This window comes from Trachinotus anak, unplaced genomic scaffold (assembly GCF_046630095.1).
Source record: "Trachinotus anak isolate AG129_WGS33_773 ecotype Australia unplaced genomic scaffold, CSIRO_AGI_Tana_v1 ptg000007l, whole genome shotgun sequence".
NCBI classification, from domain to species: domain Eukaryota; kingdom Metazoa; phylum Chordata; class Actinopteri; order Carangiformes; family Carangidae; genus Trachinotus; species Trachinotus anak.
The window spans coordinates 17,737,478-18,890,910 of NW_027273858.1; the positions used below are offsets into that span (position 1 = coordinate 17,737,478).

At 41.2% G+C, this 1,153,433-nt stretch overlaps 41 protein-coding genes and 4 long non-coding RNA genes across 93 annotated transcripts; 23 read left to right on the forward strand and 22 right to left on the reverse strand.

Annotated features, from left to right (window-relative positions):
• The first annotated feature begins 648 nt into the window (after positions 1 to 648).
• LOC139623147 (uncharacterized) lies at positions 649 to 22,421 on the forward strand. Its single transcript, XR_011691434.1, has 3 exons — positions 649 to 3,638; positions 4,230 to 7,670; positions 14,476 to 22,421. It is a non-coding gene; the product is annotated as an uncharacterized lncRNA (long non-coding RNA).
• On the reverse strand, positions 7,028 to 14,455 carry LOC139623148 (uncharacterized). Its single transcript, XR_011691435.1, has 2 exons — positions 13,739 to 14,455; positions 7,028 to 7,801 (listed from the first exon to the last, which is right to left on the reverse strand). It is a non-coding gene; the product is annotated as an uncharacterized lncRNA (long non-coding RNA).
• A 21,280-nt stretch (positions 22,422 to 43,701) lies between the features above and the next one.
• LOC139623443 (uncharacterized) lies at positions 43,702 to 58,034 on the reverse strand. Its single transcript, XM_071481686.1, is given in 34 exon segments — positions 43,702 to 43,844; positions 45,267 to 45,329; positions 45,442 to 45,543; positions 45,899 to 46,042; positions 46,131 to 46,335; positions 46,973 to 47,107; positions 47,222 to 47,347; positions 47,488 to 47,564; positions 47,660 to 47,702; positions 47,827 to 47,858; positions 48,265 to 48,355; positions 48,454 to 48,518; positions 48,673 to 48,787; positions 48,881 to 48,993; positions 49,137 to 49,269; positions 50,148 to 50,437; positions 51,265 to 51,396; positions 51,786 to 51,848; positions 52,176 to 52,277; positions 52,851 to 52,997; positions 53,570 to 53,990; positions 54,103 to 54,222; positions 54,329 to 54,375; positions 54,529 to 54,604; positions 54,701 to 54,765; positions 55,112 to 55,202; positions 55,319 to 55,383; positions 55,596 to 55,728; positions 55,851 to 56,000; positions 56,078 to 56,151; positions 56,293 to 56,416; positions 56,500 to 56,654; positions 56,764 to 56,899; positions 57,457 to 58,034. Coding segments are annotated over 34 exon segments (4,080 nt in total). The 5' UTR covers positions 57,564 to 58,034; the 3' UTR covers positions 43,702 to 43,706.
• Positions 58,035 to 60,681: 2,647 nt separating this feature from the next.
• On the reverse strand, positions 60,682 to 70,389 carry LOC139623150 (interferon-induced, double-stranded RNA-activated protein kinase-like). Its single transcript, XM_071481145.1, has 17 exons — positions 70,131 to 70,389; positions 68,552 to 68,690; positions 68,282 to 68,436; positions 67,974 to 68,195; positions 67,764 to 67,896; positions 67,201 to 67,268; positions 67,007 to 67,097; positions 66,525 to 66,589; positions 66,344 to 66,434; positions 65,918 to 65,976; positions 65,701 to 65,820; positions 65,466 to 65,594; positions 65,159 to 65,363; positions 63,528 to 63,671; positions 62,109 to 62,207; positions 61,747 to 61,809; positions 60,682 to 61,501 (listed from the first exon to the last, which is right to left on the reverse strand). The coding sequence occupies exons 1-17, from the start codon at positions 70,238 to 70,240 to the stop codon at positions 61,397 to 61,399; spliced, it is 1,998 nt and encodes a 665-aa protein (XP_071337246.1). The 5' UTR covers positions 70,241 to 70,389; the 3' UTR covers positions 60,682 to 61,396.
• An 890-nt stretch (positions 70,390 to 71,279) lies between these two features.
• Positions 71,280 to 79,396, reverse strand: LOC139623149 (interferon-induced, double-stranded RNA-activated protein kinase-like). Its single transcript, XM_071481144.1, has 20 exons — positions 79,141 to 79,396; positions 78,213 to 78,339; positions 77,959 to 78,107; positions 77,747 to 77,870; positions 77,502 to 77,575; positions 77,265 to 77,414; positions 77,015 to 77,147; positions 76,466 to 76,533; positions 76,290 to 76,380; positions 75,852 to 75,883; positions 75,725 to 75,767; positions 75,555 to 75,631; positions 75,298 to 75,417; positions 75,048 to 75,176; positions 74,748 to 74,964; positions 74,412 to 74,555; positions 73,117 to 73,218; positions 72,802 to 72,864; positions 72,318 to 72,441; positions 71,280 to 71,449 (listed from the first exon to the last, which is right to left on the reverse strand). The coding sequence occupies exons 1-20, from the start codon at positions 79,239 to 79,241 to the stop codon at positions 71,430 to 71,432; spliced, it is 2,088 nt and encodes a 695-aa protein (XP_071337245.1). The 5' UTR covers positions 79,242 to 79,396; the 3' UTR covers positions 71,280 to 71,429.
• Positions 79,397 to 80,066: 670 nt separating this feature from the next.
• On the reverse strand, positions 80,067 to 82,317 carry gpatch11 (G patch domain containing 11). The gene is made up of 8 exons (XM_071481150.1): positions 82,150 to 82,317; positions 81,740 to 81,966; positions 81,612 to 81,653; positions 81,373 to 81,493; positions 81,199 to 81,289; positions 80,906 to 81,016; positions 80,493 to 80,574; positions 80,067 to 80,405 (listed from the first exon to the last, which is right to left on the reverse strand). The coding sequence occupies exons 1-8, from the start codon at positions 82,197 to 82,199 to the stop codon at positions 80,350 to 80,352; spliced, it is 780 nt and encodes a 259-aa protein (XP_071337251.1). The 5' UTR covers positions 82,200 to 82,317; the 3' UTR covers positions 80,067 to 80,349.
• Positions 82,318 to 82,404: 87 nt separating this feature from the next.
• On the forward strand, positions 82,405 to 101,918 carry heatr5b (HEAT repeat containing 5B). Of its 2 annotated transcripts, none has more exons than XM_071481146.1 (36): positions 82,405 to 82,555; positions 83,073 to 83,237; positions 83,331 to 83,542; positions 84,124 to 84,232; positions 84,377 to 84,526; positions 85,242 to 85,413; positions 85,514 to 85,671; positions 85,763 to 86,057; positions 88,353 to 88,508; positions 88,796 to 89,046; positions 89,151 to 89,262; positions 89,363 to 89,515; positions 89,622 to 89,721; positions 89,873 to 89,982; positions 90,064 to 90,227; positions 90,409 to 90,584; positions 90,795 to 90,900; positions 91,026 to 91,216; positions 91,478 to 91,637; positions 91,909 to 92,098; positions 92,339 to 92,508; positions 92,600 to 92,738; positions 92,844 to 93,023; positions 93,182 to 93,436; positions 94,256 to 94,437; positions 94,546 to 94,614; positions 95,573 to 95,752; positions 95,841 to 96,081; positions 96,503 to 96,739; positions 96,922 to 97,049; positions 97,870 to 98,014; positions 98,152 to 98,424; positions 98,792 to 99,016; positions 99,143 to 99,294; positions 99,441 to 99,654; positions 100,641 to 101,918. In XM_071481146.1, the coding sequence occupies exons 2-36, from the start codon at positions 83,112 to 83,114 to the stop codon at positions 100,946 to 100,948; spliced, it is 6,189 nt and encodes a 2,062-aa protein (XP_071337247.1). In that variant the 5' UTR covers positions 82,405 to 82,555; positions 83,073 to 83,111; the 3' UTR covers positions 100,949 to 101,918. The 2 variants fall into 2 exon arrangements, with proteins under 2 accessions (XP_071337247.1, XP_071337248.1); XM_071481147.1 differs by having other exon boundaries at positions 85,763 to 86,012.
• A 220-nt stretch (positions 101,919 to 102,138) lies between these two features.
• On the forward strand, positions 102,139 to 130,339 carry LOC139623153 (striatin-like). Of its 2 annotated transcripts, XM_071481148.1 has the most exons (17): positions 102,139 to 102,494; positions 114,608 to 114,711; positions 117,294 to 117,367; positions 119,758 to 119,836; positions 120,670 to 120,834; positions 122,003 to 122,138; positions 122,232 to 122,400; positions 123,291 to 123,401; positions 124,727 to 124,864; positions 124,971 to 125,107; positions 125,751 to 125,926; positions 126,541 to 126,588; positions 126,686 to 126,807; positions 126,901 to 127,068; positions 127,161 to 127,301; positions 127,917 to 128,105; positions 128,752 to 130,339. In XM_071481148.1, the coding sequence occupies exons 1-17, from the start codon at positions 102,282 to 102,284 to the stop codon at positions 128,919 to 128,921; spliced, it is 2,340 nt and encodes a 779-aa protein (XP_071337249.1). In that variant the 5' UTR covers positions 102,139 to 102,281; the 3' UTR covers positions 128,922 to 130,339. The 2 variants fall into 2 exon arrangements, with proteins under 2 accessions (XP_071337249.1, XP_071337250.1); XM_071481149.1 differs by lacking the exon at positions 123,291 to 123,401 and having other exon boundaries at positions 102,142 to 102,494.
• Positions 130,340 to 131,175: 836 nt separating this feature from the next.
• vit (vitrin) lies at positions 131,176 to 150,673 on the reverse strand. 6 transcript variants are annotated; one of them, XM_071481152.1, is made up of 23 exons: positions 150,508 to 150,673; positions 145,933 to 146,015; positions 145,660 to 145,725; positions 144,819 to 144,975; positions 144,607 to 144,740; positions 144,446 to 144,523; positions 143,684 to 143,905; positions 142,986 to 143,024; positions 142,516 to 142,554; positions 142,368 to 142,418; positions 141,662 to 141,724; positions 141,087 to 141,149; positions 138,923 to 138,997; positions 138,520 to 138,585; positions 138,029 to 138,091; positions 136,586 to 136,648; positions 136,311 to 136,358; positions 135,696 to 135,761; positions 134,904 to 135,051; positions 134,716 to 134,819; positions 133,613 to 133,839; positions 133,019 to 133,532; positions 131,176 to 132,737 (listed from the first exon to the last, which is right to left on the reverse strand). In XM_071481152.1, the coding sequence occupies exons 2-23, from the start codon at positions 145,964 to 145,966 to the stop codon at positions 132,559 to 132,561; spliced, it is 2,499 nt and encodes an 832-aa protein (XP_071337253.1). In that variant the 5' UTR covers positions 145,967 to 146,015; positions 150,508 to 150,673; the 3' UTR covers positions 131,176 to 132,558. The 6 variants fall into 6 exon arrangements, with proteins under 6 accessions (XP_071337253.1, XP_071337254.1, XP_071337255.1 ...); XM_071481153.1 differs by lacking the exon at positions 142,986 to 143,024 and having other exon boundaries at positions 150,508 to 150,646; XM_071481154.1 differs by lacking the exon at positions 138,029 to 138,091 and having other exon boundaries at positions 150,508 to 150,646.
• A 1,235-nt stretch (positions 150,674 to 151,908) lies between these two features.
• LOC139622449 (opsin-5-like) lies at positions 151,909 to 157,875 on the reverse strand. The gene is made up of 6 exons (XM_071479758.1): positions 157,637 to 157,875; positions 156,174 to 156,379; positions 154,023 to 154,122; positions 152,915 to 153,019; positions 152,605 to 152,828; positions 151,909 to 152,486 (listed from the first exon to the last, which is right to left on the reverse strand). Exons 1-6 carry the CDS (start codon positions 157,773 to 157,775, stop codon positions 152,016 to 152,018), a joined length of 1,245 nt encoding a protein of 414 aa, XP_071335859.1. The 5' UTR covers positions 157,776 to 157,875; the 3' UTR covers positions 151,909 to 152,015.
• A 14,365-nt stretch (positions 157,876 to 172,240) lies between these two features.
• Positions 172,241 to 176,082, reverse strand: LOC139623156 (spastin-like). Its single transcript, XM_071481158.1, has 16 exons — positions 175,788 to 176,082; positions 175,622 to 175,705; positions 175,466 to 175,546; positions 175,218 to 175,342; positions 174,959 to 175,092; positions 174,765 to 174,858; positions 174,597 to 174,671; positions 174,391 to 174,462; positions 174,200 to 174,275; positions 174,025 to 174,116; positions 173,846 to 173,925; positions 173,719 to 173,761; positions 173,524 to 173,603; positions 173,367 to 173,437; positions 173,225 to 173,265; positions 172,241 to 173,113 (listed from the first exon to the last, which is right to left on the reverse strand). The coding sequence occupies exons 1-16, from the start codon at positions 175,903 to 175,905 to the stop codon at positions 172,988 to 172,990; spliced, it is 1,392 nt and encodes a 463-aa protein (XP_071337259.1). The 5' UTR covers positions 175,906 to 176,082; the 3' UTR covers positions 172,241 to 172,987.
• Positions 176,083 to 178,757: 2,675 nt separating this feature from the next.
• memo1 (mediator of cell motility 1) lies at positions 178,758 to 186,282 on the forward strand. 2 transcript variants are annotated; one of them, XM_071481174.1, is made up of 10 exons: positions 178,763 to 178,958; positions 179,101 to 179,198; positions 180,492 to 180,573; positions 180,662 to 180,730; positions 180,910 to 181,022; positions 181,513 to 181,624; positions 182,097 to 182,239; positions 182,390 to 182,466; positions 183,036 to 183,140; positions 183,653 to 186,282. In XM_071481174.1, the coding sequence occupies exons 2-10, from the start codon at positions 179,138 to 179,140 to the stop codon at positions 183,782 to 183,784; spliced, it is 894 nt and encodes a 297-aa protein (XP_071337275.1). In that variant the 5' UTR covers positions 178,763 to 178,958; positions 179,101 to 179,137; the 3' UTR covers positions 183,785 to 186,282. The 2 variants fall into 2 exon arrangements, with proteins under 2 accessions (XP_071337273.1, XP_071337275.1); XM_071481172.1 differs by having other exon boundaries at positions 178,758 to 179,198.
• A 147-nt stretch (positions 186,283 to 186,429) lies between these two features.
• Positions 186,430 to 191,607, forward strand: srd5a2b (steroid-5-alpha-reductase, alpha polypeptide 2b). Its single transcript, XM_071481175.1, has 5 exons — positions 186,430 to 188,454; positions 189,344 to 189,507; positions 189,590 to 189,691; positions 189,774 to 189,924; positions 190,039 to 191,607. Exons 1-5 carry the CDS (start codon positions 188,180 to 188,182, stop codon positions 190,103 to 190,105), a joined length of 759 nt encoding a protein of 252 aa, XP_071337276.1. The 5' UTR covers positions 186,430 to 188,179; the 3' UTR covers positions 190,106 to 191,607.
• Positions 190,068 to 193,646, reverse strand: mkks (MKKS centrosomal shuttling protein). Its single transcript, XM_071481161.1, has 4 exons — positions 192,450 to 193,646; positions 191,926 to 192,107; positions 191,621 to 191,731; positions 190,068 to 191,512 (listed from the first exon to the last, which is right to left on the reverse strand). Exons 1-4 carry the CDS (start codon positions 193,432 to 193,434, stop codon positions 191,084 to 191,086), a joined length of 1,707 nt encoding a protein of 568 aa, XP_071337262.1. The 5' UTR covers positions 193,435 to 193,646; the 3' UTR covers positions 190,068 to 191,083.
• A 250-nt stretch (positions 193,647 to 193,896) lies between these two features.
• Positions 193,897 to 225,019, forward strand: slx4ip (SLX4 interacting protein). Of its 4 annotated transcripts, XM_071481170.1 has the most exons (9): positions 194,377 to 194,523; positions 194,570 to 194,694; positions 194,878 to 194,938; positions 201,716 to 201,805; positions 202,140 to 202,266; positions 213,192 to 213,269; positions 215,207 to 215,295; positions 223,070 to 223,176; positions 223,272 to 225,019. In XM_071481170.1, exons 3-9 carry the CDS (start codon positions 194,912 to 194,914, stop codon positions 224,047 to 224,049), a joined length of 1,296 nt encoding a protein of 431 aa, XP_071337271.1. In that variant the 5' UTR covers positions 194,377 to 194,523; positions 194,570 to 194,694; positions 194,878 to 194,911; the 3' UTR covers positions 224,050 to 225,019. The 4 variants fall into 4 exon arrangements, with proteins under 4 accessions (XP_071337269.1, XP_071337272.1, XP_071337270.1 ...); XM_071481168.1 differs by lacking the exons at positions 194,377 to 194,523; positions 194,570 to 194,694 and adding an exon at positions 193,897 to 194,145 and having other exon boundaries at positions 223,272 to 225,018; XM_071481169.1 differs by lacking the exons at positions 194,377 to 194,523; positions 194,570 to 194,694 and adding an exon at positions 194,152 to 194,355.
• Positions 225,020 to 225,613: 594 nt separating this feature from the next.
• jag1b (jagged canonical Notch ligand 1b) lies at positions 225,614 to 252,959 on the reverse strand. Its single transcript, XM_071481159.1, has 26 exons — positions 252,566 to 252,959; positions 251,995 to 252,300; positions 245,134 to 245,185; positions 242,447 to 242,704; positions 241,973 to 242,033; positions 239,539 to 239,669; positions 239,323 to 239,442; positions 237,648 to 237,761; positions 237,443 to 237,556; positions 237,246 to 237,359; positions 236,755 to 236,801; positions 236,058 to 236,231; positions 235,452 to 235,602; positions 234,334 to 234,498; positions 234,098 to 234,211; positions 233,842 to 233,955; positions 233,546 to 233,659; positions 233,065 to 233,181; positions 232,245 to 232,272; positions 231,781 to 231,866; positions 231,069 to 231,182; positions 230,868 to 230,977; positions 229,247 to 229,486; positions 228,538 to 228,669; positions 228,127 to 228,268; positions 225,614 to 227,527 (listed from the first exon to the last, which is right to left on the reverse strand). The coding sequence occupies exons 1-26, from the start codon at positions 252,620 to 252,622 to the stop codon at positions 227,052 to 227,054; spliced, it is 3,651 nt and encodes a 1,216-aa protein (XP_071337260.1). The 5' UTR covers positions 252,623 to 252,959; the 3' UTR covers positions 225,614 to 227,051.
• A 2,781-nt stretch (positions 252,960 to 255,740) lies between these two features.
• Positions 255,741 to 422,565, reverse strand: LOC139623167 (uncharacterized). 7 transcript variants are annotated; one of them, XR_011691437.1, is made up of 7 exons: positions 422,408 to 422,565; positions 420,178 to 420,328; positions 412,398 to 412,553; positions 399,609 to 399,763; positions 396,515 to 396,608; positions 330,271 to 330,369; positions 255,741 to 279,750 (listed from the first exon to the last, which is right to left on the reverse strand). It is a non-coding gene; the product is annotated as an uncharacterized lncRNA (long non-coding RNA). The 7 variants fall into 7 exon arrangements; XR_011691438.1 differs by lacking the exon at positions 255,741 to 279,750 and adding an exon at positions 306,490 to 307,490; XR_011691436.1 differs by lacking the exon at positions 255,741 to 279,750 and having other exon boundaries at positions 330,228 to 330,369; positions 422,408 to 422,564.
• LOC139623158 (uncharacterized) lies at positions 314,551 to 334,574 on the forward strand. The gene is made up of 16 exons (XM_071481160.1): positions 314,551 to 321,102; positions 321,662 to 321,712; positions 323,453 to 323,547; positions 323,840 to 323,963; positions 324,084 to 324,133; positions 325,288 to 325,393; positions 326,067 to 326,225; positions 326,328 to 326,445; positions 326,538 to 326,596; positions 326,874 to 326,999; positions 327,094 to 327,188; positions 327,278 to 327,439; positions 327,569 to 327,765; positions 328,234 to 328,357; positions 331,470 to 331,663; positions 332,706 to 334,574. Exons 1-16 carry the CDS (start codon positions 320,250 to 320,252, stop codon positions 332,947 to 332,949), a joined length of 2,757 nt encoding a protein of 918 aa, XP_071337261.1. The 5' UTR covers positions 314,551 to 320,249; the 3' UTR covers positions 332,950 to 334,574.
• btbd3b (BTB (POZ) domain containing 3b) lies at positions 354,137 to 369,215 on the forward strand. The gene is made up of 4 exons (XM_071481165.1): positions 354,137 to 362,722; positions 363,969 to 364,059; positions 366,024 to 366,142; positions 366,825 to 369,215. The coding sequence occupies exons 1-4, from the start codon at positions 362,412 to 362,414 to the stop codon at positions 367,855 to 367,857; spliced, it is 1,554 nt and encodes a 517-aa protein (XP_071337266.1). The 5' UTR covers positions 354,137 to 362,411; the 3' UTR covers positions 367,858 to 369,215.
• sptlc3 (serine palmitoyltransferase, long chain base subunit 3) lies at positions 421,092 to 443,269 on the forward strand. Of its 2 annotated transcripts, none has more exons than XM_071481162.1 (12): positions 421,092 to 421,446; positions 423,599 to 423,790; positions 424,844 to 424,998; positions 426,061 to 426,209; positions 429,774 to 429,898; positions 431,224 to 431,317; positions 433,464 to 433,569; positions 434,972 to 435,191; positions 437,796 to 437,922; positions 439,772 to 439,907; positions 441,574 to 441,703; positions 441,825 to 443,269. In XM_071481162.1, the coding sequence occupies exons 1-12, from the start codon at positions 421,345 to 421,347 to the stop codon at positions 441,936 to 441,938; spliced, it is 1,650 nt and encodes a 549-aa protein (XP_071337263.1). In that variant the 5' UTR covers positions 421,092 to 421,344; the 3' UTR covers positions 441,939 to 443,269. The 2 variants fall into 2 exon arrangements, with proteins under 2 accessions (XP_071337263.1, XP_071337264.1); XM_071481163.1 differs by lacking the exon at positions 421,092 to 421,446 and adding an exon at positions 422,730 to 422,893.
• A 2,279-nt stretch (positions 443,270 to 445,548) lies between these two features.
• On the forward strand, positions 445,549 to 457,575 carry ism1 (isthmin 1). Of its 2 annotated transcripts, none has more exons than XM_071481167.1 (6): positions 445,549 to 446,737; positions 452,547 to 452,747; positions 453,628 to 453,916; positions 455,484 to 455,627; positions 455,710 to 455,799; positions 456,150 to 457,575. In XM_071481167.1, exons 1-6 carry the CDS (start codon positions 446,606 to 446,608, stop codon positions 456,665 to 456,667), a joined length of 1,374 nt encoding a protein of 457 aa, XP_071337268.1. In that variant the 5' UTR covers positions 445,549 to 446,605; the 3' UTR covers positions 456,668 to 457,575. The 2 variants fall into 2 exon arrangements, with proteins under 2 accessions (XP_071337268.1, XP_071337267.1); XM_071481166.1 differs by having other exon boundaries at positions 445,559 to 446,737; positions 452,544 to 452,747.
• Positions 457,576 to 461,809: 4,234 nt separating this feature from the next.
• Positions 461,810 to 489,945, reverse strand: tasp1 (taspase, threonine aspartase, 1). The gene is made up of 14 exons (XM_071481176.1): positions 489,751 to 489,945; positions 488,551 to 488,755; positions 488,359 to 488,426; positions 487,045 to 487,113; positions 486,386 to 486,506; positions 485,509 to 485,593; positions 485,355 to 485,434; positions 485,105 to 485,211; positions 481,589 to 481,708; positions 479,935 to 480,013; positions 474,326 to 474,436; positions 471,284 to 471,391; positions 470,081 to 470,154; positions 461,810 to 463,058 (listed from the first exon to the last, which is right to left on the reverse strand). Exons 2-14 carry the CDS (start codon positions 488,711 to 488,713, stop codon positions 462,966 to 462,968), a joined length of 1,278 nt encoding a protein of 425 aa, XP_071337277.1. The 5' UTR covers positions 488,714 to 488,755; positions 489,751 to 489,945; the 3' UTR covers positions 461,810 to 462,965.
• A 7,307-nt stretch (positions 489,946 to 497,252) lies between these two features.
• On the forward strand, positions 497,253 to 885,911 carry macrod2 (mono-ADP ribosylhydrolase 2). 3 transcript variants are annotated; one of them, XM_071481180.1, is made up of 18 exons: positions 497,253 to 497,467; positions 501,105 to 501,206; positions 504,471 to 504,584; positions 613,605 to 613,634; positions 656,581 to 656,697; positions 764,499 to 764,620; positions 790,809 to 790,839; positions 801,813 to 801,886; positions 851,715 to 851,793; positions 859,155 to 859,193; positions 860,883 to 860,942; positions 866,135 to 866,173; positions 866,603 to 866,644; positions 868,008 to 868,151; positions 868,823 to 868,891; positions 881,159 to 881,197; positions 881,727 to 881,798; positions 884,578 to 885,911. In XM_071481180.1, exons 1-18 carry the CDS (start codon positions 497,431 to 497,433, stop codon positions 884,598 to 884,600), a joined length of 1,233 nt encoding a protein of 410 aa, XP_071337281.1. In that variant the 5' UTR covers positions 497,253 to 497,430; the 3' UTR covers positions 884,601 to 885,911. The 3 variants fall into 3 exon arrangements, with proteins under 3 accessions (XP_071337281.1, XP_071337282.1, XP_071337283.1); XM_071481181.1 differs by having other exon boundaries at positions 868,826 to 868,891; XM_071481182.1 differs by lacking the exon at positions 866,135 to 866,173.
• On the reverse strand, positions 563,935 to 574,601 carry flrt3 (fibronectin leucine rich transmembrane 3). 2 transcript variants are annotated; one of them, XM_071481178.1, is made up of 3 exons: positions 574,106 to 574,601; positions 568,028 to 568,745; positions 563,935 to 567,118 (listed from the first exon to the last, which is right to left on the reverse strand). In XM_071481178.1, exon 3 carries the CDS (start codon positions 567,074 to 567,076, stop codon positions 565,124 to 565,126), a length of 1,953 nt encoding a protein of 650 aa, XP_071337279.1. In that variant the 5' UTR covers positions 567,077 to 567,118; positions 568,028 to 568,745; positions 574,106 to 574,601; the 3' UTR covers positions 563,935 to 565,123. The 2 variants fall into 2 exon arrangements, with proteins under 2 accessions (XP_071337279.1, XP_071337278.1); XM_071481177.1 differs by lacking the exon at positions 574,106 to 574,601 and having other exon boundaries at positions 568,028 to 572,891.
• Positions 885,912 to 905,883: 19,972 nt separating the features above from the next.
• Positions 905,884 to 930,614, reverse strand: kif16bb (kinesin family member 16Bb). 2 transcript variants are annotated; one of them, XM_071481183.1, is made up of 20 exons: positions 930,425 to 930,605; positions 930,280 to 930,343; positions 930,078 to 930,188; positions 929,832 to 929,948; positions 928,987 to 929,084; positions 927,374 to 927,489; positions 927,131 to 927,273; positions 926,653 to 926,821; positions 925,744 to 925,872; positions 925,375 to 925,550; positions 925,185 to 925,250; positions 925,047 to 925,106; positions 919,117 to 919,236; positions 918,928 to 918,979; positions 918,687 to 918,824; positions 917,260 to 917,342; positions 914,824 to 914,912; positions 910,278 to 910,445; positions 909,391 to 909,481; positions 905,884 to 908,701 (listed from the first exon to the last, which is right to left on the reverse strand). In XM_071481183.1, exons 1-20 carry the CDS (start codon positions 930,469 to 930,471, stop codon positions 906,443 to 906,445), a joined length of 4,296 nt encoding a protein of 1,431 aa, XP_071337284.1. In that variant the 5' UTR covers positions 930,472 to 930,605; the 3' UTR covers positions 905,884 to 906,442. The 2 variants fall into 2 exon arrangements, with proteins under 2 accessions (XP_071337284.1, XP_071337285.1); XM_071481184.1 differs by lacking the exons at positions 929,832 to 929,948; positions 930,078 to 930,188 and having other exon boundaries at positions 930,425 to 930,614.
• Positions 930,615 to 932,223: 1,609 nt separating this feature from the next.
• Positions 932,224 to 935,156, forward strand: mad2l1bp (MAD2L1 binding protein). The gene is made up of 3 exons (XM_071481200.1): positions 932,224 to 932,655; positions 933,562 to 933,845; positions 933,950 to 935,156. The coding sequence occupies exons 1-3, from the start codon at positions 932,241 to 932,243 to the stop codon at positions 934,475 to 934,477; spliced, it is 1,227 nt and encodes a 408-aa protein (XP_071337301.1). The 5' UTR covers positions 932,224 to 932,240; the 3' UTR covers positions 934,478 to 935,156.
• ephx5 (epoxide hydrolase 5) lies at positions 934,859 to 938,026 on the reverse strand. Its single transcript, XM_071481199.1, has 10 exons — positions 937,898 to 938,026; positions 937,732 to 937,798; positions 937,401 to 937,614; positions 937,098 to 937,278; positions 936,772 to 936,981; positions 936,568 to 936,697; positions 936,037 to 936,248; positions 935,732 to 935,840; positions 935,489 to 935,614; positions 934,859 to 935,373 (listed from the first exon to the last, which is right to left on the reverse strand). Exons 2-10 carry the CDS (start codon positions 937,752 to 937,754, stop codon positions 935,172 to 935,174), a joined length of 1,407 nt encoding a protein of 468 aa, XP_071337300.1. The 5' UTR covers positions 937,755 to 937,798; positions 937,898 to 938,026; the 3' UTR covers positions 934,859 to 935,171.
• Positions 938,027 to 938,056: 30 nt separating this feature from the next.
• cst3 (cystatin C (amyloid angiopathy and cerebral hemorrhage)) lies at positions 938,057 to 940,434 on the forward strand. The gene is made up of 3 exons (XM_071481210.1): positions 938,057 to 938,346; positions 939,030 to 939,140; positions 939,691 to 940,434. Exons 1-3 carry the CDS (start codon positions 938,149 to 938,151, stop codon positions 939,763 to 939,765), a joined length of 384 nt encoding a protein of 127 aa, XP_071337311.1. The 5' UTR covers positions 938,057 to 938,148; the 3' UTR covers positions 939,766 to 940,434.
• Positions 939,854 to 940,714, reverse strand: LOC139623186 (uncharacterized). The gene is made up of 2 exons (XR_011691443.1): positions 940,389 to 940,714; positions 939,854 to 940,340 (listed from the first exon to the last, which is right to left on the reverse strand). It is a non-coding gene; the product is annotated as an uncharacterized lncRNA (long non-coding RNA).
• A 392-nt stretch (positions 940,715 to 941,106) lies between these two features.
• LOC139623181 (glycine N-acyltransferase-like protein 3) lies at positions 941,107 to 943,170 on the forward strand. The gene is made up of 5 exons (XM_071481207.1): positions 941,107 to 941,451; positions 941,554 to 941,661; positions 941,750 to 941,873; positions 942,445 to 942,577; positions 942,665 to 943,170. The coding sequence occupies exons 1-5, from the start codon at positions 941,377 to 941,379 to the stop codon at positions 943,062 to 943,064; spliced, it is 840 nt and encodes a 279-aa protein (XP_071337308.1). The 5' UTR covers positions 941,107 to 941,376; the 3' UTR covers positions 943,065 to 943,170.
• Positions 943,171 to 943,966: 796 nt separating this feature from the next.
• Positions 943,967 to 946,933, forward strand: LOC139623180 (glycine N-acyltransferase). The gene is made up of 5 exons (XM_071481205.1): positions 943,967 to 944,363; positions 944,495 to 944,605; positions 944,705 to 944,813; positions 945,648 to 945,774; positions 945,886 to 946,933. The coding sequence occupies exons 1-5, from the start codon at positions 944,136 to 944,138 to the stop codon at positions 946,283 to 946,285; spliced, it is 975 nt and encodes a 324-aa protein (XP_071337306.1). The 5' UTR covers positions 943,967 to 944,135; the 3' UTR covers positions 946,286 to 946,933.
• Positions 945,382 to 948,912, reverse strand: mgme1 (mitochondrial genome maintenance exonuclease 1). Of its 3 annotated transcripts, XM_071481204.1 has the most exons (6): positions 948,167 to 948,368; positions 947,923 to 948,065; positions 947,569 to 947,806; positions 947,340 to 947,472; positions 946,993 to 947,123; positions 945,382 to 946,589 (listed from the first exon to the last, which is right to left on the reverse strand). In XM_071481204.1, the coding sequence occupies exons 1-6, from the start codon at positions 948,220 to 948,222 to the stop codon at positions 946,550 to 946,552; spliced, it is 741 nt and encodes a 246-aa protein (XP_071337305.1). In that variant the 5' UTR covers positions 948,223 to 948,368; the 3' UTR covers positions 945,382 to 946,549. The 3 variants fall into 3 exon arrangements, with proteins under 3 accessions (XP_071337305.1, XP_071337303.1, XP_071337304.1); XM_071481202.1 differs by having other exon boundaries at positions 947,923 to 948,912; XM_071481203.1 differs by having other exon boundaries at positions 946,981 to 947,123; positions 947,923 to 948,912.
• Positions 948,913 to 949,050: 138 nt separating this feature from the next.
• On the forward strand, positions 949,051 to 958,517 carry snx5 (sorting nexin 5). The gene is made up of 13 exons (XM_071481201.1): positions 949,051 to 949,211; positions 950,878 to 950,982; positions 951,093 to 951,203; positions 951,439 to 951,560; positions 951,683 to 951,806; positions 952,179 to 952,274; positions 952,388 to 952,493; positions 952,622 to 952,697; positions 952,849 to 952,888; positions 952,999 to 953,085; positions 953,688 to 953,847; positions 953,962 to 954,047; positions 957,110 to 958,517. Exons 1-13 carry the CDS (start codon positions 949,176 to 949,178, stop codon positions 957,158 to 957,160), a joined length of 1,200 nt encoding a protein of 399 aa, XP_071337302.1. The 5' UTR covers positions 949,051 to 949,175; the 3' UTR covers positions 957,161 to 958,517.
• Positions 958,518 to 962,788: 4,271 nt separating this feature from the next.
• Positions 962,789 to 976,702, forward strand: rrbp1a (ribosome binding protein 1a). 7 transcript variants are annotated; one of them, XM_071481185.1, is made up of 27 exons: positions 962,795 to 962,972; positions 965,421 to 966,507; positions 967,719 to 967,873; positions 968,013 to 968,135; positions 968,813 to 968,965; positions 969,192 to 969,310; positions 969,526 to 969,679; positions 970,830 to 970,968; positions 971,150 to 971,331; positions 971,424 to 971,464; positions 971,554 to 971,629; positions 971,769 to 971,806; positions 971,929 to 972,010; positions 972,100 to 972,140; positions 972,234 to 972,312; positions 972,403 to 972,495; positions 972,599 to 972,685; positions 972,771 to 972,860; positions 972,988 to 973,080; positions 973,190 to 973,240; positions 973,330 to 973,410; positions 973,826 to 973,909; positions 974,141 to 974,218; positions 974,876 to 974,959; positions 975,047 to 975,136; positions 975,922 to 976,065; positions 976,177 to 976,702. In XM_071481185.1, exons 2-27 carry the CDS (start codon positions 965,439 to 965,441, stop codon positions 976,213 to 976,215), a joined length of 3,465 nt encoding a protein of 1,154 aa, XP_071337286.1. In that variant the 5' UTR covers positions 962,795 to 962,972; positions 965,421 to 965,438; the 3' UTR covers positions 976,216 to 976,702. The 7 variants fall into 7 exon arrangements, with proteins under 7 accessions (XP_071337291.1, XP_071337286.1, XP_071337287.1 ...); XM_071481186.1 differs by having other exon boundaries at positions 972,406 to 972,495; XM_071481187.1 differs by having other exon boundaries at positions 962,833 to 962,972; positions 972,234 to 972,295; positions 972,401 to 972,495; positions 976,177 to 976,351.
• Positions 976,703 to 978,481: 1,779 nt separating this feature from the next.
• Positions 978,482 to 981,195, reverse strand: cfl1l (cofilin 1 (non-muscle), like). Its single transcript, XM_071481193.1, has 4 exons — positions 981,042 to 981,195; positions 979,682 to 979,971; positions 979,410 to 979,486; positions 978,482 to 979,223 (listed from the first exon to the last, which is right to left on the reverse strand). The coding sequence occupies exons 1-4, from the start codon at positions 981,141 to 981,143 to the stop codon at positions 979,108 to 979,110; spliced, it is 585 nt and encodes a 194-aa protein (XP_071337294.1). The 5' UTR covers positions 981,144 to 981,195; the 3' UTR covers positions 978,482 to 979,107.
• A 5,698-nt stretch (positions 981,196 to 986,893) lies between these two features.
• LOC139623184 (calpain-2 catalytic subunit-like) lies at positions 986,894 to 994,813 on the reverse strand. Its single transcript, XM_071481211.1, has 21 exons — positions 994,478 to 994,813; positions 994,120 to 994,189; positions 993,423 to 993,541; positions 993,195 to 993,328; positions 992,936 to 993,104; positions 992,751 to 992,834; positions 992,477 to 992,562; positions 990,608 to 990,682; positions 990,107 to 990,264; positions 989,831 to 990,000; positions 989,717 to 989,728; positions 989,365 to 989,576; positions 989,245 to 989,281; positions 989,087 to 989,152; positions 988,944 to 989,001; positions 988,774 to 988,838; positions 988,204 to 988,272; positions 988,028 to 988,106; positions 987,744 to 987,860; positions 987,597 to 987,655; positions 986,894 to 987,506 (listed from the first exon to the last, which is right to left on the reverse strand). The coding sequence occupies exons 1-21, from the start codon at positions 994,712 to 994,714 to the stop codon at positions 987,483 to 987,485; spliced, it is 2,100 nt and encodes a 699-aa protein (XP_071337312.1). The 5' UTR covers positions 994,715 to 994,813; the 3' UTR covers positions 986,894 to 987,482.
• Positions 994,814 to 995,089: 276 nt separating this feature from the next.
• LOC139623185 (calpain-2 catalytic subunit-like) lies at positions 995,090 to 1,002,506 on the reverse strand. Its single transcript, XM_071481212.1, has 21 exons — positions 1,001,361 to 1,002,506; positions 1,000,710 to 1,000,779; positions 1,000,374 to 1,000,492; positions 999,621 to 999,754; positions 999,356 to 999,524; positions 999,163 to 999,246; positions 999,001 to 999,086; positions 998,835 to 998,909; positions 998,465 to 998,625; positions 998,203 to 998,372; positions 998,102 to 998,113; positions 997,730 to 997,941; positions 997,522 to 997,558; positions 996,997 to 997,062; positions 996,849 to 996,906; positions 996,687 to 996,751; positions 996,443 to 996,511; positions 996,266 to 996,344; positions 995,647 to 995,763; positions 995,472 to 995,530; positions 995,090 to 995,386 (listed from the first exon to the last, which is right to left on the reverse strand). The coding sequence occupies exons 1-21, from the start codon at positions 1,001,595 to 1,001,597 to the stop codon at positions 995,363 to 995,365; spliced, it is 2,103 nt and encodes a 700-aa protein (XP_071337313.1). The 5' UTR covers positions 1,001,598 to 1,002,506; the 3' UTR covers positions 995,090 to 995,362.
• A 3,359-nt stretch (positions 1,002,507 to 1,005,865) lies between these two features.
• LOC139623175 (calpain-1 catalytic subunit-like) lies at positions 1,005,866 to 1,014,672 on the forward strand. Of its 4 annotated transcripts, XM_071481195.1 has the most exons (23): positions 1,005,896 to 1,006,018; positions 1,007,264 to 1,007,281; positions 1,008,200 to 1,008,446; positions 1,008,908 to 1,008,977; positions 1,009,081 to 1,009,199; positions 1,009,295 to 1,009,428; positions 1,009,557 to 1,009,725; positions 1,009,885 to 1,009,968; positions 1,010,062 to 1,010,147; positions 1,010,242 to 1,010,316; positions 1,010,934 to 1,011,094; positions 1,011,278 to 1,011,447; positions 1,011,581 to 1,011,592; positions 1,011,829 to 1,012,040; positions 1,012,125 to 1,012,164; positions 1,012,275 to 1,012,340; positions 1,012,560 to 1,012,617; positions 1,012,783 to 1,012,847; positions 1,012,982 to 1,013,050; positions 1,013,146 to 1,013,224; positions 1,013,328 to 1,013,441; positions 1,013,571 to 1,013,629; positions 1,013,710 to 1,014,672. In XM_071481195.1, the coding sequence occupies exons 3-23, from the start codon at positions 1,008,201 to 1,008,203 to the stop codon at positions 1,013,734 to 1,013,736; spliced, it is 2,115 nt and encodes a 704-aa protein (XP_071337296.1). In that variant the 5' UTR covers positions 1,005,896 to 1,006,018; positions 1,007,264 to 1,007,281; position 1,008,200; the 3' UTR covers positions 1,013,737 to 1,014,672. The 4 variants fall into 4 exon arrangements, with proteins under 4 accessions (XP_071337297.1, XP_071337296.1, XP_071337295.1 ...); XM_071481196.1 differs by lacking the exon at positions 1,007,264 to 1,007,281 and having other exon boundaries at positions 1,005,866 to 1,006,018; XM_071481194.1 differs by lacking the exon at positions 1,005,896 to 1,006,018 and having other exon boundaries at positions 1,006,397 to 1,007,281.
• Positions 1,014,673 to 1,014,742: 70 nt separating this feature from the next.
• On the reverse strand, positions 1,014,743 to 1,016,610 carry mrpl14 (mitochondrial ribosomal protein L14). Of its 2 annotated transcripts, none has more exons than XM_071481209.1 (3): positions 1,016,453 to 1,016,610; positions 1,016,035 to 1,016,137; positions 1,014,743 to 1,015,342 (listed from the first exon to the last, which is right to left on the reverse strand). In XM_071481209.1, the coding sequence occupies exons 2-3, from the start codon at positions 1,016,112 to 1,016,114 to the stop codon at positions 1,014,976 to 1,014,978; spliced, it is 447 nt and encodes a 148-aa protein (XP_071337310.1). In that variant the 5' UTR covers positions 1,016,115 to 1,016,137; positions 1,016,453 to 1,016,610; the 3' UTR covers positions 1,014,743 to 1,014,975. The 2 variants fall into 2 exon arrangements, with proteins under 2 accessions (XP_071337310.1, XP_071337309.1); XM_071481208.1 differs by lacking the exon at positions 1,016,453 to 1,016,610 and adding an exon at positions 1,016,354 to 1,016,445.
• Positions 1,016,611 to 1,020,126: 3,516 nt separating this feature from the next.
• On the forward strand, positions 1,020,127 to 1,041,288 carry LOC139623187 (CSC1-like protein 2). 3 transcript variants are annotated; one of them, XM_071481215.1, is made up of 24 exons: positions 1,020,127 to 1,020,458; positions 1,026,802 to 1,027,017; positions 1,027,280 to 1,027,359; positions 1,029,482 to 1,029,523; positions 1,030,680 to 1,030,770; positions 1,030,899 to 1,030,936; positions 1,031,067 to 1,031,209; positions 1,032,200 to 1,032,251; positions 1,032,390 to 1,032,498; positions 1,032,586 to 1,032,656; positions 1,033,216 to 1,033,296; positions 1,033,451 to 1,033,574; positions 1,034,502 to 1,034,635; positions 1,034,761 to 1,034,898; positions 1,035,101 to 1,035,254; positions 1,035,455 to 1,035,561; positions 1,035,687 to 1,035,773; positions 1,035,872 to 1,035,937; positions 1,036,183 to 1,036,345; positions 1,036,690 to 1,036,795; positions 1,036,975 to 1,037,142; positions 1,037,280 to 1,037,395; positions 1,037,502 to 1,037,573; positions 1,038,156 to 1,041,288. In XM_071481215.1, exons 2-24 carry the CDS (start codon positions 1,026,850 to 1,026,852, stop codon positions 1,038,333 to 1,038,335), a joined length of 2,490 nt encoding a protein of 829 aa, XP_071337316.1. In that variant the 5' UTR covers positions 1,020,127 to 1,020,458; positions 1,026,802 to 1,026,849; the 3' UTR covers positions 1,038,336 to 1,041,288. The 3 variants fall into 3 exon arrangements, with proteins under 3 accessions (XP_071337316.1, XP_071337314.1, XP_071337317.1); XM_071481213.1 differs by having other exon boundaries at positions 1,020,320 to 1,020,458; positions 1,037,496 to 1,037,573; XM_071481216.1 differs by lacking the exon at positions 1,029,482 to 1,029,523 and having other exon boundaries at positions 1,020,320 to 1,020,458; positions 1,037,496 to 1,037,573.
• Positions 1,041,289 to 1,041,553: 265 nt separating this feature from the next.
• LOC139623189 (zinc transporter ZIP9) lies at positions 1,041,554 to 1,044,908 on the forward strand. Its single transcript, XM_071481219.1, has 7 exons — positions 1,041,554 to 1,041,822; positions 1,042,076 to 1,042,181; positions 1,042,469 to 1,042,633; positions 1,043,167 to 1,043,235; positions 1,043,520 to 1,043,605; positions 1,043,700 to 1,043,834; positions 1,043,922 to 1,044,908. The coding sequence occupies exons 1-7, from the start codon at positions 1,041,727 to 1,041,729 to the stop codon at positions 1,044,180 to 1,044,182; spliced, it is 918 nt and encodes a 305-aa protein (XP_071337320.1). The 5' UTR covers positions 1,041,554 to 1,041,726; the 3' UTR covers positions 1,044,183 to 1,044,908.
• A 1,085-nt stretch (positions 1,044,909 to 1,045,993) lies between these two features.
• On the reverse strand, positions 1,045,994 to 1,048,572 carry LOC139623188 (coiled-coil domain-containing protein 177-like). Of its 2 annotated transcripts, none has more exons than XM_071481217.1 (2): positions 1,048,522 to 1,048,572; positions 1,045,994 to 1,047,970 (listed from the first exon to the last, which is right to left on the reverse strand). In XM_071481217.1, exon 2 carries the CDS (start codon positions 1,047,844 to 1,047,846, stop codon positions 1,046,143 to 1,046,145), a length of 1,704 nt encoding a protein of 567 aa, XP_071337318.1. In that variant the 5' UTR covers positions 1,047,847 to 1,047,970; positions 1,048,522 to 1,048,572; the 3' UTR covers positions 1,045,994 to 1,046,142. The 2 variants fall into 2 exon arrangements, with proteins under 2 accessions (XP_071337318.1, XP_071337319.1); XM_071481218.1 differs by having other exon boundaries at positions 1,045,994 to 1,047,926; positions 1,048,522 to 1,048,564.
• A 1,307-nt stretch (positions 1,048,573 to 1,049,879) lies between these two features.
• nsmce4a (NSE4 homolog A, SMC5-SMC6 complex component) lies at positions 1,049,880 to 1,054,477 on the forward strand. Of its 4 annotated transcripts, none has more exons than XM_071481228.1 (11): positions 1,049,880 to 1,050,002; positions 1,050,874 to 1,051,097; positions 1,051,190 to 1,051,270; positions 1,052,020 to 1,052,150; positions 1,052,891 to 1,053,033; positions 1,053,277 to 1,053,376; positions 1,053,480 to 1,053,570; positions 1,053,667 to 1,053,761; positions 1,053,852 to 1,053,900; positions 1,053,993 to 1,054,078; positions 1,054,200 to 1,054,477. In XM_071481228.1, exons 2-11 carry the CDS (start codon positions 1,050,893 to 1,050,895, stop codon positions 1,054,257 to 1,054,259), a joined length of 1,041 nt encoding a protein of 346 aa, XP_071337329.1. In that variant the 5' UTR covers positions 1,049,880 to 1,050,002; positions 1,050,874 to 1,050,892; the 3' UTR covers positions 1,054,260 to 1,054,477. The 4 variants fall into 4 exon arrangements, with proteins under 4 accessions (XP_071337329.1, XP_071337332.1, XP_071337331.1 ...); XM_071481231.1 differs by lacking the exon at positions 1,049,880 to 1,050,002 and adding an exon at positions 1,050,067 to 1,050,210; XM_071481230.1 differs by lacking the exon at positions 1,049,880 to 1,050,002 and adding an exon at positions 1,050,070 to 1,050,293.
• Positions 1,054,478 to 1,055,543: 1,066 nt separating this feature from the next.
• Positions 1,055,544 to 1,105,750, forward strand: tacc2 (transforming, acidic coiled-coil containing protein 2). 8 transcript variants are annotated; one of them, XM_071481222.1, is made up of 24 exons: positions 1,057,014 to 1,057,148; positions 1,058,924 to 1,059,014; positions 1,059,805 to 1,059,873; positions 1,063,817 to 1,064,064; positions 1,065,197 to 1,065,304; positions 1,067,081 to 1,073,434; positions 1,074,256 to 1,075,209; positions 1,079,399 to 1,079,671; positions 1,091,132 to 1,091,238; positions 1,091,738 to 1,093,157; positions 1,095,339 to 1,095,396; positions 1,095,493 to 1,095,700; positions 1,096,126 to 1,096,175; positions 1,096,341 to 1,096,450; positions 1,096,731 to 1,096,884; positions 1,097,265 to 1,097,411; positions 1,097,763 to 1,097,855; positions 1,100,621 to 1,100,776; positions 1,100,874 to 1,100,950; positions 1,102,006 to 1,102,049; positions 1,103,403 to 1,103,563; positions 1,103,694 to 1,103,800; positions 1,104,598 to 1,104,718; positions 1,104,810 to 1,105,750. In XM_071481222.1, exons 2-24 carry the CDS (start codon positions 1,058,982 to 1,058,984, stop codon positions 1,104,873 to 1,104,875), a joined length of 11,118 nt encoding a protein of 3,705 aa, XP_071337323.1. In that variant the 5' UTR covers positions 1,057,014 to 1,057,148; positions 1,058,924 to 1,058,981; the 3' UTR covers positions 1,104,876 to 1,105,750. The 8 variants fall into 8 exon arrangements, 7 of the variants coding, with proteins under 7 accessions (XP_071337322.1, XP_071337325.1, XP_071337326.1 ...); XM_071481221.1 differs by lacking the exons at positions 1,057,014 to 1,057,148; positions 1,058,924 to 1,059,014; positions 1,059,805 to 1,059,873 and adding an exon at positions 1,055,557 to 1,055,906 and having other exon boundaries at positions 1,091,741 to 1,093,157; XM_071481224.1 differs by lacking the exons at positions 1,057,014 to 1,057,148; positions 1,058,924 to 1,059,014; positions 1,059,805 to 1,059,873 and adding an exon at positions 1,055,557 to 1,055,906 and having other exon boundaries at positions 1,091,876 to 1,093,157.
• A 750-nt stretch (positions 1,105,751 to 1,106,500) lies between these two features.
• On the forward strand, positions 1,106,501 to 1,110,390 carry ly6pge (lymphocyte antigen 6 family member pge). The gene is made up of 3 exons (XM_071479759.1): positions 1,106,501 to 1,106,771; positions 1,108,530 to 1,108,646; positions 1,109,294 to 1,110,390. The coding sequence occupies exons 1-3, from the start codon at positions 1,106,711 to 1,106,713 to the stop codon at positions 1,109,485 to 1,109,487; spliced, it is 372 nt and encodes a 123-aa protein (XP_071335860.1). The 5' UTR covers positions 1,106,501 to 1,106,710; the 3' UTR covers positions 1,109,488 to 1,110,390.
• Positions 1,110,391 to 1,153,433: the final 43,043 nt, after the last annotated feature.

Here is a 1,153,433-nt window from a genome sequence, read left to right on the forward strand (position 1 = left end):
TACTTGCTCTCTCTCTCTCTCTCTCTCTCTCACACACACACACACACACACACGGCATTACAGACCGGCCTTCCAGACCCAGAGCCCAGATTCCCCAGCTCCCCTTGATGTCTCATTAGAAGCAAAAGCAAGCTTCCTCCTATTTAGCCAAAAATGAGAGGGGATGGGGATGTGTGTGTGCTTTTTTTGGTAGGGTTGTCCTAAAGGGTACTTTTGCAGAGTGCAAGTGAGCCGTGGGGCTGGCTGGCTGCAGCGTTATTGTCTCCAGAAGGGTTCCTGTAAATGAGGACTGCCTGCCGCTGTATCCCCCCCAGCCTTCTTCTGGCAGCCCTCCCCATAAAGCCTGGGTGACGGAGCAGGTAATAAAGGGCCTGAACGCAATGAGTCAGCACTTTAGCCTCCATTTAATTTCATCTGAATGCAGCGCTGACCCCCTCTCCACCCCCCACCCCCACCATGCACTGCTCTCCCTTCTCTCTCTCTGCAATAGACTTAACCCTTTCCTGCCTCCTGTGTCAGACTTAAATTATACAGCAGCCCCTTCAAACCTGCCGAGCAAACACTGTCTCATGGCCATGTGGTTCTTTTATAAACTGCATCCGCGTCACCTCCAAGAAAATGCTGGTAAATCAGGACCGTGTGCTCTTAAACCTCACCGTGCTGACAGTGAGTGTTGGTGTTGGAGAAGCAGAGGCGGGGTCTAGGAAGGGAATGTAGGCTACACATTCCTTTCCTAGGAGCTGTCTGAGCACAAGCAAACACTGCTGCACAATCAGACCAGGATTTCCGCCATTCCACAGCGCGAGCCAGACTCTTTGAGTTTTCCTCTCACTTCGCACGAACCCCCGGCTCTGGTCCTCGCTGACGCTGGCAGCTCCCAGTCTTGCATTATGTGTGACTTTCCATCCCTAAAACTGATCCATCTCCTTCCATTAAAATGATTGCCTGGCTGTTGCTCTTTGTTCTGCATCTGAATGATAAATCTTCCCAGACCGGATGCTATTCAGAATGTGAGTCACGCCTAAATATGCACACTTAGTCAAACTTGCAGTGTTTGTTTTTACCTCCACCATCCTGCACCTACAGTCTGCGGATGCTTTTACAATGAGGGTGTGTTCTAGTTTCAGTTTTTACTCTTTACAACACTTGCATAGATCTTTCGTCATCCAATGTCTAATTATGGTTTGTCCCTGTGCTGCTCCTTCTTCTGCTCCACTGGGCTCTCTTATTTTAACTTATTGTTTGTACCATTTCCTGGGAAGGAGGGATGACATTGTCCAGACCTCCTCTCTCTCTTCTCTCTTCCTCCTTCTCCGCCTTCCACAATAACTCTCTTTTTCTCTTTCTCTCTCCCTCTCTTCTTCCTCCTCCCTTTTTCCAGCTCTCTGCCTTTGTGTCTCATGCAGCTGCAGTACAATAACAGTGTTTGAGTGCAACAGTCCAGACAGGACTTTAGTTTAAATAAGCACCCCCGGGGCAATGTAATAACCCAACAACCCCCTGTCCCACTCTCCTAGTCAGTCCCCCAGCACTGGGGCCTGCTTCACAATACATTCCTCCTCATGCATCCTGCCAGCCACTCAGCCAGTCAGCCAGTCAGCCAAACCACCATAGGAAAAATACAGAGCATGGAACTGTGATTCACAGCCCTGATATAGAATATCACCTCCTCCCTTCTCCCCAGTCCAACAGCTGGTTTCCTGGAAGCAGACTTGTGCGGTGGGAGTTCGGGTCAGGGAGGGAAGACAGTGGAATCAAGGAGGCCCCGACTGTGCTCCATCAAAGGCCTCTCTTTTCACATCTGCAGCTCCCCACTGCAGTGTCGCAACATCCTCATGAGTAGCATGTGTTTATACAGAGGGGAAAACATTCACTGTTGAAAAACAAGGTTTGACGTAATGCAGGTTATCTCATAATGACATCAGTTAAGGTCTTGGTTTTGACATCCATGCATGTTTGGGGGTGGAAAGGTGAAGTGGAGGTGGGAGTGTTTCTTTCTCCAGCTGTCAGGTATAGATGACTTATGCCTTTAGAGAGGTACACACAAGGTTCCCTGTATTGTTGGTGATTGTTGGTGGGAATTATTAGCTTATCATTGAATAAGACCATTAACTAAATGTCTAAATTGTCAGCATCTGACCATGACAATATATCCCTCTGACAATAAACCCTAATTTATCCAACCCCCCTAGGATCTATGTCATCCATGACAATAAAATAATCTTTTAGCTTAAATAGGCCACCGAGTAATTTTTCCTTTGATACACGGTTTAAGTAGTGTTTCTTTGCAATTTTTACATTTGCAAGCAGAGTGCCCTTAACCTACTTTAGAGAGCATGTCAAGTCATATGTCTCTGTGGCCTTTCCTGTCTACACAATGACCCTCGAGTAGAGGAGAAGAATAGGAGCAGGGCTCACTTCCCTCCTGTGCATGAACAGCCTAATTTAGGAAAGCGTGTCAGTGTGAACCTTTGTCACATTGCCGGGCTCAGAATACCCATTGTTCCCTTGATAGAGTCATTCCACTTAGAAAAGGCTTTTAAGAGAGCAAAGAATATCTTGCATCCTGCGCCCGCACAGACACATCTGCATTTGTATTCATGCACCGGGCAAATTATTGCACACATACTGGCGGGACCACTCACTTACACCCGCACACACATGCATGATATAGGGAGATTAAGAATGGAAGTAGGCTAGCATGAGATCATGCATGCTCTGGCTCATTAGGTACATTTAATATAGTCTGCCTGGAAAGCCATCTGTTCCAGGCGGATGGTGCCAGATATGATGTGATGCTGGCAGCCATAGTTGTTCCTGTTTACCATTTTAAAAGATGGTCGTTATGTGGTAAGGCTAGACTATAGTCTGAACATTCCTCTCATAAAAACGTTCAATAGGGAACCCAATGATTCTGCTCTCCCAAATCAAGGAACATTTTGCTGCATAATGGTTTAAGATTAGATTTGTACAGAAAATAAAGAATAGTTAGACATTTTTTTCAGTAACTTCCTGGAGTCACTGGTTGACCAAAATGTCAATAGACAGGATAGCTTTCCCCGTTTCCAGGCTTTACACTAAAATAAGCGAAGTTAAGATAAGCTAACCAGTTTATGACAACAGATACACATTTTCCATACAGACATGAAAGTGGCATCAATCGTCTCACTTAACCTTATTCCTTTAAACCGCTAGCAGCTAGCAGAGCTACACTCCTGTGCCAGGGAAGTACGCAGTAGCTCAGGCTACATCCACAGTACTGCGTTTTCGTTTTAAAAATGAAAACAATCTCCGTCCAGACAAGTGTTCCAGCCCTGTATCAAAACGATCTGCCTCAATACTAACGCACATGAAAACGCATACAAATGTGACCATTCATGGACACTGGGCATGCGAGAGCTGGTGTAAACAGGACGCCAATTGCAGAACATAATACGAATGATGAAAGCAAGGCAGTTGTTGTAGTGTTAACATGCAGGATTTCAAAGAACAGCAGCTGCTAAAGACAACACAAAGACAACAAGGTCATTAACAGCTGGAACTCTTGTTTTCACTCCTGGTGGCAGAGGCGGATAAAATCCAATCAGGGAGCAACCAGGTGTGTCTATGTCAGCATTGTCTTGTCAGTTAAATGTCAGGTAAGGCTAACGGCTAGAAAGCCAACCCTCTAAATATCAGGAAACAGAAAATTTCAAGCTTCCTGTGCTGTTAGTATGATTTAAATAAACTAGTTGGGTCACCGACAAGCATATGGTGACTATTGTACTGTAGAAATGGCTCCATGAGTGTGACATACTGTATTTCAGTAGCTCGGCTAAGGACTGATGCTAGCTAACAAAAGCCATACTGGTAAGCTAAGCAAGGTGGGAGCTATGTGGGCTACCTCTTATTTTACTAATGTTAAAAGTGTATTATTACCAAAAGTTATTAAAATGAGATGGATTTTGGCTGATTCCCTTTGAAACATACAAAATATGAATTTATGGCCTATAAATGCTCTGTAAACAAAGACTAAATGGCTAAACATGCTTCAGTTAATTTAACCATATTATCTATGTATGACCTCTAAGATACACTGTATACATTAAATACAAATATCAAATTGAGTTTGATCAGCGCAACAGGAGGTGTTTCATATCGCTGTAAGTCTGCACGTTGTCTTTATGTCTGTCTTTATTTTTGTGGATGTATGTGTGGGTGTGTGTGTGTGTGTGTGTGTGTCACTGCAGCAGGATATGTGTGCGTGCATGCGAATCCGCAGAGACAGAAAGAAAGCCCCCGTGCCGCTTTGCAGTTGCCAGCAGCCCCCCTCTTCTCATCTCTGGCTGGGAGGGTCTTGGGGATTAACTTTCCACTTCTCTGATCCACTTTTCCACAGAGCCAATAGCTATGCAGGTCTGGAAATGTGTTATGTGGCTGGGTGAGACAAAAATCAAGGCCAATTCCAAAATAATTTATGACCCCTGTCTCAAGGTTATTTCTGTTCTTTACCTTTGCTGCCTATTCATTTCAATGACCTCATCTCCATTATGAGTCGTACCGTAAACAAGGACAAAATTTAAATTCAGAGGACGTTCATTACTATACAGATAACATGACTTTGCCTCGCAAATACAGTCATCCAACATATTTCCTCTGTTTCTCACTGTTGCTAGCATTAACATTCATCTCGTATTTATTACATAAGCATGTTTGGCATATTTCCATTAGGTTTTTGTTTTCACGCTCCATTCCAAATCACAGTAATTGCTTCCTCCTCTTGCCTTTTTGAGTCTGAAGAGATTACGCTCTGCAGCTGCAAATGATTTTGTTTTACAATTGGAAGGGGAATCCAAAATTAGGATGGATGAATACATAGTGACAAAACTGAAGTTTCATACTACATTTTCACCTCCAGCTACCACAGCTCTTAATGCACTGTGGTTTATTAGCGCAGTATATCTCGGATTTCAGGGAGCACTGTAAGATTTCAGGAGAGCGTCATTCAAACCGCAGGGTAGAGATATAAAATGGTGAGTCCTTTAGGAGACGGGATTGAAAGCCTCCATCAGTGCAGCCAGAGAGGAGGGAGCTGAGGTATTCCTTTGAAGTGGGTGGCTCAGATATTAAATAATTGAGTTGTAGGAGATTAAAGTTTCAGAAGCTAATTTGGCCCCCTCTGCGGCCTGTCACTCAGGGGCTCGAAGAGTCTGCAGCCTGCAGACGACTGGTGAATAAGTGTGACTCACTTCCTGTGTGTGGCTAGGCTGGAGAAACCCTATATCTGTGGCAGACTGAAACAGGAAGTTCATCCAGGGCACACTCTGTGTCTCTGACTCAGAATGAGGGTGACGCCATTTTTGCTGTCCGAGTTTTCAGGAATCCAATCCTCCATGTGCTCTAGCAACAAAGAGGCACAGAGAGGTTTCACTTCCCCTCGTTTTTTTTTTTTTTCCTCACAAACACTCACTATAGTTGCTGACAGCTGAACTGTTATGTGGAAAGAAGTTCATTTGCTGATGCAAGAGGAACACGTTTGTGTAAGCCTGGATTTCAGTGTTATTTAGATGCGAGGGTTTCGGTTTCAGTCACTGTGTGCTGACAGAGAGGCTGCACAGCCTTGAGGTGAAAGCTCTGTTATTTTTGTCTGGAATGTGCCTCTCAGCTGACATTGAAACCTAATTTTCAAGCACCTTGAGGATGACACTGGCCAAGTGGTAAAGTAATTGATATGTATGAGGGCATATAAACACAAGTACATTGTCTTTGAGGACAAACAACAGACTCTGTTGAAGGAGGTGTAAGGACATAGTGGTGAATTACCTTTCCTACTTTCTTTTCTTTCTGTCTCTGTGTGACTTAATGCTAGTGCAGTGGCGCCACAGCGGGCCAGAAGCCTTCCACAATGACTCAAACCCCTGCAGCGGTAATGAAAAAGAGCAACTCCATCTTCCTGCACCTATAGATTGGCTGGATAATGTCCCGGCGTGAGCGACTGTAGATTTGTTTTCCTGAGTCTTTAACCTTGCAAAGATGTCAAGATGAATCAGACTTACAGTAGATGTGGCCCAACTGAGGCCTGACCTGTCTCTATGGCTTTGAAATATGAGACTCAAACGTCTGGTTCTGCAGCTCTATCCATGGCCCTGAGCTCACACTCTGAGCACTTTTGTTTACATGTCTACTTTGGAAAATTGTTTAACAAACCAAATATGTGGTATCTACTCACCTTGTATATTCAAATCTCCTCCAGTGACATCATGTTAGTTCAGCAGCCGGTGTGGACACTTATAGCATCCTACCCCTGGAGTATTTGTATTGCTTGGTGTTAAGCTCCTGTCACCTGGGCCAATAATATGTTTTGACTGTCAAGGGTCAGAGTTAGCTCAGGGCGGTGTTGCTATGTTGCAGGGAAAAACAGGCCTCCCGTTGTCATGTGGGCCCGAGGGCTGCTGGGATAGAGAGCCAAAGCCCTGTGGTGAGATCAGTTTATGGAGGAGGACTATGTTTAAGAATGAGCCCCTGTGGGCTGTTTACGCCGTGCTGAACCAGCATTACTCTCATCTAGCTGGAGGAAAAACAAATAAAGCTTATAAACTGAAACAAAAAAACACATTATTACGGCTGTCTCGCTGTATTATTACTAGTTGCTGTCAGTTGCATCATGTACCAGACAAACTGCATGTCACTCTGTATTTTGTAAGTGTGTTTACAATCTGACAGAACAAAATATGCAGCAAAATGGAGGTATTTTATTGTTTGTGTGCACATTTACTGGAATTTAAAGCCTTTATTGAATTTATAGGAGATGATTTGGCGTGTGTGAATAGATGTGCAACAACTCATGATCTCTTATTCAGCCTTGAAGACTTATTTTTCTTAAAACTATTAAACCAAACTATGAGCTATTAAAATACAAATTACATTAGTTTTTTTTATAACCAACTTCTACTAATATTAAAGGCCCAATATCAAGGCCACAAGAAATGTACTTATGCATTTATGCTTTTATGAACAAAATCAGGATTAATAAACACACACAAAGAAATTGGCGTTCCACACATTTATTCATTTTCTGCAAAGTCCTACAGCAGCTGCTGCTGAAACAGCAGAGCTGTGTAATATCAGTCACCACGGAAGTGTAAGCATCAACTCCAGATAAACACACAATATTATGACTAAAATAACAACACCAACAACAAACACAGGGGTAGCCTTGAGCGTGGAGCCACGGCCCCTCACCTGCATCCCCCTTCTGTTCATCTTGAAAACTTTACTGTGCCTCACAAAAAAAAAAAAAAAAAAAAAAAACAGCCAAAGGGCTCCTGTGTTGTTTTTCGCAAGGCACTTAAAACTACCTCTGTCACTTTACCTCTCGCGTTTACTCCACTGAGATAATGTTTTCTCTGCCTCGAGGGATGATCTCTAGAATGAACCCTACAGATGAAAGAGAGCAGTGTGACGACAGGTGAGAAAAAAAGAAGAGCAAACACGACTTGGCGGGGAGTTTTAAGTGGTGGCAGCTAAACAAAAGGCCCACAGCAACGTAGATCCCTCCCTCCTCTGGTATGGTGGCCAGGCATGCTGGAGCTCTGTCTGCGTCTGTGCTCCTGTGCAGACTAGCTCCACTTTAGCTGCAGGCTAGGAGGGAGCAACGGTGGACAGGGTGTGTCTGCTTACCATGGAAGCAGGTGGGTAGACTGCACTCAGAGGTGGTGGAGGAGGGAGGGAGTGAAGAGGAGCAGGTGGTGGGGTGCTCGCTCCAAGCAGCCAGGGTTGACGTGACTCCGCTGCTATGGCTACATGTAGTATAGCCAGTCACCTTTTCAACAGGAGAGACAAAGGCATGCCATGTGACTGTGGAGGGTTAACAATGTCCAAATACATCCTCCCAGAGCTACTATCTTTCTCAGAAACACATATCGTGTGTAGCCATCTGTACCCTTAGATTTAGTATTCAGCGATATCCGTGGTAGAAGAGGTATTCAAGGTATTTAATACTACATTGTAAAAATGCTCCACCACATGTATAAAAGTCTGCATGCAAATTTGACTTGAGTTTAAGTGCAGGAGTCTAATCAGCAAACTGTACTTATGGTAAATATGTGTATGTATACTGGATTTTACTGTTGTAGTTGGTTGAGGTGGAGCTCGTTTTATAGGTTAGGTCCAGTGGTTCCCAACCTGAGGGTCGGGCCTCTTTCCAAAGGGTCACAAGATAAGTCTGAGATGTCGTGAGATGATTAATGGGAGAGGAAAACAGAAAAAACAAAGTTCTTCAACACACATAGTTTTTTTTTGTTTTGTTTTTTTTGGTGAATGTTTGCTGTTTTGGAAAATAACTGGATCATTTTATCTGTTTGGGAATCAAACACTTAATATATCTAAGATCTAAATGAAGCCATCTGAGAAGTTTGAATGAGAAACATCTCTATGCTAATTATCGGGGCCCAAAAGTAAGATGGGAAAAACATGATAGATTGAAAAGAAGCCACAGCTACACGCAAGCCAGAAGGGTTGGGAACCACCGGTTTAATCTTCAACAATGTATTGTATTCCCTAAGATCATCTAATGTTTTATTTGTCAAACTAATCTTAACATTGGTCAATGAAATGCTAAGACAGCGGAGATGAGTTGAAAGTATCATTTCTCCCTCTGACATGTAAGTACCAGAAAATGGAAATGCTCAAGTAGAGTACAAGTACCTTACAATGTATAAAGTAAATGTTTTTTACATTTCACTCCTTCATATGAATTCTTACAGATTAAAGAACATATCCTGTATATATTATCCTGTATATATTTCAAGGTAATTCTTCCCCTTTGGTCACTTTATGAGATATTACGTTTTTTTCCAGAGGTTGTCCCAGATATCTGGCAATGTTTGATCTAGGCCAGCTCCACAGCAGGGTAGCCAAGGGGAAACCAGGGAGCCAAGTTAACTAGTTCATGTCAGTCTTCAACTTATTTTAACAGATATAGGCTGCATTTACTGTGGAAAAAAAAGGCAGCTACTTCCATGAAGAGTTTCTACTTAAAAAACACTTCATGACCTGTTTTCAATAAGACACTCTCACATCCCAGAACGATTTTTCTGACACTAAGCAGCTTACTTTGTATATATTCATTTACATTCATCTTTCCATGGCGTTTGCCAGGTCAAGAAAAAAAGATAGAGAAGTTCAGGCTGGGGCTAAACAAAGCAGCCGCTGTCATAAGCCATCAAATTCTAATAAGGCATAACCTAGTCCTGGGTGGGCGAGGGAAGCCGCTGTTTTTCTGCTATTTCCATTTATAGACTGCACCAACAAGCCCCCTGGGAGATTGCTCGCCATGACTCATGTCTCCAGTGCTTCTGGTCCAGACTGTACTCTCTCTCCCCATTATCATCCCCGAGCACCACTGAATTTTTTTTTTTCCCCTGTAACTCGCTTCGTGTTTATCTCACCTTTCTTATTTTCATTATTTGTTCAATATTTTTCTGCCTTTGCTTTCATTCATGCAAGATAAAGCCTTGTAAGCCTGCACAGAGAACCTGAAAAAAGAGAATGAGAGGAGGGAATCAATGGGAGGAGTGAAGCGAGAGGGTCAGACCAGCCGGGTAGCTGATGATGAAAGTGATAAGTGGGCTAATTCAGTCCTGTGTAAATAGTAGCTATACAGTACAGTCGGCGGCCATTTCCCAGAACTGTTGTTGTGGTGAAACGGCAGCGTCAATATGGGGGGATGTCTCTGTCTGCCTTTCCCAGCACAGCAGCCTGCAGGCTTTTCACCATCACGTGGTGTGCCTGTCCTGGCCCCCACCCCCAACCCCTCCTCTCTTTGGTTATATTCCAGTCACGGCAACCCCCCCACCACCACCATCCCTCTCTCCCTCCACCCAGCCCCGCCCCTTCTGTGCTCTGTCAGGTCACCCGCCTTGTTTGTTCAGATGGAACAGAAGAGGAAATGAAAGCTCTGAGTCCACTGTTAACCCATTCCTGGGACTCTCTGCTCCACTATTGTGTGCATTCCTGCTGCTTTTCAACTTGTTGTTTCCCTGCTTTGATGATGATTTTACATCTATATCAGGAGACAGTAATCACATCAGTTCTTCTCTAGTATGGTGTGGGGAAAAAATAACCTGCACAGTGGTTGCTGCTAAAAATACAAGTGAATCTCAGCTGCTCCAAAAAGGATAGGGTGAATAAGCTGCGCCACATTTGAAGATAATAACTGTGGTCTACTTAATATGCAGCTTGGGATATTCATGCATGTATGACTTCACTGGAAAAATGCTGCGTCAGTGTCTAGCTCAAGATAAAGTCATATTCCTCACTTGTTCTATTTGTTAAGGTTCACACTTCATCAAATATGACCTGCCCTGTTTGCACACTGTAATAACATGTGTGCAGGGATGCATATGTGAACCTCATGCTTATCCTCCAGTCTGCCACGTTCCTGCTTGGTTACTACGCAACCAGGTCAGAACAACATGGACACCACAGTAGCTGAATGGCCATTTTGGGTAAAAGCTCTCTGCAATAATAAACAGCTTCTGGCACAGAGAAGTTGTTTTCCAGCTGCTGATCGGTGCCAAAATACAGAATTAACTGCAATACCATTTACTGCTGTGGAAAAACATCAGCCGTCCAAACCCACATACCTTCAGAGGCTTTGAACAGCTTGTAATCCCTCAGCAGCTAGATGGCTCTCAGAAACAAGCCTGCCCAGGCTGCTGCCAAAGAAATTACTGCACAGTTATAGTGTTACGTTCCTATAAACTAAAGTGTTCTCTCCTCACTCTGTTGGAGAGCATTTTTTTTTCAGAGGACAGAAAAGCAATTGCGTGAGCTTAAATTTCTGCTTTTTATCTCAACTTGGCCACAGCTGGCTATTGTGTTTGCTGGGAGCCCGGAGATGTCTTTACATGGGGAAGATAAGCCGTAGAAGCATAAAACAGCTGCCTTGGATTTTTACAATGCTGGGGCAGGAATGCTTCATGCTTATTTTGAAGTGGCTCCAAAGATATTTGGAGCGATTTGAGGCGAGATCAACTGAACTTTACCCTCTCTCAGAGGAAGGGAAGGGAAACAGAGACTCGGCTGCTGCCAGAATCTGTGAGGCTCAAATGAATTTAGAATTAGACAAAGTGAGGCTGTGCGGTCGAACATTACCGTCCTGTGGGTCGCTCGTTTATTCACGTGTTTCATCTTAATCCACCAGTTATATTCTGCCAATTATCTCTTATGGGCTTGAATCAGTGAAAGCATATGTGAGTGCAGCTTGTGCAAACTGTCAAGGCTACAGTTTGTGCTGAGTTGTGACTATAAGGGCCACGCTGTGTTAGCCTTGCGCTGACATGTCATCATCATGGCCTCCATGACCACTCTGCTAGGTTTCTTGGAATCACTGGGAACATGACTATTTTCCCTGGCAGCAAGCCACGTTAAACAGATCAGTCACAGAGTGTGTATTGTAACTGAATCAAATAAACAGGATAAGCTGGTCAGTAAACAGTGAAAGGAGGGCAGGGCATTGCAGGAGATCTCAGGCGTCTCAGGTGCTGTTGCACCCCTGCTGTCGAGGCAGAAAGTTTGTGTAGGTCAACCATGCTGCTGTCAGCGGGCCCCCATGCATGTGCACTGTGATGTCCACAAGCTGAACAAGCAGCTTGGTGTTACGCTTTCATACATGCATGTGCACAGTTCTGAGAAGTATATACAAAAACATATATTTATATGACATTATACATTCTGTAATGTGATCACAACTCAGACCTGCTTTTAAACAGTGGCACTAGTGTTACAACCTGAAGGAAACTACAGGCATGAGAGTGGTGTCAATCTTTTCATCTAACTCAAATCTTAAAATGTAAAACCATCCCTTTAATAAAACGTGGAACAGAAGAAGACACATTGCACCTTTTTCTGCTTTAAGACACTGTACGTGCTAGTTTGGCCCTAGTTAGCTTAAAATAGCATCAGGCTAGCTGCTTATTTTCAGATTCCTGTTTACAGTTGACCCCAGTAAACATCTTTTAGAGGGACTATTGAGGGTGTTTCACTCCACTTGTGCTAATTACAGTATATTTTGCTGTAAGCTCTTGTCAGATCTGTGAAATGGCTGGTGAGTTTGTTTTGAACACAACCACTGCTTCTTAGAGTGAAGTGTAGTCCCCGTAGGTATCTAATTAAGAGGTCTGTATTGTTGTTTTTGAGATGGCAATTACTAACGTTGAAGGTAGTGAAGAGATTTGAACAAACTGTGAAGTGAAATGTGAAGTGAAAATCCTTGATCTTACTGGACAGAATAGAAGGGGTCAGAGGTCATGTTCCCGCCTGAGGGCACAGAGAAGGTCATCTTTGGGATTTGTGGATAAATACATGATGCCATTGTGCCCTGGGCTGTATGCAGGCAGGACTTCAATCTGCAGCCGCTCAACTTCCACTCCCTTACCCCCCCCACCCGGCCTCTGTGATCAGTGGGCCTGGGCTGTTGTGACTGGGCCAGTCTGACAGATAGACCATGATGAGAGTCAAGGCTGAAAGCCAGGCTCTGTGACTGTGGGGCCAGGCCAGGCCAGGGATGATGCAGGCTCAGGGAAACAGAGAGCACTGTGGACAGCCCTGGCTTCGGCCCTGGGGCCCCTCCAAGCCCCTCCTGTCCCTCGGAGCACTTCCTGCCTCTGTCATTCTACCAGCAAATCCAATCCCTGATCAAAGGCCAAGGAGAAAAAAGGGGAAGAGAAGAGAGAGGAGACAGAGAAGTGAAAAGGGCGAGGGAGATTGACGTGCGTGTTGGGGGGAAAAGGGAGAAAACAACAAGCCACTCTTTATCTGACAGGGGAGGCAGCTGCTCGGGCCGGGGCACCTGTGCGCCTGCTGCCTCCCGGGCTGACGCCAAGCTCCGCCCTAGCGCCCACCAGTGCCAGACCCATGAAAAGTTGCCATAGCAACACCCAGAGCCCACAGTCTGAAATAAACAACCTTTCAACCTCATCTGAGGAGGGTAACCTTTAGATGATCTGTGGGCAGGCTGAGGTTACGCTGGCATCACCAACGTGACTAATTACACCTCTGCCAGGTTTGTACCTATTCTATCTGTGAATATCTCTTTGTGGAAAATTAAAATTGGAAGTGCTCAGTTTGTGAAGGCAAAGGAGGGAACCCACCTGTTCCTGTGCCTGCCCGAGGCAACACAGAAATCCTGCAGGACTCCAGGCAGCGCCATTGTTTCAAGGCAATTACCCAGACCAGATTAAAAATCAGCTATCATTGAGCAGATGTCCTGGCTCTTTTCCCCTGTACAGGGGAGGAGGGGGGAATCTTATTACATCTCACCAGCCAGGGTGTGGACAGTGGAACCCTTTCCTTAGGATTGGATATGTCCTCTCTGCTTAGAGTCTGCACACACACACACACACACACACACGCTCACCGGTGTAGAGGACAAGGCTTGTGGTTCTAAGCAGAAGTGACATCCCATTCATTTGAGCTGGTCAGGGTCTGATGTCCCCCATCTTATCTTACAAGGCTTAGCGCTGTGAAATGACATTGGCCCAGCTCCAGCAAAGACCAATGCAGTGGCTAGCATCACTGGAGCTGGCTGACTCTACGCCACACACACACACCTACAGCGACGCTGGGCTGTCTGACTGCAGTTTAGAACTGTGTTATGGTTAAATGCCGCCATTCAGTATCATTTCACAGCTGTTAATGTTCCGAAGCGGTCAGTGTCTGTCATTGCTAAAAATACCCCTGACAAGAGCTCACTTACCGATGTCACACATGAAGCTGAACTTGTCAAGTAATATGAGTTGATTGCTTCATAGACTGGTGCTTTGAAATTGAACAAGTACACTTCAAACGTTAACTTGATAAAGTCTGCACTGTTAATATAAAACAGGCTGAGGTTGCTGGGCTCACTCAGTTGAAAAATATTTTCCAGAAAATCCCCAATCGAATTTGCCTGAACATGTCCGGTTTGTTTTCTTAGCTCGAGTTGTTAGTGGTCACTTGCCGGCAATGATGCAGCAGGATGAGGACACAGCTGTGATGGTAAAGACGAACAGGATTAAGAATGTTCTGGGTGCAGAACTTGTGACATTATTACCTTAATACATTTTCCTGTTAGAAATGAAAGGATGTGCAAATAAAGACAAAGAAACAATCATATTCACGCAGTATGTACAGTATCTGAGCGTGATCACATCCACTCAGTGCATGTAGGCGGCTACATGTTTGTGCACATGTTGAACAGTTTGTGAGGCAGAAAATGAAACAAAGCAAACAGAAACAGATGACATTTTAACAATATGTTGGGTGTTCAGTCATCTCAGCACCACACCATATTGTTTGACTGGAGGTAACACATGAAATCTTGTCAGTGCGCCCACACTTTAACCTGCTATCCGTGTCAGTAGCGTCATCTGTCCGGGTTGTCCGTGTCTGTTCATTTTAAGGTTTTGCTCTCACCACCCTTCTTTTAATCTCACCTGCCATGTTTCCATGCAGGGTGGGTTCACAGGGACGAGTGGAGTGTTGCAGAGGGGATGATTGATACCGGCGGGCTGGCAGCTCTTATACAACGTGGAGCAGTGAGCATGCGGCGCCGAAAGATGATAGAGGTGGCATATGATAAACGAACAGGTGATGAAATGAGCCCTTTGAAGGGAAACTATTTCTGTTCCTTCCGAAACCCTTCATTATGTACTTTTTTTTTGTTTTTGTGTTTCCACTGAGGCCGAAAACAATCTTCAAATGCGTGGATAGAGTGGTATTTCTCATTTGGTCCTTTACTTCTAACAAGAAAAGATGAAGAAAGATGTGAAAAGATGCTCACATAAAAACACCAAACCCAGTTTTATTAGTCTGAACATCACTGACAACACTGTCTGACTTTTTTCACACTCACTCTTTGCTTCATCACATCCTCTTGATTGCTGAATAAATCTGCCTGGGCATTGCTTGTGCTCTGCTCTGCGTAGTCCATTAATATTCCAATCATCTTCTATATCAGATAAAGGGGAGAGACAGACTTCTCTTCATCTCTCAAAACACCAGCTGTGCGAGAGCCGTGAGACATCCTCACATGCACATAGAGCTGTAAACAGAGCACTGCAGACACATTAATAGATTCATACATGCAGGCAAACTTATATAATTGAGGAGTTTGCAGGCAGCGGCATCAATTTTGCATGGCGTTCATCCTGCATGATTCACAACGTGCACAAGCTCCTGTTTCTTAGATGAATTCACAAATTTCAACTCGAGGCACCTGCACACTATTGGAAAGGGAAAATATGGGGAGGAAGCGAGCGCCTACATGGGCAGATATCACCTCCTCCTGCACTCAGATGGGTGTTGATATGCTGCTGGCACCTCCAACAGTCCCCCTTTTCATATCCTACTCATCCCCCCCTCCCCCCGTCCGCCAGCCAACCTTTCATTTCTCAGAGCCTCTCTGTCACTCTTGCTCCACACTATCCTTGTGTTCCCCCTCCCTCAAATTCAAGTAACTGCAGTGTAGCAGTAGTTTTACCCCATGCCCCTGGGCTTTGCTGGTCCCTGCTCCTCTAAAGCGATTAGTCACTCAGGCATCGAGTGGACGAAGGGTCTGGAAGCTTCTGATAGAGGACCGCTCGCAGCCCAAGTGACAACCTCAAGGACATTGTAGTTGTGTTGTTGCTGTTTGTTGCAGTTGTTTATGGGGAGGGCTGTGTGAGAGTGTCCAGCTCCTGGGGGTCGAGCTGAGGCAGCGAGCCATGGTAATTACATGCCACTCGTCACAGTGCTTCCTCTCTCTCTGCCCTGACCATCGCCAGCAAAAAGCTAACAGCTTGTGTGTTATCTTCGTAATGATTTGCCCATCAGTTCACATGGACACAGCACTCTCCTGTCTCCCTGCACACAAACACTCACCCCATGCTCTTGCACGAATTCACCCACTGCACAGCTAAATTTAAATACATGGATGCAGCCTTGTGTGTGCAGCTCGGTGTCAAAAATACTGGGCTCCATTTCCCTTCCAAATTTTGATTTTCTGCACCCCAGTGCTTCATTTACTTATATTTAAGATCAGCTAGACGAATCTGAAATACAAACCCATCAGAGTGCATCTCAGCACACACTGGGTAAATTGGTAAGGATGCTGAGCAATACAGTGGGTTACCTTGTTTCCCAGGAAACAACAAAATCCAATTAAAGGAGTCCATGAACCATAGCAACATGTGGTAAACACAGCATGGCACCGCCGCAAGGTTGTTATTCAATCATCAGAAGTAAAACAAACAATTACTGCAGAGTGACCCTAATGCAGGAACAAATGAGAATTTATGCATGAGGAAGTGTGGGTTGGGAATGGAAGTGATTCATCCCTCATGCACGTCGGCAAGAGACTGCTCGAGCTCCTTATTCACAAGAATAATGATAATACTGATGAGACAAGCATTGTGAGGAATTTATTATTTTGCTGTCTAAATGTCTTTCATGTTCAGGACAAAGCATTTCCAGTGGTTTTACATATCAAAGAGACTCCACTGTATTGTTGTTATTAGGATTGATGGAGGTATGTTACCCATGTTAATTAACTGATGCTAATTGTGTGGATGAATAAATTACAATCAAAAGGGCGACATCTTAGGGCTGATTCATTTTTTATAACAGCTCATCTCTTTCTTTTCTATGATACTTTATTTTTAAATGTTAAGGAGGTCGTAACATCTGGGGGAGGGCTGCCGGTCGTAGGTGGATGGCCGATACGGCAAGTTATGACTGAGTGAGATATAAACACCTGGAGAATTAGCTGATAGGAATTCATGCATCCCTGCCTCTTAAATAACATCCTTATTATAGATCACCTACACAGGCGGATGAGTATTCTCATCACAGGCTGTAGCAGTGATGAGGAATCCATATGAATTGTAGGAGTCACTGTAATTTTATGGAGGAATCACATTTCAAAGCTGGCTCACTCTCACAGTTGCCATGGCAACAGTCTAACAGAGTTAGGGTTAGATGACTGGACGGACAGACAGACGAATCCAGGAAACATTTATCTATAGTGCAGATGTTGCTCTAACTTCAGGTTAATGAATGGTTAATAAATGATTAATGACACTGTATAATGCAGTTGTAAGCAAATATAAGGACATTTCAGGCTTAGATTAAAAAAAAAAACAAAACATGTTTAAGTGTTTATTAAACTGTTTGCCTACAAGGAATCCAAAACTGATATATAATATATAAAATGTTTGATATCACTGCAATGTAGCTGTGTGATAGCGATATGCTACAGGTGTCCTCCCATTACATAGGGTGTTGTGGGAGCACAACCCATCACACCTTAAACCGGGTAATGTGATCATACCTCCGCCTTCTACTACAGAGGGGAGGGCAACATGAAGAGGTGGCCTCATAGTTAGTTTAGCAAACAAAGTTGGCATAGGATTAGCTAAACTGTTACAGAGTTCAGGGACAAGCTTTGCTGTTTGTGGCTACACCAACAATCACGTTAAACTTTGTGGCTTATTAAAGAAGAGTGTGTTTGAGCGTACACCAAAAAACAAAAAGGGCAAAATGTGCCCGACCTTATCTCCATGGAAATGCTGATAATCATCGGAGCATTTCACATTGTTTCAGACCGCCTCACCATCAGCAGCAAAGGAATCAACAGAAGCTAAATTGTACCTTTTCCAAGGCCGCTCTCTGCTCCCTCAGCTGGAGAAGGCAGCGGTGTCATCACATTATCCTTTTTAAGGTGGCACGTTATGTCTCCACAAAATTTATTTTCCAGAAACAACCATTAGAATGTGTTGTTATGGTGGCCTTGAGAGCTCAGTGTACTGCAACTGAAGAAAATATGTGCAAATAGAAAAAAAGCAAGCAGATTCAGAAAACAGCATCAATTTAAAAATGAAATACAGAAACACACTACAAGTGGAAAAGACAACAAATGGAAGTGTTCACAGGAGACGCAAAAAGGTGATGAACATGGCTGGAACACAGTTGTTTCCAAGGAACATAAAAAAAAGTGATGAACCTTGTGTTGTGTGTATGTGCAGCACATGTATTGTCAAATTGATGAAGATGTTTTCTGGATTTGCTTGTGTTTTGTCTATGTGCATGTTTTCTTAAGCTGCAGTACATTGAACTGTATGCATTTATTAATTGATTATATAGACTCTATACAGTAGAGACTCTGCTGTATTTTTGCTGCATTTTAGTTTATTATATAGAAGTGGTGCATACCCACACATTTGGAAGTGGAAGACTGAACAGGATAAAAAGTACTGGTGAGCCAATATCTTGTGAAACTGCTGCACCCTCATCATGTCATGATGCCCTTTACATATTTTCTCTTTTTGGCTGATAGCATTGCTAGTGAGTTAGCAGCCAGATGGCCTGTGCTCCACTAGAGCTGACTCACAGTAACTGGTAACGGAGGCTCTGCTCTCCACTACAGACTGTTAATCGTGCTATTCAGAGCAGGTCAGGTGTTTCTCCCTTTCCCCTGATATATGGCGTTTAGCAGACCGACAGCGAGATGATTACATCTTGTGTTGCAGAAATGTTTCACAGGATAAGAGATTGCCTGTGTACAGCCGAGCTGATGCTGGGTGTGATTGAGTTGTCCTTGTGATTGGAACCCAGCCTCCCCTCCTCCTTCTCCTCCTCCTACCCCGCCCCCTCCCCCATCTCGAGACTGGTTGTGGCTTGTAACCATGGCGACAGCTGGTCTTGTTACCTGCTTAGAGGGGGTAGGAGTGGAGCTCGTGACTTCGAAGATTGGGTTACTAGCCACGGCGGATGGAGGGCGGTCAGGTTGGGGGAAGGGGGGACTTCACACAAAGGCCATACTGTTCTCTGCACACCCATTCTCTGCTCGAGCAGCCAGTGAGGGAAACAAGATCAATAGCATGAAGTAGCTGATTAAAGTAACTCAATATTACGACTTAAGTTTCCAGAGATGCTTTTAGAGCGAGCTGGGAGCAGCCACATCAGCTCTCTGTCTGTCTCTCATGTAAGCAGACAGAATCATTGCTAAGCTCCACACACCATGAATAAACTCCTAAAGGCAGGATTGACTTCATCGCTCCCAACGGGAATCCTAGTGACACATATTTACCTCAGCCTCAGTCATATAGCTTACATGGAACGGGAGCAACAGAGTAGCAGGTTTCTTAATTGTACACATAAAAATGACTACATGTCACACTCTCAAATAAACCACCTTTGAATTGCTGTGGTGTTTTCTCTCATTAGGTGCACTCATTTTTCTCTCATCTGTTTGTGGAGCCGCAGTATGTACCTCACCCTGACTAGTCTGACTTCAAGGCCCCCTTTGGTCTTTATTTACACACTGACTTATTATTGAGAGGCTGCTTTACACAGAGAAGTAATTAATTTTTGACTAATGATGTGCCAGTTGCTTGACAACAGCAATTACGTCTTAATGAGTGAAAAGCTTAGTGTCAAATGATTGAGATGCAGCTGGATTGGTGCTAAATAGCTTTTAAGCCCTCAGAAAAGCCAATAGTGACAACATGCGCTGGTTTAAATACACATTTCATCTTCAAACATTATCTTGTAGGGTGTGATTTATGTCGGGGCACTAAAGTCTGCGCTCAGTGAGTTATGCATTTTATAAATGATTGAAGAGCAACATTTAAAACCTGATGACTGAAGGACAGCAGATAGAGTAAAATCTTTAAAGACATGGTTTTTGGAGCTTTTCAAATGTGTCTGTAGGGCTGTCAGAGGCTCACCTTTGTTTTTTCTGTGTGGTTTATTTTCAGCAGAGCGAGCTGAAGTCAACACTGAAACTGTACATTCACTCGGCGCTGAGCAGCTGCGCAAATGGCCTCAGGTTTCCCCTAGAAACAGGCCAACGCATTCCAGAGACGCATCAATGGGATTTGTTGTTATGATGGAGCGAGGCTGGCAGTGGCCAGATTTGGGAGGACTGTTGCCATGGAGACCACTCGAAGGGCCAAAAGCAGCTGTAGACAGTCAGCTGATGCCCTTTGGGTAAATCCTTTCAAACATGATTTGCTTACTTCTTTATTTATTTATCTCCCTTTCAGCTAAGAGAAAGCCCCTTCACGATACACAAACTGCCTCCGCCATTTTGTATCCAGTGAGAGGATGTGGGTGGAGAGCTGCAGTGTGACACACTACCTGATTTTATCTGACAAGCAACACATCCACATCAAAATGTATAATTCTGATGCATCATTACAGAGCCGCAGCAATTAGCTGATTTAAGTTAATCAGCAAGATTTGGAACAAGAAATTCATTGTTTTTGTTTCAAAAATGTCAAACACAAGCTGGTTCCAGCTTGTTAAATGTGAGTATTTAGTGCTTTTCTCTGTTTTAAATCCTTGTAAATTGAACATATGAACTGTTGGTCAGTCAAAACAACAAATCTGAAGTTGTCACTTTAGGCTCTTTAAAGACAAAACAATGACTCAGTACTAAAAATAATTAGTTGCAGCCCTACATCACTTCTCTCCTAGCCTCTGGAAAAAGAGGCCTTCTGTTTCCAAGCCCACTTCCTTGCGTTTTACTCCACGATAATGTATTCAGCATGTCACCACGTGAGTCACATGTTGCATGTGTTATACGTGTCGTCGCTGTCAAACAGGCCAATGTCTGTGTGAGCGCTGGTGAATTGGGCCCGTTTGAACAGTTAATGCGGCCCAGCACGTCAAAGAGGACATGATCTTTTCTGGTCCGGAAGAGAGTGTGTAACACTATCTGCAGCTTAAATGGAGCGAGACAAAGAGTCAGGGGATCGTCATGTATCACCACTGCCCCTATCCTGCAGGAGACAACAGTGGGTGTGTGTCATGGCTCGGTTTCCATAAGCTTTTTTGTGCAAGTCATGAATGATATTCTTACACCGTGTAATCCGACCTCGCCTTATTATCAGGGAATATCATGCTACATCCAAGATAGGAGCAATGTTATGTAGCTTTACAACTCAGGAGCATTTTATTTCAGGAGCAGTTGGTCTCAGCCAGAACATTTTCCAACAGTCACGTCATGGCCGCAGGTGATTATTCTAAACAAAGTAGGGAAATCTTGCTGAGCATGTTTGAACGTTGGGGAGCTTACTCAGGTAATCCTCATTTGTTTATAGCCGGTGAAATTCAGGTCAACACAGGTGAGATATACGTTGTCTGCCAGCAACACTGTTGACTCTTTAAACACTGTGGTAAACAGGTGTGTCTGTGTGACTTCAGTTTTGGGGTTACTCTAGTTTGAAATGTGGTTTGGATGCAAGTTGGACTTCAAACAAATGATTTCACATCAAGCAATCCCACAATCCTTATGGTCACCACATGGTCTAGAAAAGGCATGACATTCGAACCTGGCAGCAGTGAAAGGTTGAGGTGGGTGTGGGGTTGTGTGTGTGCACAATTGCGTTTGCACTGCAACCAATCCGGCTCGCCTTACCTCGCTCCACCAGTAATCGTGGGAAAGAATGCAGCTCCTCTACTGTACTTGTTTTCCTTTGTGTCGGAGGCGTGGCCGGGTCATTATATGGAGCGCTGCCACTGCTTCTCGTGACAGTCATGACTCCCAGGTGTCACCTCTCCAGATCATCCTGTTGATACTGTAATGGGGGAAGACTCCATAACAACTTGGAGCAAGAGTGACCTCATTTGCCTCAGGAGGTTCACAGCATACAGCTGTGGTTTCACTTTACCTTCATCATTGTGCTCTGAAATGATAATTAGTGTGAAAGATGATTCAGATGGCGCTGGTCCAGCTTTAACGTCACTAACAGAAATTACTAGCATCGTATTGCTAAAACCTTATTACAAGAAATAGTTTTAATGAGGTTGAACATTACTATGAAATTGGTGATATTAATCCTGTTTGTCAACAGCACAAATTTCATGCTGCTTTTATAAAATGACACGTTGAGGAGCTTGACCCTAAATTTCAAACACATTTTGAGTTTGCACAAGTGCTTTCGCAACTTGCTCTTCAGCTCTCTTCTGTACACATTAGCAAAAGGCCCCAGATGGATAAATGCTGACCACTTGGCTGAGGTTTGGAAGGGCTCTGCCACATTTGGGCCCATTTAAAGCAATGTTTCCCAGTCCTCAGCAGCTGCTTTCCATCCAGTGGCATTTTCCTTGTCTACCCCCCACCACACCCCCACCCCAACGCCATCCACCCTCCACCACCACTATCCCCTCTTTCTTCACGTCAAACTTGGCAGGCAAGTTTACACTCTGATTTTCAAAGCCGCCCTGTTCTCTGTCAAATGTTGCGTGGCAACATCAAACGCTCTGCCGGACAGAGCCTTCCTGGGATTCCAGCGTGGTGGGCGGATAATTGGAGGCAGGCCTCAGCGGATCTGGCAGATGTGTGATGAGTTTTTACTGGAGCGTTGTTTTTTTTTTTTTTTTGGTGTGTATGTGTGTGCGTGGGGGGGAGTTGAGAGACGGGCTTTAGAGGGAAAACATAAGGGCTTTCTTTGTTGTTGTTCCCTGCTCCCCCCCTAATGTTGGCCACAGGGCCGTCTTATTGGCCCAGTGGCCAAGTGAGGGCTGAGTGTGGCAGTAAACATTGCATACAGACACGATATCTGAACCCAGCATGTGGAATTTGATGTCCTAGGTCTGACTCACAAAGCCTTTAAGCCTCCAAACATTTCCACATGTCCTGTCCTTTCTCTGTTTCACTTTTTCTGGAAGCTGCCTTTTTTCTGTTAGTTTTGCAAGAAACACCCAGATAATTACTGGGCACTCTTGTCTGAGGGTTGACCGCAAGTTTGGATGAAGGTCACTGCAGTTGCTGTCAAACATATAGTGATTACAAAGACGCTCAGGAATTTCCCCCCTTTTCCCTCCACCCGCTCTCCCCACTGTAAAAGCAGGAATGCTGGATTTGGATTCTTAGCTTTCCCGTCCATCCATCATTGAGCAAGCATAACAGGGACCCAGACCAGCTCCTCCCAAGCCAAGGGTGGGCTTCCACTGAAAGTGCAAGAGGCCAGGGCTCAGTGGAGGGCTGTGGAGAGGGAAGAGAGGATGGGGAGGGGGGGTTGATGGGCTCGGGAAATTGTTAGACAGAGAGGGAAATGGACAAAGGGAAAAAAAGACATGCAGACAGAGTTCCAAGAAAAAAAAGAATGAAACGCAGCCCTCCCATGTTTTTGTTGAGTCCCTTGGGCTCATGCAGACAGTATTGAGTTTAATTTTTTTTCTTTTAACACAGGAAGGCGGTGCAGATGTTCCTGAGAGCAGGCCTGCGGTTTCCCTGTTTTCCTTTTGCTAGTCTGTTCCTGGCTCTCCAGTGTTGCCAAGGCGCTCCCTTACTCGGTGCTGGCGTTTTTGTTTTTCCTGAGAGTGGGGCTCCAACAGGAGGGTCATCTCCAGGCCAGCTCCAAATGAGAAATAGTTGGCCAGCTGCCCTGGCGGCCGCTCAAATCCGCCCTTTTGAAAAGATTACTGTGCTGCTGCTGCCGCCGCCTCCTGTGGGGCATGCCAGATCTGCTGAGGGGAGAGGAATGTGCAGGAGGGCTGGAGGAGGGAGGGAGCGCAGAGGAGAGGAGGGTACCGGGGGGCCACATTTCATTCGACCTCTTTCAGAAAGTTTTTCTCATTACTTTTCTTCTCCCTCTCCTCCTCAAATGTTTCAATTTCTGCTGTGCAGAACAGGCTGTGGACTGTTCCCAAATAAAACCTGACAGGGTTTTTCCACCCAGCCAAGAGCTGTGTGACACAGTCCAGTTCAGCTGCCTCCCTCCCCTGGTTGTCTTTTGGCTGCTTGTTTTTGTTTCTTAGGGACTAGTGATGAATGATCGATTGATAGCGTTAAGGCCCACTGTGGGACTGCCGCAGGCTATCTCTGCTAAGCTGCTTTGCCTGATAGGCTGCTGACTGTGGAGACTCCAAAGCCCGAGCAATAAAAGTTGATTTGTGGGGGCACTGTGAGAAGCCCCAGACACTTAAGAGAGGTGTGCATGTCTCCTCTGGCCTGTCACAATCAATACTACCCCACCACCGCTGGGCCCCTCTGTCTCCACTGTGTTTACTCTTAAATAATGCATCACACTCTCGCGCAAATACCTTCCATTCACACTAGGGATGGAGACCATTAGCCGTGGCCATGTGGAACAATGAAATACAGCCTCTGCGTCCTCTTTCTTTTTATACCACCAGCAGATAGGGCATTAAGTGCTTCTGCAAGGCATCATTTCAGTGCTGCCTGACCTAATTGAACAACCTCAACATCCAATCTTTTCAGGCTCAGATTACACACCCTCCTAGTTTCAGCTTGGATTAACCTCTGAAAAGAACTCTATAACAATTAGTGGAACAATGAAGATAAAAGCCCTTGCCTGGGCTAGGTTGTCTGAACCTGACATATTTTGCCCCTCTTAACTGCATGCCCTGAGGGGACACATGGCTCCATGTTGTATTTATGAAAACAGTTATCACAGTATATAAAATGGTATGTTAACAAGCTGTCGAGCAAAAGGAAACACTTCTCTGCCTTTATATATTACTGTTTATGATTTTCTTAGCGATCATGTTTCTGGAGACTTGATAAATGCTGAGTAATTACATCAGTGCTGCGCTATAAGAATGTTGGAGCCTCCCCGGGGATCATTAACTGCTGAAGGATTTTGGAGTGATGAGGCCTTGGTGGGTGGTCCTTATCTGGGAGTCAGGAAACAGGGCCAGACCCATAAACACCCCACTCACCACAGAGGAAGCACCCGTGTATGGAGACCACACCCTAAGTTGCTGTAAACCTTGCCTGTGCCCAAAATATAAGAAAAAAGGGCTCAAAGCTTCGTCCAAATCTCCGACTCTCACGAGGCAGAGAAAACAACAACCCAGCTTGGTTTAATTTGCGAGACCGGTCTGTTCCAGTAAACATCAGCGCGCGTGCAGGCAGAGTCAGAGCATTGCTATCAGTGTGTCTGCTCCACGCTGACACCATAAGAGGAGCAGTGTGTGTTCCTGAGTCACATCATCTGCTTAGCAACACGCACGCTGGGGAGAGCAGGACAGAGCGATGTGATTGGGGGAGACCAGGACCCTCAGGACACCGAGCGCTAATTGCAAAGCTGTTTTTCTCCTCCATTTTTAACAGATGCAATACGCCAGCCACAGAGAAGGGGTTGCATAACAGGATTTTACAGTAGATACCCCTCCTCCTCTGTGGCTCTCCCTCCATTTCCATCCTCTTCACCTCCCCCCATCCACCCACCCACCCACTTCCTAGCAACTCCATCTCTTCCTCTCCATCCTCTCATAACAGCTAGAGCTAAGCCAGATGGTTCTGATGCCATTTTAAAGATTACAGACAAAAGAGGGAAATGTTCTGGTATTTTGTTTATACTGCAGCTGCTGTAGGAAGTGCTGTCTTTTTTCTATGTATTTGGGACACAAATGAAAAATCCTTTGTTAATTGGTTCGGAGGCAATGTTGTTGACCTGACTGGGGTCTTTGGCAGTCGTGACAAAGAGCTCAGTGTGGCCAGCCTTTGTGCTGCAGAGCTGGAAGAGCCGTTTCCATATTGGGACAATATGCACTGTGACCTCTGACCCTGCTCAGAGGCGGCGGCTAGAGAGCACTTGGAGATTTGTTGTCCAGAAACACAAAGCATTCCAGACTCACACACATCCACAAATAAGAGAAACAGAAAACATGTTGGCACAAGCAGACAAACGCACACATGCACACCAACTGTTACTTTTCGTTCGTCAACCCTCCGGGCCAAAAATGACACATGCAAGCGTTTTGCTGTCTGACGGGGGCAGGGCAGACTTGGCTGGGGGAGCTGAGAATATTTGCAACACATACACACACAGACTGGTGATCTCACTCTGTAAGGGAAGCGAACATGAAATATTTGTTACCACGGGGCCAAGAGAGAGAGAGAGACAGAGAGAGAGAGAGAGAGAGAGAGTGTGTGTGTGTGTGTGTGTGTGTGTGTGTGTTGGGGGGGCATCAGCGTGAGGGGGTGGGATTTGTTGTGCTTCGTGGGAGATGGGAGTGGGACTTAGGCATAGCTGTTGTATGACTTTTTGTTCAGTACAGTTTCCACATCGGTCCCAGAGAAAACAAAGAAGAATTATGCAACGCTGTTACTCAACCCTAATTTCATGTGAGCACCAGGAAAAGGACTGTGCTGTGTTCCAGGGCGTATGCACATGTACAATGATTATACAAAATATGACGGACGTCTGCCTTAGCACAAAACATTTCCTTCGCTCAGTCTGATTCACGTAGATTGTGCCTCCGCTGTGCTGCACTTTCACTTTGTGCATGCATGCGTATTCATGTGTGTGAGTAAGTGCATGTCCCCTTATCAGAGGAACACGCTCTCATGCACGCTGCATGTTTGAAAGACTACATCTGCCATCCACAATAACGCTTAGAGTGATGTCCAGTGTGCTGAGTATGTTCTGATGTTTGTGTGTTTGCTGAGCGAGGGTGAGGGGAGGAGAGTCCAGAAATAGAAATGTTTCATGAAAACATCAGAATGGAGAATCACTTCACTGTAAAGGCTAGTTTCATAAACACCCTGGAGGAACCGAGGCTTGTCTGTTCCATTTGAGCTCCCTTTTTGCCCTAATTCATTTCTGCAACTCAAATGTATTTAACCCAATGTCAGTTTTGACTACCCTCGTTCTCTTATCCCTGCCTTTTCTCCTGTCAGGTCATGTTTGTTACGAAAGAGTTGAGTGCTTTTTTTTTTTTTTGCCTGGGAAGTGCTGTTAACATCAGAGCAATGATGATGACTGAGTTACAGTAAGTGAGGCAGTAATCTTCTTCCTCTGAGTGCCAGTCAGGAGAGGGGAGCACGGCAGTGAGTAAACAAGGTGTGGCTCTGTTGAGATGATTTTCTGAGGAAATTCATTTCCTCGTCCAATCAGTCTGTGACTCACTCTGTTTTTGAGGACTCTCCGAGGATTTGTGTGCAGCACTGACAGCAGCCCAGTCTCAGAGCCTTTTCTGGCAGGATGCTTTGAAATAGACTTGTCAGGGCTCAGGGCACAACAGACAATGTTTATGTAAGTGGTCAAAAATAGGCATCACATTTTGTCATGTTTAACATTAGTCATGAGTTCACCAACTCTCTCAGCACAGCATCGAATGACTTTTCAATGTGGCCTCTACTTTTTGGTTTGTAGACATCAAGACTAAGAGTTTATAGCCATGCTAGCAGCTTTGTGTGGCTGTGCAAGGCATTCTGAGCTAAATGCTAATATCGACTTGCTAACATTTGATAATTAGCACTACATGCAGCTACATCTGAGGCTGGTGGGAACATCATAGGTTTTCAGGTATTTTTGAATGAACCTAAATATAGAACACATCAGGATCCGTCCTCTGGGGAGCACAAACAGGCCTTGTCTTTGCCTGCACCAAATTTTGTTGCAATTCATCTAAAAGTTGCGGAGACATTTCACACAAAAACATAAATGTCAACCGCATGATGAAATCTCTGTGGTTCAATAGAGTCAGTAGGATTCGTCCTCTGGGGACCATGAATATTTGTACCATATTTTACAGCAATCAGTCCAATAGTTGTTGAGATATCTCAAAGCAGTGCACCAACAAACCAAGACTGCCGTCATAAGAGCCACATTGAGCCACACTAGCATAGCTAAAAATCTAAGCAAATCAGAGCACAGCGACCACCATGTCACCATCTCACTTACCAAGCATTATGGTGCTTACTGCGGTGAGTCAAGTGCAAAACTGAACCAAATATTTCACAACATGAATGAACAGCAGCTTCTGAGAAACGTTGCATTTCACATGCAGCTTTATTATTGCAGAGCGAGCCAGTAAATTCCACAGGGGTGTCTCGGCTGACCTAACATAATGCCCCTTTCGTCATATACATATATTGAATATGTAAACTGTCCCACGCCTACAGTGCTCAGCATCTTCAATAATGTGAAAGTCATATACTGCGAGCACTTAATCACTGGGATGTCCTCACTGGCATACAGACAGACAGCCACACTGACACAGATACGAGCCCTAACATATAAAGGCACTGTCTTTGAGGTTAAGCCTTGATTGTATATCTTATTGAGCCCACGCTTGTTGTTCTAAAGTAGCTAAGAATTAAGCTAAGCTAATCCTCATAGAGGACTCTGCGCTTTGTTAAATGGTGAATCCAAAACTGTCTCCCCTCACCATTTACCCACACAACCTGCTTACCCACCTCGGCTCCAGCCTGAACACTGCATCAATGTATATACAGATCAATAGGCTTATTAGAGCTGCATTTGAGTGGTGAACAAAGCCGATTAGCTGAGTCTCCACAGCATATCCCTTCAGGTTGAAGAGAAACACTGAAAAGGTCACCAGTCACAAGGTCGTTGCGCCCTGTGGCTGCTGGCTGTAGCGACCCATACTGAAGCGACCCTCACTCTCTCTGCACATATGATTAATAGAATTAGATTCTGGGAAACACTGATCAGCACTCTTTGTGCTCGCTCTGTTCCATCCAAAACTCCCATTGATTTTTAATCATATTTAGCTCCCTTTTGGAACAATGCTTGTACTGCTGCCAGTGCTAATGTTTTATGGAACCACTTGAACCCAGAGATTTGTAGTTGTATAAAAAGTAGTTAAAAATAAGTCTACATCTAGCTTTGTTTATAAAGTCTCCAGTCAGTATTTTAAAGGTCAATGAGTGCAATAAGCCTTCATTTGTGACTATTTCTGTAGATGCCTGAGGCTGAGCAGTGAGGTGCGAGTGGATGAAGAAAGTAATGTTCTCCAATCAATGGATAAGACATGAATGGAGTCACAGCTCGGCTCATTTTTCTTACCTTTTTACCAGAGAACATGTGTGAAAACCTGACTGCCAAAAAGACACTCAGGACTTTGTGAGTTCTGCCTCTATAGGTGGTATAAGACTGCATACATGGAGGGGATGAAAGAGATGTATTCATACCCTCAGGGTAATTTCATGATGATGGGAACCAGGGGTCTTATAAATCTTTTCAATCAGCAAATGGGCTCTCAGTGACTAACACGATCATTCACCGGTGTTTACATTGGATTACTTAACAGCTTATTTCTTTATGTTCAAGTGTACTTATTGATAAGATTGAATCTGATATAAAATAAATGCTAAATAAATAGTTTCTAAGGTGGTTAACCTTTGAAAAAAGACAAGATAAACACTGTGGGTTTCATGTGAAAACAGAGATGACTGTGTTTAATTGGCGAAGTGACTTTCCCAAGACCTTCGCATGTGTGACTACTGCACTAAGACTGAAAATGAATGGGCTGCTCTCTCCTCTTTTCCACAGAGATATAGCCCTTGTGTTTTGATCCTCTGCCTTGTGAATGGAAGGCTCTCTGCACTATACTCCATATCCTGAAACCCAGTACTAATGGGGGGAGTAGAACTGTCTTGCTCGGCTCTGACCCCACACACAAAGGCCAGCTTTGACTGGGAGGCTTGTAATGAGTTGGAGGTGGGAGTGGAGCAGAGGCCAGGGGAATATCTGATGACTAAGAGGCTGTGAACGCCACTGTACATGAGTGTGTGATTAATGAATGCAGCATCATCACAGATTGGCCTTCACCCAACACTCTGAGATCATCACCTCCACTCCTGCCTCTGTGTTACAGTGTGAAGCAGACCAGATTAATCTAAATAAGGAAATTTATACTTTCACATGCAGATTATTTCCTTCCAGTAAAACAAAACTTGCATGTTATCTGGGTAGTTTTTAAATCAGTGAGGGGTGCTGTAGTCTGCTGATATTGATCTGGAGCCTTATGTCTTGTGTGCTGGCTCAGGGTTTATTTGCAGCTGCTGTTACTGGAAATGGATCCCTGGAGCGATCTGGATTCAGCTGATCCAATTAAACACTGTGAATAATTGATCTGACAGTGAAACTGAGCCCTGTCACATGGGAGCTGTGACATCATCATTTAAGGGTTGAAGCCCTTACTCCTGTGCAGCTGGACTGCCCCGGGTCGTTTGTTCCACAATCAGTCCACTGTATCTGATTACAGCCTGTGAAGGACACAAAGCAGACCATGAGGACAGAGGGGGAGGTTACACTGGCATTATCACGCTCGGCAAGACTGTACAAAGACAACAGACTCACTGATAGCCAGGGCCCGGGAACTCACAAGATTGTCACATGTTGTCGTCTGTAGATCTGAACCCACGAAGCTGGGAGAAATTAGGTTTTGATTTCATCTGGTTGTAATGCTGAAGCTGAAGTTAATTTGTATTTTTTTTTAAATCTTTGTTTCTTTTTATACAATCCTTATTTATCTCTCATTTAGGGTCTGTGCAAGCTGGACTGCGTTGCGTGCTGCAAAAGCCATTCCCAAACAAGACCTCCATGTGAACCAGATGGACTCTGCGTGGGTCGATTATCTTCCTGGCCATGAAATAAGGTGCAAATAGGAGCCATCTTTGACCCTGGCCTTGGAGGAAGCTTAGATTGTAATATCTAATGAAACCCCTCCAGAGAGGTCTGCTCCTGCCTCTCGCCACCTTTTCATCTAGATCTGCACCACAAATGAGAAAAGGAGGCTGTTGAACATCCAACATCTTGTCTGAATTAGACTCGAACCCTTGGGCAGGAACGGGGGGAGGCCCACTCTCCATGTCTCCCCTCAGTTTCTCACGGAGGGAGGAACGGGTGTGGGGTCCCGTTTATAGCTGACTCTCATCCTGCAAACATTTTGCTGGGTTAGCACTTCTGATTTGGTCATAATGAACTCATGGGCCTGATGAAATCATCCAGAGTGTTTCTCCCCACTTGGCCAGACAGTCATTGTGTATCACTGTGTAATGTGCAGGTTTGTTAAGCAGCATCATCGTTGTGGGAAATCAAGAGACTCATCAACTGAGCCTGAGTAAGATAGAAGAATGACTAGTTTGTCCACAGTGGGTGTTTGGTTAACGGTTCCAGTCTTATTCGTTCGACTTAATTCCTCTGACCAAATATTTTACCATTTTAATCACGCAAGGAGACTGAGAATCCATGCTTGTGGCCCAAGCAATAGTTCCTGTATCTGTAGAAAAACATGTTTGCATGAATAACAGTATTACTCAAATGAAGAAACATTTTGGGAAATATGCATGAAATTGCATGATAATATTGTTACCTCTCTCGTGTCTGTGGCTAAAGTATGTAGCTAAACTTAGCTAACCTCATAATTAAAATGAAATGCCATTTTGTTTCACTTCCCTTATTCAGCCTGGCATTGCATTCCTGTTAACTCATTTCCTGTTTGGGGTTAAGGGTGGGGAATTAGTTTTCTTTTTACTCTAACCAATCAATATCCATCCCACAGATATAATTTTCAGTGAGCATAGAAAATGCTGTAGCTTTTGTTAACAGCAGTGTAAACGTTGGTGTTTATGAGCTTCTTCATGTCTCTTGTCGCCACTTTTGTGGCTGTTTTTTGTTGCAATTTTGCATATAGCATCTGGAACCAGAGAAGTGCTGTACCTAGCTTAGCATAAAGACAGGAAGCAGGGGGAACAGCGAGCCTGGTTCTCTCCAGAAATCTGCCTTCCAGCACCTCTTCATGCCACCGATTAACCCTTTGTATCTTATTTGTTTAATTCATAAACAAACTGAAATATCAGAATGTTGATTTGTACTGGAAGTATTTCTTCACAAACAACATTTACTGTTGCAAGTCACTGTGCCCAGCCGTTGTATGTTCCAGCAAATCAGTCCATGTTAAATCACACTCTTTACATTTTTGTTCATGGACACATTAAACAAATTAGATACAATGTGTTAACTGGCATTGGTGAGCGCCAGGTTAACTCCTTCCCCCTATTTTCAATTATTTTCTTTAAACTAAGCTAAACTAAAACATCTTCAGGGCCTAGCCTGACTTCACCCAAACCTGTGCTTAGCCTGAACCCAATTAAACCTTATCAACATCACTATCACCTTTCACCAGTTATCTTCTTGATGCTTCATCATAACCTCAGATTTATCTAAACCCAGCCATAACACCAATTAGCATTTTAGGATGAGCAGCAAGTTGAGCGTCTAACACTGATTATATACAAATTCACAGCAATATCCAGAACTAAAGCTACTAAATAAAAGCCAGCCAGCGGCAGTGGTTTGCTGTTAAAATCTTCCTGAGCTGTCACCTATGCCACGCTACCTTAAGTGCAGATAAACTTGATTTCAAGTATGCTTCATTTTTTCTCTGTGGAGAAGATTGGCAAAAGCAAATATGGACATGCCCACACATTTCTCCATGAATTGAGTCATTGGAACTTCACGTGGGCAATGAGGGGACCCTGTCAGTTAATTAGACGAGGGTGGTGACGGCTCCATCCATCACCTTACGTTTTCTTTCACCCTGAGACCAAGTCCAGTTGGAACATTTCCCTCATCCGTCAAACCGGAGAACATTTCAGACTGCAAAGACCACCATTGAGTGGAGACCTGGAATGAAATCTTTTGAGCAACACACTGACATGAGCTCGACCTCCCAGGAAAGGTCATGTGGAGTTTCCATGGCAACAGGGAACACCACCGGTATGTTAAAAAGCTAGTCAGGAGGGGTGTAGGGGGGTGTAGGGGGCGTCTGAACTGAATCCATGGCTGCAGAATTTCAGTGGGTGGGTGCGGATGCATGCTGAATATTAAAATATTCTCTCTAAATGAAGTCGGAGTAGCTGTGCCTCTATTCATTACACCACTCTGATGTTCCATAACCATTAACATCTGTTAAAGCTCAATACGCACCACGACACATCCAGCTCTCTGGACAAGGAGGGTATTTTTAGACATGTACTCATTAGTGCTGAGAGATCATTTGTAATGAAGGACGGGAGGGGAGAAGGAGGCCAATAACACAGTGAAAGATGGTATCCATATTCAAATACCTGAGGAGCGAGTGGGTTTAACTGGTGGTGAAAAGAGCGGAGGTGAGATGTGAGGGGCAGGCCAATCACAGATTTTGAGGAGAGCGATGCAATAAAATAGTCAGGGCAAGGTCAAGAAAATTATACAGCACATTACACATTATCTAAATGCTTCTAGCTCTTCTTCTAGAACATAGACAACATATGTAACCTCTAACTGATTACATATGCTAATAAAACTGCTATGTACCCTGGACTGGGATCAGACCTATTGTTCTCGCAAGGATCAACATTCCTCCAGTAATTCAGCCATAATTCAAATGAGCTCGTCAGTTCTATTAGCAGAGCAGCCATCATTCAGAATCATCCGTGGTATCGATTGATGGGCTCTCCTCACTGACAACCATTCAGTTATTCCTCTAGATATATGATATATATTATATGATATATATCCTGCAGTCAACATGTACCGTATTTCCTGTTTTGGTCATACAATGGAGGTATTGAATTGTGCGAGTGTTATCTGTTTTTCTGTAATGGGATTCTGATTTAATTCACTGCAGCAGGGAGAGTGCCATGCAATCCGTCTCCTTCTCCAGGTAGAGGTTAGATTGGATAAGAATATAGTGCCATTGTCTTACAAAGTGAGGACATAAACACAGATAGGGGTGGTAGACAGCCCTGCCACTTCCCTCCTCCTTCAGCTCCAACAGTGGGATGTAGCCTGATACAACAGTGCCCCCTAGAGGACACACTGTAGATGTCAATGTGCCTGTGTACTTGAGGCAAACCCTGGGCAAATCCAGGTGTTTTTTTAAAGACTGAAAATAATTTAGTATACAATGTTTATGTAATGTAATTAGCACGATGCAGTTAACTGAACATTTGTCTAATTACCAGATGCTGTTATGAGTGCTAAAAGTGTGAAAGTGAAATATAACTGAGCCAAAAAAAAAAAAATTGCAGTAAAAGCCATGCAGTCCAAATATACTTCTGCATGCCCCGGTCTTGTCCCACCAGGCTGGAGCTGTCACTGGCAAAGCAGAAAAACACAATGGAGTGATGGAGGGACTCATTTGCCAGAGCGGCCTTTGCTGCCACACAATTAGCAGCAGAACAGTGGGCACACCAAATATCTAAGTGCCTCTCCACAGGGATGCCAACTTGGTCTGTGGCTCCAAATGGGGGTAGCCAATTTGGCCGGTGACTTCACTGGAGTGTGAGCCCAGTCATTGTCCTAACAGGCAGCCAGCAGATGGGAGCGAAACGTGGCCAGGTGCTAAGAAGGACAGTCGCTGATGGAGTAATAATAACATAATATCAGTATTAATATTTGTTCATGATTGGAAATTATAACCTCTGATGAAATCCAGCTCCATTACTAGTAGTGTGCGATGGACTCTGCCAGCTCATATTTTGTCACAGACTATGGTTTGCCTTTGATATAGACACTAATATACAACTAAAATGTGTGTATGAACATTGTATGTTGCTCATCATCATTAGTATTTGACTATAAAAGTAAATTGAACAAAAAAAGCTCCTCTATTGCTGAAATGTGTTATTTTTTTCTCAATGCCAAACCAGAACCTAGTTAATCAGTTAAACCAGCTATAACCTGAATGACTTTTGAGCCTGTCCCGTCAAAGATATGTTTGAGCATTGCCAAATGTATTTAAACATGGGGACAGAGTGAGGGGGACTGACATGCAACAAAGGACCCCAACCAGAAGCAAACATTTTGTTTATGTAGTTATGCACCAATGACCACTTGCACCACTAGGATACAGGACTGTGTAAATTGTTCACAATCAATGCATACAGTAACTTGGTCACCATAGTTTAATACCCACATTTAAGGAATCCTTATCAGTCTTAATATTATCTGACTTAATCTGATTTCTGTATATGTGGATTAGCCTTAAACAAAGAGTTTGTCATTTTTAGACGTACAGTTCTTCATCTTCATGCTGAGTTAAGAAAGGTCCTCACCTTTCCTAACTCAGCAGGTTGATCTTGTTCCCTTTGGACAGAGCCAAGTGAGCTGTTTCGGATTCCAGTCTTTATGCTAAACTAACTGGCCGCTGGCTAGATATTTACTGTACATTTGTGAGAGTAGTATCCCTCTTCTTATCTACTTCTAAACAATAAGGCAAATTAGTTTACTTCCAAAAATGTCAAACTATACATTTAAAAATCAATTATTGATTGGGCTCTAATTCTTATGTATATTTGTTGCATCAGTACAAAAGATGTATTTGTTTGTGTCTGAAAATAAATAAAACAGTTAAAGAGATTTTATCATGCAGAGATGTTAGAAAGAGCATGTTGAGCTAATGTGTTAAAGGACGCTACAGATGCACTGGTCCTTGAAATACTATGAAGAAATACACGTGATGTCAGTAATCAATAAGCTGCCATTGATTACAGTATCTCCCGCCCACGAGATAATGTGCAGCGCGGGAAAAGCTCTTAGGGACGTCATTATCTGTAATGTTCTCTGCAGAATGACATGCCTGTAATGACAAAGCCGAGCACGTGCTCACAGGGAGAAAGAGTTGATAGTGCTTATAGACCATGATGAAAAAAAAACCCAGAAATGCAGATGACAGAATGGCAAGTGTGATTCAGACCTCAGGGTGTTGATTTCTGGGAAAGCGGCTCAGGAGGCTGGAAGTACGAAGACAGATGGCCACATGATGCACCGATTCCCCTATGAAGCTTCACACACAACATGAAATCCATTTATGAGATGGCTCTGTGAGCGTAATGCGACTAATTTGGGTCTGATGAAGAACACAGGAGCCGAGTGCCAGCAACTGGGACTTTAAACCATCCCTAAAAGGATTTTTGAGAGCCCAGATGTGCTGTGCATTGAATTTGATTCAACTGTGTTTATCCCTGCAGGGGCTTTTAAAAGGACATCTCATCAGGTTATATACAATATACAGAGAGTTTTTTATACAACAGAAATGTTTGGAGTGATTGCACTAGGTAAGTGCACCAGTAGCATGAAAACAAGTTTTGACAATGCCCAAAAATTCGTTACATCAACCGAAAACTTACAAGTACTGTACTTAAGTACAGTATTGAGGTACTTGTACTTTCTTGAGCATTTCAATTTTCTGCTACTTCATACTTTGATAACACAAGAGGCAAATAATGTACTTTAAAGTCCACTGTAGTTCATAGTTACCTTGAAGAATCAGATCAATAAACAAAATCTAATCTAATTACGATAAACTAACATAGGTGAAGATGGGACTTTCTTATTCTCAGGGTATAAATTCACAACCTACCCCACAGTATTTAAAATAATTAACATGACATAATGCATCAGTAATTACAGTTTCATAATATAATATATGTTATTCTGCATAACATCATAACAAAGCTTGCAGTCGGGCACAGCTAACTGCTTGTTAACTGCTGACACATTGAACTTTGCCTCACAAAGGATTCACTGACTTTGACTAATATTGATTTTGTAGCAGTACCAGACAGAATAGGCTTCTTTCCAATAAGGATCAATACAGGTGTCTAGGGAAAGCATTTTCTATTAATGGAGCTGTGATCAAGCCAAACTCTCAGACCTCACTCACGCTAGCAGTCTGGCTCTTTGATCTGTCTGTCCACCACTTTGATCCAGACTGAAATATCTCAGCAAATCTTAAATAAATTACCAACGTTAGCATGCTAACATGCTAAACTAAAATGGTTTATACTGTAAACATTACAGCTACTCAGCATCATCATGTTACCTTTGTCACTATGTGCATGTTAGCATATTGATGCTAGCATTTAGCTGAGGTGAGCTGCTAGCATATGGCTGTAAACTGTTTTACCTACAAAAAACAATTACCTAGAATTTCTGAGAAACCTCCGCAAAGTAGAAACATCTACGTCATTTGTAAAGAATGAAAAAGATGTTCATGGCAAAAACAGGATAAAGTGGTTAACTACGTGACTGATGTGTTTCTATGTTTTAGCAGACATGGTTTGCTGCTTTTAGCAGTCACATGTTTCCATGAGACCCCCTCCAAGAAAAGGAAAATCCAGATTTTAAAAAAAAAAAAAAAAATCATTTTAAATTCATCTTTGAAACATACAGCCTGAAGTGACCTTTTAGTTAAATGCAACCAAACTCACTCAGGCAGAAAAGAGGTTTAACAGCTCTCAAGCACAAGACAGGCGGGCTGATTGCAGAGAAGGAGGCAGAGTGTGTCTGCTTTTAGAGGCTGTGTTGGCTCGAGTGAAGCCAAACTGGACACAAATCATCTGGAGCACCATCCAGAGGGGTGGGCGTGAGGGTGGGTGGGAAGGCAGAGCAGATAAAACGAATCCTAAAAAGCTCCTGGCAGCTGAATAAAACAGCCCCAAAGGCTGTCTGTCATGGCATGGTGTTCAAGCATTGGCCTCCTCTTTCTGTTTCTGGCTTTGTTCATGTCCTGGTTTCACAGCACTTTCATCTCCCACCCTATCCCTCCCATAGGTGCCTGTGTAATTACTACTGACACAAAGAGGAAGAGGCAAACATGAATCCGCAAACATTACAAAAGTAATTAATTCCTGTCGATTCACTCTATCTTTTAATTCATTCGCTGGTTTGATGTGCTTGCCTCTTTCTGTCTTATTTCTCTGCAGACTTGCTAAAGAAAAAGAACGGAGTGCTTTGGGCTCAGTTAATCACTACTGCCATCGTACTGCATGAATTTAGTGTCACTTATCATTTAAATTATGCAATGAAGTCACCTTGCTTGATCCTGCTGAATATTCTAATTTCAACATTATAAACACTTCACCACAGAGCCTCTAACAGCATGAACTCTCACTCTCGTCAGTGTGCAGGAGCAGGTGTAGAGGTAGATGCCTCCTCCATTTAAAAGCAATAAAAATAGTTGCTTTACAATCTTTCAGGGAACGGCCTGTTGCTTAGTATTGACTGTAATTATGATGTATTTATGACAGCAGTGAGGAGGGTGTTCAGATGATGATTTGGTGCTTTCGGTAAGTACACTCTGTAACCCTCAGCTCGAACTCCTGTCATAGAGGAAGACAAACTCTGGCACCGAGTGTGCAGCTCATATTTCTCCACGGAGCACCATGGGATCTGTTGAAGTGAATCCTTTTTTCTCTCCTTCTTCTTTGTGTTGTCCCCTGAGAGATCCACACTGACATCATGATTGCATCACATCACGTCTTTCCCGTGGGCATGAAACCGGCACAACAGCTGGGCTGTCAGAAGGTGTCATTTTTGCAAAAGAAAATAGGGGAATAAGTGGCTGCAGAAGCTTTCAGAGGATCCTCCTGAAACACTGCCGGCTCCCCTGCTGCTCCGCAATGAACTGCTGAACTCCAGATGGGGCTGACTCTTTGACTTATTAAAGATTTAGCAGGTGGGTCTGCCGTCGTGTCCTTGACCTTCAAAGCTGCGAAGTGTGGCTGCGACCATTCGAAGACAGTGAGTGTTTGGGGATTTGAAGGGACAGGAAGCTGACAAACAACTCTGCTGGCTTTTCCAGTCGACAGCGTTGGCAGACTGTCAACAGAGAGAATGCAATATCATTTGTAGTAAATTACCAGCCCGCACAAAGTGACACAAGGCAGCGTAAGTCAAGTTGTTCTGACAGCTACTTCAGCTGCCACACAGAGCACACATCGGCCAAGAAAAGAGCACACATCCTCACACACGTTTCTCTTTTACCCATATGTGCCCGTGAGTGAAAACAAAACACACACACCAGCAGATCAACACAGACAGATCAATCTTACATACATTCCTCCAGAAATCTCATGACGTAAGAAGATAACACATTTTGCATGAGAGAAAATGTACAATTAATTTCAAAATCCTGAAACTGAATATTTCTTTGTGGAATAATGGCTGGGAAACTTAATTTGAACAAATGTTGCTTATACTTGTAACATTTTTCTTCGTCAAGAGAAAAACTGTACTTTTGGGGTGGAAAATATTTCATTGTATTTCCTTAATGAAATCATATTGTCTTGCATCAAATGGGGCATCCTCAATACTTAAGCAAAAAATACAATACAAGAAGAAGATTAGTGTAAACATAGGGCCTTAGCATGGATTGAAATTTGTTTACATCAGCTACATCAGTTAGACTGACAAGAGAAACCAGGAGTGTCAGGAGAAAAGTCTCCCCAGCAGTGATAAACAACAGCAGTTAACCAAAAAGAAAATATTATCTCTTCTGTCTGACAAGCCTATTCTCAGGAGACAGTGGGGTTTTTTTAAAAGTGGGAAGGATATTGTAATATATAAACAAATATTTGGCTGATGTGGAGCAAAGTTTGCCAAGTCTGCTGTCTCCAATGTACAGTGCATTTAATGTAGAGCAGCTGGGAGTGAAATGAGTTTTATGTAACTAGATTACAAGAGCCTGGGGGAGGATGCACAGTAGGTGTAGTGGAGAGGACCTGGGGGTGATCTCCTCTGCTGACTGGAGCTGAATCAGATGGATCTGAGTGAACACAGCTCAGATACACAGATTGAATTCAGTTACAAGGGCCAGACAGAAAAAGCGACAGCAGATTTTCTTTTTTATTTTTTTTATTTTTTGCTCCTTCAAAAGAAATGTGTAGCTACTCATTTATATACAGAAGTAACTTTCACAAGGCCACTCCACTTTCAACACGAAAGCCTCTATTTAGCATTTTCAAAACATTCTGTTCGTCACCACTAACATGTTGCTTCACAACTTTTAATTGGGGTGACCTTGTTATCGGACAAACAATGAAAAATGTCTGGGTAACTGTAGATTTGACATCAGCCAGGATTTCACAAATACTTAAATGCCACAACCCTCCGACACCCCCCCACCCCCACTCCAGCCCCTTCAGAAAATTTTGACAAGACACCAGATTTACTTTTTTTGAAATGCTGCCTGGAAATGAGAAAAAAATATCTTGAACTCTGAAATGGTCCGTTGTCATGTGAAGTTTCCATGAGTTGTAGTAAATATCTTGAAACATGCTAAATCACTGGCATAGTGTCCCCTTAAACAACACTGTCAGGCGGAGACGGCAGGATGTGGTTCTGGAGAAGTGGAAAGTCCAGAGTAAAAGCCAAGTGGGGCCTGCAGCGAGGCGCAGCATGTGGTCATGCTCCAGTTAACCGGAGTTCACTGGAGGTTAAGTGGGCTATAGCTTAACAACAGAAACTTCTATCTATGCACAGCCAGGGAAAATAGTCTCTGACAACTCACGTGTATCGCTGTCATGTTGATTCTGGGGTCTGCTGGTGGGCAATGGATTCAAGTTTCAAGACCTTTATTTGTTACATGCAACATGCAACATAGTACATGTGCAGTGAAATGTTTTTTCCCTGACAGGGGAATTGAGTTATGGAAAAATCAATGAACAAACTAAATAAAAATATGTAAGCATGTGTATAACTATACACTAAAAAAGTGATAAACAATAACAACCTTGAGATCCAAAAATGTGTAAGCAAATAACTAATATACAGTAACATGTATCTGAACATATGCAAGCAATAAATTACACACAAATAAATAACCAAGACAGTCAGACAGTGGTTTTGCTGAGTATACTGTTATAGAGAGAGAGGAACATGTACCCTACTAGTGCCTGACTTCAGCAGCTTGAACAGTTTATTACAAGGGTGACCGGAGTCTCTGGGGACCCTGAGAGCCCTGACCAGACACCGCCTGGTGTAGATGTCCTGAAGGGCAGAGAGTCTAGTTTTGTCTCTGCAGCAAGGCTGATTCCTAAAACACACGGAGCAGAACAAACTCTGTTGCTGCTTCTGCAACGAGGCTACACACAGAGTAATCGTTTGCTGCGGCCCCTGGGACACCGGGGAGACACTCCACTGCTGTGCTCCTGACTGGCGAGTCCATTTTACCCTGGGCTACACGGTCCAGGCCACCGACTAAAGCACTGCTTCAGTGCCCACACTGCTCTCAGAGGAAGTGACCTCAATACATCCAATAACCCTGCTCGCACAAGCACGACAGCTGTGGAAGATTGGAAACACTCCCGGTTTCTTATCTTAGATGCTGCTAAAATGAGAGAGTACATTGTTTTGGTGTAAATGTCAAGGGAAGAATGATTCAGAGTTTCCTCATGCAGTTTATATCTAGATGACATCAAATAAAAAAGAAAAAAACTCATCTATCAACTGTTGGTAATTATTGAGGAGGTGAAAAATATTTATTCCTAATGAAATGAATTTTGACTATCATGCAAATATATCAAAGCTTAGCACACTTTCTCTATGAAGACCCCTGAAATAGCAGCAGGCTAAACCCTATAAAATGTGTTCTCTATAGGAGGATAAGATCATCCTGGATGTTCAAGTGGTTTATTTCTGCAGCTTTTTCTCTCCTTACAGCTTCTGCCACCATCAGATTTTAAGAAGGCATCTAAGAGGTGGGGCCATGACTGATTATTAACCAGTTTATTCAGTCTACATGAAGACTGTCAATCCACCTACAGCCTCTATTCAGGGAAACTAAGCAAATATTAGGGCTCTTTGCAGTGATAGCTGAGTTACCATACTGAGCCACAGGAGCTGATTTGTGCTGATTACCGGGGCCTATGTGACTGGGTGCACCGCTGCCAGGTGATTGTGTGGGATCCTGCGTTTGGCACTTGTTACTGTTGTTTTCCACAGAGATGCTAATCATCCAGCATGCGCCGGAGGCATGATTAAATGTCACACGGCTCCCTCAGTTTTGGCCCTCTCACTGTGAATAAACCTCTCTCACCTACAGGCTGAGGGGGCCTGGAGTCTGCAGCCGTGCCCTGAACAGCCTGAGCCACACAGAGCCACAGCTCCCCCTACAGGTCACACCACGAAAGACAACAACAGTCAGGCCAGTGGGCAAACTCTTCACATCGGTCCAACCTGAGCTTTTATACATGACTGTTTGTTTTGTTTTTTTGCTTTTTTTTTATTTAATGTGTGTTTAACCACTGTTAGATTCATTCTTGTTTCACTTAGATTTGTTGCAAATTACTACCTGTATATTGTGCATTTCTTGTTGCTCTCATGTTACCTACATCAAAACACAAGTTATCAGAAAGTCTTAGCAAAAAGGGAATGATGTCATAAACTGTAATTAAAACAAATAAGAAGGCAAGACTGCCCTCATGTGGTGAATCCAACTGTAAATCATGTGGCCATCTGGATCATGGGAAACTGTAGCCTCAAAGAAAACAAATTCTGCTTTTCTTTGTGTCAAAATATGTACATTTTCATCAGTGCATCTATGCAACAGTTGGTAAGTAGGTAGGCAGTCTTCAGATTTCAAGCCATTCATCAGCATAGTTTTCTACTGGAATATTAACAAGAAAGCATAGAAGGTTGAAAGTGATGTTATCAAGTGCATAAGGCGGGCATTGTGCAGTAACATGACACAGGAAGCTATACAACATAGGAATTGATATCTAAGTTTTAATAACAGTAACCAAGAGTTTTACATGCTATAAAATCAGAATTCAAATCTAATTCAAATATTCATATAAAAAATTCATATAAAAAGGAAACAGTCGTCAGTCTTTCAAAATTCTTATACAAAAAAAAAAAAAATTACAAGTGGACTTACATCCAAGAAAAAACAAAAAGCAGCAAAGCAAATGGCAGTGCACATATGTGAATGGCAGATAAACACTTACATCTGTTGACGGTAAAAACCTTTGACAGAGACTGTCAAACATATATAAACATGTACTATACAAGCAGTGCAGTCATGTAAATGTAATTCACATCCTCATCAAATCACACATCTCTCATATTTAGTTATCAGTGAAAAACAGTTAAAAAAAACAAAGTTATCTTAACCACATTCATTCTTCAATTTTATTTTATTGGCAGGCATAAGCAACATACAAGACACTGAATGTAGCTCTGTCAAGCTTCATGTGGCTCACAGCTCATATTCAACTGTAATGTAGGTTTGTGACTTTGTGCAACACCCCCAGGTCTTTGTATTATAATTTTAAAATCACAGACATGATTTAAAAAAAAAAAAAAGAAAAAAATGAAAGTTATTTAGAAGAGCCTCCAGAGCCCTACCAGCAGACTCTGACGCTATCTTTATTTATTCAAAGTTAAGATCCTCAACAAGTTTTACAAGTGAGCTACGCCAGCATGAAATGTATTTTTCCCATTTTCTTTTAAAATTTTCTTCTTGAGTTTTATCTTTAGTTTTTTTTATCAATATCCACAACAATTCAATGCAATATTACTATGCAGGTCCTTTCCAGACATTAAAACAGACCACCTCCCATGCAGTGGTGCCGGCAGGCGTAATCCTGAACGCACTGTGCGCACATATTTATTTTATGATTTTGTTTATTTAGCTAAATGAGTGAATCTGCTTAATGGTGACTTTTGCAAACATTTTTGAAGATTTCAAAATGCTTATACACACTTCTTAATGTGTTTACGACCAAAAAAGGTCAGGGGTAACCAAAAAAAATGCAGTGTACTACTTATTTACAATTAGTATCAGAGGAAAGCAGCTGACATGCAGCAGAGGGCCTCAGGTCGGACTCGAACCCTTAAATATAAGCCTTTGTAACCTGCGCTCTACCAGGTCCGCCACCAGTGCACCACAATGCACGGGCCACAGCTGGTTTGGTTTCACAGCATGGTATACGGGACATATTGTAGCATTTTATCCTCAAATACCGACGCACCCATGTTATACGGGATGATCCCATATCATACAGGATGGGTGGCAACCCCAGTGGGAAACCTAAAGGTAGTACATGAGTGGTTCTTGTGCATACTATGAAACACAATCCTACCGGCGCCACTGCTTCCAAGTACATGTATGGGATATGATAGACATGATTTTTCCTGTTGATCCTCTGTTCAGACAGTCCTGCTGTTGCGCCGTGCTAAGGCCCGTGCATTGAGTCTTTGAGTGCGCTGTTCAAGGTCTGACTTCAGCTGACTTGCTTCAGGTCGGTCCTCTGGCTTCAAACTCAGCATTGACCGAATGATGATGTACTGCAAAATGATGAAGAACAACTACTGACAAATCCAACCAAACCGCAGCTCTCATTCATTCCACAGCATCTGCCACATGTGGACATTACTTGAGCAACTAATGAAGGTAAATATTTTAGAGGCTGACTGCTATATTCCTCCAATATTGTCATCTTATACAATCCTGTTATGGCTCCTCGTCCTTTGAGGCTACACAGATGGACAAACTGCAGTCTCAGTTCAAACACCATTATGTCCCACCTGCCCTGTTAATGAACATCATCAGTACACAGACACCCCCTTTACAAGAGGTACAGTAACCAGGTTACAGTCAGCTCTCTCCAGTAAGTCAGTTTCTCAAACATCACGTAAAAGATAAAACCTGGTATCCATAGGTGGCCTAGAGCAGTGGTTCCCCCAGTGGGGGGCGCGGACCCCAGAGATGAAAGGGGCTTTGTTTGCTCTGAGGTTGTGAGTTTGTCACAATTATATTTGTGTATGTTAAATAAAACAAATCATAATAACAAAACCAAATGGATAATCAAAAGACTGCATATACCCACTGAAAAGATATTTTGTTCCACGTCTAAATTTATGAAGCATTCATTTATATACATGGTAAACCACAGAGGAGAAGGGAAAAAGCCTACAATGTTTATTTTTGCAAATAAAGATTTGTAATGAATCATGTTATTATTTTGGTGCATGTGTGGGGGCAGGGGTAATGGTGGGGGGGCCTGGCCTGTCTTGGATGCAAGCAAGGGGGGCTCCAAGGAAAAAAGGCTGGGAACCACTGGCCTAGAGGATTAGAGAGACACAGTGTCCCCACGCAGACTTCTCCTGGAGGAAGCTGATTTCTCTGCCGTATATATGGGTAATCAGCTCTTACAAGTACACACGTGCAAGACAAAGACTTCAGAAAGGTAAAGTATCACTGGACTGCCTCGATGAAAGACTTCATGCACCAGTTCTTGTATTTAAAAGATCTCAAAAATTCTAGTGTCAAGCTAAAGCAGAAACTAATACAAAGTACACTCTGTGTGTCTAAATCATTTGTTTACCACTGTCATATATTTGTTTAATCCAGGACTGTGTGAGCTGTGAGGGAGAGCTCTGCTCAGTCTGCCTCCCTCCTTCATTTTCTGAACATGTGGTGTTAAAAGTGACACCCTGTAAATTCAGCTGTAGTCAGTCAGTGTTTCTCGGGTAGAGTAACCTTAACCCCGAAATAGGAGCGTGTGTGTTTCATCAGACATGCACAAGATGAACGACTGAAAGATACAGCTGACATGCTTTCTGTGTAGACAGGCCACTGCAGTAACCAAGGCACAACAGTGCCCGGCTAGTAAACACACTCCCTCATTAACTGTGCAACCTGTTAAGAGCATGTCAGCATATTGACTGATTCATATTGCAAATACATTGACAGAGCCCTTGACGTACCTCTTCAGGAAACCTGTTTGAAAACTCACGGGGAAGTTTCTGTCTCCTGGCATCAGCCCAAACCTGGAAGTCATGTAACGACAAACAGGGCTTGACACATCGGAACTTAAACAATTAACAACATTGGCAGGTATTAATGACACACTTAGCACAATTATGTATTGTAACAACTCACCTTCTCTCTTTCTTGACCAGTGTAGATTTTCCAATTAAGTTCAAAGTATATCAGCCCCAAAGCAAAGATGTCAACCTTTCGGTCATAAGTCCTCTCCGTCTTCTGTCAGAAAACAAAAGGCAGGAGGTAACTTAATGTTTCTCCTTATTCACCATATGTTAAACATAAGCACTTACGCTCACTGTACGCTGTTAATCCAACAGCTGTTGAAGCCAGTGCTTTTGTTTTGGTCTGTTGAAACGTCAGACACATATTACATTTAATCCAAGCTAGAGATGAGAAAACTGATTACAGCCTTACTTTTTTTTTTTTTTCTTTGGTGAAGTTGCCATGAACATAACACACCAAGGTGCATTAAATCCTGTCTGCACCAGAAATGACATTTCACTATGGTTAAGATCTCCACAGGTACCTTTACCGCAGAATTTAAACTCAATGTCCATACAGACCATCTCACCTGCTCAGGAGCCATGTAGGATGGAGTTCCTTTGTACACTGTTCTCTCCATCCCGTTCTCAGCATCGTCATCATTCTCTGCTGTGACCAGACCAAAGTCTCCAATCTTCACTTTTTTGTCTCTCCCAAACATGATGTTGGCAGGCTAACCAGAGGAAAGACATAAAAATAAACAATGATGTCGCTTCATGGCTGATGGGATTTAATAAATGATTTTATCCACATCCTCTCACCTTCAGGTCTCTGTGGATGAACATCTTGGAGTGAATGTACTCGACTCCACTGAATATTTGCTGAGCGATGGTCAGGCTTTCCCGTCTTCTCTTGGAGTTTTGCTGAGACTGACTGTTCTTCTCATTTATCCAGTCTTTAAGTGTTTTGGTGTCACAAAGCTCCATCTGAATATAGAGGAACTTAAAAGATGAATTACTGGAAGACCTAGAAAAGATAAGAAAAGACAAATACTGATAAACATACCTCTAGTAAGTAAGGATTTTAAAGAGCAACATAACACCTGTTGTACATTTCATCTTGCTGCTCTCCAGTGGTTTAACTTTTCACTTGGCTGCTGTGATGTACAGGTGTACTCCACAGAGGGCAACACTCCTTTTTTAAGCCTGGTGTTAAAGCTTGTGTAATTTTGGCATCAATGGATGTTCAGCATATTGTAATTCAAGTGGTCTGCGAACAGACGTCTTCACCTCCTCATCTCAGAATTTAGAAAATCTAGCCTGTGATGGGAGATTTTGGACAGTCAAGTCTTTTCACACACACACACACAGAGAGAGAGAGAGAGAGAGAGAGAGAGAGACAGAGAGAGAGAGAGAGAGATCCTATTGGCAGATGTCTGTAGGCATTTCAGAGATGGAGAGAACTTGTTGTTCTTCTCCTGGACAGGTAACAGGCTGCTAACTTCATTTTCCTGTAACATCTGAATGTCAATTTACCATGACAGCAGGAGATGGGTGGCTGAGGGGAGAGCTGCAGGAGGGTTGCTGTATTTTCAACTTTTTCTCCCTTTTCTAGATGTCTACTCCAGCTTTAAGTTACTCTTTAATGAGTGGATGACACTCACTCTGATGTGCTGCAGCTGTCATCTGAATGGTCCAATTGGTAGTCTGAATCCTCCTCCCAACACGAGTAGAATCGGACAATGTTGACGTGATGGAGGTCAGACAGTGCCCTCACCTCTCGCAGAGCTTTCTTGTTCCTAAGGGGTAAAGGAAACAGCTGTTAAACCCTTTGAACTTGTCTTACACTGTATGTGAAATTATTACATTACACGATGAAAAACATGAAAAAACGTGTTGTAAACATGACTTACTCTTTAAAGGGAACAATCTTTACAGCAAAATAGATCTCCAGCAGTTTTTGTTTTGCCTTGAGGACATGACCAAAGGCTCCTCTGCCAAGGTGCTCTATGGAGTCAAACTGTGATCTAAACGTTTTACTGTTGAAGGAAAAGATGAGAAGATAGATATGTCTTTCTGATTGTAGATCAATTTTTGAAATAGACAACACTCACAATAAACATCATAGTAAATATAGTAACGTGCCAATATTAAAATTTCATGTTTTAACTTTCCATACCTGGAGATTTCTGATGGTGTCGACGTCCCCTCACTCAGACCACTTCCTGAGTTTGTTTCTTCAGGAATCAACACATCCTTTATCAACAAAACACATCATGATTTACAGCTTATACTGTAGAAAAAAACTGCTATAATATTGAATTGATTAAAATCTCCAGTAGTCACTATACCACTTTGCTGTTTTGACTGGTGTTTTGAAAATCTGCTGCAGGTCTAAGATGACAAGAAAAATGATTAGCAGTAATAATGTCATTTTGTGACCTTTTGTGTACCATAATATTATATTTGGTGAAATATTAAGTACTGTAACTACAGAGTGAGTCTGAAGGTGACTTACCCAGTTTTGGGCTTCACATCAGGATTTTGTTGCTTTGCATTTGGAAGAAAAATCATGCCAGTAAAATTTAGGCAACATTTTAGAGACATGCAAAGATAAATCAAAAATCGATTTGTTAATAAAAATGATCAAAAGTTAATGTTTTGTTTGTTTCTAAATAATCATAGTAATCCTATAGTAATCCTTGATTACATTATACAACGTCCTCTAATACAGAGCAGAATAGTCTGAAGCATCAAATCATCAAAATGACAGCTCAGTTGCTTTCTCTCAGGTTCCCAGTGGGGGGGAATCTCTGGACCCAGTGGACAGAGTAAGAGTTTACTAATATTTTCATATTTTACGTAAAAAGGTGTTTTGCCCTTTTAGGAAGAAGTAATCCTAGAGTTTTTCCTTCCAGTTTCATATAGAGTGAAGATTATAAAGTCGATAACAGACCTGAACCTTGGGATGGTTTGATGAATCGCTGAAAACAACTGAGTCACTTGTAGTTGTCGCCACACTTCTTGATTTTGTATCACAGAACTCCCTTGGAAAATACAAAGAGAGACATTAGTAAAACATATGATGTATGTTTGTCAAACATATGTTTTACATGTCAAACTCCACCATTAATCAGTGTCTTACAGTTTAGTTAGCGTGGGATGCTTGGCTGGGGCACCATCATCACACACAGCTGGAGAGAGGGACACCTGAAACACACAGAAACTCTTTAACTTCTTCAACTGCATCATCTTTCATGACAGTTCTCAGAGCTGGCGTTTTCAGAGTAATACCTTCATTTGCATATTTTTTTAAAAAGTGCTTCAGTTATTCAGTGAGATACTGACATGTATCATAACTCACCTCTGTAGGTTTACTGCCACATATCTCATCATACACAAACTTTGCTGCCTTCTTCTTGGATTTCTTCTTTTTTTTCCGAGAAGCAGGTGGGGAGTCCTTCTCACTAACCACAAATCTACGGCATGTAAATTAGACACTCTTTTTTCAGTCATTTTTAAATGCAGACTAAATAACTACAAAGAAATTAGGATGCAGACTGCAGACTTACGGAGTAGCATTATTCAGTCCTGGTCTTGACTTCACAGGCTCCCTTACACACTTAGTTATAGCAATACTTTTTTGATTAACTGGTGCACCATGATTTTTTGCAACATTTTCTGTCTGAAAGAAAAAATAAAATGTACTATTTTTAGCCACTACTGTCGGTTAAAAAATAAAAAAAAACAATAAAACATGCTTCAGCGTATGGTTTTTCATATATGAACACACCATCACACATGCACCATTTTAACAAAGAATCATACCATCTGTGTCTGATTTTCTTTCTCGCTCAAACTTCTCAGGGCACTTTTAGCTGCATTCTGCTTGGCTTTCCTTCTGCTCTCCCCCACACCACGAGGAAAGTCTTGGCCATTAACCACGGCCCTCAGGATGACCCTGGTGAAGAACAGTTCAAACCTAGTTATTGATGATGATGATGATGATGATGATGATGATGACATATGCATACACACACCACAGCTCTGTGCCATAGCACGCGCTTGACTGTTATTGCTTTTAAAGTTATTTTCTACTTGTAAATTTAGTTTCATTTTCCCTCTTATTTACTTATCTAACTTGACATTTTATTGTTGGGACGTACTTTTATGTCTTTGGTTGGTATCACAAAACTGTACTTTACACAAAACACTGCACAGTTTGCCCAAGATAAAAAATTAAACAGATGAAACTCCTCCCACACTGTAAAATCAACACACCGCCTGAACTTTCAAATGACCAAACCCTAATAACTATTTTAAAACTGAAACTGAAATTGTCAGCCGGTCAAACATTTCACACAGCGTTTGGTTTCTTTATTACCTACCCAGCTACACTATTATACACTTGTGCAAGGTGAGGACTACAGTAGGCCTAGTAAAGGTCACCCCTGCAGCTGATGGCCATTCATGGTATGGTGCATGGTGATTTACTGTCACTGTGTCGTGGCTGGGTCATCTGGACAGAACATGGCCATTGTTAATGTTATTAATTAACCCAGTTCTTTTACCATAATCATTGTCATTAGTCTGCATGTTGCAATGGGCAAGTCCCCCTCTAGGCGGAACCAGAGCTCACACTGCATATTTCTTTGAGTGTGTGTTTTAGTCCTGCTATGTTCACTGCTGTGTGACATCAGCCGTATGTTTCGGTTTTGCAGGACAGGAAAAAATAAAAATATATAAGGACGTAGTAGCTGGTTTAGCTGATAAAGTGGGCTTGCCTTTCCGTGGGGAGCATGAGGAACCTGTCGAGGAGTTAAAATGGCCTCAACTCACCGTTCAGGAGTCTCTGGTCCTTCAGAGACAGGGACCTCAAACCTGAGCTCCGAGCCCGTCCTTCGTGCATATTCCTTTAGTTTCGCCACATAGTTTTTTCTTCCCATCCCGACTCGTAAAATCCTGAGCGCACAGGACCGGGGCCGCAGCAAACACTGGCTGCGCAGCACTTTCTGCAGGAAGAGATTTAAATTTGCCTCCTCATTTTCTTCGTCTTCTTCGTCGCCATTCCTCCTTCCGCCTCCTCTTCTTCTTCTTCGCTGAAGTTTATTGGGTGTTACCGCCACCCACTGGTGCGGAGCGTGGGTCGTAATGTCTGTTCTTTGATGGGCAATCATGGAGCAAAAACTGCTGCTCTTGCCTTATTTGTTGAACTTTTTGATGCACCTAAATAATATTGATGGGGAAGTAACTTAATAAAAAATAAAGCCTGTATAGTATGTGACTTGTATATAAACTTTGTTCTTTTCTAACAATGTAAAATCTACTGTGGTGTCCAGAAGCATCCACGGTGGTTTTGCTGGTGATGGCACTGTTGGACTAAAGTTTAATTGATCTCAGTTTCCTCTTCTCCTTTTCCCAAAAAGGTGACCTGGCTTGTTACATTTAAAACAACACACCGTTTTGTCCAGGATAAACATTATTTTATTCACCAAATTCACAAATTCAATGCAAAGGCTGTAATGTGACATTGCTTGAAATACATTTACACCACACTGAATAAAAGCAAAGGATAAAAAAAATCAGCTGCTGACACTGAAATTACCTCCCACATGATTATTTCGAGCAAAGATGTTAATTAATGTAAAAGTTCCCCTTTAAAATCATGATACAGTTGATTTTTGTTTCATTCATGTTCCTGTCTGCATGTTGAAGTGTCCTTGAGAAAAAACACAGAACCCCAAAGTGCCAGCCATTGCCACAGGGATGAGTATGAGTGGGTAATTCAACGTGACCTCAGGTTAAAGTGCTATATGAGTGCAAAATTAACCACTGTCCTAAAATCATACAGTCACAGCATATCAAATCATTTCAATACATCACAGACATCGGAGGAGACAGATTTCCATCACCTCCCGTGATTTATGACTTGATTTTTCTCTTGTGCCTATCAGACAGTCACATTTTGCTGATGCATAGTTTTTTGTCTGTTGAGTGTCTGAGCCAACTGATCCAGATCTGCCTTCAGTTTACTTGCTTCAGGTCGGTCTTCTGGCTTCACACACAGCATTGATTTAATCATTCGTTTCTGCAATAAACAACAAAAACATCTAAGAGCTCTGAACCAACAATGATAAATTCTGTCATACTGCAACATTTCTGAAAGTCCACTCCACAGAATTTCCCACACATGGAATTCGTTCAGTCAATGGACCGATGTAAATCTTTTTAAAGTGAGATTGAAATCTTCTCGTAACTGTTGTGTGCTGCTTCATATTTGACATTATACATATACACACCAACAGTCCTGTTCTGACTCCTCATACTTTGAGGCTTTAGAGATGGACTGTTCTGATTATTCAAAGCCCTGTAGTTCAGCCTCTGTTGGTGACCATCACGGCCAACTGCTTCCCTGTGGGAAATACTGTTTCATAAGACAAGTAAATAAGTTCAGACAACAGGAATATGGTCATCTACCTCTTGGGAAAAAATTAATGCAAACTGTTTGGGGAACTTCTGACTTCTGGCATCCTGAAACATCTGTTCACGCAGAGATAAAAGGATGAGAGAACAGGTTAATCAGTCTGAGATACAGTGATGATTCAAGCTGTGCTCTGCAAATAAACATTGCAAATAAATACAAGAAAGATTAAATGAGACAGATTAAAAGACGGACAATAAATTTCCATCATATCTGCTATGTACACTGCCTTTGCTACATTCTATACTGTACTCTACACCAGTCCTGGTGTAGAGTAAGCTGCTATTGTATATAACAGACATAGGCCTATGTAATATGGTAACTTTGTCACATTATTGTAAAGTCATTTGTGACACATTGGTAGGATTTGTACATGAGTGACTCACGTTTACTCTTTCATGGCCAGAGGAGAGTTTCCAAAGAAGTTCAAAGTAAATCAGCCCCAAAGCAAATATGTCAACTTTTCGGTCATAGGTCGTTTCAGTCGCCTGTAATAAAATGCAGTATTAACAAGTGCTGAAATCATATGTCCTCTTAATGATCTTACCATAATAGATTCCATAAACTCAATAGTTAGTTTTATGAGGTAAATTAAGCTAACTGGTTGGCCTGTTTGCATTTACAGTTATATTTTTAAATAATTTTAATGGTTTACTTTAAGGCTGTAAACACTGCAACTGCTACTGATATAAAAAAGTTAATAAACATGGAAAAAGGTACAGTTATTTCATAAGTATACCAGCATATTTTACACAAAGTGTAATCTTGTAATACTTATTTACAAAATCATAATTTTCTTTATTTCAAGGCTTCACTGCCTACAGTGAAGACAGGTGATCTGGAGACAAACGGTGAATGACATGATTTAACAGTGTGGATAGAAAGTGGTACTGTTCTTCATTTGGCACCTGATTCGTCTGTGATTGTGGGGAAATATATCTATATCTATATCTATATCCAGAGCCCCGATCTCTGAGCCTGTAGAAACGCATACAAGTACATGCATTTTGAAACAATAATACAACAGAATCAAATGCTAATATCAACATAGACTGTCTTACTTGTTCAGGAGCCATGTAAGATACGGTTCCTGTTTTCTTTGTTCTCTCCATCAGGTTTTTGTCATCGTCATCATCAGCCTCAGCAGTGACCAGACCAAAGTCCCCAATCTTCACCTCTCCATCCCGTCCAAACATGATGTTAACAGGCTAACCATTGAGAAGCAAAAGCAGCAATTAAAACTAATTAATATCAACTCCTGAATGAATGGCCTTGATGGAGAAATTATCTGGTCAGCTAAGTACCTGTTGGAATAAAAAGTTTAAAAAAAAGAAAGAAAAAAAAAAGGCCATAAATTTTGTGACGGTTAATGTGAAAAATCTCAACAACTATTTGATGTATTTGCCATGAAATGCGCTACAGATATTCAAATGATCAATACAAATCACTTTGCTGGTTTATTGCCCATGACTTTGCTTTTTTGCGTGATTGAAAGCAAAAATCGTCTTAAAAGCTGGAAGCATTCCCTCTCTGATGGCTTAAAAACATTATTTTCTCCATCCAGCCGTGAATAAATATCTGTTGCATTAATATTTAATACTGGCCTCAAATAAGGTCTAAGAATAAGTCCAAAAATCAGCCTTAAAATTTCCTTACTCATAAATACAACAAATTTTGTCACAAAAGTGATGTGCAACCAACATTCATTAGTAAGCGGCAGCACACAGCAACACATTCATAGCACAGAGAGGACAAAGGCGAGACACTGGATAAACTTCACCTTTAGGTCCCTGTGGATGAGTTTTTTTGAGTGGATGTACTCGACTCCACTGATTATTTGTTGAGCGATGGGTAGACTTTCTTCTCTTCTCTTGGAGCCTTGCAGACTTTTCTCATTCCTCTCATTTATCCAGCCTTTAAGTGTTTTGGTGTCACATAATTCCATCTTAATGTAGAGGTACTGTGGCGTTGAATTACTGTCAGACCTAGAGAAGAAAAAAAAAAAAACGATGAAAATTCACGCCTTCATTTTTAGTAAATAAGTAGAGAACAGTAACATATTATGTGTGGATGAGACTTACTGAGAGCTTTCTGTTGAATTGTGCTGTTTATATTCTGAATCCTCCATCCAACAATGGTAGTATCGAAGAATGTTCGGGTGTTGAAGGTCTGATAATGCCATCACCTCTCGCAGAGCTTTTCTGATCAAAGAATTACATGAAAACTGCTCAGTTAACGAAACTATCCTATAATGCATCTGTTAATGAAATGATAATGTACTTGTACAAACGTTGCACTGCATCCTTGACTTACTTGTTACCGCGAACAATCTTGACGGCGTAATACTTGTTCAACAGTATTTCTCTTACTTGGTAAACACTACCAAAGCCTCCTTTGCCAAGAGGCTTTATGGAATCAAATTCTGATGTAAATCTGTAGGGGTTGACACAATTTTTTTAGACATAAAGGTAAAAAAATCACCTTGTACAACAATTAACAGGAAAAAACAGCCTGCAAAAGCATTGTAGTTTTTTCATACCTTGACTGGGTTGATGTATTACTCATACTCTTGTTTTTGGCAGCAGCCTTAGAGAATAAAATAAATACATGATATAGATTTAAAACGTTGAAAAAACTCCATCTGAATTAGTAATTAAATAAAGAGTAATTTGCGTGCATTCTCGTGAACTTTTCTTTTAATTGTCACAGCTTTCTACCAAGTTGAGAGAAATGACAGACCTGATCCTCTGCTGGGTTTGATGAATCTTTAAGCAGTACATAGTCACTTGTATCCGCTGCCATGTTTTGTGGCTCCCTTGATGAAAACAATAAGAAACACTATTAGCCTACAGCTTTACTTACTATAAACTCTACAATCTGCTTTAATACTTATGTCACTGAGGAAACTCACCGTGAAGATGGTGTTGACGAACTGGTTTGTGGATCACTTTCAGACACAGTTGACCATAAGTCCCCCTAAAGCACAGATATGTTAGAATCTGCTGCACCACTATTAGTATGAGCCAGTATTATTAACAACACTCTCTTTCTGCACAGCAAAAAAGAAAAAAAAATCACTGCATCACTGCCTGGCTTAAATGTTTTATGATACAGGATTTTAAAATATAAGCGTGCATGCTGTGGTGACTATGCTGAGTCACCTGAGCGATCAACTGCTGCAGAAAGATCGTTTGAGCAACACAGACCCAAATTAAACTTTATTGCTTTTACAATGCTACTTGCACTTTTTAAATAGTACTCCTTAAGCATGTAGGCTATTACTTTATCTACTGCTGATTTTTTTAATTATGAGAGAACAGACCTGAGCCCTGGAAGGGTTCGATGAATCTCTGAATTCTATTGATTCACTGGTACTGATTGCATTGTTTTGTGATGATGATTCATCGGAGTCCCTAGCAGAATGCAAAGACAGACATATGGACAGACTTCTCAGTACATTGATAGTACATTTATATTATGTAGTATTTTACTATAATCTGCTCTCCTACTTAGGTCAATAAGTACTTACTGTGTAGTTGATGGCGGTGAGGCAGATGGTGCACCATCTTCGGACACTGTGGACCTGAGGGACACCTAAAATACACAGAAAAAGCGTTTAATGCGATGTTAGACATAATCAGCTAATCATCATTTCAAGCATTTCATTCAAAAAGAAGCTGCTTTTTAGATCAGCTGCTGCCACTGTTAATATGAACCATTTTGTGTTGGAAAAATAGCTTTTAATCTTATATTATTCTGCCAGATTATATTTTAATGATGCAGAGGGAGCAGAAGATATTAAATACCTGACTGTTCCAGTCGGACTGTTCTTGAAGCGCAGACCAGGCCAGCCGAGCTGCATTTTGTTGGGCTTCCTTGACAGTCTTCCCCTCAGCCACAGGATAATCCTTGTTGTCGATCACCAGTTTATAGAAAAATCTGTGTTGTTGATGACTATGTTAACACTTGTATATTTTTTTTAACAACTGATCATTAATCAAGAGTTAGCAAAGAGTGTCTGTAGTGTCTATTCAAGTTACAGAGCTTCAACTTGAACTCACTGACGGTTATGAGGTGGACCTTCTCTCCTCACTTCCATGAATGAATGGGAGAGCTTTGTTTTCTGACAGTAGTGGTTCACAATTCCTTTGAAATTGGTCTCTGTCGAGCTGTGGTCCACGGAGTTCACACTCAGGCCTCTTGTCTTAGTGCTGTGATAAACAGGTAACAATTCAAATTGATGGAGACATCAAAATGTAACCATGTATTGGCATTGGGATATACTCACCAGATATCAGAATCATTTTGAGTTGATGCCTCGTGTTGTTGACCAGGTGTACTGTTGTAACTCTCATCTGCAGTCTTGGAAAAAAACAAACAGTACGATTTTGAGGTGGTTCAGACAGTAAAATGTGGCCTGCTTCTGTGACACACTACAACACAATACGTTTTAAATTGTATGATTTAGCCAAGAGAATCTGATGTGTATCAATACTGACTCACCTCTGTAGTTTTACTGCCATATATAATGTCATACACAAGCTTTGCTGCTTCCTCCTTGGCCTCTCTCTTTGTATTCCCACAGACAGATGGGTACTCCTTACCACCAACCACAAAGCTGCAGCACCTAATATTATACAAAACATTTTACTAAATGCATTTTAATACTAACAAATTAGATGAGAGTTTGGATGTAGTTTGGAGGCTTACTGAACAATATTATTTTGTCCCAGTTTGGTGGACTCCACAGGCCTTATAGTCAACCTTTTCTTTTGACCATATTCATTGAGCCAACATATATAGTTGATGTTACTGATGCTTGTGTCATGAACTGGTGCAGTGGAGGCTTCTGCTGCTGCATTTGTCTGTCAAGATAATAACAACAGAGACACATACATCAAAGAGACATATGGCAAGAATTGTACTTTGTAATACCTACAAGCAAACATGCACTCAGAGAAACAATAATCTTACTGAGTCAGCTGAGTCCTGATGATTGTTCTCCAAGCATTTCAGGGCATTTTTAGCAGCATTTTGCTTGGCTTCTTTCTTGGTCTTGCCCACACCCTCGGGGTAGCCTTTACCATTCAAGACTGCCCTCTGGGTGAATCTGAGAGGAATTGTCAGATCAGCTGGGGAGTGGTTTAAATCACATAAATGTGCACACTACCATTTTCAGCCTGTAGGAAGTAATATTTCAACTCATCATCTAGGTATGTTGCGACAACTGTCGGACTCCTCCTTAATTTTCACACAATAAACTCTTGCTCAGTTTTATCTACAGGCTGAAACTGTAGCAGTGCTTTTATTAAAACCTGAATTAAAGTCTTTGCATTCTGTGCAACTGCATACCTCTCCTCTGTCACATTTAACTGATCACAGTTTACTTGTCTCTTAACAAATAAAGATTTTAAAGAACACTGATGGTTAGAAGATTGTTATCTGATACAACAAAATGACACATTAATGTATAAAGAACATTATTTCTTATTTGTGTTTAGTAAGAAGCTGTGACAATTCTGATGCACCAGGACCCCTCTGAAAGTGTCCCGAGGATGAGCTGCTCTTGTGTGTGTGCCGTGCCACCCTGAGAGACGCACCCATCCGGCGGAGCATGAATGACTTTCAGAGGTGCGCACAACACGGACAGACATGTATTCAACTTACATCTTCGCATGGTCAGGGCCGTCAGAGCCGAGGTCTTCATAGCGCAGTGCGCAGCCGGTTCTCTGTGCATACTCGTTCAGCTTAGGTACGTAGTTTCCAGTTTCCATTATAAATGACGCAGCAGATTTTAATCTTAAACCAGATAAAAATGGGCGAACAAGGTACAAGGCTCACTGTGTCGCCGTCCTATCCCTTCCCATCTTCGTCTGACTCCTCGGTCTTAGCTCATATGCGTCTGCTCTTTCTACCCAGCTGACTTTAGCTGCCTGTAAGTTTCGATTTCCCCGTAGAGACGCTGTGCACGTACATAGCTTTACTCCGTCTGCACTGATGAAACTGAAACTGGCCAAAATGACGGAAATCTATCGCTATTAATGATAAGCACTGACAACTAATACCTAATAGCTGCAATACCTGCAGTGGTTTTGTTACGGGTTGAACAAAATGAAATGTCCAGTGGTGCGCACTGACTGTCTCAGGGAGGGGGCAACGTTTCCGAAGAGGCGAAGCTCCGCAGGGTCCAGGCCGGAGCTGTAGAGCTACACCCGGACCACCGCAGCCCCGGCCACCGGTGGCTGGGTGCGTCCGTGTGGCTGGCTCCACCTGGCTGTGAGGATGGGGTACAGGTGGAGAAACACTTCTTAGATTCATATTTCATATTTGATGTAGGGAAAGGAGTCATGTCAACCTAATGATGGATATATTTTATTATAAGTATGTGAGGTTCTGCACTCTATGTTGAGACAATGGAAGTGTTTTATCTTATTATGGTGGTTTATATTAGCCAGTTTATTTGCATTTGCAGGAGGACATGGTGGTTTGAAGAAGTGTGTATAGTCTACTGGTTATTAAAGGTAAAGGTGATGTTTTGAGCTATTAAAGTAATGTTCACAAATAATTCCAAGGTAGTAAATCAGCCTTCATAAACCTGTGAAATAAATCTGCATTACACATTCAAGTTTGTTCATGTGTTGGAAAAAAAAAAGAGACTGACTGAATAATGTGAGGAGCTGCTGCTGATTGTGGCGGGCTGTGGTGCATGTACATGGCTGTAGATATGGGCCTTGCTGTTGCTGAGAGTATGGGTGTGGTTGCTGTGGTTGCTCTGATTAGCAAGGCTGTGACACAGGTTTTCATGTGTCACGCTGATGAACCTACCAACCCAAACCAGCATGAGCCGATGTTTTCTGAGTTGGGTGAGCATTGCGTTGATGCTATTCCTAATGAATTGTATCACATGTGTCATATCTGATAGAAGACGCAGGTTTTGATCCTGGTGGCTTGGATTTGACAATGCTGACTTGGCTAATGTGACTATCTTATGTAAGATTTAAGAGTAGCCAGCCAGTCACAGCCGAAACTGTAACCCCATAGCAATTGCCATTAGCCATAGCAATAGCTATAGCCACAGTTAGCCACAGCCCAGGCTACAGCCACAGCCATGACAATAACTACAACCATAACCACAGTTATAGCTGTGCACTCACTTCTTTTTCTGTGGTTGCACTCAGTGGCTATAGTCATGGTGCAGCTTTCCACCCAGAGTAGCACATGGGGTAACCACCGGAGAACTTTCAGCAAGCGCAGGCATGGCTCTTAAACTGGCCAAACTAAAGCACTGCTCTTCATCGCTGCACTGTCACCCACCAAAAAGCATAATTACATATTTAACAGCCTGGTAGTGGTTGCTCAAACTATTTAAACCTACTTGTTTAGTGTTTTAGGCTGTGATTACCCAGCCTTACGTGGTTGATGATGACCTTCTCTCTTTTGGACAGACCTATAGCTTTAAATGTTTCTAATCCAAGTCATCTCAAAAGTCTTTGAGCTGTGCCTTGAAAGTCAAAAAGCAAGTTCTCCTGATCTATCAATGTTTAGTAAGAAAATGACAACAGCACAAAAGCCAAAATCACACCAAACACTTGACCTCTTTTTAAAAATTTCATTCACCACTAATTTCTATTGGAAAAATAAGAAACCCCCAAATTAACCTAACCACCTTGCAGAAACTAAGAGACTGCAGAGGCCTAGCTGCCCCAAATTTCAGATTCTTCTACCTTGCAAACCATCTTCAGTACCTCTACCTCTACAGTGATAATAATTACAGAATTACAAACTAAAAGACTTATTAACAGACGTCAACTCCTGGATTCACATCTGTAACACCTCTCATTGCACCAAACTGCAACTTATTCAATGTAAGTATTACACAGAGTGCACTTCACCCAATATAAGTTATATGGGACTCATAGGCGATGACAAATATACACACTGCTCAGACACTACAGACGACTACTTTCATGCCGCCTGGCTTTGCCCACACACACACTATCATCCTCCACAGGGCGCAGCCTGCCATACTCCCCAACTCTTTGTCTGCTAGGAGATCTCTCATCTATTAAACGCAAATGAAATACACACAACCCATACATAAAAGACCGACTGCAAAAAAACAAACAATGAAGACTCATTTCAAAGACCCTGTGCCCCATTTATCAACCTGGCTACTGTACACCTGCAACGCTTATCACCATACACACACACTGACAACTCCAGCCAGTCAATAATACTGAAGCCTCTCTCTACTCCCAGTGATGCTAAATGTCTGTATCTCTCTATCCCCCTCTCTCTCTTGTTTGTTCATATTTTGTCTCTGTCTCAATCATTGTTGTATGAACCCTTCTGTCTTGTTTTTACACCAATTGAAAAAAAAAAAAAAGAAAAATGTAATGGCATTCAACATCCAGTTGCAAGTATGAATTAATTAGGGAGCAGTATTGGATTTCTTTACTAGAGACAAATTGAAATTTACTGGAAATCAAGCTTTACAAGCTTTAAATGAAAGGTTCTGGGTTTGAACCCCGGGCTTGGATCCTTTCTGTGTGGAGTTTGCGTGTTCTCCCTGTGCCTGCGTGGGGTCCCTCCGGGGAGAGTGTGAGGTCGGGCCTTTCCTCTGCAGGCAAACCTCTATATTCTGACCTAATGGCAACTGATATGAGTAAGTTTCTAACTTTCTCTCTGAGTGATACTTTTACAAGTGTGTATATATAGCCAAAATCACAGCACAGCTTGTGCTTGAAGTCAAGTCACAAAGTCTACTGGAATCCAACTCAACACCTGCAGCATAAACTCCGAAGCAGCTGTATGCCACCTGTAGAGAGGGCTGCAAGGTTGTCTATATACAAAGTAATAATTGTATATAAATCACCATTTTGCTCAGGAAAACAATTATTTAATTTCCCAACTTAATATACTCAATACAAAGCAATACAAAGGCTGTAATGCGACATCACTTTAAATACATTTTCCACAATAGAAAAAAAGGTCACCTGTTGAAACAAAAAGCTCCTGGCACATGATAATTTAGAAGAAAAACTACTTTGCTGACCAAATTTAAAATTTCCTGTCTAAAATTGTTTAAAATCTGCACAGATTTTCATATTTTCTCTTGAAAAGTAAAAAAATGGATTTTAAGTATCCGGTCTTGTCAACATTAATTTGACATTGTGATTACCTGTTTTAATCACCTTGGAGATAGGTATGTGCTGTTTTGGTATCTACGATCTGTTTTGGGTTTGTTCCTGTGAAATATTGTTATTGTGTGTTTGTGTATATATCTGTGTATGGCAGCATGGTTATGAATATGATGTTGTAGTGGTGTCTGTATTTTATTGTTTCCTTCACCTGCCCAGGCACTGAGGATGGAAATTAGCTAGAAGCTAAATAACCACATGAATAAATGAAAAACAAAACAAACAAATCATAATAGTGTTTGATTTCATGTTTCATTCCCTGATTTTAAATCCAGTTAGATTTTAAGATTTCTTTTTAGATAGTTCACAAGTTTATTGACCACAGAAGAGGCAGATTTCCAGAATCTCTTATGCCTTATCACAAGCCCTGGTTATAATCAGACAATTACTTTTTCCTGACACATATTTTATGCATTAAGTGTCTCAGCCCATTTTTCCAGGTCGGCTTTTAGTGCACTGGCTTCAGGTCGGTCCTCTGGCTTCACACACAACATCGACATAATTATTTGGTTCTGCGAAAAAACATAATAAGAATAGCTTCTGAGAGCACTTTACCACGAATAATAAATGCAACATACAGCAACATTTATGAAGCTTTTGAAATTGGGATTTGGTAAGAGTGCAAACCCCTGTAACTCAAACTCTCCAAAGTCTTTTTTTTAATAAAGACTGGCACTGGCACACAGTGGGTAATACTGCCTCATATGGCAAGTAAATCACTTATTATAATAAGAATATTAGAAGAACGTGATGGTACCTCTCGTGGAAACTTCGATGAAAATTCTTCAGGAAGCGTCTGACTTCTGGCCTTACCCAAAATCTAGTATTGCAGTGATAAAATGAGGAGATAAAGTGCAAGTTGGCTTGAAAAAACAAACAAAAACTAAGAAGAGCAATAATGTCTGTTGCAATTCAGTACGACAAATACAGTTTTAAGCAAAACAGAAAAAACAGTAAGTGCCATCAGTACTGTGCTTTTCATCCCTACTAAAAAGACATTAAACACAGGTAAATAGCTAGTTTCTTATTTGTATAAACAGTATTGTGCTAAAATGATGGCAAGTTGCAAGTAAACCCTTGAGACAGTTTACAGCATATTGTTATATATGAAACACTCACCACTCCTCTTTCATGGCCAGTAGAGAGGTTCCAAAGTAATTCAAAGTATATCAATCCCAAAGCAAATATGTCCACTTTGTGGCCATACCTGTTGCTCCTCTGTCGTAAAACAAGAGCACAGTACCAAAATAGGCATGACAGTTTAAATGAACAAGTTCTACATATGAGGTAAAAGAAGCTGAACAGTTTTCACTGCTTAAATTTTGCAGTTAAATTAAAACTAATAGTATGTTCTCTTGGCCTAAAAGTGGTAAAAACATTTGGCTGTAAGTACCACTTGGGAGGGGGAGTTCATGCAACTTTTCAAGATTACATTGTTATCATACACCAACATATTTTTCACACTGTATGGAATCTCTTTCTTCCAAGGTTTCAGGGACTGTATTCACAAAACATCCCAAGGCTAAAACGAGCTCCTACCTGGCTGAGGTGGAGGAAGCTCCCAAAAATAAGGGCCATGTCAGGTCTAACTTTAGGACTCCTTATTTTTTGTCTAGGAGTAATTCACAAAGCCTTTTAGGGCAAAGAGTAGGTCTTAAGTCTGAGAGAAGTTAGAGGAAATTCAGAGGACTGCTAAGTCACTCAGACCTGTTTACAGTCAGTCAGCTGATGCAGGTGTGCCTCGTCGTACTAGTGTCTTGAAATAATACAGTGATAGATTGCTTTTAAAAAGCATATTTGATCAAGTTAATTAAGATCCAATCAGCTCACCGACAAATCAAAACAATCCAACAACATCTGAGATGATGGTTTGCTCAACTGTACACTTGCAATACTTGCTTGTTGTGCTGTGTATTAATGAATGGTAACTAGATGGGTCAACTAATCCCTGTAGACATAGTGAGTGAGTTCATTCATTAAACATGATTTATAGCGACAGAGTCAGCCTCACACTTTCTCTTAGCATGAGTTCTCTCTGTCCTTTAGAAAAGTGACTCAGAAATTTGGTGAAAAGGTTTAAAAGGAAACTCTAAGGATCTTATAGCACCGTTTAGGAGGCTTCCTAGAGGTAAGATCAGACCAAACTCTTCAGGAAGCGTCTACCTTCTGGCCTTACTCAAAATCTAGTATTTATGCAGTGATAAAAGGAGGAGATAAAGTGTTGGCTTGAAAAAAAAGATGCAATTAAATAGAAGAAATGTTAAGAAAGAGAGAAAAACAGTAAGTGCAATCTGTAAGACTGGGGATGAGACAAAGTGTAGCTGTGTAATCAGTGGGATGAAAAGTGGAACTACTGCAATCTGGAACCCAACAGGAGATTTGAAAGGATATCAGGAGAAGGTAGTTAACCTCGCTATGATTAAGGAAAACCAGGGCCACTATTAAGTATGGTGGGCATGCAGGTGGCATTGAGCTTATCAAAAGAAAAAAAAACAAACAAAAGAATCAGAAGTGAATGATAACTTCAGACCATCTCACTTGTTCAGGAGCCATGTAAGATTTGGTTCCTGTTTTGTTTGTTCTCTCTGTCTGGTTTTCATCATCGTCATCAGCCTCAGCAATGGCCAGACCGAAGTCCCCGATCTTCACTTTTCCATCCAGTCCGAACATGATGTTGGCAGGCTAACCACTGAAAAGCAAAAGCAATTTGAACAAATGATCGTAGTGTAGTCAAAAATAATCTGCTAAACTCAGGACCTGAACCAAGAACCATAGTTCAAAACCCTGAAACTTGCCTCGTGAGGAGGACATGTAAGATAACAAATTCAAATTTAAGGTTCTGAATGATTCTGATAAGCTAGGTCTGTTTTTCCTCCCTAAAATCCATAAGAAACATCTCATTGGAACATCGGTCAAGACTATCTCCCAATACGTGTCTTTTGAGACTTGTTTCACACTTTAGCCTCGTACTTTTTGAGGAGAGAGCTCAAGAACTGTCATGTGGAGATGATTACATAATGTATGATGCACAGTGGATGTAACGATCCTGAACCACAGCGTCACATCTTTTATTTTACTTGGATCAAAGAAGGGAATGGCATCCTGCTACTGATTGTTTTTTATTATGATAATCAATGAGATTTAGAGTGTTAACTATTTTACGTTTCAGAATCACTTTATTTTTGGGCTCTCCTGTAATAAATATGCAAATATTCACATTTTAATGGGAAATTACAAGACATTGACAGTGATAATGGAAAATGAAGAGAGAGAGATGTAGAATGACATCCAACAAAGTCCACATGCAGAACATGAACCAGGGACAAAGTGGTGGAATCTTACTGTGTATAATATAATACATTTTTACATGTATTTATTCAGCCATAACCTGACTGGAACATATTGCAGGTGGCAGCAATTGAAAGATGAAATACAAAAATGTGAATCAGATAAGAAACACTTTATATACAGACCTATGACCTCATACCATGAGATCTCTTGCTTTAAACAAAGTGTGAATCTGTAGATGGCTATTTGATATATACAAAACATACTATAAATCTAAGCTTACTAGCACTCAATGACTATGTTTCAATGTATAGTAAATGTAAAGTTCATTGTCACTATACTAAGTCACTATATTAAGTCTATACAGCTAATTAAAAACTTGTTTTTAAACTACATTTAAAAATCTTAGTCTTCTCCACTACATTATGGTTATGTTCATTAAGAAATATTCACATATTCTTCAATATGCTGGGATAACTACAATAGCAATGTTTTATCAGTGCGACCAATCACACCATGAGGAATACTATGACAGTAATGTGCTATAAATGCTGCATTGCATGGTTTAAGAGTGGGAGTTTCAGTCACCTCTGTTTTAGAAACCTAAAACTCAGTTTCCCTCAGCTCAAGTTTAACAAACTCAGTTTTCACTAAACCTGCTCTCTGGTAGCCACAAACGCGTTTGAGTAGAAGTTACTCACAGACAGAAGAAGACTAGCAGCACATTTCTGCTTCTCACTGGCTTTATTTGGACAATAAAATACCAGCACATAGTAAGTGGTGGATCACAGTAAGATAAAAATCGCCAGTACCATGTACCAGTGTGAACTAGCCCAATAGACTGGATCAACTGTGTCTCAGCCTGTACTCCTGGATCTCACCTTCAGGTCTCTGTGGATGATCTTCTTGGAGTGAATGCATTCGACTCCACTGACTATCTGCTGGACAATGGGTAGACTTTCTTCTCTTCTCTTCGTCTCTGGCATAGTTTCCTTATTCTTCTCATTTATCCAATCTTTGATTGTTTTGGTGTCACACAACTCCATCTTAATATAGAGAAACTTGTGCGATGAATTACTGTTAGACCTAGAAAAGTTAGACATCTAGTAAAATCACATGAATTCATACCTCAGCATTTAGTAAATAAATGCACTAGAGCAAAGATTTAAACAAGCAAATGAGACTTACTGCGAACTGCTGCAACTGTCAGCTGTGCTGTCCCATTGATATTCTGAATCCTCCTGCCAACAATTGTAGTATCTCACAATATTACAGTGAAGGATTTCTTCCAATGCACCCACCTCTCGTAGAGCTTTTCTGATCAAAAGAAGTACAAAAAAAAAAAAGTCTCACTTATTCATGCATTCCTTGTACAAAACTGCTGACCTGTGTATTGAAAACTTACTGAGCATACATAACTTACCGATTACTGCAGACAACCTTTACAGCGTAACACTTGTCCATCAGTTTTTCTCTTGCTTTGTAAACACGACCAAAGCCTCCCCTAGCAAGACACTCTATGGAATCAAATTCTGAAGAAAACCTGTTAAGATTGACACAGACAGTTAGATACAAATGTTCAATTTTAACCATATTTGTATAAATACATGTTAAAATTGAAACTTTGTGTTTTTCCATACCGTGACAGGGATGACATCTCACTTGGTCTGTTTTCCATATTTTTGTTTTTGACAACATCCTGATAAAATGACATGACATGCATTTAAAGGCTGAATATTCCTACTTAATAATCAGAATATTTCTATTTGAATTGGCTAATTGGCCATTCAAACTGAAGAGGGATGCTCCATGTGTTGCCCATCTAATTGAAAAAGCCTAGTTGTTGACAGATGTTTTAAGAGCTGGCTGTCTTCATATGCAGGTAGCTGTATTACATTTAGAACAACTTGCAACTTTTTCTTGATGACATGAACTCATATTTCTTGCTCCTATACTACTTCTTTATTTTATGGCTCTCACTACCCACATAGTAAGCATAATATATACTGACAAAGGTGGGATTTGTGTTTGAACATTAAACAAGGATAATAAGCAAAATAGCAGACCTGTTCCTTGGAGGGATTTGATGAATCTGTAAAGATTACTGAGTCACTTGTACCCGTTGGCATGCTCTGTGATGATACTTCAAGAGACTCCCTTGGAGAATAAAATGAGGGGCATGAGTACAGCTTTCGTTGTAATGACCTCAACCATCTGCTTAAATACTAGAACTAATAAATGACTTACAGTGAAGATGGTGCCGACAGCCTGGTTGGTGCACTGTCTACAGACACAGCTGACCTCAGGGACACCTGAAATGTAATACAAAAAAATAAAATAAAATATAGTTTTTACAGTGTAGCATGTTCCAAAGCAAATTATCCATCCTGTAGTAGCACTGCTTGACAATAACATCACTTCTGAGGAACAGCTTTCATTTTTTTCATGTGACAACATTGATATGTAAAAGAAGCTGCTCTTAGGATCTGCTGCCACCACTGTTAATATAGGCTACTAGCATACTCACTATAGATAGTTTTCATTTATTAATGTGGTGGCACAAGAACTTAAAAGAAAAAGCACTGTCTGGCTTGGCCATGGTGACATTTTCAGCGTAGAAACTGGGTGACATTGACACAGAGACATGTTTTATTGTAAAAACATGAAGAAGACAACGTTCAGCTTTTCAATTTCCTTGACTATACAAAGAAACATAAAAAATAAGAGACCTGAGTCTTGGGGGGAGTCGATGAATCTGTGGGTATTTCTGATTCACTTGTACTCCTTGCCATGATTTGGGATGATGTCTTAGGGGACTCCCTTGAAATTACATACATACAAGATGTTAGTTCAGTTTTATAAGTTTCAAACTCCATCCAAGTTTCAAACTCCAGCTCTACTATTAATGTCAGTGTGTGCTTACAGTGTCATTGTTGGTGATGGCAACATTGTTGGTGCGCTATCTTCGGAAACTGTTGACCTGAAGGACACCTAAAAGAAACAAAATGAGTACCATTATTAATCAGTCAATAAGATATTTTCAATGACGCCATTTAATTTTTTCTTCATGTTAAACCACAGAAATACAGCAGTAGCTGGTGTTGCTTCTGCCGTCACTCTTAGCATGAGTCAACATCACTTCTCAACATGGAGAAAAAGTGGAAAAATACTAAAAACAAAACAGCAATCCTAGGAAAAAGAAAAGAGAAAAGAGTTGGTTTGAATGTTTTAAATTAAGGGCTTTCAAAATAAAATGAGGTATAATACACAGTGGTAACTATGTTTCTCTTGAGCGGTAAATCTGAGAGATGACGACAAACATCAGGAGAAATAAAGACACAGTCAACATTCTGCTTCAGAGACATATAAAGACTATATTTAATGTTTAACAAAGGAATAGAGCATAAACATTATGCATGATATCAATTTAAGGGGGGTATTAAACCCATAGTTTAACGTTTCAAAAGGACAGAAAATATGAAGAACCTTGCTGTCCCAGTCTGACTGTTCCTGAAGAGCAGACCAGGCTAGCTGAGCTGCATTCTGTCTGGCTTCTGTGATGGTCTTTCCTTCACCCACAGGGTAGTCCTTGTCATTGATCACTAACTTGTAAAAAAATCTGTGTAGGCAGGAAGGAAAACTTAGGATCTTTAAAATATACACACTCTTACATCAGCACAGTGTAATCATACTTACGTAGGGCTATGTACTGGACCGCATCTTTTCTCTTCAATGAAATTATAGATTCTGCCTGTTTTCTCGCAGTATTTGATGACAAATGAAATGAAATTTGTCGTTCTGTTTCTAGGCTTCACACCTAAGGTCAGACACACAAGCTTGGCTGCTTCCTTCTTCGCCTCCTTCTTGGTTTTCGCAGAGGCAGCTGGGTAATCCTTATCACCAACTTTGAATCTACATCTAATGTCATGAAAAAAAATAAAAAATTAAAATGGACACATGATAAATGGAATAAATATCAATTTCAATGCAATCTAGAGGCTTACAGAAAAGAAATATTTGATCCCACTCTTAATGACTCCACAGGCTTTATAGAGATCTTGTTCCTAAGCCCATACTCATACAGCAGGCTCACGTAGTCAGTATCAGAGATGCTTGTCTGATAAAGTGATGCAGTAAGATTTTCAGCAGCATTTTCTGTCTGTCAAGAAAACAACAAAAAGATCAATGAGAACTGAATCGTGAACTGGCCTGTCACTCTTGGTAACAGACAATCCAATCTGTCCTAGTTGAGCAAAGAGAGACGATCGTCTTACGGATACAGCTGGGTTCTGTCGTTGTTTCTCCAAAAAATATCTCAGGGTAATTTCAGCTGCATTCTGTTTGGCTTCCTTCTTATTCTTCCCCTCGCCGTTCCCATAGACTTTACCATTCAGGACAGCTGTTACAGTAAATCTGATGGGGAATTGTAATACCTTTGGTTATACATGGAAATTGACTTGCAGTGATGTTGGTGGTGGTAGGGTACATGACAACACAACGAAAGATCATCACTAAGCATTAATGTTTCAACTTATCATCACTACTGTTGAGAAATAAATGCTCTTTTGAGGACATTATTTAAATGGTAAGATACTGTAAATGTTGTGGGTGTGCATTGTATACTTCTTACAGTTTTTACGTATCTGTACTTTTCATATGTGTGTTGTCATATTACTTCATATTTCTCCTCTGCTACACTACTGTGTGTAGGCCTATAGGGGACTATATTCAAATGATAATGTAAACTTTAAAATGAAAATGTAATTCCACAATAGCATTGTAATTTTCCACACATGTATGTGTTATTTGAGTAAAATTTTCAATAAAAATGCAAATTGGATTATTGCATTATATTTTGAATAAAGTCCTCTATAGGCTACCGTATTACCAGTCAAAAGTTTTAGAACTGTAATTTCTTTAGCTGTTCTTTAAATTTACATAATTCAGTGTCTCAGTGTTTCTGCAATTAAAGCATAGAACAAATGAATAATGGAGATTTCAAAAACGAGGAGTTGTGGAATCTTCTTGTTGAACTAGATTTAATCTGAACTTTTTTGACTCATCCAGCACAAACACATTTGTGGAGTTCTTTCTGCAATGGAAACCAAGTATTGTTCAGAAAGTTCATCCCAACACAATGTTCCCACCAATGTGTTGCACTTGCAGGCTGCTTTGCTTTCACCTTCTGTCCAGTTAATCCCAAACCAGCTCCATGGTTTAAGTCTGGAGCCCGTACTGGTCTTCCATTTTTTGAAGCCACTGTCCGGTCACGTTCTTCTAATGTTTTGAGTCATTATTGTTGGATAATTTTTTTATTTATTTATTTTTGAATAACTCTGACCAACCAACCCCTGTCTTCCTTTCTTACTTGCAGTACAGCATTATCCTAAAAATGCATCAGAGGGTATAACAGTTTTTTCCAGCACTGCCTTTGCACAGACAGAGGGTTTGTGAGTCATCAGTAAAAGTTGGGAAACTTGTTTGGATTGTTTGCATTAACACTTTAATAAAGGCCCATGTTCTAGGGAATTTACATGATTAAAAAATAGGGCTGTTCAAAAACTTTTGACTGGTAGTGTACATTTATATACCTGTAGTAGTAACATTTACTGCATAATGATTCAATAGAACAAGATGAGGAAGCGTGCAATTAACATGTCCACTCATGTTTCTGCAGCAGTTTCCCAGCGGTCCCTGTTGATATTCAGCCCCCACCACCCGCAGCATCACCGAGCCGACCTTTGGAGCAGATCTCTGACCCACTCACCTCTTACCAGGTGAAGCACGAATACGGCAGAAGAAGCAAATGTGCAGGGCTAAGTGAACGCTGTGCCAAAATTTGACCCAACTTACGTTTTATCATGGTCCGGGCCGTAAGAGCCAAGCTCGTCAAATCTCAGCTCCCAGCCCGCTCTCTGCGCATACCCGTGTAGTCTGGAGACGGAATCTCGCGTTTCCATCATAAAGACCGAAATTTGACCTTAAAATGACATTAAAAATGACATAGCTGCTGCAACAAATGGGAGAGCTTACAGTACTCCTCTCTTCCCGGTTTCGACCTACACTTCGCAGTCTTTCGATTCGCCTGCGTCGATCAAAACTTCAGTTTCGATTTCTTCGACTAATGGGGATGATCACTCCTCACTCGTACACCGCCTACACGGAAACTGCACTGTCACCCTCTAACAAGTGATGACTGTTGGTAAAATGAGTTATCAAAGACGGGTTCAGCGCTATGAAAGCATCAAAACAACATTTGCTTTAGAGCAATTAATATGCTCCCTCTTAGCCTTAAAAAAATATGAATCTTACATTTCTGGCATTGGCCGGATTAAGAAAAATTGTCCAGTGGCATATACATAATGTCTCAGGGGCAGGGAAAATATGTGAAAAAAGGGGGCATCTCAAATACATGGTTAGGGAGGGTTCACCCCAAGGTCTGTCTTTTGGGGTGAAGGGGGCAACTGCAGTAGCAATGGGCAAGCAGGGCCAGAGGGGAACTAAACCTTGACTTAACCAGCAAAACTTAAGCATAGGAATGTCCCATTCATGCTTTTATTGAGAGAATTGAATAACATGTTACAAGAAGGCACGATTGACTCACTAACCGCTGCCTGCTGTGTGAATATGCCAGAGTTTCATGTTTTAGGGCCCAAAGGACCCACACGGCACAGGATTCAGGTCCTTCCTGAATCCCAGCAAGTGTCTCCCACAGTGTCCCCTTACTCAAAGTGTGTGTTGCAAAGCAGTTCTGGTGGTCACTGGTCTGTGTAGGGCCGCAGCTTCGTGTAGGGTTCAGTTTCATTCGGTTCACATATAAATACTGACCTTGCTCAATGTGCCACACACCAGCTTTGTTGCTTTCAGGTTTCCAATCCATCTTGGGCATTGACCCCGCCCACAAATAACCATGGTTTTGGACTTACCTGATTATACTGGTAGTGTTAAATAAGTAAAACAGCATGCACACAGGTTGGTCGCAAATGCTTCCTTCTAGAGAACAGAAAACACTTGACCTTGATAGCAATGTTATTTATTAATAATGAAAATTACTGTCTTCGCCCTGTCATGCTGGAAAGGGATTTAGTCTCTCAGAGCCTCCCTAATGGTAAAATGACAGTATATTCAGGCAAATCCAAAGGTCATGAGTTTTCAGTTACTGTATGCTGAGCCTAAGAAAAAGAAGAGAGAAGAAAAAGGGAAAACTTCACTTCATTGTATAATTTAACATTTAATGAGAAACCGGACCAATCAAATAAAAAGTAGCCCATGCCCACGTTCATGTGCAGTTTCATGGGAAACTAAATACTCATGCGGCTGTTCAAGAGTTTTTAGTGGACCTAATGGGTCACACTGTGACAGTTTTTCGGATCACACATCCGATCACAAGTGGACAGCTTGAGTGCAGGTGTTAACGAACCAAAGACACATTGAGACTGATCATATACAGCCACATTCTTTTAGTAGTCTGTACTTAAATGTGTCCTGGGCCACTGTCTCCTCCTCGCTACAGTTTCATAATGAAACTAAAATATTCTTGATGCATTGATTTCTATGTGGTGGCCTGCCACAATATCAATACATTGACTACCATAAGTTGGTTATTTATTTATTTTTTACTATTTCAAATGGCTAAAACATTTTTTCATTGTACAGCTGTGCACTGCACATTGATTTGCTCAGCCCGTCCTTTCCTGCTCTCTATCACAAACACATTGACAACTGACCCATTTGTCATAGTGCTAACCAGAGACAAGGTTCTTTATTAAAAGTGAATGTGGAGCAAAATTTGCTTTCATGTCATTCACTTTTTATGTGAATTACTGTGATTAAGTGAATTATTTTATGCGCCTTTTCACATCAACTATTACATAATCATGATTAATAATATTCCATCTGATCATGAAAACATAATTATTAAAATGGACAGAATTCAAATGTATGAATGTATTATAGGATGTGACACTAAATAAATAGTCATGCTTGTGATGACTGAGGTGTTTGTTTGAATGAGTCCCTGTAGTAATCAGACAGTCTTACTCTCTCGCTGCATATTTTTTAACTCGTGCAATGCATGCATGCACTCTTCCAGGTCTGTCTTCAGTTTTCTTGCTTCAGGTCGGTCTTCAGGCTTCGCATGCAGCATTGACTTTATTATTTGGTTCTGCAATGAAACAACAACAAACAAAATCTCTGTAAGAGATCTTCGAAATATCAATACATGCTTTCACTGATTGTGAAGATCCAGTCTACAGTATTTCCTGCATTTGGATGACTAAGCAATGCATATCTTTTACACCGAGATTGCCCCCTTTCAGCAAAACTATCAACAGTCCTGCTTGATATTTTACATGATTGACAGTCTATTGTTTCCCCTTTGGGGCCGTACAGGAGGGTGACTGATAATAATAGTGAAAATCCCTGCACCTCAATCGCAATTCTTCCCTCATAGGGTAAGTGACTGCCACCCCGTAGGAAATACTGTTTCATGTTTCAAATAAATTAAAAAAAAATATTGATTTACCTCTTTGGGAAAACTGTGTGAAAACCCTTGTGGAAGTTTCTGGCCTCTGGCATCGTCCCAAATCTGGTATTTATGCAATGGTAAAAGTGATGAAGAACATGTAGGAGGCCTCACAAAAATGATGTCCAATAGTTTTCTTTTAAAATTTACAATTTAATAAATAATATTAAATAACAATGTAAACACTCCTCTGGTACCTGATAAAATGCCTGGTATTGTATGTTTGACACAACAATTATTAACAAAGCAATTATTAACATAGCAAGTCACTGACATTTACAACAGGATTTTGGATTGTGTCTTGAAAAAACTCACCACTTTCCTCTCATGGCCAGTAGAGAGGTTCCAGAGAAGTTCAAAATATATCAACCCCAAGGCAAATATGTCCACTTTTCGGTCATAAGTGCTCTTGCTCTTCTGCCATAAAACAAGAACAAGACATCTGTGCTGTGAAACCTGCATCTTCTCTTCACTATGATGATCATAGAGAATTCGTAAAGCCATAGTTAAGTTTGTAAATTCACTTTGTTTCATTCTACGTCACTGCCAGAAACTCTTGGGAATTATCTGCATTTATGTATAAATTTGTCTTAAAATATGGTCAGATCTTTATCTCAGTTACAATAATGAACAAACAGTCTATATTAATGATAACACACAAATCATGTGCTGGTCTTGACCATACTGAAAACATAATTCAAACACTCACAGTGTAGGTTGGAAAAAGTATATGAACCCCTTGGCTAATGGCATTAACGAAAGCTAATTGAAGTCGGGAGTTATTAAACTTGGAGTCCAACCAAGGAAACCAGATTGGAAGTGTGAGTTAAAGCTACTTTGACTTATAAAAACTTTAGCACTTTGAAATATGCCTACTAAATGAGAGACCTCAGAAGATTTATGATTAAGAACTGTCTCCCAGCTAAGATGACTCCAGAAGCACAATGCAGAAGGCTCAGCAACATAACAAAGACCCTCAGAGTAAGAGCCAAAGGCTTTGTGTATCATTTCATGAAGCATGGGGGAAAAAAACAAGCATTTTATCTGAATAAGAATGGCAAACGCAAAAATGTTCAAGAAACAGGGCCAAAGAAGTAATTTATAGGTAACAGGTCTGGGCACGGCTAGGACAGCATTGGGGTCTGGATCTAGACACGGTCCACCTGTTGGTGGCTGTGGCCAACATCTGACGCTGCACTATTTACCAGTTCTTCCAATTCTCGTGCACAATTCAAGGATCGTGCATACTCGCTGATTCCCAATCCAGTACTTTTGACAGTATCTACACTGGGGAAAAGCCAAAGAGTTGACTTTGAGGGACAGGAGTTCATCACTTTTTTTTTTTGTGTTACCCTATGGCATTTAAAACCTGAAGTGGCGCGAACTGAAGGCATTCTTGAAGGACCAAAGGCTGCCTCAACGGTTATTTCTATTCTGATGTAAACAACCTTGCGTATCTGACAGTCAAGAAGACTGAAAGGAACCCAGCTTAATGAAGCAGTGCTGTACAGCACCATGAATGGTCAAGGCAGGATATATTTCACCCCTTACTAACCAATATTTGATAAGACAGGAGAAACTAAAAGTAACAATAGTTTAGACCGTCTCACCTGCTCAGGAGCCATGTAGGATGGAGTTCCTTTGTACACTGATCTCTCCATCACGTTCTCAGCATCGTCATCATTCTCAGCAGTAACCAGACCAAAGTCTCCAATCTTCACTTCTCCATCTCTCCCAAACATGATGTTGGCAGGCTAACCAGAGGAAAGACACATTTATTTATCTGTATCCCCACTACTACTGCACTTCCTGGGGTCCACTCGAGGAAACATTACACCATAATGCTCAATAATAATGTAATTAAAGCGCATGACAAAAGGGAACAAGAAAATAAAACAAATAAAGATGTAGCTTCATGACTACTGGGATTAAATTCATTATTTTACCTTCAGGTCTCTGTGGATGAGCATCTTGGAGTGAATGTACTCGACACCACTGACTATTTGCTGAGCAATGATCAGACTGTCTTCCCTTCTCTTGGAGTCTCGCCGAGATTTTTTCACATTCTGAGTGTTCCTCTCATCTATCCATATTCTAAGTGTTCTGAGGTCACACAACTCCATCTGAATGTAGAGGAACTTTGCAGAAGAATTACTGGTTGACCTAGAAAAGTAAGAAAAGAAGAAGTGATGTACCTCCTGTATAGTTAACAGAACAACGGAGCACAGTAGAGAAAAGAGACTTACTGTGAAGTACTGCTACTGTCTGTTGTACCGTCCCATTGGTACTCTGAATCCTCCATCCAACATGTGTAGTATCGAACAATATTGCAGTGATGGAGGTCAGATAATGCTCCCACCTCTCGTAGAGCTTTTCTGATCCAATGAAAATCAAGAACGTGACACGACTTTTAAATAATTTTTCACTGTGTCTGTAACTTTTCTTTCATAAAAATGCTGTGTATCAAGCATTAAAAAAAATAAAAACTGGACTTACTCTTTGCAGCGGACAATCTTTATAGCGTAATACTTGTCCAGCAGTTTTTGTTTTGCCTTGAAAACACGGCCAAAGGCTCCTTTGCCGAGGCACTCTATGGAGTCAAATTCTGATGTAAATCTGAGATAAACACAAGTATTGTTGAGGCCACAAATTGAAAATAAAAAAATGCCTTTCTGATGGTATGTAGATAACACACAAACCAACAGCACTGAAAACATGCTAATATTGCAATTTAATGTTTTCATTTTCCATACCTTGAGACTACTGATTGGGTTGGTGTTTTCTCACTCAGACTATTGCCTGTATTCTTGCCACTGAAATTGACCACATCCTTAACGAATAGAATAAAGTCAAGATATAGAGATTAAAATAGCAAACAAAACCAAACTAATAAACTGGTATAATTAGTATCTTTTCACTTTACCTCTTTGCTGTGTCTGTTGGCATTTGGGAAATTTGCTGCGAGTCTAATAAGACAAAAAAAATAAAAATTATAATGAGCAATGACGTCAGGTAAAATGTGTACTGCAGCTTTACATTGGATGGCTTACCTTATTTTGGGCTTCACATCAGGACTTTGATTCTTTGTAATGGGAAGTAGGAAAATACAGTCATTTATACAGTATTTAAACTTTCAGAATCAATAATATAAGGCACAAAGTCCTCCTCAATAATCTTAAGAGCTCAGAATGTAATGCATTAAATGTGATTTGATTTACTGGCTGAAATTACTGACGCACTCTTTGTCTTTTAACACTGACTTCCTTGTTTGCTCTCATCAAATACATATGTAACCCTCAGGGATTAGTATTCTGCTAATCTATTAATCAATGTATTGCATAGGAATAATCAAGGCCAGATAAGTAAAACTGATTTGACTTAAAGAGTGAATTATATCCACTTGATATACAATAACTTCTGCAATAACCTGAACATTACAAACTGATGAAGCATGAGAGGATTGGAGGATTCAACTGGGAATAACAGACCTGATCCTTGAGAAGATTTGATGGATTGGTAAAAATAGCGGAGTCGCTTGTTGCTGGCGGCATGTTTTTTGGTTGTGCACCACGAGACTCCCTTGGAGAATACAGTAAGACACATTAGTAGAATATTCTCAACATTAATCGTGACCATACGTTGCTCTCCTCAGGCGGTGCCTTACGGTGTGCTTGGTAATGAGGGCGGCCTGGCTGGTCCACCATCATCAGACACTGCTGACCAGAGAGTTATCTGGAAGCACAAAGAACCCGTTCAACAGGGTGTAACATTAGAGTGACAATAATGTGATATTTTACTATTTTAAGGGGACCATTTTCATTTTTTTATGATGTTAAACCACACATATTTAAAAGAAACTCTCTGCATGACTGAATCCAGGAACTCTGATCAACACCTGCACTGGAAAACTGTGCTAAGTACAACAGACAGAATAGGTACCGGTAAGTGGTTTTAATGGTCACACTGACCAAACCACAGCAGTTATTCCAATGTATGCGACATCACCAGGTGGTTCCAGAAAAAAGAAAAACACTGGACTTGCATGTTTTAGATGTTTCATAGTAAGGAATTATAAAAAGAGGTTAGCTGTGGTGGCTATGGTTTTGTGGAGCAGAAAATTAATGGTCAAGTAAAAACCTCTTTTTAAAAATCTACTAGGTGACATATTAAAAACCATAATCTATCATATCAAAACAACTAAAAAATGAAATACCTTGCTGTCCCAGTCGGACTGTTCTTGAAGAGCAGTCCAGGCCAGCTGAGCTGCATTTTGTTTGGCTTCCTTGACATTCTTACCCTCAGCCACGGGGTATTCCTTGTTATTGATCACTAATTTGTAGAAAAATCTGTGTATGCAGGGAGGAAATATTTAGACCATTTTGTTGATTTCTCTCATATCTATCAAGTGTTTTCATACAGTGTCTCTAGTGTCTATTCAGGTTATAGAGGTTCATCGTACTCACTGGGGGCTGTGTGGTGGGCCGCATCTTCTATCTAGGATGTAATCATGGAAGCGCTTTGTTCTCTGACAGTAGTGGTTGACCAGTCCAATGAAATTTGTCTCTGCAGAGCTTCCACCCTCTGTCTTTAAGCTCAAGCCTTTTGTCTTATCACTGCAATGCCAAGACAAATCAGACACCGGTTAAAAACATTAAGAACCAAACAAAATGACACAATACATTGCCACTGTTTGCTCTCACCAGATTTCGGACACATTTTGTTTCAATTCCTCCTTTTGCTGACTTGATGTGTCACTGTATCTGTCGTCTCCAGTCTTCAGAACAAAAAAATATGATTTTATCATGATTCAGTGATTGATGTGTGGCCAAAATCCGAACATTCATGATAGTTTTACAATTACTGACAGGGATTTCAAGTTCCTTCCCTCTGCACTTTTCTAGTGCTTTAATGAGGCCTGGAGAAACAAGTGTGTATTACAACTTACCTCTGTAGTTTTACTGCCATGTATCTCATTATATACAAGCTTTGCTGCTTCCTCCTTGGCTTCCCTCTTTGTGTTTCCATAGCCAGCTGGGTACTCCTTATCACCAACCACAAAGCTGCAACACCTAATATTATACAAATATTTTATTTAATGCATTTTTAAATGGTGACTAAACAACTACGAATGATTTAGGATGCATTGTGCAGACTTACTGACTAGCGCCATTTGGTCCCAGTCTAGTTGACTCCACAGCCTGTATAATGAGCCTCTTCCTCTGACCATGTTCATTCAGCCAAGATATATAGTTGATGATACCTGTCTGATGACCTGGTGCAGTAGAAGCTTCTGCTGCATTTTCTGTCTGTCGAGAAAACAACGAACGTACATCAAGTGGACATGCGATGCGAGTTTGTCTTACAAAAACTGACGCACGCAGCAGGTGAATAAAACGGCACATTAAACTCACACAATCAGCCGGTTCCTCCAACAGGCCTCTCAAGGCATTTCTAGCTGCATTCTGTTTGGCTTCTTTCTTGTTCTTCCCCGAGCCATCAGGATACACCTTGCCATTCAAGACTGCTCGAACTGTAAATCTGAGGAAAAATTATAAGATGTTACATAATGCTAGAACAGGGTGTGATGGAGGATGCATGACAAAGACACGAAGCTGCACACTTAGTCAATATGCCCATAGGTGAAGTCATAGACTTGACCTTAGGCCCTCATGGGGAAACTTAGAGAGGCTGGGAAGCTGGAGTTAAGTCACATGTGCCATTATATATGAACAATACTTGATCTGTGTATTACTATCAAATTATTTCACATGCCAGCCCTGGAGCTGGTTATTATCTTAGATTTTTCCCTACTGGTGCCAATATGATGCCTAAGTTTGGAATCAGTTTCAAAACAATTATTATTCAATACCTAAGTTCAGTCAATACTCAAAGAATATTGAGGTCCACCACCCCTGCAGCTAGTGCAGCCTGTTTTTGAAGTTGTGTTACCGTCACACCCTGCTCAACTTTTCCCTACTGTTTCTTTTTTCGCAGAGGTTTTCAAAGTGCAGGAAAAAATATATATATCTCAACGCAATTTTGAAGTAATGTCAGCTGAGTGTTACATCAGTTGCATGTACAGTTTGAATGTGGAAACAACCCACTGAGGAGGTATAACCACACCTGAGAAACTGAACACACAGAATACATCCAACATTTCTAGGAACGAAAACGTCAGCTATTTGGCAGATGACCACATGTAGGTGCACACATCCATGACAATGCGCATCGGATTGGAAACATGGTTGTGTCCTGTTCAAGTCTCCGATGCCTTCAAATAATACGTTGGTCTATGAGTCTGCAGGTTGCAAATCCCAGCTGACAGTTTATCAAACTCACGTTTTAATGTGGTCAGGGCCAACAGATCCAGCGTCCTCATACTTCAGAAGCGACCGTGTTCTCTGCGCATACTCGTTTAGTTTCGCGACGCAGTTTTCCATTATAAAGTGACGAAGTGTCGCAGCTCAAATGCATAAAGACTGGAAACGCCAGAATCGTACATCTTTTTCCGTGTCCATCTCACTCTACCTCCATGTCTTCGTAAGGCCGTGCCCGCTTCCGATCGACGCTTTGTCAGCGACTAAGTTTCGTTTTCACGGTAAACGTCACAAGACGTGGTGCCTTCACATGATGTCCGAAATATCAAAACTGGTTCAGCAAACTCGCATATCATCATGGATAAAGTGTAACACTAAAAACTGTATAGTGTATAGTAAAATATAGTGTCAGCTAGATGTGTCTCTTTTGGCTAATAGTCGCTAACTCCCTATGTGTTCATTTTAGGCCGGCTTCTCATTCTGTCAATTATTTTTTTGATGAATATTTATATTTTAACTAACGTTTAAATAACGTCAGCTTGAAATGTTTGTAGGTTGAATAAAATGCTCTTCGCCTTGTCTAAATGCTTATTTTGTTTGTTGGCATTCAACAACTACAATTCCCAAAAAGCTTACCTATCGCGACCGCCAGTAAGACTCATGGGAGCTGTAGTTAATGCCAATTAATACTACGATACATAACCCTTGTATCATGTGTTGGCGTTTCAGAGATGTAAATGAAAGAAACTCAGTATTTTGAGTCGAAAATAACGTTTGAGGAAGAATCTTTTAGATTAGAAAAAAGGCACTTGTCAGATACAGAATATTCTCATTTTCTGTTCAGAAGAAACATCCATGGTGACACCAGAGGAAATGGTAACAATAGTAATAACTATAAGACACTGTATTACAAGTTGCTAAAATAAAACACTTCATAAGGTAGCAAGGTAGAAGTCTTAAAACTTTTAATGATAACAAAGATTTTCAAAATATAAATACTAAAAAAAGTATTATGAATTCCCCACAAGATCTCTCAATGTAAAAGAAAAAAAAATGAATACAGACACACACAAATAGCATAAACAGTGATGTTCTTCCAGAGCCAGGCAGCAGATTCAAATGGGACAATTAATAAATCTATATAGTTTAATGAGCCTGTTTCATGTTGTAAAATACTGTCTGCACATTTGTAACTTTTCACTAGGAACTACTGCACTTGTTTTTATCAAGTTCAGTCATGATCTGCTGCTGTATCCCCAGGACAGTTAGAGCACAAGTCCTCTTCATCTGTAAGAAAATCCAAACATATACAAATCTATCAGAAAAGGCAATAAAACAGCAATAAAACTACAGCCATGTGGTCATCACTCTTACCATTATAGGTGGTCCCACACCATATGCAGTAAAAATGGATTCCTCTCAAATAGGATGTCAAAATTTGCAGTTTGTCGAAGGACTGTAACAGAGAGGCACATATCAAATATAGTTTAATATTATATTTATCATCACTGACATTAACTAGATACATTTCTTACACCATTTGCCAGTTTACTGTATATTCTATACTGGCAGAATCTGCTATTATGCACTGTAATACAAAGATTGACAAGTCTCTGCCCCTCAAACAATTACAAATTTATATCAAACAAAATGTACATGAAACAACATATTTAAAAGATGATATACTTTTCCCATAGTTTCCAAAATGTGTCATTGGTTCAACATTAATATAAAAACATGAGACAGATACATTATATCATTAAAAACAAACTAAACTTAATACTAACAGTTAATTCCACAATCTCCTCTTCTGCCTCCTCCTTGTCGAGATCAGCTTCCTCCTCCTCGTCAGTGTCTGCTTTTGGCCAGTACCAGTCTTCTCTGGGGATAGTGATGCCCTAAAAAAAAAAAAAAAGAAGAGAATTCACAGAAAAACCAAGATGTTGATCTCTCTTCTGTGATATTATCTCTGTATTGGTAATTCTTATCTGGTAATTTTTCTGGCATGTTTTGGTCAATTCTTATTGCAGAGCACTGTGATGTCTTGATGAGCCCGTGTTATATTCAAAATTCTTCCAACCTTCTGACTATCAAGCTGCTCACAGGCTCGCTGACTCCTTCTGAGATCTCCCTCAATCTTACGTTCCTCTCTCTCTGTCCTTACTCTTGACCTAGAATGAAAAAATGTAAGATTACACACACAGACGATGCAACATTTGGCATCGTGCATCTCACAGACAGCTGCCAACTACACCTGAAATCTTCCAGAGATTTGGTCTCATTCTGTTGTTTGGCTCGTACTTTCTGTCGATAATGTTCAAGTTCCTCCTCAGCTTTTCTTTTCTTCACCTCTTCCATTCCAATGCCACCTCTGTCTGATTCAGCATAAATAAAAAGTACATGGTTAGCCAATAGTTGGATAGCATGTTGTTCCAAAAGGCTAAAAACAAACAAACAAAAAACAAGAAACCAAAAATCTAATTCATTTCCCACCGGTTTTGATGTTTAGAGGAATTGGATCCACCCTCCCTGCTCCTGAAGAGGTAACACAGACAAGCATTAATACACGCAAGAAATGCAAAACTTGAAAAATGAGTCAAAGCAGTAAGACAGACACTTGCCCTCCTTTCCAAGGCCTTGACCAGCTTTGTAACCCATTTTCTGCAGAAGTGCAAATCCCTTGTTCTCATTGCCGATAGAGCTCTGTAAAGCTGTATCTCGACTTTCCATCTCCTGCTGCTTGTAGGTCTTCTGTCGGTTCTTTATGTTCTTCTCCTTTTGCAGCGTCTCCTTCTTCATTGCTTCCTTTACCCGCCTCACCATGCTGACTCCTGGTTTCACGTCTTGCCTGACAGACAGAGGAACACTGATTATTATTGGGATTAAAAAAAAAATCTATGATATCACTTCTGCAAGCAACAGCTGCAAACTACTCTTAAATTTTCACAGCTTACACCAGAGGACGATAAACTACATCACAATGTCGACATCCCCCGGTGTTAATACAGAACAGTGGACACAAAACACTTACATTTTACTAAGAAAAGCATCAGACATATAGTCCTCTTCCTCATCGGACATTATGGCCGCACTAAAAGAGATAAAACACAGAAAACAACAGCAACGGCTAATATTTAGCTCTCCAACTGAGCGACTGTACTTGCTTAGCTGATGTTTGGTTCGTTCAAAGATACATTCCGTGTAACTACAAGCTACGCAACAAGTCTGAAGTTCCGCAAAATAATTCAGAAGAAAAAACGTAATTTGAGTGCATAGAGACAAGTGGAAAAAACGGTTCCACATAACGTGTCACAGTTTTTGTTTGTTATATTAAAAATGCATATTCCGCACATTATTTCATTGGTTTCACGTCGGAATAACTTTAATGCGACACCACCGATAGCCGTCGTCATTCATCCTGGGCTGTCGAGACACAGGTAGGATGAACAGTTTGGCTACGCATATCCCATAATTCAGGAAGGTGTTGCTACGGAGGTGGTTTTGAACATTTTAATTTAAAAAAAATATGACCATAGATAGCTGACGGTCAGTCTGGATGAGAGTGTGGAGCCGGAGTTTAGCTTGTTCCTCTTAAGAACTACCTAGCTTAGGTTGCTAACCAGCTCGCCTATCAACAGCTGGAAGGAGGCAGCTGTCAACACAGAACAGCGAAGTGTTAACGCTACCGACCTTTAATATTTCAGTTTGGTACATTTTAAACGACACATAGGCCCGGGAATAATAACGTATAAACCAGCGACAGGTGCTGTTACTTTGTAATTACCTGTGTCTCTGCACAAACCTAATGTAGTCATTGCAAGGACGGAAAATGTCCACATATTACTCAAGTGTTGTTACAATGCTTTTTAGGTGATAGCTATTCTGATTGGATGAAGGTGTGAATATGAGAGACATATACTGACAATCCCCACATCCCCTAATATAACATTGCAGAGGCGAGGGTGTTCAGCACTGTGTCAAAAGGTCCTCGCCATGGAGCTGGCTCACAGTCTGCTGCTCAATGAAGATGCCTTGGCCCAGATCACCGAGGCAAAGAGGCCTGTCTTCATCTTTGAGTGGCTCCGCTTCTTGGACAAAGTGCTTGTGGCTGCAAATAAGGTGATTGTTTTGATTTTTACCCATGTTTTTTTTTTTTTTTGCGTGGGTTTCATGGGAAGCAGTTTGTGACTTTACTTTGTGTTCGACTGGCAGGTGGACGTGAAGGAGAAGCAGAAGAAGCTGGTGGAGCAGCTGACAGGACTGATCAGCAGTGCTCCTGGACCACCAACAAGAAAACTGCTGGCCAAAAACCTTGCCACCCTTTACAGCATTGGCGATACCTTCACAGTTTTTCAGACTCTGGATAAATGCAATGACATCATCAAAAGCAAAGATGACACACCTGCATACTTGCCAACAAAACTGTAAGATCCTATTTAATCACATCTGTGTTTTTTCATTGGCTTTATTTAAAATACAGTCACTTTGTATATTTGAGATTTTGCACATTTGTGTTTAGATATAAACTGTTAAGCACTGCTTTCAGAGTTGCAAGCATGTACTGTTGACCCACCTTCAAGGGTATCAGGGTTAAGCCAAATGTTAATCTGCAGGATGACATTTCGTGTTTAAAAGGGGGGATTAAGTGTTTATGAGCAGATATTATGCTGTTTTTCAGTGGATGAAGCATAAGTGTTGGCCTGCTGGGTTTTATGCATCATTCATTTATACATGCTTGTTTCTACACAGATAGAGGTAGACTGTGAGGCACTATGTGGTACATATAATTTTCAGGATCTCTTTGTTAACCCCTAAACCACAGTGATACTCCTGCAGCGTTTTAGTATAGATGATAATGTGTTTGAAGCTTTGATGTTAAATCTAACTCATGATGCAGATGATGCATGACTCTGAGTTCTCATCTGATATTTTTAATTGCATTGCTTATCAAATTATTTGGAGTGATCCGTGATCGTTTAAATGCATACAGTAACTTCTCTTACAGTGCTGCAGTGGCATGTGTTGGAGCTTTTTATGAGAAGATGGGCAGGATGCTAGGAAGCTCCTTTCCAGACACAATTAATAATCTTTTAAAGGCATTAAAGAGTGCAGAGGTAAGACCTGTACAAAGTTTAGAAGTTTTCCATTGTCCTTCATCACTGGAATGTAAAGTAAAGGAAACAAGAGATTTATTATTCAGAAACGGATGTGATATCTATCTTAATCCTCTTATTTTCACCTTTTCTTTGTTGATCTAGTCCCAAGGAAGAGGAGAGATCCTCCTGAGCCTGCAGAAGGTGCTCAGTGGGCTGGGTGGGGCTGCAGCTTCATGTCACAGAGATATCTACAAGAATGCTCGCTCTCTACTCACAGACAGGTCCATGGCCGTACGCTGCATGGTAGCAAAGGTTGGTCTCAGAAAAATGTCAAAATGGAGTTTTAAAGGATTTAACAAAAGTGTATGAGATCAAGTAAGATCTGAAGTGTTGTGAAGGTTCCTTTCACTATTTGAGGATTCTTACAAAGCCTGGAACCAACCCCATACAGTGTAATGCTCAGACCTTTTCTCTCAAAATCAAACTTTACTACAAAAAGCTTTCATAGCTTTCATGTTCTTAATTTGTTGAGGCCCTTTTGAGGGCTCCTCCAGCACTGTCCAAGACTGAACTTCATGCTCCTGTCATAAAGATGAAGGGACCAGGTCATATATTGAGCTCATTGTTTGGGGAACCTTTAGATTTATTCCTGTGGGAGATAAGTAAAGCCGTGTCATTAAGAGCACAAAAATACCCTTGACTTCAACTGCATGTTTGTGCTATGTCATTTGTGTTGACCAAACTCAGATGTGTTGCGCAAAGACAATTTCCTGTTTAGAAAGCATGACCCCAATTGTACCATATATGGTACAAACTGTGTGGCTTATTTATTGTAATGATATATAGAGTGTGAACTGAGCATCCATAATGTTGTATGCACATTGGTATGCGTACATTATGTGACATCAGTTAGTCATTATTTTGCTCTCAAAGGGCAGTTGGTTGTGCAGCAGTGAAACACAAGAGACCTTTCCTGTACATATGTGTTACTAAAAGGACTCCATCTTTATTCTCCTCACCTGGTCAGTGCCTGTTGGAGCTGCAGAATGAGGCAGTATTCATGTGGACCACAGAACTGGAGAACGTGGCCACGTTGTGTTTTAAGGCCCTGGAAGGATCCAACTATGGCGTTAGGGTAGCGGTGGCCAAACTGCTGGGGACAGTCATGGCTACCGCTTTGATGCCCAAACAAGCAGCTGGTAGGTTAAAGAGTTAATTTGTGACTTTCATGTTAGGTGGACTAGCTCTCCACCACTCACCACTTGTTCTTCATGATCTCACTTTTTTTTTTTTCCTCAGTGATGCGACAGAATGTGAAGCGGGCCACTCTGGAGGAGGTGCTGGAGCTAATGGCCACTGGATTCCTGCGAGGTGGATCGGGCTTCCTGAAGAGCGGAGGGGAGATGTTGAAGGGTGGAGGCTCTGTCAGCAGGGAGGTGCGGGTGGGCGTCACACAGGTGAGCTGAATTCTCAAAAAAAAAAAAAAAAAAGGAGTCTGCATTTTCTGATTCAGCCACTTCACACTCAATCTGTCTTCATCCTCCTCAGGCCTATGTTGTGTTTGTGACCACACTTGGAGGTCAGTGGCTGGAGCGCAACTTTGCCACATTCCTGTCCCACGTTTTGGACCTGGTGTCTCACCCGCGGGCCACGCAGACACACGTTGAGGCTGTGTATTCACGCCGCTGTGTCTCCTTCATGCTTCGTGCCACCCTGGGGGGCTTACTTGGAGAGAAAGCACAAATTGCAGCCGGCAAAGAAATCTGCCAAGCCATCAGCAAACAAATGAGGGCTGTGGGTAAGGAGGATGGGGGGGAAATATCACGGTTCAGAGCATTGCAGAGTAAGTACTCATCCATTATTATCACTTTTAATTCACCCGTCATTCAGTTTGCATGGTTTTGCGCTTGTGCTCTTCATGGAGATGGGTTTTCTTTTTCTGTCGTGTGTTGTGTGCGGAGATGGCTTCCCCTCTTTCTGCTTTCTTTCTTGCTTTCAGCTCTTGCTTCTTTTGGATCAGTGTCTTCATCACGTCTCTTTTTAACCACAGGCAGCATCATAATATCAGTAACATTATCCATTGCCAGCTCAGCATTTGAGTTACTCATGCTTGCATTATTGCATAGCTTTTCGTGGCTGTTTGCCTGTGAATTCACATTTTGTTATTGCATTACAATCCCTAAGGAGCAGGTAACATAACTCTTTCGGGCTGTTGACATGTGGCTGACCCCAGCAGAAAAACTGCATGTGCCACGACACTCACAGACACTTAGGAAGAAGCCATTACCCCCACACCAACAAGAAGTAATATTTACTCCTTATGTTTGTCCATCATTTATTTTGGTCACAGTTTTTCTGTTCACAATGACACATCAATCATTTTATAATCACCTTTATCTCATTCAAAAGGGATGATTCTTACTCTGATTTGCTTTGCAACCTTTAAACTATCGTAAATTATGTTAAATCTACATTCTTTTGTTCTCATTGATGTTAAGACAGACTTTGAAATAGATGTTGAATATTGGTGTCTCTCAAGACATGGCCCTGGGCACTTCATTGTTCACTCTGTACATGCTGCACCCAGTAGCTTTTCCAACCAGCTGGATCTGTGAGACTTCTTGAAATGAGAAATGTCTGTGCTAAAAGTGACTTGGAAAATGTTTTCGTGGAGCCATGATGGTAGTGGGACATCCTAATGTATGTTCCCCTCTGTATTCTACAGTCGTTTCCCTGTATCCCAAGTTGTGTGGAAAAAACCCCCAAAAAAACATGACTACCACAGTTCAAGAAGCAGCTTTAAATCTCTTCCTAAAGTCATTTAATCCACTGTTTTCTTACGTGTGATCTGTCTTCAGTGTTCATAGCTCTGAGGATTTCAGTGCTTGATAAATGCCCATCACACAGGCTTTTTTTTTTTTAAATTTTATTAACCTGTGTACATTTTTTATATTAAAAAAATCCTCAGAGCTCAGAGTTTTTGGTGCAGACACTGCTGGTCAAAAGTTTTACAACACCCCATTTTTTCAAGTCCAATGAATAATGGTACAAAGATAAGCAGTTAACTGCCCAAGGTTAAAAAAAAAAAAGTTTAGCTCACCAAAAAGAAAAAAAAACATGCAAGTTTCATAGAAAGGCCATTTTTAGGGATTAAGAAATTGTTGTGCCCCAACTTTTGTCTTACAAACCCTCTGTCTGGAACAAACTGTGTTACTATATCCTCTGACACATCTGACAATACTGTACTGCAGGAATTAGTTCTGTGTGTTGGTTGTCAGGATGGTGAGAAAAAGGCAAGTAACAAAGGAAGACAGGGGTCGGTTGGTCAGTGGTTCATCCGACAGCAAAATAATGACTCAAAACATTAGAAGAACAGAACTAGACAGTGGCTTCAAATGATGGAAGAGCAGCACAGTCTCCAGACTTTAACCCCATGGAGCTGGTTTGAAAGCAAAGCAACCTGAAAGTGCAACACATTTGTGGGAACTTCTGCAACAGTGTTGGGACAAATATGTGATTTCCATTGTAGAAAGAACATCACAGGTGTGTTTGGCTGCTGGATGAGTTAATTTAGTTCAACAAAAAGATTCCATGATTTATTTATTTATTTATTTCCTCTGTGCTTTAATTTCAGAAACAGTGAGACATTGAAGTGTACATTTGTAAATTTCAATAACAGCTGGAAAAATTACAGTGCTCTAAAACTTTTGACCAGTAGCGCGTAGCAGTGTCCTCTTCTGTATTTTGAAGTCGTAGCTCTGTAGTTGCAGAACTTTGCAGATTGACGATGTGTGGCAGCAATGCATGGCCTAATGTGGTCAGTCAGTTATGTAATTACAAGCTACAGTTATTTAATAGTGCAAGAAGATTAGAATGACCTTCCCATGTTTTTTTAGAAAATATCAGCCTAAGTCACTGTTGATTTCTGGCCACCTTATCCATCAATGCTGCACACATTCTGAATCATGTATGAAGTAACAAATCATTATATTTCCAATGTGGGAAAGTTAGAAATGACATTTAAGGCTTAGTAATAACTTACCAGTAAACTGTTGCCATGATTTTGATCTTGTTCAACAGCATTTTATTCCGACATTTTATCCTTGTTTGTTTCTGTCTTTCTGCCACGCTCTTCCAGAGGCAGTCGTGAATGACATCAGTGGTGAGAACAAGGCAGGGGCCTCTGACGTCTCTGCCAGTCAGCATGTTATGGTGTGTGCATTGAAAGAACTGGGCAGTTTAGTTCAGAGCTTGAGTGCCACAGCTTCACCGCTCATCCAGGAGCCTTCTATAGGTGAGACACACAAAATATATAATTAAATAGGACATGCATTTCACTGCTCTTAAGTTTCTATACACACAAGCTGAGTTTACACAGATGATACTGCTTCTAACTTTGGTGAAAACGTGCTCACTTAGCCAACATCAGTGACATCCTAACTTCTTCTGTAACTTTGGAAATGTGTAAATCTAACATCCACCTGTTTTACTAATTGAAATCATAAAGTACTCACTGCAGTTGGAATCTGGAAAACTGAATTCATTTCTAGTGTGAAACATATTTCCCAATCTTTTCCCCAGGACTCCTTGAGACCGTGACTTCAGTGCTGCTGCACCCAAGCATGGCCGCTCGTTTGGCGGCTGCATGGTGCCTGCGCTGCGTTGCTGTGGCCCTGCCCTATCAGTTGACCCCACTGCTGGACCGCTGCGCAGAGAGAATCAACAACCTGAAGAGCTCACCTGAAGCTGTGAGCGGCTACAGCTTTGCGATGGCTGCTCTGCTGGGAGGCGTCCATCAGTGCCCACTGGGTATCCCCCACTCCAAGGGCAAGGTGTGTAGTCTCTAATGACTCACTGATTCAATCAGTCAGTTAGATCTTCACCCCCTGACCTGCTGTAGCAGCATCACTGATCGCCTCGTGTTGTTTTCTTGTAGCTGGTGGTGAGTATAGCTGAAGATCTCCTGCGGACAGCAGCTCAGAACAGTCGGCTGTCCCTGCAGCGCACACAGGCTGGATGGCTTCTGTTAGGGGCCCTCATGACTCTGGGTGAGCCTCCCAGACATTGCTTATCTCTTGGTTTTAATTTATCAGCAATACTGCCTCCTTCTCACCACCGATGTGGTCACTACATTATGTTTGTGCTCAGGTCCCTCCCTCGTGCGCTATCACCTCCCCAAGATGCTGCTGCTGTGGAGGAATGTGTTTCCTCGCTCCCAGAAGGAGCTGGAGGCAGAGAAGGCCAGAGGAGACTCCTTCACCTGGCAGGTCACCCTGGAGGGCCGGGCTGGAGCGCTGTGCGGTAAGGAAACACCTTCCTGTTTACCTTCACACACTCACACATTCACACACTCTGTAATGTCAGCAGACACAATTCTGACCAACTCTCCTGTTCCTGTGGTCTGCAGCCATGCGTAGCTTTGTGGCCCACTGTCCCGAGCTGCTCACAGAAGATGTGATCCGCAGACTGATGACTCCCATTGAATGTGCCATGACCATGATGTCTCAGTGAGTTTGATGCTTTCAATCATGAATTCTTTGTCGAAGATATTCTGTTGGGGGATTTTAGGATTTTCGTAGACAGTTTTGTCCTGTGAAAAGAATTTTCTGCTTTTCTCTCACTGTTTTCTGATTACATATCAAATGAATCTTCTGTCAGTGTCCCTGCCATCATTAAGGTCCACGGTGCTCATCTGAAAGCAAGTGCAGCGATGGTGAGGCTCAGGTTGTACGACATTCTGGCTCTATTGCCTCCCAAGACCTATGAAGGTAACTTAAGAATTTTTTTTTTTCACAGAAGTTCAGAACATTTATAGAAGGTGTTTGAAACCCTGTAATCATGTTGTGTAGGCAGTTTCAATGCCCTCCTGAGGGAGCTGGTGGCTGAGTTCACTTTGACTGACAACTCGGCGAACACCACCACCTCTTTGCTGCGATCTCTCTGTCACTATGACGACAGTGTGCTCATGGGATCCTGGCTGCAGGAGACTGACCACAAGTCCATAGAGGATCAGGTTGGCAAAAACTTATTTTAATGTTCATGTGTGTGGTTGTGTTTCTACAAAGGATATTTGGAGAGAAACCCTGATTATCTTGTGTTAAATGGTTAACAGCAACAGTCTTTTTCTTGGGCACTGTACAATGTTTGGTCTTTGCAGTTGGTGTTCATGTCACTGTATTACTGTTTCTAAACAGCTGCAGCCCAACAGTGCGTCTGGCAGCGGAGCTCTGGAGCACGATCCCTCTTCCATCTACCTGCGTGTCCCAGTAGGCGAGGCCATCCCAGGGCCTCTCCCTTTGGGTGTGTCTGTCATTGACGCCTCTGTAGCTCTGTTTGGTGTAGTTTTCCCCCATGTCTCCTTCAAACACAGGTGAGAAGTGTAGTTGAAATTTCTATGTTCCAAAATATTTATGTATATTTAAATATTTCTATTTGGAATATATCAAAAATTTAGCATTATTTTTTGTGATATGTTTGTTCTTATGTTGGTTTATTGTTTATTTATATTCCCTACTGCACTATGAATCTTTGTGGCATCCTTGTTTGTAATAAGTTCTGCCTGACTTTGTGTATGACTCAGGCTGCAGATGCTCGACCACTTTGCAGAGTGTATAAAGCAGGCTAAAGGTGTTCGACAGCAGGCAGTCCAACTGAACATCTTTACTGCAGTGCTTAGTGCCCTCAAGGTGAGAAAACTTGCTTTATATCCTCTTAGTTTCACAATTCAGTTAATACATACATATATATGAGATATGTGATATATGTATATAAATGAGAAATAATGTATCTCTTTCTTTCTACCTGACTGAAGGGTTTGGCTGAGAACAAGAGTACTCTGGGCCCAGAGGAGGTACGTAAGTCGGCCCTGGCCCTGGTGATGGGAGCTTTGGACAATCCTAACCCCATCCTGCGCTGTGCTGCTGGGGAGGCCCTGGGCAGGATGGCTCAGGTGGTGGGAGAGGCTACCTTCATCGCCAGAATGGCACAGACCAGCTTTGACAAGTGGGCATTTCATATTTGTATTATCAGTACTTTTTTTTTTCTTTTGACTGTTTTTTCATGTCTTCTGTGTATATATAATAGAAGACTTGGTCAACTCACCCTCATTATAATAAGTTACAGATAAAATATTTTATTGAAGGTCAAATATGTTTTCAGGGAGATAATAATTTCAGTCGTTGATTGTTATTACTCCATCTTGAACTGTCTCTTTGTCCTTGGCTTTAACCATATGATCCATATCTCCTCCTGCTCTATTTGTAGACTGAAGTCGGCCCGTGATGTAGTTTCAAGGACAGGCCATTCACTGGCTCTTGGCTGTCTGCATCGATATGTGGGAGGAATTGGCTCAGGCCAGCACTTAAAGACCAGTGTCAGCATCCTATTGGCTCTGGCCCAGGACGGGTCGTCTCACGAGGTCCAGGTACAGTGAATTACTCAAGAGAAATATACTGTATATTTGAACTCACTCACAGCAGAATAAAAATATTAGATTTGGAGCGGTTTGAATGATCTTTTCATCCTCTAGCTTCTTCTGTTTAAACTGGATTATAATTTGGTTGACCTCAATGTTGTTTTTCATATTGTATTTCATTTTTAAGCATCATTTAAATTTTAAAAACCACCAGCCTTTGTTCCATCATTTGTGCTTCACTCATTACTTATTCAGATATTGTCTACGCTTTTTTTGTCAGACATGGGCTCTGCACTCTCTGGCTCTGATCGTGGACTCCAGTGGTCCCATGTACAGAGGCTACGTGGAGCCCACCCTCTCCCTGGTGCTCACTCTCCTCCTCACCGTGCCCCCATCTCACACAGAGGTGCACCAGTGTTTGGGGCGCTGCCTGGGAGCTCTCATCACCACAGTGGGACCAGAATTACAGGGTAACTGTGGTTGAAACAACATCACAAACCTCCTTTGTGTAACTGACTTTGTCATTTGACTCTAGTTTGTTTAAAAGCCATGTAAATGTAATACCCCCTGTCCTGGCCAGCAGATGGCAATGTAACCCACTACTGCTGGCAACTGAAGCAGACTTGGAGAAATACTGTGTGTCCTCTAGCTGCCATAAATGCTGTTTCTTTTTTGTCTCCCTTGCTAATCTGTGTTGCTGGTGTTGCCAGGAAATGGGGCCACTATCTCCACCATCCGCTCCTCCTGCCTGGTTGGCTGTGCCATAATGCAGGACCACTCTGACTCGCTTGTGCAGGCAGCTGCCATCTCGTGTCTGCAGCAGCTACACATGTTCGCTCCACGCCACGTCAACCTGTCCAGCCTGGTGCCCTGTCTCTGTGTAAGAGATGAGTTTCAGACTCCAAATATGGTACTTACAGTTTGTTTTGATCTTGACCATAATTTCCTACTGTGCTATGGGATCCCTGCAGGTGCACCTATGCAGCTCTCACCTATTGCTGCGTCGTGCTGCTGTGGCCTGCTTGAGACAGCTCGCCCAGAGAGAGGCTGCGGAGGTCTGTGAGTATGCCATGAGCCTGGCGAAGAGAGCAGGAGACAGCACAACAATCAGTGAGTGCAAATCATGAACAAGACCAGAGCATTCTGTATAGGTCTTATACCTCAGTGAGAGACTGTAACACTGAGACTCTGTGGTTGTCTTTGTCCCTGGTTCAGATCTGAACATCACGGAGACCGGCCTGGAGGGCGTTCTGTTTGGCATGCTGGATCGGGAGACCGACAGGAAGCTGTGTTCTGATATCCATGACACACTGGGCCACATGCTGTCGTCTCTTGCTGTGGAAAAGCTTTCTCATTGGCTAAAACTTTGCAAGGATGTGCTGGCAGCAACTACAGGTAAATCTACAAAGCAACAAAATATGACACATTACCATTTTCTGTCTCTGAGGAAATTAAAACTGGAACAGAAACAAAGTAAGTAGCACACAACATTGGGAGAAGATAAGTCAAATCAATGACAGTCCATCCAAACCGTAGTCCATTTTCTCTTACAGATGTAGGAGGAGCTGTTGCGTTCGAAGTGGAAAAAGATGAGGAAGACTCTGAGAAAAAAGACGAGATGGACGATGACACCATGTTCACAGGCCTGGGCGAAGACGACAAATCCAAGCCTTCTGTGGCTCCACGTTGGGTGACGCGAGTGTTTGCGGCCGACTGCTTGTGCCGCATCATCCTGCTGTGTGAGAATGCAGACAAGACGCACTTCGACCTGGCAGCTGCCCGCTCTGCACAAGCCAAGAACCCGAAAGGTGCCGTTCACCATGCTGCCAGAACAGAGTAGCTCAGAGTTCACTTCAGGATTTGTGATTGATTTATGCCACCTGTGATCTTTTGTCAGTCCAATTAAATTCGATTTATTTTCTGGGTTAGGTTTATACACTATATCTTTCTGCAATCCCCAGGCAGCTCTAGTGTCAGCTGCTGAAGAAGCTCATTCATGTGCTTTTATGTAAAGATAAAACCAAGCAAGAAATGAATCAGCAATAGAGGGAGGGTTTTTTTTTTCACTGTGCCAGATAAAGAAGCCAGTATTTATATAAGCTCCTCAGAAATAAGGAAGCATTTTACTGGCTAGACAGCAAGAGCACAGTGTGGTGATTTTTTCAGCTCTGGAAGCAGCTAAGCCAAATTTAGTGACTGGGATTGAGTGGATGGTTTGATCTGCAGGTTGCTGTGTCCAACTAATCCCCTGAAAGGTGCACTTCAGCTAAAACTCAATTAAATCTCAGCCTCAAGGTCGATATCCAGTTTCTTTTGAATCACTGCAAGCACACTCTGAAAACTGAGTTCTTGTGTCCATCTGTATTTAATCTTCAATTCATCATTCTCACAAAGAGGAAGCAAACACAGACCTTGGAGGAAGCAATAGTTGTACCTTCTTCTAAAGAGTACTAAAGCAAATATTAAACTTTACTGGCCAGTAAAATGTTGAGCAGAAATCTGTGATGAATTGTATTTTCTGATTGCATAATGTGGCTGCTCACTCACGTCACAGTCCTTATAATGATTAGGTATGCTTTTCTGTTCCTCACACAATGTTTTTTTTTTTTTTTTTTCCGCCCATTCAGGAGATCTGTTGGTGCTCCATTTGTCTGACCTCATCCGCATGGCCTTCATGGCAGCAACAGACCACAGTAACCAGCTGCGGATGGCTGGCCTGCAGGCGCTGGAGGACATCATTAAAAAGTTTGCTTCCGTACCAGAGCCTGAGTTTCCCGGGCACGTTATCCTGGAACAGTACCAGGCCAATGTGAGTGAAGAACACATCAAATTGCGTTATGGTTCAAAACTGATAGTGACACAATAAGTGTGAAAGAAAATGAAGACATGAACTCATGCCAATCATGTATGCATTTAGGTCGGAGCTGCCCTCAGACCTGCATTTTCACCTGATACACCATCTGACATAACAGCTAAGGCGTGCCAGGTAAGAAAAAACAACTTGGTTAGTTTACACTTCTTCTCCTTTAATGTTCATTAAAAAAACTCTGTCTGGAGTGTGCACTAGAGAGATGCAGAGATCCCATTAGGACCCAGCAACTAGCTGTTTGTGCCGTAACATTCATGCATTAGAACAGCTGTCTTTATATCCATATATTGTGATGATTTTAGAGGCCTTTGTAGCAGTGCTAGTGCAATAGCAGTTAATTAACAATGTACAGTGAGTCAGTGTCCCCTTAGAACCCAGCAGTGTCAAATTTTCTGCCTTGACTCATTTGACTGATGTGAGAAGTGAGTGACAGGAGAAAATAACAAACATGCCTGTCGGCAGTATTATTATTTAAAACCTTTCTCCTTTGACATTCCCCTTTGTGTCTCTGGCTGGGAGTTAATGCACGTCGAAACTATTTCTGGTCTTTCTGAAGGCTAAAAGCGAGATCTTAGGGTTTCTCTTTTCTCAATAGAGTGTTTAACTCTCTTAGAGCAGCATAAAAAAACTAAATAAATTGTATAATCAAGGTGTTAAAAGCAAATATTCACAAATAAAGACTATTTTATACATACCTATGGAACTGCAGAGTTACATGACATGTCAGACAGAAATGTCTAAGGTGTCTGAGTACATTTGCATTTGTAACTCTCCTGAAAGACTCAGACTCCTGCCCTTGGCCGTCTGACACTCTCCTCAACAGCATGTAATCTATTAAATGTGTGCTCCACTTGTGCAGCTCGAACCTGTCAGTCTTTTTATTAATAACTGTTCCTTGACACCGCCACCTCTTTTAATGGCATGTATGATGGCTAATCAACCTTGAGCGCTCTGTTATGTAATGTAGACTTTTAATTTTTCTTAAAAGTTGAAAGAGAGGTAATCACCCAAAGGTCTAAAAGTCAATTAGTCATATTTAATTATGTATTATTTTGACCCTTTTATGTGACTACAGGTGTGTAGTACGTGGATTGGTAGTGGCGTAGTCAGTGACCTCAATGACCTGCGGCGAGTCCACAACCTGCTTGTGTCATCGCTGGACAAGGTGCAGGCTGGGAAGGGTTCGTCCAGTCAGCTGTACAGTGAGAGTGCCACCACGATGGAGAAACTGGCTGTGCTGAAGGCGTGGGCTGAGGTGAGACTGAGGACGCCGATCAGAGCAGTGTCCCATATTTGTTCTCCCTGTAGTAAATCTGAGGACACACACTGGCTTTCTTTCTCAGGTGTACGTGGTGGCGATGAAGATCAAGAAAGAGGCCGAGTCTAAGCCTGCCAAGCCGCTCCGAAGTGGAGACGAGGATGAGGATGAGGAGGATGTGGGCGCTGACGTACTTCCACCCGACAGTCTCATCACCTTGGTGCAGCCAGAGCTGCCCTCGCTGAGCCGCCTGTGGCTGGCCATGCTGCGAGACTACGCTCTGCTCACCCTGCCTGCTGAGTTCTCCAGTCAGCTGCCCCCCGATGGTACAAGACAGACTTTTTCCTACCAAATACTGAATATAATTTTTTTTCATTTTCCTCTTTTCCCTGTTTTATTTTATGTCTGGATCAAATCTTTTCATAAGTATGTGTATATAACAAAATCTGTGCAGTAATTGAACATGGAGATGCAGCTCACATCAAGAACTAGTTTTTGAGTTCTTTGCTCTGCTTTTGGTCCCATAAAATTCAAGATTATATTCTCCTGAGAACTACTGCAGACCAAAATACCTTCAGTGTGATTAGGACAGTTTAAAAAAAAAAAAAACAATGACAAAAAATATCCTCGAGTTTTGTCAAGTGGACATTTAGACTCAATGTATATATGTGTATGAAATTCAAATCAAATTGACAAATAATTTAATGATGTAAAAGTATTTTCCTGCTTTTGTGTGTCTGTGTTCAGGTGGAGCTTTTTATACTCCTGAGACCATAGACACAGCAAGGCTCCACTACCGCAGCTCTTGGGCCCCTGTCCTGCATGCTGTTGCTCTTTGGCTGAGCAGCACCGGGTTTGGAGCTGGTGAAGAGAAGGAAGAGGTCCCATCAGCTCCCTCTAAGGCTCCCGCCCTCCCTCAAGGAGCCCCCTCCAGCACAAAAACCTTTGAAGAGTCGGTGAAAGACAGGATGCATCTAATGTTGGGTAAAGAGACACACAACCATCATCTGTGGTGTAGAGCATTCACAGTATTTTGCTGTGCTCATGAGGAGAATCTAATGTACTCAGACTTAAAACAAGTAAAGAGGAACTGGGGGTGTTAGCAGATGAGCTCAAGAAAATAGGATGAACACACCCTAAGTGCTTTTTTGTGTTCTGTTTCTCAGGTGTCAGTATAGAGTTTCTTTGCTTCCCGCGGCCCGAGGAGCCCATTGAACATGTGATGTCCTGCCTGCAGGCGCTGTGCACTTTGCTAGAATCTCCTTGTGCTAAGACCCATATCGCAGAGGACCAGGTAAAAACAAGTCAGAGTGCAGTAATTACAGATGTAAGGAAGACCGATTTGAAATTTGTAAAAAAAAATGTATACCACATTACACATTGAATATAAGAGGAAGAATAATAATCATATGATTTGTATGGCAACTTTAAAAACAAGGTTTATAAAGTGCTTTGACAGTCAGTTAAAAGGCAATGGTTGTCAAAAGCAACAGAGGGAAGGCAAACAATGTATTACAAACCATATATGCAAACAGTAAAAACAGTAAAGGACGCTATAGATATAATAAAAAAATAAAAATAATTTAATTTAAATAATTTATGACATCACATCAAAGCAAGTCTAGAGAGTCTATACAATTTCAAATGCAATTTATATAAAAGTATTAAAGCTCCAGGCTACAATTTGTATCTGTATTATGGGAAATACACTTCGTATTTGCTTATTAGGATTTTGCAAGCTGTTTAACTCTAGTATTACTGTGATAGGTTGACTAAAGTTTAAGCTTTGCATTAACCAAAATTAAAAATTCAGCTAACAGGCCACAAATTCCAGGACGTTGTTGATTGCAGATTTCCTTTTACAAAGTATCAAATAAGGCACAACAAATATCTGTTAAATATGTTATGGTCATGTGATATTTACTGACATGATATTTACTTTGCTCAGTTAATTAATTGCCCACCACATAAAGGATACTGGGATACTGAGGGATTTAAAGGATACACATGTTGTATCCTACAAATTCAGAAAAACAAAGGTTGTATTTCTGTATTTGAATATCAGTGTTCACATTCTCACAGTGGCTTTGTTGTAATTAATATTTCCATTGTAGCTGTTGGCAGTGGAGCTCCTCAACGTACTCCACAGGCTGCTGTTGACCCGGGACCCTCCTGCTGTCCAGCTCCAGGTCACTGCTGTCGTACAGGAGACCATCAGGGCTGCACAGGACCATTTGCAGAGACAGAGGTCCAGCAAGGGTCAGCAACTTCCACATATTATATTGCATTACATTACACTCAGATATTGTTATCTTCCTAACAAAATATTAATATAAAGTGAGTTTTTTATTTATAGTAAAGTGGTTTCAGTTGTTTGGCTGTGTTATTTTGCTCAGGTAAAGAGGAAGAAGGTGAGAAAGACTCTCAGTCCAGCTTAGGGGAAGGAGGAGACACAGGGGAGCTCATCCCCGGAAAGTCTCTAGTATTTGCAGCAATGGAGCTGCTTGTGTTCATCCTGGTTCGCCACTTACCACAACTGAATACACGTGTAAAGGAGTCGCCCAGCCATGTGCCGCTGAGGCCTCAGCGACTACCCGAAGAAAGTGCACGACTGGTGGCAAACACAGTTTCCATCTTGGCAGAGCTGCCCTCGCTCTGCTCTCCTGCTGGTGAGGCCCGAGGCAAACTGCAACAACACACTCACACCATGCTAAATATGCAACAAAGAATATCCCCTTTTTATCTTTTTTGTACAATCACAGTACATATTAATAACAAAGTCTGTCCCAGATTTGATCATTTAAGAGCAATTTGCCTTCCTGTTCTGCTCTGTTCAAATTTGTGTGTGTCACTAAAAACCCTAGTTCCTCTGTGGTTTCTTTGTGCCTTTCAATTCTCTGGCGGTATTATAAACTGCTATATGCATTTGTATGAGATTAAGAGTAAGTATGAATATTATTAGCATAGTAATGTGGTGTTCACTGTGAAATGATAGCCCATTTCTCTCTTTTTTTTTTTTTTTTTTTGCCTTTGCAGGAAGCATGACTATCCTACCTACAGTGCTCTTCCTAATCACCGGGGTGCTGAGGGAAACTGCAGTGAAGACTTCTGACAACTCAGTGCCTCTGCCTGTGTCAGCTGCCCTGCAGGGCATCAAGACCATCATCACCTCCCCACTGGCGCGGGTGGAGAGCATTCAGACACAGTGGACTGGCCTTGTGAGGAGCAGCCTGGCATCTGTGCTCGAGTACTCACAGCCAGGTAAGCAAATACAAGCAGATATTTGACTGTGACCTCTGGCCTTTCTGCTGAGGAGACAAGAATAAGAAAGAAGTATTATATCATTACTCACTGACAGTATGCCTATGTCTTTGTGTATTTCTGTAGATGAGTCCAGGCCTGATATGGATGAGGTCAGTATGTTGACAGCGATTACACTCTTCCTGCTGTCTGCCAGCAGTGAACTTGTAGGAGTGACGGTCCTGCAGAAGGGCTGCATGGATCGCTTCCGAAACGGCCTGAACTCTAGTGATCCAGGGGTAAGCACCTATGTGTATAAATGAGAGTGAGCAAGACTTGACTATTTCAACCTGGGCAAATTTTAATTGTCTGAACAAAAGATGTATGAGACTGCTCAGATGTCTGTGGCCAATGCAAGTGTGTGAATTCATTCTCTTTGCCACAGGTTCAGGCCCGGTGTTACCAGCTGCTGTTGTCAGTGTTTCAGCACTCCAGCCGTGCCCTGTCTACCCCTTACATCCACGCTCTGGCTCCACTCATGGTGGAGAAGCTGAAGGCAGTGGAACGCAGTCGGCCAGGGACTGCTGCCGAGCTGCAGGCTGTGCAGGAGGGCATCAGGGTCCTGGAAAATCTGGTTGGCATGGGTGAAGAGCAGAACCGTAAGTATGCCTCTGCCTAATGGACCACTAAAGCACCGTGTGTGTTCCATCAAAGTGTTTAGCTCCATTAAAGTAGGTCTCCTATAGTATAAAGCTTAGTGCCTTTGATTGTGTGCTGTCAAAGATCAGAACAATAGTGCATTATTGCTAAATTTAGAATCCCTGCACTGGTTTACTGTTAATATTGCTCACATTATGCTCTATATGCTATAGTATATGCAATATTACGTAATAACATTTAATTTTTTTGTTTTTTCCTCAGTTCAAATATTTCTTTCTGCTTTCTCTTGTTTTTATTTCCCTCATAAAGCAAGTAGCACTGCATAATTACACAAATTGTGTTGTGGTGGATTGTAGTTTATTCCATGTTTGCTGTTCAAACAGTTTCAGGGTGATTTGAGGTGCAGCTGTTGGTTAGCGGTATTCATGTATTTTTATAGTCATCATATTTTGGGCTACAACCACCAATTGTTTTCAATTCAAATTAATCTGCTGATTATTTTCTTGATTCACTGATTAATCACTTGGTAATAAAATGTCAGTAAACAGTAAAATATATCCATCAAATCTTATAAACATCAGAGAACGTTTTTGCTCGAAAAATTAGTTCTATTGATGAGCTCATTGACTGACAATTACAGGTCTAATTTTATTTATTATACAACTTATGATTAATGATTAAGCTCTGTTGTGCTTGGAAATCTGTTTTAGTTTTAGTTTTAGGGAAATACTCTCACTTGCTTTGTGTTGCTTTGTTACAATGGCTAATTCTAAGAAATGACTATTGATTATAAGAAATGACTTGACATTGAGGTGAAATTTGACTGTTTGGTGAATTGATCTGCCAGAGCCTTTTTGGTAACCACTGTCTCATTTAGAGTGGTGCCTCATGCATCTGGTTCAGGAGTATTGGGATAGATTTGTGGTCTCAGTTCAGTTAAGCTCAGTCGTTTTTGATGTCCCATTGTTTTTATGTGTTTTAATAGGTGTGCAGTTGCTGGCTCTTCTTGTACCAACTCTTGTCTCCTACCTTTTGGATGAAAATGCCATTTCCTCTGCACCCCAAGTCTCCAAAGGCCTGCATGATTTTGCTCTTCAGAACTTAATGCGGATTGGCCCCCTCTATCCAGCTGCCTTCAAGATAGTAATTGGTGCAGCACCTGAGCTTAAAACCCGTCTGGAATCTGCTATACGGGCCAATCAGGCCAGCAGCAAAGCCAAAGCTGCAGCCAGGCAAGCTCAGCCAACTGTGCAAGCCACACCAACCATCAAACTCAAGACGAGCTTCTTCTGAACACTCCAGAAATGCACTGTATGCTCTCACAGCCTAATTTAAAGTGGTCTTTTTTTGGTTTGTTGTATTTTCTGTCAACAGAATACCACATGCCATTTCTGTAACAACTGCATTTTCATAAATGTATTTATTTATTCTACATCTCATCTTTGTTTTTGATGAATGGGAAATCTTTTTGAAGTCAAGAAGGCAATTATGTAAATATCATTAAAAAGCCTTTGAATGTTCACTATAAAAAAACCTCACTTTAAAATCTGTAGGAAATTTTGATTGTGTGAATGTATCATTTAAAGACTTGATGGACATTTATAAAGGGACACAATTAACATTTTTATTTCCCCCATAGTCTTTTTTTCCCCTTATCTTATTCTTTTGTTCTTTTTGTCTGGTCATCATCCATCACTATCCAAAAGTTGATGTTTACTGTGCCATTTTTCACCATGAGCATGGCATTTATTTTATTCCAATCATGTGTGTTTGTGTAACGGAGCTGGTTTAGTATATGGCCTTAGGGTCTGCTTACTGTTACTGATGGGTGTTTCTTTCTTAATTTCTTTCTTTCTTTTTGTTTGCTTTGAAAAAGTCTTTTGCCCTTAAATTATGTTGTAAACATTCCCACCACATGTTCTAAAACATACATACAAAATTAGTTTTAATCATTATTTTGAGCCCAAAATGAGATTTTATTAGAACCTGTGAAATATTAAAATCATCTTATTTTCAAATAGTTTTTAGGCAGTGATTGCCATTCTCCCAGAGACAGTTAATTTGTCTACTGATAAATGGAGGAATACTACATCATTTAATGTATGTGCTGCATATCATAGTTGTTTTGCCTATAAGTGATTATGATCTATGGATATGTGTAATAGCTTGAGCATCAATTGCCATCACAAATTGACAGATTTGTTGAAATGGTCATATTCCACTCTCATTTCTTTGAAATGTGAATAAAGTTACTTTGAACTCACTCTGCTGTTGCTTGTAATTGGTTGCAGATTTTTAGCCGATGGTTGAACCCAGTGTGGGGATTAAATACCGATGCAGCATCTGTAACAGAATGCCCAGCTGATGTTTCCTGTCTGGGTAAAATAAACAAGGAGAGTCTGTTCCTCCGGGGAGTCTGGGTGAGCGAATCGAGCGCCCCCAGCCAACATGCTGTGGGCGTGGCCATTGTTGCTGACGTCATTCAATGACAGCTAGCTGTCAGAAAGTGAGTTCATTCCCCCGAGCCGAGCAGACGGAGCGCCGTCGATAGGTTTTTGCTCTTCCGTTGGTATCTAGCACCCAGACTCAGCGAGACGACGGACAGACCTTTCCACCGAGCCCGGCCATGGACGAACAGGCGGGGCCCGGCGTGTTCTTCAACAACAATAACAACTCCGTTTTACCCGGCGGTGGGAAAGGACCGCTGCCTGATGGCGACGCTGGGGAGGCGGCTAGGGCGCAGTACAGTATCCCGGGGATCTTGCACTTCCTGCAGCACGAATGGGCCCGTTTCGAAGTAGAGAGAGCACAATGGGAGGTGGAGCGGGCCGAATTACAGGTAAAAACCGCCGCATTCAGTGTAAACAGGACCACATATTGATGGCACTACCGGGGCCTTTCTGGTAACTCGCGTTGAGTTTCTGTGTTTGATTGTTCTGGTTTCCAGGCTAGCTTGTTAGCTTTAGCCCAGGAGCTAAAGGAGCTGTAGCGCCCCCCTGACCCGACTGCACGACGACTGCTTGAGACCTATTTACTATGACTGAAACCACTGAACTTGCTTGCTGCCTTGAGGAGTTGAAAGAAAGACTAGAGCATGTTTATATAACGACGGATGTAATTAAACGACCGATCGAAAGCTTCAGTTACGAGCAAAGCAGTTGAAGTGCAGTGCAAAAACGTTATGGAGAAAAAAACCCGGCTAACGTTACCTGCTTACTTATAGCTAAATGTATAGCACCCCGCCTTGTTTTTATAGTGCACCTTACCTCTAAACCCAGAGCAAAATGAGGTGGAGGAAAAGTAGTAGTTTTCTTGAGAGCTGTCATTGCTGACAGACAGCATACATCACAAAAGAGACTGAGGTCTCATTATGTCTTGTTTATGAATCTTATCATAAGCTAGCTGCCATGTCACTGCCACTCCTGAGGGAAAAATCAAAAATGCTGTCGTGTCTGTCTTTGGTAAAGGTCACAATGCTTTTAATTTGTCTAATTAATTGGTTCATCCTTTTAGTAGTATATCCGACCCTTACCTGATTCCCCGAGCAACTTCAGTATTCAGCTATTTATATGGTTCAAGAGGTTTAACTGCTGCGAACTACAATTTTCTAAAGGGAAACCTGACAAAAACTGGACTTAATGTTTGTTGTTTGCTTAAACTAGAAGTTCACGTCTGTTCACTGAGACATCCCAGTTTTGTTGTGGTTACCAGTCCTTCCAGAATTGCAGCTTTCTCTCCATCAAGTTTTTATTTTGTTTTAACCTTTATTATTTTTCCATGGTTGATTGTGATGTTCTAGTGATCATCTTAGCTATATTTGTAGGTGAATATGTTAACCCCTGTTGGCTTTTATTGGCTCACTGAAACTATGTTTACAATATTTGAAGCCCCATGACTTGTATGTTTGTGTGTCTAACTGAGTTGTAGGAAGAAACTGACATCAATAGTCTGCTTAACTCACTTTTTGTACTTTAATTATCTACAGTAGGGAAAATGACTTGGGACATCTTGTGCCAGACGGCTCTTTCATCCAGAATTTAAGTAGGCATTGTTACAGTTTAGCACTGTATAATTTGAGTCCCCATGCACAGTGTTTTTTTTTTCTTATTCTTTTCCATCATTTTGACCCAGTTGTGGGGCCACTGTTGTTGGATCACAGACAAGAGCCAACACTGACTTTTGGGGTTTAACAGCAGGCAGCCCCATTGACAGACTGACCTCAGCCAACAAAGAGACGGGAGGGAGACACTGCATTGTTTTCAGATTGGTCATGTATACCCTGATCAGTGTAGTAGAGTTTTGACTAATCACCCTCATGCAGCACTTTCAGTCTGGCCTGTGTATTAAGCTTCCTGTCTGCTGTCATGAAGCAAGCTTATCAGCGAAGCAGCAGCAACTGCGGCAAAGCACAGTGAGGTTGCCAAATGGCTTATTGGGTGGTTTGTTTGTGGCGGCAAAATGGTGCGCGCTCAATTTGAGTTCTTGTTTCTATTGCATCTCATCCTAAACGTGAGGCTGGTTGATGATTTGAACATCCTTTGAGCTCCAGTAGAGTCCTCACTCATAATTATAGTCTCATCACTGTAGCACAGGACATGTTTCTGTGCTAGTGCTGCACTGTACCAGAGCAATAATGATTAATTAAGTATTGAAAAGCTTAGATTTAACCTTGTTGTGTCCTTGTGGGATGTGTACATATTGCATATTGAAAACATATGTAGTACTTTTACCTGTAGAGGATATTGGTGGAGGAATGTTCAGTGAAGAGACCACTCAGAGGAAGAAAGAGAGTCACTGAAATGAATATAAATAGACATGTATGAACATAAATAGACATAAAGGAAAAGCTGTAGTGGCATAGAGCTTTAGTCGTGTTCATCATCATGTCCATAGACATGTGTTTTAATCTCAGAATCACACTGACGTGTTAATATTGCATGTTTTAAGAAGGTGAATATATGGTTTCAGATAAAAGCCCTATAAGAATGTACACAAAGTGATTTCACAACCCAGTGAATACTCAGTCTCCTCCCAGGATTTTTTTTTTTTGTTGTTGTTGGTTGTTCAGACACTGAATGGAAAACAGTTGAAGTTATGTTTTATGTCGCTGTTTGGGAGGAAGGCGAACCCCAGGGCTTGTAGGAATGTCGTCCAGCCAGCCTGTTAGGTCATGCTCAGAGCCACTCCTCTCTACTGGAGCAGTACAGAAACTGTACTGTACATTCCCGACTTGTCCTGCTGATGTGTGGTGTCTGTGTAATGCATAGGCTGCAGTCACTCATGATTAGACTCCAGTTGAGTGGTCATTGACAATCAATTGATTGACTTCATCAAGTTGATTTGCTTAGCGAGTGATAGGTTACAGCTCTAGTCAGCCTGTCATATGTTATCTCTGTTATGAAAGTAACTAGGGCACAAACTAATGATCATTTTATTATCAGTTAATCAGGTTGTTTTTCATTCTTGAAATTGTCAAACGATAATGGTGGAAATGGCCTATGCACATCTTCACTGTTATTTTGTCTGACAGCCTAAAACCAAAAGATAGTCAATTTCCAATCATAAAACAAAGCAACTGAAACTAGAACAAGTGAATTTTTGCTTGATTAAATGGCTTCAATCAATTGTAGACTGTAACTAATTATTTCCATAATTGATTAACTGTGTAATAATTTATTCTATCAAAAGTCCTGGTTAAACGAGTTTTAGAGAAAACCAGCATATATTCACGTTTCAGAAGCTAAAGGCAGAGAGTTTGTTTTAGAAAGGACTTGTATGATTACTTGATAATCAAAATAGTAGTTGATTCATTTTCTGTGAATTTACAGTTTGATTAATTGACTAATCATTTCAGCTTTAATTAACTGATTATCAATATGGTTGTTGATTAATTTCCCATTGAATGCTTGAACAATTATTTGACTAATCAGTAATTTAATTTTGGCACTAAAACCACATGATGGGTTTGTCCAATTTTGGGGGTTTCAAGTTTGATTAATGGCTCACACCAGACCAAGTGTATTTATTTAGTTAGCAGTATATGCACAGTATGCTGCCATTAATTTTAAAGCACTGTGTAGTTGGAGAGGGTGAAACTTCAGTGTAATCATGTAGCAGTTATCATTGTAATTGCATTGTGTCTCTGTTGTTGTTGTTTTACAATATTCTGTTGTCGAAATGATTTCAAGCTAATTGCAATTAAAGAGCAACTTGTTTTACACATCTGCAGAGATTTCTGACTTAATCCATAACAGTGGAAGTCACTACTTTGTATTGATCAGGAATTTGATTTTGCATACCTTTGCCTAACAGCAATGTGTATCTATCATAAACATTTTTAGTATTGTGATATTGAGCTATTGATGTCACCCTGCAATACTGATGAGCACAGATCTTTTATGGGCCCAATGACTGAGGTTGAGTCGAGTTACGGCCTATACAGGCCAGGCAGTGCTCCAGTGTGCTTCATCGGCCCTCCAGTTATGGGGAAATCCCTGCTCCATAGGGTATCTCCTTGCCAGAAGTATCTGTCAGCAGCCATAATTTGACACCAGCAGAAGGTTGAAGGTGACTCAGGGTGTAAGGTGGCTTCATGTGGGTGCAGACTGAAACGTGGACCCAGTTATTCTCATAGGCTAGAAGTTACCCTTTTATTTCTCAAGGAAAAGCTTTTAACAGGAACAAGATTATGTGGCCCACGTTATTCGATTACTTCTCTCCATGTCCAACTGAGGAGGAGCCTAGAATTATTCTGCCTCAGTTAGATGACTTATTACTGTGATCTCATGTTTACTTTCACTAATGGCAAAGCCTGAGGCATATTTAGCTCAACAGTGCAGCAAAAAGAAGGACTGAACCACGCACAAACATACACAAACTGTGGCATTCAGCAATTCAGAAGTGGGAGTCACCGCCATTCCTCAGTCGATACTACATCAACCCCCAAGCTGCAGTTATTTTTGCCCTCTCAGTAAGCGCCTCAGAGTGGGAAAGTACAAAAAAGCAGAGCACACGCTTCCTCACCAAAAATATAAGTACTGGTTACTCACTCAGTATCGTTGCTCTTGGGCATTGACAAAGACAGTAAGGCTCAACAAATGTTAAAAAAATACCAGTTCACAGAGAAACTAATTGTACACAACAGCTCACATCCTTCCTCGTGTAACCTGTGTGTACAGCACACCACAAAGAATCAGCCCCGTCCTCAGTCATTGGTTTAAGACAGACTGCGGTAATGTTCAGCAGAAGCACCACAAAGACAGTTACTGCAGTTCACATCAAATATTCACTGTGTACAGATAATAGTAAGTAGTTGAAATGGGTTTGTGTTTTTCCTGTTAGAGAGCCTGGAGGGGGCCATGTTTATTAACTAAAGCCTGGTCCTCTGTGCTTTGCTCCACTGTCCCTGTTGGACTCGCACCAGAGCCTTACTCTGTGCTCTAGAGCTGCCTGGTCGGCCTGTTCTTCCCCTCTCCTTCCTCCATTCACACTTACAGCCTTCGTCTGTCTACGTGGGTGTGCGGGACAGCTGCCTGGTCGTGCCACAAAGTTGCCTGCCTCCCCCAGTTTTACAGTAGATCTGAGGTCGCCGGTCTGTCAGAGTTGTAAATTGGAGTACTCGCCAGATCAAACTGCTCTTGTCTCAGTGTGATGTAATCTGCTTTGTTGTTAGTCACACTTAGTGATGGCACAGCAGTGTTTTCTTGCTTTAAAGTAAATGGTTAGAGAGAAAGTTTTATTCCATTCTTAAAACCTATTCTACATGTAATATTTAATTACACTGTGCAACTTATGATATGACTTTTTAACTGGGTACAGCTTGGAACCTTTTCATTTAGAAAAACCATATGTCAGCATCATACATTTTGTTTATTTACAGTAATGAAGTATTAGCACAAGTTATCTAATTTTATTCTGCACTATTATCTACATCTATTAAAGTAAAAAAATGTTATGAAGATGGATGAATGGTTACAGAACATGTCACATAACTCCGTCCATGGTTGGAATTCAGCCATGGACATTTGTTGTATGTCATACCCTTCTCCCTCTCCCCCATGTTTCCTCTCCCTCTCTTCCCTAAAAAAATGTCCAATAAAGGCAAAAACTTGAAAGATAAATAAATAAATGAAAAAAATCTAAAAATGTTAAGAATGAACTGGTTGTTGTCAGAATCAACAACAGAACATCAGACTTCTTATGCTGAAGATTTCGTGACTGGTTCTGCTCGTCTGTGGGTGTGTTTGAAAAGTGAAAATACTCCTTAAGAAAGTCTGTGAGAAGAAGCGATATAATCACCTGAAGCTAAAAAGTGGAAGCCAGAGTCCTGTTTGACAGGCCCGCCATGCCAGAGAGACAGGACAGGCCAAAGGGCACCAGCTGCCTCCTTGCTGCCTCTTGGTGGTTGACTGCCTTTTATTGGAAGGCAATGTCTCTGTCTGCATCTGTTCTGTTTCTCCGAATTCATATTCTGAAATGGAGCACTTTACTAGCTCTGTCTGAGATGCTTGCCCACATCTATATAAGTTCAGTCTCTTAAAACACACAAATGCACGTTGTTGCGGGTGCTGGCTAGTTACAAGGAGGAAGATCACATTTTACACCAAATACAGACAAACCTACCACTTTTTTACAACATCAGACTTGTCATCCTCATAAATAATATTTCCCCCTTCTGCAGTAAAACTTAGCTCTCTAGATTGTTGTTGCTGTTGTTTCATTGTGGTTCTGCCAGGACCACACCTTACAGTCACATAACCCATTTGTCAGAGAAAATGCTGATGGTGAAAAATGCAGCTCTTTGCCTGCATGTGTGAGTATGTGCATGTGCACCACAAGCCTTATGTAATATTAATGCAGCAACATGGGATGCAGCACCCATGTCCTCAAGAAGCCCAACATAGTGCCTTTGTTTGCACCCCCTGTTAGGTAGCACTGCAGTGTCAACTTGATGTCAGCTGTGTGACGGCAGAGTGTAAAATGAAGCTCAAGTGGAAACTGGTGATGAGATGAAAACAACAAATCTGTCTGTTACAATTCAGGAAAAGAGAGAAGATCTATTTCTGGTGGATTTCTGGCAGTAAAGGGGTTTTCTTTGGTTTTCTGAGTACTGTACAAGAGGGGAAAGGCGCAGCTTGGCTCATTCCAGATAACTGAGCAGAAATCTTTACTAAATCACAGATTGAGCAGCTCACTGTTTCACCCTGACCCTCAGACCAATCCTGAATCTGTGCCTGCATGCATGAGCTGTGCGGATGTGCAGCGTCTGCATTTGGAGGAATGAGCTCCAGCCATGATCACAGGTCCTCAGTATTTCACTCTGTAAGTCACTGCTGCTGTGGCACCGCAGGGGCAAAATGGAACAATGGATTAAACTTGGCAGTTTATTTGATACCCACACCCACACAGTCAGATGATTGTGTATTATGTGAACATACAATCAGTATGGAGCCTTTTTACAGATGCTCCCCATGAGAGAATGTGGTTGTGAAGAGAGGACCAGTTGTATTTAAGTGTAAACACTTAAATTAGCCTCACCATCTTGAGCAGAGAGGGAGGTGAAGAGACAGCTGGATGTGAAACTGCAGTGGCTATTGAAGTTCCTCAAGTAGGGGAAAGGGTTAATCCACCTGAACTCAACTTTAATTTTACAAATCAGTCATCATAGTCACAATCAGCTCATTTGTAACTAGGGGTGGGCAGAATTATGTTACATGTTTCTGTGATACAGAAATATTGGCCTACCATTGTTATTGTCGCTGCTATTCCTTTAATATCTCTGTATGTGCTGAAAATGTTGCAAATCATTGAGCAGGTCTGCTTCATGGCGGTATTGGATTTTATGATTTTTACATCAGTATGATGATAAACTCTGATTTGTCCAGAATTTTATTTGCTAGATTTGCCCAAAAACATGTCTGTATGAATTAAGGGTCCTCAATAAACGTACTAAATTAAATTAAATGGATTTATACTGCAAATCCTGGTCCAGGTTGCACCAATTTAACTATTCATATGTATCAGAAATTGTTGTTTTTACTTCATACTTTTACATTCTATCTGGTATGACTGTAAAAAAGTAAAGAGTTTCATTCTATGTGATATTATCGTGTCTTAATTTTAATTTGTGAACCACGCAGAAACCTGATATCTACATGTCATCTATTACAAGTTTCCCAACAGAAATGTATTATATCATGAACATCATCATGATGAGATATTATGAGGATTTTATCCATACCACCCACCCCTCAAATAATGTTTTCCTAAAACCTGTCAGGATTGAACAGAAAAGCGACAATCTCTTAAGACTGCATCACTGTCTGTAATGCATATATTGAAGTTATGTATGAAGCTGTCTTTGAATGTTTTATTGTCTTTAAATTATAAATGAAACAGACAAATCTATAAAAAAAATAAGTGAAAGTGGACCTGAACAGTTTACACAACAATATACAAAATGACATTTAAGGAAATCTACGTGTTTCCATTTACTTACAGAGATCATGATTTTTTCCGATCAGAGACAGAAGCTGTTTAGAATACATTTTTATAAAGAAATATTATTATTAGAGTGATGATTACTGGTGTTTTTGCAATGATATTGTAAGATATAACTATTCATGGTTACCTGAAGTGAGCTCTTTAAGCCATAAAGAGGTTACGTTGATCTGTGGTGATGTTTTCCATCAACAAATGGGAAATACACTGCTGTGGCTGTTTTACAGTAGTCCCCAGCACCTCAGTCTTGCTTCTGTTGTTTTGCTGCATTTTTTTCTGTTACTTCTAGTGTAATGGCATGCGTGGAATGTACTTGGCTTGTTATCAGGTTGGCCATCGTGGTGCTCATTGGTTTGCAGTAACTGTGAGAGTAAACCTTGTGTTCGTGGAAAGAAAGGTTGTTTGCATTGTAAATGTGGGATTTACACCAGTTCCCTTTCCCTCTTCAGCACTGGCCACGGTCGAAGGGACAGTGTGTGTGACCATTTTGTTTGTGTGTAGGCCCTGTGGTTGTATGAGTATCCGCTGAATTTCTTTTTCAAATGGAGTGAGCTCAGTCTTGCCGCTGAGACGTATTAGATTTTTCACAGTGTTCACTCTGTCTGGATTAAATGGCCTCATTGTGTTGTAGATGTCTTTGGCGATGATGCAGAACAAGTCTGGAAGAAAACATGTCTGGAATTCACAAATCTCAGACTGTAAGGTTTTCTGTATGTATAAATAGCAGGGATATCGTTGATCGGCATTATACATTCACTGACTGAACATTTTAATTGACAAGTCCCTGCTATGTCTTAATCCACTGCCAACAATGTGTGTTTAAATAGTCTGCATATTAACTTAAACATGAAGAAACAAAGGCTTTTTCCTGCTTAGATTTTTGCTGCAACAACCACATTCAACAAACCTAAATGACATCAACCTCAAAGAGACACAAAATTTGAATCTCTATTTAATGTTTATTGAAAAGAGCTGAACTATGTTTGTATGTGTAGTTTTTATGTGTTTTTGTCCTCAAATGTGTTTCAGAGTGTGATAAGAACTGGAAACTGATGTCAGTCAATTTCTCCTTGTTTTACTAATTTAAATGAGAGTAGAAAATCGACTTCTAAACTAGGATTGACTGTATGCCAAAGCAGAGGGCACTGTGACCAACTCTCTCACCTTATCTTACCAGAATTTAGCCAGTGGCTGGAGTTTGTTTTCCTCCACAGCCTGTCTGTTCTGCCTCCTTTTCCTGTCTCTGAAAGGTCCTGCGCTCTGAGATGGATGCCCCATTCTACATGTCTCTTACTCAGGCAGACTAAGGAGCCCTTATCCAGCAGCCCAATAATGCAGTCAGTGTGAGGCAGGGAATTAAATGCTTCCTGTGTCTCTTTATGGCCCAAGTTGACTCATTGCATTCCTCCCAAGGTTAATGTTTGATGGAGGAGAGATGGTGAGCCAGAGATTCACAGAGCAGCACTCTTCTCTATCTCTGGCACCGCAGGACGCCGGGGTCCCTGGGCCAGTGCTTCATGTGGATGAGGAAGTGAATGGTCGCTCACTATCTCAATCAACACAGATGTACAGTTTTCATCTACAGTGGAAAATGAGCCAGTGTGCAGTCTCTTTTTTTTGAAATGTGAGGTGCTATACTCAGTGAATCCAAAATAACAACGTGTCAAGCTGTTCTTACACTTTGTCATTGTTTTGGATAGGACATTCTCGAGGTAGGGCTTTAATGTGTGGCTATGCTTTAGCTCTCGCTGTGGAATTAAGTGAGATGTTTTCCCTGTTGAAGAAATCATGACACTTTTTATTTGTGATTTATTGTTTTTTGCCTTTCTGCTCAGTGATGATATAACATTCGATTCCAAAAGATCGACCGCGTTCAGCTGGACATCGAGAGACATTTAATGGAAAATAGCTCTGCAATTAGCCTAATGAGGTATCTGAAGGTTTTGCGGCCCAGTTGCATGTGATACCGTGGCAGTGCCTTGAGGCAGTGGTCTTCACTGATATTTGGATTGGAGCCACTTTAGCCAGAGTAAGTCATTTTGGGAGCTGCACAGTCTGGCCCAATCCAAACAGTGATAATTTTCCATATGCAATATTTTCCCTAATGCCCTATTTGTGCCCCTCTATGTGCCTCCTTTCTGATCCTCCAGAGACAGCACAAAGTTAATTGTTAGTTAGTTGTCATCTACGCCAAGTTTTTTCCTCCTGTCATATCTAAAAACCTGCTTTTTATCCAGGACCCATCAACATTTTCATCAGGTAAACAAATCGATGGCTTACTCACTCATAAATGACGACTGGAGCTTTGCTGCCATTTTCTCTATTCATTGTTTGTCCTGCTCCATGCTACTGTAACTGAGCCTGAGTGAGGTTTAACCTGTTTGGGCTTTCTTTGTTAACACTCAGTGACACTGGCTCTAGGATGTGGGAAGTCAGATGCATACTAAACGTTGTTAACAATGTTGTCAATCCTGAATGCATTAGTATAGATCCAGCTGAGGTTAGATGCACATTAAGCAGGAAGTATGAAGAATTGGAGTCTGTGTAAATATAATAGGTAGAGTGATGTATGTGCTGTGCTGACCCACCGTTCAAGAGCATCAATTGCTGGCATCTACACAGACTGTTAGCGTATGACTGATGCCAACTAAACTTGGTGGACTAGTACTCTAAATCCTAAGGGCAGTGTAGCTATAGCAGTCAAGTTGTTTTGAGTGTCTCCGTAGAGAACTGTGTATGGTAAGAAATGCTGTTATTAATACGAGGCAGATTGAAGTACTGTTGTGACTCATCGTTGCAGGCAGCAGCAGCGCTACTTGCTATCTGTGTGAAACTGTGATCCAGCCCACTCAAACTCGCACCATCCTTTGCATGTAGAGTGAAAGGCAGGGAATCAAGTCAATATTCATTCCCTGTAAGATTTTAACTTGTGGTTTTAGACCTTGACTCATTCCCAAGAGAAATTTTCTTTTTGAAGTTAGGCAGGAGCAGTTTGGCTCGTGTCGCTATTCTTTATCCTTATTTGAAATGAGTCTAACATCTTCCCACTGCTCTTCTGTATTTTACTGTTTCAGATTTTGTTTGCCATTTGTTTTAATCCAAAATATCCAGTTACTCTGCCATCTTCTACTTACTAACTACAGAGTGGCACTTAGATCCACCTCTAATGCTCATTGTCTTGCTGGTAATTTTCAACAACTGAGATGATCTTTAAGAGAGTGTAATTTTGATGAAGTGCTGAAATGGAAACAACAGCGTGCTTATCCTCCTTTCTGTAAACAACACAGCCTTTAGAGAGTTTAGCAGCTTCTGCAGCCGTTTGGCAGTCTTCACCTTGCTGTAACCCTTAAAATACTGAACGGACTGTGGACAGATTTGGTTGTCTGGTTTTGATTCCCCTCTCTGGCTTTCAGATTACATGTTGTGATGACAACTTCATAAGCATGTATTACAATGTAAAACAAAACAAAAGTTAGTTCATTTTAGGTGTATGACACAAAAATACTGCCCTACAAAGCCAAAAGGCAGTAACTACATGTTTAGTAAAAACTGAGTTAAGACCAGAATCTGTTTCACAATATAACAGTTACTATGCTGTAGAAATGTGTAATTTCCAAAAAGAAAAAAGAGCAAAGAAACAGCATGTAAAGTTTCACAGAGGTAACAATCACACCACAGTAACCTCACTCAGGGCTAACACTGACGCTCAAGGCTAACACTAGCTTGAGTGCAGTTACATCTAGCCTTGCCTAAAGCTAATTTACTCCATGCTCCAACATCCTAGTAATTAAATTTGTTATCATGCCACACATACAAGGCAGTAGCTGAATCTAATCAGTCTGGAGAAAATAGTGAGAGCAGATTTTTCTTTTTCTTTTTTTTTCCATTTGTAAGGAAAAATATTTTTAATACATGATACATTTTTGCTCAATGTGTGACCCTCTCTGTGCTGTATACCACACTGTGAGCTGGCCTCCACTGCTCTCAATTCAAGCGAGCATACGCATGCACACGCGCATGTATACGTGTGTGTGGTACTCAGCAATGTAATGTAATGCTGACTCAGACTGAATGCGTCAACAGCTGCTGCCTGTTACTGAGGAGAGACAGTGCTGTGCAGAGGGAAGGGATTTTGGAGGAGGGAGGGGGGGGTGGTTGATGTGTGGGAGAGTGAGTAGGTTAGATTAAAATAGAATAGTACAGATTGGCTTTTTATTTCCCATCATGCCACGCATATTGATTTGACATCATCCTATTTCAGTCTGAACAGTAGCGGTTGTTCTTAGATGTTGCCTCATTGAGGTCGTCTTTTAAGTCAAGTCTTTGTTACGAGCTCGTTCAAATCTATGGTGCCAAAACACCAGAAACGTTGACTCTATTTATAAAAGCAACTACTGTAAGTCTCATACCACTTTAAAATCTGACCTGTCAATCCTATTTTTGTGTTTTCAGGCCCAAATCGCCTTCCTGCAGGGGGAGAGGAAAGGCCAGGAAAACTTGAAGAAAGACCTTGTGAGGAGGATCAAAATGCTGGAGTATGCGCTGAAGCAAGAGAGGTGAGTGCCTTTACTGCCCTCTGCTGCTTCAGCCCTCCCACAATGTACATAAATACCCCAGCTAGTCTGCAACATCTGTAGTGATTCCATGGTCTGCATGCTCCTAAAAATAAAATCCTGCCTCTGAGAAATGTGGCAGTGTGAGATTCTGACTGGTCAACAAATCAACATCTGCAGCATCTGCATAGAGGCCCTCCGCACATCTCTACTACAGGATTTCTTTTTGATAATGTGTAAATGGCTTGCTAGTGTTTTAAAAGAATTTCCAGCCCCCTCGTGTTTACGCTCTATGAGTACCAGTCAGATGTCTCAGCTGGTGTCAGCAGAGGCAGTAATGGAGTGAGACCGCCAGAGAGATTCCCCCGAGTCCAGCTGGTGTGATGTCTGTGGACGAGAGCATGTGTTGGCAGGAAGGCTTTGTCTGCTGTAAGATGCTGATGACTCTGCACTGACGATGGTATGGGAAAGGAGAAAAGAGGAATCCTTTCTCCACCCAAGACGAGGTCACCGTCGCAGTTTGTTTTCTCCAGCAAACCAGAAGAACGACATTGTTCTCATTCTCAAGTTCACTGGCCTGTCACCATCACACAAAATGTCCCAGTGCTAGTGGTGGTGATACATTTTGCCTTCCTCCTTGACGCATGGCTGCACCCTAGAGCAGAAAGATATTGCTGATTTCAACATATCTCTGTTAATGTGTCTCTAAGCCATCAAGTATATCGAATGGACTCTGACACAGTAGTCCTCTGCAAAATTTAACAAAGTATTTATGACAAGTCTTTCGATCAGCATAGCTCAGGATGAATTATTAAAAGGTCATTTCAGGTTATGGCAACTTGGTTTAATCATGTTGTGTCACACAGTTTTCCTGTGGTGTAATGCAGGATTATTATTGACATTTCCCTGTCAGTTTTACCTTTGTTTACCTTTCTAATCCTCTGGCAACTTCTGTTTCTCGCCTAGTCGAAGTTGTAATGAACCAAAATTATCCTTTCTTGTTAGTCAAATGTAGATGTTAGATGTAGCTCATATTTTGATGATTTTAATGGTGTGTCCTTGTAGCCGCTAGCCAAACAATCCAGTCACTGTCTCCTCCCTCAACACCAACCACAGAGGATGTACTTATCTGCTCTGTGGCCAACAGGAGAAGACCCTCGTTTTGTCAGACAACTACAAGCTAGGAATGTGGGGAATTCTATGAACGTGAAGCAAAGCATTACTGAAATTAACGCAAGCAATCAGCAGAGTCCTCCCTGAATAAGTGAAGGTTAAAAATAGAAAAATGAAAACTAGGATGAGTCAGAAATTAAAATGACTGGCTGCAGGTATTTAAATTGAGCTGGGAGATTGTCTAGGCTAATGAGAGTCTAATCACAACTGAGTTAGACATGTGTCAAACTAGGTTAGTGCTCTGTCATTCCTCCAGTCAGCTCAGAGGTTAGTTAAGTTTTTCTATCGTCATTAGTTTTGTTATGTACGGAATTGTCCTCCGGCTATTTGTAGTAAATATTTTTCTACTTTTCTCCGCTGAGGTCACCGCAGACTCTGCCTTAGAAGCCACACTTAACCCAGAATTACTACCACTTTCCCCAGTTGCTAAGCAACAGGTCATGTCTCCGAGGGTATCTGAAAGCAATATCAGAAATGGCTTTCTGTATGTAGGATGTACCCAATTTAAAATGATTTTGATTTTGACGGGGGTTGCTTCCTCTGGATCACAAGGGGAGTAGTGTGGTGAAGGCTGTGGTGTGAGGAAGGTGTGTAAGCTCTCCTTGTGCTGTATTGACGCTTAATCACCGACATGGATCTGTGCGCAGCCATTGGAAGAAACAGCATCTCAGTATTGCAAAGACTGACGCTGATGAAAGCCACACATCACTGTTTGCTGTATGTTGTGTGTCATTTTCCATCAGTCTTCTTATGGCCAATGAATTGTCTTGTCTTGTGACTATGTGTAATTTCACATTTCTTGTCTGAATTGATATTGCAAAGCAAACTGTAATCACAAACTAATAAATTAAGTAATTGAAATTTTTTTTTTTTTACATGTGTGAAGACTCTGATGATAAAAGTTTATTGCATGAACATCAATTTGATGATCTTATATGTGATGTATTTTCATACATTTGCTACTACAGCTACAATGATTGGTCAGTTAACAGAAAATTAACCATTTTCTGTGCCGGTTCCAGCGGCTTAAATGTGAATATTTGTTTTCTGTCTTTTTTTTTTTTTTTGTCTTCAATGACAGTAAATTTAATATCTGAATATCAGACAAAACAATCAATTTTAATGAGTAATGTCAACTTGAGATTGGAACAATAATAGGTTGTGAAAATGATTGCTAATGCAGCTCTGTTTTATAAAATGATACATACCGCTATCTAAAAAACATTCTTTTTAATGTTGTGATGTAGATTTCAACCCTACAGTAGAAGTAGAGCAAGTTGCAGTACGGATGACTTTCAATGCTTAAGCAGATGCTGCACATAATGAGTCTTTTAAATAGCTTCTTTTGGGACCTTTTCAATTAGCCTTCTTTGCTTATTTGTTGGTGTCCATTTTTTTTTCTTTACTTCCAGAGCAAAGTACCACAAGTTAAAATATGGGACAGAGCTAAATCAAGGCGACATGAAGCCTCCGAGCTATGACTCTGGTAAGTCTATGGAGGCTCAAAAAGCCAACTCCACCTCTTCATACTAAATCACTGTGATTGTTGAGTTCACATACCTCGAGTGACAGGACTGTTGCGTATGTGAAGGCTGCATTCATGTTGAATCTTGTTTGCTTCAATAGATTTCTTCACACTGTCCTTTCCTTAGTGCTGAAGGAATTCCATGGTTGTTATGGATACACTGTACATATATTGAACTACTTCAAGAGTCGGCGAATAATAAACATGATCAAATTGCTTTAAAATAGTCGAGCTTTCGTGACAGTAAATGTGAGAGAGAAAAGTATGGCACAGTCATAGAGTGGAACAAATTACTCAAAGACACTTTTACAGCCATCAGTCAATGACCAGAAGGAGATTCAGTTTGTAACAAAAGTATGGCACAGTGATACTTTTCACTTTAATTACTGATGATGCTTTTAGTGGTATCTATCCATGCAGCCATGTAGATAGTTATGGTTTTATTTGGTATATTTACTATGGATATTTCTTTCTCCGCCCAAATACAATAGAGGTGAATTGAATTTAAGAAAATTCAAGAGAACTGTTTCCAGAAGCAGTGTATAATCCTACAGAGCTGTCAGCACTTTTTAAAAACACTATCTATTTTGTAGAAAGTAATTCCAAACAAAGCTGTCGATACAGGAGGGATAAATTATTGCTTTTTTTTCTTTAAATGTAATTAGAGCTGAAACTGTGAGAATTTGCTGTTTATGTTTTTGGTTGTAAACTGAATCTCTTTTGGGTTTTGGCGATATATAGGAATTATATAGGAACAGAATTTCACCATTCATGTTCTGACAATTTACAGACCCAACAGTTAATTGGGTTTGTAAAGCTCTACAGACGAAATCCCTTTCTGAACAATCAGACTCATGCTCTGAAAGCTCCCAGTGAAAAAAACGCCTATGTCCTTAAAAGCCAACATGGATGAGAGTTCCTTAAGAGCTGAGAAATTAGGAAATTTGAACATCTGCAATTCAATGACAACATTACCTGCTGATGTGGATCATGTGATGCAGTTGAAAATCTCCAGAACAGCAAACAAATGGATGTTGTGGTGAGATTGTTTTATCAGAAACTCTCTGCATGGCTAAATACCACTAGAGGTAAGTAAGAGAAATGCACAAATCATCTTAAATGCAGCTTAAACTACTTTGTCCACTCAAATCTTAAAGATGTAAACTGTTGCTCTCACTTTTTAGTTTTCACCCTTTCCATTACAGTCCCTGGTTTTATGAGCGCACTCCATGTTTCTGGTTATGTTATCGTACTTTAATTGGCCTCTCATGTTCAAGTCCTCTGCCATCATTAAGTCAGATTGCGATATTTCCTCTCCTCTCTCCTCATCTCTATTCATGAAGGCTGTTCAAAGCACCCGAGCCCTTGAAGTGTTGATGAATGAGGGGAGGTGAGGGGGAGAGGTGTTAGGTGGAGGCGATGGAAGAGGGGGAGACGAGGAGTGGGAGGTGTTGCTCCTATGGTGGCGCACCTGCCCGCTCCTCACCCTTCTGAATTAGGCATGACCCACTTTTTGAGGCACCCTCGTCTCTTTGCCCCGCCAAATTAACCCCTCAACACACACACACACACACACACACACACACACACACACACACACACACACACACACAGACACTCTCACTCTATCTAAATCTTATTAACACGTCTCTCTGCCCCATGCAAAATTCCCAGCTGAATCGCGAGCGAGGTGCTGACGTTGGATATCAAAGTGAGCTTTGAATCCCATCATTGTTTGTTTTGTCAGAGCAGTAGACAGTCATAAAGAGTGCGTGTTGTTCTGGATGCTGCAGGCACAGACTCACGTCCTTGCTCTTTCTAGTATGTCATGGGACACGGTCACAGCAGAATCCAGCCATTTTGAAGGTGTCTGAGCGCATCATTAAACATCAGATGTCTAGTTTTAGCATCAACAACAAGCCATTGCAAATGAGTTTTGGATCTCTTCTTTGTTTCTACTGCTAGTGCTGTTATGTACACAGTTTCATTGGGACAATAATTATCCATTGGGATGTACATTCTTGGAATGAGGCTTCACATGTTGACAAGTAATAACTCAGCTCCAAGTCCAACTAATAACTACAGTAAAAGGTGACTGGAGCGAATATACTATTAGTACTCATGGTCACAGCTGTTGCAAAAATGTCACTGTCACAATTTAAAGAGCCCATATCCTCCTCTATTTAACTCTAATCCACTGTTGACTTACTGGTAGCAACTAAGCGCTGGTGTGTGGCGTTGCCAGGATGCTGTAATGCAGGAATGTTCTGGTGGTGTTTACACAGTGGAAATAATGTCAGAGGCTGTGCTGTCTGTGGAGCCCTGATTTGTGTCCTTCTCTTCTCCTCCAGATGAGGCCAACGAGAATGAGACTTCTGGGTCACTCAACAATCAGCTGTCCTGGAAACAAGGCCGTCAGCTCCTCAGACAGTAAGTGGACATGTTTTTATCCTTGTGTGACAGTCTTCAACCCAGAAAACAAAACTGCTGCACTAAAAAGAACTGGATTGAATTACCAGGATGTTGACTGGCTCCTGGTTATGTTTTTCTGCAGTAGCTTTGTCACTTGTGTCAGACTAACAGGTTTTGTGAATTGTGAGTGGTGCTATGACCCAAAAAGCTGTGGGAAAGAGCTCCCTCACATGGACAGTAGCAGTCATTACCTGCTCTGTGCTTTTTCTTTGTTCTTGTTTTCTGGTGTACCCAGCAGGCTCAGGAAAGTTTGGTAATCATATCATCCTACTCTCCAGTCAGTCTGTGTAAATAAACGAGGCTCCCGTCTTTATCCCAGACACCATCAGACAGCTTCACACATCATCTGCCCCAACATGCCGACTGATGAGGCAGCCAGTTTATTCTTGATCGCGTGTCAGGGGACAGATCGATGATGTGCTAAGAAACCCCTCCCGTTCAGTCAGTCACTCACTCAATTTGCTAGAGCTTCTTCTAGCATCCCTACAGGGTAGGTGTAATATTTGATGAGTAGCTCATCTTGCCTCAGCAGAGCTGATACTGTTAACTAGACCACTGCCAGAGGACATAACACAATTCACAGTAACAAGTAATTGACTATTCCTCATCTTTGATTCTATTGAAGTCTTGACAGTAAATGTAATGCAGTAATTGAATTGTCCGTTGCAGCGTTATTAAACTCGTGTACAATGCCTCTGCACTTTTTCTCCACATTTCACAGCGCAAATTACACTTGAAATTTTGGATTAAACCAAATAGAACCAGGTTTGAGTTCATTTTCCCTGTTCCAGGTACCTGCAGGAAGTGGGCTACACAGACACCATCTTAGATGTGAAGTCACAGCGGGTCCGAGCACTGCTAGGACTAGCCGGTGATGGAGGTGCGCGGACAGGTGAACGGACCAGTACTGAGCCTTTGGTCAATGGGACAGACACAAAAGGCATGGGCACCAGAGGGTGAGTACACTCTTCTAAGGGTGCTCTTCTTAGTGTGCCTATAGATGTGTAAAATGTCAAAGTTACAGTCTGTGACAGACTGTAACATATTAGTTTTGAGGCGTATCAGATTATGTGATGAATTCCTGATGAATCATTACGATACATCAGACATCTCATCAGCTCTTGTGATGCATCTGTGCTGCTCTCACAGAAGTCTACAGAAGTGTTACAGAACCAAGATTGAGTGTCTTAATAAGGTTTTGGATCACCATGTGGTGCCAGAACAGCTTCAATGTGTCTTGGCATTAATTTTACCATTCTCTGAACTCTACTGGTGCGATGAACACCATTCTTCCAAAAGATATTCCCTCATTTGGTGTGTCGATGGTGGTGGAGAACTCTGTGCAACACTTCGGTCCAAAATCACCTTTAGGTGTTCAACTAGGTTGAGAGCTGGTGACTGTGAAGGCCATAGCATATGATGCAGTTCATTTTCATACCCATCAAACCATTCAACCTATTGATGGGGGCATTGTCCTCCTGTTTCTCCACTAATTTTTCAGGTTTTCCTTTAATTAAAAAAAAAAAACCTGTCTGTTCGTGTAACAAAACAAACTACAAGCTTTGACAGAATTGCCTGCACTTACAGGATATGCATCAAAAAGCTGGAGATAGTATGAGAGGTTTGAGGTAACAATGTTTTACCAGTGCAGCAAGTTAGCTCTCAAAAGTGTTATGTGTTATCTAATGTTACATTCTGATTGGTTGCTTTGTAAATGTGGGTCGTCATACTTGTGTTGCAGCCTGTCTGTGGTTGCTAAAGCTCTAAATCAGCCTTTGGTGGATATGTATACCAGTCCAATCAGACCACCACTGTGATTGACAATACACAAACACACACACACACACACACACACACACACACACACACACACACACACACACACACACACACACTAACCTTTATTACGTGTGTTGCATTTAAGCATGGTGGCATGAATTAGTCCAGATACCACGTTTTTTGTTTTGTTTGTTTTTTTTAATTGATGCTGGAACATAATATCCTGATGCGAAAGTGGAAAGAAAAAGACTGCGTCTGAAAACTTGAAAACATAAGCAATGCAACAGCAGTCACACATTGTTTGTGCAACTGCACATCAATGCATTTGTCGTTGTTCCTCAACAGGAAAGCTGAGCTCTCTGACTCCAGCGCTGTCCTGGAGGCCTTCAAGTTCATCGAGAATGCTGCTGCTGAGTTCAGTGATGAAGATGAGGAAGATGATAGTGAAGGGAAGGACAGGACTCATGTGGAGTCTAGGACAGTAAGAACACAGTCTCCCCTCACCTTCTGTGCCCACTTCTCACCAGCAGTTGTCCCTGTACTATCAACAATGGCCCTTGATATTTTCCCCCAGATCTTGAGAAAGAAGACGCCATCATCATCATCACCATCACCGGCCAGTATGGACACCACTGAGGACCCTGACACAGAGGAGGCACTGAAGGGCTTTGACTTCCTGTCCAGCCCTGACGAGATGGACACTTCGCCAGAGTCCAGAGGCACAGGGGATGGCACAGACTGGGGTGAGTCACAGATTAACGGTATGAAGTGCAGACGTGGAATGGGATGAACATTTCTATCTAGACACTACAGTTACAGTTATAGCACCTACAGTATCCAAATGTTTGTTTATTTCTGTTTCTGTCCTGTTTTTTAATTTACAAATACAATATGTAAGAGTCAGAGACACTGATAAGCTTGCTAATGATTTTATGCTGTAATCCTATAATTTTCCTGTTTTTCTGAATTTGACTTCTCATAGTTTGGTGACTCTTCATAGAGTACTTGTCATTCATATGTCATGCTGTGGTCATAAATCATGATGTTTGGAGTTTCTCTGTTTAACCCATAGTTTGTGATCTCTTCCACTGTGTGTTCCCATAGCCAGCCTGTGACCACAATGTCTCTTCCACTCCTGTGTCGTCAAATCAGCCTGATTCCCTTTGAGTCTCTTAGAGTAAAACCAGAACAAAAATGGGTTTAATGTCATGCTGCGGTTTGTCTTTGTATTTGAACGTGGGTTTGAGGGTTTGAGTCATGTGTTTACAACAATTTGACGATCACAAAGATTTCATGGTGAGGATTTTATTGGATTTTTCATGCCTCAGAATCCAAATGTTCAAATGAAAGAACTACCCACATGGTATTAACTTCCCTCCCACCACTCTCACTTATTCCAATAGAAAAGAAATCCCACAGACATTAAATGAGATGGCTCTGGATGCTGCTCCCAATAATAAAGAGTCTAATATCACTGACGTGGTGATAGAAGCCTATAGCTCTCCTGGAGGTTTCTCAAACCCCCTAGGAGAGCAGGAGTCTGAGAGAGGTCTCCACCCTGCCAGGCCACTCAGGCCTTAACCAGGGCAGTTCCTCAACAGCGTCTCGGTCTGGTTTTGTTCCCCCTGTGTAGAGAAGGACGAGCAAGGTCCCATTTCTGAGGCCTGGGACGTGGACCCGGGCCTGATAACCAAACTCAAGGAGCAGTACAGAAAGGAGCGCAAGGGGAAAAAGGGGGTGAAGAGTAAGTCCTGTCAGGCGCTGCTGCCTCCCTCCCTCCTACTCCTCCTCTCTCTAGAGCCTGACTTTCAGCCAAAAGGCCTCAAATAAAAAAATTTAAAAAAAACATCTTCACTGTTTTTCTCATCTCCTTCTCTTGCTCCTCCTTATTATGCCTCTGTCCTCTTGTCTGTCATCTCATACTCAGTGTTTCCTGTTTTCCACTACTCCAGTGTACTGCACAGACAAAATCTGTCACCATTATCGTCCTCACCGAACAAACTATAACGCTTGATGCATGTTTTTCTGTCATTATAAATGTTTTAATTTATATTCACTTCATCTTGTCCACACTGTCAAAAGATTAATGTGAAAGTTAGTCGTGAGGACTCATCCATCTGTGTCCCATCTGGGCGAGCTCTGATCACAGAGTCATCTGTTTTCTACATCAGTATCTTCTCCAGTCATAAAAAGATAATTGTTACCATCTCCATCCTCATCTGTCAGCCATGTTGATACTAGAGTAATAAGTATTTTTCTGCAGTTGTAAATTGATAGCGATTAAAATTTTTTTCAGTGACTCAGTGAAGTGACTCAGCTGAATACTACTGCTCTCAGAATAACAGCCCACTTCAGTCTCATTCAGTGGCTGAGAGCTCTTAGATTCTACATTTATGAGGCCCATGCTCTGCATTACTGCTGTTTTTTTTTTATATTACTGTGATCTAGTCAGTTCATTTCACTTTCTTCTTTTTACACCTCTCTTACTCTTCCTCCTTTGGTTTAATCTATTTTTGTTCTTGCTGCTGGATTGGTGGTTTATCACTTTTGTGGGTGTGTGGAGGAGATCATCAGGAGACCTGTCTGGGGCTTTTTTCAGGCAGTTGTGCCTTTCATGTACTGTATCTCTTTGTACCAGGGTTACGGCTTTATTCTAAGGGCCCACATGTTAAATTGATTGCAGTTAAAAGATAAACATCCACAGTTCACTAAGTAAATGTTCTCCCTGGGCTTAGACCTCACAAAGTCCAGCTCGAGATGTTAAATAACTCCATCGCCCACACTAAGAGATAAATGTGCCTCAACACCTTTTCTGCCTCTAGAACTCATCTAACAAGGACTCTGCTGCTGACCTCCCTTCATTTTCTTTTCTTTTACACACTATAATTTATTAATTTACTTTCTTCTCTTTCAGTGCTGCTTACCGTCCACATGCATTGTTTTCTCTTTTTCAGCTCGTTCTCAGTTAATAAATTATTTAATTCTTTTCATGCTTCTTGCCTCTTTTTTTCTCTCCGCTCTCCATCACTGTATGTCTGTTTGGTAACACTGTTGACCTGACTTAAACAGGGCCAAACCGGTCCAAGCTGCAGGACATGCTGGCTAACCTGAGAGATGCAGAGGACCTCTCACACATGCAGCCTCCATCCACCCCCCAATCCCGACCCAACGTGGTCCGCGAACACGATGGGAACAGACCAGATGAAGGTGCCTGAGCAAAAATACAGCAGATTGAAGCAGTCACGTTAACTCTTTGTTGGACTGTCAACAGTGGTTGTGTATCTAGTTATTTACGTACTTGTTCTGTCCCCAGTTGAGGCGCTGACCTTCCCGCCCACCTCAGGGAAGTCTTTCATCATGGGCACAGATGAGGCCATGGAGAGCGAGCTGGGCCTTGGGGAGCTGGCTGGACTCACCGTGGCCAACGAGGCTGACAGCCTAGCATACGATGTGAGTAGGAAAAGGCTGAACATATTTTAAAAGGCATGAGATAATTTCTCCCACCTTCCTCCTCTAATCCACAACAATTTTACCACAGTCACATCACATGCTGGAAACTTGCCATTTGTGTCTCAAACAGCTATTTTTATAGTCTTGTCACAGGAAGCTGCTTTGAAAGTGTAGCACTGGAGGATATCAGTTATTTTCTGACATCATATTAACAACAGTAATGTCAAAGTCACATGGCTATAAATATACACCTGAGTAGGTTGTAGCATGCTTTTTTAAACTAGGTTTATTTTAGTGTAATGGCAGGTTTTTACAGAAAAAGTGGTTAAAGGATAAAAAACAAACAAAGAATTAGCATTAATGAGGAAATGGCAATAAAGAAAAGTTACGTAAATATTAACGAAATATAAACCTTTGGGTTTTTTTTATCTCACTTTTCCCACTTTTTTTTTTAAATCTGTAAATCTATGTTTTGCTGTTTTACTAATAGGTAAAAGAAACACTGGGAGCTAAGTACAAAACATGGTGTCTAAGTCAGAATTAAGCTGAAAATTGTGCTGTGGCTCAGTTCACAACTACTGATTACATGTAGTAATGCTACTGAAGCTGGATGCTGAGCTCTGATGAAATGCCCTCTTCCCAGATTGGCAACAATAAGGATGCCATGAGAAAAACATGGAACCCCAAATTTACTCTGCGGAGCCATTTCGATGGGATTCGTGCTCTGGTCTTCCACCCTGTGGAGCCTGTCCTGGTCACTGCTTCAGAGGACCACACGCTTAAGATGTGGAACCTGCAAAAGACCGCTCCTGCCAAAAAGTAAGAATATCTTCACACTCAGTGAACACCTCCAAGAATGTTTTCAAAAGATACTATTCCTGATTTCTTATTGATTTCTACTGTTTTTCATAAGAAGCAAGAACAATTTCAGATTTACTATTGTATCGACCAGCTGTCCAATCCTCCATCATCTTCTCTGTGAGAGACACTAATACTCAGACAGCAGTGCAGTGTGTGTAGTGTGTGTAGTGTATATTGAGCTTCATTAGAAAGAAAAGCTTTGTCATTTGATTACAGCTCCATCAGTTTTATAGCTCATTTTGTTGCTGCGCTCACGATGCAGCTACAGGAAACCCAAGTGACAAAGAACTGAGAAAACTCATTACGTCACGTCACAACTCTGTAGCCCACTCACCATCTGTCGTGACAGGTCTATTTTTAGAGCCTGATGTCATCTTAAAGTCAAGGGTATTGTGAATATAACAATAAAACAGCAACTAATGCATCAGTGGCTCAGCAACAAATTGTCCATCCATTTATAGCTTTATACAGTAAAATCCCAGTTATCTCAAATCTTATCTTTGATCCACAAGAATTAAGCTCTGCACTTTAGTTTTGGATGTTAGATTAATAAACACACTGTTTGCCCACAGGAGTACATCATTAGATGTGGAACCGATCTACACTTTCAGGGCCCACAGGTAAAAACACTGCACATATGCAAAAACATTTTCTTCTGTTTTGCTGTTGGTTTAATAGGCGAGAAGTTTTGGTAATTCATCACTATTTAAACCACAGGGGGGCTGTACTGAGTGTGGTGATGAGCAGTACAGGGGAGCAGTGTTTCAGTGGAGGGGTTGACGGAACTATTCAGTGCTGGAACACCCCCAATCCCAACATCGACCCCTACGACTCCTACGGTAACAATTTAACGTCATGTTTTGTCAAGATCTTAGGATTTTCAAATCGAACCGTGCCAGCTGACTTTGCTTGTCTTGTGTTTTCTGTGACAGACCCCTCAGTGCTGCGTGGAGCGCTGAGTGGACACACTGACTCAGTTTGGGGTTTGGTGTACAGCAGTGCACACCAGCGCCTCCTGTCCTGCTCTGCAGACGGGACTGTGAGACTGTGGGATGCCAACACCACGTCCCCCGCCCTTGCAGTGTTCAACGAAAACAAAAGTACTGACTTGATTCATGTATTGTGATTTTTCATTCTTCTAAATGTTAAATGATTCGTGGAGCATGAATTTCTCTGTTTTTCTCTGCATCAGAACTCGGAGTTCCCTCCTCTGTAGACCTGGTGTGCAGTGAACCAGCCCACCTGGTCACATCCTTCACAAACGGGCAGATTGGCCTCTTCAACATGGAGACCCGCCAGCTGGTTCTCAATCTGGAGTCCAACTTAGAGCCAGGTAGGTTTAGAGCAGACTGGGTTGAACTTAATGCTTCTGGTGATGAGACGCCAGACGTAGTTTCTTTTTTACAGGCCCACTGAAGTGCTGATTGAACAGAGAAAGCAGCATTCAGACCTCTGATCAGTGAAACTCTCCTTTAATTTCCAGGCTAACAATCATAAAACACATTCAACACTTGTTGAATTCAGTCACAATGTTGAAGTGGAGTCAGTTAGGTCTCCTCAGAATAAGACTTTAGAGTAACATCTGGTGGCAGCTGTGGGGAAGAAAGTAAATCATTAGCTGACAGATGCTCTCATCCACAACCACCAGTGTTTTTCTTATTTTTATGTCTGTTTGGAGATTTGATTTACAAATTCCAAGTTAGGTCACGCATGCAGTACAGTTCAGTTTAAGACGTAATGCTGCATGTCATAATAATGCTTAGTTTATCTGTCCATTGTTTACCAGAAAGCACTCTGACTTGGGTGAGGTGTTGACTCAAAGCAAACAAGCCTGACATTCACACATAGAATTGAATATGTCCACAGATGAGATATTTGTTGATAATGATTCCTTGTAGTTGACTCTACGTGCCTTAAGTCTCCTTTCCCGCTGTCTGTTTTTCATCAGGCACTCCCTGTCAGATCAATAAGGTCCTCAGCCACCCGACTCTTCCCATCACCATCACAGCGCAGGAGGACAGACACATCAAGTTCTTTGACAACAACAGTGGGAAGCTGATTCACTCCATGGTGGCTCACCTGGATGCTGTCACCAGCTTAGCTGTAGATCCCAACGGTCTTTATCTCATGTCAGGCAGTAAGTACCTCTTCATTGATAGATGTCCACAACTTACACCAGGGGCACACTGGATGCATGTTGTGTGCGTTGCTGCTCTTCATTATAAATTAATTTCTGATTATTATTTTTGACAGAGAATGTCACTAAAGTGCCACTGTCTCTACATGCAGCTGCTATAATGATTAAATGATTATTTATATTTTTTTTATTACTGTGTCATATTCAGTCAGCCTAGACTACAGTGGAAGGTGTCAGTTTTGTGTAATACTGCTGGTATGATGTCAAAATGACTGCCAACAGTTCTTTTCTCTGTCTATTTTTGCTGCAAGACGACAGCCGTGATGTGTGAGACGCTCTAACTCGCTAACGTGGGCGCCGAAATGAAAAACAAGACGTTCCGCAGCCACCATGCACAGGCATAGCACCCAGTGTGCCAGAGCTCTTAATCTTACATACCAGTTTTTACATCCAACTGGGCACTGTTCTCCTGAATACTACAAGCTACCATTCTTTTACACGTAAAATCAGAGTAAAACCAATCCATAACATCTCACTTGTCAAGGTTCAAGTGTCAGTAAGGGTTTTCCAGACACCATGTAGCAAAGTTAAATCCCAGAATTGCGATTCCCCTTTTACCATTTATAACTATTCATCTGCTCCACAGGTCATGACTGCTCTATCCGTCTGTGGAACCTGGAGAGTAAAACCTGCATCCAGGAGTTCACAGCTCACAGAAAGAAGTTTGAGGAGTCGATCCACGATGTGGCGTTTCATCCATCTAAATGCTACATCGCCAGCGCTGGCGCAGATGCTCTCGCCAAGGTGTTTGTATGACGCGGAGCTGCGTCTGTCCCTGCAGCCCCGCTCTCTGACTCAGCCTCCCATGATCAGGGACCAATAGAGACACAGCAGGGGAAGGGCCTTCAGGCATGGGTCCAGTCCCACCTCACACAGCCCACTGGTTTCCTGACGGACTGGCAGACTATGTAGCCGCTAGCCTCAAACAGGACATGACTCTCCATAGAAAGGGTCGGCAGGGAGGCCAGTCAGGAGGAGAACTGTTCTCTAGTCCCCCATCTACCATCCAGGCAGGCCTGGGTGTGACTGGCTACAGCGCCCCCCGCAGACAGACTAAAACTTAACCTCCGTAGCTAGGAGGCTCAGGACAAGTGTTAAAGAGTGTGGAGTGGAGAAATAAGGTTTCAAGCCGGTCTTCTGCCCCTGTGACTTCACGCTCACCCCAAGTCCCTCGGGGCCTCGACCTTCCCTCTCAGACAAACCAAGGTGCAGGCCATTTACTCCAAGTCAGGTTTTGTGTTGTGTTGTTCCAGAAACGTGGGGTACCGAAGGCTTCCTGGAGCTGTCGTGGAAGCCTCTCACTTCTTCTTCTCTGCTTCCCAGACTGACTCTGCTTGCTGGCCTGCCTTTATTTTCCTTTTTAAAACATGTATTGACAAATGTGCCTTTGCTTTAAAAGGTCTTGAAATTGTTATTTTAACAAGCTTGTTTTGGGGAACAGGGAGGGAGGGGACAGCGGAGAAATGGAGCTGGTTGTCACAATGTTGTCAATTTTAACATTGGATGTAAAATTACAAATGCTTATAATAAACAAAATATATATTCAGTCTTAAAAATTACTGTGCAGCGTGAGTTTGAGTGCTCCTTTTTCATAAGTGTGGTTGGGGAATCAATTTTGTGCATATCAAGGCAAAGCTGGTAGATACAGACCATTAACTATAATGCCTGTTTGTTAGATTCAAGTAATTGTACACTTCAGAAGTAAGATTACAAACATATGTGTCCAAAGTAAACCATCTTGGTTATATAATTGCAATTCAGACTTGGTTCTAGATGTCCATGTTAGGAATAACTAATTGATTTTGGCCAGTTTGCTCTTGTTTGAATTGAATGGCTTGTACTGTATGTAGTTTTCCCCAATTGTGTGGACATGCTTGACTACAGTGTGATGTACCATGTCCAGATATTTACAGTAGTCCAGTGTTTAGCAGGAAATTAGTGCAGTACTGTAGGACTGTTTGAAACGATGAGTTAAGCATCCAACACAGAGGGTAGAGAAATGTCCTGCAGATTCCAGTTTATTGTAAACTGTGTGAGGAGGAAGCGATCCTGGGTGAAAAAACAAATCAATCAAGATGTTGTACATGTAGAGTACAGCTTCACATGAGCCATTTTCTCAGTCACTGGTTTGTATATGAAAGTATGTTCAAAATAAAACCTGCTGTAAAATATTACTTGGGCTCTGAGGTTGGTCATTTGACAGTTGTGAAAGCTGTTTGCAACTAGCAGAAAACAAATGTGATCATCAGTCATAGATTCAGTACATCCATCCCGTTCTCGTGAACACAATATCATAGTAATGCCTCACAGCTGCACACAAGGATGAACTGATCAGATTTTGGTGGTCAAAGGTCAAAAGGTCAGGAGCACTTTGACCTCTTCCAGTGTGATACCTCAAGACCGCCTTGAGGGGACTTCCTCAAATTTTGCACAAATATTCACTTGAACACTTGGATGAACTGATAAGATTTTGGTAGTCAAAGGTCAAGGTCACTGCCCTCACAAAACACATTTTTCATAACTGACGCAATTTAACACAAATGTTTAATAAGACAAAATGATGATGACATTTTATGTCCAAAAGGTCAAAGGTCAACTTCACTGTGACATCATAATGTTTTGCAAACACTTTTGAACATTATTCAGTGCTGTAACTCAGGAAGGGGAGATTGTGACCACATTTCCTGTAGCTTGGCTGGTTGGTAGAGCCATACCACGAGGCGGTAATTCTAGTTTGGCCTATATTTGTTCACATTTTAGCACTGAAATTGTCAGCAAAGGTATCTGAATTAGCTATAAGCACCTCCTGTTTGCAGTTTGCTCAAAGATATACAAACAATGCACTACATTAGTGGCTAGTGAAGATAACCTTTGTTACTAGAGATGATTATTCGCAAAGGACATAATATAATGATATAAGAAATGTGTGTATCATGTCTCTGTGTTCAAATTCAACTGATTTTGACACGAATTGCGGCAACAGGATCAACAAAATACTCAAAACAGACACTTTAAGATCTCTTCATTTTCTTTATTTTATTAAAAATTGCAAAAAAATATTGATCAATTATTTGAACATTATAAGCGAAAGGCTTTTAATATGCATATGTACAAATAGGACATAACAGTTCATAAATACTCTTTAGACAAAACAGAAATGCCTGCAATGTTAGAAGCAACCACTCATTTGGAAAACGAGAGTGACGAGATGAATCGCTTTCATTGCTGAGAAGCAAATTTAACATCTGCCATCACTCTGTACAAAGATATACAAGCTCCTCTTTCCTCACTTCTCACATAACTTCCTTGTTGCTGACTTGCACATGAGCCTCATTTTCACCTACCACTTACATACCAGCAATATCAGCTCCATTGTCATAGAGAGGAACTTTAACAATGTCCCTACTAACAAATCTCTCCTATTAGGAAGATCAAAATGCACCATTTCTAAGAAAGTATATCCTCTTTACAGAGAATTGTATATAAAGCACCGTATTATTAAGTTTATGAAGTATGTTAAGCCAAAAGAGGAAGTGCTAGGCATGCTTTAAATCTACATTTCTCTGCAAGCACCATATCCCAGTAAGGCAGCTTTAGGTTTGTTAATCAGTGTGGTCCCACTTCCTAATAAGGCACCTTTTATGAAGCTTCGATAAGTTGCACATAAGGGATTTAGAAATGCAAATTAATAATTTATGTTATTGAAGTTTTGAGTTGCCAAGTTGTGAAAAATCCCTTTGGCTCCTCCAGCATGCCACCTGCTTTTACCAGCTTCTAGTTACAAATTCAATCAATCAACTCTGCAGTTAATAAACACTGTCAAGTTGTTAATGGATGATTTTTGGTCCAGGTGTTCTGCAGCTCTTTTCCAGAAGCTCAGAGGTCAAACAGTCCATTGGAGATTTGCATGATAGACTAAAAAAATGCTAAATGGGGATAAACATATAAATGACATATAGCTGACCAAAAACATTAGTAAATTTTTTTTTTTTTAAACTTACTTACAACTTATAAAGTCATTATAAAAAGTGACTTAAAAGAAAGCGGTACCATCATTTTAAATGACTAGGAATACTCTGTTCTTTTTATGGCACCAACAGAGAACAACTGGCGCCACATGAGATGTAAGCATGTCACTGTGTATGGAAACCCTTTACTATTAGCACCATCTGCATATTTGGGACTGAATGCTGATTCACTTTAAGATTTGATTTGTCCAAACCCACAATCCTCACCTAAATTCAAAACCCCTCCCTGCTCAAATATGGGGAGCTGCAGCCAATCCAGCACCACCATCTGGGCAACAGAGTGAGTAAATTTACAATCAGCCCCCTGCAAAGACGGCCCACGATCAGGATGTCCCTCTTCACACCTCCCCTCCATCCGTCTGTTCTCAGTTTCTGGGCTGGGAATTGAACTCCTGGCAGATGTTGTGGATGATCTTGGGCACAAATTTGTAGAGGTTGTCAAACTCGTCCACAAAGAAGGAGTGCTCCTTGTCAGGGTCTGTGGCGATGTACTCCAGCTCGTCCTGGGCTGCCCAGGCAATGCCGATGGAGTAGGCGATCACACCTGGATCACAAGGAGGGACAGCAGATTACACACACACACACACACACACACACAGCCCTAACATGTGTTTACCACATCAAACACACTGCGTGACACCTCATTGTGGACTGACACACACAAAACCTAACTTTTAAGTGTTAACTGGCTAAAAAAAAAGTTTTTAAATTAGGTCAGTGAGGTTTAAAATGATTCATAGATGAAAGGACATAGTAACTGCTTGACTTGACCACATCTGCCAAAAATCAGCTTTTTCTCAGATTGTGTTGTGGTTGACCTCTCACCTTGGCTATGGACAGCCAGTGCAGGAACCCTGACGTCATCGTAGGAGCGGCCATCTGTAATGACAATCATGATCTTGCGTTTGTTGGGTTTGGATTTGCTGAAGAGCTGCTCTGCGGCGTAGGTGATGGCAGCACCAGTGCTGGTCCCGCCGCTCCAGTAGTTGATGCGTTTGATGGCATTCAGCAGCTCGGCCTTGTTGTTGTACTGGCCGAAGGCAAACTCAAGCCTCTGCTCGTAGGTGTACTGCACAGCTCCCACGCGCGTGTCCGTGTCAGAGATCTCAAACTCCCGCGTGACGTTGGCCACAAACTGCAGCACCGTGCGGAAGTTACCAGTTCCCACACTGCTGGAGCCATCGATGACAAAGGCGATGTCGTTGGCGTTGAGGCAGGTTTTGCTGCATACCAAGCGGTCAACGTCACACACTCTCTTCACCAGGGGCTGCACGGTCTTCCTCAGGCCAAACCAGCTGGTCACAGGCAGGGAGAAGAAGCCGTTTGTCCGACACACAGCCTGTGGGATGAAGGACACACTGTGTTTCAAACTGATCTGTTTTAATGAAGCACTGACAGACTTCTGTGACGATACTCCACCTTGTCAACAAAGTTGGCCTCAATCAGGTTCTGTTTCTCGTTGTCATCAGGGCCCTCGATGGTGACAAAGAATATGTTGATGCCAGACTCCCGAGCGAGCCGGGACGCCTCCTCCACCTTGTCTGTGGGCCAGCCGTCCACCAGCGCCACGGCCACGTTAGGAGCTCCTCCTCGGTTTCCATTGGCATCACTGAAGTACTGCTTATTGATGTAGGAGAGGGCCTTTCCTGTCAGGACACCAGAGGGCAGCAGGGAGACGGTTAAACTCCATACACATACAAGTCAATGATTGAAATACAAGCTTCATGCCTGGAAAGGACAAACTGAGGGGGTGCAACCAGTCTGTTATTCACAAGGTTGTCACTCACCATATGAATAAAAATATCCATGGACTGCAGGATATCAAATGAAACAAAACAAATATATAGGCCCTACTTTTAAAACTGCTCATTATATACATTTAGTGGACTGAGATGTTTTTCCTGACCAACATGAAGCATTCTTCTTAAAAAAAAAACTACCATATGCCAACATTGTAGTCTGTGTATTTTGTACACAAAAATACACATGTCTCTCTGCAAAGTGCAATGTTTCATTTGTATACTAACACAAAAATAGTGCTATCCTATCATTTAGCCCGTCATAGTTTTGTTGGTGGTCTAAACAGTGACTCTGTTGGGGACTATAGAAGAATTTACAACCACTCACACTGTTGTATGATTAGAAAGTGCCACTGGGCAAACACAAATAACACATATTTGTATCAGAATGCAAAATTTAGCAAGTCATAAAGACACATGTGGCAGTGGGTGCATGCTGACGCACTAAGCCAAGCAGAAAAACAGCACTTGCCCTCTGAGAGCTGGCCCCCATGGGCTGGTAAAACCAAGAGCTTTTTGGTCAGGGCAGGGGAAAAATACGGCTTACAGAAGCAGGACTGTAATTTAGTTAGCGGCGTCTCGCAGCAAATTTAGATTTAATGCTATCCTAGCATGTGAAAATGTGCCTGGGTAGTAAACCATGCGATAATTGCACCCCTTTCCCTTTCACACTTGTGTTTGTAGGCATTTACTGTAGATGGCAGCTAACAGCAGGTCACTCACCCACATTGGAAAGGCCTCCCTTCTGCACTATCTTATCTATGGCTGACTTCAGCTCTCTGGAGGTGGAGTGGCTCCTCAGGCTGATCTCTGTCACAGGGTCATCCCTTCAGACAAAACAAGAGGCAATATCATAATGTTTTTCTATCTAAAAATGGTACATAATAACACAACAAGAAAAGCGAGGTTACCCGTATTGGATGATGCCCATCATGGGTCCAGCCATACCCACGTTGATGGTCTGAGCTACCTCAGCCAGGAAGTCCTTCTGGATCTTAAAACGCCGCTTCCCAATGCTCCAGCTCCCGTCCATCAGGAAGGCCAGGTCCACCTTACAGTCTGCAGAACCAGGACACACCGCATACTGCAGTTTCAGGAATTCTTTGTTTGGTAATCAGTTTTTTCATCACTCATAGCCACGACACGTTGAATTAGAACATTTTGAACATAATAGTCTGCAGCAGCAGTAGCAAAAAAGTCAATGTTGCACAGATTAAAGGAACCCTGTAGAGTTTTTTAACCACGAGTATCAGTTGAGACCACTGTTTTTACCAGTGGGCCCCCCTTTTGTTTATGTTGTGAATGCACTCATCAAGCACATGGGTAATGTGTCAGCGGAGTCATGCTCCTCCACTGATTGACTTATGTAAGATGTAAACAAAGCAATTTAATGCAATTCAATTTTTTTTCAATTTTTTTTTTTTCAAATTGTCTTTGCAAATGTCTTATGAAGAATGAAATCCATTCAGCACCATTAATAAGGTCTTAAGGATGCATACAGTTCGTTTGGGTGAGAAACGCTGAATGTAAACAAAACTTTGTTTACAGAAACTATTTTACAGGGTACCTTTAATGCACGCCAGAGATCTTGCCGAGGTGACACCACTTTTCCTCAGAATTGTCAATAATTCATAATTTAAAAGATGCAATACTTAAAAATAAATTGTACACATATGAGCTTTAAATTTGTATGTGGGACATACTTGTGTTTCCCTGTGACACAGGCTCAGGTGCTCTGGGTACAGGTTCTTGCTCCTTCATACTGAAGCCTGAAGATAAAGAAACACATAACTCTCTACTCTTTAGGTTTTATACTGTAAAGAAAACATGTGCATACATTTCACCGGACATTTTGTGACCTTTAATAATCTTACCAACAGTATCTATATGCAATGATGGAAAGAAAATTCAATTGACAGTCATTACCCTTTCACCATTTAAGGCAGTTTAATCATGTATTGTCATGGAAATATGTCCTGCTACATTTTCTATTCTCTCACTACAAATCAGGAGAAAAGGTTGATGATGGCCGAAGCAACTTGAAAGAAATTTGCGGCTGCCCGCTTTGCAAGGATACCAAACGTCAGCTAGTATTTGTTGTGGCAAAAACTATGGCAAACAGGAACTGATTTTACCCTCAAGCAACCATGCCATTTGAACTTAACTCCAAATCCCTCACAATTACAGGCTGAGCAGAAACCCACATGCTTTTCCTTGGATAGCCTTGGTTTAGTTTGTACTTACAGTCAGAAATGAAGAGTTACTGGCAAACTGTCTGCCTGGAACCAGAAAAAGAAGCCTATTGCAAGCTATCTTACCTGATTCATAAATGTTTGCTTCTGGCTTCCAGGCATCCACTGGCTCCACTGCATAGATAATATCATACAAGCTCAGCGTTAGCACATTCTACCACAAAGCAGCAAGTAAGTGTCGACCAACACTCACCATGGTAGCTACGCAAAAAGCTTGGTTTCTTTGTCATAAATTGAAAATATTGCAACTTATTTTATTAGCTCTACTCAAGCTTTACTGTCCAAGCTGACGCCTTCCTGGATACAAACCAGTGTTTGTAGCCATGGTAACCATTGCTCACCTCTGGTATGGGTTGTATCCAGTGGCATCTTACGGTTGACATCTGAGTCAGTGGACCGTGGTACTATGAGTAAAGACACTATCAGCGATTACAGACTCACACGACTTGTGAAACAAATGCAAACATACCATGGGATTACAGCCTGCTCCCAGTGACTGCCAGTTTCATTTGGTTGGATGTGTGGTGGTATTTTTGTGGTGCAGGGTGGAAATGCTCAGCCACTTGGTTTTTCAAACCTTGTCCCTTCTGCTTAGATTTGGATTCTCTGTCGTGTCTTCAAACACATGGCACCGTGGCCTATAATCTGCTTTTTACATGCTCTTTTGTGTCTTGTCAGTGAGCCATATTGTAGCCGGTTGAAGTTTTTCAGTGGGAAGGCTGTGACTAAAAACAAATCAAATGTCTTTTCCTCCCAAAGCACTTTGATGAATGGCTTTGGGAAATACAACTGTTTACTTTTTTTGCCCAGAGTTATTTGAGAAGATCAATAGCACTCTCATGTCTGCGTATTAAGTAAGGAGCTAGAGCAAGGAGGTGATTAGCCTAGCTTAGCATAAAGACTTGAAGCAGGGGGAAATAGCTGCTATGGCTTTGTTCAGCACATCTACTCAGTCTTTTGATGCATGCATCCCCGACCCAAAGCACATTTTTACTTCTTTCCGCTGGTGTCTGCAGTGAGTACGTCGCTCTAAGCGCTGACGAAAGAGCCTGACCTCCACTCCAGTACTCTGCCTGAGAGCATCCCGTGTAGACATAAATGGTGGACTGAGCTAAAGCTGCTGCTGCTCTGCTAATGTGTTGCTTTCACCGCACTGTTTGCATAGACATTGTGTAAAACTTACTGATTAACTCATTGTATCTCTTCAGGGAATTTGTACAAAAACTTAAGTGTGAAAAAAAATAAGTCAGCAGATTTTAGAACCTTTGGGCAGAGCAAGGCTAGCTGTTTCCCCCTGTTTCCAGTCTTTGTGCTAAGCTAAGCTAAATTGCTGTTGGCTGTAGCTTCAGATCGTTCTTCTCATTTAACTCTTGGCAATCAGGTAAGCATGTTCACCATACTGTCCAACTTTTCATGTAAGTGTCATGGTCCAATTTTCAGCTAGCTTGTATGGATAAATTCCTTTCCTTATTATTAAGTCTTAGGGCATATTCTCCATATAACTAACTACATTAGACAATGTACAGGATAGATAAAGAAATGCAGAGGGACAAGTCAAATCAAAGTCAAATTGACAATGACAACCTATTTCATTTAAACACTAAATGAAACAGGAAAAGAAATAAAACAAGTCCTATGTCAGAAAATGAAAGGAGAACATAAGAGTGTGCGCATCACTGGAAAAAAAAAGAAACAAGTCTAAACACAATGCATACATATGACAATATGAAGCCTGGAGCCCAGGACCTGTTAGTTCCCAGTAAAGAGAATAGGAAAACACTTACGGTACGGTCCAAAGTTATAAAACCAGCGTTCAAACTCTGAGATATCAGGCCTGTGATCAGGAGCTAGAGGAGGATGTTTTGAAACCTGTTAGTATTCCCACAATGAACTTCAGAGAGAAAAGCACACATTTCCATGGTTGTGATTGGTCACATGTGTTTCCCAACCAATCCCACACCAGTGAAAACAACGGCTTTGTGCAGAACGATCAGTCTCTCTCACATGCCACCTGCATTATGTTCATTTCTTCCACACTTGACAGGAATTTCTCATGTGGCAGGCAGATGGCATGTAAACTCAATGTCCTGAGAGACAGTGCATGTACTTACACATGGTGCCATTTCAACACATACAGTACATGGTCAGCAGATACCAAACTGTATCAATCATGCACATGCTGCTTGAATGGGAACAAGGTGCAGTAACCTTCCACAGTGAGTGGGGGGCAGTGCACACCAAACTGTCGTGCTGTCCTCGAGGGAGGTTGACTTACCTGCGTTCTCAGGTGTGTCCGTCTCGCTCCACGTGTATCCTGAGTCTGGAACTGCATAACTAATATCTGGATGTACAGCAGAGAAGGTGGAGGCATCAGGGGGTTAAATTTGGGGCTCTGACATGCAAGGCTTTCAAAGTAGCTCTTCTTATTGATCCCCATAGGCAAAACAAACTCTTCCAAATTGTTTCTGGCTATAAGTGAGAATTCAAAAACCTCATTGTTGGCATCAGATTAATAAATTAAAATCTTAGATTAAGTGAAACTTGGAGAGCTTTCACAAAAGAAAACCTTACATCACAAATATTGCAGCCATATCAGATTTACTTCAGTTCATCTTAACATTAATCAAAACCCCTGTGATTATGATTTGCTAAAAGAATGATGAGCAATTCTTTGATACCTGCTGGTCGTCGAGCTCCAGGGAACCAATCAGGACGAGGAAAGGAGGGGGGTGCCCAATCCCTTCTGGGAAAAGCTGTGCAGAGAAAGATTAGAAAGCTGCGTTCAGGACGAGCATCAGGGAGAATCATGCTTGTGACCTCCACTCAACCTGCCACGGTGTTAGTGGGGTATGCACAAGATGTTCAGCCTTGAGTCAGACACTAAACATACAGTCGACTAAAGGTTGTTTTACTGAGCCTTTCTCTTTCTAACTGCGTGGTAGAGAGAGAGAGAGGAAGGTCACCTCTCTGAGAAAACGTGAATGTTTTCTATCTGCTGCAGTCAGATTCCATCAGGCAGTTTAATCGACCACACTCTTGCATGGCTAGAGGTTAATTGAAATGTGATTGAACCGTAGAAGCCCAAACAGCTGAGCACAACCATAACAGCGCATCGCATCTGTCAAAACTGACTGAGCCATGACAACACACTCCGGTTAACCCCTCCCTGCGCTGGATGGGTAGCTTACACAAACACACAGCCTGTGCTCTGAGGTTCCCATCGAGTGGCAGCTAGTGAGCAGGGCCTTTTGTTGACCGGGATGGGCTGGAAGAGCTCAGCCAGCCGCTCAGTGAAGCGTGGGAGTATTATTCTAAAGTTGGTGTCAAACCAGGGACAGTGTAGATAGTAGGACGCAGAGATTAGTCTAATCTGCTGCTGGTCAAAGACACAGCACCATAGAGCAGACAGCAGTGTTGGGTTTTTTTCTGATGAAACAGGTGCTTTAAAAGGATTGAGTTGAACTCTCCCAATCATAGCCACTTCAGTGATCACTGCGGCCACAAGGTCAGAGTGGGAATGGGGATACTGATCCTCACCTTGGGTTGTAGCTCAGGCTACAACATGTCTGCAGGAGTGTATGCAGTTTCTCTGAAATTCATATAAACCAAATTTGTATTTTAACACAGAAAATCTTGACAGCTTTACAGGGGATTTTTATGAATCTTTGTGGTTGTCAAAAAGGCATATCTCATTACAAATGCGAGGCTAAACTGGATCGTAACATTTCCAGAAAGCTGAGCAATAACTTTGAACATCTGTTTTGGGCAGCCGGGTGGCAAAGCAACTGGGGATAAAACCCCTCAACTCATAAATCAGACTTCAGGACTCCAGCATCTCCAAGCATCCACACTGCTGGAGTGTCCTTGAGAAAGACACTGCATCGCTGCCGGCTCCGGGAGTGCTGCTGGGTAGCTGATTCTGACCTGTGACCTCTGACCTAAAGCATAAAGAATCTCCCTGAGGGGATCAATAAAGTATCATATCATTATCCACAAGCTGCAGATCTGAGTATCTGTTCTCAGACATCTCTATGACACGTCTCCACAATAACAGAGTCAGTCAGATAAATGATGCACCAGCTCGAAACAGCTCACACTGCATTTTAGAAATCACATCATACAATCAACCATCATTTAAAGAGATATGTTACTGTCTTATTTTAGGGATCCATGGTTTTGCATTCCACAGGAGCAAAAACAGAAGCGCATTCCTCAGAGAGCCAAACCTCGCCTGGTTTGAATGGCTAGAGCTTTCTATTCCTGACAGGACCCAGATCCTGCAGCGCTGTGGACTGAATCATGCGTCTCTGTGGGAGCAACACTGGGCCACTTGGTGCTGCAGCTTTCATCTCATTCTCTGCAAGCATTTACAAGGGAGGGGAAGAGGCCAGACCAGATGGGATCTGTCTTAAGATGTTATTACGGTACTGACAGAGTGCTTTTCTCATCGTCGTCTTATCTGAAAGAGAAAGTTGAGAGCTCTTTGCTGTTTCAGACAAAGTGGAGATATGGCACAAGATGATTTCTGGATAATGATATCACATCATCCCTCATCTCTGAGGCACATCGATATACTTACTACCCATTCTTTCATGCTGACCACAGTGAAAGTTGAGTATCTGCTTGTATTTCCGCCTGTTGTTTATAGAGAGCTGACTATGCATTGAACCAAAGCATCCCACAGAAGGTAAACATTAGTGCAGCTTTATAAAACATTTCAACCAAGGGTTTTATTGCTCTAGACTTTCCCCTGTTTGATCACACCCGTCTACCTCTCTACGTCAGTGAGCGTGTCCGCTTGTGCAGTTTGAGGACTCCCACTCAGGATCTGGAGATACTTACTGGGGTTGGACTGGCTCGTGGTTGGAGTCCGCTCGGGTTTGGCTGGCTGAACCCTGTTAAAAGCTGTTTGTAGCAGTGAGAAACAGGCAGAGAGGAACAGAGAGGAAAAGGAGAGAAAAGGGGGGCAAAAGAGAGCTTCAGGTCTGGGGCTCCATCCACAAATGCAGCCCAGCTGTTTAGCTCTGAGAGAAGCTGAAGGCATTTTCTCCGCAGCATGATATCAAAAACAAACAGATATATGCTGGGTGTATTTACAGGCCTTAACTCAGCTTCACTGGCCTTGTTTCATCTTGGAAAATGAAAACATGAATAAGAGGATGTGCCTGATGACAGAGAACAGCGACCATTGTGAGAGGAATGTGAAGTGGATTAGTGGTGACCCTGGGGTGACGATCACAGGGGCTTATGGGTGTGGACACGTGGGTCAGACTTACAGCGGCTACGTCTCCTGGATTCTTGTTCCAACAAAGATGTCTGTCCCCCCTTCTGCCCTTGACCCGCATTCCCTCTCAATCCCACCTCAACTGCCTGTTTGTTGTGTGTGTGTGGGTGTGTGTGTTAATGACGAGGCTGACCTGGGCCTACTGGAGAGGATAGCTGTCTCCTGATAGCCGACCCTGCCTCTGGTCTGCGCAGACCTGGGACCAAAATTTGGGAAACAGTGATGTCATGAGATAAAGTGAAATAACATTCATCTGTTTATCTTCACCAACAGATGAAAAACTAATATATTATATCTTGCGTGATCACCGTAACACCTTTCACAGTGATATAATGTGTTCATTTTGAGTATTCAGAATTGAAACTATAAATCACATCTGTGTGATCAGTGATGGCATCAGGATTAACAGGCTTCCCCTTTAACATTTAATGTTCAATAGATTTAGGGACCACACAGGCAAAAATAATAATTGTTTAACTGGAGGACTGAAACCGAAAATATCCCACTTTTACTGGTTATGTTGGCAGTGAGGCCACCTCTTCGGTCCAGACTGAATCTCAACAGGTGATAGGAGCTTGATAATACAGAATGAATACAGTTGAATCCTGTGTTTCAGTGCTCAGTGTTTTACTCAAAAGAACAGAAGTGTTCTTGTTAGCAGACTAGCACATGTTGTTTAAAGCAGCTGGGCACATACAGAACAAAGACGCCATGCAGAGTTTATGTGTATGAGTAAAGAAAAAACAGAGGAAAGGAAGCTGTAGCAAATGTGGGGACAATTTCTGCCAATCAAAAGTTAGAATGAAAAAAAGACACATCAAGATCAAAGCTTGGTTTACCTGCACTGGTTCGATGTGGGAATCTATTCGGATAGGCACTTCCTCTGAATACTTTGAAGAAATGCCATGGTTTAGTTCAACTTGAATTGTTGTATTTGGTGTAAAGGACTTTCCAAGAGCTGCAGAATCAGTGAGAGTATTGACATACCTTGGCTGGGACTCTTTCCTTGACCATTTTGTGACTGTCCTATACCAATAACACAATGTGGTCAAATTTAGACAAAAATCTTTGCTTATAAATAAATTAGCTACAAGAAATAGCAAATTCAACATAGTTTTGGTTTAAGTATAAACCGTTAGCCCAGGTCGTGGCCTTACTGTTTTAAGTTTTCTTTGCTTAAAACAAGTGAACTGAACTGATTTCACTAACTAAAATATACAAGTTATGCCTCTGATAATGACAAACTTGCTTTGAAAACAGGACCAACGATACCCTTAAAACAGAATACATGCTCTATCCCGATGAACGCTTTTCCCAAAGGCCTGATGTGAAGCAATCACCCCTCATACTCCTGCACACCCTAGTGTTAAGAAGCACCACTGCACCCCTTCATGCCACCCAAAAAAACAACAACCAAAAAAAACAGTGTCGACCCCTTTCTGCTTCGCTTCACTTACTTGCAGCTGCCACAGAGGCAAGGTACGGGTGACTGCTGCCTGGATGGAAGAAAGACAAATGGGGTGCCAGTATGGAGAGAAGAGAGATAATGTTACAGATAATGAAGGAGACAGGAATGGTTGGGAGGTTGTCCGGCACACAGCCCATCTCATTTACAGACATACCGTAAGATACTGCAGCATTGTCTGCTCCCTGTAGCTGCTTTTCTATCCAAAACGGGGTAAATAATTACAGTCTGATAATGTTCTCATTTAATAATAGTGATGAAAGGTCTGGTGATCACGTGTATGGTTAAATCAGTCAGTCGAGCAACTGAACAGCAACGTACTGACTTCATCACCGAGCCGCTGTAATTTGTTATAATTGCAGCTGCGACCTGTAATCACCAGCCGCAATTTACCAGCCACAATCATTCATCTTCATCGCTCTTCATCTCGTGTTCATTTTCACACAAATGAACGCCTGTTCTGGCAAAAAGAGTGATTCCAGTTACAAGCTGCTAATGTTGTTAGTTTGACATCAGCAAGGCGGCACGCTGGCTGCAGTGGATCTCCTGTGTGGATTGGTTTTACTGGATCATTAACAGCACCCTGCATCCAAGTAAACACACAATCCTCTACATAACATACATGGATCCATCGCCTTAGAGGAAAGACTTTTTGTACATGTATGTATGCAAAAATGATGTTTAAATCACCTGCATCCCTGACTTTGTGCTGAGCGGCTCGAGCTTTGGCAGTGGTGGGTGGTGGTGGAGGTGTAGTAGTGGTGGTGGTGGTGGTGGTGGTGGGAGCCGGTGTGGTGGTGGTGGTGGTGGTCATAGTGGTGGTGGGTTCAGGTGTTGTAGTTGTGGTGGGTTCAGGTGCGGCTGTCGTCGGCAGCGCCGTGGTAACTACAGGGGATTTGGCCTCCTTTTGACCTGCAAGGAGACGACAGATGAAGGCAGTTAGGTAGAAGATGAATGGACGGGGAGGAAGCGCATCTTCAGTAACCGCTGTGTCGTAATGCATTCTTGACATTCATGACTGCGGTGCACCGACTCCTTCATTCAACCTGAGCGAGGTTCAACATGCTGGAGTCAAGCACGAGGACGTCTATCTGGTAACCTTCTGTCATCAGAAATGATTGATCTGGTGAAGTCTAGATGTCTCGGCCTGGATAGCCTTTCACTCACAGTATTTCAGTGTGAAACAAGTGCAACATATGTGCTAAAATATAGTGAATGAAATGTTGTTGAAATAACTATTGTATACAGTCCAAACATCCAAACATTTGCTCAATTTGAACCCAGATTTCAAGCAAATCAGCAAATTAGTTCTTACTTGTTCCAAATCAGAAAGGTCCTCTCATCGTGAACCACTGGACATCGGTCAACCCACACAATCACAAAGTAATGCACCAAGATCCATATTCACACAAAAAAATAAATGTCAGAGTGTATAAATAATCCTCCTCTCACTTGTCTTCACGTAGGTTGGTCTTGAAGGGACGTAATCCAGGGTAGATGGGTAGATGACGCCTTTCTTGGGCTTCCCCACTGAAACACAGCAGAGCCATCTGTTGGTTGGAGGGCTACTTCATAAGAACTGTGCTTTACATCGTTGACTTCATCCTTAATACCTGAGACGACAAATGATTCCCTCCACTTTGGCAGAGACAGAGAGCGCACCCCGTTAGAGTTGCTGCCTTTGTAGATGTTCTGCCCGGCCATCTTCCTCACGATCACCTTTCCTCCCGTGTTGGTGATGATGCCACTATGGACACAAAACTTTTCATCAGATACATCCCTTAAAAGGCGATTTTGATTTCACATCCATCTCTCCAGTGTTTACCTGTGGATGGCTGCATTGCAGATGCTGGAGATGGAGGCGAACACTCCTGTCCCGTAGACTTGCTGTTTTGTCTCCTTACAGTGTGCAGGACATCTGACTATGAACTCTGGGAGGTTGATCTTTCCTGCTCTGACATCACACTCTATGTCTGGAACAGCTACGGAGGGACGGGGAAGTAGAGCAATGGTGTTCAAGACAAGTCAAGATTGCTTTTCTTTTAGATGTTGAGGTTACATATAGTACATATAAAAAATCTCCAAAACAAACAAACAAACAAAAAGAAAAAAACACAACTTTGCTAATAATCAAATAATAGTTCAAGTTATTTTCCTTGCAAAAATGCAAATCTCGGGCAGAAAAACAGGCAAATTAGTCATATCATTATAATGGGCATTGTTTTCACTATTTACTGGTATTTTATCAACTAATCTACAAGTAATCAGCAGATTAATCAATTATGAAACTAATCGTAGCCCTAATAAGGTTTCAGCATGTAGTTATGAACTGCTTCACCTTAAAACCATATCAGTGCAATGCTGTTGAAATAATCGGTGTATGTAAAAACATTTCAAACATGTCCACTTTTAACCTCCATTACTACACAGTGCACTCTTTGGCCTGCAAATCAGTGCTAACAAGCATTAATGCAGAAAATGTATTTTCCTTAACGAGTACAACATAATATTATAACATAAGAATATTTTTGTTTCCAGCTCATGAATAGATATTGTTAGCTTTTGCATTATGGTTTTAAAGAGAGTTGGGTGCAGTGGAGAGAGCCGTTGGCGACAATAATACTGGGACTGACAGAGATTACAGGCTTTCTGTTGATGATGTCTACCTTGCTTTGGTTTCTTGTTCTTTGATCCGTTAGGCTTGGCCCAGCAAGCACAGGACAGGAGGAGCGCTGCGGGTGAGGCAGAGGGAGTTTCACATAATAGCAGACAAAGTAACATAATCATCAGCGTGTGTACTGTACACACAGGACTTCTGTGCTGCTGTTTGATGGTGTGAATGTAGAGAGTAGAGTGTTTTGGAAATATAACATATTGTAGTCAGGGGCGATGTATTTGAAAGCGGTGTACTCCTGCAGAGACACAGACGGGCTGCTCACCGAGGCAGATGGCAGTGAGTGATGCTCTGATCATGATGGGTGGTGTGCTGGTTCAGCAGGTCGGCCAGATGTCCTTGTACAACCTCAGTGAGAGGGAGGGAGAGAGAGAGAGAGAGAGAGAGAGAGAGAGAGAGAGCAGAATTTCATTGTCACCTCACAAAACCCATTTCCTGCTTCCTGCTTGCTTGCAGAAGGTAATGTTGTACATTTTTATCAACATTTCTGAGCGTGACAAGTGTTGGAGAGTCAGCTTGAAACAAGACAGATTAAACTTGTGCCACTGAGATACACTTTCCAGAGAGTTTTGGATAACGAGCAGGCAGACCGTGGACAGGGAACTACACAGAGAGCTGCATGACTCATCTAGTAAATGTGGCCAATTCAATATTTTGAAAATATTTACATTAACACATGTTGTCGCATTGATTTTATTTCAGTTTAGGTCAGTGTCTGTTGCTCCAGTTGGGTTACAAAAGGCCGACAGAGTTTGCCAGAGGCCCAGTGGTGAACATCTGGGCCCTGAAACAAAACTGTATGTCAAAGACCCCCCCCACTAATATCTGTGGATCTGTGGAGTCAGACTCAATTAGAGAGCACACAGACGTAATTTAATGTGTAAGGAATGGGGAACTGGGTCAGATGGTCCCTTTGTTTGACACCAGCAACCACATCAAGCTGGATCCTAGTTTGAAATACAGTCTGTTTACAGTCGACAGGACATTTCTTTCTTTGTCTGTCATTCAGAGTCAAAAGTTATGTCCATGTAAGGACATAAATCAAAGTTGAAGCCTGTGTTAACAAGAACACAAGTAGGTCGCCGAGACGTCATTCCAGACGCTGCAGGTCTGTTGTGGTAATGATAGCACTGGTGAGAACTAGAACAGCGCAGTCTGAATTAAGACAAACTCTTATTACACAGGCTGGAGGATGAAGAGAGAGAGAGAGAGAGAGAGAGAGAGAGAGAGAGCCAGCCCAGTCCCCAGACAGAACTCACACTGGGGAGGTGATGACCGAGGCCACCCTGTTAACAGAGGAATGCTGCACCTCCCACAAGCTCGGCGTCGTGTCACTGTCACTGCCGCCACGCACCAGCAGGTTTAATCTGATCAAGTGAGATCATGTGATCACACAGTGACCTCTGAAGCGGGGTCAGATGTGATGCCCTTTTGACCGACATTTACTTATTCACTCAATGCCACTCTCGTCCCTGTACAGTAAATAAGGAGCTAATTGAAGCTACAGCCAGCAGCCAATTAGCTTAGGAGCTAAACAAAAGTTGAGGCTTGCTGCTTACGCTGGCAACCTGATGGAAAAGATTCCACAGATCATTTTTAAAACCAGCCATGAGACGTAGCCTACAGTATTAATCATTATTACACAGCCAAATTCATTCAGTGAAAAACCTCAATTAAGGAGAGAGGAGGAGGCTGCTTGCACAACGTGTAGCCTGGCTGTGTCCAAAAGTGACAAAATCCGCCTACCAGCATCTCTAAGGTTCAGAAATGAACATGTTATGTCTTGTTTCTTTCATCTGTTCAAAAACCAAAATGTAAAACAGTGTGTTCCACTCCATCAAAAAACCTTTTTCCTACCAGCTTTAGAGCCGCTAGTGGGCAGATTTTACCTTTAGACAAAGCCAAGTTGGCTTCAGACATGAGAGAGGTTTCACTCTTTTTTCCCAAAATGTCAAACTATTCCTCAAAAATCAAGGGGGAATCACCAGCAGTCTCCTAAACACTTGCATCCTGTGCTGCATCTTCATCATGTTGGTATAAAGCGTCACAGTTCTGCTGGTAAACGTTAAGCGTGTGTCGTGATGGTGTAACTTAACAGGATTTTTGGGTCAGTTATTTCAGTGCACAGTTCTCTATTGTAACTTCAAACTTAGATTTGCATGAGTGGCTTGTTGTGTTTAGAAGTATTTAATATAGCACCAGTTGGTGGTGATAGGACTTTCCCCAATGCAGCTCTACATTTTTATCTGACATTCATGAGCACTGACAGGATTTTTCCACTGTGTTGTGCTTTGACAGGCAGGTAGATCACTGCTGCACAGTCAGGACTACAATTTGTCCTTGCAGGGGAAGAAATCTGAGGTTGGGAACAAGCTGGGACAGATATGTTCATCTGCAGTACTGGAGACAGACCTGCAGCACAGGAGAGGTGAGTCAGCGCGCTTCACTGGATAAAGAAAGATACAAAACTGATCTGCCATTCACCTGCGAGGAAATCTGAACCATGAACTCTGTGTTCTACTGACAGCAGGCACATACTCCAAGAGAAATGTTTGTAGCGACACTGTTCCCCTGAAGAGGCCTTTAAGACAGGCATGACATCATTGTAGGAAAAAAGTGAACTGTACAAAAAAAATGACAATAATTTAAGACCTCTTAATTTGTGTTCTCAGCCTGAGCCTCTAAATGCCTCCTCCAAGAAATGAAACGCAGGGCAAATGATATCCTTTGACAAACACTGTGGGGAGTTTCCTGTACAGTAGATAATGGATCCTGAGGGGACTTGCAGACACACACACACACACCAAACATCCAACTAAAGTAACCAAAAATAAACAGAGATCTGGGATAACTTATCACATGCTCGGATAGCTTCGGAGAATGCCCCGGTATGTGAGGGCCTTCAGACTCACCACTTACCACCACCATAAATCAGACAGGGTGGGTTACTCACTGTGTGGTTGTTGTGTATTTTGCATACACCTGTGTCAAACTTGAGATAAGGCATGGGTTGGACCTATGGCACATCTTGGGCTCGCCTCTTTGGTGATATCAGCTTTATTTTCCACCACAATGAGCATTTCGAACATCTAATTTCAGCAGGGTGGGGACACAAATCAAACAAACCGACAACATGCTGAGAGTAAACTATGGGAAACTGTATAAAAATGATTGTACAGCCACTGTAAAAGATGAAAGGTTCTGTTCAGGGACCTCAGTCACTTTGTTGAGACCCCAGCAGCTCAGACAGGTCACATAGTTTTAGGAATTAAAAAGCAACTCAATTTGGGATAACATTCTTGCTACAATGTGGATTACACACACAAAACAGTGTTCAGTAAGATTACACAAGGCCAAGCTGTTTTGCACAGAGTAGCCTACAGTGAAATAAACATTTTCAGCTCCTGCAGGGGCAAAATTTCTTATAAGCACTGGAAATCTGATAATGCAGGATGAAAATCACACCTGGAAGGAGTGTCACAGGTATACAATGGCTATAATGCAAACAGGATGTACAGTAGCTGCCTGTGCCTATTTCAAAGGCGAGCACACAGTGGGTTCTCAAAGCATGGGCAGACCACACACACCTGTGACTGGTGCACCATAGTGTTAGAGGTGCTTGAAAGCAGTTATACACAAGCACTAATGATACACTGAAAATGACATTATTTCACATTTTTACCCCGAAAATGTTCTGTTTCCATCACTTGCAGGGAGCAGCTTCATGCACTGTATCTCAAGCTCTCTGCAATTCAGCAGCAAACACACATTCCTTGTCTGGGGTGGCCAGAGTAAATGCAATGAGGCAAGGAACTGAAGGGGACTGAGGGTTATTTGAGTATCCTAACCAGCTGTGAGCTTTGTTTCGTGGTCCAGAGAGATGGCATGCCTGAAGTGAGACGGTGTTTACACACATCCTATGCCAGGGAGTGTTAAATCCCAGCATTCACGGGTGTCAGAATCTTACTGTAAGCATGGCAGATGTGCCAAGTGTTGTAACAAGCCAACTAAAGAGCCACTGGAGAGATCAGACACAGGAAAGCCAACATGTCTGTACAAGGTCATTTCTATAGCCTTTACTGCTGCCGGGACATTATTTGTTTATCAAGTGCAGAACAGGCTGAATTGCTTTAATTCTTGGCACCAGCCTCAGTGCAAGCCAGAGCCTGTAGTCTGCTGCTGGACATATTGTATAGAGACCACCTGTGCTTAATCAGGCTCTTTCAAACCATACCGTAATGTCAGAGGGAATACACAGAGAAATGTCAAACATAATATGCAAGATATTAAAGCAAAATTTGAGGAATTCACCTCTAGGGCTTTGAAATGAGTCATTTCAAAATCAAGGCTTAGACAACCTGATTGAAAAGCGGGATCATTTTCCACAGATCATTTACTAGCCTACAGTATGAATGGTTGTGACACGACCAAACTCATTCAGCGAAAAAACTCACTTAAGGAAAGAGTAAGGCGCTGTTCACAAAAAAAAAAAAGGAAAATAAACAGAGTTAAACAAACGCTGAATTTAAGCAGCAGTGCGCTTGTTTGGGCAGCCTGTCACATCTCACAAGCTCAGCTGAAATGAACCAGAGCCATGGATTTTAAAGGAAAAAAGGGAATTAAGAGTAAAAACGCAAAAACGTCATGTGGCTTTGATTAAAATTCCCCGCAAACCTGACTGTTCAGATGCGCTTCTATGCAACAGACACCAATTACGCGCAATTACGCATCATTTTAAAAGTGAATAATTAATTCACGCAGCAGCAAACATAAAGTTCACATGTGGAGTTGTTCTCTGCTCAAAACCATCATCTCCGTGAGGCAATGAAGGTGAACTTACCTGGGAGGGGAAAATAATCCTCCAGGCGTTAGAAAAAAGTAATTCCGTGCGCAGTTTTTCCTCAGCCTTTCATTGAAAGCAGCAGGGACCAGCGGGCGTGTGTGCGAACGCTGAGCTGCTCCACCTGGACTTTTACTCCTGCATGATCGGAGCGCTCATTAAAAGTGAAGAACGGGACGGGGCCAGAGTTTCCCCTCTTTGCCCGTCCCACTTCAGACTCTCAGCTCTTCACCCAGGCAGAAGAAGTTCAGTGCCCCGGGGCCATCAGGAGAGGATGCAAAGAGCTGGCACCCTGCAGCATAGCAGTGCAAACATCTTTTTGTGTGTTTGACAAGTTGTTTTTTTTTTTGAGGAAAGAAAAAGCCAATACATACTTTGATGGTTTTAATATGCCCCCAGAGGAAGATTTGCTTCACATTGGCACTTGAAGCTGCATCTTTTCTGTTATGTTAAGGAGGAAAACCAAGCTCTGATTCTTTTTTTACATGTTCTCCAACTCACTCATCCCATGCTCTGATTGAGAAATAAAACAACCAAGAGGAGTGTGTCAACTCTCACCACAGCAATCACTCCTCCTCCACCAAATGAACCAATAAACACCTGTTTGGGAAACAGACACTGCAAGTCACATCCACTGTCACTTTGGGGTTTGTGGCTTTTGTCTGCTGCTGCTGTGGTCTACAGTACATGTGCACCCCTACAGCCTCTCCTAATACACACACACGCACACACACGCACACACAACCACAACCACAATACTACTTCAACCTCTGCAAACTCTTAACAGGGTTTATGCAGATTGGCACCCAAGCTGCTGCTATTATCCACTGTGTGGATGGTTATCCTGAAGCTGCCTGCCATTTTGATTTACAGGTCTTAAGGGCTACTGTAAAAGGAGCTCATTGTGTGTGTGATTATGGTCTTTGAAGAAACGCAAAGAAAAAAAAAAAAACACCCCAGGAACTTTTTTTTAAAGATTAAACCTTCATGGCTCAAGTAGATAATTGCCTATTGATGTTGCTTGAGAAAAAAAAGGATCAGGTGCTATTTCAGTGTTTTTCATTTTTCTTTCAACAGCGCCTTGAGCCTGAAAGCATGTCAAGAGAGAAAAGTTATCCTAATTTACCACACCCATGGACTGATGAAGAGTTTTCACTTTGCAATATAAACAGAGCGACCCTGCTACTTACTGTTGCTCCAGCCTGCTCTTCACTGACTGACCTGATGAGTCTTCAGTGGATGAAGATGGAAAATGACACAATTGTACAGACTGATGGTGCTGGCATGTGGGATATATGGGAGATCTGATGGCATGAGTGCTCTCGTGGGCAGCAGGGGAAATGGCAGAAATCTGTGCCAGTGCATGCCTCAGCTGGAAATGAAAACTCTTTTCAACACGTGTGAAACAGAAAATAATTTATTAGCACAGGTTTCATGAACATGGGTAAGACCAAAAAATATAAAAATACTCTTAATCCCCCCTTGTAATTCCAGTATGGGAACAGTCCTCAGAGCCTGTCACACCAGTACTCTGATGTTTCGATGTGTGAGGGAACATTAATGTGGAGGACCCCCTGTGTGTCAGATGGAGGAGTCTGAGGAGGGCTGTTGACCCCTGAGTCACTGTCAGGATTGAATTGCTTCAGCTCTCCCACTGTGTATTTTGCCTCCGGCTTCTGGAGAGGAAGTGATGCAGGTAGGGGCGGGGCATCAGCCTTGGGTTTGATGTTTTTAAAGTGTTGCAGATGCACCACCTCCCTGTGCTCTCGTGTGCACGGCAGCAGCACAGAGACGTCCTGGCGGAATTTGGAGCTCATGCCAAAGTAGATGAGTGGGTTGTAGAAGCTGGCAGACTTGGCAAAGAGACGGGTGATGATACTGGTTGTGCTCGGCACGTGGAAGCCCCACGCTGACCACATAGACACCACTGCATATGGCGACCAGGCCATGATGAAAGCGGTGCAGATTACAATGGAAATCTAGAGAGGAACATGAGGGAACAATTGTCAGGAGTGGCATTACGTCTCATTTTATTTTTGCAATCAAGTCCTTCCAATAAAAACCTCAGAAAGAATCTCTTCTCTCCTAGTCACCTACCCTTGTGACATCTCTCTCCACCTTCCTTTGGCGGGCGGTGAGGAAACCGTCAGCTGACATGGCATTAGTGCTTTTCACTGTCTTGATAATGGAGATGTAGGAAAAGAGCATGATCATCACAGGGATGAAAAAGCAAAAGATGAGGATGGAGATGATGTAGGACTTGTAGATGGTAGAGTAGTTGGCTTTGGACCAGTCCACCTCACAGGTGCCATAACCTCGATCTAAGGAACAGAAGACACAGAGGTCAGATCAGGGCTTTTAAGTCTTGTATTTTTTTCTTCTGTTTGGTTAGTGTTTGAGAACAGACCTGTGTAGCTGCCCCAGCCCAGCAGTGGAGCAACAGACCAAAACATTGCTCCAGTCCAAATGCAAATGAGTGACACAGCGATGGTGTTTATGCTGATACAGAAAGCTGCAAAAACACACGACAAGGAACATGAATACAATGTAATATTCCCGTATTCGTGAAACAGCTGTTTGATTGTGTGCAGTTTAAAAAGGTTGAGTGTTCTGACTTTGGCAAACACGGGACAGAAAAAGTGAGAGGCACTTAAAGATCAGCAAAAGACCAGCATTCTTGACTGGTTATGAATGTCAAGATTGTGACATTCATTGAACAATGAGGTCTTTTCTCATAGTGACAGCCTTTGCAAACATCTTTGACTGAAAAGAACCTCTATTGACAAAGTACACGTAACTTTGTATTCAGGGCAAGAAAAAAAAAATCAGTCTGCTCAGTGCTCACATATCTTATGTCAATATACCATACAGTAAGTGTGGTACAATTTCCAAAGGATGACTGCCAATATACAATAGCTTTGTTGCTATGGGTTACTGACTGCATTACCTTATGTTGCTGCTTACCTGCACTGGTTTACCTGAATGTTTTACTGGCTCTGATTAATTTAATTTGGACCTTTTTTTTCTGCATGAAGATGAATATCTGTTGCCATTTGCAGTAGCTGCAGCTGTGTTTTGGCACACAGTACACTCACTGATATCCCACATGTGCCACAGATGTTCATAGTTTAACCACCGATGTAAGTAAATATACACAGGTTTATATAGCTTGTGTTTTACGAAAAACCACAAACATGGTTAACATTCTTCTCACACACTGACAACAGAGGCAGTTGCTCAACCTAATTTCCATATAATTAAGACATTCTTGTTGCACCCAAGATAGAAAATGTCACCTCAAATTAACTTAATGACATGTTGGTGAAATGTAAATGAAATTGCTGGAGAGAAGTGGTAGTTATTTCCCCAGCTGAAGTCAGTAATAAGGTTTCATTAGCACTGAAAAACACACTTTCCTGTCAGATAAGAGCTGCTGGAATGTGAGGAAGGCAGAAACGCTGGTCTGATGTTGGCTTTATGTTCGCTCACTTGAATTCATGGAGATTAGATCTGACCTTTGTTTGGGTGGCATCCCTTTATGTATCTGGTGATGCTGATAACGGTCAAGGTGTTGATGCTCGCGAGGCCGAAGAGCAGCGTGAAGAAGCCATCTACCTGGAAGCAGTAAGAGAGAGAGGGGTTGGTGAATCATGACATGACATCGTCAAAATGTCTCTGAGTTATCGTTAAAGCCTCAGGGTGTGTAATGATTGCTTGCCTAATTGTTCCAGACCTTTGTCTGTTGAAATTGTTTCGCTTTGGATTTTATCAGATAGAGACTGGAGCGCTCCTCCTGTCTTTTTGCCAATATGTTCCAGACCCAGAGTATTTCCCTTTTAAAAAAAAACAAAACTTGCAGGATCAGTATTGAGACATTAAAAGGGAAACTCACTAACGCTGTGAATAGATTTTACCTTGGAATCCATAATAATCTGGGGGAAATTGAATGACTGCCTAATACATTAAACCAGGAAGCTTTTTAGCATTCAGTCCATTATTTGCAAAGACAATCTTTTAATACCAGCTCTTCTTAAAGGGAATTATGCTGCTTTGTTTCATTCTGGCTCCAACTGTGCGACACCCAGTTCCCTGCTGTGCCACTTCCAGGTGACATGGATCACTTAAGGTCTCTCACTGATTACTTTCTTGATCCTCCTTAGTCCTAATCCTATTACTGTCACTCATCACGTTTTTTCACCCTCACATTTGGCAGATTACTGGACTGTCAATGTCTAGACCGGTATGATTTGAATTCAGCACTTGTCTACGTTTCATTTTCTGTTCTCATAAGAATTCAGGACCAGGTGCACGTCTTCTTGAAATGATGTGATTTGATCCTTTCAGCTCATCTTGCAGAACAGTGTTTCACCTCTGCCTCTGGCTTGGCTCACAAGAAAAGATGATGTGGATTTTGAACAAGTATCAGAAAAGTAGTGGCTTCAAATCAGAGTATGTTTATATGCCTTCAATGCTGGTTTGACTGTATTTCCCTTTGCAACATCAAAGGGTCCCATGGGGCTCTATCATATTCGATAATATCCTGTTCCATAGGGTGCAAAACACCAGGATCTGGCCCAGCTTGCAACTGTTCATGTCCCATCATGCTCCATGCAGTAATCTGCTAATGCTTCTCACATGCCTGTCTCCTTCACCTTCCTGTTCCTTCCCTCCTCTATTTCTGTCACTTCTCACTGTTCCCTCATGTACTTCTGACACTCCCTCTCCAGGTCCAAATCTCTCAGAAGAAGGTGAAATGGGAGGGATGTACTACTATCCCAGTATTTCTCCTTCACCTGAAAACCTGAGATTGGATGTCTGAGAGATGAGATCACCTCAGCGGCTGTACTGAAGTCTAAGAGCGGCAGAGCTTCATTTACAGCATCTCCACCGCTCAGATTTTGGGGTTTCGCGTCTGAGACTGAAAGTGTTTTAGTAACACCAGCTTGTTTTCGTATGATTCCTCAGAGAGTTCAATCACTGCAGCACGGATATCATGGTCTCCACCACAGCTAGCCTTGAGCAAGAAAAAATACCCTGGATGAATTCCGAGCTAAAGTATGACAACTATTTCATTTCAAGCTGAGGCTGCAGGAGGAGGAAAACAGAAATGAAAAGTATATCTTAGACATCACAACAACAGCTCATCTTTGAAAATTACACATCATATTGCAGCAACAGAAGAGCTTGTATTAAATTATGGAACAAATGTCCACCCAGTAGCTCTTATTTGTTTCCTGTTTGGTTGTTGACTGGTGCCATGCTGCTAGTTTCTCCCATTTAAAGGCCTCCACAGTGCTAATCTTATTATAGATTTAACCTCCAGCACACATGGCTACCGGTATAATCCCTTGCAGATACACATTCACATGCATACTCACTTTACTGTGAGACTTCCACAGATTCTTTTAATGTACTTCAGTAATTGGGATTGGCCAAAGAGAGCAGATGCATAGACACATGTTTTTATCAACTCTGCGCAGTCATCATTTTTAAGCCATTTAAAACCAACACTAAATTTGACTAATTATTAATACTGCAAATTGCACCACATTTTATGATTCGGTGGGAAATTTGATAGGATAAATAGAATATTATTAAAAAGTAAACACATGACTCATTTAAATGTAATTCCCTTAATTCACCTATTGTCTTAGTGTGGCCTTTACCTGGCAGGTCCAGATCCAGGTGATCAAATATCCATCATCCTTGAAGATATTGAATATTTCTAGGATTCCTCTGGAGTAGCCGAACACTGAGATACTGGCATCAGAGATGGCAAGATTTAAAGTAAGGAAATCTGTTGGCTGAAGTGAGGCCCGCTGTCTGTACAGGACAAACATCACTAAACTGTTTCCAAACCAGGACAGCCATCCTACACAGAGACAAACACACAGAATACTCAGTGAACATTTAGTGAACCACATGTTTTTATAGCAGTGGAGCTACTTACGTTATGTTATGTTAGTAATAACAGTACTATAAGAGTAATTGTCCAGGATAGTAAAGTAGAAGTAGTAGAAGAGTAGAAAGTAGAAAATACTACTACTACTACTACTACTACTACAGTAGATTGTAGCAGTGTGAACAACGTAGTTTTAGTTTGATATTGAGGAGTAGCGAATACATCATAATCATAAGATGTCATTTACTGTAGAATAGTATAGTATAATATATTATAAAATAGTATAACATTGTATAGTGTAGTAAATCATAAAGTGTCATTTACTATAGTATAGTATAGTATAGTATAAGGTAGTGCAGTACAGTTGAGCAGAGCAGAGTAGAGTAGAGAAGCACAGAGTAGATGTGAATATAATCAAGAGGGTGGAGCGCCGTAGAGGAGAGTGCAGCACAGTACAACATAGTAGCCTATGTTTGAGTAGAGAAGATTAGAGTAGTACAGTAGAGCAGAGGTGAGTAGTTTAGGTGAGAGGTGGAGTAGGATATAATAGAAAAGAGAAGAGCATAGTAAATTATAGTAGAGTGTTATAAGGTGTTGGGTTGTAGTGTTGCTGGCTCCTGACCTTTATCATTGTGTAAGCTGCTACAACACAGGGCAAACCTTAATAATAATAGAACAGAGACTAGAATAGAGTAAGTTCAGAGTTAAATAAATTTTCTCTGTAGTTAGGTAACAGTGGCAAAAAGCCAAGAGAATCCCTTCCCCTTTTATAACTCAGTCTGTGTGTTAGACTGATTCCCACGACTGCATAGGGCCGACAGAGAAACAGTGTCACCAACACAAACCAAACTGTCTGTGTGAGAGGTGGACTGGCCTTTGGAAACAGGCGGAACAACAGCTGTTTTTGTTGACAAGACTTGAATACTGTCTGACTCTTTCTTGCTAGTATTCGGCCATGCAGAGTAACGAGAAGTCAGAACAATTCTGAAACTTAGAAGGGAACGTTTCAAGCTTTTTGTCAGTAGTCCATAAACAGTATGCCATTCCACAGACATAGAGTGTTTTGAAGAGGTATAATAGATAATATTTATGACATGGGACATGGACATTACTCATGAAATTCCCATGCTGTGCACTACAATATTTCTCCTACAAAGCCTACACAAAGCATACAAACTGCAACACTGCTTTGTTGTATTATATTCCAGTATATGATAATTGACTTACCCAACACTAACAAGTAGACTCCGATGATGGTCTCTCCCTGTTCAGACAGAGGAGGGTCTGTATGCAGAGTACTAAGGTTATTATTCCTCCATGGAATATTCACCACCTTCAGAGGAAAACCCTTCAACGTTATTTCCATGGCCTGAGTTTCAATGCATGAATCCTTGCTGTCGTCTGCAGCAGCTCTGCTTTCTTCTGCTCTTGGTAGACACTCCTGTTACACCAGTCGGGATGACCGGTCACTTCATTTTAAATCCAGCTTAGACACAGTCACTAATACCCCACCACTCACTGTCCAAATGATTGCAGTTGTAATCCTATCTATTTCTTAACAACTAAGCAGATAGAGATTTTGGGTGGAAATCCTAGACAACAGGGAAATGTCCTGTCAGCTTATGGAAATCAGTTTTGGTTTTCATTTAGCCTAAATTAATTAAAGTCTTATATGACTCATCTCACACGAAGACACCTTAAGGCCCTCATCAGAGTCCAAAACTAGAGCCAACTTCAGCCAAATCCATTTGTAACATTCTACGGATGTTAAAATGGACAAAAACACTGAAAACACTCTTTGCAACTAAATCATTCAGTCCCAGGTGCACAATCATTTGTGGCATATGAAATGTCCAATTGTGTTATGGCTCCACAAAGTTACTGTACTTGGTCAAGAAATAGTCTGCATAAAACTGCAACATTGTGTTTTTACACTTCAGTTTTGTACAGATTAAACAAAGATGATATGATACATCAATCAGTGACATTTAAAGGTGTGGGAATGCAGGTTCTTTGATTGGGCAGAGCCAGGTAAGTCGTTTTCCCTGTTTTCAGTCATCATGCTGAGTTAAGCTAATAGGCTACTGGCTATCATATAGATATAAGAGTGGTATTGATCCTTGTCTAACTTTCTGCAGGAAAACCAATAAGTTACTTATAAGATTATAAAATTGTCCTGCTTGGCAAAAATCCTGGAGTCACTTATAAATTCTCAACTGAGACTGTTTCTAGAGTCAAATAACACATTACAGCCTGAGCAGTCAGGATTTAGGTCATGTTATAGCACACAACAGCTGCATTAAGTGTACTAAACAATATTATTGACGCCCTGGACAATCATCAACATTGTATTGTACTTTTCATAGACCTGTATAAAGCTTTTCATTCAATGAGGGTATTCTACTGGAAAAAACATGATCAGTGGGTGTAGATTTATTGACACTCTCAGGTAGAATTCAGAGAGTCAAAACCCCCTAAGGTTAGTGTAGGTATTCCACACAGCTCCACCCTTGGTCCTGTTTAATCACTATATTTAGAAATGACCCAGACTGTAATGTGCACTTTTATGCAGATGACATCATTCCATATCCCACTGACTCTTCTCTTAACCTTTGCAAATCAACAGTCTGCTTTTGATACATTCCAGATGTCTCTCATAAGCTTCTCTCATATTCTAATAAAACTAAATGTACGCTGCTCACCTAAGAGTATCCAGCCACTGGCCATATCCAAACTCTTCATGGTTATCAAATTGAAACTGCTAAATGTTATAGATATTTAAGACTCTGGATGGACACCATACTCTCTTTTAGGACACATGTGTAACACCTATCAAGCAAACTCAACATAAAAATTAGATTTTTGTGTAGAAATAAATAATATTCCCCCTCTGTTAGTCAAAAGAACAATTGCACAATCTACAATACTGTCTGCACTTAATTATGGTGTTTTTGTATAAATCCTTGCTTTTCCCTCCACCTTTAAGCATCTTGACTGTGGATCACAGTGCACAGTGCTTCATCACAGATGATACTTTTCTCACTCAACATTGCATCTTATACCAAAACGTGCTATCATCCTTAAAAACCTGGTTACATCCTAACACAATATTTATAACATCAGGTCACAGGGTATTTTAACATTACCTGCTGTTCACTCTGACCTTTAAAGAAAATGGGTTCAAATACTGTGGTGCATATAAATTAAATGAGTTCCAAATGAATATGTTAATGAGTTCAATTCTCGTATTTCATTGGAGCATTTTAAAAGGTTGTACTTATGTATTAGCAATCATACTTGTTTTTGCAGGTTTATTCTTAAATGTGAAAATATATAATCTATAATCACACAGGTCTCTCTTGAAAAGCAGATCCCGATCTCAATGAGACTACCTGTTTCAAAAAATGATTTAAACAAATATCATGGAAGAAGAGTGCAACAGTATAGCTGTACTGTATGTGGTCTGGCAACAATTTACATCATCCTAGCCATTCAAAAAAAAAAAAATCCCTTTGTACTTTGAACATAACTCCTGCACCAGTGACTATGAGCCGGCACCTCCTCTCCAGAGACATGTTCTAGTTTTCACTAATCACTTCCATTTAGAAAAGGTGATGACTTCAGTCCTGACAGCACTTTAGCTTAAATGTAAAGCTCATTCATCTAAATGTACACTGAGGCCAGGAGTATCATATTAAGCATAATTAAGTTAGTGTGACCTAATGTGTGCACTGACAAATTCTCTGTGCTCTGATGCCAGTGTGAGAGCATCTGGCACTTTTAGAGCGTCCCATATGATTTCCAGAAGAACACTCAGAAACAAAGACGGGAAACTAAGCCATAGGAGGGTTATGGAAAGTATTGCAACACATATTGATGCAATTTTATTGATTAAAATCCTTTTGTTCTATGTAAATGTACACCAAGACAACATCCCCCTTTTTCCATCCTTCTCCTCTTCACAGCGAGCTTTTCTGTGGCAACACACCTACCGAATGGGTAACCTGAACCGCCCCCCCTCAGCCTGTGTTTAGATCACAGTGTGCACCTTGTTTCTCTCCTCTGGCTGCCACAGAGCAGCTCTGCTGGCCCTCAGGATGTGGAGGGAAGGGTTGCTCCTGCTGCCAGATGCCTCAGTGCTTCCGAGTCCTCCTCATCAAGCCCTTTCTTTCAGCCTCTGAAAGCCAGTCCAGAGAGAGAGAGAGATGAAGCTGAGGGAAAAGTGAACCCCTGACCTCAACTGTCACCCATCCAGCAGCAAACACTAAACCCAGTCATTGCACACCCCCACCTTCGTCCAAAGACGCCACATAACGCAGGTTCGGCCCAGAAGTGAGCCCTGTGTGTGCAGCCCACAGTGACACAGAGGTTTTCTGATGCTTCTGAGGCATGAGTCCTCTGGTTAAAGGGAATAATGTGATAATGGTTATGGGAGGCAATGTGCAGAAACCTCTCAGTACAACAAAGCTGCTCATGGGCGATCGTGCCAGATGTTAAGGTGTTTGTCTTCACAGTATGACGGGTTTTGTTGTTTGGAAAGCAAAGTCATGGCATCTTTGTTAATGTAATTTTCATGAATGGTCTTCATACCTGCAGTAGTTAGGCATGCCATCCTCTCAGGGAGAAAGTTAGGAGATTAGACAGTTTGGCAGCAAGCGAGCAGCGTTTGTCGTGCCATCAGTGTTGAGAACAGCTGTCACTGAGATTACACTGCAGCTAAGCTAAGTGGTCAAAGGCCAAATAAGAACCTGCATTCAGCAGGTCTGTGACTGGCAGATATGAGGAAACTCAACCTTACATATTTTTACACTTAGAGGTTTGCTTAGCTAAGCGCAAAGCAGTGACGTGTACTGCACACTGTGCAATGCTCAGGTGTCAATACCTAACAGGAAGACATCAAGATTAGTCTAAGTCTTGCCTGTATGCTTTGGCACGTGTGTGTGAAGCTTGGTGATCACAGTGCACCCACAGTAGGCCACTGTATCATTAGGCTTATGATGATTACGCACTCTCTCTCCCTCTCTCTCTCTTTCTGTGTCAAGTGAAGTCTGGGATGTGAGGTTAAAAGCTCACAATTTTCCAAATGGAAAATCACAGACACAGATACTATTATGGAGGTGTGTGTAAAAGGCTATGAGCTGTCTGAGGGCAACAAAGCCTCTCTTCACAGAGGACATACACCAGGTCAAGAGACCAATACAGGATCTGCTTAAAAAAGGTCTACACACTTTCTCTCTCCCTGTCACCGAACGAGAGGCACAGGGACCACTTGTATGAAGGCTCCACACAGTATGGAGGTAAATGGCTTGTCTGTCATTTTTCGGGTCAATCTGTGTATGATTTTAGTGAAGAACGTTCTCACAGCAAAGCATTTTTCTATGCTTCCTTGTAGCCATTATAGCTATTTAAATACACAAAATCTTGGCCAACTAGGTCTACAGTTGTCTACAGGAAATTTGATGAGTGAGAATCTGGCCCTTTATATGTTGGCTTGAAAATTGCTGGTGGGCTAACAATACACCCATCAACTTTTTGCTCATTTTCATCAGGGCAGCTAATTTCATGTCAAACCTCCAGCTGGCTGACAGGTGAACAAGGCAAAGGTCCAGTAGGAAAACTCTATAAACCACCTCTGCCTGCCCACAACGTGTTCACACCTCCTTCTCAAAGGGTTTGAATCTCTTTGGGCTACGAGTTCACAAAAGTGAGGAATTCATTGTTGTTTGCCACACAGCTTTTTGTGTTATTGTGTAAGCTTGGTGACACACCATTGCACTTAAGAAATTCACAGGAAAAGTCTACATTCCTGTGAACCGATGGGTCTGTTGATATAATTTGGATGTAATATGAGATGGATATTAAACATGATACGTCAAGTAAGACCTGGACAGTGTGATGACTCCACTCCACAGATATGTGGAGCCTTATGAGGAGCATTTCACAAGGCAAAGTTTCTGAAACCCCTCAATGAAGCCCACAGTTCATGCAGTGACTTTACCACAGGTACAAAGACTGGACTGTTTTTCCTCTTCCCTTTTGCACCAAAACAGTTCCATGCCTCGGTAAGGCAAGCTTGCAGCCACGGAGATTGTTGCTTAAATATAATTATTTTAAAACAAGTGCATGGTGTTACAGAGCTTTAGTTTTTCTGTCTAGTTGAGCTTTATGAAATTGCTCACAGGAAAAGAGCACTTTATGTTACTGGTCTTATCTGCAACTATTATATTCAGGAGAAAGGGGCTGCACTGTTGTTTGAAATACTTTTGGATAATACCTTATAATAAACCCCATAGGAACAGAAGATGAATGGTTCAGTATGCATTTAAAAGCAAGTGAACACAGGCTCTGTGTTGAGCAATGTGGGTTGGTTTTGTGGCTCAAGATCTTTGGCTCTGGACCACATACAAACATTTATTTGGGCACTGGGTCCACTTTGCAATTTCTCCTCCAGAGTCTGTTTGTTTAAGCAGGTAACTTATGTAAGTAGGTCTCATTTAGGGTTGAATACATGCCTTTCCCGAAGGGGTCTGCACATCAATCTTGACATGAGGAGATATTTTACCAAAGTATGGTTGCGGAAATGTAAAATCCGCAAATAAAACTCTACATCCTGTTGGAATATGGACACAATCGGATGCAGAAAACATGGATCTTCTCCAGAGGCAAAGAAAAGAGATTTCCAAGAACCTTTAAATTGACGTCATTTCTGCCCAACCAACTGTTTGATGTCTGAGAGTCTGCGGCTTTTGCTTCCAGTGAAGCTTACCTTCAGTAACTGGCAGCCTTAAAGCACTGTTTGGCACAGTGGGGAGAGTACGGGTAGCTCTTTGCTCCAGCCTCCTTGGTTTGAGTGAAAGGTTTGTGCTCTGAGACTAGACCCTGGATACTCTCCTCAGGCCTTCTGGGGACTGAGGAGATTAGTGACCTAGCTCCTCTGAGAAGCTACAGCTGCAGGAGCCTGACAAGCTGACAACCTATCACACTACAAATCTCTTTGGACATCTCGAGGGAAGTCCACCTGTCCCCCAACCTAATGTGTTGTAACACATGGGAACGTCTCTGTCGATGGTGGAAAGGAGCAAACAAGCTTGAAACTGTCAGTCACATCAAAAAAGCAGTTCAAATCTCCTTAAAAGCGTGACCCCGTTAACAGCAAAGATGTTCTTAACTGTCCTGACACCCTCTCAGGGTTGGTGAGCTGACCTGAGTGCGACAGAAGGTTAGTGGGCCGCGCCATTATCCTCTCTCTCAGCAAAAACTTGTTATCCTTAAAGATAACACTCTCGTTACTCCTGACGGCCCATGACACATGCCTGTTTGGGCCTCATTAAGAAGGAAGAAGACAACTTTCAAACTGACCTGCTGCCCACTGGCTGAATGTGGCCCCTTCGAGGCCCCTTTAAAGCCTTTGGTTTTCAATTACTGAATTTCACATATCGCTCTGAGTGTTTCAGGGATGTAGAACATTAAAGAAATGTGAATGCACTAGACCAAATGGAAAACAGCTATCTTAGCTCTGTCCTGAGTTTAATAGTTGCCAGACAGTTAGTGGACACTCTAAGTTACTGCACCCATCCAAGAAATAGTCCAGCACAAAACCCCTCATAAAATACATATTGTTGTTTTTACATTTTGTTTTTTGTGCAGATGAATGACAAATGAATTAACTTGTCAATTTAAGAGCTGCTCGTAGACAATTTTATTCAGACTTCTGAGCAACCAGGGCTAGCTGTTTCCCCCTGTTTCCAGTCTTTATGGTTAGCTGAGATAACTTCATATTTACTATACAGGCTCCAATCTTCTAACTCTCAGCAAAGAAGCGAGCAAGCATATTTCTCAAAATGTCAGGCTATTCTTTTAAAGTCTTCAGCCTACCTTACTTGTACGTTTTACATGTCAATCAAATAAAAATCAGGACATGCAAATCACAAGGCCATTGTGCTGCATCATGGAAAAACCAATACATGTTGCCTTCTGTTTATCGATTTTACAAAGCTCTGTTGATTCCTGTGGAGAAAATAGGTCATTGCAGTGACATCGATAGATAGTAGAGGGATACAGACCAGTGCAGAACAAGTAGATTCAAGGTTCCAGCACTAGCTGTTCACATTGTGATTGTACTTATGGAATATGATATAGTGGGCTATATACATTACTTACTAGATCTCACACAGCATTCAAGATGAAAAATGTGTATAAACATGCAAGCACACTTTGTAAGCTGGTATACAAAGGTGCATTCTTATTATTGTTTTGAGCGCACTTTTCATTCCTAAGTAGACTATGTACTCATGTTGATACAGTATGTCCAGAAATATGCTCAGGTCAGGAGTATAAATACTGATTAAAAATGCACATGATGCAAAGAGCTGGGCAGATGCTAAGGTGATATAAGGAAACAAGTTCTTCAAAGTCTTTTCAGCTTCTTTCTCTCCAACTCAGTTCTACATGTGAAGCTTCAACCCTCTGAGGCCTGATCTCACTTAAAAAAGAAGGGCTTTCCTGACCACCTGGACAACATACCAGACAGTCCGTGTAGTGACTCACTCAACCGTTCAACATCCAGCTGCAGAACACCTGGCAAGATCTGGGCTTCCACTTAAAATACCAGCCACATGGTATTGTATGTTAACAGTGTGTGTGTGTGTGTGTTTCGTAGAACAGCTGAGCCAATAGATCAAACAGACACTGTGCTGATCCCCACAATCTCAATTAAAATCTGTCAAACCATCTCTTATTACAGTCTGTTTTGAAATACAGCCAAGATCTTCCTTTCTCATTGATCAGGAAAGTAACACCACATAAAAATCTGAGCTGTCGCAAATCTGAGTAATGAAAGGAGAGTGAAGAATGATACATTCTTCCCTCATTTACTCTCATCATCACTCAATTTACTCATCCTTTAAGGATCCCAGTGACATATCCCATAAATAACACCTCCCAATATTACATCACACTAGTTATTAATCTAATCATAGTTAGCAACTTCGTCTCTCTGTTTCTCCCAGCATTGCCCACGTGAAAGAGTGCTAGCAGAATGCTAAAAGCTTGAGCTTGGGTGCAATAGAGGCAATAGAAGTAGCTGCAGCAGCTTCCTAAACCTACAATAACTACATTTTGGCCACTTACTAGTAACATTATCATCTGTTTGGAGTCATGCCTCTAGACATCCAGCTTTTTCTTTGGGTTACTAGCAACTCCTAAGGGAAATATCTTACTCTTTAGCTGCTAAAAGCTCCACTATGTCCACTAGCTACATGCAAGCTGTGTCTGCTGTTTCATGCTCAGCAGGTAATGCCACAATGTTCTCATAGTTTTCAATGTTCTGAATATCCCCATAATCACAGAAAACAGCCACATATGACACAAGTTCACTTTTCCATGCTTTTTAATGCTATGGTAATAAGCTTTGTGGCTTCCGAGCCTGGATGGCAGTGCAATATGATGACAGTTATCAGTAGTACCGCTGGGCACATAGAGTTTAATTAATAACACTATACTCTAATTATACAGTGATTTACACAGGATGCTGCAATGGTGCACATTAAACTTTATAACCCTTGGTGCTGTGCTACCCTATGATATCTCAAAATCGCCATCTGAAGCATCTAATAATCACTGCAGTAATTTTCTGGCTCAGTTTTCTTCCTGTTCTATATGACGTAGTTTCTCAAATGGCATCAATTTGTAAGTAATTTCCAGATGCAGCTTTTCCTGTGAATCAGCCCTCTACTGTATGTGTAAGTTCAGTTTTTTACCTGACATATGTTTAATGATTCTCAGAAAATCACCATGTAAGTTGATATGATAGATTTCCAAAACACCATCCTCAGAGTGACACCCCCCCCCCCAGCAGACTGTGCATGGTCCTGTGCTGTGGATAAGGAGACCTCTGTTTTACAGGTCATGTGACACAGGTCAAGGTCTGCCCCTTGGCCAAGTGCGCTTGGGAAACAAGTACAGTTTCAAGGCCCAGGCTACATCACAGTCTGATCCAGCGGTAAGACTTCCTATTATGGCAGCTCTTCAAACCAGTGTTACTAAAATTATAAATATGTTTGCATGTAAAAGTCATCAGTCTTCTTAATAACATCAACTTAGAGCCACAAAGTGAAACAGGGCACCACAAAATGAAGATTTACAAAATACCACAAATGGCGTGACGTGTGTGTATTGCATGTGAGTAGTGCTGTGAGACCCAGTGAGATGCTGTAGGACACGGAGAGATGAAAGAGCTCCAGGCCTGTTCCTGGGCGTGTGGCCAAGACAGTCTGTTTTGAAACACCCTGATGAAACTAAACCTCCCAGTAGGCTCATTTCACCAGGATGTCTTTGATAGATTTTGATATTCTACAAAAATGGACTTTAATATGTGATCAAAAGCTTCAGAACAAGATAAACAGTGACACATGACATCCACCAGTGTTCACATTAAAATTGGCTTCTATCAGAAACAATGCAGTGTCTGAGCTTCTATGATGATCTACAGCTCAAGGTTTTGTTGACAATAATTGCACTGGCTTGGAGTTGTATTACATGTTTCACATGTATAAATAAGTTCCCTAAGTACAGTATGTTTTATTCAAATAGCTGAAGGAGGCTTACAGAGTACATGCCAACATGTTCAGATCTGCAAACCTGTGACTCTGCAAACTGCAGGTGTATTGCAAAATCAAGGCAGGAATGTGTGTTTTAACTGTGTGCTTAACGCTCTCAATACCTGCCACAGCAAATTATATTCAAAAGGCCTACATTTAATTGCTTTCATCTTTGTGCACATACCTATTCCACCACATACAAAACAGTGTTTTGATAAGAGCAGCTGTGCAAGCTTTGTGATCCTGATTTTACAGACTAAGAAAGCAATTATCAAGAAGCTCAAGATGTTATTTTATAAAGACAAACTTATTTGTTGATTGATAATCATTCTGTGTCCACCCAGTTAGTTTGGTGTGATCAGTTTCAGTTTTTAGCCATGCTAGCTTTGTGTGTTTCAGGACAGTTTGTTGGTCAGAGGCCCTGATTTTTCCTCTTGTGCCATCATAAGGTTGATATTTTTGGTTTTAGGTGAAATATCTCGACATCCAATGGATGGATTGCCATGAAATTTGTAAATGTATTTGAGGTCTCTGCAGGATAAATTCTAATGACTTTGATGACCCTCAGACTTTTCATCTAGTGCCATCGTCAGGTCAAAATTTGTCAAATATTTAAATTTATGAACAACTATCTGCAATGAAGACATTTCAGCCTCACCTTGTGTTTGTGGTCATTAGTGAATGTCACCATGGTATCAAGCTAACATGATAAGCATTAGCTGCTAAATCTTGGCTCTGTTATTGTGTGCTTGTTATTCTCAAAATCTGGCCTTTTAGTGTGGTCATAGCTATAAAGAGGTGATAATAATAAGGACCTTCAGCACTATCCTGTTCATCAAAAGTGCAGCTAAAGGTCATTTGACCAAGTGACTACAACATATGACCACCACCACCTATAATATAATATACAGTACGATCATCATCAGATCCCTTTTTTAAGTATTACATTTAATCCTGGACTCTAATGGCAGGGTTCACACCAACCAAGTGGTGAGAGACAGGAATGGGAATTGTCTGCACAGTGAACCTGACTGAGGTCAGAGGTGGAGCTTAACCACCACTCCTGTCTTCACATGAATGACCCAAGGGAAGGGCAACAAAGAGATAAAAAGGGGAGGACAAGGGTGAGTGGGGAAGCAGAATGACAGACAGACAGAGCATTATTCTTGTGAAAACGTTCAGTCCTCACTGCACTTTCACTTTTCATCAAGTGTTTTGGCTGCACACGAGTTGAAGGAATGCACCGCAGGGCAGCCAGCAGCTCACCCTGACAGCGCACTGTTCCCCTCAGCATCGCCTCCCCACCCCTCCCAGCATCAAGTCCACGTCCCGACATGTCCACCTCAGTCCAAATTCAATATGTATCCTAGGCACCATCAGGGGAGGATATTTAGCCACTCAAAAGAAGACCATCCATTAAACAGATGCATGTTGCCTTATTTAGCTTTTACACAAATCCTGCCTGATGTTTTGTCTAGAGGGCCATCCAGATGTAAGACAAAACAGACATCTGCACAGTTTGTATGAAGTCAAAGACAAGGGCTTGGCTCCTGTAACCTCACAGGGGTAACTGAGATTAATGGCTTTACAGGTCATGTGCGGGCATGACAGAGAGTTCACTCCCCTCTGTCCACCTCTGTCTTTTACAGCTTTGTGGCTGCAGGCTACAATGGGAGAGAAAATACATGAGCTTAACTTGGTTCATTTCGAGGCATGCAGACATAAGATAAATCTGCTCTAAGAGCATTTAAAGAAAAAAAAAAAACACTTTATCCTAAATCCCCATGGGCTCAAACAATCGCCTCCCTCTGCTGATCAATCGTCTACACCTATAACATTTTTAAAACTGTTGCTTTTCTACAAGCTGCTTCCTTCCTACACCTTGTGAAAAAGGTGTTGGCCTCCCAAATTAGATAGTGAGACTGTAAGACCAGCTATTACTGTCCTTCCCGCAGACCTATCTCTCTGCTAGAGTGAAAATTTAACAGTCAGGTGGTTACTGTAAACTCTTTCCGCGAATACAAATAGGCAGCAAAAACAAACATCCCCTTGGGACTCCTCATGAGCCAGTAGCATATATACTACTCTCATTACAGCTTTACGAGATGGCGTCTTGAACTGAGAGTGGAGGGCATACTTTCACAATCGCTATTTTTGTTTCTCTGTTTTATATAATTCCCATTGCTTACACTGTTATATCTGACCAGCATTTAGATATAAGATTGTGTAGAGTTAGCTCAGAGCACCAGGTAAAAACCACTAATTTAGTGATACATTGTCAGCATTTGAAGAGCTACTATCTTAAAAAGTGATGAAGGTCTGCAAACTTCCTCAGAAATATGATCGTCTATGATTTTAAAGCAAGACATTCAACAGTTAAAGGAACTGTTTTATATTTTGGGAAAGAGTTAAATGAAATGATTGATAGCACTCTCATTTCTGTACAGTTAATTTCATTCAACATAAGGGAAACCACAAAAAAAAGTGTAAAAACAACATGTTGTTGTTGTACAGTAAGTTATGTGCTGGTTGGCAACTGGTCTCGACCAGAAATGTGTCTGTCAACCCTCTTAAGACCACAGAGTATAATATTTACACTTTGGTTTTTGGATGGATTAAACAAATAAGATATAAATTGTTAATTATTGAGCTTTAGAAGTACTGGTAGGCCACTTTGTTTTCTTTGGACAGAGCCAGGCTTGCTGTTTCCCTCAGTGTGCAGGCTTGAAGCTAAGCTAAGCTAACTGGCTGCTGGCTGTAGCATCATATTTACCGTATAATCGTGGGAGTGGTTTTGATGTCCTTGTCAAACTCTTGGGAAGAAAGCGAAAGAGCATATTTTCCAAAACATCCTTTAAACCTTTTTTAAAAGGTGTAAACCTTACATGGTCAAGATAGCCTAGTTTTCCTTATTGCTCAAAGCTGAGGCCGACCCAGCAATAAGCCCATGTTCACATAAGTATATATGTACATATCTAAATACCAACACCCCATTTTTTCCACTCTCACACACCCAATGATACACACATCATAAATAAACGGTGAGCAAGAAAAATAAATTTGCTCATAAAAGACAGATGTTGCCATTGGATACATGATTAGACTTGGCTTCTTGCCTCCCATGAGAGAGAAAGATAACACTCCCATGGTAAATGAACGTATGTATTGGGTGTGCAGGCCAGTGGAACAGTAGCAGCCAGTGCTGGAAAGTGGACAGCTCAGCCCTGAAGGCTTTCCACTGTGTAAGCCCTGAATAACATATTTAAACCAAGGGTGATAAAAGGGCCAAATCCCACATTTTAAAGGAAATCCCATTCCACCAGCTCAACAATTTACAATCAGGCTTTTCTTAAAAAATACTGAAGCTCAGAGCCAATCTCCAACATAGTACTGCACACAGTCGGTGCGCTGTCTTTCGGTCTTTTAGCATTTAATGTAACACTGTAAGGCAGAACCACTGACAAATTATATCTGGTTTATAATTAATACCTCCACAAACTCAAAGAAGCCTTATAAAGTGAGACACGTGCACTCAGTATAACAAAACCCTCTCATCCACATACTGTTTTCATAATGGGCCACTTGGAGAAACACTCACAGACTGTTTGCTCAGTCAGTGAGAGGTCCTCACTGTGTTGACTATTATTCCACTCTCTACAGGGTGGGCTATTTCACTGGAGGTATCAAATGATCACCTATTCTGTTTTCCCTTGAGTAGATGTTGTGGTCAAAGCATCAATGAGCCACTGTGGAGGTGCAGGACTCTGACACGCAACCAAAAAGGGAAGCTGTCAATCAACTCCACCTAAATATTACTCTGTCTTCTGTCAGTTTTAAAATGTAATGTGCATTGTGTACATATGATAATTCATTTCTACTGTAATTACAGGTTGTATTAAAAGTAATTGCTTGTAGGAATACTGATCTGAGGTGATTAGCTCATTTTACCACCTGCAGGCATATATTTTATACACAGACATGTAAGTTGAAAGGTGGGGAAATGACATGACTAAATAAATGGTCTGTCTTAAAGACCATTTCTTGACATGGCAGGATGCTCTCAGTGAAGAGTAAACAGGAAAAAAAAAAGGTGATGACTAAACGCTAACCCCTAACACTCTCCATTCCTGTCTGGCGTCATGAAAGAAACTCCTCAGTCATGACAAGTTCAGAAAACACACTCCAGCCAACATCTCTCCCCTGAGGGAAAGAGAGTAGACCTAGGTGTGGTTGCAGCTCTGGGATGTAGACTTTTTTATTATTATTCATTCCCGTGATAACTTCAAGCACAGGACAAGCTTGAAAAATTTTAATTGCAGAAAATGTTTGCGTCTGCAGAGTCTGCAAACATCTGTAGGAACAGATGATGCAGCTGCCGGGCCACATAAACCACAGGCAACACCACCAGCTGACCATAGGAAGGGCCTTTGGGAAAGAGGTGGGATTTAAGTGAATTTTTTTACAGTGCTGAAATAAAGATCTATGACTGACCACAAGCATTCACTGAGCTTGAATTATCCATGCCCTAACAGCTGGTGACCCCTGTCCGAGCTGAGTCTCCGGCCTTAACCACACTGCTGCATAATGTAACTTCACTTATCGACTCTGTGACTTTATCCATGTACCACATACTCAAAACTGCAAGCTTAATCCAATATATCATTCAACTTGACAGTCAAGACAGCAGAACATGGCCTTTATTTTCATTAATAGCAATTTACTGCATTCCACACATCTGTGGTTGCAGGCAAAATATCTTAAACTTGAAGCCACAGGAAAAACCCATGAAATGCAAAAATTAAACTGCAGCACCATCTACCTACCTACATCTCTGATGTAAATTAGGAAAGATGTGTTTTGGAACTTTTTTTTTCTTTATTAAAAAAATCTTTTATGTGTTTATCAAAAACAAGTGAGAATATACTTTTGTCTTTTATGGAACACCTCAAACCCTACAACCCTTTCCAATATTATTTTTTCAAGAATAGCTTTAAAGTGTACAGCACATGAAATGTTAGAAAGACAGAAATCCCTGCACTGTATCAATGCAGTTTAATAAACAGGTATTCTGAGTTAGGCATGAAAAGTAGTTTGGCATTACTGTTATTTTACATTGACAACACTGATTTTTACTTTTATTCTTTTTGTCTTGCATAATATTAAGTATTAAACAGGGAATGATCTGCTTTTAAAGGAAATGCATCTGTCATCAAAGAAGAAATGAAGCTGGAGACACTTTGTTGAGTGTATTTATTGATGCATGAAGAAAGTGGGAGGTCGTTACACTTCTGCTCAATGAAATTCTTTAACTAATTCTTTCTGAAATCAAAACAAAAAAAAAAAAGAGCAACAATCATAAATGTCTACTTTGAAATACAAGTTTTTGTATCTACAAACAAGGAGTGCAAATGGAAAAACCTTTATAATACAAAAGCACCATATGGCAAATCTTCTCCCAATTATTATCACTCTTGTATGTGTACAAGTACAGAGAGCACTTGGTGATCAATACCATCAACAATTCATTATCATTACATCAGGTAATTAATTGATGTGTAAAATAATCTACCGGTGAGGTTATGTCAGGATTTATAGAAACTTGCTGCCCTCTTGAGGCAAGAGAAAGGATTTGGAATCAATCTTAAGAATAAATTATTCAATTTCAAGTAGTAAGACAGTGTTTTAGGAGTTTAATAATACAGTAAAGAAATGTATTAGCAAAGCCTTTCCAGAAAACAGGAAATTTACCCATAATGTTTCCAAATGTCACAATATTTATATATTATATCCATAAGGCTTTACCAACCTACAAAGGGTTAGATAGATGTACTTTATTGATCCAAAACTGAGACATGTGACATTTTTTTTCACATCTGACCCTAATCCTCTTCCATATAAAAGAGAGGAATTCAGTCTTATTTATTTTCAGTGGATTTTTTTTTTTGTTATTTTAAATACAAGTGACAATGAACAATAAAATTCAAAAAGCTGTTGTGTCACCAAAATCTTTGTTCCATTTAGTATACATATTAAGAGTGGTTGGGCTAACATTGGGCTTGATGCGCTTCAGGGAATCCTCAAAGTCTTTCATCTTTATGTTACGCATCTGTGAATGCACACAAGAGCATAATTACACAGATAACACAATTACATAGCAGTAAATGGCTATAAAGGAGATATCTATAATACTGTGAGAACATCAACATCATTATCTCACCTCATTAGCAGCCATATGCCGAACTTGGTCTGGTCCCAACTCTGTAAGAGATTTCACATTAAAAATCAATCAGATCGAGCCCATCACGAAGGACAAAGTACGAGCATGTAATCAATACAATAATACGACAAAGGGATCATACCTCTAATCGGCCCGAGTGCAGCATCTTTGGCTAATGAGGTCAAATCACTTCCTGAGTATCCTGCAGTCGCTCTGTCAAGTTGTATATCCAGGAATTAATGCAAAGTCACATTGAAATGACTCTGTGAAGACTGTGTGGTGTGTAAGTATGAACTCACTTTGCAAGAAAGGACAGCTCATTTTTGTTCAGTGGATTTCCATGCTTTCCCAAAAGATTTTTCAGCAGCGTGGCTCTAGTCTGGAGGAACAAGAATTACATTATATAACTTAATAAAGTGGGGGGAAAATGAAGATCACATTTCAAAGCTAACAAAAGACTCTGTATGAGCTGATGAATTCTCTACAGTAAATACCTGCTCATCTGGCAATGCCACATAAACTCTCTTTGCAAAGCGCCTGCAGATAAACACAAGACAAATGGTGGTGACCTTGTTTTCAAAAAAACAAAAACACAGTGACTGTATGAACTGTGTAATATACCTCAGTACTGCTTCATCGAGTTCCTGAGGCCTGTTGGTTGCTCCCATAACAAGCACCCTATCATCCTCTCCTGACTGCACCTAAAACCAAGAAGTACTATTGTGAAAACGCCACCAGTACTCAATGAGATAACAGTGACTGACTCATCTCGAAGATCAAAGTCCAGAAGCTGCACTCACCCCATCAAACTCAATGAGGAACTCAGTTTTTAGTCGACGAGAAGCATCGTGCTCTCCCTCCCTCCTTTCACAAAGCAAACTGTCCACTTCATCTGAGTGTCAAATTAGAAATTAGAGGTTTATTCATGAGCTGAAATCTATTCGGGACACATCTATTCTATAGAATCATACAAACCAATAAAGATGACAGAGGGCTGTAATTCTCTGGCTACTGCAAAAAGTGCTCGTACAAGCTTCTCGCCTTCTCCCACCTGTGACGGAGACGATAGGAAAGGTAAAAAAACAAACAAAAAACAACTCAATTTAGTGTACTGTCAAGAACTTATACGTGAAATGTAAAAAAGAGCACTAAAGGTCTTTTCTTACATATTTAGAGGTCAAACTGGCAGCGCTGATGTTGAAGAACGTTGCATTTGACTCGGCAGCAACTGCTTTGGCCTTGTAAGAGGAAGTAGAGGCTGTGATTCGGTGATATCACCGAGGCAAGACTATCAACAGCTATAGGCAAATGTTAAAGCACTGTTTGGTCTGACTGAACTGGTATGTTGTGTGAGAAAGAGGGCTTAACTTACCAGCATGGTTTTTCCATTTCCAGGTGGGCCAAATAAAAGTAAACCACGTGCCGGAGCTCTCAGGCCAGTAAAGAGCTAAAAGGCAAAGCGCATGTGAAAGAGTGTTACAGGAAAATCTTGAATAGCATAAATATGGTAGGTAGGGACAAAATGTTTAAAAGTGATCACCTCTGGTCTTAAGGCAGGTAGGATCACAATCTCTTGTAGTGCTTGCTTGGCCAAATCCTGTCCTGCAATGTCTCCAAAGGATACAGATGCTCCACTGTCATGAACAGAGAAAACGACTTCAGCACTTTTCTTTTCTTTCACAAGTCAAAGACAGATGAATTTACAAGAGTTGTAATAGCATTGGCTCTAAATACCTGTCAACAATTTCATTCAGAATCAAGTTGGCCAGTTTGCTGTCCACATTCTTGAAGTTTTTCATATCTCTTTTTTGTGGCTGTTTCACCGCTGCAGGTTTTCCATTTTGAACTTTAGACACTCGTGGGGTCACCTTGGCAGGAACAAAAACATCCCCAAAGCATTACATGCTTCATCAGAAGCTGAGGTCTTGAAAGAACATACAACTAGACAATGAGGTGTAATACAAAAAAAAACAAAACAAAAAGCAAAACACACCTTTGGGTCGGTAGATCTAGGTCTGACAGCAGCGGAGGGCCTGATGTTACCAGGTGCTGCGGGCTGACTTTTAGCTACAGGCTTTGGTGGTGGATCATTCCTCCTTTTAGAAACAAGCGTTGCCTCTGTGAAATAAGACCAGTATTGATCATCAGCATCCTTCTCCGGCTTGTACAGCATCGACAAAGTCACATGGGTAAGACTAGTGAACAGAGTTCAGGATGTCCGACAACCAAGATGCCACCAACCTAAAAGGGCGAGCCTGTCTCTTGCCATGGCGAGGTTGTTGACCATTTTATCATGGAGTCTCTTTGCTCGCTCTCGATCTCCTGCAAACAAGACATTGTTGGGCTAAGGCGCGTCAACCCTGCACCACATGCACACCTGGATGTTTGTTCGCTCACCTTGTCCTGTGATCTCTACTGCGATGCCCTTCTCGAGCTCAGCGATGCCTCTCTTGTACCACTGCACAGCCTCCTGCTTTTCGCCTGCCGTCACAGAGAGGATGTACGATGAGCTGCCACACACCACAACACACCAGCCGATCGCTCATGAACTCGACAAACAAACCTGTATCATCCTCGTCGATCCGCAATGCTTTCGATATGTATTCAAACGCCTGCTTGTGGTAGTTTCTGATAACTTCGCCGCTGTCTTTGCCTTTACTTTCGTTCATTTTGGCCGACATCGCGATACTGTCTCCTTATTCTCACAGTTAGCCACCGATAATAATAATAATAATAATAAAAAAAAAAGGATACAGTCAAATTTAACTAGTCAGTTTTTTTTTTGGTCACATATGCAACAATAATAATGGCTCCTCATCGCTACACAAATATTTTCAACGCTGACTTCCGCTTTTCCGTGATAGCAGACCTCTGGTTGGACGTTTACTGGGGGCTGGCAAACAGAGAAGCGGCGCGTTACCGCCCCCAGCTGGTGTGGAGGGGGACACGCACTGTCTGATATTTACAATGTGAGGAGGAAACATGAGATCAGATTAGACAGCACTCATTTCTTTTGTTCTTTTGTAGAATACTGTACTGTTTACAATGATGTAAATGTAAGTGTTGATATTATCCTGTGATATCTCCTGGCCCCTCTGCACACCTAATCTCTCCCACTTTTCTTTGAACTCCGTCAAACCATTGCCCTTTCCTCTCTTCCCCCACATTGCTCTCGCCACCTTCCCTTCAGTCTGTGATTAACAATGCCCTTGATTTCTGTCTTGCTTAAGCATACTGTCAAATCAGCGTGATTGTTTTTGTGGCCTCCTCTGCCATTTCATTTCCTTTGATGCCAATATGTGCCAGTGTGGATAAAAAAGATTACTGACCCATCATTTGAATTCTGTATGTGTTGCATCCGTCTGAATGACTCTGCCGTGGCAAGTACCAGGCTTGAATCTGAACAAATGACCGATCTCAATGGCCTTGTGTCCTCTATCCACTGCACTGCTTTGCGCTGGGTAATCTTGACTATGGTCCTGTAAATAAACCCAGTAAATCAGTGGCAACTGTATCCTCATTACTAAGAGCATGGCCCCCATTTATATGTGTATTGCTACTGTTGGAGTTGTTTTAAATGTACCTGTATATAATCTCAAAAGCCTGATACCGAATAACATCACATTTTTTGAGAGATGTACTTGCTGCTGATGCATACAACACACAACCATAATCTATTGATCAAATCCACCATATGTGGCCTCCAGAGCAGTTCTGTCTGCTCCATTTGCTTCCAACTAAACACCTCATTACATTTAATACTTTATCTTCTGTAGCCTGTATAATTCTTTCATAAATTCATGTCCCTAACATCACTGTTACTTGATTACAGCCCCCCAACCCTTTCTCTCTCTAGAGTACCTGGCTGCAGACAAAATGGCAGGTGTCCACATGACGCCCTGCTGTCACTGCCCTGTCTGTACCAGAATCATGCAGGAAATCACATGACCTCAGCAGCAGAAACTAGTCCTTTGGAGATTTTAAAAAATATATACAAAATTTGTTAATTTGAAATATACTTTGTGGCCCAACATAAATGAATTCAAAAGGGCTTTAAAAAGTTACCAATTAAAATAATTACATGTTAGAATACATTCCATTTATTAAGCAATTTATTATAAACAATGGGCTATGCCTGACTGGAAGCACTTTCATTGCAACCTCTCTTGTCAAAAATCTAAATCAAGCCAGCTATTATATTAAAATAAACAGACATCTTTTATATTCAGGAGACATTCAAAAGAAAGAAAGAAAGAAAAAAAAATCAAGGTCTTTACTTGCAAAATAGTCGGTGCACAGGCAGTGAGAGTTGCAGTCAAACATATCCAGAAGGGCTAGGCAAAGCTGAGGTCAAAATAAACTCAAAAGGAAGAACAGTGAACCATAAGTACTAACGCTATAAGAGATGGGACTGGAAAACACACAAGAGCAGGAAGTGTGGATGTGAAACGAGAGGAGAGGTAACTGACACGAAAATAAAACATGAACTAGAGCAATAGTGAAAAATAAAGAAATCATAACCTAGGAGACTTGGTGGGACATGACACACAAAACACACGGTTCAAGTACTGTATATTTGCACATAGAAGGGATTCAGTTTGAAGATCGCATGTGTACATTTAAAGACAGGAAAAATAAAACACAATATAAACAAATAAAAGACATATCTAAAAAAGAATGAACAGAGGGTTAAACCTGTCTCCCTCTGACCAAAATCCACGTTAGCATCTGAGGACATATTGATCAGTACACACCAGAAAATAAATGTTGGGAAAAACATTTTACTATTCAATACCACTGGGCAAAAAAATAGTCTAAAGTTTGTCCTGATGGTGGCGCCAGAGGTATGGGCAGTGATTTTAATGCTCGTCCCTCGCCAGACTTTGTCAGGCCTCAGTTTGCAACTAAAAATCAATCACATTTTTAAACAGAACAAACAGTTACGGGGAAAAACAGGATATTTCAGAGGAAAACAGGAGGCATTCATCCACACTAGTCAACAAACTCCACCATTAAAACAATCAATGCATTTTCTAACAATAGACATCGTTTACACCTTATTTTTGCATTTTTACAATTGGATTAGTAAGGTCTAACATCATCATAGGACTGCTAAATACAACCCCATTTCCAAAAAAGTTGGGACACTGTGTAAAATGTAAATATAAACAGAATCCAATGATGTGCAAATCTTGTAAACCCGCATTTAAGTGAAAACATAACAAAGACAACATATCAAATGTTGAAATGCTTACATTTTATTGTTTTATCTCTTGTGAGAGGAGACCGTGAGTGACTTTTGGTCAGCATCCTATCGGCAGCCCTGCCTCTCCTGTCGGCCTGTACCCGCTCACCTAGCGGCAGAGCAATTTCATAACCCAACCATCATCTTGGCGACGGCCACGCCTCCTGAACTTTTCAACGAATCGCTTTGTGTTTGCTAATCCAGCAGCCAATCAGAACGCTCTGACGTAACCGTGATTACCGTATCAGAGACGCCCCTTACCTGGCTTGACAGACAACCCAATAATCCATAGATCCCGACGGTGACAGCTCCTGATCTTGGTCCTGTGCTCCTGGCTGCTCAGTTTTAGCACATCACAAATATTTTGTAGCTTGTGCCTTTCCAAATCTGCATGATAATTTCGCCAGACTGTATAACAAACAGACTGCTAGCTGCTCTCTCCGGCTAACTTCATAACCGGTAACAACACAGCGGCCAGCTGACGGAGCGGTGAGCTTGTTAGCATACTAGCCCAGCTGTCTCTCCAGTCGGACTGCCCTTTGTCTTTACAAGCAAGTGAGCTGCCAGGCGTTGTTTCCTTCTCTGGGTTAGCTAATACCGGCTTTTGCTATTTTATTTTTCGCCTGACAAGGGTTAAGCAGACCAAGATAGGCGGCTTGGGAACCAAGATGTCGAACCGAGTGGTGTGCAGAGAAGCAAGTCACGCCGGGAGCTGGTACTCTGCTTCGGGTAACTGTCAACAGAGCACCGTCGGCGTTAGCACGCTTTATGCTAGCTGGCTGGTGTTTTTCTCTCATGACAGTGTGTTGAATTGTTTCTTTGTTGTTTCTATGTTGTATAACTTTCATTATCTTGAGATGAAAAACCACGCTGAATTCATGGCTTGCCACAGCAGACGGTGGTAACTAACGTCGGGGTTGTAACGATAATCCGGTTGATGAAAAGTCGGCTAGCTAACAATTAGCTCGTATTGACTGCCTCATCTCTGTTATCCCATTTGGTGCAGGGTTTGGTTTCAGCTTATTCAGCACTTCCTCCTCGGGTGGTCGATTGAAATGTTTCTAAACAAACTGACATCTGCTGCTCAGCATTTTTGACAAGCAATCAAACCTCTTAACTCAACAACAGCTAACTTGGCTAACAATGCAGAACTTCCTGGCCTACCTGCTGTTTAGCCAGATTATATATCTCCCGAAACAGCTTGCTAGCAACTGTTTTAACTTGAGCTGTTATTATTGCTGTGGTCTCGTCGGTCTCTGACCCTGACTCTTTCAAGTGTAGAAATACTCCCGGCCATGAAACAAAGGACTGAGTAGGGCAGGGCAGAAAATTGGTTCGTGTTGCACCCCTTCCCCCATTTCACTAGTTAGCTAGTAATTTTCTTTCTGTTCAACCCCGCAAGCCTGCCTGCTTATCATGTTTAAGCTTACCTTACTGCATTGCTTTTAATAGCCGATTTCAACACAACACACAGAGTAGTTAAAACACTACGGAATCCTTTACATAAACAATAACATGTTCATGAACTCATCTGAAGGCTTAGCTAACGTTAATCTTCCCCGATGTCCTTGTTCGTTTTTTATACAACGAATTATATCGGTTGTTTGTTTGTTTTTTTCCTGCAGATTTAATTTTAGAAATCATTTAGCTACCTTTGATTGATATTGGCTTAATGTTAGCAGCTCTGGACACCGGTAGAGACTAACACTGGTGGTTTGTACAGTAAAACCGGACAGTGTGTTCCAGTGCAGTCAACCACAGTAGGCATGTTTAAAATCCCAATTATGACAGTGACACAATGATACCAAAAATACCTTGATCTTGGTGATCTATGCTATTGGCTTTCCTGTGTCTATCGAATCCTATTTGTATTGATCAGACGATTCTGTTGTTAGTGTTACTGGCTAGTGCTGACCCACTGTGTCATTCTTAGTTTTGTAGGGAGGCATAGAGAGAGCAGTAAGAGTTGGTGGGTCCTCTTTAATAACCAAGTGATCTGAAATATATGTTCTGCCTATTCAGGATCCCAGCTGAATGCACAACTAGAGGGTTGGCTGTCCCAAGCGCAGTCCACGATCAGACCTGCTAGAGCCATCATAGCGCCGTAAGTAAATGTTGAAAAGATAAAATGAACATGTCAAGTGGCATTTGTGGCGCCATCTCATTCCATTTTGACATGTTTATGTTTGCAGGCATGCTGGATATACCTACTGTGGTGCTTGTGCAGCACATGCCTACAAGCAGGTTGATCCTTCTATTACGTAAGTTATTCTGTTTTCTGTCCCTTTTCTTTATATAAGAAAATGCTTTGTATGACTGTTTCTTATCTTGCATTAACCCCAACAGAAAGAGCAGATGTTAGTTTAGATAGTAGAATATTGTGCCTATGGTGTGCTTTTTGTGAGAGGAGTGAATGAGATAAAGTCCTGTTGCCCTTCAGTCGTAGGGTGTTCATCCTGGGACCTTCACACCATGTGCCCCTCTCCCGCTGTGCCCTGTCACCTGCAGACATCTATAGAACACCTCTCTATGACCTGAGAATCGACCAGAAGGGTATTTACCCATTGCATTGTGATTTCTACTTTTTTTGTGTGTGTGTTGCTCAGTCTCACATGTCACAGTCAAACATATGCTAACTGGTCAATTATTTAGGAAGATATTTCAAGGGTGATGTGAGGGAGAAGCATAACCCCAGTTTGGATCACAGTTTAGGTTTGTTAAGTGTTTTTCAGTCATTTTGGAACACTGTACTTAAAAAATACAACCATAGAGCTGTGCTTGCGTCTTCCTTTATCTTGATTGTTCTTGTCTAGCCTGAATAGAGCTCCAACATGCCGACCTCAAGCAGTCTTGGGAGGTGATATACTTTTAATCATCCTTTGGGGACCAGACAGTTCCCTGACTCTTGAGGAGCTAATGATGAGGCTTCACTCAGCTAGACACTTGTCAGGATTTCCAATTTAAATGATCTCCAAAAGGGACTGAATCAGTAGACGTGGCCATGATGCACAAATTACAAATGAAACTCACCTCTGTTTTACAGTTTATGCTGACCTCTGGAAAACTGGGTTGTTTGAGCGGATGACTCTGCAGACAGATGAAGATGAGCACAGTATTGAAATGCACTTGCCTTACACTGCTAAAGCCATGGAGAGGTAATGACATAGGAGTGACACTACACACTTTCAGAGGGTCTCACGGAATGAGGCTTTTTCTCAACTATTACTGATCAAATAAGAAAACAGTAAAAAAAAAAAAAAAAAAAAAAATACTGTAAATCAGAATCACACTGGTCCAGGGACACATAGAAAGTATGATATGCATAATTGATGCAGCCTTCTGTTAGGTTGGCAGGAGTCAGAGGCATTTTCTTGGTTCAGAAAAGCAGGGAAGAAGTAGTATTAACTCCAAACCTGTGGAGAAACATAAGTAATGTAGATGTTTCATGTAGGGTGTAGTGTCAGCTTATAATGCAGTAGGCTAGAGTTTTCCCATTAGTTTTCACTGATGGATGCTCCAGCTGTATTAAAGCTGATTTTATTTCCACCCATGCCCCTTGAACACAATTTTGACAGAGAGGTGCAGTTATTATACTCGAGTTCTTAATTCAATAATCTGATGTTGCAGCCACAAAGACGAGTTTAGCATCGTCCCCGTGCTTGTGGGTGCCCTGAGTGAATCTAAGGAACAGGAATATGGGAAGCTGCTCAGCAAGTATCTGGCAGACCCCTCCAACCTTTTCATCATCTCTTCTGACTTCTGCCACTGGGGTGGGTACTGACAACATGAACGCTCATTCTCTGAGATTATCCCGTCAATAAAAGTATAGTTTGTGATCTGAGGATAATTTAGCCCTAACTGTCATAAATGTGACATGTCTGTGTCCAGCTTTGTCCTGATGTCCATTTCTCCTTTTGAAGGTCAACGGTTCCGCTACACATACTACGATGAATCTCAAGGGGAGATCTACAGGTCTATTGAGCATCTTGATAAAATGGTAACCACTGAGATGTATTTGACTATTGTCAGCCACATGCACAGCTGTTATGGTAATGCAGTACATATTAATCAGACATTAATGTTACCATGACACTGATAATGCTTGTATGAATGATGGCATTGGCATTTTGAATACCTCATGTGCTCCTGATGTGACTGTGTACTTCAATACCTGCTGTAAATGCATCATGTTTCAGGAAGTTTAAAACACAGAAGGGCACAGAGAAAATGGTCCTAGATTTGTCATTTCTTATGATAAGAAAGCTGTTTTTCTTGAACACACAGCCTTCAGGAAGTGCTATTATATCACAAAATACTTGAATGTAAAGTAAACATAATTTCATTACAAAATGTAACATAACAAAACAGTTTGAAACATGAGAAGTAGTTGTGTTCCTGTGTATATTATGACATAGAAAGCAGCCTGAAAAAGAGCTTTAATCTAATTTCTCTATTTAAAAAAAAAAAAAATAACCTGGATGGTTTATACTTTTAGGATACATTTATATACAAATGTAAAGATAAGCCTTGATGACGTTTGTTCCACTTGTTTCTCTGCTTGTGAAGGGGATGGGTATTATAGAGCAGCTGGATCCCATGTCTTTCACCAACTACTTGAAGAAGTACCGCAACACCATCTGTGGGCGTCACCCTATTGGAGTGCTGCTAAATGTAAGTACCACAGAGGAAGAGACTCACCGGGTGTATCAGTATTTAACATGTCGGTAGTGGTTCAGTTGATTGAACTTCGTTACTAATTTGTGAGGCTTGTACATCAAGCTTATCGTGCTCACACAGTACATATGCAGTTTGTAATGACAACGGGGGCAATAATTTTTAACACATTGGGTCCTTGATTTCGATGTGGTCAACAAAAGTGACAACATGCACTACATTCTGCTAAAAGACTGAGGGTAAAAGTGCATGGCCAAAGCAAAAAATAAAGAATTGATCATATATTGCAGTGTTTAGCTAGTTAGTCCTGGTATTTTAAGTATGAAAAGGGAAGAAAAACAACTGTTATTTGATTCAACATAAAGTGTAACTCCACAAAGTAATACATGTGTTAGTTGAGAAATGAATCTTCTGTCATGAAACACTGTCGTTGTTGCCTGTGTGTGTAATTATGCTTGGCGTGCCGCAGAGTGTGAATAGGTGACCAGGTGGATGTTTCTGTTTTGCAGGCTGTGGCTGAGCTGAGGAAGTCTGGTTTAGAAATGAACTTCACTTTCCTGAACTACGCCCAATCAAGTGAGTGCAGGAACTGGGAGGACAGCTCCGTGAGTTACGCTGCTGGAGCACTCATCGTTCATTGAGGTCTACATTGAGGCAGGGGCCACTGCAGCGCCGCCGCCCTGTCCTTACTATCTATCGCCATAACCTGACCCAGACACCCTCCCTCTCACCCCACCCCAAGTTACGCCCACTATTTGCAGGAAGGACCTAGACACTCGAAGCCAATACAGTCTTCTTTCTCTGTCTCTCCCTCAACTCTCCTCCACCTTTCTCCACCCTCCTCTCAGTTTGAAGTGTGTCTCAGAGCTTTTGGTTGATACATTTTGCTTGAAGTGCAGTTTTGAGAGTATGTTGGAGCAAATGGTTTGAGGAGTTAGGACGAGTGCGCATTAAATTGGCTCAGCATAAGCACCGGGAAAGGGAAATCTCATTGGGGTTATTGCAAGGACTGTAGTCGTCCTCTTAGTTCCGTTTTTATTTTTCCTGACAAACGATGGATTTGAGTTGTAATGCAATCTTTACGTCTGGACTCTTGGCAATCTGTGCTCATGTAATTTGCCTCAGAAAAGGAATGAAAATAAAACTGCAGATCTTAATGGAGAATACTGAAATGTTGCCAGATGAGAATGAAATGAGTGTTTTGACTGGCTGCTTGAAGCTACATGCAGTTTAAAGTTTGAGAACGGTGTCAGAAGTAATTACTACCGTTGCGTAACATATATTGTAGTTGCTAACAAAGGGCTGCACCCAACGAAGTTCACTAACCCCCTGTACAAAACCAAAAACATTATTACTCTCATATTAGTTAATTAAATATTATCTTTTATTCATATTCTATTCCTTTTATTTCTCCCTTTTTTAGTAGTATTATTAGACTTGATAGTATTTACTCAAGTAGTGTGTACATTTGAACAGAAGCAGTGTTGTCAGTTAAGCTGTAAAGCCAATAACATGGTTTGCCTGTTAAATTAGTGTGTACAACACTGCTCCCAGATTCCAGTTATATGCTTGTAGCATTATAGATATGTTTTGCTAGGGCTAGACTGCAGTTTTGGGTGCTACAGAAATGTAATCAAAGCTGGATACTGTGTAAATGACCCCAACACTCCAGTCTTTGTTTACACTGCCACCTTGAATCGCTGTAGTTATTGAATTGTCAGTATAGGAGACTTATGCTTGACTGGTAGAAAATATCTTGTGTTAAACATTTTCAGTTTTGTGAGAGCAGCGAAGGTGTTTTTTTTTTGGGGAGGGGGGGTTTGCAGGCTGAGCAAAGCGAGGTGGTAAAGGCCTAGTAGATTGTCTGCTAAAATTATAGGCACTGTTACTAAATCTGTTCACTAGGGAGTAATTTACACTGTTTTTTGTTAATGTTTTGATTTAAGAATGCCAAATATTATTGTTTTAAAGGTTTGTTCTCCACTTTTGTTACTTCACAGTCAACGAAAACTCACTTCAAAATCTCAAGCATGATCAATTAGACAAGGTTAGCTAGAACAAGTAATAAATTACCCAAGTTTTAAGATCAGCACAAGGTCAAAATGAGTGAAGGTTTGAGAATCTACCCAGAAAAGTGGCAGATGTTGCTCCCTGCTTTATTGGATGCAAATCTGTTCAGTAACATGAATATTGCCGTTATGAAATGTCAAGCAAAAGAATCACAGTTATTAACAAAAGAAAAGAAAATGTGACTTTCTTCTTCAGTTATTTGCTGCCTGAAATACTCCTGAATGCAAAAACCGGATGATTCATAGTGGCAGTTTAGGTTTTCAATGCCAGTATGATACAGGCAGCACACAATGTCTACAGACCTGTCATTTGATATTTGAACATCACTTTTCACTGACTGACTTTTGCCGCTGAAGTCAAGTATTCCCACTGAAATGATGCAGTCCTCTGACATTGATCCCCCTCTCTCGGCACCATAAGCAACTTGAACCAAGTGAGCACAGACTGAAAGATGAATCCCCAGACTCACTTGACCTCTGGTGTTAATTTAAAGGAAACTAGTAAAGCATGACACACTGTGCTATTGTGCCTTTTATCACTGTTGCACATATACATACAAAGCGTATTCTCACTTTTAGTCTTATTTTAGAATGTGTACTTTCAGTTTTTTTTTTTGTTTGTTTTGTTTTTCCACATGTACCCTCCCTCTTGCCTAGTGCCCAACAGTGTCTCCAGCTCACCCAGCACTCCAGGAGTGTGTGACCTGTCCCTCATCTGTTGGTCTAAAATGGCACCAACTGTTATCTCCTTTCTCCAGCAGGGAGTGGTGTTCTGTTTTCTCCACCTCACCTCATTCCTGTAGAGAGAGAGAGACAAAGGCTGAACCTCAACACTGTTCATTTTGTGTTTATGGATCTCTGTTTGTCTTTTAGAAATGGTTTTGTATTATTAGTTTTTTTTCTTGCTTAGAGAATGGGAACTTACACGTCACAAACCTAAAATATACTACTTAACTGCTCCCTAAATGGAGTTGTTTTGATCTCAGGTTCCACTGACAAAGCATCCCAAAAGGCTCTTCAGATAAGGCCGAGGATTCATGTTACAAAACAAGTAAAATGTACTGAAAAGATGTCTGCTCTGGTGTCTTGTTCTTCGAGTATTTACATTTACACAAAATATTGACTTGGTTTATACATTTCATTTTTTTAATCACTGTCTTCAATCAATATGTTGTTTACTCCTCCAAAGGCGCAACAGATCAATAACCACTTGGAGTGTGAGCTTGGTTGTAACTGTGCACTTTTCAACGCAGCGCACCAAGTGTGAAACACATTTACAGTGCAGTGCTGCACACTGTATACTGCTAATGTAGACGTCCCTGTCATTTCACAGTGGAGACGTTTAGAAATGTCACCAGCAGAGGGAGCTGCGTGGCTGGAGGAATCCTGTAAAATGAATTTATGGTTCTTTTATTTCAGGAACTAAAAAACTGTCCAGAGAGTATGTACAAATAGATCTCAGTTTATTAGGTACATCTAGCTAAAGTTAATTCAGTCTCATACAACAGTCCTGCAATAAATTTGCCCGTCATGAAGATGAAATGTCTAGTTTTTCTTGAAACTGTTTTAGAGATGTGTTGATTCAACTGTACGGTCATTTTTGATGATTATGATTTATTGTGGTGCTGTTGGATTGGATTGTGTTATACTGAGAAGTGTTTCTGTTATTTTATTTCTATTACTGAGGATAAATATCAGAAACAAGTTGATTCAACATCTCTTTAAACCATTTATTTCCAGGATGTCTACAAGTTTAACTTTTTTTTTTTTGTTGAAAAAAAAAACTAACAAACAAACAAACATTATGATAACTGACTTCTGAAAATCTGTGTATTGCAACTGACACTTGATGAATGAATTTGGATGCTGGGACATCCATACATGAAGATACCTAAATCCTGCTGCCCTCAAAATGACTTCCTGTTTACTAGCAGCAGCAGTTGGAGGCAGGAGACTGTATATTACAAGCTGAAGTTGACAAGAAATATCAAATAAAATAATGAAATAAAATAGTTTAGTTTCCATATAATGCATAATCGCAGCTCACAAAATACAGAATCTCCGCTGTCAGATAATTACAGAAATGCCTGTATATTTATTGTTCCATCAATATTTAGTTGCTGTGTAATGTTTTCATTGAGGAATGTTCAGATGAGGAAGAACAGGCTGTCGTCTTGATGACCTTTAGGAGACCGACCTAATATGTTTGTCTTTACCATGTGTGATTTGTGGTCCTATTAAGACTGATATCACTCGGCTGAATTTTTAGGATCACATTAATTTCACATTTGTATTCTAGTTACACTGGGTTGTACATTTCAAACCACAGATGAGAATTTAAAAACTTGTTTGAGCACTAAAGCAAACACTCATCTACTTACTATCACTCCTGAAATTGCAGACACATTTATGGCAATAATTGTAATCAGCATTTGTGGTTGCATCTTGACATTTATGACCTTTCTGTGAAGTTTAGTCAGTCCTGTTGAAGTGCCTTCACCCTTCACCTTGCAAATCTATGAATCTGTTCACAAACAGAGGCACAGTGTTTGAGATTGGTGCAGATGCTGCTGTGTGTGTGTCTAAACAAGACAAGAAGAGCAGGTATGCAGCAATGCTCTATGGTTGACTGCAGACCTAAACAGATTCCTATCATTTGACTTTATGGTGATGATAATACTCCATGAAATTTTGTTAACTCCTATTGCAGATTTGGGAATTTCAGCGATTGCATCTGCGCTTGCATTCCATGCTGGAAAAGATAATCATAACCTCACCTCTCTCAGTGTTTGCACCCAGGCTGTGAAAAAAGGAGCAGTCTCATGTTCCAGCAGGCTAACACTCCTCTCTCGTTGCTTTGGGAGGAGTCAGAGAGGCTTTTTAGATCCAGTTAACTTTATACAGATTAGTCTATAAGCAGAAAAGATTACTGCAACACTCACTTGCCCTGAGGTGAGGACCTGCAAGATGCAGTGCTATGCGGACTTGGTCAACTGTCTCAGCTGGGGGATCATCCTGATAGGACTCGGGCACTTGGTCCATCACAGGAAGACACAAACCTCCTACGGGCGCCATATGGTACTCTCTCCTCCACCTAGGACCATCCCAGCCAGACTAGCCTGGTTCCTCCAGGAGATACCAGCTCTCCTGATCCCCATTCTTTTAATACTCACCTCGCACAAACCCTCCATTATGGGGAAATACCTGCTGCTTGGGACTTTTTGCATTCACTACTTTCAAAGGTAAACGCAGAGGCATGAGCCTGGGTCAGGGCTATTTGATGTGTATGTGAAGGGAAGTGTGACAATGTACTTAAAGATACATGACGGTGATCAGTGTCTTTGGAGTTGCACACCCCCATTCAATCATAATACAAACAAAGATTAAGATGTCAGTCACATTTACATGAGGTTCATCGTTTGTATCATATTTACTGATGTATTTTGTTTTATATTGTCTTATGTTTATACAATTATACATTTCTCAGAATGAGTTACTTTGTTACATTTTTCTCAAATTTACTGCCTGTTTGAACAGGGTATTGTATTGTATGGGTACTTTATGAATTAATGTATTCATTCTTGGATCAGTATTCATTTTCTCTCCATATTTGTTTATTATTATGCTGATCCACTAGTGAAACGTGAAACAAACTGTTTACATTTTCTTAGTAAAAACTGGTCTTAATGTACAGTAATAATGATTGCAGCCCATCATTTTGTATTTGACAGAAAACAACAAAATGTTTTTTCACCATCTTTTATTCATTTTGCCAGTGTACCTGCAGCTACTAGATGCGTGTATGTAGCCTAATCAGCCACTTTGTAAGTGAAAGCTAAAGCCAAACACTTTCAGGTGGACACACTGAAAAAAAGAGCTTTGAAAATGAGAGCTCCTGTTGTTATAATCTGAAGTCTAAAGGGCTGTGAGGAATGCATTGGTAACCACCCATGAGGAGTAGGACTTAATGATACCTTTTTGCCTACACTTAAATGCAAAACAGGTTTTACAGAATACCTTCGCCTGGTTGTTAAACGTGTTCCTTGCATGTACTGTAGAGCATGGAGGAAGAGCATCATTATTATCTCCCTTTACCACCTACTGTATCTACTATTTCTTTGCCAATCATAGGACATTTGTCTATTCCCTGCTGACCAGAGGAAAGCCTTTCCCACTGGGTGTGATGGTGGCAGGAGGTTTCTTCTGCGCTCTGAATGGCTTCCTGCAGGGACACTACCTGCTGCACTGCGCTCACTTTGATGATGAATGGTCAGCTGACTCTCGCTGTAAAACTGGTAGGAGCAGTATTTTTCTCTTTGCTCATGAAATGTTAGACTTTTTAAAAGTCAGCCATGTGCAGGTCAGTATTTCTTCTAGGTATAGTGCTGTTTTACGTTGGAATGGCCATCAATATACACAGTGACTATATTCTGCGTAACCTGAGGAAACCAGGAGAAGTAATTTACAAGATTCCTACAGGTAAGAAACAGAGATTACACATCATTTAGCTTCTGTTCGTTCTGTGCTGATAGTGACCTGTGGTCTTCTTCATCTCCTGCAGGAGGTCTGTTTGAATATGTATCTGGTGCCAACTACTTAGGAGAGATTGTGGAGTGGTTTGGCTTTGCTGTGGCCACCTGGTCCCTTCCAGCCCTTTCATTTGCTGTGTTTAGCCTGAGTTTCATCGGACCAAGAGCCTATTATCATCACAGGTGCCTAAGACATTCCTAAAAAGCTAAGCAGTCCTAACACAGTACAGTCAAACTTACCTACATTACCATGTGCCCATTTCTGAGTGATAGTTATATTCTCCCCCTCTGTTGCAGGTTTTACCAAGAGAAATTCAAAGACTATCCCAAGTTACGAAAGGCTTTAATTCCATTCATCTTCTGAGAAAACAATCACCTGGGGGTCATCTTGTAAGGCATACAATAACTGAACCAGCAGCCGAAAACAAGCACTCATTTTATTTCCCAAGAATCTCTTTTGATTTTGCTTGTAGTCCAGCTCAGTCATTACTGTATAGTATTGTACAACCCATTTGAATAGATGAATTGTTCAACTCTTCCCATACAAATTGCTACAGATGAAACTTGCAGAGAGACACTGATAGAGGAACTTGGTACACATAGGAGAGATTTTGTGAGAAGAAATTAAAATGTGTTTTTATCTGAATAGTTAATGTGCAATATGCATAACAACATATATAACAAATAACACATCTCATAAAACACTGTGAACAGTTCAGGTGATAGGGTGGAACATTTGATTGCCTGAGGGTAGACTTTGTATTTACATAGCTTACCGGCAAGTTCAGACTGGTAATATTTTATCCAAATGTAATGGAAAAAAAGGGTGGAAAATTCCTGCAGAGAAATGCTGGTAGTTTTTTGATGCATGTTGGCAAAGAAACATGTGGCAGCATCTGTTGCAGCACCTCCTGGTGCTGAACAAAGGCAGCTGCAGCAGAAACATGCTGGCTTGTAATGGTGAAGGTTTGATAAATTGAATTCTTTTCATTCATTACATTTGCACACTCTCTCAGACATCATTTAAAGGTCCTTTTAGTCAGCTGCAAGTGTAGGTGAGATGGCTGGTGAATTAGAAATGTACTATTTTGGATAGCCTGTGTAGACTACGAAATTCACAAAAGGGTGACAGATTATTAAAAGTAATCAGTGGTTTTTAGTAACATTACTGACAAATAAGTCAATGACTAAACAGAGAGGTTAAGTATAAAAAACACCAAAGGATAGAGGCAAGACATTGCCAGTGATTACTATCTAACCTGAATTATGCCTTTTAGAAGTAAAAACAGCATTTATTCCCTGCTTTAAACCACAATACAACACTAGACAAATGCCTATTCTACTAGTTCACATCTTGAATTATATATCTTACATCTAGTGCAAGATTAGCTGTTTCTACAGCCACTTGCAATGCATTGAGTTTAGCAGTGAAGGAGTCCAGCACACATGGCTGCTCAGTAGGGTCTCTAAACGGGGATGCAGGTGAGAACTCTGTGTATTTAGTGTTTAGATAAGTCCACTTCTTACTTGGGCTACTTTCCACCAGTCCACACCCACAAAAGCCCAAGCTATCCTCCACACATCCTGTCATGGCATCTGCAGGGAGGGTCCAGTGATGAGCATGAACCAGATCAATTAAAGAGTTCCCACCGCTGTGCTCCAGCGCTGTGGCTACAGACTCCAGAGAGCGGCAGAATCCCTCCACGCCACGAAGGTACTCTGTCTGTGAGCAGCCTAATACTGATGCTGTCTCTGTTACTTCATTCATGCTCTGAGATGAAAATACCACATAGTCAATGACATGTTTTAATGAGATCATTGTGAAAATATGTGAAATCAATAAATTTGGACTGGTTTAATCCTTAATATTGGATCTCACCTTGTGTCTGACATAAGCAGCTAAGTGGGTCTCGGTACATCCGCCTCCAAGTAATGCAGAGGGTTCCCTTAGGGTGAGCCTCAACACATGTTCTGTCTTTTGGCACACCACCTTTAACAGATAACAGATGCTTTCATCAAAAGTGCTGTCGAAGAACTGAATCTTTTCCCCTTGGCTTTGTTAGTGAAACACTTATATTATTAGTTATATTTCAACATGAGTGAATAATATATAGTGCAAATAGAAAGTCTTAGTGGGAGTGAGATACATACGATGTTATGATTGAACTCCTCACTTGATCTTACCTTCAGCTCACTTAGCATTGTCTCGTTCCTGTGGCAGAGGACCATCGTGCAGATTGCTGACTCCCCAGGAGGATGTAAATGCAACATGGTCTTGGATCCAAACTGCCTTATAGTGAGATCCCTCACCTTCCCGTAGGCCTTAGCTGGGATTGTAGTATGTAGTGTGGCCACAGGTTGAGCACCTATTTATTATAATAGATTTGAAAGAGTAATTAGAGTACACATTCCAGCATTCTTACCCCTATGATTTCCCCATGCGTTGCTTCAAAGCGGGAAATATTTTTACATTGATATAACATTTGCTTATTCCAGTGTTTACTTGACTGAAGCTAATGTGCATCACATGTATATTGAGTGAAATATCTTTTATTGATGTAATATTACATCCTACATATTACTACAACTTTTGGTGTCATGATCTTTACCAGTATTAAAATAAAGTTTTCTGGGTTAAACTGGTACTTGTCTGTACAATGTGAATCTGCAGTATCTGCCAATAGGTCCATGCCTACATGAAGGCCTACCTGTCAACTGAATAAGTGGCTCCATGAGAGTGATTCCCAATCTCTCTATCACAATGATGCCCTGACTCCTCAGGTATTGCTGTAGGACTGGGTGGATGACCTTCTGGCATACAAAGAGCTTCACCTCATCTTTGACCACCTGTTTGCCAAGCTCCAGGAGTTGATCCAGGATCTGTGAATCCATGTCTACACTTGGATGCACCTCAATTATCCCATCTCCTAGTTCAGAGAGGTCTCCGGCAAGGGATGCACTAAACAACACCGTACACAGTGGATTTGAACTCAGGTTTTCTGCCTTGTTGAGGCAAAAGACATCAGTAATTTCCACCAGTAAACCTGGAAACACTGCAGAGTTTAGCACAGAATGGCCCTCAACAGAGACAGTCACTGTCCTGCCTAATGTGACTGTACCTGGTTTGTCACAAGGTACAGTCATCAAAAAAGCTTGCACGGCCAACTTGCTGACGTGAAGTGTCTCCTGCTCCGTCAGCACACACGCTGGTTTGCTCGAGATACTGCTCCGTGCTAACGTGAGCAGGTTGTGGCTGCTGCAGAAGTCGAGCTTCACTTTGCAACCGCAGTCTTCTCGTTGTAGGTAACCGACGCACAGAGCCAGCAAGTGCTTGTTCAGCCTAACAGCCACATTTCCTGCGAGGCCCGATCGCTTTGCTTGCTCAATAAGACCCGAGCAAAGAACGGCAGCAAACAGACCACAGTCACTGAAACGGGAAACGTGGTTGACAATCGAGGCTTTTATCAGATTGACAAAAGGCTGTGAGGAGGAAATGGCAGGAAGGAGAACTGAGGAGGTCGAGGTGGTAACGACGCGCCCTCCGATGTTGTTGTGAACTTGTTTCAGTCTACCTGTCGGACCAAAACAAGACGACAGAAGCGTCCTCAGCAAATTAAGTTTGTCACAAATATCAGTGTTGTCCAGTGGTAGATCCGTACAAAGAGATGGAGACTTCTTGACTAGTCGAGACATCACTTACGGAGTAATTTTTCGAAGCAACAGAAAAGCAGGTTCACTTTTGAACCATTTCAAATCGCTTGGCATAACTTTAACCACTGAGTTTAGCGTTTCTTGAAAGGCTACCGTGGTGTCATTTTTGACTAGTTGTTCTGCGAAATTTGACAGAAAACGCTACGTTTGGTGCTTCTGTTAAGCGCCTTTGCTCGCCAAGTCTCCTATAGTGAGGCTTACGTCATTGCCTGACCAAAATGACACACTTTTATTTGCTAAACCCTTTACGTAATATACTACAACAAACCAAACAATGTTAATTTCACGTTAAAATAGAAATTGTTTACTGAAAGTAATATTTACATACGATCCTGCAACATTTAATTTCGAGATTAATAAAGGCTTTTTCAATACGCAACTCGTTTCCATGGTAGCAGTCAGAGCGTTGGGTCCTTATGGGGGCCTATTCGATTAAGAGTCGCATTCTCTCGCAAGTATTTAAACATTGTTGCTGTCAAGACAGAAAACCAAAAACTTCAGAAATCCAGTTCCCCGTTTTATAAGAAAGACAGACAGTAAACTCCCGGCTCAGTGTTTCCGAGGTATTTTTCGGCTGACGGCTTCCACTGAACGCTCCTGCTCAGACTGCCCTCGCAGCTGTTGGACTACAAACGAAATGTGACGTCATCTCCTGCCGCCCTCTCGCTTGACAAGCATTCAAAACTGTTGGCGGTATGAATTCTCTTTTTAATTTTAATGTACTGCCACCACGTTATATATAGTCTATAATGCTATAGTAGTGTAGTTAATGTGTCGTTTGCAATTTATGGCTTAGTTAGCACCACCCTGGGGTCTTAGCAGTGATCTTTCTTCTTTTGAGCTCTGCAGTTAAGACGAATTGAACCGTTAAACTACTCGATACTGTCAAACCCTCACAGCCAGGTAAACTCTAATTATTGTCCGTGTGAAATACTTTAGCTTTATCTAACCACATGTGAAGAGGTCACGGTTAATGTAGGCTAGTCCAGGTCGATCTTTGCAACCTGACTATAGTAGAGTGAAGTAAGTAAGTGTTAGTTACTGTTAGTTAATGTTAAAATTAACTAAACGGTGAAACAGCTAATAACTGTTAGTTAATGTTAAAATTAACTAACAGTTATTAGCTGTTTCACCGTCACAAGGACTGACATTACAGTGTTTTGTGTTCGGAAGAAACAAACCCCAATAAGAAACTGAAGACTGTGCCCTGCTAAGTTATTACTGCGACAGATGAATATCAAGGTCAGGACGCTATAAACCAGGTTAACTGTAGAGCACCACACACACTGCAGTAGTGTCTATGACAAACCAGCGAGTGCTGTTTTATTAGCCTGCAATCATTATATGTTGTCTGCGGTGTGTGGTCATTGGAGAGTGTTGCTTGTATGCTACCATGTGTAATCCATGACTGTTCACTTGTTTCAGGTGAAACCGATTGACTGCTGTGTTGTTCCCTGCAATGGCTCCTCGCAAATTTGTCATTAAGGTGAGTGAAAACGAAATAAACAGTACACAGTAGTGCAGTTTGTATTAATTTAATGTGCTGCATATCATAGTGTTATATTAAATAGTATTGTGTCTTAATGTGTGTGTAATGTTTGATATGTGTGTGCAACAGTAATACATTTTTTGTAAGAGTGAACATACATAGAGGAAAATGCATTCAAAAGCTCCAGAAAATATTTGTCTCTTTGAAGTATTTTGGAAGTTCTGTTTGACTTGAAAGTGTGGATTTTAAAAAAATGATATTGTTCCATTGTTACCTCATAAAACCCAGTGTAAAGTGATAGTTTATTATTATTATTATAATTATTATTAAAATCTATTTACCAATTTTGTGTGTCCAGTTTGGCATGGACACGTTTAACAAAGGTGGATTTTCTAATCACAAAAAAGACCAAAAGTGACCAAAAGTAATAGGTTATCATCTAAACATATGTTAATCATATTCTTTAGTATCTTGTGAACATGTACATATGTCATGTTACATATGTCATCACACAAGATGAATAATTCTCTAGAATAAAGAGTAAGATGAATCTGCATTTGATTAAGGCTTTTTACCTCTATTTCCAACATTCATGATGAACAACTATGTTTGTGCAACTGCCAAACAGTAGAACTGCTTCACATACTACTTCCAGCAAGTTATTATGGTCTGTCTTAAACAACTGAAAAGCTTTTGTGTAGTTGGGGAAGCTATGCAACAAAGGAATTTGTTGTTGTTTCCCTAACATTTACAGTATTAATATTCTGTTGCAACTTCTTCTTCTGTGTAACCTACATTCAAGGAGCAAATTATTTGGCCACTAGGGGGAGCTATAGACACATGTGTCAACTGTCTTATCTCCACATTCTAATGTTGTTATTCATCCTTCTGAAGATGTTTCTGGTCACCCTTTGCAAATCTCAACTGACTGCCTCCCTCAGAGCCTTTTGTCAATGGACGCTGACACAGTGCAGAGGAAACTCATTCTATTAAAAAGCCAAGCTGTTCATCCTGAGTCTGATGCTCTGTCAGGAATAATTCACATCAGATGTTTTTGTTAAGTGCAGGGAAAGCCGCTGGTCTCTCTTTTGTTGATGTTTCATTTATTGAGAGTTTTGAACGAGGGCTGTAGACATTTGCGCTGATCTCTCACATCCTCTATAATGCCATGTGTGCCTAGTTGACCAGATATTGCATTCACTTGCTTTATTTGTTTCATATGCATGCCTTCATACAGGCTACCCCACCAACCCCCTCAGTTGGTTGTGGGAGAGTAAGACCCTGGAGGTTCACGGAAGGTTCCTTCCCACTGGGCACATAATGATACTGTTGTGTCACGCTGCCTGAGAAAATGCACACAGCCTCTACCATGTTTAACCAGCTAACCACAAACAATTATGTTAGAAGGGATCATTCCAAACAACAGCATTTAAGGCGCTACCCTGGGCTCCTATTTTGCAAAACAAACACCACTATCACCCATGTTTTGTAATGAATGAATTAACTTCTCAGAATATTAGAGAACAGAAATCTGCACAGAGACACTGTCGCCTCAAAGACATGTTGCAAACTATGTTTGCCGGCTTACACAGAGAGTGTGGATTATTAAAGCAATTATGAGTTATGTTCTTGGATTCACCATGCCATGTTTAGTAGGCTGTGTAGCAGTGTGTTTTATGAGCCTTTCTCCTAAAATGTTTTCAGAGCAGCTCCCTCCCCAGTCTGTGGAACTGCAGGAGGTGCTGGTATGCTCCTTCTTAAATAGGCTTAGACTATATAGTGACCTGCCACTTCTCAGACCTCCTGAAAAGGGCCTGCAGGCTAAAACACTGATCCATTGAAGCGCTTGCTTTCTGCCAAGACATTACTGCTGCAGACCCCTGCAATCTGCCTTCTATTAGCAACATGCACTGCTGCTTTCTAACCATCTAATGTAGTAGGCTGAGACAGAGACCAAAGTGTTTTTTAAGAATAAAAAGTTTTGAGCTATCACAGAGCAGTTTAATGTCATAGGTTTATGTGCTGTTTAGTGTTGTTGTCACTCTGTAGATGAGCTCATATCGGACCACACATCATGCTTCTGTACAAAATCATTGCAGTCTGATTAGAAACATTTTGACACTTTGCAATTTGGGGAATCTTTCACAAGAGGAGGTGACGGGGTAAAAAAAAAAAAAAAAAGAAAGAAAAGCTCCCTTTCATCTCTGCTCTGCCATACAGAATTCACATTTCCTAATGAGGCCAAGCACTTCTCAGCCTGCTATTTCTGTCTGTCTACCAGTTTCTCAAGGATTTGACTGCCTGAGCTTTGTTTGCTGTGTGTTACCTGGAGATATTCCTGTCTGTTCATGCTGCTGGAATTCCTCTCCTGGGTTGTGTCTCTTTTTTTATCATCAAATAAAGAAGACTCAGGTGTGCTAACATTCACCTGAATGAAGGGAGCTTTGTACACAAAACACTTCCGCGCACTATCTGTAAATAACATTCGCCTCAGTAATAATCAAGTCTCAAGCCTCACTGCTCAGTATCTGGCAGTTTGAAAAATTGGAAAAGAGAAATGTATTTTTTTAAAGGGGAAACCCAGGTGACTCACAGCACAGAGAGAGCAGGGAATGAGGCAAATAAAGCCTGAGAGCAAGGTTGTCACACCCACAGATCTAAAGAGCTCCCCTGGGTTCTTTGCAGACTTGCAGAAAAGAGAGACAAAGTCAGAAAAAGAGAGAGACAAAGGGAGAGTGGGAGAGATGCAAGTTTTATTGAGTGAGACCGCATCTGCTGCCCCTTCTTTCCCAATGTAAACATCTGCGGCTGGTTAGTGTTAGCCTCTGAGCTAAGTGCAGTCCGAGAAGGTCTGGTTCTTATACGGCGCGATAGCAATGGCAAAGGGCAGCGAGGTGGGGAGGCGGGTGAAGCTCCTCATAGAGTTTGGGCCCCGTGCCCAACTCGGAGCAGCACAGGCGGGAGGATGGAGAGCCGGGTCTGGGAGAGAGATAAGGGAAGGTAGAGAGTGTTTTGGGAACTGAGAGTGATATAGACCAGAGCTCTGAAGACCAGAAAAGGGAAAGGAGCCATCAGTGAGTCTGAGTCAGGAGTTGTTTATTTACAGGCAGGGAATATGTAGTATATATAGGAGATTTTTCTCATATTGTTTTGTGAACCTCTGTCTCAAATGTTTCTAATGTTTTTGTCTTTGTTAACCCTTTTTTTTTTTTACTGCTTGCCATAGTGATCAGATTGCCAGTGGGGAGAATTAGGATAGAGAAGTTGAGCTTAGCCTGCAGGAAGACTCAGTCCTATTCATTCAGTGTGTGACAGCACACAAAAGATGGCACAATAAAGGATTTGGTATTAAGTAGCACTCCTTGCTACCTCTCATTCAGCCTTCAGCTTCTGTTCATAACTCTAAAAGCCCTGTGCAAGACAGAGAACAAAACAGTGCTGGCCCACTTTAGTATGTATGAAAAGAATAACTTCCTCCAGAACTTGGCCCTTTATCAAACCTTTCTTTCCAACAACAGCGACAGTTGTTCAGAGTATTGCCTTAAATGCGTCAAAGCAAAATACACAAAACAGTATAAGTTTGATGAGCACATTGGTTTTTTAGGTACTTTCAGATTACTTTGCTCCAGGAAGACAGGGCTCCACATCTACAAAGTAATAGGCTGCTTGCGGAGATCTCACTAAAGAGGGACCATGGCTGGGCTAGAAGGGGGGATACGTGGAGGTCATAGTTCATGGCAGAGTTCAACTCAGAGATCCACTGGTCACTCTTTGTGCTGGGAGTTGACGAATTTAGACCACATGATGTGATTGTGGTCAGAGCCTTTGTGTAAAATTAGATTCTGCTGCTTCTTTGTCTCATCTCCCTCATTCAACACGGTTAGGGTCCTTTGTAAAAGCTCGGGTAGCTGCAACTAAACAGCACAGCCTGGACTCAAGGATTGACACTTTAGAGGGAAATTTGCACCTCCAGCAAACTGCAAGTTTTGCCTGGGCAAATTAATTGTTTTCTCATTAGTGTGATTGCATTAGTTTGCATTCCTGACAAATTTCCCTGTTCCCGCGAAGCTCAGGGTATCACATGCTGTTTTTGGGGCAGACCAATGTTTGTCATTTATGTTCAGTTCCTAGTCGAGTCTTGTCTGCTTCTCTAATGTGATAAAAGGAAGTTAGTCTAAGGCTCGCTAGATGTCTGGCTTTCAGCCCAAAACACACTCAGTCAGAAGCTCAGAAACCGCTTTAGGAGATTCACCCTGCTGTACCTCTCCAAAACTACTCTAATACTCTAAACCTGAGACTGCCCCCTTTGTCCCAAGACACTGATCAAATTAACCTTGTGTTGCTCTTCAGAGCTCACATTAGCTTGTGCAGTTTTGAGCCATGTACTGTACTCTGTAAGATTGATCTTGTGGTCAGGATTTACACACATATTGCAAGCAGAATATTAGGAACACCTCTCACTGTAAAGTCAAATGCCACACCACCATTACCTATAACTATACATTCACCATGGAAGTGAATTAACCTTTCCCTGACACACTGTCAACAAAAACTGAACGTTACAAGTTAAGGATTCATGGCAGGTTCATTATACTTGATAAACTGGTAACTCATACGTAGTGGAACAGTTCCTATACCCATCTGTAAAGCTCTCCTTAGGTCTCAAAAGTCAAAAACTCAAGTCAAAACCCAAAAGCCATTCAGCATGTGTCAAGTCCAACCCCAAGAAACCACCGTGGGGCTCATCTGCTAGTCCGTCACTGTTTCGATTGACAGGGTCTTGACCCTCTGTTGCTAGGCTTTCCCACACACTGGTAATTGTTGGAGGCAGTCAGCTGAGGCCACCAGTCATCCGTGGACTGAAGTGAGACAAAGGGCAGGAGGATGGAGAGAATACTGATCTATAAGGATGAGCTGATACTGACAGACAACATGCACACATTTTATACATGAGGAGATGTCGCATAAGCGGGGCTCTGTTCTGGTCCATGGCATTTCTGCCATTTTTTTTTCTTTTTGAAAATTTGTACAAGTTTTTGTACAACAACATTTGCATTTCTTGACAATAATCTTTTTGCTAAGAGCTAGTGTGTTTTGTACAGAGAATATTTACTGTTGAGCAATTTTCTATTTTTATCACATGATGATCACTTGACGTTTGGACTTTTGTACTCTGTCTTGTTCTCACGTATAATGGACAGATGAGTCAGAGGATCACAGACTCATGCATTGTTTTTATAAGGGACTTAGAATAACATTTTTCAATTTCCCATTAGTCTTGGTGACATTGATGCAGAGACATACTTTAGTACAAGTTGACACACATTAGAGGGTGAGGACTTGACATGTTCTGCAGAGGGAGAAGCGCAGGCTATGACTGAAATCTACTGAAACATTCACTGATCAGTCATATGTTGGCGCCCTCTCCTCTAGTTGACTTGCAAGTAGAAGAAAGGAAGCAAGTGCACTTAAATTATTATTTACAGAGAGACAACGAGAAAGGGAAATGCTCTTATGGCCGGAAAAGCGAAATTTTAGGCAGCTTGATTTGCTCTGAGCCAGTACGTCACCTGTTAATGCCAGTGAACCTTAAATAAAACCTTCTCAATATCCTGCTTTAAGGAAGGAGCTAACCTAATTCGTTCCAAAGAAGAGGACAACTGGATGGATTTTGGAGTTGGGAAGTATAGACTTGTATCCAGAATGAAGACCTTGGTAGCAGTGGCCTTCCCCTTCACAACCTGATAATTCATTCTCCTGTGTTATCCTCAGAGCGAGGCCATAGGAACATCCCTCAAGTCTGGGTTGTAGAATTTAGTCATTCTGTCTGCACTACTTGAGCCCAGAGGATGAGACTGACTCAAAACAAAGCTTTTAGTGTGCACAAGTATCCCTCATTACTAAATGAATAACCTCTGCTGTTTGTGCACCCACTTTTCCAGTTCTACGATGTGAGTCTGAAATCAAGGTCTAGTTTTGTTTTTATATTACTGTGTTTTTTGCCTCTTTCAGTTCAATGCTTTTTTGCTTCATTATCACTCTGGGTTTTAGGGCAGTACTGGTTGCTCCTCTGTGTCATGTTGTGGGTGGTCTCAGTCCATCCATTACTTCCTTGTCCAGGGAGAGGCGAAGTTCACACGAGACCCACATCCATTTGCTCTCTGCAGCGGGCAGCTTTTGCACTCATGTGTAAACCATAATCAGGCCAGCCTGAGAAAGATGTAACAGCAACTTAACCAGCCGCGGCATTTCTGGCCTCCCTGTCCCTTGTAGCTTATTGTCGTTGACACGATGACGTCGCGCTTCAGGAATCCACTCTGCAGCTACTCAGCTTTCTACACCACTCAAAAGTTGTAGTGCAGAAGTGCAGAAACATGGAGTGCTTCAGGGTAGATCTGAGTTTTATCACTACTCTGGTACAAAGTGGCATAATCCTCATTTATTTGGTGCATCTCTAGACTTTTTTTGTGCAGCCTGTTGTGACCCGAGGCAGTGATTGCATAGAATGGGAAAATACCTTTTACGCTGAGAGAGGGGAAATGTGAGGAGACAGACAGGACCATACTATTTTGTAAAGAGATTGGTAGAGAGATGGCTAGACAGAGAAACAGGAGGGAGGGGACTTGCTGTGAGAGGCCTGGGGTGATGTTTGGGGACATAGGGGGTCGTTGCGGTTTGTCTCGCTGTCAATCACCCACACTCTGATTTCCTTTGTTGTCTTTGAGCTCAATGCCCCTCAGCAACCTGTGGCTGTCCTTCCTCTTTGTGTTACAGTGTGGGAACTTTGCTGTGCTGGTGGATCTCCACGTTCTGCCCCTGGGCGGCCAAGAGGACGCCAGCTGGTTTACTACGGACCACATCGAGGTACAGACACAGGCAGAAGGGCGTGTGTGTGAATAAGTGTGTGAGTGAATATATGGCTTCTGTTCTGCTGGAGGCCTTTTCAAAAGACAGCAGTAGCGTGGAATCTAAAATGACTTTGAGCTTTCTGTCTTTTCTTCTTAGGGATTTTTATTGTTGCTAAACTGTCCCCATCTCTCCACCCAGCCACTTGTGGAGTTGGTTGCCTTAAAGGCCTTTCACCTGTTGTTTTCCTGTGCTGATCATTAATATTTTCTTGTAAAGTCAAATCAAAAGTTTTGTTCTCTCAGCAGTCCAACAACATGGTGCTGTACTGAAATATCTCCACTGTTTATAGGAGGTTACAGCCCTGGTTCAAGATGCTGTGGACCAGAGGGTTAAGCAGTACACGGAGTCCCTCCACAGTAGAAGACAGCTCAAACAGAAGAAGGAGCTGGCACCTGCCTCTGCCTTTTTTGTGAAAGGTAACACACCACATTGTGACCCTCATTTCACTGTACCAGAGCCAAGTATTCTGGGTATTTATTATGATATCATTTATTGCTTTAGGATCCATTATTGTTTATAACATTGGCTTCTTTGTGTGTTTACTTGAAGTATTAATACAAATTGTTATTTGGTAATAACTACAAGTTATGTTTGTTCTGAACTCACCGTTGCTCATTCCTCTGGAACGCAGTCGTCTTTGTCTTCCCTTTCCCTGTCTTAGGTGTGTCTGTCATCAACTCCTGAATAAGTAAAATGATTTACTTTGGCTGTGAACTTAAAACCATTATTTATTCACTTGGCAGTCAGTGCAGAGATATGGCTGTGTGCATGGAGGTGAGCCATTGAGCTCTGTGAGCAGGATGGGAATGGAGTTATAAAACAGTCAAAAAATATTTCAAGGTTACCTTTTTGAGCAGAGTGTGGGTGGAAAGACAACAGAACTAGTTGGGACATGGTGGCTATCTACGCCCAGGGTGTGACCTGTGACGGCAAGAGCTGATACAGGTTTTTATATTGTATTACACTGTTTAACTTGGCACGTCTTAGATTCATTTGTACATTCAAATATTACCTATGTTTGTTAACCCTCTAGTTAATGTGATGTCGGCACACCTGTGTTTGTCTGCACTTGTACTTAACTGGATGACACTAAAAACAGTTGCCCTGACACATGCACACATGCAACCTATATACACAGAGAGCGATATCAATAAATCATGTGCCAATGGGAACAAGTTAATTACATTTTTTTCATATATTTTTTTATTTAATTTATCCAGTAAGAGTACATTCACCCAGCCACCCACACACATGCCTTTGAAGCATTGTAAGCCTAGCTTCAGAGGAACCCCCAGCTGCGTGTTGTAAGGCAGAAAGGTTTGTCACAGGTAGCACTTAAGGGCAGTTAAACTGGGCCCACTCAGCAGGGCAGGCCTGACTGTGAGAGTGGGATTACAGGGCAGTCAGCCTCATAAAGTTTCTCCTATGGCTGCAGCTCTGCCTCTCACGCTACTCCCCTCCACTTAAGTCCTGTCATCCACTTCAACGGTGTATTCATGTGTTTACCTTGTACACAGATATATATGTAAATATTACCCAGCTTTTGTTATTTTCTTGATAAACATACAGTCAATATAAGCAGGTACACACACATGCAAGCAGGCACTCACACACATCAGAACCAGTGAGAATCAAAAGGAGCGATAGTGTGTTGGAGAGATATATCCTCCCCTTGGGGTAGGTGTGAACAGGCTGACAGTGTAAGGTTACTGAAATGCCTGACGCACATTCCCCATGACAGACTGAGGAGAGACAGACATCTCTAATGATGGCGATCACAGACTGAGGCTCCACATAGTTACACAGACACACTCATTCACTCCACTGCATGAACAAGGGGACTATCAGTGTTTCAGCAGTGAAATACGCATGTAAAAATGATTAAGCTCCTTGCAGCTCTGCCAAAAAGAATGTAACCAGTGGAACATGACTCCATACCAGATCGATGAGTTTTCCCCTCTCAGAACATGAAAAGGTGTAGTGCCTCAAACAGGCCTACACAATTCATCTGCTGTAGTCCTATTAAAGGTCTTAAGTGAGTGTAATGACATTCTTGGTCTTTTCATTGTCCCATGTGAGGGAGGCAGCACAGCAGTAAAGGTGGAGACTGTGACTGTGAGAAGTGAGCAGGCAGGCAGGAGCCATAAAAAGGGGAGGACAGACTATAGGCTTAGTGAGGGAACCACAGCAAACCTCAGGGTGGGTATTAAGTATTGTGGTTGCCTGTTTTGCAGGCAGGTCAAACGTTAACATGCTAATCCTCACTGGACTTTCAGACTGTCCACAGCAGTGAATGGAAGCCAGTTTCCTGCGTGTATCTGCTTCAGCTAAAGACCAGCTTGCATCCGGTTTGTCTGTGTTCAGCTTTATGTTATTTGAGAGCAGAAGTAAGCTGAATATCCTGGAGTGAGACGTGTATGTGCTGGAACACGTGCATGTTGTTGCATATAGGTGTCGGGCAGGGTTAGTGCTGGTGTCTAGGCCAAGAATAGGCGGATGGAGTGTGGTGCTATGTGTGGGATGGTATGGGAGAGGGACTGTGGGTCTTGTATGAGGCGGTCTTTGAGCTGGTGCCAGTGTGAAATCACAGGGGCTTCCGCCAACAGACAGCAGTAAGACCAGCGTAACAGCCTCAGCTGTTGGCACTTCAAATGAGCCATCAACAGCTTTTAACATTCCAAGGCCCTTCAGTGCAAGTGTTTGTATCTGAGTTATCTCTATGGGTTATTGTATTTATGTACTTATGGTGTGTTGGCTGTACATGTGTGTGTGTATAGCATCCAGTGAACATGTCACAGAGGGGCTTATCCCGTGTCTTCTGCCAACATAAATCCAATCCATTTCTTCAAATCTTAGCTGCAGAGGCCGATTTTCAACCCCCCCCCCCATTTTCTTTTTTACCCAGGCTACTTGAGACTTCATGATTAGCTCATAGTGATGTGATTTATTTATGTTTTTAGAGAGATGAACAGAGGGAACTTTTCCCACCAAATATTTTGGCTCTGGACAAGCAGAGTGGACATGCTAGACTTTAGAAGCTTGGGAGAGGCCTCTTGCATTCTCCCTGGTAGACCGTGCTGAACACACCCACATTTCTCAGAGTAATTACAGATTGAAAATGAGTGGATAATAGGTTCTCTGTGCTTTGACAAATACATTTTATGCTTTACGACAAAAAGAGTGTCACGGTTGTCTTCATGAAAAATTCTCTGCAGAAGACCTGTTCATGTCAGGCGGGGTCCTCTTAGACAACACAGGATGCTGTACAGACAGATTATTGTATATTATTGTATGTTGTCATATATTTACTTTTACTTTTTGCTTTCGATTAGATCTTGTGTACCTACAGTGCTGATTGTGCACTATCTCAATTTTCATTTGCTCTAGTGTTGCTTTAACTGGAGGAAATATTAATATGGTAGTTCATAATGGCCTATATATTTGTGTGTATGTGTAGAGTGTAAACTGAGAAGGTCCATTTTACATGGATTTAGTTAACATGCCATTTCAAACTGCCGAAGCACATTACCAGATGTCTTGCGTCTGCTGTTGGTATTGATACAGCCACATTGATCTCTCCATGTGACGCAGAGCTCGGGTATAGCTTAACTTGGTTTTTGAGAGTCCTCCTACCAGTCAGAGTTAGAGGAGCCCTGGCAAAGTGGTACCTAGAGTCCATTTTAGCCCATGGCAGAGCTGGTTCCTTCTTCCTCTCCCTGCACAGGTGCCAGGGCTTAGAGGGAGGGAACACCTGCCAGCCTGTTTCCCCATGGCCACGGCAGGCTGGAGAGGCATTTTCCCAGGCTCCCCAGATGAATGGTCACTAATAGCCGTGGGAGAGGGCTTTGCGAGTGCTGCACAGTGTACCGCTGACTCCTCTTGGCAGCCCCATGAAGGGGGCTTAAGGCAGCCTGGCCACGGCCATCGCGGGAAAAGCACAAGTGTTGCTGGATTGCTTTACTGTTGGAGAATGTGTTTACGAATGACCATCTCCCTCCCTGAGAAGAATGCGGAGGATGTGTAGAGACTAAACGGGAGATGGTTAATTTTTGCTTTGCCCTGTCATAGATTTGGCTTTGTTTGGCTTCTTCAACACTTTGAAAGCCTGCAGCCCCAGGCTAAAACAGATTCAGATTCAGTCAAATTCAGAAAAACTGTTCAGTCAAAATGCAAATGAGACTTTCTGTGTACAAAACACACAAACATATAAACCATTACATTCTCCCTTTCTAGGGAGAATCAATACACGGCAACTTTTCAGCCTCCTGCTGTGACAGATCACAGCAACTTCCTGATGAAACATAAGTCATTATGTAGTAACAACCTGTATTAATCCACTTGTTTCTTCTCAGTGCTACTGCAGCCATTACTATTTATGTGAGTGGCTGTTATGTGGGGACTGGTCTGTAAATAGAGAGGCATGCCTGTGGCAGAGTTACCTGCCCTGCTCTGTGTTACTGGGCGTGAGGCAGGCTGGGATTAAGGCGAGTGGGAAATGGAGACCTGTGACAGGAACAAAGGAATTCCAAGGCCCAGGCTGGAAATGGATCCTGATCAGAGTAGCCGCTTCAGCCAGCCTGCCCCTCTCCCCGCTTGCCCTCCCTCCCCTTGCCCCTGCTGGGCAACCCCCTTCCCCCTGGTGCTTTGTGGTGTTGCTGTGGCTCTTTAAATCCTTGCTGTAAGCCCCTGGCCTTACTCAGCAGCAGCACATAGGACAGTCTGACTCCACTGTTAACCCCCCTTCTTTCTTTTTTTGTCCTTTACATTTGTAGGCATTTATGCACCCTCTCCTCTCCTCTCCTCTCCTCTCCTCCCCCCTCCTCTCCTCTCCTGTGCCCTCCATGTCTGCTCTTCTCTGCTCTCCTCATGTCGTCTTTTCATGTTTTCTCACTTTCTCTCCTTCTCCCTCTCCGCAGGGTCAGCTGCAGTCTCTTAGGACACAACCGCAATCCCCGCCATAGCTGTCACACCACACTCTGTTCCCATATAATTAGGGCCTCAGCCTGAGCCTGAGCACGGATCACATTCATGTGACTGTTCCCCTTTACCACAATCTGGTCTGGGAGACGGCACACACTCTCTTGAACTCATGCTAAGTGTTCAGCATGACCAGAGTGCCTTGTTTCAGGAATTACTGAAACATTTCCGAGGATATTGTTGTTTTTCTCTGCTTTTTCCTTCACTTCAAAAGAAATGGGCCTTTGTCACATGCTCTTGTGAGCGCTATGGTTTTTCCTGTGGGCAGGTGCCGTTGTAGTGAAGACTGCCAAATTTGCCTTGTGTTGTCAGGAAAGGCCGAGGATGGCAATAAAAGCAGTACAGTTTAATTGTAGACATTAATGTTTTCCAGGCCTTTTGTTTTCACAAGGTCAGCTTGTAACATTTTTTACAAATAACAATAAAAATCTGAACTTCAATCATTTTAACACAGATTTTCTGTCCCCCTCTTTTCCTCATTGTCTTACCCACCAGTTATTATCATACACAGATAGCAAAACCTGGATAGAATCGCCATGTGTGCCATAGTTTATCTGTTTGGATTCATAAACACAGGCTAGCAGATTTCCAGAGGACCCAGCAAGCAGAGACAGCCTGCTTCCAATGAGGCATCTGAGTTTTAAAGGGCCAACACAATGCATAACTCAATTCCAAAAACTGCTCTGCACAATATTAATCCAAAGGAGCTCAATGTAGAATAAGCAGTTTGCATCTTCCTCATTCTGAATGCTCTTGAATATAAACAAAGGCAGCACTTTGAGAGATTTGTGGCCTCTTGGGCTAATTAAGATATAATGATGATTGAATATGACATTTTGTATTGTGACTGCATTTTCTCTCGTCAGATTAAGTTTCGGAGAAATAGATTTTTTTCCCTTGATAATTGTTCTGTGCTCCAAAATGCTCCCCACCACTTTAGTCACATGCTGCATTATGGGTTGGCCTGAGCTACCATGCTGCGGCGTATTTTGTAACTGCGATGAAGGGGTCACCCAAATGTTAAATTGAACACTCATGTGCAAATATTGTTTCAGGTGGACGTTGTGCAGGATGATAAGGCACAGTGCTCTGCTACGGCCGTAGTTACAGTTACACACAGAGAGTGATGTCCTTCCAGGAAAGCCCCCACTTACATATGGGTAACTTCCTCACTCTCTCATCCTTCACCACTCCACCCCTCTCTCTCGCTCTAAGCCCCAACTCTCCACCCACACTTGAGGACAGAGGGAGGGGGTCCACATCAAAGCAGAGATGTCAAAAGAGCAGAAGTCTCGGGCACTGATGTCTGACTGTCCTGCTGATTCGACTCCTGTTCATAAAGGAGTTTGCGTGGGAAATTGCACTTCTCCTGACATACAGTCATCACATTTACATGCACACTAGAAACACTGTTAATGAGACAAGTCAAGTTACTGCAGGAAATCGGAGAGTGCCTTTACATGCACTGCAATAACTTGGTTACTGTAAAGTCTGAGTTTACATGCAGCTGGTGGGTAATCAGATTTCTCTTCTTGTTTTCCTGCCATGTTTTTGAACCAGTGCTGGTATAATTTAAGTGTAATAATGATATATAATACTGCAGCCTGAGTTTTTTTTTTTTTTTTTTTTCATTTTTGGTGGAAACATTTGAACCAACTGACTGAAAAGCCTCTCATTTTTTCCTTATTGTGCACAAGCCTAAATTTGAAAAAGAATCCTCTGTTCATCTGTGGAAACTGTCTTATTTAGACTTCTTTACCTCAGTCTTGATTTTAGTCAGACTTTAGATTTAACTATTTTGCATAGGATAGATCGCTACAAGTTATCATCTTTCCCTGCACTTCTGCCAAGAAATTCATTTCCTCCAGCAGAAATTTAGCTGTGTTGAACTGGTGTCTTGTCATAACTTACCCCTATTATAGAAACCTGATTTCTCTTTTACAGTGATATCAGGTTACTGCAGAAAGCTTAGGGTAACAAGGTAACTTAAGTGCGTATAAATGTATTGAGAGAACACCTCGTTAAAGGCCACGGACCCACTGTGGTCAGGCTTATGCATGGCTGGGACCTGTGTAAGTCAGAGCAGAAATGCTTATGGATTCCTGCATGAGTCACTATAGCACAGGCTCCCAGGAATGCAGATAGTGAGAGGCTCTGTTTTCTATAGCTGTTTTAATGATCTCCTCAGGATATGACTGAAGTTAATGAAGTCTTTTCCATGGGGACTTACCTTTGACCCTGGTCTGAATGCTTCTCACCCCTGTCTTTTCCATTTTACAGTCCCAGTCATTTTGGATGTCTTTTGGTTTGTTGACTTTTCTTTCCTCTCATTGTTTTCCCAGGAAGTGGTGAAAGCTGCAGGGATGTGTATGCGTGTGTGTGTGTCTCAAAAGTACAGTATTCTAGCCTTGGCACCAGCCCTCTGGAGTCTGTGTCTTTCTTCTGTAGTTGTCCTGCGGTATTTTACAAGATGGAAGAAGTCTCTCCATACAAGCACTTACAATATTATCTACCATGTTTCTGAAAACATGGCGTGCTAGCTAGTTTACTGTTTGATTTGACCTGTCATAATATTGTTGTGCATTGGGTTTCAAAACAATAAAGCAAGACCATCTTCTTTTGAAGGAAGTACAAAACCCTTGAAAGTTTCTTCTCTGCAGATTTGGGTATTGCACCACTGTGGGCCACAGTTGCCACAGAAAGGGGCCACTCATTCCCAGAGGAGGCACCAGCAAACTGTTTGTTAGAGAGAAACATGAATGTAAGCTTAGCACGAGAGAATCCGGGCAGAGGGCCAAGAGCAACTCTGCGCTGTGCAGGACATTATAAAGTTGGAGCAACAGCTGATGTCTCAGGCCATGGTGTTGCACTGGTTCCCAACTCTGTATCCAGACATCCCTGTCAAAGTTGTCCTGGGAATTGGCAAGCTCAACCCACCAGGGAAAGCAATGAGAATAGTTGTAAAGCTAGATATGAGGCTAAAGAGTCCAACAGGCTAAATCAAAGCTTCTAAAAACATAGAAAGCCATGAGTGTGCAATGAAAGACGCTTGATTCCTGCACCCAGAATGGAGAATACAAACAGAGATAAAGATCTGCATTCCTCTCTGGGTAGACATCCAGAATGGATGATGACCACTGCTTTGCTATTTAAAGAATGACAAAATATCTGATTTTTTTTTTCCAATAAAGGAATGCTGCTATTGTTAACTACAACCCTGCTCTACATACCAATAAAGAGTGTTTATGCAATTTCCCTTGAGGATTAATAAAGTAATCTATTTAAAACTAATTGGCTTTTCCAGTACTATTGCATACTTCATGTACACTGAGTATTAAAGGGACAAACCTCCAAAGACCACAGCTCTGAAGATAGATCAGTGAGGTATTCCAATAACATATGTACTTATTAACCTTAACATGTGACTCCTGGTTCAACAAGATGTCCACCCCACACAGTCCATTAGAGTGTGGACACATTTTTGTTGTTTTGGCTCTGTATTCCAGCACATTGGATTTGCAACGAAACAATGACCATGAGGTTATAGTACCAACACGCAGCTTTAACGTGTTTACATCCATTTAACAGCTGTATAGTAATTGTAGTCGCTTTACACTTAGTGCCCCCCAGTTTTACAGGGTCAAACTAATTATGTAATTGGCTGCTTTAATGTTTCTTGATAAATTGTGTTTTATGTGATTCCTTCACACAGTGAGCAAAAGTTAGTGATTTTGTCTCTGGTGTTGTCGGTCATCCTGCAGCAGGACATTGATCTTAAACTTACAGCCAAACCACCTTAGGAGAGGTTTTTAGAGCTTAACAGTGGAATGTTTATGAGTGGCCATGTCAATCACCTGACCTCATTCCTCACTTGCTGAAGATCAGACTTAAGCCCCCAAAAGCCCACCATACAACCAAAAACTGAAGATGGGTGCATTGGAGGCCTGAGGAGCACCTATAGAGTGTATAACCTTCAGGTAACACTGACTTCAAAGGATTTGCTACCAAAATACTAAAAACATGAATCCAATTGGATGTAAACACTCTGAAATTAAAGCTGAGAGTTAATACTTTATCATCATAGTCGTTTTCTCACAAATCCATTTTGATGGGGTACAACAAAAAATCTGATATTGTTATTATACTTATAGACTGCGCTACATTTACAGAGTTGCAGGGTTACCTGGGGCCTTGTTTCCCATTTATCATCCATCAGACACTGTCACGGGGCCCCTGTGTTGCAAGACAGAGGATCTTAATCCCAGGCTGCAGACGTTGGAGCCAGACTGATTTACTGCCCTCACAACTAGCTTTTGATTTGGTATCAAGCGTAATAATTAGCCCTTAGAATGAAAAATAATGGAGCCTGAGGAGGAGGATTAACAGTCACTGACTTAAGAAAAGCTGGTATGATGTGTCAACTGACACGTTATGAAACAGATGCACAGCAAGTGCACAAATAAGCACTATGGACTGACGCCAAGGCTCACTGTCAAAGTTTAATCATGATGAGTTGATGTGTCTACTGGAAGCTTTGTCCTATTTGTTCAGATTAGAGATTTCTTTTTTGCGCAACAGGTCCCGCTGAGAGTTTTTAATGTACAGTATGCTGACAAATTTTAACTAAACGGTCGAACATATTAATTTTGCTGGAGGCTAAAAGCTTTTGAGGATCAGACGCATTCCTATAGGTGCTAAACTGACAAGTGTTAGAGCCTGTCACCTGGGTATCAATTTCACCCTATTATCTTCACAAAAATATTGATTGCATTGGCTTAGTATCACAGTAACAAGCAGGTATCCATATTTTGAAAACCTGCCATTTTAATGGAGGTTGGGGTGTGTCCTTAGTCAATAGACTGATTTAAGTGATTAACTGTTTCATTAATTAGTTTGTTCCTTTTTTCATTTATGTTTGCATTGTTTTGATAGTTGTTAATTGAAGTCGTGACCCTGGCAGAGAATTCAGCCACAAGCACAAAGAAAAAAAAAGTCATTAATCACTGGCCACTGAACTTAACCGTATACCTGTGACAGTTTTGTGGCAAACTGTCTCTGTAATTGCATGTCATTATCTAAAGAATCACAAGACAGCTCCTTTTTGAAGACCATAATTAGATGCCTGGAGTTGGTGCTGAGATGACATCAGTTAACAGAGAAAGGGGAAATGTTCACACATGTTCCCTTTACACTTGTGTCTGGGTGGGTGCTGTTACCATGCTGGCTCCTGTGTGTGTTGTATGTTCATCTGAACACGCCACATATTTGTCCCAGTTGTGGGTCAACTTTTAGAGGAGACTTTTCCAAGTTTTAATGACGAGTGACTGTCGGTGTTGTTGCCAATGGGTGAAAACCCCCCCTCTTCCAAAATGACAGCTTTTCAGAAATCAAGACAGACATTTGACATTATCCAGGGAGTTCTGAAGGAGCCTTGAGTACAAGAGGCCAGGATGTTCTCAAACTATGGAAGACGTGTAATCCTTTAATTGAAGTTAAAATACTAAAATCCCCATAGTTAGCAGTTAATGAGGTTTTCACACGGCAACAGCAATATGAGAACAGCAGATGAGATTAAAAAAAATGAAAGGGAGGTGGTTAAGTCGAGTATAGTTTTACAGTCAATGTATAAAGAAGAGCAAAGGTTACAAACAAGGTGCCAAACAGTGAGCAGGCTCTGTCAGCTTCCCAGCACGGTTGTCTTGTTTACAAAGAACAACTAGATGGCGTGTTAGCCAGATCCTTGCTTTTAGTCAACAAATTCCTCCCAAATTAGGCAATAGGCCACTTCTTCTGCCCAGCACGTCTGACATTCCATGACAAACAGAGCAGAGGCTCGAGCCACGGTTTCTCTGCTTGTGCCAAACCGGGAGGTCAGTTAAATTAAAACAGAACAAACATTTTCTCACTCTATAAACCAGTTAGCTGGTTTTGTAGGGTGCCGAGCCGTTTTTTTTAAGAACATTCAGCTGTCGGTATGTCTAACCTGCCTCTGCAGCATGCGGTGGAGTTCCAGTGGTGGAAGTCATGTGAAGAGCTTTATGCTGGATCAAAATATTTGCATAGAATGCCCTTTGATTAACCGCTTTATCTCATTGTATGAATAACATTTGCTTGACCAAAAAAAAAGATTTGAATGCCAACAGCAACTGTTTTGTGTCACGGTTGTAAATTGACTAAAGTGGGAATGATAAAAGTGCAGCACACACTATCACAACTAATCCACTGGTGTCCGTGGTGGCACTGATCTAGCCTTTCAAATGGTGTCACATGTACAGTAGTTTTGCTCACATGTTTTTCTGCTCTTTCTTACTGTCTGTTGTATTTCTGTTTTGTTTGTTGTTTTTTGTTTTGTTTTTTTTTATAGGGAAAAATTTCAACCTGGTTGCCAACTTTCTGAAGCGGCACTACAACCTCAGATGTATTGTCAAGCAGCTCTATGGTGGTACGTCAATGTTTTCAATGATTGAATTCCCAGTGAAATGAGTCAAAAATAGACATCTCAATGGCTCATTCTCAGCCAAATTTCCCACAGAAAGAGCAAGTCATCTGTAGTCTGCATGTTGATTTTTCTCCCCCTCACTTGATTTTATGTCCTGTCCCTACCTGCTCAGGGTGTTGTTGAGAACAGGCAGCCATTAAGTGGTTCCCTTGAGAAGCTACTGAGAGTGGGAAGAGAGAGACAGATTGGAGGGCTGTCTATGGAGGGCAGTGAGAATCTATCTCCATGGCCCATCTAGTGCCTGTGACCCTTGGCCACCTTTTCATGGGACCAACATGGCTCCCTTCCTGTCAGTAAAGTTAATATCTGCTCCCTAGGGGCCTGGATGTTAAAGCAGCACTGACCTGCTGCAGACTGAGATGATGGCTTCTCTCAGCAGGTCCGTTACACATCAAATTATACCCAGTCTCCTGTGGTCAAAGGTTGTGTACTTTGGTCCACTGAGTTAGCTGTGTGTAGTGGTCAGGTCATGAAACATTTCAATAACAATAAAACGGATCTTTATTCTAACTGGCCAGTTATATATTTCAGATGTTTTAAGACCACAAGGCTAAAATACAATGGGACAGTGTTTTACTGTAATGAGGATACAGGTTAATTTTCTGATTTATCTTATTTTCAAATATTGGTAGAAATGAACAAAAATGTTTCAGTTTTTCTGTTCTCAAGCCATTACCAATGGGGCAAAAACTGTAAAGTTTGTTCTGAGGCTGACTAAAGACAAGCTCACTGTTTCATCAAGATCGAACGGTTAATCCCATTTGGTGGTTAAATCTCCCCATTAGATTATGAGATCTACACTGTGTAAACCCTACATTTTTACCTGAGTGGGATGGCTCAAGAGAGAGGCTGTTGGAATATCCAAAATCAAAAGGATTCATCCTTGTATATAATATGCAAAGTAAATTTCATTGTTTTTCTGTCAGGTTTTATGCATCTTTAAGTTTAAGAGTGAAATTTTGAACTTCAAAGGCCAAGACAGCAAAAAATCCATCTGTCAAGTAGTTGTTGAACATTCAATCACTCTTCAAACCCACCCACTGACATAGACATCCTTAGTCTTCTTCATTACATACTATGCACAAGGTAAACATACACTAATGCAAGTGAGTGGGAAGTTGTGTGCGTGCATTAGCTGTGTTTATAAACCACTAATCCACACAACTGAACCAAAACCAGTGTGTTTAAAAATGGGCACTGAGGAGGAATATGAGCGTTTACAGACTAAAGTCAACACTGCTGCAAAACCTCTGAAGTGGTACAAGGATGCAAGATGAAGAATATTGCTCTTGTTCATTTGTTCATGCAGGAAGTTACTTCTTCTTCTTCATCAGCAGTCTCTTTTGTATCAGTGTTTTTCAAGAAGCACGCCATCATGAAACAATGGATGATGCAGAGGACAGAGTGCTGTTAGAAATTTTGCATTTGGATTTTGGATTAATTTTCTTTACATATAGAAGGCTATGTAACAGGCCATAGGTCAGATATTGGCCAGCGTGGTTGTCCAGTTGAGATGATATGCTGAGCTCAGTTCATCTGGAGCGTTTACAGACTATTAGATTTATTATAGTAATTTAGTAGTTTTATTGTTGTAAATGGTCTCTGCCTCTGAACCCGATGAAACAGTCATTCCTCCCAGGAGCCACTGTTAATATAAAATTTTCTAATATTTCATGGCGTTTACACGGCTCATAAAAGTCAGCAGTTATCTGTAAACTGCCATTTTCTGTCCTGGTCTGAGGGATAGTAAATAGTTGGTGTTTGTAGATGTACATTCAATCCTCCACCACAATTCCCTCTGTCTGATTTTGATTCATAATTAGAGGTGAGCCCATGTTATTAACTAGCATGGTCTGTGCTGTTTTTTTGCCTGCCTTCAGATTTGCACGTGTTTCCTGAACGATATGTTGTGTGTGTGAGCTGTCCAGAGGATGCCTCAGTACACCATGGAAATCCGAGCCTGGCCGCGGTGAGTGCTGTTTATACTCCTCTATTTCCTCTTCCAGTCGCCTGGCAAAAAGTCTTGCATGGGTCTGTGTGTTATTATAGGGATGTGTTGCCAAATTGTGCTCTCAGTGTATATATGCTGATCCTCTTTATGTGAGGGGGTGGGCGCCTGGTGAGTGAGGGGGAAAGAGAGGATGACAGGGGGTTAGATCGACTGAGGTGGGGTCCAAAGCTGCAGAGTCAGTCTCTCTGTCCCAGATTCTCCCAATTCACCCCAGCTGTACAGATTTAGTTCTGTTTTGTCAAACTCAAACTGGATTGTTGTGAAACTCAATGTTATTGATTAGGCAGAAAATATAGCCAAAAGTAATTTTGTACACTTTATCTTTAGAGAAAGTCCAGATACTTCTAGAAGTTTCACACACTCAAGATCTGTTTTGAAAAGATGTGGCAGGAAACAGTAAAAAGTTGAATTCTTTTTTTTTCCTTTTTTCCTTCCTACTCACTGTGGCACTGCAGTTAATGTGGACATTGTCAGAATATAATATTCATCTTGTATAAAAATCATGATTTTATCTAATCTTAAACCACTTCACTAAGTGTAAACACAATATACAGTTAATAAAATATATCATTAATATATTATATTCTCTATTTTACAGCAGCATTGTTCATTGTTCAAGAAAAATACAACAACATTCTTCATCAAGCTGTTACAAGTACTTTGTCTGGATTTTTAATATGATTTTTTGCAGTGAGATGTCTTGTGACTTGATTTATTGGATAAAGTTGGGGTCAGTGGGTATTTCCCTGTAAGAGTCCTTGCTGTGTATATTATGTTGTATTCTTGCCCATGTCAGAAGATCTACTACAGTAGTTCTTTTTTGTCCTTCCATATTACAGACAACTATCCTTTGGTCAGTGCTTATTTGATCCCAAACTCCCCAGAGTATTCTGGGAAATGGTGGTGGAGCCTCTCACCTTGGCATTCACATCAAGGACAGACAACTCTCCCATCACATCCCATGATCAGTGACCCGCTGTTTTTCTATGGGGTTTTAGCTATTGTTTCCCTTTGAAATGTCTCTGCACTCTCCACAGTTTGGCTTCCAATGAAAGCAGCGATTGTAATATTTTTAGTGGAGCAACATAGTCGTCAGTGAAAAGTTCAGATTGTGTAACCAATTTTCCAGTTCAAGGAGGCATTGCTGTCGATTGCGTTCCTCTCCTCAGGATGTGGTTCTTTGGGCTCATACAGTACAAGCACTGGGAATTGGAGGGTGGGAGTCTTGTGGTGGAGCTCTCACTAGCCCAGCCTCGAACGCGGTTTGTAAGGGAAAGATACCAGACGGCAAGGCTGAAGTTTTTCACATGACAAAAACAATTATTTGTTTACATCCCATGCTCTGTTCTAATTTGTCAGAAAGGGGTTTTTTGCCATTTTAATGTTGCCAAGGAAGTCAAAAATCTAAATGAAAAAAGTTAATGGTGAGTCACAGCTGATGTACGTCATAATAATGTTGCTGTCTAAAAATAATGGGGTTTTTGGAGTTCTTTGTCAGAGTTGGTCATATGTTAAAGAAGGGGTCTTTTATCCCACAACTCTTGACAGCACGAGCCTGTTAGTCCCAACAAAATGCCACGTTTCCCTGTATTTAGGGAGGTTTCGGTTTTGTTGTTAGGATTCAGTTTGTGTGACTTGTTGAACAAAAATTCCTAACCGCAGTGGAAATGTAGACTCATCAAATTAGCACTTCTTATAAGGTCAAGGGGTTATGTTGTGAGGGAACTAAGGTGACACCATGATTGGCCTTATGTCCTGTGAAAGCCAGTCTCATTCCCACACTTGAGTGTGCTTTATCCTTTTTTGTATACTGCGTTCCCCTATTAGTCATGTTTTCAGCTGTGGTTCAGTCAGAAGAGGAGATGGTGCGATTTAGTCATTTCCAGTATAGAGTGTAGTGTAGCAGGAACCAGGATGCCAGTTATTAACGATTTCCAGCACTTAAAGTCGATATTGAAACTTACATATTTCTGTCGAGACTACAGTTTTTACAGTGCAGTTTTGCGCAGATTTACCACATCTTATCTGAAACATCATTAAAGGAGCTCTTTGTAAGTTCTGCTGTTGCTACATAGCCAGTGTTAGCATTAACAGCTGTTTACTTACCAGTCTAGAAGAAAATGTTGCAAGTTCAACATCAAACATTACTTACCAACAGCTTTCTTCAGCAGTGGAAAGCAACGCCAGTGTTGTCTCTTTCACGTCTTTGAAGGTAGCATGCTAACCAATTAGCCCTGGCCCAACTCGCTACTTCCCTATAGAGACTCCCTGCAGCCTCCAATCTGCCCTAAAGACATAGTGCTGCTCAGAGGGCACATTATACCCTCTTGTCTTGTAAACGCAACGGTGGCCGCTCTTGCCACGTGACACTCATCACCATCCGCTGCCGGCAAAAAAATGGCATAGAAAATTTACAAATAGCCGCTTTAAGAATCATCAAATGAAAATGAAACTGCTAACATAAACCAATCAAATTTGTTGTGATAATGAATTCAGTTTCGTTTCAACCATGGATCAAATGACTACCTGTAACGTGGGGGGGGGGGGGCATTACAGCATTATAGCTGTTTCATATTTAATCTATTAAAAGACAAATATCTGCATGAAGTACTCTGACTGTTACAACCTAGAAACCTAGAGCTGACTACCTCTGCTGAGGTAAGGCCATATAAACTACTACGTTTGCATGAGACAGTGGGAAGCAAACAAAAGTAATCTTTTGGCAATGTTATCTTTTTTTCTTGACATTTGAAGAATCATATCCTTCATAAAAAGCTTTTCCTACTGTGAGTCAGCACCAACAGTGAGGCGGGCAGCATGGGAAGGAAGAGCTAGTGTTTAGGATTGTGGCCGTTGTTTTCTAGTCAGGCACAGAGTGGGCAGCTGAGGTGAGTGGCGTGCTGGGCTGCAGAAGTTTGGATCAAAGGCAGAGCAGATGTGTTTCCAGTCTCCCCCCCCCCCTTCTGAGCTCTGGACAAGCCTGTGTGTTTACTCATGACCTCAGCACGCCTCTGTTCTTCACAGCTCGCAGCAGCTAGAAGCAGCGCTTTCCCAAGCGTCCAGTGTGTCTGCTGATCTCCTCTGCACCTAGGTCAAATACATGGCTATAATCTCCAACAGAACATGATCATGTCCCTTAACTACAATCTGTTTTAAGATGCTTTCGCTCATTTGCACGAACTGAGTCAGTACAGTCAACAGCTTGTCTTAATCCTTATACATGGGTGGATCCAAAAACTTTTGTCATTGTTCATGGATAAGAACTGTCGTCTATTTTAGACAAGTATGTGTCCATGCATGTTTGTTGACTTTGTTGCAGGGAAGATGTGGTGAGCTTAGACAAACAGGGCATGTTTCCTCTGTGGGAGTAGGGTGGGTGGAGGGTGAAGGGTGGAATTTGTGGACTTGTTTCACGAACATCTCTGCGGGAGGTATTTCTGCCCTGACAGTTAAATAGAGTTGCTGTTTCTTGGTGCCTGTTAGAGGATTTTCTCTACTTAGTTATGCCATCATAAAGCTGTTCAAAGGCTTTCCAGTGGAAAGAATAATTTCATTTGTATAACTTGAGTAGTTTGAGGGATTCAAGCATTTCTAGTGGTATAAATCATTATTTTTGTGACAGATGAGTGAATAACCGGCTTTATTGGATGGCAACTCACTGGTTTTGTGTGTGTTAGGTGAGATACAAAGTCATAAGTATTAGGAGTAATCCAAGAACAAACAGTCTGAGTTGCACTGTGGCAGCAAATATGAGTTGATAGATGATTGGAGCTTTCCCTTCTGACATTTTTTCTGAGTTGTCATCTTGTTTTCCTTCTGGTAATTTTCATGTTTTAACTTAAGATCAACTAAAACTTTGCAGTCTCCACGATGGGTTGAAAAAGGTGTCTGACCTTTTGGGATTTTGAAAATCCTTGAAAACATTGGAAAAACTGAAAGATGCATGGTCATTAAGCTGGAAAAAAGTGTTTTCCTTTTGATTCCTAAAAAAAAGAGTGTTTTCACTCACCAGAGTTGTTATAGTTTTGTAGATTTTATATGGAAAAACTTAACCGTGTGCCAGTATAGATTAGGATAATAAATACAGTCAACAATGCCTTAAAGAGAGTCTGTCATCCTGCAGCATTGAAGTGTTTTGGACCATTCAGAGACTGTTCAGTGCAATACTTTCAAGTGCAGCTGCATTAAAAGATAACCTACATAATCTTCCTATCTGTGTTCCTACCTTATCTTAGATGGCAGAGGAGAAACTGTTCATTCCCTGTATTTTATGGAGCCTGTAGTTGGTTATCTTTTTGAAGTTGTTTCCAGGAGTCATTCAGAGTTGGGGCAGGCTATGAGATTCTGTACTGGTATCCTCTTAAACCAGATGATTCATTCTCTCTGTTCTCTTTGCCCTTTTGCCAGTCTTATCTCTGTAATCTGACATCCAGATGTGCTGTCTTGTTACAGCTCCTGTGGTGGAGCAATGTTGTTTTGGAGGCTCCGGGCCAGGGAGGGCACTGTTAGTCTACTCTACATGTTGCATCATGAGAAGTGTTTCACAGCTTTGTGTGGGGGCGAGCAGACTGACTGGCGGTGGGGGGGTTAAATCCTTGTAGTTGAGGGAGAGGTGGTAGCGGTGGCGGGTAGACGTTCTTATTTACCACCGTCCCTCCCTCCTTTTCCACGGGACTTTCTCCAGCTATTTGGAGTTTGCATCATTCCAAGATTAGGCCACCTCGTTCCCACACAATACTTACTGTTTTATCCACATAGCTTGTGATAATACTAATGTTGTTCATACACCAGCTTTCTTTCACTCTCTATTCTCAATCCCTCTACTTTCTTCTCTGGTCACTATCTACTGTCCGACCCCTGGTGATCATAATTTATGCACCATCTCTTTCTATCTATATTTCTTTTTCTACTAGCTACGCATATCCAGCCTCTTCCTTTCTCCATGCTTAGAACTGTCCATCCCTCTGTTCCTTCCCTCTCTTTTTCACTCTTTTGAAGTTGTGCCGACAGGAACAGAAAGGAACTAAACTTTCCCAGAGAACCTCCCATCGGCTTCTTGTTGATTTTTCTTTCAAGTTCATTTTCAAACAGCATTTATTCATATTAAACAGATGAAAAATACATCTCAAGGCATTACAATGCAAATGATGGCACCCACATCTTTCACAGAATTGTTGTTGTTGGGGTGGGTGTGTGACTGCGTAGGCAAATGCGAGTTTGCATGTGTGTCTCTGTCCAATTTCCAAATCCAAGGCTAGCTGTAGCTCTGGGCACAACAGAGTAAAGACTGAACCTCTGCCCACACTTGAGCATGACTCCATCTCCACACAAAGGGCGGCCTGTGGAGAACTTCCTGTGTGAAGATTCTTGTGTTTGTGGGCATGCTGGAGAGACCGTTGAGGTCAGGCAATATGACTCTGGGGGGTACCTCCTCCTTTGTTGTGCTCCCCTCTAAACTCTTTCTGTTATTCATTCTGTAGTATCTTGTCCCTTGTTTCTTGTCGTCTCCGCCTCATTCCCTGCTGCCCAGCCTCCCTATTCACTCCCCTCCTTCAGTCTGGCCTCTTTATCCGTCCTCCACACCACAGACCAGAGTGCTGTTTCTACGTCTCAACACCCAGCGCAAAGCCACAATACCCCAGCTTGCCCTTGCAGCTTGGGACAATTACTCCTTCCGCCTTGTGTGTCGGGTCATACGTTGTCACTGGTATCATGACATGCGGGAAAGGATATTAATGATTTTTTTTCCTCTGTGTTCACAGTAACTGGTGGATGCCAGAGCTTACCACATTGGCTTTCCCCGTCTTAGAGTACACATTGATCATTTTACCAACCAGTTTATAGAATAGTAATGATCTGAAAAATGGCTGATATTAAATAAACATAGTGGCCACAGCCTCGGATTTTCCAAGATTTAACTTCTGTCTGGTTGTATTTTCCCACTGTAACAGTCTATAGTGTTTTTAGCAATGCTAGCGGCACAGCTATGGAAGGCGATGTCATTCAGTTCACTTTAATTCAGATTTAAATATCTGAACAACTACTGGATGGATTGCCACACAATTTGGTACACACATTCATGGTGGCCAAGAGGATGAACCCTGATGACTTTGGCGAACCCCTTATGGATTGGAACAAACTTTTGTACAGACACTCCAGGTCTCCAGAGTATGAATCCTACAAACAAAGTGGTTATCCCCTCACTTTTCTCTAGCGGCACCATAAGGTTGATATTTGTGTTTTTGAGTGAAATGTCTCAATAACTATGAGATAAATTGTCATGAAGCTTGGTAAACATGTTCATGTCCCCCTCAGGATGAACTATAACTTTGGGAACTCCTTCGTTTTTCATCTAGTGCCATCATCAGGTCAAATTTTCAGTTTGTCCAAAACATGTTGTTAGCATTTAACTCAGGGCACCACTATGCCTCAGTACAATCTGAGCATAGAGCTGCTTATATCACTGTAGACTTTTCATGTCATTCTTCACCTGTGTGCTGCTCGTTCTGTTTAAACAAGTATACTTCGACTTTGGCTCAGTCTCTGAACCAGACCTACTCGGAACCTGCCCCACCAACCTTTTTCATGCAATTAATATACATTAAATTGACCGCCTCTCAACCTTTAGGTTCTGCTCAATTTACCACCAGCGTCTCTTGTTCTCTCATAAACCCAGACTCTGTTCTGGGTCAGCCAAGGAAAAGACCTGTTATTAACCTTCGTTAGTGGCCTGTTGAGGGCACACATTGGTGAGATCTAATCTTTTGCCCGTTCCTTGTTCTGCCCCAGAGGGTCCACTTAATATGTGGGTGTTTTGAAATTTCAGCCCAGAGGGGACCCATTTTAGCCAACTTGCTTTGCACAGAAGCTTGAGTGTATAGTGGCATATGGAGTAAAGGTTTCACACCAAAAATATTCAGAGACAAAGCCCTCTGCAGTCATATTACCTTGCTTGATGACGTTATCAGAATGGTGGTTGTTCAGAGTGAAGGGAAGGATTCTTCCTGTCCACATTTTTTCAGTCTGTTTGTGTTTAAACCAGTGAACCTGCAACTCAAAGTGCTGCTGCAGTCTACGAACCATGAGGCTACTTCCACTCACTTGTTTATATCTTCTCCCTGTCCCTCTGAGATGCTTTTTACTCTATTTTTGCATTTTTCCATTCCCATGCCTCCACTGCATTTTTCCTCTGCTTTGCTCCATCATCGCAGTAATGAGCCTTCTTTAATCACTGTTTTAACTTGTCATCATGGTTTCACCGTTAAGTAATTCTGCCTGAGGCTGAAAGCATCACTCCAAGCGTCAGACAGCAGTGACTGTGCAACACACATCACACTATGATAAGTTGGTGATTATTTTCTGAAGCCTTTGAGGTGGTTGCTCTGGACAGTATTAAGTGGGGGACTAATTCTTCGTGCTGGCTGGGGAGTCACTAAGTGTCTCTGAATCCATTATAAAAAACATTCTTCTTCGACTATATCATAGTTCAAATTGTCACGCGACAGCACAGTTTGGAATTCAGGAGAGTCAGAAGACAATAAATGTATATCAATATCAAATTTTCACTTTTAAATGTATTGATTATAGTATGATTTTTACAGCAGTCTGGGGATTGTTTTTTAATGTCCAACAATGCCAGATACTGACAGCAGTCTGCTGTGGATCCAAACCTTTCCATTGAATGCCAGCAATAATATTTTTTGTTTACACCGATTCTGTTTGTCCTCTCTAGACTGGGCTGAGTGAACTGAGCAGATCAGAATATTTTTCCAGAGTGGGAGAAACCCAAGAGGCTTTAAACAGCCCCACAAAAACAAAGAAGACTGTACTTCAAAAGATGTAAGTATGATCTAATGCAGAACTTTCCAGCCCCACCAGTCAGAGAGGACACTCAAGTATCTGTTCATATCCTCTTCTCCTTTTAACTTTTTCAGAGCCAAACAAGCTAGTGTCCAGCAAGAGCTCTGCGGTTCCAGTATGGGGGAGCAGCAAATTGACCAGAGAGCCTGTCCCAAAGACCAAAGAGGGGAACTTAGAGCTGAATCGAGCCCAACAGAGTCCCGTTCTGGACAGAAGCCCCCCCCAGAGGCAGACTGCGAGGTGCCTTGCCCCAGTGCCTTAACTGAAGCATTGGCTCACATTGGGACTACTCGAAAGCATGGCCTGACCCAGGAGCAGCAGACTGAGAGTAGTCCTCCAGACAAGATCAACCCAAATGGGGCCTCAGTTTTTTTCTGGCAACAAGAAATCAGTCAGGAGACCAGCAAGAGCAAGAGGTGCAAGCTGAGCAACGCAGGGGAAGACCCTCACCCACAGAGGGCCAATGGGACGTGCCTTGGAAGACCTCCAGCCACAATGCAAACTCACTCCACTGAGTGCTCCACACAAACATCCAAGCATGACCTTCTTCCTCCGCCGCCCCTTCCTCCAGTTGAAGCCAAGGCTGAGTCCAAGGCTTTCCCAGTCTCCAAGTGTAAGAAAACCACACTGGAAGTAGAGCTGCTTACTCCAGGGAAACGGGCCCAGAGGCTCCCCCTCACAAGCAATAACACGGCACAGACAAACCAAAACAGGCTGGCCGCAAGTCTGAGGGGCCTATCTGTCAACCCTGCATCCTCAGGCTCCTCTATTAGTTCCAGATCCACACTCGGAGAGGAGGGGAGAGAAAATGTACCCAGAACCTCTAGATTACGACGGCTGAAGAGGTCCTGAGGGGGAGAGACAAGCTGCAGTAAAGATGCCTGACGCCACAGAGATAGAGATGATATTGTGTCAGGCTACATGTTTACCCCATGCAGTCTCCTCAGATGACTTGAAATTGTACGTGTCACATTTTACTACAATATCTGTTTTTACATGTGCTGTACAGACAGTAAACACTCACAAACACACAAAGATCAAATGCTGAACACATTATGCAGATAGATACACAAGCGTTTGAGTTACGCTTTGTCAAATACTTGAAACAGACTCTGCCTCCACCCATAAGTAGTGGTGGTCAAGAGAGGCTCGCAAATGAAAGTCAAAAACCTTTAATTGGAGTTTAGATTTGGTTTTGTGTTAAAGATTGGGGATTTCAGACAGGCAGGAGCCATGCAGTACGTCATGGCTTTCAGTCTGAAATACTGGCTCCTATGTGTCTGAAAACTGTCCAGTTTCCCCGCTGAAGCTCTGGTGTGATTGATTGCTGTTTCCAGATTTATTTCATCACTCTGTTCTCAAATATGTCTTTTAGTAGTTAGATTTCATTCATATGCAATTTGCTCAATGCTTAGTTGCTAAGTACCTGAAATGTATATTTAAATGCAAGGCTAATCTGCAGCTTTTATACTGAACTTGAACCAAATATGTGTGGGTGTATGAGTAGCACTGAAGTATTAGTGGTTTTACTTGGGATGTCTACAGTATCACAGGTTAAAGTGGAGCTGCTATCGTTGCCCCAACACTCCACAGGACTGTTCACGTCTCTCAGTTGGCCCAGGCCTGGAGAGAGCATGGCGCAACTGGGGGCCAACAGTCACTTATAGGATGACGTATAATAGCCTGAATACATAACTCCTGGTTTATTTTTATTTTGCTGGAAAGAATTTTTATCATATAAATAAATGTTTTTCCCCAAGGAAAAAAAAAATCTCTCTGAATATTTGTGGCAATCTGAAAACGGGCTGAAGATTTTCTGGAAGCAGCCAGCATGTAATAACATGTAGATCCGTGAGCATCGTTTTGCTCATACAGTCCAGACTGGCTGATGACAGTGAAAGTCTGTCCAATGATGTTAACAATAAATCATCACTTCACTGTCAGTGTTAGCGAGTGAAAGCTGAGATGAGTCACTAGCAGAAGCTAGTTCTGTTCTTATCAAGGCAGAGACAATATGGTGGATTCCTGAAACGGACCCTAACGTTTTAAGTCAGTCTCAAGAGGTGTTGATAATCCCTCGCCTTGGCTCTAATCCTTTTTAACAGATTCTGCAGAAGATCAGTTCAACAACTCTACAACTTGAAAGGTTTTAGTTAAGCCTGCTACTTAAATCAGACCAACAAGGGCAACATTGTCTGGAGATCATGAGGAGAAACAGTATTTTTGTCTCCTGGATTGACTTAATATGAGGATGGTTTGCTACAACGTAATTAGCAGTAAACACATTTGGACAGAGACCTTGCTCAAGTCTATGATGCCGCTCCAGCAGCAGTTCCCACGCCAGCTGCATGAGAAACCTTTCAAATGCTCAGACATGTTTGGCTTGATGCGTCACAGACAGACTCTTCACTCGCCCTCCAGAACAAAGACAACTTTAATTCTCTTTTCATACAAAATATTTAATAAATATGACTTTCAAAAATATATTGCCAGATCAACACATAATTCTCAAGTTCATAACACAAAGTCAAAAATAGGACAAAATGTTGCCATGATCTCAAAGGGTTAACAAATGAGATAAAACATCTTTGTCTTTAAGAGCCTCATTTTTTTTTTTTTTTTTTTTTTTTTTAAAGAAACATGTGCACAGAAACAGAGCAGACTCTTGCAGAGCAAGGCAGTGTATATTGTCTGATCCTACAGTGTTCCCATTGCCCCCCTACTGTTCAAGTACTCATGGTCTAGCTTATGATAGTACGCTGACTAAAGCAGATGGGAATTCTGGCGTGTCTCTATTGATGTGACTTGCATTGCAAGTTGGTGGATTGTGACAGCCTTTGAAATATGTCAATGGGTTAAACTGAAGCTGCTGAAGGATTTTTGTTCCCTTACGTATTTATCCATTAGTGGCAAGCAATATGTCTGCCACCATGTCCATCCCTCGCAGCAGCCGCGACCTTTTGTTGTCCTAACCTCACTTGCCTTCAATCAAGGTCCTGGCAACAAGTAATGAAATGTCAACCTAGTGGAAAAAAATAGGATTTCTTTCAGGCCTGAAGTGCCTATCTTTTGTCTTCTCTGAAATTTGGCTTTTATAAAATGTGTTGGAAAAAAAATTTAAGTCACTGAAAGAAATGGTAGGCTTCCACAGCTATCAAAACCTTCAAACTAGACATAAATAAAAAGGAATGATATCTTAAGGCTCTTGATTATTAAGTTAATAAATCAAATATACACAATGATTAATAAAAAAAATGTACATATCTACATGTTCTAAATCGACACATAAATTCTTCATATCGGCAGCAACTGCTGACATTGAACCCTTCCCTCCCCCTCCCCCACCCCACCCAAAAAATAAAAATAAATAATAAAGTTGATCTTTTTTTCTCATTTGACAGTTGCTGAAGTCTAAAGCTGAAAAGGCACTTTCTCCAAACGGAACTAGAAAGAATTCAAACACATACTAAAAATAATTAGCTCTAGTGTTGAACACGTCGGGTAGTTTTAGTCATTGTACAACAATTACACCAGGAGCCCCTTCCATGTGTCCACTAAATTTAAAAAAAAAAAAAAAAAAAAGGGAAATGAAATGCATAGGAAGACACTTTTGCAGCTAGTTCTACAGTGAAATGTATACCAGTGCCTTGTGTTTCCAGCCAACCAAAGCAACTGTCACTGCCAGTGTAAGCCAGCTTGTCAAAACTTAAATTAACACGGGGAATATCTGAAAATACTGTGGGGTCTCGACTGACATGACAGTTTACTAACTACACATGCCAAAGCTCCCCTGTTTCACCCACCACCGGGGTGTGAAGGCGTAAGGCTTGGTTGCACAGCAACACAGCTGTCTGCTATACAATGTAGTCCATCCTGTTTATGCTGTTTGCTGTCTCCAAGTCTCTGTTGTCCTGTTTATTAGTCCAATTAGGATGTTTGGATGTGGAGTTGGGATTGGAGATGGGCGTCTTCTCGTCCCTCTCCACCAGTGTGTATGCTGGCTGTTTGGCAAAGCGGCTCTTCTGCAAGTGCCTCTCCTTGTCGTCCTCATCCCCCTCGGGATGATTTGTCCTTATTTTGGCAATGATGGAGTTCTTGTTTTCGTAGTCTTTGATGGCCACCGTGAGACTCACGTGCTTCTCTATAGGATTTTTGATCTGGTTAAGCTGCTCCCGCACGTTGTTGGTCGTGTTGTCCTCGGAGCCGGCGGGCGACGTCCCGTTGTGGTTGCTCTGTTTCCGCCGGCGGCGCATGCACCACAGAAAAATGGAGACGAGCACGAGGACCCAGATGACAATAAAGACAGAGCTGAGGAGGGGCACAAGGTAGTCTGATGGAAGAAAAGAAGACGGTCACAGGTCAAAAAGATGCCACAAATAGAAAAGAATTAGGCCCCAGTCAAACAATTCACAATAGCTTTTATTATATTACTACGTCAGGCTTGCTAAGTCATTAGCATGCTTTTGCCAGTGCAACCTGACCTCTGAGCCCTGAACAGGGGAGGAGGCAGCTTCTATTTGGCCGTGGCGGCAGTCTGCTGTCACAGTGTTGATAAATGGTGGACACATGCGGGAGTCATACTAAGAGTCCAGCCAGTGCACAGTGCGAGCCAATCTGAAGCCACGTAGCCAAGCAGCTCTGCTCTTTTCCATCGACATCCTGGCTACATTCTTTTTAAGCTCCATTACAACTGCCATGAGATGGCAGACCTGGGCGGCCCAAGTTGTGTGGGAGGGATAGGAATTATTTTTTGTACATGCTCATTTTGCTTTGGTGCACTTCTGTCATATTCAGGTCTTGGCTCTCTCTCATCTGAGCTTTTCAAAAGAAGGAAAAAAGCAAATCCTCCCACCTATTTCTACTCATGCAAGTGTGTGCAAGTCTGGAAAACTTCAAAAGCAGCAGCCAGAGTTTGGAGGTGGTTCATACCAGTTTTGCTGGGGCTTGGCACGCGCACTTCTGCAATAGCGGAGATGATGGTGTTGTTCCCGTTGCGTTTGCTAACCAGGTCGATTATCCTGTCTGTGATCTCTTTTATGGGGCTCCGGTCCAAGCGACGGTCATCGGTGGACTACAAGTGCCAGGAAGAAAGTGAGGTTTGAAATGTGAAATCAGCTTAGGTTCAAGTTGCATCTTGTCTGCCTCTAATTGTGTTTACTTGCTGTCAAACCGATGACACAAAACAACCAGACCTAAATCATCACATTTCCCATTAGAGCATGTCTCAGTGCTGCTAAGAATGCACGCTGCAGGCTATAAATCAACAAGGATTTTTTTTGAGTGTGCATTAATCGAGGCAGACAAACATATGGGAGACTGAGTGAGGGAGGAGGCACTTACGATGCAGACATGGATCTCATTGCTGGCTGAGAATGAGGGGTCGCAGGCTACGGACACAGAATGCTCCAAGGAGAAATTCTTCACTACGTACAAGTGCCTCAGCTGCTTGCACACTTCCTCCACAGTCAAGCCCTGGACGGGAAGAAGAAGCGAAGCAAATGTTAGCACATATGGAAAAACAGAGAGCAATCGGGAAGAGAAAGGAAGAGCGGGGCCTGCATTTTGGCAGCCGGTTTAATATGCTATCTGGTTTGGGATCCACCTCATTTAGATTAAAGACCACAGGCTCATAGGCTTGTCACTGTCTGCTGTCATGCTTGTTAAGCAATGGGCGAGTGGTGATCATGTGTGGTGACAGAGTCGCCAGTGGTACTGTTTAGCTCAAATCCATATGATCTTGAAAGTAATCTTGCAGCGCGGTGGGGTTAAGAGGGGGTTGGCATGAGCTGCAAAGTCGTGAAAGAGAGAGAAAGAAATATCCCCCATTTTTTCCCCCTCCTGGAGCACATTTAAATACATGACTGAAATGTTTATGAGTCTTAGACAAGAAATCTTTTAGCTTAGGAGGGATGGTTGAGCACTTCTGAGAACCTCATTCACAGTTTGCTGCTTCCAGTCATTAGAGAGCGGTGGTGAAGGAGAGGCGTGAAAAATGACCCAAAGACCCCTTTAATTCAATCTCTCCCTCCCTGGTCCCTAGGTAACTCACTCTAGGCATGATCTCCTTGTTGAAGGTGAAGGTGATGTTAGCGCAGCTGTTGTCCTGGTAACTGGAGCTGGGGTGGCATTTGGTGGGAGGCGGGGGAGGGTTGGAGCGCCAGCACTCTCCTAAGTCGGGGCAGGGCTTCACAAAGCAGTGGCTCTCCTTGATGGGGATGCAGCTCTGACCTGAAGGACAGCCGCCCCGACCTTTGGCACCCAGCTTGCAGGACATAGGGCCACACCACATCTGGAGAGAAACATGTGACGGGGGAACGTGTTGAGATAATGTTACAGACTTTTCTTTAAATGAAACAAATACAAACAGTGGCTTGGCTCAGTCTGCCCCCACTTGTGTCCAGACTGAAATATCTCAACAGCTAAGGATTAAAATCCTGTACAGACATTCATGGTCCCCAGAGGATAAGTCGAACAGACTTCAGTGATCACCTTGTTTTTCGCTCTGGTGATTTTTAGTGAAATGTCTTGACAGCTGTTGGCATTTAGATTCTGTTTACCTCGTTATGTGGTTTATGATGAGATACCTGAAAACTAACATGCTAAAAAGCTAAACTAATGATGGACATGGTAAACAAACCGGCTAACGTCAGTATGTTAGCAATGTCACTATGTCATGTAATGGACACTTGTCTTGCTCTGACAAATAGAAATGTTTTTTTTTTTTCTATAAAACCATTAAAAAAAAAAAAAAGACAAAAACAAAAGAAGACTGATGTTGATTTTCTTAACACAAGAAGCCACACAAGAGTTAAGTCTAAAAACTGTCTAAAACTGGCAAACATTTGATTCTGAGAATATTCTCGTCAAGAGTATGTCAAAAAACAGAAAAAACACTCAGACCCTCATTTGTTCAGACCTTTGAAGCCATGTTTGATAGTTTTCACACATCTATTGAACCAACTGAGTGCCAGAGATTCAGCACCCAGCCCTAAACGGGACTGTAAAGTTTTTCCCAGTGAAGGATATTAGTAGCTTTGTAAAGATTCATATTTTTCTCCATTGCATGTCAAGGGATATGCTTCTATAATCTGCATGAAACACACGAGCTGCTGTTTGAAAACCCGCATGTGTCTTCCCACATCAGACTCTGTTTAGCATGGTTGCCCACACCTTACAGGACTGGATCGTTTTCACTGCATGAAGCCTTCTCTTCCTGAGGGGAGCCGCATCAGTGGGGCACCATTGTTCATCTGGTGGGTTAAACGATAATGATAGCACTCCTCCAGGCCTCTCACTGCATCTCGTCTTCAGTCAGTGCGACTTTGGGAGATTCTGAACTGGCACCTGACACCTGTTTCAAACAGGGCCATTGTGTTTCTTTTCAAAACAAATGGCATCATCTCTGCATAGAATCTGACACTCCCGAGTCAACTCCACCCAGCGAGTGTTGTTGTGGCCCAACATGGCCCTACCTGAGATCTCTGAAGATTGATGAGTCTGAGACGCAACCGCCCACGCCGTGTTTGAGTCTGTTGCCGTTTGTTACTAATCATTCTCCACAGCCCTTTTCCCATTCGTAAACAATGACATCATGTACTTCACCGCCGTACAGAGGCATCGTAAATACTTGACTTTTGCATTTCCTGTACATTTAGTTTGTTTGGACGTACCTTTGTGCAAACAACTTTCCCATTGGAACAGTGGCAAGTGTTGCAGTCTTCGTCCCATTTGACTCCATCGAGTGCGAGTTGTCCATTAACAGAGCAAGGTTTTCTTGTCACTGTGTTAAATACAACCACAGCATTAGAAATGTACCAGAAATGGTGTGTTTGTTAGGTGAGTGTCTTTTATCACCTCGTGCTGATTTTTACCTTCTTGACAGTGGGGCCCCGTCCTGTCTGGTGGACACAAACAGCGATATGCGTTGATCTCGTCCACACAAGTGGAGCCAAATGCGCATGGAGAGGACTGGCACTCATTAATATCTGTCAGGGGAAGAGCGAGAGGTAAGAAATGGCTCCTCTACGAAATAAAGAACACAGCCAGACAGCACACAAATATTGGGTTAAGCAGTCAGCACACAAATCTAATTCCTAGGCTGGATTCACTGAGGTCATGTGTCATTTGAACAGTACGTACATGTACACACCAGTTAATAAAAAACAAGCAAACATGCTTTAAATCAGCCCTAGACGTTCTTGTCCCATGCAGCTTTATTAAAAGCAGCATCATTAGCAGGTATGCAGGAGCTAAAGGCTGGACTTAGCAGAACAAAGGGTTTGCAATGGGAAAGAATGTGGCCATCTGAAAGCCTTTAAGAGGGAAAACAATCTGTGTAATCAGTGTCAGAGAGCATGGCTGATTAGCTGTTGGCCTGCTAAGCCGGTTTCCCCTGGGGACAGCAGCAGGGCCCAGTGAGGTGACACCGAAATGGCTCGGCCTGGCCTGCAGCCCAATGCACAGATAATTGGCCGACTAGACCTTCCATTTAGAGCGACTGGGACGGTCCCGCGGTCCGGGCCTGCTCTAACTGACGGCTCAAACAGGGATCAGGGAGGAGCGGGTGGCAGGGTTAATACTCACTGATCCGACAGTCTGGACCGGCGAAGCCTGGGGCGCACTCGCAGCGGTACCAGTTATCCCCATCCACGCATGTTCCGCTGTTGTAACTGCAGGGATAAAAAAAAAAAGAAAAAGGGAGAGTGAGACTTTTTTATATCGAACCATTTCAGGCTGGAATTTTCTCACCAGTCAACATATAATAACCATTCTCTAAGGCAATTAAGGCAATCAGACTTGTTCTTTTTATTGGACGAGTGTGTATGGGGTTGGGAGTGAGCTCCAGTGGTGTGTGGTTAACTAAGAGTGAAGGCTGGGAGTTCACAAAAGAGGGTTAGCTGATTGCATCCCAGGAATGACATGGAAGGGTGTGTGCCTGGTTCTCAGCAGAGAGAGAAAGCCTGCAGGTGAGAAACTATGACACAGGAGGAGAGGCCTGTTTACATCTATCGAACTAAATCTACAGGAAATGTTTAGCTTCCACTTACCATGGGTGGGGACTGCAGTCATTGGTATCTGAAAGAGAGAAAAAAATAGAGATAGGGAGAGAGACAGAGTGGTGAGTGTGGCTTTTTTCCTCTCTCTCTCATGTTTGAGTGTTTAGAGCAGATGACAGCAAAGAGCACGTCTGAGCTTGCGTGTGCAGAGGCGTGCTGGGCTGCTCAGGCCTGGACCGATTACTCTGCCTTATTAACGACACAGAGCAAACAACCAAGTCGACGTGCACTCTTTAAAAAAAAAAAAAAAAGTTCCAACTCCCCCACCACCACCTTCACCATCACCCCTGCCGCCCCCACCTACAACACCTCCACACCCACATTCCCGCCTTGGCTGCTTCTCCCTTACAAAGGTCGGGGGAATTTATGTTTTGGAGTACATGCATACAGGGCAGGGATCCCAGGGAAGCCAGGGAAATGGAGGAGGGCTGTAGAACAAGCCGACATGTCACTGTTTGGACAGGAATGTGACGACGAGAGGGGAGAGAGGGGTGTGTGTTGGATGAAGAAGAAGAGGAGGAGGAGGAGGAGGAGGAGGAGGAGGAGGAGGAGGAGGAGGAGGAGGAGGGGGAAGAAACATCTGTCTCCACTTTCCCGAGCCCCTTCTCCCTCCTCCTCTCATGGCCGGCAGGGAGAGAGGAAAGAGAAAGAAAAAAAAAAAAAAAAAAAAAGGTACAGATTCAAGAGAGGATGAGAGAGTCGGATTTAATCAGATGCAGGACTTCACCTCTGCACTGAGGTTTATCATCATTTAATAGCAATAACTGTCCACTGTTATCCTTTCCATCGCTCTCCCTCAAAGAGCACTTACTCTGGGTGCATGTGGGACCCTCCCAGCCTTCCTTGCAGACGCAGGTGAACGACTCCCCGGCCACCACGCAGGTACCGCCGTTCTCACACGGGTTTGGCAGACAGCTGGAGTTTTTAGCTGAGAGAGAAAGAGAGCAAAGGGAAAAGTATAGCATTTGTCGGTCAGTTCTCTCCAGCATTGCAGAGGATTATCAGTACAATAATAAACCTTAAACAGCCACAGGAGACGGCTGTTGGTTTGGCTTTTTTCAGTCGGGTTTCCGTTTTCTCTTGAGGGAATCTGCATTCCACAACTTTTCAAGTGCATTGTCTGTGCAATCAGTAATTTTAAGCGGATATGTCAGCGCTCGCAGGAGAGGGAGAAATGGGCGAGGAGGGAGCGCTGACAGAGTGAAGGGATAAAAACTGTTTGTGGACCTCGTGGATCTGACAGATCTGAAGACAGGACTCCCCCGCAAAGCCATCTCCTGTGCGTGACTCACCTATGTTGCATGTCGTACCCTCCCACCCTGGTGAACACGTGCACTGGAATGTGTCGCCCTCGTCGTGGCAGGTGCCTCCGTTGTTGCATGTGGCTTCATCGCACTGACTTTCGCCTGGAGGGAGCATTTCAAATCTTAGGGTCGCTTAAAATGTGCACTCACATGACTCTGGATATGATAATATAATATCTAATATAATAAGCACACTGCATAGATGCCTGTGTAATTATATATAGCACATACCATCAGCCTGCACAGGCAAACACAGGAAAAAAAAAAAACCAAAAAAAACTTACGGGAGTGGCACGTCTTTCCCTTCCAGCCATTCTTGCACTCACAGAAGAAATCAGTCACCAGGTCTCGACATGTTCCTCCATTATGACAGGGGTTGGTGCTGCAGTCATCGATGTCTGGTGGAGACATCAGACGGGACAGTGATTTACACGCAGTATGTGTCAGTATATTTTATGACTTTTTATGTTGAAGCATAGATTGAACAAGGCCACGGTGAAGGTGTCAGTTTGACGCCACAGGAGAGGCAGGCCCACTCACTGATCTCACAGTGGTCGCCCTCCCAGCCGTCGCCGCAGATGCACTGGTACACACTGACTTTGTCGATGCAGGTGCCTCCATTGCGGCAAGGGTTACTCTCACAGTCGTTGATGTCTGAAATAAAAAAAATTTAAAAAGAGGGAAAGAAAAGTAAGAGTGATTGTAAGATTGAGAGTGTTTTTTGATACATCGTGATCAGTCGTGCCTCGTCTTCTGTATTGCTCATGAAATCTTACTCTCGTGACAGTATGTGCCTCTGAAGCCCTCCTGGCATTCGCAGCTGAACTGGCCTCCGGCCTGGCTCCGGCAGCGGCCATGAGGTCCACACACATTCGACGAAATGTAGCGCTCTCCTCCCGGCGTGCTGTTGGACGCCACAGCGACTGTGCAGCTGTCAATCACTGCGGAGGCGAGAGGCAGTTAGAAACAACTGGTGCAGCCTGTTTGAACAAACACTTGTTCCTGATCATAAACTGCTGTTTGTGTCTTCCATGTGATAAGTAGACATGGAGATGTTGCTAATTGCTGGTATTTAAATCTGAGCTAATGCAACCATGTAGCAGTCTATACTTAACAATGAGCATGATGGGCAAACAGTGAGCAAGAGAGAGGACGAGATCTGGTGAAAAGTTGGTGAAAAAGTCCCATTCCCAGAGGAAAAGAGTATCAGTGCAAGAATATGAAACAACATTGACTGATAGGATAAACAGCGATCTGCTGTTATGCTTTCATAAGCAATTCACTGTGATCTTTTTCACTCTGCACTGAAATCCCTTTCTTTCCCCCTGTCTGATCAGGTTAACAGTGCGGGGTGAATTTTCTCCCCTGTAATCACTTAATTCTTGCCAAGAGCAGAGAGGATCTCACCGTCTGGTATCTGGACTCCGTGGTTGGTCCACTCACTCAATTACACACACACACACACACACACACACACACACACACACACAAAGAAAAATGTGCGCACTCATTGAGGGGGAAAAAGAAGAGGTAGCCCACCAAGTCATTACCCAGAACACACACAGTGCTATCAGCCTTTTGCCAGATTTTCAGCGAACTCTGAGGAGGGGAGAATCACTGGAAAAGCTTTGCTGAGGAGATGGGGGGGGCATTCATCAAGGGAGCTACACTCTTAAGAAAAACTTTTCACCTTGGCCAAGAAACTTCAGCACAAAACTAAAATATAGGTATTGCCCTCATGGGAGAAGTGTGGGTAAATTGCTCAGGCAAATGGCGAAGACCTGGGCTTATTCAGCATTTTACTGCAGTGCACAGCACAGATCACCTTTCACAAAGGCTCTGGAAAAAGTCAAAGGGCGAAAAAGATTGTGGTCGTCGCCTGCAGGAGACGTACCTTTACACGTGGTGGTGCGACAGTGGTCTTTGAGGTGAGAGCAATTTTTGCCCTCGTAGTCCTCTGGGCAAGCGCAGTAGTAGTCAGTGGCCAGGTTGAAGCAGGGTGCGCCATTCTGACACGGGTTGGGCGAGCAGTAATCGATATCCAGCTAGGGCAGAAAGATATTGAATAGAGAGCGGTGAACCTGATAGCTGACATAGTTTCAGCTACACTAAACAGAGCAGAACCCACAGCATCCTCCCCACAGGCTGTGCCAGGAAATAACACACGCACAGCGCTCGGAGGGAAGGGAAAAACAAGGCAGAGACATAGGAGCCGTCCTCTGAGTCTGGGCTTCAGCACTGAGGAATGTATCCCGCTGTAGCCAGGAGCAGCTTCAACAAAGCACTCCCTTTTAAGAAGGAGGACTGTGGAACAACAGCGATTTAAGAGGGTGGGGCAGGAAAACTTTACAACGAACCCAAAGATACAGCAATGCTGGCAAACAGGGGTGGGGGTGAGGGGGGGTGGGGGTTTGGGGCTTAAGATGCTAGATGATAGCAGGGAGGATGCATGAATGTGTCCTTAATTATGTGTGGGAAGGTGGTGGGAATCGTGTCTCACCTGGCAGAGGTTTCCTGAGAAGCCAGCCAGACACAGGCACTGGAATCCGTTCACTTCGTCCTGACAGCGGCCGCCGTTCAGACACGGCGAGCTCGCACAATCATCGATGTCCCTTTCACAGTGCTCGCCGGAGAAGCCAGGGGGGCACACGCAACGGTAGCCGTTTACCAAGTCCTGGGAGAGCGAGAGAGCAAGAGAGAGCGAGAGAGAGAAACCAGGGTTAACCTCATGCAGCCACAAATTTAATTAACGGTTTTGACAGGGTGGGGTCCAAACAATAACTGTCAAACCAGGGAACAGAACGAAGAGTGAGGCAGAGAGGGGGGGGTGGGGGCCGCGACAAGTTATCACAGCTCTGCATTTTATTTCAACACATTTTCCTGGCACGGGCTCAACACAATAATGTTTATGGTAATTTAATCTAGTGTGGTCAAGGAACTTGTGTGTCCCTCCCTTAGAAACCCCTCTGAACCCACTCCCCTCAGATTTGATTTCAGAGAGGAATTCCACAACAATTCCTCTGTCAGTGTGGAGAGAATGGTTTACTGCAGCTATTTATATAACCGCTGTACATGTCTTGGGCTTCAATAACAACAAAAAAAAAACAAACCAAAAAAAAACAAAACAGAGCACAATAAAGCAAACAAACAAGCACTGATACCAGATAAAGCTGCTCGGTTTCTGACCCAACACGTACCTTGCAAGTTCCCCCATTCTGGCACTGGTCCTTGCAGTCGTTTATATCTGCACGGGAAAACAAATCTGAGGATTAATTCTGAACAGCTTGACTAAATAGTCTGTCTTTGAAAACAAGTCTGTGCTTTATGTTTCCCATGCTAGGGGCCTTGAAAAACATTGTCGGAGCTAGAGAGCGCTCTGCAAGAGCTGGATAACGCTGCTGCAGAATCAGTACAGCACGGAGTATTGAGCAATCCCGTCTGCTGCCAAGTGAAACTAGCGCTGGGATTGTTTTGAGCTGCCTCTAATCACCACAGCCTTGGCCACACACAGGGCTAATAATGATACAGCAGATTCATCCAACTGTTTGCTTTACGTCCTCATGTTACAGCTTTAATTCAGGCTGCACTGAAAGGACAGAAAGAAGTGAAAAAAAAAAAAAAAAAAAAAAAGAGGGGCTGGACAGGTGTCCCGTGCCACAGCTGCTGCTGCTGCTGGCCTTCAACTCACTGATGTCGCAGTTCTGCCCCATCCAACCAGGGATGCACTCGCAGAAGTATCCGCCAATCAGGTTGCGGCACGAGTTGGCATTGACGCAGGGCTTGCTATCGCATTCATTGGCATCTAGAGAGCGAGAGAAGGGGTTAGCGGCGTTTGCATGTGTATCTGACAGACATGAAGTGGTGGAAAGAGGCCGGGTGGCTCACCTATCAAACATGTCTTCCCTGTCCACTGTGAGGGGCAGTGACATCTGTAACCGTTGACCAGATCCTGGCAGGTGCCTCCGTGGTTACAGGGGTTTGGAGAGCAGTCGTCAACATCTGTGCAAGAGAATTCATCTCTGGTTATCCAACATGATCTTTTCTGTGAGACCGCTGACATTTACTGGGTGCAGGTTCACTGCGTTCTTACTGATAGTGCAGGACGGGCCGCTCCACCCGAGCGCACACTGACATTCGTAGCCTTGGCTGGTTTCTGAGCAGCTCCCTCCGTTAGAGCATGGGTTGGACAGACAGGCATGTTCCGCTTGGAAGAAACAGACAAGTTTTAAAAACAGGTCACACAAACACACACACTCACAATCCTGTGAGTCATTTTAAGAAAGAAAAATACCTGCTTGGTTACTGCTTTTGTCTAATTATGAACACATTTTGTGAGTAAATCTCATCAACAAGAAATATCTTGTGTTGGTCGCACAGGTCAAACATTTGCCTTGTTTTTCACAAGAAAACAAATCAGATGTAAAAATGCATTTCAGCTTCTGACTCTCGTGCCTGGAAAACCTCTCTCTCCTCTCCCCGGGACCACTCTGTCAGCAGATCACACCGAGGGGTCAACTCCTTCACCTACCCTACCCTCCTCCTCCCCTGCCCCAAAAAGCCCGCTAAAAATCCCCCCTCGTCTCACTCGCATTACCCGCCCGGCAGACCACACCACCAGGAAATCATCTTTCATGCTAAGTTGACCTGACCAACGCACCGTGACTTCCCTCTGACTCCCCGCCATTCTTCTCCTGAGAGGCGGCACAAGATGAGAGAGTGGCGGGAGGGAGAGGGAGAGGTGGGGGTAGGGGGTAGCTTAGCAGTGGAGTTTCTCCTTTAAGGATGAGTTCAGGATGAGTGGCTCCCAAATGAATCAAAAATGAATGATTGACTGGGAATAAGTAGGCGGTTGGAGGTGATCGGTGGACAGCTCTTGGTATGCCACAGGGAGGAGGGGAGAGGATGCAGCGCTGCACCCTGAGGCCTCTGCGTTACAATAGCCCGGCGTATCCCCTGGTCTGCAGACCTCCTGTTACGAAGGGCACGGTTTCCTGACATCTCTGCAGTTAAGCTGTCAGCACCCTGCGAGGCCCAGATTTAATGAGGAAAAAACCATCATCTCCATGGTAAGTGTTCGCAGCAGCTGAACCTCAGCGCCACACCCATGTGTCTGGAGTGCCTGAGGAGTGAGCGGATGACCGGCCCCTGGAGATCAAATTGGTGGATTACCTGACTCGGGGGCCACTCATGCTGGAGTGGAAACCGATTATTGCCAAGTTACCACCTCCTCTGATTACAAATTGAGGGCACCTCTGACCTTTTGTCTGCTGGCTCAGTGAGCATGTGTCCGTAAGCCCTTGACATCAAACATTTCATGCAAAACATAAAATGGGAATCATGGAGCTGCTTCGCTTCATTTTGTTTGATAAAAATTATTCAAACTAAGATTCACCCAGAGCCACGTGAATTCCTTCAGTCACTGACCCGGAAATTGAAGTGGCTTTAAAGGGGGAGTCAGACAATTTAGTGCTGCACTTCCACAAATTTGGGGACCTACGTGTTTTATTGCTTATTGTGTCCTACACTTCCCACAATGCAACTCAATAGCATCTTGTACTAGACCCTCCACACCTGGTTAATTTTAACATCTCAACTCCAAAGCCCAGTTCATAACAAACAGGTAAAGATTTAAAGCTTTAAGGTCCATCTGAGGCTGAGTCATCCTCCTCATGTAACCTGAACTTCACCTGTAAAAAACTCACTAGCAATGACTAAATAAGGGAAAAGAGGTATGAGTTATCACAGTGAGCATCACTGACACTCACCTCTCTCACAGTTGGCACCAGAGTAACCTTCGGCGCAGGTACACTGGTATTTGTCAGGTCCTGTGTTGATACATGTCCCTCCATTCAGGCATGGCTGGTGAGTGCCACAGTAGTTCAGATCTGGGAAAGGAGTGTTTCACACAGCTTTAGTTTGTTTTGACACAACAAGGGCCACTCCTACACCGACTGCAACTGAAATAAGAGAAAGGAATTAACCTTTATCGCAAAGGTGGCCGCCCCAGTTGGTGTCACACAGGCACTGCCAAGGCTCTACACAGGTGCCGTGCACACAGCCTGGGTGGGGGATGCACTTGTCACAGTACTGGCCCTGCCAGCCATACAGACACCTGCAAGACAAAGAGAGTGCAATGGCATCAGCCTCAGAAGTGGGTCTTTAACTGAAAATGAGCCCACACACACACACACACACACACACACACACACACACACACACACACACACACACACACACTCTCCACAGTGACACATGCACAACATTCAGGTTAATTCACAACAATAAGAGTGAGGTCTGATAATCCCCGTGGTATCTAAAAATGCTAATATTTTAATCTTCTGTTTATTCCAAATTCCTTCACGAGCAGTACAGCGATAATCTGAACTTAATGAAGTACACATCGGTGTATACAGCATGGTGCTGCACAAATGAAACAAACAAAGAGGCAGTATTCTTGCTCTCACAATTGGGCTGCATCTTAAAAGACCACAAATGAATCTTAAGTAGCAGGGTGTTTATGCAACAGCTTTTAAACAATACTTGGGGACAGGGAAACAGAGGAGTATTTAGCATTTTACCAAACAGAAAAAAAACAAAACACTAAATTACAGTTCCAATGGGACCTTTAGCACGGCTAACATTAGCATGCGGCCAGACGCTCCCTTTAACAACACTCTGCCTGTGGCTTGGCAGTAGCGGCAGTGCTCAGCCCTCCCCTCGGCTGTTACACTGCTGCTCATCCTGGTTCCCATGAGGCAACAGTAAGGGCTTGTGCCCCAAGGCCGAGGAGGGGGACACAGCCTGCTGACCACTGAAATGTCCAGGTCCATAATTACGCTGATAATGCTGCCCTTTTCTTCCTGGGCTCCATAATTAAGAGGGCAATCCAGCCCGACTGATAAGTCTGCTCTTTAAAGGTGGTGAAGTGGCGATACAGTGGCTGCTGTGGAGCCAAGCGACAGGAAACATAGTGTCCCTCTGGGGGAGCAGCAGCCTGATTAGCCCCAAGAAACGGATGGACTGTAAAAATAAACGCGGTGGTTAAGTAAACCTCAGTCTGTGATTAAAGAGGCTATTCTTAAAAGTGTGCTAATCCCCTCCATGAGAAGCGGAGCAGGATTCCCCAGCAGGATCCCAAATCATTTACAGTTATTACACAGCCAAATTACTGGGGAATGCGACATTACATTGTGCAGCACTGCTAATGCACATAAAGAGTTTAACCCTCACTATGAAAACAGGCCTCTTAAGAATCTGTATGTTGTGGCTGTGCAGCTAATGCTTCTCAATCCAGTTCTCTACTGTGGCAGTCTCGGTCCACAGGTGCACTGTTATTACTCCATTAGTAACAATGAAAGCTGTGGCTCACATTAAAAACTCTGGCTAAAAGGAAATCCCACGGAGCATCATTAGCTGTGGTTCGGCTGCCATTAATTCAGCAGAGGCTAGGCTGGACTGCCCTAACCTGCCTCCAGTGTTGCCATGTACTGCTGTTGTTTAAAACACTACAGCAGGCCAATGATGGGAAACTACTCTCTGACTACAACAGCAGCAGAGCTTGCTTGGAGAGTTTGTTGGCAGATGACATATAAACAGTTAAACCCAGAGCTTTAAATATAGCCACACCTGTGCAGAGACTAAAGCGATACAGCCTCTTGTTCTGCCAGTGGCCACACAAGCACTTACAAGAAACCTGATGATGTCAAAAGCTTGGGAAAAACAACAGAGCTGGTGCACAAAATGAACAAACCAGATCGTCCTTGTGCTTGATTCATGGCCAAATCAGACAACTAAGAAAGCAACCAATGCCTGAGCTGTGGGAAGAGTGCGGCAGTGCAGGACCTCCTCCAGGATGAGGAGGAGATACAACTGTGACTGCACACAATGCCCCAACTCTGATATCCATCTGCGCCTGGCTTTTCCTCTGGCTGTGTGCATAAACAGCATTAGGAAGCCATTAGCTACACAAACAATACACTTTAAGGCTCATCCGAACGTTACACACGATTTGACTGATAACGCTTGCCTCATTAGAGGGAAACACATAGGTTAGATTTCCAACATGGAGTCTTGGCTGTCGAGCCCACCTCTCCTTTCTCCAGACTGGCAGCTCCAGTCAAAAGCCCCACGAGAGATTTGCCAGCAGCTCAGCCTGCATCTCTGCTAAAGCCCGGGTACTGATAGTCTCTTGGCCAGAAAACCCAGCACGTACAGGGAAAGATCTGTGCCATGACAGAAACGGTGCTTGGACACAAACCCAACATATCTGAATGAGCCACACCACAGGCTTTTGGCACCAGCCTCCACAGTAACTAAAGACACTTGAGGAAACCATGTTTGACATTTTCGCAGGTTAAAAATGCAATAAAATCGTTGATAACAGACTAACAAATCATACAGAGCTGCCTCACTCACTTGCATCCACCTGGCTCCTTACACGATCCATGTTCAGTGCTGCAGCCTTGTCGACATATAGCTAGAGGAGGAAGAGGAAGAACAATTTTACTGCCTGGTAATTAGATTCAAACTTAGCTCTACTTTTTAGCACATTTTAATTACAGCAGTAAATGATATAATTACTACCATCTATGACATTTCAGCCTGTGAGAATAAAAATGACTGGCGACAAACAAAGAAGCTGGCCCCCGCATATAACACAGTAAAATATTTAAGAAGAAAGTTCCTGTGGATGAAGGTTTCTTCCCGGTCACATGGGCAATGAGGTTTATTTGAATGGAAAAGGAAAGAGGAAAATGCAGTGAGAGTTCAGACACAAAGTCTTCCATTCAATACAAAACACAAAACAGACAGTGCATCAGCATGAATCACAGACTCATAAAAAGCTAATCAGACTGTCTCCGGCTGGTGTGTTGTCTCAGCAGGGCTCACCTGTGTTGCAGTCAGGTCCGGACCAGCCTTCCAGACACGTCTTGTTTCCATTGTAGTCGCATGTGTAATGCCCAAAGAACTCATCCCTGGGCCGGCAAAACTTGTTGCAGCCGAAGCCGTAGTAGTGCTCGTCACAGCTGACTCGGATCTGGTACTCGAACTGGGCCACGGGGCCGTTGTGAGTCAGCTTCTGCCAGTGTGGGCTGGGGTTGATCATGCCGGAGTGAGAGGCTTTCTCTATCAACTTCCCATCCGCACCTAAAACAGCAGTTTTGACAGGATCAACCTTGGGTGCAAAATTCTTCTAAGAAATTAGAATAGTTTCCTCAGCTATGTAAGTCTTCATCAGATGTTTGAGCCAGGGAAAAAAATAAAATAAATAAATAAATAAAAAAATTGGGGAATGCAGCATCTTACACTGCACATTTTGGAGATTCAAGGTTCTCCATGATCATACAGTGGGAACCCAAAAATGCTTACGCAAATTGCAGAAGATCTCTGAGATAGCACTTTGTATATAATTAAAATCAACTTTGTGTGCTAGAGAGGAAGAAAAGTACAAGGAGGAAATGCAGAAAAAAGGAAAAGACCGCCTGTAATGAGCACTCTTAACTGCTTTTTTTCTCACGCTCCCTCTCCAGCTCTCCCTGGATGGTTTCTGATTCTCAGGTTTACAGCTTGAGGACATGACTGGTCTCAGATGCTGCCTTTTGCATCAGCTCAGGCGAGGACAGAACCGCAGCCACCATAAATTACAGCGTGAGGACACCCATGCCACAGTCGCTGCTGGGAACCCTGCCAGTGTGCCATCAGCACTGTTTTTTTTTTCCAGGCTGCCTCTCTCACATACGATCTTGTACGAACAGCAGTCAAAAAAAGAAAAAATCCAGTCAACTCGTTGTCACACACTTACAAGTATCTATCTACACTTCAGATGGGGAGCAAAGGCCCAGCTCATGTTGAGACTGTACAGTGCTTAGGGAGACTTACAAACACAGACTTAGACCCAGAAACTGACTTATTTCCACATCAAACATGAAGAGGTCACGGCTCTGTCGAGCGGGCAAGGGCGGACCTGGGAGCTGACGGCTGCGATGAGCTTCACACACAGAGCAAACACGCTCAAACTGAGCAAACATGCTTAGCCCAGTCTCCAGACACTACACTGTACACATCCATACAAGCCCTGCGCATTAACACCGCTCATTCACCCACACATGTAGCACTCGCTACTTGATATCTAAATCTTCCACCTGGGAGAGAATGAAAAATGTGTCACAGCCGTTATTTACTGCGCTCACACGAGCAGAGGTGGCTGACCGCTGGGTGAATCGCCCCTCTGTGTAGTATGATGCAATGCAATGCAGTGGGGGATGGACCCGCTGTCATTTATTTACTGTGCTGGGTGCGTATAGAGGGGTTGGGGGGGGGGGGGGGCACACAGTGAAATCACAGTGCCTGTTAACATTTCACAGTGGTCTGGAATCCAGGGTTTAACTGTGTGGCATTTCTCTACCAACTGCTGGCCTGCAGCGTCAGGAGTAGCACATCCTTACTACCTGCTGCCTAGCTCGCAGTTCAACATAAATCAGACCAGCTTTATAAAGATTAGAGAGGTCACCCATGATCATCAAATTCATTTCATACAATTTCATTTCTCAAACACTGGGCATACACTGATAAATCTAGAGGAAAACTACTAAAGTATTAGCGCTTGCAAATTTACAAAATATAAAACTAAAACCAACCAAAGCTTTCATTATGAATCAAGGTAAATAAATCAGTTAGGATGTTCACAACTTATAAAAAGGTAGCAGAGCTGTGAGCTAGCCTGGTGCAGCTCAGAGGGGCTTAACCAGCATTGACTGTGTACATTCAGGGGGCTTTTCACACCAATGCCCTAATGGCTCTCTGGGGAGCGGCAAATACAGCAGAAAAGGCCGAAACCTTGCTGACCTCGAACAGACCTGCATAAACAAGCATGGGGTAAGGCCCTCCCCTAGCTGGAATCATCACGCTGTCGCCAATCGGAGCGCCAACCAGCAGGAAGCCCGGCAGAGTCAACGGTAGAAACCAAACCTGGCAACCAGAATTTAGATTCGGCACGTCACCACCATGTTGTCCCCAGGCTTCAAGTAGTACGCTAAAATGTCTCCCACCGCACATGCTCGGAGCTCAGACCCACCTGTGCCAGAGGTAACATCAACCTACGGGACAGGACAACTCAGAGGCGTCCGCAGCCCTCACCGTGACTGCAGGCTGGGTGCAGCGACGGGCTGGGCGGCAGGATGAACTCTGCCTTTCACGCCTCAGTGACAGTGAGACAGTGTGACCCTGACCCCAGCTGGCAGCACCTGCCATCCGTCATCAGCAAAATGAAAACATTTTCATAGTCCTCTACCTCGCCACACTTCCTTCTCTCTGTCTGCCCCCCCCCCCGCCTGTCTGCCCCGTCCCCACTTCTGCTCCTTCTTCTTCCTCCCCTTCACTTCCCTGTCCTGCTCCCGCCTTACCGGGACCTGTCAACACACTTTCTTGACACAGACACACAACCCCAGTGGACCATGTGGAAGAGGGCAGGAGGTTCAGGAAGAATAAACTTCCTTTTCTGGAAGTGGGGGTGGTGGGGGTGGGGGGGCAGAAAAGAGAGGTGAAGGAAAGATGGAGATGCCACACTCAATACTCACCACTGGTTTCATTGTTGAAGTCCAAGGCTTCCACTATCAAAGTGTAGGACCTCTGAGGAAGACAAGACAGACGTGTTAGCCAAGAGCAGGATCATCAAACAATCACTGTGTCATAAAACAAAACTATAAACACTAAATGAAGTGAACTGTTCAATGATTAGGTGATAAATATTCAGTAAAACTTACTGGCTGCTCAGAGAACCGCACAATGGTTGACAGCCCATTGTTTGTTAGCAACCATGCAAACCAACTTGTAGGGGGTTTCCCCACATGTTTCCCCTCTAACAAATATCACATAAACATAAATCACCTTATCAACAGTCACACTTGATGTTAGATGAGCAAACGGAAGAAGCTAATTCTCCTGGTTTTCAATACTTAAAGCCTCTGAAAAAACAAAAAAACAAAAAAAAACAAAAACCCAAATCCAATCATCTCCAGTGAGCTCACCAGCCCTGCAGATGAGGTTTCATCTCCCTCTCATTGAGTTAGCTTACAATGAGGCCTAGCACAGGAGCTGCTAACTGTTAACCTATAACAAAGGCCCCGTTGATCTGATTAAGAGAGGATAAGCTCGCGGTGGGGCAGAGGTCTCTGCGTCGCAGCGATTAGGATGACAGACACATGGGCAGTGGTGTGGTCTAGCTGGACACCCACCCAGCAGGAGGGTGTCTGATGCACAGGAAAAAGGAGCCCAACAGAGCTGGCCTGCACGGGACAGACTCTCGAGTAATGACCAGAACAAGTCAAAATAAAGAACAGCACACAGAAACGGATACTTTAGCACACAATGCCAAAAATGTGTCTTCATCTCAGCATTTTCCCCGAACACAGTTTTTCCACATGTTTAGAAAACGTGGCGAGAGAAGTGAGCGGATCACTTCCAATGTTCTGAGAAAGCACATAGTTGGTTTAGTTTTGCAATGTATATGGGATTTTCAATTTCATGCTAATTTATAAGCCTCTAACTGAGTGCTATGAATGCTGTGAACAGTCCAGGCTGAAGGAGAACGCTTTTTAGGCAAACTCAAGACGGGCAGGGAAAAAAGAAAAAAGAAAAAGTGTAAGTGACGGATGGTGAGACAGAATAAAATTTGCGGGGAAAGGAGAGACAGCAAGAGACTGAATGAGTGTTACACTCTGGAGGGCCTGTCTTGATTTCAGCGCTCCCGAAAACGCTTTGTCTGATTCAGGGTCGGTAGCGCTCACACCAGTATCAGCTTACATGTTCACAGTGCCCTGTGCCACAGTCATGAGGGAGCGAACAATGCGTCTGCGAGCGCGAACGACGGACTCAGAGAGAAAGTATGCGATTGTGAGAAAGTGTAATCCACTTACAGTGTTCCAGCATCCACTAGAAAGACCTAGCAGCGATGCCTGGAGGCATTTCAGAAGCTCTGCATTGCTGCTATGCCGCTCTTCCATGCAGTGACTTCATGGTAAACAAATCTGCTCCAAAGGAAAACCCCTGTTCACTTTCTACAGAAAGAATGAAGAGGGTATGACTCACTCCTGAAGCGTTTTTTTTTTTTTTTTTTTATTCTTCATGGCTTTACCTTGTTTTGTCAGCCGTTCAACTTTCTGTCTTTCCAGGAGCCATTTGTCTCATCCTGTGCCAGCTTTTCACTGCAATCAGGGCAGCTATTATTTGAAATGCACTGCTCATCAGTAACCCAGGCAGGACAGTGTATTCTGACTCACAACTGGCTGCAATCACTTGACACAGAACTCGAGTAAGTGAGTCAGTGGTAATGTGATACCCGATCGTCTATTAACCTACAACTGGTTATATTAACACTAAGAACAACAGTCCTCTGGCTTCACTTTAAGCATTAAGCAGTATAATGTTAATGCTTTGGTGTTTTTCCAGTATGTGCACTCCCAGCTGCATGTCCACGTAGACATTTAAACATTTTTATCTGGGGCAAATCTATTTTAGACGCCCATTCAAAACAAACCCCCACATGTATGACACAGAGCTGTCCCAGCGGTGAGCTCATCCTAGAAACAGGAACTCAAATGCAATATCACTGTGCACACATGAACTGAGTGCATTATCGGTTTCCATAAATTCTTAAAATTAGTCATTGATGCAACATTTAATTGAAGTGGTTGTGACTAATATGAGAAGCCGTAAGTAGTTAAAAAAAAATTATATATATATATATATATATATATATATATATATATATATATATATATATATATATATATATATATATATATATATATTTTATTTATTTATTTTTTTAAACTTGTCTTGTGTTAGAGTTTTTAATTCTACTTAAGTCACCCTTCAGTGACCTCTCGAACAATCTGAACATTTTTGAACAGCACATTATCAGTTAACAGGCAGTTACATTCAGAGAAACAACAACAAAAAGCCGGGTCCACCTGCTACACAGCGAGACTTCACACTGTGTCCAGGACTGGCGGGGGGAAAAAAACAATCACTAAATCACTTTGTGGTGGATGGTTGTCAGGAGGAATAAAGTTTAATGAGTTATTGGCCGATTCCTTAAAAAGTACATCTACAAAAACACGTCAACACACCCATATGTTGCACGATTTGGACTTGCCTCAACATGGAAGCTATTGCAGCACTGTGATCATCATCAACACTGACTAATGATGCATTTGTCCTACATTCTTGTGATTAAGGACCACACCAAAGAAAAGACTCAGTTTTTTGGCACACTCGTAACGTTTCTGTATCACAGCACATCGAGTAAAACGTCATAATGGCTTGATCTAACAAGTAGCCTCGCCATTACTGGGATGTTTAGTTCCAGACAAATAACTGCTCCCAGAGAGTGAGATACTGCCTGACTCCTCATTCACTAACACTCCATAACTCCTCAGCAGTTATCAACTTGGAACCGTCTGCCACTGCCAGGTTCACTTTTCCCAGGCTCCCAGCTGACTCACAACTTTTCTTTGAACTACAGAGCACACATACACACACACACACACACACACACACACACACGTCCAAGTGCAATAAGTGTGGCCATATGTCTTCTTATCTTTCTTGGCCAAGTAGACACTGTCCAACAGACAAGCAACACAAGCGATAAAGATCATTCCAGTTCGAATCACAATAACTTGCCAAAGAACACTACTGAATCCTCTCAGTAGGGGAATTTTCCCAATACACACACACACACACACACACACACACACACACACGGGCCTCTCAGTCTTCCCTCAACTGGAAACGGAGCTATCTGATGTATCATTACTAGGAAATCTAACAAAATAAAAAGGAGGTATGTCTCACAGAATAACAGGCAAAAGCCAAAGGTCTAAATAAAGGCAAGGCACAACAGATTAGACTGGTCTGGGCCTCCACTCTGCACAGAGGAAATGTAAACAGTCTAGTCAAAGGGATGTTGACCTTCTGTATCAGTTTTCCTGAGTCAATCACTTCAATAGTATCAAACTGAGATCTATCCAATGATTGGGAGAGCTAAGTAACACACCCTGTTTGCCATAAAACCGAGGCTCAGTCTTGAAAAGACGACTCACACAATCTCCTTAAAACCCACTTAATGCACTGATGGACTGGAAGGAAGCAATGCAGTGTTTGCCAAGAGATTTTCATCACAACAAGAGTTGTAGAAAGACTGTTGTACAATCAACAGCTTATTAAATATCCTGTAAAGGTACATCAGCCTGCGATACAACAGAACCTCACCCCGAGGAAAGGAATCTCACCTTTTGCCAACTAAAACAAAAGACAAAGCAAACAGATTTTGGATCTCTCACAAGGCAAACAAGATCAAAACATGAACCCGGGACCAGGAATGAAAGTCATATCAAGCATTTAACTAAACAAGCAGCCGGTCATCTGTGCTTCGCAAGGGTCACCAGCCATTAAGGGAAACAAAAACAAGGCGCAGGTGATCCCAATTAAATGTATTTGCGATGCATGTCACGTTTCTATACAGCTTGAAACAACTCCGATAAGCAGCAAAGCATTAGAAGGTTATGTAACGTCAAACTGACACAAGTAGAAAGTCCTTGTTAAAGTCGGAGACGGTGAAGCTGAGAGAGAGAAAGAACACATTTCTTCACTCAAGTCATTTGCACTTAACTGCCACATCAGAGCAGACTATATAAAACAAACATGTTATTACTCCCGCAGCAGCCGGCGGTGCTCCCCGTCAAGGCTGAGCTCACTATTGTTCTGCGACTCACCTGAAGCCAGTTCTCAGGCGGCTCCGACTTGTCAACAAATCAATCGTGCCAACACATCCCAGGTCAGGGAGGACTTGCCAGCATTGTGTTCAGGGAAAGCTGGAGGAAAATTCTGCTGTAATATGTAAATCAGATTTGGGAATAATACGGGTGTCAGAACAACTACGGCTTGAGAGGGAGGAATTGCTCAACAAAGAAACAAACTGGCCATTGAGCAGATAATTGCTTATAAAGGATTCATCCAATCCAATTAAAAAAGGTCTTCTCTTTTCTTGTGTTGGTGTAACATTGGCGAATATGCTGAGGTGGCCACAGAGGCTAGGTCACAGCTTGCCTGAGAGCCGACTTCATCACTGCTGAGTCTACTACAACTGCTTCCTGTTGCTTGCCCTGCACTGGCATTACAGCTGCACTGCCTCTATTATGCTCTGTAATCCTCACTGTAGTCACTGAGGGCACACTATTGTCCCTGCTTGATACACTGTGAGGGCCCGGGTAGCTGGGCCCTCACGTCTCTGTGGAATAAAAGCATGAAGCAGACATCGGTTGAATCCACACAGGGCTCTAAAACACAGATGTGCTCGCGTTACAGATGCCCAGCCGACGGCATTCAGCTGGACGCCTGGCTCTTGCCCTACCTGATCTAAGCACATGTGTGGAGCCTCATTAAGTGCAGCAGTTACTGTGGGTGGCAAGGTTAAAGCGATGAAATGCCTGTGGTCCAACCGAGCGTGACTTAAACAAAGCCCTTGGCCTGGACAAGAGGCCAACTTCATGCAGCTCACAAGAGAGGTTGGTGGGGGGGCTTCATGAACTCGGAGTACCCAACAACCCAGTTGCACCACACTGCCATCTGTCCACAACAGCCAATCAACTTATGAAAAGGACAAAGAGTGATATCATACCTAACCTGACGATTGTTAATGTGCACTGAAGTAAAGCACTTAGAGTGAAGGATGAGAGGATTTAACGAGCGGCCCTGTCCTCTACTGAATCTCAGCCTGGGTCCTGCACTTAATCTCAACCCAAGATATTTTAGCTGATCCACTGACTCCACAAAAAATAAAAAGGGGAAAAAAAAATGTAATACTGCAAAACCTTTACTTCATTTTTTGCAAGTTTCACTGGCTGGTTTTGGTATTTCAATGTATCTGCTGTTGACAATAACATTCTTCGCTGGTTTACAGGCCATTTTTGGAGAGAAATGGCCAAATTATCAGCGTGTAAGAGAAGAAAATTTGAGTGAAGCTAGCACAGACCTCAAAGTTGAAATGGTACCAGTTTTCATTTCAATGTCAACAAGTGCTGTTTTCAAGTAGGAATGATTTTCAGCCCAGTAAGATGAAACTAATCTGGCTGCGAGCGTTCATGCCAACTTTGTGTTGCCATAGTGTGAGTATAAACAGAAACCTTTGTCTTTTCAAAAGGTGTGAGGCGCCAGCGTCTAAGTGGAGGGTAAATAAAAAATACAGACCATATCAAATTGCATGCTACCCTGCTGGGAGCATTGTTTTACTGGCTATCAGATCAGAGGGAAAACACAAATCCAAATGATCTGCTCTGCCCTGCAGGTAACACACACACATATATGTACAACGTGAAAGGAAATCACACATGATATTCCAGTTCTTTCACTTATTCTGGCTGTTTGAGGCCATTGCTGCGCAAGAACTTCCATCAAGATTGAGGTAAAAATAGCCTTGATGTAATTGGACACACACATACCAGTGGACTGTGCCTTTCACCCATCAGGCACAGTGGAGGAGTTTGCGGGCCAAGCTGTGGGGCCAGTCAGTCTGTGCACAGTCCTACTTTTTTCACTCCATCGAAATGTGCTCCAGCATGACAAATCATATCTGTTGCAGAGCTACAACGCTCCCACAGGCCTGTCCGGCCAATTTATTCACTCTATGAAGAAGAGCTGACACTCAAGGAAACCAGAAAGTGGGATTTCACTTCGGAGTTACTGTACTGTGCAACAAGAGCAGCTGCCAGGGAGGCAGAGGAGGGGAAATCTGTGAGAATGCAGCTCATCCAACTTTTTATCTGTTCAATTTGGCCAGGCAAGGGGAAAATATTTATGGAGGAACATTTCAAGAAAGCACTGTATAAAACACCATCCAACGAGATAGTGACGTTTTTGAAAAGGGGAACAAACTAAGAATGTAACTTTCTCTTGAAACACTTGATTTTATTGACATTGTTGGGTTTAAGGTGGTTTAAATTAACTGCAGCTCATAATTTACCCACCTTTTTTTTTATTTATTTATTTTTTTATTTTCCACTGCCTGGTTGCACAAACCTTTTGCTGAATGATCACATGTGTATGCAGAACAGTTTCAACACTTCAACATTATTTATACAGAGCAGACAGCTCTGGGCCTGATGGAGAAAAATACCTGCAGCTGGTTAATTGGCGCAGATAATGAGGAGACCAGGGGGTCTAATTCACAGAGAGCTAACAAACTCATTCTTTCTTTGTTGTGCTTTCTATCCGCGTTTTTTTTTTTTTTTTTTGGGGGGGGGGGGGGCGAGAATGACTGACGGACAGTAATTGCACAGAATTGCCCTGCAAACACACATTTTCTCTTTTTTTTTCCTTTCGGAGAAGCGCGTCGGGAAGCGCAGAAAGTGTTTGTTTTTTTTAACTCTCCAACTCACCGGCCAGGCAAAACTGAAGGGCAAAACTATCCTGGATTTGTCATTCCTGGCAGAGCTCTTGAAAGAAAAGGTATTCCCTCCGAGGACAGGCGTAGATCCCACTCCGAAGCTGCAGGGCCCTGCAGCAGAAACTCTCGACTGGTATTCCTTCAGGCAAACTTTAAAAAAAGTATCGCACTCGTCCCGTGTGCACTTTCTATCCGCCGCGCTCCGCGACCCGTCGCAGCACACGCCGCTCAGCAGCTCCCCGTTCACATTGTGCATCGATAAGATTTGCAGCTCGAATTGTCCAGATCCCTCTGACACCTGTTGGGAGACACAACAGTGAATGCGATGAACAACTTTGACCTCAGTATAATTTTTAAAGTTTTCTGTCTAATAGTACAGGGGCATTTGCTCATTATGTGCACTTGCAGCAGGCTAACTGTGGACACGGCTTTGCGTGAGGCATGGTTACATGTAATGTTAGCATAGCCGTGCACGCATGTAATCAAAGTACATGCAGACAGCTGAAGCCTGCGACCCTTCCTGCTGCCCCCACCCACCCACAAAAAAAAAGTAATCCACGTACCTTCGTGAGAAAGCAGAGTAAAAAGGCAGCAACGACTGAGCCCCGTCTCAAAATCATGCCTCCGGACTGCTGTGGCCACTCGTTTGTACTAGTCGTCTGGCCGACACACGGCACCAGAGCTCTCCTCTGGTTTAAACATGCACGAATGGGGAACAACACTTTGATCCGCGGAGCACAGGTTCCCGACTCATAGGAGACCTCTTCCTTGTATGTCCCTCAACCTCTCCGAGCGTCTGCGCTTCTCGCTTATCCGACAGTCTCCACTTGTTGCTGAAGAAAGTTTACACAGTAGCCATGCGGCAGCGGAGCCCACTGCTTGCTGACTGACTGACTGACTGACTGACTGCTGGTCCGAGCAGGAGCTGGCTGCACAAGTTCAGCAGGGAGGGGAGTGTCTGCGGAGCCATGCGCCTCCATATTCATGAGCGGAGCGCACTGAGCCCGCCCCTCTCACGATATGAGGATAATCATCATGCTCTCTAGATTGCCTCTTAAGACTCTGCTGGCAGTGATGTGCTGGAAAATAACAGTGGAAATAAACTACGGCCTGCAGTCATATTGATAATCATAAGTCATCACAACCACAAACCCAAACATAAATGAATTATATTTTCAGACAAGCATCAATTTATACCTCTCCCCTCCTTTAAGAGATCCCATCTTCCTGCATCCTGCATTGGTTGCATATTATACTCACCACAATTTATACTATTATTTTACCTCATAAAGATTTATGGCAGCTTAAAAGGTTGATAGGCCGAGTGTAACTGGTTTTACTCTCCTCTACATTTGTGCCATTGGGTAACACACTAAATCATCTAGATTACAGAATGAGTTTGCACCAAGGCCAGCAGCTGAGCCAAGGGCATTTTGCTAAATGCATGGTATGTTAGACATCTTTCCTCATGTAGTGCAAGCCTTGGAGAAAGCGCTTCAAATTCCAGAGTTGAGAATATTCACTATATATACACATTTTCTGCACATTTTTCTGATTAAAGATACTTTCATTATTTTATTTTAATGCACTTATCTCAACTTTTGAAATTGAAATCAACTCTGAATGTGAAAACTAACAACATGATGGGATCAGGAGTGCACACAACAGTGCCCCAGAGTGGCAGACCTGCAGGTTTTATGCCTGCTTGAGGAATGTCATGCATTTTAAATGACTTGCAATCTACTGCTGTTTCCAACAATCAACCTCTAGTTTATGGTTAAACATAATAAATGTACCGGGATGGATACTGGTGTGAGCGAAACACCTGCAGACCAGATTATTTTATTGATGTGGCCACAGAAAGACACTGACAGACTGCTGAAAGATATCATTTCCCCACTATCCTTACGGTGTCGAAGGGCAATTGCGACCAGGTGTATCTCTGCAAGCAGGTAATCTGTGAAGTGGATCAGTGAGTACACGCACTCATTCACACGAGAGGATGAGAACCCCCCCCCCTCAGCCCCTGTGGTTAGTGATTTGTGTGGACCAATTACACAGGTCATTCAATGGGTCACAATCAAGGAAACACAGTTGGGAACTTCGGCACTGTAGAAAGAGGAGTGTATCAATCAGTAACTATGTAACATTTCACCATCACACTTTATAGCTCTTTATGAGGCAGTCACACATCTCACTTGTATGCATTTGTACCTGATAAGCAGTAAGGTCTGGCATATTTTTGTTAGAAACCGTACAAGTAACTAAGGTCTCTTTCTTTTTTTTTCACTGAAGCAGCAAAACTTATCTTACCTTTAGTTTAGATGCCTCAGTGACAAAGATGTAGATGGTAGCTTCTGCAGGGATAGCCCCAAATGTCCTTAAGTATGTCTTGAAATACCTTGTTTAGAAGTTGTAGTAGTATGTGTAGTATTAGAGTAAAATGTATTCTCCTGAGTGTTATTTCCACCATCTTAAATCACTGCTGTCAAAATTCAGACATCACATTTCCTGTGGTTGAACTTCAAGATGAAAGGTACCGCTTCCTCCCCGCTCGCCTCAGTCGCTGAACTGATCGACATCTCAGGTTACAGGCCTCACTGAAATGCTCTCTCTGGGTAATTAGGGTTAATTGGAGAATTTTTTAACCCAAGGGAGCGTTTTTTTTTTGCCTTGATGCTAAAAGCTAAAATTGAGTCTAGAGATTGTAGATGGTTTGGGGTGGGGGGATGTGACGGGATCCCGTCTGCCGTGCCCCTATGACCTGCCCAGAGGTGATGCTTGTGTTGGGATGATGACTGAGGTGGGGGAGAGCAGCCGTGGTACTGAAGTTCAATGAAAAGAAACCATGAGATATACGATCCATTTGCATTACTCTAATTGAGAACACATAATTTTGATATCATGTTTTTCTGAGGGAAAATATCAGATACAGCAATTTGTTTCAACATCAAAATATTTTTCACTCACCATGTTCATGTCATACATTTACGCAAGATGTCCAAAATGTGCATGAACATTAAACTGTGGAAAAGCATTATTTTGCATTTGCAGATAACATGTTATCTAGGATAGGCTAAAGAAGGATTCCTCCTTGCTTTATGCAGCTCTCCCCCTTAATTCCACTTCCCCTGTCCATCGCACAGCTAATAGTATCTAAGCAGCGTGTTCACTGTTCCCTATAAGCATGACCTATAGTCGTCATGGAGCACAGACAGGGTTTCTCCTCTGAGGCCATGGTGCTAATCTCCTGCAGCCTTAATGTGATTATGGTAATGATCACACAAATGACCCCTGGGCTTTGGGGGATCCATGGTTCACACATTCTCACACACAGGCTGCACAGGCACTCCGGCTCCACTGGCCCGCATGCGAGACCACCAGACTGAGCCGGTCCTGGTGGCCTGCTCCTGTTCTTCTGTCCTCGCTGGGCTTGGAAGAGCTGAGTGAATGACCAAATAAATTCCAGCCGGCAACAAAAGAGCTGAACGGCCATGAGAGAGATGGATATCTTTTGTTGTCTGACACCCAATGCCGTATTCCAATCCAATTACCTCAGCCTTTTGCAACCCCTGCTATCGCAGTGGATGGCATTGAAGCCTGCCTGAATTCAGACTCCGACCCCTAACAAGAATGTGGTGGATTAGGTGCTTAGTGAGCCCCCCCACCCCACCCCTACATTTACTAAACTCTGTGGCACACTCTCTCCTAAAAAGATTCAGAGCTACCAGCCATCTATTTAAAATTTTATCCCATTTATTTTAATGCCATTACCGTCTGGCTCCCAAAGACAGAGAACAGAACAATTTCCCCCTGCATTCTTGTATGGCCAAAAGTGACGTGGTTGTGTTGTTTCAACAAGGACTTTTTATTATGGACAGTCAACAGTGTGAGACATGAAAGCGCCGTGTGACAGGAAAGATGGATTTACTCCTCTGCATCAGGGTGTGGTGGAAATGACGCATACATCAGCCACCGCACCTCTTCAGAAATGTACCCTCACATCAGTGCTACCACAAGAGCTGTGATATAGGCTACTACAATATTCTTCTACTTGTTCCTGCATCCGGTAGAGATTGTTTTTAGTGAAGACAATGTGGAGCAAGTTTACAGCCTGCCTCCACCCAGAAATGTGGTTTGCTTATTGTTGTATTGCTTCATCTGGATGTTTGACCTTCACTGAACAAAATTATGCAGAGTGTGTGCAGAGTTTGACACTAGCAGGTTATTTTCACATGCATTTGCTTAATACTTAAGTACTCTAATATAGTACAATATTGAGGTACTTATACTTTACTCGAGTATTTCCATTGTATGCTACTTTATACTTATACGGCAGTACATTTCAGAGGGAAATACCGGACTGAATGCTAGAATTACTGGTTACTTTTCAGATTGAAATTCTATATGAACAACATATGAAAAGCCTCTAAATGACTATGTGTTGTTAAAAGGTAAATAAGTAGTTCTCAAGCTTTTTGGTTTGTGACCCTTTATAAAAAATCATCATCAGTCATGAGAGGTTAGCAGTTACACCAAACAGACATTTTCCCACGAAACTTCTCTCTACATGGTTTCATTTAAAAAAGGCCCAAAACTCTACATTTAAAAAAAAAACTAAAGCCAGAGAAAAAAAAAAGAAAAAAAGATCAGTGTTCAGAACTTTTTTTTTCTTCATTTTATCTCCCATTATTCATCTCATGACCCCTCAGATTCATCTTGCGACCCTTCGGAGAGGCCTGACCCCCAAGCTGAAAACCTCTGGCCTACCTATATGTACAGTACAGTACAATACTTAAAACTAGCTCCATCAATTACACCAGTAAAATGCTGCTTACACGTTACATACATACATCAGTGTTAATAATGTCATTTATTACAATGTATAATTTCAGCAAAATTTATATTTTTACTTTTAATACTTTAAGTAAAATGAACTGATAATACTCATGTACTTTCACTTAAGCAGGATTTAAAATAAACTCTTTATTTATAATGAAAGTGAAGCATTGGTTCTTTTCCTGAAGTAAATGATCTGAGTCCATCTTCCACCACCACAGTAATGCTGAGCAGATACACAGGACATTTTCTGATCTAAGAAGCCATTTCCAGTGAAAGCTCCATCCTCACTAAGTTTGCCTCTCTCACCACAAAGTGAATAAAAGAATGTAAACATGATTAAGTCATTGAATGCACTTGGTCGTGTACTGTTCAACTCGTATATCTGGTGCTGTGGTGGCACTACCACGATCAATCGCTAGACAGCCAGAAAGCAAACATAGTGAGTTAATGAATTTACACAGTGAAGTTAGAGAGACGTGGAAGACATGAGTGTTCAAGCCGCAGCAGAGCAAAAAGGGAGGATTTGTGTGTAGTCCAGTGTCCAGCCCATTTAAGAGTATCACAGTGTTTACATGGTGTGTTTATGGGAGCTGCTTTTACAGAACGTGTCACAGATGGTATCAGCAATCGTCACTCGGATAAATATTATTTTCCGCTGTTAAAGGTGGCCGCTTTGTTATTTTCAACATTTATTCGAAAGCCTGTACTGTGAGGTGATGGTATTTTGATGTCTGAGTGTGCATGTGGAAAGTACCTCTATGCGGTTAGTGCACAGGGAGTCCAGCTGCTATGTGGAGGTTAAGTAAAAATTGGATTATAGAGGGTTAGGTTGGGAGCATGGGTTTTGATTTTCATTGGTTCAAACTGTGCTTAATTGCTGTGGTGATGCTGTGGGTGACTCATTTATGTCATGTTTATTCTAGTCGCCTTTCTTTCTTTCTTTTTTTTTTCTTCCCAAAGTGGGGCTGTGCATGTCAGTGACACCGAGGAGCTACAGGGATTTATGCACGGTTACTTTTCACGTCAACAGCATCATAAGAAATGACTGGATCAGCACTCTGAGAAGGCGCACATGTGTCAGGTTAAGAAGCTGTGAATGGATCATCAGTCTGTGTGTGTCCTCGCACATCCTTAATGGCCTGGGAGGTGTTTGATCCTCTGAGGGGGAGGGGAGGCCTGAGGGTTGCAGTCAGTGAAACAAATCAGATTATCCCTGCTTAGGCTAGTAGCCTACTACTCATCAGCGTAGCATTTCCACCTGGCTAACAATACCAGGTCTCATACTGCTGAGCTGACCCTTGTGATCATGTGATTCAGTGATTTGTGTGTAGGTGCATGGGTATGTCACAGCACAGGAGAGTTTGATTAGATTTGTCCCTGTGGTGAAGAGAAGGGACTTTGAGAATAAGCAGGAGTGGTGAGGAATGTTTACAGCTTAAATCATTGATCACCGAGACAATCTCTCAGGTGGGAGGATGCAAACTATTCAGGCAGGAAGATTACAACCTTTGCCCATCACAGCATCCGAGGTGGTCTCCCGAAGTTAGGAGGGCCTCAGGATCAGTGAGTTAGAACAGTGCTCTCTTCAAAGAGGATATTGGCCCTCACTTGAGGTGAGTGCGGCTAATTACCTGAACTTCCTATGTGGAGGAGGTGACACTGATAAAACTCTTCCTCTCTTTTGTCTCTGTTTGTTGATGACATTACACTGTATCATGGATACATGCACTAGATCATGTAGGCGTGTGTCAGAGGAAAAAAAGAGAGACATTTATTCCCCTTATTGAAAACTCTCAGAGAAATGACCTGTAGACTTGTTGAGAGGAACTAGAACACGTACATAAGCCCAGTCAAAACGACGTCCATTGCCAGCCTTGAGGGAAAATATTGATGCTGGCAAAGTCTTGACGTCCCTTGCACCATGACGTAGCGGTTTTTCCATGACACATTTGATGATTGCTTCCAAATGGGCCTGTCAGTTTTAATATAGGCGACCCTGCATTTCACTTTCCTCTAAAGTAAACAAAATCCACCAGCTCTCCCACACACACACACACACACACACACACACACATACATACGGAATGTGTGATCACACACCAGGAATGAGTCTTGAGATAGAACAGGCATTTGTGTGCTGATATATGTTTTCATGTTCAATCTTCTCACTGTTGAATGAGGCAGTTTGAATTGATGTGGTTTTTGAAAGTTTGCAGATTGTGGGCCACAGTGTTATTTCAGGAAACTGGAAGTAAGTCCATGATATGACAGTAAACACTAGTACTTGGTGATGGGAAGTTTAAAAAAAGATGAACAATATGAGATTTAAATTCAATAGAAGAGGCCTGTCAGAATGTTTACTTTGCACTTTTCCCTCAAAGTAATAAATTAAAATATAGTCCAAGTGTGCTTTGTTAATTTTATATGACGATAAACTAATTTCTTGTCATATTTAGCACTGGGCTTAGACCCAATGCCAACATTTAGTGAGTCAATATACTGACAATTAGATTATACAGTGTCAACTAACAAGGGAAGGACAATATTCAGTTTGTTTATAGACGTGTGTGTGACTGCGCTGCAGGAGAAGTGGAGCAGGCTCAAAGAGCGTGGAAACATGTGGGAACAGCTCACTTACAAGACACACGGCAAAGCTGAATACTGGACGGGTCCACTTCACTGGAGCATGTCAACTACCTGTTAATGTTAAACTAATGAGTCTACTTTCATTCCCATTGTGACCGTGCTGCTAGTTTAAAAGACCTGACGCGTGAGGTAAATCACCGTGTGAACTGCTAAACAAACTTGCAGCTGAATAATATGCAGCTGCAATACAAACATTTGACTGTTTATTTATTTATTTAGCTTGAGCTGGGAGACTTTCACTTCGTCCTGCATTGTAGACAAATTACATATTTTTCAGACAGTTTGAAAAGACAAAGAAAATGTCACGCTTCTGTTCAGTCTGTACAAAAGGAGCAGTGACACATGATCAATGGTAAACCTCAGTATGGTTAAATTTCACTTTGGTTTAATACGCAGCAGGAGTGTTTTATTGCCATCTCTTTTTTTTCTTGGCCATGACTCTCAATATGCTGTGTGAAGTAGTCATAAAGCTGTCAGTAGGAGAAATATTTTCCACACAGTATGATGACAAATAGCATGTAGGCAGTGTGTGCGTGGGTGTCATCCAGACAACATACTGTAATGTGTAATACTTTTTCTAATTATCAGTTTGGCTCATTGGATTGAACACTGAAGGCTGCTTGTGTTGTTGGTGTAGGAGAAAATAACAATAGGCCTAAACAAACTATCTGGTTAGACTGTATTACATTGCTGCAGTTTTCTTGCTCATGTCTTCTTGTTTTTTTGTTTTTTTTTGTTCATCTTATTGGCTGAGCTAAATGGAGTTTTGGGGTTTTGGTTATTTAATTATAAACAGGTTCAGCTCAAAAGGCATGTACTCAGATAGCTAATTACATGTTAATATAACTTGGGAAATGGAAGATACTGGGTAAAAATAATCTGCATAATGAAGGATGAAAAAATACCCACGGGCTGCTATCCTGTTAGCAGTTCTTCTCACAGTTTAACTCTCACTGTTCAAGCTTTCTGAAATCCTCCATGTTGTCTGCAGCTGAACATGTTGGCGACATGATTTTGTTTCCTACATCACGCGAAGGCAGGGAAATTCTGTGCACAACAGGGCTGCCTCCGAGAAATCATGAAAAGTGAGAAATGGGAATGTTCAGGCTCATAATTTCCGTTGTGGGTGGGAATAAAATAGACACCCAGAAAAGAAGCTGCTTACACAGGTACAAAAAAGAAAAGAAAAAAAAGAGAAAAAAAAGGAGGTGAAGAGCTGCAAATATTACCAGTATCCTGCTGTCTTGAATTAAATATATATATGTGTATATATATATATATATATAGAAGCTTGAATGTGTTTGAAAAGCCTAAAACATGTTGCTATTTATTTATTTATAGCACTGTCAAACTAAACATCCAATCAGCTTTAAGTGTGAGAACAAGTCTTGCCTTTTGAACTCAGGTCAGAAAGAGGATACCTCTGCATGGTTGGCAGAGCCGCGGCCCTTTGAAGAGGTGTCAGTTTGCACCAAACTGGCATCTCTGCCTGGTTCTGCCCTCTTGTAGTTGCTCCACATTAAATGGTCCAATACAACAAAGCAAAATGTTCCCATTAGCAGCAAAAAAAAAAAAACCCTAACATATTAAACTATTGATAAGAAAAGATAATAGTCAGCAAAGTTAAAATGTGACAAGTCTGCGCCTGCTAATAGAATGACTCAAAGTTTCAGGTTGCACAGATTAAACTTTTAAGTGAAAGTAGTTTTGGGAGGAGAAGCTAAGAGATGGGGGCTGTAGATCACATAGAGGACAGTGCACGGAGGAGCTTCACACACCATTTAACAGTGTAAATGTATGACTATTGAAAAGGCTTGGCTGCTTTGTTGTCTTATAGTGGTGAGACATATTGCTCTTTTAATATATTGCATATGTTTTCATACACAAGGTTGTGCTGTACACTTCAGTATGCGAGCGATGTTGAGTGTGACAGTGTAACTGTGGCCTGCTGCGTGCTGTCTGGGGCTGGCCATAGGCTGGCAGAGGCAGACAGTGTTTTGACATGAGGGTGCCTGTCTGTCACTGGCTGAGTCGACTTGTGCTGAAAGAGAGCGAACCGCTGGCAAGTCTCGCTGGATCTGTGAATCAAGGTCAGCGCAGCAGAAGGGGCCCAGTGTTTTCTTGATTCCCTGACAGACACAGCTAATTCTGTTTATGATGACGGCTAAACAAAAACAGTCTGGAAACCATAGACTCCAAATCTTGTTTTCATTATTTTTATTTGATAATGTTTTTCATTGTGACCCAATCAGAATCCCTGAATACATTTTAATGTGGTGTGCAAATGCTTGAACATCTCATCTCCCTCAGTGTATTATGCTTTATGTAAATCAAGGAGGGGAAAAAAGGGAGATCTTTTGTGTCAGCACATCTGACGCTCCTTTGTGTGAAGTTAAAAGCTTGTCTTGTGAAATCATGCCTCACTGCTATTGTGGACGTGGTTTGTGCACGTTCATTACGAGGAGCTTGTGAGTGACATGAAGTTAGCTCTCAGGGTTGAAAGTGAGAGGTTGTGCTCATTAGCAGGCTCAGAATGAGTCCTGATCCAGGATCAGTCTGTCCAGGCCTGACACCAACCCTTCACAATAATATCTGCTATGCAAAAAAATAAACAGATCAGGGACAACATGAACATTTAGTCATGGTTAGTGGACGCTACTCACAAGTTTCCTTGCCAACTTATGTAAAAAAAAAAAAAAAACACTAAAAACTTCATATTAATTCTGGCTCAATTAATACAGAGTGCATTCATGTTAACCAGCAATCATTACGCTCCAATGATCTAAAGGCCATTGTCAGACAGGCACTTGAAGAAGTCTTTTGTGTAACAGAAGAATGGCAAAGTGACCCCCGGCAGAGCAGAGCAAGGCCAGGAAGACGTTTCTTCAGCCCCACCGCCCGCTCCTCTCAGCAGCTTGGAGTAAAATTTCAGGGTCCAAGTGGCCATGAGTGTTGCTGAGTGATAGGCAGAGAGCGGAGACCCTAAACCCAATAGCTTTGATGATTGAAACTAAACACAGAGTCCCCCCAGACTATAGCCTGCAGGGCTGTGACTAAGCATGCCGTCATGCTTGCATGAAGGTAGCAGCTCCCAAAGTTTGAGTACACTGTATGTGCACCTTTTCTTACTATGTGTTTAGTCTAGACATGTGTATATAGAAGCTACAGAGCTGGAAACAAGACAGGCTGTAATACAGAGTCCACTATCATCAATCAACATTTGCTGCGTTGCCTCATTGACAGCGTGGAGAAGACCTGACAGTCTTGACAATGACAGTGATTTTGTGAGGGCAAAGGTGAATCTGCTGGGTCACAATTCTTTGACCTTCTATGAAATGAAATGCTATTTTTGTGAATCAGCTCCATCATCCCCATTCATTCCTAATCTCCTGTCCAATCCAGGGAGTGTGATGCTCTTATACCCACAGAATCCAGAGTGAGGTGGTACGAAGAGCTACGACACAGGTGACTGGGGTTGGTGCCTTGTGTTACACCTCCTGCAAAGTTTAGTTTAAACTAAAAATCTTAGCTATGGGTCAAATCAGTGCTGACTTTTTTTTTTTATTTTAACCAAGAACATAATCTTTCCCTAATCTCAACCAAGTGCCCAAACCTAATCATTAAAACCTTAAATAGGGGGAATAAATACAACAATTTACAAGCTTCAGTGTGAACATTTCAGTCTAACAAACTTCATGACAGAACAGGTCCCTTATCAGCAGGATGATGTAACTTGTCAGTTTGACTTACTTCATGACAGCAACATAAAGACAAGTGGGAAGCAGCAGCAGATTGTCATGATGTTGGAGACAGTCTGAGAAAACCTAGCAATGCTCTTTTGTAATTCTGTAGCAACTCCCTCTGGATATTTCACAGTATAGCTGACACATTTTATTGGCCTGTGAAATATTTGTTTACCCAACACATGGATGTGAATAATGCTTTCAATATTTTGAGGGATAAACCATGTCCTGTGGGTGTGTTTCCTATAGGTGTGGCGACCAGCAGTCAACTGATTGCGGCTGTTGAGGCTAGTGGCCGCAATGTTGGGGAATCATAACACAACAATAAAAGCAGTGCAAAGAAAAAGCGTAGCATGCTGCAAGTTGACAGCTTATCAAGATATGTGCGAGGGAGAGGGGGAGACGTACGGTTAATAGTGATAAGGATCTTGCTGACTCACAGTGAAAAGCTGAATGTTCTCTGTGAACGGTCTCACAAAATCGCTTTTTTCCCTACCGAAAAAAAAAGCACATTCTTTCTGTACACAGTGCAATGTTTTTGCACACTGTTTGGTCATTTAAGGTAGCAAAAACACACAATATAACAACTAGCCTGTTAGTGGAGCTGCAGTGAAAAGCCGTGCATTTTTATGTGGATTACCTTCCCAGACACTCCTTATAGAGTGCGTCCTCCAGAATGCATTTGACCATTACAAAAATGATTTATATGACCCTTTTATGATCTGCCACCATTACATGTAAGGTTTGGTGAGTTTGGAGTTTAAAGGGATTGGTTAAAGTTAGTAATAGACTTTGATAATTGCTGAACGAACAAAGGCTGACTGTTGGTAATCAGTAGGATGGTTGAAAATTTAGTGTTTTCTAGTGAACAGTTTGCAGAATATATTCAATATAAATGCTTCCTTGTTATGTGCATAAAAAAAACATCTGGGTAGCATGATGGTTATGCAAACAAATGTTATTAACACATTTTTAAAGGTATTTCTCAAAGGCCTCACCAATCTCAATTTTATTTTTTTCTAAATTGTAGCTCTTTGACATGGTTGTCATAAACTGCACATACACTGTCATTAAATGACAAATGTTCAACATCAAAGGCTCAAACAAATCTGAATCTCTTTGATGATGAAGGAGAAAATAAGAGAATGAGACTTTCAACTCTGCTGCACGCTTCATGTCCTCAGGAAGTATGAGAGAGAGAAAGAGAGAGAGAGAGAGAGAGAGAGAGAGGGGGAGAACACTGGATGGCAAAAAGGTCCAGGTTCATGGGACGTGTGTAAATCTGCTGGTTCTCAGTCAAAGAGCAAATAGTGGTTCCTTCTCATTTTATTACCCTTTAGAAACATACTCAAGAGTATTATGTTATCAAACTGGGAAAAGGGAGGGAGTGCACAGACAGCTGAACAAAGGCAATGCAAACAGCTGTGCCAGTGCAAACAACAGTCAGATTATTTGTGAGTGAAAAGTTAGGCAGGCCGCGCTAACATAATACCGCCATCAAATCATAGCAGCCATAAAGTGCTCTCCAGCTGTGTCTGTATGTAGATTTGGATTTTTTTTACTCTTTCTCTGCATTTTTCACAAATGGCCAGTTGTACTGAATCAGGCTCGATCAACAAACTAGATTGCCGTCCACGGTAACAAACCCTGATTAGTTCAATATCACCCAGATTAATGACAATGGCTTTGCCTCATGTCTGCTCCAATGCACTCAGAGGACGGTTTGCAGACTCGATGGTTTCTCACTTGAGGTGGCTGGCTGCAGTAGGAGGATCAGTGTTGATACAGCTGATCTCTGTTATTCCAAGTGAAATATATGGCCCTGTTTGTTTTCAGAGATAGGCCCAATGCTTTGCTTGAAGTTTATATTTATCTATCGAGGGAAATATGTCAGTGCAGATCCAGTTTGTTCTTTTTACACGGTCTCTTCTCCTCATTCTGCTACTAAAGAAGAATGAACCTGCATGTGTCTTTATTACATTTGATGGTTTTAACACATTTGTTAATGGAAAGGATTATATATCACATTCTGTTCAAACCGTAACCTCTCACCTCTTTCTTTACATTATTCAACCTAAAAACAGAGCAAAAGCAACTCAATTACACACACTTATCTCCCTGTGAACTGCATATGATTAAAGGTGGTGGCTTTTATGAGCCATGTCCCAAAGATATGAACACCTACAGTGTTCTGGGCTGTATAAAAATGACACCCCTCAACACCCTGAAGGTGTTGAAAGAGTGCCAGTAACAGTGGAGAGCAATAATTTTAGAGTTGCGTGCAAGAGACAATACCTTGTGGAGCTGCTGCACACCTATGTGATGGATTTCCCCTCAAAAAGGTTTGATTGGTGTCTATTAGTGGAGAAAACATGAAAATGACTAAAAGCATTGGCAAGAGTCAACGTAATGCTCTCTGTTGGAGAACTGTCAGAAAGACTAATGTTACAACCAGACACAAATTTGTTACGTAGCACCTCGGGATGTATTTAGATGCACCGATAAAGAATTATGTTATTACTTTGAAATTTCATAGGACAAATTGGTCTTTGCATGCACTCTCACACAATGTGGTTAACACAATATTCAGGTTAGATTTTGGAGCATGTGGGTGAAGTAATGGTATTACCTCAGAGGCAATACAGTATTCCTCTACGTCTTTGGAGGGAAGGGGAAGTCCCCGCGTCTGTGTGCTGTTTGACTGGACTGGTTGAGTAATGCAGCCTGGGATTAGGTGGAGCACCCTCACAGCAGCAAACCCTCCCTCACACTGATCTGTCTGGACCCACACAAGTGAACGGCTGGATCAGAACCACAGCTGGCCTGTGTCCTTCGACCATTCATACACGAGTGTTAAACCTGGAACATGCACCTTTTTTTTTTAGTGTAAAGTTATAAATGAACAAATAAACAGGATTTATTACACATCATCAGCCCTTTCCAAATATGTATGAGAACACCTGTACTTGCCAACTGGTTTATGTTCACTGGCTCTGTTTTATTCTGATGCAGGAGAAGGTAACATTCATATACCACTGAGAATTCATCATGACAATAAAACATGTAATTGCAGTGTTGCCGGTACAAATGCAAATGAGATGGTTATGAAGAACATTTTTAGGAGACTTGACATTAATGCCTTGTGCCGCTGTAACTCTGTGTGTACATTTGATGGTTTTAACAACATGGCTTCTGAATGAACAAGTTTCCACCTGTTTTATGAGCATTTTAAATTTTGCTTAAGGAAACTTGACTGGAAATGCCAATCAGGCTGTGAGGACAAGAAATCTGCACAATACAGAAAAGTACATTAGCAAAAACAAAGATTTGCAGAATACCAGCTCTTCACTCCAGAGTCACAGCAAAGCTAGTGGCCCTCACAGGCAATTTTGTTGCAAGAGCCTCTGATTGATTAACTTAAGCTGACAGATTTTTTTTGGCCATTGAAATATTTGTTTCCTCAACACATGTATGTGAATAATGCTTTCAATATTAGGAGGTATAAACCATGGCCTGTGGCTGTATTTCCTATAGGTGTGGTGACCAGCAGACTAATGGGTTGTGGCTGTTGAGGCCTCAGAGCACAGGAACACATGGAGAAAGCAGTGTGAAGAGAAAAAACAAACAAAACAAAAAAACAGCAAAGATTGGCATTTCTTGAACTCAGCCAGGCTGAGTTCAAGAAATGCCAATCATGCTAATTCAAGGTTGACAGCTTATCAAGATAAGTGGGTGAGGAGGAGGAGAGAGCTAATGATAACAATGATAAGGATCTTGCTGATGGACAGTAAAAAATAGCACACTCTTACATCTTAGTAAGCAGTCTGCCTTATCTTTGTGTTTCGTTACTTTTGCTACTGAAGATTTCCTTCATTACACGTTTTGGTAAATTAAAACACAAAAACCAGCCACCCCATTAGTGTGACTGCAGTAAGGGGCCATACACATCTTAGTGCACTGACTTTCCAGACATGCTCCAAACAGAATATGCCCGAGCTTCACCATATCAAATCTAATACGACATGGAGCACTAATTTGGTTAAAATGAATTCCAATACTTTATTGCGTCAAAGAATCAGAATATATCAGTGGCGGAAAAACAAGTCACTGTGTAATATGTCAACATTAAATCATTAGACAGATGTTGAGGGTGGCTGTTTAAAGGCTCACTTAAAAAAATGATTAATGCTGGGATATGACAGCATGAGAGTTAATGAGCAATCCAATCATAGACGTGGTTAAACAAACCACCAAAGACAGAAAACACCCTTCATTTAGTGTTGAAAGTCAGCAGCAAATATGTGACAGCTCCCTCCCATCTTCATTGCAATCTTGCAACATCTGAATGAGAAAACTAATCAAGCTGTAATTTACAAATGCACAATTGTGTCTACAAAGAACTGTGCCACAAGACAAAGAAATGGTAAGGAAAAAAATATGCAGAGCATCTTGATAAAAGCTTATTTGATTGTTTACACTGGGACTTGTCACATACTGTATTTTTCACGAGGTAGGCTGACACTGAAGGAGGCGCAAACTACCCCACTAACTCTGCACCAATCAGCTGTAGGTAACTGGATGAAAATTAGCTGTATATTATCAAAGATTACAATCTAAGTTGTGCAGTGTGTGCGTGTAATTCATGCCATATCCTGTGAGGGCCTCAAGTCAAACAGGCAGACTTAAGCTACACGAAGGAGACTTCAGTCACTGTGAGGCCCCATCAAGATACGGAGGAAAAATCACTGCTGGCAGTCTATTGTGAATGACATTCGTTCAGGCGGACATGGAGCAGCAATTATTGAGAAAATGTGTTCATTACAGTTTGTGGGGTTTTAGGTTTGAGAGGTGTTTGGATTAAGAAATCACATTGTTATTTGAGATTTTACTTTAGTGTTGCCTGAGGTGATGGATTGGGTGTGTGTGGCACACAGCTGATTTGTGTGTTTCCTAAGGCGGCAGCAGCAGCCTCTCTGGGGTGTCTACAGTCTAGTGTCCTTGGAAAGGCTCAGCTGGACTCCCACATTCAGGTCCAGGCTTCAGTCCCAGCATGCAGCAGTGTGGAGTGACAGATTGAAATGCTGAGGGAAGTGTTTAACCCCTGCCAACCCTCAAATTAACAAACTGGTGTCCCACTTCCAAAAGGATCTTGAGAACATATTTATTGGAGTGGGACTTATTTGAGCATGAAATTATGATATCTTCCTGTCCCCACTCAGGACCAGTCACAGTCTTTAGCTGGATGGTTTGGTTTAAGTTTAGGTTTTAATCTTCAAGTTTGGGTTAGTAAAGAAGGGTCTGACTAAGACCTACCACAGGTATGGCAAAGGGTTTTTAAAGGTTTAACATTTGAATTGTGATACCTTTTGAGTACGACAATATGACTAAATAATGATAGTACAGCTATATTTTTTCATTTTTCAATATAGCGTAAAACTGTTTATGGACATATTTGTGGAAACTGCTTCTAAGATTTATGCTTTACATCTGGAGTTCAGTGTTGCTAGGTGACACACTGTCTAATTTCATGGTGTTATACTGACTGGACAATGTTATAAAATCTACGCTATGAATGCTGATACAAGATGTTTTTTCCAACAAACACACATTGTCTGTCACCATTTTAAAATCATTACCATTTAAAAGGTCTGTCCCTTCACAACATTAAACACACATGAGATAAGACCAGAGCACAGGCAGACTGGCTATGGGGAGTACCGGTTCAAATCCCCCGCTGGTGAACTGGCAAAACATCCATAAAGTTTTTAAAGTTTTTACCAACTCCATCAGTGTCTTTATCGGCTCCATCAGTGTCACTTGTACCGATCCCAGTGGATGAATCAAAGGCTAAATTTCGTTTCTAGTCCAACTGCGTAGACAACACTGATCTGTACATTTTGCTATTTAACGTTTTGACTTAGGTAGGCTACTGGTCACAACAAACACTAATAATATAGGCCTATACACTGATTTTTGGCAGAAGTGAATTTTAATTTCTGTTAGACATAAAACAGTAAAAGACAGATGCACCTTCTCACCCAGGTGTTGCTGAACTACAAAAGATAAGGATGAAACTACATCTTTGACCTAATCTTAGTGCCAACACTAACCACAATGAGGAGGAAATGCAGTGGTGTGCAGGGATAATGACCCTTTTTCTCTACAGGTTTTCAAACATCTTAAAGGCTCCCAAGTTGCCAATCAGCACCTGATTAACACCAAAGGCCTCTCCATTCCCCTCCCTGCTTTCATCTCTACAGTGATCTACCCTCTGAGTGAAATGGAGACTGCGGACTTGTCAAAACCGAGTCTGTGGACAGTCTGCATCTTGTTATTAGCACCTCAACAGGTTTTACTGAAGCCAAGAAGGAATAAAACTTAGATTTGCTCAGTCGTCTGTGTTTTCTTCCCCCTGTTTCTCCTTAAAGCTCATGGCGGCAAGGAAATGATCGTCATGCTTCATCATAACCCCATTGTGGTTCTTTTGAAAAACATTCAAACCAGCACTTAAATTTGATTATTTTCTTGGACCCTTCTACCTACTCAACATGATTGCTTTGAACTTGAGTGTCAGGCAAAAAGAAATTCTATCTGATCCACTCAAATGCTTTTCACTGACAACTCAAGAAAATCCTTGCAGGTTAATGATAGGTCAGCACTGAATGGAAGACTTAGGCCTATACATTTACCGAGTCCTGAGAGAGGGGCTATCTGATGGTTCATCTGTTTAGCAGGTACAATAGAACTGGGTCACAGGTGAGCCACAGATAGTATATGTATGCATATCAGTGTGGCTATATCTTAATGATCCAAGATATTCAACTACTGTTGGAGGTCTGTAGGCTTATATTTCACAGAAACAGGCAGCTTACAGTTCTTCACTTGCTTAAGAGCAAGTAAAACACATAATCAGAGATTTAAAGTATTTAAATGTTAATATTGGTTAATACAATTCTTACATACAACTCATAATTGAAGAGTTGATTTGAGTCTTTGTCTGATCTCAAAGGTTAAAGGTTTTCAGACTCACTGATAGCTGTGGTGGAAAAATATACTAAAACTTTTGCTCCACTCAACAGAAATCTGTGTAATTCTTCTTCCAAAGCTGCATCAAAATGGTCCTTAAAGTGAGTGGCAATCATGGGATAATGCTAAATGCTAAACCTACAGTAACGGTAGCACAAGTGGATAAGAGTTGCACAGCAATATCTGTTTAAAGTTTGCTAACGGTAGCCACAAGCTAACAATCATACCAGACCAAGTAAGGCTGTAGTTCCCCCCTTTGAGTTCATCAAATTGAGCAAAGGTGTTATTACTTGAATAAAAACTTTTCATCTGTAAGAGGAAGAATGTTTTGTTTCTTCTATCAAATTTTACATGGTTTTACTTTAAAGCTACCATGGTTAAATTTCAGTGGCTCAGTATTATTTAGAGGTTTGTTTATGCAACCCAAGTGACTTCAAAAGTTAATAACATGCACATTTCTGAAGAAAGAAGACATGGCTTTATGTTGTCAGCATTGCAGTATTTCCATATGTGATGTCTGCTTCATAAAAACCTTGTCAAAGTATGTGCAAGGATTAAGGACCACAGAAAAACACACAAACTGAGTGATATTTCTGATGACAAGGCACTTTCTGTAGGTTTCCTACATTCAGCTCTATTAGGAGCATGTTTATTTGAGTCCAGCTCAACAACACATACATATAGTATTTTATTACTACAGCATCGCCATAGGACTTTCAGGGGAGATTTGGGGTGTGCTTTCAGGAAAACACAACCACTTATTAAAGTCTAGACGCAACATAAAACCATCACAAGTCCTGGAGTAAGCACTCACAGGCTCTCAGGGACAGAACTGTCAGTGTCTGCTCAACCATGCTGGTTTTCTGATGCTTTAGAAGCATAAAACAACTTTTCTTCAAGTCAAAGTTGACTTCTGCTATTTACAACTCTTAACACATAGCTTTTTACTGATAGTTTCCTTCGTAACAGAGCCAAGACATTCCTCAATATCCAGAGGTCTCCCACCTGCAGCACAGTGAAGATATCCAGCTAGATTTACAAGCTCTGAAACTGCATTTTCATGGCTGAACCTGCATGCAGAGAAAAATAACCCTACGGGCAGGGCTCAAGGGAGAAAGAAACTTTTGGTTTTAAAATAATGTCCTGTCCCACCATCTCCTAAGGGTACGGAGAGCTGTATCCTCCACACACTGGATTCCCAGTTGAAACAGATCATCCTAATATCATTAGAATTAGTCGGGAAAGGAGGAACTTATTTTGGAGTATCAGCAGTAATTAATTTTTGAGCTTCTTATGTAACATAAACACTTCGTTGTCCTTATGGTGATGCTGACACATTCCAACCTGAAGTTCACCTTAAAAAAGACAGAAGAGATTTTACTACAAATAAAGAGCATCTGATGAGTCTGTGAGTATGAGTCTTCAAATTTTGACTCACCATTGTGATAACCATGACTTGGTGACCTTGAACAAAAGGGGGGAGAAACTTTGAGGGCTGTTTGCCTCAGCTTCAGCCCATATCTTGACATTCAAAGAGAAATCGTGAGCACTTTTGGAATGAAAGCATTTCTCTAATCTTTTAGCGAGACATTGAGATAGAGAACATAGCAAGGTGAAAGGAATGGGGCTGCCTGTGTCTGTGCACAGGAACAGGTCTCAGGAGTCCGGAGGTCTGGCCCACTCTTCAAATGGCACAGTGTTTGTTGGGGAATGTGCAATTATGGAGGCCAGGCCTTTGATCCAGGTTTTCCATCAGGGCTAAATTGTCCTCACATTGAGCGCTGCAGTGTATCCTTGGGCACTCCTTTATATTCTGCTGCTCTTTCATGTGCACCCCTCTGGAACTCAAAGCATCCCCTCTTGAAAAGTGAGCTTGGGCTCGTCCATGCTCCAGTGCAGTAGGGGGAAAAACTGGCCATTACATCTGTGTGTTTGTGCAAATGACCATACGCTATGTAAAAATGTATCTTATGGAAAGAGTTAGAGGTTTATTTGCAAATTAGATCAAGATCAAATTCCACCAAAGTGGAAGAATCTCGCTTAGTCTGGCAAGATGGTCTTAAAACATACATGGAGCCCCTCTGTAATGCCAGAGCAGAGTATTATTATCATTAATAGACCAAAATAAAAATCGCTATAAGTTTCTTTTCAGCACTCTGGCCAGGCTGACAGAAGCCTGACACAAAATCATAGCTCTATTGATCAATGTATTCCTAAAGCTCTCAGTAGTACTGACTTCATGAGTCTCTTTAATAATAAAATTCTATCAGAGACAAAATTCATCACATCTGACCCTCAACTGACATTGTTTTATCTTCAAACAGAGGTACCTTAGAAACAGCTGTGAAACCAGATATATATTGAGACAGTTTTTCTCCCATTGACCTTAATGAAATAACTTCAATGATTTCCTCATCTTATCCATCAACCTGTCTCTTAGACGCCATCCTAACAAAGCTGCTTACTCTACTCTTAGTGTATCTTTACAAGATTTTTCTGTCATTAACAGGCTATGTACCACAGTCCTTTGAAGTAGCTGTAATTAAACCTGTTCTTAAAAAGCCTTTTCTTAATCAAGGTGGTTTGGTCAACTATAGGCCTAACCTTCCCTTTCTCTCTAAGATCCTTGAGAAAGGAGTAACCAATCAGTTGTTTGACTTTCTACAGAACAATCAGTCAGGATTTAGAGTGCATCAGAGCACAGAGACAGCACAGGTGAAAGTTACAAATGACCTCCTAATTGCATTGGACAAAAGACTTGTCTTTGCACTTGTCATCTTAGATCTTAGTACTGCATTTGATACCACTGACAGTCACATCCTATTACAGAGACTGGAACATTTAATTGGTATTAAAGCAACTGCACTAAGCTGGTTTAAGCCATTATTTATCAGATCGTTTTCAGTTTGTACACATTGTGAATCCTCAATGCATGCAAAACTTAGTCACAGAGTTCTGCAAGGTTCTGTGCTTGGACCAATTCTGTTCACCTTATATATGCCTCCTTTAGGCAATATTATAAGGAAACACTACATAAACTTCCACTGTTACGCAGATGATACAAAATTATATTTATCAATTTAAACCAGATGAAATTAGTTAGCTAGCTACATGGTATGGCCTCCAGCACAACCATAAGGAATCTCTGAGTTATCTTGATGAGGATATCTCCTTTAACTCCCACATAAAACAAACTTCACAGACTGCCTTTTTTCATCTACAGTATGTAACATTGTGAATATGAGGCATATCGTGTTTTTTTAAAAATGGAGAAAGACTAGCACATTTGTTACTTCTAGGTTGGATTATTGTTATTCCGTATTATCACGCTGCCCCAACAATTTTAATTTAAATTTTAGAATTTTAAATCCTTCTCCTCACCTCAACACTAAATGTTCAAGCACCATTGTATCTTAAAGAGCTCATAATTCCCCTATTACCCCACTAGAAGACTGGCTCCCGGACAGCAGGCTTTTGGTTCCTAGAGTCCAAATGTAGAATAGGAGGCAGAACCTTCAGATTTTCAGATTTCTGGCTCCTCTTTTGTGGAACCATCTTCCAGTTTGGATCTGGGATGCAGACATGCTTTCCATATTTAAGAGCAGGCCAAAGACTTCCCATTTTTATAGAGTTTATAGTTAGGGCTGACTGAAAATGGTCTTGAAACATCCCTTAGTTATGCTGCTATAAGCTTAGACTGACAGGTGACTTCCCATCATGAAATGAGCTCCTCTCTCCTCTTCTCCACCTTCACGCCTCCACCTTCATGTCCTATTCATACATAAACCATAATGCTGTGCTTTTTTGTCTCTCTCCTCTCTCCTCACGTCATTTTCTGCAGGTATTTCTGCCTCCGGAGCTGTAGCATCTCTGCCTGCAGGCCACCTACAGGTACTGCCCCCATGCTCCTGCCCAACACCCACTGCTACAGTTATTATTCTGACTGTTATTACTATACACTTCTATATGGAACTTGCATTGTGCTATGTTCTCTTTCCTCCAGCTCTCTCTCTCTCTTTTTCTCTCAACCAAAAACAACGCAGAGCCTGGTTCTGGTCGAGGTTTCTTCCTGTTGAAAGGAAGTTTTTTTTGCTACTGTCACCAAGTGCTTGCTCATGGGGGAATGTTGGGTCTCTGTAAATAATACTGTGAAGAGTTCGGCATGCCTGCTCTATATGAAAAGTTTGTTATGTCAGTTTCAATTTTGGCGCTATATAAATAAAACTGACATGGCTTGACTTGTGTAGGAGGCAAGTTGTGCGGTAAAACAGATTATATAAATGCTGGTGTATATGGTTATGTTTGGATGTATTGAATTTCATATTGCATGTGTTTAAGTGTGTGGCAGAAGTGTTTGTGACAGGAAGTTTGTGTGCCTGCACTTGCGTGTGTTTGAGTCTGCAATTGTGATTCTTTCCACATGCTCTCATGTGTTATCTGTCCTCCTTGTAATAACTACCACCTCTGTCACATTAACCAGAGGGACTTTCTCTCCTTCTTTTTTCCTCTAGTGACCTAAGTTACTCCTTTTTTTCCCAACATCAAGGGCGAATGCCTCTTATGCTATTTTTCTAAAGGATTCTTTCACACAGTTAATGTACTTTGAGTTCATATGAGGACTCATCAAGACTATTAATACCCTGTGGAAAGCCCCGATCATTCGATTGGTTCCCGAACAAGATGGAGATTATGTACTGTCCTCTGTGTGTGTCCACATGCGACTTAATCGTGTGACATGACACTGCAAGTAAGGCTGTGTAATAATCAACTGCAAAGTGAGACCAGATGCTTTATAAGGACGTAAAATAACAGTGCCTGTAGAGGTGTTTCACTGGAATGTTCTTCACGTGAGTGAGTGTTGTGTGCTTTCATTTATAATCATTTGTGGTCTAAACTTGCTGTAACTGTGTGTACATTGGAATATTTTACTCCGAAGTCTACGTGCATCTGCAGAGGAATAAAAACATTTCTTGAGTCCATCAAACCGTGAATAATGCAGAGTTTTATCCAAAGTGTCCCTGAGAGAAATGAAGTATTGGTGTCTTTTCTGCATAAAAACAGTTGACGGGAATGATTTAGTCTTTGAGGAAAGTGGCCAAAAGTAATAGCTCTTTAAGTGTTGAACCTAAAATTGTCCTGTCTCCAGACATGCATCATCATCACCATCATCATCACAGCTAAAGCAACGAATCTAAAACTAAAGCATCGTCCCATTACAGATATTTTAAGTTTTATGTCTGACAGCACGGCTCAGTATTGGTCTATCTGTCTATTTGATGGACTGCCATGAAATTTTGTAGAGACAATCCTGGTCCCCAGAGGATAAATCCTAATGATCTTGGTGGCCCCCAGAGATTTCCTCTACCACCACTTTAAGGGTGATTTTTTGTTATTTTGTCCCAGCCATCCATTGGATGGATTGCCATGAAATTTGGTACAGACATTAATGTCCCCCTAAGGATGAACTGTAATAAATTTGATGATCCCATAACTTTTCATCTAGGCCCATCATCACTTTGAAATTTCAATTTGCTCAATATTTTAGACATACAAAACTAATGACATCATCAACCTCAGTTGTACTTTGTTGTTAGTGCCAATTAGCTTATGTTACCAGGCTTAACATTTCAAACTGAAATGGTGACCGTGAGGAACATTATACCTTTACCATGCTAGCATGGCTGTAGACTCTTAGTCTTGTGTCTTCATTAAGAAACAATATGCTCATTCATAAAGCTATACATTCACAAGGCTATACATAGACTTACTGAGGGTCCTGTTTGTCTATGATAACATCACAGACAAACAGGAGTGTTATCCTCTAAAAAAAGAATGAAAACAAACGAATGAATTATGATGTTTTTCTATAGGTGTGTCAATGCACTGTACATAGCTGCAAGCTGAGTACACATTGCTCCAATTGTGACAAGCTTCTACTTGTTACACACATGAAGGTTTTATGCCACCACTCATATTGCTTACCTCTGCAATTTTAAAGATGAGGACACCATGTGCCAGAGGGACAGCTTCAGGGTTTGTAATCATGGTTCATAGTGATAAGAAGTCACTCTGTGCCCCATGTTATGTTTCTTCCAAGCCTTTGGAATGAGCTAACAGTGATAACTAATGGTGTCTCAAAAATTAAAGTTAAATTAAAGATTTCAGCTAGAATACCTATGCAGGAACATACAGCTAAACAGAAGGTCTTCTTCCTGTGGTTAAGGTAATTGCTTAATCCTACAGCCCCCCACACTGTATCAGGCTCCTGCACCCGGACCCCAACCAGTTCAACTGCTCTTGGAGTTTGCAAGACCTCAGCTGTTGAGCTGTATTGAGCCGCTGTGTTAAATAGCCGGAGGAATGTGTTTTAAGTGGTCTCTGCGTTTTGGATGAGGCTAGGCCAGGCTCCGCGCTTAACTGCCCCCCCTCCTTCCCCCTTCCATCCCTGCTGGCGAGTTGCCAGGCGCTGCTACAGGGTGGTGGGTCCCCTCTGAAGGTGATCGTGTGAGAGTGTGGGTACGTTACGAGCATGCTGGTGAGGTCGACCATTCGTTGGTGGCTCCCATTGTGGTGAGGAGCGCTCTGACGTGATGTCTCCTGTCTCTGAAGTCTGGGCCCTTGTGCTGTGTTCACTGTCACTCAACTCCAAAATAAACATGTACAGTATCTTCTGTACATCCAGAGACCACGGGTAACCTGCACCATGTCTCAGAATATCCACTTGGCCCTTTAATAGATTTTTACTGTGCTTTATCTACCGCCAGCTGCTCATTACACTCTCCAGACAGTGTACTGCAACAGAGGAGTCAAGATGGAGAACTTGATGTTTTATCACTCAGGGGAATAAGCCACCATGAATATTAAATAACAATTAAATGAGTCAGACATCCCTTTTTGTCACACAAACTTCAGTTGACAGTTAGACCGTCTCATCTTGTTTGAATTTACCAAAGCCACAGACCAAAAGAAACCCATGATGCCTTTGCTGTTGCATTGAAGATTTTAGGAAGCGTGAGTAGAGAGGGATATTTCAATCCTACGAGACACATTCCCTTCTGATAAAAATGTATTACCACAGACAAAGGGAGGTGCTTGGTAGAATTAGATCGGACTGGGACTGGTGCCGATGAGAGCTTGGCTGGCTGCCCTGAAAAGCCACACATGAGTGTATTTAATTGCCAGACAGACCAGAATAATTCTTCCATAATCTGAATTTATACAGTTACTTGAGTGGGGCCATAACATGTTGACAGTGTGTGTTGGATATCAAGACAGAGTGCCTGGTGCACATCAGTAGAGGCAGAGAAAGAGAAAGATAATGTGGGTATTGTCAACTTGAAGGGCCCCATCACTGTACCAGTGACTGTAATAGCCGTGAACAAGCACTCCTTCAGAGCCGACCTTCCACGTCTCCGTGAGACAGCGCCAGGGAGACATAAAAACGTCCCTCAGCCCTTGACAGAGCGCACTTGTCTGAGGACAGCTTTTCAATCTGGTTATCTAGTGAAATGCAGACGTGCGAGGGCCTCTCTGTGCCCTGCAGAGTCAATGGTAGGAGTGAGAGTGGCCTTGCTTCCTCTCAAGGGTCTTCTGAGAGTCACATTCATTAGAGATCTCCTGTCATGAAAAGAGGATAGACAAGTGTGTGTGTGTGTGTGTGTGTGTGTGTGTGTGGGTGGGTTATTTCTTTGTGCATGTTCGGGCATCTGTATATATGTGTGTGTTTGTGTCTGGTAAAGTGCCAACATCTTCAGTGAGTGATAGATACCTCCAGCAAAATCAACACTCCCCCACCCCCAAAACGTCCCTGTGCTTTTCCTTGACCCTTTCAAGAGGTCGCCTTGCCTTGTTGCATCTGTCCCACTCTGGAGACACTCAAGGAGAGCGAGTGCTTTTTGAAAGGCAGGGAGCAAGGCTAGGCTTCTCTTCCAGTTGTAGATCTTTTATGCCTGCATGGCTCCGGCCTTGAGGAGCCATGGAGGATTATTCTGTGTGGTCTAAACTTTCCCTGATGACAAGTCTGTCAATGCAACCTTAATCTGTAAGTTCCTTCTAGTGTATCTAGACATGATTCTTGGGGCAAAATTTTAAAACAATTTAAACTAATGGTGGGCTAAAAGAACATGTTCCTCATTTAGATTAGATGATATTCAGTGATAGTCAGGATCCCACCTTCTGGCACTTCCGAAATCCTCAAAGACTTCTCAGAGCGCCTTGGAAACCAAATTATTTCCTTTTTTGCTTCAGTTATTTGCATAACGGGCTGCAGGAGGACATTTATGTTTAATAGTAAACAGTTATTCAATCATTCCTAGTTTTGGTTTGTTTTGTATTTCATTTTCTTTTAGCAAGCTGAAAGGAAAGTAAAATGGTTTAAATATTGCATAGATGACTGTAATTTGATTTCAGTTTCCCCTGCACATATTTGTCATGCAGGTTAAGTTTTCAGCCTAAATCTGACCACAGACTTTGGCAGAAATGAATTTGTTTCATATCATTTAGCCCATCATCTTCCAAATGTAATTTTACTAAACATGGGTTGCTTCACTGTGCAATTGAGTTTTGAATCTGTGGCATCAGTCTTGTCATCTGGAAAGTACATAATAGAGGTCCATCTGCAGGTCCATCTGCTATCTACATCCAGCCCATGCACGACATTAGATACTATCTTCCGGATGAGGTGGATGTGTTTTTGGTTTGGAAGCAATCTGATGATTTTTTGACTTATTGAATGTATTCTCTCCTTGACCAGGGGGTACGTTTTCATCCGTCCCTCTTTTCTGTGTGATGAGTGGTCTAGCCCCAAGTGAGCAGTAAGTTCTTGTCAATGCTGAAGGCGGTGCATGGTACCTAAAGTAGAGCCCCGTGTAGCTGTTACTGCCGAACACCAGCTATTCTAGAGTCTGTATGTTCAACTGAAAGTGAAGAATACACAAGCAAGCGTATATACCTCCCCCCTCATGCATTTCCACTCCTGATCTCTCCCCTGAGTATCAGTCCTAATTAGAGTTCACTACCTCAGGTGGCAAATCAGTAACGTAATCCCGTCCCGAATCACGACTAATTGAAGTTGGGTGACCAGAGGTGACTCTGAAGCTGAGTTCAATACAAATGAATTTAGCCAACCATCAAGTTATTGCATAATAAGAAACACAACCTCGCCTGTTCAATAACAAATTGAATTGCAAGCTTCCCATCTCCAAACACCAATGATTCAATTCTGGAAATATCAAATATACTAGATATTCTTATTATTCTATTATTATGGTTAGCCATGAAATTGCAAACTGTAACACAGAATTTTCCAGGGTTGTATAACTACATGATAAATGTGACTGACACATACAATAGCTTGGATCTTGGAAACTTGCAGCATGGAGCAGAAACCTGATGCCTCAGTTGTGAAGTGATGGGCTGGACGCTGCAGAGGAACCCCCTGCTTGGAAGCAATTTAGGCTGAAGAGATGCACTCTCTATGTCATGTCTGTGGCCTGCAACAAAGGAGGAACAGGCTTAGCCACGATAGCCTTTCAGTGCATTAACCCCCTCGTCTGCAGAAATGTTACTGACTTTCTTTCTTAAGCTACTAATAACAGAGATATAAGAGAGATTTGTTCTTTCCTGAATCCAGACTGTGTCATAAGGCTGTAAGTAGTCTGGATGAGTCAGCAGAATTATTCATGTCATTAGGCAGCACAGGGATTTTCAAATACAGTATGCAATTCTCATGTACAATGAGACTGATACCTTCTGTTTGTGTTGTTGAATTATAAAAGGGCAGAGACAAGAGACAACAGCACATGAAGGCAAACATAACACATAAAGGATTGTGGAATGCTTTAATTACAGTAATTTGGATGAGGAATTACATGCGGCTACTGTGCTCTGGGTGAAATGTACTGTATGCGCTCCATGACTAGGCTATCATTAGTGAACGCGTGGGAGAACCTTCAGAGCACGTAGCTGACCTCACACTGTAATCAGATGGATCCATAGGTTAATAAATATTCACTCCCTGGGAGCAAAACAAAGGCGGTTCGCAACCCTCTAAAGCTTCTTCTAAATCCCTGCTTTATTATTATGGAAACTGTTTGGCTTTGTCTGCCGCAATAGTTTTGCCAGTGTATTACAGCCCCGTTGTGTTGTGTCAGAGTTTAAAATCGGTCACAGGATGTCGGGCTGTGAGAAATCTGCCTGTGAGAGAATACATGAAAGCAGAGGAGGGTAGTATGGTTGACAAAACTACATATTGTGATAGAGATTGAGAGAATGAGGACACGATCGAGGAAATGGGAGAGAGGAGGGGAGAGTTCAACAGTGAGGGAGTTAGAGGGGAGGGCAGAGGGAGGGATAAAAGCAGGAGGCCCAGACAGGCTAGAACAAGAAAGCAAAGAAAAATATCTAATTGGAATCAAGTGTCCTGACAGAGTGCGTGGGCGACTGAATTCCGCAAAGCGTGCTGCTTTTCCACTTGCAAAAAAGAAGTGCGAGTTAAAGACAGAAAGGAGGAACAAAAATAATTGAAAATCCCCTTACATTTGAGTAATTTTACTTCTGGGCGGGTTCTGTTAAGACAAATGATAGATGGGTGTGGAGGTCAGCCACAGCAGCATTTCCATTTCAAACTCCTCTTTGCTAACAGGCGTTAGAAACCATATTGCCTGTGTGGCTGGCTTTCACATAGACAAAATGCTAACTGATAACAAACTGAAAACACTAATTAAATTTCCAATTTCTCATGAATTGCTAATCAGTGTAAGGGCTGTGTATGTCTTTGTCTGTGTCTGGAAATGTGTTCCTGTGAGGAAGGATGGAAGGGGTCAAAGGGCACTGCTGCCTTTGAAGGGGTCAGTTTCTGAGACTGTTTTCTCTGATTCTAAGCTCTCTGTTCATCTGGAAAAATACTGAGGAGGTTTGATTTGCAGGGTTATTTTTGAGCACATATATCTTTGGATACAATTCATAGCTGCAAGTGGGGGAAACATTTAAATGACATCAAAAAAAGAAGCACTTGACCATAATGTTGAGGAGGTGAATCATAACTCACTGCATACTAAACTACTTACTTAAGGGAATACCTCAACATTTTGGCAAAGGGCGCTTATTTGCTTCCTTCTTGAGCAACAGGTCCTCCCACCTGAACAACTGTGTAGTTCGTTTGTTCCAAATCCTCTACTACGACCCATAGGAGGGTCTCCTGAAATAGAGCCCTTATGGCAGCAGGCATGCTGGACCTTGGTTGTCATGGTTATAAAAATAAACATACAGCGTGTACCGACAGCGGCGTACCAGACCTTCATTACAGTTACAGTAATAAATGGTCACAGGTCTGGTTAGGTTTAGGCACAAAAACTACTTGGTTAGGTTTAGGAAAAGATCATGGTTTGGGTTAAAATAAGTACTTCCTTAAGATTAGATGATCTTTGTTGTCATGGTTACAATAATAACGATGTGGTTACGGTTTTCAAACAATCATGGATAATAGAAACAACATAAACTGCTGGTTTCACATAGGAATCAAACTCCATCCACCCCAACCTCCTCTTGATGTGGACTTTGTTGCTCTATACACTACACCACCAGACTTCTTCCTTTGCTCCTGTCATAATTACTACGGGTGCTTGATGTCGCCTAAGAACAAAATGTAACTATGGGTCATAGTAACCTAGTACAAAAATGACCAATGGGCTAATTTTTTTGAGGACAGTCCAGTTAGATGAGAAGATTGGTACCACTTTCATGTTTTTAAGCTAAATATGAAGCTAGTGCCTTTCTTCATACTGATCTGACAGACATGAGAGTCAAGAACATGTACGAGACTTAAGCATAAACTCACAGGATCATTTTTGTTTGAACCTGTTTGCCTAAAGTAGGTGGTCATTGCGTGTGTATTTCCTTTCATGGCACATTCATATCTCTTCACGCATTCTTTCATGCGGTTAAAAGCAGATCAAGGCTTTGAGCTGCAAAGTAGAAACGATATCTCAGCCAAAGGAATGATCTCCTCTCTGTCCGTTGACCTTTGCTTGTCCAAGGTAAAGCTTGAAGTTTGCCTCCAAGTCTTGGTGAGGGACTTGGGGCCCCCGCAGACACTCCGCCTGACCACCAGGCAGAACCACAGGATATAGCTTTACACATGACATATCGCAAAGGAAGCTGGCCAGATTTAAGCATGATATGCATGTCAGTGTTTTCCTTTTTTTTCTGGGTTTCTGTTTTAACTGATGAAAATCAATCTGTGGATGTTTTCCCATCACGCTGTACTCTACTGTTATTCCTGCTGTGTGGGCTTCCCCTTCAGAGTCCTCTGGTGGAGCACCGTGGTTCTCTGGTTTAGGAGTTGAGACACAATGCTCTCTCTCTCTGTCTCTTACTCGTTTTCTCTCTTGTTCTCTTGAACACAAAGCTCCTTGAGAGGGAAGTTTGTGTTCTACTTTGGTGGCTTGCTGCCCCCCCGCAACCAAATAACACATGTAATACAGATGAGTGTGGAGAGACAGAATGGTGGGTGGGACTCAGCAATATTAATGTATGGACCCCAAGACCCCCCAAAGCAATATGGGGCAAATAGATGTTAGAAACTGAAAGTGTTTAAGGCTCAGTTTAGGTGAAATTATTGAAGCTGTGTAAATATTCAAGATTAGAACTGTTTTTACTTTTGCAAAGCTTCTAAACATCATGAAAATTAGCATCAGTCTTTGCACCAAGTTCTATATTTACAATATACTGTAATGTGTGAAGTGCAGTATAATGGCAGCCAACTGTATCACTACTTTGGTTATGTTATGTGTTAATTAGTCCCACTACTGCTGTAATTAGTGGTTAGAAGAGCAGAGACATTGTGAGTTCGGAGTGATGTTGGTGCAGTAAGAGTCACATCTGTAACCATAAAACATTCCAAACAAATAGGGCTCAGAGTAAGTTTTTCCCACATATTTCCTAAATGGAACACCAGGACTTGCCCCTCCATATACATCCCACCACCTGTGACAGGGGGAGTGATCAGGGACCACTTTGAGAATGTAATTGAAAACCTAAGGCTCTCTCTGCGGTGGACACGCTATTTGAGACTCACAGGGCACAGAAGGAAACTTAACTCCAGTTATTGTTCGCTCTATAACCATAATCACGGGAACACCCTTTCTCACTATAAAGTCAAAAATAGTGGTATGAAGTGAGAGTCCTCTGCTGGTAAAAATGTATTACATGGAATATAGAGTTATTTGTGGACCTTGTGGTTAGTTGGTAAAAACAAACAAAACAAAAAAAACAGAATGGAAACCTAGTGCATTGCAGCAGCTCTGTGGGGCCACTGGTGCTCCAGCTGCAGACAGGAGGACATTTTTCATTAGAGACGGTGTTGTTGCTGCATTGTTCTGAAGTGTATCTACACTTGACATTCAACTCTAGCCGCAAGGCAGGGTGTACCTCCCTTTCTTTCAAAGAATCTCAGACGAACACTCTCATCCTGACACACCCCTTAAAGCATAAACATTAGGAGACTCCAGGCTGATAGGTAGACAGTCCCTCTCTGGAGAGGCCATCCTTCAGTTCATTCATCCCGCTCAGTCAAAGGTCAAAGCAAAGCCTTTGGAGGCCGGTTGTAGGTCATGTAATTTTAGAAATCTCTATGCGAGGTGGCTGGGAGACAAAAAGGCACTTAACAACTCATTTAATCCCTTTTTGTTAAATATTATACTCTACCTCTACAACAGAGTAAATGACTCTGGTGCAGTTACTTTTGATCAATTACAGTCTTTTCTTTTCAGTCTCTGAACAACGATTTTATTCTGTAAGGCACAACAATATTTTCTTAATGCTGTTTTATTAGCAAAAATGACCTACCCGCTGACAACAATAGATGACAGCTGCTATTCTAGTCCCCTGAAAAACTGTCTTGATGTGTTTTTGATAAACCGCGCTGCTTTCTCTGGAAATTCAGACAGAATGATGCACAGAAAATCTTGCTTTTGTAAAAATCTATAAATACATTGTATAATATAATACAATGTAGAATATAATGTAAATGTTAAATATGTTAAATAATGTCACCTGTGCTGTGATGATGTGTCGTTGACCAGTCCATGTTTTTCATCTGCTACGGTGGCAAAGAGAATATTTTTTCCAACATGTGGGATGATCATCAGATGTGTTACAGTTAAAGAGAGAAACCTGCTTGATGTTTCTTGTGAATACCCTTGTCCCTCGTGGTGTAAATAGAGACTTCGCTCCTAATCCTTCCTCTGTAGTATGCCAGTCTCAATTCTATCTCAATTCTACTGGTTTATTGTGATGTTTTTTTTCAGTATTTGCTATTGCTACATGGCCAGTGTTAGCATTAGCAGCTGTTTACTTACCAGTCTGGAAGAAATGTTGTGACTTCAGCATCAAACTTCATTGGTTTATTCGCCAAGAGCTGTCTCCAGCAGTGGAAAGCAATGTCAACTCTTGTCTCTATCATGTCTTTTCTTCTTCTGAAGTTAGCACAATAACCAGCTAGCCCTGTCCAGTCTGCCCTGAAGAAGTGGTGCTGCTTAGAGGGAGTATTATAACCTCTGAGGCGCTTGTCAAGCGACCACCATCACCACTCGCTCCCAGTTGGAAACCACATTCAGCAGCAGGGAAAACTTACAAATAGCCCTTTAAATATGTGACAGAGGACACAGTCTCTCAGACAGAGGACTGGATTTTCAGTTTTTAAAAGACTTGTTAATCAACCATTTGCTCAACTATGTAATTATAGCATCATTACTGTACTGTATTCCTGACCAATAAACACAATATAGTAAGTTCTCACTAGATAATCTAATAGACTATCTAACTCTGTGGGAGCTCAGCTATACTTTTATGAGCAGAAAGGGCTGTTTGTCGCTTTTTAAACTGTCCTCTCCATTAAGTACAACTTTGTCCAAGCTTATTAAACAGTCACGCATCACCTCTTGAAAATTGTTAACTGAGCAGTACTCATTGTGCCATGGCACATAAACAAGTATAATGTTTGTTTTCTGACCTCTGAGAAAAGCTCGCGGTGTCTGTTACTGTAACTAATGGCAAAGAACTTGTTCTGCCTTTGCCCCTAACCCTGTCCAGATGGGACGTCTGAACATTGGTTTGGAAAAGTTAAAAATAGTCCACAAAGTAACACTTCATCTATCATTCTCGGCCCTGTGGCAACCAGCTGAAAGAGAACAAACTGTCACTTTTTCTCAACAATGAAGGAGATGCTGGAAGAGCTGTGGCATTTACAGAGATGTTGTTTTCTTTTTTGTGGAGCAAAGAAAAAGAAATTCTTTAAACATTTAATTCAGACCATTCGTCCTTTAAAATGTCAGATTCAAGCAAGTAGAACACACAGGCACTTTCTCCAGCACAGTGCAGTGGACTAATTCATTAAATCCAACATGGAGCTGGGATCATTCTTCTTTGCTGTTAACACTAACAGCTTTTAGGGTAAACCACTGCTGCCAGGATGATTATATTTAAGTAACTGTTAAATTACATGATATATTCTAAAAAGGAAAGTGAATCAGGACCATTTTTGTCCTTGACTTGGCTTGGAAGCTGTTTCAATCAGGGGAGTGTGTTCTCAGGAGTTTCACAGAGGCTCTGTTTCTGCTCAGGTGTTGTGGTGATATGTGCCTCAGGCCCAGAAGTGTGTTATTTTCAGCAGCGTGCATGTTGTGACATATTTGTGGTACAAGGCTGGTTGCTTGTACATGCAAAACGGTTGTTGCAGGTGTGTATGTGTTTTAACGTGTTATCTTGCAAGGGAGGAGAAAGGAGGATGAGAAAAAGGAAGTGAGAGAGGAAAAGCCGGAGTCAGATCAAGCTCAACACGGTTCACCACAGATGGTTATTGTTTAGAATTCCAGGGTCATGATCTCATGCTGCGCTCTCCCTCTATCTCACAGACCCTGAAGGCTATGAATTAATCAAACGAAACACTAGCCTTGATATTGTAAGTACTCTCCTATCAGATTACCAACTACAGCCCCTGTCAACAGAAATCGGATTACTTCAGCAATAGGCAGAGACACTTGTGATTATAGTTGTAGCCAGCAGCGCCTTGGAGAAGAACACCAGCCCTGCCAGGGTTCAGGAACTAATCTTTTATACATCGAAGGACATCTGCAAGCACCTCACCTCGAGTCTGTGTGACAGAGGTAGACTTCCTTTCTCTCTCCTTCCACTGTGTTTACTTTGCTGTTAACCACAGGGGATATCCTGTCGGTGCACACTCTCTTTCTTCTTTCTCTGTCTCCTCAGCCAATCACAGTCACGGGTGCACCGAGGATGTCAGCAGGAGAAGACTCTGATAGATAACGCTCCAAAAAAGCCTCTTTGTTTGCACAAGACGACCGGCAAAAAAAATCCTTTGATGGGATGAAGTGCCCCGCCTGTCACCCACCGCCTCACACCTCCCATTATCTCCGTCTCCTCATCCCTGCGTGTGATCCCCGTGCACAGCGACGCAGAGCTGAAGCATTTAGCCGCTGTCAGTCAGTGAGAACAGGGCTGCGGAAGAGGACATAGAGGAGCTGTCTTGGCTGACTGCTGGCAAACGAGCCACAGAGGCCCCATTACTTTCCCTGCTTGTCAGGAAGGAGTTAACCCCATGGGGGGGAGGCCAAACATTAGGCTCAATGGTAACTGAGTGTGTAATTAATGCTGCAATGTGTCCAGTCCCCAGGACCTTCTCAACCTCGAGACCCTTTCTCAGAGTCTGGAAGAGAGGGAGAGGTCAGCAGGAGGAGAGGGGGGCATCCGGGCCCCCCTTATGCCACTGCATCTGTCCAGAGAGGGGATATAGTCTCTGTTGGGGCCTCAGGCGAATGACCCTTGTCAGCCATGAAGTTATGGGAGACAACAGATTGGTCTCTGATGACGGATGTGTGGAAGGAGAGGGCATTTCATACTCCCATGATTTACATAGACTTTTTTTCCCAAAATTATTGATGTTTGGTGGAAAAGTTATTTAATAGCTTGACCACTACACAACTGACCCAGTGAAATTATTTCGGTAATTGTTTTCTTGTTGCTGCTTGTGAAAAATTACAGCTTGTGTATTATTTATGCCAGTGTTTAATGAGCTCTGTTTCAAAAAGCTATTTAAGTAATCTGAAAATGTCCGTTTACAGTATGAATAATAGAGCCATATAAATATTTTGGCACAATTTCTGGGGATAACAAATTATTTTTGCTCCATCTCTCTAGACTATTGATATTGAAATAACAGACGGCCCGTTCACTGCAACATCAGTCAGGATGAATGGTTGTCTTCTTGGTAGAGAGGCTGCTATAAAAGGGTTTCTGCTGTGCATCAATTAACACATTGTAGATACTGTCTGACTTGGCCAGTTTGATGGAGTAGATGAGTTTGGACATGTTAAGGTCTGTTATGGCTTAGGAAGGACAGGTCATGTCCTGTCCAGTTACATGAGAGTATGAGAAGAGAGCAAGCTCCTGAGGATTGTGTGCAGATAGCTGGTGGGCATTATGTGTCAATGGGTGTGGTTAGTCCATCTGGTTCTGGGTTTAAATGTCTTATTGATTAATGTCTTTACAGCTAAGACTGATATTATCGTGGCTCATATTTAGCTTGGATCTACAGTCTGATTCCTAAATTTCCTTACTTGTTCATTTTTTGGCCAAATCCTGCACTTCAGGCGAAGACAGTTACGTCTGAGTTAACTCCGGCCTCCTGGAGGCTGTGAGAGAATTTCTGAGTTGTATAAATAAATATGGAAAGACGTTCATAGAATTACACTTGATCTGGGAAATGTTGCTGTCAGCCATGTCATTCCATGTTTGTTTCAGATGCTGGTAACTGGTGATTAAGTGCATTTTTGGCCTCAACCAAGATCAGTCAGCCAGTAAACAATAGTGTAATTGGTTGCTTCGTCAGAGTTTGGAGTAAACAAATAACACGCTTTAGTAAGAGACTTGAGCCATAAAGGAAACTGGCATCAGCAACCACGGCCTCAATTCTTGAAGTCGAATGGCCTCCTATGTAGCCCACCAGGAATCTTGATGACCAAAAGCCATCTAACTCTCTTGTCAATGGTGGTGAGAGCCGCTCCACCACATGTGAGCATTCCTGGGGCACCACGGCCTCACCACAAGCTCATATTTATCGTGTGTGGTTGAAACACCACAGAGGAGCCCACAGCCAACACATAGCTCAAGGAACACACACACATACATACACACACACACACACACACACATGCTGTATACTGTCTGGCCTCGCTCTGCCATGTCTGTCCACCTCCTCTCCTCTACAACATATTGTAGACAGAATCAGCAATATTGTCAGTGTCAGCAGTCCAGTCCCTGTAAAACTCTGCATAGACGTCTGGCAGCCATGAAGTCACGATATGAGCAGCCTCCCATCAAGATCAGTGTGCTGGAACTCTCTTAAAGGGTGACCTACCAGGCTGGTACAGGGTAATTACTGCTCTTCTAAGTCTTTTGTTTTTTAATTAACCCATAGTTAATGGAGTTTAATCACTAACACCGAAAAAGTTCCCTCTCTTTACAGTGCACGTAGTGTGTGTTATAGGAGATGTAACGACTGTCAGATAGGTTGTCTCTGACACACACAGGCCATTAGCAGCCAGTAAGAAGTGCGGGGAGTCCTTCCTCTGGGCCCTTTGATTGTGGACTGTCTTAGTAGTTTTAGTGGTGCTCGGCTATTATCATCCTCCAAGGTAACATGCAACGGTGCTTTTATGTCTTCCATGAACTTTGGACCCAGCTGGATGTGTTTAGAACTGTTATAATGTAACAGAGGTTCAAAAGATTTCACTACCTTCCATTTAGCTCTCCTGCTGACACTGTTGGGCCACTTTAATATGCTTCCACACAGGGTCTGGATCTCATCAAGGCCATATGAGGGAAGGGAGAAAGGTGGGTGGGTTGACAGGGGGGCTGGCTTTACAAGGAGAATCAATGTGATAAAGTACGGATCCATTAGCCGCAGTGGTGGTGAAGCCTGACAGATACAACTGGCTTGTGGGTTGATTAGCACAAATCAAGAGGGTGGCATTACATGAGGGACATTATGTTGTGATGGATGCTATCAAATGGGGAACAGTCCTTTGTTTTGACTGGATTTTAGCAGCTTTTAAGGTGTGACATTTGACAACAGTAACATTTGGAGTTGTTTGAAAGAAAAGCAACATCGAAAACCACACTTTCACAGTTTCAGGATACCTCACAGCCCCTGACTCTACCACACCAGAGTGTCAGCCCAGGCATGAGTACAGAGTATTTTCCTAGGCTATGGCGTCACTTTCCCCTGGCCTCTCCGGAGAGAGTGTGGTGGGACGCTGTAAAACTTTACTGAGGGGAGTAGTGCGACATGGGAGTGTCTCACCTCCATTAAAGTCCTTGCCAGGGTGCTGTGGCATTTAAACACTCATAAATAAATAACGGTGAGATCTACAAACCCCTAACATGGAGTTTCCCACTCTGAGGGGGAATAGCAGGGGGGAACGCAAAGGGGTACAAAAAGAGAGGGAAGGGTCAGTGAAGGCACGCTGGTCTAATACCAAACTAAATGACTCTCAAAAAAACTTTACACTAACCACTAATACCCACTGGCCCTGTGTAGTCGCACAGAGCCTCAGCCAAGCCTCCCTGGGAGAACGAGGCCACCAATATAGTCATCATAACCAGGGTGTTTTTCTTACTCTTGTTTTACAGGCGAGGGGTTAAGTCACCAGCATCTGGAGGCCCATGCTGCAATTGAGGGGAGGTCAGCGCAGGAGCAGGCTTTTTCAGTACTGTGAAATAAATTGCTGAAACCAAAGAGTTACGTTGGAGTGGGTGAGGGCAGCTTACACAATGTAAATTTCAGTCAGGTGTGACATTAATAGGCTATATCCTGCTCTTGGCAGTGTGAGTTTGTGCCTGTTGTTGGGAAAGTGATGAGTGTGTGGTGGGGAGCCATGGATTAAACTGCTGGCAGGACTTACATTCAGAGCGAGAGGGAGGATTGGGAGAAAGTGGCAGAAAGCTGTTAGCACCAGAGCAGGCTGACATCACCAGAGCTGATACAATCAAAGTTCTGGTTGTAAACGAGCCCTCCAGTCCAGAGTGGAGGGGCTGGGCTATGTCAGCCTCCTGAGGTAATACGCAGTGCTGTGAGTCCTGCTTGCTCTGCAAGAGGAGGATTTGGAGGGATTTTGGGTGGGCCTTTGGTTGTGGCGTCCCTCTGCTGTCTAGATGGACAGTGCTGGTGGAGTCAGATTGATCTGCGGTTGGAACTGAGCCCTGTGAGCCTGACAGTGAGCAGAATGAAGAATGAAGACAAATAAAGGCCCCTGCAACAGCCAGTGGTCTTCATTAGTTACACCGAGAGACAGAGAGTGAACAGGACAAGAGCTAGAGCATAGTGTGTTTACCCAGGTGTGTGTTGTAGCTGGCCAGCTGCTGCGGAACAATTTTGAAAGCAGACCGAAAGCTTAGCTGTATGTACAAACCTGAACAAGAAGAGTGTGTCCTCCATAAAAAATGACTTGGTTTATTATTTTGAAGGCAAATCAAGAATGAACAGAAACATACCTTTCTGAAAACCCCTGCACTGTATTCCCATGCTTCCACCTTTCTTATCTAGGGAAAGGACATTTTGTGATATCTACCTTACAAAATGTACTTCAGTAAGTTTGGACTAACTGCATGAAACCTAACAGAGGCTGCATTCAAAGTACTCACAGGAGTGACATAAATGAATTGAAATGTCATTTCGTCCAAGCAGTTTGGCCCCTTGTTTTAGAAATGCTCCAACTGTGTTGTACTTTTCCACAGAACACATATTATCACTTATAGCTTTTCAGTGAGCTAAATAGGAGCAGAAATGCAGAGGTGGTTTTGCAGAAACGTTTCTGGCTTGCCTCCTTAGTGTATATCTGTAACACTGTGGATTCATATTCCCAACCCCAAATTTTCACTCTGCATGAGAGACGTATTGCAACAGCTTTTGGCAAAGGAGCCTGACTACACTCTTTTTTCACTTCAGCGTACGAAAGTATTAGTATGGTAGTCATGCCAGGAAAAGTAAATCCTCCAAAGCTCTGTGCATGCATATACAAATGTGTGCATGTACATTTGCACATGCATAAGTGTGTACTTATAGATGTGTGTGTGTGCACAGATGGAGACAAAATCAATCTCATCAATTCAGTGGGGTATTTCCACCCAGTCCACTGCTTCTAATTACAATAGACCTTACAGTCATTGTCTATGTTCTTTTTCTTTCATTCGTCTGCCATCAGCTTCATATGGTTGTAGTTTGCATTAATTCATATGTGGTCCACATTTGTGTTTGTAGCCTCAGTAGTTTAATCTCAGCCCAATCACAACAGAGAGGTATGTTCCGGATGCTTCTAAGAGTGATCCCATCCCTGCCCTCTGGATATACAAGATTAGCTATATTTTCACATGCCTATGCAATAAATAGCATTGCTCAGTGTGGCACAGCATAATCATCAGCACCCCACGCCAGAACACACACACACACACACACACACACACACACACACACACACGCATACACTCTTTGCGCTTGAAATGAGAGCAGTTAGCAAAGTATCCATATGGCACATGGATGCTTTCTCTATGTTAAAGAAAACAATGTACAGATTGATTTGCATTACAGGGGGTTTTGAAAGCTGCACACATGGAAGAAGGTCACGCCATGTGCATTCAAAGGAAGCTACAAATTAAAAATAAACTATAGTGGAGGCCGATTATTCTACAACATTTTTTTTTAAAGCCTTGAACTGTACATATACTGTATGTGGAGTGTGGTGTCCATCGTAAGTCTTCCATATCCCTGCACACAGTATGTGAGGTCCTGTTGTCCTTGTTTTACTGTTATGTCTGTCAGTAGGTTCTGTTAAACTGTATATTGTCCATCTGCCTCTGCACTAATAGCGCCAAGACAAATTCCTGTGCATTTATTTGTCTTGGCAATTAAAGCCCCTTTGCTCCTTTATTCTGAAAGTGGAAGTCATTGCAGCGCAGGCCAAAAATGGAATTAATTCTCTGGCCAACGATTGAATTTGACATTGAAAAGAAAATGCAATATCTGTATGATTAGTGGGATTGTAGGGAATCAGTTCATGTTATTGCTCTCCTAATGAGGGCCAATCAGGGCAATAATGATTGTTACTGGAGCTGGTGTAGTGCCACATGCTGCAAATGTGACAAATTGGCTCTTGTAGTCAGTGTGGTTTTCCACAGAGCTGATCTGACTTGACATTTGAGGGGTATTCCTTGTTTGGCAGGGGCTGTGGAAGATAATGGCAGCCATATTACATCAACATAGTGCCATGCCAACTGCTCAACTGATGACACATCCCATGATGCAAAGCTTTAATTCGCTTCCCGTCAAAGGTTGTCATACGGCTCTCAGCACTGGTTATTTCTCAAACGGTGTTGTAACAGATAGTTACACAATGATTCTATTTTAAAGTGCACAGCTCCAAAGGGATTACAGAGACATCATTAAAGATTTCAATTTATCTTTATGAAAACATGTATCAACAATGATATGTCAGTTACAAATGACTCTGTGTGCATATCATATTATCTCATGTGCGGACCAAAATGAAAAAGAAACATCAACAATGAGAGACACAAAACATTAATCTGACTAAACCGAAATCCATTAGGAGAGAATTTCTTTTTCGATTTTTGATACATCACTTCAGTCAGAGAGAGAAGTATACACACCAGGGACAAGGTTATCATATAAGATACAGTGGTGAATGTGTGGAGAATGGCCAGCTCCTTTCTGTCACAGTCTTATGTCATGGTTTAGTGTCAGGTATTTTCACATTAAAATGTTGCCTGTTAATCACCATCCCTGTAAATTCCCCTCATCTGTTGCTACATTTTAAACTCTGACCTTCCCCTTGATTTGATTTGAGTCATACTCGTTTTGAACGCAAGTGAAATACAGATGAGGAACACTAGTTGGAGATTATGTAACAAAATACATTTTAAATTGCCTGTATCTCACTAAAAAGCCCCTGCCAGAGAAAAACTAAGCAGAAAAATCCTGTGTTTTAGTGTATAGTACTGCACTGCTGTAACGTGCGTAAACAGAGTCAGTGTAGAAGAGAGTTTATTCAAGGTCTTGTTCCACCAGAAGAACTATGCAAGAAGAAGATTATTCTATTTACTTAACCACATTAATCATCCCTGAGCCCTTGCTGGATTTATTCTCCTGGAAACTATCTGTCGATCAGCATTTTTGCTTCCCTCGTGAGCCAGACCTCCATATATTGTTTACTATTGTTAGAGCAAAAATATCCCTCAAACTCTCTGGTGAGTTGTTAAATAGGTATCCTGACTTTTCAAGATTGTGTAAAAATCAAAAAGCAAATCCCTGTTCACTTAATGCCTGCCTTTTTTATTGGATATTACTGTGAATTGTCAGGTGTGGGTGGGCTTGGCTGTTCTTCAGCCTATTAGCTACAAGCCACAGACTCTCATCTTGCCAGTTTATAAGTCACAGCTAGCCAAGACAAGGTGGTGGTCTAGATTTCCAGAAATCAAAGCAGATTGTTGTAAATCGTGATCATCACTTCCTTTCTGCATCCAAGGAAAGCATTTTGGAGGTGGTACGAGATTATTCTACCAGACGCTGGTGTAATGTAGTATGTTTGGCTTTACCTATCCATCTGGAACACATTAAACATCACAAGGTAGACTGTGTCATGGCAACATGGGCAACATAGCCCCAGGATCACAGCCAGATCATGGAGGGCGACGTTCAAAGAAAACAACTGATGTCACTCAAAGTGTTGAGCAGAGACGTCAGGTACATTTGAGATTAGTGAGAAGATCAGCACTTGTGCAACACGTTATCCTCTGCATGCTCATACAGTGGATGCATGAAAGTACTGCACAGTTGCACATGCTAGTGACCACAGAGTCTTTTTAGCTCAGTGGCTGTGGTGAGCAGACTCCCTGCTGGGTGCTCTTGGGAAGGGGCCACTCTGTGGTTAATTAGCGGGCAGTGATTTGGCCCCAAGAGGGGCAGGTCGGCCCACCAGTGAGCTCACTTCCCCTCGTCTTCACACTCACATGCACGGCCGCTCCCCAGCTATGAGTCAGCCCATGAAGAGCGAGAAGGAGAGGGAGAGAGAGAGAGACAGGAAGTCATTTTACCCGCATCGGGCCCATCTCCAGTCTCATCGCCTGCCAACTCTGAGTAGTGTGATTACAGGCGAAACTGATTAAAACAAAACAACTTAGCCTTGAACCCCCCTCCTCCACCACACATATACAGTACACAAGGACTGTGACACCCCCCGTACACACACACACGCACGCACGCATGCACGCACGCACGCACGCACACACACACACACACAGACAGAGTCAGGAGAAACAGGATGTTAGCAGGATTCTGGATGTGATCTTTTTAGACTCTAATGGCATCCTGATGGAACACAGGTGCCTCCTGAGAGTTGCACCACTTACGCTGAATACACAAGATGACTCAGTGCCTGCTTCCCTGGTTTAATCATTTAATGATTATTATGTCTTTAGGTATTTCCTCATGCTCATGCTTTGGTACCGCTCAGGAGCTTCAGTCTGGTCTCTTACAGAGAGAGTTAAAAGACTTGATAATAAAGTGATGAGAAAGCAGGTCTCTGTGGCAGCCACATAAACTGCCTCTGACTTTTAAAGGATTTTCCCTGAGACATCGGATGCAGGTGCTCCACCGAGATCAAAGAGGCCAAGTAAAACCTACTTAGTTTGAGAATTTCAAAAGAGCTGATTAATTCAACCGGTCCCACTGTAAAAATGTCCTGTAGTTTGGTCGAGAACCTCCAGCTAATGATATATTCCTTCTGAGCAGTTAAATAGGATGATGACTTTTCTTTCACTGTAAAGGACTTTAAAAAATTCATTGGGGAATCTGCTGGTCACCTCTGTTGGATTTCTCATTTTTAATGGCTGAGTATGGAATGCACCATAATTTTAGGCATCAGATCTGATACCTCTTTCAAAAATACATGGCACACATGACTTCAATTATATGAGTTAATGCATAAGGCTGCATATTGCATTTTGGAAGGTTAAAGGAATGCACTTAATGGAGGTAAAAAATGTCACATTATGTCTCCAGTGACCCTGCCACACCAGCTACATTATGTTGTTTTTAATATGGCAGTTAGGCTTACGCTGTAGGCCGGAGAATTGGGTCAGAAATGGACCGTTTCCAAAACGCAGTGAACATTCGCTGTTCGCTCATCAAATCCACCAAACATGTGAGTCCAACCCAAAGCAGTGAACCAGTGAGGATGAGGAAGCCATCCGGCAAACAAATAAGGCTTTCACTGTAGAGCCTCTCCATCACCATGGGAACTGTGTTTTTTACTGAGCAAATCAAACATAATAAAGTATAATAAAGTGGGTTATTACAAGTGTACAGTGCTGCAGTAGACCAGAGTGAATCAGAGCGGGGCAGAGAAGGGACAAGAAGAGCCAAAAGGGTTTGGGTCTACCACAAAGACATAGCAACTTCCCAAGTTGAGGATGCATAACACTGACAACACAATAAAGCACAAATGCACTTGCATGGGTGCCAATTTTTCATAAAAGTGCATGTCCAGCTTGCCATGCAGTTGCATCTACTGTGGATATGAAATAACTAGCCATTCTTGAAAACCTCTAACTAATGTTGCATGTGAGGTTTAGCAAATAAAAAAATATGATGTCAACACAACTAACCTTACTCATCAAATGTACCCTGAAGTTGAAATGCCTGAAATTAATTGCACAATATAACGAACATCTGCTACTCTGTCCCATCCCTGGGGTGATGTTTTTTTTTGATCTGTCAATACTTGCTTGATTTTCCACTGAATCAGTGGATTTACTGTCTCACTGCATCACAGGCAGGGATGGCAGAGTGTTTAGCAGCCAGCCATGATGGTGGGCAGTGGCCCTGCTGAACTTACTTTGACCAGGACACTGAAACTCAAAACTCTAAAAAGCTATGGTGGTGCTGACGGCAACCTTTGATATTTCTGTGCTGCATACATTATTTTTCCTTCATGGTGACATCCTATGTTTGCTTTTTCCATAACTACATGTTTTCAACAAACTGCTTATTCACAAACTTTCTGTTTAAAGTGAGCATTCAGTACTTCTTAATGAAAATAAACCAAACCATGTTTCTCATTCTCTTAAAATCCTCTCACTGCAATGTTAAGCAACCTTTTGAACTAGGAATTATCCTCTTGGTATGTTTACGCCAAGTACTTGGCTTCTGTGTGCACAGTTCCTGTATGAGCATCTGTCAAAGAGGCTATAAAACGTTTGTTCCCTACTGGCAACTTCAGCACAGCACATGCTGTACACCACTGCACACAACTTTGAAACGGTTGCATGTGCAAACGAACGCAAACAAATATATGGTGTGCACACACCCACACACACACACATACACACTGGTAATTCTACTTTCACCTGTGTGATCTCCACACAACACTGTAGTGGCACGTTTCACTCAGTGTGCCCATAAATCTAGACACACCCTTCTTCTCATATGTGCATAGTAGCAATAATGAAGCTGGACAGATTCCAGACGCTCCTTCAACAATGCTCGATATTGTGCGCAGCGCTACTATAGAGCAGTCGAGAGCATGAGGATCACAGACCTAAACACTGCAAACATAAATGAGATCAGTCCCTATGGATGACATGCACCCAGTCATTTTGAAGCTTAAGGATCAGAGCTTTGGCTTTGTTCCCTTGTCATGGTGTTTTCAGGCTGAAATCCTCAGGACTGTGAGTTGTGACTACTGATAAGGCTACCTCACGTCAGACACCACCCAGTCCTATATCATGTCAACATACCACATCTAATGGTCACCTCAGGGATGAGTGGATTTTCTGCCTGGTTTGTCCCCAATGCAGCCTCCTGTAACTGCTTGTATCCCCGCTGAGTGAATGTTTCACAGACATCCTCGTAGGGAGTTGAAGCAGGACGGCACAGAGCTCGTACAGCAACACAAACTGTTTTACAAGGGAGGGCAAACCAGAGGTGAAGCACTGTTAAGAGCAAGAGAGGTAAACAGGGGGAACAAAGCAGTAGCTATCAGTGCAAATACTGCGATGAGAAAGAGGGGAGGCCCATTGAACTTCTTGTTTTGACACGCACAATACATACCCCAGAAAGAAATACTGGAGCAATGAGGGCAATGGTGAAGGATGGACTCACTGAGCACCTCCATGTACAGTCACCTGAATATACACTCAGAGCCCTCTGCAAAGTGTTCAACAACCATCTATTTACTGATTATTCCTGTCTTACTTTATGGTCACATCTTGCAAGTCCATGAAGGTTCTAGTGCTACGATACAAATTCAGACCAGATATATGTTTTTCTTCTGACTATGTTCAGAAACCATGAAAGGAAACCTGCTGATAATGATCTTGTGAAAGCTCAAAAACTACATAAACCTTGAGTTGAGATTGTTCTGTCAACTGCTGTTTCAGGGGAAAAATTACCTTTGACGCTCAACTTTTAAAGCACTGACTGATGACTATCTGTTGCCTGTCATTTCCTGTCTCTCTATGTTCAATACTCCCTATCACCTACCTGCTGTGGCTATTGATTAAAACTTAAAAGTTCCCCCCAAAATGAGGCCATATCATGTAGAAAAATTGTGTTTATCCGTCCAGTAGAGCGTTAACAGACATGGAAATGGTCAATGGAAGCTGCTCCAGAGGCTGGTGGAGGCCCAACACCTTACTAAGTGTTGGCTGTCATATACAGCATGTAACTAGTGTAATACTGTTACTGGACCATATTGTCCTACTGTAACATATAATATGGTGTATCAAATGTAGTTGGCAGCACTGTCCCCTTGGCACTAAAGGTGTCATGTCCTGTGTGATGTGAATATACACTATGTGTGTGTGTTGGTGTGTGTCTTGGCACAAATATCACAGAGTCACATGGCTTGTAAATAGGTACTAGCAAAATGCAAATAAATGTGATTCTGGTTCTGTATCTAATGAATTAAATTCAATATGTTTTGTAACCAGATTACTGTAATCCTGTTACGTTAACTTCACAACTCTGAGAAGAACAAAGGGACCTTATGGCCTGAAAAACTAGCAGCCTCAAATGCGATGTAATGCCGAACACTCAAGCTTGTTTCTTGTGAAGCACAGAGCCTGAGGATGCAGAGTCCAGGCCTAATAGCTAGAGAGACTGGCTTGGCCACAGCCACTAATTTGTAGTATAGTGGTCATTACTGAGAGACAGCAGCCAGCTGTGGCGTACTGCTGCCTATCTGGAGGTAATGAGAGGTAACATGGGTGTTATGCGGTTCCATGCACACATATTTTTCTCCACATCCAGAAAGTCTCTTGACTCTCCCTCTCACTCCTTTCTCCCTCTGTCAAATAAATCCTCTGTGGCTGTTTTGAAAAATCCCTCCACCACCTTTTTTTTCCCTGCCAAACATTCTTTCTCCCTCTCTTTCTCCTATTCCTCATTAAACTCACGAAGAAGAAAGCATGTTTGGTGCGAGCCCAGGGGCCCCCCAGCTCAGTTGTGGGAAGGGAACTGTATTGGTTAATGGAGGGAGGTCTCACCCAGGGAGAGAAGACACACACATTCAACACACACACAGATCAGAGAGCGGCGATGTTTTTGGGCTGATGTCAATGGCGGCAGATGAACAGAACATGTCTCGAGGAGCAGCGGGACTCCTGATGGGACTCAGGTGATGGAGGAGAGAGGGAGAGAGGAATAGCCCAAGGAGACATGGTGCTTGTCTGGCCTGTTTCCCGGCCTCCCGTGTTGGAGCATGAAAAGGAGCAGGTCGTTTACACCCCAGTGAAAAAAGCCACCATAGCCACAGCAGCACCTGGATGTTATTTGGGCTAATGGACTCAGGGCTTACTCAATAGTAATCAACTTGGGGGGGCTTGTCGCTTTGTTTCATGCACCACCTTTCTCCTGCACTCCCTTTCTTTGTCTTATAGAACTTTTCTCTGCACTTTTTTCCCTCCTACCTGCTCCCACTGGCTCCCTCCCTGTCCTTATCTCTCCCCACCCTCTCCTCTCTCCCTCTCGTGTGTTTATTTTATTTTGCAGAGAGCTGTGTTATGACAAAGACTTCACTCCCCGGATGTATGCAGTCAGTGCTTGTGTCATGCCCTTATGAGGTATGGGGGCCCTCACATGCTCTGCCAGCCCCACCCGGCCTGCCCTTCCCAGGCAGAGAGGGCTGGGAGGAGGGGCTGGGTAAGGGTGGAGGGGGTGACTCCTGTCCACACCCTGTCCCGTCCTGCCTGGTGTTGATGGAAACTTCACACACACACAGCCACATAAACAGATAGAGGATCGCTAGACTCATGCCGCAAGATTTTAATTTTTTCTTTCTCTTTTGTTCTCATAGTTGAAAATGCTGACATGAGACTTCCTGGCACGGTCCATTGTCCTCGCCCTCTTCTATTACCTCATTCATTTCAGCTTCAGTACGATTCAGCATTGTTTACCATCCATCACTTAGTCCCAGAGGACTAAACCCTTTAGCTGAAGTCATGTAAGGCTCGATAGCCTTATAGCATACTTCATGCTGCAGACTCATTTATCCAGTCTCTTTTCCTTCAAATCACCAGAGGGTTATTTTTGAGTGAGAATGCATGCCTATGCTGTGGAGTGTTTTCTATTACAGCGGTTCACTCTCAATGTCTATTTCTTTCATCTTCCTTGACAAAAATGACAAACACATTTTTTTGTTCACCAAGAAATGTACTTAATTTGTCATATCATGTATGAACCTCTCACTCCAAGACACAAAGAGCAAAGACAAGGGGGGATTTCTGGTCTTTGCAAACAGCCACTCATGAACTGACTCCTATGGAAAGTTGGGGTGAAATAAATATAGAATAAATTGGGCTGTAAAAATGTTTTTGTTTCTCACATCTTCTTCACTTTACTGGTGAGACAACTGGTTGATCTCAAAACCAAAGATCCCACCCAAGAAATACCACTTAACATGGACTCTGCAGAGCACTGTTTAAGAGGAAAAAATGGGACTGTGCATTAAAAATAAACTCAGTATGACAAAAGTTGTCAAATGTGTTTCCATCAGTCTCATCTTCTCTCCCTTTTCTAACAGCTTGAAAGTGAAAAAAGCTTTAAGCAAAATGTTACATTTCATCATTTTTCCATTCTTTAATTTTCACCGCAAAGCCTGACATGTTTTAAGAGGTGCAACCTAATATTGCCTGAACTCCAGGACCTACCACAAAGATCTCTGGGTAAATGGGAGGGAAGGAAGTGCACAGACAGGAGGATGGGCGTGGATGGAAAAGTGCGCAGTAACTTGGCTGCAGCACACCCTTAAGTAACAACACATGGCAGTGGAGGAATTCCTCATTCGCGGACACTCTGCATGAGCAAGGATGGGAAAGGCTGTCCAGTCTGCTCGCACCGAGCGGCCGGTCGGTTCCGAATGGGAAGCTGATAAGGCTCTGCCATACCTAATTCCTTTCCATGTTCTCATCCTGAGTAGGCATCACAATGGGCATGATTCATGGGGGTAATTCCACCAGCTACTGACTTGGCTCCTGCCTGCATTTGGGAAGAATGTGACCTCACAATACGGCTCTTTCAGGCCCATCCCTGTCTGACTTCGACCAGCCTCTCCTTGAAGCCCTCTTCTGTTAAAGACTGCAGAGTGAGGACAAGGGAATGTAGCAGAAAGGCAAGGAAGAGAGGCTGAGTTGAGGGGAAAAAATCTCACAAACATACTCCTCCTTCCCCATCTTCCCTCTTGCTGCATCACTCTCTCCCCTCCTAGTCTAATAACTAAATGATGTGCAGTGAGGAGGGGATTTTAAAACAATGAACTTGAAAGTCAACCACTGTGATGACCACAGAGACGAGCCCTGATTGCACAGGGGGAAGCTGTAGGTGTGATGCCTGTTTCAGGTTTCCATATATCAGCTGCAGGGACTACCACAAGTCTAGCCTAAGTGATGATCTGAGCATGAGCACGTGATGCAAAACGGCGTTTTGTAACTTGAGACCTCCGAAGCACTCTCTATCTCGCGCTTAAACAAACTGCAATCATCGTGGGTAATTATTTAGCTGTATTAGGCCATTTGAAGCCCAGTTAATTCCTGATTACATTCCATCTGTCACAGACACAAAGGCCCTTGTCTTTATCTGCAGTCAGTGTTGAAACATAAATTATACTGTGGCTCAGGCAAAAGTAAGCTTGCGATGGATGGAGCAAAAGGGAGTATAATCACAATCACTGCCAATAGGGAGTTAAGAAAACATAAGGTCCACAAAGGCCTTAAAGACGATAAAGATATAATAGTATTCTTTAATGGCCTACACCACTGGATTCTTAATTTCTAGCAAAGTTAATTTAGCAGCCACAAGGTATAAAGTAATGTTCTGTCTTTTGATTGTATCAAGGCTAAACGTGAGGTTATCACAAGAAAGTTAATTTAAACTTAAAACAAGAGGGCAAGAGTGTGACCTAACTTGGGATGACTTTACCCTCTAATGCAGAATGTATGTCATTTGCAAGCACATTAGGCGTAACCCTGGTGATCAGCGGCTCTTTCTTGGATGTTCTCCCTAAATGAGTTATTCTACCTCTTTAAAAAGTTCAGAGAAAATAGAATAGTGCCTCAGTGGTCTAATAAATCTCCTTTTTATTCAAGCAATTCACCCCTACCCCATTTAACTTCACTACAGAGGAAAATGACTTTACAGACCTGCACCATCATCAAACACTGAACACACATGATCATAAGCACATACGATCTGGCACAAGTAAAACCATGCCCACACTGGCACACGCACTCTCACACCACGCACATAAAAAGGGCGTTGACACATACACGTTCATAAGAAGAGGTGGTTTTGTCCTGTCACCCTCTTCAACATCCTACTGCAGTCTGCCTCATAGGAGGAGAAAATATAGTGTGATGTCACCTCTGGCATGGCCGCCGTGTCTGAAAACTTTTCATGCGCCGCCCCAATGAATGAGAGGCAGACATTACTCAGAATAAGAGTGGAGACTATCTGTTCTCCACAGTTAAAGCTGGTATTTGTTAGCGTGGACCGCCGCCAGAGCCGGGCCACTGTCTGTTGACTGCAGTTCAACACAATGCAGGATCACATCATTCAGACTCCACAAAACATCCTCAGTATGTAGCTGTGCCACTCACAAGTCTTCCCTGTCACTCACGCTGGCGGGGTCACGCTGCTCCACCAGCACCACTTGCACTGTTAAAGCAGCCTGGCGGCACCGTCTGAAAACCGCCAAGTGGGGTTAGTCATAATAGAGCTTCATCTGGCCATCAATCTTCATGCTCTCCCCCTGCGAGCAGCGCGGACCGCGTCTTGTGTTGCAGTTAAAAGCTCTGGCAGTGCTCTACCACGCCTGTGATAAATTGATTGCTCTATGAAGCCTGTGGAGAATGTTTGGAGATCCCGATCCATCCTCGCCGTTTGTCACTGTGCATTAGCAGTGAATAAGGGGATTCCTTAACCCTGACTCATATGCTCCCTGGGCAAGCACCTTTCAAATTTAATTTAGCAAAAAAAAAAAAAAACACTGGAAAACTGGAAATGTAAAATTGCACAGCCATTTAGAAACTTTGGTATTATTTCCAAAGTCTAAGTGAAAAACAAAAGACAGAGGCATTTCGGGCAAACAGTGTATCAGCAGTTAAAAGAAATAGACTGCTGAAGGACCAATAAAATAATAGAATTTGGGCAATTCATCAAATGTACACACTCCCTGCTTTTCATCACTGGGAGAAGCAAAGGAGAATGCTCACCCAAGTTTGCTCATTGCTCTTCTTTCTGACGTAAGTTTTCTTCCAACTATTGCTCCCCAGTTAAGTAAATTTTGCATTTGGCAAAAATGCGTCCAGGTCAACACAAAAATATTATGGGAACATTACAATGGCCTCAGTTCTTCAGGGCTTTCCAAAATGACACTGGATTATTTCTAATTGTTATACACAATCATCTGTATTTTTGAGTTTATGTGAACCTTTTCTCTGCTTAAATATCTGAATATAAATCAAAATCAACATAACGCCTTTATCCTCAATAAATATCTGAGTTCAGTCTTCTATGCATGCCTTCAAATCTAGATCAGATATCATTGTTATTTCACCCGTCCTTATGGCTGTATCAACATTCCCATTGCAGCTGACAGGTCATTTGAACTGTGAAGTCAAACAACAGAACAGGGGAGCACTTTTTTTTTCCACTCATGAGAAAGTACACTCATCCTGTGGGTAAGACAGAGCTGACACTCAGCTAAATCCATTCAGTGTTTCTATTTTTGTGCGACGTCTAGACAAAAAAACATTTTACTAGAGACCAAAAGCCACAGCTGGGTTCTGCAAGGCTGGACTAGACTTGGACTGGCCAGAAAACACTGTACTACATGTTGGGAAAAAGTAAGCGTAAGCTGTTGGTTTCCAGCCAAGTACCTTGCAGGGTGTATATTTTGATTATAGAGATACTACAAGATAGATGATGAAGTCATGTGTTTCCTTACAATAATGTCTTTGTGCTGGGGAAAAGATTGTCTGCAGTCATAAAATGTTTATATTAGTGTCTTTTATGGGATGTTCCTTGTATATATAATTGTTCGCAGCATCATAAAAAACAAGGCCGACAAAGTGCAAATGAAGGGTTTGTGAGGGTACTGACCACCTATTTTCCACACTCTAAGTCACAACATCTGTAAACAAAGTAAATGTGTTCAGCCATCAACACACACCCAAAAGTGAGACCACAAATGATGTAATTCCAGGCTAATGAATATTTGGCGCTGAGTAAAAAAAGCCGTGCAGTCAATTAAAGATAAGCCTTTTTATTAATTTCATTTAAAACCTTTGTCTCCATGAAAATTTATTAGTGCCAGAATAAAAAAAATCTGCCAAGTCTCTGGAACCCGAGCTGCAGTAATTTAACCTCCAGTTGTAGTGTATGTGAAATTTGGAGATACATGCAATAGTTCATACAAACAAACTCCATTTTAAAGAGATTTTTTTCAGTTCAACTCATTTGCATATTCACTGGGCAGAAATACAAGGAGAGCAAAAACTACTGAAGAAAAGCCTAATTTACAAAGTTAAAAGGGATGATGAAAGAGTTGGGAGCCTTTTTTCTAACAGCCCTTGTGAATCATCAGTATGATTATGCTGACTGCATCACTTCCCTTTTAGGGCTTCCTCTGCTTTTTGCAGTGAATCTCAAACATTAGCATGATTAGCTCTGAGCCTCTACTACACACTCCCCTATGTACACATTCATAAAGTGGCCCCATTCATGTTTGATATTGGCCATGATAGAGGGAGGAGCATGGGACACGTCAGGGCCACAACTGCTTCAAATGAGATGTGCATGCACACATGCAAACACACTCTGGACTGGACACTGGGCTGAACTTCCTTCCTGAGCTCTCTTTTTTTATTCTTTGCACAACTGCATCCTTCACATTTTGAGCATTCATGGAGGAGACTGTCCAAAAGTGTGTGACCTCATCCCCATTGTATCGTTCAATGTGTTCACACATGTAAGATACCGTATGTCACACTGTCTAATACTAAATACTAAAATTACAAAAAAGAAAAAAAAAAAAAAGAAGAGCACTTCTAAATAATAATTCTATTTTAAGATTTTTTTTGCATGGAAAATGTTTAGGTGATGATGGTGCTAGATTTAAAATTTTAGGGATTTCTTAAGTTATTACAATTCATCCTGACGGGGACCTGAATGTCTGCACAAAATTTTACAGCAATCTATCCAATAGTTGTCAAGACATTTCACTTAAATCCACATGATGGCACTAGAAAAAGTCAGGGGATCACCACGGTTATTAAGATACAGCATCTGAGAACCATGAGTGTTTGTACAAAACCATACAACCAACCATGCATTCCACACTTGTTGAGCTATTTCATTTGGACTGATCGACAGATGGCCATCGCAGTTTTTAAAAACTGCTTCATATTCTGAAGTACCAGATTGCTTAAAGGTTCTTCTCCTAACTTTTTAAAAACAGGACCATTGTTGTTTTCATTGTTGTGAAACGAAAACAAATTATTTGCAGGTCTCTACTGCCGTATATAACATCAGAATCAGAATCAGAATCAGAATCAGAATCAGTTTTATTGCCAAGTATGCTTTCACATACAAGGAATTTTTTCTGGTGATTGGTGCAATTGATCAGCAACAGTGGGGCTCTCTAGCCTTGTTGATGAGGCTAATAGCAGATGGGAAGAAGCTATTTTTGTGGCGAGAGGTTTTGGTCCTGAAGGACCGCAGCCTCCTGCCAGAGGGGAGTGTCACAAAGAGTTTGTGTCCAGGGTGGGAGGAGTCAGCTACAATCTTCCCTGCACGCCTCAGAGTCCTTGAGGCGTACAGGTCCTGGAGGGACGGAAGATTGCAGCCAATCACCTTCTCAGCAGAGTGGATGATACGCTGCAGTCTGTTATTGTCCCTCTCCGTGGCAGCAGCGTACCAGATGGTGATGGAGGAGGTGAGGATGGACTCAATGATGGAGGTGTAGAAGTTCACCATCATAGTCCTTGGCAGGTTGAACTTCTTCAATTGCCTCAGGAAATACATCCTCTGCTGAGCTTTTTTGATGAGGGAGCTGATGTTTAGCTCCCATTTGAGATCCTGTGTGATGGTGGTTCCCAAGAAGCGAAAATGCTCCACGGTAGCCACAGGGGAGTCACACAGGGAGATGGGGGTGGGTGGGGCTGGGCTCTTCCTGAAGTCCACTATCATTTCCACTGTCTTCAGAGCGTTTAGCTCTAGGTTGTTCTGCCTGCACCAGGTCACCAGACGCTCAGTCTCCCACCTGTAGGCAGACTCATCGCCATCAGAGATGAGTCCAATGAGAGTGGTGTCGTCTGCAAACTTCAGGAGCTTGACAGACTGATGGCTGGAGGTGCAGGTGTTGGTGTACAGGGAGAAGAGCAGAGGAGAAAGAACGCAGCCTTGTGGGGATCCAGTGCTGATGGTCTGGGAGTCAGACACGTGCTTTCCTAGCTTCACGTGCTGCCTCCTGTCAGACAGGAAGTCGGTGATCCACCTGCAGGTGGAGTCAGGCACGCTCAGCTGGGAGAGCTTGTCCTGCAGCAGAGCCGGGATGATGGTGTTGAAGGCAGAGCTGAAGTCAAACACAACATGCACTTTGATTTCTTTCCTCAAGGAGAACTAATTCTATGTTCTAATCTTGAGGAAACATATTGGTGTGAGCAACCTGTTTCAGCACAACAATAATGACTGAAAGTCCTGTCTTGATTAAAAAAGGCTAAATTAAGCCAAACTCTGATACAATAAATGGGAACAAAAAACACAAAGAGTCAGCAGGAAGAAAGGGCCTCCATTAGCCTTCACCGTAGCCGCTGATGATTGATATGATAGCAAGCCCATTCAAACTGCAAATTTTACACATGATTGAGGCTCTATTGGATGTAATGAAATGGCCTTCCTGAATACTGCACTTGAGTGACTGTGTGACCACCAGCACAATAGCTGCTATTATAGTTTTGGGCCCTCAACCCATTTTTTATTGTACCAGGTTCACCATGTTATTATTGCAGAACTCAGAGTGAACCCGAGGCTTTGGTTTCTTGCTGTTACGGATGTGACCGTTCTCTCCACCAGGAGCAATTCACAGAGTGTTAATTGACCACCGCAATCACTCAACAGATTTATGGAAAGTCTGAAGGGTCACAGGAGACTTCCAGGGGAGGCCGTCCAGGGAGCAGGGCTGGTCCCAGAGCTACGACTGGGGAATTTCTGGCCTTTGTAACCACGCTGCAGGTTCATAAACTCCCTGCCTTCCTACAATGACCTCAGAGCAAATGTATAATATATAGAAAAAAGATATTTAAATGAGACATGGGGGGAAAGTAAATCATCTTGTGGTTGTACTTGTGTGGAGTTTTGCATTGATTAACTTGTAATTACACTGATAGTTCCACAAACAATGATCATGCTGCATAAACCTGAAAAAAAAAAACAACACTCACCTATTATCTTCAAATACTGACATGACCCAGTTTGTCAGCCACTCATACAGATGTGTCTCATTCGCTGGGGGAGGAGTGGAAGCACAGACAGACTATGGGCACTGGGGTCCATCTGGCCGATTATAATCAGCTTTAAACAACGGCGCTACAGGCAAGGAAAACAATACAAAGGCGCATGTGTAAAAACAGAGATTTGACTGATAGCATTAACTACCATACAGTAGCTAGCACTGAACTGTATTTATTTGCATGCATTGATTTGTGAACACACGACAAATGCAAATACTTGTATGATACAGTGAGGATGGGCCCTGGTGCTGAGTGATGAGATAATGATGATGATGGCTGTGATCATTGTTTATCCCCCAGCGCAGTGTGTCAGTATGTCATGGTATTAGTTTGAACGACTCTGCATGTGGCCCTGCATCTGGACACTCTTAATACTGTTTAATCCCTTCCTGTCAGCCAGCCAGGCTTGTCCTCATGCCAACATACTATCTACAGTGTGCCACTTATCTTCAAACAGAGAAAGTGGGCATCCACTAATGTCTTCGCTTTAACTGTACACGGCTGGAATAATGATGCTCTAGGACCTTTTTGTATGAAGGTAAGCATGAATCTTCTTTTTCACATTAATGATCGATTCGCCTTTCAATCCAACCTTGGCACGCAGTATTGTTAACAAAGGATATGTGTGGAGTACTATGAAAATGGGAGGTGGAAACAATGCAGCCACTTCTCTAAAGGGGAGGGGTGAAGGCAGTGCACCTCTTCTTCTAGTAATTTACAAACACTGGCAATATTTTGAATTCAATGGATCGTTTTTGTGCACGGAAATTGCTCCTACAGTTTAACATGAACCAGTTGAGAATAATTGCCTTAGGCATGCCAATAATTTTACAGTGATTATGTGATAAGCTGTATCATTTCTTTTGATGAAATGTGTAACTGCCTTTTTGCGCGAGTTGCCCAGACCTGATGATTTACGAGGACTGTAAGACTGTGTTTTGCTGCATGGAGCCTGCATGGAGCATGGAGACTGAATGCCATGCTCGCTTACACAGAAACGCAGCACTAATGGGTTTGTGTTACATTGCTAAATCAACTCGAGCTGTGAAGCGGCTCCCAGCAAACCTTTATGATCCATTAACCACCAGGCATGGTTTGCCAGGGCGCCTGTGCCAGCTGGCAGAAACTGACAAGCCTGTATCATGAGCAGCCTCCGCCAGCGATAGCTTTACTGAGGTTTACAGAATTTCCCCCGTTCTCCCGAGCTGATTACATACATGTTGTTTTCTCATTAGTCGAGGCTCCTCGTGGTCCTGTCTTGTGGAAACGGTTGATGGAACAAAGGTAAACGCAGTGTGCACAATATGGTAGACTTGATGTCTGCAGACAGCTCGGGAAGAGAGACAAGTCTGTGGAGTGGTTTGAGTTTGGGTGGAGACAGCAGCATTTACTGTAGAACTGCAGACAAATATGCACGGACCCCACCCTAGGCTAGTGATCAACTCCTCTGTCATCAGTGTCTGTATCACACAGACAGAGATTGATATCCAAGGATCCGATTCCTCGGGATTCTTCTTGCGAAAGAGAGTCCCATTTTTCAAACATTTGGAAACTTGAAAGATTTCTGCAGCGCTGTTTGACTTTTTTATTGTGTTATTCATGGAGGCTGGCAGCACTCTGCAATATCTACACACAAATAAGCTCCCGATTTTCCAGGCCGCCTTTCGACAGTTGTCAGTGCGTGGCCTATTTCTGAAAATTTTATGACATTTTTTGCAACCTTGTAGTTATGAGGCTGTTATTGTTAAATATTTCAAATATTTGCCAAGCTTTCTCTCCTGAGTGCACTTGTATCTAAGCTCTTTGTGGATGACTAATTGTCTCATGTTTCATGGCTCATGTTAATGGGTGAGTAAATGCATGGAGAAAAGACAACTGAACTACAAAAGGCATGTATGCAAAGAAACTGAATTTATAGGCTTTTCTTTACATTGTTATTGCTAATCATTTGGATTACAAGTAATCCTACTGTTGAAAATGTTAAATCCTAAATCCCACTTCTTCCCACACACCCATGGTTTTCAAACTGCATTTGTTTATACCTCTGCAGTCAGATGGATGTAGGGGAATTCCAAGTAGAGGTTTATCAGATTAAAAACACTAGTGAGCCAGTATGAAGGCTTTTAAATCGACACGGACACTGTTATCTAGGTCACAGGTAGATGACATAGACAAATCAGAAATTTCCCCCTCCCCTAGAATGAGACACTTTCACTAGGTTGGATAGTAGGCGAGATATCAGGAGCAGAGGAGGAGCAGAGGGTCATGGCGGGCATGAGCAATACAGAGATAGAGACAACAACAGTAGTTCAAAGCCTCTCAGTTTGCATTTGATCCATTGTCCCCACTGGTCTTTAGAGACCACCACCAACAAGGCATCGTCTTACTCAGGTTGACAGGGTTTTGTATAGCTAAGATGCCCTGGGAGATTAGGTTCAGGTGAAGCCCAGGTTTAGAGAGGAGTGGGAGGAACGGCATTTCATCATTGTTTTAGGCCGTTTCTGTGAGAACAGAAAGACAGTTTGGTGAGACTGCACTTATTCAAATGATAGAGTTTAGGTTTTATCTGCAACGGAAGCTGTAATTACAAACATCACTTTGTTAGTTGGTTAAAAAAAATGAGTGTAATGAGAAAAAAGGCCAGATAAGCAAATGACTGTTTCTTTATCTGATAAGGATTGTAACTCCCTCGTAGATGATTATCACAATGTCCCATTTATATTCCTCACCAGATCTCTCTCCTGTGTAATTACAATTTGCCTCTATCTCTCTCTCAGTGGCAAAATTGATGGCTGGAACAACTTGAGAAATATGCAAGTAAAAGCCAGAGAGGGAAACATCTCAGAGCCACACCACAATGAATAAGAATTTGGAGGATGCTAATTAAACAATGTCATGATTTATTGTCAGTAACAAAACATTTACTGTTTCAATCCCAAAGGCTTGGCTTCCTGGAAAATGTATCATTTGGTCACAGCTCTGTCGACTTCTTTGCTCCAGTTCTGGTTGTAACTGAGGGTTTAGAAAGTCAAGACCTGCAGTATTATATTGCTTGTGTCAGGGGACCTATGTATATTTACTTAAACAAAAGCTATAAGATAGATTATAGCTTCTCGGTATGCTTTTGCCATTCCTCTATTAATAAACTTTATCCTTAGGCTTTGGATGTTGAAAAACTATTTAAGGTTAGAAAATCAATCAGCAGCAACAGAAATCCAGACAAGTTTAAACAGCCAGAGTCTAACCCTAACCCAGAGTCATGAAGGATTTCCCATCTTTCCAAACTCTGAACTTGTTACTATTGGTAAAACCTTTGTCTAGTGTCACATACTTAAATTGAAAAGACTTCCTAGAAAGCTTCTCTACATCAACATGTGCAGCACCCCGGCTGCAGGACATGGGCTTTTGGCCGGCTCATGAATGGATGGGACAGAGATGTTATCTGGCCTTAGGGAGGATGTTTGGAGAGTGGGAGTGGAAGGCAGTGGGGCTTCAGCGTGCTAATGTAGCTAACAGCCAGGAAGGCAGAGTGTTGACTCTGCAGATTTCAGCCCGCTACTGATGACTATGGGGCTAAATACTGACCCCATGGACTAATAAAGAAAATCACCTCAGGCACGAGCCGCAGGGGTCAGAGGTAACAGCATGGCTGGGAAAAACACAGGCCGTGGCTTTCGATCACTACTCTGGCTAATTGAAATGACAGTTGAAGACTGGTGGGGGTAACAGTGTTTATTTACGTCTTTGTTACGCAGTGAGCAAGCACAAAGATATGCCTGGCCAGGCCAGGGATGACATCGTATGCTGTCTGGCTCCGGGATCTCTGCACTAGTACAATAAGGACTTCCTGTCTGCCATCAGATTCCCCTGCATTCCAACCGGTCCCGGGATGAGGCGAGGGGGCTGCTGGGGACATGGTTTTGTGAGTCCTGATCACACTGACAATATGGACCAGTTCCCTTCTTTTCAGCCCCAAGCTGACCCTGGGTCTGAGCCGCTGTCTGTCAGGGAGCTGGAACAAGCTGTGATTTGCTGAAGCTGTGGTGAGGTTGGTTTCTTGTGTTAAACGGATGCACAGAGATGTCCTCAGGGAGACGCTGGCTCTGACTGTCAACACCCCGTTTCACTGTGCTGATACCAGCTATTTCTATAACAGCTCCGCACCCAGTCTTGTTGTTGGATGAATAAAAAGTACATTGAAACAAACAACTGAAATAACATTTGAAGATTGTTTTTCTGTTCATGTGTATAAACAACAGGTCAAATGGATATTTCTATTATCTATTAAATTGTAATTCAGTGTGACACAGTTTTAACTGATATACAAATAAAAAAAACATTATTTGTTTATGAAAGATTTTTGTTGTCAGGACAACATGAAACTATGTGGTTAGATTTTTTTTTCCAAGTATCATGCAAACAATGACTGGGTGGCAATGAGAACATGCTCCCAGTAGCTCTTAATGACCCCAACGTATACTGCTGATACAACAAACAGTGGAATATAAGAGGACTGCAGTGACACAGAGGCTTAACCCCGCTCTCAATAACAACCAGGGAAAACAGAGAGAAGAGTCAAAGGATAAAGAAGGAAAGAACAACAAATAATGTAAAATGACACATATGCGGAGATAATGGGATTATGAGTGAATACACAGAAACAGTTGCTTTCCGGTCGACTATACTGGTGGAAAAAAAAGCCCTGATGTTGCTATTTGAAGAAATGGGGGAAGACAGTATTCAAGCTCTCTTGTTTCAGTGGGGTCAAGGTGAGAGAGCAACCTTCAGCAACCTGAGTAACAAAACAGCCTGCTGCTGTCTAGCGGGACGAGACATTCTGCATTAATGCCCTCCGGAGAGGACCATCCACACAGGCGGAAAGGAACACAAATACTCCCCTCTCACACCCCTGCAGTACAGAGGATAGAGGAGATTATATGTGTGTGACAGCACACTACAAGAATGTGGTTTAAAGGATTACACCGAATTCAGATCCACTGTCAATTCGTTCTTAAAATTACAGCACAGACACCGAAGTGATCCACGTCTTCAAAATAGATCACTGACCTCGATTCTCCACAGTAACTCTTTAATAGAATCTACTATCTGCACAGTATCTACTGTTAATGGTTTCTTACACAAAAGATAAACCTGGATGGGATAAGTTAATGGAACTGAATTAATAAACCATCAGACAATGTATTTACAGGGTTTGTAATTTCCTGTGTGAAATGAGGGGAATGTTATTTCTAGAAATAGGACATTACAAGTTCCTAACAGGAAAAGGCCTTTGTGTCATGCTAATTCTGATAATGGCAAGAAGATGAATAAGCCAGTGGTCAAGTCCAGACTATTCAGAGCAGGAAATGAACAACTATTGTGCTGCCTTTTTCTAATTTAGCTGCTGAGAAGGTTCCGGTTTCCATCGACACCTCATTCTGGGAAATTAAAGGATCACTGCCTTGGTTTCTCAAATGTTGGCGACGTGCATGAACACTGACAGTCGTCACGGGTGATTAACAAGTATACAGTACATTTGATCCCATTGTGGTTTCAGGTTTTTGTTAAAGCCATTCTAGGTGCTGATTACTTGTGATATTGCGCTCTCAAAGGTGGCCTTTGTGCCATCGGGCATCAGTGCGGCCAGACCTTCAATAAATAGTTTGCAGTGAGAGATGGAGGGAAGAGAGAGAAATTAAGTGTGTGTGTGTGTGTGTGCGTGCGTGTGCATGTGTGTGTGTGTTTGTGTGAGTGAGTGTGTGCCCCTTTCCTATTTGGTCACTTATCAAATACAGATTTAGTCCAGTCTTCTGTTTATTTTCCAGTCTTGAATGTACTTCCCTCATCCTGAGATATATGCAGATAAGCACACATGACACACTACAACAATGTGTATGTGTGTGTGTGTGTGTGTGTGTCCGTGTGTGCGTAGTAATGTGCCAGAGAGAGAAAAAAGCACAATAACACATCAGATATCACTGCGCATGCTGGATTAAATGATTAAAGCATATATCATGTAGACAAGTTGGTACAGTGAAGTGCATAAACAAGCTCAAATGTCTTCCTGATGTAGTACATTTATTTTTAGATCTGGTCTGATTTCCTTTACATGTGAATAAAACAGTTCATTCAGCATTTCAACTGTAACCACTCCTCTCTCACGCTGTTGTGGACAACATGCGCACACATTTCAAATGGTATTATTTTTATATTACAAAAGAAAGTTACCTGCGCAACACAAATGTAGATGATCATAGAATCATATTTTCAATAGATTGTTTTTCCTAATTAAGAGCAGAGATATGAAGCCTTCTTCATGAAGGCGACTGCCAAACAGGACCTTGCAAATATTTTAGCCTTTTTCTTTGACGTCCCTGTCATCTGCAACCTACCACTAATCTATACACATATGGTAACGCAGATACATCACCACATGTTGACAATAATGAGTGATTATACACAATAAGCATGCGAATGAAGACTGCTGCACAGGCTGCTGTTTATACTTCAGCCACTGTTTATCGCTCAAAGTTTTGGCCTCATGTTAAAGACATGCCAAAGGCAAAGGGAGCTCTACAGTTACAGCAGGGCTAAACACAGTTTAATAGCTGCTTTATAAATGACTGTAACTCACTCTGAAAGTCTTGTAGATAACATGTCTTTTTTTTTTTTTTAATTTCTTAGTCAACAAAACAGTTTCAGGATTTCTCCCTGAGTCCCGTTTGTTTAATTCATGGCTATTTCCATAAAGTAAACACATTCCCTTCTCACTCAGCTGTGGCATGAATCTAATTAGAAGTTTAGCCTGTGCTCCCAAAAAGGGTCACCAACCCTCCAAAAGATCAGATTTATGTACCCTTACATGGAGGTGATTTATTTGTGTTAAAAAACTTGGTCGTCATTCAAGTATGGTTCTCACTCTGCTCCCATAGTGGTAGCCAGCGGACAAAAACTCAGACTTGCATCCAAGTCTTTGTCTTTATAAATTTCTCCCATGAACTGTATAAACTACCAAATAGTCATCTCATGACCCAATAAAAAACAATCGCTGACCGGTGTAACTTGTAACCGGTTATCCAGTATTTACATTCCTTTAGATTACAATTCATAGCATGACAGAGGATAATCTTTCCTGACTGACCTACATGCTTGTATAATATAAATGCTGGTTGCATGTCAGTACTTGTTTAACATGGAAAGCTATGCAGTAAAGGATGTAAATTTCCTGTAGAAAAAAAAGTGCTTTCTCAAGAATCAAACTGACAAAATGTAAGCAGACAAAGCAAATCTTTTATGGTGTCAGAAGGAGTTTTTATAAAATATTCTGATGCTTTGGACTCTGTCTTGTCTCTAATGCCATTGACCTGTTGGCGAGTTTCACCTCCTAGTGCTAATTCTTCAATGAAAACCTCATGAGGCCACGGTAAATTTATCTCAAAGAAAAGACGTCCATGAACAGTGCTGATTGTGGTGAGGCCCGTGACTATTGTTGCCATCTGCTCACTATTTCCTGCTGCAAAGAAGATAATTGAATCTGAAATCACTTGGTTTAAGAGTGAGGGTTGTCACTGAAGTCTCCACCACAATAGTTCGGGCTCTTGTTTGTATTCTTTATAGAGTTATTTCCCCCTTGTTGTCTCTTGCAACATCTGCCCCTAACCCTCCAGATCAATACGGACCATCTAATAACCTGCCACACTTAATTAAAACCCCATCACTGCCTTTATGAGAGGCATCAAAGGGCACTGTGCCCAAAGGGGGTCATGCAGATAAGACTTCAATGGTGTGCTTTGCAGGGCCTCTGCACAATAGAGGAAGCTAAAAATCTTTAAGCTGGTTTGGTGAAAATAGGTCAGTGTTGGCAGCTGTGGGTAATGTGTCCCAGGCCTGGCCTGTGGTCCAGCATGCTGCTCGCCATATTTAACACCCTTTGTGCCATCCTCTCGGCACTAATCTGTCTTTTCACTGAGTGTTAAAATTAATTTGTAGTGATTTCTATGAGGGCACAGGAATCGTTAGGAAACCTCAAAGGGGCTACCAAGTGGACAAGTTGCCAATAGTAGGCCTTTGTCTTTGGTCTGCCCCTTTCTAAATGCCCATGACAGCAGCTTTGAAATGCCTGCCTGATGAGGCTCAGATGCTCTGGCTGTGGACATCACAGTGACCATACTTGTCTGGCTGTGAAAAACATCTCATGACAAAGACAAATCCAGCAAACAATACCACAGACCGGGTTCCAAAACTGCCCGAGTCAGAGTCCGGCCTGCATTGCTCAGTGATGTATCATGATAATCCTTGTTGGCTCTGAAATTACAGATAAAACTTAACTTGATTTGACTTTATTTCATCAAAGCTATCTCAACAGTCCAAACCCCAAGGGAGAACATCAGTGAAAAGAGATAACCGTATCATTTCAGAGCACTTGGCATTTACACAAACTTGTGTTCCCATGAGAAAATTGCAGACACAACTGTTTGGTTGAAGCCTTACAGTGGTGCTCATAACACCAGTGCAGGGAGGGTTGAAGAAAGGACTAGCCATAGAGAGCCTCAGAGAAAGCCACATCTTGTAAAGCAGGTTTGTGTGAGCCTGCTGCAGTCTGCTGAGTTGTCTGGAGTCAGAGCCTCTCTGGCGCATATCTTCTATCTTTTATTCTTTATTCCTCTTTTATCTTTCTTTATTTAATCTTTCTCTCAGTGTATATCTCTCTCACTCTCTCCCCCTCACACATAAACTGTCTCTCGCTGTCATGCCCCCGACCATTAAACACGAGGGGAGAATTAATGACACAAACATTTCTGATGTCTGCAGGAGTGTGGGCCCCTTTTCCCTGTCAGCCTCACTCTCACTGTATAAAAAAAGATAAACCTATAAACTTAAAAGAGAAAGAGGGAAGACTGAGAGATGGAGAGAGAAAGAAAGCAAATGAATAAAAGTGAGAGGAGGGCAGTTGTGGGTGGGTGTGGTGGGAGAGTTCCTCTCATCAAATTAAACTTCCATCACCGTCAAAGACACACTCAGATTCCAGCAAGCCAATCACCCAATCTAAGACAAATGATTTTGTCGAGCTTTCCTGCCACACTGGGCGTGGGAACGGCACAGATTCTCATAAAAAAAAAAGAGCCTGTAAATTATTTCCCTCCTGCTTCAAAGACGTGAACAACAAAAAAGGTTTGTGTTTATGTGTGGTGTTTCTGCGTTGTTCTCTCAGAGCCCGTTGGTCTTGGCTGGTTTCTACTATGCATGTGTGAACGTAAACAATATTTGGGATCTACAGCTGTCTGCTCACGAGTGACCGTCCAACAGACAAAATACAGAAGGGATGCCATCTTTCATTCTCGTGGATAAATAAAACTGCTCAAGGGTCATTTAAATCGGGGGGATCCTGTTGCATTTTGCTTTTCTCGCAGGCAGCGTTTTGATCAAAGCCGTTTGTAGGACCGCTTTCCTCTCCTTACCCCCACGCGCCACCCTCCCTGCCTCCTACATCCCACACTCCAACCCCCAGACCACGTCTGCCTTGCTGCTGCTAATCATTGGTGGTCTCCTGACTGCCAACAGTAATTGATTAGGGAGCGGAGGACTGGTGGGTGAGGGAGGGGTGGAGGGGAAAGTTCACCGCAGAAGTTCTCAAGGTCACTGCCCTCTCCCTCCCCCCACCAAACTCCTTTTCTCATGCTATTAGGTATCAGCCACAGGGGAAACTCCAAATATTTGGCACACTGGGTCCAACTTCCAAGAGGTTTGGTGGTGGCGAGCACAAACAGGAAGATCTGTGTAAGCAAAATGGATGCATCTGTTTAAGAGAAACTTGGTGGTGAGAAGGTTGGATTCGTGATGTGTTGATTTGCCTGTTCAATCAGGAACTCAACATCCTCGGTTGAATATGCTTGTTTTTGCAGACCCCCCTCGCTGCTCTAAGAATGCCGCCATGTTGTTTGGCCCTCTGCGGTCACTCAACATCCTTGACAATATAAAGAGGGCCGTGGATGTTATTCTGAAGTAATAACTCCCTCCATTCCTCCTGGTTTCACAGGAAGAGGTGACATTCTTTGCCTCTGGAAAGTGACTCATGCTGCTGTCTTGTTTAGTAAATGCAATTACTGGTTGAAGCATTCTCCTCTTCTGTGAATTAGAGCATAGAAAAAGCCTCTATTTCTTTCTTTTTTGTGAGCGTGTGCGTGTGTGTGTGCGTGCCTGTGTGAGTTCTCCAAACAGGGTCATGTTCACCACAGGACTCCTGACTTGTCCAGCCCATAGTCTGATTATGGACGAGACCCAGATTCTTGATGCCTATGGAAACATGACTGTCACAGGAAATGTTCAACATGTTTCACAGTGCTGCAACTGAGAAGAGGTGAGGGTGTTTTAGAAAGGAGCCCTCCCAGAGCTGAGGGCTGGTGTTGATGTTGGCCGCACAGCCGTCTGGGGGCTGTCCAGCATCCACCACTCTCTGGTTGTGAGACCAGTAAAAACACACTCAGAGCATGCTCAGATACTCATAGACCTATGTCTGGACATGTAGACTAACTCACAAAGTACAATGAAGTCCGGTGATGTAACTTCACATATGCATGTGGAAAGGCACAGCGACCCAGGAGGTGATGTTAAAGATAAATAATTGGGATAGAGTTTAAAATGTACATCGTCACTCAGAGAGTGGAGGCTAGTGGGTTTTCAATGTCTGTCTCAGTCACCTCTCCCACAAATGGCCCCTGGCTATGGCAGCTGTGAAGCATTCATCTTTGTCTGCTCTGTCACTTACACTGTCTCTCAACATTTATCATACGGAACTCATTTTTCATAAATCTACCAGTAAGGTCACAGATTTTCAGCTAATTTCAAACATAACCCGTATAATGCAGATGGAACATTAATCCAACATATATCTTTTCGTTCCCCTACCGCTTATGTATATTCAAACAACATGTAAAAGGGATTATGACAAAACTTGATATTGCTGCAAATACCAGATCAAGATATCATGAAAGCCGGTCTCATTGGCTGCGAATGAAAAGCACTTGTGTGGTTTAACTTTATCCAGACTTGTGAATACCAGGGGAGGTTGTTCTAAGAAGTGCTGGGTTCTGTTTTATGTCCTGTTGGTGTTGTGCATCCGCTCTCTACTGCCCCCCTTTGTTGGACACCTAGTATTGACCAGGATTATGTCACAGGCCCCTACTTTCAAATTCCCCCTCATGCTGTACTGCACAATGGTTTAACAATGCACAATCCTTCTGTTTACATATATTATATATATTTTTTCACTTGAAAGCTTAATTGTCTTAATCAAACTGGTTTGTTGTTGTAATTTCAAAAGAAAAAATGGTTGTTCTTCATATCACCTTTTCTCCCAGTGGGAACCATCATGTGGATCTCAGAGTGACATGGGTATAAAAGCACTTTTCACTCTTCTACAAAATCCTCATCCCTGCACTAAGTCTGTCAATAGTCAGCTGGCTTCCCACTGAAATCACCTTGACGTGCTGTAGTTTTTAGTAGCCTAGCAACAAAGTCTCTCTGGAACTTTACCACCTGGAAAGTTCAGGGTAGCTAGAAAAACAAAATGCTCTACTTTTGCCTCTATCTGCTGCCAGTGCGCAGAAATGATGCTACTGCATGCCAACAAATTGTTTAGCCTAATTTGAGATATTTATTGTGTCTGAGGTCAGCTTTTATTTGGGAAAAAATAGTCAGTGTTGTTAAAACCCCAATTAAGGCAACCTTTGTGGTAGATTTTAATTTAAACATAGAGCTGAGTTTTCCGTATGAATGTGGGTAATCTAATACATAGGCACTTACTTTTATAACAGAACAAAGATATGCAGAATAACTTTAAAAACCCTTCTGGACCAATCTGAATTTCATATGGTGTAGGCAGGTAAACATCTTGCCTTTTTTTAAAACTTGATTGTAAATTTCTTAAGGGGGAGAAGCAGGGGGGGTGGACATGGAAGAAACCCAGGAAAGTAATGGCAGAGTTAAAGAAACAAACAGTAGCAGCTTCCTTTTTCACTCCAAAGCGAGAACGCATGGTGAGACATGGATAACCGCTGGAGGAGCAATTATCCCCCTCAGTCTACTGTCACATTTGGGCGTGAGAAAAAAAACCATGGATATCATCTTTTCATACAAGCCCTCAATGTGGGTGGTGTGGCCAAATGGTTTTAAGCTGATGCTGGATGACTTATCATGCGGCAGGGAACAGGACCGGGCCTGTGGAATCAAGGAAATGTCATCCGATGCTATAGGGGTTGGATGAACCAAGCATCCGCCAGCCCATATTCTCACCTGTTTCCAAACAGGCTGCAAGTCCCCCACATATGAACCGCAAAGGAAGACATGTACTGGTATAACCACATGCCCTGACAAATGCACACATACATGCGCGTGCACACACTGTATAAATGTATGATTGATTTTATTTCTAGCAATTTATTTATCTTGTTTTTACCGACATTATATATGGTGAATGCCAAGATTTTATTTTGGCAGGGTACTGCTGTCTTATGACGGCCCCTTGAAACCAGAGCTGTATCTTCACTGATGCTGCTTAACATATCAAAGCATGCTGATTAGGCCCAGCATTCATTTCAAGTGTTCACCCGACCCTGTGAGCATGAATTGGTCCATTTTTCCACTCCTCTCCTAAGCAACACATGTAGCAGATGAGTGTTTGCGTCGTGAGCAGATGCTGTGGCTTCTATCGCAGTATTTCATCCCAGAGGAGTGGATGGTTGTTTATCTTCTCTTCAGGCCGCAGAGATTTATCTGATCAAAATGAAGAATGGTGTGTTCAGCAGTATAGCCGGCGTATAGTTGGACAGGTACTGCTATGGCAAGGGCTAATGCAGAGAAACAGCGGCCTCACAGACTCCCATGGAGAAAGAGCACTTGCCGTCTTTCATGCAGGCTGCTCTGCTGCTCGTGTTTGCGAGGTGAGGACGAGGATCCTGGGCAGGAGCAGGAAATGAAGATTAATGGGGGCCCTCAGCATCTACACTTGGATCAACGGGGATCAGGTGAAAAGGAGGCTATCCAGATTACAGTGGAGGATCTGGGGATAGTTAACACTGGCTTCAGCCTGCTTGACGAGGGGCCCCTGACCCAGAGAAACAGCATGGCCCGCTCAGCCAGCTCTGTGTCTTCCTGCCCAAAGGCTCTGAAAAAGAAACGACTGAAGCCTCTGTCCTCACTGCCTCTACAGCCGCAGGCCAAAGCAGCCATCACTTCTACCAGCAGAGAAGATGATGACGAAGAGGAGGAAGACCCACTGCTGTTTGACAGTGACACCCATAGCACGCCAGTTCTCCTGACAACACCCGTCATTAATCTGATCCCACCCACTCCCTCTGATGTCGTTGAAGATGATCAGTTCTTTGACATTAATTCGGAGGAAAGTGTAGCGCACACGTCCGGCAGTGATGGAAGCTTTGCTGCCGGCGACCAGGAGAGTTACGAGGAGAAGATAGAAAGCGTGGAGGCAGAGGGGTCAAATGAGGGATTCACACTAGCTGAGAACAGGGATGGTGCTGATGGTGCAGCTGAGCCTGAAGAGGGGTTAAGTGATGAGTTTGGAGAAGAAACAGAGGATGTGCCGAGCAAAGAGGGGGATAAAGAGAAAACAAAGCCTTGGTTCTTACGTAGCGCCTACCAGGTGCCTCCTCTCCCCGAGTTCCCTCAGAGAAGTGAGTGCAACACTGATAACATCTCCAGTGTTGTTTCACTGAAATTTACACTGAACACAAGACTCTGATATTCTAGGAAATGCAGTTGTTTGCTTTCTTACTGGGAAATAGATAAGAAGTTTAATGACAAATTAGCTTCTGAGGGTTCAATAGTGAGGTAGCTCTGTGATAATTAGCCAAGTACAATTAAGCCAATTAGGCAAATTAGGACATTTTGACATGTCACAGTAGGAAAAGCACAGGTATAAACAATGAAATCAGTGATGTCTGAATTCCATTTAGCTGCTTCAGTTTCAGAGTCCTGGTGCCTGTTGGCTCACTGTCACAGTTTATAGGGAGACCTACAACACCTGTGCTTCTCCTATATGACAAGTCGAATGTCTGTTTGTGAAAAAAAGTCCTATATCTTCACTAAACACAAAGATAAATTTGACATTGTTCTAATCATCTGACTTCAGGTAAAAAAAGAAAACAGTTGTATTTACCAAAAGTGTCTCCTGTTTTTATTTCAAAGGACATTTTATACACAGTGGTTATCTTTTTTTCTTTCTCTACACAGGGAGCTTTAATGCTGGAATAAATCTTCTGTCATTTACTGAGCACAACTTGGGTGAGTTTTCTTGAAGTGAATTAGCAAAGTGTTTGAATTGTAAACTTCTCTGTTTCCATTTAGGGAAACTCTAGGTGAGAGGTAAATGGCACCAGATGATGGTTCACTTCATCCAGCTGTTGAGCTCATGTGTTGCCTCTTCGTTTTGATCTCAGTCCCCATTCAGATGAAATTGCAGTCATTATGTGACATGGCTACAGTACCTCGAACGCCTCCTTTGGGAGTTGCAGAAGTTCCCCTTTGTTGGAATCCCTTTTTAGCCATTGTGTGTATTCCCAGTGCGTGGCTGGGCAGGCGGTTCCCAGGTTTTGGGTTCCTGTGACTCAGCATGCTCTCCTCCCTCAGTCGTCTTTCAAAGAGCTTACTTTCTTTTCAAACCAGAGGAGGACAATAATACTGGAAACGATAAGCATCGCATTTGCCTATCCATTACATAAATGTGCTGAAAAGTTTTGACTCTAAAGCTCTGCTTTGTCATTAACCCTGTGTGTGTCTGTGTGTATGGTTATCAAACTTTGTCACGCACCAAACTGAAATTGCTCAGTCCATATGTATGTGTGCGTGCGGGGATGCAATGTGTTTGTGCTAACCAGTCAAGGGTGAGAGAGCTCACTCATGCTTTGACTTGTCCTGACTGAGCCAACTCAGACTGGGAACAATGTCCATGTCTCTGTTACTGGTGATTTCACCCTTTATGGCAACATCAGACTGTGTCCCCGAGCCTGCCCTAAATTTCCTGTCCTCCTTTGTTTTGATTGGGCTTTTCCTGGACATGGCTGTGGCAGGGCGGGTGAACTGCTACCCTCCATTACCATTCTCAGACAGCTCTCCATCTTGTGTCCCTTCTCCCATGCATGGTGAAAAGAAGTCAGGACCGACTGGAAGTTATTTTCTCAGAATTTCAAAGAGGTGATGAAGAGAGTGCCAGCTCGCTGCCCCCCTCCTTGTACTCCACTGTCTCTCCAGGACCCAGACAAGATTCCACTGCTGACACACATAAACCAATTACACTGTCTTATCTGATTCTGACTCCATCTAAACTCCCATCCATGTCAAACCAGCCTTTCAGAGACAGGCCCCTGAAATGAAAAACATGTGTTTAAGAAATTAGGCAGAATTTTTTTTGCTTGTAAACTATTTGAAAAGACTACTGTTTTTTTGAACAGTAAAGGGGGTCTTGATGCTTCAATTTGTGATGGTATAAAAGTTAAAGTAGTTAGAAATGAGACATTGCTCAGTGACACCAATGTTGCAGTGAACTGCAAACATTCCAACATGTATCACGATCACATAACAGGACTTTGTTGCCTGAGAAAGCCGGGGCCTAGCTTGGATGCCATATTCTCAGCCTCATTCGTCTTGCTTGTTATGATAGCAGAAAAAAAAGATATCTGCTTGCTGACCAAATGACATTTGGAAAATGTAAGAATATGTGCTTTCTGTGGGAAAGAACTTGGATTGTCAGAGAAGTATGTCATCAACCAGACGAACGTTAGTGTGTCTGACAGGTTGCCAAGCAACCCCATCTAGCTGCGTCCAGTATCAGCACCAGCTAATGCACTGCAAATAGATCTGATGACCTGGACGCCAGAAAAGGGCAGTTAAGGCCTAAAACCTAAAAAGAACAGAGTGGCTTAAAACAGTTAAAACAAAGACTTTACTGAATTGTTAATTTTGACATACTCTAATCAGGGTGTATCGTTATACCTTTGTTGGCTTCTTTTCTCTGTCGCTGTGCAGATGACCTGAGCAACAGAGATGTGAGCTGCTCCGACATGCTGACTGAAAGCCTGCTTCCTCACGCTGCCAACATGGACACATTTACTCACCAACGGGTATAAAGACCATGCAATGAACCTTTTTGCTGAAAAGGTTTTCTCATGACTTCCTCATACTGTATATCACATGCTATCTCTATGGCCAACAAGGTCCACACATGCACCTTTAATGTATTTAAAGTTATCTACAAAGAGTCACTACACATTCCTGGAATTAATGCACTTTATCTGATTTAGACTGTGACTGTGTATTAAGACTCCAGAAGTTAAAAATACCGACTGACTATAAATTGATTAGACTGGGTTGGATTCTAGCCTAATGTTAACTGAAACTTGTATTACGTGACAGAGACCAATAACTCGCTCCTGCAGTCTTGGGGACACATTGACCAGGAGCGCCACTTTCCATGCTTTAACCCATCCCACAGACCAGGAAGAGGAGGGGTCGCCACGACAGCGACGCACAACTGTTGGTGAGTCTGGTATTATTATATTATGGACAAACAAAATTGTTCTAATAATACTACTGTAATGTTTGATATGTTCAAAAACTACTTCACAATTCTGTTTTCCTTTGTGCCCCTGTCATGCAGCATCATATATGCCTCAGTCTAAGGATCAGAATGGAAACTTCCAAGAGAAGGTACTATAAACCATCAAAGCAGGGCCTTCAGGGTGGCATCAGCACACAGCCCAGAGCTGCTGCAATTACAGAATATGCTCTGTTTATATTTCCCAGCTCCCTTGATCTGTCAAAGCAATGACTCTGCAAATAGTCTCAGGATTTTTGTCTTTGCGTCCAGGATTTGCCAAGCAAGATTGCTTGTATCCTTAGCGATCCGTGTGTTAGCTGAAACACAAAACGGAAAGAAAAAGAAAACTTTTTTAAAGGCAAATTGCTCACGTCTTGCACTGATTATCTCCATGCATTATCAGCTGTCTTATTTTCCTCCGGTACCCCTGAGTCATTTATGCAACATGTACCCTAAGCAGCCACGCCTCTCTCTACAGCCCAACACTGAGACCCCAAATTAGATGAAATGACTTAAACTATGGATTATTTATGTGGTTTTGGTGAATTATGATCTAATAGGGTTTTTGTTTTTTGTTTTTTTTTTTCAAAAAGTCTCTCTGTGTTATAATGTAATAGTGAAATCCCTGAGACAAGGAAAACCTCCAACCCCAATTTATCTAATCACTCCACAGTCACCTTGTAAAGCCTCCACTGGCAGCAGGGAACTCTAGTTTTCTTCCCAGGAACACCATAAACAGAGAATCTGTGACTAAGGCAACAATTACATAGAAACCGGTGTTTAGGTTCCCTGCCTAAGTAAACATTTCTTTGTCTTTTTTAAACATTTATTTATGGTTAAACACACAAATGTGTTTATTTGCTGTAATATGCCAAAGCATGGATATCCAGCACAGTCATACATTCTGTGACTGAATCAGGGATACATACAATGACAAACTGCCTTGGAGCTTCATCATGTTTTGTCTTGATGTCCAAATGGGTTTTTGCATGCAGCAGTTTCAGTCTGAATCATCTTTGTGCATTATGTCCTACTCTCTTTGCAATTCCCAGAAAATAGATATATATACTATACCACATCTCAAAACAATGCTTTAAAGGCTATGTTGCTTATGTGTGGAGTAATATGATAAAATGATATAGGACATAATGCACATTTTGCTGTATTGTTTTGTTTAGCAAAACCGTTTTCCCCATGGCACTTGTTTCATGTCTGTGCAGAATGTGGTATAAGCAGCAGGTATGTAACCGCTCCTTCTCCCCAGGACGTGGACAGGCAAGTGGCCAAATCTCTCAGGGAGCTGAACACAGATGAAGTCTGCCAGTGGTTTACCAATATTGGACTGGAGAAATGCCTTCCTCTCATCAGAGGTAAAACACATTCTTCTGTCTCCTCTCCCAGCCCTGTGGCTGCACAATTAAGGTACACATTGCCAATTTGAGTTTTCTTTTAGCACACATCAAAAGAACTGTTTTTTTTTTTTTTAATGAATATCAATATGTTAAGAATAAAAAGAGATGAGGACGATATAAAATTAAACCTGACACCTGCATGAGCAGGTATTTGAATCAGTTTCCTTTTTACTTAACAATATTGTCACATTCACGCAATTCTACACAGTTTAGTTCTAATTCGACAAATTCCTGATAATACTATTGTCTTAGTAGTTCTGACACAAGCAGGTGTTTAGAAATAAGTTCACTCTTATTAAATCTTATTCATTTCTACAATGGCAACAACAAGAAAGTTAATATAAGGCTGTAAAACTTTATATATTTCTCTAAAGTTAAAAGTTAAATTTTAATGTTCAGATTTGTTCTACTTTCTGCTCATAAATATGTCATCTGCACATTCCCAATTTCCATATTTTCCTTTTTAAAAACAGAATTCAGTTCTGCAAAGACTTGTCTTTTAGACAAAAACTGCCTGCGTTAAATTTGTCAGCTCCTGTTTGTTATGATTTATAGTTTTCCGGCAGCCGTACAGCTACGACATTTCTTGTCATATGTACTGTAGGTGTGTGACTGAATGTTTCTCTTTCAGAAGCTAAACTGTGTGGCACAGACATAGCTTCAGTAGATGTGAACACTTTGGACATCCTCCATATCACCACACTGGAAGACAGAGAGCAGCTGCTGTCAGCTATTTACAATGAGCTGCACCCTCCCAGCACCATCACCCAGAGACTCGACTCTCTGCTCGGTACGCTTTTATCTTCAAAACACAACAAATTAACATTTTCAAGATATTGTGCAAATGAAGACTGTTAAAGAGATGTTTACTCGTGTCTCTTTTCGGTAATAGATTCCTTAGGGCCAAATAATGTTGAGACATTCACTGCAACATTGGTGTCAATGAGCAAGTCAAAGTCCTCTCCTCATGTGAGCTGCCTGAGCATGAATCGACGTTCCCTCAAACTCAGGTACAGCCCCCACTTACATACACACGCTGAATGTCTCAAACAAATAACAAAATGAGCTCCATAATTTAATCTTTTGACTTTTTCCACTATAGAAACAACAGCAACATCATGTTACAGAAGAGTTCTCAGCTGATAGAGATCACTATTAATGGTGAGTAAAGGTTACAAATATAAGAAAGTCCATGTACATTTACACTATATGGTGGATGTGAACACTAATGGGAGGGCAATGGACTAATTACTGTACATGCAGCAATCTGAACATACAGGTTTGTATTGTATTAAAATATTCACTTACTGTACATATGGCTGCACCATGCACCATCAAGCCTGCGGGACAGTTTTAGCTTTTATAATGAACACTTATTTGAGAATGACACTCATGGGAGGCCTCTGCAGTACCTCTGATCATCACGCTGACGTTGCAGCATCAGAGCGGATAGTTCATCTCAGAACGCCAAAGGAAACAACAGTGGGAAAAATCATGGAATCGTGTTTCAAAATGCTGGGAGTGACAGAAGACAAAAGTCTATTCACAATGAAAGAAAAGCAAGGTGCGTACTACATGATTTACACCACTTAATGTAGAACTCATTTACACAAAAGAAATACTGTGTATGTGTACTGTGCATTTGCTTTGATTTCAAGCTTCTTCAGAGGAGCTCTCACCAAATCAGCAGATTGGGAGTCTACTCACATCGACATCAGAGAGCAGACAGTTGGAGCTGCACTTGTGTAAAATGGTAGGCTATTTAAACACATAAACTGCATACTGCATGCTAGACACCAACCCCCATAACAAAGAAGCTTCCTACATGCTTTTGTATTACAGGAGAAACCAACAACTGTTGCCTCCCAAAACAGTCCAGACGTCAACCGCTCCAATGACAATGGTAATATCAACAAAAATGTCCAGGGGAGCCAGCCAGCAAAAGAAGAGAGGATTAGAGAGCTAAACCAACAGGTGGACGCACTACAAAATGTCATCTTTCAGGTCACTATCTCTGTTACACTACATCTAGAGCCATATGCAATAGATTGACATTTGCACTACAGCTTAAAAAATATTTTTTTTATTCATTTAATAAGTGTAATCACCAGGTTGACCTCTGTGACCCCAAAGGTCCAGGAGCTCCACCATGGCCTGGTAGCTTTTTGTTCAGAGTTAAAGAACATGGATGGAGATGTGAATGTAGACAAGCTTGGCTCTGCTGAGCTGAAGCAGAGGCTGGAGTTGGTCAAAAGCCGACTGAACGACAAGAGGCAGAGCCTGCAGACCCTCAGAGGCAACATTAACAACTCAGCCGCTCACAAGAAGAAGTAGGTGGACTGTCTCTGTTAACTAGTAGCTTGTTCAACAATACATCAAACTTCTCATCCACCTTTCAAAGACATTACCGGCAGTGTGATTACAGACTCCAAAATACCCACTGCTCTGAATATAAACATGAGCAAGTGTCTGGTTGTTTGTGTTTGACTGCCATCCACTTATGATATGTGACGGTACTTTGAACCTAAAAAGTAAGCAGGAATAGAAAAAGTTAATGAACTGAATAAATAGTTATGGCTACTCTTCATGGAAGTCAAAGATACCTTAAAGCATTGCCACCCCAAGGAAAGTAAAAAATAAACCATATGCTATGTTTATTAAACTTCACACAAACCCATAATAAGTAAATGAGTGAGTGTAAATGTACTGTAAATGTAACTACAATCGAACAACGTGCATGTGTAACTACAAACTTTATAAACCATGGTGTATGTCTTTGGCCTTTTCTTGCCATTCAGGCAGTTGGAGGTTCGTCTGTTGGAAAAGATGAAGCTGAACTGCCAAGTGTTTAAGGAGGAAATTTCCATGGTGCATCTAAACCGACAGGTGGCTCACCTACAAAACGCTCTGCAGGGGAGCAAGGTACTGCTGATCACATTAAAGTGACTAACATCTTTCACGGATTACTTGCACCACTGCAGAACTGAACTCACACGTTGGAGGTCTGGAGCTCAGTCAGCAGAGTTTAATCAGCAGCATGTGAAACACAGTTACACCAAAATGTGGGAAAGCAGTATGGTCTGAGTCAGAGAATGTTTTGATTGCTAAAAATACACAATGAGAAACTATGATTTGCACCAAAACAAAGTTAGTTACTGAGAGAAGCATGTGTGGTATGGGCTACTAAAATCCTGCTTCTGGGGAAAGAACAGTCAAATTTGGTGTTTTTGGACCAGGATGCCAGAGCAAATGCTGTTCTGTCTTTAACCATATCAAAACAACGCAATATAAACAGTATGACTCGACTCTTCCTCACTAAGGAAAGCCTCACTGTAATAATCACAGAGCTGGAGGATAAATTCATCTACAGAACATGTTAAGTTAAGTTTAAATATTTGTTTATTAATTGTCCTACAGTAGAATTAACAGCCACTAAGAAAGGCGGTAACAGCTTCCTGATGTAGCCCATTACTTGACACCATTATGTCAATCATCTTTGATCTTTTCTCCACTGTTTGCCTGATTGACAACACAATGCTCCTTTCTGTTACTCTGTTTCATTAAGCTGTGCAGTTAGTCCCGTTGTGAGAGTGGGTATACAAGGCTGAGTGAAGTCCTTTGGATGAACATGCACTTTTTCTGAGAAAATGATGTTTAGCGCTGACATCCGAGAGCCTGTGACCATACCAACAATGGAATGTGTGTGACAAAAGCCACTGGGAGAGTGCAATGGAGAAATGGGCCAGCATGTGTAAAACTATCTGTATCTATCCCCGGAGGAGCCCACTTCTTTTTTTAATGTGGCTCTTTTATCCCGTTGGAGAAGCCCTAACGAGTTGCCATGAAAGGACACACGCGGCTTCAGCTTTGAAAGGTGCCCCGTGTCACGTTGCCGCCCCCGGGGCCACACTTTTTTAGGTGCTGAGTTTGTGGGAAAAGCAGCAGCGCTAATGTTTATCATATGACCTAATCAGAGTTAACACACAGGTCAGAGCTGAGGAGCAGTCTGGGAACTGATGGAGCTGCTGCTCTAATAAGGAGCAGACTGCCCTGTGTTTGGTCTTGTAGGCTGCCCCGCATTACAGACAATAAGGAAATATTTCATCATTGGCAGTCTAATCTCTAGGATCTATTGCAACTGGAGAGCATCAATAAAGCAGCTGAGAGAGAAGGAGAAAGAGAAACAGAGGCAGAGAGTGAAGGGAGGAGGGGGAAAGACGACTAATGGTGGAAATGATTTTAAATAAGTGGTTTAGCTTGGACAAATGAAAACTTCAGACAGACTATTACCGAGGGGAAATTGGGAGAATTATTGTTTCATCCACTCTTTAGTCTCACATGGTCTTTAAGGACAGATTGAGGTTTGAGAAAATCTGCCACCCTTTTTTGCCATGGCATGCCCCTGAGTTTAAGAAAAGGATAGGGTGTCTCCAGTTTTTATATAGAACAGCCATGATAAGGGTTGCGGTTGATCACTTTTGTCAAATTGTCTCCCATTACTCTGTTCTCCATTTTCTACCCCAAGGCTGACTGTGTTAAAGATCTCTGCTGTTAGAGCAGCCAAGGCATCCACATTCAGAATGACAGCGCTACTAACACCCATCATTGTAAATGAAATGCAATCCTTTCCACTTAGCATCTATGTTGTCTGGTCTGTCAGAGAATCATTTCTCACATTTCTGAAACAAAGTCCTTTCACAGATCATGGTGTAGCTTCCTATGATGGAAGAGAATAATTCTCTTTAAGACTTGTGCAAGGGGGGAGGAACCAAACTGTTTTTGTGAACTTATATTCACTTTTCTCCTCCTGAATGATGACTTCTTTCTTGTCTCACCTTTGTGATCTTCAGTAGCAGCGGTTTAACTGCCTACAATCAGTCCACCAGAGTATGTACCCTTTGTCTGCCCCAGGTAGGTTTGGATTTGGTCAGATCCTGTGGATAAACAAGAAGAATATGAAGAGAAAATTCTTTGGGCTCTTGGCGTGTGTCCAACATTGAGGCAAACTAAAAGGGAAAATGATGTGTATTAGAGTGGGTTTCTCAAGGGTCTTCAGCTGCGTTTCCGTAGATATATCCTGTCTGGCCCACTTGTCTGAGCAGAGAGAAGCCTTAGCTTTGACCCCTGACCCTGGCAAGGCGGCATCTATTGCTGCAAGGCTTTCACACGCCATTCAGAGGGAGGAGGGGTAGGGGGGTGGGGGGTTATGCCAAGAGGCTGGATAAGGGAACATTGGAATTCAGTGGTCGGACTCACAAGTTATTTCTGATCCCTGCAAGCTACTTGTGGTGTGATCTCCTCCAAAGCTAATCATTACATCTTGGTGGTCTCCTGACTTTGACGCTGCCTCAGTCTTATGTCCTGGGGACTAGTGGTATCTGTCATCTTTATGGATTCATTCCAAGAAAAATAGGTACAGTTTTATTTCTAGGAAGTTAGGTTCATGTTTAAGAGGTAGTGAAACACAACTTTTAAAGTTTTAAAGATCCTTTTACCCATTGACCTCAAAGGAATTGTTTGACATTTTGGAAAATACAATTATTTGTTTTCTTGCCAATAATTAGATGAGAAGATTGACATTACTCTCATATCTATGTGTGGCATATCTGGTGTGATAGAAACTTGTGGATATGACAAAGTCAGTGCAATTGTACATTTCAAAAAAACAAACAATATATAAGTTTTAATCAGTGAGCTTTAAAGGTGCTCAAAGGTGGATATTTTTCTCAGCAAGAAAATAAAAAGGCATGTTTCCAAAAATGTCAAACTATTCCTTTAACTTTAGTTACTGCAAACAGGTAATATTTACTGTAGCTAACAGTTTACTTCATAGGCTAGCAGTATCTGATTTCCTTCAGAATACGAAAGCATGAAATGGGCCGATAATACTACTTCTTGTGTCACGCCATGTTTTTTCATGAAATTTACTTAAATCCAATACATATGGGATCCGATTTAAGATCTGAAACATTTGCACTTAACATTCTTTGTCCTTGCATTTGTGAACATGTGTTGTTGCTGTGTCTGAATTCAGGGGAAAGCTCGGAAAAGGAGCCTGGCCATCGGCAGCCTGAGCCAGCTGGTGTCACCGCAGTCTGCGGCCATGCTGCTGGTTGTACAGGAGAACCAAGGCCCTGATGGCCATTATGGTTTTGCATGTCACTGCAGAGAAAGCAGCGGACTAGTGGTGGTCAAGGTGGACAACACGCACCTCTGTGTAGATGACAGGTAACACACGAACACATACAAAAAAAAAAAAAAAAAATCAAAGCCAGTAATTTATCTAGGCCTGATGACAAAAACTTGTTAGTGTTCACAGAGGCCAATTAATGAGAGCAGTATTCAGTGTCTCACTCATCACACCCATTTCTTTCATCGCTCTATTTTTCTATGCTTGGTAGCCATGGAAACCGATTAGATATTGGCCCCAAAACAAGCAAACACTGTAATGTAATACTTGGATGAAGAAGAGAGTAAAATGGAGCAGATAAAAGAGCTTCACATAATTAAGCAATTACTACATTCGAACAAGCACATACTTAGATACCCAGTTCTCTGAAACTCACACACACACACACACACACACACACACTCTTGTCTTACTGTGTTTGTGAGGAACCATCATTAATGCATTCCCTAGCCCCCTACTCTAAGCATCATGCCTGAATGCCTAAACCTTATTCTTGTCGGGTCCATCAAAGCTGTTGGAGCCCACAAGAATAATGGGCTCCTGGTTTTTGGACCCTACGAATATAGTAAAACATGACCCCAACCACTTTGAGCCTCACTGTGTGTTCACTTATTGCACCTGTGCCAATGCTCTTTACACGGCTAATGAAAAAATACAAAGGTTTGTTATTTCCCTGTCAGTTTTATCTGGGTGGCTATAAATAAAAACTAATGAAGGGAATTTTTTAATGATCACTACATAAAGGTGATGCCTTTAATATTTCATGCTCTGTGATTTGGGTAATCTTTGATATCGTTTGGTGCTTCGTAAATAAGCATAACAAAGGTCCTGCCTTTACCTGCAGCAAGAGTGCTGGCAAATAAACATTTGATACTTTGAAGGAGTTGAGAGAGAATTTCCCCATCAGCTTCTCGGTTTTAAGGTCACAAATATAATACATTCCTACATTATTGAAGAAAAAGTCAGAACTTTATAAATCAGAATGATATGATGCTGCTGAAAATTTAACTCTCTGTTTTTACATGGATGTATTTTTGGATGTGTGCGTGTTTGTGTATGTGTGTGCGATTGGCTTTTCAGACTGGTGGAGGTGAATGGTGTACCAGTGGTCAACTCTACTCAGGAAGAGCTGACTGACCTCCTGCTGCAGGGACCCAGTGCTCAAATTGTTGTCCTTCGCCAGCCCCCGCCCATCCTCACCTCCCAGCAGGACCCTCTGCTCCTGCAGCACATGGTCGACCCTGATCCCATGCAAACAATCTGCCCAGAAAGGGATGTAGTCACCATGGAAACACCTCCGCAACGGAGTGTGATGGCCATCTGATGAGACGACATGACATGAAGTGACAACCACTGAGACTGACTGAGACTTTCAATCGATGTCTGTCTGTAGAATGACCTATAATGTGAAATCGCAGATGCAGAAAACTCTGTGTAGATTCATGACTAAAACCATGTGTATGCACAAAACCAGAAATACGCATACACACTGTTTTACGCATACACATCACACCATTTTATTAACCTCACTCATTGAGAAATTGGGCACACATGCACAAGCCTCATGTCCACTCCCACAATTAGCCATAAATGGATGAAGACACTCCCTTAATCCATCAGTTTGCAAACAAAAACACTGCCTGTGCCAAAAGTTATCAGGCATGGCACTGAAAAGAAGGACAAAAAAGAAATGCAACTTCACCGATTGTTGGTTGGATCACGACCAGGAGCTCATCAGGAAAGTTAAATTCAGTAACTCCTACTGTAAAGTCCCGTTTTACTCTGAAAGTCATTTGTCGGGACAAGAAACGTCTTAATTAGACACCAGACAGGCGTCTGAAATTGTGATTAGTAAATATTAATATTAAATAAATATTAATATCAAAACAGTTCACAGAATGCCTCACAATAAATAATGAGGATACAATACGAATGCAATTATAATTTATAATTGTCAAATTGTTTTGCTGTGTAAATAGCAAAACTAAGAATGATAATATTGAATGCAAGCTCCATGAAGTTGGCAATTTTGTTTTATGTTAAATTCTGTGTCTCTTTGCTTTGCATTTTCACTTCACTGTATCTAATTAGGCTCACTCTAAAAAACCATACGTGTGCATCGTCAAAAAATACGCGAGGTGCGCACAGTCTCACCACTGTCTGTGTTCATAAATACCACTTCATGTGCGGAAAATGGCATATCCATGGCTTTTGTGTGCATGCATCATTTATGCATCTGGCCCCAGGTCATCTTTTGTCATTTAGTTTTATACACCCATATGTGTATGTATGTGTTTGTATTGATAAAATGTTCTGCATACATTGTTGACATATGCCTTTTAGTTAGGAATGTCAAACAGTAATATGACTGTTTTTCCATGACTTTTTTCTAGTTTAAAGCATCACCATATGTGCATCACTTTGTTCTTGGTAGATAGTAGCAATGTGTAATCCATACTGTTTCAATGTAGGCATTGTTCACAGAACAAAATGTTTTGGGGAAAAAAAGGAAAGAACAAACAAAGACTACATTCACTTCTTTTTTTTATTCGGATATCTCCCTGGTTTACATCATGTTTGTGGCACGAAGGAAAATGAAAAGGAAAAAGAAGAAACATGGAGGCAGATAGAGGCTCTGCTTCACCACATCTGTGATAAGCATTTCTTTTTGAGCATTCAGCAACAATGTAAGCCTGATGAGGATGACTCTGCATGCTTCACCTCTTTAAAACGCAGATGGAACTGGATAGAGTCTGAAAATATGTGATGTAGTGTAAAGACACATCTGCAAGTTTTCTCTCTGCAGATTAGACACTGAGATGGTCTGCAGCCGTGTTCAGGGCAGAGGATTTCTTTAAAAAATGAGTAACGTCTCCCCTTTGTACGTTGTAATGTAATCCACTGTGCTGTAGGAATAAACCCTTGGGCCCGGAAATGCCTCATTTCTCAGCCTTGTTCTCCCTCGTTAAGTGGCAGTGGATCATGTAAGTCTGACAGAAAAAACAGCACAAACGCTACCAAACCCTGACCCAGACCCCTGAGGTCCAAAGAGCCTGAGAGGAGAAGTGATGAGACCAGTCTGACTTGTCAGTTGATGAGAAAGGTCACAGGTCAGTCACCAATACATTTGTGCATTAATGGATTTGAAATCAAAGGCAAATGAGCTCCATATAATCCAGACTAGATGAGAGAGATGATATTTTCTGGTTGCCAAACAGACCCACAGGGAGGGAGGAGTATGATACTGGCAAGCAGGAGATTTGAGAGGCTTAGTCGCAGACATGGGAAATTGAAGTCAACCATGCCACAACATATTCATTTACCCACTGACACAGATGAACCATAATGACATACCTCAGGGAGCGTAACAATATAGTGAGAGGTTATCCAAAACCGCAAAATAATGCAATAGCAGGGTGTACACATGTAGAGCTTTAGAGAGAGGCTGAAAGGAAATAGAGAGATGAGACAAGGAGAGCAAGAGACAGAGAGAAATCTACTATGATGATCATGCTCATTGTCAAAATACCCATGCAGCAGGAACTGAGGTCAATCCAGTCTATTCTTCCATTCAGTGCAGAGAGACAGGGAGAGAAATTCATAGCTCAGCAAAGTCAAGCCACACAGAGACAGGAGGCAGAGGAGAGAATGTGTCATGGCTGCCTTTATGGAAATAAATTAACACTGGAGAAAATGAGACAAAATCCTATAAACACTGCCGCTGGCAGGAGTAGAAAGACACCGTGGGATTCCCAGTGACGAAAACAGCCCAGAACACACACCAACAGGCCTTGATACTCCAACTCTAAACCACTGCAAGTTGTCAATCTAAAAAGCAGGAGAAATCCATCAGGGTGAGTAATTGAAGTGACACCATGAAACCTTCAAAACTTTTCAAATATGCTGTCAAGTCAAGAGGATTAACCGCAGGATCCAACACTCTACTGTACGCTGGTGAGGAACATCTGCAGTGAGTTTGAACTCTACAGTGGTCTCTTCCCATACTTCCAAGGCGCCTCAGGTTGACCCAAGCTGTACCTGACACATAGTGGCACAGAGCAAGCTACACTGCATCTGGTTTGCCTTAGCAGCCTCTGTAAAGCTACATCCAGCACACACTGATAAGCTCTGCAGCCAGCCCAGTGTGGCTGGATTTCTCTCTTTCGCCCGGTGAGCCCCAGCGTCTCACTCCTCAATCCCCCTCCCTCCCACCTCCCTCAACTCTCTAACCACCCCATGACATTTAAGGGTGCCTGGCATCCGTTTGAAGTGGGAGAGGGGGCATTAGCTCTGGTTTCCTGCCCAAATCCCACACAAGCCAATAAAATGCATGCAGGTCTGAAGCGAACCAAAGGAATTTGTGTCCACTAAACGTTAAACAAACAAGATTGTCATTTAGCTCTATGCTACACGGTACAGTGTAAAAGATTGTTGCTCAATGCGGAGACTATTGTATTTCCCTGTTATAATAATCCCTTTGTGCGTTTATGACTGACTGCCTGCTCCATGAGACTCTAAATCACAGTTAATGAGGTAGATAGTGAGATGTTAATTAGAACATAATAGTTATTAATACATGTAAATCATCTCACATTGGAATTTCACGTGGCTTTGTGCTGTAAAGCATTATCTAGTTAATACAGTCAGACACCTTCTAGCCTCTTATATTTCAGTAATCACTCAGCAGCAGTGGGAGCAGGAAGGTCAGAGTCAAATCCCTGGGGCTTCTGATTTGATTTTGCTGAGGTGGAAATGGAACTTCTGCCTTTTCTTCTGGCAAATCTCACACTAAGCAGCGGCACTAGGCACTTGTGAAAGTCCCCAGAGATATTTATGTGTTGACCCTCTCCTGGTCAACACTGCTGTGTTATTTGACCTTTATCACTGGTATATTCTCACTGCAGTCACTGCCAGGTTCAGACAAGCTGAGGAAGGACTGCCATCTACTGGCAGTCTCACAGACCTCACACCATTGTCTTGAATATGTGTGTACAGATGAGAATGCCTCTTGGGGTTAATTATGAAGTGAATCTGATTACATCCTGTTATTCATACAGAGCAGGCAATGCAGCAGTTATCTTCCATGTCTGGAATGACTTCTGACAAGATTGGAAAAATCATATGATTCAAACTACAGTCAGTGATGTAATCCTGTGGTAGATTTGTCTGATTAGTGGGCAAAGCATACACATCTTTTCTTCTTTCTTTTCAACTTAATGGGTCCAAAAAATGTTAATGTAATTTCCGCCCATATAATTTCTACTTCATTACAGGAAGGGTACAACATTTTGAAACTGGCTCTTCATAGGAATGAGATTTATCTGATTTTACTTGTTTTTTTTAGAGTAATTCAAAGTGTCATAACCATAACATAAATAAATCAATCTGTGTTTACAATCTCAAATCCTGCAAGTCAACAATGTACCACATGTTCAAATAATCTAACAAGCACTCAGCTGGTATATATTGTGTTTGATGTCTTTGACGCTGGTTATAATAAATGACAGTCAAGGATTTTATAATGAGTTTGTTAAAATCCTGTTGTTAATGTAATTGTATTTTTTTATTTCCTCCAACCCTTTAACACACACATGGCTGATATGGAAATGGTCAGCTAGACTCCTTTTCATTCAGCAGGCTATTTACTATATCACACAGTCAGATTAAGAATAAAATGGGGGGCACATGCATGATTGATGACGTTAATGTGGGTTTAACTACCCTAAATTAATGTGTATAGGCTGGATCTGACATGTGGCTACCTTTCAAAAGCTGCTGAGAGACATTTTAGCCCTCTCTATGCTGCTCAATTAAAAGGCTAATGAAAAGGCTGTTAGGATTAAGTCTAAGGTGTGCATTGGATAAGATAAATACGTTGGTGAAATTGCTCTGCATAGCTTTGCCAGCAGGCAGCGATTGAGAAAGGTCAGCATAAGGTATTAGTCATTTTCCAATCCATTCTCTCTGAAATATAGAGAGCATAATGGCCCGTGTCTCTGTCCAATAAAGGGTTTAATTAAAGCAAGATGAAAATGGTGATTAGAAAAATCACTGTGGAGCACAATCTGCAAATAGTGGCTGGGATATTTTGAACTGTGTGGTAGAGGCATAGCACAGACTACAAAGGAAGAAAAATTCATAACAAGAGGAAGAAATCAAATGGAAAAATGAGGTGGATAATACATCAAAAGGGTTTTAAGCCTCTGATGATCCTTGGCTTTCTCTCTCTTTTTTTTTTGGTAGCGGGTGTTGGGTTTACTTGTATAATAAAAAGAAAAAATCTTCCCACACTCTGAACAACAAGTAGTTCATTTATAAACCTCTGGGCAATGTCTGGCACCAGGAACTGCTCTGGCTTTACCTCTGTGCTGTGTGGAGTAGGCTCAGCTCGGAAGGAGGCGGAGAAGCAAAAGCAGAGAGGGAAGAAAATCCACTAAAGACAAATCTCAAACATCATATTTTCTGCCAGAGCAAATACTGCAATCAGAATATTTCAAATAAACAAATGAGGACATGAGGAAATGATACATGTCTAAGTTATGACACATGAGCACATATGTATTTGATGTATTATAATCAAATTGTTTGGTGATATAAACATTAGAAATCCCCTCAAACCACGTCTCTCTCCCATGAACCACCTGCAATTTCACTCTAGATGGCAGTATAAGTCTCAGTATTCTTCCTGCAAGCTACATTAAGCACCCCTGAAAGTCTCTCAGTGAAACCCAGCACTTGTAGAAAAGGATGTTTCGCAAGCATCCACGTTTGAGAGAGTGCCAGGCAAATCCTCAGCTCGGGCTGATTATTTGCTCCTCGATGGTTTGGAAAGTAGGCCAAGGCACTGCTGAATCTGATTTGCAATAAAGGTTTGACACAAGCAGCTGACATAAAATGTCCCCCGTTGTAGAAAAACACAAATGTTACAGCCCGTTTTGTTTTGGTGTTTCCAATTTCAAGCTGCAGCTTGATCAATTGATTGACAAGCACCTGTGCTGAGCCGACATAACCAGATCCTTTGTTCAGCTCTCTGTCTCTCTCTGCACCCTGCTGCGACAGTACCTTTGTGGTGCTTGGTATCTGCTTTTCATTCATTTATTCATGTGTTTCAATAAACGTTCATGCAGATAAACTTGGTGTTGTCATTATTATTATGTTTGGTGTTCGAGCCAACCATAACACAGGAACAACACCTGAATTCCAGATATTCCATTTGATACCATGCTTGCAGGAAATGAGAAAGAATTAATATGTCACATTCAGTATAAAGGCTCTTCATCCTCTTGCTCAGCTAATTTATTCTAGGGACACTGCCGGCTAATGGAGCAGCTAAGAGTACAGTAAATGGTGTTTGCCTATTTTTGGAGAACATATTCAGCAGCACTCAAATTAGCAGAAGGGAGTAACCGCTACGAACAGCGGACAGGAAGTTGTTATGGAAGAACTGTACGGAGAGATACTTGTGGCTTCCAACACATGATGCATGAAACAATAAATAAATCCATAATTTGCTGCTTTGTTATGAAAATGTGAGAGTGTAGATTTTATTACCCAGTTTTGGTTATTTTAAATTGATATCACGGTAAACACTGTAAACACACATCCTTTTTGTGAGATAATATTATACAGTCACACTGACGCACAAACACACACACGGGCAAACAATATGCAGAAGCATTTTACATGCAATAGTCTGCATACCCGTGTCTGTATACTACACACTGAGGTACACACACTCACAGACAGAAAGGGTTTATGGAGAGTGGTTGATGGCGAGTGAACAGGCCAGAGGAGATGGAAGAAGCACACCGGGGGGAATGATGAGAGGAAATGATGCGCATGATGAGTGCTGAATGGTTGGCCAGTGGGACAGGCCCTGTTAGACTGTCTGCTGAAGAGGTGGAAGACAGAGAGAGAGATGACTGCTGAGAGGAAAAGAAAGAGATAGAGCATGAGAGAGCAGGAGAAAAATGATGATCAGTGTCAAAATACTATTACCCCGTGACAGCTAAGGTTTTCCCTGTCTTGTCCTTCTTGACCGCTGCACTTCTTTGTGGCTGTGCTGCCACGCAGCTACAGCCCACCAATGGATGACTACTAACTTGAAGGGTTCAGATATAGAAAAGCGGGCCAGCAGCATATTTTATTCAGCTCTTATTACATAAATACTGTGGTGCTGTTCCGATTCCTCCTTTGCATGAGTATTTCTGTAGCCCAGAAATGTCTAAGGCTCCCGGTGCTGTATTGAGCATCGTTTGCTCCTCTTGTCTTCAAGCTTTTCATCTGCAGAGCGGGTCCTCACACAGAAACAATGATGACCCAGTTCTGAGTTTGTCTCTGTCTTACAGCCAGTTCTCTTCTGTCCTAATCATAGTCCCTCAGCTCTGAGAGCTGCCGTGCTACCAAGACAGGGGAGAGAGAGAGAGAGAGAGAGAGGGGGAGGAGAAGACGAGGAGAGATAAAAAGAGAAAGAGAGAGAGACAGAAAGAAAGTCGGCATGAGAGGGAGGAAAGAGAGCTAATCTCTAAGGAGGAAGAGGAGAAAGGATGACAAAATATAAGGATGGATAGATACGTTCATAGATAGAAATAGAAAGAGAAAGACAGAGAAGGTTAAACCACTGCACCTTCTTTGATTCATTCCCTATAGGGAGCACATCTAAAGGCAAGATTGATTCCATGACAGGTTGTAGAAGAAGGGAAATGGAAGCCTGATGCACCGCGCTCCTTCATCTGCACAGATGCCTCTGGAGATACAGGAAATCAGGTCATTCTGTTCATCATCAGGTGTGACTATACGTTTGCTGGCAGCAATGAGGAACCCTGTTGTGCTTATGTAATATATGATATAGGACTGTACGTTTCTATTAGCATACCTGAATATTAAATAAGCATATCCAGCTATGCACACAGATTGTTTCTTTCCTGATGCACTGATCTGATGAAATTGAAAATAAAGATGCTGGAGTGACATTAAAATCTCTGGATTAGGGCTTTTCCTGGAAGCAGTTAGTGTGAAACACTGCGTCTTCAGTGAGCTAATTTCACAGTTTTGTATCTGGATAATCTGCTCAGATAGGTTACATACACTGTAATAAATCTTTGCTAATTTCACTGACATTTATTTCTAAGACGCCTGTGAGGAGCAGAACAATGTGGAGAGAAGTTCTAACACTCCTGTGTTAATATGCTGTGATGTATGGAAACATTTGGCAAGTGAGAAGATGCAAATCAGCAAGTGCACTTCCAATTCCCAATTTGTGTCAAAGTCAAAGTACTTGTGTAAAGTGACAGCATTCAGGCTGTTTTGTGGGCTACAACTTGGTTTTAGAGTTACAGAAATAGTTTAACATTTTGGGAAATAGACTCAGTATATTTCTTTTTTTTTTTTTTTTAGAGTTAGATGAGAAGATGAGATGAGATGAGAAGATCTATACTAGTTATCTTATTTTAGCATAAAGATTAGAAGCAGTGGGAAACAACTAGCCCGGCTCTGTCCAAATGTTAAAAAAAAAATTCCCTTTCCATCTCTAAAGATCACTAATTAACACACTTTCTTGTCTTCTAGCTCTAAAAACATCAAGCTGTACTTTTCAATGTGGTTATGTGCTAGACAGTCTTCTGGAGGGGCTCCAGGAAGTCACTGCACTTGAAGAAATAGTCCAGAATCTAACCCCCTTTAAAACCACTACTGTTATTACAGAATTCAACTTTGGTGCATGGAGAAAGTAATACATCTGAAGAGGTCAAAACTCCAGCTGCACTTGCAGTATACAGAAGAACTTTATTATCAGATGGAAGCGTTTCAGCTTATGGCCTTTATCAAGGTCATCCATAATTCAGCTTTGGTACAGTTTTGTACTTTGGACACGGCCAAACTAGCTGTTTCCCCTTGCTACCAGTCTTCATGCTATGCTAAGTGATCTTCAAATAACTTTCAAATAAGCATATTTCCCAAATACAAAGGTTAAAAGAACAGCCCCCGTTTAAGATGAGGTTCCAGAAGGGTTTAAGTTGAAGTGTTGGTTGTTAAAGTTAGAGAATGAATATCATCCATGAAAGGTCTTTGTAACACAACCCTGTTTCCCAAAAAAGTGGGACAATGTAAATGTACCAGAATGCTATGATGTGCAAATCATGTAAACCTGTATTTAATTGAAAATAGAACAAAGGCAAGATATCAAATGTTTAAATGCTTAAATTTTATTGTTTATGAAAAATAGGGGCAACAAAAGACTGGAAAAGTTGTGTAATGCTGAAAAAAAGAAAGAAAAATATCTCACAACTAATTAGCTTAATTGGCAACAGGTCAGTAGATGATTGGGTATAAAAAGAGCCTCACAAAGAGGCCGAGTCTGTGTGCAGTGAAGATGGGGAGAGGTACCCCACTCTGTGAAAGACTGCGTGGGCAAATAGTGCAACAATTGAAGAATAATGTTAAGATTCAGAGAATCCGGAGAAATCTCTGTAGGCAAAGAGACAAGGCCGATAACCAATATTGGATGACCGTGATCTTCGGGTCCTCAGTTGTCACTGCATTAAAAACAGACACGATTCTGTAGTGGAAATCACTGCGTGGGCTCAGGAGCACTTCTGAAAACCACTGTGAACACAGATCGTTGTTTCATCCCCAAATGCAGGTTGAACTCCACCATGCAAAGAAGAAACCATATCTGAACATGATCCAGAAATGTCGTCGACTTCTCTGGACCTGAGCCCTTTTAAGAAGGTCTGAGGCGAAATGGAAAACTGTCCTGTGGTCTGACAAATCAAAATTTCTAAGTCTTTTTGGAAATCATGGACGCTGCATCCTCCCAGCTACAGAGGAGAAGAGAGGAACATCCAGCTTGTTATCAGTGCACAGTTCAAAAGCCAGCATCCAAGATGGTGTGGGGGGGCATTAGTGCCCATGGCTTGGGTAGCCTGCACATCTGGGAAGGCTCCATTTATGCTGAACAATATATACAGGTTTTGAAGCAACATATGGTGCCATCCAGACAACGTGTTTTTCAGAGAAGGCCTCGCATATTCACCTGTCACCCATTGAAAACATTTGGCGCATCATGAAACCAAAAATACGACAAAGGAGACGCCGAACTGTTGAGCAGTTGAAATCCTATATCAGGCAAGAATGGGACAAGATGTCACTTTCAAAACTCCAGCAACTGATCTCCTCAGCTCCCAAATGTTTACAGAGTGCTGTTAAAAGAAGAGGTGATGCAACACAGTGGAAAACATGCCCCATCCCAACTTGAAATGTGTTGCTGGCATCAAATTCAAATTGAGCAAATATTTTTCATAAAACAATAAAATTTCTAATTTTCAACATTTGATATGTTGTCATTGTTCTATTTTCAATTAAATATGAGTTCACATGATTTTGCACATCATTGGATTCTTTACATTTTACACAGTGTCGCAACTTTTTTGGAAACAGGGTTGTACAAAGACTCCACTGTATAGCGCTGCACACGTATCTAGTGAACTCATGCCTGCATTGTGTGCAGAATTTGGGAGAGGTTTACCGAGAAAAAAAAAGCAATAGCATTCTGTGACAGCGGCTTCATGTTGATGTCACTCAGGTCTACTGTCAGTGATGCAAATGGACAGGAGAGTAAACACTGGACAAATTGTGCATCCAGGCTGAAAACGTGTCCCTCTCCAAAACACCCTTGTCACTGGGGTTAGTGCCAGCTGGGGACTGTGGGGATGGATTTGACCTTGCCTGTCTCCCTGTATCTGGCACAGTTGTCAGAAAAAGAGTGATATTTGATGATGATAGAAAATGTGGTTTATTGGAAAAAATATAAAAAATGTGAGTAGCTCAGTTTGAGAATACACTATGTCCCCTTGCATTGCCCTTCTATCATTATTACATCTAACATTATCAGACAGGATGGTTGAAGTTGGTGTGAACCATACACTGCCTCACTGTATCCTGTGTGTCTGGGGGAGGGGAGGTGTGAATGAGAGAGTCAACGGTCAAGAGTGCCAAAGCTGGAGAAGCACAGAGTTGGCATTGTGCTGGCAACGAGCTGGTATTGGGGGGTGGGGGGGATTCCTTGCCTAGCAGCGTCTGTCTAAAGGAGTAGAGGGACCACATCTCGATGACTCCTAAGCCGTCTGTATTATGCTAAGACATGTATCCTTGAGGGAGCACAGCTTTGAGTTCAAAGTCACACAAGGACGGAGAATTAGCAGGGCCAATAAGAAGATCCCAGCTACATGTCCTTGATGACATACAGCGCTGCATCTGCATACATTTGTTTGATTAGTTCTGTTTATTTTGCTTTATCTTATTAACAAATCAAGACTGGATTATGCTTTTTATAGTGGTGCAGTGAAATTTACAACAACATATGAATTATAGCAATAAATGTAGATTTGACAGTCTTTATATACACGGTTTAATAGGCTCATAAATATAGACATCTGTGCTCTGTTTGTGTTTGTGTTATCTGTGAGTTTAACTGAATGTGTTTCGATTTGCACCATGTGATATACATCTCTGACATGAAGAGATGAATTACACCCTCAGCTCATTTCCTCCTCCTTCCCAACCTTTACACAAGGTGACCTTGCATGTAACATAATTTAGAACTGAATGACATGTTTGCTGTTCATACAGCTGCCGAGCTGCATCAACAGTGCTAGTGTTGTGACACATTGCTTAGCCGCTCTGTAGCACTAAATGGTACAATTCAATGAGGGGGGCATTGTCTTTCCTTCCATATGCCTTCCATCTGCTTTGCTTACACTGATCCTTTCTTTCTACAATGAGGCTGCAAACAGTTATGGCATGTATGGGTGGATAAACAAAGCACAGATGTCATTTCAGTGTGATCAACAACCTCCAACTCATCTTCCTGTAAACTGTGAGCTGAACTGCCGCAGAGCAGAGTGACTCAATGTGGATTCAGCACTGAAACAGAAAATGCTCCATGATGATACCTGGTTTTTGATCACCTCTACAGTTCTTATTGTACAAGTGTAAGATGCAGCCACTAAGCCCGAACTGGACTTCCTTGACTTCTCTTGCAAATCACTGCCAGCATTGGCCACACCTCATCATCCTGTCCCCATGCTCCAACGACCAGTGGCTGATGATGTGAAATATTGATTTGCATGTCCACCCATATCACCACGCATTGGCCTTGCTGTCAAGTTCATTTAGAAGAAGCCTCTTTGATGGCCTCTTTGACGCCAAGCTTATGGCAGTAGCCAGTGCAGAGGTGGGGAAGGAGGGGGAGGAAGCCCCTAACACGATGCACACATGAAGACAGAAAAAAGCATACTGCTGTGTAGAAATTCTCATAATCTAGCACTAGGTTACACTGAACAATACACTGGCTACAGTGGCATAAGAAGCTACACATAAGTAAGGTATTTAGGGCATAAACCTGCAGTTATTCATGCAAAGGGAATAAGTTGCTTGGTGCATCAAATGAGGTTGTACACTATATTTCCCAATTAGTCATTTCAGCATGGATACACTCTCCTGCTTCATATAAGCAGCCAACAGCCTTGCCTGAACTTAGACACACACAGACAGAGATACACGCATAAATGGATACACGCAGGCACATACACTCAGAGGATAAGAAATGCTGGTTTATGAGTTACTTCAGAGACAGAATGGCCTTTGCAGAAAACATGAGGTAAAAGGTTACTCTCCCATCACAGAGCGAGGGTCAGTGTTACGTCCCTGGTTCAGTGGTCTATAGACAGATTTCAGGCTGAAAACTCCTGCCACAGGAGACCATGTGAGAGATAACAAGGTGACCTTTTCATGCAAAGGATGTAAATGACAAATTGATGTTAATGCCTTGACTCAAAATCCCTTTGGTCAAACAGCCAGAGTTTTTGCTTTCATTTCCCCTAACAAGAATGACTGCTGCAGCCCAGACTGAACAACCCAGCCAGCGAAAGTTTCACACAAATCACTGGCTGTTGGTAGCTGATGGGTTTGTTTTCCACTTTTTTTCTGTCAGTGAATTTCAGAGGCTGCTTCACTCAGAAAACGACAGTTCATCATGAAGCCAAAGAAACCAGTGGCCTTTATTCTCACTGCCATGGTTCCTGACATCGTCTGAATGAGTGAAGAAGAAATCAACTGAGACAACAGGGGGAGGCAGACAGGGGAGGATGGGGGTGTGTGTGTGTGTTTGGTGGGGGGGGTGGCTTGACATGGGAAGGAGAAAGGCCACATCACCGTCAATGAGACAAAGACTCCAAAAGCCACCTTGTGTCAATGTCCTGGTGCTTGAAAAACACGCCACTACATGAAAGCCAAGGTATTCTCTGTGCTCGCTAGAAGAGGTGAGTCACAGTATACACTTGAACTATGAGAGGCCAGTTCAAACACAACCACGCTGGAACAGATAGGCGGCATTGTGGGACAGACTGATTATGTGGGTAGAGGAAAGAAGTAGGTGAGGGAGTGAGTAAGATAGGATTGGTCTCCATTACGCTCTCAGTGTGAAAGCCAAAGTCTTTATTGTTATAATGTCATTAGCTCCCTCTGTGTCCCACTTCTGAAGATTTGCATCATCCCTCCCCCAAAACCCCTGTTTATTTATTTATTTTCATGGAAAATATAGGTCACGCATTCATACAGACCATACATTTTTAATAGTTGTGAAGCTTTAATTCAAATGTCTGCAATCTGCCCCTGTGAGCCAATCTGCTGCAGACGCTGAGCATGAATTAGGCACAAACAACACACACAATGCGCAGCAGTGCAGGGTGTCTTTTCAAAAGCCTGAGGTATTTAGAAATACCCCTGCTAATAAGTCTGTGGCATGATTAAAAACATCCTCTTTTCAAAGTGCCTGCTCTGATATTCAAGGTGAAGAGAGGAGAGAAACCTCTGCTCATAACTGTGGCTGATGAACAAGCCCAGGATCCTTACTCCTGCACTCACAGGCGAAACCCAAACAAGTTCAATAGAAATGCATATGTACCTTTGTCCTACATACCTGGCAATCACCCAGTGATCACCTGGACTAAAAGACGTGTCTATATTTAACAAGCACAATTTTGGGACACAGCCTCGGAGTATTTGATCTGTTTCGCAGTCTCGCTTCAGGCATAAGGGAGCCCAGAGGCTGAAACTGGCCTTTTACCCTCCCACAGCATGCTCTGTCATTTCCACTCTTCTATCTATCACTGAAGAGAAATGAAGAAAGGGCTCTCTGTCTTCATCTTCAGTACCAATCACCACCACTGTGATTACATGAGTTGAACATGGATGCTCAGTCAAATAAGCACCCTGGGTCTGCCAAGCTAATAAATCTCCAAAGACAGTTGTAGAGGACAAGTTATCTTTGAATGTGGCTCAAAATTTCATGCGATTGTTAAAATCCTGAAAGTCATCGAGACTTTCAACCATAAAGTGCAGGCAAGGGCAAGAAGAAAAATGCACCAACCATCTCCATGTGGTGGATCAAACAAGATAACAGCATAAGTGTGTAGAATATGAGCGGTTTGGATGTTGTACTAGCGCTGGAGTGCTGCTACCACAGCAACATTTCTGTGGTATTTCAGTGGAAAGAAAGGAGCAGGATTGATATTGTGGTTCCACTGGTTCATTTTACATTCATTTAAATCTGATTAGACTGTGATCAGTGCCCCTCCGTTTGAGAATAAGGGAATAGTGTCTTCACTTTAAAACAAGGTTTCTTCTGGGAGGTAACTAAACGATAACTGTCTCTTGGATCATAACAGGAGATAAAACGACAGTGAGAAGATGTTAAGAACTATTTGATTCTTCATTTATCACTTTTCTCACATCAGCAGTTTGCCAAATGACACTGCATTTCAATTACCATCATTTCTCCCCTATGGTTTAATCCCATTGCTTTAAATGTCTGCCAAATTACCATTGTCTGCCAAGTTTGTTACTTTTGATCTCAGTGGACTGGAATTGCATCTGTTTCAACCTGGTTCACATCAGTGTCTATTCTAATGCTTATTGATTATATTTAACTGCAAATAAAGGGATGATAAAGGGGCAATTCATGCCCAGTGCAAACTCATCAGGGGTTGGTGTTTTTACAACTCAGGGGGTGTGATCCCTCGTTTCATTTCCCATGACTCTGCCCACGCAGACCCAGGCCTCCCAACCCCGACACTCCCTCAAACTCATCTGATCAACACAGATGACCTGTTTTGGACACAAAATGGTGATTTGCACCGAAAGGTGACAACTCTGCATCCCTGATGCAAGCTTTAAAGTCTCATATGATATATAGCTGTAGTATGTGCATTAACAATTTAACAGGCTCTCTGGCATCTTCATGCAGCGAATGCATGCGACCACAATCCAAGTGCAACAATGCTCTAAATGAAATGTAAGCTGCTATTTTATGCTTGATAAGATAAAGATAGACAGGTTCCTCAGTTGAGTGGAGCCGTAATATTATATCATGAATGCATTAAATAGGAAAAATCAATAAATGTCTACACTGTCAATCTGCCAGACCGGACAAACACATTTTTTATTTCACGCTCTGTCTAAAAATGAAATTGGCAAGAAAACAGAATTTAACCATGGTTAAGACACCAGAAATGGTTACTTTCACTGTGTGGCCACGCTCTCTGCCCACCAGTCCTCTGATTACAACCGCCAGCTCAAGTCTTAGAAGCACATGAGAGGAGGAATGTGATCACAAAATATCAGAATTGCAATTGATTACTTTGATTACTTCCAACTCTACATTATAGAGCGTCAAGCCAGGAGCAACTACTAGCAAACTATTTGTAATGTGACAGAGAGCAGCACTAAGCACCGTGTTATTTACTTAAGAACACGTTTTTTTCTCTTCTGGGCAAATATTCATTTAATCATGTTGCTAACATCAACTATGATATACTCCATTGTTTGTTTTCATGCTTTGCCCCAGCAGCATGGTGGGTGCCCAGTGCACGGAGCATCCCAACCATTGTAAAATCAAGATCAGGTGTAGCCAGCTGGGTTCACAGTTTATCAGGTTTCAGTATAATGTCATTATATCATAAGTTAGTGGGAGCAGCTGGAGAAGAGACATCAGGAAAAGGGTAGAGGGAGATTGCACTGATGAAACACAACACTGATGCTCTGGCGAGTCAGTGCTCTCAGTGAACACAGCACCATCCTGTAATACCTGTTTACTGGAGAAGCATCCCGCTTCAAACAGCTTGTAAATTTCATGTGCAGCTTACAAAGTATCAAAGGTGAATTAGAGACACGGTATTGTTTGGTGTACATTATCGAACTAGTGGGGAATATCTGAAGTCCTAAAAATGAAGGCAAACAATTGATATGCAAAACGGTAGATTCATATAATGAATGAAACATGCAGACTGTATGTGTGAACAATCATTAGGAGGTGTGGGAAGAAAGTGTAAATTTCTAAAATTATTTTCATATAGATCCTGGACTAATTAAAGTCTTTTTGAAATCATGCGAATATAATCATAATTTATTGAATGTTTAATGTCATCATGGACTGAACTGATTTTTGTCACTGGATTTGACTATTTTGGTAAAACAAGCTAATCCAAAACTGGGAAAGACAATTAAATATTTAATTTGGTGATTTTGCATTTGTGAGAGCATGTGTGCCAGCATGTGTGACTGTATGGGCAAGTATAGGTGTATATATGTTTCCATCTCGGTGAGCGCTGCAGTAAAATAGCAGAGCTGACAAGCAAACCATTGGCCCTTGGTGGCACATCAGGGACAGCTGGATGTTGTCAGGCAGCCATAACACTGATGGAAATGGGCTGATTGCAGCTCACGGGCCCCTCCCTCTTATAAATCAGCTTCACAGCACTCAGGGGTAGAATACAGCAGCGACAGGCTGCACCACACCTACTGTACAGTGCAAGAAACCCTGCAGCAAACAGTATGTGCAAATGTTTGTTTTACTCTCCTGGCAGATGGATGGGAGTTACTGCATCAAGATGGTTTTAGTGGAATCGTTTGGCAGTTAAAATACCATAAATTTAACTAATGTTCGATGTTTTGGGCACTTCTTAAGTTGTCTTTTGGTAAAAAGCCAAAATTGTTATACCATGTTCTATAAAAGAAGCAATTACATTATAATCCCTTTGAATTCCATCCTGCACTGTATATGCCCTGTATCACAGATAAAATCATGTACAGTTTGTTATGTAAAACTGGAGTGTGCACTGGTGTGCCCTTTTAGACCAAAAAAAATGTGAAGCTTATCCCCAAGGGTTGACTCTACAACGTGACAATAAATTAATTAATAAATAAGTTGCACCATCTCATGCTGTGAAGATGTTCTCTTATAATAAGTATGTGCAGTCTTTTCTCTTGGCATGGTGAATGTGAGCTGCCAGGCATTTACACCACCCACATGGGCAGCACCACTGTCAGACAAATCTGAAATTAGAAAGCAAAACTGTAGCATGCAGCTCCAAAAGCAGCGTTATTCTAATTAGTCACATTTCCATCCAAAATAAATGAAGATCTGAAAGGTCTGAATAGATTGGTTTGGACCCACAGAAGCACTAGATTTGATTGACATTAGCACTTTAGAGAATATAAAGGTTTTAGAAACCACAAATATGACACTGCTTCAGGGCAATATCACTTGTTATCCTGTGTATCTAAATTGCTTTGAAGTCAAGAGTATAAAAGAGTGTTTTAATGTGCATCAGTGCAGTCACTCATACCTCAGTGACATGCATACAGCATGAGCAAACAGATCCATCCATCCATCCATTAGTTATACCGCTTATCCTTCAGGGTTGCAGGGAAGCTGGAGCCAATCCCAGCTGACACTGGGCAAGAGGCAGAGAACACCTTGGAAATGTCGCCAGTCTATCACAGGGCTGACATATAGAGACAAACAACCATTCACACCCACAACTAGACCTGGAGAAAACCCATGCAGGAATGGGGAGACCTGGCCCCAGCTGGTCCGCAGGTTCTTACCCCATAACCTTCAAGCTGTGAGGTGACAGTGCTAACCACTGCACCACGATTAGCACCTCAATAGATGCAAACTATTAAAAATCTTCTCCTTGTCAAAAAAGATGGTAAAAAAAAAAATCTTTGTATTTGTGTCGACTCACTGTCTCACTTTGATCACAGAAAAAAACATCTTAATTAAAACAAGCCATAATCCATCATTCACTGCTGACCTTTTGAGAAAGTTTACTCAAATTAATTGCGCTGAGAAATTACCAGATGCCCAGGGGCTTAGCACACACAACACAGTAGAAAAGAACACAGAATCCTTCAGTTGGCAGTCTAATTGGCACCGTGCATTTGTTTGATTTGCGTGCATGTAAAGGTTAGACTCCACCAGCCCACAGTGACACTGTTACCTCTGTTGCTGTAGGTGGCTGGGCTTGTTGGGTCAGAAAACAATCTACAGGTTTGGTCAAGGTGTCAGAAAAATATGAGACTTACCTCACCAGAAAAACAACAGCATTGATTATTTGTCCAGATGCCTAAAATAATGAGGGTTTACTTCTACTTCTACAGGATAAATCTCTCTGGAGCTAAGATAGAAGTGTCCTTCTTTTAATCATTACCTCAATATTACCCTCACTTGTACAAACAGTTTTGTGCCTAATCCCAAACCATCTCTAAACATAGAGGTAGCAGTGCAGAAAACACATGATCTCACATGTTATCTGAGATCATATGAATCCTTTCTGTAGCAACCATATGCATTTTGGAAGACACTGACAAAAGATGTTGTCCTGCTGATAAGGACACCAGAGTGGAAGGCAATAACAAATTACCTATTTTAGCCTTTTGTCTGGAGGACTTGTTGTTGTTGTTGTTGTTGTTAGACTTGTTCTCCATCTGGGCAGTTGGCCCTCAGGACTGATTAAGTGGCTTTAATAACCTCTGTTTCTACTCCTCCCTCCAGTCTCCACCAACTGTTTTGTTTACAGTAATTCAGTTTTTCCTCAGCCACACACACATCGTAACTGACTGACCACCTTGGTTTGTAACTTTTATTCTTGTAAAAAGATAATAATAATAATGATAACATTCATTAAAACCCACTCAAACCTATGTGGCTTCTTCTTGTGAAAATGTCACAAGATGTCCTCTTGTCTCAAACAGCCTTTATTTTGTCTTTTCCAAGAGCAACAAACAAAAAGCTGTCTTGAAGCTACCACAGTGTGGCTGGATGGACAGATAATTGAACAAAAGTTCACAATCTTCCACAGCAATCTCTGCAACAGGTTTAGTGCTTTAGCTGTTCAAACCCAGTGAATTTAACACACTGGCAGGCTGACATATACTTGAGACAAAAACCCCAGCACAAAGCAACAGGAGCATGTGTTAAGAATAAAGTAAAATACAGTCAGTTTTCAGCATTGTCATCTATCACTACAAATTGAAATAGAATGAAGTGCTTTTTAAAGGTGCTAGCACATTATCCTGATTACTGTCATTCTGTTTGTGACGCTGATAATAAAATTGGAAAAGGTCAGATTTTGCCCCTGTGGGGCTCCAGTGCAGCTTCAGAGAAATCATGAGAAATTAGCTGTGAGAAGGTTAAACCATCCACTCCCATCCCAGCAGTAGGTAATTAGTATAAATGAATAAATCGAGGTGGTCGTGGCGTACACTAGATTCAAATTGCTGTGAAAAATTTAAATGTTAATGCAGTGTCAGAGATTAAACTGAGAGAAGGAGAAGGGAGGAGGTCTGGGGTAGAAAAAGGATTAACAATCAGCTTTGAAGGGCTTTTCCCGTGTGCTCCACAGCACCATATCTCACTTTTTGCTTTTCCACGCCTTTCTATAGGGACTGTTTTCACTCAGTTCAGAAAACCCAATCTCCTCTCTGACCTTCTCTTGCCCAGCAGTTTCTGTTGATTAACACACACACACACACACACACACACACATACAGTTTCATGTTGAAATACAGAATATTGGGGTCACCCAACAGCATCCACAGTGCAACCACCTATAGCATCTGACCACAATCCTACAGCTCCTCAAAAGCAGCATCTCAGTGTGAAGCTAAAAAAACATGTGGATGTCTACATTCTAACATGTTTATTGTATATTTACATGTTATTTTTTCCTCCACTCTAGCTGTCTCTCTTCTTCCCCTCTCTTTGTAATAATGCCATGGATATGATCTAGACAGCTGAGCACATCATTACCGTTATCCCGCTGCCATTCTCCTCCTGCTTTGTTAAGACAGTAAGGAGATGTCGCCTCCTCTCTCGACAAAAGCACCCTCATTACAAACTGTCTCTGTATCTCTTTTCCATCTGTCTGTTCCTTCGCTCGCTCCTTCCCTCTCTCTCTTTGTTTTCTCCACGCCTGTATGTGCGTGGTCAGCACTCGGCTCCTCTGGGGCTCCTTTGGCACAGCTTGAACACATAAGGAGTCTGTTTAGACACTCATATACATATTTATCACAGTCCAAGACAGCACAAGTCCTATGGTAATATGTGGTTCAAAAATGTATAAGCTGAAGACACAGTAAAGTGTGCCATGTGACAAAGGCTTCCTGTGTAAATACTCTGGTTCCTGCATCTGCATGGGATACAGACATGTTAAATCACATCACAGGACGAAGCATATGGCCAGCCTTTCCAGCCTCACTGGGACTACTGCCAACACTGAAACAGCTTTGTCAACACCTTGCTCTCCATATTTTAGATACAGTGGAGCATGGTGCTGTACTGCAGGGATAGGCAACCGTGTGCCACGCGGGTCTCAGAGCATGCAGGTATAAAGATCACTAAGCTGCAGACTTTAGATGACAAGCACCCTCTGTGTGGTTGACGTTATGCTAATTAGTGCAATCTCCTGGTGTGATGTTTGGTTAGAATGAAAACCTGCTTGATATAAACTTTGTCACTGACTCAAATGTAATGTAATAAAATGTAATGTAATAAAAACGGAGTGATGGTGCAGGTGAGTTTATGCAGGTGAGATGAGAAGTCTAGAAGTCTGTGAAATCTGATGCTGAGTCAGCAGAGGTCTCTAATGGGGGACCCCACCACCTCCCCAACCTCCAATAATACGATGATAAGCATATGGGGATACAGCATATAAATATCTGACTGCTACTGAAATGGATCTGGCACCAACTTTGAATAAGCTGAATATTTTAAAGTGTAAAGTGTAAAAAGTGCTTTGTGTATCCATGTAGCTGCCCCAGCACCCACACCTCAGTAGCATCTCCTCATGGAGATGTCAGGGAACACAGTCTTATACATCACAACTCATATCCACAGAACGTTTAGTATTTCCACTGCAGAGCTTTGTAACCTCAGTGCCTCGCTGCTGCACCATTGATCTATGTAAAGGAGAAAAGCTGTGTCCACACTGGAGTAGTATCGTAGGACAATCAATGTTGGTTATGTAATTTAACACATTCCACGCCAGTGATTTTAATGAACGATATGAGCTCATAAACTAGTGCTTTATTACACTTATAAATTTATGAAGAAGCATATCCTGCTGCCAGAAGTGTTTGTAATTTATGAATCACATATTGATCTTTATGGTATTAGAATTAAAAGAGAAAAAGAGAGATCTAAGTATTTACTGTGTGGAAAACTAAAATGTAATAATCGCAAATAATCTTCAGCTTCACAGGACTGAACTCACTGAAAATCATCAATAGAAGTCCACACAGCTAGATGTTTCTGGTATCTAGCTGGTAGCACTAAATGCTACTCATAGAGGGCTTTCCAGTCACTCCAGGATTTAGCGCTGCTTATTGAGTAGGGGCTGTGTTTGTCAGGATTTGTTTAAAGTATAAGTTTCGCCTTTTAAAAATGTCCCCAGACAAATTTCGGCATTTCCCCATCTCTACTGAGCAATATCATCCCTCCTGCCATGGTTTAAAATAACCCTTTAGAGGTTCAGAAATCAGAAACTAAAAATAATTTTCCATTACCTCTCTGAACTCCTCTCACAGCTGAGCTGTCACTTCAGCAGCAGGTGTGTCGGTCTTTGTGGTTTGCCTCTTCCTGTGTGCTGAACCAATGCGAACCAGAACCAGAAAGCCTCCATCTTATCTTGGCATGTCTAGATTTTGCCATGGCTGGATTTCAATTAAAGACTAAAAGACAGGCCAGTTATTTTGGACAGAGGTTATTTTGCCCTGATGTCCTCAACCTTCTGCGCAATACAAGATCATCTGATTCAAACTCTACCACATCTGAAACTACTACTACCATCTGATACAACTCATCACCTGGTGTCCATCAGCTGACTGCCCACTTCATTACTGTTGCTATGGCTGTCAAGCGTTCTGTTCACGCACAGCACACACACAGGTTATAGTGATAAAGGTGACACGTTTACCACTTGATGTTAAGCTAAAAGCCAGCATACTCACCAGCAAATGAGGGTGTGGGAGACATGTAAATAAAGGAGCATTAGTTTCTTGTACTACATCAATAATATGTACAGTTTGACAGTGGAAATATTGAGTTATTTCACAAGGCTTAGTGCCAGGTTATACAAGAAAATAAATGATTTGTAGAACATGTCTAACTATATCAGAAAGTGCACCTGATCCAAACAAGCACAGAACATTGGTAAAAATGGGGATAATAGCACTTATTTTCAGTGTCAGCTGAAAACATTCATAATGTTGCACTTGGTTGTTCGCACTAAAAGTGGCAGACATAGCTGTGCGTTACACAAAATAGGTGTGAAGGGAGGGGATTTCCAAAGCTACAAGCAGCTATAGCAGTTTAGCTTAGAGAAAAGAGACATGCTGACGTTTGCAGCTGACACTGGGGCACACTTCCATTCCTTACACTTTCAGGTCCGTTTTTTCACCTGGATAGGCTAAAATAACAAAAATATCCTTCTTACTACACTCTTTCAGCCGACTAAGAAATCCAAATCTGCCAGACCAAGTTACAGTAGGTCAGATGAAGGTTTAGTGAACATTCAATAATGATGAAAATCTGGGGGATCATCAACCTTTAGCCCAGAGTTTTCCATTTCTATTTTTTTTTAAAAAGCATTGAAACATACAGTAGCTTGGGTACAGCTCCTCCTCGTCAGACTCTTCCAGTATTCCCAGTCGCCATCATAAAAGCTGTCATCTCTCAGGATGCAGTCTGATACACCCCTGATCAATATCACTAAAATGTGAAGTCATTACAAATCATTTCTGTTTAATACAGTTTTTAGCAAAGCCAGGCCAGTTAATTTGAGTAATTAAACTGCAATGAAGGGTCCACATTTAAAACTGCAACAAAAGTCAGCACAGCCTTAATTAGTCAGGTTCCAGTCTTCTTTTTTTATATTTTGTATGTCCACCTTTATTTTTCATGACAGTTTTGATCCCTCTGGGCGTGGATGGTACCAGACTCACACAATTCTTCACAAATTACTCTTTTCAGCTGCTCTTTGCTGGAGGAGGTTTTGTTGCTCTACCTTTCACTTAAAAATACTCCAGAGATGTTCTGTTGGATTACAGTCAGGAGACGCATGTCGTAGTTTTCACTGTTTTCTTCTTTACAAACTCTTGTGTGTTCTTCTTTGCAGTGCATTTAGGAGCACACCTGCAAAGCTTCTTGACACTTCAGCCAATTCAGTATTTGGTGCACAAACTTGCATCCATGATGCCATCTGTAAATGTCATTGTTTGCACTCACGTAGGCCCTTGTCAGCACACTGCTACCTCCATGTTGCACAGTCGCCACTCAGTGTGGCAGTCCTCGCCAGGTCCATGCCAAACAAACTGGACTGTATCGGATCCAAACAAATTTATTTTGGTTTCAACTGACCATAGAATCTGCTGCCAACATTCATCAGGCTTCATTTCATGTTCTTTGGCAAAGTTTAAATTGCTGTTTTGCGAGTAACGGTTTTCTTTTTGGACGTCATCTGTTGAGTCTGACTTCATGCAATGTCCTTTACAGTGAATGTCTGAGCAGTCACTGAAACATGCATTTCTGCAGATAATACTTGGACCACATTGGTAGCGCTTACTCTGTTTTTCAGTGCAAAGTTGTGTAAATAACAGCATAATTTTTCCAGGATGGCCACTGCGCCTTCTGTCCGTAGTATGTAGAATATGGTGATATCTGATAATATGGCTCTTACTACACTTCCTAATCACTGCTGCAACAGTATTTTGGCTTATGTTCAATAGCCTATTGATCCTCTTGTACTCTCGCCCATCTTTGTGTAATAAAAAGAAATTGTAATTGAATTTGTTGCAGTGGTCACAAATGTATTAACTTCTATTGCACTGAGGCTGTACTACTGGGGCCTGTATTTTCAATGCAGTCTTGCTAACCTGTTTAAATTTTATCATACATTAAATACCCTGTACATATATTGAACTATACACAGTTCAACTTAAAAAATAATACAATCATTGCAAGATTTTGGATCATTTAGCATTTTAGAAGTATTGCACGTACTCAGTTTTGGTGTTTACTGTAAATATGGAGTTTAAAGGTGAGGTACCATTAGGTGTGTAGGCACATACAAACCAAGACAAGGCTCAGACAATAACTCCCACAGTTAATGATCTACACTAGCCCCTCTACCACAAAAGAACTGTGAATCCTTTGGGAGGGCACCAAACTAGACTCAAAATAAATAAACTGAATTAACCGCAGTGCAGAGAATGTGATGCATTTGCAAAGACCACACAAAACATTTAATCACACTGAGTAATTATGGCTATCAAGTTCTATATGACAGCGGAGAGAGGGCGAAGAGTGAGCAACGGTAGAAAGTGTGTGGGAGTCGGCATGTGAACATGTGGTGGGCCGGGGTTGGAAGGTCTTCTCTACACTGTCATTACTGTATCCACGCACTCAGCAGCACACATAAGCACACATACACACTTGCACAAGCATATACGCAGCTGCAGGATAGACAGATAGACAGACAGACAGACAGACAAACAGATATATATATATATATATATAGACAGACCCAGAGACACAAGGATAGACAGAAACTGTATGTGTGGGGTAAAAGTGCCTACGTTAAAATGGCTGCTCTTGTGCATGTAATCCAGTGAAGCTTGCGACTCCTGCAGCCATCCTACACTCTCTGGGTTTTCTGTGCTCTCTAGGCAAGTTAAATTACCCCCATACATCTTCTGATTGTGACATATTGATTGGAAGGCGAAGAAGAAGCCATCATCTCATTTATGGCGTTAGACCATTCGTTGGACATTGACACTGTTAAAAATTCACATTTAACAATACATGATGGGTTTTTTTAATTGAATGTTTATCTTGACATTGTTAAAACTTGCTATACAATTCAAATTTTGACTAGCTGATTGTGCAACTGACGCTCAATCTAAGATGACTGTGAGGGTCTTTGTAAACGTGCAGAAAAGAAAAATGGAGACGCAGTCCAGTGTCAGAAAGAGAGTCTGGCTAAACAACAAATTTCAGTTTCATAAATGCCATAACTTGCATATGGACATTTACTTTCACACACATGCATACACACACACAAACGCCACACTGTTCTTGTGCATGACTGCAGGCTCTCTCCCAGACCCCGCTGACTAACAGTTCTCTTTTTCAGGAGTTCTAAGCCCCGTCTCTGGGCAGACGCCATCACTTCCGCCCCTTCCACCTGTCAGGTGCCCTTGCCTGCTTTAACGGTGGCAGAGGAAGAGTGTGTGTGTGTGTCTGTGCATGTGTGTGTGTGTGTGTGTGTGTGTGTGTGTGTGTTGTGGGGGAGGTTGGGGGTGGAGGGCTATACACTGGACGAGCTGCTGGATCCTGTCCCTGCCTCCATGTGCCAGGCCTGCATCACAGTTCATTTCCCATCCTCCTCTCTCCGCCGCTGTGCTCAGCCAAGCCTCTCAGCAGGTGTCTCTCTGCAGAAGAGTTCTGCCACTACACAGCGCCGCATCTCTGTGCTCAAACTAAGAATTGAAAGCAGTCACCTCCACAACATAACTACTGACTTAAGTATTCAGTGGGTTTCGAAGCAAACAGGGAGATCTTCCTGCTAAACTTAATTACTTAATTACTTAATCACCTATTTCAATTACTAACATGGCTTTTTTTTACACTGAAAAACTGTTACCAGCTGTTCTTTGCTGGAATTTCATATTGAGATCTTGCAGGTTATTGTGAGCACAGTCTTAAAGTCTCTAAAAGTATATTTTTATATTCTGATAAGAAAGTACAGTAAATATCATTGTTACATATAATTATCAAATTGTTTATGAATTAGCCATTACACTTCATTCATATTAAAATTCAAAGTGTTTTTGCAAACAATACTTGAGGAAACTCCTTGAGCTTGTTGATAAAACTAGATGTAGTATGTGCTGCTGTCAACAACAACAGAGATACACAGTAACGTGATTTATTTGAGGTACCTGACTATTTCTACTTTTTTCCACCTTTTCTGGCTTGTATTTCACTACTACTGCAGTTACTTCTTAAAAGATGAAGGTGTCTTGGTTTAACTACTTTGAAGATTAAGGTGCCCGACTGAGTACTGTCATCAAGAAGCAATCAACAAAGGCACCGGCGGATTTCTGCTGCTTTTTAACTCCACCTTTTGAAGTTAAGACACTGAGGTTGGAGCATTGCCAAGCACCGAAATTCAAGGGAAACATTTAAACTGTGTACGGAAAATAAAATGTTCTAATATGTAGTGTTCACAGTTTCAGTGCCATTATCTCAAAATCATAAAAGAATGACATTAGAGATACTGCATTTAGAGAATTTACTATATCAAAAGGGCAAATGAATATCTCTTTAATTTTTGTGCACTTACATCAGCTTGTATTTCAGTTAATTTTTACCATTATTTACCATTACCACCATTTATTTTAATGAGCAATTAACTGAGGACTATGGGCCTTTGTCGACTATAATGCTGATTTCTGTGCTACTACTGTCGTGCTAATGTTTTCCTTTTCTGTGAAAATGTATGACTGCATGATGACAGTGTGAGACAAAGGTGATGTTGATGCTGTGACAACACCATCATTAGTTCCTTCTCTCGCTCCTACCTCTGAATGTGTGAATAACAAGATTACATTTTCTGCTGATGAATGGAGAGAAAATGCAATTAAAGAAAGCAGGAAGCCATTTAGGGTAATATAGAATGGCATCCTATTTATCATATTGGCTGCTAGACCACGATGCCAGATAAATCACAAAACTGTTGGTTTAACATATGCTCTCTGTCACCAGTTATCAATGTTGCTTTTTAAACATGACAGTTTTAGTTTAGTGCTTAGTAAGGGCACTGGATGGCTGTAAAAGAACAGAAAATTCACAGTACAAATACACATCTAAATTAAGACTACTCATGGATCACTGTGAAATAAATAATAGTAAAAGCTGCAGAGTAATATTAGGGCTTCTATTTTACTACTATCATTGTTTTTATGTCTGTATACTACATTTCCATCCCACGGTTGCTTGTGGATGTGGTTACCAAGGTAACATCTCCAGTGGCCTGCAATTTGAGAGTATGGTGCCCTGTAATGTTGCCTCCATGTTACCATAGCAAATTTCTCTGTTCTACAGCACACACTGTATGAGGAGGCTTAGTGTGCTAGTGCTCCTCAGTGCAGCAAACACTAAGACAGTTAATTAGGGTTTATGGAAAAATCAATGCTGTGACAGTGGTTCAAGGAAGACTTTCTCAATTCACCTCATTCTGCTCTTTTTGTCCGTTTGATTTTCAATCTTAAAATAATGATGTAATACAGAAATAAATTATTACTTTAAACAGCAGAAATAGTGCTTCTTCATACACTACTATTATCAATGCAAAGTGCACAATAGAGGCCGTAAAGGATTATTATTATTAAAAGACCAGTGAGCAGGAATTAGGTGGATCTATTAGCAGCAATAGAATATAATATTCATAATGTTTTCACTAGTGTATAATCACCTGAAACTAAGACGCGTGTACTCTTTAACTTTGAATGAGCCCTTCAAAGAGCACTACACAGGAAGCAGGTCCTCTCTCACAGAGCCCGCCATGTTGCACTGCCATGACGCTGCATTAGCCTGGAGCAGACAAACACCGGTTCTAGAGACAGCTTTTCACATTTAAACATTGTCGTAAACACTTGGAAAAACCAAATCCTGCAAGGTTGGACTGTTGGTGAAGGTGGGTACTGTTTTGTTGTGACATCACAAAGTGTTTGCGTTTGTTTCAAGGCACAGTTTCTGGATACGGGCTGTGTGCATTTCTCCCTGGACTGGGCACTTTGATACGTTCACAGTATTAATATAGCACCGAGACCTGCTTCATAATCAGAAAAGACATGGAAATCTTACCTTCTACAATATGGGACATTTAAATAGAATACCCTGTGTGCACAGGCCCAACTAGAGAAGAAGAGAAAAAGAACTGTATGCATTATACATTGTTCAAAGAGTGCATTACATTTATAGCCCCATGTATTCTGAAGACATGACTTAACAAGAACGCTTAAGTACACACATATTCTTAGTTGAAACTGGAAGCAGTTGATTTTCAAAAGAAAGTCAGTGAGAAAAAGTCTATGGTATTACACAGCAATTTCACAAATTTGAAATGCAAAAATCTGGATGTTAATTCAGAACAGAAATATTTAAAGATACAGGAATATCAGCACATTGCAATGTGCTACATTATCAAACACGTACTAGTAGTATAAAAAACCTGCTGTTTTGTGTATATGATTAAAAAAAAGGTTTGTAACTGGCAAAATAGTTTAGAGGTCAGAAGTCCAATCAAAGCAGCAAAGAACAATGACTTGCAAATTCAACTGTTTGTATACACTTATGCAAAGCTCATTAAAAAAGAAGTATGACTGTCAGAAGATGCATGAATTAAGCAAATTCTGCCCTTAAAAAGAGCCTGTAAATTTACATTGCCCTTTTGAATTACAGCATGGAGTCTGTGTTTGCTATAGTGAACACACACACTGTGGTTTTAGGTAAAGCAAACAGAGGAAGTAAAACTGTGGATGAGTATATCATTCTTATGGAGCGTGGCTGTCACTTTAATTGAGACGTTGACTATTGCATATTCAAGTATGTGCTGCACTAGGCTGCATTAGCCAATCATGAATGCTGTGCACTGCCATTGGCTGAGCTCCGGAGAGAGCTGTGTACTGTGCTGTGAGGGGTGGGGGTAGGGGGTTCTCTATCTCTGCACTCTCCCATTCAACCTCTGTAGTCAGCAGAACGAGTAGCTGAGCAGAGCCACACAGCATCCACGGCTACAGCATCCTGCAGATGACTCCGCTCCATGGAGGAGAGGGAGGGGGAAAAAAAGAACAAGTGTTGGAGAGAAAGAGGTAGATCCACAGATGAAGAGAGACTGGGAAAAGCACAGAGGGAGTAAGAGTGGGAAATGAAAGGAACTGAGTAAACACCGCTGCCCGTCTGAGGACCACTGCAGCTGTACTAAATCTGGGGCTGTCAGGCCAACCCTCAGCAGAGCAGTGAGTGAGAGAGGCAAGGGAGCAGAGGAGAAAAAGAAGTGATTTGAAGAGCTGATCACATCATTCCGGACGAGCAGGAATGGGAACCCCAAGAGCCCCTCCATCAGCAAATCAAACTTCACACAGGAAAAGTGCCTTCAGATCACCATTTTAAACCTGCCTCTTCACAGGAGTGAGGAAAACGGGCAAAACAAGACAGTTATCCTGTTAGTTCGCGAAAGGTGAAGCCTAATACAGGATCTGAGCTCATCTCAAGTCTCTGCTGTCCTCTTCCCAAGTCCCCCCTCGGTCCTCCCTCGCACCTGCCTGCTCCTGGTGAATGTCTTCTCTGCATGCACTCCCACTGCTCGGCAGTTGAACACACTCATGGTCGATGCCAAGGGAAGGAACATGAAATGTCTGACTTTCTTCTTAATGCTTCCTGAGTCAGTGAAAAGCAAGTCAAGTAAAAGCTCCAAGAAAGGGAATGCCAGTGGCAGCTCCAAGCTGCCCCCAGTCTGTTATGAGATAATCACTCTGAGGAGCAAGAAGAAGAAGAAGATGGCAGCGGATATTTTTCCCACCAAAAAGCCGGCATCCACTACCACAGTGCAACTGTACCAGCAGCAGAACCTCAACAATAACAACACCATACAGAACTGTAACTGGCAGGGACTCTACTCCACTATCAGAGAAAGGTAAGTACGACCGGCAAGCCTCTGCACGCACTAGAAATCATTATTGTTGATCCTGACAGTTTTTATCAACATTTCCTTCACTGGAGATTAATTTGAAATTGTAATTTGAAAATTGCTGTTCAACTGTATTTTAATTTGCAATTTTCTGAACAGAACCCCCGTTAAATTTTAAAATGTATCACAATACACTTAGTCAAGGTAATTACTTGTGTACACTGTATGTACTGAGGTCTGTGTGAGTTTGTGTGTGTGTGTGTGTGTGTGTGTGTGTGTGTGTGTGTGTGTGTGTGTGTGTGTGTAATAGGCTACTTTTGGATAAATTTCAAAAAAATTTTCCCCACTTACTTTATTGTTAGGGGAAGTCTGCAGGAAATTAATGCAATGTCCCTAAAAGTGACCTATGACAACTTGTAAGAGTGTGTGTGTGTGTGTGTGTGTGTGTGTGTGTGTGTGTGTGTGTGTGTGTATGAATATGGGTGGTTCCCTCTGCCCTGCCCTCAATCTGCTGGGGGTATCTCTGTTTACACCCTCTCCTGCTCCCGCAGACATTGTCGCTCTGACATAACAGAGGGCGGACAGGCACTGGGTGCGTTCGACACACACAACAGGCAGAGGCTGCTCTGTACTAAAAGCAAAATATTTACCTTGGCCTATCAGTAAAAGACCCCAGCTGTCCAGAGCAAAATGTGTTCTTTCTGACCTGGCTTTGTTGTCTCTCCAGAACATCACGGGGCTGTTTACCCACCCCGTGACATGTTCCACTACTCAATAATATATGAACGCAGCTTTATTGTTGGTCCCATTCTTTCACATTGGGGATTTTCCATTCAGTTCATTGTCTTGTTTGTCTTTCTTTATGGAGATATAAAGAGTTTAAGCTGATTTCTCTCTGAAATACATGAGGGTGCTATGTTAAGGTGGGTGCTTTTAAACCAATAAAATGTCTCCAGTCCTGAGGTAATTTGGACACTTTCTCCAATCATTAAACTTTTCTTGTAGCAGAAAAGATAAAACATACATGTAAGTTACTATTTTTGCTTGAACTTCTGCTAAAGCCTCTGACCCATAATCTGTTCAAGTTTTATTATTTACATAAAATACATAAAAGTGAATTTATGTGCATTGATTCTGAATCTCACCCTACTATTTTCAAGATATGGTTTTTGTGTCTTACTTTCTTCTTGTACAGAGTAATATATATAAAATTCATTTTCTACTGTTTATCTGTGCTTCTTTCCCTTCTTAGAAATTCAGTAATGTTCAACAATGAGCTGATGGCAGATGTGCACTTTATGGTGGGTCAGCAAGGGAGAACCCAGCGGCTGCCAGGACACAGAGTAAGAATTTCATCAACAAGTAAAGTCACAGTAGCAGATAGGAAATTAACAAAACAAGTAATCAGCCAGCCTTGGCCATTGTTGTTCATATCATATCAACATAAAAATGATCTTCCTCATTGCCAGCAGTAATGGAACTGAAATCCTTTGTGCTCCACTCTCACTTCCGCACCATGTGTCTTTTCGAGACAGTCCTCAATTATTTATGTAAATGAGGCTGAAAGATAGAGGCACAGAGTGAGCGAAGGAGCAAGGGATATCCTCTCCAGCAGTCATATCACACAGGCTGGATCGTCTTTGTCTCTGCTTTAGCTCAGCCTTTAAAGAAAAAAAAAAAACGCAATTACTCAACCTTTTATCAAACACATCCAACAGAGCCCAGTTAATATGATAAAGCATAAAGTAAGGTTCATTCAACTCTGCATCTCACACCCTGGAAATACTTTCACACTCTTAGCTTTTAAATTTTGAAATGACAGTACAATGAGTCTATTCAAACAGCTTTGAAAATTATGATTGGGCCCATATTCAACCTGTTTATCCCAATATTAACCTGCAGGTTGACATCCTCCGACTTCTTTGTTTAGTCCACCTTCTGACCTCATTGCTCTTTCAAGATGTTATCATAAATAATTGATTAAGGTTTATAGTTGTCTAGACCACGTGTCTCATCTAAAAGCACATCATGATGTTGACTCTATTTGAATATGATTATAACCTTCACATTATATCAGGTAAGTGACTTTGTAGCCATGAATTTGACTCAGCTATCCATTTGACATATACACTGTCAGATGAGCCCTGTATGGGTCATCATTTCTGTTCTTTTTATGCGGCCCAGATGTATTATCTATGATTGGTAACTGCAGTGCACTTTGTGCATTTATAGAATGCAGTTATGGAAGGGCATTGTGGATCACTTGACTGCACTTTATGCTGAGACATTATGCCAATGGGATATAATGACGTTCGGTACAGCAATCTTTCTTGTTTCCATTTGGCAGGAAGTCAGATAACAAAGTTATATCCCTCCAAGATGGAGGATGCAACCAGCAGCTAAAAACAGTAATGCATGTAAACATCTGTAAAAAAAAACAACAACAAAGAAACAATGGGTCAAGAGGTGAGACTAATATTATTCTAATATGCATTATATATAGATACATACAAACTCCTCTCTAAATCCACATAAAAGAGAGGCTGTCTTTAAACCGACCTCCCTTTATGAAAAAAATAAATATTTATTTATTATATCAATGTTTTTTTTTTTCAGAGATCCATATTTGCAAGCTTTATTTTAGAATCAATTCACTGCAATTTAATCACTTAAGAGAAAAGTCTATGTGCCTTTTTTGGGAGAATTCATATCACCCACATACCCACCTACGCATACTTGGTGGTGGTGCACATACACGCACACACGCACACAAAAACCTAACATATGCAATGTTCTCAAGTATAAATTCAGCATTCACAATGAAATGCTTATTACTGAAATTATTAGTGGGATTGTGTTGTATCTGATTTCATCAGAAGTTCAGATAAGTCATTAATTTCAGTAAATTGAACTTTTGTTGCACTCTCTTCAGTTGCTTATTAGGATTTTGTTTTTTGTGTTTTTTTATCAGAGGCAATCTTGTTCATTAGAAATCTGCCTCCCCGTCTTCAGGGGAAACAGTAACAGGCTGAGCTTTGCTCATTATGTGAGAAACTCAACAGGGTCAATCTATCCAGTGATAAGAATGAAAGCATTGTTCAATATCCATACAGAGATTTGTGTGTTCATGTAAAGAGCCATGTGTGAACTAATTCGATTTAGTGCAATTCCCATTTTAAATAATATTTCTGTTTCTCCAAATGTAACTACTTGTCATGTGGTTTCCAGTAAAAACACAGACAAACTGTGGTTTAGTTTCATTTCTTTTTTCCCTCTGTCACTTTGCTTTCTTTTCTTCTTCCAACAGTATGTTTTGGCTGTTGGCAGCTCGGTGTTCCATGCCATGTTTTATGGTGAACTGGCTGAAAACAAGGATGAAATCCATATTCCAGATGTGGAACCAGCAGCATTTCTGGCAATGTTGAAGTAAGAACTCTCCTCTGTCTAAACTCTTCAGCATCCTGTGCTTCCTGCAACTGGCCCTGTTCTTGTGATCTTATAATACCCTCTTTAAACAAGTGATATCATCTTTGTACATAACTGCTATATGATGAAACTGGTCTGTATCTATCTCTGACACATCTTGGACAAAACTATTCAAGACTTACCCTGCCATACAAATGAAATGAGTTTTTTCCTGTATCTATATCTGTCTATTTTCATTTCATTATACATTCTACTTTTCATGCTGAATCAGTCCATATTGTTCTCTACCTCCTGCTTCCTGTTCCTCCCTCACTTTTATGTATGAGTTTTGTTTTCTGCATCCTTGCAGGAAAGCTACAGTAGGTGGGAGATGAGGGTGTGGGAGGAATATTATTTTCTTGGCCAGGTTGATTAGTTTGCACAGTGATTTCACTCTGTTTAAAATCCCATTTCATTGTCTTCCAACATGGTTTTAAACAGATGCAATGATTCATGCAGTCAGTTTCAGCGATAGTCATCAAATTAAGTTATTTTTGGTGTATAAAGGTATACACACACACACATACATACCATATATATCATCTTAAAAAACATGTGTCCAACATGTTTCTTTGCATGTCATTTCTTCAGTGTTTGATCTGTTATCTTTAAAGTTGACAAAGTTACATTTTTATGTCAACAGGTACATTTACTGTGATGAGATTGACTTGAGTGCTGACACAGTGTTGGCCACTCTTTATGCTGCCAAGAAGTACATTGTCCCTCACCTGGCACGTGCCTGCGTCAACTTCCTGGAGACCAGCCTGAGCGCCAAAAATGCCTGCGTGTTACTCTCCCAGAGCTGCCTGTTTGAGGAGCCGGAGCTGACACAGCGCTGCTGGGAGGTGATTGATGCCCAGGCCGAGCTAGCGTTACGCTCGGAGGGCTTCTGTGACATCGACGCCCAGACCCTGGAGAGTATCCTACAGCGAGAGACGCTCAACGCTAAAGAGATAGTGGTATTCGAGGCAGCGCTCAGCTGGGCTGAGGCTGAGTGTCAGAGACAGGAGCTCACCTTGTCAACTGACAACAAGCGTAAGGTTTTGGGAAAGGCCATGTTCCTGATACGTATCCCTACAATGGCTCTGGATGATTTTGCCAATGGAGCAGCCCAGTCGGGCGTGTTGACGCTTAATGAGACGAATGACATCTTCCTGTGGTACACAGCAGCTAAGAAACCCGAGCTGCAGTTTGTCAGCCAGCCCAGGAAAGGCTTATCACCCCAGCGCTGCCACAGATTCCAGTCCTGTGCCTATAGAAGCAACCAGTGGCGTTATCGGGGCCGCTGTGACAGTATACAGTTTGCAGTGGATAAAAGAGTTTTCATTGCTGGGTTCGGACTGTACGGATCTAGCTGTGGCTCAGCAGAGTACAGTGCCAAGATTGAGTTAAAACGTCAAGGAGTACTGCTGGGACAAAACCTCAGCAAATACTTCTCTGATGGTTCCAGCAACACCTTCCCAGTGTGGTTTGAGTATCCGGTCCAGATTGAGCCTGATACATTCTACACTGCCAGTGTGGTCCTGGATGGAAACGAGCTGAGCTACTTTGGACAGGAGGGGATGACAGAGGTACAGTGTGGGAAAGTGACATTTCAGTTCCAGTGCTCCTCAGACAGCACTAATGGCACAGGGGTGCAGGGGGGACAGATTCCTGAGCTCATCTTCTACGCTTGACAAGCCCTGTGCACATATTTGACTGATTTTCAATGCACTTATGGAAAATAGAAAATTATCACTTTGTGCATAGTCTCACTTTCTGTTATTTATTTTTGTCACTACTGTGCAAAAAAAATCTGATCTCAGACCTTTGAAAGGGTCTTGTGTGGTTTTGATTTTAGTAAATGGTCCACTTGAGTAGGATCAGATCTATTTCAAGATGTTGGATTGTCAAAATACACAGATGGACAAAAGTCCTAAAAGATTCAAAATATCTTGCACTAGACGTGCCTGTATATATGAATATATGTAAATTCTGAAATGTATATGATGCCACAATTGTGGCCGACACTGGCCACAAAAATATCTTATATGATGTATATGCTACAGTATGTTTATTATGTCTATGCTTGCATAGAATGCACATATAGAGCAGCAATACTTCACATTCTATATTCTACGATGAGCATTTCCTGTCATGACTCAGTCCGGACCATCAGCATTGTAAGTCAAAAAAGCTGTATGATACTCAAAGCAACATTTCAAGCTATGATTACAGTCAAAAACACTGTTTGTCCTATTGTAGTGTGTAAACCCCATTAGGCATTCGTACTTGAGTGGTTTCAATTGAATCTGCAGCTTTTTGATACTTTGAATCTAGTAACGGGGCACTTAGAGAGGGCTTGAGGGGTCTTAGATTAGGGAGCACTAAATATAATGAGACACACAACCCCTACAGTATCTCTCTGTAGCATGTTGCTCTGCACCTACACAAATCTCAGTCACTCCAGTCGTTTAGATCAGTATCATTATGTTTACAGTGAAAATTAACTTAAAGTTATCACCATTCACCACTACAGGTTGGAGTGAAAGATTTCTTTGGTTTTCTCTTAGATTCTGTCTGCATTGCAGTACAGACGTGTACTACTAATTGTTATTGCATCTTGGTTTTTTTTACAGCAAAAAGATCAACAATTGATTCAGTGTTAGAGGCTGTTTATCTAATGGACATTTACTTCTCTTTGTTAAAAAAAAAACCCTGTGCACTCTGAACTGCTGAGCACTCCCTCCCAATGTGATCATACAGTATCAGTTTCTGCAGAAGCATACTCTTCATGTTTCAGAATTGCACTGATGTCGGTTTGTAATTGAATTTGTTATTTTGTTTTTCTTATTATTTTTAATGAGTCAGATTTTTTTAATTTAATGTGCTACTGAATATTCTTTCTGGTGTAGGATAAACATCCACAGGCTTATCTGATGATGACAATAGATGGGAAACCTGGTGTTCATGTCCCGTGTTTACGTGCTACAGTGCTGGGAGACCAACGAATGTGTATGATTGTTGATGATGCAAATAAACAAAACAAATGGTACATATTGGCTGTGTACACCATCTGTAGAAAACAGTGCTATCACATGCTACATGCTCTTTCTGAAACTTGGAGATGAGGACAGATGATGCCCTTCAGCACTGCAGTGATTTACAGTGCCAAGGAGAGCTGTCTGCTGTTTGATGATCCCTGTCTCGATGCCACTTATACACCCTGTTTTTTGTCTGTCAAACTCTGACTCTATCTGCATCCTGCTGAACTATGCAACACTATGCTTCCCCCACCCTAATGACAGATTTAATAGCCTACAACTCTAAAGTATGGCTTTTTGATGTGCAACCTCTACAACCTTGAATTTTTACAGACTGCACCCATAAAGAATGGCTCCCTGACATGACCGTCGCATGTTTTCAAGTTTCAGGAGATACAGAAAGAATGATATTCCAATCTCAAAACCCTGAAGTGTTGAATTCCCAGGATACCACACTGGCTGTTTGACCCATGGCCGATCTCAATGCATCTGTCTGCTGATAAGAAAAAGACTGCAGGTCTCAAAGGAGGTTTTCAACTCCTGTTCATATCTTTGTCTTGCAGACATCCTTCAGAAGTTGTGCCCTTGTGAAGTTAAAAATTCCAGTCACTGATACAGTTTCCCACACACTGACAAAACAATGAATTAACAAAGATACTTTATAGATTTTTGAGTTTAACTTTATCCAAGTGGCTGATCTGCTGTAAAACTCAAAAACAAGAGGAGTCATTTACTCTTCGTGAACTGTACGTTCAGAAAGATAATCACTCCTGGGAGCTTATGGCAGGTACTTGATTACCAAAGCACTCAATAATGTTGAGACCAAGTTTGACATCTCCAATGAGCATGAAGCTCTTGATGAATTGAACTCAATATGTTGGGGGACTTGGTACTTCAGCGCGATTTTTCATGATTGTGGCGCTAATGTTGTAAGCAAGATCATTAATTGCACTGGAGGCAGCAGGGGACTAGAATGTGCCAGGAGTCAGAAGCAGGCCTGCTCTCCGCAGACACACACTCACACGTTTTCATTTTGCAAATGTAACTGATCTATGGCAGCAAAATTACGACGCAGTTAGAGCTCCAATACGGTGATACATAAAAGAAGGACACACTTTCCCTCATTTTTTTCTTCATGAACAAATCCTACTCACGTCTGTTGACCTGACATTTTTTTTATTTTGTGTTTTTTTGGTTACAGTCAGTTCAAAAAGCAGGAGTACTGCCAGAGGCTATGAGCTCACTGCCAGAACCATGGCGGGAACAGCTCTGTTCTTCATGGAGCACATTACCAAAAAACACTGTTGAATCAATACCAAGACTTCAATCGGCAGATGAGCTGGAAGCTCTGATTACTTGTTATTGAAAAGTAGTAGTCGTCTTCCAAAACCCTCTAAGATATAAATCTATCATTGACCCATTATGCGATGAGGCTATACTTAATGAAAACATTGTATTTTTTATTTTACGAGCAGTGACAAATTACAGAGGGAAACCATTTACATTGAATAAATTAAATGCAATTAAATTCTACTAGGCTGGGAATAAAACGCATGATGAAGCATCTAAATTATGATTCGTTTGTCAGAGACGGAAACATAAAGAGAAGCCATGTATTACTAATGAGGAAGTCATCCAAATACTAAATGTAAATGATAAATATCTCCTGCAATTTTTAGGATTGCTAGTTCACATATACAGTGCTGGCACCCTGCTGATTTTACCACTGAAATGTTAATATATAATTCAAAATGTTTACAGTCTTACATCTGTTTATCTGAGAATATAGGAAATTACATGTAATATTCATAATCATAAAGGCAGCTGTGAATTGACAGACAAACTCTGGAATAAACATATGGTTTAGTCTTGGAAGGGAAAAGGGGAAAACAGAGTTGGAGGATACTGAGTCAGACTGGGCACATATTGTGCAGGAGAATCGCATTGAGGTTTTAATTACTGTTCAATAAGAATTAAGGATGAAAAGATTCAGTCTGACTTGAGGGAGGACTGTGGATTACCACTGATCAACATGCTTAATGCTTCAAGATTGATTGATGAAGTGCAGATAAGTCTGTGAGCCAAAAGGTCTTTGTATCTAAGAGGGAAGGTGTTGTTTCTTTACTCTACGGTTAACATACTGCACAAACACTCACACCACTGACTACTTCCCATATTAATGTGGTGCCGGGTTAAAAGAGATAGAAATGTCTCCTAAATCCACGCAACTGAAAAACACCACAGTTTACAACTACAAGGGGAAAGAAAACGGTGAGAGGAACCTCATTCTGTTTTTTTTAACATATTAAACACCAGTCTACTCACTGCAGGCAATCACATACCCACTCCTCAACATCCTGATCATTTCCATCCAAGCAAAATGTCAATGAATTAATAATGGCCAAAGAGAGGAGGGAAACAGCTGTGGGTTTAAAGAATTCATCAAAGGAAATAATTTAAAAAATATGTTTTTTAATTCAACAAATCTCAAAGGAAATCCCAGAGCCCTTTTTCTCCTACCTCCCCTTAAACCATATGTTTTCTCTAAAGGTTTACATGTTTCTCAACAATAGTGAGAGCACAGGTTATGTTGCACACTGTACTGGTGCATTCTGAGTGCAAAACTGTCCAGTAAGTGTTATGAGAGCATCTGGCAAGGGCTGCTGAAGGTTAAAATGAATTGCTGTAATCCAGACAGATGTAAGGGTGCCTGAGCCCCCCCACTACTCTTACGGCAGTAACCTCAGCCTACCGGCAACCAGTCAAGCACAGACAAAGCAGGAGGTGAGAGGAGAATGGAAAGGGGGAGGCAGAGGTAAGTGGCAAGTCTGGCCTGACTTACATTCAGGTGATACAGTCATTCCCTTGATAATTACCCCACAGATTATTATTGGACAGCCAAAATAGCAATTAATCACATGTGAGTATGGCAAAAGTTCAGACGCAAGGTTCAGGTGGAGGCGAGGAGAAGACAGGAGTTTGACTGATAATAGCCCCCCACCCTTCTCCGTCATCCCCATTCCGAACCCTGTGGCACTAAAGACCTGCAAAATGTAAAGGGTATTATTTCAAGTAATCTCCTAACTCTGAGCTGTTGCCTCCAGCCGCATGCGGTTGGGATGCTTTGCAGGATCAAGCCTGCAATTGTGCGTCTCATTTATCTATTTATTTATTCATTGCTACCAGGCAGAACTAAATCGTTTCAACAGTCTGGGGCATAGAGAGGCCAGCTTTTATGTTAGATTAGCCTGTTTATAGCGATGTTGCTCGGCTCCAGATGGATCAATATGGCTGGGATTTCTGGAGGTAAGCGCTCCGAGTATCAGGTGAATTATGATTGCTGAAAAGAGAGGAAATACGCTTTTGGTGGACAATGGATGCTGCAGAGCCTATTCAAAGCAGCCAAAACACAGACAACCAGTGACAGAGTATCAGGCACACAGTGGAAGTAAATTATATTACCTTCCTACGGTGCACAGGTAAATACCCTGTTTACATAATTGTGTTTTTGTCCTATGAAATACAATCCCAGGAGGTATATGAATGCTGCACTCGGGCAAAAACTAGTTCTTTCACACACTCTGAAAACTGAATTTGATGGTGATGCATTATGCTAATCAAGCTATTTATTCCCACAACTATGGTCTCGTATACCTGTCACCCGCAGCCATTACAGCAAGGCTTGATCAAAACCTTGAATGTTGGCAGCTTCCCACTGAGAGAGGTGATGAGGGCTGAGCATGCTACTTTTTGTATATACTCTAAAGCCTCTATTCATACTGAAGCATGTCCTCTAAGGCAGCTCCATGGCTTTGATAGTATGGAGTGAGAGGTCCCTTCTCTCCCCAGGGTCTGATATAATGAGAGAGAGCTTACTAAACATGATCTGCGGCTCTCTCTCAAATATGCTACTTGAAACAGCTCAAGCCCGAAACAGTACAACAAACAGCACTGATTCATTTGTACACATGCTCCTTCTCTCTCTCTCTCTCTCTCTCTCTCTCTCTCTCTCTCTCTCTCCCTCCCTCTCTCTGTGAGCTGTATGGGACTAATGTGTTTTAATATGTGACAGAGATGATAGGGAGTTGGAGAAAGAGAACAGAGAGGCACAGGAGTCTAGGTCCATTCATTCAGAGCTCCAACACACGAAATCTGTGGCTTCTCAGCTCAATTGTTTCCTTTAAACACAAAGAAAATGTGATGTGGTAGATCTAAAATGATTGCATTCATGGTTTGCATTTGGGCAAATGTGAATAGAAATGTACTATATGGTTATTGCCAGAATAATGGTTTAACTGTGCCATTTTTCATATTCAGTGATTATCTGCTTTAGGATCTTATCACATGGCAGCAGGGTAATCAACAGAGGCATTATACTGGCAACAAGGTATTTCTTTTGTCAAACAAATCAGAAATATCAACTAGACTGAGAGTCAGCACAATTTAACAATGCTACAGGAATACATTTCCTGTCCCTGAACACACATCCACAAGAGTGAATTTTATTTGCTGAATGCCTGTTTTCTCTCTATTTAACCTTTAAGTGACCAAACATTTTCCTACACTGGCAATTTCTGTCTAAATTATTGCAAGGGGTATAATAACATCTATAGCAATGATACTGCGCCTGACTTTCTTTGAAATCCAACTGAGCCCTACGAGCCTGCTTTTCTGGCCTAATTTAAGAAGTGGAGCGCTGTCTCCTGTTCCTCTACCCTTTTTATGTCCTGCTTACCACAGTGAAAACCAGTTACTGTGTCTAAAAGTCCACACAATTAGCAACGTTCAAAAAGGGATTACCAAGGCAATTCAGTCCAAAAGCGTACAGTAAGAACTAGTGTCACACAGTTCATTATAACTTTGAAGCAGCAACTCTATGTTCAATCAAAGAGGGATGGAGAATACTACACCTGCAGCTCCACAGTTCCACAATCTGTCTGCATCAACATCCCCACAGCTGCACGATCTGGGCCTAATTGTCAAGCTGATGATGAATCTGATGTTGGCGGTGCAAAGAATCTTTTCCCATCTTACCATTAACGCAGTTAATTAGCCACAGATGCCTCAACTGTCAGAAAGAAAACCAGTATGAAAGTTGTTTCGAAATGTCAGAAGCTATTTCTTTATGTTGAATCAGATAAAGGGAAATACCAGTCAGGGTTTAAATGCTCAGTAACGTCAAATGATTGCACTCTTTATGATTGCACAATTAAGGAGAAGACAGATAGCTTGTGTAATTGGCAGGTGAGGGTGGGAATTCAATGTTCTGTGCCTTTAGATCATTTCAGAGATTTATAGCAGCTGCTATCTGACCTAACTAAAACTCTTTCTACCTATGCTTTTTTTTGAGGCAAGCCACACACTATTCCCTCACTGCCCTCAATAATGGCCTCAATTTGAGCTTTACTGTGCCTTACCTTCCCCTTATTTTCACTTCCCTTTGAGATACCAAAGCTTTTCTCGCTCTGAGCTGCTGGAAATAATCACAGGACATGAGATGAATAAAAGGGCTGTGTTTTGTGGAAGTTTTCTCGGTATGACTTGAATTCCTGTGCATGCAGTCAAGCTCTAACCCAGCATATTAAAACATGCTTTGTACAGAAAAAATCCAGGTGACAGCTCTGATAAATGCAGCTGCCTGTACTGTAGGCTTTATGTAAATAATGAAATTATGTGTAAATGATAGATAAAAAATGTCAGGCGCTCATCCTCCTAAAAAAAACCTGCTGGCTGTTTGACTGTGAGTAATATGTGTTTATACTGGCAGGCAGTCATACATGCAGGGGAGGTGGAATAGACGCTTCATATGTTTTTTCATATGGTTCATATGGTTTCATAAAGGATGAACAACACCACATGATTACGTGAGTGGCAATGTGTGGGCAGATGTCATTTCAGTGGCATTTCCACTGAACCCATGACGCTGTCATGTATATCTAGTAGATAATAGTGGTGAGACGAAAGGTAAAATAATATAGTCAAAATTAGCTTTATTTTCTTTGTTGTGATATATTTCAAACCTTGACTATAATCAAATCTTGGATTGATATATTTGCTGCTGACATATTTTAGCTTTTAATTTCAATAGGATTAATTTGTTACTGTTGAACAGTTTATGTGTGCTTGAGAGCAATACACAGAGAACAGGATGAATCCTTGGGATTCTCTGACAGATAACTTGTGCTGTGGAAGATCTTGACCACCCCAAGGCAAGAAGGCTCCAAGAGAGAGATTTAATATCAACCAACCAATCGTGCATCCTATTCCAACATATTTTCCTTAGCTATCAATCATTATGTTGTCACCCAAGGCAGCACTAAAGCGAACAGAGCAAGAACATTTGCAAGCAGCCACTACTAAAATACAACTATTTGCAATTCTTGCAGAATTAATATTCATGAATAAAGGTGGAACAATAGAAAGTAGTTAAATATGCTCAAAATTTGCAAGGTCAGGAAATGTGCACTGGTACAATAAGCAAGATACTATGTGAATAATTAATATCTATCATTAAAGTACCAACTGTGGGTTCATTGAAAAGGCACATCCTGTAGTTTCTTCTCTCACTTACACAACCACAGTACTCTGTATTCACTGTACTAGGAAAATTAGCATCTCCCTGCCCGTCCCTCTACTGCATCGAAGAGGCACATAAAATATCAAAAGGCCAAGTACGTCAGAGCTCAACAAGATTGGAGTGGAGGGGATTTTCCGGCAGTGTGCAGAGCTACACCTCCAGCAACACTCATGACCGTGGGGAAGAGGAGGAGAAGCTGGAATTCCATTTCTCAATGATGAAATTCTTTTCATCATGCCTCTTTTGCATAACAAAAGGTGCATAAAAAGCATTATATATACCAATGTGCAACCGTAAACCGCCACAAGAAGGTTGTCTTTCCAACACAGTCCTCTAGTTTCCAGGAACAGAAGCAAACACTGCCATTGCCTTGGAGAGGTTAAAAATATCACCTCCCACCACCATCTCAACATGACAAAGTGTGCACGAGCCACTAACCATACATTTAATATGATTAGAGTGCTTGTGTGATTTCAAAAGTAATTTTTCCAATGACTACAATATGTGAGGATTACAGATAGTCTGCTATTTCCTGATGTTATAATTCCCATTTGAATACATCCTTTTAAATTGCTATATCATTAAAGTCTCATGAACCAATGACTTGTTTCTCTTCGACCACACACACAGTTCAGTGAAGCACACAGGAGGAGATGTAGGTTTGTAATATTTAATCAGAGGTCTATTATGCTGATAAAAGGGATGGGATGAGAAGAAGAGCCATTACAGCTGAGGATCCATGCCAGGTGTCACTCTAATTTAATCGAGCCGCTAAAGACAAAGAGGCGGCCTGAGGGAAGCCTCTCAATAACAGGTCTGACTGCAGATGACAAGTGGCACAGTAACCTGTGATTGAAGGCACAGACAGGAGGTTTCAGGACAGCCTCACCTTGCTCAAATGACTACACTCAGTGGATTAAAAAGCTCAGACACAAAATGTGTGGGTTTTTTTCTGAATAACTATAAATTTGAAATAGAAATTTCAGAATAACAGATTTGCACTTGAAAAATGTATCAAGACAAAGCAAGACAATGTAGATTTGTTATTCCCTCTGAAACCAGCACATGCAGTATCACAACTTCTAAACAAAGAGAAGAGGCTGTTTGTTTTTATGATAAACATTAGGGCTGTGGGAGGTAGAGCATATGTGCCGGCTTCGCTCAGCTCTTGATAAAGGAGGTATCCACTTTCTCTGTGCCATATTGGATTTGTCTGTGGCTGAACCAGCTGTGATCAATAGCTTTAGATGTTTCTCTATCTGCAGCTGTGTATCATCACTATTTAGATCAAACTAATCCCTGATAAGGTCTGAACAGATCAGAGACACCCTGGAAACAATAGTCTTGGCAAGCAGCAGATAAAGTAACACAGGCTGAAAGTTTTTATGCCAAGGCTTCAGTGGGCACTGCAGCTAAATATATCTTGATGGGAGAAAGGTCGACTGATCTGGAGAAATCACTGGGCACTTGTGAAATGAATGTGGACACAGGCAGATGCATTACATAAATTATGGTTAAGCAGTGCTATACGAGTCATTCAGATATTCAATACAGCACTTCAGGACCTCAAGAAGATTTGCAGGATTAGAGGTTGTAAGCCAGGCCAGCTCAATATATTGATCGCTACCCTCACTGAGAGCTGCATTCAATTTCCCAACAATTAGATGCACCTGAAGGTTAATATGGTGCGCTGTTAATCTGTTGTGTGTTGTGTTGTCTAAAACTAACCCTCTCTCTGTCTTTTCCTGTTTGTTTTTTCTGCACATGCTGGCGTCACTCTGTCAATCTGTTTGGCTGAAAGGCTCAAATGTCTGGAAGGGCGCTTTCCATACTGGTTTCACAGAGGTCATTTAGTAATTAGGAATGCTATGATACTCATGTAATAGAGGAGAGGCTTCCTCTCACAATACTGCTAGGTAAGTACGCTAGATCATTTCAAGGCAACATTGCTGGCCCGAGTAAATTAGGTTGGCCCTAACTGTGACCTTGTAACCGCACTAACTCCGCCCATGACCGCAGTATGTTTTTAATAGGGATGCCTATTATACCCAGTGGCAATTTTGTTTCCATCCGTTCCTGCTGGCAGATTTCATATTCTGAGGATGTTGCAGGACTTACGGGCCATGTGAGAATGAAATTTCTCTCATGGGATCTGGGGGATATTTCTCTGGTTTGGCATACACTAGGCTCAGAGAAAGCAGAAACGACAGCAATATTACATGGTTGAAATGAAACTCCCATAATGTTATCAATTTTTATTCATAAGGAGCTATGACATGCCTCTCGATGGTTTCTGTGTATGAATGCAGAGCAGTGGAGGGGACTCCGAAGCAATTCTCAGTGATAAATCATGGACAACTGAGAATTATGGGGTCAACAGAAATATAAGGTGATAGCGTGTCCGTGGATGCGTAGCACACTGATTTGATACAAGGCTCACATGTGTTCATTTTATACAACTATAGCCACAGCCAGCCCCAATAAATTCATACATCCTAATCTCTGCTGAAAGTGAGCGGTGGAGTGAGGAAGGGGCTGATCTGACCAACTAGGAAGGAGATTAGCTACAGAGGATTTTGCTGCCGTCTGCTATTTTAAGGGGGAACTAATGGCAACTGAAAAGAAGAAACAATGACTCCAGACCTGGCGTAAAAGTAGCTGAAGCAGATGAAGGAAAAAAGGCATTCATTCAATACCTTTCCAGGTGAAAAGGTAAGATAATTCCTGTAGTTACTGTCACAAATGTAGTGTTCTATAATTCTTGCTCTGGGTACATTATTACTATTAAGCCAAGCACACCTCACTTTTCCACCACATAGCCCTTTTCCTTTAAAGCTGATATTTTAAGCAGTTGGGACTAATAGAGTGCCATAATTGACTTTTAAAACTGTTCGAGCACAGTAAAAGGGTTTCACACAGCAGCCATGGAGAGGCCACAGTCATCTAGCGCTCCCATGCAAGCTGTGCAAGCTGGGAAATAATGAAGAAGTCAGGCCTGAAAATATATTATAATAGCAATCAATTTTTTTGTTCTTAAAAGTCTTGGTTTTAAAATGACCGTGGTACAACTTTTCATACTCTCTCATTCAGCACAAAAACACACAGTCGATCATTTTGAACTGCTTACCTCATCCAGAAGTGACAGTACTGCTAACTGGTACGGCTAGTATTAATGATTCAATAAGAATGATCTTCCTGCTTTGCCATTTAAAGGCCGCTGTCCTCACTAATGACTGATAATCCATGAGGTAGTCAATGACTCATACAGAGAAGTGTAAATCCTACAAGAATGTATGACATCTATATTTCCCCTGAAGGATACTGATTCACGCAGTATCCTGCCTTAGCTGACATCACACTACCATTTTAAAGGAGCATAGTGCATGTGAGAGGTCCCCGCAGGGAAATATCTGCTGCAGCACACGTTTATCCATGTGCATCAGGCTGGCACTGGGGACAAGGGTAAATAAAAGTAAGTTCTCCTACTGTCACTGTAAAGTATATATAGCAGAAACTACAATGTAGATATCCCCCACCTTCAATTTAAAACTACCCCGTAGAACTGCTAATTTAAACCATTAATTCAAACTCACACTGTTCTCCGAATGCTTCCATTTTCTCATCCCCTCACACACCCTCCTACTTTGCCTGCTGGTGGCGGATGTAGAAGCAGTTGGGGGCACTGCCTCCGTAATTGGAGAAGCCTTCTGAAACATGCAGATGAAGCAGGGTGAGAAGGAGAGGAGTGAAAAGTGGAAAAGGAAAACGGACCAGATTCCTAATTATCCGCCCCTTTTCTCCTATTCCCTCTTTCTTGCTCTGACAGGGATAGAGTCGTACAGTGGAGGCTATGTATACTTCTCATGCTGGCCTCAGCATAATTAGGCGTACTGTACAGGGCTGAACAGGGTTTGATGCTCACATAAAGGCCTGAGTGAGGAGTGGGTTCAGAGGAAAGCTGGGCCTTTGATGAAAGGGTTAAGAGCACTGTCAGCTCACTCACTCTTACACATGTTACAACGAAACATCCTGTCAGCTGACACACAAGCAGCTTTACATGAAGCTTGGACGCATGGTCGCAAATGAAATGTGCACACTTTACATGAGGCGTGCACAGAATATAGTCTGCAACATCAAATGCATCTGTGCATTAAGAGACCTAAGGGTAATCAAAGGCCAGTGGTGTTCAGTGCATTTTCAAATGGGGGAAAGAAAAGGCAGCCCCAAATAGCAAATACACATCTGAAATAATATTACTCCTCTGCAATGAAAGAGAGCCAATTTCAATGAGGTGACATTCATTTCCTTTCAGGTGGTGAGAGGAGGACGAGATAGGCTGTCTGCTTTTAATATATCTAACAGTGTCACAGCCCCTGGTAGCGCACAGCAGAGGCAAGCACACAGGGAGATATACTGTGGTCGACTGTATTTTTCAAAGCACAGCACAGAAATTGTTGCTATTTGCATAAATATAAGGTATGCCATGGATGAATATCACATTTTGGGTCAGATGATTGTGTTTCTGTGTTGGGGGTACAAAAACTGTTTATGCTTATGCGAGTGAATGTTGAATTCAGGATGTATTGTATAATTTTCTTTTGCCTTATGACACATGCAGCATGTACCAGCTGTTGCTACAATTCAGTGAGCCAGGAGTATAGATGGTATATGAAGATGAACATAGCTTCTGTGACATCACCTGTAGGTTCCTGAAGAACCGTTTTGATTCTCAGATTCCGCTGTCGCCATCTTGGCGGTGCCTGACTCCGCCTAACTCCTGGCCAATCCAAAAATGGGCAAAGAGTTGGGGCATGTGTATCTGAGACTTTGGTTTATTCCAGTTTAATAACTGTGGTACGGATATGCTCCCACTAGCATCGTTAGCACAGCTGTCACAGTGTCTTGCTCGAAGGGTAAGCTGAGGCTAATTCATTTACTGGCTAATAGCTAGTTAACGAGCTAAGCTAAGAAGCCAGGTATGGTAAGGTGAGCGCAGACACCTATACCTGCTTATTAGTGTGAACAACAACATAACCCTAGAATTTTACTCACCTCAAAAAAAACGGAGCACAGACTTCCTAGTCAATTAACAGCACAGTAAACATCATTTGTCCAATCTTTGCATGAAAAATCCTCCACAACAAACACGGCAGAGAGGTCACGTTCAGTGAGTCAAACTTGCTGAGGTGATGCTAGGCAGACAGCTAGTGGGCAGACACCAAGCAGCTAGTCAACCCACCTGGCACTCTAAACAACCATGGCCTCAATTATGCATAATTTTTATGGGGATTGAGTCACTTTTGTAGCCAGCCTCAAATGGCCAGTTGAGGAACTACAGTTTTGGCCACTTCCACACCGACTTCATTTTTCAACCCCAGAGGCTGCTGCTTGGTCAGGAGGTGAAATAGGTTTCAATTCAACTCTCATTCTTCAATATGGTATTTCATTGTTATTTGTTCTGCTATTTCAAATGCAGTTCAATTTTGTCCACAGATGTCAAGTCAATTTTGTGCCTTATTTTTATGTGTATGTCTATTTCAGTGTTTCTTCTGATACAAATAATTTGACTGCCACATTCAGGTTATTTTTTTTCCAACCAATTCCATCTTTAATAAACAGACACACCTCTTTGCAAAAGCTAATTCTGACTAAAATGATGAGAGCAAAAGCTCTGTAGAGCATTCTTCCCACGATTAAACCACCTACCGCAGCTAAAGGGGGCTCAGCACTACACCTCTTGCAGGGTGCCGAGCTGCTCTTATCGCCCAACCACGAGGCTGTAGAGGGGTAATAGGATTGTGACTCGCAGAGAAAGTGCCATGCTCACCAAGTAGGGGAGGGCTGAGGCACAAGTGTGAAGGGCCTCTGCGGCTGTCCAGCATCATGAAAGCAGAGAGGAGCAGGCAGGGAGGATGTGTTCTCCTCGCTCCATAAATAACCCTGTTAAATTGCGGGCTTTGGAGGGTCAGTGGGACATTGGTCTGCCAGTGTATATCTGAAGGCCTGGATATAACCAGTAATCCTGCAGCCCAGAAAACCAACAGCACAGCAGTTACGGCAAAATGTCTTTTCTGCAAAATGGAAGGAGGCCTGTTTATGAGCTTGGAGAGAGAGACAGAGCAAAAAGGAAGAGAGTGAGAGAGTCGAGGCAGGGTGGGGGTGATTTTATAGTTTGTAGTCAGTGTCTGAGTGGTAGACTCCTTCCTTAGCTGGCTGGGTCCCAGCAGTGGCACAGCATTCACTTTGTACTCGGAGGAGCAAGATGAAAGCAGCACTGGGTCAAATAGGGATGGAAGGGGTGGGGGAGGAAAGGCAGATGCAGTGGGGAGGGGGGGGGGGGGGGGGGGGGGTCACTTTGCTTTCGGATGATGGCTGGGTGTGACTGTTGCCATTCAGTAAGAACTCCCCGGGTTAAGCAACCATTCAAAGACTTAATACTAATTTTAAAAGTTGCACCGATTCTCTGTGATGACCTGAAATCAGAATCCTGGAGTACCAAAGTGAAACATTTTTTTTTTTTCTTTTAGCCCCTCAACAGCACATTCAGTGCTGCAGGGAAAACCATTCCACCTGTTGGCAGTTGTTGAGTGGGTGTGTGTTTTAGTTACATTAGCGCCCCAGCACTCATAGGAAGGGCGGTAAAAGGCACTGCAGGTGGTGGAAGACTGAGATGGCCATGCTGGTTGTTTTGATAGAATCTAAGTGGCCTGAGGCAGGGAACAGTGGATGGAGGGCTACAATGAGGATTCAGGGTTATTACTCAGAGGCAGGCATGACATCTCTATCAGATGGGTGAGATAGGTGTCCTCCCCTGCAGGACTGATTACTTCATCTGGAGGTCTATACAGCATACAACAGGTAAAGACGGTGCAGAGTTTAGTAATAAATCTGGCCTACACCAACATTAAAGGGTCACACATCGATTTTTTTATATAACTACTGCAAACAAATTTTATATCTATTTACATTATATTTATTTATATTTACTTGGTATTTGGTCACTCTCGCTTTGCTGTATCAGATAAGTGTGATGAGACTGGATTGATTGGAAGGGATAGGCAATTAGGCACACATACAAACATGCAGTAGCGTATTTATGGGCACACAAGCTAGTGAGTTTTTGATTATGCTGAAGAGCCCTCTCATCTGCATCCATATTATGCCATAAGCTGTTGCATTGCCTGTCTTATTTAGTTTGATTGATGGTAGTGTTTACTGCTCACACTCCCACCAGAACGGTGTAATTCATATCACACGTGCTGGATGATGGCAAGTCACTCGCTGATGCTCAGAAAGCTAAAATCAATGTCTAGATATTCCTGTCCTCACAGACTTATGACTTTTTTTGTTTTTCTGAAGGACTTTACAAAACATCTCCCAATGCAGAGAACAAGAAAGCTTTAGAGTTCATCACTGTGAGCTGCAGCACTGAAAGATCGAGGAGTCTGCACTTTAACTCCCGGTCAGCTGTACTAGAGTAAATCAGCACAGCAGATACTCTAACTGATGACTAACATGTTCAGCACCTTCAGACATGTTCAACAACTGAACACTATGAGGTGAGTGTTTAGTTGTCAGACATGTGACAAGTGACTGAATCCAAAATTCCACATAACAGGGATCACCTTGACTTGAGGGTGTCTGTGTTTTGAGTCCTACATCCAAAGACACAGATAATCCATTACCTTTTGACAGCTGCTCTGGTCTGATGGGCTTTCTCAGTGCCGACTTTTGCTGTCTGACCAATTATGGACTTTCTCTGCTTCCTAAATCTGACTTCAGATACATCTGTGATCAAATGTATATATATAAAGAATATCTGTTTAAACATGCTTGGTTTCATCTTTAATTTCACTAAATCTGAAATATTTTCATACAACTAACGATTAATAATCAATACATAAAAGAAAGTTTCTTTATAATCCTTAGTCAACAGATATACTCACTACTATTATCACTGTAAAATTTGAATCTGTTTTTCCATTCAGTTCCTCATACTGAAATTTCAGCAAGAATTACATTTGTAATGTGTATCACATCAAACTGATAGAGTTTCATTTTTCATAATGTGAAAGGCAACAGTAATATATGATCAAATCAGAGCTGTGCATCAAACTGTAATTAACCTCAAAATGCACATACATTAAATTATTGAGGCATTTGTGACAAAACAATACTGTCAGCCAATGTCATGTGTGCCACAAAGGACACAGCTCTGTTTTCCCTGCGTTAGCTATATTCCACATTATTTCTTGGCAGGCTTGATGAGATAGAAGTGATGAGTGGCAGGAGATGGTTGTCAGGAGACAGGGTCTTTCTACTGGCTGTCTTTTGGTGGCTATCAGGGCCTCTGATCTGGCTGAAAGCATGCCTGCCACACTGACATGGTCAATAGCCCTCACCCTGCAACAAAACAGGTTTTTGTTCTGTGACTGACACTGACTGACCACACATATAATTGGTGGTAAGTGTATAAATGTCTTAATGGAAAATCATCCACCTGCTGTGGATGATAGAAAAAAGAAATAATACACTTAAAGAGCAAGCTGAGCTGGAAATGCATTATATATAAGGTAATCTGGGAGATGGCAATCAGTGTGACAATGGTAGAATAGGTAATATTAAAAGATAAACCAGTGTGTCATGGTGATACTGATTCAGATGCAGCCTGAGAGCTTTCACTGTTATCTACTGACACACGTATCTGTATGACAGAACCTTCAACACAGTGCATGCAGAAAGACAAGCCTCAGCTATATGATATACCATAACAAAAATCTGCACTGGTACTAGTGGAATTTATAGATGCAATTACAAGTAAGCCCAGAAAAGCAAAATGTGTCAGTTATGTTTTCATATGTATATTTTTGGATGTTTAAATGATAAGCCGTCATGTGGTATTTACTGTAACATACTGCATTTCAATATTCAAATGAACCAGTTTTACTACATATAATTTCCACAATTCTCTGTTTCTGTTTTGCACCTGTCACAGTTGTTGTTGGTCACTTGACAACAGGACGCATCTTTTTATCATCGAAGGATCTTTGCACAAAGATTTTCTCTCCTCTATTATTATGTATGGATACAATTTCTCTTTTCATTTATGTCTCCCAACTTGTCACATGAAAGGACGTTATCTCTTCCCCTTCTCAAGTTTCTAGTGTCTAATGTCTGAATGATCCACTGGTTTGGTCCACAGGGTTACAGGATGATTTTGATATCCTTTGTACATTTGGATATTTGTTTGTTGGATATTTGTTCTTTATAGTGAGGTTTCTCTCAGTATACTACATCTTGTATTTATTTCCCTCTTCTATCTTCTGCTTTTCTTTTCTTGTCTGCGCCCCTGTTTCCCTCTCTTCTCTCTTATGTGCAAGAAGAAGACATACTGTACTTTGTCACTGGGTGAGCTTATGCTTCAAGACACACAATCCTGTTAGAAATTGGCACAGCTATGTTCATTTGATGCCAGTCAAAATATTACAGTCTGTTCACCAATATAATGAGCTATGGACACGCAACCTATAATGAGGTCTGTTTATATGTCTACTTGGAGTAGTATGCATTGGAACAAAGCCACATTGGTTAAGCACCCAAATCTGTTTACCTTGTTTTACACTTTTGTGTGTGTACGAGCATGTGTGTATGTGCATGGGTGTTTGAACCTCAGCAGCAAGACGCGGATGCTATCATGTCAAAGTGATGGGCTTTACTAATATGAGCCAACAGTCTGATCAGGATTCAGCAGGTGTTCTGCGTAGAGGAGACTGACGTCTGCTTGGGACCATCCATCAGAGCTAAATGGCAGATGGTCCTCTCTGTGGCCAGGCAGGAAGTGTACTAACACAATCGCTGCAGAAACACAGGGAGCACTCTACCTGCTGATAATCCACTTACGCACAGACAAAGCTGCTTTAATCTGCCCGCTCCTTTCCTGCACACCCCCTCGCCACACGACAAGGCCAGGTTGCATGCTGGAGAATCACCACCAATCCACTGCACACATGTATAGTCTGAGCTCTGACAGGCCATGTTATAATAGATCCCTAATCACTCTCATATGTGACTGGTGGATCACAAAAAATCAACAGAAATTCTTTAAAAAGTAATCAGAAGATTGCAACTAAAGTTTTTTTTGCTGCTTAATTAATTCATTTTCCGCAAATTCTATGTTTGCACCTGGTTCGAGCAATGGAGGAACTGATAGTAGAGACAGATTTAATCAGCTTCGACCCAGAAGAGATGAGAGAAAGAGTACAAGCAAAGGAAGGAATCAGGTACAGTATATACTGTGAATTAAACCCTGAATTAACTGTCCATCTGCTCTATGCAAGCATGAGACCCACATATTAGAGATCACTTGAAAATTACATTTATCTTCACAAAGGTTGATGTGTATTGTGCTTGGGAGCTGGAGTAGTACATCAGTTGAACAATGCTTGTGCTTATGCAGTGCTTGTGGCACTGCTATACATAATGAAAAACATTGTCTGTGCAACATTTGAGCATAATTCAAATTATTTAGCTCATTATCTATAGGCACAGATGAAAAAGTTGTGTTGTATACTTGGCTGTAAATGCTGGGTGTACATGTTTAGCACTGACTGAAAAGGATTATAAACAGAATATTGCTTGGACCTAATGTTTTTATTGGATCATGTATTTTCTGTCTGTACTGTCATAGCTATTCAACTAAATAAGATGATGATGCTGTGCGGCAGTACAGTTTTTTTAAGATGGTTCTGTTGGTTAAGGTGGAAAATCTTTCCAAGACAGTTGATTTTTTTATGTCAGCAATTAAAATGTCTAGTTTGAAATATTTATTTGGGATTACTGAGTGAGCAGGAATACCTCTGTAATAATTCAAACATGTGCTGCTCTAGATCACAATATATGATCCCAATTTTCTTTCGATAATCAATAATAACTGATTACAGTCCTTAAAAAGGATATTCAATATACACTACAATGCACACAATATATTTCTTACAGTGCACTGCTATTAAAAGAACACTTCACTGTACTATGATCAGAGCGTTAATAACAGCATGACCTGCTTTCGATCAGAAACTGAAATGATCTGTAGCTCAACTTTATTATGCTTGTGTGTTTTTCTGATTTAGTGTTCTTTAATTAGTACAGTTTGCTATTTCATATTTGGGCCCAGGATGATTATTAGAAAAGCCAGTGTTGCAGTTGAGGTGCATCAGGCCAGGACCTGGAAGTCCCACAGGGAGTCATTAGACAGGAAGATGGAGTTTGATTGAAATCTTTTGCCAGGTTATTCGTGCTGGTTGGGCTTCATTAAACAGCACAGACTTATTGAGGCTGAGCAGCAGGATGTTACGTTTACCATTCAAGCGTCAGAAAGGTCTGCGGCACTGAAACTCTGTCCAGATCGAAAAGGATTTATAGCGGGTTGTCAGTGTTTCTGTATCCCAGGGTGCAGAGCTGTTCTTGCTTATGAACTCATCTGTTTAACAGTTTGAATAACGAGTTGTCCTCTTTTCTCATGGCATGAGCACAGGAGTTCTACAGGGAGGAGGTGTCAGAGTGGAATAAGAGGGAGAGAAGGAATGAACAATTAGTGTGGAGCAGTGGAACAGTTCCATGAGGAGGCAGAGGCAGAGGGGGGAGGGAGCTCTGAAAGACGCCAGGTGCAATATCGCATCCTTCCTGTCAGAGGGCTTAAAAGGAGAGTAGAGGAAGAGCGTTTAGCTCCAAGGGACGCATGTAGAATGCTGACCACAGGATGGGAGAATCGACTATTCAGAGAGCGTCTCTTCCATGTGCCCTATCAAGTCAGGGAGGTATCTGCCAAGTAAAAACCGTTGCCAGCGTCTTCTGAGGTGCTTGGAATACCGACAAGGAAAATCAGGTCTGGAGGATGAGAGCTGACCTTGATCACAGCAACTGTGATACTCTGCTGGGACTGCATGCTAGTCTAAAGAAGCATAAGGCACCATGGATTTGCCAGAGTTTTCTTTTAGTACTTCATATCATGAGCATTTTTTCTCCCTTCTCTTTACTATACTGATCTCTCCGCCATGCTCGTTGCTCTGTGTGACCACTCCTGCTTTATTAGAACTGCACTTCATAAAAATCAATACAAATGACATTTCTAGTATGTCAGCAGATACAGATGGTATGTCAGGCTATAAATGTTTTTTCATGCCAGTTAAATGATGAGGGCATGTAAGTACTGCTACGTTCTATAACTGTATAGCTCTTTTCACACTGGATGAAAAACCTGCTAACACCTGCTAACATCGGGCTTTTGTTGGCGAAAGTGAAAGGAAACAATCGACATGCACTCCTGGCTCAAATGGTCTGCAGTAGTTGGGTAATAATCTACACCAGCACTGATCAGCAGTGTTGTAAACATGAAAACAGGGTCAACATGCTAATTTCCCCCCGTTTTCCTTGCTGTAATAATGGATGTATTATAAGTTTTTTTCCCAGTGGCCACTCGCAGTACTGCAGTGAAAAATGCCTGTGGCCCAAAAAGCATTTTCACCACCAAACTGTTGACAGGACACCTCCAGCTGTAAACATAATATTATTAATATAAATATTATTACTCTGTGTATTGTATATTTTTAAGCCATGGGGTTAAAACTTTTCCAAAGCCCAGAAGAGTCTCCTTTTTTCTGAATGACATCACCTCTGTCAGTTTTGTGCATGAATGTGAATGAATGAGCGCCGTTCATTGAATGTCCTCATTTTTTGGTGAATGATGAACTGACCGTATCTATTTGCAACTAATGAATATGACTGTGAGTGAGAGTGAATGACACTCACACATACGAAGGCAGTGAACCAAAAAGCTGTTTGCCAAAAAAATACCAGAAAAAGAAGAACTGTGTTTTAGTCATTCACTGAAATATCTGCAAGTGAATGATGATGAAATGAAATCACCCCATGGCTTAAAAATATAAAATGCAAAGAATAATAATTGTTTATAGCTGGAGGTGTCAGTTTTACAGGTGGCTCCCTTACAATTGTGCTCCATGGGGAAAGTGCTTTATGGGGGATTTTCTGCTGCAATACCATGAGTGGCCACTAGTAAACATTAGCTGCATGGCTGAGTAAATCCAGGTCTTTTTATACAAACGGACCTGTCACCTGCCCAGCACAGTGCTGTTAAAGCAGAAACATCGTGGCTACACCTTCTGATGGGACTGAGCTCAGCTCAGGGCTGCGCTCAGTAACTTTTGAAAACACACATTTACAGGAGCATCAACCTGGGGATGAGGCACAACAGTCTCCTGCATCTGTGTCTGTGTGTGTGCTCTGAAACTGCATGTGATGACATTGCTCTCTGTAGTTGTGCCTGTATCCTCTCAGTCCAAACAGAAGGGTAAACCTGCTTATACGTGCTAACTTCGCTGTAAAAAGGGTATAAGTTTCTCCTCCTGCTTCCTGACAGATCTATCACCATGTAACACTTATATCCACAAGGGAAATGTTATTGTGTTATTTTTTACATTATATAAAATGTGAATAGCATATTGGTGTAACATATTCAAGAATATTTCATAAAAGTTGTGCCTGAATATCTTTAAAACAACCCATAGATAGTGATTTATGAAAAGTGGCAACACAGGGAGATCAGAGGGGAGGGTGTAAGGTAACAGATCACAATAGACATAGATGGAAAGCTTTTTAAAGCAGTCTGAGTCACACCAGACATCTATGATCAGATATTATTTCCATTTGCCTCTAAATCAGGACAATTGTTTGCCTGGTTATCTTTATCTCCTTCAGTTAGATCTGTCCTATTGTTTCTTGTTTTATGCTTTGTTCATGTATTGTAAAAAAAGAAATAAAATGAAAATCTGCTCGGCTGCCTTATTTTTGTTATTAGAGTGTCTCTGTGTACATGGTTGTATGCCTACATCAGTTTGTTTGCCATCATACATAAAACATTTTAGTACGGGACATACATTTCAAATCAACAATTATTCTGTAACTTGTCAGAGAGATTAAAAAACACTTTGACTGTTGAGCAGAAAACCTGACTAAAACATTCTTTATAACATTTCCCATAAAACTGTACCTCACTGGCAGACATTAAATCTCTCTCCTATCCACTCTGCAATGGCCATGAGTCCAAGTAAAGGCTAAAACTTAATGGTCTTTTAATTTCTGATTGCCCGTCTCTTTGATTGGCCTCAAGTGCTACCCAATCTACTTTCAGTGGTGATTACTGTGGGAACTTGTCAGGCTGGTTAATTGGCTCTATTAGGAGACTTTTTCCTGAGAAGGCTTCCTATTTCTCCCAAGGGCAGCAGGTGTTCAAAGAACAACACTTTAGCCCCTTGATGCTAGCAGGACTGCTCCAAATTACGCTCAATACTCAACTGTACAATTAGAGCAATTCAAATATAAGGACACTTACATAATTATGTGCTATTAAAGAACTTTTTTTTAATTTGAGATTAGTTTTAAAAAACCAAGTCAAACTTACTGCCACTATAGAGTTTTAATTGTACTCTCAAGCTGGGAGAAGATTTTAAAAGATTTAGAAAATGTGTCCTTTAAATGACATGGCAGCAGTTTTGCTTTTTAATCATTAATGCGCTTTATATTGTCAGTGGTATCTATTGTTTCTGTTCAGAGAGAGACCACAGGATGTCCTTGCTATGTCCTTTTCAGAAGCAGAGCAAAGTCCCTGCTGAGAATTTGTGGTGTTTGTCCATCATTGATTAGGAGGTCTGTTAAGAGCTGCACTAACATCTCAGTTCTCTAGTGACTTAAGTGCCAGGTTCAATAACCACCCTCATGCTCTCATAGTGTATTTTTGCTTGTCACAAGTATGCAAAGCATTGTCTTTCAGTCTCCATTGACATTTCTGTTCCAAAGTCAATATCAGCCACTTACTCAGTCACAAGTACAGCTACAGCACACGTCTTATGGGTTTTTAAAAAAACCAAAAAAAACAAGGACACAATGTTCTTTAAAAGTTTTGTCTTTCAAGGCAGCTGAACAGTTCTTGTCATTTCTAAAAAAGCTTTTCTCCTTCCTAACGATCTAGGGTGAAAAATAGAGAACACTGGTACTTTCTACAAAAGAAATGTCAGTTTCATGGCACTTGACAACTGCAGAAATAACAACAAGAGAGCGACAGATTAGTGTCAAGATTAGTGCCAAGTCAGAAAGTATACCGAATTGCACAGCTACTAATCCCAACACATTCTATTGATCAGTTTGGAGACTTCAACCAAGTTACCAATGGGGACTGACAAGGCAGAGGACATGTTCTCAGATCAGACACTGAAGGACACGTACATCTGGCCTTCTTATATCTCATTAAGCCACTATTTTGGACAACAAATGGACTGTCTGTGACGCCTCTGGTGGCCCTGTTTGTCCTTGGAGGACTTTCTCCTCACAATGTTTTTAAAGCACAACAACAACCAAAAGCTTTTAGTCAGGAGGGATAAACTGTGGCCCATTAAGACACTGAGCATGTAATACAGACTAATGACCTCACTGACTTGAGGTAGGACAAAACCAAAGCCTGGCTCCTTTTTGACAGATGGCTTCTGGTTTTGAGCAAAGCCTCATGTATGTAGCCTCGTATTAAGAATAGGTCCTTTTTTAAAAAAAAAAGCAGGACAAAGCTTGGAAATAATGGGTAAAGACACACATGTGTAAAGCCCAGTTACACAGTTGCAGTGACTGAGTAGAAAGAGAGAGCAATTCATATCCTCTGTGTGTAGGCAGGTAAATGCCTTTAAGACAGCTGAAGCAGATACACTGCCACTGTAGAGCCTTAAAGGAGTGCAGTGAGAATTAAGAAGACATACGGCCCACTAGTGAAAAGAAAAATCTAACTGCACTGTCCATCAAAAATAGACAGTGTTTTTCTCTATTCAGTGATTCCACTCTGAAAGCCGAATATGTGACACAACAAGTGCCATTTGGTACTGAATTTAATGAGGAGGAAAACATAAGAGACTTTTTTTTTTTCAGCAGCAATTGAGGTGTCTGCGGATGTTCTTTAGGGCTCTCTAATGAATAAATGGCCAGGCAAATGCAGCTTGACTTAGGAACATACTGCTACCCGGCTCAACAGTTAAAAGCCCAAAGTGAGATTAATCACTGCTGCTGAGGGGGATGATGTTCTTTGTTTCTGTTAATTTATGGTCTCTTTACAACCAAGATCCTGAACCAACATCATGTCTCTCACATACTGTATGTACCCCGCCAATAATCATCAACAGCTCCTTTGGCACCTCTTTAGCAAATTTACACAGCAACAGCAAGATGAGTTGTACATCAACAAGATACCAGGGCTAATACACTGTTGCTTCCATGACAATAAAGATGCTTGAAGCTGAGACTCTGCCTTCCTGTTATCTCTTGATCTATCCTTTCCTTCACCCATTCAGGACTTATCTAACACAAGGTAAGAACTAGTCAATGTTGATGTAAGATGGGAAGACCAAAGGCCAGCATAGTATGACAGAAAAAGTCCAGCATACATGGAGCCTGCTTGGCATGGGGAGAGACAGTTTTTAGTCAGGAGGCCCAGCAGAGGATCAAAGTGAACAGCGACTTCTTTTAGCCAGGTCTGATCTGGGAACAGGATAGTCAAGCACAGCTCCCCTTGCAGTCTGAACATTACTCATGGTATGGTGAATATTTCATGACAGGCGTCACAGAGCTGACAGTAGTGCTGGCCACAGGGCAGCTCTGATAGACAGAAGAAAGTGTGTACAGTGGGGTTTTGGGGAGGGGGGATTGGTATTCAGAGGGATGCATCTGCACCACATACTGTATGAACACAAATGTGTTTGCACCATATGAAGCGAGATTGTGTGTACAGGACTACAGGAGTACACACAATCTCAGACAACTTAGTTTCTTTCCTGTCTTCATAAGGCAGCAGGGACATTGAGTGCTGACTTACTGATACACAACAATTCGCCCTCAGGCCTATTAAAGAGCTTCTCTTGACAACTTTCCTCCTGATGCAGAGCACACACTTTCAGCGTTGTATAACACAAATATATGCCTTATTTTTTTTTTTTTTTAGTAAATGTCATTCCTGTTGTGTACTTTTTAACTGTCACCCACACATTTTCATTTTTGTGTAACACACAGCTTACATAACCGCACAGCATTAAGCAAATCCATTAAATGCATTGTTGGTCTTCCAATAGTTTTAGAAGCCAGCATTCAGCATTGACTGCGCTGTGACAGCCTCTCAAGAGAGGTGAAATCATGTAGTCTTATTATAGAGGAGACAAATCAAGTGTACCAAAACCCTCCCCTCCAGCCCTACTTTCTCAAGGTTATTTTCAAAGATAGCTCATGTCTTGGTACAGTATGTGGGTTGGGCTTTAAGTAAGCCCTGCCACTAGAGACATGGTGTAACCCTATGCAGTGGAAGTGAGGGGGCTTCAGAGGCCACAGAGAGACACGGGTGTGACTAATTTAAACCCCTGGGAGGCCTGGATGGGCGCTGGCTTTTGTCCCCGCAGAATAAAGTCAGGCCACTTTAAATCTGGGCGCGTTGTGCTCCACACACAGCAAAGGCACTGTCAACTTGCATGTCAGCATTATAGCACTTAAAGGTAATGAGATTTAGGCTTTCTGCATCATAAAGTATGACCGCCTTGAGAAACCCTTGAGACAATGGTGCCTGTGTTCTGCCTAGAGCACAAAACAGACTTACATCATATCAGAATCGCCACATTCCACAGTGAAATATGATTATGGACTCCACAGAGGCATGTTCCTTCTGTCAGTGATACTGTAGCCGTCCCACAGTATATCTCTCAACAGCATGCTGACTTCTCCACTCCGCTCCACTTCCGCTTGCGGGAAGGAATACCACTTTTACAGCTGACTGAATTCAAAGAGATGAATCTCGGCAAACACCCTGCCCACTCTGATAAGGATGTTCTTATTTACTCAATTCAGGAGCATACATCAGTAATATCTCTTAATAAAAACAGTCACATTCTCTATTTTTAAACATATTGTATCATGGACGTGAAAGTGAGCAGACTGCTGCAGCGTTGGATCCCTTTTGGTGGGAAGCCAGGCATCACTAACACTGATTTCTTTTATTTTATAGCGCAGTATAATGAGATACCTTCAGTTAAGACCTGTCACCATGCATTACTGTAGGACCACACCAAATGAAAGCTATGCCCCTAGATGACTACATGCTGGAAAACAGGCACAGTGTTCATGCCGCATGCATTCATTCATCTCTGCTTCTTCATCTCATGTGATCAAGGTACAATGTTTGTTCTGGTTTATTCATTCTATATAACATGTACAGGGGGCTATTTTGAGAGGAAAACAGGGATTAAGAGTAGCACCTGAGGGCAAGATGTACATGAATGTCCTGTTACACAACTTTAGCTGTGGGACTGAGCCTGACTTCAGTCCTGTTGGAACATCTTTTCTCTGAGCTCATAGTATAGCCCTCCAGTGGCAGGGTTACTGTTTATTAATAAGTTATTATCTGATTTCCTCATTCTTTTTTAAACATTTACTTCTTTCTCTTCAGTGACAGGAAACCATGTTCCTTTCCATTCTCAAGAAATGACTTCATCAAAGGCTTCAGTGATAATACTGCAATAGTTGTAAGAGCTTTAGGACCAAAGACATGTGGCAAAGAGAAAGGTGCATGCATTAGTATGTCATCAAAGCAAGCAACACCAGCATGCCGAATCTGACTTATCAGGAACATGACTTGGTGCAGAAGAGCTTACTTTTTGCAGGTACAGTCCAAACTGTAAATATTTGAATACTTTCACATTTTTCTATATTCTGTATCTGAAGACTATTATTTTTGCACAAAAGAGCACACACATGGTCAGAGTTGATTGAGATTTAGACTGAGATTGAAGAGGATGATAATGAAGTGGAAAAAAAGCTGTAATCTTTCAGAGAGATATCAAAGGTAGTGGTTTTGCATGTATGTCTGTGAGTGGCACTGGCACACTGGCATTTATTGATGATTTCACTGCTGACAGAAGCAACAGGATGAATGCAGAGGTATACGGGATTGTTCTGTGTGCTCACATTCAGCCTAATACTTCAAATCACACTGGACAGCATTTCATCATTCACCAAGACAACAATCCTACACATACAGCTAAAGCAACCAAAGAGCTTTTCAGGGTGAAGAGGAGGGATATCCTTGACAAGTCAATCACCTGATCTCAGTCCAGCTGAGCTGCGCTCCTCTTTCTGAAGGCCAGGCTAAAGGCAGAGAGACCCCACAACAAGCAGGAGCTGAAGAAGGCTGCAGTGAAAACCTGGGCGAGCATCACCAGGGAAGATAAGAAGTGTCTGCTGAGGTCTCTGGGTCAAACACTTCAGACAGCCATTGACTGCAGAGGATTTTCCACAAAATATTAAATACGATGATTTTGTTTGAGTCGTGCTCTCACACAGTTAACACAAGTAGACCAGCTCAAATCAAAGCTGCGACTTGGCGGTTTAGTAGTACTATTTACTACTATTCATCATCTTATTTCAAATTGAATGTGCTGAAGCACAGAGCCCAAAAAACAGAAAATGTCCACATACTTGTGGTGTGGAGTATATTTTAAGAGAAGGAACTTCTCATAAATGGTGCATTAAAACTGAAGGCTCTAAAATGTGGAGGCAATAAGTGTCTTGAGTGCATCTGTTGTGTAACTCTTACATAAAGAACAAAACCAAACTATACAGCATCTAGATTACAGCAGGGCAGCCCTTCACATCAGCCCATCTTGCCTGAGGCTGAGATAAAGAAACATCCAGATGGCAAGTCTTTCTCTCTCTCTCTCTCTCCACTTCTCCCTGTTTGACTCCTGACTGCTGTTTAAATCCTGCTTTGTCTGTCTTGCCTAATAATGACGCCATGTGGACATACAGTATCAATTATAATGCAACTACCCACTAAATGTCTGTTTCTCAGATCACCATCACTCTTGTGGAGCATGCTGTTCTCAATGCCACATATTACTTCCAGGGTCTCACGTGTACCATTATTCAGTATTTTAATAAACATATACATTACAACATACTATGTGAAAACGATATAAAACATATGGACATACATTTGCTCCAGAACTTAATGAACTACTGTATACAAGCTGAAAAAAGTAACAATGAAGGAATACATGCTTGAGATGCAGCATGTCTAGTGACAGTTCAGTGGTTGATTCTGGTGTGTGTAGTACACTGGTGTACTGAGGCCTCGCAGCAGATGCACCGGCCTCTTCACGTGTGTGCACAAGCAGGAGTAAAGAATCATCATCCAGGCAGGTAATTGGCTGCTGTTTACATTGCCGATGGCATACCCCTCCTCCCCTGCTTGACACATCTGTAGTGTTCATTAGAGCCGAGAAGCTCTGTGCTGCACTGTGTTATCAAATCTGGTCTCTCAGGCTGTTCACTTTCCAAGTGTCGTTGGATCAGTGTTCAGTCGTGTTGGGAAAATCTCAAACATTTAAGTTAGACAGACCTTTCGAGTAGTTATAGAAAATGTAAAAATAACAATGTAAATAGATTAGGATGTAATATATTCTGCCACTCAGACTTTCTGGAATTCAAGATTTTTGTTGAACCTATTCGGAAATAGGTGCTGACGTACACCAGAAATCTTGTTTTATTATTAGAGGGTTGAGAACTAGAGGATAGTGGAGAAGAAGAAGAGAACAAAAACAGCATACAAAAATGGCGGGGAGAAGCAGTTTACGGAGGAAGGCTTACCCCAGGTGCTCCAATGCCAGATGGAGAAACAGCTGAATCAAATCCAGGGAAATAGACTCGTCATCAGTTCTAGCCTCGAAATCTTCATTAAAACCTGAGCCAAAGTGAGACAGACAAAATAAGGGAGAAGAAGATGAAAACGCTAACAACAGCTCTTGAAACAACAAATTTAAATTCTAAGTGGTTTCACAGCAGAGTGATTTGACTCTGAGATTCAATTAAATCACAGAATTATGTGCATGCCAACCTTTCTATTAATTACTGATTTCAGAACATATTAATTACACAACCCCAGTTTATGTGTGTATAGCAATTTGAGGAGAAAGGGATGAGTGCTGTTTATTATCTTCATTATGGAAGTTAGAATATTATTCATCAAGTGCATCCTTTAATGAATTACAGTATGTGTATGATATCATACGTCACACCACATTCCTCGCCTCTTAGAGACTGCAAATGATGACACTTTAGCCACAGACGTGGCAGTAATTCACTTATGAGGACAGTGAGAGTTTTGCTTTAATCATATTAGGTTTGTACACTAAGCAACTTCACTGTTTATAGTTATGTATATGACAGTCTGAGTCATCACTATGTTGCTATTTAGCTCTATTTGTAATAGCAGATCAAAGGATTTCTTGATATGTTTTCTTGCTCACTGCATTTAATCTGAGCCTCCTGTTCTCAGGCTGCTCATCATGATTATTGTTGTTACAAAGGTGATGCAAATAGTATGTAATGCATACAAGTGCGATTGAATATATTATGACTGATATACAGTTACAAAAACACAAGTGGGAAAATAAAATATGATATGAGATGCAAAACAGATCTGGCCCATTACAACAATGTTGTTACTACATGCCACGTATCAATTAATAAAGCACGGATAGTTACAATTTCTCTGCATGATTGAAATTCTTTAATTAACTAAAATGATGCATATATACAACTCAGGCCTTTAACTCAGTCATTAACATTACGTTCTGTCACTGGGTCACACTTAAAGTCAACAACAGAATATCTATTTAATGCACATTGAAAATTCTCCTTCATACACCTCAACATATTTAGTGTTTTCCTCCTCTAATACATAAACCTTTACCACTAACAATAACCACTTGTCTCATTTGCTCCCCTACATATGTATCTATGGCATTTCATTATTTTCTCTGCTACCTGGTCCCTGGACATTTTGAATGTGTGGTCTTATTGTTAATGTAGCTTCAGTGCAATTACACTTGTAGCTTGTGTTTTTGCTCTATTAAATTACAATCTGACCACTGAGTTATTTTACAGGTGCAGCACATAGTTTTAATTAGAAACAGAGTTTCACTGTTTATAAAAAGGATTTATGACAGGTACTTTCACAGAGCACATATTAAATCAGCAGACTAAGATGCCTTCCAAGCACAGGCAACAATGGCGTGAACATGCCTTATTATGCACTGTATAATGGTTACATGGTACACAGCACTTTGCCATATCTTTCCTGTCTCTTTCTCTTTCTCTTTCTCTCTCTCTCTCTCTCTCTCTCTCTCTCTCCAGTTTAAGCAAAATTATATGCAACAGGCTAGTGGGAAATCATTTCACTTGTGGCTCTGGGAACACAACAATGGACTGTAATAACACATGACCTGCAAGGTGTGAGGTGACAGTGCAAACCATCTCCAAGGACAGCCGGCCACAGCCAAATCAGCAGGTGTATGTGTGTGTGTGTGTGTGTGTGTGTGTGTGTGTGTGTGAAAAAAAGAGAGAGTGAGAGATGGTCATTTTGAAGGCATCGAGTGGAGTTTTAATTATAAGCAACCATGTTTTTTTTTTCTCATAAAACAAAATGCAGTGTCTGTATGTTGACGGTCTAGCGAACATGTTGAAGGCATTTCCTCTCTCATAAATCAAAGCTTTTGTTTTTGAATGCTCCAAACTCTGCACCGTTTACACTGGCTTACCATCTTCATCACCTTTGCTAGTGCAGTGCTACTCTTCACACACATTACTGTCACCAACTGTTAACACACTTTGCAACTGGCAGAAATGTGCATCACATCATCCAGTGATCATGGTGTGCATATGCATTCTTGTAAACACACTGACAGAAGACATGATACAAACTATGAATTGTTATTATTCACTGCTCTCAGTGGCAGTACCCTTCTACCACCTAGCTTCTAGGGGATGACAATGTCATCTGATGCATACAAATGCAAATTAAAGGATAGTTGAAAAATTTAAAATAACTGATGTATGATAATGAATGCAGATTCTTTCATACACAGCACTAGTGGTTCATTGAATTGTGTGATGAGAATGAAAACGATGTGAATCATTCAACATTTTGATTTTGTAGCTTTTCCCCATCATCATAATCATCATCATCAAAATACCAAAGGAGGAAATATCTGCTTTGAAGCTGCTTTGAAACTGCTTTGGTAGTTAATGATGGCCCAACATCTTACCAAGACATTTTTTGTTTTCCACCCATCTCTATCTGTTGTAACCAACCAACCAAATCCACCCCTTCACATTTGAACACCTTCAGAATGTTTTAGGGTTCAAAGGATATTTCAGCCAATTTGTTCTTTTGTTCACGTCCCTCTCCACACAGACAGTTTACCTGCACATTTTAATAATTCCCCTTCCTGCTAACATGTTGCTCATTAGTGCTACCTGACTCCTGAACAGAAATCAGCATGCTTTTAATGCCAGAATATTGTTGCTTGTCTACAGAAGTCTGTAATTCAGTGAATGTGGCCATCTGTAATACATATTAGGTGTAATTAGTAGGTTCAAATTTAACCATTTATGCTATGGTTATAATGACATACATCTTTATATTTTTACCAGATTGGTAGATTTCTGGAGCCACATTTGATACGACCCTGTAGACATAATAACTTATCTCGTAACAAGTGTGTGGGATAGTTTGCGAGGAGACATCAAGCACCATCCCTGAGAGTGAGTTTGGCCCCATCACTGCTATGTCAGGGTCTGGACAGCCCCACTCAGGAACCTCATGCTCATTCTATTGCCTTCCTGATTGCCATGGGAGATTATCTGACCTCAGGACCTGAGAAGAGCAAGTATTACTCACCTTGACCATGCCCCCACTGTTCTGCACGTTCCAATCAGAAGTGGTGCCAAGTTCCTATTCCCCAGCAACCTCTCGTGGAGGTCATGGTTCCCTGAAACATCTGCTGTGACAAATAGCTGCTGGATGGTGGGCCCATGGAGACAAAAGGAGAGGGTCTGTGTAATGGAGACAGGGGGAGACAAGGTACAGTATATGAACTGAGTGGAGAGCCCCCGGGCAGGGGAACAATCCACCTGGCCCCCCTTGTGCAAAGTGCTAAAAAAGAGGATACGGTGTCACAATTGTATAATATCACACTGACTTTCAGTAACAAGTAAAATGCAGGGTGCTAATTAAGTTGTACTTTTTGTTCAATTGTTCATTAAAATGATTTGAGGGGTGTGTGTGTGTGTGGGGGGGGGGTTTCTAGACCAAGCTAACAGGTCTATAATTTTAATGACATCAACAAAGCACTGAATATCTTTTCTACTGTCTATCCTCCTGACTGTTTCCTCATGCATACACTGCATGCTCACTCTTGAGAATTTCTGGTAAAGGCCCTTCTGATTATCTCTTACCTTCAGTTCACCTCAGAACTTTCAGAAAACACACTTACAGGAGGAAGCACAGAGACAAAGACAAACAGGGGGAGAGAGAGAGAGTGATGGCAAGTCCAAAGATGTTTTAAACATGAGCGGGTTTGGTTGCCTGTGTTTTGCTTTCAGCCATAATTAAATTCTTAATTAGTGAGCCCTCTGGAAGAAATACATGAAGATGGAATTCAATTTAGAGCCCCAGCTCATTTGGCCAACAGTAAAGGAAAGAGAGAGAGGGGAAGTGATGGTGCAGAGGGAAGGAGGCAAGCCCAGAAGCAACAAATGAGTGCACTGTTTTAACTTCAGCTCGCTGCTACTCCTGCAAATAAAGTTGTATCTATTATAGTATATCCTGATGAAGAGCTCACTGAATCCACGTTGCCTGTGTCGCCTCGATCTACACCAGACAGACTGGGAGGATGTCATTATTAATTTCTTGGTCTTGGTCTTATGTGTCATTACAGTGCTGTGTGGATGGATTACTTGCTTGGATTACACCAGACCTGTCCTAATGTACTTTGGTACAGACTTCATCGACAGAGAACATAGTTAAGCTAGAATTTTCAGAAAACTAACTTTAGGGGGGAAGTAGGATCACAAAGAAGCGCCGCACTTAAAATTCATTCATCACATCTACCCTGTCATGCACATCTTATGATCCAGATCATCTCTCTTCTTAACCCTCCGAGTTACCAAGCCATGCTGGACCAGGAAACCATCAAGCTCTACCCACAGGCTGGCCTGACAACTTTAACTCATCGAAGTGGGAAATAGAGAACCCATTTTTTAATATGTCTCCTAAGGTCTTTAGTCATGCCTGGCCTCTCCCTGCGCCTGTCTGGCCTACCCCAAGAACGGCTGTGACATAGCTGTGAGGCTCCGAGGAGTGTGGATTTGCCGCAGCCCTTTGATGTGTCAGCAGTGCGTTGGCGGCACACCTCTGTGCAATATTGAAATGTGATGCAATGACGATAGGTGAGGGTGAAGAACTGCCAGCGGCTAATTGAATATGCTCTGCCCTGCATGATATTCCTTGGCTCTAGGTTCGCAATTCACCCCTTGAAATTGCAGATGTGTTGTGTGTTTGTGTACGTGTGGGTGGGTGCGGGTGTCAGTGTGAGTGAGTGAGTGTGTGTGTGTGTGTGTGTGTGTGTGTGTGTGTGTGTGTGTGTGTGTGTATGCTTGCACATGTGCCAAATGTGCCAATCCAAGTATGTGGGAATTCAAGTGCAATGAGCAAAACTGTTCTTCTGACCTGTTTTTCAACTAAAAATAAACTGATACATAAAAATAGATTCATTCCTTTTGAAAAATCCTCACTCCGGTCAGAATGCCCGACTCCATGACCTGATGGTGAGCTAGAGGGTCAACTCCCAGGTGATAGTGTGTACTGGGAGGCAAGCTGACAAATTTGCTCATGGTGCGACCTTCGCAGGCACTGCAGAGCTCTGCTGATCTGGAAGTAAGAAGCCGGCTTCCTGGGAGAATGGAGGCCTCATTGCCGGTGGAGTGGAGCTGCGAATAGTGGGGATGATTGTGCAGTCAGATCAGCTCTGCAGAGGCGAGGGTTTAGAGGCTTTAACGTGTACGCAGCACATGTAATCCCCAAGCCCCAGGGTAGGAATGTGTGCCAGTAGGATTCTCAGCAGTGATGCCATTCTGACGAGGATTGAGCAAAGATGTTTTATGATAAATATATTCAAGTACTTAATTGTTGTAGGATGCACGGGTGTTCTTCTTCTTACTGTCCACAAAGTCCAACAGACTCAGGGCGCCGGGATATTTATCTTTCAGCTATATCATAACATGCAGCTGTGTCTGGAGATACAGTTTGTCAATTTGCATCTCTCTTACAGACGAGCTTGTCTTGATTCATCAAACAAAATCAGCGGGCTTAATGAGTGTGTGTGGAGGTCCTGCTATAACCACAGTGTGCAGCTCTGCGTGATAACGCCATCATCTAATCACTCTATTAGAAATACTATTCAGAACATCATGAATATTGGATTATTAATGCTTCGTTTCTTCTACTTAAACTGAAAACCCTGATCTCCAGAACAAGAGGATCAGGACATTGCGCTTATTGAAGTTTACTGCCTTCTGTGCTCTCCACCTCCTCTTTCTCCTGTCTCTACCCTTCCCTTAGTTCACACCTCCCATAGGGAGGGTGAGGAAACCATACATCAGTGCTGCCGCATTGTGCAGGAAAAAAAAGGCTCTTTGCAAAACATTGCTGTCTTGTAAGACATAAGCATGGACAGAGTTAGTCATTATTTTGTTATTTCAAAAAAGGATAAATCTGCTACTTAGTGCATTTGTTAAACCTGGTGCTTAGAAACATCAGCCACAGGATGATGTTAGAAGGGGGATGACCATATCACAAATTACAGTCACAGCTTTGACCTTGAGTTCAACACAATGCAATTTATGTTAGATTCTGTACATGGACAGAAAATTCTCAGTTTATCTCAGTACTTTGAATGAAACGTGTTAAAAGACCTGATTATAATAGTGTGCTTGTAAAAATCTGCCCTTTTCTACCAACACATCCCTAACACAACAATATTCTCATAATTGAGCCAATCAGCCCCCTGGCCACTTTCATTTTCACTTTGTTGTGGAAAGCTAAGTGAGAATTTGAGATGTCTAATAGCAACTGAGAGTGCTGCTTGAAATACTGTGAATTTTACCTTCTTAAGTGTGATTAATCATTGTGAGGAGCTGATCATTTCCTTTTCAAAGTAGCATTAGTTCTCCGCATGTAATCATATCAATCAACATTTCATGTCCTTGAATTAATTTTCCCCTTTTCTGACTAAGCAGCCACTTCATGACATATATTGTGAACATGTGAGCAACAGATGATCCAACTCATAATTTATGCAATCAGATACATGCATGAGCTACTGAGAGGATCTTGATCTTCTAAGAGGTCATCAGAGGAATTCAGTCACGTGCAAGTGTGAAAAACATGACTGATCTGATCAGATAGAATACACATGTGTTAATGCTGATTTATTATCATAATAACTGCAGCATCCATAAGTCACCCTGCCATTTTGAAGAAAATGTATTGAACACATACTGCATTCCCTCACTGATGTGCGTGAACAAGTGAACAGTCAAATTAAATCAGATTATTAGATTAAAGGCACAGTGTAATCAGGATCTTACACGCTGGTGAAGATTCTTAAAAGCCATGTGTGATGTGAGTGCTCATTTAACTCAAAGGAGATGAGGGAAGCTGTTTAGCCAGCGGAAAATTACACCTTATGATGACTTACAAGTGGCTATCTGAGCAAGAATAAATAAAATTTGAATTCCTCTCAGGCGCCTCTGTTTAATGCTGCCACAGAAGAAAAGGCCATGGATTATGGGGCATTAATTGTTTCTCTGCTATTCAATAAGTGATACTCAGGGGATACTCATTTCAACAAGAGAAGCTTTCATTTTCTAAAATTTATGTATTTCATGCAAAAGTACCAGTCAGCCTCGAGACAAGCTTATTTATTCCATCACCTGTCTACTACATTTCTCTGAGCACTTGCCTTGTGTGCCACCACCTTGACATACTGCAGGAAGTCTATGATATCTCCCTCTATTAGGAACCCGAGTTTAACATAGGGAGCAGCTCCATGCTGACATGCAGAGCAGACTGATGGGCGCTGTGCTACTTTTAAATACAATTTTCTGCTGGTTTGAGGGGGTTAATTATATCTAGGTCACTGTTTTATGATGAGATCTAAGGATGTGTACCAGCCGACACAAGCAAAAAAAAAAAAAAAAAAAGATGAATATAAGCTACACAAAAAAGTATTTGCATGTGTGCACACAAGCACAGACAACAGACATCAACACATTTGTGCACATGTGCACACACAAACACAAATACATACACAGTGAATAGTGAATTCACAAATCCTACATTCAGAAGCCTCCAGAGCAACTAAGCCACTGGATGGATGCCTGGAAACTGGGTCATCTAAATCCTTAAATGCAGTCTTTTTTTAAATTCCAAGTAATTCATTTAATCTTCAACATCTTGCATTTGCATTCATGTTCGATGCTGGAGAATATGTTGTGCAGTGAAACAAGCAAAGACTGTCCCAGATTCCAGAACTGGTGGCCGTGGCCTCAACAGTGTGTCAGGACATTCTGACCAAGCAAAAATCAGATCAAAGTGTTACCAGTAAAGTGCAGCTCAAGATCACAATGTCCAGTACATCCAGTGGAAAATAAACTGCATATACCATAAGTCTACATCATCCTCCAGGTGCTGCAGAGTAATCCAAAAATATTCTCTATAAAAAGGCAAACAGAGCAATCTGAAGTGACATCAGTGATATGAGCCGTCATGCTGTGGCTGTCTGACATCACCACCTCTCCTTGGCCAGTTAATTAGGTCATTCCCAGTGGGGGTTGTTAATATGACCCTTGATACTGTCATACAGTGTAAGATTAATACTTGGGTTCTGTGTTCACCCTGCCAATCTACATTTACAAACAGCATTGCATTTAACTCTTCCCTTTTGCATATGGGATACATGTACATGTATGATCTCCGCTGTATAACTTGTACTGTCCTCTTGTAGTTAATGTGTGGTCTCGAAAAAAAAAAAAAAAATATATATATATATATATTTTATTAGACTTTGTGGGCTATTGCTATGTTCTTCCAAGTACACTGAGTCATTTTTTAAAGAACGTCTCCCCAAGTGAGTAATTCTTAGACATAAGAGTACTGAATAAAAAGATCAAATTATGTGAGAGAACCACACTAAAACACATTAATTTTGGTGCTGCTGGTGGTGGTAAAGGAAAGGTTATGTGTTGACTTGTACTGGATAAGGAGAGTAAGTAGTACTATCCACAAGTACTTGCAGTAAGATTTTTTTTGTGTTTTCTTCTATCCAAGTAATGTCTCAAAAAGCACCTCTCAGAGACAACAAAGGATCTGTGGTTCAGTTTGTTGTGAGTCCAAATATAATCAGAACCATCAGGAAATGAGTTAATTAGGAGAGCCCTTCAAGCACAAGCTGTTATGGATATTCTGAGACAATAGACAGACAGCAGCGCCGGATGTTTGGAAAACGTAGAATACTAAAATTTGCCGAGAGGCAACCTCAAGTGCCTTCTCAATATATAATACAGGCCAAGTAAGCCAAGGAGCACATTTGCAAACTCCCTGAAAGTGCTTAACTGGCATGAACACTGCAGAAGGTTAATTGAGAGTGCAGACAAATCATTTTATTGCCTTTAACCACAGTTTGGTCCAAAGAAAACAAACTGTAAGCATGATTCAGCCAATAGAGAGGTGAAGTCATATACTCATTCTTCCCCAACAGAAACATCTCGGCGTTTAACTTCAGAGCGACAGTAGCCATTTCCCAAATACTGATCACCAAATTCATCAGCTGGAACATCATTATGCAGATACTATTCTGAATCCCTATCTGCAATTTGCAGATGCACCCTGGAGTGTTGCATTATTAGGCTGCTGCTCTGATTTATTCTCACTGATGCTGTAAATCAATCTAAATGATGCCTTTCATTTCATGGGTTGTTTGGAATGATGCATGTTACCGCGCTTTAATTGAGATGTTCAGCCCCTCCCCAGTGTCCCTTCCTGACATTTACTGGGGGATCCGATGAAAAAGAGAATTTGCATATCAAACACTGGTTAAACCATCCTCCTGGGAAATGCTTTTATTTCCCATATAACACAGTTATTTTCTCTGTTGTTTGTTTTTCTATTATTTTTCGCATCATGATTATTTGATTATTTAAAAGTGAATGTGTCAGGAATGTTTACAGCATGAGTCTGGGTGACATGAAGATCCAGGATGATCTGAGCATTGCTGTTTTGAAGTTCAATAAACAGTGTGCAACACATGTTAGGACGCGGTCCCTATTTGAGTCCAAAGTCAGAGGTAGAATTTAAAATCTACATCATAATATCTGAAAGGACAGATTACACACTGACAGAGCAAATGACACAAAAGACATTGTCATCAAACGAAAAAAAGTCTGATTGGCAAATTGGGTGCCAGAGTGGATGACTGTGCGCTACGTGTGCAACTAAAAAGTCAGTCTTTTCTCTTACAGTAAGAATGCTCCATCATATGTGGCAACTTCCCACTCTCTTCTCCCATCACCGCCTCTAGCCTTCATAAATAATTAAAGATTTAATCTGTGATATTTTCAAAGGTCAGATGCACAACAAAGAGAAAGAAATGCCAGTCCTTCCTCTGCAGAAGCACAATCGGTAATCACTCCACACTGGGTTTATGTTTTCACCTGAAACCTCCATCAAGTGGGTCAGCAGATATGATGATGTGTGTGGAGGGGGGAGGAGCGGAGCGGAGTGAGGAAGAAAAGGTGGGGAAGCCACCATAACTAAACAATGTTGAATCTACCATTGTGGTAAAGACACTTCATGAATATTTCATCCTTTTGTCTGGAACCGGGCAGGACCGATGTCTAGGGGAGCCACTGTGTCCCTGAGACCTGAGCCACTGTACTCGGTGACAACCTGGAGAGGACAGCCCCTACTTAGCCTGCCCACAGGTTCAGAGCGAGAGGCCACGGGCACTTTCATGCATAAATGTCTGCTCCATGCATTAAATGGATGTGGTCTTGATGGATTTCTTCTCCTGATGCATTATCAATGAGAGCCACTCTCTGCATCACAGCCCCAGTCGAGACAGAAAGGGCTCTATCTTCTATTTCGTTCTTCAGTGCTTCTCTCACCTGAGAGGCAATGGAAGTTTAAACAGACGCCTCTAGGTGAGCTTTGAATCTTTAAGTAGTAAGGCAATATTATTGTGGCAGTTTAGGGTCTTATGTGTTTTGTAAGTCAACTGTTTTGCCCAGTTCAGGTAATAATTAGAAAACATATCTGCCACATATCATTCCGTGCTTATCATCAGAAACATAAATAACTGATTGAAAAACAAAGGAAGGTGCATCTGACTTTATGAATCTTATCCTTTTGTTAGCGTTTCCTTTTCTTTGGTTAGACATACAGTACATTGTGCTAAAGTTGCAAACGTGTCAAACTGAGTGATCAGACTGCAGAGCTCCACAGCAGAGAATTTCTATTGAAATCATATTCATATGCTGTCCACTCTGTTAGTGCAGCTGACTCATCTGCTTGTTCTTCTCTCTCAGATTTCAGCTCAGACCTGAAGGTTTTAGCTCGTCATGCCACCCTGGCAGAAAAATGTAAGCCTTCACTGGAGTAAAAGTTTCCCTACACTTCGATGGTGCTGAAGGTAGCCTTAGTCTCTCTCTCGCTCTCTCTCACATTTTGTCTCTCACGCATTCGCACTTCATGACTCACTTGACTCGTATTCCTTTTGTGCTGTCTCCTCCATAAAGCTGGCAGAGTGGGATGCTGTCAGACAGATATGAGAAGCTGATTGTGTTTATCTTGCAAACAGAGAGTAAAAGACTGATTTAATGTTGTTTGTGTATTAACAAGCAAGGCATCAGCAAACTGGTGGAGGTTTTGTTTTAGGGATATGATGCAATTTTTTTGTTTTGTTTTGTTTTTATAAACCACTTAATTTTTAAAACACATTACTGTCCACTTACCAAACCAGCACCTCTCCTCCACACATTACTTTGTGTGCAATCTCAGTTCACTGTCAAACCCAATTATCTGTCCAATGTTCTTTTAATATTATCACCACTTTCTGCAAACTGCTTCTTGTTACTCTCTTCTTTTGTTCTCATTTGAAAGTGTTTTGTGACTCGGGAATACATTATAGTGGTAGGTAGGAAAAACAAGGAGACAGAAGGCATCAGTGGATGCAGGTTGTGGGCTACGCTGTAAAGAAGACACTGTCGCAATGACACCTCACCAGCACTACATCCTGTTGTTCGTGTTCTCTGTACAAAGTCACTCTCTCATTCTCTGCTTTGCCCGTGCCTTCTCATTCTGCCTGAGCTTGTTATTTGCCATCTTAGCGATCTAGCTATCTATCTAGGGTTCTTGAGTGATATCTGATGGCATTAATTAATATAATATGGGTCACAGTGCTTGTAAAAGCTGAAAAAGGTCGAAGATCCAATTTAAAAAGATAAAATGTGAGATCAAAACGTGTACTTGTGAGTACTTGTAAAAGTGAGAGTGGGAATTTGTGTGCGTCTTTGTGAATACTTGTATGCCTCCCTCATCTAATACTCACCTGCTTACTCTGGGTCTGAGGGGTGTTTACTTGTCAGAGGTTGTGTTTGGTGTACTCTGTTTGTGGCACCCACTGTTTTTAACCTCCACTCTGCCTTTGAGTTAGTATGATTCTGTCAGGCTGCAAACCTAGCTTGGCAGGCCCAAAACAGCAAGCCTTTCCATTAAACATTCATGAACTGCAGTGCAGTGGCACCAATGCAGAAAGGTCACTCAAGAATAATCGGTTAAGTCAGGTATAGCTCCGCACTTCAATACGCCTGCCTATAATAAATAAATATGTTCCCTACAGACTTGCACCTGGTAGCCTGTTCCTTTCATAATAGAAAAAGAGAATCTCATTGTCTCATGTTGCTGCTACTGAATATATATATGTATTGACGCAAATCATTTCATGCAGTCAAATGCTGCGACGCAAGTAGTGACAGGAAGTGGAGACAGAGATCATATGTCTCCCGTGTTAGCTTCTCTGAATTGACTCCCTGTAAAATCCTTCTCCTTATGTACAAAGCCTTTAATGACCAAACTCCATCAACCTCACCATTACCTCATAGAATCCCATTAACCCAGCTGAGCACTTCACCCTCAAAATGCAGGCTTGTGGTTCCTAGAGTTTAGAGTTGAACGGGAGGCAGAGCCTTCAGCTATCTGGCTCCTCTCCTGTGGAACCAGCTCCTAGTTTGAGTTTAGGAGGCAGACACCCTCTCTACAGTTAAGATTAGGTTTAAAACTTTCCTCTTTGATAAAGCTTATAGGGATGTATGGGGCTGGCTCAAGGTAGCACTGAACCATCCCTTAGTTATGCTGCTATAGGCCAAGGCTGCTGGGGGAACTCCCATGAAGCACTGAGCACCTCTTCTTTCTTCTCTCTCTCTCTCCCCATGCTTTTACTTCACACTACTGCATGTCATTAACTTTGTATTGTCTCTTCTCTGTCCTCGTCCTGCAGGTATCTCTGACTGTGGAGCTGCAGGATCCAGATCTGCCACTACAACATTCATTACTATGATCGTCATTATTATCATCACATCATCATCAATTGGTGCTGCTCATTGCTGTTGTTATTATCAAAAACACTATTACACTTGTAAAGGTAATGACAATAGTGATATTTATAACAACTGGTCAAACAGTGCTTGAATACGACAAACAGCTGTTCCTGGTCTATCGCTCCTCTTCCCCTCTCCCCTCTCCCCTCTCCCCTCTCCTCCTCCTCTTTCCCGTGTTTGTCTCCTCTCAACCCAACCTGTTGAGGCAGGTGGCCGTCCACGCTGAGTCTGGTTATGTCGGAGGTTTCTTCCTCCAATGCTTGCTCATGGTGGGAACTGTTGGGTTTCTCTGTATAATACTGTGAGGTCTTAACCTTACTCTGTAAAGCGCCCTGAGATAATGTATATTTTGATTTGGCACCATATGAATAGAAGTGAAATGTATTGAAATATATTGTTCACTCTAATTGAACACCTGTGTCTCTGAAAGATGAGGTCAGGGATTGTGCCATTAGCTCCTACGTTATCTGCTCCGCTCTCTGTACTTAAGATGTTCATCTATGATGCATTTTCATTATTCCCAATGCAGACATTCATCTGCATCTCTCCCTCACTGTGTGTGATAGGAGCAGGGGCAGCTCTGTCATGGTGCTCCACGCACACAAACACAAAGACTCTGCTCTTAGTGACAATCGTGAAGGGAACTAAACATTCAAAAGTGTGGAAAAGTCTTTTGCATGAAAGAGCAGAAAACACAAGCAATCTCTTAAAATATCTAGTAAAAGTCCATCATATACAGGCCGAGAAATGCACAGTTTTCAACTGTCTAGCTCGTAGTGTTTTGTTCGCTAGCAGCCTGGAGCCCACACACAGATTAACTTCATTATACAAACATGGGTTAATGACGAAAAGTGACCATCATCCAGCTGATTGTTAAGGGTATCTTCTTATATTCAGTCTGAAATGGACAGAGCATCATTGCAGATGTAATGTTTGGGGGCTGCTGGCAAACTACTGCACAGTAAAAAAAATACTGTTACAGAAAAAGTCCTGTAGTGACTCATGGTGCATTACATTTGTATTACATTTCCATCATTACAAAATCAGTCTATAATAGTGATGCAAAACAATGCTGTTAAAGTTTGCTACTCAAGAATGTTAATTGAGTACATGATAAAAAAAAATAATGTTAATTCTGTTGTTGATTTGTTTTTTCCCCTTACAAATTAACTAAAAGTACCAAAAACAGAACTGTTAAAGTGCCGGGTTAATAAACAGTATCGATAAAAGTAGTAGCATTTAATGAGTCTTAACGACACCCATCCCTGTTGATGATGCAGTTCACCCAAAACTTATTTTCTCTGACTGCTGTTTGTCTTGTTTGAAATGACTTAATTTGATTTGTGGCAACAAAGTCCTACAATATGTATTCGTAAACTTCTTGTCTTGTTGAATAGTTTCGTCCTCTCGGTGGAGCTTAACAGCTGGAAGTCGTGATTTGGTAAAAACCAGTTCTCAATAAAAAGATCAAAATGAAGTCTGGGTCTGTGGATTCCCATGGATAGAGTAACTGTGTCATTACATTGGGAACAGGACCAGCATGTTGACTTTTTCTAATTTAACGCTTTGGTGCTTTGAGCATCAAAAAAGGCATGTTATATTGGGATGAGGATATCACCAGACTCTACCAACTCACACAATTATGTTCAGTGAATGACGGTGAATGATGGCTACAGGTACTTAATGAACTGAAAGAGAGGACTCTTGCAGTGTATGTCCTACAAGGGAAGGTCTGTGTGTGCACCTCTCCCAACTGTGTCTGCTGGATGCTGTCGGTTAAGTAATTATCTAGGCAAAGAAATATGGATCTGCACCAGAGGCAAATGGTACTGCACCAGTAACAGCTCTTTGGCTTTGCATCTGCTTGAAAACCGTCATTGTATTTAAGGACAGTTCTCTTAAGTACACTGCAGCGGTGCTGTAAAGACAGACTGTTTAAATGGTTATTCACTTTGCATAGTGTCATTGCAGCATTAACCTTATCATTTTATCTTCGGCAGTTGCAGGTTGTTTAAAGCATACAGAGTTAGCTGAGGCCATTAGAGAGTAATCACAGGGGATCTGCTTCAATGGACTGGGTACGGCTGCTGGAAGGGCCAGCAAAACAAATCACATTACACCTCAATTAACACCAGGGAGGCCTCTGGAGTCCAGTTTCATTCTCAGCAATAAAACTCTGTCTCTCTCGCTAACACACTGTCCACATGCAAATAACCTACATACTGTACATCTGATGAAATGAGAGCAGAGACTACAGAGGAGCAACACATTTGCTGCACACGTATGATCACGGCTTCAGCAGAGCTGGTTACAGTACAGAACTGCAGCGTCTCACTTGGTTAATTATGAAATGCTGCATCTGGCACAGAGGGCAGCGAGCTGATAAGTCCGCCCTGTGGAGCAGCCGGTGTCCCCATCACAAGACAAGGACAGTCCAGCAGAGTGCCCACTGTACAGCTCAGGGCCAATTACCCACCTGCTTCATGACTGCAGCTCAGGGGTGTCACTTCATGCTAATACCAGTCTCATAATTGCTGTTGTTTTCCCAGTTAGAGGGTTATGGAAATGAGATCTTAGCAGGTTTTAAAAGCCACTCAAATTAGGCCATACAACTGATTGGCTTTGTTCGGATCGTTAGATTCAAGAGCAGGAATTACTGATAAGAGAAACTGCCAACTGTTAGTATTAAATAGTCATTAAAAAGAGACTGGAAATTTTTGGAGGCATATAAACCCAATTATCTGGTAAATTAAGCGTAATTATACCTGCTGAAACTTTGCAGCTATTTGAAAGCAATGTTTAATTAGTATGAGAGAAAAACAAGAATAATTAATTATGTAAAATTAAATAATCTTGTCATCAAATAACAATTATCAACTGCTGCTTCAGTATTATCCCACTGTTTAAGTCTGAGTGAAATACAAGTAAAGAAAGTGCTATATAACAGTAAGAAGAGCACTTACTATTTCATTACCTGCTTTGTTATCGCTGTCACTATCCGTTTTTCACACTGGTTAAGCAGTGTGCTGGAATAACGTGTCTCCCATTAATTTCACAGTCAGTTCCAGAAGCTGCATCCTGCGCTCCTTCTCTTTGGCGTTATTTCCCTCAGGACATCACATGAGGGGTTCTGAAAGAAGGGAACAACTCAAGGTCAGAGAGAAACTGTAGATGCCGGAGGGCCAAGACCTGTACTTTATTTTGACCAGCATAACAATCCATGACATTGCTATCATTGCAGGAGTGATTAACTCACGTGTGCAAAAGAGGAAAAAAATATCAGTCTCTATCAAGCCTGGGTCTCACAGGGTCACTCTCTGAAACTGCCTTGCAAATTAAATATACAGATGCTCAATAATTAAAGCAGACAGCTTTGTGTTCAGTGGCACAGTGTGGTACCAATCTTATCAGTACAAGAGCTCCCTCTGAAAAAAGATTGTTTTGAGTGGAAATGCAGCCTTCCCCCCAACTCCTGTGACTAATCAGTCAGTTCTATGCTTCCACTGGCTTTTGCCTCCAAACATATTAGTGAAGATGATGATGAGTGACATGAACTTTTACATCTCGTCCCAATTAGCGAACCACCCCTGTCCCCCCCTCCACATTTACTATAGGAGGAGGGTTGACACATGCCCGTCAGTCACTCACCTCTCCTTTTTACCCTCCTTCTGGCTGCACACAACCCTCCCCCCTTGCCTCCAGACTCAGACAAAGAAGCCTGTTGCCACCAGTGTCACAGCCAGCCGCCATCATTCTCAGAGTCTCTTGTCCCTCTTTCATCTGCAGACTGAGACTCAGCGCGGGGAAGTCAGAAGTGTAAAAACAACCACATGCGAGAGCCCAATCAGCACTTTTCAATATTGGAAAATCTTTTCATTCATCAGGTTGTTTACAAATGTTTTTGCTAAATTAATTCAGACTTGCGTTTCCATTGACTAGTTGGGGGAAGTCGTAAATGTATATTGGTTTCTGTCCTCTGAAAATACAAGACAAACTGAACAAAACTTTCATGTTTTTGGTATGAAAGAAATCTAATATCAATACATCACTACAATGACTATCAGAATATTGGCTCAATCAACATTACCAACCACAAAATGTGTGTGTAGCCATCCAGCAGATACCCATGGTGATGTGACATGAGCAGACACACTGCAGGAACATCATTCCTCCAATCTGAGCACAAAATGGAAATTTTATTACTCAATAAAATCGTGCAGTTTTAGCACTCACGCTTTTAGCACCAAATCAGAGGCAAGATTTTGAAAACCATCACCTAATGGTGTGAGTTTTTACAACTTTAGCTGTGACATGAAACACCGCTAACCACTGAGGAGTGATGTGATCAGGGGGAGGAGACTGTTGTTTTTTTAATGGTGTAGTTGACATTCACAGGTGAACAGAAAACATTTTTAACTGATTCAAACTGGTAGACTTACTTCATACACTGATCCCATCAAGCCCAACCCCTCCTGTCTTCTGTGCTTTTTTAAGGACATGCCAGACATTTGAAATATACTGTGTTAAATGCATCCATTTGTTTTATTGATCTCTCTTTCACAGGGTGAAAGTGAACCATTAACTTCTTTCTTTGTTCTGAGAGTTTCCTGTATTGACCCGTTCTTATTTGGGATTCTTCCAAAGAGAGACAACTGACATTGAAGCCAACAGTAAACAGTCCATAGACGAGCAGAGGCCTCACAGTTCAACCAACAAAAATAAATAAATAAAAATAAAAGGCTTATTAGGCTGCCTGCTGCTTTTAAAGGCAAGGAGAGGAACTGATGTGCCTGGCCTTTATTGAAGCCCACCAGAACTCCACCTGCTGATACTGTCCTCCTCCTTCTAATAATAAAGCCGTCCTCCTCAAGCCTCTCCACATTTCAAAGATTGCAATAATTACTTGGTTTCAAGCTTTGAACTACATCGAACACTGCATTTACGCCCAGTTTTAGGAAAATAAGGGGCATGAGAGTCAAGCACTCACCGTGTGTTGCACCACACAAGCCAGGATAAAACCTGCAGTGCAGTGACAAGGAGTCAAAGCTCTGCATAGCTTATAAGGCTCATTAACATTCCTCTCCAACTCAAGCTGGAAGAATAACAAATATTGAATGTGACTTTTAAATACAGTAACTATGATATTCCCATTTGAGGACTGGCAGCATGTTGTAAATGAGTGGAACGGCAGTGTGTCGTAATGTGCATTGATACTCTCATAACAACTGTGCTCAACTAAGCAGGCCTTAAAAAAAAAAAAGCCCCTTCGGCTATCTGTCTCTCATGCTCTTTTTTTCTCTTTCACTTCTCATAGTAAATTTGATAGCGTGGCAGACGAGCTCAAAGCACAACTGGTCCCACTTTTCTTGTGGACTGACACACTACTGTGCATGGTGGTGAATTACTGTGCATAATGAATTTTACTGTGCATGCTTCATCAAAGTTTTATATTTTTGCATATTGTGTTCAGTGTCACTCTACTGTCACGATTTAATCAACGTTTGTTTAACACACAGTGGTGTGTGGTGGTGAGTGGTGTACCATATAATCAACAGCCATTTTCCAACCTATTAAAGTCTGATTATTTCATCTTAGCTTCAAAAGCCATGCATTGATTTTTGGAAAACAACCTAAAAATCAAATCAACATTTCACACTAAAAGCCACTCAGAAAATCAACACCTTTAATCATCAGACCCTCTCAGCCTGGAACAAAGCTCGATGAAATGTTTTAAAACTTCTTTTTAAAACTTCCTCTTTAATTCCTGTCCTGTAAAAAAAAAATAATAATAATTTCAACATAAAGGAAACACAAAGTCCAAAACATCCTTGTAACAATAAACTGAAACATTTGCTACTAAATTCAACAGTGCTCTCAGCTGTCTACATCAAAACCAGACTGAGTACTTGTTACTTTAAATGATTGGAAACAAACAGAACATGAAACATCCACGTACCCATCGATCATAGATATTGTTGATGCTCTGTCTATTGTCCTTTCTTCCAATGTTTACTTTTTCCAAGACTGTGTATTCTACCTGAAACTACATTCACTGTTGCTGTATTAACCATGTCTTCCTAGAAAAAAACATAACATAGATCAAACTAATTATAATATACAGTACCTGTACTCGCAAAACACACACAAAAGTACAATGCTGAACATCTGAGGTGCTACTAACACCTCCCTCTACATATCCTCCTCATTTATTCCTTTTCTTGACAGCCCAGCACTAATAAACTCCTCCTCCTTTTACAGCAGGAAAATAGCTGTCTGTGCAACTGTGTGTTTCATCAGCTGTGTGTCCAAAACACAACATTTTCTCCACCCTATCTTGAACACGGCAAACTCCCATCTATTCTCCCGGATACATTTGCCTGGTGTGACAATGACTTCAGAAGGGCCCAGCGCAGGAGGAAAGACCATCCGTTAAAATCAGCCCACGTCAGTCCATACATCAAACGCCCTGGAGAGGGGTTCGCTTCCAGGAGTCCCTGCCTTTTTCCTGGCTGTCCACCTACCTATCTGGATGGCTGACTGACAACATCAAGGAGATTTAGTGCAGGGCCAATCTCAGTAGGCAGGAGACAGTAATTACAGCTCAGGGGGGGGCCCTGGGACTCTGTAGCCCTTGCAGAGATTCGATGTCATAAGGCCGATAGATTCTTGGGTGCCTGGAACAAATGGTTGCCTCAGTTGTCAGAGCAGAAAAAAGAGCTACAGATATGGGCAAATTTGACTTCAGAGGAAGTGATTTACTGGTTTAGCTGTCTGCTTAGTGACATAATTCTACCCAGATGGGAATATTAAGACTTTGAGTTCAAATTCTGACTTATGTATGAGAAATTCAACATTAATAATGCTTCAGCAAAGCCCATTTCACTTAAACTATGCTAATATCCTCGACTATGCTAATAACCTCAGCTACCTGTATTATTTCTGCAGCAAATAAATATTTCAGATCCTCTCGTGGCATTAATAATCTGCTTTTAGGATCAGGACAGTAAAGTAATGCTGATACAGTGAGAAGTGGATGACGCAGTAGGAGAACACTGGACACATAAAGGTAGGACATACCCCTAGAAGATATTTTCTCTAGCCCTCCGGTGAGTCATTCACAATATCTGCAGGACTTAATTAGGGTCAGCTCAGACGATGAAGTGCTGTCCTTACCTACAGAGACACATTCATTTACAGCAGGGTCCACACAGCCTCTGGTGATGTCTGCACTATCATCCATTTCTAAATCTTCTTGCCTTATCTTTATTCTCCACCATCACCCTGTTGCACCCAACAACTCTGTCATTCTCCTCTGTCATTCTGCCGCACCCTTGTACCTTAACCTTTCAAGCCACAATCTCACTTTCTCCCACTCTCTCTATAAATATCTGTCTCTGAGTCTGTCTTTTCTCCCCTCTCCCGCTTCTAAAGAGAGCAGGGGAATCTTCCATCCCCTGTGGATGTGAACACCCACTCAAGGTTAGGACTGCTGCAGTTCCAGGAGCTAACAGACCAGGGTTTCTACTGTGACACAGGACTAACTGAAGACATTTGTAGAGTCCACAGTATTAATAGCCCACACTGTCAAACACAAACTCACTTATCTGATAAAAGAACCTAAAGCTTAATTGAATTTTACGCTCTATAAGGCTCTAATACAGAGTGATGTTTCAGTGTATTCCCTCTTTCCCCAAAATAATACAGCGAAACACAATTAAAGTTTTATAACCTATTTAACTGAGTGAAAAACACTTTTTATATTCTTATCCCCAGCAAAGCAACAAAAAAAACAACAACAACAATGCAGTATTCTAATGCATGTACCTTTTATGATTCTCTCATTTCTCCTGGTGGTCCAAATGGATTGAGAGCTTCACAGAACTATACATAGCCGCCCTTTTTTATCTCTACCTCCTGGCCGCCGACACAAACAAATACACATCCGTATCACAACAACACATAATATCACGCTCCTGCCTGTCCAACATCCAAATGTAAGGACTGTGAGCTTATTCTGCTTGTAAGTCTCACATGCTAACAATGTTTGAAAAGGGGCTTAAATGTAAATTCAAGATAGCATGGCAGATACAAAATTCAATATTCCTTTTTGTAATGTTTCTTCTTAATGCTGTCTGATGTCGGTATTAAAATGAGGTCAGCCAGGCCTGACGAAGAAATTACATGATTTAATGGCACCCCAGGGGAAGTTTAAATATAGCTCTGCATTACAACTGGCCTCCAACAGCACAGCATGACATGAGTTCATCCATAAACACTTAAACCCTGGATGGGTCCCACTCTAAGCACAATTATTACAGTGAGCAAATACTACAAGTCAGTGAAGACCTGCTGGTCTGCTGACGCAAATAGATTTGCTTATAATGAAATATCTCAATTTAGGGAAAACATGGGTGGGGATGGGCTGTGTGTGTAATTGTTGACTGGGTTGCTGTGCACTGCCCTGCCACAAGGTGGAGGGACAACCCATAACAACTCATCCAAAGTTTTTCATTGGCGTGGCCATTCTGGACTCTACAGAGAGTTTTCAAATCACACTTAACCTTGTTTTTAATTCAATAAACATCCAAACATAGAAATAAATTCATGAGGGACATAATTCATAAAATAAAATCATCCAGGCTAGCAAAATTGTGAATATAAGTATCAAATATATGCAAGCAGATCAAATATGGATTAGTATTCATCGTGTATTTAAGGAAAGTCCATTTTACACAACACTCACATGAAAGCAATGCAGATGGAGATGTCCTGCTGGGAGCTGCAGGCAGCTTATTCCCTATATAAAACTGTTTCACCATTCATCTGTATTCAAGGTAGGAAATCTCTTTCATGGAGGCTTCAAAATCATTTCCCTCATCATAGATTAAAAGGGAAACTGCGTCTAATAATATCAAATGCAGAGGAGCAAAGCTAAGGTGAGAAATACAGGGACCAATCCTATTAAGAAATTAAAACATCAATCAATATCAAACAAGATCAATTTTAAGCAAAGAAATTTTCAGACATACTGAAAAACATGAAAGATGCTTGCTGAAGTGTAAAATGGAGAATTTCCCTGCAGAGATTGTGATCCTCCTTAAAGACTGATCAACTTTTGTTAAAGTCACAATGCCAATTTGCTCCAGCACAAGATACATTATGACTTCAAGCTCAGTGCTGGAAACGTCAAATTGTAAATCATAATTGCCTAAATATGGAAACTGAATAGACGATTTAACAAAAAAACAAAAAAAACATTTGTGAAGCCAGAATGAACAGTGCTATCTAGATTGACATAGCTAATGAAGCCTGGCAGATGTAGGTTACATCTGGTCCCACTGGTAGAAAGCAATCCTGTAGTGAAGGCAAGGAGGCACCAGCGGCTGTGACAGCTCCATTCAAGACTCCAAGCTGAGCTAAGAGGAGGTGAGAGCTGTGAATACCTTTAATTAACTAAGACTGCAGTATGCTACCCTCCATTCAACCAGTTTCTCTGTTACAGTTAGATGCAGGCCAACTAAACCGCATTCATAATATGACGTTTTCTCTCTGCTTAACTCAAACTGCAATACTTATGATCTCCCAGCACTCTTCAGTACAGTCAGCCTTCCTAGTTTACCCCTCATTCAAGTGTCAGCCTGTGCCCCCCCCCCCCCTTCCCTGACAAGGGTCTTGAGTTATTAGACAACACCAACCCTCATCAGTTAGTGTGAAGTGAAGGCAGCTCTGAAGTGATGGCAGATGACACATGTCATCCCACGGGGCCTGAGTGTTTTCAGCCAAAACATCACACAATGCATTCAAAGAAGGCTTGTTTCTACTGGCTTTGCAATTTAAATGAAGACTTAAGACCTCTAGACACATGTCAAAGAGACAGCACAATTTGATGTCTGTCAAATGGTGAATGGTTGTGAAGGATAGAGTCCCCTACCTATAGTGATAAATGATTTGTGTTAAAATGGCATGGAGATGGAAGATATCAGACAGGTTGTAAAATGTCCCATATTGCAGTTCTTCAATCACCCTGTCCAAACACACACACACACCCTCCAAAAGAAAGTAAGTTTAGTGTAGGCTATAGCAGATACTGTCATCCAAAACATATCCTAATCTCACAGCATTATGTTCAGACATGCGCTTGCATTCCAAACTCCAACTTCCCCTTAACGTTATTCTGTATCCCATCTGCTTCTCATATTCTATTTGTGCACGCCCACCAAGAGACAAGCTCTCCAAAGCAACAATAGGTCAACATCAATATGTAAAGAAAAGCCCTCATTACACTAACAGTCACAACACCGTGCATATTCCGATTTACTGTGCACCCACAAACTAAGTGCACCACAAGACCACTGAGTAGGCGTTGACCTTTTACTAACAAACAATCTCTTTGTTTTTGCCCAGAAGGGAAAATTTCAACAATGCCACAGACACCAAACTGTCAACAGCATACATATAGAAGTATGTTTACAAGCCTATTTTGATTTGACCTATGCCTATAAGTGAGTTTGATTTATGACATTTCAGTAAATCATCAACTAGAGAGACTAACAGCAGCAACTGCAAGTTGTGCACACTTTGTGCTCTAAAACAGGAGCGTCCCTGCGCAAAAACAATGCCACAGTAGCTGGCACAGTAGCTGGGAGCAGTGTAAAGAGCTGGACTGTTACAAACTACTGCTTAAAGCCATAACATGAGGCATAATCTATTTGGCTGCATGTAGATGTGGGCAATAATATTTTGTATTTACTTACCGTGCATGTAGTAACACCAGTCCAGCACACTGAACATGAGTTCAAGCCCCTACATTAGTCCTGAGGAGTGCTTCAGCCAGATACCGACACCCTCTCAGCTCCAGATGTAGCTGAGCCTGACCTCTGATCTGTGCGTGCATGGAGGCAAGTTCTGCATCAAGAACAAGACAAGTACCATATTAAATCATATTATATAGCTCGGTTTTTAGCAGTTTCACTATTTTTTAATCTTAATATCAGTGCATATGCTTAAACAATCTGTAATGTGACAGTGAGGACTCCTGTTATTACTTTGTAATCATGTCACTTTAGGCAACAAAACATGCACACTGCTGATCAGGCTATAATAAATCATATTGATAAGTGCAACAGGTTTTCTACACTCTCCAATCATTTATTGTTAGCCTGAAGTTATGAACCTTTACCTTCTGATGCATTTGTGTATAAAAAAACATACTCAAGTACAAGTAAAAGTATCAAAATATTATTAACAAAATGCACTTTAAGTAGCTGTTGTGCAGGAAACTGGTGAGTGCTATGTTTTTATATTATTATTTATATTTATATTAATATATTTATAATTATATTTATATTATATAGACATTAAAGGGTATTAATATATATATAGACACATATATACATATAAAAATATACGTTTGTAAGTAAGATTGTAGTTGGCTGAGGTGTTTGGTAGCTGTACAACAGTGCAGCATATTTCATGAGCTCATCATATGAGCAACAAGTGAAATAAAGTGGTATTAAATCAAAATAGTAAACTACTCAAAACTATTTAGGTACAGCATATCAGCATAGTACTACTTTCTACTAATGGAAAGATGAGAATAACTCAGCAAGACAAACTGGAAAACACAATGCATTCAAAGACACTAATATCTTAAGACTCAAACTAGATGCATAGTGAATGTGAAGTGCAGCGTTTTACAGCGATCGGAAAGTTTCAAGTTAGGAAAAAGGAGAAGAGGAAGTTGGCCCATTTACGTGATATCGAAACAGTGAAGTGAGACTTTCTCAAGACTTAACGCGATTTTCATACAACGATTAACGCGAGGCTGAGCCGCGGCGACAGAAGGAGGAAGTCACCTTTGTGAAGTTGTCTCTACCTGACAGTCACACACGGGAGCCCGTCGCTGCTGCGCTTTCTGGAAAATGTCAAGAACCGCTGCGGACGGTCCCTCCAGTGCACAGCTGAACCAGAATGGACTGAAAAGCGAAGACATCAAGAGAAATGGCTATCACAGCAAGAGAGAGGTATGTCTGTCAGCGACGGGATTTATTCACAAAAATGTGTGCGCATAGCAGCACGACTGCTTCACGGTTGCAGGAGTTTACTACAACTTCTTTTTGAAAAGTCTTGAAAATTATTATTTTTTTTTTTTCATTGGGGCTCTTTACCTGAAACGACCTCTGTGACGTAGGCAAACCTTGTAGTGCACAGAGGCTGCTCACCTGGATAAGAGCAGCAACATCACGACATCTGTGCAAAACTCACTGTCTTAGGCAATGTGCATTTAAAGGACAAGGGTTATTGTGTTTTTAGTCGCAGTTGTAGAACGGACCAGCATCTGGTTTTGATATAAATAAAATAACATATCTACAAGTATATGATGTCGTTCTTCTGACTGAGGATAGGTTAAACCCTTTAAAAAGAACAACATAAGCAGCAATGCTGAGCCAACGACCCCGCCCTGAAATTCTTCCTTTTTGTCAAAGCAGGGTATCTGTGCCCTCGGGCTGGTTCAGGGAGGAAGGAGCAGTCTGTGTTGAGGATTTCCTCTGTACGTTGGGGCCTGTGCACATTTTATACTGGTGTGTCAATGATTACTGAGATGTAACAGGTGGTTTGTCCACTCTACTCAAGCTCTTTTTCTGAGTGATTGGATTTGAACGTCACACAATCTCTATATTTCTAGCTGTAAAAGATGCAATGCCACCTGTGCCACCTGTGTCAGTCAGTCCAGCAAATTAAGGTTTCATTTGTTTTTTTTATTTTTTTTTTTTGAACACGCCTGACATTCAAACTCAAGGGATGTATTTACATAAAGCAATCAAGCCTGATATTTAGTCCAATGTAACAATTAAGAAAGTTTTGTCTTTTTATATTTGATTCAAGGCTAACTGTTAGCATAATAGCATGAATCTTCTAAACGCTAGCTTAGCTTTATGTTGACTTTTTTTTCATAACACTACAGTTACAGGCAGTAACACTTACCGCTGCTTTAAGGTAGAAGTGTTTCTGGGTGTTTTGGGGGAAAAAAAAGAAAAAGAAAAAGTATTTCATGCTGCATAAGACCCTAAACTTTAATCAAGTATGAAAGTGGAGATTGTGAAACAACAAACATGGCCGCCGGAAATGACTTGTCGAACAACGCCATGCAAACAAGGCATTAATGCCACCGAAATTACAGGAGTTCCTTCTCAAGGCTTTTTATGCTATTTATATTTTACAAATTAATTTATATGTTACTTATATATCATTTACATCTATGTACATAAACTATTGTTTACTTTTCATATCTTTCATAGTTTTCCATAGAGTCCTTGAAAAGAAAATTGAACTTCTGGTTGCCATTTTGAGTTAGGAGTCCTTACTTTAGTAATGGATTAAAATATAATTGATTGTGCAGCAGTAGGGTTGTTTTTACTCAGGATGGACAAAAAGTACAATGTGAATTGTGGACATATCGTCATAAAACCAGTAAGTAACTTAAATCAATTGACAATTTATCTTGCTGAAAATAGATGCTAGCTCTGTGACTCCTATCTAATGTAAAAACAGTAAGAGGCACAAACTGGGATACCACCCAAGTCATCTTGAAATCTGATCTGTTGAATGGTACAGGGAATGCTTTGTAATTTCTTGTGCCAGTTGCATCTCTTCAACAGGTGGCGTAATTGCAGCCAGAAGTGTTAGCTAGTTCAAATGCACATTTAAGCCCTTTCACTTTCAATTTTACAATCTTCGTGATTCAAGTTATCATTTTCCATTCAAACATCTTGCTCATGCTGGTTTATATGGGATTTCTGCTTCCCAAGACTGACTGAGCTCACTGTAAACTCCCTTTGAGTTTATTATTATTATTATTATTATTATTAACAAAATTGGTGTGTCCACAAAATTACTCCTTAATGTAAATTATTTTCTAATCATTTGAATGTTTACAATTAAAAATTAAAATCTTTTATTTGGTGTTACATTACTGTGGATGGTCCTTCAGTCTTTCTTGCTTCAGCAATGAATAGTATGTGTTACTTACATCTGCAAGTGCACCGGTTTTCTCCTTTTTTATTCAGGTTAATTGGTGTGTTAACCAAAACCCAATACGCTTTTATTCCAGCTGTATTGTTTTCTCTTGTTTCATCTGCAATGTAAGACAGCTTATGTGGGTCTCTTGTTGTATAGAAAAATGGCCCAGGGACTGGTGTCGCCTCCAGGCAGCACAGACAGGAGTCCTTTGAACAGGCGCCCATGTACGTGGCTGTCATGACATACCTGGGCTTTGGTATTGTCACCCTGTTTGGCTACCTCAGAGATTTCCTCAGAGCTGTGGGCTTAGAGAAGTGCAACCTTGCCCAGGAAAGAGAGGAACAGAAGGTAGGTAAAACATGCAATCAGCACAAACATAGGCATACTGTGGAGCATACACATTTGCTGTAGACACAGACACACACACAGACAGTTAGAGTAGAGGAGCATGCTTGCCTTGGGTGTTAACACATTTTGTTTTCCTCTAATTATTTCAATTTTTGCTCTTAAGTTCTCCTTCTGCCTTCATCCTTCATGTTCTTCTGCACTGTAGTGTTGCCACGGGTGAGACAGGACACCACAGAGAATATGTGCTGAAGACCTAATTAAATCTCTGAGGATTCAAGTTCTTTCTTTGTTACTGTGCTTTAGATTCTAGATAAGGCCTGAACACTGCTACATAAGAGCCATTGTGTTGCCATAGATTTCATTTCTTAAATCCAAAAATTGCTGTTAAGATAAGTTGGTAGTAGTTAATGATTTGTTTTGTGCAGCTCATGTTAAAAAAAAAAAAGCTATAACCTTAATCAAAGAAATGCTGTGCTCATGTTTTCCATTACTTTGGTAAGGCTGTACTGTATGACTGTAGGCAGACACAATACGTCTCAAGGAGGACTAAGCAGGCAGTTTGCTCCTTGTCTTTGACAACAGTTATTTACAGTTTAAAGTTAAGGTAAAAAGAGCTTTACTGTATATGACCTCTGTTGTGATGTTGTCTTCCTTGGATCAGACAAACAGGGGAGTTTACTGAGGGCAAAGTCCTCAATATTCTCAGTAAACACTGTTGTCAGGAGATCAATGTGAAGATTGTCTTGAAGTATTTTGAAAATATACAGTACTTAATAAAAGCTACGGTACTGTAGACCTAACTCTCCTACCCAGATAAGAGCTAAATTTGTGGTTTGAATGATTATAAGATAAAAACAAAACTCTCCTGCCTTGATGTAGTGCAAAGGTGGACGCAATGTAACAACCCTTTATGGTCTTTGAGGGTTGCTTTGTTCTTATGCTCAGGTAGCTTTTAGCGGGACCAATGTGATCAGAATTCAAGTAGTCACTTTTCCAGCTCTTATTGTTCCACCTCTTTGTGACATCCTGGTTGTTGTTCCTCTCTGCCTTCAGGATTTTGTACCACTATATCAAGATTTCGAGAACTTCTACACTCGAAACCTATATATGAGGGTACGAGACAACTGGAACCGTCCCGTATGCAGCCTGCCAGGGCCTGTGTTTGACCTGATGGAGAGGGTTTCTGATGACTACAACTGGACGTTCAGGTACTGTAATCAAGTCACCTGTGATAGACATACTGTAGATAAGATGTACTGTTGGCTCATAATAATTCATAATACTCAACCTAAGAATTTACAACTGTTTTTCTAGCTTCAGACAGGCCAGAAAATATGTTTTAGCACAATTATCTCTCAATTATCCGGAAACTAGACAAACAAGATGTAATTGGATATATCAATCTCCTCTGCTATGAGCTAATAGAGGAAGGTAGAAAATAAAATACATGGGTATTTGTCATCAGGAAGGATATGTCAGTCCTGAGTTTCTGGACCACAGTTGAAATTCCTCTGTGCTGCACAGCAGGGTCAGGGAATACATTATGAATAGGAATATGAACAGAGCCGCGGGAAGGGGAACTGACATTATGAATCAGGAAAGAGGGGTAAGCATGGATTACATGTTTAAAGAGGTTTAATGTGACTGGAAAAAGTAGAAATGGGGCAGTCAGCTTGTCTTTTGTAGTGATGTGTGGTGAATGGGTAAAGAGACATGCAGATGGGTTTTGTAGTATGCAGGTTTACATGAGCAGTGAGAAGAAGTAGGTCGGTTGACGAAATGGAACAGCTCCCTTAAAATACCTTTGAAGCTCTGATGATGTACAGCAGAGATGTACACTGTCAACTGACCATGTGAATTTACGTGATGTTTACCTGAACTTGCCTTGTTGCAAGAAATAATTACACTCACACTTTACACCTATTCGCCTTTACATGCATACTTGTACATTGTAAGGCAGAATAATGTCTTGATTCTGGCTACAATGAGTTGTGGATATCTGATTATGTGCTTAAAAAATACACCGAAGGAAATGAAAATAAGAAATGCTGCCTCTTCATGCAGTCACTGCTGCTTATGCTGAATAAACATTGCTATAATTGCACTTCTCATGAGCAAAAGTCAGCTGATGAAGTAACAAGTTCATGATTAGCAGTTATATTTAATTGAATTTTGATTACTTTTTATTGTGTCTAATTAATTCTCTGAGTGCGCGTATGTGTAGAAACAATAGAAAGGCTAATTGATTCCTAATGTTTACATGCTTGCAGGTTTACTGGGAGGACTATACACAATGCCATCAACATGGGCTCCTACAACTACCTCGGTTTTGCTGAGAACAAGGCTGATTTCCTGAAAACTGTGGCAGACAAAACGTACCAGTATGGGGTTGGGGTTTGCAGCACAAGGCAGGAAATAGGTAAGAATGTGGTTGTCGATGAAACTTGTGAAAAAAACAGTGTGGTACTTGTCCTCTTAAACTAGTTTTAGTAAGGGCAGTCATTTTCTCTTGAGCAAAATGTCCCATGTCAACTGAAGTCATATAGCAGTATTAGCAGATATTAGCAGTGTCTCTTTTATTTAATCTCACAGTGCATCAAATTTCTCACATATGCATTTATTTCAAAAGGGTCTGACAGACCCCAGTGACGCTGAAGAGGTTGAGCATCAAACTAGAAAGAAAACTCCATCTCCTCATCACATATGCCATCATTTATTATCTTTCTCGTGAATTATACTGCCCACATATTCAATTATCTTTCAGTGGCTGCAATGTAATATGAATTATTAAACCTTTGTTAAATTATGTACCGTTTGGGCATATGCTGAGATCATTACATACTGGTACACACTGCGGAGTGCTGGAAATGATATCACAGTGGAATGTAACATTATGAAACACCCTGGACATTAGGAAGGATGCAAAAATAACATATGTGATGGAAGTGTTAGAGCAGCAGGGATCAGAGTGAGAGATCTGTGGCTTCAGATGAATTTTGAATGGTGTTTTATCCTCTGAACTTCAACCCTGCCTCTGATGGTGTTTAAGTGGCTGTGCATGCCAGGATCTCATGTTGCAGCATAGCAAGGGTGCAGCAGTGAAATCTAATGATTAGCCATCAATTGTGTGTGTGTTTTTTTTTTTGGGTTGTTTTGTTTTTTATCAAAATCTGCCAATAGATTAACATTATGGATTTCATTGAACAGGCCACACTCTGAAGTTTACTCAGGTAAAGTAGTTCCTTTCCTGTCTGTCATTGATGTTTACCTAGTTTTTATTTATTTCTGACACCAGTATCTACTAAGTGCAAGCTTGTACATGGTGAGCCGACAGGCTCAGAGCGAGTTGAGTCGCTACGTAGTTCTGAATGATATCAGCAGCTTGACAAGGACAGTGAAAACCAGAGGAATTAAAGGGCATGTGATCATTAGTTATATGTATGTTTGTCAGAGTGCAAGTACACCGCCCCTCCCCACACACACACATACACACACACACACAAACACACACTCCACACCATCCATTATTCATTTGTGTGATTTATTTATATGTTTATTTCTCTTTCAAAATGGGACTGTTTTTCCCTGGGTTTGTAATCTGTGCTTCAGCTGGCTCACTGAGAGGGTTAAGGAATAACAAGCATTTCTCCCATGAGACCTTATGAAGCATCAATTATTAAAGACCCCAGTGTCTCTGCAATAGAAGTGACACCATCGTCACCATGGCTTAGCTCACACGCAGCAATTTGTATCGGTGCAAATCTTCAAAATCAAAATTTCCTGGAAGTGTTTTTGTTGAATTTACCAGCACTTTCTTCAAAACAAAAACCTGATTTACAAAAATAATTCCTCTTTCACACTTCACTCCCCACTGTGCCTCTGACATCCTCCCAAGGTCGATTTCAGTCCAGGCAAGTTGACTTCAGAATATATCAAAAAAGTTGTGAATAATTTTCCCACAACTACACTGTATATGTAAGTACACGGAGAGCATAATCTAAGGTGTATCTTTTTAATAGGCTTGAGTAAGTAGATACAAAGTGCACTGAAAGCACACCTTGAGAATAAACACACACGTCAAACATTCATGGATTTGTATTAATGGATAGCTCACTGTTCCCACCTTTCCTTGAATCATTAACGTACAGTAAATTAGATAATGATATCATGCATTCAAATGAATGACATATTACTAAGAAACACTAAGTGTAGCTACCAAGTACATAGTAGTAAATATTTCACCATAATACATACACCTGCGGTATATACTGATATAATTGGGCTATTTAAAACTAAGCCATATGTGCTGTATTTGTCTGATGATTAACTCTTCTCTCTCTTTTTTTGTCTTGTTATAAAGGCTTTGAAGAAAAACCTCAGTCACAGGTTTATAGTGAAAGTGACAAACTTAGCCCTGAGCACACTCTTTTTTGTCTCCGTACAATAACACTTTCCAACCCTGGCAATATTAATTCTCATCAACAAGCTTTGATGATTGTGGTGTAAGGAAGGTGACCTTCAGAGAAAAGGTAACCAGATTTAATGAGACGTATGTGATGCTGTAGTTATCATTTTATTTCAGCTAATTTAAGTAAGTGAGATCTATTAAGAACTCAACTCCCACTTACCTGAAGAGTATGCAGACCTACAACAGCCTTATGAGGTTAGCATGTCAATAAGAGGGCAGGGCATGCTTGTGATGCCACGGCTGAGGAAAATGTTCTGTAAAGAGAGCAAATGTTCAGTGCAGTCTAATTAAAAAGCTGCACGAGCCAGCAGGAGCTGTGAGTCTGAGCGATTTAGGAAATGTATGAATCGATTTGACTTGGCGAAAGGCCTGATGGAGAGCACAGAATGGGAATCACCATAAAGACAGAGCTGCTTCACTGCATTATGGTTTTAAACACATCACTCAATATCCATTTTCCAGCTCTTCCTCAAACATTCAGTCTGTTTGAAGTTTTTAATACCCTCTCTTGTTGGTTACGGATTTCTATTGATTATGACTACAATGGTTAGTATTCCATGTATATGCAATTAATGCATCATTTTCTTATTAGGATTGCCTTAATGACATCACCACAGCTCAATACCAGGCTTAAGTTTCAGTCACAGTGCTGATGGTATCTGAATTAATGTGTTTTCATCTTGTAGTTTTTCAAAGAAATGTGCTTCATTAGATGTCTTTTTACTGACAGTTCATTATATTACTTATGTGATGTTGGCAGCTCTATCTTTACAGTAACAGTACACTAATGAGTTTTAAGTATTTCTCGGGTAACTTTGAGTCTACAGTCTAGTAACTACTACAGTATAGTATAGCAAGTACTGAGTGTATTAAAATTTATTGAGCTCATATGGTATCTTATAGTATATTTCTACCAGAGTTAGCAGAAATAAAATACAGTATATATTAACCTTTCACTTGCTTTCTCTCTGTAGCTCACAATTATGATAGTAATTCTTTTTTTATCAGCTGACCACAAGGGCAGTACTAAAGCAGCCCGGAGATACCTGAAAATCCCACTTTTATTGCACAAAATAGAAAAACACCATGTCAGGTGAATCAATTTTCTAAACGAATTCTGGTCCCCATCTGTCACATTGGGTTATAACCAACTGCCTCAGTCCCAAAATGTGCTGCAGAACCATTTTAGACCTTGCAGGACTTGCCTTGATATTGGCTGGGATGAAAAAGGGTAGTTGAACTAAATTACAAATTCACCACATCTTGAATCTTTATAAAGCTCCCAAAATCCCCAGAGAGCGAGAGGTGCCGACACTGTGTGTGATCGTAGTGCAGGTTTTTGCCTGTGGGACTCTTGTTTTTTATCACCAACCATTCGTCTCTGCCAAATGTTATGATTGGATGACAAAGACCAGCAAAACCCAGGGACTAAGGGACTACCAGATAAACCAACCGGTAGAGTGATGTTGTCAGATTTGACAGGGTGAATTATCCTTAGTGATCTCTGTCTTTTAGGTAACCTGGGCATCCATGAAGAGCTGGAGAAACTTGTGGCCAGTTTCCTTGGGGTAGAGTCCTCCATGACTTTTGGGATGGGTTTCGCCACCAACTCAATGAACATTCCAGCACTTGTTGGCAAGGTAAGTGATTTTACACACTAAATGGCACACGCTGTATATAGGAAATCCTATTGTATATGGGCGTAATTTTCACAGTGCAGCAGAAATTAATCTAATTATCTTAGCTTTTGTTCCTTTCTTGCATATGGCCTAAATTAATGAATAACAGTCAACTAAACTCAGCTGCGAACAACTCATCATCCACCCCTATTAATTAAAATCATAATTAAACATTACAGTAGCCAGGAGGACCAGGCTCCGGGCAAACATAGCTGCTTTCAGACACACAGACAAGGAAGGGCAGTTTTTGTTAAGAGCACCACTCAAGGGGATGATTACCCATATTCTGGCCTGTTGGCATACCAGCCTGGCTCACACAGACAGCCATGGGTTACCAGGGGCAACACACAGCATGAATATATGTGATTGGACCGGACAGGAGGAAGGGGAGGCTGATGGTTTAAGTGATGAGAATGGGGTCATTTATGCAGCTCAAGAGGTGTAGCAGCCCCTTAGGCTGCAGCCCCCACAGTAACCCTACTGGGGCTGGGGTCAACCCACACTGCCAACTCTGTCCTACAGGGACAGGCTGTGCCAGGACAGGCCTTGCTGTGCAGGCAGAGTGACAGCTGCTGGTAGACCAGGGACCAGGCCAGCTGCACCCCAGGCCAAACCGAGGGTATCTGTCACTGAGATGGTGTCAACATACCCTCTACAAGGGTTCATTCAAACTAATGCAGTCAAATGCTTGGAGCTTTGGTGTTAAATATGTTAATGTACCAGAGAATAGCTGAATTCATTTGCATGCTGATTTCTGTGGAATGTGAAGTACCATATTGTCCATTATTAAAAATATGATGAGTCTGTTGGCTGAAACAGACATGATAGAAGTGAAAAATAACAAACATATACATTACACCCACTCACATGCAGAGGTTTAAGCTTGGATGGGGGCAGGGTAAGTGGAATGGGCCGACAGATAAATGGCCAGGTGGATCTTTTTAGAGCTCCGAGTAGCACACATTACATTATTCAAGGATAGAGAGTTGAAGCACAAAAGAAATGTTGAAATACATAAAAACACACAATTTTTCAGAAAACAAATAAAATCAAATGGGAGGGTTGAATACACTGCAATGATTTTTATCCATATGGAGTCATACTGATGATAGTGTTTACTGTTTACAGGCTAATTATTTTTTTCTGTACCCAAGGGAGAATCTCATTGGCGTTCTCACCAAACAAAGACCAAATCCAAAATCTCATCAAACACCATTTATTCTGTTTAGGTATTAGACTGGAACTGGGAAATTTGAACAAAGTCTTTTCTTTCTGCTGGTTTTCAGGGTTGTTTGATATTGAGCGATGAGCTCAATCACACATCTCTCATCCTAGGGGCGAGACTGTCAGGAGCAACCATCCGGGTGTTCAAACACAACAGTAAGTCCAGGAACTACCTCATTTGAAAATGAGTCAGTGCCTTGGTTAACAAAAATACAATGCACAGCATTGTTTAACTTATAAACAGTGAGAGCCATATTGTTTCAGTTTGCCAACATTCATGGTGCTTAACAATCCTGCCCTGTACCTGCCAGAGCATTGAATGCTATGTCTGTTCTGTCCTGAGATTATCTGATGATGAAATTTGAATTTCTCTCTGTGCATCCACAGTGAATACTGCTGCTCACAGCATCCAGTGTTTCCTTTTCTTCTATTCATCCCAAACTTTTGCTGGTGTGAGAAACACATTACTCTCTGTGCAGTACAGGATTTGCCTTAGGAAAGACCTACTTAACATTCTGTGTTTAGAGCAGCAAATGTAAAGGCTTTAATGAAATGGGTTCAGTTACAGTCACCACTGTGTTTTATCCATCAGCAACAGAGCAGCAAAACGGAAGTTGTCTTTTTTTACATGAAAATGTCATCTTTAACTTTTTGTTCTCTATTATAATATCAAATTACAAATTGTGACTAGATAAAGGAGAAATATTCTGCATGAACGATACAGCATTCATTGTTCTAGCACTGGAAACATCACCTGCTCTTTCAGTAGACAAGACAAATGAACCAGTCCTCTAGCAGCAAATGTGTCCTGACAGGTACAAGCAGAGTCAGTTATGGGTCCTCCGAGCAGATCCCAAAGGTCTGACTAAAGGCAAAAAGCCCTCAGGCACCTGAGCAGTTGACCCCTCCCTGCCTTATACCTCCAGCACCAGACTCTTACACTCTTGTATCTGTACAAAGCCAATATTTACTTAAGGGGTTATACCAGTTGCTACAACGAAACATAAATAAGAAAATGAATATTAAGTGATTGTAATGATGTGATGATAGTGATGCAATATTTATTGTTGTAGTCTCTCTCAAACTCCTGGGATCCCATGTTCAGGGTTTGAAATGTGTAAGGTTTTAAGTGGCCTAACTATAACAGTGAAAGAATGTCATACCAGAAGGAACTGGTTTGTCCTGTCTAGCCTATGTAAGGCGTGCCAGACTTGTTTTTGAAAATTCTTCAAATAGTCATATATAAAGGACACTCCTTTTAAGGATTAGCATTGTTATTTGTCAAATGTTACTCTTTGTTTATTAAGCTAATAGCATTTCTGTAACCCCAGTATTGGTGCAAAGATTGGATGGTAACATTTAAGGATTCACATGTCTTGTGCAGAAGCAGAGACTGCCATCCTTCTCATCACAGTCATACAGTATCTCATATCAGAACAGGTCTTATCTTCAATCAATCTGTCCCTCATTCTTGTCTTAGTGAAAGCAAGTCACTATGGACTCCTCTTCCACTGTCAGGCTTCCTCAATGCTGACATTAGTAACATTAGATGAGTAATACCCTGTTGAGCTTCAGGAGGTGATTTTATCAGAAGAGCATCTTCTGCCTCTTAAGCAAACTTGTTTTTGTGGCGAGGCAGCAATATCAATCATCTGTGACAGATTATTAGCTATGACAGGTTTACTCGCTGCTCAGCTGGAAATGGTTGGATTGCAGTCACACTTTGAATAATGCTCCTGATTAGCTACAGCTATTCAACACTGCCATCTGCTGGTGTGCAGATGAGGATCATTAATAGTGTCACCCATACCTGTTAAGAACTCCACATGCCAAAGGGGAATTATTTTACTGAAGCCAAAATTTCAATCGTAATCTTAAACAACCATGCAGACTGTGCTGAACATACCTTTGGCTCAAGCCATATTTAGCTCAGTTAGTAATCCTGTCTGATACAGACTTTGCAGGTGCTCGTTAGCGTCAGAGTGCGAGGTATTTCCTGTGTGTAGTTTGTGGAAGCTGTTTCTGTCAGATAAAATAGTGCCTTGTGTACTCTGCCCTGCCCTGTGGAAATTATTACTCTACTTACTGTCGTTTTGCTTTTAATCAGTGTTCCTGTGGACTTTTATTTGACTATTCCTACACTCTATATGTACAAGCCTAAACTACTATTTTTAACATTACTGTGCATTAAGTTCTTTGTTTCCCTTGATAAGGTGTGGATTTAGATTAGATTGTTGAGTTCCTCCTGCTTTTATACTCTCTTTCTCATTCTCATTCTCCCCTGTGTGTATGTGTCTGTCAGACATGCACAGTCTGGAAAAGATGCTAAGAGAGGCGGTTTGCTCAGGGCAGCCTCGGACTCACAGGCCCTGGAGGAAGATCCTCATCATGGTGGAAGGCATCTATAGGTCAGCTGTTGTTATGCAACCCACACACCTTAGAATAGGATCTCCCTCACAGACACATATCTTGGGTCAGAGGAGCTGTTCTATCAGTCTTTGTTATTATGGGCTTCCAGGTGGTTTTGAGCAGCTTTGCACAGCCATGCTCAGGTAGAAATCTTAATTTGTAACCTGAGGAGCGCTTTCAGCCTGTGTTTAGCAGTCCCTGTAATGGTCTCTTTTTCAATTGCTTCCTTCTCCACCCTTGAATAATAGATGTGTGTGTGTGTGTGTGTGTGTGTGTGTGTGTGTGTGTGTGTGTGTGTGTGTGTGTGTGTGTGTGTGTGTGTGTGTGTGTGTGTGTGTGCGCACGCGCGCGCGCATGTGTATGGTTGGGTACCGTTTGATTACTGGAGAGAGGAGAAAGGTATTGTGTGTCTCTCCCGGCAGTGAGCTATCCCGAGTCTTAGTGACCCTCTCCATCTGCTCATTAGCTCCAAATCAAGGCCAAGTGAAGCCACAGAGATTGACTTGGCTACACCCCCAGCTCCAACTGTTTATCACGGCCATTTTCTTTTCTCCTTTCTTCCCTCTGTTTGCCTTCTATCGTGCCTCACATTTCAGGTCTTCTTAACTAAAACATGACATATTCATTGTGCTTTTTTGTCAGTGTTACCTTTCCTCTAAACATTTAATCACATTCAGTCAGATCTGAAGTTTACTTAATTGTTTTATGGCAATCGTCTCATCAAAAAAAAAAGGAAAACCTTAAACATGTCCATCAGTTGGTATTAATACAATAATTAGTTCCACAACAGTCCTGCTAATTTGAGAGACAACTTAATTGCACCTCATCAGACTGCCTTTATCAGGCAGTGATGTCTAATATCAGGCTCAGACATTAGAGAGAAATGCTGCCTTTCGGTGCGGTGCTGAAACCGCTAACATCTCCCGGTAACATCAAAAAGCTTGGATAAGGCGTAAGCTTGCTTTAGCTAGATCCTAGGCCTGCCTTTGATGTCCACATCGGTCCTGGTGAAATCCTGTCTAATGTCATTTGGGCTGCAGACGTTCTCAGCCATAGCTGGGATAGCAGGTCTGGGATTGCTCCGTTCCCCCGCCATATACTCTCCCATGCTGTCTATTTGTAGCCTTAAAAGGCTTGCATCAGAGAGGAAAAGATGGGAGAGAGGTGGGAGTAAAGCAGAAGAGGCCAGCAGAAAGATTCTTGGAAGACTGTGGCATGTCAAATTATGTAATATGCATTCACGGACGTGCAGATGCTCTGCAGTGGATAATGTCGGGGTCAAATTCTTTTCCTTTTAAATTTGATCATGTTAAGAGTGTGGTGTATAATTGATGAAATGTGTGTGCCTGTGTTGTCCCTTTTGTAAGTGTATTCTCAATTTGTGTGATTCTCTGTCATTAGCATGGAAGGCTCAGTGGTGCGACTACCCGAGATCATCGCTCTGAAGAAGAAGTATAAAGCGTATCTGTACCTGGATGAAGCCCACAGTATCGGCGCAGTGGGACCATCAGGTCGGGGCGTGACCGAGCTGTTTGATGTGAACCCAGCTGATGTGGATGTGATGATGGGCACCTTCACCAAGAGCTTTGGGGCTGCTGGAGGCTATATTGCAGGCAAAAAGGTTCCTGTAGATCTTTGGATTTTCTGTTTCAGCTGTATCTGCCTTTATTTTATCATTTTTAGTATCCAAATATCTGAAATTTCACTTACATTTAGTTTTTGGTTCTTATCATATGTGAAATATTTATATTATATATTATATTTTTTATACCTGACGAAGAAACTTAATCATATTCCACTCATTTATTATAAATGTAGGGCTACTCAACCTCAAGTTTTCTGGTTTTATAAGATAGTTGTCCGTACAAAGTGATGGAAAACAAGAGGGGAGACAAGACACATACAATTCTGATATTTTTGAATAGGAGAGTCAAATAAAATAGAGATTAGAAATGAGTAAAAATTGATTTAAAAAAACCCTATTCTAGTTGGTAAAGGTCCTTAGCAGAACACTACTAGGGGAGTAGTACTGTGAAGGCCGCTGGCTTACCTGGACCCCCAGACCTTTCCACCTTTTCCACCAAATGTCGTCAACTCAAAACACTTGATCCTCTGATATGAAGCAGCAACCTGTCTTCTGGTAGCACAACATTTGATAGACGAGGTGCTGCATTCTTTTGTTACTGTTACAGTATTAACAACCCATTTTCATTTCCCTCCATATCACCAGCTCCTGTAAACACTGCAGGAGGCCAGTCAGGCAGAAACTAGTTGGTTGCTTTGCAAAATTAATCCTCCTGGACCAAAACAGGGTCAAGATAAATTTCAAGATAAACGTCGGTGGGATTAATCACATTGAAACAGTTTCAGCAGCCCTGGGTAAGTTGCCATTCTTAGAAAGTCAAATGACTGAGCTGGCTCTCTGATACTTTCCAGACATTGTTTAAACAACTTGGCAACCACTGCCCGTGTAACAGCATTAACTTATTTGGCTCCAAAGCAGGTTAAAATACATCATACAGTATTTTACCCAGGTCCATTTTAAAGATGTTTAGGACTCAATCATATATCCCACCTCTCTCATAGCTTTCATGTGTCCAACAAATGTTCCGCAGGCTGTGACTCTGGGCCTTTGTACTTCCCTTTTACTCCATTAAAAAGTACACTTTAGTACATAACCACATCGGTTTTGTGGCAGTTGATTAGAAAGCTACAGAGGAAACGGCCATGTTGTTTGAATTAGGTATTCAGAGAGGGACCCTTCCTGCTGTTGCCTTATGTTGGTTCAGCCCCGCTCTGCCATAATAAGAAGGTAAAGCTGGCAGGGGGCCAGCCCCTTCTTGTGGCAAGCATCGGAACTGCGCTCCAGATTTAACAGGATGACTTTTAACAAGCATGATAATGTTTGAAGTATGAACAATCTGCCTGGTTTGACAGCTGGCTGTAGTAAACTAGTGAAAGAAACAGGCAGGAAAAGAGAGAGAAAGCCTTTAGATTTGACGTAGTTGTTGTTGTGGTGAAATCCCCCAAATCTTACACTAAGTAGATCCGGGCTGACCGACAAAAAACTCAGCAGATGTGTTCTGCAAAATAGTCATGTTATAGCTATTTTATGGGAGTGCCAAAAATAAATACCCCATTAAATGCAATTCAAGCTCCTTCTAATTCACTTCAACCTTGCATGAAGGAGATGCTATTCAATCACCCTTTACTTAAAGCCTGGATCACACTGAAATAAGGTTATTAAATACATCCACTGAAGAACCAAGTGTGTGCAAGTGTGTGTGCTGCTCTGGCACAGCTCCAGCTCTGTGGCATTGTGGACATGTGTCACCACATGAGTACTGCGGCCACAGTGTGGCTGAGGAAACACTTTGAGCTGTCACTCCACGCCCAAGACGTGAGATGGATTTCGGACATGTTCTCTTAACTGGTTTATCTTGGTCGCACCGAAATCCTGCAGGGCCCTAAAGCGGTGAAAATCCCCCGCCTTAAACGAAAACAGATGTCAGGTTGTTTCAGGGTTCTCATCCTACGTTTGAGCATTTCCCCTAAAATCCCTTCCCCTTCTGTGTGTGGGGAAGCCACAGCCGCCGCCCAGTGGGGACAGATGGCAGTGAGTGGAAATGGTGGCCAGACAGCATCTCCGGCTACGTGTCATCACCCCGCACCCAGTGGCCACCACGCAGCCACCAAGCAGCAGCCCATCACAGCTCCAGGCCCGCTCCCAACCTCAGACCACTTACACACACGTGCTCTAAGGACCCATGACCGAATGAGTTTCCTGAAATCCTGCTCTTCTCTTGACAACCACTAGCAGTATTAATCTCCTGCTGACATTTAGGAATAATGAGCATGACAGTCCTCATTCTGGCTCATTGCAGCGTTGCTTCTTTTTCAAATTAGTGCACTGGCTCCCTCAGAGTGGAGAGCAGGAAAGGACCCGGAGCTATTTTATAGTCAATGCCTAGATAGTCATAGTGACAGAGAAATGACTTGAGGTATTTTAATTGATTCTCAGGTGTCAACTATACATGAGCTCTCTCTAGTGGTTCTAAAAGGAAAGTGCAGGGCCCCTGTTTCAGGAAGATCTGAAGTAAACAGTTTGTGTCTGTACATTCATACGCAGTCAGATTTTTCTCAGTCTTTTAATTAAAATACATTGCAAGCATACTGTGAAGTATCTCTGCTAATTATCTGTGTGACCCTCTGTGCTGTGTTGCAGGAGCTGGTGGACTACCTGCGTAGTCATTCTCACAGTGCAGTATACGCCTCAGCCATGTCGCCTCCTGTCACTGAGCAGATCATACGTGCCATGAAGTGCATCATGGGAAAAGACGGGAGCACAGAGGGTGAGTATCTGAGCACACTGGGTCTCCATCCAGTGAATGTCACCTTGAATCTCAGTCTTATTATCCACATGCTCGTCAAGCCTAATGTTCTTTGCGCAGACGAATATTATGTCTGGCTTATAAAAATTTTTACACCCTTTATATAATCTTTATGGAAACAATAGCAAACCAAATCCAGAGGACAGTACCAATGTTAACATTAGGACTAAGACCAGACCTGCAAGAAAAGACAAACAGCTGCTTGGTCAGAAAATGTGGTAGCAATTACAGGGGTCTGCAGCAGTAGAGAGAGGGGGACGTGCAGTCCCTGAGCACACGTGACCCTAACGCAGAGGAAATCATTTTCATATGTGTGTTGTGAGGAACGCTGTACCTCTGAAAAGTTTCTGCTTTAATGGCATCAGACACAAGGGCAGGGAAGTAGTCATTACCGGACTAGTCCCGATACCGCCAGCACGATTCTTCTTGAGTTATTGTAGCTGTAGCCGTAATACAAGGAGTAGGGTTGGTTGTAACATTAGTTCACTTTAGCCAAATCTGTGGGACTTAAAGTGTGCACTATAAGGCAGAAATCTGCAGCCATGCAAACTGCGAGGCACAGAGAAATACAGACATGTCTGTTGCAGATTGCTGTAATGGGTTAATCACTTGAAGGATTAAAGCCTGGTGTCTTATGGTGGCGGTACATTGTAGTTTCATCCAGAGATGAGTAACTTTCTCATCTGGCTCTGAAGCAGACATGCTTTGGATGTGACGTAGCCCCGTGAAATATCTGTTGTGGAAAAATCAGCTTTGACCTGTCTGATAGAGGGGAGGGACACAGCAAACAGTGCAGTCTTTCAAAACATCAGCTCCAGGGTCCATCAAAACACTATAAAAGCCCCCTGTGACAAGAAATGTCGCATGGTGTTTGCATATATGCCTGATAAGTTCTTATTCCTCTTTCTCTCAGTCTTCCTCTGTGCTCTTCATCTTTCTCTTTGATGTTGAATTTCGCACTTTAAAGCAACAGCTCTAAAAAAGGAAAAAGCTCAGAGACACAGTAACATCCTCACATTCTCACCTATTCATATGATTTGTGTCTGACAGCAGGTTTTTGACCTCCATGCCCTCTATCTTAGCGGAGAGGAATAATTTACAAAATGGGGCCTGTGCTTTTTGGCAGATGCCCAAATGTTATGTTTTTTTTCCCCTCTCTCTCTGCTGAGATAAGGGGATTTAAAGTGCTCTCTTACATCCCTTTGAAAGAACTGCCAATCTGTTCCCAGGTAATCAAAGGGAAACAGAGCTGTGTTCCAAGGCTTGTCCATGCCAAACTCTGCTGCAGCCACAGAGCAACCAGGCTCCCCAGTGATTCACATTGTTAGGGATCACAGGGGGTGAGCAGAACACAACCCCTCTGCTGACTTTGATTTGTTTCCTAATGTATGTACAGTATCTGCTATACATGTGATGCTAAAGCATTGTTTGTTTGTTTCAGTCATGGCTACGCTCCAGTGGCAGTCCACAGTCACTCATTTTGTGCAAAATCCACTGTATCCAATTTGCAAACCCTCGTTTTGGCAACATGCAAGTGCATATACTATACAGTCAGGCAGACAAAACTGAACCATCTGCTGGCACAGCTGAGATGTAATCATGAGCAAGTTCATGGTGGAGGCCAGAATGGCCCAGATGGAGGTGCAGGACTCAGGATGAGATAGCACTGCAAAGAACACTACACACTACATTAGCTGCTACTGACAGGTGATGTCCCTCCATGCAGGGGACAGTGGAAATATGTGGAAAAACAGCAGTGAGTTGGTGCTTTGCTCATGTACATCTGGTGCTGTCCTTTTTTTAATTGGAGGCATTAGACGGATCCGCCAGCTGGCAGAGAACACTAGATACTTCAGGGCCAGACTGAAGGAGATGGGCTTCATTATCTATGGCAATGATGACTCACCAGTGGTTCCAATCCTGCTCTACATGCCAGGCAAAGTGGTGTAAGTACATTTAAACTTTCACCAAGAACACTCACCTCTTTAAGAGTGAAATGAACTGAATATTTATTGTACATTGACAAATTTTGAATCAATAAATATTAACTTCAGTATCCGTTGTTGTCCTAAACACTTCCAGCTCAGCTCACTGTGTATCATGTCTGAGTGGTTTGGATGGCTGCCATCTTACATGCTCCAAAGTTTCCATGAATCAGTAGTGTAGGCTGTGTCAGTGTAGACTGAGTATCTGTAACCACTTAAGGGGGACATGAGGTATTGATTAGTTATAACCAAGGATTGTTCAAGCCACTCAGGTATAATCAATTGGGTATAAAGTGTCTTTCAATGCCAGTCACCATTAATATCCATGGAAAGGCCAATTCAGCCCAGGAACTACCATAATCAGAGGCTGCTATCATGTTTTGCCACAGTAGCAGTTTGTGGTTTTACATCGCTCAGTTTACAGGGGCAACTGGAGAAAAGTCGATTTTCACAATTTGTTTTCAAATATTTTCAATATTGTTTTCAAAAACAGTCATTTCTAAAAGAGTTATAGTGTTGCCTTTTGTTATTTCACAATTTTGTCAATGAGACTTAAAATTAAAGTTTTAGTCCTGTCACACTGAATTGTATTTCTTAGGTCTTTCATGACAAGTGTATGAGGGTAAAATATCTGTAGCTACTCTGCTGTATATTAAATCTTCTTCTGGCCTTTACTTTGTTAGTCTTTTTGTATTGTCCTAATGATATAGAGTAGGTTTTAAAGATGGTGTTGGATTTAGGCTCTGCCCCAGCATCTGTACAGTGCACAGCTCATCAACAAATCATCCAGAAAATTAAAAACCATACAAACCATTTTCAGAACACATTTTACATTTGAACCCCGAACTGTCCACTTTGCTACAAAATGAGGAATCCTGCATGGCCTGGCCTCAGTGATGTTGCTGCTCCAACCTCGGAGAACTGATAGAACTATCAGTTGTGCATATGTAGTTTTATTTTGGGTTTTTTTTGTTTTTTGTTTTTGTTTTTTGATTGTTTGTTTTTTCATTCATCGTGCTTTGCAGAAATTATCACAAGCCATTCATACCTCACATCCCAACCACATGATTAAGGATTTGGAAGGGCCAGAAAAAGCAACATTCCTTACGACTTTTAATGTGATGAGGCAAAGTGGCTAATGTGATGAGGCAAAGTGGCTCATTCTGAGGTGGCTTATGGGGTTACTGCACATTTTAAAGCTTCAAATCTTGGAAAAATGTATGTGAGATAAATTGTTGCATAGTTTTGTATTCTGTATGTACATATTTGTGTGAGTTTCTGCCCTGATCCAGTGCTCCAGTCAGCTGCGCTTTGTACAGACACTCACACAGTGTATAGTGCAAATGCATGAGCACCACTGACATAGGTCAGTGGTGTCACCGTTGTTGGTGAGAGATGACATTTGTAATTCAGAAAAAACATAAGCGGGAGACACAATCCTAGTTCAACATGTTTGATATTGGTAATGGAAAATCTGATACTCAGGATATTTTAATTCCAGAAATATAATCTAACATCATTACAGATGATATTTTCTTCAGTTGAATTCAATTCTAGTACATTTTTGAACTAGAATATATAAAACTGAGAGTTGTTTCTTTTTTTTTTTGTTGTCGTTGCTGATCAGGGCTTTTGCTCGAGAAATGCTGGAGAGGAAAATTGGTGTAGTAGTTGTTGGATTTCCAGCCACGCCGATTACAGAGGCCCGAGCTCGCTTCTGTTTGTCTGCAGCACACACCAGAGCCATGCTGGACCAGGTACATACACACACACACAAACACACAGAGAAATTTACCAACATGAAATTCCTCTCTGAGGCTTAGGAGAGTGTGGTTTTTTTTCACCTGAATCAAATGTATATTTTTCTCTGGTTCTCAGGTGCTGCACCATCTGAACGAGGTGGGAGACGCTCTCTGTCTGAAGTTCTCACGGCGAAAATATTCCTCTCGGCATGACCTCTGTGATGAGATAGACTTTGAGCTGGACAGCTGATATGACCCTTGACACCTTCGCTTCACAGTGTCAAAACTAAGTCTAAGTGTCCATGCCACAGCAGACCTATAAATGCACAACCCAGAGTAACACCCATCTCTCACTGCAGAAAAGGGGCCAAATGTTTGGCAGCTGCTTTTTACGTTTGTAAAACATTGCGATTTAATAGAACACTTATTTGTGCTTCTTTAAACTATATGAACTCTTGAAATACGTTTGTTAAATGTATTTAATTATTGCACAGGAATTGCTGTATTAGTCTCAGATCTTGAGTTATTTATCTTTTTATATTGAGACAAATCACATATTGAGTTAAGTTCATCTGCACATTTGAAGGCGTTTTAGATCAAAAGAGGGCCTGTCTTTTTATATACAGTTATTGTGATTACTCGTCTATATTTAGACGTTGAAAACTTTTTTATGGAAGCATTTTTTTGCTTCTCATAAATTAATATGAGCCACCATTTATTAAAAAAGGCTGGTGGTAGTTATTATTAGAGAGTGGTGCACATTGAGAGGTCAGGGTCATATTTACTTCCAGTTACAAGTGATGAAAAAGACATTTGAAATTTCCCCCTCTGGAGTTTGCTCATTTTTGTTTTCTTTTTTTTTTTTTCAATAAAACACAATTACTACACATGAAAACTTCCTGAATGTGTTTTGGAATAGGCTTCTGAAAATCCTGGACCTTCCCTCTGGAGCTGTGTTCATTTCCTGGCACATGATTATTTACACTACTCACGGCTGGAGTGATTGAGAAAAAGATGACAGAGATAACTTTATTGCGTTCCATGGTGAATTGTGTTTAGAAAAGTTTCCTCAGTGTAACACCACTTTCATCTCCAGAGTAAATGATAACCTTCCTGTAACTAATAGATCATGCAGCAATTACTCCGCTGACATGCCTTTAAATCTCGACAGCTCCTGCGCAGAATAAAAAAGGTGTTATGGCTTGTTTTGTGGCGAGACTGCTCATATTCACCAAGTCTAACAGTTTAATTCTTGATGTTTTAAAGACCCGCTGTTCTCTTTCACACACAAACTGCGTAACAGTTGTGAAGGTAAGCATGCAGAGTATGCAGCACCTGAGCCAACAGAAACCTAACCTAGCAATTAGCACCGAACTCTGAATTCCTGTGGTATGGGGTAATCATTTGATTAAAACAGAAAGGATTATAGATGGATGATAAATGTGTTTTCACAATGTGTCAGATTGGGTCTAGTCGACACTTGTTTGCCCTCAGGATGTTACCATGTTTGTGTTTATACCTCCTTACAAACAACATAGTGATTTTACATATTACATGATGGAATAAAAATAAAATGTGCAATCCTTGTGGAAAAGTGTGTTAGATGAACTGCAGACAAAAATGTAGTGGAAAATAAGAAAAGTTACAAAAGAAAATACAAAAACCCTTCTTTTCCCCTAAAGGAGAAAACTATTGAAATCTGTGCTCTATAGTGGATCACTTTGTTCTGTAAGTGAATATTCACATCTGGCTTCTATAGCCAGAAACAATACAAAAGAGTTTCTTTAATCCTCAGATCTGTGATGTCATACCAGTGCACTGTTCCATACAGATCTGGATGAGATGGGGAAAGGTGGCCTCAAATGTTGCATCGGGGGCCACCGACGCCCTCAGGATGTCTGTTATTAATTTGTGTTTACTTTCACCTTTAGTCTAACTGTGAACATTGTTAAATTCATCGCAGGTTTACAGCAGAGGACAGATGTGTGTAGAGAGAAACTCCAAAGCTTGAATCATTGTCAGGCATAACTCACAGACTATCACAGACGCAGAGTGTTGAAATACTAACCTCCACTGTGATTATGCAGAAAGGGGAACTCGAACCTGCTGAGATTCACCAGCAACATTTCTTCTATGGTTGCACAGCAGGCAAAATGCTGGTTCAAGGAATCTCGTATTCGAGAATCAGTTGTGAGAATGATATTAAGTTTGAAGAAGATACCATGTTGGTGGTTAACATCGGTTCAGGTTTTGGTTCAGATACTTTTCAAACTTAACATGAAAGCAGCTGAATCGTAATAAATTCTGGAGGATGAATCTGTGTGGTTCAGCTTACATAACCCTAAACCTGGAGAAATGAAGAGTAATACACATTGACTGCTGGGCAAGGTGGGAAGCACATGTCTGGCCAAACTTCCCTCCAGTCACTTCTAACTGCCCTCAGTTTCAGCAGAAGTGGCAAATGGTCTGCGCTGGCATTCAAAACATCTGTGCAGTCAGGCTACTGGTGGCAAGGCCCCAGAGACCTGCCTGCATGCACCAGCCTCTTTTGAACTGCAGATCCAAATACACTGCTCTTATTAGAATGGCATGTAACTGCAATTCTGAAGGGGGATCCTCTGCTACTCCTTTGATGTCCACTGTGTCCAAAGCAGGCAAGCCATTCTCAGTGCTCTCTGTTTTCCATTTAGACCGAGATTTTTCTATTCTGGAAAGGGATTTTTGAAGTGAGGCAAACAAAAGACAGATTTACATGGTTTGGACAGCTATGCTGTGACTGGAGCAAGACTGTGACTGAGGACTATAGTAGAGCTGTGTACTGGGAACCACTTGTTAACAGGGAGCATAATGAGAGTGGTATATTTCATTAGTGCAGGAGATGACTTGGGATATTTACTTTTTATTTTTAGATGAATTGAGATGATCCCGCTCATCACTATCTACCGCCAGTGTCACTGCCTTTCTGAGAATAAAAACTGAGCTGCCACAGAAGGGTCAGAATAGCGCTGGAAGCTTATTCCGGTGAAAGACGCACAGAGCTGTAAAATGAAATAAATGATGATTGTGGGTTTTAGTTTGGCTTGTAACATATTCAACACGCTGGTCGGTTGATATAGAAACTGTGTGATGACGGGAAAATAACATCAAATGCAGAAGGTAACACAATTTGGTTGATGCTGCTGCTCCACTGTCATGATCCTGCCCGAGCTGTGCGCTGCGCGCCATTTGGCATCAAGGATCATGGCTGCGCACAACACAACCAAATGACCAATGTGTCTGTACTCAGCTTATCTTTGGAAAAATGACGGTGCGCTGACACATGATCTATGACACCAGGTAATCAGTCGTCAGTAACATTACTGTTCCGCTTGTGCGCAAACTGGATGAGTTGACTTCAAAGGCGACAGACGACATTAGAGGCACGGTCGGTCCTCTCCGTGCCTCGGGCTCCAGTGAACTCACCCATGCTGAAGCAGCAGCATCCCTGCCTGGTGCATAATTTGACACAGCGACCTGCCCTTTGAAGCGGACAATAAAAAGTCTCAGCAGGGCTAATCACATTACGCACCATTTGTCTTGCTTAAGTGAAGTGTCACCGCACCTTCCGTAGTAGTGTTTTAGTCACAGTCTGAGACAAGAGCGCTCCTGTACACATGTGGAGAGGAGAGGCAGACCTCCTGTAAAGCGCCTCCGGGTGTCTTCCTCTGCGCAGTGTGCCCAGTGCGCCTCCGGGGACCACCAAGGTACTAGAGGTTGTGTCCTTATTGAGCCTATATAGTGACATTTTTTTTGTTTTCAGTATTAACACGGGATGACTTAATCAGCATACCCAACAGTGGTTTCACGCCTATTGAAATAGGAAATGATGTTTTTTGTAGTTTGTAAAGATCACGTCATTTTGATCCTGTGACTTCAAGTGACTAAAACGTGTCTCATCTGCAATGGGAAGTGGAGCATAAAAGTTTTGGGGTGTTCCTCACTCGAACTTCCTCAGTTTGGTGTTAGAGCCGGTCGGACTCCAGTTTGGGGAGGACTAGTTGAGAGGGACGAAAGAGTTAACCAGGGGGAGGGCGCCTGCACAGGGGCGTATAGTATAAAACCACCTCAAGAGCGCACAACAACAACAGCGTGTGTGTGTGTTAGTAATCCGTAGATTGATATGGTCTGACTTTCTTCTCCTCCAGCAGGACTTCTCACAGACGCACGCCTGGCCGCGTCTACCTCTCGGTGGGCTCACGATCCACGGCAGAATGGATGAATGCTGTTTTTGAGCCACAACTCCACCGTCAAGTCTGAGCTGGGAAGATACGTTTTTAAATACCTGTACTTTTTTTTCTCCAAAGGTAACCTCGTCGAGCAGCGCGTTGGATAGTAGAATGTGGACAACACAAGAAATGCGTAAAGCTGCTGAAGTGGAAGTGAGGAAAAGTGAAGTGTGAGGCTGAGAATGTGGCGGGGACACCACGGGCCAACTGGGCTGCAACTTTCATGAGCTTGGAGATTTGGCGAGGGCGCAACAAGAGCGGAAAGTGTTAATGCTGCGCGCTGGATGAGCCCTGCGGTTTTCACTACACTGGAGCAGCACATGAACTCATCTCATACTTGGCTCAGAATCAAGCTATAAGAACAATCTGTTAAAGGGGATACATCTTCATTTAAGACAAACCCGCAGTTTACAAAGAAAATCCACTGGGTCCAAATTCATCTAGGCTACAGCACTTCTTTCAAATTATTCGACTCCCCCTCTCCGATCCTTTTCCCTTCATTTTTGCAATTCTGATTCCCGAAGTGGCTCCGAAGTGGTGTTGCGGCTCCTCGTCCCCGGCGGATCCGGAGATTGGAGTCTCTGCACCGGGAGGAGGTGGAGTCGGAGCTCCGGCCACACCGCAGGCTCCCAAGAGCGGCCGCGTCAAAAGGATGGTGCGACTGGCGGCGGAACTGCTGCTGCTCCTGGGACTTCTTCTCCTTACCTTGCACATCACAGTGCTGCGGAGCAGTCCGCTGCCCCAGGGGAATGTGACTCTGAGCCTGGACTCAGCACTTACTGAGGTGAGTTGGGAAACCAATTAGTGGTGAGGTGCTTTCCATCAGGGAGATTTCTGAGGGGAAACCTGATGCCAAAGGTGATACGTGCGGGGTCTCATTTGGTCACAGATGGGTTTGATAAAATGCTCAGATGAGCCAATGGCCCAGGTAATATACATCATTCATTCCTGTGAGTCTTTAGAGATTGTTGACATACACACGGATGTGGTCTCCCCAGGGTGTCCCCCCCCGGGAATGGCAGGGAGCCAGCAGAGGGACGGGAGATGAGGCAGGGTCAGAGATCAGCCCCCTACACCAGACACACCTCCCTATTGTTGAGGGTTAAATACTAGCTGCAGGCACCTCTCTGTCATCATGGGCTCATCACTGTCACCCAAGTGTTCAGTTGATGGGGCTGAGGGTCAGAGCTGAACCTCTGTTGGTGCCCACCCACCCCCACCCTCACCCTCACCACCACCAACACACATTTCCCCAGAGCTGAGCTTGGATAAGATTCTGTCATATCACTGACTTCACTTCGAGCCTTAAACCCAACTTGTTTTACGTGGACCTGCACTCACACACGTGGAGAAGGCCACATGAGAAGATCAGACAGGCCCGTTAGTTTCAAGTGAGGAGGAAAATCAATAAATAGAAAATGATAAGTAAGTAAAGGTTTTGGAAATCTCTTGACATTGGGGTTGTGACGCCTTTTCATTGGTTGTGGTCCAGTTTAGAAGTGACTGCAACTGAATCTCACAGGGGAGACATTTGTCAACATGACACCACTTAAGACAGGTTTAATAGTTTAACTGCCCATTTTAACATCAGCATAAAGCACACAGACTCCAGCAGAGCCCCAAATCCTGACCTGAGGGTTAAGACGGGTCTGGGATCAACAGGCTTTTTTAGAGAGTGTTAAGCATCCTTCAGCTGCCTTTTGATGTATATTTAGCATGCTACTGAAATGCTGTCTTCATGTCCCAGTGATAAATGGTATTTATGTCAACTCCCTTCATAAATGCTTTATTGGGGCTTGGGGGGGAATGAATGGAAAGAATGTTTACTTCAACAGAGGATGGTGAGGATAATTTCTCTTATCTCCACTATGACTGCCATCACTGTAGACTGGCCTGCGTATATGCAGCAGCAAGCCTGTGTTCGGTTGGATATTAGGGCATACAAAGCTGAGGAAGTATTCCAGGAATTTATCGAATATTTGTCACACAGCCAAACGCTGGATCGGACAAGCAGGGTGAGGACCAGGAGGCAGTTTCTCCTGAGGAATCACAGTGAAAAATACTGAACACATGCCACCCATTCCAACCTCCACACCACTTTTGTCACAAGTTCACATTTACATAGAGATTCTGGCTTGTGATGAAAGAGATCAACATTGCCACCCATGCCCCATGTTGAGGCAAGCGCTGAATGGTTGTTTTTTTTTCTGCTCATGAATGCTCTGACTATGTGCAGATATGCTTCACTGGTCCGCCACTGAAGACAGTGATGTCATCTTTCAGCCAGGCTTGTCACGGCCCAGGGGGTGTATTGTCATCCCAAGGTGTCATATTTAAAATGCCATTCACAGAAACACAAATGACAGGATGCGGCTCCATGCACCTGTAGAGGAGAGAGAAAACTCACATTATCATCACTGACCCGGGGGGGGAGGGGGGGGGGGGGGGGTTCATCCACTGTAGCAGAGTTGTGTGATTCATAATGTGCTGAATGATTAATTGTTATTGTTGCTGTTGTTAAATAATTGTCTAAACTGTTGCCTTTGAGCTCATACCTGCTTTTCTCAGCTTGATCATGTAAATAAACACATACATACACCGAGTTATGAGACGTGTGACAGGGGAAGGATAGTTTTCCCTTCCACCTACCTAAGTTTAGTGCTGAAAAGCATCTGGCACAATGTGTGCTGCCTTCATTTCCTGCCAGCGTCCCCTGGGGGAAGGACCCCTGAGTTGCTCCCAATTGAAAATGGAGTCATGCCCCTTTAAGCAGCCCTCACAAAGTGAAAAAGGGGGAAGCGGGAAAAGAAGAGGAGATACTGTGAGGAGGGAGAGGGGGTGGCTTGTGTATGCAAGTGTTCATTCATGGCTTTTGAGAGTGGGGGGTGACATCCTGGGAGGCCCCTGATGAACTGAGGAATGGTGTGTCACTTTTGATCTCCAAATTAAAGCGTTTTCCTCGCTGAGGAAGATCTCAGATGAGCGACTGTAAAGCAGCAGGCCATCAAAGAGCAACACTGCTTTTTAACATCTGAATGAGTTGCTCCTATGCACCGTTACAGTCTGAGCAGTATTAGAGAAAACTGCATGTTTTTCTCATTACGTTGTGTTAAAAAGCTCCACCGAGAGTCATTTGGAAAAGACAGAGCGCGGTGTTTATGTCGACATTAGGAACAGACAGACTTCACACAACTGATACACAACTGCCATTCCTTCCCGATGAGTAACTCCTACGTCCCTGTGCATTCTTTCCATTATTTCCAACTCAACTGACTGTCTTCAATCATTCTGCTGAAATACTGATTGAGATTGAGACTGTGGACGTATAAAATTTCGTGGTTTGTCCTTCACACTGCTAAGCTCCCAGATGGAAAATATAGATTTAGTGAAATCTCAGTGCTTATGGGAAAAAAGCAGCTTAGATTTCCCTCTTTCTGTCCAGTTGGTGGTTTTCAGCAGCACTATCTCAAGGCTTTAATCAACAGCATGTTATTTAAGGCTGATATTTTTCTGTGTTTTGGCAAGATTTTGATGTGTTTACTGCAGGGGGAAAATCAGCATCAGCGTCCTGTTGGCACCAGAGAAAGCGAGACAATAAACTGAGCGTCAGTTCTCTGTAAACATTCCTGTGGCATCCATTGTCTAAGCTTTGGCTGTTTGGTGGCTGAAAATTAAAATGTTGATTTGACATAAGGAAATGACTTAGAGAAATTCTTGACAGGTAAAATTATTTTTCTTCGTGGATGATGCTGCTTTATAGATTAGGGAAGTAGCTTCTAGTTGCATTGCTTAGATTTTAATTCAGTATTAGCTGGGTGGTTCTAGGTGAAAGTAAATGAAAGTTTCACCTAACTCACCTAAATGCAGCTACACTGGGCAGCTCTCATATTTAAGTATCGCACAAGTAAAGGTGGAAAAAGCAGCATGGCTCATTGATAAGTGACGACTAGAGATTGCATTGTCTTCTCAGTTTTTGTAATGTCGGTTGACGTTACCTGGGCTGATTATGGGTCAGTTTGTAACCTGTGTAGCTTTTTGCACCTGACAGCCCATAGCAAACTGTCCACAGTATCGTCAGCATAGCACAATCCCTCAGTATCTGAGGTTAACAAATTTTCATTTTAACATGAAACTCACTGCAAATATGTTTTAGGTGGTGACAGTGCTTTCCTAATTATTGTTTTCAGTTCCTAAGCACTTTGATATCATATTATTATCACTAGTTTTGTTCAAACTTGCAGCACTTCCGCAATATTCAGTGTGTTGTCTTTGTTTTTGTTTAAAAACTGCATTCCTGCCCTAGTATCTGCTGGATAATCTATGCCCCAAACAGAAATCAAATCGCATTTGTGCTAAGATTCCTACATTTGCCCATAAACTGACAAATTCCCTGCATTTACAAGCAGGCTTCAGCTGGAATGAAACATCATCACAAGTGCTGCTCTGGGATTAATCAGAATACTTTGAAGTTTGACTTTAAATAAACCAAATTTGTGTCAGGATTAGATTATCGGCCTGTCATGTGTAATACAGCATAATATGACACAACAGAAGATTCAGATAGGATTAGACTGGATAACGGAGGATTAATCTGCCTGCACTGCGACTGGGTTTCATGACCCAGCAGTTTGCATGTTCTGAAACATCTGCTTTTTCTTATTCGACCAACTCATGGAGAAAGTTGTAAATCACGGCAATATTTGTTTGTTTTAATCAGTAGCCTGAGCATCTCTGGATGAATTTTCTTGAATGACAGGTGTTATGGATGAAAAGACGTCACATTCTTTTGATGGCAAAATGAGAATTTGTCTGTTGTTAGTGGCTGATAATATTGGGTAGTTAGATGTTTTCTGGCAGTAGATTTAAATGACAATTTGTAATATCAATATCATAAAACAGTAATGTCTGGACTGAAGAGCAACTTGTGTGGTCTGAGGTTAAATATAATCCACCCAGAGGAGATCAACCTCACCTGTTTACTTTATTTACAAATGTATGTATTTACACTGTGGCTGAGGCTGTGAGTGTGGTGTTGGGGCTGCTCCCTCAGTGGAGCTCTGTTACAGCCACTGAGTGACTTCTGAAGGCTGGGAACTTGAAAGGCAGGGTTATCACATGGTCATCTCAAAGCCCAAGTGCTTGCGATAGAACCAAAGAGCGTCCTGTGATGTTCACATAAAGGGTCGATAGCTGATGCACAGTCTACGCTGCTGAAATGATCTGTCTCTGCTCTGAGCTCACAGCCATGATTGTTCGGTTTTAGGTTTTAATTGGAACCTGTTTTTTCAGAATCTTTTTTTTTTTTTTAATGATTTTTACATAAATTCTCATAGAAACTCATCATCTTATTAGTAACCTCTCCCTCTTGCAGACACGTCTCCTCTTCTTCCTCAAAATTATGGGCAATTGTATAATCATTTTAATGACGGCAGTTGCTCACATCAAGGAATGTGATGTGAAAGTTTTTATATTCTTTGAAATTCATCGTGTTATCACATGAACTCTATCTGGAGTAGTGAGAAGTAACGCTAAATGGATAGGGAAATCTTTCTGTGCAGCCAGCCGCTGTCCCCTCTGAGGCTGAATTCAAGTTACATGTACATTTATAATCCTTCCTCCCGTGCTGTGCAGCTCCATTTACAGCGCCTATATTGTCCCAGAGTGCACCTTGGCTGGACACAAACAGCTCCACTGGGGGCTTTTATTCCCACCACAATGTGGCTGAGCTGACACTTTGTCTGTGACTGGCCACCGCAACTGTATAGCACTGCTGCCATATTCTCAGGCCTCAGCCCGGCCACAAAAACACTAGGGAGGAAGAAAGGGGACATGAAAAAAGGAAAACAAGGAACATGATTGATGGCGCTCTTTGATCTTATTTTCTGCCATCCCAGAATGGATGATTGCTGACTACTTTTGGCTATCTGTCCAATTGAGGAGTAATTGTTCCTTCCGTGCATACCTGACAGGGGACATATGCCTCAACTGTCCTTTTGGGACAAATTTACAACCCCCCCTGTCAGAGGACCAAATGTTTTCTTTCTGTCTACAAGAAGACAGATGTAATTATTTTGCAATGTTTGCTTAGGTTTCTCCGTGTAACCCCAGACCAGGAAAACCATCAGTCTCTTTTCTCCCAGCCTGCACTATAACATGCTATATATGCCCACATCATATTGCTATGGTAAAGCAGCAGCAAACTGTGACTGTTAAAAATGGAAAAATATACAGTCTAATTGTGACACTGGTTTTGAAAGCAGGCTGCAGACACATTATATTTTGGTGGAAGCAGACAGACGCCCAGAACTCAGGGTGATGTTGGCCTCACTGTTTCAGTGGCTCCTTCTTTCTGGGCTCCGAGTAGTCGAGAGTCCACTGTCTGCAGGATTTATGACAGAGGTCACGGCCACGTGAACCTCTGTCAACATGAGAGATCAATCTAATGTTGCTAAGTGAGCAGACTCTGGGCCATTAGTCTTAGTATTAACACATAAGATTTATATTTGATTTCATTTTATACACATTCTAATCTGAAATCATGGATGCAAACACTAATAATAAATGAATGTTATGTTCCTGTTTCTCCTCAGCAGAACAACATAAATGCAAAAAGCAGCTCCTCTGTGCAGCTGGCTCCTGAAGACCGGAGGTCTGGTCCAGAACACCGGCTGGCCCTGCCCTGGGCAAAAGGCAGCAGCGTTCACAAGGACGGCGCCGGCACTTTCCTGCTAGATCTGCACAATTTCCCCGACCTCTCCAAAGCCGATATCAATGGACAGAATCCCAACATACAGGTGATGATGTGTGTCTGTGCACCTGCCAGTGCGCTTTGATGCTTTCACTCACTTGTAAGACATGGCTACTCAAGCACATAGGACAGGAAGAGCAAACAGGAAGAAGGAGAATAGTTTGGTGCACATCACTACCCCCTTTTTCTGCCCCTTCCTCCTTCCTTCTCCCCCTGTCACCTTTCACATTTCCTGGCCCATAGTGAAGCTTAAGATCGACGCTGAGGTCTCGCGTCCATCATAATGACAGCTAAAAGGCAGACACTAACCAGCAGTGCCTCACTACTAACCCATGTGCTGGAAGACAGGCGGCAGCTTATGTAAATGTGTGGCAAGCCTTTGCCCATAAGTCCCTCAGTGGTGCAGATGGCCGAGTAACCGCTGCCATGTTTAAATCATTCTCCTGTCTAATCCAGCGAGGGGGTCTTTCCATTTCTGAGAGCATCACTGCTAAATCCGAGCACGAACAAAGTGTATTAACATCTCAAGATGTGGGAAGAGAGCGGAGCAACCAATTGAGCAAGGGCGTGAGGCTGTGGGAGAAGGGGAGGAGGGGGGTGGTGGTGTCTTTGATCCTGGGATTCATCTGGCTTTCATGGTCTGGAGGAGGCTGAGTAGCCCTTTGAACTTTGTGTTTAGGTGGAGAGGGCCCGAGAGGTGGGAGGGTGGCTGTGGGGCAGGGGTGGTGGTCCCCCCTCATCTGGGAGGCACATGTGTTAGGACAGAAAGGGGGAGGGGGTAATATTGTGTGTAGGGGTATCAGAAAGTGTCAAATCACAGCACCTGGTTGACCAACTCTTTCCTAAAATGTTATTGAAGTATCCTCTCTGACGACTCTTTACTGATTGAATATTGATTGTAAATTGACTTCTGCTCTTTCACACAGGTGACCATTGAAGTGGTGGACGGACTGGAGGGCCACGAGCCAGAGAAAGGCCTACGCAAGGAAACCAAACCCAACTGGGCTTCTCCTAACTGGAGAAACTGGTGGCCCCATACTTCTTCTTCATCCTCCTCCTCCTCCTCCTCCACCTCCTCCTCCGCCACTCATCAAACAGAGGAGCACGATCGCTCCTACGGGAGCAACAGTGAAGACAGCAACTTCCTCCGGCCGCCAGCAGACTGGGACAGGCGAGGAGGCACCGGGGGAGGAGGCAAAGCTCAAACTGAATATGGTGAGAGTGACAGGAGGGTGTGTTGTGTGTTTTCACGGAAATGAGTGCACCATGCATACTGCAAAATCTTTAGCAGGATCCATAGGCTCTTATTTGAGCACTGGTCCAGTGTTTCCACAGATGGTCATAGTCTGATGTGGAATCTGTAATTTGCAGATTTGCTGATTTAGGCTGTCACCATAATAAGTGCAGTCATCCCAGGCGAGCCTTTGGGAGCCCCTGATTGAAGCCTTTAACACTCTTTTATGAGATGGATTCCTCTGTGGCGTGGAGCTAGCTACGTGACACAGTTTAAACGCCTCGCGACATCAAAGTTCAGCGGCAGGAATGGGGCCAGGAGCACTGTTAGGCTGCCACACCATTCTCACAACACTCTCCAAAAGTAAGCCCACAGATAAATCTGCCGTGGAAGAATTTACACTCACTGTCATACAGTGTGCGTCGGGCCCGTGTTGTAGCATGCCCAAACCAACATGGTCGAACAGGAATGCATGTGCTGTGGAAAATGTCATTTTATCCACTTGCACTTGCACTGCTGTGGTTAGGAAGGCGATTTTATAATCTTTTTTTGTCAAACCAGAGCCCGTGTTTAATGTTCCTGGCTTATCGCTGCGGTCAGCTCTCAGTCATACCACACTCATGGACAAGGAAATATTTTATCATCATTACTGTCCTGGTTTCAAACCTAATAATCATAATTGCGGACAAGTAGTGAAGGTCATCCATCACAAACCATTCATAATGTATTCACTTGTGGGCTGAGGGCAGGTTATTATCAAATTCTCTAAATTCTGAGTTTTGTCTGAGTAGCCACCAGCTCAGGCTGTAATAAGCTATGAAGGGGGGACAGGAGCAGTGCTAGACAGCTATCTGGCCTTTATTCATATAAAATGCTCATAATGAGGGGCAGATGGAAGCGGGGGGAATTACTTCCATCCCAACATGCCCACATTAATTCTCCTCATTGATGGAGTACTGCTTTCAAGATGTGTGTGTGTGTGTGTGTGTGTGTAGTATTGATGGCTGTGGTGGGCCGAGGTGGTCGTAGAGCCTGGTGTAACCGTTTCCATGTATACCCATTAGAGCGATCTGCTCAAAGATAATTGGAGTTAAAGAGGATTTCTCGCCATTTCACTTCCCATTTTCAAACCAATGAATCACAGAAAGAGCGACCGAGTGGTGTGCTGTGCCACTGTGCCACTGATACTCAGAAAATGCCTATTTGTAAATTGCTAACTAGATCCAGTGGAGCTTTGTTGGAATTTGCAAAATTTTGCGTTGTTACTTCACTGTCTGAACACAGCATGAGCAACATAGTGTATGCATGTGCATGTGTGTGTGTGTGTGTGTGTGTGTGTGTGTGTGTGTGTGTATGTGTGTGTGCAGGATTGCAAGGTATCTGCTTTGTGGTGGCAAAGTCAAGGAGTACTTTGAGCTCCCCTATTTCCCCTTTCATGTCCCCCCCCCCCACTTATTATTAGTGAGGCATGCTAACAGGCCTGAGTAAGTTCAGCATGTGGCCTGCATCAGAGCTGAGGATCCCTGTCGCTCTTTCTCTCTGATCCAGACTATATAGATGGAGAGGGGGACTGGAGTCACTGGTCAGCGTGCAGTGTGACCTGTGGAAATGGCAACCAGAAGAGGACCAGGTCGTGTGGTTATGCCTGCACAGCCACGGAGTCCAGGACCTGTGATATGCCCAACTGTCCAGGTAAAGTCCTGACTTAGGATCACAGAACAAAAAATTGAAAACCTTTTGATCCACCTTACACTGTTAATCCATCTCTCTAAAGGTATTGAAGATGCCTTCAAGACAGCAGCTACTGAAGTCAGCCTGTTAGCTGGAACAGATGAGTTCAATGCCACAGAACTCTTTGGTGTCGGTAAGATTCTGCCTGCTCCTGTCTAACTGCAGACTATCCCTCATTCAGATGCTCTTACATTATCAAAGGCAGTTCATCCATCTGGCAGCAGAGTTCGTGCACACACTTAGCATTCCTCATGCTCGGGCTGCGGCCCATTACTGTGCAGAGATGAAAATGTGCAGCAGGGCAGGAAGAGAACAGTATGTCGCTGCCCACTCTGTCTTCATCTGTCTGTTCTCAATCAACCCAGTGAAAACACACCTTCATGTTAAACATTACACCCTCTCATACTTCTGGTTTCATATTCTAGTGTTGGTGAGTGTCAAGGGAAGAGATGCAGCATTAAACAGTGTCTTCATTCCTTCCAGACACAGACAGTTGCGAGCGATGGATGAACTGCAAGAGTGACTTCTTGAAGAAGTACATGACCAAGGTTGCAAACGACCTTCCCAGCTGTCCTTGCTCTTACCCAACCGAGGTGGCGTACAGCACGGCAGACGTACACGATGCTCCCACGCGCCGAGATTTCCGTTGGAAAGACGCCAGCGGGCCAAAAGAGAAGCTGGAGATCTACAAGCCCACGGCCCGTTACTGTATCCGCTCCATGCTGACGCTGGAGTCCACCACACTGGCCGCACAGCACTGCTGCTACGACGACAACATGAAGCTCATCACTCGCGGGAAAGGGGCGGGCACACCCAACCTCATCAGCACAGAGTTCTCAGCCGACCTGCACTATAAGGTGGACATCCTGCCCTGGATCATCTGCAAAGGGGACTGGAGCCGCTACAACCAGGCCAGACCGCCAAACAACGGGCAGAAATGTCCCGACAACCCTCAGGACGAGGACTACTACAAACAGTTTGAGGAAGCAAGGGAATTCTAGCCCACTGTAGAGTGAAAGGAAAAAAAAACACTGCTTAAATATTCAGCTAAACCTCAAAAATGGTGCTGAAACCATTTGTTTAATCTGTTTTAGGTCAAAAAACAAATGAACTTTTAGGCTCTGAGGAACAAGACTTACTGCTCCAAGAGGAATAAAAATCCAGCAGAGTCAGAGCCCTCACCTCAAGGAACATTTCTTGACTTAGCCAAAAACAGGCACAAATTGTTGCTTTGTTTTTAATTTTTTTTTTTTTTTTTTAACAAAACATGCCTCTGAAATTGCGCCAGTAATTGTGTTGCCAGTTATAACTGTCAGATTTGGTCACTAAAGGGAGAACTGACTTTGTATTCTCAAAAGGGAAAATTGTTATTCTAGGAATGTCTGTTTAGATTGTGTCCGTGTTCGTCTCCATAGATTGTTTATGTTTGGTGAATCTGAGAGGCCTGTGATAATAGAATAATGAGATCCTTCAGGAATGTGTTGGGATGGGGGTGGGGAGAGAGGACAGGGTACCAAACTTATCCCGTTTTGTCAATGGCAGTATCCAGGTTCTCATGTAAGCTTGTGAGTATGTTTATTTAGCATGCACATTTTTTAAATTCCTACCAGTCATTTACCACCGTGTCCCTTGTGTCTCTGAGGCAGATCTCCATTGTAAAAAGCCTGCATTATTTTTGTAAAGTATTTATTAAGCTGTAGCTGCGTCTGAGTTGGGTGTCTATGACTGTGGGTTCTGATTCACAGACTGTATGGCTGAATGCTAACTTGAGATTCCTCCCCAGCTCAAACGTGCGTATCCCTGTCTCAAGTTAGGATTAAACCGTAATAGACCGTAAAGAATGTGTGAATTCAACTGTATGGAAAGATTTTTGAAATATAAATCTATAAATAAATTTTAAAAATGCCAATGAATGTGTTTTAAAAAAAAATCTCTGCATGCATGATCTTCCAAAACAAAATCCCAGGCAAAGTTTCATCAGCTGCGATTAGATTTCCCTCCTGCTGTTGGAGGAAATTCATCTGCAGAAAAAAAAAAATAGCATCTCATCAATTAAACTCCTCCACCAGGCTTAAGCCAGCGCACAAGACTTCCATTAGTTCCATCCAGTGTGGCTCTCAGGCCAGGCCTTTTGATGGGATTGTGATATTTCTTCAGAGGGCGAGGAGGGTAAGATTCCCTTGAATGCGACTCAAATTATTTGTCTTTGGCATGTATCCTCACATTCCTGAGTAATTTCTCAGTGTACACACACACTCTCACACAGACACACACACTCAAAGCTGCCTGTCCATAGCAGGGACCTCTGACCATTCCCTCTCTGCTGAGTGCTGCAGTCATTGTCGCACAGAGAAAGCCATTCATGGTGCCCTCATTCCTGCAGTCCTATGTACGGCACAGCTGCCTGGGTGCAGGGCTCGTCTTTATAATGAAGCAGGCCCCAGCACGTTCCACACCCCTGAGGCGCTACTTGCAACTGCCTAGTTGCTTCACTAGTCATACAAAATTCCTCCACACGTCCTTCAACCCATTTATCCCAAAAACAGCCTTTTATCAACAACCCACCCTCAAAAGCTGACTGTAAATCACTGAGATACTCTTCTAAACTGCAGATACACGTCTCCTTCAGAACTATCAGACCCACAGTGTGTAAAGTCTTCTGTCTGTCTCTCCAGTAAAAGCATGGTTCAGGGCTAAGATTACAGTAACTGGCATCGATCATTATCTTAGTCGACCGTCTGCTGAACAGGCCATGAAGATCAAAGCAAGGTGTTCGCCTTTATTTTGAAACATTAAGGCCGAGCTCAAATTGATGGCATCCCCCCCACCCCGTCTCTCTCCGAGCCCAGTATCTCTTCTCCAGACAGGCTCCACGTGTCTCGAGAGCACGCAATTACTCATATACCCTCCTCACTTTTCATCTCCCCTCCCCTAGAAACACTAGCACAGCCTGCAATGTGATTCCTGTGCCAAGGCGCAGGTAGGAATACAGACACAAGATTTAAAGGCTGTACATAATTGGTGTTAAAATGCACGAAAGTGCAGACAAACTGTAGACCAGCGAGTACAGAGAGTACAGGGAAAAGTTGTTGCGTTGGCTTTGGGACGTCTATGAGGCCTCGCTTTTGTGTTACTATTTCCAGGACCCTACTTTGGTATGTTTCAAAGGATGCAAAGCACCATATTAGTGGTATATTGTCAAGGATCCGAAAGGGCTCATTAAGCATCACCAAGATATGATTGTTGGTATTTTGCCTCTATTTTTGTTATGAGAAGGAAATTATGTCCAACGTACTTACGCTGTTTCAGACCAAGTTTGACAGCACTGGCTCTGGGATTTCTCAATAGATCTCCACATAAGAGCTAACTGTGGGAATATGAAAACAAGAGGAGTTAAAAAGGAGAAGAAAGCAGTGGAAACTTGGATGAGTTAATGTTGCAATAAATGAAGCAAAAGGCTCAGCTGTTCTCCACCTCTTTTCTCCAGAAATATTTCACATTAAAGCGAGACCAGGTGGTTTGTTGTCCATGCTGGAGCTCACTGTGAGGATCTTTGTTAGTGAATGACCACGGTGCGTGGTGGCAATCAGGCATGTCTTTGTTTTGTGGCGTGGTGCAGATGTGGCAGAACCGTTTTTAGCCTCACTCCCTCACTTTCTTTCACTCACTCCCTCTCTCTGCTACTTTATGGGTGGTGTAGCACAATGCAGGAAGTGTCTGGGCCGCAATACCACAGAGCCCTAAATGCAAGGCAAACCTAATTAAAAGGTTTTTCTTTGGTCTTCTAATCTGGAATAGCTAACCTGGGCCAGGAGGCTGCTTATCTAGCCGTACTGTCCCTCCCTCTCAACCTTCACCTCCAAAGTCTTACCAGCAAAAACAGGGGCAGGGCCACTGGCACTCTGCCTGCCATAGGCTCGCATCTTTGGCACAGCAAGTCAGGGGAGGAGGAGGTGGTGGGGGCAAACATGTGCCTGAGTGTGCAGCTGAACAAACAGGTCAAGTAGCTGTGGAGCATCTGTGAGGGCAGAGTGCCTTACTTCACCCCTGCTGCCGGGACATGGCTGAGATGCTGCAGCCACACCGTCAGTGGCAGCCCAGAACATAACGGAATGCTCTAATTCACTTGGATATGTAGCATCACCGTGCAATAAACATCATCTGGTTAGATGGTCTTCGTGGGCCGAGAGGTACCTGCCTTGGCTCATGTTGTTGATGTCAGTTCAAACAAAAGCCAAAATAACATGCACCCGCTCATAAATTCACACACTCCGAGCTGTTGCATTAATGAGGACGACAGAGGAACGAGAATCTGCTTTGGCCCCTTATAAAAGAGTTATTATATTCAGTCACGCTTTTCGCTGAGCTAAACTTATGACTAATGTACCACCACGATTTATACGCTCTGCTAGCATCACGTGCTAATAGAAATGAGTGGAAATTAGTTCACTCAAATGCAAATGGACTTTTAAAGGGGCAGACATTATTTAAAATCCAGTGGATCATTACGTAGAAGAATAACATCCATTTTGAGTCGCCTACACATACACAAGGTCATTGATTTAAAAAGCCAACACAGGCACAGTGAAACTCTGCACCGTGTCCTGAGTGTGTCCAACGAAATGCTCGACTGCTTGGCTCACTGCTCTGAACACGCTAAGAGCAGATCCTGATGTGGATAAAGGTGAACGAAGTCCGGCTCCTCTGCTTCCTCTGGGTCAGCTCTAGCTTTTACCTCAGGTTTTACCTCTGTATGTGTGAGAGTTGATGTTAGACACTGGCACACAGGGGCTGTAACGGTGTCGAGGGGGTTTGGTGGCTCTGAGGTGGTGGTGTGTGTGTGTGTGTGAGTGTGTGAGTGTGTGTGTAGGGGGGCGTCAGCATGAGCATGGAGGCTGCATGGCCGTGATTCACTGTGACAGCACCGCTTGGCATGTGAGGACAGCAGGCCATGCAGGCAAGGCTGCTGCCTTTGATCTTTATTTGCTTCACCGTCTGTTTTGCATTTAAGAGCCTTGCTGAGCACGAGGCATTGGATACACCTTGAATGGTTCAGGACCCCGTCCACTTTTTTAAAGACCCAGGATCCTTTTTCAAAGCTAAGGGGACCCAGGACAGAGAGGGATGATGTTTGAAGGGGAAGGTCCTGTGTTGAGTAGGGCGCCGAGGGTCTCCCAGCAACACAGATTAGCTCTGAGGAAAAAAAGAGAGTGCTCTGTAATAACACATAATCAGGCTAATGGAGAATGGTGTGAGTGTGGGTGAGGGGCAAGGTAACCCACCTCTCCTTTGAGATGGACCCTCAAGATCAAACCGGGGTCAGGCGGCTGTGGAACAAAAACAAACATGCACAGCACCTCCCCAACCAACCTTGTGCTGCTCCTCATGACCTGTCAAATTCATTTTGCACGTTAGTGATGTGAAGAGACTGTGACATCTTACACCTGAGAGGCAAACCGGCTGGATATCATCAATACTATCCCACAACCAGACATGATGCGCTGACAGGGAGGCATCCCTCTCTTCAAACAGCGAATATATTTATCTTCTTGAACATCTCTATTGCACATTCCTCTCAGACTGTACAGTGGCTGTGATCCAGAGCCAGCAGCTGTGCAAACTCTTGCCCTTGAGACTGATACAATTGATGTAAATAACTGCCCACTCTGATCAGAGCTGCTAAAGGTATATTTATAAGGAGTCAAATCAAAACAAACAATGGAAAATTGAACATTTTGGTTTTTGTAGCCCACACTTTTTAAATGAGAAGAAAAGTAAAACAAAAAAAAACAAAAAAAAAACTGGTGTGCACGTGTGTGGCAGAGACACACAGCACATTTTTAAGTCACTGATGTTCCCCAAGAAACACAAACTTCACTCATTTCCTGTCTCACATTGAAATGTTTTAGCATGCTCACGAGTCCTGCTGCAGAATTCCCTCTCCAGTTACTGTCCAGCATGTCATTTATTCCCAGACTATACATTTTTGGCAGTCCACAGTTCAGATTATGACATTTATGCTGCCTGTCAGGGTTCACACAAACTGCTCTCCAAATGGCAATGTATGTCATTTTTGGAAAAGATGCAGTTGGAAGAATATGTTTCATGTGATGGGAGTCGAAAACAGTGGATAAATGCAGAAATGTAGCAACATAGATTTTATTTACTTTTTGAGCACTGTAGACAGATGTGCACATATTTACCATTTTCCATAGCTTATACCATTTTATATTAGTTGCATTTTCAAGTAAAGAATATTTGTGGAGACTCTTAGTAGTAACTGAGTGAAACAGCAAAACCAGAGAAACTGATTATCCCGACAGAAGTATCAATTTAGGCCATTTCCCCTTTCAAGTACAATTCTCAACAGCACCATTTCATGGGCTGGATGCATAAATTAGCTCTTAGCTGTCTTTTTTTTTTAGCAAGAAAATACATGTCTCTGTCAGTGTGACAATACAAATATAAATTGTTATCTTTAAATGATGACTAACAGTCATGTTTGGTGGCGGGGTCAGATGCTGCTACCTGAGCACTATATATATAGATATATATATATATATGCCTGTTAAAGAACAAAATGTGGCTTACTGTAGATTTTGTACATGCAATAGCTATGCGTTCACATTTTAAGACAATCAAAGAAAAGCATTCTATGGCTGAAATGGTTATAAAATTCATCATGAGATTCTAAGATGCACATTATGCTACATTATACAGTATGCTGGAGGATTAATAACAATAGGCCTGCAGGAGTACATGGATTCATAACAACTATTTTGAGTAGCAGGCATTCCACAAGGTGCAATCTGACATCTTTTTAAACATGAAAAGTATTTTAAGAACAAAATAAGTTCTTGCATTTGAAATCCCTAAAAGTTTGAAAATAGTCACATCTGTATGAGCAATACAAAATGAAATGAACATCCACCCTGTTTTCCTAAATCATAGCTTATATACAAAAGGAAGGATGCCACTTTTAGTTGGAAAAGAGTAACAAAGAAAGAACGGTGCATCAAGTCTAGTCCAGGTGATGCTGGAGAGCCTGGGGGGTAAATTGGCATAGAGTACATGCTGGAGGCAGACAATGGCAAAGGGAAGTCCTGTAAGTGCACTAAGTAGAAGCTAACACCCCTCCCTCCGTCCTTCTTGGACACCTGTTGAAACAGCTAAAGCTCATTACTTCTGGCATCAAAAAGGTGGTGTGGAGCTGAGGGTGGTGCATGTGTGTGTTTGTGAGGGTGGAAGGGTATGTACTGGAGTATTGCTGAAGAAGGCCAGAAGAAGGGCGAATGCGTTTCACTCCACTACGCTCATCAGTCGACACACACCTCCCTCGATGGCCAAAGACTGTCCAGGAACAGTTCCGGGTGGTAATCTGGATATGTGTGTCTGAAGGCAATAAAAGAACACACACAGGACACATACACAATGAGAAGAACATCCAAGGAAAGATATGCACACAGAGGCAGGGCTTCATGGGAAAAGGAAATGCTAACAGGCTGCCCGACCTCTGTAAAATTTCTAATTTTCACATCATAATTGGGGCAAATGTAAGAAGATGAAGGTTTGGATGATGACAGAGTCTGATTAACTTTGTTCGTGGTCACAAAAACTAAAAATAGCTAATTGTAAAAATGGGCAGCAATGGTGTAGATGTGCTGCTTCGGCTACCAAAGAGAAGATAAAATATGAGCGAGGAAGTCCAGTTAGAGAAATAAATTCATTAAATATAAGGTTCATCAGATTCAATTCACAGCAACTATGAGACGGGATTTTAGCATCTCAAGGTAAACAGCAGAATAAAACTATTCACATTACAAAGAACTGTAGCAGCTATGGGGACATGCATGTATTTCATTAGCCAATGCAGTGTGTTGCTGAATGTTGTTGATGCTGCAGCAAAAGCTGAGCTAGGTCTTAGCTTTCTGAAGAGGCCCTATGTTTTTCTTTGGTTATTTGCTACAGTTCTCTCTCTGTGCCAACAGAGCTGTGCAACAAAGCTGCTGTGTTTATTGTTCCAGTGTAACAGTCCATTAAACACAGCCTTGCACTACTACCTTATGCATAGATAAATATAACAGAAGGGAAATATAGCTGTTATAGCTACACTATTATAAATCTACATTCCTTGAACTAACTTAACACGAAAGAAATTCAACAGTCGAACAACAGAGTCAACCATTAATTTCTGGTCCAACTTGGAACCAAGTGCATTTGTGATCACCCTTGTCCAAACATGGCGTAACGCGCAGTCCATGGCTGGTTCAGGACGTCCAGTAACAAACTACTGTTCAGGTTCTGATCAGGCTGGATGTTTGGAAATATGAACTGCTTGTCTGGTAAATAAATATGTTATCAGAAAGGATGTTAAACTGATGTTATTTCAATAACATCATAGATGAGGGTGATAAATACAAAGCAACAAGAGAACATATTTAGGACTACTGCTGTTGCATCATGAGAATACACAACTGAAGTATGAAGATGCCAAGGGAGTATTTATAGACAGAGAGAGTAAGTGGAGAGAGGGAGCACACTGCTTGTGTGTTGTTTGACCAGAGACAGAGAGGAGCGGTAAGAGGAGGAGGCAGGGGGCAAACACAGCTGTGAAGACGGGAGTGATACTTCCACTGGGAGATCAAAGGTGACTGACTCTCCCTGTGCCAATAATGGCTGTCATCCTCCTTCCTCTCTCTCTCCACAGAGGCCAGCACTGGCTCCAGCCTTGGGGGAAGAGTCCATCCACTTATCGACCAGACCACTGAACCAGCCTGACATCACTCCTTCACCTGCAGGAGACTTAATCACCCCAGGACTTATTTTCATGTAGGCCTGAACTATGGCCCCTGGCACCCCAAGGGCAACTGCTGTCACTACAATGGGACAACAGCCAGACAAGGACTCGCACACATGGCAGCACTCTCAGGGGCTGTTATGCCTCCGGTACTGGTTTCTGTGTTCATCTTCTCCCCTTCATCTTCTACAGATGAGGTTAAAGGAAGGCCTTGTTTAAACGGTTTTGAATGAAGGTCCATAGCTGAGTCATAATCGACTAATGGTGACATGCTAAATGTTTTCCTTCTGATGTCTGGGGGGAAAGAGCTTTGCAATGTTCTTTTAAATTCCTACCACAATGAATACACAGCTGAAAATACACTGTTAGGCACAATTAGCGGCAAGCTGTATGACTTCATATATTTTGCAAGAAAACTGTTTCTGACAGTGACACCAATGCGCCCTGAACCTCACCCCTATATGAAACCTTGCACCATATGTCAAGACCTTAATTTTAGTTTCAATCTGACAGAATGGACAACATGAGAGAGCAGGCAGGAAGAGTTAAGGGCTCACTAAACCAAACAAGCGAGTAAACACACCACCGCAGCGCTATGAGCATTGCGTGCCTTTCATAAGCTGTGGTGGTGCTGGTTCATAAGGGACACAGTAGTGAGGATGAGTAGCCTCAGAAGTCACACAACAGATGTCCTAACACTTCTGTGACACCACACAGTCTGGTCAGCATCAGACAAATAACACTGCAGCCTTATGTGCAAACACTAAATAACAAATTCTTCATACAGATCTTTTTTTCTCTACTGTGCCAACGTTTAATATCACTCTGAGTTTAGGTTTGCATTATTAGTCTGCAGCTGTTATTTGACTCACATGAAGAAAAAGTTTATAAATCGGTTGGTGATTCGGCTCAATGTGAAACGTGTTGCTGCTAGTACCAACGAGTGGGCACTTACATGAAAGGCAACTTTTTGTTCATTTCAGGGAATGATGGTGGCCAAGAGTTATTATTACCACTTTTATTACAAACATGATCTGACTAGTTGACAACCAGTTTATATGATTCTAAGATTGTCTGTTGGTGGCTACATCTCCTTCACAATGTACTGAATCACATCTTTCGCTCCACTCTTCTTGTTTAGTGCCTTGTTGTGGAATCCACGTTCACAGAAGCAACGTAAAATAATTATTAATTCAGTGGGGTAGAAGGAGGAAAGAAATGTAGAATTATATGATAATTGGGCTGGATCGACAGCGATAAAAAAATGAATAAGAATGAAGACACGCAAACCTACAGTGAGGCTGTTGTCGGCTTGTTACTCAGTCGCTGAAGTGACCACATGACAGGACTAAAGCTGAGTCAAAACATAACGTGTAAAACACAGTTCCATTGTATCTTTCAGAGAAAAACAACATTCTTCGAAGATATGAATGTGTTTAGGAGCCGGAGAAGCCACACATTAACACCACAGTGTAGGCCAACGCACAATTTTAGCTCTATGACTATGCTGCCGTTTTTGTGTTGTGGTTTTGCCATTCTTTTCTTTTCAAATAAAAAAAAAAAAAACAATCATATGCTATTTATTCTCCACACGAGATGGATAATAAAAACAAAATGTACTATAATAAAAAGCATTTATCATGTAATATACACAGCAGAGAATAACCAGGAGGACTGAATTGCCTGCCATCTGAAGCTTTATAGTGGTAATGATGTCCAGGAGGAGAGAACTGAGCCATGGTGCCAGTGCTGTGGATCCTACACTTCTCTTTCATCTGTCACATCATGACAAACAATAAAACAATAGCCCAACTGTCTCCGAAGTGCCAGAAAAACATGGCTTGATGTTCTGATGTCCTATCCAGTGTAGACACAGGTGAGTGTTGGAATAAAACCAGATGCTCTCCCCCTGCAGCACTGCTGCTTTATATTTACATATATATGCTGCTGCTATTTTACAGTAATGGCTAAAAGATTAGGATACAGACTCAACTTTCCCCAGAAACAACATCTGATTGAAAAGTAAGAAGAACCTGAGAAGAGCCACCAGTACAGTGCCTGACTTCCAAGACATTTTTGAATGAGCCACAGCATGCTTGTCACGTTTGTCAGACAAAAAATATACAGACAAATCTCAGAGTTAAATCACTGTGAAGGAAAAGTAGATGTGCTTCAAATCCAGTCTGACCTCTGTCCTAAATACCCCCACCACTGTGCATCAGTCCTTTTATGTTCTTATCACAGAAAAGCAGTGGAAGATGGACTGACTGGCTGGTTAGAAACGCCCAATGGGGTGCTAATAGGAATGGGAGGAATGTCTGTGGAATAGCAGCTGAGGCTGTGGATGACCCTGGTTCTATACGCTTAATAATCGCTGAAACTCAGTGTGCTCAAAATGTGTACCTGCTTCAATGTGAATGAATTATTCAGGCAACATTTTAAAGTGCAATGGGAACACTAATCCTTATCAGTGTTTATGACAACACAATCAAGGAACTTGATCAAGAAGAACTTGCTTCCACTGCAGCCTGGTCACCAACATCACCCCTCATCTGTGCTGCTCCCAGTGAGACAGTGATGATGATGGTGAGATGACAAAGACTTGAAGCTTCTCAGGAGGACTGAAGTTGACACTTTTGTTTATCTCCACAGAATCTGTTCAGATCCCACCTCCTGGGCCTCCATGGCATACAGACCCTTTTCTACACTGTGTTTACAGACAGCAGACATCAAGACTGGAGCATAGTTGCATTAAGGTTCCCATCTCTGGCTTTTTGAATTTCACCAGACTATAGAGAAAACAGATGCTGGCCTATGGCATCCCCTCAATGGACAATATGTTGGCAGGGGCCAACTCTGGGGTGCAATGGGTAAAACCTTGTTTTGTACCCAGTCTGGAGGCAGACTCTCTGGTATGCAGATGGTGAGAGCCACAGAGGCTAATGGGGCTTTGTAGCTTCAGCCCCACAACTAGCTGCTCAGTCTCTGATAGAGCAATGTGAGGTTTGATGGAGCAACTGTGTTTTTGGCTGCACTCTCCCCCCCCCCCCCCCAAGAGGAAGTGGATACCCTATCCCTGGAGATCCAGAAACCACTACTGACAGATGATTTTCCTGGATCTGAACCCACTGGGTACATTAATGTTACAAAGAACATTGTGCATGCACATCTTAATGAAGTGATGATGGGCGACTAGTTCACCACAACAGATTTTAAAGGTGCTTACTTTTATGCCTCTGTGCTGCCCAGTCCAAACATTATTGCAGTTGAAACTTAAAGGAATAGCTTCCAAGTGCTATAGATTGCTGTTCTGCTCCTCCCTTGTTCTTTGCATTATTTCTGTGAGGCTGTGGACAGAGCAGCCTGAGCCACTGTGGCAAAAAGAACATTTCAGCCACTGCTACACCAACATCACAAGATGTTTATTTTCATTAAAGGCACAGATACCACTGTAGTCCTGTATTTTTCACTGTGTAAATCATCGGTGCTGTTGCATGTCCACAGTGAGGTTCCATGATGGCATTAGGTTCTTCAGAAGTAGTTAAATGACAGTTTATAATGTTTAAGACATCATGGAGAAACTGACATTATAGGCTTGTGTCTACTACATACTGCCTGCAATACCACCCTCTGTTAGTGCCTGCTAGACCTCCAACTGTATATACATCACATAAGAATGTAAACAACACAAAAACTTACAAACAAGCACGATGCTTGGTGATTGAAAGTGCCCCTTTACTGTATACAGTTCACTGTGTTCTGCTCACCACTTTACACTGGCACAGGCGTGAAAGGAGAGCTTGCACGCTCACATTCCACCACAGAGCCCAGTACACAGAGCACATCTGACAAATATGCAGATTGATACAGATATCCCCAGTGGACATGACTTTCACTAAACTTTATGGTACTTTACGAACAGGTAGCGCCAGAGAGGGGGAGTGACGAGAGAGATAGAACAAGAGACAGAGAAAAGAATGGGTGAGGGGGCAGGGAGGCGGGATGCAGGGCAAAGACTTTGAAATCTGAACCAGGCTTGAACAACAGTGCCCTCTCTTCATACAGAGTGACAGCGATACATTAGCCTAACAAATCAGACTGAGACTCCAAGAGACCCAGAGCATTAAGCCCTACTGCTTAAGAAAACATAGCCTGCTTCAAATCACACAACTTAGGTGGTTAGAGGTTTTGCTAATAATTTTTAGTAAGTTAAAGTCATGGAGGAGGGTCGCAAAGCCAACCTCAGATATTGAGGATGTAGTCATTTATTTACCACAAAACTGTAAATGTAATGTCTACTGCAAAGTCTACTTAAACTTCTTTTTGTCCCATAATCCAAGAGCCAAGGTCACCACACTACACACCAAACAAGACAAGCACAGGTGTTGCAGGGGAAAAATTCTCGCCCACGACCTCAGGGACCTGGGGTTTGGCTTGGTGGTGCCTTCAAGTGACACAAAAACCTTCAGTGTTTGCAGGCAGGAACATTGATTTAGCAGTTTTAGCTACACAAGTAACTCCTACTGGTTGGGAATGAGGAGTATGAGTAGCATGGACCTGCACATTACACCCTCTTGGTAAAACCCATTGCTAAGGTGAGATTGCAGGTGAGAACCAGCAGGTGCACCCTGTGTATCATGGGAGGCACTAATCTCTATGATGTATACTCTCACCAAGACAACAGGTCTCAATAGTGGAGTCAGCAGGGACAGGCCCTGCAGTTTACCAGGAAGGTGAAGGAAACGAGACACAGACCACTATCTCAATCTCTTATGTAATAGGTGAATAAAGAATCAGGAAGTTGCAACACATTGGCAGCAACTGTCAAACCAACATAAACTCTGGCTTGTGCTATGACCCAAGTTGAATTCAACAATTACCACAAAACTGGATTTTAAATAAATAAGTAATGACTGCATATGTCTTTTTTGGTATATTTTGCTCATCACACTACATGTTAGGTACATGTCAGAATTATAATGGAGTGAAACAGCTGCTATCAGTCCTGAAGAGGAAAAAAAGAACATTAAAGTAAACTCACTCTTTCCTCCCAGTGCACTGTTAATGTGAAAATACAAAACTCACAACTAATATATTCTTTAGTCACAAATCAAATCACTAGCATATCAGTCACAATTTTCATACTGGTACAGAGAAAAATGACATTTATTGACTACGACAGGTGACCTGACCAACATGTCATGCATCCTAATATGACAAATTGAATAATTTCCTAGGAGAAACTATCAGTCAACAGCCAGGAGTCTCGCTCTAGCACACTTCTATTCATGCATTCAGAATTATATTTCTGCAGTCTGGCAGAGTTTACAAATCTGCCATGTTATTTAAACCAGGACTTCTTAATTATGTTATTCATCCTGGAAAATATGATGTAAAGCAGTCTTCATAAAAGTCAAAACTGCAAGTCAAAAAGGGAGACAAACTAGTGCCCATAAATTACCTAAGGAGCAGATTCAATTTCAAGCCACTGGCACTGGTCACTGATGCATAAATATTATACAGGGCATTTTATAATCTCTGTATTACGAGGCTACACCCATGTACTGTGTTTACGTTTTGTGTGAGGTAAGAATGGTTGTATTCCTATAAAACTCACCTTTGCTTTGCTATCTTGGGCAGACATGTAGCCAACACACATGCTCTCTGTGGTGTGACTCCATAGGAACTCCACTGTGAAAATATACAGAAAAAAAGATTCATTACTGCGTGAAAAGGAGAAAATTAATTGCAAATAATGATGCATGTAAATGCATTCATATAAATAAAAGGAGCACAGAGACAGAGGGACGGGTGGGGAGAGAACAGACTATGTAGCTTAACTTAAGTTCAATGTCACAAAACAAACAGAAATCAACAGTCTTTCCATCTGCCAGAGGAAAAAAAATTGGCAAGTGACTCAGCATGCTAAACTACAGTACACTCTGAGCATGGCCATTATTATGAAAATATATGACTTGCAGTTGTGACATAACTGCAGAGGACAGTAGAACTTGTGGGTTGGATAAGAAACTCAGTTTCAGTCCCAAAAGGATGTGGCTGACACACTGTTTATACTTGTAAATCAACACAGAGCCCTTTGCCGTCCACAGTAACCGGAGGTAATCCACAGCCTGCAGAAGGGCTACGCTCCCTCAGCAGCATCAGAAAGGGTCTGTACATCATTGAGGAAGCTGCACTTTGGAACATTTTATTACTCAAGCCGACATAATGTATAAGCGCTTCACTTCACATTTGCCATCCCGTTTAATTTGAAATCAAGATGTCATCCCCTCCTACACTGGAGAAACATCTGCTCTACTTTGTCAGTGAACTTGAACTCATGCACTGGTTTCTTTGGAGCTGAGTGTTCGATACACATCATGTTAAAATTAACGCAAAGGGCAAAGGCTACTAGAAAGTCACGCGGCCTCAAATTCCATGATGGTAGCTTTGAGAGGGGAAGGAGCATTCTCAAAAGCTCCAGGTAGAGAAACCAGATCTACCAATACAATCAGCTGAACTGGGCAGTATTCAGAAGGCCTCCACTCATCTGAAGATTAGTGGCTGATTCCATTGTGGGAGGTCCCTGTTTGAATCTGAGATGAAGGGTGTGAAACCAGAGCCTGATTGTGCAAGTTAAAAAACAGACCACCCGCGAGGAAAGCCGCAGAACCTCCTCCCCCTATTCCTCCTCCTCCTCCTCCTGACTATCTGAGGAAGATAGTCAGGAGAAATATTAAGTATATTAAAATCTTTGCCTACCATCTGCTGTAGTATGAACATTTGAGTGGGATCAGGCTTGAGATGATTAATGTCTCACCCAGTATACCCTGAATATTTTGAGATGGCTGAGCTTCCACACATCTGCAACACCGCAAGACAATTACTCCACCCAAAACACGATCTTCACTGGCCAGAAAGGGTGAGCCTGGACACACAAAGAAAATAAGAAACTTTAGATGATCAATCAATACAATGAAATCAATAAAATCTCTTGTATACTTTTAGTTTCCCACTGTAACACATTGAACCAAGGATAACACATGAAAAGACTAGACAAAACACAGACCCATGGAGGTGATCTATGAGAAAAAAATCCCTCCCATTCAAGTTTTGGCCAAGTTAAACAACTGAAAGCAATTATTCTGTCCTGATGTATTTATTTTATTTAGCAGACTGTTAAATCTAAATATTTCACTCCATTTGAATGGGTAGGTTTTAGTACATAATAGGTTAATGACAGGTAGTATCATTTTGAACTTTCCCCTCTGTACAGACTGCTTTAACAAAATAATTCACTTAAAGAAACAGACCTTTAAGTCTGCTTTCAAAAATCAACTAGACAATGCATTGTGTGGAATGACCACTTTTTCCTGACTAAACTTCAGAAGAGGCAAACTTGAATGAGGTGTTGTGTATATAAAAAAATGAATTGGCTGATTAGTGTGAGCAATAAAAGAAAAGAGGTTTTGGTTTGGAAAAGAACAACCTAAAAACAGCTCCAGCATGTTTTCATATGTCTCCTCACAGCAAGTAAAAAAAAAAAAAAAGGACCGATTGATGAAAATATTGTTGTGTCTGCATGCCATTGTTTTTTTTAGCTGCATTTTTGGTTCCATGTTGTAATGTTCCCTTTACTCTATAAAACGCTTTTTTTAAGTGTAGCTTGGACAACATTCAAACAAAATCCTGGTATTTGTTCTACATTTTAAAAAGGCTCTTTCTTTTGTTAAATATTCAATAACAGCTCTGAAATACACTCACCGAGCACTTTATTAGGAACACCATACTAATACCAGGTAGGGCCTCCTCAGGCTCAGTTCTTCATGGCATAAATAGCATAAATTTCACAGGATGTTGGAAATATTTCTTTACGATTCTGGTCCATGTTGACATGATTGCATCACACCATTTCTTCAGATTTGTCAGCTGCACACTCACGCTGCCCTGTCCTGTTCTACCACACCCCAAAGGTTATCTACTGGATTTGGATCTGGTGACTGGGGAGGCCACTGAAGTTCACTGAACTTGTTATCATGTTCATGAAACCAATTTAAGATGAAACCAATGAAAACCATGAAACCAATTTAAGATGACTTTTTCTTTGTGACATGGAGCATTATCATGCTGAAGTAGCCATCTCAAGATGGTAAACTGTGGCCATAAAAGCATCTATACTCAGAAAGGCTGTGGCATTCAAACCATGATTGATCAGTATTAAGGGGCCAAAAGATCCATGGAAACATTCCCTACACCATTACACCAAGACCAACAGTCTGGACTGTTCATACCAGCCAGGAAGGGTCTACAGAGTCATGCTTTTGACTCCAAATCCTGGACCTACCATCTGCTGCTTCAGCAGAAATCCAGATTAATCAGAGCAGGCTATGTTTTTCTAGTCTTCAACTGTCCAGTTCTGGTGAGCCAATGTCCACTGCAGCCTCAGATTTCTGTTCTTGGCTGCCAGGAGTGGAACCTGACACAGTCCTCTGCTTGTTGCCCATCCTCTTCAAGGTTCAATGGGTTGTTCATTCTGGGATGCTTCAGATAGTTATCCGAGTTACTGTAGCCTTCTGTCAGCTCCACCCAGTCTGGACATTCTCCTCCAACCTCTCATCAACAAAGAGTTTCCATCTGCAGACCTGCTGCTCACTAGATGTTTTTTGTTTTGGCTCCAGAGTAAAAACTCTGTTGTTTAGGAAAATCCCAGGAGATCAATAGTTTCACAAATACTCAAACCAGCCTGTCACCACCAATCATCCCACGATCAAAGTCAGTGAGATCACATTTTTTCCTGATTCTGATGGTTGATGTGAACATTGACTGAAGCCTCTGACTTGTATCTGTGTGTTTTTATGCACTGCACTGCTGCCACATGATTGGCTAACTGGATAATCACATGAATAAGCAGGTGTACCGTGGCTCCTCATACAGTGCTCAGTGAGAGTATTTGCCTATTGTAAATATGAGAGTTGTTCAATTACTACTTTAATATTCACCATCATCTTATCCATAAAAATAAAAGAAGCATAAATTAATAGAACTGAACTATTATTGAGTAAGTCTGTATGTGTCTAAGTGTGTCTTTGGCAGGTGTATCAACACAATAATCAAGAGTTATTGTATTACACAAACAAGTGTAAAAGAACTAATGGTATTTTCATTAAAGATATTCTTTTTAGAAAACATGACTTGATTGTATCATGGAAGTGGTCCACATCACAGACACTGTCAAAACTGCTCTTGCCAAGGCAGGATTTATGGAGCTTTGTTTAACTTAATGTGCACCTTGAAAGGAAACAACAGAAGAATTAACTTCAAATTGACTTCATCCAGCCTGTCCAAATGTCTTGGTGTTACAGATGTCCATGACAAAGCCAAACTGGGACAGACTTCTAAAGGAGGCCAGAAGAAGGCAGAAACCGCCACATGTTTCCACATGTCCTTTGTTCCTCTGCTGTCCTCTCTGAACTATCCAGTGGTCATTCACAGGCACAGCAAACATAGTTAACAAGACTTTCTTAAACTTACCACTTCTGAGAATATGGCAAAAAAAATTAGATCTTCACATGAACTTTCAACAAAACAACTGACAGCCACAAAATTATCTGTGGCTGTCAGCTATAATGTGTGGAACATTTGAAGGCCCAGTTTAAATGGTAAAAGCAATCCATAAATCAAAAAATGTCTCTTCTGATTCTATTATTTCCAATGTTTCCAGCTGTTAGCTCATCCCTTATGTTACGCAACATCTGTTTGTTCGTTTTATTCCCTCTGTGCATAACAGTGTTTCTTGCTAACACGCTGAAAACTCTATGTGTATGGAAAGTAGTGGGAATCAGGCTACATGTGGGTGACTCACTGATGAACTTGTTTTGCATAGCCTCCAGCAGTGCTTGGTGGGCATCTTCAGACTGCATGGCAGAAGAGCATTCCCGTGCCAGCATGGTGCGGATCAGATGCTCTCCACAGCCTGGAAAAGGACATACAGACACAGCTGAACCTGGAACATCAACTTGTATTCATTCCTTTCTTTGTTGCAAGCATGCGTGCCTCAATCATAATTGCACAAGGACTCCAGTGAGTTAACTTTGAGAGAGTTGTAGCACGTGTAGTACAAACCATTTACCCCAAAGAATCCTAGGCACATAAAAAATCGGACTGTTAAAACTTAAACTGTGTATGGTATTAATCACATTTTGATGTTTCACATCTTGATTTTTAAGTGAATTTTGAACAGATCAATATGTACGAGCACTTCTTGATTACGATTTGTAATACTATGCTTTGCTATTTAAAACCCATTAAAAAGATCACATTTTTCCAATATATCTCGTTATTAAATTACATGATGGAAAATATTGCAAAATGAATGGATTTGCTTTTTCAGCTCATACAACACATTTTGTGCTACTGCAGTCATTTTGGCACGTTCCTCTCAGTGTAATTAAGTTTTATTATTTCAGGTAAAGTTGACAGCCCCTAGAGGCTGCCCAGCACAGCTGCCTTGCTCAAGGGCATGCTGACAGTAATTGCCGAAGGAGGGTTTAGGTTTCACATTCAGTTCTCCTGCCCAGATTCCCAGCTGGTCTGGGAATTTGAAATAGCAACCATCCAGTATTTAGTCCACCTCTCTAAAGTCTGTGCTCTAGCTGGCTCACTGCATAAGCAGTGTGTGGATGCATACCTGCAACATGTATCACCATTGCACATTTATGCATCAATTTTATGTTAATAGGACTGATATTTACATGTTATCATAACATGTACTATGTAATTTTCACAGTTAAGCTTAAATGGCCGACACACCAAAAATATGCAGAGGGTAGAGGAAACTATTTTTATACTGACTAACAGTGGGGATTTAAGACACGGATCAGTAGTGGGACATAAGTGACTGCATGCCAAACGTAACACTAACAATTTCATCTCAACTTGACTCACAGTACACAGAAACAACACCGCAGTGTAGAAGTTGTGTGTTAAAAGGTGTGCGTGAACATTTTATTCAAGCTGAAACCCATTTCTCTGAATTCATTAAAATGAAATCGGAGACTTCCCAGCAGTCTGTTCCCATGGACTTAGTACCTCAATCTTTCTGATGCTCTCCAGTTATGCTGCATGTGGTATATGTAAAAGCCCGAGGAGAGAAAGTATTACAGCAAAGCAGGAACCATAAAAAGCATGGGCAGCTTGTACAAATGTCTCACTTTGCCCTCTTCCACTTCCAAGTCAAAACATAACAGGTGCGCTTTTTTATATCTTAGATAATGTGCTGTTTAAATGCTTGAAGGACTAACATTAAAACCAAAACCTTGTTGTTGCTAAGGAAATGACAGATATTGAATGTATGCTGCATGCTTACAATATGATCTTTCTCAGATGTAAATTCTGCCCGTACTCAGGAAAAAGACAAGAAATCTAAAAGTAAAAACAAAAAAACATCTGGCAAAAGGTCCTGTGAAAACCAATAAAGACTTGTTGTTTGTTGTTTCTGTAAACACAAATGAAGGCCTCATAAAATATCAGGTTACTACAACAAAACTGAATGCAGGTCAGTATCTGTGGAGACTAGATGCTTGGAGCAATTTGAAGTTCTATTTTAATGAGAGCAGAATGTCAGACTGGCCAGGTACTGTGTCTTTTGCACTGTGTTTACCATGACCAACTTTGTCCCAGGAGAACTGGATATTATGGCAGCACAAACACAGTTGAGCTGGAACTGCAGCAAGAAGCCCAGACTGAATCCGCAAGGCAACAGAAGAGAAATGTAAAAATAAGGAGGCCAACAAACAGAGATACAGTATGTGACAGCCAACAGCACCAAGAGTAAACAGTGAAGTTAATGGGCTGTTCTCTCACTGGCCACAGCAAAGAAAAGGCCAGATGAAGCAGTCAACGCATATAAAACACAGACCCACATGAGCTGCATATTACAGAACAGACTAGAATGAGGGAAGGGAGGGTGGATGGGCAAAGTGGTGGTGAGGCGAAGGGAAGAAAGAGTGACACATAGGGTGAGGATCATGCTCCTCGTGTCAGAGGGAAAATGATTGTTTTTCTGTTTCTTTTGATGAGAATGCCTTTCATGTTAGGAAATTAAAAACAGGTGCTGCACTGGAACACACATTATGCTCCCCATACCCATAAGGAAATCATCTTTTTTTACTTACATCAAAGGCAAAGCCACAATATAGGAAGAGAGGATGAGGTGAAAATACTTACAGAGCAAATATCTACACTTCATCTACTCGAATAATTGATGAACAGTAGACTATTAATAAGACAGTGGTCTTATACTGCTTGTTTAATGCTATAAATACAGGATAGATCAGTTGAAATCAGGCCAGACTATTTATCATCTTTATGTTGTGGACTTCAAGTAAGTGACAGACCTTTAATAACCACATTTTCATCTTGGGTGATCATAGATAAAAATGTACGGAACAATATTAAAGTCACTATTTACAACATAATTCACTTCTGAGGCTGTCAAACCACCTGGATGTATGAAATTATTTGTGCCTTTTTCTGTTTAAATTAAATGTGAATAGACAGCAGAAATTATATTGGGTCTTTCAGAATGGCGGTTGCAATTACAGTACAAAATCCTAAGAGTTGCTTTTGTTAAATAATAGGTTCGGAGTGACTGTTTTTGTTGTTTGCCTAAATTTCTCACCAATTGTTCATCATATGAACAGACAAGCTTTATGGTGCAAAATGCTGGCTATGTTAGTGGTTAAAGTACATATGATTCAAACTTCAGCCTGTCTGATCAAATCAGTTCCTCTGCACTGACATGCATTAGGCTTCAGTTCCACATCAAAAGATTTTAATGTTCCCCAGAAGCTATGTCGCAAACGTCTATGCATCTTAAAGAAGTGGGTTAATATACTGTGGACTCTCTGCCTCACATACAAAACCATACAGCTCTCAACCAGCCATGTTGCTTTCAGCTAAAAGAGACATGCACTTTCATTTTTGTAAACAATAAGGCACAGTTGTATATATGTATAAAAATGCTCAAGAAGAATGCAACTTGGCAGATTGATCCTGGAGGCAAAGGATGTCTTTGTCCCCAACTGACTCGCTGTATTAGTTTAAATTCCAAAGGGCTAGTGCTTCAAGAGACACCCTCCACACTGTGTGTTTTGTCAGCAGAAGATGGACAGGAGGAGGCTAGGATTTAGTCCATACAAGTATATTGTCTTTTTTCTATGCCATGAGTATGTGTGTACCCATGTCCATTCTCTTCATCCTCCCCTCCATCATCCTTACACTTGGCACTGCACCCACGTAAAGTTGGCCAAAGATTTTAAAAGATCAATTTGTCCAAATCACATGATAGCATATTTTCTCATTTACCCTTCAGTACTTTTTAGTCATGGTTCTTTTTACAGATAGTTGTTACAGCCATGTCCTTTTTTTTCTTCTGATAAATCTTCTTCCAACATGCCCGTATAATAATGATGAATGTAATTTAATGGATGTAATAGAAACATCAAGGGAAAACACCCCAGTTACTCTGGGTAGTCCTCAGAACAAGTAAAGTTGTAAAGTTAGGAGATTTTAATCCAATCATCTACCACCATCCTGTTGTTACTCAGCATTATTTTTCATTTAAAATTCCTCCGTGTTACAATTGTTTACATTCATTTAAAATACAGGGCACATTACAGGCAGACACTGGTCTTGTAGCATGGCGGCTTTTTTGGATGCATTTTTATTTTCTCAAGTAATCTCACACGTCCCAGACTTTAGACTTTCGAAGTTAAAAATATCCGCTGTATTTGTTTGATAGTTGTGCTGTAATTGTAAATGTATCTAGACATTTAAGGTTGTTTTCGTAAAGACTGATAAAAGACTAAAATGTATATGGTTACACTGTGTCCTACAGGGACTTCTATCTTTGAATAAACACTTTAAAAGCATTGCTCTATGTGATAAATGTGATATGACAGAATCTAAGGTAGCCATGGCTGTCTAAAGCTCTGATTTCCTGTGATAAATTATTGATAAGGTTTATAGGATTGTAAAACCTTAAACCCTGATGACTATTACTACTAACAATGGAAACCCAGCAAGATTGGCAGTTGGAGTAGTTCAGCTCTTCTACATGAAGAGAAACAATAGCAACCGCCTACTTCCTCCCTCTCCTCCTCCTGAAGCTGACACAGCAGAAAGAAAGAAAGGGAGGAGGACAAGCAGTATGTGACAGGTGACAGCTATAAATCATGACCATGGCACAATGTTTCTGGGGTGGGGGGTAGTGAGGTGAGGATCAGAGGCTGTCTACAAATGAAACAAGAGACATTGCAGAAGATCTGAGTTATCTACTTACTATACATGTACTGTACTTAATATAAAATTGTTAGTAAAGAAAATCATGTGGAACGCAGATCTCAGTGCATTGAGTGGGAATATTCCAGAAGTTGAATAAAAAAAAGTTCCTGTCTTGTTTTTAAACATTGTATTGGCAGCATAATGTTAACTGTCTTTTTCAAGCAAAACATCTGTTTATTGTAAACAGCAGTCAACAGTCCCCAGAGGCAGCAAAGAACAGAAGATTTTGATACTAGGAATATACTGTAATATACTGCATTATGTTTAAATTTGTACATTTAGTTTTAAAAATTATTTTTAGTTTTAATTATATTTAGATTTCTCATATTGGTAGAATTAATAACTGTGTATCTCCCATATATGCCCATGAAAACCTGGTGGTATCATACCTTGATCACAATGGCATGTGATGTTCTGGCACAAGTTTAATTATTTAAAAATGTCTTTTAACATATAATCATATAAATAAATTATATACATTACAAAAATATACATTTAACAAAGACTGACGATGGCCAGCTGTTTGTATTTATGTATCATTTTTCTTATTTTTAACCATAAACATAAAATACTTATTGTAAGGCGATGTGCATTTTGTGAGACAGAAAGAAAAATACTGCACATACTTTACATGAGCAACTTCTCACTGATTTAACTGCCTGGTATAATACCACTTATTCATACCAGAAAAATGATGATCTGGATCGAGATAACTGCACTTGAAGATTGCAAATGTTCCATCCTCTCTGCTGCACTCCCACCACTTCTCCTTCTGTCATATCTACAGCAGGTGTCCCATGTCAAATGTCACTACAAATCCAAAGAGCTTTGCAATGCACCTGGCATGCAGCTGACTAACAAAGAGCTGGGAATGATGACTCAATCATCGGAGGAAGTGACTGATGAGGATCACACAGCAGGAATGGTTGGAGGTCATTGGAAAGTATTATCAGGCTTTTTGAAGCTTGACTCACTGAGGCTAAATAAGAGGCTCACATCAAATATCTGTTTCTGATTCGTATAATCTCCAGAACAAAAGGCAGGCTGGTGGTAAACATTAAGGGGCGAGAGGAAAAGTCACATATACACAACTGTAAAGTCAGTTGTAGAGAGTGGGCTGTAGTATACCTGAGGTACTCACTGCTGTAGAGTAAGGGTTCATATTACAGGCATTTTCAGCCCAGCAGCCACATCCATAATGAGCAGCCTGAGAGAAGAGAGAACATGAAGACATTTTAGATACAACACAGTTATGCTGTTGTTTTAGTCTTAATATTTCTGTTTAGCAAATGCAGTAAATATTGTAAATTCTCAAATAATAACTCGGTGTGAGGCCTGCTCCTGTACAAATATTAAAAAAAAGCCTGGGGTGGTCATTTCCACATCATTAACTACACTTGAACAGCATGCCATACTCACTACTCTATTGCTCAGAGCCACAGATTTTTTTCACATTAAGAGTGTTAATGAGGTTAGATTTCAAGACAGTAAATCCTATTGGTTCTTTCATTCTATTCAGCCCCCATTGTTAAGTTGTTGATTTTTTTTAAGCTGCTGTTTATGTTAACTCATAACTTCCTGCAGCTGCCTCAAAGTAAAAGAATTCCAGCATAGAAATGTTTTACTGGGATTGTTGAGTTTGCATAACCATTAAAAAAAATGAGGCACAGGACATGAGGATGATCAGAGTGAATTTGACTGTGGCAGATAAAAGGAGAGGAAGCTGAAGTTTAGCTCAGTTAATTACATAAAACAGCATCAATGACAGAAAAACACACCACAGGGAAATTAAAGCTGGTGGGCTTTGGGAACAGATGCTCGCTGGCAGCTCTTATCTGCTGCTTTCGGTCTTTGTAAAGCTGCACTGGTGGGTTAATTTTCACCACTGGAAAGCATAAAAACTCACAGCCCTGGCACATTATCACCTTAATAAGTTAATAAGTGTTTAATGTGTCATAATGTCAAGAAAGTGCCTATAATCTTCTCACTAGCATTGTGTTTATGTCCACTTTAGGACAATCCACATAGCAAGCTTTTTTTTTTCCTCTGGCTCTGGCTTTGTAAAGCCTGGTCTACACAGACAGCTTTGAAAGGACACAAATCTCCTGCTGCTTTTTATATGTTGTTAACTTCCCAATTCTCAGTAAGACCAATATATGGATTCTTTCTAGCTCTGTTTTGGTTTCCACCAACTCCTAAGAAAAATATCTGAGTCTATAGTTGTTGGGACATTTCACTCTATTCACCAGCTAATCACAAACTTTGTCTTGGGGCTGTTTGGTGCTGGAGTTTCGTACCTGTTGCTACCTGAAAATTTCTATTTTTTCCTTATAATGACTGCCTGAGAAAAACAGCAGCAAAAGGCAGAGTAAGGCAGAGCAGCAGAGTCAAGTGATAATTCTCTGTGAGTCCCTCAAGATAAACTAAAATTTAACTCAGCTTTTTAAGTCAAAGCTATTGTTCAGTGTTGTTTTCAGCAGCATTAATGCCTTTGGTATATTGTACTGATGCGCTGTAGATAAGCTCCCTACCCTAGATTCAGATCATTTAGGGGGGGGGGAACAAAACAGTTTTTTTTGTTTTTCAGTTGCTATTATTTCTGGCAGCACATTGTTAGAATTTGACACAAACAACATGATGGTGTAAATCAATAATTTGGTTCTCATAATACAGTACTGTATAGGCCGTCTTTACAGAATAAATTAGAAATTATACATTATGGTACTGAAATAATGTGGATAAAGACATGGACAGAGAAAAAAGGAGAGGAGGGTCTGACTACCTGGCCAACCCTGCCAGAATGTTTCATGGCCAGGCCTCCACTGGACACCGCTGCAGCTACATTCCCTTCCAGGTCTACCACCACGGCTCCCACGGTGTCGAGACACCCTGAACCATTTTCCTACATCACAATAAGTAGACGAGTCACGTGAACAAAAAAAAAAAAAAACAAATATATACAAATACACATTTTCAAATGAGAAATGTTCTGAAGTGAGAAATCAGACAAAATAGAGGAGGAGAAATCCAAACATTCACATTCTGAAGCAGAGACATCATCTTTGGCTATGGACATTTCCAAAACTAGAATTAGTGGCTCCACCACCCAGTCAAGTTGTGGGAATATTGTCACTGTGTTCCCCTCTGCCCCTGAGTTACAGTGTTGAATAAAAGTGTTTTTTCAGAACACCATTATATACTGTGTTCACGAGAATGGGACGGACATGAGGTCACTGTGATTTTGCCCTTTGACCACATCAGTTCACTCTTGGGTCCATATCTGAAGAAATTCCCTCAAGGCGTTCCTGAGATATTGCATGATCCTGATTGCAGTTTGCTTTGCAAGTGATTTGTTTGTAAACCATCATGACTCAGACTACGTGATAAATTCGGTTCTACAGAATTAATGTCCAAAATGGCTCCACTCCTAGGTAGTTTATTGAACCCTGGACAAAAGAGGCAGAGTTCAAAAAAAAGGCAACAGCATTCCCATCTGTCTTATGCTCTCCTAAATCCTAAATCAGTCTGTCTCCAAGATTTTGAGGCCAAATAGAACCAGAGCCAGCCATTTCAAAATGCTACAAACTTGTCACTCCCTATCAGAGTCCTTAAATGAAAATATCCACAGTAAATAATGAGTGTTTAACTTAAGGGCATATTTGGAGTTACAATAATATGCTTTAGAGTTTCCTAAACAATACTGCAGCAATACACCATCGTTAGACAGGTGCCTATGTTAAACCAAAAAAAGAATGGAAAGATTTTATTGGTTGGGAAAAAGACAAAGGCATATAAAAGAACCCTGCCTATGATAATTAAAACCAGATGTGCTGCAGTAACATTTTTTCTCTAACTGCCATTCTTGATACAAAAATGGATTATTTCCTCTTAACGAGTAAAAATGAAAAATAAGGTTGATGCCAATGTCCCCCTAAACACCCTAAAACTCTGAACACAGTGTGTATGTGAACATCATAATCTGAGTATCAGTTATGTCCAAGTCAGTGTTAGCTTAACTGCAAAAATGGTCACATATTAATCTTTAATAGGTCAAACAGGTCTTTGTAAACAGATGAGAGAGACAGATGAGAACAGAGGTCATGTCAAACCTTAAGCTCTCATTTGGCAAACTCTCCAGTTGACACAAAAATCAATCATCTATTACTTGAACATGCCTAAGTCAACAAACAGTCCATCTTAGCTGTTAGTCTTTCTTTTTATGGATATATCATTAATATTAAGGATTGATGTGACCTAACTAAAATAAACAATAATGCTGTTCAAAAACAAGTCCAATGAAGCGTTACGGGCTGTGGCCGTTTACACGTTTTACTCAATTTAACACAACTCGCATCTGAACCAAGATAAACTTTCCCACCCTCCTCTGTGCTGCTGCCACTGCCAGTGACTTGCGAGCAGAATGAGTCTGCTCTCAGCTGCTTTCAACTCAGCTCATCATCAGGACACTCTCCAGCTCTGCTGCTCAGGGCACTGAAACTTTGCACTACCTCTTGTCAACACTTAAGTCATTTCTGGGAACCATTTACGGAACGCGGTAATGTCGTTTCCTTTGATGACCATGTGAGCGTGTGAGATCATAACTGTCAGAGTATATCTTGATATTTTAGCTGTGATTAGTTGTTTAATTCCTTTCTTGTATAAAATGCCATATTCTACTTGATGTCTCTTGCCTTTTTTTGGCTGGACCAGCCACGGTTCAGCGCTACATCCCAGAAATCTTGTCAGTGAGTCAGTAAGGTCAGTTTGTGATGAAGTTACACCATTGGTTGCTAATTACCATGCTAATAAGCGTACTACCTCATCTAGCGACATTTAGCATTTTTTCCAGCTGGCTTCAGCTACTTTCCGTGAAAGTAGTTGTTAACAGCAGTTCCTCAGTTTTGCCCCTTGACCATACATTGAGCAGTTCTGGACTACTTGTTAAATTCAGTCTAAAGCTGTATTTCCTCATATAAAACTTTTAGAATCTGCCAAATGGGCTGCAAGCATTATGAAACTGACTTATGCAGCACAACAATTTCATCGCTAATAACAGCCTCAATAGGCCATGTGACAGTGTGAGTTTTGTTCTTGATGTTGCTAATGCTGCCCCTTCTGACCTTTGTAGGTCTGAAGTCTGAAACAAACTTCTGAGCACCTAATAACTCTGTTTTTTTTCTCAGCACACCGACCCTTTTAGTGTTAGTTGCATTATTGCATTATTATTGCATTTATTACTTTCTGTTTGTTTTGTTCTTTTCTAGGGATCAGTCTAGAGGCGCAAGTCACCTATGTTTGATATGTTAGCAGTGTGGCTGCCTTGTTTCCTTGCTTGAAGAACTGTTACTTGGTTTGTAGGAGTTGCCTTTCAACCTCACTGGTTGACAACAAATCATACTTAAATCAAAGCTGAAATTGTTTTTTATAAAGAATAGCAGGGGGATTAGCTGAATATTGGATGTCTAGGTCTCAGAACTTATTTGATATTTCTATCAATTTGGATTGTTCAGATTTTTTAAAACGGGAGACAAAAGAAAAAATCTGTCTGAAGAGTGAAGCACTGAAGGACTTCCAAGTATGTCACTGCCAATATCTGGTGTGTTGTGTATTTCAAAGGAAATTTGAATTTGTGTATAAGAAAAGCTTTAAATTGGGGTTAAGGTAACATGTGGGAGTTAAATCTCCAAAATTTAGAGAGTGGTCTACCATGAGGAAAGCGGATTTCTATTTGGTATGAAGTGTATTCAGTAGACTTTATCTTTATTAGCTCTTTCACAAACACCTGTTGCTGTGAGAAAAACAGGTTTGAGAGATCCAAATTGCTTTTTTAAGATAATTAAATCTAAGAGAAATGACACTGTGGCATTAAAATTAAGTAGCTTTATTCTTAAATTGATTTTAGTTTATTTAATCATAAATATTTAATCAATCATTTAATCAACCTTTCCACATGAAGGTATTAATTATTAAAGATTAGGTATAGTCATACTGTTGCGATTTACATGGATTATTATTATCAACAACAAATTCCTGAAACTGTTTTGATGGGATTAGGAAACGTTAGGAAATGCCACTATTTGCTGACCACTAGTATAGTACACTTTGTTTAGCACAGATGGTGCTCCTGATAAGATGGTCAGATCTCAGCCCCATTAGAAAGCATGATGTGAACTGCCAGGATAACAACTTCAAAATTAGCAGGAAGAGCTGGGTCCACTCTCACTGAAGTGATGGCGCTGAGAAAGAATACACTTAGTGCTGTTAAAATATGCGTTCTTACTGACAACACAGTACTCACATTTTCACTTGATTGTCGCCTTTTCTTTGTCTGATTATGTCCTGTGTCCATTTTCTCTGCCAGCTCCATCTTTCTCTTGTTCCTCTTGTACGCAGATAAACTGAACTCTGTGTGTGACAAAATAGTCTCTTTCCACCGCGTACACGTAAGTTGATATTTTTTAAACAGCGTTTTGATTCAGTTTTGCTGTTACAGAAAATGCATTTTCTTAGACAGAGAATTATTTCTGAATCAGTGCAGCAATACTCACTGGTGGCCATTTTCTCTGAAGGGCATGGTGGTATTCCATGGCTGACGGCCCAGTCGTGTGCTCCTCGCCCCACTAGAAAGCTAACAAAAGAAAAAAATTAACAAGTGGAAATCGTCACATTAATACAGCATTAATTAATAACCATGATAATCACCAGGGTGGTATTCTGCCAGCTGATAGTTTCCCTTTCTGTGCTTCACTCAGTAGACGGTTTGCAACTAAGACTGGGTTCTTAATACCTGAAGGAAAAGTCAGAATTATCACAGGGCTAGCAGTTCATTCCATGTGATTTTATTAGTGTGAACAAACCGAGACATTCAACTCATGATTACATTTTGCAAACACATAAAGCCATTCTTTAATCAAATCAGTATGGGTAAAATTATGGATTTAAATTAGAAAAATCTTAAGACCAAGTTTCATACTGCAGGTGAAATGAGTATGATACCAATTTTTGTAACATCTGTGTTGATTTCCTGTGTATTGTTGATATATATTTTTGTTGTTGTTTACTATGTATTATTGCATATTCTCCTTATTTTGGCATTGTCTCACAAGCATACCGATGAGTGCGAGGTTGCTTTTCGCCTACTTATACGCATCTTACTGAATTCTGACACTTTATGAATAGCACAAGTTGGAAAAGTTACATTTTATATCTAAACCAATAAAGCTTCATTCATTTCATTCAATGCCAGCATTAACTCCTGGGTTGTTTGGAATAAATAACTAATTCTTTTGTTGAAAGCCTTCAAGGAAAACTAAAGGTGCGCATGATGATGTGAGAATGACATATTAATTAGATTTATTGGTTGTCCTCTAGCTAAAAAGTGGGTGGTCCCCCATTGTAAGGACTTATGATGCCAATTCTCTCCAGTAATCTCTAAAAACCTTGAGATAGTAAATATAAACCAGTAAAATATATGACAGATAGAGGTTGGCTTATTGCCATTACTTCCAGTTGACTGAACTTCACTGCCACAACAACATAGCAGTGCTACATAAATACCAACACACATGTAGTAACTCACCACTGATAGCGCCTACGGCTCCATAATGCAGTGACTTCCCGTCCATGATGCTTGCATCACATTCAATTTCTCCTGACAAATTAAGGTTAGACCCCATGCCCGCATTTGTAAAAGGAGAATCCTGAGAACAATTAAGACATGCAGAGTCTAGAGTTAAACTTTGATTGCGATGAGCCGTACTGTCAATGTTAATATGCTGAAGGAAAGTAATTCCTTTGTGGATAGTTTAACCAAGAAAAAATGATCAGTCTTTCTTATGGTCTTCATGTAATGACAATTGTTCCAGACAATACAGAGTCAGTATGTACTGTAGTTAGAACTTTTTATTTTAATACTTGTCTTGTTGTCAATCTGCCTGGGTGTAGACATTGTACAACACTATACATCGTTACTCTAATCTATTTTAACCTGAATCTAGCTCTTAAGGCAACTTCTACACTGCACTTGTCTGTACATTTTTGCAGCTGCAGAGAGTTCAGATAGGTAAACACATACACATGTCAAATTAGCTTTCTTTTCCTTACTGAATGCATTTTGGATGTCCAATCTTGGCCTAAAATAATTGTTCTATATTATGTATATGGATTGGTGTTAAATTTAGTTAAAAGATTAATTAAGGTTGACTTCATATAATTAAGCCTGGATCATAATCAACCTACCTCAAGTTCAACCAGTGCTGCTGCCACTGCCTCCACTGCAAGTGCCCCAGCTTTGAGCTGGTCCACAGCCTGTGAAAGAAAAACAGAGAAATCTTGTTGAAAGCACAACAGCTTTCCTGTCAAAACACAAAATACACCCTCATGCTCATTTCAGCATTTATACAGTACTTTCATTACCTACCTTCATCAAAGTCAGTTATCTAACACTTTGATAAAATATGGACAGAAATTAATTATTTTAACTCTTTCCATGGCACTTTCTAGGTTTCTAGCCCCTACATAATCACACTACCAAGCATTTCCATGAATACCTATATATCCTGCCACTAACAAACACAAAAACTGTACCTGAAAACATAAACCACTTGGGAGAGGTATGTAGGATTTAAACCTAATCAAAAGCTCAAACTGGGAGATAAAAAAAGCAAGGATTATGGCAGTACTATTGAGTTGTTTTTTAGTTTGAAGGATGGAAGAAACTTGAAAAGATGGAAGGAACAAAGCATGAAACTAAATACAAGTAAATTCTTCAAAAGAACCTGTTTTAGAGTGCCAAAGAACAGAAGAATTCCCTTCCAAAACCAAACTGATTTTAATACAGCCAAATAAAAACTGGAATGACTTCAAAACAAGAACATTAAAGTGTTTGAGTGGTACAGCCAATACAAAGATTGGAATCCCACTGAAAATATACGGAATGACAGCTGTTCACAGATGCTCCTCATCCATCATTTGCAAAAGATTTGACATATGTGTCAGGTTAGGTGGTTTAATAGAAAAAACTGTACGCTCTCTGAAGACACTAGACCCATTGATAGAAGAAGCACAGACCACATCTCTGCACAAAAAATACACTTCAGTACTTCCTTAATTGATTGTGACACATGACCAAATTTTATGGTCAGACCAAGCAAATCATAAGCTATTAGACTGACATAATTGATTGACTTCATTGTGTGCACTGAAGCATATTTATTCCATATTTACAACAAGAAAAAAACCTTTATTTCTTTTCAATACACAGACCAGACCATAATTCTTTGGTACTAAGATGCTATTATTACCAAAATACTGCCATGATTTTTAACTAAATTTACATCTAAATATCATGGTAAATCAATGTTATTGTATTCTTTAAAGAACATTCTTAAATGCTACTTAAATTTAAATAAAAAATACTGTGAAGAGCTAAATTATCTAGATTGAAAACTACACACACGACTGATTGTGTGCGCAAGTAAAACAAGGATAGGTTGCTTGTTTGCACACATACACATACAAATTACTATAGTAATATCCGTAAAGTAAACATACTCGCTGGCATGCTCTTTTGCACACATGTTTGTACTCCTTGGCCTTAGATTCAGAATGGTATCCTGCTCCTGAAAGCAAATAATGGGGAAAAAAGTGTTTAACAGTCATTAATTGAAGATAACTGATCTCCTCAAAGAATGATGCTTACTGTTTCTCTTCATTCTACGTGTTAATTAAAGTGTGCACACTTACCTGCATGCACTAAAACAAATCCACCAACACCTTTTGTTTTTGGATTCTTGCTTGATTCCTGTTTTTTGGACCATGAGTTGGACAGGGGAGAGGAGGGTTGCTGCTCTTCAGCAGAATTCATTAGACTTTCCATAACCCCTGCATAACTTGACAAGCCTATCATGGCCTATCAGAGAGTGGTAGGAAAATCATTTTTATGGCCAACCTGTAACAGAAAAAAAGGAAATACAAACATTACCTCTCAGGGATAATATAGAACAAGATGATTTAACGTTTTGATTAACAATGTGAAACCAGCCTCTTACAAGCAACATGGTGGTTCTTAGCTGAAGTTATATGCAAAAGTTTTGAGCACCCCTTGATAAATTACACATGTTGTTGTTTTGAACGGAAGTAAATACCCCTGAAGCACAGAGACATTAAAAAATGAATCTAGCTTTTGGAAGTTAAGATTAAAAATAATAAACCAGTAACACCCCGCCCCATCCCACCCCCACCCTCTAAATTCACCAAAAACTACTTCAAGAAACACAAGCTGGAGGTTTTGGAACAGCCGTGCCAGTCCCTTAACCTGAACATTGAAAATACGTGGGTGGAAGTTTAACATGCTGTTTGTGCTAGACAGCCTGAAATATCTCAGAACCTGGAGTGATCTGCAGTGAAGAGTGGGTGAATATTCCAAAATCAAACATGGAAAGACCCTTAGCTAGCTATAAGAAGCATTTACCAGCTGCTATATCTGCCAAAATTACAGGTGTCAATTACTAACAAACGATATATTTACGTGGTTACATTGACACTCAGGTACTTACTAAGAAGTGCAAAGATCATGTGACAAACAGCCAACCTAGTTACTGATGTCATATAAAACATGCTATTGATGGTTCACAAGACTACAATTCAAAGCTAGCACCTCACACTGTTTACTTAAACATTAATGGGATCATCCATCTCGTTAACGTAATCTGACGTTATCAACTTCCAAAACAATCCTCTTGTCAACGTATCATTACGCATGTCACTTTAAAGTCTGCGCTAATAAGCAAGCCTTATTTAGTATGTGTTAAATCTTTATTTAACGAATAAAGAATCATAATATATTTAAGACAAATAAGTTATTTCAAGTCAAGCTAACAGTCTTGTGCTGTCGTTAGCTTGTTAGCTAACAGCTCGCTAACCAACAAAACAATCTCAACTCACACTTTTCACTCTTCTCCTCTTAGCGACACAACTGCCCGCCAACCACGATGCAACCTGGCATGTGTTAAATACACACGAACGGTAGTTGGACTCATAAATCTAACTAAGACAAACTTTGATATCACACTCTTTCACTCCCCTGTGTTATCCATAGCCAGTTAGCTACAGCAGACAGAAGTACTTCCTGGTTCAGATACACGTTGCTAAGGAAGTGCGTTTAGTGCAAACATTGGTACACGTGGATGAAGCGGTACAAAATAAAACTCGGATATTGTTGGAGGAAGATACGATCAAAGGAAATGCGCTTGCAAGTGTTGTTCTTTTTTTCCCTGCTGACACGCATACACAAAATACATACACAACAAAACGATTAGATTAGAGTTTAAAACATGAGGTAATTTTCTATCATTGGCTATCATGTGACTGTCTCAGAAGAATGTCATTGTCCAGGACATTTTTGATCAAGTTTTAACATGCTTTAATATTAACTACACTAAGATGAAAGGGTCAGTTAACCTAAATCCAAAGAGATATGTTTTCATTTGCCAGTTTCTGACATCTCTGTCTCCTCTGATAATTGAGGTGTATAGTACTGTATAGTAAGTAAACATTATTACTATTATTATTATTATTTTTTTACACCAACATGTTTTTCCAGAAATGATGCCCAGTTATTATAGATGATTATAGATTATAGATTGTGGACAGTTTCATGGGAGCTACGGTCATCTTTTTTATTGTTTAGGTACTGACATCAGAGCACCTGATTCATAATCAGGAGGAATAACAATGTAGTTCCAGACTTTTTAAATAGGGAAACCATTAACCAGTGCTGACTTGTCCAGGATTGTTTCTAGTTGTAGTATAAGCTGGATTCTGCTACGTTTATATAAAAAAAAAAAAACAGGAAATAATACCATTATGGTCAGTATGAATCTACATATGAAAAACATCTCAGTAACATTAGCTGACTTGCTACAAAAGTATGTACTTGGTGGAAAAGCTTATGTAAAGAATAGTGTCCCTTATATGCTTCTATAACAGATTTCTCCCTGCATTGTATGACTCCTTGAATCTAACATTTTTTCCTCAGTTGTGTCTCTGAACAAACTGCAAGCTCTCTGTCAGGTTAGATAAAAGAGAACATTTAATCAGAGGCCATCTTCTGCTCAAGAGATATTTTTAGTGTAGTTAAGTTTAGGTCCCACAGCTGCAAATCAAGTCCACAATAATCACTTTGCTTCCTCCAGAACAATAGTAGGGAGGTAGGGAAAAGAATTGGATGTGCTTTTAGAAACATATGGGCATTCTGAAATTGTGTGCTGAGCCTGTCAGGCAGCAAGAACGATTTACTATTGCTTTAGACACAGAAATATACACAACCTTCGTGACTAAAATTAACTCTTGAACGTGTGGAAGGTTTATAAGTCAGCTATTACCATGCAGCTAGAAATCCCCAGCCATTTTCCTCTTTCAACTTCTTCCTGTATACATGACAGATGTTTTATCTTTATGACCTGTTAAAAAAAAAAAAAAGTGAACCGCAAAGGCTAAGATAGAGTGCAACTGCCCATCATGAGGTTCTTAAGGGACATAAAAATACAGTTTTAATTAACTGAAGCTCTTTCACTGATATTCTCAACTACACCTTTATGTTATCATACTTACAGACTGTAATAAAAAAAGCAGCTTTATTAATGCTCTAAACCACAAGGAAAAGTATCCGCACAAAAATGCAACAAAGTAATATAAATGTATTTATTCAGCTGATAAATCCTAAACCCTTAAAATCAACACTAAACCTATATCATTATTGATCTGAAACAGGCGCTTTTAAGTTTATGGCCCAAGCAGAAGTTGTATGGGTGGATAAAAACAAGTACATTCTCTAATCATAATGTGCAGCGTAATGTTATTTGTTTTGGATCAAGTCAAAGGAGATGAAAGAGTGCCGTTGAGCAATTAATGGGGAGAGAGAGAGCTGGGGCCAGGGTGCAGAGTGCTGAAGAGGGGCCAGCAAGCCTTTAGGGGGTGGCTTTAGTATCGCATGCCATCAAATCTCTGTGGAAACTTCTCCTTGCTGTTGTTAATGGTGTGCAGAGGGAAACTGGCAGTTCAGCTCTAATAGACGTGTTATCTGTTGTGACCACACAGGCGGCAGACATGATTCATTCGAGGCCCCCTCCACCTCTTCATCTTGAGACAAATTTGCCCTCGCACAGGCTATTTGTGAGCTGAAATAAGCTATAGCTCTAACATGACCCCATCATAACCTCTGAAATCAAGCACCTTAACAAGTTACCTTCAGAGTGCTACATAACATGATATTGAAAGATACTATGAAAAAAATACATTCATAAGCCTCTCACTAAAGAAAGTTTAGAGCTGAAACGCCTTTGAAAAAAACTTTCAACTCTAATGGTCAGATGGCTGAAGCATAGGGTCATTGTGTTGTGTTGTATCGTGGTTTTTCTGCTATGGATAGGAGATCAGAAGCAGAAAAAAAGTGGTCGAGAAGCATTTTTCCTGTGGAGTTTCATCTGTCCTCAAATATTCTCCTCTGGCATCTGGCAGGCAAGGTAGTTGCTCATTTGGATGAGTAACTGTGAGTATTTTCATAGTCAGAGGGAACTATAGACTGTACATGTGATATTTTGAGTTGTTTCAGAACACTGCAGCAATGGATTAAAGAGATTCCAGCCTGTCTGTTAAAGCTTTAATCTTTTGTTTAATTAAAAAAAGAAAAAAAGTCCAAATTAAATACACTATAGAGTTCTATGAAAAGGAATCTAAGGAATATAAAGGAACTATTATGTTGGAAAAAAGGAAATGTAGTGCAACAGACCAATGCTGTATAAGCAGAATTATCCTGCAAAGAAAATTGTTGATACATAGAAACCACAACAGTTTGGATCACTTTTGTGCATATGCTTTGAACATCTGAACATCTATCCACACTAAATCTATTCAGCTTGGGTTCAGCCAGCGATCAGGGAGGAATTCCTGCTGCTTTGAGCAGGCAGAAAGCAGGCATGCTCTGGTGTGAAGAGACATGCTGGATGGGGGCTTTATTAAATAGACTAAAATAAACAGAGGGAGCCGTTGCAACACATTTTGCCAAAGCTACAAGCCACAGGAATCCTACAGGAAAAGAATACTCACAGTGTGATGCTTTTTTAATCCAACCCCAAACCCATTCTGAGGATGTAGACTAAACAAAGTACCATTCAGTAAACCGCTATATTCACATCAATACATCACAGTGCATCCCATGACAAATTGCTCTTACAGTTGAATTACAGACTAGTTGAGAATGTAAACGACAACAAAAAAATTGTAAATAAAACAGATTCTAAGAGAAAAGAAATGCTCTTGGAAATTGGAAATATGAGACAATAATCTCAAATTCTGAGATACAGGAAAGGATATTGGCAAAATAAAATAAAAACAGGAAAACAGAACAGAATAGAATAAAATGAAAAAGGAAGTAATATTGTGCCAAAGCATGTAAAAAGGTTCAACAAAATAAGTCAAAAATGTTTTAAACACACTTGCGTTCATCAGCCATTTGTTTCATTTTGTAAGTTATTGAAGCTTTTTTTTTGTTTTCTTTTATAATTATATATATATATATATATATATATATATATATATATATATATATATATATATATAATTAATATTAAAGCATCATCATTTGCAGATTAGGTCTATATATATACGTGTATTCTCTGTGGAGTTACTTGATGAAAGTTTTTGGCTCTTTTTGATCAGAATAGTGAGCTGCTGCTCACATCTGTGGAACAGATGAGCACAATATGGCAGGACACAATGAATGACATGGGCAGACAAATGTTTGATTGAGAGGGTTGAAAAGAACCCACACAAACCACCACACTGTATAGTGTTTTCATGTTCAGGGTAGGTATTTCGCCAAAGACAGTGCTAAGTGATCACAGCACAGATTCTCTGACAGAGTGGCACCGCTACAGAACTATTTCCCCCTCTGTTGACTGTAAATTAGAACTATTTTGCAGTGCAGGTTTATGAATTTACGTGGAAAACTTGGTGGTATGTCTACATATGAGTGTATGCAGTTTGGCCGAGGAATTGTTTTGTTTCCCAGGATTCACCTTTACAAACCCTCAACAGGCTTTTACATGCATTCTCTGCATGCACACTGTCAAACCTTATCTCAGGCTTTGACTAAGAGATATTTCCCGTAAAGTTTATTGTCATTGGCAAGATATGAAAAATTCTGTAAACATTAAATATCTCAGACCACTGCTGGAAGCCTCAGGGGTCAGTTGCACATAAATAGCTTAAGCCCAGTTTTTCATCAGAGATCCCCATAGAGTAGAAATATTTAGTCTACAGTTATTGTACTAAACAAATCATGTGTTTTATCATTAGGTACTGACTGAGAATAGACATGATGATATGATTCCCTCACAAAAATGTACCATATCCAGTAGTAACCATCACAGGGTGCATGGATATTGACATAAGAACACATATAAACAACAGTTGCTGTAATTATAGTTCCTATAGCTTCTGGGCCTAGTTAGGAATAATTGAGTGTATTTCCCTGTAGATAATTGCATTGCTTGCTGTAATTATGTCGCTATGATCATAAGTGGTATATGAAAAACATACATACCAAGCCAATAACGGATTAGACAAGACAATGCTCTTACCAGTGACTTGTACGCACAGCCACTGACATAATCTCCTTGTGCTGTAACCATGACAATAACAATTGCCTACGCAGTCGTACACAAATAGATCCTCCTCAGTTAGGAATATACAGATTGCCCTGCAGAAAACCGCTATTCAGTGGGAAAAGAAAGCCAAGTTTTGTATTTTTGCTGCTCATCAGACATCAGAACAATGAATGAGCTATAATAATAAAATAATTGCATACATTGTCTGGCAAATGCAAATGACAATGTATGTATTTTATTATTACAAATTATCCTCGACTGAAACAACAAAAAAGCGTATACAGTCCAGAGAATGCAGTATCTTTGTTAGTTGATTTGTTGATTTGTTATTGGTGAACAAATCACAAAGAGACAAAAAAAAAAACAAAAAAAAAAACTTTTGCCATGATTCCTGAACCTGGGAATTCACAATACATCATTTAAGGCCATCTACACCCACACAAGTGTTCTCAGTTACTCTGGCTGGTTAGACCTCTTTTCAGGTTCAAGCTATATTTGGAATAATGTGATGCCACAGAACTCTATGGAGCAATAAGAATGAAAACAGGGTATACTGGCCCACCCTAACAGGTGCAACAACAGGAGAGTGAGGCAGATGTCAATGAAGGCTGGATTGTACACAGTCCTGAGAGGAGTTCTGATCAGACAACATAAGTAAAAACACCTGTGTGAGTGGACTATGGGTGTAGGAGTTTTGAGCTCATAACTAAAATTATAGCAAAGTATGATTGACTATTTCTCATTATAACAAGTTCATGACAAGTTACAATGACCATAAAAGGTTCAGGTTTTCAAATTTGGCAAGTCTTCCAAAGCCTAATGAAAAGTCAAGGAGGTCAGAGGTCAGAGGTCAAGGTCACACACTTTAGATTCAGATTCTTGTCCTAAAGGAGTTTTAACCTGGGTCCTCTGATTAATAAACCTCTTACTAATATAAAAATATTAGAGAGCGCATTGGATTTTTTTTGTAAGAATTTGGCTAAAATAGCAACCCCTAAATGCCTCAGTAAAATGTATCACAATCATTATAAGATTAGTTTTTATTCATAAGCCTCTTCCAAGATATTATATGTGGTGCCAACCAAGAGTACTGGTTATGACTGTCATTAGTTTCAAAACAAAATCACCCTGGCTGTACACTGCTGCTTATAATGTTGCAAGATCGACATCTAGTGGTTTAGTTTAAATAGTACAGCAGAAAAACTGTAACCATCAGTTCATTCACACCTTATTTAGATACATGTCGGGGTCGTTAAGAGTTTGTTATCCTCCTGAGCATTATGTGATCTACAAAAAATGATGTTACATATGCCTTTTTGGTTTAATGAGCGCAAACACTGATTCATTATTTCAATATTTTGTAAATCCGAATTGGTTGGTTAAAGTGGAAACTAATTAAGATATTACAACGACAAATTATGAATTTATGTGCCAGATACCAGAGCTAATTACTTTTTTTAAATTTCCTAAAAAAGGGGCAGCAGCTCAGTGAGATAAAGATCTTTAATTTGACTGTAATATGGGATGTCTGGTGAACACTGTAAAATCTTTCCACCTTCCATCTTTTTGGCCTTTGTAATATGAGTTTTAGATAATAATAAGCCAGAATGGAAAAAAACATTGCTTCTATCTACACTGACAGTTTGCTGTTGAAGTTGTTAAAGTTGTTTATGTATACATTTACACTCACTTATATTTGCTGAAGTGCTTCAGTAAAATAAATCTCAATTTCAAAAAAAAAATCTGGATCTGGATCATAGTACAGCTTGGATGAAAGACATTTTCCACTCTCAGATAATGTCAGCGGTTTTAGGAGCAGATGGGTCTGGACCAGAGCAGAGCTAACACAACAGATGACAGACGGTGGTCTCTGGAACCAGGCTCTCACATATGACAGCCTGACTTACTAGTCTGATCCGGTCTATCCTGTGAGTTACTGTCTTCTGCCATGAACGACGGTTGGTTACCAAGCATCTGTGTCCATTTGTATTCACAAAGTCAAATAATAATTGTTATCTCAGATGCTACTGGCTGTAGCTGTTATCAAAACTGTCCTCATGTTGCTGAAATTCAAACAGTTACACAACAGCATGTTATTAACAATTACCCCATCATGAAAATTTGGACATTGCGCAACTTAACCCATCTTACCATGAGACTTCTTACCAAACAGTGAGAATTTCAATTGTCATCATCAGTCAAAAAAGGGGTTGCTTATGAAGGTCAATAACTCCTCTTTGATTAAAGGTAATTCAAATCAATGGACACGTTTTTTGTAAGATAATTTTTCTGCTTTATCATTCTATTTTAGCTATATGAGATTGGTTTTGAGGTTAGGAATAATAAGAAGTACGGGATTTATTGGCCTTCAGAAGGCTACAAATATATGATACCACTATTATCACAGTATGCGCCTGTATCCTACACTTTCTTCCGCAGTAGGATCAAAAATTTCACTCAAAATGTAGCAAAACACACTGTGGTGCATTCCCAAAAATAAACACATTTAAAAAGTATTATTTCTAGAAATGTACACCAGTATTTTCCTGCAGTGACACAAAGTTGACTCGAATATATGCATTTCGGATCCGACCGGCCCGGCGTTACCAGCCCACCCCCTCCCACGCCAGGCGGATGACCCGCCGGAAACAGCCTACCCTGCTTCTCCAATCTGCGGAGCTCCTGTGATTGACTCGTTAGTCGGACCAATCGCGGGCCGAGTCTTCCCTTCCCGCCAGCCAATCATTTCGCCGGGATTTGTACACATAATTTACGGCGCAATCACGGTAGGTTGAGCCGACTGAGGTCCACAGAAATTTGACAGCTTCACAGGTGAGACAACCGTCCAGAGGCTGTTTCACTTAACATTTCAGCTTTTCCCGGAGCACCATTCACTGTGAGCCTGGGGTTGCCACAGTCAAAAAACAACCTTTCGAAGTCTAATCACTCCGGCAGCATGAGCAAAAAGAAAAAGGACTGGAGGACTGAAAAAGGTAAGGCTTGTTTTGGGGGGGGGGGGGGGGGGGTGAGGCTATCATCATCTCCATGGCAGACAGCATGAATTCAGAGCATGCCAGCAGACTGACAGCCACTCTGTGTGTTTCCTGCTTATTACCGTGATACGACTCACTCCCCAGCCTGTTGGTAATCCCATGCAGCGACTGTACAGATGTTAAAATGATGTTGCGACTCTGTTCGGCAGCCGTGATGCATGTTTGACATAGTGCCCCTTGCCTGCTTATTAGCTTGCATGTAAGGTGCTAACTGATTTCCCCCTGAGCCCTTATTTGCCTGCTAGACTAAACTGCTCCTAACTCACTATCCTACCTTCCACCTGTGTGATAGCTTACTTCTGTGCAACTAAATATCCCTGTAGCCACACAGCAGTCACACCTCAGTGAAACAAAGGAGCAGAGTGCCTGGTAGTTTAAAACGCGGTTATTCATCGTTTATCACAGGACAAAGCGAAACTGTTCCTGCGCTGTAACCGCGCAGTGAAAGTCGCAGTCATGAAACTTGTCTATCTGACTCTCAGGTGCTTTTCAGGACGGGGTGGACCTGCTGCGCGCAAAAGGGGCAAACAAACACATATGAACACTATCTATAGTTATTATGTTGTTCGCAGGTCGTTCATTTCTTCACACAGTCGTGGATGTTTTCACTTGCAGCGCAGGTGTAATTAATCACATTGATTAGCGATGGCCACCCCGTACACTTATGTCAGTGAGTGAGCATGCGCAACACCAGAGTAAACTAGTGGAAACTGGCAAACCCAACTGGAATGCAGGCATCATTGATGATATTCATTACGCCTGTGGTCTTTCTGCTTTGTGTACCACTTTTGGGCAAGTAACGAACAGGGCTGTATGTGATTAAACTGCAGTTGGCTGAAGTGGACTACTGGTTCAGCCCTGGACTCTATTTAGCAGAGCTGTGGTCTCAGTTAATACCTGGAGCAAAGTTTGTTTGTAATCCTTGATGACATTGTTGGTGAGTTATTCATTGGACCTTTATGGTGGTTATTCTTTTGCAAAATAAGAAATGCCAGTTTAGTGACTGTCTTGTCGTGAATCTTGCTCACTCACAACTTATTTTTTAAGGTGTATGGGAAAGTTTATAATGGTTATTAAAATCCTCTGAGCAGACGTAATAATTAATCTTAAGATAGGCATTTGCAGTTTTAGCAGGTACCAGCATGGAATGAACATCAGAAAATCAGAATTCATATTCTGAGCATATACCCCTTTAGCTCAAATTGCTCTAAGAGGAGATCAAGGCAAGTCGGAATGTGAAAGAAATTCTGTAACTTTGGGAATTTAATATAATTATTTTTCTTAAATAGCTGTAGGGTGAAATTGCAGTACCACTAAAGATAGATTGTTTGGAAGTCTTGGTGGCCCATGTTTTGTTCTTGGGAAAATTCAGCCTTATTTTTAAAATGGATGAAAACATACAGAATTTTACCAGGATGTAGAATATTGTGAAGGTGGAGAACTTTCTTAAACAAAATGAACTAAAACAAGAATTTTATGAGAATCTATAAAATGAGATTTTCTGTGACACAGTCATATCTCCTATTTTGTTATCTGCAGAATTTGGTTAATGCATGTCTGTAGCATATAGTGATGGGCCTTCCCATGGAGGTCATCAAGTATAGAAAAATCATATGGGCTTCAGACACAACTTTGTATGTAGAGGCTCATATTTAATAAAGCAGATTTTGAGCCTATCCTGTTCTCATGGCAACTAAACTAAGCTATGGGATTCTTCAATGACTGAAAGTTCAGCAGAGTAACGAAGCACTTAACTGTAGTCCAGAGAGCTTTGCTGTGTTCAACCTCAGAACTGCCTTTTTATTCATCCATGTAGAATGAAAGCAGCCTTGGGAGTGACAGGAGTGGGCAAGAGGGAGAGAAAATACAGGAGGGATAGAAAGGATACCCCCATTGCAGAAATACATTTGATATAAACCTGACCTACAGTGAGATGTTACCAAAAGATGACATAAGGAACCCTGTATTTCTCACCAAAATACAGTCATTCCCTACTGCATGAATATTCTACACTTACATTTGTGTTAGAGCTCAGTCTGGTCTAACTCAAGCCCATTTAAGAAAAACAGTACAGAGTTCCTATGATGTAGGGTATCATTATATGCTTACCAACAAAGCCTAGACCACAACATGTTGTAGAAAGACACTAGTTTAGTAAACTCTTATTCTGCTTTTGTGTGGTGTCATATCACATCCGGTTTACTTGTACTGTTCTAAAGAGGGGCTGCTTTAATTGACCAAAGTCCACACTCTGCACGTTGGGGTATTATATGGTGAAGATTTCACAATGGAGCACATAATTAGGATGAAGCTTGTTTTGCAGACCAGCCCAGTGCCGTCTGGAGAAACAGTAGCAAGCTGTGGATCTTTTGCAGTCAGTGGGGATGAACATGAGGGCACAAGCTGTGAGGATTAAAGAGTGATACAGCAGTGGAGAGGTGAAGCATCAGCTGTGTGATCTACAAATGCCAATCAATTATGTTGGAGTTTGTTATTAAAGTTCTTTGGCAGAACAGTTCAGTTCAGGTAACAAGGAGCTTAAATATAGTTATAGTTGTTATGACAAAGTAAGTTTCTCAATGTTCAATACTTGACAAGGTACAGTGCAAACAGTGGGTCACTGTATGATCTCAACAGCAACTCATTTAAGTTCTTTAGTATTGAAAATAAAATCACATAAAACTTGGTGCTGCGGCAGAGCAGTACAGAGTTGTAACAAGGAAGGGCAAACAGTTCAGGGTGGAACAAATCTCAGGGAACATGGTTCTCAGCTGAGAGTCATGTAGACACAAGAGTATGCATATTTTCACTCTAGCCAATCCTAATCCACAACCAGTTTTGCTAATTATCAAGCACAGCCATAGACGAGGGGCTGATGAGTGAAATCAGCAGGTGGTGTCTGATTGGAACAAGAACCTGCATTGTTTTGGGACTCCATGGCACATGGCTGAGAACGCTGATGTAGTAAGCAGGGTAGACCATCATTCAATCACAGTACTTGTGTTCAAACGTCTTGAATGACAGCTAGCTTGCTGAAGTGTGTTCAATACTCGGAATCTGTACCAGCTCCAGTGGTGCTCTTTTATTGCTGATCCTGTATTTGACTGTGGAGACCAAAAGGGGATTTCAATGCACGAAGCAGGATCATGTTATCAAAGATCACATTATTAAGGATCAGATTTTTCATAAAGTAAATTTAGAGAGCCAGGGGGGGATGGAGCAGAAGCAGTGAGGAGCAGGACATGACTGATGATAATGATGGCAGTAGCAGTTTACCGGCAGAGTCTGGTTGGTGGCTAGACCTGCTACTACTGCTGATATGGATGGTGGTTATTTAAAGGAAAGGAAGTGCACAGGGAGACAGTTTGTTGTGACATTAAGAGTAGGAAATAAATGGATCACTAAATTAATGGAGACTTAAGTGAAAAGTTTGTGACCTTCACTGGAAATGAATGTTACACTTATTTATCTCTGGTCTATGCTAGCATCAAGTTCATTTCCCTCTTATCTCTTTTATTCTTCAATATAGTGTACCAGTGTTTATTTTGCTAAAATTTACAGTTACTTTCCTCCACAGAGAGACTGCTCCGTCTAGAGCGGGAGGAGAGACGTAAGGAGTATCGTCGTCAAGATTTTATATCTCTGGAGAAGATTCCAACCTGGAGAGAGGAGAACAGAGGTAAGAGAGACAGCTGCTGTTTGAGTGTGTAGTGTCTACATCACAATTCTGTTTCATCTGAAGTATTTTGCCCATTCTTGTGCATTTAACCACTTTCTTAACATGTGAAATTTCAAGTAAACCATGAGGACATAACAACCTCCAGGCTCTGGTCAATGGAAGAGAAGCAATAGAGAGAGGGAGAAGTGTTGTGTGTCAGAAAGGCTGTACAAGGCTTGTATTAGTCTCAGATCTGTCTTAAATGGATGTGAGATGATTCCCCTAGTTCCTCAGGAAATGAGGCAATGAACACATAAGAAAGGAATTAGAGAAGTGTCACAGGGCAGTTTAATCCACATATAAACTTGAACAAGAGCTCATTTTTTACAATAGCCTTCAAAACAAGCAGTTATTCTGCAGAAGAAACATTAATTTCTATTATTTTTATTTACCCTAGCTTTGTAATCATATATCAAGGACATCAGTAATATTGGGTAGACTTGTATAACTCAAGAGACCTGCCATTTAATTTTGGGGGAAAAACAAAACATTTCAGAAATTAATTTTCTTAGTAAAAGTATAGTAAAATATCCACTCAGAAATTGTGTTGATAGATTTGGATGGAAATACAGAGAAAGCACTATAAATCTGCACATGTGCATTCAGAAACTATTCAGATCCCTTCAATTTTTTTCACATTTTGTTATGTTGCAGCCCTGTGCTGAAATCATTCACATTCATTTTCCCCTCATCAATCTACACCCAAAACCCCATAATGACAAAGCGAAAACATTAATTTAGAAATTTCACAAATTTGTTTAAAAGGAAAATCTGAAATATCTCATTACATTACATTACATTACATTACATTACTGTAAGTAAGTAAGTAGAAATAAGTATTCAGACCTTTTACTATGACACTTGAAATTTAGCTCAGGTGCTTCCCATTTCTCTTGATCATCTCTGAGATGTTTCTACAGCTTGATTTGAGTCCACCTGTGTCAATTCAATTGATTGGACATGATTTGGAAAGGCACCCACCTGTCTCACATATATCAGGTCTCACAGCTGATAATCCATATAACAGAGAAAAAAGCAAGACATGAGGTCAAAGGAACTGCCTGCAGAGCTCAGAGACAGGATTGTGTTGAGGCATAGATCTGAGGAAGGCTACACAAACGTTTCTCCTGCATTGAAAGTTCCTAAGAGCACAGTGGTCTCCATAATTCTGAAATGGAAGAGCTTTGGAACAACCAGGATTCTTAATCGAGCTGGCTAAGAAGAGCCTTGGTAAGAGAGGTGACCATGAACCTGATAGTCACTCTGGCTGAGCTCCAAAAATCCTGTGTGGAGATTTGAGAAACTTCCAGAAGGGCAAACATCACTGCAGCACTCTGATATAGTCTTTATGGCAGAGTGGCCAGGTGGGAGCCTCTCCTCAGTAAAGGTTTGCAACAAAGCTCTTAAAGGACAGAAACAAGATTTGTCTGGTCTGGTGAAACCAAGATTGACCTGCTTGGCCTCAAGTCTAAGCTTCCTGTCTGGAGGAAACCAGGCACTGCTTATCACCTGCCCAGACAATCCCAGTGGTGAAACACGGTGGTGGCAGCATTATGCTTTGGGGGTGTTTTCAGTGGCAGGGACTTGGAGACTGGTCAGTGGTGAGGGAAACTGATTGGAGCAAAGAGCAGCGATATCCTTAATGAAAATCTGGTTCAGAGTGCTCAGGACTTCAGGCTGGGTTCAGATTCCAGCAGGACAATGACGCGAAGCCCACAGCAAAGACAACGTAGAAGTGGCTTAGGGACAACTCTGTAAATGTCCTTGAGTGGCTCAGCCAGAGCCTGACTTGAACCCAATCGAACATCTCTGGAGAGACTCAAAAATCGCTGTTTGTCGACAGTCTCCAACCAACCTGAAAGAGCTGAGCTGCAGAGGATCTGCAGAGAAGAATGACAGAAAATCCCCAAATCCAGGTCTGCAAAGCTCTTTGTGTCACACCCAAGGAAACTTGAGGCTGTAATTGCTGCTAAAGGTGCTTCAACTGAGTACTGAGTAAAGGGTCTGAATACTTGTGTCAATGTGATATTTTGTTTTAGCTTTTTAATAAATTTGCTAATTTTTGTGTGTAGATTGAAGGCTGCAACATATCAAAATGTGTTTGCAAAAATGTTATGAATGTTTTATTCACCGGTGTGCAGGTACATGCGTGATGTTTAATACTTTTCTAAAGTTGCAACCAGATCATAGTTTTTATGGACATTAACATTCAGTGGAAATATCAAATTGTTAGTAGTTATTTTAATCTTTTGTTTTTTGCTAATACATAAACCAACATTGTGATAGTTAACTTTGATAAGCAAAATTTGAAGAAATGTAACTTGGATGATAGGAAAACCAAACCAATATTGTTTTCTAATTTACTGGAGATCATAGTCTAAAACCCTGTGTGCATGAGATTCTGCAGGAGTTTTACACATTTCTCCATTTAAATAACATCATAACATCTTTCAATAATAAAGCAATTATTAAAGTTACTAAAAGGGAGCAATGACTGAAAGACTGATATAAAGTTATTAGTGTAATTAGCTGAACATGTAATATGAGAACTGTGATATAAAACCAGCACAGGCAACAATTGCTGTTCAGTGAAGGGAGGTAGACTGAAAAATTCTTTAGGGGTGCTTGGTAATGACATCTGCTAAAGTATTTTTCTCTACATTAAATTAAACAAGGTATAACTTTATGTAGCAGCTCAGCTTATGTGGGAGGGTCTTAGCTGACAGTCTCCTTGGCTCAGCCCTTAGAGGAAGTACACTAACTAATAAAATGTTAGCTCCCATTTCAACACACAACTTGATTTTTTTTTTTTCTCCACCATATGAAAGAAGGAAGATAAATATATAGATGACCACTGTAAATTCACAGTATCCATGTAAAACACTATCTCGACTCTTGACAGTAAAGGAAATACAATACTTATACATAAAATTGATTTCTTTTAAGTATTGCTATGTAGGAAACTAGAATAATGGATAAGTTCATTCTAAAAGTCTTTATGTCCTCCTATTATCATTATCATTATTATTATTATTATTGTTATTATTACTATTATTATTACTATTATTATTATCACATCAGATTTTTTCTTTTCGATTACAACCTTTCACTGAACTCCTGTCTCTACTCAAAGGAACTAATACTGTGTGTATTTGAGTGACACCTGAAAATGTTTTTGTTCTGTCTTTAATTATTGCAACAAGTCAAAGTTGTTTTCTTTTTCAGCGAATGACAAAGAGGACGGGACGGAGCTGACAGGTGGAGGTGGGCTGAGTGATAAAGTGTCTCTCTACAAAGGAGATATTACCGTTTTGGAGGTGGATGCCATAGTCAATGCTGGTAAGGATTCTGCCCTTTAACCTTTGAGAGCTGTTACATGTTTTTGCTGCTTCAGGGCAGCTGAGCTGTTAAATTGTCCTTGGCTGCCCTCTGCTGTTAAGATTCAGAAAGACCTCCCATTGACTGAAATCCAGTGAATGTTCAGGTTATGCTCTGAAATGTTTCTAACTTAACTGTTGTTTGTAGTTCCAGCTCCTTCTCCTACCTTGTGCCAGTGAAGCACACGTTTGATGACTGAATTCATTTTGATTTGGTTCATCTCATTAATCATTACTGTAGAATGTGTGTGCTGTAATGACCAGTGGTCACATATCCAGTGCTGCTGTTGGGGAAAACTTGGTAAAGATCTGTTGTTGTGAGTAAAGAAGAAGATGTAGAAGCAGAGAGGGTTAGCAGAAATGCTTTTTTCAGAGATTTGTGCTACTGTTATGTAATTTTCTGCAGTCTGCTCACAACCTACACACATAGTCAGAGGTGCTAAAAGATTCACCTGTTGCTTCTGCAGCTGATGCTCAAGACCGTTTTCCAGCTATTGTATGGAGTTGACATTCCCACACCATAGCTGTATAGTAGTAGTATATTACACCACTGCTTTCTGCAGTTGTGTTTCACAACTTTGCCTTCATCATGCCATATTTTTTAACACACATGCATACACTCCTACTGAGCAGTGTGCATCTTGTGTGGAATTAAGGCTGTGTAATTTATGCAAGATTAATAGATGTGAAAAACAGCCTGCTCTGTTGGATAAGGCTAATGAATTTAATCTATTATGTAAATTCCATCCTGCTGAGGACAGGGTGACATGACATTCTGAATAATCATCATGTAAAAGACAAATGTGGTGTAGTACACCTAACAGACACCTGACGCACAACTAAATGTCATGACAATTGTCTTGCTTTATCAACATTTTGACCTTTATAAATGAACCACTTGTAGCAGTTATTATGCAGTTTTAAGTAGTTTGTTGCCTGTACTGAGTTTTGTGATAACTGCTACATGTCTGGTCTATATACAGCTCACATGGAAATTCTTCAGACCCCTTCAGTTTTTTTTCGTATTTTGTCAGGTTGCAGCCTTATGCTAAAATAAAAAATATAAATTTTTCCCCTCATTGGTCTACACTCAGTACCCCAGAAAGACAAAGTGAAAAGAGAATTTAAAAAGATTTGAAGTTTGCAACAACCAGGACTCTTCATAGAGCTTGCTGCTCAGCCAAACTGAGCAATTAGGGGAGAAGGGCCTTGGTAAGAGGTGACCAAGAACCCAATGGTCATTCTGGCTGAGCTCCAGAGATCCTGTGTGGGGATTTGAGAAACTACCAAGACAACCAATTCTAAGTGTCATGTCTGGTTTCCTCAAAAAAGCCAGACAATTCAATCTTGGAGTCCTGCAGTGATGGTTGTCCTTCTGGAAGTTTCTCCCTGGTGTTATAATGTGTGTCTCTAGTGTAGTATAGACTGATGAGCAGAAACCCTCTTTAATTGCACTATCCCACATTTTATTGCAGAAATGTATTAAGTCCACATCCTTTTCAGTCAATATTTTATACAAATCAAGGTTAAAGCAGTGGGTAAGGTGAGCAGTGCTTCTATTAAGTGACTATAGAAATTGGGCATAAGAGAATGGAAATTGGGTTCAGAGGGAAGATTGGAGGTTTTTGTTTTAAACTATTGAATGCTATTGTAGTACAGGCAGGCAGTTTACTTAAGGAGTTAATACTGCCAGACGTCCAGGCTGTGATTGAGCTACATATTAGCCAGGAGGCAATTCATTCTGTTTAGCAGGCTGTCAGAGGGTCTGAAAGGTTGAAAGAACTGCTGAAGCCTTTTATAATTTTCAGAGGGTCTCAGCACTGCTGCTCTATTCATATTGCAGGACAAGCTGTCTTTGTGGTTGGACTGATAAGAACATATAGTGGTGGACTTTGTTGCCCAGTGTTGTTACAGCTCTGTTCGATAACAGTAGTATGTTGTGAATATTAAGTGTAATGTGAATGGAATGATCCAGGCCATGTTTTTTTATGTCACGGGTAACAAAAGACTTGGATTTTACAGTATGGCACTATGTTACATGAAGTATGGTGACAAACTATTATTGCTCTTAACTGTTTGCTAATTTGTCTGGACTTGCTCTGGCTGTAGTGGCTCTGGTCCAAATTTTAGTGAGTAACACAGTTGTGAGCTGCATGTGAACAAACATTGCGGATGTTGAGCAATGTTCACTGATAAGATCTTTGGATAGGTTGTTCAACTTCTTTCCTTTCATCTATTCACTGCTTCCAATCTCTAGCCTGCAGTACTTCCATTTTCTCATGCTGTTTTTCATTTAGGCCTGGCATCAGGAGACTGCTGTGTATGAAGTGTGGGACTTTGAGCGTTGTGAGAGTATTTGTCTTGAGCTTAATAAACTGACAGAATGCTTTTTTCCCACATGTCAAACATGTACTGCAGGGATGCTAACTATGCATATTGCAGGTAAATGTGAAGGCTGGGGTGTAAAATGTATTCAAATGAAGGACTCTTTTCCACTCTTTACATATTTAGGCTACCAATTGTACCCTTTTGTGCGTTCAGTGGACATGAATTGAATAACAACCACAGGAGCAGGTTGCCAGTATAATCCTGTCCTGGCCTATCTACTGGCAGTTAGCACTTGTTTGGACTGTCTGGTATTTCAGCATGTTGATATAATAGTGATGCTGCAATGTGAGACAGAATGTTGAAAATTTGCCATGATGTATTATAACACAACTTACATGTTGTTTTCTTATCTTTAAGGCTGCATTAGCATTATTATTTTCTGAATGCACTAAGTGTAGATCAACAGTGACTCCAAATTGTCACCTTCAGTAAATAGGTAATGCTGCAGAGTGTCTGCTTGTTTGCAGCTGACATGTATTTTATTAATTTATTAGATTTTTATCACATAACATTTTATAAGCCAAAGGCACATTGAAAATTTGCACAACAGGGTTTTGTCATGACAGATGTAGTATGTGGGTTGCAAAGGAGAAATGTCAGTCATTTTAGGGCCAGATCAGTACTGCTGTTATGGTGGCTGCCTATAGCTTTTAGAGGATGTCAAGTTGCTTTATGTCCCCCATTAAAGTTTAATTATTAGGCTCATTGGGTTTTTAATTCTTCCTTAATTCTGTTTGGCTGGAGGTTGGAGAGGAGGTGCTCAAACTGTCACCTGGGTGAGAGCCTGGAGAGAGCAGGACAGGAGGGGCTGTGGTGACAATCGGTAGACTGCAGGGGTAGAGGGCAGAATGGCCATTTCACAAGAAGGTGGTTTTGGCAGCAGCATCCAGCGCCAGCAGATGGTCTGATTCAGCCTACTGTTTAGAATGAGCCTGCAATCGTCTGCCATGGCTCTGCATAAAATGTTAGACCCACCATGCTCATGCTCGCTGTCCTTCCTACTATTTTTAAAAGAGGAAAGCAACAGCAAAAGAGAAACTCTTTGGTCCTGGGTATTGATTTCCTAAGTATAGAAGACAAGACTTTCTGCCAAGATCCCTGTACAGGGTGCATTTTTCTCTTTTGTATAATATTGAGTTGTTTTATAACTTTGAAAAATATCCAGCATTTTCCCTGATTGCTAATTCATCGACTGTAGTAGCCCATGTCTTTGGCATGTGTTCTTGGATTGGTATCAGACAATGATACATGGAAAGAGCAGAGTATCACCGCTAATCAAGACATGTTTCATAGAAAATTGTAGGGTTCACTCAAAGTTGAGAGGACACTGAAACTGGGTTTTAAATTTAATGTATGTCATTACTGTTGCTTTTACATGGCAAACACAAGATAATGTCTTTCATTTTTCACTTTGTCTTTGTGTGTGGAGTTCATGTGAGTGTCACCATCCCTCTCAGATCAGAATGAGGTCATAAAGATAGCAGTGAGAAGTGGAGAGGACTTCTCTTATCATGATGACTGTGGTAATTATGCAGAGGGGTTGACTCCTAATCCATTACCTGCTTTAAACCTTTCCCATCTTTCTGTATTAGATCATTTTTTACAGGAGCCAATTTAGTGTGCACAGGGAATCTGGTTATGAACACTATAAAGAACCTGAAGGGGAGCTGAGTGTGAGAGAGGAAATTGGTATTCAGTTGTATGGAGTCACTCCTACTGCAGTCAACACAGGTATGATGAGAAAGGTGACCCACTGGGGGCAGAATACCATGATCCAACGGTGTCTGACTTTTATAAGTTGTCTGATATGCAGTCAATTCAAGCAGTTTGTCTGTGGGGTCGCTTGATACACAGGCAGCATTGTTTACCTTCATAGTCATTCATGCATAATTTAAGGGACAGAAGGCTTCATGCCCTGGTCAAGTCAACACTGATTAGAAAATGTTATTCTGTGGTCAGATCAAGGTAACATGTAGATGTGTGTTTTCTGGATAATTCCAGTCATTATAAAATTCAAAATTGAATCCTGGCCAATTTGTGGACCGAAGCTTTTCCATGTGTAATTCCTCTGATTGTTAAAGAAAACAAAATTGGCTTCTAGATTGTCCTGCCACCGTGTTTAATGACTATGTAAAAGAAACCAGAATATGACATTGATTTTGTTGTTAGGTTGTTTGAAATAAGACTTGAATAAAATCAATCAAATCGAAAAATTATAATTTGATAATTTGCAAAAGTTGAAACACTGAAAAACAACAGTACAAGCAAGCATCTCTGAAGGTTACATTCTTGTAGGGATGAGGGAAGTACATCTTCTGTTGCTTATTGAAAACCTCAGTAGTTGTAGCAGCAACAGTGTGGGATAATGGTGTGTAATGACCAGAGAATATTATGTGGTTCTCTGAGTCACAAGCCTCAATGGAGAGCATTGCCTTATTTATTACAGAATGACTGTCTGAGTGCTCTGGTAATATTTTAGCCTACAAAGCAGAAGGCTTTCCAGAATGAAAAGTAGATGTGACATTTATTCCCGTGCTGATCTCTTGGTCTATAGACAGACTCTAAAAAACAGACTTTTCATTGTCACTCTTCCTAACTTTAGAGTGCTTTTAAAGGTCTAGTTGTAATATATAACAACATATTCTCCTTTTCTACTTTGTGAAACCGATACTCTCTTGTAAAATTGATTTGCTGTCCAAATCCTTATTTTACTGCCTCAGTCTAAAATGTTTTTGGGACATATTTCTGTTAAGAAACAGGGATGTTTTTTTAATTACTGAATAGGTTGTCTCAATAAAAGGCCACACAGGCTAACACCAGCCTGTGGGATGACATGCAAAGGAATGCTGTCAAATTTACTTCTTCATTTTCCTTAGTGATGGATAAAGCCTATAGCTTTTGGTTTTGCTTCATACTGTTTGGGGATATTGTCAGCGTCGGCTCTTCATTAGATTTTCTGTCAGGCCATAGATGTGCTGCACAACACACTCAGCCCCTGGAGAGTCTGGCTCGATGGGTCTATCTGTCTCTGCAGATTCACACCCTGTGCCATAACCTCCCTGAGTGATGCAGCCATGCTCCCAGCTATATGACTGCAATTCAGGGGCTCTCACTCTCTCTGTTCTCCCTTTCACTACGCTGCCAGTTGTGTATACATGCAAGTACACATTGACACTGACACACACACACACACACACAGTGTACACACAGAGTACATTAGAAACCATGACAGAAGACTAGTAACTTCTTGAGCAAACTTGTGATTGTTGCACTGTCACACCAAGAATGAAAATCAATGCTCCTGGCTGAGAGAACTTGCTGCTCTGTTGAACAGTGAAATGACTCCGGTGAGTGGGTTGCATTGGGTCCTGCACTAAAAGGTCTAGTTAATCGTATCAGCTCTGAGAGAGATACAGCACAAGGACAGAGTTTTCCCTGCCATCAGGGTGTAAATGTGAACTGAGGTGACAAACCAGCTGGAGAGCTTCTTCTTTTTCAGATTTCAGCTCAATTTCTCCTGTCCCACTGTCCATGTTTTGGGCAGCTTCCATCAGTGTTTGTTCAACTTCAAAGTTGTTTACCTAATCTCCTTGGCCTACGTGTCACCAACATGACCAAATAGAAATAATTTTTCATGAGGTGTGGCTAATGGAAAGTAATCATGGGAGTCTTTTCTGTCAGTGTGTATCTGGCTGGCACTTACAAATATGTCTCCCTTTGCTTGCACTGCTAATGGTCTATAACCATATTTGCAAAATAAGCCTCCTCTTCCTTCATGGTCACTCATTTTGTGACCCAGCCGGCGCCTTAACTCTCTTTCCAACACCCACACTTGAAAACATAAACACCACACACACCCGCACAAAGTGGTGTTCATGCTGTGAAACTGACTCTGTGTCTTTGGAGACAGGTGCCACTGCTAATGAAGAGGCCTGTCATTCAGGTCAGGTCCTCACTCGTCTCCCCAGTCAACAGAAAACTTAAGTCATTGTTGTCAAGGTCAGAAAGTCGCTGTTTGCATCCCTGTTTTTCCCCCCTGCCCCCTTCCCCTCACCTCTGTTTCAGGACAAAAACACCCTGCCTTATGCTGCACACATGCCAGATCCTATCCATCAGGCCTGTGAGTTATTGAGAGGGTATTCAGATGGGACCATGGGGAAAGAGTCTTTCACCACCTTCTGTTTCTCTCTTGCTTTGTCCCACACAAGTTGAAGACATTTGATAACAATAATAACTGTGGAGGTCATTGCTAGAACGTTGAAAGAGAAAATGGTTAAAAGCAAATATGAGTGTCATGTTTTCGGGTTATCCGTCCCTCCGCTCTGGTGAACGTGATCACAGTTATGCTTTGAGGACATTTCTTCAAATTTGGCACAAATCTTCACTTGGATGAACTGATTAGAATTTGGCGGTCAGAGGTCACTGTGACCTCAGAAAACAGTTTTTAATACAAAGCAACCTAATGGTTTCTGAGTGGGTACTTTCGAAAGTAAGTTACAAAATGAATCACGTCCTACCCCTACACATACAGTATGAAGAGAGCCTGTGTTTGTGTGTTGTGCAAGGGTATGATCCTCTCAAGCAGATGAATAAAATGTTTTGTAGCAGTGTAAAGCAGGTACAGCCTTCATTTAACAGGTAACATAGCAAGCAAACCATCAGAGGAATGGATTCACTGCTCATAAGTCCTATTTATCTATTGACCTGTAGGGGGCACTGTGGCTCTACCTAAGTATCACTGACATCTCTGATGGCTGAGTACGTTTGAGAAGTGGGATGACTGAGCTGGTTCTGCATTTCAGATGGATAAATTCCTTTTTTCTGCTTCCCTTTCACAGATGTTTCTTTAGAGCTGTTTGTGGTGACAACTGGAAATTCCAAGGCCTCTTATAGTTTGTCAGCATCTGCTTTTCCAGTAGCTTAGAAAAGTGTCTGAAAAATATTGTGCTGTTTTTGGAACAAAATGAAACAGTTAAAAAAAAAAAACAAAAAAAAAACAAGACCCAAAGATGCTGATTTTGTAGCACAGTACAAGGTTTCAGATGTTACATTATTATTAGCATAGAAAAAGTGAGAGTGTGGCTGTGTGCTTCGTTTTTAGCTGGAGATGTGGAGATACAGCATTTGTGTAGTTGTATGCACAAAAGGGGGAGTGAGCTCTTTTTTATCTGTAAGAATGTGGGGAGTTGCTGGTTGAGACTAGCCCTTTACTAACAGAGTGAAGTGTGGGTGAAAGAAGAGGGCTGGGGAAATCAACCCCTGACTGCTCTGCTCTGTGTCTCTGCACAGTCCCCAGGCAGTGTGCTCTGCATGGTCGTCAGCAGGCGATTCACTGGTCTTCACAATACCCCACTTTGAACACCAGTTCATTTTCCCTGCTTCTGTTTCCTCCAGTGTTTCCCTCAGTCCCCTCATTTCCCTCATTTTTGTTTTTGTCTCAGTTTATCTCTAGTCTGCCAAATATTGTGAACCTTTGTGGAAACAAACAAATGTAAGCCATGTACACCGACAGCCCAGAAAAGTGTGCAGCTTAGCAGAAATACTGATGAGCTACTCGGTTATAAGCCTGCAGTGGCAAGGTTTTCTATAATGGCTTCCTATGTATAATGGCTAGGTAATGGTAATGATGCAGGTAATGAGCAACATAATGTTACAAGTAAGTAAAGGAATATAAAGCACACATTTTGGCGAGGGCCTTTTCTTTGAGGGATGTAATTTCCTTTCACCAGACACTCCATTTAATAATTTTATGCTTCAGCTTCACAGTACACATTTCTTCAGAGGGGATGCAGTGGTTAAAATGAATTCATACTTCTGGAACATGAAGTCGTGTTGAAGCAGAAATAAAATAATCCAGTGTAGCGTTGCTGCGACTAAGTCATTTCACCTAGAACATCCTTGCTTTATGGAGATATGAAATTCTGCCCCCCCCCAACACACACACTATTTTCCCGTTTGCTAAACACAAAAGTCACCCCATATAAGAAGACCTCTAAGCAACTGAAATGAAAGACTGTGATGTTTGCTGAGTAGCTTTAAATGAGAATACAATTCCTATAACCCAGGGCAGTTCATTCAATATTTGTGAGCATGTTCAAGTTTGTGTCAAAGCTGAGGAACCAGGGGCTGTGTTCATAAAAGTTGCTCTCAACTGGCCATTTTGAATGCATTTTAAAATAAGTGATGTTTCTCTCCCTAGATTTTAAAAGTTTTATGTAAGAATAATTCTCAAAAGGACTTATGAATATGCTTCTGGAAATGTAACAGCACCATATTCCTCAAAGGCGAAGGTTTGTTTCTAACTGGCGATTGGGGAATACACACTAAGAGGAGATGTCATTTTACTTCTAAACTTCAAAATATTTCTCTCAAAGAATTTTGAAGAGAGTTGGTACAGGAAGTACTCAAGCATGTAGGTGACATTTTGTCAGTGTGTGTAACAGTAATCATGGTGCTTAGAAACCTTAAGTTGATGTGGTTAACTGGGAAGAATCATGCCAAGATTCACCTGCCTCATAAATCTAAAACAATGTTCAATTGACAGCAGTGCATATTTTCTCCCAGCCTTTAACAGCTGAGTGTTCATCCACACAATTATCTTTTGTGTTGTACCAATGGATATTGAGTTAGCTGTGTATGAATAATAACTATTAAACAATCTTGAGATGGAAAGAAATTATCATTATTTTAAGAGTAATATTTGTATTTTTTATGTACTTTATCTTCACATCATAGTTTATAATCTTCCTTTTCTGCCAAACATAGTGGCTGCATTTTCAAGCTATAGGTAATCCTTAATGTTTCTGGGGCTCCTTAAAGTTAGACTGTCTACATTTTATAGAAACTTAGAATAAACATTAAGCTGGACATGCAGTAGGTACCTGCTGTGTGACGTAACATATTGTCAGACAGCCATCGGCGATCTGTTAAAATGTGAAGCCCATTTTGCTGGAGAAGTTTATAGACTCCAAATATTTTAGACTGTTGACACCCAAATTATGTTTTATAGAAACGGCAGTATCGAACCAGAAAACATACACATTATCCTAGAAAATAACCCTAAGGTACCATCAGAGAGACCTTTTCCATCTTCTGTAATGAACCTGGTTCATAACAACAGCAGCCTTTCCTAGATTAAAAAAAGGTAGAAATTCAAAACAGCATAACATTTGAAACCTTGCAAAATACAATAACTCTAGGTAGAAAATTTGTTGTAATTCTTTGTGGGAAACAGTCTGCTAGGTGACAGTGACAAAAAGCTCTTAACTGTAATGGCCCTGACCTTAAAGAACAGTGCTGAAGGCTCATTAATAGAAATTAGACTGTCCCCAGGAAAACATGCTGACAGGCAGTGGTTTTTATATGTACATGTGTATGTGTACAGGAATGGAACAGTTCCTGATCCTCTTTTAATTTCTGGCAGTAATGTAGATCTTCATAAGACATAATGAGTTACAGAAACATAACAGTAATCTAACCTTCCCTGTGTCACAGTTGTTGTGTTGTTGAAGTGGTATGATGCAATATGTCACTGTGATGAACTGACCTGTGATGATGTTTTAATTGAGCATCCTTTATCTATTGTGCAGTCATAATGAAAATACGCCCGGCAAACATACTGACTTTGTGGCTGCACAGTTGTTGCCCTTGTGTATGGTAATGAAGCACTGACTGGACATCCTGATGAAATGGATTTCCCTTCTGTTGACACAAGTGATTGTGTGGTTACTGTAAGGCTTAGGCAATGTGAACTCATTATAGACAAAGACCTTCGTTCAGCAGAATAATAATGAAAATGAGGCTAGGTCCTGTTGGCTATGATGAACGGTAAGCTGTATGTAAAATGTCTGGGAGATATGATTCTATGAGGCTTGATGGAGTTATTATTTTGACAGGTCTTACTGCTTACAAGTCAGTGTATGATGTAACTACCATACAAACAATGAGTACTAATGAACTCCATTAGTTTTCCAAAACCAAAACCCATTTGGGCTCATTTGTGACAAAATGATCTCAACACTGTTCATTGTATAACAGGAGGCCCTGTATAATGTAGGATTATATTTCTTGAGTTGATCATTTAGCACAGTTATTAAGGTAGCATGGCTTTGAATATTCAGTCAGATGTTTGACTTGTCAAACTGTGTTACAAATTTCCCAAATGAGAGATTTTAGGTTGACCAAGAAGTTGGACTGGATTTTAGATGAATAACGAACTGCTACATGGGAAGGAATTTACGAGAGGAGTAGAGAACAAGAGACTGAAAAGAAAATGCTCATGTCTTGAGTGCCAGTGAGTGAAGAGGTGGTTAATGCAGCAAGGTTCACAGGGTTGCTTATCTGGAGTAGTTATAGACAAGATGATGATTTGTTGTGATGTACAGGGGGAGAGCAGTGAGACCTGACTTGGAGATTGTGTGACCTCAAACAAACTGCATTTGTTTAACCTCGCTCAGCTGTGGAGCTATAATGGGATGATGGCTTCTGCCATTAGCATGATGAAATGGACAAATAAGTGACTTTAGCGAAACCCACTCAAGTAAGGGCTGCAATTTGGTTGGCCTTTGATGCTTCAGTTGGCTATAGAAACAATTTAATCTCTTTAATAGAATCTTAGCCCCCCACACACCACCACCTCCGCCACCACATGCACAAACAAAGCAGATTAAGGTTCCCTATAAGGCGAAGCCAACGCAGTCTTTGTGATGGAACAGAATTCCCAATAATGTGGGTGGTATTGGGTTTTTTGTCTGCCGTGAGTAGACACTGGAGAGAGACACCCTCAACACAAAACTAATGCTTCAGTTTTCCTTAAGCAGGGTTATGATCTTGAATCTGTTTGTTGAAGGAGACCCCAAGACGACAAGAACAGCTCATTATGTGTTACATTAAGCTATGGAGAGAATGATAGATTGATATATGGGCAGAACAAAAGACAGTTGTGGTGAAAGATGGATAGAAATATAGATAGGACTTAAAAAATAAAATATATGCATACACAGATAGTACCTTGTCTGCAGTGCAATGCAATCTCCCTGTACTATAAGTGATATCTAGGTTACTGCATTATTGTGTTGTGCTTTAGCTAATTATATCTCAAGTGGCTGACACTCAGTCAGCTCCTAAGCCGCTTCCATGCAGTCCTGCCTTTTGATATGAGCACCAAGAAAGTGATCCACCATCCCTTGTTTCTTACCTTTCCTGCCATGAGCAAGTGCTGATTGATTTGGAAGAATATAATTTGCTGTGGATGAATGTGGAAGAAGATAAAGTAGAGAAAAAATGAGAAAGTCTTGTGTTTGTCATCTGAGGTTTTTTTTCATGGGTTGTGCCACTTAGACAAACATGAAGACAAGGTGCAAAGACACTGTATATTTATAGGTATACTTTGAAAAGCTGACAGGTGAGGGGAAAGAATGGGAAGTAGGAAGGCAGTTATAACAGGCAGAAGACTCACAGGAGAATGTTGTGTACTCTCAGCTGATTTAATTTCCCATGTTCCCTGGATAATCAAGCCCCGCATGGCCATCCTCCAGCCACCACAGTCCCCCAGGGGCTGTGTCCTTTTGTTGATAAAACACAGCACATTACCGTTGTAGGTGCGTTTTTCATGGGTGGGTGTCTTATGAGTGGTGGTAAAAATGGAACAGAACAAGTTAGCGTCGTATTGTATGTCCAAAGGCTTGCAAAACTTTTTGCCAGTAGACACAATTATGATGTGATGTATGTGTAGCACATACATGCACATTTTTCATTAACTGCACTGACTCAGTAATCCTTACATCGGTTGCCAGAATTTCTAGTATTTATAGCTTTTACAACTTGATATCTATCATCTTCCCTGCTCCACTTGTACTCTCTTTCAGTTTTCTTTCATAGCACAACAATGGAAAAACATTGACTCAAGGCTAAAATATCTTGCTGTCAAGCCTAAACAGAAAATGACAAAGCTGTATTATTATTTTAACATTTAACTTCATGATATAGGCTGTTGCCTCTTCACTAAACATTTTTGTTGGATCTCTGGCCTAATGAGCTTCCTTGTTTGCCTCTGTTGTTTAAAGTGTGACTTTATTGCGTATGTCTATTATAGATAACTGTGGCTCTAGGGAGTTGCTGCGTTGAAAGGGTAACTTATGGGCTGCTGCAAAAGGATGGAATGAATTACAAAACATTGCATTCAGTGTTTGTATGACTATGGTTTTGAATACATTTAACAACAGCCTAATTTTTTGATACAATAATCCAGGTGTGTATAACTAATTTAAATTTGTGGATAGGTACAAGAAGATACAGTTATTCCTCTTTCCACATTCATAGCTGTAGGTTAGGGCATTTAATTGGTCTCTTAGTACGCACCAGATCCACACTACACTAAAATATTATAATTCCACTGACCACAAAAACAAGCAATAACAGACAAAGTATATCATAATCCTGGGAGTATGTATTCATAGCGAAAAGAAATTACTTCACCTGACTTTTAAAATATATTTTACTACTGGATGAAGGCTCAGTTAATTTTCCTAATTGTCATATCAGTATTGTCTGAATTACTCATGAATTACAAATTGAAATGTAACAATTGAAATAATAGAAAACACAGGCTAAAACATTTTGCCTATCTTGTGTTAAGCAAAATAACTTTTCCGAGCTTACCATCTGATGCAAGGCATTGCACATAGTTACAGAACAGGTAAACATTTAGGAGGGTATATCAGACTTGACTGCCCTTTGAGCTTGAATATTGCAAATGACTTACTCTGACATCTCCCCTCCCTCTCTTCCTTTATCCTTCTTGAGATGGTCACATACTTGTAAGTCTCTGCAAAACAGAGGATAATATCAGTGTGTGTGTGTGCTAGAAAATCAAAGTGCCATAAAGGTTACTGAAGTAATGGAGGCATCAAAGCTCTAGCACTAAATTTCAAATTAACAGTCTTAATACGTCTAGCAGAACAGCACTGCAATCTGGGCATGTGGCACTACTGTTTGACTGAATTATATTGTGATGCATTTCTAATATCTTGTCTGCTAATGCATGTAAATGGGTGGAGACAAAACACTACAAATGTAGTGGACATAACATGCACATGGTAACCTGTAATGATTGTTTCTATAAGTGTTTTACATTACACAGGAACACTAGTATGTTAACAGAGTAATGTCCTAAAAACAGCTGCACAGTGATTTCCATTTAGGAGACAACTCAATTAACTATCGGCCAATTAATGCTGCCTGTGCTCCTGAAATAAATGAGGATGCATGTCAGCGCAGACCAGCAGGATGGAAGGAGAAGCAGACGGTCAAGCAGTATTTTCATTGATGATTTTGTGCTGGGCGATGCTTCGTCCAACCTTAGGAGGAAATTTTTCATTTCTTCTGAGGAGGATATGTTGTAAGGGAGTGTAACATGAAACAAGTGAGGTCAAAATACCTGTGATACAACAAAGTAGGCCCGTCATAGTTTTCAGTTGATCTCGTTTCTAAATATGCCTCGTTTCTATTTCTGTGAAATGTATCAATCTACACTGACCCTGAAAGACACCTGTGATGCATTATAAGCAAAGAGGCAGAATATACTTCACTTCCAAATAGGAGGCTGACAACATAATATGAGAATAACATGACTTCAAAACAAACACCCTTTCTTTTTTACCAGTAATAAATTGTAACTTTTTGCTTTGTTCTTATGCTAGGTGTGTGAAACAGGATTCCACTCTCTGCCTGAGGCAGCTGATTGTTAAAAACAGACTCTCTGACTCTTCTGTGAGATACTGTTTGGGGATTTGCCAGTATGAAAAACCAGAGATCTGGATTTTGTGTCCTGGGACGTTACAGCTTTTAGGCATTTTAAAATTTGCTGTAAGAAGCTAGGTTTGACTGACTGGCGGGCGATCCCCCAAATGAGAGACTTGGCTTTTGGTGCCTTGAAGTCTGTGATGAAATAGACCTGAAGTGGAGAAACACAACAGTCGGAGTTGAGAAGCAAGTGGAGGTTGTCAGCTGGCAGAGGATTGATGTGATTCAAAACAATGAGTAAAGTCCACTGTCCTTTTGTGGCAAGACAGCACAGCCTAGATTTAAAGTGTGAGAGTAAGTTGGAGTTATGGGATGTACTTATTAAAGACAGAGTGGAGGAGGGCACCATTGTTCTATAATAGATACTATGTTTGCTGTTAGCCATAATAAACGCGTTTTAATTCAAATTTTATATTCTAAGTGTCTTGAAACAGACTTTGTCTCCCGAAGAAGCAAGCTATAAACAAACAAATAAACAATATCCAACAGAGAGAGGGCAAATTTATGTTTACCAATCCTCAGACAATTTGGCACTGAAATACGCAGATTTTTTTGTTGTTTTGTTAGACTCGTGCAAGTTGGCATAAAATCGTCAGTCATTTTTTTTTTAGTTGGGCTCTCTCAAGCTGTGTAAACACACCCAGTGCCACTTTGTAGTAGCGACCAGGGAGATCTTGTGTTTGTCCCAAAAATCCATGTGCGTATGTTTGAGGTTTGGAAGTGTTAAGAAGCCAAGTAAAGCAGCATGGCATGAGGAGTGCATTGCCTCCCTCTGAGAGCTTCATTATGGTAAACTAGGTTTAGGCTTTCACTCTAAACACCAGCTGGTGTCTCAGTCACAACCGTCTGCTGTGGTATGTCAACATATTTAGATGTTAACAGTTTCTTTTTTATGACAGTTTCTTTCAAGACAGGAAATCCCTGGTATAGAGGATGGAATTTCAGCTGCTTTACAGGTATTATTATTTCTAAGTTGAATTTTGGGGGATGACAGTTTTCTATACTGCTGTATTCTTAGATTATTCAAATTTCCAGCAATCTGTAAGGAGAAATAGTCAGTGTCAACAGTAATTGTTTATTTCTAAACAACTACTATACAATCAGTGCAATTACTCCTGCACTGTGAAGCCAATTATCTTGTACGCCATCGAAAGCAAGCCGTAGCACAATCCAATTTCAGTTTATATTCCTCATTTATTCATGGTTTTTCTGTCACTTAGGGTCAAATAGACATCTGTTAGTGCTGCACATGCTACAACACTGTCAACATTAGCCTTTTTGCTTTCATTTGACCCAGAGCTATGGAGCTGCTGGGAGCCATGGAGTGAGCAATGGTGAAAGAAGTCATCTGATGTTGGCTCTGCTGAGTACAGTACAGCTGTTGTCGGGATGAAAGTCCTTCTCCATCTCATATCCTACTTCTCTTAAAGGCTGCCACAATGATGGTTGAAATCCTACTGAATTTTTATAGTTGGTAACTTTATTGTAATTTTAAATGAACTGTGTCTCATCAAAACTTTAAACATTTTAAACTTAGCTACTGGAGTCTGTATTTCTCACTATTTTCCTTCTTAAAAGACACAGGGATATTTTAAGAGGAAAACATCTGAGTAGCCTAGAAGGAATTTTGTTTTCACTTTTACCCCATCTCTCAAATCTGTGTTTGCTCCTCTCCTCCGTGAAGAATCTCCTTAAGAGCCTTGTCCTTGTCCAAGACATGTTCTTCTTTCAAAGTAGGGTGTTAGATGTGAAGAGGGAGAAGATGTGCATGTGCACACATTGTTTTTCAGGCTCATTCCTGAGTTTCTGCAACCGGAAAGCTGATGGAGAGGTCTTGAAAACCTGTGTGCTGGGAGATTAATCATCATAAAAGACAACAGACCTGTGCTTTATACCGCCAAATGGTGCATGGGACAATGCACCACTCCTGTCTGCTTTCTTTGGGTGTTTCTTTCACTCTTCCTTCCCTGCGAAAAAGCACTTGTAAAAACAGCTTTGTGGGTTAATATTACATTAATAATCAAGAGAAAGGAGAATGCTGGCATCTTACACCAACAGCTACAGAGGCCAAGCACACATTCATATATGCCCACACAATATTTTGCACATAGACACCATTAGGGTCAGTTCTGGGCTTCATTAGGGAAATGCACTCAATTGCAATTAGTGGTAAACATATTCTTCCATGCACTTACCCTTTGATTGCATTGTTATTGCACAAAGGCAAGATAGATGGCTGTATATTTGACGCTGTGTACTTTTTCAATTAGCAAAGTTTTCTGGGTCTATGGCTATGTGTCCCACGGGCACAGTCATGAAGCAGACAACCTGAATAGAGCAAAGCTGGGTTTGAATTCATTAACAATTAGCTGAACTAAAAACACACTGGATGTTACAAATGGAGATTGGATGGTACAAATGGAGGATTTTGTGGTTTCTTGCATTCACTTCAGTACCAAATTCACCATCTTGCCATATAACCAGCATTCAGGTCTGAATAATTTAATATACAGACTTGTCCTTCAAGAGACTGCAGTGAAGTGGCAAATGTGACAGTTTTTGACAAATGTGACACAATTATTTCATCTTCCAGAGGATGGGAAGCAAAAAGAATTCAATATTAAGCAATTTCAATGGTGGCAGTGCTAATAAAACAATTTGTTGGAGTAGTAGTGGATTGACAGGAGGTTTTACCCATTCATTTGTACTTTTATGACTGTGAGGCAGTGTCCTCCCAGTCAGGGCCACAGCAAGAGGCGGAGGATGAATACCTGATAGCTACACTCCCCAGATATTACTAAATGAGCAAACTGGCAGTTTACAGCTACCTCTCAATGTAACCTGCATGTTTTATAGATGAGAAGAATCTCACTAACTGTCAGAGAATGAAAGCATATCTCAGGATGGTACCATAATGGCCTCTCACTAAAATGAGAAAGGCCTTTATGGGTGTTTATCATTGCACATATCACCAACTTTCTTTTACGGCCCAAAAGGAGATGACAACAAAGCTTGAGAGAACGTTGGAGCTTTTATTTCATTAGCCAATATGTCAGATTGATCAGAGAGCACGAGAAATGTTCCGGTGCTTCATCATTCAGACAGCAATTAAAGTGAAAGCACTACTGTAAAAAGATCAAGTAAATACCTGCTGGTGTCTACTAACCGCTCCATTCCCCACAGGACTTTTAATGTTATGCCTGTTTCATGTGCTGTTATGTGTTCGTGATGAGGAGCCTTGGTGTCTTTCTGTTTATATTCTGTTTATCAACCCTGCCTTTCCTCACTTGACTTTGCATTAACTGGTTATGAGCAACAATATTGGTGTGCAAGCAGCATTGGCTTTTAAAGGGTGATGCTAATAAAAGTGTTTTTAGACTAAATTCAGAGTTTTGTGTCTCTAACTGAAATCTTTCAGTTTGACTAGTTGCATGTAAAATATGCAGAGTTTGTCTCTGAGCTATTTTCTTTTCAGTGTGAGAAAACTGAAACTGCATTAAACCTTGAGACAAAACAATGATGAGCTCTGTCAATCCAAACAAATGAAATTCTTTTATGGTTAGCAGCCTGTTAAGGCAGGGCGTTTTAAAAAAGAACTGTTTAAACATTATAAACCAGTCATACCAATGAATCAAATGTGGAAAAATTTTACTTGAGGTTTTCAAGATAGTGGAACGGAATATGAAACATAAGTGTTTTACAGCATAAAGCTTTCATAATTTACCATAGAGGTTTAATGTCTCACATGACCCTGTCTGTTTTAGAAACAATGCAGGAAGTATCCAAAGGTTAAAGGATACATGGTCACATGTTTCCAAATCACAAGGTGGTTTCCCTACATTTTCCTCCTGACCACTGGGAGGTCATCAGGAGCTCATATGCCTGAGAAATGCTGAATTAGCATTGAGTGGACAAAGATGGAGACTCGCAAGGAATTAGCAAGCAGGTAGAACAAAAGGGCTTTCTTGGAAGCTAACGGGGCTCATCAGTTTTCTCAATTAGTTGGCTGCTAGGAGACAGCGACCGAAACGACTTTGGCAAAGAGGGTTTATTAAAGTTACTTGGAATGGATGGCCAAGAAGGTGGAGTCTTAATAATTCCCATATTATTCGATTGTGGTGTAATAAAAGCTTAATCAGAAATCCGTTTGATGGTAGTGCTGTATTCCAGCATGTGTAGCATCTAAGCAGAAAACCTGATACAGATTCTGTGTGATATGAAACTTGTATGAAATCGTCTTGTCTTCTAATTGCTAATGTCATCATCCTAAATTTCCATGTCAGTTTTTAGCTACTTTCTAACATTTAGCTGTTTTTTTGTTTTTTTTTGTTTAGTTTTTTTCAGCATTCACTGATATTAATAACCATTTGTTTAGGCAGTACAGAGTTCAGGATCCTTCTGAACTTCCTTCCTAATGCTACTGGTAGTCTTGCGTGTGAAGACTGAGATTTTGATCAACGTCAGACCTTGACTGTTGTCTTAGAGTCAGGTGTGAGAGTGCAGATGTCACATGCTTGATACAGACCAGGCACCAGTGGGAGAAAGACTAGAGCTTCTGGCCCTCTGATTGCCTTACTAATGCCTCAGGCCATCAAGCAAACATGCACCCATCACAGTAACTCAATAGCTCTCTCCACACCACCCTTCAATGTCTCAACACCTTTCCAAGGTTGAAAAATGCCTCACACCAGTTAGCTCCCCAGGATGTTGACCCGGCAGTGCAGGTCATCAGTTTGAGACAAAGAGATTCTTATCAGACTAGTCGCCCTCTCCTCACCCACCCTGATCCCCTGCCCCTCAAACTGTGAGCGATGACTTCTCTGAAACTTAATATCAGTGATATCATCAAGGTGCTTCTTTACCCCTCTCTTAGGATTGAGAGGGGTGTTGTGAAAAAAATACCACCAGGCAATTGGCTGACGAAGGGTGCCTCCAGGGAGTGTTGGTCAGTTTGGTACCATTAAGTGGTGTGTAATACAAGACTGAGAGAGAGACGGAGCGAGGGAGAGAGGCGGTAGGATAATTGTGAATGAGGAGGTTAATGCTCCATAACTCATTTTCCTCTTTTCTCCCCCCAGTAATTCAACAGCAAGGGGAAATTACAAGTGGCTCAATCCATTATGTTTCTCTTTTGAAACTGTTTTGCATTTTCAGCAAAATGCCTAGACGAGTGCCTCCCACGCTCTTTTTAAAGCAATGAAAATGGATATGTGCATGTTTCATAAGGAGTTTCCCACATTGCATAAGATAAAATCCTGTATATTTTACAAAATATTGCAGAGCATATATTTCCTTGCTTGCAGTATTTGGGATAGCTACTAAGGATTCCTCTCAAACATTTTCCTGTACATGATCGAAGAAAGTTGTCAGAATATTACCATGAGATATTACCAGGGAAATCAGATTTTGATCATCTTGAAACACAACAGTAATTGGGCTGAAGTGTTTACATGTCTCAGTATTACCAGATAATATCCCCAATCTTATATTCAGGCTTTTAGCAACTGGGATATGATCTTAACTGGGTTATTATAAACAGGACGTGATGGTTGGCATACGTAAGCCTTCAATCAAAGACTTCAATCAAATAGCATGTTTACAAGGATTTTCCCCCTGTGTTAATGCTAACATGAAATTATTTCCGTTGGATTATTATTGTACATGACTGAGAACAATATGTGTGGATAAGGAAAATCTTTTGATGTTGATGGCAATGAATTCTGCTGCTGTGAAGAAAAGGTTTATTTTACTGCAGACAATGTTTTGTCTATTGGACTAAACTCATTTATTGTCAATGGGTATCAAAGCAAAATGCATAAGATGTGGGGGTCACCTGCCACAGGACAATCGCAATTCTGTCTTTTTTTTTTAACAACTAAATAACAGACTTTCATCGACTTACATTACTTAAAAGTGAACTTTGCTACTTCAGTGATCCAGATGATGTAGTCGTGTTAATAGCAATTGGGCAAATACTATCCAACAATATTTGTACTGTGATGCATTTGTCTGCCTCTACTGTGCAGTACCTCTGCAAAATATGCACATTTATATTCAGTCCCTCAGAGTGTATTCATAAAGTTTTCATGAGGGGTGAATTAATTTGATCCCTGAATGCTTAGCTATTACAACTCGTATTGTGGCTGTCAACATGCATCGAAAGCCTGGACAGAGGAGATGTCTAAGACCTAGACAACCTCACTACAAAGCGCTGAGAGCTCCATTCAGAGATATTGTTTTTATTACAGTCATTCTCCCTCACAGTATGACACTCATGTTTTTTCACCCATTGTACCAAAATGTGAAAATGATTTGATAATAAATCTTTGAGATCGTCAACTAGTGGCTCATCATAAGATCAAAATGAGCCCTTTTTTCATCCCTGTTCACAGCCACTCACCTAATCTGATGAATCCACTGTCTTCTAGTCAATCAGCCAAGCTCAAACAGATTGTGTGCCCACTATCCACTCTGCTTATCAACTAATCACAACAGAGTGCTATAATCAAATAATCAATGAGCCATTTGACCAGAGACAATATCCCACCTCCCAAAGCTGCCAATTTAGGTTTCCATTTATCAGCCTGATCTGACACTTAGGTCAATAGAACATCCTTTTATACTATCTAGCCTAATTATATGATCAGTTTGCTTGAATCCAGCTATGTCTGCTAAATGGATGACTGTCATTATGTGACCGATTTGTTCTCAGGAGAGCTTGGAATATGGACGGTGTGTAAAAATTGACAGACTCTCCTCCTCTGCTACGATTTACCTCCAGAGGATCAGTGTAATGTGTGGATGTGTGGCAGAATGGACATTTACATTTTGGTTTTGTCTGTCACACCTGTCTAGAGTGACATACAATGAAGAAAACAACGGCATCAAGCTCAACTGTCTTGTTTACTGACATTATGAGCAATGCGGTGTTATGAGAGAGCAATGGTCAAAGTCACAGCCCACATACTGTAGATCTCACACATATATCAGTGTTGCAATATTCCTGTTTAATGGTACTGGGGGAATAAATATGGGCCAGGCAGCAAAGTGATGTTATTTCTTTTCTTTTATCTGTAGTGATGAGAGAAAAGTGGTACAGGACATCAAACACATGGCTATTATGTCCCTGAGGCTGGAGACAGCTCTGAAATTGAGGAAAAATAGCAGGCTCCCCATCTCTGAGAGCTAGCCTCAGCTGTCTTTTCACATGCAGGTCTTGACACTGGGTTTCTTCCACTCCCTCGTAATGAACATGGCTTTCTGCTTCGGTTGTGGGCCAGGGGTGGCGTGGCGTGGATTGGGAGCTGGTTTCATTAGCAGGGGTGAATAGCCAAATTTTAGGTCTCTGATGAACTGTGACATGGTAGGCTGAGTTTTTCTTTTGGGCAGTACAGGGTCTGAACTCTGTGGAACTAAGCTGCTGTCAGTCCAGATGGGGTCTGGCTGCAGCAGATTACCACTCCTTCACTAGAATGCTATTGGCTCTGAAGAATTATTCAGAAAGTAATACAGTGTAATCCCTCACTTCACCATGACATTTGCCGTTCATGCACACAATCCCTTTGACACCTGTCAACAGCCCCCAAAACACAGCACCATTGTACAGACTGCGGATTTTAACATGGATGTGGTTTTTAATTGTGTGGCTAGTGGTATAAGATAACAGAAAATACAGACAGTGAGACATGAGGGTATAAAGAAATTAGTTTCTTCTAGTCATCTTCCCATTGTGAGTAACAGTGGCAGACAAGGATAATAAAAACCATCTTTGGAAATATGACCCAAATGATAGAAATAGCCTTTTCTGTTATTTAATGAAGTTGACATTTTCTCTAAATGATGTCACATACCTAGGCCTACACCATGTGCATATGTACAGTTTTGTTACCTGTGAGTCACAGAAAACTCACCATATTTACCCATTTGTTTACAGAGCAACATAAGGGTTGTTTCTCAGGTTGATATGATCAGTGTGGTGTTACTGTGCCACTCACCCAACTCCGTCCACACTATGAAAGGCAGAATGTACCAAAGTAAAGCTGCATCATGACATGCCATTAATTGATAAACCTGCCACACACACACACACACACACACACACACACACACACACACACACACACACACGTATGGCTGATGGTCTAATGCTGGGTACAAAAAGAGAATGATAAATAAATATTATCTAGTGTTTCTGGACTCACTGGATATCCTACTGGTGGAGTAGCTCACCAGGGAAACTCCCACCACCCCAGATGGCCTGTTCACCCCTATTCAGTACAAAGTGAAACAGGAATTTTGAGACATATGGTACCTCTGTAGTAAATACACTAAGCAAAGATTGAGGCAAGAGCTGAACATGGCTCATTGTTAATGGCCCTTGTTTGGTTTTTCTTATTGTCACTAAACATACCCAGACAGTGGAAGACTGTCTGAGGTTAAGCTCTTCAAAACAGATGGCTGAAATCTGCTCAACTCTAGGGTTAAAGACCCTCTTTATTTCCTCAGGTACTCTAAGTGGTTTTTGTGTTTTACAGAAAGCTAGTGACATCAGGGTCAAACTATTGATGAGTTGGGTGTTTGTAAATACCTTGCTGCCTCAACTTAATCTTGGCATTTACTTCCACGTCTCTGTGTTCCCAGAGCCATATGGCTAGGGAGAAGCATCTGAACTAAAGCCACATAAATAAGTGTGAGGATGCCTTGTACCCTGAATAAATACCACCCATAGTCTTGTGATAGTACACATCTTCAGGGAATTGTGGGAAAGCATCTCTTCTTTACACAGGAGGAGAGCACGGAAGGGTGAGCAGCTCAGAGAGCCAGAATGGGAACTGGTTAAGGGGGTTGGTGCACAAGGGAGGAGGAAAGTAATGGAGGGCGTGGATGGACTTTTACACAGCCTGGGCTTAGAGAAAAGAACCTGGAGGATTTCAAAGAAGCTCCTCCACATTGAGCGCTTCAGTGACTCTCACTGCATCTCCTTGTCATTCACATAGCAAAGCAACTCGATGGACAGCTGGGCTTCGGCTCAACCAGTAGCTGGGAATGAGATGGGCTGTGAAAGTGATGGGCTGAGTCCGAGTCATGCTGCAGTACTGGGAAGAAAGGGAAGATGAGTAGAAGAGTCAGAGGATTTGTCAGAGTGGCCATTAAGCACAATTGAACCTTTAGTTTGTCAATAATCATGATTACTGGCTGGACCCTCAAGCAATGTGGAGTGACAGGGCTGTGACCTGCTCACACTCTCTGTCTAGCATGAGTGGCATCACAAGAAAAGACAATGCACCTTCAAAAAAATGTTTTCACGTCTTATAATTATGTACTATATATTATATATTTCTTCTCTGTGTGTTTTAAGTCAACAATCAAAACTATATTAATTTAGTTTTTTCCTCATATATAGGTAGGTTTGTAGTGGACTAGTATGTATTTATTTTTATTTTTTTAAACACCCTTCTTCACTCTCACAATTGCACACATGCACACCTAGAAGCAGCAAAGTAAAACCAACGTGTTGCTTGACCACTGAGCAGTTTGGGGATTAAGTGAACAATAGTGGTAATCCTTCCCCAGATTTATCCCTCCAGGCTGGGATCAAACCAGTTACCTTTTGGCCACAAGCCCACGTCTTTAACCAGTCCACCACTGATTTTCACCTCAGTGAGAGGTCTGCAGGCTGTTTATAACTGCAAACTTGCTTTATGGTCCAAGTGATTTGTGTTTGTGTGTTTTCATGCATGTTTATTCTTTTCTACATGTGTGTTTGCGTTATTCATTCACAATTTGTCCATCACATACAGTGTGTCAGTAGTGTTTAGTGGGAAGTGTGTGTGATGTGGGTGATGCTAATGCTTATCCCCTGATCAAAGCAGACCCAAGAGAGCGATGTGAATGATGCAGGAAAGTAGGCTGTCATGAAACATACATCATGTCCAATATGGTCCTGACGAATGTCAGACTAGCAGAGCTCTAGTGGGAGAAGTAAAAGGTTGTCAGGAAAGGTCTCTGCCCGGTGAATTAAATAAATGTTTCATGAATTTTAAACAGCTTGCTGTTTGTCCGCCTGCAGTTTTAAAAGACCAAAGGTTTAGGAAAAAAACTGAGTACAGGCTGATAGAAGGAATCTGCATAAATTTGCATTCATTTTGCAACACGTTAATTTGCCTCCTTCTCTTAGAAGTGCATTTACAGTGTATGTGTCTCTTGTGCGTCTTTCTCCACCTTGCCTCTATATTGGAACAAAATAGTCTTTCTAGCATGTTATTTTCTTCTCTTAATCTCAAATCTTTTAATGTGTTGGGGAAATGGAATCTCTCTGCTCTGACTTTTGTTTGGCTGTTTTTTAAAATGTATCTTTCTCTCTCAGTCAAGGTAAAATCCTGGTTTGGTCATGGTAGCGGTGAGAGAGTCGAGTGTAAATTCATTTAGCCGTCTTCTGTCTCATTCTTTATAATTGCTGTATTATGTTTTATAATATGAGATTCAGCTGTCAGCTGTAAGAAATTGACTGTAATTGGTCTCAGTTGATAATTACAGATACTTGTTATCTGCTTGAGTCTTTCATCTAAAACAATGCTGGAATTGGGAAAACCTAATGCACTGTTCTGTGGGTGCAGGTACCATCCAGACTACTAGTGACTCATTAGACAAAGAAACAGATGCTACTGAACTTTACGCTTTGTGCTTACACCCATAGCCTCCTCCATCTTGCTTGTTCTGGCCTTTTTTTTTACTGCATGTTGCTTCTAAAGAGCTTCCCATCTCACCTTTGAGGAATTCGAGCTCAGTGACCCAGTTTATTTTGACACATAGCCTGTCAGAGGAGTGTTATTTCCCCTTTAATTGTGAGGCTCTATTCTTGGACACTTAGTTCAGCCATTCATGTACTTTCTTAATGGTGAGAGCTAATTAGATATTTATTCAAATTATTTATAAAAGTATTAAATAAACTAAGAATGGTTGGGTAGAGAGTAGGGGAACCTGGGTTCATATCAGCAAGTGTTAACATTGCTTAAGTTGTCCCTGAGAAACCACATCTCTACAGGCTGCAGAGAGGCTGTTTTTAAAGCTCACCCTTCATTCGTTCACTTTGGACTGGACAGCCAAAACCGGAATAAACACTAATAGCCATATTAAATCAATATATTGGAAAAATGATTAGATAAATATGCAGATTATTATATATGTAAAGGCTGCATATAGTTTATTTTTGCCAGTGCCAACAACTCCAGCCATCCTTTCATGTTCTTTAAGAGTCAGATGGATGGGCATGACCGTGTTGACAGCAGGGAGGGGGAGGTCTACGCTTAGTTTAGACTGATTGCTCCTTGATTATAAGACCTGCAGCAGGTGCAGATGAGAGTGCTCATTTTCTGCTTACTTGAGTCTCCCCAGAAACTGTTTTAATCCACAATAGCTATATTTACATGCACAGAGCATTCTGGTCTTTAATCTGCTGCTTTAGTAAGATGTGCCTTTGGTCTACACATGGACTTCATATACTGTTACAGCACACAACAGAAGAATTAATACTTTTTTGTGAGGTTGGAGGCAGAAAAAAAAACATCCCCTCATTGGCTCTGGTTTCTGAAGGCTATGCCAGCTACACTTATACCGTATAAACACAGTCAGGTTCCAGAAACACTTACTAAGTTATTACTGTAGCTGCATTGTTGTTGTCTTTGGCAGCGGTAATTTCTATTGTTTAATCTGTTTAAAAAAACATCTGTTTAAAAAAAAAACATTTCAAGTTCCTTTAAGTTCCTCTGTTCTGGCATCAGCAGGAGAATATAACATAAATTGTGAGATTCTTCTTGCTCTGAAATGTTTGTTAGGGTATGACATCTGAATTAGATGTTAGAAGACTATATGCTGCTACATGTGGACAGAGAAAACTGTGGATATACCACTCCCACTAATACACATAGGATTGCAATTTTTAGAAATGGTCCCTTCAGAAACAAGGCAAAGATGCCTGACTTTGTTCTTTGCTGAGTTTAATGTGAGATAAATGAATGCAAATACAAAAGGTGAAAACAGTTTAACATGGTAAAGCATTACCTTGGACTGTGGTGTCAGAGGCACAGCATGTCTTCACTTGTAGTCGTAATGTCTTAGAAACATTCATGTGCACGGCGTCCTTAAATTGAACTTCTGCCCTTTGCTGGGTTTATTCATCAGATAAGATAGAACATTAATTCAGTTTTATAGTGAAATTAAATTGAAACTAAAATTGCTTCATATGAGCTCATAGGCTGATTTTCGTACAAGATTTAAACACTCATTCTTATCCATATCTTTTCCTCTGCTCAAGGGACAAAAGCTAAGTGTGAGCCAGCCACATTGAACTCTGACACATCTTACTCTTATTGGGTAATGGCTTGAGACAGGCCTTATTGACCTGCTTGACGGATGCAGCTCCACAAGGTTTTCATTACAAACCTTCCAGCTTACTAAAAGGTCTTTTATATTAGCTGGGACTCCATCTCTATTTGAGAGACATACTTGTAATAAGTATTTGGGGGGAAATAACTTTGCTTTATTGAACCATGGGTTAATTCAATAGCCCATTGTTGACAGGACCGGTAACTCCTGTGTCTGCTGATGACCTCATACTGAATATGCTCTAATGCCAGCCTGCAAGCATTAATAATGTGGCAGCACAGGAAGTAGTTAACCATTTCTGTCAGTCTTTTGATCAGATCAATTCTGTTGTACATTACACATCATTAGATTGACTCAGTTTGTGTCTCAGCACATATTCTCCAATGGATTCCAGGAGAAGCAAACTTGTCAGGACTCAATAAGTTTCAATTCAGCTATCGCTCAGAGATATGTGATGAAATATGATGTGATACATTACATCATGATTTAGTTAAGGGTGTCCCAAGCAACCTGTATTCACATACTCTTTTTCAAATGTTTCCACTGTCATATTGCTGTCTGGACCAGTGGACATCAAAGCCCAGTTGTTAACAAAAACTGCTCTGACCAAAATGGAGCAAATCTATTATCCGTCTGTTTTGTTACTGGCCATGTGTATCTGTTAATCTTATTTTAGATTATACAGCACAAATCCAACAACCTTGGTCAACAATACGCATGCATTGTTGTTTTAATTTGTCTCACTCTTCACAAATGTTACATCTATATTTAATTCTCTTTTAAAATGAGGTAATTAGCAAAGGAATACAACTATGTTTACAATAAGAAATTTACTCTCCAACATTGAATTTTATTTGTTTGTTCAGGGCTGACGCACTATTTCATTTGTCAGTTTGATGGCTTCATTTCCAGTGTTGAGAGGTCAATTTAAAATGATGAGACTAACTTAATACACATTTACTATCAAATGTTTTTGTAAATGCTAAAACAGAGCAAGCTTTTACACAATCACTCTACTTAATTTCGCAAAGGAATGCACTCATTCTTCAGTTGAAGGAAATGCAAAACATGAAAGTAAAATGACTTCTGGGGGTTATAGGAAAGAAACTTCACAGATGTGAGAGAGAAAAATAGTAGAGTGCACTCTCAGGGCAAGTATGCATGTTAGTGTGAAAGCTATAGCGGAGGAGCTGGGGGTATTACAACCAAATGCTTAGTTTGTAATGCTTAGTAATGTCTGCGGTAGGGTTAGTAAGTCCAATAAGCTACTGTCCATGTGATTTCAATTGATCTAGTTCTGACATTGCTTTTCTCATCAAGTGCAACAAATACCTTCATTTGATGTAGTTAAATTATTTCTGACATGTTTACCTGAACAAGCTGTGATACAGTACCTTCAAATGTTTGTTTTTCCAGTGTTTTTTTTTCCTCAGGATTACCCTGTGATATTGCCTAATCTCAGAATATTTACATCAGGCTGCTGCACTGCCCACTTTACACAGTGCCCTCATTAATAGAAAGCTAGACTGATTCGTTATTTTAAACTCATGTTGTGCATATGAATAAACTAAATTGAAGTGTATGTATAAATTAAAGCGTCTCAAGCACCACAATACTCAAATGACCTGTGCAGTCACATTTTAGTTTAAATTATGATAGTTTTTGTCTCTAGTCACCGTGTTTTGCTTATTTCATTTGCTTCATACACAGATAAATGTTCTGTTCACAAGTCTCACTGTGGGAAGAGTGAAGCTCTACTGCCCCAATTTTATTTCCCAATATACTTTTCAAGAGACATTAAAATAAATAAAATAACCATTAATCATTGCATTTTTATACATATATATAACTCACACAACAGAACAGAGATAAGTGAGAGATAAACCCAGCTAAAAATAGAATCTTGGACATGTCTACAATGGCTTAACTGAAACAAAATGTTTAAAATCACTTTGATTATATTAAACATTGCCTTGTAAGATAATAGCTTGGAAGATAACAAACATCTGAAAGTACTCTCTTCAATGCGTTAGGGCAGCACATGCCCTGATATAGGTTACAACCCTCAGCACAGCATGAAAATATTGGAAACTGCAGTCACTGAGTTTTTCTTGGGAAGAACTGGTACAACAGGAGACAGTGTTTTAAGGCCCATTTGATAATAAAGGCAAGAGACAGCAGGTGATAATGAGACAGAAATGTGTCTTGTCTCATTTGCCTCTCAGCACCGTAATTGTAGGAGGCCTTCTGTTGACAATCCCTGGAGGAAAACTGCAGGCACTCTCTGATGCCTGGGCAGTCTGATCCTATTACCTGACTCCATGCTAACATCAGCTTCAATCAGCAGGTAGAGCACTACCACATACTCCCTCATTCGGCTGCTCTTTTGTCTGAAAGGTCTGATATTCTTTGCAGAGTAATAACAATAGTCTACTGTTAAATTACAACCTACAAAACCCGCTTTAGAGGCTTTACAATATTAGACATAATTGATTTCCTTCTTGTGCATGTTCGGCACTTGTAATACACTTTCAGGTAATAATTTATGTGTTTCCCAAACCCACAATTTTCACTTAATTCATGACATTTGCTAATCTGTGTATTAAGTAATAATGGCAAAAACACAATGTCTTACCAAGCTCAAATTCAAAAGCAGTAGACTGATAACTTAAATTATGCTTTATTGCCTTATAATTGAGTCAAAATGTTGCACTTCTTTGCAATTTGGAGAAGCCAACCTATGAAGTTGCTTGGCGTAGCTTAACATAAATGACTGATACACTGTCTCATTCTCCTACAAACTCCTTTTAATTAAAAATTTTAGATGGTATCTTTGATCCCATTTTCTGAGGCTCATCCACTTTGTCTTCTTAAGATTTGTTGGATAGGAAAGTTAGAAAAGTTACTCAGTTGCAGGACTGGATAACTGTGTTAGATGACAGTTTTTCCTCATTTTCTCCCCAAGCTGCCACATTTGATTTGTCACAATGCTCAAGAAAAAAAATTCTCAAAACACTCTTTCACTCATGTTATGTAAAGCTTATATAAGGGGGGGATGGGAAAGGCTTGTCGGAGAAGGTGACTTGGCTTTGGGATAGGGAACAATTTAGATGTGCCTCCTCATGACTCTTCCAAATCCTTCCATTAATCATGAACTCCCTTCTATAAAATATTAAATCTGGATGTAGTTGTGAGTGTCAGAGCAGAACTGTCTGGCTTTCCCTTGGCCCTCTCCTTTGTTATCTAGTGCTTACTAGGCATAGACGTCCAAGATGGTTCAAGACAAATGGACCAAGAGGGAGGCCAAGTAATCAGCCATAAATTTCAGGTTTGAAAGAGTGAGCTCTAATTAAACTTGACTTGGCCTGATAAGAAGTTTAAGTCCAAGGGTAGCATTAAGAATGGATGAAGTAAAAATAAAAACTCAATTTCTCCCTAAAGCCAAAGGCAATTTGGAATACAACTATTAGAGGTGTGAAAGGGCATTTTACTTTTCTTCTCACCCTATTAGATATTTTCAGAAATGATCATAAAAGCAATGTAATGAGCTAGATTGCTATACCCCACATTTCTTTTTAAGAATATTGTTAATAAACCGTCTTCTGTTGACCATGTGTACACATGCACAGGCCCAGTCAGACAAATAGCTGCGTTGCAGTTATTAGCTAGACACTGCGCTGTATGTCATGTGAAAATGCATTTCTCGGATGGGTTGTCTTGGAAATATATGGCTTCTTTCTCTTTGCAGCGATGAGTCAGTTAGAACAGTAATGAAGTTATTTTTCCACAGAGTGAGAAATGGGAGAAAGAAAGGGAAATCAATAGTGATATCTTGAAGCTAGAGTCTGCCATCTAATCTCTCAGTGGTACTGGAAGTGCTTCATTTGGCCTTTTTGATGCTTCCCCACCCACACTCTGCTCACAAAACACCTACTCCCCAGTGTTTCTTATAAGTAAACATGCATAAATGGACCTCATACAAGTTTGAAATATCATCTTACCCATGCTGTAGAAATTTAGGGAAGTGGAGACAAGTTTCAAATAGAAATGCTGTAAGAATTCAGCACAGACTGGGTGTTAAAATATGAATTCTTTTTTCTCCTCTGTTAATCATATTTTATTCATTTGCAATGTTTCCACTTTATCCATTTTGGTGCACAGCTGCAAAATTACTTATGTTGTATTATCGAAGGATTTTTACACATTCACGAAAAGGGTGCTGAGAAGTTTCAAGGCATTGGTAAGTGACCTGGCACAAACATGTAGGTCCTGTCTGCTGTACGTTGATTAACCCCTTCCCGCACATAATATGGGCTGCTTGTGAAGAATCTGCCCAGCTCTGGTTACAGCACTGTGTTAGCTGAGGAATGCAAATCAGGAGTAATGGATGAGGGCCCATAAAAGCACCTGCACATGTGATGTTAATGCTCTGCTTCACATGATCCAGCATCTGAAAGGGTGAATCTAAAGGCCATGAATAAATCACACGCTTTCCGGCAAACAGATCTTTTGCTTTTCACATTTTCTGGCCTTTTTTCATTGCAAGAACAGGCAGAGTTGTTTTGGTTCTCTGCCTTCAAGAAAACCATAAAGCAGAACCACAGTCTTGGTGTGAATGTCTGGGTTGAGTTGAGGCAGACAGCCAGCACCAATGTAGCCTTTAAGTAACATGACACGAAAGACGAACAGGTCTTCTTTTAATCTTTGTGGCAGGGGTGGCTTTGGTGTTGGAGGACATCAACCACCATATCATAATAAGAAAGCTCTCTGAGAGGCTGAGAAATAGGGATGTTGCTTTTCAAGAGCCTGTTTCCACTGAGGCACTTCTGCCTTTAAATTTCACTCTCAAGTTAAAGATATTACAACTATGTACTGCAGTGGTGCATCATAGCACAAAAAAAACAGCATTAGTTCTGCATCTATTTTAATCATATATTATAAGCATAACGTGACTTCGGACTCCTCCCCTGGATTCTGGTGTCTTTAACTTAATACACTTCATTCCTCACCTGAAACACTAACCTTGAGAGCTCATCAAATATTTCCTTTTTCAATATTATCTTTATACTGCTTGGAGTCTGGGTCATAGGTGAGGCTCTTTTTCTACCTCTTCTTGTACATTGTGACAAATAGAGGAAACGTGAAAATAAAGTAGGATGTGGTGAGTCAGAGAGTGGGTATGAAAGGAATACTTGTTTTCTGTCTGACACTGGAAAACAGGACAGTGGTTCATTCATTTGCGGTGATTCATGGTCACCTGTGCCAAACTGTGCCTGGTCCATGACTGTGTGGGCTTACAAAGGAAACAGAGGTGGCAAATAGACTTGGGCTGATATTTCATAATATTGAATATAGAGAAATTTCCTGCCATATGCAATATTTATCATAATATTGAGCTTTAGCATTTTTGTCTGCTCTGCTGCTGAGTCTGACCCTCATTTCACAGCTTTGCTTGCTGTATATTGTACCTTGGCATATGACAAATAAACTTTTGAACTACTGTTTAGTGGCAGCATTGCTTATACCTGAAACATGAAATACAGCAATGTAACATTGTATATTAAACAGAAAAAAAGGGTCACAAAAAAAGCTATCCTGATATAAACAATTAAAGTCTCACTTTTTTGCTCTTACTTCACTTTCCAGCTGTTGTGGTCATCATCCATCCTCTGTGTAAACCTTCCTATTATCACATATATATATATAACAGTTTTGGATATACATTTGTGTCTGCCACAGATAATGTCCAAAACAACTAAAGAAATGTTGTTTATCAATATAGACCACTTACTTGTTTTCAGATAGTAGACTTTTTATAGATTTTGTAACAATCATCTAAAAGTCTCTTCTGTATTTACCATGTACACACCACACATAGTGGACGCCAAATACAAAGTGGACAATTTGCTGTCTCTCGTTATGTAGTATTAGTATAGTAGTACGCAGTTAAGAGACTGCTCCTGAACTCAGCATGATGTGCTTTTAATAATTCTGTAATGAGGTAAATCTAAAGCTCCTTTCTGTGCTTCATGTTAGACCCAACAATCAAGAAAACCAAACAACCTGCTGAAAACATTATTTATAGACATAGAGAATCCCATCTTGTGTTTATTATTACTCTCCTCCAGGTGTTATTCATGTGAAGTAGTCGACACTTGTCATCTGTTTCTCACCTCATTGTTAACCTAACAAGCAAGACATATCTTAAAGGCAACTGGAAGGTGTCTGTGGGCAAGGAGGATTTAATCTGCTATGATATATTAAACTGAACTGGAACTGTGTGACTAATTGGTTGGCAAATACTTTACACTGAGACAGAGACAGTTGGTGTCCACTCATTCATCAGAGGGAGCGCAACACAAGTGAGTGATATCAACCGAACCAAGATTACTCAGCTCAGAGGGGGCGTACTCCAATCAGAACAAAGGCAGCCTCTTCATTACAGGTCCACAAGCTGTCTTTTTTTTCGGAGGAGGAGGAAGGAGGTGTTCACGTCAGGGTCAGACTAATATTTGCTATTAATCCAGTGAAAAAATAATTTCTTAACCACACTGAATGGAAATATGATGATGTTTAAAAGATTCTGTTACAATTACTGGAATGAAGAAGGGATTTTTTTCAGTTACTGAAGCAAATTGGTGAAGCGGTCAGCTTGAAGGCTTTATTCTGGCGTTCACTGCCCAAGCTAACTGATTAACTTATTTAGAGGAGGAAAGGCTGTCAGATCTTTCTGTACCTGTCCCATAAATCTGTCATATCCTGCTCATCATTTCTGAGCCTACGCTTTTTCTCATATTGTCAGGCCTTGTTTACACATCTTGGGAAGGTTTCAGTGGCAGAGAAGCTCTTACCTATTCTTACTACTTGTTAATCGAACAGAGGAAATGACTGGAGTGTGGAGCTGAATACTGCACTTTACTATATGCTGTTACTCAGTTAAAACTCCAAACCCAAGAGGAGATTTCAGATGCTCATGAAGTGAAGTTCTCAGCCTTTCTTCTCAAGCTCCCTCCCTCCCCCTCCCTGGCCCTTTTTCATCTGAATTTTTCACCCACTCCATCTCTTCTCCTCTCTGATTGTTTGCTCTCACAAAGTCCTCAGATTCAGGATGGAGGAAGCTGACAGTCTGCCTTTAGCAGCTATTAAAGTTCAAAGTCCATCTTGGGCTTTCATTAGAAAAGTGTTGTTGTCAATCACATAACAACAGAATTGTTTAAATACTTTTACCCCCAGAGTTTAAAAAAATTCTGCTTTAAACCCTGCATTTCTCTACCACCTCCAACCCAGAGGGCTATACGTTTGAATGCCATTATGGTCTGATCCACTGAGCTCCACATCCCCGTCTCCTAGGGGCTATATGCTTTAACTGGGGTTCTTGAGGACTTTGCCTCTCTACCCACGGGACCGAGGTGACTCCTTCTTCGGGACCGAGGTGACTTCTTCTTCTTTTCCTTCAGGCCACATGTTAACTCAGCCTCTCTATCTGACTAAACTCAATTTCCTCCTCCACTGCCTTGAACTGCATCATCAGAATAGGGCACAGCAGAGCCTGAGCGTATTCCCAATGGCCAGATTTGCATACGTGCCACTGTACAAAAATCCACTCACTCTTAGAGTCATTTCAGAGGCCTGTACCTCTGCTTCTTTCATTCCACTAAGCTGTCTTTTTCCTTTGCGCCTTCATTTCCCATGTCTACAGATTTATCTTATGGGTAGCAGATTGTAAGCCTGCGTCTATAAGTTTTTGTAATTGAATCCAGTCCATGACTGCATTGCAATGCCTGCCATAACAGGAAGGAGGCTGGCATAAAAACAACAAAACAGGATGTAAGCGAATATGAGTGGATAGTTTTTGCAGGTGCCACATTAGACTGAGAATGTCTGTTGGCCACTTGCATGGGAAAACCCCAATTAACAGCTATGTTTTATGTGTGCCTCAAAGTGGCTAAAGTCGACAGGCCTTTCATGGAAGAAAAGAAGGCCAGGTAGCTACAAAAGCAGCCCCATAGACTAACACCGACTCCCTTAAATGCAGTCCTTGTAAGACCAAGCTGCACACACTGTGGAGCTGATCTGACAGCCCAACCTAAACAACTCAACTTAATCTTGATTGATCATTCCAGTAAAGTCTGTCTTTAATAAGCTTTTAATGGGCAGGAGAAGACTATCAGATTAGATGGACAGCTTTTCTGTTGCCAATGCCATTTGCTCTTTATTGTTGTTCTGATCCTCTCACCTGTTTACGGCATGTGTCTGATATCATTTCAAAAAGGATGATGCCTTTCCAAGAGGCAAAGAGCTGTCCTTTGAGGCAAAATAAAATTTGATAGAGCATAAAGGGTAATGTGATTTCTGCTTAGGAGCTATCAATTGTGTTGATCTCTTTGGAATCCTGGTAGCTTTGAGCACCCTTTCAATGGCTGAAGCAGAGATCTCCAAATAGAAAGGCACACATTGTATTTGAGACAGCACCAAATGTCCGTGGGAAGCACAGAGTATCCAGATGAACACATAAGTGATGTTCTGGATCCTTGACGTTAGACCTCACAGAGTGAATGTATATCTGTATGCAGAAGTAAAGGGGGGGGGGGGGGTACACACACACACACACACACACACACACACACACACACACACACACACACACACACAATGCTCGCTGCATGGGTGGCAGTCCCTGGCGAACTCATATTTTTACAGCTGGACCCACATCCCATAGCTTCCACAGATGCTTCAAAGCACTCTTCAAAGCCTCTGTTGAGGACACAATTGCATGTTTCACTAAGGGACATCTTTTGCCCAAGCCACCCAACAAACTGAGCCTGAATATGTATCATTTTCATTGTTATATGAATGAATACAGACCATCAAAATACACAAAATCCTGTCTATTGACTGAATTGAAGTGTGCATGAATCTCATGTGAAACAAATACTTAAGCAACTGGCTATAGGCTATTTTATTTAGTTACATTTCAAATTGCTTAGCAATGCAACTCAGAAGGACACATTTGAGCCTTGACTCGCTCATTGATTTCCCTGAATAATTATGCTGCATCAGGCTCTGTTAAATGCAACAGGCCACGTCCAGGTACATACCCACACTCAGATATCAGGAAACACACAAACTCCCAGGCTCTGTCTCTCAATGGTATTTGAGACAGGGGAGACTGAGATATGAGCTCATAAGAGATTAAAGTTTAGTATATTTGATTGTTTCTCTTGTGCGGTGGGGTTTTTACAATGAGTCTGGCCAGACGATTCAGTCTGAATTAGCCTTAGCAGGAGGGAGAGAAGTGCCACTGAGAGGGGCCACAGCTAATCCCAGGATATTGAGCAGGATTCCTAGGATGAGGCTTCGCTCCTTTGCTTTCCCAAGTGTGACGCTGGGGAGTGTGGGGGGATGAGGGAAGATGGTGGATTGGGGGTCTCTTTCTTTCCTCTGCCCCTATTGTGCAGAAAGTTTTCACAGTTTAGGGGCACAGTGTCTTGGATTCTCTGTCCACTGAAGTGAGTCTTTTTTGGGGGGGAAATGGCCACGCAGTGCCGGCCTCTGAGGATTAGGCCCACTGGGATAATCAGGATCAGTTCACAGTGTCCTCGAAGGGGGTCTTAGTCTATGTCCAACAGAGTAGGAGAAGGGACGCCACTGTCCTGTGTTGTTGCTGGCTCTGCCCACATCCCCCTCACACCCTAATGACATCTGCTTCCCTATTTTACTCTTCACTGTGTACAACTCCACAACAGCAACTGTTCAGATTCTGCAAGAAATGAAATCTGGTTTGGGTTTATAATTAATATAAGTCTAAGTTGTTTTTTTTTAAAATAACTACAGGATTGTTTCCCTTCTGTGTAGAAAAGGAATGTGACATTCGTGTTATGATTGAGGTAAATGGAGTTCAGAAACAGACACCCTGTCCTTTCCTCTGATTGTGATTACATATGTTATTTTCCTCTGGAGCTTCTGTGTTGTATGTGGTTGTCTTGACCTACGAACAAAAAGAAGTTGCAAGAGTAAAAGATACCATTTTGTTGGCAGCCACATCTGTTTTTCATATTTATCCATACCTTTTTATATCTTATGTGAAAAACTCTACTCAAACAAAAGACCGGGAAATGGGTGGAACTGAACGAGACAGTCACCCAGGCTGTACAATAAAGGGAACACTAAGGCAAACGGATACCCAGGTGGTGCAACCATTCTCCCTTCACGTAGCAAGCACATCTAGAAATAAACCAGGAAAATACATCTTTTTGTATAGCTCTATTGTTTGTTGTTCTAACCTGAATTTTAAACACACCCTGTGCACAAACTTGACAAAACTTTGTATTTTCAATGGCTCTCTATAACATTTTAACATTTTTATTTTCTCTGAGATAGACAGCAAGCACAGTTCTTTTTCTCTGTCATCCTCTATTATTTCTACAGTAAGGTCCTCTGCAAATGTTGCCTGTCTTGTGCTGTTACTAAGATACAAGTTCGAACAACTGCAAGCATGCGGGTGACTGGTGAGCAACTCCAGCACGCGCACAGACAGAGCAGTTTGCTGCACAAAGGCCAACAAATAAGTGCTTTCATATCTACCCTCCCCCTCGGCTTTGGGACAGTTGAGGGGTTGAATGGAAAGCAGGGTTCGGGGTGTGGGGGGTCATTGGGTAGTATAGGGAAAGCAGTGTTGGGAACATTGTGTTGTTGGATTTCATGGCTCTGCGTTCTGCTTCTCTCTTTGGTTGCATCTCTACAACGATGAAATCAAGTTGTCTGTGAGGTCTTGTTTATCTGTTGCACATCTTTGTGGTTGCCACCATTATTCAGTGTTAATCATAATTTTTCCAAACTAAAGGAGTTAACATCTCCATGCTCAAATGTGTTGTTTCTTTGTGTGGCATTTTGAAGTTGCTCTTATGGCTCTCATTCACATAGCAACAGTGATGCTTTAATTAGTGCTGTAGTTTGGTTTGTGTATTTTTTACTCAATCCCAATCATGCACATCAGTTTCACCTCACTTTATAGACTTTAGACTGTACATGTGCAGGAATTTTGTGATGTAAGCATCTTTCAGTTTATTCTGATGGCAGGTTTTTGTTAATAGAAATATCAGCAGAAGCAGGCAGGGATAACCGTAGGTGAAGTCAGGGCGTGGCAAGTGGTCAGATACACTAGACAGATAAACCAGGCAAAAGGCAAAATCTAAAAATAGGCAGGTAGTCAAAAACAGGTTTGATAGCTACTGGGCTAAAAGCACAGGGAATGAGTAGAAATGAGGCATTGTATGTATATATACTAAGAGCTGATTAAGGAATTGGGAGCAGGTAGCAGGTGAGCATGGAGGAGTCTGTTAGCAGAAAGGCGGGGAAGTTGGGGTTACTGCAGGGCAGGACGGGGTGACAGGGTCTGAAAAGACAGCAGAGTTAGTAATATGGAAAAGGCAGGCAGAGAATGAATGAGTACATGAATAAATTGCTACACACAGTGGCTTTAGGCAGAATCTATACTATATCTGTATCTACATTTAAATTGAAATCAAAATAAAATGTGAATATAAACAAATAAATCTAAAATACATTTAAACACATTGTAAGAATTAAAGTTCTTCTGTCTATTAGTAATTTATCCACAGTACATCACAAGGCTGCACAACTTGTTGCCACTGTCAGCTTGTGGTGCATGCTGTGCTAAAATGTCGCAACAGCACATCTTGTGGTGTAATTTCATAGCAGTATGGCTATCCTTTGGGGCAGGTGTAACAATATAAGCAGAAATGGCAGCACACTATTAGTCTTATGCTCTTCTGGCAGGCACTCTGTCTCAATAGACCCCACTGCAGTCAGACAGTGCAGCTTATGCAGCACTGAGAAAAGGGTTGGTGCTCCCGTAACACACCACATCTATTCTGCTCCCTCTGCTCACAAGACCAGACCCACTTACTGGATCTTGTCAGACCCACAACTCAGAACACTGCAAGATTTTAAATGTGGTACTTTTTCATACTTTTGTGTAATTTCATGATAAACAACACTGCCAAGGGATTTAAAGTAAAACATTACATGTATAATGTAATACTTCAATTTAACTGTAATTAATTGAAATACATTAACCATTACTCTTTAGGAGAAGTATTTGCTTCTTTACTTTTTGTTACACACTAAAACTCATACAATATGATTCTCACACAAAATAATATATATGCTATTGTTCCTGCATGAAGCAGATTCAAAGTAATGTTACATACCTACACCCTTCAATTGTTATCACTGCTGTCTCTGCCATTTCTTGTCCTTTTCATCTCATTGTCTTTCATGTCTTGTTCGCATCCTGTGTTGTTTGAGCACATGTAAACAAGAATAAGATAAAGGGAGAGTACAGCTGACATGAAAGTATTTTTTCCATATAATTTTAATAACAAGAACATGAGTAATGTTAAAATTCAGAATCTATAGAACAAACAAATGGAATATGGAAGTTAGTTTGTAACTAACTATTCATAATTTCATTATTCCTCTCCAGAAAAAAATAATACAATTACACATTCCTCTTTGTATCATGTTACCCCCCTTCATTGATAATAACTCTCATCACAATAAACATAAATCTTATCCCTTCTTCTCCTTCCCTCCCACAGCATGAGATTTCTTATTTTTGTATCACTTATTCCCCACATAATATATTTTAAGTGAATGTATGTGGTGTTGGCGTCCTCTTGCTGAGTCTATACTGCAGGCAGCACGTTTCCTACATTTCATCTTGTAAAAGCAGTTGTGGCTTTGTCATTCCCATCCTTTCTGCCACAGTGGAAATAACAGCGAGGGCAGCTCTGTGATGCACAGCTGCTGTACTGCCGCTTTATTAATGGGATTCAGGAGCTCATCTGAGTGTTCCAATAATGGAACAATGGAGGACCCTGCTTTGACAATCCTTCATCTCTGAGATGCAACAATTGATCACCAATTCAATTGCTAACTGTAGAAAATTGAATTTCTAGCCCTAACATTGTTCGTTAACCACGGTGCCGATGAGATGGCCATCCAGATTAATGATAATGGGAGACTGAGATGGCTTCTGAGACGGCCTGTGAATTTGATTAGCTCCAGACGGCTGTGGAGACAAAGAGCAGCCAGTCAGACTCTCATGTGGAAGTACTTAATGAAAACCCTGCATGGAAGGTAATTGGGAAATGTTTGTCTGGCTGCACGCTTCTCAACTTACTGTACACAGTCTTTAAACCTATCTCGCTTCAATCTCGCTCTGACTGTTGCTTTTAAACACACATACACACGCAATTCGTCTCACCTGTTAAAATGAAGACGCCACTTTACAAATAATACTGCACAAACAAAATGGTCTGATTTTTTTTCAAGCTCTGGTGCTGTCAATGGTTTTGGTTTTCATTCTCAGTGGCCAGACTAATTATGGTGCTCTAAAATATTTTTTAAAAAACTACATATTTTAAATAGAGCTATAAAGCAACTGCTATGTTAACAAAACTTTTTCACATAATGTTTTCAGCCCTAGTCTTTATTGGTATTCAATAGCAATTCACAGATTTCTGTCATGGCTGACAGCATTGCTTTGTTCCTAAACAGAAATCATATTTGATGTATTTTTGAAGTAGGTTTTTACACCCAACTGCAATTTTTTGACTGCTAAATCCCACTCTTTGGCTGGGCATGACCAGATTCCTCCTACATGTGGAGCTACCACCTGACATGTATATGATGCCTCTTGTGTTCAGGGGTTATAGAGTGCAGCCCTGGGTTAATGGGCATGTGTTGACTTTAGGCCAGAGAATCAAACAAGTCAAACAAATTCATAGATTGACCCATGTTGCACCTCTCTTGCTCATGTAATAACAATCTTTATTAATATATTCTTTTTTCAAACTTTGTTTATTGATTAATCTTGTAAACAAAAAGCACTTTGGAGCGTTTTCCCTGTTGCAGTTTAAGAAAAGCACCATTGTGTGTATTTGTTAGATTTTTTTCTATATGGACTCATGAGCTTTAATTGCTGTTAAAATTGTTTTTAAGGCTGCACTGGTAGGACAATAAGGGCAGATGATAAAACATTTTTTGTATATATTTTTATATCTGGGAGTATACAATATTTCCAACTGTGGGGGGGGGCTCCAGAGCCAAGTTAATATAATGGAAAAACTGATCAAAATAATAACTTTGTAGAGACACATGGGACAGGAATGTGCACAAAAGCAGTTGTTCCTCTGGTATCCGTAAGCTGAATGCAACATATATAATATGTCTGAACTGCCTCACAATTTGAAGTGTGCTCTAATAACAAAGTAGTTCTGGCATTTTCCAGTTAGACTTATTCCTTTTATAAGCATTAGTGTGTAAGACGAGATGATCGACTCATGTCCACAACAGACTCACCCTGTCTCCCTGACAATCCGACTCATGGTCCTCAGCACTGACTGTTCTCTCCTGGTGTCAGCAGTGCTAGTTAAGCACTGACAATTAAACAGTGGCAGAAATGGCTCATATTCCCTTCCCCTCTCATCAAAATAAGACAGACTCATTTAGACTATTGAACAGAGAGATAGTGTTTAATATGGTAATTTCTACCTCCGTGTTTGACAGGCTTGAGCAGATATCTCCAGTGTTTTGATGTGATCTCAGCAGAGTGTCAGAGTGTATGTGTGGGAGGGGGGCCGCCATGATTAGCTTCCCTTTGATGTTATAGACACATCTATACTTCATTTAAGTACATTAAAAATCTTAAACCCTATAAGGAATAATGACATTGAACGTATTCCAGCAGAGATAAACAGGTTCACCGCAGCTGTTCTGTTCATGCTTCTTTGACCTCATGACTGGAGATTCTCTGGATTGGAGATTAATTGTCTTGGTTAATTACACCTTGGTGATTAGAGGAGAGAGGAAGTCAAATCCCTGTTGCTGAATCTGTATAATGTATGCACCATCAAAGTCAAAGACTGTATTTTCAAGGATACTGTCCTCTTAAATGTGCACTCAGTGGACAGAGACAAGGCTGCAGTCAGCACCTCTGAGGGGCACGCAAGTGTGACAAGTAGCATGTGGGTTGTTGTTTGTGTACGTGGCTGTGTGTTAACTTTGTGGCTGATGCAAATGGACATTGCAGAGGGAGTTGAGGTAGGAGAAGGTGGTGCAGCTGTGCAGCAGGGGTCCCTCACTGGTCATGAATGCCTGTAGATAAATGGTTTTTGTCTACTGACTGGCAGTCACTTTGGGCTTGTCTTAAATGAGACACACTGTACATTGTTGTCGTCCTCATTATTACATCTGTGTCCATTTCCTCTGATACAGGCTGCACACATGCTTTGTTTTAAACATTGGGTCATTTGAGTCCAGGGGCAGAACCAGAGGATCTGTGTCCTGGCAGTCTCTGAGACAGGTGTCTTGCGGTTTTAAGATAAGTGTTCAGCTACTGTGTAAGCAAGGCACAACTCATGTTGACCGTCTTTCTTCTCTAAGCTTGCAAATAGTGTTGTAGAGCCAAAATTGATTACAAACCTGTTACATTTTGGTTGCAGAAGACAGCCAAGGTTAATTTACTGGATGAGAAGGCCGTTATATCCCTTCCTTTAGTAAGTCTCCTCATTGGCCTATTTTAAATCCCCCCTGAAAACAGGAGTTAATTAGGAACACCAACAGAAGAGAAATCCAAGGCAGGACACCAGCTTTTATTTCTGACTGAAAAAGCACAAATGTGTTTGCAACCACACTCAATTACTTGCCAATACATTTTGAAGTGTCTGCCTTGGACAGTGTGTTTTTGTGCTAATTCATTTACATGGGGGCAATATTATTAAAAGTAAACACAATAGAAGCTCTTTTTCTAATTAACAAAGAGCAAATTTGAAACGGGAATTAGTCTGTGAAAGGGAGCTTGTTAATGAAGTGTGTGAATAGAATGAAAGAAGAAAGCACGTGGCCTTCCCTGCTGGAAAAAGGTTAATGACTCTATGGAGCAGACCAGGAGTGTCTTTCCTCTCACTGTGCTCTGGGTCCTTATCCTCGGGGCCTCTCTTCTTGTTGAACCTTTGTTCTGCATGAAACACCATTTCAAAACATTCCACTATGTCCAGTAACTATCATCTTGAGATTTGTAATGTGTTTGTTTTTTATCGTTTTTTGTGTGCATTTACGTACGAGTCGTGTAGAGCTCAGTGATATCATGACATGCTGGCAAACATGCAGCACGAAAAAGGGAATGCACATCTGTGTTTGTATGTGCTGAAAGAGCTGCCCTAAGGACAAAACACTACAGATTGTATGCTGTTAGTCATGCTAGTTGTATGGCTCTGTGGATGGCAGCATTGGTTGGCTCACCAACCTGAAATATCTCAACAACTATTGGATTGATTGGCAGGAAACATTTTACAAACATTCATGGTCCTCGAGGATGTGGCTCATTCAGTTTGTAGATTCACTGGCCTTTCTTCTAGCATTACCATAAGCTTTATATTTTTGCTTTTTAATTAGATGCCTTGATAACTAATGGTTGGATTGCTGTGAAATTTGATTCGATCATGGATGAATCACTTGGCCATTTCTTCTCTTTTTTTGTGTAGTCCCCTCATCAGGTCAGAATTTTAATTAGTCCTTTACTTTTGTCTATAACCAAATACTTCAAAAACTACTGACAGTGTCATCTGGCTCAGCTGCACTTTGTGTTTACTAACTAGCAAATATTAGTCTGCTAATGCTCCAACTAAGCTGTTGAACATGGTAAACATTACACCCTCTAAGCATCAGCATCATTGTGACCGTGTTGGCATGCTGGTGCCAACATATAGCTCAAAAGACTGCTGCACAGCCTCACAGAGGCACAAGTGTGGCTTTAGTGTCTGTCTTGTTTTGTTTCTGAGAGAAACAGAAATGCGACAGAAACCTGTGACTGTCTGAGACAGTTTGAATCCAAACAGTGGCTGCCAGCTTTTGATATGCTCCCATCACTATATCAGTCATGCCTCACATTCACTTCATGATGCAAGAATGATCTGACACTCTCTCACACTCTCTTTAGTACATTATGCTCATTTTAGCCTATAACAAGTTTTTACTAGATAAATCTGGATTTTCCAAAATGCAAAAGTTTGTAATATTGCCAGAACTTGTGAATAATACCAGCATCATAAATGAATGACCTAATGGTTCTTGCAGATATAATTAAACACTTTATGAGGCAAACTGTAGTAACACCGCTTCTCTCCAGTTGTTGTCTCCTTCAAATACATGGCTGGTAAAAGACCCTCACTTAGATTTGGAGCTGCGTATAATGGTGGCCCTGACAATGATGTTCTTTTCTGTCATCTATAGAGACTAATTGGGTGACTGGGAAGGGAAACAAGAGACAGTTTAGAGTGTTTTTAAGAATTTTTTTTTGTTTTTATTTTATTTTTTTACAGTTGAGATAGATAGGAAAGGCAGGGGAGAGAAAGGGGGTGACATTTCACAAGAACCCCGGCTGGATTCGAACCCAGACCGCTGTGGCAAGGACTCAGCCTTGATATATGGTGTGCATTTGACTATGTGAGATCCCAGTGCGCCCTGTGATAACATTTTTCGTTGTCTTCTTGATTGCAAGATAGGCACTGCAGTTGCCATGAATATAAAAATCATATCATGGTTCATACATCAACCTATTCCCCTTCCACTGTATTAATTCTACATTACTTATTAAGTTGTTACAGTCACTGTTTTTAATGAATCTTCACTGTCAAAACTTTGCTCATTTGACTCCACGCTGTCTGAAGTCATACCGATTGATTTTAATTGTCCCTGACTCGGAGATAAAGCTGAACACAGACAAAGTATTGAATTTTCATCTTTCATTTCAAACAGTATAGAGCCTCTGGGTGTAGTTTTCATTAGGACATTGATTGATTAAGGCCAGGTACCACAGGCATAGGCAATGACTTTAGTTCTACTTGTTCAAGATTTTTGTATATTTCACTAATTAAACTTGACACACAGTTTATGTGAATACCCAGGAACGACAACACATTAAAAACACAAACTCATCCCTCAGTATTGTAATGGCCTTCATGTGCTTATTACTCTGTACATCCAAATTACAGAATTATCAAGTTCATGCACTCTATTTGAATGACAATACAATTTCATTATTCATCTGCTGCACCTCTGCTAAAGGATAATTTATAGATTATTCAAAATCTTTCAGGATTTCATGGAAAAGTGTAGGAAATAGTGTACTCTACATTATATCCACATATATGTATAAGTATTGGTCCTCAGGAACCTTCTACCTATTAAGTCCTACCTTCTTCTGTTTAGTAATTGATCAGGAATGTTGAAAGTCATAGACATTAGGGATTTGAACTTGGGACAAAAAGTAGTACGTTTCTGTAAAGAACCCCTGATAGAAGCAGCGGCACTGTTGTTTTTGCCAGCAGGCCCAAATATTTCAATTTAACAGATGTCAGTACAAGACATTCTTGCCCGTTCTCATAATCCCCTGATGATAGATTAGTCCTTTACTGGTATTTTACAATTTTTTGTCTTGTTTAACATCTTACTGCCAAAGCCTCTTTTGGATTTTATCCATGTAAAGAATTTTTGAAATCTTCATTTTGGCAACTTGTAGCCCTGAGCTTAGCTTCTTGTCAGTTTGCGTTTGATGTGCATAGCCAGACACTGCAGACTTCATTACTGAGGATATTGTATCCTACACTGATGTGATCATAATACTTTCAGGAGAGTAATGCACTCTTTAGTCTAAAAGATGATTTAAGGGTTTTTGAACCCATCAAAGAGCCCTTTAAGGACAAGGTTTTCATGCCAGATTTCTCATCTTGAAATTGGCAGTGTCTCTTGTGCATCCATCCTATTCCCACACACTCAAATGCAATGCAATGAAAAGTCATAGTGTTAGAGGGAACACCTGTAAAGCTTTGCTTTAGGTCTTTTCTTTTTCCTCTCTCCAGCCAGCCTTGAGGCCCTTGCTGAGGCCAGGCACACTCTCACCACGGTTTTCCATGTTGGCAGGAACTTCTCGCTGCTCGCTTAGGCGAACACACTCTTAAACTGTGGCTTCTGGGGCTCAAAGCTTCTGAGGTTTCACTTGCATCTTGGCCCACCTCCTCATCAACCCCATTGCAAACCAAAACAGACTCCATAATTCATCCCAGCCAATCCAGGAAGAATGTAAATAAAGAACAAAAGTTGCCTGTTCTACACATATCAGAGGGCCTCTCTGGGAATAGAGCTTTCTTAAAACTGATCCTGTTGCAGGCCTGACCCTATCCATTACTCTCTACTCCATTTTTCTAAAGCAACAGTACAGGGCAGTGCGCCATAGTCTCTGTGCTGTCCTTATCTCACATTGGCAGACACTGGGTCTCCCCGTAGTCTGGATTTCCGTCTGAGCTTGAGCTCTCGTGGCCTGGCTTTTCGTCTCTCGTCTGCATGGCCATCTCCTTCTTCAGTCTGCCTCAAACTAATTGACTTTAATTTGTCTTTTTTGCCCTCCTACAGCGAAGTGTACCTTATGAATTTCTCAGTCGCAGCAAGTGTCAATTAAAAAGGCATCACCCAATAAAATCTGTGAACAACTGATATTAATTAATATCAGAGGTTTATGGTGTGTGGCACAGGTCCCAGCATGGCTCTTAGCACTTGATAACCATTTGGCCATGCAGTTTGAGCCCATTTTGGAGGCTGAGACTAATGAAGCTTGACAGCTAACATGCAGCCAGACTATGAAATGGCCTCATCAGGTACATTATCTTAACACAATTACAGCGTTAGCACCTTCATTTGGACACAGTCTCACTTTTACTTTTTGACTGCCATCAAAATCACAGGGCACACATTAATACTGACAATATAAAGACTGCCCAAGGAATCTGCATTAAGCATCATCCAAGTACTGACTGCTTGATGTAATAAATTACATAGATTTTCATACAGTTACTCCATTATTTCTGTGTGTGGTTAGTGTCCTAAATGTCATATTTCCTGATGTTTGTTTGGGTCCAGTGAATAATGATGATGATGATGATGATGATGATGATGATAATGTTACTAAACACACTCCCACATTCTTTTAAAATTTTACACTATTTATGCAACACTTCCTGAAGTATTTCACAATACTGTAAAAAACATTTTACATGATGAATTAACATTTTGCATTAGCAACACACACAAAAAAGCATTAGTCACAATATATGATATATATATATATATATATATACTATATATGATACTGCACACATATGTGTTCACAATAAATACCAGAGCAACATAGTTTAGGAAGTAACATCAGACTGGAGGGACGTTTGTGATCCAGCCCTGGTCCAGTTCATTAGCTCCTCATCACCACCCTCATCAGCAATTATATCAAGATTTACCATTACAAGAAAATGTCCACAAACACTGTAGCTTGTTATGGGTTTCAATTTCAGTATTTTGAATGCATACTTTGGATTGGTAAACAATTTACACTTTTTGTATTGATTCCTTGCCTAGTAAGAAAAGATATTTTTACAATATGAACAGGCCACACTTTGTGTGAAGTTAAAATTTCATACTATCTAGAAAAATTGTTGATTTGAACTTGGCCCATTTATTGAGTGCTGGAAACAAAATCTTTAGTTTGTATTACCAAGATGGCTCCATATTTTGTAACACGAATAAACTACTGTTAAATATAATGTGTTTCCCAACATCTATTCTATCTACAAAATGAGACATTGCAAATTTTTTACATTATGATTGGACTACAAACTTTGAACAAGCCGTATTCATAAAAGGTTTGAAACAGACAGACAGATACATATCCTAACGTCTGCAATCTTGTCAAGAATCAAAGTCTGTCTAATAAAGTCACTGTTTTTAATATTTATTGGTATCAAACTTTTGAAAATGTATTGAAATTTAAAAGTATAATGTTCCTAGCTTCGTGGGCCTGACTGAATTACATCTGGTGCTATAGCTAGAGATTATAGATATCACTCATGTTCAAATAACACAACACCTTAATAGTGAATACGGCAGCAGTAATTACATGTTTCATTACGCTTAGATTATTATGATGAATTATAAATCAGTTTCTGAGAGCATAATGAGTGAGTACATTCATGAAGCACAATGTCATCCATAGAAACAAGGTCAACTGTTTTCTTTCACTCTCTGGTAAAAGTTGATCTCAGCAGCTTCTTGAATAGGTCAGAACATAGAGGAATAATAGAGAGATAAAAGAGGGAACTCTTAGCTAGGAACTTGCCATTTAGGCGACCTCCTAGTGGTAACATAAACCCCTGGAGTTTAATGTATTACCGGCTTAACATTTTGAAGTGTGCACGCCTGCAGGGTGTAGTCAGAATGACCATCACTAGGGACATGTGGTCTTGTTTCCATCATTCCTTGATTTAATGTATCACTCCTTGCTTGTTGGGCACATCACCATGTGTACTTTCACAGGTTTATAATAATGCTGCATTGCAGACATTTTTTTTCCCACTGGGGTGTATGTTTGTAACAGTATCCATATCATTCCCACCCTTTCTGTGTGTGGTGGCTGCCATGACTGTTTTCATCTGTTAGCATCTTTTGTCATTCTTTCTCCCTGAGCTGAGTGTGTGCTCACTTGTGTATTTTCACACAAACACACCCACGCAAAATGCATGTACACAAACATCCCTTGGTAGGTTGTACATAGTCTCTCTTCTTGACAGGTAGAGTCAGGGAGGGAGGCTGTGTGTGGTTGTAAAACTAAACTGTCTCTATTTTAATACTCGGATCCTCTTCTCTCAGTTGTTCTTTTTTCCTTTCATTCTTAGTACGCTTTTTGCAAGCTCTATGTCTGTGCTATTTACAGAAAAAGAAAGAAACACCACTCTGTATCATTTTGATTTGAAAGGATATACAGTGGGCTGTGCATAATAATGTTACATATGACTTATAATTAAGTATCTTTATGTCAGTAAATGTGGAAAAAATGGTCTCCTTTTCCTAACCTAACCTAACATAACTATACAACCATAACCTCAACATAACCACACAACCTTTACAAAGACTCGCTCCAATAAGTTTACTTATTAATTATTGGCTGATTGACTCGAAAAAAGAACCCTTGCAGTACCACTACAACAAGCAAATCAAAAAGGTAATTATTGTGATAATACGCGGTACAACTGGTCCTGTTAAAGATTCATTTATAGGTAATAAATGCAATTTTATTTTCACTCCCAGTATTGGGTGGATTGCTATTAGATGTTTTCCTCAAGTCTCTGTGGCCCCTACCACTTATGCACAAATTAGTCTCTTTGGATTTACACTCACTCTGTTTGTTAGTCCGTCAGTGTGTCTGTTTCCCTTTCTGACAATTAATTTCTTTTCTTTTCCAATCTCCTCTCTGTTTATCTTGTGGTCTATCCCTTTTCCTATTCTTCTGATTGTGCTTATAATACTGCCATGATCATAAGATAAGATAGCCTTTATTAGTCCCACAGTGGGGAAATTCACAGTGTGCACACACATGTGCTGGTAGCATAGAAGAAGCACACTCACTGTACTGCAAACTCGAGCACCTGAGCACCTCAGAAAAAAAGATGTCTTGCTCTGTGTCGCGCTCATTTCACAGCAACCAGGTGAGGAACTGTGCTCCATTTCAGCAGCCTCTGTGATCTGCTATAAAACCTGCTAATTGCTGTCTCTTCACTGACACGCATCCAATGAAGCCCATTGTCTTGTTCGGGCATTCAGTCAATACTTCAGCCAATTGTTCTGCTGATTGGCAGTCTCTAGGAATGTTGCCATATGCTCTATAATACTGATGTATTATTCTGTCATAATATCTGGCCTCATTGCACATGACCCATCTATATTTTAATCTGTGACTAAAAGCCAGACGCACCACAGCCTGGAAAGCTGGAGGGCAGATGTTATACATTTGGGAACCCAATGTATTTGAGGGAAAAATGGCAGTGGCATTCATGCACTCATTTGTAATCATGCCACTGATAGGGCAGATAAGGTGACAGAAAAGTGCAGATGGACTTCAGAGTAAGGTTAATATTAGTGTGCATAAGTCCATAGTGGATGAGGTCCCATTGACCTTACACTGTGTGTCTGTGAAACCTTGCAATTTCTAATTTCTCCACACAGAGAAATTTGTCACCAAGATGAATTCCTCTGCATTTATTGCACTTAACGATTAAAGATATTCTCATTTTGACTCTGAAATACAAGATGTGGTCACACTGTTCACCTTCACAGTGTTTAGTATTGTGGCTAGACATGATTAAGCATGGATAAGCCAGTCCACAGTTTGACTGCCAGTGTGTGCAGTCACCCACCCTGGCCCACTCCAGGGCATGAAACAATGTCTGCCACATTAAAAGTTTCAATTAATCATCCTCAAAGAAAATTTACATTTCTCAAGGATCTCTTTAGATGGTGTAAATGTATGGCCAACTTTATATTCAAATCACACTTTGTGTGAAAGAGCTCAAATGGTCATTGAAATGACAAATTTCACTAAGCAAAGAAACCAGTAGTGATAATACATCTTCTCTGCTCTGTCAAATACACATTAAAGCTGCTCAGATTAACTACACCTTAGGACCAGACCGGGAGCCAGGGAAATGAACAGGCAAACTAAGCAAATCTAAGCAAACCTTCACCCGCCAACTGGTACATTTCTTACTTTTAATAGAAGAGGCTAAACTATAAGTAAATGTTTGGTTTTATTGTACTGATTAAAAAAATCATAGCATTTACCAGAGTCAGCTCTGGCCATGTGTTTCTCCGTTTCTGGCCATGTGGGTCGGATTTGTGGTGACAGACGGTGGCTTTGTGTGGTTAGGGAGTTGGCGGGTGACCCCAGAAGGAGCACCTGTCCAAGAGTGGACCTGCTGCTCGTTGTGTTATGCCTTTGGGTGGGTTTGGCATTAACCCCACTGTCATGTTCCTCTCTCCCCACTACCCTCTCACCCCAGCCCTAAGACATACATAACCTGCCAGAGCCACTCTGTCATCATGGGATTAATTAAAATGCTACACAGCAAAGGCAGTGGAGCACTTTAGGGCTGTGGTATATACATGAATGACATACACACGTGTAAGTGCCCACACACACAAAGAGTCTTTGAGTTTGACATATAGTGTAGGGTTGTTGTGTTTAGTTACCTCAGGGGACATATAACCGAATAATCACCTCCGGTGATGGATGGACAGATCGCACCTCAGCATCCCTTTTTTCATGTGCTGTCCAATAATGCATTGGCTATATTTATTATGGGAGGCATTATTTATGCCTGACTAAGTGAATTTGCCCAAAACTATGACCATCTGGCTCATGCTGATGATTTGCATTTGCATAGTTCTTCTTGCAGTGACAACTATGTTGTCAGAGGTTCCAAATTACCTACTCTCGTTGTGTTTAATTCATACCTCTCTCACAAGGCATGCTATTCATTTGAGGGGATTCAAATAAATTGAGAAGAAAAGGAGGTTACTTATTTATCCCAGACCCCAGTGATGCCCCAACAGAGAGACAATAGAGGTGAGGGATGAATTCAGTTGTCCTGTGTGCTATCCTCGGCTATCAACATAATTTGATTAGTGACCTGGTAACTATGAATGGGTGGGACCTCTTCATTCAAGTCCATTGGGGCTCCTGGGGCAAGAGTCCATGTTACAGGGCTCAACCCCCTTCCATTGCAACCCTGCCCCCGTGTCATATATGCTCACAACCGGGCGACTGGGTGATTAATGACCAAGCTCGTGGGGCCATTGACAACTTCTGGTGACTCTACACAAAAGCCATCACCCTTGTCACATTAGCACCAGTCTGGCAACATTTGGCCGTATGCTGCTGGCCTGAAACACAGGAAATATGTGGTAGACAGATGTATGTATAAAGAGTGTGTCTGCCTGAAGCTCAACATTGTCATAGTAAAAAATAACATGGTAAATTCTTTCATTATTTCAGTATTTTTTGTTTTTTTTTCTCAGCAAAACACTAAGCTCCAAGTTGGCCTCTGCACCACAAACAGTAAAATCCCTTTATAATAACGTCATCTACTCAACATGAATTTCCTGGCATCTCCTGATTTCATTAGTGCACTCCTTCCATCAATGTATGTCTTCTTCGTCAGTTGTGTCTCTAGCTAATAATAATCCAGTATAATTAGGAAATGAAGAATGGGCCTGCCAGCATTCCCAGCAGTGTTTTCTGAAACTGGAAACTTTCCTCTTCTGCCTAAGTTTTTGTTTAAATGAAATGTCTGCATATTAAAGGAGATGAATAATTAGTAGCCTTAAAGCTTCTGGTTATATTAAATTTTCATTTGACTCCTGAAGAGCTTTAATTTGTGAGGTGCTCACAATCTTTGGTTTGTAAGGTGGTAGGGGGAACTGTCTCGCAAGTAGGGGAAAAAAGTGGATATCATTTAGTGAGTGTGATTATTTTTCCCTGATGAAACAGCTACAAAACTGAGATCAAGTACATGTACACGCTGTCAAGTTTCTAAACTCCCAGAGTGTTTTCAGATCTATCTGCCTTTTTATAGGAAGAGTGAAGTGTGAATTAATAAGCACAATTGCTGCTTCCTCATCTACAGTATCCTGTTTTCACTGCAGCTATCACCTTTAATAAGAATTGTTGTTAATGACATCTGTGGCTGTGGTGTAACCTTTAGCACTCCAACCTGATTGCTGTATGTCTCACTCTGACAACACTAAGAACAGGTGGGATGTCTTCAAAATTTCCCAAGGCACTTTTATTTTTTACTTTTCAGCAGTGCCCCAACTATGATTACTGAATCCACAATGAAACTCCTGAAAGAGCAGACAGCAGTGCTAGAATCACCACAGACAATACTGCATACGGCTAACATGTATACTGTAGATGTCAGCTGGCTGCTCCGCCTGTCTGTAAGGAGAACGTAAAGTATGTTTTACACTGTGAACATTGGTTTACTAATTACATAAGGATTATATGCTTCTGCAAAGTTTTATACACACAAATCATGTAAATACTATGCCACCATGAACCACTTTGACAGCTAGGTAGCAGCTGAAAAACATGTTGAAATTATTTGTAAAATAAGGGTCAGGCCTAACAATCAATGCAACCATTTAAACTCTATTCCTATATAGAAAATAAGCAACCATAGCTGATACATGTTAGCTCTCAACATTATAATTAAATATGCCCTTCCCATGTTTGCACAGCTTTATATAGACTTATATAACGCATAATAGCTTGTACTGTGGATGAATGTAGGGATGCAACTAATAATTGTTGCCATTATCGATGAATGTTTTGATTAATTGATTGAAAATCTCCTTGTGACTAATTTGCTTGTTTTGTTTGACCACTGACCCAGAACCCAAAGATGACCCATTTTTGACAGAAAATGGAGAAAAGTGAGGTGCCGGAGCCAGAGAATATTTGACCTTTTTTGTCTGAAGAATGAATGAAATTGTTCATCAATTTTTTTTATTGATGACTAATCATTTCAACACTGGAATAAGAGGTGTGTTTAAGTGTTGTAATGTCACTGTTTTTTTTATGATTTTCTAATTGTTTCAGTATACTGTTAACAACAAAGGGGTTGTTGGACATACCAAGAAATAAGTGGAAAGTATATGGTAACATTGCCAGATGTTAGTTTAAGCTGCATGAGTGTGATAGTGTCTATAGACACACACGTCACCCTGTTAACTTGAGCAGGTTTTAAGCAGCTGCAATCTTAGGATTACAGTGGCTTAGATCCTTTGACCTTCCCCTCCTACCAGCCCAGTGTACCGCTCGATTGAAATAGATTCAGCAGACTTTTATTCAAAAACAAAGGAATTTCTCCTGATCCTTCTTCCCCCATCTTATGCTCTTTCCTTCCTTTTGGATTTTCAAATTCCTCTAAATGAAAAATGATTCTCCTTCTTGGTATTTTGTACAACAGACGGTCCCATTTTGCTCCCCCCTCAGTGGGGAGGAAATGAGTTGTGGGAGCAGATTCTTCTCACACAGAGATCTCCGTAATCGTGTGGCTGCGTGTCACTAGCACACCACAGTGACAGCAGCTTTTAATTAATCCCACATCCCACCACCCTGCCCTGCCCATGGGTAGCTACTCCCCCAAACTTTTTCCTCTTAACTTTTTTTTCTGTGTTTTTGACTGTGTGCATTTGGATGCTGTGGTTAGGGGGATTTCTCTGACTGCCCTCTCTCAACTCACTGCAGCGTTGTGTGTAGAACTTGTATGGTTACAGGGTGACATTGCTGTCACTTTTCCACACTTCTGAAAGCAGTAGATAGCCCGCTTAGTGCGTTCACGTGTTTAAACCCTCTGATGTCAGTTCCACCAACTCTGTCTCCACGAGTTTCGTAACTGACTGAAACTACGTGAATGCACCAAATCCACATGAGATGTTAATAACCTTTTGCTGGCCTACACTGGGTCAGGGATGTTACTCGTTTGCTGCACTGCAGTGATCTTATGTCAAGGTGCTTGAGTACAGCAAAATAATGAGGCCTTGAAGTGTCTGCGCTCTCCTTCTGGTGCCCTGATGAATGGTGACAGGTTGTATTTACAATCCCAAAAGGCGCTGACATTGCTGAATTCTGCATCTCTTGGAGAAGTACCAAAACATTGCTAACGTTGAGCAAAGGTATATGTGTTAGCCCCGGCTGTGGTGTGGAGGCGGCTGTGTGAGTGAATGAGCGGTTGATAAACTTCTCTGGAGAGATGGACTGAGCTTTCGCCTGAAGGTCAAACTGTCAAAAAGGTAATATCAGACCTGCTGAGGTAGAGTTCTGCCCTGCTCAGTCTTCATCCTCCAAACATCTTGGGAGACCAAATCAGGCGTGTGAGCAGGAAAATCAAAGCCTCAACATTAAATTGATATAATTTATACTGATCTTGTTGTTACATCAGTGATATGCAGTAGACTTGGTTAAGACCGTGCTGTTTGATGGTCAGCATGCAACGTTTCCTATCATTACTGATGAACTGATTATGCAAGCTTACTGCGTTTTCTGTGTTTTCCTCCTGATAGCCAAAGTGCATAAGGCAGCTGCAGACAAACACTGCAGATACAAGCCTTGGCTTGCTGTTCAGTATGACTTGGCTGTAGCAACCATTAGGTTAGCAAAGTGGGCTAAACTTGCACGCTATTAGGCTGTCAACATCTGAAAATAATGAGCTGCAGACAGAGCCACACTGGCATGCAAATACTGTACTGACATTTAAAGCTGGCTTAACATAAATGAGAGAGGAGAATGGATCGAAGAGGAGCTTTGGCTTTCCACTGCAGAGCTGCAGGTCTGCTGGGGGTAATAGACAAGTTGGACCCCTCAGAACCTTTAGGAATGAAATAATTATTCCCCTGCATCAGACTTCATGGACAAATGGGACTGAGGGTCGATTAAGTTCTAAGGGGGACGTGGTGTTGATCTCATAAAGGGCATCAGGAGATGTATGGCCTCTTACAAGACCATTTAAACCACTTAATGGAGAACAGGAATTAATGGGTGCCACAGAGCAGAGTCAATTATATAGATATTTTCATAAGATATTGTGTATAATTCATAGTGTAATGGCATGGACACCAATCAGCCCCTCTGCTTTTGTTTTGGTTATAGCCTGTTTTAAATGAGATTATTGACTCTGTATTTTGGAGTGTAGAATAAGTTGCTGTCTTCATACAGTGATATAGACATACTGTCATCGTCTGCCATGTGGGGTGGCACAGTCTTGATGGCGGTGGCTCCTGTTAATTTGTATTAATGTCAGATAATTTAGAGTTGCCATGGATGTATGTGCACGCCTTGTGCTCTCAGGCAAAAAATTGGATTCATTAAGAAGATGGAGGAGCTGGTTAGATTTTTTTTTTTTTTGTCCCCGTGGTTTCAGGTCACTGAATAATGTGAAGAGATGGAGAGGGTCCTGGCCTGGTGGATGGGGGGAGCTGGTCAGAGACAGAGGGGAGAGGACAAAACCCCCATACAGGAACACATCACTCACATTGACACGTCTCTCTCCAGACACACTGTTTTCGCCTCTGCACTCTTTTACGGAACAGAAATGTGCTTGTGACTGAGAGCAACCAAGTCACATGACAGTCTTGGGACAACTGTAAAAAGGAAGGGTGATGATGGCTTTAGGTTACTCTGCTCTCATGTATAACAATCAATACAATTATCTGTTTGAGTTAATTACATGCATGGACATGTGCACTGGTTCACATGAATGCACAATTAATCATAACTACTCCTACTCATAATTACTCATAGACAAAGCACACTCACACATGCAGACCTGTGCATGGGTTACCATGAGCCTCTCTGATGAATTGCAAACTGTACAGGAATAGTCAAATGGCTGTCAAAATTCAAGAGGATCCCTGCTCAATCTATAATTCCCATCACAGATACTTATTTACTTGTATCTCAGTGACCGCACCTACACATTCACAAGCACGTTTGCATTAATAACACCACATTTGAATGATAAAGAGCCAAAGAGCTTAAGATGTAAGTGAATGAACCATACACACAGTGCCAGAGGATAAACGTAAAAAGCAAGCACTTCACATCAGATCAGTTCTTTTTTATACCTCATACACATACACATGCAAACACACACACACACACACACACACACACACACACACACACACACACACACACACACACACACACACACACACACACACACACACACACACACACACACACACACACAATATATGCTAATTTTACACACTGGCAAACCTGCAGACTTTGTGGGAGGCCCTGGGCCTTGGTTTGGCGTCTGACCTCAGTACTGCTCTACTCAGCATTTAGAAGCCATTAAATCATGGGTCTGTTTCATGTGCAAGCTGTGTGCAACAGGATGTGAGGGAGAGGGAACAGCAAGCGCTCCTTTTATTAATGTTTTGAATGTGTGGTTGTTTTTGGCATACTAATCTATGTGTTGATGAAGCAAACTTTTTTACAAGAGTTTGAAAACAATGGGCTTTTATTCTGTGTTAAACTCTTTTAAGAACAAAATGTTCAGTATAATTAGACTTTGTAAGACATCCCCTTTACTTTACATTTTGACTAATTGCACCCTGGCCTAGCATGCTTAATCAAGTTGATAAACCATCTCACCTGAAAATTGCAAAGAAAAAAATCTCCAATTGGTTCTCTCCGTATCAACTCATTGGCTTAACCCTATGCCATGACCCTTTTGTATTTTTCCGAAGGCAATTAAGCCATTAGCTAAACATCTGACCTTTTCTTCAAAGTGTTTTTCCCCATAATTTCTGCTGTTCGTTCTAAGAATGCTCAGTAATGAATGCCAATGGGTTTCTCCTAAGCAGAGCATCCTTATGGTGGACAGGTTGCCTATCAGAGTCTCTGATGACGGGCTATTTTTTGTGGGCACTGATATGCATCCGTTTTTCATCTCTTGAGATCCTTGAACTGAGTTTGACCTGACCTCACTGACCTCTAATCAGTCAGAGGGTCACATGGCCTGTTGTTTTTTTGATCTTGCTAATGGTGCTGACGGAGAAGAACTGTGCCCAGCTACTGGCCACATTGAGGTCATCCAGGAGTGCTTTGATACGAGCATCTATAGGAATGCAAATGTGACCGACTGCCTGACCAGTACATTACAATAGGAAAAACAGCAGCCTGGGGCAGACAGTGCAGCTGCCCCCATTAGTTTTAATCTGTGGGTTACATAAAAGACAAACATAATTAGATTCTGTGTGTGTCACACAGGAGACAAATGCTTGTAGCATCTTGGGTTGTTTAAAGACTTGTCTGACCCCAGTGAGAACATCAGAGTGATTAAGGAATTGTGTAAAGGGACCGATGGGTCAAGGGTTGTGAGTGATAAGTGAGGTCACACAGGGTCGTCAGCAGTCTGGTTCATCAATTTTGCCTTATACTTTGGTCAGCCAAAATGCACAAAGCTTCTCTGTTTAATGTATTACTCTCAGTGAAAGTCACAACAATAGCATGCTCCTTTCAGCATTTGGCTAAAGTATAATTTATCACACAGGTGAGAGAATATGTGAGAGCAGCTTGCTCATTCTCTAAAGTGGTCCGCATACTTCAATCACTACAATCCATGTGAGTAATTTACTTCATCCCGAAAGCCCACCAATAACACATTAAAGATAGTCGTCTTATTTAAAAAAATAAAAGTTAGCTAATTGATACAGTATGAATAAAAAATAACACTTGAAAAAATTTTGAAGTTGTTGCTGTTACTGGACATATGGATGCTGTGCTCAAGAAATAGAATGCTTTTCCATTTTTCAACATTTGTAGAGCCACCTCATTCATCAGGGACAAGCTGACGCTGTGAAGCCAGTGGATATCTCAGCTTACACATTTTCAGCTAGGTCGACAATATCAAGAAGAAAACCAGACAGACTTTTGTTTGGTTTAATTTACCTAAAATCTGATTGTAGCACATTATGTTGTTTTCTTTATGTTTCTGTAAAAGGTCACAATAAAGAGTGTGATAAATATTATCTCTGACGAGGATGCCTTGCTCGTTTAGTGCAATAAAAAAATTGCCAACATTTTTATCAGTTTTATCATGTAGTTTCTCTGACTGAGGCTGTTCACAACAACAAAAAACAGTTGACAGCGCTCATATGGAAACTATTACTATTCAGTATTCTAAAAGTAGACCCTCTGTTTACTTTAATTCCAAGTTAATGTGATATATATTTAGTGTTCGGGGCAGGGTTAGTGTATACTTAAGGTTTGGATCACTTGTACAGCTTTTAGTGACTCCCTTTACTGTAATTAAAGCTTTCACTGTGTTAAGAGCTTGTGGGTGTGTGAAAGTGGGTATACGATATTTTTTTTGATCCATACTGAATACTTTTATGTGCTTTTTTGTAGGAGTACGGTAAATGCTAGTCTAGAGAGTATATTCTGATATGCATTAACTTTGTTAGCTTTCACAAGATATTCTGTTGGATGCATTTGTAAAATGGGGTAGCTGACTATTTCACTACTTTTACATGTGTACCTTTTCCAGGGCCCTTGCCTGAGTGAGCTGCAACCATGTCATTAAGTGTACCGCCTGGAGCCCAGAGCAGTGTATATATACTCTGTCCTCTGCAGGGACGGGCATCCCCAGCAGGGTCTGCCTGTACCACCCTCCATATGGTGGCTCGTCATTAGTTTTCTGTTGCCCTGGTGCCTGGGAGGTTCATCAAACCCTAGAGTCCAATCTCTCCACAGCCCTATTTCTACGCTACTGTGATATTTCTCTCTCTGGCCAATCGGATAAGTCACACATGGCTTCACCGCACGAAAGAACAACAGCAGCCTCAAGCAGATGTTGCTCTGCAGACTGCTCATAGAGTGGAAAACTGGGTTTCAAGAACAGTATCTGAGTTATTGTTGAAGAGTTCACTGTGTCTTGAAAGGGGAATTGTGGTTTTAAGGCTATGAGCTACGGCCTCAGAGTTCAGATCTTTGTGAAGGATAAATAAGCAGTAGGTTATGTTTTTATCTCCAAGCAGTTTTAGATTGTCTGCCTAGACAGTAATTTCAGATATGAGTGAATGAAACACGTTGCCTGTAGCCTTCTCTTTACTTCAGGGCAGTTCACATTTATACAAAGATAGAATTCTCTTGAGTAGTAAAAACTAAGCAAAGCATGATGCAGAAAAGCATGATGGGATAATACTAATTGAACACAACAATAGAAGCATTATTTTGGGTGTGGTAAGAAAGAGCAAAGTTATTTTTGTCCACTTTTATTCTGTAATATGACCAATATTTTTCATATTCAAGTGTGTATGAAAAAAAGTCACTGGTTCTTAAAAAGCTAAATACAATAAGCATTGGATCAAGGCACATACAAGACTGGCCAAAGGGCATACAATGCACTTTGGTTTTCAATTGTAAAGAACAGTTAACTTCAAATTGTGGCAACATAAAAGTGTGTTCATTTGAAAAATAATACAAAATAATACTCATTAACAAGGAGTTGCTGATCCGGTGGTAATTCTAATGAAAGCCAACACGTTTCGTCTTTTTGGCCTGGTGACTAGAATGACGTATGGTACATGGTACTAAAGAATGCCGCCATTGTCATTTGGCCATTGTTGGCTTGTACAAATAGAGATAGTGGGGGGTCCTCTGTGTCAGCCTGTCCAGTCTACTTGTTTTGAGGAGCAGAGAGCTCTTTAAGGTCGGTGTGCTTTATCTGGCCTGTTCTGTGGCCTACAGTCCTATCAGAAACACTGGAACCCTGCTTGGATTACTTTGCTGTGTTTCTCCTTGCAAACAGAAAAAAAAATCACACATTGAACAAAGCAGAGAAATAAAGCATGGCACCTCATCTTTAGTTATTTGTACTCAATACCAGGTGAATACTAGAGCAAGGTTCTTGGTCTGTAGTATGTGGAGACAGCTACTGACTGCTCATTCTTTTAGAGGGCAACATGCCTGCTTTGCAAATTAGTTAATCAACTGTGCCTTAGTTTATGTCATGTCATTTTTTTGCCTTTTTGTTTTTCAGACAGCCACAAAGTTTAAAAGAATGACCTGTGCTTATACTACAAGGTTTTCTAAAGTCTGATTGTTCAACACAGCAATGAAAACCCACTTTCACAGTTGACAAGTCATCATATCTCAGTAGAACACAGAGTTTCTTTTAGTTGGTCGATAACCTTAAGCAAAGGAAATACAGTACAAATTACTACAAATCCCTAAAATATAGAATTGCAGTTAGTTACAATACCCACTGGTGATTCAGTGATGGCCTGCAACTGGAACGTTCTCCGTCTTCATAAAATGTCCTTAAATATAAATTATATGGCAAATGTACAGAACATTGCTTCCTTAGTCTTATAGATCCAGTGTTTTGTGAAAGTCTTGCCACTCTGTATAAGTAACGCACTCATCACGAATGTCCATGCGAAATATCATGAATGGGAATGGTCTGAATCTGGTATTCCACTGTCTCTGTAGCTCCTGTTGTTAATACTGTTCTCGCTATGTGGGCTTTTGTATAAACTCAGGCCATTAGGTGGGAAAATCGTGTGTATCACAAACTCCTCCTTGGACACAGGCAGGTGATTTATAGGTATCATTTGAAAAGAGGTCTCTCGTATTTCTAGGATGGAGTTGTCCTTCTTAGTGCCAGCCTCAGCATAGTCATCCTTTCTCCGACGGCCTTTGTTGTAGGTGCAGTTCCTGGAAAAAAGCGACCCGTTCCTGTGGACATACCAGCACACCAGCGCCAACATGATTATTGCCAAAAGAGCCACAGCCCCTCCAATTATAGCAGCCAAAGGCAGACTAGAATTTTTGTAAGGCTCCTTCTCCTGCTCTCTGTTTAAAGTTGTAGTTGGGTTGTATGATTTGTGAGGACCAGTCTCTGTCTCTATGCAAACAGGGGTCTCATCTGACAGGTATATGTTGCTGGTCTCCATGGGAACCATGCATATCCTATAGGAAGATTCTGGCTCCAGAGCAGTGAGCAGGTACTCCGTCCTCTCCCCCTGCACAATGGTTTCAGTGATGGAGCCAAAGGCAGGGCTGTGTCCCAGCTTTAGCCAGCTAAGCCGTAGGGCAGTCATGGGCTGTGACACCCTCCACGATATGTGTATTGTATCTGCGCTACTTGACTTCACACTGATGGTGATAATCTTTCTGCCTGAAGAAGTGGTCGTGCTATGGTAATTTTTACTGATGTCAGGCCCTTTTACCACAGGCCTTTTAGTCACAAACAAGGGCCACTGGGGCTGTGAGGGGCGTAAAGTGTTGGAGACTGTGCTTGTCTCATATGTGGGGATGAGCTCTGAATCTGTGCAGTCAAACATGTCTGTAGTTAGGTCTTTAATTGCCATGCCTTTGACCTTATCAGGACCCTGGCACATGAAGCCACGTACATTCACCTTAGATGTCAACGACCGCAACCAGTCACGCACCCATTTCATCCGGCAAGTGCATTGCCAGGGGTTGTTGCGTAGCAGGAGCTGTGTGAGATTATCCAGATCTTCAAATACACCCTGTGGGAGGCTGCTCAGGTTGTTACCAGACAGGTCCAGGCGATACAACTGCCTAAGGAAGGCAAAAGCCCCAGGTGGGACCCGATTAATGTGATTATCTTGTAGCTGCAACTTCTCCAAACTGGTACCTGGCAAGTTGGCTGGCGGTGATGTTAGGGAGTTTCTCACTAGTGAGAGCTCAGTCAAGTTGATCAGGTTGATGAAAGCCATCTCCCCAATCCCACGGTTGTTGAGCAGGTTACCATCCAGGATTAGTCGCTTTAGGTTGATGAGATCTTGCAGCGACTGCTCTGAGATGGAGGAGATGCGGTTGTCATCAAAGCGCAGCTCCTCGATGCTCATGGGTAGGCCTGAAGGGATGGTACTTAGGTGGTTTCTGGAGAGAAAAAGCAGTCTGAGGTGATTACTGTCCCTGAAGGCCCCCTCCTCTATGCTGACTGCTGATACAGAATTATCATCGAGATGCAGCTCCTCTATGTAGGGAATTTGAGCTAAAGAAGCATGGGTAATCATCCGAATGTTGTTCTCCTGAAGGTGGAGCTCTTTTAGCCCAAGAGGAAGATTGGTAGGGAACTCATCCAGATTGTTGCAGTAAAGGTAGATCTTCTCCACATATGTGAGCCTGCGGAGCTCTGCAGGAATGCCCGAACTCTTAATGCGATTGTTCTGCAGAAAGAGCACTGTAGCATCCTGGGGTATACCAGTAGGGATGGAAGTCAGGCCACGGTCATTACAGTAGATGAAGGTCCCATCACAGCGGCAAGCAGAGGGACATGAGGCGGAGGTCACCAGGGGGTTAGCAAGACCAAGCAACAGCCCGACCCTGATGAGGAAGAGGATAAAGGCCTTGCATTGACGCACCATCTTGAAGCTGTGTCGTCTGGCAGTCTAACCACTCAAGAGACCCTGGAGAGAAGACAGAAGGGTACATTTAATACACAAGGCCTTTAAAGGAGAGCCAAATTCCTGTTCTCATAATTGCTGAGTGTTTGAAATGCTGCCTGCAATAACTCCTGAGAGAATTCAGTTTCAATTCCTCCTATTAAATTGATATAAACTGATCATTTGGATTACCAGACAATTGTTTTTTTAAGATAAACTGCTTGCTTCAGAGATAGCTTTCCATTATCTACCGGTTTATAGATTTCCTGTGATTAGAAGTTTCAAAACCTAACCTGCATAAGAAAAAGAACACCTTTTTTGTTTTCTTCTTTTTGATAAGAAATTTTCTACCATCTGAAATCTGTGAATTGAATCTCTGTGCTTTTGGCCTTGACTTGTGAAATGTAATAGCATTCAGTTGTTATTTTTACATGTTTCTGTATCTCAAGGCTGCCTTTCATCGCAACAGACCGGGAGGGTGAACAAAGTCTGGCTTTGTCGATGAACTGTTGTGGAACTGATGTACTCTTAAGTCCAGCTGGAACATTACCCATGTTTTTTGCCATTCAAATTCAAGATCCAAAAAGGACATGTTTTACTATGAAACTATGAAAACATACTTTGGATATAATATTTATTATTATGTGTAATATAATACTTAATTAATAATTTCAATTAACAAAATATTTTACAATTCATAAACTTATAGCAGAAAGCCTTCAAACTGGCAAAACTGTGGTGAAAAGCAGAAGGTGCCAACTGGTTGTCTGTCTCTTTTTCACTATCAGCATGTACTTCTCTTTTAATTAGGCTAATACTGATTTATTGCCTTAATTATTCATTCCTGCCATGACCTCTTCCTGCACGTCTCATTGGAAATTGTGGTCTGGTCAGTGAAGGGGAAAGAAGTGAAGCCATCTGTATTTGTCATACCTGATTTATACGATGTGGTAAGTCCTTTCCAGCCACCAAAAATCCAATCAAGATTTCTTCTTGAATTTGCTCTTATCCTTTCTGAAAAGAAAAGTTTGTCCAAGGGGTTTCTAGTGATATCCTGACCTGGTCAGTGTTTGCTGAGCTGATCCTTGTTTGGACGATGACCTCCTCTGTGTTGTCAGAGGCTCATGCTTTCAATGCTTTTACCATGGCAGATAAGCCTGTAGAAAAAGCATCCCCTCTCACTGACAAAGCATGCCCTCTCAGGTAATATTAAAAATCCTAATGGGTGTTGAAATTGTCAAGCTCAACAGCCATAACCGCAAATTAGATTTTTTGGATGTTGTATAGTGATCCGTGTGAGGATGGGGTGAGCTTTTGCAAAGGCTCCTTTCTGCAATCAAGCCCGACAGGCATGATGAGTTGACACAAAGCTGGTCTGAGCCATGCCAATCCCCTGTGCCACAGGCTCAATCCAGGCCTGTTCACTTGTGTACTCCAGGTCTACAGGTAACCCAGAATCCTCTGCTCCCTTGTCGAGCCTGTATACACATTAATCCAGGGCTTTGGTCCCTTTTCCTGAAGCAGATAACCAGTGTTCTCTTCTCCTCTAAGGGGCAAAACAGGGCAAGGCGCTTATCCTTCTGGGCCCAGCCTCCTTCATGCATCTGCAGCTTGACTCATACTGTGCCCTCCACACACCTGGGATTGTGTTCTGGAAAATAAACAGAGACAAACATATTTAGTGCCCACATTCAGTTATTACAAAATTATGTTTTGATGACTAGGCAACAAGAGAGTAATGACTCAAAACAAATAATAGACATTTATTTTACATTGAAGTAATTACCAAGTGTGCATTTCATTTTTCATTATTTTATTTGAAGAAACTGCAGAATTTCAGAATATATAATTCTTTGCACCTCAAGCACTAATTTAGTCATTAATTTTTATTGTGAGACGTGATGCTCATCTGTGTAAATCTATAAGTCTAGGAATGTTTTATACTGAATTTAGACCCCTATTGCATTGTGAATAGTTATTTTGAAATACCCTTTCTTCTAGGCTCTGATTTTAGCCCGTTGACCTTTTGCAGCCCGTTACTTTACAGACCATGTTTCTTTTCTATGGTGATAGAAGAAAGAATGTCTATGCATACGAAAGACAACAGTGATCTAGGCCCCAACACAATAGCTGTGGGTGGAGCCCCTACGCCTTCATCTGGTTCACTGCTTAGCTGAGCTTTTCGTGTTTTACAAAAAACAAGTCCTGCAATTAAAAAAAATGCATTCTGTTAGTTTAAAAATGAGGCTAGTCCAGATTCCACACGTTAGACGAAAAACAGATCCAGTCAGTACTTACTGAATTTCTCACAAAGAGAAAAAGCACTCATGACAAATGAGGTCCATTTGAATTTCGTATGGAGAAGAGGATGGCTGTTGCATACATCTGCCACTCCCAGCTCCTCTTTGTGACCCCTCACCCCATCCTCTCTTGAAATTCTATGAATGCTATTTCTTTTTGTAAAAATAGAATTTCCTTTGCCAAAGAAAATGTTATGTTTCCTCTTACAACACAATAGCTTTGTGCCCTTATATATAACCATCCGTGTGACCTGCTGGCAGCCACAAAGTGCTGTAAAACATGGAAAGGTAAATTAGGAACAAAGGGCCCAGCCATTTAACAGTTGTACTCCATGACAAGGAGAAGATTAGGGAATTGAGAGGCTTGTAACTCGATTACAACTCCTGAGATGCTGTCTAATAATAACGCCCCCCTCCCTTCTGTTCCATCTAAACACGGGCCCTCGGTCCAGTATTACATTAGTAGTAGATTAGAGTCTGGGGAAAAAGCACCAGATGTGACCTCTACCAACTTCTGGAATAAAGGAGTCTGACAAGGGGAAAAAAAAGATGAAATTCAGTAATGGAGTTTTATAAAATGGCAGGATGATGGAGGGATATGTGCTATCTGTCTGTTGGAATGAACTTTTAATGCAGCACTTAGTCAAGCTATTTTAATTTAAATAGCCCTTTTCACCTCATTTTGTAAAGTTCTCCATCCTCTGAATATTGTTAAGTATATAGTCTTGATGTGAATCCCTGAATTCTTAACATTACATGAAAGAGGGTAATTGTCTCTGCATTTCTGTGTTATCAAGAGAACCCAGCAAGAACTATCTGCTCTCGGCATAACAGGCTTTTAAGGTTGGTGACAGTGTGATTCTCTGGTTAGTTGCCCCACGTACGATATGGTGCAACATTTCCAGTTAATTTCTTTGGCCACCACAACTCTATCAGCAGCTGAAAGAACAGACTCTGTCTCAGTGTCCAGTAGAAAGAGCAGGGGACATGGTTTTTCATTTATGAAGGCTGGTGTAAATATACTCAGAGGGAACAAAAACTGGAGCATATTGTATCATAGGCATCGGTGTGTTATGTTATATTGTGGATGATTTATCAGATGTCTGCTTTGAACTAAGCACATCATGCATACTTTACAAGGAGCATAGTTGGCTTGGATGCTTTGCTATTTTTTTTTTTCCGCTTTTCTTTTTCCACGCTCATCGGATTTCAGGAGAGTGGCCCCTCTCTATTGTTTGCTACAAGGCAGGCATGTGGACCTTGTAGCCTGAGCAGAGGGGGTTTAGGTATTAAAACCTTTTATTCTAGCAATTTACAAATTCCTCTACCTTACAGAATTCGATTTACAAGACTTTTCAATTGCATTTACTAATAATGTATACGCATGCAAACCCACCAACACACACACACTATGATCATGTGCACGCAATCATTCTGGGAGCAGCGGGGGCTGAGTTAAACATTTTTAGTGATGGATGTCTTTCTCCATCGTTCTAATAAGCTCCGCCGGCCAGACAGGAGATTTCTTTAGCAGTCAAAGTGGCTTCTGCTTCATTTAATCTGAACTGGCAAAGTTAAATTGAGCATCCTGGTAAAATTGTGTGTGTGTGTACAGCTAGTTACCTTTCAGTGGAGAGCGTGGGAGGCTCACACAAAGCTGGACACTGATAGCCATTGTGAGCTCAACACGCATAAATGCACATTTAGCCAGCAATAACAGAGCCCAAGACTTTGTGCCCCCTAGTCATATACTGCACAAGAGAGGCTTTGGAAAATCTCAAATAGAAACAATTTCATGCCTGTCAAAAGTATTGCAGATTATAATGACTTTTAGTTCCGTAAATACAGACTAATATTACATGGGCTGCATTTAGGGGGAAAGAGCTGTAGAAGTAGTAATGGCTGACTGTTAAATTATTCATGAGCCTTGAATTAATTTTGAACCACAGTAGAGTTCTCCATGGGGAAATCAATGCTGTTTGTATCTGCTGTTGATTATTCCTTCAAATTCATAATGTAGTTTTTTAAAATTGTGATTGATTGCTCACAACATAGTAGTTGTTTACTTTATTTTTTCAGATTTTGGTCTGAAAATGTGTATTTTTTTGTCCCATGTCACAAGTTGGAGGGTTTTACCCAAACATTCAAATAAGACCTGAAAACATTAATTGTCCAGGCTTGTATGATGATGCATATAAGTGTACTTAACTAACCTGATACGAAAGCAAAAAGTAGTGTCCGTTTATAATTTCTTGTATTTAGATTTTCTTGTTTCGTGATTTTCTGCTCTAAACTCAGGTGAGTTTTTTGTAATTTTTTTGTGTGCGATGAAACCTTGTGTCTGCAATTCATTCACATATCAGTAAGTTGTATGTTAGGACATCGGGCAGCGGCCTGCTGTGGTGCTGAGACACAATGGAACATTGATGGTCACTTCACAGGGACACAGAACACGTTTCAATAGAAATGGGCTAAAATCTCTCATAGTTTTACAGATTTGGTATGTGTCCTCCTGGCGCTGTCTTTAGATGGACTGAACGGATGATACATTTGCTGGCCCATTAAGAGTATAGAGAGGCCTGGGACAGACGGGGGTCTCTCTTTTGTAACGGCCTGAAAGGAGAGATCTGTAGCAGCTGCAGTGGTTTTTCCCCACATGGGGGTGGTAGGCACTACAGTTTTTTTCCTGAGTCATATCGCTTGCAAAGGTTTTTCCTGCAGTGTTTATGCTTTGCAGCCATGTTTACACCTTTACATCAATCTCAATAATTTGTCTTTTAAAGCTTGGAACAGATGGTAAAAAGACACTGCTTTTTGGCTAAATAAATTATGAATTGAAGTGAATTAGGCCTCCTCCAAGTACAGTGTTGAATCTGAAAAGTGTCCTGGTAGTTATGAATGTCTCATTATGACCCTTTTCCTCACGTCATTCATATTTTATGCTTCACTGTTTCTGCCAGTAGGAAGATTCTGTCTGTAGTGACCTGGTTAGTTGTTAATCTGCAATGTGAATTCCCTCTGAAAGCAATTGACTGGGGACTTTTGCCTCGGGCAGTCATCAGTGAAGACAATTGGGTCTGCCCGCATGTCTACCATGTTTAACAGGCTATTTATTTTTTGTCTCTCAGACATACTGAACAACAAAGAGCTACATTATAAAGCTTGAAAACTGGAGTCAGGTTTGGTTCCACTATCAGTGGTTTACTGAGATCAGGCTGTAGTCTGTATCTATCAGTCAATGCTTAAAGCCTGGATGACCTTATCATTTCATGGAGATAATAGGCTATGTTAAATTGGATTAAAAACTGTCCCTGGCCTGGTGTTGCTACTAAAGCATACAGCTTAAATACACTGCGTGAGAACTTCAAGCGCCCACTTTATTGCACTGTTCTAACGGGGTAAATACCAGGTTTTTATGCAGAGAGAAACGAACAGAAGCCCTTGATTCATTTACACTGGAGTGGAGGTCCTGCTGTCAGTCGGCCATATGAGCAGAGGGTATAATTAACTGTTTATTTCTGGATGCTTATCAATACGACAGTCATAACAGAGCTGCAGCTGCATAGAAATGTCAGATATTTGTTTTGAGGCGTTGCTGATATAACGTACAGTATGTTGTGTGTGTGTGTGTGTGTGTGTGTGAGAAATGAGCCGTTGCTTGCGTGCGAACTGGTGCGTGTGAAAACTTACATGGATTTTATTTTGTTCCTTTTTGGGGACCTTCATGACTGCGCCCCTGCAGCACATAGCTCTTACAATCTATGAGGTTTTTTAGGGTGGACATCCGTGCTATCGGCCGACGAGCTTACGGTTGCACACAGTAAATTTCATTGCGGTAGGACATGAATAGGAGCTGGTCTGAGTCGTGCAGACAGTGACGCTGGAGACGCATTTAGCGGAGTTTCTCCAGCTGCCCCTTCATGTCCAACTCCGCGGGATCTGCGCTGCAATTTCAGCTGCGCGCCGGGGTGCCTTCTCAGGCTGCGACACCGAGACTAAATCACACAGTCCCCTAATCCCATCAAGTTTGCGTGTTTGCCTCTGTTTATTTTCCCACTGCTTTAAGAATATCGAAAGCTGAAATAAGGAAGGAGCAGATTTTAGACGTCCCCGGTGATCTGAGTGCTTTAACACATGTTTTGACACGTACTGATTCAGAGTATGAATGTGATCGAGTAGAAGATTTAGCGTGTGACCACAAGAGATTCAGTTTTACAGACAGTGGAAAAAGGGAGAGGGAAACAGATCTGGTGTTTGTGGTCTCTGTCAAGACACACGCAGAATAAAGAGGGAGGCAGCACAGGATCGAAGCAGCAAGTTGAAGACATGAGAGAGGCTTGAGATGACGAGACAGACGAGCAGCCTCTTTAAGCCAGATCTTTATCTGCCAGACTGAGCAGAATGATTTGCCGTGCATAAACTCAGGGTAGAGCTGAATATGGTTATTTGAAAGGAAAGTGCAATCACGGTTTCTGCGTTACTGTCGCTTAAAGCGTGACTAAGCCTGTGAGACAACCACCTCAGAGACACCCAATATTTTTCATCTGGGCCGAATATTAAAAATTAAAGAAAGGGAAAATATAGTAACTAATTACAAGCAACTCCTGAGGATTCCGCATGACTTTAAATTCCTTCTGCCAGAAAGAAGATCCAAAAAGATGAAAACGATGCATTCCCAAAACGAGTGTACCAGCAAAAAAAACGCACTTACCTCTATAATCAACCAAAAAAAAAAAAAAAAAGGGAAAGTAACAGGTATCCTCTGAAAGTGTGGTTCACAACGGGGGAAAAATAATAATCCAATCCTTAAATTCAGATCCAAAAAAGCTCCTCTCGCTCACTAGGCTAGAGCTATTTGGAGTTTATCTGTAGCAGCACTGCTATGTTTGCTGGTGACCCCCCCTCACACACATACACAATCTGTAGGATGTGGAAGGACATAGGTGCACGGGTAGATCTCAATACAAATGTGGAGTTGTGTTTGCCTCTAGCTTTGCTTCAATAGAGCACTGATGTCATCTGGAGGAGGGGTCTCTCTCTCTCTCTCTCTCTCTCTCTCTCTCTCTCTCTCTCTCTCTCTCTCTCTCTCTCTCTCTCTCTCTCTCTCTCTCTCTCTCTCTCTTCTGTCTGTCTGTCTGGGAGATGCATAGGAAAGTTGCAGTGTTGAATGGATACACTAGGGGGAGTGGAGGAAAGGGGAAAAGCTCTCACATCCTTGTCAGATGTGTGCACTTAGGATGAGTGAGTGGTCACTGTTTGGGAAGCGATACTCACTTGCAGAAAAAGAGGGAAAGAAAAAAAAGTACAGTATGTTTGTGCATGTTGTTGAGATACACAGAACCTTTTATTTGTTTCAGTTTTATTTTAGGCTTTGTTAGCTCTAGTTAAATTCGCATTTGCATGTCTGTTTGAGATATGATAGGATAATTTGTAATTTGGATTTTGACAACAGGGGCATCATGACATGTTGTGATTTATAAGTTATCTCTGTTGCAGGTGCTTGCTTCTTTATCTGGACAGAATATATATATATATATATATATATATAGGTTTTTATTTTCTGAACTGAAGAAAGAAATCTACTGTTTCACAATAAACCAAAATGTGTTAATCAATCTAAAATTCTAACAAAAAGTTTCCTTTTCTTTTGTATGAAGCACATACCAGGCAGTCTTTTTCAGTCTTTAACATGTAATGAAAGTTTGATGTTGTCACAGTGAACCAGCATAATTTTCATCAAGAATTTGGAGTTGTGCTAATTCCTAATGTGATTCCCTGTGTGTGACTGCAACCTTGTGTATATATAGCATGCATGTGTGTGTGTGTCTGTGTGTTGATACAGGACAGACATGTGAGTCGCTCTGACATTCCTGAACCTTACTGAGTGTTGCCCCTCCTGCTTTCTCTTTGACCCTCCTTGGTTTCATGTTTAAATGAAGCCAAACAGCGGGTTTGCTCCCTACTAGACCCAAAGCAGCAGTGAGTCACCCTGTTAGTCAAAGAGTTGCACAGCAGATCTGACCCAGCCGACACTCGCCTGCTCTGCGTCATCTCCAGTGTCTCCCCCTCCGGCTACCTGACAGGGCAGACACCACAGCCCGGCACACTGAGCTGCAATGGAGCAGCTCTATTTATCTGTTGTTGACTATCAGCTTCCTGTTGATGCCAGTGGGTCAATGATCAGATCTGTGTGACGTATGCAGCTGTCTGTGTAATGTGGAGACTTCTCCCTTACATGCTATTCACTACTGCCAATACTACTTTTTGTAATTACATCAATCCTATTATGCTGTTCAGTTGTGAATGCCTTGAGGATATATATTCATTTTCAGTAAACAAGTCGGTTCGTTAGAGAAGTATAATTCACTTGTTCCTGGGTTAGTAAAATATTGAGCTGAAATTTATCATGTTTTCTGTTTGTCGAGAGAGAGCAGCTGCCCTGTAATAATTAATAACAGCTAAAAAAAAGGCAAAAGAAACATTTTGTCAGTAAACTACAGTGGCAAGAGAAAGTAAGTGAACCTTTTGAACTTACCTCCATTTATGTATTAATTTTTCTCAAGATATGGTCAGATCTTCCAAGTTCCAATTATGAAGAAACACAATCTATTTTAACTAATAACACACCAATCTTTGTACTGTTCTTGTCCATATTGAAAACATAATTTAAACATTCACAGTGTTTGATATGAACGCCTCAGCTAATGGCATTAATGAAAACTAATTGGAGTCAGGAGTTATCAAAGTTGGAGTTCAACCAAGGAAACCAGATTGGAAGTGTGGGTAAGAGCTACTTTGGCTTATAAAAACTTTAGCACTTTGAGTTTCTTATTCACAAGAAACATCTGCTGAAATGAAATATGCCTACCAAATGAGAGATCTCAGTAGACTTGTGATTGAGAACTGTTGATTACATGAGGCTGAAAGGGTAACAAAGTAATCTCAGTGATTATAGAGATTTATCAGTACACAGTTTAACAAACTGTCGATGAATGAAGATGGTTTAGTTATGTGGCTGCTCTCTGGAAGTGGGCTCCCAACTAAGGTGACTCCAAAGGCATGACACTGAATGCTCAATGAGGTAAAGAAGCTCAGAATAACAGCTAAAGATGTAAAGGAATCATTGGAGCTGGTTAACATCTCTGTTCACAAATCTTCCATAAGCAAATCGTGATTCATGGCTGCATGGAGCATTTTGTCCTGCCATGGACACCAAGGAGAAATCTGCTGCTCTTCAAAGGACATTGGTACATGTCTGAGAGCAGCTTTACATGCCAACAACTGCAGCTCTATGTATGATATAAAAAATGGACGTTATGCCAACGTGAAAACATCATCCCAACGGTAAGGTGAGGTGTAGGGAGCATCATGATTTTGGGCTTTACTGCCTCTGGGCCTGGACAGTTCTCCATCATCAAAGGAATAATGACCTACCTCACCTCACTGGATAATCACCCTAAACATCAAAGTAAATCTACTATAGAATGACTTCAGACAAAGAAAATCAACCTGTTGGAGTGGCCCAGTCAGAGTCCAGACCAGAAGAGATGCTGTGGAATGACCTGAAGAGAGCAGCTCACACCTGACATCCTAATATGTCTGAGCTCAAGCAGTTCTGGAGGAAGAGTGGTCCAAACTTCCTCCTGAACATCATGCAGGTCTGATCAGCTGCTACTGGAAGAGCTTGTTTAAGGTTGGTAGTATCAAAGGAGGTTTGATCCAAGTGTTCACTTACTTTTTCCACCAACAATGTGAATGTTTGATGGATATGTTCAATAAAGACAGAGATGTAATTGTTTGTGTGATGTAAGCTTATGGACCCAGTGTTAAGCATTAGCAACCCAATAATCTTTTATTCTTACAACAGGTGAATGGAAAAGCCAGCCTTTGCAATATACTGCAAATGACCCCAGTTTGCCCAGTCATATGATTGCTTGACACAATACTTAACACAAATGCTGGCAATGCATGTAACCTCCTCACATACAAACGGCACAACTCTTTTAATATCCCCATTTACACTCCATATCTATTTCTGAAAGCTGTTTTCTTATTGTCTGCTCATGAGCTGATGTGGACCTTTACTCATAAGAATAGTTGTTGCCTCATTAAAATGGTGTGCACTATACAAGAATGACCGTCTAAGTATCTGACAACTGCTGGCATCTCATGCCTAGTTATTTTGCCAGGACAGAACATGGTCCAATTCCAGCTTCAACTCATAAGCACACGGTTAAACCATGATTGTCATCTCAACTGGAGTGTCTAATTGAACAGACACTTAAGCTTAGAGGATCTGCCATAACTACTTAGACCTCCAGTGGAGTTTACAGATTTGTTTGCTTTCCAGCTGGAGTGGCTCTCACTTTTGTTAGAAATCTAATGGGTTACCAAGACAAATATAAATTGCCTGTATGGTGTTCATTTGGTGGCCAGTGTGTTAATGAGCTTAACTAGCTTGTCGTATTAGTCCAGGTGTTGCATGCCAAAGACTGAAAGGTGAGAAAAGGTCAGTCTCGGACATCCTGACTTGATCCTTGTCTTCCCTCCAGAGAAACAGAGCAGAGAAACCTGTGCCTGACCTTACTGTGGCTTCCTTTCCTAAATCAACTGCAGACACATCTGTCAGCGGCTGCTGATTGACCCTCTCTCAGACATACAAAGAGTCCCACTGGAGGACAACGGTGTTGGGTTTCTGTTATCTCAAGACCAGGGAAAATCTGTTGCCCTGTTCATCTTTTGTTCAAAGGAATAAGCGCTCTCCTTTGCCAAGGATGCACTCCAGTCTGTCTGGCCAATTTCACTGTGACAACAGACAGGTTGTTTCCTACTCTGTTGTGTGTGTTTGCAAAGAGGGAACAGCTAAATATATTAAGCCACTTGATTTTGCTAAGTGCTGGCTAAAGTGCCTTTTGGCTCCGGTGGCATCAAAACAACTGTTCAGTGTGCACTTGGTCTTACTCAATATCAAACTCTCGCGCGCCCAGTTTTGGTCTCTCATGACAGACATTTGACCAGATAATTGATTTACTTCTTTGCTCTTGCTCTGGTCAATAGATGGGGTTTATGGTGCCCTATTTTCTAGACTGTTTGCCAAAACACGTGGACCCAGTCTGATTGGTGCTATGTAAGCTAGGTGTTATGGATTCTGTTTTATCTTGCTCAATTTTTCGTTTATCCGTCACTTAAGATTAGTGTGCGTTCGCTGAAGAGCTGTGAAATACAATAGGCCCCAAAACTGCTCAGGGGCTCACAGGGGAGAAATGGAGTCTGATTTCCTCTCATGTCTCCTTCCTAGCTCTGACTGGAATTCATTATTGATAGACTCTCCGTGTTCTTAACCAATGCCAAATTAAGGGGAACATGTAAAAGGCTGCTGCCAAAATCCCCGCTTTGTTTTTCATTTACCTTCTGCTTTATTTGCATATTCATCCTCTACAGGCAATCAGCAGCGATCTTTGCTGTGGGCCTTTCATCTCTGCTCTGCCATCCTGACAGGCAGCTTTTCAGTTTCACAACAGTTTAACTAACTAGGATTTGTGGATGAGAGGTTCTGTTGGTTATGCTAGAGTATTCACATTTTTGATTTGTGGAGGATGTAATGCATGTGACAGGGGTAGAAAGAGGGTTTATGGAAATAATATAAAGCAGTGATTGGGAAAATATGTCAATGGATGATAGATTTCATTAGTGTGGGTTTCTTTAAATGTAAATGTAGGCATCTTGGTATTGTCTAAAATGAAGAGCTTTGACTGATGATCTCTGCTCTGATCTTTATGCACGTGAATGCAGATGTCAGGTACATGAAGCATGGTCTTGCTATAGGCATGATTGCTGTAAGGCCATGCAGTAAGGTACTAGTCTTTTCTGATGGAGATTCCAGATGTTGAGGGATAGGTTGACCCTATTGGTCTCTTGGGACTAGGGTGCAGCCCAGAGAAAGAAAAGAGCCAACAACAACAGAGACTAAAGGGGCCGACATCCTGCTGCTTAGGCAAGCCGAGGGGCCTCGGTCAGTAGTCATTTAGGCCGTGTGTTTGTTGAAGAATGACAAGCCATGCAAATAGCTCTGTCGGCTGTTTTTCCCCCTTGTCTTTTGTTTTCTTTGGTTGTTTTTGTGGTTGCTGTTGTGTTGTCTGTAGAGACAGAGGAACTCAGGGATGAGTGAGTTCCATAAAAAAAGGTAGAGGGGGGTAGGAGCTGACTTGTCAACCTTAGGACCTCCCATAGGTTAATGACCGCAAACACAATGCTCTGTGATCAGATTAGATAGAGCACTCTCCCCCCACTGCACTAATCAGCACAATAAAAGAGATGAAAAAGACAGAATTACCATACAGTGTTTTCACAGTCCAGCATACATCTCTAATGTAGCTAATTGAAGTCCTTCTCTCTTGCTTTGTAACTAGTTTACTATTCCTGCACTAAATCTGTAATTAGCCAACTTAGCATCTTTTCTCCAGGCTTAGTTAAATGGTAGCATTTATCTTTACAATAGACTCGACATGCTTGTGTAAGCGTCGACAGAACCTTAAAGACAAATATGCTGCTATCTGATTCCTTAACTCAGCAGCACATTCTCTCACTATATGAGCGAATTTAGTGCTTTAGTCCTGTGAGATTAGGATTTTGAGTGTCTAGTGAAAGGGTCAGTCAGGGTTTAGAGCTGTAAGGAGAGGAAGTCAGGCTAATGTTATCTCATGAAACAAACCAAGTATTTGCTTCTCTAAATAAGATAAGATATATTATACAATACCTCGAGGTCTGCAATGGCCCTGTTGATTGGAACACATACAGGAAGTATGTTATTTAGACAACAGTATTTTGGGTAAAGAAAAGGGGGGAGGACTGCAGCAAAGATTTCCCGTCACGCAGACTTGCCATCATCGTGATCAAAGTGTTCACTTATCTCTGTCAAACACTAACTCTGACTTTGTTTTCTGTATGATCTGGGTGCCTTTGTTTATTCTCATGAGTCATATCCAAAAATTACCTTTTTTAATGATTTCTCAACGCTTTTCCTCTGCTGTACACAATGAATAACTGATGGGAAAGTACAAAAGAAATCAGAGATTTTTATATGTTTATGTTTTAGAGCAAACTACCACTAGTGCTCTCAACTTGGAGCTGATGCTTCAGTCACTTGCTTAAAATACATTCTCATTTTTCAGTTCCACACTTGTATATGGCTGTCTGGAGTGATATACTCCAGTTTGCATCATTATGTTGTTCTGTCAAAGCTGGGTAGACTTATGTTGATATTTTGTCATTGTAGTGGTGACAAGTGTCTTCAGTTTAAACTATTGTAAAAACCGTAGGAATTGGAGCCACTTAATTGGCATTAAACTCTACTTGAAGGTGTTTTTAGGTAACATCTCCAACTATCCCAGTCACAGGAAGGTGTCTACGTCTCAGCGTCTGACACCAGTGCTTCAGCTCTGATCCTGAGTGACTTGGATATCGGATATCTCATTCCTCTGCAGCTTCGAGCTAAATTCAAAGGAAACCTACAGAGAGTGATGATGGGGGAATAAAGGACTGGTTGAGATGAGGGGACGTTTATGACTTTCCTGAAAGAAGTGTTCGTAGACTGCCCGCCCACCTATTAGCACAAGAGTGTAAGGTGCTTGTGGTGCAGTTGTGAATGAAATGTTTTAGGTAAAACTGGATGTAACTGGAGTAGACCCTCTTTATCCCACTGTGTTGTTGAGGTGTTTCTGAGGTTAACCCTCAGCAAGAGTAGGTGCATATGTGTGTGGGTGTGTATTACATCAGCGGTGAGGTGTGGGAGGATTTCACTGTGGTGGGTTGGGAGTGTTTATGTTTATCTTGAACATTGACATGGTCTTCTGCGTAAAATAAGTGAAACTTTTGACATCTTATTTTTGTTGTTACTGCTATCTGAATGCCATATGAATAATAGATATAAGCTTTATGTAATTTTTCAGTTCATATAACTTTATATACACACCTTAAAGGAAAATGTCACAAAACACCATCTGAGTCCTTTTTAAAATGAACAAAGAAAAATACACCCAAACCCTTCCTCAGGAGAAATGGATGAAAACCTTGCAGGGGGATCACAGGAGGGCTTACCTCACTTCAATGCCGATAGGTGCCAATGGAACAGCATGACAAAGAGCGGATGATTGAAATAAATTAAACATGATGAACCTGTATGATTTAGTGATAATCAACATTAGGAATATTTATTCCTTATCAATACAAGACATGTTTTCACATGTTGAAATCTGCCTCCTACAGATCATAGCCTTGAAATATGCCTTTCTACGCTTCAATTTCATGAACGGACAATAAAGACAAAGCTGTGACATTTTACAGGCCAGTAAGAACACCTTTAAGCTGACCCATCAAAGACAACCAGTAAAAGGTAGAGGAAGTCAACCAGCAAATCACTGATAGAGGAGATGGGTAGATGCTCTGGGTAAATAGAAGTGGTGTCATTATAACCAACATCAATCACACAGGCAATAACAGAGATGTGATTTTATATGCGGTGATAAGGAAAAACAATGGAGGCAGGAGCTGCCAGACTTTGGCGGTTGCTGATGCTGTGTCAGTCTTGGTGTGAAAATGGCTGTGATTTGAAATGGAAATGGTCCCTTTTCCTGGCAAGTGTTATTGGTGAACAGTCTTTCTGCTGATTGAATTGTATCTGCCTGCATCAAGTTTCTGCATAACATTGCTATAGGCTCTCAAAAATGCATTCCCGTCTTTGTAAAGGTCACTGTTTATGCATAAAATGCCAGCATTTCCTATTTGGAAACATTCCTCACTGTGACTGTATCATTTCCAAAAGCTTTTCTTTCTATACCTATTTAAACAGTTTACAACCCACATTTCCACATCTTTTTCATGCATGTGAACTTATAACACATTTTTGTGCAGCTGCACACTATCGTCTTTAATGTTTCATATATAGACACTAATAGTATGAACGACCGCAAACAGCTATTTGCTCTTTTCTTTGACTGTGTTACAACTTCTACCCTGCAACACAGTTGGTGAGTTATTATTTTTGTCTGCTTCTGTGGTACAGTCTTGTTGTATTCTTCCTAATGTGAATTGTTTTGCTTTTAATTCTCTGTACTTTTTGTTGTTATCTATAACTATCTCTGCTGCTCCAGTGACCCAATTTCCCCACTGTGATCATTAAAGTTTCATTATCATTATCATCAGCAGCAGCATTTCTCTTATTCATGCCTATTACTTGACTATCTGCCATGGGAGGCCATGAAAGTAAGCAGATTCAAACCCCACATGAATTGTTCTCAACATTGTTAAATGTTTGAATCTTGCATTACTAGATTTTTAGCTTGAATTCCTTTTCATAGTTTGTAAAAGTTGAACCAAAATTCTGCTAAATACATTAAAGTTCAGTGTATGCTGCAGCAGCAGCCGCCCCCAGCTCTCTCAGGATAGGGAAACCCAGAGGAGGCTCCATTTAACCCCTAAGGATTAGTGCTCATGCCTACTTTAGCATTGGTAAAAGGGAAAATGTCTCAGCACATTGAGTCAATAGGGATTCAGGCCCGCTCTACTGGCTTCCCACACAAAAACGGACAAAGAAAAAAAAAAAAGTGAGGCTTTCAACTCTAGGGCTAGATGTTTGCCCAGCCTGCTTTAACATTTGCCCTTCCGCTGCCTTCACAGTACATTACCAGACCAAAAATACGAGGCTGTAATCTCAACAATATATTCAAAGCAAGTACCTGCAGCTTGCTTTGAATATTTTGTCTGCATCAGTTATTCCACTAAAAACGGAGGAAGATTACTAATTGTGTTTTTTAAACACCGGCAGAGTATGGAAATGGACATATTCTAGTTCTACTTGTTCAGTGGTGTGTTTGGACAGTGTCTACTCCCGGCCCTCTGTAATCCTGTATGCTGAGCTGACTCGCCTCCGCTTAGAGAAAAAAAAGAAGAAAAAACTACCCGGCAGTGCTTCTTTATGAGTTTGTATTTTGTCTCCTTTCTCTGCCTTCCTCTCTCTGTGTCTCATAAGTCATTTTCTCCTCACATGTCTCCATACTGTATAAGAGAACATATTGGTCCCTGTGTTGAGTTGTCTTCTGTCTTGCTGGTGAAGGTTGGTGGAGAGACAGTCCGGTGCCGTGTCAGAGGGCGTGGCCTCTCTCACAGGGATCCCTGGCAGAGTCTAGGCTCTGTCTGTTGACTTTAGTCCTCGGTTGACATTCCCTTGTGTTTGTCTAAGCTTTCATCACGGCTCCGTTCAAACAAGCGCCAGCAACTGATAAAACACATGCTCTCACTAACTCACATTGGCACACACACACACACACACACACACACACACACACACACACACACACACACACATTGCGACACATGGACAGACTTCGATTTGACTTCATAGCAACAGGTGATGCCCCAAAATGGAGTCATAGCTGCAGCAGCTGTATTGTGTGTTTCAGGAGAGTTCTTGTAAAAATGTCTTTGTACTTTTAAGTTTGAGAACATTAACAGCTGTTCATAACGTGGAATGATATCTGTCTCCAGCAGTGACGCCTGCTGCCAGAGTACAGTAGCTCGATGTTTTTGCTTGTAAATTTGATTCTGGAGAGTGCTGGAGTAAAATATCAGAGGACTGGTTATGTGTTTCATTCTCAAAGAGGAAAAAAGAAACGACTGTGTTTTTACATTTGGCACCATAACTCTGCCTTGTATATTTTCTGTCTGAGTTGAAGAGTTGGAGCCAACCAACAGGAATTTATCTACCAGTCAAGCAGGAAGAGAGTCTTCTCCTGGTGTGGATTGCCGTCTGTTCTCTTATGTGGATAGCTGCTCAGCCCGTCAAATTTCACGCCTGCAACCGGTGCCTCAGAGGTGCAGTAGGAGGAGCAGAGAACACACGGTGCTGGGTTGGTAGCAGCAGGGGTGTGGGCTGAGAGTGACGTCACAGCCGCAGAAAGGGAGAGTGTTATCACCCCAGTGTGGTTGAGATGTGGAGAAGTGAGGCTTTCAGAATCCAGGTGCAACCCACACCTGCGAGTACTCCTTCCACCTTGCCTAATTAGAGTTCAGTATCCTCCTAATAAATATTCTTGCTCTTGTCTCTTCTGTGTTTGTGTGTGTGTGTGTATGTGGGTGGGGGCCGATGGGCTCAATTGGGAATTATCTAAGATTCCCTTGAGAAAGCCTCTTTTTCCTCCTCTCTATTCATCCACAACAGCATGCTGGCTTCGGAGTTAGCCGCACAGACTCAACAGCCCATTACTGATCTATTGTTTAAATTGATTCTGTGTGAATATGTCTGCATATTTCCTCTTAATCTTACTTTTCCTGTTAAAACCCTTATGTAATCTCTATATTGAGTTAGTAATTAATGCCAGGCATAAGTGAGTTACAAAATGCTTTCACTGTTGTTTGCTGTGCCAGCAGGAAATTCTTATTCCTGCACAAGCACAAGTGTAGAGAGAAACAGTTCTTTTCTGTCACCAGATCTGTCAGCGGGTTGTCAGGCATCAGTCACATCTTTCGTCAGATCTAAAGCTGAATGTGGCAGAAGTACTAGAAGAGTATTCATTTTTCCCCTTACTGCTGTGCAGTCATCTGCTGGGTTATAATTGGGGCTAAGGCTGCTGAACCCCTGCATGGATCTTCTGAATGCAGTGACATAGAATACTCCATAGAGACTTGGTGTGTGATTTTTCTCATAGTCTGGCAGGCATTTGAAGCTTCTCACATATCCAGCAGTCAGTTTACCTGAGCCATACTTAACGTCTGTGCGTCTGTTTTTGTCGTCGTGAGACTTGCGTATGTCTGTGGGGATACAAGTGTCAAGCATCAGTTTAGGTCTGCAAGGTGCTCTACTCATGTCAGCTAACTACAATAAAAGAAAAGTTTTCTCACAGTGGCTCCCCAGCTCAAATTCAGTCCCAGCAACATAAGGTTATCAAGTCACAGAAGTTCTTTTTAGTTTTATGCATCCGGTCTTCCCCTCCACCCTTTACCACTGATCGCTGGCCCTACTACCCACATCACATGGCCAGCTGACCTTGCCCCCGCCATGTTTAGCAAACTCTCTGCCTTTGTTCATTCAGCCATGTTTCCATGGTGACCTGACTGAGTCAACCAAAACAGCATGGTCAGGCAGCCTCAGAAGGAATGAATGGCCTAGAAAAAGTCCATGGTTTCTCAATGTTCTTGGGACATTGTGTTAGCGTGCTCAGGATGAAACACATCAGGGCCTTGTAGCACAGTCTAGTCACTGAGGACTGTCTGAGATATCCTTGTGCTTTTGATTGCAGTTTGGAGACTAATATTGTGGTGGAAATCTTTGTGAGCTTGAGAAAAAGACGATCACCAGGAGTTCAGATGTCTTAGGCAGAAGTATTTATTGAAAGCTTGGTGCCAAGGAGAAAATGATGAGCATTACACAGTCAGCATATGAATCAGTGCACTGCCACACCAATTTCCCTCCAGATGTCTTGCTTGACCATGGATATATTCTCAGGTATCGCATGGTTGCGACATTTTTACCACACCTTACTCAAAATAGGGCTAAACTATAGTCTAAACAATCATGTGTGAAAATGCTATTGGACACCAAAATCCACACTGTCACATGTTCTTACCTAATTAATATTACATGTGTCTCGTACTTTCATCTAGCTCATTCACTTAGCTCATCCTTGACACTAACTAGCTTTGAACAATATAGCTTTCCTTCTACCTCCTTATCGATAAGACCTTGGGTACCCCAGCTATGGCAGGTAGTTGTGGCTCCACTTAGACAAAGTCACAATAGAAGCTAAACAGTGAAACATTGATGGTTGTTATGGCCTGAACTCTCAGAGTGTGAGTGAGGCCTAGGAAAACAAGAGGAACACTGGAAGTGAAGAAAATTTCCTTCACAGATATGATGGTCATTGCTGTTGTGAGAGAAAGAATAGTGAAAGCCAGTTGATTTATTTCACAAAGTGAACAATTGCCAAGCTGTTTGATTACAATTGTGGCCAAATTTTGGTAAGCCAGGATTTTTTTGGTCATTTAAATGGTGCCTCATGGAATATGAAACAGATCGCACTGTGAAGTCAGAGCCCCACTGGCTCATCTATTTACCCACTGCCAGTGGGCCCTTTTAGTCACAGTGAAACACACAGCGGTCTGGGTTTCTCCTGAGCTGGAGCTCCCAGTGCTAAATGAGGTGTTAGCTGAGGCTGGGGACCTGTCAGGGGAGCGGATTGTCGCTGTAAAGGTCCTGATATACTCCAAAACATGAACATGGACAGTAGACACGCACTTAGTCCTGTTTAAACTACTTTGGGAGTCTACACAGCCAGACATGTGCACACATGTTCACTCAGCTAGTATGGATTGTATGGCCATAAATTATGGGCTATGGACCCTTGCAAACATGGGCCGATAACAAAATTTATGTTGTGCACGCCCCTGTGACTCTTTGGACATGGAAGGTAATTTGAGTTTAGTGCACCTTTGAGACATGCTCCCTAAATGTCCCAGCAATTTCATAATACATCTCTGCATCTCATATATATATATATATATTTTTTTTTTTTTTTTTTTTTTTTGTAGAAGTAGTCTGACTTGCAAGGACCTCTCCACTTCAACACAGCTACACATCCTTTTTAACACACAGGCTACAGGATGTACAAGATTAAATACACACATTACAGAGAGATATTTAAAGGGCTAGTTTTCCTCATCTGTCATCATTTGGAATTAGGATTAGTTTAATTAACCGTGAAATACAGTAAGCGAGCCAATTTGGAGGGGAGAAGTTCCTCTTGCATCAGGTGAACCTATTTTTAAAAATGCCCCCCCCCCTTTTGAAAAAAGGGGGGGGGGCAAAAAAACTTTTCACATTAATCATATTCAGGTTCCCCTAAATTTGAAACTTTGTTCATACCAGTTAATTTTAGGATGAAACTCCAGAAAAGCACTTTATATATAGTGTGTGAGCAAATATAGAAATTCACATTTAGGCATAAACTGTGCTTGAGCACTGTTGGATTTTTCATAACTATTAAATGATGAGAAAATGTATTGGGGGATCCACATGCTTGTTTAGAGCGTGAGGAGGTGCCAGCCTCCTGTAGTGCTGACACTAACCGTTGTTCATGGAGATAAACCGTAAGTTATAAAAATCCATCACTTTGTGCAGCCTGGGAGAACTGAGGACACTGCTCTTCTTTGATATTGTTGTTTTTCCAACTCACTGCTGTTCTCCATCAGTGCTGCCACTACAGTGAGGTCAGAAAGGGCTTTAGATCTCGTTCTCTCACGCTAGTTGCCAAATATGTACACACTGCAGCACTTCCAGCAATGCTGCAGATTCCATGTCTGAAAAGAGATTTATGAGTTAGTTTAGTCTACATTGGATCCTTCTGTATTCCTCTCTCTCAAACTAACTCACTAACTGAAGTTGGGTTTCCATGGCCAACATACTACATAGTGGTGATCAATGAATAGCCACTTTTAAATGTCATGATGAATAAAAATAAATTGAATAAATATTAAACTAATTGAATAATATACAGTCATGTCATAGCATGTCATGCTATATCCTTATCTAAAAGTGGACCAAACTATGATTAAGACATAAACATGCTGCAAAAAGTTGCTACAGTCACACTGCAGCTAGAAACTGGAAACAGTTATTTATTATTCAGTGTAACAAAATAAGTTTAAAATGAAATCAATAAACTAATAATAAAAATTGTTGTTAATGTATGTATGTATAGTAAGTGTAAGTCACATTATATATTCCACCCTGCTCAGGTTCAGTCATTAGTTAAACTGCCCCTTTAAAACCGTAGACTTTGTTCCTTCTCTGCCTATAAAAGCTGGTTAAACATCCCAGTTGAAGAGTTTTCTTTGCTTCAATTTCAAGTTATTAACAATGTTGAAAGACAAAGCTAAATAGATTGAATTTGTTATTTGAAAATGTTTAGATTTCACAAGCAGATTCAATAGTGGTTTCAAATTTAATAAGATGCTATTGAGCCCCAAGCCTAATACTTCCTCTGTTGCACTGAATTAGTTGATAATGTGATGATTTTTGCTGTAAGAAACTGATTTTGCATGATGTGTTCTGAGATACACAGCCTAACTGTGCTGATAGACCATTTAGTGTTCAGCAATCGTTCCAGTTTTACACTTTTGATTGCGTTAGCTGTCCGCTTTAATTCCACAAGGTTTCACATGGAAATAGCAGATAAGACACTTTTTTCTCATTAGCTTGTCAGAGTTTGTGCATCACTAAACTAGCTTATTTGTTTGTGGCACTTCTGCAGGTGTGTCTTTGGCTTCACGGTGGCCGTGGTGAGATTGGCTGTGTGAATGTAATAACTAATTTAGCTTAAGTGCGGGGAAAACAAACAGAGTAGGAAAAGCTGGAATGATCAGACGATAGCTCTCTCCAGCTGCCTCCAGCTCTAATCTGCTCAGGTAATTCTCCTCAAACCCATTGATTCCATGCAAGCGATTGAATTTCAATGCATCACTGATGAGATGGGGGAAAAAAGACGGCCTACCTGAGCACTCAGATGGATTGGCAAGCAGATGCTCGGTCAAAGTGACAGGTGATAAGTGCTTTGGCAAGCTTTAAGTGAAATCTTTATGCATGTCTTGCTTGTATGTAGCCGTGCTGTCACTGCCCATCTCTCATATGGTCCCTGTCATTTGCACTACCTCTCAGAGCATTTTCTCAGCTACAGAGCAAGCAGCTCTCACAGTCTGATAAGCACTTGTGACCTTTCAGATGAGGTGTTCTATTTATTTAAGTGACTACTTGACAACAGTTTACTTCACAAGGCTGTGTGTGAGAAATGAAGTAAGCAACTCCCCTACTTCTGACACTGCAGCAGGACTGACCCTACTGGCCTCATACAGTGAAATACTGAACTGGATTTTAATTTATACTTTTCATGCAATGATAATAATTCAAATCAAAGCCTGTAACCAGCAGTTGTTGTCAGATTGAATGGAAAAAGTAAAGTACAGTTGGATTCAGGGTTGTTGTTTTGGTGAATATCCTGTAAAGATCACTTTGTGGTCACTTGATGGTGGTTTCCACATCTGCATGCAGCCCAAACTCTGAGTCCACATGGCCTGTCTGCACTGAGAGCATGTTGACTGCACATGTGCCAGGCTAGTAAGCTTGGTGCTTGTCATTTTCTTGTTAAGAGGTCACACACACTGTTATGGTTTACTTTTTCCTGTTGTTCAGCCAAATACTACACACAAAGAAGCACTCCCTGATATCAGGTCACATCATGTTTTCTAGTGCACTTGTGTGGAATGTGTGTGCATACGCATACCCTGATTGTAGAATGAGTGCAAGCAGAAACCATGAACTGGCCTTCAGGAGCAATGTGCTGTTTATCCTATCAAGCTAATAATTCAATAATCAGAAAGGTTCATGGGAACCATCCTCATGTAGCAACTACAAAGTTTTTTTCTATCAGTAGCTTCTGCCAATGTTATTCCTGCAAAACCAACAACAATAATTTGTAGCTGCCCTGGTTTGTATTTACTACTCAGGGTAAATGCAGTCCTTTATCTTGTAGCGGTGCAGCTTTACCGCTCGTGCATAGACTGTACAGTATGTTTCGCACTCTGCCTCAGGACTACGTGTGGAACGGGCTGTGTTTTATCCTAACTGCTGCATCCTTTTCATTATAATGCAGAGCACTTGCCAAGTTTTACACCTCTTATAGAACAGTGGTCAGTTGAGATAACACTTTCTCTGGAAAGTAAACAACCATACACGTTTACTTATTGGCACGCCAGCTTTAATCTTTGAAGTGTAATGTGCTGTAGTGTATGTACTCAAACAACCAGACGTCTAATAAACAGTGTTCTTCCTGTCGTCTTTGACCATTACTTTTCCTTTTATCTGTGCTTTCCCTGGTTGTGGTAATTGTGGAGCGTTTGAAATAACACCGCTACCAGAAGGCTCATTCTGACATACTTCATCACCTACCTCACTGTATTTGCCGTGGAACCAGCAGGCTATGCAGCATATGCAGAGGATCTTAAAATGCTTTGGCCTGCATTTAGCCTGTTGTGTATAGTCATTTAAAGCCCCCCTAATTGGAGTCCAGGGGAGAATCTCTGGGAGTGCTCTCTAAGCACTGCCCCACAATTGTCTGCAGGTCAGAGGGCAGCTAGGAGATTTGCATGAAGTTCCATGCCAGAAACCGCGTTTAAGCCAAGCGTTTCATTTAAAGCAGCAGCCGAAGTTGTTGGAATGCAGTGCAATAGCTCTTCATTCCCCACACGAAATGGCCCCAGCCACCTTCATTTATTTCCCTCCTTACTTCATCTCACTGTATGCGTTTTTCATCTGTGTGGATCAGGAGCGGTTGGTGCTTTCAACTGGAGACCCCCGCGCCAATCACATCATAACAAATCTCTGCAAAATGGACGACTCACGATGCTGTCTCAACATCTGAAATTGATGGCAATCAGCAAATTGCAGTCTTAAGTGCAATGTTAATGCATTAGTAATGGGTTGTGATCATAACCAGAGAGCTGTGAATCAGAGTAGCTAAGCCTATTGTCTCTAAGGACAAAGCAGGGGTTGGAGCAGGCATGGGTGACTATTCTAACTCCTTTCACCTAAGCCCACAAAGTTGAAATTCCCTGATCCAAGGGTCTAATCCCCCTTTTCCCAGTCTAGCTCTCATTCAGTCAGCCATCAGGCCTGCTCTTTTTCCCTGTGGACACTTGCGCTTGCATAGCATCATTAGCTGAGGCTCAGTCCTACCATGTCTTTAGCCCCCTATGTAGTCCCCGTTGCTCTTTTTAGGAATGGTCACTGTTTCCAGTAACATTAAGTCTTTGGCTGCTGAACTGTAAAACTCTAATACCAGCATCTTAAGGCGTTTTTAATCCTCTTGAGCAAACTGCCTACATCCACTAGTGTAGCAGCACGATTATTAAGAAGGAATAAAAACCTTTATATTTATGTGTTTCTTATGTTTAAAATAAGAATTCAGCTGTTCAACCAGTTTCTTTAACTTATGTCCTGTGAAAAGACAAAGTCAGGTCTATTCATTCTGTACATTAACAGTCCTGTTAATTTAGTTTTTCCTTCAATAAAAGGCAGTAGGAAATTGTCAGTTTATTATTGTTGCAGAAAAAAAAGAGAGCTTGTGTATCTTTTTTGGGAAAATGACTGTTATCATTAGAATCTTCATTTATGCAGAGTATTTATTTTTAACATTTTTGGGAAAAAAATAGAATCAAGTAATATTTAGAGTGTATCATATTACCATCAAAATTAGACTCATGGAAAATTCATATGTGATGTTTGGATGGAAAAAACACACGATATCTCACAGGCTTTTGGTCTGTGCTGGATTTGTCTGTGGCTGTAATGTTCTTTACAGCAGAAAGGCAAGAGCTCTCAGAGGGCATTAATGCTAAATAGAAATTGGATTTAACAGCAACACATAGACGTTCTTTCAGGACGATTAGGGCTGCAGCCAGGCATGGTGTCCTTCTACACTTGCCTGTTTAGTGTGAGATTAAGCCACTCAAAACCTGCACATTCACGTTTTCTTCCTCCACCGGAGTGTTTTTGGAAAACCTCCCCCTCCCTTTACTAAGGGGTGGGGTCATTAAGGAGCATGATGCTATCCAAATGAGAGTGGAAATGAAAAGTGCAGTGCAGAACACACAAGGGCTCCTCTAAGTTTAGAGCTGCTTCTCTTGAATTCACTTATCAGATTTAGACACTTTGCAAAGTGATACTCTTAAAAGCTGAGAGGGGTCACGAGATATATTATTATTTGATATAACAAAGTAGCCATTCATTCGTTAATGGTTACTAGTATCTCTCTGGTTTGTTCAGATATGTTCATCTTTCGTCCGGTCTGTTCAGGGAGATTTTTTCTTTAAAATCTGTGAGAATCTAGTTTTGCACATCTACTCGCAGTAAAAGAGATTTCACTGGTGCCAAGAGCTCTTATTTCAATACTGTGGTTGGGAACAGGAGTGGTTTTCATGAGGTGGCATTGGTCACATTTTTGCATCTGTTAGGGACTTAAACTGTGAAGGTGATGCATTTACAGTGAGCTGAGCTGTAAATAGCCTGCTCATATTGGAGGTGGAACAAACATCCTGTTGTACTTGTCGTACTAATTCACAATCTGGCCTAAAGCATTATTTATGTAATGTAATCATTTGGGAAACAAGGACATGGAGCATGAGGGTGACTGCAAAGCTGTTAGCCACACAAATAATCAGAATAATATGGCAGAAGTTATTTCCATAAAAATTTTGAAAAATCATGGGCATATTTTAACAATGTGCTGATGTGAAGATGTAGCACGTGTCTCATCACCAGACTGGAAATTAGCCATAGAGCCACTATTGATCATATGGTATTTGGAATTATTTTTGAATGAAATATGAAATGAGAGAAATCTAAAGGAATACAGTCTGATGTATTGTAGTAATCTATACAGATAACACATTATACATGTTTAACTATATGTTAAGCATAATGTATATCAGTACATCTGTTGCACAAATACTCCTGCATTATTTTGTGTCATGTTGTACAGTTGTGCAGTTTGCTCTCGTATTAAGTAATAATTTTTGCCACATCACATCCTATACCCATCTAAGCCCCTTTCATCTGAAAGGAAAAGGAAATGCAATACCAACCACTGTTTGTTCAAGAGCTGATATGTTTATTACTGAATGGCTCCATGGTATAATTTCCATCTGAATGGAACCATCTGCACATGGACATACCACAAACAACAACAGCACTATTGCTGGAACAACAAAGTCGATACATTGTTCATTACCACAATTTGCTATAACAAATATGTCCTTTTGCATACAGAAAGCTAGCCTAGACTATTTAAAAAAAAATGTGTAGAGGTTTCTTATTACCAGAGTAACCAGCCCTCTGCCTTTCTGTAATAAAGACATTACATAAAATAAACAACCATGCTATACTCAATTTTCTTCCTGCTTTCCCATTGAGGGCCAGTAATATGGTTCTGTAGTTAAGTTTCCTTCACTGAGTGGAATAAAGGCAAACACCTCTCTCACCCATCTTACTTCTGTGCTTGTGATGGAAAACAATTTAAGTGCTGGGTTTTACTCTGATGCTTTCAAGCACAAGCTCTGCTCCATCTCCAAACAGACCTTGAGCAAGTGTGTATTTCAAAAGTTGAACCCGATACAAGGGGAACAAGATGGAGAGTGAAAATACCTCCCATGTTGCCCCATTTTGTCAAAATTCCATCATGATTTTAGGAGGCAATTAATCTCAGAGGAAATAATTGAGCTTGCTCTGCCAAAAATACTCAAGCACTTGAAAGATGACACAGCTTGCTGGAGATAACGTTCCTCAGAGTAGGGTAAACATGGACACTGATGCCTTGTATAGTCATTAATTAGGCAAGGCATTCTTATTTTTCAAAAGCAGAATGTATCTAACTGGTTTATTTAAATTATGAAGTTAAACTCAGCACTTTACAAGCTATCAAACAATGTGACATTACTTCTTTTGTTTTTGGACTCTGATATCTGATAGTGACCATCTTAAAACAATAAACAAATGAAGAGCAACATAGAACCCTGTTATAGCTTTAACCCATTTCATCCCTTTTGTAGCTATTTTAATGCCATGATACTAGATCTGGGGGGCACCCAGGAATCACAGAATTGCAGTTGCCACATATGTAACTCTTGTTTTAATGTGACTTGGATCCCCAAGCTGATGGCCAAGATGGTGGTGTGAAGTTGTATGAACTACTAGCTTACCTTAGCTTAGCTAGGTTTTTGTAGATGCAGAGAAGGTAGTGAAGAGTGACAGAATGGGTGATGTCAATGTTTAAATGTAAGGGAGGGTGTAAAATTGCCTCCAACTCTGTAGAACTGATTAATACTTTAACACTGATTAACACTGTAGACTACTAGCTTACTAGTCAGCATCTAACAGCACAATATACTGACCTTAAACAAAAGTCTGTTCCACCTTTTGATGATGTTTGCCTTCTGTTAGAATAGTGTTTCCTGTTGCACCCCCCTCCATGATTGGGTTTAGGGCTTAGGTTAGGTAATGGTTAGGCGTAGCAGAGATTGGGTTGGATCTGGGATTGGTAGGGGTTAGGATAAGGAGGGGGTCAGATAGGTATCTCAAAAGGCGACTGGTTAGGGATAAGATTAGATTCAGGTTAAGGTAAGAAGAAAAGCATTGATGCAGAACAGACTTTGAAACAACACTGGTATGAAAACCCATCAACATTTAACAGCACAATATACTGACCTTATACAAATGTAAGCATTCATATAATGTCCCAGGAGGAAATTAAATATATTCACACAAGGTCATAGAAGTAGTAGGAATAGTGTGTTGTAGTTTGGGGCCATGATATAGCAGAGAACATCACAGATTTTTAAAATATTTTTGGTGGTTTAGCAACAGAATTATGAATTATCTCAGTACACAAGTAGCTCATAATGAAGATAAGATGCTGCACAAATATTTCACTCACTCAGAAAGTGAATTTAGTGAATTCTTTGAAGGGTTGATTTTAGGTTGAATTATTTGAAGATTGCACCTTATCCTTTGCTAAAATGCCTCACATAAATGTATAACACTGCATAACATAGTTGGTTCAGGGCTGTTTTCTATGCATTGGTTGGGAAACTAATGCATACTGTTAACCTGTGCCCTGCTGAGGGTGAGATGGAGATTGTTGGAAACCATAAAATGCTTTGCAGACATGCATCTTACGACGTTAACCACACAGATTGGTTGGCTCTCTGCCAAGTGTTATGGAGTCACACAGTAACCTCATAAACAATGAAAAAATCTGGAATTAGCTCTTCAGATCTGTGATCATACCAACACAACAGGGTCCTTGTTTACAAGTAAATAGTTATTCAGTTATTATCCCTGCTAATGAGCAGAATTTTACCAATCCGAGGAGATGTTTAGCAGAGAGATAATGATCTGCTGATATTCATGATTCTTGTGTTTCCACAAACTATAATTATGGACTTGTTGTCAGCTGCACCCATTCCTGAAAGCTGCAACTTATTTCCCTCCTCTGAAAAGCAGGGTTTCAAGTATTGAGTTGAGAGGTGCACAGAATAAGTGCTTATCAAAAATGATGGTACATATTAATAACAGGAAATTCCAGCCACTTTGTGTTGGGCATATTTCTCATTTTAGAGATACTGTAGTGACCACGACATGTTGCACTCAACTCTTTGACTCCTTACACATCCAAAATCATTAACTTGCATACAAGATGTCTTTTTAAATGCTACATTTTGATGTATTTTGTGTTTTATATATAGGCCATGAATCAGGCCAGGACATATGGAAGTTGCAGGTTTGTGTACTTCATAAACTTGATTACCAATACTTCTTCCCTAACATGGGCTACCTGAAAGCTGCTGAGAAAGCAAACTGACCAGCTGCTTTCTGCTGTTGTTTTTGATGAGTCAGTGCATATGTACAGCTGTGATTAATCAAGACTATATATTTGATCGCCGTCTATACACATTAACTTGAGGTGCAGGCACCAATAAAGAAAATTATTTGTCTTTTAGTTAAGCATGTATAGAAATCTGGAACTACTGTGTGTATGTTCTTGCTACATTGTCAATAAAACTGAAGCTGGCCATAGGAGCTGATACAGGATAGATTACCTTTTAAGTCAACTGAAAACGTTTTAGCTGTTGCATCTACTCACAGTTGAAGATTGAAATAACATGAAAACAGTAAAATGGAAGGAAAGCTGCCCCACATGTACAAAGTAAAATCAATTACATGAAATTGTCAACCAGTTGCAGACAACAGTCTGTCTGGAGATGGTGAATGACGTTGGGGATTTTTTTCAATAACAAACCAACAAACCTTGCCAGTGAGTAAGCCAATTTGGATTTCGATTTACAATGGCTTAGCTAATAACTTAAAATCAGTGCAAATAAAGGCACAAGTGCAGACACTAGTCTTTAACTAATAACAGGACAGATCCTGAGAGTTTAGAGAACAGATGATGGGCGTGTCTTAAATACAATTTGTAGGGAATGTTTGTGCCAAAACAGAGAAAGGTCTGGAAAGTGAGTTTTAAAAAGCTGTGCAGCTCTTGAAGTCTCTACAGCTGATGAATTAAGCTGTTCTTACTGGTATAGATCAGCAACTCCATCAGGCCCCTCAATATATTATCGGATATAAAGCACATCAGAGAAATGTTTATATTGCCCCCATGCACAGAAGTCCCAAAGTCTCCCCGAAGTATCTTTAATGGTCGTATTCTAATATGCTAACATCTGAAAAAATGGTTTTACACACAAAGCCAGCTTTGGTGCATACTTGATTATAAAATAACTTCATTGGGAAATTACATAATCAATGTTTACAGCTCATTTTGACAGGAGTGATGAACATGCATGGGCATACTTCCTGTTGAAAGCCACTGAACAATGGAATTATCAGATCAGAATTGCTTAACCGAAAATCCTTCCGCTGTCTTCCTAAACAAATGTCATTTCATTTTTTACTGGACGTTCCTGCTCTCTCACTTGGCAGCCCATTTCCTGGCTGCCTGCTCTGCTGTTTCCTGTTCCTTGAATCAGAACGAACAGTGGTGTGTTTCTGTTGGACCGACTGCAGAGAGATCTGAAAGGAGGCTCCAGGCTACTGGTCCTGAGAAGTTAAACAAGTAAAATCAAATCACAGCTGAGTTCATTTTAATAGCTTGAGGAATCACACACACTCATACACACGATTAACTTGGGCTCTGTGTTTGGTTGTTCCTGCTCAGCATGAGTTTATTTTAAAGTTCCCTAGATGACTTCAGGATATTTAAACCTCAGCACGTATTATTTACATGTGGAAATCAATTAATTATATACACCATAGTGTAGGTTGTTAACAACCAAAAAACGTTAATCATCTAATTCAATCAGCCGTCACTGTGATTTGGACAATGAAATATTGCCATTTTACTGAGGAATTTCTAATGGTGAAATTTGAAATCATTTGATTTGACCTGATGCACTGTCTTGTTGACCTCAAAGTTCACTAAACATATAAAGTCGTTGAACGGAACAATTTGAGTGTCAGTCGACTGTGTGAGTCGCGGACAGAGTGTTGCTGTAACGCTCCAGATGGGCAGGGTTGTATCTGCTGTTAGTGGGCTCGGAGGCATGAGGCCTGTGTGGAGCGTAAACAGATGCTGCTCTTTAAACGAGACTTCTGACATTAACAGCGGTTAGTGCACTCCTGTGAGGCCTCCCTTTACAGCTGTTCTGAGGCCATTTCGTCTTTTAATTGGGATGGGAGAGATCATAGATTACATTAGTCGAGCAGAAGACACTGTGGGCCAATGGACTCCCACAATGGCAACTCTCCCTTTTTCCTGTCCTCTGGGCTGCTAGCTTGAACGTACCTCCCTGCTTAATCAGCCATCCATATGGAGCATTGGCCCTCACAGACCAACAGAACTATTAGCGTATAAGAGACAACTGTACGTGAAGGTTTTGCAGGGAGAGCTCGTCTATTTGGTCCTTATGTCTGTATAAGTTGGCAAGAGGAGAATATGTGTTTGTTTTAAAAAGATCTTATTGGAATCAGTTCTCTATTCGGTCCATATTTCTGTTACAAAATGTCACACAAAAAGAGAAAATACATAAATACATATCACTTTTCTCAAAGCTAGTATGCCGCCTGTCTAGACTGGGTGGCTGTAACCAATACCTGCTGTCTGGCCAGAAGTGACATATTATATATTTGCAGGAGACAATCCCTGTATTTATGTATGAGTTAAATATGCCCAGGAGACACCACTGGAGATTACATATCTGCAACCAGAGTGCTAGAAAAGATTGACACACGGCTGTTAACTCGATTCAAACTTGATTAGGGCCAAATTGAAGAATGAATGCTCCCTCTCTTTGAGCAATGAGGGGGAGGAAAGGCAAAGAGAGGTATTGACAGGGTATCAGTGCTCCCTGAGCAGCCCATAGAGCTTAAAGAGTGCATTTTTTTTTTACCTCAAAGGCTTTGTGGAAGGGGGTTACTCTTTTGTAACTAGAACATAGTTGTAGCGGTTGTCAAGCAAAGGTTTGTAAACAAAAAAACAACCAAACAACAAAAACATGTCAGGAGATCAAATCCCATCAGTCCATCAGTCCCATCAGTGCTTCTTTCCCACTCCTCTTTCATAAGGTGCCAGAGAGAAATGCACACTTGTTTTTCCCACTAAACAGGCATGCTAACACAACAGGGAACACTGACCAGTGAACAGGGGACAATGAAAATGGGCCGATCCATTTCATTGAAACACAGGGTGCTTGGAGAGGTTAATCCTGCACTACTGGCATTGCTCTTGAGTTTCCACCTCCCCTGTCTGTTTTCTGGTTCTACTTGAGTTATTGCTCTGTCTCTGACACAGCTGACCACAAAAAATCATTTGGTGCAGTCCTAATGGTTTGTGTATAACACGCTATCACACAGCATCTATTGCATTACTATGTGCAGCTTGGTGGGCCTGTATTGTGTTCTAGCTAGCAGCTACCACAGGATCCTGCTTCATCCTGCATCAGATCTCATTAAAGATGGAAGTGAAGATTAAACCACATCCTCTTTTGCACACTGCAGCACTGGGCAGGAGGCATCCACTTTCCCTCTATTACTCATAAATAAGATTGAACAGGCAGTTCCTGCAGTGGCAAAAATAATACTTATTTGCCACACCAGTGAAAGGTTTATTTCATCAAACGAGCTGACAGATGGTCTGGACACCATTAGCAGGACTTTACTATAGCAAAGTATACAGTAGATTTTTCAGAAAGACATAGTATGACTCACAGTGGAATACACTTTTGGTGGGAATTATATGAAGAATGGATTTGCTTTTTGAGAGGTGTCATGCATATTGCACCACCTCTCGTAATAAGATTTATTTGCTGTCTGTCACCTGATGTTTTCATGAATGGGGCTTTTTTCAGTCAAAAATGAATATGTGAACTATCCTGTTTTGCTTATTTGTAAGGAATATGACTTTGCTGTGTGACACAGACATATGCAGGTTTGCCAGACAGTGTTCCTCTGAATGGGTCTGAAGCTGCGTTTCTTTTGTGCTTCTGTGCAGCAGAAGAAGAGATAAGCCAATTAACTACTTTAGGAAGAAACTGTAGTCCAGCTTCATAAATGATGAATGTTGTGAGAGCTTGCACTGGCCCGTTACTGGTGGCTCCTCAGTAATTAGAACTTCCATTAATGATCACAAAGTCCCTCTCCTTTGAAGTGGTGCCTTAATCTAGACAGTGTCACATTCTGTCAGCATGTTCAGGGAGAAAGCTCAAAGACGCTAATCTGATGCCAAATCTGAGTTTAGCAGTGTGACCGTTATTATGCTGAAAGCGATGCCTCCATCTTGGCATTTAATTAAAAAGACTGAAAGAATTTGGCTCTGCTTTCAATAATCTTGTCAGGTTTCGTTAATATTTTGTGGTTACTGTTTGTACCCAAATTCTGCATGAACAATGTGAAATCCATGCACAGTAATTGCAATTTTGGTTTAATCATCTGTTTCATTTTTTTCAGATTTTTTTACTGGTGACAACTGTGATACTGTGGGAAAAATCAAAACCCTCTGATCTGCACCAGTTTAGTCAAACTTAGTCTACCTGTGCAGCTGCCGATTCCATTTAGGTCATTCATCCATCTCACCCTCCTAACTGAATTGCATTTTAATCATGTATGCTTTCAGCCATCTGTGCCTTCAGTTTTCTCTCTTCTCCACAATGCACTCACATTTACTATTTGGAGACACATGGACAGGAGCCCTTTTGCGCAATGACTGGACTGCCTCATGGTTGAGGTAACCTTGGAATACAGATAAATCTCTGTCTGTAATAGAGGTCACAGAGACATTTCCATCCTTCACGTTTCCTAAAAAGACTTTTTCAAACAAATGTTTCACAATTAGATTGTATTTGTCAAACATGTGACTGACTGACCTGTGAGATCTTTCAAGCAATTTGTCATGTTTGCCTCTCGCCCTCTGAGCTGGTAAACATACCAAAGGCAGACCAAGAAGTGCTATGTATTTGTGAGTCAGGACTTGGGACCTGTCCCTGCTCATACTCCCTGATTGGTTGGTGACAGGAAAGACTAGCTGAGGTTAATTCTGGAAAAAGGATATATCACAGCATTGTGGCACCCAATGCATTTCAAATGATGTGTCCTTGGGATGCAAGGTTACTGCTGAGTCCTCCTCTCCCTAGGAGCAGCCGGTGTAACTATAGGTATTATTGAATGGTCCTGACAAAGAAAAGGTCTTGTTGACTTGTGCAGAGTGTTGGGTTACACAGAAGGTCTGTCTGCCCTGTGACATTATTGCTGGGATGAATTTTCCAAAGCTCATTTCTGTTTAGTGATTCACCTCATTAAGACTTCCACTGCAATAGCTTTCATGTTCCTTAGAACAACTTTCAGAGCAATAGTCTTTGGTAAAGTTAGTTGATTTTGGCTTCTTTGGTCATATGAAATACTGTGAAATTATTGAGTGGAGCAGTAGTTACTGGCAAGATCATAGTCATATCCATAATCAAATCTGTTTCATGCCTTTTTTTTTATTTCACTATAGCTGTCTTAAAGTTTTACCTGCCTAATTTGTCACTTCCTATTTGATCTTCCAATATTAAAATGAGGATGTTGTGTCACACTGGAGAACAAAATTACATGTTACAATTTTTTCGTAAGTTGTTCAAAAAACTTTGCACAGTGTGTTTTATTCTCTCAGCAACACAGGAGAATTAATCCTCTGCCTCTGTCAGTTTCTTTCCTTCCATTTTTGGCCTCCCAATCTGAATTACAAACAAATCCTGCACACCTCTCCCAGCTTATATTTTATCACTTCTTGTTTGATTTTATGCAGAATTCTTTTACAGGCTGTCTGGTGCTGTCATTTCATCCTTTCCTGCATTTGCTGCTTTTTCAGGCCAGATACAGGTTTTTCCTCCAATTCCAGGCTCCCACCTGCCAGATTTCTGTTAGCCTGATGTGAAGGTGATGGTGAATTCATATTATTTTACACTAAGATCTATGTCTTCAGGAAATGTCCAGCCAAGGCCATTAAAAATGAGAAATAATGTTGGATCTTTCATGCTGATGTCACATTGCATACTCCGACACATTTCCATTTATTACACTAAGTGCAAGAAAAAGGAATTGTAAAGAGTAGTGAGTTAAATGAAATGCTCTTGAGGAGCCTCCTCACATGTTTTGTTCTCCTTTAACATTCAGCTCTACAGTCAGCCTTGTAGTAGTCTCTGTTTGTGCGCCTCAAAAAACCTTCTTTTTCTCCAGCATGTGTAAAAACCACATAAGTTGGCTCTGCCAAAGTGACAGGCCTCTCACAATGTAACTAGTGTGCTAGCGTGATTTAGTGTTTGATTGGTGTTTTGGAGCTGCCAAAGAGAAGCAGCTCTCTGTTCACTGCCCCTCCTCCTATTGTAGAGGCTCTAACACAGGAACATTAAAGCTGACAGCCTCATGTTAAACTGGCCTAGTTTGGCTACAAGTACCACAGGGTATGCCTCTCATCATTATCCATATTCTGTGGCTGCTCACCTCTAATAGCAGTTGTGAACTGTTGAGTTGGTGCTATTTTAGAGGGACACAGTGAAGTCCTTTACTGGTCCTGGCAAAACTACTGTGATCTGTTTGTCACTTAAACTTTGCTGGTGGGAAAGCTCATGGCTTTCAGAGGAGTTTTATGGACCTGAAGGGAATCCCAAAGCCACAATAGTTCATTTATTTTCCACACAGTAGTTAATGTAGATTATTTTTATCGGCACACTAGAAGAAGAAAATCTTGCAAACCTTGGCTTAAGCACATAACTCAACATTAAGATGGCTGCAGCAAGTGTGTTGGGTTCAGAGATGAAATAAAGATCTTGGATGCAAGCCAATTAACGGCTGCAATCAAGCAATGCTGCAAAGTTCAGCAGGAGGACGGCAATATAATTTAGAGAGAAATAACCATTGTCAATCTATTCCCCTAGTTAAGTATCCCTAAGATAACTCTCTCAGTGTCTGTCAATTATTTAGCTTGATGTGGTTGATTATGGGATGTATTCTCCTGTGTGTGTATAGAAGAGGAACATCTTCTGATACAAGACCAGTTACAAGATTGAAGTGAAATGCAACAAATGCATAAAAAGGCTGTAGTAGGTTTACCTGCTTTAATGATTACCAATTAGCCATGTCCTGGTCAAACCTAGTTTTTTAAACATAGGTGAATGAAGAGTTTAACAAATATGTACAAGAGAAGATTCCATTTGTTCAGGCAAATGTAGATTAAAGGAGAGGTTACATTATTCTTCGTTAGACTCAGAGACATTCTGTTAAACCAAGTTTATCATCATTAAAATGTAGTCAAATAATGACTTCAGACTGCATGATGAAGCAAAGAGAGGTTCCAACACAGAATGAGTGTCTGCCAGGCAGGATATCGTCAGACCACTACTGTAAACCTGATTTGACAAGACTGATGGATCGAATCACTGCAGTTGACATGAACTGAGTGAGTCTTAAAGCAGAACATCAAGAACCACAGAGGAAGAATCCTGGAAGATAGAATATTTAACTCTATTTTGCTCTTCATGTTGCCAATTTGATGTTTTATTCAAGCTCACATTTATTTGGTGACACTGCCAAAAGGAAAACACTTGGTCTGTCTGATTGTATAATTCTCATGGTATCAGCACTGTGCTTTACTATTTCATAGGGTGTGTTTTCTTTTTTATTTAATCTCCTTGAATAAGCAATTGAAACAGGTTGTCTTTTTGTTTTGTTGTAACAAAAGGCCGCAGATACCAGTGAGTAGGGGATTATCTGTTGGGATTCTGTGTGAATGTGTTTGTGGGGGAAAAAAAACAGATGCTGTTTGATGATACACTGACGTGAACATCGTGTGATCCATACGCGATACAAAAGAAAGCAACTCAAAACAATTTACACTTTTATTGTTGCAGACTATGACATTTCTGTATCTAAGCTTATTCTAATGTTGTTCAAAAGGAAGGCACTGTGAGGGAAATATGTGAAAACTGAATTTTGCTTTTAGTGCTATTGTATATACTGTATCAGCTGTAATGTCTTACAGATATCATGTAATACAGTATGATATCAATACAGAGTCTTCAGTCCAGTCTTTTCTTTTTTTTGAGCTTTCATGATCGTAGGGCAGGAAAGCAATAACCCTAACAGCTCCAACTTGTATTCAAAAACCTCCTTGCACAGCTACACTTTTTCTGTTGCAGTTCTGGCCTGATAATGTGGCCTGTAATTTGGGACAACTGTGACTTAGAGATGGCACAATGGAAAATGTCTTTGAGGTGCAAAACGGTTTTATTTCCATTACAAAGTATAGGAAATAAATAACTGTCTCAAAGTAAATACTTCCCATTATGATCAAACCATTACAACTGTCGCTATTAATATTAATACAGGTATGATTATTTATGAGATCATCTCTCATCTAAGAGAGATTGGCCTATCTTTGTAAGAGCTTTCATCACGCACTTCTGTGGACTGGACTGACGTGTCTTCATTTAGACTCTTTTGCACTTGATTTAGGAGCAGTTTCTACAAGTGCTGAGTATTTAGGCTAAAGGAATATCTGATATTTTTGCTTCAATATGTAAAACCTGACTATATCCGGCACTCTATCATTTATACAGCACTCTGTTACATACTGTGGAATTGTTGTTTGTCATTGTACATTACTGAACCACTGGATCTCCCCAATGTGCATGCATTAACAATGGTATGTTCTCTAGAAAGAAATGTACAACAGTCTTCACCATTTTGATAAACTGTCTCCTTTAATTAACACACAACCCATTTTACTCGGTCAGCTCAGTAAACAGAAAAGGAGATGCCTGCATGGACACGTTTTCTCACCATGGTAACATGTATAATATGGTGTTTATCTTCTGGACGTTTGATGGAGTTGTTCCAGCCTGATTGCTGCTGCTGCTCCAGGGAGGTGAGGTGACATAAACGTAGTACTCCTGGAGCCAGCGCTCACTTCACACCTCACCTCAACACTTACACCACTGTGATCAAATAGACGCTGGTGGGAATAGATTCTCTTAAGTGCCGGTTAAGTGCATTTTGCTAAGGAAGTAAGAGAAGTTAAAATACATTTAGTGTTAAAAAAGACAATGCACTCTTCCTTAATGCAATGTTCTGCACTTAAAGCATATGGACTCTACCCTTTAAAAGAGTGTATATACCTTGACCTGACTATCAAGGGCAAGACCCTCATTTCTAGACTTCTATTTTCTGCGGAGAGAAAGCAGTGATATGTAAAAAGGAAGTCGATTCAGAAACCACACTTCAGTTGCTGAGGATCTCCAATTTAATGCTGGCCTGGCTCTTCCGTCTGGAGAAATCCCAGCCATGTTATTTTGGATATAGTGAGAGGAACTGTCTGGCCTCTTGGCGGGTACCTAGCTGGGGGAAGTGGACTGTGAAGGCCCTGAGGAGCCATGCGGGTCTTTACCATACCAACAGGCCTGATCACCAGTAAGGAAGAGGCTACATTAACACAGGCTGATAAATCCAGAAATGAGCTGGGATAAATCCGTAATATGCAGCTGCTGGCCCAAATCCTGCCAGTGTGCCGCAGTGACACTAGGCCCTGTGAAATTTGCAGATAACCTATTTAATCTCAACCAGAAAATGACGTTGCCTCTTCAAAGTTGGAACACATGCACAGAGTTGGTGAATATCAGTGGAAATATCTTGGTGTGTTATATAACATAGTACATATTAACATTTTGCAGATAACCTATTTCATCTCAACCAGAAAATGACTCCTTAAAGCTGGCACACATGCACATAGTTGGTGAATATCAGTTGAAATATCTTGCTGTTTTATATAACATTGTGCATATTAAAACTACATTTTGTCCAGTGAACAATGCCTTGGTTTGCGTTAGTCATCAACAGTTATTTCCTGAAAATATCTCAAGGGATTTTAGTATTCTGTGGAAAATGTGTGAGAATATGCCACTGTAAACATTTACATGTATCATTAAGTGGTTTAATTTATGTACTTTAAACTCACTATTTGTGTGGATATTTGTGGCCCTTTTCAATCTCCACTAGACATTGATATTATGATTTAAGATGTTAGGAATGTTCTAGCAGGACTCTCAACAGCTCTTCTTTAACGAGAACATGTGGAGCTCACTGTCATTTTTCCATATTCTCTAAATTCAACTAGTGTCCTACTGTCCAACTGTGGCTGAAAGATAATAGACCAAATGAATAATCTAATGTATTGTTCTTCTGAGATTGTGTTTCTGGTTTCTCACAAACTGATATTTTTCTGTTGTGTCAAGAACAGTGCAGTTGTTATGCAAATAGTGGGAACGGATTGAAACAATTTCATTAATGATCCCTGCTCTCTCCGCTGCCCCTCTGCATGGTGCCTTCGGAGACCTTGCAGTGGGTCTTTCTTCTTGATGTTAGTAGACTGTGTCTTTAGTGTTGAAAACAATTATTAAGTAACACTTAAGTCATTAGAAAGTTGCTTTCTGTGTCTAACTTTGGTGGCATTGACTTTTCCTTGGTGTCAACTTCAGAAGAAATACAAACTCGCGCTTTGCAGAGCCCACCTACAGCTTTATTTTCTTGTAATTTCTCCAAGCTGCCTTCTTAAGATTGGGGGTTGAGCAGATGCAGGTAGATGTATATTTATGAGGGGGATGTGTATTTCAGGGAGAAACAGTGTTGTGAAAGGTGACCTTGTTAGATAAAAGGAGGGCTTGGAAGCCAAATGATGAAAGAGAATGGGATCATCCTGGGCTCATTAATGTGGATTTGAAGGTCAGGTAATTATAACAATAGGCGTGTGGGCTGGCTTTGGCATCTGGTATTGTTGCTTTGTTATGAAGGTGACAAGCCTGTGGAGGAAAGGGATTAATCACTGTGACACCAGCCTGTTGTCACATTGATACATTCAGACATCATAACATTACCACTGTAGTTCTTGAAAGAAGCTGCAAAAACAACATAATTTTGACTATCAACAGTATAAGTCAAGTACTGTTAAAGACATAAATAGGTTTAAGAAGCCACCCACAGTCTCCTGATATTGTAATGAGTATTTCAAAGTAAAATCAAAACAAAAATAGAATTCACATTATTCTTATTGCATCAATTTTTAATCAGTTAAGCCTTGGTTTTTGACACACAAACAAGTCTTGTGTAAAGCTCAAGTCAAATGCTGCTTCACACAAAAACACATCCACGTGCCTGAGGTTGCAACTATAACACACAAACCACTGTATTCAGCAGTGAAAATAACCAAGAAATCTCACAGCTGTCTTTGAGCCAGATGAGCTCTGAACTGAAAATACTGCAGAGCAGCGAAAAGTTCAACTCCTCATGTAACTTCACTGAAATTTTGTTTGTGCTGGATGCTGACTGTGTCAATACATGAGAGATGAGACTTGCTTTATGTTATCTGCACCAAATCAATTTAACATAAAAACTAAATGAATATGGGGAAAAAGGCTTTGCAACAAGTTTACAAAGCCCAAAACTCTGTGAATTTCTGTAAACTGGTGTGGAAGATGGGGGATATGAGGATTGCAGTGCACTCTAAATTAAATTTGGTATGTTCTGCTGTCAGACATAATGCAACTCCATTTACAAGTTTTCTTGTAACAGCAGAAACAGAAACAACTTGCAAGACTTTGGAAACAAGGAGTAAAAAAAGATAAAAACTGTAGATTTCACATCAAGAGAGCATTCACACATTTTCTTCTTACACATATAGACTAAAAAGACCAGACAATGTGAATAAGCAAAAATATAACAACCAAAATCAATCATCTCAGAGTGGTGGTGAACAAGGCTGTGAAATTCTAGCTGCTCAACCTGCACACTCTAGATATTAAAGCCAAATACAGTGCTTGTTTTTATTGCACAGCCATCATTTTCCATTGCTGAAATGCCATACTCCATTTGTTTGCAATAGACCTTAAGAATAATGCTGTCACACTTTCTCTTAATTTGATGTAACAGCTTTACATCAATGAAACCAGAAACTTCAGTCATTTGAATGCAATTTGGTTGATATTTCAGTAAATACTTTGACATGTCAATATTGAGATAATACTGCCCTAATGTGGGAGACAACCTTGCTTACTTGTTTCAGCCACAGTTACATCATTTTGACACCCCTGCATTTTATTACACATGAAGCATGAGCCAGGCTTTTGGGCTTTTTTTTGTCTGTGAATGTGCTGCTGGGATTGTGCCACCTCTACCACAAGTTTGTCTGGCTCAGTTATGCTCCTCAGGGACCACTAGAAGCTATAAAGAACAAAAATGCCAACCAGTATTATCAGGCAAGGCAGCATGTGTGGTGTAGCATGCATTTTTAATGCGCCACAAATAAGAAATACCACTGTTGCCTCTCCTCTCTCATCCCACAACTGGTGGCTCGTTTAAGTTTTATTTCTATTTGTGTGAATTTCAGCACCTACAAAAAGAAAAAAAGAGTCCCCATCGTTAAATGTGAGAACGGCCTCAAGGTCCACAGACATGAGATTGATTATGAAATCCTAGCCTGAATATTTCCACGTGTGTGTGTGTGTGTGTGTGTGTGTGTGTGTACATAGGCAGTAGTAATACTTGTCAGGATGGCTGTTGAAGTGGAAAAGTGTCTGTGTGTAGAGCTGCACATTATTCCACTCAAAAAGAATTTGCCAAAGTCTCTTACTCCACTGACTCTTTGAACATTGACATTCAGAGCTGACATGTTAGACATCAAAGCACTATGAAGAGAAACATCTAATCACCATCTAAGTGTCAACCAAGTCTAAAAATGATCGTCGTTTTGTTTCTCTCAACTATTGTCTTCATTATTTCAGGCCTTCCATTTGCAGTTCATTGTGCAGTAGATGCTAATTTGTGCCAGTCAAATTAGCTGTGAATGTGAGTTTTAATTAACGCAGAATAATAGAAGAAAAAAAAAAAAAGATGTGACTTACAAAGAGCAGCTCTGGTGACCTAGTTTGCACATTCATTTGGGACAGTTTGTATGTGTAAAGTCGCCTTTGTGAGAATCAGAAATTTCTCTTTGTGTAAGACGTTTGAATAACAGCAGTGAGTGGTACTGAAATCTGCTGATGTGAAACACCATACAGCTGCTATGCAACATATCACAGATTGTCCCCATCACGGTTAAAGGGACTTGGATATATTTACTGAAAATCCTGCTAAAATGCGTCTAAGATTTGTAGACACAGGTAGGCGGGTAGTATTATATAGCAGTGGCAGCCCTGGTTGATTTGAAAAATTACAACAACATCTTTTTTTGGACTCAGCAACCTATCTATTTGCAACAGAGCAGGCAACCTGAACCATAAAACTTTTTTATTAGTTTCTGTGCCACACCTTTTATCCCAGAGTCACAGTGGACTCCACTATTAACCTCTGGGCTTATTGAGAAGCATGTGAGAGTCTGCTCAGGATAAGGTGAGTGTGTATTTGAAGGTGCATATTTAAAGGGTTCGGTTAAGGTTGCAGGGACCAGAAGGTGGACAGTGGATCTGTTTACTGCCTTGAGGTTTTGTGGTTATGCACTAGCACTTCCCATTTAACTGCATGATCTAGGGCTCTGCTGACGACACCAAACACACAACCCAGATCCATGCCTCACTGCCTTCTGCATACACAGGGCTCACACTGAAGTGCACACCAGCCACTTTTATGAATGCTCTGCAAATATATGGTCACACTGAGACAAGAGTGGGGTTTCATCACTCCTTTCCACTGTGTTTGTGTCTGTGCTGGCTTCTTGACGCAGTGCCACGATTCATAAACTGTGGCTGTCACACTCTGGCTAGGATTCTGTTATCAATATTTTCTTGCTGTGAAAATACACAGCATTGGCCCCGCTGCATTGTCATTGGCTGAGGGATATATGAGGTTGCTGTGGGGGTTAAGAGTTCAAAGGGCAGGCAGGAAGTGGGTGTTCTGGCAGTGACAGTGTAGGCATGTGTTTGATGGGCCAGCCTAATGCCGTGGACCAGCAGTTCCTAATGACCTGCCATCTCTGGGCCGTCTGGGGAGCCCTTCCGCTGAGATTTATGGCCCATGTTGTGGTTACTACTGGGACCACTCTCAGCAGCACTCCTGACAAACTCCAAGTCATAGCCTGCTCCTTTGGTTTTCCTCTTTCTTCTCATTAACTGGGTCATTGGCAAACCTTCAAGGCTCATCTTTACTACTACAAGAAATATTCTGGTTCTCTGAAATATTAAAACCCAAAAGCTCACTGCAGTGTTTTGTCTAAAGTGATTGGATCCTTGTGGTTGTTTTTAGAGGTGGAGATGTGATCTATTCTGGCCTTGAAGAAAAAATGATTCATGAAATTCTCTATGGGTCACACGCTGGCAGACATTAGAAAAAGGATGGCAAAGTCAAAAACCCATTAAACACATATTCAAAAAGAAAACTCCACATGTAGGCGCTGAGCCACTGTAGAGGAAACAGATAATGGACTTCTGATAATACTAATTGTTGGCTCTCCTACTGTTTCCCTAAAGGCAGAAATGTGTTGATCCACCACAAGATAGCCACACTGAGCCCACGGCAGGCACAAACAGCAAGGAGAGCTAGTTTATAATTAATACACACACTATAAAATATGCATCACTCAGGATAATTGAAGCACTTTTCAGGCAAGTCGTACTGACTAACCTCACAACCTTTGATAACCACAGTGTAGGTCTGCTGCTGCTGCTGAAGGTTTGCTCCTCTAGCAGCTGTTTCTTATTTGTCTCACGCTTAAAGACAGATTGTTAAAGTAAGTCCCCAGACATTTTGGGATTTAATGTCTCCCATGATATGAATCTCTGTGGGGTGAGCTCACTGACTCTGTAGGTTACAGATATTTTGTGTGCATAAGCAGCACAGTCTGCCTAAAGATAAACTGCCAAAACATGTGTCATGACATTCTGATCATTAAACGAGAGGATGCAGGGAGAGAGGAAATGAAAAGGCATAAAGCAGCGTTTTTACCCATCCCCAGTTCCATATTTATCAAACACACTGCAGAGATGAGATGGCTGTCGAACGCTCTTCATCTCCCAGTGGGCGATTGCCGTGATCACACCAAGTCACATGTGGTTAGAGAGCATCTAACATCTCAACCTCCAGACTACCCCCATCACCACTACCCCACCTTCCATGCGTACACACACAGGAGAGTTGTGTCAGACTGATTAGCAACCACATCTCCAATCTCTGATTAGGTGTGGAGTAAATGAAGCGCCCCCCTCAGGTATACATTTCCATAATGTCAGGTAATTAAACCCCAGTGTTTTAATAGCTCAGGAATAGGAAGACTCCCCAGGAGACTAGACAAGGATGATAGACTTTGCTGAAAACTAGCATACTATTAGCTTGCTTTGAACTGGCACTGAAACTATCACAGTTATTGTACTGATAATAGATAAATGACAACAATCTTAACACATACCAAAAATACTCTTGAGCATGTTTATACTGCATCTTTCTAAGCATTTACCCTAAAGGCAAAAAAATTTCACCACATTTATCTGTGGTTTTCAAATATGAACAAACACCTGTTTTATAAAAGGCTGTTCTGGAAAGGATGCACATGTGAGCTGTGTGCTTACTGTTGATAGCTGACAGATTCCAGAGCTAAACAAAAGCGAGCCTGAGAGCCTGAGCATCATTTTCATCACAGAAAAACCTGGAGAGGTGCTATTGTAAACATGACAGTGGATTGTCAGTACACTTCTGTTTGAATTGCTGTTTTTTGTGTGTGCATGTTATGCTCATAATGTATGTGCGTACACATACACACACGCATAACAAAAGCTCTTTGATGAAACAAATGCTGCAGAGGGAAAGCTTTCTTTGTCCCTGTGCCCACTCATGTGTGTTGCTCAAATGAGAACAATGCAAAGACATAATGGTGCCACAGAAAGGTGTGGAAACTGAGTGAACCCCAGAAGGTCCCCTTCTACACATAATCAGGCAAAAAAAAAAAAAAGAGCCACAGGACTGTGCTTTGATTGGAGAGCTCTTCCTGATACTATGCGTTCACTATTTGTTGCCTGTGCACCAAAATGTTTTTGAGAAATAATAAGCTTTTAACAGGGACAGTGTTCACTGCTAATGATAGCCAGTGCTTTTGCTGGAACTGAAGATCATTAGAGTTGTGTTGCAGTGTATGATTCTTCCAATGCCCTCTGTATGAACTACACTTCAAACACACCTTCTTTCAGTAACACTGAAATTAACAGTCATATTTCAAATCCCCTCTAATCTCTCTCCTCTTATGTGCAGTGGATGTCTCTAACTGACAGAGCAAAATGAAAATTGTTTCATTTTTAATGATGCACCCTCCACTTAGAGTGGCAGACTGATTTTACCTTCTGCTGAACCGGTAAACTGTGGTCAACATTTAAGATTTACATAAACTATACAGGGCTAAGTCATACTATGAGTGTTTGCATTTTGTTATGATGCAACCTTATGCTAAAAAAAGCCATCCCTCATCAATCTACACTGAATATCCAATAAAGATGAAAGCGTGAAAACAGAATTTTATACATTTTTGCAAATGTATTAAAAAGGAAAAAACTGAAATATCACGCTGATATAAGTATTCATGACCCTTCAAATTTAGCTCAGATGTCTCCCATTTCTGTTGATCATCTCTGAGATGTTTCTACAGCTTGATTGTTGGAGTCCATCTGTGGTCAGTTTAATTAATTGATTTGACATGATTTGAAAAACACACACCTGTCTATATAAGGTCTCACAGCTGATAATGCATATCAGAGCAAAAACCAAGACATGTTTAGGGAGCTGCAGCTCAGAGACAGGACTGTGTTGAGGCATAGATCTGCGGAAGGCTACAGAAAAACTTCTGCTGCATTGAAGAGCACAGTGGTCTCCGTAATTCTGAAATGGAAGAAGTTTGGAACAACCACGACTCTTCCTAAAACCAGCTGCTCAGCCAAACTGAGTGAAGGACCTTGGTAAGAGAGGTGACTGAGAACCTGATGGTCACTATGGCTGAGCTCCAGAGATCTTGTGTGGAGAAGGGAGAAACTCCCAGGAGGACAACCATCACTGCAACACTCAAACGATCTGGGAAATCTTTTTGTAGCCTGTATCGATGCAATCCTGTCTGAGCTCTGCAGGCAGCTCCTTCCACCTCATGGCTCTGATATGCATTGTCAGCTGCGAGACTGTGTGCAGTGTCCATTTCCAAATCATGTCCAATCAGTCACAGGTGGACTCCAATCAGGTTGTAGAAATATCACAGTAAACTGTCTTAAAGCTGACAACAGAATAATGTGACTAGGCTTTACTCTGAGTGTGTTGTCATATCTATATCGCGTGTGAGACCGAAGCCTTACTCTTTAAGATCACAAGCCTTGTACTGAGCAGCTTCACTCAGATCATGTTCACTGGTTTGTGAGACATGTTTCATAAAGAAACAAGCAGACCCCACCGAGCCGTGGTGGAATCTGGATGTCCCTGTTGTACAGCAGTAGATACAACTGTCTCAAGCTATGGGCCACTGTTAATTGTTTTTAATGAACCCCATGTGTTATTGAGCATAACCTTTGTCATGTTGCCAAGGAGGAAATCTGCCAAGCAGTGTATATTTAAATTAGCTGCTGACTCACACGTTTGTTGCCAACTTGCTAATATTCAAAGAAAAAAACGCTGCCACACACAATGATCACTTCTGTGTGTTGGAGATGTGATAAACAAGCTATTGGATGACGTTCTCGTTACTTGGTACTGTTGGATGACTGTGGTGTTGTTGGAAGCTACCCACAAAATGCTAAATCTTGTATTGCTGGACACAGATATTCAAATGTGTGATTACACATTTAACAGCTCGTTCTGTTGACAATCTCAGTCACTTTTTCAGTGGTAGCTCTATTCATTAGGTGATATAAATGACATTTGATATATTATGCCTACAGGTGTAAAGACATGTGTATTTATGGAAAATCGGACTCGGTGAAAGAATCTAAACTAAAATGTCCAGATATTGCTGACCCTTGAATTATCCATATTTGCTTATTCTTTGAAGTTTACTGACTCTTTTTTTCCCTCTTTTCAGCAAACTCCAGTCTTCTGGGAGGAGGGGGAGGTGAGTGAGCTTTGTTTCTCATTATATCATCTCATGGTTTGTTCTATGACATTGAAGCAATTAAAGTTGCATTTATCAGATCTGGTATATGGCACTTATATATTCTCTTGAGGGTTCATTGAAGACTTTAGTGTCTATTTTGTTTCAAGTGTCTTTGTTAAATGTGGCTGAACGTGAGGCCAAAACATTAGCGCGTAGTGCAGAGCAACCTTGCACTGTGCCACACTGAGAGATGGTCATTACTTTAGCGGCCTGCCGAAGAACATTATCATCAAAGCAGCGGAGGAAATCTGAGGCAGCCGACCGTGGTGTGGGAATAATGGGTAGGGAACTCCAGTACAAAGCTCCTGCTCCTGTTCTTCTTTTCTGGAATTTGACTTTTACAGTGACATGATGGAAATAATCATTCTTCACCACAAGAAGATGAATTGGGGTAAAATGCACCCAGTTAGATGTGGAATGTTAATTTCTAGTCTATTTGGGAATAATTGATATGTGAGAATTGTATGACAGTGAAATAAGGTCACTGCTTCAGCCCTATCTGTTTATCCATCTGTGTTGGCCGTCACTTTGAATGTGCCACTGTCACCTGACAGCCCTCATCTTTACAGGGTGATCCCAACCACCACATTAGGAATGGCCACATCTATTTATCTAATACAGCTATCTAATATATTCCATATATCTGTGAAAATGTTTTTTAACAGTGTGTGTTGTAGGTCTCTAGCGTTATTATTTTTTTCAGAGTTAAAGAGACATTTTGCAGCTTTCTTTAATATATAACTCCTTCACTAACATTTACAGTGTGCCAAATATTTCCTGTCTATGCTCAGTGTATTTGTATAATTCCTATACTCATTAAGTCATAGTTGTGTTTTTTCAATTGCACAGTCAAAAAATAGATGATGTAGGCGGCTAATTAAAATCTGATACTGGTCATCATTTTATCTGTCACATTTTTCCTCTTAAGTACATAGTCATTCTATACAGTACTTTAGAAATAATTTATTCTTATAGAAGAGCTGTATGTTAGGACAGAGTTACGCACTCCACTGGATGGCACTTATTTCTGTATGTATTTATTTAGCTAGTTATTAGGATGTGAACACCTGGCATGAAATCTGAGTCATCGGAGGCAGGAGATGAGCATAAAGCAACATCAAAGCCACAGCATAGTTAACTACTCAGTGCGCATGGCGTCCATTAGAGTGTACACAGAGCTGTTGAAATCTTATTCACATCTAACCATGGAGCCTGGAGTGGCCCTCATCTTGTCTGGAGACATGGTTCAGACTGCAAACTTTCCAGCCATTATTGCATAGCAGATAGCACTGCGGCATCCCGATCTGAATAAGTGACATGGAGAGGCCCTCAGCACACTGCCATCTAAAGAACTTCTGTGATTGAGATCAGAGGTCACGAACAAGCGTCTCCATAACCAAGCCAGGCCCTGTAAAGCAGGGTACACTGTCCTTCTGATTGGTGTCTGTTTCTGCTGCCGTCAACTCTCTCTCTCTCATTGATTTTCCACGTACAGAGAAACACAAGAAGCAATTTTCTTTGCTATTATGTTTTCATTATTGTTATTTTGTGGCAAATCACCTTTTTACAGTTCTCTGAATCTCAGAACACACAGCCTTGATGATTGATTCAGGTTCATCTTTGGCTGATAATAGGTGTTAGGGTATTTCAGGTTGCTCCTTTTCGACACAGCAGCAGCAGAAATATTGTTGAATTTGTGGCTGTCAACACTGGAGCACAAGATCTCTTGCGTCAATTAATGTCATACTTAGCAAGAAAACATTTCAGTTGATTGTGACCTGCAGCTGTGCTTATTAACTCCAGAGGAATTCTAATTGTAGCTAGTGCCATTTTTTTTTTTGAGAGCAAAGCCTCCTTTCCTTCTTAATTGACTTCCAGCGATGCTATTCCTGCCAAGTTACTGGCACAAGATACAAGGTCAATTAACTTTAAAATGTTAGGACTCATTTTCTCTGGTTAATAATGACCACAACAAATCTGTGCTGTTTTATTATTTCTTATGTGTACATTCTTGTGTGGCTTGTTTTTGATATTTTGTCCATGCTAAAGACTGAGGAGATGATTATAACCTGGGAGAGATAACCACTATCTACCAGAGAGCTGAAAATGTTATTTTTTTCCCCCAAAACAAAGCTCTACACCATTTGTCTTTTATCTGCACGAGGCCAAGAGGAGTTTTATCTTCCAGTGTCTTTATCACTTGAAGGTGGCTGCTAAACCTGCAAAACTGTTCTCTCTGTTCTCACCCTGGCCCTCCCACTACTTCTATCTGTGGTTTGGCATGTGAAGACCTCCTGCCTTGGTGGCAGCAAGGATCGATGTGAAGAGGAGATGTGCTCTCATACAGGGCTCTCCTTATCTCCCAGCTGTCTTCTCAGGGCTCTGCAGAGGGGCAGCTTCACAACAGGATGATCCATCATGCTGGCCTAACACACCTGAGCCATGTTTAGTTCTCACAGCTCTCGAGGTGGGCCTTCTGCCAGTGTGTGAAAAATGGACAAAGTCTTAAGTTTATGTATGGAAAGTTAGTTTACCACCTACTTACTTTTGGAAGTCCCCCTGACTTTAAATGGCTTTGAGGATTTTTCTTATTTTTCTGCCGTATGTGTAGGTATCTTTTGAGAGAAAAGTTTCACCTCTGTATATCTTAACATAAATGCATATGATATGTGGTCACAGTAAACCAGCAAAATCTTCTGTTGGTTTTCGGCCACAGCAGTGTGAATAAGGTGGAAGTAAGTGAAAGTATAAAACCCTGGGTGAGATTTGTCCTGCCTCCCCCCAAAAAAACATTATATTCCTAGAATTAGTTATGGAGACAGAAAAAGATTGTTATGCCCTGATGCTCTATTAAATCCTTAGAAATCACTGATAGGAATTCTCTCAGGGTTGTATGTCTTCAGTATTATGTGCGCAATGGGGTTAACTAAAATAGCACTGTTATCAATGTTAGACATGTTGGTCTCACTGGGATTCCATACACACATAGAGGGAAATAACAATGATCTCTGATAATAGCATGCTAAATGAGGCCTCTGTGAATAGAGGGTAATTATGAATGGTACCAGGTTGCTCATGTGATGTGTGTCACTGTAAGGCTGGATGGTGGCACAGTCCCATAAGAATAGACCTAATGTAAACATCATGTTGACTGTCTCTCCTTTCCCCCCATTTGCCTCTTTCTCACACACCCACTGACACACATGTACAGACGCAAACACAAGCATTCAAGCACACATTGAGCCATGTAATGATACCATGAAGCCCTGTGTAGCTAGAGAGAGGGAGCTCCGCTTGCCTTTGATGTCTCCATCCAGGAGGGGAATTGGCTCATTAGCATTCAAACCAGAACCATTGCCCATTTAGCACTAGGCTTTAACTAGACCACCCAAACAAATCGTTCTTCCCAGGTTGGGTTTCCTTCTTCTGCTCCAGTCAAGCAGCGGGGCACATGCATGGTTGTTTTGTACATCCTGACTCGGGCTAATTTAGCCACGGGCTGCTAACGCTCACTGAACTCACCAGCCTTTGTCATTGCTTACATAACATAGGCTGTAGTGCTGAATGCCCCCAGCTCTCCTCCCTCATAAGTTTCCTAAACAGTGGTGTGAGTCATCGCAAGTACCAACACATTCTAATATATGGGATTAATTATGCTTGCTGTGATTAGGCCTGGCTGTGGTAGTGCTCATGTGGTTCTTTGCCCCAGCTAAAGATGTCATCGAATGTGGAGTCACAATGACATGACAAGGCAAAGCTCAGTGGCTCTGCCGAGAAAACGATGAGCACACAGATGCTTGAAAATTACAGATATAATTAACAGGAGTACAACGTCCTAGCCGTGACCTTTGGCTGAAATGTGAGTATATGTGTTTACAATAAATTTATCTGACCATAGAAACACAACATCAGCATTTCAATTTCAGCAGAACAATGCCGTAGCTGCTGGACTGGCTCTTACTACAGCAGAGTTCTCCACCCGGCCTAACAGAAGAAAATGTATCCAGTCTCGGACGTTTGGGTAATCCGTTATCAAGATTCCTAAGTGCTTCGCTGTGCTTATCTCTATTGCCATTCGTTATGCAAAGAGCTCTGTTTTCTTTTCCTGTCACCTCCAGGTGAACCATTATCCTCTGTCTGGCTCCAGCCCGAGGCGTGTTTATTGAGTAGATTGTTCGGGGCGGGGGCATGGTGCTCTGTGCAGGGGGAGGGGAGGTCGAGATATAGGACAGTGCTGAGGCTGTCCTAGGTTTAGGTTAGGTGGCCTTTGGTCCCTGTGACAGGCGCCTCAGCTCTCTGGAAGCACCAGAACTCCCCTATATGATTAATCACTCAAAAATGACACATCAGTCTCCTAACTCATAGATTGCACACTATGCCTGAATGATGGTCCTCAGTTCGCAGATGGTAGTAGCAGCCATTAGCATAACTTATGACAGAGAATAGTGTATTTCCCCATGGAGTAGCCTAAATATTGTAAAATGATAAATTGAATGCAAAGATTCCCGAGTCAGCATGGTACCCTTGGGATTTATTTATGTCCTCGTATTTAGCAGGCAGTTAGTGACACTCTGATCTAGGTCCACCTTTTATTTGTACTGTAATGTTTTGTGTGTGCGTGTTTTTTTTTAAGTGTGTTTTAGACAGCACTGATATAAATTTGTGTATGTCCTCTTTGGGATTACCCCTGCTGTTAGGAACTATTTATGAGGTACACTCACGGCACAAATACATTTGTATTCTCTTTCTGTCTTTGACTGTGTCATTTAAAGTAAATAGTTCTGCCTTTCATTTCAGAAGGTTGTGTTCAGGTCAGGGTTTTGCAATTGTGCTTTTCACGGTTGCTTTTCATAGTGTCATCTAGATATGGCAGTGTACCCTTGCATTGGCTTTAGCCACTGATTCATTTAAATAATTAAAATTAAAAAAAAAAATCCTTATTTGAATTGGCTTCGTTCTTGCATAAGCAGAGAAGTCATTTTGTAAATTGCAGTTACTTAGTAAAATTATAAAACAACTTAACGCTACACATCCCCATTGTAATGCACTTCTAAGTGAGTTTGTGCATTAACACTTCACTGTAAGCTTAAGTGTTGGCTTGCCTTTATTAAATCTGTAACCCAGTTTACTGACTGCATGATATGCAAGGAAGCATATCTTTGGCAAGTAGATCTATTTATAGTTTGTATCAACAAAAGTTTATTCTATGTTCTTCAGCAAGAGTATGATCTAGAGCATTGCCTGCATTTTTAATGGAAGCTGGTAAAAAGGGACCATTACTACATATGCAATTATGTCAAGTACAGTGACATCTTGGTGCATCGCTAAAGGGAAACATCAGTCATCATACTGAAAAATTGAAATGTGGGAAGAACCCCCATGCTGTCAGATCATTTCACCCAATTATTACAGAGATGACGTAATTTAGAGGGCATTCCACTGAAATTAGCAGGACAAGGTCATCGGGTGGACTGCAGTGTGCGGTACCTTAATACTGAAGTAAATTGCATTTCAGCGTGAAAGAACTGCCACCACAGAGAACCCCCCCCCCCCCCCCCCCCCAAAAAAAAAAAAAAAAAAAAATCAGCCGTGATGGATGGACTAATTGATGCAGAAAGAGTGGGCCATTCATTTTTCCATATTTAGGATTAGGATTGTATTACAATGGGAAGGGATGAAGGACCGGTCAGGGCAGGGAGTCAATGAACACTAGAGGGAAGGAGGAAGAGTTATAAAAAAATAGAGACAAAAGGAGGGAGAGTGAAAGATTATGAGCAGTGGTAACAGGACTGGTCAGTTGTGTAATGCTAAGCTTATGAGACATAAGAGAGTGCTCCAAGGGATTTATGGAGAGGTGTGTATCTGTGAACAAGAGCGAGCGAGAAGGGCATATAGCTGCCACATGTCCTGGTATCCCTCTCTTAGCCTATGAATCATTCATCTCCGTCCCCATGTATAAATCAAGCTGCCGGCCATTGCCTGCAGCAGTCATGTCATTAGGTAGTTGACGGCATCACTTGATCTCTGGCACTGCAGTGTGGGTGAGGGCCCAACTTTACGCAGCACACGCATCAGCATATCAAACTGCGTGTAGCTTTCTGTGTCTGGCCGTGCTGTAGCAGGCTTTGTGGGGCTAACCAGGACCAGACAGAGATATGCTTACTCAAAAAGACATTTCTCCTCTGATGCTCACAGTTGCACTTTGCTGTTGAATAGACAGTTTCCTGGAAACCACTCTAGAGTGTGTATATATGTAATGCAGAGCTTTCAGAAAGTGTCTGTATACTGTAATGCACATTATATTTTAATCTGTTGTTGATTGTACTTGACAGTGGAATTTTACTGCATGTGTAAAACATTTTTTTACACTATAATTTGAATGAATTAGTGGTAATGTGTATTCCAAGTGCTTTTGATTTTGACTACAAGGCTGCTATTGACAGGGTAAAGGTGCATATTTTTTCCTTAGGCTTAAGGCATATTGAAACATGCAGTTTTCAGCCTGTCTGAGCTTGCAGTGAGGGGAAAAAGGGGTTGTATCTCTGTGATGGAGAATTGTACCAGACTTTTCACAGTACCCTACACACCTATTTTCAGTATAATTTTTAGACTGACAGAGTCTCTCTGCCTTTTGCCATTGAGGGGTCATTTGAAGTGGAGGACTTCACTCCTCTAGAAACTCTCCCATCATATATTGAACCAGGACTGAGAAAGTCTGGAGCCTTATCAGTTTGAAATGCTAGCTCTGTCATCTGCAGCTCAAAACCTTGGGGCAATAGCCAAGCCTCTAGGCAGCTGAGTCTAGGGAATCTCTGAGTTCTGTAACATCTTGGCTTACTGTCTAGGCACAAAGTACAAAGACTTTGAAATGATTATAAAACTATTGTCTGAGCAATTCTTTCTGTTTTGAAAGTTGTAGTGTGTACATTTATGCATGCATCTTTCTGCATATGCACATGTTTTTGAATTTGCCTGCAAGGGAACAACACAAACATACAGTAGACCATCTTGACTTCTCAGAATCATTTAGTTGAGAATAAATATGTGATATTGCAGTCAGATCCTCCCCTTCCCTCAGGGCTGCTGTTATAAACATATTGCAACTGCTTGTTTTCTTTTGTGTTTGACCTCTGCAGCCTCTCGCGCTGTGTTTTGTGCTCTCTCTCTCCTCTCTCTAAAAGGAAATTAAGGTGGCCTTTGACTTAAGTTAGGGGACAAGAAGAGTGATATTCTGCAATCCCACATCACTCCTATGTATATATCAACCACTTAGCAATTCACTTTTTGTACAACAAAGGACTGGCACCCCAGTCCAACTTATCCTGTCTCTCCTCATTGTACACAAAGCAAGAATACCACCACAGGGCCTGAGAAGTGGGCAAGAAAGCGTCAATTTAGTTCTCTTCCACATTGCATCACACGACCCCCCCACCCCCCACCACCCCCACCCCACCAATCCCTCTGTGCACCAGTATTTCTGGGTCAGTTGTTGAGATTTTAGACAACTCAAAGCATTACCAACCCCAGTGTCAGAGCACATTTGTGTCCAACATGGGCTTTGTCATGGCTCTTTGGGGGTAGATCTTGCATTTGGTCTGTCCATTTTCTTTTGCATGCATTTGTCTGTGTGTATTACGTATATGTGTGCATGTGACTGTGCATGCATTTGCTCGCGTGATGGCTTGTCTGTGTGTCTGTCTGAATTTTAAAGTGAGTTAGTGTGCTCATGTGTGTGAGAGAGTGTGTGAGTGATTCTTATTCTGGGATAACTAGATGCTGAGCTGTCTTGTCAGTTGACTCAGTGGTCAGTTCTGGTCCCGCTGCCCCCAGCAATGCAGGATGGAGTGATGAGATTTGACAGACGGGGACAGTTCTTAGCAGGGCACTACCCCATCCTATAGTCTCACCAATTGTGGCACGGCTGCTACAAGGACATCACAAGAGGCTCAGAGAGCTTAGCCACATGCTCACAAACAATTCAGAGGCCACCGACATGCCAATATACCAATCATGTGAAACCCTATTATTTTCAAAGTGTTTACTCAGATGGCACTTCCGAGAAATTCTTGCAAACTATATATTAGGAAGATAAGAAGCTTCTAGTAACAGACAGGTAGACAGGACACAAAAAGTAAAGAGAAACTGAGATGTCCAAACTGAACTGAGAACTGAAACTCTGTGAAATGTGAAGGAAGTTTAGCATGAAAACTACTGGTTTGCTTTAAAGTAAAACAGAATTTAATTCCTTAACACAGGGGTTCCCTTCGTGCCAACTACTCTCTATATCTAACAGTGGTGAAGGTAATTGAGGAACCAGTGGAGATCAATGGAAGAAATTAGCTAGACATTGCCATTAAGCAGAGCCATTAAATCAATAAACAGCCACCAGGCCAGGCAGAATAACTTTGTTGGAACAGCCATTTAGTTTGGACAAACAAATAATTAATAATTTTCCTGTTTTAATTAATATTGTATGCAGTACATACACTCACATATTAGCATTTTTTAATTATTAGATTATTATTAGATTTATGAAATATGAGAGTTGTTTACTTTGGACTCAGTGTTCACATTCTTTGCTTTACTTGAGACCACACACAACTTGTGGAAGGGAGGAAGCCAACAACACTAAACAGGTGTGGTAGCACATGCTTTGTTAAATTACAACAATTATATAATTGCTGATTTCATTTTGATGTAAATGTACCATGTACCATTCTGGTATGTTAACTATAGCTGGCTCATGAACTTTTATTGTACTGCCTTCTTTACAGCAGAGGTAAATGTTCACACTTCAGGGCACTTGGGGTTTTGTGCTGTCTAAACATCGCAGGCATCGCAGAAGCAGAAACGAACAAATATGCAGAGTGCTAACTGCAAGTAGCTAATGTTTAGCATTAGGGTGGTATATAGATCAGAGGGTTGCGTGTGTGGCTGTGCACTGATGATAATGGGTCTTAGGTTGAAGTGAGTGCAGAAGAATATTCACGTGAGCATATCTAAAGACCTGGTTTCTGGCTGATTAGTGGCACCTCTGACATTTCTGTGCAGAGACTGACCTGTTATGGTGGCCTTTTGGCAACTAGTAACAAACTGTCAAGCTTTCAGCATCTCTCATGGGGCAGCCTAGTTAGCTGTGTCTGACAGGCCACTTGCCTACAAGTGAGGTTTCAGCCCAGAGAGGGCAGAGCAAGCTCCAGAGGGAAGCTGTCATCTTTTTGTCAGACCACAGGGACAGGGAGGAGTTTCTCTCTCCCTCTCTTGTTCCGTCTCTCTCTCACCCTCTATCTACCCGTCTGTCTGTGTCAGCCTGTTCCCCCGGTGAAGATCTTCACTTTCCCAGTGCCTGTTATGCTCCTCTCAGCCTGGCTGTGCAGAATAAACAGGCGGGTGTCAGAGGATGAAACGCCAAACGTCCCCTAGGAGCTGGGCCCGTCGTTGCGTTAACCCCCCTCACTGTTGCCTCCTGAGGGCCACAGCAGCCTCCCCAGTATGCTAGCTGAGAGTGACACAGAGACAGCCAGTTGGACTGAGGTGATAGACGCTCCATGTGTCCTTCCTGAGGGAGAGATGAGCGTTTATACCGCAGGGATGATGCCCACCACTCCACCTAATCCTCTTTTCCCAGCCACTTCATTATCACTCACACTCTGCAGCCGCGGTATGTGTGTGAAGAAAGATCTCAGAGGAGAGCCACAGTATCTCACGTAAAGGTTGAGAGAGAGGGGAAGGAGGATTGAAGAAGATGGAAAAAAAGGTGAGGAAAAATGAGGGAGGAGGAAGGTGCTATGAAGGGACAGAGGGATATGCAGAGTAAAAAGTATGATGGAGGTGGAGAACAGATGTCAGACGTAGTGGGTGGTAGTGAGAAGAACAGTTTGCATAATGTCTTCTAATTTTCCTTTGCATATTCATGTATTTTCACTACAGGAGCAAGTAGCAGGCAAAGCTGAAAAGGAATAAGGGAAACACAGGTCCTCTCATCATCAAAGACCACACTTAATCAAGTACAAATACACAGGCTGTTTTATTGATTGAATATCTTTACAATTAAATAATAAGCATGTTTTGTAGGGTGAAAAAATATCAGTTAAACATGTCATCTATTTTTGCAAACCTGTGTATTTGTGGAGCAAATCTTTAGGAAGAGAGGTTTCAGAAATTGAGTTTTCGGTTTCCACAAACCAATTAATGCTGGTATATGTCTTGTGTTGGGCATGTGCAGAGGTGTCTACTGGGAAGAAGATTAATTTCTGAGTGGGAGAGTGCAGTAAAGCTATTTGAGCCCACTGAAACATGTTGGCTCTCAACTGTGAGACTCGCATTAGCACATGCCATCATTGATGGAGGAGCATACTTAGCAGTAATAATGGGCATTATAGGGTGTGGTATCAAGACATTATTTTCGGAAAGCTCTAATTAAGCTCTTTACTGTGCCTTTGGCATAGCAATGACTGTCCAGTATCATTGGGAATGCTTTCTGAGCCTCTGATAAACACAATGCTTGCCAATCAGTTTGTTCTGGGCCTCCCATGTGCAGGGAAAAATAAACAAGTTCATCAAACAGTGAGAGACACAGCTCCTCTCCACTGACTCTAGTCCTGGCCCTGATGAAACAGCAATCAGCTCAGTACCATAGGGAGCCATTGTGTTTACAGTCGGTGGGTGGATAGACTGCTGCTAGCGAGGGGGGATTAGACCTTTGAGACCAGCTGGGACATTCCCACCACCAGCCAGTCCCACCTGTGAAATTGCAAGCAAGACCCTGTCCCTTCCCGTCAACCTCTACGGCCGCTGGAGTCATCAACACCACACTGACACTTTCCCAAGGCTCTTCAATCAAGTATTGGGGGGCCGGGGTCTCAAATAAGATAGAGGGCTGGGATACATGTGGGAATGTGACTATCTTGGTGGTATAGGTGCGACAAAGCACACACAGCTATAGTGCTGATCTCTGATTGTATCTAAAGGTCAAGATGTGGGTGAGATAGGGGTAAAGCAGAGGAAACAATTGACCTTAATGCCAATTCTGCAAACAACTTCACCTTCACCTCCAAAAGTCACTTCCTCCTTTGTCAATTATTTGAAATTCTGCATCAGCTTCTTCAAATTTCACTGGCAGATTAGGATTAGCTGCTTTCAGACACTTTGTTTTGTGAACCACATAAAAAGTACGCCTGAAGGAAATACTGTAGGATAGAGTGTGAATGCGAGCCTCAGCTGACAGCCCCTGGAACGTGTTTCTCTCTCTCGGTGGGCAGTGGAGAAAACCTCACCAAGCGTGACAATAACAGAATGCTAAAACATGGATTGGGCCAAATGAGCTGTGAACGCAAACAACGTAGCGAATTTGTTCTGTGGCGTTTGGGGTGGACATGTGTCCCCTCAGCATGTTAAATACTGCGCACAGTCTTACTGACAGACAGGCAGGCAGTGAAAAATGAAGAATAACTAAGGAGAGATAAAAGACAATGCAGAAAGACGGAAAGTAAAGAGAGCAAAACAAAGCAGTAATGACGATGTCTGCCCAAGGATGTGTATGTTAATCGTTCTAGCGCTGAGAATGTAGAGAGCTTTGGTGTGGGAATGCTATCTGTCTGGGTCCCACCTGAGATTTGTCATGCCTTATGGTAAATCTTTGAAGCGTGACTTACACTAGCGGAATAGCTGCTCTGTTTCGTTGTCCCCCTGAGAATCTGCCTTTTTTTGGTCTGTTTATAACTTTGCATTAACTTATGAGTATTAATATAAGTTTGAGTCTGACTTGTCTGTGAGTGTCTGTGTTTCTGTGTGTTCTATGTGTTATTCCTGGACCCAGCAGTATGCCCACACTGTCTCTGCAATCCTGAGTCTAGTGCAGCTGTTAAATGTTTTATTTACTGAGCCTAGATGAGATAAGAGCCGAGTGTTTTGGAATGTCTGTCTGAGGACATCAGCATGCCTCTCTCTGTGTGTGTATGCTTCTTTTATGTGCTGATTGGTCATTTGGCATCCGTCCCCCAACACCTAAATGGACTCTTAGAGCAACTCAGGAAAGCCATAAACATAAGCAGCCGATGGCAGGGCCAGTCTGAAAGGAAAAAAAAAAAATCCTAATAATACACCACTCTTTTGAATCGTTCCGCTGGCTTATTCTACAAATGGATTTTCAAACTTTTAAGTGTGGAGCTGTTTAGCTTGGAGCTTCACATTTTGTAGGGCTGGATTGTTGTGTGTATATTACATTGTTTACCCCCCCTTTTGTCTATGTGAGACTGAGGCAGACCAGTTCAAGAATCAAGAGGGCCAAACTGCATGGAAAATGGATCTGTGCTGGGTGGCTTGTTAATTCCCCAGCGTGCCTCCTGAGGTGAATCGCTCTCGATGCGGACGCTGCCTTTGATCATTCACAAAGCATGTCGCAGCAAGGTCTGCTCCGGCACCCAACAGATGGTCATTAAATCATGCGTTTTATTTTACTGGAGCTTTTTACATTCCCGCAAGATCTGTTTGCTTTTATTGCTGCCATTTAGGATGTCTACCATGCTGATTAGAAACATGCAGAGGCTTTTTGTGAGACTGCCAATAGACCTGATGGAAAAACAATGTGCATACTAACATTTCATTAATTCTAACTCAACACTCTTTCCCAGTTGCAGGGTTTATTTCACTTGCAGAGCACACAGAGGCATAGGTGTTAGACAGGATTAGCCTTTGATTTTTTTATTAATTACTGGAGTTGCTCTATGTGCTTTAGTATGAGTTGTTAACAGTTTTTGTTCTGTTGCGTGGAAATTTGTTTAAGGTCTACAGTTAATGTAAGCTGTGTGTGGTGTAGTGTGGTCTTCTCTGAGGATCACCACAGTTTCAATGCCATCGAACCCTACAGAACCTAGTTCATCATCTGAGCAATAACGACAGAGTTCTCACCTCCAGTCAACTGTACTCCAAAAGCTTGTTAATCTGAGGGTCAGTCAGCTTCATGCAGACCGAAATGCCTAATTACCTTTGCATGATTGGCTACTAAGCAGAATAGGAAATCCACCTTAATGATGTATGTCATCTGGTAGGCATTTAAAACCCTGACCTTCACTGGCTACTTCAGTAAGGAAAGAAACAAATGATCAAATGTCCTGAAGTCAATTACGGTTTGGGTCTGGAGGTGGAGAAGTGGGAAGCTTGAGAATATAGCTAGGACAGTTATAGGGGAAAAAAAAAAATGTTGATACAGAAATTATATCTGCAAACTGAGCCAGTGAGTTTGTGGTTCAGTGGGATTTCGGTGCTTATAGGATCATAGCTATGTTTCTTTAACATAGTTGTTTATCTCAGCATATATCCAAGGATTTGTTTTCATCTGCTCCTGACTGTCATGGCAAAGCAGAATCTCAGATTTTTCTTTTTCTGTTGTCTATTCACAAGGTATTTGAAATGTTTAGCTTTGGCAGTTTGTAACTATCTGTTTACATTCTTGCTCATCTAAAGGCAGATGCATGTGTGCCTCCCTCTTTTAGCCCCCTTCATTTTAAACATGCATTCATTTGCATCAAATGTAAATCTTTATTGCGATTCAAACTGTTGCAAATGAAATGCTCTGAAGCAAGCTCCTACACAAACTCCTACATCGAATCATATTGCTGTTATTTTGTAGCGAGAATTGAGCTGCACCATATACCCTTTGCGACTCCTTTTATATTAACAGGCGAGATGAGGGACAAAGGCTGTGTATTATATTGGCATGAGGGCCAAAGTTCCTGACATGGCAATTTGCTATCTTTTCTTTTGGGTGAGTGGTGACAATGGGCCGCTGTAGGCTCATTCAGGTCCCCGTGTACTGCAGTGTGAAAGCGGCTTGGCTTTTTGCCCCAAGGGTCAGTGTGGGGATCTCAAACACCACGACTGATGAGCACTAATCTGGCCTCCTCAGCAAACACAAGCCTTTCTCTGTAACCTTCAAGCCGTGAAACACAATTTACAGAGGTGGCGGGGGGTCGAGGAGACCATGATGTCAACAAGCAAATGGGGGAGGGCTTTTAGAGTGTACACAACACTTAGTGCATTTACATGCGCTGTAGCAATGTGATGATTTCCTGCTTTGGAAATGACAAACATTTTTTCCCCTTTTTTCAGGTTGTGGTATTGGAAAGTCCTGTAACCTGGATATTCCATTAATAGAACATTTTTGGAGAAACATGCTTATTATAACATATCATAACATCATAACTGGTTGTTCTCACATTTTGTTATATGTTCACATTTGCATGTAAAAGATGTGTTCCAAAGTTACTTTGTTGTGGATACCCTTTATACTGTCTTGTTTAGCACTAATCATTTAGCAGTTATCAGTAATTTTAAAAGTATTTGTTGATAATGGGGGCTAAAACATAATCGTTACAACAGAAAAACAGTGTCATGCATTGCAATACAATTGCCCTTCCATGAATACTAGTTTGTAAATGTGATCCAGTTTAGTTTTGTTAGTCCAGTTGTTTTTAAACTAATGATGTTGGTTTATCTGAGGTTGTAGCTTATATTGATTCTGTATTATATTAAATTATATTGCAATACTTTTCTAATTCTCTCCCTCCATATATGCAAATGTGGGTAGACACACTAGAAACAGCTTGAAGAAACCTTACAGTAAAATGTAATACAGGCACATTATATTATAAGTTTCACAAATGTAGGGGTTATTTAAGGTCTTTTGCATTAGCTTTCATCCCTATGTGCACTTTGAGTGGTATATATAGTATGTTGTATCTAGATTTTCTTTTACCAGTGTCAACTAAAATAACCCATTGAATCAGAAAGAAATGGAGGAAATGGTATCACTACAAAGATGAGTAAGTAATGTGAGTTATGTGGAATTATTTTAGTTAAAAATATATTAAGTAATAAATCTAACCTTTATGAAACAATCCATACCATTGAAATTCAATTTGGTACATATTTGGAGAAGCATTAAAGATGTTCATTTTCTAGTTTTACTATTGTTGTGCCAACGGATAATCTCCAACATGCTATCAGAAGTTAAATGATAATGTCTGTTTTTAATGTCTGTTTAGTGTTTTTCATGGTAACCATTTTGGTGAGAGCTTTAACCCCTTATTGATATTCATGGAAGTGTCTGCACCTGGATATATCTGATCGGAGCAGCACTTCCCTCATGCAGCTAATACAGAAGTTGATTAAAGAATTTAAATGGTCCATTTAACCCCTAACACAGGCTGGGCCTACCTGTGTGATAGTACTATTACTTTGCTGTAATTCCTGCAGGCGGCAGCTCGAATTGATCCCCTCTCAGCCATCAGGAAGTTTTAGTGCTGCTATGTGTGTGTTCAAAGCCCAGTTTAATAAAGCTAGCTGGTCACGAGCCGTTAAAGCAGAGGAGAATAATAAATAAACAGACCTGCTCTGTCCTGCTCTACTCCTTCCCCCACTTCCTTCTCCACCACACCTCCATCCAAGCACATAGTGGATTTGCTCCATGCAGAGTTCAAAATCTCGTCATGACTGGCTTACAGCTGGAGGCAGGCTCTGAACCCCTAAGTGCTAGCATTCGGATATAACAGCATGGTGCTCACCCTTTAAGAGGGCTTGATTGTCTCTCTTGGGAAGCAGGCAGACATCATTTTATAATAAAATGTTTTTTTTTAATTATCTAAAATGACATGCTGCATAGAACATCAGTGTTTTTATTAATATGCATAAGCACGGTGGTAGGAATGTGTTATGAGACTGCCTCCACCACACAGGCCATCAGCAAGGCAGATTGATGTTGAGGGGCCTGGCCGATGGAGATAGAGTTTATCTGCTGCAGGCTGGGATATGAAATCTAATCACATGAGTGCCAGGTGAGGAAGTGCAGCCACAGATGAGCCACTAACGCACACCATCACACTTGTATTCAACAAATGGTAAGGAATTTCTCTCTGAGGGGTTGAGACAGGCGATAAGACAGCCTCAGACAAAAACTCTCTCACTCCATAGATCTGTCTGTCAGGGACAAAAAAGAGAAAAAGGATGAGAGAAGATGGTGAGTGAAAGCATTAGAGAGAGAGATGGATTGAGAAAAGGTTAGCTATGGAAAATGTAAAAGAATTGTCTGAAATCAGAGCATTTAAAATTCTCAAAGCAGGCCTTTTTTTTTTTTTTTTTGCATTTCTGATTCTTCACATTGTGACTGGAACTGATGATCAGTTTTTCTCTTTGTGCTTGGCTGTGGTCAGTGAGTGGCCTCCAAAATCACAACACTGTGCAAGATAAGTGAGAGTTATAAAACAATCTTCATTGCTGAATAATGGGTTTTTGTTTTGCATAGTGAATCCTCCAGACATACACACAAAGCCGCCTATACATATGCGATAACCCAAGGTTCACCCACAGCTCAGCCCCATTGGAGCTGGAAAGGCCTCAGTCCTGTGCACTTGAGTTGTATTGACAGACACCACAAATGAGAATTTAGTGCTCTTCAGTCTCTCAAGTACTTGTCTAGCCTACTTATATATTATTTGAATCAAACAATGGGAACATCTCAGTTTTTCCAATCACCTGCACTCTCTGTTATATGTTTTTTTGAAAGATGCTTTAACATCTTAACTGAGATTTTTTTAGGGTATAGCCCACTATAACACATAGTCATGCAGAAGGTTAAAGTAATAGGTTGGATTTTTGAAATAAGGTGATATGGGTTAGTTATATCATTGTATTAACACAGGCTGAGACAGGTATTCTGATTGTTAGACGCTTTTTGGACAGAAATGAACAGCACAAAGGGACAACTCATGAAAACCGTCCACAAAAGCAACAACAGATTTTATTGTCATCAGCAGGATCTAATGCGTCCAGACGTTCACACTATGCTCCAGATCCCACTGCTCTCTGCACGGGTGCCCTGACCAACCAGTGAGAGATGCAGTGAAATGCAAAGGACGTGAGCTTCCCACCCACCAAACACTGACAACTGTGTTCAATGGAACACCCAGCCAAGCCAGAGGCAACAAACTCAGAGCTTTAAATGCTGATGCCCGGTTATTCTCTCAAACCTCTCTGATTCTTGAAACTTTGTTCATTTAAAGCAGACCGGTTTATTACCACATATTGCAGCCCCCTCTCCTGTAAACGTGATACTGATAAGAAAGTAAAACATTGAAAACACAACAAAGTAATTCTGTGTAAAAGAATTGGTTAAAAAAATTAGCAGAAAATGTTCTTGTTAGTTCTCCTTGTGTGCTGTTGCTCATTTGTTCTTGACAAGTTGATTTGGTGATTACTTAACACAGGACTGCCTATCTGTCTTCAATCAATAAATTGACATGATTAATGGCCTGTAACCTTGAACTTTGAACTATCCTTTTAACCAGTTACATCATTTACAGTAGTTTTGTGTCATTAATTTATTTTTTCCAAAGGTATTTTTATAATGCAATAAACTATTGTGTGAAATGTGTAGCTTCTCACTAAGCATCACTATTGTACCGCCAGTCACAATGACATAAACACCTCATGTATTAGTGTAGTATGTCACTGTCAACTAGCCGTCTGTAATTTGATTTTTAACAAGGAGACAGCACATTGTTCTGTATTGTAAATATGCCTGGAGATAACAAGATGAAATATGAAAAACTCAGTAAAAAAGAATGTCTTTATGTATAAATTATTATCTGCTATATTTTGAACCTCATCTTTCCTGTGATGTAACAGTAACACCACTATATACAGGGGCACATGAAAAACCAGGGAACAGCCAAACATATTTCCATTCAGTAAGTTCATGTCTCACTAAGGTTACTACTTAACAGGTTTTGAATGTGGTCCCATGAATATTATAGTAGAACTATTTATAGGTGGACCATGAGGCTGTCAAAAGGCTGAAAAGCACTTATTTAAATGAAATTGTGTATGTATATATAAAATTAGCTACTGGGCTGCAGAGATGTTATATGATAAATTCAGACTGCTCAGTTAATGACAGCGTAATAATTTGGACAGGACTTTAAGACAGAGCAGGAACAGCGAGAGATATGATGTTGAGAGAAACATTGAGAAAAAGATAAAATCAGCTTTACAGAGCCAGAATTTTAATTTCTCCCTGAATTTTAGACCTGTAATTTCACCATGAAGCTTCATGTTTTTAAGCCTTAATGACATTTCTAAATGAAGAATGTATGTAAAAGGAATTATTTAAAGTTCAGTGGTGTTAAAAAGCTACTCTGAAACTAAAATAGGAATCTCAATGATTTAACTGCTGTGCCTTGCTTTAAATTGCAATGTTTTGTGCTGTACGTGGAGCCCTTTTCCCCTCCAGTCTTACTTCCTGCACAGCAGTGTTATGAACACAGTTGTAAATCTGTAGAGACAAAAGGGTTGTGAGCCCCTTGTTTAATATATTCATCAGAACATGTAGTAGTATGCTATGCTGTGTACAAGCTGCTAAATGTTAAATCCCACTTGTCCTAAGTTACTGTATACAGAGTGTACAGAGTGAGGGAGTGTTAGAGGGCATGAGAGTGACGATGACCTCTTCACCTGGTCAGAGATGAAGCCATCTGATCTCTTTAGGGAAAACCTGCTGGGCACATCTCTATCACCTCTGCCTGTCCAGCATTCCTGCCCTTCACCACCCGTCCACACATCCTTCGGGCTCTCGCTGAACTGACGACCCCACAGTCGGGCTGCTATGCCATGCATTTGCCAATAGGGAGATTGTTTTTCAGCCCTTGAAATTTTAGCCTAGAAGATCAATGTTGCAGCTGTCTTGAGAGCTCAGGGCACAGAGGGCCAGAGGGGAGCGAGGTCAGGGTCTTCTTCTAGGCTCCCTGTGGTGTGTTTAGGGAAAGATACGAAACTCTGGAATCAGTCTTTTCTCTGACAGCTGTGGTTTAGTCCTCAATCAGGTTGATGCCTCTAGCTATCTACTATTAGCTATAACTGTTGGCTCATGAACAACTGGGATGACATAAGAGCACCATTAGTACCGTCAACAGTACCATTAGTACTGTCTTGAAATGCAGATAAACAAGCCAATGTACCACCCACCACCACCACACACACACACACACACACACACACACACACACACACACACACACACACACACACACACACAGATAAAATTTGAGAATCTGAATTTGCTACGCCCTCATACACACTCACCCTGCACCCATCCCCCACATGTGCACTTATGTGCACACATATATGTACATACACGCTTTATCTGCAATTATAAGACTGGACTGAAGCAGAGAGATTTCATGCTTTTAGCTTGGTAATGGCATTATGCAAAATACCATTACACTGGAAAGGACACTCCAAAGTGTGGAAGCAGGTCAGGTGCTCATTTTAAAAGAGGGAATCCGGAGTTGTACAAAACAACTCAAACAGCCATGTCTTCTTACTCTCAGCTGTAAGAGCCATTAAGGAGGGAGACATTTACAATGATGGTGAGCAAAGGTTTCTTGTAACTAAGGGTCATTGTTAGTTTTGTTTAAAAAGCACACTAGACGGAAACTTCTAGAGCTCCCATACAATATTTCCCTTTCTTCTTTCACTCCTCCCTTTTCTCAGTCTCACACTCTCAGCGTGTAAAGGTGCTGTCGAGATTTTGGTGAATATGGCATAATGGAAGCTCTTTGTTTGCTCAGGTGCCGATCCTTCACAATGGGTGGATAATTGAGGAACACTTTAGAGACAGATGTTCCCTTTTCATCACACTCCACAGTGTGACCCTCTTAGGAAGCAAAGGGGGGGAAACAGAGCACAAGATCACTTTAACCAGCTCGGCAGTCCTCAATCTTTTTGGACTAATATTAGCTGTTTACTTGTGGAAACTTTAATCTGATGTGGTTGTTTACATTTTCTGAAGGACCAGGGGACCTTAAAAATGGCATAAGACTGTTGCTCATGTCGATTGACCTAATTTGCGTAAATCAATCAACCTTTGTTTGTCAGAGCAAATGAAAGGTATCCCCACTGCTCGATGAATGTTCAATAACTAAGCATAAGCAGAGGCAGCCATAGAAAGCAAACAGAGGCATGTTTTTAGGTTGGTTCATGGCACACTTTTCCAGGAGTGTTTATTAGTTATGGGTCACCTTGAAGGCAGAAGAGTGGATGGAGGACAATCAATAGCTAAGCCAATAAGGAAGCAAGAGGCTAAGGTTAAGAGGGTAATCCTTGATGGTAAAGCAGGAAATCTATAAAATAAATGATTTCTCCACTCCTGCAGGGTGGAAGAGGCTATTTATTGGAACAAGTTTGGGCACACACACACTGGGTTACACCAAAGTGAAAATGAAATAGACAAAAACCATGCAATTCAACCTGAACACCTGGCAATTTGCAGGAAGCAATACAAAATCCATTACACCATGTCTTTCTAAATCTTTCACAAAAGTTTCAACAATAGCTATAAGATAGTCAGATAGCTGAAACTGGAGGGAGGTTGCCCTGGGTGGTTTGACGTTGGAGACATTGTCTGTGATTCGCCAGGTAACAATATCAAGCAGCGTGTCAGCTTAGTTGCTTTCCACTAGACAACAGTATCACCATGAAAAAAAAGTTTTTCTATTTATGAAACAAAACACCAAACCTGATCTGCCTCTTAACTTGAATCTTAGCCACAGTTTTTGTAAGCTTATAAATGAAAGATTACTTGCAAGAATAAAAAAATCCACATTTCATACCAGAGTAAGAGCAGCATCAATGCTGTCAATGCTGAATATTAATGTCAGGAAGTAGTCTTTTTACTTTAAAGTGGCTGTAATTGATTTTTTTTCATAATAATGATGTATTCACTCTGCAGCTTCACTTGGCTCAACAGAGCCAGTGAGTGTCAGCTCGTTGTTTAGCTACAACGCTTTCTTTGTTTTTGGCCTCTGACCTTGAAACTGCTCTTGCTATGTTAGAAAAGGTGCTTTCTAGTGCTTTTAAGCTCCTTTGAGAACTAGTTTTAAAAGCCAGTATGTGTGTGTGTGTGTGTGTGTGTGTGTGTGTGTGTGTGTGTGTGTGTGTATAAAAGCAGCAACTGGCTTGATTGTGTGGTCTTACAACAACCAGTCTTAAATATGTCTGGTCCCTAAGTAAGGTGTGCTCTTTTTTTTTTTTTGCTGAGGATGTTGTTATACTGAGTTTTTAATTGAGCAGCTGAGATGAGGCAGTAATGTTTTTTTCAGCAGCAGCATACGTTAAGTGTCTCAGCATTTGAAGTCTGACCTGTCAGTGAAAGCAACAGGGCAACATTTTCCTCAGTAAATAATTAACATCACCATTCTCCCTTTCGCTGTGCTCGATGCATATTGATACAGGCAATTTGTTCCCTCATCTAAGCACTCAGGTTTCTTCTGTAACAGGAACACATGGCATGCTCAATGCATAATGGCCACAGCAATTGCTTGTTAGAGTAGCTACAGAACCGTTTCCCCCTTTTATCTTATACAACACTTTTGCAAACGAACAGTAACAAGTGGATATTGTAGCCATCGTTACTACAGTCTAGAAAAAACTTTTTTAACTGTGTCTGGACGAGCTTTGTGCTAACAGTATTGATGTGGATTGACCACAGGATGACTAAAAATGTGTTTTCAAGTACACAGAGAGACATCATGAGTCACAGCACCTCATGGATGGTTGAATAATCAAAACAGCACAAAGAATGCCATATCTGGACATATCAACGCAGGCACACCAGACGCAGGGTCCTGGACGTCAGAAATGATTCATTTCCTTTGATAGGGATGTTCAAAGTGTTATCCACAGTATTTTTTTACATCTTATCCTGTCAAACTACAATAGCACTCTGAGAATTATGTGTGCCATTGACATATCCTGTAGCTGAAAGAAATCATTTGATAGTACCAGCAAGCTGGCATCGATTTCAGTGCTCTGGATAGTAATTAACAACTCTGAAATTACAACTGTGACACAAAAGAACTGCAGCTTTCTTCTGTCTTTGTCAGATGAGCATGACAGATGCTAGACAGGCCTTGTCTCTCTGTCGTTTAAGAATGTGCTGTCTTTCTCACCAGTCGCATGTGTTTTTCATAGGGCTTCTAGAGTAGTGTTTTGTCCAGCAGGCTGAGTGGCCGGTCTGGAGCTGACTGTCAGCTCGTGTCAGTCGCAGCATCAGTGAGTGGCTGGGTGTCTCCAGTCATCTCACTGTCTGAGATGCTGCTTCCACTTCACAAAGCCTAAGCTGTCAAACATCCCATTAGCACCTGCTAAGTCAACCTGAAACTTTCTGAGGCCAGTCTGACTTTGTGCATGTAATTACTCTCTCTCTTCCTTTTTAAACCCAAAGACCTCTTATTCCCTGTAAAAGGCAATTGGCTAGGTCGCTGAAGATTACTGACTTAACTTTACCTCACATTCATTAGCGAAGTCATTCAAATGATACAATGCTTCACACTTAAGGCCGGCACTACTTCTGGTTTTATCTTCACAGTCACTCTTTCTAAAAATTCAGTGTTTGATTTATTTGAACAGGTTATCTACTGCTTTTACAGCTTGAATCTGTTTAAATATAAATACTGTGAGGTGTTCATCAGGATCCCTAAGATGTTGTGTCGACTGGTTCAGTGATATCTTTTGGTTATGAAGCTCCTTTGCAGTACTGTAGTGGAACATCTTCCTCTCTGCAGACCTTAGGGGTTTGTACCTGTCAAATCAGCCTCTCTGTCAACTGATAAAAGATAAGATATGCCTTTTTGGCATGTTGCGGTGCTGTAATAGTAGACATTTATACCACATAGGATATGCAGGATCTGAAGTTGTCAGTGTTAATGTTTTATAGTCAAGCTTTAGCTATTGAGCTACAACAACTGACAACCCCAATTGTAAAGTGACTAACCTGCATTAAATAATAATAAACATGTAGTTAAGTGTTCCCCAAACAACATTGTTTACTGAAATAATGATAAATTAAAATTCAGATTTTGATTAAAATGTTGCTGGAGGATTTCATTCATAGAAGTGTCCACTGCACACTACCATGGTACTACATTTAAACATTTCTGCATGCATGATCTTCATTAAGCTGTTAGACTGCTCAGTTCATGTGAATGAAGATTACTGTTTGCACACTCAGAAAGTTTTATTTCTCACCCTACCTCTCCTGAGCGTCCTTGTGTGCTTGGGAACCACCAATCTACTTGTCACGGCTAATTTTTCCCAATTCTCATCTTATTGAAAAAATGCTTGCCAGATGCTTGCTGTCTTTTGACACATGATTTCAAATGATGCTAAATGGCCTCATAGGCTGATGTGTCCAGGGGTTAAGCAGGGTTGTCCTGATCAACCTCTGACACTAGGGTCATTCATAAGGTTGTGCTCCAGGCACAGCACCATTGATAAGGGTCACTGAAAGGGTCATCCTCTCTGCCTCTTTAGTTCTATCCAGTTAAAGCATCAGCAGCTGAATCAGTGCCTGGTGTTCATTGGAACATTAATTGTGCTCATTGATTGGCATGTAGTTCAACTAAGTGTCCTCTGAGCGCCACACAATGGCACAGTTGTTTCCTCATCTTGGGCAACAGTTCCATTGTCAGCTTTGATGTAAAGGCTTGTAACATGGCTACTTGAAAAAAGTACACTCTAAATCAGGTGGGTGTCTGTGACTGCAAAATATGAGCATGCATTGAGCTTTTCTGCGTGCCTTTAGCCTACTATTAGATCCCATATCTTGGCTGTTGTACTTTCTTCAGTGCAGGTGAGGGGTTGTCTGGCTTCACTTTGGAGTGATTTCCAATCATCCACTCGATTTACAGGCCATGGGGGAGGCACAACCTGTTATTGTACTCTTCAATGGAGCACATATCGAGGGGAAAAAAAAACAAGAAGCATAGTCTGTATTTTTAGTTTGTGCTTGTTTAAGCATTTTTTTTTTCAAACAACAATTCAAAAATACTGCCTAATTTCTGGATTTCTACTCATTATAGTATATTCCATTGAATTTGGAACCTGAGCATGCACCTATCATTCTCCGAAAATTAAATGTTTGTGTGTTTTTTAAATGAGTGTCATGACGAAAAGTGTGCAGAGTAGGTGGCCTAAGATGACTATTATTGACACAAAAAGAATGGTAAAGCTTTGCCTGCGTGAGTGTTTAGTGATGAGGACTTACTGTTTTGTGTTTGTTACTGTAAAAAATTTTAACTTTTATTTTAACAATGTTAATTGTTAACAAATTGATTTAATAACCTTGATTTTTACTATACTATTATGTGCATGTGCAGTGGTTGCAGGATGACATTACAAAGGATATGACTGATGTATCTCATTGTTCATGCAGACAGATTTCAGCTTATTTTGCCTCACACTTCTCAAGCTTATTAAAATGCACAGTTATTATGTATTTTAGAGTAGCCTATGCACCCGAGCTTTTAAATGCAACTTCACAAAGACTGTTCAGTTTCAGAACTGGGACAACACCCCCACCCATTTGAAAATCTAATTAAACTAAACTAGTTTTTATCTGTTCTAAATGACTTCAGAGAAGCCATTCATTATGCCTGCCCTCCAGTCCTGTCACAAATATACTCCAATATTACATTTATTTAATAAATAGGTTACCAAATGTTTTTCCCCCTTTTTTTTCCATTTTGTTGTTGTCTCTTGTGCATATTTTGTTTCACTGAATACAATATTTCAGCCATTATAGGCACATGGGAAGTGGAGACTCTCACCCTTGATGTCACCATTTTTATTCAACCTTTTAATCTAGCTTGTTGCGAGGCCACCGATCCAATGACACATTTTACCTTAACCGCCAGATATGATGAAAGTATAGCCAAGTGATCAGTGATGGGATTTACACTTTACCTCCCATTTTTTCCACTGCACTGCAACCATGGCAACGTTACCGGGATATATCTACTATTTAGTGAAACGACACAAGAATCACCCTTGGATTTGATCTGTTGCTTTGCTCTATTCCTCTTCTTCCCATCTGCCGGGCCTCAGCAGAAATGATCTGAGAGACAGATAGGAGAAAAAGAGAAATGAATTGCATGCTTCATACCTGGCTTTAGTAAATGCAATGTGAAATAGGAATCATAACATCTAGCCTATAACCAGGAAGCCTAGCTCATCTTTAGTTCTGCTGAGATGGAGAAGGGTATGCACATCATTTCTTAGGATAAAAGTACTACAGTGGGATTCAGGGCAGGCGCTTCAACTTTGTTGGGAGTGACAGACACACACATAATGTCTCATGGAACTATAAATTAGATGATCATGAGAGGCTAGAACATGAAGGGTCCTGGTATATGAACATGTACAGTTATTTATTTAATCTCTCTGAATAGCAAAAATATCAAGATTGTTGACATTTTAGAATCCTAAAGCGAGTTGAATAATTGCTGTTCAGACTCCTGAGTCCTCTGCTGCACCACAGTGTGATAACAGTCAGTTTATGTAAGACTGGTCTGCTCTGTATTGAGCAGTGTACACTTAATTCAGGCATTCACAGGTCATAACTACATACATTACAAATGCACGTCATTGTCAGTGATGCTGCATATTGCACTTTTTCCTGAGCATGTATGAAATATACTGTATAGCTGACGAGCAAATTAGTCACTAACTACAAAGTAAACTGAGTAGACTAGTGGAACTACTAAGGCATGTTTCCTGTATATGTCACTGCAACCATTGTGAGATTGTTGAAAATCTGCACCAGTAATTCACAAAGCCTTGGTACATTACAGTCACACCTGAATGTAATGAAGGTATACATGTTTTTACCTGTTAGTAGGTGAAAACTTCTCTTTAAAAGTATGGTAAAGGCCCTGCTCTCTCTGATATTGACTGTGCATTGTTTCTATTTTCTGTTGTAAAGAAAAAACAACTTACTAATAAGAAGTCACTGTTTACAACTGATGGAGATGACGGTATATTGGTGTTCCTGTCTTCCATCACACTGCCTGCTCCGGGGATCCCCGTCTAATTAGAGCGATAGCTATGAGATGGCCAGGGCATCTGACAGAGAAGGATGGCTACTCAGGAAGAAAGAGATTATTTCAACAGTGACTGCTCACAGTCAGGCTGTTCTGCAGTGCTGCTGCACTGGCCACACACTGTTGATTGATTTGCATTGCAGATTGCATAGACTTTGAGAGGACCTGGCTAGGTTTCCTGGCCGTTGCTGTCTTAAACCCACCATAATCCCTGGCTAGAGGCCCAGTATGTTGCTCACCCTTTCATTAACATGGGAGTGCCATACACCTGGCCACCAGACAAACACTTAAAATGGCTGAAAATGAAGTAAATCAGTCATAGCATCTCACTAGTGACCAGTGACATTTGTTCTCTTCTGTTACTCTCCACAGTAATCATTTTGCTGTAACTTGTCCAAAGATTTCCTTACAAGAACAAAATTATATGGAGGGTGGGATTCCTATTTACTATGACCCCACAATACAACTTCTCTCGATATACTACTTCTACCACCACTACTACTTCTACTACTAGTACTACTAGCCTACTGAGTATACAAGATCATCTTAGCAGTAAAAATGTGACATTAACACAAGGACAACATATGACATCTCAACATTTGTAGGAACACAAAGGAAAACAAACATATATTATATATATGAAATATACACACAAACATACATCAACACTGTATATTAGAGCAGCCTCAAACTACTCATTGTATCTTTTGTCTGATATACAACTGCTGATAACTAGTGTTCATTAGTGCTGTGGAGCAGTGGATATTTTTGTGTCAGTGTTCCTAATTACACTTATTTCAAATCAAGTTAATTGCACAGCTTCTGTGCTGCTTTTGACACACACTTAATAAAGAACCTGCTGTAAAATATAAAAAAAATGTAGGCATGCACTCTTTTCTTCTTATAGGGTGTACGCGTTCACCCTAATTTTCCAGCAGGGTAATGTTCTGACCACAAACAGTCAGTAATATTATATCTACTAATAATTTCTACACTTCTTTTTGTGATCCAACTCCATGTATAATTGTAATAATAGCTAAGAACTGCCTTGGCCTAATTTGTTATTTTGTGGGAGAAAGAAAGAAAAAACGGTTGAAATACAAAAGAAATGTCAGATAAATCAACAACTGGGACACATCAGATGCTTTATTTCCATTTTTGATCACTGTGGTAAAGCGTTCTGTCGTCTTTAAGTAGTGAAGCTGACACGGTTAATTTCATGACTTAGTTTTAAAGCAATTTTGGATAAATGAACAATTTTTGCAAATGTTTAGGAATGTCATAATTAATCTGGCTCCCAGAAATTGCTTTAATATCACTGTATAAACACATATGTTTGGAAGAAAACATAAATGTGTTTTCTCTTAACACAATGAGGATATACTGTTAATTTATGTATTTGGCAAGTTGCGAAAATGTTTATACTGAAAGCATCATAAAGATGTTCACAGATAATGTATTTGTTCTCCACCAAAATATTTGATATTACACTACGATATCCACCTGTAGTGACTACAGCATCATTAAACTTTTTATGGTTACTTTAAAGAGCTCACAGCACTTGGTTAAAGTCAGAAAAACATTGTGGTGTGCTTTAATACAAAAAAGGGAAGAGACTGCAGACACAACATTTTTATTTACATTTAACTAAACCCACAATGTAACCCTAACCTTAACCTAAGTGCTGTTGTTGCCTAAATCTAACCAGACAAAACTGTGGGTGTGAACCCTGGCCTCTACACTATCCAGCCAACGTAATTGTGAAAGCACTTTAGTAGTATGTGAATGTAATTTCTAGGAGACAGAGTATGAAAAAACAGTTGCTTGTAGTGATCCCATGTGGTTGTCATTCTTTGTGCCAAGGTTTTATTTTGCCAGTCACTGTGTTCAGGAACATGAATATGCCCATGCATTAAGCAGGGACAAGTTAAAGATACATACATATTGAATGAGTTATAAAACAACATATCACATTTGTTACACATTTGAAAACTCTTTTGAAATGTCACTGTATAAAATGTTGGAAATTGCTCCTAGTAACGTAAACTGCACCAATTTTGAACCATAACTGTAAAAAATTGAGGTTTATTTTCTGTGTAATTTGACGGTCTAAAGCCGGCCAAAGTGTCTTGCTTTCGTCTGTAGATTAACTAACATAATAGCTTGATATCAGCATCAGTGCTACTTCAAAGTGCTATTGTTGGGCTTTGGTTCACACTGACTAATTAACTTTATAGCTAACATCTCTAACACCTCTGTCACTGAGTGACACTCAGACAGCCCACAATGTGTGGAAGCAGTTCCACCTTCAGTGTCCTTGCAGGGGATCAAAGTTTATCTGAGTCTCTGCCCATCCAGGAATTATTTGTTAAGGGACCAGCATGTCTTATTTCTGAGTTTTGTTCATGCTTTACTTCACATGGCCTGTTGTGAGATATCTCAAAGATGCATTGCCATGTAATTAGTGTAAAGTTGGCCAACAGCTCATTATGTTTGACTCAAAGCCCAATTTTTAAGCTGTAAAGCTCATATGCAGGTGGTCACAGAATCTCATAATACAAGCTTGTTTGGCCATGACCGACAGATTAGATGGTTTTGCGATCAGAGGTTTTATGTAGCTCAGGTGCACCTGCAGTGTGAGGTTGGGTAATAAAATATCAGGTGGTGTTGTAGTGTCTGCCATCAATTATAAGCAATCATATTACATCCTGTCATGCCCTTCAAAAGCAGGGCGCCCACCTCTAGGCTGCCTGATTTGTATTTACACTCCTCTCAGCTATTCTATTTCTGTGCAGTCATGATGAGCAAAAAATATTAAAGATATGAGAGATGAGGAAAGAAAAACACTTGTGCCAAACAAAATTTTAGTTTTACTTTCCTTCTTCTGGGCCATTGTAAGAATCTGACCCATAATGTCAACAGTAAATGACCTTTATGTCCAAGGTATCATCAGTTCTTATTTTGTATGCAAAGCAATTTAATAAAGTGAAGGTATTAGGTGTGACGGTATTTGCAATTTGGAATATTCTCCTTAAATACTGCACTGTTTTGTGAGGGTCAAACTCTCCTTAGTTTAAAATATCAAATGAAAATATTAAATAAGATATTTGGGGAAAGGTAGCTACACTCTCGGCTTATGATTTCCAGAGAGAGAGAGGAGAGCCAAACCCTAGTATCTCTGCCAGGTGTATTCAGTATTGTGGAGTGTATTTGCCTTTGGATAGAAAATATCATGCAAGAAGCAAAAATATCATGACTCATTTTGAAGTTTGTCTGCCACTCAGCTACTGTTAACATATGATATCCTGCACTATTCTCTTTATTCTCTCCCACTACAGCTCTTATTTTCTACAATGGAAAATGGAAGTGGTGACTTTTTTTTCCTCTTGTTTTGAACAAGTGCAGGCTGGACATTATCTTGGCTAGTGTTTCAGTGCTCACCTCATCTGTCAGTTTTGCCTGTTCCTCTTCATCACCTGCTTGCCCAAGTTTTAGTAAGGCGTGACCAAATCCAGTTTGGGCATCAGGTCACATTGCCATAGCAGCAGATGCAAAATATCAGATGGTAATGCACAGGGGTGATCACGATTTGATCGGTGTCCAAACAGTACATTTGGATACAGATAGTATTTCCATGCCAGATCTAAGTAGTGCCAAACCATCTTTTATGTCTTTCAGACCTACATTGACTAACTACACTGGCAGTCTTGAATGTTGGTTTCTGGTTGGATTACACCTTACTGACCAAAAAACACTTTCCAACCAAAGATATGGCTTAAAGAATTTTACAGTTTACTGCAAAAACACTGTGCAATGCAAAAACACATCTGCACCCACAAACACGAAAATGAGCTCATCAGTATTTCCCTTTTTTCAAACCTTGTGTGCGTCTTATTTTTGAGGTACAGTCAGCTTTGATATGCAAATAATCTGATTTTAATAATATCTTAAGCTCTTCTTTAATGGCATCAGCAATTGTGCCATAAATGGATTTAATATATCCTCTCTTAGTATAAGACATGAAAAATGGATCATAACCTGCTTAAGAGGCTGTAAGGAAATCATCAGATTAGCTCCAAAACAAAGAATGTAGCCCGCTCTTCATTTGACATCCATCACCGCTGCTCTACTGCTTAGATGACATAAATGCTGACCTGAGAGATTTAAAGTCAGAATTGATAACTAATATTCTCAGAGGTGACAGTGCACTGTATTGTAAGTCCACATATCATCTCGGGAAGGTCAGTGGCTTCTATCATAGCCTCAATAACTGCTATCCAGCTCTGCCAGTTTGTGATACAGAAAGTGGTGTATGATGGTGTATTTTTCAAGTTTGTTATGTTTAATCATAACAATAAGTCCTCTGTAATCCATGAAGTCTTGATATGGAATGGTATGAATTTCATTATTTTTGCTTTTCTCTAGATTGAGAGCAAGTGTTTGTACTCAAGCAGAGTGGAAAATAAGAAATTATGTTTGTCTCCAAATGACCATATTCACTGCTATATCTTTTTCCTGGTGTGCATCAGAAAAAAACATTTGGGTTGTGTTAGAAGGGGCTTTAAAATTAATGGGCAGTAAGCCAAACTGTGAACAAGCAACTATCTTGCTGTCACTGTAGAGGCCATTATACCGTTCCATTTGAATTATAAAACCTCTCCAGAGCAAGGTGGGTGCTGCATGGGTGCGTGACTGCCCACAGGATAGCAGAGATAGGTCCCCTTGGTGAAATGGATGAACGGGAGGGTGACCAGGCATCTCCCTTGTTATTAGACTTGTCACTGTCACTCACAAAGGTGTGAGTGACAGAACACCCTATTATCCTCCAAGATTCACCCTTATCCTTCAGTGATAGGGTGGCTTTTACAGTCGTCACTGAGGTTTGGGACACAAAGGAAACACTTAAGTGCTTGCATTAACATAACCCCCCACCAATATATATTAGTTGCTGCCACATGCAGCACTGGCATACTCACAAATTTGATATTTTTTTATTAGTTCATAACAATTAATAGTCTTTATTGAAAAGATCTTTGCCACAGTTCTGAGAAAAGTCTGCTTTTGAAATAGCCGGTAAGTATGTTAAAGCTGGTCTTCCCCAGAGAAAAATTATCTACTTAATTAAAAGGACCAGCAGGAAAGGCCTGGAATGATGACGGTATAATTATAAAAGCCCCATTTCGGTTAATCCTTGGCTCTGCAGCAAGGAGCCTCACATGGTGGAGCCAGGCCATGGCCACTAGTTAAGCACTAAGACCACACAGGGCTTTTACAAGGAAAGGCAGTGGGAGGACGACAGGCCTTTAACTGAGGATGTGGGGAGCTGAGAGCGAGCCCAGAGGTCTACTAGAAGCTTTTTACTGCAACAGAGTCTGGGGAGAAAAGCACAGCAAAATCATTTATGAAGGACAGGGAGTCAAGAGGTAAATCATAGGCATGCTTATAAGTCAAGTCTATGAATAGTGTGCCAAGTGCTGATGCATTGTTTGACCCACAGGGGAACAGAGCTGAACTACTGCAGTTGTGGTTCTTGCAGATCTATAAAGCAAAAGAAATATTCTCTTACCTCAGACAGCACATTGGAATTGATCTGAATCTTCAGTTAAGTGTCAAATTTTATCAGATTTTGTAAACAGTCACGATCAGGCATCATACTAGAGATATTTGCTGGTCAATCAAGGCAGGACATTAGTGTTGAGCTTTGTGTCTGTATGGAGGTGGTCTCCGTGTAGTGCCGGTTCGTCTCAGTGCCGCGGCCTTTGATTTGTGTCTCACAGCTGGGCCTGGGGAAGACGTTTCAGTGGGCAGCTGCGGACGCTTAATCTCCCCTGTGCTGACACAGGCTCAATTAATAGATAGCACACTTTGGGAGTCTGCAAGAAAGTTGTCAGGGCCCCGTCAGATAAATCACTGGAGAGGATTTCACGCTGGCAATCGCAAGCTCTGGCCCCAGTGGCCTGTTTTCCTTTGTTTGCTTACTTTGAGGTGCAGGAGGGTAATGATTTTATAGCAGCGAGGCACAATGGGACTTTTTTTTTTCTTTTTACAAGTGCTTTGATTTCCCTGAATTATAGGCGCCAGTAAAGGGAATCTCCATAATTATGTTTTTTGTTTTTGATGCAAAAACAATAATTGCAGAATAACACTTAATACATTTTTAATTAAAACTTTAATAAATTCATTTTGGACTTTCATACCTCAGAAGTCCACATTTAAATCTGTGGAGATCATAAAATCCTGTCATTCCTGAGGATCACAAGACAAATAATCATTTGTACCCACCAGCAGTTTCCACTGGTTTTATTCAATTTTCACTCCTTTTAATCATCTTGTTTACAGTTTCACCATAATGGAAAATGGATAATAATCTAGAGAACTCTGGTAATCTCCTTTTGAAAGAAAAGAAAACACTTACCTATGATTGTATTGATTCTGAGGCTTAACCGTAATTCTTTCAGTCTTCTTCCTTTTTCAGGCAGACATCACAGTGATGTTTACAATGAAAGGCCCATATAATTTAACTTCAGCTCCTTTCCCTACTGGCTATGCAGAGAAAATGTATTTAAAGCTAGAGCCACACAGAACAACTAGATAAATATGAAAAGGTATTGAAAAGGAATTCAGCATTTAACACACGAGTCCACTGCTTCATGTGTTGTGTGTATTCTCATGTCAAATTGATTTGACATACATGAACAGATTTATTGCATTTTTATGTTAATATGTATCATACTGTATGTGTCTGTCTTAAATCTTCAAAATGTATGACATTGAAATTGCTGATTTATTTAACTTGTCGGAGATACCAAATCACACTCATCTCCAGTTTAGATAGCTCTGGCATTAGCTCTTCTCACACACAGGTATGTTAGTCAGACTTTCCAGCATCCTGTTATGATAAACTCCCTAGAAGCAGATATTTCATCAATTTAAGAATTTAGTAAAGTCAGCCAAATAACCCATTAATCAGATATGCAAATAATTATAAAATATAACTTATAATATAATAAGCAAATAATGAGTTAAACATACAACATACATTTTCCACTGCAGAAAATTGCAGCAGCGGCTAACTTACCTTACATTGGTTTCTACCACAGGCATTTCAAACATGCACAATTTAGCAAGAACCTAATTAATATTATGACAATCTTTTAGTGACACTATAAAACATAATTATTTTTTCTGGTAATTATGAAAAGAAATAATAATGTATTTTTAATAGCACATGGATGTTTCCATGTTGGCTTCAGCTTGTCCTATCCTACTGTTTCTGTGATGCAGAAAACATTACTAGACCTTGAATTTTATACATACTTTATGATAGGAGAGCAAGCAGACAGGAGTGACGAGAGTAACAAGAGTATATGCTTATATATTAGTCCTGTAGGTTACTCCATACTTTCAGTGCCAACAGTCAATAGCAAATTGCATTGTTATAAAAATCCTTTTTGATTTTTACTGTTGTGAAAATGTTTATTGCTCCTGGTTTAACAGCTGTAGAAATAACCATAGCTATAGTTCAGTCATACTGCCATAGACCTTTATTTGTTGCACTTGGACAGGAATTAAAAAAATCCACAGCCTCTGTTTTCACAGATAAATAAGGTTAATGATCAAGAAACACAACAATACAAAACTATGATGACTTTTTAATTCCATAGCTCTCTGTGGTTTTGACATGCTTCGTGTGCTGCTTTGCAAATGTTAATGTATTGTACAAGGCTATAAGCTTTGCTGAAGAAGCGCCTTGCAGCAGCAAACCCAAAGAACCATGCATAATAGCAACAGCTGTTCATGCATTTTAATCCAAAGCAGTGGTCTTTCATTGAACGGTTCCATCTTTCTTCATTTCCGCAATTACTGACTTGCCAGAGAGTTTGGCCTGAAGATCCAAGAGTCTGAAGCAGCAGCCATGGTTGCTTTCTCTGCTCACCAGCCTTAAAGCTTGCTATTCAGATTGCTCAATAATTACATGCATTTGTCTAGTCCTGTCCACGGTTGTTGCTTCTCAGAGCAGTGTATGCATCGAACAAAGTGCTTCTGTTCCAACTCTCACCTCTAGCCAGGTTGTTCTGAGAAAAGCCATTCTTTACCATCACGCGGCAGGCTCTCTTGGGTGACTCAAAGATGAACTTTGTGCAGGAAAGTAATTTATGATGAAATTGGCCAGGATCCGCTCTGGGGGTTATGTTTTCTCAACATTAGTGTGTCCCTTATTAGCTGAATTTCTCAATTATTATTGTTTTAGGAGGCAACATTTAATTATGTCTGAATGAAAATGTGTGTGCTCTATTGATTTCAGAGCTTCCTGAGTGGTTTTAAGGAACAAAAAGAGGCATCTGACTGATAGAGCTTCTTATCATTAATATAATGCTGAAAACACACCGAAAACATGAAAGACTCCATGAAGCAGTAGTGCTGGAAGTGGTAGGTCTTCATTAATGTTAAGCAAAAACATGATGTGTCTAATCAATAATTTAACGTGTGGTTTTGACTCTTGATCTAGTCCAAGGGGAGCCCTTAGTGGTCAGCAGCAGGATTATACTTTGAAATTAGTAAAAAAGCGCATTTCATTTAATCTTCTCTGGCAACTGATTTTCCCCTCACCCACCGAGTTAGGTGGCAACCTTATTAATAGGAGATGCTTTGTGGTGGTGGGGGGTTACGTGTTGACTACCTGTGTACCAGAGATGTACTGCTCTGGTAAACCCCCGCCAAGAGAGCTCTTTGATGTCAGAATCCCTCACAGGGAGGAATTTACCACATGTCATGTTGTTCTTGTTAATAATGTTTCAGGTTGTTCAGAAATGCTTTGATTCCTCCCATGAACCCAAAGAACCAATGGAAATGCTTTTAATTATAAACAATTTAACTTCTAGACAATTATGACATGAAACGCACAAATGACAATTTTGTGTGTTTTTTGTGCTTTTTTTTTTTCATTGTGGTCTGATGCCACATTAAGAGGAACTTTAGTAGGATACTCTGCGAGCAAGAAACACACTAACACATGGACACATGTTACGTTGCACTTCAGATTGGCTTTTCTGAAGGAAAGGATCTTACAGTCTTTCATACCATACTGTCTACTGAGACTCCCCTTCACTCTATCTCTTTCCTTTGGCAGTAATAGTAAGGCTGGGGTGCCAAAGGTAATCTAACCTAGGAGACGAGCTGATAATAGCCACATTGACAGAGTGCCTGTTTGTAATGAGAGACTGGATGAGGAGTCAAAGGTGAAAAATGAGTGTGATATTGAAGAAGGGAGAGGAAGCTGTAACAGGAGGTTTGTGTTTATCTGTGATTATTAGGGCACCTCACAGCCAGAAATGAAAGAAGGTTCTGAGACCTAGATAGAGTAGTGGAGCACACAAATGGTGGATTTTCATCAGGCAGGATACCAGTCTGTAAGCAGCTGGGATCACAATCTGTGATACCGGGACGATGCCAACCTTGTTTCCAAATGACACGGCTGATATCTTGAAAGATGTTGCTAACACTGGTGGTTTGATGATGTGCTGGCACCCTTTTGCAGGTCACCTGTATGTCCACAGATATTGTAATTTCACTACGATATCAGTAGAGTTTAGTTTAAGGAACTCATGCCCATTTGGTTCTGTACAGTTTCCATGCGCTATATATAAAAAAATATAAATTTTTACAGCTAAGGCATGTAAACTGCAAAAGAGACCTGGAAACCATACTGGGAAGCTTGTCACACTACATTTCGATAATCCTTTGTTGATATTGCTTGTCCTTTCAGCTCAATTCAAATTGACATTAAAGCATCTACATAATTCAAAGTGAAGCTCACAATTGTGTCTGTGCATAGTCAATATCTGGGCTCATTGTAGGGCTGGATTTAAGATTTAAAGTGATGTCAAGTTTATTAGTTACAGTAGAAAAACTTTTATTTGATATTTCAGTGCAGAAACATCATCATCCAAATAAAGTGTTGCTAACCTGTCTGGAGTTGCTCAGGAGAATACAGACTAACACTGTCGTGTAAAGAATTCAGACAGTGTACTTAAGGTTGCTTGCTGGACAGAATGACTCCACTACCTCAGACAGAGAATCCTCCAAAAACAAGACAGAGCCGTTAAAACAACATCTTTAAATGTGAGGTCCAGGGCCATCACAATTGTCTCAGAGACTTCAGCACGGCTGGGGTCTGGCACCGAGTCGTCCGCAGCTGTCGGCCTCCAGGGTTCCAACGACAGTGTCACACGAGCTGTGGTAACCTAACCTGGGATTCCTTTACGGCCCTGGGAATAACAGCATGAAGACTGTGTGTTACTAATATATCTAAATTCAGCCCCTGCTCCTCAAATCCAGCTCTAGTGCAGATGAGTAGCATGAATAGAGTACATCAGTATTTTTTAGCTTCACTGTCCATAATTATTATGATTGGTAAAAATATTAATTTTTTTTTAGCTGAATATGTCTACAGTGAGCTGAGTGATTGAAGGCTTAAGGATTATTAATTAAGTACCATGGTAACATTAACGCAACTGTCTTTTAATTTATTTCAAACTAACTGTGTTATGTTACACTGAAATAAACTCTGACTAACATACAATCTGAGAATTACAATGTCAGCAGGAGGTTAAAAGGTTCTGCAAATGCTGTCAGAAGCTCTGTTTTTAAACAGCTGCAATAACCCTGGCTGTTTTAGTCTAATATATCTATGATACAATATAGAGACTTTAATAGTAACAGCAGAAAATAGCAGGTTACGGCATGGAATCAAATCCATGAATTGTCTTGAACTGTGAATATAACAATCTTGTTTTAAAGTTATTTTTTTAAGCTTGTGGGGGAATGCAGCCTAATTAAAATCACCTTTGAGAGTTGATTTTTAGGTCATTATTGGTTTTTCTCTCAGTCATCAATTTTAAGCTCACATATTCTGTCTTCAGTGGTGACCTGTTGTTACTCGTAATGTTAGACACGTTCACAGCTGAGGTGTGTGCAGTACACTCCTCTACAGTTACTATGCTGCTTCATTAGGCAGCTGAAGATTTACTGCCTTGCTTAAGGGCAACTCAGCAGAGGTTCCCCTTTCACCGCTTATGATGTCTTAGTGCTGAATTAGGCTCAAAGTGCTCTGTTGTTGATATGTCCTACTGTATGTTATAATAGTTAAATCTAAAACTGTAACCTACTGGGTTTCTTTACGCCATTTCAGAGAAAACACTCACAATCTTTGCTGACATATTTGTCAACTTGGGGGCTGAAGTGTAACAATAATAACAGGGTTTCCACAGTGTTGTAGTGGAACCTGTGATTGTTATGTCATTTATTCTAGTTTCTGCTTACATACTAGTGTCAGGGGAATTGTGAGTCATGTAAGCCTGAGGTATTTTATGTCACTTTAGAGAGTAACATCTGTGACTATCTGCCTAGCATTCTATTAGTCCAAATCCCCTGTTTACCTGAGTATTACAGGTAAATGGAGATTATTATCCCTTTCCTGGGAACTTGGTTACAGTAGAGAGTGAGCTCTGGCTCCTGTTGCATCCAAAATTACCATGATTAGGACACATAATCCGGTATCACAAGGGAGTAACCACAATAGTTTGAACATATTCCACCTGACATTTAGTTCAGCCAGATCTCTGATTGGCACTTGATTAGCAACTAATCCATGTCATTATCTCCTTCACTGAAATTAGTTGAGTAGAAAATGCTGTCGTAAATCACAGAGGTGGAATTGTGGAGGGGCTTTGATCAGTGTACAGCTCTGAAAGTGCTGTGAGGAGAGAGGAAATATGTTGTTGCCATGGATACTACAAAAAATAGGTGAAAGGGAATTTATGGCTTAATAGTTTCAGGGATATGTTTGCTTTTGTTTGGAAACCACAACTCTGTGTGAGAGGGCATCGATAAAACCTCTGGTCCCTACTGCTTGACCTGCCCACAAGAAGAGCTGGTGTTTGAGATCAGCAGGCAATGCCCCACGGGCACATAGGTCAAAGTTATGGCCCAGCTTGATGTAGATGACTACCTATTCCCCTCTGTTAGATTATGGACTGATATTCAGACTTCTCCATATCCAGCCAGGTAGAATCCAGCTCAGCCCTTCCCCCTCCCTCCTGCCCACCCCGTGCTGCCTCCTCTGGCTCCAGTCCTGAACCCAACCCTCAGAGGAGCGGAAAATAATTAGGAGAGAAAATTGCAGCTGACACTATTTCTGAAAAGCAGGGTATTGTAATGAGAGCAGAGCAGGTATTCATTGTGTCTGAGGGAGCGATTGAAAGCCCTTGGTTTTCGGGCTGCCTGGGAGAAGCCCAGGGAGAGTAAGCAGAGCTTTGCTGAGTCCCTTAATGCATGTGGGAACGGAGCCTTGAGAGGACGAGGCAGAGGTGTCTTCAACAATGGCAGGAGCCAAGGTTACAGCTGAGTAACTAATTCAAACTGCTCTAGACTGACACACACACTCTTCTTTGTCTCTCTCAATATGTCTCTCTCTCTGTCTCTTTCTCTCTCTCTCCTTGTTCCCATTATGAGTACAGAGGGATACCGTCCAGCCACCGCTCAAAGTTATCTTCATTAGCTGTGCGGACTTACTGGAGTGGCTGCTCGGGGAAGCTTTCTCTGAGCAAGGTGCTCGGAGAAGATGAATAAATGTTTTGTCCCACATAGGCCCAGCCTAAAGCAGTGGCAGGGTGCAGGGAGAGATAGATGAGGTATTAACTGTTATATTTTTCAACTGGGGCTGAGGTAGCTCAGTAGTGGGGTGGGGTGGACAAAAGCAGATGTTGCTCCGTGAATATTAAGCCTGTTAAATGAAATGTCCTCCATAAAGAAGTCTTAACAGGAGCTGAATTATAGAACTGGACACCAATGATTGTGCATCAGATTGCTAAGCACATGTTCATCTTATGGGCTTCTGTTTGACATGTGACTCAGGTTGAAAGCTTGGAGATGAGAGAGGTCACTTTGGTCACCTTTCAGTACTGCAATGATTTTATTTATTTATTTATTTTTTATATCTGCATTTGAATATGTTTGTTGCTTCTAAGTATAATGGCATTCAGGAGTCCTTTTGAAACTCAAAGACATGGGGATATGGATGATAAAGACATTCATAATTCACATGAAATCTCATTGTGTAGCTGCAAAATTTCAGCAATTTCCACAATGTCCATGTGAACATGGAGTTATATTTACAGCAGAATTAAATAAGAAACTTGATAAAATATTATGTTGGCTTTGTTTGGTTCAGTGTAAACAAGCAAAGCTGATATAATGAAGGGTCATCTAAACATCAATATAGCAGCATCTCTGTTTAAAAGGGGCTCCAGTGTGTGAATCAGCGGTGTGTGTCTGTGTCTGTACCACCATGCCAGCTCTCCCCTTTACACAGAGGTCGATCTGGCTCTGTGACTGCCTCTGCTGGCAGCTTAATGGCAGGACAACAATGGGACCCCCCCATTTCGTGTTCAAACCTTCTGTACTGAACGGCAGGGCACAATAACAGTGCAACATTCCCTCCTTGAACGGGCTGTGTAAAAGGGGCTTTAGTTAATGAGAATCTGAGGCTGTCTTTGTAATGTTGCAGGCATCTATAATGCAGAAATCTGCAGGGAATAATGCTGAAATCCTACTTAAACAAGAAATAAATTCATGGTGGGTCATATCTCCACTTATGGGAACTGAGATCTGCTTTAAGTTGCCTAAATAATGGACACTCTGCAATTGAATTTGAAATTGCAAAGTACATTTGAAACGTCTCTATTCTATATTCTATTCCTCCCTACCCCTCTCAGAACAGAAAGGCATATACACCACCCATTCTGTGAAGCAGTCTAAGAAAAGCAGGTAAATTAAATCTGTGGCAGCAGCATCCAAGATTCTGGCGATCAGCCAGATCAGTTCAGCATCTTCCTCTCTGTTTACGGGCACTGTGAACAAATTTCCAGGCTTGTAGGGACTCGCTGACACTAGATGCACGGTGACACACTGAGTAGCATCAGAAAAAGAGTTTCACAGTCACAGTGGGTTATGCAACCATGAACAGGAGGACTGGCGAAATGGAAGCTAAAACTATTATCTACAATCTCAGTCTTCAGCTACTGAGATGAAACGCAGAACCCCATATGCCTTTGCTCACTGGGTTCCTAAGGTGCTCATAGGTAAGAGATCAGCCATGCTCGGTAATGATGAGAGAGAATGTCTGGGGAGGATGGACTCCTATGGGAAAACTGCAAACTGGAGGAGGGTATTATTAAATTTTCCTAACCTGGCTGGCTGTATATGGCCAGGAAAAGATCACAGTTTACTTTGCACCTGTTCGAGGGAAGGACTGAGGATATTTCCCTGCTCTTGAACTGTCTCTACTGCCTGATTTCAAGTTGTCACAAGGTGTTTTTCAAAGGAACAGCCCCATTACTTTAGTTTATTATAATAGATAAATGCAAACTGAAATATTCGATGCATTGATCAGTCTGTGAAGATATCATCATATTTCTTTCTCGTTTAAAAAAATATGTTCTCATGCTCCACCAGTATAGTGCAGCCCACTCTTCTATATATTCTAATTTTCACATTAGTGCACCTAAATGACAGGATGCCAATTTTTTTGAAACACTGAATCCAGTTGGCGCGTTCATCAAGCGGATGAGTCGGCTAGATCAGCCAATATAATCACTGAGGATAACAAAGCAATTAGCTCTTGAAAATGGCCAAATTTTAATCTGCAGTGTAGCAGCCATGGGATGTCCAGCCTCTGTTGTCTTGATTTTTTTCATATTACTTTCTGGTTTTGCTCCAGTTTAGTGGTCAAAAATGTCATAAAGCCAGAAAATACAAGGTGTACAATATGCTCACAGAAGCAAGCGTCCGCAAAATCGCCTTTCAAAATGTTACAAAGTGCTAAAACCCACAGTACAGGTACATGTTGTGGCTTCATTCTAGCCCTTATGTGAACTTTCTGTTTGTGCCTTGGGACTCTTTTCAATGTTCTGGGAAGGGAAACTTCATTTGGATGATATACTTAGAAGCACAAAAAAGCCAAACTCCAACTGCTTTAACATAGATTATATTAAAACAAAAATATATCATGGGTTTATTATGCAAAGATTATGCATAAAACAGACACAAGAAAGGAAGGCATTTGTGAAAGAAAATTTTAATTCAAATTTCCTTCATATGATAGGTCAAACGTAAGTCACAGCAAAACCTGGGGGAAATGCACCTGTCCCTCTCTGTAGGAATGGAGATATTAGAAAACGCTGACTGCCCTACCAGTGCTGTGGTATACATGCTTTATCAGGTGAACACATTTAGGTGCTTAGGTCTTATTAATTCAGTGCTGTAATAAAACACAACAGAAGAAGGGTTTATTCTATGGGAGGGGTGACTTTATGTGTACATAAATGAGACACAAGCTTATAGTCCCCAAGCCTTCAGTTGAGCCTGTGCATTTAGCAGTTCATGTTTGTGAGATGTTAAGAAGCAATTATGATGCAAATAAGTGTGGCTGATGATCATGGACAATCTTGTTTGCACAGTGGATATTATAAAAATGCCAAGCCTACAGCCAGCACTACATCCTGTCTGTGTTGTGTTAAGTAGCTTTCATTGTCACCAGAGCGATCCCTCCTCATATCCTCATCACTGTCAGACTCATGTTACTTTTTCTAAAAGCCATCAGGATTCGTCTCTGTCAAGTGCCTGTCCCTCAGTCCATTAAAGATGATTGATAGAGCCAGAAAATCTTCCGCCCAGCTGTTGTCGTTGACGCATCCCTGGGAAATTGAAAGGAGCTCAGAAAAGGACCATCCCTCATGAAAAGACCTTTTGTCTGTGCTGATGATGTGAAGCAAACTACATTTTTGAAGATAGTGTATAAGCAATCTGCAGCCTTTTTGCAGAGTTTTGTTTCTCCTAGCTGCGTATGTGAGTAATGATTACATTACAGATGAAGACAGTGATTAGAGTCTCATTTTGTCTTTTATCTGGAAAATAAGTTCAGATTATTTTATTTTTATCTTATTTCTCTCCTCTTTTCTTTCATCATTTCAGAATATGCAAACATTGGTTATCCTGCAGGCTATCTTAATTCTCAACCACTTTATCTTTGATGGATAAATCTACTCTGAGGCTTGTTCTCTCCACCGGCCAAGACTTTACAAAGAGAAATCAAGGAAAAGACACGTCTGTTTGTCCAACTGCTACTGTTCCTCCTCCTGGCTCTGTTATCCTCTAATGGCTTGTGAGGATTTTTACAGGACAACTTGAGGAGGATTTTATGATGTTTCAGTGTGATTGATAACATGCTCTTGGAGAGATGTCAGGCTTTCAGAGACGGATAATGTGGATTTCTATCTCTCTGCCTTCTTGTGTAAGACGTGCCATCAATCAAGTGTATCGCGGCCTTAACCCGGTAAAATTAAAACCTTAGGGGGGCGGGGGCTTGGGGTCTCCGTAGAACCAGGACACACACATCAATAGGGAGTGCGACAGAATCAGAACACAGATTCACATCATTACAGGCTCACCACAGAGAGCAGGGCAGATATAAGATTCCCACCACCAGGCAGCAAATACAGTTAATGATCTGTCTGTATATTGCTGTTGACAGTGGAGAGGGATTACAGGAAGAACAGTCTCATTTTCATCGTGTGTGGAGGCGGCATTAGATCCTAGCCCAGCTAATTTCATTCCTAAGCTTGTCAATATTTACCAGCAACAGGCGCAGCACACCATGGCAGTCCCCTACGGAGAGAGGATACAGAGCTGAGGAGACATTTTGAGAGTATAGAGATTTGATAACCAGAACCAGCTCATAAAAATAATTTTCAGCTTGTTCGTGGTCCTGCTCCTGTCGATGGTTGTCTGTTTTGACATGATAAAGCACACAAACCGCTAATTAGCCCAGCCGGTTTGAGATATGTTATGTGCCTGCTTTTGTATGGTTCTTCTCACATTGCCCTTACCTCTGTTTGTACATGTTTGTGTTTCAGTCGATGGCTGCATACACAAAGCGGCAGGGTCCTGCCTGTATGATGAGTGCCACTCACTAAATGGCTGTGACACCGGCAAAGCCAAGATCACCTGCGGCTATGATCTCCCTGCAAGATGTGAGTATCAGTAATTAATATGTTTTTGTTTGTTCTGTAATATGTGCGCCAGTGCCTCGCAGGAACATTCTCTAATCAAAACTGCTGCCATGGAGAGATACATCACCTGACCAGTGAACATTAAGATTTAGTGGTAAACAGTGGAGCAGTGAAACACAGTATAATCCAGCATCAATCTATATTGTTTGAAATAGCCTCATTTATTCAAAGCAAAGATCCTGAACCAGCCGGTGGACTGTACTAGCATTGCACTGATGCAGAAAATCACTGGTAATGGGAAAAAAAAAAAATGTTTTGTTGGATTTTGAAGAGAAATTAAATTCATGTGTGCACATGCACATATTATGAACCAAGGTAATAGTTGCTATGAAGTTGGTATAAACATGATTGAATTGCAAATGAAACTCTAAAGTCTACGCACACATGCCCATACATGTATATGCACACCTGCACATAATGACTAAGGTCATTCGAGTCCGAGCCAACAAACAGGTGCTTTTAATCTACTGTCTACTTAAAAATAAAAACATTTTAATCATAATTTATTTGTTCTGAAAAACTCATTTGTAATAAATGGGGAGTTGTTATTGGGAGGATAATTAATACGATTGGTGCTTGTTGTATGGGTGGATGGGAGTGTCATTTGCACACAAACAAAGACATTAAGAGAGCTATTAGTTGCCTAATTTGATTGATTTTTCATCCCTGATTTATTCCATTAACAGATCACATAACTCTTACTGTCACGCCATAAATGATCAGAAGAGGGACTGCACGGTTGTCTTTGTTTTCTGTGTCTGTCATGGATGTAATGTTTTGTAATCAGGTCTCAGGAAGTTTCGTGGTGTGTGTGTGTGTGTATATGTGTGTCACCTCCTCTCACAATTGAACAATTTTTGTGATACAAATTTCTGAGCTAATTTCTTTTGGTAATTGTCAGTAACACGTGTCACTTTTAAAGTTTGACACAAGCTTCTTTCCTTGCAAACTTGAAATGGAAAACATGATGGGATGGAAGAAGTGTCACTTGGTGTAATTCGGTCGAGACAAACGTCCCAGCAGTCCTAACCTAACCCTGAAGGATTTCCATGAGACAGCCAAGAGAAGACATTGAGGCCCAGATGAAATTAGGTTGTGTTAATACGGTATGTCGTAAAGATGTCAAACAAATGGAGCAGATAAACTGTGAGTCAGTCTTGTGGGCAGCCAGTTCAAGTGTCTGCGGCACCAAAACAGGGTGCACCATGACAATTTAATAACCTGCAATGTCACCTGGGAGCAATCACACTGCCACTGGGTACTGTTATTGTAATTATCTCTGGGCAAAACACCTTCTCTGTGCTGATAACTTGTTATAGATTGTGTAGTTCTTCACTGGGAACACTCAGTTCTTTTTTTGAACGTGATGTTATTTCATATTAGAGCTATCTTTACGCCCAGCCGGTATCATCTTCTTATCTTCCAACTCTGATCACTGTCATCATCAGTATTGTCTCTCGCGTCTGCTCTTGGAAACTGACAGCCGCTTGACTTTTCTGTGTTAGTGCTCTGCTCTGACAAGAGATCTCACTTGTTCCCGAAGTCTATCCACTGTTTGGATTTTGTTCTTTTTCCATTAATTTCCGTCTCTGACTTATTTGTTCCACCTACACTCACATTATAAAGCTGCCGTGACTGCAAACAACAATCTATTCGGTTTATGAAATCTCAAATAATAGTCTGTCCACCCCCTTACCACTGAACAAAGTAAACAAACAAGACAACAGGCGATTTTCACATTTTGAATTTGCCTAAATTCAGCGGTGTTACACGTAGGTGTAGCAAGAAAGGTTAAAAGCTTGTAGTGAAATGGCAGTGTGTATTAGATTAATTGAAAGTTAATGTCATGCTAATGGTCCTTTGCTGTGGCTAAAGCTAAATGCATAAAATGATTCAAACTGACATAAAATTAATTTTGATATTTGTGTAATTAAATAAGCAAACAGCCTCATGTCATTATTCAGAGTAGATGGATCATCATGATACTTGGCAGAGGTACTGGAACTATGCAAAAGTTGTTATATTCATAACAAGCAATTAAAAAGCTACATAGCAGCTTTTCTACTTATAAACAGGAATTGAACATGCTTTGAGAAAATCACTGTCTAAACTGGGCGCTACACTGAGTTGCTTGTGGAGTTGTTTTTCACATCTCATTGTTTTGTCTGTCAAAAGAGTTAGACAGCTCAAATATTATTATGGTCAGAGTGGGTGTTTGGAAAATAAAACATTTGGAGATGTTATTACTGGTTTCACAGATTGATTTCTGTAGGCTGTCAGATGTCAAATGCAAAGACTTTTAAATTGTTAAATGCTACTACCAAACCCTGCTGTGTCAGGATTTAGCTGATGAGTCAGATAACGCCTGGAACAACTTGGTCTTGCGCAAGAAATGTTATAAAAATGGATAATGTTAACTTTCTATTTTTTTACACTTCCGACGACAAAGACGATGGGTTTTTTATATGTATCTACAAAATGTCATGTATACGTGCCTGTAGGCCACGGTGTGCTCATTATCATTGCATGCAGAACTGCTTCTGCTGACGCATGTTTGCAGATGGTGACTCATCTACTCTTCCAAGAGCGAGAAGAACACAGCCAGATGGACCATTTACTGTTTACATCTTGGCAAAGCCCAATATTTCCAACGTCAGCATTCTCTTTCCAGTTTTGCCTGAACATTAGGCCGCTTTTCACAATTTTCTATAAACACATAAATCTCTCAGAGGACAGCACTGTTCTTTGGGGAGCCCCCTCTCTGGAATCCATTCCATTGCATATAATTAGAAATAAGTATGTCTAAACCCAGAATAATGCAGAACAAGCTGTACATCATTTTTCTTTTAATTAAATTTCAGGGATATGGGTTGAGCTTCATACTGTACCTCCAGCAGTCATCTTATGAGTTTGCCAACAATGCGTGAAAATAAGCCATCCATCACACTATAATCCCAGCCATTTCTCTTGGTCATCTAGTGTTTTTGGAGTCTTAAGAGTTATTTGAAAGTATCACCCACATTGTATTATATGTCACTCAACAAAGGGTTGAGCTAGTTGGTTTTATTATTCTTGTAAGAAACTGAGAAATTGCAATTTAAGCCTAATACTCAATATAACTGGTAAGCAATAAAACGCTTCCTTGCGTCCTGGAAAACTACTTACTGCCCACAGGGAAAAGAACAGTTGATCTGAAATCAGAGTTGTCCTTGTTAGGAGATTTGATGTGCTGAGGCAATGGAAAATGACCCACCCCATCTCAGCTTTTTTTTTTCCAAGACAAGAAAATTGCTCTCCATTACATCCCACTAAGCAGTTTAGGCTGTGAATCCCAGTGGCAAATGAGCTTTTCCTTTAAGAGGGCCAAGCACATGTGGGACTGATTATTATGGGGCTGGCCCAGGATTATTAATCAATGACAGTAATTACCCACCTACCATAGCGGAAAGACTCAAAAAAACCCCCAAAAAAAACTGTCTGTTCTATCATCTGACAAGGAAATTGTCTATTTGCCCTCATGTTAGACAAGTTACTCATCTGTTCATAGATTAATGATCAAATGAAAATGCACCATCAAGTGTAACAAGCTAAGTCACGTATTTATGACTTTACTACAGGAGGATGTCAATGATTGTTCCATTATCACCCTTTAAGTTGTTCCTTAAAAGTCTCCAAATGATACATTGAGATGGGATTTCCCTATCAAACCACAGAGATACACAAAGAGTTGAACTCGCATGAGATGGCAAGATCATTTGAAGATTATTTGAAAGGCTGAAATGCAATAGAAACTTTAAGGACTGTAGCAAACACAATACACCACATTACACCAGGACTAATGACTGTCCCTTCAGTTCATACTGACTTCAGAATAACTGCTTTTGGCTTCTTTGCACCATCCACCTGGAACTCACTACAAATCACAAAATTAATTCTGTTTGTACCTCTTTCAATTGAGTTTTGTTGATACGTTAATTATTCATCATATTTATGTTATTTACATTTAATTGATGATCTTTGGCTTTGCCCTCAATGATTTTCGAGTTTAAGTAAAGACATAATAATTTGGTGATGCAGTATTGCTACTAACTGACTAGGTATAAAAGCAGGGTTTCCATCAAAGAATCGAAAGTATTTCCTCCAATGTTTCGTCTGTCTACAGCACACATACTTGTCTCTTCACCTACTGCAGTTGTTTTGTGTCCTTTAAACTGCTGAAATCTTTATAGTGGTGGTGATTATACTGTGGCTCTGTATTCCTGTGCTTCCTAGATATATCCTCTCACCTGTGAATATTTTTAAGTTTTATAAAGCACTTTGGTAGTGCTACATCTGGTAAAAAATATCCAATAGTTTAAATAGCGTCTTTATGCCTCTCACATAATAAGATGCAGTGAATGACCTGTGTGAATGACTGTCTGCTAGAACTGTCCAATATGGTTCCGTTGGTACCTTATTGTACCCTTGGTACTGGCTCAGGTACTTTAAGAGCACAAAAACATTTTGCATGAAATTCATATTTCTGGCAGTATTTCCATTATGTGTTTTCAGGCCAGGCATTACAGGCCATTTAACAAACAGGGAAAGTGGGCATGTTGATAGTGTGTTATCATGGCATCCAGCATTTGTCTGGAAGGAGAGGAAAGTAGAATCAGAAGATCCCTGTGGAGATATTTTACACATAATCATCCTGAATAAACATAGATTTGGTTGATAATATACGTTGGTATTTTTTGGATGATACTAAAGATGGCTCTTGTCATACACACTATATTTATCTGTATCTTTAATCAGTCAGCACCAAGAAATATTCAACTACAGCTTAAATCTTCTGCAAACAAAGTTGGTTTCAGCCTTTAGGCAAAGGCTGAATAAGAATAACTCTATATCATTTCCTATAAATAATATAAATCACTGAACAATAATAATCTTAATCTGTATTCTCCTTTTTGTTTATCGTACATAGTAAAACACCTTATTTGCTGTGTGTGTCAAGTTGTTGTTGTAATTCAAATGTGTGACACATCTGAGGAGGATCTGCAGTGAGTGAACTCAACAATGCAGTTGTCTGAATGTTATTGTTATTATGCTGGTCCACAGGTCCACACTAATAACGTTTAGCAAAGACCTTGTGGGTTAATCTGCATTTGCACATTTCAGCCCGAGCTGTCACAGTAGACTTAGAAGGTATTTAGAGTTCAATCTAGAGGTCTGCTTGAGAAAGTTAATATCCCAGAGGAACTTTTAGATAGACGTCGGTTGTTTTCACTCTACAGTTTCATCTGAAATCTTCTACCCAGTTTTGTTTTCCTCCCTAGGGCTACTTAAGATTGACAGTTCAAAACGTTTGTACTGTTTATTGTTTGTGTTGCTTCTCTCCCTCCTACACATTATTGCTTGAGTTCTAAGTTTATGCTTTAAATAATGAATCATATTTAGATACAAGAAAGAAGGGCCAACATTTTGTTTTATCATGTTGCTGTCACAACACTGTCCTCTTTCCATTTTAAGCTTTGTTAATTATACGTGTTTTTTTTTCTCTTGGACTTCAGCCATACAATTTATAATTAAGAATCAGCTGTACTTTTGCATGTATGGATCACTTGCTTTCACTTGTACTGTATGAATGCTGTATTCATTTTTATCTCATAAATGTTTTCTAATCTCAGTGAGCAGAGAAAATATTATGGTCTGCTGTTTTACTCACTGCTCCCTGCAGAGAAAAGGTGCTCATTGGGATTCATATGGAACTGCTTTTCATGCTGACTTATCAGTCGTAAGGTTATAGATTTCCGCCTTTAGAGTATTGCCTCCACCCAGCCCACATAGTGTGGAGACACAACCTCATCCATGCAGCATTGAACCACTGGCAGACTCTGATTACTCTCTAATCTAAAACTGGATGTTAACTGTTTTGAGCACACTCAGCTGCCTCTCTGTCTCTACAATGACCAGGCACTTCACTAGACTTCTCCATTGTGCACTCAGGCTTCAGTAGAACAACACACAGCTCAGTCATTTATTTATTTTTGGCTAGTCTGCAACAGCAGGACCAGCCGTATGTCCATGACTGACTGACTGATAGAGTTGAATGATCATAGTTTCAGCCGACTACCATGTGACATGAGTTGGAGTTTCCCCATTGGCCGTTGTTTTTTTTTTTTTGGAATGAAGTGTGCAAACAGTTTCCATTGGGAGGGAGTTTGCAGCCTGCAGTGTTGCCAGCTTAGCACATTTGTTGCTAGATTTAGAGACTTTTTTTTTTCCAAAAAGCACCTAGCAACAAATCTAGCAACTCTTTGGACAAACCTTGGCTACAGAGAGTTGCCAGTTATGCCCTCTCTCTGTGTCTGCTGTGTCCAGTGAGCAGCAGAGAGATGGAGCAGCAGTTTGTTACCCAGACACAGGCTGTGCGCTGTATGAAAGACAAAATAAGAAAGCTATTCTGTTGCTTCTAACTTTCTCTCTGAGTGATCATTTAACATGTAGCTGAAATCACATCACAGTCTTTAACTTACTGTATGTGTTTAGTGATTTTGTCAGATGATGTTGTGATTATAAAATTGGAAATTTAGGCAGTGCAGAGTAGCAGCTTGGATATTGTTAACCTGTAGTTTTAATGGGTGGTGTTTCAGTCATTATTTCATAGTTGTTCCATTGTCTGACAACAGAAACAGAAAAAATGCATAAATGAGAAGAGCTTTATTGGGAATTTGACTGTATTAAAATTATGTTAATGTGAGTACAAAGAGTAGGAGATAATGGGACATGATGATGTCAGTTGCTTACATTGCAGTTTGCAATGTTCTGTCAGATAAATTGACAGTAGATATTTATGTTTTTTGCCATCTCTGTAACCTTCCATTGCAGTGTCCAGTTTAAGCCATGGGAGAGACTGCAACATACATACTAAGGGTGTATACTGTGTGTGGTTTAAGTGAGTCATTGTAATAGATGATATACTATATTTCTTCAGCTTTCTTTGCTGAAACAGTCACTTGCTTACTAAGCTTACCAAGCTTAAATGGCTATCAGTGTATTCAGTCAAGTTCATGCTCATCCACTCATAGTAAGCAATCTGTTAAGGAATTAATATCACATGACCTTATGACATCAGATTTATCAGGTTCATTTTCATAGTTTCATTGAGCAGCAGGCTGTTTGACATTTCTTAAGATATGATATTTGAGGCATCATAACATCGTCATTCTTTAACCTAATACCTCTTGACCTGAACAAGTACATAATAGGTACTTTTCTTTTCCTGTTCCTGATTTTCCTATGAATTACTGCCACAATAGAACACAGTGGCTAATCAGCCTGATGACAAAGCTGAACAGCAGCTATACACATGCACCAAACAGCCAGAGATCCAGAGTTGTTAGGTCAGCAAACTTTGTGATAGCTGCTTCAAATCTTTGTGTCAGCCTCAGATTTTCAGTATCTTTGGTTGCAAGTTGTACTTGGACCATAGTTAGACAAAACACCTTTGGGAGAAGCACCGTGGTTCAGCTCACCTCCTTCTTTATCTGCTGCTCACTCTCAGTACAAAATGGGAGTCTCTGGTGTTTGCTGTAACTGCACCTGTGCTAATAATACTAATCATCAGCCTGTGATAAATTCTTTCTCCCTGATAGCATGAAGAATCTTTCCCATGCCCTATTTAATCTGGGAGACCAGGCCGTCTGTTCCGTCTCTCTCCACTCAGCAAACACAGATAAATCAAAGCAAAGTACCCACTATTAGTAGGTGACATATAGCTCATTCTGATTAAATTACCCCCAGAACATTATCATTCTGCTGAGCTTGTTTATCAAAGCAGTCTCCACCCCATCACATAAAGTGGGGCCATCCTACAACCCATAATTTGTTAATTTGGATTAAATTGTTGTCTTCAAGGAAGGATTTAGTCTTGCTGAGGAGCTACTTTGACCATGATGTTTCACTATTTTGCCTTAAATTTGGACTTCAATGTGCATTTTAATGCGTCCTGCAGCATTAGCAGGAGAAACATAATTAATAATGAGATAATTAACTCCTGGCTGGAAAAAAAAAACCAAAAAACAAAACAAAAAAAAAAAACAGATATTGAAGGTCTGAACCTTCTACTGTCATTTTATTCTCATACTTTTCATCACTATTAACACCTTGTTTTTAGATTGACCACCACACGTTATGCTTTATACTGAGCTGTAAAGGGTCCCATAATCCCAGGGGTTCATTTAATTTTCTTTGCTCACAGAAGGACTATAATCCTTCAAACCTAAATTATGAAGAAAAACACTTTTCATGAGATTTCGGAGCAACAGCAGTGCATTGTTACCATTGTTACCCTTGCTTTCCACAAATGAAATGGCTAACATGGCAGACAGCTGAACAGACTGTACTTTATCTCAACATAATGGATCAAACAGGCACACTGTGACTGTTACAAGGTGTCTTTTTTCCTCATTTTGAATCCGAGGCTAGAGTGAAAGAAATCCTTTGTTGTAGTAGATAAATTAGTGGGGCTTAACTCAACCCTGGTGGCCATCACAGTTTCAACCACACACACACAGTGCTAAATCAACATCTTCTCTACTGCTCACTGTTAGCACTCACATCATAAATGTCACTTCATCACTTCATGCTCACTCCATTTACCAGACAGGGTCTACCTCAGACTTTCTCAGACAGTTTTGATTGTTTTAGTGTTTTAGTCTGGTACCTCAGTCACCCAGTCTTCCTATTGTCAGTTGTTATGGTATTCACTAGTAATAGTTTTAAATATAAAAGTTGTACTTTCTTGTAATTTAATGATAATCTTTCATCTTTATTTTTAAAATTGCAGATCAGATCAAACAAAGAATTAATTAGAGGAGGTGAGCAACATTTCTCAAATAAAAATAATGAAATTTGGATACATTATAGATAATGGTCAGACCTTGCTTTTGGGATGAAATTTTAAGTTGTTTGTAATTATACTCTCCAAAATGAATTAAGTATTGAATAAATTGAGTATGAAAGGGAAGATCGGATATCAAGAAGAGGCCAGATGTTTTTTAACATTATTTATGAGAGAAAAAACAGCTTCTGCTTCCCCAGACTAATCAACTCCCTCTCTGGCTTCTCACTGGCTGTAATGGGTGCACTCTTAAGGAACAGAACAAACCTAATTTCACTGCTCTTCTGCAAAGGCCCAAGTAGGCCTCTATGTTCCTCTCTTTTCAGATATTTGTTTCTTTTGTTGGCTGGCCTGTCAGTCTTCCAGGCCACTTGAGAACTGGAGTAATTTGGTAATTTTGCCTAAACGGTGATACTGTAATTATGTGGCATCAGCTGCCTAGCTGTCAGTGAGATGGCCAATGGTCATTCATCACCAGGAAACTAGAAGGGGGGGTGGCATTGTGAGTGATTGGGTAAACACCAGCAGAAAGAAAGTGTGGTGGTCTTACTCAAAAAAAAAAAAAAATCACTGAAAATAGGAGGTGAGAGGCCTTTGGAATAATGGGGTGCAGGAACAGCTACAGCCTGTGTGGTGGGCTGGTTGTTTGGTTGAGACAGGGAGGCAGGAGGGTGTTGCCTGAGCTTTAGAATGGCGGGGATGCATCAGGAGGGGGCTTGTGGGTGGTAGGTGAAGTGCGACCACTGGAAGGTCAGGTTTGAAGTAGAATGTGGCAGCAGCTCTAATGCATTCCTGACTTGCCATCACACACAGCTCCCATCTGTCCACGAGGAAGCCTGGCCTAATGAAGGCTGTCGTTATAAAGGGCTCATCACCCAGTGGTGGCACATTTACACACACACACACACACACACACACACACACACACACACACACCATCTCTGCTGAAGTGATGTGGCTGCCAAAGTCTGTTAGATTATTTAAAAAAATGATTTAATATTAAATTTAATTGAAAATTGTTTCATAACACAGTGACAGGACATATTCCTGTTAGACCATGGTTGTAGATGAATAAAAAAAATATACAAATTACAAATTTACAAATATATATGAGTTATGTTACCTCAACAGATTAAATGGCTACTTTACTCATTTTCACCTGCATCAACCAAATCCTACAATGGTTAATGCAGACCTGCTTATCTACCTTGAATAATGTGTCATTTGAAACAAATGTGAAATACTTAAGCCATTTAGATATAGTATAGTATAGTATAGTATAAGTGCCCCAAAAATCTATGGAGTCAGTGTATTCTAGACTGTGTTTATTATGTCAAGTAAGACAAAAGAAAATAGTTTGCACTTTGACCTTAAAGAGATATTTCAGTTTTATTTGACATTTTGTTAATAGCCTCACAGGAGTTCCTGAAAAATATCATGTTAAATCGATCAATAGTCATGTCTTTCACAAATTGCTGCTGAGTCAGGAAGCATGATGTGATGTTACTCCAGAAATAAACATTCAAACCAATGTGGTTGCACAGTTTACTCACAGTTTATGTAGGTGGATGCAGACCGAGGTCACACAGCCTGAAAAAAGGAATGATTTTTCTTGTTAGGTGAAGAGCTTTTTTTGTAGAACACACCAATATCTCTCAATATCTGGCTGTCTTTATTCATATTTAATTAAATGCTCTATTTTGACGATTAAATGTCTTGCTACAACAGCAGTGTTGTGGTGTTGAGCAGTGCCTCATCCTCACTGACTGAAACCAATACCAAACACTGCCACTTATTCCCCAGGGATAATTGTGCACAGTTTATGGGTAACACTAGCATGTCTCCACTGTTGACAGTGTTGTTGTCTCTGGAAGAAAAGCGAAGTTTCAATCTGATGGCTTTGTTTACCTTTCATCTAAGACTAAGGATAAAAACTAATTAAGAACAGGGAGTAACAAACTCCTGTTGTGCCATTTTCACAGCTAATTATGCATGAATACAGCCTGCCTAAATAGTTGCTCCCTCGTCTTTGATGTTCTTTTCACTAAATTGCTATGGTTACTTCTGCTCATTAGGCTTTTAAGATTGTAAACGTTGACAGGTTTTGTCGCCGTTTTTCTCTTCCCGTCCGCAATTGCCTCTGGTGAAGATTTGAGCCATTGGTAGCCAGTAAGTAAACTATGTGCCGCTTTATTCTTAAATATAATCATGTGACCTGTGTATATCCCAGGTTGCCATTCTTGGGTTTAATGCTGTAGATTTAGATCTGCGCTGCAGTCCTTAAAATCCATTAACCTTCCCATAAAAGTGCATATGGCTCTCTATAAACCCTAATGGGGAGTGGGACCAATACACAGGAGCATATGTGTGCTTTCAGGGGCACCACTTTTTAGAAATACGGAAATAAGACTCTATAAAAAGGCATAAAACTTCCCTTTGATAACATTATGGTGTTTTTTTTTTTTGGGGGGGGGGGGGGGGATTTGTGGATTTGTGTCCACTTTGGTTTAAGTGCTGGCCCAATCAATATGTTCCCAGACAGTCAAATCTGTATACTCATGTGTAGATTTTATGGTCTGAAATTACTAACATTTAATTCATTTCTTTAATTATCCTGACCTTATTATTGTTCACACCACACTGAAATCAAACTGTTGTACATCTGTACAGCTGTTTGTCTTAAAGTTGTTTGGTTTTAAGGTAATTAAGTAATTCTCCTCAATGATAATTTAGCGTTGCACTGTAACAACAAAACACATGTAAACATGTATCATACTTTCTTATTAAGTGTTTAAAATAAATTAGATTTCATATCCAGCAATATCAAGAGCTCTTCAGAACGGTATTACGTAGGTTGTTTAATCACACTTAACAATAATCGAGGGAAAATGGAGAATAGTCAATTTTTGAAGTTGCTTCTTTGCCTAGAGCCATTAAACGTGTAATTGTTTCTTTATATAATCACATATATCACAAATTTTTTCTGCAATGACTTTAAACTGACTATAAACTGGGACAACAGCTCAGGCCAGAATAAGTCATAAAAACATATGTTTTCCTGGTGTTCTTGAAATCAAGCTGCCTCTGTTTCCCAGGTTGTTTTAAAGGCATTGCAAGGTGAGAAATGGCCCCGTGGCAAGTAGTTTTATGGTGATCACCTTGTTCGTTGCTCTGGCCAGGAGACCAGTGAGTGTAATGGATCTGCTGGGAGCCCTCAGTATGGATTTATGAAAGTGCAGGGCCAGAGGGAAGGATCAGTCACCTACCTCTGTTTTCTACAGACCAAGAGACGGCAATGAATAACATCAGAAAGCTAATCCAAGTTGACATGGTTTTGACAAACAATACACATGGATTGTTTCTGGCAGTTGTTACTGATCTACAAAGTTTACTCATCCAGCACTTTTCTGAGCTTTCAAAAGTCCAAGGCATAAGATGTTAAAGTTTTAATTGGGAACAAACCACTACTAAAGCAGCACTGTCTGAGAGGTGATCTCCCCATGAAAGTTTGCCATCTCAATTCCAAATAATTGTGCACACAGACACAGACACCCCCACAATTCATCGTGTTATGCAGCACATGACTGTGCACTGTAGGGAACCAGGACGTGTCGGTAAAGGTCCCCTCCATGTGTGTGGTGGTTAGGTTGGCAGGGCAAGCAGGGGAGCGTCCGGATCAAGTTTCCCCCTCCTGCTGTCTAATTATTGACCCATCTGGTATTGTCTTTTCAATTGTTTCAATTATGATGGCACTGGTGTTGCTCAGCACCCTGGCGTCAAGGCATGCATAATTCATGTGAAACACCCTGGACTCCACTCAGAGCTGTGGGTTTGAGCTGAATGTCAATACCGCCTCATGCCCCCAGTGAAGCAGAGGGTTGTCTGTATTGACAGCAGAGCAGATAAGGAGAGCAAAAGCAAGTGCAGCCAAAGACAGTGGATAGTGATGCTATCATGGAGCATATAGGTAAAAGGAATTTCTTTGTGTGTGTGTGTGTTTGTGTGTTCCAGTCAGTGGGCTACCTTTGGGGACAAATTTGAGACTATAGACCAATGAACTGGGGATGGCTTGTCCAATGGGGGACAAAAGACTTGTTTCCATTCGGAAAAAGTTCAACTTTGGGTCAGTGGTGGAGGTTAGGGTTAGGGTTAGGATTAGATCAAGGCTTGTGTGTGTGTGTGTGTGTGTGTGTGTGTGTGTGTGTGTGTGTGTGTGTGTGTGTGTGTGTGTGTGTGTGTGTGTGTGTGTGTGTGTGTGTGTGTGTGTGATCGAAAAGAAAGCTGTCTTCACAGCTTGTGTTTGCTGTCGCCTGATATGTGACCTCATTATCGTCACCCCCAAGACCTAAGAATCAATAATGTTCAATTACTCATGAACCACAGACACAGCACTGTTTACTAGGAAATCAGAGCCAACCAAGGGTTAACTCTCTCATCACAGATTTGACTTCAGTGCTCAAACCACCCCTCCCATCACAATACTGTATGGTGCTGAGAAAAGGTAAAAGTCAATCAAGAGGAAACGGTTCAGGGAGTGCGACTGTTCATTAAGAGGTGTGAAGATGAAAGGGAGAAGGGGTCACATTTTTGACAACCTGCTATAATGGAGGTGCTTCTGGGAAGGCAGTACATGACATCTGTAAAATGTGTCATTACTGGATGCCACTGGCAGTTATTTACCCACAGATTGGAGCTCAGCAGATGATCAAAAGAACCTGATATTGTTCACAGTAGCAAGCTTATCCACCACTGTCTTCCAACAAGACATTTTGTTGTGACTCATGAGATATAGGTAGTATTCATGTTAATGCAGTCAGCAGGAGCGCTCAAGATGACAAACGCCACTTGTATCGCTTTTAAAACATAATTTAGCATCTTAGAATCAGAAGATTATTTTGTTTTTTTTTCTTTTCCCAGTTGAATTTGAGGTTTTGCATATCCATTTTTCATTTCCATCACCATGGTCGTGAAAGACTCAGTGATTCAGTACTTGTGGACCCATGTGGCTCATTCAGTATTCATACAGTGACCCCTCACAACAACTCACCTTCAATTGTAGAGGTGCTCTCATTCACACTGGTCTACTGGCCTTCAGCTCCCTCTCCAGTCCCCCTGTAGTCACGGTAGATGTGCGCAGAATAGCTGTCAGAGCCATAACAAGACAGAGATTTCACTCTGCTAACTGCATCTCTCAAGAGCAGCCTGCAAGAGCTAAATGATGCCCCTGCCTTTAGGGGACAACTCCATACAGGGAATATTAACCCCCCACACCTCATTCAAGGACATTTGTTTAAGTAAAAAATTCATTTTCTAGTGTGCTGACAATCATCAGACATCAGTATCAGTGATAATGAATATAAGGGATGCAAGTTAATATATTTCAGCCTATATTAAAAGGTTCCCACTATTTTGAAAGATTCAACAATGTGATATATTAAAAATAGTTTTTATTTTCTGTAACAACAGTTGACACTAATTATATAATTAATACGGCTAATGAATTGCAATCATGGAATGTGTTAATTTAAAATGGATAATGTGATAATTATTTTACATCTCCTCTGTTTTGCTGTTTGTCATACAAGCTGCCCATTTTGCCTATTGAGCCTTTGTGGCTACCGCTCTACAGACATGTCAGGGACCTTGTCGCTCTGAATCAAACCTCTCCGCCAGCTGTTACTCCCAAGCTGTTGGCTTGTGGAGGCAACACACAGTCTGGGAGGAAGTGCTGCCTGAGAGGCTCAACTCTGGGCAAACATGTTCTGTATAGTTTACTGTCCACGAAACACTTAAGTTTGAAAAGTGAGAGGACCTAGATAGAGACAGTGCCATGACAAGGAGATGGTTCAGAGAGGTAACATTGTCCAAGGTTGCTTCACTTCAAAGCTGCTGAATAGCTCACAGTACTTCAGTGCTTAAACGTGTCTTTGTAGGCAGGTCTTTGTGCAGGCATCCACAGGTATGTGGATCATGTGGACAAAACCTTAGTATTTTTTTTCTAAATTATGAAAAAAGCTGAAAAGTAGGTCCATCTTTGATGTAGACTGCAAAGGCCTTAAATGATTATAATAAATAATAATAAAATTAATGAATGATTAAATTGTTGCAGTTTTCAACGTTGCTCATAGATTAATAAAAAATCCTTTTCTCCTCTTTTATTGTGTTGATGGAGGCATATTTTTGTCCCTTTTTCTCTCTATCTGAAAATTTCCCTGTGGTATTTAGGATGTCTGTAGCCAGGTGTTTTCATAGATATATGAAAGACACATACTTTAGCTGGTGTGACATTTACTACATGGACTGTGTGTCCATGGAAGAAATGTCAGGAAAACATCCTGCGTGTGACGGAAGCGTCTGAGTAGATCTTCCAGTGAAGACTCTAATAAGCTGTACCTCAGTAGTTACTCATGACAGCGAGGCTCTGACACCCTACAGGAACGCAGAAATAGATAAAATATGAAGACAAGACAACCATTCCTCAAACCATTGTGCTCACTCCTGTGGAAACATTATTTGTCTGTTGATGTAGAACACAAAGCCAGGCTGTTGTCACCCTCTTCTGGCATGGCGACACACACACACAGCTGCACACCCCACCCCTCTGCTTATCCGCCTCCTGCTCCGGGGCCATCGATCCGGAGCTGTCATGGTCTCGGGGGGGGATTGTACAGGCTTCTTCCCTGGCACAGCACTGCCCTTCCTAGGTAGAGTCGCAGAGCAGCAGGGGGGCAAGGGGAATGGAGGCTGCAGTGTGTTGTTGGGGTGGAAAGAGGAGGGCGATGGGGGCAGGTGGGGTTTGGTGAGCAGCTGCTTTCCTATGGATCACCTCATTAATATCCCAGGGCAGAAATTTGAGGGGCCGCTGCAGACTAATTAGCCCTGTCTGACCCTCGCGTCTCAGAGAGGTTGCTCCTCTCCAGTTTCAGCAGAAGCAATCCAAAGCCTTGCAACCCCCAACGACCCAACCAGTAGCCATTCACCGTCACTGTCAGATTTTTTTTTTTTTTTTAGAATATGGTACAGAAACATAGTACACTTCACCATTGTCTGCTGCATTACAACCTGTTGAAAGCTAAATGTGTTGGCTGCCTCTTGTTTCATGGTGAAGCATCAAATCCACTAATATTTATCCTGCTCTTAAACTGTCCCATGTCACAGCGTACCTGTCTTTGTCCATCACTCTGTGTGTTTGTGTGTGTCTGTGTGTTTGTGTATGCATGATGAGTGGTGTCTGTGACTCCCAGGGGGCAGTAGGGACAGTGTAGCACAATGGGAGCAGTGTGTGTGTTTGGTGCCAGGAGACAAGGAGCCATCCCTCATTAGTATCATCTGTTTTCCCAGATGGCAGGGTCAGGGTAAGAGGGAAGCTTGATGAAAGGACTTGTCCTGCAGGGTGACACTCATTCTGCTGCACAACACCCACTACGGCTCCTGAAGCCAAGTTCCCAGCTCTCACAGGTGATACTAGGGCTTTAGTGGGATTCACAGTCAGAGAGAAAGAGAGCTTCATGTTCTCAATCCCGCTGTACTGCCTTGTACCCTGCTGCAACCTGATGAGTTTAACAGACAGATACTGAGAAGAAGACAAAAGTTAACTCAATAAGGTGACATTTTAACTTGTAACTTGAAAAGTGAAAAAAGAATGTGGAATGAAAGGATGCAGTTACTTTGACACCTGCTATTCTCAAACACAACTTTACTTCTCACCTAAAATATTTCCCCCTAACATGCTGTAATGATTTTTTCTATGGCTCATTAGACTGGAGCTGGGGTCCAACAAAGAGCCAGGAAGTCCTGTGTCATGGCTCAACACTGCGAATGAAGGCGGAATCTATCTCTGACATGACCTGCAAGGCAGCAGCAGCTTCTGCAAGAAGGAAAGGATAATGAGTGCTTTCACTTTTTAGCTTGAAAACTCACCAAATGGCCCTCATACCAATTAAGAGATTGTTTTCCACTGGAGTGGCCGTTATCAAATCTGACCTTCCAATTATTTCTCTCATTTTCCTCCTGATTTTGTCACCCCAGTATGCCTGGTCGGCCGTCAGAGCCTCAGAGGATGGACAAGGAATGGGTAATGGTTCTCCAAGCTGAGATCCAAGGACCCCAGACACAGACATACTGCCTCTATGGTGCTACTATCTCCCTGCCTTGTTATCTTTATTTTCTCAGTTGAAGAAAATACACTTCACTTTCTTCACACACCTTATGCTTAATGTTCCATTAATTTTGATATGCTGAGCTTAACTCAAGGTTTGGCTTAAAGATTTGGAAAAGCCACCCTTACAGTGAATTGTAGAGTACTCTAAAAACTGTTGGAAATGGCTTCATCTCGACCAGGAAGCAGGATTATTTGGGCAGTGAAATGTACAGGCCAGACCCTCCTGTTTGTTTCAGTTCTGTATATTTTTTCATGTATGTCTTGTATCCGGAGTCAGGTTGGTGTGCTCACCTGACAGTTGTTGAACAGCTGCAGTGGGGTCACAAATCCTCTTATCTGTCATTAGATACTCCCTCTCAGCCCCCATTGCTCACACACAGAATAACACATATGACTCTACATGTCTGCCATGATGGAGAGGAGGCAATGGGGAGATAAAACTGTTTGTAGTAAACAGGGTTAAAGACTGAAGGGTTAAATGCAAGCAGTGCAGGGATTTTTGTTATTTGGCAACGCTTTTACTACTTTGATATTCATTTTGATGAAATGACACACTGATTAATGCAGGGTGTCATGCTGAGGGTTTGATGCCACCTTTTCATCTCTAGTTACCACTTCTGCCAATCTTACAATGACACCCCCAGTTATTTATGTATTTATTATTTATTAGAATTATGAAAAAAGAAAGAAAGAAGTGAAACTGTACTGATGATACACAGAACCATCTAAATGTCCAGTGATTTTCTTACAGTGAAATAAACCACACACTTAAGTGATATCATTTGGAAAGGTTAGTTACTTTATTCTACATCACTGGTTTCAGAGTTTGAATTTTTCACACATTTAATTACTTTATTTCCAAGTTTCTTGTGTATGAATGTTTCATACTCCTGTTACACACTTGCAGGGATGTATAGATTTATGAGATGTATAGAGGTTGAAAATGTCAGTGATGTGATAACACCTCCATAGAAGGTGTACACCGTGCTTTGAGTGTGACAACCTGTGGGTTGACATATGAGAAGAATAATGATTAAATGCTGCCATGGAATGAGATGAAATTGAAGTGAAGATATTCAAAGATCAGTTGAATACAAAAAATCAGCCCTTGAAACAAAGCTGGGAGAACTCTATAGGGAATGACTATAAGCCAGTAATGACTAGGCTGTTTTTCAAAAGCTGCGATTAAAACCCAACCACAAAGACTTTTATAAAGCTACACTAACCGCCCCTGTTTAATTCAGATTAAGACACAGAACCCTTCAGCTATTCGGTCCCCCTGCTTTGTGAAATAAAATGGTAAATTTGAACTTAGATGAGCATTTGACCCCTGGCAGTGTTTCTAATGCTTCGGAGGTCATCTCAAGTCCCGCTACAAGAGAAGACATTGTTTAATTCATCTTCCCTGGATCATTGTCTCTGTCAGACTGCAAGTAATGGCTCCATTAGCATTTTCAGCAGAGGAGTAGTATTCAATCTGGGACCAAAAGCATAAAAGTGAGATTCCACAAAATGACACACAGTAATTATTAAGTCTACAAAACAGCCTGCAAGAAAATGGAAACAGTCATTATAAACAAAAACACAAGGTGAACGTGGGAATTGGAGTAGATCAAATAAACCCATCTATCTTTTGCAATACTGTAGGCGTTCAGATGTAACAGTATGGGCAGAGTTTCACTAAATAAACAAGTTTTGTATCAAGTTTAGTATCACTGAGCATTAATATCCATAACACAGAATGACAAAGGACTTAAAGTACTCTATGATCTCTCTGTACACATTGGCCCTGAGGATGTAATTTGCTTTTCTTAAAAAGCCATTCACATAATGATTCACAAACCACCAAGCATTAAGCATCATTTTAGGGTTCAAATCCTATCATATTATTGGCTGTATATAGCTCAATAAATACAAATTATGCACCACAGAAGTCTATATATGAAATATTTTTTTCAACCAACTAAACTTTCACTTTTAAATCCTGTTGAGCCTCATTTCGAGCATATATGTAAAATATCCTGAGAAAATGCTTCAAGAAAAGCTCTCAGTTACTCCTTTCCTGTAGTCCTACATCAGTCAGTGCCAGTCATAATTATTCATTAACCATGTTGTCTCAGGTCAGAGGATAATTCTCAAACAGTGTCTACTCCAAGATGAAATCAGCATTATACATTTTGAAGTTATTCATGTGGTGTTTAAGGAAGATAATATTTGTTTTCATCACCTTAACGTTTCTTATAGGAAATCTGAAGAAAGATTCAGGACAGGTAATGGAACGGAGGATAGTGTAGTGTAGTGTAGAGATGTCAATACTATGAAAGGACTATAAAAACGTCAGCCCAGTGGCTAATCGCACATTGGAAAAGAATCAAGCAGCAGCTGGTGAGATGACTCCCCACAGTTCTGACTTTGGTGTGTGGAATGAGGAAGAGATTAAATGAAAAGATCTTAGGGTATTGTCAGACATGTATGCTTGAAGAAGTTCCTAGAGGTATTTATATTGATTTCTTTCAAAGTGTAGAGAAGTCTCATTGTGCATGGTTACTTAGACTGACTGTGAGACAGTGCAGGAAATTTAACATGGGCAAGCTTTCTGGCTTTGTTGATCAAGAGGAGAACTTTATTAAGAGCCGTGCTCTCTGTGTTTATTTGTTTATGCCACTCTTTCTGCCATGCTCACTGCTCAGGGAAATTACAGTATACAGTGCAAAGATACTTCACTCACCCTAGTCATGTCACCACTTGAACATGCAGGCCATTTGTTTGCATTGTACCAAAGAAGTCTAAAGGAAATTAAGTTGGTTATACAATAGCACTTAACTCTATGTAGTTGAACACATGAAACATACAGGGAAAGATAATGCAGATCAGATGGATGAACAACAGAAGCAGCTGAGCTTGTTCTGTTACATTTTAAAGGAAGTAATATGCCAGATCCTCTCTGTAAACCATTCCAATGTGAACCATCTGCTGTAAGAAAAGTATCAGAGAGTAAAGAGACATTGATGGTACATGTGTTCGGAGGACAAAATAATCATCTTAGCTGGAAGGAGGTTCATTGCATTCACAATTTATTAGCTTATTTTTGTTTCATTTTTGCATTTGACAAAATCCCAGTGCATTATTTTTGATTAACACTTGAAATATTTAAAGCTGAGAGCCCAGATTTGGGCAGCTTTATAATTCTGTTGCATATGCAACAGAATTCCAATTCAGTGGAGTACATTATGAAACAGATGGTCCCTCAGCAACCAGGCACTTTGATGTTAGATGATGTCTGGTCTCTGTCTAGCTATGTCATTTCAATGAATCTACTGATGTAAAATGCACCGGGGCCCCCTTAACTACCTCATTCAGAGGGATTGCACCTTCTTTTTGACTGAGTGAAGAAGTAACTCATAGCCATAGAATAGATGTGCACACTGCATGTAATTAGTCTTACAATATCGGTGTATTTTCTGCAGTCAGGATTGCTCATTTGCAGGTACCTGAGGATGAAATGAATGTAACAAATCAGGGCATAAAATGTCAGAGTTCTAGTTGTGCTCTTGGTAAGATCCTGGTTTTGCAAGTAGTTGAAACCACAAAGAACACAGTGAAATAGAATGGTGTAGCAGTGTTTTCAGATCAGTGTGTTTTAAAAAAAAAAAAAAAAAAAAAAGCAAATAAAGAGCTCATGATAAACTTTGTGTTAATATGGTGTTTAAATTCTAAAGAGTAGTGCACGTTGAGAACATGTCAATATTTTTACATCAAACAAAAGTAATTTCAGGCATGTTTTTAATGAGAGCACCATATTTAATAAGTGTCTTATTTAAAAGAAAAATAACAAATCAACAAATTACTCAGAATGGATTTTTTTTTTTAAGAGATCATTTTACTTGTAATGTCATCCAAGTGGATATTTTGTGCCACTGAAATGGCCAGCAGCCAGTGTGAAGGAATTGTTCCAAGGTGAAATACTCCAGGTGGCCCTCAGCTTGTCAAGTACTTAGCAGTGACAATATTACCTCCTTTAGTAAACCAGTTGGATTGAGATCAACAGTCAAAGCACTTCTCCAGAACTGTTAGTCCATTTCCGTTCAGTGTTATTGTGTTATCGATGGAATTATGTGAAAGCAATATCTCTCCCTGACTCCTTGTGCGGTCTTTGTGAAAGATGAGATCCTGGCATTAAACCCACCTGTTTCGTCTCAATTCAGCGTGTGGCATGGGTGTGCGCTTTCTCCGCGCACACACATGCATGAGTATATATTTGTATGTTAGTTGACATTATAGCAAGCATGAGTGTGAAATTGACCTCAGCCATGGGGAGCTCAGTGTGGATTATTTGCCCCTAGAGAGACAGAGTGGCCACCCACACATCAGCCAACTTCAGTGTGTGTATTTAGCTGACAACAAAATTAGCTGTTTAGCTTCATTCTCTGGCTCAACACATCCACTTTGGCCCTACCTTATTATTGGTTTGGAATTGCTATTGTTAGAAGGGTTTATTTGTTTAGACTTCACTAATTTTTTCATGTGTATATTTTTAGATTGTACTTTTTCCTCCCTCTGGTCTTTCACAGGCTCGTCTTTGTTGCATTGTTTTTCAATTAGCTCTCCTGAAGAGACATTTGTAGGCTTCTAAAATTGCATCAGAAAGTGTAAAGAGTTTGAAGTATGAATAATAATTAATTTGCCCAGTCACTCCCGTCATACAGTATATGCTTATTCATGAACAGAATCAATCCTGTGTGTGTGTGTATATATAAAAGAAACAAGCACACCAAGCTGAAACGTCCCAGTGCAAAATAGCAGTCCGTGCCTCTCCAGACATGCTTATCAACCGTGCTCTGTTGGAAATATCTGTTGGTTGTTTTCTCACCATTTTATTGCTCTGGCTTTACATACACAGAACTGACATCAAATGGATTTCTTTCATGTATTAACAGAGAGCCTCAGTCTGGACTGACAGATGGTGGATGGCTTGATTATACGTTTCAAGCACTTTCTAAGTGGAATTAAAGGAATAATGTCTCATCAACAAGTTCGCCTTCCTACGTAAAAGGTCTCCAGCGTAGAGACCTTTGAAGCTGGTCAGGATGATGAATCAACTACAGCCTGTTGTTACAGATAATTGTTGTTGACATTTATTGTTATTGTACATTTTCTCTCTCTCTTTTAGATGATGCAGTATCTATTTAAATTGAAGTACCAGTGTATCAAGGTACACCACCAACATGTGGGGATTAATGTGAAGTGTGCGCAGTAAAGTCAGTGTGTTCAGTCACAGTGGTGCACTGGAAGTGTGTATCTGTTTTTTCTGTGTTGATTGCATGTGATATTCATCAACTGTTAATGAGATGTTGTTGACCTTTCATTAATTCCTGAAATTAAACATTTTACCTCCAGCGGTAGGTGTGGCCTTAAGCAGAACACTGTAGTTTTAATGTTAATTTATTAATTCAAAATGAAGCTGCTGTTATAACCAATTGGGTAGATCGAATTGGGTGGTTCACACACGTATACACACAACTGCACAACTGTGCTGCATGAGGAAGAGTTTTACCAACAGCTCTCGTGAGTGATTCAATAATTCATCATGAATGTGCCTGAAGCAGGGTTATATACTCATTTAGACAGTATTCATGTTAGCTTTATATTTATTTGTATCTGCATGCATACGTGTGTGTGTGTGTGTGTGTGTGTGTGTGTGTGTGTGTGTGTGTGTGTGTGTGTGTGTGTGTGTGTGTGTGTGTGTGTGTGTGTGTGTGTGCTCTATTATTAACTGGAAGATACAAATGCAGGGCCCATGTGATTTAAAAACTCCTGTTGCATTTCCATTTTGTTTCAGAAGTTTTCTATGTGAAATTATTTATGCACAAGTGTTTCAGATGTGTGTTCCTCTCAGTTCCATATTGCACATTACTCACCCAGTTCAGTTTAGTGGCCACTCTGAGTTAACAAGCCTCTTTACAATTTTAATGGAATTTGTTGTCTTGCCTTTCATCGCAGTGTGAACAAAGGCCAACTTCGTATTTGTCACTATAGTGGGTTTTAAGTTCGCTGACTCGGTTCAGTCTGGCACTTCATGTCTCGCCTTCGTAATTCATTGAAATTTTCAACTCAGTTTTCATCTGCATCACTTTTAAAATTACATAACTGGCCATCATTGGCGGGCACAGGATATCATCACAAATAGGAAGAGGTTTTCAGCTGGCAATATTTCTGGTAGATTGCCGTGAAGATTATATATTTTTCATCAGCAGCTCTCATGGAGCATATTAAGGCAATATCCCAGAGGGGTGGAATTGCTTATTTCTCTGATGCTATTTTGAACACAGTAGGATTGGACACGTGGCATGTTGCTGGTTAAAGAGGCGGATTACCCGTGGAGGTATTTCTGTGTTGATTTCTCCTCCATGAGAAGCCATTAGCCTCCGGGGGCAGCGACGAGGTCTGCCCATTATTCAGGGACAAGGTGGTGGAAATGGAGAAGGATAAGACACAATGTGCTCAGGGCCAAGCTGCTCACTTCCCTGACCTGCTTCTCAAATGGCTTTTCCACACTCTCATAAAAGCCATTGCGCTGCATTTTAAAGAATAATAGAATCACTGCCTCCTCCCTGAGAAACTATTTTAGCTTTGTAATTCCTTGGCACTGGGGCATTTCTTTGAAGGTGACTTCACAGCAAGTTTTCTTTTTACACCTCGCAAATGCCTATAAGAAAAATCAAACGCTGCCTTAAACAAGGGCAGTGTGAGCATTGCTGCTTTTGTCACTACATCAAGCTACAAGAATGAGGCTGTGGAGAAAATGAATTGTGTCGATGTCTTTGAAACACCAAGGTCTGTGAGGGACTTGTATGGGAGTCTTTGCATCTTTGTGATGCTTTCATCACTATTGCACTTTGTCTCTCAGTACCCTCTACACTACACATTTAATTCACGCTATCTTAACCAATCCCCATTCTACTTCAAGGTGCAGGAAAAAATCCAGAGACGCACAATTTAAAAATACATGTGCTATGGGATTTTCATCTGGCTATTTGTGAATTTTTTTTATTTTCATTTTATTTATTTATTTATTTTTATTTATTTATTTATTTTTACTTTTATAAGATATTTGTTAAATCTAAGTAAGGTTTCAGTTCTCCAGGTTACATTCAGGCACACCATTTAAGAGCAGCACTTGACCATCTTGTGATGGGATCACACAAACCACAACGCCTGTCAGCGTGTTGATGCTCCAACCCATGAGTTTTCATTACTGCATTATTAATACAATATTACATGAATACTCAGTACTCTGTTAGGGGTAGGGGTCTCCAGGACCACAGTTTGCCATGATGACACGCACGAACACACACACACACACACACACACACACACACACACACACACACACACTCTCTCTCTCTCTCTCTCTCTCTCTCTCTCTCTCTCTCTCTCTCTCTCTCTCTCTCTCTCTCTCTCTCTCTCTCACAAGGTGAAAACAATACCAGCCACACTGTTGCAGCTGGTAAAATAGTAACAAAACTTTAAGAGTCACAGCTGTAAATTCGATTTATCTGCAGTCTAAACGTTATTGTTGTCCCCGTCTCTTCTGCTGCTCTCTTCTCTTCTTCATATCATTATCTACCTATGTTCCTGTGTGTTGTATGCTTTCTATGATTGATTACTATTGATTATTATTATTGATTATTGTTTTAAAAGGTGCTTTGTGTGTGCAAAAGCCAAGTCAGAAAACCTAATTTCCCACATGACTGCTTGGCCACAGTTGGAACAGTATAGCCCACTGCTACATAAACTGTGTGAGCCAGCCCTGTTGGGAAGAATAACATTTGGTCTTTGCCTGTTTCATGGCATCATCTGCTGCTGACTACTGACCTGAACTGCCCTGCACAGGAGAGTGCAGGAGAGTTGTTTCTTTTTTTTTTTTTTTTTGGTCACCACAGGACTATGTGATGGAGAGAGTGTTGGAGAGTATTGACAATAGAGAGGGCTGTGTGCACTGAATAGCAGGTGCTGTTATGTTGTTGTGATACTGAAGCTCCAACTGTCTTTCACACACTTTTTCACAGACATGCAACCTGATTCTCTCCCTTCTGATAATTAATTATTGAGAAAAAAGGGGACACATTTGATAGTTGCCCTCGTGCGTCTGTAAAATTTAGTTGCTGCACTCTGGGGCCATGTGAGGGAATGTCGCCATTCTGTGAAGCATCTTATGCCTGAGTGAAAGATTTCATACCTGGTTGAATTTATTGTCAAGTACAGGTTGTTCTCAACCAGTTCTTGACCATGGAGATATTTTTTTTTATTTATTGAGAAATTATTGTGAAATCCTCGCCCCCTTAAGCTGGAGGCACTTGGATAAGCAGCTTAGGCAAATATCACCTGCTGCTTTCCCTCCCTCTTTCTATTCTAAGTAGCACACTCACTGTGTTTATAACAGAAAACACACCACTCCTTTTTTCCCCTCTAATACCAGGGGACCCTGAAATTGCTCTTATTAATCAGAGCAGTGATAATGAGCAGTGAATAATAACCATGGGTGGAGGCCTACTGAATGCAATGAGATGGAAAAAAGGGGGAAAAAAAGCCCTACTTCCCTAGAGAGGTGTTTATTTGTGATTTGAGGATTTGAATGTTTCTGCAGTATTCCCTAGAGACTCAGTGTGGGTATTTCTGCCACTGACCTTATCCCTCACAAGTGTAGTACCCGCTGCCATTCCCCTCCTCTCCCTGTCCTCCCACCTTTGCATCCTCTCTAATATAATTTCTTTACTCCTGTGCTGGAGAAAGTAAGTTAAAAGGTTTTACAGTAAGACTTTGATGCCTTAAACCTTTTAGCCTTGATACGCCTGCATGAGCCTACATTATGGAGGCCTCAGTAAGCACGGTGTGGAAAACAAAAAAAGTCAGTGGCCTATGTCTAGCTCATACATACAGTAAGACATAGTAAAATTTGTTTCTAGCTTATTACAAGATCTGCATCTATCTTATTTAGGCAATGGTAGCCATAAATAGTGCCTGAACAAATTACAATGTAAAAAATTATATATATATATATTTTTATAAATTGTATTTTTATGTTTTTAAAATTATTTTTAATAATAATAAAGTAATTCCTTATGTGTCGGCGACAGCCAGGGCCTGAGGTATTGTTTTCGGGTTGTCTGTCCATCCCATTCTCGTAAATGTGTTGTGCAATATCTCTGGAACTCAAGGAAATCCCCTCAAATTTGGCAGTCATTCAAGGACTCAAGGATAAACCAATTGGATTTTGGTGGTCAAAGGTCAGATATCAAGGTCACTATGACTACACAACCTACATTTTTAGCCATAACTCAAGAATTCGCACAACAGTTATGACAGTTTCACAGAAATGGTCAATATTTTATGTGACTTTTGATAAACAGGGATATAACCTGAAGCTAGTGTGAGTGGCGGAGGCATACAACCTTGTAACTCTGATGTGTCCAGAGTTACCCGTGATATATGAGGCAGACCTTGGCCCTTACAATCGCAGGTTGCTCTTCTGTCAGGTTTTCTCACAAAGGAATTTATCAGTATGGAGTTTATTTGGCTTCAGAGTTCAGGGGCAGTTCCTGAGTTCGTAGAATAATTGTGTTACTTATGGATGATGTTTGTTTCTGACTCCTGAGGTTTCAAAGCAAAAACACATTATCCTCTCTCTCTATCCAGCTCAGTGTGAGTGGGTGAGTAGACTTCTCAATTCCTTTTTTACTTTTTTTTTTTTTTTTCCATTTCCATTGTAAAAGAACAGAAGTCAGAATGGAGACAGCGCGGCCCACAATGTGTTTTCACATGTTTGGAGTAAGAGGGGCAGAAAGAGTCATACAGTACTCTTGTCTAAACCATTATTGCAGACCTTTGCCTGAGTTTGCCTCCTTCTCCATCTCATCTCCTTCAGATTGGAGCTTTAGCGATAGTAATTGTTATAACAGCCACTTTGAGCAGCAGTAGTCACGAAGTTTCTCATCAGCTAAATATTCTGCCCTCTGCTAGATAAATTGAAATCAGAAATCATGCATGCAGAAGGATTCCCTATTAGCTTTTGACTGAATTTACTATCCATACATGTTGCACAATCAGTGGCCCCTTTATCAGTTACACTTGTACAGCCAAATGTAGTTCAATACACCAGCCCAGTCATCATATTTTATCTCAGTTTACGGAGCTCATAATGTTCAGGCTTTGGTGGCATTGTGGGAAATGTGTAAAGTCAGTTATATGTTTGTTATTATTAATGTGGTGTTTAGTGGGTTGCATTATATTGTCAGGTTTTTCCCCACAGTATAACACCTCTCAATATAATGCAGCCCTTTAATAGGGCTATTTTGATATATTTTACATATATCATATTTTATATTATATTTATTTCATGGGTCTTATTTAGAATTTTTTTTATGTAGTATTTTCTTCTATGCTGTTTCTATGTTTAGTTTTCTGCAATTGGATCTTATCTCATCATTTTAATATAGGTTAGTTTATTTTTGTTTGTTTATTTTGGCATTAGCTGCTTGTGCTTTTTTCCTCACCTGCACAGTACTTTTTCTCACCTGCAAAGTATTGTTCCTTATGACTGCATTTCATCAGTCTATGTACTTTTAATGTCTTTGTTTCGGTGCTTTAGCACCACGAATCAACTAGAACTGAAAGTTTATTAGAAATGTATGCATATATAATTTGTATGCTCATTTCCTTTCTGTCTTCCTGATCCAATCATCTGCCTTGATCTGCTGTTGCCTAAACAGCTTTATTCCAAAGACTGCTATGATGAGGTTTAGTAAACTGTAGTTGTTCTGTGAAGCACTGACTTTATCCTGGCAGCCGGTTTGTGTTTGATAGCAAATGATTTAACTTAGCACAGATTTGCACCGAGTCTCTCTCCTTTCACCTTTCTCTCCAAGAGCCAGGGAGTGCGTGAGGCTTTTTTAGATGCAAGTTGTGATTGATGAGCTTTTGATTGGAATTGCGAATGAGACACTTTCATTACTGTCTGTCGAAGTGCATCCTGTTAGGGGCAGTAAAGTCTATGGATGCCTGTGAGTGTGCATGTATATGTGTGTATGTTTCTTGTGTGTGTGTGTGCGCGCGTGCATGTGTGTGCACGTGGTAGGGAGAGAGAATGGCATCACTTGATGATGAGACCCACTTAATGACATTTCTCATTTGGTTTCTACCAAAGCTGTGACTGCTCAGAGCCTGGGGACCTGGAGGCCCAGATCACTTTTGTAAATGAGACGTCTGATGACTGAGTTCTGACTAGCTTTTCCTCTGGCTTTTATAGACAGAAATCTGGCCAATAATCTCCCCTTCACTCACACTGAATAAAACCATTAGTGCATTCACAACAGGTGGATAGGTGGGGACTGGGTCTGAATGGTGGTTGTGCAGATGTGCTGAGAGGCTGAACAGCAGATTGCAGTAAAGGTTACTGTGAAGTAACAACATCTTTAAATGTTCTTGCCTTTGTTGTGTTAGAAATCTGTTTTAATGAGTTGACTCAGCTTGCTTCCTGAGGAGTCAAATAAATTGATTTTGAGCCACAGAGATCAACTTGTATGACCATGTGTAAAAGTAAGACTTGAGAGACTGATTTAAGATGGGTTACTTTTCAGGTCTAATTTGACTTTGCTTTGTAATTAAATTAAGCTTTAATGCAAAGGTCCCTTGATATACTTCTGAGTTTGTGTAGAGCATTTATTATGCCCCCAGCAGTGATCAATTAGGTTGTCAAGACAAGTTTTATGAGTTTTGCTCACCTCATAATCACCTCTACGGGAAACTGCTTGCATCTGCTCATCTATTCAGAGACCAGAGTTGCTAGTTAGCAATGACACAAATGCATTGTGGGAATGCTATTGATTGTTTTCCATGTTTTTAATAGTAGTGGTGCCAGATTTATTTGCAAAATAGTACTCATCATTTCCTCATATTGAGGAAGCGTGACGGGCCATTTGCTCCTGGCAGAGTCCCTATTTCATGTCACATTATTTCGTGTTTTGTTCGGGTCACCTTGGCACTAAACAGCGAAGCAGTGCCTGCAGCAGCTGTGATTAGAAAAATGTTTATCAGCAAATGATGTTTCTTCAACAGAAACAAACGGCACATCACGATTACTGCTCAATTAGTGGGATTCAACTCATTTATTTTCAGGTTTAGCCTCAGGTTCTCTTCTTCGTCTCAGTTGCTTGTTTGAAAAAGAGAACAAAAGGCTACAACCATAGTTTAAGAAGACAATGAGTCTGTCCCAACTCCATGCTATGAGTTGATACTTTTAAATGTAATCATACGTTGTGCTAATCTCCACACTTAGCATCCAAGAAATTAACTACAGATCTGTAACAGGAACTGATGCAATAATGTGCTGTCAAACTCAATACCAAACAAAACATGTTTTATTGAAGCATTACCACAATATATCTTTCCTGCAACAGTCAGTGGGTTTAACAAAGTAATTTAGTTAATTTGCATATATACTAGCTAAATTAGCTGCCAAGTTGAATTTGGCTCAATTCTTTTTATTTTATTTTATTTTTTTTATTACTTTTCCTCCATCTTCAAATGTGTTACAGTATGGGACAGTGTCCGTTAACACTTCAATCAAAAATCTGGCAATTTAAGTAGGAATGTTGGCATTTGAGCATTTACTTCCTTTTCTGGTGCTTAAATACTACATCCTCAATACATCTTAATGTTCATATAACATGTACAAATATAACACAGATGCCAGTCACTGTGCAGTGCATGATGTGTTAATATGGAGTAAAAGTCTGAGTTTCAATTGTCCTGTGAGCCACAACTGGTAGAGACTGTCTCTCCTTTAATGGTTAGTCAGTTAATGATTGTCAAAGTCTGATGTGATTCATCTCTGATGTGCAAAGCCAAAAATCTTTTGTTCAGATGTGGAAAAAACACAGTAACAGTAGCAGCGTATCTGTGCCTTTGCAGTTTATTGAGAGTTGGTTTGAAACTTATGTGAGCAAGTTGGCACCAATCAACAGACGATTTCACATCGGAAAGGTACAATGCCCTCATTGCTAAATGATACCTGCAGCATGATTGGATCTGTTGATTTAGATTAAGCTAATCCTGTGGTTCAGATTACACATACACACACACACACACACACACGTGCGCATGCGCACTTGCAGTCAAACATATTCAAGCACACATGCACACACAGCTCCACCCTGTGATTCATGTGAAAATTAAATGGTAAAATATGACTGACATTTTCATCTCGACACTCCCTCAGCCTGCTCTCACCCTGTTTCATAAAGTAGGTTTTCCAGACACAAAGGCAGTGCATTTAGTGTGTGTGTGTGTGTGTGTGTGTGTGTGTGTGTGTGTGTGTGTGTGTGTGAGAAACAACATGCATTATTTAAACTGGATTTGTGAACTTGGCATCCAGCCATGTTTGTCTGTATTGGATGCAAAAGTGTTTGGGGGGATTTGGTGATTCATTTTGTCAAAGGGTGCAGTGCACGGCCTGTATCTTGTGTCTGCAAAACACAAGCAGCATGCCAGTGGCTGTCTCATCCCTGCCTGTTCTCTGCACTGAAAAATGAAGGCACATCTTTCCCACTATCACTCCACAATGACAGAACATAAGGTAATCTCTGTTCATGAATGCTAGAACCCCTTGCGTCATGTGCATAAAAATGATTTCATTCTCCATTTTCCTCTACCTTTCTCCTCTGATGACTGCAGGCTTCTATATCTGCCTCTTGTGCAGCTGCTCCTGCAAAACTCAAAGTCTCAATATAGCTGTTTCCTTTCCCTGCTCCCTGCCTTAACAATGTGTCGAGTGCCCCTAAACTAGCCTTATCAGAAGCATCCTGCCGATGGAGGTCAGGGCTGAGGGGCAGAGTGCCAGAGATTAACTAGCTCATGTCCTAATGGGTCTTCTCTGTGACTTGACCTTAGAGTTTTGGTGTGTTTAGCATTCCCTGAATGTTGGGAACAAATCCACCTCCACAGCCAAACAGGCAGTGCAGTTAAAAAGACAGAGTGTGCTGTCAAAGCTCTGCAGGGTCACCAACAACATCAGTTTGTAGAGATTGGATGCTTGCAGATTACTCTGTAAATAGCTGATGACAAGACATAGCTCCTGACAAGTAATGATGACTGAAAGACAACTGTTTTTAAATGTCTTAAGAGGTTCTTATTTCACCCCCAAAGTGTCTTTGTAAAATGCCAGCTGTGACTGCTGGAGTAGCATTATTTCTTTACTGATCTGCAGCACAGCAACTATATGACTTGAGTTGTCATGCTCTACCTGAACTGGCAAGAACGAACATTTTCTTTTTTTTTTGTCTTTTACCAAGTGGTGATGTATTATACAGCAAGAACAGCATTTGTGCCCCTGCTGATTTTTCCCTATGACTCTAATTCTTCACATCTACAGGAGGTTGGTGCCCACTGTGAACTCTCTCATGCATGTGAACTTTCTTTGCATGTGTCCTCTGCCTCCCTCTCCTCTCTTTCTTCTCTCTCCTCTCTCTATCCATCTCTCTACATTGATCTTTTTTCCTCACCTGTATGTGGCACAGTCTTTCTCTGTAGGTTTGTTGCATTATGTTTTCGGATGAATCAAGACCCTATTGAGTATCCTGTTTTATACTGTGAGTCACCAATGTCTTGCCTGCATGAGCTGGGTTAAACTGAATTAAAAGTAATATCAGTACCATCTTGATCATCTAAATGTCAGTATACTCTTTTATCTTTCATTAGAGCTCTTTCCCATTTCTGAGCTACAATTTGATCATCTTCTTTTTAGTTTATTGTTGTAATAGATGCTTCTTTACCCATGACCCATATCTCCTAAGCTGGCTCTTTCTTGCTATCGGACATAAGAGGTTTGTGCACCAAAACCCTCTGTGATAGTGTTGATTCCCCAAATCCTCCAAATGATACCATCTTGACCGGCCCTTTTACAACCTTTTTCTCCCGGTCAGCACATTGCTCTTTGCCCAGAGTGGACGGAGCCATTCTGCTGGCTGTCACCTCACAGACAGATTCTCTGCTGCTGTTGTCTGAATGATGGATCTGGAGTAGTCAAAGAGTGCTGACTCCTCACTGACCACCTCTCCCTCACCACCACATGTCGGCTCCTTAGCCCACCAGAAAGGGCCGCCATGATGGATAGGGCATCCATCGCTCAACCAAGCCCCCCCCCCCCCCCCTCCACCCTGCAGGGTCTTCGTCAGTCAGGCCTCCGGTGGCAGCTCACAGCTTGACACGGCAGAAAAAGACAGACAGGTAAACACAGCAACCGTATTGTTCTCAGCTGACCCGCTGTCATCCTTCTGAGGTCATTTACAGTTTACTGCTAGGTTCAGAGAGAGAATTACCGAGGCCTGGGGATGGATGCGGTTTCCTTCTCTTTTCTTGTGCATAACTTTCATTAACTTTCTAATGATGAGACTGTTAAAAGGATTTCTATTAGTTTTATAATATGGCTCTGATTAATGCCATGTTTATATAGAAGGCGTAATGAATTTGCATCTGAGGATTTCTGCCCTTGCCGTGCCCTTAAACTGAGCTCTGTCGCGACATCAGTTCTATTAGGATCAGACTTTTTTCTTTAATGTCTCCTTCTTACTAACCCTAACCCACCCAGCAACACATCAAACACTTGAAGCCATGCTAGATGATAAATTAATTCAGGTTGTTCAGTTTCCATCAGGAAAGTTGGAAGAGGCAAAAAGAGGCCTAGATGAAACAAACCTGGAGCAATTAAGAGCTGCCAGTGGCTTTATAAGCTTGTTGAAGTGGCTGATTTCCATTGGAATTGGAAAAGACCTGAAGCTATCACGGTGTTTGTAACAAGTGAGTAAATCATTTGTGTATTTTTCCTCACAGGATGTTGCTACAAGGAACTTTGATACAATAGCTGTTCTCTATTGTTCTGCCTATCAGTTTAAGCTACAATTAGACTCATGAACATGGGAGGCAGCACTCACTGGTGTCTTACAGGGGACCTTCAATGAATCTCAATTCTGGTCCTGTCTGTGTGGAGTTTGCACGTTTCATCTCTGTTCCCTATTTTCCTCCCACATGAGCACACATGTGTTTATGTAAATGTCAGGTATAAAATACACTAGATCATGGTACTCAATTTTAATCACGTTTTGATACCTAGAAGTACCCGCCATATTATTGTAAGTCTCCTCCAGACCCTTTAGAGCGTGTTCTCATATTGTTTTCAGCCATGGCTTCAGAGAGTATTAGTAGGCAGCTGTTCATGTGGACGGGTGAGGCTGTACATGTGAGCAGATTTTACATGAGTCTGTCTGTGCCACAGCCAGACTGTAGATCTGCCAGTATTTGATGGAATCCTGAAATAGAATTTCTACTATTCCACATGCAAAATTGAAATCTTTCAGTGCATAGAATAAAAAATTAAATAGCCTGTCTGGTTATGTGGTATTGTGACCGTGCTCAGACCTGGCATTGACATGTGTTTTTGGGTGAGCCGATCACAAGTGAACAGCTCCGAGCACAGGATGCACTGAGGAGATTTGATCACTCAGACCACACTCAGAGGTGGTTATTTTTGGCAGACAAGGAAGTGCATTGTGTCCTCCTGCTGGTTAAAAACAACAACAACACATTTGGTCTTTGCAAACAGAAATGATGTATGTGTTTATTTGCATAAAAAGCGAGGAAGTGGGATCCGATCACAAATGGTCACTTGGGACACATTTGGAGACGCATTCTAATGTCAGGTGTGAACTGACGTACTTCAAGTTGTCTGCCTGTGATCGGACACCCAAGATGCATGTTAATACCAAGTGTGAACAGGGCCTAAGATAGAGCCATTAAAATGTGCATATCAACAGTCTGCACATTGTATGTTTGGTTGTGTGCATGTATGTTTGTCTACATGGGGATACGCTTTCTGTCTTATCTTAGTCATAACACATAACCTTGGAAATGAATGAGTTCATTTCCAGTTGTGTGACCCTCATTTTAGATCAACCTGGCCCTGTAATGCCTGCTGGATGTTGGGGTACTATACACTAAACTACAATTAAAGAATCAGGATTAGTCTTCAGCCAGATCACACAGTTTAGTTTCTTAGTGCATCTTTATGCACATCAGATGTGTCCCATTTATAGTGATAAGATCATGAAGCAGAGTGTCCTTTTCACTTTAGCTGGAGCCCCTCTAGAGTGTCTCTCCAGGAGATGTTTTTCTGCCAAGGTGAGCTAATTCTCACTTGTCGCACATCCAGTCTCTTGGTTTAACACAGACAGCCAGTCACATTGGTTATTGAACACTCAGAAGTTCTTATACCACTGAAGTTATTATCTAAATTAATTCAAATTATTAAATTAACGTGGAAGTTAAAGTGACACTTAACAGATCTGCTATCTAACTGATCATTTATGGCAGTCGGTATCAATTACCAGGCAAGACTCCAGATTGATTAGTGCTCTCTTTGATTTGTTTAAACCTGGCATCATGAAACAGCCAGTGACCACTACATTGGTCTTTTCTGAGGTGTTTCTGAGAAACACAACCCAAGTCCAGGAGACACACAAGCAGAACATTCAGTTGAGCATCAGTAGAAGTGGAACATGTGCAAAATAACTGCAACAAAGATCTTGAAATAAACATTATAATACTAAAGTAAATGCATCTGTTGTACGGAAATAATTAGTCCCATAGTTAAAGACTAAAAGAATAAATCTTGGTGTTTTCAGCCTGGATTTTAATGTCCTAGTTTTTGAAGTCATACTAACGGGGTTCAGTGCAGTCAGTTTGTGTAGCTGTGCTGCAGCCGCTGTTGCTCTTCAGCACACACCCACAGTAGGTTTCACCAGTTAGCTCTACAGTGAAGTTAATGACTAAATTCTGAATTAAATTAACATGATGATGATGATAAAATCTAGAAATATCAGCAGAGTTTGGGAAAAATAAGAAGAAGTTTGGTTATAAATTTCAAGGACACTAACCTCTGTAATATTAAAGTCAGTAGTGACAAATTAACATCTGATAATCTATCAGTCCGTTACATTTAGATTTGTCTTTTCTAGGTTACCAGGCCATAGCAAATGTAGCCTGAAGCTGTGCAAAGGGGAGGACGTAGTGATGATAATGATAGGCAGAAAAAGAGTTTGCAAACTCATCAGTATTTTATTTCAAATAACTATTTCATCAGTTTATATTTGATGAATCTCCTTAACATTTGATATTGAAAAACTAGACAATTTCACCCACTGTTCTTTGAGGAAAAGGCAGCCCATTTAATAGCAGATGAAAAGCCAAGCCCTTCAAAATACAAACCTATATTCACTGCAGTCCTGTGAAAACTGAGCAGAGCCGTGTTGACATCAGGGAAAAAAACACTTATTTATTAGTCAGCCTTTATTTTCCACAAAAACAAAAAAGAAAATGACCATATCTTTATTCAAGAAAGTTGATGGAACAAAAAAAATCTTACCCAAAAAAGTAAAATGCCTTCTGATAACTTCACTGGTCTACAAAAGCAATGTTTGTAGGTTGTTTTGGAGTTGTCCTGGCTATCCCAATCAGAGAGGGTAACAATGGAAGCTGAAAAAGTCTATGAAGTGTGTAATGAGGTGACACCTGATATTCTCTAGGGACTGTGTTGCATTGGGCTGTAAGGCCTCCATCTGTCAGGGGCCACCAGTGGCTAATCTCCCCCTGCATACTAGGAACTGATCCCACTCACCTCCAACCTGAATTATTCATTATTCACACACAGACTTTAGCCCACACTGAACTCTATTTAGTCAGAGGAAAATGTCCTGTTCTGCAAGACAAACAGGAAGACTTACTTAAGTGTGAGGTAGCTGTTCAGGCTGTCCCTGTCTCACTGCACCTCTGTACTTCTCTTTGATAATTCACACCTTCTGCTGCTCCTTTGTGCTGTTCAGATGACTAAGTGGGGAAATGGGCTGTGGAAAATGATCATCAATGCAGCTGGCCCGCTGACAAGAAAGGAACATTTCCTCTTCTGCTCTTAAGAAAAGGAACATCCATTCAAGTCCTGCACGATTCATTGCGCTCTTTATTCATTACATGCCTCTTTCTACAATTGTTTAGATTTCCAAAGATTTTGTGGTTTTGTTTTTTTTTTATCTCTGCGTTTTTGGTCACTTTATGCGTGTTTTTTTGTTCACTCTGCAGGCTGTAATAATAATAATGTTTCTTCACTTATTCAGAGACATGGACAATGCAATAGTTTTCTGAATCATGGCAAAAATACAAATTATCTAGTTACATATAAATCAGACATTTTGTTGCTCCGCTGGATTTTTCCTTCCAGCTCTTCATGAGAAATTCCACATGAATATACATCCTGTCCATTATATTCAGAGATCCCACAGCTGGTATAGCTGGCTACTTGACAGTGGTGTTGAAGGTGTTATGGAGCCACAGTTATGCTGCTGCTGCTGTTCCTTACCAGAAACAAAAGGAACAATTTAAAATGATAATGAAGCGTTTATTGTCTTATGGGGATGGGAAATGTGGCGTGTGCTACGCGCTGGCTCGTAAATCTCTGGATGTCACCCGCGGCGTGTAGATGGATCTCCTCTCCTGTGCTTGTCTGCAGCCCCATAGAGCGCAGCTTCGGCAGACTAATGAACACAGAGAGCCTTGAGAATGGTAAACAAGTGCCTGATTAATTGACCCTCAGCTTCCATTATTTTAGCAGTGCAATACAAAATGTCCTGCAATGGACCATTTCCGATCAGTTTTCATTTCTTGTTATATGTATCTGCCTTATTCTCCTGAACATGCGGGTGGCTTCTCTGAGAAGTACTATGTCCCAGTACACTCTGCCCCACTCAACAGAATGGAAAATACACTCAAACTATTTCCATTTAATTACATTACTTGAGCAGCCTTGGCATTTTAAACTGTATGAAACTTAGCCCACTTAGAAAAACAAGCAATCTCAGAAAACAGCCAATTGATTATACCTCATTTTTCAGAAGTCCTTTAATCAGCTCTAACCTTTTTTTTCAAAGGCAGCACTTGTTACTAAATTAAGCAATGAAGAAATATGTGAACCCTGAAATGTCCACCGCAATTAATTAATATATCAGTCAAGCAAAGCAACTTTGAAACAGTTGACAGAGTGATCAAAAGATGAGCCACACTGCATGTCTTTGGCTGTCAGGAAGCTCTGAATCATGATTTATTAAATTATCTTTTGATTTTCTTATCATGAAAAATGTTATGTGACTGTCTTTTTCTTGTAGTGCTACAAGGCTAGCCACATACACATACACATACACATACACATGCACATGCACATGCACATGCACATGCATATTCAAGTACACGTACAGATACATGTGAACTTTCACATGCACATACACTTACACATACTCAGCAGTTGGTAAACTCACATATTCCACCCAGGCATCTATGTCTTGCTCGCTTATCAGCGATTTGAATGACTTCTGATACAGCGACTTCTTTGAGAGATCAGGCTGAAGAGGTGAAGACTGTAACTGCCAAGACCTCGATGCTCCAACTGCTGCTTTGGTTTACTAAAATTTTAAAAAGGCCCAAAGAGCTTGAGCTCTTGGCTGCCTCTTCCCACACTGCTCGCTGAATCATTGAAGGGCCATTGGATTATAAATGCATGAGAAAGCCCTTAGTAGCAGCACTTTAGAGAAAGCCTTAAAAAAATCATTCAATATCCAAACTAGCATGATTCCACTGAATGTGTCTCCAAGAATATGAGTGTACTTGTGTGAGCTTTAAGGGTGCTTCAGTGTCACAGTGATCTGACAGCTCCTGTCAGTGTAAAGCCGACATCACACAGATATTATTCCAGAGTCACTGCTTGGAAGTGCCTCCTCTTATTAGTTGTCCTTGGTTATTCTTTAAATGTTTTCTTTATTTTTTTCCTACACAGACCTTGGTTAGAGTAAATTATTGATTAGTTTAACCTATAGTTAGTTTTTGTTTTATGGATCGTAGTGTTAGTGCCCCTGCAGACAGGTGTAGGGGAATTGACTTGAACTTTCATTAGCTGCCTGCTTGGCTGCGACAGGTGGTCAGGGCTGACCTCTCTGCACCACCTCCAAAATGTTATGTCTTCATCTCTGATTGAAAGAGAATGTGAGCCTCTCCTGACAGATCATTTTTCTGCTTTATGTCTTGACATTCTAGAAAGTGAGTAATTCTCTTTCATATGGACATATGAACTCTGAATCGCTTTTTTTTCCATTCAGCAAAAGCAGCTGCACCATTGTAAATACTTAACAGGTTGTCTGTTGTACAAAGGATTGATGTTGAAAGAAATCATGATCAAAATGCAGGCTTGTGTTCAAACCTCTCATATTAATTTTGGCAAGAATATTTTGGCAAAGAGGAGACATAGTGTTCCAAATGTGCTGCTCCCCCTTAACATTGTTACACACTGTTACAAAAATCCACACAATGCCCCCACCCCAAAGCCCATCCCCCACCCCTCACTGCCCCTTGTTGTTTGCAAAGTGTGCTGTACCTCTTTTGATTATCAGGCGTATTGTCCAATCGAAGGAGCTAAGACTGAACATTAGTGTGGGTTAAACAGTGAAGCTTTTCAGCACGGTGATCCACTGTGGCATGAAGCCCGCATTTTTATCTCTTATACCTCTTACTGCAGAAGCACTGCGGACAGACTACGTGTATCCGATGTATGCAGCATACCCTAACGATATAATCATAAATCTCCTCAGGCTTGTAGATAGCCTAGTTAGGCAGCAGTTTGAATTCATTTTGTCTTGGGACCCGTTCCTCTTCCATCTACCTTGCCAAGTCTGTATTATGCTGAAGACTTCCTTGTTCACAGTGAGTTAAACATATTGTAAAACACTGATTGTTTTGTGAACTCCTGGTGGTTCTGTGAGGTTGAGATCTGCTGGATATACCACACAGCTCAACAAAGCCAACAGAAGGACTTTTTGAATATGTATGGTTGTTCTGTTGGGATTACTTTTATCTTTTGTAGAACCACAGAAACATATTCCTCAGGGGATCTGTCTTTTCATCATCACAACCAGCATCTGAATGTGACACTGTATGAAAAGGTGAAGTCTGACTGTAATGCAGCGTTTTTGTAGCAGCTATCTTGCATGGCACGTTTCGGCAAACACCGTTTGCGGCTGCTGAACATCTCTGATGGATGGAGAACAGAAGGTTGAATTTTTCTCTTGCTTCCTCACTCTTTTTGTAAGACTTTGCAAGCAATGTTTGTAATGCAAATAAGGACACTTCAAAGAAAGGCTTATTAGCATTTTCAATGGGAGAAATGTTTCATTGTGTGGAAAATTCGATGATTCATTTTTTTTTTTTCCTTTTTTTTGTATGAAGCTTGTGTTTTCATTTTGCATGTGCATCTGGCAGATACATGTAGCATGTGACTTTGTTGAAATGTATGACCTTGTTAACTCTTATCTCATTATTTTGCTCATGCACGAGCATTAGTGCAGCAGGGATAATCAGCCATGCCTGATGTGGAAGCACAGAGATTGATTGGTGCTGTGTTTTCCTCAGTGTTTTGGCACCTCAGGCCATGTCTCTACCTTTGTGCTGAGGGATAGCCAGCCTGGGCTTTGTATCATTATTCAGTTCTATATTAAGACTATTGATTACACTGTAACTGAGGCAGTGAGGCTGAAGCAAGTGACAGCCTAGTGGTATTATTGTTTTGATTTTTTGGTCAGGCGTGGTCATTCCACAAATCTGGTGGGTGAGCAAATAAAAACCTTCCCTAGTACTCGAGTTTTCTCCAGGTGTGACGTTTGTGTGACATTACCCCATGTAAATATAGAGTAATGTCACACAGTAGTTTGCAGTCATTCCCTCTCAAACCACCACGAATGAGCCGAATAACTCAAACATTTGGTGTAATTGCTATGATCTGTGTGGAATATTGTGCATTGACAGTGATGCCTCGTCCGCCTGTGCTGAGCAGATGCCGATATTCCCTGCAGCCCCGTTGATTATGACTGGTATCATAGTAATTGAGTTGCTGCCTGTCACACTGTTGCCTATGCTGAACTGCATGGCCTGACTGGAGCCCGCTCTGTCAGAGAGCCTTGGGCAGGGGGGTGACAGCTGACGGAAAGACCAGAGCAACCACAGTAGCACATCAAAGAGCGCCAATTAGGCTCTTGTGAAACATTCATGATCCCTATTGTTTTCTGAGGAAGCTGGAAAAGTCAACACAAACACTTCACATCCTCTCCAGTGTCATTTTTTTTTCTTCCCTAAGTTTAACCTGGCTGCTGCTTCCAGGAGGGGCCTGCAGGAAAAACGCTGTCCGCAACATTAATGCTGCGCCTCTCTCTTGTCCCTCAAACAGGTGCCTGTGAGTGAGTCACCCCTCTTGTGTGCTAGAACAAATTTTGAGGAGGCAATAATGGCTGTTAAGAGCTTCACAAACATATGCAATGCAATTATGCTCAATTATGGGTGATCAACATTTGCATAATCTTTATCCCAGCTACTCCTTAAAAACCAATCAGCTGTTGTTTTTCAGCATGAAAGTGACATGAATAATTTATATCAGTAAAATATATCTATTCTGTGAGTCTCAGTGATCTCAGTGGCTAGTCGCCTCCTCAGTCATCTATCATTTATGATGGAGAGAGTTAGGAAGGCTCCCTGATTGAACTAATGAATGCAAATGCACTGCGAGTCTAGCATGGGTCAGTAGCCACACTCCGTTCTCCCTGTACCTGTTTTCTTCACTATCAATTCACTCTGAGCCCATAAACAAATCTGGCATGTCATTTACTGTGGCTGTGAAACGATTAATTTTCATAAAGAAGGGAAGAAATGGCCATCTCTTAGGTACTTGGAGCACCTGATTGTGTTTTGACAGTGATGATAAGCTTACATGGCAGCTCAATTACGTTCTCAACACTCGTTTTCTGTTTTATTTAGGTGATGGGAATCCTCTTTGTGAGCGACCTATGCGGTTAAATACATGGAAAGCTGCATTTATGGTGGCACCTGTGCTATTGCTTTTTTCATTTGGCACCCTAGTGTGTCACATGACACTGTGGTATTCACCCACATATATAAAGAACATCTATAATAAATGGAAGGCACATGGACAAACTGCACTGCAGGATGCCTCATGCATATTTGCTGTCATGTGTGTTTATGTAGTTTCCATGGCTCACAGAGGAAATGACAAATTTCCAATCCAGGAAAAACAGGATTGAAAAAACAAATAAATAAATACATCAACATAAAACAAGTAGGTACATTCTAGGAAACAATACATAGTCATTGTTTGTTTGTTTATAAGTTAATCATTATGAAGCTTTTTTTAGAGCTGTCAAGTAATGTATTGTGAGTTAGCTGCCTGCTATTTAAGTTATGTTTCATATATTTAGAACATCAATTTTTCTGATGTGAAATTGATTTCTTATTTATTCTCAGTTAATCCATTTTAATGACAGTTGCATAAATTATGACAAACAGTTCTATTATAATGTTTAGCATAACACAACTTCACTTTCAAAAGAAAAGTTTCTGCAGTAGTTATTTGGGTGTCAAATATTACCACCTTTTGTCTGTTAAGCATGGGTTTTTTGATTAAAAGAATGTGCTTGTTCAGCTTGTTCTGTTTGTTTATATGGGATATATGTGTTGCTGCTGCATGACTTGGTGTTTGAGCACACTCTTCTAAAAGCTTAAGTTCTGTTAAATTGTCGTTTATTTTTTCCCTTTGAGAAGCAGTGGTGCTGCTCTTGTTTGTTCTGCTCTATCCCAGTGATCTCAACTGGTGATTATGAACAGGAAGATGAACTATTGTGTCAGTAATTGGAAGACTTGTTATTGATCTCAGTCTCAGGTGAAAATAAGGTGGATAATATTTCCTATGTTTGTCAACATCTTTATTCACTGATTGGTGGTTGAGTTTTTGAAACTAAAGAGAAAATCCTAAAATCCCACTGGACATCTGCTCGGTGCCTTTCTGTGTGTTGTGTTACCTGCACTTTATTATGTGCGAGTATGGTAGTGCACAGACTGTGTCTAATTGTTACGCCATTTACCCACTCTCTCAGTAACAGATGGTTGTGACATTCAAGTCGATACAATTTGTGCCAGTTCTTTTAGTTGCCAGTAAGTAAACTACCATAAATTCATTTTCATATGTTTTATTGTTTTTCTTTAAACTCGACTGGTGTTGTATTACCGTCTGTGTCAAATAAGACAGAGGCTGAATCAAAGCTTAGAAACATGGGTTGACCCAGGTCTTGTTGTGAAATAGCATCTCAGATGGTGAATTCTCTGTGGAATTTGGTCAGTGAGATAAGACTCAGTCCTCACCATTACCTCCCATAATGCTGTCACCACAGTAATATGCCTCATGTCTGTTTAATATAGGAATGATCTTTGTGAGCTTTGAGGTAATGTCTGCTGTCTTTCATCTGCATCTTTGATTTAGATCAAAGCAATGATCAGAGAATCAAAAGCTTTGTCTGGTACAGAGAACACACATATGGAGACTAATGGACAGTGTTTTTTCAGTGCACTGGAGTGACTGTTGTTATTCTTCCTGCTTATTATGGTAAGGACACATAATAGACAACTGGAGGACATTATTCCTACAGTCTACACTTCGGCGCTTTTGTGCACCATATTCATGTATTTTAGCCAGAGCTGAAACACCCATTCCTACATACAAAGACAGTGACATTATCTGCTGGCATAGTTATATGCGTTTTCATTTTTTTCATAACAAGCTTCCACAGCTTTGACAGCACAAAGCACCCCCACTCCACTCAAAAAACACACACACACATACACGCTACCACCTTTTTTTTCACTCGTCCAAATGTGAAGCTCTACCAGGGTTGTCAACTCTTGCCAGCATGGCCCTACTTTTTTTTCCTCAGCAGGCAGCTGTCAGAGCCTGTTCTGACAGCTCTGCTTTTGATATTTATATTTCCTCTGAATTTTAATTACTTTGTGCTTCATCTTTCTTGTCTCTCCATTGTTAGCGTGTGCATGGCCGTGTGCAGTTGTGCTGTTTTACAATGTGGCTCCCAGATATTGACTTTTTCCATTCTCCGACACATGCGTCCCTTTCTCAGAGTTTTCCCCAGGGCATTAGCACGTTGTGTTTACCTGGCTAACAGGACGATGCATGGTTTACCATAGACATAACACGCTCAGCTTGCTCTTTGACATCTTCAGTTTTTACTCATTTCCTGTCTCTCCATCTGGCATGCATGTAGAGGCTGCTACCACTGTAGGTGAAGTACAGACACTGTTTGGAGCAGCAGTTTTTACATATATTTTCATTTATTCAGCATTGTTGTTTATTGGTCAGGGTCTGACTCGGTACTTTGGATGTGTATTACTGCTTTAAGAAAGGGATAATCCACAACAAGGTTTACAATGAATTAACAATGCAAACAAGCAAAAAACATGCTGTGTGAAGCAAAGTGTCGTTCTTACAGTACTGCATCTTTGAGTACATTATTTAATCCTTTACACGTGGATTATCCTGCTTACACCGTGGTCACTTGGCCAAAAACCAAAAATCTTGAGTATCAAGTATTTTAGACTCAGGTTATGAAACAAAAGTTCATAACTCCAAAGCTTTAAATGTGTAAAGAGTTTTTTTCTTTTTTATCATCATATATGTATCACATCAATATACAAAACATTATGACAGTGCTACAAACAACACTGTCATAATGTTGCCTGAGCTGCAGAAGATGGAAAGAAAAACAAACCACAACAAAAATATACATAAATAAATAGGAGGAAATAAAAAAGGAAACAGTTTTCCTTCGCACTGAAAGGATCTTACAAAGTATACATTTAACACACATCCACTCTCACTATCCTTCAGTTAATATTGTCTATGGATAAATTCACCGCCAAAATGTGTAACATGGAAACATCAGGAACCCTTGAATTTGTTTCCTCCTGTTTAATCATGTTTCTGTGTTTACACATAATGATTATATGAATGTAAAAAAGTGAATAAACTGCAACCACAGTTTCAGGTCATTTTAAGTCACACTCCCAGCCAATCAAGTACAAATATAATTCAAGATCATGGTTTGAGCTGGATTACCCTCTTCCTCTGCAGATCCTCATTCATGTATGTCCGAGAAACATCCATGACACGTGGCAATGTTACGCAACGCACAATATGACACAAATAATCCTCAGACCTTCTTCAGGCTCTGTGGTAATGTTCCACCTGACTTATCCAAACATCTGAAGTGCATTTCCAGCTCACTCTGCTTGCGTGTAACAGGCAGAGTGTATGCATGTTGTGAACCCGCCTATGTAGGCGCATGTTACTCTCTTGATAATGTGTCCTTAAAATAACAGTGGCCATTGGCTTCAGACCAGGTTTCTGTTGGTTAATCACACATTGGCTTTCCACTGCCTCAACATAGCAATGTGTCTGACCGTACTTCATTTTAAGACCAACACGCCCATGGGTGCTCAGTCTTAATGGCCTGTGTTTCAGTCACTATTTCAAACTTGCTCTGTTGTCTGAAAGAAACAGAAAAAAATGTGTAAATGAGTGCAGTTTTATTGGAAATTCAGCTGTATTAAAATCACATTTATGTGAGCACAGAGAGTTGGAGAGAAGCAAACAGATAAAGGGCTGAAAGTGGCTGACACTAGGCAGAATGAAAATATAACCTGATGACAGCTGTTTACAGCAGTTCAACAGCCGTTTTCAACTACGTCCTGAATTTCACACACTGATATTAGGTTTGTACCTAGTCTTTTTTTCTAACTTTGTATTGTTTTGTTTGTTGTCATAGTCAAGGCAGTCTGACAAAACTGACTCAGGACTGTGAAGTAGTATGTGTTGTTTTGTCATTTTTAGTGAAGGTAACTTTCTGTTGCACAAATGCATAAACTCCATTAAATCAGGCTATGGCTATTATTGTTATAAAAATATGAAAAGCTGAAATAAAGCGCATTAAGTGTCAGAAAACAAAAGCAATGCATGCAAAAAAAAAATACATTGCAAACATGTAAACACAATACCAATCACAAAGTACTGGAGAAAGGAGACTTTAATTTTAGGATTATTTTGATTGCTTCACCTAACTGTTAATATGCAGTTTACAGTTTGTTGAGTTCAGCTCAGTGTTTTCAGTAATTGCAAACTGTAATCACAACAAGCCAATTTATGATTTTTTTTCCCAGCTGCCTGTGTGTTGATGTGATCAATCTTTGGTCTTTATTAATGAGGGAAAAACAAACATGATTGAACCAACACTTCAGGAGCACATCAATCTTGTACCTCTATAAAGTAATCTTGTGAGAAAGAAAGATTTTCATTTTTTATCACCTGTCATTTATTCTTTATAAATTTTAGTTGGTTAAACTGTCATCTATTTTTCTAGCATCATCATTGTCACATTTATGTTGTGTCCCAGTCTTCTCCATCCGTAATCCTCACTGAGAATCTGTTTAAAAATGTAAAAGGCGGATGGATAAGGTGAACTATATTTTCATATTAACATTAACATTGTCTCCCAAGAGAGAGACTAATGTGCTGCTTTTTTCAGAACTGTTTTGTATAATGTATAGTAAGTCAGCATTAAGTAATCATGAGTGGAAATTATGAGTGAGGTTTTTCAATTGCGCTCTTTTGCTTGGCTTCACAGTGACTAATATATGGTGTGAAATAGAAGAAAAACGTCTACTTGATACACGTAGTGGGTTTAAGCTGTGTTAAAGGCTTTAAAACAGTATTTATCTAATCATATGCTCAGTTTAGAAATATGATAAGTTTGTCAGCCAGTCATGATGTGATGGTTTGTTTTTAGATACTAAGTTTCCTGACAACCCTGTGGGTGGACGTAATGGGTGCTCACACAAGGCGTGCATAGTATCAGGTCTGTCATGTCAGTGTACATTGTTTGTGGCAGCTCAGAGACAGACTCCCACTCCACTTCCCCTCATGGCCGAACTCAATCCCTCATTGAGTCCCTGGTGAAATGCTCCTCCTGCAGTCTCAGGCTGCCTCCCATGGGAAAACTATCAGGAGAATGTTGAACTTTTCCATGGAGCTGCATTCTGTAGTCCTGATTGAGTTACTATACTTGCTTATACCTCCTTGTTTATTTTGCAAGTGACCTGTGAAATTATGTAAATGCTAATAGAGGTATTTCCACGGATGTAATATCTTCTCTTGTTTTATTTAACTTAGTGTTTTTTAAACTGCAATTCTATCCAGCAGACTTTCATTTTCTGCACAACCTTGTCATCAGGTCATGATTAACAAGGACTTCACCAGCAGCAGAGATCACTTCATCCACAAGGCTTTTTGGTCATGTGATCAGTGTCCTGCAGGAATTTTAGACAAGTCTCTGCTTGGTAGATGGGCTCAAGGTGATGAGAACGAGATGGCTATCTCAGACTTCACTTTGGTCCAGCTTCATGTAGAGGGAGGCACTCTGTATTAGTGCTTTAGCATCAGGAGTATAAGTGAAGCCATTTTCTATCTCCCTGACAACTTAAGCAGAAACATTAAAGATTCATTAACTACTGTCAACTTGCAGCTTATTTTAGAGTGGCACTCTGATGTCTCTCTATACAGCTTCATCCTGAAACCAATTTATATTTTCCTCTGTTCCTCAGGATCATAGATTGAAATATAAACCGTACCGAGATCCAGATGCATTACACTCTGCACTGCAATGTGATAAAACGCTAATCAACCAAAATGTATTCTGTACATCAAGTCCATTTACACTGTACATACAGATGGTGTGCAATTAAATATAGCATGTAAATTATTTATTCAGGGCTTTTTTGTGTTCATCAGTGTGACAGTTTAAATCTACAGGGTCACTGCAATGGAGCAGTCAAATACGCCTGCATTTTGATAAAGAGGATGTCTTTGATAGGAGTTGTGTTCAGAAACAAAACAATCCTGTTATTGTATCTTCACAACCTCATGTCCTTCAAAAGTTATTTAGAAATTCGAAGCATGTATAAGCCCTGCTTTTAATCACAGATGAAAAATTTCCTTTTGATTCATGATACCAGCTACGGTCAGGATCTTCTCATTATTCAGACAAATGAGGATTTGGATTCAGAGAGCTGTTTTTTTTTTTTAGAGGCAGTGTTACCAGTCTCCATCCTGTTTACCTTCTGTATAGAAGCTTTAGGAAGCTTTCTGATGCTCTTTTTCAAAGCCTTTACTTGTCTTTTCTTCTGCTTTTGCCCCTCACTGGGATAATGAATGAAATAGTATGTTGCAAAAACTACTTTTCTGTGTCAGGCAATTAATTTAAAATTTACATGAAGTGAGAGCAGTTTAGATCCAAGAACATGTTCACAACAAAATCCTCATTCTATTCTTTGGCATGAGCCGTTTTATCCCCTGAGGCATTTATGTGTCAGAGGATGAAAAAGCCACAAGAATTCAAATAAAGAAGAGCAGACTAATTGTTGCACACTCTACAGTTAATTTTATTGCAAATGATCATTTTCTTTTGTTTTCTAACAGCTATACATTTAATAAGCCACTCTTTTCTACATTGTTTCTATGGAAAGCACAGACCTCATCAACACCTCACAAGGTGAAAAAGGAAACATGGAAAGACTTTTGTGGCAAAACATCTCATCAGCTGTTCCCTGTCATCCAAGTCATTTTGCATCTGGGGCCACTCGGGTGCGCAGGAGAACACACTTTGCATTATTTAGATGGGCAATCACTCAGAAATCCCTCTGTGTTTGGCCCTGCAGAGGAGCACGGGTCTAAAAATATCACCTCAGCAATGTGTGATTTTTTGTGTCATATCAATGGGACCTCCAGGTATGTACATTGTCTCTGAAGCCATATTTCAATGCGAAGATGGCAAAGGGATAAATGTCGGTGAGAAGATTCGCACTGTAGGTTTCCTCAGGAGCTGTCCTAGATTCCCCACTCTACTGCAGTCATTTGTTTGATGGGCAGAGAGACAATTATCTGTGAAAGAATAGTGAAAATCGCTGACACTGGAAGATGCAATTATTTGCGCCAGGTCAGCATTATCACATGATCATCACTGTAATTCACTATCAGTCTTTTGAAGAGAAGAATGAAACTGAAAAATGGCGTCCCAGATATGTAAGCACAAGATAATTTTGGAAAAAGTATGCACCACAGCTAAATGTCAGGGGCTGCATATTCACTCAAGAATTTATTATCCTCATCAGCATCATCATCACAAAGCCATTTTCCTGGCATATTTGAATGCACTTATGTCGCAAGTACTAATAACTTGGCAGGGTAAGTTGCACAAGTCGACCAAAATTCATGATGTTTCCCACTGTCATCTGTAATTCATTACCATGGAAACACTAATCCAAACCCCTCAGGAATTAAAGCTGTTTGAGCTGGATGAGTTAAGATAAATTGCTGCTAATATCATGTAGCAACAAAAAGTTTGTTTTCTCAGAGAATAAAGTAAAAATTTAATTTAGTTGCATTTGTATGCATACTTCTAAAAGATTTGTTTAGAAAAAATGCTTCTTTTTCTAAGATGAAATATTAATTACTTACTCGTGTTGGTCCTTATATGCTGTTAGGATGGTACTTTCCAAAATATATTGGATATTCTAGGCCCCACATAATCAAGGAGTGGAGTCATATGTGATAAAATATATCTATTTTTTCTCTAGACCAGTAAATCAGAGATTCTATAAGATGATACAAAATTTTGTATTTTCCTGGACACACACGCACACGCACATGCACACGCACACGCACAAACACACACACACACACACACACACACACACACGCACGCACACGCACACACACACAGACACATATTCAGTATAAGTGACATGGGAGGATGAACAGAGCCCACTGAAGCAGAAGTGCGCGTGGGTATAGGAAGAAGCAAGTTGCCCCTTCTGAGTCGTGTTTTTTCCATGCATAACAAGCTCTACAGTCATGAGGACCACATCTCCAGACACTGTGGAGGCTTTCAAAGAACAACCATCTCCTTTCCCCCCCTTGAGCCCAATCTGGCTTTAGTTGTCAAAACATGTTTCAGCAACATACCCTCTGGCAGGTCCCCTGCTGCTTCAGCCCCCTGCTATCTCGATGGAGCCGCACCCGCTGTCTTCCACTTTAGCGTTTGAAAATGAGGAAAATGGAAAATGCAAAAGGAATGACTGTCTATGCAAGGAAGAGTGGAAGAGAAAGACAAAATGATCAACAATCAGAGACAGAGTTGAAATAAGCAACATCATTAAGACTCCCTCTGCTCTGGCCTTGTGAACTGGTCCAAAGTGTTTGTGCAGATGGTTGTTATGGTTGTTACTATAGTGTTTAGACAAGGTAATTATGGCACACAGCTCCAAACTTAGTCAAGAAGTCTCCAACCCAGTGTGCGGCCTTGATGAAGGCAGAGGTAGAAGAGGATGTTGCGGATATTCTAGTTTACAAACACATTTAATGCCTGAGCAGCATGATGGTACAAATTAACACGTTTCAGTGCACAGCCATCAACTGCATCGCCGATGATGGCTGTGCACTGAAACATGAATTTCTCCTTCTGCTGCTCCAGTTTTTACAGTATCCTTCTGTCATTTATCATCAACACAAGTCTGACGATACATTGTCTCGTAAACAAAGAACAAGGGGTGTGTCTACATAGCTTCTGGCCATAGAGAAATGCATATTTTTCAATTTCTCAGACAGAAATTGGGCCAGAGAAAATGCTAACCTTACACAAAAATGACAGCAGCCCTCAGAGAGGTTAGAGTGCAGAGGCAGTGAAGAGCCATGCCCTTGGAGAAAGAAGGGCTTTGGTGTCTTTGTCAGAAGTTATTTCACAGTGATGGTGTCTTTAACCACAAACCAACCATGGGAACATAACTGGATAAAATATATATCATATAAAAGATAATTAAACTTTCATCTATACTTGCAAAACACAATCGTTAGCTCAGTATTGCTTTCAGTAGATTTCCCTTTACAGCTGCTCTAGGCTGTGGTAATGTAGCTTATTTTTTCCAGCAGGGAAAGAGGAGGCAGATGCATCTGATCCCCAACATCTCATCTGGGGCCACACTAAGATATTCTTCTGTCTATGGGTCACAATTACCATTCTAACACTCCTCTAGCCCCTTGGCGTGGGTGGGCCAGTTTAATGTGACTTTTTAATTAACACAGGCATTTCATGGCTCTGCTTAACATTTCGGGTGCACTGTTCAGGATGCATCTTGCTGCCTCTTCCTTACCCCTCGGCCACCAGGCAGATGGTCAGTTATTAGCAGTAATTAAAACTCCATCATTGATCATGGTTTGTAATTGTATTTAATTTGAAATGTATTAATGATTAAAAGCTGCAGCTGCGTGTTGTGAATGTTAATGGGGTTGGGGACTAACAGAGGGATACAAAGTGTCAGTGGAAACATCTCAGAGGGCTCACCCTCTCTGTTACCAGCAGACTATTCCAATTACATGTGCAGGTAGTCCCGCACATGGCATTACTTCTGTTTCAGAGACAGCAAAACTCGTTAGCCGGTGCTCATTTCATCACTCCTCATTTGTTTATTTGTGTAGCTGATTTGGAATTAAGGCGGTAAACACATTGTAAACAAAGCTAATATCATTTGGAGGCAAACCGCGTGCAATGACATTTTCTGGATCTAATGAAGACAAAATGGTGTCTTTGTTGTGGAGGGGTTCTTGAGGGAGCTGCGAGACCTTACAGAGAATAAAGTAGGTCAGCTGGCTGACATAGGGTGCCTGTGGACATATTCTTTATGCTGCTACTGCTTTGCACACAGCAGCCTTGCACAGAAAAGAAGGAACCATTGTTAACATTGGTAACAGCTTGTCATTAGGGGAAAATAGCCTGAAGGTATTTATTTGATCATCTGACTGGATCACATTGTGGAGTAATATAGATATTAAGACAGTGTACTGAATCTGTGATGGTGCAAAGTATAGTTATGTATGATTGTGTACTGTGTACCTGTGCATTGGCATGCATCTCAGCATCTAACCTAATGCAATACTATGCAGGAAATACACATCTGATTTTCTATGTACAAAGTCTGACACATGTTAGAGTGTAACCGAAAGTGATAATGATAGGAGTACTGACAGATCTGTTTCTACCATCCTTTCTTTAGTTCTAGATGAAATTTTTCCTGAACAATATTGGTTTCATGGTTATTTGTGTCCCAGAGGCTCTTTTTTATTTTCAATGCAAATTTAATTTGTATCAATACTGGAGCAAGACATCAGCCCTGGACTGCCTAGAATTAGTCCGGAGGTCTTGCTCTGTCTCTCTGGAAACAACAACAAAAACACAAAGATATCTAACCTTTTTGGACTTGTGATGGATATTTTAAATGAAGTTTGTTGAGCTGAATAAAAATATATCCGGTAGAATAAAATATGTGAAAAACAACCAACAACTAACTTTTTACTACCTTAAGTAATCCTAGATGTCCTAATAATTTATTACATGCAAGTTAAAAAGCTTCAGATTGTACCACAAAATGTATTGTGTTGCCAGTGTGAGGAATCATGAGCAGGGCTTATTCAAAGTGAAGACAGATTGACAGCTACAGTTAATGGCAGGAAATCTCTCCTTCTGCTCAGACTCTTGTTTATTGATTTGTTGTCAAGAATATTATAAAGGAATCTGCAAAATCCTAGTGTTACTGTTGACCGCATGCTATGAGTGACAGTCAATTAAAATATGAATTGGATCCTTGGAGCGACACCATCCAGATGAAGGCTCTGTGTGCCAAGAGCAGCAGTCTCCAGAGTCAACAACAAAACGGATACTTGGACTCTTAAACTGTTAAAGGAAAACAGCTTCATCCCTCACCAAATTATCATTGTATTATTGTAAACACTGATCACTCTCAGAATTTTTTATTGCAATCTGTACTCAAGCTGAATTTCAGGTTTAGATGGATCTACATAGACCTTTGTGAAATGTATTATTCTAGCATACACAAAACAAAGATGTTAGGGAATTGTTACCTTGTTTTCAGGAATATTTTTGTTCCTTTACAGAAAGACATGAAGCTGTGTCTGCAGTAGGTTGTCTATATGCTAACACCAACTGTCAACATTCACGCACTTTAAGTGCTCAGCAATGGAGTTTGGTGGAGAAAGCGAAGTATCCTTTCACCCTTGTGGATTTCTGAGGAGTGGGAAGGCAAACGTAATGCAAGCCTTTTCTCGTCTTCTGATATCTCTAACAGCCACATGTTTGTATTGAAAATTATTCTTTTTTTTTCTTTTTCCTTTCTCAAAACACTTGCTTCTGAAAAGCAGCAATCCCCTTTACAGCCTAGTTCTCCACAGTGCAGCACTAGTGCTTTTGTGTGTCGATAAGAGTTTGTGAGTGCATGTGTCTTTGATCTGCCCTACCAGAGAAGATGTTGACGGTTTAGTGGAGAGATGCTGGTGTTTACTGTTGAGCTTAGATATCACCCCCCTGCGTACTCCACATGGAGCAGCTCTGTGCGCTGCTGTACTGCTGTTAGCCCTTTTCAAGCATGCCTCCAAATTCTGTCGACTAGCTTGTTCTCTTTTAAAGAGAAGGCTTTAAACACAGGCAAGCACATCATGAGAATAAAATGATTCAATGCAAAGTAATACCCCTTGGTAATTGAAAAGTGATGAGCCCTTTCCAGCAGGCTCTGCAAGGATGCTGGTCAGTGAACTTTGAAAGCAGAGACACAAACACAGAAGTCCTGATTTCACACAAGGATATTAATATCTATTTATACACTCGCTTCCATAATTGTTTACAAAGAAATGACAAACTGTGAAACTAAAGCATAATTAAAGGTTTTGAGTAAAAGTAATTTGATCTGCCAGTGAATGTGCAAGAATTCTTTGTGAGCTCCTATTGTTCTTGTCAGTGTGTGCCCACTGAGACCATTGTGGGGGCTTCAGGGGATAAATACCTGGCTGTTTGATTTGATTGCTGTCAACAGTCAGTGGCTATTTGAATATGACAGCATTTCCACCCAGTCACTCATGGGGGTTATACTTTATTGATCTCCATTGATAATTTCCTTGTGTTCCCTCTGGTTTGGACCATGTGACCTTTGAATGACTCGGGCTCACACAAAGACAAAGGCCACGTCACAGAAAATGAGATATAGATTCTCTGCAAATGTGCGCAGCATAGCATAGATTATTGAAGCATTGTGGATCATGTATTTCTCATGTCCATTTTTGTGGGAAGATTACTGACCGCCACTGAATGTGACCTTCACAAGGATTACAGAATGAGGGGATCAATTGCAACAGTTTGACAAGTCAGTTGGCTTATCATGATTAATATAGCCCTGTGCCGACAGCGAGATATGTGGGATCTGAAAAGCTCTCATTACAGTCATGTCAAGGTCCCTTTCAACTTACCAACAAGTAAATACTGTCTGATCAGTCATAGCCACCATCTTTCACCTTGTAACTAGTGTCATCAATTAGTGGCAGCAGTCTTACTCTCCACGTCAGATACTCTGTTTTCCTAACATTTGAGGTTTACAGAGAGAGGATGCAGCAAACTTCTTTTGCACTCATTTTTGCTGTGCCCGTGATAATCATTGCAAAGAAGCCTCAGTAGTTAAAAAGTGTGCCCATCTGGTAAGGAAACTGGGACAAAGTGTACTTTAGAGGGAACAGAGGATAACTCTCCTGCCCTTTAGGGCTGGAGCTAGGGAAAGCCAAGTGCTCTGAGATAGTTAGGTAAAGATGCTTATTTTTTCATTCTTTTTTATTTTTAGATATTCCTCAGGGAGGTTGCATTTATGTGGTTGCAAAGGTCATCAGTTTAAGTTTCCCTTTTACTTGTTAATGAATGCTTGCACTGCGAAGAGATCTGTAACTTTACATATCTCTGGTCAAGATGTGGAGAGTTTTTGAGTGGCTGAACAGGGTCTGGCTGGATGTCAACAGTGTTCAATACTAATGACGTCTTGGTGTCAAGAGAGGACTCCACAAATTGGCTTTTCAACTTCTAGCCTTGTCCTGAATTCCCTCTCTTGCAATGCCCAATCTCCCAGGACTCGGGCCATCCCAGCTGAAGCGTTCAGAGCATCATTATTCTCGCATCTCTTATCTAGAGATGGGATCAATAAATCTATGGATCCTGCCCTGACTGGACTGTGGTGTCCACCAGCCTCCTATTTTTCCTCTTGTCAATCCACAAGAGCACTTATCTGCTGGAACACACTGATGCATTGTGTGACGCCTTGGCGAATGTTCATTAAGTTGTTTTTCAATGAGAAGCAGGGATCAATAACAGACCATGGTGATTCATGCATACCTACCCCTATGCATCTGTGCTGATCTCTCCTAAGGATTAGCATGCCGGAAGACAAAGATAATATGGAGTCAATTAGCAGCTCGTGAAATATAAATGATCATGAAGGTAAAAGCTAAAATTGCTCTTAGAATTTTCCCAATTGCAATTAAAGGTTTTATCCAAAGGCGTGAATAGCACTGTAGCAATGATCTTGCACTTATAATTTTAAAAGTGCATGTTTATTATTTAGTTATTTATTTATTATGTTTCTATTGCATCCTAATGTGTTATAAATGGAATAAGCCTTTGAAACCCATGTCTCTTCTTTGTTGTGACTGGCTTGTTATGAGCTACTGAACAGTATTCAGCTTCTGCTGCTATCAAATGTCTACACAGAAATATAGTGGACAGTTAATTCACAGTCTTGGCAGGCTTAACAGGGTTGTCTCTTTATGTTATAAACACAGCACAGACCCATGGGACTTTGAACCAAAATACCCACATCCTGCCCACCCACACCCCCCAATTTTTCTTTTTTTTCAAAATTACATTTGAAATGTTATAAGGGAGAACCAATCAATACTTTGCCAACTGTGTCTCACAAAACTTCAGCTTTGTTGGTCTTAGGATAGTAACCTTTTGAGAGCCCACAATTGACAGAAATGTGTGCTTCTTTCGTCAAACAATAAAACATAGATTTGTGTACATGCATTCTGTTCGCACTGACTCACCTGTAGCTTGCATACATTGCCAGGAGGAATATTGTTCTGTCATCAAAGCAAACAGCATTACAACCTCATTACATCAGCCTGGAGATGCACTTCTTTTAACCTTCCACAGTCTTTATACTCTGCACCAACACGATCAACATCCAGATAGATACAGTATGTCTCAGTCTTCTAGCTGGAGAACAAGCCTCTCTGTCAGTTGTTGTACATGTGCCACTGAGAGTCAAATGCGGCATTTCCAGTTTAGCTTGGTTCATAAAGCCTAAATTTGCAACACTCAAAATCTTGATTTAATCCTGAATAAATGAATTTAGCAGCAATCTGCTCACGTTTTTCCCTATGTATGTGTTGTGATTGTAACAGCAGATGAGCAGCAAAGCATCTAGAACCTTAAGTGTTTAACTGTTGTGTTCAGGAGAAAACACTATACTTTATTAGACTAATAAGCTGTGATTTTATATTGCTTTGATGGTATAATTGAAAAGGTATTGTATGTTTGTTTTATTGCTGCAGAGGTGTTGTAGGTAAGAAAACAGCAAACAACATTGTTCATGCTGGGATCTGATTGGTAATTTGTTAGAAGAACAACAGTTATATGGAGCTGTTCTCTTGTGTTATTTTATATAATCCCATATTCAGCACATGTGTGCACATGGTGTACATGGTTGGAAATATTATGAAGTGATGCTGGTTGCAATGTTTGTATTTTTCAGAGGTTTACTCCATCTGTCAAATTGCATGAATCTGAGACTTGGTCTGGGATTCATACTATATAGTGAAGAGTTCGGATCAGGCCATGAACCTTTGGCATATGTCATCCCAGTCTCTGATTTTCCATGTTTGCTTGCAGCCAAGGCAAAATACTATGAAAATTATATTCAAAATGTAATCAATGTTTTTTTAATTTTTCTTTTATTGTGCATTACTTGCATACAGTATTAGTATTATCTTGCACATATGAAGATCATGATACAAAAGAGTGGGAATATTTATAAAAAATATTTAGCTGACGTTCCTCTTTCTTCAATTGTAAATGTATTAATTGTTTACATTTTTTTTTTTACAATGTTACAACATCATATTGTTGTTGAATTATTTTTGTAAAAGTTTTAAATTAGTCAGGCTCATAACTGTATATAAGAGAAATGGTCATCTATTTATACTGCAGATATGTGTAGGTATGTTGTTAGTTTTTTATCTAGTAGTTGTTATTGCACAGGTGGAGCAGTACAACCACACTGACTGGAAATTGTTGTGGCTGAGGTGTGGGAGGACATGCTTAGATACAAACATTTCTGTAGTAAACCTTTAGATGTAAACATCCCTTTTAATGACTACAAGCCCTTATTTTTAGGGGTAATATTTCACTTTTTTTGTTTTCAGTCAGGTAATATTAGTTTATTTTCTTGTGTGTCAAAAGGCTGATGGACTTTTTTATTTTGCTGACCAGCGTCATTCTTTTCAACCCTGGTGCTGGATCCTGGTTTGATGGACCTGGAAGGTGGTGATGCATAGCACTAGTGAGGCTGCTGGAACAGATGGGCCTCTGTATAGTATAATGGACCAGTGAGGTGGAGATCTACAGATTCCTCTTTGTTGCTACATGGGTGTGGAACTTCCTAGTCTAGTGTAACTGATGACAAAAGACGTTTTCCTCAGCTGCTTCTCAGGAGCTGATCATTTGCTCCTTTCCTGTATCAATCACCTGTGAGTCAGGCCATTCGGGCATGCTTACAATACCTCCCATGGTGTGTCCAACTGGACTACATTATACTGTATGTGGTCTTCCACATAAATCCTATATCTGTCCACCACATGGTAGGTTTAAATCAGTGTGGTTTCATGCTGAACAGAACACACGACAGAATGGCAAAATGGGAAGAAAGAGAACAGCAGGTGGAAGTTAAAGAGTTCACAGTTAATATTAGTTTCACTTGTATCCTGCTAAACAATGAAGATGAAGGATGACCCTTTGTCTGATCAGCTCTGCTGTGGTCGTGTTTCCTATTCATGCGCTAATTTGTACATCCCACTTACCTCTGGCTCAGTTTAGCAGGAGCAGGAAATGATCGACCTCCCATTGCTAATCCTGTGGGACACTGCTGACCACAGCACTCAGGACTAACCAGCATTACAAAGACATCATTACAAACAGCATATGTGTGACTGATGCAGCCCAACTGGCTTTGCTCAAAAGAAACATCAACATGGACAACAGAGAGCATCTTTGAAGCAGCATTGTAGTTATGTGACAGTTGCAGAGGCCCTTTGGGGCAAGCCGAAAGTGCTCTTAAGTGAAAGGGATGAATGGAAGGGGAAGGGGGAGTAAAGGACATACACTGACAGTATGATCTAATGTTCTGTCAATTTATGGATCTTGCTATAATGGAAAAGCTTGACTGTTTTTTTTTAATCTCACAGTCAGGGTAACCATACAAATAGCTGTTTTTAACGGTGATTATGTTTATGTACCAGTGGCATTTTTATGTGTTGGAGGGCAGAGGGAGGGACTCTGAGAAACTGCAATATGGAGTCTAACCTTTTAATGAGAACCTTCTCGCCTTCTTGCAGGTGGCTGTTTAAGATTTATGAGGTCTCTCACGAATCTTGTTCATCACGAGTAGTTACTGACTCTCAGGGTGAGTGCCAGCAGAGCGAGCGTGGCTTTTGGGCTGCAGCTTGAGAGGGCTGTCATTTTGTAAATAATTTGTAGGAGCTGACATCTGATGAAATGTGTTATTAGGTCTGTCTCCAGTGACAAAGAATAATATGCTCATTTTCAGTGTTTGTCTATCATCTTTACATACTAAAATAAAACTTTAATTTACTTTACTACATATTGATACATTCAAACAGAAATGTTTAACTTATTCATGTATGTGGGCTTTTTATTGAACCCAGTTGCCTATGCTCTTGCAAAAACACAATGCTATTAGAAAAATTAATATTTTGTCTCAGTGCAGTGTCCTGGCCTCAATCAATGAGGTCTTTTTCTGGAATCACTCAGCGTATTGGAAATGTCAAATCCATCTTGGTGGCCGCTGTAATGAGTAGAGGGGTTCTGGCTTAAGTCATTCATTTTGTTTTATTGACCATTGAATTCCATAAGGAAAATCAAACTCTGGGGCCTCAGTCACATGTTAATGAAAACATGGTGGACCTTGAAAATATTGCTAGAGGTCCTTCCAGAGTCATAGCCATAGAGCATATTTAGACATGGCTGAACTAAATCAAATCATCAGCAATGTCATGTACCGGTCGTATACAGTTGGTTTTGCAGAGAAATCATTTGGATGCCCCCCCCCCGTGATTTTCCTCCTGCTCTGGTGTAACCATTTCACTGTGGTTGAAAGTCTGCCGGGACCTGAATCCTTACTCCCTTGTGTTGGGTATGAGTCAGAGCCCAAATGTTAAATATGAGGAAACTGAGTACGATTGAGTGCCACTGCAGTAATTCTGCTAGCTTTCCTAAAGGGATTTTGTTAGAAATGAAGTAAAGGTTATATCAATAGTTCTTACCTGATGATTACAGTATTGCTGCCATTTTGAAAAGTAGTTGTCAATGCAGCTCAACCAGTTTCTTTGACGTCCGCTGATATACATCTGGAGTCTACCACTTACTTAACTTATTTATCACAAATTCCAACCCTGTCTCCTAGAAATTATGTTTCTATACAGTTAAACTGTAACACCAACTATGTTTTGTAGGAAACAAACTGAATGGTGGGCGTACACAGTGTAGGGCCGAACCACCTGTGGTTAGCTTTAGACAACAAAAGCACTTTGGTCATGGTTTTGGTTAAATGTAAACAATCATCATGTGTCTGATGCCACTGTGGACTTTCTTCTGTAGTGAACCAGACCATATCTTTTCCTAACCTTAACCAAGTGCTGTGAGCACCTAAACATGCATGAAAAAGTTCAATAATGATGTAGTGGCTACAAGTGGATATTATACTGCAAAGTCAGATATTTTGATGGAAAACAAATGCACTGTCTGTGAACATTTTACTGATATTTTACTGGTATCAGTATCAACATATTTGCAACTTGCTAAATATGTAAATTACCAACAAATCCTCATGTTCATAGACAACGTAATCCAGTTGCAATTATATTGCCTACAAAATGTATTTGCTAAAATATAATAAAAGTGTAATTTCTAGTAGACATGGTTCACAGTTCATATGTGGGCATCTCTCCACAGAGACTTGATTAAAGGTAAATACACTCAAGTGGCCCCTTGGCCAAGGACTTCCTTGCACCAATGGGTGCACTTTTCTAAAGCACACTGACCAGCATATGGTTTAGGCATGTGGAGAAAAGAAAAGATGTGTACACAATGAAAGAACTGGGTAATTCCATTTGCAATTGGACATAATACTTTGCAACAAGATACATGGGCAGAGAGGGGATTGAGTGTGTATTCAGCAATAATGCTGGGGGATGGGGGGGTGGGGGGGTTGGGGAGACTCAAGCTGTGCAATTACCAGAAGAAAGAAACAACACAGGACTCTTCACATCTGCACAGAACAGCACAGTTATTTCTTAATTTCAGCACAACAAGAAGGCTCGGTATGCCCTGAAAGAAGACTTTCCTTCTGGCTGAATCATTGCTGCATGTGCTTGTCACTCTGTGATGCCTCTAGCTGTATGGTACACAGGTGATTTGACATGCTGTATATACAGCAAGTTGATTGAGTTCTACTTCATTTAGTGCAAATCACACTTTTGTTTGAGGCTTAGCTTTTACTGCTCAGCCATCTCTGTGGCAGGTAAACAACTGTATTGTCATTTGCCTCTTGCAGTGACCCTGTTTTCTGTAGCCTGAAGCAAATCTCAGACTGTCCCTTAGATTTGATTTTGCCACAAAGCAGTCTAGTCGGGAACCTGGGACCCAGAGGGGAAGCAGGCAGCAAGGCCTAATGATGAGAGGAGGGGATTTGTGGCCAGCAGGATCAACCCTACCCCTTATAACACACACATGGACGCATCTTTGCGTAGCACCATGGTGACAGTAGGAGGGCCCTGGAGTGTCAACCCAGTTGTCTCTAAAGTCTGTCCACAGAGCCGTGGATACTGTATACAGGTCAACATGGCGGCTGCAGTCTCACTCATGACGCATGCTCTTCATCAGGCAAAACTGAATCTGTGTAGAAGACAGTGATTAAAATATAAGATAGAAGTGTTTTAACATTCACCATAGTATACAATTTAACATGCCTGTCAGTTAAACATTAAAATATTAAAATTAAATAAAATTATTACACCATATAACGTGAACATCTGTTATTGCTTATATGCACTCACCAGTAAAACAGCATTTTATTAATTTTACAGCATCCACCTAGAAAACACAGAAATGATCAGTTTCAATCTTGTGTGATTTTTGCCAATTAACACACATACCTGTGGCTTCAGCTACTGGTTATATTCAGCTACTGGTTATATTAATAATACAGCCCAGCTCTTAGACTGCAACAAAAAACAGGTGACGCGTGGGTATACAAACTAACAAAGCCATTTATTTATTTAAAAAAAAATGCACAAAAAACAAGCACAAAGAAGTATATGGGAGGAATCTGTAAAGTCAGTAATGTAGGGAGTGGCTGAGTGTAAATGTGCTGCATGGGTGTTGTGGTGTAAAAGCAAAGAGGAGAAACAAAAGCCCACACTGTGGACTTGTGTGGCATGAAGACATCTGCATACGGACTGACTGTTGCTCTGGCCTATATGCCCGGGGCACACTGAGCCTAGGTGTGCCCCATGCTGCTGATTAAGCTCCTGATTGGTCTGCAGGCCACAGCAACAGCAGAGTAAACCAAGCTGAGGCTGCTTGTTTTTGACACAGACACTTAACAAAGTGAAAGATCTTGAAGGCTGGCAATGCTGCTCTATATATTGCAGCACAGACATAATACTGAATATCTACTATCAATAGTCTGTAAATATTTCTTTATTTGTATCCCATGGGATGAAGTTATGGCAGTTTTTGTTGTGATCAAGTTTCCTTGATGCTTTTCTTTAGGTCATCAGTGTATGTATCACATTAACAGAAATATTTTACAATTCTGTTTCCAAAAAAGTTACAATGCTGTGTAAAATGAAAATAAAAGTGATGATGCGATAAAATGCTATGATGTGCAAATCATGTAAACCTGTATTTAATTGAAAATAGAACAATGACAACATATCACATGTTGAAGCTGATACATTTTATTGTTTTTTGAAAAATATATGCTCAATTTGAATTTGATTCCAGCAACACATTTCAAAAAAGTTGGGACAGGGGCATGTTTTCCACTGTGTTGCATCACATCTTCTTTTAACAGCACTCTGTAAACATTTGGGAGCTGAGGAGATCAGTTGCTGGAGTTTTGAAAGTGAAATGTGAAAAAGTGAAACACTCAGAATGTGGTTTGGCATTGTCTTGCTGAATATGCGAGGCCTTCTCTGAAAAACACGTTGTCTGGATGGCAGCATATGTTGCTCCAAAACCCGTGTATATATCGTTCAGCATAAATGGAGCCTTCCCAGATGTGCAGGCTGGGCACTAATGCCCCCCCACACCATCACGGATGCTGGCTTTTGAACTGTGCACTGATAACAAGCTGGATGTTCCTCTCTTCTCCTCTGTAGCTGGGAGGATGCAGCGTCCATGATTTCCAAAAAGAATTAGAAATTTTGATTTGTCAGACCACAGGACAGTTTTCCATTTCACCTCAGACCATCTTAAAAGGGCTCAGGTCCAGAGAAGTCGACGACATTTCTGGATCATGTTCAGATATGGTTTCTTCTTTGCATGGTGGAGTTCAACCTGCATTTGGGGATGAAACAACGATCTGTGTTCACAGTGGTTTTCAGAAGTGCTCCTGAGCCCACGCAGTGATTTCCACTACAGAATCGTGTCTGTTTTTAATGCAGTGACAACTGAGGACGCGAAGATCACTGAGCCCTTGTTATCAGCATTATCTGTCTTGTTTAAATCCCCAAATGAAAGTAGCAATTGTCTTAATATTCCCATGATTAAATCGAGCAGTATTTTTCCTCTGCATTGGGATTATACTAGTTAACGGGCAAGAACAGGCGAGAATTCTTTGTTTCACATCACTGCCACTCTTATTCCTCCAGGCAGTCTGACAGCATCTTAGTGTCAGGATTTCGAGAGTCCCTGGCTTTTAACCATCTTAGCTGACAATTCCTCCATTTCTTGACAGCTTAAATTCATCCATCCCGTTGCCGTGTGACAACAGGAATTTTCTTCTGCCTCTCTCTTTTCCTTTTCTTCTCCTGCATTGTTATGCTCTCCTATATTCTACAATCAATTGTCTTTAATGGCATTTGATGGACAAAATGATGCATGTCAGAAAATGTTGAATCACTTTCAGTTTTTCCTGTAATTTCATCTAATTCCAACTACAAACTGGAAAGGGTTCAAGTTTCAGCTGTCACGAGGAGGGACAAGGCAGGATTTGGAGGATGGCAGACGTGGAAGCATTATTGTGATTAAAGTCCTTACAGAAGCTCTCCTGCCTATCTGTGGAGCACAGTCTTAATACAGGCTCTGGCAGTTACTACTGTGCGCACACAAAATGACTCGCTTGGCACCAAAAACAAATGGCCACTCCTGGTAATGTGTAATGGTGAGAAAATATTCTTCTACTCCCTTTCTTCACCTCAGCTTGGTTCATCCGCTGACACTTTTCTGTCCATCATTAAAGCTCAGTTTCTCTCTTTTTCTCTTTCTTTCCCTGCCTCTGCGGGTGTATAATATTCATTGATGGCACAGGAATAATATTTCTAATATTGCCTACAAAATGGAATGCCATGCGGTGTCAATATTGCTTTTCAGGTGCAGAAGAGCGAATGCGAGCTTCCCTGCAGTTCCACGTCTAATTGGCTCACTCCATAGTTTGTCGAGTCCTGTCCTGTGGCTGTTCTTCAGTGTCCATTCACACCCTTCCCAGCATCCCTGCAGGTGGAGTGTGAAATCCATTTGTTTCAAGGCAGGAACCAAAGCACTCTCTGCCCTGTGACAGACCATTTTGTCTACAGCTCCAGACAGTTCCTATTGAGCTAAACAGGTATAATTCAACGGTATAAGTCAGGCGGCTAATAGTGAGTCATTAGAGAAACTTCAACCTGAACCCAAAGTGAGATTTTCTGCCTTGGTGCAATGGCCACCCATTGTTCCCATGTTGTTCGGGTGATAAGCAGACAATTAGTGGTTTGACTAAGCATCGGCAGGGGTCATGAATCATGAAGTAGCATCATGTCAACCTGGTTCAGCCTGGGCAGTACAAAATTAACCCCTTAAGAAGGCAGTTTAATAGCAGTGCTTCCATTGTGCCTTGGCTTTTTAGGAACTTCACCATTAGAACTGACATAATTAGGTCTTTACCCAACAGTGAAGAAGGGGCACTTAAGCGGTGTTCTGTTCTTACAGCATGGTTAATGACTGACCTTTTGAAAGTGTGTACAGGGATAGCCCTGAGAAATGAGTCTGCCGTGCAGAACCACTGACAAGCTGACCTTGACTGCAGGTAAACACCAGGTTTGTTTGTGACTTTTTGTAATAGCCACAACCATTAACATGTTTTGAAGGCATTTGGGATCTGCCATTCCTCAGAGGCTCTGTGTGAAGATTTAGTGCCCGGTGCCACAAAGTTTACTTCCTGACTGAGGAATAGTACAGGCTTAATGAGAATGAGGAATTCAAAATGCTAAATCACCACAGTTAGGGCACCACCTGTCTCTGGTGTGCCCTGGTAATTATCTTGCATCACTACTTTCTCATTTCTGCCCACCGAGATGACATTAGCATAAAACAGAAATGGCTCTGCATTCGCTAGATGAGGCACTTGGCTGATTGCATGCCTGTCCTGACCCCCATGTCCAACACACAACTAGCGGAAGCTCTCCAGATCATAATGAACCCATAGGATGTTTTTCTGGCATCTCACAAATAAACAAAGGGCTCAAATGTTAGACTTTGTATAAATTAGCATTAATGACTTCATTATGTTTCTGGACACTGTTCTGTTGTCACAATCAGCACTTCATTAAGTGTTGTTGGACACTTAATTGAAGTTCCTGTTCCGTTTAAATGGTAGTTTGACCCTCTCACTTAATGTCTGTTTGTCTATAACCAGTGGGAGGAATCGGAGAATGCAGGTGCGAAGGGTTAATGGGTCAGTGAAGGTTGGGTAGGAGTTGATGGAAGTCAGGGTTGGTTCGTGTTCTTGTTATTGTTTATAGGTCTGTCAAATCACAGACCAGTTCATTCTGACATCTTGGATATGTCATTGTTTATTGTTTATTGTTTATTGTACTAGTGTACAATCAATAAAAAAAAGTTTTGAGGAAGAAAAGATAGTTTGACAAGTTGCACAAATCAACACCTGTTCCTGCTCAGAGCAGGCATAACAGATAAATGTTTATAAGCACCATGTGTGGACTTAATTTGCTTGAACCAAGGTTAAGTCTTCCAGCTCATAATATACCTTTTAAGGTTGATTACTGTGTGTGTGTGTGTGTGTGTGTGTGTGTGTGTGTGTGTGTGTGTGTGTGTGTGTGTGTGTGTGTGTGTGTGTGTGTGTGTGCTTCATGCAAAGTATTCTTTAAGTAGACCAGCACACAATGACTTGCCTGAGGACTGACTGATTACAGATTAGATTTTGATCTGTCTTTCAAATAGATGATTTTTAAACATATTTCATGAAAAGATGTGTAAGACTATCCTAGGCGCCGTATTCAATGTTGAATGCCATTACATCATGTACTGTATGTGTAGACTATTTTTGTATCATGTTTGTCTTGACTATCTCTGCTTTTGAGTAGAAAAGACCATGACGGTTAGGTTGTGCTTAGGGATAGTCACTGCAGATATCTCAGTGTGGACTGCCTTCTTTTGCAGCCTGCCTGTGCTGTTGGCATTAGCTGTTAACATTAGGAAGTTGTCAATCTCAGATCACTGAGAAAGAAATCATCATGTGATGGTGAGGCAGCAGAGGAGTGAGGTGCAGATAAGACAGCTGATTATAGGAACACCTGTGATCAGGATACATGATCTGACAGGATTTATAAATAGTGCAATAGATGAGTAGTAATACAGCACATCACAGCATCTAGATCTACAATGAAATGATGGAAAAGGAAAAAGTACAGCTTTTAAGGCCACCACAGCTATTACATATATGGTAACATAATTTTCTCTCTCTTTGTTCTAAAATAATAAGATTTCATGACAAACTGCCCATTTACATGTTTGGCTACTGTCAGAAGATTCTGCAGTGAAAGAGAAGAAACGGGCTCTGTTGCTATGGAAAAGGTATCCCTACGGTACCAAGCGATTAATATTTGTCTATTATTTATCCTGTGTTGACTCTGAATGAATTACCTAGACATTTTTTGGCCTCTTTAGTCTTTCCTGGGCCTGAGTTCTGTCAGATGTGCCTTAGGGATTTGGACCTAATAGCCTTTATCGATTTAGGCAATAGCAGTATGAAAACCTGCTTTTCCCAGGTCTCATTTTAATGTGGCTTTTGCACCTATGCCCACCAAACTGTCAATTGGTTCCTGCCTTTTTATGGAGCTGTAGGGGTGAGTTACTTAATGATATCACCACAGTGTGGAGATTAGAACTTAATTATCTGCCTGTGCCATGGACCTGGGTTCTGGCCCAACATATTAATCATATTTCTTGATAGAGTTGCAGTAAGGTGGAAACTAAGCTCACATCCACATGAGAGAGGAACTGCTGTGCAGGGAAGAATATATGGTGCAGAGGAAAAACTTAACAGTGCTGTCTTTTTGTTTCCTTTTCTGCCAAACTGCATTTACCTTGCTTATATTGTCGCATACGTACTGGCATTCATTAGTTCTTCACCCCTGTCCTTGGTAGTTCAGGCTTTAGGATCAAAAGCTTCAATTATTGTAAATCTTCTCTTGAACGTGTGTGGAGTAATTGAGCCCTAGTTCATATTTAAAGTTTCATTTTAAATCATTAAGCTGTCCCGAGGCTCCTCATATATTTCATTCACATTAGAGTTGTGTTTTGAGAATAGAAATTCACTACTTTTCAAAGCAAGCTAAAACAGCACTTGCTCTGATGAACTAAATGGTAACATCAAGCTGTGCTGTACCAAGGGATACAGTCGTTGTAGATGTTTTCCTAGAGCACTGCAAAAAATCTGTTTTAACCAATCATTTACAGTTGCACTTGCTTTGACTTACAAAAATATGTTTTTTCAACAGGGATATGTCTGCTATTTGAGTAGAATAATAATTTTGTCTGTTCAATCAAATCAAGCTCAGAATTTAGGTTTCTGCAGATTGAAATGTCAGTTTCTCGGCGTGAGTGCAGAAAACATGCCTTATCCTGTCTTTGCTTCAAGATATTTGCTTTCATTTGTTAAAAAAAAAAAAAAAAAGAAAACTTGGCTTGCTAAGATGTATTTTTGTATTTAAAACATTCATATAACAGCTTGCCATGGTTAAGATGAAAACATTTAACAGTTTTGTTTTATTGCACAGTTTAGACAATAAATATTGCAGAAAGTCATGAAAAACACTGTTCAACATATTGTACAGTAGTGCAATGGTTTGAAAAGAAGCACGGTACTGGATAAATGTTACAATATTTTATAAAGCTTAAAAAAATCTTATTTTTGCAGGACTTTTCACAGTAATATACTCCTTTTTTATCATGGAGTAGACAGATGTAACAGAAGCAGAGAAACACAAATACTTTTTCAGCATAAATTTGGATTTCTGATCCAGCTCTATTGATATATCTCTCATTCCACCTCTGGGGACATTCACCTTGTTTTACTTTAATCACTAGGGATCATGTAGAAAACCTTCATATCTTCTGAAGGTCAGTATCTGGCAGTCTGCAGCCAGTTTGTGTAATAGAGGTAGGTTTCATCAGAGGAGTCCTGTACTTCCTGCGAGGCACATACAAGATGCACTTTTGATGTGATTTTCTTTTGAGAAAAACACAAGACTGGTGATAGTAATGACATCGCCTGCAGTCCACTGCAGACACTGATTGAAGAGTCTATTTTGGCTTCAGGAGCTCTGTCAGTGGGATGTATGCTCCTGGAGCAGGTCACTGTGATCTTTCTGGCACCCGCTGGAGCTCACAAATAGGCCCCCCTCCCAATCCTCCACCACATGTCCTGGTAGAGGGATGTGAGTCCCCAAGGGAGGCTGCTTCTCAGCCAGATGCCAGCCAACGCTGGCTCCTACTGCTGCAGCACCTTCATTAACATACTGGCAGAACTGACAAGGATAAGAGAGCTTCATAAACCAATCATCTTACCCTAGACACTAACAGAATTGCTTCTGTTGAGCCTCAACAGTTCCAGTATTACATTACTTTTTCTGATGTTTTCTTTCTCATGTGTCCATCCTGCCTTCCTTCCTCTGTGGCTGTGATGAGATCAGACAGGAAAATCAATATAGAAAACATTGTGGTTTGACAGTGACATGAAACACCCAAACCCATGCATGCCTGTAAAAGTGCCAGTTGTCAGAAGAGCTTTGGTTGATAAAGCAGCTGTTTTTTATTTGCTTTTTGGAGGAACAAGTCTTGTTTAGCCAATCACCGTGGCTGGAAGAGTGACATATCATCAGTGATGTTTATGTCAAATAGGGAAATGCAATAAAAGAAATGTATAGTTTTTAAAACACTGCAAGCACAATGCATGACTGGAACAGTGACACTTTGACAGTTACATTATGCTTTACATACATGCAGCCGTCAACATCCAGGGCATGTCACATCACCCATATCCTTCACACCTGCAGTGTTTTCCTGTACTTACAGATTTGCGTGCCCCTGCCAGTTTGTTCATGTTATTACACACCAAGAACCTAAATGCTCTGACTGATGCATTTTTGTCTTGGTCTAACAGGTATACAGCGTACTGCGGTGTTAGCAACAAAGAAAGTAAAAGCTTCCCACCCACACAACAGGGTGACTTTCAGACCCACATTGCTTTGAAGTCAGATTCAGCATTAAACACAGAGGTTGGGAAAAGATAAGGAAGTGATTTCCCCTATTTTCCAACCTGTTCACTCTCTTTGTGGTCAGAGCGTTCATTTTTCATCACTCTCTCTCATGTTCTCATCTGCCAGTGTGGAAAAAATATGGATAATATGGAAAAATGCGGACCAAAATATGTTTGCGTTTTGATTAAGGATTTGGTAACTGACAATAACATTGTGCTTATTTTGACTGGAACTCCACAGATAACGTACTTCTACTCTGAATCAGGTGATATACAGTAAAAGTGAGTGCCACACACTTGCTTTAACACATTATCCAGCTTGAATTCTGTGTGACCATCTCGCACTCACATGGTGGTGGTTTATATTCAGCTGAGTGGCTGAGTGCCTCTGTGTCAGGAGGTGAGGACAGTAAGAGGTTTGTCAGGAGGAGAGCACCTGTAAATAATTTAACTAGTCAGGGAGGAAAGGGTCACGACTCCTGCATACATTGAAAGATTCTGAAGACACTGTTGGGGCTGCGGGCAGGTGTCATACTTTTATACTTGAGAGATACCTAGACTGAGAATTATTTCTCACAGACACAAACTCACACACAGATTTGTGTTTTTATTTTCCCATAATCCCCACAGAATCTTAAATTAAAGAGAGGTATGGTTTAGATTTTACATCTTCAACTTCTGTCTCAACTGTCTCATGTCATTATCTGAGTAATTTCTTTAGATGTACATATTTAATCAACACATTGCTGGTTTGTCAAAGTGTTGCAGAAAGGCTTTTGAAGGCTATTATTAGACAGCTATAATCTACATTTGTGGCATCTGTTATCCCCATGCTCTCATGCTACTATCTATGCAGGCTAATAAATCACATAGCAGTCTGCAGCATCGTGCCTCAGGCAGAGGTATAACAACACCAGTGTTGATACAGACACACCTATGTAGCAAGCTCCAGCTCCCTATGATCTCTTTCATTTCACTCCAAACCTCTACCCTGCAGCTCTCAGGCTTACACAGAGGAGACGAGTGCGAGCACATATATTTAGGAAATGCTGCAGTGTTCAGAGCTGTGGCAAATTGGTATTGTTACAGTTCCTCATTTTAGTCTGCTCTGCTTCACTGTGCCATTGCCCTGGTGGACTTTGATGGTGGAAAAGAAAGGATGAGGCTGGGATTAGTTTAATGCTACTAATTAACAAAAGACAGAGGAGAGGAACATACTATCTGGTGCTGGATGTCATGCAGCCCTTCAGCACCTCCGCTGCTGTTAATTACCTCTGGCGTTTCCCTATCTCTCCCAGGAATGGACACGGCTTGCATCTCTTGAGCTGCAGCCTGTATGGTCATTAGAAAGAATAGATTTATCTGAACCAGTGTGTACCACGTGTGCTGTCCCTTTGGCTGTCAGGATTAAAGTGAGTCTCAGCTCCTATATTGACCTGTTTTGAAAAGGAAAAAAAAAAAGATTATTATTGATAATTATTGTTATTTCTGTTTTTAATGTGATTTTTTTCTTTGACATTTCAGATTTTTATTCATCCTGTTAATAGTATACTTATGAGTTATGTGTGACAGAGAATGTCTCCACATGTCCATTATTCTCAACCTCACTATTTTAATACGAGCCATGACAATTACTTCATTTCTTATCAATGTCCCTCACATTTATTAAATGGGTGATCTATCAGGTGCTTGATATCCAATTAAGATAGCATTTGTATGGAACCAGATAGTGTTAAGTGGTCAGCCTCTCCACAGTGGAACCAGCAGCAGACTTTGGTATTGTCTAGCAGGGGCAGGTTAAGTCCTGCTATTCAGTATTTGTGCTATGTTGGAGGCTCTGATGCTACTCATGTCTCCTGCTAGTTAACCAAATGGAACTATTCTCTGACACCATTGCCTCCATCTATCCTTTAACAATGCTACAAAGGTAATAAACAACTGCTTATACAGATAAGGTATCAAAAAACACATTCCTGGAGTAGTCTCTACATAACTGTGACAATAATTTGGGCGGAAATATGCCTCAGTTTGTATCCTTTTTAGTATGTGTTGCCATAAACCAGATGCAAATTACCAGTAGCTGTTAATAGCTGCCATATTGTTTGACAAAGTCAAGACTTTAAAATAGTGTCTGTGTTAATTGGTGGTTGAGGCATTTGCATCTGTTGTGCCAAGAACAGGAGCATCTGACTTTAAATAATTAGTGCAAAACTTTCTAATCGCCACCTTCAGAAGTTTTCTTTGAAGGTGTCAAACATCCTCGGCAATATGATGCCAGTGTTTCACAGCTCTGACTCATATTTTTGTGACAATGAATTCTGTGCTTGCTGACCTCCAGAGAATACCGTGTGGCCAGAGGGCCTAATCCAGTTACAATGTGTGCATCAACCATACTTTATCACAGTCAACAGTATCTACCTCTCCTCAGGCTGTGAGACCACACTCTTGAGAAAAGATGCCTCCAAGCTCCACTGTAGTCTTGGATCACGTTGTCCTAATCCATTCCAAAGCGTAACCACTACATCCTAGGAAAACAAAACTTGCCCTTGGCCTGAGCTGAGGGGTAGCTCACACCTGTCTTCTTGGTATGGTCTCTATTCTTGTGTGTTTCCAGAAGGGACTAAATAAACAAAAGACACGTCATTTCTCCTTGAGTCTCCCGGTTTGCCTGCAGAATGGATTCAACATCTTTCATCTTTCTTGTCCCTGTGAGAACCACAGAAACAACTGGGGATTATTTTTAAAAAGGCTTTTGTAAATTCAATACGGATCTATCTCATCTGCGCCTCGGTGACTTTTGATAATGTTTAACAGGTGAAAAAAAAGTGTAAACATATAAGTCTGCCATCATAGTAGTAGCAAGTATGGCTTACCATCAGCATAGGTGTATGCCTTTTAAAGCTCATATGATTCATGATGAAATGCATTATGCCAAATCTTACTATCCTTGTTATTTCATAACTTTTAAGTTTAACTTCTAATATTTCTTCTTCGCACTTACATCAAGGTCTCCTCCTGCACTGAAGCTTTAATGTTGCCCCTCACTTGTAAGTGCTTTGAATGAAAGCGCCAAATGATTAAATGTAATGTAAATGTATTTAGTTTGGTTAAATTTAGTTTTGTTTATATAAATACTCAGTATTTTCTGAACTTAGAAAAATATTTATAAACTGTGTTTTTATATTCTTATTGATTCAACCTATTGATTTTGCTTATTGAATGTTCCTACCGGTGTCACACAGAAATAAGCGTGCATGGAAAATGAGTCCCTATTTAAAACCTAGACTGGTTTCAGGTAACAGGAAACTATTGGAAATTAAGGTCAAAAAGTCTGATTATTCCTCCATCTGTGTTGAATTTATCGCTTATCACAGTGGACGTTGATGTCAGTGTCTCTGCAAGCCAGACACTGTGGGGTGGATGGTACTTAATCAGATAGGCTCATTTGGGGATTTGTTTTTCTTCCCTCGGGCATCTGGTGCCAATTTTCAGAGGGCTTTGGACCAAATTATGGCTGGAATGTGGATTATCATTCAGTGTGCACTTATCTGGCCATTTGTGTCCCACAAAAACAACCTGTACAGTAAAATGCAGAAATATTTTCCTCTGGGCCTATTTAATACACTGCTCTAATGTTTAGCATGGTTCACACATAGCTAATAACCACTCCCAGACTACCTTTCCTTGCTTTTTCAGGTAAAACACAGACAAATAAAGCACATCAGGTGAACAACACTATCCTCATTCTTCTTCAGTGTCACTGAGGTTTGTCCTTCTCTTCTCTTTCACGCTCTTATCCATTCGGCCCAATCAACTCTGCCTGGTATCACACATTACAGGTAAGTCATACATTGCAGTTTCTATTTGTTACTGAGTTTCACATGAAAATGATCTGAGGAACAACTCATATCCTCTAGCTCTCCTTAGTAGGCTGAAACAATCACTTCTGTTGCTTCCTCATGGCTCCTTTTTATCGATTGTCTGTATGATTCCCTGCCCTGCACTCAAAAATTACCTGCGCTAGAAGATACAGATAAATTAAAGGCCTAGTGTTTTAAAGTAATGCAGTTGCAGGCAAAACTGAAAGACTTCTCTTTTCTTCTATCCTCTCCTCTCATCTCCTCTCCTCTCCTCTCTTTTCTGCTCCAGTGAAGTTTTGTAATTAGATTGTCATAGCACAGACTGCTCTTGGGCTTGCCACTGTTTTAAATGCAGATGACTCAAATGATTTGTCTCATGATTTCATTGTCCCTGTTTACTTGACTTTGACAATGTTGATGCGACAGTGTTGTGGCTCAGGAGGTAAGAAAGGCTTAGGGGAAGAGCAACTCAGAGAAAAATAAACAGTGTTTACACGAGAGTGCTCTTGATGAATAATTAGTCCTTTTTGTGTTCTTGGAAGATAATCCAATTAGAGTATCCAATAATGATTAACTCACTGTATATTAATCAGTTGCTGACACAATGGCACTCCAATTCTTAAACTGATTGCCATTGGGACTTGTAACATATCACTGTGATGTGACTGAGGGAGAATAGAAACTATCATATTATGAGATGTACTATATAAGTCAACTTTCAATCTATCATGTATACTCAACTAAATGTCCTTACTTGTCCATTCAGGGTCCAGTTATATTATTACAGAGGAGCATCAGACGCACAGTCCTCCAGGGGAAGGTCAAAAATAGAGTTTATGGGATGTAAATATCGTGGGAATGACCTTTTCTCAATGTTTTAATCGTCCCACTGTCCAAAGCCCAGAATTCCGGTACCATTCCCACATTTAATTGCTGCCGACAGTACTTACCGAGAAGTCCTGTGTAAAGTGGTCTGGCTGCTGTACAAGCGTGTTTGCTAAAGCTTGGCCAGATCTGTGCTGTGGTCCAGAGGAGTGGGCCAAAACCAACAGATGGGTAGAGCAGAGGAAACGCTGCTGCAGTGTTTGTCCCAAACATCATGCTGAGCGGGTGTCCCTCCTCAGAGACTGACCACTTGGCCCCACATCCACAGGGCTGATGCCAAGAGAGTCGGAGAAAGACGGCAAGAGAGGGAGCAAGGGGCAAATAATGGGGAAGTGAAATGAGAGGCGACCCCAGACCTCAGCTGGGGTGGATAACCTTGTGGGTAACCTCTCTAACTGTCCATACCTGCAAAAATATGCAGACACAGAACCACACATTTCCATTTAAACAAGCTGCAGATTTTTTCCCAGCTGCATTCACTCACTGATGTCATGACACAGCCTCAGTCTTCTTAGTGTGTGTCATTTTTGTTCCACCTTCCACAGCTTACTGTTAGCCAGACTCTGCAGGTCAGTGCTGAGCCAGGGGCATGCTACGCTGTCAGTGAGTGGGTGGAAGTGTAGTGCAAAGGGAGCGCTAACGCTTAATACGAGCTGCCTCCCTTCCTCCTGTAAACAGGATATAATATCTGCTCTTCATTAATGATGCAGGGCCCAGCCCCGTGCAGCAGAATGCAATAGAGCTTTAATCAGCAGATATGATTGCTTTGTACTTCGTCTGACTGCACTAGGGGGCCTCGTGGGGGTTTGGTGGCGGTTTATGACAACTAGCTGTCAACAGAAAGAATGAAAAGAAATAAAGGGGTTTAATGATATTCAATCCGACAGTGCCTTAGAATGGTTTTAAAGGGAGAATATAATCTTGTTTTTTTCCCCCTTCCCATAACTCTTGGATTTTAATGCAAGGGTGTGAAGAATTGCTTAGTCAGGACTAGCATCTGTTTATTTCCTTCACTGGTAGGTGTTCTACTATTCTGGCCTGAGAAACCAGAATTCATTCCAAAAGCAGTAAAAAGATGACAGAAAGAGTGAGTGGACCTTCAGTGGTGTCTTCAAAGACTCTTCCCAACTTGCCCATGTGGCTATGTCCTGCTTGATTTTCAAGCCATATTTAATCCTTCTTCTTCTTCTTCTTTTTCCGACCATTAATTTTCATGCCAAAATAATCAAACAAAAATATTTTTATATTTTTCCTCAGCTCCCTGGGAGCAGCCTTGTCACTAATTAGAGATAGTTTCTGGGATGTTAAAAATTCAACAAGGGACAGGATTTTTTTCCCTTTTGGGACTTATCTGGTTCCCTCTGTTATTCTCGTATGGCATGCACACTGAAGGATGACTTTGATAAGTTTTTTTTTCTGGCCAAAATGTGCCCCAGCTGTCTTTGCTGTATATATTAGACAGTACATATATCATATGTTCTCTCCAGCATTTGAAGCATCACTGTCCCCTGTTATAGGGTTTGACATCTGTTTTCAGCTACTCTTATATGTGAGGAGGTTATAAAATGCAATGGGTGAAAAAAAAATCTAGTTCCTAGGGACCACTGTCTCTTTAAAACACCTCATGTGGCTGTCTTTAGTCAGTGCTTGGTAATCGCAGAGGTAACAGTTGATTGACAAACGCTTCGTAGTAACTACCCAAGTGTCTGAAACAAGGAAATCAACATTTCACGAGGTTTAAGTGGGGCTTCTTTAATCTGCAATTTAGTAAGGAGTTTTCATTCTGAGTGTAACACACATCTTCCTGTAATTGGCTGGTGCACCCAAACCTCTGAAGATTGCATAAATTGTGCTCTCTGTTTATTTAAATTGATTTATGCTTTAATTTTTATTACCATTTCCCATTCTCCTATGAAGGAAGTTAGATGGATTTCCCAAAAATATTCAGGAAAGCTTTTCAGACCTTATCTGCATGATAGTGACTTGTAAGATATTTAAAATGTTTTATCCTGAGTAAGGCAGGAAATTACTTTTATGACATGTCCAGACACTGTGATGCTGCTTCAGTGACAGCTGAAAATGTATTGGTGTAGTTTAATTTTTGAACTAAACGTCTTCTGTTTCTCCCACATTCAAGTAAGTACATATAAATGCACACACAAATCTTGCACTGTTTGTGTGGTCCACATTATCATGGACCAGACAAACACTATTATGAATCTGCCATCTGCTGAATGTGTGGGGATACTCTCGTCGTCATCATTCTTGAATCCCAGACAAAAAGACTGGTTATCCAGGCGTTTGGCACACTTGTGTCCTGGCATGAAAAAACTGCTGAAACAGTGAATTGACTCAGAATGTATCTCACCAGACTGGAGTCTAAAGCTTCGGTTCAAGGTGATGGATCAGAACTGCCAAATGTGGAGCTTGTGTGTGTCATATCTATCTTAACACAGCTCAGCCTCGCCTTAACCCTGTCAGTACACTTCCCTTTCCTATATTGTCTTTATACCTACCTCTCCTTTGAAAGCAATTTAGTGGAAACCCATTTCTATGAACTCAAAAGAAATCCTGAACCAATCTGAATTTAACCATTGCATGTCAATTGATTCTTAATCATGAGTGAAATAACACAATGTAACGCAATCTCAATTTCTATGTTCTCAATTCACTGCAATTTGTGAGACTTGTATTACGATTGTGGCCACTGATGAAATATTATACCATACAAATGTAAGGCTATTGCCAGAGAGAGTATTCAAACAACTCTCCTCTAGAGTTTATTAAAAAAAATGCCAAGGTGTCATTTAAAAAATGGTTGTTAAAATTTTTATAAATGAAAAATCTCACTGTTATTTCAAGTGGTTTTAGAATCTGAAGTGCCTCAAAAAATCCCATCAAGAACAGTGAAACTCTGTCCAGAGGTGACCACCTTATCACTAGCACACAATGTACAGTAATGAATTTTAATCATCAGAGGATATTTAAAGTCAGTAGCAGAAGAACAAATCCACCACAGATTCTAAAATCCAGTGAAAAACAAGCTAACAAATGATGGCTAAATACAAGTAAAGTGCATTTTTATTAAAGCCTAATTTTTGGTAAAAATGTGAACTCACTGTTTCTAATCTCATTCATCAATCATAGAGAATATTTTTGATGACTACATTCTGAGTGGAAGTCTTTGCCACCACAGACAGATTAACTCAAATCTTCATCATCTGTAAACTGATTTAGTGTCAGCCGGAGATACAATTGTATCCAGAGGGTGTGATTGTGTATTTGTTTAATCTGTTGATATTGGATGGCTCACAGTGGGTAATTTCAATCATCTTGGTAAACTGAGACAATCTGTTTCTATCTTCCACTCCATCAGGACTTCTCACCTACTGTAGAACAATATTAGCAATTACCATACTGTAGCTGAAGGTATTAAAGGTATGACATTTATGCTTTAAGCTGTGGTTATCAGACTTTTTCAGACTCTGGTACATCACATGTAATGTTTTTAGATTATTTTCCATTTGAGACAGTGTGACTGTATCATTGTAATTGAAGGCATTCACAAAAATGTAGCCTTGACACTCAAAACACAGCTCAATTCCACACTTGAAGATGAATGGGGCTTTTTTAATTCATTCTACCCCTACCTGAGACATTTGGAATAAGGCACAGGATGTGCTCTTCTTGATCTCTTTTAGGATGAGAATTATCCAGAGTGGCTGTTTTGATTCACTACACTAATGTACACTTCTCTATTGTGTAGGACATGCTTCATATTGAGATATCACCCCCATCAACGCACCTCTCTTAAACCTTCCTACCTTCCTGCTGTCAAGCCCATGGCTTTAATAGCACTTCTCGACAAGATTCATAAAACACCCCTGAAGTTTTTTCATTGGAATCATTATGTTGCAGTGTCCTGACCTCACTGCAGTCGTCCGTTTCAGGTGATCACTGAAGGTATGAGGTGCAAAGTAGAAGTTAAGTGCATTAATGCCTCCTACTGTGTATAGCAAGCAAGAACTAATTTCAGCCATACACGTGCATTGTTTTTAGCTCAGTGATATCAGTTAGACCTTTTACAGAGGTGGCAATTTGCCTGGCAACATAAAGCTGAGTTTGTTTAAGGGCTCATCAGGGATTATTGGCTGTTATTATGTCAGTGGAAATCATCAGCCTGGTGTGGAAATTGCCTAAATGGATTTTGTGCTTGAGGCATCATGGGGGGATTTATGAAGTTGATATTTGATATTTATGGTCAACACAATTTCAACCTGTTTATTAGAGAGCTGCCTGAACTTGTGCAGGCAGGCAGTTAACATAGAAATCCCTCACTTGTCCATGCTCCCTTATCTTTCATGTTTTTTCTTTGTGTCTAAGCAGTCTTGTAGCTTTTTGCAGACAGGGTTGAGTTTTTACTGTTTGTTGTCATGAAGGAATCTTATTAATTGTGACAGCTTGGGTCTGTCTGTATGTGATGGTGATTTGGCCTGGGGAGGTTACAGTGTCTGCCGACTGCTGATGCCTTTCTGTATTGTAGCATCACCGGCCTCTGTCAGATGTTCATCCATGCTGAATGTGATGTGACACTCGCTCTCTAGTGAGGAACCTAATGAAGGCATGCGAGTTCCCTAGTCTCAGGGTGGGAAAAAAAAACAACTAACGGATGAGCTCTATAAACCCAAATAATGTATAACGCCTGCCTCCCACACATTTCCCAGAATGGAGCAAGAGAGGCTCAAACTGTTTTCTGCCACAGGTAGAAGCCAAACGCTGTTGAAGGCTGTAACACTGGAATAGGTTTCACTGTATGTGCCTGTGGCATCTTCTAACACCCTGCCAATCAAACTGAAGGAAACATGTTCCTAAATAGTGGTTTGGGCTTCAGCTGCACAGGTCACTAATAACAGGCTTTTATGAGTGCGTGCCAGGCCAGGTAGCGCCATGCCCTTCCTGTAATTCACCATGCAATGGCCCAGCAGAGAGCTGACTCCTTCCTTTATGACATCAGAGCTTTGACTGACAGGGAGATGTACTGATGTGGAGGTATAGCCACAATAAACAGGCCCAACTGACTCAACACTTGAAACCATGCAGGGCTTTACCACATACAGAGGAATGAATGTCAATCATTTTGTCATTTTAAAAATCCTCAGTATTGAAAAAATGGTTTTGGAGCCCATCTTCCTGTTTGCTGTAATACAACTCCCGAGAGCAAGCTATCTCTGTCTCTCTTTGACACACAAACACATGCAAACACACACACAGAGTATTGTACAGTGCTGTATTTTATTTATTTCTGTTTACGAGAGTCTTCTGTCTTGCTGAATGCTAAATGTAGATAAGCTAATTTTCCTGAGCTGATTATCAGCTTCAGAAACAAGTGGGCAGACCACAGCGAACATTCAAACAGAGAATAAATTGAAAGAGCAGGAGAGAGGGGAAGAGGACTGTTTAGTTCCCCTCCTACGTAGCTGGAAATGGATCTCAGCAGTGGCATTTCTCTCTGGCTCAGTCCTGAGATCTGCCTTTAAGAGAAGCTGTTGTTTGCCATACTAAATGCCCAGAAATTCATTTGTCCTGTAACTCAATAGGAACACAGCAGATATGATGGCTTTTAGAGAATCTTATTGTAAACAAAAGGAAAGTCCTCTCTTTGTGGGGATTTGGGCAGTAACCTCAGCTGCCTGGATCAACAGCCAGTTCCTCTCCTGCATGCTTCATGCTACTGGAAAGGTACTCTGTTTATGTATGTAAACCATTAGACTGTTGTTGTTGAGCAAATGTTTTTATAGCTTGTGTATACAGCACAATTTCCAGTCTGTAGTGTCTAAAACCTGTAAGCCAACACAAGAATATTTCCCCTAACTCGGCTTATTAGATTAGGCATGAATGAAATGTTAGTCTTGACTTTGACTGTTGTCATACAGTTCTCTGTAAAGAGGCTTTGGTGCTCCTGGACTTTTGTCAACTGCCTATCTATGCCCTGCTCCTCCTGAACTTCTCCTGACAGAGTTTTTCTGAAGAGGTAAGCGAAGCACTTTAACATATATTGCCTGGAGGTCGTCATGACCTTCAACTACTTTTGCAGAGTAAGTATTCAAATCTATGCAGCATGGACACAAATATGACTCAAAATGGCTACACTTGCCTGTTTTCCTGTCATGGCAAGGGTATGCCTGACGATGACTTCATCCAGGGGACATTTACATTGGTAAATAGCACAAAACTGACAGGCTCTTCTATAAATGAGCTAGTATGCTGTCCTATCAAACGGCAGGATGGCTGCTGGTGGGGAAATGGGACGTGTTAGGGGCATATGAACTGTATATGCCTGCTGACAATGATGAATGTTGGCTGCAAAATACAGTATAAGTGATTTTCTTCGCTTTATTTATTTATATACCCACTGAAATTGGGGCCGTTTTTGACCAATCTGAGTAAGAGGCTATCGTATGGGAAAGGAGTAGAGGGGAGAAAGCATCAGCGGAGGACACTTGCCTCTTGTGATAGGTCTTTTACAAATGGATATTGGCTTCCTTTGGACTGCCTCTAACAGCAATAGTAAAGTGTAAACAGTGATCCCCTGTGATACTCGGCAAACTCCTCCACAGTTATTACATGGAAAATGTTCAGTGCGGAGACACTGTTAATCTGTACCGACTCCCGCTGAACAGAATAATAACTAAATGCGGTGTGTCCAAAAATGATTTAGAGAAGGATGTTAATACTTATAAATTAACATTCTACATTAATGGAAATATATGTATCTAAAACATGTGATCATTAATCAGTGTTAAGACATCCAGACTAACCATTATCCACTATAAACAGGTTTCTGCTGTGGGTTTCTGAAAGTTGCCTCAGCCCTGCTATCCTGTTCTGATGGAGGTAGTAGCAATAAGCACGTCATACGTTTTAGGAGCCATAGTACAAAACCTGTAAAGTTGCCTCTTTACTTCATAAAAGTGCTTTATAGGCCCTGATGTTTTAATGGTGTTTACAAGGTTTGCATTCTGTCAGAGACACATGGCTGGTGTTGCTGAGCTGTCGCAGACTGGCACTCAACTTTCTTCAAACCTGGTTTATGTCTTGATAAGACATAGCAATTATTCACATATTGTGCAGTTTGAGAGAGTTTGCAGCCAAGACAGAGCAGTGGGGAAGCTGTAGCATGGCAAGGTTGGGGGTGATGTGAATTAAAATGTCTTCTTCCACAATCCATTCTCATTTGCGTTCCATGGAGGCGTGTTATTTGCTTGTTAAACTGATGGCAAAAAGGTTTCAGTCTCCCTTTGGTGTTCCACTGTGTAATGTGTGTTGTATTTGTAAAGGGAGTAATTATCAGTAATCACACTTTTTTCTTTGTTTGTTTTGTTTGTCATACTTATAGAAGACAAATCTTAACTTTGCACATGATACAATTTGAGCAAATTAAATGGTAAAAGCTAAAGTGATTCAATGAATCTATAGGGAAGGTCATCATCGTAATCTGCTGTGATTTTCAGTTACTTATTGAATTCAGTCATTTTTAAATCACTATAATTGTGTGTTGTTGTCATACTGTACAACAGTATGACAACAGTACAAAGACAGAACGGGAGGCATGGTTGTTCTGCTTTTAAGCCAGCAGTGGAAGAAGAGAGGGGTAGTCACAGAGCCAGAACGTTTGTGTGAAGGGAGACCCGGCATGGCAGGACAGACGACAACGCTGTTATGTTATACATCACACCTCTGATTCAGGAACGCCAGCATGCCATCTAAAATCACACACGGGGGTGGCATTATGCCAGCTTTGTTTGGTTCAGTGAAAACAAGCAAAGTAACCATTAGACAGGTCCTCTTAACAGCAGTATAGTGGGATCTCTGTGTAAAAAGGGCTAACTTATGTCAAAAAAACAAAATCAGACAGCAAACAGCAGGCATGCACAGATAACGTCATAGCTTCAGGTACTGGGTAACATGCAAGCCTCGCTATATTGACATGTTTGGTAGTCACTTTTTGCCAAAGCAATGCCTATTTCAAACCAACAATTCATGTGTAGTGGCATTAATATTAACAATATTAATAACAACAAGTAAGTCCAAATAAGTTTAACTCTCAGGAGATGTACTGTTTTGCTGTTAAAAAGGTTGCACATTTTGAGCAATATTTATTAATAAAAGTGTACTATGCACATTGCAACAGTGAAGACAGTTTTATGTCAGCTTAAAATGCATAGATGCAGTACATTTGTTTGGTCAAAGATGGATAAATTGAGCAAAATAATTGCTTTTATCATTGCATTCATACCCATTCAGCCTAAGTGTTTTATATTCTCTTTGGGCCAAACTAATCACGTTTTGGTCCTGCATTTTCTGAAATGTTCTCACAATAAAGCATATGCACATGAAGTCATGTGAGTTGCCACAGTCAATCCCTGGGTGACAAAAACATAAAAACCAATTTTGCAACTATATAGAAAAAAACATGAAAAACGCTGCTAAAATGGTAAAGAGCTCTGCAACTGACAGCACGAAAAGATATTGAAAATATTTCTAGAAAGATGATTCAAATATCCTTTGAGGTCCTCCTTATTTGGTTGGGCAGAACAATCCTGCTTTAAAATCAGACCAGGTGTCTTTCTGCCTTCAGGCTTTGTTAAATATAACATTACTTCCTTTGTGTGTGTGAGCTGCTCATATTGTTCCAGTCAGTGTCTGTTTTACCTTAATGACGCCTACAGGCATTCACTTTAACCTCCACTGACTGACCAGTGTGTCATACTGATCAATTCTGATGGCCTTTACTTTTTCACAATATTCATTGCAATTCTTCTCGTTTATGTAGCCGTGAGGGGGTTAGAGGGAGTAACAGGGTTGTAGTCTCATATGAAGGAGTCAGTGCACACCCTCTATACTTGAACAGTGTAAATTAGATTAATATTTATCAAACCTTGGCCACCTGCGTTCTATTTTGAAAGTTTAAATGTTGCACTATTAATCATTGTGTCAGAATTCCTATGTCTGTTTTTGAAACAAAGTGGTAAAAATACACATGCTGTTCTTAACCTTTCTCACCTGTCTTGATCCCTGCTTTCCCACTGTGCTATATTAATGTGTCTGTTTGTGAAGTGCATCACCAGTGGCCTATTCATCCTTTAACAGAGGCTGACACTAGGCCCTGTGTTTATATACATCCGGAACGCTGTCAGTCTCAGCGATGATGTGTTGTGCTATTCTGAGAGACTGCCATGGAGCATATCCATCCCTGGTATGGGGCTCCATACCTGCGATGGATATGCTCCATAGGCCCAGTCCATTAACACATCCACCACTGATCCATAAATCACTGTCCAAGGCCTCCTCAGACATCCCCAGCCTGTTGGAACATTCTGGCCTCTTCCACTATTCACATATGAACCACTGCAGATAAATCAGGTCTTGCTCTACAACAACATTCATTCCTACTCCCCTCCTCCTGTTTATCTCCTCTCCTCATTTCTTCTCACTGGCAGATTTTTATTTTCCCATGGAAAATAATTAAAGTGTACTACTTAATTTTTTATTTTAATTTTACCGTGTATTTTTTCTTTATTTAGCTTGCGTGTGCTAACATGAGAAAAAAAAAAAACACTTTGACTTTACCCCTAATGAAGTCATTTCTAAATTTGAACATTTACACATGGTTTGCTAAAACAAGTGTGGAGATAATCTGCATGATCGGCTTATTGTGGCACACAGACCATCTCAATGAGGCTGAAATAAGAATATGCTGTGTCTCTAGCATCTCTGCTTTAGCCTCAGCAAAGAAAGCATGATGCAGTTAATAACTGCAGGAGGTTCACAGTCCCAGTGTCAGCACGTCTCTTGAAGTGCTACACATTCGGTTCCCAGACACCGAAGCTGCCGGACCCTCTTACGCTCATGAGGAGGCAGCCAGCCAGCCGTTCCCCGAAGTCTGCTCTCCCTGTCAAAGAGATGGAGTCGTTGTGGTCTGTGTGATGGAGCTTTATCCTATCCCCTCGACAAATTAACTCGTTAATGATTGATTTAGATTGAACATGTGTGAAGAAACCATTCATCTATTCATGGAATCTCATTTGTCCTGTTTTATGGAGTGATGCTTTTGACAGGAAGTAGCAAAATGGAAAAACCCAATCGTGCAGGAAAGATAGGCTTTTTTATTAATGCCATTCTCGCCGTCTGCCGTACAATTCTCCAACACAAAGAATTAATTTTAGTTTTTTTACAGCACAAAAATGATGATGGGCCCTGATTAGAACTATTCTTGTACTTAAATTGAAAATGCAAGATATGCTATTTTCTATGATTATCTTTTTTACATATTCACAAGTCTGTGAACCTCAACTTCAGTTCTTAAGCTATTATTCACTCCATTGTTACTCCCACTAAAACATAATTTTTTTTCTTGCATACCCCATACCCTGGGCATGAATGTGGGACAGTGAATGTGAAGGACTGTGTTAGAAAATGTTTCTTGATAGCAAAGGATGGTAGTGTTCCTCAGTCCCTTCTGGAGCATTGTTAATGCCAGCAGGAAGAACATTGGATGAGGAAGAAAAAGAGAAACAAGAAAAAGTGAGTGCGGGCATGGAGGGAAAGTGATGGAGTGGAATTGTGCGTGTGTCTGTGTGTGTGTGTGTGTGTGTGTGTGTGTGTGAGAGAGAGAGAGAGAGAGTGTGTGTGATATAAAAATTGAAAGAAAAGATGCCAGCTCATTAAACATGTACGGGTGAGAGACAGAGAATGAAGAAAGGGGTAAGAAAAAGGAATAGAAAGATTTTCTCTCCTGGGCTTTGAAGCAGCCAGTCTGGGTATGTCCGTACCCTGTTGGCCTCATGCAGAGCAACAACCCTCTGTTCTGTCAACACGAGTACACAGCATGTCATCACTGATAAACCCTCTGTGAAAATGAATACAGTCTAGTTCACAGGGAAAACCGATAATGTGGTGGTGGCAAGATCAGAGAAGAAAAGGCTCAGATTTAGAGTGTTTTCATGCAGTGGCACTGATTACTTTTCTCCTCTCATGTGTTTCTAAAACATACATTAACAAGAAATGCTGTAGCATTTGGATGTGGTCTTTAATGGAGAGGACCCCATTATTTCTTTCTACAGAGGCAATGTGAGATAATATCAGCTATTACATTTTCTCAGAAGTCATAGAGGCCTCTGTACAAAGAAAAGTGCCTCCTTTCTGCAGCCTGTGAGTGTGTCTGTGAGGGCGTTAATGTGCGGTCGTGGTCGTCATGGCAGTGGTAGCAGCTGATGGGAAAAGTACATAAAAAGATTTGGTTTATATGGAAGTTATGGGATTTAAAATACTTTCGTAATTCTTTCAGTTTGTTAATAGTCATTTTCTGTCTTTCATTTATCCTCCTCTCTAAATTTATCAGAGGAGTATTAGTGTTATATGTTCTCTGATAGTTTGCAAGGACAAGTTAATCATTATAATTTTGAGGATTTAAGCTTGATGGCTCTGACAGTCTGAAGCCAGTTTAATGGCTTATTCAGAGAATGGAACAGGATCTTTGTGAAGCAAAATGTGTTCTCATAAGTCTGTGAAATAACTGCCCTGATAGGACTGTAATTACATTACAGAGCCATTATCAGCTGGCAGGTTTCCTAAGCAAGCAACTGTCCAATGATATGATCCACTATGTTGGCCTGTAGTCCACCATGCATAGTGTTGTGCTTGGTGGACTACAGTGTGGCAAACATTACATCACTGAACTGCATAGATAAGTGTTATTCTCGTCAGACCAGTGTAACAAGGATCAAATGTTGTCAGCACTTATTAATGTTATAAGGGTCTGATGTCATTAGTTATTCTTAAAGCACTTTTCTTTTTGCAGTAACTAGATCAGGGAATGCTTCTGCATACTGGAAGGAGAAGCAAACAAAAAAAATGTGTGGTGTGTATACAGGATTAGTGTATATTTTGACAATTGCAGCAAAAAAGTCCTGGAGTTTTGTTTTTTTGTTTTTGGTTTTTTTTTTTATTCTGGTCATAGTCTTTTTGATGTGTTACGAGTTCTCTGTGTTTTTCTCCCATATTCCAAAGACATCTGGATCAGGTGAATTGAAGACACTGGAGTATCCAGACTTGAGTGTTTGCTGTGTCTTTCTTTGTCTGTGTGCTTGCCACTTGATGGACAGGGTGTTTTCCTGCCTTTTACATAATTCATGTTGAGGTAGGCTCCAGTTCTCCCGTGACCCGTGATGAGCAAGTTTCTGCCATGCTGACTGACTGCTATCATCTATATCTGCATTTCTGGCACTGGCGGCTCCCTCCTCTGGTGCTGCGTCTGTGGCTACCATAATGAAGGAATGAGCAGAAGACAGGATTCCTTGTATCCTTGTTTAAGCATGATATGCGGCTGCATGGGCTGAAGAATGTGTGTTCGAATGAGTTTTGACATTCGCTTTGCTGCATGTCCAAGCTGGTACCACAGTGCATTATTCACTCATAATGCACTCTTTGTGTAATGCTAATGCCTTCTCCCTGTTCCAAATGCCAACAACATTTTAGCACACTTGTCACTGCATAACCCAATTTAATGCCAGTCGACTTGCCAAATACGAATGACAGTCAAAATGTTGTTGCTCTCTTGCAAAAGAAATTGTTGCTCATAACATTAATATGTGTGTGTGTGTGTGTGTGTGTGTGTGTGTGTGTGTGTGTGTGTGTGTGTGTGTGTGTGTGTGTGTGTGTGTGTGTGTGTGTTTGCATTCCTTTTGTGTATCTGGGAGAAAAACACTACAAACCTATGAGTAAATATCCATAAACATTTCACGATGAACTCTCCTAGAGAAGTAAACATCCCTGACTATCGACTATCTTCCTGTGAATTTCTGTGACGCATCTTTTGCCTTTTCATAATGTTAACCATGGGACATAAAGTTTCACTCCTGACTGATTGTGAGGTCAATGACAGCAATGCAGGGAGCAGCAAACAGATGTTTGGCTAAGAAAAGGAGCCAAGGATTGAGTGGCCAGAAAATGCTAGGATCTCACATTGTGAGGGAAAGACTTGCTCTCACATTATCAGCATTCACATTACAGGCTCATTAACAAGAATAATGGAGCTCAATAAAAGCAATCAGCCTCTGAAATAAACTACAATTAAACAACCTTATTTTTCCCCATTAGAGGAGGAGCACCCCTCTGGGCTGAAGAAGAAGGACATTGCTTCAGTCTTTTCCCATCTGCTGCAGACAGACATTATTGCCGTGCACCCATGACAGCCGCATACTGTAAACATCAGACGAAAGTAAACAGGACAAAGAGGATTTTTGAGTGTTCCTGTCGTTTGAAGGCTCCATAACGCTTTGGCCATGCTAAACAAACACATCCCAAAGCTTTTAATGTCTAGTTACACTGCACAAACATATTGTGTACTGTTGTTTTTCTGCAGAGCATCATTCCCTCCATAAATCCATCCAAAGCCCCAGCATGAAGTGCAGACTGTAGTGCGCAAACATGTCGCGGGGCTTTGCTTTCGGGGCTGCAGCGCCAGGAAAGGTCTGTCTGCTTAGGAGCTATAATTTAATTGAGGGATTAGCATTACTGTGCAGGATATAATATACTTCTTTCAGCACCTGCCATTTAACCTTGCTGGTGGTGAGCAGGACTTGCAGGAACAGAGAGAGGGGTTAGCTTTAATCGTCAACATGCTGGAGCCCTGAACGGTGGCTGGGGGTTTCAAACCCCCCTTATTGATTCCAACAGATGGCAGAACCAGAGAGAGAGTTTTTCCGCTGACTCGATGCCCAGATGAACAGCAGTGGAGAGCTTGCCATGGTTTCATTAAATATTCACTCGCAGTGACATTAAGCACACACAGACATGACACAAAAGAACCACAATAAAAGTGCCACTGTGCAGATATCTGAACAGAACATAGTCATATCCAAGTAAAAAGACATTTACCTCATTCCATGCCTTTTGAAATACTGAACAGTCAGCAACAATGGCTTCCATAGCTCAGTAAGCTTGATAACACAAGTTGGAATTATATTAATTATTCATTCTGAACTTCTTGGTTATCTTTTTTTCTTTTAAAATACTTTCTAGGTTTCTACTTGGGAGGGTTCATACATTTGCCCTCATATTTCCAACAATTATCATAATCAATCACGTCTTTCAATCATGCTGTTTCAGAAAAACTGTAATTTAGCCCTTCATGAAGCAGCAGTGGAAGGAGTTGTGACGAGCATTGGGAGAATTTTGACGGTCGTTCAGTCTTTGCTGTGAGACTGCCGTTATGCATGCAAAACATTCCCTATGAACTTGGACCACCTGAGGATTTGTTTATGTTAGCAATTAACTGGAGGAAAGATGATTGTTGGGCAGGTCAGGGAAATAATTACAGGGCTTAGGCAATGTCAGGCATCACATTAGGCCACATCAAGACCTGTCTCTGCTGTCCAGAATTAAATATGAAAACATGCAAATGAGGCTTCAGCGCTTTGCAGGGATGCACTTCCTGTAGCACTGCCAAACTCATTGGGATGCAGTGCCACTCGTATGTGATTGCTGCTATTTCTTCTTGCAAAATGCCTTTTTTAATATGGACTAAGATTTCTAGACCTGCTTATTCAGAGGTGGCAAAATGGTGTTAAGGCACGAAAAGATTTGTGTTGCAGTAATTATTTGTTCAAAGAAACAGACTTTTGCAATGCAAGTTTATGGTGGTGAGAGTGGCAGCATGTGTTTATACTGTAACTGAATAACACTATGGGTGAGCAGTTGGATTCCTGCTGGATCCATGCATGTTGAGTATTTATTCACTTACAGTGTAATAAAGCACACTGGGTGAGGCCTCCTACCAAATTGCATGTGAGATAATGTGAGTATTCACAGTGAAGGCTTTCCCACAGATGAAGTATTACTCAGTATTACTCAAATCATGCTATGTTTAACATTAAAGAACAGCATGTCCTTGAACCTAATTTTCTATTCAGTGATCTTATGGGGACAGGAAGATGTAAAGTTGAAATTTTATGGGTCATGTTTTTTAATGTCTTTTATTTGGCAGATGCGGTTAAACAGAGCTTGGAGCTAATTTAATTGTGCATATCTGTTCATGCTTGATTTTCAGTGTGTGTTTGGGGCAGAGAGAGCTTTAGGAGATGCGAGCTTTGTAAACACATACAGCTGTAGCCTCTTAAAGCAGGCCCTGTGGCTGTCCCCTCTCCTTCTCCGTGTGTAAGCCATCACATATTTCTGTCATAAGGGGCAATGAAACTCAAGCCTTGAACAGCAATTACTAGTTATGTTCCACTGTTTCCTGTTTGTCTTGCCCTCTCTTTCTGTCTCTCCTCTATTTGTTTGGTTGAGGGCGAATACACCATCATTGTGGTTGAGACTGAATGTGATTAGTTTCTGTTTTGGGTTCTGTTTCCCTGAAGTAGATTTTGTTTCTCCTTAAACTCATTGAGCTGCAAAAGCAAAAACTAGACTCAGACCCACAAATCAATATCTTGTATTGAAATGCCCTGTTGATGGTTTTTGTTTGATGCTCATTATTTTGACTTGTGTCTCTCTGTAATTATTCAAAGCCAGGACTTTGTCATGCTGTACTGGATTCTGTACAAGCAACGGTAGTCTTAGGGTAGAGTTCTTCTCTTTCTCTCTTTATCTTTGTTTGGATGTCTCCCTCTCCAGGATCACCAGACTGTGCAGCATAAATCTGACTGGCAATGCATCACTGCAGCAAACGTTTTTTCCTTCACGCAGAGATACTTCGTGTAAACTGCTAACAGAGACACACTGAAATGGCAAATTTTAGGAAAGAGATGAAAAGAGATGTTAGAATTAGTGGGGATTCTTTGAAAGCAGTTTCTCTGTTCACTGTTGTCAAATATTGAATGTTAACTTTTTGCTTTAGCTGTTTCCATGGTGTGAGACAAACACATTCACTCAGGAAGTCAGACCTCAAAGATCAAAACTGCAAGCACTGCCTCCGCTGTGCCGTGGTTTAACAAATTATAATAGCTAATAATGAGTCATTTTTAAAGTTGTGTTAAGCAAGTCTGACCACTACACAGTGAGAAACAAAAAATTTGGCAACAGATTCTATTACACAATGGATCTATCAAGTTGTTATCACTATCCTGTTGGCATATGGCAGATATAGAGCAGTTTGTTTCAGCCCACTGTCATGTCAAATGATGAATTTAAGTCTAGTATTAACTTTCTGCTTTGGGAATTTATGTGACACATCCTGAGAAGCAATCATTTCACATTAGACTTTAGACTCCATAAAGTGTTGTTTGACTAATGTCAAACAACACTTTATGGAACTTTATGTAGAAATAAAAGTTAAAAAACAATTTTGTAAAGTTAAAGTTAAAATGTTTAGATAACAGGTCATTTATTTAGTATGTCTAATTTCAAATAGTCATGTCAGGCCCAGTAAATTTATTTTATATGACCTAAAATCCAAAATTTGCCATAAAGGACTTGTCTACAACATATGACATCTATCTTTTGACCCTCGATTTTGTGTGCTGTAGTGACTATAGCAGATTTTGTGTCCTCTGTGAAGGCCACTCTGGGCTTGTCCACTGGAGATATTCTCCTGGGCAATTAACCCTCCAACAGAACCCAACAGAGCTACTTTTTTGCATGGGATCCAATTGTCTAACACTTTTTTTTTTTATCCTGGCTTAAATGGAGAGATAGTGTCCTCTTTTTCAACGCTTCATTTGTCCTAATGCTCTTTTAAATAGGCTCCAGCTATAGAGATGGACAAGTATTCTTGTGGAACTGCTGTGCGAGATAAGTAGCCTCTCATTTGACCGCCCTTGCAGGCCAATTATAAAGCTATAACAGGGCAACACCTCTTCAGTTTTTCAGTTATTGAACCTCTCTGGTCTCACCCTCAGTTTCTCTTTTTGTCTCTGTCATTTTGCCTCCTTTCCTTTCTCTCTCTGTCTTTCTCTCTCTCCCTCCCTGAGGCAAAGAGTAGAGAGGGCAGGCGTGGTGATGGCCAGCCCTAGTGTCCTTTAGTGTCCGATAACAGAGCCTTCCCATCAGCTGCCTGCCTCAGCCAAGCAAGGCCTGGCTAATGGATTTGGCTGGCAGGCATACATCCCTTCATCCCAATTCAGCCACCCTGCTCTCTCCCACACCTCTCAATTATTCAGTTTCCACTTCTATGCAAATGGTTTCCTATTGAGGAAAAACCTGCCATCATTTTCATCTGGTTGTTATGTGTGCTGATGCGTGGGACTCCGGAGACTTGTCGACTGTGACATATGGTATAGCTGGTGAGATGGAGCATGCTGCCTGCTTGCCGATCCCTCATCTCCTTCTAGGCGAAGCTCCATCAGACCTTAACCATTAGAGGCTGATATATCGAAGCGCCATTCACAAGTGGTAACACTCTCTAGCAGTTCCCTAGCAACCGCCGCAAGCGCTGGTCTCTTTCACTGTAATGCTCAGTTGCTTGGCTACAGAGGCTGACAAAACTACACATGGCTGATCTCCCCATGGAGTCAAGGGCCAAAAATCGGTGGTATCATTCAGAAAGTGGATCAATGAATAGAGGCGCACAGGAATAGATGTCACAACACACCATTCTTGAGCTGTCTGAGAAATTTCAGTCCGGATATTACAAACATGGTGGATATTCTCTGTAGTTGAAATGCCAACTTTCTCATATTGCTGTGCTACAGTGTATTAACCCAACACCTGACATTTGAATTGAAATGATTACATGGTGGAAAGCTAGCATGTGCTTGATTGTGTTTATGTATGTGTGTGGTTCTTTGGAGTCAGAGGGTGAATGAAGGGCAGTGGGTGCAGGGGAAGAAAGGATGGGGGTGAAGGTTTTGGAAGACTGTGTAATTAAGGCACATAAAACAGCCAGCCTCTGCGGCAGCAGGAAGGTGTGCTGCTGATTTAGCCCTTCCCCTCCATGCTGGCCACCTGTTAAAGGATTTATTTCCCAGGTCAGTGGTGGGCGCCTGCCATCATCGGGCAACCTGCTTCCTCCCTTGGCACAGTGGGAGGCCAGCAGAAGAGAGGGAGAAGAAAGAGGTTATACTTACTTATGGCATGAAAACCTGAAGCAGTTACCTTTGTTTTCCCCTTTTGTCATTTGGGGCTGTGACTAGCAGCTCAGGGCAGACTTTGGAAAACAAACAATCTTGGTCTTAAGACACATTTTGAGAGGTGTTCTAGGAAATATATTGATTCCCACTGCTCTTTTGTGATTGTGTGGAGAGCAATGTGCGAGAAAAACTTTCCCCTTAAGTCACCTGGGAGACATTGTGCCCTTCCAGTAGCCTACCTCAGCAATGTCACACCCCACCTTAGCAGATGCTTAAAGAAAACACCAGCAAGTGCATTTACCCCCATTTCACACTCTCATATTTCATTTTCACGTCCACTGAGGTTACCTTTCCATTTTCTTCTCCACTGCAGATACTGGATACTGAAAATGGTATGTTTTTTCTTTATTTATGAGGACTGCAGTAAGGGCAATGTATTTACCATAGCCACAGATCTGTGTGTATTTTCGAAGACGTCTCGGAGGTAATTTCATGAATCTGTAGTTAGGTTTATGCTAACAAGGCCGGGGTAGACACACCCCCAGATGGCGGCTTGTCTGCCCCCCTGAGAGGCAGGCACTGCTGGGCACCACCAGGCAGTGGCAGGGCCTGCTACAGCCAAAAATAATTAAGCACGCTGTCACAGGCTTTTTGCTGTATTTGCACAAAATTTTCATCCAAGTCTCAACATGGGAGAAGGCCCTGCCTCCAGTCTTTTCTTTTCCATTGACTTACACACACATACACAAACACCCATGCACACCCACTGCAGCACTCACTGTTTACACATGATGTCACTGCCAGTGCAGAAGTAGTCTCTGATCAAGTCTCTCAGAGGAACAGTACTCTGTAAACAACCAATAAGATTAGATCCTCACAGGGCTGTTATACCTCATTTATTATTGGATACCTTATCAGACATTGCATAATAATAGAAATTGTGATCATACTTGTTCAACCTGCAAGGGCTGACCATAGAGTCATATTAATGCACTATATGTCTATGATTGTGTACAGTTGCATCCTTGCAGCTTCCTTCCTGCGGTTCTAATGATTACAACCCACATGAGGTATGAATCCCATTCTTAGTTGTATTTTGGCAGACTATGATTTCTGTGGCCACTGTTTCTATGACAACATGGTAATCAGTGTGAAATAGATCATGCAATTTAATGCTGAGCAGGTATACGTTGATGTGTAATATTTATCCTGATTTAAATATTCACCTGATTAACTGTGATGTAAGTGATGGCTACAATAAGTAATTGCAGCAAAGGAAACAGGAGGCAGCCGCTGCTTCTGCAGCTGCTGCTGTACTGAATGGGTGAAAGCTGCCTCAAGCCTGTGGATTTATCTTCATTGCTTATGCTGCATTTCTTTTTTGTTTAAAGACAATACAGTGTCACACATATTCCATGTTACCATCAAAGTGCCTCAGGCAAACCTCCACAGTACTCATCACTCATGACAAGAATGTCTAATTTGTGCTCTTCCAAACTCAGAGCAGTAAAACATGATACAGCAAAGATACTGAGTAAAACATGCGGCTGAGTACAGACACCCAGACTATTCCTCATAGGTAGACAGATGCTTTGACAGGCTGAGTTTTGGAATATGCTGCAGATATCCCACAGATAATTTATACTGCTAGTAACTCTAAGAGTTTAATGAAGTTAAAAATGTATTCATATCTTACCACTTGCATCATCTTTACCTCACCTTACTGAGTTATATAATTGTCAGCTGCGAAGCTTTGGAGTGTAAAACTCATCTGCATCCATCATTTATCCTGAGGTGTACAGGCGGACCGACATTTGCTGTCCATCCTTTAGATTCTCTCTGTCTCTTCAGTCAAGTGAGGAGAACTATTTTCAGCTCTGTCTGAGCGGCAGCACTGATGTGTGCAATGTTTTTCACCTGCTCTTCATCATTTCATTTCATATCCTGAGCAGGTTTGCTTTGAAGAAGTGCTATCTGGCTGATGTGTCTGTGTGTTTTTGGCTGCTTTGCAGTGGATTTAAGAGGTTGTTTTTATGTTTTTGCCTCTCTGCTAAAAGAGAATCCTCTCTGCTTTTACAAGTCTTCTGTTCCAAATGGTCTGACTGCCCAGATGTACCCGAATGGAAAACAGTGTTTGTTCTGATATCTGAAAAATAAAGGTTTTTATAAACTGCTATGGTACTGCTTCAGAGGAAAGAATTTTTGATAACATGAATCTCAATTGATTACCCCTGAATAAGAACAGCAGTGACTGCTGTGTGCAACTGTATGACCTGGATTATTATTTCTTTTTTTTCCACATCTCTCTTTTTTTTCTCTCTTTTTCTCTGTACTTATCTGTATTGGTGGCTCTTCTCTTTATGTTGGGCTTAAAATTGAAATCAGATGGTGAGGCATATTTTAAAGGTCACTATGGTAGTAGCAGTCATCTGCTAGATCTGGCAGAAAGAGAGATCTGCTTGTGTGCTTCCAGGCTAAATGATTTCTCTTAGCTGGGGTGAAACTGATGGCTGATTGCTCAGCTCACCTTGTGCAACCTGGTTATAAAAAAAAAACAAAAAAAAAACATTTCCCGTTAGTCCTACTGTGTCTTCCATCCACCACCAGGTCCCATGATAATTCCTCTTGTGTATGTGGCAGCTAAAAGAGCCAGCCTGTGCCATTTACTGCGCAGAACTAACAAGCTCTCATACCCCTGACCTGTACTCTGCTTGCATAGAGACCACACATCGAAGTTCTTCTTCCATGTCAATCTGGCATAGTACCCCAAATTACCTCATTAAGACCACATTTTTGTGAAAGTAAGATAAATGTTCATGCAGCATGTGGCTCTGATTGCCAAAATACTCTGAAGAACAAGAGACTGTTGTGCAAAAGACTGGACTGCTATGAATTAAAGGGGCTGGGGGAGGGTGCAGGGATAGTCTCCCGTCCATCATTCTGCTGCACTCGGGCCAACACTGCTCAGAGTTCTTGAGTGACCCAGCTATACAGGGCCTCCCATGTTTGTTGAACATATGGAAACATCACCCAGCTGCCTGTGTCATCAAAAGCTCACCCTAAAGTGCACTGTGCCATTAGTACCATTAATGCAGGCCTGCTGAGAGATGTAGTGGCACTCTGTTATCTCCTGTTTGCTTACTTATCTGATGGCTCTGACCGGTGCAGCTGAAAGGCCAACAAGTTGCTGCCCCCTTCTCTCAGCCAAAGATGAGACTACTCTAGCAAATGTTTCCCTTATAAACTTTGCTCCCAAACTTCTTTTTTTTTAAGTCTAATATTTTACACTTGTTATGTAACGTACCCTGTCTGATGACATGACCAGATTTCTAAGCCACTCCTAGGAAAGGGAAAAAGTGCATTAATTATCCATTGTTTAAAACAGTCCCTCCAGCATTTTTGAAAAGCTTTTGCAAAGCAGTGGCAAGGTCAAACTCTTGAGTTTAGAGCAGCGCTCAGAAACAGTGCCCATAAATGTATGTATTTCAGCATTTCCCAAGCCACTAAAAGGGACGAGTTTATACGTGCTCTACTAAAGGCTTCTCCCTGGTGAGGCATTTCTGTCGGAGGTAACAAAGTGAGCGTATGCACAGCGTGGCGCAGCCCTCTGTGCAGAAATGGCTGCATATGTGATAAACACACACAGCAAACAAATTGCAGTAAAGCAGGTGGGGAGCTGACCGATGCTACGAATGACCTTGCATTTTCTAGACATAAACCTTTGCTAAATTCAGCAGTTCAACAGATTTAATTTAAAACACAGCTGAGAGACAGACAGACGGACACAGAGATACAGGAAGAATTGGAGGGAAGGAGAGAAAGAGAAACTGACAAAGGCGAAAAGACAAAAAGGAAGGAGAATTGAAAAAGAGACAGTGCTGGGCCAGGCTCCAACACAGCACCTAATGAGATTTTACTATACCATCAATCCAGAGCATCAGCACTCAGCGCACGTGTACTCACAATGTAGTAACTTCAACTGTTTTCCAGATTGTTTGATCTGTGCTGCGCCATGTGGCCATGTGTAATACTGTGAGTAATGTATTCCCATAAGAGCATGTTTCTTATACCTTTTGGTCGCGTTGCACAAGCTGTGCAAACTGTGTATGTGTGTTCTCTCTCCTTTGAAGTAGGCCTATTATGTGGCAGGTGTACAACTGCTAGGTAGGTGCATTTTTTTTCTGCCGAGTCTCCCTCCCTGCCAGCCAGAGGAGTTGGGTTGCAGTTCTTCTTCATCCATATGACTACCTGAAACTGTCTCTGTGGGTGTTTGGAGGGAGGGGTGAGGAGGTCTGAGAGTAGAGAGGAGTGTGAGAATGACCTCTATTTATTTCGACGGGGTCCTCTCACACAAGTTGTCAGCGCTGCCTCACACTGATGGGCAAGTTTTGATGCTGTTGTAGATAATCCGTCTTTGAATGTGTGAGAGCATGGAGGAGTGTACGTTTAGGGACCCAGGTCCTGTGAGACTGCACCGGCTGTATGGCTTCTTGTCACAGCTTCTTCAGTGGAGGTACCTGAAACCGGCACAGATAAGAGGATGCTCTGGTGGAGCAGTAAAAGGGCCATACCCAAGTTCCAGTGGCTGATCTCTTATGGAAAAATAAGATTGCCATTGTCATTCTTCTGTCATTACTGGGAGGTTGTACTCTGGACTATCCAAAGAATCCACACAAGATATATGAATTTTCTGAATGCTGTTACTGTGGTGGCTGGCATGCTGCCTTCTTTCCTTCAAGAAGAAACGAAGCTGGACTCCCAGTCCTATAAGGAGTTTTTTTAATGTTGTTGTTCCAGTATTTGCGTTGGTTTCTTTTGGCCTTTGTTGTTCCTGTAAACTGACCAATGTTGTGAAAAGGGAAGGTTATTATTAAACCAGTGAGGAGCTGGCAAGTACATAGAGAAACTGCGTGAATGTTTTTTCTTCTCCTGATATGTTTTGACATTGTTAGTCAACATTAGATAATACATAGAACTGAATTCCATGTAGCTGCAGTGGTAATCCTGAAGAAAACAACAAACATCGAACTGATTAGCTGTATTGAATCCCTCAGGCCCACAGCTGGTTCAGTAGTGAAGGAGATAGTTTGTTGTGATTAGTCTTGTAATTAAACTGCAGAGGCTATGAATACATGAGTAATGAGTGGCACCCTGGATGTGGAAGGAGTTGATAAGTGGGTTGTGTATTTGGTGGAGCTTTGGGCTGAGAGCAATCTAAGCGTCACCAATTCCTAACAGACAGAGTGCAGGAAGTGGGAAAAGGGCTTGTTCTGACTCAAATGTTACTCTGAAGGTCACTGCCCACTGCTTCCATGTGACACACTTTACTGTGTATTCTTTATTGTGTAATTGAACACATCCAACCGAATGCAGGGAGCTGTGTGTTATTCCACAACACAAGTGAGAGCTATATTAACACTGATTGATACTGATTGATAAATAGATTTTTATGGCTCCAAAATCTATGAACAGATGAATTTTACAATGAACCAAGAATATGTCCTGTAAAAGACAGCAAACATATTTATAATGTGCCCCTGTCCTTTCTCTGCAGGTTCCCACAAAACTTAACAAGTATAAAAAAACACTTGTCATTTATACAGAGAAGATGCTCGAGTACTTTCCAGAGCATAGCCAGATTAAATAACCATTTCACATTCATATGAAGACAGGCCTCAGTCCAGCCCCAGGGAGAGAGCAGCTCTTTCAGCATGAGATGATGCAGCCCCCTGCAGTTTTTTTCTTATTGCAGCCTCATGAATGTCAGCATGTTAGCAACTGTCTGACAATTTTTTATTTATTTATTTTTTACATACATAGTAACAAGATTTCCAAAGGCCTTGTGGCATTTTCATATTACTTTGAACTCCAAAAATAAAAGAAAGCAAAAAAAATGTCCTCCTTCTCAGTGCTTCAAGGCCACACTTAGGTCTACACTTGCCAAGATTGTAGAGTTCATCATTCATTTGAAAGAGCAGAATGTCAAAAGTTATTATCTGATTAACAAAAATATTTATTTGCTTCAGGCAATAATATAGAGCATCCCACTTTTTCAAGTCGTCTAGAAGCAAATGGGAGCAGAGAAGTCAACAACAAGGAAAGCACAATAAAGACGGCGCAAGCTGGTGGATCATTTTGATGATTTTCAGCTTCTTATTTATGTAAACAAACAAACCATTTCAAAATACACAGGGTCATTTTCACTTACTACACCACACACACAAATAGTTTTCCTTCATTTTAATTTGTGACACTGAATAAGTCAAGAAGTTAACTTCAGGTTTTCACTACTCATTAGAAAACATAGAAAAACATATTTTTATAAAACAGACTTCTAAAGTCAGTCCCATAAAACCATATTTGTGGTAACATTGGTACTTAGTCCTGCAGATGCTTTCTGTGTTGTACATTTGCAATTGGTGTTGACACAGAAAGAAAGAAGAGGTATTATTTCCCTGTATTTCAAAATGTATTATTTGAGCTTTAGACAGGTTATTAATTTATATTTTCCACACAGGCTTTTATTTTCTGGCTTTTAGCACTCAACTATCATCTGGTGTCATTATTATTATTATCTTGTCATTTAATTTATTTATTTATCTTCCTATCATTTATTTAAAGTAAAAACACTCCCCACAGCACATTACCTTAACATTTCATCAACACTGCTCAGTGTATTAATCAGCACAATATCAAAATATCAGGTTAAAACTCCATGCATGCACGTTTTGAATGTACATTAATTCACAGGGACAGTAAAAGTGCCTTCCTTGTTTTGTAGAATTCAGGATTAGAGCAAATCTTCTTAACAAATTAACAATACTTGCAGCTTGGTTATTCACTGTTCCTGTGTCTGGTGGTAAGGGTGAAATACACTAGTGCCAGACAATACTATTTATTCCCATTTCCTAACCCTTACTTACCCAAACACAGACTTGAATGTGGCTTTGTAATTACTGTCATTAGGATAATTTGGAGAGCGTGTGGCACATGTTGCTGGAATGAGAGCACAGTTAATCTCTCCACCCGCAGTGTCTTTCTCCATCAAATCCACGTCAGGCACATATGTCTTAATTGAAATGACGGGTAATAGCATCTGTGAGGGCCACATCACTTTCAGTCTCCGTGCAGCTGTGCCTCCACAACTGTGTGTATGAATGTGTACAACTGTGTGTGTGTGTGTGTGTGTGTGTGTGTGTGTGTGTGTGTGTGTGTGTGTGTGTGTGTGTGCAAACCTTCCTGACATTTGAAAGATTCATGAGGCTCAGCTCAACCAGCTCAAGGACCTGCTTGCATAGACCCCTTTAGAATTAAGATGTACTGCCCCAGCTATTTGATGCCCTAATCAGAGAAATGATGAGATGAAGTTGAAGTCAGGTAACAAGATCACAGTCTAATGTTCAGTGGCAGAGATGAAAGGCTATATTGAAGCTGTCTGTGTTTTTTTTTTTTTTTTTTTGACATTTAGCACAAAACAAACAGAGCTTTAAAAGCAGGTTGCTTTTAAAGCTCTGCCATCACAGGGCACCTTGCAGTATTGGAACTGAAGAGTCAACAACAGATATAGCAGATCTCTACTGTAGGTGGCTCTCAGAGATGTTCATAAAGGGCCTGTGCTCGTACAGGAAAACACAAAATTGTATTTTCCTCACAACATGAATATGGTTGATGTTACCCAGCAGGTCCGCGTCCTCTTACACAATACTGTCACTGCATGCTGGTTGTAGGCTACATCACCACACATGTAGCCATGTCATGCCTGCAGAGACACTACACCCAGGCTGAGAACTGTGATGCTGCGTATGTAGCTCATCTGACAGTTTAGCTTACGTTGTTATCTGTTGTTGAAATGAATATCCGTCCATTCCCTTATTATGTTACGTATACAGATCATGTGCTTTGTGTGTGTGTGTGTGTGCGTGGAGTGGTTATGTGTAGATTTTCTTTTAAAACTGAGAGGTATGCACGTCTAGATTTTCTTTCACATTCATATTTTTGACCATATCTTTGTCATCTTATATAGTATATTACAGTATATACTTAATAACTGTGCACTTTACTACATGTTGTATTGTGTTGTCTTGATGTACTCTTTAAGTCTACAAATTGTGGGCACACGATGTTTTGTGTATCCACAGTCTCACCTCAGGCGTGGCAAAGCTACTCTCATACTCGCACTGTATTCAAAACTCTCACAAAATGCTTTGAAAAAGTGGAGAAGGAGCAAGCGGCAGAACTAGCGAGCTCTATTGAGAGCAGTGTCACCTGGCAGCTCATTCAAGCTTAGAGGAATGTTATAGAAAGCCCAGAGCTTTGGAAACAGCTGGCGGTGCTGCTCGATGACTTTCTCCCCCTGTCTTTACCCTGGGCCTGTCGTCCCTGTAGACACTACCAGGGCCATTCTTACAGCATGTGTACAGCAAAACAATCATCACACCCCCAATGTTCTTGTCCTTCGGCATGGGACCAATGCATACTCACACACACACACACACACACACACACACACACACACACACACACACACACACACACACACACACACACTCCTTACCTTCTGTTCAGTACAGTAAAAATGTGTGCCAGCAGGTTGAGAGATGGCTTTCCAATTAAGTGGTCTTTTCTTTCACTCGAAGAGCTTCTTGACATTTGAAGGCAGCATGGAATGTATTGTCCTGTACTTTATGCTTGTGTATGGATGTGTGTGTGTGTGTGTGTGTGTGTGTGTGTGTGTGTGTGTGTGTGTGTGTGAGAGAGAGAGAGAGAGAGAGTGTTACATGTCTGTAGTGTGCTGCGTTTCATGGCTCTGAGTCACTCAAAGAGTTACCTCCTCTCACAGTGAAAAAATGGTCCTGACTGGGCCTCAGCATCCTGCACACCAAGACTGATTAATTTATGTGACGTACAGTTAGATCTAAGCATAAAACATTGTGAAATTTTAGCTACTCTGGGTCTGTATGAACTCTTGTATTAAATAATTATCAGTCACGATCAGCAGAAAGATTCCTGTGATATTGCATGTGTGCATGATGCTCTGTCATCATCCTTTGTCACTGCTCCTTTTCTGCTCTTTACCCCTTAGCCTGTTCCAAGTGTGACAGAATCTCAGTGACACTCACAATGGAAAAGCTCTTTGAAAGCCAAGTGTATGAATAATCACTAAGATACCTTTAATCCATTTTTAAAGAAGGGAATATTAATGCACTAACAACTGTATCTGCTCGGCATGAGGCAGATGATTCCAGGTCTGCAAAAAGCCCCCTCTTTCAGACTGGAGCTTCAGCGAGCATTAGGGGATCACTCTGCACTCTCTGTCACCATGACAACACCAGTTTCCATGTCCGAGTGGGTGTACACACTTCATTTAGTAATCCTCAGCGACCAACATGGGAACAGCTGTGTGCATGCTGAGAGGGTCCAGACTAGCAATCATGTCGAAATACACTTAATTACTGGAAATGTGATCAGTCTTGTGGGCATTATAGAATTAGGGTTTGAGTGGCAGCGGCTGGCATCAAGTGTGTGCAGTAACATACACTTTTACTGGGAAGTTTTGTATTGAGTCATACTAGTTGTTATTTGCCTTTTACAGTCTGTACAAGGAGCAGTGTACAAATACACTAACCTGAATACTGTTGAAATCTTTTACAAGTGAGCCATCAAAGAACCTTCAGGGAGCCATGTTAACCAGCCCTCAGTGCCAAGACTTCAACTCTACCACCCACACAACCCCCTGAAACATTTTTTACAAATACACATACTTCACCCTGAGACCCAGCCATTTGCCCCTTACAGTTTACTTACAGTTTACTTGTAATGTGTCACTCCTAACCTAAGTACTTCTTTCAGTTGTGTACAAGTGTGTGAAATTGTATTACATTTTTACAGTTTGAAGTATTTTTATTAACATTTGAGCACAAGTGTTCAATCCTGTCCTGTTTATCTTTTTAAATCTGGCAGCGGTTCACAGTGAACTAATTTAGTAGAATAAAATATACTCCTGTTCTCTCTTTGACTCTTCATACTGTTTTGTATTTTTACGCTGCACAGTAAGTTAAGAGAAACCTCAACCGCTGCGCCCTGTTTAGGTTGCTCTGTAAATCTACATTTCAGTTGAATCCTCTGTGTTTATGGAGACAAATCCTCACCTGCCAAACTCATTAACATGCTGTTGTAGGTACCAGATGTGCTCTGCCTGCCAGATCTGCTCGAGTTCCTGTGTTTACAGACATTATTATTGGCTCTACGTTGGAATGTGGATGGATCAGACATATATATGTACATATGTATATTATATATGTTTTAAATTCTGTATTTAGTCTGTGGTGGGCATAAATGTACTACTACAGTCTGGGACATGTGCTGCTTCATTATTTATCAGAAACAGTACAACAAATTCCATGTACAACCCTCAGATGGAGTACCATTTATCATATAATTAATTAATGTATTAATTTATTATATAATCATATCATAACTGTTTTATTTCAATGTATAAATTCTTCATCATTGACTTATCTCATTTAGCTAACAAATGAAGACCACAAGGAAGTGCGTGGCATCCATGCACTTTCCGTACAGCCAATTATAATGTGTGATGTCATCTGTAAACGCAGGACTCTGAGTGTGTACAACTCTGATACACTGACAGTGAGTTACATGCAGAGACGAGGGAATGGGAACCGTGGGAGAGCTCTTTGAAGCAAGATGCCGTCTCTCTCTTTTTTTTTTTTTTTTTTTTTCACGGGCCATTGAACACTTTGAAGAGACAGCGTCATGACTGACTAAAGGTACACACATCCCCTCGGTTCACAATGACTGGCACTTATTTGCTGTCATGATAAGATGTGTGGAAGGACTCATTAATCACAACCAGCATGTATAGAAAAGTTACAGGATTAGTTTTATTTTGACAGGTTGGCAACGCAAAGCAGTGTTTAACAAGAACATGAATTTACACGACACTGTGTTTGCTGTAGTACATGATATATAACATACTATTACTGCTACTACAACTACTTCTACTACTAATAATAGATAGATAGATCTCCACCTGTCTTTGTGCGTCACATAATTAACTGTTAAGTTTAAACAGACAAGATTTCAGTGAGTTACATGAGTTCATGCTTTTGCTCTGATGCATTACACTGTAATGTCTGTCTAAATCAGGTCGTATAAAAAGGGACAATTGCTGGATAACACCAAACCCCTTCTTCTGGATTTAAAAAGCGTTCATTGTGATTGTGCTTTTACTGATATTATTATGCAAATAGCTTTCTCTTAATTAGGAGACTGTATATAACAATATATTTAAATTATTTCAGTGTTTTCATTGTGCTGATTCACCCTTAAAAATGAGAATTAGATAGTGACTGAGCTACCTCTTGACTTGAAAATAATTTGAAAACAGGTCAGCCACCACAGAGAAATCAAGAGTGCGGTGTATAAAGTGCAGTCGCTGATTTCAAGCATCAGTTGTAGAACTTTACAGAGATGCTTAATTCTATTCCCAAGGCTCTCACAAACTAATAAGCCTATACAGTCCACTCTCCATACAAAATCTGGCTTACCCCATAATAATGGCAACTACGTTTAAATTCAATTTTGGTTGAATTCCTTAATGGGTTGTAAGTCATTATGTGCTTTGTTGATTCTTAAGTGTAGGAGGTAATTGCCATGGGCAGCACAAAACTGGTTTGATAATTATCTGCTGGCTCTTGTGAATCATGATAGACCTGGATGAGGCTCCCATATCTACATATCTGTATGCTGTTGATACTGTACTTCTAGGGTTGTTGGCAAAAATGTGAGCATTCAGGAGCAGCCCACTACAATAAACCTGTTCAAGTATTTTCAGCCTTTTGGAACTGTTATTACATGGAATGCCAAAGCGGCCTCAAAGTTAGTACAGGCTAGCAAAAATGAAAGATTGATTAGGCTGTGGACTGCTGGTCCCTCTCTGAAATACCACAGCACTTCTCTCCTAAATGAAGTCTAGATATTTCAAAAGAGTTTTTAGTTGCTAAGAAAGTGGCGTCTTTGAAGTGAGCATGTCCCCTTGGTAGTTATTCCTCAGCTTTCCCAGAGCTGAGGAATATTTTATAAGCTCATCTAAGATGTTCACACACTTGCTCTGCAGATGGTGTGTTCAGGGGTCATTTTGTGTCCAGTCCATCCTGAGCAGCCCAGACATACTGAAAATCACTTGCCACTAGAAATGTATCAATCAAAATTAATTTTTTTTATCTTTTATATTGCTTCAGTTTTTGTTCCTGATATGAGCTTTTTACTATCAAGAATGTGCCAATATTGAGTCCACATCTGATATTTATATTTTCTTACATAATGCAGCTGCACAGTGCACAGTTAGGCCCTTGCAATTTGAAGGAATATGCCAAGATATTTTAGACATCTGAATAGGTCTGCATTAAGAAAATATAGCCTGCATTTAAGTCCTTTAACGGTTTCCTATAGTCTCCTGCATATTTTTTTTTCATATCTGTGTCAATCTGGAACTGGTTTGAACAGGATATGCACATCCTCTCTTCATCTCCAGCATTAACAAAATACTCAAGTGCAATTTTAAACCAATACAGAGACAATAGAGCATTTAGTTTTTTTCAACCAATATATATCGGCTTATTTTGGTGCAACTTCTGAATCCGGCTTTAAATTAATAATTGAATCGAGCCTGTTTAAATGTGCCTTGCTCCATCCCAATACAGTTGATTATTGCACACTGGCTCTGGGGATCCCTACCTCCATTACTGTCCTATGAATTCTGCAGTGATATCAATTATTACTGTTAATTCTTCATGGTGGTTTCTAATGTACAACAGTGATTTACAGTCATCAGGTTTTGGAGAAAAACACTATCACACCACGATTAAATTTATTTCTGGTTTGCACAAAGTTTTATTATCAGTCTGGCTTGAGAAGTGCATGTGAGAATTATGTCTTACACTTGCACTTCTGTTGTTATTATAGCACTCTGTACCTGATGGGTAAATATTTAATAGCATCTTTGCCTTTATACAGTTATTTGCCTCATTATTCTCCAGGGTCCCTTCCTGTTACAGAAATATGCGCTCTCCCCTGCAAACTAAAGGAAAAGATAAGTCACACACTCTGGTGCTGAGGGTATTCAAACAAAAGCTGTGTGGATTTTTTGTAATTGTATTCAGTAATGCATTTTTGCTGTGATTTCTTTCAAGGCTTATTGAGCTCAAACAACAGTAGAAACACCAACTGTAGTTTCTGTAACATACATATGCATAAAGCTGGTTTTTCCTAGAATAGCACTCAAGTAAATGTGTCCAAATCATTTGTTGGTGAGGTAGTCCTGAATAAAAAATAAAAAAAAGATAAAAACAACAATTTTCTGTTGACTGTGCAGCTTGCTACATGTTTGCCCATTTCAGTGCTTTTTTATTGACTCTTTAGAATTGATGGGAGAAGTGTGTGCTAATCAGGGCACATTAGAAGTCCAGAACAAGCAGCATAATGCCTGCACTCTGGCACATTTTCTCCATTCAAATGAAAAAGATTGAGCAGACTGTCAACAATTAAAAGACTCCACTGCCTCCCTGTTAAAAGTTAAATGTCGTTTATAGCAAATGTGTCCATTCTGAGTGGTCAGAGTAACAGAGAAGATAAACATTTAAACATGCTGAGGAAATGATTTAGTCATGTTTCCCTCAGTATTGAGTGTCGCATACAGAGTACAACGCAGTACGTAGAGTGTCATCACACCACAATAGATAATGTCAGTCAATGAGTCTGGTTGGGTTCCTTCACCTTTAACTTTTATAAAATAAATTCACCCGCGGGAGTGTCCTGTTTTGTTGTTCTTTTTGTTTGTTTTTCTTTTCAGAGCCTATAGGCTCACAGGGCAAGAAAGCATGGTTTGAATGGCAATCGTCAGTCTTTTCTTTTATTGACCTTGTAGCCCCAAGCAAGAGACCACAATAAACAAATCCAGTGGACATATTGGTGGAAAAGCTGCTAAAAAACATTGCTGGGAATGAAGCTCATTAACTACTTGTGAAATTGGCAAGGCAAGGGTCTTGAAGGAGTGTGTGCAGCAGGGATTGATAAAGAAGAGTTCCTTAATGACTTATTTTGCATGCTCAGTGCAAACTATATGCTCTACCATGTCTGGTAATTTAGCCTCTGTAGTTCTGTTCTGTTTCTTTACAGTTCATTTTGAAATCATCTGCATATATTTTTTTTGTTTTTCACAAGTGAATTCCTCTTTTTAAATTTTGGTGTGAAGATTTCTGATATTAACTGATGAATATTCTTAACAGGAACTTCCCTTTAATGTATTTCATCAGGACATTTCTCGTGATGTTTTCTGAATCTGTTATCGTGCCTGCAATCAAGCCCAACCCCCGCATTGCAAGAGAACCACTAGTAATCTTTTCAGCTCCTCTCAGATAGAGATTTATGTGCCTCTTGTAAGAAGGTTGCACAGAGATGATGATTTACATATGTCAGTATGTGCCTCTCAACAAGGAAAAAAACACCAATACACCTAAATGTGTCTGTCAGCTAATGGATTTAAATTATAATAAAAGCTGAGGGTTCACCCAGGAGAAAAACAACAGTGATGATAAAGATCCATGTTGGATGGATTATCTGCCAGAGCTTTTCAAACTCTTATTGCAAAGAGTGTCTTTGTACAATGTATGTATTGAAAAACAGTGTGGTCATAAATAACCATTTCCTGAGTTAAAACACTTTGAAAAATCAAGTATTTTTATATATTTAGAGATAGCCTAATCCTTAAAGCAAGAGTTAACCCTCAAGGTTAACCTGTCAATAGCTAAAGCGCAAGAATGATAAGGTTAAATTTGTTATTATTACTAAACTACTTATTTAAATTAGTATCTCCTCAGAGGACTAGATTGGATTTTCTTCCAGTAAATGCTTACTCCTATAATTTTACAGCAGTTTAATGGCCTGTAACACCTCACTGTAAATAATCACTGGATTGTGTTGGATTTAGATAACTGTGCCTTTCCTCTGGACAAAATAAATAACCTCAGGTCCTCCAAGTCCACGGGTACAGAAGTCATTTGTGTTTAAGTTTACAGAGATACTCAGGCAGCTGTTGGAGGGTTTTGAGCTCTATAGCAACTGACTGTCCTTCCTGTAATATCCCTTCTTAGTTACAAAATGTGATATGTCTTTCGCCTTAAAGAAACACAGCTGTATAAATATTTATTTGATGTGGAAGTGGTGAGGATGCAAGTGGAGACATCGGTACTGGTGAGATAGGAACTGTTTAAAATTTCATGAATTCACCAGTAGTCTGGTTTTTGGCGCTTACCCACGCTCTAATTGGCGTGTTGCTGCTCCTGTAGTGAAAAACTTCATGAATTATGCACGAAAAACAACTTGCCACGTGTCCCATTATAACCACATTGTGCTATGCAATTTTCAGCCTGCTATTCAGGAAAAAGACAATACTTCAGACAGCTCCATTCTCATTACAGCCCAACCTCAGCCTGGCTGAGGATCACTCAAACCCCTTGTTTCTTAACTTTCCCAAACACAAAATCTCACCCCTTAAGCAATACCAGTGAAAGCCACTTGATTATAGGAGTTCCCTGTGCATTTTATCATCCTGACCTATTAAGCAACCAGACATACAACTGAGAACTAAATTTAATCTATAAATGATGTATGGTCATGGAGTAGTAATATAGCTCACATTTATTCTGTGAGAAAGTGAGGCTAAGTGTTTTACATTAGAAGTAAATGGTGAAGTTAGGTGTAAGAAAACACATGAGGTTACTACATTTTAAACTGCAGGCTGTTGTGTTGTCTTTGCAGGCCCCCACCTGAACTGTGTCTGAATTCTCAGTAGTCATACTTCAACAGGATTTAATATTTTAGTGAACAGAAATGCAGACTTGATGTGTTAAACTGCAAATGTACGAGTCACGCTTGATTTATATTTAATGGGCCATGAATGGAGATTTACCAGCCATGACTGCTGAATGAAGTCAAAGACTGAAACAGTCTGCTTTTAAATAAACAGAAAAACATTCATCAGTCATGCCTTCATGAATTAAAGTTCACAGAATATTGCACCAAACCTTGATGAACACTTTGAGGACTTGTCTTATGTAATAGTAGCATTTTTTTTACATGCATAGAGTTTTTTTTGTGTTTTTAAAAATGATCAGTTTCCTTTTTACTGCGTCATTGAAATGCGACACCTGTAGGGAGCCACACTGTAATGCTCTGTGGGTGATGCAGTACTTCATGCTTACTGATTTTGACCGGTCCTGTCCAGAATTGAGAAGGCCAAGGGTAGTTAGGTAGTTAGGAAGAATGCGGAAGATATCTTTTTCTGTCAAGTCACTGCTTACATCTCTTATTTTCCTGTCATCACTCCTATGTTTCAATTAAGAAGCTGCATTCCTCAGTCTGGCCATGCCAGACAAGGAGACCAGTGATTGACAGGTGAAGACATTACTATGCGAAGGGAAAGAGAGTACAGGGAAAGATATGAATATTTGAGTAGATGGCATAAAAGAATCTTGTAATTGATTTTCTATCTAAGCTGCCGTTTAATTTACTGAATAAATGCATTCATTTCAGGCAGTGGGTTGTTGTTGCTGTCCTCTTTGTCTCATTGTGAAGACAAACTTTATCATATTTTGTATTTGATGATGATTTTTCAGATTCTAAAAACTTTGGCTGGGCTGCTCAGCTGCATGGTAGACAGCTAAAAGGTTTTACAGTATTGTACTTGTCCTTAGGCCCCGTTGCACTAAATACTGCCAACCGTGTAACCTTGCCAGAAGTAGGCTGTGCTGAAATGAGCTTTGTGTGTTGTCCCCTTCCAACAGATGTGATCCACACCGTGGGCCCAGTGGCCAGAGGTCATGTGGGCCCTACTGAGACCAATGACCTCACCTCCTGCTACCAGAACTCCCTCATGCTGATGAAGGAGCATGGCTTGAGCACTGTGGTGAGTACAGTACGCTAACTCACACTCATCAGAGGAGACATTTGTCACTGTTATGTGCACTTGAAAGAAATGAATTATTTGCTTCTGTGTTTTTATTTGACAGTGAGTAAGCCTTCAGTGAGAAAAGCTGTTTTTGAAATTTTTGGGAAATTTGGAAAAGGTGCAAGAACAAAAGGATTTAGCATCTTTCATTTTAGATACAGTTCTGAAAAGCCTTAATCTTCTTTATTTAAACAAAAGCAACAGAGAACACAACAAAATGGTAATGTTTCATGTTTGTCAAATGGAGGCTTTTCATGTACACTGCTTTGGCTTGTGATTAAATGAAAGGCGGGTCTTTGTATCCAACTCTCCGTATTACCACAGAATAACTATGCAGTTGCTCTTTGCCATTGTTTGTGAAGCCATTTTAAGGTTAGAAAACTGTGACCTTAAATTCTGCAAAGCCTTTGATGTAAATGTGTCATTCATTATTTTTTATTTCCAAGAAATTTGCACCAAAACGTATTTTCAGATGTTTTGATTCTTATGTATGTCTCCACCTCTTCAAGGGGCATTTTCATCTTAAAACATAGGAAAAGCCCAAGGTTTGGTTTAGATGAAACAATACCCACAAAATACCCACAGCTGGCAGCAGGCGATCATTCACACACTCTCTCAGCTTCTAGCCTGCTCTGGACCGTATGTTGCAGTCTGGTCCATGTGATATATGGATTTGCCCCGCCCACAGAGGGTAAACGAATCAGTATCACACTAAATAGCCGCAAATCACATTTTCTGCACCAACCTACTGCCAATCAATGGAAGTACTTACCAACAGAGAAAGGAGACATACTCACTGTACTCATTAAAGATCATTGTAAGAAATTCCTGAAGGGTGGGTCACTTACTGTAAGTGCAACAGACACCTCTAGGTAGGAATTAAATGGATTGCAAAGCTGAAGTAATTATGATAAGTGTTTTGAAGTTCTGTCAAAATCAGCGGCATGCCTAACTGTTGCATCCACTAAGATATGTAGAGCACAATAGAATAATTTGCTCTGGTTGGTTGTGGCGTCATGGGCAGAGGGAACACTAAAAGCACCAGGCCCTTCAGGGCTCAGTGCAGGAACACACCACCAGCTTGTCTGCTGTCTTCCACAAATGCCCCGATCCTTGCTTTGTTTCTGGCACATTACAAAGATTTATTTAGTTTAGGCCTGTCTCTTGATTTATTTATCCAATAGTCTATATATTTATAAGAGACAGAGTTTCTGTTTTTACAGGGAGCAGGCTGGATCCTGTCTGATGTATTTATACAGCTGAGGAGGCCTTCAGTGAAAACAGTGGTGTTCTGCGATTGACTGGCCTTGCAGGCTTAGCCTAGACATTACATTATCTTAGCCACAGTCCATTTTGTCTCTCCTTGCTGCAAGGACAACAGAAAACCTTTTTACCACAAGTGAAAGGAAAATAGCTGTTTCTTTCTTCAAGCAAGGATGTGGCCTTGATTTAGTTTTACTCTAGCCTGCCTTGATATGCAAGACTTACTTGAAGAGAGGCTCTAAGGGTTCTCTGGTCCTAATTCTTTGTTAACAGACAGTCTTGGAGTCTCTTGGTGCAGAGCATAAAGAGTCCAAGTTTTTGGTTAGCTGATCAGCACTGAGCTCATTTTGACTCATCTGAAAGGGTCTCACTATGAGCTGTGCTGTGTGAGAGAAACAAGAGATCCCATGGAAGACGGGCACCCCGCCAAGTGGGTCTACAAAGTGGGCAAAAGAGGGGCGCTACTTTTAGGAATCCTAGACAGCTGGCTCACTAATGGGGATTCCAGGGCATTATAGAGGAACAGGAGTCAAAACAAAGCCTAACACAAAATAAACTTGAGCATGAAAGATTAAAAAGAAGCAGAGCCTGGTAGTTAATCCCTGTTTCTTAGAGCTCAAAGCCACCCTTTAGGCTATGAAACAGCTACCACAGTCATCACATCAAAATCTTCTTGTGACTGTAGCATGTCAAGACAGAGAGTTTACAGGGAATACTTCTGAGTTTCAGCACTGAATTGCATTTCCTTTACCTAAGGGTAGCTCAGTGTGTATAACTGAACATTTACTATTATCCCCAGAAGTCAGGAATTTGATAGAAGAGCTTTTCCTATCCCTAAGTAATGTTGCACTGAGTTATAGCTCTACAGGGACAGAACTGGTGAAGACAGAAAATTTGACTTTTAGACAACCTAAGGCAATTCCTGGCTGAGTTTTAGGGTTGTTTCTGAGTTTCTAGGTTATATTCTTAGTATTACCATAAAATAACTCATTTGGAAATAACAGCTTGAATGAATGTCCATAAGTCCATAAAGTCATAAGGTTTCCCTTGTGGGGCAGCCCAGACAGTGGCTCTTGAGGACATTTATATTACACCCCTGTTTCTTTATTTTAGTTTTTAGAAATAATTGGGTTAAATTTGCTTGCTCAACTTCCCAGGCCACAAAAGTAGATTTTTAAATTATTTTTGGATAGTTATCAACATGGCATTTAATGTTGCATAAGGGAAAAAATAACCATCTCCACACAAAATTGTAGTAGTTTATTGTTTATCTAAAGTCGTAAAACTCACGCTGGACACTTTTCCAAGCCCATATTGGCTGAAATGTAAAGGCAGATGTGCACATTTTGTTTATATGACTATCCCAGGCCCACAGGGCAAACTGTAAGTATTGGATGCAGTTCTAAGCTTTTTGTGAGGGATGGCCTTCAGATGAAAAATGACGATCAACTTGAGCCAAGAAACCTGCCGTTTAACCCCCACACTGAAGTTGAGAGCTATCTGGAACAGTCCAGGGTTTAACACCCTCACTCTGTCCTAGTCTCTGGATAAATATCAGATGGCTAGATGGGCTACTCAGTTGTGTTTTCCAAATCATTTGGCTGCAGTGCATGCTGGAAATTGATAGCGTGTATTTGTGCCCATGTGCGTACGTACACTGTGTCTTTTACGTGAGTCTTCCTTGGGCATATGTGAATGTGACTGTGTTTTGCAATGTTCTTTGCTCATTTCGTCTCTGCCTAGAGGACTCTTATGCTTCAGTGCTTTTTTTTCACCCCCTTTTTTGCTGCGGCTGAAAGAGCAGCAGGCTGTCACGGCTCCCTGGGCTCTGACTGACCACAGCCCACAGCCAGAATGCCAGCATTGCCGGCTGGGCTTTACAACATCACACAGGGGAGCCGTGGGAGCTGTGCAGTCTGTAAGTAGAGTTGCAGCTCTGGGCTGATGAGCAGCCCGTTGTCAAACAGCCCCCTCCTCTGCTCACTGCTTGTTATACTACTGTTGTGTGCTTCTAAAGGAGGCTCAGGTGAGGATCCAAAAAGGAAATAGAACTAGAAATATGGATTTTTGGTGGATTGATTCTAGGCATTAATTGTAATCATAACTCTGCCTTGCCGGTCAATAGGAGTGAAGATGCTCTAGCAGGCTATCAGTATGTGCTTGAGCCAGGATAGATTTAATAGGTCTAATCCTGGTTGCTCTGATATATGGACCATGCCATGTTGTTATATTCTATTTGGAAATAGCTGAGATTGTGGGGGGAAGTTTGCTACTCAGCAGTAACACAAGATTACACTGACAGAAGTTCCACAAGACAACAGACAGAAAGTAATGATTTCTGTAATTTCTTTGTGTGTTAAGGTGGCATGCAGTGCTTAAAACATGCATATTCTTCACCACTGAGTGAGACCTGACAATCACACTATCTTGTGACTGAAAGAATCATTTCTGGCATTCATGATTAGGAATTTATTTTCCGGTGAAAGACAAATTATTCACCTGTGTGTCTGTGCATTTTAACTGTGCACTCTTGGGTATATGCGTACTCTATCTGTGTACAGTCAGACCCTGGGGGACCTCCTCTCCTCAGAGCTGAAAAGCCATACAATACATGGAGATGAGGAAACGGTTAATGCAGGTCCCCTGTCTTGGTTAGTCATGGAAGGCTGCTCAGATTCTTCCCTGGAAGCAAGTGCAGCATCTGTCAGGCAAAAAGGCAGACTGTGTGGAGGGGGACGCCACCATCTGGAATCCATTCAGCCTTAGACTCTGTTTCGTTTTAGAGACCATATTAAACAACCCTTACACCGTGACCTTTAGAATAAAAGAATAGCCATGTTTACCCACAACATCATTATTGTTTCATTTAATTACGCTTCCTTTTGAATGTTTGGGGAGTGTTCTGTCGAGACAAAATAACAAGGATTTCAGTCTTAAGGGGATGTGACATCAAGTTACAACGAGCAGTTTAGTTGTTGACTAATGATCTTATGGCCAACTGAGCCTCCTTTTTGTTCCTAATTTGATGCTGACAGGCCACAATTTGATGCTTTCCGAAAGTATCTGTCATTAAGCTATTTCTGGCAGCATGCAGTGGGCTGGCAGCTGTCACTGTGGACAGTGACAGGGTCGCAGACTGCATTTAGTGGCCTTCTCTCTGACTCCCAGGCAGCCTTGGAAGTGTTTTGTAGTCATAACACACTGGCTTCGAGGAGATCCAGCAGAGAAGCCACAAATTGCCCGTTGAGAAAAATGCTGAAAGCCAAGTGGATTGGAGATGAATGGTGTAGAATGATAGGATTAGCCACCCTTCTCTGTGGGCTCATTCCAAGGCTGCTAGGAGCATCAGCTTCCATTCCTTTTGCCCGACGGTGTTCCCAAAAAGCATAGCATAGCCCCTGCGAGATGATCTGTTTGACATGACTAGGACAGCAAGTGGAGAACAAAGGGATAAGCAACCATACCCTAAGGTGTCTTTGAGATAGACAACACACCGAAGTTTGGGTGGCAAATTGACTTTAACCTGGTCTTACGTTCTGTTTTGGCCAATAGTTTAAAAAGCATCTCCTCTGTCCTCAGGAATAATACGCTATGAATAACTTTTACTGTTCCATCTTTATTAATGTAGGTCACCGGTGATATTTGAAAATGTGTTTTTTACTGCTGTATTTAAGTGCACTGGGGGTCTTTGTCATTATTTATCTTTCCATATACTACCATATCAAACTTAACAACTTTTTACTCCACCCTATTCCATTTTGCCGACTCCCCAAGTGATTAATTAATTCTCATTTATGTTTTGAACAGATCGTGTGCAAAGTTTTCCTCTATCCACTTCTCTCCCCTTTCTCATAAATTATTGTCCGCAAGTGCAAGCGACTCCAGATTTAATTATATAATGGCTGAGAGAAGTATAGAGGCTTGATTGTGCATGTACTTGGCTTCTGATCATAGCAAAGTAAACTGTGCCATTAATTGGGATAGAAGAATGAGATGCTCCCCATGGATCTGCTTACAGAACGCACTTGGTCTTTTGTGTCTGCATCACACAGTATTCCAATAAATTCCTACTTTGAATTCCTCTAGAATTGATTCCAAGATCATTTTCTTTGTGACAATATTTGGTGAACTTAATTTGCAGGTGAACTGTAGGTCAGCTGCAATTATGTAGTGACATGAAGGAAAAAAGGTGATTTGACTATTTTTCCAAGATTCTACCATATAGCAGTTTTTAGCAGTCTGCCTCTTCTGCCATAAACCTTTGACTTCTGTACTATGCTGCATGCACCTGTGTTTTATAAAGAAGAAGCTCCATATGTCACAGACGAGTACGATGGCTAAATGCTGACAGAAAGAGATAATACTAAAACTATTTGCCTCTAATGTCAGGTGAATGTGTTTTTCTTCAACCCATCTTTTGTCTCACATCTAAAAAGTGACCATATTGGCAATACATTTTTAATGCTCTTCTCTATGCTAGCAGATATAGTTTATTTATAAATTTGAAATTTAACTCTTCCAGTTAAGATTTGTACTATGCTCTGCATGGACGTAATGCTTTGCCTCTTAGGGTCGTTTGTTTCCCTTTTGTCGGGATGTTAGCATTCTAGCAATATTCATCACAGTGTTAATCCAATTGAAGATGGAGACACCTAGCTCGAATGAGGTGGAAAAAATCCAGTGCAGAAGGTTTCACAGGGTGTCATTCCCCAATCAGTAATTAGCTCCAGTATGTGATTATAACCTGGCCCAGTCTGTGGCCAGTGGTTGCTCGTAGCCCACTTCCACATACAGTACCTGCATGCATCGACAAAGGTTAATTAGACTGAAGCTTTCAAAAGGTCACGCCGCCATTTAAATTAGTCAATGCTATTTGTCTGATCCGAATCATTGGCAACACTGGGCCAATTAGGTCCAATTACACTGATAGCGCTTGTGGTGGTCTGCCACCTAGTCTAAGTTAATGACCATTGGAACCCCAATTACCCCAGCGCCCCAACTTCAGAAGGAGGCAACCACAGCAGCTGGAGGAGGAGCTTCAGGTCTGCGCCCTGCCACATCATCTTCCCCTGACATTCCCTTCACTCCAGAGAAGACTGCAGAACTTCATGTGAGGTGAAATATTAGGATATGTAAAATGTGACATTTCTACACACCTCAAGAGGGGTAATCACAGTTGATGGGGATTGAAGCAGTAATCTCTGGAGTGTCCATGTGGAGTGGGCTGATGTGAGCATACCAGCGTCTTGATTACAAGCACAGGAAGCCCATAGCAATCATCAGAAAGACTAAAACCCTGTCTTCCACAAAGGCTACTCCACCTAGATGTTCTGTGAGGAAAATGGCAGCAGTTTCATTCTAGATTAATGTGCTCTGACAATAATAAAGGCTCTTCAAATAATTTAAGTACTAACGCACAGTCAAGCAGTATAAGACTCAGGCTCAATACTCAGGCTGCTTTCACTTCATCTTTTTTCTCTGCTGCTCTACCTGGCTGTGAGGAGCTCCTGGAGACGGCCTCCTGAATTTCTATGAGGCTCATATCCCTCTGCGGTACCATCTGAGAATAGAAACGACAGCTCACACCCAACTGAGGGACTGTCAGAGGAAGTTGTTGATTAAACAGACGTCTTTCCTGCCATTCGCCATGAGACAAGAACACCATAATAAACATGCATTATTTAAGCATACCTGAAGTATGTGGGCGATAGAGAAGAACAAACGGCATTGCTGTCTATCTTTGTCTCTGCTTCAAAACACTCACAGAGTGAACAGGAGAGAAGCGTGGTGATCTACCCAAGCAAACAATCGTTAGTGACAATTAGTTCTGATTAGCAACATCTCATTCAGATATATGTGGTATTGGAATGAGTCATTTGCAGTAATGCAGAATTTCACATGAAGTCTGAAGTCCTATGCCTGAGGGAGGCTGCCTTTGAATTGCATTGTTTCTGACAAGAGAAAAACTCAACTAGAGACAGTACATGGACAGTGGTGTCTTGTTTGCTTTGAAGCTTTCTCCGCTAAACCAATACGTACAAAACATCAACAAAAATAACCTAGTCCTTGTTGTACACCTGAAAGCCTGTTTTTCCTCTAGTAGGCTCCCATCTTTTTAGAGTTGTGCATGAGTCTGAAACATTACACCGTCATCAAACATTTCCCCCAGCACCTGATAAATGCTTCTACTTTGATCTAAGGAGCTGAGCAGGAAAAAAGGATGTGAAATACATTACATGCAAAGCAGGCCTCTCTCATAGCTTGACAGTTGCTCTTCAACTGAGTAAATCTCAGCAATCTCACAGATACTATAACAGATTGCTGTTCATCGGCAGCAGACATTGGTGGAATGAGTTCTTGTTTACATCATTATGGTTAATTGCCATGCAGATTCAGCCCAGCCAACACTGCCTGTACTGTGTGTGTGTGTGTGTGTGTGTGTGTGTGTGTGTGTGTGTGTGTGTGTGTGTGTGTGTGTGTGTGTCAGTGAAGCCAGACAGAGTTGTCACACACTCAGTCAACTCATTACTAATGCAGCACTGTCTCCAGTGTAACAACTCGTGCAGCTCTGGTGTGTTTGGTCATCCTTATGATCCCTCTGAGTCTGTGCCAGTGGATGGGAATGAATAGCCAAAGAAAGCCTTTGTATGTAGTCATTTACAAATCACTCAGTCATCTTCTACCTCCAACTGGTCCACAAATCTTGGTGGCACATTGCTGCAATTATGACACGCCTGGCAACATTTTCAATTTAACACTCTCAGATGGATATTTTAATTATTATTGATTGAATAGTAATGACAATGCTGAATCTCCACGTTTCTTTTAAAGCTGTTGATTGAAGTTACAAGACGAGACATTTAACATGAGGGTGATTATGCATTAAGAAAAAAAAGAAAACATGATAAAGCATGCAATTATTGTGAACTTATAACCTATTTGCACGAATCAGGTAAGTACTTCCACTACAAGTGTGAATCAGTTTGACTCCAATGTTGAGCCTAGGTCCTTGGCCTCAAAGCTCCTCTCAGTCTTTCGTTTGTGGCTTTTTGAAGCCAGGTGTTGAACCCAGTGTTGACCTTGCCAGGCCCGTGTCCAAGAAACTGGAATTTTCTAGTCTATCACAGGGCTCCATTTCAACAAGCTTGCACCCAGCTATCCTTCAATCATAGTCCCCAATCCTACAGATGTGTTTGGTTGGACTACAAGGTCTCACTGTTGTAGTTTGGTACACAGGAGACATTCTCTCTTTCTCTGGCTGTACACATGAAATGTTTTCAAGGGGAGAAATAAAATGCCATCTCAGATTAAGATGAATGTCAGCAAAAGAATTATTTATTTGGTTATTTGTAGCTTTTAGACTGGATAAGTAGCAATTATGACAATTATGAACATGGCACTAAACATGAGGTTATAGCAGAGTATATTACATTAACACGTTTAGACATATAAATTAATGGTCTGTCAGGCTGTTAAAGGGCTTGCTAACTGTACAACTCTTCTCTCTTAATGTTTTGTTTATAAATAATAGATATTTAAGAGGATAAAAACCGCAAGATCAGTTGTTTGTATTGTCTCCTATGCACTGATATTAATTGCTACCCCTTCTAATGAACGCAAAGTAGTTATTGCTTTTACACAATTAAAGAAATGTGATTAAATGAAATCTTAAATTAATTGATTATATTTTTCAACAAATCCTAAATGACCATATAGGTCTCTTGCTCCTGCCCTCAGATAGGACGCATAGGAGTGTACCAGCGGCTGGGGTACCGGGCGTTCTTGGTTATGTTTGGGGAAAAATCATGGTTTGGCAAAAAATTTGTACTTGCTTAAAATTAGGGGTCCTTCATTGTCATGGTTACAGCAATAAACAGGCAGTTAAAGTTGTGGTCAGGGATAAAAGAAACAATATTAACTTCTGGTTTCAAATGGGTAACAAGTGAAAGTCCTGTTTGGCTGAACTATCCATCCACCCCAAACACCTCCAACTGTGACTATGTCATGCTTTATACTACATACTTTACTTTCTCCTTTGCTCCCATCATATTCACTGAAGGGTGACTTAACAATAAATATAACCATGGGTTGTAATAAGCTGCTTGCAAAGACGACCTGTGGTGTCGTTTTTTAAAGGACACCACAATTTTTGTTAGTGTTGAGCGATGACACTAATTTATAGAAAAATAAATGAGGGAACAGTCGCTTGTCTCTTTGTTCCCCTGTAAAAACAGATGAGGTAATGTTTTGTTCAATCATATCTCCATAAATACATTTTAATCCTATTAAAATTTACATTTGATTCTTTCTAACTCATTTCAACTCAGTTGTCTTATTTTTCCTCTTTCTTTTTTGTAACTTAATTCTTTCTTTGTGCACAAATGCCAATCAGCTAGTTCTTGTCTCTGCGCAGTGACTGTCAAGTTTGTCACTGCAGGTTTTCTTCTGCTTTTTTATAGCAAGTCTTTTCGTACCCTTAAAACATACTGAGCACAACTCTTTCCTGTTTTGTTAATGCATTGGTTCCCGTGTGTTTTATCAAAGAGAATGCATAAGGAAGAGAGCTGACAGGTATTGGGAGCCTTGGGAGTGTTTGTAGTTCTTTGTGTGGTTCAGAAGTGCGCAACTGCATGTCTACATCCAGGATATGTATAAACTCAGAGATGAATATTTATAATAGTCCCCATCTGCTTGGCACATATTTATGATCAGCATTGTTTGGTTTGATGACAGCAAACTGGGAACAGTTCATGCTGTGTTGACCAATTCACCAGCCCATATTTATGCATGTATATGAGAACATCAGGACAGCTATGAGACTCAGTGCAAGGTTCTTAAGACTTAAACTGTATACACAAATGTGCACAAGTTACAAGCCTTGCCCCCCTCATCATTTTGTTATCAAAACCACAGCAGTCATCCCGCAGGCTTAGGTGAATGATTGTGTGCATTGGCAGACACGCCAGTGTTTATGCTCTCCTACATAATTCTTTAATCATGGCACTATTACCCCACACATACACCCAGTTTATTGCCATTATTATCTCCCAAGGTCACAGCCAACGAGGGCTGATGCGCTGTGCCTGGCCTGAGCTGATTGACTCACAATTTCAAACTGGCTCAATCTAGGCCTACTCAGCAATTCAGGAGGCAATGCAGCACCTTGCACAGGTTTATGAGAGAAATATATTAGCTCTAACACTGCAGGATTGTCTTGCTTTGATGCTGGAGATTGCCACAGAGGTATAAGATACTTCTTTTTGGCCCAGCAAATGTTTTATCTTGTGCACTGGCAGTGACATTTGTGTTTGCACTGAGATTATTTTACTGGTTATTGGTATTGTGGAGTAAAAAAGCGTGGTCTTGTTGTTGACCTTACGCATAACATTTACCTGAATGATGTGCAGTGTGCAAGAAACAGGCCATTTCTCTGTGGGTTTGTATTTTGTCATTGTTTTAGTGATTTCATTTGTGATAGAGAAAGCATTTAGCAGCTGAATATTGGTCACCTGATTTTGAATGTGCAGCAAGTCCTTAAGTTACACCCCCACCTTCCACATTTTCTCCTGTTCCAAGTTAATTAAAAATTATACACCATGTTAGCAATAAATCATTATGAAGTAGGCCTCCTGAAGTAATCATTTCATGGGGTAATTTAGCAGATTAAACATTTCTTTCATTGTCAACCAGTGACCTTAATATCATAAATGTCACACTCGCCTTTTATGAATGATACCACAACTGTCAGGACCGTAGAACAGATTTAAATTTAAATCAACTATTACTGTACCTGGAGCTACCTTATTCGTTTCACGTACAGATGAATCTAGAAAGCCCAAAGATTTAGTCACCATGCCACATGCTGAATTAACTGCTTGGCAGAGCGAACACAGGGTTGAATCCTGTTTCATGGTTTGACTTTTCGCTCACAGCTTGGAATGCCAGATAACCTCCAAATCTCACTCAGCTTAATATCTAATGTCACATCCATAAACCCCTGGTAATGACAATATGCATGGAATAAAATCTGGGGCTCTTTATCGCTAAGGTCTCAGCCATCTAACACGAGAGCAAAGTGCGAGATGGAGAACATGGAACAAAACAAATGTGCATACAGTCATTTTTAGATACGTCTGGTGTAATGCTGAAAGCAAATGCTTAATGTGTAAATCTGTACTTGTAGCACAGAGGTGGACATAGAGGGTTGAATGCACTTTTTGATCTGGAGAACATCAAACTCTCTGGAGCAACGCCAGAGGACACCAATCAATTTGGATATTGAGAAAGCACTTCATCTGATAAATTCCCTTACAGGAAGTTTTCCATCTTTTTTTATCTGGACTCAGCACAGCAAAGTCACTGAGCAATTAAAAGAACAAGCACACTGCAGGATTTCCCATTCACTGATGGAGTGAAGAGGCTCTATTATGAAATTGGAGAGGAGTGATTTGAGATAAGTGTACACATCAGATCGCTTTGGCTTAATCAAGGCCATCATGGCTCCAGATTCCTAATGCGAGGACTTAATGGCTCCAAACCTGAGCCCAGTTTCAAGAGAGAGGCTAAGTCATAAGGAAATGTGTATGTGTTTGGCATAGACATCCATCTGGCATAGTGATGATGACCTACATGATGGTCTCTTACCCAAGCCTCAACATGATCCACACTGAATTCTTATCAGGCTTCTCTGAGTTGTTTTGTGCTTTTATTACATTGTTGATAAAGAGATGTTGAAGACAAACAGACCCTGGCCTTCTACAGTGTTTTCTCTTTTCTCTTCATTTCCTAAGTGATAGAATTGTTTGGTTCCATTAATTATTGCAGTAGAATATGAATCCTCTCTCTGATAAAGTGATACAGTACATTTTTGCTCCAAAAACATGTGACGTATTTGGTGCAGAGAAAATGGTTTTCCAGTTTTAGTAACTAATTAATGCTTTATCAATATTCATGATGAACTCCACATTTAGAAAGCTGTAATTAGCTATATTATCCTCTGGCCATTTGTGAAAATGTTATCCATATAGTTCAAATCAAACCACAGCAACAACTCAAGTTTCTGACCAACTGATTTACTCTACAGTTTGTTAGCACCTAGCATGGAAATCAGATGTCGTTCCAGAGGCAAACAGCTTGTGACAGCAGCACTTAGTCTGCATAGAAGATAGAAAGAGCTGGATGGACAGTGTCATAATTCACCTTTGCCACCTGGTGATTCCCTCAGTCACCTTCCTGTTTCCTCTCAGCCAGCTGCTCCCTCTCCTCTCAATCAATCTGCCGTGCCACGGCCGCTGCAATTCACCATGACCTTGAGTGGCATGTCCCCTCTTTTTTTTGTTTGGGATGTTGATGAGCTTTGGGTCTCTTCTCATTCCTCCTCATTTAGAGTTGCACCTGTGCTCAGACCAAGAAAGAACCACTTTGCAATGCAGCTCTGAGATTTTACTGCATTTCACAAAAATCCCATATACACAGTTAATAGCATGTAGGCCCTGCACTGCTCTTTTTGTTATTTCTGCCTTGAGTTGCACATATTAACAGTGTTTGAATAAAAGAGTAAAAGATTAAAAAGACAGAACCCACATGGTTACTTGTAGAAATCAAGAAACATAATAGTGTTAAGTATGCGCCTTCATATTTCTAATATTAATAATTATTTTGCAGCTACTACTCCCATCTCACCTGGAAATATTATTTTGTGCATATTTTCTCTCTCCCAGTCTGTTTCTTTTTTGTTTGAAGTCTAGAGAATGTGGGCGATTTGTTGTTCTGCTTGGTTGAACATAGACATGCATAGTCTGGGCCAGGGCAGGGTGGCTCCCTTCAAGGCCTCAGTGTGACAGAGCTGTCTCTACATGAAGGTGACCCTCTCTCTGGATCCTCCACTCTGCCCAGCTTGCCTGTCAGGTCCTACAGGCGACATGGTCTATTAAGCACCTTAATGATGACCACAGCTTCATGCTCTCACACACTAGACCCTTACTCCTTCATATCTCTGTGTATATTCTGAATGCTTAATGTATCTGAATGTGTCAGTATGTTTTCTCTGTACCAACATCCTTGTACAAAGGAGTCTAACTTGAATTCAGCTGGTGTCTTAGAGAAAATTTTGATTAGACTTGGACGCTTGGTGAGATAAATCTCCTCTGGGATTTAAAGGTAGATACTCTGAACAGGCAATCCTTCACAGGGCTTTTACACTCAATAAATCCACTAACGCCCCAATGTTTCAAAACACTGCTTTTACAGCCTCATGCTTTATATCCATATCCTGTACTGTGGTGTAAAAGTGACAGGACTACTTGAAGATGGCAACAAGCCTTAGGGAACACTCCTACCAACACTTTCACATCTGTTGATCCCCCATATCCCTGTACCTGCCATGAATAAAGGAACTTCCCGACGTGACAAGGCAGATGCATTATAGACTCTCCCCTTGAGCTTGACAAGAAGAGGCTGCCACTGGGCTCGGTGTGTGAAGATTTTCAGATCAGGGAAAATGTGGGGACAGGATGAGATTAGGTCTCCTAGGGCATCCTCGTTGCAGCTTATCCCATCGTAATTACCTTCATGCAGTGTTTACATCCGGTGACCACTGGGAGTCTGCATCCTCATGATTCTCAAACAGGGTGGATTAAGAGTAGGTGGGGAACAGGGCAACACTGCCACCTTAATGGTATTGCAGTCCCATAAATTAAAATATTCATACCACAACCAGTAGTCCAATGAAACAGTAACAGTGAAATCCCATGTACTATAGCCATGCTACTGTGTCCTCTGTGGCATCAGGTGGTAATTTCTATGTCATTTCACAGAAAATTTAAAATAACCTATTTCTGTAGGACATCATTAACTTAACATTTTGCTAACACGGTGGCAATATTGGACTATGGCTAATATTATATTGCTCCCATTTACATCACAACTATGGCTAACCGCTAAAGCTAACAATTATTAATTAAAGGCATATCACACAGACTAATAGCTGGCTGGCTACGGCCACATGTGCATTTTAATTCCACAACATTAGCTAAGCAGACAGTTCAAACTATTTTTTTTTTGATGATTAGCTTAATAATCAAGTTCAAAGTTACTTAGGAGCAGTGCATGTCAGTGCTGCTGAGACTATAATAAATGCACGCAAACAAGCATGCTGTTTTTAACCAAGTATTTAATCTTGTTATATTCCTTGTCACCTTACATAAAATATGTCTGCATCACTGAATTCATGTTTCGGTTGTCACAATGATTTCTGAAACAGCTGCGCTTTTATGTAGCTTCATATGGTTCTAGACAAGCAAGGCTAAAAGCTCATCAAAGAAAGACAATGAAAACTGAAATATGCATTCACATTGTCACCTTTCAAGAGCCTTTTCATATAGAGACAAAGAGATGCAAAGGCCTTTGTTTTTGCCGTAGGTGTGAATATCATTAGATCTACCATGAGTGCAATAAATGCGAGTAGGTGCAGTAGCCTTTGCCCATGAGACAATAAAACACATATGGAAATGAGCCGACAGCATGACTAATAGCTTGCAGTTTGAACCACGCCACCATCTCAGCAAAATGCCTGTACTCTCAAAGTGAGCCATTATACAGTTATCAATGAGCCTGCTTCCCCTTTGAGCTCTCTTTTTAAGTGTTGAGGATTTTACAGCCAAAAAAAGAACACCTTAGAGAAGCCATTGGTTTGCATGCTGTCTGCTGTTATGCCCAAAATGAGGATAAAATGAATACAAAGGAAGCTGTCACTCTCCATGTCCCTTCTGTCCCTAATCCTTCCACTCCTGAGTCTGCCTGCCACAGCATCATCAGAGCTCAGATCAAAGTGTGAGAGAATGGCCCAAAGGTTTGCACAGAGGGAGAGCTGACCTCCTCAGAGCTTATATGTCCTTGGACCAAAGTCCTTTTAAGGGCTAGACATATTCATTGAAAACCGATTCTGCGCAGTGTGCCTGAGTTGAGCTTTACTTTGGATCATTGCTCTTGCTGTATGGACGTTCCCTGAGGCAGTCCTCATACCTAAAGTGTCAGTTATATAAAGGCAATTTAGTCATCTCATTTGAAAGCCAGTGGAATAAACTGAGGTTGGAAACATGCATTATTGTGTGTACAGTAAATGTATTTGTTCTCATACCCACGGTGTCCTGCAAGCTTAAGTCTTTATTACTTAAAGTGCACCAGACCCGTATGGACTATAAATTGAAAAATAGTGTTTTCTCACGCTAATACGACACAGGCCTTGACCTCTCATCCTGCTACTGTTAATTAGTGTTGGTTGCTCTTACCTCTGGGCAAGCTCAGATTTATGGCTTCATGTTGGGCAGAGCTTTAAAGTGAAAGTGCGCTGCTGGTGCTGGAGCCCATGGACTGCATGGATAAACAGACTTTCATATTCTGAATCAATGCTCTGCTTTACACATAGATTCCTTAACTGCATATGTGTGTGCTGTGTGATACTGAAATATACCTGCAGTTTAGCAAATAGGTCACAAATAAAATGATGAATTTTGACAGTGATTATATGATAATCTCCTTGTGTTATAGTCCAATATAGATTTTATAGATATGGTAGCATTAGTGCTATTTTTGTGTTGTACTTTGCAATCCAAGTCCCTATATATTTTAATACATTATAATCTATTGAATGATTTTTTTCAGTCTTTAAAGGGATGCTTGGACATTTTGGGATTATTTGCCGATTTACTGAGCATTACATAAGACAATCAATACCAATTTCATAGCTTCACATTCGGTACAGAGATAGATCAGTCACATGTGTAGCCTACCTTGGCACAAACACAGGCAGCAGAGGGAAATAGCTAGCCTCTAAAAGAAGTTAAAAAATCCTTGCAGTTGTCCAGGGTTCAAGTTATCTGTCTGCCTATAGCTTCACCATTTTTTCTCAAGCCCATTCATCTCAACCCAGTATACCTTGGCTCACTAACATGTAGCAGCCTGCCTTTTATTCCCCCACAACACTGCATTGCAGGAGTTCACACAGGCTATGTATCACTGGAGTTGTGTAAATGGGATGAGCTATCATCAGCGTTGCGGAACTGAGTGCGATGAAGGCAATCACAGAGCACCCTGAGCTTCCGTTAACAAAGAGAGTTCATTAAGTCCATTAAATTCCCAGTTGACAAAAACATCCCAGGCTTCAAGTCTTGGAGTAATTATTCCTAAAGTACAAGGTCAATGAAGAAATCAGAAAAAACACACTTACTCAATGCTATACTGTATGTTTACAGTATACAGGAAAAACACAAACATTCAGTCTTCTAATTGGAAAATGTGTCCCTATGATTCAATGATAATTATATACTTACGATGCTTCCAAGAGGTCACTGCTGCACCAGTACAGAGCACTCAGTTAATGAGGTTGGGTCTCTTAACAAATGTTAGTTTTTATTTTGTATGTAGTGCTTTGGGAAATGTGGTTATGGCCTATTTTATCATCTCTTTTGATTCTGTGCAGATCTCCCATTTACATTAATCTGGGTAATATTCACTTAGCTTTTCCATTTTACACAAATAGACACTGAATAAAAGTCCAACAAACTAAATAAACTAAACTTATATTATTAATAAACTTATCTGTTTATCTGTATCTGTTGTGCTAATAAAATATGACTTTCATCAGTCAGCCTTTAAAGGCTGTATACAGCTGTAACTGCGTGGATGGCCTGGAGTCCATATCTACTGGGATTTCAGTGTTCATATCCAAGTCCTGATGCTAGTGAGGAATACCCTTCAGTGACTTCTCCCTGACCATGGGACTTGCGCTAAGAATAATTTCAACTTTCACATCAACTATATAAATTCCTACCACCCTGCTGACCACATGCTAATGCCCTTTCTCTGTTTTACCTTGATACACTGACTCCACAGTGACAACTGCACAATAGCTCTAGCCCCACTACAAGTACTACCGAAATATTAGCATACCCTTAACCACACTCATCAATAAACCTTTAATGCTATAAATAATGCAGGGCAACACAATAAAAGTCGATTAAAATCATCAATCATCCACGCTCTCTTTAGATGGCAGCAGTGGTTGCTTAGTAGCTCAGTTACATTTTACATTTTCAGTTCAAACCGCTTTGGTCAGGATGCTCAGCTTCGTATGGCCAAGCCTTTATTGTTATTTTTTCTGTGGCAGTCCTTATGCAGCAGGCATGATTTTTGTCTCTCACTGGTTCTGCCACAAATAGAGAGGCCATGCAGCGAGTCACTTATCCTCATATGTATGCTCTTTCTGTCACGTCAAAATTCAGAGTGGGGTTCTGACTTTGAAGCCCTTTTGATATGGTGCTTTTGAAATGTTGAAGGACGCTTTGAAAAAAAAAAAAAAGTTTAATTAGTAGCCTTACATTGGAAGGGTACCATAGGCTGGCTTTCTCACTGCAGAACCACTTTTTTCCTTTCTCTGATTAAATGTGCCATTGAAGTTAATTTATGAATGGAATTTAAGTAATGTCTCATGAAAAATGCTCCCTAATTATTATTTTACTTTCATTTAGATCATCCACATGGGATTTTTCTGCTCTTCTGCTTACAAATCATGAGCTATATTTTGGGATTACTGATAATTCTAACCTGCCAGCTCCATATTCTGCTAATCTCCACAGAGACTGTGGGACATGGCAAAGAGATATTTAAGAATCCACATATGGGCTGGTTTACCTTCCATAGAGGGATATGTGGCTTGTCTTGTCTCTTTTGCTCATTTTATCTTCAGCATTTCAGACGCTTTTGCACTTGGAGTTACCTTATGAAACAGCAGTTTGACAGATTCAGACAGAATCCTCCTGTTCCCTGCTTTGATCATTTCCTTTATGCCCACCTGTAATTCAGGCCTCCAAAATGCAAATGACTTGTGATACTACACACTATGCACACATACTCAAAATTTCTTAAGCACTCATTGGAATAATCGCAGGCTTTAGAAGGCCTGAGGCATATGATGTCTTCTACACCGCTGAGTGTTGAGGTTCAAATATTCAAATCCAACATGTTGCTCAGAATTACCACAGATACATTTTTCATTTATTTGGTGCTTCCTTTGCTGCCATCTTAGAATTCAATCAAAATGCCTCCTACAGTTTATAATGCCATGGCTCTTGTGATGAATGCAATAAAAATTTCATAAGACCATTATAATCATGTCAGGGTGAGGATCTTAATCAAAGTAAAGTTCAAGGCCTTAAAGGAAGCGGATGTAAGATACCGTAAATTGTCAAATAAAAGCTGGTATTCAAATAATAGTTGAGACTGTGGTCTGTTGGAACAAATAAAATTTTGTCGCCAATAAAAGGAAAAAAAAGAAAAATGACCTGTGCTATGATGGCTCATGTGTTATTTTTTGGATAATATGCAATTTTCATCAATATTTCCCCCAATACAACAATGTTGTCATGTTGTATTTTCCATTTTTTTCTAGTTTTAACTGAAATATTGTTTATGGTTAATAAATGTCAGCAAATTTCCACAGCAAGCCAAAACTTTGACATAAGGGTCTAATAACAGCCCATCTCAAAGAAAGTCCTGGTTCTTTCTTCAGTTGGGGTAAACGAAGGACCAAGCCACTATTTGGGAACTTAGTGTATTTCTCAATGATTCCTGATCAGACAAGAAAACCACAGGTCTATTATCCGAACTGTCAGTCTGAGGCTCTCTCCACTCCACAGCCTTTCAGAGCAGCCCTGCAGACCACAAGCATACTAACCTAATCAATAAGTTCTGTTTTAAAAACAGAAAATATCTGACTAGAAGTCTGCCTGCAGACTGTACAGAGCAGTGGCTGAGAAGCAGGAATACATTTTGTTATTGAGTTTACCTGACATGTTCCTTGCCTACTCATTTGAATTCTGTCAGTCATGTGCGGGTCATGTAGAGGTCAGTCAGTTTGTCTCACCAATGCGAATTTCTTTCTTTTGTCTTTGCCTCTCTGTTGCTCAGTGGTCAATGATATAATTTCAGCTGATATGGAGCAGGAACGCTCATACATAAATATGAGCAGATGTCTGGTTGTATATTGGCCCTCAGTTCAGAGCACTTTCATTTTCATGCCGCTCTGAATGCTCCCTCTTTAACACTGAGGGAATCAGTGTCGCCAGTGGACCTCTGTGGGAACTTACGTTGATGTGAATAATAAAAGAGAACAATTTCAAACCACAAGTCGACAGTATTTATGCATTCAATATAGAGTACAGTATATATTCTAAGTGTAGCAAGAACTACACATAAACGTATTGTAGCTACACATTTTTTAAAGTTGCATTCTAGTTTCCCATGAAATGACCATGTTGTGTTCACAAAAGCTTCTTAGTGTACCTGCACACTGCAGCTTTGAGCTTCAGGCTGAACTGTGCTTGATCAACCATACTGCCGGTCATGGACCAATGAATCAAGCAGCCATCAGTTCAGAATCTGCTTGTATTTGCTCCACTGCTCTGCCCTATCCACAGGCTGCAGCATTTACACCTTTTTTCTGCCCATTCATCTCACCCCTGTCATATGTTTGGCCGACAGACACACTGCAGCCCGTCTTTTTTCCCCTGCAACACTGCATCCACTGCATGCACAGATGGAATCAGTACCGTGGGACTGAGTGCAATGGAGGCAATCATAGAGCTCCCTGAGCTTCATTATATCCAAAGAGAATTAATTATGTCCATCTACAGTTACAGTTTTGTCTTTGGTCCAATTCCAATGCATATCCCTATGGACTCACAAATATGCAGTTCTGATAAGTCAGCAATGGCTAAGGTTTGTCCCACTGTAGAGGTGGCAAGTGCTTACAGACTCTCTTGTGAACCTTTTAAAGCCGTTTATGGACACCTTCTTACAGCTACAGCCCTCTGAATGCTTGACCAAATAACCTGAAGTTTTTAACATCATACAAACAAACACAACACAACACTCCATCAAACCTTAATTAAAAATGTTTATTATTTGTCATATTGTGTACATTGCCAATATATCACTGAGTTTGTTTACATGCTCGGAGAATGTGCTGATAATACTTGCTCTTTGAAATGACACATTTTCACATTATATTGAGATCAGAGTAACACAGTAAACCTCAGACTGCGATCATAAAAGACCAGGTCAAGATGGCTGACATATTTCACTATTAAATATTTTACTGTGTGAAGGGAACGTCTTACCCATTCCACAGTTTGTTTTCATTGCTGCTACAGACAGCACTCACACAGCACAATAGATACTTGTTGATGTCAACAAAAACATTGTGGTAAGCACTATGCACAATTTCTTTAGCCTGGATTGTCATTTCTCTCTCTTCTATTAGATGTTAGATGCTTAGAGGAAGGATTTAGTTGGTGGCAGCACATTTTCATACTTTATTGCAGACAAGACCCTAGAGGAGGATAAGAATGTTCTGTTCTGGTTTATTCATAACAACAAGGATTTTCTATCATAGAGCAGCAAAGGTGTACGCAAACATCTTAAACTAAATATGCTGTTTTCCAGAGCATCATGGCCAGTAAATTACTCCCTGCATGTAAACACAGCCAGTGCTGTTGAGTCCTTAATGGACACTCAGATACTATTGTGATAATAGTTACACTTCATCACAGCAGATATAAAAATGGGTGGTGGGAATCAGGCCATTAGATTCCAGGTTTCTCACCCTCTGCATTTCTCCATCCTCCATTTAGCATAATGACACTCAAACAATCAGTACTCACATTAGAATATGGAGTGTGGCATTATGCAGAATAAAAGGGTGTTAACGTATCATATTTGAATATCCCGATCTGCACCCATGACAGGCTCTTCCCAGCAGCAGCAGGTAGCTGATTCAGACAGAGAGACCAGGCATGACCTACATGCTTAAAGAATTACAGCAGTCAACAAAGAGGATTGTCTTGGATTCTTGTTCTGATACTCTGATGTAAGCCCACACTGTGGCAACACTGGTGAATAATAACATACTTCTGGTCGCGTTTACACAAGGTCTCCCCTCGCTGCTGTGATTTATAAGCATAGCTTCCATCTGCAAACAGGCTAGGAGGCTTCAAGCTATGGGGGCAGCACCCCAGGTCCAGTGCTATTTACTCAGCCAGCCGAGACGAGGTTCTCCCTCGGCAGGATCCTGCAGTCACTGTGCCCATGCATGGGTTTCTTACCTTAACCTGACTGCTCATGGCTACTCTGTAGTGGCTGCAGCATGGAATGTGACAGCTACAGCAGGAAAGCCACATCTTGCCACAGGTTGAGCCATCTTTATGGTGTCATTTCCCGCTGCTTAACAAATGAATAAAAGCTGCAGGCTATCGTGATCTCAGTGGAATAACAGTGAATTAGTTTCATGAGCACTGTCTTTGCAAGACTCTAGTCACACTTTGAAGTCAATAAATCATTGCTTTAATAAGCTTTTTTAAATTTAATATCCAATCCCATATATTAATATTACAGTTAATGCATACGAATTACAATGAACATCATATTCATTAAAAAGGAGCGTTAATGTAAGAGAAGTAGTTTTTCCAACAAAAGTCACTGTGGCCAGTTTGTGCTGTATTTAATATACTGTGAGTTGAGTAAGTGTGCAGAGATGCAGAGAGGAAAGGTGCTCCACTTTAAAGCTATGTGATAGATTAGGGAGGAGTTCCAGCAACAGCATAATTTCCCTGGTGACCAATTTCTGAACACTCCCTAAGCAAAGAAAATCAGCAACAAGCCAACATGTCAGGCACGGCCGCATGCCAGGGTGCAGGCCAACATGCTGACTCACTTCTAATGAGCAGCCAGAAATAATAACCTAAATTAGGAATCATAGGTCATGACTGCATATATATCGCTGACTGTCCTAATTAACACTAGACCTTGTACAGTGTAAGCTGATGTACAGGTATGTACGCTAACAACCATCAAAATAGCTACTACGGTGGCCCCAGTGTTGACGGTGGAAGAACAAGAAAAATAGGCTATGCTTTACTAGGCTTACAGAGTTTCATGCTGTGGCTGCTTTTGAAATCTACTGTAGCTGTTGTACTGCACTCACTTGGTGTATTCCCAGCTTACATGCTTTCATAACACATCATAGGACACTGGCTGCCGTTTGTTTTCTCTCTCTAAAAGAGCTACAACTTGATTTGATGATGAACAGTTCCAGTGGGACTGACCATCAGCTCTCATCTGCTCTGAATGTGAATAATTACAATACTGCAGCAGGTATTACTGCAGTAAACACATGCTGTAGTCCTCCCCATGCTCACCTTTACATTAGGAGCACTTTTAATGATTTTAACAAAATTTGAAGCTTTTAATCAGTTTTGAGCATATTGATATTTACAGATATGAATTAGCAGTAAGGTTTAGAATTTGTTCACACTTAATTGTAGTTTATTGCTTGCTGTGCAGCGGATTTATAGATGAAAAGGAGATGCCAAGATGCTCTCCAGGCTTTGCAGTTTTATTGGATATATACTTCTCTTCACTTTTGGCAATAACCGTCCTTTAAACAAGTAAGTGACATCTGCATGTGCCACAAAAGTGTCAGAGCTTTACAGCATCCCGTTAAGTGATTACCTGATGCATTTTCACACCAGATCGATACTCCTTAATGGATCAGCCAGGGAACTAATAAAGATTTTAATTGATTATGCTGATGGCATGTCATTGCCACAGCCTGTGATGTGTTAAGGTTTGGTGGCAATCAGAGCAGAAGTTCAAATTGAAGAGACTGACATCGTGGCCTTTCAGCCCAGAGAGGATAACAAGGCTTCTGGCTCAGGACCAGTTTGGCAGCTGAGACTGGCTGTAGGCACTGACAGGAAATAATGCTCATCTTATCTGAAGATTTAATTCATTTACTTTCCTCTTATTATTACACAGCTTTAAATAGATTCCTCCTGTTAAAGAAAATGTTGATGCCTATTTGTATTGATTGTTGCCAAATGTAAAATTGGCACAATTTAGAGAGTACCTAAAAGTAATGGGATTCTCACTGGACTAAATTCCAAGATGCTGCTAATGAGTCCATAGATTAGAAGAACACTTACATGAACCACTGCATTTCATTTCTGCAGGTGTTAAGACATCAGCTGGGGTATAATATCCAAATTTGTTTATATCTAACATCAAATTTGCACTGTTATTTATTTCTTATGTTATTGCTCTTTTGGATATTTCAGCATTTTGTGTCTCAGTTTCAGTATGCCTCCGTGTGTGCCATGGGCAGAGCTTGGCACAGGACTAAAAATGGTCATGCTTTTCCACGCTTCATCATCTATGGTTTGTGTCAGACCCAGACAGTCATCTGGAAAGGTCAGAGCTTTGGTAAAAGATTTAAATCACCCTACAGAAGAAAGATTCACCTTGACAGGCGGAACCTGAAAACTGGTAAATAAGAATACAAACAGAGACTCATTCCTCTTCGCTTAAAGCAAGGACGAAGCGACCGTTGCATTTCAAAGCGGGTGTCATAGGTTGTGATGCTTTAGAGAAAAAAATGTACATAATTTATCAGTATTCAGTTAATTAATTACTATCCTACCATGTGAATTCTGTTTATTTCTTGTGTCAGTTGAAAAGATTAGAGCCACACAAGATAAGAACTCTGACTACTTGTTTGTATAATTATATGAGGTGACATGTATTTGCCATCTTTCTCTTTCAGTTCTATTAATTGTATTTGCAGTTCTAAAATGAAGTGATCTTGGCACAGCTGCTAGCAACAGCATGTTTCTAAATACAACTTGACAGGGTCAGTGTGGCAAAACAAACTGTTGGGCTTAGTTTTGGCACTGGAAGAATCTGACATATGGGTGTTGTTCTTTGATGAATCTCTTTGTTGTTCTATATTCATCCTGTTGTGAGCTGCTACTGGATGTTTTCCTTTTTTTATATTTGTCATCTTACGATATTAATGTTGTGGCCACGCCTTTTGATGAATGCAGGAACTAAAGCACGTATTCAGCTGCTTTTGAGGACAAATTGGACCTTTGAAGAAATCCTTTCTCTTTACTGTTTATTAATATACTTAAAAAGATGAATGTGAAATAGGGAAACTTACAACAAGACCTATGTATCATAATATATTTGCTCACACAAGTAAAGAATAATGAAACTATTTTCAGCTATAAAGCCATGCTTGAATAATATGTCTGCTGCAAAGTGCTACAAAGCAAGAACTATTACAAGGTGGTTACTTTTTATAATCTTTTTGGAAAAGACAGCCATAAATACATGTAGGTTTTTGTTCTTAAGCTCATGAAAATATTTATATTTATTCTGATTTTCCACATGTCTGTTTGGTTGTGTGTCTGTGTGTCCCTGCGCCTTGGTGATTGGAGGGATATTATTGATTCGCCTATTGATCCACATGTGGCAGCAGTGACTCTGAGTTTGTGTTTAGTTCTCTCATCATGTGAATTAAATGCACTGAAAAAGCCCCTGCTGTGATGTCCTTGTCCTTGCTGACACACTGGAGAGTCACTGCTGGCTCTTTGCATCAACGTTACACAGAATGAAATCTAGCTAACGAAATACATTAAATTAAAGACATGTATCAATAGGAAAAAATTTGATGAGTGGCGTAGCCTCAGTCCTTGGGTAAGTTCCATAAACACTGATGGAAGAGAAGCTCTGCGTGTAAGTTTGGGCTGTAGGCAAAAGACAGGATCAATCGACCTCATTTGGATATTCATGTGCTGCAGATTATTAAGCAGCGAGCTCTGGATGTACCTATGAATTCACCACAGTTCCCTCAGGCAACATATGCAAACTACGACTGTTATGGACATCAAGTACGGGCCTTCAGTACTAATAGGGCATCTCGTTCATTTGGGCAACAGTACATGATAGAACGTAGTCCTGCAGCCTCCTTAACACCACAGTGTTATCATGATAATCCATCTAACGTGTGTGTAAATGGAGGTGTTGAAGTGCAGGGTGGATTTAATCTGTCTGGTTTTGGAAGTCAGCAGAAAAATACACAGTACATAAATGTGTGTTTGTGTTTCTGCATTGTATGTGAGTGCTGGAGTATGGTTTACAGTGCAGCTGTGCATTAGCATTGCAGGGATTTGGGCAAATGGTATTGCAAATTGCTCCTCTTGGGAATGAATAAGTGAGGCAGTAGAGATAAACGACAAACATACAAAGGTGAAGAGTAGCTTTCCTACAGTGGCTGTAGTTTAATGCAGATGTATGCAATATTTACTTTCAGTTGTTGATGTATGAATTTCTCAGCTGTGGATTTTATTATAACTAATTAAATAAAAATCACAACTGGAGTGTAGCTTTGGTGACAGGAAATGTAATAGGATATAGAATAGTAGGATTTCAACATCATGGAGGAGAGGTTTTAGCTGTAGTTTATTTAGTGCTCTTCAGCACACATTCATTTCTTGATGAGACTGATAAAAGTTACGGTTGTAATTTCTGATCTCCTTCACATCTCCACACCTGCCCATACTCTTAGAGCATCCTCTTCCATTAATCTCACTGTACCTCCTGCCTGTCTGACCACCATGGGTTTAGAGTTTTAGACTGTGTTGCCCCTCGCCTCGGGAACTCACATCCACAAGACATCTGTAATATTCACTCTCTTCCTACCTCAAAACACACCTCTTTTAATTTGCCTATTCTGTTTGACTCCAGCCCTAGCAGCTATGCAATCATATTTGTTTTATGCAATTATATTTATTCTAACTTATTTGTATTTTATGCCTTGTTGGACTGCTGTTTGTTGCTACTGTATATTTGATTTATTTTACTGTGTGATGTTAGGTGTCCTCCACTGCCCTGAAAGGCACCTATAAATAAAATGTATTGTTGTTATTATTCTTGTTTTGTCACATTTTACTTGTGATCATGGTTTGACTGTTCTCTCTTTTTTGCACAGGCCTTCCCATGTATATCCACAGGCATCTATGGTAAGCTTAATCTCTGCTACTTTATTTATTTCACTTTATTCTTCTGTTTGTTGCTTTTCACTTTAAATACATGTTTTATGATATGTACACATTGTCACTCTGTACGTGCCTCATGTTGCAAATCTGATCCCAGTGGTTGCATGTTCAAAATTCTGCTTAAAGGGAAGTGGTATTCAAAATAATGTAACTACTATATTTACTTTGACTTTGAAGAAGAGTACAGTATGGAGAAACTTACCAACAAGTTCACCTTACACCATGTTGCACAAAGACACAACCTAGTATAAGGTGAACAAAACGTAGACCCTGAACAATGCTTGTGCTCCCTTGTGGGGCCAGGCCTGATATGCAGCAAGGAATCGCAGTGTGCTCATTAGACTTAAACAAAGTCACATTGAAAAGATGCAAAACTAGTTGACAGGCTTTGAGGTTTTGATGGCAAAAGATGTGGGAGGCAGGGTAACTGCTGGATTGTATAGAAAATATAAGTTGCTATTGCTGAGATTAAATAATTGTCTTTTTCACCGTTCTCACATACAGTGAGACTGTACATACAGCAGTCACAACTTTAATAAACTTGTGAATAATTTCAAATTACCAAGATGCCTGTTTTGTGTAAAACAGTGCATTTGCCTTGGTTAAAACAAAGGCCATTATCACCTAGTAAGTGTTTAACATGACCATTGATCTGTAATTGTTTGGACAGTCATCTCATGAGATTCATTAGGTCCTCTGATCACTCTCTAAGGCATATAAGACAAGAAAATGAAGACCGACTTATAAGAGCAGGTGCTCCCTATGGTGTAACAGTCTTCCCTCAAAGTGCTCTGTATACATGTGCAAGGTTTATAATGCTCCTGTGTGCAATGTAAAAACAAATTCAAAAGTGCTTGCTTAAACTCCTAAGTTTTTCATATATAGTCTTTTATTACCCTTCCATGTCCTCCCTGGTGTCTAGAACGTCCATCAGGGAAGAGATGATGTAATTCACCTCTTAAAACATGTTAGGGCAGAAAACTGCCTGAAGCTTCTGGAGCCAAAAGATGATCCTAACTCTGTTCACATGGTTGACATTTTGTATCATTCTAGTGTGTTTCTTTTGTTTTTTCAATCCTGTCTATGTCTGAGCCATATTTTCTGTGCTGTAGATAGGTCTGGCATGTACCTCACAGTAGACAGATTTCGTGATACTTTTGACTTGAAAACAATTTCACTTGTGAAATTGTTGAGGTTTTGTTCTGTACAGAGTTGGCAGCATTTTGAAAATGTAATACCTTGGGCTTAATTTACTAAACCTACTGCAAATTAGAGTCATGGCTGCAAAATGCTGCATAGCTGTATGTTTTCAGTTTAACTGGGTACTTTCCAACACTGATAGTGCAAATGAGCTCAGCCACAGTTGACTTATTTAAATGCACCGCTGCTAATTAAGACCTGAACCTGGACTGTTTAACTCAACATGCAAACATTTGCAGCTGAATTGCAAACTGCAAGTGAAGCATCACCCATACCTGATTTTCATTAGATTTTAACAAATACAATGCATGGCCAGGCAACTTTGTCTCATACCTTATTTCCATGTTGCATCTAGCCAGTTGTCAAAAAAAGCTGCAGTGTGTTTATGAAAAGTGGAAGTTGAACACCTGACTTTGTTGTGCATTTCAGCCACATATGTCTGCACAGTGCTGAAAGTTGCATCTCGCTTATATTTGCAAATGTCCTTCTGCCAGACATGATATAATGGTTGAGGGAACTTATAAACATATTTTGGAAATGCAATCATGCGATCCTCTTCTGACAAGGAGGAAGTAAAACAAGAATTTAAGCTCTAAAACAGGTTATTGACTATTCACACACTCCCAGACTAAGAATGTGCAGATGAAACACAGGAATATGCACAGCTGAATCTCATTACTGGTAGCATATATGAAATTAGACATATACCAGGTGTTTGGAGTAAAAACTCATTATTTTTCTGTTATGTACTGGATATAGAGTAACATTTGTTAACTGTGTATGCAGAATTTAAAAAAATATAATTATTTATCAGCCATGGGGAAACCTCTAATAAAAGCTTCTTTGCACACACACTATCTTACAACTGTTTTTCTCTGAAAAATCATAACAAACTGAGGCAATCACTGTTCCTCATTTATCAGCCCTATATTAATACTAACTGGCAGCTGTCACCAAGTTGCACACTTAAATAATAAACACCCCAACATACTGATTTGAATGCGCTGATTATAGAACCTGACAAACTGCTGCTCATTAAACCAGATGAACACACACTAACAGAGTGATTTCCCTCAAATTACTATTTTTCTGTCCTCATCAAATTCTGGGCAAAAAGCATCCACCACATTATTAAAACCCTGGGCTCTGATCTGATCTCTGCACCAGTGGAGAAGAAGCTGAGAGTCTAAAAAAAAGAATTGCTAATAATGGCGCAATAGTTGGGAGTTCACTAAGCTGTGCATTTTCTATTGAAAACCACACAGCTGCAGGTCTGTGCGCAAATTCCCAGTCAGCACAGTTAAACGTCCATGCATGTCAAAGGGGGTGAGGTAGTCCAAGTGGCTAAGCATCCTGATACACAGCATAGCATACACTTGTTAGTGAAGCCCAGTATGTATCGTGAAAAGAGCCTTTGTGCCTATAAATCTCCAGATGTTTATAATTTGCACTCTGTGCTGGATAGAACACGTCACTCTTGGGATATTGAACATTTTCCAGCCATCACTTTTGTGATTCTCACAGTTTACTGCACAACAGCTCCTCATCATTTCCTCTCACCGTCTCTCTCTGCAGTATTGTCTGTTTCCTGCCACCTGTCTGTGCACGCATCTCAAAATGGCTATTACTGAAGTGATAATGACACGAAGGGCTGAAATTGTAATTTTCTTACTCTTTTCCTCTCTCTCTCTCTCTCTCTCTCTCTACCTTGCTGATTATTTCACTGCTAAATTTTCGGTGAGAGATGATAAGTTCAGCAGTCATTTCTGTAAAATTAATTTCCTCTTTTCATATTTTCCCGTCTTGCATAGGAATTTCCACACAAAACACATTTTGCATTTATCTGAACACGTATTATTTAGTTTTCTGTTATTTTTTGTGTCACTTCAAAGTAATTATGAAAACTGATTCAGTTACTCATTAGTGCTTAACTTAAAAACTGTCACAAATCCTTACTAAATGAACTAAACTAATTATGATGGACAGAACAAAAAAATCCACAATATTGCTTTAAAATGTGAAAAAGTTAATTTTGCTTGGTAACGATGACAACACTTTTTACAGGTTAAATTAAAGAAATAAAGAGGAGTTCAGGTAATGGATTCATACAGGTCTTTTTTCAAAATGGATATGTGTAATGTGGAGTAAAACAGCTGTATTGTAGCGACACAGAGGTAGCCTGAATGCATGCAAAGGGAGGGGCTGGTCACTGTTTGTGCTGTATGCTGCTGACGACGGCACTGCCTATTGCCGTTCGCTGTGGTGCTGTGTGCTGCATCGTCAGTGGGAGCCCATCATAGCACTCCACCAGCAGCCCCTCACATCAAAGGGAGAGGCTGTGCAGAGACAAGCATGCAGCGGAGGGAGGGGGGGGGGGGGGGGGGTGAATTAAACAGCCTGTTCAATAAATAAACAGCTTAGCGCTTCCCATAACTGCATCTCCACAGAACAATACAGCTGATTAAGACTGAAGATCTTCACACAGCAGAAGGCAAATCGAGGAGGGACTTTCAAAGGAACCACACTATAGTACAGTGCTATGATGTTATTTTCTATGACTCGTCCCTGTGCCCCCTGAGTACTGCCATGTTCTGAAAGGGGCCCTGCTCTCTTGTCAGGCATTTTGACATTTTCTGTACATTTTAGATAACCTTTAAGGTCAACCTCCATTTCAGCAAAGTAAACAAAAGCTTTTTAGTGTGAGAGGCACATCTGCCCAGTCTCCCTCTCTCTCTGTCTTTCTGTGTGTTTCTCTTTCTATCTCTCTGTCTCTGTAGAATGCACATAGATATAGCTGTGATTTTATATATGTGTATATGGTCACGCAGCCAGGTACTATACTTATGCACATGCTTGACCCATTTCCACACTTGTAGTGCTGTGGGAACAAATCCTGTGCCCCTAACATTGTGACGGAGAGGAATCAGGAACAAGTTATCCAAGGCCTTTGTGGAGAGAAAAACAGATTTGTCAGGAAAGCTAATGCTAATTGACACTCTCTCTCACGCCTCCATATTCCAGGAGACTCAGTCACCATTGACAGATGATGGCAGAGCAGGGAGGTTGGCTGAGAGGGGGTGCACAGGGGGTACCTTAGACGCTTGAAAAGAAAAATGAGGGCTCACACTGCGCTGACAGTCCAATCCCTCAGTCCGGCCCATTAGCCACAACAGAATTTCTGCACGGATAGTGTGTCGAAGGTACCACCCATAAACAAACTGGTGCCCACTGTGGGCCATGAGGTCACCCAGCATGATAGAGGTTATTAAGTGCTGCTCCTGTTTGCACATCAATCACAGCCATGCGACCCAGGTTTAAATGGATTATTCCTTCCAAGGAGGAGACACCTCTCAATGTCTCACAAGATCAGTGCCAAGAGTCCAACTACCTCAACTTAGAGAGGTCATTTTCTCTTTTTGTATCCTTTTTTCTCCTGTCTTCCCTCCCATACATTCACTTGTCTCGTACAGGCCTTTTTCTCCATCACACGTCTGTCTTACACCTTGACACGCACATGCATGCTCTCACACAGGCGAGGATACTTGCCCGAGCAAAGCCACTTACATAAAAATCCCATTTCATGATGCATTGTGGACAATTCAGCCTTGTGGAGATCACATCTTCGCTAGCACTGAAAGAGCACTTTCCAACAGCATTGTAATGCGCTGTAAAGTGTAGGAGGAGTCTGCTGAGATCAATCTTAGCACGGAGCAGAGGGCTCACTGGTACGATGCAAAAGCAAGGACACAAACATTAAGTCTACTATTTACCTGACAGATGCCATTGAATACACGCATTTATAACCCTATCAAAACAATCAGAGGCCCTCAACACAGCAATGCAGCAGCTCCTTTTAGGACAAATATCTCCCTGTCTACTGCTCACCTATCCCCTTTAGCTTATCTGCCTCTGTAACGGATTTAGGATTGTTGACGGAGGAGTTTTAGCACTGACTGGTGGCTATGGGAGATATGCGGATGTAATCCAACCAAGCTTTACTGGTCTGTCCACACTGCCATTCTACTGTACTGTCCAGATCAAAGGTGTCAAGCAGCTAAGGATTTTTTTCTCCAGCCAGCATCATGCTCTGGCTCTCTTCATCCCCGTCCAGGATTAGGAAAGTTGGAGACATTCATGGCACCTTATCTCCTGACAGTGATGGCTTCCTGCTAGTAAGCCAGAGATGACCTGGGCAAGTTCCCTCCTCTCTTAAAATCTAGGGTTTACTACAGGGAGCTTAGCCCAACTAGGTTGGGAATTTCAAGGTACATAGGAGCAATGTACTGTATCAGTGGGCAGCAGAGTGTGTGCTCAGAGGGAGCAGGGGCTTCGTAGCCCATTTAACTGAGTCACACAGTGTGCATTGTACTCAACACTAGCCTTGCTCTACTGTTTTCATGGATGATAAGCCAAATGTAAAAAAACTTCCCACCCACAGGACAATAGATTTAGGCCTTTGAGAAACTCGGTTGAGCATTAAACTTTTGCACATCATGCACTCCTCAGAATGTTTTTAAAAAGTGAAATGTCAGGTGTTAATTTTAGCATGTAGGACAAAGCATGGCATCACCTATATGGAATGTTTCCAACGAAGGTCGTCATCTGTTGTGCCACGGAGGCTGCTCTCTTTCTTCCTACCTCTTTTTCTGCCTGTCTTCCTCACACAGCACCCTCCCATCCCTCTTTGTCTCTGTCTCCTTCTGTGGGCTGCAAAGTCGGTCATGGTCACAGCCCTGCCATGTCCCAGTGTTGGTGTAGAGAGGAGCTCCAGGCCATTTGACACCCACGCTTTGGCATCTAGAGTCCTGGGGCGCTACTCTGTCCTCCACCCCGGGTCACCTCACCTCTCCTCTGGGCCCTGATGGGGTGACAACTCCCCCCCTCCCCTTTCCAGACAAACACATAGCACTGCTGCCCTCAACTAGAGCAACCCTCAACTGTGCTACACTTAATGACTCCCTCCTGCCGCCCAAAACACAGTCAGCTAATCTACTTTGTATAATAATGTACTTAAATGATTCCAGCCTGCATGTCCTTCATAACAATGGTCTTAAAGGCAGCAGTCATCATCTCTGTGCCTTATCATTTTAAGACAAACAAAACATACAAAACATTCCTTTACAAAAATATTTGATAGACAGCAGTATGTATTCATAATGTTAAAATCATGAAAAATCAGATATACATTAACATTTCATGTTTTTTTATATTGCTGTTTTTTTCTATGGCAGATTTTCTATGTTTACTGTGCTGTTTCAACACCTCTGGTGAATTTACAAGTGCCAGATACTTCAGCCTCAGGCTATACGCGACTTCAAGGTAGACAGCTCATCAAAATGAATGACGAGTATTGAGATGTGAACTTTACTACAACTGAAGGGAAGGAGAGTAGGACCAACAATACGATTCTTGCCTTAAGGGGAAAAAAAGCTGTACTTTGTATTTTTCAAGAATTCAGTCAGCATATGTTTATCAAACCTAGGCCACATACCCTCACAAGCAATCATTATGTGCACCAAAAAACTGTAGAAATGATGAAGCCCTGAAATAACAGCAGGTTGTGGTACATTCCTCTCTATATAAGCCCTCTCAGGAAAAACAAAACTGGTGTGGTCTGCAGTATGTGCCTACCCATATATTTGCAAACAAAGAATGGAAATGCATCATGGCACAGACATGTATTCAACTTGTTGACTTACTTCTACTTGCTTTATCAGGTGATACAGCTACTTCTCACTCCGTCTCACTAGAGAAAAACACCTTAGCTACACAAGTTTGTTGTGAAAGTTAACTCTGTAGATTTAGGATATGAAAGAGTTGCCATGTTGGCAAAAGAGAGAGCAATGGGCTTTGCTTGTTCTTAAAGCAAAAATTCCCCCTAAGGCAGAGTGCACCTTTATATTATTTTTCCTACGCTCCAGTTCAGTGGATATTTTTGAACATGAACTTCTCTTTCCAGCTTTCACAGAGTAAAGTCAGAGTTGTTTGTGATGTAAACTGGGAGCTGTTTCATTATGAACTGAATAACTGTGCATTTCTGAGCTTCATCCAAATAGTGGCTTTCCTCTGGTTTCTAGTTTCATATAAAACACATAAAAACCATATTCCTTAAAAGTCACCCAGGGTCCTGCACAAGTGTTCATAAAGGTGTTCTGCATATGACTAAGAGAAGGGCCAGAAACTGTGTCTCTGGGTTGCATCAGAGATTAGAGAGCGCTCTCTTTTTTTCATATTAACAAAGGTCCTACATGCCCAAGATCATAGGAATAAAATATGTGAATTCTGTTTTAAGATGAAACTTCCCTTTGGCGTAACTCACTGTGCTGATGTGGAGACATGGATGAAAATCTAACTTTCATTTAAAAAGGAAATTAAAGCAAGTAATCTTTCTTATATACAGTAATTTGATCATGCCTTATAATGGTGGCTTAAAATTAGTCATAGGGATGAAATGATTGGAAGAGCACTAATGGAAAAGACCTGACTTGCAGTCTTCTCAGCTCAGGTTCAGTGATTATCTAACATAATTCTCTCTGGTCACAAGTCCAAATTTGTTGTGGTGGCTGAACCCATGACTGGATGTGCTATGCAAAAGTTATGTAAGCACATTGTGTCACCCTAACCCTTTGTTCACATGGCACGTGCCAAAGTCTTACCCCCCCAACCACCCACCCCCTCTCTCTCTGGATGCTGTGCTCTGCCTGGTGATGAAGTAGAGGAGCCTTCAGCAGAAATAACACTGCACCACCTGAGTCCTCATCAGCAGCGCTGCGCTGCACATATCCCATCAGAGCGCCTCACTAAGACAAATCTCCCTGAGCCGACCATGTTCCCAGCATAAGAGAGAACCAAGCCAAGCAGTGCAGGGACCCTGGAGGGTCCACCATAACTGCGCCTGACGCCAGCTCTCCACCTCCTGACAGATTAGCTTTCATTGAACCCTCCACACAGCAAATGGAGCAAAAGAGAATGAGGAGGAGGCGTTGAAGGGAGTCGATGTAGAAGTAACACACTGAACTTTTAATGTTGTGTGTACTTGAGCATAAAAAAAATCACCTCACTCAGTGCTTTCCCAATGATTTTTCTTTTTTTGAACACCTGCAAGTGGATTGCATTAACTGTACTGCCAATGCTGCTGTGACCGAGAGAGCTGCTGAAAGGGATGATCGAGGGTATTTTATTGCATCTGCTTTTTAGCATATAAACATGCTTGGCCAAGCTGACGGGGACAGAGAGGCACTGAGAGGAGACGTTAGGAGAGGTAAAGGTAGAGGATACTGTGAAGGAGACAAATGATGAGAGAGGGCTACCGATGCACTTGAGCTGCTGCTGTTGACCTTGGGCCATTGATGTTGCTGTCAAGCAGAGTTCCTCTGGCGGGCTGCCCCCAGATGCACTGACCCCCTTTTCCAGCTTTCCATCTAACTCACTCTCTTTTGTATATATCTATCATTCTACTTTCCTGTTGTGTTTTCCACTGGTTCTGTAGCTCACCTCTTTTTCCCTCTCTCTCTTTCTGAGATCTGCTATGATTAATAGGTTTTGCTCCCAAATCAATAGAGCATTTGTAGAAACTCTGCACTGAACAGATTAAATGTACTCAATGCCATCTAACCACTGCCGGTGATCAGATTGTCCTATTATTATGATTAAGACCTGTTTCTAAATGTGCCTCTCTTCATCTCTCTTAAGATGGCATAGTGAGAGCACAAAGGCGGGTCCTTACTTCTTTAGCAATTTACTAATGTATTTCATTTGTTTATGTGCTTACTCCTCTGACACCTCTCCCAGTGTGCACACTCTTCCTTAACAGCTGGTCCTATCTCCGTGGATCTATTTTTCTTCTTTGTCTTCCGCACATCTGTTTGCCTACGTTACTTGATGTGTGAGTTGGAGTGTCAGCACACCTGCATATGTGTGCAAAAGGATTTCAAAACGGAAGCATCACCAGACAAAGTGATATCACTGAAAAGGTTAAGTGTGTTTGGGAGACAAGAGGAGTCAGGTGACCTGCAAACTGATTTGGCATGCTGGATTAGGTTCTGAGCACACAGCTCTTGGGGCAGCTTTTGAAGGGCAGAAGCCATGAACGGTCCGTGCACTGTCTGCAGACACTGCCTAACAGAGCCGTAGGAGCAGACTGGCTGTCACTGCCGGCTGGTATGCAGCTCACATCTCGCTTCACCCAGGGCTCGAACAGGAGCTGAGCTAAGCCCCTCTCCTCTCCTCTCCTCAGTGTAACTCAGCCACTCATGTCAGGCTGAAAAGGGGGAGGAGAAGAAAAACAGAAAGAGAGACATCAAGAGTAGTCAGATAGGTGAGAGTGGTGGGGATGCGGCAACATGAGGTACATCGTGACTGCCAGGGCAGTTCATTTAAAGCATTTACAGAATATTTGTGAGAGGGTTTGACAGCAGGTGTTCTGAAGTGAAGGGGTTCAGGAAATGCAAGGAGAGATCTTTGTGGCTTTTCGTTTTTCTTTACATCAAGCTTTAAGGGTAGAGGTCGTTGCAGTACTTGTAAGCCTGTTACATAGGTCATAGAACATTATAGTTGTGGCAATGACCCGGGAAAAGAAAAATGCTTGAGAATGTGACCCATGCAATAACCAACAGGTTACAGCTATGGCATGGCCCTTGTATCAGTTGATGTGGGTTGAAATTGAGGTCTTGACCTCTGTCGTTAGAGGAAGACAGTGTCTGCCGCAACCTGTGGTTCCTTATGGATGTCAAGGGTTATAATATGGAGGAGTTGAGTTTTAAATCCTGAACCAGGTCAGTCATGACTGAAAAAAATGGGACATGTTTGTTTGCTGGCTTCTGGTCTTAAATTTGCAGGGGGCAAGCAGTGTTAAGGATATACTTTTGAGGCCACTTCAATCTTGCTCCAGGATTTGTATGGAGGCTTTAGAATGAAATGTTGTCATCAAGTTTTGTGAAAGGCACAGAAGACCAGACTCAACTATAATTACTTTGAAATTAAGATAACTGAAACACTACTCTGTGACAGAGCAGTAGTTTGTCAGCGCTTTTAGTAATGGCATATATACTCTCCAGCTGTAGCAAGGCTGGCTCAAGGGCTTTTATAGTCAATAGCTCACTCTAGGTGTTGGGTCTTTGGAAGTTCTCTGGTATGGCTGAAAATGATCTTGAGATTAGCATCCAGCAGTCTTTCCTTAGCTGGCCTTATTAAAAATTAATCACATGGCACTCTGTGTGTGTGCGATCAATATGTTGTGTTAATGCAGTATTCGGGTTCATGATTTGGCACAACTGTTGTGATTAATTCAGTCATTAGCCACATTGCCTTTTAGCCACACTAGCTTTTCTACTTTTTCATTCTAGCAAACTGATAAGATATCCAGAGTAATTTTCCCTGTAAAGGCAAATATATTATTTAATTATACCTGAGGTGATAATGAGCAAGGTTGTAATTACAGACGTCTATTTACATACATAGTTTGTGTGAACACTTTGTGCCCCTGAAATATGTCTGTATGCCTGTGTGTTTTCCGATTACAGTGCATCTGGCAGCACACATCTACAGCAGTTTATCAGACAGCTGGTCACATCTACCAGACACAAGCAGCTTGTGCTGCTTTCTATTGATTTAGGAGAAATCCTGTTACCTGTGGAGATATCGGTTTGTCTGTCTGTTCCCCTGTCTGTTTTTGTCTCCCTCTTGCATCTGCATGTTGGATGAAACTGGTATTGACACGTTTTTTCTTTCTCTACTAGGTTTTCCCAATGAGCCTGCAGCTGAAATTGCTCTGAATACAGTAAAGAGCTGGATCGAAGAGAATCCTAATACGGTAGGACACGCCTGGGTCATGCATGTTTAAAAAATCAAAAATCAACTGTGAGTTTGAAGCTACTTATGCATTTGTGCAGGCACTGTCTATTTTGTGCTTTTGTTGATTTGTTATGAATGGAGATTATTGGACCACGGCAGAACACTAATTCCCATGCTTCCCCGTATCATAACAGACATCTGATATGGACACCTGCCTCGCTTGATCAGCCATTTAGTTTGTGATCTGCATGCATATCAAATTAAAAGCCAGTCTGAGACTAATCAGGCCTTAAATGGTCTGTTGACTGTTTAATTGGTCTATGCTGGGGAGAGCTATTAAACCCAGAAGAACATAAACACATCAGTTGAAATATTTGGAAATTGTATAAGATAAATTATAACCATACTTTCCGAGGACTGAGGGCTCATATAGTCTAGAAATTCCTGGTCATTAATGCTTGCTGATCTGTTGTGCCAGAACAATTTATTTGGTGAAAAACATACATAAACACAGTCATCTTGAAAGTGAAAAGGAGGGGAAGAGGTATAATCTGACAAACGGACAATCATCTTCAATTTTAGTTATTAGGTGAGTAGCAAAATAGTCATCATTTGAATAACTGTCACAAAGAGATAATATGCCCATCTTCCCCGTGGAAACTGAAATGGATGTGGACATTTTAATTTCAAAGCCACTTTTGCTGAAGATTGAGCTGAATGCTGCTGTAATGATCTTTACCAGAGTGAAGTCAGCACTGCTGTCCACTATTAACCAGAGAGAAAAACAAACACTGCTGTGCTAGTTTACAACTACCACACCAGTGAAACAGCTGCGTCTTCATACTGATTTCTATATGGCCTTGCTGTCAGGTTAGATCTGATTATGAAGTATTTCTTTGAATCTGTTTGTGCTACACCCAGTGTCTTGTAATGCACAAATTAATCAGGTCAAACTCCATGTGGAACTGTTAAAATGACCAAATTAACACTATGGCTAATTTTAATACAGCCAATTATGAGTTAGTTACATAAAGCTTTCACAGCGCCTTTATTATGTGTTAACATGGATTAAAGAAGAGTATTTATCACCTCGATGTATTTTCATCAACAGTTCACAGTGACAGAATTTTGTCCAGTTGTCAGGAGGCGGTTTAAGGCTGTACACAACATTTATCAGTTTGTGTGTCAGTGAGTGATGGTAACCTTCGGGGGTCATCTCTGTTTACTGTGGCACTGTTTATATCTGTCACTGTGGATTGAGGTGTTTTATAAAGCTCACAGCTTGATGTGCTACAACATCCCTCAGCTGGTGTTATGGATGTTGTGAACAGACAGCCAAATGATACCGAGCTGCTGGATTACTTTGCAGTTGATGTGCTATGTTTGCCGCACTTGTTCTCAGCCTGATGATTGCTGTAACATGTACTTGGGGAATCCATCAACACTCTGGCGTAAGGAAGGTTTTATATAGCTTATTGCTCACGGTAAATAACAAGCTAATGTGCAAAGCTGACTATTGTGGTTGTGTTGTTCCACATCCAGGATTGCTGCTTGCCATACAGAGGTAGCACTGTCTCACAGAAGAGACAAGTTTTTGACGACTGATAGCGTTCTCTGGTGTGGGTAGATCAAGTGGAAAGTATTACATTTTATGGAGTCGGGTAGACGTCTACGGAGGTTTCCCTGAACACTGTTTGGCAAAGCTCCACCGGCACAAGCAGTGGGTCCTCAACTTTAACTAGACCAAGAGTGAGTAAGCTTTTAATAAGATCAGAGAGAATAAAGTGAGGCATTTTACCCAGCAGCACAGCAGTGTTTCCCTTACATTGGAAAGTCTTCCAATCAAACCACAGAACAACATACACTGACGCAGGAGGTCTTCTCTCCAATTTATATTTCACTCACTGTTGCTCAGTGATTAGTGACTCTATGTGCATTGCAAAAATAAAAGGAAAAAAATCTTTTTGTAAGCAATTATGTCAGTTTAGTTTTTACCAGACAGAAATAGAGAATTTAAGCAGAACTCAAATAAAAGTTTAATGTAATTTCATAATGCCTGAAGGAACACTATGATGCCTTTCCTGTCAGCTGTGTTAGCATTTCATTGCACATTAAATGTTAAGATGAATGCCCCCTGTATTGTCTGATATGTTTAGAAATCCAATTTATGACTGCAGCATTTACTTGATTGACACAGCCAGCATCAACATGATTAACAACGGACTCTGTGTCTACTCATAGGAACAATTTTAGCTGAGAATCGGTTACTGCATTTTCTGGTCTGAAAGAGAGCTTTTACAGTCAGGAAAGACAGTCAGAACAGGCTTTGAATGTACAGTTTTGTGCAAGTTGATGTTGCATGCTATGCCATCGAAAAGTTTAGTATTGCTGGAGTGGCTCGTATCACAGATTGCAAACAGCTTTCCAAAGATAGACAGAGAATGAGAGGTTTGAAGCCCAGTTTATCATGCATAGAACAATAGGACTAGATTGCTCTGCTCGCTCACCTCCAGCTCTGTGCACTCAGCCCTGAGGAGCCTGTGTTGTGGGCGTCCACAGAGGCAAATCATTTCAGGGCCATGATAAGGGCTCTGCTTTGGGGAAGATACTGTGCTATTGTGGCTGAATTTCAGCACAATGGGCTGGCTGAGGATATAACACACTGGGGTGGCAGAGTACAGGCCACAGCCCCCCTCTGCAACCCCCTCCAGGGACACACACACACACACACACACACACACACACACACACTCTGACATGATAGCATTGTCTGTGTATGTCCATCTTTTAATGTGTGTGCATGTGTGTTATCCAGTTGAGATACATGTGAACCTGGCAGGGTGTAGCAACACACACAGCAATGGAACTGTAATCGTCCACTGATTGAAATGTGCTCACAAGAGGGACTGAGGTCTGAGGACACTTTTGCATCAAATAGCAGAGGACTTTGTGTGTATAGTATGTGTGTGCAAGACAGGGAGAGAGGATGAAGGGGAAAGAAGAGGACACTGCGTGATTGATTAGCAGAGAGTTTATCTCCCAGGCCAGCACACTGTAGCCCTGATACACTCACCAATGCTCAAAGGGTCCCAATGCCAGCATGAAATTCACTCTTAAAAGCACCTAGACTTCCATTGTGGGAGAATAAACAGCCTCGCCGTGGTCAAGGAGAACAGATCCTTTAATCTAGAGAGCAGGAATTATCCTTCAGATCACAATAGATGAAAGAGTAAGGGAGGTCAGCCCCTGCTTTCCTGTATCCCCCACAAGAAATAAATGAAATAGAATATGTGGGTGTGTGTAAACAACAGACCAGAGGGCTTTAATCTCTTCAAAAATGCATAAGGAGTTGCAGACACAGTGGCACTGACAAACCAACACAACCAGTTCTCCGTATGGTATTGGAGCAGTTTCCTCCTGGTCACAGCACCTGCCCCTCCGCTCATCTGGCTTTGGTTTATTTCTCATTTTCAGATCTAATTTGATTTAATTCGGACTTACATAGGTTTAATCTGCAGATGAAAAATGTGGTCTGACACTTTATTTGGCTGCCACGGATGTGCTCTGGATGGCCAAGCTTTTTAATGAAGCGTTTCGAGGGCCAGGCAGCCCAGCATTACTGACACAGACTGAACACTTGAGACAGATTGGGAGTCTGTAATAAGCTCTGCTGCGCTGTGGTGCCCAGGACAAAATTGATGTGTAGAGATTTCACCTTTCAACATCACTCTGGGTTGGGCTTTCGTATTAAGCACAGCACTGTGCTGATTACGCTCCCCAAACAGGTGTTTACATCCCTGTCCCTGGTCTGTAAATGATCTGTTTACCTTTGTTGCATTTGTCATTTAAGACACCTGATAATAAATTCCAACCACAAGCCAAGGATGGAGACTTAAGAGTGATTTGTGACAAACGTCAAGTGACTATTAGGAATAAATACAGTATGGTGTATGTTTGTATGATTGTGTTTTTCTGTGTGAATGGAGGCTGTCTGGGTTTTGGCAGATGGGACTATAATATGACAACATTGAGGCATTCATTGTCGTACAGCTGAATAAGATGGATGGTTGCTGTTATCATGGCTATATTGTGCAGTTCGCCTTTAGAAAATCTGGATTACATTTTTGTGGATTGTGACCAGCTTTATCTGGCGGGCATGGCAAGCAGACAGTAAACTACATATGTGCTCCCTGTGCTTGGTTATCACCTACTATACATGGTGGTTAAAATGATGAATTGCCTCAGAGAACACAAAGAGAGAAGAGGCTCAAAGTCCCACCGCTTTTTCAAGCCCAGTCTTTGTTCTGTTAGCCTCATCCAGACATTTTCAATTGAGTTTATTTCACTGGTCTTTCAAAAAGACAGACACATAATAATCTCTTAAATGTTCTTAAATTAATTTTTTAGGTGCACATTTACAGTAATGGATCTTTTATTGTATTGGACCAGGAAATGTCTATTTAGTCTCTAGATTATATTCATCCATAGAGCACTGTCTTTGAATCAGTCGCCGTAAACACTGACAAGCAGTCTTCTGGAGAGGCTCCCTCTTCAGCTCTTACAGACATACCTCTCTAATTTTACAAAATATAATGTTATTGGCAAAACAGTTGGGCCTACATCACAAGGCAGCAACTAAAAATGATCAGTTAATCTGTCAATTATTTTTTTGATTGATTAATAAATCATTTCTCCCATAAAATGTCTAGTGAAAAAGGTAATTACTGTGAGACCATATTAGACAAGAAAAACCTGCAAACATTCACATCTGAGAAACAGGAAAGAGAGACTGTTTGGTAATTCTGCTTTAAAAAGGTCTTTAATCATCAATAAAGTTACTGATTTGTTTTCTTACTTTTGACTATTTGGTTTAATCTATATAGTGTTCAGGTATTTGAAGCCACTTCCTTACTTTATTCCTTTATTTTGTTTTATTAGTAGTAGTGTTATTATTGTACATATATTATATTTTCTTATCATGGGTGTATCATTGCTCTTATTTGGTTAGTGTGGACTGAAAAGCCCAGTAAGTTCAGCTTAAAGTGATGAAAGAAGCCCTCTGTTGGAAAACCGACAGCGACTGGAACAGAAGCTAACACTAAGTGAGGAAGTACTTCAGCTCTCTGTTGCTGCGTTGTCTCTTCATGGTGTTTTTGTTGTCTAGTATTCAGTGAAAAGACTTTGCCAAGTGTTGCATCTGCAGCCGAGAGAGGCACAAATTTGCTCCACGCATGCCTCAAGGATGCTGATGTGCCGCTGATGGTTTGTGCGACTGGCATGGTGTTCAAAGCCAGCACTGGTCTTTTGAAGTCAGTGTCTAGCCTCTTTGAATCGTTTGCTGTGACTGAGAGCATCAGGGAGATATGTCCTGATCAGGAGCTGAGAGCATGACTAAACACTCAGCTCTTCATCCACATACTGTATTGTCTCGTGTAGATGGAGACGCACAGTTTGACCTCAGATAACTGTATTCTCTCTTCAGACTCTTCACACACATGCAAATTTGACTATGGAAATAGTTTGGAAAGAGTGTGTGAGTCCCTTTTTAGTTTTCTCTGTCAGAGAATTACTTTCCTGGCTCAGGTGTTAATGCAGGCTATGTCGTCTAATACATTAGTGGCAGCCATTTGGCCCAAGGCAGTAGAATGGGGATTTTATGACTTTTATGATCTGGGGATTTTATTATCTGGCTCACTCTAGCTAATATGATGTGTGCTCTTTGATTCCCTTGACCTCAGATTGGTGTAGTTAAATACTACTAGTTTCCTTGTTTAAAGAGATTTAAGATGATAGTGATCCAATTTCTGAATTGACACTAGTGAAAGTTATTTCTTAAATGTTTAACTTTTAGCACTTTATGTTATCTGCAGATGGAAAAGCAGTTTTGATTAAGCGCTCATGCTGCCAACGATAAAGAGTTTATCATGAGCAGCGAATGCTACAGTGTTTTCAGTGTTTATCAGAATGATTTGACTGAGCTCTTGCTCGCAGAGAGAAAGCTTCTCTGCTGGAATGGGGATTAAGGCTATCATCTCCCTATCTTGTCCAACAACCAAGGTGTCGCTTTACCCCTGGTAATTGCAGAATGATCACCTTATTCTCTGATGTAAGGTGACTTTGAGTCCTCTGTTCTGAGGGCAGTGAATATTGAATGCTCTCTCAGTGCTTTGTCCCCACTTGGAATGAAAACAATTAATAAAGGAGTAAATAGAGGTCTATTCACTTTGATTGATTACAGACATAAATGGATGGTGTTTGTGATTACATGGTAAAGTACTAAAATAAGGCTTTGGATATAATCATAGTGACAGTTACATTGAGGATTACAGAGCCAAATAACAAGCACCAAACACCTGATAAAATAATGCAGGGTCTATATGGTTGATACAGATTTCTGGTGCTTGCTTGAGACAATGTGACACCCTTTTTGTGGTGAGAAAGACCTTGATGTTTGGTTGTTAGAAACTGCTCTCTCCCATATCCAGGTGCTCTTGTACACATTCACTGAGCCCAGTTAGTACAGCCCACCGCACTCTAACACATGCACTCTGAGATATGATGCCCTTTGCGTTCAGCTCTTTCCGTTCATACAGATACTGTAGTCCCACCTCCATGCTTACTGTGCTGGAACAAGCTATCTTAATGACATGCTAATTGATTTAGTGTAGCACAGATAGCGCTAGGCTGGCACACCGTGATAAAGCAGGAGTAGGTCGAGCTATTAGTTCAGAAGAAGACAGGAGACTCATCAAACTCCAACTAGCTCATTCACTTTATTTGAGCACAATTTTCCACTGCAGTGCCCCATGGTGAAGCATGGAGACCTTTGGAGGTGTTTTGTGTTTGTACAGTATGTGTGTGTTCAGATTGTTAAGTGTTTGCTCTTGTAAATATAGTACATGATTCAGTAAGCTCATTTAAAGACTGCTTAAGACACACACACACACACACACACACACACACACACAAAATCCTCTGCTGTTTTGTCACAAGAACATTCATCACAGCCATTAATTATGTAGTCTATCTATGGCCTGCAGAAACAGATAGTGATGGAAAAACATTATGACCACTCCACTGTCCTCTCACTCACTTGTGTTGACATTAAGCCATAAAGTCTGGGACACGCAAATAACCTTGGTTAGTGCAGAACGTCTTATTGATGGGTACAACAAAAGGAAAACAGTCATTTATGAGCTGAATAAATATCTCAAAAATAAATAATATAACATATCTCAAATAAACAAGTAAAGTATATCACCTAAACAAGGTTATCAAGCTTTCAATAATAATTCATCACATCCTAAACCAGTTTCAAATCTGGCATCTGAAGTCACAAGTTAAGTGGATCCTTTTGGCATAATTTATTGAACATATTTCAACTTAGATTTTCAAATGTTAGAAATAAAATACACTGTATAAAGTAGGTACATTTTGTGTTTATGTTGCACTTAACACAGAAAGCAAAGTGATTACCATATAATCACAAGTCCATTTAATGTACAGCTTAGTGACCAGAGAAAGATAGATGATGTGTAGTCAGTGAGCTTGTTGGTTAAAGAGTTTGCTATATTTTTCTTGTTTCCCTACCAGTCTGTTATTTTCCACAAACCAAACCTCTGTCTACCACCTGCAAAATAAATACAGGGTTGAATACAGTCCCAGCTTTCTAATTCTCCACAAGTCTTAGTCGAAAAGTTACAGGAAGAAATATCTCAAAAATAAAGCTGAAGATTGGCTGCATCCACCACGTGGACAGCATATGGAGCAATGTACTCATAATGTAATGAAAGGTAATGCCTAAGCAGAAAAAATGCTCGACCTTCCTTTTCAAATATTTGTAGCTGCATGAGGTCACTATTCATGCAGTGGCAGCCTCCTCGAACATTTGGTCATTATCGCCCACCCCATCAACAGACTTGCTTACAGTGTAAATATTGGGCTACAGGCTACAGTATGTCTGTTGCTATATGGGAAGCACTTATGCAGGACTTCCCAGTACTACTGATGTTGTAGGATTGAGGCTTGGTTCAAGAAGGAGAGGTGGAGGCCACTGTAGTGATTACTTGAGCTGTTGCTGTGTGATTGCATGGTCTCTGACATGTGATTAGGGGGAATGGGCCGTATCTCTCACCATCTTAAAGGGGGATCAAATCAGCCTCAAAGCCTGGCTTTAGGCAGTGATGCATTTGAAAGTCAATCTTTTATTTCCAAGCATAAATCACTTGATCAGGGCACCTTTTGCCAAAGGTTGCCACAGTTAGGAGGGTGAAGTTTGCATATGTCACATCACCCATGACCCCATTGATTTGATAAGTTTTATTTCTGCATTAATTTTAGAAATTGTCCAGAATTTCACACAAATATCTTGCCTGTGCTCTTAGTTATTTGCTTTTCCTGAAAGATTCCATTTATAAACGTATATTAAACTATATAAAAAGCTATTTAAATATGCCTTTGTACAAACCAGTAGTATACAGAGAGCTATTCAAGATGAGATGAAAATACTCATATTTTCAGTGGTAGCCAGTTGATTCGGTGAACCATAAAAGGGTGTAAATGCTCTTCAAAGTTGTGTTAAAGGTTAAAGCTGTGGTTCAGTTCAAGTCATGCTGTGTTCTGAAGAGCTAATCCCCCATGCAGTTTGCTTAACCTGAGAGAGCTTTCTACTCAGCTGAAGGACGAGAGATGTTTAAAGCTGTGAGTCAGTGTGCTTCATTAACAGATGTGATTATGGACACACATAACCAAGACTATCTCTTCTAGCACCTACCTTTCCACTCCTGCGTTTAACAATCCTTCTAATATATTACTGTTTGACTGTTATCTTCTACTTCACTGATGATCTTTACAGATTGACAAGGGTGTCTGTCTCCGTGGGGCACAGCCAGTAAGGATGGTATGGTAGGACTGGTACATGCTGTAACTAAACAAGGCCTCAGAGAGAAGGCTGGGCACTGGGGTCAGCTACATGGTAGAGCAGGCTCATGAGTAGACCTGGAGTCACTCACTGTGTGAAATATGTAGGGCTAGAATTTGGATAGTAGACACTTGAGTCTTTAGGATACTCACTATTCTCTTAGTCTGAGGACCTGACATCTTTTCTGAGGAGATAAATGTAACTGAACAAAAAAGAAATACATCCTTGCAGTCTGATTCATGCTGTCAGCTGCTGTATGAAAGGTTTTCACCTCTGTGAATTGTAATATTACCTGTACAGATGTAATATTGAGTGTGCAGCCGAGGTTGGTAAAGTTGGTAAAGCTGTAGGCAGGATTGACAAGGCCTAGAGAAAACTAGGTGTGTTTACCCTGCATTACTATGCAAATGCAAAAATAATTAAGCAAAGAGGCTTACTTTTTCTGATGTTTGTAATGGCTATGTATGTTAACAATGTGACCCAAGCTTGAACCTTCATCAGAGCTGTCTCCCCTTCGCCTCGTGCGATGGTCCTAGACTGGATGCTATCTGCTGACCTGCTGTATCCCCAGGCTGTCTGAAGTAATCAAAGGAGGGCAGCATTAATTGCTTGACCCTGGCAGGAAGCCAGGTGGTCCTAGATGGGTCTTCACCTGCCCGCGGAAAGGTCGCCACTCTTCCTCTCGTCACCCAACCTACTTTCTTTTATTTTCCCTTCACCTTCTGTCTCAACCAAGCACAAGGAAGTTACAGCCCATTCTCTGAAGGGATGCTGCAAAGTCACCCCAGCCAAATGCCCATCTTATTTTCCAAGCAGCTATGCATCTAACCTAAAACAGTAATACCATTCCATTTGAAATAATAGCTAGAATTGGAATTGGGCCTGCCCGCTTTCCATAAACCTATTTCAGACAATGGTCCCATTCCTATTCCACAACATCTGTCTCTATACCCTGGCATAAACATCTTAGAAGGTGCTGTTCCAGGAAGGGCAGGGGTTTGTCTGACTTATGGCTGATACATTCATCAAGCTCATGCCAAGCCAATATCACACTGTCAGAAAGGACTGTGTGGCATTCTATCACCATGAGAGGCTGTGACAGAACAAGTCCTTTTCCATTACACTTTCTCAGGGCAATCTCTGATATTGCCTCCCTGCTCCTCCATAATGCTGTTTGTTTCAGTTGTTTGCACTGGTGGATTTCATATTGCTGGGTTTCCCTCTTTGGACCCCAAGCAGTGTGAACCTAACCGAATTTGAGCATTACTTCATCAGTAATGTATTGAAGAGAGTTGAGCTGTTCCCCTCTTTTTTTTCTAAATAACTGTGAGCCATACCTGTGTTGTGTGTTTGTTTATTTGTTTATTTATTTATTTATAATTTCCTATGTTTCAATGTGAAATGTTTTATCAAGGTTAAACTGCATTTCTGTTTCAAATTGATAAATGGGCCTACATGAATTCTTGTACACTCACCTGCTTTCTCATTACAGGCAGACTGCAGTGCAGGGCTTAAGGTTCTTCGATCTGTAACTGCCTAAATTTCTCTTTCTCATTTAATAGGCTGACAAAGGGATCTTCCTCCTTATCCCAGACATATTAAAGAGAGCAGCTTATGCGCCCAGTCTTTCCTATCACTCTGTATTCTCTGAATTTCTTATTTTTTATTCAGTGGAGGCCGTTAAGAAGCTGTCGTCCTGCAGAGTGGTCCCCAGTACGCTCCTGTGTTCTCCTCGCCTGAAGCACTGAATTACTATTTATGTGCTGAACTTTGACAGTACACCAGAGTCTGTCCCTGCTCAACCAGCATAGCTAAATCAGTGTTGCTATGAAGTTTTACTTGTCTTCTGCTTTTATGACTTCCTCTTGCCTGGGCGAAAGGTAAACTAGAGTGGGGTAGAGTAAACTGTAATACAACATCATTATCAAAACATTATCAGGCTTGCTGAAACTGCAAATGAAGACAAAAAAACAAGACTAGGTCAAAACCTAGTAAATGTCTGAACCGCATATGGCAAATGTGTGAAATTGAGGATGTAGCTGAAAACTGTTGTTGAACCACTGTAAACAACTGCCGGTTTTGGGCCTTTATTCATTTGCTGCTCTCCTACTAAGTTTGAAAAAGTGACTGGAACGCGGCACAGACTGCATGTTAACTTCCGAGCCATTTCCAAGCTGCTCCTCTGCTTCTGAAGTCATATGATGAAATAACCAAACACATAAGTCAAAGACTGTGCTGTTTTTTCTGCTGTATTTACTGGTAAAATGATCACTCAGAGAGAAAGTTAGAAGAGACAGTGCAGAGCCTACAGTTTTTTCCCTCAAAAAGTGACAAAGGTCTTTATTTATGTCAACTGCCAAATGTAAAAGGTCTTCATTAGAGGCAGGTCTTTATTTCAAATTCCCTCTGTTTCACATGTTTAACTGGTCACAGCTGTATTTCAGTATGAAGTCTCATTTTCAGTTGCTCCCATTTGCTGTGTTAAAGTTACTCCATTACGTGTTAATACAAAGTCAACACTTCCTGTGACCGTTTCAAATGAAAAGACTTATAGCGTTTCATTGGACAGAAACCCTTTACCATAACAGGGCTTTTATTGCTGTGTCGCAGTAAGCATATTATCTCATTTCCAGCTGCTGGCATTTCTGTTATTTACATGTTATTCAGATCTGCTAGTTTCTTTAGCAGTTAGTGATGGCTTCTCTCTCTCCCTCCCAGTCTCCTGCTGTCTCTGCTCAGCTGCCTCCTTTAGTAATAATGGTACATGGAGTGAAAGTAGTTTATTTGCTGTAATGGAGGCGAGTCTCAGTGAATTTGAAGTACTATTCCGTTTCCTTTATGCTCCCGAACAGCCAGGAAACCAGAGTGGCTGGGTGACTGCCTGTAACAAGAGGTGTAGCCCTAACCCAACGGTCAGCATCCATACACGGTCCATATACAGGTTTATACCCAGTCTTGTTTGGTCAATAGGAAAACCAGTGGTAGAATAATGATCGCTCAACTATGATCACTGAGTCAGCCAGGCACTCATGGACATTCATGATTATAGGGTTGGCCCTGCTGTTGCGTTCCAGCTGAAAATCTTTTTTTAATACACCCTCAACTTTCTCCCAGTTCTTTTTATAGGGTTAGATAATCTTTAAATCTGAAGTCCTGGAGAAGCTTGTTTCTTCAACTGATAAAATCAATAGGATTTGTGTCTATATTTTAATCACTGTTAACAGTCTCTCCTGACTGCTGAAATGAAAATGTACCCCTTCATGAAGTCATCGGATTAGATTTGTTCACAGTTATGTGATAAAAAGCACTCTCACTCTGTAATGTGAACGCCACAGATAAAGTTTTTCATGAAAGCTTTGATGGACATCAAATCTAATCTGAAGGATACAGAGCCAAAGTATTCTGGCAAATCTGGTATGATTTTCTGCCTTTGATGCACAGTAATTCTTCTTTCTCATCTGAAGAGGGCAAACCTCAAACTGAACAGACAAAGAATGAGGTTACACAGCAGACGTTGATTCTCCAGTGAAAACTCTATTGATTATCTCACATGTCTGTCTGGCAATGTTTTTTTCAGCACTTTTATACAAGAGTTTTCTGTCAGTTATTTGTCCTCACTCATAAAACACAGAAAGTCCATGTTTTAAGTTGAATGTTGATGGCTTTTTCCTCACTACTCTGGTCCATTAATGCAAGATGGCAGAAAGCCATATTTTTATCCAGCTGTCTCATAAATTTTGGAAATGTGACAAAAAATAAAATGTAAATGAGATGAATTCCACTCAGCTGCATTAAAAAGAATAAAAAGGCCCTTTAAATATAAAAAATCACAACCTCTGTGAAAATGGTTGTCTTTGAAGAAAAGATATTCTATTAATTGCATTGGGGATACTTTTAAGGGTGTTTGAATATGTGTTCATTTACATGCATCCCATCAGAATTCCCAAAGACACATTGTATCTATTCTGCATTATGATTTTATTTTTAATTATGATCATGGCTATAATAGTTCTTAAAAGACTGTTCTGAAAAATCAGAGGGCTTTTTTGCCAATGGTAGTCGAAGGAGTAAGGTAGAAAATTACATATTCTGTGATCACTGTTTTGCTGTTCGCCTGTCAGACGACAGGATTGTGCTGCACTGCAGGTACCAGAGTAACAAGTTCTAGATAAAGCGGGTTCATTGTGGCAAACAAAGGAAGTTGCTAAAAGGTCTCTACTGACCCAAGTGGGATAATGAGTTATCGTGGATATACTGAAACTCATACTGATACTGAGAATTGAAATGTTAATTCATTAGAAGGGCCTCAGGTATCTGTAGTCAGTGGGTAAAAACAGTGATGATGGTACAGTAAAGCCAGTATAGTTACCAGTGCTGCATTAAAATGTGACTGATGTCAGTGAGAAGTGTATTCAGCCACATCCTGTGTGTAATATTATTATTGAAGTGTGGAGAAGATCCCTGTCAACGCCTGCGCTGTTGTTTGTGAGCATCTTGGTCTAATGGCTTCTTAATGCAAACTGACGAAATGCTCTATCAGGTTTAGCTTACTCTGGCTTCTGGCAGGGAGGCTGAATGCAGCCTGGGCTGTAGCTGAAAGCATAACAATTATTAGATATGCTGTCAGCCAGGATCTCACACTCACAGCTAAGCTGTTGGTCAGATATGTTTTCCTGTACATCATAAAACAAGATGGGATGTAATGAAGATCGACAGACTGTCTGAGCCATGACCTTCAGAGCTCACAGAGAACAGTTGAGCTAGCTTCACTCTCCGAACACTGTTTAGAAGAGTTCCTCTCTGTGTCTCTGACACATCCTCTTGGCATCTGGTATCCTCAGATGTTTTCAAATTACGCTGTTTATGTAACACTGGCTCCAGACTGTAGAGAAACAATTTACACAAGCCTTTTCTCTTTTAAAAAGACTACACTGCAAAATAATTACCCACTTGGTGCCTGCTGCTGTCAAGGCAAACTGAATGACATAAAAGTAGGAGCACTGGGCAGCCTCAGCATTGACACTTTTCATCCTCATCTGACAGACAGATTGAGAGAGATCTCTGGAAGGCTTTGAGCTTTTTTGCCATTTCAGTTCTCTCAACACGACCTGATAAGACCCCATTCATCCTCTCTCCCTTCATCAGCCAGCCAGGGGTTGGACCAAAACCAGATTCAGCCTGTCACATCATCACTGAGACTCAGACGTGGTATTGTCTAAATGTGCCTCTGACATAGTGCTCAGTGGTACATTGTGGTCTGGCTTTAGCAGGGAGATGATTTCTTAATGGAGCTAACAAAGGCATCTTTCAAGATTAGATTTGTGCCTGCATGTACAACATGCACACGTGTGTGTGTGTGTGTGTGTGTGTGTGTGTGTGTGTGTGTGTGTGTGTGTGTGTGTGTGTGTGTGTGTGTGTGTGTGTGTGTGTGTGTGTGTGTGTGTGTGTGTGTGTGTGTGTGCGCCTATGTTTGTTTATGTACAGTACAGCAGGATAATGCTGTATTACATTACATGGCATTTATTGATCTCCATTTGCACTACAAGTCGATTCTAAATTGGTTCAAGCTAGCAGAGCGTCAGTTTGAGTCATACAAACAAATTGTTTCTTTCTGGGTGCATGCTGGGCCTTGGGTTGTGGGCCTGAGAGGACTGCATCATCTGACAGCTTTGTGGGTTTTTTCTGACAGACTTCTGAGTAGACTTATTTATGTCTCTCATCCTCTGTGCGGCCTCTCTGAAGGCCCATACAACAAACCACAGAGACTGCACAGCTTTTGACAGGGTATCACACTACAAAGCCCTCACGTACGTTTTTGACTGGCAGCAGCCAACCTCCGATTTCCGTGTTTCTGCCGCCATGAAATCTCCCTCTTAGCGGGTTCTTGACATGTTTGATGTGGGGATTTTATGCTTGTATTATGGGTCTGCAACTAGTGGGGACTAATGTTCCAGTCCATGCCCTTGAATTAAGCAGTGGTTCTATGGATCAGCAGGGGATATTTCTTTCTGATTTAACTTAACAAATGTGCTTTTTAATTTCAGTTTTCTTCTAATGTTGCCTTTACAGCAAGGAGAAAAAACAGTGACAGTAACACTGAGCTCTTTTGCTGCATCAGAGTATTACTGTATGGTAAAGTCTATGGTCAAAGTCTAATATTTTAAACAAAACATTGTATTTGTTGAACTGTTGGATATTCTTCTAATTATCGAGTCATAAAAGAGCTCCAAGATGACACACTGAATGACTTAAGAATAATAACATTTGTCTCATAGTCACACCTCAGTCCACCATTCATCTTCGGGTTGCAATTCCGGCAGGGGTTTTTGAGGGGAAAATTAAAAAGAAAATTGAAAGAATTTCAATTAAGTGATTTGCTGAATTGGAGGGAAAATGGCAGTGATGTGGAAAAGGCTTTTAATCTTGGTGAGCCACCTCTTGTTCCATTAAGCTCATATCCCCTGCTTATCTCACTAATCATTCCTCCCAATGCCAGCAGTCTTGATTTTTAATGAACCCATTATGTCCTGATTCAGTCCACCAGGACTGGCAGGCACACCATACACTCATGAAATGGGGTGGAAACAATCAAAGTACAATCAGGCCCTCGCAATGATGCTACGGCCCAGTTAGAGATGGAGAAAAATTGCACAAGAAATGCCCAGTGTGGCTCTTGGGAGGTCAAAAAGCCTGCAGCCAAGACAAGAAACATAAATACTCTGCTAAGAGAACTCTATAGAGTTCCTCTGCCCGTGAGAGGAGGCATGGCCACCGAGTCGTCTATGTCAAGCTGTTTGCATCATTACAACGTTGTTACTGGAAGGTTGTCAGTGCTAGAGATGCTGTGGTGAATCATCTGTGTAAGTGGAAAAGACATGACTGCAAGACAGTAGCTCAGAAACACAAAGTGAAACTCCTTTGACTAAATGTAGCCTTCAGTGCAATACTGCCCCTAACTGTGTAAAAATAGTTTAGTGTGTCATGTAGATATGAACAGAAGAGAGATAACAGTAATACTGCTAAAGGACAGAGAAAGGGTTGGCTGCCATTACTGGTTGTTAGGTACTCGATTCTTTGTATTTTGCATTTCTGTAAATATAGATGTAATGTGTGTGTGTGTGTGTGTGCGCATGTGTGTGTGCGCGTGTGTGTGTTCGTGTGTGTGTGTTCATGTGTGTGTGTGTGTGTGCGTGCATGCAACTTAGACATTCCTATCTCATTTCTGATATTTTACCTTGTGTATGAAAAACATTCACAACATATAAACAATCACAGCACATTCCTGGCATGCGCTGCCCTATACTGCTGATATTTTATTGTTCCTCTACTTGAGCATAGTTTGTATATATTATCAGTCCGATTGTGAACACTGGTATTAGTAGGACTTTACATGTGCTCTAGTCTTACCTTATTGTACAATATTTATTATACTCCCAAATGACAGTGTCCCATACTTTTATACTCTCTTCATAATATACTTACAGGTTGGTGGTGCAAATACGCTAGACAGAGATGCTCTAATAAAGGATGGTAACGCATTACAAACTGCGCCAATGGGATGAAAATGAAACAGTTCCTGTCTCTTCACTGAGAAGCTACACAGCAGCCGTCAGGCATCCAGCATTGACATTGAGCGTCAGCCAATGATACAACGCTGCCTTTAAATTCAACTGAACTAAACAGCACGCGTCATGTCTGATAGCAGCATCCAGAGAGCAACCAGTCTCAACAGTCACTTTGAACCGATTTCTCTATGCTGGGGCTGAGGCAAGCTATTTTATGAGAGGAAGTAACAGCCAATGGACTGCCCAGTCAATCTGTTGACGCTGTTTTACCTTGGATGTTAATGATAACCCACCTAATATGCTGTTGTATAGATTTCAACAGATGGCACAAATCAAAAGGCTTCAGATGATGCCCACTGTCTTGACAAAGCAAGAAAGGACACACATCTGTTTAATAATGAAGGAGGTGTTTTATGAAAATAAAGGCTGAAAAGATAAAGCTGTCCATATGACAACTCTCACCTCATAAACATCCAGCTTCTATTTTAATAACTGTAACTTTCTATATATGTATGTATAGTGTATATATGCATGTGTGTGCAATATGTAGAGGCTAACCCACAGGGAGACAGTAAAAGTTGAGATTTTGTTATTAAAATGGAAAAACTTATGCAACAATAACTTTGTGGTGCTGTTTGAAAACATGTCTCCACATCAAGTCTTTAGATGCAATATAAAGTGTCAAAAACATTTCAAAGGTGGCTGGACTCAGGTCTTTGACTCACTCACAGCTACTGTTCCACATTAACTCCTCTCTTCCTCATGAGTTAAATGACTTGAGACCACATTACATGGGAGAATTTATTTGTATATTCAGAAATGATCTCTGATCATCGGCATTCGACAAGGCCATTAAATTGCTACAAATGTTTAAAAATAATTGCGTGTACAGTGTTCCAGCATGTGGTGCACCAAAGTGGTTATTTGCTGTGCCACATATTGAGATTGATATGCTTTTCGAGCTGTGATAAGAAGTGGTGCTGCGCCTTTTGTCATTATTCACGCTTCCCAATCGATTCTCCACTATCCCATCCAATCGGGTGACTTGACTTTTATTCATAATTAAAGCTATCTAGATGCAAATCAGGGAAAGTCAGAGGGCATATTGTGCTATATGCATATCAAGTCTTCCTATCCAAAGGTGCATCATTTTTTAATTTTTGTTGCGAATGCTTTCTAAGAAAACATGCACATGCCTTCATACACACAAATGTACCGAAAGCCCATTTACTTTATTGTCAAGAGATCAAACAATCATAGCACCAATTAAGACTTAATGTAAATTGCAAATGTTAATTTAATTACTTTTTTATGTTAATGTTCTATTTTTCTTTTCCATCCCCATGTTAAGTGTTCATTTAAACATTCAGTCATTTTCTAGGGGTTTCCCTGTTTATCAACCCACAGCTCCATTATGGTAAATATATTCAGCGTAAACTATGTTTTTGTCACTTCTGTGTCAGGAAATGACTGCTAATTTAAGTAATCAACCAAACTTCACATCTGTTGGTCTTTAGTAGAAAGCTGTGGATTGAATTAGTCACTTCCAAAATATATCTATATGTACACACACTTATTTGGCACCCAGATAAAACTAATGCAGTCTAATCCAATCCAGTCTAATTGTCTTGCAACAAATCTTCCTTCATGAAGGTTATAATTTAAGTTTTTGTTGTTGTTGATTCAACTTACTGATCATTTTGGAGGATGTAGTTTGTGGTACTGTTGAACTATATAGCGTTGTACAGAGAGCGGTTTCTTATATTTAGCCCCACCAACATTGACATGAATAGTTTGGACAAAATAATAGAAATACTTATTAGTTAAATGTACCACAAACTCCATCCTCCAAACAGATCAGAAAGTTGAATAAGCACCTCTGTGAAAGAGTTTCAACAAAAGCTGAACATTTCAACTGTCATGAAAGAGGATTTATTGTAGAGCTGTTGTATTAGACTGCTTTAGTTTTAGCTTGCTTTACCTAATATACTACCAACTGAGTGTATATCTAAAACAAACTCAAGCTCAAGAGAAGCTCCTGTAGCAGCTCCTGTTTTTATTTGGTACAGACATATTTTTTGTATGCTCATAAACTAATTCAGAGCTTTATCCATCTTGTGAATACCGATACAGTATGTGAGGGCTAAAACAACACGTGCGTGTATGAACAGAGAGATAATGTAAACATGACGATGTGAAGATTTTTTTGCTTTTTTTATAAGACTTTATAAGACTATTCTTGCTGCCAATAGAGCTCACATAATTGATTACAAGATGCAAGATTGTGCAGCGTACTGCAGAACGAACAAAATTTACCAAGCAGCCAGGTGTGACCGGCATGTAATAACCCCACGTGCCAAATCATGCAGTTGTGACAATCCCAAATGAGATTGATTATTGATTATATATATAGTTATTATGTTTCACACAGAGAATATTACCCTGCCTCAGTGGGTAATAAGACACTCGGCATGCTATATGTTCCAGCTTTCAATCACCAGCTCCATTTCCATGTATTTTTCTCAGATGAAAACATATGTTGAGTTACAGTAGGATGCAACTTGTAAAGCGACAGCTGTGTTTTAAGCGTCCACGTCAGGGAAAAGTGCTGACCAACATGTTTATGGGAGACTGTTAACAGCAGTACTGAACAGTGCAGAGCTACAGTGCTCACATTATAGACATGTTTTGAGGCTTACTTAAGATATTTAAAACTTTAACTTGATACTTTCATATTTTGATGTACAAGGTAATCCTGTAATGAAGAGGAAAGTAATTGGTTTTCCTACTCATGATCTAATAATGGAGTCAAGGGAATAGAAACCTGAAACCTCTGAAACATCTCCATTGTTCCCAGTCCAATATAGTAGATGTGTTACCTGAATAGTTTATTGTGTGATCTGTATCTTCCACGGTGTGTGTGTGTATGTGTTTGTGCATCTTTTATATTTTTATTTGTTTGTCTGCCTTATCAAGTGTTTACTGTCTGCTCTATCCATATTAATTTTTGGTAGCTGTTATTGCAGCTCATTTGAGATTGAGTGTGTGGTGGGAGGGAAGGTGCAGGAGGCAGCTGTGTGTGTGTGTGTGTGTGTGTGTGTGTGTGTGTGTGTGTGTGTGTGTGTGTGTGTGTGTGTCTGTGTGTGTGTGTGTGTGTGTAGCTCTCATATCACGTTTTGTCTGCTTACAACACACACATCATTAGAAGCATCCAAATAGCACAACACAAGTGCAGAAAAGACTATCATTAAGTGTGAGACATGATTAATGAGTCATTTTTCCATGCCATTGAGGTATTCTAATTATTGTGTCTATTTGAAACCTGTCCTCACTCAAAACTCTTTTCACATGCACGCTTTCGTGCACTCATCCACATTTGACAGGGTAACAAGGAAATAAGCTCCACCAGGCAGCAAATACAGAGCTCTTTATTCATTCATTTTAAAGAAACAGTGTGTGCTTGTTACTGCTCAATTTCTGTCCACACCACATCAGTGTTTTCACCAACTGCAAAACTAGTGTGAAGAAATGTTGTAAGAGGTCTGTGACCTGAGATGAATAGCTATGAGGGCCTGAATTAAAAAGGCAAAGGTTAATGTTAGTATAATTTTCAGTGTGGAGTCTTACGGGAGATGATTTCCTCATCACTGGAGAAGCTGTGTGATCACATCTAATGCATTAGACTAATAATTAGATTCAAACGCTGCCTTTTTCATACTTTATTAATACCGTTGCCACCCAGTTTGTCATTGCTATGCCTATTTCAGGGGTCAAAGATGGAATCAGTCAGCTAAATGGGAATTGAGTAATGACAGACACATCAACACAGATACATCAACACGCATGCAGAAGCGCTGTGCTTACTTAACAGTGTCCCTGCAGCTTGTTGAGTCACACATAATTATCATGCATGGTTTGTCTCATCAGGCCAAGGTGTCGAGGTGTAAAAATGGCCTTGGGTGAGACATAGCAGTGAGGCAGAGTTTTCCCAATTGCCCTAGGGGAGATGGAGAGGAACTAGAATGGCTGCCCAACACAATACATCATCTTGTTATGTTTACCTATCAACTACAACCAGTGAGTTCAGTATGGGACAAACCAGAATCACTTTCAGGAGCATAATGCGATATTGTTGGACATCTTTATCATAGCAAAGTATTCATGGCAAGGAGTTCTTTTAGAGGTAACTGTACGAAATGGAATTGGACTTCAATAAATCTTTTCTCAAGCAAGAATGATACCAGAGGTACTTATACATATATACATCAGTCTCAGGGTGGGAGTGTGACTGGCCCCTCTGGCACTGCGCTCTCTGCCACTGACTACAGCCAGATGGGCAGTGTGTGTTCGTCAGGAGTGTCAGGAGAGAGACAAACCCTGACTGCATGGCCCATAGTGTGTTTGCAGCAGATGCCCTGACTGGTGCGTCCATCATCGCCTCCCCTCCCCGTGGGCAATTTAAAATGTAGAGTCTGCAGAAAAAAAGTCCTGCTCTGATCCAGAGCTCCAGACAGAAGCAGCTGTGATGAATGAGGCCTGGGGGCCCAGACCTCAGTAGTGACCAAGTCCAGACTGTTGCTCTGGACCTGCTGCTGGGATTCTGGAACTGGCTTAAAAATGTATGAAATGCATGTGTGTGAGTGTTTGTAAATTCAAATCAGGATTTCACTTATGTGTGATGGAGTGTCAGAAAATGTGTTTGCTATTAGACAACAATCCTATTAACAGGCGGCTCACCAGGCATCTATCAGTACAGTAGCTCTGAGCCATTCCTGTTCAGCCAAATTTATTGGTTCATAATTCAGTGGAGGTGGTACACTATAGTGAAAATAATCTCATACACTGTTTTAATTTGCATCACGCTGGGATTTGTCACTGTTACAGATGATGCTGTGTGAAACCACCAGAGCCTTGTTAGGTAGAGTTGTGTGAGGGCTGACACGATTTGCATTATTCAGAGCGTGCTGCATAAGTGTGTGTTAGCTCCTGTCACTCCATGACGGCCCAAGGTGCTCTCCCACAGTGCACAGGGGGTTCCCTGTGAAGAGCCTCCACCAAGGCCCACTCTGCTCCAGTAGACAATTAGAGATGGCTACTGTCACCTATGGTAGGGGAAGATCAATTCCCCAGCTTGTTACAGGTCCCTCTCCATGTCACTGAAAGGTTGGATGGAGGAGAATACCCACGGGTGAATCCTGCCCTTAGCACTGCTTTCATTTCTGTTTTGCCTCATCATAGACAGCGATTTCCACCTTTCATTTAGGGTCTATTGAATATTAGAAATGAAGACTGCAAAGGGTAATTGTGTCATCACTTCACAATTAAATTTGTCTTCCAAAAGAAAAAAGTAAAGGGGAAAGGCACTGTGTTGGCATCCACCAGTCTGTCTTTTCTCATTTAATCACTACATTACACAGGACATGAGCAGCCAGCTTTTTTTCACCTCAAAGCCAAAGCGGTGATGGAAGAAGGAGCTGGTGGAGCTCAAGCTGTCGGTGAAAATTGTGTGATTTACCAATCCCAGCCTCTCACCAGCATGACCCAGATGTCAGCGGTGGCCCTGAGGCTGATCAGACCTGGGTTAGTCCCAAGATTGTGACAGAAGGTGCTGTCTCATCCTTGCTGCGTATCTAGCCATTGACACCATCTTCTGCTCCACCTGTTCACACGCCTGGCCATAGCAGGAACATATGCCAAATAACATCCCTGCAAATTTGGTGAGAAACTGAACCGATCAGGAGGTGTGCATGTGTGTGTACATGTGTGAGAGATCTTGGGTTGGTCCTTTTTCCACCGTGACGCTTACCCACTCAGCGTGACTAAATTAAAACAGGAACCAGAGCGGAGAGCCCCCCTTGATGTGGCTTACAATTGATAGTCATAATTACAACAACTAGAAATCAATAGTGCAAATGAAAGTGATTTGTTGCTACCTTTGCCTCGCTAATTGCATTGTTAAAAGGCGAGGATCCAGCCAACATAAGCATTAACCCCTCTTTGAAGAAAATCTATACAACTATCAGAGGAAATAGGTTAAAGCAAACATGTCTTTCATCAATAGTGTGGCATCAGCTTTTTTCTTTTAGTGTTTTAGCAGAAGCATCTGTGTATAGATTCTCCAAGGAGTTAACACAGCTGCTAATGATTCATTTAGAGACGATTCCTCTGAACTAGAGCTGTGTGTGAAAAACATCACATGACATCCTATGTATGTAGACAAACATTAGCAGCTGACCAAGGTCATTCCCATGTGAGATTGTACTGGGTGTATACAGTGTGTTTGTTTGCATTTACACATCGTCTAGACTGACTTTTCAGCCTCAGCTCAGCATTGTAGTTTCGTTTTGCCTTCTCACTAGCTTTCAGCTTCCTTAGTCTACATCTTAGTCTCTCACCCTGACACAAGGGTGGAAAAGAGGCCTTAAAGCACTGCTGTTTTAATTGGGCTACTAATCAAATGTCACTGTGGAAAGCCACAAAGAGCCGGATGGATTAAACTGTCCAGGACACAGGTGAGACTGAGATAAAGAGAGGATGGCTACCATGACAGCAGGACCTGCAGGCCTGCGCTCATCTTGTCTTTTACTTTAAACTTGTACTGTCTCCAGCACAGTGCAGAATAGTGCTGCCTGAGTGCTGTTAGTTTACACAGTGTAGAATGAGCTGAAACTACAGACTGCACAAATCTCTCATGAAACCTGCTGTTTTTCCTGCTTCTTGCACTGCAATCAGTGTGTATCCTCCTCACCTCATCTGGCCTTTGTGCTTCCTCCAAACAGCCTCACAACTGTATTGTTATTGACTGTAGACTAACTAACATGTTAGACATAGTTTCCTCAACACAAGATTCTGCTTTGATTGTTTTGACTCTTTTGTCTGCATCTAAAATAAAACAGAATAAAGGGAAGTTAAGGGTTAATAAGAAAGAAAAATTTACTTTCAGTGCTTTAAAAACAAAAGCAGAAACTGAGAAATGCTGGTCATATTTATTATTTCAATCAAGTTTCCATTTGATCAAGTTTCCAAACTGTTTTTAATACATATTACATATTAATACATATCCTAGATGGATTATTTTTCCTCAAGTTTACACATGAGCAAAAGTGTTTGTTCCTACCGATTTTACAAAGGTGTGTTTTTGCAAATGGAGCATTTGTGCAACAGAGATAAAAAATAGATCATTTTGCGGTGAATGTAACAACATATTGTATGATGAATTGGATTTGCAGTCACGTTTCCCTGCCAAATACAGAGTGTGTGAAGTCCTGTTTAGAATACAGCACACACTACATGACTGCAGCTCTTGTGCATGTGTTCATGGGATTATGACCTGCTTTGCCAGTCGCTTCTGTTTGAATATGTGCAAAACATGCCTGTAGACATGATGTTATTTTGCACAACCACTTTTACACCAAGCCAGTCTGATTTTCATTCTATTTATTTAATGGGTAAATTGGGCAGAGTAGAAAGCATGTAAAAGTCAGTCACTGAGTTGAATGTCAAGAGTGACAAATGTGATTTAAAATATCATCTCCTGAATTCATCGCAGTAAATGCTTTTCCCGTGAATGTCATTTTATTCCCAAACTTCACCTTTTGTGCAGTGTGACTTGACCAAAGCGATTAATTTTGCACTCTTGTTGTTTTCCTCGCTGCCTCTCCGTTGCCCTGGCACAGAGAGTGGGCACACAGAGTGGCAGTTCAACTGTCTGGGGAGCTGCGCCTTTCCATCAGCCAGTACATTCGTCCCTGAGCTGGAGAGTTTGTTCAGTCAGCGTTACTGCTGATAGCTGTATCAGAGCCACAAGAAGTGCTGCTTAATCACAGCAATATCAGAGATAGAGTGACAGACGACATCTTTCACTGTCCCCGTTTGTAGCTACAGAACGTCTGATATAGCCAAGACAAGTCTCATCTGCCGTCATTGACAGGGTACAGTTGTTTTTCCCTTTCCATCTAGATAGATAGGAAATAATAACTGCCAAAAACCATCCACTAACGCTTCTTGATGACATTTTAGCAGAACAGTTTTTTCACCAAGTGCATCCAAGGTAAACCCAGTGCATACAGATGCTTCTCCCAGCTCAAATGGTCATGGTGAAATGCAGAAGTATGCTGAACTTCCCTTCACCAGAAAATATAAGTGAAAGAAGCATCTGAAGAATTTAAAGTTTTTCTTTGAAATTGGTGCCTTTCTGAAAAAAGTGAGTTGGGCTTGCAAAGAAAACAGGAAGGGACCTTTAGAGATAGTATTTCTCAGTTGCAAATTTTCCTTGACATTGCAGTTGCCCTTTGTAATCTCAACATCAACTAATAAATCCAAATACAGTGTAAAAAGAGATTTTACTTTGTCAGGAGTCAGATAACAGAGTATTTGTTACAAGTGAACTGGTTATTAGTTGAGATTCAACAATTCAGCTGTTGTTAACCCTCAACCTAACCATTAAGTGCTTTACTAATTGATGGTGGAATATTTGTATGTACATTGTTGAACATTAGTTGAGCATTTGAATGTTCATGAAATGATTGTATTGTTACAAATTCTCTGTGTAGGTAGTGTAACCTAGAAAACATAATACACGACCACTGTTAAGTGTTTTTTTCTAGTTACACAAAGCTCTGAGATGTTAAAAACAGCCGCTGAACAACTGTATAATTGAGAACTGTTATGTAACTCCAGCAGCATTTCAGTAACATTGGAGCTGACCCAGAGCAGTAACTCTCCAACCCTCCACAGCTACAAGACATTAACAAGCAAACAGTTCAAACCATAGACTGTATTGTTCAACCTTAATATTCTAGCAACAACACAAAAGCATAGATGTGTGCACGTTGTTAAGTGTTCAGTTTCTCTAAGTGTTTACTTAACTGTTTCTATCCTGATAGAAAAAGAGATTTTTGGAGTTTTGTTCAGATAATGTGCAGAAATTCAAAATGTTTATGCTTTTATAACTGATTACAACCCTATAGCTACTACTACTAAACAAACCATGCTGGAGGCACCTTTAAAGTACTACACTACAAAAGCTAAGTGATACAGGGCATGAGTCACAGATGTTTAAATATTCTTTTTCTTTCTTCTGGCAAGTATCAAGAGTCAAACCCAGTCTTCTCTGCCCTGGCTTCATGTTAGTGGTTCAACATGAGGAGCCTCTTTGGCCCCAGCACAGTTACAGATGAGCTTTTACCACAATGATCAAGGGACCAGCAACTGGGTCCTGCTGCGGAGCCCAGGGCAACATGGCAGTGATGACAGCGCCTTCAACATTAGCAGCTCAGCTGGGGACCAGTTTGCCCGCCATCCCCACGACAGTCCACACTAGTGGCTGGCACTGCCCTCTCCCTCAGAGGGGAAGGAGAGAAGAGAAAGAGGCTCCTCAGGCAGGACAGGCCCTGTGGAGCATGTGGTAGAAAGTGGGGCAATGTGGTCACATCTGCAGGAGTCACTCTGCCTACTAATGTCTCGTGTTTATCCTCTCCAGCAGTAAATGCAGCTCGGTGTCAGCACAGTAACAAAAACTGAATGACTATAACGGCAGGTATTAATACAGCTGAGTGAAATCAGACGGATCCCTGCTAGCTCCAGCTCTCTGACAGTCCCAACACTCTCATCCCCTCTTCACCAACTCAAGGGATGATTCATCCCTGTATTGCTCCATTGTTGTCGTCCTCTGGTGAGAAGTCCTGTCAGAAGGCTGTAAATCTGTGACAGCAGGGAAGGGTTTTTTTGGAGGGGATTTTGTTCAGGCTGACCAGCCAGGTCTGTGGACTGTACTTGGGTGTTGATATGTTCCTGAATGGTGGAAGTACCAGGGCAAAAAGCAGTGAATCAGGAGGTCACTCTCGCTGTGAGGGGACCATTGCCTAGCGGGTAGAAACACCCTCTGAGGAGCCTGTTTTTGGGGTATGTTCAATTCAACAGTGATTTTCTTGATATAATCAATTTTTTTGTGGTGGCTATTGTATTTGGACTCTTGTACAAAGTGGAGCAAGGTTCACAGCCTGAAGACAAATAGAAAGTCAAACGATCTACAATGAATCATTTCATTGTGAAGTGTGTACACTCAGAGCTTCACAAAAGTGTTTTGATTCTGTGTCTTTCACACACACACACACACACACTCTCTCTCTCTCTCTCTCTCTCTCTCTCTCTCTCTCTCTCTCTCTCTCTCTCTCTCTCTCTCTCTCTCTCTCTCTCACTCACTCACTCACTCACTCACTCACTCACTCACTCACTCATATATAAAAACACAGCCACCCTACAGAGAGGGAATTGCTTGCTGTCACAGTCACATCCCCCTGAAGGTCAGGGAAAATGGCACAGATGGCCTTTTGTACTAAATCAGCAACTTTTCCAAAGTGTGGTCAGACAGTTACACATGGAGTTGATTCACTCACTATAACCCACTTACACTTTGTTCTCTGAACATCATGTCCAGCCATACACATACATCAAGAGACCCTGAGTAACACATACACCATGACTTTCTGAATCTCATCATGATTTTGAAATCACAAACACAGTCACAGTTGTCATGGAACAACATTTGAAGAATTTAATTTTAGAATAAGATAATTAAAGTTTGAAAATTTGCTGATTGAAAATTAACTGATTATGAATGAATACGGCTATGACATTTTCTTTTAGTTAAAATGCACATTTGAGGCCAGAATTATTCATGTTTTAAATATTGTGTGACAAATTTGAATAAAATCCTTAATGCCACAGAGAAATTAAAATCAGGACACTTGATACCATGCTCTATGTTGAAATCAGTAAGAATATTCAAATACTATCATCGTTTTCTTTGTCACTTAGTCATATTTTCAATATTGGTTAGTGTTTGAGAGGATGTGATAAAAGGGTAATGTAAGTCTAATATAAGTAGTAAAAGTTAAAGGGGAATTTTTCATTATAGGAAAAATGTGGAATGTATATTTGTAGGCAGATTATACAATTAAAAAAATCTAATCAGTTATGAATTAGTATATTTTTTTGCTTCATAATGTGAAGACATGTTTTACCCTTTTTTTTGGGGGGGGGGCAATAAAACTGTTTTAACCAGTGCAGAGAATGTGTGAATCACAAAGAAGTATGCTAAATTATCTTCTGAATACACATCTGAATTATGAGTCAAAGATTCCTCTCAGCTTCTGAGTTGTCGTGCTGTGTGTCAGGCCCCACCCATCTGCCACATAATTACGATTAAACAAACCAAAAAATTGTGAGTGCCATTTCACCCAAGCTTGATTGTCTCTCCATCGGCAGAAAGACATGGGTGTAAATAATCAAACGTCTTTGATTTAAACATGCTCAGGTCCTGTGAGGCCTGCAGGTGAGGAGCGGAGGCACTGCGGTTGAGTGCCAGTGTCAGGGGAGGAGGCGTCATGGCATCATGGTGGTGAAGTGAGGTGAAGAAATGGAGTGTGACTGGGTGGATATGACAGAAAAAATGTCACCTGTGTCCCTGAGGCCCAGCTGCTCCAGAGCTCAAGTTTAGAAGACAGAAACAGTCATTAACCCTGTCACAATGATTCAGCTCTGTTAGCTTGTTTCTTCTGACCCATACTGTGGAATAAAGCGACTGAAGTGCTGTAATGATATCCTCTTTACTGTTGCTGCAGTGTCTAAACACAGTTTTGCTCAGTGTGCTTGTTTATTGTGTCATCAAAAGCCCAATATATGGTGTTTTGTTGTTACTGTGACATATTTGATTTTCTCCTCCCTGCACGGCTGCTCAACTGCGTTTTGATTTTCTGACACCTGGGATTGTTAGGAAATACTGATAGAAACCAGTGTTGTGTGATAATGAACGAATCTTCTGCCAGTCAGCGTTAGATCTTTCCACTTTTGTTGTATTATATGTCAGTCAGGATGTGTGTGCAGACGCACAAATGCACACACAAGAAAACACATTTGTGCTTCCTCTCTCCGACTCTGCCGCTTTGCTTATATCTTGAGGATGCTTTCGATTCTTTCTACCTCTTCGTCTCTGTCTGCATGCTATTTGTTCATCAGACAAGCCATCTGCTGAAATTGTGTGTTTTTCTCTGCACGCCGTCCCCTCGGCACACTGCTTCACGTGGTGGTGCTCTACCAATTATCTGATGCATGCAGGATGCCCAGCGTGAGCCAATGCCCACTGCACGGGCATGAAGTCTGTGTGTTCACACCAGGCAGCCTCTCTGCACGTCACCGGATAATGGGGAGAGTGTGGGGGAGTCTTCAATTCACAATCCTCATCATTCATTTGGTGAGCTGATTAGCCTCTCTCTGTGACCAGCAATAATCTACAGACCTGTGTATTTCATGGCCCATTTCAGAATTAGTGCATCTTTACATGTTCAAGCCAATCTACTCTTGCAGCAGTGTTTGCACTGTGTTATAAGCATCGCCCCTTTGTGCAGTGTACCATGTAAAACAAAGGCTGGAGCTGTGAGCGGTTGTAGTTACACTCATTCCTTGTTGTTTTATTGTGTAACGTTTGGGTGGCTTCAGTAATATTATATGAGAGGAAATGTGGCTGAATTTAATGAAAACAAAATTATCACAAGACTCTTCAGGTCATTGATTTCTAGTGAATAATAACAGGAAAGTGTGGCAGTCTAGCTCATCCAGATCCCATAGATAAAAACAATTAATTTCTTATTAAGAATTCATATGCCAACATTTAGATCTCTCTGTCTGACTGACTGCAGTCAAGCAGACTGTCATAGATTCCTTTTGTGTCCAAAAAAAAAAATTAAAAAAACATCTCTACTTTATCATCTACTGCAATACTCTCTTATGCCCTTTGTGTATAAGTCACCTCTTTTATCCCCCAACCCATTCCTTATCAACGCTTCATCTAAATTGATTTAGATTTTAAAGCTGTGACAGTGTGTTGTGTCAAGCCCGCCGTACAGCATGTCAGTTGTACTTTTTGGATTGATCTTTTATTTAGTAATAATTGGGGGACTTGAATGGGGGAGATAAGCATGACTGTGTTTTTCAGAGGCTTTCTCTGGTGTGCAGTGCGGCCCCAGTCAGGGCACATGTGGTAAGAGTTAGAGTGAGCCCATGCAGTCTACTGAACACTGACTGAAACATACAAGTGTTCCTTCAGGGGATGGGGGGATATTAGAAAAGCTTGAAATTGAGAAATGTGATAGTGGGGGCTCTGTGGAAGAAAAACAAAGTTATTTAAGCTGCAAGCCTTTCCTCTTATTAAAATAGTATCAAGCTTTTATTGAATTTAACATGTTTATGGTAGGGGCTGCATAAACGGCCTGTGTGAGTCTGGATTTAGCTGCACCTCTGAGATAGTCATCTTTATCACATTTTCATGCAAAATGTGTCTTACCTAGTGTGGGTGTGCATTTATGACTTTGCTGTTGTCGCAAAGTGTGTGAACGTATGTTAGTGAAGTTGTTTTTTCCCCCTCGTACAGACGGCATCACAGTGCAGTGTTCCTGTTATTTGTTGGCATTTTTGAAGGTGTTAACAGCAAGCCCTTTCTTTGGCACTCCATTAAATTCCCACTCTGTATCTAATAATCTTGTCATTTTCCACCACATTTCCTCTACTAAGCAGTCAATTAGTGATGCAATACTTAGCCGTCTTCAAAATCCTCTGAAAACCGTGTTTAAAAGGTTAATGTAATTTCAAAAGCATAAAGTGGATGGAATAGCCTGGATGTAAGTGTGTCTTACTCATTAGAGTTCCTCTCTAGAACTGACTATCCCAGACTGGAATCTGATTGAAAGCCATTGAAGGAGTCAAACTAGTGTGAACTAGATAGCATTTGACCCATGCATAATTTATATTCAGAGAAATAGGGATGTAGTAATTAAAAAATATGGATCTGAACTGTGGCTTGTAAAAATGCATGTAGCAGTCAACTTGTGCTCTGGCACCCTGTCATCTTGTTGGGATGTTGTGTTGTTTCAGCAGAGCCTGAGCAACTGCAGCCATTATGTTCTTTAGAGTTTATGTGACATTTATCAACATCATATCTGACAATGAAAGTTGAAATGTTATGAGGATATATAATTGAAAGGTTATGAGGTAGCACACAAGAGATCCCGTGTCTCATATCTTATTTGGAAGTATCTATCAGCAGTGTGATATCCCTGCCGGCTGCTACAGTTTACAGTAAAAGCTTTGGGTCCCTGAAGTCTCTGTGTCTGTATTTGTTATTTTTAAATTGGCACAGTTGCTTTAACCAAGCGGGACCATAGATTCAGTTTCCATGGAGGAAGATGTTTATTTTTTTCTGTTGCAGCAGCCTTGTTTTGCACTCTGCAGTATTTGTAAATCTTGGCAGATACAGTGTGATGTCAAGAACGTCAGTCAGTCTTCAGGCAGTGCAGATTGTCAGACATAGTCAGGACCATCACACAGGATTAACTGCTACATTCAGAAACCACACATAGGTAGGAATTGTCCGAGCCTTGTGCGGTGACACCCTGCACCATTTCAGTCACTTCATTTTGTCAAAGAGCACTTATAAGAGTTCATATAGAGAGCACTTGTTCAAATGTTTTTCAGATGGTGAATGCACTTTTCAAGAGGTTAACTTTCAAACTGAGTTTAGAAAGGTTATTTTCGTAGAAATCCATACTGTACCGTGCGAGCCGCACAGAGTGAGCAAAACCACATGAGCCGCCAGCTGCACATATTTACATCAGGTTTCCCCACAATCCACTTCTAAGGACTGTGCTCACGGCCATATCATACAGGAGGGATCTAAAGGACAACTTAAACATTTCAGTTACAGGCCGAGAACAGAGGCAGAGCCTCCCCTTAATCTTTGGAGTCACTGCTTTATGTCTGAATGTGACAGGTCACAGAGTCCGTACCCAGGTTGTGTCAATGCATCCAGCTCATATTATCATCAGTATTGATTCATCTCCGTGTGTCTGTCTTTGCAATGCTCCTACAGGCCCATCGGCTCAAGGGTACAACCTATGATAGAATAAATATTTTCATCATCTGGGCTCACATGTATATCCAAACAGTAGAGATAAAGGCATAACATTGTGATAGGTTTATACAGTTTCAGACAAAAGCTGATAATGAAACGAACTTGCACTTGGCCCGTTCTAAATGCATCTTGAACCTCTGACTCATTGTAGCCCTCCTCCTTCCTCCCTTACTGGAGAACAGCAATAAAATGTCTTATTTCCTATCACCTTTCAGCATTATTCATGGTTATGGGGGTGTTTTGTAGTTCCCAAAGCATCCTCAATATGTCTGTGCTTTTTCTGTATTTTGCTATTCTCTTTTGAATTGCAGACAAAAACTTAAGTACAGGTGTTCAATTATACAAAGAGCTGGGTATATCAAACCCACTTGCTGTATATCAGTAAATCAGTTTATATCATCAGATGTCTCTACCACATGTGATTAGATACCAATTAACCTTGTAACCTGGGTTGTTGGGTGGGATGGGGTGGTGCTGGAGTGATGGGTATCACACAGATGTTTCCCTGAAGGGATGCTGAGTTTTTGGTTTGAACGCCTGGCATCTTAATGAGTTCCCTGATGTACATGTGTCCAAGCAGATGAAAGTGGCGACACCTTAGGTTGTCCTGGTTGGCTGTCCTGCAGTAGCACAAACCCAAATTCAGACTGTCACTGACAGTTTGAGTGTTATTTTTCAGTACTCTTGATATCAGAGCTGGAGGTTCAGCTTATTAGTATTTCTTCTCAGATTGAAGAGAAACATCAAAAAGTAGTTCTATTTTGATCTCATGCCTACTGCAGCGAGTCGCTGAAGCTGGCACATGGGGGCTGCTCTCTCCTCAACAGAGCAATAAAGACCTGTGTAACATCCATGAGGCTTATAAACTGATATGAGAGGGCTGTCCCAGATAAATAAGTTCCCAAATTAACCCATGTAGTGTTCACACTGGATGTGTGATTGATGTGATCGCACATCTGACTTCTGACCTCCTAAGCCTGAGGTTGTTGTGGGGACTGGGGCTGTAGATAGGATGTCAACTTCTCATCAACAGACAGCCAATCAGAGGGAGAGAACCAGCATCAGTCCCCACCTGGCACACCTCATGCTAAAACAACATGATGGTGCTTTTATTAGCTTTTAACGGATTATAATTGTCTGCTAAGTACTCGTCTGTCCATCACGCAGATGGAATTTGAACCTTAATCCTCATTCTGGAAGATTTCCTGCAGTTTTAGGTGGAGAGGTTTTCATACACGTTTTCTTGTCTCTTCATGAACCTTCCAAATCCTCTTTTCCCTCACAAAGCCTGTTGGAGACCAGAAAATGTCTCCTCACACCTGGATAGCTGGCCATTTTTATAACAGGCCGTAACCTCGGATGTTTTAATGACACTGTCCAAAGCACATCAACCATCAACTTTGGAAATGCCTTACAGATGTCTGTTGTTTTTTCTGGGGAATGTTGGCAAGTGAATCTACTAAGCGCCAAGGCTGAACAACTCTGAAGTGTAAAACATGTGAGACGATTTATTATTCCTCCAAAACACACACAGTCTCACATATTGGACTCGTAGCCTTGTGCCGATGGGACATCCACAGCTCTTTGCACTTAATCTGAGCCTCTCATATAAACCAGCTAATTAGAATTAGTTTGACTACACTTAAGCTCGTGAAAAGCATATCATGGACGTTTATCCAATGCTTAATTGACACAGTAAAAAAAAAATACATATTCATAAACACACACCACTGACGGCTCAAAGCTGCCTCATACAGAATGTCAAATTTAATTGGGGCATGCTGAAAGATAGATGTGCCTGCTGATTTGAAATATAGTATATCCTATGGTAGCCTTGTTCATTCATATTCATACAGTTGCCACAGATTACTAAACTGTGCCAATTATAGCATACCATTGAGGAAAGATGAATTTCAATAAGTAAAAAAAAATGTAAATTTGTGCTATCATTCAAGGTAGTGAGAATTTATACCGCTTCAGCTGTAATGCATTTTCATATTCATGACACAGTCAAGTTTCTTTCTCCCTCAATGTTGGGATTACACACGCAGCCCCCACACACTGCCTACTGTATATACAGATGTTACTTTTATCCATTTCCTTTTGGTTTTTACAAATACCACCTCACCCTTGTCTTTGTCAATTTTGCGTGTTTTATAGGTATTTTACTTCTTCAAAGTGAATATTTTCAGCAGGGAAAGCAGGGATTTTTCAATCTCGGCTGAGCAGCACAGAGGTGAGAAATTGTGTTTCTGGTTTTAAAGATGAATGAGAAACTAAATTCCTTCCTGATGGTTGCCCTCATGTTCACAAAAGCTCAGTTTCATTTTGCAGTAGGCTGGTGCTACAAAAACAAGACGACATGTCATACTGAATCTCAATTAGAAAAAATACAGTGAAAAACAAAGGGATGTTATCCACCAAAACCCATTAAAGCTCAATCAAATGAAATAAGCAAGTGGCAGAAATGAAAGTGCTGTCAGGCTCAGCGCCTTATCTGGGTAAGTGAAAGCAGGAGAGATATACCTCTGGGTCTGCGTTCCCCCTTCTGCTGCTGTGATCTTTTCTCAGCTGCTTTTTCAATATGTCTTGGTGATAAAAGAGTGACCCACTCTCTTCCTGTGTGCGCGGCATGAGCTACAATCGCAAAGCTGTCTGTTGACCCTGCCGACCTGCAGTCACCGCAAAGCAGGAAGTTAAGTCTATTTCACATGCTGCCATCTGCCTCGGTTTTTTAAAATGCACCTAACCCCACCAAACCATCTTACACCTCCATGTCAGCACCCCTCACCCCTCCACCCATGTCAGACAGGCAGCCATCGGCCAAAACACGGCGAGGACCCAGCACAGACACAGCACATGAATTAAAGATTTGGTCACAGCACACAGGAAAGGATGCACACCGGACGGCATGTTACCGCTGTGTGTGCACTATTGTCAACACGTTCCTCTGTATGTTTAGGTCGCAAAGACAGTAGGACACTGATACACTCTATGTCAGAACAGAGCCACAGCCACATCCCTGTGGAGAGAGACGTATCACAACACACCACTGAGCCATAAATATCTGATACCGAGATGTGCTGCAGTCATTTTAATGCCCGTCGGAGTTCCACTGTTTATTTAACCTACTTAAGTTTTCTAGAAACCTCTATTTTTAATCATTAAAACGGAATTGCATTGTGTTCTCGTCTTGGAAGAATTAACAATAAGATTGGAGTGGAGATGAGCAGATGAGATAGGGCTGGCAAAACAAAACCATTCCAGGAGAGAAAGGATATTAGACTTCAGATGCATTTGTGGAAATAATTCCATTTTCCCAGTGCACATAGATAAAGCGACAGAGTCTTCAGACTACAAATGTGTCTTAGCCCTCTCATTAGCTTTCCATGGTTCCAGTAAGTATCTTAATTAGATTATTGGAGGAATTATGGGGAACTTGTTTGCCTTGGGCCTCTTTACTCTTGGTTACAGAGTGTTTCCAGCTAATTGTTTTGTTTTGTTGTTAAATCAGAGCTGTCTGATATGATGTGGCCTCTTCTGTTGTCAACTGCAGCAAAAATATTTGAATTGTTTAGTTTTATGCACACTGATGCTATGTGGCACTGGAACTACAGTAGGTCAGCCATGTTTGTTCACAGCACACCAGGATATTGGGCTGGGGGCAGTAGAGGTGCTCCTTGGGATAATTGCTACACATGTAAGAATCTGTATGGTTAACCATTTATCGGTGCCTCTGCTTTGCAGCCTTTTCTGAAGCCCCTGTTATTCCAAAGGTGCTTGTTACCTGTCATCTTGACAGCTTCATTCATAATCTGAAAACATGAAAAGACTGGAGGCTGAACGGTTGTGCTCTTAGTTTAGACCCTCAGGTTAACCCTTTATCCTCAGGCCTTACTGCTGGCTTGAGTAACAATCTAGCTGTCAGCACTCTGTCTTGAATGCAGGTTTTAGGGTTCACACAATTTTCAACAGAGAATTTCAGCCTTATTTGGAAGAAATCAGTCAAAAATTGAGTTTAGTCAGCAGCCTGATGGTGGAGTGGTTAGGGCGCGTACCACATGAGTGGATGTTCTTAGCAGGTGAGTGCCGGTTCGACTCCTGACCAGCCCAACTCTTTCCTGCGTGTCATTCCCCCTCTCTCTGCCCCTTTCCTGTCACTCTCTACTATCCAGTCAATAAATGCAAAAAATGCCCCAAAAATATCTTTAAAAAAAATAAAAATAAAAATTGAGTTTAGAAGAATCTGCATTCATGCTCCTGCAAAATGATTACAAATGCAAATGTAGTAAACAGTGATGGTTCAAAAAAAAAAAAAAAAACTGACACAGCTACATTGTAATCAGCGAGCAGCCTCAGCCTGTATTAACTCAGCCCTGTGTTTCAATGGCCCAGCACAGACATATCACAGACTGATTAAACTTTAAGTGGCTACTGAATACCATTTTCACCTCACAAAGCAGCCAAGCAATAGGCTTCATTCAGAGATCCCTCTAACCAATCATGCCTAAAAAGCTTTTCAAAGTACCGAGTGGAGGAGCACTTGAGTTTGAGGAAGGGTTATGTTCTTCGTGTGTGCTGTGGCAAGCGGTGATAAATATGGTTCTTGTAATACAATAGCCTTGTAGGTCACTCCGTGGAGAGGCAAGGTGCGCTCAGTCCGCTGGCTGCTCCAGCAGAGCCCTCGCAGCCCACAGACACAGGAACACACAACCTTTAAAGAGGGATTTGAAAAGGTCAAAGCACAGGCATGTAGAATAGTAATATAGGCTTCTGCTTCCAGAGGTCACAGGATCAGTGTGGACTTTATTCCTCCATGTTCCTCTGATGCTGGATGGATGGCTTTATGGAGTATGTTAGCACCATTTGCCGATGCTATAGATGTTATATGGTCACAAACATAAGAGCATCTTGCTCGTCTGCATTTTATCTCCTTGAGAGCTTTTTTCCTCTCTCGTTAGTTGACCCACTTCTGAGGATCTGGCACTGAAGCAAGAGTCCACCTGGACCTGGTTAGAGGTGTGGTTAAGACAGGCTTACTGGGGGCTGGTGTGTCCCAACACACCACCCTGATGTTTTTCTCCACTCCCTCAAAGGCCCTGTCTCTGCTCTTCTTCACAGCTCGCTGTTTTAAGTGGCTGTTTGCCATGAAAAGACGAATCACATTTCATAATTCTGCATGGGGCTTTTCCACTGGTTGTTACTTATGGATCTCGCGGTATTATATTAGCCCTTGGTTTCCTCTTGATGGAACAGGGAGGATTTTCTTAAGAGTGAGCCAGCTGGGTCTCCACCACATGACAGAGTGGGTGCTCTCCCTCTTTACTCGACAGTCCCATGTGATATCACTGCATGCTTAGCGACTCTTCTTCCACTGATCTAATTAGTCCCTTGACACATCTTTAACGGTGTGTATTTATCAGGAACATTAATTAGTACCTAGACTGGATATATTACTTTGAAAATAGTGGATGTCCTTGTTTATTAAAGTATTAACAACAGGGGGGAAATACTCTCTCTTATCCCCTGGCATTAGTCATTTAGTGGGCCTGCTCATTCATCATACCCTTTCTACAGTGTGTTTTCCTCTGCTACTTATCCTTGTTTGTATTTTTCTAAGAGCACATATAAAGTGATGTTGGATTAGTATTATTAATTACAGCAGCACTCTGTGCCCCATGTTACACAGTTGTCACATTAACAAAGTGTCACCCGTCTCTTGTGGATAGTCATTTAGGCTGTGAGATATCTAGCTCTTGCTTTGGATCCAGTCAGTTTTAGGGAAGCTTGCAAGAGACAGAGTGGAAAACAGTGCTAGATATAGGGAGGGGCCATTGATTTTCTAAGCAGCAGCTAGACTGAAACAGATACTGTATTGAGTGGACACTTCCTTGGGACATTTGTAGAAAGCTGGAGGAGAGTTCGGAGGCTGGGAAACACTAGACTGTGGAGCTGTGCTGTGTGACCGTCCATCATGCATAACACAGTCTACCTCAGCACCTTGTGCTAATGTGGTGGCTGCACAGAAGTAAAGCATCCTCTGCTTTACAGCTCTTTATCCTCCAGTAAAAGCACTGTGCTATACTGTAGTTGACATAGATACATTTTTTTTCAAAAGGTCATTATGTCTTTTAAGCTGCTGAAACCATGAGGCCATGTCCAACAATTCAGAATAATCTTGTTGACTTCTTTCAGCACACATTTGCAGCAGCTCACATCTTCTTTTTTATTTTTTTCATATTAGCCCACAGTTATCACAATAAAGTCAACAAGTCATTGGATTTTTTTTTTTTTTTTTTGATGCTTTTATTTGATCTGCCAACAAGTGAAATTATTTGATTCATATTGAAGAGTGGAGCACAGAGCTTTCTTCTACTAACCATGCTAATTAGACCCACTTTAGCAATTTTATTGTTACTCGGGGGGGAATCTTTTGAAATGCTTTTTTTTTGTTGTGGATTGGTGTTTGAAAAGCACAGCACTGCCTTTTTTAGTAACACGCCACACTTATGAGCTCTCTGATCAGTCTGACTGAATTGTGTCTCTAGTGTGAAAGATCTGGAAGACCCTTATATGGATCCCGTCTTGTTTTTAAATGGCCTTCAAAGTCGGTTGTTAGTATTTAGCTCTACTCTTAGGTGCAGTACAGCAAACATGCATAAGGACACTGACACTAATATAGATATATTACAGGCTTTCTCAGTGAAATCATGCAAATCAGGGAGACTGGGGAGAATTACCTCTCTGCCCCATCCCTGCTGCACTGTTACAACTCTGTAAGACTATAGACAATGACAAAATCTTGCCTTTTGTGTTAAACTCTTCCTACTATAAGGTCATGTAGTACAGTGTGATGTGTTTTGTTCTCATTAGTTCCATCAAGTCAAAAGCTTTTTGAGTTTTATGGCCATTTGTTTTTGTAGTTTTATACGTAGAAACTGAGCTTGACAGCACTCTGGGCTCCTCTTGTAGCAGGGCTCGGCTAATTAGAAGTCTTCTTCCTCCCACAACAAACCTTAATCCTTATTTAGATGATCTTCCCCATGCATCTGTTTTGATCCTTGTTGCACCTCGCACCAACACCAAAATGGGTAATCAGATTATATTTGGATAGAGCAAAGATCCATGAATGAGATGAAGGTTGATCTAGAGAGGCTGCCAGCAACACATTTGGTTACATTGAAAAGAACCTCGAAATGACATTTAATAGCTCCTATGTCTAACCCTACAATTAAGCTTTCACATGTAAATCAATCAGGAGGCAGGTAGCGTGGGCAGTAATGTTGTCATAGAAAGCTCATTGGGATGCACACAGAAAGGGAAGAGGCAAAAAGGACATAAGGAATAAATATTATCAGAGGAAATTAGCCTTCAGCAATTGGTGCTATGCTAAGAGAGAGGTCTATCAGATTTCACAGTATGTGTTGGAGTAGAATTTTTATTTCAGCTTTACTATAAATGGACTCCAGATATTCAGATGTGAGACGTGCGTGTTAAAGCCAGCTGTTGTGTCATGATAATATAACAGTCTATAACTGCACCTTTGACCAGTTTCTCTATTCAACAGCTGTTTGTCATCAGAAAAGAAAAACTTCCATGGGTGACGCTCATTTACAAAATCTCCATGGTTTAATTCTCCTTTAGTTAATTTACCTGCTATAAACCTTGGGCCTGTTACATGTACAGTATCTAATCAGCCTCTCATCTCCTGAGCAAACACCTTCAGGCACCTCCTATCAGTCTGCTGCTGCCAGTCTGCAGCACAGAGGAAACCAAAACCAGACAATTTTATCTTAATCACAAAGACTTTCTGCGAGAACAGAATTTTTATCTATAATCCAGTTACAACACCAACATCTGTGTCTTTCTACTATGGCTGCTTACATTATTTTGCTGAATTTACTTTTTAACAGATGCCATTTAACATGTTTTCATTTCCAACAAATATTCTGCTATGTTGTTGCTATTTATAAATGATTTATGTATCATGTACCCTTTAACTATTTTCTCTACTTTCATGGTAATCCTAATTCGCTGGCCCCTTAAAAAGCATTTCACCTCCTGCCATTGTCTCACGGTAAATAAATAACCCTGACACTCTGCAATTCACATCGAACGAAAGACTTTAAATTTGCCTGATGCATCTGACAAAGTCCAGATCAGATCTTCATTCCACTTTGTAAGGCATGTCAAACAGCACCTCTGCTTTGAGGCCTGCTTCACTGTTTGATGTCACCCACACAGCCATATGGTATCACTCTCAGGATCACTTTTTCTGTTTTTTATTTCCTGCCGTCACACTCATCCTGTGCTGTATTCAGCAGTGTGTAAATCTGCCATAACCCCACAGTGGCTATTGTGGCATTTTAATGTGAAAAGGCTCACCTTTTTTGTTGTAACACATGTTCATTGATATTTATCTTTTAATTTTGGGGGTGTTTCTTCATGCTTTTCTTTATTCCCCTGTAAGATGCCTATAGACACCTAAAACCTGCAGTAACTATTCATGGCGTCACAGGATGGTTTTATTAGTATAATGAGAGGATTTAGAATTTGAGTGTGTCTCTATATGCTTAAAAATAAGTCCACCTGTAAACTTGGGATGAAATAATGAGTAATACTCAGCTGATTGTGTTACTGTTTGGATTTAAAAGCAAAAAGGGCTTTAATTAATCTTTTCTTCGAGGTTTTGGTGCCAGCTCTAATGCAGGCAGTGGATGAGCAGGAAGAAAAGAAAAAAAAAAAATTTCTGCCTGAACATTGTGTTGGCATCTTGTATGAGCTCTGTTATAAAAGTAACAAAGGGGTAATAGCTTTAGCTAGAATAAAGTGTATGAAGCAGAGTACTTTCTAATGAGTGTTCCTCCTGACCTTACGGCATTAAGCTCCACAGGAAAAAAAAACAAAAAAAACACCACATGCAGGAAAAACCGTGGAGAACTGGCAAAGTTATTAGCATTTACGGGTAGCGAGGGATAACACAGCCCACACAGTTTCTCACTCATCTGCATTATTATGTTCACAAAGTGACTGGCTTACAAGGCTGGAGATGCTGGTTAATAAGAACGCTCAGGACAAAGACATGGCTTGACTGCTTAGCGGCTGTATTACATCCACTGTCCTGAAGACATGTGGACATGTTTGTGTGATAAATTGCAGCTCACCAGTGGCTCCTGTGGTTTCAGATACATGACAGCCAGATCCAGGCTCGAATGCAGTTAGGCAATTTTGCCATGGGAAGCTATGATTGGATTCCCACTCATCTGGCAGCTTTTGTGTAATACTCAAATTGGAGAGGACCTGGCTGGATCACATCACATATTTCCTCCCAGGAAACCTCCCCGAGAACCAGTCAAGCCCAGGCAGGGCAAACATGCAGCTGTTGTGTGAAGACTGTTTCTATCCGACAAATAACACACATTGTATAATGACTTCATCAACATGAGCTGCGCATAACAAGTTCAGCTTCAAGGAAGTCTATAACTGGCTGCATACCACCAGCCTTCTTCAGATAGGGCTGAGTTGGCTCTTATTGGCCTGCTCCCAGAGACTGTGCATGATTTGACTAAATAGAAACAGGAAAAATGAAAGTATTAGTGAATATGACAACCAAGCAGGATAACCCTGGCATGATCCTGCAGAGCAGATGAGCAGACACAGAGCCTGACACATCCACACAAAGCAGCAATCCTTCAACTTGACATGTAATACTGCCTATTGGTGGTCAATATGGGAATTGGGAGTGCAGCAAAGGTGTCAGAGGTCAGTCCTTGCTTTAAAGGTGCACAACAAGAGGAATTAACTCACACAGGAGGAAGACTGCTATATGCTCACATGCAGAAAATACTGTGAGGTAATAGCATACAAGCATACAACTTTCCTGGTTTGATTGGAGTTTATTTTTATGATACACAATGAATTTCAGTCCCAAAAATGTACACCCTGAGGATGGGGTGACATACTAACATTCCTGCCAAATAGACCAATTTGGAGTGGATGGAGTTACATCACTAATGAGTGCACAGTGGTGACAGAAAAACAACAAAACAAGGAGAGTGAAACAGATGAGGTCCGTAGAATAAGGGGAAAAAATTCTTGTTTGATTAGAAGTCAGGATAGGAATGGAAAAAAAGTTGTTCTTCTTCGAACGCTGTCATCAAAGATGCTCTTTGAGGCTAAACACAGACGTTTATGGTTGCAAGCCATTAAACAGACAGACTGAATCTCCTCTGTTTATCACTCACCAAGGCAAAATCACTGACATAGTTAATAATGATAAATTAATAACAGCAGCAACCACAAGGCTTGCATTCTCAGTAGGCTGTTTCATAATTGACCAACATTAGCAACATTAGCACAAAACTAGGACTATTGAAAACTCCACAGGATACCTTTACCTAGAAGCACTCAGTGTTGGCATTTTCACATCTCTGCATGCAGTTTAAAGGTTGGTCCAAGCCTGAATAGCACAGCTCAGCTACTGGATACCTGTTTGATCGAGTAGCAAGGTCTCTTAAAGGTAAGTAATAGACCAAGACATGTCTCTGCAAATTCAGGTCTACTACTTCTGGACTTTTTAGAGGATTTCCTTGTCGTTCTAAAGACATGAGTTAAATAGGTTACTTAAGCTCAGCATTCAACATAGTTTAAGATGCTCACAGAGCCAGAAGGAAGGCATCCACGAGTTTGTTTGACTCTGACCAAGAAGGAAAATACAGTATTTCTATTTTAAGCCCAACGCTTAAGTTTTAAACTTAAATTTCTTTATATTTGAACAAGTTGTCTTATTATCCCTCCACACACAGACACACACACACATGCATACACACACATACACACATGCTCTGCCTCATCAGCAGAGGTTGTTGTAGACCAGTGGCTGTCCAGAGGTCAGATCATTACCAATGCAGCCATGGATCATAGATACAGCCCTTATATTAGTCCTTCCTTCATCATTCCCCTCTGACCTCGTCCACAGCTGCACCACCTCTCATCTTTATGATCAGAAAATGGCCCAATCCTTCTCCTTCACACTCACACTATTCCCCATAGACAGGACACAAGTATTCAATCATTATAATTATTTGACCATCCATATTAATCGACAAATTTGTCAGTGGAGTCTATTGCATCATTTGTCATATGCCGTAAAGATGCTGTAATAGTGTGAACCTCAACTCTCTGGAGGCACTAGTGGGAGTGACATTTCCCTGAGAACTCCTCCAAGGGATGTACAAGTCCTCTTGTTGGTAGGGAAGGATTTTCATTACTGCCGTTGGTAATGTACTACTAAACATTTAGTTGCAGTCAAGTGATGTCACTTACTGTTCCTGTGGGAGGTTATTGACATTTTACTTTACTCAAGTGGGGCAGATCTTGCTGTTGCAGAACAGCCACCTTTAAATATTTTCAGCCACTCTTAGTGGAAGAATTTAAAGTCCATAAAGTCTGTCCTCCTCTTTCAGAAAGATTAAATATGAAAACCATACAAAATACAAGGGATGAATTATGAGTTTTTCCAGCTGAAATTGTCTGTCTTTTTATTTATTTATTTATTTTTTAATCAGATAGCACAGTGCCTCTGCTGCTGGCAGCAGAAGCTGGCAGGAACATCTCAAAGCCTGTGAAAGTCAAATGCTGTGTTTTTCAGTTTGGGAGAACAATTTTTGAAAATGTGAGCTAAAATGCACGATGCCTCAAGCATGCTGTACTCCAATTTCTGTCTACAGTACCATGCAGCAATGAAGCTTGAATAATACAGTATGAACTATTTGTTCAGCTCTAATGTTTAAAAATGTGAGGCATACGCAGCATTTGTTGAATTAACATACAAATTGCTGATACATTATCTTATGGATTTTTCCAAATCTAGCAAGACAGCATTTTCCTGTCAAAATGTTTTATTTTCTGCACTGCACGCAGCCTCAGAAGCAGCATGGTGATGTTTTTCACTGATGAAATAACCAGGCAGCTTACCAGAATGTTATCACTTCTATTTAGTCACACTGTGCTGAGCACTCATACATAATCGTGTACATAACCATTAACTAAAATCCGCTGTCTGTTTTGCAATATTAAGCTGACTTCATTGACTATTTTATTGCACTTATCATGATATGCTATAGTGGGCATCTAATTTCAACCAGCTTTTAAAGTAAGAATTTGAGCTCAGCACTTTCTTCTGGGCTTTGGTTGTTACCACGCCGTCTGAAAGCCCACTGTCAGGCTTCTCCTTTGATGTATGGATGGAGGTGTTTTGTTCAAAGGGATAACCTTTTCTGGGCACTTCTTTGAAATGATAATTCACCAGCTTGCTGCAGGTGGAGCTCCAGCTCTCTCGGCAGACAGGGTCAATCAAAGTCAAATGGAGGAGCTGCTCACAGTTTCACCCGAGAAGCCGGCGCCAGTGCCTGGCTGTTGCTGTCAGCCCTGCCACCAACATAATCTCTACTTCTGGTAAAGACAGTGGACACGAAGGATGTCACAGTGATGAGTACACTTTAAGCAGCAGAACGTGGACTAAGCTGTGCTGTCCTGGTCACAAAGGATCTAGGAAATGTTTGTGTGTGTTTGAGTGTGTACACAGCTCTGACTATAGATACATGTCCGACCTAAGCTGAGGTTTTTGCTGCTTTTCCAAGCTGCAGGCTGTGTATACTACTGGTGAGGGGGACGCAGGTGTGTGTAATTACATCAGTAATAAGGCCTGGATATGGTCCACCTGCCTCAAAGTGAACCCTCTATCCAATCCAGTGCCGCTGACAACAAAGGAGACAGGCGCTCGCTGATTATGGCTTTGATGGTGCAGCTAGAAGCCTGTGTTTTATGGGGAGATATTTCTGGCTCAGGAATAATTTGCTGGAATTATTCAATCTGTCTCGTACAATGACATGTACTATCAGTGTATGATCACAGACGGCACTCGTATGTCATATATGTCAAATCATGGATGAATAAATCCTAAACAAAACAAACACAATGTGTCTTTACTTTGTGTATAAGTGAGGGTATCATATATACAATTCATTATGGCCAGCCACTGTGCTGGATTAGTGACCTGCCAAGGCTCCCTTCCATCCAGTGCATACTGGTGTTTCCTCACTATGACATTGAACATGAGCAAATAAAGCGAATGAATGAATCATTTCAGCCAGTGTTAATATTGTCTATCCGTCTCCTGTCGCTGCTGTCCATCTGGATGCAACCATTCAGGATTCTGCATCAGCCGATGGCTCGGTAACGAGGCAGCACAGGACACATAGACACAGATCTCCCTTGGGTTCGGGCTCCAGCTGGAGCAGACTTGCTAGGGCAACCTGTCCCTATTATTGTTTGTGACAGAATCAAGAAGGAAATGCAAGTATAAAAAGTGCGTGTGTTGTGCCTGCATGTCAGATTCTGCTGGCAGTGCCCCCAATGTAATTATGGGCATGGGTGGCCAGCTATGACAGCTCATCTGTTAGCCAGCCAGTAGGAGTCTGGGGCACCTGGTGAGCCCTGCGCTAGAGTGATGAGCCACAGATACACACAAATTAAAAATCACATGAAGTACTTCATGAAACAAAAGATATGAGTTAAGGACGCTTTCATACCATTGCGTGCTACTCATTAACACTGCAGCATATGCATCTACCACAGACTGACAGAGCTAGCCACTCCCACATCTTGTTTGTCTCCATGTCATGTCTCTTGCAAATGAGTTACAAAGGCATAGGTTGAACCCATGGCATTATCATTTTAATTAGTCTCATCTTATCATATATTCAGAACGTAATTACAACTAAGAGGCATTGGTTTTGAATTGATTAGGCTAGATGAGCAAAGTATTCTGCAGCGGATTTAAATGAAATAATTGAAATGAGATATTTAACCTGCATCATTAAATATTTCACTGTGCAGCATTAGAGTTGATAAATAATGTCTGCACCAGAAATGAATGTCTTTATAGTGTAATATACCCTTGTCACACTCCTGAAACTCAGCTGAAGAAGTGAGTGGCTCAGCTCTTCCCAGATGAAATAATTAATTTGAAATATTTCAAAATATCGCTTTGATTTGTATTTAATTAAAGAAATGCATATTTTCTCCTGGAAATCATATTAATAAGCTGCTGCACAACGTCTGTAAAATGCAGTTTATACATTTAAATGATTCCTTTTTTTGAGGAAACACAGTGTTCACTGTCAAAAACTTTTGAGTCCACTGAACTCTTTTCAGCTTTTCTCCGAGTTGCGAGGGTCTCCACCAAATGCAGATCAAAGAGTGACAGGTCAAGCCAGCTGCAGAGTCTCACATCTTATCGTGCAGAACACGTTCCTGTCAAGACGACCATCCTTCCCATATGCAACCAGAAGACCAATCATATTGTCCTCACCCTTTGGCAAAGGCCCTCCAATCAGGGATGAGTAATGACCAGGCAGGCTAGCATGCAGTGATCCCAGCTTTCTAATTAGTCTTCCATTAACTTTCTCAACCTTGGCGGCTGCGGGGTGCACACTCAACACACATACACACACACACATACATATTTCACAGCCTCAGACCAAAAATACTGGGCCTCCTCTCCAAAATCTAAAATCCAAAGTATAGTATTCAGTCGCATTTTCTTTTCTGCAGTGCTCATTTAAATCATGCTTACTTTTACCCTAATTGGCCAGACATGTATGTTCCTTTTTTTTTCCTGTGTTACCAATCTATATCTCCCACCTTCAAATATAAGTAGACTCATACAGTATAATGCTATTTTGTTTATCATCTTTGCTCTTGTTGTATGTGTAATCATGCAAAAACACCACATCAATATAAAGTAGGTGTGAAAGATGGTAATTTTGTGTTATCCCGTGATAATTAACAGTGCATTTTAAAGCGTATATGATTAAAAATGGCTGTGTTGACAAGCATTCTGGAAAATGCTCCCTAACTACTCATGGGTCCATCTTCTCCATAATACTATATGTGTGCATATGCTTACAGGAGAAAAGCTGTCTCTGGTTGACCATGAAAGAACATGGTATTTTAAGTAAAGTACAGACCTGTGGAATTAACTTTTACAAAGAAAAGTCACAGATCACCTTCTCTGTTGTATCTGATTTATTTTGCAGGTGTTAGAGGCCTCAGCTAACTGTGTTTGTTTGAATACAGACAGAATGTCAATGTTCTACACTGACACTGGTTTCATTTGGCACCCTGGTCTGGCTGATATCTGTCAAAAACCATACGATGTCTTTCTGATCTGTAGAATAAAAGAACTTGCCCAAGCCTTCTGCAGAATGTGGAAGTGCTGTAACAGAAACTAGACAAAGAGATTGACAGAGGAAGAGGGAGCCAGAGAGAAGAGTCTACATGACTTGGATACTAAGATTTTCAGCAGTTTGGTTCAGTTTGTTTTAGGACAAGTTGTCAGAGAGAAATGTTCCTGCTTTGCTTTATCACATCATCACACAGCTTAGAAGTGTAATCATCATCAGTGATGTGTTCGTGTGTGTGTGTGTGTGTGTGTGTGTGTGTGTGTGTGTGTGTGTGTGCACGCGCACGCATGTGCATGTGTTTCAGTGGAAGGCATGAATCCATGATTCATCCTGTTTCATAGTGGGCAGTCGGTTTCAGAATGGCGCTCCATAAAAGAGTAATGGAAATTCCCGGGGAGCTGCTGTCCTGTGGCCTTCCAGCACCCAGTGGTATGCACTATCTCGGTGCATTATCACTTTTCACACAATCTGTTTGTCAGCGAGCCCATGACTTCAAAGGAGACTTAAAGCTTTCTTTCATTTTCTGTCGGGGTAGCGGGGTTGAGTGAGTGAGTCTACATTTTTCGAACAAAGCCCCCCCCAAGACATCTAGGAAAATGAAATGTTACCATCCTGGATGCAGCTCCTAACATTTACTCCAAAGCATGGATCATAAACTATTAATAGATATATGTCTGTATGAGCACCAGAAGGGTGCCTCTTTGAATCAGATCCTTGTGTTGGGCAGGGTCAGTAATGGGGCTAAAGCTGGTGAGCACCCTTTATTCCCCCATAACATCACTATCCTACATGGAGTAGGATGGTGAGCAGATAGCTACCATTATGGCTGTTGTGTAAAATTGCCATTATTCAGTCAAGCGATTATCTGCTGCCGTGGTGTGTAATGCATCTTTGTGACTGTGACTGATGTCTGCACATCTAAGACTCCACTGGAGAAGAGTGAAAGTGAAAGAGGTGACCTCTTTCTCTGCAGTCTTTTAACAGCTGAGTGTTTGTGTCTTTTCAGACACATTTTAACAGTATGGAAAGTTTATATTGCCAGTGTACAGGGTGAATTACAATATGAAGAGTTAAAGAAAACAGTTTGCTATCTGTTTTAATTGCTTGGTCATTGTTGGTTTTCGTTTTATTAAATCAGTGGCATGTTTACACATTGTTTACATGTTCAGTTGTTTGGAATATGTCTAAATAACGAAAAGCACAAGAGACCATGGTGCTGTCAAGCTGTATCATCCTCTTGTGTAATAATTACATGATTCAGCTTAGTATGTAAGGGATATATTTTTCCAGAGGGTGAAAAACAAAATGTTTTGATATCAACTAAACTAAATAGCAGAAGTAAAATAAGTCAAGTATGCTGGAAGTTAATTCATATTTAATAATTTGTCATCATAAACTCCTTGTCAGGTCTAAGAGTCAGTAAGTTCACTCAGAGTTTTGTTTCCTGGTTGTTGTGTTCATGAGGCAGAAAGATTTTGTTCACAAATGTGCCACGCAGACTCTTACTTTGATTTAGCTGCTGTCCAGTTTGCAGTACATCGATTTATTTTTAACAGTAGTCTGAGTGAACCCTCTCTTACTCTCTCTGTCAACATAGGCTACAACATATACATATGGTGTTTAGTGTTTGTTCCATGGTTGTCACTGATATAACTTACTTTCACTCCCATGAAGAAGACACATAATCTAAGGGCACACATGATAATTGCCTAGTGGCAGATTCTGTATTGTTTGCATTTTGTGACCTTGAATCAAATAATTTTTTTCGACTCTGAAAGCACAAAGATGTATTAATTCCATCAGAATCAGAATCAGAATCAGTTTTATTGCCAAGTATGTTTTCACATACAAGGAACTTTTTCTGGTGATTGGTGCAATTGATCAGCAACAGTGGGGCTCTCTAGCCTTGTTGATGAGGCTAATAGCAGATGGGAAGAAGCTATTTTTGTGGCGAGAGGTTTTGGTCCTGAAGGACCGCAGCCTCCTGCCAGAGGGGAGTGTCACAAAGAGTTTGTGTCCAGGGTGGGAGGAGTCAGCTACAATCTTCCCTGCACGCCTCAGAGTCCTTGAGGCGTACAGGTCCTGGAGGGACGGAAGATTGCAGCCAATCACCTTCTCAGCAGAGTGGATGATACGCTGCAGTCTGTTATTGTCCCTCTCCGTGGCAGCAGCGTACCAGATGGTGATGGAGGAGGTGAGGATGGACTCAATGATGGAGGTGTAGAAGTTCACCATCATAGTCCTTGGCAGGTTGAACTTCTTCAATTGCCTCAGGAAATACATCCTCTGCTGAGCTTTTTTGATGAGGGAGCTGATGTTTAGCTCCCATTTGAGATCCTGTGTGATGGTGGTTCCCAAGAAGCGAAAATGCTCCACGGTAGCCACGGGGGAGTCACACAGGGAGATGGGGGTGGGTGGGGCTGGGCTCTTCCTGAAGTCCACTATCATTTCCACTGTCTTCAGAGCGTTTAGCTCTAGGTTGTTCTGCCTGCACCAGGTCACCAGACGGTCAGTCTCCCACCTGTAGGCAGACTCATCGCCATCAGTATTGTTTGTTATGCCACTGAAACAGAAAATAAGTCAATTTCTTGTTTTGTATTGAAGGTGTTCACTTTCATAAATTGTCTTCATGATAGTTGTTTGAGGTGTCAATATCAAATCTACTTATTCTGTGTTGTTTTTCTTCCGATATCTAATTCTGACTTTATTATCCTTAGTGGTAGGGTCAAATCGTTTATTTGTCATTTTCTCTTGTAATTTTCAATTTGGGCAAAAGTATTTTCCATTGCTCATCTTTAATGTTGCCATTGCATGTCGTTGCACTTTGTGTGATACTGAGGCGTATTGCTCTGCTCTAACCAATGCAGCCATTCAATAATGCTTATTCTGATGTAACGTGCTGTAATATTCCCTAAAAGCTGTCTCAGAGGGCATCGTTTGGGTGGTCTTGACTGGGAGGGTAACAAATTACATTTTTAGATTTATGAATGACCATGACTGTGTCCTGCTGATACAGATTGCTACTGACAGATCAAAACATGTCCTTTAAGTTTTTCTGTCATGTAGTTCACCAGATAGGCCTTTTTGCAATGGGCTTGTACAGTAATTGCTTTTCTATCTTTTTTTCTTTCTTTTTTTTTACTATGCAGATTACACGGGTCATTTTCTGCGTCTTCCTCGAGACTGACTTTGCCATCTACAAGAAGAAAATGTCTGACATTTTTCAAGGTATGTGTGTTTTTACTTCCAGCTGACTCTGCTGCATATCATTAATACATTATACATAATCATTACACCTTCTCTGTTGCCCTTTGCTGTTTTGAGTTGAACTAGCAAATGGATTGATGAATGATTAATATGCTGTGTTTCTCTGAGACCTCCTTTCAAAGATCTTGTGTATTACGTGATGTCACCACCTACTTAATTGACCATCTGTACAGAGCGAGGCAGCTTTGCTTCCTTGTGTATCCCATGAAGCATCTGCAGTAAGAAATATCTTGTTCCTGGGGGCAGTAGTATGAGGACCTGTCAGACCTGGGTGACACCTTCAAATGTAAACAAAATTAATGCACCTGCACAATGATTTGTGAGATTAACAGTGAGAATTTATGCTGACAGTTGGCATAACAAGTGTCAGGTTCTCTACGGATTGCCTTAATAGGATTGGAATAGTTACATTTCTTGTCAGTGAACGAGCAAGCAGATATTTTACATAATTTTTGATATTCTGATGAGACTTAAATGTCAGATTTGATTGACTGTAATAATGGTCCTCAGCAGCGAATGTCTTCTGAAAGAACAAAAAAATTCATGGATGCATAGCAACCACTGATCATGCTTGGTTACTGCTCCTCAATTCTGTATGTGAAATAAACAAACATCCATTATCTTCAACTCCCACTCTCCTTTCTGTCTCTCTCTCTCTCTCTCAATTCCCTCCCCCCTTTCATGTCATCATCTTTTTTCGGGGGCCAGGAGCAGTCACCAGCTCTGATGGGGGCTCCACGGAGGATTGAGTTGAATAGCCGCAGAGCTGAAAGAGGCTGGCTGGTTTCACCATCCTAGCATTACCTCCCATTTACCTCACTTTTCCCTCCCCACTCCCCAATGGAATACCAGCTCTCAGGCCTTCATCTCGCTGCTCCCAGATGGAGAATGTTTTGTTCCCCCTGCGCTCCCATCATCTGTCCCGCTCCCTGCCCAGGCTCTTCCCTGAAAGATTACATTCTGGGGAAAGACCTTAATTATATTGCCTGCCCCCATGCACCCAGCACCCGTCTCATCATATTAGTGCTCTGAGATGAGAATCTGGAGCTGTTGTTCTCCAGTTATCACTCTCGCCATTTACAAGTGCTGTCAGTGGATAAATGCCCTACATCTCTCCATGGCTGGGAACGGGGACGAAACAAAACAACAGCTTCTGTGTGTGTCACAAAGGGAAAGCAGAAAACTTTACATTATTAGAAGATAACACCTTAAAAACGATTGTATACCAACATGCAATGAGTTGCTAATGAGGATGCCAGAGGTCAGTCTTAATGTGGGGTCGTTCCAGAAGGTTACCGCAGGACACTTTGAGAAGCCAGCCCAAGTGTTTTTTCTCATCACTGTGTCTCGCCTGTCAAGTACCCTTTGACCTCTGGAGTCAGGGCCACCGTTATCACTGCTCTGTGTGTATGTGTGGCCTAGAGACAATACTAATCCCATTATAGACCAAGTGGCTAAATAAGTGTGATATTACCACTCACGGTTGTTGTCTGGAGTGTGGCAGACACCTTTCTTTCACACGCTCGCCTACATCAGCTCCAGTCTACCACCTCATATGTACGTTCGAAACTTTTCCCATATACATGTATGTAGAAAAACAAACTATTTTACGCTGCTTCACAATGGAGAATCCAAAGATATATATATATATATATATAATATATATATATATATATATAATTATTGATGCTGTGATTGTAGACTAGATACTCAGGTAAGAGAGTGAATTCATATGTTTTTCCAGCCAGACTACATCATGTAGATGAGTTTAACAGTACATGTGCTTTTAAGAAAGAAATGCTGATTGGTATGATTGCACCATGTACAGAATGCGTAACCTTGTGGTGTGAAAAGACTTGCATTTAGCCTGTGCAGAGTGGTAGTAGTGAATCAGAAGCTGTGAATTAGCGCTGCAGGTGTGCTCGAGCGCTTTCAGAACATCTCATCATCCTCACTGCTAGAGACAGACAGTCAGGTAGATCTGGTGGCATCACTGAAAGCGTCACACAGAGGCCTCAGCCCATTCTGTCTCCTGCAACATCCTCTCACTTTCAATAACCCTCTGTCACATTGACCCCTCCACCACCCCACCACCCCTTCCTCATTCGCTCTCACTTGTTCCCATGCCACCCATTACCTCATCCCTCCACTTTCTATTATTCTTCATCATTATATCAAGGAGGAGCTTCTCCACCACCTCGTCTATCAATAAGCTGCTGTGGAGCTGTTGTGAATCGTGCCCTTGATCTTTCTGTATTGTGTGTGTGTGTGTGGTCGTGTTAAACTTGGGATCTTCTCTGTGACATCACTTTCAAACATATCTAGAGCTGAGAATGGGCACAATAGACTCTTTATTGAAGTCATACTATTCTCATTTTTCATCGTATAGCTGCTTTCCTCATATTCAAGCAATCTGTCAAGTGACAATGACTGGAGCAGGAACATGTAAACAGGACATTTGCATACAGGAAATTGCTCTATCACAATGTGCATTCCCACAAGCTGCCGCTGTGAGAGAACCAAAGCATGGTTACATCCCTGCAGAGAGAGGCAACTGAAAAATAGCCTGTGCTGACAAGAATACTCATGCACACCTGCATACTACAGGCACATCAGCGCCGACACACATACACATACAAATAAAACAGGAAGTTGTGCCTAGTGGAGCAGTGAGTATTAGAACATTGACATCATAACGAAGCACTGGAAAAAATTACTGCAGATTTTTCTGCAGTGGTGTTGCCCAATGTTCAAACAGACTCTCCAGGGGCTTCATGTACAAACGTTGCGTACGCCATCTTGTGTGCTCAAGTCTGGATGTATGTAAGTCTGGAAGGATGAAATGCATTTGCTTTCCTCCACGCCAGCTTCCTGTCTGGCATAGGCATGTGTCTAATGGTTTTAGTCAATTGGCAACATTTACAGGTGATACAGTCAAACTGCTAACATTAGGAATTGGTTTATTGGAGTCTGTTTGACCATATATCAAAATAATTACTCCTCAAACTGATTTGCACAGCATAGACACATTGGCCTTTTTGGAAATAATAACACATCCATGTGTACGCAATTACTGTAAATAAGTGGACATAAAAGCTTGTGCAAAAGGATGCAATACACCCCGTAATAGCAATGACAGCTTTGACCTTATTAGAGGACATAGAGAATGGCAGAATTAGAATGGATTGGGTGTTTAGAAACCAAGCACATTTTTTGGCCCATGAAGATAATGTGTAAAATTTCCTGGAGCAGTCCTCTTGGAGCTGTGTGCTGAGTTGGGTCTGGCTTTGAAGAAGGACACAATGAGTCACACATCACCTGTTCCCTTACAAGTGCTTACCACACTGGGTTTCCTGGCAACTGAGGGAAATCCATGCCATGCCAGCCACATTTATAAAGTTCCCATACAATGTAGTTGACTAGGCTAACATTAAAGCACGATTTGCAGCCAGAGCCGGTTTCCCTAATGTAATCGGAGCGATGAACTGCGCACATTTCTATAAAGGGCACCATCAGGGGATGAATTTTCCTACGTTGATAGAAAGTGTTTTCATTCCATCAACGTGCAAATAATATGTCATGCACAAATGCGACTGACTCATATTGTGGCAAGGTGGCCTGGATCAACCCACGATTAATTTATTCTAACCAACAACACGGTTAGGAACAGGCTGCAAGTGGGCAGTGGCTGTAATTCATTTATAAGTTAAATGAATTTGAAATCAACTCCTCTGAAGCCCACAGGAGCATATACACCCCCAAATATCATGCTGTCTTTAAAGCGTCATTACTCCTCAATGGTTTCAGCCATGACGAGCTTTTCTTGTTCAACTAGAGAATTAGAGGTTCCTGTTTGTCCATGTGAGTCATTTACTTCTGTCAATACCTATTGCATAAAGTTGGAAAAGATTAGGATAGGCTCACCTTTTTGTCTGGCGCATTGCTTCGTTCCAAATGAATGTATATTGAAAATAGCATATAGCATAGTAACAGCAAATACTATGTGAAATAAACCAAATTCATTTCAATGAACAGAAAATGCATAATTTACAAGAAAAACATCCCTTTCTGGCACAAAGCATGTCAGGATTTCTCTGTTTGGTGGACTTGCTGCTTGGTACTGGCATTTTTCTTGATTCTGGAGAGAGTGGTAGCCCAGGGACATTTATACTCATTAGCATATAAAATTTAGGGCAGAGAGAGGAGTGTGCTCGTGCATGTGCACTCAATTTCACATTGATTGGGATGTACAAAAGAAAATGTGCGTGGTATCCTGCATATATCTCAGTTTTTTAGGGGGCGCACACTGCTTCCCAGCTTTGAATATTTTGTAAAGGAGGCCGTTAGACAAATAAGCTAAAAACACACAGCAGCTACATGTAAGGAGTTTTGCCTCTGTAGTACCATTCACCATCCATAACCTGCCTCGCCAACTGAGCTCATAACCAGTGATATAATGACCTATTCATTACTTTGAAAAGCCATAAACTGCACATATCTCAAAGGTGCTATGACAGTCTTGCTATCTGATTAAGAGGACCATCAGTGTTTACGTTGCTTGAAGGAATACACACCCCAGAAATGGTAACCAGAAAATTCCAAGAAGTTACCATGGTTGTATTTTTGGAAATATAAAGTAAATGAAACCATTAATTGATTAACACATGGAGCTCAATGCAATTAATCATACGACATGATTTTATTAAGTGTTCAGATTGGTTCATAGATCATGATTGACCACATGCTTGCCTTGGCACATATTATTTGCAAGCATGGGAGCAGTCAGGCAGCTGTGGTTGTAGAGAGTAAAAGCATGTTGAAATTGATTCTGGGTACACTCCTCCACTAATATGATCCGGGTGGCTGCCCACAAGCTGGGCTCCATCTCTTCTTCTCCTCAATCAGCCACAGTGCTGACAATATTAACACAGCCTGCAGATCTACAGGGGCTGCTGCATTCTCTCCAACTGTTTCACTGACTTTCCAATTGACATTTATTTACATGGCTCTTGATACACTCCATACTCCCATCCCACAACCCACATACCTACCACCAAATGCCCATAATAGAAGCCCCCCCCCCCCAACAGCTCTGGAAGACATGAAGCTGTGGTATGCACAAGCTTCTATCACACACATGTAATTTGTTGACAGAGGATATGAATGGCTACAGGAACCCTGTGAGGGGTGAAAATGAAGTCTGTGTTGGTTATCCCTCGAGGCAGGGAAATGAGGAGACCATGGTGTGTTAGTGTTGTGATTGCCAGAAAGCAAACTGACTCAGAGTCTCTCAGTCAGATTTAGCAGACACAAGGATCAGCTTTAGCTGGTCATATGTAAAGATGTTCACATGCATAAATGACGGATGTGAAGAAAATGTGCAAACACATTTCATGACTACCTGCTTATCAACATGTACAGCACTGGCTACACTTAGTTCATTTTTGATAAGTTAGAGGTTTAGGACTTTCTTGGCTGTAGTCCAATTCAGTTTAAAATGTCAAATCTAACAATGTCCGCACCATCTGCCACATAATAGCAAACTATTCCAACATGTGAGAAAAATGCAACCCAAAGGAGCAATTATTTCACTTTTTTGCCTACCAGCACCTCTAAAGCTCACTAATAAATATATTATATCTCATGTGTTAATTTCATAAAACCCTAAAATCAAGTTATGGTTTTACATGGGTTTGAGAGCCGGACGATTTCTTAGTCAGGTGGAAAAGACGGGTGGTCTAATAACATGTTAATTAATGGGGTTTTCACTTTACCTGTCTTTTTGCAAAGCTATGCTGACCATCTCTGGTTTCTAGTTTTATATGTAGCACACAGATATGAGAGTGAGGTATCAATCATCTCATCAGTAAGACAGCAAATGAGCATATTTCCTGATATGTCCAACTACTGAACAGCTGATAGCTGTTTTATATAATAAATTATGAGAGAATCCTTTGTGTGAATTGAACCATTGTCAAGGAAGAAAGAGGAAGGAAAAAAAAGTGTCATATATTGTTAGTCTTGACCACATCACATAAATGTCCTGTGTTGAACGCAGTTTTGAGCAGTGGTAATAATGTTATAGAACATGGCAGTAGCTGAGACACCCTATGTTTCCATTCTTGCACTATTGTTATACAGTATCAGTGGGCCTTTCCTTTGTTTCCCCAAGCAGGGTTAGATTAATGCACTGTACCCTTTTATTCAGTGTTATACAAAAGAAAAGCCTGTCGCTGGATCCACAGGGAGCTCTGATGGTAACAATTCTACAGAACAGATGACAACAGCCTTTCATCAAGCCAGTGCTTGCTTTTGCTTGTTAACCTCGGTGCAATCATTGCTCAGACTCATACACAGCCACACATATACATCATACATGTGCCCACACGCATACAGATGTGTATGGTGCATACAGTATGAACCAAACACATTAAAGCACACGCATACTGTACATATATATATATATATATATATATATAGACAGAGAGAGAGAGAGAGAGAGAGAGAGAGAGTGCCATGACTCAAAGCATTTTAAGGTGTGCTGAGCTGTGTGAGGTGTGAGTGTGTATCAGTGTGTTTATGATGGGAGCCAGGAGCCGAGAGCATGCATCCACAGTTCCTCCCTTCCCATCTCTCACTCTGCAGTTCCTGAAGCAGCATCCAAAGCCTTCTTCTCATCTCACACTGTGCAACTCAACTCATCCACCCAGAAACACCTCTAGTTCACTCAGTCTGTCTCATATAATGGACCTATAGAGAAAAGAGGAGACAATCAAAGGCAGTTGTCCACCCCGTTCTGCAGTCTTTGTAATTTGAGGAAATGGGGGTTTTATGTCACTTATGCTGAGCATACCAGTATAGATTTAATTGAAACAGAATGTCTCATGAAACACACTCTCCCACATACACAGTCATTTGGCATAATAACTCACAAGATCCAAGGCCGTCTGCTGGGGGAATTGAGGGAGGCTGTGAAGGTTGTTGGTATGATTTTGGAGCATGGCAGCTGGTGTGATGAGGAGGGAGGAGGTGAAAGAGTTTCAACAGCCAGCTTTTTGGACATGTGAATTGGACTGGGTTTTGTTTTTTGTTTTGTTTTTGTTTTTTTTACCAAAATAAAACCTATCACATTTCAATCACATTCTGAGGAAACACTGCAGGTTCTTCCTTCATTGTTGACTGTTTTAAGCAGGCAGGGTACACAGCAGCATGAAATGCTGTACTCCAACATTATAATCAAGGAGACAAGTTGTGATGACTCATTGTATCATACATTATAAAATAGCATGGTTTAACATGCTGTCTTTTTCCCCTTCTGCCAGACAATGACACGGAGGTTACAGGGGAGCAGCCAAAGGAAGGTGAGTGACAGAATATTTCATGGTTGTCTTTTCACCTTAACACCTCCATTAAAGCACACGGAGGCTGAGTGAGTGGCGTAGCTTCAGCTCGTGACAGTGATTTGCTAGGTTTTATGCAGCCGATGAAATTAAATGTTTAGTCATTTGGTGACAAGTTGAATCCCAGGCCTGACACATTGCAGTTGAAAATACTTCATGTGAGGTGCATTACATTACATGAGCTTATATCCACAGCTAATTCCTGACACCCTTCTGTTCACCGGCTTACGGGCACAATGCCTTCAGACCACCTAAAGTGAGTGACAAAGAAACAGCAGAGCATCGTCCCTGCGCAGCATTGGCACAAACACAACTGTCAGCGCATAATGCTTTTATCACCGCACCATCTTGGCACACGGCCTGAAACTCCCAGATACTGCTTATCGGGATAAACTATTGACATTTGTCTGTGCACTGATGTCCTGAATAAGCAATAACACGAAAAGAAAACCTCATGGAAGTGTGTGTATTGTTTGACTAGCAGGAACAATAGATCCAATAAAGTAGCAGCAGTTGCTTTTTTTCTTCTCCTTGGTAGACAAAAAATGTCATTTTTATGAAATGTTTGATAAAATGTACTGCCTCTAGCAGTTTTCTCCAAGGTACAGTAGGTCTTAGAAAGCACTTGATGGTGAGTTTTCTTTCCAAGAACAAAAAGGGATTCAGACCAGGTCTAACTGCTGCGTCCCTCGAAGAAGTCACAGTACACATGCAACCAACTAAGCAGAGAACAATGTTAGTTTTACAGTCTGTCGAAGGAAGTGTTCAGATTACCATGGATGTAGTACCCAGGGTGCTATCAAAATGTTTTTCCTCCCAAAGTCACCCCCATGATTTGCCAATTACACGCATCTGTGTTTCCAATGAGATTCTATTTTAGGTGAACATAAAAGGGCTGTTTTATAAGTGCACTGTAAAATGTGATATTCCAGAGTGAAACAATGTGCACGTAATGGCTAAATCATAAAGACTTGGCCGAGAGGAACTGCATTTGTGTGTTTGCCCTATTGTTAGCGCCAGAACGAGTCAGTTGTTTTCTGTCATGTTCCTCACCAGCTATTTTACACTGCATACAGTATAATAACATAGCACCAGACCATATCAAGCCAAGTGAAATAACCCTGATAATTCCTAGCTCTGTTGTATCATCATGCCAGCCCTGCCCTGGTCCAGTTTGGCCTTGTTTGATGGGCCTCTGCGCCAGTGCCAAGAACTGGCCTTTTATTCTGTTCCATCAGCCAGAGTTTGAATCAGCCTGGAGCTTATTCAAAGGTTCAAATGACTGCCATTCTCACATGGAATAGTGCTTTTGTCCCAGACTGAGCTCTGGGCTCGGTCTCTAAGCCTCACATTCTTCCCCTTTCTCTCACAGGAGTCTTTTTTTTTCTCAGGCAGGTATAAAACCAAACAACGCAAGAGCCATGGAGTTCTCCCACTGGCTCTTGTAGTGTGGTCAATTGAGACTGAACAGCCAAGTTAGAATAACCACTGCTACAATGGGCATGCCAAAAGCCGCCTTTCCTCACACCATCTCTCATCCAACAATTCAAATGGACAACACGTAATGCTTTTTGCATTCTGATTGTATTGGGGGATAAAGATGTGTCACACTATGCCTGTAAATCACCATTTATTTTTACGTATTTATAGATGACACAAAACCATCTACGAAATCTACAGCCAAGGAAGAAAGTGAAGATAACAACAGAGGTATGTGTGTGTGTGTGTGTGTGTGTGTGTGTGTGTGTGTGTGTGTGTGTGTGTGTGTGTGTGTGTGTGTGTGTGTGTGTGTGTGTGTGCGTGTGCGTGTGCGTGCGTTTTATCCTAATGTTTTTAATTAGGATTTTTTGTTTTGAAAATGCTAAATACTGTTACTGGCAAAGGAAACATTGTATACTGATATCTGTGTACAGAAATATTTGTTTTGCGTGTACGAAGAAATGGAGTGTGTTCTTGGTCAGTAATCTCTTGCTCTCTGGTGCCAAGTTCCTCTTTGGGGAAATGAATACAAGATGAAGCTTGGTCTTTTTAAAAGAATGTTTTCTTAGAGGCAAACTTGTTTAAGAAGCCATTATCTGGCTATTCTGCAGTTTCAGCCCCTTTGGATGTGTAATATTGAAACAATTATAGGCTTCTCCGATACGATGGACCAAAGATAATTAGATTCTTACACTGGAGGGTGTTAGTAGGCAATTAAAATCTTACACCATCCATTTGTCTTCAAGCCTTAAGGTTGCAGGGAATTTTTGAAGATAGCAGTCACGGTTGTTTTCTATAGGGAAACGGCTCCTCTCGCTGATTGAGAGAGGCTGGACTAGATAGCGCTGTCACTTCAAGGGCGTCAATACATACTGTGTTGTTAAACAAAGCACAATAAGTAATTTTTCCCGTCTATTCAACATACCTTTCCATAATCCACAGCAGTAATTCAATATGATTCACAAATTCAATCACCAGCATTAGGAGGGCATAAGTATTTTGTAATAATCTTTATAAATCCTAATTTATCAGGCCCGGCAGCTTAATAGTAACTAATCCATTCACAAAAGGGCTTGGCACAGCTTTCTAGCATGGGAACACTCAGTCCTTGAGACAACCTCTCTCACAGGAGGAGAATGAAATGATTTTGTACTGCCTGCACTGTAAAGGTTAGGACTGGTTCGATATAGCACATTGGATGGATTAATCATAGACAACACTCAGATGTCAAGATAGCACAGACTAGAGGAAACGCAAGCTGCAAAACCACACTGTCAGCTACTGCATATGAGACAGACATTATAAGATGCTGGAGAGTCTCATACCACAGCTGTGCGTAAGAGCTTCTTTCAACTGTAAACACACCATATTTCACCATCGTGTCTATAGAGCCAGCAAAGCAGGTCATCTATTTGTGATCGTCGATATGTGGAGCACTTTTTAGAATAAATTACGCTGCAGCACAGTTGGTGGAGTGTGTCTGTCAATGTGCCTCAGTGTGATCCATCACATCCATCACACTCCTCAGGGGATTCACTCTCCGAAGTCCATGGGTCAGGCGTGAGGGGCTTTTAGCCACAGCACTGATGAAGAGAGAACATTAAGCCTTTCTCCACTGTTGTTCCACGATAAATACACAGGTTACAGTGGACTGGAGGTAATTATAGGGCTGCTCTGTCCCACACACTACAACTGATAGTAAAAAGCACAAAATTAACACAAACAGCCAACAGGATAAAAGAGCACGTAACCTGTGGTACAACTAACCATTCAAACAACACAGCAGCCTCTCAGTCTTTTTTTGAACATCAGACAACATCAATATACATCTCATATCATACTTTGTGACTGCATATTAAATTAATTTTATCTTGTTCTGGTTTTTTTTTAATGTTATTTCACTATTTGTTCTTACTTTCTAAGCACTAACGTCTCATTCACGTCTAATGAATGCTTCACATTCACAAGACTGTCAGTGTTAAAATACTGTATAAATGAAGTTAAGATTTTATTTGCTTGAAAACAGATGTAACTGGGGAACAGGGGAGTATTTCAGATTTGAAAAACGGCATATCAACCCCTCTTCAAAAGAGGCAGAAGAAGAAACACAATCCCTCGTCAACTACAAATAACCCTGAAGTGTATTTGCAAAAAAAGGGTCACAGATTTATTGTGTGTCTATGTGTATGTCTGTGTGTGTGTGAGAGAGATAGAGAGATGAGCTATGCTGTGATGTAATCCACATGAAACAGAAGCACAGTATGCAGATGCTGTGAGCCATAGAAAGAAAAAGAGACAGAGAGGTGGGAGTGAGACATAGAGGTGAATACTGGCACAGAGGTCCAGGTTTGAGTGTGGTCTCTTTACAGCACACCTGAGTTGGCAAGCAGCCCCACAGTGTCTATTATTTGATATCAGATTGGTATTAGTGAGATTAGTGGATGTCACAGGGCACAGTAAAATGTGAACATTGAGCCAGAAATCAATGCCTGGCTGGGTCTGTTTGTCTGGCATGCTTGAGCTTTTTCTGGGAAAGACCTGAGGAGGAGAGGGAGAGATGATGAGAGATGGCACACAGTGTGGATGGACATTCAGATTAATAACCCTATGTGTGGACAGACAGTGAGCCTCTCCATGGGATGCCCTCCTTTACACCCTGGCACCCCGTCAAGCATGGCTCACAAGCACACTTACACTATGTTTGCCAGCGCACATTTCACATGCAAAAGGTCTTTGAGTGATAGCTGTTGGTCATCTCGGGGCCTTTTTTTCTTTACATGTGTCTCATGAATTTTTCAAGTTCTCCCCCTTTTTTCTCTTTTCTTTCTTTTCCTTTGCTCCAGTTGGCTTTAATGGAAGGAATAAGAGAGACAGGGCTGGGGGAAGAGATAGCATAACTAGACTGTGTCGGTGTGTGTGTGTGCGCAACTTAACGTGTTCACATTTCTATTCACCCCTGAATATGAAATACTGCTTTTACTTCCTACAAAATAGAAGTACAAAATATTATCTGTAGCTGATGTTTACTCAACGGTCATGCAAGTAGGACACACGGGGGAAGGTTGTATATCAGCATCTAAATTGTTTATGACTTTGTGATACTGTATCTCTGAATCTGATGTTGACAGAAATAAATAATTTACGTGTGTGTATGTGAGAGAAAGACACATTTTATTCAACAAAACACTACAAGGCTGTCACTCATTCAACTCAAGTGCAGGATAATACCTGAAATGTCCTTTTTATCTCCATATTTCTGAAAGTGGAATTCATGGGAGATTTGACACTAACAGTGCTGAGGTGTGGACTTTGGCCGGAGCCCCTCTGTGTGAAGTACGTCAGACCCTGATTCATGGTGAAGACAGTTTAGTACAGTGTGTGTGTTAGGTAGGAAAGCTGTGACAATGCTGCCACCTGCTGTTTGCAGCACATGAGTGAGCGGCCTGGAGGAGATGCTGGCTGGGTTGTAACTTAGTGGAGAGACAATGTTCTAATTTAACCTAACTTGAAGCCATTATAAATCATATCTGCCCTACATAGAATCTTTTGTTGTCTGCTTTGTGCACGTATCTGTGTCTTTACCCACGATCTCTCCCTTATAGCATCCTTTATCACAAATTGAACACTGTTCCATTCAATAAGCCAAATACGAATGATCAAATAAAAGAGAGGAAATTACATTCAGCCTTTTGTCGTATCTGATATATTGTTGTTTGGGATCACTTCAGACAGATTCAACAGCCACGCATAATTTTTAAATGCAGAAGAAAGGTTTAGGGTGACCTCATAGCCAGCAAAGCATTCATCTCAACTTGTTTTTCCCAATGAAGTATTCTTTTCAGCCCCCTGTCTGTGGCTCCATCTCAAAATGCCAGTCATGATTAATAGAAAGGATTGCCATCTACTGTGTGTCACCAGCATTCCCTGTGATGGACAGAGGCACTTGAGACAAACATGCACCACTGGTAGAACTGGCCTTTTTCCCATTTAATAGAGGCTGGCATTTTTATTGTTCTGAGTGCAGGGCAAAATTGCATAGATATGAAAAAATGGTTTCTCTCTGCAGCTTGTTAAAAAAGCAATTATGGAAGCTGCACAATAGCCATTGTAGAGCATGTTCTCTTATTGGTGTCATGGCTTTCATTTACTCAATTTGTCCCAAATGTCATTGGTTTGTGTGTGTGTGTGTGTGTGTGTGTGTGTGTGTGTGTGTGTGTGCGCGTGCATAACAATATGTGAGGGCGACAAGGAGGGTGGGGGTAATAGCTATGATGCATGGATTAAAGCTGTTTTATGTCACTATTAAAATCTGTCTTTTATACATATTTTGGACAAACTTTGCTGTGCTGTTATACAGTAGGCAGGTAGTTGTAGTTGGGCAGATTCTCTCATGACTTAATTTGAGGTTGATTTGGGAGTGTTGTATGTACAGTATGGTGACTGGAATTCTCCAGTGATATCTTTAGAGACCCCCAATAAGTATTTCTATACAGTTTTTTATGGATCTCCATGAATCGGTGAAAAATGATACCTGTTTAATATTTCATAGTATCATAGTGATACTACTCTGTTGTACTACACAACTACACTGTATATACACAATACTTTACAATAGTATTATGCCGATACAATTTGTTTTTATTTGTCTATGTTTTGTTTATGGTTTATGACCAAATATCTGAAAACAAAAGCCATCCCCATCCACCTGAGCTGAACTTTGTGTTCAATACGAGTTAGCAAAATAAGTGAGCTAACACTGTGAACCACAATGGTGAATGTTAGGCATAATAATACTAGCTTTTAACTAAATGCTACCTTTTAACTGTATGCATGTTAGCATACTAACATTAACATTAAACTCAAAGCACTGCTGTGCCTAATTACAGCCTGACAGAGCTGCTAGCCTGACTATAGACTCTGGTTCTATGCTAGAAATTTGAGACCCTGTTCATTGTAACTAAGATACACTGTAACCATCATAAGTTTGTAAGTCTTAAAAAACTGAAGCTCAAAGATGACTATGTCAAAGACTAACAAAGCTAACAAATAAATTGTTACACTTTAAACAAAATAAGGATTTATCCAAATGTTATTATCAAGAGCAATAGTAGGTTTTCTTCACAATAACCTGGAACATGGACAGAAAAACCCATTCTCATGTTTGAGTTTTTCTGATTGATGAATAAAAGATTTCCCCAATGTAAGAACACATTGGGAAAGTGAGGCTGCTGACACAGGAGCTAGACAGGACGCTGCTGTTTTTAAAATGTGGTGCCATCTCTCGCAAGATGAATCTTTTGCCGAGAGTTGAACAGTTTGTGATCATTAGTATGACGTGTAGCTTTGTTTTTCAGAATTAATGACTGGCGTTATCCCCATGCATGCTTGTGTTTGGTTGATGATTCCTTTCCCTTCCTTTTCAGGTAAAGAGGAAACAGGTGATGAAGAAGAGGGTGACAATGGTAATGTAGCTCTACGGACCATTAACACATGTTCTGAACCTCTCGGCGCTACCAGTGCTTCTTGATGTCATTTGTCATCAAAAATTGAATTTTCTCTCTGCTCCAGTTCAGTCTTTCCATCCTGTATGCTACTACTCTACGTTAAAAAAAAATAGTACTCTTATCACAGAGGCTTGGAACAAAGAAATCCCTCAATTATGTATGGCTTTAGAAGTGACATTCTTTTCCCCTTCTTTTCTGTCATTTAATTTATGCATGTCTTTGTGGTTCCATTGCTCTCATACCGCAGTACAAAGACAAAGCTACACAAAGAGATAGAATGAAAAGGCTGTTTGAGGTGATATCAAAAGCGAAGTCAATTCAACTCCAGGCTCCAGCAATGAACTCAAATGTTTTCTACTCTTTTGAATTCTTCTTCTGTTTTTCTAGATGCTTGGGGAAAAGAAGAAGAGATGGCAAGTCAAAACCCAGGTACAGTCAAGGCTCCAGCATGGATGGGGGTGTGATTTTGTGTTATTGTTTGTGTGCAGATTGCCACTACTCTACACATCACTCACTACTGAGAAGGAAGGAGCACAGACTGATCTGACTCTTATCTGTAGATGAAATGGGAATAGTAGCAGCTGAGCAACGTGCAGTTCGTTGCTGTGGTTTTCACTTGAGCTCAGAGTTTGATTAAAGACTTACCCTGATCAGTATTGTTAGCAGTAAAGGAATAACTAGTTTTAAGAAAACTCTAAATGCACAAGTATAACAGATCCCAAGACTCTGATGTGTTTTATTGTGCTGACAGAGAGAGCCTTAAGTGAACTGTGTGAGCTGCAAAGGGGCAACCATTAACTTGGAGCTAGAACCATTTTTCTTTCTCCGAATATCCTCTATGCTGCTGGTATATAATTAAGATTCTGAATTAGCATACTGGCAGTGAGCAGTGCCTCGCCTCTCTTCTGTTTTTGTTTTATTCAAATCCCATCCCATTGACAAAGATTTGACAGATAGAGCCTCTCTGAACATGAATTTTGTAGATATTCTATGAGAGAGTTATAGCAAATGCAGCCCTGGGATGCTATCCAAGGCCTGAGATATGTAATTACTTTCTCATGAGACACAAAACAGAGAGGTAGCACCTAGGAGGAGCAAAGATATGCGTTTTAAAAACAACACCTGCAGGCTAATTCAGCCAAAAATGCAACAGTTGCATCATTTTTGTATGTGTGTGTGTGTGTGTGTGTGTGTTGCAGATGAAAACAGATCAATATGTTGTTCAATTATGTGGTCTTGGTTACTTTGTAAAATATAACCTTATAACCTAACCTGCACAGCTCTTTATTAGCATGTTTATTTACTGCGAGTACTCTGTTCCTTTTATGTTGATTTGTTTCTTTAACTACTAATACTACACCCATACTCGCAAAAGGACTAGCATTTCCCTTCAGACTTTAGAAACCACACCATAGCAAATAAATAGTTATTTAGCAACAAACCAAATGACACTTTTATAACACCAACCATTACAACAAGTTTTATATCCCAAAGTGCTGCAAACACAACTAATCTACATTTAAACTTGTTTTTACTGCCCAAGTTAAGCTCTTGTTCTTCAGAAAACTGAGAGTTTTTCTTTCTTTCCTGACAACGTCCGTGCCTTTCAAAGTGGCAACGAAGCACCTGCTTGTGTGAAAATGTTTCTGAGGGATTTCTGTCAGCAGTAATAAAGTTTGAGCTTGTTTTTCTGCCGTGCGTTACAGGATTTAATGTGAAGGTTTTAACTCCATATGCCTGAATTAATGCTTCAGAACTTACTTTTTATATTTCAATGTTTGTGTGCTGACAGAGGAAAATTTAGGAGACGAGGAGCCAAATCAAGAAAAGGCTGTGGAGAAAAATGAAAACCAAGAGAAAGAGGAAGATATGGAATGCGAGGGCAGAGCTGAGGATAAAGGCATCAACAATGATAAAAATAAAGAGGGAGACAAAGGTATTTCCATAAGAGTGCATGTGTTTGTTTTTATCCTTTTACATCAAAAACTGTGAGGTGCACAAGTTGTCACTCACAGTATTAATGCTAACTTGAAGATTCAGGTGATTGTCTGATTTCCTTGTATTTATTTCATTTCTCATTGTATGTGGCAAAATACTCACTGGGCACAGAGTCAGACAGATATGAGCATGTCAGTTTAATTTTTGAACCCTGATGGTTGATTTAATGACAGCATGACAAAATGAAAACATAGATGTTTGCTTTTTTGGTTTACCAGCAGTCTTAAATTACATGGTTGGGAGATGGAACACACTATAAATGCACAATAAGGGTTTTCCATGCTAGAGTTTTTTTTTTTAATTTCTTCCTGTCAGTGTTTTGAATCTATGCAAATGTATCTCTCAGCACAGAATAAGCAGAACCAAGTGAGGAGGAATTGGGGCTGAGATTGCGTGCAGTATTACAGATTGGACATACAATATTATCACTGGAGCCTCACAGTCCACAGCACGTACACACACAAAGGCAACCATACACACACATAAAAACATTAACAACACTGATCTAACTCAAGACGGCAGGTCAGGCTTCTTTTTGCAGACGTGTGGCTGTGATGTCATGTAAATGTGTAATGTAACAAGCATCACAGCTTTGCTTCCTTTTTCCAGCAGAGGACGAGCAACCTGCTACGAAGACAGAGGGTGACGACACAGCCAAGTCCACGGTGGAGATGGAAGGCAAGATCTGATTTGCTTGGAATTGATTTGATTTGATATGATTTGATTTGACCTGATTGAGAGTCTGACTGACTGGTTTTCAATCAATGTGGTGTTCTCATCCAGTTTAGTGTATTTGTATACTTGTGTATTGAATTAGTGTGGTCAGCGCTGTTTCTGTTGTCTGCCGTCTGCCAAACTAGATTTCCTCTGGAATCAGATTCAGCCTATGTACATAGGATCTACTTTATCACCCATGCTCCACTTTGTACAGGCAGTCCTCAGGCATGGCAGGGAGCCTCAAGTGGCATTACACATCTTGGAAGCCATGGTGGAGGTGTGGAGAACAGCCAATCACAGCTGATTCCAAAATTAACAGCTTTGGCATATGTGCCCAGTGAGAAACTTGGATTGAAAGGGACACCTTCTTTGAACGCATCCATACTTACACCATTTTAACCCAAACAGGCAACTGTAACCGCGTAGCTATTTTCCCCACATCATATCAAAATCTAATTTGCTGCTAGTGCTTCAAAACAGCTTTGGAAATAATAAAGTTGCAAATAGTCTTTTTTTTTTTTTTTATTGTTAACAAATGCCTTGAAAATTGATGTCTACGTATCCAAAGCCCCATGTTCCTCTGTGGCGTACCCAACACTTTAACAAATCAGTGAGCCAAACCATTGCAGTGGGTGACACGCTCCTTCATTGAAACGAACATGGGAACTGTAGTTTATTTTTTGTCAATCCCATATACACCTTCCTGGTGCTGTAAATACTCACCATTGCACCAAATGTGTGTTAATCCACAGCTGAAAATAGTCCCCAACAAATACATGTTTTCTTGTGTGATAGCTCCATGATAAAGTCAGCCATTTCAATATAATCAGACCTTTACTCTTGTCTTTATTATCCCGTTTTTTCTCTGGCTCACATGGTCACTGATTAAGCGTGTTCTCTGGAGAAGTTGAGAGCTAGATTTGTGAACCCCAGCCTCTCCCACAGCTGCACTAACACAAAGGTCTGAGACACTCTCTCACCTCTATTTCACTTTCTCTTTGACTGACATTCAATTAATTTAGGATGAGAGTGAGTATTCCAGATAGATCTGTCTGAGATAGCCTCCTCCATCCTCTGTGAAGAGCCACTGGAATACGTCCTACAAACACTACAAGCTTTCCATCACTGGAAAGCCTCACTCCAGCCTGTTGATTGTGTCTTGCCTGTGCCCGCCACTGCCTGTCACTGTCTAGGGTTACTATGGGCTGTGTGCTGTGTTGTGGCATTGTCGAGCAGTAAACAGCGGTGTCATTCCTGATTGCAGGCAGATTGTGTTTTGTATAGAGGAGCAGGGCCTTGGACAGAGTGCAGACCCAGACTGCCTCGGATATTGAATCTCATGCAGGCCAACGCTGCCTGGCTCGGCCATGCGTAACCAGTTATTCACAGGACAAGACCAAATGATTCCAGAGCCAATACCCATTATTAAAAATAATAACTGTAATCAGGCTGCCTGCTCATGGCCATAGAGGTTAAATCTGCTTCATTGAAAGGAGTAATAAAATGGCTCATAACGATGGGAGGAATCAGTAATGAATCAAACAATCTGAGGACAGCTGAATATGAGATTTTTACACACATACACACACATTTACATACACCTACTCATGAGTCCAAGTGTGTGTGTATGTTTCTGTGTCTGTGTTTCTTCTGTCTGAAGTCTTAGCTGGTCCAACTACCTTATTTTTCGTGTTCTTGCCAATGTATTATATTCACAAACAAGGAGTAATTTGCGAGCACAAATAACTGAGAGATGGTGATATATGTTTTGGATTCAGTCTTTAATTTAGTTTTCTTCTCTTCATACCCTCTTGGCAGTCTGGTAATGTCTCTACAGAAACAGGAGAGGAGCTTATTGTGATAGCAGGCAAAAATGTATATATTTGAACAAAATGTTGCCAATCATTCAATTTGATTATAAATCTTTGATATACTGAATTATTTTTCTGCTCTGTGTCAAGGGCAGACTCCTTACGTCAGACATCACCATTTTAGAAATGAGCTGATGCTGCCAACATGCTAACAGTGGCCAAAAAGAAAGATAAATCTGATGCTATGATCAGAGCAAAAAAGAGTTTGCTGTCTCTTGTAGTCTTTTCTCTTTAATCCTACATTATACTCTGTTAGATAAATGCTTTCTAATTTGTTATATGGTTAATTATTCAGTCACGTTGATCAGTCATGAGTTGTTTGCCTCTGAGCAGCATCCACTGTACTGTAGCACACATCGAACCGGCTATACTGCACCTGTGGCTGTGGATGCATTTGATTTCAAAATTACCAGCTCGATACCTTCCAGTCCTGTGAACATTGTCATAGCAGGAGGCTTCACTGATTAACCTCGCAATGAACAGGCCACACTGTACAAATTAGTGATCCCACGTTGCGGGATGTGATATTGACAGACACGTCTCTATGGTCTTCTCACATATCATCCTTTGCATTTGCACATTTATATCCACAAGCTCCCAGTTGTCTGCAATGTCTGCTGACACCCTGTAGTTCTCACATAGCTCAGTATTGCACATATGGAAGTGTGTTTTACAGCTAAGCATCCCATCCCACCTCAGTCACACAAAATAACATAACACAAGCTAAGGAAAACAGCTTCATGTTTTATTCATTTTCACCCTTGTCATTATTATAACTTGTTAATGTAATAATTTATTCAATCCACAAACATTCCCTTACAATAGATATAGTTCTTATTACCAAACTTTGCCATCTGTTTATATTGCAGGTCTGTTCATATAAATATGTTTATTCTTAATTTTAAAATATTTAGTAATTAATTATAAGCAACCACGAGCCATAAGATCCTAACAATATACAACAAACATCAATTTAGCTGTGTAGAGTGTATGTGTGGAGTAGAGATATGTGAGGAGGTAGGCAGAGGAGAGATTTTGTATTTTACATCACGCTGCGCCTCCACTAAATGAATCATATGTATTAGATATCTCCCTGCACAGGCAATGAGATTCTCTGATATTTGGGATGTTATAAAGGCTCCCCAAATTGAAATAGGAATCCAAGCAGTCTTTATTTATGAATATTCATAACATGCCTCAAAATGGAAATAGGGGCTACAATATATTGTTATTGTATTTGAAATGTCTGTCCAGCAAGCCTGATTCTGGTGACTTGAGAGGGAGGGCACCCGCTTCAATAAGCTCACGAACCACCCATAAATTAAAATAAGACTCTCTTTGCCTAAAGCTACGAATAAATAAATCTGAGTTGTGAACAGAAATTGTTTTTCCTTCATGCAGTGTGATTCAGGAGTCGATAGCTATTGTCTTAGCTCCAAAGGTAAGATTTAATGGCTGCAAAGATTCAATGCCACTGAGTAAACAGCAGCTCTTCCTTGTTTCCGATTAAAGTTGGAGGAAGTTTTAACTGCTAAGCATTTGCCATGTCATGCAATGCACCAACACAATCCTGAATAAAGTCTGTGATGTGCGTGACTGTTCTGTGATGGGATTTCCTATTCCACTGCTAGTCAGCTTAGTCTCTACCTATTATCCACACAGCCTTTTTAAATATGGCCTAAAGACAGTCCTGTTCCTGTTATTCTACTCTTGGATATACAATACGCCCGAAAATACAGCACAGACAACCTTGCAACTTCAGGAGCCTGAAACTTCAATATGTCACTGTTTCTTATATTTCCCTGCCTTTGATGAAGCCGGTCTCTTCTAGAGGTTGACAGTAGGATGTCAGCAGCACCTTGACTATGGAAAGACACTACAGAGAATACTTCAGAGGGGTGGTCTCTGCTTGAACGTGAGTGCAGACCTGCAGACCATACGGAGGAGTAGGGGGGCAGACTGTAATAGCATACTAAAGCCTGGCAAGAGGAACCCTGCAGGGGAGATGGAGAGAAAGAGGATGGAGAGACAGACAGACCCAGCAGGCCATCACAACAATCTCAGTCTCAACACAGCAGACAGACAAGCCACCATTACATCAGCCCAGAGGCTGCTGGAGCTGACACTCCCACTGCTCATCTCTCCCTTGATTTTTCTTTGTTTCCTTTTCTCTCCTTAGACCTGTTGTGAAAAAACATTACTGCAGTTCATCCTCATTATCCACAAGATTTCACTTCTTTATGGTTACGTGATTGTCTTAAATTTCATGGCTTTCTATCTCCAAATGTTTTTTTGTTTTCTTTTTTACTCTGTTGGCCAGGATGTGTTAAGCATTGATGGCTGCAACTGCTTTATTTAGCACTGTGACTCTGCCGCAACTGCTCGCTGTATGTGAGGCTCTGAGCAGAAAGCCCAGCTGCATCCACAAGTGCCATATGGTACCCAGGAACCACATGTATGTCGTGTACCCACCTCTCTTCCTTTTAAGATCCACAAACAGTAAAAAAAAATGAATCAAAACGAAGCCACAACAAATCCCCTTCTTACAACTGTCATAAGAATTGCTTTTATTCTCTTATTTGCAAGTGTTATTAGCGGATGTTATTGATTTCTATGTATTTTACTCGCCCAGTGGTACGGCCTGTGTGTCAGAACAACACGCCGACAGAAATGCCTCCTCTGAAATACAGCAGACTTGCCATTGGCAATGTGAAGGTACTCACAGCACAGTGACCCTGTGTGGTCGCTGTTTTGTTAAAGCATCAAATACAGAGTGGAATTTTTATTAATCCACTGGAAAACAAAAGATTTTTTTTTCCTTGAATAATTTATCCCAGAATTCATTGGTCTGTTCCATTCAGAATTTGTTGTTATTGAACTGCGGTTTGCATTTTATTCTTTCATCCACAATTGCAAAAAGGATTTGAAGCTTTGCTTAATTGGTTGTTTTGTGCCCTTTTGTCTTGGTCCTTTGTGAACAATGGAATACTGGTGGTGTAAATCTAATTCTGGAGAGCAATGCGGTCTTTCCAGTGGCTATGAGTTGTCAGCACACAATTAACTTTTGGCATAACATTGTATACTGTAACACTGAGTGGCTCCTCAGGGAGCAAGCTGCCACTGGCTGAAGACTTTAGGCTATGCTTGTGTTTTATGGCTTTTCACACGGACTGTGAAAGCCCAGGAACAGCAGCTACACCAATCACAGCCCTGCTGAGGCATTGTGTAGGAGTGTGGGCAGGAGACTACTTATCTGTATCTGTATTAATGCAGCTTTTATTGTTTAATTCCATTTGGCTTTGCTCCTCATTCTTCAACTCAATGTGACTCTTTTTTTTTTTTTTTTTTTTTTTTACTTGTTTTGTTAGGTTTAGGAGCCTGATTCCTGGAGATTTCAATATGAAAAAGTTTCACTTTTCAAAAGATCTGTTGATCCCTTGGAGTCTGTATGAATTGTGTTCTTTGCCATCATTCCTCGGCACAACAGCATGCTCCATCATTTTGTAAAGTCTTCCCACTGATGAGAAACACAGGACTCAGATCATTTAGCTGGAGATGGAGAATAGACCAGCAATGTGCACAATGTCCATTATGTTGGTCACCTCTGGCCAGAAGCCTGCTTCATTGAGGGGGGCCTCATCTAACAGACCAGAAGGGACACACTTTTTCCACGCTCCTTTGAAGTTCCTCTTTTGATCAGCTCCCTTATCATTTCTCCACCCCTCTGTTTGGTTCACAAAAACACCAAATGAATCAACTCTGAGCAGAGTGAGAATTTGTCAGCCAGCAGAGATGCAGCGAATGTGTGTTTGAAAAGTCTCAAACAGATTTTAGTCTCTATCACACACACACACACACACACGACCTTTGAAAAGACACACATATACAGACACTGAGTGACGAGTGATCTCTGTGGAGGTGGCAGTGAGGGAGATGAGATGGTAGCAGCCCTTCAGTCTGAAACAGGAGCAAACCCAGGAGGAATACTGACAGCAATGGTCTTTGAGACTGAGACATGACATCTGGGACTATGAGTCTTTAAACTCTTTGGACTGCAAAGGTCGTTGTGCGCTTAACTCAGTCTGATGCATTAATAAAAATATAACATGATACTAGAGCTGTAACTTTTAGTCCATAAACTGATCAGTAGATCAGCAAAAAATATTTTTTAAGCAAAAAATGCCAAATATTTTGTGTTTACAGCTTAATGTTTTGAAGTGCAGTCCATTAGACCATTTAAAATACTGTTGTAGTTGAAGCTCTAACAATATGACACAATTCAGTGAATATCTCATGTTTTGACTGTGATTAGAAAGAGATACATCAGAATAAGTCATCAGAGAAAACACTGCATTGGACAACAACTGGGCAAATAATCAACAAACACTGGTGAAGTGAAAACATGTAAAAGTGTCATGACAGTTACATCAGATGCAATTTCTTCATTCTCTGTAATTATATCTCCATTAGCCCCACACCACTCACACAGTGCTTCTACTGAGATCTACCAATCAAGCTGCTCTCTTGCTGACCTTTAAATAATAGACAGCTGCTCTGCCTGCTTTTCACTGCAGTCTAGACAAGCTCTGTGATTATATCGACCGGTCCGATCCATGATCTTCTGTGGAAAACCTTGAGCTGCCCAGAAGAGGCATCACTTCATAACTGCAAATCTGTCAACTGGCCTGAGCCGTGTCCTTGGTGACACAAAAACATCCAGGCCTTCCTCTATAAACATGCTGCCTCTACACCTTCCTCAGCTGCGGTGTGTCCTATTTCAATGTATCACAAGGGTGGCGGTGTGGGGCGGGGGGTCAGCCAGATCACCTTGTGTCAGATTCACCGGTCTTCTGCAAGACTGACTGTCTGCGCCTTGATATAGTAGAGCACAATAGGTATTGAAGACGGCATTGGGGCAGCTTCCTGCAGCAGGGCCGCTAGCACCACAGAGAGAGCCCAAAGATTATGTAAAGTAATTCAGCGAGTGATGAGAGAGGAGCAGGCCACCACTGACAGCAGGTTTAGCAGGTATGTAGGTCACACAGGGGGAGGCCTCTTTTGCATTTTCTCCCTTCCATGTCTATTTTTGTGTTGTCTCCATTTCTCACTTCTTAACTTAATCAGTTATTCACTCACTCCTTTCATCTCTGCGTATCTCAGTGTTCTCGCTCTTTTCTTATCTTCTGACAGACCACGGTGACCGTCTCACTCTGCCTTCGACAAGGTGGGGAGTATAAAAAGACTAAAAAGAGAGATCAAGAGTGAGAGACATTGCCAGTGGAGACAACATTTTTTTACTGGCTTTCCTGTTTCTTTCAACCCCATTTCTTATCAAAGGTTTGCCAGTGGTCATTTTCCCTTTTTATATTTTTTGTAAGATATGTTGTCAACTGTGCCCTCTCTTTTCTCTGGCCATCTCTCCCTGCCTTCTAATCATCTTCACTTTCTCTTGAATTGTAGCTTAACCCCAAAGCAGATGGTGTCCTGCTCTCTGTTCAGTCATTCAGAGTACTTTGTGTTTTCTCATCTTGTCAAGCATGGCCCAGGCCTGTGTAATGAGCTTGGGCCTTTTCAGTCTGTTTAGAGAACCCTGACCCAACTCAGAGTTGCCCCACCGCATCTACCGCTGCAAGGTTACCGAAACCCACAGGGGAGCACAATGCTACTTAGTGTCCACAACCCCTCGGCCTTTTCTTAGGGAGAAGAAAGGCGGAATATTAATGAAGACTCTTGGCTTTTCAGGAGGGTAGCGGTAGAGAGGGGCGGTCACAGTGTTTACTGAGCAGGCTTGTTTTCGTCTCCCTAGCCTGCAGGTCACAGCTCAGTGCTCTTTAATTGGCCCAGATTGTCAGACACCGTTCCATCTCATAGCAAAGAAAACTCTGGCTATCAAATGCTGACCCACCCCTCCTCACAAAATCCTTTTTTTCCCTGTTCTTAGAGTTGAAGCTTATGCAGCTGAGGTATTTCCACAAGCCTGTTCTATAAACTTAACATTAACATATGAAAATGGGCTGCTTTCCACATTTACCAGCTCATTAGTTCTTTTGGTCAGGCACTTGTTGGGGTCCACCCGCTCTTGTTTTGCTTGAGAAGGGAGATGTCTTTAATTATCTTTGCACTAGGCATATCAGGCCCAAAGCTATTAGTCCATGCAAAGTTCAATGAGGGGCTCTTTGATACTTGTTTAATATACATGGCCCAATGCAGACGAGGCCCAAGTCCCTCATAGACCACCCAGTTTGCACTCTGAAATTAATTCTATTTTTTCTTCTGAAAGGAGATGGAGCTTTTTAATAGATACTGTTACTGACCTTGACATTTTCCTATCATACTCTCTCAAGATGAAGTGCTGTTGAGCAAGCAGTGGTCCTTTCTGCTTCATAAAAGCCACAGAAAGCAAAGACCTTTACCGGATATTTGATTAACTCAAGCAAAATAGAAATACTCAGTGCGATCAGCATCAATAAACTGTGATGTATTTAATTTCTGCACTTCACAAAAGATACTGTGGAACTGCTGGGAAGTGAAAGTAAGGTTGTTGTGGTTTTCAGTAGCTCCTGGACACAGATTGTGAGTAGGCTGGGATCAAAGCTCCAGGACCTCTTCAGACACCGAAGTCCAGCTCTCCACACCACGGTTTGGGGATCAAATGAACAGGTGAAATTCTCCTGGGGAACTGACACTGTACGGCACAGATACTTGTGCACCTCCATCGATTTTTATTCTTCCACTGCTCAAGAAAAGAGGGAGTTGAATGAGAGACAGAGAGCTGTCCTGTGGCTGAGGGACAAAAGGAACCTCCTGTTCTGCTCAAGGCTTCTGTCTGGAACATTAAGCAGAGACGGTTCCCATGCTGCCGTGCAGTTGACCCACAGGGAAGGCAGTCCCTGTGGGCTGACTGAGCTGGAATGACAAGAACATTAAAACTGGTGCAGAGGCAGAACGACAAACACTGTTCAACAACGATGCGAAATAATGAGAAAACCTGAAGCTACAGCGGATCAAATATCGATCTCTCTTATTTGTATCATGTTTAAAATCTGAATTCACCATTGCTGTTCAGTCTCAACATGTTCCCTCTCATGGCTGAATACTGTGCTGCAGTACACTAATGCTGACCAACAAAACGCTAACTACCTCTTGTCTAATAAATGAATTGAAGGTGGGGGGGGGATGTAATTTTCTGCTTGTCTGCATACAAGGGTGACTTATGCCCAATTCTCTTCCTTCCTCTCCCCTCTCTTATGTGTGTAAATGTGAGCGCGCACACACACATTTTCTCATTCTTCCTCTTGATGGGTTTTCTCTCTGCGATGTTTTCACTGAGCGTCTGAAAGGTGGCGTCTTAAGTGACGAGAAAAGTTAAAGAATGTGAAAGTTTGACGAACGTTTAAAATGTTTTCGATCTCCTGCGCGACCTCTGTGCACTCGTAAATTAATCTGTCACCACTGAAATATTATAACTTGAAGGATAACATAAAGATAAACTGATTACTGCTCTTAGATGTGAAAAAAAATGCAAATTAGATACCCCTTTAAAACTTTGAGTACCTCTCACCCTTGCTGATGTTGCCTACAGTGTTTTAATGGTGAAATATCATGCAATTAGTGTAAACCAGTTTTATTCCCACTTTCTTTAGACCCCCCATAATAACCCACACTTTTTAAAATTCTCTCACCATGCATGCTGATAAACATACATACTAACATGGAGGGTGGGAGACCCAGTCAAGGACCCCTCAGGGTCTTTGGTCGTGGCTGTAAGAACCACTGGTGTAAGCTGTCTAGTTTCCTGCTGAGGGAGTCAATTCAGTCTGCTGTTTTTCTCCTCTTTTCCTCATCAACTCTCTGTGGACTCTTTCTCTCCTTCACCAGAACCTTGAGAGAGCCCCGTTTTTTCTCTCTCCCCCCATCTTATTTATGTGTTTACCACAGCACACTCACATCCTCCCCTAAATGATAGCCCCTCCACTGTCAGCACACAGGAGTCAAATTAGAGAGGGAGACAGACCAATGGTGCTGTGCCCTCCGAGCTTCAGGCAGGCAGGGGAGGCTGGGGCTGCTATCAATTGAAATTCTGAGCTTTTGGCTTTGTTTTGATCAGTGCTGGATATTAGAGGAAGAGGATGCCACCCCAGCACCAAGACTGTGTTGTTATTACCTGAGAGAGAAGAGGAAAGGAGCATCTGGAATGAGGCCAGAGCTTCAGTGAGCTCCTGCTGCTCACACAGCCGTGCCATGCTAGCTCGCATAAAAAGGCAGACATGATGAAGGCTCTGTTCCAACACGAGTCATAACATCAGGCACATTTCACATGTCTTGCCATCAGCTTCAACATTCACAGTGTAATTATGTGGAAAAGTGTTAATGCATCACATTTCATGGGTATGCATAATTTATTGCAGCAGTATTGATAGCATACGCCTGCCTCTCGTGCATATGTGGTACAATATGTTTGTGTATTTCCTGACAATTTATTCCATTATTTATTATCAATTTATTGCCTTTTTGATTAATTTATAATAAAGCAAAAAACATTAAAGGATAGTTCCTGGTTATTACAATTTGTTTTGGTGGTTTTGGCCATTTGGGCGATTGTGGAGGTAGAGTGGGTCGTCCACTAATTAGGTCCAGGCTGCATGTCAAAGTGTCTATGGGCAAGATACTAAACCCCACGTTGCCCCTGATGGTCGACCCATAAGTGTATATGTGTGTGATATATGAATGTAGGAGTGAATGGGTGAAAGTGCCTTGAGTGGTCAGTAAGACTAGAAAAGCACTGTATAAGTGCAAGTCCATTTACCATTTCTGTCAGTTATGATAATTGTACTCAAAGTCAGTGCTGAGCACACAATTACCTCGCTACAACGGCAGGGCAGGAAGCACAAATAAGTTTTAAACTAGTCAAGACTGATTATGTTACATGACAATATTTGGAAGTAAAACCAAAAGTCAGTGCAATCGAAGACACACAACTGAACGAAGTTAGACAGGTCTATAAACTATATGTTTACACTGACAGCTTTGACATTTCTTGACCACTGGACTGATGTTGCCATGTTCCTAGATCCCGGCAATTAGCCTGATGATGGTAATGTGATTATTATTGATTAAAATAAGATTACAGCACAGCATGAAGTTTCTGGGTTTGAACCTACCGGCAGCCTGTACTCCAGCTTCCTCCCACTGTCCAAAGACATGGAGGTTTAGGTTAATTGGTGACTCTAAATTGCCTGTAGGTGTAAATGTAAGCTTGAATGGTTGTTTTCTCCATATGTCATCCCTGTGATAGACTGGTGTACCCAGCTGGGATTGGCTCCAGCCCTCCTGCAACCCTATGAGGATAAGCGGTGTTGATAATGAATGAATGAACCCTTTAGATAGTTTTGCATACAAGAACATAATGTTATTTCACCTCCAAACAGCTCCATGCCTCAGATCAAAAAATAATAAAAAAAAAAAAAAAAACATATTAAATAGTTAGGGTGAGATCATTGTTGCTTCATCCTTCCTGCTTTTCACCAGTCCTTGAGTCCCAGGGGTCGTCTGAGGGAGAAGGAATATCCTTCCAAAAATGTTGCAGTAGATTAAATCAGTTTTAAGTTGAAGAAGCAGTGTAATATATGTTATCTATAGGTGGCTGTTTACAGGTCTAAACTGAAGCAAAGGTAATAAGTAAGAACCTCTGCAACCTGACACATTTATCCAAACTTGCATTTACTACCAGGGAACCTGTGTTACTATAAGGGATTAAATAACCTTGTCAGCAGACTTGTTGCTGTAAATATACAGAACAGTGAAACCATTTTGGATTCCACACGTTCTTCTATCACGCCTAAGCAGTTGTATTTGTTTACATCATCACTGGATCGCCTGGGGAGAGTGGTTATTTTTATGGCGTGCTTTGTTTGGATGATTGTTGTTGGGGTGGATGGGGGGGTTGAGGGGGATGTCTCAGGCTGCCTTACAGGGCTCGCAGTCTGTAATTAATTTTGCATGTGTCTCTCTCTCCCTTCTCGCGTTTGTTTTGTTCTTTTCTGAAGTATAACTCTTCAGGAAGGCACTGTATTTCCAGGCATGAGAGACTGTTCAACATCACCACAAATGTAAATGTGAGGCAACTAGTATCATGGTGCTTAAATTCCTGGATTGGTTTGGGGATAATCTTTTTTGAGCAGAATGTAATTTGATAAAAGATAAAAGAATGGAATAATAAGAGTGGAATAATAAAAAAAAAAAAGCAGAAATGATTACTTTTACTAATACCTAAGCCTTTTATGCACTGCATCTGCATGCATGCATTGACTTTCAAGATGAGTAACACATCTTTATCCATATGTGATCCACATTACAGATGTCTCTGAGATCAACAACACTGGCACCAGCAATGGAGGTGAGTAAAGATCATGTTTTTCCCCCCATGAATTAACACTCTGGGCACTGTGAAGCATCATGGAAACCAGCCACTTAACAGAAAGCCCTCTGCTCTCTGCTGCCCGCATCCTTTCCCTCATTTCTTCATTTCCTGTCTCTGCTACTCATGGGTGGATACTTCTGTCAACATACATGCCTACATTCAAGTGTCACAGTGCATATTTGTACTTTGATTTTGTGTTGAATGCATTTCAGTTTCCATAGTGAGACCTCCAGCCAGCACCAGGAACTAATGTAGATTCTTATTGGGGTTTAGATACAAAACTTTTATTAGATACTTAGATGTTCACATCCAGTTCAATCCCCATGAATATTGTAACTATGAACTCACTCAGCTTGGCAGAGCAGAGAGATTGTTTATCTAAATTGATGCTTTTCTACACAGGATGAGGGGGCAACAGATTGCTTGATTATCATTGCCTCTCCTCATATTTTCCCCTCTCTCACTCTCGATTCTTGTCTTTTTCTCTCACCCTTCACTTGTCTAGAGGAGATGAAAGATTGCGTCGAGAGCTCAGGAGAACCAGATTCAATTCCAACTGACAGCATTCAGTCCAAAGGTAAGGGCATGGAGGAAGCACTCACACCACGCACTTATCTTGCACTCATCTCTATTTATAAGCAGATTCTTATTAGTAGCCACAGCTGCTGAATTAAAATTCCCTTCATCCGGAGAATCCTCAGCACTGTGCAGCCGAGTGTTACCCAGCGTCACCCTCCTCGTCTCAGTTTTTTCCCCTGCCTGTCTCCATCTCCATGTCTCTGTAGAGGCAGGTGGCAGGCAGGCAGTTTGTATGTGCTCCTACAGGGCCAAATGCATTTGTAAATCGTCTCTACCCATTTCAAGTCTGCGGCTTTGACCCTGATATTTTGGTATAAACGTGTCAGCATGTCTTTGGAGATTGAGTGTGATGAATTACCTGCAAACTCAACTATCAGACATTTAATAAATCAAGTGTGTAATGCATATTATTTTACTATGCAGCCAACACAGACGGCAGGGGCAATAATCATGCCAATAAATCATATTTGATAAGGATACCGCGTTGTTGTTATTCTCAGGTCTCCGTTGAAATTTAGGGTAATAAGACGGCATGTAATTTGAAAGTAGACATCTATGGAGAGTGCTATGAATTTCCATGTCTGCATTTGTGGCTCTTCTGTGAGGCTCTGTTGAGTTTTTGAGCCAAAGAATGGGATTTAGATTTGGGCGTCATACAGTTTCCAGGTAGAATAAATTCATTAAGCAACTGTTGCGAACAGATTGTCAGGGTTGAATAAATAGAAAATGCTAGCAGCACATTAAATAACTTGGCAGAGACTAAAGGTTTGATGTAGAAAGGAGAGAGCTTAAACAAGACCAGACAAATTACCAGAAAAGAAAAAGCTTGTTGTTGTGGCTTAGGGCAGGCCTGGTGTTGCAGGTGAGCATAAGGGGCCTGGGCCCGCCCACTTGTTTAATTGGCCCATCCTAAACGAGTGGGAGTACAAATATTTTCTTACCCTTTACTTTTAATTAGTAGAATTAACATGTAAATACACTATAAAAACTTTAAAATAGTTTCCCTTCCTCAAAGACAACATTTATCAGGCTATATAGCATGTGTGAAGTGTGGACCAATCACAACAGGCCGTTTTCTGGTGACTCAGGCCTGTCATGCATGCACATGATGGTTTTCAGCAGCAGATAATGCGCATGCAGCTTCTGTTGAGACTGAGAGAAAACAACGTGGGCAGGACGGGAGGTGGAGCTGAAAACTCCTGCATGACTTCATTGTCTCTGTGTTGCCTTGAAACAATAGGCCGCTTCTGTTGAGACAAGCTTATGAAATGACAGCGCAGCACGCTACTCTCTCTCTCGTTAAAAGTCAATGTAGCTCATTCAGCAGTCAATCTCTCTTCCTGCAATCAATTTAAACAAGTAATAATCCAGCCAGATGATCCAAACAAGATGGTATGATCTCAAAGTGATTCAAAATGTCAGTGTTGTAAACATATGGATGTATTGGTCTACAGCAAAAAATAAACATGATAGATAAAATATTATGATTCATCTTTGCACAATTTGAGCAATATTACTGTGTGTGCTGTTTGTAATAGATACAAACTGAGGTGGGTAAATAATAAGCAATGTCGGCATTGAAAATGTTGTAGAAAAAGATTGAAAGTGTCATAATCAACCAGACAAAGGCCCAGCCGAAACTGAAGTCGTGGTGCCGTGCCTGGCTCAGGGTTGGATGGAGGAATGTGTGTATATATATATATATACACACATATATATGTAAACCTCATTTTAACCTGAACCCTAAAACCAAGTCTTAACCCTCAAAAAGCAGTCTCTACCCGTGGGGACCTGAATTTCTGTCCCCACAGTGCCACAAGTGCCCATAGAGCACACACACACACACACACACACACACCCCTCCATATAGTCAGTGTGAAAGCAGTCGTTAAAACTGACTGACATAGTTTGGAAATATGTGAAAATATTCATTCGAAAAGTCTATCATTATTAGTTATAGTTTGACAGAGAGGTAATGAAGGTAGCGTGCTAACGTTGTGAGCTATTGCTGCATTAGCCTAAACAAGATGGCAGCTGTCACAGTTCACAAACAATAAACATCTCATGATGTGAAGAGATCCAGATTCTGCCTTTGAGGTGCTGAAATCAGTTTGAGGTGTGTCTTCGTTTAGTTTGAAATGCTCTGTGACACTGTTTGCATACTGGCTTCTGGTTGTCTATAACTTATCCCCAATGATGATCCACCTCAAAGACTTTCCTCTACTGCCAGCTTCACATCAATATTTCCACGTCTGCACTAGAACTGATGCGACCCTCAGGAAATCACAACATAGCGCATTTCTGAGTCTATAGAGCGATTACTGTAAAATATATTATGACGACATTCACAAATCCAACAAGACAAAATCCCCGTGGATTAATGACCCCATGGTCTTTCTCTAAACCCAACATTAGGATAAACTCCATGACTACAGGTAGGACCTGAGAATAGCAACAGTTATTGTCTCTGATTATTCCTTTGGTTTGTAAAATGTCAGAAAATAGTGAAAGATTCTCATCCAAATTTCTTAAAGCCCAAGGTGGTGTCAGCAGACCTTAAGATTTTCAGTTTACTGTCACATATGACAAAGTAAAGCAGCAAATCCTCACCCTTTTCATTTTGTGGGTGTAATGACCATCTCAGCCTAGCAGAGCTTGTTCTAATCTTCATTTCACAGTAATCTCTTCTGCAGAAAACTAGATGTGATATCATTCTCAAACCAGTTATTCAAACATGCAGTGTCTAATTTCACACTATGGATTTGTTTTCCACCCAGACACTGGTGAGAAGAAAGAATGACCAGCTGAGGGAAAGGACAATCAACCTCATCTGACAGCCAGCAAACTGTGCGAAGGCCAACCACACTGGTGTCAGACTGGCCCATGTCAGTATGGGCTCTGACACTGGACCAGGGCAACCAGTTACTCACAAGATGCTCACATTCCCAACTTTATTTCGCCTTTTCCTTCTTTGTTAAGAAACTACTCATCCCTGAAGTATGTATGTACTGTATGTATATGTATGTATGTACAAAACCTTACTATAGGACTTGAACATATCAACCAGAAAAGATGAGCCATACCTCACTGTGTGTTAGAGTCATACATCATTTTGTCAGCTGGGTGCAATGAGATAAACCAGGTTCAAGTCTGTGTTTGATCTAAACCCACTGTGAGAGCTTGGTGAAGCTGTCAGAGGACAGCAGCCACAGCTCCTTCATGTTGACACTGCAGGCTGGGTGATGCTTAACATCAACCATCCTTTTGTTCTTACAACTGAAATACCACACCGCCACAGTCATGATGACATCCAACAGTGGGAGAACGTGACAACACCCTCCATTTGTAAGCCTCTTTTGCGGCGCAACACACTGACACCTGCCATGTCTCCTCACGCGCTACCGCAGCTCGAGCTCCATTGTTTATTCAAAATCAGCCAGTACCTTGATTCAGTCAGGCGATGTGCCACTCCCAGGCCTGCTATCTATCTAACATCACTGATAATGTCCCATCTCCTTCGCTGCTGTAACTGCAGCTTAGCTCGTTTAACCAGGAAACTGTTCATCAGCACCCACGCACACTAAAGAGGATGTGTGTCTTTTAACAAATCAATTACTTACCCCCCCCCCCCCCACCTCTTTGTTTATTTGACATTTCCAGTGCATGCCAGAACGTTGCTTTGAATTTCACCAACATAAACAGGAATTGCAGTCCTCTTGGCTTCCGCTTGTCTCCTATCCAGTTTGTCTTTCACTGTATCGAAGGAATCTGCCTTATTTCGTATCAAACTACAAAATCACAATCACAGATCTGAGGAGGTGGTCCAAGTATGAATTCTTGGTTGTGTATTGCTTGCTGATGATTAGTAATTTTAAGTACATCATGTAATGGCTAATACCTGTTGTTAATGGTATCTTGGTTTTTCCTCAGTTGATTTTGAAAAATGGTTTTGGTTTCTTTTTAAATGTCGGTATGATTCATGAATTATTTTCAGTGGTGCCATACAACAGATCAGATGAAATAAAGTTCTATGAAATGATGCCTTCATACTTTGATGTTTGCTTTGCTAAACTATAACAGAAACAGCTAATAAAGTTTAAGGTGGAAGCCATGTCTCAGTTTTTGATGTGCATTTTTGTGTGTCTTGTTTTTTTCTTGTGTCACAACAGTAGCTAATATTTTCTGTCATTTTAGTAGAAGCTGGTACAGTTAATTTCTCCTCAGTTCACACATGTGAAATTGAACAACTGTAACAGAACGATCAGTCGTGTATCTCTGAGTAGACAGAAACAATTAGTGTGTCCTGTGATCTCCAGCATGCTGCCTCTCTGGCCCTCAGGCTCCCTCCTGTATCAAATGAGAGGAGATATCTGACAGATGCTCTCACCCCAGAGCCCTCCCTCCCCCTCTGAGTAACTCACTAATGGCCAGAGACCTCACAAGTAGTTTGTTATCACAGACTCAGCAGCTCTGCTGACCACAACCTCTCTATCTCTCACCTCTCTTATCAGTGAAGAAAATGTTATCTTGGCAACTTCTTAAATCTTGCGAATGTTTACTCCTGAAGTATCCTCCACAAGCAGAACAGCCTCATGTCACAGAACTGCTGTTCATATTTTAACAATTGGTCATTAAAGCCACTGTACAGAATCTGGCACCCTCAATGGCAGTGTTAAAAAAACAACAGCCGGCACCAGGTTTGTCTTATCATTCAACAAACAAAAATGCATCCATCTGAACAAAGCTGGAGACTGAAGACGAGCCAAGCCCAAAATACACGACAGCCACCAGCACACAGATGTTTTAGTCTACACAGACGGAAAGGAGCACATATTCAACATCTGATGTAAATATTGAGGGAACACACTGGCCAGTATGTAGGCCATCATTACAGTCGTGTTGCTAGGCAACCACAGTATTCCTGAAAGGACACAAATTGATGTGTGTTCCCTTAACAAACAGATATGGACGTTCATCAGAAAGTTTGCCTCGCTAATCTACAGAGACATGCTGTGGATGAGAGAGAGAGAGCAGCAACGCCTGAGCTAAACTCTACTCTCTCACTCACAGCGCACACTAGATTATTATTTGCTCAACGATTTCGTCATCATGTTTATGTAATATTTCTCAAGCTTGAAGTCGTGATGTCAACGGTCTCGATTCCATCTGTAAATATCAAACGTGTTTGAAACGATTGTGCTCAGATGAGCTGCAACTAGACCAGAGGGCAAACAATTCAAAGCCCATTAGAGCATTAGAAGCTTGCTGGATGATTCATCTCTTCTTTCAACTTCATTCATCCTTCTTTCAACGCCCAATGACCCAGACTGGAGAAGCCTCGCTCTAACTTGGCCTAATCAGTCGTTAAATCAAAATCACATTTGTAATCTGCACATCACTCGTGCGTGTCCCCACCTTTGCTTTTAAGATGCACGAATCACTTAAAAGTTCTACACAGAGCCTGCTGTAGGGCTAATCAAGGAGTAAAGTTTGCACAGTCACTGCAAAGACTTAAAATTCATAGCACTGCAAAACGAGTCCAATGCAGACATGAGAAATAATTCTAGTCATGTTTCTGTTCATCCCAACAGAGGAAAATTACCAACAAGTTTCTTCTCACCAGAGAAACATCAGCTGCAGGAACACAATGTTTTAAACTTATACGTGTCAAGAGAGTTGTTTATAATTGGGTTATAAAGAACAGCATTCAGCCCTTGTTATCATTTTTGAATAACAAACTGGCAAAAAAGCTTCAACAACAGGTTTCTCATCTGTTGGTGTGAAAAGCCAATGAAAAACAAGTTTCACTTTGCTGTAGCAGCTACCATGTTTACCCTCCATTAACTTGTCGCATGGCAGGCGGATGTCAGGAGTGATTGTCCCTGGAATGGAGACAGTTTAAATTTTAATGACTTCATTTAAATGTTGCATGTCAGAGCGGTGAGTTCCCTGAACCTAAGCATTAGGTAGTATCAGGGGAAACAGCTTCATCGCACACGCTTGCTGCTATGCACCAGCGCCTTGGCATACAAAAACACTTTGGTGCTAAAATAACAAACTGCCTGTTTCACAAAAACAGCCTGCCATCCTAGTTTACACCTAATAATGCTGGATTTTCTTCTTCTGGCTTACACCGGAGTTATGAGGCTGAAATTGTTTGCTCGCATTCTTAACAGCAAAGCAAGAAGATTTCCCTGTATGTGTATGTTACTGTTAAAATATGTGTTTTGTATGTGACAGTAGTATTGATTGACCTGTGTAGTCACCATGTTTTTGTCACTTTCTATTTGACAGGAGTGATCCAGCAGCTGTGGCCTGATGCGATGCGATGTGCTCCCTTTATTCAATTTTCCAGATGAAAGCCCCATGGACCTGTTCTTATATAAACATGCATTACCATGTTCTCCCTGCTGCTTTCAGCCTTTCCCAATACTCTCCTGATGCTAACTCCTCCCACTTTCTTCCACCCTCCTGCCACACCACGTCAACCTGGCACCGCACGAGCTGTTAACGCAGCTCTGACAAATTGGAGAAAAATAATTCAAGCTCTAAAGCTTTAAATCCCAGTGCTAGATAAGCTGTTTTTATCTGAAGTACAGTGTTTGTCCTTCATGAAAATTCATCTCTCCCGCAAGAGGCAAAGGCAACACTATAGGTGAACTGAGCCAAGATAAACACTCTAATTGGGATGAAAATTGACGCCATTCATTATGGATGCTTGTCTTCAAAGGCAGCGAGAGCCACTGAAATGTTGAAAGGAAACTGACTCGCAGCATTGCTGGTTTGCTTTGAACAAGTGAGGATACGTCGATTAAACTAGCACAAGATGGTTATGCAGATTACATTTGTTGTCTGCCGTTTGTCTCATGCTGATGGCCCCTCATGACAAGAGAGCTGAGGAGAAGGAGGATTAATAAACTACTTCTATCTCTCTCGCTCTCTGTTCTTGCTCTAATTATCAACTTGATAATGTGCTTATTCAGGTGATATCGCAAATTGTCGTCATTATTGTAACTATAGTACAGATAAGGCCAGATGGAAACTGTTTAGTGTCTCTAACATACAGCAGACAGTTATCGAAGTCTGCCTGTTTTTTCTTTTTTAATCACTGAGCTGTAAATTAGGGTTGCAGACGTTGTTGTAATGTTTTTTTTTTCCCCATCAGCTTGCTCAGAATAACAACTTCGAGATAATTCACATGAGTGACATCCACACCTGAATTCATTTCACTGCTGTTTCCAAAACAAAACTCAGCTTGGTTCAGTGTAAAATACAAAATCTCAATGGGTTATGAAACTAATGTGTGTGTAGTGGCTGTGTAGCAGTAAAGTCATTTTGCTGCTTTATGGGTTGAACTGCTTATCACCAAGACTGATAAAGAGCAGCTGGGGCCAGTACAAGGTCCTGCATTTATTTGAGATGGGGAGCCATCAACAACATCTGTTGATAAACCACGATTAGATTGGCCCCATTAGTGCTGAACTGTCCTCATTATTTATTATTACAGGTCGAAGCTTTTATGTGAGTGAACAAGCCTCCATTTGGATTACACCTAAATAAATGCAAAGAGTGAAGGAATAAAGACTCAACGTGTTGCTCACCTTGTTAATGAATTTACTTCAGAAATCATTAAAATTTTTTCCGTGTTGTTTTTGCAACAGGAGAAAACACCTAAAAGCCTAATGAAAGAAAATGAAAAGCAGCGGCTCTGAAATGCTCAGTAATTAAATTCAACATTAATAAATGCATTTGCCTTATTTAGCCGTAACTTTGTGAGCATTTCAGTTATGCTGATGTTCTCTAACTTATTAGAGCAAAGTGAAATGTCACCTGGATCTTCAGTTTCCAGGGTTTCTGAGAACGAATCAGCAAAGCATTTAAAGATCAAGAACTTACGAGTCAAGCTGAGGGGAGTGCAAGGTTTCTCCTGGAGCCCTGCTGCTATTCACTGCAGCCGTCTAATTTGAATGCACTTAACTACAAATACTGAAGAGGCGAGAACAGTAGCAGAGCAGTGGGGAAGCTGCGGTCAATTGTAAAAATGTTTTTCTTTTTTTTATTTCAAATAAAACCAGTAGAAGAGTCTTTTTAATTAAAAGGCAGATGTAAAGATACAAAAGAGAATATGTATTTATAAAATCATTGGTTTCAACATTGCAACTTGCCGGAGGGTAACAGTGCAAATACTGAACCTTTCAACACATATCATTAAATACAATTTCAACTAGATGACTATTAGCAGTTAAATGATTAACCTTAACTAAGGTTACCTTAACTAACCTTAAGCCAATCACCTTTTAAATTAAAAGGTGATTGGCTGCAATCTTCCGTCCCTCCAGGACCTGTACGCCTCAAGGACTCTGAGGCGTGCAGGGAAGATTGTAGCTGACTCCTCCCACCCTGGACACAAACTCTTTGTGACACTCCCCTCTGGCAGGAGGCTGCGGTCCTTCAGGACCAAAACCTCTCGCCACAAAAATAGCTTCTTCCCATCTGCTATTAGCCTCATCAACAAGGCTAGAGAGCCCCACTGTTGCTGATCAATTGCACCAATCACCAGAAAAAATTCCTTGTATGTGAAAACATACTTGGCAATAAAACTGATTCTGATTCTGATTCTGATTCTGATTCTAAATGATGCTTAATTCTGTGGAACAGAAAAGTATACTTTCCCACTGGAGCTCTCTCGCACTGATAATATATTGTTGAAAGACATGCCAACAGTTTGTTACCATGTGAAAAAATGTAAATTAACAAGTTCATTAATTACTCATTAATTATGAGACAGGAACTCCTCTTCGATGCTTTCTTAAGCATTTCTGTGTTGAAGTTGCTCTACCTTTTTCTAAGAAAGCTGTTCATTTCTTCAGTTTGACTCTGTCAGCCATGATAAATCATATGTTTGCTTATCAAAACACATGGCACAAGCTAACCACGTTGGCTGGCGAACACCTGAATTTGAACAAAGCCCATTTCTGCTTCTTTTTGATTTCTGATGTGCATATGTCAAGGTGCACCGCTCCTCTTCAGCAGTACAGACATGACTGGATCGAGGGCGTCTCCTGTGATCATCATTTTATTTACTCTCACAGGCTTCGTTTCCACAGTCTCTGGCCAGGCTGTGCTGTCTGCTCTCACCTGCTCCTGAGGAGGAGTCTGACCTTTCCTCCTGGGGAATAAACACACTGTAGGCCTTTTTATCCAAATGTATAAAACTATCAAAATTGTAGTTACATAATTCATGGTGACTGTTCAAAACTGGGCTTGGTCATGAATACCAAATCTGTGTGGGTAACAACGAGCCCCCAGACCTGAATCAAACTGCCTAACATCAAGATTCACCCTCCTGTTTTTTCTGTCCTATTTTGGCTCCCTGTGCATTTGTTTACGTACATGTGTGCTCCCAGAAAACTCAAGGGAAAAACGGTATGAACAGATGTTTACACACGTGAGTCTGTGATTGTTATTCCTGCTCATCTATGAGTTGCAGCACATACAGTATTTTTTTTTTTTTTTACCACCCTTGATTTCAGGTTTTTTTTTTTTTCTGGCAAGTCAAAAATAGTCAATTAGTGCCCTAAGCATCATGGGAATTTAATGCCATCAATTTGGCAAGACTATACTCCACTAAGTGTTTCTCAGCTGTCTGAAGTTAAGAAATAGGGTTTTAATAGATCCTATATTTGCCAAAGCCTCAGAATTTGCCAGGAATCCTCTGGGAGTGGCTCATATTTTCCTAAGCTTCATAAGAGTCTTTAATCAAATTAGCGTTTACTGAGCGATCTGTGTGTTTTATACACTGCAAGATTCTTAGTAAAACCCTTCGATGCAGTGGCCACATTAAATAAAGAAAGAAAACAGCATCACTAGTTTGGTTTGACTGTGTTTACTGTGTTAATATTGTGTGTTTTGTTACAGACGGTTGCAAACTCACAGCACTGATCAACAAAGTGAGTCACTGTCTTAAAAGCTATTCAAATGAATCCTGGCACCAACCTCTGTCTGTGTGATTAACCTAAACTCTCCAGGCAACGGTCACTATTGCCAAAAAAGTTGCCACCAACTAACAAATGTGTGGAAATTCAGCACAGATTCCCGCGTATGGTGTCATATGAAATCCTGGTAAAAGCTGATAATCTGCTGGTTGGTTTGCTGCCGTCTCCTGACGTTGTTGCTGCTGATTGTTGGCGGCGCTGTGAACATTTACATCTGCTTGATTATTTTCCCAAACAAATTTGAGATCCCATCTCCACGAGAAAAGAGATAGATAAGCTTGATTGCTTTTGCATTTCAGCATCTTGCCTTTCAGCGCTGACGGAGCCTTTGGCGTCCTCCAGTGCTTTGGCGAACTGTTGCCGTAGCAACAAGCTGTAGGAAGTAAGGCCCTGTTTGCATTCAAAATCAGGTGAATGGAGTTTAGCCAAAAAGAATAAAGTGAATGGACCATCCCAACTTCTGTTCAATAACTACTGTCCAATTCAGCTGCTGAGAAAATGTCTGAGGTAAAGTTGATGAGTTGATTTGTCATTAAAATATTTCATAACATAAGAAAAAAAAACAAAACAAGCACAGCGGTGATTGTGGACTGCAGAAATTTCACATTTCACAGATGAGCTACGGTGCAGTTACGTCTCCTCCAGCTGATCCTGGTAATAGCAGCTGCTGGTTGGTGGTCTTTTTACTTAAGCTGTTCTGAGTTGCCCAGTGTGACAGGCAGAGAAGGGATATCAGACCATTAGATGGTTAAGGTGACACGCTGCTTTCACAATCCTCTGCCTGACGAACACCTTTCTCTGTTACACATGTGCCATTACATTCACTTCTCACTAAGGTAAGGCTTCAGTTAACAATGAGAAACGGCCATCAAGCATGGTAAACATGCATTGTGAGTGCACGTGGTGTGACCCTTAGGTGCATGCTGTATGTGTATTTATTAATTCACAGATAAGGGTGGAGAGCACTGCTCCTTCTCACCAGGATTCATTATTTTCTGTTCTGAACTCCTGCTGGTTATGGTAATGTATCATGAATTTCCATAACAAAATAGGCATCAAGGTAGGCAGGAAAATCACTTCAACACAGCATGCAATTTAAATGTGCCATTTCACAACCAATCATTCAGCAGTGAATTGTAGATGACTAGAGTGTGTGTCTGTAACCATCTCTGAAAGCTACTGCAGGGCAGGTGGAGGGTTAAGGACATGTAAGGAGATTTGTTTGACTGTCATCAGTCTCTCTGCTTTGTCCTCTTATAACCTTCATATTCATTAAGCTGAATAACTCACAATATATTCTTCACAATTCATTACATCTCAGAATTACAACTTTTGTTTACACTGACAGTAATGGGAAAACAATTCAGAATACATAACAATCGGTGTTGATTTATGTCGACGATGCATAGCTGTATGAACTCCATTAATAAATATGATGCATTTAGCATCACTGTCAAATTGCCTGAGCCTGCTGGAGAGGTGTTAACAACTCAAATGAGCTGATAGAGACGATTAAAATGACACAGAGAAACACTTTTTAGGTTTTCCTGTCACAGAATGCCACAGCCTCTCCTCAAGATGCAACTCATGAAACACCTCACACTGTAACATACAGGGAGATTTTCTCATTCACTGTTAATTGGCTCATTTATTCCTGCATGCAGTGAAAAAAAAAAAAAAAAGCTTTGAGCTTAAACTTGACTAACAAAGTTTCAGAGTGTGTCTGAGACGAGTTGTGTGGATTGGAACAGACACTGACATTAATGGAGAGGCTAGAGCGTCTGCAGACAGTCCACGCCACCCGTCTGTCTTCTCTCCAGGCTAAACGCCTCTTGTCACAGCTGACAACTCCTGCAATTGATTAAGTCAGTCTCGGTGACAGGAAGACACAAGGTCACAATTATGATGTATGCTCTGTTGATTCTTTTGATATAATGGAGAGAGAAAAAAAACTACTTTTATTTACTTCTGTTGAGTTTAAAATAATTAGATTGACCAGTCAACATGGAAAAATTTGGATGCTCAGAGTGAAGTTAAAAATTGACTCCTGTGAGATTCACTTGGATGAATCTCAGACACGTCACTGAACATTGTAGCAACTTTTCCCCACCGGCTGTAGCTAAAGGAATTGAAATTCAATTTCTGCGCCTGAATCAGTTTATTCATCACACCATTCCATTGTGCATCTATCATTTCACCAATCTATTAATGTAGCCTGTGAGAGGTCCTTCTCACCTTCAGCGTCTGAGCGCCTCGATATCTCCCATCTCTCCAGCTCTTCACGGCTCAATACTCCCTGCTCTAATATATATGACCGATCCTTTCAGAAGCCATTTCAGAAGCTAACCACCACATTCCGGACTTCTATCAGGCCCTGATAACGTGAGGTTTGACCATCTGTCAGTGCTGTGACTGTTGGCTATAAACTTCACACTCTGTCTTTTTATTCATCTGTTTTTCGGAGGAGAAATGCAGCCTGAGAGCCACGGGCAGAATCAGAGACGAGAGAGAAATCAATTACTGCCTTTGCCTCTGCCTAAAACAAGCCGTGTCGAAGACCATCTTACAAAAAGGAGGACAAAAGGGGGCTGGTGGGCCCTCAACCTCCCAAACCTCTGGAGACGGAGCAGAGAGCATCCTGTCATGAGCTCTGACACGCAGCCATCACTGCCACCAGCGCAAAATAGGCCCCTGTCACACCTCAAAATGGGATCCAGCCACTTCATGTGCAATCAGGGCTTCATCAGTGATTGATGAGCACAAAGTGGAATATGAGGGAAGACAGCAGAGAAGTGGCTAAGGCAGAAAAGTGAAACCATTTTGAGCAGTAACCTTTACAGAGCCCACACATTTTAGGATCCCTAATCGCACAGTGGTCAGTTGAAACTTTCTGAACTGAAAAAGTGGCTGAGACGATAAATAAAGTATAAAAGTAATGTGCCGGAGTGAGAGAATCCATATAGTTGTGTGTGTAGTTGTATGACCTCTCTTTCTCACATCACCAACCATATGTTTGACCATATGAAGGTTAAGAGCTGGCTAAAAGCAAACCAGAGCTGTATCCATTTCTAGGTTAGTGTTTCTATTGTTAGATGTTTTTGTTTGACTATTTGTCTGCTCGTGGTGCTGTTGTTGTCTCTTTTTAGACATCTGTGTATTTTTTTTCATTTTTGTATTGTATTATATTATCACTTGCATTGTCTGTTTTGTGTTGTTGTTGCTATTGTTGTTGTCTCTTCTTAGACTCTACATCACAATCAATGAATTTCAATATAGTATATTATACTTGTATAACATATATATTATATATGTTGTATATAGTATACTTGTGTATCTGTAGTGCTTTGTACTTATGATAGTTTTGATTGAATTGTACAGGTAAAAGCCCAACAAGGGACAGGAGTCAAGAATTAGCAATAACTATAAACTCTATACACTATAAACTGTTCAACACATTAATCTGTTTGTGAACTATGTTAAATTGCATTGTCTCTATCAAATAAATAAATATACTTAACTAAACTAAATTTAAGCCACAATACAGGAGCCTTTCTGATAGCCAGTGATTTCATTTCATGGATAATTCTCATTTTGACATTTTATTTGTTAGCCAGTAAAAGCTTTTTCACATGACATGATTCACTTTCTTGCGTGTTTCGCGTTACATAAGACATAATGTGTCTGCAAGTCCCTGAACTGCAGCTGAGGAAGTTGAAACCATTTGAAAACAGGTGAAGCCATTAGAAAGAGAAAATAATCTTCCTCAATAAAAATAATCTCTCAAACTCATGAAATGACTTTGGGCTGTCGCTGTTTACTGAAAGACTTTTCCATATCATATTCCAGTGAGTGATAATGAATGCTAAGTGAGTGAGTATGAAGCCAGAATGCAGAACTATTTCAATAATAGAGGAAATCCAAGAAATCAAGAAAGTGAATACCCTTATTTCACAGTCACTAGCGAGCCCTGATTGCTCCAGTCATTCTGAATGATACCTAATTCCTCCTGCCACCTTGTCTCTAAAGCCAGAACGTGCTTTGAGAGGGTTAGACTGAAGCAGAGTCGTCCTCCCTACAATTCAGCCGCTTAGATATGAACTGGATAACAGACTGCTTTATTTTCTCCAGCCATTTGGTCCAAACCAGCTGGAGAGGCTGGAGACAAAACACAGCATCTGGCAGGGGAGAATGTGGACCCCCTCACCACAGCATTCATGTGTGTGTTTGTCTGTCTTGGTATGTGTAGATGCAGTAGCATGGATCTGTGTGCGTGGCGTCCACAGAGAGAGGACGTGTCACAAATCACTGCTTCCATCCCACGCGCCAGGGACAGTGTGCCCATCAGCTTGGCATGATTATGGGCGTAAGAGAGGCTCTGATTGTGGGATGCTGGAGCATGAAGCCACTGGAGAGGAACAGAGAGGGATGTGGCAGGGCCAGAGAGGAGGGAATGAAGAATGGAAGGGAAGCCCAGCTGGCGGCTGCTTCTAATTGGGCTGAGCAGGTTTCCATGGCTGACCAGACCCATATGCAGTGTGGAGCTAAAGAGAGAGCGAGGGAGAGAGGGCCACAAGCAACGTAGCAGGGCAGGCCAGGCTGCAGGGGTGGAGGAGGGGGGCGCGAGGCGAGCAGGCAGGCGAGAGGCTGGTCACAGTCCAACAGTCACAGCCTCTTTGTGACAGGGGGCAGAGAGAGCCAGCTGTCACCCCCTGACAGGAGTACGCACACTCCTCCATGTGTACTGATAACACAGGCTCAGTGAACACACAAAAACAGACGCATAACAAAAAAGACACTTATGAGACAACTACTTTAATCAAGGCATCCAGCTCTCGCTGGGGGAGGGAATGAATGGGCCCAAAAAACAAAAAACAAAAAACATGACAGACAGAAAGGGACCTGATGAGAAGAACCAGGGGGTAAAGATTGTATTGCATTCTTCCCGCTGGATATTTGCTGCGTGCCATTGGAAACAATTAGAGGTGATTAAAAGGTGAACTGACAAGGGGAGTGTAGATTCCCCCACCACCACCGCAGCTACCCCCCACCATGCCTGTTAGATGGGGGTGTTAGTGCGTGTCGTGCTCAGGGGGCGAATCGATTCACTTCACACTCTCGGCAGCATTAATTAATGATCTGTTCTCTCTATTGTACAGTGACTGGCTGTCACACTATACTTTCTTTCCAAGCTTCACTCCATCCTTTCATGCACAAGTCCCAGCTTCCTTGTACGTCCTGTTTTCATTTTACAAACACATAACACAACACGGTTACACTTAAATATAAACGCTGACACAAACAGTAAATGTACCAATAAGGATTATAATACTGAAACAGAATATATGTTTGCATGCAACATAAATTCTTGGAGCGTCATTCATAGGCCTCTGTTTTTATTTATTCATTGCATTTACAACCGAGCAGATGTCTGGAGGGCAGACCACAATCCTGTTTATGAGAAAGGAGTGAGGGGGAAGAGAAAGGTAGGAAGTCAAACATGATGTTCAGTGTTCAGCCCATGGCTCACTGCTGCCCCCTACTGTGTCAACAGTAGTACTCCTCAACGCACTACACAGGTTTATCCTCAAAGCAGCTTTAATGCTGTTGAGAGGACAAAAAAAAAGTTGTATTCTCAATATTTTCTTATAGCCTCAGGTCACATTGATTTCACTGTGCACAAACTTGTCTACATTTTCTTTAGTATCCACAGAAACTACACATCCAGAGAACATGCACAGTGACAGCAGTCCTTGGACTAACTTCTCTGGTGTTCTGTCTATATCGTGCTGCAGTTTGAGATTTTCATTGTGATTCTTTACATGTCATTATTACACCATTACTCAAGAAGCTCAGTGATATGTGAAACATCTGTGCTACATTATACTCATGCCCACTCACAGTGACATGTAGGCGGGGAGTTAGAAAGATTGGAGTGACTGCAGGAGTCTCCGGGGGGCTGAGAGAGACAGTAAACTAAGCCATGAGAAAAATCAGATCACCTTGAATTTGCATAAACAGTCTTCAAATGGCTGCGCAGAGGGTGTAAGCGTTCGCAATCCAAGCCTGAATAACTCCCAGCTGTGGATTAGTATTGGGTTCACCCAGGTCATTTAACACTTAAGACAGTCTCCAGGGAGCCTATTCATGTTGGACAAATTGTTTTGCCTTTACGGCAGCTCCGTGCTGCACAGGGGTGTTATGGAGTTGTGAGGAGTAATTTGCCGCCTGTAGTGAGGGACACTTTGCACCCTGTTCCTTCCGTTCGGAAAGCGGGGCCGTATCAAAAATACTAAATGGCAACAGGAGCAACATCAGCACCAATTATATGGAAATAGTCCCTGTCTGGGTTGAGGTCCCGAGGATGGGCTAAAGATGTAGTGAATAATGAGCGAATACTCTTCGTCTCCTTCTTTTAGCTTTAAGCAGAACAGGCGCTCAGATGAAATGTGGAACACAGAACTCTGTGAACCGGAAATATGAAAACTTTGCAAAGGTGGACATAGCTTGTCAAGTTATGAAGGGAGTCAGGAGGTTATCAAGAAACTCAAGTGTGTATGTGTGCGTTTGTGTGTGTGAGACCCAGAGAAAATTGCTTTTGTTGGCTGGGAGTCAGTTGAGTCTGCCTTTGTGACACTGAAGAAGAGAGCAGAGGCAGACATCCCTACAGCATCCTGCCAAGTGGATTCTCTGAGTGTAAACATCCTTCCTGTACATGATGCAGTCATTTACACGCAAAGGATGTCTGAGGGAGGAAAGAGATGCCGGTCAACAATGTGTTATTCTATTTCTCTGCCTTTCAGTGACTCCTGTGAGGCTTCCAAAGTATTTTCTGGTCTCACTTGCATCACCTCTGGTCCAAAGCAGTGATTATTATCCCTGCAGAAAAGCAATTGGAGCAAAATGCATCCCCAACTGAATACAGTATGACTGTAAAATAGATTTGTTGCTAACTAATTATGCATTTCCCATGCAATTTATAACACAGCAATGCCTCCAGTAACACTTAACTTCTGGAGCTTGATTAATGACACCATGCTAGGAGCTGGAAGCCTAGAAATAGGAGGTGTGGAGAAGGAGCTCACATCGCCAGCATCAGCAGTCTGGACCTGTTCCGTCTGTCACCGCTCTCGCCTGCTTCCCATAAAAGTAAAATGCAGCGGGTTTGGAAAACAGCCTTGTCCTGTTTGTCAGAGAGCTTGTCGTAAATATCGTGTTTCTCAAGCCCCAGAGGTGAAAGCTTTGGTGATAGCACTCATCACCACCCTGGCACTTCATCTGCTGGTGCCAGCCACACTTAGTGCAAAGCATTGTTTCAGATAACACTAATCTGTTGTGCCACAAAGTGATAATCATTTACTTACAGCTTCAATGAGTTAGATTTTTTTTCAGTCCTACTGCACAAAAGGCTCTGCTGTGCTTTGATAGGTTTGTTGATCGATAGCAATTATGAATGATTACATTCGGTTGCAGGACCTCAGGCTTGCATAAGTCTCTCTGTAATTCAACGTATTCACCTGCTCAGCGATGGAGGACCTTGCAACAGAACAAGCCAACAATCAGCATCACGAGGCATTTTATCAAACTAAATGACAAAGTGCTGTTATTACAGTATATTGCATTTGTGATACATTACCTCTGTTTTTCTTGGGTCTCTAATTAGGTAGCTCACTCATCTTGATGGTGAATATATGGCTTTGTTATTTGTTTCAATTACAGGACTATAAGCCATGGCAGAGATTTATCTGTGTTGTTGCAATTTGTTTGTGCGTGTGGTTGATTACTTAATGACCCTTAATGATTTTTTTTTTCCCCAGAAATAATACAAATTTTCTCATGCACTGTTGTGAACCCTGTATATGCTGTATTGTGACCACATCCAATATTCACCTGCTCATGTAAACAGTCCTATGTTAACTTCATGCTTCCACCCTTAGATGTAACAACGTTCTTATGGATCTAACTTCACTGTGCTCCACTGACTTGAGTTCAGATCAGCATTAACATGGCAGAGGTTGAAACCCAGACACATGTCTTCTAACTGAACCATGATGACATGAGATGCATATGTCATCACCAATTGACTATCAGCCATACTTATCATTCACTAATCCCTCAGCCTATTTATAATGAGCCAACTTTTTGACTGGAGGCCCATAAACAGCAGTCAGAAGATGGAGGTTTACTGATGGGCACACATACAAAATGCTAACATCGTATTTCAGCTTGTACCAACCACAAACCTGCATATCTTACTGAAAGAATTCCAAAGCATTCAAGAGCATTTTGTGGCTGTTGTAAACCAATATGATTCAACACAGTGTATGGTTCTTATTTGCAGAGGATGTGGTCTTTAACTCCTTTACAAGTTTATTTTGAGGAATATGTGGGAAGCTCTTCCATTAAGCACCCTTCATGAATATTTGAAGTTGCATCCTTTTCTCCAACTTTTATGGGAGTCTTAAGAAAATCAAGTAAAAGCACATACACTTGCAGCAGCTCCTTGCCTGCGCGACCTGCTGCACAGCACCCCTGTCTCCTTTTATTAGAATGTGATCAGAAATACTTGAGATCTCAAAGGACTGCAGTACACCGCCAGCAGCACAAATATGAGCTGGGCTGCTTTTTCAAGGCGATAGCTTGTGCTCTGCACATTCAATTAATGAATCAAAGAATTAACCACAAAAGAACAGCCACATAGGCAAGCATTAAGATGAAAGCTAATTAGCAGTGAGTGTCATTGAAACAAAGGTAACTAACAGAGTAATTTTAAAAATTATATGGTTGAATATCTTAACTAAACATAGTTTTAGTCATTTATAAGTCATTTTTAAGTCTTCCTCCTCCACTCTTTCATCAGTCACTTCCTCTTAAGCTCCTATACATTTATACATTTTATCATCTCCCCGTTAGCCCATCAGAATTCAAGAGACATCGCCTTCATATCATCAAATCAAATAAAGTCGAAACTAACTTCTATTACCCACAGGAACCAATCATTTATCAGTGTTATTAAACCAATCAGCAGCTCATATGTAACAGCTCACCCCATGAGGCCACCAGCACCTGCATCAACACTCCCTCTACAATCAGTGCAGTGATGGCCAAGCTTGGGCATTTGTCTGGTGCAGAGATAAAAGCGTTTTTCCCTATAATCAGTCTAAACTATAAATCCAACAATATTGTCCCCCATGCTCAGTGATAAAAAAAAAACTTCAACAGCCATTTCATGGAAATCAAGATGAAATCAAATGTCTTCACTCACCTGCTGATTTTCCAGACTAAAAACATTACACTCGAAAGTTGCAACTTGAAATAGAGGCTTTAACAACACACTTTAACAATCCAGTGAGGTTTGGAACTAATCTGAAGATTAAAGGTCGATTCTGACAAAAACGAAGGAAGTTTGACATCTAACAACTTATTATATTGTTGTTCGTTTATGCCCAACCACCACAAAAAATAGAGCAACTTTTTTACCTCAAATTCTAGGACAATTTTCTCTCTTCATTTCTTGTGCAGATACCAGAATTGTCATAGGACTGTTAGCAATGGCAGGAAGGCAGCCTCTTATGGAAGTGCTGGGTACAGTCACAATCAACAGATGGTGAGCACTGCCTCTTTCCCCCCAGGGCAACAGTAAAACTGAGCTTGTGAAATCTGTCACAATCCATGGTGGTAAATGTCTCGCAGTTCCTGCAAATGCTAATGAAGCTCAAGTGAGGTCCAAAACTGAGCAGGGGTGGGCAGAGAGAGAGGGAGTCCAATTTAAAAATGACACTGTGTGACAAACTCATCCTTTCAGAGGGCACAGAGTTTTTTCTGGCCTGCGGACAGACATTCACAAATGAGTGCCGCTCAAAGATGCCAGTGACATTAAGGTTGCCATTGTGTCCATCTCCTTTGAGGCTCACTCCCAACACGTTCCATCAGAGGCCTGGACCGAACCTGTCGTTGCTGGCAAACACTGGCCTTCATTAGATGGGCTATAGTAAGGAAGTTAATTACAATGTGCTGCTTTTGAGTGAAATGAGTTTAAAACAGTAGGGGAGCACATACTGGACATTCAAAAGACCTCCACTCAGCTGGAACTCAATTTGAAAAAGTGCCCTTGACATGAAGCCTTCAGAAAGAGAGTACTGATGTGACATTGGTTTTTATCTACTAATGAACACACCCAGAAGTCCCTTTGTTTCACATCACACATACACACAATCAACTCTTTCATAATTAGCAGTGTTTCACTCACTAGTTCAAAGTTTAAGATTGATGCAGAATAGCTGATTAAGTCCTGTAAGTAAATACAATCAAAACTGAAGTGAGAGCACTGTGACTGCGACGTATTTATAACAGATTATTATGCAAATCTGTTCAGAGTTGCTTGCTCACTAACTATCTGACCCAAGATTGTCATTCCTCACAAAAGGAAAATAAAAACACTCACTTATTAGGGGGTGACAATTATAACTTCACTCCCAAACCCTGCATTAGATGCAGAGTCTGATCACAACTATTGTGTGTAATCTACTATGTGAGGGTGGGACCACTCCTCTCCCAGGCACCTCCAACCTCTAAGAAAATATTGCATCTAGTAAGGTGAGATAGATAAGCCTAAACCCAACAATCCACCCGATATGCAGGTACTTAAAATATTTCCTTACACGTAATAAAATCACAAATTAATGGGCTGGAACAAATAATCTCCTCTTGTGAAAAGTTACGCTGCGTGATAAACAGATAACCATCAGTACATGGGTATATAAGCTTAAACTGGTAATTGGTGCAGCCGAGTGTAGCAGCAGCATGGACCAGAGAACAGGAGCTTAGCAGTCTAGATGTAATTGAGGTATGTGGAGAAAATGTGAATGTAACTACCTATTGTGCCAGACAAAAGTCATGATGATTTCATCACGTAAGTACAGGAAAATAATTATGACAGCAGTGCATCAGCAAGACAATGTTACATCACACCCTCCAAAATCAGCCTCCAGAGGAAATACAGCATCACAAAACCAGTGTAGAGGCCCATAATACTGATGAGTGCACATATTTAATTACATCATAATGTTCATGCTTAACAACTACCAGAAGAAAATGGCTTCTGCCACAATAAAAACTTACAGTAATTCACAATTAATATCATTACCAATATTGCACATATCCAGCTATACAGAAACTAGCAGTCAGCATACACCACGACACTGCACAAGCAAATATGCAGGGCAGCAGTAACACACACACACACACAGCAGCTGAGATTATTCATGGCAATAGTGGCAACCATGAACAGGTGTTAAATTACACAATGAAGTTGAGCAGTGTAGCCAACAGAGAGTACTACTGTATATGTGCAACAGTAACAGACCTGTTTCTTGGCACATTTGGAGACGTCTGAGCAAGAGAAGCTGCGGTGTAATAAGGCCTCTTTTCCATTTAGCCGTTCAGTTTCAGAAATGCTTCCACATGTGCTGGCTCACAGGCACAACACACTGGCACATTTAAGTGAACTAAGCAATCAATGATGTTTTAAATACACCTTTGCTTTCCCTGCAGTGACAAGTTGTAGTCCAGTTGGCAGGTGATGTGAGGACTGGCATCACCTGAGCAGCCACAGGGCAGGTAGCAAACACACACAGGAGATTTCAGCAATTTCTGCATAGTTTGCACAGTACCGCAGCCGGCTTGGCAAAGTGAGAAGAGAAGCTTAGATACACGGCCCAACTGCGAAGGGTGCGTTTGATATAATGTGCAGCTTTAGCAGGATATGTCATGTATGAATGTAGCAGTGCAGTTGGATTAGCTAGCTCCCCGCTCCCCTCCATCCAAAAGTAACATTGTTTTTGTTTTCCAAGACGCTCAAGACCAAATAAAAACTACAATTTCAAACTAGTGTAACAATCAGGAAGAAAAACAAGCTGCAGGCTATATATGTCAACAGATTTACAGATGACCTCAACTTTGTGTCTAAAACTCTGTTAGGCCTATTGCAAATTAATTGAGTTGCAAATTGCTGGTTTTAAACTTTAAAAGTCACAGTTCATATTATCACTGCTTTATTTGGTCCAGTGTTTTACAAATTACCCTTATCCAAGCATTGGTTTGCCTTCGCTATTTAGGACAAACTCACCACCGGCATTATAAATGTTCTGTGCTGATCTGCTGGCCTCTTTTCCAAAGGCCTTGTATTACAGTTAAATTGGGAAACCAGCTTCTCTGAAAGATTATTTCTTGGCTTAACAAGATGTTTTTTAGTAATTTGTAACCAGGAAACTGACTCCAAGCAAAAGTAAACTAAAGGAGATGGGGTAGTTTTAAGTTTGAAAGTCCAAAAGTGATTTATTCATGAAACATAATATAAACATTGTCAAGGCCAATTTACACCTCTGGACAGGTTTTGAATTAGCCTTCAAAACCTCTAAAGAAAACATAAATAAAAATCACTGCATTTTTGTGATTACTACAGGCTGCCAGAATGATCAAGATTGACATAAAAAAGATTTAGCCCATCCACAGCTAAGCAATGAGAGAAGTGACTAGGTCACGTTCACGTGCTTCCAAAGGAGGAGGTAAACAAATTATCTTGTTATATGCTGTCAATGGCTGTGCGCGTTAGGGCCGGAGAACCCAGTGGGAAATCACACAGAGTAATGATTAGAGATTCAGAGCCTGCCAGTGGGTATTTATATCTGCAGTCTGAGAGTGAGCACTTCCCCTTAACCAGGATGCACCTAACAAGAGCTCAGTTCTATTTCAGACATAAACCAGTCAGTGAATGCAACACGAGAATCAGCAGTTTTTCCCATTTCAACAGAAAAATTCCAAAACTGAGATTAACTTCCCTTAATAATTTACCACTAGCATCAAAGATTACTCAGTATTTCATAATTTTCATAATAATTTGCATTCCCAAAAGATTGCTCTATTGAAAAACAACTCAAAGGGTGTCATACATGTTTCAGAAGCAGCAGAAAGGTTATTATTGAGATGTTGGCCAACTGCCTCGAGGAACTCTCCAGCCCCCATCCCACATGGCACCAGAACAATCACTTAAACCTCTAAATCACTAATAATCCGGGTTTAATGATATTGGATGCAGAAGCCTGCTGAACACTCCGTTTCCAAATACTGCCAGAATCTATGGACTTATCTGCAGGATGACACCCACTGTCTCTCATTTTGCAGTAGATATTAAACTGTTCATAACCGGCAAAAATATTTGCAATACATTAGCCTTGATGTAATCTGAAAATGTGGAAATCAACCCATGGAAAATTAAATCCATAATTCTAATTTAAAATCTTTTTCCTGCAGACTACCGTCTTCATTTCAGTGTATCTGGTTATGATTTGTCTGGCTTTTGTGTTTTATTCACAGAAAGTCATGATACACAGTAGCTGCCTTGAATGCTAATTAACTGTCTCAAGCAAAAGAGAAAAACAACCCTTTCACATCCCTAAGCTTTCATCCTGGCTCAAACCTCACCGCTACCAGGTGTGATGTGTACTTCACTCAAGGCCAAATCTCCATCCTTCATGCTGGAGCAGACAAGAGGACTGATTGCACTATATTGCCCCTGTAATTTTCCATGCTGGATGGGGTCACTCAGTCAAGAAAAGGAGCAGACAGTCTCTCGCTCCAACTCTTGAGATGTGAATCAAACTCCAGTTCTTTCTCAGATTCAGCATGATCAACCCATCCAAAATTTAAAGCAGCTCCTCCTGGAATGAACAATGCTGACTGGCAGGGGTAAATCCACTGTGCAGATAGTAACAGTTAAGTGAAGGTTCAGCTTGACCTCAGACACAGAGTCCACCTTTCTAGTGGAGAGTTTAGTAATAACAGTGCAATACAGATTCATGCAGAGAGGAAGAGGCTGACAGTAAAAAGGTGCCTATGCAAGCATGCCAGCATCAGAGAGGAGGGTAGAGAGAGAGGAAGCCTGACGGAGATGATAGGAAGACAACTATTAGACATTAGAGAAAGCAGTGAAATGCATCAGACTCTGAATTCTTTGTTTTCCCATCTTAAAAGCTCAACTATCAGCTTATCTGCATTCTAAGTAGTAAACAAAACTCAAGAGCAGCAGTGGATTTACCTTCCTTTTATTTTTACAAACATATTCACCCATATCCAGTTCTAAACAGATATTTGGAGATAAAATATTTTAAATTGGCAACAACTTGACATAGATATGACTTACATAATACACAACTTAAGTAACCATGACAGTGAGATGATTTGGTCAGATCTAAAAATCCTTCAAAATTACTACAAAACATTTTTTGATACTCTATGTTGAACCTCCAGCCCTTAATTATTTAAAACATTACACATTAAACCGACAACCACTTTGACAAAAATAATAAAGGAGGTGGGGGAGTAGTGGGTAAATAACAAAAACAATGAAAGAACAAAGAAATTCAAGTGTTATAAAGATAAAAATATTCAAGTACTAAAGCCATGCGACATTAAAACGACCAAAACTTCTAGAAAAACAAATCAATACAATAATTTCAAAGTAAGTCATAGTTTTCACTGTCAGCTAACAGTAAAGTTTTTACTTTGAACTGTCTGGGATGCACTTTTGCTGTTGCTCCCTGTGAGTGAGTTTTCAGGATGGGCTGTTCATTACTGGCTTTTCAGTTCCTGATCAGACATTTGACAAGTGATTAATCAGGCAGGCGGCCTCAGTGGAGCAACTGAAAGTTAATTTCCACACTTCTGCATGCGGAGATGAATTTGAAGCATGTGCAGGGTGGGTGACTGCCTTAGTCACGCTTTCAGGGTGACCCCTGCCCCTCACATTTGCCAGGATTACATCCAGTCTGACAGCTCCACGCTTGTCTTCATCATGCACCAGCACGCAGCGCACATCTGAGCGCTGACGAAGAGTTAAGTCATGGAATAGGGGACAGCAGGGCGCTATGGTGACAGAGTGTGGAGTCGGGTGAAAGACAGCATCCTCCTGCACCAGACCAAGGTGGGTATCAGTAAGTAAAAGCTGGGCGAGAGGCTCAATGCGTGTACTGGGGCTGATGCACACCCCTACAGTTGTGTACAGTAGGAGCTGTACCTCTCCGAGAGTGACCGTTTTTTGATCCATGTTACAATGAAGAAGGTAAACCAGATCAGCAAGACTCTTCTGGAACTGACAGCAGACCCTAAAACCAGCATCCAGCAGCAGGTCAGGTACATAAGCCTGCCAGTCTAGAGACATCTTCATCAAATCTTCGTGCAGCAGTGGGTGCTGAGAGAGCCTGCTGTCCCCAGGGCAGATTACACCAAGTATGGCCCAGCACAGCTCTCTGGTAAGCTTCTGGCTGTGGGTATAGACACCCAGGATACTCTCCTCTGTAGTGCCCATCAAACGCAGACTGTGGCCTGCTAAGCCTATCTGCACCTCCTTCAGCTGCAACAAGGGGAGGTGATGGAACAAAACCAGGTGCCCAGAGTCAGAGGTCAGGGTATAGAGGCCGGTCTCCGCCAGGATCAGAAGGGCAGGACGGGGCTCAGGTTGGCTGCATTTAGCCACATTCAGCCAACAGAGAGCTACAACCTTCTGGGAGGTGATCGCTGATATGGAGATGATGGAACGCAAAGCATCCATCATGTCTAGCAATGGCAGAGTTTGCAGGTTTGAAAGGGAATCAGGAAAGTCTATCAATGTCTGATTTAAGATTAGGACATCCTTTATGTTTTGCAGAGCCACCGAGGTCTCCAGTGCCTGATGTTTGTCTTCAGAGGCATGGGTGACCTCCAGCTCACTGATGTGTTTCACTGGCAACAGCTCTGTGATCTGTTTGTCTCCTTGTTTAAGATAAATACCAACAATGTCTTGCTCTCTTGGCAGATCCCCAATACTCTTATTCTTCGTCCAGATATTTTCTGGGATTAGTGGCATGTCGTCTGGCAGTTCTTCTGCTTTGCTTAAGATTTGCGTTGGTGTCTGGACTGGGAGTTGTGTGGTTTCAGGATCAGTGCAGCCCTGAATCATGTGAGCTGCCTCCTCGGGCTGAAGGTGCTGAGTTATCTCCATCTGGATGTGCTGTATGAGCGGTAGTTCTTTCACTGTGGAGAAAATCTGACTATCCTTGATCACAGAGAAGACAAAGCTCCCTTTAACCATGGAGAAGACCTTGCTGTCTTTCACCACAGACACAACATTACTTTGTCTCAATAGAGACACAACATGACTGGACCAGCGGGCCCCAACAGGCTGTAGTCCCTCTTCCCTGACCTGCTGCAATACTGTGTGAGAGCTCCAAAGGAGACGCCCTGCATCCTGGACCATCCAAGAAACTCTGCTGACCAAAGAGCCCAGCACTGAGTTTTGAGATGTGGCCGCTGCAGTCTCTGTAACACACACTCCATGATTCTCCTCCAAGCCCCCAGATTCATCCATCTCTCCACAGCTGAACTGGCCCTCGAAGGCAGTTTCCTCAGGTGGACAGCAGGGCACCTGACTACTGAGAGGCTTTTTGTAGAGCCGAGAGGTGTTGGTCTGTGGGAGGACAGGCATGGAGCTAGTTCCTCCACTGCTCTGCAGGTGGGACATGCTGCCTAATGAGCTCCCACCAGAGTCAGGTCTCCCCTTGTAGCAGTCAGCAACGACACCTTGGATCTCGTTAGCATTCCCCTCTGGCTTCATGCCACATCCATCACACGGGCCCAGGACACTCATCTGCTGGAGGCTGGCATCCCCTGACCAAACCTCCTCTCTCTTATAACTTGCAACTCGAGCCGCACTCTGAGCTTTTCTCCACGGTCTCTCAGACATGAGCTCTGGCCTTGATTTATGACACAAGTCCCTCTCCTGGTCACAGCCATCCCTGGTGTTTACCCCACCCTGTAGTGCGTCTCCATCCAACTCAAAACTAGTCTGAGGGACAGGATATTTTCTAGGTATGGCCTAGTTTACATTGTGTAGGTGGATGAGAAAAGGAGAAACAATGAGTGGAAATAAATCTTAAACTGCAAGATTTTATACTGAATAATTTAAAAATCCTGTTTTATGAAATTTACCATAAAATAATTAAGGCCACCACTGAGAAGGAACTAAAAAAAAAAACAAAACAAAAAACCAAGCCATTTCACCCAGCTAATACTTAAGTTTATTTATGTATTCAGTTATGTTTGAATACATAAATATATGCACAGCAAAATGGAGTGAAGAATAGCAAGGTGCATGTATAAACAGAAATATTTCAAAAGTGCTCTCATCGCACTATGCTTTCACAAAATGAGTGTCATTTCTTTGAAACCCCTACAGGAAAGTGTAATAGGGTTTAAATATGTGCATAATAAACAAACAGAACAAGCCAAGGGAAAAAGTATTTCATGCCTCATAAAAATCTGTATGGGCCTGGCTGGAGAGGGGGGGGCAGGTACTGACATTTGCTATGGTTTGCAAAGACAAAAGCAACTAATAATTCAAAATTCTGACTATATACATTCTTTGTTTTAGCTTTTAGCTTCAATTTCTTAAAAACAATTAGGTCATATTTAATTGTACCCATGGCTTGATTAACTCCTTACTTCTACTATATCTAATCAAGAGAGTAATTTATTGCAGCTGTAGAAAAACGTGTGAATACATACTGTAGTCATGAGCTTTTCTGATGTGGCAGAAGTGAGACAGCTGCTTGGCACTTTGGACTCGACTGTCTCTGCAGCCAGCATATCCATCAGACTGAAGAAAGGACACAGTGATGACACAAGAATGAAATAATGCATTTCATATTCCATCACAAAACAAAAATTGTGTCTTGATATGAGGCGGCGTGTGCACAATACGGCCATGGTTATATGCTTATGCATACAGCCAGGCTCTTTGTTTTCAAAGGCAAATTTAATTATTTGCTGTGGTGTGACACTGGAGACTTCAAACAGTTTGCAGGCAAAAGACAAGACTGCAATAACCCCAACCCCCCTTCACAAAAACCATCCATTAGATTTGAAAAGCAAACAGCCCAAATGGCTGGATGAGATTAGAGCCACTCTACTAGCTGTGAAATTAAATAGAATCTGTGCATGTTGATTTGAGGATTTACATACAATACTCAGCACTCTGGAGGGGGGAGCCAAAACCAAATATACAGCTCAGAATGATTTCTGACATCAAACAGCGGCTTTGGCTGAGCTTTGTGTGTTACAGCAGGTTGACGAGGGGGGAAAGCGGGAGCACTAAAGCATTAACATCGTCAACAAGAGGGGCACAGTGCAGGTCGTTGTGATGCTTAAAGGATTTTTGCAGATCCTTAAGATCAGCAGAGAGGATGTCCTGTACTTAGCTTCTTAGACTGGGAATCCCAGATCATGCAAGTAGACAAATTTTATCAACGGCATGTTTTCCTGTGGCGCACACATCACTCACATGCAGAGGTTTACAGTGTTCTTGCTCTGGAACAATTGAACTGAACTGGTACACAAACAAAGGATTCATTAACATCACCACAGAGATCACAGTTCGCCTCCCTCTAACTTACCCATTACCAGTTTCTTGTGTCTCTGCCCCCGTCTTCTCTTCTGCTCTCCGTTGATGGGGAGCCCCACTGCTTTCCTTTGGAAGTCTTTTGATGTCGCAGTTGCGTCTGTTCAGGCTCTCTTGGACCTGCTGCCATGCCACCTCCTGCTGGTTGAGCCTCTCTTCCATCCTCCAAGTCATCACATGCACATCCACAGATTTATGAGATATGCCATAGAAATGATATAAGAAGCCTTTCATATAAACCCTTTTACATATCTTAAACAATACTTTTAAACATTTCCAGTTCGTTTTGTGGCAGTTTAAAGAAACTTTAACCAAGATATTCTAAAGAGACGCCTAGAATGATGACTACAAAGAACAGCTTAGACTAAAGTGACACAAAAAAATCCTTCAGAGCTAGATAGGTTGGAAGGAGAGATCTTTGTAGCTGCAGTAAAACTTGTGGCAGGAGGTGATAATGATGCGGGAGCTCCTACAGTGATGGATGTTAACCAGTGTAAAAACACTTTCAGGAGATGTGAGCTCCTAATAACAGCCTTTTGGTGGTCGGAGGAGGCAAACAGTAAAGTTACCACTTGGCCTTCTGGCCAGAGATGGAACGTCAGATGAGGGACTCTCAGAGCTAAAGGTGGCCATTAAAAGCAGCAGTGGTCAAACACCAGCTGGCCCGCTCCATCACTGGGAGTTTCAGACTTGCTGGGTTTGAAAGAGCTGCATTTCAATATACTGTCTTTGTTACACAGTCCATCTAACAAAGAATGAAACAAACACAGTGGGCTACCTTTTACTAAAAAGTAGGGCTTGTGGACAGTTGTGAATTTATACACAATACAAAAGCATGGGGTCATTTCTTGTCTCAGCTTGGAGTATCTGTCTTGAAAGTTTCCAGAGTAAAAGGTCAGTGATTGACTTTAATAATTTTATGTTTCCCCAAACAAATACCTAAGTTGTTTTACCATAAAAAAATAAATTCTGCATGGTCTGCTCTTCAAATCAGCACATTCAGTGACTCAACTACATCATTACAGTGTTTATGTTGCTTCTCTAACGCGCAGCCTCTGAAAGGCTCCTTCAAATAGGACAGAAAATGCAGAGGGCCATAGGAAATGTGAACAAATACTTAAGTTAAAGCACTATGTGAATTTGAACATTATGTTGTATCAATATTATGTTTAGAGGCAAGGTCAGGTGAGAAAATCTGCAGTCATCTGACATAAATGCACTTGAATATCACATCCAAAAATTTAAATCAAAGATCTGGATAAATACAAGAATGTTAAGTGGTCCAATGCTCTAAACGCAGGTCAGACTTTTTGATAATGCGTTTGGCCTCTTCCTGTCAGAACTCCCAAGTGTGAAATGTTTTGATCCGACTGATGTAGCTGATAATGGGCAGGTTGCTTTTGTTGCTATGGAGCATCCCCTCGAGCAACTGAAGGTTAGCTCATTGATATCTTGTGTTGTTCCCAGAGCTCAGCAGATATCCAGAGCCACCATCAGAATTCGAATTATTTGCTCCTATTTACCACAGAGTTATTTTTAAGATGATTGGGTAAACTTTAAGATCAATTCTGTCCTTGCTGCAAGGGAGTACTTGCTATGTTAACAACAAGCTGAACAAGGATGGAATACATATCTAAGCAAGAGATGAAAAAGACCTCCCCCCCACTGCCTATCTTGAGTTCTTGAACAGATGCTGGAGCAAGGTCAGAAGAGGTCAAAAAAACAAACCAAAAAAAAACAAGAGTGTCAGCTGAATGCACGTTAAATATTTTATGAGGCATATTCAGTAAAAATTGAGACCTACTGAGAATTGAATAAAGTATATTTTCCAATGTGCCGCATTTGTTTCTATATTGTACAGACAGGTGACAAATAAAAGGAAAAACCTAAATAAATGAGTGGAGAAATATGACAAATGCAGATGCTTCCATATAGAAGCACTGCATGGTATAATTAAGCAATTAACATTAAATCATGCTCTGTGGCAGTGATAGAAGTGCTGAGCAGGCTCAGTGAATTCAGATTTTGTATCAAGGTGGCCCTGTTCATACCTGCATTAACATGCATCTTGGGTAATCTGATCACAAGTAGACAGCTTGTACAGGTGTGAATGTACTAAAGATGCACTGAGGACACATTAAGACCTCAGACCTCATTCGAAGGTGGTCTGGGTCGCATATGTCCACATTCTTTTAGGAGTGTGTACATGAAGGTTTCCTGGGTCACACTGAAGCACTGCCAATTCAACTGATGTCCTCTGCCATACTCCAATTAGTCCCGCCACAGCTTCATAATGGATTGAAAATATTTTCACACCAGTGTTTTCCATACATTGATTTATTTCTGCTTGACAATATAAAAATTGACCACCACAAACACATTGAAAACGGACCCATCTGTCATGGTCGGACTGGCTAAAAACAACTATGCATTTTGTCTTTGCAAATGGAAATGATGTACTGTGGGGTCCAGAAGTCTGAGACCACTTTCCCATTAGGAATACATGTTTACTTTCATGTAGCTCAGGGAAATTAGATTTAATCCCAAGTGGTGACTCGAGATGCATGTGGAGACACATTTCAATGCCAGGTGTGAACCGACATACTTAGAGCTGACCATCTGTGATCAAATCGTCCAACAAGCATGTTAATGCCAGACCTGATCTGAGCCAAAAACTGCTCCACTGGCTACTGTTTCAATACAAACAGTGACTAAAGTGACATTTAGATCTACAGAAAAGATGTCAGCAAATAGGGCTGGAAATTCTGATCGATATAGCACATTTGATGACCACGATGTTCGTGCATTAGCACGATGTCAGGAAAAGCAGAGGAGCAACTCTTCTGCAGGTGGCTGAGAATATTAGTGCAGGATGTGATCAAGCTGCGTCAGCAAAAGCAGTGTGTCGACAATTACACAGAGAGAGATATTATAGTAGGGTTGCAGTGCATAAACCCCTCAATTACAAAGATGAATGCACTTCTGTGAGTTCAGTGGTGCAAAAATTAAAGGCACTGATCTACAGTTTGTCTGTGTGATCACCTTTATCCTATGAAGAAACATATGTCCAAATGGGATCATCATCAAAACACCAAATGAGGGAATATCTTTAGGAAGAATGGTGTTCATCCCTCCACTAGAGTTCAGAGACTTGGAGAATCAATCCAAAAGAGCATTGAAGCTGTTCTGGCAGCATGTGGTGACCCATCACCTTACTAAGACACTTTATGCTGGTTTTTCCTTCAGTTTGTCAACCGTCTGTGTTTTCTAAACTATTAAAAAAAAAAAAAAAAAAAAAACAACAACTGTTGACAGTCTGGCTGCTGATCTGTCGTTAACGCCTACAGAAGCTCAGTCTCTGTCCACCTCTTCTCCATCTTCCACCCACTCTGTAACATCACTCTCAGCTTTTAGCTGTGTAGTCGACTAATAGTAGCATTGTAGCAATCCTCTATTTACGCAAACAACTGCATCCACGCTTTTATATCTACACAGGGTTGCAGGTGTCGGACTGGAAGCAGAATGAGCTATATGAGCCAAAGCACTGCTTTTTGGCAGTACAGCACTGTGAGGGAAATTACATGTCAGACAGCTCCGCATGCTGTAAAACATCAGGGTTTCATATCACGAGAGACCATGGGTGTGTCTCAAATTGCTCACTACTATTTCAGTAGGTGGTGAATCACTCGAATGTGAATTGGATTTTGGACACTAATTCAAAGAACACTGGGACACTGACAGATCAACGACCTGTCACACTCTTCCAAGGCAGAGGCAGGGTATAAAGATGTGACATTAGCATAATGTCTCTCAGAGTATGGTTGGTACATTTTTATAGAAGAATTAGACAATGCAGGTAAAAAAAACTGATGATGTCTGGTTTGCTTTCAGTCTAGTGTCACACAGTGGCTTTAACTGAACTAAATCCTTCTCCAATGTACATAAATGAAACCCATCATTTTAATCAGTTGTCACAGTGTTTACCTGTTGTGACTGAGGGGCTTCCTCAGTACAGAATATGCCACATTTGAATTTGCATCCTTGAGGGTTTGAGCTTCAACATATTTGTGTACACCTGTTGTGTGACAATAATCTCAACTGAGATGCAGTCAACAGGTACAGGCAACAACAGGTGGGTCGTAATCCTCATAATGTACATTTACAATAAAACAATACACCACAGTGTCTCATTTCAAAACAATGCATTGCGGGAATTTTCTGGGGAGCTGAACTTCAGGTGATTTTGGAAAAGGAACACAGGGCAGTTCACTACCTGCTGCACCAGAGGCTGTTATGGGACATGCCCTTGGTTGTAGGAGAAAAACGCCCTCTGATTTCCACTGGCTCAGCATGAACCCTTCAGAATGGCTTTTTGCATGTTCTCACCTCTCCTCACAGAAATGCTGCCATGATTTATAGCTTTGATTTGGTCTATGCGTCCAATGAATGCTACTAAATAAGCAGGCATATTGTGGAGATTGAGGTGGAGCGGGTTCAGTTGTGCTTGGGTCACAGAGTACACACGTCTGTGTATGTCTCACCCTGGATTCTGCAGCATCGCCTTGGACAGATTCTCAGTAGATTTGGACATGTCAGTCAAGGACAAGCTGAAGGCAGACAGCAGCCTGCTCTGCAGACAACAGAATGAGACAGCACTGTGAAATGAAAATCTGGGTAAGAGTGTATATTTTTATACGTGACAGCTGCCTATGTAATAGTTGCAATTACACAATGGTTTAATTATAGTTTAAACTGTATGTCATCAATATTCATGTCACTGTTTTTCACACAACATAAGGGAGAAGATTGAAGAACTTTGACAACATATGGGGATTTGTCAAAATCTCATTTCTGGAATAATTAGAGGATGAGGATAAGCAGCACAAAGCTATTGTATATTAAAATGACAGGGCCATACATATAGACATTGGCTGAGAGAAAGCAGCTGTGATGCGGAACCTGGTCCATTCTTGTGGTTTCATATAGTTTTTACAGTTTATTTTGAGCACTGTTCTTTGCACATTTTCACTCTAAGAGGGAATGTAATACAATTTGCCACTGTTGAAATAGACCATTTTAAAATCCACTTTTTACAAAACAGGAACACACTGTACTCTGTGTGTCCTAGCTCATTTTCAGACTGAGCAAATGTGGAACTCCTGAGACCATCTCATTTGGAATCTATGTTAAAAATAAATGGTGAAGACTCTTCTTAGAACCACAGCAGGGCCTTAATGTCTGTACTTTACTTGGAAGTAATAGTGTGCAATTTTCAATAATGCAAAGAGCAGAAAGCTGCCAAAAACCAGAAGTACAGCTGTATTTATAAAATGGTGTGTGACTCAATTTTACAACATATAATATGTTATGACACACTGGAGTAAATGCTTAAAAGGGGACTTAATTTAAGTTGTAGGCTTTACAGTCATTGTCTTTCACATGCTTAAATAACCTATTTTACTGAAAATGTATACAAGACTGGAATCAATTTAATTTCAAAATACAGTGAGCATCATCGCAGTATTATCAGATTCTGTTATTAACAGTTCTTGTTCTCAGAAGCCGGTTACCTCAGCATAGTCACTTCAGTTTTTCAGTTTAATATAAATATGTGTCCTTTGAACATTTTCTTCAACAGCAACTTTCACTCTACTGTAAAACTGTAAGTAGTGAAGCACTCTGGGCAACAGCATTTGTATGCACAGTGTTAAACATCTCAGGAATAGAAGCCTGTAGCTCTTCCACGGTATTCACCAAGTCCCTCACACATACAGAATGGTTGCTCTATGCATATTTTCAGCTGTCCCGGTTTTTGCATTTTTTAATGATCAACCTTACAGTACTTTTCTTGTATCTTTTATATATTTCCTACTTGACATTTTTCAGTAAATGTGGCAATATTCTTGTAATATCACCATAGCAATTGCTAGGAACTTGACAAACTAGCAGTTATAGCTTACTATATAATCAATAATTCATCTTAGATTGCAACTTCAGCTTAAACAACTTTGACATAAACCCTGCCAAAAAAAAAAAAATCTAATTACATCTGTGATTTGATGTCCAAGGGGGTGAATACTTTTTATACACTTGACAGTTCATTGTTTTCATTGTTCAGGCACTCTCAGTAGAATTTACTAATAAATAATAAATGCATTTCTCCATAACTCTGTAGATATGGAAAGAACAGGAAAAGAAAACATATGTAAAACTGCAGTAAACTTGTCATTTTCTGATTTATTGGTTTGACGTTTTCAGGCAATATTTGCTCATTTTAAATGTACTTAATTCTTCCAAGCACATAAACACTTGAGGGTTTTTTATTCTAACACCCACTTAAGTTCATGTAACCCAAACTTTAATAATACTTTAACATTATTGGAGTGAAACACAGGTTGTGGTTTCTTTAGGAGAATTAACACAATGCTTCTTTAAATGAAAGTTAATGAAAGCCAAGAGGGATCGGTCGCAAGATGGACAAAAAGCAGACAGTTCTGAATGCTGCTGCACCTGGCCTCCTCTCAGAAATAGAGCGCTTTTCTAAGGTTGAAAACGGTTCAGCCTTGTGGAGAGATTTGTGCACAATGTGCTGGTGCGCAGCTTTTTTGTGAGCCTGTTAATCAGAGTTTCATGCTCAACAGGCAAAAACAAGCAGTAGCAGCTGAGAAGCGGGCTGAAGTTCTTATTCTCATCAGAATGAATCTGCATGGATTATACTGTTGTGGTTTGTGGAGTTTTTGATGTGGAGTGAAATTTGAACAAGGCTTCAACATGAGCAATGTTTGCTGTAGGAAGCAGGTATTACAGCTGGTAGTTGTGGAAAAATGCATGATGCTGACTTGTTTTTACAAAATTACCAGTAGAAAATGCAGTTGAGGCAATGTCTTTTCTGAAAGACGCTCCCTCAGCTCCACAAAAACAGCACAACAGCGTACGAACACAGTCGGGCTTGTCTGTGGTGGGGGCACTGTCTGTACCTGGCATTTCACTTTGAGCTGGGCAGCTTCAGTTGGGTGGTTAAACCTCAGTATTTTTCCCCTTCCTAGTTGTATGATGGCACCTGGAGCAAAACCAAAAACATAAATCATGAAAAAAAGTGGCAATCCACCATCTGACTTACCAACTTTGCTATTTGGCATAAATGCTACAGCAACCACTGAATTATGCATTACACTATGAGAAAGACTGGCAGAGGCAAAATGTGATGTGTTTCAAGTGACAGTAATGGTGTTGAAAGTCTGCCAGGAAATCTTTGTGGGTGTGGCACAGTATCTATAAAGCATAAAAAGGTGAAGAGCAAAATGCTTTGACCATGGGAATCTTCCTGTCATTGTGGGATAGCAGAGGACTTGGGAAAACTTAACAAATAGAACAAAAGTTCTCAAACATTTTCCTCCGCTGAGGTAAAGTGAATGAATTGCCATGAGGAACACAATCTCCCATGTGATTGGCAGTGACCTCAGCCATGGGGATGATTTACCAGAGAAAATGGTCCAAGGAAACTTCTGAAGTCTTGTAAGGCTATAGAACTGAAGTGATATTAGAGTTTATATATCAGACCTGCACTCATTTCGCCATATCCACAGATTTTCTCTAGGTTTCTCTCAATTCTCCACCTCCTCTCTCAGCACAGCAAATACTAATCTTGCTGCTACTAATGACTTCTGACGAGTGACAAAGCACCTGAGAGGGCAGTCTGTGATGGATTCCAGCTGCTTTTGGACTGAAAATTACTATCATTTGTTCAAGAAAATAGCTTCAGATGCAGCCGTTTCTGAGGGGGGATATTGGATAAATTGAAATGGTTATAAAAGAGACTAGCGTAGCCCAGCCTTGCGCTGCCTGGCTCTGTGTGCAGTTTTTATCTCTGGAAAGCAAAGCAGTGTGGATGAGGAGGCAGTAAGCAGTGAAAGCTCCCAGCCCCGGCAAGCAGGGTCGGCTCAGAGGGGCAGGAGTTTCAGCTCGGCTTGGCTCTGTCCTTTGAAAGGTTAATGATCTGGCCCACTTCAAACCTGTTGGCCCTATCAACTCCATCTGCCAATTAAATGGAGGGCCTGGGGCTTTGTCTGAAGCTTTGTCCAGGGCCTCTCGCCCTTCAAAATGTTTAGTAAGAGAAATGGCATCTGCCCTGTGGAGAGCTATGTTCACAATCCACTCATGTCCTGAGTGCGCTGCCATTGGGGAGCCAGGGACAAAGTGGATTTCATTTGCAGATGTGATGCAGTGATCTCATATAACTGCATTCATGGATGGATGGAAGTGTTATTGCCTCCCACTGGCAAAATAATTGTGAACCTGAGAGACAAATCCTCATTCTTCTTCATTATTACAGATATGACTTGCTCCCTCCTCCCCCGTTCATTAAAGAATATCATGAGCATATTATCTTTGCAGAAATCCTCACCCTGAGTCAGTTGGCAGGGACTGGTGACCACAGAGCCATTGACTGAACACAGTGCACCATCCTGAGGGATCAGAGTCACGGTCCCAGCACGGTTCTCAAGCACACAATGTTCACTGAGGAGCCCAGGCCCATGGCACACTACAATGCAAATAAATATGAAAGCATACAAATAAATACTGCTTACTTTCAGTGTGGTGGATAACACAGCAGCTGGGAATATACTGTAGTGACCTTGACTCACCAATATCCTGATTGCATGACGCTTTGTCACTCCCGATCAGGGTTCTCCCCTCCTACAGAAGAGATTCAAAGGTCGTAATATAGCATGCAAGGCGTTATTTGACAGTCAGTGAAGCACGGCTGGTAATGATTTCTGAGAAAAATCATACAGTAATGTGTGAATTATATCACGTTCATATGCTGTATTTACTTTCAAATAATACAGGATGATGCCAGTGCTGAGTAGATCTTTTTCGATGCCTATCAGATGAGGTAACTGGCAGTCCAGGACCACTCCACTCCCCTCCTTCCTCAGAGCCACAGTCTCCTCCTATAGGACACAAAAGTGAGGAAAAAAAATATTTCAATAGCCTGTAGCTGGAATGGCACGCGATAAAAAATAAAAATGCTGACAGACATTTAATGGCAACCAGCAGAAAACTGAATTCTTTATGACTGCTCTTCCTTGCCTGAAGGCCACGTGGAATAGCGGCGTTCCAACCATGTGTCACCATGAGGCAGTAGAGTGGCTAACGGCAAGAGAGACACCATAAATCATTCAGATTATCGTGGTGAGAGTCAAACTGTACATTGTGTTCAGCGAGCGAAACAGACGCAGTGCCACCACCCACACACATACAGGTGGGTTGTATACCATGCATCATTGCCTTTATTGATACACAGCTATCAACACTGTATGTTGCTATTAAAATACTCCCGAGCTTGTAAAGTATGCCAAGTTCAACAGCAACAAACTTCAGCTTGTACTATGTCATCTAGAATGTGTCAGAAAGTGTTACGTTGAAGGTCAAGCAACAGTGAATTTCTCTGCCTTATATGCACACGTTAAGTGGAAAGCATGCTATGGCTTAATCATCAAGCTAAAAGGCTTTTTTTTTTTTTTTTTTTTTCCACGAATAGTGAAGAAAGTGAATAACTGTGGTAAAATGAATCATAAGACTATTTCCTAGATGCACTCTCAGTTTTCATTCTCATGGCATGAAAACATGACGTGTTTGAATAAAACCGCAGCAAGCTAGCATCTATTTCACACTAAACCTATTGATTAATACTGCACTGTAATGACACATTAGAGTTAGATCACAACTCCAAAGTCCAGAAATCTCTGCTTAATATGTATTTAATGGTGTTTCAGCACCTCTCCAAAGAAATGTAACAAGTAGAGAAACTGATTTAATCCTTGAAAGCCATTTCTAAAGCACAGGTCGGCTACACTTAAACCTCTGATCTGCTCCATACACCGCTTCATTGCCTCCAACAATTGTTGCTGAGCAAACTTAAAGCAAGAGTCACACCACCTTACATCATGTGTGCCTGTCGTCTGTCAAGTGGTGATGTTCATTTAACTTTGTGTAAAATGTCATTTTATTTTTATTTCTAAACTTAAGTAAAAAAGGAATGAGTCAAGCTTTAAGAAAAAAAAAGGCCAGACAAGCTGCAGACATAATGAGTTTGTTGAGCAGTTAATTTGCCAATTATTCAGAAAGAAATTAAACATTTAGCCTTGTATGACCCACTGGGTTCAAAAGACACCCTGAATTAAGCCACACAGAGAAACTTAACTCTGTGTTCAAGGGCAGTAACCTTTTCCTCCCAGGGCAATGGCTGTGGCTCAATAACCCCGAGCCTACCCAAGTATGAGTGGCCCTATCAAAAGTATTCTTCCTGTTAAACTGGTGGACTAATGCCACACATTGCCATGGATTATCTTAAGTACCTTCCCAAGAGGCAGAGCAGAAAATCTCACATATGGAGAATTCAGAACCAACACGCTGCATAAACTAGTTCCCCTCTCTTTCAACCTCCTCCTGCTCTCTTTCGTACAGATTGGACTTAGAAGTGAGAGAGGTGTCCACCACCGGCACCACCTCACTCATTGTGAGATGGGAGAAATCCTTTTTCTAATGAAGAAGGAGAGGTATCGACCCCAGCCCCTGTACTTAATTAAAAGGGATTTTTCAGAGACTTCATTAGAGGTGAGGAGCAGCCTGGCAGATTAATGCACTGTGTCACTTTCCTCAGACACCAGGAACAGATGAGATCCTCTCATTTTCTCCCCACATTTGCACACATATGAGAGAAAGTTGGTCTGTGCCACACCCAGTCAGTCTGTGCGTGTTCACACTATGAGGACAAAAAAAAAGTTTGCTTTGAGATCGAGGCAGCTGGTGAGCATACTGTAATTAACTGTGGCCTAGACCAGCAGCCAGGCTCGGTGCAGCATTTAGGCTTCCATTAAAAGCCATCATCTGTGGCTGGCCAGAATTTTTAATGGATTTTCTCAGCGCTTTGACAGTTCAGGTTCCCGACTTGGTTTCAAAACACTGCATTACTAGGCCAACCAATGACTCTTTCCGACTGCCCATCAGCCTTGTCAAGTAGAGCAACTTGCCAACAGAATGGATACACAGGTACTAAATCTTGAACAAGAGAGATACACTTCTACATATGAATTGCTAAATTACATTTAAAGGTTAATATCCTTGAAAGCTGTATTTATATCCCAGCTTTCTGCTCTTTATAAAAGTTGAAAGAATAATGTGTAAAGGACAAAGGCAATTCCATGGCCAGTTTTCAAAATGGCATGATGCCTTTTGTTTGAAGTGATAGGGGAGTATAACCAAAGTGAACTCACAGACAGGAACTGGCATCTTATGTTTTTTGTTTTTTTTTTTTTTTTAAACCCACCACGTTGTTACTTGTGCGTGAGCTACATGTAAAAGCAGGTTCTCATCCAGACAGTTGCTGTTGTGGTTATAATACGAGTGTGTTGTGTAATTATCTTGATATCCACTCCAGCTATCAGCACCAGGATGCAACTCGTGGTTAAAAATCTAGAGAGCGATTCATCCAAAAGCTCTTCTGGAGCACTTCTCCTGCCACGTGTCCTATTGCATCTCATGTCAATTAATGGTTGTCACTTTGCACAGGTGGACAATATATTCTGAATTTTCACGTATTCTCATACTTTGTGTCATTTGTTTAAAGAATGTGAGAAATCAAACGGATCGAACCCTCCTACCAATAGTTTTTTAAGGCCCTACTAAGAAGATTTTAGTCCTTATTCGAAAACCTGTGCTCACCATGTGTGTTTCAAACGCTGCCAAATAACACATTTTTGTGAATTAGATTAAGAAACCTCACCTATTTTGGAGCCAAGATTTAGATTATGGCATGTGAAGAATCAAAGACAGGAATATGTAACGGTCATGAAATGCGATAATGACTGACTATGATGTATAACTGCTGACAGTATGTGGTAAATTGACATTAAACAGAACAAGGCTCAGAGCATTCAGAGCTTAAATTGTGCCTTTGTGCTGAGTGTAACATGTTCAGGAAATACAAAGACTACTAGGATCAAAGAAAGACTGCGGTTCATTTTATCTTATTGAAATGGGGGTTCCTCCCACCACGCTGTGTAACGTAGGGACCCGAGAGGGTGGCTGGGGGAACAGAGAGCAACTGCACTTGTGAAATAAAACTACTCACAAATCTGTGTGTGTGTGTACCATTAGCTCTGTGTATATTATGTAGTTTTTATCCACTCACACACTCTCTCACACACACACACACACACACACACACACACACACACACACCCCTGCAGTAGAACAACATTTCACTTCACCCTCTTCCTGCCTTTTTTGTTCTCTCAATCTGTTGCCGTCTCTGTCTGGTAAGAGGCTGCTCTGGAATCCATCTTATATTAATTACTTTCTCTTCCCCACATGCCCTGTAACCAATCTGGGAAGCTGACGATGAATAACTTTGCATTCTAAATCTGCTTTGAATACAGAATTCAAAATTCTGTTTACACCGCTCTTGGTCAGCTCGTCTCCATACTCCTCTCCTTACAGCCCGAGCAGAAATTTTCATCTAGCTCTCAGCAACAGAATTGAACACAAAATATATGAGACTTGAAGCATCGAAGACGACTGCTCTCAATTTAAAAAAACCATGTGCTAGAGATGGAGATGATGCAGTGTGTGTAACAAACACTTAAATGTGGAGGGTAGATTATATCAGGACCATTCCTTTTAAACAACATGTTGCAGGCTATTTTAAATTTCTCCAATTGATTAGGCTTTTGTATGTCAAGAACGTGTGCTGAATTTTGAAATGGGCAACTTCAAACTGGGGGCTAGATGTGTTTCTCTGTACTGAACGGAGTAAAGACACCACCTCTAATGTCTGTGCAGCTTTCCATGCAGGAATCCCCCTTATCATTTTTCACTCTGGCAAAATGCAAATGCACAGGAAGACAAATGTCAAATCCATAAAGTCATTCATCAAACACTTCAGTTCCGGCAACACCAGTGTGCCTGCTGGTCACCAGTACAGTGGCCTTTTCACCTAGGTGTCACATCAAAGCATGCATTATAACAGGTGCATTTACATGGGTGGACACAGGTCTAAAGGTGCATTTGTCAGCTCTGCCAGTAGAGATAGACAATGTCTCTGAGCATAAAGTCATCACCACTTGAACACGCAAACAGATTTACAATACAGTAACTCTAATTAATATTCTAGACAGCCAGAAATGAAAGTGCCATATGTCAATAATCAAGACCTCTTAATTAGGAGCAGTGACAGCTGGTAATGAGTTCCAATACACTGTCATGAATAAAGGGCCGTCAAGCCACTAAATGTCACCTGATAACCACCATACAGAGTAGAATGTTAATTACCCAACATGCACATATAACCAACATTCATGTAAAACATATTTAAAAGTCTTAATCCATGTCTTCTTAAATTTATAGCTTCACAAAAGCAATCTGACATCTTCTGGTCATCATCTGGGACAAGGTCAAAATACAAATCTAATCAGACGTCAACACAACACTTTAAACCCACGCAAAAAACAAAGAAAATGTACTGCTAGAATGTATAATGGAGACAAAAAGTCAACTCCATACTCTTCATGACTGGCACGCCTCACAGTTCAATGCATAATGCAACAGGCTACTTGGCTGAACATGATGAGTCCCAAACAGATGACATTTGGTGTTATTTGGGAGGTTGGGCACAAATTCAACAGAGAAAAAGTGTTCAGTGTAAACTCTGTGCTGGCAAACTGGCATTTTTTTTGTTGCAGCTTGGAGTCTTGTAAGGATGCTGCCACCCTGTCGCAGCCTCAGAGAAACCATATTGGGTTGAAGAAGGAGGCATATCTGTTCTGTTTCCCTTTGTCACACTCCCCAAACACTGTCACACAATAACTTTAGTCATTACAAGAACTGTGCTTTTGGATGCCATTTAAATCTGAATGGATCGAAAATTAAATTTAAATGCCAGGTCGAATCTACTACTCATTACCATTTCCAGTCCATGAGGTGGCTGGGGCTGTTCACAAGACTTGCAGTGACACCAGCTGGTAGGATGTCAATACTGCAAGCAGCAACATATGCCAAAGCTGCTGGGAGCTTGCCGTTTTGTTGATTGTTAGGGTTAAAATTAATGAAGCCTCAACAGTCTGTGCACTCAGGGGTCTTCTATTCTACTTGTTCTTCTGTACCAAGTTTCAAATTGCATAATTTTCCATCATTATTCAAACACAACTTTGGATGTTGGGGATTGAAAAAGAAAGAAAAAACAAGGTAGGCAACAAAACATAAGCAAAAGAAGTCTTGAAGACACAAATCTTTGAAAAAAAATAATAAATAAATAAATGCAACTTTTACTATATAAGGGCACCACATGTTATAAAACGTTTACTCAACTCTGTACAAAAGTAAAGTTGGGTAGATGTCAAACTACTGGGTTTTGTAAATCTTTATAATACTATCTGATTAAATTAAAGACGTACAACAAACTGGTTCACTGGAACAGAGCAGTTCAAACACTTCTCTCCGGTTACTGTCTTGTTATCCTCTAGCTCATGTCAAAGAATCAAACGTACAGTACTAGGCCTCTGTGAGCCAAACTAATCAATGTTAAATTTGCTCCAAGATATTTACACAAAAGCTCACTTGAGCTTTTCATCAGCGTAAAGTAAAAAAAGTTTGTTTTAACAAACTGGTAGCTCAAGCTCCCATTGCTTCTAGCTAAAATGCAGTGTCTGATTTTACTAAGTTTAAAGACAGTTTTAAAGACATGAATCAATCATTGTTGTACCTGCAGAATACTCTGAGTCTCACCCCATTTGCTGGTCCACTTTTTGGTCAGTGCAAGAACCTGAGGGGAGTAACAGGTGTTATGATTTACAAAGAATAACATCAAAACCCCTGTTCTCCATTTGACAGGATGACTCACCTTTTCCTCATTGAGATGCAACTCCTTCTCTACTTTCACAGAGGAAGACGGCTCCCCACGGGAGACCTAGAGTAGTAGTCAAAAGACAGCCCAACCCACAATATAACCTTTGAATAAAAGACTGTCAACATATAGAGAGTATTGTAGTATCCTTGATCGCCTTTTACGTGAGCTTAAACATATGCAGGACCTGACTGGCTTCTTCTAGTAGCCTTCGGAGCCTGGTAACCTCTGCCTGCAGCTCTCTGATAACCTTCACACTGCCATCTTCATTCACTGTAGGAGAGTTCACTATGTTCTTAGCTCGGCTGGCGTAGCGCAAAGTGCTCAGTGTCTCCCCATAGTTAACGTCAGCAGGAGAAACAGCTGCCGTGAGAGGTTGCCAGGAAGAAATATACACAGGTATGACAAGTGGTGAAATATTACTGCATGAAAAACAAAAAAGGATTGTGTGGTTAACATTACCTTCTTCTTTTTAAAGACATTTTCAAGAAGGCAAGAATAAAAATAGCAACAAACATTTTCTGAAAACAGCCTGAAATGTCTTTACAGTTCCTACTTGCTATCATAGTAGTCATGGAGTTTCCACCCAGGCTGTCTTTTAGTAGCCATGTCAGCACAGAGTCTCTGTAAGGAATGAAGATCTGCTTCTTCTTATTTGTTGACTGTCCTCCTACACAAAGGTCGGCTGGGAGGTCATAAAAAGAAAAGTTAATTCTCTCTCTCTCTCTCTCTATTATTTATTTATTTTATATATACACACATACATATATACATGCATGCCACACACACACTCTCACTCTCTTTGACCTCTGCATTTAACCCATCTGTGAGCAGTGAACACAAAGACAGGAGCAGTGAGCAGCTGCAGCACAGCACCCAGGGAGCAGTTAGGGGAGGCAAGGGGGTACGTTGCCTTGCTCAAGGGCATTTCAGCTGTGGGTGTTGAGGGAGGGGGAAGAGCAATTCTAAACTCTCCCGTAGCACATTAGCTCCTGCCAGTTCAGTGATTCAAACCAACAAACACTGCCTCGGGGAACCTTCCCGTAAGATGAAGTGTTTCATCTAAAGCTCTATAGATCCATTTTGGGAGAAAAAGACTCACTAACCAATATTAATCCTCAAAAAGTGTTATTAGTTTGCACCAAGGCCTCAACTTTGCTAAGTTCCTAAATACAATTTAATAGTGAGTTTAATTCCAGCCATAATTTTATCGGAGCAAATGTTTTTATTTTTTTTTTTTACTTCAGTGTTGAATGGTTGAATGTTCAATGTTTTAATTGCAGTTAAAAAAAGCTGTAAAACAGACAGACTAGAAAAATTACATCCATGCTGTGTCTTATTTTGAAATTGGTTAAGCGACTTCAAGGTGAACAAAAATCATTGTCCTCATATAGAACACTGACTATCTTATTACTAGATAAAGATGTGGAGTCATTTGGTGTCAGTATCTGTGACTGCCATTTACCCAAAGCTGAGATCACACTGCCCAGGGTGACCAGGGATTTGTTGATGTTGGCGCCTTCCTTCAGCCTGGTGCCTGTGGTGTGTGTGGCATCAGCTCTCTCACTGCCTGCCAGGTCTACCAGGTGGATCTTACTCAGCGTCTCACGTGGCAACTCTGAATCAAACCACGCCTGTGGCGCGGAAAAACATTACTGAGCAATCCTTGTCTAGTTCAAAAGAGGCAACATCACAGAGGAATACTTACGCAGTATCACGACAAAAAGTGCTACTTAAGATGGAAAAAAATGAAAAAGCCTTTGAAGATGAAAAGGGATAAAACTACATAAAATGGATACACTGGGCTAATTAAAGCTCTTGAGAAATGGCCTTTACCAACATCCAAACAGTTTTCAGGGAGACTTAAAAAGAATATTTATCCCAACTCAAACTGACAACATGAGACATGGCAGCATGGAGAACTTCTGAACACTACAGTTCACCTGTGTGAAGCTGATGGTTAAGATGGCATGGGAGCGGCTGCTTAAGTCATTCATGCCTGTGCTGGCTGTGGTGCGGTTGGTGTTGCCGAGAATGATCAGGTCCTCCATGTCACGGTGGTTATGTATCAAGTGCTTGGACAGATCTACACATAAGTTGCAGTTTTGTGTGTTAATTTTTCCACACTTCATATAAACTTAGCTGAGATGATGAATCTTGGCATGGAGAGTATAACCCTGTCTTACTCTCAACATAGGGTCCATCTCTGGGGTGCTCTCTCACTTTCAAGCATCCGCCATCTGTAGGTGTAGTTCTCTTCTTCAGAAGGTCCTGCACACGCTCATTGTAGATCTCTAAATAGCTTGTGGCGAGAAAGAAACACAAATGCATTATCTGACCCAAGACTGCACCAAAGCCACAAAGGCACAATTTAATGAAGGGTTTCAGTGTTGATGTCTGTATGGCACAGTCCTGGGTGAGGACAAGACAAGTTGCTATTCACCATTCACTATGAAAAGAGATGCACAGCAGGTTTACAGCCAAATTAATGCGCTTGCATTGTTCTGCTTGCTTTGACAATGAATCTACAAACACATGTAAAGAAGGCTTCAGTCGTACTATGTGTTCAAAAAGCAAAAGGACTAGACTGAGTGGCTGATTTTAAAAGTAATGCAAGGCATGGAGCAATTAGACTTTACAAGAGCGTGACAGTAATGAAATGGCAGAGATCTTATCCTGTGGATGTAGCCATGCAGGTTGTTTTCTGGCACTGTGGAGAACTCAAATGGGCTACAATATTAGATGGTTTCTAAATGACTAGAGACATAGCTGCCATTATTACAATAACAAAGCAGGGAGGATTATTAAGCCAGTTACACATGACACCAACTATCAGAACCTCGTTGCAGAATACAGAATGATGTTTTACAATGCTGGGATGAAATTGCTTTCAAGGAAGCTACCCACACAGCTGGCACAACAAAGATAAAAACAGTCATAGGTTTCAGAAGAAAGCCAGACCAAAGTCCCCAGTGGAGAACATGACCTTAGGACATGGCAGAAAAACCTGACAGTGGGAGATGAATGATACTGTTCTAATGTTAAAAAAAAAAAAAAAAAATTCTCCAAATATTTTAATACCTGGAATCTTACAAACACATATCCTACCCAAGCATTACCATCAGTTTTAGATTTTAAAGCACTTTAACATTAATTTGTTGAGAAATTGGAGCCTGACTCATAACAGAAACCATACTCTATGAAACCATCATTTATGCTGTGTGCATTGGGAATTAAAGCACTTTTAATTATGACCATATCCTGTCTTAAAAAAACAAAAACAAAACACACAGAAATTCAGTGTTTTTCATGTTTGCAAGTAAAAGGTTTTTCCTGTTATACTGAGGATAATACTTGAATTTCTGATAACACACAAAGAATTTATTTATGAGAGCCATGTGCAAGTCACACCTCTGCTGGGTATATCCCAATAATTATAGTACAAATGTGTTATTTGTCAAAATAACATCACTCACTCATTTCATTTTCAAGATATTCACCATTTCTAAAGCTGAAAGGCTGAATAGTGGTTTCACAGTAGCTTGACAGGCTGAAATTCCCCAATTTTGTCTCTGAACATAATCATTTAAGAGCAGAGCTGAGACATGAAATGGGTATTGATGTGACTAGATACCATTTTGGACTTTGATTATAGTAATAAAACCTTACTTTAGTATTTTTCTGGCTTTAAAATGACTGAATTACAGTTAGGTTAAAACAGAACAACACCAAAATTAACAGTCCTGCACCCTGACTAAGATAGAAAAGAAGCATCAGTGCATGTATGCTGGTTCCTTACCTGACCTCTGTACGGAATGACACAGCATCACTCTTGCTTCTTTGAGATATCTCCCAGAATAAGCCTTCACAGATCCGTGGGATTAAACCTTTATCCTCCTAACACATCAAAAGCAGAAAATGTTGCATTTAGAACTCGTACTACACAATGATACACACAGTGTACTTTAAAATGACAATTTCATTTTGCATCCATTATGTTCTCTTAATTTGAGTGTCTATGCTATGACCACAATTCAGCACATGCAAAGACTGCTGAACAACACAAACAACAGCTCATCTGATATGGAGTTACTGAAGCATAAAAGCAATTCCACTCTGAGCTGCATGGCCTCTTGTTTTAATTACCAAGTAACAGATAGTAAGCATTAAGAGGCATATATAATTATCTGGGATGTTGACAGAAGCTCTGCTGATGACCTTGCACATGTCTCCTGGTAGACAAGCAGAATCCTCATTGGTAATGTGAAATTTCCATTGCTGTGCAAGGTGAGTAGAAAAAAAAGCTTTGGGTTGCTGCCCTCATCACATTTTCTGATTAGTTGGGAGAAACATGGAGATAAATGAAAAGAAGGGGAGGGACCTCTGATGAGGCTGCCATCAGTCAGCCTCTACTGTGGTGAGAAGCCTGTGCACACTGGGTTACCACTACTGGGCTATTCTGCAAAGCAAGCGCTACAATGTTGGGAATATTTTAACATCCCACAGGGCTTATTTACAGGGCACATTTGGCAATCAAGTTAGAAGTAATCTAAGAATGTTAATAGGTTGGCTACCCTGGAAGATACATCTAAAAATGGCTCTTTAACCTAATAGGGCTGAGAAAGAAAACAAGGCCTTACTTACTGTATGACCCATCATGGTGTAAGACTTTCCTGAGCCTGTTTGGCCATAGGCAAAGATGCAGGTATTGAACCCATCAAAGGCAGCCTTCAGTACATCAGAGCCCAGGTCATGAAAAATCTAAAATCAGCCGCAAAAAGCGATAGTAAAAATATCAGGTAACAAAAAAAAAAAAAAAAAAAAAAAAAAAAATGCATAAAATACACAGGACTTGGATGGATAAAACGAAAACAGGAAGAAGTCAGATACCCTCTCCTGGGATGCAAATATGGGGCTTTCTCTGTCAGTTGAATCATATGAGAAGTCAAAAGAAAAGCTCTTCCCTCTGTTCCTCAGCTCGTCCCCTCGAACAGGTGAAGGCTGGAATTTCAACAAGAAAAATCTTGCTCGTAAGAAAAAAAAAGTTCATAAACTACAGTGGAGTGCATTTTTTATTTTCGTGATAAAATACCTTTTTAATAGATGTGGTGGTGCCGTTAACATGAATTATCACCTTCGACGATAACTGCTTTTCTCTGTGGGAACGTGAAACTCAGGTCAAAATTATGCCTTTCTTAGCAAAGCTTGGACGAAATAGAATCAGTCAGTCTACCTACCTTTTGTTCAGAGGACGAACTCGGACCGCTACTCTCACTGAGGCCATTCTTAATCAAAATCAGACCGCACACATCTAACAGCCAGTTCTCCCAGACTGTTCCTACTGCTTTGAAAAAGAAGTCTGCTGAACACCAATGCAAAATATTTCGCACCTAATTATCACACCTGGGGCCTGTCCTCACTTTCCCCATGCGCTGGAAAGACTATCAGCTGGGTTGAATTAAGAATTGATAACCTGTACTCCAAACAAAACTTCTTTTTTGTTTTGTTTTAATAGCAGTGTCTTTGTATGTATCCTGGTGCTACTCTACAAGAATAAACTGCGGGTAGATGTCTCAGCTTTTTGTCAGTTAAATTCCTGGCCAAATTATCATATCCACCTCTGGAAATGAAAAGAGACTCACAAACATTACGGTTTTATTTCCGAACCAAAAGTGAGAAAACCAAATTAAAAAAAAAAATAAAAAAAAAAAGTGTCCATTTTATTCATTTCTTTTCTGGCAAAGATAGTGGATTGGTGGACAAACAGGAGGAGAAAATGGAGTATAAAAACGTCTAAACAGGTCAAGGGAATATAAAAGTGTCACATTAAGGAAGCACAGGATCTATACCAGGGTAATGTTAGAAGATAGATGAATGAATGAATGAATGAATGAATGAATGAATGAATAAATGAATACATAGGCTTTAAAGGTCGTTTATTGTTCTGATCTTTTAATTTAGACATGAACTATCCCAAATATCCCTAAAGTGTGTGAGATATTATTTAGTTGGGTAGTGTGAACTAATAGCTTATATAGAAAAAGCCTGTATGCTCCTTCCCAAATAGTGTGGTCTAAAGAGACCCGCACAGGCAGCCCCCAGGAACAGACTATTGTTTGACTGCTACAGGGGAACACACACTCTGAAAATATTCTCCACCTTCAAAACCTAACTCAATCCTCCATCACCCCCACCAGACACAGCCTCTCAGCCAATATCTTTGCCATCTTCTTCACTGAAGAGGTGGTGGTCATCAGCTGCCAACTCTCTGAACCTCCCACAGACAACCAGTCACTCTCCACATCACTCTCATGCCTTTCTTTGCCTTCTCCAGTCAGTACTTCACCCCTTCCCTCACTCGGCCCTCTTCGTGCAAGGCTCTAAGTGCAACGTGTAGTAATCCCCTGAATACATTATCACTCAGTTGGCTCATGGCAGCAGGCTACTGAGGACTGGCTTCATCCTAGCAGCAATCACAGGGCTTAGGAGTGAGGAAGCGTGACAGGTAGACTGCACCTGCCAGGTAAAGCTGAAAGCAGCATCTTTCCCGGGCCGACACCTGGAGAGTCAGGCGTGACTAGTATCAAGGGATATTTTCAGTTGTAGATCAATAAACCCAGTGTATCCCATTAAAATCTATATGTGCTTATTATTTGAATGTCTGAGTCAATATGCTGCATTTGAGACACATGGGAAAACACATCGCATGATGCTTAAACAGATTTGAGGACGTCAAACGACTTGAGTTATCTGAAAGAGTGTGTTATTTAGTTATCTTTGTTCTTACATTCCCGAAATACACCTTTAGTGCCAGATCCAGTGGTTGTCACAGTCTGCTGAGCTGATTAGAAATTCATTGTTTTAGCCATTTAAATTACATTTAAATGAAACCTGTAAAAATCACGAGTTACCCACAAACCCAGCCCTAACTACCGCAAGACTGAATGGGTTTTAAAGTAGGACTATTCATAAGCACACAATAGTCGGATGAGCAGCATTTACGAACCTTTCCATGTAACTTGAAAGCCGCATTTAAGGCAACTCGCGTTTCCCATGATGCACTGCGGCAAAGACCCGGCGGGGACATTCAAAACTATGGCAGCAGTGTCGAGTATATTTAAACCAACATCAAACTCCGATGGCACGGAAACAACGTCCCCGGCAAACGGCGGAGACAGCGGGGTATACAGGCGCCTCTCGTTTTCGTCGGAAAAAGGGTTTTGCGCGCTGGAGACGTGTGAAGCCTCAGCGCCACGAAGCGATCCCGACGACACAAACTCATGCCGACTTTCCGCGGAAGTCACCGAACAGCTCTCACCACAGGCCGTGAACACACGTTTAAAGGCGAATAATGTCATTGAATTGAAAGACCTGTCCCTTGAGTGTCGACCACATTCAAAGCAGCACAGTGTAAACAAGACCGACGAGAAGGAAAACACCGCTGCGCCCTCCACAGCCATCCGCCCGGGTAGGTAACCCTCAGACGGCCGGGATGTGGCTGCCCATGTTTTCCCAGCAGAGGTGGGACTCATTTCTGGCACGTTTCTGATATCCAGGGAGGAAGATGAGTGTTAAGCATCGACTGCTGCATTGTTAAAAACGCTGAATTTTCATTTTGATAGTGAGAAACAATCACATTTTTCAGAGGGAAATGTTACGCCTTATACCTCATTTATTTAATAGCAACACTTTAAAGCTGACACAAATAGTCGATTAATGGCACCAACTATTTTGATAAACGACTAATGGTTTGAAGTCGTTTGTGGAGCATAAGCTCCAACCCCTGTCTTAGTCCAGTGTCTTCATTGTTCACCAGGTTGTTTTGGGTTAAAACAAGACATCTGAAGATGTTTATTGATTACTATTGTCTTGTTACTGTGGAGATTTTTTATTTATTTTTTATTTTTTTAAGGAAACATTAAGGTCAACATTAACATTTAGGTTTACAAAGAAATGTAATTCTTTGATTAAACTATCAGCAGTATGGAAAGTAGTTAAGGGACCCACCTTAGCCCCACCTTGACTAGCTGCATTGAAATTCTGCTTGAAGTTATTATAATCCAATAGTACAATATATAAGGCTGAGTACATATGAGTACTTTTATTTTGATGTGTTGAGTAACTTTTGCGAATAATATTTATGTACTAAAGCAAAATGTTGAGTATACACAACTTATGCATAAGCAAAAGGATTTGAGTAATTCTCTCACCACAGCCAAGCAGTAGCTATATGTGAGGTTTATGAGGAAAAAGGGGACAATGGCTTCATTGGAAAACTGGCCTTGCTTGATTTCATTACATTTAACCAGCTGAAATTGAGCAGACGGGTCCATTGCTCACTCTAATTACATTATTCTGGTCCTTGTTTGGACAGACAATACCCAAGAAGAAGACACTTCTGGTCAGAGAAGTTTGCAAGACTCCAGTGTGACTGCCAGTAAACAACATGGTGACACAGAGGACAGTGATGCTGAGGTGGTGAGAACAGCACAGGAGGAAGGCTTTGTGAATGTCGTCTTTCCCGGCACTGTAACTCAGGAAGGCTGCTGCCGCTTTGTCAGCGAGATCCTCAAGTGCATTCTCTATCAGAGACAGCAACTTCCCATGACATATGACCAGCTGGTGTATTCCCAGAAGAAACAGCAAGCCTCAATGCAGGTGAATAGGAAGCATCATTGCACTGCACATCACATGTTCAGAAATAAAGAAATGTTGTTGGTGTAAGTCAAACTAAAGGTGTTTGGTGAATGTTTTGCTTTTAGGATAAGGACGCAGTGAGTCGGAGGCCCGTGCAGTCTGCAGACATGGGCTGGCGGAAGTGTCAGCAAACCCTTCAGGAGCTAGAGGAGGTGCTGCAGCAGCTGGAGGTGCTATTTTCCCTTAGCAGGGTGCCCCGTGTGCTGTTTCTACTGGGTGGCTCCCTCACCCTGCCCAAAGAGCTGTATGAGATCAACATGGAGGCGCTGGTATTGGCTGGTGGAGATCAGTGTCTACGGGTATCCTCGTGCTTAAGGCAACTTTTCCGCACTCTTTTTGTGGCTGACCTTTTGTCTGACACCAGACCTGTTCGTTTAATGCCCACCACAGTCTTAGTGCTGGCTCACAGGGATTGCGGCGTAGGTTGGTTCCGCCCTAAACTACAGTTTAAAGTGCCAACTCGTGTAAAGAACAAAGTTATTGCTCTGTCTACTGATCCCAGCACCTGTAAGGAACCACAGGCAGAGGGGTCAGAATGGCAGGATTATGTGTGGTTTCAGGCACCCATGACTATCAAGGGCTTCAGCAACTGACCCAGAAAGTTGAGGCGTGCATAGTCTGAGAATGGAGCTCTCTTTCTGTATAATACAGTAAAATTTTAATGGCAGTTCAAGTGAATTTTGAATTGAACTGTATATATTTTAATGAATTATGAATTTAACTTTTACTACTTGTAATTAAAAGTACATAGATTCAAACAATAGCGGGTGTATTGACACAAGCCTTGTGGTGTATTATCCCTTTTTAATGTCTTCTGAAATATTGAGAAAATATGTTCTCAAGATGCTTTATTTGCCTGTAATGAAATCTGTTTGAGACCATCGTGTTTTATTGTCTATATTTATAAAGAATGTTTTACATGTTTTGCATCAAATATCACTTATTTCTGAGCACATTAAACACAGAACAACACATATAATATTGGTGCAATATATTTTTTATGAGAAAAACTTGAGAGATTTGATACCTTATATTGCTTTCTTTAATCCACTCTGCTGAAACATCAGATTGTCAGATTGTCAATATCTTTACGAAAACCTCAAACCTTAATGATTTCAGCTGTGTAGGCATACCAAGTAAAAGGAAGTACTGTGGTGTGAGAGGGATGATAGAAGCAAGGATTTGTATACATCGTCCCATTTGATGTGATCAATCAACATCAAACACAAGAGCAATGATTTAAAGAAAAAAACAAAAAAACATTTATGATAATTATACTGGTCTTCTTCAGAACTTCTCCACTTTTTTGACAAACTGGACAAGGTCGCTGGCCAGCAGCTGAGGCTCTTCAAAGGCAGCAAAGTGACCACCTCGAGGCATGAAAGTGTAGGAGTAGATGTTTCGAAACCTGAGTTGTGCCCACGATTTGGGGCAGTGCATCAGCTCCCCGGGGAAGGCAGCCAGTCCAGTAGGCACAAATATCCCTGTCCTAAATCAAAGAAGCAACATTTTATTAGGGTCATCACACGATGGGATAAAAGGGGTTGTCAGATATGCAAAATGAAAGTTGGGAGTTTTGACAGTGTGAGCATCTGGCCACATACTTTGCATCCACTCTTTTGTCAGGATTACTCTTCAAGTTCTCTTTGTAGAAGCGCATGGAGGAGACTATGGAGCCTGTGGTCCAGTAGATCATGACATTTGTCAAGAGGTCGTCCAGACTGAATTTCCTGCACAAATACAGTCATTTATAAGTAATTACAATCATTTAAACCTTGCTGAACCTATCCCCATATAATTTCTCTGCTGGTGATACTAAAAGGTTGAGAAGAGAAGCCTTCTTGTACCTCTCCAGCCCACCATCGGCCAGATCTCTGTTCCTCATATCTGTCCAGGTGGAGAATTTCTCCAGAATGTAGGCAGCCAAACCAACAGGGGAGTCATTAACTCCACAACCTGTGAACACCATTTAAACTATATTAAGAGCTGGAATAATAGAATGAGTTCACAAAATATTAGTAACTCTTGGATTTTTTTTAAGGCAGTTTCTCATAAATGCTTTGAAAACAGTGAGTTTGTTTTTAATCCATTATCAGTGTCAATATGATCATCAGAATCAGTGAGTTGATGTCCTGGGTGTGTATGTCCCCACCTGCAGTGTCTGGTTTAGTGGCCTGAATATGGAAGTAGCCCGTTTCCCTCAGGATGTCCCAGACGTTTTTCTCAAAGAAAGGGAACAACCGGCGGACATCTTCCCGACTGAAGCCCACCAGGAAGGGCAGATAAGGACCAATCATGAGGGACAACATCACTTTGAACCCCCTTCTTGACGTAAACATGTTTAAGTGGAGACCTTTCACACACCTGGGAAAATAGACAGCAGATAACTAAAAATGTCAGTTTTACCTAAGATTATAAGAGATTTTAATCTGTAGTAAGTATCAATTTATAGCCATAAATGTTCATGTTTTTCTTGTGTGCAAAACGTCCTTCTTTTTCCAGTCTACAGGAATTTGTCGTGTCAGTGGTTTTTGATTATTTGTGCACTTTGTACACTGCAAACACTGTTTGGCAATTTAAGAATGTCACAATGTTCGCTTAAAAAAAAAAAAACAAGTGTGTGGACATTCCACTGCAGTGATAACTTGTTTTCAGTGAGGGCCTGTTTTGCTGACTGTCTTACTGAGGCTTCATCTGTGCCATGTTGGTAGTGATGAGGGAGCCCCAGTCTCCTCCCTGCAGATAGAACTGGGAGAATCCTAAACGCTCCATCAGTGTCAAGAAAACTCGTGCAGCAGCGAGACTGTCAAACCCTGAAAAGATACCAGAAGCGCATCTGTAAACATCTGCTGCTGAAGTCAAAATAGATGTATTTAGAATTATCTACCTTGTTTATGAGGGGCTTCTGAGAAACCATAGCCAGGGATGGATGGGCATATGACCTCAAACACAACACCATCCTGGTTCTCTGTGAGAAGAGGCAGAATCTTGTAGAACTCATAGAAGGAGCCAGGCCAGCCGTGAACGAGCATGAGAGGCACAACCTTCTGATTCTCACGATGTGGTGGCCGCACGTGGATGAAATGCACATCTAATCCTGAAGTAAAACGACAGAAATAGTGTGTGGACTGATTCTTGGCCAAATATCCAAATTCTTAGGGATTACTGCAGAGCAAAGCAAACCATGTTGATTCAGCGTGAAGCAGTGTGTACCTTCTATTTTGGTTTTGAAGTGTGGATACTTGTTAAGCACTGCCACCTGATTTTTCCAGTCAAACTCATGTCTCCAGTAGGACACCACTTTCTTCAGATAAGTGGAGCTGAAGCCATACTGGAAGCCGCTATCTTCTAAAGGGTCAGTGTATCGGGCTCTGTCAATGCGCTCATGAAGGTCCTGTTCAATAAGAGCACTGCAGATTACTTCACATGAACATCTTAATGTCTTATCGTTGGAACTTTTATTACTTTTATTTTGGTAATTAGTGATAAAAATTAGTGATAACAGCTCAAAATAACCTCAATCTCTTTATCTGAAGTTTGCACTTGAAAGGGGTAGATTTTATCATCCTCTCTCAGAGATTTCTCTCCTGCTCCCCACCACCCTTCACCAAGAGGAATACTTTTGACTTGTCTTCTTTTGTGTACTATGTATGCCAGTATCCCCCCTGCTGCCACAGCGGTACCTATTACAAGCTGCTGTTGGACGGCATCCAAGCCGAAGAACGTTTCCCTGCAAAGTGTAGAAAAATATGAGGAAAAACTCATTGCAGATAATTACACCTCTGATCTCATCACAAATGTTTCAATCCTGATAAAATTACAGTGTTTGTGCACAAAGTCCACTTACTTCAAAACCTGCAGTCTTTGCATAGTGTCGTTCCAAAGGTGAGCGCCCACAGGTGTTTGTTTTAGACCTGCAGCAGGACAGAGGTCAAAAACGATTCATTTACCGCTTTGCACTTCAAAAGTTGTGAACAATCACGCAAAAGTATCCATCGTGCATTTCAACATACCTCGTTTCCTTGTTTTTAAGTGTGCCTTGAGATTATGTGAGAATTTCTACCGCAGTCGCGACTGACTGACTGGACCCAGATCAGATGCGGGATTTGCGTTGCAGACATCGATTTACTGCGAGTAGTTCATCTTCTCGCGAGATGTGCAAGTGAGACTGCGCCCAACAGCTGTGACGTCGTGATTTATATAACAGGGAGGATAAGACGCGCATTTGTTATTTTCCTGTCGTTTTTCCGTCGACAGAGACACGATGTGGAAGCTTGTCCTTCCCGTTCTTGCGGCGGTTTTCGCCGTCGGGTTAGGTAGTTTGGTGGGGGGGGCCAGGGACATAGACAGCAATGAGCAAGGGGCGCAAGAAGCCTTGAACTTCGCCGTCGTCGAACACAACAAAAAAACTAACGACCTGTTCCTCAGAAAAGTGGCGGAGGTGGTTAAGGTCCAGAGACAGGTTAGTACCGTTTAGTGTGGCTTGTGAGGGTCCACAGCCGGTGATGTGGTGAAACTAACAAGGTAATCCAGCGTGTGTTGGGGCCGCGGGCTGATACGCAGTAGGCCCGCTGCGTCTGTTCCCGTGTCAGACTTCATTTCCACTCCTGAAAGTGACTTTAACACGCCTATATTTAGTGTTGTATCTGTTCACAGTGTGTACTATCGGCTAATTTAAGGATTGCCACTGAAATAACACTGGTCCGAATACAAACACCATCCTGTTAAATCCTCATGTCAGTCAAGCTCAGCCAGTGGTGTAATATGTGTGTGTCAACAACATGTCGAGGAAACTGCAGGTCATCCCAGGTCTTTCCAAACACACACATGAGCTGGAAACCCACTCTTTACACGTGAATGAAGGGCAGTAAAAAGAACCTGAAAAGAAACACTGTAGTTATTTGACAATAGTTTTGTGTCACAGAGAAAACATAGCTGCATCAGATCATTTGTGTGTTGCTGTGATCTTCATTTGACTGACGAGCTGATAATGACAAGTGTTAATATTTAAGGTATGTGTTCATTGAAACTTAAACTTGACGGCTGGGATGTCCTGAAGTCTGCTGTTGGATCGCGACACTGCTTTATTATTATGGTTTACTATGATCAGGATTTCCAGTATTTCTCACCCACTTGCTCCTACAGGTGGTTGCTGGCAGCAAGTACATCATAACTGTGAAAATGGCGAAGACCACCTGCAGAAAAGGAGGTGCAGATGAAGCGTGTGACTTCCACCAAGACCCAGCACTGGCTCAGGTAATGACTTTATTTAAGGATTAAAACTGCAGCTTCTTGGGGGAGAAAAGTCCCATTCATTTTTTTACATTAGGAGTTATTAGACACAGAGCTCAAACATCATACAAGAGACTTGCTCTTACACTCCTCAACAGTAGATCATAATGTGCTTCATCATATTGTTACACAACTGCATATCCGCCCTCTGAGCGGTTGAGCTTTGTTGTTGTTACCATAGAGAGAAGCTGGAATGAATCAGTAGAGAGTGAATCAGATGGACATAGCTACTCGGATCAAAAACACCACGCCAAAATATGACGACGTCAGTCTTCTTACAGAATTACACTGGGCGTATAATGAATCATATGGATTTCTTTGGTGACAAGAATGAAACAAAAAGATGTTTAACCATAGTCATTTTTAAGCAGATGATTAAGACGAACATATATTCAACATTTGTTTATTAATAATGGTTGTGCCTTGTAAGAGGAAAACATTTAACATTTAATTAATTAAATGAAATGATTTAATAAAACATTTGTGTGTGTGATTTCTCAACTTTTTCCCACAGCCTTACGAGTGCACATTCACCGTGTGGAGTCGCCCATGGATTGATGACATCAGACTGTTGAGTGAGAAATGCTAGAGAACTACGTGGGAATGGCACAATAACCTTCATACAGAGATTTCTTGACAAACTACAAAATGATTAACCTTTCCAATTTTTCCTATGCTGTTTCACTTTATGTTAGATTGAATAACCTCTGAAAGTTACATTATTTCAGTCTTCATATGTATTATTGTAGTGTAATAGCAGCAGGGCTGGACAGTAACAAAGTACATTTACTTGAGTACTGTACATAGATATATTTTTCAAGTATCAGTACTTTACTTGAGTATACATTTCTTTGGAAACTTTTACTCCACTACGCCTAAAAGACAGATATTGTACTTTTGACTGATGAGTTTTCTTTATTTTCAAAAATGCGAAAGGCCATACGCTGTTTTGGCCATGTTTGAAATTTTTGAAGTAAAGAAAGATTCCTTCGGTTTCAAATGTTTGCTGTGTTCACCACGACCACATTTAATCACTGTCTACAAAAAATAGTCATTCTACTTGAGAAAGCATGTAGAGATATGTAACATTTGTTTAATTCCAGATAAACTTTTAAACAGATGGCTTGTAGTACTTGCTGTTTTATGCTGTGGTTGGTGAAATGACTTATGGCCAATTCTATCAGCTTTCTGTCATATTCTACAAGCTTGTACTGCACAAATACTACAGTAAGTCAGTGCATTCAGTTGGTTGTGCGCAGTCACTCGCTTCTTCCACTGTGGAACAATACAACAATGCGTTGACACAAAAACAAATGTCCCTCTGAATACTTAAGTATTTTTAAAAGCAAGAATTCCAGTACTTTAAATCATATTTGACTAACAACTTTCACTCGTGTTGGAGTAATATTTGACCAGGAGTATCGACGCTTTGACTCAAGTAATGGAGTTGTCTACTTTGTCCATCTGCAAGTAGCAGGAGGAGCAGCTTTATAATACATAATCAATATATCGAGCACGTATCAGAATGAAATGAAAATTAAAGAAGTATATAAAGTTTCATGAATGTGTCCATGTGTGAACTTGTTTTCAGACCTACCAGTGGTAAATTCATACAAATGTTAAACATCTTTTGGTTTTCAGATGTGTTTTTTTGTTTTTGTTTTTTCTGTCATCCTACATTGACCAAAATGGTATGAATGCGTTGAAGGATATAATACAGGAAGGAAGAACTACATTTATTTTCATAATAGGCAAATAACCACAGGACATTTATGTAAAACATTTCTCTTAATTCATGTCATATTTCATTCATTATTCGTTTTTTCAATTACTCCGTTGTAGACACTTTCAAGACAGATTTTCACACAAAGTAGGACTGCAATCTATAACAAAATAATTATTATTAACTATAACGACATGGTAACGACATTTTATGGACGTGTTCGTTAATATGTATTTTATTTTGAAAGTCCATATGTCCGTATGTTTCTAAAATATCGCTTTTATTTTTAAATTTCAGACAGGAGGTAGCTCGCTGCTCACTCTGAGCAGACAAGCACGGTTGGTATGAGATGTGAAGGACTTTATGTACTGTCAATGATTTATAAAGGCCGACCGGTGAGGCTTTCAGTGGGACAGCAGAGTTGAGCCCGACAGGCGGGCGGTGGGGGGGTCAGTCAGGAAGCTGCGCTGCCCAAACATGAAGGTCCTGCACACAGCTGAGCTGCAGATTGCTGAAGGAGTTCTGCAGAAACATTTACCGAAGAGCTATAAGGTAGACGGCTGCAAACCAATTCAAACACATTTTCCAACATGTCAGCATTACTCTCATTGCACACGCAGGCTCAGCAGTTACTAAAATCGTCCTTGTTTTCAGGTCTACGGATTCCTACATGGTATTAACAGGAACAAGCCCACGACACTGGAGGTCGTCGTTGATACGTGGCCTGATTTCAAAGTCGTCATTTTCCGACCAGACCCCAGGGTGAGTTCACATTGCACTGGACAACTGTTGTCTAGCAGACCTACAATCTCTTGTGTGACGCCTGTTAAATGTCGTGCATACTTCACAGAACAGGCAGGTGCCGCAGTTAAAGAAGAAGGTGACATACTACAGCATGGATGAACACATTTTGAGGAAAATGTTGACAGAGGAGGATGCAGTTGACTGGACCACGACTTCTTTCCTAATCGGAGGTGAGTATCGAGCACTGCAGAGAAAAAGTGCTTTAATATTCAGTCATGATGAGACTTCACCAAAACACGGGTTCATTGTAGCTATAAAAATTTACTCCAGAACTGTCCTGTGCTTGAACTGTACTTTTCTTTAGTATTTCTATTTCATGGCACATAGTTTAGAGGTAAATATTGTACCTTTTACCTCACTACAGGCGTTTGACAGCTGTAGTTACTACTTTGTTATAAGATTCTTCACAGGAAACATGTGATATGGTGAGCTTATAAAATATGATTCATTATTATAACTGTAGGATAAAAGTTATACATTCATGCATCAGTTATAGTAATCTATTGAACATAATAAGCTTGATATTCACAGGGACAGATTTTCTGCACTGGATACTTTAACTACTTTAAATACATGTTACTAATAATATTGTGTATATTTTAACATTTGCAATGCAGGTCTTTAAATAATGAAGTATTTTTATGAGTTAGAGATGTGAAAACTTCCTGCACTACTGGTGCAATCCCTTGCAAAGACAAATAACAGAATAGTATTAACACGTGAATCATTTTTATCCCACAGGATTGGACTTTTCTCATGCCCCCTTGCTCAAAGAAGTGTCTTCTAAAAGAGGAGTTAACAACAGATGCTTTACTTTGGTGCATCTTCTATATTTGCCGGACAGTAGCCATCTTCTCACACCCAATGTTGACAGGTAGGCTCAGATGATTAAAATAGACTTCAAAGGATATACTTTTACTCCTCTCAGATGCAAGGTTGTCAGTGATATTTTTCTCTACAGTGGGCTTGAATCAAGGATTTCATCTCTGAACCTTTCCCATGTTGACTTGGTGAATAAGACATGGAAGTTTGGAGGGGATGAGCAGGGTTACAATAACATTAAAAACCTCATCAGCAACTTCCCATCGTGTTGCATCTCTGATGGCCAGGGTCAGCCGGTGTCCTGGATTCTAGTGTATGATTACTGTGCCATGGGCATGTTGTACACTTTGCCAGAGCACAGAGGGAAAGGCTACGCCAAAGTGCTGGTCAGCACCATGGCCAGAAGACTCCATGCTGAGGGCTGCCCAGTCTACTGCTTCATAGAGGAGGACAACGAGGTCTCCTACAGGCTCTTTAAAAACCTGGGCTTCACTGAGGATCACTCATACAGGGCGGCATGGTTTGAATTCAACTTCTGATATTGTAACTGGAGTGATTTTTAACATGTATAGCTGACATATAACAATGACTGTACACATGACCACATAAATTAAACGTAATTAAAAACAATTTGTGTCGTTGCCCGTAGCACAAGTTTTCTTTGCTTTTATTTTTAAAATATTTTAAAAACATTTTAAACTAATTGTGATCTCATATATTGACTGTGTATTGTTCATTTTAATATGTGGTATAACAGAGTCCAGATGGGACAGGCTCTCCAAAGCACGGCATCCAAATGTGGAATGTCATAATGGAGACATAAGTAAAAGAGGCATTAACTGACATCAATAATAAAATAATAATGTCACCTTTTTATAACAGGGTCAGGCGCTTAGAGGCAAGCTGAATGAAAATGAGCTATGCTGATTATGCTGTCAGCACTGACCAATTATCAAGTTTTATACATACATACATATAGTATAGCCACTGTCTATGGGCTACTTCATTTTATACCAACCGACCAATACAATCTATCTATCTATCTATCTATCTATCTATCCATCCATCCATCCATCCATCCATCTATCTATCTATCTATCTATCTATCTATCTATCTATCTATCCATCCATCCATCCATCCATCCATCCATCCATCCATCCATCCATCTATCTATCTATCTATCTATCTATCTATCTATCTATCTATCTATCTATCTATCCATCCATCCATCCATCCATCCATCCATCCATCCATCCATCTATCTATCTATCTATCTATCTATCTATCTATCTATCATCGACTCGCTGCGCCTCCTGTTCGCGGCCCCGCTCCTCTCAGCTCCGGTGTCCGGCTGATCACGGGCCTGTAGTGAAACCTGAGTGTTTGGGTAAAACATGAGGCTCGTCTGCAGGCATGGCCACTCTATATGTGCAAGGGAATACATTATTTTCTATAGATAAAATGTAATGAAGGAAAAGGCATCAACGTCGAGTTTTTAAAATAATGAGACATATGAAGAAAAGTTGAACGAATGTATTAATAGGTTACCAATACTTGACATTAGAGAATATGGACATTTTCTTTTACTTTTCAAGTTTTCCCTCAGCTCATGTGTCGAAAGTGCGAATGGAGAACCGGCGCTTGTTTCCTTAAGGAGCCTCTGCAGATCTGCGCTTCCCTGGTCTCCCAGCCTGGGCACTGGTCTTCCTCTGTGGGGGGTCGTTGTCATTCCAGACTGGAGAAATCTCACCAAACGCCACAACCCATGGAGCTGACCGGAGAGCAGCTGAAGATGGCTGAGAGCCAGCTGAAGAGATACTTACCGCGGTCGCAACCGGTGTGTAAAGTCTATATTGTACAAGACTGAACGCGCTACAGGCTGTTGGCGCACTCACCTTTACATGTGCTCTGCCTCATTAATAACCGATGAAACATTTTTACAATGAAGCTGTTTGTTTCATTTTTAAGGTTTACGGTACTTTGGTCCTCCTCAACAGAGTCACGGCTGACCCTCTGAAGGTTTTAGTGGACAGATGGCCAGAGTTCAGTGTCATCATCTGCAAACCACACTGTGAGCAGGTAACTATTGACCTATGTGTATTAAAAATATGATACATACTGCATATCATTTTACTGTATGTCTGCATACAGTATCTTATCATCTCATTTTTCTTACAGAAGGGTGATCACTTTAAAGACATAATGTTTTTTGCAACCGATGAAGCTATCCTCAAGGAAACCGTAAGAAAGTCCTCTGTCATTGATTGGACCAGGTACCTTTGTCTTGGTAATAGCAAGCATTTTCTTCTCACTGTTTCCTCAGTAAAAATAATGGAAGTCATTTTATTTAACTATTATTTTACTCTTTTCTCATCACATTGCTCTCACATAAGAGTCTTACATGGTCATTGAAATACTATCATGGCATGAATACACTTATCTTTGCACTCCCGTAATACAGCTGTATTTTTCCAATAAAGGAATTTTCCATTAAATGATAATTCCTTCCATGCTTAATGTCAAGACATAACAATTGAAAGGGAGCTACAAACCCCAGACAACTGATAAGTTTATTAAACATGATTTTCGCACTGCTGCCATCAACATATAATTGTAGCCGTGTCTTGAACATTATCCTTTATTTCATTGTGTTCAAAGTCCTCCCATTGTTGATGGTTTATCATTTTGTGATCCCCGAAAGATATGACAAAGTTTAACATCATGCTCCTACACCACACGAAGTTATGAGGGCAAAGATCAGTAAAAGCCAAGTACTAGGAAAAGAAACAGGTAAATAAGAAAGGAAGAAATAAGGGAGGAAAAATGTGAGGAAACAGAAACTCTCTAATCTAAGATGATTATATAAAAACATTATTTATTAACTGCTTGTTACATCATAACAACTTTCTTTTTTTTTGTCTTACAAATATATCAACATTTGCACATTCAGTGTTTCAAACCAGCGTGGAAATCATTTCGGACACTGGAATCTTTAATCCTGTTTAAATAATACAGTTTCTCAGCACTCAAAAGGAATACAAATACCAAATAAAGTTTCACATTGTTGTTAACGGCTTTTCAATTAAAAAAAAAAACAACAACTTTATTTCTTCTGTTCAAGGCATCGACCTTCGCCATGTGGAGATACTCAGAGCAGTGGCATCAGAAAGAAATGTGCCCAACAACAAAAAAGCAGTGTGTCACATGATGATACTAGAGGATGTATCCAAGCTTCCCTCTATAGACAGGTAGAGCCTATCTATATGTTAATTCTAGTGTTAGACAAAACCATTATCTCAGATTTAATACTTTGTTAATAAAACAGGATTCTGCTCTTTCTCCTCTCTGTTCCACAACAGCTCAGGGATCTGCTTAAGATCTCTGGATGAGTCCCACATCGGCTTCGTGAATCAGACATGGAAGTTTGGAGAGGAGGAGGCGACTGTACGGATGATCCGCAACATGATTGCAAATTTCCCCTCATGCTGCGTGCTGGATGCAGAGGGAAAGCCTGTGTCCTGGATCCTGACCTATTCTACATGTGCCATGGGCATGTTGTACACTTTGCCAGAGCACAGAGGGAAAGGCTACGCCAAAGTCCTGGTCAGCACCATGGCCAGAAGACTCCATGCTGAAGGCTGCCCAGTCTACTGCTTCATAGAGGAGGAGAATGTGGTCTCCTACAGGCTCTTTAAAAACCTGGGCTTCACTGAAGATCCCTCATACAGGACGACATGGTTTGGTTTCAATGATATTTAGATATTTCAGTGAAGGTTAATATATGTGGAATTTTGTCTAATTAACCGATGAGGTCCTTGTATTAACAAATTGGGCTCAGAATCTGAGCTAGTTAATTTGCATTTATAGCACAGAAATGGGGTGAGATGAAATAAAAATACTGGTGAAAAATAGGGTAAAAAGGCTCCTACTGGAGCATGTTATCTTTTCACTTCAGGTTCAGTTGCCTTAAACTGAAATAACCTGCTCTGTAAACATGCTCTTGCAGATCCCTCTTCAAACATATCATCTCTTTTCTGAAAAAGCACTTGACGGATGACTGGATCTGAAAAGAAGAGAGGAAATCTTAATGTAAATAATGTTCCTATTTATTTCCCTATGTTTAACAAAGGGGAAATAGTGAGAAATTAGTCAACAGATTTTTTATTGTCCAGGCTGCTCTGGTGCTGGGGGCAAATCAAGTTAAAACCTGTGGCAGACAATACCAATGCTCATTAGTGAATATATATTCAAACAATAATCTGAAATTCCTCTTGATTCATCATTTAGTCTTACTAGTGTATGAGGGCAAATAATATTGATGAGCTCAGGTTAAGAAGTACATAATGAAACTGTGTTAATGCATTTATTTCTAAATAAATTCCATGATTTATTAAAAAAACAAACAAAGTGGAAATGGAATTGAAATTATTTTGAAAGCAATAAGAAGAAACTACCGAATGCTTCACCTCTGTTCTACGAACTCTTCAAGACGAATCAACCAATTTTTCCAGTACTCTAGCATCAGCTCTGAGCTCAGCTGATGAGCGTGGGCAGGTGAACCGTCCTTGTAGGCCACTACAATGAGCCCACTGTCAACCTGCAGTGAGAAGAGATCAGTGGCACATGAACTGTGGCCGATGTGTGACACACTGTGGTAGACATACAGTAATCGCAAAGATTTGTGAATTGTTTTAAGATTCTATAATCTATCTTTTAAGTTAGGAATCTGACTAAAGGGTAAGAGTCAGTTAAACAATCCGGGTGAAAATCAGCGAATCAGAAGGTCATCACAACATTTATCTCAATAGCACACCTGGTATTTGTAGTTGCCGTCACTGTTCAAAGCCCCAGCGTAGGCTGCCACTTGAATAGGGTTGTCATATGTGTTGCTCAGGAATGGTTTGGGCTTTTCTGAAGTCTTCCAGTCAATAACACACAGTACACCTCTGTAGGCAAAAACAGGATGAGTGTGGTCAAGGCTGTGTGAAAAGTAGAGTCTGGTAAGGAAGAATTACAGTCTCTCTGTATCTGCAGATATTTACCTGTAGCGAGCAACACAATCCACAATGCCCAGATAGTTCAGGGTGTCATGTTGTACTGTGCTTTCAATAGCTCTCACTGCGCTGACATCCTCCAGTATGTGAGAGACGCTCTCCATGTACCCCTGTACCTCAGGTGGATACTCTGGTGTCTCCGAAGGATGTTTGTCCTTCCATGTTGTACCTGATGTCAGAGTTTCCTCCAACACTGAATGGAAGAGCTTCCCTTGCCTAAATAAGTCTGATCGAAAAACAATTTTGGGTCACTTGAGAATCTCACGTCTAAGAACAAATATTACAAATACACAGTTTGAAGTAATTACAGACACACATGAAGTAGTATGTCACAAAACTTGCTCTGAGAGTATTCTTTGAAGCCATCCTCCCCAAGCTCTGCGATCATCCTCTTCTTCCATCTCTCCAGGTAGAAGATCTGCTCTGGGGAAAGTGTCTGCTGAATAATGCGGCTCACACTCGGTACAGAAGTCCTCTCTTGGCCCCTGTTAAACAAAATCCGGACTGGAAGTCCTGACTCTGGCTCCTCTGTTTCGAGAGTCTTCTCACAGTTTAAGAGGGGATGCAGGATTTTAGGTTGCCTCACCTCTGGTCTTGTGGTAGGCGTTTGAGCTTTGACGACAGGTCCATAAATGTGCTCATCTTCCGCTTGGAGAGTTTCTGGGGTTTGGGAACTGACCCTGGAGGACATGACGGACTTCACAAGAGAGGAGTAGCGGTCACTGTTCGTTAGACTGTATGGGCTGTGCCTTTTGGGGGATCTTAGGCAATGACCGGCGGATAAGTTCCTCAAAGGGAGGGATGTGCACTGAGGGACCATGATGCCCCCGACAGACACTACGCGTTTAAGAATGAACATTGTGGCGACTTTCGCACAACACGCTTGAAAAACCGTAACTTACTATCTACCTAACTACACATAACTATAGTGGTCTCGGTGTTTTTACAGTACATTACAGCGACGGTACCTGCCCCAACATGTCCCTGAGTAACTCGTCCAAAGACACACAACTGTTTCTGAACGACGCGCCTCTTCGGTTGCACACACTTCCGCAGCTAGAAATCTAAGTTCCGGGTACTGACTATTGACTCATACGCTTGAGATGATAAAAACTACATTACCCATAAGGGGCACTGTACCGTTGAAATACATCCGTGCGGTCATTACCTAGGCGGCGGTGTTTATTTTAGCCACTTTCATTTACCTGTCCGCTCCTCACACCTCATATGTCCGTCAACGGCAACAAACGGTCACATCACCGTTTAAAACAAGTTATCAGAAACACTGTGTGTACATATATATATATATCTATATATATATATAGATATATATATATATATGCCAATCCACGGGTACAGAAATGTGATATGACTGATTCGGTTAAAAACCAATCATAGCTTTTGTAAATATGACATCGTCCAGTCAAATTCACTGTAGGCGGGATTTAATCTTTCATCACCAGGATGGGGGCGAAAAAAACGTTTTGACAGCTCGTCGGGCAGCTAGCAGCCAGCGGAGGTAGCGCTTCCTGCTTATAGTTTTGTTATTTGGGTTGTTGGCCTGTCCTTACCATTCCGTCGATTTAAGCCCCATCATGACATCCTCCTTAGACGAAAATAACAAGGAAAAGGTAAAGTAAATGGGTCTTGGTGTGTAAACTGCACCAAAAGTCAGCCCTAGTTGCATGAAGGTTGCTAACAATAACGGTTGCTTCCTGGCAAGTTAGTACCGCTAACTTTTCTGCCTACATAACGCTAGCCTTCGGCTAGCTAGCTATGGTTTCATCGGTAATGCTATCAAGAGGCGTGTTAACGTTAAAGTTAAAGTTAGAGTTAGATGAGTAGTGTCAGTCTGCATGTATGCAAACAAGTGTTGTTTGCTAATGTCACCTAACTTACTGAACATGTTAAAACGTGCCACGGTTAACGCCAGTTGTTTACTGTAACATGTAACGTTAAAGTTACAGAAAACTAGCATAGCTTGTATTACATTGAGGTGTATCTGTCTACGTTTTTACTCCACTAAACGACTGTATTGCAGAACTGTGTGGCTCACTGGCCTGCGACAGCTCAATGGACGGAGCTAAAATTATTAGCATTCTGACATGTCAAGACAAGAGAGAGGTGTTGATTCAACTTTAGGATTATTTAGGAGGATGTAGCTAGAGGTGCATTTGAATTAAATTGTTAGGCTATGAATGAATTTCTTATATTTTGTCCATCCCACGCCTATCAGTGAGGTAAGACTACTAACAACAGCCTGCACAATGATCACAAAGTTGTATCAACACCTCTCCATAACAGTTACAATAACAGCTGCGCTTTGTACCCATTAAATGGCAACTGAAAGGAAGGTGCGTTCTTAAACCAGCAAGAGAGTAAATAGTCAAGATTATATTTATTTTTATGTCTATTATTATCATAATATAATAGATAAACAAGGGTGTGGAACTAGCTCTCAAACTAAAGGACTGGAGGCTGTTAGATCCAAATCTTAACTGTCTCCAGAACTTTTCCCTAGTACCGCACAGGCACCTAAAGCTCTACATTCATTGAGGAACGATGTGCAGGGCCACAGTTTTGTGCATTTATGAATTCTTAGGTTCCCTGTGCATGTTAGGATTTTTAAAAGTTGTGATGAGATCTTTGGATTGAGACCGAGTTCTATGGTTGAGACTGTTCCTGGACTGGTATGCTTTCCTTTTGTAGTTTCTAACTTCAAACCTCAGTTTCTCCTTAATGTGAAATTGCAGCCAGTCAGGCTTGATGGGCTGTCAGTACCGTAGATGCTAACAGAACATTCCTCTGAGCTTTTTGTATATTGTCAAGCTAGGAAAGACTTGAGTCACCAAGGATTTGTATTGCTGCCTCACTGGCTACAATTTTGCTGATACTGTTACATATGTCACATGTGAATACTGACCCATAATTACAAGTATTTGCATTTTTCAACCAATATTCAAAATGCAGCAGTTCTGAGCTGAGACTAGTGTTTCTGCTGCATGCAGTGCCCTCTTTTAATGTGGGATTACACAGAAACGTCACGGCAAATGAGAGGCAAGTCTGTAGATACACTCTCAAGTATGAAGTGGATCAAATGGCATTTATGATATAGTCCAGAATGATGACTAGAGGAGAAACTTATTGGATATTTCTGTGAAAGCGACACTGAAAACCAAGTGACCACAAACAATGAAAATTTATACATGTATATGACAAGTGATCTTTATTGTCTTTATATGTAAGATCAGTCAGCTGAATTTTTTTGGATAACCCTGGTGTATTCTTTCTCCTTAGATGCGCTCTGTGTCTGTGGATCTAAACAACGATGCATCTCTTCTCATTGACATTCCTGATGCACTCTGTGAAAGGGACAAAGTCAAGTTTACTGTCCACACAAAAGTAAAAAACCGTTTGGACCTTAACAACAAACCTACTCCCAACCTAAGGATATTTGCTGACGTGTTGACAGTTTTCCTAACAAAATTCTATTAATGTTACTCTGTCCCCAGACAACTCTTAGCTCTTTCCAGAAGCCAGAGTTCTCTGTTCCCAGGCAGCATGAAGACTTCATCTGGCTACATGACACTCTGGTTGAGACAGAAGACTACGCTGGCTTGATAGTGAGTTGGACTACTTGCCCACATGACTCACATACATAGACAGTGGCTGTAATATCACTATATGTCTTTGGTGTCTGTGCACTCAGTGAAGAAAGGAAGTTAAATTCCTAAATAATCAAGCAGTTATCCTTTTGAAACATGGTTTTCCAAAACTTTAATAGTACAGTACACATTAGGGCAATTTAACCTGTCATGAATCAGGAAAGTAAATTATATCCTGCTTTATCATTTATAGATTCCTCCAGCACCTCCAAAGCCTGATTTTGAGAGCCCAAGAGAGAAAATGCACAAACTGGGGGAAGGTGAAGCCACTATGACGAAAGAGGAGTATGCGAAAATGAAGCAAGAGCTGGAGGCGTGAGTGTGACACTCAAGCAAATATAAATATATTGTATTGTATCCTTTAGATGGTGTCATGTTAGATCCTTCACAGAATCTCCTTTTCCTGTATAATCCATGTTGTTTTATTTTATTTTCAGTGAATACCTGGCTGTGTTCAAGAAGACTGTCCAAGTGCACGAAATCTTCCTGCAGAGATTGTCCTCTCACCCCATTTTAAGCAAAGACAGAAACTTCCAGATTTTCTTAGAGTATGACCAGGATGTGAGTTATGCTGACTTCCTTTCCTGAGTTGTCTGTTGGAAAGAGAGGAAGTGGAGTTTACTGGACAATTGTGACACATAGCTTACATCCTGCTGTGATCAGCAGTTATGCTTATCAATGTGGTCTTTGTCAGTCAGTGCTGTTTGCTTTTAGAACTCAGCTAAGAGTTACACACTTTATATATTTAGGTGGCAGCACAGGCTACATGTATTTATGGAGCATACTGTGGCACATAATAATACAAAAAGACTAAACTACTGGTGCAAGCACAAACATTAATTCAGTTGCTACATCACAGAATAAACTTTAACAAACAAACCATCTTCATCTCATGGATTTAATATGTATCCTTTCTAAATTCTGTCATTTTAGCTGAGTGTGAGAAGAAAGAATGCCAAGGAAATGTTTGGAGGATTCTTTAAGAACATGGTGAAGTCAGCTGATGAGGTCCTTATCTCAGGAGTAAAGGTGTGGTTTCTGCATGAGCTGCTTGCAGTATTTGTATGACAGCATTTCATATGCAGCGTTGTCGCGGCTTCCCCAATTACCTTTGTTTGTTTGTGTGTTTGTTTCCCACACAGGAAGTTGATGACTTTTTTGAGCAGGAGAAGACATTCCTGCTTGACTACTACAGCAAGATAAAAGATTCCACTGCCAAAGCAGAGAAAATGACCCGTGCGCACAAAAGTAAGGGGTTTTGCCATATTGAACGGGATTTTGAGTTTTGTAGTTTTTAAAGGGATCTGTGCTGTTGGAATGAATTCATTTATATTTGGAATTTGTTTAGTTGTAATTGATCATTTCGGTTATTACAGATATTGCGGATGATTATATTCACATCTCTGCCACTCTGAACAGTATCTCTGCTGATGATAGCACAGCAAATAAGAAGTGAGTGTAATATATAATAATTTTTTTTTTCTTCTGATAAAGACACACTGTACTTGGTGTTGATGATTATAGGCAATGTTTCTCATTTGGCCTTATCTTATGGACAAACGAAGAGCTTTCTTTGTCATGCCTGTAATTTTATTTTTCCCAGACACCTGGAGAAGTTGTCAGACCTGTTTGAGAAGCTCAGAGTAAGTAGAACCTCATGTCTGAACAAACTGAGACAATTTTTTTAAAATATTTGTCCGGTATATCAGTAGGTGGTGATAGCTACCATACTTCTTTATTCATTTCTCTGCAGAAAGTGGAGGGACGAGTGGCATCTGACCAGGAGCTCAAACTAACGGAGCTGCTAAGATACTACATGAGAGACATCCAGGCTGCTAAGGTGAGACATTGTATCTTCTGCCTTCATACAAGATGTTCAGACTCAACGGTGTTGCTCGTTTATGTAGTTCACACATCACTGTGTTTCAGGTGCTTCATGTAACCCATTACAACCAGACATTATAGAATGCGTTATAATAACAAATTCTGTGCTATTTATCACAGATCAGTGCTCATTATTTTTTTTTAGTATATCTGAATGATTGAAGGGTAAAGATAAAGAGAAAGTAATCAACATTACTTAGAGCAGTCAACCATTTCCAGTCATCATATTATTAGAGATATTCATTTTTGTTACATCCAGCACGCGAACCAGATTAGTGTTTATTCAAATTTGCGTTTAAATAATTGCCTTTGCGGAGCAGTAAGAAACCCTGATACAAAAACAGAAGTGCATGTATTTCTCAATGACTGTTATTTCCAGTTCAGCACATCTTCTATTAAAATCTGTCTTTTGCAAGCATGAAATTAGATGTAGAATAACTGGATGTGAAGCTCAGTGGATTAGTAGATTTTCTAAATGAAGACAAGGTATTTTTAATGTGCTTCATGTTCCCCATTCTTTTATGTGTAATGTTAAATTATCTGAAACATGTCTATTAGGACCTTTTATACAGGCGAGCCCGGGCGTTAGCTGACTATGAGAACTCTAACAAGGCTTTGGATAAGGCTCGACTGAAAAGCAAGGACATTCCCCAGGCAGAGGAGCACCAGCAGCATTGCCTGCAGAAGTTTGACAAGCTTTCAGAGTCTGGGAAAAAAGGTTTGTGCGTCCATGCATTATAGATGCAGACTCATTCTGTACTTGTTTCTTTCTGTGTAAAATGGTATGCACTACGTGAGCCCTTTTTTAGACTGCAAAATGTTTTCCTCCTAGAGCTTACCGGTTTCAAGGGCAGGCGTGTGGTGGCCTTCAGGAAGAACCTCATAGAGATGGCTGAGCTTGAGATAAAACACGCCAAGGTGAGCAGCACAACCATCCTTATATACACTTATACTTTTTGATATAGTCTGGTGATATTTACACTAATGAAAAATGCTTTCATAACATTGCTATGGGGACATATACTCATCAAGCTCTTTATTAGGAACACTACACTGATACTGGGTTGCTCTCAAAACAGCCTCAGTTTTTTGAGGCATAGGTTCCACAAGATGTTGGAAACTTTCCCTATCATTTCTGCAGATTTGTCAGCTGCATATTCATGCTGTCAATCTGCTGTTCTACGACACCCCAGAGGTATTCTTCTGCTTTCAGACCTGGGGCTTCATTCATAAAATAGAGCGCAAGATCTGTTCTGAAAGTGGACGTGCATACAAAAGCGGAAAATGGCGTACACAAAAAAGTAATCAGATTCAGATCAAATTCTACGCACACATGCCTCAATCAACTTGACACTGTGGGCACTTTGGCAAGCCTCGTGCTCCACCCAATTACTCCCACAATTAAGTATAAATGGTCATGCACATCTCTCCTGAATATTGATATACATATTGTTCCTGTAAAGAGTGGAGAAAGTGTTATGAACAAAACAAAGTTCAAGATGCTGATGGCCACAGCAGCAGTTTGTGCAACAAATAGGACAATTTCCAAGATAAAACAAATGGATCAGACATAGATGTGGACGCTTCCTTTGTCACACACTGTCCGAGTGTGGACCGACCAGCAGAGGCACAGAGACACCGAAGCTCACCACTTGGTATTTGTTAAGCATCTATGGGTTATAGACATTTATCTGTTGAAATCACACACTAAATATCAAAAAAATACTAGCCAGGATTTAATCCAACATATAGGTGTTTCTCTCGTTGTCACAGTTGATTGTGAATGCAGGTGGGTTTCAGGTGAGATGGCTGGAGGGAGAAGGCAGAGTGTGTGTGGCAGCCATCACGGTGTCTCCAGTGTGCTCTGTGCGCCCGACAGCACAGTCGTGTACACTGCTGCAATTTTACACAGAAACTGCATGAAAATTAAAGTCATACTTGGCGATATAGACACAGTACTAGAGGATATCTTTAAAAACCGTCTTCTGCAATTCTTTAATAGTATTTGGTGTTATCTTGGATTTCTACAATTTATCAGTTAGCCTACTGGTTGAGGTGAAAAGAACTCAGTATATTCATGCCTCATATCAGGGAAAGGCAGGAAAGACTTTCCGAAATTTTACCACATCCTGGCTTTTCAACATCTGTGTTGGCTCCACAAATGAACATGTGTCAGTAGCTACAGTCTGGCCCTCTCCTCTGGACTCTGGGGGTGGATAATGTGATGGTGAGACAACGCTGATGAAATATTGAGTGGAATTTGATTTGAGATTTGAGTTGAGTTTACAGATAAAAAGTTCTGAGGGAATAGTTTTGGCTCATGAGCACATGCACAAATACCACTGCTGGTCTGAATGTTTATGGTAAAGTGGATCTATCAGTAACGTATGATATGAGGGGAAATTAAATCACACATTTAACTTCTACAATCTGGCTTCAATTTACCACCTCATTGTCTGCGTTTCCAATTTCCCATCTCCAAAAAGTTCATACACGTGAGTCAGAGTGTGTGTGTATAGGTGCACACATTCTCCCGTCAAGTTTGTCCAGATTTTTCTGTGGGAAGTGGTGTACGCTTGCATGAGGCCTCTGGTGAATGGGGAGGCCATGAAGTACACAGAACTGCTCGTCATGTTTATGAAACCAGTTTGAGACGTCTTTTGCTTTGTGACATGCTGCGTTATCGGGTTGGAAGTGGCATTTAGAAGATGTTAAATTGTGGCCAGAAAGGGCTGCACATGGTCACCAACGATACTCAGATGGGCTTCAAACCATGATTGATTGGTATTAAATGGCCAAATGGCAAGAAAATATCCTCCACATTATTACACCACCACCTGTTGACACAAGGGCAGGTTGGGTCCTTGGATTCCTGCATTTGACACAAAATTCTGGACCTACCATCTGCTGCTTCAACAGAAATCCAGATTCATCAGACTGGCTACATTTTTCCAGTCTTAAACTGTCCAGTTCTGGTGAGCCAATGTCCACTGCAGCCTCAGATTTCTGTTCTTGGCTGCCAGGAGTGGAACCTGACACAGTCCTCTGCTTGTTGCCCATCCTCTTTAAGGTTCAATGGGTTGTTCATTCTGGGATGCTTCAGATAGTTATCTGAGTTACTGTAGGCTTCTGTCAGCTCCACCCAGTCTGGACATTCTCCTCTGACCTCTCATCAACAAAGAGTTTCCATCTGCAGACCTGCTGCTCACTGGGTGTTTTTTGTTTTGGCTCCAGAGTAAAAACTCTGTTGTTTATGAAAATCCCAGGAGATCAACAGTTTCACAAATACTCAAACCAATCATCCCATGGTCAAAGTCACTGAGATTTCATTTCTTCCTCATTCTGATGTTTGCTATTAACATTAACTCGAACTCCTGACCTGTATCTCTTTGATCTTATGCATTGTACTGCTGCCACGTGATTGGCTGATTGGATAATTACATGAATAAGAAAGTGTACAGGTGTTCCTGATAAAGTGCTTGGTGAGTGTACACAGCATTTTAGAACGGCAAGGTGTTTACATGCTACAGCTACATTCTTATATTCAGCTTATTCAAAACTAGAATAAAATTAGAATTAGTTTCTTTCACATCTCCAAAAAAAAAAAAAAAGATGTTGTTTACATGTGCAAACACATCAGATGAGATACTAAAAAAAACTGACTGGGTCAGTTATAACTGACTGGGTTATAAGTGTGTATTTAGGTGTTGTATTTGGTGAGATATTTAAAGAAGAACATACAACACAATGTAATAAAATGAACCAACAATGTAATGTATTGTGCCAGCAGTTGGTTATTTTTAGTGTCTGTTCTGTTTAAAATCAGGAAAGAGAAAATTGGTTTAAAAGCAGATACAGCTAGTTATACAACACTTGGCTACTCTGGGCCTGGACCCACTGACAGTAATGTGGTATACAGTATATAGTGAGTGTTATTTATACTAAAGGAGTATTAATACTGTTTTCTTCTGTCTCCACAGAACAATGTGACTCTACTGCAGGGATGCATTGACCTGCTCAAGAGCAACTGACATGTTTTCAAGTGTTCCTGTCCCACCATCACCAAGTGACCAGTCATAACAAATGGAAACCTGGCGTCCCCAGGGCCTTGCATGGACATGAATCTAAGCCCTATCTCTGCTCCCACCCAGGGGTCTGATGCCACTTTAAAACCCTGCACGAGACCAAGTGTCTTGTAAGCAGAATGTCTTCATGTTTACAGAGTCCCTGTCCTCTGGTCTGTGGTCCATTCTTTTCTATTATGTGTGGAAGTCAAACTCAGTGTGAATGCCTTCACAGAATGAGGCTGCCAACATTAACGCCTTCCATATTTTTGCAGCAACAACAGAGGTGACTTTTCTTTTTTGGTAATTTCTTGATTTCTCATTCTCAAATTATGCACATTGTAGAAACCCTGCTTTTTTTTAATCATATTTCTGTCTACATAAATTCAGACTGTAACCTCCTCCCTCATGTAAATACCTTTTTAAAAAGGCTTAGAGAATGTTTTTTTGCATAGCCATAACCTACATTTTATTTCATGCTTAATATGGTGGGGCTTTTATGTTTGCTAATGGAACAGTTTTACAGAAGCAAAACTAGTGCCTGGAAAAAAAACCCCTCATGCTCTGCATTCCTGGGCTCTGAGATTAGTGTGCAACCAAACCAACCCTCTAGTAATGAAACTCATGACTGACTTAGAAGACAAGAGAGATCATTTTCATGTGTTCAAAAATAGCTGCACTTCACCTCAGGAATGGACAGTTGGATGAGTCCCAGTATTCTTGGTTGTCAGAAGTGGCCTCAGATCCCACAGTTATCAAAGATGCACATAAGCTTTGCCCCATATGGATGAATCGTAGAAGATTTCACCAAGAGATTGATGGGGAGAATAAGTCAAACAATAGGCCATTTGAGCATTTTCTTGTAGGAAAAGTCAACATTAGTAATGATTATGAATCTGCACATTGGGTTTATTTGCACAGGGCACCCATAACACCCGTGCACTACATGTATTATGTCCTCAGCAGTATCTTCCCATTCATGCTTTTCTTTCTAGTATATAATTTTTGTTGTTTTTCTTTATTTTGCCCTAAATTCCTCTTTGTTATTGACAGGCCCTCATGTATAAGACCTGATATATTTTACCAGATCCTCTAAGCTGTTTATTTAAAACAGTCAGAAGAAGGTGCACTAAAAGATGAAAAATACTTCACAATTGTGACCAGGCTCAGTGGAGTGTTAAAATGCATAATAGTTTTTTAAGAAATTGAATGTATTTCTAATGGATTCCAACTGTGTGAATTCCTTTACATGATGCTTTTCTTACAGATCATTAGCATTTTATAAATTTGTAATAATGGCATTGAATAAATCCTACTTTCCCAAGTTTGATATTTGCCAGTCTGTATTTGCTTATCAGTCAGTCCTTACAAATTTTGTGTTGTATGGAAATACAGTATTTGTGTTTTAAAGAGCCATCCATCATACCACTAGGTGGCAGTAGCCATCTATCCGTTACACCCAGTTCCCACTAAGTTTTAGTGTGTGGGCCCATGAATTTAAACACAGCTGTATGCATGTTTGTGTTAAATCCATTTACCACAGTGAATCCTGGGAAGGGACTGTGTGGTGTATTAGGTAAGCTTTGAGGAAATGCCAGAGCGCTCATGGGAATCACCACCACCAAAATGCACATTTCATGTCCTACTTTATGAGCAGCACTAAGCAACATGACCTAAACAAATAATCAGCAGCGAAACACAGTGAGACTAAATATTTTTTGTGTACCAGGTTATTCATCAAACACTTTTTGCTAGTCTCTGCATTATAATCGATGTGTATTTATCATGATATGTATATAAGCACCATTTACCAGCACTTCAATAATTCCACACATACAGCAATAGAAGATATGGAGCGTAAGGAAACTTAAACTGCTCATGTGCACACACAGAATATACTGTACCTGTCCTAATTGATTTGTCAATACTGACATTACCGGTCATGCACACACAGTGATCTGTGCGTAATTCACTGATTGGATGAAGCCGCAGACTAGAGCCAATGAGATCATAACACACTATCAGTACAAACAGATTAGTTTGCCAGCTGCGATCAGAGGAAACAGGATTTGAAAGCATGGCATGAAAGAATTGGTGGATCCAAAGAAAAAAAGCCTCTTTTTGGAACATGAAGAAAATATGTTAAATAAAAGGCCCAGAGGTGTCTGTTTTAAGGTGCCACATTTACTTACAGAGAGCTCATTTCACCTCGTTGAGCAGATACTGATCTTAGCTTATCAGTGTGAAACAGAAAATTATCATTCCCCATTTAGGTCTTTTTCATGTTCCTTTTGCTGTGCTATTGTGATAAAGAATTTCTCCAGCTATTGCTCTAATCCCAGAAATAAAACCTCTGCAGCAATGATGCACTGTGTGAAATTTGTTTGCAATGGTGTAAGGCAACAAATCTGCTTGCTTAAGAGACTTATTTTGCTGTGTGATTTTATTCCCCAAGGCACATATATGATGTACTCGCTTTAAATGTATTATATCAAGTGAGATTGTACATATTTTGAGAGCTTTTGGAGACATTAACACTGACCGATTTTTCATGATTAATCCTATACTGTCTTAATGATCCCAAATCTGTTAACTATTGTGTCAGAATCCTTACTCATACAGACACTGGTCTTTGACAAACAGGCCCAGGAATTTTTTTGAATGTATAATGGAAGGTAATAACATAAAGGGCAAGGCAAAAAGTAGGAAAAAAGTTCAGATGTACTTCCTTCTGCTGTAATTTCATGATATAAGCGTCTGAGCCCTTTACCACTTTGGTTGTGGTCATGGTTTGGTGAGCTGCAAAGAGTCAACTTATTTATGCTGACTGAGCCTGTGAAAGCACCTGCCTTATGTCCCACAGCTCTATCATTGTTCAACTGGAAAGTCATGATAAGTGCCTTAGAGAAGGACTGGAGGCATAAAGCATGAAGCCTACGTCAAAAAGAAACTGCGTCCTCTGAAGAGGCCCACTATAGAAAAGTGCACCTGTTTGTCTTGCTGGTGTAACTCAACTGCCGGCTCTTCCTTAGTGAAACAGAACAGGATGCTACTTCCTGGTGCCCATCAGGTAAAATTTGCACACAGCTACAGGTTTTTAAATCCCTTCCCCCTTTGTTTCTTCCTCCTGAGTTGCATGAAATACAGTAAATTAAAGACACACCTCCAGCACTGAGGCTGTGAGCCCATACAGTATATCCTTCCTGCCTACAGCCATATAACACAAGTATATCTTTCAACATTGTTCTTCTTTGGTGTGAAATGTTGCCGACTGCAGGTTGAAACTGAAAGAAAACAAATCATAATGTTTCTCATGAGAGCCTCCTGTCAGTTGTGGTATTCAGAATTTAGCCAACGGCAGCTTCGTTGTGTCTGTGAGTTAAGATCTCTACGTATGGGAGCATATTTAATGAGAATTAACATAACACTGAGGGGAATCCCCCATTGTTCTTCAGATTCTCGTTGATTCTCAAATTAATTTAATGCCCAAACAATTTTTTTCAATAATGGAATTCTGTCATTAACACAAGACTAAAAAGTTCAAAGCACCGAATGGTTTTGTTAGTTGTATACTTTGCCAAACCTTTCCTAGGTTAGTGTACCCTGCCCTGTTAAGACAGGTATTTACTTTCATGCACACAATACAAATACATCATCTCAAGTTCTGAGTAATCCAAGACAAGTATTTTATCTCATCACACGACAGAATTAACTTTAAATGTATTTATGTATCATTCACAGCTGTTTTATCCTATGTTGTATCAGTAAAAGACTAATTATCATCTTCTTCATTATCACATCATGCAAATACTTCAGCAAGAGAGAGCCGAGTGAGCATATTTGGCCAGTCCTGAACTTTCGGTAGCTGAGAGGAGGCAGAGTCAGTGTGAGAAAAGGGAGTGAAAATGCCACACATCAGTTATAGCACCGATGCAAAGTGAAGGCAAAATCACTGGCTCTGGCTCATGTGCATTGGATGAAAAACACCAGCTGTACGGTTAGAGAAAGAATTGGTTTGTGACTAAACCACAAGCTGAAATCCAAGGTGCTGAGGAACACAGCTGGATGTCAGTCACGTATATAGAGGAGTGCATAATATCCCATACTTGGTTGTGAGTAATGTAAATGAGGCTTATTATTTACAGAATATTTACAGAAAAGTCAGTTTAAAAACAACATTTTCACAGTTATAGATCTTACATTGGGAATTGGAAAGAAACATTTTGTATATTGCATTGTTTTTCGGAGGTGTTTTTTTCCTGTTTATTATGTATCAGGAGGAAGTTATTTACCATATAGTTCGTTGAAGGCTGACTAGGACATTTGTGACTAGACTTGAGCAACAAGTGTATCCACTAAACAAACAGTTGTATCAAGCAGTTTGAGGAGAGGTTATGTCAAGAACACCTCTAAAAAACAATGTTCAAATGAGTGCCTTCGGGTGTGGACAGAGGCATTTTCCATTGTCCATTTCAGTGACAGAACTCCCCACACATTATACTTAATTAGACAGGTACATATTGTGTTGACGCATTTCATTAATACACCATCATTGTTATTTACCTGTGATAGTACCTTTGGGCGTTAAAATAATGGAAGGTGTGATAAACAATCCTTCCAAGAAGGAGTGTCAGAACTTGAACGTCACTGTGGTGAACAATGATATCCTGCAACTTGCAGATGACCTTTCAGGTGTGGCTCTGATGGCAATTCCTGGAAGGCCTATGGCGTTGCTTGAAAAACTTATATTTGAATGTGAAATGATCTTGATGCTCTGGTCTGTCTAGTAGTGGAAAAAACAAAAACACACTTAATGTAAAGTGACAACACTATATTAAATAATAATGATAAAAAAGTAGAAGTCCTTTTTTTTTTATAAAATTACGTGGCTAAAATATACAGATCATTTTTGTCAGTACAGTACAGTGTTTTCATGCATCAGAGATAAACACTTATTGTAAAGAATGTACCCATTATGCTGTGCAGCCGAGAACTTTTCAAACCCACAGAGCAGTATTTTAAATTCAATGATTGTCCCGAACCATATATATATTTCCATTTGCTGGAATGGTGCAAACCATTAAAAAAACCCCAGGGTTTGCATGTTTCACTCAGTCTAAACATTATATTGCTTGGAGAACTGGACAAGAACTGATATACAATATAATGTGCATATATGATACAGACAGTTTGGAATAATACATTTTTTAACACCAATGGAAGGAAACTGTACGGTTTTTGCAAACAAAACTTCAACTGTTCCTAAAAAAAAAAAGCAGCGTTTTCTTTGAATGTATGAAACACAATGTCACAATGTCCCGAAAATGCTAAAACACTTAAGAAAGGTCTCGGAGACGATTTACCTCGGCTCTTAACCTGAATAATTGTACTTAGTTAGTTTCCATTTCAAACAAACCACTTTTGTTTGACTGAAAACTGCCGGACTCACTGAGTCCTTCCAGGTGTGTAGAAGACTACAGCTCCCAGTGTGCTCATTTCCGGTTTGAGTGCATTCCAACCAATCAGAAGCCTCCTGGATTCATGGTCGCTATCTGGGGCACGGGGCCAGCACGTCTAGCCAGCTCGAAGTGCCACGACTTCACAGCGGACCACGGATTCTCCAGCGGAGTGAGGGGAGAGCGCTTGAAAAAAGCAACTTAGCTACATAGCTGGATAAATAGACACCTTTGCTCAGAAGTCACTTCATCTCCAACTCAAAGCTTTTTGCCCTCTCCCCAGGCCCTCTGAAGCAAACAGGCGCAGCTACATAACCAGCGAGGTAAGTCTGGGAATCTTGGAATTTTTTATTCATTGAGCCAGCGGTTGCTAGCTTGGAAGCTAACTCCTGCTAACTACTACTACAGAGAGACAGCCGATTAAAGTTATGTAAAATTATTTTAGATTTCCCCCCCTTACTAGCTATTCGGTTTCCAGTTTTATTGTAGCTTTTGGAGCGCATTTTTGTTCAGTAGACCGACACTTTATTCCTCAATATGCAGGACGTTAGCCAAGTTAATTGATTCACAGTGTTAGCTTCAATGCTAACTTGCAAGGAATGATTAAAAGCACATCACATCGAGATAACGGCGCAATTACACGCTCTCTGTTTGTTTCGATGCATGTTTTAAAGGGCGACCATGTAACGTGTCCTTAATGTCCAATCAATCCTGAAGGCCTATATCAGTTGTAGTCTCGGTATAATACATTTAGTATTAGTCTCATATTAAATAAACTATCTCGGAAGTTCTTGGAACACAGTGCTTCTGAATTAAAGTGTAGAGGGAAAAGTGGGGGATTTTTTTACGGTTATTTCTTAACCTTAGAGCATGTCTAACTCCAAACCTAATGACAGAATACCACATGTAAAGGCAATGAAATATGCGTTTACTCATTTTACCTGAATGTCTTAGCAAAGCCAGTAGATTTTCATTGTAGCTGATGATTATTCTACGTCCTAATGCCCCCCCCCCCCCCCCACCCCCACCCCCCTGTAGGTGTGCCAATGCCCGTGAATGAAAGCCAGATATTTAGGCTGTAGAGTTTGTAATAGTTACACAATGGTAAGCTTTAACTTGTAGCCCTATTTCTTGTGGACCCCGACCAGCAGAGGGTTTTCTGGAAGTGATCTTTTTCAGTTCAGTCGGGGCTGGAGATGCACTGACGTGTGACATCACAGATCAGGAGGCAGTACAAACTCTTCCCTTTCGCTTCCAGCTCTCAGACCCTGCCATGAACAGGGACTCTGGACTCTTGTTTCAGTTACACTGAAGCAGCTCAGCACTTTTCCTCCACCACGTCACAGTGTTGGTTTGTTGTAAAACAATAAAGCTCCACATTGTGTATTTTCTGATTGGATAACATCCTCATCCATAATATAAACAAGGATATAACTGACGGTGCTGCCAAAAAAAAAAAAAAAAAAGAAAGAAAGAAAAAAAAAATATCAAAGCGGTTTCAGTGTCCCCCATCTTTCATCTTCTCTCAGTCGTCTTTCCTCTCCTGTAGGCTAAACATTTTCCTTTATGACAGGAGCCTTTAAGAGCCTTAAAGGGATTGTTGAAATAGCCTTTAAGGTATGTTTTTTTTGCAGGGCAGGAAATTAACAATAACCACCAGCCGAACTGCTGGAAATCTTGGCAGTTGCTGGTAACTTCCTGTACTTTATCTACTTTTTTTGTTACCCTTTCTGCCTCTATGGTTTGGGTTTCTGTCTTTGATTGTTTAATACTGTAAGTAGTTGATTTATTTTAACACCCTTTCACACATGCGCCCAACTCCACAATAGCTCTGATAATTTTAGCAGCAAAAGTAACAGGAGCCAGTTTTGTGTAGTAGTTGCTCTGGGATATTTGCCCACACAGGATCTGCTAACCTTTCCAAAACTCTTTGTCAATGGTTGAATATGAATTACAGCAGCAACATTAGCAGAACATGTCATGATGTTTGTGTATCTCAATAAAGTTTAACCAGTATTACCAATAACACTAAGTGTTTGATTTATTTATATTTTTTTTATATTTTTGGTGCATTTTGGACTGTATAACCAACCTATGATGGTAAAATTACATTTTTATATATAACCACTCCATTCTAGTTCATCTGTGCCACTTTGCAACGGCCGTGTAATAACCCATAAAATTAAGACACTTGATGTTTCAAGTTGTAAATCATATCTGTATAGAAACGTTGCCTAGAGGGTTTTCTTGATTGTATAATAAGGAAAGGGAGTTCTTAGACTGATGCTGGTCCATTTGTGTTTACTTTGGCTTAGTTTGTTTGTTTGCTTGTACAACAGAAAGCTCAGTGCTGGACTTCCAAATTAAGTGGTGTATGAGATTTAACTTTGAGTGTGACTTTGAGCTGCTATTTGCCACACAGTTTGCTGATAAGTTGTGCTGTTCTACATTACATAGCCAGCCTCAAGGCAAATGTTTATGGGGAGAACAGAGACACCTTGAGGCTGTTTAGGGTAAAAACTGTAGTTCTACAGCAATTGTCAAAATTCTCTGTCACCAGTTTCTCTTATTTCACCAGCTGTCAGCTTCATTTTGCCGAGGCACAGAGAAATATTGTTGTTGGTATTACACTTTAGACACACCTATGAATTATTCTATGAAGTTGTTTCTCCCCTCATACAAATTTTTGGTGTTAGGTTGTTTACAGTAATCTGTTTCTTTTATTTTAGTTATTTTTAGCTGTGTTGACAAGTCTTTCACTCTCTTTTTAGATTTACTGAAATTGAACAATGGATATCTACGACCCCCAGACCCTTGGGATAATGGTGTTTGGTGGATTCATGGTAATCTCGGCCGTCGGGATTGCTCTTGTCTCCACCTTCTCCATGAAGGAGACCTCTTATGAGGAAGCCCTGGCTAAACAACGCAGAGAGTTGGGCAAAATACAATCTGTTCGCTCTGAGAAAAAGAAGAAGGACAAAGTAGCTGAGAAGAAGAGCCGTGGAAAGAAGAAAGAAGAAAAGCCCAATGGAAAGATCCCAGAGCAGGAAAACACTGAAGAGGCTGATGAAGGTGATGCAGTCATTGAGACTGCTGCTGCCCCAGTTGTAGCTGCTGCTCCCGCTCCTGAGCCTGTCCCAGCTTTAGAGGTTAAGCCAACTGCGGCCCCACCACCAGCAGACACCCAGCCCAAGACTGCTGCTCCTGAACCAAGCCCTGCTGCCGAGCCCTCGCCTGCACCCTCACCTAAAGAGAAGAAGAAGAAGAAGATGGCTAAGGTCGAGCCAGCCTCAACCCAAACAGCTCCACTTGTGTCTGCCCCTGCACCAGTCAAGTCCTCCACAGTCCCTGCATCAACCCAGGCCCCTGTCTCTGCCCCAGCTAAAGCAAGTGCCCCGTCCTCTACACCTGCCCCAGCTAAGTCTGCCCCTGCATCTACTAAGTCTGCCCCTGCATCAGCTAAGTCCACTCCCACCCCTGCACCAGCTAAGTCTGCCCCTGCACCAGCTAAGTCTGCCCCTGCACCAGCTAAGTCTGCCCCTGCCTCTGCACCAGCTAAGTCTGCCCCTGCCTCTGCACCAGCTAAGTCCTCTCCTGCCCCTGCATCGGCTAAGTCTGCTCCTGCATCAGCCAAGTCTGCCCCTGCCCCAGCCAAATCTTCCCAGACACCAGCGAAGGCTGCAGCAGTCCCAGCCAAGTCTTCATCAGCTCCATCCAAGGCTGCCCCAGTGCTGGAGGCTGTCACTAAAGATGTCCCAGTGATGGCAGTGCCCCCAGTGGGATCACAGCAGGCTCCTGCTGTTGCAGCAAAGGCACAGGAGCCCAAGAAGAAGTCCTCAAAGAAAAAGAGTGAGCCTGGTAAGCAGTTATGCCTTAGAGATAACTACTTACCACTTTGCAGTTATAACGGTACATTTTATTTTTTCATCTCGTCTGTGGTTTTCAACTGGTTATTAATGATGACAGCACTGCCAGAATGTTAAAAATCCACATATAACCTCAACATGGAAAGGGAATAATACACATAGCTTGCCAGTCTTAATATCCCAGTCTGTTGTGACTCTGAAGGGTATCACATAAGCTGACATTTCAACTGGTGCCACTGTGCCAAAATCAGCACAGCTCTACACTATATTTAGGTGTTTGGTAACTTTCCTTGTCAGTGTGTGACCCGTCAGTATTCTTACACTGATTAATAAGACTTTTTAAACCAATAATTTAACTGCGTTAAAAATGTTTTAATAAAAAACACCTGTTGTTTGGTCTTGCCTAGCCCTGCTAACGGATGTCCTTCCCTGTAAAAACACATCACATTGTTTATTTAATGCACAGTAGTATTTAGTTGAAATCAAGGTCCAAAGGTCTCCACAAACTACACTTACTCTTAACCCCTTCTCTGCATTTTAAGGATCAAAGCCAGTGCAGTCTTATCAATATGTTGTTACAATAGAACCATCATTGTTAAAATTAGCCTTCTCCCCTGAATTGATGGAAGTGGTTGTCTAGGCAGGAACTACGTTCGCCATAACACTGGTGGAGTCGGACTTAAGCATTTGGAGGTAGAATGGGGGCATGTCTATACAGTTGAGTCACATGTACTCACAATCTAAGGCAGTAATACCCTGTCAGTACTGATGATCTTCTAACTGTGTACCCGTGGAAAGTTGTGCCAATGGCAGTGGTGGGTAATGTCTGGCACTCAAGCTCTGGAGGGCATAGAGCAAGCCAGCTTGTCCAAACACCGCTGCCCTGTTTTGTTAACTGACAAAGGCTCTCAGTGCCCTGACAATGGATAGGAAAGGGGGAGGGAGGGGGGTCCTCCCTTGTCTGAGGCTTGTCTCCGACTGGTGCCACAGTGCCCCATCATTTTGCCATCTGAAGCTGCACAGGGCCCTAGACCCAAAGGATAAGTCACAACCTTGTCCTTTTCCTGAGGTCATGTGGGAATTCAGACTTCACTGTGACAACCTAATGAGCCTTAAAACTGCCGGGCTTTTAGGTTTAAACATGAAATAATGTCTGAATTCCTGTTGGTATGTTTCATTGAAATGTTTTGTTTGTCTCTATAGTGGCAGTGGTGGATTCTGCTGATGCTCCGCTGTACCTGCCCTACAAGGCTCTGGTATCCACTATCAGTAGCATGGTGTTCAGCGAGGGGGAGGCTCATAGGCTCATCGAGATCCTGTCCGAGAAAGTTGGCATCATTCAGGACACCTGGCACATGGTATGAGATACTTCTGTCAATAATGAGGAAAGACACCTGCAAGGCTAGCTGACTGCACAGGCACTAATAGTTCACTGAATGCAATTGAGATCTGAAAGGAGTTTTCACTCTGTCTCTCTGTCTACATTTGTCTTTTCAGGCCACTCAGAAAGGAGACCCAGTGGCCATGCTGAAGAAACAACTGGAGGAGAGGGAAAAACAGCTGGCGGCAGAACAAGAGGACGCTGCTGCAGCAAAGAACCGCCTGAGAGAACTCAACAAGGTTAGACTGAAGTGTTGCAGATGCTGCCAAATTCTCACCACAACACATCATCTGCTATAAGGTTTTGCTGGCAGCAGCTGTGAGACTCCAATACTCAGCAAATCAGAAAACAAAGATGTTGGATGCATGAAATCTTACTGCTACTGAGGCAAAAAGTGTAGAATAACCTGCAGTCCTCTTATCTTTTGGCCTAAAGGGGGCACTAAAAGAAACAAGGAGATCATAATACATCCACCAAGAAGTATAGGCTCACTCATTGAATGGGATCCCACCCGTTACATAAGTTATGTTACATGTACAATCTCATGTAATATCTTTGTCACCCTATGGGTGGCAGTAGATGAAAGGTCAGAGTCCATCCCTAGGATAGCAAGATTACACTCAGCAGATGTCATGGCAGAATGTTCTGTATATTTTAAGATATCATGTATGCAAAGTAAACACAGGTCAAGGTCAGAGCTCAAAAAAGGCCAGGAGGGTTATCATGTGGTCTTACCCTGAACTGTGTGTGAAAGTGTGAAAAATTGCGTCATTGAGGTGGCACTAGAGGAGAATATCCCCACAAAAATCCTTCCCAACAACTATTCATTACAATAGTTGTAGGGAGAAAGGATCTTTGGCCACAGACACATTACAGTGAATCTGAATCTGCTCTCTGACTGCTGTCTGTTTATCAGGAGCTGTCTGCTGAGAAGTCCAAGGTGGCCAGCGTGGAGACGAGACTGAGTTCCCAGCTGAGTAAGAGGGAACAAGAAATGATTGCTCTGCAAGCTCGCATGCAGGCCAGTTACCAGGACCATGTAGCCCAGACCCAGAGGCTCAATGCAAAGGTTAGTTCTTATACACATGTGTTACATTTTCTTACTATGCAGTTCAGATTAGTGTGCTTTTTTCATTTTTTTATTGTGTTGCCCTCTTGGATCACGTTTTGAAGTGAAGATGCAGTTTTTCCTTTTTTGAAATTCAGTGGTCCTGACAAAGATTAAATGCCAAGCAGCCACCCAAGGTGCAAAAGTTCAGTGTGTCTAGTTCATTAAAAAAATGGGACTCTTCCAGATCCTCAGCCTGCAGGACCAGCTGGAAAAAGGCCCCAGTGCTCAACTTGCACGTCTACAGCAGGAGAACTCCATTCTCCGTGATGCCCTCAACCAGGCCACCAGTCAGGCTGAGAGCAAGTGAGTCTTTCCCTCACCACCTCCCTGAGCAGCAGTGATGCATGATGATATGCTTGCAGCTCTTTATATTGATATTAATATTACTTCAGCTGAAAATTGAGTACAGTGTGTACAAATGCCCAGTACCAGACTTAAACATTTGCCTTTATGTCAGTGAGGCATGTGTTCTGACTCCTTCTCCCTGTGTCTCCCCCTCTCTTTCCTTCTGTCCTCAGACAAAATGCGGAGCTGGCTAAGCTGCGTCAGGAATGCGCAAAGATAACCAAGGAACTTGGAGAGAAGAGAGAGAGTCTCCTTGCCGATGAGCAGATCAGGAAGGGGCTGGAAGCCAAGGTCTCCGCTGCTGAGAAGCAGCTCTCCTTGCTGCAGGTTGGCCTGGCCTATGGGAACACCACATCATCTCTATTATGAATTACATTGGACGTAATCGGGTTTACACATGGAAACACACTGATTCTAACTTTTAAAAAAAAAGAAATGCTGTTTTTTTATTTGAGCAGCCATTTAGCTATAGTCTCTACAAAATACAAGTCTAGACCTTTCCCACCTATCCTCCGACCCTCTAATGTTATGGGAAGTTTAATTGCCTTGTAATCACAGAGCCCAGGGCTGTGCTGGAATGCAGCCGTACAATGACGGGGCTGCAGGCAAAACGCTTCACAGCACCAGCTGGAATGTGTGTGTGTGTCTGAACATCTCTCCTCTCAAGCTTCCTGTAATTGGCTGTAAAAGACCAGGAGCAGTCTGATGCCATTTACAGCAAGTGACTTCCAGACATGCAGTACTTTTAAGTACTTGTTTTAAATTATCTGTAAGAACAGGGGATATCGTACATTAGCTGTTCTCACATATACTGTCACACTGTCAGCCTACGCAGTCTCTTACTGCTGGGAATGTTGTTGGTCTGTACTATTACGGGTTATGTGGAGCAAGTGAGTCAGCACTTCCTGACAGTCAAGTGCTCATTTAGTTAAATCATTAACTAATACCCCTTCCAGCAGTTTAACATGTTATGCAATAGTTCAGGCCACCAGTCAATATTCACTCAACATGATCAAATTATGAAAGGCTAGAGATGAGTTTTGGTGCCTTGGTGAAATTTATATGTGTTGCTGGACTGTGATCAGCGTTCAGTCGCCATAAGCAATTAGCTGCTTTGACAGAATCTGTCACAGAGGCACAGGCAGGGTAATCGTCTCAAACGTTCTAAGCACTTCCTACAAAACACTTCCTTAAACAAATCCAAACAAACTGTTCAACTGTACATTTTATCAACATGTTGGTAAAATGTATATTTTTATTTTCATGTTACACAACCTCAAGCCAGAGGATTTTCTGGTTGTCCCATAGGTGGACTATCTGTGGATACACTCTTTTTCTTTAAATGTCTGGAAATATGATGTTTTAAGGACGTGCGCCACAGGCACTGTTACTGCCTTGGGAATTAATGCTTTATGTAGGATAATGTAGTGAGTCTTTGCTGCCACCTGCTGACACATTTAATCATTTTTGTTTTCAGGCCAGCCATGCAGAGAGTGATCAGGCGTTACAGAGGAGGCTGGAGGAAGTGAGCGAGGAGCTCAGGACAACACAAAGTAGAAACAGCAGCCTGCAGGCCACCTTGGACAAGGCCCAGCAGGAAAGCAGCACACTCTCAGGTTGGAGACTGGGGGAACAAGGTCTTAATGGTTACCACGTGCTAAGGCGTTGGACTTAGTTTATCATCTTGATAGTAAAATGAAAATAGGAAATAGAAATGACATTCATGGCATTTTTCTGGCTGCATCACAGAATATAAAATATGGTATATGTTATGAGTGATGTGTTTCGTCTCTGCAGAATTTCAAGCTCGTACAGAGAAATTGGAGGCTGAGATCAGGGAGCGCTCTGCTCAGGTAGATGCCCTCACTGCCCAGCTGGAGGAGACACAGACAGAGAAAAGCCAGCTCGTACAGCAGGTGGCCTCCATCAACTCACTGCTGGAAGCCAGTCAGAACAAAAAGGAGGAGGATAGCAATCAGGTAGGACATAGTTTATCAGTTTGACTTTTCTGAAATGTTAGACAGCTGAGACCCCACATCGTCACCCCTAAGGATTTTTGTCATGTCTACAGGGGCAGGTGAATGGTGCAGAACTGGAACAACTCAAGCTTAGGTGAGTGTTTGAGCTTTCTTTCTTCAGAGTCAACATCAGATCCAGAGCTGTTGCATTTATTGATTTTTATGATTTTTTTTCCCCTGCAGCCTTCAGGAGAGAGACAGCCAGCTGAACACGCTTCACGAGGAACTGAAGCAACTGCAGCTGAAGCAGGAAGCTGCCGTAAGTCTTGCAAACGCACTTTGGTTAAATATATTACCAAATAGTATCACTTCTTGATTGCTTTAAGGAATTTTTTTTTATTCGTGCAAAGATATGGTCAGTGTCACTGCTAATCAGAAATGATTTTCTATTCTAACAGGCGAACACTATCGTTGATCTTGAGCAAAAAAATAAGAGGTATGTTGCTTTTTACTGTCCATCTATCAGGCTCAGATCTTACACACTGGCTACACCTTTTTGTGCCTTTCTCATTATTGATATTTTTATATCTATATATAAACTGTGTGCCCCTTTTTTAGTGATGATGCCAGCCTTATCAAGTCACTTCAGGATGAACTTAAAAACCTCAAAGAAGAGATGGTGCAACTTAAGAGCACACCAGTAAGCATACCTCCCAATGTGTTGCACAATTCTACTTCTGCTAAAGAATTATCGCCGTGACTCATTTGCCGTTTCATAATTTGTTTCAGCTGTCAGATGGTGCTGCAGAGCTTGGACAGCTACAGAACAGGTAATTGAGCGTGACATATGAAAAGGATCAGTCCCACATGTTGTTTGGTCTGTTATTAAATCTCTGTCTCGTCTGTTTTGGTTCTGTGGTCAGTCTGACTGAGAAGGATGCGCTCGTCACATCACTACAGGAGCAGCTCAGAGACATGAGAGAAAAGATGACGACAGATGCAGTAAGAATCTATTTACACACTAGTGGCTTATCAGTTGAAGTCTGATTTTGCTCTTAATCACCTCATTGATTATGTGATGCATTGTTTTAGCAGAGCACTATGGCACAGCTGACAGCTTTACAAAGTGAAACCAAAGAAACTTTCCAGACACTCTTCCCACAGATACCCCTAGAGACAGAGCAGGTGAGAAAGGGGCCGAGTTGCTCAGTGTGGCGATTTGGGTCATTATTATTCTGTAGAATAAAACTCACTTAATTGAATTATGTCTGCTTTTCTCTTCACTTAGTCGAACTGGTTACAAGTATTTACACAGAAAGCTCAGGAGACTCTCAGCCAGCAGAGCCAGGGGTCTCAGTCAAGCACAGCGTCACCGGTAAACCATCATGTTATGTTGTTACCGTATACTGGCTTGAATTGACCTGGCAGAAGAAGGTCTGAAGGAGTTTTGTTTGTTTCAGGAGCTGCTTGAGAAACTGAAGGAGGCTGAGGAGAGCCATAGCTCCCTGCAGGCTGAATGTGAACAGTACAGGACAGTCCTGGCTGAAACAGTAAGTGACATCATGGCATTGATATAATATAAAACTCTTGTTCTCAGTAGGGTAGTAGAATATGTGAGTTGTGTGATTATGGGGTAGGTTTATACAACTGTTTATCCCTGGTTCCTTTCTACTGTAGGAAGGGATGCTGAAACATCTGCAGAAGAGCGTGGAAGAGGAGGAGCTGGTCTGGAAGTCCAAGATGGCTAACTCAGAGGAGCAGCTGAGGGTGGTAAGTTATAATATCTCCTTGAAATCACTTTGACTTTGATTTGTTTCACCATGTGCGGGTCCCCCTGCATCATTTTTAAAACCTAATAGTCCCTCTCACACACTACCAGGCTTTGGAGAAAGTCAGCAAGCTGGAAGCAGAAAACCAAAGTGTAGAAAAGGTGGGGATTTTTTTTCCACAAGCACACAGAAGTTTAAATAATCATAGAGGTAAGCTAACAGCTTTTAAACTCTTCTTTGTTCTCTGCAGTTGAAGGAGCAGATGATGCTTCTTGAAGCTCAGCTGGAGAAGCAGTCAGACAACCAGGGGCCCTCGGAGGAGATGGAGCAGGTACATGAGCATGAGTGAAATCTACAGATTACAGCAACTTAACTTAAGGTGGCATTGCTGCTACTTACTTGTTTTATGTGCATGTTCACCTGTTAAGGAGGTGAATTCTCATATTATTTGAATTTTAGTCTTGTCGTTGAAAAAGACATTAATGTTGTACGTTGGGTTTTTCTGTTGGGTTCTTGGGTAGTCTCTGGCAGAAATATCCCGATTCAGACATGTTATGTTTAATTAATGAAATGTCATAGAAATAGGGGTCAGGGTAAAGAATTAGCCATCCGTACTTGATGTAACATTTTTTGACTTCAATATTATGAAACACATTTCACGTTTTAAAAGGTTTCAACCTCTGCCCTGCATTTAAAACAATGCCAGTCTAACATCTGTTCATTCCTGTGGCGTGCTCTGTATTCAGCTGAAGCTGCAGCTGTCAGAGTGTCAGAGCCAGCTGGATTTGGCCCAGAAGGAATCCCAGGCACACAAGGATGAGCTTGCACAGGTGACTTTAGACTACTGCTTTCCCATCCTCCAAACAGTATTCACTCATTCATATACCAATGGAGTGAGATGAAGACATCTTATTTGCGAGATGTCACATATCTAGGAATTTGTTTAAATCCCTCCTAAACCTACACAGCCAGCTAAGCAAGGTGTCAGTGACATTTAACACAAAGGGGATTCATGGATGGAGGTTATGCAACCCATGACTAGCGACGGCTTCCTGTTTCAGGTCAGAGAGCAGCTGGGCGAGATCACGATGTGGGCTCAGCGCGAACAGAATGGCCCAGCTGAGGCTCAACCCAGTCAGGTCAGGGTGCAGAGGTCACAGGGCACCCTCAACTTCCTGTCAGAGAGCACTGGACAGTGACTGGGACTGTTTTCTGTTTGTTTCGAAATTATTTCTCAAATCAGCTTGGTTATATTTAACAGAAAATACAAGAGATGCATTTGTCATTGACATGTTAAACCTTATTTATTAAAACAAGGTCTTTGTGATCTGGCTTATATCAGCAGCATGCAGTCAAACCCATGTGCTGAATCAACAATGTGGCCACGATGCACGGATACTGAATAGCAGATGACAAAGAAGTGCAGCATTTCCAGTCTGTCCAGTTCTCCTCTGACACGAGCTGTTTATGCTAACCATTATTTGAATTGACTGAGTGGATATAACTCTAACATGGCTCTCTCTCACCTATTTCGGCATGCTCACCTCTCTACCTTTGTTTTCAGATTGTTTGTAGGATTCTTAACCGCAACAGAAATTTTGCATTTGACTCGAGCTTTTCACCTAAAATAAGTCTGAGAGGAGACTAACTTGGCTTGCAGGTCGAGCAGCTTGTGTGCGTGTGTGTGTGCGTGCGCAGTGCTCCTGCTTCGACACAAGAATGCTTGCATACACGCATGTGTGTGTGTCTCTAGCATTTGTCTGCAGTGTGTTTATTGTGTGTTTGTCTATCATCAGGTCCAGAACGAGTTGAGTCAGACAACTGAGAAGCTGCGCGGGGAGGCGGCTCAGAGGCAGCAGCTGTCAGAGGAGTTTGAGCAGGTAACCACCTTTTTTCGTGTTGTCGCACTAGATGTTTACTAATAAACTCTCAGTGGATGACGTCACTGTGTGTTGTCAAACCTCCAGGCCCAGAAAACCATCACAGAACTTCAGGGTCAACTGAATGCTTCTGCAGAGTCGCCACAAACTGACACAGAGGATGTTGCTCAGCTCAAGGTGGGTTAACAAGTAACAGAGAGCTAAATCAAAGATAAACTGTGATTGATGCTTTTTGTTCTTTTTAAAAAAAATTTTTTTTTTGTTTAAGTGCAGGATTATTACAAATTTGCAGAGTATATCAGAGCAACAGGTGGTCCTGCTCCATGTCCTCACTTGGTTTATGTAGGCTCAAGTTCAATGTTGATTAAATTACACATTAGAAAATAAATATAGACAAAATATATAGCCAGAGATTAGAGAATCTATATTAGAGATATATTAGAGAAATAGTCTAGACTCAGCTCATTATTATTATTATTATTATTATTATTATTATTATTATTATTATTATTGTCTTGTTTATTTATACAATAGCATGTGATTTAACTTGATTCTGTTTAAGCAGTTTTTATTTAAAATGTTTTTACCTTACTATTTTCCCCAGTGACGGTTATATTTTGTAATGTGTTCTGCTGTTGCTTTGGTCCAAATGAGTGGGCAGCTGGTTACATAACTTACTCTGCCTTGTTTGTCTTGATTGAGAGATAAAACTTTGGGATGAAAAGTGGGATTATGAAATACAGTCAGTCACAATGGTCGCTAGGAAAATTTTGCTGAGAAATAAAGTAACATTTTTAAAAGGGCTGCGGAATTATTTCACAATTTTACGGTTAGAGGATGTAGTTTGTCGTTTCATATTAATATTCATTTTGTGTCTTTATCTAATATTGAACACATTGGGCCTCCATTTGAGTGTCGTTTTTACTTTAAAGTAACATTTGCTGCTGTTGCTGTCACAACAGGAGCGCCTGGAGAAGGAGAAGAAGCTGTCCAAAGACTTGGGCCAGGCAGCCACCAAGCTCCAGCAGCTTCTCAAAGCCACTCAGGAGCAGCTGACCAAAGAGAGAGACACAGTGAGAACACTACAGGAGCACCTGGAGGGCAAGGTGAGGCAACTTGCACATCAGTAAGACTATACATACACATTTCTAAGCTCAAATAATTATAGCGTGCTTGTCTATTTGGACACTAATCTTTTTCTTATTTGTGTTTTTAAGGGAGATTATGTCGAGCTGAAGGAAGGAACGTCCGTCTGACAGGAAGTTTACTGCGGACACTACACAAAACTGCCAAATATGCCTTATGATTACCATAGTTATGCATTCCAAAAAAATTTCTTTCTTGTACTGTAGTATATTGCATTTGTTGCAACTGTAGGAATCATGTTTGATAATATGAACATTTCGAAGTAAGATTAGAGAGGAGAGAATCCTGCTGCAATCTTTACTGAAACACATTCCATCAACAATTCTGGCTATGTCAGAAGTTACTTATCCCCCTGCCTTATAATCCAAACATTTCCCCATAGTTCAGTGTTAAAAGGGAAACCGATTGTACGTCAAACGTACATCAACCTGTGCAATTACTTTGTATGTCTTTTCTATGTGGTTGAATGATGGACGCATTATATGGTTCAATGATGCAGTACCGTTATGGGCCTGCTTTCCTCTGTAGCTGGCTGACAGTAACACACACAAATTTGAATTTGTATGAATGAATAAACTACAGTGTCACTCTACGTCATTCCTGACCAGTGTCTGTGTAGTATTTGCTGTGAAGGCGCAGTGAGCGTGGACAGGAAGCAAAACAAAAGTAGGCTATTGCTGGAGGATGTTATTTTTTTGGCATAGTTTCAAATCTGGTGTGAATCAAATGGCAAATTTGCAAGTAGGGGCACTGGCTCGTGAGGACTGCACAGTCATTTTAATATTTAAACCATCCTGTCAGGGTAAGAAGCTGTGAGCAGAAACCTGTTACAACTCTGCTGTTCAGGCAGGAAGTATTACTTCACAGCAACATCTTCACAGTACATCACCATACAGCAAAACAGGTTATTAATTCCAGCACACAGTCTCACAGTTATCCGTTTGAACATAACTAAAGGCGTTTGTGAAGTGTGCTCAGAAACGTTGCATTGAGTCAAGCTTTACACACCGTAGAGTTCAGGTTGCATCAAAGGTTACAAACACCAGGAAGTATCTTACAAGGTGGAGTTTGCAGGGTTTTACAAAGGCCATGTATGGTTTTGTTTCGGGTATGAGCTCTATCTTTCACTCCTCCCATACACATGCACACTACTGTGGGAGGCGGGGGTGAGCCAACAAGCCAATCTTACCAAGTGAATCTTAACTTTATTTTACTATTACTTTTATTGTGGTCATTTGCAAAATGAAGCAGACCTGTCGGGCAGTGGGCTCACTCAGATTTCATGAGCAGAGGCAGAGAAATGTCAGTGCAGCTCTGAAACAGGAGGACACGCTGCATGAAGGCTGAGCCTGGCGTGTGCACAATTATCCACACGGCTCCAGACTTTGATCCAGATTTCATCCTCACCTTCCCCACCACAATTAGCGGGTGTCAGTGTGCCTTTTGTTTTTGTTTTGTTTTTCTTTTTAAATAAAAACCGATTGAACCTTTCTCCACTGCTTATCAAGTTTGCCTTCCTGTTCGGGGTGAGGACACACAACTGCAAGGAGCGATGTCATCTCACACACACACACACACACACACACACACACACACACCGGCAGCGGGGAGGGAGGGAGCTGCTGGCCGCATTACCGACAAAAGCCCGATGTCAGCGGGTCTTAGCGGGTTTGCTTTCTTGCTGAGTGAACACACCCGCACAATATGTAATTTTTCAATCTGTAGAATATTTTAAAAAAATTAATTTAAGCCTTAAAATGGTATTGATATACTATTGAGTCTATAAACATGTTCTTACCATAGTCACCTTGTGGTCCTTACGGCTGCAGTCAGGGAATATGGATGAATATCATAGAATGTGATTTCATGCAACTGGAAATTTCATCTCCATGTAAAGAGCTTCCTCCCATTTAATACAAACTGTTTTAAAGTCCCCCCCCCCAAAAAAAAAGAATTACTGTATTTCCAAACATAGGCTATATGCACACACATTCACATCTAGATAAATTCAAATGTATTATTATAGACAGCATCACTTGCAGGACTTGGTTTAACTCAAACTCAGCCTTAAGCCCAGGGTCATTCGGATGAGCCAGTAAATCTGGCCTGTCAATCTGACACCGACAGGCCCGAGGCAGAAACCTTGCAATATACATCCAAGTGCTACGACCACCCCCCACCTAGCTCTTAATTATAGCCTCCATCCGCAGTAAACATGGGTCACTGACTGACTTGCAAAAACATGGCACTGATAAAGGCCAAAGTACCAGTAACATCTTGTCAATCATGAAATTAAAACATTTAAAAATCAAGATTTGATTTGATATATTTGATTTTTTAAAAAAAAACAAAACAAAAAAAACAAAAAAACAAAAAAACGATTGCATTGAATTTATTTGACAATACTCAGACAATGCTCTGACTGCTGCATTTTCATTGAAACATTTGTTTGTCTTGTAAAAGTCATTATTATAATTATTATTTATACATGTCCATCAAAGTGTAACAGTCTAGAAAAACAGATTTGTCAAACTTACAGCCTCGGTCATTTTGACCTAGTAAACTCTAATAAGGTATCCAGGATTTTTTTTTTTTTTTTTTTAATTTTACAGGATATAGATGTATGCAGTGAACAAGTCATTAACCAATCCATAATAGCAAGACAAATGGTATATACTGGAATATACAGGGTTTCAAACTGTGTATGTACATAAAAACAGCAAATGACTGATTTGAGAAGTGACAGACAAGTCAATGCATCAATGTATGGATATGTCAAATAATGAATGAAATAACATTTGAATGAGACTGATTTCACTGCCAAAATGGTGTTGACTGGACAGATAACATCAGAGTGTTACAGGAATTTAATACCATCCAGAGGCCAACCCTGACTTTTAAGCTTTGGTTTGACCCCCACCCAAAAAAAAAAAAAAAAAAAAAAAAAAAGGTTCATTTGGAGACTTGATGTCATCATCTCAAATCCCTGTAAATTGACTTTGTTAAGACTTCACAGGGTGGCCCTCAAGTTTGATTATGCCTTTCCCCATTTTTTCTGCAAAGTTATCCCTGTCCTTGAAATCTGCAATGTCGTTTATCTGCAGCTCATGTTTGATGCCTGTGGGAGACATAAGAGTTGGTTAAAAAGAGGGAGCACCATTCTTCTTGAACTTTAATGTTATCATTGTCTAGGAAAGTCTAGTTAATACAGTTACTTATTTGTACAGGGTTAAAAATGCAGGGAAATAAAGATGTGATTGTAGCATCTTAAATTGACTCAATTTAACAGAGTGGAAACATTTACCTGTCATGACCTTCTTCAGGTATTGTTTGGAGCTAGCATAGTTCATTTTGTCCTTGACAATCGCTTCTTCAGGAGCCCTGGCATGAAGAGAAATCGTCATCATTGTTTTGTCATTAAGTGTGGCACACTGGGACAGTTTACTGTAACATGATTATTCTCACATGCACATAAGAATATGTATCCTCAGCAAAAGACTGGCTCTTGAAGACAGTTGCCATTAGAAAAATAAATGTAGGGGTAGTTATGCTTCAGTTGCAATTCAAAGAACCTACCACAGCACAAAGACCAGTTCTTCTTTTTTGATTGATTCCTTAGTTTCAAAGTGGCAGTCATACAGCATGTAGCGGCACTGGCGAGGGTCCATCTTGCTCAGGAAGAACTTGAATATATCCTCCTCATTGTCGATATCCTTTTGCCGGTAAGTTTGCTCTATGTTGATGTATCCATCGTTGATATAAAACGTCACCAATCTTATACGTTCCATCTGATCAGCATCACTTTTCACCACTTTCATCTCATTGATGATAACCTTCACGTCATCAGCGACTTTCACCCCAGACGCCTGTTGTGAGAAAACACAAAACATTACATGTTCGTATTTAGTAAAGAGGGAAAAAAGACAAACTTTTTTTGTCAACACTATATGTTATTAGATGCACTTCTTTGGAAGGTAGTAACCCCACAGGTCACGTATAATGTCAGAGCTAGAGAAATTCAGCTTATCGCCTGTTGCACAGACTAGTGCTTTAAGACAGATCAAAAGAGAAAAATATGTATTGCTTTTGTAACTTACATTTACTTAAATTGTACCATTGCAACTGTAAGATCTTGTATTTGAATGATAATAAGAATAAGTAAGTGCAAAGAAGATGCAACTGCCTAAATTTCAATTTTAATAATGTGATTTACTAAGTTCAGCACCAAGTCTAATTTGGCAGTTAAGAGTATAAATTCTCGTCAGGTGACAAAGTGATGAAATACTGTCACAGTATGAACACTGAAGATACTGATTTGGGCCTTGGCTCTCATTCGAGCAGATGATGTTCACTTGTACTTTGGTTTTGACACGGAAAGCAGAACTGAAAGATGAAGAAACAGGAAGTTCTTCAAAACTAGAGTTTGGAGAGAACTGTTAACGCTATTTAGGCAGTTCAGTGTGCAATGTTGAAAAAGCTTTTTGAAGCGGTGGCGTACCATGAGTGAAGCTTCCCTATGAATTTTCAAGGCCTTGGCTCTGTCACATTCCAGTCATTGTGGAACAAGTTCGCACAAGAAAGACCGCCCCAAGGGACTCTCTCAGAACAAGTTTGAAGCACGAACAAAGCTCCCTCCATTTTGGAGGCAAAACCACACCTTGAACAATCCCTTTCAAACACCAGACTCTCTTTTCACTCAGCAAACTTTTTTCCCCCTCAAAAAACATCAAACATCAACCTTACACTCTACATATTCAGACAACCAGGCGTCTCTGAGTTTATACATCTTGTCTTTTCACAAATATTGTTAAAATGAGGACATGGCATTTCAAAACTCCATCATCTCTAGATTACGTGTCCAGCGGTGATCACAAAGAAGCTGTTCACTGACACAGCACAAGTCCATCCAACCAAATTCTTTGTGAAAGCTACTCACCATTTTGCTTGTGATGTGTGAAGGAGCAGGCAGCAGAGGAAAAATGGCAGCAGCAGTCAAAATGCTGAGGGGGTCATAAGGAAGGAGAGCAGGTTGACTCATGGAGGAGGAGCTGTGGTCAATGAGCACACCTCCAAAAGTGGCCCCACCCCCTTCTTCCCAGGTGTGACAGTTTCAGCTGAAACCTCGGCATATGCATTTAATCACATTACATTTGAAGCCTAAATCACAATGAATATATATGCTTCATTTTCTGGCAGAGTACAAACATTTTTCTCGCCCTGTCCACCTGCTTTAGTTTGGCAGAGGTAGAGATTTTCCTGTTTTTAGGTAGAGGTCCCAGGTGAGCTTGAGCCAGTCATGGGTGGGAGAGGCACTTAACACCCTTATATGGAGAACAAACCTGTCCACATTTTTAACTCATCTGCTGCTGAGATGCAGTTCAATGGCCTTATAAGGTAAAAGGTAGGATGAGTGCACAGATGTGCCAAAAGGATTTATCTGTCTACCTGTGGGAAGAGAGCTGTTACGTCTCCAGCAGATTCCAGTAGTCAGTAGTCAGATGTCCAAGAACATGACTGGTTTCAATCCAGTTTGAGGCTAAAGCCAGCAAACGTTACACATATTTACCACCTAAGACCATCCAGCAGGATGATATGAACTTCAAGTGTAAATTTTTAATTGTTGGATCAGTTTTCATAGATGTTTCTCAAAGTTACATTCTGTGAGGACTGACCACAGGAATTACATGCATAAATGACACCCAGGTACGTTGCTGTTGAAAAAAAAACTGCATTGACTCAAAGACTGCAAAGAAAAATAAAAAGACAAGGGTTTGATGCCAGTCAGATCTTCATCAGGTCAAAAAAGAAAACAAGAAACAAAACGGAAAATGCATTTAAACTGATATTCTAATTATTCTTTTCCATGTCTGTCTTTAGCACAATAAAACCCGGAGCTTCTCTGTAAAGTCCAGGAATGTAGCTAGCTAGGAATTAGGGGCCCAGGTCACAGGAGGGGAACCTTGGCCCCCTGCCACTTTCCTCTGGTGCCAGACCACACCTTTTCCAATGGTGGAAAGCAACTAAGTGCATTTAAGCAAGTAAAATGCTCACATGTAATTTAAGGGAAATTGTATGTGACTGTGAATTTCCATTTTCTTCTGCTTTACACTTTTACTCAACTACATTTATAGTATAAGTTTAATTATGCAACCTTGTGAGGCAGCTTAATTTATCACAAGTGAGAATCCATCTTGTCCAACTCCTAGCTATTCGCAGCATGACACAGTGGTTCAGACCAATCAGGGTCCAATGTGGGAGGAACTGCTGGCAACTGTGGGCGTGGCTAAGGTGTGATGACAGCGATAAGCACGGCCACTCCTAAAGAGGTTAGTATAGATGCCGCTATATCATCAATTATACTTCTAGTTCTACTTGTAACAGAGTATTTATTTTCATTACATGTACAGTATATATTTCTATTTTTACTTAAGTAAAAGATCTTAAGACCTGAATTACAATCATGCAATTTGGAAAGACACCTTATAATACCTTACAGTCCTGTTCCAAGTCTGTAAGTGGAGGACAGTTTTGCACAAGTACGACCCTGCCAAATTAGATTAGATTTTCTCTATTTTCTGGGTGTTTTACTTTACTGTTCCTTTAGAATTACATAAGATTATATAAAAGATGGTTGGTAACACCCTGACGTATGAGCAGAGATCTAAAATACAGCACATGAATAAGTAGAGCCCATCTTCTCCTCTCTGTGTTATGCCCAATATAGTTACATTAGACTATGTCATGTTAGTCATCACTTCCAACTAAACACTCTAACTAACTAACTAACTAAATATTTAGGGGTCACACATGCAGACATAAAAAAAAATTTCTTCAGCACCCTAATGAGGCAAAATGTATAATCCAACATTTGCAATGCAACCCTGCTGCTGCTGTAACAACATGTTTTTGTTGGAAACACTAAATGAAAAATACTTCCAATGACAGAAAGAGTCATTTTCCATGTAAACTGCTGAACTGGCTCATTGGCAAATGAGAAAATAATATTCTTAATCTTTTTTGATGGTTTAGCTCATTTTGCTGGAGAATTTAGTACATAACAAACCCCTCCTCCCCACGAGAGTGACTATTTTTAAATACAGATACTCTGCTTCAGCATCACAGTAGCTTTGCTTCCTCTGTGATGATTAGAAGTTTACAGAGTCAGAGGCCCGTCCCACATCCTGTTTTACAAAAAGCAGGGTGCCTAAATGTCAGCATGTCAGAGCTTACCAGCTAATACTTGCATGGCAAGCACCGGAATCTGTGACTGCTAAAGAAAAACAGAAATATCATCAATATATGTCAAACTTTTGTCAGTCTGTTTCACAAAAATAAGAGAGTTATCCACAGAAAGCTCTTATTTGGTGGCTTGAGGGTTGTTCTTTTAATAATCCTAACCATGGTAAGGCCTGGCTACGAGAGCTAACAGCCTCCAGCAGCAGCTTTTCAGAGTAGTAAAAGGGGAAATATAACCCTCAACCACACAGGACAGGAAATGGCTGCTTCATAGCTCTGTGTGAGCTGAAAACTTCATGCTGCTGCAAGCACATTGCAGTTTTGACCACAACCCAGGCAGTGACGTCAAAGCAGCGAACCCAAATCTATGAGAACTCTGACCTCTACTGGTAAATTACTGAAAAACTACTGCACTGAATTTGCGTGTTAACACCTGCCACCAAAGACCAGGGCTGGTATGACGAGTTAAATTCAGGTGCCAAACTTCTTAAAGAAAGACAATGACTAAGACAGGAAATGTTTTTCGGCTTGACTCCTTTTTGTTTTGGAGAGAAACAACATCAATTAAACACACTTTAAACACTCTAATTAACATACAAACATTTTGAAGGACCTCCACAGATGGTTTTAAATCGGTTCCTATGTTCCTCTTAAATTCACTTAAGATTTTGATGAATTATTTTCCATATAAGCCTATTGCACATATTAAAGGATATTTAGCAAATACAGATATTGTCAACATAAATTGCTGTGAAATATCTATAAACCTTCCTCTTGCATGGTGCAGTATATTGAAGCATACAGGTGCTGGTCATATAATTAGAATATCATGAAAAAGTTGATTTATTTCAGTAATTCCATTCAAAAAGTGAAACTTGTATATTATATTCATTCATTACACACAGACTGATATATTTCAAATGCGTATTTCTTTTAATTTTGATGATTATAACTGACAACTAATGAAAATCCCAAATTCAGTATCTCAGAAAATTAGAATATTACTTAAGACCAATACTAAAAAAGGATTTTTAGAAATGTTGGCCAACTGAAAAGTATGAACATGAAAAGTATGAGCGTGTACAGCACCCAATACTTGGTTGGGGCTCCTTTTGCCTGAGTTACTGCAGCAATGCGGCGTGGCATGGAGTCGATCAGTCTGTGGCACTGCTCAGGTGTTATGAGAGCCCAGGTTGCTCTGATAGTGGCCTTCAGCTCTTCTGCATTGTTGGGTCTGGCATTTCGCATCTTCCTCTTCACAATACCCCGTAGATTTTCTATGGGGTTAAGGTCAGGCGAGTTTGCTGGCCAATTAAGAACAGGGATACCATGGTCCTTAAACCAGGTACTGGTAGCTTTGGCACTGTGTGCAGGTGCCAAGTCCTGTTGGAAAATGAAATCTGCATCTCCATAAAGTTGGTCAGCAGCAGGAAGCATGAAGTGCTCTAAAACGTCTTGGTAGACGGCTGCGTTGACCTTGGACCTCAGAAAACACAGTGGACCAACACCAGCAGATGGCATGGCACCCAAACCATCACTGACTGTGGAAACTTTACACTGGACCTCAAGCAACATGGATTCTGTGCCTCTCCTCTCTTCCTCCAGACTCTGGGACCTTGATTTCCAAAGGAAATGCAAAATTTACTTTCATCAGAGGACATAACTTTGGACCACTCAGCAGCAGTCCAGTCCTTTTTGTCTTTACCCCAGGCGAGACACTTCTGACGCTGTCTCTTGTTCAAGAGTGGCTTGACACAAGGAGTGCGACAGCTGAAACCCATGTCTTGCATACGTCTGTGCGTGGTGGTTCTTGAAGCGCTGACTCCAGCTGCAGTCCACTCTTTGTGAATCTCCCCCACATTTTTGAATGGGTTTTGTTTCACAATCCTCTCCAGGGTGCGGTTATCCCTATTGCTTGTACACTTTTTTCTACCACATCTTTTCCTTCCCTTCGCCTCTCTATTAATGTGCTTGGACACAGAGCCCTGTGAACAGCCAGCCTCTTTAGCAGTGACCTTTTGTGTCTTGCCCTCCTTGTGCAAGGTGTCAATGGTCGTCTTTTGGACAACTGTCAGGTCAGCCGTCTTCCCCATGATTGTGTAGCTACAGAACTAGACTGAGACCAGTTAAAGGCCTTTGCAGGTGTTTTGAGTGAATTAGCTGATTAGAGTGTGGCACCAGGTGTCTTCAATATTGAACCTTTTCACAATATTCAAATTTTCTGAGATACTGAATTTGTGGTTTTCATTAATTGTCAGTTATAATCATCAAAATTAAAAGAAATAAACACTTGACATATATCAGTCTGTGTGGAATGAATGTATACATTATACAAGTTTCACTTTTTGAATGGAATTACTGAAATAAATCAACTTTTTCATGATATTCTAATTATATGACCAGCACCTGTATATCATTTGGGTACAATGAACAAAGTGTAGTCTTAATCATCAAGTGTGTTGCTGAATCACATTTGGAGGCTTCCTGTTGGCTGAGTCACTGTAGTTGTCACTTAAGAATCACACTTAAACTTTGCTAAAGTTGTTTTTAGCTTCTTTATATGAGGATTATGAGTCCTAATGTTTTACTTGAGTCTTTTGGCTCATAAATCAAAGTAAGAAAGTTTTTTAAGACCATGTCTTCGACAGCCTGCTTTCAGCCTTCACTCAGATTTGGGTTGGTTTGTAAAGAGTAACTCTACACTAAGTTTTGCATGGAGACAAACCATTCTTGTTCTCACCTCAGTTCAAGTTTCAGGTCTGTTGGACTATTGTTGGGTGTGGTCAGTTATATTTCCTCAGTTGACTATTATATATATTATAGTTTCAATTAGTAGACATGGTTTGGTTTGCTTCACAACAACTGGATACAGTGAAATAATTATTTTTGTATGTTTATGCAAAGAAACTTTTACCAAAGGGAGGAGATGCCACATAGAGCTATGATAGATGTCAGATTTTCCAAAGTCCTTTAAATTTCTTTGATCGGAGATATCATCAGTCAAAATTCTTGCATGCATTAAAAGAGTAGCTGAATTTTGAGGAATATACTTTTTTGCTTCCTTGCTAAGAACTAGCTAAGAATGATACCACTTTCATGAAAACAGCTAGCTGGGCACTGTGGAAATGTAAAAACACACACACAGACACACACACACACACATGCACACACACACACTCACACACAGACACAGACACATTTCCTGAATCCATACAAAAAAGTGTTAAAATGACAAGTTGTGATTTTATGGTGGGTAATGTTCAGATGCAGTGATCCTAACATCGTTTGTACAGACTAAACAAATGAGATAAAACTTGGTAATTAGTGAGCTTGAGAGGTGCTGATTGGACTGTTTGGACAGAACCAGGCTACCAATTTTCCAGGATTTGTGCTAAGCTAAGCTAATTGGCTGCTGGCTGTAGCTGCTATTTACAATACTGAAGTGAGAGTGGTTTCAATCCTCTCAGTTAGCTCTGAAAGAAAGTAATTAAGTGTATTTGCCAAAATGACAAACTAAGTCATTTAAGTTACTACTTGAAAAAACAGAGGATATACAGTCTGTATATATATATTTTAATGAGTACTAAATAACCACATTGGCTGTATCTTAAATCACTCACTACTCTCTATATAGTGTCCACTATATAGGAGATTCACAATTTTGTAGTGCTGTCCAAATGTGTAATGATAACCATATATAGTGGACTCACAGTATCCCACAATGCATCATGAAAAGTAGTAAACAACCTGTGTTAACAACCTGTGGTTACCAACCAAGTAATATAGACCATCATGCATTGCGCTGAAAGAAGGATAAAACAACGCAGAGAAAATTACCTGGGCAGTGTCCAAAAGTTTTTTTTGATTTTACCAATGAGCTCACTAATTAGTCCTCTACATAGGAATCTCTGGAGAGTAATTAGTGTGAAGTGAATGAGTGAGTGATTTTGGACACAACTATTTATATTTATTACGTTTCTGAATAATCAAACCATCAGTAAATATTTTCTCTCAATATTAGTTGTATGAGTTAAGTTGTACAAAAGGCACAAACTGACATGCACTTGAAAACATGTAGCTAAATATTCAGATCTCATGACTCTTCAACCCAAGTCTGGATTCTTCAACCGTCAGAGCTCCTCTACACCATCGTCAGATTCAACCACTGTCGATAGAAACACAGGCACAAGTCACTTTGTGATTCATAAACTCTCACTCCATATTGTTGTTTCATTTTCAAAAAACAGACTCTTACCTCCACAAAACCCAGCTCTATCTCACCAGACTGATCCTTGTCCAGGGTCTTGAAAGTGTCTGTTGTAAACAAAGTAAACATCAGGACTCTACATGATGTCTGCATGGGCAGTCAGATAGAAATATGGTGACAAGGACAAAAACTCACTGAAGAGTGACTCTAAGCGAACCAGGCAGCCCACAAAGTTGTCAAAGTCAATGCTCAGGTTTGGATCACTGTAGCGGGCCACGATTATCTGATGCAGAGGGTTGTTGAGAGAGAAACCTGTCAAAATGAGAGAAAAACACAAAGACGTTCACACTAAATACAGACTGTAACATGCAAATCTTTGAGTTTACTCAGATCTCACCATCATCAACTACTCTCTTAAGTGTTAGAGAAACAAGTGTGAAGTGTTGAGAACACAAAATACAATGAACCAGACTTCTCACCAGCAGCCTCAACAGCCATCCGCATCTCAGAGGAACTCATACAGCCACTTTGGTCCACATCTCTCTCTTTGTACAGGTCCTAATGGAGAGCCCAACACATTAATAAGTTCGACTGATAATCTACTGTATGTTACACATGGTACGTTAATGTCATTACAAACAAACAAGGAACACACCAAGAACTTTTCAATCTTTGACCACAGGATCTTAAATTCGACCAGTCCCAGCTTGCCGCTTCCATCTTTCTTTGAAGAGCGTGTTAAGGAAAATTGCAAAACACCCCCACACAGAGTGATGTGTGGCATTCTCTGGCCCTCTGACAGACATGACAGTGCTTGTGGATCCGTCAGTAAACTCATGCTGTGCAGCCAAACTTACACTCAGAGCACTAATGTAAATTCTATAGTGCAGATCCAGAGAGCCAAAGAAATTTCCAAAGATACCAAATATGTCAGGCTTACCCTTAGGTGTTTGCCTTAATTTGTGAGCTTTGGAGATTCTGCTAAGTGACCCCCCCCCCCCCCCCCCCTTCTTTTCAGTGCTTATGTCAAGCTAAGCTAGCTGGCTGCTGATTGTGACTCTATACTGCATTTTTGTGTAAGGCATCAACCTTCTTATCTAAATCTTGGCAAGAAAGTGTATTTCCCAAAATGGAGCACTATGTCTTTCAAACAACTTAAGAGGTTAAAGAGATTAGAGATCTTGTGAATTTTTCCGACATAACTAAGAATAGAAAGGAAGGATACGTCCAGCAGATTGACCATGTTGCGGCAGGTCACCAGGGTGAACCCATTGGTTTTGATGTCATCTCCTGAGAACGAATAAAACACAGGGACACATTACTGTGAGAGTCAGAGTCACATTAATGCACATACTGAACATGCCTTAAAGAGGAGAAAGAAATCATTTCTCTTACGCTTCGCCACCACTCTGTTGAGGATTCTCTGCAGCTCGAACACAGAAATCTCCACGTCCTAAGAAGCACACAGATGCTGTATAAATCACTGGAACAACAACTGGAGACCATGAGGTGATGTATCAAATCTTAAGCTTACTCACATGTCCAGCAATTTGTCCGAACAGTCTCTTGAATCTGTCACTGATGTCGTCTTCATCAATGTCAATCTGGAGATGACAAGGTAATCATTTTTTCTTCCTAAAATGTTTCTTCCTAAATATTAATTTTAAAAAGCATACGTCGAGGGATATGACTTTACCTGCTCAACATGGCAGTCCACGGGATCATCAATCTCTCTGAAAGCAAGAAGTCACATTTCTATGGTCATTTTGAGCACTTTGTAACTATGACATTGCGCTTATTTGTGAAACAAACATACTGGAAATCAGCCTGTTTCTCAGAGAACACCCGCATGTAAAAGTCTCCATTCTTGTTGGGCTCAAAGGTGGAGGGGATGATGAGGTATTCTCCAGGGGGAAGACAGAAACGGTTGCACACTTCCCGCAGGTTGATGAAGGTCTCGGAGCGTGCCGCTGAACAGTTGTACAGGAAGAAGTTTTTCTTCAGGTGCACTTGCCGTTTGCCAGAGTACTGGAAAATGACACATGCATTGTGTAAATATCTGTGTGACAGTTTGAATTTTCACAGCTCAATATTGAATAATGAACAGATCCTTTGAATACTCATGAAAAACGAGGGCTCATGAAGTGTCTCCGTCCTTGCATACATACCTCCTCAGGCAGCTAGAAAAAGATTAAAAAGAACAAATGTAAGAAGAGGTGAAAAACTCTCCAATACATTCTCCACTAACACAAGTATTATTACAGACACTGGCAGCTTCTTACCTCATAGATGGCAAAGCCGATGGTCTCCATGTCCTCCCCCATTTTCCTCATACGGCGCTTGTTCTTCTGCATCAAGCCCACAATGAAGGTGCAGCCCTCGTCACCATCATCAGGGTCGTCGTCCACCTCATCCAGCTTAATGACAAACTGAGGATTCATCCAGAAGGAATCTAGGAAAGGGAAGCAATGGTTAGTAGGGTCTGTATGTTTGTTTATGACACATATAAACCAGCACTGGATTTAAATCTGACGGGAAGACTGTGAAACTGGTTGTACTTGGATAGTTTCTGCAGCCACCAGCTGACACGCCCCTTCTCCATGTGTCTTCAAACTCTGACTCCGCCCATTTCTTGTACTCGTCTGTGAGAGCATCAGGGGTGAGGTTGCAGATCTCGAGGCGAGAATATTGGCGAAGGAAGTCAGAAAATGACATCCTGTGGAAAAGGAGTATGATGACAAATGACATCTTTTTATGCTAGAAATCCAGGGTATTTGTTTGCCTTCTTGACATTGTGACCTTTGACCTTCACACTGCTTACTCTAATGTAATACAGGAACTTACAAAAAAGTTCATGTCACTCAATAGTTGTGAGTTTTCCCTTTATAACATAATTCAAAAAATGGATACACCATGGTTATTTCCCATTTGCTGTTGCATCGTTGCCAATAGCTCTGGATAATGCACTGGGATTCACCTGTATCTGCAGTATTTATTTCAGCATTGTAAACCTATGCTTGGTGTATGGACTTTGGTGAAGTGGTTTCGGTGAGAATTACCAGAACTCCCCGTCCTCAGAACGGTTGGTCAGCCTCTTCCGATCATCAGCACTCACGTATCTCCATTCAGATGAACTAGAAAAAAAGAAAGATACAGAAAATAAACTACAGAACGTGCACAAATAAACAGGCTCACCCCTTGGCAGTGGCGATTCTAGAGTCAGCTGGGTTCCTTGGCAAAGTTTTGCCAGGAGTGCCATCAGAAGTTATCATCATGATGTAATAAATAATGTGACATTTTTATTTTAAATGTTTACATTAGTAGTATTTTCAAAATATAGATGTAAAGAACATGAAAAACCTTGTAATTTTCATATTATAGGTTATAAAGAACCATAAAACGCTAAACAAATAACTAAATAACTTCAATGTTGGTACATTGTAAATAACCCACATAATAAGACCTGTGCTCATCAACACAGAAAGACCCTTTATGGTGGTTTCCTCCTGAGCAGTGTTGGAAACTGAGCTCAGTATGTGCAGACTTTACTGAAAATAGTTGGCATCACTGCTTCTGAGATGACATTGCAAATCATCCATTGGTTGTTTCAGGGGGAGGAAGCTGCATTTTGAGACATTGCTGTGGAGTTAAGTTTATCTACCCTCAGGGGCCCCCTAACAGCCTGGGGCCCCAAGCAGTTGCCCGCCTTGTCTGTTCACAAGCTGTGCTTCTGCCCTTTGAGCTAACACAGTCAGGTGTTAGTTATCAACTGGAAGTATGGGCAGGCAGAGGTGGTCCGGAGCTATAGTGAATGCCACACGCTCCTCCACCCAAACCGTGAGCACAAAAACAAGCTTTAAAGCCAGAGTCTGTGTAACAGCCTTCTTTTACAACAGGATTTACCAGCCATTCCGATGGGTGTGTTCATACGTCTCTCTGTGTTACATGCATTTTGAAACAAACAACCAACACCTACTAACCTTGAAACCTCAAAACAAAGGATATAAATGTTTCACTTAGGCTGGGTCCTCTTGCATGTATGAACAACACAAGAGGCGTTAAAGCCCATTTACAAGAGTTGGAAGCAATTTCAATGAAATTCAATTTTTAATTGATACTCTTTTCACAGCTCCATAGCCCACAAAAGTAAACCACAAAATTAAGCTGAGGCTGATGGGAATGTCACTAGTTCACCAAAGTTATTACAATTCATCCTCTGGTGAACTTGAATGTCTGCACCAATTTGATGGCAATCCATTCAAATGTTGTTGAGATATTTCACTCAAAACCACAAATGAGGAAGTAGTCAAAGGATCATTAAGTCATTAGACATATAATCTAGGAACCATGAATGTCCTTAAAAAATTCACACCCACTACATGTTGCATGATATATGCAAGATATTTCTTTTTTTTTAAGTTTTTTTTGGCATTTTTTGCCTTTATTGGATAGGACAGTATAGAGTGTAGGAAATGAGGGAACGGAGGGGGGGAATTGCATGCAGAGTCGGGCCAGTCAGGAGTCAAACCAGCGACTCACCTCAGAGCATATGAGCTCATGTGGTATGCACCCTAACCACTGGGTGATCAGGTCGTCCCCATGTTAAAATATTTCCAGTGAAAACTTGGTCTGCCAGTAGAATTACATGTAAACTAAGGTTATCACCAAAGTCTTTAGGATTCATCCTCTGGGGATCTTGGGTATCTGCACCAAATTTCATTGAGATATTTTAGCCTCAACCAAAGTGGTGGACTCAGTGACCAACCTACACTGATGCCCTCGAGTCACAGGCTGCTAACATGGCTCAAACCTTTCTGCAGTGGCTGCCAGTGATAACTAATAGCTAATTATTTAGAGCTAATATTAGTGTGTTTATTGTTTATTGCATTTCCTGCCATTAAAACTGCCTAAAAGTGCACAACACTCACTTGTCGCTCCAGGCTCCATTCCACTCCACCTGACCCCATGGGTTTCTAATCCTGATCAGCTGCTCCGTGCCTCCTCGGTACTCCACCTGACACAGAATAAGGTGTCAATTACCCCACCAGAAAAAAAGACAGAAAAGGGTAACCCTAAAAACAATATAAATAGAATAAAAATGGGTGAAATAAAACCTCAGCTAAACAAAGTATAGCATCTATTGCAATATGCAGCATACTTATTTGCCACGGGGGCCACCGCAGCTTACACATATTTGCTCACCTGCTCTGCTCCTGTCACTGAATATGCGTGGCCCTTCACCAGCTTGCGATGTGTGACAGCTTCAGAGTCGGCCGAGCTGGTGATCTGGGATGGAGAGGAAAAACTTGTGAGGTAAAAACAACCTGATTCCAAGAAGAGGATCCCAACCATGCTACTTGAGAGTAAAAAAGGAAAACCAAACAAACATCAATGGAGCATCCCAGAAGGGAGCCTCTGTCCAGGGCCTTCTTGATGATTTTGAAGAGATGAGGATCTGCCCTGCTCAGGTCATGCCTCTCAGCTATGCCTCCGGTGAAGTCCTCAAAACCCTCAGTGGTGCTGCCTCCAGAAAGAGCCTCGTAGCATCCATTGAGCCTGAAGGGAAAAGGATTGATAAAGAACTAGACCACAATAAGAGATGCTGAAACAGACAGAAAGGTATCCAGATGTTCTATGACTCCATACTTGGCATAGGCCTTCTCCAGCAGTGCACTCCAAAACTCTGAGCCCTCCTCTGAGTGAACAAACAGCAGCTTTCCATCTCTGGTGGGCAAACGGTCGTCGACCACCACATCCACCCACTCACCAAACTGCCAGAACTGAGAACCGGAACAAATAAAATCAAACCTGTTTGTGCCACTTCACCTCTAAAACACTGTAGCTGGGGTGTGTGTCTTATCAACAGTGCTCTACCTCAAAGTGAAAGATCCCAGCATAGTTCTCCTCGAAGCTTTGGTCATGGGGGACAACCCGGGACAAAACCTGTTTGTTGAGAGTCAAGGAAGCGATAGCTGCCAGGAGCCAGCAGTCACCTGAACACAAGCAAGAGAATAGAGGGAACTCCTGTGTAAAATCTTAAGTAACACACATGTTATAATAATTTTGTCATTGTGACACATCTCCAAAATGTAGTTGTTATGCAGTTTGCACAGGTATTCACACACACCTCAGCTGTGCAAAGAAACGACTCTCTCACATTACCCACTTTGCTCAGCAACTGCAAACATAACTCATTCTCACCCACATATACATCCACTCAGCCAGACTGGGTGTAGATGGAGAAGACTGAAGGAGTTGTTATAGGACACTTTGTGCACAGTGACAGCTGATGTCAGTGCACAGGAAGCATTACAGCCTTTAAATATCATTTTGATTTAGAATTACAAAAATACAAAAGGTTCCAGATGAGCAGGATGACAGTGAAGGATAGAGGGAAGTCAACATGAAGAGCTGTTACTGTACTCATATCTGCCAACTGTGGCATCTCAGATATGTATGCAAAGTCATTTAACTATTTTGAAATAGTTGAGGATGGAAATATATGGAAATAGATGCTGTAAATATCTGATTGTGCCATCAACATGCATTTGTGTGTGTGTGTGTGTCTCACCCAGTGCTCCTTGACAAATGTCAGTCCTGGTCGCATTTTCAACTATGAATTTTGGATTGGAACATAACTCCTGAAGAAAGAGAGGGAAAAAAATGTGTGAAACACTTTACGTACAATACACTAGAAACACTATATCTTAACTGTGCATGTCTTTACTCCTATAGCTATGATATGAAATGTATCATCTGTTGCACATATGTCTCTGTGTGTTACATGCACCTGGTGCTGACACGCTGCAGGAAAACAGTGCATTGAATCACACCCATATTAAGAATTTGGCTAAACAATACTGCAGTTTTGATCTTTTGAGGATGCAGATGTGCACCAGCAGATGTTTCCCTCTCCCTGCTGTACCTACCGTGGGTCTCATCCAGGTGATGCCCCGAACTTTGAACGAATTTGGTCCCAGTTCATTGAAGCCTAAGGATGAGGGCAGAGCCTCAAAGCAGTCATCCTCAAACAACTGTCCTTTCTCCAGACAGCTATTCCTCAGAGACTCAAAGTCCTGGTTCAAGTATTTCACCGCGTGAGAGTTGGACCCGATTCCATGTGCTCGCTCTCGGTTGTGCTGAAGCTTGGCTGCAATGCCTGACATTTTAGAGATTTGTGACACCTTCACTCTGTCTGCGACTGGTATGTCTGTGGGGTTAGACAAGCTCTGTGTGATATACACAGATCAGCTGTCTCCACACCCTCGCCAGACCAGATAGTTTGCTCTGGCTCACCTGTTTCATCCAGCCCCTTGTCTTTTGCTGGTTAAATCTCAACAATGTTTCTGCCTCATTTGGCCCCACTAAGCACCTCAGCTACTGTTAGTGCATGAAGAATTTCTTACCAGCAATTATAAACAGGGAAGGTACAGTGAGGCAAAATGAATATGTCATATTTCAGACTTTATTTTAACCATTTAACTTGTGTGATGTGTGTGATGTGCAATATTTTATGAATAAGAACAGTTCAGAGGCCATAGTTTCTTAGTTTCTTTATAATTTTTTATTATTTCTTTATTATTCTATCATTTGACAAAAGTTTTGCAGAAGCTAAAAGAGCAAAATATAACACACATAAATGTTCAGCAAAAGATTTTCAAGCATTTGGAACATGTAGAATGTATGTGATAAGCCTCGCTGATTGGGTTTACCTAATTTCTAAAATCAAATGTGTTGCAGTGGCTTGATAACTAATTGAACTATGTCTTCTTGGCGATGTTGCAGAGGGATCCTTGCTTGTGTTGTCTCCAGCGCTAGTAGATCGCCAGGCACAGCCACTGTAAAAGGAAACACAATCATGCAGTAAGAGGTCTAAACTAGGAGTGCCGACAAACAAGCGACCTTTGTTATTCTCTCACACACCTGTTGCATATCCAGCTCAATCTTCTTTGAGTCAGCTTTTTCCAGAGCCTTGAACATTTCTGGTTGAAGGATGGAGAGAAAATACAGGTAATGTAAACATGGCACAGCTCTGTGATACACATTAATATGAGACGCAGTGTGTTGACGGGGCGTTGTTGTGTTTGCTGACACTTACTGAAGAGCATTTCCAGTTTAATGAGGCAACCCACAAAGCTATCAAAGTCTATAGCATACTGAGCATCAGCATAACGACTGACTACGGCCTGCAGCACAGCACTGTTGACATGGAAACCTGTGGAAGAAAAAACAGTTTGAATTTAGCATTATTTCCTGTTGTGGATGTGGATTATTTCTGATCCTTGGGAGGAATGGTTTTTAAAACGGATGCCAGATATGAGCTGGGTGATAACTGAGTTTTGTTACACAGCCTCGCCCATGCCTGTTCTGTTGTTCTGGCACAGTGTAAATGAAAGACATCTCCCTGCAGGGAGGGAGTCCTCTAACTGGCTTATCCAGTCTGTCAGTAACTGGCCCCCACATGTTACACAAACACACAGTCAGCTATGCCAGCATGCTGTGTTTTGTTCCTGCTCAGTGGTCAGATAATTCATTTCTAATATGTGTCTCATGACTAGATGAACACTTATGTCAGCTGTGGTGGCAAACACTGTTCAAAGAAAACTAGAGTCCTATTGAAAGATTTCTACATAGCTACTTTTCAGAAAAGTAAATATTATCCCTGAATCTCACGCCCTACAGCTGTATGAGATTCCTCGTGTGATAATGTTTGTCACCTGCTTCGGTGGCAGCGCCTCTCATCTCGTGGGAGCTCATGGTGCCAGAGTAGTCTTTGTCATGATTCTTGAAGATCTCCTACATCACCATGGCAGCCATGAGTTGTGTGAACAGATGCAGACAGGTGTTTCAACATCACCATAATTCATTTCAAACCATTATTAATCACAACTTACCAGATATCTCTGGATCTTGCTCCAAAGCAGGTGGAATTCCATCAGTCCCAGCATGTTACTTTCATCTTTCTGGGGAATGTTAAGGTTTATAAAGAGCTCACCATAGAAAGCCTCTGATTAGTCACGTTTTAGTCACATTTAAGTGTCTTAATTCCAAAGCTATAGTGCACAGAGATCCATACATTCACAGTGGGAGGATTTAAGGCACCATTTAACTTTACTTTTTCATATTTGAAGAGGATACATCCAGCAGGCTGACAATAAGCCGACCTGTCTCGAGCCTGAATCCATCTGTCTTGATATCAGACCCTGCGAGAAAGTGACAAAACATAACCGGCATCAAGTCTTACGTCAATGAAAACAAAGTGCTTATACTTAAACGAACCAGACTTTTCAAAGTACTCACGGTGTGAGACGACATTGTTCAAAATTCTGACCAGCTCAAAGACAGAGACCTCCATGTCCTGTTTAATATTATAACATGATATTAATTTGTGATCCAAGTTTAGGGCCGTGTATATATTTTATTTACTGTGTCATGTCCTTCTACCTACATTGCCAGCAATCTGCTTGAAGAGTTGCTTAAAATGAGGATCCACGTCACTCTCGGTTATCTCCGCCTGTGAGAGGAAGACAACAGTAAGTCTGTGTCACTTTTGGCAAATAAAATCACTTGCTCTTCAATTTTTTGGCATTTTGAAATATTTGTGCATGTTAAATTTAACATACACTATATCAAACGATATGTATTTAAGATTTAATGGGACACATTTTTTTCAAACTCAAGCATGGTGGAAAGAAAAGAATATTTCTTTTATATTTATATATCTTCTGTGTTTTGTTTGAAGTGTTGATATCTATAAGAAGATAAATGTGTGGTTTTAAGAACCAAATCAATAAAATCAAATAAATTAATTATTTTTTTGAATACAGGCTGTGTGTATTTCTCAGTAGACTAAACACTTTGATACTTTCACAGTATTAATATAGAACCTAGACCTGCAAATAATCTCACTTTATACAATACTACACCTTTAATGCAAGCAAAGAGCAGCTTAATGTTCTGTGGATTTTCTTACCTCCTCTATTGTGGCGTCAACGTCCTCCTCCAGTGCACTGAAAAAATAGAAATGAACACTCTCAGTTGATGTGCAAGGAAATAACAAGTAGCCCTGACTCTCAATTTGAGACTATCCTGTGACTGAAGAAGGAGCCATTGAGCTTTGTCCACTAGGTGGCTGTATGAGCTAAAGCTCTCAGGTCTGCTTATGACTGTAACACAGATACCTGGTCGCAGCCTGTTTCTCTGCGAACACCCTGAGAAGGAAGCTGCCGTTCTTGTGAGCGTGGAAGGTTGAGGGAATGATGGCGTATTCCCCTGGAGGAAGTTTGAAGCGGTCACACACTTCGCGTGTGTTGATGAAGGTGCTGCTCATGGCCACAGCTCTCTGGCGCAGCAGGACGTCAGGGCCTAGATGAACATTGCTGTGGCCCTTGTACTGAAGATTAGCAGGAGGAGACTTCTATTACTGGGATGTCAGACAGTGACCCAGAAACTTACAGTACAATCAAGTGATCTTATTGATAATCGTCATCTGATGTCTGTTTTGCATTTACAATGTCAGTTTTTAGTAAGGGTGTACCAGTGCAAATACAGACCTCATCTGGGACCTGTAAAAAGGAAACAGGAAACAGTTATTGAAAAAAAGTCAAATTCAGAGTACTGATTTCATATGAGGTATCAGATTATTCTGAGACACCTCATAAATAGCGAAGCCGATGGTCTCAAGCCCGCGGTTGAGCCTCTTCTGCCGTCGTCCATTCTTTTGCATCAGCCCCACCAGAAATGTGCATCCATCCTCCCCATCCAGAGGATCATCATCCACATCGTCCAGACGCACCACAAACTGCGGGTTGGACGAGAAGGTGGCTGGAAGACATTAAAAAAGTGACGACATTAATATAAAGTAGAGCAACAGAACTTTTTGGTCAGACATACAGTATGTACGATCTCTCTCTTACCTGCGTTATTGCGGCAGCCACCAGCAGTGGAGCCGACCCTCCACATCCCTTCAAACTGGTAGTGGTTCCAGTGGCTCACATCATCGCTTTTGAGCGAGTCAGGGGTCAAGTTACAGATCTCCAGCCTGGAGAATCGCCTGATGAAGTCTGAGTAAGACATCCTGAGAAGAGGAACACAGTTCAAAGAAAACACTGTCATATCTCTCATCATAACTTCAGATCACTTTTTCTGAGCCTGTTGCTGTGGTGATATAGGAGATTATCAATATTAATCCATATTCTAGTATCAACAAATTATTCAAAATTGTATTATATATTATATATTACACTAATTGTAATGTCACTGAAAGGCTAAAGACGGTAGATTTACCAGAACTCTCCATCTTCAGCCACGTGGTTCAGGTTTAGTTTCTCATCTTCACTGATGTGCTTCCACTCACTGGATCTAAATTTGATAAACAATCATACTTTTAGGAAAATCCCCAAATTAACCAATGGTAGCTAAAGGTTTATGGATATATAATACAGTAATTTACCCATCACTCCAAGGCCCTTTCCACTCCACCTGACCCCACGGGTTCCTGATGCGGACAAGCTGAACCGGCTTGCCTCGGTAATGAACCTGAAGAAGAAAGCAGGAGTTTGCAAAGCAACTTGCATGCAGTATAATGAAAAGAATAAAAAAAGTTAAACTGTACCTCCTCTGCGCCAGTGACTGAGTATGCATGTCCCTTCACAAGTTTGAGAGCCGTAACTGCCTCACTCTCGTTGGCACTGGATGTCTGAAATCACCCAGAACAAACATTTCAGTCTGATGCCATCTGTACTATATTATTATTGGCATGTTTGTTCACAGATCACCATGTAAATCAGTAAGAAAATCAGACTTACATCAATAGAGCAGCCCAGCAGGGAGCCAAGGCGCAGGGCCCTACGTATGAGTTGGAAGAGGTTTGCTGGAGCCTTGTCTAAGGCGTATATTTCTGCGATCCCTCCTGTGAAATCCTCAAAAGCCTCAATCGTGTTTCCACCTGCCAGATTCTCATAGCAGCCGCTCACCCTGTCGGACACAGAGGGAAGTGAAGAGATTCACCAGCTGTATCTTGGACATTCATATGTTTTGATGAACAAAAGCTATAACAGGAATAATCCATACTTAGCATAGGCCTTCTCCAGCAGTGCACTCCAAAACTCTGAGCCCTCCTCTGAGTGAACAAACAGCAGCTTTCCATCTCTGGTGGGCAAACGGTCGTCGACCACCACATCCACCCACTCACCAAACTGCCAGAACTGAGAGGAGAAAATTCCCATCAGTAAACTCACTGTCAAAAACTTAAAACTTAAACCGCCAAGTTCATTCACCTGTCCTGCATTATGACGATTATGACTCCTGAGCAGCTGTGTGATCTTTGGATGTCGGATGTTCTGTTCTCTGCATATAACACAGCAGATGTTGAGGGCTAGCTTTCAAATTAGACTCAAACACAAATCTATTGTCGTGGAGCTTTTGTCATGAGACAGTGTAACATTGTTTGTTGCATTAGGCACAGTTTACTGGATTTGAGGTCACTACAAAACTTTACATGAGCTCAACCTGGTGGTGCTCGGTTGAGGACAAGTGGAACATGTAAATAAAACATCACTGTAAATAATAACAAAACTTATAAAATAAGTTTAAAAAAATACACAAAATATGAGTTGATTTGTGATATTTGATGGATCGTTACATTGCCCCCAAATCTGGTTTTACATATCTCAGATTGCCCTTTACCAGTGTGAATGTTTTCATTTAAAATAACTAATTCATTCCATGGTCTGACATGCCAGGACAAAAAAGACAATGAGAGAAAGAAAAAAGAAAAAAGAAAAATGAGGGTTCGTGGTCAGATGCGAAGAGTCTTTGACTGACCTGGAAGTGAAATATCCCAGCATAATCTTTAGTGAAACTCTGTCCAGGAGGCACCACACGAGCCAGGATCTGTTGTTCTAGAGTCAGAGAGGCGATTGCAGCCAGAAGCCAGCAGTCACCTGTACAGTAAGAGCAGAAACATTATCTGAGACTGGGCAGCAGCATCTGGTGTTCACCGCAGTGCATCAGTGCTGTAAACAGCTTGTGCCAACAAAGCCCTTCCTTTTGCAATCTTCATGGCGAAATGGGTAGAGGGTTTATCCTACAGATGTTTGTGGTTCCCGTCTAAAAACCAAAACACCCCATAATCCATCCATCCTCTTTCCACCCACTTACCTAGAACTCCCTGGCAAATATCCGTCCTTGTGGCTCCATCATTGATGAACTTTGGCTTGGAACACAGCTCCTATAAAGAACATCAAAACATTTGAAGTTAGATTTGGGAAATATTTCTTTTAATAATGGGAAGTATAATTGAATGAAACACTACACTAATGAGATGGAGGGAGGAAGTACCATTTGATGATTTTGATTTGATGAAAGTGGTTAAAATAGAAATAAACCCTTTTTATTACTTTGACCCAGAACAAGAAATGAAAATGATTTTCCCTTTGTTCTTAAGAGACATAAGCCTGGATCTTTGTTTGAGCACTGATATCAGCTGAAATCAGCTTTGTTTCATCCACATGCAGATACTGTGTGAGGAAGCTCAGAAAAAGCAGAAGCAGAAGTCCTCACAGACCACTGTGTACCACTCATTGATCACGCTGAATGGACATTGATTTGATTGAATCTACTCTGATTTGTCAAGAGCTCTCAGTCAGATGCAGTTAGAAATTAACTAGTTACGGCTATTCTTTTTAAATGCCTTGTCTTCATCTCTTCACCTCCACAATTCTCGCTTTGACAAGAGTAATCATATTACAGTACAAACTGTGCTCCTTTTTTGTTTTAATTGTTTTGTGTTTCTCTTCGGTGGCTTCCTACCGTTGGCCTCTTCCAAACCACACCCTTGGTCTGGGAAGAGTATGGTCCCAGCTTGTTGTAGCCCAACGATTTCTGCTCAGCCGGAAAGTAGTTGTCCTCAAACAAGCGTCCACTCTCCAGACACTGCTGGCGCAAAGATTTGTAATCTTGCCGGGCGAACTTGACTGCACTCTGGTTGGTGCCAATGCCTCTCTCCCTCTCCTGCTGACGGGCCAGTCGTTCTGCTGTGGATGTCATCCTTACCTCTCAGTTGTGCTGGATGTAGACTCTTGTCCCTCTTTGTGAGCTGTGTTGAGTCGATTTGTGAGCCGATCGTCCACCAGCTGAGCACAATCCAGACGAGCCTGTCTCAGCCTCCTTTATAGCCGCCATAGGTGATGGGAAGACAGGGTGGGATCACAGACAGGGAGGGGCCTCCAATGGACAGGTGAGGCGAACAGATAGCAGCAACCATAGGCAAATCTGCAGCAAGACGTCTGTGGCCACAGCTGAAGTACAAATAGGGACACACCTAAAGGCAAATTCAACCACCATTCTCATTGCCGCATTTTTATTCTGGGTGTGTGTATTTGTGGTGGGCTATGTATTGTGTTTACTGCCTTCCACTTTAAAATCAAAGGAAGCGAACTATTTGCTAGATTTATATTTGTATGAATTTTAAGTATTAGATATTCTGTAACAATCTATCACAATCACAAGGTGTAGTTTAATGCATGTAATGAAGCAATTGTCTAACTACACAAGCCTGAGAGTGGGGTATTACTGACACTACAGCACTAAGCCTGCAGGATGTCTACATTCAGACAGCATACACATTATGCACCAAAGTGTGATCTTGTATCCTTATTCGGTTCTTACATCCTTTATGCAAAGTAAAGCAAAAGCTAATCCTTAATCAAACAATTCCCAAAGTCAGTCCCATCAGCTGTTTCAGTCACTGAGGAGCGACACTGGAACAGCAATGCTTGTTTGTAATGAAGGTGAGTCATGTTTAAGTGTCAGAATTAACACATACACTTGCGATAGGTATGGATATCCAAGAAAGGTTCTGTATGGTAGTGGATCCACCACTTTTTAAGTTGCCTCAGAAAGGAGTTGGACACTACAAACAAAAAGGACATATAGAGGAGTCACTTAACTGCAGACCAGTGCTGGTGGTGCAGGGTGGCTTGAGTTAGAGCTGGAAGTTAGAGCTGGAAGAACAGAAACACTCATCATAACCAAGAGAAATCCTCTCCATTTTTCAGTGCCAGGCTTCCACACCCAGCGGACATTTGGGATATCATCTTAGATAACAATTCAGACATCACCCACGGTGCATGCAAAGCACACTGTGTGAAGCTGGAAGAAGCATGGGTCCTAAACCACTGTATACTGTGTGTACGCAGTATTGTTTGTGAACATTAGATGACAAATGAGTGTCAATAATAACCATACCCCTCAGCTTTTCAGGTTTAGTGGTTACACTTGTTGTGATTTGCTCTGCGATTACTGACCTCTGTGTATGGTGCTAAGTTGAAGTGGTAGTAAAAAAAAAGACATGAATTGATTCAAGTACAACCTTTTAAGATTTAGCATAAAAAATATCCATCCTCTTGTTGACTTTTTTGGTTATTGTTCAACCACAATTACTATTAAGGACTCTAATGAAAGCATACATATCATAGAAGCCATCATAAGAGCTCTTGACAGTCTTATCATGGTTTATGTCTCTCCTTATATTAGTAATTGCTTCACTATGGTGCTAATGAAATGCCAGGATTAATATAATACATTATTACTGGCCTTAAATGGCATGACAAATGATTAATTATACATGTACTGTTGCTTTTACCAAACAGCTAAAAGACAGCACCCACTGTCATTAAGTAAAAGCTAATGCAATATTGAATGCAACATTGATTTAACTTCTACATTTGGTTCATACACTGAGCAGTTTTGGTTAAACTGGCAGAACATGTAGCATACCATTTCCTAAATAAAATGCTCTATCTTCAACATTAAATACAATAGTTCACAATCAGTTCTGATTTGAAGACATTTACAGCATTAAACAAGTGCAAACTTGTTTTTGGCCACTTCGGAGTGGTGCAACAGGCTGAACACAACACCTCATAAAGCTTATTGAGATGCCTACTGAGATATTTTTGAGTATTTTAGGTCAAAATACATCTTTTTCCTCTTTCTGTAAAAAGTAGGCCTTACATGAATTGATTCAGTCAAATATGGATGACTAGCTAATCCTATAAACTAAACTTGACTGTTAGTTAGATCGTAGCTAGCAGAGCAGTATTGTTGCACCTCCTGCAGGATTTTGTTTGGCTTTTCGGCTGCTACATGTTCCACTATATTAACTAGTTGCTAACTTTGTCTGACTGGTAGTTTATCTGAGCTTTTTTGTTGTGAACACCTGCCTCCTTTGTCTGGTAACCACACTGATGGGAGCAGTGAGGATGAAACAAAACATTAAAGCAGTGAGCTGTAAAACTGGAACAATGAACTTAAAGATCGTAAAACAGCTGCAGAATTGGTTGCTAATTTATGAGACTGTCATCATGAGGGACCTTGATTATTTCATTCATGATTGAAAATATTAGAACATCTTAAATACCCCAAAATCTTTAATAATTTCTCTATAACATTGCAAAATTCATGATTGAACAATGTAAAAGATTATTCCGAGTTTAACTTAAAACGTAGATAAAAAAAAACCCCTCAGCAAATTTCACAGTACTGTTTTATCAGGGTGTGGTTTGATCACAGTAACTAAACAATCCACCAACTATCACCAGGTGACATCACTGCTTTTCCATCTGCTCTACACCCTTCAAACCAGAGAGAAGAGCACAGAGAAAACAAGAGATACAGACATAACCAAAACTAGTTGAACTTTGGCTGAAAATACTATGCTAATGTAGAATCCATCCCTAAAAAGTAAAAGGCTGATTGAGAAATTATTCATTTCAGGGCCTTTAAATAATGTTATCATATTCATTATTTGGTCAATGTCAGGCTAAAATCTACAACCCATACACATCAGCGTACACCTGGTGATGCTCGGCCAGGCCTTTGTTTGGACGTGTCACTTTAAACCTGATTTTGTGTCAGTCGGTGTGATTCAGAGGACACTAATATACACAAATATTGCTGATATTCATTCTTTCAGGTAGTGAGTCACATTATTTATTTAGTTATGTCAATCAGCTCCAAACAGTCTGAACCACAGACTACAGTAGGATTGTATTTCTTTCTGGTTTAATCAGTGTGTACATACACTAGTGTATGTGTGTAATGTACCCTCAGTTTCAAGCAACATGCATGAATTTAATTTTCTATCCCTGATAAACATGCATATATTCCTATAATTAGAGCTACACAAACTCTTGGCTGCATTATAACCTAACACAGGACAATAGTATTTGTGCCTAACTTGATTTCAACTTGATAGATGTGGTTGCTGATGACCTTTAACCTTTGCCATCATTTACTGGCACTTTATCTCTCAGATGAGTCACAATTGTTTTAGTTTGCAGGGGTTATCAAGATGAGTGACATAGATGAGAGTTGGGCTCACCCAGGTAACAATTACACATGAGCAAAGATTAACTTTTATAGTGGTCATATTTTATACTGGCCTGTCAACAATGTCGTTTCTCCTTCAGTGCTTTCAGTAGTTTTGTTTTCTTACACACGTGTATTGAAGACAAAAGTAGTTGAGCCACTTTCTGACATTGGTGCTTAGGAAGCGATGTTGTTTTTACTTAACATATTCATAGATCTAAAAGGATTAGCTTTACTTTTATGGATATTCAATATTTGATGACTCTGTTAAGCACAGGAAATTTTTCTTGGTGGTTTATTCATCCAGACTCGACACACGATAAGCATAAAACAATTAACAATCATTTCCAGTCTACATTATCATATGAGAAAAATGTGTATTATTGAATAACATGTTAATAAGATTAATTCTGTAACCGCTTTGGAATTAAATTGACTTTTTGCAATTGAATTATTCTTTCTTTGACCAAATCCCATATTCATACTTGTCTGATTTACTGTACATCAAGCACACAGTCTATCGCATACATACAGTAAAGCTTGACATGACATAAAAGATATCATCACATTAGTGTCTTGCTTACAATATTAGTTCTTTTTTGTATTTATAACCAGTCCCTCATAGTTTTCAAGCTTTATGATTAACATTGTTTATTCTTGTTTATTTGTGGAACAGAGTTGAATAGGAGGATGTGGCCATGACTATATGCTGCACTATTAGAAATAAATTGTATTTCTGTGTACTTTTTTAACTTACATTGTCTCATAGTGTAATGTCCATGTTCTGATGTCTTTGCTCTACTTTGGCCTATTAAAGATATTCTAGTTGTTTTTTTTTCATCCCCACTATGAGCACCTCTAGCGGCAGTGTGAGGTGTGGGAGTGAGCGGTGGCCCCTCCTCCAGCAGCGGGTAGTGTTTCCTGCTGTGTGTGTGTGTGTGTGTGTGTGTGTGTGTGTGTGTGTGTGTGTGTGTAGCGGAGAGGGCTGGACCGGCGCTCCTGGCTATTAAACCACTGCCCACCCCTCTCCTCAGATTTACTCCATTATCACCAGCCGACTCGTTGTGAAGGAGCCGAGACTCGCCTTTAAAGCGGCGGTGAGTGCAGTCCTGCTGTTCACCTTATTTCAATGCATGTGTTAATCAAACCGGCTTAAGGTTAACGGAGCCTCATGTGCTTACCGGAGCCTGGGCCGCATGCTGCAGCACTAATAATAGCCTTCACAGTCACAGCTGTCATATCCAGGCGCTCCGACTCTGACTTCCAGTGTGTGATCGAGTTGTTAAAGATCTGTCGATGTTGAAGCTGATTGCAAGGTGCTGAACAGGTGCTGTAAACAGCCTGGGCATGTATTACATATCTGACATACTGCTGGCTGTTTGGTGGTAACATGCTTATCAATTCACAAAGGAACTAACTCATGTTAGCTGCTTGGTGATTAGATAGGCCTGACAGCATTGTTCTGTCTCTTTTAGAGGAGATGCCAGAGTTACTGGCTCCTGTGCAGTATTTTGATGAAGAGGGTGGTTGGTTGGTCTGGAGCACTGTTGAGGTTAAAGTCCTATGGATGACATCATCATGACAGGACTGCGTGGATCAGCTTTTCTCTGCCTATTGAGAGGCAGAAAAGAGATATCCTTTTGGTCATCAGCCAGCAGTAGCCTCTCTCTAGCTGTTTTACAGAACAGAGGGACATTCCTGCAGACTCTACAGGCATATGGGGCCTCAGGGTGGGAGGGGGTGGCCCTATTAACAATACCCTTGCCTGCAGAATTGTTTCTGTTAAAAGCACAGCCTGTTTTGCACAGCAACACATCTGATTTTTCTTTTCTCTCACCGTATCACCGTAGCTCCATCCAGATTACCCCTTGATACTTTGAATGCCTGGACTGTTTACTGAACTCAGCTCATTAGGATTCCTGTCGCGTGGAGCAGAGCGGCATAAAAGATCATCCCGTGTCCCAGTTTTTCCAGCACTGATTCAGACAAGGACAGCCAAGTAACAACTTTAAATCTTGCAGCTAGTTTCCTGATGTATTTGCTTTTTTTACCCCTTGTTTCCTCACAGAGCTCTAATGTCCTCCTTGGAGACACGACTGACAGTCGTGAACTTCTCTAGCATAGAAAAACAAGTGCTTTCAGGGAGGAGAAAAAGATCCCCACTGAGTTGTTAACACAATGTCCATTAAGGGCCTGCTTTTTCTAGCATGGCTGCACAAGCTTCATCAGCCCGGGGCTATCCAGTTTATTTGAAAGAAAAATACTAAATCTAGATTTTCCACTGCCAAAACATCAATGAATGACATTTCTCTCTCTCTTTTTTGTCTCATTCTCCCTCTCAGCCTACCCTTACAGCCAAGGTATCATATTTCTCACTTGTTTTGTTGTTCCCTGGTTTGCTGTGTTTAAGGTGGTGGTGTGCTGTTTCACTTTTCCTCTTTACATACTTTCTCTATTATTTCTCTGCTGGGTCTGTCTGTATACTGGTTTTCTAACTGAAGTTTCCATAGCAGCACATTGACTTTGATTTTATATGTCACCACTCATCATTACCATCCACTCATTATTCATATCGAATGGAAGGATTTATCTGTTGTTGGCCATTGTCAGGACTTTGGAAATACTGAGGTCAAAAGTCCCACCAACGAACCCCCAGCACTCTCAGAAAAGTTTAACCAGACATCCCTGAATCTTCCTGGTTAGGTGAACTTTTAACAGTTTATTTACTCAGTTAACTCAATTATACTTTTCTACTTCCCTTCATGGAGGTCATGAAAGACCTCTCCATACTGTCAGGAACAAAATTCTGGGGAAAAAAGCTGAATCCTTTATTTATTCATTATTTTGTCGGCCTAAATGTGTATTTGAAATCAACTCATAAAATATTCATGTTTTTAATTATAGAAGGTAAAATCCTTTCAGGTTGCTAACCCTACACATTCAGTAAATGAATAAATAAAATACCAAGGACCTGACCTCAGTTTCCTCAGTGGCTACAGTCTTGGCTTTTTGTTGTCACTTTTCAAAGCGTTCATTTTTGTACTTTTAGGCTATCAGCCGAAATAGCCAGACTAATTAGTTAATTAGTTGAAAGCAGATTCAATCCAATCAGCAGAAGAAAAATTCATCCCTATCGCTTGTATAACCATTATTTCTACCTGCACACCTGATTGGTGTGCAGTTACTCTCAGACAAGAGTGTGCCACTGATTAGCTTTCTGCTATTTATAGACAGCACTGTGCATACCCACCAGTGGCATTATTTTTATCTTGCACCAGTATGTATCCAGCTGGAGGGATCTCTGCAACAATATACGCCAACAGGCTCCGGGCAGAAGGCATGGGCTCCAGCGACCAGGCTGTGCACTTCGCCAACCAGGACTACGAGGCTCTGAAACAGGAGTGTGTGGAGTCGGGCTGCCTGTTTGAAGACCCCTCTTTCCCAGCTGAGCCTCCATCGCTGGGCTTCAAGGAGCTCGCCCCCTATTCCTCCAAAACTCGAGATGTGGTGTGGATGAGACCCACGGTGTGTTCTAAGTGTTATAACAACAACATAACACATTAAGGATGAATAGATGTCACAGACTCCAGATCTAAAGCTGGAAATACGCCTCTTGTAATGTTTCATAACAGCAATTTATTGCTGTTGTTGACTTGGACTTAACAGAGCAACATATGTAAACAAACATATTAATGACCCTATCTTATTTCTAGTCTGCAAACTCAGACTGAGTAGGACAAGTATGAACAGGAAGCTCTCAGACCACTGTCTGCAGCTGTTGGCATCTCGTGGCATTCTCCGACCACTCCCTGCTGTGACATTTGTTTACAGTGCCCTCTTAAAACAGGAAGTTGACACGATGATGCAAGAATAGCAGCTGTTTGAAAGATGTGTCACCTTAAAGTAGAACTAAAAGGTGTTGACTGGACTGAATTCTATGTATTTGATTTGATTTCTGTTCATCCAGATGTTTCATTTCTCTATAGGAGCTGACAGATGACCCTCAGTTCATTGTGGGCGGTGCCACCAGAACAGACATCTGTCAGGGAGCACTGGGTGCGTCTTTGATGGTTAAGTCATTCATGTTAAAATTGTCATGGAAAAGCAGTAGGAGGACATAACTGGATGAAGGTTCCTAAATGCTGTTTCTCCCTCACAGGCGACTGCTGGCTCTTGGCAGCCATCGGCTCTCTCACCCTGAATGAGCGGCTTCTTCATCGGGTTGTCCCACATGGCCAGTCCTTCCAAGACGACTATGCTGGAATCTTCCACTTTCAGGTTACTTCATCTTCTACTGTTTTCCTTTTCTTTCTCAAGAGTAATCTCAAGCAACCTAGATTGATGGAGAGCTTCTTTATTGCTCTGTGCTGCAGTTCTGGCAGTTCGGCGAGTGGGTGGATGTTGTGATTGATGACAGATTGCCTGTCAAAGATGGGGAGCTGATGTTTGTCCATTCGGCCGAGGGCAACGAGTTCTGGAGTGCACTCCTGGAGAAGGCTTATGCTAAGTAGGTGTTGAAAGAGCCTACACGGTTGCTAAATAATGCAGTCTGAGTGTATTTAGTAGGAAGCTATAAAGCATATTCTGAAGCACTGCTGCTGATGGCAAACAAACTGTTTTCTATTGTGGTATTAGGCTGAATGGCTCCTATGAGGCTCTGTCCGGAGGAAGCACCACTGAAGGGTTTGAGGACTTCACAGGTGGTGTGTCTGAGATGTACGAGCTCCGCAAACCTCCCAGAGATCTGCACAGGATAATCAGCAAAGCTCTGGACAGAGGCTCCTTGCTGGGCTGCTCTATTGATGTGAGTGCTGAACACACTGGCACACCTCCAAGATCAACATGGAAGATCAGTGTTGCACCATCCTGAGAAAGTCAATTCCATTAAAAGCACTCCTATTTATTACTGTGCCAGACAATTCATACTCAGATTGCTGAGTATCATGTTTTTGTATGAATACAGATCACCAGTGCCTTCGACATGGAGGCTGTTACATTCAAGAAGCTTGTGAAGGGCCACGCCTACTCAGTCACTGGACTGAAGGAGGTCTGTCTGTGTATGACTCCCCTTCCTTTAATACGTTACCATTATGATTAATAGCTATGGCTCTAAGTTTCTCATCACTCTGGTGTTATGTAGGTCAATTTCCGTGGCAACATGGAGCGCCTAATCCGAGTACGTAACCCTTGGGGCCAGGTGGAGTGGACTGGGGCCTGGAGTGACACGTGAGTGTGCCGGAGCATAAACGTCCATGGTCTGTATGAGTGTTATATCTCTTCTTGAGCATTTATTCCTGTCTCTTTGTGTTGTCGTGTGCAGTGCACCTGAATGGGATGAGATCGACCCCTCTGAACGAGAGGACTTGCATCTTAAGATGGAAGACGGCGAGTTCTGGTGAGATGTCCCAGGATGGGAATTTAATGAACTGTCAGGATTTTTAAGGAATAGTAACATTGCTTATTTGTTTTTTTTCCAAAGAATTAGGAGACGATCGATAAAACTCTCTGGTCTATACACTAAATATTATGCTACAGCCAGGGTCAGTTAGCTTAGCTTAGCACAAAAACTAGAAACAAGGGTAAACAGCTAGCTTGGCTCTATTCACAGGTAACAAATTCCACCCATCAGCACCTCTAAAGCTCACTAATTAACACATTATCTTGTCTTTTTATCCATACAAATACATGTAAAATGGGATTTGTACATGGGGTTATGTGCAGGACTATTTCTTGGCCCAAAGCAGTGACTTTCATCTGATTTGTCGTCACTTTAAAGCTGCAACTTGTTGTTTTTGATGCTGTTAGTTGTTTCCCTTAGTTCCAGTTTTTGTGCTAAGCTAAACTAACCACCTCCTCTCCTCTGTTTCATAATAAACAGACAGATGCGAGCTTCATGTTGATCTCCTCATCTATCTTTTAACCAGAATTAATTGAGCACGTTGTTGATATTTTCACTTTAGAAAAGTTGCACTCAGGATTTTGACTCTAATTAAACTAATTTTGATCTTACAGGATGTCCTTCAGTGATTTCACAAGGCAGTTTTCTCGGCTAGAGATCTGTAACCTGACTCCCGACGCTCTGAGTGAGGACAGTCTCAGCCACTGGAACACCATAAAGTTCTACGGCACGTGGAGGAGAGGCAGCACCGCTGGAGGCTGCAGGAACCATCCCAGTGAGTCGCAGCTGTGTGGTCACAAGACAAATGCCTGTCATGCATAAGTGTACACACTGACACAGATAATATCACCGATGCAGCAATTAAGTGATGACATTTCTTGCAAACAGCAAAACAAACAGGTCCTGTGATGTTACCGTGACTATGAAACAGGCTAACACAAATGCACCCTGTATGTAGACACGTTTTGGATCAACCCTCAGTATAAGATCACGTTGCTGGAGGAAGATGATGATCCAGAGGACGATGAGGTGGCGTGCAGTTTTTTAGTGGCTCTCATGCAGAAGGACCGCCGCAGATATCGGCGCCAGGGTCAGGACATGCACACCATTGGCTTTGCTCTCTATGAGGTGAGAACACTGATGAAAAATCACTATTGTCTCTTTGCTCATCTCCTGGTTTATTCACCTGTTCACAACATTGCTTTTTAGAATTTGGCCTCAAGTTATGCAAATTAATTATTTCCTTTTATCTTCTTTGCAGATCCCAGAGGAGGTAGGCAGAGCACTAAATACAACAACTGTTCATTTAACAAAAGTATTCTGATTATAATCTGGACTGCTGTTGTTTTGGCCTGCTTTTACCCATTTACTATAAATGCTGTATATTTGACAGCACTGCGGAGCATGTATGAGGTCTTTAAAGATAAACTCTGTTCTGCTGTCAGCAGTAATACAACATAAAACATGCAAATGCATCTTGACAGATTTATTATTTCCTACTGCCCTTAGTACAGAGGCTGCCAGAATGTCCACTTGAAGAAAAATTTCTTTTTGAGTCATTCATCATGCGCACGCTCAGAGACCTTCATTAACCTGAGAGAGGTGAGCACGCGGATGCGCCTGCCCCCTGGAGAGTACCTCATCGTCCCCTCCACCTTTGAGCCCGGCAAAGAGGCCGACTTCGTCCTCAGAGTCTTCACTGAGAAGCAGTCAGAAACAGAGTACGTGTCTTCTGTCTCGGACGTTAATGTCAGTTTATGTGTAGAAGTGGAAATCTCATACCAATATGATTTTGTCCATTGCAGAGAATTGGATGATGAAGTCTCCGCCGATTTAGAAGACGATGTACGTATAAGGGAAACACGAACAACATGAATCTACAATATTATAATTCTATTATTATATTAAGAAGGATCCTGTTTATGAATCAGAGCTTTTGTCTTGCTTTCCTACAGGAGGAAATAACTGAAGACGACATTGATGACTCCTTTAAATCCATGTTCGCCCAGCTAGCAGGAGAGGTAGGTTCTGAAAAACGTCTTTGTTTACATTTGCACTTGTTTAACTCTACGTAAATAATAGTGGTATAATAGTGGTGTGGTATTTTTAGCGATCTTTTAGATAATATCTAAAGCTTAAAAGCTCCAAACCCTTGTTGTGGAGTAAAGTAAAGTTGATAAATCTGCTTGGTCGAACTGAACATGTGAAACTTCTCCTCTCTTGTCCATTGTGCTCTCCAGGATATGGAGATTTCTATTCACGAGCTTAAGACCATTCTCAACAGAGTCGTCTCCAGGCGTGAGTTTTATTTTTAGACAACAATTCCTAGATGCTGGAAAGTTTACATATTAGTAATACATCTACCATTACTGTATTAGATTCCACTGTGGAGTGCACACCATCCGCCTCTGCCCCTCTCACTGTAGATCAGACTGTTTCACATGGGTGTTTTTGCTCTTTCAGACAAAGATCTGAAGACTGATGGCTTCAGTATGGAATCATGTAGGACCATGGTCAATCTGATGGACGTATCCTCTGGAGTTATCAGGCATGAATTCAACAAAGATGTTATGAAAGTGATTTCATTAGGGAAAAAATCAGGGATTTAGCATGCTAGTAATTCTCTGTGGGTAGTTTGAACCCTTGACACCATGTTTACCAGAAAGACGGTAGTGCCCGTTTAGGGCTGGTGGAGTTTCAGATCCTCTGGAACAAGATCCGAAAGTGGCTGGTAAGAATGAGTCAAATAGTTCCAATGTCAAAGGAACATTATGCACGAATTAGACTCTCTGTATATTTATTTACGTTTCTGTATTTGCCTCCCAGGTCATTTTCAGACAGTTTGATCTTGACAAGTCGGGGGCCATGAGCTCATATGAGATGCGTCTTGCTGTGGAGGCAGCAGGTATAATGCTCTTGAGTATCATTTCCACGTTCATATACCAGTGCACACACTCACAGATCAGAAGTGCAGTCCTTTCTTTTGTTTCTGTTGTGTTCCTTTGTAGGTTTTAAACTGAATAACAGACTGCACCAGATTCTTGTAGCCCGGTATGCAGAGAATGAGCTGATTGACTTTGACAACTTCATCTGCTGCTTGGTCAAGCTTGAAGCCATGTTTAGTGAGTAATATTGCTGTAGATTCTACTAGAAGTATATACACCATGTATTTACCAGTAGTGCAAGTATTAATAAAGTGGAAATTACAACATGACTGACAAATTATGAAAACTTCTTTTTTTTTTTAACAGGGTCTTTCCAGCAGTTTGACAAGGAGGGATCTGGAGAGGCCGAGCTGAATCTCACAGAGGTGAGTTCTGTTTGAGAAGCCGACCTCAGTGCATTTTGTCACTTTTTCTGTTCATCTAACTTAATTCCTCTCTTTGCTAGTGGCTTTACCTGACAATGTGTGGTTGAAGAGGAGTCTTTACTGGAGGAGGGTATAGAGTAAAGGTATAGATTGCCACGAACTAGGAGCCCTGAAGACCCCTCAGCCTTAGAGACCCGCTGATCCTTTAACACATCCCACCTCAGCACCGAACCTAGCAGAAGAGCTGTATAACAAAAAACCAAAGTCCAACCAAGACATGTTTTAGAAACTATGCAAACCTACAGTATGAAGCAGTCAATGTGTCCCATTAATCTGTCATCTTTGTAAAAACAGCATGAGTCTGTGCATGACAAAAATCACTAGCTGTAATGTGCATTGTAATTGATTTTATATTTCCGCATTTTAGTTTTGTTGTCTCTATGAATATCAACAGATTTACTGTTATTTTTATCCTACATAGGCATCTTACTAAAGGCTTTTTCACAGAGGACGATAAAAAATACATGAAATTTGAGGTGTTAAGTCTGTTACCACTTTAAAAGGTTAAGTCTTATAGTTTCTCCTAATCATTCTGCACTTATATTTCCACTTTTCCCTGATTGGATCACTGAAATATCTGCATCTAAGTGTTGTTGGTAGTTTTATTCTTGCACCTGCAGGTGGCACTACAGACCAATGTGATTTCAGAGCGTTTTTTTTTTTTTTTTTAACTTTTTGGCATTTGATACTGAAGGTTAATCTGTTTATATATGAAACCAGGCTTTAGTTGAAATTGAATTCAAGCAGCTGACTTTGTTTTTATTTTGCACTAGGATTTTAGTTTAAGGAGTTAGTGAAGTTGCTTCACATTAGTGAGAAATATTTTAATCCGTTCACTCAAGTGACACTTGCAGGGATCACATGATACTGAATGCCTTATACATGACACCATTATGTTATAAACAGCTATTAAACATGTGCCAGCTAAGTGTTTCGTGTTGTGAATGTATGTTGTGCCTTCAATAAATATTTACCTCATGGTTTATGCTTGTCAGTTTGTTCATGATCACATGAACTTTACCCACATTTGGCTGCTCAGACTGCCCCAGAGACTCACAGTAAAGGTTATATTTATTGTAAGCATAGAGAGGTCTCAGTAAAAGTCAAACATGTTGACGAAGACCTGAGTACATTACATATATGTATATATATATAAGTAACAATGGAATATTGTAGACATGTATGCTTCTTTTAAAGTTCAATGAAGAAAAAAGAAAATATAAAGAAGCAAAAAAAAAAATTCATATATGCCCCAAAAGATCAATCACAGCTGAATGATGCAGTTATCAAACAAATGTACTAGCAATTGCTAACACTTTAGAGTAGTCTCCCTCCAGTTTCCGTAGATGTGTGGGTATGGGAACCTTAATCCTTGTACCTGTAGGGTTCCCATTTTCCTCAATCAGAACAACATTGTTTGAGTCCAAGCGCGGAGTCATGCGTTCTCCAGGCATTTTGTGTCCAACGATTAGCGCTTTCTTCTTCTGTCCTTTGATGGCAAGCAATACTCTATCACCAACTTTCCCTACTCCATTCTTCGTGTAGACATGGATCACTCTTGGTGCACGGTGATATGGAGTATTTCCAAGAGTGCTGTTGTCTACCACACGGACTCTTGACATTTTCTGAATGGCTGCTGCAGCAGTGGACACACTGGCAAGACAAAAAGGAAATAGGTCATCTTCAACTTGCAGGACCATCTGCAGCACTACACTTTACCAAATACTGTAGATCATGCTAAGGATTTCAGTTTTCCTTCACAGACCCCCATCAGTGAATAATCATGCAAGAAATGCACTGTCCCGTGGGGAGACGTTTTAAAAAATTCACCACACAACTCTGGACAAGTTGCATAACTTTAGAGTCTCACTCCCACCTATTCTCTGATAACCCTTGTACACCTCTGCCCTGAAGGGCTGAAAAGAAATAGAAATTATGACAGCATCCACGCTGACTTCATTGGAATAGTTCATTCATTGCTATTGCTATATTAATATACAAACCCAAGCACCACCTTATACTGACACCAAACAATAACAACAAGTATTACATCACATCCTCATGAAACGAGCTTTTCTCAGTCATATAAGTCATTTATATTCTGTTATCCTGCAAACTGTCCCTTTAACTTTTAATCAGATTTCTAGGAGAGAGACTAAGTAATTCACCGAGATATGCTGAAGCATGTCACTGCGCCAGTAAATCGTCTAAACTTATTGTAGCTGTTTTACCGGCTTAAATAAAATATGTCAAGTTGACAGTTACCCACACCACACCGACTTGACATGCTAGCTGTAAAGTCTTGCACAATATTTTGCTCTAAAACTGACGAAACTATCTCTTACCTAAAAGTCCTGTGATGAATTATGGACGATGCGTCTACGAGGAGTCCAGTGAGGGATCTTGAAATCTGGGGGAGAGCCATAACTACAGCGAGTACTGTGTCAGCTGGAGAGAGAAAGTGTACATGGTTAGCTGCTAATAAGCTAAAGGTTTTGCTAATGATATCGCTAGCAACATCTAAAAAAAATCACAACTCCCAACAGCAGAGGCGAAACATTTTTGGTTCGTAGTCTTTATTACCGACAATAATTCAAATATAAGATTAGCCGTATTTGAAAGCGTTAAAGTTTAAGTTTAAAGCGTCTGTCCTGTTAACGTTACCCTTCTATCACGCTCCATGCCAATGTCAAAGGCGTGACGTCAGCAACAAGCGACAGACCGTCTTTAGTCGAGCTACCTGATAAACACAGTTTTCTTTACCTTATCGGAAATACATATTCCTCGCTGAAAATGGGAAGATCCGCCTTGGTTTGATAATTGTTGTTGACTATCAAGTAATTGTGCTCGCACGATCAAGAATACTACGGTTACCGACCCCAGTTAGCGTGTCCGTACTTTGTCACACGTCATAGAAATGCGCTGGGGCGATTACATAGAAATAGGCGACTATAGAAGCTAAACAACGACTACTCCAAAGATTTCGCGTCCTTGGCGTAGAAAGGTGTGTCGTCTCTCTATATGGTCTTATTCTATGCACGTCACGCTGTAAGACAGGTGTAGCGGCAAAAAGTGAAAGTCTGCCAAAAGGGCCGCGGGAGCGCGCACAGTCTCTTAAAGCTGTATCTGCTAGTTTACATACGTCTGCAAACAACGTGAACGTACACTTAACCGTATGTCTGCGGTGATAGCAAGGTATGTGTTTGTGAACCTTTAATGTTTGTTGAAAACGAATAATAAAAATTGTGTTCAAAGAAGCGTGTGCAGTTTAAATGGCATGATATTTAATTATAGTATAGGTGTCAATATTGTATTGTTGTTTTTGTGTGTTTGGTGTGACTAATATCCTTTTTATACTTGGAAACGAGCCTGTAATTAATTCATGAATAGGTTAGGCTACATGTAAAATAAAGAAATGATTTGATATTATCCTTATGATTTACAATTATTTAACCTTTGTCCTAGATTATAACCACTTCAGTCTAATTTACTTGTTCAAATACATTTAAAAGCCCGATACAAGACACATAAAAGCTACTTTATCACTTGCCAAAAAGTGATTGCAGCCTCTAGCTTATCACTGACAGGTGTTTCCTGGGTCAAAATGATGTGATTTCATCAATGAGGGTTATTTGATAGATTATACCTCCCCCAGTCCATTTCACCTGCTGAAATACCTGTAAATGGCTAATGCAACACATAATATCTACATTTGCCAAAAAGTGATTGCAGCCTCCGCCTTGTCACTGAAACGTGTTGTTGGCAATTTCTGTATATCTGTATATCTGCTAACAGGACCCAATTATTTCTTGGTAACATTTTACGTAAACATTATCCACTTCTAGCTATACTTGATGCTCATTGGCCGACTGCTAAAGTCATTTATCTGCACCTCTCCCAGTTAGTCTGACATTGTCTCTTGACTCTTTTCGAGCAGATACTTATTCAATGATCCAAAAAGCTAATTTCCGTCGAGAGATGAAAAGCTTAGATGTGCAAGGTAGGTTTCATGACGCTAGGTATTAGCATCAACCTTGCATGCACAATTAATTGAACTGAATTATATAATTTGGACGATTTATTAGCAGAGTGTGTTACCACCATCTTGACAAGATATTGTTGTCTACAGAAATACAGATTTGAGGATAATTGTATATTGTGCTAAATAATGTTATTAGGCCTATTTAAATTTCCACGTTGTGTTATCCCTTTTATTTCAATAAGACTTAAGTTAAAACGTTGTTGACCATGTTACAGAGCAATTAATTCAAGTATGATCATGTTAATGAATACACAACTTTCATCTCATCAGGGATTTTTTTTAACTTATTACATAAGACCAGTTGTACTACATTAGGTTTAGAGGGAAGCCTCAGTCCCTTAAGGCAAAGGTGTGGTGCAAAAGAAGCAAATGAAGTCTTCCCGTACTTTCATGCCAGCAGAGGAGGTGCACACCGTGGGCAGAAAATAACCAGAGAGGCAATCTGCAAAAGATTTTACTGGCCTTGAGTGTCAGGGGACATCAATTTGTGGGTCCGTATGCACCTACACTTTCCATACATATTGTTGGTCTGACAAAAATAGTCCCTTTCTTCTTTAAAAATGTCTGTGAATACACTGCAATAGAAAGTGTTATTGGTTCAAAATGCAAAGATGAAAACACATATAATATAATACATTTAATTGAAATTGTAAGAGGAAATGTGCATTTCCTTTACAGCACTTACACAGCACTATTAAATATTTGTTATCTTTTACTTGTATACAAGAATGCTTCTTAACAGAAATCCAAACACTGAAGTCCGCAAAAATGTAATTATTAGTGCTTTCTGTGTATCAAAGATAACCCAACCATTTGAACTGGTTGGCATGGATTTGATGGGGAAATTGAAAACCACTGCCAGTGGAAAACAGTACATATGTGTACTCACAGGCTGTTTGACAAAGTGGCCACAGGCGTATGCACTCAAGACCAAAAGTGCTGAGGAAATTACCCAGTACATTGTCAGTTTGAAGCACTTCAGGGGAAGGAGTTGGTGAACAAAGTAAGTACAAAGAATGATTGAAATGCAAAATTTATATCCATTCACAGTTTGTGTAGGTCAGGATTTATGCCACTGTAATAAAACTAATTGACTAACACAGTTTATATGTATTTTACCTGTGACAGTTTTTGATGTTTTTTTCCCTCAGTTTTTTTTTTTAATTACTATTTTTGACTTTGACCCAAAAAAAAAACCAACCCAACCAACCAACTTAAAATATCCTATACTGCATGTATGAAAAATGGCTGCAGGAGACAGAAAACATGTACCTGTATACTGTGCATGTGCTGTTTGAAACCAGGCAGAGGACACCGAAACTGTTATCTTGTTGAGGTAAATAAATTGGTTTGATGCTTGAAAGTGTTCCTCAAAAATGTCTTGCAAATTATTTTGAGGCAAACATCATTTCAGTCAAAGGGCAAAATGTATTATCACTTTTTTTTTGCAAGTGAAAATGTAGATTCTATGTGTTGTATTGACCCTTTACAGGTATTTTAACAGGTGAAATGGACTGGGTGAAGTATAATCATATATAACCCTCATTGATGAAACACATAATCAATCACTTTTTGGCAGGTGATAAAATAGATTTTTATGTGTCTTGTATCGGGCTTTTAAATGTATTTCAACATGTAAATTAGATTGAAGTGGTTGTAATCTAGGGCACAGGTTAAATAATTGTAAATCATAAGGATAATTTCAAGTCTTTTCTTTATTTTATATGTAGCCTAACCCCTTCATGAATTAATTAAAGGCTCGTTTCCAAGTATATAAAGGATATTAGTCACACCAAACACATGAAAACAATAGTATAATGATACCTATAGTATAATTAAATATCACACCATTTAAACTGCATGACCGCTCTTCTTTGGCCACAATTTTTATTCGTTTTCAATAAACAATAAAGATTCACAAAGACATACCTTGCTATTGTAGTATCTGAAGTTCCCTATGGTATGTGATTTCATGGGTTTGGGATGTTTAGTAAGGGGGCTTCAGGTCAAAAGGTCTAGGTGCCAGCTTTGGGAGATGGGTGACTCCCTCATCTTATGTAATGAAGCCCTTTTATTTATGGACCATATATTTAGTCTTATGTTCATGAAGACAACCAACCTATATATTATATTATATAGATTTGATGCGGGACTTCTTTGTAATAAACCTTTTTATATACAAGCAAGACGGTGTCAGCGGAGTTTCCTTCATCATTTTCACATCATCGCTGTTTAAGAAACAACAATATTAGCACAGACATAAAGTTGCGTGTACTTCCACGTTGTAACTGTGTGACAGAGGCAGCGGCGGCTGCAGACATGCGTGAACTGGGCTATACAGCCTTAAGAGACTGTGCGCGCTCCCGCGGACGGCAGTCACCTTTTTGCAGACAGCCTCTTTCAGGCACGACACTTGCGCCTGCCGGAGGACTGGTCGGGTAGGCAGGAGTTGTTCAACCGGCTGACAGACACATCCGAGGCAGCGGAGAGCTGTCTGTCACTGCTAACAGTTTGACCGAAGGACTCACTAACTCCATTTGCCTAGCTTTAGTGTCGTGGACGGGGAGATTCAGCGAAACCCATTTTGATGCGGGAATTAGTTCCCAGCCTCCACCTGTTATTTGCTACACCGAGGGGCTAAGTTAGCTAACGTCAACGTTACGGCTGACTTCTAGCTCACATTAGCTAATTGTGACAGTTTCTGCCCCTGCTGCGTATCATAGTCAGGTAAGTTGGCTTTCTTACCAGATGAGCACTGTTTTTATCGGTGTTTCACGACAGTCGTGTTGGTTGTTTGTCAGTTGTGGCGGCTAACTGCCATAACCATGCACTGCTGCCGGTGGAGTCACTGGTTGTTAGAACAATAAACGAGTAAACATCCCGTTACCATTAGCGGTAGGCTAACGCTGAAGAGCTTCAGTCAGCTCATCGCAATGTGACATGGTTTTCATCATTCATGCGAGTTGTTCTCAATAAACAGAAGCAGGTTTGTCAGTCGTGTGGATTCGTGTATTGTTCTGAATTAGGAGACTGTGACATTAACGATTATTGTATATTGTTTTTCTCCCTCAAGCCGCAAACATCGGATAAAGTTCGCCTGCTGGTACTCATCAGACCCGGGGATGTTCAGCTTGTTGTTAGTGATAATACTGCGCTGTTCATGTAGATCAATTAGGGCGAGACGTCAGTATATTTTTAAAATAACTTTGAAGACTGGACCTCCATAATGCTTGGGAGAGTCTATGCATGGACGTTAGGATACTGGAAACGATATTAGACAATGCAGTAGTCGTGCTTGGCTGTATTGACACACCTTAAATTAAACAGCGAAACCTCAGCAATTCCTAACATATCTCAGCTGTCTAGCTAATGCTAGTGGTTGAACAATGCTGGATTAAGAGAATCTCTTTGACAGTAATAGGTTAAACTGTGATTGTTCACTTACGTATGCTTCATCGTGGACTAGTCACAGCTTGGCTGTGACAGTTAATGCCCTGAGTGTTTCTTTGTGCATAGCCCATAAAGGGATAAACATGAGCTGGCTGCTAGCAGTCTTAATATTGTTCATCAGCCATACTGTGGCCTAGTGACATTGAAGAATATTCATGGGAAACGTTTCAAGGAAAAGTATGAGTCTGACATACCTCTGCATTTACCCATTTTACACAAGATAAAAAAATTCCAATACAGAAGTGCCTCACCAGCCTCACTAGCTTCACATCTTACGGAATGATGAGGGTATTTGTGCGTTTCCAACATTGATAATGTTTTTTTTCATTTACCATGCTAAAAGCAATGGTTGCCTATTTGCAATTTGATAAATTTTTGTGGCGTCAGTCAATCATTGCATCTATAACCGTGAAACAGACAAGTGCCCATCACCAGCTGAATGAAAAATTATGTCTTGAAATTGCCTGATTAGTTTAACTACTTGCCTAAGCTCAGAACTTATAATGGCAGTGAAATGGATGATACAAATGAGCTCTTTACATTACACTAAGCCTCAGATTACTTTATATACCACTGAAGCAATTAATTGATTGAATCACTGCACTTGTTTGTAGTCATTTAGTCTTCAGCTCAGGCTTCCATTTACAATCAAAAGAATGGCTGGAACACAGACCACAGTCTTTTGATGGTAGACCTCAATCACAATAGTAAGATTACTTTTACAGAGATAACGTAATTCATTGGATTTATCAAGTGAGTAAGACTCTGTGTTGCTGATTTTAGATGAGAAGCTAGTTGCACTTGTGTTCTATTCAGTATAATAGTATTTCCTCTTTTAGCGCTAACTTTATTTTGGTGTCCATCCAATCTTAATTTTGGTATGCTATCTGTATTGTTGAATTTATTTCAGTATAAAATATTTTTGACTAATAAATACTGATTATGTTCATATGAATCTGTGTCAGCAGGGAAATATGTCTTATTTGAACTTCAACATTTAACATTTTTCGTCATTTCCTTGTTTTGTATTATATGTAGTCTTAACATACATGCTGTGACATGATAATGAAATGGTACTCTGACACCATCATTATCTGTGATAATGAAAACTTAAGCACCAGGCGATTGTTAATTATTTACTGCCTAATAACTACAAGGCTAATATGTCAAATTACCCTAATCAGTCATCAGCATTGTTTGAAAATTCATGCCAAGTTTGATATTATAATAAAGCAGAACGTATGTATATTAAGATATAAAGTATGTTTTTGAATTCCCAAGATTGATTCTATTAGCATATATGCTAAAGTATAATACTGTATGTGTACTGTATATATACAGTACATATATAGTGTGTGTATGTGTGTGTATATATATATATATATATATATATATATATATATCAATCAATCAATCAATCAATTGCTTCAGTGGTATATAAAGTAATCTGAGGCTTAGTGTAATGTAAAGAGCTCATTTGTATATATATATATATATATATATATATATATGGTACATACAGTATTAATACTTTGACATGAAAGTACAGATTGATTACATTTGAATAGATGTTTGTGGAGATTATTAATGTCTACACTGGCCAGTGTCGTTGGCACTCATGGGGTGTGCACTAATTCTTTTTGTGTCAGCGACTCTCAATAACGTGATGATGAAGACTTGATCAGGATGATGCAAATTTATTGAGGTTGGCTTATTAAGGTTAAGTATTTTGTCTTATACAGTACACATGTACTTATGTGTGTTAGGAAAAGAATGTACGATCTCAGACTCTTTACCAGGTTTTGAAACAGCACAAATATCTGTGACTGATATCTTTCGGTTGTTACAGGATGTGAACATCACTGGGGATATATTAGTGGAACTTACTCATAGTCTTTCCTGCAAGCAACATATGATAGTTGGTTGATTTATCCAATCACATCATCATAAATAACATATTGCATTGAAGGTTTCTGGTCATTATCTGGATTCTAAACTAGTGTAAAAGAGTTGAACAAAACCAATTAAATTTACATAGCCACCTAGTCTGTGTCCCTCCTTTGTTACATTTGGTTTTATTTAGTTAGGCAAGAAAGGTGGAGCATCTCAAGTTGACTGGAGACCACTGATAACCAAATTCATAACCCACTGTTGGTATTGCACGATGCCTGTTTAAATATTTGGCTTATGAAGATTAAATAAATAATGACTCACGCACTGAAAGAAAACAGTGCAGGTTTAAAAGCACAAGGTCATCAATATGTGTGCAGTTACAAATTATAGATGGAAAGCATGAGTGTTGTGCAGTTTCAATTTCACACTTATGAGTGAAAAGAGCTACATTATATTATTAGGATGTAATAAACATGCAGCTGCCTTAATGGATCTGAATAGTGCACTGTATTGTATTGTGTTGACTTTTTCTTTTCATCTCTCCTGGTAGACGTTTTGCTCTGATGTTGTTTATCTAACGAAAAACAAAAAGACATATATTATTCCTAACACTCAGACTGACCACATTGTTTTGCCTGCTTAAGCTGTAGAGCAAACGGCAGACTCACTCTAGATTGAGGTTCAAATGGACAAGCATGGGATTTTCTCCCTCACTGCTTTCATCCCTTTATGTTTATTTGTATTTTGAGAATGTGTGCCAGTCCGATGGTACCATGGCAACTAGCATCAGGTGGAAAGGTGGCGCAGTATTTCTGGTCTGCTGAGTCATGCTGTTATCGTACAATGCTGTTTAAAAACATTTTAGACCTTAAAATTAAATTAGTTTTAGTATAAATTAGCTCTAGACATTTGTCTGCAATGCTGGCTGTTATACTAAAGTCATAGAAAATGAAAATGTAATTAGCTGATTTAGTTAGAGATGTAAAATTGGTAGCATATAGGATACGCAAAATACACAAAAACACAGTCCTTGTTTCATCAGGGTGTAATCATATCACAAATATCACATTATTATTTCATATACCGTTCTGCCTTTAAGGTAACAATTTGTTTACAATTCAGAGTTTAGGTAATATTGTTTGTTTTTTGTCTTTTTATACAACTGAGGCTGATTACAAATCTCAGCAGTTAAGAGTGGATTTGATCTCAGAAAACATCAACTTGGTTAAATGTGATACTGTTTGTCCTCAGTTTAATAATGTCAGTCACTATTTGTATGCGCTTGTTTGCTGTCAGGAGTCATGGTCCAAATTTCTGTGTCACACATTTAATGGCATTTTGAAAAGGCAACATGGCTTCCTGTTTTGCTTGGATCCGGCATGTGCACAAGGACATGCTGTGGTGTGCATGCCATATTTAAGAATATCGGCTTTGTGAATATTCTGTGAAGATTGAAATGCACTCAACATGTTTGTAAGACCTTAATAACACACACAGTGTGTCTTGGTGAGAAACACTGTATGTAAATAGAACTTTTGTTTGTTTAAAAGAAAACCCCACAGTGCACCTTAAACAGAAACAGCAGGTAAACAAATTCAAGGCAAATCACAATTTGTGAACAAAATACCAGGGCCGGTTAATGTAATCCTGTTATAAATACCACCTTAAAAAAAACTTTAAATGCTCAATTTTTGAATCAAAGAACTGTTGACTCAGTTCTACTCTGCTAATCAGTTATAGGCTTTTAGCACTGTTGCATTGTATTTTGTATTGCATTGTGTTTTTGTTGTTGTGTCCAACACCTTTAGATTAAAAGCAAATACAGATGGCATAATGTGAGAAATGTGTAACAGATATATACATATATACAAGCAACCCAATGACATCCAAGAACTTTTACTTTGGCACTGACATTGCAGCCAAGAGGTGGGCTCATTGTGTCTTAAGTAACATCTGTAACTTAGGTGTTAAATGAAGTTGTTTTTGATGTATGTTTCGGCCCTTCTTAAGATGTTGGTGTTGAATCTTAAAACAGCTGGAACTGTGGCGATGGGTCCAGGATCTGCAGCAGCGTTGCTGAGGACATAGGGGGGTATGTTGTGTCCTCCTTGGGTTGAGACCGGGCCATTTGAACCCTGTAGTCTCTATCGGCTTATTGTTCAGCTCTGGCTGCGTCCCTCTCCACTGATGTCACAACATTCCAGGGAGAGGATAAATGAGTTAGTGTTAGGGCAGATGAGCAGCATCGTGAATGCTGCTGGTAATAGTGGGTCGAAGGGCACAAGTATAGCACTGCAACTGTGCAAACACACTTGCCAGCGCTCTCTAGAACGCCTACACGCCTTCTCCAGCTCTTTGTTCAGTCTGTGTGAAATACGACACCTTTTAAAACGTGATAGCTTGTAGATCAGGATATAGTTGTTTTGTACCTTCAGGGCTACTGTATAGGATGCTTATATTGTTGTGTCATCAGATGATAACAGATATTGATTGGGTGGCTAGTGTTTTATCTAAGTGATACTCTTGCCCTGCCCCTCATATATTGTTGTGGAGTTTAAATGGTCATCTAAATCTGTTTCCTGACTGAGACCATCCCCGTCTGTGTCGATGAATCTGGACCCTAGTGTCATCAAGATTTCACACTTTATGTGTGCTGTGTGCTGCGCCAGGAGAAAGGATTGTCTGGGCTTACTCAGGATGATGGATACATTTGTCATGACTCATTATCCCTCATACACTATTCATGTTTTCTCAAATGTTTCCATCACTGGCCTTTAGCTAGCTTATTAGGACAACTGCTTGTTGTTTCTTCCTGAAATGCATGAGAGACTAGAAGGAAGAAAGTAAAGTAACAAAATATAAAGGTTGCTAATGTGATGCTTATCCGAACAGGCCACGTCTGGTAAATCTGACTTGTCAGGGTTAGACACACCCTACTCCTAAACCGGCATTGGGAGATAAATGACACAATGTAATGAGAAAGGTTTCTCTAAATTTTCTGCAGCTTTTAGCTCATTGCTTTGGTCCTCTGACCCAGATATTCTCATCAAAGCCCAAGGCATGTCTGTAAACAAGCACAGGAAAGCTTAGGGTATGCTATCTGCCTGAGGAGAAAACGAAGGATGTAACCACTGAAGAAAGTTGAACATCTTGAACGCTTAAGACACAGATATTTATTCAGGTGTTGGCAGACCGATTCAGAGTGAATATTGGACTTTGAAATTTGTCATTTTGCTAACACCATGTCTCCAGTGGGATGCTGGTGTTGCTTTCTGTCTACTGACTAGAGACAGGAATTGCTGGTTAATAATGTGACGGCCTCAGTACTGTGACGTCTTTGTGTTCAGAATATAAATTTCCACTATCATTTTATTACAGTTATTTCTGGTCAGTCCAGAGCAGCAAAGTTAACTATGTGTCATTGGCACATATATTGGCCGTGAAGAAGGAATAGAAAGTGCATAGTAATTTAAAACAAGCAGATTTCAGTCGTCATGCATGTGGTCAAAAGCAACAGCAGAGCATGTGAGTAATAACGAGACAAATGTCAGCCGCAGTAGGGGACAGACAATTTAAGTTTCCACTTATTTCCATCTTCTCTGAATTTCTGTCTTCTTATTGGAAAAGGGTACTCTTCAGAATTTGTACAGCATGACCACTATGGCTCAAATGGAATAGTAATAATCATCATACCTAGTGTTATAACACTTTTGCCTCTTCTTTACAGGTTGCCAACATGCTGCAGTGAGTGGGGCACTGAGTGTTGATATTAATAATGGCACTGATTGAAGCAGAATGTTCTGCTCCAGGGGGCTGCCCGACGCTTCTGCCCAATCTCACCAGGGACTACTGTTACTCGGCCCGAATTCGCAGCACAGTACTCCAGGGCTTGCCTTTTGGGGGAGTACCAACTGTCCTAGCCCTTGATTTTATGTGCTTCTTGGTGAGTCTTTGTCTGTCAAATGTTACCCCAGCTGATGAGTATATTTTTGCACCATTCATCAAAATATCTTAGACATGACGCAGTGCTAGCTCTTCCTTTTTTCTGTTTTCTTCATTACTCTCAGATCTGATGTGAAATACTTCCAGGAATTTGTTTTAAATGATGAACACCTTCGAGCAGTTGTGTAACTTTTGTTCAGTAGGTTTCTGTAATGTAAATAAAGGAACTGGAGGTGTTGACAGCCACTGTTTTGCACTTATAGGTGCTGCTGTTTGTGTTCTCCTTCTTGAGAAAAGTAGCATGGGACTACGGGCGCCTTGCTTTGGTGACCGATGCCGACAGGTAATTAGAGCACATTGTACCAGACTGGAAAGTCCAATATCAAATCATTTTGACTTGTTATGACATGTAAAATAATAACATTATGCCCAACATGCACTAATATATTAACTATTGTTGAAATTTGATATGTTAACATCACAATTTCTTTATACAAGTAACAGGTGCTGATTGCATAGTAGTGGTTGATGGCTAATATTTGGTAGATTCTATTATCCAAAGTTAACTTTTGGCACGCAGTCAAAATGATGCTAACCTAAATTACCTTCCAAAAAGATTTTCCTGCTTAAATTATCAGTTGAACATTTTTCTTAGGAGTGTCAATCATTATTTTGTGCATTGTCTCAGATAAAACAACTTCAGAAGATGTATTAATGCAAAAAAAACATCTTGGTAGAGAGCTGTGTATCAGAAATGATCTCCGTCCATACTAACATGCCTAAAAGCACATGTCACATGACCATTCGTGAACACTGGGCCTACGTGTGCTGGTGTAAACAAAAAGGAGAATGTCAACTCTGAAGTTGGTTAGTTGCAGAAAATACTACAAATGAGGAACAGCAGAGGCAGTTCTGTCTTTTATAAAATGCCAAATTTTACCTGCACAACAGCTGCCAAGATCAGCAATACTTGTAACTCATTATCCATGTTGCATTCACCAGTTTTCAAACTTTAAAAGGGACCAGCAGTGTTTCCAAAGGTCTGCATTTTAGGGGCTCAAAAACTCAGAGTAGTGTGGAAGTCAGGTGTAAATGTAGCAAAAGTGATAAGTTTTAAAACTGAAATGAGTTAGTGTGGATGAAGCCTTAGCTGCTGCTGTGAGCTGCCTATAGTCAGAAAGTGTTTGGTGGCCAATAGGGGCAAAATGTGACAGAAGCTTAACACTAAAGGGTGCCTGTGGCAGTCGGCATTCAGATGGTAGTGTCTCAGAGGGTACCAGCCATTGTGGCTCTCGACCCTTATTGATTTCTCTGCCAAAGACAGATTTGATCAGAATCTGGCTCTTGTTGGCTGTTCATTCTGCATGTAAGTTCACACTGAAAAATCCTGAATTCTTGATCAGAGGGTGGAGCTACGTAGTTTGCGACAGAAGCAGACATCACAAGGATGGTGCTCCAGACAGGAAGTCACCGTCAGCAGTTTTCCTTTTAATAGCAATAAAGCACACTGACATTTTCATGCTTTGTGACTTGTTAAATTGTTTGTTTACTTTGAAATAGAAAGGCCAGGCTGCAGTTGGAATAAACCTGAAATGGGGCAAGAAACAAATGATTAGTAACTAATCTATTTAAAAATCTGTTTAGATTTTTCCATTTTCCAGACCACTTTAAAACCACTATCTGCACCTAAGCCCCATACACTGTAGTTCCTCACTATTGTATGATGATACCCTACCAGATATATTGGGATAATTTGAGATTGATGTCTGCACACTGATCAAATTAGGAGAAATTGTGGAAGCAAGGGCTGATTCAACTGCTTCTTTTAAACTGCTACACAGTGAGATGAATCAAAAGGACCGATCAAAATTGGGAGAGAGGGAGATGAGACATTGCTACAGACCTATTTGACTGTGAACCCTGAAAATTACATGACACAGTGCTCCATCACCTACATCCCCCTGCTGTGTTTGTGTGATGTTGCAGCTACACTATTTTTGCAGCTGCATGTGAGCAGAGAATGGGGCTGCAGCATGGTGGGAGGATGGGAGGGGGGTGGCAGCATGGGACACTTTTGTAACACACAGGAAATGTAGTTTGTTGTCTCATGACCCTGTGCTGACTTGAAATCCGACTTTTTAAATTCTGAAAAGCGAGTGTTCCCTTACCAGGAAACATGGTTAGTCTTCTGAACATGGGGTATAAGGTTGATGTGTCTGCTGTTCCAGCGTCATAAGCAGTGACTCTCAATCCAAATGAATGAAAAGATTATTATCAAAAAATAGGCCATAAATGCAATTATCTGGCTGGATAATGTATACCAGAATGAACAGAAACCTTCATTTGTATGCTTGTGGTGTAATATGCTCTCCCAGATTTTCTTTGAACCAGCACCCGTACTGGCCAACAGGGCCATTTCCTCTTAACTGAGCTGAATAGCTTTGTTTTGCTTCTCCTTTTACCAGACGAATGGATCAACGGTACAGTCGCCTGGATGATCGGGAATAGTATGTTATTTCTCCATATTGTAGACTCACCGCCATTTTCTTCTCTCCTTTCCTCTCTCTGTAGTTAACCTAACTCGTAACTCTTGTCCACTCTGCCCAGGCCGCCGTGGGTTTCAGTCTGTTTTTCACTCTTGATGGTTTAGTTTTTTTTTCTTCCTTCTCCAGGCGTTTCCCAGTGCCAGACTCCTAATTATTCTCCCTCTCCTTGCCACTCTTGTACTTCTGCTGTTGGGTGTCCCTGTCCTCTCTCACCACCCTAATCAGATCTGTGTGTGCTAATCTGTGTATTGACCTCTTTATGAAGCAGAGACTTCTTCTGTCTGAGCGCGCCGCATGAGCTGCACAGACAGGATGCTTACAGGGAGAGGTAACGCTTCCCTGATCTGTGGTTGTTCATAGACAGGCCCTAACATGGTGCATCTAGAGTATATCCTGTCTGCTAGAGCTGAGATGAGCCTTTCCTACTTCTCACAGGAATGTGGGTGAGGAGGACTCATGGTGGCTTAGAACCACAGGCTCTCTCCTCAGTCCATTAAACATCTCTTAGAGCCCTGGCTGACATCATCCTCTCCTGTAGTAGTCAACACTGAACCAATGCTGGGATTCCATTAGAGTCTGGCGCCTCCTCATATTTTCCAGTTAGATATACATTGAATTGACATGAACTCCTGGGGAGTGAAATCTAAAGTGTATACAGTAAATAATAAGGTCTTGATGCTGTAATATGTCCAGGAGAACCCATAGCTCTGCTGGAATCATTCAGATCTGCCTCTTGATGATCACTGGGTTTGTGTTGTCTTCTTGGTGAATACTCTTTTGAGTAGAGCTCTGCCTTCTGTCTTTATCACAACCTTTACCCCGACAGTGATGATGTAAAGTAGGCAACTTACTCCTAATGCTGCCTGAAATGTGGCTGCAGAGAGTGTTCCTGTGGTTGACTAGGTTTACCAACCCAAATCCTGTGTGGAGCCCACGCAGAGTAAACTCTCTTCAGTCCATTTCAGGGCGTGTGTGTTTTGTCTTGTCAACTTTCCATACTGATGGTAATCCCACTTTCACAAAGCGCAAATAACTAACATCCCCTTGTGGTACATACTGATGTTTGGGAGTTGTGTAACATCATGCAAATACAATGTGTTGTGTTTTCTGCATACAGTGTGGCCTCTGCCATGACATCAGAGACGCCTGAACGCTATGAAAGGCTCACCTCAGTTTCCAGTTCTGTGGACATTGATCAGAGAGACACAGTAAGTGTGTTATTGTTGTTATAGAATGAAATAAGATGTTTGTTCATACAGTAGTTTTCACATGCTACTGTATGTTGCATGTGAAAACTGTTACAACACCTTCAGCTCTCTGCTGTCTTCTTTCTCAGGGTTTCTGCTCCTGGCTCACTGCTATCTTCCGCATCAAGTGAGTCAAGCTACTTGCAGCATTTTGGAAATCAGACACATTGGTGTAATGCTGATTTAATGGATATTATATTTTTTCTGCTCTGAGTTGCTCTTAAATAGTTGACTTTGTTGGTGTGTTTTCTCTGTAGGGATGAAGAGATAAGGGAGAAGTGTGGTGAGGATGCAGTGCACTACTTGTCCTTTCAGCGCCACATCATTGGCCTGCTGGTAGTGGTGGGCGTGCTCTCTGTGGGCATCATCTTGCCCGTTAACTTCTCGGGAAACCTGCTAGGTGAGTTTATTAGAATTAACTACCAGTAGATCCTTGTATGTTTGTTTTAGCTAGTTTTATTTTTTCTTTTTGATTCTGATTTTGATTTTCTTTTGTTCTTCTTTTCTTCCTCCTGTTTTCTTCTTGTCTGCCTTTGTGCTTTTTCTATCTTCTGAATAAAATTGCCTTCCCATGAATGAAAGTATACAAAACTTTGCAAACTTCTCTAGCACGTAAACCCCAAAAACTTTTCTAATCATGTACACAGCTGTATAACCTACAGCACTGTGTTCTGTAAAATGGATTGGATACTGACAAGTCTGAGAATTTGCACATCCAAAAACAAATTTTATTCCTTTTTGCCTGGAACGCAACAGTGTGTCCAGCCCTATAACCTGGAATATCCCTGACTGTCTGACTGATCATATTTCTGTCATTTGTCAGCCGAATGCCTCGTCACTGAGTTGGAGTTCCTGGTGGTTAAAGGTTTTATTGGGGGGGTGCTTAGAGCCTGAAGTGGTGCCACCTTAGCTGTTGTATGGATTTTTTTTGCAAACAAGACTAGGTATAAATCTGGTATATGGCTGCAGTCTACTGACCCTGCTCTGGTTTCCTGGCTGATGGGAACTGTAGGGAAGCAGAGGAGCACTTCCAATTCACTGAGCCTCACCTCCACTACAGCAAATAAACTCCTTTTTAATTTGTCAGAAGTCGCAGTTATAAAATCAGGATTTGACCATAGGTGGTCCAGCCATACACTAGGTTTTGACCTCGTCTTGGTTTTCTGTGTGACTAAATGGTTCAACATGGAGCCTGGGTGCTGTACTCCTGCCTGCTGCTATAATTGTGTGAAAACCTTCTGTGAAAGCATACTTTTCATTCTGTGTAAATGAGAAACTACTTTAACAAAATGTCCTTTTACTTTGCTACCAAAATAAACCATGTTCTGCATTCCTTGCTGTATTGTGTGCAGTGCAATACAATGTAATACAATACATTATTTCTTTACAGAAAATAACGCCTATAGTTTTGGGAGAACCACTATAGCCAATTTGGGTGCGGAGTGAGTAGTTCTTTTACCTTGACTTTATTTAGCGTATACTCTATTCAAAAGCTTTGTGTTTTACTGTTGAAGTGCACTGTTGCACCATTATTCTTTCTAACCCTCTCATTAAACCCTTTCTACCCTTTATTTCCCTAGTAATACACTACTGTGGCTACACACCATCTTCGCATTTTTTTACCTGTTACTGACGGTGTATAGCATGAGACGGCACACATCCAAGATGCACTACAAGGAGGATGACCTGGTGGGTGGCATACTTTCAGAAAATCCACTTTTGGACACATGAATGAATGTTGTTGGTAATTACTTCCATTTCTTTATTTCTATGCAGGTAAAACGCACTTTATTTGTCAATGGAATCTCCAAATATGCAGAAGAGACAGAGATAAAGCAACACTTTGAGTAAGCACTTGTGTCCCAGCTCCACAGTTAATATCCCACAAAGCTTAAATCTGTATTCTTATAAATAGGTTGCACTGCACTGTTATCATGGGTTTTAACTGTGCAGTAACTGTATTAAGGTGTATGAGAGCCATGCCTTTTCTTGTTAAAAGCAGCTGTTTTGTCCTCGTCATTATGGCTTGGATCAGACAATGACAGGCCTATATGTGTAATTGTCTGTAATAGAAGCCAGATGAGCAGGATTATGCAAGTCATGTGTCAAGACCAAGGAACGGGGTGGGGGTTGTTTGGCTCAACTCCTACTCGGCCAAATAGTAATTTTCTTTTTTTTTCTTATTTTTGCTCCTGCTCTGCCAAAACCCCTCCACAATTGAGCCCCCCCCCGCTTCACCTTTTTTGGTCTTGCCAGTGATATTACAATGTGGTACAGAGATGTCATTTACTGTAAATACACTGCTCTTGTTGTCAAGAATATGTAAGTATTGAGCTTTGTGTACATTTGTACTTCTGTAAATGTATCCAGTCTTTCACCTTCTCCCTCCCTGTCCCTCTCTCATAGGCATGCATATGAAAACTGCACTGTACTGGAAGCTCGGATCTGTTACGATGTGGCCAGGCTGATGTATCTTAACTCTGAAAGGTAACAAATGTTTTAACCGTAAGTGTATGAGTGTGTGTTTGCCCTTTCATAGCTTTATGAAGCATATTTGTGTAATGTCGTATTGGCTCCAGGACAGGAGCATGTTTCACTGAAATAGTTCTACAGTCTGACACAGCTGTTGTTTTGTATGCAGGAAGAAGGCAGAGCGCAACAAGAAATTCTTCCTTGACCTGCAGGCCAAGGAGCATATTACCACCATGATCAATCCAAAGCCCTGTGGACACCTTTGCTGTTGCATCATCAAAGGCTGTGAGCAGGTCAGACTAACTACTTTATCTCAGAATAACACACTCCTAAAACCTGTTTACAAGCTGATACTAACAACATTTTTGAGGGGAAGATAAAGAAGACATCCATCTGATTTTTGATTCATGGAGAAGCAGGGCTAAGCAGGAAAAAAAATTTATGTACCATGCTGGCACCTGATCCTAGAACAGCCACAAAAAAACAAAAAAAACCCCACACATTTTCACTAATAAATGATATTAACAGATTAACAGATAGTGACAGACAAGGCAAGTGTAGCTAAGCTATGGCTGTTACTCACACATCCATTACTAATAACAGGTAAGTGCAAACATTATATTCCATTGCTATCATTCCTGTTTAAACAAGTATGGTGAGGACTACACCTAAATGGACAAACAACAACATCAGTACAGTTTGACATGCAATACGGGCCATCGCTCAAAAACCTTGATGGTAACATCTTGCATACATTACCACTGTCACCTTGTCCCTGGTTAGCCATTCAATGTTGTATTCATATGGGGACCCCATATTTTCCAAAATACTTCCTTCCTGTTGTTCACTTTAAAAATTAATTGTTCATAGTTGGCTATTTTGGTCATTTCTCTCCAACATGGGTTAAAAGATTAAATTGATACTTGTTGATATAAATGATCACCAAATTAACTAACTCCACAAAGTTGTTAAGTCATCCCAGAAGCTTTCTGGGATCATGGACGTAAAAAGTACTGGTAGTGTTGGTTTCTGCATTCAGTAAGTGTAGTGATTTGTTTTGTTTCATTTAAAGAGGCAAGTTCTAGTTTGATATTTAGTTTTATACTTAAAACTCATCCTGAATTTAACCCTATGTATTAAATTATATTTACCATTACTGTAATGCAAGGTAATGTCAATTAGGATCATAAACTCTAACTAAATGTTAATGTCCTTCACAGGAGGAGGCAGTGAGTTACTACACCAAGCTGGAGGGACAACTGAAAGACGACTACAGGAAAGAGAGAGAAAAGGTCAACAGGAAGCCTTTAGGAATGGCCTTTGTCACCTTTCAGAATGAGTCCATCACTGCCATGTAAGTATATTCACACACTGTAAAATAAGTGAATGTGTATCTAAGAGATCGTTTTCAAATTGGCTTATTACAAACCTCTTGGCCCAGACTCAACATGTGTCGTTTGCGTGGCTTTTTGCTCTCAGAATTTTGAAGGACTTCAATGCTTGCAAGTGTCAGGGCTGCCAATGCCGTCGGGAACCCAAGAGCTCTCAGTTCAGCGCCAAATTGCACACACACAACTGGACTGTCAGCTACGCTCCGGATCCACAAAATGTCTATTGGTAAGAACACATTCAAATCACATTCTTTCTTAATATCATGCTGAGTTATAATTGAACTTCAATTCACTTAGAAGAGACTTTCTCACACCAGATGAAAAAACTGGTTTTTGAGCTGCAGTATCAGTTTACTGGCCAGCTGTATCCATAACTGTGGGTCATCACCCAGTGTCAGTCTAACCGCTACATGACCTTTATCCCACAGGGAGCATCTGTCAGTGGGAGGATTCTCCTGGTGGATCCGCTGCTTGATCATCAACTGTGTCCTCTTCATCCTCCTGTTCTTCCTCACCACCCCAGCCATCATCATCTCCACCATGGACAAGTTCAATGTCACCAAACCAGTGGAGTACCTTAATGTAAGCGTTCAAAGTTCAGTTCAGGCATCTGTGTCATTACCATACTGAAGCAAAGAATCATTGAAAGAGACACTGAAGGAGAAGAAAATATGAACTCTTAACAGCGTTAAGTCAGAATCACCACAAGTCAGCATGCACAGGAATTCGCCACTTTTGTTCTTTGACCCAACGTGTCTATGTCTTTTTGATCTGTTTTCCAGAATCCAATCATCACCCAGTTCTTCCCCACCCTCCTTCTGTGGTCCTTCTCTGCATTACTTCCTACTATTGTGTACTACTCTGCCTTCTTCGAAGCCCACTGGACCCGGTATGAGTCACACTTTCTGCAGTCAGTAGTGTAGCATATTCAGAGTCCTGTTGTCTTATACCCGATTCTGGTTGGTGTGTTGTATCTGTTTATAACATGTGCAAATATTTCATTTGGTCTTGTAGCTCAGGAGAGAACAGGACCACAATGCATAAGTGCTACACTTTCTTGATCTTCATGGTCCTGTTGCTGCCCTCCCTAGGACTCAGCAGGTATAGCACATGCTTTTATTTATCCCCTCCAATACGACTTAATTTAAAGTTATACATTAGTTCATTTTGTCTGATTCCACTCTCTTGTATCTCTGCAGTTTGGATGTGTTCTTCCGATGGCTTTTTGACAGAAGATTCTTGGCAGATGCTGCAGTGAGATTTGAGTAAGTGGCAGAATTTTATGGATGTCTGAGTACAACTCTGTGTCAGTCGGCACAAAACAGAACAGGCTGTAAATATACTGTGTCAACAGTCCAGTTTGTTTGTATTTTGAAAATTCATTAATTCAGTCTTTTAGACCACAGCAAGGTCTCATATACTGTAGTTGAATTAATAATTGCTTCTGCAATAATGTGTTTTCAAACTTCTTCGGTCTTTAGTGATAATGATCTTTTTCTTTGCTCTTTAGGTGTGTGTTCCTTCCTGACAATGGAGCCTTCTTCGTGAACTATGTCATTGCGTCTGCATTCATTGGAAATGCCATGGACCTGCTGAGGATCCCCGGTCTTCTCATGTACATGATCCGCCTCTGCCTGGCTCGCTCTGCAGCCGAGCGGAGGAATGTCAAGAGGGTTAGTCCCTGATCTGGTTGCCAAGTTTAAATCACTCATGGGTCCACGTGAAATATATTAGTTTAAGACTTAATAGCTCGATATAAATGACTTCTTACATGAACATCTACTCTGAAACTGAATGGGAAAGTAATGGTTTCCTTGTTGTGTGCATGAAAAAGCCAATTAAGCAGCTCAATATCAGAAAGCCAAGACTTAATTTCGTAATAAATGAGAATCTCTGCTATGATTTAAGTTGGAAATGTTTTTCATTAGGTTAATCAGCTACATGTGATGCAGATTTTGAAATTAGGGTGTTTTAGATTTTCAATTTTCTTTAATATCCAGTCATTGTGTCTCCATAGCACCAAGCCTATGAGTTCCAGTTTGGGGCAGCTTATGCCTGGATGATGTGTGTCTTCACTGTGGTTATGACCTACAGCATCACCTGCCCAATCATCGTCCCTTTTGGTGAGTGCTACAGTTTAGTATCCCTGCTGTGTTACTGCTGTTTCACATCATGATAGTGTGCTGATTAAATGACTGCAGGGGAAACATACAGAGGCCAGGCAGTGGTTCTGTTCTTTACACAGAAGCTTATCAGCAGGGCTAATGGGATTACTTCCACTGATTGTCTTGTCTCTGTGCAGGGCTAATGTACATGCTGCTGAAACACCTAGCAGACAGGTACAACATGTACTACGCCTATCTGCCATCCAAACTGGACAAGAAGATCCACTCTGGAGCCGTCAACCAAGTAGTGGCTGCTCCTATTCTCTGTCTCTTTTGGCTTCTGTTCTTCTCCACTGTTCGCTCGGGTAAGAAGAGGACTCCATCTGCAGGCCACTGATGTCCTAACACATACCCAGATTTATTTACAGTATATCTGCCGCTGTGACGCACAAGCACATATTAAACTAGTGTCCCTCCCTCTCTCCCTCCTTTCTTCCCCCAGGGTTTTCAGCTGCAACGTCCACGTTCACGTTCATAGTTTTGATCATCACAATCATTGTCTGCCTCTCCCACGTCTGCTTTGGACATTTTAAATATCTCAGTGCTCACAACTACAAGGTAACCAAATATTCACCCCCTGTTTGTTTTCTGAATTCTCCGTGCCAGTATTTCACACCAGCTTTATGTTCAGGTGCTTATGTTAAATGTGTGTTTTCAGTCCCAGATTGACACCCAGGAGACTGATGGATTGGAGAATGGACGTCCAGTGTGCATGTCTGCAGCTAACAGGGCAGCAGTATGTATTCAATCATGTTTATTTAATATGAGCATGTGCCTCAATATGAAACAGTGAAAAGAAGCATGAGATGTAATCAAAGCTTGCAGGTGATGGCCATGGGATGGAAAAGAAAGGACAACATGGGTTACACACTTATAGTTCCTATGCAAAAATGACTTAATTTATTAAAGTTTTGACTTGAGCCTTGTCACAAGGCGTGAGGAACAAAGTCAGATATTCATATGTACACAAGAACACAAAAGATAAAAGAAGCTAGAAAAAGGAAAAAAAGAGATAAAAACAACATGAGGAGGAGTATTAGATATTCTAAACAAGAATTGGTCTGTTTGTAAGATATGCTAATATTTTAACTAATGGGCTTCAACAATATTTTGTAATGAAAAGAAGTATCATTATGAAATGAATTGACTCTAAGGGCGAAAAAATTATGCTTTTGGTTTGTTGTCGATAGCCAGAAAAGAAAAATGCAGGACGTGTCAGAATCCATAGAAACAACCTTTTGTTGTAAGATCTTATTCTGAAATATGAGCTTGCATTTAGACTTTAACTTTCTATTTCATTTCATTTTCTCCCCCACAGCAAATGTACATTGCTCAGGTACTTCAAGATCCAAATTCGGAGGAGGCTGGTTCAGGCAGTGGCGAGGAGGATGGCCAGGGGTCCTCGCAGGACGAGGAAATAATCAATGTTGAAAATGGCTTGAATGAGGACTTCCAGTCTGGTGAGGACAGCCTCATTGATAATGAAGTGCACCAGTGATACTGCCTGGAACTGAAAAAAATCCCCTAAGTTAACTTGAGGAGTGCACTGAACATGTGAATTAAACTAGGAACTGAACCAACAGTTCTCCAAAGCATCTCAACCTCCATCGAGGGACTTCACACTAACATAAGCACACTGTCTACTAAGGATTAAATGGATTGTTGCTCAAGGACTCTTGCGTTTCCTTCACTGGGTCTCGTCAAACCACATCTTCTGTGTACCTGCAGAAGGGATGTACACTGACAATGTAAGGGCAGCAACATCTTCCTGCTCCAATGTAGCCGAGGCACACCCTGAAACACTGCATATGGACCCATGGAAGAAAGACACTAATGCACAAATGAACATTTTTTGCCTTGTCTTGTAAGGGGAGTGATATTCTGTCTGTGTTTCCTTAACATTATTGCACTTCAAAGAGAGGACCTGTCCGATAAGTTCGAGTTTCACTAAGGTACTGTAGTACAGCATGCCTTCAAATGCAAAGGGTGGAGGGATTTTCCCATAATCCTTTGCCAGTATCTCTAATTGTCTGCACTAGATGCTTCCCCTGAGTAAGCAGCTTAGAGAGGAGAGCAAGAGAGGAGTTTTCCGCACCAGCAGGTAGCTTGGTCTGTGCAGATTTGGTGGTCTCAAAACAGTTCTTCCAATTCCATAGAAGCCTTTCAAAAATACAAAAGAGAAAAAAAATCAATGCTACTAACACTCCTGGACGCTTTCACCCTGTACAGCTACAAAATTCTAGATTTGTGAAATAACAGTTTTTTTTTTTTTTTTTTTTTTTTACATGGTATTTATTTGTAGGCATGAAATTTTAAATGCTAATAAGCTTGATGCATCCCTAAACTGTGGAAGAGGATAACTCATATCTTGGCACACTACACTGATAATGATCATTTTTGGCGTTCAGTCCCTGAGCCTTTGTTGGTACTGCTGTTGGACTGCTGCTACTGATGCTGCCCCCAGTAGGGGACAATCCTTGCACGGCTGCTGCCGGAGGACTGGAGGCCAAGAGCCTGCAGATCCTTTTGTGTTGCTCAGAGGAAGGAGAGTAAGGCCTTTTGGGGATTTTTCTGAGTCAGTTTCAGATGATACTTATTGTGACTAGTTCTCTTTATCTGTTGTTTTCATTGTCATCTCTTTTTTCCCATATGTTTACGTATGTATGTAGGGATTTTCAAATTAGCATTCAGTTTAGGTGGATACTGCTAGTTTGATGAATGAGCTAACCGATATCTTACCACTCAGCCCTCTGTCAGGTCCTCTTCAATATTTTGTGTAGACACTTCATGGTGTAGGTAGCATATTGTAAGTTCCAGTTGTCATTGAGCATTGTTACAGTTTCCCATTTTTGACATAACTTAGTGCTGAGAACTCAAACTGCACAGTTTTGGTAAATACATATCAAATCTTGGGCTAGTTACACCAGTGGAAGAGGTCCAGTTCTATTTATTGTCATACTCATTTTCAAACTTTGATTTTATGATATTAACACTGTCGCCACCCCCACTCCCCAGCCACCCAATGATAACAAAATGGAAAATATAATCATTATGTTGCTTCACAAGTTGTTAGGAAGTACTTTATGTACGTACATTCCATTTGCAGATCCTCTTACCAGCTCTGTAAGGCCTCTGGCAGAAAAAAAGTGATGCACTACAACATTTTCTCGATCTGCCTCAGCCATACAAAGCAGCTTCTTTTCAGGTTCAGGAACACTCAGACACAAATACCTACTTTAACAAAACACCAAGTAACACATTCTCATATGAAACAGTGCCCACGCAGTTATTACCTTACTCAGGATTTAAGAAGCCTCTTTTTTCTGTACACTGTGAGCTGCCCCATTAAACACAAAGAAGATTGTTGGAAAAGCAAGGCAAAGTACCACTACAGTCTGTCACTGTGGACCAGTTATTATTGGACCATAATATTAAAAAAAATGTGTTATCCAGCTGCTCAGAGAGCCATTGTGGGAAATGTGCACTAATCTTACTTTCACTTATATGACTGACAGAGAAGGGCTCGCCCCATGTGGGTGTGACAACGACAATGGTGAACCCAAACTGTTCCCATAATTTGTCCATGGGTATATTAGCACTACATATGGGTATAATATTATGGTAATAACAAGAGAACTGTCTGACACCATTGAGTCTGGTGCTCTTCTAGTCATGATAAGGTGATTTTATTTTTTATACCTCTTCATTTTTATACCTCTGAGATGTCTTGAAATCTCTGAATGTGTCCTGTCAGAATAACATATACTGTCCAGCTCTGAGGGAGGTGGTTAAAAATCTCATCTGGTCTAACAGCTTCAGTTTTTTAAAACACTGAATGTAGGTTAATTTCACAACTTTCTGGTAAATTGAAAGTGGCTAAAGTAATAATATGATGGCTGTATTTAAACAGCTTTGAAAGGACAGTTAGCTAGCTAACCAGAAGTTGTTTTATACTACAACTAAACTAACTACTGTCCAGTCCCATGTTATGGCTTTCCATTTGAGTACAGATCTACATTTGTCAGTCTGATGGTTGCAGTGATTTCCAGTAGATTTCCAGAAGTCTACGATCCTCGTGATGAATTTTATTATTATCTTCATAAGATCTCGGTATAGACAGCAGGACTCACTGGAAATAAATGCATTGTTTTTGTCATCAACAGTTAAAGACTCTCTAATAGTAATTATCAGCTTGTTTCTACAATGCGTTAACAAAGGGCAGTAAAATGTCTCTGAGTCTCAAAACTGTGCACAGTTAGAATGTGTTTTTGTGCTTTGCCTTTTTTTAGTTTTACATTTTTCTAGATAGGAGGAGTAACAATAGCAGATCTCAGCTTTTGACTGTCTCATTTTTTTCATTCTTTCCAAAGGGCCGTCTGTACAACAGATATATATATATACTGTATATCTGCTTCCCCCCAGCTCTTTGAACAATAAACCTGTATTTAATCGAGTTTCTCAGAGTTTCTATTGTGCAGCAACGACATCTGGAGGAGGAAAGAACACATTTTCCCTCCCACACACGAAAAGTGAAATCAAGCGGCCACTGTTCACTTCAGTTCACTTCAAGGCTGCAGCCTTACTTTATCTGGGTTACTAGGGTGCTGATGAAGGGAGGGAGGGCCGGGGGGGCTGGCAGGGGCGGGGGGTGCAGTTCCCGGTGTCCGACACTGGGTGCTGCTTGGGAGGGAAATGCAGCTGTGGTGCAGAGGAGCCGGGGGAGCGGTGCGACGTGGAAAGACAGAATGGCTCTTATCTCCTCTGTTACCCAACATGTAAACCCCGGGGGCTCCGGGAGAGCAGGCTGCCAGGTTTCAGGGGGATGTAAGTCTAAAATGTAGCCCATCGGAAAACTGAGCCACCGCTTGTGTTACAGAGAAGTCGCCGTCATGGACGGAGGCTTGGCTGTTACTTTTATATCGGTTGCGATGTTTGTCGGTTGTTTTCTGCTCGGATTTATCCCACTGTTGTTCAGACTGTCTGAGGTAAGTGTCTGCCTCCTCTCATGTTTAACTCCTCCTTGTAGTGAGCGGTGCCACAGTGACTGCAGCCATCTAACTTTGTTTGAATCTGCAGTGTTTATATCTTTGTTTTTGTTTTTTTATGATGAATGAATTGTTTTCCTCTGTCCACGGAAATCTGAGAAATCACTTCATCTGTTTTGTCTGTGAAATAAATCACTGATTCACGGTGGGGAAGGGTCCCACTGATCAGCTGAAGTCATGTGTGGATTCCTAGAAAAGCCTGCAGTTCGTCTCCATCCTGGGGGCAGGACTGCTGTGTGGGACTGCACTGGCTATCACCATCCCAGAGGGGGTGGGCTTGCTGGAGGAGTCATGGAAAGGTGAGTGGGGGATATTTCCCACATCCCCCAAATACAAACAAAACAATGAGCTGAATGAGGACCTGTCAGACCCTTTGCTTGGTTGCCTTGCCAGCAGATCAGACACAATCCACGCCGTCCTCACCCACAAAATTTACATCTGTGTTTGATTGGAGCCCATTGAAAAGAGTGATGAGGCACATGGGGATCAAAGTGGCTCAGTCATTTGAATGTATGTCTCTCTGCCTTGCTCTCTTTTACGTGGGTGAGATCAAAAGCTCTTCCTATCCTTCATCTTCTCTCTGCAGCATCCTCCACCTCTAATGTGCCGTCTGGCCTTAATGGTAGTGAGAAAAACACAGATTCCACAGAAGGAGGCCTTCCACCCCGCTTCTTCATCGGAGTGGCTTTAACCTTCGGGTTCACCTTCATGTTTGTAGTGGATCAAATCGGAAGTTACATCTCCATGCGTGGCAAGTTGGCAGAAATCTATACGAGATTCATTTTGCAGAATGTCAACTCCACATGTTGAACATCTCCATTTGTCTAGTTGCTACTGGCATTTGCACAGTGTGATGTTTCAGTGTTTCTGAAATTACAGACAACAGCTAAATAATAAGATTTTGATGTTGCTATCTCCTGATAATACATCAGAGGGTAACACGGGCTGATCCAACGCTGCCTTTGTACAGACAGAGGGCTTGTAACTCATCAACCTGTAGGAACTGTTTGCATAAATTTCAAGGTTTTGTTTACTTCCATTGCTTAATATCTTAATCCCTGAAAAAGGCCCATTTTCTATGAAATTTACATGATTTAATTCACAACCTTTTTTTCTTAATATCGGGCAGTTTACAGCTTACTTTTGTACCATTTAAGGTGATTCACTGGACCTGAACTGCTTAAATTTCTATAAAAACTGGAGAAAATGGGGGTGTTCTAAAACTTTTCACCTGTAGTGTATCTTTTAATTTATCATCACAACATGTGCCATGTCTCATTTCAGACCACACAACCAGTTTGCCTAACAGTGTGGGCATCACAGCCACTTTGGGGCTGGTTATTCATGCTGCAGGTATTTATCCAACCAAATATTCACTGCACTTTCTTATTGACTTGTGTTTGCCGAAGATGAACAAGATGTTGCCACAAGCATGGAAAATCCCCAGCAAAGCTGTGGAGTTGTGAAAGTCCTCATGTGACTCAGCATGTGATTTCCTCACTGTTTGAGTCTTTTATGTTTCGAATGACATAACTTCTCTGAGTTAAAAGCAAAGCTGGGAGGCTTTTGGAGGCACAAACAACCATTGAAAAAGTAGATTGTTGTGACTGTTAACACTGTTTTTTATTTGTATGTAGCTGATGGATTTGCACTGGGTGCTGCTGTGGCCACGGGTCAAGTGACAGTGCAAGTCATAGTATTTTTTGCTGTGATTCTACACAAGGTGAGGTTCCCTGAGAGAACACTTCAGTGTATCGTCAAGCAGTACTGCCCACAAACAAAATGTAGTAGACCTGACCATCCTCCATATCTCCTAGGCGCCTGCGGCTTTTGGTTTGGTCTCCTTTCTGATGCACGCAGGCCTTGAAAAGAAGTACATCCAGGGACATTTGCTGGCCTTTTCAGCCGCATCACCTATCGTTGCCATCACCACGTACTTCATACTACATGCAGTAAGAGAGCAGCTAAAAGATTATATCTCAGTATTTGTTTGAGTCAGTGGTTTGGTTTTATTTGATTTGATGTGTTTGTGCCTGCAGTCTGGCAGTTCATCTCAGAGCCAGCTCAGTGCGACAGGTGTGGGGATGCTGTTCTCAGCTGGGACTTTCCTCTACGTGGCCACGGTGCATGTTCTCCCAGAGATCAGCAGCAGCAGGACAGGCCAGCCCTCCTCTGACCTCCAGCAGCACACAGGAGCCGAGACCCACCAGCAGCGCTACCTGGGGCTCCTTGAGAGCCTCACTCTCATCCTCGGGGTAGGGCTCCCGATGGTGCTGGCTCTCGGGCTGCATGACGACTGAGGAAGGGACGTTGGGGCAGTTGAGTTTAATGCAGTGCAAAGGGCAGTGCAACAACACCTGAAAGGAAAACTGTGAGCACCTGTATAATACACTCTACAGTGTAAACTACCTGTACGGAATGCCTTGGAAGAGAGTTTACCTTATTGTGTTCTCATTTCAGTGAAACTTCCTTCAAGTCCAACTATTGTTTGTGTATCAAAAGAGCTTTGCAGGAGGTGTAAAGAATCTGATAGCTAATATATTGTCCTCAGTAGAGTTTGGCATGGTCAGTGGTGAAATCCCAGTAACTGGATAGATTTACAGGAACAACCAAATAATTTGATACTGCTCAAACAATAAGAGATCTAGGTCGTGCATTTGTATTTCTTCTTAGTTTGTTTGTATAGTTGGACGCTTGAAAAAAGACTTTCAGTTCATTAATGTGCAATCGTGCAAATTACCAAGAGAAAGGATGTGAAATGTTTGTGTGTAATTTTTATCAGTACAACTGACAAAGCCTCTTGGATGTGTGGTGAAACGTCTGTAAGAATATGTAGCAAGTCCTTCAGCTCTTTGCATGTGTTAGACATAAAGAGATAGAAAGAGGTGGCTGACAATGGGTTCCTCCAATCATAGATGGATAGATCACTTCAAGAGTTAGTTATTTAAATTTTGATGATTCCTGTGTGTTCATTCTTTAGTGAATACAGAAGTTTATATGAAATAAAAACATGTCTGTTCATGGTCGGATGGCTGTTTGCTTTATGTTGTGCTGTTGTCCCCACACAAACACAACACATTTTTTGATACAGACGTAAACTACCTGATGCTAATCCATTTTTAATGGTCAAAGTGTCATGTTGCAACTGCTTTTTATCAACTACCCTCGACTGCAGGACATAGAAGAACCATCAGAGTTATGGAAACACAATGTCAAGATTAAGACATGTTGTACTTTAAAGTATAATTTATTAAAATACTGTAAAGTGAGAAGAAACATTCAAATATAAATAACAGAGCTGTTTATATTCGACATAAATGTCACTCTACTTAACACTGGTTCTGCTTTAATCCTGTAATTTAATTTAAAGTTTAGCTTAATCTGCCCTGATTCATATACAAAAGTTTAAAAAAAGCTTCTGTGAGAGACCGTGATGTGTTTAGATAAGATGCAAGTCAGAGGACCAGAAAAAAAAAACCAAATGTGAGGAGTCAAACATTAACCAGTGTTGTGGCCTCTTACGCCCCCACACAGCTCATCCACAGCACTGCAGCTTGGCTCCTCTTCAACTTCCTGAAATTCTCCCATAAGCCCTCCTTTCTTCTGGCTGCTTATATCAAATTCAAAACACTGATGTCAGCCCTCAAGCACCCCAGCGGCCATGAACCACAATTTAACCCCTCGCTCTCTGGTCTGCAGCCTTCACCTGCACTGCTCTGCACTGCACCTTCCACAGGCTAAAAACTCAACCTTTCCCCCCGACTTCCTGTTTATCTAAACCCTGTCTCACGAGTAAGACAGGGCTGTAATACTACAGTGTCATGTTGGATCGTTCCGTACAAACCACACCGCACTGCACTGTGTTGATTATCCTGACGGGAGGTCAGGCAGAACTCCAGTTTCAGTCTAAGCTTTTTTATGCATTTCAATATTGTGAACTTTAAAAATGGGAAATCTATGACACAATCTCATAAACTCTGTGAGTCATTAAACCCCTTAAATCACTGCTGATATTCTGCACATCCCTCATTGAGCTAGAAATGTGGAGCCCTGTGAAAACACCTCTGATATGATAATGAACTATGGCATGTTGCAGGGCCCTCTGTGCAGCTCGGGGCCCCAACATTTTGTTCTTCTGGTTGTAACACATTCACATACTTGTATGGCACATCCTTGCTACACTTTCGATTGCTGATACGAGGGATGTTTTCCTGTGTTGTTCTGAGTCTTTCTGAAGCCAGGATGGGAGGTCTCAGAGTTTTATAGTTTCATGCGGCTCAGGGACGCAGCCAGCTGAGCCTCCAGAGCCATCCGATCAAAGGTTCGACTGCGCGTCTGCTGTCTCACTCTCTCCCTCATCTGAAAGGAGGCCCGAGCCAGCGTCTGCGCCTCCTCCTGTATTTGCTCTCGCTGTCTCCGCAGCCTCTCCCTCTTCCACTCCTTCATGAAGATGTAGCTCTCTCTGACCTTCCTCATTGCCTCCTCCTCTCTCTGCATCCTCTCTCTAAGCTTCTGGTGGCAGAGCTGCCTGTGTTTGTTGCGCTGATGAGTCTGCTGGGCTCTGTCCCTGTGCTGGGCCGAGGCGTGCAGGGCGGCTCTCTCCATGCGACGCTGGCTCAGCTGGACCAGGATCTGTTTGTGTGAGAGCTGCTGGACGCTCTGCAGCTTGGCCCTCAGCTGCGCTCTCTGAATCTGCGCCTCCTCCTGGGCCCTCCGCTCATGCAGCTCCCTCAGCCGTGCCTCTGCAGCCTGGGCGCGTTTCTCACCGGAGTGACGCAGCTTCTTCTCAAGGGTGCTCCTCATCTGCGCCCCCTCTTCCTCCACCTGCTGCTCCACCTGCTGTTTCAGCAGGATGTGCCGTAGCAGCTCCCTGTGATTTTCCTCCCGGAGCCTCATCCTCTCCTTCTTCTCCAGCAACACTTTGCTCCTCTTGGCCTTCTTCTCCTTCTCCACCGCTACTTGTCTCTCCATCTCTCGCTCCCTTTTCTCCACCTCCTGCCTCTCTCTCAGCAGCTTCTCCTGGTAGCGTTTGCGACCCTCTGCCTCTTTCTGTGCAGCCTCCATCTTTTCTCTGCGTTGTGCCTCCACCTCCTCTTTCAGCCTCCTCCAGCGGTCTTCTTGCAGCAGTACCTCCTGCTCAAGTTGTCCCGCTTTCTCTTTCTCGTGACGCTCCCTCAGCCTCCTGCGGGCCTCCAGCTCCTCGTGCCAGCGTTTCACACTCTGTTTCAGTTTCTTCCTCCTCTTTTTCTCTGCCTGAGCCCGCTGGGCCTCCTCTTGCTTGCGGGCCTCCTCTCGTTGCTCTTCCTCCTGCTGACAGAGCTTCATGTGCACCTGCTCCTCCTGGTGCTTCACCAGCATGAGAGCTGCGATCTTGCGGTCTCTCTCTGACACAGTGACACACATCTTCTTTTTGATGTCCTTGGTGAGCCTCTTCAGTTTCGTCTCAATAACTGGGGAGTGTCTGAGCTCTCCCTGACTGAAGCTGCAGACTGTGCTCCTGTCCGGGTCTCTGTTACCAGCAGCAGAACAGGAGGACCTGCTGACAGGTTTCCCTTTAATGCACAGATCTGCATATGGGATGGACTGTCTCTGCACTGAGTGATCCTTCAGTTTGGTGCCAGGCTCCGCTTTCAGGCCTGAGACTTTGTCACTGCTTGGCCACCTGTTCCCAGCCGCCTGGATAATCCTCTCCCTCTCCTCTCGGCACATTTGCAGAAGCTTCATTCTCTCCTTTTCGTAGGACTCGTGCATAACTCTCACCGCCTCAAAGGGCGCGTCGTTCTGCTCAGCAATCAGCTCGTTTAGGGATTTAATCAGAAGTTCAACAGGTTTGACACCGAGCCGCGCACAGGACTCCAGGGAGCGGGGGCTGGTCAACACATACCGGCTCCTCTCTGCTTCGGCCAAGTCCAAGTTGTTCAGGTCCAGGCGAAGCACGGGGGAGGCGGACCGCGGCTCCGCCATGATGAAACACCGGCTCAACCACCTGCTGAGCTCCGGGGCTCAGGGCTCTCCCTCTCCCGAGCTCCTGCGCAGTCCTGCGGCTGTCCAGAGAGGTCATGAGGGGATTAAAGCTGCGTCTCTGCCTCTGACAAATCACAGGCAGGGAAGCCGAGACTCAAAATCCTTCCTCTAAAATGTTAAAGACAGCTTCATTTATACAAACCCGAGAAAACGTTCAAGAATTTATAATATAGTAGAACAACTGGCTGACCTCGTTTCTGCTTGTAGCTAAATTATAGGCCTACTTTAATTTTATTTAATTTTATAAGTAAGTGGAACAACTGTAGGCTACATGTAGCATATTACAATAAAATAAATAATAAATACCTATAGTAGGCCCAGGCTGGGTAGTGAATCATATGATGATACATACACAAGAAGCCTAAAACTAAAAGCTTAACAACTTTCTTTAGGTTAATCTTTTAAGCCTTACAACTGAACTTTTATCCATTTTGTTGATGCTAAAATAATCAAATCAATAATTATGTATATGTAATATTAATATGATCAAAAATGATATAGGCTATAGCCTATGGTGAAAGTGTGTTTTAGGCTACTCTTAAGTATGTTTTAACTTCCTTTAAAAAATAATGTAATGATAAAATAAAAACAAATAAACGAGGAAACAACACTAACCATTTTAAACTCGTGCCGTTGTGAAGGAACGTCACAGCTGCTGGTTACCCTGACAACAAAACAACGACCGTAAACGACAGAGCGGCCGTCAGAGCTCAGAGACGGTCGTGCAGCCGTTAGCGCCCACTAACGGCTGCACGACCGTCTGCGCTGCTGACGGCGGTCGACCTGCGCTGAAGTTAGTTCCACCTTCGTCACAATAATAATTAAAAAAGGTCCAGGGAAGAAAACTGAATTGTAGCTTGCCATAACTAAATAAACAAATAAACTAACAAACAATCATTTTGGATTTTGTGTGTAACAAAAGGCAATATTACACATTTTCAGTTGAATTTTTTTTTTTTTAAGATAATTTGTACTTCAGTTGTCAGTATCTAAGAATAATAGTAATAGTATCCAACATTTTAGGCCGGTGCTCATTAAATGTGGGTAGAATTAGGTAGAATTAGGCCACTGTATTACCTCCAGTGACTAACTGTACACTGATGTACAGCAATGCTGCAAATCCTATTTTAAGAATGTAAGACTGTAGACAGTTATGGTGACAGGCCAGTCGATGCCAGCCAAGCCAAGCCACTGAAGGCCAGTCCGCTGTGTCTGAATTGTTTTCCATTTTAAAGCACCATGACGACACGTGATCCTTTATTTATTCAGAAGTCTGCTCAACTTAATTGTAAACTGTAGTTTAGCTGGTAGAACAAGACCACGCATTCTTATTAAATAATAACAGGTTAGCAGCATTTGATACACAATTAAAAATTGATAGACTTTTTACAATAATCTACCCAGTGCAATAATTGGATGCTTTGCTTTTCAGTAATGATATACTCATAGTTAATATCTTTACCTTAAAAATATAAAACTTTGTATCTTATGGCACCACCAGCCAAATTTCCTCTTTGCTCACAATGTGATCAAACATTAACTTACTTCAATATCTAATAACCATTTCATCTAAAACATCAACAGTGACCTCAGATGTTTAGGGGTCTGATAATGATATCATAGAGTTTTATCTTAACTATAAAATGAAAGTAAAACATGGGTTTATATGTACTGATTGATACATTAATTATGTTTCTCTAATTGTCTTGAAATGTGGCAATATAATAACAGTGTTCCCCGTTCTTCTCCTTATTCCTTGTTTCACTGTACTTTTATTGCATTATACTCCAGTAATAATTCAATATTTGTTGTGAGGCAGAAGTGACTTTTTAAAAATATATAACAACAACAACAGCAATACTACTACTACTACCATTATTATAATAATTGTTATAATTATTGTTATTATAGTAGTATTCATATTAATATTAGTATTGCTGTTGTTGTTATAGCTGTTATTATTATTATAGTGGAACTTAAACTTTCAGTTTCCTTTCTCTTAGATAAGAACGTGCCGATACAGAACTAACTTCGTTTTCAGCGCTTCAACGTTAATGAAATCCTCCTGGCGCGCCTTGTGTCTGTGTGCAGAGCAGGTACGTTGAAGTTATTTAAAGAAAAATGGGCAGACTTGGTGGAACAGCAGTCAGGGAATACTGTGAGTTTAGTTTTAGCGTGGCCTTTACTAGGACGCGATGGTCAAAAGTCTAAACGCTCGGCTAAGTTACTAACACAACTGATTTTGCTAGCTAACACCAACTCGCGTTAGCTCGGACCAAGGATGCAGGCGACAGAAACGAGATGGTAAACAGTTCAGTACTTCCGTTTTTGCTTTAGCCGCCGGCCCGGGAAACGTTTGCTTCTGGTTCGGCTGGTCGTCTGATAGGGTTTGTTCTGTTTTGTTTATTTTGTTTTGATATCTTGGCTCCCTTAGAGTTTTTGTTAGCCACATATTGTGCCTGCAATAACCCCAAGGCTGTATTTCGTTGAGAATCAATGTAACATTAGCTGAACAGTAAACACTTCCTGAGTAGCAACATCGTTTTGCAGTAGCTGACATTAGTTGTGGTTAGTTGTCGTTTAGCACGTATTCAGCAGGACGCTGGTAAATCTAATGAATTACTTTAATCAGCATAAGCAACAGCGTTACTCAATCTGAAATCTGAATTTTACTTAATCTCATACGCTTTTTGCCCCGCTTTGTAAAAGAACTAGAGTAATGGGTTTGTAATCTTGACACTTCTAACGTCTTTGGCTAAACCTAAAAATACGGCTGTTAGTGTTTTCAAGCGCAAAAAACATTCAACAACTTGACAACATCGTTCAGATTCAGATTGTCTTTGTCCTCTGTCTTGGGGAATTGCGGTGTGAAGGTAGTTAATTCGCTATAACACTGACAAACAGACACACACTTTGTTTATATTGCACCTGTTTTGCGTCATTGTGTTTTCTTCTGACTACACGCAGGTCATTTACTCAGTGAAAGATGAGGAGAGCCAGGGGCGGCGGGGACGAGGAGGCTCCCCGGCAGAATGGCTCTTCTAGCCGCAGGAGAGGAGACCAACAGCAAAGTGACGCGGACGACGGGGACTCTGCCTTCGGCCCAGCTGACCTGCAAGACGACGACAATGACCCGGGCCTCAGGAGAGAAATACGGAGCAAGTACAGGGACCTGATCAACTCCGTGCAACGTGAGTAAGACAGACGAGCAGGGTGGGTCTGTTGGTATTTATTTGTTGACAAGTCTCTGATGTATGTGCTCCTTGTGATTTTTGTTTTTCAGAGAATAGAGAAGATATGCTGAGTCCCTCCAACAACAAACTCACAGAAGTTTTAGAACAGGCAAACAAGCTTTTTAAAGACGGTATGTATGATGTAAAACTGGGGGGGGGGCATTTTTTATGTGCTCAGCAGCAAACAAACACACTTCCTCAGCGTTTCGTAGCCTCATGTGCCACCCTTATTGAACAGCAATCAGGGATGTGCCAGTGATAAATGACCAGTTGATACAAGTCCCTGAAAAACCATCATCAAGAGATGAGTATTAACAAGACAAACAGCAATAGTGATTAAATAATAACAACAGTAAGTTATAAGAGAAAACATATCACAGATACAGGAGATTTCTCATCCCCATCTCTAATGATGATCATATACTCAGAGATTGTGATTCTCTGGTGGTGCTCCCCAGGTGGCAGCCCTTGAATTCAATTAGTATCATAATGCCTCTAACCTCACCACATGAGTGTATAAGCCTGCAACATCCATTGTACACAAAACAGTATCATTAGTCTCACTCCCAGACTTCAATTTCCTCAAAAAAACTGATGTGTTCAGTACATAAAGGACAGTGATTTATTATGAAATTCGGTGAATTGGGAAATGGGCAAAGTTGATGCATGTGTGATGCAACCACAGAAATTTTAGATTAATTAATTTAGATTAGATTAATTAGCGATGCTAAATTGCCTGTTTAAATTGCTCTTTTATGTACAGTGTAATTTTGCATTTGTAGTATCCAGAGTAAACAAACCATATGTGAATCACATATCATCATTGTCATCAGACAGCTCTATAGATTGGTGAGTTTGATTTCACTGTGATCCCTGGCAGTGCGGCAGGCGAGGGAAGCAGCTCTGGATGCTCAGCTCCTTGTTGTGGCCACAGACCTGGGAAAGGAGAAAGCCAGCCAACTGTTTGCTGAGGGCACCGCTTTCGATCCCACCGCGTACGCTGAGCATCTTGTGAGTATATCTATCACGTATACACATCATGTCCTAGTACCTAATCTGAGGCAAAAGACAAGGAGGCAGGTACAGAGCTGAAAGGAGAGTGTACTCACCTTCATCATGTGGCCACATTATCTCCAAATTAATGCAGTGTTCGCTGTAACACACAAGTTCCAAACCAACATTAACAGCTTCACAGTGATATTATTATAGTGCTTAGGGTGTTTCTGTTGCTACTCTTATCCTGTGTTTAATCTAAACCAATGGCCCTGTGTCACGGACCTTCAGAATAAAACAGTTTAACAGGCAGAAATATTCTCTGAAGTAAAGAAGAGCAGTCATACCTCCTATGTAAATGTATAACATAATGTAACATGCCTTTTAAGATGAAAAAAAAATCCAGCTGTGTAAGAATAGCTATAAAAAAAACACCAAAAATGGCATCAGCATTGTGTCATTACATGATACCTCCACTTGGTTTGATTACTTAAAATAACTCACTTAATTGTCAATTTGCTGAATAATAAATTGATCCCAATATCCTTGCAGTGCAGGCTTTGATTCATAGTTACTGTATTTCTTAAATTAGATTTTTGTTGGCTGCTTATTTAACCAGATTTGTGTTCTTGAGATTAAAATGTCTTCAGGACGTGGCAGAGGTTTTGCTCACTGTTGTACAATATAAAAAAAATGAAAATGCTTTTGTCTGTAATGCACCAGGACATCATGTGAACATGTCTCTGCTTCTCGAACAGTTGTCCTTCATGGGTCTGAACCGACTAGAGGATGGGGAGGACGAGCAGAACGGGCTTGATGGCTACCTGCCCCAGGATGCCTGGCACAGAGTGGCCAGGAGGGCAGAGTGCTGCTTCAGGACGGCACCCTCCTTCCATTACATGTGAGTGCCTCAGCATTTTGTACCACCACATATGATGGTGGTGTCTTTATGCCTCCAAAAAACATCACACTGTTAATCATATTCCACCTTTAAGAATCACAGGAGTGAGTGCAAACTCTTAATTTGTGACAGGTTTATTATTAGTTATTATTTTTATTTCAATTATTGCATCTTCCCTGGTTAACTGTCCCTCAGCAGTGGTTTCTTTCTCTGATTTTTTTCTCCTGCGGGTCTCTTGATCAGGATGGGCTCATTCCATGCAGAGCCGCCTCCTCCAAAGCAAAGGATTGAACGGCAAAAGAAAGCACCCAGCAAGGAAGCTAAAAGGATAATGCCCACTCAGGTAGCTAGACCTACACTTCCATGGCTCTGTTGCATGAATGTAACCATGACTTTGTAAACAGTTTTGAGTATGAGCAATTGCATCATGTTCATATTGTTGTCAGCTGAAGAAAATGGATGAATCCCATCAAGAAGCGACAGAGAAAGAGGTGGAAAGGATTTTAGGATACCTGAAGAGTTATTACCAAGACGACCGTGAGTTTAAAGTTGACCTCATAGACGTTAACATTTCATCATTGTGTAATTATTATCCGCTCATGTGTGTCTCACCTGTCTCTCTTTCCATGTCAGCAACATCACCAATATCGTATTATGAGTTTGTCATCGACCCCAACTCGTTTTCTCGGACAGTAGAGAACATTTTCCACACGTCTTTCCTCATCAGGGTGAGCGGCTTCTGCTGAAGTTTGTTTAAGCAGAGCTTGTCTGCCCTCTAGTGGCTGTTGGCAGGTGTGACAACATTGTCTGTCTTTCAGGACGGCCTGGCGCGGATGTATCTGGATAGTGCCAAACTGCCTTGTATAGGTGAGAAGATATAACATTTAGCTGTATCATTCTGACTGGAGAATAACAATAAAATGTCTCCAGGTAAATTGATGTGTGTTTTTGTTTCTCAGCACCTGTAGAGGAAGGGGAGGTGGAGGCTGGAGGATCAAGCAGCCGTAAACAGTGCATCATCTCTATCAGCCCAAAGACATGGAGGGTTAGCAAGTTTTGGCCTCATCACAGAAATCTTAATCTAGCAACAGTACAAGACCTGCTATAAATATTTCTGTTTTCTGTCTTTGGTCATTTTATATTTATAACTGTTTGTTCTTTCCCAGGAGCTCATAGATGTCTTCGACATCAGAGACACAATGATTCAGCCTTCAAATACAGATTGAGAGAGGGACCGTGCCACTCTCTGCTAGCTGAAACTGAAACTGTTTTTAGATGTATTGCTGTTTTTTTTTACCATTTCTAATAATAAAAACAAAATCTTAGAAATTTTCAATGATATCCCACTTGAGATCATAGTTACTCAATTGCACATTTTGTTTTAATTTTATTTTTACTGTTTTTAATAGGTTTGAATAATAAAAGTCAAAGAAGAGAAAACTGGTACTGTTTTGATTTATTTTCAGCGCTGAACATTATTGATTCGTCTCAACATAATATACTGTTTATATGTCTGATATTCTGACCCTTGATATAACATGTATTTCTATTAATATTTCTATTTTTAGCTCTTGATTAAATGACTTTGCCGAGTGATTTTTCTAATCATAACAACAGTTAATTGATAAGCACCATAAGATTTTAAGAGATAGTTCAAATGTTTTTTAATAGATCATGCTGAATTAATTTTTAATCACACACTTCTGATAATGCTGAAGAGCCATGAGACAAAAAACAGGACATGAAAATAGGAAAAAAGGTGATCTCAACACAAGATTATAAGATTATAATTTTTTTAAGGTTAATATTTCCTCTTTTCTTAGTAATTACATGATAATTCACCTCTTCACATCTGTAGAACTATTGGAATAGAGCAGGAGGGGAAAGCAGCTCTGTGCCTGACGGTCATAGCACAGTTGTATGTAACTGATGACAAAGGGTAAAGACTTCATGTTACAGGCTCACAAGCTTGAAAGATTAGAGAAAATCTTACAGCAACACTGAGGCACAGCATCAAGCATGAGGTTGACTGGAGATTAAATGACCATAAAATAGCTGTGGCCTGGATGTGACTGTGTGTGTGTTTGCGCTCTTGAAACTCGTGTCTGTAGTTACTGTGCGCACTGCAACATGTTCTGCTCAGGGTTCTATTTGTGTACGGTGCGGTGCTATTGTGCAGAACATTTGACAGCAGTATGCTCTGGAATGGTAATTTGAAAATCCTTTATTCATGGAGTCATTCTAATTTCATGATATTTTTTAATTGTAATTTCTTTCCTCTGCTCTATTTTGGCTGAGTGAACTTAACTGTGATCAGATGCAGTTGGATGAACACACTGGTATCTTCGTGTGTTCTCATCATGACGATGTACCACCATCCTCTCCTTCTCCTGGGTCTTTTTAAAGACACAGGCACCCTTTCTGCTGCCTCCCATCTCTTCCTCTCTCTCCCTCTCTGAGCATTTTCTCCCTCCGTAGCAGTGCTTCAGTCTGCTCACCCGTGCAGTGGTGTGAGCCCAAGCTCCCTTTTTTTCACTCTCATTTGATTAGGTTGGATTTCTTATGTAATGTAGATTTTTTTTTTTTTTATATAACAATGGCTTGAAAATATATGTCACAGGCGCACCACAGGCAATGCAGTGCAGGGCATTTATTAGTCACTGAGGCACACACTCACACAGACACAGAGGCGTGCACACACTCACTCTGTAGCTCCAGCAGAGATCTGCCTGCTTTGGCGATGCTGAGTCTGACTGATAACGATGCAGTTCTGCAGAAAGGTGCTCTGCCAGCCGTGTAGTGCCAGAGTCACTTCACCAGAGGAGGACATGGAATACAAGATGGGGAGCTGCATCGGAATCTCACGCAGCCAGGTAAACAGAGGAGAGGGGGTGTGCTGAACGGAGGCTGTCTGCGGCGAAGCATCAATGCCAGTGTGCCTGAGCGGGGAGAGTGTGCAAGAGGAGGCAGAGCATATTTTACTGCTCAAGAGCTGAGTCTTTACTCAGGCAACCAGCAGGGAGAGAGAGAGAGAGAGAGAAGGTGTACTTTTGTGTTGGAGGAGGGGCGACGTTAGCAGAGAGAAGGAGCTGTGGAGATGGGGAGCAGGGGGGTGAGGAAGGGAGGAGCTGAGTTATAAAAGGGTGAGAGGGTGACACTGATTGTAGTGGAGGAAGATGGAGGGCACATTGACAAATCCTAAAGAGAACTGATAATGTACATGTATTAGATTCATTTGGGCAAAAGCCAGAGTGGCAGCTGAGGAGGGAGAAACTTGTAAGACAAAATAGGAGGGATGTTTATGCTGAGACAGTGCTGTGATGTGTGTCAGAAACAGAGCCGATCAGATCAGTGTTATTTATAGGGATGATAAGCCTGCTCTCTCTGCAGACTGGGCACTCAGCTGGAGATGGCCTGTGATGATGGCAGATAATAAGAGGATCCAAAATAACATCTTAAATGTGTAGATTCTGTTCCCGTTTGTGTGGTTGCTTTGTTATTCTTTGTCGCAGCAGGTCTGTGGTGAGAGTGTGAGTGTGTTTCAACTGCCACACGTCAATCACTGCCAGATCTATAGAGACAAGGCAGAAGAGAGACGTTCCCCAAGATGAGGACGAGATGATGAATCCATGTGAAATGTTTGAAGCTGCAAGTGGGATGAATATTAGAGCAGCGTCTGCAGCCTTTACCAGGATCCAGGAGGCCTGACACTGTCCATCCAGCGTGCCTGTTTGTTTATAGTGTTGCCTTAGAACTGCTGCCCCCTCCAGCTGACTGGCAGGCCTGTCAGAGCAGGTGACCCACCCCCTCCTTGCCATACACACACCACAGTACCACTACCACCCTGAAGCAGACATGGCTTCCCCAGCTCCAGTTCGGCCCCCTCCCCACCCCTCGGTCCTGTCCCCACTGCTGTTCCTGTCCTGTGTCCACCCTCCGTCCTCTCCTCCCACTCAACGTGCACTGCAAAAATAGCAACAGAGAGACTGGGGCTCCTCAGAAGAGAGAGGACAGACACAAACATTGGCCTTGAGTCTGACAGTAAACAGTTTGGAGAGGGTTTGTCCAAAGCTTGAGGCAGACACTCTGTGGGGAAAAGTCTCTTGTTTGCAGTGGTGAGTAGTTCATGAGCTGCAGCGTTGGCACAGATTTTGGATTATTTGTTTGGTTTGTAGCCGTCCTTCAGCTGGAGGAGAGACAATGAGTGAAAATAGAGGGTAAAGGGGTAAATGGTGGTGACTGTTGAAGCTTGTCTTGAAATTTGTGTGACTGTTTTGCTTTTATTAACATTTAGCTTTAATGAAGTGTGATGATTTCAGTGTACTTACTATAGTTCCCTCGGCCAGGTGGACTCCACTGCACAGTATATTCACCTGCTTTCCTTTGTCTCTGAACCTGTTGAATTATATCATTCATATTATCTGACATACTACGTTAATACTATTAAAATTTACATTAGAAATATAGCATTTGGTGTGGTTTGGAGGTTGTGTTCCTGCTGGGTTTTCTTGCCAGTGCAGGGGTCAGATCCTGGGCAGGAAACAGTAACCTCATCCTGTAGGTGTCTGAGCACAGACACACAGTGCTCATCCAAACCCCAAGGGCTTAAAGGATGGATCATGTTGAGTGATGGACGTGCTGATGATGAGGTGAGAAGAAACCTGGCAACAGTCTAATCATATGATTTGCCCCAGTGCTTTAGGTGCTGCCAGAAAGCCCTGACACATCGCTGCCGGTCAAAGTGCACACTCGTCCACAGTGTGCAGGCTGAAATTACACCCCATTCACACAAATAGCAAGCAGGCAGGCACAGGAGACGAGCTACCACACTGCAGAATATAAGAGGAAAAAGAAGATATTTGTTTTCTCATGGCGTTATCACTGGAAATCCTCACAATCCAAAGATCATAATTAAAAAAGTAAAAAAAAAATGTTTAATGGTTCATAACTGGAATATACAGCCTCTGCATTTGTTCATGTGAATGGAAAATTGTGCACAACACTGGAATAAAGTCTAACAGCAGCGGACCGGGTAGATCTCTATTTATAAAGTCTCACATATTCAGGTCAGTACTTTCTGACTAAACACAGTCCCTACAGTCATATGAGGAATGCACAAACAGCCTATCTATGGCGCTGTATGCTTACTGCTCAGCTGCACTGCATTCAACAAACAAACGCTCACATGAGAGAAAGAAAGATGACCATCAGGGGTAGGGTTATAAAAGCTGCTTATAAAAGCTTTTCTTCAAATAATTCAAATGACTTGACAACATCTTTCTGGAGAGATGACGGAATTGGATGAATTCTAATAGCCTGGATTGTACCTCGTGTTCAGTGACAGACTGAACACTGCTCGAGGCCAAGAGATACCACAATCTGTCATTTACCCCACAAGGATTACTTGACGGGATTACCCGGCTGCAGTCACTGTGTCAGTATGCTACAGTCACATCACATGGTGATCATAGATTTTCCTATTCTAGGCCCTTTAGACCAGAGAGGGGCTGCTGGGCGTGTGCTACAGCAGGATTTGTATTTGTTTAATCAAAATAATCAGCAGAATCCACTGTGTTAGTTATTCTGTCAGTGAAGATGCTGTTTTGTTGCTTTTAAGCCCACCTCAGCAGAGGTAAAGTCTGCACTTTGGTCCTGGGGGGGAGGTCTTGCCTCACAGGTCCCTAATCTCTAAAACAACACGCATGCTTACCATTCTCTCTCCCTGTGAGTTCAACCTCATACCAAAGACCCGTAATCCTGTGGAGCATGAGTCTGTGACGACTGAGGGACCACGGCTCCCCCATTCACTCTGCCCCTCTCTCTCAGTCTCTCTTTGTGAAAAGCGGGGATGGCTGAATGCTGATGGTCCTTCTGTGCTGGTGTCTTTCAGCCAGCTGATGTGAGGGGCCGTTGCTTTGGGCAGTTGTGGCCCTGCAGGTGGCTGAGCCATGGGGAACGAGACCAGCACGACCGAGGCGTTGGTAAGGCCAAGCTTGCTGGTACTGGATGGCTGGGACTGCTACTTGCGGCCCCCTTGTGCTGCTACGCTGTACATCCCTTGATCTCTTTCATGCACGGACGACTAACAAAACTAACACTTACTCGCATGATTACAAACTGCTGGCTTCAGTAAAACACATGGGAACCATAGACTTTGTGTACATTCCTACGCTTAATTGAGGCTTGTCTAATAAGCATTTAGATAACATGCTTTGTTCTCTTTTTTGGTTGACCTGTGAATAGCGGAGTTCAGCATTACATATTTACGCCATGACTCACAGGATGTGCCATGATCTATGTTTACTGCTCCACACTCTGATACTTCTGAAGTTGCTTTCTTGCAGCTTAAAAAATCCATCATTCCTGTAATGGTTGTAAGGCCAGTGTGTACACCTCCAGTTTGCATATAGAGGTATTGCTGCAATTAACTTGTTTGATTTTTTTTTTTTTTTGAACAGCAATTCCAAAAAAAGACAGGTATAGAAAAACAGTCATTTCCACATGTGACTGCAGGACTGCAGCAGTGGAATTCAGGATTATCCTAATAGGATTAACATAAACATTTGTCTCATGAGCTATAGCCTCTGAAGACCACGCACGCTGGAGCTCATTGGGTGTGTTTGCAGAGTGAGGTTTAACATTGCTGCTTTTGCCTTATAATACAATGGTGATTTGTTTTCAGTTCATTAGTGCATACCACGACAGGTATAGGTACAATAAGGTTTCTACCCTTAAAGATCTGTTGTTGAACTCTGTCATTCCCCATTACAGCCAGAAGAGGGCGCTCCAGAAAATGTTGTTCTATTTCCACCACAGGAAAATCAAAATGACTCCTTACAGGTACAATCTGTACATGTGTGTGAGAGAGAGTGTGTGAAAGCTTGAGAGATATTTAATGCATCTATCTGCAGCAAACATGAAACTGCAATCAAAATACCAAAGTTTCCTCCCTGCTTGCTGTTGGTATTTTGAATCAGAAAACATCTCTTTAAATTTATATTTAAAAAATGCACAGACATTTGCAGCAGGGGGACAAAGCCAGTCACAGTCAAAACATGAGCAGACGTCAGGAAAGATATTTGTTTGGCTGTACAGGTGAGCAGTTAGATGTGGCTTATGTTTATTCCCTTTAACATCAGTTAAATGTCAGATCTGACTGACGTTGGAAAACGCATCCTTCATGCTTGCAACACTCTCGCTACCACTCTCTGGTTTTATGGCCTGGTTGTGTATTTTGCATATTTGTAATATGTCTGTTGGTTTTTTTAGGAGGAGATAAATATAAGAAATCCATAGAGGATAATACTTATAATGTGGATGTTTTAATATCCGGTGAAAATCAGCCACATGATGTTTGTGTAACCTGAGAGCCAGTTGAGATTAAAACTGGCTGTTTAAATGGTGAGTGGTGGAGCTGTCCACGATATACTGGTGAAGACAGTAACGATGTCACACCTCAGCAACAGAGAGGTCAGAGTTGGATTAGAAAGGGGCTTTAATGTTGCAGGAGCATGTTGTGTATCTGTGTGTGCATGTAACCAAAGCCCTCTGGAGTGTAACCTGATCCTCTCTGAGGGGGTCACTGCAGGCCCGACCCTTGGCCTAATTCCCAGCATTCACCTGCAGAGGCACTGTCAGTCAGTGCAACCAGCCAAAAGGCACAGCAGCAAGAGAAGGGGGGGGGGCTGGAGCAGAGGTGGATAGGGAAGGACTGAAGAAAGAAAAGAGGGAAGGGAGATAGAGAAGAAGGAGGAGGGGATAGCGAGAGAGCTGAGTGGAAAGAGTGTACAGGAGAGGGGGAGGAGAATTGTCAGCACTTCCCTGTGGCCAGCCCAGTCAAGTCAGTCAGTCTCAGGAGCAAGCACTGTGTTTGTCAGTGCGTGGTAGTGTAGTGTTTCTAGACTCCACACACACACACAGCAAAAACAGAAGAGGTTAATGGAAACTTAACAGGGGAGCGGCAGCAGCAGAGGACAGGACAGGACTGTGGAGAGGAGGAGGAGGAGGAGGAGGAGGAACTTAGCTGAGTCAGTACAGGAGAGGACGAGGAGCGTCAGCAGCATGTGTTGCAGCATGTTTGTGTCGTCGTCTGCCCCGTTCAAAACACAGAGGCTGCCTGCACTCTGAGCCAGGTAGGAGGATAGCAGAGGAGCTGCAGTGCACTGTAGAGTCACCTTCAGCACAGAGGAGCACGCTGCCGGGTAAGTGCAACGCAGAGGTGGTGGTGGGATGAAACTTGTAATCGGTGAGGGATGTGTTTTATCTTTACACAGGATAGAGAGAGAGGAGTCTGTTTCATGTTTCTGTGTATGTGAGGGCCTGTTCCTGCTTCACACTGTCACTGTCTGTTTACAACAGTCATGTGTGAGGCATTACAGCTTTGTTAGCACATGGATACTGACACGTTCAATTAACAGTAAGTATTACTCACTGACAGTTTCCAGGCAACCTCAGTTTGCTTTCTGTTTTGTTCCTGTGGGTTAATTAATGACAGACATGAGGGGGGTCAGACCAACTGAAACAAGGCCTGAGCTTTTCCACATCGCTTGGCTTCCACATGGTTTTACAATGACCCCGCTAATGACCTTTTAAAGGGCCAATAATATGTTGAATGAGTGTTAGCTGTGAACTCCGGTAACGCTCTGCTTCCTATTCTTCATCACTCTGATGTGAACTTTTCTGAGTGGATGTCAGTGAAGAGGTTAGTCTGTTTGCTTTCTGACATTTACACTCTTCACTCTGACAAGGTGAGGGTTCAGGCAGGAAACAGGAAACCCAACACACGTCAACATATAGCACCATCGTATGATAGAGCTGCGTTCACCCTGCACGCATGGCTGTTTTCATCTGATTATGTAACAATAAACAGAGAGAATAAGAGCAGGAGGCTGATCACAGTCACTCAGAGTGACACTTACCTGCAGAAGTGTTTTTTTGGGTTCAGTTTTTTTCTCTCTGTGGCTCTTAAATGTTTCATGTTTTTTTTTTTGTTGCAAACCATTGTGTCTCCAGGTTTCTTTTGAAAAGCAGCGTAGTTTAAAATAGAGTCTTCAAAAATAACTTAATGTGATTTGAGCTGTACAGATGTGAAGAGGGAGGCTACACATATGTTTTTGTGAAATCAGTCTGGAAGGCCGAGCACAGCCAAGATGTGAGGTCTTTGTTAGTCTTGTGTTTGCGTGAGCAACGTTCATGTTTGTGAATGAGCACAGAGAGCCTCCATCTATACTGAATGTGTCACACAAAGGAAGCTCTCTGTTGTGGTGACACAGGTGAAGCCAGTGACTCTGAGCCTTCCTGTTACACACGCACAGCTTTACATGTTAAGCGGCGCCCAATAAGTTCACCACCGAGGTGAAACTAGAGCAAGAGGTGGCACTTTGTCATCCATCATAAAGGAGTACAACATTTTATTGTTTTGTTTTTTTTTTTATTCCATCAGTTTGATGCAAATTTGGCTTGAATGTTGAAATGTTTTGCTGCATTAAAGTAAGAATAATGAGTTAAAAATAACAGGTTAAAGCTAAATGTACATATTTGTGTTTTAAAGAATTGATTTCATTTTTACATCCTCTCGTCATGACAGTCAGCTCTGCTTGTGTGCAGCCATGCTGTCTACTACTGGCTCATAAATAATGAATGAATGGATTCAATTCTGAATCTCAGCAGACTCTTGATGGACAGCACAGTCCTGTTGTATCCTTCTTGTACTGATTCACTAAACCCAGGCTCTCTCAGGAAGAAACAGCTCATACACACATTTTTTCTGACGCAATGAACGTTAAAGGGCTGCGTCACGCCTGCAAGTTTGCATGCGTCCTTGCACGTGCAGATGTGTCTCCCTGCACCTGAACGCACCTCAGCTTGATATCTGAGTGAGTGAGTGAGAGTGAAATAAGGGAAAACTTTCCACCTCTGTTAAGTGAGGCAGATGTATGCGGGAGAAATTCCACCACATAGCAGGTTGAATGTTGTGTGTTGCCGCAACATGATGCCATCGCCAAGTGTTGTGACTAAACTCTGTCGGTTTACTTGAAAGTCAAACAGAAAGAAAATCATGAGATTTCAGGACAGATGAAGTCATGTTTTGTGTGTGTTCTTTAGGAAAGTGACTGGCTGAGCTCAAGGGCCATCTTAATTATTTACTCAAGATAAAGGAAAGAATTAAAGACAGAAAATGTCATCTAAATTATCTACTCTAGACAATTATTAAACCACGTCTGATTATGCCTGTCCCAGTCTGGCAGGACTGGTTTGTCTGTAATGATTATTCTTACTCGCTGGGTAAAAAAGTTTTGACGCCCTGGGAGTACATATTATAGCAGACTTCCTTGTGAGGTGTTTCTAAGGTGAGACCAAACAGTTGATTCCATCAGCTGCTTTCTTCCTTCAGATTAATAGCTATGTGATGCTATAGAGTGCAAAACAAAGCTGCGGAGATCAATGCAGTGAGCCTGGCATAAATTCTATATGCTGGAAATAACCCTTTAATATCAGTAACAGCATAAGAAAAACAAGTTGAGAGACACAGATGGAAGGGGCACACTCCAGTCTATATGAGCTCTCTATTACTATGCAAACAATACTTGGCTTAATAGTTGAACACATGGGTGGAGTTATTTGTTCATGATCTTTGGCTTTGAGCTTTAAATCTGTCGGTGTTCCCATGTTTGCCTGCAACATGCTCACACTTGTTTAAATACACACTCTATCTACACACTCTATCATGAACAGCTAAGCAGAGGCTCCAGCATGAAGCTCACTGTGTTTCACCGTCCCACAGGCTGAAGCTCACGCTGAGAGTCTGACCCAGCGGGACAACAGGCCGCTCCTCTGCTCTGACGCCTCGACCAGCCAGCAGACTCTGCCATCTCAACCGGTGCTCCCAGACGTCCCAGTCATCACGGGAGTGGAGGAGAGCAGAGGTGCAGCTGGAGACCAGGAGGACAAGGAGGAGCTTGAGTTTCCCCATGACCTGCTGCCCAGTCTAGACTTCAGCAGTGAGCTCAACATCTGGGAGTCCTCACTAGGGTAGGTTTAGGGGTTTAACACACACACACACACACACACGCACACACTCACGTGTAAGCATACACAATTGTGTAGGTAACAACTATTACAATTTCTCTCATAATGTCAAGACAAAACCACGACTTGCTCTCACAGAAAGAAGAAAGATGAGTTACTGCTTGGCTTCTGGTGACTGTTACAGTTCTGAGGAAGTGTGAATCATCTAAACAACTAGAGTTGTTTGCATTCCTTGTCTACTTCCTGAAAAAAAAAACATACAGCTGGGAGTAAAACCAGTGTGTGTTTTTGGATTCTCTATGGTAGATACACAATAAAGTTGCTGTCACTTTGTAGCAAAACTAGTTTTAAAGGCCTTGAAAACAAATGTTCTCAATCAGCTTCTTATTATGAGCAGTGAGGTTCAACATGCGCCCACAGTCTCATGAAAGATACCCATGTCTGCGATTTTGTCCTCGCTTTCTGACTGTTTTAAAGTGGGTGGGCTTCAGTTGATCAAAAGTGACATTACATATTTCTGTCAAAGGTTAGCAACATATAGATCAAAATGTGATCACAGTTGTGGGGTTGTTGCTTTTTTTTAAGTACTAAACTCTAACTTTTATTGTCTATTCAGTAAAAAAATATAAATGTCATAGAGAAATTCTCAAGATTTGAAAATGTAGCCTTAGACTTACAGTGTGTCAGAAATCTTTAAGTCAGTCAGACCCATTCCCAGATATTATGTTCCCATTGAAGGTCATAGTGGGACTGGAGCCTATCCCAGCATGCACTGGGTGAGAGGCATGGAAAGACCCTGGACAGGTTGCCAATTAATTGCAGGATACATAATTACAATATGATTATAGCTTTAGTTTCAACTGGAATTCAAAAGTCTTCACTTTGATCACAATTAGCACTGTATCATACCTAATGTTTATTTTTGTGTAGTAATTAGACACATCAGCCTTCACTGGAAAATGCAGGTTCACCATCACTAAAGTGTCATATCATTATTACATTACTGTATAATGATGTATTGTGTATTTATTTTGCTTGATTCATGACAGTAAAGGAACAGATTTGGACAAAGAACTCAGTCAAGGTGAAAGTGAATCTGATATTGATTTGTTGCATCATGTGTGAATGTGTGCAGAGCTCAGACTAGCTCAGGTGAGAGGAAATGTGAGCAGGTGAACCCCCTGCTGGCGGGCCTGCAGCATCACATGGAAGTCAGTGGACCACTGGTGGTCCTTGATACAAGGTACCATGTAGACTCGGCATGGTGGGTGGGGGCTAGTGGGGTGTCTGCTGTGGGAGTGTGGTCAGCAGTAGACTGCTCGATAAAAATGAAACCCAGGAAGCATGGAGTGGAAAAAAAACCTGACAGGGTGATCGAGTGTTTCTAACTTATACTTGAGTGTGATGGGTATGGATAGGTTTGGGTGTTGTCTGTCTAAGCAGACCTGGCTTGAGCTGTGGCCATTTGTTTTGCTTAGGTCATGCTTGGGTGAATTATCTGCAGATTTACTTTATGCTCTGTTGCAAGTGTTGCCTGGTGTTCTGCTTTTATCTGAGTGCTGAGGTTAATTTGTTCTGACAGCCTGACTCACTGCAGCAGTGTGACTATTATTGCTTGTTGTGTAGAAATATACATTTTAAATAAATGCTGTGAAAATTTTCATTGGACAGATTAAAATTCTCAACCTGCAGAAAGGAAAAATAAACAAAGATAAAAATTATTGCTTTTTAAACCAAATTCTGCAAAGTAACAGGATGTACACAGTCCTAAAATGCAATACAAGCACCTCAGGTAGATATGACAGGTAACCAATTGCATAACAAAACTTGCCAACTGCCAACAATTTAGTCAGTTTCACTGCTCCACCTTTTAGTAGGGAGTGCCAAGATTCACAGGCTTGTGAGGTTTTCATTAACCAATCACATGCAGTGATGCTTATAAACAGATGTTTTTCTTATTTGTTTACATCTGGACATGAATAATGACTTCTGAATATGACTAATGAATTTTCGTAGTAGTTGCTGTTAGTAGTTGCTAGAAAAACAGATAAGACCATATGGTTTCCAGATACCAGCTCTGACTGGAGTAGGAGTGTAGGTTATATGCCTAAATAATGACGATGGATCTATACAATTAATGGGACTTAAAAGTTAAGATCACCCACATCATTTCCCCGTACTGCAAGCTAATGGCTTAGCAGTGACTCAGCTGAAAGCTAAAACACTAGCCTGATTGTTAAAGACATTTATTCCAAGCACTCTAACATCATGAGCTAACTGTGCACTTTGGGGAGTGTTGTGCAGGGTGATGTCACTGCTTTGATTTCTGATATATGAGGAAGCATCTGTATATGAGCATGTGTAAGGATTTTATGGCTGTGATTAGTTATACAACAAAGTTCATGTAATGTTCACCATTTCAGTTTAGTAATCACTATCCTACGTAGACTGATTATTTTAGAATTAAAACCTGAAGGGAGTTAATTACTGTGATCTGGATAGAGAAGACAGCATTGCTGACAGGAATAAAGAGTTTTCATAGCAAGCATATTTGGTTCATACTGAAAAAGCATGAAAAATAGGCACATACTGTATGTGGGTGTGTATTTTAATCAAACAATTTTTTATCGTTAAGCTTTTGGTAAAATCAGATATTCAGGCAGTCACATCAAAATAGGGAACTTATATATTTGAAGGCTTGTTGCTGGGGAGTTAATGTATACAATTGCATTGCACTGGAAAGATGGGCTGGTGCTACAGTATGCAGTGTAATGCCTAAATAAACCGTGTGTTTTGGTGTGTATGAACAGACTTACACATTCATTAACAACCATATGCCTAGAAACAGCTGGTATTACTTCTTGTGGGGGAATGCTCATCTCAGAATAGGCATGCTGAGTGCAGTGTGTGAGCATGGGCCTCTGCTCTGCCAACAGCGGCGCTCTGTGGCATCGTGGAATGACCAGCTGTCTGCCTGCCAGGCCTAACTCCTTAACTCTGTCACCCTACCCCGTCTCAGGCCTCATGACAGTGACCCAGTTCTCACAGATGCCCGGCCCTCGCCTCAGCCCACTTCCACACCTTACCCGGGTGTCCAACCCCTGACCCCTACCCCACTCCGCCTCTTAGACCAGGAGCTCCAAGAGGCCTTCCAGGAATGTGAAGAGCAAATGGCCTCACTGGGCATACTGACTCCCACAGAGAACCACAGCACCACACACGAGTTGGTTCATGATGCAGGGAAGAAAACTGGGGATGTGATGGTTAATATGTCCAGTGAGTCATTGTCACTGCCTCCAGTCGTAGTCCAGCCAGGACATAGCAACGGGGGCCATGGAAACAAGAGCACACACGGAAACAGTGAGGCAGCAAACAGTCAGAAGGATACACTTGTGTTTAGTTTCAGGAATTACATACTGGGAAATGAGAATAGTGCCGGAGCAGCACAGGGGAAGGAGAATGAAATAAAAGCAACACAGAGCTCGGACGATTGTCCAGAGATGAAGCCAGAAAAAGAGACAGAGATAGATGAGCAGAAGGAGACACCCCCGCATACACAATTAGAAACTGCAACAAAGTCAGATCCTCTTAAAGAAACCCCAAAAGATTCCGCGTTCACCGAGCAGAGACACAATCTAAGAGAGAAACATGCTGAATCTCATGCAGCCACTGAGGAACACGGCAGTCTAGATTGTAAAACAGTGATTAGGGACAAAGGCAGGGAGGCAATAACAGAGACTGCAGACATAAAGACAGAAAATTACAGAGATGAGTGCAGTATTGTTTGTGTAGCTGAACCTGAAAAGAAAGATGATTCAGTAAATGAAATATCAGGGTGCAATAATCTACAGATAAAGGATAAAGATGCATTATCAGAGCTGCAGTCAGAAGACAGACAGACAGAAACAGGCAAACACGCTGAGGAGAATCAGTCAAAAACAGACAAAGAGACGAATTCAGCTAGTGACAGACAGGCCGTTCAGGACAAAGAGATGAGGAAGAAAGAAAAAAAGAAACAAAGGAAAAAGAAAAAGATGGAGAAGAGAGCAGAGGCTATACAGAAAGAGAAGACAGCAGTACAATCTGAAAGTGATTTACAGGCTGAGTCACTCAGAGATGCAGGCATTCACGCAGATTCAGAGGCAAATGTACCATCAGCGTCACAAACAGACACTCAAGCTTTGATTTGTGGGGAACAGCCTGATAATGGGTTTGATTACAAGGGACAGCTGAGTCCCACGGGAAAGCCCAGCTCCAGCCCCCCACTCTCATCCTCTCATAGCAGGCAGGATCATCTTACTGCCTCTGTCTGTTCACCTGCGTCCAGCCAGGCTCCTACACAGGGGCCTCATCAGTCAGATAACCACAACCATATGGACGCCCCATGTGGCACGAATCAGAGCTCGGACGAGAACCCACAGCGGAAGCAACATGCAACCGGAGATGTCATCAACAACCAAAATACACCTATCACATGTGTCCAAACTACAGCTATCAATCCACTTGCCTCTGCTGATACGAGATCAGATGCACAAACACAGGAGGCTATAGTTACCACAGAGGCATCGATACTCACAGAGGAGAATCAGAGCCCACTCTCCAACGGCCAAACTTGCGTGGGAGAGAGTTGCGTGGAGAGTGCCCTTGAAGAGGCTTCAGTGGTGGTTGCTGTGTTGCCACTGACAACACCCACGATGCCAGAAGTGATAGAAAGCAATGGAGAGGGAGAAAGCGTGAGGTGTGATTCACTGAAGAGCGTAGCTGCTGTAGAATTTGAAGAGAGCGAGGAAGCAGCAGGAGAGAAGGGTTCGGGAGGAATAGACAAGTGCCTCAGCTCTGCAGACGGAGAGAGAGATGGACTCCTGGACAGCCCTACTCGGCTCTCATTAATCTGTTCACAGGGAAAATGCCCACTTGCATTCTCGGCCAAAGAGGGACAGGCTGCATTTGAGAAAAGCTGCAGCAGCAAAATGCCACACAACTCGGCAACTGAGACTGAAATGAGGGGACAGAGAGACACAACCGTTCACAGTGCAAACGTAGAGATCCCACCAGCTGAAGAGGGAGACAGAGAAAAGGAGCCACTCCGGTTAGAAGCTTATATCAATACTTCTCCCCTTGGGCTACTCACTGGTCCTGATTGTCAGGCTCAGAGTGCTGTGGGATTGGAGGAAGCAGGAGAGGGAGGAGGAGGAGGAGGAGGAGGAGGAGAGGAGGTGGGAGAGAAAGGAAGGCTGGCTAGAGAACACAGTTCATTCAGCCAGCCAGGAGGCTCTGTTAGCGGGGTGTCATCAGCTGAGACTGAGACGTGTCCGCCCACCGATGTTGCCGAGTCACAGCTGAAGTCACAGAGCAGGAGTGAGCCGATTGCTACCATCACTGAGAGCATCTGCACTGAACAGGACCGTCTCTCTCACCCCTGCCAGGAGCACCATGGCGCAGCAATTTCACCTCTCCCCACTCAGAGCTCCAGCAATACAAACGGAGGGGTAAGGGCTGATTTAAAAAAGGATTTGATTTCAGAGGAGGCACTGTCTTTGGGACACGGTAGTGAAGAATCATCCATCACAGAGACAGAGAGAAACTACGGCCAAGCCTTGCTGTCTTTAATCAAACCTCAGCCTTTGACTACTTCGCAACAAATCCCAGTCGAGCGACAAGCGAGCAACAATCAACAGGTCCAGCCTGAAAGTAGCACAACAGAAGCCAGGACAGCCAAAAGTGCAGCTGAGATCCAAGTCCAAGCTCAGGCCCAGAGCAATAGTGGTAGCTCTACTATGTCTGGAGTGGGTGTGTATGTATGTGGCAGCAGTGGAGGCAAAAACAGAGTTCACTTTGCAGATACTGTGAAACAAGAGGGCAGTTCCTCTGTGGATCTCAGGAGCAGGTCGGTGCCATCGATGGACTGTGCCTCTTTGCCTCCGCTGACGGTCCATGAGAGTTTGCATCATCCTGTTGTTGAGGCCAGCTACATCTTCCCAGACTTCCTCAGCGTGAAGAAGCCAGAAATCCTCACGAATGCAGCTCCTACCAAGGATGAACCAGCAAAACAGAGCCCAGCTGACTTCCCAAAGCCACAGAAAAATGTCCAGTCGGAGAGAGGAGATTTGGAGACTGAGGATACCAAGGAGAACATTGCCATAGATCAATCAGGTAACGACAACTTGGGGACGAACACTGTGGATTTACAGCCAGTGACCGAGACCTGCACGAAACAGCTTCCAAGTCCTGCAGAGAAGAATCAGACTGGTAATGAAGAATGTTTTGACCTTTTACCAACAGCAGGAAGTGCCATCTCTGAGGCTGATCATGTAACAGTTGAACAGGTGTCAGCAAAGGTGATAAAGCAAGAAGAGGCAGAAACAGAGAAAGGTCCCATAAATCTGTCTTCGTCAAAGGAGAAAGAGCCAAATGAGTTCCATGCAGTGTCTACAGACTCAGTCAAGTCTGATCAGCCTCAGGATTCACCTTTAATAAGTGTCATTCCTGAAGAAAAAGAAGGTAACCAACAACCTCTCTCTTCACGCACTGTGCTTCCAGCTGATGACGTTACCGGCGAACCTTTAAGTGATGACACTGAGTTGCCTGTTGAGCAGCTCTCTGCTGACCTTGACCTCAGTTCAAAACCTGAACCTGTCAACTTGACCTGTACAGCCTCTCTTCAGACAGAGCCTGGTGACCCTAGCTATCAGCTTCACACCCAATTAGATAAAACACCTCCTTGTGGATTAGTTAGCACAGACCCCATGAGAGCTAGTGAGGGGCCTGGGTCCACAATTCATGCTGCTGATCAGACAGAGGGTGAATCAGTGACTTCAGAAGTGACAGCCTCTGACCAGTCAATTCCTGTTATCGAGCAACGTGCCATTAATCCTGCTTTTGTACTGCGGCCTCCTGGCCCAATGTTGAGTCATTTGGAGTTCATTACTGACTCTGATGTCTGTCTTCCTGAGCAGACAGATAAGCGCGGTGCTGATGGTGACGGCACCAAAGTCTCCGGAGAGGTGGATGACAGCAAGAGCGGGGAAATGACACAAATGTCTTCAGCACAGGATCTGGAGCACGTTGATGTCAGTGTTAAAGCAGACGAGACTGATCCTAAACTGGAGGATAGACATTATGCTAAGGAGTCTGTCAATGAGCTTGAGAAATCTGCAATTAAGAATGAAAATATTCCGTTTTCACAAGAAGAAAATCTAACTTCTCCAATTCAGCCTCCCGGTGCGGTGGGTGCAATGGCAAAGGATGAATCCGATAATGTAATTTCTCCATCTCAAACTGAGCCAGACTCTATTGCCATTAAACCTGTTATTTGTGAAGGATCCATTAGGGATGGGCTCGTAAATGTTAGCTGCCCACTCAGCTCTGACCTGCCTAGTGATAAGGCTTATGATGAAATCAAAAAAGACAATATGAAAGAGAAACACAAAGCAGGAGATCAGACCCCTGTGCAGATTGAAAAGGACAAGAAACAAGGTGAAGATGCAACGGTGACGGAAGACCAATTGCAGCCACCACATACACTTAAAGTTAAAATGAGTGAATCACCAATGAGGGATATAAAGGAGGAAGGAGAGAGGAAGAGTGAGATTGCATCTAAAAGTGAGACAGAATCTTCCTCCTTATCTCCCAGCAGACCTGCAGGGTCATCTGAGGACACACTACTCACTGAGGTAGAGTCTGGTAGTGAACCTCAGACTGTTTATAATCAGAGTTTGAGCCAAACTCCAACGGCAACACTGGAGCGCAGCTCTGACAGCAACACGGCACAAGATTTGAGTGCAGCTCTCGGCCAATCGCTGTCCACAATGGATCCAAACAGTTTTGCTCAGCAACAGGAGAAACAGCAGCAGCAGCAGCAGCAGCAGCAGCAGCAGCGTCTGGCATCCAGACATCCCACAGAGGAACTGTCAGGTGGATGTCTAGAGGAGGTAGAAAAAACCCAAGCACTGGTTCCAGGGGTAAAAGGGGTAGCAGAGGAAGAAGACGGCTCTGTTGCGAGTATGTGTCAGTCAGGAAGCAGGGGTGAGTTGACATGTGATGACAGCGGAGGCAGTGAACAAGTGATAGGTCTGGAGAAAGGAGAGGGAGAGGGAGCACGAGCTGTAAAAGAGGCTGACAGGGTGTATGTGCCGTCTCACTCTGGCAATGATTTAAATGAGAGTGGAAAGGCTGCTGAGAGAAATGCCTCAGCTGACATAGTGATAGTTACAACTAGCTCTCATGAAGGTGAGAAAGGACAGGCGATGGGTGAGAATAAAAGCCTTGAGGTAGGGTTTGTCAGTTCAGATGCAGATTTAAAGCCAGGCAGTGAGTTTGTTAGTGATATGAGTGGTAAAGGTCAGCAAAAAAGCAATCTATCAGCTCCATGTCAAGACCAACATGGAAAGACCGAGACGTCAACGAACACTGCTGCATCTGTTGAGTCGGCATCACAGGAGCATGAGACTTCAACCTCCCAAATCTCTGTCTCATCAAAGGTCAGCACAGATAGTAAAGACATTCATACAGAAGTTGCTCCAAGAGCAAACCAGGCTGAAGAAATCCATACAGAAATATCCAGTGCCCTGCCAGAATCTGTTGGGCAACCAGAAAGTGTGGAAAAGGATTTTGGTGCTGCCCTGGCTGTGAAAAGCAACAGTAGTGAAACTGAGGAGTGTGAAATTTTGGATACAGTGTGCGAGCCTCTTGAGCTACAAAGCCCCAATAAAACATCAGCCACACAAAGCGACCCAGCAGTTCAAACACCCATAAAAGGCTCTGATGTAGAAGAGATCACAAGGAGAGATAAAGCAGCTTTAGACCAGGAGAAAGCTAGCAGCCATGGGAAGGGACAAAGTCAGATAAAAGTGATAAACAGTGAAGCAACAGAAAAGCAAGGCGTTGGAAATCAAACCGTCAGTGCTAAAGACAGTGGCTCAGGTCCAGTTAACACTTCAGACCTCTGTGAAAGTGATGTGTCACACAGCAGCTCTGAGCCGACTGTTGCTCTCTCCAAGGCGACAGAAAGTGACAGTGATGTAACAGACAGAATAACTCCTGATGTTATCACAGTCCCAGTCGCTGACTTGTCAAAGAGCCTGGAAGATTCAGCATCGATAGAGAAGCCACTTGATCAGGCGGCACTGTCAAAGCCCCTAGATGTTATTGTGGTAAACCCCATTGTTGCTGCTTCCCTGTGTGAAGGGAAACCACTTCCTCCAGCTCCTGCCTGCACCCCCCCTGTTGAACAACCACCTGTGAACACAGAGGATGGTGATGTGTCTGAGAGTCCTGCTCAAGCCCCAGAGCCAGAAACAAACTGGATAAAAGCTCTAAAAGACGCTGCGTCCCACTCACAGGGTGAACAATTACACACAATGGAGGCCTCAAGGTAAACACAAGAGCCAAACAGCTCAGACACACACATGACTTCACTGTGATAAAACTAAGTTAATGGTAAATAAATGTCCTGCATATGTGCGACTAAAAGGTCAGTGGAGTCATCATGCCCCCCCCCTTAATGTTTTTCACAAAGTAGCGTGTTAGCGTGCTGTCACATATCATCTGCTTATAGTACGTCACATAGAGAGAGGCACTTGTGTAGCCTGTTTTGAGTTTGTGTCACCAGCCACAGCAGTTAGAGCCACGACTAAGGGATAATGAATTGTGTCGATGAATATCTTAATTTTCAGTAATATTTTAATTTGTTGTAAATCTGCAGTTTTTTTACCTATTTACCACTCATTTAGTATTCATGGTTTATACTGTTTTGTTTTGTTTTTTTGTCAGTGTAGCATTCCAGTAACACCATGTTCAGGACTTGTTTTGGAGTGATATTACAGAGAGCTGTGTGACAATGAATATGAATGAGGTAAACACAGAGCTGCACTTTGTATTGACTCGAGCTCGGGTCACATGGCTGTGCCCGTTGAGGTCTAATGGAAGTAATGCAGCCCTTTATATTGAAAGGATGACATCAGCTGTGACATCGTCCCTGCTCTCCAGGGCAAGAATGAGCCTTTTCTCACACACAAAACACACTGCTCAACACAACGCAACCACAACTCAAACACACACACATGTACCTACTTATATGTACCCACCATAGCCACACAGACACACACATTTGTCATTTGTCAGTCATTCATTGTGCATATGCTGTAAACTAAACAACAAATCCCCCAACCCCCTCCTCTCGTATTGTTTTTCCAGAGCCCTCCCCTCTCTGGAGTCTCCTCAGCTAGAGTTTCAAACTCCGACTGAGGAGATAGTTGCTCCTCTGACACAGGAGGAGATCCCACCACCAGAGCAGGCAGAAGACAAGACAACAGAGATCCCACCTCTAAACCTTCCTTTAGATCTTCCTGAACCTTTAAAGAAGTCAGTAGACCTTCCAGAACCAACACAGCAGGAGGAGGAGCTTTCCGAACCAACACAGAGCACAGAAGAAGAGCTCCCAGAACCAACGCAGAAGACAGTAGAGCTTTCCGAACCAACACAGAGCACAGAAGAAGAGCTCCCAGAACCAACGCAGAAGACAGTAGAGCTTTCCGAACCAACACAGAGCACAGAAGAAGAGCTCCCAGAACCAACGCAGAAGACAGCAGAACTTTCCGAACCAACACAGAGCACAGAAGAAGAGCTCCCAGAACCAACGCAGAAGACAGCAGAGCTTTCCGAACCAACACAGAGCACAGAAGAAGAGCTCCCAGAACCAACGCAGAAGACAGCAGAACTTTCCGAACCAACACAGAGCACAGAAGAAGAGCTCCCAGAACCAACGCAGAAGACAGCAGAACTTTCCGAACCAAGACAGAGCACAGAAGAAGAGCTCCCAGAACCAACCAAGAAAGAAGAGGAGCCCCCAGGAGAATATCCAGAAGCTAAAGCGGAGCCAGAAACTTCTTTAGAAACAGTAGAAGAGCCAGCTAAGACCCTAGAACCAGCAAAAAGCACAGAAGAGCTCCCAGAACCGACCAAAAATGAAGAACCAGAACCAACCAAGGTGACGAAAGAGCCCCTGGAACCAGAGAAGAATCTGATCAGTGAGGTGCTGGTGGAAAAACCTGCAGAGAGCCCACCTGTGGAGCTGTTTAAAGAGCCAGCTGATGAAACTGCAGTGACAGAGACAGTCCAGGATCCTGCTGAGGAGCTACAGGACAGTAGGTGAGTGTCTATAAAATCATTAGATTGATACCTAATCAATGAAAATCTTTGATAGTGAGATTGGTTAATCTTTACATCGGAAAATCTTCTTTTCATAATCGTGATCCGTGAAATAATGACAACAGCAAACAAGACCAACTTTCACTCAGTGCTCTGACGAATCATTTGTTATTATCTTATGGTCAAGGTTGTGACTCAATAACTACAGTTTCCAGCGAAAGCCTGATTTACCTTTGTGGATGAAGTAATGTTTCCCTTTAAGGGTCTGTTCTCCCTCAGAGTCTGGATTAAGAAAACTCATCCTTTTAATCCTGAATCCATTAAAATCTAAGGATTACAGCCTTTTACCATTAAGAACAACAGGTTTACAGGGAGACTGGTAATTTGGTGGCGGATTGGTTTTCCAACAGGAAACCAGACATCAGAATGAAGTGTATGTGACCTCTTAGACCTGATAGTTTCCTAAAACCTATCATAACATTTCCATTACAGTGATCCATCAGAGACATTTTATTGCAGCGAATTTATTTGTAAAAGGGGGAATCTCCGGGGTGGGGGGTGCTGGGGGGGGGGCATGTGCTTTACAGCTCAGCCGTTCACACACTGCCCTGCCTGACACACATTTAAAATGGATTTCCATGCACTTAGAGAGTCCCCTTGGTGGCTTTGTTTGCCTTTCAGACACCTCGAGGGCGTCTGGTAGGTTGCTGCTGTCTGCAGCGGTTTAACGGTGTCTGATTGGCCGAACAAGAAGGAGTCTCACAGATTTGCACTGGATAATTTAATGGCAGTGAACCCTTCATGTTGATAAAACTCCTGACTAAGTTAAATACACATAGTAAAGCAATGTGCAGCTCAGTTCAGCCTCCATGTGGGCTTGCAGTGTTTATTTAAGCATTTTAACAGCTCTAGCTAGACTAACTTTCCATGTATGTCATTATTTTAGCTTCATATGTCACTGGAGTGTTCACTGTGTGTCCAAGGATGTGTTGTGAATGTACAGCGAGTCGCTCCTGACTCTCTCCTGCCGTTTGCTGCATGCCCAGGAGCCATCCCAAATGCCAGAGTAGCACTTGCTGCCTGTCAGTCACAACACTTGTCCCGTCACTGCTGTTGGGGACATAAAGGTTTGTTCAGAGCAGGAGAGAGGAGGAGTGATGGTGCTATTTCCACTGTAGGTTTCATCAATAGATAAAGTTACACTTGCATATGTGTGGCGGAGACAGAAATGTAGACTGCATGGTCAATGATGTGTGTGTGTGTGTGTGTGTGTGTGTACATGTGGTTTTTCTCCCCGCCCCCAGAGGCTGTCCTAGCTGTCAGTCCGGCTCAGTCTGTGCGGCTTTGTGAAGTGAAGCCTGTAGTGGGAGGAATTTGGGCAGGCACTCAGCCCCACTGAAGTCATTTGCACAGACCAGACAGAGTGGAACAAAAGCCAGAGTTCAGGGAAAGACTTGAGCATGTGCTGCGGTGTGTGGAGTGTGTATGACAGAGTCAGTCAGAGAGAAGGACCAGGACATACACTCATTGGCTCTGGTGTTTTGGGTTGCAGCAGCCACTCAGCAGCAGTCATTTCCATCACTTACAGTAGTTACCTCTGAAGTTGTGTGATGGATTCCTCTACAGCTAAAATCTGGGTGAGTTGGCAAGACGTCGCTGCCCTGTTTTTTTTTCTGTGTGTGTCTGCAGTGGGTGTTTGTGTTTAAGTCGCTCCAGGTGGATGCAGCAGATGGTCTGTAGGTAACTAGTGCTTATTACACTCTGCCTGTACTGACCTCACCAGATGGGCTGAGGGGAGGGACAGACAGAAAGACCAAGGGACAGAAGGTGGAAAAGAAGGAGCAAAGTTATGAAATCAGTGGTGTACTTTAAAAAAATGTAACAGGTTAGAGCATGTTGAACTCTCCTCCTCTGTATGATTGAGAAATCTCCTCAGTAGCAGTAAAGCAAATGTTAAACTTGTCTGTGAGTTTTTCCAAAACCCTTGTTGGCAATGATAGACTTTTAAAACGAGGATGTGAAATGATAAAGGATTTCAGGCCAAGCAGGAAATGTAAAGGGCCACTGACTGACTTGCTGTATGAGATATGACATAAACAGGCCATGAAAAATCTGTTTTTGAAAATGTTACACAGCTAGTTTTAATTAAAAAATCTTGTGTTAAGCCATTTTTACTCATGGAGCGGGATGGGAATGATTGTGACTCCATAGCTTGGTATGTAGGATATTTCTCATGCATGTTTTCGCAGTAAAAGTGAAGTAGGATGTACTATAGCCCACATTGTACTGTAAATAGACTAGTTGCCATGGCGATTGTAGTCTCATATGCCTTCTCTGGCACGAGTGAAGTGGATAATCTCATGTCTGTCATTTATTCCACCACACTACGCTGCCTTTAAACAATGATTTGATCTCAGTGGTGGCAGACACAAATCAGTGGGTCACTGATGATGTCTGTGTTTGTAATACAAACAATGTGCTTAAATGTGCAGCACATTCACAGAGTGTGTGTCAGTGTGTGTGTATGGACAGTATGAGCATGCTGCTGGCTGCGAGACAGAAATGGTCCTCCCATCATTACAGGATTTATAAAAAACTCTTTCCTCGGTACGTTCAGCTGGTTTTTATTTGCGGCTCTCTGTTTATCATTTGACACCCCGCCTGGACTTTCTGTCTTTTGCATCCAGCTGTTTCCTGTAGATTACACTAAGTGTGCATGTGCATGGCTTGATTATGGTTCTGGCGAAGTCACTTTTGTTAACTTAATACACAGTCATGAAAGATGAAGTTCGAGAATCAGGCTTGTTATCTGGACAATGATAGAAAATGACAACTCTGTATCTCAGGATGAGTCTTGTAAAATCTGGATAAACTCTCTGAAGAACTGCTCATGGGGTGCCCTTCAGCAGTGCCCTGCACCCTGCTGAATTAGCAGCGGTAAAACACTGAACTGGACAACCTCCAGGTGTTAATTCCAATGGTAAGACCACACTGACGTGAGGCGGTGTGTTGCTGAAAAAGAGCACATGTGCTCACTCTAACTCACTCTAACTTGAGTGGGTCAACTAATATTAACTCCACATAAAAGCCACTCAGAGTGAATACTCCACACTTCCCCAGTGTCCGGGCTAATCTTATTTTCTGCCAATTGTCTCTTCGCTCTTAGCTTGTTTTGTCCATCTTTGGAGACAGCGCTCAGTCTTATGACAGCTTTCTCTGACTATGTTGTGACTTGGTCGTTTCTATTTCCAGGCTGCATGTGCCAACTTGGCCACAGATGCTGACATGTGTAGAGCTTGGGCCTGCTGCTTTAACTCACTCACTTACTGATTTATAATGAGAGGAATGGGCCCACATAAAAAAATTAATGTATATTATTGTAGGACGTTTCCTCTTCATACACAGAACTTATTCTGTACTTTTATAAAAGGATGGTAGAAACCAGGCCCGTGTTAGATGTAAACTAGAACTTGTAACGCCCTGAAGAAAAGCACACGCCCTCATTAAAGGTTATTAAGTTCTGACTTTACTGGAAGGAGAGAGGTGGAGAAAAACAGCTGAGTTGGAAGAGACGTCTGGAAAGTGCAGCTCAGTGGACAGTTGACTTGATGCTTGACTACTGTGAATGTGCTTTCGTTGAAGCTGGTATTGTTGAAGCTGTGTTCTGCAGAAGAGGCTGCTGGGGTATTTTTAGAGCTAAACAGGAGGCATGTCCCAAGTGGGGAACAGCTGCATGGACGTCCATCGCATTGCCTGTCAGATTAGCCTACCACTCCTGATAAGACTGGCCTGGATCGGGGCCAAATCCACTCCACCAGGTGGCCAATGATGACAGAGCCAGACAGCCCCAGACAGGCTGCTCCACTGCAGAGGACAAGTAGAGCAAGGAAGGGAAACATGGACTATCATGTGAGGGGACTGAGGAGTGAAGTGACATTTTCAGTTTCGTGTAATTTAAATGACAAAGCGTTCTTAGGATGGTTGAAGTGAGCCTTTTATTTTTCAAGTCACTGCTAGGCTTAGGCTTAGAGCAGAGTGCTCCATCTTTCTCTGATCTGAGGTAAGTTTCCTTCATGGTTCATTTGTTTTGAAGGATGCGCAGTGTGTCCTCAGAGGGCTTTCCAAACCACCGTACTTGGCTGCCTTGTTTCGGTTTGTCCGTTGATGTTTTGTATTCCCTCCACTGCAGGCCCTTCCTCGCTGAGGAGGCACAGAGAGGTGACCGTCCCCCTGACTCTCCCCTGCCTCCTACTTCCGAACACCACTTCCTTCCCGCCCCCCTTCCTCACCTCCACGAGAGTGCGGAGTTCCCCACTCCTCCTCCCACACCCCCGGAGAGGCACACACCTGAAGTTCTACCGACCCCACCTGCATCCCCGCACCTTCCACCTCCTCCAGCTCCTTCCTCCCCTCCTACATTTGAGGGCCCATGCCCTACTTCTGCACCCCATCACGCCTTAAGGTATGAACATGAACTCTGCCTGACTGTCTGTGTTCGTAAACCTGTTCCTTTTGTCATTTCCCATTTCACTGTGAAGCACTCGTCATTTGTTGCATTAAAATGTGATGTGAATGTGTCTGTGTCCTTGCGTGTCTATAAGACTGTACAGTAGATTTATCTCGGGCTGACACTAGTCCTTTTAGCCTCCTTGATGAAAAGTAGCCACGTCTTTATCCTTTCAACCCCAGTTCAGGTCCAATTACAGCATTAAATCGACATCTGGCACACTGAACTTACCTGTGCATGTTGATTCTCAGAGCTCCTGATCACACAGAGAGAAACTAGTGTAAACATAGTCATTCAAGCTGTTTTTGTTTTTTTTTTTAATTGAAGGAATAGTTTGACATTTGGGGAAATGGGGAAATCATTCTTACTGAGGGTTACACTAGAAGAGTTAAACCACTCTGCACTGTAAATATGTAACTGGAGCAGGTAGGTGGTTAGCTTAGCTTAGCATAAAGACTGCAAACAAGGGGAGACAGCTAGCCTGCATCTCTTCACCCTACACCCTTCATATCTGACACGAGAGTGGTGTCAGTCTTTTTATCTGTCAACCAGAAGGTGAATAAACATATTTCTTTAAATGCTGAATTATTCCTAATTGTGAAATATAATTCTGACAGTACATCCCATACGGCATTATTACCACAGTGAGATCAAGAGTTACTGTCTCTGCAGAAACCCCTCCTATTACCCCACTCACAAAATTACAGATTAGCATCGCTATGTACATGTACCGCATGAACTTGAAGGAAACTGGATTTGCTAATGTATGAACTTAGTGGTCATGGAAACTCAAGTATATACTGTATAATTGTGGCTTGTTAATGGTGGATATAGCAAAAGCATAAGGATCAAATGTTTACATGGATCTTTTAGAGGATAAAGTGGAGCACCTACACACTGTGCTTTCTCACAAGTAGCACAATCTGCCTTATCCTAACTACTTGACTCATTATGGCTGCTTGTGCAGCACTCTAATGATGGAGCCGCTGTTTCAGCCGAAAACACAGTGTTTTTCATTCATAACACAGATGCTGATTACATGTAAACGCTCCTCATTATTTTGCTATCAGCACAGTTTACCCACTTATAACACTAAACATCCCTCTGCGGTGCTTTTTGGCTCTGCAATTTATTTCCTAGACTTTATTTTATAGGAGGGAATGACTCAGCCACTTTCACAGTGCAGTGCTATGCTCAACCAGCAGAGGGTGTTTGTTTCCCTTTGCAGAGTCCAGAGCTCATGTTTTGCTGCCAGTCTGTGTCCGTGCTCAGCTGTGTGAATGCTGCAGTCACCTGGTGAATACATGAATGAGCACGGGGAGACACACCAGCTCCATTGTAGCCCTCGGTGTCTGTACAGACTCTGTATTGTTTTCTATGTAAAATAATACATATTTGCTCATGGCTTGATGCTGTTTGTCTTTCTAACTGCCTCCTTTGCTCAGAGAAGACCAGAATTTTGAGAGGGCTTGGCAAGCATAGTGGTGTTATATTATTTATGATAGCTGAGAGGACTGTCAGACAGGGCTGCAGAGGAGTGGAGCACCAACACAGTAAAATGGACTGAATGTTCTGATTGGATGTCACAGACTGTCCTGTTTGGATGCAGACACACAGAGGCTCGACTATGCCAACATATGTGCAGGTAAAAGCTAATACTTTTAATAAAGTACATTAGTTTGAGTATGAAGGTCATATGCAATGTAAAGAACACTTATCTTTACTGATAACAAAGAGATGAGGTATCAGTGTTTGCTGGGGACTCAGCAACTCCTTTGAAGCTGTTATCTTGCTCAGAGTTGCTTCAGGTGCAGCACAAGGTCTTGAACGTTCCTCCTCCTTCTGAGAATTGGCCTCCTTCACCATGTGATAATCAGTTAGTCATCCAAAGACAAACATATTTTATGTGCTTTTTTCCTAAATGATTCATTGAGTCTTGGATGAATAATAATAAAATAATAAAATAAAAGAAGACAGACAGAGGGCTGCCTTTCTTTTTTGAACAAATATTTGTTCAAAACAATGAATCTGTCAGTGACTCCCACACATGCTCTCTGTTGTGTAGACGGCTGAAAAGTGAGGAGTCTTTTGTTTACTTGGATTCCCATAAAAAATGTCAACGCCATCAGCTCCTGCCCTGTCTGCTTGATTTGTGATTATGTTACGAGCAGTCGCTTCCTTCTGCTTGAGACTGTAGAGGGAGCCAGATGTGAAGCACTGCATTTCACAAGCTACAGCTCAGCCTCCTCAGTTACCTGTTTGTGTGTTGTCCCATTTATGTGTTGTCCCAATTATCTTCTGTGACCACAACACTCATCTGAAGCTGAGATAAAGGGTTGATGGGTATCTAAGCTTTCCTTTCACTGGACTTTTATTGTTGAGGTGTCCCATTGGTGTGCGCCACTGATTGCTTTTGTCATTTTCTCTGATGATACAAAGAGAAGGGGATGCCCCTGGGCGTCAAAATATGTTGCGAGAAGATACATTGTGAATGCAGAGTAAATGTGAGAGTAGAGGTTTTGCATTGGGAAATCAATTCCATTAGTGATTGTCCATGGGAGCAATGCGGCTTTTTCTTGGCAGATGAAAAAGAAAAGCTCCAGCCTCTTAACCTGCCTGATCAGCAGCTGTTCAGGCAGGTTAAGAGGCTGATCTTCCCCTCTTATCAGAGGGGAAGATCTGTCATCAGCACACATCTAAACCCAGGATTCATCAAAACATGCCTTTGAGCTGCTTATTGAGTATTTCCAGCCCTGTAGTGAACATTTTTACACACAGCAACTCGCAAATTTGGAGTTTTTATGTAATTTTATTTTTGAACTCACAGAAATAAAACCACATTTTCAGTTTGGCTTCAGAACATTTCAACATGTATTGTGTGTTTTTAGCTGCTGTGCTCATCAGAGACTCTCCATCTCTACACTGTATTTTCCATGGATCATCATCTTTAATTTGCTACCTTGTTTTCACCCACTAAGTCAGCACCTATCATTTGCTGTAGATGGGGATTCCTTTTTTGTGGTCCTTCCTGGGGTTGTTTGAATAAACAAAATTATATTATTAGTTTTCCTGTGACAATCTTTGAGACTGTGCCTGCGATCAAGATGCAAAACTAAACTTGAACTGGCTCCACAATCACAACCCAAATTTCACTTCAACCCTTCTAGAGATTCTTATCAGGCTCCTGTCAGCATTTTGAAAGCAAAACCTGAACAGCTTCGGCAAATCTGTGTCTGACCACAGCAGTAAGCATTTAAAAAAAGTTAACTCTGACCTAACGCTGTAAAACCTGTTTCACAGACACGAAGAGGTTATCTGTTTTCTACCATTGTCATCTGTAGTGAAAAGGGTCTTCCAGGCTACACGGATGTGGATCATAGTGACTCCGACTCCTCTCGAGTGCCGCTATGAATCTTTCAGAAAACCTGCCACAGCCATTTCTTCCAGTGCCTGAGTTTGCTGAATTTTTTATTTCTTCCATTTTGCTTCAGTCTGGAGTTGAAGCTGCAGTGCAAGGCCACACTTTAAAGCAGCGACAAAGAGAGGATGTTTATGTTGGTCAGTCAATAGAATAGGAAGTTGTACTGAATATGCTTTGCTGCCCTAGATACATCTTTGAGTTGGTGTGGGAGTCTGGATGGTCACAGCAATCAATATTTTTGCTTTAGCAGAGTGGGCACATCGATAAATCAGTTAATGGACTTCATGTCTACATGCAGATACTCCCCTTTTTTAAATGTGGTGTTAGGTTGCACTTGAACACTGGCTTTTGTCTTTTACATTTTGCAGTTGAACTACATTTCATTCAGTCTTTTTAGTCCTTATAGGCAGAGGTGAGACACCTGAACCCTGACGCTGCAGGCTGCAGGAGTCTCTATTGTAGTGAGACCTCGTTTCCTCACTTTCCCATGAGTCTACAATAGATTTATTCTTCTCATATTTCCAATGGGTCTCTTTCCCATTGCTCCTTGACAATCAATGGGAAATTTGTAAAAACCTGTTCCTGCTCTTATTTCCATCCCACAGGACACATTCTTTGTCTATGTCGCACACAGACGATTAAAAAAAAGAGCAAAATTGGAAGACACAGCGAGACAGAATATCATTATTGCTCTTCCGGACTTTGATGCAGTTCACAGTTTGGTGAGAGTGCCAGTAAAATTCATCACCAGCCCAGTGTGCTGCCAGGGCTTTGACACAGAGACACTTTGACACTGTAGATCCTCATATGTCAGGAAGAATATGTCCCTGTCTTTTTGTCTCTGAGTCTGATAATGGGCTGTAAATCTTCTTATTGAAAGCTGAAAATAATATTTCAACATAGAATATAATATTTTAAGTGTGATTTTTGTCCTTTTTTTGTCCTTATAACATCTGTTTTGTTCATGTGTCCTGGTACAGAATATCTTGAAAGAAAGTGAATAGGGTCAGATTTGAATTATACACATACAAGTCCATTGTTTACCTCAGACAACACTCTGGTTGGCCACGCTGAGTGCTGGAAGCTTCCATTGTGGGAAAAGGAGGCACAAAAACATTTTCACTGTGAAACATGCAGAGTAAGAGAGGGGGGATCCTAGCAGGACAAAGGCAAAGTCGAGAGATACGGTGACTGTGGAAGGGAGGAAGAAGGAGACTGACGGAGTGAAAGAGAAAGCGTCTGTTAATCAGTGTGGTTTTGGGGGGTCTGCTATTGTTTGGCTCCCCTGCATAGTCGCAGTAGCCGAGAAAAAGCTGCTTGTCTTTTTAAAGGCGCAGGACGCTGGTGTCAGGGGAGAGAGTGGAGGAGAGAGGGGGGAGGAGGCAGCGAGAGCAGCAACACAGCTCAGCGATATCAGTGACCAAACAGAGAGGAGGCACCTCAGACACTCATGCAAGACAACAAGGAAGCAGGATTGTTTTTATACCCCACTTGTTGTGGATTATTCTCTTCTTGTTATTTTGCTCTCAGAGATTTTGTTCCTCCTGGTGTTGCATCATTTTGCCACTAGATGAGACGCAGGAATATTCACAGTCTGTAGAGGAGCAGAGGACCGGGGATGCTGTGCATAAAGTGAGGAGCCCTGAATCATCCACAGCTTTGCTCCTGATGCGAGCAGGGCTCGCTCATCCTCTGCACTGCAGCACAGTCAAGCTCAGCCGGTGCCCACCTCCTCTGACACAGGCTGCCTCCTCTGCAAGGATCAGACTGAGAGGAGAAGGAGCTTTTTGGGGGGAGCAGGTGGATGTGGAGGGTGGCTGCAGAGCAGGAGCAGGCAGGGGGGGCGGGGGGGGCAGATCTAGCTGAGGATGGGAGCCAACGAGTCCATGGAGCAAGGACAGACCCCCTGTCCCTCTCAAGAGCACATGTGAGTGTGACTTACCCTGCGTTTCCTGCTCCGTGTTCTGTCTGGATATATTCAGAGGTGTGATTGAGCAAATTATGAAGCAGAAGGAAAATTACTTAATTAAAAGCTGAAGGTCTGGAAAACAGCTTGAGAGCAGCTCCAGCCGCTTCTGCTTTCCTGTTGTATGTGGTCTTTTATTTATTCATGGCTTTAAATTGGCCTCCCATACGACATAAATGTTTATTATGGGTGCAGAATGATTTATTATGTAGGATGTAATCAATTGTGAGTTGATTTTATGGGCATGCTTGGCATATCAGTGATATCAGTTATTAAGCCTTACAACCATCTCTGTTAGACATTGTGTTCTGTTCTCCCTCTGTTTTCAATGCATTTTTACTTTCTCTTATTCCATCTTCACGTACGCTGTCTTAAAACCTTTAGTTCAGCGCGAGCAACTGAGCACGTCATCATTGTTGTTTGCTTTTGTGATGTAAATAAGGTTGAGAGAATCAGCGCATGTGCGCACATGTGCATCACCGTGCCTCAATTACAGTACTACAAGTATAGATAAACTATAATAGTGCTTCAGGGGAGCCTGTGGGAACCAGAATTAGGCAATGAGTACAGTAGGTGCCGCTGGGAGGCTGGTGGGGTGATGTTTTGTTCTGTGTGAAGGAGGACGCGTCTTCCGCGCTGGGAGCAGGAGCTAGTGACAGTGTGGAAATAGAACTCGCTGTGTGGGGGTGGAAGGACATAACTTAGGAATATCAGTGGATGACAGAGACAGAGAGAGAGAGAGTCAGAGAGGGGAAGAGACGGAGCAAGAGTGCTCCACTTTGCTGTGTTTTATTTATATCTCAGACACACCACTGCACAGGGGAAGAGAGGCCGGGGGAGACGCAGAGGAGAGGGATAAGAGAAATGGAATGAACGCGTGTGTGTACGTGCTGTGTGTAATGCAGAAATGAATGATTTATAGCATAATACAGTCGTTTTTCCTCTCAGAGCTCCACTAAATTCGGAGCTCAGAGGGACTGAATGCTTATAAAAATGTCAGCGAAGTGCAGGCTCTTATTGCAGGAGGGCTGAGTGAGCAGCTGTTTTCCCACAGGTGTGCAGAACAGAGGCACAGTGCCCACCATCCCAGCCATTACTAATGGTTCACTCCCTCAGTTGTGTAACAGCCAGAAGCACTTACACTGTATAAAGCATTCACACATCAAAGCATCTTAGGGCATCTGGATGTGTTAAGTGTTAGGTACTGGACCAAGATTCTACTTACACTCGATTATTTTCATTCTCATTTTGTTATGAAACCTAAAGTGTGGCCAGATTGTGAATTTTTTGGGGGTGGGGATATTTCCATGTCTTTCCTGCAGTGATTTGAATGAACCTAGCGTCTGATCTTATCATCAAAACAAAGAGATATCTTATCCCCCACTCTGCTGGTGCTCTGACTCACAGACCTGGCCTGTTGTTGTTTAATGTGCCATCTGCTTGCAGTCAAAGTCTCAGATTAGGCTCGATGAGGTATTACACTTAGAGATTATCTTAGTCTGACACTCTTTTGTGTTTTGGGTCAGTGGATTCTTTGTTTTGGAGCTGGACTGAGTGCATTTCTTAGGACAAAAACGAATACCAGACTCCTTAGGAGAGTGGTCTTACTGATTGAAATTGACATCAGTCTGGATGGAGATGAGAGTCAGACTCAGTGAGACATCTGGGGAAAAAAAACAAAAAATAAAACCCAGGTCCTGTTTATATGACCTGCAGAGAGCGCAGAGTAATTCTCCATAAGGTTTCATTTCCTGAGATTGAAGAATCATTTGCAGAGGACAGAGCTGCTTTGTGCTCTTTCCCCATTACAAAACCTTTACAAGCTGCTCCCTGCTCACCACAGAACATCTGTGTAGTGAGGCTCTTGTAAAATGATAATAGGCTGTTGTGGTGATTCGGGTGATTCACAGGGTGTACAGTGGCTATGATGTAATACTTCATATCCTGACTCCCATTCATCAGGGGGATAAAAGCACAGGAGCTCCCTCTGTTGGTCCCTTCAGCTCAACCTTAAAGGAAACCATAGATTGTATGCGGTGTCCTTTCACAAAATAGAACAAAACAGACATTTACTCTGATAAAAAGGCATAAAAAGACATGTTTTAATGCAAAGCATATCCCCAACTAAAGTGCTCTTTCCCTTTTAGTCTGACAGATGGTAGATTCTTTAACAGCAGATCACAAATCAACCTGTTACCAAAAGCTCCACAGCAGCTGAGAGGGAAGGGACTGTTGCATGAGGAGAAGGTAAAAAAAAAAGGGATGATGATGAATTGTAGAGGTAGAGCAGGAGGTGATGGGGGTTTTAAAGGTAAAAGAGGGGTGGAATGGTAAAGAGACAGATGACAGTCGCGGTGTCCAGACAGAGAAGGGTGTTTAAAGCTGTTTGACAGCTGAGAGACGATAGAGAAGGAGCGTGTGGCGGCTAATCCATTGAGGCTAATCACACAGCTGCTTAGAGACCAGCGGCCAGTCACCATTCATCAGTCCCCACTTCATCTTTTCCCATCAGCTCTCATCTAATCACAGTCGCCTCCCTACCATGCTTTTGTTGTGACATCAAATTTAGCTTTTTGTAATGGAAAGAACAGATTTCTATTTGCAATGTTAACATTTTTTGGAGTAATGTGTCTGTATATTGGACAGACAGGTGGTGTTGGGTTTACATGTCAGTGTAGCCCATTTTCCCTCCCTGGGGCGGGCGATGGCTCTCCCTCCAGCGCTGTTAAAGCTGTTTATACAGGCTGAGTTGGATTTGGCTTCGGGAGGCAGAGACACATCTGGCTGTCTGAAAAGCAGCGTCTCCCTGCCTCACGCTGCAGAGTTCCTGTCTCCAGGCAGTCATCTCAGCCAGTGATAGGCTGCTATTAACTGCTGCTCCCTTTGTTTCTATTCGCCTCCGTGCCCTGACTGCTCACCCACACGCTGATTTTCCTCTTTCTGTGTCATGTCTGCTGCTGGGTAACTTACAGTAAGAGCTGCTGACGATGCGACTGAAACAGCAGACTGATTTTTGTTCACCATATTAGTTCGTTCCATGTCTACTTTCAATTACAATGCTCCATTTAGTGTATTATCTCATGACTGTTGACCACTTGAAAGCTGCTTGCTTTATTCCTAAAGCAGTGGCATGTAGCATCACTGAATAAAGATGGTGATTCTGGGTGGATTAGAAGTGTTGAATAAACAAAAAATTATGCTGTTTTTAAAAAAGATTTTTATTTATTTAAACCCGTTCTGGGGATGTGAACAGAACAATGCTGCTGCTGCAGCTGCTTGCCTCATAAATATGTAGTGTGCCTTTATTTGTCCTCTATATCATATAACTTCAGTTGTGTGTGTGTGTGTGTGTGTGTTGGACTGTGTGCATCCAGCCACTCTGTTGTTTTTAACAGCCGTAGTGGAACATATGGCGGGGACAACCTCCAGTTACCATAGCAACATAGTGTTTGCAGTTGCATGAAAAATGTCCAAACGGAGCACTGATATCAGCCCTAATTAATCCTTTCACTGTTTTCATTCTTTAAGAAGCTGCTAATTTGTACAGTTGATGTAACCATTTATACACAGCTAAATCTTTTTCTTTTTTTCATAGAATTTGTTGAGTAGTTTTATTTCCATGCATTTCCCTTGGTGTGGTGGATGCTTATTTGTTCTTTGCACACGGTATTACACTATGTATGTGGGCCCTGTCCTTGGAGTAGGAGTCTGTGTCGTTGCTTGTCTTAACATCTGACAATATGATCCCGGTTCCCAGTGACTGATCCAGATGGATCTCCAGGCAGACCAGGTTTATCCTGCTGGGACACACCGGGTGCTCACAGAGATTACAGCTCTGGCTCCCATTTTAGCCATGTGCTGTCTCATCTCGCATCACAGCACCCTGAAAATAATGGGGGTGCTTTTAAAGTTTTTGATCTGAGGAAGTAAAATGGAACAAACAGGTGTTGCCTGTCATTTTTATAGGCTATTGGAGCTTTAACATGCTGTCACATGTTTTTGTGTAGCCTGATGAGTGGTTAAGATTCATCAGTGGAGCAAATTGCTGTGCAAGTAGACTATGTTACTCCTGCCATATTGCTGGCTTAGAAGACCCTCCCATCTCTGCTGGGAAATGTGACCCTAGGGATAGTGCACATATTGACCATCATAGCAAAAAAACATGAATTGCCAGTCCCCTCTATAAACACTAATATCTCAGCTCTGAATTTTTGTTGCATTGGCCATATTGTCTGTATTGATGGTACAATATTTTGCACATCTGTGACAAAGGGGCCTCACAAGATGCTGAATGGCCTCAGCCATGCCTTGAGGCGAATCCCAATAGATTAGCTAAATCAATATAGTGTATAGACATCGAGTTGTCATTAAACTGCGGGGGTCCACAATAATGGCAGCATTTCCTCTGGGCATTGCTTTTCACCGTTTTTATTGTTCATTTTGAAAGACTCGTTTCATGATACTGTCCAAAGATGTGCTGCAGAAGCTATCTCCTGCACCTTAACACAGTAATATCTTTTTAGGGATTAGCAGTTATCAAAAGATACTGCATGTTTCTTCAGTTTCAATGTGCGTGTATGAGTGAAAATGACCTGGATGTAGAGCTAAAGTCTAGGTGTGTCTTTGCATTGACCGAGAAGTGTGTCAATTTTCTTAATTAATGCAGAAAAGGACACTATGGTGGAGATAAAGAGACAGGATATAATAAATCAGATGCAGTGGTGGTACATATAATAAGCAAGCTTTATCTGAACAGGTTTGACTGGTGGGCAGCTTTGTCGTCAGTGTGGATACAGCAAAGAGAGAGACAAGAGAGAGAGGTAGAGGGAGGGAGGAAAGTAGAGAGAGTAAGGCTGGCAGAGGGAGAGAGAGAGTGAGGCAGAGAGAGTGCCAGAATATACAGCATGCAGGCGGTGGGCTTCTGCAGCCAGTCTCATTTAGATTGGGAGGCATCATTTCCTACTGGGGAGGAGTGGAGACGTACTGATATGGATACAGACAACAAAAAGGAGCAGCGGGAAAGGACTGTAGATTGGAAACAAAGAGATCTGGATATTAGACAGTAGAGAAAGGCAGAGAGAAGGCAGAGGAAAGGAGGAAAGGTTAGATCCTGTGGTCTTAGTCATCAGCTGAGGAAGAGGCGGTGGGTGTCTACCTGTGTGTCAAGCAAGTAGCATTCTGGTGCGGAGCCCGCCGGCAGCCATGGCAGTGAGTGCGTGGCAGGCGCTGTCTCCACTGCAGTGGGCTCGCTGGGGATGGGACACACTGCTGGGAGGGGCAGGAGACGGGGACAGCCCAGGCTCGGATCCGGCTCTGGGCCTCCTCCGGCGTGTCTCCTGGGGCTCACGTCATGACAGCATGATCAAGGCTGCCGGAGAGCCAGTCAGACAGAGGTGAGATGGGACGGGGAGGCTGGGGCGACACCATCAGATGATACACTAATCAATGGAGCGTGGAGCTTGGTAGTCAGGCTGTGTGATGAGCTTTGCTACCGTATGTGTATGTGTGTGTAAATGGTGCTGAGGAAGGCCAATCAATATTGTCTGGCTTCGGACGATAAGATTGTGATTTTTATTTGCAGTCTATCATCATTTCTCCGTTTGTGACTTGATATTTTCCTCGGTCAACCTCTGTCTACTTAATAGCTGTGACATCATCAGATCTTAAGGCGGTCTTGTGTGTGTGTGGATGTTGGATGTGTGTATGGGGATTCTGTGTCTGAAATGTGCTGTTATCTGTCACCTCACTGCAAGTCCACCAGAAATGGAAACAGCAACGGCATCTTGCTGCCATTCATACTTGATGTACTGTATACACAGAAAAATACTGAGGCTGTATGATTGTTGATTCGATTGATATTTTCTTTGGAAATAAATGTGTTGTTTGTGATATGATGTGGAGAGGAGTTACGTTTAGCTTCATGTGACATCAATGACTCTAGCAACCGTTTCAGTCAGATTACAGTTCAAGTGATGTCAGTCTGATTTACAGCAGCCTTGATTTGGTGTGTCCTTTTCTTTTGCTATAGGAGCTCAGACTCTGATGGAGCATTTGAGACCCCCGAATCCACAACTCCAGTAAAGGCGGTTTCTCCTACAGATCCCCAAACCCAGCAACTGACATCTGATGACAAAGGTACAGTAAGAAGTAGGTCTTCCACGATGTGTGCTTAGCTCAGTATATTACTCCGTTACTCTATTGTAAGCTGGGCAGTGAGGCATAAAAAAGAACAGGTAAAACAAAGTCTTGTTGCACCATCTAGTGGGAGGAAGCCGTAGTTCACATCTGGCTTTGTTTGCTGACACAAGCATCTTCACTGCACAAAACTGAGGCTTTTGGGATATCTAGGAAAGGCTGACCAGTCAGTACAGTCTCTCGCATGTGGTTATTTTTTTCTGTCCAGCCGAGAGATTCACTAAATTATTTATAGCACATTCGTCTCTATAATTGGATCTGTCCAAAACCAGCTGCAGCTTTTGTCCCCATACAGGCTTTCTTGTACACACCCCCACAACAGCTAAAACATATGATCATCCAAATTTAATTTAAAGATTTAATATTTTGCTTCGATTTTGCCTTTTTAACAGCTGAATAAAACCTCCTTACATGTCATATATCTCTCCATGTTTTGCAGTAGCAGACACCTCAGTCAGTGAACTTGCCTATGACTTGACTTCAACTGATCGACCCTGCCGTTCTCCGTCCATTGGTTTTGATGAAAACAAGCCCATTGCAGCCAGTGGTACTTACAACATTGACCTTTTTGCTGCAGATTCAGCAAGTCACACACTGACTCGTTCCCTCAGCCTCCAGGGAGGAGAACTAGACAGTTCTGGTCTGGTGGACGGATCCACGACAGCAGGTTTCCGACCACATTCTGAATCCTTCAGCGTAGGCACCGAGAGTGCCCCAGGAACACTCCACAGACCCAAGAAAGTCCGTCCTGGGTCTGTGAAGAAGAAGCCTCTTCTCAGACAGAACTCCAACCCAGAGAGTCCAAGGCCAGCCTCCTCCAGCAGCACCCCAGAGATCAAGAAGCGGGCAAAGCCTCGAACTGCCAGCCCTCTCCTTGCTCAAGAGGAAGCAGAGGGATCTGCAACCCCGAGCCCTGGAGGAACCCTCCGAAGGGCCAGGAAGAGTCGTGTCGAAACTCCACCTCCTCTCCCTGAGGAGACCAATCATACCAGCCAAGAGGAGAGTCTTGTCATCCCTGCCTTACCCTTGTGCCACGAGGAGACACCTCTTCCTGGTAGTCCAACAGACAAAGACGAATCCCCGATCCCTCCTTGTGCCTCCTACAAATGGGATCCAGAAAATTTTGAGAATATTGACCCTTTTAATACTGGAGGTAGTAAAATTGCCAACTCCCCTGTTCTGGGTCGTAAAGATCCTTTGTGCGCCTCCATTGCTACCCCCGTAGAAAGTACACCTGTCCCTGCTGTGGAACCAAGCCACTCCAGTCCCACAGCTCCTCTTGATGAGCCAGTCAACGACCCTGAAGAGCAACCAATTATCCCCAAGCGTCAGTCAGTAAGACTGGAGTTTGACTACTCTGAGGAGAGCAGCGAGGCATCACACCAGGCCTCTCCCCCACCCAAGAAAGTGGGCAAGAAGCCCGGTGCCAAGATGCCTCTGAGGAAACCAAAGCTGGGGCTAAAGAAGGCCCCTCCAGCGCAGACTCAGCAGCTGGACAATGACCCTCCAGCAACCCATAATGGGAATGAGAATGAAATCCCTGTTCCTAAAGCAACCTACAACTTTGAAACTGACAAGTGGGATGATCCAAATTTCAATCCATTTACTAGTAAGAGAGGAATTGCCAACTCCCCTAAACTTTCCAGGCCGTCTTATAGCTTTGATCCCAATAACTTTGATGACTCCATAGACCCTTTCAAATCCTCCAATACGATGTCCAACTCTCCTCCTAAGGCCTCTGCCTCATTTGAACTGTCATCCAATGACTATGACAATGAAAATGACAATGACAACATTGGGGAATTGGAGGACCAAAATCAGAACAAACCTGCCAAGAAAAAGAAGACTCCTATCAAATCGTAAGTTCACACAGTATTAACCAGCACCATACCTTTGTGAGAGTCCACACTCACTTACAGGACATTGTATTCATGTGTAGGAATGTCTGAATATCTGTTGGTGTGATTTCCTTGAGGCTAGTCTGTGTGTTTGTGGTCCACTTGTCTTCTATGCCAGTGTCCTCTGTCTGTCTCTCTGTCACCTGTGTCTGTGTATTCTCATATGTCACAGGAAGTCCAGGGGTGTGTCCTCTCTATGTTGTCTGTTGTAAGTACAGGGGCAAAACAACCATCCACTCTTTTTGACCCTTAATACCACGCGGCTTATTTTCAGTCAGCATGTTGCCCTTTTGTCCCTCCTATTAACAGAAACATCACAATCCCTTGTACTTACTATCAAACGACCCCATTTAAACTTTTATAATTCTGACCAATTTGACTGGAGGACAAATATTTTCAGTATTGTTTTAATTTTTTCCCATCTATGCAAGTGCTGAAAAACATTACATTTATTCACAATTATTTAATATTGTTCAATGACCCAACCAGGTAAGCTCCTGAATTCCTGAGTAAAAACAGTGCTGACAATTATAGAAGCTAATGTCAAAAAGGTGAACTAAACCCCAACAGCCACACAAAAGACTATTTAAATGAAATAATAAACCCCATTGTCTCACTACTCATGACTGAGCACAAGTATTTGCTAAAATTAGATAATGTATGATATTTTAGAATGAAATACCAAGCCAACAATGGAAATGAAAGGGCGCACTATCAGCTAGCTTACAAGAGTTAGCTAAACTATAACTTGAGGCAAAAGATAGAAACTAGCTGACATTGGTCAGCCATACTTGACACAATCTAATTCAGAAACTCTGAAGCTAAGAAAGTAAAGTGTATTAAACAAGCTAGATTGTTAGGTGCTGCTACTTACATTTAACTAACCCCTTTATGGGACCAGAGACTTGAGGATAGACCCACTGATGAAGTGAGGCAGGCAGATGAGATGTTCAGCTAATGTCAAGGTTAAGAAATGGCTATCTGCTAACTGCTAAAGTAAGTGTAAAATGTGTAACAAGCATTTACATGGAAATTCTACTTGTGGAGCCATCTAGTGCAATACACCACACAACATAACATCATGGTTCAGTAAGGTCAGATATGTATAAGGCTCGAAACCTTTAACCAGTAGAGGTCAGTCAGCAATGCTCAATGAGGTGCTGTTGAATGAGTAAGAAATTAATGCAAATATGGAGATGTGCTTTTCTTTTGTTGTGTTCCTGCCTTTCTATATACAGTCTGGTTTCTAGAACATGTCAGTTTTCAATTAACTTACTGAAACAGACAAAAAAAACCTTTCCTTGCCGTAGACGTATTTACCGTCATGCCAGTGTGTAACAAAGCAGGTGCTTGTGCTCCCTCTTGTGTTCATTGTTGGTTATTGATGAAAGAACTACAGCTTTTTAATAATGGTTATATTTTAATAGAGATGTGCAGTTTTTTGGTTGTTGTCCCAGTTATGTTCATCCAAAATGAATTCAACATTGCAGCCATAAAACACTCCCTAAAAATAGAAATTCACAGACTGAAGTAAGCACAAACTCAGATCTATTGGATATGGCTTTTAGATTAGTTTCACAGGATAAACCAGGATGATTCATCCTTGAAGGTGTTTGAATTACTATCCAAGGTCTCCCCAACCTATACAAACACCCACTGAGAATTGCTGCATCATGGGATATATAAATTTTAAAAAGTTTATCTGCAATAATATACTATGATTTCATCAGTGTCCTAACTAACCCACTACATTTATAAACACATCCCTGTGTAAAATCAGTATTTGTGAAAAGTAAACTATTTACAACATGACATTCATTTACCACTTCTCCTCGCTCTTCAGCTACTAAATACATTAAACCCTCTTAACAAACATTCCACTGTTTGGTCATTTCAGTGACATATAGACTACAGTAAGTGGTACTGTAATGCATACAGTAATGCTGCTCTAAGCAAATTATGCTGTAATTTCATGCAAAAAGCATTTATGTTATTTATAGATGTACCCAACCAGTTTCACATTTTAGCATTTGTGACTATTCACGTGTTTTTGCTATGTAGCAAATACAATATACTTGGAGTTAGGCAGTGGATATTGTGCATTGAAGACGCTGAGTGACTCTGGGTTTTTCTTTTTTTCAGTAATACTTTCAGAGTGAAGAGGTCACCAAAGAAATCACCACTGTCTGACACATCCCAGGTACGTATCTAATGCTCCATATTTGTGCTCATTTGATTTTTTTTCTCCCTGTATTCCTCCCTCTGACTGTCACTGCCTCCTCCTTTTTTGTTGTAGGATCCTACGCCTGTGGATGAACCTCCTTCTCTCCACTCGCAGGATGACCACGCAACAGACGAGGAGAAGCTGGCCTCCTCCACTAGTCATAAGTGGGCAGCCCTGAACGACATGGATGCAGATTTGAACTCTGACCAACAAGAATTCCCCCAGCCATGTGACCTGACGTCCTTCGTTAATGAGAACAGTCTTCCTCATCAGACACTAGGTGAGGCGTTTCTGTCTGAGTTTATTGCCTCCCTCTTTGTGTCTCCAGCCACCTGTGTCCAAACAAATGGTAACAGAGATCAAAGCGTACCTCAGACAGACAGTCCTGAAAGGAAATTCAAAGCTTATGTTTGGAGTAAAACCTCATGTACAGCAACCAGCCACTTTCTTCTTTATTCATCTGGCAACATTATTGATTTTTCTCGTAGCTGTGAAAAAAGTCTGCTGGCCCAGTTCTCTACTGCCCTCTGACCTCTAGAATTACCACCTCTTCCCAGAGGCAGTCTGGCTCAGCCCATCTGGGTCAGAGATGAAACTGAACAGACAGCCGTGCCTCATCCTCTGATCACATCAGTCAACACTGGCTCAAACGTCTCTCCATTTGTTCTACTGCATTTAAAACTTTGTTTTGTCTCTTTGTGTCAGTGCAAGACTATGAAATTGAATACATGGAGAAGATCGGCTCCTCTTCGCCTGTGAGTATACGGTATAATTTAGAGATTTTGTTGGTTTGTGTAATCTTTTTACTGCTTTGCTTTCTTCATTTATAGCAACATGTTTTATGTTTATGTATGATGTGATGTGTGATTTTTGGCCACCAAAAAGTAAAATGAGAATTTATTCATTGTTTATTCTCTCAGCCACTACCTGTGAAGAAGCCATCTTTGTACCTGAAGCTGGATTCAGTGTCTGACAGTTTAACCAAGAACACGTGTGCACATGGATCTGAGCCCAGCTCCCCCTGCACAGGGTACAACACACTTTACTGCTACTCTACGGCACTATGTTTTTTTTTTTGTTTAACTTCCTTATAGGTAGTTACTCTGAGTAATTTGTACTTATGTTCACTGTATAGGAAGTCTTACAGAGCAGTTGTCAGTACTTTACAAGTATATCTAGTTTGCTAAGTGTAAACCATAATGATTTGGATTCCATAATACATACAGCAGTGTTTCCCTGTATTAACATGTGATGTGCCTCTTTCTCCTTCTCTCTCTCTCCCTCTCCTTCCTTTCTCTCGTTGTGTGCAGGAGTTTTGAGGAGATGGAGGCCCAGATAACGGCAGGTATGAAGACACCAGTCCTGAGCTCTCGGCCTGGTCCTGAGGGCTGTGCTGGGGACAAGGGCAGGAAGAGAGAAAGCGAGTCACTCAGCCGGACACAGAGCACAGAGAGGGATGAGCAGGTGAGCCAAACGCCTTTATTAAAATTCAGCTTTCACATATGTCATTTCTGTGTCTTGTCACCATCACGTGAGGAGAATCTATTAATTTTGATTTTATAACATTTACACCATGTCATTGTTTAGTCACACGGGGGAGACAGAGTGCCGCACTACACATGCTTTATGCTAGGCCAGGTTTCCAACATGAACCATGACCATCAGTCATGATTCTCATTAAAGCCTTGTCACTGATGACAAATTCGCCACACTAAGTTTCCAGCTTGAATTCAGTGACTCAGCTCCCAGTGCTGCCACTCAAACAAACACTCAACGCTTGCTTTGCCATGCTGACCCGTGCCCCCCTCCCTGCCCTCTGCCTACTCCTCCTGGTGCCCTTGTAGTCCCCTAGCCAGGGCCCCACGGAGGCCCCTGCTCCTGCCCTGGCCATGCCCCTGTTAGACAGGCTGTCTGAGTGTGATGACCCCCTGCAGTACCTGGAGCCTGACCTGGCTGAGACCAACCCCACTGCATTCGCCCAAAAACTACAGGTGTGTTGACAGACCACACATGACCTCTCTTGATAAACCTTAAAGGTCTCACCTTTAGTGGCCCATTTGGGGCCCTGGTGTCTGATGGTATGTGTTTTTGCATGAACATTATTCCCGTTGTTTCACCTTATTACATCCTGCGTGTTCATTTTCCCATTTTTTTTCCACCACCTCTTTAGTTGACTGTGTGAAATAGATTGATGGTGTGTGAAATGTAGACAGCAGCCAGTGTGTGTGCTCAACTCTCTATATGTTTTCCCTTTGCTCTCTCATCCTTGGGCCGCAACCCCTCCCCCCTCCCTTACCCCTGAAATCCATCAATCCCCCCCAACCCCCATGAGTGCGGCCCAGGAGGAGCTGGTACTTGCTGCCCTGAGGATAGAGGCTCTGCAGGTAGCCAAAAACATCTCTCAGTGCCCCTCCCTCTCCACTGTAACCCCCCAGGTACTGCGCTGAGTCAGCCTGCACCTGCTGTATGTGTGTGTGTGTGTGTGTGTGAGCGTGTCTGTGCAAGAGCAAAGATGCATCTTGAATGAGCGATTTACATGATAGCAGGTGTGCGTAAAGGCACATGCCCGTGTGTGCATGAGTGTGTCTCAGCCTGCCTATCCCCCTCCCTAAACACACCATTCTGAGTTTGAACCCATGGCCTTATCAACACGGTGGCTGCACCACTACATCCGCAGTCCTGCTACCTCTGTCAGTCCCAACATATGAAATCTCTAACATGGCTTTTAATGTGTCCCGCTCCCGTCCCTGACTAGCAGCGAGCTCTCCCACGTTGACTCCTCAGGAACAGATTGCTGTGCCTTTTTAGTCCCTTGTCTTTTTTATGCATGTTGGACAACATCCATGTTGTCTGTTCATGAGAGGAGAACATGAGCATGAATGTGACTGGGAATGTCTCAAAATAGACTTAATGTCAGCAGGAGTTATATGGATGTAACTCTCCCAGATGTATGCTGGATGCTTTGCTATCATCACCCTAAGTCCCAGTCACATTCTTGCCCTGTGGTTTGGTCCTTTTCCCAGACTAACAGCACTAACAAACAGCTGCATCAGGTAGGTGCCGGTGTTCAGTTTAGATATTACCTGGCCATTTTCTGGTTGAAACAGCACATGCATAGATATAGGAATAGTAAGGGTCTTTTTTTTTTTTTTTTGCTTTGCTTAATGATCACTGGTGAATCTGCAGCATATGGTCAGTGGAAAAACTCTCAAAAGAGTTGGAACATGGCAGGCGCTTCCTAGTCCTCTTTCCTTCCCTTGTCTCATGCTGCTGTCACACACATTTCACAGTCTCGACTCAAGAAACCCAGCACTCGGCGGTGGAATATCAACGGTTCACCCTTATTCAAAGTAAGAGGAACATCATACCCCTGTGATCTGTCCACCTATTAATCCGACTACAGTGCAGTCCAAGAATTTGGTCGTAAACACATTTTTCATTGCTTGTGACTGATTTGAAATAACTAAGAGGTTAAAGTCTTGTCTCTCAGCTTTAAAGGCGATTGAAAGGTGTTCACATCTACATTGGTTAAGAGTGTGGGAATCACAGCCCTTTAAAACAAAATGCCCACAATTTCTTTACAGTCTAGCAAATGATAGGACTTCAGTTCCTTCACTGTTAATCAAATTCAGATGTAACCATACTAAAATTAAAGCTGAAATTAAACACTTTACCCTCCTAGTGCTGGAGTACAGAGCCAAAACGACAGACTGCACTGTATACTCTAGATCCTGTAGTCCCCAGAAGTCCATGGTACAGAGCGTCTGAGACCCTTTTAAAAGGTCCTCCTACATCTGCTGCCTACCTTAGCTGTACTTTGTCCTTGTGAGTTGTGTTTTCTGTAGTTATATTTAGTGTATATCTACTATAGTCTTTCTACATCTACTACTCAGCTGTTTTTGTGTTTGACGTAATGTTTGTTTTGTTGCTTCAACTTGTGGCTTCAATTCACACCTTTTGTTCACATTAAGTAGCTCTCCCTCAAGTCTGTGGGATTTTTGTCTATAGCACTGCTGAAAGCAACACTTAAATGTAATGTAAAGACTCTCAGGTTGTGTGGCAAATTGGTTTGGTAATTTCATGCATTACAAATTTGTAAAACAGTTAAAAATGCTCATAGATGTGTCTTTGGGATTGTCTCTTTAAGACATGCAAATAAACAAATTGATTCAAATTTCTGGTTAAATCTCACTAAACTGGGAAGTCCTGTCAGTACCTGACTTAAAGAAAAAGATTGGTTACCATGGTTACCTGTACTTGACCAGTGTTTACCCTCAGTCAGATAATGGACTTATTGCTCCAGACAGACCAAACACTTCACTCTCTTTTCCACGTATTAGTGGATCTCAGTCTCCTTGTCCCCTCTGAGCCCCAACCATTTAATCAAATCCTCCCATAATCCAGCTCTCCCAAGAATGACTAAATCCCTTCCAGAGCAGAATTTTAGGGGACCAGAAATGGCACTAGAACAAGGATTGTTTTTGCATTTTGGCATGATGTTTTGTGTGGGGAGCTGTTGTCGGTAGAGTATTGACATAAGTTTGAATGAACACATGCATTTTATTTGTAGGTCCTCTCAGTACACTTCAACACTTTGTCCAAAGTCCAGAGTCTTTCTAATGATAAATCCTGTGGATTTTCTGGTTCACCTCACACCATAGTTTTTGTAATTGTAACAGAATTGGACAATGATTTTAACCCCAACAGGTAAGACCACTTTATTGTGGTGGTGTATGCTCTAACATGAGACTAACATCTATTTCCCATGCTGCCCAGTTTGCTCCCCTATCCCCCCTCTCCTGTATATGATGCAGTCCTTGCTGTATCAGCTGCTGCCCTCCTTCCCCTCTGCCTTGCCTGGACCCAATTACATTCAAGCTACTGCGATGAGCAGGTGATCATGACCGCTCAGCTGGGGGCAGCATCAGCCAATCACTTGGCTAATACTGTGGCTATGAAGACTGTTTCATCCAATCATGTGGCAGCTGACCAAGTCTTCAGGAGCATCACTACCCTGCCTCATTTACATATTGATTTTGCTGTGTGGTACATTTTGATATAGTTTGATGCTGCCTTGCGGTTTGGTTCAGGAATCCTGTTGAGAATGTGCGTGTGGCCTCGAGGGTGACGGTGTCCCATCCATAGCTCAGTGGTTATGTTTCCTTTCCTCTCCCTCCTCTCCTTTGCTTCCTCGAAGCAGCACAGAGACGTGTCATCTCCAGTAGAGAGTGCTGTGTCCAAGAGCTCGCTGTACGCCAGGACCACCACCACCACCAACACCAGCTGCTACATTGAAGGGGAGAGTCCCCATCTGCCCAGGGATCTGGACCACTCGTTGGGAATTGCGCGAGAAGAGGTACCCCAAAAAAGTTCCTTTTTATTCAATTAGTCATAAAAACAGTATATACTTTAAGTTAACATATCACACTTGGTTTGATTAACCCCCCTCCCAGATTGTCTCAAAAGAGAAAGAGGTGCTGGAGTGGCAGAGGAAGTATGAAGACAGTCGACAGGAAGTGGTGGAGATGAGGTAAGAGGCAGCACCTTGGGCTGTTATCTCTTACATCACAGTGAAGTCCCACCCATACACAGATTTAAGACCTCCCCGTGTTTCTGCTAAATGTTACCGTGTCATGATGCTCAGTGTCTTTATCCATTATCACCATTTAACCTGTCAATTGGTTTATCGTGCTTAAACTGGCAGGGTGTTGAGCCAGTCAAAGAAGTCCATCCAATTATCTGCATTAGTGTTAGTGGTGGAGAGTAGAGAGACAGATGAAGTTGATTTCTTTTTTTTTTATTTAAAACTTTGTTAAAAAGTTTGATCTTTATGAGAAAACATATTAGGGGGTTCACATTGCTATTGTTTGGATTATACACCACCAACTGCCTGACAGCAGCTCAAAACACCAGATTAATTAGACTCACATTTATACCTGCAGATGATCAATCTCTGTCTGACAAATGGCTAATGGTTAATGGAGGTTCAAGGAGATAGAGATATGCAGCTCTGAAACCATGTTCTGTGTCAGCAGGTGGTGGGTGTGGGTCCAGCTGGCCATAGCTGAGTTAATGACGATAAGACAGAGCTTACTTCATTTGACTGATTGGGCTCAGGATAAGGAGGGGCTAAGAGGCTAAGGGGGAGGCATGGCTAATCAATCCTCTTACCTCTGGCAACCCGCTTTTACCAAAACAAGGCTTCTTATCGGGCCCTGCTGGTCCTTAGTTTGGAGGGTAGGAGAACTTCTAACAACACAGTGCAGATAAATTTAAGAAAATACAAACTTAAGGCCACTTTTTCACTGATCTTGGATTCCTTGATACCAGCAGCATATGAGTTCAATATCAAATTTATGAGAAAAAGCATAGCTTGTCTATAGCGGCAGATCCACAGCTCGCTGACTAACATCCACCCAGTTCCAGCTCCATGTTTATATTTAGACATCTTTCTGATGAGCAGACACACAGATCTCTATATTCATTTGTGGAGGCAGATACTATTTTTTTTTAGAGACACATACTTATATTTATACTGATAAAAACCCATTCATATACTGATGATGTACAATTTCTCATTCATAGGAGAATTGTTGCTGAGTATGAGAAGACAATTGCACAGATGATAGGTGAGTTCAATTTCAAAATACAGGTTTTCTGTTGCTTACAAGACCCTGTTCACAGGTTACTCCTCCCTCTGTCTTTTCAATGCACATTAATTTTATTTTAAATCAATTACCTTTGGTCCTTAACCTCTGCCACAACTTTTTGCTGCACTTGTTTATTTGCAAACTGAGCAAAATATATAAAGTCTTTGTGTGTCCTGATCCATTGCCACTGACTCCAGAAATCAAGATTTTTTTTATCCTCTGACACAAGCTAGCTTTGCCGTTTGCTTGCTTTCATGTTTGACTGATGTGAACTGAATCCTGATGCCACTGGAGGCACTCCTGTCCAGCTTCTCTGGACTCATTAAATTCCACCGCAGACTGACTCTCTGCATTATTCCTGCCCTCACCTACGTCTTCTTCGCCACCTCTGGACATTCTTGAAAATTTGATTTTCGCTGCTGTCTAATTTCATTTTCTATTCTCATTAAAGCACTGTCACACAAAAAAAGGGACCAATCTGTCTCTGCTCGTGTCTAACACTCGGCTCTCTCACGTGTCTTGCCCTCCCAGCTTGACTTAACACAGTCCCTTCTTTTCTGTTCTGCTCCCATCTTTGCCCCTTACTGTTTGATAACCCTGACAGGCATGCCAGGTGAGTAACGAGGACTTGTCCTTCACTTCTTTGTGTCAGCTCACATCTCTCCATCTGTCCGTCAAAGAGGGGGAGCAGCTGTGCTCGCTTTCTTCATCCCATCCAGTGACATTTGTTTGTGCATTTTGTTGCATTTCATCCCTTTTTTTTTTTTAATGGGTAAAAAGGACAGAATCTTTTGGCATTTTCTGTTCATCCATCCTTTACATGATCTCTCAGTTGCTGATATTCAGTGCGACATTTTACAAATTTGATCAAAAACTTTAATATTCACACTGGAAACCTTTACGTGCACATCTGTACAAGGTTTTTCTACTATATAGGGTTGCGTCATTCATGCAGAATTATTAAGTTAAGCAGGTTAAGCAGGAAAGGGAAAGCTTGGAGGGTGTTGAGATACTGTGGGAGCTTTGAGCTCTGTTATATAATACTGAAGGAAACCTGCCGCCAGCTCTGTCCCTATGGTTTGCAGGTCTCTTTAATTTTCACATTGTTCGGTGTTTTTGTTTGCATGCTACACTGGTTTATCAGAAATACTCATATAGTGTAGTAGAAAATGCTGTTAAGCCATACTTACTCACAAATCCATTTTGATATATCATCAAAATTGAAGTGTATGTTTGAACGTATCTTTAAACAGTGTATTTGCCCATTAGAGCTGACTCTTTAGTACATACAATGATGATCTGATCTACAGTGTGTTTGTGTGTGTCCATCAGAGGATGACCAGAAAGAGAAGTCTCTCTCCCACCACACCATCCAGCAGCTGATCATGGAGAAGGACCAGGCCTTGGCCGACCTCAACTCCGTGGAAAAGTCTCTGGCCGACCTCTTCAGACGCTACGAGAAGATGAAAGATGTACTGGAGGGCTTCCGCAAGGTGACTAACACACGCACACAACTAATTCACAACTAATGAGTGTTTTCAGTATGTCTGGCCTTGTACGTCATCTAAAATTTAGCTTGACAGCCTTATGGCAAGCAATTAAATGAAATCTCCCTCTGTTCAGAATGAAGAGGTTCTGAAGAAGTGCGCTCAGGAGTATCTGTCCAGAGTCCGTAAGGAGGAACAGCGCTACCAAGCCCTGAAGATTCACGCAGAGGAGAAACTAGACAAGTGAGTCTAAGCGTCCTCTCTTTATGTCATGTTTGTTCTACTATGATCTTGTAGTTTCTCCCCAAAGAGAAATCACCACAATACACTACACAATAACTCAATGCCCAGCTGAAGTGTCTGGATATAGGCCAATGTAATTAGCTGTTTCTATAGATTAAACAGTACATATTGGGAGTTAGTTGTTGCTCCAAGTGAAGGAATTCAAGTACCTCAGGGTCTTGTTCACGAGTGAGGGTAAAATGGAGCGGGAGATTGACAGACAGATCAGTTCTGGGTCGGCAGTGATGTGAAAGTTCAGACCGTTGTGCAGAGGAGGAGGCTGAGCTGGAAGCAAAGCTCTCAATTTACCAATCAGTGTTTGTTCCAACCCTCACCTACAGTATGGTCATGAGCTCTGGGTAGTAGAGAGGCTGAGCTTAGCCTCAGAGGCTAGAGACGTCCAGAGAGACTCACTGAGAGAGAGAGTCACTGCTCCTTCACATCAAAAGGAGCCAGTTGAGGTGGCGTCTGATTAGGGCACCTTCCTCTGGAGATTCTCTGGGCACATCCAACTGGAAGAGTTGACGCAGAACTCGCTGGAGGGATTATATATCCTATCTGGCCTGGGATGCCTTTGGATCCCCCAGGAGAAGGTGGAAAGCGTTGCTGGAATACCCTGCTTACCTGCCTGCTGTCACCGTGATCCGACCCGATCCGGATATTCAATCTTTTTGAAATTTCCAAAGATTAATTTGTGAGGTTATGTGAGGTTATGGAGAAGTGACTTGAATCTCGTTGTATTACTTGTGTGTTTCCAGGGCCAATGCAGAGATAGCTCAAGTGCGAGCCAAGGCCAAGCAGGAGCAGGCAGCCTACCAGGCCAGTCTGAGGAAGGAGCAGATGAAAGTGGACTCTCTAGAGCGCACTTTGGAGCAAAAGGTCAGTGGTGGGATGAGATGTAAAAAAAAATAATCCATGCAAATAAGTATATAAATTGTCATTTTAACTTGTTTAACTTGTTGTTTTACAGAACAAAGAGATCGAGGAGTTGACAAAGATCTGTGATGAGCTTATCGCCAAGATGGGGAGGAGTTAGCAGCCATGCCACACCCAGGCCGAATCTGACAGAGAAGAGGAGTGTTTGTGGAAGAACTACTTGGAAAGATGAAGCAGATCAGTAATATTTATCACTCTTTCAAGGACTGATGGACATCTGAGGCCAAAGTGGCCTTGGGATTTTATTTCCTACTGACTTTGTGTATACAGGATCCACAGGAATGGCTTCCTCTTAATCACTCTGTATATTTTTGATGTGTCAGTGTATCGTACTGTATTGGGGGTCTGGTTTAAAGTTTTAGAAAATGTACCATATCACTTATGTGTGTGTTTGTGTGCGTGGGTGTGTGTGGGTATGATAATGAGAAAGTGAGAGCATTGTTTGTGGGTTAAATTATCTATAAAGATGTTGCCATGACAGCCATTGAGGGAGAAGACTGTTTATCCACTCCTGTTGTTGTCTGCTCTTTATACAAGAGAACGATAGACTTTGAAAAAGAGAACTGTTAATAGACCACTAAGAGAACACAAACTATCACAGTAGCTTACTGCATGTGAGAGAAAGAAAAACTTGTAATGTTAACGTTTGTATATACTGTAGGAAACTCCAAGTATCTGCATTTTTGATAGTTATTCTGTCATCCTCAGTCCGCTTCCCTCATGTAACCTTGTAGATATTTGTCATACTTGTCATAGCTTTCTCGATGAAATTGTGGGACTTTATTTTTTGGATTTTATTTTGATATAAAGCAAACTAATCGTGACTGTATTCAGTTGTGACCAGGAGTAATTTCATTTTGGATGGATATGTCCTAGTCCTGCTATGGTTGTTGTGTCACACTGAAGAATAACTTCTCTGCACAGCTACTGTACAGCATCTGCTTACAAAGTGCAATAAAAGATGGCAATACAGCATACTGGGTTTTCTCTGCTTCTTCACCTGCACCTCACCTGAAGGATCACACTCTGACACTGATGTCATGACATGACCACTAATACATCAGGATTAAGAAGTGAAACTTCCAGATAAAACCTAAAGCAACAATTCCAGGAAAACATAGTCTTGTATGTATCTGTAAAAATATAGTATTTCCATTTTTAAATCCTAAATAGTGTTAAATTATCATCACCATTTTAACTAAACTGGAAACAACATAGAACTTAGAACATGATGAGTGGTGTCACTGAAGGAGTACTTGACTTCATCTGACGGGGCTGTGGAGGAATGTCAGGCAGCCAATAAAAAAAGCAGTATGGTTTGGACTGATGACAGCCAACCTGAAATGATTCACTGTAATTCTTGAGTAAGTCTTTCTAAAATCCAACTGAACAAGCTACGACATTTATATCAAGTACATCCCTGTGGAATAACAGCATACCTACATAAATAACAGCAAAATGTTGCTCAATATAAACTATACTGGTCTCATCACAGGACAATCATCCTGTGGCAAATGAACTTGTTACTGAGGAAACTAAATAGACCCCTGCAGGGCCACAGTGTCAGTTAAGTTCAGAGATCAGTTTGGTGGTGGTCAGTCCCGGTGCAGCAGGGTGATGTAAGGGCTGGACCAGATGGGGACGGCGATGAGAAAGGGAAGAGCCGGGCTCAGAATGGGTGTGGCTAGAAGACAGTAGTAAGGTGAAAGATGCAGGATGAATCGTAGCACACGTCTTCTGTCCCTCCAGTCCGAAGAAGCAGCTACTGACTCTCAGCACAGAGCTGTGGGCCCCAGCGGAGGGGCTGGTAATCTCCCAGTCAGTGCAGGAGGGGATATTAGCTCATCTGATAGCACAGATTAAGCTCAGGGGGCTTTAGGAGCAAACAACCTGCTTTTCATTGTGTGATCAGGACGACCAAGGACCACCGGCACCATGAGAGCTGCCCAGTACCGTCCACTGCTCCTGCTTTCCCTGGTCCTGCTAGCAACCCACAGTAAGGACTATAACCATAACTCTTCTTGTTTCATCTTGTCTTTATCCTTTCCTTCTATTGGATCACTGCTCAAGCCTCTGTCCACCTGTCATTTGAACTTGGTTGGTGTCTGCACTCAAGTGCTCTTCTCCCTGGCCACTCTTGAACCTAGAGTTAAGAGTGAACACTTACTGCCTTCCTGTATTTTAGTCTTTTTGTGAGAGGCATGAAGCTGTTGAGTCAAAAATCGTTGTGCTTTCAGACACCAGGGCAGGAAATGTTGGACATAACAATGCTACAGTTCTTTATTTCTAAGAAAAGGCCTGGTTTGTTTAATAACTCCAGTAAGACTATTTCACACTGATAACTAAGACTATGATTATGATTCAAATTGCTATTAATTTCTCTGGTAATTCTTGTGCATTTTTCCTCCCTTTAGACTGTAACTAGCATGCAACCTCAGCAGTTAATCTCTTAATAGGCCTGGAGGCTAATACTCATAGCATGTGTGTAGAGCGGCTGTGCTGTGGGGATAGATTGGGGTCAACCTCAGACAGCAGGGGATGATCACATGCCATGTCAACACACAGAACAGCACACAAAACTGACCAACTCATACGAAGAAATTATAGCTTGCTGCTGTTGTCATCGCTTTACTGTGAAAACTGTCATTTTATCAGCAAAAGCGCTGAAAGTCTGACATTTCAGTCAACTTGATTTGACTTGATTTCTTGGTTTGATTAGAAAATTTCAGCTCCTCTTGTCTATAACTGTATGGGAACTACACTTTGTGTGTCTGTGCAACTTTTTCCCTTCATAACTGAATGATAAAAGGCACATCTGGGGTGAAAGGAGGTTATTTTGATGGCCAAAACAAGCAATGTGCTGGTGTAAAAAAATGTTTGAAGCTTTCTGCGATTCCTATAAGTCCAGCTCTATTTGATCCTCTTAGGAAGCAGCATTAAAGGCAGTTACTGAAGGGCCATTTCAGAATTTAGGAGACGGCTAGAGGTTTTCAAAAGGAAGCGTTGAAGTGATATTTCAAAGGTCAGCTTGTGCTTCCTCTGGAGAGCTTTAGAAAGACATTGAAGTGTTTTATGTGCTGAAGTGCCTTCCTTAAGCTTTAGCTGAAGGTTAGGAACACGTGTTTCTAAATCTAAGGGCACCCGTTTAATTCTTTGCTTTGTTTGGGAAGAGTTGTGTGAATAAAGGGAGCAATTGGAGCTCTGTCTTCTGTGAATTTACCATGCCTCTGTGTACGTGCTCATCAAACCCACTGCTTTGACTGTGCAACAATGTAGTCTGCAGCTGCCACAGTCTGTCTTAAGAATCACCTGCAGCAGAGTCTAAATATGGTTTTTTAAAGAACAAACAACATTAGCAGCATTAGCTGAAGGCAGAAGTCAAGAACTCTGACACAAGACTTTTTCTTTTCTTTTTTACTGTCACTGAGATATTTAGTAGAAAATCCATTGCCATCATAAACAGTTCCCATCAGCTGAAGCAATAACATCAGGTCAGTGTAAGAACAACACAGGGATTTATATGGTTTTATGTGACTTTGAGTATTACATTCTGCTTGTATTTTTTCATAAAATGTTTGAGTTAAAAACGGGAAGAACGTTTATTTCATCTTCGATGCTACACATCTCTACTCCACAAAGATAAAACCAAAGATTCCTAAGCTGTCTTCTGTTCACATGCCATGATGTTTGATCATCCTACTTTAATCCATGTATAGCATGTATAGTGTTTAAAAACTCTCTCTGTTTCCGTCAGGTGAGGCTCTGCAATGCTTCACCTGCATGGGCTCCAATAATGAAGACTGCAACCGGCAAGGCTCCAAATCCTGTCCCAGCTACTCTGATGCCTGCGCTGTGGTGGTGGGCCATGACAGTGAGTCCAACAGCGACAGTGTAGTAGCCTTTTTTTTTTTTTTTTTTTTTTACTGGTTTACTTTCCAAGTTTTCTCTACCAACAATAAAGAACAGTCCATAAAACTCTATTTGTATCAGCATGTGTGGGCATGTGGGTGTGTTTGTGTGTGTTTAATGGAGGACATGCTGCCGTCTGGAGACACATCTCAGTCAGCAGGGGGGATGAAGCTTTTAAAGGAATGAAGGGCTTTGCTACTCCTACTCGATCAATATCCTTAATTAGGACGCCATGTGTTCGTGGCACCAAGGAGATTCCTCCTCACAAAATTAAGTTAACTCATTTTCCTAATTTAAACCTGAACAAGACAGGCGTTTTAATATACTTTATTAATAATCAGGAAGTGGGCCAACCGCGGAAACCATCATCCTGTCTGTAAATGACACGTCGTAGATGCACCAGTTTCCTCAAATTAAACCCTGGTGTCAGGCACATGGTGTACGTACAGTGGACAATACACAAGACTAAGGCTTTATAGCCTGACTGAATCAGTCAGCCAGGACGGTTTTGTTATTGGAGCGAGTTTATTTAAATGCACATTGGTTGTTCCCTGTCAGACAGCAGCTAAAACCAGTGTAACTGACTTCTATTTCTGTCTGTTCTGTCAGGTGGGGTGATGAAGTCATGCTCCTACAAGTCTTTCTGCAGTCAGGCCAACAGCCAGGGCTACAGAGCACCAGGTGTCAGAGTTCACTGCTGCTACAGTGATGACTGCAATGTGACAAGCTTTGCCTCCCAGCTGCCAGGACTCAACTGTCTGCTGCTGTTTCTGCCTCTGTTCCTCTACTGCTTGCTCAAGTAGATGCATGGCTCAACTTCAACAAGTATCTGCAACACAAATGCCAACTGAAGTTGTTCTCATTCACTCCAAATATGCCAAACAACCCTGCCCAAGTTAACACCACACGGTGTCCTGCTTCCACTCCACTTTGATTTACCGGGTCTGTCTAAACATAAACCTCGACATCACAGAGGTACTGTATGTAGCAGAGCTTGAGGTGCTAGGTGGGACTGTGTGGATTATATGCACCATGTTGGATTGAATCCATTAAGCAGCAACTCGAGTAGATGCGACTTCAGTGGATTTCACTAAGCCAATAAGTAGGATCCTAAGGGAAGTGCTGAAATAATAGGCAGAGATAATTTATTGTTCACTCCCGACATTAAAGAGGAAGAGATGCTGTTTGAGTTTATTAGTTTCACCACCCTCGTTTGATGCTCAGCATAAAATTGTTAGTTACAGAACAAAAGGATAAAGACTATTTTACTAATCACCTTTCAAGATACATTTTACTAAGTCTGTTGTCTTTCTTACTTACATGCATATACCTTTAAGTATTTCAGCACAGCTTGAGCTGCAGCAGATGCTACTTTGGCTAAATATGGCACTAAGAGTTCAATCAGCTGGTGTGACATTACATCATTAGCCTGTCAGTCAGTCAAACATCTGATGAGCTGTGGTGAGAAAACACTTCTCACACGCTGCAAATCCACATAAGCCTTGTACATGGTCAGGTGAGTTACACAGATGAGGCTAATCCACTGCGTTTGAAGTCACTTAAAAAATTACTGAGTCTATTAACAGAGTTTGAGCAGACCTCACTGGAGGATGGTCTACTGTGTAAGTAGAGGCTACTGTATATACTGTATAAAAGTATCTGTGCATTAAAGTCCAGTGGGTGATAATCCACAGGGTTTATTGTGTCATGTTTTGGTTGATAGGAACTCATTTTGTGATGTCAAATCTATCACCTGCAGCTGCTGGAGTGTTTATACATTTTAGTTCTATTGTTTATTTACAAATGTGCACATGTGAAGTTACAGTATGATGTGTAATAAGTCCTAGCATGTCTAAACTAAACTGGACACTCAGATCTTACAGTATGTGCACTCTTTTACTTGTTTTATGCACATTTCTCATTATGGATTTAATTTAAAACATAAAACTAAAACTGAAGAAACTAGGAATGCCCATCCTTTTTCCACTGTATATATATATAATATTGTCAGGAAATATATTCTACTGCTGAACAAACAATGGAATTAATGCTGGATGTACAGACTAACTCATCATAATTGTATGTAAATACAAACAATATAAAAATCCTTTTGTAACTGCACCTGTGTGAATGTGATTCTTTCAACTGTCAACAGTGAGAGGCCGTTTCAACCTGCACGGGGAAGAAGAGGATCAACCTCAGATGACAGAATGTTTTATGATTTATATAATTTATCATTTATAATAATTCATAATTTATTTTATATGTCACAAGCCCTGAAGCCACTGTTTAAGAGAAAATAACTTGACCTGCATGCTTCTTGTTTGCTTTGCTTACATTCTTAGATACCAATCAGTGGCAGATTCTCACATTCATAACCACACTGATCAATTATTATGACTTAAGTATAAGATTTTCAAAATTGTGTTTTATTGTGCTATTGAGCTAAAAGTTAACAGAGTTATTATTTGGTGTTTTTAGTGGTTAGTAATCAAACTAAAAGTAACTTTAGTAGATTATACTGTAGTACTGTCGTACTTTCTCTTTTCATGTAATGCCTGACAACAATGTGACATGACTGTGACCAGCCGAACCAAGAAAACATGAGTATGTATTCAGATTAGATATCACACCTTTTCAAGAAGCTGCAGACGTATCAAGAGAAGATCTACAGCCTCCAGCATTATGGAGCAAACATATATTAAATAGATGAACATGTTAAATTATGAGCGATGCTGAATTATTTGAAGTATTTGCCAGTAACATGAAATACAGATGAGATGCTCTATGTAAGATGGGACTGGGCCAAAACAAGATTAAGTGAATCTAGTAAATAGGTTAGGCTGTGTTTGAAGCTATGCATCTGAATTCCTCCAGTGAGTATGGTTATTTGCACATTAGCAAACACTTATACATCATTTACATAAGATGGTGCATATGCACGTGTCTTAACACAATCCTGATATTTGCAAACAGCTGGATGTAACAGCTGCTCACAACCATGTAAACATGTTGGAGTCATACTTGGAGAACAAATAAATAAGCTAAATACAATCAACATTCAGCTCCCTGTGTATTCATGTGTGAGAGTGTCGATCTGGACAGCACCTTTTCCTCCGCACGCCCGCTTGTAGTTCACACAGCCTCCACCATGAGGCAGGCCTGCCACACTTTTGTCGTCAGCAGATGCAGTCAAATCTATAAGACTGTTGCAATTCATATTGACCAACCACGCCTCATGGGTACTGCTCAGATTGGCTTGAGTCAATAGTGATAATAATTGTGCAGTTTTATTAGCGTCTGCTGGGGTTCATGCTTTATTTAAAAATGTGAAAACTCTCTCCCTCTTTTTCTGGCTTTGAATGTCTCTCTCTCTGTTTCACTTCCCTTTACGGTGATTTCCTGCTGCTCTCTCCTTTGACAGGCAGGTGTGAGAGTGTGAACGGACTGCCCTGGAGGGGGATAGGCACTGACCCCAAACCGTGAGTCTCCTGGCCTGTGCAGCCGGAGCCTGTTCTAGAGGCTCACGTCCACAGACAGCCAAGAGAGCGGCCCCATGTCAGCCCTCATCAGCTTTTCTTTTTTTTCGTGAGAGGCTTCTTTTACTTTAATTAGGAAGGGAGGGGAAGGTTTGTCTAAACCTGATGGGCTTATGGAGGTCAAGGTGCAGCTGAGGTGTAGGTGTGGGTGTCTTAAGTTTGTCTTTTGGGGCTCATAGTTCAATTTAGATTGTTCAACAGTGTTATGGTCATGATTCCCTGAGGTGGGACTGTTTGTGCACTGTGCAATTTCTCCGCTGCATGACTGCTGCATGAAATGTCACCTGCACTTTTCACCAATAGACATATTCTTGTAATTTGATGGAGGATTTGAAAGTGCAATCATGGCCAAAGCTCCTGCTCAATTGGAACGTCTCTGGACAATAAAACCAGTCAGTGTATTCTCCATGGGTGCACCAGCTGAGCTAAAACTGAAGGTCATCGCTATGGCAACTTTGCTGTTTAAATTGGAGTATGTTTAATCCCAAACCTCTGGCACCTGAAGACATTATCACTGCAAATCCCACTGTCAGTCATCAAAAGGATGAGCTGGCTGCCCTTTAAGGGAGGCTGCACGAAAGTAACAAGACCGCAAAAAAAAATGTATGTCTACAGTGGTTTCCAAAAGTAAACCAGACAGGTTTCACTCCCTGAGAATGCCACTGAATGTCCCACACACTGACATATCCGTGATTATTTTTCTTTTTGTGTGTGTGGGTTTGTGTGTGTTTCGCTGTTATCAGAGAGGATTTATCATTTGTTCAGCGTGTTTGTATTTGGCAGCGCCCTGGAAAGATTGACGTCTCTGAGAAACTGCCCCGCCATCACAAGCAATCACACTTCCATATTTTCCCTGTGGGATTGTCTGTTAAGGCATTCGTTGCATTTTTCCAATAATATTTATTTGCCTGGCGTATTGATTGGATGACCTGGTTGTAATGACAGCAGGCTGTAGCAGAACTGATTAGACCAGTCAATACAAGACATAAATAGAAACTTTAACTCTTATAGTGTTTTCTACTGCTCAGTGTTTGCTTGTGCTTGTTGGGACGATGACATCAGGCTCCTCCCAAACAGGGATGTGAACTTCTGAACCATTGGTGAAATCCAGGTCTGGCCCACATAAGCATCATCTAGGACAGCTGCCTCTCTGGAGAAAGAGCAGTTTTCAGTCGTCCCAGGACGGGTCATTCTGTCTTGGCAACACTGAGTTTTGGATGCACTCCCTCAAAATAACCAAGGTGGAAGAAAAACAACTTAATGAGTTGCGTGTCGAAGGCAGCAGTCTACCTTTAAACCATCGATCAGCCGCTCTCCGCCAAGTTGACAGCCAATATCGCTGCCTGTGATGGACATGGTGACTGGTGGTTGCAAAAAGCAAACAAACACGTCCGAGCTAAAAGAACACATACTGCTCAACATCAGATGCTTGTGCCATTGTGGGGAGGGAACAAAAGCGCTTGGGGGGAATGAGGGCGTGTGAGACGATGGCTGTGTTTACAAGCGTCCGGGTCCTGGCTGGTTGGCCAGGGTTCACCCAACGGTCACCGGTTCTGAGGTCTCCGGGTCTTGGGTCTTTTTGAAAAAGATCCATGAAGCAGAATTAAAGTGATCTACCTCCGGACTCCGGACGGAGGACCATGAGGGCTTCTGGTCTTTGAAACAAGGAAGAGGAGAGATACAGAGAGGGAGAGGGGGAGAGTGGGGAGCTGGGGAGGGGGGGGGGGATTATGTGTAATGAGTGTGTTCCCCTGCCTGAGCTACTTTGAAATGTGACTAAATGGCCCACCTTCTGCGAAACCGGTCCCCGGCTTGAGGGCAGCGTGGAGCCCACCGAAGAGAACCCTCGAGCTGACAGGAAACACAGAGTGGACTCCTTTTCATGAAATGTAAAACTGTGATGTAAATGCCAGTGATTAACATGTGAGGAAAATTACTATGTGAAATTATGTCTTTTTTTTTGCCTTAAGTTCCTACAGCAATTAACTAATTTCACATGCTGAACCACCAACTTTTCGAATGTCAAAAACGCACATGATAATTATTTCCTTTGAAAGACTTTTTTTTTTTAATTGAAATAAAAACAGCAAGACAAAGCACTGTTCTGCAAACAGATTTCATGGGCAACATAAGCACTTTTCCTCCCAAACAACATATTTCAGATTGTCATGTCTATTCATTAGTGAATAAATTCTGAGTAAACATGCTCTGAGCCAATATACAGCATTGAGCCACTCCACCATATGTTCTCTGCAGTTTTCACCTCCTTCTCCATCTCCTCTCCTGAGAAGACAGTGTTTGCACCATTTCTGTTTCATCTATAGCTGTGGTACAGGCTGTCTATTTTTGTGATCCCCCACAGGATGAACAAAGAAGCAGGATTATATAGAGAGAAGGCTCCATGATGAGCTTTTTGTAGAATTACCACACTTCTTCTAATTTTGTGTCTTACAGGAGGAACAAGAGCTGCATGTAGGATATATGTAGGGGCTGTTAGTGTCTTGTTAGAAAGAACAGAAAATATGAGCAAGTTTTATAAAAATACACAAAAGGTCAACAAATTATGGAGAACTGTCGAAAGAGAATGGGTGGCACACAGATGGTAGGGTTGACTGTGTTGAATGAGCACAGAGGGAAAGGAGCACAATAAGAGAGAGGAGAGGAAAGCAGACCTTGGAGCCAAAACCAAATCACATCAGCAACCGCTGCACCCCGGGGTGAGGGCAGGCTCAGTCAGCCGTACCATGCAACTGGGATAATTGGTTTTGGAAAGGAATATCAACTGATATAATTGAGCATTCTCCGCTAATGAAGATCCTCTGTGTTGTCACTGGTAAGGCGCTAATTGATGGGAGAGGGATGGGTTGGGTGGGTGTAGGGAGGGGGTGAGAGGCTGTGCAGGATATGATGGTGGAAGTGCTCCCTGTGCTGGCAACCAAAAATGTTTCAGGCCTGTTGATCTTTATCAGACAGGTTTTATATAATGGTCGGTGACTTACTGTCTGCCTTCAATCGCACGAACATATGTTGGTGTGTGTGTGTGTGAGACGGGCTCACTCAGCACCCGCTGGCTGCGTTCCCTCTAAAGGTTTGCCAGGAAATGAAAGGAAACTCGCTGCAGCGTTTAGACAGATAAGAGTTGTACAGAAGGGCGGGGTCTAAAAAAAAAAAATCGCAGGAGTCCACAGGATGGGGGTGGAGGGAGTTTAGGGGTTGCACAGGTCGTGTCGGGAGTTTCGATTGAGGGAAGCGGAGGGTCGAGGATTTGTGGAGGGAGGGCTGTGAGGAGGGGTCATGGTGAAATCAGTTGAGGGAATAATAGGAAAGCAAATTGGTTTTGACAAGTCTGGGGAGCTGGAAGTAATGCAGTCCTTTTAAAGGGGAGATGAGGGAATATCCAGCAAAACTATGAGATAATCAGGGGTACCATTCAGGAGCGGGGTGAGGGGAAGGACCCGAGCCAGAACATGGGGCCTGCTGGTGACCCCAAAGGGCCCACGGAACAGGGTCATAGCTCATGTGCGGCCTACAGGGGGCGACAGTTTGAAAGCAGAGCTAGACATTTGTGGAAAAGTGAAAGTTCACAGTTGGTGTAATTCCCTACCACAGATAACTTTCTCATAACCTCCAGGCTTCCAAGAAACAGCCTTCAAAACATTTCCGGAGATTAATTTTATATTGATTATGTATATTTTCAGTCATGAATAAATCAGTTCAAGAAAAGCTTGCCAAATTGATAATGCTTTTTATCAATACGCATAAGACATCCTTGGTAACTCTGATACCAGCAGGCAGGCAGACAGGTGGAGAGACAGACAAGAAGATGTGCACAGCAGCAGGCAGACAGATAGATATTCAGAGAGACAGACAGAGAGGAAGGCAGCAGGGAAGACAGACAGTACCGATCCACCGTCCGCTGTCACACATCTTTGGAATCAGGCATCGTCCCCAACAGCAGGCTGCCTGCCAGATCAGCTCCGCTGGCAGCCAGCTAGACAGACTGCTCACAGCAGCCGGCACGGAGACAGACTGACGCAGAGCAACCAGCTAAGGTGTTTGAACACAAACAGAGGATTAACAGAGTTCTGGGCATGGAGGTGACGGCAAATAAAACACCGAACAGGCCCACTCCACAGGACAGCAGGTCCAAACAGACAAATGATTTCACACTCATCTCAAATTAATGTCAGTGGATAATAGAGTTTCTTTACGCTGTCCAACTTGCTGGAGCTGATTTAATATGCAGAGCGGGAAGGAATGCATCCTGTTAGCGTTGTGCTTTTAAAAAAGTAAATATTGTACTTTGTTGACAGGAAAGGCACAGGATGATCCTTTGTTGGGCTGAAATTGAAAATTCCTGATAGGGTCAACACAGAAGTAAATGGTTGAGATAAAGTCAAATATCCTCCCTGCGCCTGCTGACACCTGCATGACTCTCTTTTCAGATAACATCACATATAAAGAGCAAGAGAAAAAGACAGACGGGTCTGATGCAAAAATGTTGCCTCAATCCTTCAAACCCTAACTGTCTGATTCAGAATGCAATTTGCTGTTGTTGTCAGTCCGGACAGCCATGACAAACAAAAAAACACACATACACCAGAATACACTCGTGCACACACACACACACACACACACACACACACACACACACCTCCTTAACATCCACCTTCATCTTCTTCTAGATTCAGTCAAATATTTGCCAAGTGCCATTGATTGAGGCACACCCCATCCTTTTAGTATGCCAGAGAAGTAAGAACAAAAGAGAGGAGTTAATTGAAATTATTTGACCCAGATCAGCATATCAGGCAGCTACTAACAGCTCAATATATTATCACTCAGTTGCAGCCATGATGACTTTTTCTTGAAAATGTGCCACCTGACAAAGTCTAAGTTTTATTTTATTTTTTTATTTTTTTTACCAACAGCCAATTCTGAGAATTAAAATCCTTTTAAGAGCCATTTCCATTGGTAGGATATAGTTAGGAGCCTTGATACCTTGGCTCCAGAGTCAGGAGATATTTGCTCCACACTTTCAGGGCAATAGCCTCCTTCTCCATGTTTTCCATGTGACTCCATATCCCTTCACATTAGTGCAGTCCGCCGCAAAGTAGCTGCAAGAATCAGCACGCGGTCAACTGTGGCGGAGAAAAAAGAAAGGAAGAAAGAGAAAATATTTAAGGCCTTGCTCCCTCTGTCAGCTTTCACCTCCTTTCCCTCCTTGTTCTTGTTTTCACAGCCCTTAATCCTGGCGGCTCCAATGCCGAGCGGTCACAGGTTTTGACAGCAGACTGTAATGACCTAAGCTGTTCTCTGCTGGGGGTGAGGAGGGCAGTAGGGGTAGGTTGTTGGGGAGGGGGCGTGAGGAGGGATGGAGAAATGTTTAATGAGAGGTTATTTGGCATTTATTTTTAGGTGCAGTGCAGTTTCACGTCACGGCCACTGGGGGCTGAGCAGATATATGTGTACAAAACTTGTTTGAAGACGGTACGTCCCGGGAATACTCAGAGGAACTCAAGGAATCCACATTCCTCATGAGGGTGCACAACTCATGTTTAGTAATGTAAAAGTCATCATGAACTAAAGCAAAGTCAACACTGACGTTTTGTATGGTGAAATGTTATCTTGAAAATCTTATGTTACCGTACATGTTAAAGATTAAAATTATAGCCTCTAACATGAGTGCAGAGCTTTTTCCCATGACCTTTCCGTGTCACCTCCCTGCAATCTATGATCTTGGTGAAGAAAAGGTTGAGACTGAAAAAAGAATTTAAAATGCCAGGTTGGAACATGTTAGCGTAACCACTTTGACAAGCAAGTCTTTGAATTAAACAATACGTTCTCAGAGCACTTTTTATTCTAATGATAACGATCGAAGATTCAAGACAGAACTGAAAGCAGAGGAAGCTCCATTTTTCTTTTTTGTTTGACAGGTAGAGATCACTGGTTGATTCACTCATCATTCATCTGTCTCTTGACTCTCTTTCCTTTTAATTCCTCCTGTTGCTAACCCCCTATCCTTTTTGATTCTCCAGATTTTGCCATGGAAACAACAATGTGGTGTGCCTGGCAATGACAAAGAATTCCTATCAGTGGTTTCTCTCAGTGAAAAGCCTCAATATGAGAAAAAAAAAACGATGAAAGAAGTTTTTCAATATTTTTAAAAACATTTTTAAAGATTCTAAAACCTTTCAAAACATTATTTATATTTTTATTTTTTACAATTACATCTTTTCACCAAAATTGTACTGTTTTACAAATTATTTGTCGGCCTACTTGCAATACCTTTGCGGGACCACTGGTGGCCAAGGGGTTGGGAACCACTGATCTAAGTTATTAAAGCTGCATTAGGTTATTAGTAGTGGGCAGAAAGACTCCAAAACAAACAGAATCACTGACTTCGGTGAGCAAATGCATCCATGTAAGGCATGTTTTTGGCCACCTGAAGAGTGTAAGTCCAATATTTTCCAACTATTTGCCTCAGAGGAAAATCATGCAGAGTGTTTTCAGTAGCTGCTTACTTTCTCTGCTGTTTGGTATTGGGCAGGTGGATTATAATCAATGTATCTGAGCTTATTGTCAGCAAAAGGTTCCTGACAGTTTTATGAGGAGCTTGTGAGATGCAACCGTAGTCTGTGTCGGGGCACCAAAATCAAAAAAGTTAAAAGAGGCTAAAAGTGGTTTAGACCTCTAATGTTGGGGATTAATTCTCAGTGGGTTTAGCACAAAGAGAAACTCTGATTCACAGACTGTTTTGATTCACACTGATTCAGACACTTGATAACCGTCTGTCTTTTAAGACATGGTTTCCTTTCAGGAGATGAATATTGTACTTAAGTACTTCTCCAGTCATGAATAAATCAAATAAAGACAGTCTGAAAAAATAAGCTCTACTTCTTTTGAAGATGTTTTAAGCTTCATGTTGACTTGATGCAGGCAGACGGTGAGACGTAACAGCAAGACAAATTCAGAAACACGGACATAAAGGCAGGATTTGGTTCAGTGTTAATATAAGGCCAAGATGCCTATTTTTATTATCAAATATACTGCAAGTTGAATAAAGTTTAGTAAATGTAAAAACCTAAAATATAAAACATTTAGACAAATTACATGGCACAGCACAATTATGATCAACAATGGTAAAGGTAACTGCAACTAGATGTCACACCAGCATCTCAGGCTAAAATAAATGCTTCATCGGCCACACCTCCAGCCTCCCTTCATGTTCTCAGTCAGCGAGGTGTTACGAAGCACAGTGAAAGTGGCCACTGGTCACACAACACAACTGAATGAAGTTACCCTGTGTACACGAGAGCCAACAAACAACAATCCAACCACAACCATTAGCCAACGCTGCCATGGCAGTAAGCTGACTAGCAACAGCTGCTTGACATATACATCATAACGGTAACCTCAAGTTAGCTAATGTTATTATGCCTATTGTAGCTGGTGCCTCATGAAAACAGACATCTTACATTATGTATCCATCAAGTTACTTACACATCGAGGGGAAGAAAAGCCAGTTCCGAGTCAAGCTGGTCCCCTTCAGCCACATGTAGGCTTCTCCATCTTGTAAAGCCAGGCCAGTATTGACTCTGGTCCACAGGCGCACTGGGAGAAAAAAAAAAAAAGTTTGGCTTTGGACTTATCTGCTGGAACCAGGATGCATGATTGACAAGACTTTATGGATGTTTTGCTGGTCCATTGAAACTGGCTGTCCCCATGGCCGGTCGGCCTGTTCTCTGGCCTTATCACCCTTTTTTTTTTTGTCTGAGGCCTTTTTATCCAAAAAACCTGGTTTCTTCAGTGGAGGAAATTCTGGACGGTCACTTTCACCTGAGCGCTACTACACTGTGCCATATCACCTGTGGGCAATCACTGTGTGAGGGCCAATGGTTTAACAGGGAGGGACACCCATGTACTAATATGCACACACACTAACAAGCATGGACGTTCAGACGGAGACTAAAACAAAGAACAGAGAAGCTCAGACAACAACTCAGAGGGGACCATTTATTCCACTTTCTCTTTAGTGTAGTTAATAGTTGTTTGGTGCTATATTATAGTATAAAATATTAACAGAATCAATTTTTACTCTTCATTCAAGTTGATTTTATGCAATTGACTCATTAAAATACTGGGCTACAACTGCGTGGACTACAGCAAGGACTGTCTACAACATTAAATCTTGAAATTACTCAGTTAAGGTAATTCCTTTCTCTTGAATCCTACATTGTTAATTGAAAATGGTTTAAATTAGTTTTAAGTGTCAAACAACAAAAAGGAGTCATAAATCCACTAAGAACTTGAAAATTTGCGAGAATATGAATGTCAGTGGCAACTCTGACAGCTCAATAGGTGCACAGAGCACTTGGTTGCCATGCAACTGCTAACTAACCTAATATGGAATATGGATAATGCTGAAAAAGAAAAAAACAAAACAAATATTAACTGTACTCAAGGAAGAGAAGGCCCCACCTCACAAGCTGTAAGAGAACATGCAATTATATGGGTTTTTATCTGGAATAAAAAGCTCCTGCTCTGATCCTCTATTTTGTTTTTGAAAAATGTTGCACCACATTTCATTCAGTGATGTAACAGCAGGTGTTTTCCATCAGCTGTAACTGACAAAACACCTGCAGCCTGTGGCTAAAGAAGAAGCATGTTTAAAAGTTTCTACTAAAAGAACAATACAACAACCGTTTCTGTCTTAAAGGATTGAATTTAATTTCTCACCGAGAAAACAAATCTCTCTCACAGGATGCTTACTTTTTTTCTCCATGTGACACAGGTGTAGTGTTGTTGTATGCTCAAAGTAGAGGCTGCGGTAATTTGGTCAGATGATACAGTGGCATGAAACAGTCAGTGAACCCTTTGTTTGAGTCACCTGTATTCATGTACATTCATCCTAAAATATGGTCATCTAAATTACAATTATGAACAAACACAATATCTTTTTACGAATAACAATACCTGCATCGTTCCTTTCCGTATTGAATACATCATTAAAATATCCATGCTGCATTCAAATGCTCCTCAGATGGTCCCATTTCCCAAGTACAGTGGAAGGAGCATCATGACAGCTTGTGTCAGATGGACAGCGGATGGGAAAATTAATTCAAGGTATCTTACAAGATAATGCTCTGTGGCATCATGGGATAGGCATTTCATGTCTTGTCTATGCATTTTAAGCTTTGCCATTTAATGCTGTTTGTCCCAGACTCCCACTGTGAGGAGATGCCGATGACAACATCTTTTAAATTATATAAAATTTCAGCCCTAACCCTAACCCTGTCATTCAGCTGCTGAACTTATGGCAAGATCTTCCATTAGTACACCAGAGCACACCTGAGCGCCTGTAGCTCACCTGTCCCTGTGTCTGTGTTGCTCAGGCTGCTACATTAACAAAATAAGACATGAATGGGAGTGTGCAGGGTGAAATTTATGAAAAAATCAAAACTCCCACAGATAAGTCCAGGGCAGATTTTCTTTCCCGGTCTGACTCTCTGCTTTGTCTTTTTCTCACGCAGACATGAGGGGGATGCAATAATGCACAACGAAACAAAAGGTAAAATGCTACTTTAACACGCCAGAATTAAATCCCCCTTTCAGTCTCATGGATAGCACCACTCAACGGGCGCGTGAAATTACTTATATAAACTTATATTATATTTTAATTTATATTTAATAGAAAATTATCTCAAAATGCAATGGCACAATGTGCTGTCCACATAAAAATAAATAAGCTATTGTCACAGGTGGGTGAGTGCTGACAGTGAGAGTCCATTTATAATTTTATTGGTGTTTGCACTATAAACTGTTCATAGTCGGACTAGCCATCAGGGGCACCAGGAGAAATCCCAATGGGCTGCCATAATTGTGGGCTGGTCAAAAAATCCCACATGCTAGCAACTGGAAATGAGACAGTACGGTTGCTGCAGCATGCTAGCACAGCAATAAAAGCCCTGTTAAGAAATAAAGAGTTTCTGTGCACTGAAACTCCAGAAGGCTTTTAATTTGAAGTAGATGGGATCAGATTTAAAACAAGGCTTAGTCAGGGAATTAGAAATGAAGGCCTGCCTCTAATAGAAGTTGGCCTCAAATAAAGGCCTGTTACCTATAGAGGCGCATGGCCAGTCCAGCCAAAAATCAGTTGACTAATTTCTTTTATAGATAATGACAATGTGTTAATGTCTCATATGCAGTAAGAACTCTGTGCTTGAGCCACTCATGGAAAGAGAGAAGGAGGTATTAAATATGACATATTTCTCCAGCTAATTTTAAAGAGGATACCTGTTTGGATTGATTACAGAACATTCTTATTAGCTGAGCTCAGCTGTTAAGTACTTAGACCTACTTAGACCTGTGTGTGTGTGTGTGTGTGTGTGTGTGTGTGTGTCCGTGTGTCCAGGCTCCCCAAAATGCCACATAAAAATGAATGCCATTTTCATCACCCCCATGTGTAAATAATATTGAATTCAACAGTGTAGCACCATGCCCTTCACTCCAGTATGCTATATTCATCAGCATTCACACACCATAGCTATTAATTTCCCCTCAGGGATTAATAAAGTATTTCTGATTCTGATAAGATGAGGGCAAACCTTGAAACTAATTTCATTTGACTGCTCACCTGTGTAATGTTACCTCCATCCTCTCTCATTGAGGTTGATACCTGATGCGATTTCCTATTCTAAACGAGAACACATCAGTAATAGGGATGAAATGATGTAGGAAAAACATGTTTTTTCTTCTTTTTCTATTGATTGATTATTTGTTTGTAAGCTAGCTTTCTGTTTCCTTCCAAAGCAGACCTCATAAGCCCAATCAAAACAGAGCTAAAAGGAGAGTGCATAGTGGACTTAAATGTGTCATGATCACTGAAACAAGAAACCACAGTTTATCCATGAGTACTGTATGTTTGCTAACACCATCAGTCATATCAGCAAAGTGATAATATGTCAATGATGTGCTAACAGCTTGTTGGACTTCCCTCAAGTGGCCAAAAAGGTTAATATTTCTTTAAGTAGCTTGACTAGAGAACTTTTAAAGTTGTTCAGTTACGGTACTTTAGCAAATGACTGGAGAACTTCTTCCACCGGTGACAAGCCAATTAGCTGAACTCGACAATGTCTCTGCTGCTTTTTTTTTGGTTTTGTTTATTCATTCACTTGTGAGGTTGGAGACAATCTGTGACCCACCACTGATGGTCCAGCACAATGGTCGAGCTCAAATAAATTCTGGTGAAATTTGGCAAACTGGGCTGCAGCAATGTGTGCAAGCCCAGTGACAGTCCGCATAATTTTGTGCACAAAGCCAACGAGATAGGCAGTGACGTTTGATGCATTTTTATAGTAATGCTAAAAAAATCTAAATGCATCACACTCCAACTCCCAAGTGCTGAACAAATATTCCAATATGGAAACCCAGACCTTCAAAAGATTTGTTCTTCACTGCTGTTAGTGTAATTGCTTTCTGCCCCCAAGCTACTGAAATAAAATGTCCAAGGTAATAACGCTTGCTTTTTCTCCCATAGTGTGCTAGTGTGACAGTACTGTGATTCAGCCCCAGACAGATGCATTTTTGCAATATTTCATCCAACAGGCAAAAACATGAGAATCTTTATCAGGTCTGAATTGCTCTGTTTTGTTTATCATTTTCATTCCACCTTCTGTTCCTCACTGCTTTCTTTACTCCCTCCTCTGTTTCACAAACCTCATCTCATTAGTTTCTATCCCTCCACAGGACGACTGGCTGTCTCACCTCCTTATTATTAAGCCCCTGGCTTACACACCTATGCAAACTATAGCCGTCAGTGGGCCTGATGTTCAGATTATAAAGACCCATTCCCTCGGGGCTGAAACCAGTCAAGTCCCAATATGAGATAGAGAATCACAGACTTAACCCTGTACCTTCTTATATACCAAGCCAGTAGATAAATAAAGGTTTAATTAAGAAATGCTCCTCAATAGGGTTATTAGGCTTGGGGGTTGGTGACTGATGGGTGAGGGGGATATGGAAGGCAATTTGGACACGAGAGACAATACTTGAACTTCACCTACGGAATAAAGCACAATAAAGGAATATTTATTGAATATATAATCTGAGAGCCCACAGGCTATTGAACATCACAGACATCATAGGCCATCCATAATGGAAAAAACTCCATTAAAAAGAGAAAACCATTACAGCTTGGTCATTACAAAAATATATAAAATAATCAATCCAATTATTTTCATTTTATCACCTCTCCCAAAGAGCAGAATGCATCTTATAGGTGAGGCATCAAGATTAATTGCTGTGGGAATTAATTTGGAGAGTAATTCTCATCATAAACAAAATTACATTTTGCTTTATCAGGATGAGTCAGAGCAGCAATGTTTGTTGTGCAGATGTCCTCTCTCTGCTGTTGTTGCTGCTGCTGCTGCTACTACTACTCCGTGAACAGAAAGTCTTTCAGAGAGAATTCAATCTGTTATAAGCCTGCTATTAGTTTGGATGTTTTGAAATGCCTGGATGAAAAATTCATCTCATTCAGTCAGTCAGCCACGTTTAATGAAAAAATGCAGAAAAGCAAACTAACTGAAAAAAAATGTTATGTTTACAAGTGGTAAAAACAACAAAAATGTAGGAAGCCATAAATCACAGACATGTTTTAAATGCTCAACATCCAGCAGGTGATTCCAACTATAGCTGGTTATAAAATGAAGTTGGTTACATAAAGTGCTCCTCTCGACTCAGACACCGCTGACACTAACAAGACCTCCAGACGCCATCGTCTGCAAAACATTACCCACATACACCTATACTTAGATGAAATTACTTGACCAAACCTACACGTCTGGTCTCCATAAAACTGTGTCAGGGTTATGTGGCAGATTTTATTAATTTATTTATTTATCATCCATATGGGTTAGCATGGCAACCAACTTATCAAAACTTATTGGTAGACTTCACCGGCATCTCTGCCATTTTACAGTTCTTTCCAGTCTGAAACTAGAGGCTTTCTGCTCTATTGTGCTCAGTGATTACAGTGACTGTGCTGTGACGTGCAATTGGGGAGATGTAGTTCTTTTCTACTGATTTAACTATTGACTGCAGCTCTAAATTGCAACAGAAAAAAAGACGTTTCCTAAGTGCTGTGTTTTTCAAACTTGAGTACAGTCTTCGAACTTTAGATGAGGCCATGCATGTCAGAAGTCCGGTGTGTTACAGATCTATGTATCCAAGGTGAAAATAACTTCCTCTTGACATCACACTTCTGAGCGATCTCACCTATTTCCAATCTGGGCACTATTGGATAATATACACCACCTTTCTGTCTGCCCCTCACCCCCAACCACCCACCCACCCACACACATGCACACACACACACACACACACACACACACACACACACACACACACACACACACACACACACACACACACAGTGTAACTCTAACATTAACATTATGGTTACTTGCTTTTTGTCCCCATAGGGAAGAAAAAGGGAGACAAAGAGGGTTGAACAATTAATCAAAATATTATCAAAATTGCAGAGTGGCCAGGAGCCATCCAAATCACCAGAGAGAATATTTTTGATAAAGGTAATATGTGTCACAACCATAGACTGTAATGTATTGTGGTTTAACAGAGATGCACTGGCCTACAAACCGTATTCTCCAGACATGCTTGTTTTATACAGACCCCAGCAAAAATCACATCATCATTACTGTTATTATTATAATTTTTTCAGTGAAAATTAAATGAAAAAAATGACTCATGTCAATCACAATATCTGTCAAAATAATGGCAAAACATCTTTTTCATTTTTTATTTTTGTGCATATTGTTCTGCCCTAGAGACAAGTCCCCATAATATGATTGTATTAACAGATGTAGGTCCTCACAACATGAGTAATACCTAGATCAGACACACACATGCACGCGCGCACACACACACACACACACACACACACGCCCAGCATGATGCATTCAATCACTCAAATGAGTATTGTGTGGTCAGATCCCACTGCTGTGTGTCACGCAGTTTATGGGTCTGCTAGCTTTTAAGTGGCCTTTTAAGATGTTCTTCTGAGCCATTAGTAGCACTTTAACATAAAACTTAGTCATATAGGGAGCTGACTCGCTGAGTTGTGCTTGTGCCCTTAAAGACTGAGGTTACTAGTAGGACTAAAAGTAGGTCTGTCCTTTCTGAAGTAAGTTTGTGTCTTTGCATGCAAACTTGTTTCTGCATGTATGTATAGATCCACTGTATGTTTGTGCTTGAGAGTGTGCAAATGTGTAACAGAGAGTGGAATGCATTTTATTTATATATTTAAGAGTAGAGGAAGTGAACAAATGGCCTGGCCGGCCTTTGCCTGAGGTAACTATGGACCTCCATATGTAGCATGCCCATCTCCTGGCCCTCAGTCCCCGCATCATCTCCACCAGGGTCCCCTGGGGTCCAACTGACCCACCTCCATCCTCCATCCTCCGTCCCTCCATTTCTGTCCACAGCCACGCTATGTGTAGCACACTCCTGCCCCAGGCCACGGCTGACTTTCTCTGTAGTTTGCCATGATGTAGCACGCAGCGCAGACAAGCCCTTTCCTCCTCTCCACCGTCCCCTCAGAGGGAGGGAGGGGAGGGGGGGTGCTAAGGTTGACCGATTTAACAGCTGCTGGGTAATACACAGAAAGTCATTTGTTAAAATCTAATTGATCGCTCCATTTCCACCTCTACACTTGGTGGATGTTTTATCCCCTATATGAGCATGGCTTAACAACAGATGCTGTCTCTTCTATGGAGACGGGAAAACAGAGCATAGCGGTGGTGGGGAAGCAGGATGAGATGAGATGAGACACTGTGTACATTGTAATCCTGCGTCATTTCATAACATCCAGAGCTCACAAGTATGAGCTTGTTTTTATGAATGTAATAATACAGGCGATGTTGAACAGCTTGCATCAAAAGGCTCATAGGGCCCGGTCTATGTTAAAAACAATAAAATAAAACAATAAAAAAAAGCAGATTATGATGATCGCGCTCAATGCTGAAGTTTGCGGTTTTATCCTGAAATGTCTTTCATTTTATCTTATCCATGTAATCTACAGTCTTTCTTTTGCTCCATTCTCTGACATTGAAGGGACATTTCCTTAAGGGACCGAGCAAGTGCCCTTGCTGACCCTTCCTAGAGAGACCTTTTCTCCTTGTTTCATTTTCACCTTCTCACCAGGACCAGGTCCTTTTGTCTAGAGGCATTACCCAGAGATGTAACCAGCAGCTGAGTTCTCACTTGCCGTAACACAAGTATGTACGAACAGCTACATCGGCCCCCAGCCCTCTGGACCCTCGGGGAAACAGTGTGGTGCAGTACTGGCCAACCTAAGCCTGGCTGACCGTGTGACAACGAGACCGTGGCCGCGTGGTCCGTGCACGTCAGAGCCACTTTAAACACAATCATTTCACATCAAAGCAATCAGCCACCAGCCCCAGGCACAATTCTCACCCGCTGAGCGGTGAGACGGCGAGCACTATCTACACACGTTCGCAACCTCGCCCCCATCTCCCTCTCTCACCTCGCTCCAGCCTGTCACTGCGACCTCAGTCAACATATACCCCTGTACACCTACATCTTATCATCAGCGGAGGCTCGCACATGCTGAGTGCCTGCCAACCATACACACTCACAAGGAGGCTCTTGCTCCTTGTACATTAGTGGCAGAGAGCAAGCAGCTAATTATAAAACCACTCTGGGTGCCTGGTTGTTCCTAAGCAATGCTGCTGTGCTGCTCCATGCAGAGTGGGGAAAATGAGCCTGTCAGCCCAGTCCCAAGTTGCTGTGATGAGTGCAAATGAGGTAAGGCCCTGGGAGCCTCTTGGGGAGCTCCATCAGGGGAGGTGGCGCTGAAGGGTGAGTAAATACACACACACACACACACACACATAGAGCACAGACTGATGGTTCTGATTTGTGAGCTGTCAGGCAAAGTGGGTCAGTGTGCGACAAACAAGAGGGACTTTCAGATCCTCCTGCCAGCCAGCACAGTGTGATCGAGCAACAGGTCGGTGGCACACAGGGGCTGGGTTCAGACACCTAGATACCCACAGAACATCAAGTAGGCTTTAGGCTGTAATGAGATATTGTCCCCTCTTCACTGGAACGTGTGACATCCCTGCTGAATGCCTTTGTTGTGTTGCTGTTGTTAAAAAAGAAAGACTGAAAGAACGGCACTTCTACCAAGTTCCTGTGTGAACAGTGGTGTGTAATGATGGTCAGGTGCAGCTTGTCATTATGGAAACACACAGGAAGTTGCAACACTGTCCCACTGTTCTGATGATGAGGAGTGTCCTGGCACCCCAGCCCTTCCTGTCATTAACTCCTGTCAGTGTCTGGGCTCATTTCACACAGACTGCCTGAACGCCTGCCATGATCACAGCCTCACATGTGCGCAGGCCAGCCGGCTTTGATTCCACATTGCTTTCATTTATCCTCTCTATACTTACCTATTCTCTGTCTCTCTTCATCTGCATTCCTCCACTCCCGGCCGTATAGAATTTTTTATTTCATTTTGGTGACTGACAGCCAAGGTGATACCATCCTTTCATTTGCATATGATGCCGTTTACTCTCTATACTTGCCACTAATGGTGGTGATTCCCAGACTGCTGTTCCTGAATTAGTATGCTCCAGCCTGGGAGTCAGGGCTGCTAATCAGAGGCTGTGGTGAGAGGAGAAGGACGGCTTCAAATTACATCCTTCACAGTCAACAGGAGGTGCACATGAAAGTGCGACGTCCTGCCGTTTTTCTCCGAGTCGAGGAAGTTTGCAGATCGACAGTGACAGCACCCCGCTTACCTCTGAGACACCCACTAGAGCATCTCCAATTAAAAGCCTCCTATGATTTCCTCTATTAATAATAAATGCCTGTGAGCTTGGTGGAGCTGTGATTGGTGCGTGTCTGTGAGGCTTTTTAGTACATGTACACATTTGTGTGAGCAGTATATTTGCTTGTCACTGTGTACAAGTGTGTGTGTGTGTGTGTGTGTGCCTTTTTTTTTTCCTTTTAAGGCGAGCATCCATATGCTGTCTGTTCATGTACATTCACTGCGGTGTTTTGTTTCATGTGGTCTCCACCTCCTATCTGTGGTGGTGGTTACCTCATAATCACGACTGAAAAGCCATAATGTGCCTCTCTGGAAACTGAAGATGCCACATTGGATTTCAGCAGGAAATCCGAAGAGGTGTCTCTCTCTTCACTGCTGAGGTAAATGCCAGGAAGCCAGAGACAGTTTTCCAGGAAAAATGTGTTGCTGCAAACAGTGTCTGTCCCCATGACTTCTGCACAAACATTGATCAGGCTCCAGAACACCTGGAGTGCTGCAGTTCTTTATTAATGGCATGACTGCGCTATTGTTACCGTGATTACAGATTATGGGCTTCATAACCACCTCAGACTTCATAAAAAGGACATCATACAGTAGGTGGAAGTGCGTTGATAGGTGCAGCGCACCACACCTCATCATTATAACAATAATTGAAGAGAGACTGACATCTAAGTGGAGGCCAAGGCTTTTTTTATTTTCAAGGTAATTTGCAAAAATGAAGCGAGCCAATGAAGTGGATAGAAACTTCCCCATAAATAAGTCTAGAAAATGTTTTCACAGAGGACAATGAGGCCGTCTGGTGAGGGCATGACTTCAGAATGAGTCATCCACCTGGTTGCACTGTTTCTCATTTAGCAAGCACAGTCCATCAGAGTGGTGTATCGTAGTCACTCAGGCTGAAGCTAATGCATCCTGATTGCCGGTTTATTTACATCTCCTATCACTACAGCACAGCCCTTTGTGTGCAGATATCTTCAAATGTCTTTCATTCACTGTTGCAGCGGCATTCACACCAGCTCTCTATTCTGCAGATTCAACTGATTTTGCTAATGCCTCCAGGACTTAATCAATATGCATGACTTAAGGTGTCAGTTATCAACACATGAGTGGTTTTTCAGGAAACATTATCCTTCTCCAGCTCCTGATTTGTACCTGAATAATGCTGTCTATGGATTGGCGGTGAGTGCATGTGGCGGGTAATCAACAAACATTCACTGTGGCTGTCATGCTAAGGGAGAAATTCATCCCAGAGCACGGGGCAAGATGCACATTCATGACCATAGCACGCTATAGGACATGGGGGCAGTTGTGACAAACACTGGTGATGAATGGAGAGGGTATGACCTTGGAGGAGGTGTTTCTGCCTTTGTTCTTCTCCTCCACACTGTCATCTCTAACAAAAATACATATGTCACAGAGAAAAATAAGACTTCCTTCAGACTAGTAGTCACTCTCAGTGTTTCTTATAGAGAGATATAAATGTGACTCCCCAGACCTCAATTATGGATTGATGTTCCGAGAGTAGGTGGATATAAGCAGAGAAGTGGTAAAATTGCAGATCAGACTATTGTTGCTTGTGTTTATTACCAGACCGCAGACAGATTTAATCCTGAGTGTCACTGTTGATCTGTGTTAACAGGAAAAAGCTCTTAGCAGTGTGATGCCACAGTCAGCTGGGATCTTTGTCTGTGCTGGGCTGGTCAACCTGCCATATGTGGACATTAGACATGGTGCGACTGCAAAGAGGATTGCAAAACAGTAGATACTGAAGCAACATAAGGGATGGTGTTAGTAGACGATCTTTAAGTCTACAGATTAAGAAAGAAACGAAAGATTTAAGAGCAAGATGATCAAAATACATCTCCATGGTTATGTTTAAACCAACATGACATACTGTACATCTTAGATTAAGCCAGCACTATTCATTAATATCACTCCTCAAAATCTCCATTTCTCTAATGTCAAAAGTCCTGCTGCAGCTGTCAACGACTCACTAATTACACCCTACTTACATCATTAGAAATGAAAGTCCGCTTGCAGTCTCCGTGGTCCTGTTTATGGCAGGTACAGTGATGCAAACATGCACACATATGTAAACACACAGGGGGAGAGGACCATTTATTTCACACACATTTACACACTGTAGTTCTTCTTTTAAAATTATAACCAGTGGTGGCAAGTTACTTGAAAAACTAAATCAGTTTCTTGTTGCATATTACTTGGAATTGAAAATGTAAACTAACTACTTGTTTTTTGTTACACTACTCAGCACAGCTTCATCAAAGGTGCCTTTTACAGGACCTGTTTTCCTATTGCTACATAGCCAGCGTCAGTATTAATAGCTCTTTACTAACCAGTTTAAAAGAAATGTTGTGATATTAGCATCAAACTTAATTCATCTACTCACCAATGTTAACTCTTGTTCCTATCACGTCTTTTAGCTAAGCAGCTAGCCCCAGCTCGTCTCGTCACTTTTCGATAGCTGTAGCCTCCAATCTGTGCTGAAAATGTATTAGCACAGTGCTCAGAAGGTGAATCATAACCTCTTGTGCTGTAAAGATAACAATGGCTGAAGCTCTTGACAAGTGACACTCACCACCATCCACTCCCAGCGAGAACCACAATCGGCGGGAGAAAAAAATGACAAATGGTCCCTTTAACAACTGCAAAGTCTACACTCACATATTAAATATTTTGTATTTAGAATATATATATATATATATATATATACACATATATATACATATATAATGTTAGCAAGGAAGCTAACAAACAACAAATAAGTTAGACAATTTTGGAATTACAGGGACTTTTGTTGAAGTCACCACCGCCCCACACCAGTTAAGCTAACACTATCACAGTCTATTCGCTGAATACACAGAGACCTCAACCTTCTGTTAAACTGCAGGAAACAAGCCAATTCCCCAAAATGTCTGAGTGGTGGTGTATATCTGTGGACTGCTAATGTACTTACTGAATTTCAAAATGTACAGTATCCCCTACCATGACTGACACTGAAAAAGTTTTCTGGGAAATTTAATATCAACTGTGTTTGTGTCACCTCCTTGATAACGCATGCATTGTATTGCGCAGCGGAAACCTTCATTTAATGGTCCAAATCCATACCTACCCTCTTACTTCTATCAGCTAATTAGCACTGATGGTACTTTTCTGAATTGACAAACTGGACATGTGTAGCTGATGTAGAATCACATGAAGATATTTCAGGACCTTTCAGGTTTGGATGACTCTGCCTGCAAATGACAGGCTCTGCAATTTTGCACTAATTTTCAACAATCATGCAGAGGAAAAGGGTCTATAGTAGGAGAAGCAGAGATACATTTCCTGAGCTGACAGAGCCTCGATAGACCAGAAGCAGTGCAGCCACGCAGGACATGAGTAAAGGCTCTCACAGCATCTCTTACTATGACCTACACCTACAGTATAAGTGCTGAATGCATCAAGTTCACTCTCCCTTGCTTGTCAAGGGATTACTGAATATGGTTTGTCCATCACTAGGTGGAAAGAAAGAGGGTTCTCAAGAGAAGTAAATTACAACACTAATCATAAAATACAGTATCTCCTGAAATGTACTGAAGTTAAGAAATTGATAACGACAACAGTATCTAGGACAGACTTCCCCTGCAAGCCTATTTGTTAGTTTCCACAAGCCCCTCTTATTTGGTACTAAAAGAGATTTAGCAATTAAAACAGACGGAGCTTATCTTTTTCCTCCACAACACAGTAAAGACAGAAAAACATCACTGACATAAGAATGCCATAGGTCAACTGGCAGTGTTTTCAGTATTAAAACACACAAACAAATTGCTACATATGTAGGTTTTATTTGGTTGACTGAGCCTTCACAATGCTGCCGGGTTTCTACAAGCCACAACAGATTAATTAAATTAATTTCATTTCTTAATTAGCTCAATTTTTCTCCCTGCTCTAATACAGTAGAATGTAAATGTCGAAAATTAAAGTGTTCAGATTAATCTGATGCTGTACACTGAAATATTTCAGGCAAATGTGCTTTCATTAACATCATGTTAATTTGTCACCTTTACATATTTACCCTCAACAACTACTAACAGTAAAAAAAAACATGTATATTGTATACCACAAAACAAATAAGTGACCAAAAACAATGATTAAACTGTTTTCATACATACAGATTTTTTAGCATCCTGTTGAGGCACGTTGGAAATTCAAAATTACATCCTGTTACATCATATAGATTTTGAAAATGAGGAAAATGTACAGCAAACTAAATCTGCATGCTCCCTCATTTGAAATACTTAGGACGGCATCTTCTGCAATTATGCCTTGAGCCTGTGTTTTCAATTTCAAACTATTTTTGCAAAGCCCTCAAAAGAAAAATACCAATAGGTATGTTGAAAAGACAAATGCAGTGGGAGCTGAGATTTTGTTATTATCGTAAAAATAGATAACCCACTGTTCTCTTAAAAGATTTATTGTCACATACAAGTAAAAAAAAGAAACAAAGAAAAAGAAGAGAAAAACCAAACAAACAGAAAAACCAATGAACTAACATCTGAATGTTGTAACTCTGCTGACATTATCTTGTTTTTGACCTTTTTATATACAGTCTATGTTTTTGACAGGTATTCTAAAGCAAAAATAGCATAATTTGTTTTCTTTCTAACTGATGTCATTTACTTTCTGCAACAATGCTGATGAGATTTAAAGGCACTGCTGCAGATTATAATCAATTCAGTTAAACTGAATTGTATTTATACAGCAGCAGATCATTATCTTTCAGAGTAAGGCCAAGACCTTACAGTATTATTGATGGAAACAGTTCCCCCCATGAACAAGCACATGGCAACAGTGGAGAAGAAAAAACTCCCTTTTAACAGGGAAAAACCTCCAACAGAACCATAGACTGTAAATAAAGATGGGCGTAGCCTCCGTGATGTCACCCATGGGTTTCTGAAGAGTGGTTTTGAAGCTCAGAGTGGGCTGCTCCACCTTTGCCATCTTGGAAGTACCTGAGGTGGGGAGCATATGGTCAATGCATGTCAGTTTAATTACTGTGGCGAGCGTACGCTCCTGTTAGCATCATTAGCCGAGCTGGGTGTCTAACTTGAAGGCTAACCCAAGGCTAAATTATTTGCTGGCTAATTAGCTAGTTAACGAGCTATGCTAATAAGCCAGTTGTGGTGAGTGCAGACACCAAAACCTGCTAATTAGTACTAACATTCAAATTAAGTACTAGAATTTCACTAACCTCAAGATACAGGAGCACAGACTTCCTCACCTTCTGTTAGTCAATTTACCGCACAACAAGGCGCATTATTTTTCATGAAAAATCCTCCAAAAGGTACCAACACCATTCTGAGGTAGCGGACTGTCACGGCACCCACCGGTCACTCAAATTGGCAACGCCCTCAATTATGCATACCTTTAAGCCTCAACAAAATTTTAAACAGGTGAGCTATATAAATAATATAAATAATAATAATTATAATCACCATCATCGTCATATAGTGAAACACTACACAGAATTCAGAGCCACTGCTTGAACTGGAGTGATTTTAATCAGTTCAGTGGCTGACGGACAAACCTTTGTATCTGCAGAACTCAGTGTTGAGAGAGCTTGCTGTGAATTTGGTATGACAGCATGTAGTATAATAGAAGTGTCTGCTCATGTGGCCCTTGTTAGATGAAGAATGGTACCCTCCACACGGAGCCCTTTGCCATCTTTTTGTCTGCAGGAGAGTAGTATGATGTGACCTTTAATGGCTGGCAGGCCAGAGGAGAGCACAGGACTTATAAGAAATGGCAGATCTGAAGCTGACCTTTAAAAAACCTCATATTGCATTAAGACCCTTTGATCACTTGGATTATCCACTGCTGTCTGGGACCTCACTGGATCATTTTGACCAGCCAGACACAAGCTGCTAAGAAAAAACACCATTACACGCATCATACAAGGGACACACACTTAGTATCACTTAAGATTTATATTGCATATGTTAAGTGTGTTTCTGAAACTATATAAAACACAGGGTCTTCAACATTAACATATACATAATCACCAGGACAGACAATGTCAGACACATCAGCAACATATTGTAGCAATTATAAAGCTTTTGCAGGATTAAAGATTACTTTAAAATGTTATTGTGCGTCTCTTTTCTTATGAGTCAATTTAAGTTGTGACTGTCGACAGACGATCAAGTCTGATCACACTAAAACAGCAGTGTGAGACCTGTCAGAGCGGCTGAGTAGATAATAGACTATTATGTAAAAACAAAGGTAAAGGCCATTCTCAATAACATTTATGTCAACCACTCAGCTTTCATGTAATTGAATTGATCAACTCAAAATCTGCCCAGTCTCCTTTTATTGGAAAAAAATATGTCAACCTTGTCAGTCATCTCCAGTTAGTGCCCTGAAATTTATCACACTGATTTTATTTGAAGACCTACACAGTTTATTCTTCATCTACAGAATGAATATAATAATCTCATCTTGATGGAGGAGAAAATGCAATTTAAACATTTGACTTTTAAATACCTTCACTATTTTGGGATTAATTACTTACTGATTACTTTTCAATAAATAACAAGCAAGGGAAAAAAAGACTTTGATTTGATTTCATTGAAGAATTGCAGATAATATGCATTCAGCAGTTATTTTGTCAATCAAATAAAATAATAATAAAATAACTGCACCACCTTATGTAACTGCATCCTACAGTACACCTTCTTAAATGTGCCACAAATAATGTTGCCAACACTTCACTAACATACTGTTACAGCTAATATAGAATAACACAATCATTCATTTGGTGCTGTGTTTTTATTCACATGATGAATGTAAGTCCAATATTCACTCTCCTTTTATTGCAGTTTTTGCTTTTCCACCAACTCCTGAGGGATCTGGCTGTTTTGCTGCTAAATGTTTCGCTCAGTTCACCACTCAATGTCTAACTTTATTTGTCTGCTGTTTGGTGCTGGTCAGGTAGCAGTACACAGTGGCTTTTTAGAGTTTTTTTTTTCTTCTTTTGCTTAAAACAGCTGCCTGCTGCGGCCAAAAATGACACTATGACAGCATGCGAGCGTCAACCAAAGCATAAAGCTGTGGGCTGCAAAAACAAAACAGTGAGTGAGTGAAAGATGCTGTGATGAGTTTCTATAGGTTCATTGCTATATGTGTCTCCATTCACATTACAGTTTATCCATTTGATCCAGTGTTATCATAAAGATAGTGACTGTAAATACTAATACTTACACTGACACTTATCTCAGGCTTTTTAGCTCCAGAGCCTTTTCAGCAACTGATCCCTGATACTTAAATTAAAGTATACACATTTTTCTTTCATGTTCCATATTCTTGTATCACCATATCTTACTTATAAAAGACCCTGTAATATCACCCTTGAGCATTATGTTTCCTTAACACTGCAGCATGTGAATATATATTTAAAAACATTAAACGTAGGTGTCATTGTGCTGCCAACAGTGTTTTCTGAGGCACAACAGTGTTTTCTGAGGTGCTATGATGTGAATCTGATGCTAATTATAAGAATCCCTGGGGATGTTCACATTTCTTCTTGGACCAGGTGCTCCATCTTCCATCTCATCTCAACCTGCTACCGCTGCCAAAGCTATCGCAACCTGCGCAGCCCCGAATCAGAGTCAGTCAGGTGTTCATAAGTGTAGCCTTAAGGGACACAAGATAGCTCCGGGAGAGCCTTTTGATACAGCCCCTTCGCTTGCAACTCCGCCTGTCTTTAATATCCAAATCACTGCTGTCCCATATGGACAAGGTAATTGACTCTGTGATTTAAAGGCAACCTGACCACCTCCATTCACTATGTGCATCTCAGAGATAAAACATAAAAGATTATTCTGTTAATATGTTCACAGACCTCTTCCCTCTCACTGCAGAAGTCCAGCGACCCGTCAGCAATTCTATATTACTATAATGTGAAAATCTTCCCATCTGCCATAATTACCATGTTACAAAGGGCTGTCTTAAATTACACCAGGAATAATGGCTTTGTGCAGTGGGAGTTACAGCCCCTGTCTGCTACCTGTCTGTGCCTGAATGTGTGTGTGTGTGTGTGTGTGTGTGTTTCTGTGGTCACAGACACACACACTGATGATGCACACATTGATGATTTGGCCAAGATGGATTTAAAATAATTCTTTGGGTTGTTTAGATGTTTCAGAAGGAGAACACAGAAACAGCAGTAATAGTAGGAAGGTTAATCATTAGTTTGTTGCATTAATAGAAATTTTCATGAAAAGAAAAGTAAAAATACGAAAGCAAAAGTCTATATCAGATCTGAACTCAAATGCTGAAACACAGTAGAGACGACTCATTTTTTTTAGTCTTTCTGGAGTCTGATCAGCAGCATGTGACGTTCTGGGTATCATTTATAGACACAAAAGTAGCCCTTCAGCTAATAAGATGACTTGTCAGAGTCCAGTTAATTGCATCCAGCCAGACCATTGTTTGTGATGGAGATAGACAGACTGATAGACAAGGGCTGAGAAGGGCTGATTCACAGTTGTCCATTTAATTATTGGAGGACAATAAGGTTTGTGAAATATGATATATTTCAGAAACACATGAAGTTAAGAAAATCCTATGCCTCATTACTGATAACTATGCCTTTTGACTGAAAGAGTGAAAGAGTGTCATCTGCCACTCTCATCTGTCAAATTTTAATAAAAATCCATTCTTCTAAAGCCGAATGACTGTGATTAGAAAGTCCCTGTCTGTCGTTCATCCTCCTGCAGTGATTTATGCGTGCCCTGTTTAATTGCAGGTTTGGGAAATGCCCACCGCTTGTGGCAATTGGCATATTCTGACCTGGACAGAAATTGCAGCCATTCAAAAGCAATGAATTTCAATCACCTTTCTTGCCCGCTCTCGAGATTGGCGCTGCGTCAAACTGTCATTAGCCTCACCCAAACATTTCATAAAATGTGGGTGTTGATATCATTCACGTGGAGACAATTAATCAATCATTTAATATAAGGTGAAACAGAACAGGAGCATAGATACAGATGCAGACTTGATTTTCTACAGAGACACACACATATTTTCCATGAATAGATAAATATTTACACTGTGCATGTGTGGGTACTGTGCTGTACGCATGTATGTGCCAATATACATGTAATTAAAATGTGTTTGTAGCTGGTGTTTCTTGAAACAAGATGAGACATGATGCTTTAAAATGGAAAACATCTTAAGGATTTTAAATGACCGCAACCTTATGTAATAATGAGTAAAATGAAGCTGTGTGTTGACTCATTTTAAAGTAAAAATTAAGGAAAGGAAATCATCATATTTGTTATTTGTTTTTCCTTATTCCACTCAATTGACGGTCTAATGAAAACAAATTCAAATATCTAAAACATTCAAAATTGCCTTTTTTAAATAGCCTCATGATTATGTACCAATGTTCAAGAATCATAAAAAGAGATCTGTTGTAAAATGAATTGATTGTAGTATTTTCACTTGACAGTATTAAATGATAAAAGCCCCATGTTGCCACCAGACGAGCTGTGGTTTGATTTAGGTGTAGTTTCTTTTGCTTTACTCAGTGCTTCGCCCTGACTGCACAGACCTCATCACTCTAGCCATCATTCTTTCAGTATAAACATGCAGTAAAAACTGCTGTGGATAAATACTGTTCTCTTAGGAACCCCAGCTTTGAGGACCTTTTTTTTATTTTTTATGTTGCCCAGAAGAAAGAAGGATATCCTGAGTTGTAACTTCAAATACAAAATTTCCCCTTCATTTAACAGCTGTGGAAATTTATCAGAAAGGAAGATGCAAAAAGCTGCAATGTCTGAGACAAAGAAATATGCAGCTTTTGTAAACATCTTTGTAGAACCTGCACTGTGTACAGTATTTGTACTGTATGTTGCAGATGTGGGGAAAAAAGAAAAGAATCCATGGTGGGCAACGGTGGGCTCCTCTAGGATTCGCAGGTTTAAATCTGTGACCGTTGTGCATCCACTCAGCTTGGTGTCAAACCTCAGGAAGAAAAGGACAGTCTAGCAGCTCCAAACTTGTGTTGTTTCTGCTCAACTCCCTACCTGTGAGATTCTGCCAAACACAATAGAACAAACCTGGCTCTAAGCTCTTAATATATCTCCCTCCTGCTCACAGATCTATGTGGAAAGAATGGCCCTCGGTGCACAGTGGGCAGCAAAGCCAGGAGGGAATCTCTACCTCGACTGTTAATGACACTGCTTAGATCAGACCCCTGTGGAGTTCTGTATTTTTCTCCTTCACTCTATCATTCTATGTTCACCTCCATCTGTCTTCTCGTTCTTTCCCTCCCTCACCTGGTTTCTTGTCCATCCAGCAGCTCACTATAAAAATGTGTTCCTACTGAAAATGTCCTGTTGACCTGCGCTGTCCGTTTTGCTGCTTGCAATTCCTCACAATCACGCCGGGTCTGTCTCTGTCTCCAGACAAATCGAATGGGCCAGCTTGTCTCTCTGACTGTGTGCAGCGCTGAGCGATCGATGGGCATCACAGTTAATACCCTCTCTTGTTTTTTGTCGATTTGTGGAATGTTTGGTGCTGATGGACACGCCCATTGGCTGCTTTCCTCTCTGCACGATCAAGGCTTTGCTCCACCTGGGGACGTGTTGTCGATCCCAGGCTGTTCAAAGTGATCAGAGTCACTGTCCACAAAATCAATTGCCTCCTCCTACTCCCCCTGCTTCTCCGTTTACTATCTTCTTACAAGAGTAGACAAAGTTTTCCTGTATGTCTTAATGGAAAGAACATTGGTTGGATCAATAAATCAAATAATCAATGGGCCCAGGGGAGCAGACGGGATAGAGTCCCAGGGAGGAGCAAGCCAATGGGATTCAAGGGTGAGGTTGTGTCTTTGGAAAGACCTCAGGGTGGCAGATCATCAGAGATAACAAGATCACTATTGGCAAACAGAAATTTGATTAAAAAAATAATATTTTTTTATTTGAAGTTGTCTAATTATTCAAATGGATTGGACAAAAACATCCATACATATCATTTCCATTTATTTGTGTCCAAAGACTTTATCACTTTTTCATCAAACAGCAGAACTAAGTTGCACTGCCCAGTTTCATTTGAATATTTGACAAATCATCTTTACAGGATTCTAATTAAATTTTTAAAGGATAATCCATTAACTTGTGTTGATGAGAACAACATGTGAGGCATGCATTATCTCAGAACGACCAAACCACACAAACACAGTCATCTGTTTAGGATGGTGCCAGAGAGGCTGTGAGGCAGGGAGAAATATAATGGCCTGTACAACAGTGATATCAAACATAAATGGGCAGAGGTGGTGTGACCTCTCCTCTTCCCTGTGGTCCCGCAGCAGGAGACCTACAGCCGCACAGAAGCCCTCACTACAGAGATGTGACTTTCTACAAACTCTGTAAGCCAATTTGTTGCACTTAATCTCATTTTGTCTGAAGCCTGGAAGTCCTGCAGAGGTTCACGGAGGTGATTGCATCAAGAGTTTATCTGGTGTATAACCTGTTATGATATTTTGTTTAGTTTTCTAACCGACTTCACATACGGTGAATAGTGCACGCTGTATAATGTATGTGTTGCATAGGAGGCAGAATAGGTTCATTGTGTTAAGTATATACACTGTTAATCAAAAACAACAACACCTTGCATTGCATTTCCTTTGAAATCTGGAGCCGTTTAGATGCAAATTCAGTGTAAATACCTCAAAATAAGAAAACATCCCTAAAGGACAAGAGAATGAAAGTTAATTAAGAGTGAATGAACTGAGTGTAAGAATGTGTATTTATTTTATTGGAAACCTATAGGTCTATTTGGAATTATCATCAGGCACCTATAGCGAACAAAAACAGACGCTTTTGTGGTTTTAACACAAAAGGTTAACTAGGCGACCTTTCAAGTGTAACTACCTTTAATAAAGCACTAATGAAGAGTCCCATTAGGAACTGAAAGCTTCGAAATCAATAGGTCCACACATTTAAGTATTTGGTGAAACACTCAGCAGTCATCACAGGGGGCCAGTGACAGCTCAGCGAGCTATTTTTACTCTGAGGAAAGAAAGTATTGTCTTACAGAGGAACTGCCAACAAACTTAAAGTATCCTTGAGCACCGCAGCTTAGACTATCAAAAGGTATCTGGAAACTAGGACGAACTCAGATGAAAAAAGGTCTTGCAGACTTACTGTATGTTTATAACTGAAGGTCTAAAGCAACCACTACATGCTGCAGTGTTCATTATGCAATAGTTGAGAATCATGGAAAAGGGACCATAAATTTGCATTTTATGCCAAGTTACCCATTAAAAGTTAATATATCTGGTCCAAGTGGAAACTTTGGCCAGAGAAAGGGAAATTAACATTCTGGGGTTTATATTCTCAGACCTGGAAATCAGGTCAACAGACACTGAGCTATCGTGGACTAATATGTTTGAAGGCTGGACAAAACACACTCATGTCTATCTTGTTTTCAATTCTTTAATTATTTTTTCAACACTGTCCTCTTCAGGCCCCACCACTAGTGGGGCAAAACATGTAGATAACACTAGGAACAAAAGTAAACCAAATACACAGGATGTTGTCTGCAGAATGGGCCTCATTAAAGTGATCAATATCTAAGCCATTTCCATATGCAATAAAACAGACAGTCTTTAAAATTTCTCAGTTCACTTATTGTGACGGCCCTGTGTCTGCAGGCTGTTCGGCTCTCTGTCTCTGGCTGTGCTCCATCAGGCTGTGCTGGTGTGCTGCTTGTTATGTAGCGACAAGGGCATCGAAACCCAGGTGGCAGGTATGACACTCAGTATCAGCTAATAATAATTGAACAGCAGCAGTTGGTAGAACGTAGAAACTGTAACCTTTCATTTCATCTTCTTTTATCTCACTGTGGAAAGCATCATTAGCACATAGTGCTAATGATGTCTTGGCAGAAACACCACATTACCTTTTCTGTTTGGACTCAGCAACTACAAGGCATGTGAAATATGTGTTTAATCCATGTTGTTTTAAGATGATGTTAGTACATGTGGTATTTTTATTACTTGCCACAAAGAGCAAGCATTCAGTAAGTGATATATGCTGTTGTGTGTGGTGATTTGAAATGGGCTGGAAACCACGGCCAGGGTTTTAAAGTGCAGCCACTGTATGCAGGGGCCTGGAGCTCGGGGTCGTCACAGAGAACACTGCTCACCTGGTCTGAGCAGCTGCTCATCTGGTGTCAGACAAATATTCTCCGAGTTTGGGTGCAACAATCGACACTATATATCTTCCTCAATCATTCATTCATGCAAACATATGCTTTCTGAAAACTGAATGTGAATAGCCTTTTATTGATGAGTAAAGTGTTTGAAGAGTGCTGGAAAAAGAGATAATTCTTCATCTCTACCTCAGGTCTTCTTCTATGTGACTTATGCTACACTCCTGTCATGCCTGAGATTTGCAAATGCTTGAGGCAATGTGTTTGTGGCTCAGGGTTCATTTTGCCCTGAGCTGCCAGGCTGTATACTTGCATTGTGCCGCTGTAGCTGCACAGCCTACGCACAAGCAGGCAGCAGAAGCACCAAGTGATTTCAGTCGTGACATTGCTGGGTTGTTGTGGTTGTGACTGTGGTTGCACTTTTGCTGCAGCAAGACACACATATGATGGCAAATATTAACATTTTACAACATGCTATATGGTTTTGCTATCGCTACATAGCCAATGTTAGTATTAACAACTGTTGACAATTCGGTTTGACAATACACTTTGATTAGATTCAGCATCAAACTTAATTCCTTTACTCACCAAGAGCTGTCTCCAGCTGTCTCTGTAGCATCACAACACTTATGGTGCTAACAATGCACAACAATGTTGTGATACATTTTTCTTCATCAAAAAAATTGCAGCTCCTGCTATTTGGATTTTGCACTCTGCCATATTGCGATTTCAATTATATTTCTATTAATTGTGCAGCTGTAGTCTTCATAGTAATGGTCTCAACATGGAAAATCATCTGTCACCACATGTATGAGTTAATTATTTATCAGCACATTTTATGTCTCTTCAAAGCTACCCACTACTCTACAGAGTATGTACACCACTTTTCTTTTTGTTTTGCACTGTGTATTGCTGATAACATTAAGTGAATAGAGGTGCTGTAATGTAAAGTGCTGTATTTAAAAAGTCTTATAAGTCTAAGGGGGTTGACAACAACACAAGACCTCTGTGTACTTATTAAGGATCACTAATGCATCAGATTAAAGAAACCAGTGGAGCCTGCAAATGCTCAAGGATTTAGGGCACAAACTGAACTTTACTCTGCAAAAACACATTATACCTCTGCAAACAAACAGCGAAACAACATCATTCGCATCAGTCTTTCCCACAGGATTTTCTCTGGTAATTCTTTCATCTCTTTATTGGACTTTTACATCTGAGCAACTTTATTTGTCGTGTAAAAAGGAAATCCATCTCTGGTGTTCTGGATGTGAAAAGCAATATGGCTCATGCTCATGCAGCTTACCTTGCCTCTACCTTTTCCACAATAAAACATTACTCACGCTAAAAGCAGCTTAGAGAAATTAAATCACCATGTGTCCTGACAGCTCAATAGATTTGCGTCTTCACTTGGATACACAAGAAGACGCGATTAATCCTCTGGTGTTTGGGTGCAGCACAGGACTCTAAATCACAGTAATTACTATCATCTATGCCAATTTACACCACATGACAATAGAAATCTAAAAAAAAAATTAAACAAGTCAAGTAATTGCAAAATAGTCCTATCACACATACAAGTCTTAAGTGTTCTGTGCTTAAGCTTGTGTTTGAGCCAGTTTGCCGACCCTATTACTGTCTGTGATTTGCTTAGGTTTATGTGTTTGTGTGCATGTGTTTGTTTCTTGTGTGTATGGTCAGTCACCCTCCCTTAGTGGCATTCTCAGTGTCAGTGCTGTAGTCATTCTGGCTACAGGCATCCTGTCGCTGCGGTGGATTTACTGGCAACATGCCCCCCCTCCGTCCCCGGCCAGCTCTTTAATTACCCTGGCCTATTGATCCTCCCAGGGACACGGCACTCTGGAGCTGAAGCTGGGCCTGCACCAGTTAATGACTGATTATTCCTCCGTGGGCCCTTGGGAGCAGGCAGCCGACATGGGGACAGAGCACTGGGCCTGTTGTGCTCTGCAGCAGCAGTCGCACTTTTCACCAGCTCACCTGATTGCAGAACTGGCTCAAAATAACATTTTGTACTTCCTGTCCTGCCAGATTGAAGATTTCGCCAAAGAGGACGAAGGTTTGAGAAAGTTTAGACAATCATAATTTATTTATGAGTTTTGATTACTCATCATAACTGTCACAGTGTGGGAGACACATCTGTTTCTCCAAGGATAAAACAATAAGCCCATAAGCTCAACTAATTTGTTTTTATATAGCTGCCTTGGTAAAGTTACACAACCCCACAACACAACCGAGGTTTAACAGCATACATCATCATACATTAACAAAATCATGCTAATATATTTAGGAAAAAACTTTTACTTTTCCACAGTCTGAACCCCTGTAATGTTGTATAGAAGCAGACAGTTATTTTTTCTGTAGCTAAAGTCCTATAGGGAAACAAGTGAGAAAAAAAGACATGGAAGCCGATGATGACAGGCAAACGTGAAAGGAAGGAAAGGGCGTTGTGAGACAGCGAGGTGTGGATGTAAATGTAGAGAGTCCTAGGAGGCCCTAATGTTAATTTAGTTTTTCCCGATAATTATCTCACACTGTGTTCACACCTTGGCACCCTTCCTGTTTGTCTTCCTCCTCAGTGTACAGTCGCACAAACAGCATTTGAAACCAGAGAGACGACTAATCACGCGTCTTTAATGATCCGCACTATTAAAGGCCTTCACTTTATGTTCACTTACTTGCCCATTCCTCCTCTCGATGAGTCGTATCAGCTTGATGTGTCCAGAAATGAGAATAAGTCGGAGTGGTGAAAGTGACAGGATCGTGGTTTTCTTTAATGAGAGTTGATGATGAGTAGTTGATGGGGCTCTGTGTCACTTTGAAACATGTTGTCAAGGGAGACAGTTGTCGGGTTGGGTGAAGTTGACGTCCTACCTTTGTGGATCTGGGAGAGGAACGTGAGTGAATGACGTCTGACTGACAGAGAGGACGATGAAGTCCCTCCTTTTTGCTCTTTTCTTCATCTCCTTCTCATTCCTATTCCTCTCTTTTTTCCCTCTGAGGCCAACAACCATCTCTATTCAGAAACTTAGTTTTTCCCCCTCTGAGGGATCACCTGAGGGGAAATAAGGTAGTGCTCATGAGAAATGATCTTTACCATCACTCCTCTGGGACTGACGCATGAGTCAAGTAGATGAAGGGATGAGTGCTGAATATTTTAGAGGAGAAGAAAGAAAAGTGACATACCCGAGTTAGAAGATGAGTGGGTGGGATGAGCCCCTAAGCTGACCTGACCCCATTCTCTGTAACCTCTGACCACCATTATAATACCAGGGACTTGAATGCTTGAATGATAAAGCTCCCATGTGTTTGCTTCAGACCCTGCGTCACATCATTCCTGTGGTGCATCCAAAAATATGTCTTTTTATTTATTTTTCTTAAACCCATACAGTCAAACTGAAATTCTATTCATTTTTGATAATAGGTGTCTATATTCTTGGTGTTTGTTCCGACTTGTAAACATAAAAATTGCAATTACCAGAAAGAAGAAGTTCACATTTTATTTATTTTTCTGATTCATAGTTAAGCATGGATTTCACCCCCTGATCACACCATCAGTGTTTCATTTACTCTGTGATACAGAGCGACAGTGGGCTGTAGGTGTGCACTCACCTTGAAACTATGGCTATCCCAGACGAATCGGGACGTCTGGTCACCGCAGTCACAGGACCTCCCGCTGCTGTGAGTTTTGACAGCCTTGTCATTTGCTGTTACCACAGATGACAGCCAAAGTTAGCGGTGTGCTGCGGCTGCTCGAGCTGCCAGTGACTCAGCAGATGTCAAAATAACATGAACAAATATTAACATCTAGTAGGAATCACTGCTAACATTATCAGTCCAGGCTAACTAGCAGGCTTAACAGCACGGTGGGTCCTCCCAAATTCTGAATGTTGTATGGAGACAGACAGACTGAATTGCTAATGGTAAAAAACACAAAAGTCAGGAGATTTAAAAGTTGTGTTCTCTAGGTTAAAGCAACGCAACAGGCGGACTCTTACGTACGGACAGTTTAGAGTGTCCAGTCTCCCGGCTTGTATTTGGACTGTGAGAGGAAACTGGACAACGGAAACCAGCAAGATATCAAAAAGATGTTGATCATGGGTTCTTCATGCCGGGTGGCAACAACACTGCCATATGTAAGAGATGAGAGAAGTCACAATGATGGTCTCCTGGGGTCTGGATACCAAGAAGACATCAAAGTTAACCCAGGTCAGCAGTGGCAGGGAGCCAGATGAAACTGAAGCTGTCCCCAGCATGAGCCATTAGGGGATGTCTATCTATCTATCTATCTATCTATCTATCTATCTATCTATGATTGTTCTGTTCATTTGATATGGGAGAAAAATGCAAATCACACATGAATGTGTGTGTGAACATAAACAGAAATGTTTTGTTGCCTAACAAGTTGCTGACTTTGTACGACGCTGCCCTTGTTTCGTTGCACCTCCGCTTGTCTGTGACTAAGAAGCAAAAGTGAAGCAGGCACAGCAGCCCGGCGGCACAAACAGAGGAGAACATTTTGCAAACACATGCATATGATTAATGTTCCCACACATATCATCCATCCCTGCCTCCTGCCGCTGTATGCTATATTACCAAAAAAAAAAAAAAAAAAAAAAGAAAAAAGAAAAGACAAGGCCTCACAAGATTGAGCATTCTGTACAGGAAATATATCTTTGAGTCATAGGCTGTTCTGAGAGAATATTATTAGAGTAAAGAATTAACAACCTTTAAAAATAATTTAAACGCTCAAAAATTCACAACTTTTTCATTTAGTCTTAATGCACAGAGCTGTGAAGAGCATGTTCTTTTCATCAGCCTGCACAGTTCGTTACCAGTGCAATGGGTAGCAATATGAATTATGTGATAAGCAAACAGTATTTTACTAGGCTGTTAATTGTTGATTACAAGATATATACTGCTGTGTTAATATAGTTTGTTTACTATGAATTAGTAATTATTGTGCACTGTTCCTAATTATCATTAGTCACAAACAAAAATAGAGATTAAATAATTAGCTGCCTAATCTTGCTTTTCTTATCTATCTCCTACTTTCTCTCTTTCAGTCCCGCTCACGCACTCTCATCTCTTTGCCTCCTCATTGTATAAAATATTCACTCAATTTATCTACTATTGGTTCAGCCAACTAATTTAGATGTTTATTCTTACAACCCTGTTAATAACAGAACTGCTTCATTTAGCCCTGAAAGTAAAGTGAATAAAATGGTCAGTGAATTAAACAACCTGCACATCGGCTTGTTACATCATGTTGATGATTAGCAACTCAGAAAATCTATTTGCAAGCAAAGTGTAACATGTGAAAAAGTGTACTGTTTGATTTCAAGACCATTTGTCAAATCTGCACTCATTTCGACAGATGTACAAGCAAAGAAAATAATATTTCATTTTATGTTTGTGGCATACAAACATACACTGGCATACACTAATTAGGTCACATTTAGCAGACATTCAAAATTACAAATTTAAATTGGATGTGAAAACAGACTTAATAAGTCATTGTCAACAGAATAATTAAAATGTAAAATTTAAAGAATAAGACACACAGAGGGACATGCAGAAACAAATGAAAACAAATCTAATTATGGTCACATAATGGTTTAGGTAAAATCATTTCTTGATGTGAAATATCTATTCAAGATAATAAAAAAAACAAGACAGAGAGCTCTGCCTTGAGCTCTGATAAGAAAAACAATACAGTAGTGTGTACATTTTTGCAGCGTAATTCTGTGTGCCTGCCACTCTCTCCTTCCTCGGTGATTCACAGTGACCTGTGGGGGAAGCGATGGAGACAGTCGGTGCAGATGGATGGACTTTTAACGATGCTGTGCGTCTGCAGTCTGAGGAGTGATGTGCGACCTCACTGAGACTAACTGGACTGGCCTGGGCCACAGTATGTGTTAGTGCTCACTGACAGCTGTCAGCCTGCACCAGGGCAACCAGGGGTGCAGAGTAAAGTGGAAAAACTGCATTATGTCAGTAGTTTGTTGTTGGTGTTTGTTTCCTGAAAAGGGGTGTTTTTATCTGTGCCAATTTTCACCTTTACTGTACGAAAATGTACTCATCAGTTTTCACATTGATTCCTTTGACTTCCTTCCTTTCAGTTGTTTGTCTAATTGAAGAAAATACGTTTTCATCATTTACACTTAGAGGAGGGTGTGCATTATAGTGCAGTCTGTGCCACCTGTACACATTCAGTCACTGGTTGGTGTGGCAAACTCTGGCAAGTGGATTCAAACCATGTTTAGGAAAACTAATAACATTAAAGGTGGCTCTGTTCTGTTAAAGCCTCTCAGTGAGTCATGACAGTGTGGCAGTGAGCCAGAGTGCACAAAACCAGCACCCTGAAACTCAAGCAGCAAAACCAAATTCAGCCACTGTTCATTTTCTTAATTACACCTGCGTTTTTCTGACTGTGACATGTCAAAATTACGTCTGTGAAAATGAGCCTGTTAAGGTTTAATCAAGACTTTTTGCCTCATGAAAACCCTCTTAGATCTCAACATATGGACATACGCGGTTTAGTCAGAGTCAGTTTAACTTTGTTTTATCTATTACTGCAGTTTACTTGAAAAAAAGAAAAAACAAAAACTCATCTATCATAAAAATAGAATTTTCCATATTACTTACAGAGTAGACAGGACAGCTGAGAGATTACACAACAGTTGTCAGATGTGCACTACCTTTGTCAAAAACATCATTTTTCCAATAGACCACATGTTACTGCAAGATCAGGAGTGTGGGTTTTTTTAATAAACTGAAAGATATCAGATCATTCATTAAATCAAAGACAACTGCATTTTCAGGTCAGCAGATATGAATATTATAATCATCAAGAATAATAGCACTGTCATAGCTTGGTACAATTACAGTAGCTCACAGTATTCTTCAATAAAATCAGTACATTAATAAGTAAGTGTAATGGTTTTGCATTTATGATATTACTTTTACTTTTGTGATATTAACTTTTAATCATGATACAGTATATTAACTGAAGTAGAACAGCTGTGTACTTTCTTAACAACACCACAGCAAAGATTCACTTTGTAGGAGGAGATAATAAATTGATTATAGGCAAGGACACATGGATTGGACAGAATATTATCACATGAATAACTAAACGATAATTTCAAAGACAAGGATGAGTCATATTAAAGTCAGTTCAATGCCACAGAGCAGCACATGCTACTTTAAAAGGAGAATAAGTTAATAATACGCTGAATAATCTGTTAATCAAAAGGAGATTCAAAACAGTGCAATCACTTTGTGTGTCAAGGGAAACTGTCTTCAAAAACTTGCCGGCATTATAGCGGACATGATTGAACTGCTTCAGCAAAGAGCTAAGTGTGGACACAGCGAATGTAGACAGGCACTTAATGATATAGTTGCTAAACACTGCAGAACTGCAACCTCAAATATTACCACAATATTAAGTAAACACTGGTATTGGGAGATTCAAAGAGCTGGTATTTTTGGCTGTTAGAAAGCACATCGTATCCAAGGCCAACAAATAAAGGTACATAACCTGCAGTAAAGCTGGACCCTGTGCAACAGCAAGAAGCAATATCACCTAATGAGTCAGTTTTCACCCTCTTTAGATTCTGAGGAAAGCTAAACGACGCTTTCAACCCACAATGTCTGTTGTCGACTGTTAAACATGGCAGCTGAGCTGTAATGATAGGGGCAGCCATCTACTGGGGATCATTAGGTCTGATGATTGCTCTGCATGATTGCATAACAGCCAAGGAATATGAAGCCATTTTACAGAACAAAACGCACCCTGTGGCGCAAATGCTGTTCCCTTGTGATGTTCCCATATACTAAGATGATAACACCATGTTGCATGCTGCTAAATAAATTAAAAAGTGGTTTCATGAACACCAGGAAGAAGTCACACATCTTTTAATTTAAAAGATCTGAACATCATTGGACCTTTGGTAATTTTGAAGAGCAGCGAGTGAAGTCGATTTTCACCTGCTTTAACCCTCAAAGACTGGATCCTGTCATTCTTGAAGAATGGTTTAATATTGCAGTATACACAGTATGTGATGCAGTATGACACAGCTTCAGGGAGGTTTGAAGCTGCTCTGAAGGCCGGCTCTCCTCCTCAAAGGGTACGCCACTTCCGTTTGGAGTTTCATTTATTTCTTTTCTTCTATATGTCAGAGGCATGTTGTAAGTTTTAGTCTGTTGCTGACTAATGGCAGCTTATTCCTCAGACAACAGCAACAGCTATCCTATGCTCCCACGAACTGCGTCACCCCCCCCCCCCCCCCCCCACCCCACCCCCCCACCCCCCCCCCACCCCCCCACCCCCCGAGTCTAAATATGAGTTGGTACCTGTCTGCTATCGGCGCATGATTTATGATGGTGAAGTCTCATTTGTGCTCTCTTTGCAGAACAGGTGTGCTTTGTTTGTACTTCTAGACTTTCCTGGACTTGTCACTTGGCAGTTCTATTCTTTCCCTTATTTTCCATTAAGCTCTACCTCCGCTCTACCTATGGAAAGCCAGGAGTCACCGAGCCGATTCATATTTCTCTCTCAGGGGGAGGGCTCGGGTCTATCACGAGCAAGGACTCTCAGTTTCATGTCTAACCTGTGAGAGATTCTGTCAATTTAACCAGCTTTTTATTGATGCTATTCACTCAGATCCGTAGTTAGTTACCTTTTTTGACAAATGTTTAAAAGTGATTAAAATAATTTACCACATCTGAAGGCTAAATGTCTTGGAAACGGTAGCAGCTCAGTTCTCCTGCTGTTTCCATTTGAGAGTGAAGTACGTGTAAAAATCCATCCAACCGGTGAGGTGTTGGAAGCACAAGGTCTGACTGCTCCTATCAATCACTCCCAGCCATATGTCATGGAGGATGGAGCTGTGGGAGGAATAAGAGATGTGTCATTATTTGTGCCAGTTTGAATTTTTGATACCTGCTTTCCAGAAATTACCACCAACAGCATAGTAATCACATAAATTTGGATGGTTGACACTTCTAAATTTCTATTATTGTTTTTGTAATAGTCAAGAAAACCCATGAAAAGACCTAAACCAACAATGTTGGTTTTGTCTAAATTTTCCAACTTGCCTACACTGTCTGTGGCTCTCAATCCCAACTCAATCTTGTAACAAATATATGGTCATTTCTAAAAGCAGGTGGGCACTGCAGTTTTTAGAAAATGTTTCTCAAACAGGAGTAACTAGTGCATTTTTTGGGGACTATTTTCAGCTGCGGATTAAAACACATTTGGTGCTGTAGTGAGTATTTACAGTATTTACAGGGGGTTGTATGTGGAGATCAATGACACAGAGAAACAAGATATAATAAGCTGTGGATACTCAGACAACGTGTGTTACAGAGATGATTTATTTTTTTGGTCTTCTCATGGTGTTTCTTGACACTATATAATAAAAATATAAAGAATTCACAGCCTTACTCTTTAACTGCCCTGACTGACTAATTCATGGAGTTTATTAAATGAATGTTTTATTTTATGGGGTCGGGAGAACCCACAGGTGAGCTCCTATAGCAAAGTAACAAACTCCAGAATCTTACATGTTTTATTTATTTATTTATTTTGCTGTCAGCATTGTGGTAACTGTTACCAAACAGAAAATGCCATCACACAAGGGGCTGCTGTGAAATATGGGACCACATTTTGGAGGTCTCTGCTGCTGGACATTGCAAGGGTTGTGGGCTCTACCATGGCAGCGCTGCCTCTTATAACAGGAACTTATCATGTTCAGACAAAGTGCTGCTGACAGGCAGTTCAGGGTTTAGCAGCAGCCTTGCTGTGCCGGGCCTCCCCTGGGGTATTTCATCAATGCCTCCCATAGAGACGCCCAGTGCCACACAGCCGATCCCATACTCTAATGATGGCGCACACCGCTCAGTGATTGGCTGCAAGGAGGCTGAGGTGAGCTCACCAAGGTCCAAGATAGAAAAGCGTGGGCACGGTATGTGGTATAGGAGGGGGAGGTGGGGTCGGGGGGATGGGGGGGTGGGGGGGCTGGGGTGATGTTGGGAGCGGGCATAATTAGGCTGTTGGGAGCCATGGTGATAATGGCCGTGCTCAGAGCAAGGGTGCACAGGGAAAGCACTTTAATTGAGATATAAAAGACTTGGTTCCAAGGGCACTTCACAATGAAGGGGGATGCCAGCTGCAAATGCTTGCTCAGTGTAAATACTCAACAGTGACGCACAGCCCTTTGGTCTGTATATAGAACACTGTTTACAAGACAGTATGTAATTAATTCCTAATTGATGTTAACAACAAATACTAACTTTCTTAATGTTTCAAGAGGAGCAGGAAGCAAATGAAACATGAATCAGACACCGTTTGCATAAGGACATTTGCCTGCCTTCTTAATCAAAACGATTGTTTCCAGTTGTGTGCAATCACTCTCACAGCCTGCTCTGGATTTCACTGAGAGTCATAAACACAAGCATGAGAGGTGAACCAATCAAAGGGAATATCAATGTGTTTTCCATTGAGGGTGTGTGTCGAGGTGGCAGATGGGCTGTGCCCGGGGGCAGCAGGACAGTGGGTGGGGAAAGATGCATGTACTTCCTGTTCCTCCTCCTGAAGACACACAACTGCAGTCCCTGACAATGAGCCGTGACATGATGGAGGAGACTCAACAACCTTAGGCAGATACATCTGCAAATTCAGTTAATCTGTAATTCAAAACACCAAACCAAATCAAATGATTCTGCAAATACAAAAGACAAATATTTGGTTGTTTTGTCAGAGATTCTGTGTTTGTCTTTAGGCTCAGAGAAAAGAATCACTACTATGTCCCTGTTTAACATTTTCTGCATTTGCATGCAAATATTGTCTTGTCCTGCCTGGGCACACTTTTTGGTAATCAAAGCCTAATATTACTTAATTCCTGAGATAACTGTGTGCAATCTAATGTATTCCAGCCGGCTTAATCTAGGCATCAAACACAGCAGACAAATACAGCTGAATATAGTGTTAGCTGACAAAAAAATGTACATGTTGCTTAGATACAAACATGGAGGTTTCATACATTTCCATGCTAATATTACAAGATCAAATCTCATAGGTATTCTGTTACTTTCCAGT

Bases quoted from the DNA above. Each gene is read 5' to 3' on its own strand.
- LOC139623153 (XM_071481148.1), top strand. From the start codon at position 102,282: ATGGACGAACAGGCGGGGCCCGGCGTGTTCTTCAACAACAATAACAAC. The intron at 120,835-122,002 runs GTGAGTACACTC...GTTCCTCAACAG, and splicing joins AAAGGCATGGGCACCAGAGG to GAAAGCTGAGCTCTCTGACT. The intron at 128,106-128,751 runs GTAAGTACCTCT...TCTGCTCCACAG, and splicing joins TCTTTATCTCATGTCAGGCA to GTCATGACTGCTCTATCCGT.
- tacc2 (XM_071481220.1), top strand. From the start codon at position 1,055,796: ATGCAGTTCTGCAGAAAGGTGCTCTGCCAGCCGTGTAGTGCCAGAGTC. The intron at 1,064,065-1,065,196 runs GTAGGTTTAGGG...GAATGTGTGCAG, and splicing joins ATCTGGGAGTCCTCACTAGG to AGCTCAGACTAGCTCAGGTG. The intron at 1,103,801-1,104,597 runs GTGAGTCTAAGC...GTGTGTTTCCAG, and splicing joins GCAGAGGAGAAACTAGACAA to GGCCAATGCAGAGATAGCTC.
- rrbp1a (XM_071481185.1), top strand. From the start codon at position 965,439: ATGGATATCTACGACCCCCAGACCCTTGGGATAATGGTGTTTGGTGGA. The intron at 969,680-970,829 runs GTTGGCCTGGCC...TTTTGTTTTCAG, and splicing joins AGCAGCTCTCCTTGCTGCAG to GCCAGCCATGCAGAGAGTGA. The intron at 976,066-976,176 runs GTGAGGCAACTT...TGTGTTTTTAAG, and splicing joins AGGAGCACCTGGAGGGCAAG to GGAGATTATGTCGAGCTGAA.
- mrpl14 (XM_071481209.1), bottom strand. From the start codon at position 1,016,114: ATGGCTCTCCCCCAGATTTCAAGATCCCTCACTGGACTCCTCGTAGAC. The intron at 1,015,343-1,016,034 runs GTAAGAGATAGT...TTGTCTTGCCAG, and splicing joins ATTCATCACAGGACTTTTAG to TGTGTCCACTGCTGCAGCAG.
- LOC139623150 (XM_071481145.1), bottom strand. From the start codon at position 70,240: ATGATGGAAACGCGAGATTCCGTCTCCAGACTACACGGGTATGCGCAG. The intron at 68,437-68,551 runs GTAAGACGATCG...TTTTCTTGACAG, and splicing joins GACAGAACCCAGCTGTATCC to ACAGAAAATGCTGCTGAAAA. The intron at 65,977-66,343 runs GTCTGCTATTTT...TCATTTTATCAG, and splicing joins CAAATCCCTCCAAGGAACAG to GATGTTGTCAAAAACAAAAA.
- LOC139623180 (XM_071481205.1), top strand. From the start codon at position 944,136: ATGTGTCGAAAGTGCGAATGGAGAACCGGCGCTTGTTTCCTTAAGGAG. The intron at 944,606-944,704 runs GTAACTATTGAC...TTTTTCTTACAG, and splicing joins GCAAACCACACTGTGAGCAG to AAGGGTGATCACTTTAAAGA. The intron at 945,775-945,885 runs GTAGAGCCTATC...GTTCCACAACAG, and splicing joins AAGCTTCCCTCTATAGACAG to CTCAGGGATCTGCTTAAGAT.
- LOC139623184 (XM_071481211.1), bottom strand. From the start codon at position 994,714: ATGTCAGGCATTGCAGCCAAGCTTCAGCACAACCGAGAGCGAGCACAT. The intron at 988,839-988,943 runs GTAAGAGAAATG...ATTCGTTCTCAG, and splicing joins CAACAGAGTGGTGGCGAAGC to GAGATGACATCAAAACCAAT. The intron at 988,273-988,773 runs GTATCCTTCCTT...CGCTCTTCAAAG, and splicing joins ACATGGTCAATCTGCTGGAC to AAAGATGGAAGCGGCAAGCT.
- btbd3b (XM_071481165.1), top strand. From the start codon at position 362,412: ATGGTCGATGCCAAGGGAAGGAACATGAAATGTCTGACTTTCTTCTTA. The intron at 362,723-363,968 runs GTAAGTACGACC...TTCCCTTCTTAG, and splicing joins TACTCCACTATCAGAGAAAG to AAATTCAGTAATGTTCAACA. The intron at 366,143-366,824 runs GTAAGAACTCTC...TTATGTCAACAG, and splicing joins GCATTTCTGGCAATGTTGAA to GTACATTTACTGTGATGAGA.
- LOC139623188 (XM_071481217.1), bottom strand. From the start codon at position 1,047,846: ATGGCGGAGCCGCGGTCCGCCTCCCCCGTGCTTCGCCTGGACCTGAAC.
- sptlc3 (XM_071481162.1), top strand. From the start codon at position 421,345: ATGTCAAGAACCGCTGCGGACGGTCCCTCCAGTGCACAGCTGAACCAG. The intron at 423,791-424,843 runs GTAGGTAAAACA...CTCTGCCTTCAG, and splicing joins AGGAAAGAGAGGAACAGAAG to GATTTTGTACCACTATATCA. The intron at 426,210-429,773 runs GTAAGAATGTGG...TCTGTCTTTTAG, and splicing joins CAGCACAAGGCAGGAAATAG to GTAACCTGGGCATCCATGAA.
- mad2l1bp (XM_071481200.1), top strand. From the start codon at position 932,241: ATGATGCACTGCGGCAAAGACCCGGCGGGGACATTCAAAACTATGGCA. The intron at 932,656-933,561 runs GTAGGTAACCCT...TTGTTTGGACAG, and splicing joins CTCCACAGCCATCCGCCCGG to ACAATACCCAAGAAGAAGAC. The intron at 933,846-933,949 runs GTGAATAGGAAG...TTTTGCTTTTAG, and splicing joins AACAGCAAGCCTCAATGCAG to GATAAGGACGCAGTGAGTCG.
- cfl1l (XM_071481193.1), bottom strand. From the start codon at position 981,143: ATGAGTCAACCTGCTCTCCTTCCTTATGACCCCCTCAGCATTTTGACT. The intron at 979,972-981,041 runs GTGAGTAGCTTT...TTCTCACAACAG, and splicing joins CACACATCACAAGCAAAATG to GCGTCTGGGGTGAAAGTCGC. The intron at 979,487-979,681 runs GTAGGTTCTTTG...TCTTCATGCCAG, and splicing joins GAACTGGTCTTTGTGCTGTG to GGCTCCTGAAGAAGCGATTG.
- LOC139623158 (XM_071481160.1), top strand. From the start codon at position 320,250: ATGGCAAGGGCTAATGCAGAGAAACAGCGGCCTCACAGACTCCCATGG. The intron at 326,226-326,327 runs GTACGCTTTTAT...TTTCGGTAATAG, and splicing joins GAGACTCGACTCTCTGCTCG to ATTCCTTAGGGCCAAATAAT. The intron at 328,358-331,469 runs GTACTGCTGATC...GTCTGAATTCAG, and splicing joins ACGCTCTGCAGGGGAGCAAG to GGGAAAGCTCGGAAAAGGAG.
- flrt3 (XM_071481178.1), bottom strand. From the start codon at position 567,076: ATGGTGCGTCAATGCAAGGCCTTTATCCTCTTCCTCATCAGGGTCGGG.
- mkks (XM_071481161.1), bottom strand. From the start codon at position 193,434: ATGTCTCGACTAGTCAAGAAGTCTCCATCTCTTTGTACGGATCTACCA. The intron at 192,108-192,449 runs GTAGGCCTTCAT...TATAATAAATAG, and splicing joins GCCACTTATTCAGTTGACAG to GTGCTCAACCTGTGGCCACA. The intron at 191,513-191,620 runs GTGAGATCCAAT...TTTTCATCTCAG, and splicing joins CTGCTTATGTCAGACACAAG to AGCATGAATGAAGTAACAGA.
- LOC139623187 (XM_071481213.1), top strand. From the start codon at position 1,026,850: ATGGCACTGATTGAAGCAGAATGTTCTGCTCCAGGGGGCTGCCCGACG. The intron at 1,032,657-1,033,215 runs GTAAGCACTTGT...CCTCTCTCATAG, and splicing joins GAGATAAAGCAACACTTTGA to GCATGCATATGAAAACTGCA. The intron at 1,035,938-1,036,182 runs GTAAGTGGCAGA...TTTGCTCTTTAG, and splicing joins GATGCTGCAGTGAGATTTGA to GTGTGTGTTCCTTCCTGACA.
- kif16bb (XM_071481183.1), bottom strand. From the start codon at position 930,471: ATGGCCTCAGTGAGAGTAGCGGTCCGAGTTCGTCCTCTGAACAAAAG. The intron at 925,873-926,652 runs GTAAATGGCAGT...ATGACCTCCCAG, and splicing joins CAGTGTGATCTCAGCTTTGG to CCGACCTTTGTGTAGGAGGA. The intron at 917,343-918,686 runs GTGAGGATTTCT...GTTTTGCTCCAG, and splicing joins TCCCTGCCAACTGACTCAGG to GTGCCATCATACAACTAGGA.
- LOC139622449 (XM_071479758.1), bottom strand. From the start codon at position 157,775: ATGGAAATAACGTTGAAGGGTTTTCCTCTGAAGGTGGTGAATATTCCA. The intron at 153,020-154,022 runs GTCAGATCTAAT...GTGTTTTTGCAG, and splicing joins GGGATGCCACCCAAACAAAG to CTTTCTGTATCAGCATAAAC. The intron at 152,829-152,914 runs GTCTGTTCTCAA...TCTGTTCCTTAG, and splicing joins GGGCTGGGGCAGCTACACAG to ATCGAGGTTATGGCACCTGT.
- ism1 (XM_071481166.1), top strand. From the start codon at position 446,606: ATGGTGCGACTGGCGGCGGAACTGCTGCTGCTCCTGGGACTTCTTCTC. The intron at 452,748-453,627 runs GTGATGATGTGT...TCTTTCACACAG, and splicing joins GACAGAATCCCAACATACAG to GTGACCATTGAAGTGGTGGA. The intron at 455,800-456,149 runs GTAAGATTCTGC...CATTCCTTCCAG, and splicing joins CACAGAACTCTTTGGTGTCG to ACACAGACAGTTGCGAGCGA.
- srd5a2b (XM_071481175.1), top strand. From the start codon at position 188,180: ATGCAGTGCTATGCGGACTTGGTCAACTGTCTCAGCTGGGGGATCATC. The intron at 189,508-189,589 runs GTAGGAGCAGTA...TATTTCTTCTAG, and splicing joins TGACTCTCGCTGTAAAACTG to GTATAGTGCTGTTTTACGTT. The intron at 189,692-189,773 runs GTAAGAAACAGA...CATCTCCTGCAG, and splicing joins AATTTACAAGATTCCTACAG to GAGGTCTGTTTGAATATGTA.
- macrod2 (XM_071481180.1), top strand. From the start codon at position 497,431: ATGAGCAAAAAGAAAAAGGACTGGAGGACTGAAAAAG. The intron at 504,585-613,604 runs GTAAGGATTCTG...CCCTCTTTTCAG, and splicing joins GGATGCCATAGTCAATGCTG to CAAACTCCAGTCTTCTGGGA. The intron at 866,174-866,602 runs GTAATGTAGCTC...CTGTTTTTCTAG, and splicing joins TGAAGAAGAGGGTGACAATG to ATGCTTGGGGAAAAGAAGAA.
- mgme1 (XM_071481202.1), bottom strand. From the start codon at position 948,439: ATGTTCATTCTTAAACGCGTAGTGTCTGTCGGGGGCATCATGGTCCCT. The intron at 947,807-947,922 runs GCAAGTTTTGTG...TTTTTCGATCAG, and splicing joins CTTCAAAGAATACTCTCAGA to ACTTATTTAGGCAAGGGAAG. The intron at 946,590-946,992 runs GTGAAGCATTCG...TCTTCTTTTCAG, and splicing joins GAAGAGTTCGTAGAACAGAG to ATCCAGTCATCCGTCAAGTG.
- LOC139623149 (XM_071481144.1), bottom strand. From the start codon at position 79,241: ATGGAAAACTGCGTCGCGAAACTAAACGAGTATGCGCAGAGAACACGG. The intron at 77,576-77,746 runs GTAAGTTGTAAT...TTTGTTCTGAAG, and splicing joins ATGGCAGTAAAACTACAGAG to ACTGGAGACGACAGATACAG. The intron at 76,381-76,465 runs GTAAGGCACCGC...GTATTCTCCAAG, and splicing joins CCCTCATTACCAAGCACACC to GGAGTCTCGTGGTGCACAAC.
- LOC139623181 (XM_071481207.1), top strand. From the start codon at position 941,377: ATGAAGGTCCTGCACACAGCTGAGCTGCAGATTGCTGAAGGAGTTCTG. The intron at 941,662-941,749 runs GTGAGTTCACAT...CATACTTCACAG, and splicing joins TTTTCCGACCAGACCCCAGG to AACAGGCAGGTGCCGCAGTT. The intron at 941,874-942,444 runs GTGAGTATCGAG...TTTATCCCACAG, and splicing joins GACTTCTTTCCTAATCGGAG to GATTGGACTTTTCTCATGCC.
- ly6pge (XM_071479759.1), top strand. From the start codon at position 1,106,711: ATGAGAGCTGCCCAGTACCGTCCACTGCTCCTGCTTTCCCTGGTCCTG. The intron at 1,106,772-1,108,529 runs GTAAGGACTATA...TGTTTCCGTCAG, and splicing joins GGTCCTGCTAGCAACCCACA to GTGAGGCTCTGCAATGCTTC. The intron at 1,108,647-1,109,293 runs GTGAGTCCAACA...CTGTTCTGTCAG, and splicing joins TGTGGTGGTGGGCCATGACA to GTGGGGTGATGAAGTCATGC.
- memo1 (XM_071481172.1), top strand. From the start codon at position 179,138: ATGTCGAACCGAGTGGTGTGCAGAGAAGCAAGTCACGCCGGGAGCTGG. The intron at 180,574-180,661 runs GTAAGTAAATGT...TTATGTTTGCAG, and splicing joins GCTAGAGCCATCATAGCGCC to GCATGCTGGATATACCTACT. The intron at 181,625-182,096 runs GTAATGACATAG...CTGATGTTGCAG, and splicing joins ACTGCTAAAGCCATGGAGAG to CCACAAAGACGAGTTTAGCA.
- jag1b (XM_071481159.1), bottom strand. From the start codon at position 252,622: ATGATTTTGAGACGGGGCTCAGTCGTTGCTGCCTTTTTACTCTGCTTT. The intron at 237,557-237,647 runs GTAAGAACGCAG...TCTCTTGCACAG, and splicing joins CGGCCCGTCCTGCACTATCA to ATGTTGACGACTGCTCTCCA. The intron at 236,802-237,245 runs GTGAGTTGAAGG...TTTCCCGTGCAG, and splicing joins GGGGCAGAACTGCGACATCA to ATATAAACGACTGCAAGGAC.
- LOC139623189 (XM_071481219.1), top strand. From the start codon at position 1,041,727: ATGGACGGAGGCTTGGCTGTTACTTTTATATCGGTTGCGATGTTTGTC. The intron at 1,042,182-1,042,468 runs GTGAGTGGGGGA...TTCTCTCTGCAG, and splicing joins GCTGGAGGAGTCATGGAAAG to CATCCTCCACCTCTAATGTG. The intron at 1,043,236-1,043,519 runs GTATTTATCCAA...ATTTGTATGTAG, and splicing joins GCTGGTTATTCATGCTGCAG to CTGATGGATTTGCACTGGGT.
- slx4ip (XM_071481168.1), top strand. From the start codon at position 194,912: ATGGCTCCTCGCAAATTTGTCATTAAG. The intron at 194,939-201,715 runs GTGAGTGAAAAC...TTTGTGTTACAG, and splicing joins CTCGCAAATTTGTCATTAAG to TGTGGGAACTTTGCTGTGCT. The intron at 201,806-202,139 runs GTACAGACACAG...CACTGTTTATAG, and splicing joins TTACTACGGACCACATCGAG to GAGGTTACAGCCCTGGTTCA.
- LOC139623175 (XM_071481194.1), top strand. From the start codon at position 1,007,217: ATGAATGACATTTCTCTCTCTCTTTTTTGTCTCATTCTCCCTCTCAGC. The intron at 1,013,051-1,013,145 runs GTAAGAATGAGT...TTTGCCTCCCAG, and splicing joins ACAAGATCCGAAAGTGGCTG to GTCATTTTCAGACAGTTTGA. The intron at 1,013,442-1,013,570 runs GTGAGTAATATT...TTTTTTTAACAG, and splicing joins CAAGCTTGAAGCCATGTTTA to GGTCTTTCCAGCAGTTTGAC.
- vit (XM_071481152.1), bottom strand. From the start codon at position 145,966: ATGATCAGAGCATCACTCACTGCCATCTGCCTCG. The intron at 138,586-138,922 runs GTATCAAAGAAT...CTGTACATCCAG, and splicing joins TGGAGCTCGACGACCAGCAG to ATATTAGTTATGCAGTTCCA. The intron at 133,533-133,612 runs GTGGAGTATCGT...TTCATCCCACAG, and splicing joins AGGCCAACTTTGTTGACAAG to GCTGTGTGTCGGACAAACGG.
- gpatch11 (XM_071481150.1), bottom strand. From the start codon at position 82,199: ATGTCCGATGAGGAAGAGGACTATATGTCTGATGCTTTTCTTAGTAAA. The intron at 81,967-82,149 runs GTAAGTGTTTTG...TCTGTCTGTCAG, and splicing joins GATGCTTTTCTTAGTAAAAT to GCAAGACGTGAAACCAGGAG. The intron at 80,575-80,905 runs GTTAGTATTAAG...TCTCTGTTACAG, and splicing joins AGGAGATTGTGGAATTAACT to TCCTTCGACAAACTGCAAAT.
- LOC139623156 (XM_071481158.1), bottom strand. From the start codon at position 175,905: ATGTCGGCCAAAATGAACGAAAGTAAAGGCAAAGACAGCGGCGAAGTT. The intron at 175,706-175,787 runs GTTTGTTTGTCG...CTGTGACGGCAG, and splicing joins GATCGACGAGGATGATACAG to GCGAAAAGCAGGAGGCTGTG. The intron at 174,463-174,596 runs GTAAGTTAAGCC...TCCTCTTACAAG, and splicing joins GAAATGGAAAAACCATGCTG to GCCAAAGCAGTTGCTGCCGA.
- cst3 (XM_071481210.1), top strand. From the start codon at position 938,149: ATGTGGAAGCTTGTCCTTCCCGTTCTTGCGGCGGTTTTCGCCGTCGGG. The intron at 938,347-939,029 runs GTTAGTACCGTT...TTGCTCCTACAG, and splicing joins TGGTTAAGGTCCAGAGACAG to GTGGTTGCTGGCAGCAAGTA. The intron at 939,141-939,690 runs GTAATGACTTTA...TTTTTCCCACAG, and splicing joins AAGACCCAGCACTGGCTCAG to CCTTACGAGTGCACATTCAC.
- ephx5 (XM_071481199.1), bottom strand. From the start codon at position 937,754: ATGCAAAGACTGCAGGTTTTGAA. The intron at 937,279-937,400 runs GTTATTTTGAGC...CTTATTGAACAG, and splicing joins CTTCAGATAAAGAGATTGAG to GACCTTCATGAGCGCATTGA. The intron at 936,982-937,097 runs GTACACACTGCT...GTTTTACTTCAG, and splicing joins CTTCAAAACCAAAATAGAAG to GATTAGATGTGCATTTCATC.
- LOC139623185 (XM_071481212.1), bottom strand. From the start codon at position 1,001,597: ATGACATCCACAGCAGAACGACTGGCCCGTCAGCAGGAGAGGGAGAGA. The intron at 1,000,780-1,001,360 runs GTAGGAAGCCAC...TGTTCTTTATAG, and splicing joins TGGTTTGGAAGAGGCCAACG to GAGCTGTGTTCCAAGCCAAA. The intron at 1,000,493-1,000,709 runs GTAAGTGGGTGG...CTTACTGTACAG, and splicing joins TATTTGCCAGGGAGTTCTAG to GTGACTGCTGGCTTCTGGCT.
- snx5 (XM_071481201.1), top strand. From the start codon at position 949,176: ATGACATCCTCCTTAGACGAAAATAACAAGGAAAAG. The intron at 949,212-950,877 runs GTAAAGTAAATG...CTTTCTCCTTAG, and splicing joins ACGAAAATAACAAGGAAAAG to ATGCGCTCTGTGTCTGTGGA. The intron at 951,204-951,438 runs GTGAGTTGGACT...TATCATTTATAG, and splicing joins AAGACTACGCTGGCTTGATA to ATTCCTCCAGCACCTCCAAA.
- tasp1 (XM_071481176.1), bottom strand. From the start codon at position 488,713: ATGATAGGCTTGTCAAGTTATGCAGGGGTTATGGAAAGTCTAATGAAT. The intron at 485,435-485,508 runs GTGATTATCATG...TTCTTTTGTTAG, and splicing joins GCTGGCAGAATACCACCCTG to CTTTCTAGTGGGGCGAGGAG. The intron at 471,392-474,325 runs GTGAGTCACCCA...TTGTGTGTCCAG, and splicing joins TATGCAAAACAAGTTCATCA to GCTCACCCTTTCTGGCCAGT.
- nsmce4a (XM_071481228.1), top strand. From the start codon at position 1,050,893: ATGAGGAGAGCCAGGGGCGGCGGGGACGAGGAGGCTCCCCGGCAGAAT. The intron at 1,051,098-1,051,189 runs GTGAGTAAGACA...TTTGTTTTTCAG, and splicing joins CCTGATCAACTCCGTGCAAC to AGAATAGAGAAGATATGCTG. The intron at 1,053,571-1,053,666 runs GTGAGTTTAAAG...TTTCCATGTCAG, and splicing joins GAGTTATTACCAAGACGACC to CAACATCACCAATATCGTAT.
- heatr5b (XM_071481146.1), top strand. From the start codon at position 83,112: ATGGAGCTGGCTCACAGTCTGCTGCTCAATGAAGATGCCTTGGCCCAG. The intron at 92,099-92,338 runs GTAACTGTGGTT...TGGTGTTGCCAG, and splicing joins AGTGGGACCAGAATTACAGG to GAAATGGGGCCACTATCTCC. The intron at 99,655-100,640 runs GTAAGTATGCCT...GTGTTTTAATAG, and splicing joins CATGGGTGAAGAGCAGAACC to GTGTGCAGTTGCTGGCTCTT.